General features: G+C 43.0%; 1 protein-coding gene, 4 non-coding genes and 1 pseudogene across 8 annotated transcripts; 3 read left to right on the forward strand and 3 right to left on the reverse strand.

Annotated features, from left to right (window-relative positions):
• Positions 1-55,476: 55,476 nt before the first annotated feature.
• LOC126171053 (uncharacterized) lies at positions 55,477-597,841 on the reverse strand. 4 transcript variants are annotated; one of them, XM_049920771.1, is made up of 10 exons: positions 597,784-597,841; positions 129,114-129,255; positions 104,335-104,485; positions 102,283-102,335; positions 100,686-100,865; positions 94,786-94,993; positions 92,674-92,821; positions 91,577-91,748; positions 78,785-78,992; positions 55,477-58,474 (listed from the first exon to the last, which is right to left on the reverse strand). In XM_049920771.1, exons 2-10 carry the CDS (start codon positions 129,231-129,233, stop codon positions 58,323-58,325), a joined length of 1,392 nt encoding a protein of 463 aa, XP_049776728.1. In that variant the 5' UTR covers positions 129,234-129,255; positions 597,784-597,841; the 3' UTR covers positions 55,477-58,322. The 4 variants fall into 4 exon arrangements, with proteins under 4 accessions (XP_049776728.1, XP_049776726.1, XP_049776727.1 ...); XM_049920769.1 differs by lacking the exon at positions 597,784-597,841 and adding an exon at positions 459,862-459,978; XM_049920770.1 differs by lacking the exon at positions 597,784-597,841 and adding an exon at positions 192,484-192,564.
• On the forward strand, positions 415,456-415,530 carry Trnat-ugu (transfer RNA threonine (anticodon UGU)). The gene has a single exon. It is a non-coding gene; the product is annotated as a tRNA-Thr (tRNA).
• On the forward strand, positions 416,901-416,975 carry Trnap-cgg (transfer RNA proline (anticodon CGG)). Its single transcript has one exon. It is a non-coding gene; the product is annotated as a tRNA-Pro (tRNA).
• On the forward strand, positions 527,577-527,694 carry LOC126105120 (5S ribosomal RNA; annotated as a pseudogene).
• Positions 597,842-759,653: 161,812 nt separating the features above from the next.
• On the reverse strand, positions 759,654-759,728 carry Trnas-cga (transfer RNA serine (anticodon CGA)). Its single transcript has one exon. It is a non-coding gene; the product is annotated as a tRNA-Ser (tRNA).
• A 43,610-nt stretch (positions 759,729-803,338) lies between these two features.
• Positions 803,339-803,412, reverse strand: Trnat-ugu (transfer RNA threonine (anticodon UGU)). The gene has a single exon. It is a non-coding gene; the product is annotated as a tRNA-Thr (tRNA).
• Positions 803,413-1,153,182: the final 349,770 nt, after the last annotated feature.

The following is a 1,153,182-nucleotide window of genomic DNA, read 5'->3' on the forward strand; positions in this document are numbered from 1 at the left end:
TATCTGCCACTCCGTATTAATGTAGCAGTTGTTCTCAAATTATCCACTATTTCCTTTGAGATATTCAAAAATCTTGACATTAAAAAGTAGTGTTCTTCATAAATTATATTTTCAACAAAGACACTCACAAGAAAATTAGTCTGAGAACAAAACTTAAAATGACAAGATAAAATGTTGGTTTACAAAGATATTTATACGAACAAATCATACTTTCAAGTAAATCAGACAGACATTGGCACACAATCTGTGACTATACATTATTTACAAGTGGATACCACACTATACATTATTTACAAGTGAATACTACATAAAACGAATTCCCACATTTATACCAGAAAAATATTGTGTATACTCTTTCTGAAGGATAATCCTTGTCATTTTGCCTTAATGTGACATATGTATTGAATATCAACATGCACTGTAGATGTGCAGTTTTTAGATGTACATTACTACTAAATTAAAATATATTTTACTGACCATTTCTTCCCAGAATACTGTAAATACATTTAATGTGAAGACATCTTTTTCTAATGTGTATGTAACGCTTATTTTAATTCAGAAACTGTGTCCATTCAATAGTCACAAGTTCATTTTTTAGGTTTGGCTATTATAATAACCTTTACAGTGTATAGCTTATTTTCATATTTATACATCATATTTGTGAATTTAAAGAAAGGTTGTTATATAAATCCATAAGTAAGTGTATATTTTATATGTACCTATAGTTGACAGTCAAAATTGTTTTATAGGGCATATTACATTGCGCATTTTTTTAATACAGTTGCCAGACATATGCTTTGCAATTTGTCTGAAATTATCATGTGTGTGTGTGTGTGTGTGTGTGTGTGTGTGTGTGTGAAAGAGGAGAGAGAGAGAGAGAGAGGGATGAAGATGGCTGCAAGTGCCATACCTGTATGCAAAGCAGAAATGTTACATTATCATTAATTGATCACTGTTTTGCCAACTTTGTAATAAGTGGCTTCTTGAATAGCATTGTAAATAGCTTAAAAATATGTACAGTGTGAACTAATTCCTATTTATGAGAGTCAACTGGAAGGTACTGAATTTTAACATTTGCAGCTCAAGACTGATAGTATGATATTTTGAAATGAGGAATTCAGAGAAGAGAACAGAAATTATCAGATAATCTAAATAAATAATTTAATTGCATTCTTGTATGATTTGTTTTAATATATGATATATTGTACTTCAGATTGTCTGTGAATATTCTGTGAACATTAAAACATAAATCGGGCATTTCCTTCCTGCAACAGGAAACAAGTACTTGACACTCAAGTGTATGAACTGGCCTAAAATAACAGTTCTTACAAATGGTTTGTTCTGTTGTGTTTACTGGGTTTACTACAAAATTGTCTCAGAAACTCTAAATACATCACAAGATGCTATCATTATTATATAAAAGTACTGCAGCTGTAAAAATGCAGCATCCCAAGAGTCAAATCAATTTCTTTTAATTACTATGCACTCCACAACATACTAAATGGCAATGTTGTTCTTCAGATATATTTGTGCACTGTGAAATATTTTCTTATTGCCACAATTTTTTTTGATCTTTGAATAACTTTGTTGCCATATCATTTGTTTTCCATTTCCATTATAATATTGCCCCATTTTTATAAATTGTAAGAATTAATAATAATTAAATAACATTAGGTATTTCTTTTCACACTATGTTGCCTTTATGTTTAACTTGTTTGAAGAAATTGAATATAAAGTGGTGTGGACCTCTATGAGAATCTGGAAAGCAAAGAAAATGTTAAATGTTATGGAATGTAACACACATTGTAATACATGTATTAAATATATTTTCCATTGTACCTTCCACTAACAATTTTATTTTTACATATTAAAAACACATTTAGTAATGTCCTTTCAGAAAACATGTAATCACTTATACATGACTGTCTCACATAATTAATTATCATACAAGTGAATCACAGGGAATAATCATTTGAGAAAACTGTAAAATTACAAGAAGACAGTAGGTACTTACATTCGGGAGTCCAAATTCTAAGTGTTGCAGATAATATTATGAAAAGAATGGTTGCTACTCACCCTATAGTGGAGATGCTGAGTCACAATAGGCACAACAAAAAGACTGTTGGAAAGTAAGCTTTCAGCCAACAAGGTCTTCATCAGAAATAGACAAAACACACATACACACACACACATGACCGCAGTCTCTGTCTGCGGAGACCAGACTGTGAGCAGCAGCACATGATAAAAGAAGTAACTGCATGGTGGGGGTAAGGTGAAGGCTGGGCTGGGGTGGGGAGGGGGAGAGATAGCGGGGTAGGGGTGGGGGTGGTAAAGTGCTGCTTGTGGGAGCATACAGGGATGAGGTGGAGAGAGATAGGACAGCTAGCTGCAGTCAGGAGGTTAGATGGTGGGGGGGGGGGGGGGGGGGGATATATGGTGAGTAGCGGTTATTATTTTTATAATATTGTTGTATTCCATCCTGGATTTTCCATTGTTTTAAGTACTGTAGATAGATACATTTAGGAATAGAAAAAAGTATACATATCTTTTGTAACTGTTAGCTCATCCCTCAGAGAGGAAAGAGGGATTAAGTGCATTCTGTAGCATTATTCCCAGGCACTTTGGTGTGTTACAGTGCTGCAGTGGGCTTCTTAGTCATTTTATTTGCAATTCATGGTAATATTTGCTGTTCCATTGATAAAAGGATTTTGGCTACATCTGTTGTTGTATGCTGCAAGCCAAGGAAGAAAGTCTTTTGTACAAACACAAATTTGTACAATTTTGTAGTCTTGGTTGTTACACAATATGTATGTGGTGTAAGTAATAGTTCCTGGTCTCTCATGCTGTGTTGTGTCTTGGAATTTTGTGAATAAGGCTTTCAGTACTGCACTATGACACTATTTTTTAGCATCTCCATTTGCACTTAATAGAGCATTTCTATAATAATAATAATAATATTTATTCAACATTGAATAATCAAATACAATCCCTAGAAATAATACAGTTTCAAGACATCATACAGATTATTCTTCTGAATATGTCAGTTTATAAATTACAAACTAAAGATTTGTTTGTATTAATAAATTTTACATTTTGAAGCATTTTACATTTGGTAGTACACAGTCACAATATTACAAATATTAGCATCCCTTCTTCGAATCTTCTCTGTTACTTTGATTAAGTCTGCTTGGTAAGGGTCCCAGACCATCAAACAATACTCAAGAAACTGAAGGACAGTTTTGTAAGTAGATTACATTCCATTATGATGCATCCAAAAAATCTGAGTCTGACATTTGTCTTCCCGATCAGTAGATCTATGTTGACACTTGATGGTTGTGATGGGTTCCAGTAAGCAATCACCGAACACATAGTCAAAACAGTATCAGATATTTCTTTGTATTACATTACATTTATTTATTTTGAGGGTCAGCTACCAGTCTTTGCACCAGGCGAGTCTTTCTGCATTTTGTGACAATTTCCTGATCATGTCACCAGCATGTACACAATTGCATTGTACCGGCCACAGTGGGTGTGCGGTTCTAGGCGCTTCAGTCTGGAACCGAGCGACCGCTACGGTCGCAGGTTCGAATCCTGCCTCGGGCATGGGTGTTTGTGATGTCCTTAGGTTAGTTAGGTTTAATTAGTTCTAAGTTCTAGGCGACTGATGACATCAGAAGTTAAGTCACATAGTGCTCAGAGCCATTTTGAACCACAATTGCATTGTCTGTGACAGCCCCATAGAGTTACAGAGATACCGTAGCAGATAATTTGTGTACAGTAGCTGTCTTATCACAATACCCTGAAGTATGCCAGATGCTACTTTTTCTTTTGCTGATACCTCTCCATGACGTGTTACACAATGACTTCTGTTTTGCTAGGAACAATGGCAACACTGAAAATTTTTATAAAATCAAATAACGATTGAAATGATTCTATTGTTTTACAAAATCTTCTTCTTTAACATCAATACATTTTTGCATTTGATGAAACCAGTGCCTCTTTCTGAGGCACTTAAGAAAGCACATTTTATAATGTTTCATTGCTTCATCTGATGCCAAAAAAGGGATTACAAACATTTTATCCAAAATTTTTGGAAATAAAAAGAAATCACAGGTACTAGGTCATGGCAGTGTGGTTGAGGATCCATCATGCTTACCTTTAGGGTCTCGAATTGTTAGTTTTCCTGTATGTGATGATGTGTTATCATGATGTAAAATTACCTTTGCTTTTGGGTGTTTGTCATGACCATCTTCAAAAATTTGCAGTAAACAGACATTTGTGTAGCAATTGAAGTTATTGTACATCTGTCTTGTAATGGTGTAATAGCAATACAGCCTATTTTAGAAAAAAAAATTAGCAACCATACCTCTGTTTGAAAAACCCCTTGAGCCAACTGAGTTTTCATTGCAGGATCATAACAATAAATCAAGGATTCATCATCAGTAACAATATTCCAAACTGAATCTGAAATGCTGCCTTTGAATTTTTCCATAGCTTTTCTGCACCAGACAGTGCATTGCTGCTCATGTCTAACTGTTTACATATATATATCTAAAAACAAAGATGATGAGACAAACAAATGTCTGGCAGGTAGATAGACACACAAACAAACACAAACAGACACACAAAATTCAAGCTTTCGCAACAAACAGTTGCTTCGTCAGGAAAGAAGGAAGGAGAGGGAAAGACGAAAGGTTGTGGGTTTTAAGGGAGAGGGTAAGGAGTCATTCCAATCCCGGGAGCGGAAAGACTTACCTTAGGGGGAAAAAAGGACACGTATACACTCGCACACACACACACATCCATCCGCACATACACAGACACAAGCAGACATTTGTAAAGGCAAAGAGTTTGGGCAGAGATGTCAGTCGAGGCAGAAGTACAGAGGCAAAGATGTTGAAAGACAGGTGAGGTATGAGCGGCGGCAAATTGAAATTAGAAATTAGCGGAGATTGAGGCCTGGCAGATAGCGAGAAGAGAGGATATGCTGAAGGGCAAGTTCCCATCTCCAGAGTTCTGACAGGTTGGTGTTAGTGGGAAGTATCCAGATAACCCGGACGGTGTAACACTGTGCCAAGATGTGCTGGCCGTGCACCAAAGCATGTTTAGCCACAGGGTGATCCTCATTACCAACAAACACTGTCTGCCTGTGTCCATTCATGCAAATGGACAGTTTGTTGCTGGTCATTCCCACATAGAAGGCTTCACAGTGTAGGCAGGTCATTTGGTAAATCACGTGGGTGCTTTCACACGTGGCTCTGCCTTTGATCGTGTATGCCTTCCGGGTTACAGGACTGGAGTAGGTGGTGGTGGGAGGGTGCATGGGACAGGTTTTACACCAGAGGCAGTTACAAGGGTAGAAACCAGAGGGTAGGGAAGGTGGTTTGGGGATTTCATAGGGATGAACTAAGAGGTTATGAAGGTTAGGTGGATGGCGGAAAGACACTCTTGGTGGAGTGGGGAGGATTTCATGAAGGATGGATCTCATTTCAGGGCAGGATTTGAGGAAGTCGTATCCCTGCTGGAGAGCCACATTCAGAGTCTGATCCAGTCCCGGAAAGTATCCTGTCACAAGTGGGGCACTTTTGGGGTTCTTCTGTGGGAGGTTCCGGGTTTGAGGAGATGAGGAAGTGGCTCTGGTTATTTGCTTCTGTACCAGGTCGGGAGGGTAGTTGCAGGATGCGAAAGCTGTTTTCAGGTTGTTGGTGTAATGGTTCAAGGATTCCGGATTGGAGCAGATTCGTTTGCCACGAAGACCTATGCTGTAGGGAAGGGACCGTTTGATGTGGAATGAGTGGCAGCTGTCATAATGGAGGTACTGTTGCTTGTTAGTGGGTTTGATGTGGACGGACGTGTGAAGCTGGCCATTGGACAGGTGGAGGTCAACGTCAAGGAAAGTGGTATGGGATTTAGAGTAGGACCAGGTGAATCTGATGGAACCAAAGGAGTTGAGGTTGGAGAGGAAACTCTGGAGTTCTTCTTCACTGTGAGCCCAGATCATGAAAATGTCATCAATAAATCTGTACTAAACTTTGGGTTGGCAGGCCTGGGTAACCAAGAAGGCTTCCTCTAAGTGACCCATGAATAGGTTGGCGTACGAGGGGGCCATCCTGGTACCCATGGCTGTTCCCTTTAATTTTTGGTATGTCTGGCATTCGAAAGTGAAGAAGTTGTGGGTCAGGATGAAGCTGGCTAAGGTAATGAGGAAAGAGGTTTTAGGTAGGGTGGCAGGTGATCGGCATGAAAGGAAGTGCTCCATCACAGCGAGGCCCTGGACATGCGGAATATTTGTGTATAAGTAAGTGGCATCAATGGTTACAAGGATGGTTTCCGGGGGTAACAGACTGAGTAGGGATTCCAGGCATTTGAGAAAGTGGTTGGTGTCTTTGATGAAGGATGGGAGACAGCATGTAATGGGTTGAAGGTGTTGATCTATGTAGGCAGAGATGCATTCTGTGTGGGCTTGGTAACCAGCTATAATGGGACGGCCGGGATGATTGGGTTTGTGAATTTTAGGAAGAAGGTAGAAGGTAGGGGTGCGGGGTGTTGGTGGGGTCAGGAGGTTGATGGAGTCAGGTGAAAGGTTTTGTAGGGGGCCTAAGGTTCTGAGGATTCCTTGAAGCTCTGCCTGGACATCAGGAAAGGGATTACCTTGGCAAACTTTGTAAGTAGTGTTGTCTGAAAGCTGACGCAGTCCCTCAGCCACATACCCCCGGCGATCAAGTACCACGGTCGTGGAACCCTTGTTCGCCGGAAGAATGACGATGGATCGGTCAGCCTTCAGATCACGGATAGCCTGGGCTACAGCAGTGGTGATGTTGGGAGTAGGATTAAGGTTTTTTAAGAAGGATTGAGAGGCAAGGCTGGAAGTGAGAAATTCCTGGAAGGTTTGGAGAGGGTGATTTTGAGGAAGAGGAGGTGGGTCACGCTGTGACGGAGGACGGAACTGTTCCAGGCAGGGTTCAATTTGGATAGTGTCTTGGGGAGTTGGATCATTAGGAGTAGGATTAGGATCATTTTTCTTCATGGCAAAGTGATATTTCCAGCAGAGAGTACGGGTGTAGGACAGTAAATCTTTGACGAGGGCTGTTTGGTTGAATCTGGGAGTGGGGCTGAAGGTGAGGCCTGTGGATAGAACAGAGGTTTCGGATTGGGAGAGAGGTTTGGAGGAAAGGTTAACTACTGAATTAGGGTGTTGTGGTTCCAGATTGTGTTGATTGGAATTTTGAGGTTTTGGAGGGAGTGGAGCTGGAAGTGGGAGATTGAGTAGATGGGAGAGACTGGGTTTGTGTGCAATGAGAGGAGGTTGAGGTTTGCTGGAAAGGTTGAGAAGGGTGAGTGAGTTGCCTTTCCGGAGGTGGGAAACCAGGAGATTGGATAGTTTTTTAAAGTGGAGGGTGGCATGCTGTTCTAATTTGCGGTTGCCCTGTAGGAGGATGCTCTGAACAGCCGGTGTGGATGTGGGAGAGGAAAGATTGAGGACTTTTATTAAGGATAGGAGTTGACGGGTGTGTTGATTGGCTGAGTTGATGTGTAGGTGAAGGATTAGGTGGGTGAGGGCAATTGATTGTTCAGTTTGGAACTGGTATAGGGACTGATGGAAAGAAGGGTTGCAGCCAGAGATGGGAACTTTAAGTGTGAGGCCTTTGGGGGTGATGCCAAATGTCAGACAAGCTGGGATAGCGATAAGAGAGGATATGCTGAAGGGCAAGTTCCCATCTCCGGAGTTGTGACAGGTTGGTGTTAGTGGGAAGTATCCAGATAACCCGGATGGTGTAACACTGTCACATATATATTTTAAGTCGTAGTGCCCATTGTTGCACAAATAAATTCATAACACGTCTGTCGATTTTCTTCAAGCATTACTTGAATAGCAGCAATATTTTCATCAGTAACAGCAATTCGTATGTGTCCTTCATGAAATTCACCACTAAGAAAAAATTTCAAAGCTGATTTTCACATTGTTTAGGCATTAATGATTGTTTAGAATCATAGTCCAGGAATGTTCTCTAGCCAAATTCATTTGTCAGTTTCCCAAAAAAATTTAAATTATGATAATTAACAAACTAAGAGGACATCAAATAAACTACTTGGCTATCAGCTTACCAAACATTAGAAAGTAGCTGTAAAATATAAACAAATTTCATTGTTTTTAGAACCAGGGCATTCTAAAAAATTTCTGTGTGTGCCTCCTGTGCATAAATTTTGTGTATTAAGCTGGACTACAGAGTCATATCAAAGGTTTTTTGGAACAATAAATAGGGAATCAATTTGAGCTTGACTGTCTACTGCCTCCCGAATCTCCTCAACAAACAGAGCTAAATGATTTCACTACTGTTTGGTGCTTTTCTTCATCCATATTTTTCCTGTTTCTGATGCACTTTTCCACTGTTTTCATTAAAATATGATGATTCCTTCCAAATATTCACTATCTCTCACAACACAAGCTAATCTTGTGTATGATCTACACCTCATCATTGGACATTATGGAGTAATTTACATCAATAAATATGCTGTTACCATTGTGTCAAAGTATTGTTTGTACATAGTTACTATAAATGAGTGAGGGTAATTCTGAAACTTACCACTGAAAACTTCTGCAGTTAACAATTATTAGGTTCAAATTTTATTTTTCTAACCTACAGTGACATACGCAGCCTAAATTTGAAGTCAACATGCAATAGCCCACCCAGATAGCCGCGCAGTCTAATGCACTGCTTTCCGAGCAGGAAGACGTGCCAGTCCCTGGCATGAATCTGCCCTGCGGATTAGTGTTGATGTCCGGTGTGCCGTCCATCCTGTGGATGATTTTTAAGGCGGTTTTCCATCTGCCGTGGTGAATGTGGGCTGGTTCCCCTTATTCCACCTCAGTTATACTATGTTGGTGATTGCTGTGCAAACTCTGTCTCCACGTATGCATACACCATAGTTACTCTACCACGCAAACATTTGTGGTTACACTTGTCTGGTATGAGATGTTCCCAGAAAGGGGGAGGGGTGTCATCTATGGGGGCTGAACCACACAATATCCCTGGGTTTGATGTGGGGAGGCGGTGGGGCACGTGGACTGCTGTGGCCTGTTGTGCGGTTGTGGATCACTGCGGGCTACAGAGGGATGAAGCCTCTCCATCATTTTTAGATCCCTGGTTCAATATACAATACAATATGTGCAATGTGCAATAACCACATACAGACAGTAGGCTACAGAACTAGTGGTGGGGTGGTATATAAAGTGTGTCGAGGGGATGCAGCAAACTGTGCAGTCATCATCACAACGCAGAAATGGAGTGATTTATCTGATTTCCAAAAAGACATGATTGTTGGCTTTGTGGCCAAGAGCGGAAACATTTCTGAAACTCTTCATGTGTCACCACAGTTAAAGTATACTGTGCTATTCAAAATCAGCACTGTGACAACTGCAGTGCAGCATGGGCCATAAATGATGGGTGAACAACAGCTGCAGAGATGTGTATGGGTAAATAGACTCATGACTGTTGAGCAACTATTGCCCACATGAGAAGGGGCTACTAACAGTGTCTCCTCAGTGAACACTACTGCATATGGGTTTCTGCAGATTGATCTGTTTAATCAGTGATGAAGGTTGGAATTTGCATGCCAGTACCACAATTGGACATTCATTGATGATGACTGGTGGTATTTTCAGATGAATCATGCTTTACGCTCCTTCGAACAGATGGCCATTGGCATGTATGGAGTGAAACATGTGAAAGCAACCTTGCAACAGTTGTCGGAAGGGTCCAGCTCACAGGAGAAAGCTTTATAGTCTGTAAAATGCTTTCATGGCATTCCCTGGGTGATCTCATCATTCTGGAAGGCAAAGTATGCATCTATCCTGGGGGCCATATTCGCACAAGTGATATATTGACATGACTGGACAGTGTATATTAATCTCCTTAGTATCAATTGGTTCTGCAATGAATTACACCTAATTGCTCATCCAATGTGTAGAGGAGTTTCTCTAGCCATCATTCTGCCCATCCTGAGTATTTCAGGACATAGTATATGCCCAAAGAATAACCCGACAGCCCTCCAACCATTAGTGCAGATCAAGAGATATGCACTTGAAGGTTTTTACAGACTTGGTGGAGCATCTGGTTTAAGCCATGTGACTACAAATCTCATTTGGTTGTGGGAACAATGTTGCAAATGCTCTCAACCTTCCCATTTAGGCGAGTAGTCTTTTATCACCTCATGAGTAATATTCTTTCTGATCTGATAGCCAACAAAAAACAAACAGAACTATGGCTTAAGCTGGAGAAGATCCTGTGCACTGTGACATCCATAATATTCATGAACAAGAGAGGAAGTGAAAATTAATACTGAATACAGACAAAAAAAGAAGCAGTTGCAGTTTACTTATACACAGAAGCACATAATAAAATTCCTAAACTAAATGTAGTATATGAATTAAGTTCTTCAGCTGCTGATTACCACTCCCTACTCAAGAGATGAATATTTGCAACTGACACCAACAGAAAATGAAACAGGCAATAACAGCACTTATGATGGTGTGAATCTACATTTCACAGAAAATGAAGAAATTTAAAAAGTACTGCTGAACACATTAGCATCCGACAAAATGATAAAATTTTTCACTTTCTATGAACTACGTAATGTGACTGCTGATTACTGTTTGCTTCTTGAGAGCTGGTGCACTAGTGTTCCCTGTTATAATAATTTGATAAATTCTCAAGAGCAGCAGTTAGATTTATCTCTTGATTCAAAACTTGTGCTCTGTGTAGAGAACTGGAGCTTAATTGCTTCTTTGGGCAGGTGATTTTTCTGTACTCTTCTCAGTCAAAGGATCATCTTCAAATAATGACTTGCACTAAGTAAATTGAACACAGAGTTCTTGGGTATGCACTTGTATAAACACTGTACTATTCACTATTTATAACTGTGATTAGAAACCTCTGTCAGGCCAAAACACAGGCTACTTTTTCAGTGCATGTTAAAATAGGGTACATCTCTGCTTAATGCAATACAAGTGCATTAGTAAGATTCTCCAACAGTCTAATTTCAATGGATTCCTCAAGGACATAAACATAATAGGGGAAATATGTTTATTCAAATGTCAATATTATGAAAATGAAAGTTGCTATTCACTATTTAGCAGAGATGCTGAGTCGGAGATAGGCACAAGAAAAGACTCTCACAATGAATGCTTTGGCCATTAAGGCCTTTGTCAACAATAGACAATAGACAACAGACACACACACACACACACACACACACACTCTCTCTCTCTCTCTCTCTCTCTCTCTCTCTCTCATGCAAAAGCATCTTGCACACATGACTGCAGTCTCAGGCAACTGAAACCATACTGGGAGCAGCAATACCAGTGCATGATGCCCACCTGGTTAGCCGTGCAGTCTAACACCCTGTTTTCCGGGTAGGAAGGTGTGCCAGTCCCCGGCACCCTTCTGCCCGGCAGAGTAGTGTCGAGTTCTGGTGTGCCAGCCAGTCTGTGGATGGTCTTTAACATGGTTTTCCATCTGCCTTGGCGAATGCAGGCTGGTTCCCCTTATTCTGCCTCAGTTACACTATGTTGAAGATTGCTGCGCAAACACTTTCCCCACATATGCGTACAGTATAATTACTCTACCACACAAATGTTGGGGCTACACTCATCTGGTGTGAGACATTCCCAGGGGGTACACTGAGGGCCGAACCGCATAATAAACCTAGGTTCAGTGCGGGGACTGCTGTAACCCGTTGTGGGGTTGTGTACCACTGCGGGCTACGGCGGGGACGAAGCCTCTCCATCGTTTCTAGGTCCCCAGTTCCTTACAATACGAGTGCATGAAGGGAGTGGCAACTGGGTGTAGGTAAGGAGGAGGCTGGGGTGGGGAGGGGGAGTGATTTTATGGTGAGACTGGCAGATATTGAAGTGTTGCAGGTTAGGTGGAGAACAGGGGAGAGGTGGGGATGGGGGAGGGATGGGGGGAAGTAGTGCAAAAGGAGAGAAATAAAAAGACTGGGTGTGATGGTGGAATGATGGCTGTGCAGTGCTGGAATGGGAACAGGGATGGGCGAGGGCAGTGGCTAACGAAAAAAGCTCTAGAAAAGAGAACAAAGTACCATTTGCTACTCAGCAGTTTCTGTGCTATTATTACAGTTTCAAAAATAAAGAGCAAGTAGTTGCTAAGCCCTATAACAGAGGACTTAAAGTCCATACCTTTAAATTAATGAAAGCCATGACATATTTTGTCAGTAAGGGCGCAGGGCTTGCTCAAACAGGAGCATAAGATGGCTAAGTTCCCATAAAGAAAAAAAGAAAGGTGATATTGAAAAACTACTGAAGTACATTACAGATCCTCAGTATCTAAGGTCTTTTTCAATCAGCTTAAGGTGTGGCATACCACAGGATTGGATGAAGTTGACCAAAGAGTGGATAGAACCAATCATCTTGTTAGTATTCATTTTTCTATAAACTTAAGACAGCCTTGTGAAAAAGTGACCAATCATATTGTGTAACACATTTTTATTCATTTTTGTATGAATTTAGGGAAGTTGTCTGAAAACATGAGAGCTATAAAGTTAATGTTAAACATATCCAGTGGTTTACTGAGAACAAATTATTTGATTGACATTTAAATGTACCTCATGAAATGATAATGTTCAGTAATATTGCATATTTTTGTAATAGTAAATTCAGGACAACCATCTTTACTTTACGTTACATGTGTTTCATTTAAAATGCTGTCAGTCATTAGTTATAAGTTCTTACATTTATTTAATTTCAATAAATACCTTAAAGTATATTTGCTTCTCATTTATTGCTATAAGCTGAGAATTCCAGATGGTAAAAATCACCATAGCAGCTCCAAATATTTTTTCAAACAAGTTAATATTAGCCTTACACTCTCCAGAAAATGAACTGTTTCACATGGCAGAAAGAATTTTTGTTTGAAATTGTTAAAGAAATGGTGCAGACTGTTTTTTTTTTTCTTTATTCTGAATAATCTCTCAATCATGAGTTGTCCTTTTTAGAAATTAGTAATTCAGTCAGGTTAGATTGCTACTCACCACATAGAGGAAGCGTGACCAGTGGGCACAAATTTAAAAGAAATATGCTAGTCTTCTATTAAATTTTGCTTTCCCCTGCTCAACATTGTCTCTTTGTGGTGAGTAACGAACTAACCTACCTAATTCATATCATTGTTCAATCTCAGACTACCTGTATTTAAATTATTACATCATTAATTTTTCTGCTAGTGTGTCAAAATTTTCTGACACTGGCATTAGCAGCCACTAAGTACTACCTCTTCCACACTAGGTAGTTTGCAAATTTTTCAGTTATGCATAAAATCGAGTTTAATACATACTATATGACAGTCAACTCAAGTCTCAAAAGCAGCTGTGTTTCCATCAAACATGTTCCACACAATATTCATGCTGTTTATAATACACTTTTTTGTGAAAAATCACAATATAAAACACTTAATACTTGCCAAAGTGATGGGGAGGAGCAGTAAAGTGTTGCTGTGTAGTCAGATCTCTGCAGCACTAGGTACTCAGAGGCCAACAGCCAACCAACACCTATGTTGTGGACATAGTTTTGGATGGAAATGCCATTAATGGTGTGTCAAAATGTGAAGTTAGTGCTGCCTGTGCTGCAATGAAAGATATGATTTCAGTTAAGAGATGAGTCTTTCAAAAATATTAGGGCATGGGTCATCTTAAACACTGGACTTGTGCATCAACCACAGACACATACATTTATTATTTATTTTCTGTTAGTATGTTATCTATGTACAAGACCATGAATTGATGTACATGAATATAACACATAATGCAGTGTGTCTGGGATAGATATTTAATGATACAAAATGTAATAACTTGAGATGTAATTGAGATACATCTTGGCAGTTTGCTTCTACAAGTATAATAATTCAAAATAACTTCTGTGGTTTTGTTGCTGCAGTTGGTACTGTGTGCAAATGAGCATAATTGCTTTGTTCACCAAAATGTGTGTCCGTAGCCTCTAGCCTAGTGGACCTTGCAGCAGAAGGTTTTCTGTGTGCTTTTTCTCATGGAGTTAAAGTCTGTTACAATGTCATTCTTGGTGTGAGAATGGACTGCAACCAACAGATGATGCTCCCATTTATGTAGCTATCAAGAAATGGGATAAGTGCCTTTGGGTAATTGGGAGTTTGCTTTTGGTATCAGGCCACCACGCCAAGCCCACAGTTCCAGAGGCTATTGTTGAATTAATCCATACAGCCTTCTGTCAGAGCCCTTGTGAGTCAGTCTGATGAGCAAGTGTAACAGACACCAGTTCATGATGTACCAGATCCATGCCATCACATTTGTGCAGCCATCTCAAATTTTAGAAATGCCATGCTGCAAAACACTTGGAGAGAAGATGAATACAGGTTAAATGTGTGTTGCACCACTAATGGTGCACATATTGAAGTGCATTAAGTGTGTTAAAGAAATTTTTTTAGTAACCATACTTTATATTATTATATGTTTAATCCAGACATGCTGTATTTTAACACAATTTTGAATGCATTAGTGTAACTAAGCATTATAGTGTTTAAGGGGTAACAGCATAAAATTTCTACTTTAAAAAACAATATAAATAGTTTTAAAAATTTGCATACTGCCCATTGGCAAGCCACACTGGTAATTTGTTGATCCAGAATCCAGGAGGCTTATTCTATTTGCCACCTATACTATACACCACTACGCTGCACAGAACAACACTACTGTACTTGGTATTAGAATGAAAGTAGATTTCCTGATTTTTTGGATAGTTAACCTCTGGTGCACTGAAACACAACTTAGGATTCAGAGGAGCTGTGTTGCTGTAGCACCCAAGGTGAACAGTTTTGGAGATGACTGTCAGTGACTCAGGAAATCCTTCTTGGTTCTTCCTGAGGCTCATCCCCTTGCTGCTTCCAGAAGGCTGTTGTACGTGGATGTTCTTCTATGGTGTTTCTCACTGGCAAGATGTGTGGTATCTTCTTGCTTGTTATTATTTTGTTCAGGATTTAAATGCTATTTGGCAAACAATTTCTGTGTGTGCATAAAAGTTTTATTTCATCAATTTTTATGCCTTGGTGTCTATGTATTTCTTTTCGCTTCACAGGTCAATCATTTATTCTGACTATGGGGTTTGTTGATTCCATAATTTTTTTTTTTTAGTAACATGTAAACTGTTTTGTGTGCTGCTATCGTTAACGTCCCCCCCCTATGAACCATAGACCTTGCCGTTGGTGGGAAGGCTTGCGTGCCTCAGTGATACAGATAGCCGTACCGTAGGTACAACCATAACGGAGGGGTATCTGTTGAGAGGCCAGACAAACATGTGGTTCCTGAAGAGGGGCAGCAGCCTTTTCAGTAGGTCAACAGTCAACAGTCTGGATGATTGACTGATCTGGCCTTGTAACAACAACCAAATCGGCCTTGCTGTGCTGGTACTGCGAACGGCTGAAAGCAAGGGGAAACTACGGCCGTTATTTTTCCCGAGGGCATGCAGCTTTACTGTATGATTAAATGATGATGGCGTCCTCTTGGGTAAAATGTTCCGGAGGTAAAATAGTCCCCCATTCGGATCTCCGGGCGGGGACTACTCAAGAGGATGTCGTTATCAGGAGAAAGAAAACTGGCGTTCTACAGATCGGAGCGTGGAATGTCAGATCCCTTAATCGGGCAGGTAGGTTAGAAAATTTAAAAAGGGAAATGGATAGGTTAAAGTTAGATATAGTGGGAATTAGTGAAGTTCGGTGGCAGGAGGAACAAGACTTCTGGTCAGGTGACTACAGGGTTATAAACACAAAATCAAATAGGGGTAATGCAGGAGTAGGTTTAATAATGAATAGGAAAATAGGAATGCGGGTAAGCTACTACAAACAGCATAGTGAACGCATTATTGTGGCCAAGATAGATACGAAGCCCACACCTACTACAGTAGTACAAGTTTATATGCCAACTAGCTCTGCAGATGACGAAGAAATTGAAGAAATGTATGATGAAATAAAAGAAATTATTCAGATAGTGAAGGGAGACGAAAATTTAATAGTCATGGGTGACTGGAATTCGAGTGTAGGAAAAGGGAGAGAAGGAAACGTAGTAGGTGATTATGGATTGGGGGTAAGAAATGAAAGAGGAAGCCGGCTGGTAGAATTTTGCACAGAGCACAACTTAATCATAGCTAACATTTGGTTTAAGAATCATGATAGAAGGTTGTATACATGGAAGAACCCTGGAGATACTAAAAGGTATCAGATAGATTATATAATGGTAAGACAGAGATTTAGGAACCAGGTTTTAAATTGTAAGACATTTCCAGGGGCAGATGTGGACTCTGACCACAATCTATTGGTTGTGACCTGTAGATTAAAACTGAAGAAACTGCAAAAAGGTGGGAATTTAAGGAAATGGGACCTGGATAAACTGAAAGAACCAGAGGTTGTACACAGTTTCAGGGAGAGCATAAGGAAACAATTGACAGGAATGGGGGAAAGAAATACAGTAGAAGAAGAATGGGTAGCTCTGAGGGATGAAGTAGTGAAGGCAGCAGAGGATCAAGTAGGTAAAAAGACGAGGGCTAGTAGAAATCCTTGGGTAACAGAAGAAATATTGAATTTAATTGATGAAAGGAGAAAATATAAAAATGCAGTAAATGAAGCAGGCAAAAAGGAATACAAATGTCTCAAAAATGAGATCGACAGGAAGTGCAAAATGGCTAAGCAGGGATGGCTAGAGGACAAATGTAAGGATATAGAGGCTTATCTCACTAGGGGTAAGATAGATACTGCCTACAGGAAAATTAAAGAGACCTTTGGAGATAAGAGAACCACATGTATGAACATCAAGAGCTCAGATGGAAACCCAGTTCTAAGCAAAGAAGGGAAAGCAGAAAGGTGGAAGGAGTATATAGAGGGTCTATACAAGGGCGATGTACTTGAGGACAATATTATGGAAATGGAAGAGGATGTGGATGAAGATGAAAGGGGAGATACGATATTGCGTGAAGAGTTTGACAGAGCACTGAAAGACCTGAGTCGAAACAAGGCCCCCGGAGTAGACAACATTCCATTGGAACTACTGACGGCCTTGGGAGAGCCAGTCCTGCCAAAACTCTACCATCTGGTGAGCAAGATGTATGAAACAGGCGAAATACCCTCAGACTTCAAGAAGAATATAATAATTCCAATCCCAAAGAAAGCAGGTGTTGACAGATGTGAAAATTACCGAACAATCAGTTTAATAAGCCACAGCTGCAAATTACTAACACGTATTCTTTACAGACGAATGGAAAAACTAGTAGAAGCCGACCTCGGGGATGATCAGTTTGGATTCCGTAAAAATACTGGAACACGTGAGGCAATACTGACCTTACGACTTATCTTAGAAGAAAGATGAAGGAAAGGCAAACCTACGTTTCTAGCATTTGTAGACTTAGAGAAAGCTTTTGACAATGTTGACTGGAATACTCTCTTTCAAATTCTAAAGGTGGCAGGGGTAAAATACAGGGAGCGAAAGGCTATTTACAATTTGTACAGAAACCAGATGGCAGTTATAAGAGTCGAGGGACATGAAAGGGAAGCAGTGGTTGGGAAGGGAGTAAGACAGGGTTGTAGCCTCTCCCCGATGTTATTCAATCTGTATATTGAACAAGCAGTAAAGGAAACAAAAGAAAAAGTCGGAGTAGGTATTAAAATCCATGGAGAAGAAATAAAAACTTTGAGGTTCGCTGATGACATTGTAATTCTGTCAGAGACAGCAAAGGACTTGGAAGAGCAGTTGAACGGAATGGATGGTGTCTTGAAGGGAGGATATAAGATGAACATCAACAAAAGCAAAACGAGGATAATGGAATTTAGTCGAATTAAGTCGGGTGATGTTGAGGGATTTAGATTAGGAAATGAGACACTTAAAGTAGTAAAGGAGTTTTGCTATTTGGGGAGCAAAATAACTGATGATGGTCGAAGTAGAGAGGATATAAAATGTAGACTGGCAATGGCAAGGAAAGCGTTTCTGAAGAAGAGAAATTTGTTAACATGGAGTATAGATTTAAGTGTCAGGAAGTCGTTTCTGAAAGTATTTGTATGGAGTGTAGCCATGTATGGAAGTGAAACCTGGGCGATAAATAGTTTGGACAAGAAGAGAATAGAAGTTTTTGAAATGTGGTGCTACAGAAGAATGCTGAAGATTAGATGGGTAGATCACATAACTAATGAGGAAGTATTGAATAGGATTGGGGAGAAGAGAAGTTTGTGGCACAACTTGACCAGAAGAAGGGATCGGTTGATAGGACATGTTCTGAGGCATCAAGGGATCACCAATTTAGTATTGGAGGGCAGTGTGGAGGGTAAAAATCGTAGGGGGAGACCAAGAGATGAATACACTAAGCAGATTCAGAAGGATGTAGGTTGCAGTAGGTACTGGGAGATGAAGAAGCCTGCACAGGATAGAGTAGCTTGGAGAGCTGCATCAAACCAGTCTCAGGACTGAAGACCACAACAACAACAACATCGTTAACGTATTTTCTACACACCAATTACTAAGTACTCATGCTCATAAATCGAGGATAATGCTAGTACATGGTGAAACAACGCTCTGGGGGGGCAGTTTGCGGGTTTAAATCACCTCGTGGTACGACCATACAGTGCATTTGACCTGCACAGTGGCGCTGGCAGCAGTACACATATGCAGAGGTGTGTTGGTGCATGTCAGAGTATGGTGCAGCGAGTAAGTTTCCAGATGTGCTAATGGTGACTGTGTGTTGAAAATGGCTCAAAGAACACATATTGATGACGTTATGAGGGATAGAATACTGGGGCGACTGGAGGCTGATCAAACACAGCAGGTCATAGCATGGGCCCTCTGTGTGCCACAAAGTCTGATCTCATAATTATGGCAATTATTCCAGTAGACAGTAAACGTGTCCAGGCACTATAGAACAGGATGTCCACAGTGTACAACACCACAAGAAGACCGATATATCACCATCAGTGCCCGCAGATGGCCATGGAGTACTGCAGGTAGTCTTGCTCGGGATCTTACCGCAGCCACTGGAACAGTTGCCTCCAGACACACAGTCTACAGACGACTGAACAGACATGGTTTATTTGCCCAGAGACCTGCAAGGTGCATTCCACTTACCCCTGGTCACAGAAGAGCCTGTAGAGCCTGGTATCAAGAACACAGTACATGGTCATTGGAACAGTGGTCTCAGGTTATGTTCATGGACAAGTCCAGGTATAGTCTGAATAGTGATTCTCACCAGGTTTTCATCTGGTGTGAACCAGGAACCAGATATCAATCCCTTAATGTCCTTGAAAGGGACCTGTATGGAGGTCGTGGTTTGGTTGTGTGGGATGGGATTATGATTGGTGCACGTATGGCCCTGCAAGTCTTTGACGAAGGAACTGTAACAGGTCAGGTGTATCGGGACGTCATTTTGCACCAATATGTCCATCTTTTCAGGGGTACAGTGGGTCCCAACTTCCTCCTGATGAATGATAATGCACAGACCCACCGAGCTGCCATCATGGAGGAGTACCTTGAAACAGAAGATATCAGTCAAATGGAGTGGCCTGTCTGTTCTCCAGACCTAAACCCCATCAAGCACGTCTGGGATGCTCTCGGTTGACATATCGCTGCAGTTCTTCAAACCCCTACGACACTTCATGAGCTTCGAGACGCACTGGTGCAAGAATGGGCAGCAGCTGCTTGACCACCTGATCCAGAGTATGCCAACCCATTGTGCAGCCTGTGTACGTGTGCATGGTGATCGTATCCCACATTGATGTCATGGTACATGCACAAGAAACAGTGACATTTTGTAGCACAAATGTTTTTGGACGGTTTTCTCAACTTATCACCAATACCATGGACTTACAGATCTGTGTCATGTGTGTTCCCTATGTGCCTATGCTATTAGCGCCAGTTTTGTGTAGTGCCACATTGTGTGGCACCTCATCCTACAATTATCCTTTATTTATGAGCATGAGTGTATATCAAGAACTTCTCTACTATTTTCCTCTAATTTTGCTATTGTATCGGCAGATACAACAATTATCTGATCATGTGCATAGATATTGCAGCCTCTAGTGTTTGTTATATTCTTAAGCTAATTCAGTAACGCCTCTATGCCAACATCCAAGAACTCTGGACCACAAACAGAGCCCTGTGGGCAGCATTTGGTAACGTTTTCACAATTTAACTTTTGGGCCATTTCGGTTTCACCTGCCTGTCTGAGCAGTAACCTCACAGGCTGTTATACAGACACTAGTGAGAACCCACCTTCTTCAGTCTTCTTGAATATACCGAGTCACCATAAATTATTGAATGCCCCTGATGTATCAATCTTTATGCCTATTGTCATCTGCGTTGTTAACCATATGTAGTGTTTGATTTACTGCATCCTCAATTGTTTTCCCTTTCCTGAAGCTGACTACTGTTGTAAGTACCTGTCCATGTTCACTCATGCAAGTTTTCATGTATTTTGGCAGAAGCATTTAAAGGACTGTAAGCTTTTAGTTTCTTGACGTTCGGTCTTCCATTTTTTTTTCTTTTTTAGCATATTGATCTTTGAGATTTTCCACATTTTGGTCACTTGGCCCTGCCAAAAACATTCCTTTAACAATACTGTTAGATATGGAACAATTTGGCAACTAGCCAATGCAACACTTTTGTCCTCATACTTCATTTTTAACTTCATTGTAGCCAGCCTTACTTCTCCCTGCGGAAATAGAATCAAAGTTCTGTTATTCACATGCTGCTATTGTAATTCAGAAGAAAGATACTCTGTGTCTTCAATCATCAGACCATCCAGCAACAGTGTTCTCAGTAGGTCCTGCACTGATGTCTTCTAGTCTGTCATCATCAAGCTATAGTATTACTGTGTGTTGCAATTTTATATGAAAAATCCCAAAGATCTGTTACCATTTGGTCCTTGATGTATGCCTTCCATTTTTCTACTCTTGTTTGGTGTAATACTTCTTTACATTGTTGTTTGACTGCTCAATAGAAACTGTCTTCTTTGTCTTTCTGTTGCTTCTAAGGATCTGGCAACACCTGCTCGCATCCCTTACTCTGTGTCTTAATGATAACTGGGCATGAATCTTGGGAAATTTGCACCCTTTTCACATCTTAACAAATGTTGGGATTGCCTTGTCTTGCACCATCTGCAGTGATGGCACCAATTCATTTGCTGTAGTGTCAACACAAAATTCAATTACTTGGAGTGGTTGTATCTTCAGTTCTGCCTTTAAAAGTTCCCAGTTCATTTTGTGTAGATTGTACATTTGATTTGGCAAGGATGGTATCTGTTTTTGCTGCCGCACATGTATGATTTTGGATAGGAGGTGAGTTGGGAGACCTACTCATGACATGAAGCCCAAGTTCTTGGTTGCCCCCTGAAAGCAGATTCCTCTTTCATCAGTTACTCTGCATTGCCACAACGTTGATTTTGCATTTGTGACCCTATGAAAAAGTGTCTGTTATGTTGACCTAGTATTGCTGCTCTTTTTAACTTTTCTATATGTCATTTATGTTCTGACTGCATTTAAAATATTGATTAGTTACATAATCTAAGGCAGTCATTATTACTGTTGTCACCAACTGTTAATCATACAATTGATTTAGCTTTGTCGGTACCATGCTGCCTCTTGCATAATAATCTGATATTATGATCTGTGCTGTATCTGGCATACAAGGTAACACCCCCATTTCTGGAATACAGCTTCTGTATACACAATAAGTGTTGGTCCATCTGTTATAATGCTTACCCAAGTTATTGCATCACCATGGCATTGTACATCACATTTATCTTGCCAATTTTAATCATTTGTCTACGTTCCACTGCCATTATGGTGTAAGAAGATCACACAAGGCTGTCCATAATTAAAGTTTCAGTTTCCAAATGCTGTAGAAAGAGAACCACTGCTCAGAATGATGTTAAATTTGAACATCATACTATTGACGTGGGGAAATCTCATGGAACAAAAAAAAGGTTAACAAAAACTTTGCCAATATAAGGCACTATAAAACTCTTGATTTAAATGGGGTTGACTACAAATGACAGATATAATGCTTACCCAAGTTATTGCATCACCATGGCATTGTACATCACATTTAGCTTGCCAATTTTAATCATTTGTCTATGTTCCACTGCCATTATGGTGTAAGTTGATCACACAAGGCTGCCCATAATTAAAGTTTCAGTTTCCAAATGCTAAAGAAAGACAACCACTGCTCAGAATGATGTTAAGTTTGAACATCATATTATTGACATGGGGAAATCTCATGGAACAAAAAAAAGGTTAACAAAAACTTTGCCAATATAAGGCACTATAAGACTCTTGATTTAAATGGGGTTGACTACAAATGACAGATGAATCACAATACGGCAGCTTTAGTCTGAGTTGAACATTACACCATCCATACTGCTCAATGTCCATGGCTGCACAAGTTTGGTAGTCAATAGTTATGACACTGTTAGTTAGGTAAGCCCATCCAGCACTGTAAGATCATACCATATCAGCATGGAAAAGTCAGGTTTTAGTTGTCCTGAGGCCAAAAATCACATAAAAAGTAAAATGACATCGGTTTCTAATGGCCATGGACTGGCACAAGACATATTCAATATGCTGTCCGCTGCTTTCTGCCACAAGTCAAAATTGAGAAAAAGCATGTTCCATAACAGATCAGAGTGTCTTGGGATCACATTCAGAATGTGTTTCACAATGCATTCCCTCAAATCAGCAACATTCATAACTGGTGTACTTAACATTGTAACGAAGCAAGCTGGGATATTTTTACTTCCCCTCTTGTTCTGTCAGCTGCCTCCTTAAAATTCATCTTTTCATTTCTAACTACTTACCATTAACAAATGTGTGTAAAATCGGCATTTTCATAAAAGAGAAAGGATGGCCCTCAGTTTTAAAGAATGTAACACCAGATATAATTTTGTGCTTAGTTTCATGTATGAAATTGATTTTCTAATTTATTTTGGTGATTCCTAGTTAAGGGGATACGGAATCACCTATCCCCGCAATGTTAATATATGCCTACTATAGGGAACATTTTCTCACAAACTACTGGAGACAGAGAGGTAAAAATTTTACTGTATGTGCATTCATATGTTACAACAATACTGAAACAACAGTTTATTGTCAAAGTATTTTCTCACAGAGATATTGTACATTTATTTTTAAGTAAATTTTTTCCATCGCTTTTTACTAGACTATCACCCCTAAGTCTTTTGTAAATCAAGTAATTAAAAAATCGTTGTTTCAGTATGTAATAGGGACCTATGTCACTACGTCATAAAAATTTCAGACTTCTAGGTTGACCAGTACCTGAGATAATGTTCCTAGATGAAGTAAAAAGTAAACTTACGGGAAACGGAGAAAGAAGATTAAAACATTCCTGATCCGTAGCTAATACCCCCTTCACAGTCTTCATAATCATCTTCAAGTCTTCTTTTGGCACCCCTCTGCACCTGTCTTGCTTTTTTCACTAATGTCTTGATTATATTATCAGCATGCCTTAGTCTGTGCTGATCTAAAAAGAACATAGCACGTACCGTACGGGAACCAACACACATACCCAACTTTTGAAGGACCTGGCATTTAGTTATATTTCCAAGATTGAAGGTTGCCACAGCATCATACACACCAAAATGTAGTGTATTAATTCCGACAAACACTGTTTTTGGGAGACGATGCCATATCACACTATTCAAGCACTCGTTGGGGTTCTGCGTTTTTCTGTGAAGACATTTCATCAGAAGACTTCTGTCAGCCAGATCTCTGAAAATGGGCTTTATTTCTGCCATGATGGCTGATGGTAGACTGTGGTGGTGAATGTATTTCTCTCCTGTTGTTAGTCCCCTATTGTATTTACACCAGCTGTTTTCACCTTTGGGGCACAAACCATGTTGTGGATGCTCATCCGTGGATGCGGTGTGGAAATATAAAGCCCATATAGCTCTCCTCATTTCTTCAAGATTGCCTGTATTTTGCCTGATTGCAAGGCCATAGCAGTTCTGAATGTGGTCTATTATGGAATCAGTCAATCTTCCTCTGCCATCCAAGGTTTTCCCATCATCTAGTTTTTTCCCTTTCATAACTGATTTTAACCTTCTCAGCCTGGCACCCATTCTCTTCTGCACATGTCCTATACATTCAAGTTTGCTTATATTTACACTGTTCCCATATGGTTTGCTTTCCAAAACTTCTTTGAATGCTTTAGAGTCACCATCTCCCAGATATTTGACATAGCGAACATTATACCACTGTGAAGAGCGATGAAAAATTTTCTTCACCCCAGCAACCTCCATGCCACCACTACTACCATAATAATTAGCAATACAGTCATCACTGTGTTCATTTTTCAGCCTGCCTGTGCACCTACAGTATTTAGACATTATTGCAACATCAATAACCTTGCCAGTATCAACACTAGTTGCTGTTACAACACCATTGTTGGAGGTGTGGCCCCTTTTCTGCCACGTGCCATCAAACGCCACTGTGAGGTCACGACTGCCGTCATTTTCTTCCACTGCTTCTTCCACAGCAACCTGCATTGACTTCTGTGCTACATCTTCAACTGCAGATCCTAGTACATAATTGTAAGCTTCAAACTTTGAAGGTGCACTTGGAAGATTTAGAACACCACATAGCATATCACCAGCTGCTTTGCCCTTACCAATTGCTCGCAATCCATAAACTAACCTAATATTTACACTATAAAGTTCAGTTTTCTTGTATCCATTATTTACAGTTACTGAAACCGAACTTGGAAACTTACAGCTGTATTTACAAACACTGCATATTAAATTAAACTGGGCAGCCAGGCCAACATGGGATTCTACTTTCAGAGAAACGTTTCCATGACATTTTTTGCAGCACAAACTGTTTTCAAGAGCTTCACACAATATATTCGTATCAATGAGTTCAAAAACTTCATTCCCTCTATCAAGTAAATTATATTTTTCTTCCAAATCTCTTAGTTTTTTATGAGAAGCACTGTTTTCATTTGGTGTAAGTTCGTTCGGCAAATCAGTAATAAGTGGATTCACATTTTCCAACAGTGATGATGATGAACTGCTTTGCTTTGCTAATGAATCATTATTTCTTTTCTTTTGCCAGTTCACACGCTTTTTAAATACTTTTGCTTTAGCTCTAGGCATTTTCACTGCGAAAAATGAAGCACTAAATACGAAATAACTCAACAACAACTACTTTCTTATATCACACTGTTTACAAAACAGTCCCGCCACAAAGTCAAAGAGTAACTTGAGGAAACCAGAGAGAAAAATTTTCGGGCAACTAGTGTATAAATAGTCGCTGGAAACCGGGATATTTGAATTCATGTCACTTTAAAGGTACTGCCAAAAAGTTCATGGTCAGCCACGAGAGACGTGTATAACTAAAGCGCAATACCCGATCTCACAAATATATAAAAATAAAATAGTTATAATTGTAGTAGAGCTATGTATGATACGTCATTTTAAAGAGGAAACATGGCAGAATATAATACGCCAATAAAAAAAAATTCGATTTTTTAACCCAAAATCCGATTCCGTATCCCCTTAATACTTTTGTTATAGGGTGAAATCAGTGATTGATTCATAACTTAAATTCTAGTGTTGACTTATAAACAAATATAAATTCTGTAATAATAATAAAAATTCTGTAATAACAAAAATATAAATTCTGCAATAATCATTTGGAAGATGATCTAGTAATCATAAAATATCTATGTGGCTCTACTCAAAAACATGTTAGCAAAGCCAGCCCTTAATTAATTCCAAATTAATTAACAGTTTTGTCAAAAGTATTGTTTGCATAATTATATATTTTAATTTCATGATTTAAACAAAGAATTTGGCCTAACTCTTGTAGTAGAAGAAATTGTTAAAAAGAACCAATTTTCAATGTATTCAGTTAATTAAATGTGTTAAGTTTTAATTGTAATTTCTGTAAATTTAACTTCGAACAATGTGTAGTTTTGGCACCTATTATTATATACAGGCCCAATTTTTGGTCCCAGGACAGTCAGTTCGTGGCCGAGTTTCAGACAAGAAATCTGTGTTGGTTAGAACAACAACAATGCATCAACGTAACTGTGAAATAAGTATAACACAATTAGGCCGTGTGTTAAAACAATGACAGTATTTGTTCCATACATACATGATTACTCTGCAAGAACTGTGAATTATGTGGTTATGTCTTTTACTGCTCATAGATGTTCAACAGTAAACTATTGTAGCAGTATGTGGACATTCGCCTGAAAACTATGGGTTAATCGAAAGGTAAACACTAGTGCACTGACCGTATTGAATGTGTATATGGGGGGCTGTGAAAAGTGAAAGTAAGTAACCATGAAACACAAATGTGCACCTGTTGGCTTCATCTTTTCAGCCAGTACTTCAACACTGAGGACAACAACTGAAGAAACAAAGAAGGCAAATCATCACAACATCTTTCTGATAACTCAACAGCCAGAAGTCATGCAAATTAAGAACAGGTGATCTGGACAGTCAGGCTGTAAGGAAATGATGGCAGATAATGCCTTTGCAGCAGCCATTTCATGTGCTGTGCAGTATGCATAAAAATGATCCTACCCACACGTCCACACTGTTGGAGGATTGAAATGACGTTGGTGCATACAAGGCTCTCATTGTGTTTACCAGTGATGGTGCAGGTAACAGAACCCGTAGGAATCATTTTCTTGAAAATATATTTCTATGATAAACAATGCTGTCGACCTGCAGCATGCAGTCACCTTTGCAGAATGAAGTCATACCAGCTGATGTGTTTGAGGATTTTCTGTTGCCCATATTCTGCAGTTCTGTGTACTGACACATCCTTGAATATGGAAATGGGCTTAATCTGTCCACAGAATGTTCCATGGCCATTCATTTACCACTTCTGTACAAGCAAAAAACTCCAGAGCTGGCAGGTCAGCAACTCCTGAACATGATTGATTTTTTTATGGATAGCAGTGCAGAATGTTTCATAGAATTTTATGCAATTCACTCACAATCATGTCCAACATTTGGGCAATTCCCTATACTCTGCATGTTTGCACACCACCGTTTAATCGCTCCTGCAATACTGTAGCTGCATCTTCAACAGACAGCAGATCAACTGCTTTCCTCAGCAGCATGTGATCCTTCATGAAGACAGTCATGTTAAGCATCTTGGAGGCAAACTGAGGAACAGCCTTATGTTGCACATATACTGGTGTGAGTGTTCTGACACTTAGAGTGCCATCTATTGGTCAAATTTTGGTTAAATGTTTTTTGTTCCCTAAAGTTCCTCCCCATGTCAATAATATGATGCTCACATCTGATGTCATTCTGAGCTACACAATTTTGAAACTGGAAATATAATTATGGACATCCTGTATGTGAATACTACGGGAACCTATGGTGTAGCTAGTTATGGAGCTATTCTGATCTGTTTTCAAATACAGTTTGTCCATGCATTCTCACTAACTGCTTTTACAGATGCTTGATTTTGAGTGTCTTTTACCTCCTCTTAAAGGTGATGTTAAGTTCTGTAAGGTCTGTAGTTCTGCTGTGTTTGTAGGCACATTGTTGACACTGAATTGAATATGATCAATTTGTTCTGTCACACAAAGAACAATGTACTGTTTAGATCAAGCTATTCCAGTTAAAGTACCCACTTGCAGGCAGGTTTGCACCCAAAGACACTGGTGAGTGACCTACTGACTCGCAGGCCATCAGATAGCCAGGTTGTAGCAGTTTCTTGGCTGAGAATCCACTGGCAGGGGTAGCCAAATGGTTTGTGTACACAATTTGGTCACCTGGTGTGTAGTCTACCCAACCTGTGCCTTCCTGTGTGCAAACTGGAGGACACCTGAGAGACACCCATCAGGGCAGATGCAACAATATGTTGGACAGAGATGGAAGAGAGTTACTTCACATGATGAGACTGATAAAATTCAGTGGTGGTCCAATAATAGTGAATGGCTCCAAAGTAGTGATTCAAACTTCAGGAAGATATAGGAACAAGGAATTATTGATGACCTGAGACATCATCAATATAGTTTCCAGAAGTTAAGTTCCATACAAATTGTTGTCTGAAACAACTGTCTGTTATCAGTATGGGAAATATCTTCATTAAATTCTTTGCAGAAAAGAATCAGTATTGTACTTAAGTTAGTAACACAGCACAATGTGCCCCTATTCTGAGAAAGCAGACAATATAAGAGGATCAGCTATTAAAAGCCGATGTTAACAACAGTAACTCATAATAACGGAAGTTATCTTGTGATCAGTGGCTGCTCACGAAATTGTTTGCATAGTGCTTCTTAAGAAAACTACATGCTCATAACAGGATGTAAAATGTAATGAGTTTTGATTACAGAGGACTCAAACCGTACACCTAAGTGGTGCTCAAAACACTACCTGCTGCCTTATTTGCTTGGCTGTAATGCTCTCTGGCATGAACTTTGAAGAGGATCTGCAGAATTTTCATTCTTGCAAAAGAGTTCTTAATGGACAAATGTGGATAAAGGAAACTGCTTACTTCCTTACAAGACCATTTCAACCAAACTGGACAGCATATTTCTAAGCATTAAATATGCATGGAAGTTACAAGGTAACCAGTTATGGTTCCAGATTCAAGGTCATATATACCTTACATTCAGTTCAGCCACTGTATTTATGAGTTATGTCTCATCATCATGAGTAACCACAGAAATTTTTCAAGAGGGGGACAAAAGTCAAAACTTCGCAATTTTGATATAACTGGTTCAGTGAGTTTGAAAACATGTAATGTCCTAAGAACTTAATTTGACAAGAAGTAAGTAAAATTTACAGGGTTATTCATAAGGGCCTCCAAGGTTTTAGAAGACAGCTGCACAGGATCTACAAAATGTACAGAAAAATAATACATATCATTGGACTTAGCGTCTCTCCAAATTTTGATTTGTAATATGTGCCATGGCATGGTTGCACAAGGAAGCATGCTTATCATAACATGTGGACAAACAATCTGCTCTGTATTGTCAGACTTAGGTGGGAAGTGGCAACAGGCAATAGGAGGAACAGCACTAGAACTTTGTCTGTCAACTCCATGGTGAATGTGGAAAATAGATTTGACCTGTTGTGTCAGTTAGAAGCTGGTGAGCCTCAAGCAGTTGTAGGTGTAGACAGGGCACAACAAACTTTCAGCAGCAAATTGAAAAGTAAGAATGTAGGGAAATCAGGAGAAAGAAAGTGTTGTTGTTAGGTAGTTCCCATGGAAGAGGTGTTGGCCAACTTTTCCAGGATGAACTAGGATCAGAATACCAGGTCACCAATTTTTGAAACCTAGTGCTGGTCTGGAGCAGGTGACAGAGGATTAAGGAACACTTTGCAAAGATTTCACTAAGGAAGACACTGTGTTCATAGTGGGTGGGCCAGGTAACAGTACTGACAGAAATCCTGGATACAGTATGACCTGGCAAAGATTGCATCAGCATACTAGTGTTGAGTCTCATGACATCTGGTCTTGGGCGCCATGACCGACCTCATTTGAACTCTTCTGTCAAGAGAGTTAATTTGGAGTTGGAACGACTGCTTATGTCAGGTGCAGGGTCACACATTGGTGTGGTTCCTTCTGATTCTCCCAATAGGTGGGATTATACTAGGCATGGCCTTCACCTCAACAGGAAATGGAAGGGTAAACTGGCCGGGAAAATAGCAGGAAAGTTAAAGGGGGGAGGCAATGTCACGAGTGATAAAATACCAGTTGTTGTAGGGTTCAGAAAAGACCCTTTTTTAGGGTAGGGAGGACAGAAAGAAACCAAGTTTTAAGAGAGTTTAGGATTGAGACAAACCTTCAGTTTGAGAAAGAAACCAAAAAATATATAATTCTAGCTTATTACATCAGCATATACAGCTACTGGTTAAGAATTTTCAACAATCAGCAGAAATTTCAACTCTACCCAATTTTAAATCAGTCAATGTGAAATGTCAGCTATCTTTATTGCATCAAAATATTCGAGAACTGAGAAATAAAATTAATGAGTTAATTACCTGCACAGATGAATTAGAGTCCTCAAATCCAGCTGACATAATCTGCTCCTCTGAACATCATGTGACCACTGGTATAGAACTTTTAAGTGTTACAGGATTTAGGTTGGCATCTCACTTTTGTATGGCAGAAATGGAGAAAGGAGGAGTTGCCACATTCATCAGGAACTGTCATAAATTTAAAGAATGTAGCCATTCATAAATTTTGCTTAGAACAGGATATAGAAGCATGTGCAACAGAAGTAGAATTTCACAAAAAATCCTTCACAATATTAAGTATATATCGAGCACCTGCAGGTAACTTTAATCTCTTCATAAATGAACTTGAAGCTGTACTGGCCAATTTAACAACCAAAAACAAAGAAATAGTGGTTGCTGGTGACTTCAATGTAGATTTCCTTAAAGACTCTCCAAATAAGAACTTATTTCAGTGACTAACACTATCATTCAACTTAATTCCCATTGTAAAGTTCCCAACTAGAGTAGTCAATTGCTCACAAACAGCCATAGATAATATCTTTATAGAAAAGTCCAATGAACAAAATTATATTACAAAACCAATAGTTAATGGCCTCTGAGACCATGAGCTGCAGTTTCTTCTGTTAAATGTTAATACTGAACAGGATATAAAATCTGTTACATCTGAGCTCTATAAGTCAAAAATTGATTATTTTAGGACACTCCTCAGAGACATTCACTGGAGTGATGTTTACAGTGCTCATGGTATGAATGAAAAATCAACACTTTTGCTAATAAAGTGCTTAGGTTATTTGAATACTGTTTCCCCCCAAAACTAACCAAGGTTAGAGCTAACTCTACAAGGAATGGAGATGTCCTGTAAAACAAAAAGAAAACTGTATCTGTCAATCGGAAACTGTTCTGATGTTGATGCTAAGCACATTACAAGAAATACTGCAAAATATTAAAGACCGTAATACAGACATCAAAGCAAATATATTACAAGGAAAAGATAGTCATATCAGATAACAAAATAAAGACAAAATGTGATATAGTGAAGGAGGAGACTGGTAGAACCAGACATGAAAAGGGACAAATAGCATTAAGAGTAAAATGATGAATTGGTGACAGATGTGTATAGTCTTGCAGAACTTTTTAACTAACATTTTATAACTGTTGCTGAAAAGATAGGGTCAGGTCCTGTAGATGCTACTATGGAATAACTCGGACCAGACATTTCAAGTAACTTACACAATATGAATTTGATGCTCACTACCCCAGCAGAAGTAATGTACATCATAAAATCTTTAAAATCAAAAACATCTATTGTGTATGATGAAATATCAACAAAGGTAATTAAAGAATGTGATTCTGAGTTAAGTAAGATATTAAGCTATCTGTGTAAGCAGTTGTTTATCAGTGGAATATTTCCTGAATGGTTGAAATATGCTGAAATTAAGCCACTGTTTAAGAAGGGAGATAAAGAAATAACATCAAATTTCCATCCTATTTCACTTTTGCCAGCATTCTCCAACATTTTAGAAAAGGCAATGTACAATCAGATTTATAATCATCTTATCACAAATAATATAATATCAAAGTTGCATTTCGGATTCCTAAAGGTTTCTGATATTGAGAAGTCTATCTATACTTACAGTGAAAATTTACTTAATTCATTAGACAGAAAATTGCAGGCAACTGGTATATTTTGTGATCCGTTAAAGGCATTTGACTGTGTAAATCACAATATCCTTTTAAGTAAATTAGAATATTATGGTGTAACAGGAAATGCTGCAGAATGGTTTAAATCTTATATATCTGGCAGGAAACTGGGAACTAATTACATGTGGGGCCCCACAAGGTTCCATCTTAGGGCCCTTGCTTTTCCTTGTGTATATCAATGACCTTTCATCAGTAACATTACCAGATGCCAAGTTTGTTTTGTTTGTCAATGATACAAACATTGCAATAAATAGCAAATCAAGTGTAATCTTAGAAAAATCAGCTAATAAAATATTTGTGGACATTAATCACTGGTTCCTAGCCAATTCATTGTCACTAAACTTTGAAAAAACGCACTACATGCAGTTAAGAACTTGTAAGGGGTGTCCCACGAGTATATGCCTAACATACAATGACAAACAGTTAGAAGAAGTGGACAGTGTTAAATTCTTGGGATTACAGCTTGATAATAAATTTGACTGGGGGCAGCACACCACAGAACTGCTGAAGTGTCTTAACAAATCTCTATTTTCAATGTGAATGAACTAACTACTGCTTCCCAATATATTATTTCTTAATGAAATTTGTCATTAAAATATAACACTTTTTCAAACCAACAGCTCAATTCATAGAATCAATACTAGAAATAAGAATAATCTTCACAAGGATTTAAAGTCACTTCTCTTGTACAAAAAGGTGTGTGTTCTTCAGGAACACACATTTTCAGTAACTTGCCAGCAGCCATAAAAAGCTTAACAACCAATGAAATTCAGTTACGAGAAGCCTAAAGGATTTATTGGTGGCCAACTCCTTCACTCCTTCTACTCTATTGATAAATGTATTCATTGTAAATAAGTTTGTTTGTGTGCGTGTGGGGGGGGGGGGGGGGGGGAGGGGGGCGCACCATTTCAGTGCAGTAATGTGTTCATTGCAAATAAGTATTCTAGTAGAGCTAATATATATTTGTTACCTTATAAATAAAAAACATTTTTTTAAATTTTAAATTCACTGCATTAATGCAATCTTAGTAAATGAGTATTTGTAAAATGATTCTTTCATATATCATTCATATGATTCATATTCTTTCATATGATCATTCCACTTGGGACCTGGGGAAGGTACATTGACTTATTTGTTTCAGTTGTAAATATTTGTCATGTATTATTGTTTTTCTTACATATTTTACATCCTGGAGGACCTCCTCACAACGGATCAATCGGAATGGAAGTAAATCTAACATAATCTAATTGAATTAATTCATGGTGCAAATAGGCAACCCAATGAACAAGTTTTCAGTGTGTGCTGGTGTTGAACCTTCCCAGGTAATTCATGTCAGTTACCTCAATGAATTGCATATGTGTATTGACATTGGCCATGTCACAAACGGTGCTTTTATTGAGCACATGTATTGGAGAGATGCCGTGTTTGCCGAGGTGTGTCTGTTTTCTGTATGTCTTGTAGTTTTTGTGCAGCCATCTTCTGAAACTCATTTCTAACCTTATATTGTATCTAAAAAGAGTGAGCTACACTGATGTGCAGAACTTAAGGACTAAAGTAACTTTCCCATGATGTTTCACCACCAAGAAATACAGCTCAATGAAAATTGTATCATACATAGAAACAACTGCTCCAGCAACAGAAGGTGACTGAAAGAAATACACAAAGGGACAAACAGAAATGACACTTTTATCCAAAGACAACAATTACATTGAAGTCACAGCAATTTATCGTGTTCCCCTGAACATTACAATAGATGAGGCATGGTTCTTAATAGACTGCGTGATCACCACAGATGGAAAAGCATGCTCTGTAGCAACCTCTAATGCTGTCCACAAGGCTGGTAATGAGTTCTTGCCGTAGGCTATTCTATTCCTCTTCCAACATAGTTGATAACTGCTGGATGGTAGCTGGTGCATGTAGCATGAGGACATAGTGCAATACGACTCTTCAACACATTCCATATGTGCCTGATGGGATTTACCAATTTGCCAAATATCCTCTCATTCCAAGAGCTCCTCCATAGCACAGTTTGATGCAGTCACACATCATAACAGATCTACTCCACCACCTTAGCAGAGTGGTCAGTGCCTCTCATTGTTATGCGGTGGGCCCTAAATCGATTCCTGGCTGGATCAGAGATTTGTTCCACTCGGGGACTCACTGCCGTGTTGTCCTACCATTATCACCATACAAATAGTTCAACGTGACCAACTGAAAAGACTTGTAACTCAGCATTCGAACTTCCCTGGGTGGGGACTCCCAACCATCAATGTCGTAGAGTCATTTCATTTGGCAACAGATGTAAGTGAACTCAAGTTACTTATCAGATATTCTTACCCCTTCCTGATTCCACAATGACAGTTTTAGGATCTTTCAAAGAAAGTCTACACTCAGTAAATCATGCACTGTTGGTTGAAGGCAACTTTAACCTATGGACTATAGACTGAGATGTCTGTGGATTCATTGTAGGTGGTACAAACAGGCATTCTTGTGAAGTACTTTTGAACATGTTTTCCAGAAACTGTCATGAGCATCTCTTTCAACAGCCCACATGTAATGGAAATGTTTTAGACCTTGTAGCTTCAAACATGACTGCCTTTTTCATAGTATAAGCTAATAAATCCATCAAGAAGGCTAGGAGAGTATTTTTGCTACAAAAAGCAGATAAATACTTGTTAGCATCCCACTTAGAGGCATTAAATATGAGGATGGTTTCGTAAGTTTGGTAAAAGAGAAAGAAAAAATGTTTGTTTTGTAAACATCTCACCTTACTTCTTGACATAGATTCCTTTGAGGACTATACACCTGATCCAGTGGCTCTACAGCTTTTTCATCCCATCAGAAGATTAGTTTCTGTCAAACCGTGCAAAATACTCATTGATTGCAACTCTCATTTCCTCATTTGATGAAAATTTCTTCTCAGCAATCAAATATTTCAAGTTGGGGAACACAAAAAAATCATTTGGGCTAAGTCTGATGAATAGGATGGATGAGGAACCAATTCAGAGCCCAAATATGCACTTTCTCTACTATTATCACTGATGTATGGGGTGGTGCATTATTCTGGTAAAAGAGCTCTTTTTTTGTATCAACCTTGGACTGTTTTTCAGCCAACATGAGTTTCAGACAAGCCAAAAATGAAGCATAATAGGGTGAAGTTATGGTTCTGGCTTTTTTTGAATAATCTTTGGGGATTTTCTGTAGGCATCCTGAAAAACAGTGACCATTACTTTACCAGCTGACAAAATAGCCTTTGCTTCTTCGGTGCACTTTCTTCAGATTGTGATTAAACATCATCAGACATCATATTGAAATCTTGTGTTGGATGTGCTTTTGTGTGATTGTGAGCAGTTACAGCACCCATCTCAAACATAGCTTCTTTATAGCTAATTCTCAGTGCAGGATATTATGCACTCACTCAGTTGAGATACCTACAGTCACAGCAATCTCTCAAAATTTTATTCGGTGGTCCTGCATTACAATATAATGGATTTTGTCAATGGTTTCCCTTTTGGTGACTTGAGTTGGACAACTAGAGCATGCTTATCTTTGACGCTTGTCAGACACCATTAATCCAAAAGTAAATGGTCTTCAGCCATGGTGCAAAGTTCGTGTGAACTCCTATCAATTCTGTTTTGATTTGTATGGCAGTCCAGCCATTCAAATGGAAATGTTTCATAACAGCTGTACAGGCTGGCGGGCATGGGCAGGCGGTGGGCGTTGTGGAATAATAGGGAAATTTTTAGAGAAAGGCCATTTATTGGCTAAAGCATGATGAAAAGGGGCTACATAGGCCTAGGGAGGTGAGGGTGAGCCAGAGCTTATAATTTGGCGAACATTGTTCGCGAAGCTACCGAAAGTTGTTGTCTGCCAAAACTAAGTCCACAGTGCCGCAGCACCGGGAGAAGTGGGAGATGTTCAATGCTACAGGGCACGCATCCGACTCGCGGGTGAGCAAGAATACAAGAGAGCGAGCCCGGCGACAGGCGGCCGGGTATGTTCGACGCACCACACGGCTTCCTCCGCCCTGATTGGTCAGGACCGAGCAAACCGTGCGGGCAGCATGGAACTTTCCAGAGCGTTGCCTGCTAAGCGACGCCTGGGGCGGCGTTACCTCGTCAGCACACGAGAGAGGCGCGTGAACAAGGTGCCCTTCATCGGTGCTGACTTCCTGTTACTAAACCATGGGACGAAAGAATTTACAGGCAGCTAACACTGCCGGCTGTGGCTTGACCGCAATGGAAAAATGAAGTTACCGGTTGGAGGCTCATATAATAAAGTAAAATCCCTTATTGTCTGGCTCATCCTTTACATTCCTCCCCCTTCCGTGGGAGCGGAGAACGTATGTGAATTCTCTCAATGCAATTAGCATTGAAATGTAAACAAATTTAGCTTGCAAAACAAAGTAAACATTACTTGATTAAGAATGGCCCTCACGGAAGACGGCAGGGGTCTTAACCTATGGGAGGATATAGAGACTCTAAAGACCTCCTAGGGGTCGCAAAGGAACTTACACATGTCAACAATATTGTGTGTATACAAGAATCATCATAAAACATCAAAACATCATAGAATATCAAAACATCATAAAATATCAAAACAAAATTAGAACAAAACATAGCAGTGTGAATTAGATAAACATGTCAAGTGTTCTTGTTGCTAAGTTGAAGGAAAAATGTCTTTCTTTTTTTTTTTGCTTTTGTTAAAATAAGTTAAAAATGTAAAGATATCACCACTGGTGAGTCACTGCGGGGGCGCCTGGCGTGAGGCGGCGTGTGTGTTGTCCTCAGCGGGCAGCGCGCAGGCTGCCGGCGGGAAGGGGGCGTGGCCGTGGCCAGGTCCGTGCACTGCAACTCAGCGCAGGGTAGGGGGGTATGAGGGGAGGTCCACATGTTTCAAAACACAGTTGAAAAGGGAGTTATCACTAAGGGAACACTTCACTACACTACACTAGTTTTTCCATGTTAGGTGATATTAGAATTGCACTCTTAAAACTAAGGGAGGGCACATGCCTGATAGGTTCTTGTTTTCTATTTTTTGTTTAGTTCGTGGCTGTTTGCCATTAATTTAAATGTGCCAACAGGCAAATGTAAGAAATTTGTCCTTTTTTCATTTTTTAGCAAGTCATCAATTGACGATAGGAGGTGATCATTTGATATGTTAGACAAAGCTGGCAAGTTAGCTGACAAGGTAATCATGAATGGGCTTTCAGGTATAAAAAACATAATTAAAGGGGCGCGAATACTGAGTAAGCCATAGTGGCATGAAAGGTTATAAGTGGTGTTCCAACAGGAAATGTTTGCTAAAGATCTGCGCGGAGGCTACGTCAGAGTGGCAGCTGACTGCAAGGCCGAATCTTCGTGCTACGTAAGAATCGCACGCGGCAGATAACGTCCGAGGCCAGCGCCGTGTCAGAGCTGCACGCGGCAGCTGAGAAGCGAAGCCTAGGTGGCTACAACTGTCAAATGTTGCACGCAGCGAGCATGTGCGCAGTGCAGGAAGAAAGCCTCAGGTTTAAGAGTGAGAGAGAGAGAGAGAGAGACGAAGCTTACCGACGCTGTTCACTGCACTGTCTGTATTTTACACTCTCTCCAAAGGGAAATAGAAGTGCGGAATCGATATGGTTTATTCACAGATGACCAACAAAATAGAAGTGGGGTTATGCGTGACATTACGTTAGATTCATTGGCTTAGGATTTACACAGCATTTTCAATTGCAGTCAATGTGCTGACCAGTTCAGACGGATGTCAACAATAAATGTATGCTGTACATTGTTACATTGTTGAAAATCTTTACATGATCCTTGGAATAATCAAGCTTACCAATCATGAAATCACAATGAAAATGTTCCACTCCTTCATGGAAATTTACTATCTACTTATCTAACCACCCTCATAGTTCCAGTATGATGTATGTAGAGTAGAAATGGGTTGTTTGCAAACTAATGGGTCCAAAAGAATGGTTCATCAAGATGAACAGAACGAGAGAGGAAAAATTCTAAGGAACTGTCCTTCATAGTTCACTTTGGTCATGGCTTTCTACTTATAGTTCCTGGGAACAGGAAACAGTCAGTCTCGTTCGCACAATGACATGTCAGCTGGTCTTGTTCCAGCCTCGGTCCCGTTCCCAGATGTCTTGGTCTTGGGTTTCTACTTATAGTTCCCGGGTATGGGAAACAGTTAGTTTCATTCCTGCAATGGCACATCGGCCAGCCTTGTTCCAGCCTCAGTCCCATTCCCATCTGTCTCAGTCTTAGTCTCGCTTGGCCAGACTCATCCTTCTTCGTGTGGCCACTCATCACAATTCCGCTGCCGACTGTATCAAGTTGTTGTTCATTTTGTTTGTTGCGCATTACAATTCTAGATCTGCTTCGAAACTTTTTTGAACTCTGAACTTCCGGTTTTCTCATATTCTATTCAGTGTCCATGACTGGTAATTAAAATGTATTTTATAACATTATGTAAAAATTACATGATATGTAATACATACACCTTTTCAGCTTTTCAGCTTTTCAGCTTAATTCACTATTTCGATAAACAGCAGAAGAAATACTTTTATGAAGGCAAGATTTTTTTGATATTACACATGCAAAGGAAGTCAGCACAGCACTCTAGACTGGCCATTTTCCGTCATCTTTTTTATCCAAGGTAAAAGAGCATGTTCATTATTATGGAAGGCAGACTGACTTACAACTGAATGAAGCCCGCACTCCATAATCAGGTGTCTGGTGTCACATTTTCTAAAGAGAATATGATAACTTCTACAATATTATTTCAGTGATACAGGGTGGTGCACAAAAAATAGGCCCCGAGTACTAGATTGCTCATTGTCACCCACCAATCGTCATCAATTGTTTTGAAGTTGTTGTTTGCATTAGCTTATTTGTTATTTCTAATTCTTACCCGTTTATCTATTCTGCTCATAGGGGTCAACTAATCATGCGTAATTGATGAGTAGTCTGCACTCAAGGCCGGTTATTCGTGTGCCACCTTATATTATTTCACTGCAATCAGCCACATAATGCTATAGTTGGCTAAACAAGAGGTTTTGCAGAATCACGAAAATTACAAATGTGTGAGATTTATGTTATGAATAAACACTCTGTACTCCAGTGGGAAGGCAAGTGCCCCCTCTTGGCGCCTTCCATCTTCAGTCACCTAAGCTATTAATTTTCAGTTTTTGATAAGAACCAAATACCAGCACAAATGAACGGGGAATGAGTAAAAATGAATGGTTCCCAAAAAAAGAGCAACCACCAGTGACCTAGTTCCCTAGGGTGAACGATATTTAACCATCTCCAATGTAGAAAAATTATGGGCAATGTTTAAACAGATTGTAAACTGAACCCAGAACAAGTATGTACCAAGTAATTGGATTAAATGAAAATGAAGTCCCACACTTCTTGACAGAGCATAGGGGAATGATGCGGGAGATCCGCACTGCTGTACTAGGCAAGGTCCTGATGGGGGTGGGTTGCCATTGCCTTCCACCAACCGTAATGAAGATGACACAACACAACCCAGTCATCTCAGGGCAGGTGAAAATCCCTCACCCCACCGGGAATCAAACCTGGGACTCCATGCTTGGGAAGCGAGGACACTACCGCGAGACCATGAGCTGCGGACAAATGGATTAAGGCTGGAAAGTAACAAAATTCAGAAATTTGTGAAGAATCAGACACTGGTACTCTGTCCAAAAAAGAAAGGTAAAATTTAGTAGAAATTTGTGCATCTATAAAAAGGTCGATATGTAAAGCATACAAGTATCACTGTCATCTCCTAGCAAGAAAACTTATTGAGTACCTAAGAATTCAAAGTGACACAGCCTTCAAATCGAGCATGTCTCCATATAAGACTCCCAAGGACACAAACCCAAGAAAATTTTAGTTCTATGTACAATTGCTTAGTGGGTTGAAGGCTTCTATCCAGTCACCCATTGACCAGTCTGGTGAGACAATAGCAGACAGCAAAAGAAAAAATGAAGTTTTAAATCTTTCATTTAAGAAAGCATTCATGCAGGCAGATTGCACGAACAAACTATAATACAGACTCCTATATAGAAGACATAGTAATATGCCTCTATAGTATAGAGAAGTAACTGAAAGAGCTGAGAAGTAACTAAAAGAGCTGGTCCCTTCTTTAGCTTTCTCTCACCCGTGGCAAAGACCCAAACAACAGGGGAAAAAAGGTGACTCTTACAAAAGAATAGACCCATAAAATTACAGACCAATGTCCTTAATGTCAGTTTGCTGCAAAATTCTTGAACATATTCTCAGTATGACTGTAATAAATTTCCTTGAGACAGAAGAGCTCCTGTCCATAAATCAACATGGATTTAGAAAACATCACTCATCCAAAATTCAGCTTGCCCTTTTCTCACATGATGTCCTGTGAACCAAGGATGAAGGGCAATAGATAGATTCTGTATTCCTAGATTTCTGGAAAGAATTGACATGGCATCTCACTGCAGACTTTTAATGAAGATATGAGCAAATAGGACTGCTCTTATTCTCTTTATATACTCTGGACAAAATTCTTCCAGTCTGCTTCCTAGTTATGTGGATGTTGTACTTGTGCATATCTAGCATATGACAACACATTCACTATGCTGTTCAAAGCAGCTTACATGTATTCTCTTTTCTTATTTGTTATCTCTCTTAATCCTATATACACCTGACTAGAGTCCTCTTCATCCTGCCGCTGAACTTCACTATTCCCCACTGTATCTAACTTCAACCTATCCATTTCCCTTTTAAAATTCTTTAACCTACCCAACTGATTAAGGGCTCCAACATTCCATTCTCCAATCCATAGAACGCCAGTTTTGTTTTTCCTGATACCAACATTCTCCTGAGTAGTCCTGTAGTGTTTCGAGAATTTCCGCGTAAATTCTAGACCCTCTCAGCCTTCTACCATCTCGAACACATGATATTTTAAACATAAGTGTGAGAGAGCCTATTTACTGCCCATCACCTGTCTGTGTGTCAGGTTTTAAGTTTATCGTGAGACGACTATAGATATGGTGGTCGAACAGCACGGGCAATTGTTTGCCGGTCACGCCATGGAAGTTGTAGTGAAAGAACAAGGAGCGTTTATGTATTCTGTGCTGTTTTATAACTTTGACAATTGTAGTGGAAAAAAAGAACAGTTGAGATATTGTTAATTAATGCTCGTTTTGGACTTGGAAAGGATACAACGTGTATTCAGATTCATATTGGAAAAGGACATGGTTATCAAGCCAACCTTATCTTATGTGTTAATCAATTAGACTAAGAAGAGATAGGCTGAGAACAATTCAACTAAGAAGATCTGGTGTGGGGAGTATACAGCTCTCACACATCATGGGTACACAGACGCAGAAACCAGCAGCCAATGCCACCAGCACCAGTTGCTGTCCACCGGTGCTGACCTGCTTCCACTTCCACTCACCAACGCCAACACAGAAAGCAATGACCGACGTCACTGGTACCAGTCGCTGTTCACCAGTGCTGGTTACACATCTGCTCACCAACACAGCCTAAACTCTATGCCGGGGTGAGCATAAAACAGAACTTTATTATTGTAGTACAAACTAGTAAGAACTGTTAAGAGAACTGTATTTACTACACTCAGAGTTGATTTTTTTTAAATGATCACTAGGTCTAAAGCTAATAAGAATATGGATAATGTAAGACAAATGGAAGAAACTCAAGAACCAGCTATGGCTATGAGAATCAGTAGAGAAATGCCAGACTGGACTGAGTTAGCAAATTTAATTAAAGCACAAAGTGCAGCTTCAAATGCTCAAATTGTGACTTTAAGTGAAAAAATAGATGCCCAGAGGGCAGATTCAGTGGCTTTAAGAAAGTAATTAAATGAAACTTTAAGTTCTAGATCAAATGCTCAGAATGAAACTCTAAAGAAAGAACTAGGTTCCGTAAATTCTCAATTAAATTTGCTAAATGCCAAAGTAGAATCGCAAAGCAAAGAATTTGGTAGTTTATGCAAAAGCATGGAGGCTTTAAAGACTGAATTTGATGATTTAAATAATAAATCAGAGGATTTGAAATTAGAATTAAAGAATGAAGTAAATAACTCTTTAAACCTCCATGTAAATCAAATGTTCACTGGCTTTAGTCAGAAACAGAATGATCAAATCCAGGGTTTGATAAGGAAATTAGAATTTGATAGTGAAGAAAAAGGTAATATGATTGAATCTGAAATTAATGAAAAGTTAGGATCATTTGAAAATATATGTAATGTTAAGTCTGATGCTGTAAAACAGCGGCTTCATACTTTAAAAGAGTGCGTCGATAAGCAAGATAAGTTAATGCCAATAACCCAATTGCAAATTACAGGTGTCAGTACACGAGTTGTCAGTCCACAAGTAGATAATGTAGGACAGACTTTCAAAGAGATTGTATCCAGTTTTCATATTATAAATGTGTGTAATTTGGCGGAACCATCTGAACAAATTATAGATCGAAAAGTTACCAAGAGTATAATCTCCAGAAATGTTTCAACCATTGCTTCTTCCAAACTTAATGATACTAGTAAGGTTATAGACGACTTGTGGAAAGGATTCAAACTTATCCAGGATAGAGTAGAGCATAGAATAACTTCACCTAATGTGGTATTACCTAGTGAAGTGGTGATTGTTTTGTAATGGGAAAAATGTCCATAGAAATTTAAAGAGAAGTATTGGTCTGCACTTGCTCAAGTGAAGATGGGATCTGGGGAGAGTCATCTATCCCCCAGGGACATTAACATTCTGACGGGTGGAGCGACGACCTTCGGATCCCAAGTTGTTTTCAGAGTTTCTTCCAAAATAGTTTTCCTGTACTGAATTCCCTTCAAATCTTAAACTATTCTGTCATCTATTTCTGAATTCTAAAACTATCCTATACCTAGGAAACTGGATATGACTATAATCTAAGGACTGGCTTAAGGGAATCACAGATAGAAGGTGATCTCTACACTAAATATTATATCTGTGGAAAACATGATATTTTGTGACTAATTTAAATAATTATTGTACCATAGTGGAGAGACTTCCTATTTTGCATAGAATATTTTATACCTTTTATGAGATGTGATGTAGATGGGAAGGTTTATATCAGTTTTGAAAGGGGTGTGTATTGTAGATAAAAGCATGATTTACACCAACAGATAAATCATGACTTAACACAAAACACACACCTCGCATCTTTCAAACAACCCTCACAAACAAGTGTGCCTGATTCTTCACCATTTGCCATTTCCATAGAGTTGCTAAGATTTCATTCGGGGACCTCAGTGGTGAAAGTGGGAATGTCCATCCTGTAGGAGATAATTTAACACCAAACCTCCTCCAGCTTCTCACTCAAGTACCTGCGAGGTAGGGATCCTGGGGAAAGGAGGTGGGGAGGGTTTCCTGTCTTTGCGGGCTATCTTCTTTCTCTTCCTCGAACTTAGCAACCATTTCTATTTATTTCCTTTCTTTCTTCATGTGAAGGATCTATCTATTTTTCCCTCTTTCCATATTCACATACTTCTATCGCAGAAGTCCTTCCTACTTTCTGTTGTTTTATAATAACCTATATCTTATCTTTTGATAAGAAGGCTGAAGAATCAGACTACATGAACACCCGTCAGCATACACACAAAAAGAGACGGATACACAAACAATGAGGTAACAGATTAGAAAGATGTGAGAACTGCCAAGTATGATAGGGGGAAAGATATTTGTACATCGGGAAATTTGCACACTTTTTTTTTTTTTTTTTTTTTTTTTGTAATTATGACAGTTCTACATCACTTATTTATACAAAAACTATATATATAAATTATGAACTATGATGATTCTACAATGAGTGAACATAAGAAGGAGGCATGAGTAATGAAAGAGAACATGAGCCAAAGAATTGTAGGATAGTGGGACTCGTATAGCCTAAGTAAACATATTCTCTACTGAATAGTACATCCAGACATCTATTACAGGTATAGAAGTTGATGAGTAGAGGAGCACTCTAGGGAGTTGATAAGGTATTAAGAAGTGAATTTTGCCCACAGTTCCTTCAAACTAAAGTCTATAAATAATGAGTCTATTACGTACTAAAGAGGTAGTACAAAGATTTAGAATAAAAAATAAAGTACTCAAGTGTCATGAACACCCAAAGTTCGCTATTGGAGTTAAAGAAAGAACCCTCACAATTCCTAAGTAATATTAATGTGGAATGAAATCATAAATAAATGCTTATGTTCTAAAAAAACAAGGTAGAGTAAGGAATCAGTAGAAAGACAACAAGTGGAAGCTTTCTCTAGAGAGTACAAAGATGTATTGGTGAAAAAAAACCTATGTAATAAATGAATACTTTTAAAATGTGAATTGTTATTATGTATGATATTGAACATAATGATTATGTATAAAATATCATGTGTTCGATATGAGGAGGGGAATATGTAGTGTTTCAAGAATTTCCACGTAAATTCTAGAACCACTCGGTCTTCTACCATCTCAAACACATGATATTTTAAATATAAATGTGAGAGAGCCTATTTACTGCCCATAACCTGTCTGTGTGTGTGTGTGGGTTTGAAGTTTATTGTGAGACGACTATAGACGTGGCGGTCGAACGGCACCAACAAGTGTTTGCCGGTCACGCCATGGAAACCGTAGTGGAAGAACAAGGAGGGTTTGTGTATTCTGTGCTGTTTTATAACTTTGACGATTGTAGTGGAAAAAAAGAACAGTTGAGATATTGTTAATTAATGCTCGTTTTGGACTTGGAAAGGATAAGACATGTATTCAGATTCATATTGAGAAAGGGCATGGTTATCAAGCCAAGCTTACCTTATTTGTAAATGAACTTTGTTTCTAACCTTACTGGATAGTATTTGTTTATGTGGCGAATGAGATTTGTAAAAGTTTGATGGTCAAATATAGGTCGTGAAGTGAAGCAAAAGAAACTGCGTAGGTCTGCTTGTTTTTATAAATAGAAAGTGTCTTGAGAAATTCCTGTTACTAGCAATTATACTTTGGAGAACAAGATAAAAGGAGGTTGCAACAGCAAGCTAATCGTCAAGGGAAGTCGGCTGACCATGTCAAGTAAGTCTCATCGCTAAAGGAGTGAGAGTTTACACACATACTTCGCCACTTTAAGTCATCCAAAAGTCCCTGCCCAGAGATACAAATAGTGGAACTATTTTATCCCCAGAATATTTCGTCCAAGAGCATGCCATCATTATGTAACCATACAATAGAGCTGCATGCTCTGAGGGAAAATAACATCTGCAGCTTCCGTTTGCTTTCAGCCATTTGAAGTACCAGCACAGCAAGTCCATGTTGGCTAATGTTACAGGGCCAAGTCAGTCAATGATCCTTATCAAAAGACTTCTGCCCCTCTTCAGGTACCATAGGTTATTCAGGTCTTTCCATTGTGGTTGCACCTGTGATACAGCTACTTGTATTACTGAGGCACATGAGCCATCCCACCTCAACAAGTTCTGTGACACAGGGAAGGGGTGGGCACAGCCACTACTGAGTATGAAAGCTACAAATGGGAGTGATAGGTTCTTTGGTGGAGTTAAGACATAATTAACATAGAAGACTGCTGAGATTCATATTCTTATTGTCATTAGAGAAAAAATTGTCCAAACTGTCATTAGGAAATCCATCTTTTTAATTTTTTGTATTAAGCAGTTGTCTTCTATACCATATTTAATCTTTCTTCCCAGAGCTGATGGCTGAATAAGGAATCTTTGACTTTTAGAAACTTGACTTTTAGTCTCAGCATTAAGCGTTTCCATATTCTGTAGATCAACATTATAAATATGATATGGTCTTTTAGCATTTTGTCCTCATATATGAAAATTGAACTTCTATGAAATATCAACGTGAAATGGTGTACTTTTTAGAACTTGCTCCTTTTCTGTACTGCAATTCACTATCTTTTATGTTGACCTACTTGCCTACAACCAATTCTATGGGTGAACCCAAACTTCTGAGATTGTTCAGGGATATTTTCTGATTATTTTGATATAAGGGTCTCATGCTCTCCACTGGATCATTACAGAGTAATTGCATGCTTTTTTCAATTCTTACCCCCACTTATCTTTGTATCCATACTGCACTGACTGTATCTACATATCAGTGCAAATGTCAACAGTTTACACCACGAGTCTATTTGGAAACAAGCTTTGTTCCATCCATGCATGGTACTTGCTGTTGACAACAGTAATACCCACTTTACTCTTCACCCTAAACCTTGCTTTCAGTATGGCTTGGTTTTGTCTCTAGTTTGTTTTTCTTGCAGTGTCAGTTAAATATTAATGGTGATACACAACAGTAAGATAGATTTACTCATGAAGAGTTGTCCATTATGCACCTCATGTATTGGTTCACTCAATGCAATGGCGGAGTGGCGTGATGTTTTACTGAGCTGTTCCTGCAGCAACAAAGCCACCTCGAAGTACATTTGCAACTGTTCATTACTCCACATTTTTTATTATACATTTTACTGATTTTACATTGCTTTTTCATTGCTTGGCAAGCATTTTCACAGCAACAGAGGTAACTGGGATAATAAACTTAATACATTAATTTTTTATTACAGAATTTGGCCAACTGTAGACTGCCTAGAACCTAAGCTGAAGGACAATCTTTTACTTTTTATCTAACCAGAACTTCTTCATGCATTGGCCGATGGCCTACCTCTGTTCATTTGACATCATCCTCCTACACTGTGAATTTCATTGTTGGGCAGGAAATTTTGCTTTATTGACCAATAGCCTGGGATTTTTCCTGTTCTGTATGGTTTCTTCTGTGATGTTAAGTTTTCTTGAGTCTTTTCTTATCTCTTCTAGCCATACCATGATGTTTTTTAATTTGAAAATTAAATTAAAGATTTTCTTTGTTAGCCAATTATCATTCGTTCTGTAAATATGACTAACATTTTAATCCCCTCTTTCTTATTGTGTCTGTGATTGTTTCTATGTTTGCGTATAGATCTTCATTTCTCCTCTTTGACTAGTCATTATCTGTGTTTTCTTGTGGTCCTAAAATTTTATTTTCTAGTTCTTTTGGTTACCTCTTTTTATTCAGTGTTAGTCATTCATACCTGTAAAGTGCTTCCAGTTCAATTACTGTTGTGTAGTGCTTAATTTTTGACTGGAATGATATTGATCTTTTATTATATCAGTTTTGGGTGAGTTTGTATGCTAATTCCATTTTCTTTAATCTTTCCTTACTTGTGGTGTTGTCTAACACATTTTATTGTATCCATTCTCCCAAATACTTAAACTTAACAACTCTTTTTATGTTCCCATGTTATGATTGTATATATGCTCAATGTAGTCCATTTTCTCATATGATATTAATAATCCAGTTTTAGCTGCAATTTCAGGAAGTGTTTCTATCATTATCCTTGCAACTCTTTTGTCCTTAGTAATTACTGCAGTATTGTCAGCAAAAAGGGAGACATTTCACCTCAAATCTTCCTCTTCCTTGTCCTAGATGGATTCCTTTGATGATTTTCTCTTTCAGTTCTTTATCCCACTCTCTCATGACATTGTATGAGACCAGACTGAAGAGAACCGGTGGGAGCCCATCGCCCTACCAAAAACCTGTGTTAATTCTGAATGGTTAGGAAGCCTCTCCTAGAAATTCAACTTTTGAAGTCGTGTGTGTTCGTTTGATTGTCTGGTGGTTTGTCGATACAAGCTTCTTCCAGTGTTACAAATACTGTCTGTCTGTCTGTTTACAGAATCATTTTTTTTTTTTAATCAGTGAATGTGATGATTGTCTTAAGGTTCCGCATTGGTCTGTTCCTGAAAATGGTTTTCAAGTTAAAAATTTACTCTGGGCACAATCTATTTTTTCTGATCCGTGCTTCATACTCACCGATTGTGTGTTGTGCTTGATCTTGTATCTTATTCAGTAGAGCTTTGGATATAATTCTGTAGGTTACTGGAAGCAGAGATATGCCTTGGTAATTGTTGGTGTCTGTCCTGTTACCCTTCATATGCAGTGGATGGATCATGGCTTGTTTCCAGTCATCTGATATTCTTCCTTTCTCCCACAAATCAATGATAACCTCATAAATGGTTTCAGCTGCCCACTTCCCTCCCTGTTTCTACATCTCAGCCAATATCTCGGCTTCCGCTGGTGCTCTGTTGTTTTTCAGCTAGCCAATGTACTGTTCATTTTGATGCAGTGATGCTGGTTGTAAATGTGGATTTTCCTTTTGAAGCTGTCTGAAAATTATTCATTATGTTGGTTCCTCACAGTTTAGAAGATTTTTGAAGTACTTTGCTAGTAAATCATAGTTGTCTTTGTCATTGGTAATCAGTTTGGCTGTTGAATCTTTGAAGTGTAGGCTCATCAGCTTGTAACCTGTTATTTGTTCTTTGGAAATTTTGTTGAAGTCTCTAGTGGTTCTGTCTGAAATTTATCTCTATTTCCTCTACTTGTTTCTTGTCATGTTTCCATTTCTCTGTTTAAATAATTTTTGATGTCTATTTTCTGATCTCAGTGAATGTGTTCGAGTGTCTTTTCTTTTTACAGAAGTTCCATTTTTTCCAAGCAGTTAATCTATGCTCTATCACTTTATTACATATCTTATTCCATTCCATCACCTATGTTTCCTTCTTCATAGTTGTTCTAGTTTTTTCTCCATTTCTATCATTGCTTCTCTGACTTCATTCTAATTTCTCATCTTCTATGTGTGAAGATTTTTAACAAATTCATTCCTCTTGTCTGACAGAAATGAACTTTTTTATATTTTGGTGTTTGGCTCTCAAGGTCGAAATTTTTTCTTTTCTTGGATTTGATTTCCACTAAAAAGTTGTCTAAAACTATGCCTAGTCTTCTTCTAACCCATATGTTCATGATTTCTTTATGGTTTTCTATGGTTATTGCCACAAGATCCACATGATATGCACCCCAATGTGTGTTAAGAGAAGACTAGTTCTTCTTTCTCCTTGGTAATTGCCTGCAGAAATTGAGGAGTCTTCCCCCATTCTTATTGCTTTGTTTGTGTGCAGGAAAATTTCTTACTATCACCTTGTATTTCTCTTCTCTGTTGATCTGTGCACTGAAGACTCCTACATGTAGTGTTATGTGGTGCTTTGGTATTTCTGATGTCTCCCAAAATTGTTCAACTTTTTCTGGATTTTTTCTGTTGTCGTTGTTAGTAGGTGCATTTATGATGGTATAGCCCTTGTTTACTTCTCCTATGGGGATGCAATATTTGTTAGGATTGTGTTACATTCAGTTTGACCATGATAAGCTGTTCCAAGCATAGTGACTTTCTGCTTATTCTTCATAGCCAGTTTTGCTTTATAGATCCTGTAGCCCTCTGATTCATATATGGTCTCATTACCATATCTGGTTTCCGAAGTGCTAGTATGAGTATGAATAAATTGTTGTTGTTGTTGTTGTTGTCTTCAGTCCTGAGACTGGTTTGATGCAGCTCTCCATGCTACTCTATCCTGTGCAAGCTTCTTCATCTCCCAGTATCTACTGCAACCTACGAGGGCGGTTCAGAAAGTAACCTCCGATCGGTCACAGTGCGGGTTGTGGGGGGAGTAGCGACGCCATCTGTGCGTTCACGCACTCAACAGGTCAGTCGGCATCAAGCCGTGGTCGAGTGAACATCGTACCTGCGCTAGTTTAGTTTTTGTGGCAGTTTGAAATGTGTGCTGCAATAGAAAACCCCGCCAAATGTGAAGTGCGTGCTGTCATAAGGTTTTTTACAGCCAAAGGATATTCTGCAGCAGCTATTCATCGTGAGCTTTGTGCCGTGTACGGACCAAGAGTTATGAGTGAAGGAGTTGTCCGTGAATGGGTACGTTTATTTAAAAGTGGATGAGAAAACGTTCATGATGAAGAGAGGAGTGGTAGACCATCATTGGTGACTGACGAACTCGTTCAGACAGTTGATGCAAAAGTTCGTGAAAATCGACGTTTCTCAATGTCGGAGTTGTCTACTGGTTTTCCACAGATTTCTAAGACTCTCTTGTACGAGATAGTGACAGCAAGATTGGGTTACCGTAAGTTCTGTGCACGATGGGTGCCCAAAATTCTTACCGACCACCACAAAACTCAAAGAATGGCCTCTGCATTAGACTTTCTGTCACGTTATGAGGACGAAGGAGAACCATTGTTAAACAGAATCGTGACCGGTGACGAAACCTGGATTAAGTACGTGAACCCTGAGACAAAAGAACAATCAAAGATGTGGGCACATTCAAATTCGCCTACCAAACCAAGAAAAGCCTCGCAAGATTTTTCTGCCAGAAAACTGATGGCAACGGTGTTTTGGGATGCCAAAGGGGTGTTGTTGGTTGAATTCATGACACGTGGTACGACCATTAATCAAGACGTGTACTGTGAAACAATAAAAAAGTTACGACGGGCTATACAGAACAAACGCCGTGGTATGCTGACTTCCGGTATCGTTTTTTTGCACGATAACGCCCGTCCTCACTCTGCTCGCAGAACAACGGCCCTTCTTGAGTCCTTCAAGTGGGACGTTATCAACCATCCACCTTACAGCCCAGACCTGGCGCCAAGTGATTATCACCTCTTCATGCATTTGAAGAAATGGCTCGGGTCACAGCGGTTTGATGACGACGAAGAGCTCAAAGATGCGGTCACAGGCTGGCTCCAGGCACAAGCGGGTGATTTTTATGCAGAAGGAATTTCAAAGCTTGTGAAGAGATACGATAAGTGCCTCAATCGCTATGGAGACTATGTAGAAAAATAGTGCAAAGATGTAGTTGTAAGATGTATATATTAAAATATTTTTATTTAACTTGGTGTATTTTTTTACATCAACCGGAGGTTACTTTCTGAATGGCCCTCGTACATCCTTCTGAATCTGCTTAGTGTATTCATCTCTTGGTCTGCCTCTACGATTTTTACCCTCCACGCTGCCCTTCAATGCTAAATTTGTGATCCCTTGATGCCTCAGAACATGTCCTACCAACCGATCCCTTCTTCTAGTCAAGTTGTGCCACAAACTTCTCTTCTCCCCAATCCTATTCAATACCTCCTCATTAGTTACGTGATCTACCCACCTTATCTTCAGCATTCTTCTGTAGCACCACATTTCGAAAGCTTCTATTCTCTTCTTGTCCATACTAGTTATCGTCCATGTTTCACTTCCATACATGGCTACACTCCATACAAATACTTTCAGAAACGACTTCCTGACACTTAAATCTATACTCGATGTTAACAAATTTCTCTTCTTCAGAAACGATTTCCTTGCCATTGCCAGTCTACATTTTATATCCTCTCTACTTCGACCATCATCAGTTATTTTACTCCCTAAATAGCAAAACTCCTTTAAGTGTCCCATTTCCTAATCTAATTCCCTCAGCATCACCCGACTTAATTTGACTACATTCCATTATCCTTGTTTTACTTTACTGAATAAATTATAATTATGTTATTATATTATAATTATGTTATTAGTCCTTGTGACTTTGATTATCAAAATTTTTGAAAAATGTCACTGGATAACATCGTACATTTTATCACTAGAGTTCAGGCTCACCCTGTATACTTTAGTAACCACCAAGATTACTGTGAATCTTAACACCCACACTTTGACAATGTTGCTGACTTTTCCAAGTAAAACAATCCCTCCTCAGCTTATCAGGCATTCATTACATAGGTTGGAACTTAAATAGTGGCAACACTGCTGTGAAGAGACTATGAATGGAATCTATTGTCGCTGATAGCAAACGTTGTTGACATACCTACCTTACCTCTGAGCAAATGGACTCGCCCATCCCACATCACCAGCGTGCGCACAATCAAGGGAAACACAGTCACTTGTGAGCGAGCGGTCTGATGTAACGGTGTCACTACGTTTTTGAAACAGGAACCATGGAGACCATCAATGTACAGTATTACCATTCGTTTTTGGAGCATCATACGTGACCAGCTTTGCAAAAGAAGCAGTGACACTTTCTACACAACCCACCCATCATTTTGCACGACAATGGGCGGGCACATACAGTGCAAGCTGTGGCTGCTCTGTTCGGTCAATGCGACTGGGAAGTACTGTACCAACCACCATACTCCCCGGACTTAAGTCCTTGTGACTTTGATTTGATTCCAAAAATGAAGGAACCACTTCGTGGCATTCGCTTCAGAACTGTTCCAGAGATTTGACAGGGAGTAAACCGCTCCATTCGCACCATCAACACAACAGGCTCTGCTAACCATATACTACACCTTCCACATCACCGGCAATGATTTCTACACAATGCTGGTGACTACTTTGAAGTACAGTAATAGGTGCAAACATTTAACTCTTTTGTATCGGTTGTGAATAAATAGTTGCCGCTATTTAAGTTCCAACCCTCTGCACTATAACTACTGAGCTTTTATGAAACTAGCTTCATTTCTCACTAGTATGGCTCAAAAGCAGATCTCTGATGCCATCTTAGCCATCTCCATAGTTCCAGAATTTTGTAGTCAGGAATGTGCTCTAAATTTATGCTCAGTGCCTGCAAATTACTTAGATTAAGAGTATGCCAAAAGCCCTTGTCACTTGTCTGACACTCAACCATGCCTTCACTACTTCCATCATTTTTATATTTGTTCATATGTATTTACTTTGTTTTTTTTTTTAATTAATTTCTACCTCTCTTTTATACTTCAGTATTTCAATAATGGAAGGAGTAAAGGTAACAAATCACCATATGGTTTAGGCATTTAGTGACCGATTGGCACATAAACAAGACAGAGAACTTGGCTAAGTTTCTGGATAAATCATTCTTCAGAACTAACAGAATACACATGTACCTGCACCAATACACCACCCCGGCCAGCTGCACTGCACTGCATTGCATTGCCATTGTAGTTTGGTCAGGCTGGGAATTGTGCTGGCACAATGTAGTTAGTGAAGGTGATGTATCTATGGTGGTGTGTGTGTGTGTGTGTGTGTGTGTGCGCGCGCATGCGTGTGTGTATTCTACTAGCTCTGAAATGGGGAGTCATCTGATAGTCTTGTTTACGTGCCTATCAACCACTCAACTTCAACAGCTTGTAGAATTTATTTTCTACTATTTGCTTCCTTCTTCATATTTCTGTCTATTTTTCTCCATACTTGTGAAAATTATGTAAATCTGAACCAGTGGCCTAAATTAATGCCAGACTGAAGAAGTACACTTCTTGTGTGGCCAGAAATGTTAATGTCATGCCAGGCTATCACTGAATGAATACAAGGTCCGAAATCTGCACATCTCCGAGTTTGAACAGAACAGATCAATGACGCTTCAGAAAATGGGTTTGCCACACTGTAGCATTACAATTTGTACAGGCTATATTACTCTGACACTGATGCACATGTGGAACTTGTGACTAAGAGATTGTCAGCAGGTACTAAATCACATAATGTAACCACTACGTGAGTTGACTGTTAAATTGCTCACGTGCCTACAAGAAACAGTGCAGCTTCATCCACAAGAGAACTGCAGTAGTTGTGGATGTGTTTGTATTGACAGTATGACATTGTCTGTTGTGGAGTGGTGGCATATTTGTTATTATGTTGGTATCTATTTCCCAGAATGTACATTGTCCAAGAAACCCAAATGCCTGACTGCAATCAGTTTCTGAATTATTCCTCTCCCACCACATAGTGAGTAATGGCCACATATGTGTTATAAGCTACCACAATGGCTGCAATTTGAAAGTGTACATTGTTGAGTTGCATTGCAGATGTGTGCAAAGTGTTATAGTTTGGTCACCATTTGAGACGACATGTATTTTTGAATATGTTGAATATTTTGATGTGTAACAAGGGAAATCTGAATAGCAACTATTATGGCAGAGAGGTTTGGGGTCCAAGTTATTTTCAGAAACTCTACATGCCATGTACCAACAAGATTGGGAGACTATTTCCTGTGTATTACTTCAATCTTTATAGGTTTTATTTTATGATATGCGAGTAAAATATTATTCCTCCCTTGCCTCTGTGCACATTGGGAGTCAAATGTGCCTTAGATAATGCTTGGTTGGTGACTTGTTAATCACAGTCTTCCAGCAACAACCTTAGATGTTTTGTGGTCGTTATCAATACAAACCTCTTACTCACTCTGCTGTACAGTACTTTGCGCTTGGGCATTAAGCAGACACAGTGGGTCAGGGCAAATGACAAACAAGAGATGCATGTGTCTGTTTACAAGCCGTACTTTCAGAAGGTCATAACTGTGTACCATGAGAATAAGGGCCTGAATTTTTTGCATGATATCTTGCAGATTTGCTTTCCTGTGCTTAAAATACTAGGTAAAGTTGGTGATTTTTCCTTGACAGTAAAACCTGTAATTATTATCAGTACCCATGAGCAAAGCCTGTAGCTGTATGATGATTTGACTTACCAAACGAAAGCGCTGGCACGTCGATAGACACACAAACAAACACAAACAAACACACAAAATTCTAGCTTTCGCAACCAACGGTTGCCTCGTCAGGAAAGAGGGAAGGAGAGGAAAAAACGAAAGGATGTGGGTTTTAAGGGAGAGGGTAAGGAGTCATTCCAGTCCCGGGAGTGGAAAGACTTACCTTAGGGGGAAAAAAGGACGGGTATACACTCGCACGCACAAACACACATATCCATCCACACATATACAGACACAAGCAGATGCTGCTTCATTCCACGTAGGAAAAATATATCTAAAAACAAAGATGATGTGACTTACCAAATGAAAGAGCTGGCAGGTCGACAGACACACAAACAAACACAAACATACACACAAAAATCTAGCTTTCGCAACCAACGGTTGCCTCGTCAGGAAAGAGGGAAGGAGAAGGAAAGACAAAATACATTCATATGTGTGTGTGTGTGCGAGTGTATACCTGTCCTTTTTTCCCCCTAAGGTAAGTCTTTCCGCTCCCGGGATTGGAATGACTCCTTACCCTCTCCCTTAAAACCCATATCCTTTTGTCTTTCCTTCTCCTTCCCTCTTTCCTGACGAGGCAACCGTTGGTTGCGAAAGCTAGATTTTTGTGTGTATGTTTGTGTTTGTTTGTGTGTCTATCGACCTGCCAGCGCTTTTGTTTGGTAAGTCTCATCATCTTTCTTTTTAAATATATTTTTCCCACGTGGAATGTTTCCCTCTATTATATATATATATATATATATATATATATATATATATATATATATATATATATATATATATATATATATACCTAAAAACAAAGATGATGTGACTTACCAAATGAAAGTGCTGTGTATATATATATATATATATACCTAAAAACAAAGATGATGTGACTTACCAAATGAAAGTGCTGGCAGGTCGACAGACACACAAACGAACACAAACATACACACAAAATTCAAGCTTTCGCAACAAACTGTTGCCTCATCAGGAAAGAGGGAAGGAGAGGGAAAGACGAAAGGATGTGGGTTTTAAGGGAGAGGGTAAGGAGTCATTCCAGTCCCGGGAGCGGAAAGACTTACCTTAGGGGGAAAAAAGGACGGGTTTACACTCGCACACACACACATATCCATCCACACATATACAGACACAAGCAGACATATTAGTTCCTGTGATCCCGAATGGCAAATAAAAATTTATATTTAGATCTGTTTCACATGTATTCATGTCACATGGTTACATGTACAGTCCTCCATGTGCAATAAATATAAAACATTTGTTTAGTGGATGTATAAAAATAGAATTTATAAAAAGTGTCACTGTTCGGAGATGTACTGACTTCTTCCACTTTAAACTTCATGATTACCAGTTAAAAGAAAGATCGGAGTATTGTAACTCAAACTGCCAAAGACTGTTTCTGTAATACTTTAATAATTTACATGAGAAAATTATTGTACAGGCTCTTAAAATACAAAATATCATTTAACAGCAGTATAACAGACAACAAAGTTAAGAAATTTTGTATACACATAATACAAGTATTTACATCTTTTCCATAAACTTACATTACTGATAGTTCAGCAGAATGTGCATGAGAAATTGGCCAGTCAGTCAGTCTTCCAAATCCTCAACAAGAAATTGAAACTTTTGTTTTGAAGTGGAATATATTTTATTCATTAACTTCTAAATTGTTTACTGTATTTCCAATCAGCAGTTTATAAACAAAATTGCAAGTAATAGATAAAACAATATTTACAGAGTGAGCTCAGTATCCCAGCAAATTTACTGAATCTAATACAAATTACCTAAGACCATACATGTCTGATTTCTGAAAAATAAAATAATGGAATATAGAAACTGTTATGAGAATGTTTCATGGAATGTGTTTTTGACAATCACAGATCAAACTATGTCACACAAAAATAACTGTTAGAGTTCTTTACTTTCTCTTTTAAAACTACATCCCCTAAACTGCTTCATTTTCAGTGCCTACTAAGACAAAATTTATAAAAGAAGAAAAATTTCTGTACCTAATATGTTTTATACATTTCATAAAACAACAATATAGGTGACACATAGGACTGAACAGCAAAAGTTTTGAGAGTCAATAGTACAAAATCATCTTTATTATTTCTCTTCTATTGAATGTGCGTAAAAGTTATGATTTTTTATGTTACTTGTGTGAATTCAGGTAAACTGTTCTTCACTTAATGTACTTGTGTTGTTAATTTTTTGTTGAATTTTATTGCTTTTGGAAGCATATCAAATAGTGTCAGGTACAGCAGTCTCAAACATCAGTATGAAATGGAAAAGACATATGGTTGCTGAGATTTGCAAAGGTTAAACGTCAAAACTTGCTTGCTGGCCAGAGATGAAGTGGCAGAAAAAAAAAATAATAACTGTATAAAAACGAAAACTTTAAAACAGAAAACTGTAGAATTACAAGGAGACATTATGGCTGACCAGTACCTACCTCCAGGATGAAAAATACCAAATACATGTTGAAAGGAAATCACTTAAAAAACATAAACACACTTACACATCACACACCACACACAATATTTTCTCCCTGAGAAATGAACAATCAAAACAGTGAAAAATTATAGACTAAGGGATCTAGTGTACATCAAGAACTGCAAATGTTGAAGAGGTTTTCACAGCACTCTGTATACAAGTGAAGTATGTAGCAAGTAACTGAAACACATATTGACATAGTCTTGGCAATAAAGTACTGTACTAGTGGTGAACTGTTTGTTCACACTGTAAAATCAATAAGCTGTCTGAAGCAGAGAATTGCTCATTCTCCTGACAAATGATTTTGGCTGTTGCATACCGCCATGAGCAGGGGTAAACACATAGAGATTTGAAACTGTAAAATATATTGTTTAACAAGAGTCAAAACTCGAAACTGACTGAATTTGGATCTAGAGTCACACCCTTTAACATTCTTCTTGATTTCCACTGTATTCACAACTATAATTGTTTCTGGTCAGGAACTGCCTAGGTTCTGAAGTTGGTATCTGGAGTACGGGTGTGGTTCTTTTAGCATAACTAAATCAAAATGCAGTTCACCTTGTCATTATCCATGAAGTGAGTTATAGGTTGTGTAAACACCAAAACTTGGCATACTGCTCTAAAACTTTTTAAAAAATGGGAAAAAACTTAAATTAGAAGCTCAACAAGCAACATGTATGGTGCTCTATAAAATATCCTAATAAAATCATTTATAAAGAGAAAAGACTGAAAGAAAGTTCCAAGCACAGACTGCATTATTACACATGTGGCAAAGACTCTCACATAGTAATTATACATATGTATGACAGCATTTTAATGTGTTATCTGGCAAGACAACATATATAACTTCTTTTATAATTATCTACTGCAAAAGTATTACTGACATTAATCATAACAAAATCCTTCAATAATGTTCTTTGGTTTGCCAAAACACAAATAATCTTCAGTCTTTTAATAATTAATTCATCCCCACCATCATCTTACAACAGAGAAATAGTATCCACAGTCTCTTATAGTGTTCGACTTTTCCAGAAGTCCTTACTCTTCACACTTACAAATGGCAGTACTCAAGAGAACATTACTTCTTTTGCCACCACAAAAAAAAAAATTAACAAATGCAAATATTTAGTATGTTTGAGAAAACTGTATACTATTTTCAAATACATATATTCTTTGGTTAACTGAGATAGTTACAAGAGTTTTGGAAGCATTCTGTTCCAATTAAAGCTAGAAGTGCTGCTAGTTGGCTCTTTAATGTACATGAAAGAAAGAGCAATAACTTCCTAAAGCATACATGGCCACAGTCTTGATAAACAACTTATCCTCTGTGGAGATGATTTGATTTTATCCATGTTATCTATATAGAATAATCATTAAATTAACAAAATGATACACTAATCTAGTGCTTAAATGCTGAACTAAGCATGTTTTAGACTAATGAATATCACAAAACGACAACTTTGATGTTGGTCTGTTTGGCTAAAAACAGAAAGATAAAAAATATATATTTCTAATTGCAAAGTGCATGGGCAAGCTCTGTGAGTACTATTTCTAAACAGCTTGCAGTATGCACATACAGTTCACAAAATAAGTTTTTGTTTACAAAAATCTTAGCTGAATTAGCTATGAGGAATGATGTATAATTGTACTGCACATTTGGAACAAAGAGGAAAATTCTTGCAGTTGTCTTACAAAACTGCTTATAAATTATATTCTCATTACAATGGACTGTTCAAAGAGGTTTGGGTACATTGCTCACAAACTGGCCAATGTAATTTCCACGTGGATTGTAATTTGCTACAATTATAGCTCTTCCATTTTTGGAGCGTGCTATCCCCATACCAAGTTCTTTGCTGCTCCTCCATATCATTTGTGAAAAGTGACCTAAATGAGAAGAAAAAACTATGAAGAGTTAAATGTTCCTGTCACAATAAGACAAAAATATATTTTAATGCATTTTTGTGGATTTCAAATAAACTACAAATAATTCTAGTGACAATGACTCTACTACAAACTTTTTTGAGGCAATGTAAACATTCTCTCATAATAAGCAATGTAATCTGTTATTACATGATAATTATAATTAACACATTAACCAACAAGTCTGAGGTATTCTGTCTCATTGAAACTGAAACTGAATCACTGGGAGTCACTACATCTATTTTGGGGAAACCTATTATGTCTGGTGTCAAGAGGAGGCAAACACAAAAGGATATGGATCTATTAATCAACAGCAGTTCAAACATACAGCAAATGGTGGTACCCCTTATAGAAATGGCAGCAAGTGACAGGGAAGGATGCTAGGTGCTATCAGTGTGTATGTCTGAGAGCCTCATTCAACACACTAAAGAGGCTGATCCACCAGGTATTGAGAAAAAAAGATGCAATCAACTGCAGATTGTGGCACACATTGGGGGCAAAGGGTGCCTGTCATCTTGGCTCCAAGGTCATACTTGTGTCACTCCAGCAACTGGCAGAGACGGTTGAGAAGACAGCCTTGCGCATGGAGTTTCAATGAAGCTCACAATTTGCAGCACTGTCCCCAGAACTGATTGTGGCCTTTGGTTCTGAGTTGAGTGGAACAACTGAATCAGAGACTTTGAAAGTTTTTTGACAAGCCAGGCTGTGATTTCCTGGACTTGCATCATAAGGTTGAGAACTGTAGTGCCCCCTAAATGGTTCAGGTGTACACTACACATCAGAGGCTACTGTACTACTCAGGTAGCTGATTGTGTGCAGGGTGTACATATGGTTTTTTTTTTAGATTAGGCAACTTTCCACCCAATCCAGATAATGATAGCTGTAGATAAGGGTAATATTGAAAAAAATGCCTCCCACAGGTCAGAGTGTTAAAACTGTAATGGTAAACTGCTGAAGCATTTGTGACAAAGTACTAGAGTTTGTAGTATTCATGAAAAGCAGTGAAGCTCACATAATACAGACAGCTGATGGAAACCTGAAATTGATAGCAGTGAGATTTTTGAGGACAATTTAAGTGTATCTGAAAAGTACAGGTAAATGAAAAACGGAAGTTGTGTATTTGTTGCAGTAGACAAGAAATGCACATCATCAAATTGAAGCTGCATGTGCCACCAGACTCATCTCCTGGCGTAATAGAAAACTAGAGAAAGCCCCAGTGCATTTGGGGACTTGAATATCCAACAATTAATTGGGAAAATTACAGTTTTGTTAGTGGTGGGCTGAAAACTACCTAAAACAGATGGTTAGGAACCCCACTCATGATAGGAACATATTGTATCTACGAGTAATTGCAACAAACAGATCTTTGATGATGTCCAAACAGATCTTTGATGATGTCCAAACAGATCTTTGATGATGTCCAAACAGATCTTTGATGATGACCACACAGATCTTTGATGATGACCAAACAGATCTTTGATGATGTCCAAACAGATCTTTGATGATGTCCAGATGGAAACTAGTATCAATAACTGTGTTGCAGTTGTGGCGAAAATGATTACCAAAGTACAAAGGACAACTAAACCAAGCAGAAAGATATAAATGAACAGTTAACTATATAAAACATCAGTAGTGTCATATCTCAATGGTAAACTTGAAAATTTCAGCACAGGGCAAGAGCATGTACAGGAACTATGGCTCAAGTTTAAAAGAATAGCTGACCATGTATTGAATAGATATGTACTCAGTGGAACAGTCCATAGTGAAGCCTCCATGGTACACAGTCTCTGTAAAGAAACTTCTAAAGGAACAAAGACTGCTGCATAATAGGCGTAAAACAAAGCGTAGGGCTTTAGATAGGGGGATGCTGAATGACAAGCATTTGGCTGTCAAGAGATACTACTACTCTATCAGAATATTGTCAAACGATATTTCACAGAACCCAAAGAAATTCTGGTCATTTGTAAAGGCTGTTAGTGGCACCAAAGTTAAGTGTCCAGTCCCTAGCAAATGAAACAGGAGCTGAAACTGAGGGCAGTAAAGCAAAAGCTGAAACGCTTAATTCCATTTTCAAATATACCTTTACAAAGGAAAACCCAGGAGAAGTGCCTCAATTTAATCCTCGCACCACTGAAAAGATGAATAAAATCAGTATTAGTGTCAGTGATGTTGAGAAACAACTGAAATTGTTGAAACTGAACAAAGCTCCAGGACCTGATGGAATCCCTGTCAGATTCTATACTGAATTTGTGTCCAAGTTGCCCTCTTCCAACTATCATCTATCACACATCCCTTGAATAAAAAACTGTGTCCAGTTCTTGGAAAAAAGCTCAGGTCACACCTGTCTACAAGAAGGGTTGTAGAAGGGGTCCGCAAAACTACCATTCAATATCCTTGACATTGATTTGTTGTAGAATGAGATATCTTGAACAGAATGGCCTCCTCAGTGCCAACCAGCATGAATTCTGGAAAAAAACAATGATCATGTGAAACCCACTTTTCTCACATGACATACTAAAAGCGTCTAGCATCTAGCACATGTTGGTCTAGCGATTATACATGTTGGTTTTTGAACATTTTTTAACACATTCTAAATTGATTTCTGAATGAATCTTAAGTTGATTTTTGAATTTATACACAGTGTATGTGATATGTCTGCCAGGGGAATCCCCATCACATCTAGAAATAAAAATCTTTCATGCAGACTAAGGGTGACACGGCACACAAGCTGAGCTGAATAAACTCAAACAGGCGAATGCCAATCACTGTTTGTTTATGTGCTTGATTGGGTATGCAAATGATAAACATTATTTTAATCATTAGTGAAATATATAGATTCAGACTATCAGAATGTGAATAAACAACTAACAGGAATAACAGGTAAGAAAGATTACATATTATCTTGTTGGTACATCTGAGAAAATGAAATTATGACACAAAATTTTTGTCACACTACTAAAGGTGATCCCTAGTCTGCAGCTCCTTAAACTCTGTTTTAAGAATAGCACAGAAAATGTTTTGTACAGGCATGCAATAATGCCTAATTGGAGAATAGACATGGGATAACTGAACTGGTTAGTGAAGTTAACCAGAGAATAAGTTTTCACAACTTACTTGATTATGGAATTAGTAATGACAAGACCATTTGTTAGAATGAGAAAGGAGAAGAAACATGGACATCACACAGATTATACTGAAGAATATGACAATCCCAAATTTATATAAAAATTTTGAACTAACACTACTTTCCAATCTCATGCTTGAGGAATTGGAGTGTATGAATTAAATGTGAAACTATTTCCTAACATAAAACTTTTTGCTTGTAGTAGACCTAACAGGCATTTGATATTGGTACTTCATGAATCATATTCTGTAGTGTTGTTTATATAAATTACATACATAAAAATGACCATTTTCATTTCCACTGTTTTTATGGCTTCCATTACAAAACATACACATTTGGATTCCACAGAGCAAAATACAGTGCATGCAATAGAAGAATGCTGTGTGAAGAGGCATGCCACTGCATTTTGGCACACTTAAGACCAAATAACATGTCTTACATTTCATCAAACACGTATGTTTCATATATCAAACTCATCAAAAAGATGTGCAGTACAAAATGAACATAATTTTGAATCATCTTTTTTTTTTTTTTTAATTCTTGGTGTCCTATCTGAAACGCTCAAGGGGGAGGGGGAGTGTCACTATCAAGTTTTTGTCCCAGTTTGGGAATATCATAGGTCTTGGGTTGCAGAGAAGGGCAGCACAAATAGTCACAAGTTTGTTTAATCCATGGAAGAGTGTCACAGAGATACTGAAGGAACTGAACACTGTTGAAGACAGGTGTAAAGTATCCCAAGAAAGTCTACTAACAAAGTTTCAAGAACCAACTTTAAATGGTGACTCTAGGAATAATACTACAATCCCCTGTATATTCTTCACATACAGATCATGAGAATAGGATTAGGATAATACCATATTTACTCGAATCTAAGCCGCACTCGAATCTAAGCCACACCTGAAAAATGAGACTCGAAATAAAGGAAAAAAAAAAAAAATCCCGAATCTAAGCCGCACCTGAAATTTGAGACTCGAAATTCAAGGGGAGAGAAAAGTTTTAGGCCGCACCTCCAAATCGAAACAAAGTTGGTCCATTGTAATATGAGACACAATTTAGGTCGAATGAATGACGATACAGCTACAGTAGTTTGGTTCGAGTCGTAAGCTTAGCAGTTAAGCTTTACCAGGTAGCCATTGCTATGCGTCAGGCGTTCCGTCCGTATTTATACGGGTACCCCTCCTTTTTCACGTGCTTCGGCTGGTTTGAATCGATTGTTTATTTTGCTTTGATTTGATAAGTGCCGTTTTCTTTGTTATAGGTGTTTGCGTCACTCTTAAGCTGAAAATGCATTACTGCACTGTGTCATGCATTGTTTGTCGCATTCTGATAGTGCGTGCTTACGGCCTGTCGTGGCTCGCGGCATGGCTTGCTTTTGCGCGCGCTACTGCCGCGTACAAAAAAGAGAGAGAGAGAGGAATCGTCTCATTAGTGAAACAATGGCAAGAGACGTTACTTACACTGCTGCTTTCTTTGATAATGATCAACAAGAATCAAATAATAGACTGCGTATGATGGAACATGTTCTGAACGAGAGTTTGGCGAAAATTTTCTCCGTTTGAAAATCTTTGCGGCCGCTTCTTTATTACATCAAATTCTGCACAGAAATTTGAGTCATCTTAGATTTAAAAATCTAGTCACTTGCCGTGCTTCATTTCTGACTGTATCACTATTAGGCATAAGAATAATACGAATATAAACATGACACGATACGTATATTCTTCCGCGTTTGCTGTTGTCTCACTCTAGTTTCGTAGTTTATTAGGCAGAAGGATTTAAATGAGATAGCAGCAAACACGAAAGAATACATGGCAAAATGTTTAATTCGTATTATTCTTATGGTGAAGAGAATACTGTATGTGATTCAAATTTTATCAGGTTCCTATTAGCAACCATCTCTTCTCACAGATAGGAAAAAATTCAGAACATAGAGTTGGCCATATTGACAAACATCCCAAACAGTCTTGCCAGTCAGATTTTTGTAGTACACTGAAATTGTGCTACATTCGAAGATGAACAACACGGAATTTGTATTTACTTCGTTGGATAATGTACGAAAATGCAGTGGTCGAAACTCGCAGCGGAGAAAAAAAGCTCGTCTTCCACTTTTTTTAAAAAAAATTATTTACTGACGCAGAGGTTTTGGCGCCAGTATTTATCTTTGTGCCTACAAAGCATGCCCGCGTAGCGCTACATATATTCGACGGCAGAAGTTAGTTGTGGTGGCACGTACCAACATTTTTCATAACTTCCGCTTGCTTTGCACTCGATTCTAAGCCGCAGGCGGTTTTTTGGATTACGAAAACCGGAAAAAAAGTGCGCCTTAGATTCGAGTAAATACGGTAACTACATGCACAGAGGCATTCACACAATCATTCTTCCTGCACTCCATACATGAATGGAACAGGAAGAACCCCTAATAACTGGTACAATGGGACAGTGGTTTGCAGAATATAGATGTAGATGTAGTTGCAGATGGTGTAAGGCCATGTCTGTGCCACCCTACCCCTGTGATTCACCTGTAAATGGATTAATGTAAGTCCTGAATTGTGTTCACAGGAATTTTGTAATTTCGTCATGCTGTGAAAAATTTTCACCAGATGCTACACATTGCACTGAATCACAATCCATTACAAAACTGCAAATTATCTGTAATATTACAGGTGATTATGAATGCAAAAGTGATCAAAGTCAACCTGAAATTCTTCAAGCCACACTTGAACAGAAGTATGGGGTTTCTTCAATAGGTATCAAAACTGACATCCCAAAATGAAATTTATTTCAGATGTATGTGCAACTGTAAGACTGTTCAGGAACCCCATCAAAGTTACATGGATCACTTCAATCATACAGAAACTATTTCTTTTCAGCATAGTTGGGCACATGACCATTAATCATCAATTACCATCTTCAGAAATCATGTTGTGGCAAGTTCGGGGCAAGTAGGTGTGTGGCTAAAATTGATTGCACGTGATCAATGCAAACAGTCAAGCATGAGTGAGAATAATTAGGTGTTGGCTGTTTATGATTGTATGTTAACTGAGATCAGGTTACACACTACTTTTGTTTAGTGGATTGACTTTAAACTACATGATGGAATCAGATTCTAGCTCTACAACTGATGAATATCTATGGTTGCATTAAGGTGGTTACATTAATTTTGTATCCAAATTGGGAGAGCAAACACTTGTCAACTGTAAATTGTGCTTGCCTAAAAGATCAACAATTAGGGCTCACACTTCAAGCCATAATTATCTGAAACAACATGTAAAGAGAGGACACAAATCTTGGTATGTTGAATTTGAAACAAAAGTGAGGGCAGGGTCTGGTCAAGGGAAATCTTGGGCAGTCAGACAAAGAGAGAGGAATCATTAAAAGCAATTTGGTTAAAAGAATATGACAGAGAAGCACTGGTGAAACTTTTTGTGATTGCAGCAATTGGCAGTGATGTTTCTCAACCTAGTGTGCACCAGTGTGTCATAACATTAATAAATAAATAATTATAAAACTACATGATTTGGTCATATGTTTGATTCCCTTGCTCATTTCCCTACAGCCACAATACATCATTAACTCTGCTGAGTTTAGAGGTGGATATTACAATGCCTCACTGATGAGTACCTACTCCTGTTCAACAGCATCAGTCATTTGAGTGTTATCACATTGTGAGCCTACAAGTAGTTGGATGGGCATATCAATGGATATGTTGGGCACAACATGTTCATGGTTGTCACAACTTTCAGCTGTGGTCTATGGAATATTCCCACACCTGCAGATCAGATTCTGGACTTCTACATAGTATGAACATCAAGATAGATGCATTGTGCAGGCAATGATGGAAGGCCAAACTTCAATCAGGCATAAAATCTGAGCACTTGTTGCATCCACTGTGTCATCAGAGCCACTGGAAACCATCTGCTTGCAGCCAGAATAAGAACACAGACTACCACTGAAACCACAGAACAGCTAAACATGGCTACTCTGGTGTTGTGAAAGAGGTAAAGTAACCAGTGCCTGCTACATTACACAGACAGTGACCACATGCTGAAGGCAGTTTCTTCATTAGGAAGGTGATGTGGTTTTTCAGCAGTATAATGCACATCCACATACAGCTGCTGCGATGCAACATGCTCTTCATGATGAACAACAACTGCCCTTGCCAGTAAGATCACTAGATGCCTCACCAGTTTAGCACACTGCAACAAAAGGCCCAAGATGCTTGGGACAATCTGTCACAGGATACCATTTGGCACCTTTATGATTGTTTGCAATCTTTGCATGTGAGTATACACACCTATATTGCCACCAGAGATGGGTACACTGCAAATTTATTCAACTGTTTGGGCACCATTTACTGTGATGTGTACTTCTCATTTGGTCTGAATTTATTATGTTACTGTTGTGGTCTTCAGTCTGAAGACTGGTTTGATGCAGCTTTTCATTCTACTTAATCCTGTGCAACTATCTTCATCTGAGTACAGCTATTGCAACCTGCATCCATCTGAATCTGCTTACCGTATTCATCTCTTGGTCTCCCTGTGTGATTTTCACCTCCCCCCCCTCCCCCAACTTCCCTCCATATAATCTATCGATCTAACCTACTTTCTTGTGTAGCACCACATTTCAAAAGCCTCTACTCTCTTCTTGTCTGATCTGTTTATCATCCATGCTTCGCTTCCATGCATGACAAACTCCAGAGAAATACCTTTAGAAAAGACTTCCTAACTATTAGGCCTATATTTGAGTTAACAAATTTCTTTTCTTCAGAAATGCTTTTTTTTGCTATTGCTAGTCAACATTTTATATCATCTTTACTTTGCACAAGTAGCAAAACTGATCTACTACTTCAAGTGTCTCATTTCCTAATCTAATTCACAATTCGAATGTATTCCATTAACCTTGCTGCCCCACAACCTCCTGATGCTGTACCTGTTGGCAGTCTAGTCCCTGCACACTCCACCAGACAGCATCTCGAATGCAACTTGACGTGCCTTCTTTATAGGAAGTAGCAATCTGTCAGTACCTGCTTTCTTTGGAATTGGAATTATTACATTTTTTTTGTAGTCTGATGATATTTCGTCTGTCTCCTACATCTTGCACTCCATATGGAATAGTTTTGTAATGGCTGGCTCTCCCAAGTCTATTGGTAGTCATGATGGGGCCTTGTTTCAACATACGTCTTTCACTGCTCGGTCAAATTTTCCATCTGAGCTCTTGATATTCATACAGCTGCTGCTTTTTTCTCCTAAGACCTCTTTAATTTTCCTGGCGGTGGTTTCTATGTTCCCCATAGTGAAATATGCTTCTAAATCCTTACATTTGTCCTCTAGTCATTTCTGCTTAACCATTTTGCACTTCCTGTCAATCTCATTGTATGGGCATTTGTATCTCCTTTCACATGCTTCATTTATGGCATTTTTATATTTTCTGCTTTCAACAATTAAATTCATTATCTCCTGTTATGTTTAGGGATTTCTACTAGGCCTTATCATTTTACATATTTGATCCTCTGTGCCTACAATGATGAACTAGCTGCCATGTCACTTGTCAAGAAAATGACCCTGTCTTGACGATACTGCTCTTTTTCTGGTAGTGTAGTTTTAACAATGTATACGATTACTATTCAATACAATGATACAGTAACGGTAACTTTAACTTTATCTGATGACTGCTTGTGCAGGGTACGCCAGCCATGGAAGCTGCTCTTGCCAATTGAATGGGACCAGTGGGACGACACTATGCCCCCATCTTTTGTTGTGGGTTTTAGCCTGTAGGCCATACAGACATACGCACCTTGTCGGCCAGTGTCATTCAAGCAGTGAAACAGGCATCATGAGTATAACAGTGAAGTTTGTGAATTCAAAAATGGGAAGAGTGAATTATTCAATATTTGCAATTCGTATGTGCATACAGAGTCAGCTCATACTGTTGATAGATTGTTTGAACAGAAGTTTCCAGGTGTTTGAGTTCTAAGTCGTGATGCAGTTCACAAATTAATGAATAAATTTCGTGAAATGTGAGGTGTTCAAGACACTGCATATTGCCTGGAAAATTCCCCTAAAATGTCTCTTAGGCATCTTTCAAAGCAAACACAAATATGATGCACCTCTGCACATAAAGTATCTGTAGTACAAGAACTTTGACCTCGTGATCTCACAAATGGGTTTTAAAACAAGTGCATAAAGGTGAAATGGTTCCTTACCTCATTCTGTTTTCAGATGAGGCTTGGTTCCATTTACACGGATATGTTACTTCCCAAAACTGTTGACACTGCAGTGCACATAGACCTGTTGTGCTTCATGAGGAACCTCTTCATGATCAGAAAATAGGGGTGTGGTACACCGTTAGTGGTGAAAGAATAATACACCCAGTTTTTTTAATGACACAGTTATAAGTGAAAGATACGTGCAAAACATTTTGCGAACATTTTTTATTGAACTGAGGTGAAAGAGAATGAAGCTTCACATTTTTTCAACAGGATTCAGTCAGGGCTCATATGGCCAATGTTTCTTAGCATGCAATTCATGATGTGTATGATAAAAGGTGATTAGTAACAATATTTGCCTCCTAGATGTCCTGATTTAACACACTGATTTTTCTTTGTGGGGTGCACCGAAGGACAAAGTGTACACAACAAATCCTCACATGATAAAGGAACTCAAGGATAATATCCATGAATCAATTAATTCAATATCTCAGAGAGGATTACATAGTGTGATTAATAATTTCTTGAGTAGATGTCAGAAATGCATGGAAAATAATGGCACGCATTTCCAGCATCTCCTTGCATGACTTATTGAGTACAAAATTTATTCACTTATAATTTAAATGTAGACATGTCGTACCACAGCAGTAGCTGGGCAACACTGTGTCTGATCGCTGGGCAATGGAGCGCTCACTGTGTGGCGTCGAGTGTGCCGCGCAGGCAGTCATCAGATAGATGGAACACCCTGTATAATTCTTACAGGAGTTTAGATCTTACCCCTTCAGTCATAAGCAATCCTTTATGAAACATTTTAGAACCTATTCATCAATCACCAAGAACTACTTCCACAACTACTTTGATAGCCCAAAAGTGTTTCACTGTCTATTATGAAAATAGTAAGTTATAAGATAGATTTAAATAATTAACATCATGTTTTCTGATTAGCCCTGACACTTGGCGATATTAGGAAGTAAAAATACAGTCTGAATTAATCACAGAGAGTGAATATCTTGTTCTCATTTCCTGCATGTAGTATCGTGAAGCTTTTGTTTTTTTCATTACTAATATAATTGGTGCTGTAGATGTGGTTTGCTACTATAACAAAGCCTTGTCACATCCATCAGTCCCAAACAACAAAGTTGTAAAAAGTGCAGATTATTTACAGTACTACAACACCCATTGAAAACAATATGTAACATGATAGAGGTGTCATCCACTTCATGATGACTGATGTCTAGCATACAGTTCCTTTTCTAGTTATATTGCCTGATGACCATTCATACACTGCACATCAATGAAAACATTGAAGTCTTTACTTTTATTTCTTATGTATACATCATATTTTGACAGAAATGGGGTTGGAAGAGGGGGAAATATCACAAACCATGCAGTTTTGAGCAGTTTTGGTGGAATGTCAAGACTGAAGAATCACGAAGTCAAAAATCATACTTCCTTGAACAGTATCCTGAATATAGTTTAAATAACACTTTTCTACTTACGGGGATATTTTCATTTTTTTCTGGCTAGTCATTTAATTGCAATAATATACCAGGCTACACCCCGAGACTGCCATTACTGTTATAGCTACTACCACAAAGAAAACTTGGGTGTAAAGCTTGAATTTTGATAGTTACATCACTTTACCATTATTAATGAATAGTTCCCTCATTTGAGAGTTCAGAGTTAGCTTGTAGTTGCTTTCATTGCTGCAATCCACGAAGGCTGTGATTGAGCCTAGCTGTCATACCAGTGCACTATCACCACTGTAATAAGTGCTAAGCACCTATTTCACCAACGACGAGTGGAAATATTGTTTTTGTGCTCCAATACAGTACTGCTATGTTCGGTGGCTGTTGAGTATGCAAGGCAAATTTCAGCCTTTTAAGAAACAGTAAAATGGGAAATTGAATATTATTGTTTAGTATACAAGCAGTCCTCAATAACTGAGGAATGGTATCTGTTGTGCATAAGTACAGTTAATAAAATTGAACTATGATGCACAGTGATTAGCTAGGATAAAGTTCACAGGGCAGAACAACAAATTAAAAAAAAAAAATAATTAGAAAAAGATTAAACTAACTACCTGACATTACCAGTGATTAGAAATTCTATGTCACTGATTACTGGAAATTTAATTATGGAATTCTTCCTCAATTTCAAACATGAATAACAATCATGGTTCTTTTTTTTGCCCTGTATCACTCTTTAAAGCACCACATTTTTGCCCAAAAAAATTTATGCCAGCACACTACACAAACCCATACAGAATGCAACACTGTTTGAATTCCACATGTGATTATCATATACATTTTCTGACACACAAGGCATTTTTTTAGATATTGTCTTCTTTGTTTTATTGTCTCTTTTTTCCCCCAAAGTCACAGTCATACAAGTTATATTTTGTTGCTGCTATGCAAACTTTCTGGGATGATTTGAATTCCACCTAGTCTCATAATTGTAATAAAGAACCATTGCCTATTTTGCAAGTGTCTTATTTCCTCACAAGTATTCGTCTCTTTCCTCTTACACTCAATTATTTTCCATCATTATAGGTAATTTATTGATTTTTTTATTTGAAACTGAATTTCTGAACAACACATCAACTTTCTTGAACGAAATTTCTGTCATTTGATCGTAGATTTGTATTCATTCTTTTCACACAATCAGGATTTCAGCTTTATAGCCATTTTCAAGGGCAATTTGAAATCTCAAAAAACAACCAACCTGCCTCATTCACATGTCATCATTGAAATAACATTTATCTGATCTCATAAACCAGTTGATGTATTAAAGGAGATGTGTATATATTTAAGAGACATAATATACTGAAACTGTGCATATACTGTACAACAAATAGTTTATAAGAGCAGGCAAATGTTATTTCGATGATGACATGTCAATTAGGAGGGCAGACATTTTTTGACATTTCAAATTGTGCTTGTTGAAATCATGATTGTTTGAAATGAACAAATACAAATCTACAGTCAAATGGCATAAATTTCTTCCAAAAAGTTCTAGGCAACTGTGGTCTCCCACGAAGGAAAAATTATTAACGCAACTAACAGTTTTACTACTCGTGCCAGTACAGGCTTCCACTTGAGTTTTCTAATTTCCCAATAGGCCTGCTACTGCTGGAAAGCACTTTCCTACATACAAGAAGCATTTCCTTAGATACAAGTCATGGAATTTTCCTTCTTATGGCCCCCTGAGTAACAGCATCCAGTATAAATTACTGTCATATGCCAGAACACTTTTTTGGTCATGTAAAACTTGGAAATTTTTAGTTTTTTTGCCTTCTTTTAAAATTAGTTTCATAATTCTTTCGATTATCTACACCTACACCTGCATCCATACTCTGCAAACTGTTCAACAGTTGCTGGTAGAGGGTACTTCCCATTGTACATATGGATCGCGGAATGGACAAATGTTTAAATAACTGAGTGCACACTGTAATTCATCTAATTTTGGGCTCATGATTCCTATCAGAGCAATAGGTGGACAGTTGTAGCATATTCCTAGAGTCATCATTTAAAGCCAGTTCTTGAAACTTTGTAAGTAGGTTTCTTGGGGTAGTTTGTGGCTATCTTCAAGTGTCTGCAAGTTAAGTTTTCTCAGCAACTTTGTGACACTCTCCCATGGGTCAATCAAACCTGGGATCATTCATGGTGCCCTTCTCTGTATACATTTAAAATCTGCTATGAGCCATATTTAGTATGGGTCCAACACACTTGAGCACCATTATAGGGTGGGTCTCAGGAATGATTGGTAACCAGTTTCCTTTGTAGACTGATTGCATTACCCTGCTATTATACCAACAAACTGAAGTCTGCCATCTGCCTCACCCATAACTGAGCCTATGAAACTGCTACATTTCATATCCCTACAATGTGTTATATCCTGATATCTGTACGAGTTGACCTATTCCAACTGTGAATCATTGATCTGCAGTCATATAATACTATAGTTATCTTTTTCATTTTGTGAAGTGCAAAATCTACATAAGGGTACTTCCTTATCAATAAATGCATTATCATGAAAAGGCTGAGGTGATTACTAATGTTGTCTGCAAGGTCTTTAATATACAACATGACCAGCAAGGGTCCCAACACACTCCCTTGGGCACACCCAAAGTTACTTATATATCTGTTGATGAAGTTCCATCCAAGATACCATGAGGCTTTCTCCCTAACAAAAAATTCTCAAACCATATATTTTTCTTGATACCCCACATGAGTGTACTTCTGATAATACACTGAAGTGGCAAATAAACTGGTATCAGCATGTGTATTCAAATACAGAGATAGGTAAACAGGCAGAATACGGCACTGTGATCGGCAATGCCTATGTAAGACAAGTGTCTGGCACAGTTGTTAAATCTGTTACTGCTGCTGCTTCGACATGGGCTTTTGCTGCTTCGACATGGGCTTTTGGAGCGTAAAACCCACTCGAGAACCCTTGACGACTGCACGATACAAAGCTTTAAGACTCACCTGGGCCTGTAAACACCAACATTGGACTGTTCATGACTGGAAACAAGTTGCCTGGTCAGGCGAGTCTTGTTTCAAATTGTTTCAAGCAGATGGACACATACAGGTATGGAGACAACTTCATGAATCCATGGACCCTGTATGTCAGCAGGGGACTGTTCAAAACTGGTGGAGGCTCTATAATGATGTGTGGCATGTGCAGTTGGAGTGATATGGGACCCCTGATACACTTAGATACAACTCTTGACAGGTGACATGTACGTAAGCATCCTGTCTGATCACCTGCATCCATTCATGTCCATTGTGCATTCCGATGGAACTGGGCGATTCCAGTAAGACAACCTGATACCCCACACATTCAGAATTGCTACAGAGTGGCTACAGGAACACTCTTCTGAGTTTAAACACTTCCACTGGCTATGAAACTCCCCAGAGATGAACATTATTCAGCATATCTGGAATGCCTTGCAACATGCTGTTCAGAAGAGATCTCCACTCCCTCATAGTCTTATGGATTTATGGACGGCCCTTCAGGACTCATGGTGTCAGTTCACTCCAGGACTACTTCAGACGTTAGCAGAGTCCATGCCATATTGTGTTGCGGCACTTCTTTGTGCTCACGGTGGCCCCACATGATATTAGGCAGGTGTACCAGTTCCTTTGCCTCTTCAGTGTGAAGTGTAGATGGGGTACTGAATCAAATGCTTCTTGGAAATCTAGAAATACTACATCTTCCTTACTGCCTTGATCTGCAGCTTTCAAGATGTGAGAAAAAAAGGAGATGGGTTTCATGTGATCGACATTTTCAGAACCCATGCTGGGTGACATGGAGAAGGTCATTCTGTTCAAGGTACCTCATTAAGTTTGAGCTCAGAATACATCTTAAGATTCAGGATATTGGACAGAAGTTTTGTGGATCACTTCTGCTACCTCTGTCATAGATGGATGTGATCTGTGCTTTGTTCCAACTACTGGTCATGGATTTTTGTTCAAGGAATCTGTGGCAGATTATAGCTAAAAGAGGTTCTAACTCAGCTGCACATTCAGTATAGAATCTGTGACAGTCAGCAGTTTTCTTAACTAGCTCTGAGTCGGAGCTGCTTGTGCTCTGTTCTTTTTCAGTGCAAAACTAAGTGTGCACACTGGTGATCAAGCACTTCTTACAAATTTGTAAATGGTGCCTAATCCCATTTATATGACAGCACATGTACTACTTATATGATGAGAAACCCTGGTATAACCATGGCAACAATTAGAGGTGAAATACAGACTGGAATTCAGCAACATATTACCCACAAGGATGAGCTGGATGAGGAAACAAAATCCAAGTACATTAAATATGTTATACTAGTCCTTTATGTAGAATTATGTACAAAGCTTGCACTCCATTTTTTGTCTTGTTCACACCTTTCCCCACATGACAAATAGCAACAATATACACCTGCCATTATTATAACAAAATGATTAATGATTAACCTTGCACTTCCAGAGAACTGTGGCACACCTATGCTTGTCCTGCAATGAATACACAGGAAGCCAGGGGCCATTCATAATGAAATTTATAACAGAATACCAGATACCCACATTTCAGAAGAATCATATCCCACATTACTTACATATGTAACAGTATTCATCACACACATATTCCCCAGTCAGAAGTAATACCTTCAGTGAGATGGAATGATTTTATGAACTCATTACTGATGAGATGTAACTACTATGGATGCAACCATTTGTTAAATGGACTATCATTGGAATGTGAAATAAAGTTCCCTTTCTTCTAGAGGAGAAGATTACTGTTTAACTCCAGTCAACAATGAGGTCACTGGACACAGCACAAGCTCAGAGTAGGGAGGGATGGAGACAGAAATTGGCCATGCCCTTTTAAAGGAACAATCCCAGTATTTGCCTTAAGTGATTTATGGTAATCTTGGAAAACCTAAATGTGGATGGGGATGCGGGTTTGTAACCGTCATCCCCATAAATGTGAGTCCAGTGTACTGACTACTGTGCTACCTCACCTCAGCCCCTTTTTTCTGGGTGCTACAAACAAAATTGACCACAGAGGAAAGGAATACAAAATAACAGCTTCCATGAATAACTGAAACAAGCAAAACTCTTCTCTGCTGAATGTTTGGTAAGATTGAATATACATTTATTTATGTACACACACTTTTCTCATAATTTTACAGGATGACCTGAAACAATGGAGGTAGAGATGTAAAACTCGACACACGTGCCTGAAATGACATGGGGTTTTATTTAAATCAAAAGAAGGTGCAAAAACCAGCCAATGCTCTCACTGGACAACAACATGTAAGTGACACTGCATGAAAACACCCACACTGCAGAATTTGAGCAACTGAAAATACTACAACATTCGGCAAATCTCACTGGACAATGAGAAAGTCATGGTGTGGTGTGGATTTATCACATCAATCATAATTAGACCCTTTTTCTTTGAGGAAATGTGAGGTGCTGCCTTTCAAACTGTCAGCATGAGAGGTGTGAGGTATACCAGTGTGTTACAGTATCGCATCACCTCTAGCATGGCTAATAACCAACTGCTGGAATGTATGACTTTTACACAGGATAGCACTCCACCCCATATTGCTACATGTGTGGAAGACCCCTTTGGCACCTCATTTGGTGAGAATCATGAGCTGAGCCTCCCCAGATCCCCAGAACTCATTCCATGGTTTTCTGAAGTCACAAGTCTGTCACAATCATCTTACCTCATTAGGGATGCTGAAAGACAACATCTGACAACAATTTGTCACGATACCTACTGATGTGCTGTACAGTGCTGTTCACAACGTTGTCTCTTGGCTACAGATATTATCGATGAATGACAGCCAACAGGTTGAGCATTTGTTGCAAAGAACATTTCTAACATTGCTAAAAATCAGTTGTTGTGCCAATTATTCCTTTTGTATCATATGAAACATCATCTGTTGGTCATTTTGTGCACTTTTTTTATTTCAGTAAAGCCTCATGTCATTTCAAGCATGTGTGTAAGTGGTTACCTCTCTACCTACATTATTCTGTTAAGTACTGAATCTCAAATGTTAACAGATTTTTAGGTCACCCTGTATTTTGAGTAAAAATCTGATAAAATACGAGTGTCATTCCAAAATTAATCCCTCCTACTTTTTTGTGGTGACTTTGGATGTCCATTCAAGACGTCACTGGTGTAGTGCTAATGCTTGAACCTCCCTCTTTCATTTTCAGCTGGTTACGTTGTTCTGTGGTAGTTGGCACCAGCAGGGGAGTGTATAAAACAGTGATGTGTGATTGAATTCCTTACTGCTGAAGAAATTGCACTGACTGAAATCCATACACACTTGCTAAATGTGAATGGAGATGATACAATAGACATGAGCAATGTGAGGCAATGGGTAATTTATTTTCAAGGTGGTGAAAAGGGTGTGCATGACAAGCCGCCATGGCACAATCAACCCTGAACAGCTGTCATCCCTTGCAGTGAAGAGCATTTTGATTAACTCATCCACACTGATCGGCGGACAACAACCAGAGAATTCTGTGCAAAGCTGAATGTTGGGTGTAATGCCTTGGAAATAATGTTGCAACATCTTAGTTATTGCAAAGTTTGTGCAAGTTGGGTTCCACGAGTGCTTATGGAAGAACAAAAAACTCCTGTAATGGAAATTTGTCAGGACCTGCTGGACCAATATCAAGCTGAAGGTGACAATTTTCTGAATAGCATCGTCACTGGAGATGAGAAGGGTGTTGCCACTACAAGCCAGAATCCAACAGACTGTTCATGGAGTGGAGACATGAGAATGCTCCATCAAAGAAGAAATTCAGACACAGCCATCTGCAGGCAAATTGATGTGCACAGTGTTCTGGGATAGCCAGGGTGTGGTTCTTTTGGATGTCCTGGAGCCTGGAAAACTGTCAGTTCAGCACATTATAAGATGACACTGACTAAGCTGAAATTCTGAATTTCCAGGGTAAGGCCAGAGAGGAAGACCAGCTTGCACATGCAGCGTGATAATGCCAGGACCCACACCAGTTTTGTGACCATGCAAATCATTGCAAAATTTGGCTGGAATTTCTTACAACATCCACTGCACAGTCTCGATTTAGCGCTTTCAGAATTCCATCTCTTTGGGCTTCTGAAAGATGGACTACATGGCAAACATTTTCAAGGCTCAGATGTGGTTGAAAAAGTGGTTAGCCTCTGCTAGTTCTGAATTTTACAAGTACGGCTTGCAGGCTCTGGTTCATCGTTGGCAAACGTGCATAATGAATGGTGGTGACTATGTGGAAAAATGATGAAATATGGCTCTATTTAGCTGTGCTGTGTGTGATTTATGTATCCAGGGGCGATTCTAGAAGTTGGTCAAGGAGGGGTGGGCTAATGACCAGGGAGAGGGGGTTGGGGGAATGGAATATCATTTAACAGAAAGAATTGGGATCCTCCACCAACAAATTGCTAAAATTTGGTGTTGCTTAAAGTAGTTTTTGGTAACTGTTTTGGGGTTCAGGTTAAAAATGTGTCTACAAAATGTGTGCGCCCAGGAAAATAATATGATCTGACCCAGATGTCTGGCAATTTCGTAGTTTTTGTCTGGGGTAGGAAGTTTTGGTAGGCATATTTAGCTTTCTTGTACATTAATATACATCCATTATATATTAATAAGTAATAAGACACACATTTTAAATTAAATAATATTTATTGGGGATAATGCCAAATGTCAGACAAGCCTGAGTAAATAAAATATGGGGGTTTAGATAGTACGCTATTTGCAATTCTTAATCTTTTGTTAAAATGTGTTTGAAATACATTGCAACCTATATTGCCACATAATTATTTTAAAAAATGATTGATCCGTTGAAGTAATATAATGCCCCCATAGCCCCCCCCCCCCCCCCCCCTTGACACCACCCCTATATGTATCTCCTGTAGTTTCCATGAATAAAAATAGGAAGCATTACTTTTGGAATGACCCTCATCTTAGCAATTAGGAAATTGAGACACATTGCTAGTACAGTGGAGAGAACAATATTTGGTTCCAGATGTTGAAAACCTCAACAGAAATCTCAAACAATAACTGGTTTCAAACCTTACAACTTTCCAAAGCTAGGTATAAAAAAAAGTATCAATCGCGATTAGCATAATTAATTTGTCTCAAAAAGTGTGCAGAAAAATAATGACTTAGGCATCATTTAGTTCATACAAGGATCTTACAAGTACAGTACACCACCTTTTAAAATATGAGGGTAAGTCAATTATTATCAGCAATTTAGTTATATTTTTGTTTATTTTGGTAGTACTGTCATCTTACGTTGATGACGCATGCCTTTGTTTATTTGTTGTTATATCTTTACAATTTTCAAGCTGCTAGGTTAGTTTCATTATCACTGCCATGCTGTTAATAATGGCTGCTCCACTGTCTATTTGCACCAAAGAAGAGCAACGTTTAGTGATCTGTTTCTTGTGGTTGGAGGGCACATCAGGGGCTGAAATTCATCAAAGATTTTCGGTACAGTATGGTAACAGTGTTTTGCCACAACAAAGTGTCTATGAATGGACTGAAAAATTCCGAAATGATCGCACCAGTGTGACGCACAATGAAGGGGCCGGACGACTGTTTACCACTTCAAATGAAGAAACCATTGAGCAGTCATGTGAAGTGATTCTCTTAGACAGACAATTAACTACTGATGAAGCAACACATCGTCTGTAAATTAGTCATGGTTCTGACCACAAAATCATCCATGACAGACTTCATATAGTTCATGCCAGATGGATCCCAAAACAACTCACACAATTGAACAAACAAACGTACTTGGACACCTGCAAAAAAACATTTGGACTGCTGTGGTAACAAAGGGGACAACTTCTTAGACAGGATCATTACTGACCATCACTTGTTTGGTCCACTAAAACAGGCATTAAGGGGCCATTGATTTGCCTCGGACAAAGCAGTGAAAGAAGTGGTGCATTCCTAGCTCGCAGCTCAACCGAGAACCCTCTTTTATGAGGGCATCAGGAAGCTCAATGATGGACCAAGTGCGTTGAAATGCAAGGAGACTATGCCAAAAAATGATGTTCTTGTAAGTTTCCTATTTGATTACAATAAAATTTTATAATTACTTTGCAGATAATAATTGACTTACCCTTATAGCTGTCAGTATAATTAGCATAAACATATATAATTTTTACCATATCTGTAATGACCATGATTTACTGAAACCTTGGAGAAACCAGGCAAACAAAAATATTCAAAATTCAACCATGGTGACTTTTAATTCCTAGATAATAAGGGACTTTATAAGGGAAAGAAAGAAAATCAATGAACTGAATACAAGCTATCCACAGAAAGTGCAAATTTTGAGTATTATGTTGCTTAATCAGTACTTAATTGAATACAATAATTTAATGAATCTTTATTTTCATAAAGGGTGAATATAGAGGTCCTTTTCTAATATACCTGATTTCAGCATTCTTGGCTCAACTCCAAACGTAAAATCTTTTACTTCTTTGTACCACTTCTGACAGGCATCTCGTGCTGTAACGTTTTTTCCAGCATCTGACGACCACACGCAAAAGATATTTTCCCCATATTTTCCATCTGGGCGATGACAAAATTTATCTTCTTTTGCCAAAGTTTTGGCCCATTCTGTAGCATATTCACACAACTAAAAACAAAGAAATTATTATTTGGTTAATAAAATATTCAAAACATTTATGTTTGTACATAACAAAGTCTTTAATAAGAAATTATTTCTTAGAAATACATCAGTGTACAATCATACAATTTCATATTTTGTCACAGCATCTGCCAAAGTTCATAGATAACAGTTTATGTGGGGAAATTATAGGAGCACATCTTTCTCTAAACCCAGTTCTTTAGTTGTGTTTCTTCGGTGAGAGAGTGGGGGAGATGGTGCTGCAAATAATCAAGTGATAAACATCACAACTCCAAAGTAAACCCCGACTTTAAAGAATATGACTGGCTAATTTTTCTAAAAAAGTCGATTGTCCATTTGCAATAATTTTATCTAATATTTGTTGCATATCTTCATACTCAAAGTTATTTACTTTTTTCTGAAATGTTTCTTCAACATATGTCATAAATATGAAAGTTACAAAACTTATGAGTGGGACAACAAGCAGTTAACAGAGTTACAAGCTATTAATTAAATTATTAAGAAATTAGTAGAACATAAAACTTTTGCTCTCAGACACTAAACATTTGAGTTATTTATGTTAATTTTGAAAAATAACAGTTGTTCTTAGTTTGTAAAGTTTGCTTCTCCAGTCTCTGTAGTCACATAGCAGGAGAAAGAATTATTTCCCACTAGAAATGAAACCTACACAACATTAAAACTGATTTGGTGCTATTCAGGTAACACCATTTTAACTTCTCTTGTATTTAGGGAACTAATGGTGGTGTGTGAAATCAGTTAAGGTGCATAAACACTTAGTGTGATGTTTTAGATAAAAACTACAGCTGATTAATGACAGAGGGAGGAAAGTCTTCTCACATAATAGCCACTTTCAAGCTGTCCGCTTCAGACATTGTCCGATACCGATATATTAAATTTGGATTTCATCCAGATGAATTTTAAGAAACTCCTCACTAAACAATATATAGCCTCTTTTGATATACACAAGGTGTAGTGGGACACACTCAACTAACATTACCTTTCTTTAATAGAAATAGCCGATACCAAGAATATTTTTGAATCTTGTATAAGAGAACATTATCTCAGCTGTTTAACTAAATGAGTTTCATTTGGTTTTGTATACAATGCATTATATTTCTGACTAAAATGTACAAAAAGAAATTAATTTGATACAATCAATATATACTAACTCTGTATGTACAGTTAAAATTACTCTTCTTTTAGAAATATTTGAAATTATGAAATATCTGGCATACTTAGAATTCCTGTTATTAATTATGCAATCTGATGCTAATTATTAAATTTATTTTTGGATTCATTTACAAAATAATGGTATAACTTGGTCATGATTATTCTTTTGTCAAGAATGTTTGTCAACTCTTGTTCTGTAAACTCTTTGGAATATTGTTAGTGCTGCAGAATGAGTTAGTGTGGTGGGCAGCCTCTGATGCAATTGGATGTTTTTTTATGTTTGGCAATAACAATGTAAATTTCTGTTTTATGGAAGTGGGAATGGTAAAGTCAGAGCGATATAGAAGAGTGACATAATAATAATTTAAAAAAAAAAAAAAAAAAAAAAAAAAAAAAAAAAAAAAAAAAAGAGCAAACAGAGATAATGTAACAGGCTTACTTATTATTTATACAGTCATTTGGAACTCGCAGAGTTGAAAAATTTCAGCCTCAAGAATCTACCCCTAGATGTAATGAACTGTAGCCAACAATGATAAAATGAAGATAATCAAAAAATTTGTTTGTACATCTTACTCCTCTCCATGCTTTTGAAATAAATCAATTTCTATGAAGAACCCGAAAAACTACTGGTGATGTGTGAGAGGGTAAGATTACAGTTGCGGGCATCATCCAGGAACAGTTGATTGACAATGATTTCTTGTCTGTTGCAGAAGGAAGGAAGGACAGAGATTTGTGCCAAATGCAGTTTATTTGAAACTCCAACCACTCAAAGAAAGAAGACCGAGAGCTACCCACCAACAGTGGCAAGATACTATCAACAATGACGGATCAAATGAATTGAAAGAGGACTTTACAACTACAATGAGGGCCATCAAAAAGAAAAGACAAGTACAAACAATTTTGTTTTGTGGACTTGTGAGATTGCTAGGATAATGATGAGAGACGAGGGTAGTAGTGATGTAGAAGTGAAAGTTTTAGGACTCAGCCAGGACATGTTTGAACCAAGTGAAATTGCACTCAGCAAAGAAACAGTGAAAACCAATATTTTGCAGTTGATTGTGGCAAAATTGGAGGAAATGAAGACGGGTACCAATAGCAAATTTAGTGCAGTTAATGAGCAGTTAACTGATTGAGTGTGTTCTTCAGGGTTGTACCCGTCTTGAGTTTTTCAAGTCAGCTCACTCGTCGTACATTTAGATTTTGAAACTTCTATTTTATAGATGTAAACTTACAATTTGTAATTCTAGTAATTTACCTTGTCTCTGAACCTATTTCTATAGTTTAGTGTTGCATTGTTTTGACCTTGTATCAATTCTTGTGACAGTATGTTCCACAGATCTGAAAATCTGAATACCACATCTTGATATATGTATAGATTATGACTTGTTTAATAGATTTTCCCCTTATGTTTTCTGTTTATTTTATGTATCAGGTACTTCTATACACCCACAATCTATCTTTTGGTTTATTTTTGTACACTGATTGGCAAACCTTATAGTCTGTCACAAAATATTGTAAACACACTGTTTCCAAATTTGGTGAGTGGGCTATTGTAACAAGACACACTCCTCTAACATTCCCTTTCTTTAATAGAAATAGCCAATACCAGGAATATTTTTGTATCTTGTGCAGGTGAACATTATCTCAGCTGTTTAGGTAAATGAATTTCATTTGATTTTGTATGTGATGCATTATATTTCTGGCTAAAATATATAAAAAGAAATTAATTTGTTATGATTGATATGTACTAACTCTGTATGTACAGTTAAAATTACTCTTATTTTAGTAATATTTGAAGCTACAAAATATCTGGTATACTTAAAATTCCGCAATCTGATGCTAATTATTAAAGTTATTTCTAGATTGATTTACAAAATAATGACATAACTTGGTGATGATTCTTCTTTTGTCAATAAAGTTTGTAAACCCCTTGGTTCTGTAAACCCCTTGGTTCTGTAAACTCTTTGGAATATTGTTAGTACCACAGGACAAGTTAGTGTGGTGGGCTTGCCTCTGATGGAATCGGATGTGCTTTTATTTTTGGCAATAACAATGAAATTTTCTGTTTTATCGAAGTGGGGATTGTAAAGTCAGTGTGATATAGAAGACTGTGACACAATAAAAAAAAGTGCAAACAGAGATAATGCAACAGGCTTACTTATTATTTATCTAGTGATTTGGAACTCGCGAAGTTGAAACATTTCACCCTCAAGAAACTACCCCTAGCCATGGCAAACTGCAGCCAACAACAAGAAAATGAAAATAAGTAAAAAACCACAAAGTTCTGTAAGTTTGTGCCAGATGGGTCCCTTGTCGTTTGGTTGCAGGTCATGTGTTGAGACATTTGGAGGCCTGTCAGATGCTTACAGCAAGGTCTGCAAAAGAAGTGAATGCATTTTTGAGACAGATCATTATCTGTGATGAAATGTGGGCCTCCACTACACTATAAAGCCAAAACAAGACATTATGTGGATGAAAGGGAAGACAGCCACAGTAAAAACCAAGACTTGACTATCACCAGTTTTCTCTGACTGGCAGGCAGTCCGCTCATTGATTTTTTGCACAAGCAATGCACAATCAATGCTGTTTATTACCACAAGCTGTTGAACCCAGTGAGAGTTGCATACCATCACAAAAGATGAGACCAACACATTTGAAAGTTTGCAATTTCATACCCAAATAAGGAAATATGTCACCTCAGACAAAGAGAAAGCAGAGTGTTGCACTGCCATGATACGAGAATAAAAGGGGCACAGAGCTGATGTAGCTTTTCCTTCTGTCTGTGTTAATCATGCATGGTAGGTGATCATTAGTTTAAAAAAAGTAAATATCAATCACAAACCAAAGGGAACTAGATATGCAACTTTGTTATGGATAATGCAGAAGGAATGCAAAGAGCATAGTAAATTGTATGCACAAAGGTATCCCAACAGAAAGTGTCAACAAGAATGGTAAGTCAGTAGATATGCAAAACTGTTATTGGAGCATAAGTGGAAAGCCTGTAATGAGTGGAGTGAACAAAATGTCCAACATCCTTGTAAAAGTTATCTAAAGATGATTAAAATCATCACAATCTTCTGAAACCTATTGCTCATATTCCAGTGTTAACCCTATATAAATTTCAAATGCCTCTGGAATAAGTCACTGTTCACATTTAGTGTGCAAACAGTTCCACGTCCATGTCATGTCGCTTCACCAGCAGATTAACCAGAGCAATTCCAGAACAGACATGGAATTCAGTAGCTCAGTTTTGATGTGGCTGCAGGACATTACGTTCTTTTTACAAAGAATTCACCTTACCAAAGAAGCTACCTTTGCAAATCATGGAAAGATGAATGTAAGAAATATGCTTTATTGAGCCACTGGGAAACCACAGGTTGAACATCAGAGGTAGTGGAGTGTGAATGTGTGGTGCAGGATCATTGGAGACTACATGATTGCTCATTACTTCAATAAAGAAACCTTTATAAGCAGAAGATACCATTTCTTACAGAAGTGCTAACACGTCTCATAGATGGAGTACCATTCTAAATACATAGATGTACATGGTACCAACATAATGAGTGCTCAGCTCACTGCTTCTGGCTATGAAAGCACTCTCATAGTTCTTTCATTGTAAACAGATATGAAGTGAAGACACCATCAGTTGGTTGGCACATTTGCCTGATTTGACACCTCTAGGCTTCTTTCTGTGGAGTAAACTCAAAGACTAAATCCGTGCTCATCATTGTGCTGTTGAAGTGTGTACAGTAATACAGAAGAAGTCTATCCAGAAGTCATTGCATCAGCAACTGCAAAGGTGTACTCCAGTACAGACTAAATGGTGGGCATTTCAAGCACTTGATGACATAAATGAAATTTTGAGGAATCGAATCAACCTCCATCTTTAGTTATTTCCTTTTTGTTAATTTTACGCTTGTGAGGACAACTGAGGAACTACTTGTTTGAAAAGTAGTGGCTCTGGTCACAAAAACTGACACTGGCCAGGAGAGTAGGGTGCTGACCATATGTACCTCCATATTTGCATCCAGTGATGCCTATTGTCAGAGGATGACACAGTGGTTCGGTCTTCTGAAGCCTGTTTGGACAGAGTTTTTGTTGATTTTGATCATATAAGAGTGTATTTTTACATTAAGCTCAAGACGTGTAAACTATCTTCATAACTAAATTCCCTGTTTTTCAAATTGATTCAGTTTTTGATGTGCACATTTCTTTCAAGATTCTGGCAGAAACTATATCAGAACTGGTACCATAGTTAACTTATGAATCATCCTTAGATGCCATTCCCTGTGCATTCCAATTGGTGTGTTTGTGCAAAAACTTGTAGCCAAGTGTGATTATTATTAATTTTAAATTAAACTTTTCTCCACTATTCTGCTTTTAAGTAGATTCTCTTAGCTGCATTCAGCTGGAGTGGCCCATCATCCTGACACATTTGTTCTATATAACAACACGAACTTCTGTAAAAGACAGCAATCAGGTTTATATTCCAAACTAATCAGTCTTAAGATCTAAATACTTCAATTTTTTTGAAGCTACTAATTAAAGTTTTTAGTGGGAAACTACAGTGCTGGCAGCAGAAATTATCATAGCTCTATTTGAAGAAGTGAACTTGGTACTTCTGTAATTAATATACCTATGAAAAAAAGACCACATGCAATTTAGTAATTACTTTTTCACAGTTCAATTGGGTGAAAACAGAATCACGATATCTTGTCTGTGTGTGTGTGTGTGTGTGTGTGTGTGTGTGTGAGAGAGAGAGAGAGAGAGAGAGAGAGAGAGAGAGAGAGAGAGAGAGAGAGAGAGAGATGTATGTTATGAATTTTGCTAAAAATTTTCTGTAAGGGCAGATATATAAGTCAAGGAAGAAGTGTTGGACAAGTACTTGCACTAGAGGTGGGTTGTTCGCAAATGAATGGATCCAAAGGAATGGTTCACTAAAGTGAAGAGAAGGACCGAGGAATGACTTCTAAGTAACGGTCATTCATTGCTCACTTCAGGCACAACTGATCTCATTCCACGAACACTTGTAGCCCGTCTCGCTCCCACCTCAGTCTCTTTCTTTTTTGGGTAGTCACACATTCCATGTTCCATTTAAACTTTTTATAATTATATAACTTACACAAAAATTAATTTGTATCTAACGTATACTTTTTTTCCGGCAGCAACAATCAAATCTATTTATCTCTATCATTTTGATCAGCTGTTGAACACATACCTACATCAAGGCAAGTGTTTTTTTATAATTTTTACTAGTAGATTCTTTTTAGCTTTCATCTGCTTGATGTAAAGTCTAGTTTTTAAAGTAGCTTGTAACCATTTTCAGACTGTAGTGTAAGGAAGTTTACATAAAACTTATGATTTTCCCATTTCTTCCAAAAATAAAACAGGACATTTAGGAAGATACTTATTTTTCAAGTTTGGTTGCTTCCTTGTGCTACCTGTAGTGTGATTACTTTGCACAAAAAAATGAGTTGTTCCTGATTTTGACTCAGTAGGAGAAAGGGAAGCAATGTTTCTCAATTTGAAAAATCATAGAATGGCATAAGATATTGTTGAAAAGCATCTTTTTAGTAAAGAAACTATTAATTTGAATAATGTTTCATAATGTGGGGCTACATTCATAATATATTTCTTCAAAGTCAGTACCGCCAGTAGAGTTTTCATTTTATTTCATTTTATTTTATTTTATTTTATTTTATTTTATTTTATTTTTTTTGGGCACGACATGATTTCGGCTTAAAATGCCATTATCAAGTGTTTTAATGCTGTATAGCTCCTAAGATGGCATACTGTTGTATTTAAAATACACTATTAGACACATTGCCTAAGGATCAATATTTCTTGTAAAATCCTACTGCTAAGATTTATCACTGAGTATACCATCTTGACTGAAGGACAGTTGGCAAAGAGTCAAATTGTCTTTGTCAAAGATGTTCCTGTTACAAATAGGAATTTCCTGTTACAAGCAGGAATATCTTTGACCAAGACAATTTGACACTTAGCCAACTGTCATTCAGCCAAGATGGTATACTCAGTGATGTACACTCAGTGATAAAACATAGCAGTATGATTTTACCAGAAATACTGACCTTAGACAATGTGTCTAATAGTGTATTTTAAATATGAAAGTATGCCATCTTAGGCACTGTATAACATTAAAACACTTGATAATAGCATTTTAAGCTGAAATCATGATCATGTAAATGTAACACTGCAAATAAAAAATAAAATAAAATAAAAAAATAATAAAGTCTAATGGCAGTACTGACTTTAAATAAGTATTACTTTCAACTTAGTTATTAATACTCTATTGTTATATTAACTTTAATAACACAAGATATAAATCTACTGAGACAGATATCATGAGTAAACCACATTTTCATTTAAAAATAGTTATTCTTCATTAATGGGTCATTTTTGGTCTGGAACCATATTGGGATACTATGGTACAACCTGAAGTATATCTAGCCTCCTTTCCTTTTTTTGATGAATTATTTGTTACAGTGCTACATGAAGTTGATGCCAATCTCAATCACATAATTTAAACATCTAGTTTAGTAACTAAGTTAGAGCATTGACATCCTCATTTACATGCCACTGTGGAAAATCTGTCTTGAAGAACTTGTCACTCACATTAAATTGTTGAAAGAAACTCCTTTTTTATTAGAAATAAGCATTCTACTTTTGATGAAGGCCTTGCTGGCCGAAAGCTTATTTGTGACAGTATTTTCATTGTGCGTATCTCCGACTTCTTAATAGTCATGGGTGACTGGAATTCGATAGTAGGAATAGGAAGAGAAGGAAACATAGTAGGTGAATATGGACTGGGGGTAAGAAATGAAAGAGGAAGCCACCTAGTAGAATTTTGCACAGAGCATAACTTAATCACAGCTAACACTTGGTTCAAGAATCATAAAAGAAGGTTGTATACATGGAAGAAACCTGTAGATACTAATAGGTTTCAGATAGATTATATTAATGGTAAGACAGAGATTTAGGAACCAGGTTTTAAATTGTAAGACATTTCCAGGGGCAGATGTGGACTCTGGCCACAATCTATTGGTTATGAACTGTAGATTAAAACTGAAGAAACTGCAAAAAGGTGGCAATTTAAGGAGATGGGACCTGGATAAACTGCCTAAACCAGAGGTTGTACAGAGTTTCAGGGAGAGCATAAGAGAACAATTGACAAGAATGGGGGGAAAGAAATACAGTAGAAGAGGACTGGGTAGCTTTGAGGGATGAAGTAGTGAAGGCAGCAGAGGATCAATTAGGTAAAAAGAAGAGGGCTAGTAGAAATCCTTGGGTAACAGAAGAAATATTCAGTTTAATTGATGAAAGGAGAACATATAAAAATGCAGTAAATGAAGCAGGCAAAAAGGAATACAAACATCTAAAAATGAAATCGACAGGAAGTGCAAAATGGCTAAGCAGGGATGGCTAGCGGACAAATGTAAGGATGCAGAGGCTTATATCACTAGGGGTAAGATAGATACTGCCTACAGGAAAATTAAAGAGACCTTTGGAGAAAAGAGAACCACTTGTATGAATATCAAGAGCTCAGATGGAAACCCAATTCTAAGCAAAGAAGGGAAAGCAGAAAGGTGGAAGGAGTATATAGAGGGTCTATACAAGGGCTATCTACTTGAGGGCAATACTATGGAAATGGAAGAGGATGTAAATGAAGACGAAATGGGAGATACGATACTGCGTGGAGAGTTTGACAGAGCACTGAAAGACCTGAAGCGAAACAAGGCCCCAGGAGTAGACAAAATTCCATTAGAACTACTGACGGCCTTGGGAGAGCCAGTCCTGACAAATCTCTACCATCTGGTGAGCAAAATGTATGAGACAGGCAAGATACCCTCAGACTTCAAGAAGAATATAATAATTCCAACCCCAAAGAAATCAGGTGTTGATAGATGTGAAAATTACCGAACTATCAGTTTAATAAGCCATGGCTGCAAAATACTAATGCGAATTCTTTACAGAAGAATGGAAAAACTGGTAGAAGCCCACCGCGGGGAAGATCAGTTTGGATTCCGTATAAATGTTGGAACACGTGAGGCAATACTGACCCTACGGCTTATCTTAGAAGCTAGATTTAGAAAAGGCAAGCCTATGTTTCTAGCACTTGTAGACTTAGAGAAAGCTTTTGACAATGTTGACTGGAATACTCTCTTTCAAATTCTGAAGGTGGCAGGGGTAAAAAACAGGGAGCAAAAGGCTATTTACAATTTGTACAGAAACCAGATGGGTGGTTGGGAAGGGAGTGAGACAGGGGTGTAGCCTCTCCCCAATGTTATTCAATCCATATATTGAGCAAGCAGTGAAGGAAACAAAAGAAAAATTAGGAGTAGGAATTATAGTCCATGGAGAAAAAATAAAAACTTTGAGGTTTGCTGATGACATTGTAATTCTGAGAGAGACAACATAGGACTTGAAAGAGCAGTTGATCGGAATGGACAGTGTCTTGAAAGGAGGATATAAGATGAACATATACAAAAGCAAAATGAGGATAATGGAATGCAGTCTAATAAACTCAGGTGATGCTGAGGGAATTAGATTAGGAAATGAGACACTTAAAGTAGTAAAGGAGTTTTGCTATTTGGGGAGCAAAATAACTGATGATGGCCAACGTAGAGAGGATATAAAATGTAGACTGGCAATGGCACGGAAAGCGTTTCTGAAGAAGAGGAATTTGTTAACGTCGAGTATAGATTTAAGTGTCAGGAAGTCGTTTCCGAAAGTATTTGTCTGGAGTGTAGCCATGTATGGAAGTGAAATGTGGACGATAAATATTTTGGACAAGAAGAGAATATAATCTTTCGAAATGTGGTGCTACAGAAGAATGCTGAACATTAGGTGGGTAGATCACATAACTAATGAGGAAGCATTGAATGGGATTGGGGAGAAGAGAAGTTTGTGGCACAACTTGACTAGAAGAAGGGATCGGTTGGTAGGACGTGTTCTGAGGCATCAAGGGATCACCAATTTAGTACTGGAGGGCAGCGTGGAGGGTAAAAATCGTAGAGGGAGACCAAGAGATGAATACACTAAGCAGGTTCAGAAGGATGTAGGCCGCAGTACGTACTGGAAGATGTAGCAGCTTGCACAGGATAGAGTAGCATGGAGAGCTGCTTCAAACCAGTATCAGGACTGAAGACCACAACAACAAACCATCTTCGACTCAGTATTTCTCTGCTGTAAGGTGAGTGGCAACTTTCATTTTCTTAATATTGTGTGTAAAGCTTATCTTTTTAGTACATTAATATGCACTGGTAACTTACTGATTTGTTGATTTTCATATTCGTCTCACTCTTATCTGTTAGTGGTTGCCTGAGCTCCCTCAGAAGTTCTCTTTTCCAACTAACTGATGGCTGATCAGAAACTGGTTATATTTTTTGATTGTAAAAGTCTTCAAAGCAATGACATGCTACGTCACAAACATCTTTAAAAAAATTGATGATACAAACCTTTTAATCTGAGTATGCAGTTTCTCAGCTCCTGTGTTGGAGGCTGTTAATTTTCTGAATAAATCTTCACTTCCCACACAGTATGACACTTTGATGTGTAGTTAATTTACACATCCACAAATTGTTAAAGAAAAGCACTAATGTTGGTTTGACAGGTGATAGTTTACTTTCAGTTATTTCATGCTAGTAATGCCCATACAAATATAGATCATTTTCTGTAAACATACTGAAACACTGTACTTGCTATGACAATAATCTTCCCTCAGAAGTGATTGGGTTTGTTCACGCTGGGTCATAAACAGGTTGCAAAATTTTTACTTCTGATCAACTTATGATGGGCTCTCTCTGCCTGGCTTTCAGTCACTGGCCAGTCTCGTTACCTGGTTAATATGATGTGTTCTGAGAACACAGTCAGCCAAGGAAATTGAAGTAAACAACCGGTCTCCATTAGATCAACAATAAATTTTTCATGTAGAGGTAATAACTGTGTGTACAGGATGTTTTTCATGGAATTTATGTAAAATTAGATAAAGAAAGTAATGATGAACAAGTAAAAATGAACAGTTCCCAAAAAAGAATTATCTCCAGTGAACTATTTCCTAAAGATAGACAAGTTTGCCCATCTCTGACTTGCATTGCCTCGATAATCACTAACATCTATGTGAGACTGAATTATCACATTAATTTTAATTCTATTGTGGAGCAACAATCATATATTGCAAATAGTTTGACTACAACCTAAACAATATCCACTTATTTCATACGTAACTCATATTATTAATGGAAATTGCCTTCCAAAAACTCATCAAAAATTTTACAATAATCCTATCATTCTTGTGGTTCAAATGCCTTCTGTTAACTAAATCTTTTTATACAGTCATATACAAACACAGTTCTTATGTAATCAGCACAGTTTGCACTTTTTTCCTCACCTATCTCATTTCTCCTTTTCTTTAAGCATATTTTTCTCAATGTAAATTGATCTAATCAAAGAAACACTAATTTTTCTGAAAATGCATAGATGACCAAAAACATAGTAGTTTCAAATGTCCTTTATCACTGATGACACAGAAATAGATTCACAATCTATCAATGTTAGACGTTCATCTTAGAGTTTCAGTTGTTTATTTTATACTGCATGACATTAAAATATAACCTTCAAATTATTCTGTGCAGGGTAGACAAATGGAGAGAGTACAGAATATAACTTTACTGTAGAAATTTACCAACTATCATGGCAAGCATTTGAAGTCTGTTTGAGAATTAATTTTTTTTACCCTAAGCAGATCGTTTCCTGCAGTTACTGTATATCGTAAGTTAAAACTTAATGCTGCAAGGGATTCAAACCCAGATTTCTGCTTTCATGGATAGTGTACTACCAGTTACTCCATCCCAACATACCAGTGGACTGAAACAAAGCTTCGGCTTGTCACAAGTTCCTGATTCTACCACTTCCTCAGTATCTTTTGACAGCTATCCACATTTTACAATGGATATTGATCTCAGCTGAACGGAGAATTTAAAACCACTTTGGTCCCATAAATTCACAGTTTTGGCAGTGAAAGCCTGCATCAGTCATTAAAAATACTTGTAAAATAAAAAAAATAAAATGAACTAAAAATCATTGCCCAAATTTCACAGATGGTGGCTGCTTTTATTCTGTACTTCTTTTTCACTGATACCTCATCATTTGTGCATGATTCATCACAAAAACAGATGCAGTAAGTTACTTGCCAAAATAAAAGTCTGAGTAATGTGCCTGTAAAATGGTAGTGCTAACTGGCCAACTGTCATTATGATTCATAAGTAAATCTTACTTTTTTTTTTTTTTTGATGAGCTGCTCATATTTGACAAGAACTTAGTAACCCTCACACATTTTATATGACTTTCAGTAATCAGTAAGACAAAGTGTCATAAAATACCTCTTTGCTTAATTTCAAATCAGGTACCCCATGCTTTCTTCTGTACTCATTATGGATCCTTAGACCCTCCTCTGCAAAGTCTTCATCACTTGCACTCCCATTAACAGCAGATCCATTAACCACAGCACCATACTTTACTGGAGTCTTCTTAGCCTTGTCCTTAGGGAATCCTCTGAAAATAAATATTACAAAACTTCATTCAATTCATATTTTACTCAAAACTATAAATATAAATTACGAAGATGGAAGTTGTCAAACTAGGCTTCTGAAATACTTGTGCTTCAAAAGGAAAATCATGCACATAGATCTACCAAAAAAGTTGCTTTATTAACACGAATACCTTGACATGAAACTAAAGAAGCATGGTATCTTAGATGACTGTAGATCAATGTCTACACCTATGTCTTCATCTATAGTTGCAGTCTGCTTGCCATTGGAAAGCCTGAAGTGGATGACATTTCAGCATACTCAATTGTAGTGCCTATGTCTTGCACAAACAACTGGAGACATGATATAATTAACTGATTTCATTAAGAAGCAAATATTTCTCAGACTTAGTCAGTTTAGACAATAAAATTTTTATTGCTTTTCTCACACAATAATCTTCATGTCAATTATGTTCAACTTCCATGAAATGCCATTCGTTTTGAATTGCCACCAACTCTGTTTCTGTTTTGAGTAATTTTTAATATAATTTCCCAGACTTCAGTATATTGTTTGTCATGTATAGTGCATGTCCTAAGGTATGTCTGAATCTGAACTGTAGATTTAATATAAAATGATATGGTATATTTCTTTAACTAGACAAAATTTCTCTCTCACATAGGAGGAATGCATACTCCCAACTAATGAGGCTACAATATATGATGTCTGTAATTCTCAATTTTGTTACTTGATTTCAGTATATGGATATCCCATACTTAACGTAACTTGACACACTCAGAATCGTAGAAGAGATCCAACTACTCAAATGAAGTAACATCTAAAAATTGCTCAAGTTTGTTTTAATTGGAAATGATAAACAGAAACATTAGAACTATCAGCTATAAGAACAGAAGTTACTGAATTATAATGTCTAGGTTTGACTAGGTACATACCCCAGTGGTGGTACATTTTCAGCAAAGCTTCCAAGGAAATTGCCTGGTGGTGAATAGTTTGCAACAACAAAAACTTGGCCATTACGACTTCGTGCCACTGCTACTCCTAGCTCCTCACTGTCTCTCCATACAACCTGGCTAAAGTGCCCTGCAAATGTTTAAAGATATTTTTAATCACGTAAATCATACATCACCTCTGATAATTAATTTTAAGAAACAAACAAATAATATCATTTAAAGTAGATGTATTATAAAAATAATTTAAAATGTAATGTAATGATAGTAAAAGGTGATCTGTATGACATATAGCCTTACTGATTTTATCCCTGTTTACACTGGTGTATAGGATGTACGAGTCTGGTGACATACCATCTCACTTTTGGAAATATATCACCAAAACAATTCTGAAGACTGCAAGAGCTGTCAAGTGCAAGAATTATTGCACAATCAGCTTAACAACAGCCCAAGTGTCCAAGCTGCTGACAAGAATAATATACAGAAGAATGAAAAAGAAAATTGAGGATGCGTTAGATGACAATCAGTTCAGTTTTAGGAAATGTTAAGGCACCAGAGAGGCAATTCTGATGTTGTGGTTGGTAATGGAAGAAAAACTAAAGAAAAATCAAGACAAGTTCATAGGATGTATCAACATAGAAAAAGTGTTCAATAATGTAAAATGGTGCAAGATGTTCAAAATTCTGAGAAAAATCTGGGTAATCTATAGGGAGAGACATGTGATATACAATATGTACAAGAGCCAAGAGGGAATAATAACACTGGATGACCAAGAATGAAGCGCTCGGACTAAAAAGGGCATAATACAGGGATGTAGTCTTTTGCCGCTACTATTTAACCTGTACATCAAAGAAGTAATTATTTAAGTAAAAGAAAGGTTCCAGAGTGGGATTAAAATTTAAGGTGAAAGGGTATCAAGGACATGATTCACTGATGACATTGCTATCCTCAGTGAAAATGAGGAAGAATTACATGATCTGCTGAAGGGAATAAACAGTCTAATAAGTACAGAATATGGATTGAGAGTAAATTGAAGAAAGACCAAAGTAATGAGAAGTAGCAGAAATGAGAACAGCGAAAAACTTAAAATCAGGATTACAGGTCATGAAGTAGATGAAGTTAAGGAATTCTGCGATCTAGGCAGCAAAATAACTGATGATGGACGGAGCAGGGAGTACATCAAAAGCAGACTAGCACTGGCAAAAAGGCATTCCTCACCAAGAAAAGTCTACTATTATCAAACATAGTTCTTAATTTGATGAAGAAATTCCTGAGAATATATGTTTGGAGCACAGCATTGTATGGTAGTGAAACATGGGCTGTGGGAAAACCGGAACTGAAGAGAAGCAAAGCATTTGAGATTTGGTGCTACAGACAAATGTTGAACATTAGGTGGACTGTTAAGGTAAGGGACGAGGTGATTCTGCACAAAATCAGAGAGGAAAGGAATATGTGGAAAACACTGACAAGGAGAAGAGACTGGGTGATAGGACATCTGTTAAGACATCAGGGAACAACTTCCATGGTACCAGAGGGTAAAAACTGTAGAGGAAGACAGACACTGGAATACATACAACAAATAATGAGAATGTAGAGTGCAAGTGCTACTCCGAGATGAAGAGGTTTCACAGGAGAGGAATTTGTAGTGGGCCACATCAAACCAGTCAGAAGAACGATGACACAAAAAAAGAAGAGTGAGTTCCCTGATGATCCATTTTTCTCAGTTAACTCTCTAATAAGCCTTGGGAGTGTGCTTTACCTCAGATAACTTTTCTGAATGAGGTTACTGAAATATAAATTTTACTAGTATACACATTTTAATTCTGAGGACTCACATCTACAGTATCAATTTCAAGAATAATATATTCATTATGCATTTTTTACAACAAACGCACAATCAAAATATTTTTCATTTGCTGAACAAAACTTAAAATTCAGAAACTCATACAACTAATATTAAGTTTCCAGAGCCCTTTTGAATATTACTTAAATACAACAGAAACACTCAATCTGCCAATTGTGCTCTGACCCTCAAAACTACAATCATGTTGTTACTCTTAATTTTTCTTCTTATGAAATTCATTCCAGGATAATTACCTGATTTTAAATCACGTGGTTCTCTCCCAAAAGGATGATCCTTTATTTCACTGTACCAATGGTCAACAGGCTCTCTCCCAGTGACTTTGTGAGCTCCACTAGATGACCAACTGCAGAAAATGTTTTCTCCATAATCAGAGTTTTGTCGATGTTCTGAGTGACCTTTCTGGGCAAGATGCTTGGCCCATTCTTCACTGTATTTACACAGCTGTAAGAGGAAATAGTGAAACCTTCAGCAGCAATAACAAATTTGACTGGGAGACAATGCAAATTTCAGAAGGAGGCTGGTGTGTACAGTAGTATTCATTTTCCCCTGAACAGAGTTGTGTGTCCGTATAAATTGGAAATTCTCTCTTCTCTTATGTAAAGGATATGTTTTACTCCTTTTACTTCTCTAAAAATTAAGCTCAGAGGTTTACTTTACTTGACAGAACATTGCTCTACTTCATTTACATATTGACACAGCCTGTATAATCAAATAAGTCAGGGACTAGATCAAAATATTTTCAGTTATTAGTAACTTATGTGACAAACACAAGGAGTAGAATGAGGAAAAAAGATGCAAATATTTGATTAGATGGAGAAAACATAAGTTACCTTACCAGAAGACTAAATGGGTGGCAGAAATCAAAATTCACTAGAAACATGTCCTCATAGCTTCATTCTACAGCATAGATATTGATGATAAGTGCAAATAATGACAGACATGGCTACATTATTATTGTTGCTTCTGTGTTATTAGCTGGTCAAAATATTATTGCACCTGGGAGTGATGGTGTTTCGATTGGCTTATTGTGATTTTTTTATAAAGATATCTGAAGAGGACATGCTGAACCACTTGGTAGTATATGCACAACTGTCTTCGAAGTATTCACAATATGTGTTGTTTTCCTCGGTTACCACAGTAACTGTTTACTGTGACATCACCTCAGGTTTCCTTTAATGCCCACAGGAGAGCAAGTGCAACAATATCACGGCCAGCAAATACATGCTTTCTCTAGGTCCCTCTGTATTGTCAATATACCATCAGTCTGTTTTTGAGGCATCTTTGTTATAAGGTTTATGACAGTCTTAATACTCTAAGTGGCATCTTGTTACCAGTGGCTGTATAAATATTTAGGAAAATGGCTGTCATTGTTATGAAATATGCATGTTATGATTAATAAATATGTTTCATGAAAAGAGGCTGGACGTATTTCATTTGCCATTCTGTGAACCTATGTAAAGCTGAAAATGGTAATGTATGTTAGGTTGCACAGCTGTGTCACAATATGTTGCAGACAGAAGGCAGCACAGTCGTGCAACATCTGCTGCTGCTGCTTACCATCATATTCCTGAGACAGAGTCTGTAGTGCTTTAAACAGTGGAAGGAGATATACCAATACCTAGTTGTACACATAACAGAAGGACCACATTCTGTAGGCTACTGATCAAGATCAAGCCAAGTATCAGTACACAACTTCTTGTCCTAGCACATAATACATCTTATGGTACTACACAGAGGGTATTTCATGGTACTTTCAAGTACAAGGGTTGGAACTTTAATAGTGGCAACTATTTATTTACAGCTCATACAAAATATATACACGTTTCAAAATTATACTGACCTTCAAAGTAGTCACCGGCATTGTGTATAACCCATTTCCACCAATGTGGAAGTATTAAGATACTCTTAGCAGTGCCAGTTGTGTTGACAGTTTGAGTGGCGCAGTCTATTGCCAGACGAATATGTAGCAGTTCTGGAGCGAATGCCGTGATGTATTTCCTTCAGTTTAGAAATCGAGTTGCACTCACGAGGGCTTAAGTCAGGGGAGTGCAGTAGGTGGTATAGCACTTAGCAGCCCCATCAGTCAAACAAATCATTAACAGCTTGCATTGTATGTGCTTGAGCATTGTCCTGCAAAATGATGGCCAGGTCCTGCAGAAAGTGTCATCACTTCTGTCTCTAAGCTGGTCACAGGCTGTGTTCCAAAAATGAACAGCACAGAGAAATAAATAGATAAATAAATAAATAGTTGCCATTATTAAAGTTCCAACCCTTGTATTTGTGTCAGATTCAATCTATACAGCAACTTTCACCTGCTGTTAACCAATGATACAACTACTTTCCACCAGTGATTTATTGCACTATCTGCTGGTCCATGGTCCAGTCTCATTTTGAGATGAGACAACATTTGGAAGAGAAGGAACAGCATATTTCCCTGACTGACAATTGTTGGCAGATGAAAATTATCATGGTACAATATTGTGAAAAGGAAAGTTGCTACTCACCTTATAGAAGAGATGCTCAATTGCATACAGACACAACAAAAAGACTGACACAAATATAGCTTTCAGCCAGTTAGGCATGTGTTAAAATTAGACAATAAACACACACATACACACTCATGCAAATGCATCTTGCACACTAATGACTGCAGTCTCAGGCAACCGAGGCCACACTTACTATGGGTGGCAGGTCTGAGGGTGGATAAGTATGAAGAAAGGGGTTGGCAGATGTGACTGAATGAGGTGAAATTAGTGGGTGCGAACTGGGATAGAACGGAGAAAGAGTGGGAGGTTTGAAAGGCTTCATGGGATGAGATACAAGATCAGGTAGCACCAGAAAGGTGTGGGAAATAACAGCAAAGATATGGTATAATGATCAATTTGAAGGCATGGATTAATGATATCAGCGGGAGTGATGTGGGACATAAGATGCTGCACCAACAATCAGCATAGTCTTTTAGCTGCCTATTGTTCATAGCCACGATGGTTGATACAGTGAGACTCGTAAGTGGAGCATGCAGTGCTGTTTGTAAGGCGACAAGAGAAAAACAGGAAAGAAGATAAAGAAGGATGGACATTTGAGTATAGTGATGCATTAGAAAATAGTAATGAAGGAAAGCAGCACTGGGTTAGGATTGAAGAAAAGCCGTCAGGCAAAACTCAAACAATGGAAACTGCAGGATGGAATGTAACAAAATAGTGAAAAGGAAAGTTGCTACTCACCATATAGCAGAGATGCTGAGTCGCAGATAGGCACAACAAAAGAACTGTCACAAATACAGCTTTGGGCCAGTAAGGGCTTCATTAAAAATAGATGACAAATATACACATATACACTCACGCAAGAGCTGCTCACACACACAGGATTGCAGTCACAGGCAACTGAGGCCTCAGTGTGTGAGTTGTGTTTATGTGAGAGTGTGTGTGCGCATTTGTCGTCTAATTTTGACAGAGGCCTTACTGGCCAAAAGCTATATTTGTGGCAGTCTTTTTGTTATGCCTATCTGCGACTCACCATCTCTGCTATATGGCGAGTAGCAACTTCTTTTTCACAATATTGTCACATTCCATCCTGGATTTTCCATTATCATCATACAACTGAATCAGACACCAGTTGCAGTTTGATGCGTGGACTGGTACTACTCAGAACTGTCTGTGGTAAGTTCATCTAGTTCATCTTATAGGTGCTACCTAAAATGTCTATTCAGAACACACTTCCAGGTTAGCTACAGGATGCGCCCCTGAAAATACATGAAAGCATGTGGTTTGTGCATAATGGAGCTCCAACACATTTCAGTCACTTTGTTATAGATACACTGAATGATATCACCCATGATGCATGGATAGGTGGGAAATTAGTGGATCCATTATGTGCACCTTCTCCCAGAGCTGGCCATTCCAAAGCAGTGATGCTTTATAAACATATCTTGAAAGTTCGAAAAAACATTTTCCACTGTTGAAGGATATTTGAAAAGGTGGAATCAGACAGGCATTATATCCCAAACCTAGTATGCAAACAATTTCCTGCAGCCTATCCTCTCACAGCCCCGGCTCACTTACCACCACAAGAATCACCTACAAAGGAGCACCCGTTGTCAACCAGTACCACACTGGACTTAAAAAATTGAACAATATCCTTCACCGAGATTTTGATTATCTATCATCATGCTCTGAAATGAGGGACATCTTACCACAGATCCTTCCCACACGCCTCAAGTGGCATTCCGTTACCCAGCCAACCTACACAATATCCTACTTCATCTCTATGCCACTTCCTTTTCCAACCTGTCTCCATAGGTTCATACCCTTGTGGCAGACCTACTGCAAGACTTGCCCAATACACACATCCAGCACTTCCTACTCTAAACCTGTTAAGGCCTATCCTGTCTGAACAGAGGCAGGGCTACCTGTGAAAGCAGCTATGTCATATATGAACAAAACATATTTAACCAGATTTTGTAGATGACATAAATCTGGGATTACAATAATTTTGTGTGCGTACATTTAGTGGTCGCCATTAACATGTATTTGTACTTACTTCATGTGAAACTACAGAGTGGTTTGTTATTTAACACAGGGTGTACAACCTAGAAATCAGAAACTTTACTTAACCAGTTCACTCCCCTTCCCTCTCCCCCCCCCCCCCTCCCCCAGGTCCCAACTACCCTCCTGCAACTAATGTACTAGTGGTAAGAAACTTCTACCACCAGAATTCAAAATGGGTATGTCCAAGTTGAACATTTCCAAATAGCCTCTGTTAGTAAGTAGCTGAAGTTATTAAACAATATTTTTTAAGGAGGACATAACAATGACTAATAAAGGAAAATATTTCCAATTTTTAAAATCATAAAACAGAATGGCAGGGTCACTGCCTAATTTCAGGAGGTAAACTTCTTGTATTAATGATACAAAGAAATTAAGTACAAGAAACTATCCCAGTTTTCAGAACTATTAGTTCTAACCTTGGGGAAAAGAGAAGGATAGTTTGGTGAAGATTAGAAAAGTAGGGCATGCCACTCTCAAGTGGGTGACCAACTCTGTTCACCTTTCACGTGACTGTAGTACAAACTTAGATGTAGAAAATACTTCTGAAGCGTTTATGCGAATTGAGATTTGAAGTTTTATGATCCTATTCAGTACCATGAGAAAAGTATCTGTCAAATAGTGCATGACATTATGTGCAACTGGCTGAACTGGCAGAATACAAGTCTGCCCATGCTGCACTGAAGTCTAAACTTCCACCAAACACACACATCACCACAATGAATTACATTTCTTCAGAATGGAAAAGCAACAGCAACAACAACAACAACAACAACAACAATAATAACAATAACAAAAATAATATGAATAATGATATCATAGTGGTACATTCATGGCAAGATATGATAAAGATTCTTTATAAAAATGAACCTTTATTCATGCACAAATCACAGTGAAGTGATACTGTGCTATACCTGCTTTGAGTAATGTACAATATATTAGTAATTCTTTCCGAGCATCAACGGAAAGTAGCTGTGTCCACTATTTGTGGAATGGGCTGTGGTTGGCAACTTTCCTACCTGTTGCATTACAGAATATGTCATTTCATTATTAGAGTTGGTCTATTTGCTAGTGAACCACTCAGGAGACTTGTTTATTTATGTACACTGCACAGATTCATTTAGTGTGTTTTAAAAATGGAGCCATTACCATGACCTCCAGCAGTAACTGAAGAATAATAACAAATAATGACAAGTCTCAAATGCAGTAGGGGCTAACATCTAGTCTATTGGCTCAGCCAGTAATGCTGATGCTGTAGATGCTCCCATATGATATTCAACAGGCTTTGATTTCTCAAAAAATGTTAAAGAAGTGCATTGTATTAGAACAGAAATAATTACACGTAAGTACCTACTACTGTCAAGTGAAAGATGGGCAAAATGAGTTACACATTGCACACATGCCTCTCATAAGTTTCTCTCAACGGAATTTTCCTTTGATACAATCTTTCCAGTTTGGTAGATGAATGTCATCCAGCCAACAATGCCACAAGACTACTTTAAGCATTTCATATTAGTGAATAAGTATTTTTAATCAGTTTTGCTAGCAGGATTGATTTGCCTTATTTTATTTGAAGGAGTTAAAATCACCTTCTTGCTTAGCCTCAAGGGTGGAACACCATGCTTCTCTCTGTACTCATTATGGGCATTAAGACAATCTGTTGCAAAATCAGCATCACTTTCCATAGATTCAGTTGATGCTGCACCATTTGTTGTTGGACTAACAGGCTTCAATCTTGATTTCAGTAAACTCAGCTGTGTTTCAGCTTTCTGTAACAAAATTGATGATAGTATTAATTGTGCCGTAATTCACATCATATATATTTGCTTCTGTCTTATACATGCACTACCTGATCAAAAGTATCCGGGCAGCCCTCTGTAATGTGAAATTTACCAGCAGATGTCTTGAGAGATGGAACCACCAGTATAAAATGATGCAGCAAGTGTTGTGTTGTCGGTAGAGTAGCAGTAACAACAGACTCGGTTAATCAGGAGAGCTACGTGACCTTGAACTTGGACTAGTCACTGGGACATTTCAACCCCACTAAATCTGCCCAAGTTTATTGTTGTGATGTGATTGTGAAGTGGAAATATGAAGGAACAACCATAGCTAAACAACAACCATGCAGACTACATATACCAATGGATAGGGACTGTTTAGCACTGTGAAGGTGGTTGTAAAAGATTGCATGAAATCAGTGGACAGAATCACTCATGAGTACCAAACTGCTGCAGAAGTCCAGCTAACACAATGACTGTGTGTAGGGAGTTAAAAACAGTGGGGTACAGTGGTCAAGCAGTGTCTCACAAGTCACACATCTCTGTAGTCAATGCTAAGCGACGCTTGAGGTTGTGTAAAGAGCAGCACCACTGAACAGTGGTTGAAATGATTGATTTGGAGTGACGAGTCATGCTATAACCAGTGGCAATTTGACAGAAGGGTTTGGGTGTGTCAGATACCTGGAGAACATTACCTGCCAGCATGTGTATTGCCAACAGTGAGGTAAGGAGGAGATGGTGTAATGGTATTGGAACATTTTTCATTGTTAGGTTATGGTCTTCTTATTGTGCTTAAGAAAATGCTACATGTGAAAGGATATGACCACTTTTTACAGCATTGTGTACTGCGTATAGTAGAGGAACAGTCGGGAGAAGATGATAGTTTGTATCAGTGTAACAATACACCCTGCGAGGCAATAATTGATGGATGATATCAATCCTATAATGTACTAGCCTGCCAAGAGTCATAGCCTGAATATTAAGGAATTGTTAAAATGAGTTAGAATGTTGACTTAGCTTCAGACCCCTGAGCCCAGCATCACTCTCCTTCTCTAGTTTCAGCTCTTGACGAAAAATGTACATTCCTCCACAGACATTCAGGCATCTAATTGAAAATGTACCCAGCAGAATTTAAGCTATCATAAAAGCAAAGGGTGAACATACCCTATACTACTGTTCACTAATAGGTGTCCGGATACTTTTGATTACATAATGTATTAAAAGAACTAAAGTAGGCCAAACTTCATTGCCTTTAACTGAAATATTGCAGATGTTTACAAACTGTATATGGCTCCTTGATACCAGTCTACATTTTCATGTAGTCATGAGCTGTACTACAGAGAAAGCACAGCAGTCAAATGCTATTTATATAGCTACTAAAGTGTTTCTGCTTTAGTTGTAAATTTACCTTTGGTGAGGGAATATCTGGAGATACACTAGGAGAACGAAATTTTGAAGTTCCTGTAAAATAAAATACAGAAACACAGCTTTTTTAATTGCTTATGTAGAGGCCAGGAAAATACAGCAAGCTATGTATAATATACAAATGCATAAGTACAGTATACAAATTGTTTGTAAAGATCTGTATGGCAATGGTTCTTCCTAGCTCTGAAGATGGCTATTGCTTTTTGCCTACAGCCATTTGAGTGTCACAATTGAAAGCTGTCAAAAGGGTTGCTAGGTATCAGGGACTTTCTTACTCAGTGTTTATGACATATTTGTGTATGTAGATTCAGCAGTTTATGTAGGCATTGTCTGTGAAATATATCATGAATACAGTTAGTAGGAAAGAAGAAATAAATTTAAATATCATGCACGATGAGGCAGTTTTTCGCGCATTTTAGTGTTCATGACGTCTTATATCCTGAACCGTGATAGGTAGATGGTTATTATCCCCACAGTCATTGTTACCTAACAGTAAGGGATATGTGTACCATGTTGAACATACATACGTGCACTGATGAGCCAGAACATTCTGAGGACCTAACGAATAGTATGTCCACCTTTGGTACAGGTAACTGAGGCAACATGTCATGGCAAGGAACCCTTGAGGCTTGGTAGGTCACTGAAGAGAGTTGGCATAACATCTGCACACCAAAGTCACCTAATTCCCATAAATTCTGAGGAGAGGGCAATGAGCTCTGATGCCATGTTCAAACACAGCCCAGCTGTGTTCAATCGGGTTCCGATCTGGTGAGTTGGGAGGCAAGCACGTCAATTGGAACTCATGACTGTGTTCTTCAAACCCCTCCATCACACTCTTGGCCTTATGACATGGTGCATTATCTCACTGAAAAATGCCACTGATATCAGGAAACACTATCATCATGAAGGGGTGTATATTGTCTGCAACCAGTCTATGATACTCCTTGGACACCATGGTGCCATGCACAAGCTTCACTGGACCCAAGGATGCCCACATGAATGTTTCCTAGAGCATAAGAAGTTATTGGGTTCATCAGAGCATGCAATGGTCTGCCACTGTGCCAACGTCCAGTGTCAATGGTCTTATGGCCATTTCAGTCATAGTTGCCAATCTCTTGTTGTTAACACTGGCATATGTATGGTTTGTTGGCTGTGGAGGTCCACTATTAGGAGTGTTCGGTGCACTGTGTGTTCAGACACACTTACATTCTGCCCAGCATTAAATTATTATGTTAGTTACACCACAGTTTACCATCTATCCTGTTTTACTAGTCTGCCCAACCTACGATGTCTGACTTCTGTAATGAGTGGTGACCACCAAACCCCATGACATCTGGACATGGTTTCTCCTTGGTATTGTCAAATGCTGAAGATACTCACCATAATACTCCTAGAACAACCGACAAGTTATGCAGTTTCTGAAATGCTCATCCCAAGCCTCCAGTGATCACAATCTGCCCTTGGTCAAAAACAGATAGATCATACACCTCCCCATTCTGCAAACAGACAGCATGCTCACTGATTCTACATGCACCATGTGTGTGTTTGGCTAGCAGTCATTACTCAACAGCTGATGCTGCTATTTCCTGGACAGGTTTATATCAATAATAGGTCAGTTGTCATAATGTTCTGACTGACCAGTGTACATACATCCATTTTTATAATATGTACGGATTTAATAGAAAACCCACAGATGCAACGTAGTGCATTTTTTTGAGTAATTTTGTAATTGATGCTTTCTCCCTATGTTTCTTATGTTAAGAATTTTAGTATGAATTATATGTGTTGCCACACAGCACAAATGGAAGGAATTATCATCCCAAGAATTATTATGAATCACACAACCAGGCCAACATACACATCTGCTGATGAAAAAATGGTAAGACTAAAAGATAATAAAAATCAATGCCAGATATATCTCTATGATAACCATATGTGCATGTAAAAATAGCTGTGACGTGACTCATGTGCATGAAGGAAAACACGCATGTAAAAGTACAAATACAAGGCTAGAAAATTAGGAATCATTCCATACCATTTTGCGAGGGTGTGCCAGGAAGTGAGGCAAGTAGATCCTGTGGCATTCCTTTGATAACATCTCTCTTTTCAGAAGTAATAACTTTTTGTGGACGGTGTCCCATGAAGGTCTCCACAGTCTCTCTTGTAACTGTTTCAAATTTTGGTTCCTTAAAAAAATAGAAGCAACCACCATGAGGATCTCTGGATAAACCACCATAAGGATTTTTGAATAAACAGAAACATGGAAAAAGTAAAACATACCATTAAATACTGATACACTATGTGATCAAAAGTATCCAGGCACCCCCAAAAACAGACTTTTTTCATATTAGGTGCATTGTGCTGTCATCTTTTGCCAGGTATTCCATATTAGCAACCTCAGTGGTCATTAGACATTGTGAGAGAGCAGAATTGGGCACTCCACAGAACTCATGGACTTCGAACAGGGTCAGGTGACTGGGTGTCACTTGTGTCATATGTCAGTATGCGAGATTTCCACATTCCTTAACATCCCTAGGCCCACTGTTTCTGATGTGATAGTGAAGTGGAAATGTGAAGGGACACATACAGCACAAAAGCGTACAGGCCGACCTCATCTGTTGACTGACAGAGACCGCCGACTGTTTAAGGGGGTTGTAAAGTGTAATAGGCAAATGTCAATCCAGACCATCACACAGGAATTCCAAACTGCATCAGGATCCAGTGCAAGTACTATGACAGTTATGCGGGAGGTGAGAAAACTTGGATTTCATGATCAAGAGGCTGCTCATCACAGTGGTAAATACCAAACGATGCCTTGCTTGATGTCAGGAGCAAAAACAATGGACGATTGAACAGTAGAAAAATGTTGTGTGGAGTGATGAATCATGGTACACAATGTGGCGATCTGAAGGCAGGGTGTGGGTAAGGCGAATGTCTGGTGAACATCATCTGCCAGCATTGTAGTGCCAACAGTAAAATTCGGAAGTGGTGGTGTTATGGTGTCATCATGTTTTTCATGGAGGGGGCTTGCACCACTTGTTGTTTTGCATGGCATTATCACAGCATAGGCCTACATTGATGTTTTAAGCACCTTCTTGCTTCCCACTGTTGAAGAGCAATTTGGGGATGACGATTGCATCTTTCAACATGATTGAACGTTCATAATGCACAGCCTGTGGCGGAGTGGTTACACAGCAATAACATCCCTGTAATGGACTAGCCTGTACAGAGTCCTGACTTTAATCCTATAGAATACCTTTGGGATGTTTTGGAATGCTGATTTTGAGCCAGGCCTCACCAACCAACATTGACATCTCTCCTAGGTACAGCACTCCATGAGAAATGGGCTGCCATTCCCCAAGAAACCTTCCAGCACCTGAATGAACATATGCCTGCAAGAGTGGAGCTGTCATCAAGGCTAAGGGTGGGCCAACACCATACTGAATTCCATCATTACCGATGGAGGGTGCCACATAACTTTTAAGTCATTTTCAGCCAGGTGTCCAGATACTTTTGATCACATAGTGTATGAAAGTAAATGTGTTTCTAACACACAAATTCTGGTATTGATGGACATTGTTCAAAACTGTACCATTTGTGAGCATTATTATTACAATTATAGAAACATTTATTTACTTTAAAATGCTGAAAAATATGAACACTTTCATAAAAATTGCAGTGAAATATTGATGACTCACAAAACAGTATCACATTATCACATTTTTATTGTGCCTGCATACCATTCACCATTATTGTAAGGAACACTTGTAAGAAGTCAAATGCTGTAAAGCATTCACAAGATGATAAATATGGCATAGGAGAGAGAATCACTGTGAAGATCTTAGAGAAGCAGCATAGAGCTCACTGTTAGGTGAAGAGTCAACTACTAAAATATTTTTCTCGTATATATGCACGTCTCAGGACTGAAGACCACAACAACAACAACATATGCACAGATGTAGAACAATAACAAAATTAACAAAAATCAATAATCCTTCAGGAATTTATGCTTTGTACATGTGCAACTGAAATATGATGACAGCCTTCTTTGTTAGATGTTTTTGCATCATAATTTAGACTATTAAATTGCACATATATTCACATCTGATGCATTGACATCCTTGTACTATTTCTATTTCCTCCCAGATAAGGAAGGCACTTTTCTGGCTTGCTAGCAGTGCAACCAGCTTATCACAGATGGTAAAGTCAATACCTTGAGTGACTACTTTACTATTAATGTTTTACGGAATACCACCAGCCAGAGAGTTCGACCAACCATATGCTTCACACTTCCAGGAGTTACAGTTCCCCATCAAGGACAAAGATCCTGCTCAGAACCACTTCATTCTGAGCAGCAGTTCTAATTACGTAAATCTGCAGCAATCTCATGTCTCAAACAGATTCTACCCGTATACTCATCGCCAGTGCCAATGGTTGTTCTGGGACTTCTCCCAACACAGCCACTCAAGGCAGCCGCTATCATTGTCTTTAAATTCTGTACAGCCCATTGCTGATTCTTATTTCAGACTTCTCCTTTTTTTCCTAGTTATATCCCATAGCTTCACAGATTGGCACATTAATTTGAATTTGGCAATGTTAGTAGTCGAGGGTGACAGGATGCATTCCCTGATACCGTACCCTTACCCTCCAACCCCTCACCCCCCCCCCCCCCACCCCCACCCTACCCCAGGATGGAAACTGTGTACCCCAGCGATTGCATCTAGTGTTTCAAATCGTGGAAGTGGTCTGCTAACAGATGAAGCTATCCCTCCTATCTCCAGTCCTTATTTCAATACTCTATATCTTTTAATTTTTGTTTCTGTCATTTGTCAGTCACTCAAGCTGAAGTCTTTTTCCTACTGTCTTAATTTGTTTTTATCGTCTTTATTAATCACAGCAACTCCTACTATGCCTTGAACAATGTTGTTGTGCAGTCCAGAATTGTGTCAGTCAGTTTTTTTTTTTTAAAAAAACCTATAACACTAACAAAACGTAAGTTATCCAGGTAAATGCTGTCCATATCAGATCCAATATTTGCGGGTATAAATGCGGTTGGTATCCCTACAGTCTCCCGTGTTTAATGTGTAGCTGCAGGAAGTTTCACTGTTGTCTGTCTTAATTATTGTTCAGTGCTGTATTGAGTAGAACGTTGTGTCGCGCAGTTTGCGAATTTCAAGATGGTAGAGATAGAGGAGCAACACATCCACATTAAATTTTGCGTGAAACCCAAGAAAACCCTTACAGAGACACCAAATAATGCAGGGAGCCTATGGTAATTAATGCTTAAGCCGTACTCAGTGTTACGAAACTTCTGAGGTCATCAGTCCCCTAGAACTCAGAACTACTTAAACCTAACTAACCTAAAGACATCACACACATCCATGCCCGAGGCAGGATTCGAACCTGCGACCGTAGCGGTCGCGTGACTCCAGACTGTAGGGCCTAGAACCGCTCGGCCACGCCGGCCGGTAAGACCAGAAAGACCTTCGCATAGCAATCTATGAAGAGCTTTCGGATCGCGCTAATGAAAACGAGCTGTTCCTTCAGGTGATGAGACGTGGGTCTATGGTTATGATGTTGAGACCATGGTTCAGTCCTCACAATGAGTTGAGAAAGGTTCTCCAAGACCAAAATGGGCTCGTCAGGTCGGGACAAATGTCAAAGCTATGTTGATCGTTTTCTTTGGCTCTGAAGGATTAGTTCATCATGAATTCGTGCCACAGGATAAGCTATTAATCGATGGTACTATCGGGACATGTTGCGACGCCTGGACGAAAGAAAAATGTGACTAAACAATTCATGGCTCTTGCATCACGATAACGCACTCGCACATTCATCCCTGTCGGTGAGTGACTACTGTACAAAAAACTGTCACTGTACTGCCTCATCGATATTTTCTTATTTCCAAAGTTGAAAACCCCATTGAAAGGACGAAGATTTGCAACGATAAATGAGATAAAAGAAAATTCGCACCAACAAGAGGCTTATCGAGAAGTGAAAATGGCGGTTAGAAGCGGTGTACCAGTTGTGGAGGAGAATATTTCGAAGGATACCATGCACAGTAAATGAAGGGGATGCGCAGAAAAATTTTATGGACAAAGTTCCGGAATATTTTAAACAGACCTCGTATACTGGTGTGAAACTATTTACCTACATGCAACACTGGAGCACAGGCATGACGTTCGGCTATCTGATAATGACAAAATCCTTTTCGGTTTTAGTTCTTTTCTAAACAGGTCACAGGTTGATACTGCACTGATTCTGTTAGAAGCGGGCAAGTGCTGCACCTTTAAGGAAACTGGTATCGATAGAACACTGAACCATTATAAAACCTGAAACGAGCGATAAACTGAGAGACTGGAAGATCACCTGGGTGCCACACTATTGGTCAGCTGGTAGAATAGAAACCGGTGGGAATCCAAGTACACTACTGGCCATTAAAATTGCTACACCAAGAAGAAATGCAGATGATAAACGGGTATTGATTGGATAAATATATTATACTATAACTGACATGTTACTACATTTTCACGCAATTTGGGTGCATAGATCCTGTGATAGTACGCAGAACAACCACCTCTGGCCGTAATAACGGCCTTGATACGCCTGGGCATTGAGTCAAACAGAGCCTGGATGGCGTGTACAAGTACTCGTACAGCTGCCCCTGCAGCTTCAACAAGATACCACAGTTCATCAAGAGTAGTGACTGGCGGATTGTGACGAGCCAGTTGCTCGGCCACCATTGAGCAGACGTTTTCAATTGGTGACAGATCTGGAGAATGTGCTGGCCAGGGCAGCAGTCGAACATTTTCTGTATCCAGAAAGGCCCGTACAGGACCTGCAAAATGCGGTCGTGCATTATTCTGCTGAAATGTAGGGTTTTGTAGGGATCGAATGAAGGGTAGTGCCACGGGTCGTAATACATCTGAAATGTAACGTCAACGGTTCAAAGTGCCGTCAATGTGAACAAGCCGGGTGATACGCCAGTATGGCGATGACTAATACACGCTTCCAATGTGCGTTCACCGCGATGTCGCCAAACACGGATGCGACCATCATGATGCTGTAAACAGAACCGGGATTCATCCGAAAAAATGACGTTTTGCCATTCGTGCACCCAGGTTCGTCGGTGAGTACACCATCGCAGGCGCTCCTGTCTGTGATGCAGCGTCATGGGTAACCGCAACCATGGTCTCCGAGCTGATAGTCCATGCTGCTGCAAACGTCGTCCAACTGTTCGTGCAGATGGTTGTCGTCTTGCAAACGTCCCCATCTGTTGACTCGGGGATCGAGACGTGGCTGCACGATCCGTTACAGCCATGCGGATAAGATGCCTGTCATCTCAACTGCTAGTGATACGAGGCCGTTGGGATCCAGCACGGCGTTCCGTATTACCCTCCTGAACCCACCGATTCCACATTCTGCTAACAGTCATTGGCTCTCGACCAATGCGAGCAGCAATGTCTCGACACGATAAACCGCAATCGCGATAGGCTACAATCCGACCTTTATCAAAGTCGGAAACGTGATGGTACGCATTTCTCCTCTTTACACGAGGCATCACAGAAACGTTTCACCAGGCAACGCCGGTCAACTGCTGTTTGTGTTTGAGAAATCGGTTAGAAACTTTCCTCGTGTCAACACGTTGTAGGTGTCGCCACCGGCGCCAACCTTGTGTGAATGCTCTGAAAAGTTAATGATTTGCATATCACAGCATCTTCTTTCTGTCAGTTAAATTTGCGCCTGTAGCACGTCATCTTCATCTTCATGGTGTAGCAATTTTAATGGCCAGTAGTGTAGTTTAGTTGGCTTTAGTAGGCCAATTCCAGATTATTTCCCCGAGTTGATAGACATCAAGCGTCTTATATCAAACTGTTTGTCTTTAGTTCCCCTTAACCACTGTGGAACGCTTTAAACAGCTGTCATTTATGCCGTGCATGTATTTCACACACATTTAACAAGTTTCACACATCTTTGTACATACAGTATATGTCATTCGTGTGTCTAGCGAAATCCGCCCTGGAGTTTCATCTGAACTAAGAGGAGACGTGTAATGCGGCCAGTAACTGATTGTCGTCACGCGAAAAAGAACGGACGCTGCCAAATGTCAGATGCACCGCTTTTTTTTACATCATCCGACTGAAGATCTGGTATTACCTAAATCCGAAAAGGTATTTCTCTTTCCTAGTGTCTGTCTCGTCGCATGGGCTCCGCTTTTTTTTTTACCATTTCGCAATTTCATTTTATTTTAATTCTTTAGGCGTGTGCTCTTCTACCGCCTCAGTTGTCAGTTAATGTAAGGCTCCTATACACGACCAAACAATTTGTCACTTTACTAAGTTTGTCAAATATTTGACAGTGTACGCGCTGCTTGACGTATTTGTCAAACGCAGAGGGTGTATTTGAGATATTTTGACTGATGAAAAATTTTACAGGATGGCGGATGTTATTTGTGTTTATGTTTCGCCGCATACGTTTCGTGAAAATGAGTTTTATTACAATTTATCTCCCTCTATCGTGAGTTTCCACAACTATGGAAGGTACTATGAAGCACAAAGACAAAACAGCACTGGCTATTACCAAAATGGTAGGGATGTCTCACTTTTACTAGTCATGTTACTCATTAGGCTTATGCAGGAAGAGGTTAAGAAGAAAATCGATAGGTACCCACGAAATAAAAGCGGGAGTGCAAATAAAATTTTTAAAAAATCTAAGCTCCTTGTGTATTGCCCGGACAGTACAGTATGTGTGTTTCCTCATTTTGCTATTTTAATGAACTGTCATTAGATGACCAAGCAGAAGTAGTTATACGAGCAAATCAGTCTACGAAAAAAAATTGTGTAATAGATACTGGCTTGTCTGATAGATTACCTTATGCACAATTGAATACAGTACACTAAAATACCACCTGATCCCATACACAAATCGATGAACTTGCGAGTTAGTCGGTCATTCGTGACGGATGCATGACGTTTTTGTGACTGCGTGGGAGGAAACCTTAGCGCAAAGTGCAGCTTGTAATTAGTTTTAAAATTTTTAACGTCTGTAAGCAAGTGTCGGCCAATCCCATCAAGTGAGATCCCGGATTTTATTCATGCATGACGGTTTTCTCTAACAGAGCCTCTTAATTGAGACTGAATATGCACCTGGCATCAGCGATGCTTCCTTCCGCCCCTTACCTCGCACTTACCCCCACCATGAACGCCAAAACAAAGAGGGAACCTCTCGCTTCGTGAGTCGTGACGATGAATCGAACATCTGACGTACGTTCATTGCATATTCATGCCATGAAAAGTTTACGAGGGGTTAGAGGGACCGCTTACATCATCTGTCTGCACCGCATGGACAGAATATGTAAGATGATGTGACGATACTTATATTTACCCTTCAGTCGGAGATTATAAAAATATACTCTGAGTCAGATTTACGTAACACGCACATTTCCCATCCGTTACCAAGATCATGCACCTCAAAAAAAAGTACGAGGATCACCCAGAAAGTAAATCACCACCTTTTTTGTCATCTAACAACAATGGTACGAATGCGAAATTTAGTAAGCATTATTTGAAGTTGCCGGAGTACGCGCCCAAATTTTCCATTACCTCCGACAGGAAGCGTAGCTCCAGCTATGTTTCAAAATAGCGTCTGTAAAGCAGCGTGTCGTCATTGAATTTCTCACTCTGGAGAAAGAAACTGTTGGGCATATTCATAAACGTATGTGGGCAGTTTATGGAGCATCTGCAGTCGACAGAAGTACGGTTAGTAGCTGGGCAAAGAGGGTGAGGCCATTACGAGAAGGCGGTTCGGCAGAGCTCCAAGATTTGCAGCGTTGGGGGGGAGACCATCCAGGGGTGTCACACTTTACGAGACGCAGCTTGGTGATGTGCTCATTCGTGGTGCCAAGGGGCAGCGTCATTAACTTTGTAGCATATGTGAACACATTAATCAAACTCAAGAAGCGCTTCCAGACACTTCGGCGCAATAACAACCCAGGTGATTGATTCACTATGATAGTGATCGGCCTCACACACGTTTAAGAACTCCAGAACACATCACTAAACATGACTGAACACTGTTACCCTATCCATCCAACAACCCTGAACTAAGTACCTCAGAATTCCACTGTGTCAGCCATTACGCCACTCGTGGAAGCAATTTTGAGGACGGCAGAGAGGTGACTCGCATACTGAGGAAAGGGCATCATGGCCAGAGCAAGGAATGGTACCGACAGGGCATACCCATCATTGTGTCTCACTGGAGGAAGGTCACAGAATGGGAAGGTGATTACTGGAAAAATAGGTAGTATGGAAGAAACATCATTCTTTCTTGTGTGTACGTTTCAATGCGTTCAATAAACAATTGTTGAAGAAAATGAAATGTGGTGCATTACTTTCTGACCAACAACTGTCCAAAAATTGTGTGACGAAATTTTAACCCTGGATAGCTGATGCAAGTAGGAATCAAAACCACTAACGTCGTGTAGGTCTCCAACGCACCATTTTTAAAACTATGGAAACTTGGCACCATGCGCTCCGGTTGGCCGTGAGATTGCCCTGTTGCCGTTCGTCAGTTGGCTTGCAGCGCTATGGTTGTCGGTTCACACATACTAACGTCCCTCGCCCCGTCAATGCCCCAACGCCTTTGATACATCGCGATCTCCGGCAGGCAAAGTATTCGCGGTCATACGTTGTCCAGAGCATGCGGCAACAGGGCAATCCCGCGGCCAATCGGAGACGGTGGCGCCAAGTTTCCGTAGTTTAAAAATTGTGCGTTGTCGACCGACACAACATTAGTAATATTCGTTCCTACTGTCATCGGCTATCCAGGGTTAAAATTTCGCAGCACAATTTTTCTCCACCCTGTATTTGCAACTGTAATGATGAATTGAACGCCACACCATGAATAATGGGGAAAATGATGTGGAAATCAATGTGGAATGCCCTTGGATACTACTTGTTACTATGGATGGAGAAGTTGATATTACTATTTCTGTGCTAAGGGTGTTTCATTGGTGGACCACACATCAAAGAATTTTTGTAGGTGGCTCGCACGTTTGCCACAGAGTTGATTTATGTACAATTGAGTTGATTTTCGTTCTTTTAATTTGTGTTCACATTACTTTAACTATTTTTAAGATTTGAAAAATAATAGATTATGACCAATTCGGTGGAGTTTGTGATTAATTGGATAAAGGAAATGAGAAATTTTATAGATTAATTGGATACAAGAAATCAGAATATTCTAAGACATGGAAGAAATAATAAGCTTCACAACAAAGTAGGTATTCCTTCATGGATAACGATAAAAAACTGGCAAAAATGGTTAGAAGAACGAATTTCGTGCATTCACTAAGAGGTTCATGAGGGATTAGAAGACAAAAAGCTGGCCAAGTCTCCAGAAGCAGGTATCAGAAGAAACCGCCAAATTATAGACCAATATCCGTAATGTCAGTCTGTTGCACAATTCTTGACCGCCGCCCGTTGTGGCCGAGCGGTTCTAGGCGCTTCAGTCTGGAACCGCGCGACCGCTACGGTCGTAGGTTCGAATCCTGCCTCTGGCATGGATGTGTGTGATGTCCTTAGGTTAGTTAGGTTTAAGTAGTTCTAAGTTCTAGGGGACTGATGATCTCAGATGTTAAGTCCCATAGTGCTCAGAGCCATTTGAACCATTTTCAAGACAAAACCATTCAGATCAATTAAGACTTGTAGACAGGGTCAAAAAAAAAAATAGTGTAGTATTAAAGGACTGCTTTTTGCAGTACGCAACCAACGAAGAGTTTATAACAAGGAATAGCGATCTTACGTTTAAGCTGCTGTTTATTCCCTGGCTAGATACGACACACAGTTTGTGCAGTTTATAGCGTAACGTGCAGCGCACTAGCTCGCACGACAGGGTGATAGATTAACGGCGGATTAACGACCGTGGTCTTCTACACTGGCCAGCCTGAGAATGGTTTCTAGTCGTTTTTCCACGCTCTTTTAGGCAAATGCTGGTCTGGTCCCCACATTCCACTTCAGAGTATACGATACACAAATTGAATAATTAAAATACGATAACATGCAGAACGAAATTTACACTACTCATAGACAGAGGCGCACATGAATGCTCCCTTAGGTAACTTTGACGACTGTGGCCTTAGGAAAAGCATCCATCCACAAAGTTAAATAATAAAATAAAATTTGCTAATTTCTGAAAAAAATAATACTTTACTGTAGAAAACGAATGCTAGAAAACAGGAAGAAGGAATTACATATTGTGTACCTAGATAAATACACTAACTCATTTTGTCTAGTACAATGACCACAGACAAAACGAATAAAATATTACTTAAATGTATTCCAGCTGTATGTTGTTTTAAAAAGTACGGTGCGGAAAGTAACGAATTAACCGATCGTTCTCATAAGATGAATGCAAAAAAGATTGCCCGCCTTGGAAAAAAAACTACAATGCAACGAGAAACTGATGCTGTAAATAAATGTGAACCGAACAGGTCCTACTGGTGTTCTGTTACAGCTCTATGGAAAAGTGTTTCCTATGTTAACACAATGATGTCATCTCATTAGTTTTCGCGCTGCTGCTACGGACGTAGGTTCGAATTCTGCCTCAGGCATGGATGTATGTGATGTCCTTAGGTTAGTTAGGTTTAAGTGGTTCTAAGTATAGGGCACTGATGACCTCAAAAAAAAAAAAAAAAAAAAAGAAAAAAAAAAAAAAAAAAAAAGACCTCAGATGTTAAGTCCCATAGTGCTTAGAGCCATTTGAACCATTTCATTAGTTTTGGCAAGATATATACCAATTTTTGGCACTAAACTGGGAGATGAACTGGTTGAGTATTTGAAAGAAGAGGATCTTGATTTTTTTCATTACGAGGTTTTAAATCAAGGACATTCACATTTCAGTTTTGCTGAGAGCAAAGTTACCAAACATAGAGTCTATCCGTTTATGTATAGCATAGTGTTATGTATGGGATCATCTCCCAAACCTCTGGGTCGATTTCAACCAAGTTTGGCACAGGAACAGCATGCCTCGTGAGCATCAGCTTTGTGTGATTTATAACCTCCTAGCGCCAACAGGAGGAGAGATACAGCAAAAATGTGTTTTTTTTTCAGCTCCTGGCATATGGGCTCCCCTTCATAATATGCATTTTGTGTACACATTTGTCAAATCAGCCTGCTTCGCAGAGCAGCCTACATGTAAGAGGCAACAAACAGTTTTCTGGACTCCGGCATGTAGGTTGCCCTGCATGAGAAGTGTGTTATGTGAGCAGACCTGCTTCATTGAACTGTATTGCAGTGTATTTTAGACAGTCAGGAGGGCTGGACAGAAAGAGAGGGGACGGAGGCGATGGACAGAGAGAGAGAGGGGAAAGGATGGAACAGACAGAGGGAGAGAGGGGGGGAGATATGTGCAACATATATGTAGAAAACTTATGCGAGTGAAGTTGTAGCGAAAACTCTGGTTTGCTAATAAAAAAAAGGATGAATGGAGTTGACTGATGTGATTTCAGTTTACTAAATCCAGATCCCACAACTGTTGTTGGTAAAGTGTAGTTACACAAATTCTTCAAGTTTTTGAAAAAATTGAAGGAAGTATACCACGTTTCACAATACGAAATTTTCGCATTTCAACATTTGTGATGGCATTTGTTTCTTACTGATCGTTGCAAATACTTTATTTCTTACAACAGATTAAGTGCAAGGCATGGCTATAAAATTCGTTTAATGATTCCATGATGCTTAGAAAAGAGGTGAAACAAACAAAATACCATGATTCGCCTTCAAAGTAATCTGTATAGGTAGAACACACATTTCGTAAGTTTCGTGGAGCTGCTAGTAACTATCTACCAAGATGTATTTTTTTAAATCTTGGTATTGATATCACTTTTCTAAGATGTTCAGTATATTGACAAAACGTCGCTTTTCGCTATTCTGCTGAAGAGGAAACAGAGCTGTCCGTAAGCAACATATCCGGGAGTAAATTGAATCTTTCAGAACCGTTACATGGAGTTTCGTTGTCACTATCCTTGGTTAACCTCTTCTAACACAGACACACATAAAACCGCGTATGCCTCCATCTCTGTCGTGCTAAGCTCTGAAACCAACCAGTGAGTTCAGCGTTCTGACATTACATGCTATGCGAAGTAGGGCAGACAACTTAGTTTCTTCTTTACAACTTAATCCAAACATTGATTTTCACAAACAAGTAACCTGATGTCCTAGTATTACGTAAGTGAAATCTCCGCCTCCGAGCCTTTAAAGAATCGAACTTCCATGAATAAAACGGCTTCAAACGTCTGATTACAAATGACTTAAATATATGACATTAAGCGTCCATGTGAGAAAATGTTTGTTTAAAGTTTGTTGCAAGTCGCTAAGTTCTTTCTCAAATACTGGATGATATAGTCTGGGTATTTTGCACTCCATAAGTTTCATAGTTCCTAACTATAACACTTGTCTTATCGTGTTAAACTTTTAACAACAGATTATAGGCCTACCTCTGAACGCGTAGACTACGACAGCAATTTAATTTTCAAATTCGATCGATAATTATATGAAATATTGAAAATCAAGTTTCTGTTGCCCCTGGAAGAAGTTCGATAGGCAACTTGCACATACGAACGTGTCCTCAGTCATTCAGTAATATAGCAGATATGTATCAGAAGCCCATGCCTACTACAGTAGTACAAGTTTATATGCCAACTACCTCTGCAGATGATGAAGAAATAGATGAAATGTATGACGAGATAAAAGAAATTATTCAGGTAGTGAAAGGAGACGAAAATTTAATAGTCATGGGTGACTGGAATTCGTCAGTAGGAAAAGGTAGAGAAGGAAACATAGTAGGTGAATATGGATTGGGGGGAAGGAATGAAAGAGGAAGCCGCCTTGTAGAATTTTGCACAGAGCATAACTTAATCATAGCCAACACTTGGTTCAAGAATCATAAAAGAAGGTTGTATACGTGGAAGAATCCTGGAGATACTAGTAGGTATCAGATAGATTATATAATGGTAAGACAGAGATTTAGGAACCAGGTTTTAAATTGTAAGACATTTCCTGGGGCAGATGTGGATTCTGACCACAATCTATTGGTTATGAACTGCAGATTGAAACTGAAGAAACTGCAAAAAGGTGGGAATTTAAGGAGATGGGACCTGGATAAACTGAAAGAACCAGAGGTTGTAGAGAGTTTCAGGGAGAGCATAAGGGAACAATTGACAGGAATGGGGGAAAGAAATACAGTAGAAGAAGAATGGGTAGCTCTGAGAGATGAAGTAGTGAAGGCAGCAGAGGATCAAGTAGGTAAAAAGACGAGGGCTAATAGAAATCCTTGGGTAACAGAAGAAATATTGAATTTAATTGATGAAAGGAGAAAATACAAAAATGCAGTAAATGAAGCAGGCAAAAAGGAATACAGACGTCTCAAAAATGAGATCGACAGGAAGTGCAAAATGGCTAAGCAGGGATGGCTAGAGGACAAATGTAAGGATGTAGAGGCTTGTCTCACTAGGGGTAAGATAGATACTGCCTACAGGAAAATTAAAGAGACCTTTGGAGAGAAGAGAACCACTTGTATGAATATCAAGAGCTCAGATGGCAACCCAGTTCTAAGCAAAGAAGGGAAGGCAGAAAGGTGGAAGGAGTATATAGAGGGTTTATACAAGGGCGATGTACTTGAGGACAATATTATGGAAATGGAAGAGGATGTAGATGAAGACGAAATGGGAGATAAGATACTGCGTGAAGAGTTTGACAGAGCACTGAAAGACCTGAGTCGAAACAAGGCCCCGGGAGTAGACAACATTCCATTTGAACTACTGATGGCCTCGGGAGAGCCAGTCATGACAAAACTCTACCATCTGGTGAGCACGATGTATGAGACAGGCGAAATACCCTCAGACTTCAAGAAGAATATAATAATTCCAATCCCAAAGAAAGCAGGTGTTGACAGATGTGAAAATTACCGAACTATCAGTTTAATAAGTCACAGCTGCAAAATACTAACGCGAATTCTTTACAGACGAATGGAAAAACTGGTAGAAGCCGACCTCGGGGAAGATCAGTTTGGATTCCGTAGAAATGTTGGAACACGTGAGGCAATACTGACCTTACGACTTATCTTGGAAGAAAGATTAAGAAAAGGCAAACCTACGTTTCTAGCATTTGTAGACTTAGAGAAAGCTTTTGACAATGTTAACTGGAATACTCTCTTTCAAATTCTGAAGGTGGCAGGGGTAAAATACAGGGAGCGAAAGGCTATTTACAGTTTGTACAGAAACCAGGTGGCAGTTATAAGAGTCGAGGGGCATGAAAGGGAAGCAGTGGTTGGGAAAGGAGTAAGACAGGGTTGTAGCCTCTCCCCGATGTTATTCAATTTGTATATTGAGCAAGTAGTAAAGGAAACAAAAGAAAAATTCGGAGTAGGTATTAAAATTCATGGAGAAGAAGTAAAAACTTTGAGGTTCGCCGATGACATTGTAATTCTGTCAGAGACAGCAAAGGACTTGGAAGAGCAGTTGAACGGAATGGACAGTGTCTTGAAAGGAGGATATAAGATGAACATCAACAAAAGCAAAACGAGGATAATGGAATGTAGTCAAATTAAGTCGGGTGATGCTGAGGGAATTAGATTAGGAAATGAGACACTTAAAGTAGTAAAGGAGTTTTGCTATTTAGGGAGTAAAATAACCGATGATGGTCGAAGTAGAGAGGATATAAAATGTAGACTGGCAATGGCAAGGAAAGCGTTTCTCAAGAAGAGGAATTTGTTAACATCGAGTATAGATTTAAGTGTCAGGAAGTCGTTTCTGAAAGTATTTGTATGGAGTGTAGCCATGTATGGAAGTGAAACATGGACGATAACTAGTTTGGACAAGAAGAGAATAGAAGCTTTTGAAATGTGGTGCTACAGAAGAATGCTGAAGATAAGGTGGGTAGATCACGTAACTAATGAGGAGGTATTGAATAGGATTGGGGAGAAGAGAAGTTTGTGGCACAACTTGACTAGAAGAAGGGATCGGTTGGTAGGACATGTTTTGAGGCATCAAGGGATCACAAATTTAGCATTGGAAGGCAGTGTGGAGGGTAAAAATCGTAGAGGGAGACCAAGAGATGAATACACTAAGCAGATTCAGAAGGATGTAGGTTGCAGTAGATACTGGGAGATGAAGAAGCTTGCACAGGATAGAGTAGCATGGAGAGCTGCATCAAACCAGTCTCAGGACTGAAGACCACAACAACAACAACATCAGTATTAGTAACATCTTTTCTGTGATACACGTTAATGCTATGGTTATCGTTGCAACATTCAGTAGGGTAAACAGTAACGTAGACATTGAAATATTGTTTGTTTTTACTGATATTTCTGTACTAGCTAACAAACTCGGCATTGCCAGAGAATTCATTTTGACAGTTTTCTATCACGAACGAAAACAAAAATGAACTGTAAAACTTTGAACATAGCTGCTAAGGTTCAGTGACCGTGTCAGAATTATATTAGAACAAATAAGCCCTCGGTCACAAATGTTAAGTCAAAATTTTGACTTAATATTTGTGACCGAGGGCTTATTTGTTCTAATATAAAAATGAACTGTATTTGAAGTATAATATCCAGCACAGTTTCTGTAAGCCGGGCGCAGCTGCTTCACCCGTCTACATGATTTTGTAAACGTCTTTAGCAACGCCTCTTCATAACTTTATAGACGGCGATTGTTTTCTCTTCGCCTACCGCCATTTGCGCTTCGCAGTTGAATACTATCAAAAGCGCTGCCAGGTGTCAAGGATTACCTTAAGGCGACTCGATTTTAGGAGAATCTTAGTAATAAAGAACAAATGCATAAAAATTTTAGCCATAATGCGGCATTTTTTTTACGCATATCAGTGTTTATGACGTCATATCTCTTCAACTGTGTGTGTCTTACATTGATATACAGTGTGACACTAAAGTCTACATACATCCCCATTTTGTAGCATGTTGCGTACAGCCTGGATGCAAAGAGGCAGACGTGCAACTCTGTGCCTGCGTCCACGTTCACAATAACATAAACCACGGTCTTCAGACGGTATCGTGCACTGCAAACGTGATAGATGCAACAGTGTTTGTTTACTGCGGTACTGAAGTCAACATACACTTCGAGTCTGTCGTTGCTTGCAAGAGAGACGTTGCAGTGGACACAGCGCAAGTTGTGTGTTTTGTTGATATAATAATACATAACCCGGTAACGTAACATGGATTCAAAACGAACCGAAATACCAGTGGAGGTGAGGAAAAATACTGAGCTCAGTGAAAAGTGCTTTTGTTCAAAAATGTTCAAATGTGTGTGAAATCTTATGGGACTTAACTGCTAAGGTCATCAGTCCCTAAGCTTACATACTACTTAACCTAAATTATCCTAAGGACAAACACACACACACACCCATGCCGGAGGGAGGACTCGAGTCTCCGCCGGGACCAGCCGCATAGTCCATGGCTGCAGCGCCTGAGACCGATCGGCTAACCCCGCGCAGCAAAAAGGGCTTTTCACTATGGAAATTGTTAGAAGGAGCCGTGCAAGTGTCCAAACAGTAATAAGAAATTACAGGGAACAAGGAAGTGTAGAAAACAAAGTTAGACGTGGACGACCACCAAAATTAATTGACAGGGAGTGCCCACACATCATTAGAAAAGTGAATGCGGAACCCAGAATTACAGCTACGGAGTTGCCATTAGATGTCGCAAATACTAGTGGAAATAATGTGCTTCCCATAACAGTACGAAGACAGCTGCAAAATCATGGATTTGAAAGTAGAACAGCGAGGAAGAAACCGTTCATAAATAGGGTAAATGAACAGAAGCGCTTAGAATTTGCAACTCTGAACCGAAATAAAGATTCCACATTTTGGAATACCGTACTTTCCAAGGATGAGAGTAAGTTTAACATCTTCCAGCGTGATGGACAGCAAAAAGTGTGGCGAAAATGGAATGAAAGTTGGAAGAAGAGAAATCTTGTCTCATCAGTGAAATATGGTGGCAGAAATATTCTTGTGTGGGGTTGCATGTCTGGAGCTGGAGTTGGAAATCTAGTATTTATTGAAGGTATTATGGACAAATGGAAGTATCTCACCATCTTAAAGGAGAATATGAAGCAATCTGCGGAAAAACTGGGACTAAGAACAGAATGTGTTTCAGCAAGACAATGACCCCAAGCGCATGGCCATTGTCGTAAAAGAATGGCTACTTTACAATGTACCAAAACAGTTTTATTCGCCTTGCCAGTCACCGGACATTAACCCAATTGAGCATCTTTGGGGCGAACTAAAGCTAGGATAAAAAAATACAACATCAAAAGCAAAGATGATTTTAAAGCAGCCTTAGTGAAAGAGTGGAATAGCTTTCCACGTGCGTACACACACACACACACACACACACACACACACACACAAACACACACACACACACAAAATGGTGGAATCTATGCCTCGACGTTTGGAATCTGTGATCGAAGCAGAAGGTGGCAATACAAAATATTAAATTGGGCCTCAAATTGAAGAACATCACCGTGTATGTTTACTTTTGTACCTGACTGCTGTTTCATTTGCATGCTAAAGATGTCAGTATATGGAATAATGATTAATTATGCAGTGTACATGTTTTTCAGTTCCTAACATGGCTGTGTATGTCACAGAAAGTGAATACATAATATTTTCTTGATTGATTTTGACTTCAAATGTTATTTTTGGAGTGTATGTAGACTTTAGTGTCCGACTGTATTTGTGTAGGCACATTCAGCTGGATATGTGGAAAGTGACTGCAAAATGTGTTGCGAATAGTCACGAGCACAGAAGTAATATACTGAACGTCATGCATGATGCGGTAGTTTTCACGCATCTCATTGTATACGATGTCGCATCTCCTTAACTACGATAGGTAGATGTTTCTTATCCCAAAAGCGATCACGTCTGATTTTTACACGAAACAGTCGTTACGATTTTTACTGAACCCAGTACAGATTCTAAAATATTTGGCGGCTCAAAATCGAGTCAATGATTTTTTGCTCATCTTTCGCACGATTGTAGTGCATACTTGAAAGTAAGAAACGTAGCTCTGATACGATGCGCTTCTCACGGGATTTCGGGAAATGGGTTGAAAGTTTCACGAGCCTGGTGAAAACCATACGGGAGCGCCAGCCAACGAGCAACGTCGTTATTGCAACCGGACAAGGTGGCAGAATGCAGGTCTACTCTTAAGTCTCGTCATTTTATTTTTTGGTTTTTCTAACCTTCTGCTACATAGCTGTATCCTTACAACGAATCTTGTTTTCTTCTGGAAGCAACAATAATAATAACGATAATCATTATGGAAAATTCGTGGCGAAGTATAATCAAGAAACAAAGAATCGTGACGAAATAAAAATTTATGTATCGATACACCCGGCATTGCCCAGGGATTTATTTATAGCTGTGTGTCCACATCCACACTACGCAGCGTCTGGCCTTTAGCTTAATGTTTATGACATATATCCTGAATTATGAGTCGCACAATGATATAATTTTGCAGTTATATTCAGTGCTATATCTGCATACTGTCTGTAAAATATGTCACGAATACAGTCGATAGTAAAGAAGTAGAACACTATAACGTCATGCCACAATTTTACTGCTTGAATAGCGGAAAAGTAGTAAGCGATAAACATCCTTCATAATTTTGTAGGGGTTGTCCGAGAGAAAAAAATTCTTAAGGGTTTGAAATTATGTGTAAAGTTTGTTGCAGCAAATACTGGATGAATAAAGTCTGGGAATCCACACGGCGCCAGCTACGCTCCAGTTTCAACCCCGCCCCCACCCCTTGCTCGTAAAACTTTGGTGTCTCGAAGACACTTGACAAGAGCGTCCTATTAGAGAAGCATCTGCTATATCTAAGTACGTACTACTATAGTGCGAAATATAAGCAAAATCGTATATCCTTTGGGTGCATGCTTTCCTCGTAAGGGTAAACCGCTGCTGCCTGCGACTCTGGAAATGGAGCACTGCACATTTTTGCGTATCTCCTCCAACGATGTTATGCCTTCCAGTGCCTATGGCCTCCAGGATTAGGTATGAGGGGCTCAAGATTGTATGATTACGTGCTCGGAGACCACCTTCCACGAAGACGAGTGGACAGTCTGAATTGATATGTTGCGCTGTGTCGCCGTATGAATAACAAAGTCATTAGAGACTGGATATCATCACGGACGGGCGGAAATGCGGAAGGAAACCGATCGTGTACTTGGCGGAATCATCCCAACATTCATGAGAAATGATTTAGGGGAAACAGTCCGTTTGCATGACCTCCTGCAGTTGAAATTCTTTCTGTTGCTTACTCACACGGATATGTTCATTATATTCTCTAACTGTACTCACTCCAGGATGGCCCTGACCTAGTTTAACATTCCTGTAACTTGTCAGCAAATCCAAAATGGTGTCAGTGAGTCCAAAATCGTGAAACTGCAGTTGGCGACACTGCAGCGCCATCTATACTTCAGGTTGTGACTGAATTTATTGTGCAACGCTAACGCCAATGATCCGCTTTACACTAGCAACCGAAACTAAGTTGAATTGAGATGTTCAAGGTTCAGTTTTCTTTTCAGTTTAAATTTCCATCAGTATTTACATTCAAACATTTTTACGATGTTCCTTAATCATTAACACTATCTATTGTACTACACAAATTCTTAGCATTTTCGCAGTTTATTTTAATATTAGAGAGACCGTATGCAGAAAATAACACTCCTTACACCCATTGTTCGCAATTTATCCTGGTGTTGTGTCTTTTGGGACTGACTATAGAGCTATGATATCCGTGTAAAATGCCGGTGTGGTCATTGTCTATTGAGGAACTATACAGGACCTGTGATGGAATCTTGTGGAAACCTATTAATGATTTGCCCTCAGTCTGATAAATTTTCCTGATCTTCACTTGGTGACTTACTTAGTAATGGTTTTTTTTTTTGCGTTTCTTTCGTCCGAGTACGACGTGAGGCTCGTGTAAGATACACCTTTAACTACATAAAAATTCATTTATTTATTAACCACATCATTTACATACACTCAAATTCCTCGATTACGTCAGATAAACACCATGAGACAATGGCAATATTGGTCATTAATGCGTATAAAATTGGCAAGTTATTGGTCCTAACTTTAGAGTTTAAATTTTTGCATAAACTTTATAACCAGCTGTTATAATACAGTACTTATCCCTCTGTAATTACTACTTACTGTAATTACTACTACTCTGTAATTACTCTGTAATTACTTTTCGATCTTGCTGCTTTAAAGCTGAATAAGCGGCAGCTTTTGACCAGATTTCAGTCATTGTTGCTTGCTTCCAACATAAATCAAGGAAATGCAAAAACCTTTAATTTCCGCCATATTTTAATAACTCGCTCTTAATGTCATCTATAGGAGATGCCTTTCTGTTTTTCACTGTTTCTACAGCTTCTAATTCTGCTAACGTTAGTACATCTACGCCTTTTCCACTTCTATACATTTCTGCTTGTCTCACTAAGCGTTATTCATGCGACACCTTTTTTATAAAGTTATTCCATTTCTTTCGTTGATTGTGTTAGACTTTATTGTATCTTCTCCTGTCTTTTTAAATGTTTTTATAGCTGAAAGGCAGAGTGGATTTAGATTAGGTCGCATAACAATCGATAATAAGTTATATTCACTTTGAAGATGTTGATAAACAAGAGGGGCACTTAATAATGAGATACACGTCGCTTTTATCGACTGTCTCAGGGCATTAGACAGAGAAAGAGGACAAAACTCTGGTTAGTATTGCTAGCAGATGGAACTCCGCGACTCTTGAAATATACCATAACAGACTTATACAATGAAACTAATTTTGTAATAAAAACTGGAATCAAAATAAGTAAGAATCGCGTCATAACTAACCAAGGAGTTCGACAAGGTTGCAGTCATTCTCCGGTTTTATTCAATTTATATGTAAAAGACGTGATTAATAAGTGGAATGAGGGAACAGAAAAAAAGAATAAAATTATGAAAGAACCGTTATATAAAAACATTAATGTATGCTGAGGACCAGACTATAATAGCCACTCCAGAAAAAGAATTACAAATAAATTTTAAATTAAACGAAAATGGTCAAAATTAAAATTTCAAAATATTTATAGTAAAGATCAAAATTAACGACATTCCGAGGGAAACAACAGGTACGATCGAAAATAGTGGAAGGAAACAAAATAACTGAGCCAATAAGATATTTTAATCACCTGGACTGCGACATTTCTTTCGATTACGATATAGTATAAAGAATAAGACAAAACCGCATGGGGTCTGTGGAAAAATAAAAAGGACATTAAGCAGAAATACCAGTGAGGAAACGCAATTGGAATTCTACTAAACACTAGCTGTTCCACTGCTACTTTATGGAGCTGAGGCTTGGATAACTAAAAAGGAAGACATATATCGAATAGGAACATCATACATGAAATTCCTTAGCAAAATTAATGATTTAATTAAAAGATATTCGCAATTAGCTTATAATACTTTTTATGACGGAAAATATCAACACATTCAAGCAGCAACGGAAGGAAAGTGTAAACAGAATGCAACAAGGCACATATCCTAAAATAAGGGGTCGAAAGAAGACAGTGCTAACCCTTAAGGGCGTAGTTTGCGTTACTGCGTGTTTTTATTAACTGATTACATTCTAAGCCAAGAACATAAATACTATAAGACAAACCAGTTTAAATACTAGACAGATTTTTCTAGTGTTGCGTATGGAACTACTTGACAATAGCGTGTAATATATTCGAAAACAAAAAGATAACGTGATCAGGCTAACTTTTACTAAATGGAGGGTTAGAACTTTCTTCCGCTGACCGCTTCACGTATACCCAAAGGGTAAGCAACTAAGACAGGTGTGCCCAGGAAACATTGGAGCTAAATAATAAGCTGATTCGGAAAAGGTTCCTCGAACCTAATAAAGGAATGTAGACGATGAGTTAAAGCGTGAAATCACATTACATGCTTCTTACCTAATTTAAAATCAAAATTGGCACAGAAATGGTCTAGAGAGCACTTGTTTCAAAAAAAATTTGGAAGTAAAATTGTCGTGCGTACGCTATTTCACTTACTTGGTGAGTCTTTTCTCACAGTCAGCAGAATAAAGTTAGACGCACGGTAAGCCGTTAAAATGACAGCGTGTGTATATGGCAATAACCAATTTTATCTAATCGGATTAGAAATTTTAAAGTGCCACGATTGTTAAATAAACTGCTGCTAGTAATGTTTTTAATGCGTTTAAATACCTACAATAAAGGTTTACACTGAGTCTTTCGTACTGCGGTTACAGTTCAAGTAAGGTGGAGAATAACGCCGTAACAACGCGATCTGTGGAAAAACAGTAATCATTGCAATTCGTGGGTCACAAGTTTATAGTTCAATATAAAATAAAACCGTTCAATTACATAGTTCTTATCGAATAGTTCCTCATTATAAAGTGCTCAGCGCACATTATATGACACCTGAAATCACGAAAAGACTTGTTGCTATGTTGATAAGTCAAAACTCGCACCAAGATTACTCACAACAACGTCTCCAGTTTTATAGTTATTGATGTCTTTTCCATTAGCTTTCTATGCCAAGGTAGTGACACAGTACCCTTTATGAGAACAGCTGTTTAGGATTCAATATGAGGTATTACCAACTCTGGGAAATTTTGAAAAACTGTTGCGAAATATATTTGACTATTACGGGTCTGCCTTCCGCAAAACGTACTACTTTTTTGGAAAGCGGCATTCAAAAAACCGAAGCATCAGCCCTTTGAGAACTTTTACTTTTCTGGAACTTTACAATTTCTTTCGTTTCAGAAGCCGATGAAGGTGAGAATTCAATACGATAAAATTTTGTGGCAGTTTCGAGATGACAAAATTTTATGGAAGCTGCTTTTGCTGAAAGTGCCTGGATATTTCTGCTGATCTCCTTTAAGGTAGCTCGCCTGTGAACCCGCATCAAAAATCGTTTTTTTTTTTGTTTTCCATCTTAAATCTACGTTTAGAGTGTTTTGAACAAAATGCTGGTAAAGGAACCGAATTGCACATCAGGAAGTTGTTTAAAAATCAACTGAAGGATTTCAGAGTGTTACCAAACCCATGCTTTCACTGCTTTCACACTTCAATGTTGTCATTAGATTCATGTTCGAGAAACGTATCTGTACAACTGTTATTCAAGTTCACAGCCCCGTTAGAAGTTACGTTACGTTTCCCTTACATAGATTTGGTTTTCGTGTATTCCTGGCATTATAAACTTTTCTGTAGTCTGGGTGTCTTCTATTTTGTCATTCTTGAAAGTTTTAAAGCTTTTAATCTGTTTTAATGTGCGGCAGTTAGCATCTGCGAAGTTCTGAGTTGCTAGGAATGTGTGTCCTGGTATAATTTGAGGCAATCACTGTTGGCAATTTATTGCATGCGAAGCTGAAAAGCGAGTACTTGAGGCAACTAAAGACGCCAGAATGTCATGGAGAAAGGAAAAGAGAGAAAATGAGGGACGTGTAAACCAAGAACATTATATAACTACAGTGTATTAAGACCAATAAGGGTGAGTCACAGATCACACACAACTCTGACTGAATTTTCCGAGAATTAAATTTTCTGACGTTTATTTTATGCACAAAAAAATCTATTTGCTCTACAGATCGGAAAATTTTCTGGGATGTTTCACGGTACAATCTGGAGGAAAGCAGACTACGTACAGTAACACAGTATCAACACGTAGGAAAATACATATTGATTAATTATAAAAAGAAAACTTAATGATGCTTATCAGATTTAAATATTTATACAACAAAAACTTGTGGCTGAAATGACATGACTGTACTTGAGAGGGTTTTCGTTCTGTCATTGCAACTACAAAACATGCGTGTTTTTTTTTTCACCAGACGCGTTTCGCATTATTGAGATAAGGCATCATCAGTGGTCTGCAATTAAGTTGTTTGAATTTTGATTTGCTTTAAGATGGAAAAACAGTTCGTTAACAATATGTTGGTTTTTACTTATGGTGATTTCCGCTGACTTCACGCATTCTTCGGAAAATGCCGTCAGCTGGCACATCATTGATGATGTTCTTGTTTAGACACCCATAGTTGTAGTCTAAGCGGAAATCACCGTAAGTAAAAACCAACATACTGTTAACGAACTATTTTGCGATCTTACAGCAAATCAAAATGTAAACAACTTAATTACAGACCACTGATGACGCTTTACATCAATAAAGCGAAATGCGTCTGGTGAAAAAACGACGCATTTTTTGTAGTTGCAAAGGCAGAACAAAAATCCTCTCAAGAATTGTAAAGCAATACGAACAATATGGCCACACAAATGAAGAATTTAGAGACATGACTGTAGTCTACTTTTTAGATAGACATACTCTTTATGTGTACGTAAAGTTTCACGCATCTAAGAAAGATAGCCAGGCAGAGATTCCAAATATGAACCAGCACGTCAAAATGTAGTTTACTGATCTTCACAAAAAGTATTGCAATAAAGTCAGCGTGCGAAATAATGTTATTAATCGTACATCAAAATATTCAGGAAGAAATTCTCCTATAGTATTACAGTTTTTGTAGTACTAAAAATTATCGTTGTTTAGTTTCCAGACGTACGCAGGCAAGATACCTGGGCATATTGTTAAGGAAGGAAACAAAGTATTGATTTCTTACAAAGCGAGACTTACCTCCGAGAGTACAACACAGAAATCACAGAACTACTTGTATGCACATCCGCTAACACTAGCTCTCCCTCACAGCAGAAGAGGCGATCGTGCAGAAACGTACCTCTCCGCTTCTGGTGGAAGCAAATGTCCGCTGCTCCGTCTTGCGCACCATGACGACCCGGCTGAGCCCGGAGTGGAAGTCGTGCGCATGCGTAGTGCTCGGCAACATGTTCAGGTCCATAATCCCTGTGTACCGCAAGGACCTGCAACACCAAAACACATCCCAGTCACTTTACGGCGCAATCAACGTGACAAATGTGGCATTTACTATGGAACAGAACAGGTGGAAGGCACGATCTCCTCCCTCGACTCCCCCCCCCCCTCCATCGGAACTATAGCCAATAGTATGTATGACGACTGGCGTCACTCGAATCCTTACGTGCTAAAGAGGCTTGAAATGTGTTTACGTTCTCGCAACACCAGTCCATAGCGTTAAGTTATGTGCAGTGAACTATACAAGGTCTGTTCATAAAATAAAGCTACTTTATTTTTTAAGCTTATTTTTAATTTGAAGAGGACAAGGACTAAGAATCTGTCAAAGTCCTCATCCCCCCCCCCCCCTCCTCCTATTCACACACTGTTCCCAGTGGTGTTTTCATTTCGCGAAGCAATCCTGTATAGTTTCATTTGCTTTGGTATCAATTCTCTGAAAACGGCGTCCTTTCAGTACTGATTTTAATTTCTTAAATAACTAGAAATCACAATGAGTCAAGTCTGGCGATTAAGGAGGATCAAATGGTTCAAATGGCTCTGAGCACTATGGGACATAACATCTGAGATCATCAGAACTTAGAACTACTTAAACCTAACTAAACTAAGGACATCACACGCACCCATGCCCGAGGCAGGATTCGAACCTGCGACCGTAGCAGTCGCGCGGTTCCGGACTGAAGCGCCTAGAACCACTCGGCCACCGCGGCCGGCGATTAAGGAGGCTGCGGCAGGTCAGTCATCTGACTTTTGCCACCAAACTGACGAACTGACAAATGTTAGTGTGCGGACGCAAAGTCGTGGTGCAAGAAGCATGAGCTGTCGTGCCACAACTCTGGTACGTGTGTGTGTGTGTGTGTGTGTGTGTGTGTGTGTGTGTGTGTGTGTACTCTGGTATGTGTGTGTGTGTGTGTGTGTGTGTGTGTGTGTTTTCACATACTGGTAACTGTTGCAAAATAGTTATCGCTGATTTTCTCGCACCAGATCGTCGATTTTATGAACGTGTGAGCTGTCAATTGAAGTGTAAGGCCTTCCTGGTCACGAATCAGCTCCAATTAACCGACGACCACTTTTAAAACGTGAAAACCATTGGTAACATTGTGTACGACTCAGAGCGTCATCTCCGTAAGCTTAAAAAAAGTCTAAACGTTTCTGTAAAAATTTTCCCCAGTTTCATACAAAATTTGACGTTACATCGTTCCTCCACAGAACACTACCTTTCAAAAATCGTCGCTAAACGTTTCACTCACAAAGCAATATCATGAAAGCTAAACGAAATACCAACACTAACAAAACAGGTGGTTACGAAGGAGGTAATACACAAGGCAGTGCTGCCAACCACATATCACTAAATATATGCGTCGGCGCAAAATTTAAAAGTGATTCGCTATTTTCTGAACAGAGCTCTTACATTTTATTACGTTTGGATTGCTTTCGGCATCACAGGGCAACAGAAGCATGACTAAGTTCGGCAGATTTTGTGGTGTAGTTCATGTTTGTGGGAAGGTGTATTCAGTGTTCTGCTAGAATACTGTGACCTCCCCACCCTCCACCCCAACACGTCAATGGCCACATTGGAGGGCACGAGATGCAGTACGAAAAGTATACAGAGTGTAGCATAAATAGGCACGGGCTAAAATTTTACCCGCGTGCTCCCTAACCTAAAGCACAATACTACTTGAGCACGTTGCATGTAACAATGTACTGCATGTGACAATGTACTATACAGTCGTACCTGTTGACAAGACTGTACAATTCTCTCTCCTCCAGCTTGTTAACCGCATCATCGGGGGTGCTATACACTTCCCTTCTGAAATGAGCCCAGACTGAGGTCGGGCGATCGTGGAGGCAAAGTCACAGACGTTACTCAGCCTATCCATTTCGAAACATAATGGCGAGCTACATGTTATCTTAACGCCAGAAGAAAATGGTCCGGTACCTCAGCATGTACCGACTTGACAGAAAATCCTAGGAAGTTCTGGTCTTACGTTAAATCAGTAAGTGGATCGAAACAGCATATCCAGACACTACGGGACGATGAAGGCATTGAAACAGAGGATGACACGCGTAAAGCTGAAATACTAAACACCTTTTTCCAAAGCTGTTTCACAGAGGAAGACCGCACTGCAGTTCCTTCTCGAAATCCTCGCACAAACGAAAAAATGGCTGACATCGAAATAAGTGTCCAAGGAATAGAAAAGCAACTGGAATCACTCAACAGAGGAAAGTCCACTGGACCTGAAGGGATACCAATTCGATTCTACACAGAGTACGCGAAAGAACTTGCCCCCCTTCTAACAGCCGTGTACCGCAAGTCTCTAGAGGAACGGAAGGTTCCAAATGATTGGAAAAGAGCACAGGTAGTCCCAGCCTTCAAGAAGGGTCGTCGAGCAGATGCGCAAAACTATAGACCTATATCTCTGACGTCGATCTGTTGTAGAATTTTAGAACATGTTTTTTGCTCGAGTATCACGTCGTTTTTGGAAACCCAGAATCTACTATGTAGGAATCAACATGGATTCCGGAAACAGCGATCGTGTGAGACCCAACTCGCTTTATTTGTTCATGAGACCCAGAAAATATTAGATACATGCTCCCAGGTAGATGCTATTTTCCTTGACTTCCGGAAGGCGTTCGATACAGTTCCGCACTGTCGCCTGATAAACAAAGTAACAGCCTACGGAATATCAGACCAGCTGTGTGGCTGGATTGAACAGTTTTTAGCAAACAGAACACAGCATGTTGTTATCAATGGAGAGACGTCTACAGACGTTAAAGTAACCTCTGGCGTGCCACAGGGGAGTGTTATGGGACCATTGCTTTTCACAATATATATAAATGACCTAGTAGATAGTGTCGGAAGTTCCATGCGGCTTTTCGCGGATGATGCTGCAATATACAGAGAAGTTTCAGCATTAGAAAATTGTAGCGAAATGCATGAAGATCTGCAGCGGATAGGCACTTGGTGCAGGGAGTGGCAACTGACCCTTAACATAGTCAAATGTAATGTATTGCGAATACATAGAAAGAAGGATCCTTTATTGTATGATTATATGATAGCAGAACAAACACTGGTAGCAGTTACTTCTGTAAAATATCTGGGATTATGCGTGCGGAACGATTTGAAGTGGAATGATAATATAAAATTAATTGTTGGTAAGGCGGGTACCAGGTTGAGATTTATTGGGAGAGTCCTTAGAAAATGTAGTCCATCGACAAAGGAGGTGGCTTACAAAACACTCGTTCGACCTATACTTGAGTATTGCGCATCAGTGTGGGATCCGTACCAGATCGGGTTGACGGAGGAGATAGAGAAGATCCAAAGAAGAGCGGCGCGTTTCGTCACAGGGTTATTTGGTAACCGTGATAGCGTTACGGAGATGTTTAACAAACTCAAGTGGCAGACTCTGCAAGAGAGGCGCTCTGCATCGCGGTGTAGCTTGCTCGCCAGGTTTCGAGAGGGTGCGTTTCTGGATGAGGTATCGAATATATTGCTTCCCCCTACTTATACCTCCCGAGGAGATCACGAATGTAAAATTAGAGAGATTCGAGCGCGCACGGAGGCTTTCAGACAGTCGTTCTTCCCGTGAACCATACGCGACTGGAACAGGAAAGGGAGGTAATGACAGTGGCACGTAAAGTGCCCTCCGCCACACACCGTTGGGTGGCTTGCGGAGTATAAATGTAGATGTAGATAGATGTATGTACGAGCATTACATTCCCTAATCATGGGTCGTGGATGAAATTTGAGCTCAAGGAGATGGGTTCTTAACCTAAATGTTTACATTTCAATAACATTTGTACCAACTATATGGTCCAGTCACACTAATATGACCACCGCCTATGTTCGACGTCAGCATGGAATAACCACTCGCAGGTGGCAGCACTAGCATGGAAAGGGCATATAGAGCGCGTCCGGGGGACGAGGAAAACAGTGCAGTCACCGTCGTTATGCAGGATAGGAGAGATTTATCTTGCGCCCAAAAAGGCATGATCATCGGCTTCCGGACCAAGGGCGGCAGCATTTCCGAAACGGCTAAGTTCGTAAACTGTGCACGCGGTTAAAGTATACTGAGCATTGCAAAATAGCGCTACCCAAACATCCATGACGTACGTGACTGACGGCTGCGGAGTTGCGTACGGGAGAACATATGTATAATTGTGGAGCAACTGAGCACCCAGATGAACCAACGACACAGCTCAGCGAACGTTGCTGCGTACAAGCCTCCGCAGCAAGCGCCTGGTTCATGCGCCCTGATCGGGAACGTAGGCAGCAATCTGCACGCCAGTACTGCAACTGGGTTTCCACTGAGGGACGATAGGTGGCCTTTTCAGATGAATCACCCTTTATGTTTAATAGAACAGACGGCGTTGGCGTGTTAAGCTTGGAACGTCTGAAGGCAAACATCCTGCAACAATTGTCGGAAGGATCTAGGCCGGAGAGGAAAGCGTTATGGTCTGGGAAATGTTTTCGGGCATTCCCTGGGTGATCTCGTCATTCTGGAAGGCACGATGGATCAACACGGGTACGCGTCTATCCTTGGGGACCATGTCCATCCCTATATGCAAATTGTTTTTCCTCGGCACAATGGGATCTACTTGAAGGACAATGCAACAAATCACGCGGCCTCGCAGTGTACGTGCCTGTTTGGAAGAGCACCAGGATCAGTTTCCCTTACTCCGCTGCCCGAATGTAAACTCAATCGAGAGTCTGTGGTCTCACATCGATCGGGCTTTTCGCAGCATGAATCCTCAATCGAGAAACCTAGCGCAGCTGGCCACACAACTGTAGTTGGCATGATAAAATCTTCTCGGGTAGACAGCCGAGTCAATAGGTGGTTTTCCGGCAACGTTTCAGCAAGTTTCTTACTTGCCATCTTCGCCTGAAGACGCAGTGACTAGAGTCGGCTGTCTACCCGAGAAGATTTTATCATCGAAATTCGCCGAGAAAGCCTGCATTCTCATATGTAGTCGACGTGGCTCCACATCCTTGTCGGTACTTTCCACAGCCTCGTTGACTCTGCAAATGTTGCCAAAGAAGTTCAGTCAGGCTTTTGACAGATGTCACATTAATGTGACTGGACAGTGTAGGACAATATTTCGTACAGAAGACAGTGGCTACTTGTAACATTACCTCAAAAATGGCCTGTTTGGGGACCAAGGTTTAATAGAATGTTTTTTTTTCTATTATCGTATACTTTTACCCTTGTTATGTTGTGATACAGCGTTTACGGCAGATACGAAGGATGCAGAGAAATCATACGATCAGATACATGTACAAGGAAGATGGGATTAACAGAAAACATTACGCATCACTTATGGATAGGATTTGTCATGGTGAATTTCACGAATTGCTCATAACAGCACTTTCGGGCTGAATGTGAGCTTCACTTTTCCACCACCGTGAGGAGTTCGGACTCGCTCGATTTCATTTGGTTCGTACCAACTGTCTCAAGATCTTGCACTTCGAGCAAGAAATTTTTGATCACCGGTAGGTGTTTGGTAAACCGTCGACTGGCTGCAACAGGGGAAAAAATTCAATATGTACAAGCTGGGGATCAGAAAAAAAGATTTATTAGCTAGGAGACCGCAGTCACATCCATCACAGCATATAACTTGTGCACTGAGTTTCATTACAATTCTACTTGCTAGAAACCTATATCCTCTCTGAATCAGGCTTGAAAACAGGCAGTGGCATTTTACAATGCAGAAATCGACAGGGTGTTCACTATACAAATGGAATTTCGAGTAAGACACCGTGCATAGCTGAGATGTACGTCTACGTATCTTTCATACCTGCAACAACAATTCCCTGCCCTCTTTTATTCGCTACGGAGAGCAGGAAAAAAATTGTTCTCTCTGTATGCCTGCCTACGCGTCCTAGTTAGTCTCATGTTGTTCTTATGATTCCAGCAAGAAATCTAGGACTGAAGCAGGATATCGAAAAGCCTGTATCGAATTCCCGGTCTCTAAATTTACTCAACAGAATTTCGCGACAACAACATCGCTTTTGTTCCAGTGATTTCCATTTAAGATCACTGAGTTTCTCAGTTAATTTTTCGTGTGGGCTATCCTGACCGCTTGCATTCGTATCATGGAGTTCCTAAATTCCTTCGTCGTCTGTTGCCATTCCTATATGATACGGATCTGAAACACAGGGGCTGTACCCTACAGTAGGTACACTCGTTTCTAGTAATCAGTTTCCCCAACAAAGTCACTGATTTTTAAAACAGAATCCTGCCCACAAATTTAAAGTCCTCCATTCGTCCTCTGTATTATTGTTTTCACGTATCAATGCCGTCCCTGATGTTGATACGTGATAGACTGAAGATCTGAACGACTAAGGTTGTAGACCAATTCGTCTTCTTTATGCTCATTCAAATGGCTCTGAGCACTATGGGTCTTAACTTCTGAGGTCATCAGTCCCCTAGAACTTAGAACTACTTAAACCTAACTAACCTAAGGACATCACACACATCCATGCCCGAGGCAGGATTCGAACCAGCGGTCGCGCGGTTCCAGACTGTAGCGCCTAGAACCGCTCGGCCACCTCGGCCGGCTTATGCTCATTCTCTAACATCTATTCAGACACAAAGTGGAACTTCAGCTGACGTTGTCTTGTGCTAGGTCACAATAATCCAGTGACGTTGTTTCCCTATAGCCACCAGCGTTGTCAGTGAACAATCTGAGCGTGCTGCTGACGTATCTGATAAGGCTTTTACGTATACTGAGAACATTAACAGTGCTTTAGCACTTCCTTGGGGCACACTCAATGTTACGTTCCTTCGTTTAAACACCTGTCGTCACAGAAAGTGCAGTGATCTACACCGACATCTACATTTATGTTTACATCTGTACTCCGCAAACTACTGCGAAGTTGATACCAGAGGCTAAGAGGGTATTTCCCACTGTAGAACTTATTAGGAATTCTTGCCGTTACGTTAGTGAATGGAGCTGGAGAAAAATTATTGCTTAGATGCTTCACTGTGCGCTGCAATTCATCTTCTCTTTGCTATCCCTGCGGGAGCGATAAGCGGGGAGTTTTAGTATGTTCCCAGATTTCTCACTTAATGCTGTTAAGTAGGCTTTTGCGGGATATTAGGCGCTTATTTTCAAGTGTCTGCCATTTCTAGATTTTCAGCATTTCTCACGCTCTCACGCGGGTCAAACAGACGTGTAGCCAAACGTACTGTCTTTATTTTTAAAAAGTTTTTACGAATCGTGCTTAGCCCCCACTTTCCTTGATTCATTTATTAGGGAACGACACCGATATGGATGAAAAATAACTTTCCATTTATGTCAGATTTTTTTTTTTTACCCGCTTTATACACTAAGGTGTCAAAAGTCATGGGATAGCGTACGCAAGATGTGAAAGAGCAGTGCCTTGGCAAAGTTGTCATATCTACTCAAGTGATTTCATGTAGAAAGGTTCCCAACGTCCTCATGGCCCGCACGACGGGAATTAATAGCCTTTGGACTCGGAATGGTAGCTGAAGCTAAATGCATGGGATATTCTGTTTCGGAAAGTGTTAGGATGCCCAATATTCCGAGATCCATAGTGTCCCAATTTCAGGCATTACCTCTCACCAGGGACAACGCAGTGGTCGATGGCGTTCACCTAACGGCCGATTGCAGCAGCGTTTGCATAGAGTTGTTAGTGCCAACAAACAACTACTGAAATGCACTGTCTGAAATAATCGCAGAAATCAGTGTGGGACTGTGACGAACGTGTCTGTTGAAACAGTGTGGCGAAATTTGGCGTCACTGGTCTATGACAGCAAACGACCGAACGAGTCCTTTTGCTAACGGCAGGACTTTGCTAGCATTGCCTCTCCCGGGTTCGTGACCATATCGGTTGGACCCTAGACGACTGGAAAACCGTGGCTGGTCAGATGAGTTGGTAGGAGCTGATGGTAGGGTTCGAGTGTGGCACAGACCCCACGAAGCCATGGACCCAAACTGTTGACAAAGCACTGAGCAAGCTACATAATGGCGTCGGCTGTGTTTACATAGAATGGACTTGGTCCTCTCGTAGACTAAACCGATCGTTGGAAGTGGTTATGTTCGGCTCCTTGGGACCATTTGCAGCCATTCAGCGACGGAATTGTTGTGGATGATAGTGCGCCGTGTCATTGGGCCTTAATTGTTCGCGATTGGTTTGAAGAACATTCCGGACAATTCGAACGAATGATTTGGTCACCCAGATCGCCCGTCGAACATTTATGGGATATAATCAAGAGGTCAGTTCGTGCACAAAATCATGCACCGGCAACACTTTCGAAATTTCTGCAGGGGACTTTCCAGTTGAGTGAACGTCACGTAGAGCTACTGCACTACGAGTCCCATGACTTCCATAATGAGGTGCGTGTTCAATGACAACAGCGATATATCACACTGTCTCTCGCTTACATAGCGTTTATAAAAAAATGGTTCAAATGGCTCTGAGCACTATGGGACTTAACTTCCGAGGTCATCAGTCCCCTAGAACTTAGAACTACTTAAACCTAACTAACCTAAGGACATCACACACATCCATGCCCGAGGCAGGATTCGAACGTGCGACCGTAGCAGTCGCGCGGTTCCGGACTGAAGCGCCAGAACCGCTCGGCCACCACGGCCGGCGACAGATAGTTACTGAAGAGAATTGTGAAGAAAAATAAGAGGAAGACAGCTGCAAAAGTCACTGCAAAACTGAATGTTGCATTCGCGAACCCTGTCAGCATCAAAACAACACGAAGGGAGCTCCAGAAGTGGGGAATTTTAGGGTGAGCTGGAATTCCAAAACCACTCACCAGTGATGCAAATGTCCGTAACAGGAAAATGTGATGTCCAAGCCAAAAAACCTGGAGCAATGGAAGAAAGTTATTTGGTTGCAAGACTCTTGTTGGACACTGGATCCAAACTTCTGGCCGAGCTGGCCAGGCGGGGATTTGGTGATGATTCGCGTATCCTTATCGAGGTAGTCAAAGTGACCCTTGTGATTCTGCTAGATCGCATTACTACCAAGGATCAAGTGACTATTTTGGCAGATCAGGTCCATCCCATGGTACAATGTCTGCTCCCCAGTGGTGATGCTGTGTTCCAAGACGACAGGGCCGCTGATCATCAGCTCCCTTCCTCCAGGATTGGTTTTGTGAGCACAAAGATGAAGCGTCGCGTCTCCCTGGCCATTACAGCCACCAAATCTCAATATTATCGAACCTTTGTGGTCTACTTTGGAAAAAAGGATGCGTGATTGCTCTCCACCTCCATTATCGTTACCTGAAGCTGATACTGTTTTGCAGGAAGAATGTTATAAGACTCCGCTGAAAACCATACATGAAATGTATTTATTCATTTCGAGACCAGTGGCAGATGTTTTGAATGAAAACGTGTTTCCCACCCCTTGTTGTGCATGGCAACGCGTCTGTGTTTTTTTTATGTTTTTGTCCACCTCCTGAAGAATTGAGACACACACGTTCCAGTCCTCTCGCCACTGGTGAAGGCGCTTTCGCTGTTCTCTCGACGCAACCAGCTAGGGCAGCAGTTGGTGACGAGTACCAGAGCTGACAGACACGTGGCGCGGACTGCCGCATACTGAGCGGGCAGATTTAAGGCGCCTGGACAGATGCCTGCGCCAGCCGCGCTAGACACGCCCCCGCCGATGTTGTTTGTATTGTTGGGCTGGCGGCCTTCCAGGATCGCTTCTGCGATCCCCACTGCGCCATCATCAGCAAAATTGATGCGAACGAACGCGACTTGATTGCACGGGGCTGGTTATGCCAGACATACACACACACACGAACTGGCGGGAACTAGCTTCACCGACAAACTCACAACAGCTGCGCGTTTTCCAAGGACTACCGGATGTTTCGCTGTGGCATGTCGCCGATTTTTGGCAAATCGCTAACAATAATTTCATTTGCGAATCGTAAGTACTGTTGCCATAGTCAAATGGTGACACGGTGGCTATAAAAATAATGCTCAGGTAAAAGACAGAGAATGCCACTTCCTTTACATATTGCGCTTTTTGGTCTCTCAAACTTTCTCTTGGCGCCCTAATGGTCTTTGTCCCATTTTTTGCTAAGCACATATCGTTTAGGGAATACGAGTGTAGGCCATAATAATGATGATGATGTTTGGCTAGTGGGGCGCACAACTGCGCGGTCATCAGCGCCCGTACAAATTCCCAACCTTTGCTCAGTCCAAACTCGCCACTTTCATGAATGATGATGAAATGATGAGGACAACACAAACACCCAGTCATCTCGAGGCAGGTTAAAATCCCTGACCCCGCCGGGAATCGAACCCGGGACCCCGTGCTCGGGAAGCGCGAACGCGACCGCGAGACCAAGAGCTGCGTGCTGTAGCCCATTGTATCCATTTCATTCTGTAGCACTGTATCATCATCATCATCATCATCATCATCATCATCATCATCATCATCTCCTCCTCCTCCTCCAGAAATAGATGTTGGCGACCATACATGCATCTTTGTTCTATGAAACGAAGTATTCAATATTTGTTCTGCACTTTGTAGTCCGAAGCATTGCCTTATCTGATCGTGATAATCTTCTTCAACCTTTCTTATATAGGGTATCCCAAAAACCACCGACGAACTTCAGTGTCAGGTTCCTTACTCAACAACAAGAAAACATATCCAGTAAAGAAGGGCGCTAAAGCGCATGCATATGAGCACTTATTCGCCTTCAATACTACGAAACACTTCTCTCCTATTGCAAACTCTTTGCTTTCCATAGTTTGAGATGTAGTATGCACCAAAACAAGAAAAAATGCCTAGTAAACATGCACTCTAAAATGCATGCCTTAAGAGTTATAAGCACTTGTTCAGAAGAACAGAAGTGTTTCACACTAGTGAAGATGAACAAGTGTTCATACCTCTTAGGGTATGCATTTTAGACCCATGTTTCTAGCCTTTTTTCTTTGTTTTGGTCAATACTTCCTCCTCCCAAAAGACGGAAACCAAATACCATGCGGTAGACAACATCTGTTTCATATTAGCGAAGATGAACAAGTGCTTATATCTCTTAAGGTATGCAATTTAGAGCCCATATTCACTACACTTTTTTACTGACTTCTGTGTATGCAACCTGTCCCTAAAGTTTGTCGGTGTTCTTCTTTTGGGACACTATTTTTGATATTCCGTGTGATATGGCACAGGTATACAGTTTTTCATTCTTTCAAACGTTGTTAACTGTTTTCGCTGTTCGAGTATTCTTCCCAGTATTTCGTTATCAGTTATTCTTGCTGTCCACGGTATTTTAAGCACTCTGTGGTAAATCCACATTTCAAAGGCCTCGATCATGCTCACTGTTGTCATATTTAGTGTCCATCCTTCAGAATCGTACAGAAGTACAGACCAGATGTAGCATCTTACAAATCGAACACTTAAGGTTTAGGACTAGGTCCGCACTTGTGAGAATTTTGTTAAATTTTATGTAGGAGTTACGGGCGTCCTCTAGGCGACGTTTTATTTCCATGTCTGTTCTCCACAGTGCCACGTTTACTTGAAGATGTCTACTCTTGTATTAACGACGCATTGAATCTTAGATTTGCATATGTAAAGGAGTCGGATTGTCGAATGACAATCATAAAATTCGTCTTCCTTTTGCTAATATTGTGACCTATATTACTGTTGTGATCTTCTATGTTGACGAGTTGTAGATCATCTAAATTATCAGCGTAGCGTAGCGTATGATGTTGAAGTTTCCGTTAACCTTGATGACTTTTTACATATCTCCAAGTGCTACTTGTAAATTACTCCCAGAGTACAAACTCAATAATATGAGAGAGATGCATTCTTGTCGGACTCCTCTACCGATTCTAACCACGTCGGTGACCTCATTATCGAACTTAACCTGTGCTGTCAGATTCCAATATAAATTCTCTATACATCGGATGTACTTCTGACCTATACTGAAGTGACAAAAGCTATGGAATATCTCCTAATATCGTATCCTTCCTCCTTTTGCCCAGCGCAGTGCACCAATTCAGCGAGGCATGGACGACTCGTTGCTGATTCATGCCGCCTTTGTAGCCGTCCATAGTTGCGAAAGTGTTGCCGGCGCAGTATTTTGTGTACGAACTGACCTCTCGATTATGTCCCAGATATGTTCGATTGGATTTATATCGGGCGATCTGGGTAGCCAAATTATTGGCTCGAATTGTCCAGGGTGTTCTTCAAACTAAGCGCGGACAAGCCTGCTGACACAGCACATTGTCGCTGTTTGGTAACATGAAGTAGCGGAATATAATCATTTCCGTCATGATCGGTTCAGCCATGTAAACACAACCCACACCATCACGGAGCCACCACCAGCTTGCACAGTGCCTTATTGACAACTTGGTTGCATGGCTTTGAGGGATCTGCGCCACACTCGAACTTTACCATCAGCTCTTAGCAGCTGAAATCGGCACTCACCTGAACAGGCCGAGGTTTTCCAGTCGTCTAGTGTCCGACCGACATGGTCACGAGCCCATGAGAGGCGCTGCAGGTGAGGTCATGTTGTTGGCAATGGCACTCGCGTCGGTTGTCTGCTGCCAAAGCCCATTAACGCCAAATTTCGCCGCACTGTCCTAACGGATACGTACGTCGTGAAGCCCACATTGATTTCTGCGGTTACGTCACGCAGTGTTGCTTGTCTGGTAGCACTGACAACTCTCCGCAAACGCCGCTGCTCTCCGTCGTTAAGTGAAAACCATCGGACACTGTGTTGTCCGTGGTGAGATATAGTGTCTAGTATTTTCGGTACACTTTTAACATCGTGGATGTCGGGATATTGGACACCCAAACGATTCTCGAAATGAAATGTCCCATGCGTCTCGCTGCAACTATCATTCGGCATTCAAAGTCTGTTAATTCCCGTCGTGTGGCCATCACCACGTCGGACACCTTTCGCATGAATCACCTGAGTACAAATGTCAGCTCCGCCAATGCAATGCACTTCTTCTAGGGTCGCTCCAAAAGAAATGAACACTATTTTTGTAAAAATACAGTTTTCATTTGCATGTGTCAAAGTTTAACAGTGTGTAGATACATCCTTTCCGCTTGTTTTCAAACTTAGTTCAGCCTGTTCCCGTGAGTGGCGCCGTCACAGCATGTCTTCAAGATGGCTGCTACACTTGACGTTCGTCAGAAGCAACGTGCTGTCATATAATTCCTGTGCTGTGAAAACGAGACAGTGGGAAACATCCACAATAGGTTGAAAAAGGTGTATGGAGATGCTGCTGCCGATCGCAGCACAGTTAGTGGGTGGGCAAGCAGGTTACGTGATGTAAGCGGGCACGGCAATATTGAGGATTGTCCTCGCAGCGGCAGGCCTCGTACTGCACACACTCCAGACAATGTGCAGAGCGTTAATGAATTGGTGACTGCTGACAGACGCATCACAGTGAACGAATGGTCATGCTACGTTGGGGTAGGGGAAGGAAGTGTTTCCACAATGCTGAAAGTGTTGGCGTTAAAAAAGGTTTGTGCTAGGTGGGTTCCCATGATGTTGACAGTGGCTCACAAAGAAAAAAGAAAAACAGTATGCAGCGAACTTCTGGAACAGTACGAGAATTGTGGAGATGAATTTCTTGGAAGAATTGTGACAGGTGATGAAACATGGCTCCATCATTTTTCACCAGAGACGAAGAGGCGATCAATGGAGTGGCAAATTCACCCAAGAAAAAACATTTCAAAACCACACCTTCTGCTGGAAAAGTTATGGCTACGGTGTTTTTCGATTCCGAAGGACTCTTGCTTGTGGACATCATGTCAAGTGGAACCACCATAAATTATGATGCATATGTGACGACACTGAAGAAACCTCAAGCTCGACTGAGTCGTGTTCGACCACATCGGCAAAAGCAGGATGATTTGCTGTTGCACGACAATGCACGGCCACATATCAGTAAAAAAAAAAAAAAAAAAAAAAAAAAAAAAAAAAAAAAAAAAAAAAACATAAAAGAGATCATGAAACTCGGATGGACAACACGGAACACCCGCCTTACAGTCCTGATCTGGCTCAATGTGACTATCATCTCTTTGGGAAACCGAAAGGCTCTCTTCGTGGAACAAGGTTGATGATTCCCTTGTGCACGCTGCCGAACAGTGGCTCCAACAGGTTGGTCCCGAATTTTACCGTGCGGGTATACAGGCGCTGGTTCCAAGATGGCGTAAGGCAGTTGAGAGCGGTGGAAATTATGTGGAGAAATGAAAATATTGTTCCTAAAGGATGTATCTACACACTGTAAAATTTTCAAACATGTAGAATAAAAGATGGATTTAAAAAAAAAATTGTGTGCATTTCTTTTGGAGTGACCCTCGTATACCCTGCGTACGCGGTACTCCCGCCATCTGAACAAATAGTGCACAATTTTTGTCACCTTAGTGTGTATCAGTTCTTCTGAAAATTTCCAAAAGCCTTATGATATACTCTATTGAAGGCTTTTTCGCAATCAATAAAACAAAGGCCTACATTTTTCTCGCCGGCCTTTGTAGTCGAGCGGTTCTAGGCGCTCCAGTCCGGAACCGCGCTGCTGCTACGATCGCAGGTCGAATCCTCCCTCGGGCTTGGCTGTGTGTGATGTCCTTAGGCTAGTTAGGTTTAAGTAGTTCTAAGTCTAGGGGACTGATGACCTCAGATGTTAAGTCCCATAGTGCCTGGAGCCATGTTGAGCCTACATTTTTATACTGATCATAGCAAAAAAAATGGTTCAAATGGCTCTGAGCACTATGGGACTCAACATCTTAGGTCATAAGTCCCCTAGAACTTAGAACTACTTAAACCTAACTAACCTAAGGACATCAAACACATCCATGCCCGAGGCAGGATTCGAACCTGCGACCGTAGCAGTCCCGCGGTTCCGGACTGCAGCGCCAGAACCGCTAGACCACCGCGGCCGGCTGATCATAGCAGTTTTGCACATGAACTTTTAGTGCAACTATGGCTTCTCCTGTACCTAAACTTTTCCCACATCCAAACTGTGTTTCACCAGTGAGTTTCTCACGTTTTTCATGTAAGCTTTCATGGGTGGTTTTGGGACGTTTTTTCAAGGTATGTCTCTCAAGTCTATGATCGTGACATTTTCGCGTATTCTCCTTTTTTCGATAAGGCGAAAAAAGTTGATAATAGCCATTGGGCATGGTAATCTGTACCGCCAATTTTCAAGAAATTTACTAGGTTCCACTGGAATTTCGTAAGGTACTGTATTCGATATCTTAAAACCTGTATCCGTAATTATGTATTCATTCTTACATGTCTTTTTTCGTATCTCCTCCTATACGCCGCTTTTCTCCTGAAAAACGCCTTTTCTGCTGTCTATTAAAGAAGGAAAGGGAGACCAGAGCTCAACAACCCGTCGACGATGAGTTCATTATAGATGGATCAAATGTTTGCAGATGACAATGAACGATAAAGAGACTGGACGTGGTCATTTCATACAAACCATTCCGGAATTCGGGTTAATTTAGGAACATCAAGGAAGGCCTAAATCTTTAAGGTGTATACTGCTACTCCCGAGTGGGAGTCCACTTACCTGGTCATTGAGCCACCTAGCTTGGTTCCGTTTCTTCCTGAGGATCTACCTCTCTTCAAAACAGTAGAGTAGGAATGTTTTGTAGTTATCATGAGTCCGAAGACTGGCTGGACGCAGCTCTTCACGCCAGCGAATGTTATGCAAGTATCTGCACATTCTACATCCTACATCTATTCGAATCTGCTTACTGTACTCAGGTCTTGGCCTGCCTCTATAATTTTTATCCCTCACACTTCTCTTAATTACCAGAGTATCAATTCTTTGATGCCTCAGAATGTGTCCTATCAACCTAAGACTTCGTTCTGTTTTACTTGTGCCACTAAGCCCTTTTCTCCCCAATTTGCTTTAGCACCTCTCTAATAGTGGCTCGATCTGCCCATCTAATCTTCAACAAAAAATACTCTTCGGCATTGGCCCCGTATTTACCGAGTATTTATCGCGAATCTCTCGCTCAGCACTAAGTGCCAATCGTCAGAAAAAAAAAACGCAGGACACTTCTGTCTATAAAAACGGAAAAAGAACTCACCCGCAAAAATTAATAACCAATATCCTTAACATCGGTTTACAGTAAAATTCTAGAGCATAACCTAAGTTCGAAGGTAATAAATTTCCTTGATACAGAAAAAAAGCTTTCTACGAATTAGCGCGTATTTAGAAAACATCGTCCGTGGGGAACGCAGCTTGTCGTTCTCTCGCACGATATCCCTGATATCCCCCCGATTCATGGATGAAGGGCAATAGGCAGATTCCATATTACTAAATTCCCGGAAAGCGTTTGGCATAGTGCCACACTGTAGACTACTAATGAAGGTCAAAGCATGAGACTCTAAGGCTTCTTGACTAATAAGACCCAGAGTTGTTCACGAAGGCGAGTGTTCATCAGAGACAAGGGTATCGTCAGGAGTACCGCAAGGAAGTGTCGATAGGAACGCTCTCATTCCATATAAACAAAAATGACCTAGCGGACAGTGCGAGCAGCAATCTGCGACTCTTTGTTCATGACGCCGTAGTGTATGGCAAAGTGTCATTGTTGAGTGACTGTAGGAGGATACAGCAAGATTTAGAAAGAATTTATATTTGGTATTATGAATGGCAAGCTGCTCTAAAAGTAGAAAAATGTATGTTAATCCAGATGGAAAAACATTCCTGTATAGTTCAAATACAATACAAGTGGTGTGCTGCTCGGCACTGTCACTCTATTTATGCGTAACGTTGTAAGAGGTCCGAGCAGATGTAATTTCGATGTATTGCTCATGCGCTGCCTGCGATATGCAAGGTATACGAGAATCGCTGACCAGAGAGCAGTGTTGACTGAGTAGGAACTGGGTAGCTGTAGCAGTAAGTTGTTGCTAGTGGCTAGTCTGCAGTCTGCTCTGGACTGGTATAGTGTATCGTGTTGGCTGGGCCGGTCGCGGTGCAGCGATGCCAGAGCCAGAGTATTATTGTATAGGGTAAAAAGCAGCCTCGCGCATATCTAGTAATGTTATCTGAACTCCCATGTAAATGTTTTAAAAATGTCCTAATAATAATCTTTCTCATATCAAATAATTTTTAACAAGCATTCATTTCAATTTAAAGAATTTACTAATTTCTCCAATCCATGATCATTCCGATTGTTGCAAAAGAAAAATCAGTTGCTTCCTTTCATAAATGACAAATCTATCGGCCAGCATTGCACAGGGCTGTGCTAAAAAAAATTTATTGTAAGAGCAGATATATACATGCGTTATCCGGCTACTTCATTGAGGTAAGAATTTTTCTCTTTTTATTCAGAATGATCTTTCAGGGCCATGACACAGCACTGCTGACGTCCAAAATTTTCCAGGTTAAATTCACAGTCAATTATTGAAAAGTTATAAGTGAGCGACAATTTAATTGAGAGGTTTAGGAATTTTTCTGTTTTGAGGTTACACTAAAATGGTAACGAAATTTTGTGGGGAGGTAAAAATGGGAAAGAATTTTGTAGGGATGTTACAAATGTGAAGGAATGAATTTTGTGGGGAGATTACAACGTTGCAAAGCGATATGATATGGAACTAGCAGATAAGGTCGCCAGTAGGGAAGATGAACGGTCGCCTTCAACTAATTACGAGAATTCTAGGGAAGTGTAGCATATCTATGAATGGGGACCGCTTATAGAAGACAAATTCTCGATTACTGTTCAGATATTTGAGATTCCCACTACACAGAATTAAAAGATTTTCAGGAAGCGTGCTGCTAGATTTGTTAGTGGCAGGTCCGATCAACATGCGCGTTTACGGAGATGCTTCAAGAACGCAAATGGGAATCCGTAGAGGACGCTCTTCTCTCGAAAAGCTATTGACAAAAAATTAGAGAACGGGCGTTTGCGGCTGACTGCAGAACGATTCTGCTGCCACCAACGTATATTTCACCTAAAGATCGCGAAGGCAAGATAAGGACCTGTCAGGTTAGCCGAGAGCGCTAATGCGCTGCCTCCTGGACTCGGGTAGGCGCACCGGCCCCGGATCGAATCCGCCCGCCCGATTAACGACGAGGGCCGGTGTGCCGGCCAGCCTGGATGTGGTTTTTAGGCGGTTTTCCACATCCCTCTATGTGAATACCGGGCTGGTCCCCGCGTCCCGCCTCAATTACACGACTCACAGACATTTGAAACACATCCGCACTTTTCCATGATTTACACTAGACGCAGACAGATGGGGTACTCCTAGACGCAGACAGATGGGGTACTCTTGATTCCGTCCCGGGGGGTACGGGGTGGCGGCAGGAAGGGCATCCGGCCACCCCTTCCAACCAACATGCCAAATCCGATTTAACCACGCCAACCCCGCGCAAAATGCGGGACAAAGGCGCAACGGATAGATAGATAGAAATCGCGAAGACAAGATAAGAGCCTGTGTGGAGGCATAGACACAGTAGTTTTCCTCTCGCTCCATTTGCGAGTGAAGAACTTACTAGCAGTGGTACAAGGCATCCTCCGCCATGCACCTTATGGTGGCTTGCGGAGTACGTATTTAGATATAGATTTCAAAACTTTATATTCTATCTATCAAGTCTTTCCTGGAAGTACTTATTTGTAGCGTAATCTTGACTGGAAATAGAATGTGAGCTATAAATGTTAAAGGCAAGAAGGGAGTAGAAATAACCTACTAGAATTTCATTATAATTTTTCGTTTTTTAAAAATTCGTTTAATGCGTTCCCTTAATATAAGTAATTCTTCTTGTTTCATTCAGCTAAACGATTTACCTGTTTTGTGTTACCAGCTTATACCCTACTGCCTGTGGTTGTCCAAACGCGATGGTTTCCGTCTTGTTGCTCCGAATACCAAGGTTGTGAACCACACAATCAACTGGAGCTCGTGAGCGGCTTTCTGGATATATTTTCCATTGCTTTACCAGCAAAAATATAATCATCACATATTATTTAGGAGTATGTAAGTTTTTTTTATGGTTTTAGGGCGCAAAAAGTATGTAAGTTGTGCTTCGTTTTCTTAATTTATAGCCTCCCTTTCTACAGCACATCATCTACATCAAATTTAAATTGTCTTTACGCCCACTTCCCGTACATCTAAATTTTTATTCGATAAAAGGACTGCTTTGCCACTGCTATCTTGTTTCCACTTCTTCTTTGCATCTCATACTGCTGCTTATCCTGCATCCTACATACCTGGAAACTGCTTTTTCCTTCATCATTTCCCTTCCAATTATCATATTTAGCTTGCTTTTCCCCCAGGTTGTCATCATTGCCTTTGTCTTTTTAACATTTGTGATTAGACCATATTGCTCACAACTCTCCTATACTTTTTCAAACTGCTAATGCTTATCTTCTCATTTTTGGCTAATTATGACGTATCATCAGTAAATCTTACACATCTGATCTTCCGTCCACCAACTACAACTCCTCTTCCTCCTCCTCCGCCTCCTTTAAGACAGTCTTACTTTTTCTCTAAATAATTTGGAAATAACCTCTTCAATTTCACCCAAAACCAGACTGGTAACTTACAAACATGTCTCTAGCAGTATGTGTATTGGTATCATTACATAGCCATGGCAATGCAGCATCTTTACCGACCTTTATGCCTGGGAAGAGTGAAATCATGAAGCAACAAAGTTGTCATGAAGCACAAAAGAGTGTTGCTTTGTAAGTCAGGTACCTGGGCTTCGGGAAGCTGTTCCAGATACAGTGGCGGCGGTGGACCACATAGAGCCGGAAGTGCCGATAAGCAATCTCGAAGCCCGATATGCGGGGCAACCAAAGCGGCGAGAGCGGCCTCTACCTGCGGTGTGGATCTTGTGGCCACACAACAGATGGTACATCCTTCTCCAGTTTCAGCAAACAAACTGTGCCGTATTAGAGGACAAGCGTAGGAAAAATACACATAGTTACAACTACATTGCTCAGACAATTCTTTGTGGAACTGTGGGTTACGCTTTGCTGTCCAGCATTCCTTCTGCTGGGTTGATGCGGTCCGCCACGATTTCCTCTCCTGTGCCAACCTCTTTATCTCGCGGTAGCACTCACATACAATATCTTCAACTGTTTGTTGTTTGTATTCTAATCCTTGTCTTGGCTTTCACGTTTTGGTCTCTGAGATTCCCTGTGGAAACAAGGGAGGCGAATCCCGGATGTCGCAACACATGCCCTATCATACTGCCCCTTCCTCGGGTTAGTGTTTTCCAATTATTTCATTCTTTGTCAGTTTTCCAGAGAATCCCTTCACTTGTTATCGTATCAGTCCACATAATTTTCGCCATCCTCCAGTAAAACCGCATCTCAGACGCTTCGATTCTCCAACTTTGCGATTTTCCCAAAGTCGCAGTAAGAGTTGTATGTGGTGTGAACTCGAGAACATACTGCAGAAGCCTGTTTAGGGAACTAGGGATACTAACTACTGCTTCCCAATATATTTATTCCTTAATGAAATTTGTCATTAAAAATATATCACTTTTTCAAACCAACAGCTCAATTCATGGAATCAATGCTAAAAATAAGAAAAATGTTCAAAATGTGTGTGAAATCTTATGGGATTTAACTGCTAGGGTCATCAGTTCCTAAGCTTACACACTACTTAACCTAAATTATCCTAAGGACAAACACACACCCATGCCCGAGGGAGGACTCGAACCTCCGCCTGGACCAGCCGCCCAGTCCATGACTGCAGCGCTCTAGACCTCCCGGCTAATCCCGCGCGGCGCTAAAAATAAGAATAATCTTCACAAGGATTTAAAGTCACTTAGTCTTGTACAAAAAGGTGTGCATATTTCAGGAACACACATTTTCAATAACTTGCCAGCAGCCAGAAGAAGCTTAACAGCCAATGAAACTCAGTTTAAGAGAAGCCTAAAGGCTTTATTATTGGCCAACTCCTCCTACTCCATTGATGAATTTCTCAGTATAACCAACTGATTTGCATATATAAAACTTATTCACAATTTCAGTGCAGTAATGTGTTCATTGTAAATAAGAGAGAGAGAGAGAGAGAGAGAGAGAGAGAGAGAGAGAGAGAGAGAGAGAGAGTGTGTACAATCTAACTTCTGCTGCATTGCAGGTTTATTACCTTATACATACATAAAAAAAAAAAAAACTTTATTTTAAATTCAGTGCATTAGTATTTGTAAAATGATTCTTTCATATAGTGTTCATTCAAAAATGACGACCATGCCACTTGGGACCTGTGGAATGGTACATTAGCTTATTTGTTTGAGTTGTAAATATTGTCATGTATTATTGTTTTTCTGACATATTCTTCATCCCGGTGGACCTCCTCACTACGGATCAACTGGAATGAAAGTAAATCTAATCCAATCTAATCACTTCCGTACAAGCTGTGCTCTGCACGAACAATCACAGGAATCTGTTTTTCAACGTGAGACATATATTTGACACTGATAGATGCCTGCCATGCTTTATTTTGCTTCCAAGATAGTAATATTCCCTCACTTCATCGACTATGCGGTCCCAAATTTTGATGTCTAGTGTTTCACTATCATAAAGCCGTTGCTCCTCAATATTTTGGGTTACTTTAAATCCATATTAGGTGGTCAGTAGCCAAAACTGCAAGACCAAAAACGAGGTGCTTGGCTTAAAAAGGTGTAAGACAGGAATCGGGGTGGCCGGGCGGTTCTAGGCGCTACAGTCTGGAAGACTGCCTCGGGCATGGATGTGTGATGTCCTTAGGTTAGTTAGGTTTAAGTAGTTCTAAGTTCTAGAATATGGAATGAAAATAAACCGGAAAAAACAAAAATTATGAGGAGTGGTAAAAATCGGAATAGCGAGGAACTTCACATCAAAATTATATACTTATATGGATATGGTGTCTGTTCTTTCGGACATGTCCGATAGAACAAACACCCTATCCATATAAGTATATAGTTCTGGCAACACCGGCCATGAGCTCCTCCTCCTGTGCGGATGCACACATATTCCCCGAACTCTTACGGAACTGGGTAAGAATGCCCTCCACGAGTAATGAAGTTGTGGTGGGGCACTACGAATGTAGTGTGTGGACATACAAGGTGAGAATGTGGGTCTTGCTGGATGCGTGCACGAGATAGTCCCTGCAGTCGTGCTATCCTCTGTGACCTCGGTGGCTCAGATGGACAGAGCGTCTGCCATGTAAACAGGAGATCCCGGGTTCGAGTCCCGATCGGGGCACACATTTTCACCTGTCCCCGTTGATATATATCAACGACCGTTAGCAGCTGAAGGTATTAATATAATTCTAATTTCACATCAAAATTGGTGATCACAGGGCGGGTAAGGATAAGGAATTCGGCCACCTTGGAAGCAAAATAACCCATGACGGGTGTAGCGAGGAGAACATAAAAAGCAGACAAAATGGGCTTGGCTGATCAAGGGAAGTGTACTGGTATCAAACATATACCTTAATTTGAGGAACAAGTTTCTGAGAGTCTACGTTTGGAGCAACAGCATTGTCTGGTAATGAATCACGGACAATGTCAAAACTGGAAAGACAGTATGCCATCTTAGGCACTTTATAACACTAGTGAAAAACACTTGGTAATGGCACTTTGAAGCCGAAATCATGATCGTGTAAATGTAACACTGCAAATAAAAAAGTCTAATGGCGGTACTGACTTTAAAGAAATATATAATGACTGTGGCCCCACATTATGAAAAAAATTATTAAGAATCGAAGCGTTTAAGATGTGATGTCACATAAGAATGTTGAAAATCATGTGGACTGATAAGATAAGAAAGGATGTTCTCCGCAGAATCGGCGAAGAAAGGAACCTCCATGGTACTAGAGCAATCTGTAGAGGATAAAAACTGCAGAGGAGGACACAGATTGGAATACATAGAACAAATAACCGAGGACGTAGTGTGTAAGTGTTACTCTGAGAGCGTCGTAGAGTAATTCGTGACAGGCCGCATCAGACCAGTCAGAAGACAGATGACGCACATAAAAAAGACTCTTCACCCGATTCAACATGGCCGGTAATTATTCCTCATTTTAACAAGAGGGTAACAATGTCATCAGCAAATCTTAACACTGATATCACTTCCCCTAAATTTTGATTGTTGTCTCATCCTTTCGTTGAAAAGTGCGCATTTGATTTCCATCGCAAATACAAGCTTGTCCCCCACCTCTAATAACCTCGTTGTCGATGGGATGTTAGACCCTAACCTTCCTGCCTTCCTTCTTTATACATTAGGCAGTCTTTAGCTGTTGAAATTCCGATACCATATGTTCCGAAAGAGAGTCGGGAAACTTTTGCGTTCCTTCTCCACAGATCTCACGAAATGACGATGATGGGAAAAAATGAATTAGAGCTAATATGAACTTACACCGACATGTTTTTTGCTTGCGTATCATGTCGTTTCTGGAAACCCAGAATCTACTCTGTAGGAATCAACATGGATTCCGGAAACAGCGATCGTGAGAGACCCAACTCGCTTTATTTGTTAATGAGACGCAGAAAATATTAGATACAGGCTCCCAGGTAGATGCCATTTTCTTTGACTTCCGGAAGGCTTTCGATACAGTTCCGCACTGTCGCCTGATAAACAAAGTAACAGCCTACGGAATATCAGACCAGCTGTGTGGCTGGATTGAAGACTTTTTAGCAAACAGAACACAGCATGTTGTTCTCAATGGAGAGACGTCTACAGACGTTAAGGTAACCTCTGGCGTGCCACAGGGGAGTGTTATGGGACCATTGCTTTTCACGATATATATAAATGACCTAGTAGATAGTGTCGGAAGTTCCATGCGGCTTTTCGCGGATGATGCTGTAGTATACAGAGAAGTTGCAACATTAGAAAATTGTAGCGAAATGGAGGAAGATCTACAGCGGATAGGCATTTGGTGCAGGGAGTGGCAACTGACCCTTAACATAGACAAATGTAATGTATTGCGAATACATAGAAAGAAGGATCCTTTATTGTATGATTATATGATAGCAGAACAAACACTGGTAGCAGTTACTTCTGTAAAATATCTGGGAGTAAGCGTGCGGAACGATTTGAAGTGGAATGATAATATAAAATTAATTGTTGGTAAGGCGGGTACCAGGTTGAGATTCATTGGGAGAGTCCTTAGAAAATGTAGTCCATCAACGAAGGAGGTGGCTTACAAAACACTCGTTCGACCTATACGTGAGTATTGCTCATCAGTGTGGGATCCGTACCAGGTCGGGTTGACAGAGAAGATCCAAAGGAGAGCGGCGCGTTTCGTCACAGGGTTATTTGGTAAGCGTGAGAGCGTTATGAAGATGTTTAGCAAACTCAAGTGGCAGACTCTGCAAGAGAGGCGCTCTGCATCGTGGTGTAGCTTGCTGTCCAGGTTTCGAGAGGGTGCGTTTCTGGATGAGGTATCGAATATATTGCTTCCCCCTACTTATACCTCCCGAGGAGATCACGAATGTAAAATTAGAGAGATTCGAGCGCGCACGAAGGCTTTCCGGCAGTCGTTTTTCCCGCGAACCATACGCGACTGGAACAGGAAAGGGAGGTAATGACAGTGGCACGTAAAGTGCCCTCCGCCATACACCGTTGGGTGGCTTGCGGAGTATAAATGTAGTTGTAGATGTAGACAGTTGTCCTTCACTTGCCCCGTTCGTGAGTGGAGCACGGAATTTGGAAAATAGCAGTGCGACCGGAACCGGAAGCGCCCTCCATTACTCACCGTAATGTGGATTACGGATGTAGCTGTAGAACTGAGCTTCGTGATACATCGGGAGTTCGTATCGCCAGAGCAACAAACTCACAGCCAGCGAGATTCAGGGAAAGATTCTTAAACACAAAAATTGCCCTTGATGAGGAGGATTGCTCTTGACATTTAGACAACTGTCACTCCGAGGGGTCAAGAAATATACTGCTGCCTCCTACATACAGGTCGCGTCATGACTGCAAAGTTCAAATTGAAGAAAATTAGGGCACAACTGTCCACCTCGCGCACCATTCTCACGTTTAACTTCCCGTCGACGTCGAGGTCATCGGAGACGCAGAATGTATGGTACTCTAGCTGCGCAAGTGTTGTGGAAGAAAATTAGTCTATGAACGTTTCGCGAGTAATGACCACACCTTGTTCGTCAAAAGTCGTTATCAGCTCTATAACCAGTGCGGTCAAATGTCAAACGAAGTCAGTATCCTAATAACGGATACCACGGTTTTTGGGAGGGGCAAGATTGGGCACTGGGCCAGTACTCTCAATTACCACAATTCATTGATCGTAAATAACTGATTTTTCATGAATAACACACTTTTTAACACTTGATTCAAAAGCAGTTACCATGTTGGTAATCTAGGGCCTCTATTGCCTCGCATGGAGGCATGGATAGGATGCCTCATCTTCCAAACCTTACAAACAATATGTTGGTACCGCGACGAGCGCTTATTTTTAATATCGTCAGACGAATAAAAATGACCTGCTGGCACCAGAAAAAGGTATTATTCTTGACGTAGTGAATGGAACACTACGTGTGAAGTTCCTTGGAGTCTAGACTACACTGTAACTGTAATCAAACTGATCAAGAAGCTCAAATCAGTACATTGCACTTAGAAGCATCTCACACTGTATTCATTACAATAAGATATCGGGTTGTTTTGCATGCTTTCATTACGTATTGTCTTGCAGAGTTATCATCTGACGTGATGCAGAAAAAGTGCACAAAACGTTTACTCAGCAAAAGCGAGGAGTAAGTGTACAATAGTTAACCGAATTAGTTGACGGAGATTACTGAAGTCTCTTCAAAAATCTTGGAATTATTGCATTAATTTCCCATTACAATTAATCCTTAATGGTATTTATTGCTAAAATAAAAATCGATCTCTAATGAACTGTAGTTTTCATAACAACAATGCCAAGGCTGGAAAATAGTTTCCAGCAGACTTTGCCTCTTTGTCCAGGGTTCAGAGTGAGAATCTCTATCGTGGTCATAAGCTGCAGTGTACGAGGTAAGGTTGGGGTAACAACAGAAGACATACAACAGCTATTGAGAACTGAGTAACTGTCTTTTTTCCAAAATTCGACTGCGTAAAAAGAAGAGTTTGAATAAGTGCGGATACTTCGCAGCAGTTTAACGATAGACATTTGATGCAGTTTCTAGCAGCTAATTCACACATTAATGTATACCTTAATTCATCCGTAACGCTGAAATAACTTGCAATAGAAATTATTGCTTCGAGCTTCGAAGGACGGCGCAGAGAAAGAGATTGGGGGGGGGGGGGGGGGGGGACGGTGTGGAATGAAGGAGGAAGCCGGAGAAGAAGAGGAATGATGATGTTTGGTTCGTGGGACGCTCAACTGCGCGGTCATCCCGTACAAAGTCCCAATTTTTACGCAGTCCAATCTTGCCACTGTCACGAATGATAATAATGATGAAATGAGGAGGACAACACAAATACCCGGTCCTCGGCAGAGAAAATCCCAAACCCGACCGGGAATCGAACCCGGGACCCCGTGATCCAAAGGCAGCAACGGTAGCCACTAGACCACGAGCTGCGGACGAAGAAGAGGGAGGAAGGCAGTTTATGGAAAATGGAAATTTGTGGTAAGTTCTATGGGACCAAACTGCTGAGGTCATCGGCCCCTAGGCTTATACATTACTTGATGTAACGTAAACTAACTTACACTAAAGACAACACACACACACACACACACACACACACACACACACACACACACACACACACATGCCCAAGGGAGGACTCGAACCTTCGACGGGGGCAGCCGCGCGAACCGTGGCAAAGCGCCCTCAGACCGCGCGGCAGGAATTTATGTGCCGATAACTATAGGTATAGACTGTACATACTGAAGGGATCGGTGTGGAAACTGAAATTGCTATTCTCTACATAACATTGTTAATGTATCAGCCAGTGTCAAAAATGTTTTCAAGCGGATTGACAGGCTGTAACTCCGCGAAAGCAACATTTGCATCTCAGTGAACTAAGTGACTTTTAATCAAGGCGGTTAAAGATTGCATGCCTGTTGCCCATCCATGGGCGTTCGCAGAAATTTTAATTAGCTTTTTTGGCGGAAATGAGTTGTCTGTTTCGAGACATATACCGTAAGAATTAAATTTTAAGGTGACACAAAGAATTTATCATCGCCCAGGGAATTCATGGTTATCAAATGAAAATATGGATAAAACCTCTTTACTCCATATTCCAAGAGAGGACACGTGGGTGGGCATCCCATTGCGGGTCAGTCTAAGTCTTCCTTGGACTCGCTAAACATCTCAAGGGAATATGGGAATGGCTGCTTCGACAAGCTCATTCACCTAAACTTGTCCAAGTGAGCTATGGCTCTATCTGTTACAGTACAAACATCGACTAACAGTATTTCTTTCCCTCCTTGTTTATTTGTGTAGGCTGTTCCTACAGGATGCAAACGAAAAGAAAGAGGCATTTGCAATTAACAACACAAACATTTTGTTGGGAGCCTTTTAAAGTTGTCTCGTGGCACAAGCTCTGGCGATGTAACTTTGAGAAGTGACTGCTTCTTCCAAGGAATGTAATTATCTCAATAAATTCATTCCACTGAAAGTTAGTGGCGGAGGAAGTTGGTTATGACTTCTTCTGCATTGCGGGAACTAGGTCAGACTGCTGTGCAGCGCTTTGTCGCATTGTCTGCGGAACATTATTCTTCGCTCGCCGCATCGCTGTTGCCAGCTTTTCGTGACAATCCGCCATGGCAGCGGAGCAGGCGGAAAAAGCGTAACGACGCTGCAGGCCGTGAAAGCCCGCCACCCGACTACACTACCGAGCCACGGCCAGCACGGTAGGGTCTCGGCTTGCCACAGGCGTTACTGCCCGTCAGATGTCAAGGGTAGAGGGGGTTTAACAGCGTTGGCAAGCCAAGGTGGCCATAATACGTAATCGCAAGCTTCACAAGCATGCGCAAAACTGTTTCGTTTCCACTCACATGAGGACCAGCAGACCTGTTAATCACGTACTTCGACGAGTGTTAGATACCATGTAAAGTAGAGTGTCCAACCTTTTAGCTTCCCTGGCATACACTGTAAGAAGAGAGTTTTTGGGTCACCAATAATGTAGTTAACATTAACAAAAACCGCCGAGGAGGGAAAAACATCATTCTTTGTTATAAAAAAGAAAGAATGAATTAATTTGACATTTTATATATGAGATTTCATTAACAATTTTATATGTAAGTAATAACACACCACAGAATCAATGTGACAGTTGTCCTTGAATTTGAGAAATTAATAAGGTTCGATCGAAGTAATTGCAGTTTTCAGGGTGTTCTAGAGGTATTCACCTCAGATTTTGATGCTTACAAACGTACGTGTTTCCAAACAAACATGACATACACAATTTGTGACTGTGCAGCAATGGATATTTGTCTCTGGGTAGATGATTTGTAAAAGTTCAGCAAAGATACAAGATTAAATTTTTCTTTTAGTCGGATGTCAGACTGCATCTCTGTGCATTCCATTTGAAGATCTTGGCAACGTACCTATATTGTTCTCAAAGGTGTCGCATAAATACAAAAGATATGATTATTTTCTCGAAAATCGGTAAATCGATTTTCAAATTCTTGCATCAAATCGAAAATGATGGCTGCTTCTTTCATCCCGCGCTTCGCCAAGGTGTTGAAATGGAAAAAAATCTGTGCTTTCCATAATTTCAGTTTCACAAACATTGTACTGGCAAATACGTTTCTACGTTGAAGACACCTAAACAGGTCACCTAAATGAGCAGTCGCGTCTACCAAAATTCCAAACCTGTCACGCAGTTGTCATCCTCAAGTTCTGGCAAAGACTGCTTTTGATTTCATTTCATTAATTATGCTATAAAATTTTTAACACCTGACCTCGATTGAGCAACCTTACTTCTGTAAAATACACGGTAGCTTCAGATTCAGCATGCAAACTTTTGAGGAATTCCTGGAACTGGCAATTCTCAAATGTGTGTGAATTCCAAAGGAATCAAACTGCTGAGGTCATCGGTCCCTAGACTTACACACTACTTAAACTAAGTTAGACTAACTTATGCTAAGAACACCACACACACCCATGCCCGAGGGAGGACTCGAACCTCCGGCGGGAGGAGCCACACAATCCGTGACATGGCTCCTCAAACCACGCGGCCACTGTGGCAATGATTCAAACTCTTGTTCTTATAAAATTCAATCTTTACAACGATTTGCATAACGTGATCCATTTTTAAAGCTTTTTCCGCATAATTTTTCTTGGTTGACCGACTGGCCTTTTACGAGGAGGAGACTTTGAGGGTTGAAGTACAGCACGGCCGGAAATATTATGAATGGGATATATACCAATCAAAGAACAGCATCGTGTGGTTGGAGTTTCAAATTTAAATTATACAATTTATCGTAACTTTATATTAACGGAATTTTATGTTTTTTATTTCTATTTTTATTACCGATCACTTCTTGGGCCGCTTAGATACTTGCTCTGGGCCACATGCGGCCCGCGAGTTATACACCAGTGTTGTAGAGAGATACGTTAGAGACACGTTCTGAGTACGTGGCTTGCGGTTTTACAGCGACGACTCCTAGTTTCCGAGAAAATCGATGTTAAAGTCTTATGCGTACCTTTGCTATATCCGTAAAGTTAAATTTGTTTCGACCGAGCCAGCGCAGTGCAGTTTCAAGGCTACCGCGCTGTCGGTAGGGATTCAAACGCGGCACGTGTAATTTTTTTTTAAATTCAGTCGTACAGAATATCATTAAAGAGTATATGTCATGCAAAATTATTCAAAAATAGACGTTTTCGCCAGTGTAATTTCATTAATAAATCAATCACAGCACACGTTCTTCAAATGTATATTCTGTTTGTGGTTCGTAGTTAAAATTCCAAATACTGTATTTGGACAGCTCCAAAGAGTTCTCAACGACGCAGATGTATTTGCAGCTGTGAAAGGTTTCCAGAAACAGACGGATGTATTCATGTAAGTTTTTGACCTCGTTTATGTAACTAACACCGATCAAACTGGCTGCCAATACCAATCGTCGTACTGAACAAAGAGTGAAATCCGTTTCAGACAACATAAGTCATTTTTTCACAGCACAGTACACAGTATCTGCGTCAGAAGAGATATTCTCTTGCGTCTGATGGTGTGTGAGAGAACCATCCGGGAAATCTGGTCGGACTGTTCAAAAAAAGCTGACGACTTGCTCAAATTAAAAAGTGTAATCGCGACCTGCATGAAATGAGTGAAGTTTACGGAAGTGTTGCACGTAGTGCGCACTTGGGACGAGAAATGTGGAAGATAAGAATGCCACCGCATCGTAAAACTATGCCACCCAACTGCACTCCACTTTGCCACTCGTGTGATGTTTATTTTTACAGGCATGTTAAAATTTTAACGAAAAATTTCAAAATGCTCACGTCTTGCAAAGGCTACTAGAGAAACAGCTTCGAGGGAAGATTGCATAAAAACTAATTCTTTAGTTATGCATCAATTTAGTGCACCTGTTTTCACAACAATGTTCAAAGAAGCGTAATTCTCATCAGAGTTGTTCGAGGAAAGAACAGCCATCCTCAATTTAAACGAACAGTGTTTTCCGGTATCGCTTCTGAAAGTTCCGTGTGTCTGCAAGGCAGCAGCTTTTAGTGAGTCTGCGTGCTGCTCTACGAATTTGTGTTTCGGTTGCTTCTGCATCAAGCGATGCGAGCAGAAGCAAGACGAACGTGTTACCTATTCTGTAACAAACGGAGTTTGAAGAAAGTGTGCGGTGATGATTGATTTATCAATGAAATTACTACGGCGAAAATGACTATTTTTGAATAATTTTGTACCACACACACTATTTAATGATATTATGTATGATTAAATAAAAAAAAAGAATATGAGTAGGCTTTGAAGCCGTACCACCAGCGTGGAGGCCACGAACCTTAGCCACCGCACTACGCTGGCTTGGTCGAATCAAATAAGTGTTTAATGTTACGTAAATAAGAGGTACGCACAAAATTTCAACATCGATTTTCTCAGAAATTATGGGATGTCGCATAAAAAGTCGCTAGCCAGCTTTTCAAAGCAGGTCCCTCTACGACATACCTATGGCTCATCAAAATTCGCTATTAACAAGATCTGATACCAACTGTACGTATGTCTTGCACGTGGGTGTTTTTCTCAGCTTGGTGCCCAAGCAGCCGCTACTAATTGTGATAAGTCCTGTACAAAAATCGTACAGTTGTGGCGCCCCCTAGTGCCTCTCTCAGCACGGCGCTCCAAACGTCGGCTTGAGTCGCTTGGGCCTTAAACCGGCCTTGGCAATGATGTTATTGCTGTGTCCTCCGAACAAGACACAGTCAGGGCAAAAGCGTCACAGGCGCGAAGATGCGAGCTGGTCCCAGTGCCATAGGACTCACCATTTGCGCGAGTTCCACCTGCGCCACGGGGGTCCTGAGGATGAAGATATCGACCGCCTAGGCCAACTGCCGGACGAGTACAATTCACCAATGACCGGACGACAACGGACGAAGCCTACTCGGAAGATAGAAGAGCAGAGCTCGCTCACTTGGTTACAGATCATCGTCCAGGGCTGACTTAGACAGGGATCGTCGTTGGGGAACTCTTTGGAAGTTTTTGTGTTATACACTCAGGCTCAAATTAAGGATAATGCTGATACATGGTGAAACAACGCTCTGGTGGGCGGTTTGCGGGTTTAAATCACCTCGGAGTATGGCCATGCAGTGCATTTGACCTGCAGTTGTCGCACGGTGGCGCTGGCAGCAGTCCACATAAGCAGAGGAGTGTTGGTGCAAGTCAGAGTACGGTGCAGAGAGTAAGTGTGCAGACATTTTCATAATTGCTAAGGGTGACTGTGCGTTGAAAATGGCTCAAAGAACACATACTGTTGAAGTTATGAGGGGTGGAATACTAGGGCGACTGGAGTCTGGTCAAACATAGCAGGTCGTAGCACGGGCCCTCCGAGTGCGACAAAGTGTGATCTCAAGATTATGGCAACGATTCCAGCCGACAGGAAACATGTCCAGGAGCTACAGTACTGGACGTCCACAGTGTACAACACCACAAGAAGACCTATATCTCACCATCAGTGCTTGCAGACGGCCACGGAGTACTGCAGGTAGCCTTCCTCGGGACCTTACTGCAGCCACTGGAACAGTTGTCTCCAGACACACAGTCTACAGACGACTGAACAGACATGGTTTATTCGCCCGAAGACTTGCAAGGTGCATTCCACTGACCTCTGGTCACAGAAGAGCCCGTAAAGCCTGGTGTCAAGAACACAGTACATGGTACATGGTACATGGTCACTGGAACAGTGGTCCCAGGTTATGTTCACGGACGAGTCCAGGCATAGTCTGAACAGCGATTCTCGCCGGGTCTTCATTTGGCGCGACCCAGGAACCAGATACCAACTCCTTAATGTACTTGAAAGGGACCTGTATGGAGTTCGTGGTTTGATTGTGTGGGGTGGGATTATGATTGCTGCATGTACACCCCTGCATTTCTTTGGCAGAGGAACTGTAACAGGTCAGGTGTATCGGGATGTCATTTTGCACCAGTATGTGCGCCTTTTGAGGGGTGCAGTGCATCCCACCATCCTCCTGATGGATGATAACGCACGGCTCCACAGTGTTGCCATCGTGGAGGAGTACCTTGAACAGAAGATATCAGGCGAATGGAGTGTCCTGCCTGTTCTCCAGATCTAAATCTCACCGAGCACGTCTGGGATGCTCTCGGTCGACGTATCGTTGCAGTTCTTCAAACCCCTATGACACTTAAGGAGCTCCGACAGGCACTGGTGCAAGAATGGGAGGCTATACCCCAGCAGCTGCTCGAAATGGTTCAAATGGCTCTGAGCACTATGGGACTTAACTACTGAGGTCATCAGTCCCCTAGAACTTAGAACTACTTGAACCTAACTAACCTAAGGACACCACACACACGTCCATGGCCGAGGCAGGATTCGAACCTGCGACCGTAACGGGCGCGCAGTTCCAGACTGTAGCGCCTAGAACCGCTCGGCCACCACGGCCGGCGCAGCTGCTCGACCACCTGATCCAGAGTATGCCAGCCCGTTGTGCGGCCTGTGTGCGTGTGCATGGTGATCATATATTGATGTCGGGGTACATGCGCAGTAAACAGTGGCGTTTTGTAGCACATGTGTTTCGGAACGGTTTTCTCAACTTGTCACCAATACCGTGAACTTGCAGACCTGTGTCGTGTGTGTTCCCTATGTGCCTATGCTATTAGCGCCAGTTTTGTGTAGTGCCACGTTGTGTGGCATCACATTCTGCAATTATCCTTAATTTATGAGCGTGAGTGTATTACAAGCAGTGTTGCAGACTTCCTTATTCAACTAGTTACAAAGATAAGTAAACCTATTGTGTGATTTTGTTACTAATTTCTTGGAGTGTTGTAGAACCTTCGTTCTCCTATACTGTCACCTGATCGTGGGGCATAGCTGTGGCAGGGAGAAATTGTCTTAGCAGTGTACTGCACCAGAAGCCGTTTCACGAACTGACAAACTCGGCCTACCGTAACAACAGTGGCAACTCGGCCTCCACAGCAATAGCGACGAGGCCTATACAAAACTGGCGACGGGGGTTCGCAAAAGTTATTTACTCTTCATAACGTACGTTCAAGTCGACTACACTACTTGATCAGAAGTATCCGCACACCTATTGGTGAATGGGGTATGCCCACTGTTCGACTTTATAACGGCTTGAACTCAACTGGGGACACTTTTGCTGAGGTATCCGAACGTCTGTGGAGGAACAGCAGCCCATTATCAACCTACAGCCGAAACCAGAGAAGACGGTGATGTTAGGCACTGTGGTATGCAGCGAATTCCACATTCTAATTCATTCCGATCATGTTCCACTGGGTTGAGATGAAGACTATGGGCAGGCCACTCCATTTAAAGAATGTTATTGTCCGCAAACCATTGCCTCACAGATGATGTTTTAAGAAAGTGTGCATTTCAACTGCTCCTCTACTGTACGAACTACACAACGCTGCAAAAAGTGTTCATTTTCTTCAATATTTAGCGTTTTCTTAAGCGCAATAAGCGGACCACAGCGAAAGGAAAAAAGGATTCCTCCAAAACTTAGCACAACCTATCGCCATAGGAAGGGGATTCGAACGGGTAAATGTCCGTTGACAAATGAAGCTGTGAGGAGAAAGATTTCGAAGTTCGAAGCCACGGGTTGTTTAGAAGATAGACCCCGTAGTGGCCGACCGAGCACAAGGCGTAATGCTGCTGAGACAGTTCAGGAAGAAATGGAGACTGTAGTGGGTTCGTCTATGCACGAGGAAGTCAGCGCTCGTGCAGTGGCACGTCGCACCGGCATTCCATACACTACTGTTTGGTTGGCACTGAGGCGTACCCTCCGATGCTGTCCGTACAAAATCCATCGGCATCATGAACTGTTACCTGGCGATTTAGTGAAGCTGAGGGCATTTGCGGCGTGGGCGTTTCAAAAGATGGCGGAAGGTGACGATTGGTTGAGTAACGTGTTGTGGACCAACGAAGTTCATTTCACGCTCCGAGGGTCTGTCAACGCCCACAACTGCAGAATTTGGGCTACCGAAAATCCTAGAACTGTCGTGGAAACTCCATTGCACGACGAGAAAGTCACGGTATGGGTTGGATTTACCACATCTACCGTTATCGGACTTTTTTTCTTCGAGAAAATGCGTGATTCTGGTTTTGTAACTGCTACCACGACGGGTGAGAGGTACGCCGACATGTTACAGAATCACATCATCCCCAGCCTGGCTGATAAACACCTGTTGGAACGTGCGATGTTTATGCAAGATGGCGCTCCACCCCATATTGCTAGACGCGTGAAAGATCTCTTGTGGGCGTCGTTTGGTGATGATCGTGTGCTCAGTCGCCGCTTTCGCCATGCTTGGCCTCCCAGGTACCCAGATCTCAGTCCGTGCGATTATTGGCTTTGGGGTTACCTGAAGTTGCAAGTGTATCGTGATCGACCAACATCTCTAGGGATACTGTAAGACAACATCCGACGTCAATGCCTCACCATAACTCCGGACATGCTTTACAGTACTGTTCACATCATTGCTAGACTACAGCTATTGTTGAGGAATGATGGTCGATATATTGGGCATTTCCTGTAAAGAACATCATCTTTGCTTTGTCTTACTTTGTTATGCTAATTATTGCCATTCTGATCAGATGAAGCGCCATCTGTCGGACATTTTTGAACTTTTGTATTTTTTTGGTTCTAATAAAACCCCATGTCATTCCAAGCATGTGTGTAAATTTGTACCTCTCTATCTACATTATTCTGTGATTTATTCAGTTTTTTTATACTGACTTTTTGATCACTCAGTATGTGCTCGATCAACATACTCCCAACGCGTAGTCACTGTGTTAATGGGACTGGTAGGACTCACGAGTGGTCCTTCCCGCTGATTTCATGCGATATATTACAACCATCCATCACAATGATCGACGACCCTGTCAGTCAGAACTTGTTGACTGCCTGGTCTTTCTTTAGCTGTGGTTGTTGCTTCGCATTTCCACTTCACAGTCACACGCCCAACTGTCGACTTGGCTGCTTTGGAAGGTTTCAAATCAAATGGCTCTAAGCACTATGGGACTTGACATCTGAGGTCCTCAGTCCCCTAGAACTTAGAACTACTTAAGCCTAACTAACCTATGGACATCACACACACTCATGCCCGAGGCAGGATTCGAACCTGCGACCGCAGCAGCAGCGCGGTTCCAGACTGAATTAGAAGCTTTGATATGTCGCTTATGGAGTCTCCTGACCGACCCATTCTGCTGTTACTGTTTCTTTACTGACCACAGTATACTCCTTCCCTCGTTTTCCAATGGCGGATCCGTCTCTTGCAACATCTAGTGGTCAATTACGCATTACATAGAGGTGTCTGGATGCTTTTGATCATATAGTATGTATTTTGAAAGCTGTAACTGTTGTTGTTTGTTGTTGTGGTCTACAGTTCTGAGACTGGTTTGATGGAGCTCTCCATGCTACTCTATCCTGTGCAAGCTTCATAATCTCCCAGTACCTACTTCAACCTACATCTTTCTGAATCTGCTTATTATATTCATCTCATGGTATCCCTCTACGATTTTTACCCTCCACTCTGCCCTCCAATACTAAATTGGTGATCCATTGATGCCTCAGAACATGTCCTACCAACCGATCCCTAATTCTAGTCAAGTTGTGCCACAAACTACTCTTCTCCGCAATTCTATTCAATACCTCCTCATTAGTTATGTGATCTACCCATCTAATCTTCAGCATTCTTCTGTAGCACCACATTTCAAAAGCTTCTATTCTCTTCTTGTCCAAACTATTTATCGTCCATGTTTCACTTCCGTACATGGCTACACTCCATACAAATACGTTCAGAAACGACTTCCTGACACTTAAATCTATACTCGATGTTAACAAATTTCTCTTCTTCAGAAACGCTTTCCTTGCCATTGCCAGTCTACATTTTATATCCGACCGTCGTCAGTTATTTTCCTCCCCAAATAGCAAAACTCCTTTACTACTTTAAGTATCTCATTTCCTAATCTAATTCCCGCAGCATCACCCGACTTACTTCGACTACATTTCATCATCCTCGTTTTGCTTTTGGAGATGTTCATCTTATATCCTCCTTTCAAGACACTGGCCATTCCGTTCAACTGCTCTTCCAAGTCCTTTGCTGTCTCTGACAGAATTACAATGTCATTGGCAAACCTAAAAGTTTTCATTTCTTCTCCATGGATTTTAATTCCTATTCCAAATTTTTCTTTTGTTTCCTTTACTGCTTGCTCAATATACAGATTGAATAACATCGGGTATAGGCTACAACCCTGTCTCACTCCCTTCCCAACCACTGCTTCCCTTTCATGTCCCTCTTATAACTGCCATCTGGTTTCTGTAACTACCGTGTTAATCATCCCAACTGATTTAATCCATAGCCATTACCATGGATAAAACAGTAAGTAAGGAGTGTTCCGCCTCAAGACTGGCGTAGAACTCCTGCAGTGTTCCACTGCAGGCGCGGCCCAAATGCGAAGAAAGCTAAAAGTGTGCAATGACGGGCAGAGCGCTTGTCGACCAGCGCTGTTCCTAATCGTTACCGTCGCCCACCACTGGGGATATATTGGCGCGTATGTGGATTGTTGGCTTTGGCTAAGTTTACACTTTGTTTATATCGCACAGCTGAGGTTAGGCGTCCGCCCCCGCATCTCAGCAGTTCAGTGGAAAGGAGCTAACTTTTATTAGCCACCCGTGTTAAGGTCCCTGTAAACGATCAAATAATTTGTCAAACTTCAATAGTTTGTCAAACTGTTTGTCAGTTATTGGCTATGTTAGACGTCTTGGTCAAACACAAAGTTTGACGTGTTCGAGACAGATTTTGCTTGACGGCAGATTTGGTAATATGTTGGACATTGTTTGCGTTGATGTTTTCTTCGCGCATGTGTAGCGAGAAAGAGTTTTCACTACATTCCACAATTATGGAAACCACGATTAGGAGAGTATATGGATAAAAAGAAAAGAGCACTGACAATTGGCAACATAGTGGAGGTGTTTCCCGTCCGTATATTACGTAGGAAGACGTAAGAAAATAACCAATATTCTACGACAGCATGCAGGCGATAATGCAATAAAATGGAAAAATACATAATACAACGGAGCTCTCCGGTTCTTCCACGAACGATCTGTATGTTCCAATAGTGTGTTATTTTAATGAAGTTTCATTAGAGGACGGAGTACAGGAGAATAGATTTTCGCGTAAATGTGTCTTCTTTTTCAATGTGAATGTGTAGTAGATCTAACAAGCTATTAAAAGTTTACAAAACTGTTCAGGCTTTCGTGGACGCTTGTTGACAAATTGCCTGATGGGCAAAGTTTGTATGATAATTTTTCTGATTTTTCGCCAACGCGAATGGCTAGCATTCTCAAAGTTTCACCCTCCAGTCCACCACCGCCATCACTACCAATGGAGGAAGAAGCTTCGACAATACCAGCCATTCGTGCTGTTGAAACGTCAGAATAATTATCAAACAAACGACGGCCGGAGAAGCCGAGACAGAAGCCAACAGGTAGTTTCTTGAAAGTCTGATTGTCCATTCGGAGAAAGTTGATGCATTCATCAGGGTTCTGAGTGTTATATTTCCTTTAGAAGATGTTAATGGGTGTATTTCCTTGTCAGTTTCAACAATTGTCTGTACCAACGTCGTCCTTTCTTTTCTTCTTTATACTAGAGGCGTTCAATGAGTAATGCACCATATTTTTTCTGAATGTATGTTGGTTTTATTCAGGATTCAAATTCACCATATTGTTCTCCAGTCCTGTGGTTACAAAACCCTATTTTTCAATATAATCTCCGTTCAGTGTGAAGGCCTGTATGCTCGCATGATACCACGCTACCGGTCGAGGTCTGAGCCAACGTCTTGCTGCATCAACAACGTCCGCATCATCCACAGACTGCTTCCCGCGAAGTGCATCCTTCATTGGGCCAAACAGATGGATGAGACGAGATCCGGGCTGTAGTGTGGTATTCTGTTAGGCGGCGAGAAAACCAGCTGGCACACACCTCTGAGTACTGGTGGACGTGTGTGGTAGCACTACTAACAAGACGTCCCGTTGAGCAGCGAGGTGTTTGATTATGATCCGTCGATCACCTCGAATGAGGGTTTGTAATGTTATGTGAGCCCCAATGCCCCCTTTTTTTTAAACTAATTTGGTCTGATTTTATTCTGAGAAGCTCAGTAATGTATGTAAATACCGTAAATGTAAATTTGATTCAAAAAGTACTTGAAGTGAAGTGAGCGTAGCTGAACAGCAACAAACTCCTTAGCGCGCAATCCCCGCAACGATAGTAGTTGTGAATCTTTGAGTATGGACTCTAAAAAAAATATTTATTAAAAAAGAGAACTGTTAATCTGTATCTTGTGGAAAGAGGACGTGTTGCTACGCCGTCGCTCAGAACGTATTGTTAGATTTAATGAAAATTGATATTTTAGTGATAAAAGCGAGTAAAGTATCTGTAAGAGTTGCCAAACATTTATGTATACAAATTTTCTGGAAGTGAAGAATAGAAATATCTTGTTTTTGGAAAAGGAGGTGAACTTCATTGTCGTCACCGTCTATCAATCGACAGAATTGCAAGTGCACATACACGAAAAGAAATGCATTCTCTATAGTTTTCATTCAATAAGTGACAACCTCTCATAATTTCTTAATTACAGTAATTGGATTATGTTCTTGTACAATAGTATGTGCTAAACTCCACTGACCAATTTTGATGTAGCAGGACGTGTAGTTTGAAGGAAGTTTGTGTGCCAAGCAGTCTCCTTTTCTCACGAAAAGCAGATTGCTGTTTGATCTTATTTACAACAGTGGTCCCTTAGGTATGAAAAGCTACGAAAACTTGGGCTCAAAGCTATCCGCAATGCGGCCAAGTAACTAACAGAGTCGTATTTTAAACCTTAAAGAACAATAACTTCCTCCAAATTGTAATAGGTCACCAAATGGTGCAAAAGCTGATCATTCAAGGAGGCAGTAAACAAAATTCAGGTACCAGTTAAGACTTAAAGTAAAAATCTCAATCAAAAATCAATCTCTCTCTCTCTCTCTCTCTCTCTCTCTCTCTCTCTATAATCTCCAAACACATATATAGATGGAAGTTTGCGCAGCGTTGTAGTGTTGATGACAGACGCCTTGCCCGAGAATTGACCATGCTTCTTGTTCACTGCCAGGTCTCCGTAGACATTCTGCAAGCCGCTATGATTATTTGCGATGCTCTGCTTTTCCACTAAAAGAAACTCAATGCTATCTCTCTAACTCACATCCGTTACAGACAAAATTTTGAAGGTTGCATATAGCGCCGCCAGCCTATCAGCAGTCGCAACTTCATGAAACTGTAGCGGTTGAATCGGAAATATTCCACGATGTGCTGCAACAAACTCCTAATTTTTTTAACAGAAACCGGCCGCAATTTCTTACTAAACGCCCCACATACATAGCGCTAAAGTTAATGCAAGAAATGCCATGTCTTCACTGATAGTCATTCCCGTTGTTGTTGTTGTGGTCTTCAGTCCTGAGACTGGTTTGATGCATCTATCCATGCTACTCTATCCTGTGCAAGCTTCTCCATCTCCCACTACCTACTGCAACCTACATCCTTCTGAATCTGCTTAGTGTATTCAGCTCTTGGTCTCCCTCTACGATTTTTACCCTCCACGCCGCCGTCCAATACTAAATTGGTGATCCCTTGGTGCCTCAGAACATGTCCTACCAACCGATCCCTTCTTCTAGTCAAGTTGTGCCACAAACTCTTCTCCCCAGTTCTATTCAATACCTCCTCATTAGTCATGTGATCTACCCATCTAATCTTCAGCATTCTTCTGCAGCACCTCATTTCCAAAGCTTCTATTCTCTTCTTGTCCAAGCTTTTGATCGTCAACGTTTCACTTCCATACATGACTACACTCCATACAAATACTTTTAGAAACGATTTCCTCACACTTAAATCTATAATCGATGTTAACAAATTTCTCTTCTTCAGAAACGCCTTCCTTGCCATTGCCAAACTACATTTTATATCCTCTCAACTTCGACCATCATCAGTTATTTTGCTCCCCAAATAGCAGAACTCCTTTACTATTTTAAGTGTCTCATTTCCTAATCTAATTCCCTCAGCATCACCCGATTTAATTCGACTACATTCCATTATCATCATTTTGCTTTTGTTGATGTTGATCTTATATGCTCTTTTCAAGACACTGTCCATTCCGTTCAGCTGCTCCTGCAGGTGCTTTGCTGCCTCTGGCAGAATTACGATGTCATCGGCGAACCGCAAAGTTTTTATTTCTTCTCCATGGATTTTAATTCCTACTCGGAATTTTTCTTTTGTTTCCTTTACTACTTGCTCAATATACAGATTGAATAACATCGGGGATAGGCTAAAACCCTGTCTCACTCTCTTCCCAACCACTGCTTCCCTTTCATGCCCCTCCACTCTTATAACTGCCATTTGGTTTATGTACAAATTATAAATAGCCTTTCGCTCTCTATATTTTACCCCTGCCACCTTCAGAATTCTTTGGGATTGGAATTATTATATTCTTCTTGAAGTCTGAGGTTATTTCGCCTGTCGCATACATCTTGCTCACCAGATGGTAGAGTTTTGTCAGGACTGGCTCTCCCAAGGCTGTCAGTAGTTCTAATGGAATGTTGTCTACTCCCGGGGCCTTGTTTAGCCATTCCCAGTATAGTCAAAACAATTCGCGATGCGATGCGTACAGCGACAGCTGCTACAGAAGTGAGGTTACGTTTGACAATCTTCGTTGGTACGTCTGAGAGGGAGATAGGAGGAGGTGGGGGGGGGAGAGGGAGAGAGCGAGAGCGAGTTGGGGGGGGGGGGGGCGCGTCGGTCAACGTCAGAACCACTCTCGCGTCGCCGAGCAGGGAATCCACCTAAAGGGCGTCACCGGTGGCTATGTGCGACTCAGCAGTCAATGGCCGCCCGCGTGACCGGCAAGCGTAAGGCTTCTTTCATCCTCGCGTGGCTCCGCTAAAGCTCACGGCAGATGAAGGTTCAACGTCCCGCCGACGGCGATGTCAATAGTGACTGAGCGTAATCTCGGATTAGGCTAAGACATCGGCAGCGTCCTTTTCAAAGGAACAGTCCTGGTAAGCAACAAGCACGCCAACCCTCTGCCGATAACTCTCCGTCTGGCTGGCCAGCTCATCTGCAATATCCTGCAGATTAGATTACACGCAGGCACGTTCATTGACGTATGTAAGCCAAGTTCAGCGAATCTGCGCCGTCATCGCACAGCCGACGCAGTGTCAGCGATGTCGCTGCCCCGTCGATAACACTTCAGAGAACTGCAAACGAATACGCCGTATTTTAGCAGTAGTTCTTTCTCCCAGTGAAACGCAGAGGCGAGTCGTCCTACATTTTATTTCGTAAACATCGCACAGAGTCCATTTTACCTATTGCAAGATGTCGACTTATTGTTGGGCTTACCAAACGGCCGGGATTAGCACTCTGTCGGGGGTTGCAGAAACATCCAGGGTTTGAGGATTTTATGGCAGTTTGACATGTATGTCTGCCGTCGCGTTTTTAAACATGCTCTCGCGGCCGTGCCTGTGTCATCCGACCTTGGAGCAAGCGCTGACGTCGACGAGGAATTGTTGCTACCGTTCGGGCCACAACTTTTCACTTACTGTTGTCATTTGGCAACAATGTGTATACTGCTTCAGAGTGTGAAGTAACTGGTCTACACGTTTTTGATAGTTTTATACCTATTCGTTTATGTCTCATCGTTTAGCAATGGGCAAAAGAAACTGTGTTTAGTGATTTTCGCAGTACACTCGACAGACAAACAAAAACGGAATCGAAGTTGATGGATGTAGACTGTAACATCAAAGGCACACGGTATTGGGCGGTTCAGCAACAGATTGCATGCCACTGTCGGTTTCTTAAGATGGACGCTCGCAAAAAGAGAAATTGTTAACCTAGCAGGTTAGATGAAATCAATAAAACGAGATTCATTCCGTCTTAAAACTGATTCCTGACTTACTGTCGCGGACAGTGTAAATATATTCATAGAATGTGATAAATACCATCATCCAAGAACAGCTACACTGTATAATATTTTAAAAATTAAGGGCTATTTTTCTCTTGGTTTAGCTCTTAAGTTCCATGAATACGTTCTTTGTCACGTGTCTGCCATTTCATTCGTCTTCGTAAAAGGAAACTTCACAAATTGTGATCTTTAACATTCATTACGTGTGTATATAATTGCATTTTATCATAAAATTTCGTGGCTTTTTTGTAATGGTGCGGTAAGACTAATGTATTTTGTTGCCTTCTTATCTCGTTTAATTGTGTTTCATATTTTGTAATGAAATCAGACTAACGTTCTGTTTGTATGATAAGTGCAATAATTGTGTGCAGTCAAATGGGCTCCGCCTGAAACCAAATAAAAAAAACTTGTGTAATGTTAACCTGCAACAGGATTAAATTTTTTTTAAAAATTAGGGTCTGGTGCAAGTGTTTTGATCAAAAATGCCACATTTCGTCATTTACGGGTGAACTAATCATTCTGATAATAGCCTAAAGCGTAAAGGGACCATTTCTTTCTTACGTGGACTCGTCCAAGCGACTTCTCATTTATATGCATAACTTTTGGTTGTGCTGTTTAGTGGCTTTATTTCTGTCGTTTGATTGTAGCCATCCTGTCAATCCAACTCGATAATCTCTCTTGGTGAACGCTGTGAAAAGGAATGATTGAAAACTACCCAAAAACATCAGTTTCGTTAGTCCGTGTGGAGGAAAATATTGGATTACAGACGCGGCGTTCTCACACCACATACGTCTCGGTTATTCTAAACGAATAACAAAAAGAAAGTCACATTAACGAGGTGGAAAGCGTCGCATTACTGCATCAGCTACTCATTTACGAACGGAAAGAGTCCAAATATGCTTTCGCAACGCTGCGTTATTAACAAAAGCTCTGCAACATTGTCCATTTAAAAAAACTGTTGCACGGATACGACAGTAGTCTGCTAATATTTAGGGGCTACTAACAAGACAGCCCAGGCTTTAAAAGCAACGGACAGCCTTGGGCCTATATTATCATCCCCCGTCATTACACAGTATCTCCACGTGCTTCACCAAAGATAAGAGATTTTTGAAACCTGAAGATGCCAATAACGATGATCTGGAGCGTGCTGCTAAAGAGGCTACATTTTCATACGACACTGCTAGACACGATCTCTATTTCAAAACATCAGACGGCACATCGAAACATATTAAACAGTTATATGTCCAGATTTTCATCGGCTTGAACCAAAACCGAGGCAATTATTGGTAACGTTAATTCGTCATTTGTATTTGTTAATGTGCTGCGTTCTTTGGAAAACATTAATTATGTAACAGCAACGGTGGATAGTTCAAAACAAGTGGCGTAAAACTTGTTCCAACGGTAAGATATTTCAGTCTGTAGAAGGGAATTCAAGTTAAACTTCTGAATTTCGGTGAAGCGTCAGGTGAAACAGCTCAAATTATGATTCAGTATCTTTTGCAGTGTATGAAGAAATACAAACTTGAAGAAATTTTGGTTTGTTATACTGCTGGTAACACTAACAGTAATTTTGTTAGTGTGAAGAGAAATGGGACTGAAAATTAGTTCGTATCAAAAAATGGATCAAATGGCTCTAAGCACTATGGGACTTAACATCTGAGGTCATCAGTCCCCTAGACTTAGAACTACTTAAACCTAACTAACCTAAAAACGTCACACACATCCATGCCCGAGGCAGGATTCGAACCTGCGACCGTAGCAGCAGCGCGGTTCCGGACTGCAGCGCCCAGAGCCACTCGGCCACAGCAGCCGGCTTGTTCTTATCAAAAAATATAATTGCATAAATAAAGTTTCAGTAAACTGTTAAGACTTATAAGTAATTTCAAAAATATTCCTTGAGTTGGACCCAAGGAAAATGGTAATTTGTCCTGCATTGGACCAATAAAAATATGTTAAGCATACCTATTGTTTGCCAAAATATTTCACTGAAGCAACACAGATAAGCCTGTAGCTAATAAAAATACACTCCTGGAAATTGAAATAAGAACACAGTGAATTCATTGTCCCAGGAAGGGGAAACTTTATTGACACATTCCTGGGGTCAGATACATCACATGATCACACTGACAGAACCACAGGCACATAGACACAGGCAACAGAGCATGCACAATGTCGGCACTAGTACAGTGTATATCCACCTTTCGCAGCAATGCAGGCTGCTATTCTCCCATGGAGACGATCGTAGAGATGCTGGATGTAGTCCTGTGGAACGGCTTGCCATGCCATTTCCACCTGGCGCCTCAGTTGGACCAGCGTTCGTGCTGGACGTGCAGACCGCGTGAGACGACGCTTCATCCAGTCCCAAACATGCTCAATGGGGGACAGATCCGGAGATCTTGCTGGCCAGGGTAGTTGACTTACACCTTCTAGAGCACGTTGGGTGGCACGGGATACATGCGGACGTGCACTGTCCTGTTGGAACAGCAAGTTCCCTTGCCGGTCTAGGAATAGTAGAACGATGGGTTCGATGACGGTTTGGATGTACCGTGCACTATTCAGTGTCCCCTCGACGATCACCAGTGGTGTACGGCCAGTGTAGGAGATCGCTCCCCACACCATGATGCCGGGTGTTGGCCCTGTGTGCCTCGGTCGTATGCAGTCCTGATTGTGGCGCTCACCTGCACGGCGCCAAACACGCATACGACCATCATTGGCACCAAGGCAGAAGCGACTCTCGTCGCTGAAGACGACACGTCTCCATTCGTCCCTCCATTCACGCCTGTCGCGACACCACTGGAGGCGGGCTGCACGATGTTGGGGCGTGAGCGGAAGACGGCCTAACGGTGTGCGGGACCGTAGCCCAGCTTCATGGAGACGGTTGCGAATGGTCCTCGCCGATACCCCAGGAGCAACAGTGTCCCTATTTTGCTGGGAAGTGGCGGTGCGGTCCCCTACGGCACTGCGTAGGATCCTACGGTCTTGGCGTGCATCCGTGCGTCGCTGCGGTCCGGTCCCAGGTCGACGGGCACTTGCACCTTCCGCCGACCACTGGCGACAACATCGATGTACTGTGGAGACCTCACGACCCACGTGTTGAGCAATTCGGCGGTACGTCCACCCGGCCTCCCGCATGCCCACTATACGCCCTCGCTCAAAATCCGTCAACTGCACATACGGTTCACGTCCACGCTGTCGCGGCATGCTACCAGTGTTAAAGACTGCGATGGAGCTCCGTATGCCACGGCAAACTGGCTGACACTGACGGCGGCGGTGCACAAATGCTGCGCAGCTAGCGCCATTCGACGGCCAACACCGCGGTTCCTGGTGTGTCCGCTGTGCCGTGCGTGTGATCATTGCTTGTACAGCCCTCTCGCAGTGTCCGGAGCAAGTATGGTGGGTCTGACACACCGGTGTCAATGTGTTCTTTTTTCTATTTCCAGGAGTGTATGAACACATCGATAATAGCTATGTCGAAAATCTCTGGATATACAGTCTTTGACAAGATTTTTAATATCTTATAACACAAAACTCTTGTGATAGTAAAACAAGTACGGAGGGGGGCGGCTAGGGGTGGTTGGGAGGCGAAGATGATGAAAGACAAGTCCGTGTTAAGAAGGGTATTATTTCCATAATGCTGTAATAATTACCACATAGTGTTACAGTTACCACATACCGACAGATACCAGCAGGATGCAGCAGCAGTTATCTTATAGAAGGCATCGTTATCAATTAGGGAAGCTCCCTCCGAGTTACGAGGGTCGGTTAATATATGAAGTCCCACAATTTTTTCCCGGAACGCATTCGTTATTTATAGATGGAATTTGGGGACACTGTTAACATTTATTTTACATGTACCGTACTATGTTTCTATCTCTCCCCCTCCCTCCCTTCCCCACCCCATGGACCATGGACCTTGGCGTCGGTGGGATGGCTTCCATGCCTCAGCGATACAGATAGCCCTATTATAGGTACAACCACAACGGAAGGGTATTTCTTGAGAGGCCAGATACATGTATTGTTCCTGAAGAGAGGCACCATCCTTTTCAGTAGTTGCAGAGGAAAAAGTTTGGAACAGGAATTAAAGTTCAGGGAGAAGAAATAAAAACGCTGAGGTTTGCTGATCACATTGTATTTCTGTCAGAGACAGCAAAGGACTTGAAAGAGCAGTCCGATAGAATGGACAGTGTCTTGAAAGGAGGATATAAGATGAATATCAACAAAAGCAAAACAAGAGTAATGGAATGCAGTCGAATTAAATCAAGTGATGTTGAGGGAATCAGATTAGGAAACGAGGAACTCAAAGTGGTAGATGAGCTTTGCTTCTGGAAGGCAAAATAGCTGATGATGACCACAGTAGAAAGGACACGAAATGTAGACCGGCAGTAGCAAGAAAAGCATTTCTGCAGAAGAAAAAATTGTTAACATCGAACATAGATTTAAGTGTCCGAAAGTCTTTTCTGGACGTATTTGTCTGGAGTGTAGCCATGCACGGAAGTGAAACATCTGCCAGAATGACAGCAGCGCTATACCAAGGACTATCATTCTGATACTGTCAGTATAGGAAATCCGCCTTGAAGGTCTTTTTTGGTGATTTCACTCCAGTGACTGTCTTTTTCTTTCCGGCTCAAGGCGGTGCACCCATGTTTCCTCATCTGTAACGATCAGAGGCAGAAAGGCCTCTCCATTGATCTCAAACTGCTCCAACAGTTCAGATGAAACGCTTTTACTTCGAACCGTGTGATCTATTGTGAGCATTCATGGATCCGATCTTGAGTGCACCTCTGAATATCCAAGAGTCAACCAATGCACTCGCACTTCCAGTGCTCACCCTTGCTGTGGTGCCAGTTGCCGACATGTGGTGCGCCGCTCGGTACGAATAAGGGTATCCATGCCATGCACTGCACGCAAACGTTAATGGATGTTTACCATGATTTCTTTTTTCATAATCGAGAATTCAGTTACAGCACGTTGCTAGTAAGGAGTGTCTGGCGCAGACGACACTTTGTCATCTGCCAGAATTGTTTGAGGCTGCAGAAGAAACGTTAAATTTGAAGCACCGAAACAGTCGTTTCCGTATGTATAGTAACGGCTGTAAGAAAAAAAATGATAGATTTTGTTGAATGATAGTCGTGACTGTGTATGTCTGACGCGATTTAAAGAAAAGAAGCCGCTCTACAGTTTCGTGAGTAGTGCCCTTTCAGCTGAACATAGGATCACGATTTTATAGGCGCACAAGCAGCATGGCCATTCAACAAACAACAATGCAACACGTAGTTTCGTTTGTAATGGATTCAAATCTGTCCCTAGCCTCGTAGGGTATTTTTTGTCTGATACAAGGGACCACCTTTTTCCCAGAAGTAAATTAAAAAAAGTAAGGCAAATCTCAACTTGTAATTGGCTGCAAAGTAAAAAATACATAATGATCATAAGCGGTTTCTTTCTTCTATAGCGTACACGCAACGTATGTGTATCTCTTATGACAAGCAGCCGTATAGAAGTCGGAGCAAAGGCCACCAGCAAAGGACCCGGTTAGAGCGTCTGGCTGTGGCCCGTTTTCTGTGTTGCTCCCGAATAATGTCTGTTGGCGAAGTACTTAAAGTAACGCAGTTGTTCATCGCACATGACAGAAGAAAGGAGCTTTGCGAGGAAGTTGTCAATAGCAGGAAACGATTTGATGGACAGTGCGTGTCTGTCGTCAGAGTAGAAGGCTGGGAGTCCTGTAAGAGTGAGTAAGAAGTCAGCAGTTGGAGACTATAGAGCCTGTGACGTCTGCCTAGGGAAGACCGCAGCTCCGCTGTCCATCATAAGTCTCGCATGAGACCCTCAGAGTTCTAACAGAGTGTTAGTAGCAGTCGGTTCTTCTCTTAACATAGCTTCTGTCGTCGGTCGAATAATAGAAACGCCAATGGAATCATTATATGGCACTTGATAATTTGTTATATCAAACTAAGTGCTTCTTTTGAAGCACCTTCAGACTGTCCTAAGCTTCAGTTCAAAATTCCAGCTTCAACTCTTGTGCCTGTTACCTTATGCTGCACGATCTCACCTCTGCTGACTTCTCGAAACCACTCGCAGGACGCAATCAGATTTGTGTGCCGTTGCGTTGACAAGGGTAGCACAGTTACACCCTATTTCATTATAACTGCAAATGGTCACTTTTTTCGTACGTCTTTCCCATTCTGCACTCGACGGTCACACGAATGGCCAGTCACCTGTTCCAAGACATCCCAGGAATGCACCATACCGAACAATCTCATTCGTATCGGTCATATTTGCAATCTGTCTGACACAGCACTTATCCTTAATTCTATTCTCTCCCCTCGTCCGAACTGGCCTCGGGGGGCCTAACGTTACCGATTGGCCGCAGTGTTATCCTCAGCGAGGCTTACGAGAAAGACAGGCCGTGGTACGTACGTCATAGCACGTGACACTGCAGGTCTTGAAGAATGCCAGCAGCCGTCTCCGCCGGGGAGCGAGTAACTATGTCTGGCGACTGCGCGTTTAAAAGCGCGCAAGTTCTCGATAGCACACGACAAAGTTAAGATCTGAGGTGGGTACCTTTTCAATTAAATACTGATTTCTCGTTGGCCCTGTACGGAGCTGAGCGTTCGTAAAGTGTGGTGGGCACACAGAGTCGAGGCCCACGAGGACAGGCCAGGGCGCGTACGCCACGAAGGTAGCCTGAACTCACTCGCTCGCTCGCTCCCTCAACTCAGTAGACAAAATGAGTTTCTTAACCTTTTAACTGGCAGCTGGGCGTGTACGTACTAACGATAATTGCATCTTCTATTGGAATCTGCTATTATGAAGTCTTACTGATTGACAGTACTACAACAAAATTTTATTTAAGATCAGTACTCGTCATAAATGGTGTAGCGGCTTGTTCATAGCATTTAGTCTCATTTCATACAATGACACGTTATGCAACTGATATTGGCATAATTTTAATTTTATTGTACCCCAGTACAGCCGTAACAAATTATAAGTAGGCTATGGACTTCTGATCATTGTAGGACTAATAATAGCGGATTCAAGTAGAGGATGAAATTCTCGTTTGTACGTACACACCTAGTTACGAATTAACAGATGCACAAACGTAGTTTGTCTGCTGAGTTGAGCGAGCGCAGGCCTCTCTATCTTTCTCGTAGGTCTCACACCGATTGGTTAGACGTCACAAGTTCGTTGCAGGGCCCTTATATCTCGTTGGCCCCGTCCTCAGCCGACTGCAGTCATCGTATACGGATTTGGAGGAGCGTTTGGTCAGCACACATCTCTCTGCCGTTGTCAATGTTCATGACCTGGAGCCGCTACTATTCGGTTAACCCTTTCTCGCTTATTTGGTCTTTCGTATCCACATCCCATTCCTAATTGATTACGTACGGAAACATTTTTTAAACGTCTTCCTTGCATTCATAGCGCCAGACTTGCACCAGGTGGCTAAAATTGGAACTATTTTTTTCTAGCGTAAATCGGTTCCGCATTAACGCATTGGAATATCTACGAAATATCGCTGCCATAGGTGATAAGTTCAGTTCACACTGGACCTCTGTGAGTAGCTGCGCTTTGATTATAACTACTCGATAGCTCCGGAATTAGCATCACGAGGCTGAGAGCACCTCGGTATGTCAACAGCGCCTGGCGACACGGATGTTGTCCCATACAAGTGCCACCCACGCCCGACGGTGCTTAACTTTGGTGATCTGGCGGGAATCTGTGTATTCACTGCCGCACGGCCGTTGACATCCTTAACTCTATTGATCATGAAAATGCAGCATTTAACATTTTAAATTTTAACGCTTTGGTTACGTAAGTCGAAGCAGTTATAGGGTGAAAATTTTAACGTGGCTGTTCGCGATCGTAAATAAACGAGAACTTCACGCTGGACTGGCGTGGGAAGAGGAGCTGTGTTGGGGAACCAGCACTGTCTTCCTTTTCTTGCAGTGTTGCCAGCCATCACAGCAGATCCGTGTTTCTGCGTAAACAGAACTGACACACAGTAATTGCGTTCGTCGGTTCTTGACTGGGTCTTTAAAGTCGTACTCGAATCCTCCGATGGGCCTAAATTGCCTTCTTCAGCCGTTCCAAAAGTAAGAAAACTGCGAGCAAATCAGTGTGGAGCATACAAAGCATTCTGTAATGGCTACCGCAATTCCTTGCTGAGGTTATGAGTCGACTGTGGCTTTCAGTCTGTGTTGTAACAGTCGCTTGCACTTCCCGATTGAAAGCTGGCAACAGTGCAGCTAACTGATATTCATCTTTTTTCGCCTTATAGAGTATAGGTTGCAGAAACGGGTGTCTTTCTCCAGGAGAGCTATTTGATCCGACCACGCACGACTGATGAACCCATTCAGACTTTCTCTTCTTCCCTTCTCGACTACGCTGCTTAGCCTCACAGAGCTGTTGAATGACAGACTTAACCACTCTTACCACCTCCTCCTCCTCATACCGGTACTGTAGTTTGGGAATACTCACACAATAAAAATGATAATAATAATGATGAGAAGAAGAAAAAGACTACAGTTAAGTAAATGACATAGCCTTAGACAAAGTGAATCTTTTCTTCTGTGTGAGTACTATCTACACCAAGGAGTAGGGACGATTGTTCGAGATCAGATGCATTATTTAACAGTTACTGCAAAGCGCAGCTCGTCAGCCGGAGAAAGATCGATGGATCTGAGGATAAACCGTAACAAACGTCAGAAGCAGTTATACTAAAGCTTGAACCAGACGGTATCTTTTTTAATTATGGATAAAGGAAGATTAGGATTTGATGTCCTGCCGATGAAGAGATTATTAGAGACTGAACACAAGCTGGTATTTGGGAAGGATAAGGGACGTATTGGTCGTGTCTTTACGAAGAGGAACCCGACCCCGGCGCGATTTAGCAAAACCACGGAAAACGTAATTCTGGAAGACCGGAAGAGGACTTTAACTGTTACCATTCCGAAAGCGAAATCCGTGTTATACAATCGTTACACCTCTCTCCTTGAGGTGTGCTGTCAGTGATTTTGATGGCGGCCACACTGGAAGACAGCGACATCAGAAACGAACGGAAAATACGTCAAATAATAGGCTAGACTGCCAAGTAAGAAGGAAACGTCAATATATTGTATGAAAACCTCTCCAGCAATTCCTTGATCCCTAACATTACTCACACTGTTGTGTAAGCCTTACCTAAAATTCAGTACCAACATCACACTCGCAGCATCTACATGAAACTATTTACAACAAAGGAAAATTGTGTGTCCTCAAATCTTCCAGCGACAGAATTCCTTCCTGCCAACCGTACACTAATGAGTTACCTGCCTTTCCCCTCTCCGCTTCTCTGCCCCTGCAGGCAGAACTGCTAACCTCTTCCTTCTAGTTGCTTACGTACTGCCTTCGTCTGTTGCCGCACTGGGCACTCAACATTCATAATGGGGCCGGCCAAACCAGCCTACTACTGACCGCCGTTAATCCCCATCTCTCTCCCCTACCCTGATAATATTTTCAGCCTTTTCCACTTTTGACCGGTGGACTTGAACCTCAATAAAAGCGAGTCCCCCACTGGTCACACTCGATTCCGTTCGCAGCAGTGCTAGGTACTCCCAAGTGCAATTTTATACATAAACTATCTGAATATCTGATCATAAGCATCCAGACGCCTATTAGTGAACATTAATATGGGGTGCGCACACCCATCGCTTCTACGATGACTTGAACTCTGCCGGGGAAACATTCAGTGAGGTGTCTGAATGTAGGTGGAGGAATGTCAGTCTTCAAGATTCGAAACCAGAGAAAGTAGTGATGTTGGACGCTAGGGTGTGGAGCGAAGTTGACATTCCAGCTCACCCCAAAACTGGAGCGAAGTCAACGTTCCAGCTCATCTCAAAATTGTTCCACTGGGTTGAGATCCGGTTTCTGGACAGACCAGTCCATTTCAGGAATGTTATTGTACCCAAACCACTGCTTCACATATGGTGTTTTATGATAGGGTGTACTGTCATGCATCTACGAACAATTATCGTCTCCGAACTATTACACTACCGCTTGCAGTACACAGTGCTGCTTGTGTGTCCACATCCTTCTGCATTTAGCGTCTTCTTAAGCGCAATAAGGGGACCATACCCCAACCATGTAAAACACCCGCATACCGAAACACCACCTCCACCACGCTGCATTGCTGGCACTACACATGATGACAGCTAACATTCTTCAGCCAATCTCCAAACCCAAATCCTTCCACCGGATTGCTACAGAGTACAGCGTGATTCATCACTCCAAATCTCTCGTTTTCAGTCATCCACCCTTGCCACCGCCCCTGATCAAGGATAAAAACAAAATAGCACTGTCGATTACCAAATTGGTAGATGTGTCATCTTTTCCAACCATATATTACGCAGGAAAAGGTTAAAATGAAAATCAGTCTTCCACACACAACGTACAAGCGGCAGTGCAATAAAAACAAACAAAAAAACCCTAAATTCTCCGGTTGTTTCACGGACGATGTTGACCATATGTTCCCAAGCTGTTATATTTTAATATACTGACATTATAGGACCAAGTACAAAAGAAAAAATTCTCACATTTGTGTATTCTTTTTCAGTGTGGGGGAGAAATAAATTTAAACAAGTTATTAAAAATTTCTCTGTACATTCACAGAATGTTGATGCAATCATCACGTTAAGACCGTAACATTTGCTTAAGCAGGTTTTCATATGAGTATTTCTCTCTTATTTTGAACCATTTCATGGAGAAATGTCTTGTTTTCTTCTTCTTTAAACACGGTGCATATTCGGTGTTAGAAATGCTTTACCTGCAATTGCAGCGATTCTTACTTGTCTCAAAATACGGCATACACGAACAGCTTCAAAAGTGAGGTGAAATTTACAAACTTTGTTGGCACGTGTACAGGCTTATTTCACCGATCCGTGGCAAGACAGAGGAAACTGACAAACAAGTTTACGAGGGTCTGCATAGTTATTCCTGAGAATACGCTTCACAAACAGTCAGAAAAACTCAGCGGAAGACTTTATTTATAAAGAAACAGTACACTTCCATCTTTTCTTTTGGTATTCTTTCTGTTATATAGTTCGATTTGAAAATGGTAATTCCGGCCGAAACTAGCGGTCAATAAAGCATTATTCACTAAAAGCAGCTTGTGGTGGTAATGTGAATTTCTCCAAATACCTTAGCGCTGTTGGGTACGCTTTACAAGAAATGTTTTGATATTTACTGTGTAAAAAACATACCATCTGATTAAGTTGCAGTGCTCCAGGATGTACTACACTACCAACAAACGTAAATTGTTTGTTGCTTAACAATGAAAGGCTGGCTTATGGTTTGTCAACTGTCCGTTCCACGGTCAAGGCTGCCGTTCCGGAGGAAGACCTGCCCTGTAGGGTAACGACAGTAGGACAGTGTAATTGCTCTGAGTCTCCTCGTGACGGCCTCATTAGTAAACTCTCACTTAGCGGCGTGCCACGGCCTGAGCGTGCCGAATGTTGTCACGCAGTCCCGTTTTCTATTCGTACCGCGCGAGCCACGCTGCTCGCCGGCTCGGCGCCAGCATGTCTGTCGCTACTGTTGGCGGGAAACGGTTGACTCATTGTAGAAACTTGGTGAAACGGAATTCTCGGTACGACTGTGTACACAACACGACAGGCGCAATCATTAACATTCCGCGAAAACTCTCGAATCGCTAAATTTTCTAAGCCAGTAACGGCCACTATAAAACCGTTGAGTTTAAAGTTTCTCTGAGATTTCTTAGTCCATTGTTTACTTTAAATATCGACGGTTTAATTGACACTCACTTGTTGTACTAGGAGCGTATTACTGCAAGACGGTATTGCAGCATTTGAAAACGCAACAAAATACGGGTAGTCTGTGAGTTGATCCAGACCGCACACACTTTTCGATGGTGACCACCACGTAATTAAGACATTCACAATTAGTATTACTAATTTCAAAAGTTCTAGAAGATATCTCCAGATAATGAAACGTATACAAAATCATCTTCGTTTTGCTCTTGACGATGTACTACTTGTATTGTTGTTGTTGTAGTCTTCAGTCCTGAGACTGGTTTAATGCAGCTCTAGATGCTACTCTATCCTGTGCAAGCTGCTTCATCTCCCAGTACCTACTGCAACCTACATCCTTCTGAATCTGCTTAGTGTATTCATCTCTTGGTCTCCCTTTACGATTTTTACCCTCCACGCTGCCCTCCAATACTAAACTGGTGATCCCTTGATGCCTCAGAATATATCCTACCAAGCGATCCCTTCTTCTAGTCAAGTTGTGCCACAAATTTCTGTTCTCCCCAATTCTATTCAATACTCCTCATTAGTTGTCTGATCTACCCATCTAATCTTCAGCATTCTTCTGTAGCACCACATTTCGAAAGCTTCTATTCTCTTCTTGTCTAAACTATTTATCGTCCACGTTTCACTTCCATACATGGCTACACTCCATATAAATACTTTCAGAAACGACTTCCTGACACTTAAATCTATACTCGATGTTAACAAATTTCTCTTCTTCAGAAACGCTTTCCTTGCCATTGCCAGTCTACGTTTTATATCCTCTCTACTTCGTCCATCATCAGTTATTTTTCTCCCTAAATAGCAAACTTGTATTGTACAGGCCTGAAAATCAGTTACAAAAAGACTGTTATAATGTATAACGAACCACTGAAAAGAAGATAGTCAAATTAACAATGAAGTTCTACAGGCTTTTTTAGGAGGTATAGTAGAGGGCGTAAAAACAGGGAGAGAAGTAAATATGGGCGTAGTGTGTGTAAAAACAGGAAGAGAAGTAAATATGGGCATCCCTCCCTAAGGGGGAATGGCAGGTGCCTGGTGGCCAGCACTGTAAATGTAGCCACTTGTTGGAAGATAAGAGTGAGCAATTGGTACCGTTATTTGAAGTACGTTCGCTGCAGCGTCGGTTTGTATAAACTGGTGTTTGTTGTGGCCTGCGAACCTGAGGCAGGTTTATGAAATCACTTTCTTTCCATGCCCTTCTGATTAGTTTAGTCCGAATAGCCGAGAGATGAAGACAGAGATTGGGATACATCTACCAAATAATTGAGGATGTAAGTTGTAAGTGCTACGCTGGGAAGAAAGATTAGCACAGGAGAAGAATTCGTGGAAGGCGCTTCTGATGCATGGGGAGGACTTAAAACGCATCGCTATCGACGAGGGCTGGTGAGCCGTCCAGCGTGGATGTGATTTCTAGGCTGTTTCCCACATCCGATAAGGTAAATACCGGTCTGGTACCCACGTCCTGCCTCAAATACATACTACGGAAAGGGTTAGAAAACGTTATCACTGTTGACCATAAGATCCACACACGACGCAGACTTGGGGTACACAGATTCCTCCCCGTGTCAATTGGTGGAGTCAGGAAGGGCATCTGGCCACAGTATGCCACTTACATTGCCAAAACTGATTTATTGGGTGCAATGAGTATAGGTGCAGATATTTTTTATGTGGTACGCTAATATGTACAGACATCTGTATTTGCTTGTTTTTTATCTGCGTCGAACAACCATATCACCAGCACGTCACAAACCTTAAGACCCAACGTTTTCTGCACGGTCATAACTGCATAACTAAGTGAACTACGCCTGTAAGCATAAACTAACCGTTTTGGGTCCACACTTCAACACCTGACCTGCCACCGATGGGAGAGTAAACATTAATGGCTTGTTCTTGCTATATGTACATTGAGGTACTACCCAAGCTAAAACCATCCGAGTAGTAATAGCTGTACCTATTGATCTGCAAATGATGTAAATACTCTTGTAATGTTGTTCCGTACACCGTCCACAGCCACCAACAGAAATATCTGCACTAATACCCCTTACACCCTGTAGAACAATGCTGACCCTGTAGGGAACGGGAAACGGCGGAAGGATAGGAGGTTGTCATAGTCCAAAATAATTTCGTAATGATATTCAAATGGCTCTGAGCACTATGGGACTTAACATCTAAGGTCATCAGTCCCCTAGACTTAGAACTACTTAAACATAACGAACCTAAGGACATCACACACATCCACGCCCGAGGCAGGATTCAAACTTGCGACCGTAGCAGCACCGCGGTTCCGGACTGAAGCCCCTAGAACCGCTCCTCCACAGCGGCCGGCTAATGATATCTGGAAAGCAGAATCCTACACTTCTTTCAGAAGCACATCTTTAGCCAAATGCACAATTTTTTTTCATTGTTTCTGCAACAGTGTTCTGAACGTTTTGTGTACAAGGGGGGGAGGGGACGGCGGAGGTCAGTAAAGTCTCTTATTAATTTATCTGGTATATATTCCTAAAATGCCACCGATGCTATTTCTCTGAATTTAAACCACATCCGGTCTACGCTTACAATAGTCAGATTGGAAGGAGTGTAGACACTCTTAGGAAGAAGTGAAACGAATTTTTATGTGCTTTTTTAAATAGATGTACTATGCGTTTGTTTTGGTGGGTTTGGGTGTTATAGTACTAAATTTAGTTACAACAACCTGGTTGTCAGTAACTCCTGTATCTGACATGATGCTCCCAATTTGGTCAGGATTATTTGCTGCTAAGAGGTCAAGTATGTTTTCGCAACCATTTAAATTTCGAGTGGGCTCCTGAACTAATTGTCCAAAATAATTTTCGGAGGAAGCATTTAGTACGCTTTCAGTCGATCTTTTATGCCTGCCACCTTCTTTGAAACATGTATTTTCCCACACACATCGAGGGTAGTTTGAACTCACCACTAACTAAAGTTATATCAGTGGGGTACCTATTTGAAATGAGTTTCAAGTTTTCTTTGACCTGTTCAGCAACTATATCATCTGATCCGGTTCTCCGTCGCCAATATTAAGAAGAGAAATTCCACTCAGATACCCAAAGCAGCACTCTCACCACTGGAACGCCGTATAAGGTTCAGTTGAGCAACTCCCTTGACAGAAGAGCTGTTAAGAAACGGTCGTGAAATTTTTGCAAGATTAGGGGCTGGCCGGTGGGCAGAAGCGGGACGACAGCAAGCCTTCCGATTTGACATTCGGTTTAAACGCTTTCTAGACCAGACCACCATTCACTTTCATCAAAACACCTTTAAAGAATTTTTGTACTTTCTTGGGAGAGGATCCATACTTGCACACAATTATTATAGTGCGATTTTATAAGCTTTTCGAACAGAAATAATTAATATTAATCATCAAATCAAATGGTTCAAATGGCTCTGAGCACTATGGACTTAACTGCTATGGTCATCAGTCCCCTAGAACTTAGAACTACTTAAACCTAACTAACCTAAGGACATCACACACACCCATGCCCGAGGCAGGATTCGAACCTGCGACCGTAGCAGTTCCGGACTGCAGCGCCAGAACCGCACGGCCACCGCGGCCGGCAATATTAATCATCGTTTCGCCTTTTTAGTGAACTTGTTATACGTGGTCCACTCAGATTAATGTGCCCACCGCCAGTGCTGGCTTGGCTCTGGGCACTATGGGACTTAACATCTGTCATCAATCCCCTAGAACTTAGAACTACTTGAACCTAACTAACCTAAGGACATCACAAATATCCATGCCCGAGGCAGGATTAGAACCTGCAACCGTAGAGGCCGCGCGGTTCCAGACTGAAGCGCCTAGAACCGCTTGGCCACAACCCGCCAAAGCTGTACGTCAACTTGCAATAATCACTCACAGGCGGCAGATGGCAGCACTATCAGGACGGGAGGACGCAAAAAGAGCGCAGTCGTTGTTGTAATGCGAAAACAGGGCGATTCATATGACCAAGGGTGGAAGCACTTCTTTAAAGACAGTCTGTAAACAGTGCGCGTGCCGCCGTGGATAAAGCATACAATGCCTGGAATATGGTGCTATTCAAAACCAGCGCCGCTGTGGCCGAGTGGCTCTGGGCGCTTCAGTGCGGAACCGCGCTGCTGCTACGGTCGCAGGTTCGAATCCTGCCTCGGGCATGGATGTGCGTGATGTCCTTAGGTTAGTTAGGTGTAAGTAGTTCTAAGTTCTAGGGGACTGATGACCTCAGATGTTAAGTCCCATAGTCCTTAGAGCCAGTTCGAGCAACTGTGGTGCACCACGGTCCATTGATGGCAGGAACGAAAGATGGCCGCTGAGGTGTGTACCGTAGAATTAACGTTCAACTGTTGAGCAACTGACCGCTCAGAAGAGCCAAGTGGCTAGCAATATTGTCTCCTCAACGACCGCTCAGCGAACGTAGCTGCATTTGGCCCTCCGCAGCAGACGCCGGGTACATGACCCATGCTGACTGCTTTTCTCTGGCGAAGAAGGCTGCAGTTTGCACGCCAATATCTCAACTGAACGTCCACCTCTACATGCAGTTCGTTTTTCCTCGGCACGATGGCATCTACAGTGGGAGAATGCAACGTGTCACTTAAATCGCAGTGTACGGGCGTGGTTCGAAGAGCATCCTTGCCACCAAACTCCCCAGATTAAAGCGCAATCGAGAATCTGTAGGAGCATCTCGATCGATCGATTGATCGTGCTGTTTGCGCCATGGATCTTAAGTCCAGGTACCTAGCGGCACTGGAGCTGGCATGGCTCCACATCCCTGTCGGTACCTTCCAGAACCTCAATGACACTCTTCCAGCGGCGTGAGCTGCAAAAGATGGTTATCCAGGCCGTTGATAGATGATTACATAAACGTGACGGGAAATTGTAATCGTTAATGAAGGTCAAAAGTCTACAATTTTACCAAAATAAAGGACCCTTAAGTCAAAAACAAAATAGTTCCCATATTTGCCCCTGCTGTAGATACTTTAGGTGGTGCTAGTACGGATTATTTCGAATTAAACATTCCATATATCAGGTGGCCCAGAGATAAGCTTTCATTTCGTGTGTTGGTACTTCAGTTACCAAGGATCTATTTGTTGGATGTCATTCCTGCTTTCATGTTGATGCTGTGATCGAGTTTACGTTATTAAATTTTTCCACTGTTGTTGTGATCTGTTGCCCAATTCTACCTCGTTGCTTAAGCATGCCGAACGAAATGCTGAGTGCCGCATATGGTTTTTGGATACGTGCTTTGTAATGGAAACGTTCAAGTTCAATTGGCTCTAAGCACTATGGGACTTAACATCTGAGGTCATCAGTCCCCTAGACTTAGAAACTACTTAAACCTAACTAACCTAAAGACATCACATACATCCATGCCCGAGGCAGCATTCGAACCTGCGGCCGTAGCAATGGAAACGTTACTGCTGCTTATAGTAAGGTAGACGATTTCCAGCCACAGAGTATCAGAATCACTCGTGATTCCACTAAATTGAATGAGACTGACGCAGTATCCAGCAGTCCTATTTCATCTGAATAGACATTATCCGATTAGCAAAACTTAATGCTTCTAACGTACCGGTGTTCCACGCACAAGAATACGGCAAACATTGGGCGTGCACCTGCTCTATCATTTTCACTTAATGCGGATTCAACGAGTTGGAGGAAGAGATGAAAATGACGATTATTCCAATTTTGTCGTTACCCAGTCCCAAATCGCTGAGTAACGCCATTAGTACTGTTTCTGACGAAGCCGCTTTCACTAGTGAGGGTATCAAACAGTCTTAGCTCACATTGGTGGTTCGATAAATACCCACATATCTTCTGGAGACACATTTTCAATAGTGCTTCACTGCACACGTGTGGGGTTGTGTGACAAGAGAATCAGCTGTGAGAGTCTGTGTTGCTGCGTTGTTCCGTAAGACTTCTTTCAAAACGAGGTTCCAGCCTCATCGGATGCCCATTTACTGTGTCTGGTGATGCATCATCTAAACCTAACGTTCATCGGAAGTTGGATCGGCAGAAATTGCCTCATTTCTTGGCCACCAAAGTAACCGGACCTTACCCCCTTTAGATTTTTGTCTGCTGGGATGGTTGGAAGGCGAAGTCTACAAAGAAAAGGTAAGCATAAGAGACGAATTCATCTTTCTGAATAAGTGTAATGGTGGCCCTCATAACATTAACTCCCAACCAAGCGCAGAAAAGCTACACGCGCCATTGTCAAGGGAATTCGAAAGTGCATTGAAGTTGGGGTGGAATTCATGAAATTCAGCTTTGAACTCAATTATTTGCCTCCCAGAACACATTCTGTGAGTAGTAGTTGTGATTACATTCTAACAACTGAATCTCTAAAAACAATAAAATTTTGACACCTGTTGTATGGAATACCTACTTCCTAATATATGTACTATTCCTCTTGAGACAATCAGTGCATTCAGTCGATGAGGTTTAGAGTTCTTAGCAAATGCGAACGTTTTTTGGTGTGGCTTTAATGCGTCCGGTATTGATATCGAATGATACAACAAGTTTATTGTTGCCAGTTAACAACAAATAAACATGGATATTCCTAGCCGGTTTCGGTACACAATATTACCAGAGAAGGATACTCTAAAGTTTAACTTTTGTGCGTCATCTACGGACAGGACACGGCGATACAGAGGTCAGACCAACAGGCTCGCGTTCAAAACAGTGTTCAAGTACCAGTCCAGTCATTATAATTTAGCTTCCCGCAAAACACACCCAGTGTAATTTCGGATGATACTTTCTTCGCAGATCTTCGTCTATTCTGGCCCAAACACTGATGAGAAAAATACTTTCCCTGCCGGTCCAACCATTTGAAAAGCAGATGCTGCTCCAACCATTTAAAAAACATAAGAGTGAACAATACGTAGCAGCGCCAATAATTATTCCTTAAAAACATCAATCGTCTCCCCTTCCGTCGTAGCTCTGTTCCTTGATGCTAAAATCAATGGTATAACCTGATCGATTACAAATAAACAGTCGTTACGAATTGCGGTATTTTAACTCAAAAAAATTAATTTAGATAAAAGCCACAATTGCAATGTGTATTCAGACAAGTTTATTCTTCTAAAAACTCTCCTAAACCTAAAGTCAGCGATCGCCAAGGACTCTCAAGGAAAAGCGGAAAATGGCCAAGTACGTGAATGGTGAAATTTGTCTGTTATGATTTGGATTACAGAAAGGATAACGACGAAAGAGAGAAAAACAAATATTTTGAAGTACTTACTCGAAAATGCATGATTTGAAGTTACACTTTACCGAACAAGCACTTTAAGTTACACTGAACCATAACAAAATAACGCTTCTTATCTACGACTGAGGCTATTTACAACACGCTCTTGCATTGTATCTTTAACCATTGTTCCAACGCGTGAGAATTCTACGGCACTGAACAGACGATGGAGCTAGAAATGTTGCGAGGCTGAGTCACGCTATCTGTTTGATGGCCTGAGAACACGTCAATCCATTCTTCTCTACAAGGCTGGACAAAGCGGTAAATTTTGAGAACCGGCGAAACTGAACCTAAGATTACTTCACTACCGTTATATATTCATAATAAATATGAGAGTGATTCAGTACGAAAAGTAAGGCACTCTATGTGTATTTTTCTGTAGGTTTCATGCTACCAAAACAGAAAATATGCAGGAGCAGGTGAGAACATCTACTCTTGAAGGCTGAAGAAGCAAGAACAGTTTTTTTCTCGCGCACTGCGTATCAGAAGTTGTAAAGCAAATGTGATGTGGCGCATACCAGTACTACAAGAGCAGCAAGTGTTGAAAGCCGCTCTATATCCGTGTGCTTTGTGAGGCCAACGAAAAGCAGCCAAAAGGATCAAATCTAAAAGCGAGATAGCGCAGCAGCAAAACCATAGACCGTTATTCGCTATCATTCCGGAATAACGTTTTGCGTAATTACCTTGAATTAGTGCAGGTTTTGAAGATAATTTACAAGATGATTCCTTTAAACAGACTACTCTTATTGACCAACTGACTTCGCACCCTAGCCTATCACTTGTGGCACGACGTTAAAGACGAAAGATTCGTGCAACAGCATTCATTACATTATAAATAGCAGTACTATTGAATTGGTTTTCCCAACCACTTTGATTGACCAAGAGCAAGAAACATGACATGTTCATGGTATAATCTTAGAATCACAATACCTAACAAGCTGATTAAGTTCTCGTCGGCAACTGCTTCCTTGACTTTATTAATAACGGAAACAAGTTCGAAAAATGAGAATACAATCATCGATTTTGCGAAGAAAACTCTCTAGTTCGCTCAATATATTTTCGTGTATTACAAAGTTTCGGCTACTTCTATCACCAAATCAAAACATAGACCTTGTAAAATAAAGTTTAGAGTCAGCGAACATAAAATTTATGCCTATTGCACCTGTCTGTGAACACAGACTTGAACGACTTCTAAGTTTTGATGCCGCTAGCCCCCAAGTGGTAAAACACGAAAATATTTTAGGCGATCTAGATGGCTTCCTTCGCGTCAACGTCTCTATTATGTCGTAGCTTACGAGAGATGATTGACATGTCATGTTTTGAAACGTGTATTTTGGAGTCGAACGATCCGCGTTGCTAATCGTACAGACTTATTTTAGAATTATCGAAGCTGACTACAGATACCTACATGAATAACTGATTATATCGGTTAGATAGTAGCTGAAATGTATTCCTTATCGCTCTCCGTTACTCTTATCGTGGTGCTAAAAATTGCATAATTCGGGGAACAACTTCAAACAATGTCTTCACGGAATATTTGTTTGGCGGGGGAGTGACCACATCGAATTTCTGAACGGTAACTGAAAATTTGTGAACAGTAGCCCTCCACGTTCGAGACGGCGACATTGTTCAAGCAGAGACAACATCCCCAACGGGGATCAATGGCGACTAACCTGGCGTCGGCGTGCTGGTTGCTCCGTGCCCGTCTGGGCGCAATCTAGCGTACTACTGGCCAACAGCTGGCGTGTGACGGCGACCGCTTCGATCAAGCATCGCGACGCCAGCAGTGCGCATGCTCCGACACCGCGCCGGCGACTCACTGGCGGCGTAGCGTGGCGTCTGGCAGAGCGCACCTGCTGGCGCTGAAGGGCTGCACGCACCGCGCTTATGAGGGACAGTGTGTCAGCGGCCAACACACGCGCCGGCGCCGAAGCCGACGCTGGCGTTTGTGCCGCCGCCGCCGCTACAAGCCATTGTTAGCCGCCCAACCTTTCGGGGAGCCCCGTCCGTTAGAGGTTACGCACGTCTCCTCTTCGACCTCTACTTCATTACCATCATCCCAGTCACATCAACTGCTTTATAAAGGTCTCTATAGACTCTTCCATGCATTACAGTCTCGGTTAAATGCTCTCGCATTGCTCGTATGTGATTCTTAATGACATTCTCATAGCTTCTGTTATGTTCGCGCCTTTTCGCATTTCTTGGAGTCGGGTAAAGAATTTTGCATTAACTATGATGTAGGTATCCAATCTGTATATTGAGCAAGGAGTAAAGGAAACCAAAGAAAAATTTGGGGTTGGAATTAAGGTTAAGTGGGGAGAGATAATAACCTTGAGATTTACCTGTCAGAGGCAGCAGAGGACTTCGAAGAGCGTTTATATGGAATGGACAGTGCCTTGGAGGGAGAATATAAGATGAACAACAACAAAAGCAAACAATGATAATGCAATGTAGTTGCCGGCCGCTGTTGTCAAGTGGTTCTAGGCGCTTCAGTCCGGAACCACACGGCTGCTACAGTCGCAGGTTCGAATCCTGCCTCGGGCATGGACGTGTGTGATGTCCTTAGGTTAGTTAGGTTTAAGTAGTTCTAAGTCTAGGGGACTGATGACCATAGATGTTAAGTCCCATAGTGCTTAGGGCCATTTGCACCAATTTTTGCAATGTAGTCGAATTAAATCTAGTGATGCTGAGGGAATCAGATTAGGAAACGAGGCACTTACAGTAGTAGATGAGCTTTGCTATTCGGCAGAAAAATTGCTGATGATGGGCAAAGTAGAAATGATGCAGAATGTAGACTTGCGATGGCAAGAAAAGTGTTTCTGAAGAAGAGAAATCAGCTAACATCGAGTATAGATTTAAGTGTCGGGAAGTCTTTTCTGAAAGTATTTGTATGGAGCCTAACCGTGTATGGATGTGAAACATGTAAGATAAACATTTAGAAAATAATAGAATAGAAGCTTTTGAAGTGTGCTACAGAAGAATGCTAAAGATTAGAGGGTAAACCACGCAACTAATGAGGAAGCACTGAATGGAATTGGAGAGACCAGAAATTTGTGGCACAATTAGACTAAAATGAGGGACCTGTTCATAGAATGCATTCTGAGACGTCGAGGGATCACTCATTTAGTACTGGAGAGAAGTGTGTGTGTGTGTGGGGGGGGGGGGTGTTAAAAATCGTGGAGAGAGACCAAGTTATGAATACAGTAAGCGGATTCAGAAGGATGTATTTGTAGTTACTCGGAGACAAAGAGGCCTGTGGACCACAACAATCACATATATGCAGACAGAAGCGAGGAAGATAAACCTGGGTTCATATCCCAGACTTGGTACGAGTTTTCGTTCGTCGCTTCAGTCTGCACATATACGTCATTGATGTTTGAAACTTGAAAAGTTCTCTGGAATCATGTAGTTACATTAATATTAACTGTGCTCGGTGCATATGGCACAGTAATTCGGAATGAAAACTTTGAGCTTTCAACAACTACCATCATTGCCTTCGTCAGGAAAGCAAGTGATGGTCAAGGAAGTTAAGGAATCGCACACTTGTAACCGTGGGAGCATAGTACGGGGCGTTGTCTTGACGTCACAAACTTGAAACCGACGTCCGCCATGTTAGGAGCCCCAAGCATTAGTTCCTGACAACCACTGCAGTGGCTTTATTTCTGTAATTTGGCTTTAGATTTCCTATCATTACAGCTCGATGAGCCCTCTGGTTGAGCGCTGTGAGAAGGAAATGTTACAAAGTGTCCAGACGTAGCTAAATATGTTCTTAGGAGTTCCGGGAAGGTGACACACCTAGACGGAACGTTAGTTCGTCATTCCATGTTAAGGAAAATGCTGGATTACAAAAGCAGCTTTGTCACATTACACAGTTCGCTTCTCGGTCATTCGAGACGTTTTACATAAAGAAAGTTATATTAACAAGGCCAAATGCGTCCTATTACTGAATCAAATATGCCTTTAAGACCAGGAAAGTCTGAAAATGCCTTCCTGACACTACGTTAATCACGAAAGCAATATATGTAATGTTAACCGTTTGAAAGAACTGTTGCGTGGACACGACAGAAATTAATAACCTGAAGCAATTGTACACAGTAGTCTGCTAATTTTTGCGGGCTACTAGCTCGGCGGCGCCGTCTTCAAAGCTATGTGTAGCGTAAGACTGAACCGCCACATCCCCTTATTATACCTCCATGGATCTAAACTAAGCCGGCCGCGGTGGCCGAGCGGTTCTAGGCGCTTCAGTCCGGAACCGCGCGACTGCTACGGTCGCAGGTTCGAATCCTGCCTCGGGCATGGATGTGTGTGATGTCCTTAGGTTGGTTAGGTTTAAGTAGTTCTAAGTTCTAGGGGACTGATTAACTCAGATGTTAAGTCCCGTAGTGCTCAAAGCCATTTGAACCATTTTGAACCATCTAAACTAATATGGTAAAGTCCATTGCGACCAAAGATAGCGTTGGTGCCACGCTGCGAGTGATTTTTCGTCGTTGGCGTCAGTATAACCTCTGGTCGTTGTGGGCACTACAATATTTGCGTAATTCCATTGCTCCCTTGACACTCAGTGCTTTCCTGACCAAGGCAATAGCGGATATTGTATAACAGTCAGTTTTCATAGAGAATTAACGCTAGAAGTCTACGGAGAACAGTTAATACAACAAAACAATCGTCGCGGAATAGGCGAGCGGGTAGAGAATTCGCCCATCCGATTACACTGTCACACCCCTCCAACCTCCACCATTCCGCCGCCGCTACTCTAATACTAAAACAAACAAATCATTCGGTAAGTATTCTCCAACATGTGTGTCTCTACTGTCCGCTTACCAAGCCTCAGTTTCAGGGTTACGCTGGTGACGACGTTGTCTACTGATTAAAAATTATGTAGAGCTGTGCTATTTATTAAATATTCAGTCCAGTTATTTGCCTGGCCTGATAATCCTTTTTCCCGTTACTGTAACGTTTCAATAATTTCTGCCTTTTAAAGGAGACAAATATTTAATTGAGTTGTGGGCTGGAATTGGATAGTACGAGAACGAAGGAAAAAGTAATACGGGAAAGAAAGGAAAGAGTGCTGAAAGAATGTTGTAAAGAGCACAATTTAATCACTGCAAACACTTGATTTACGAATCATGAAAGGAAATTATATACATTGAAGAGGCCTGAGGACACCGAAAGGTTTGTGACAGATTATGTAACGGCAATACAAATATCCTGAAATCATATTTTAAACTACAAAACATTTCCAGGGGAAGCTGTGGACTCTGACCTTAATTTACTGATTATGAGCGCCAAAGAAATTGCAGAAAGAAACCTGGGACCTGCATAAATTTAAGGAACCGGAAGTTGTTGAGAGTGGGGAGTATTTGGCAGCGAATGACAGGAACTAGAGATAGGAAGACGAACAGAAGACGAATGGGTAACTTTGAAAGATGAAATTGTGAAGGCAGCAGAGCAGCAATATTACAAAATGGCAATACCCACTGGTAATACGTGGGTAACACAAGAGACATTCAATTAATTACTGAAGTGAGAGAATATAAATATGCTGCAAATGAAGTAAGGTATAGAAAATACACGCGTCTAAGAAATGAGATATATAGAAAATACAAAATGTAAAGCATGAGACACGAAGCTATTGAAGCATGCATGACAAAGGAGACGACAGATTCCTCCTGCAGGACCTCTGCAGAAAAGCAAAGCATCTGTATGAATATTAAGGTATCGGATGACTAGCCAGTATCAAACAAAGTAGGGAAAGCTGAAAATTTGAGGGAATATAGAGGTGTCTATTCAAAGTAAACAAACATATCAGTATGGGAAGGGAAGAGGAAATTGTGGAGGTTGACGTCGGGGATGAGATACTGCGAGAAGAATTGAAATGAGTTAGTCGAAAGAAGGGAGATGGAATAGACGACGTTTCTTCGGAACTACGAGATCCTTGAGGTAACTACCCATGACAAAACCATTTCACCTGCAGGCAACTTACACGAAATACTACACGGTAAAACACTTGTCTTGATCGCTAAAATAATTTTATTTGTTGTCTCAAGACGCATACCAGGAGAACTCCATCCTCAGATCTGTGGCATTAAACAACGACATAAGACATGTTAAAAGGAATACATTGCAATAATGCAGTACAGCTTAGTAAAATAACTATTAAAATCAATACAAAGTATCTTATCACTTCCTACTACATTCTGTAACACGATTAGAGTCCTGTTGACGTAGGGAGCTCGACGTTGCTCATGGTAAACAATTTTACACGCACGTAGCGTTGGTGACTATAACATTAGGCATAATTCTTGTATTACTTAGCGCTTATTAAAAAGTATAATAAAGGACTCAAATTGTATTAAACATGGCCGTAGCTGCAGCATTTCAAAGCTGCTGTAATGTGAACACAGTAAAATCTGTAATAAGTGCTTATTGTCTCTAATATGACATTCTAACGCACTCATATTACTAGTAAAAGTATACTCCCGGAAACGCATATTGAAATTACGCCCTGACTGCCCAGCATAATAGTCTTGACAAGACTCGCTTTTCAAACTTGTGATGAAGACACAAACCAACTCTTTCCTCAGTACGAAAACCTATCTTCACATAGGACTTTTTAAATGCATTAGCAATAGGCCATAATGTGATTGTAATGATAACATATAGTTTTCAATAACCGTTTGCCACATAGGAAGCAGTAGGTATGTAGAGATGAGCACAGCGCAGAGAGTGCCAGATTGGATGAGGCCAAGAGCCTATAACCTCCAATCGAAAAAAATGGCTCTGAGCACTATGGGACTTAACATCTATGGTCATCAGTCCCCTAGAACTTAGAACTACTTAAACCTAACTAACCTAAGGACATCACACACATCCATGCCCGAGGCAGGATTCGAACCTGCGACCGTAGCAGTCCCGCGGCTCCGGACTGAGCGCCTAGAACCGCTAGACCACCGCGGCCGGCTAACCTCCAATCGGCCCATTCCTAGTGGAACATCCTCGTGTTCAAAACAACGTTCAAACTGGTGATTGGTCAAGTTCCAAGTACTCGTACCTCAAAGTCAGAGACATATGTTAGCAGCTTTTCAGCCATATATTGCTTAAGACACATATGGATTTAAAAATTTTTAAATGCATCGATTAAGAATTTTTCCTGATATAAATTGAAATGAAGAAAGTTGTTGATCGGTACTAGAGTTCAATGATGATGATGATGATGTTTTCGGTATTCTGTTATGAGCAAAAACGATGAAAGGGATTGTCCCAGAGACAGTGTTGAACTGAAGAATCCAAACCTTGGAAAGCCATTTTGAGGGGAGACAAATGTTTGTTTGAATGGCTATATGAGGGCAGAAGTAGTTACGTGGAAATATGGGGACAGATTTCTTCGTAATCTTCCTGTATCCACTAATTTCTCCTAGTTTGATGCCGTCGTCCATCTCATATCTTCTGCTATTCCGAGCAGTAGGAACTGCAATCTAGTGCTGTATCGTCGTTTAAAAGTTACAGAACCTCAGTATAAAAATCAGACTGATTTTAGATGTTGACGACGCTCACAGTAATGACTATTTCGTCTGACTAAAGAAATATTCCACATGCATTGTCATTAGAAAGCAAATTATTGCCTGAAACACAGAGTATGTACTCAACTGACTTCGGACGTTCTCAGACCATGCAACAATGTGTTACTTCCTCGGTTATTACGACGTAAGGCCACAAATTATCTTCAAAATTTCCGTTGTTTGTCAGAGTGGATGATGTGAACCACGTTTTCCAGACTGCGTGTAATTTGTATCTGGACTCTGCTTATCATTTTGAGACCCTTGTGTAACTATCAGTTGTCGGTGTGTAAAATGGCATGCAAAACTGAGTCAGCACTCAACTAAAATCCACTTCCTCGAAAGGCCGTCTATGTAAATATTTAATAACGCAGGGAATGCATAGCAGATTTGTCCTTCTCCCTGGATAGTTGGAAATTCCTTGTACGGGCGGTCGTCATAACTAATATTACGAATTCGTTCCCTTGAGACTTGCAATAGTATTCGTTTCCCAGTTTCGCGTAAGACGACCTCTTGAAACGTTATCAAAAGCGTTTTGGACATCTACAAAGTTCATAAAAATTTCAGGTTTATTCTCTCTGTGTGTATTAGTAGTTTAATAGCGAACAATCTTCCAAGTCCAAATGTTCATCTTCCACGAATAATCTATACTTTTATATACAAACAAGACTTTTAACGTTGTCGCCAAAATTCTCGAAAAGTTCTTGACCTTTTTACTTCAGATATGTACACAATAATCTAACAAATGTTCAGATGGACATAAGCTATATACTTTTTAAAAGAACAGTGTACAAGTCTCTTGTAAAAACCGACAGCGATAAAGGAAGTGCTGTGCTGTGTTGTAAATATGTACTATTTCATTTTCTTTCTCGCAGTCATTTTTAACTATGATAGCAGGGCCTTCAAATTATTACACAACTTGTTTCTGCTATATATTTTCGTTTTAGTTACGACCTTGCATTGTTTAGTTTTTTTTTCTTCGCTGTTAGTTTTAACAGAAAACAGGAAAGCTGTATTTTCAGCTTATCTGATCATGATCAGAATATTGATATGGACTGTGATTTTGTAATCCTACCCGTTCGCAGATTTAAACTATATGTAATACTGTCACTGTAGCTACTACCTTCATAGATGCACCAGCTGGAGTAGCCTCTCTCATACCCCATGTACCAGTGATCCTAACCGATTTACCCACTCATTTTAAGCAACTTCAACACACAATCAAGTTTTTGTTTGCAACCGCAATAAACACATCGAAGCAGCAAAGATGGAAATAAAGTGAAAGGTTCAGGAGAGGAATTAAGAATTGAATGTGAAAGGATATCAGTGATGCGATTCGCTGATGCCCTGCTATCCTCACTGAAAGTGAAGAAGAATTATATGACCTGCTGAATGGAATGAACAATCTAATGAGTACATAATATGGATTAAGAGTAAATCGAAGACAGACGAAGGTAATGAGACGTAGCAGAAATGCGAACAGCGAGAAATTTAACATTAGGATTGATGTTCACGGAGTAGATGAAGTTAAGGAATTCTGCTACCTAGGCAGCAAAATAACCAATGACCGATGGAGCGAGGACGACATCAAAATCAGACTAGCACTGGGAAAAAGGGCATTCCTGGCCAAGAGAAGCCTACTGGTATCAAACATAGGCCTTAACTGGAGGAAGAAATGTCTGAGAATGTACATTTGAAACACAGCATTCTATGGTAGTGAAACATGGATCATCGGAAAGCCGGAACAGAAGAGAATCGAAGCATTTGAGATGTGGTGATGCAAACGAATGTTGAAAATTAGGTGGACTGATAAGGTAAGACCAAGCGGCTCTATTCACTTCAGTCCGGAACCGCGCTGCTGCTAAAGTCGCAGATTCGAATCCTGCCTCGGGCATGGGTGTGTGTGATGTCTTTAGGTTAGTTTGGTTTAAGTAGTTCTAAGTTCTAGGGGACTGATAACCTCAGATATTAAGTCCCATAGTGCTTCGAGCCATTTGAACCATTTGATAAGGTAAGAATGACGAGATTCTGGACTGTAAATCATTGTCTGGTTCGCTAGTCTGTTATAAATTGCAGTCCATTGTTTTAAAATTGCAACATATGGTATATAGCTAGAGTCGAAATGACTTCTCAGCTATAGTCTTGAGGGTATGTTCTGTTTACATTCTTGAAATAGACACCACTTTGGCTTTAGAGGCAGTAAGGGATTTCCAAAAAAAACGTTACGTAGTAGAGATTCAGCAGCAGACTATGAAGTACAGATCTTTTAAAAGTTCAAATCTACCACATTCAGGCGACATAATCTCAAACTTTATGAGACCTTGGCGCTCCGCTTGGTATAGTCAAGAATTACTACTTTCCTCCTCTCCAGACAATAATCGTAAAAAAATTTTGCAACGTAAGGATTCGAACCAGTTATTTTCGTCACTTCATTATTGTGCGTTGTTGTCCAGTGGTAAGGAGACAGGTAACTAGTAGTTTCTTTGAAGACATTACTATAAAAATTAAAGCAAAAGTTTAATATCACTATATCAACGTCACTAAAGCGAAGAAACCAGGTTAGACAGCCAGACGATTATTCTTCAGAGTCACATTCAGATTTCTCACATCATGACAGTAGCTTAGATACAGCTATGGGTTTACTATTTATCGAAGAAGTATCCAAACAAGAAGAAGAGCCTGGTGCTGCGGATTGCTAACCGAAGGGACCTGGGCTCATTCCCGGTCGGGTCGGAGATTTTCTCTGCTGGGTGTTGTGTCATCGTTGCATTCGTATCCTCACAATTGACATTCCACTGAAATGCCCGTCGCCAATCAGATTCTCCTGTCACTTGACTTGGCTGTACTAAAAGCGCAGGGAAAAATCGAAAACTCATTGTGGCTCTTTGTGGCCAAGATAATTTCATTATACCAAACGGTGTGTTTTACAAATGACTTCTAGGAGACACAGGAAGAGCCATTCATTGACACTGACAATGTGCTAATGTATCTGTCGTAACCCACAGGGATGAACACATCATGGTTCCACAACGCAATATCTTTTTCAGAGGACCTAACGAAATACACTATTTACTACGTACCTAGATTGCTTGGCCTCAGTAACTGAATTCTTTCGGGTTGCCCTACTACATCTACATCTACATTTATACTCCACAAGCCACCCAACGGTGTGTGGCGGAGGGCACTTTACGTGCCACTGTCATTACCTCTCTTTCCTGTTCCACTCGCGTATGGTTCGCGGGAAAAACGACTGCCGGAAAGCCTCTGTGGGCGCTCGAATCTCTCTAATTTTACATTCGTGATCTCCTCGGGAGGTATAAGTAGGGGGAAGCAATATATTCGATACATCACCCAGAAATGCACCCTCTCGATACCTGGACAGCAAGCTACACCGCGATGCAGAGCGCCTCTCTTGAAGAGTTTGCCACTTGAGTTTGCTAAACATCTCCGTAACGCTATCACGCTTGCCAAATAACCCTGTGACGAAACGCGCCGCTCTTCTTTGGATCTTCTCTATCTCCTCTGTCAACCCGACCTGATACGGATTCCACACTGATGAGCAATACTCAAATACAGGCCGAACGAGTGTTTTGTAAGCCACCTCCTTTGTTGATGGACTACATTTTCTAAGGACTCTCCCAATGAATCTCAACCTGGTACCCGCCTTACCAACAATTAATTTTATATTATCATTCCACTTCAAATCGTTCCGCACGCTTACTCCCAGATATTTTACAGAAGTAACTGCTACCAGTGTTTGTTCCGCTATCATATAATCATACAATAAAGGATCCTTCTTTCTATGTATTCGCAAAACATTACATTTGTCTATGTTAAGGGTCAGTTGCCATTCCCTGCACCGAGTGCCTATCCGCTGCAGATCTTCCTGCATTTCGCTACAATTTTCTAAGGCTGCAACTTCTCTGTATACTACAGCATCATCCGCGAAAAGCCGCATGGAACTACTAATCCTCCTTTCATGGAGAAGAATGCTCTATTTTTCAAAGGAGTATTTTTAAGTGTCATGTTCAAATTTATGAGATATTTAAGTTCAATGTTGTGTTTGGTAACTTGGCTACAGTACAGCAATGTTGCACAAGATTATTTTAAATGTTTTTATTATGCATTCATTCTTTTGTATCCATGTTTAACTCAAATGGGGCGAAGATCCGCACTTTGGGGCTTTATCCAATTTCGTGGGGTAAAACTACGCATTTTTTGTTTTTGCTAAATTGTAATTTTCTCTATAATTAATAATCAGAAAGCTCTGGAATTTAGAAGGACTATAGGTAACAAAACAATCTACGACTTCAATTTGAAATAGCGGAAAAATCTTCCCCTAACTGACGATAATGTTAGCAAACTGAAAATTGCGGGACTTCAGCCCCACGTACCATAGATAACGCTGCGTATTCAGAAAACACGAATAGTCAGCTTACAGTTTCCGTTCATTGATTACCGACATAATTTCCGAAACTAACGTAAGAAGACTGTGAATTAGACAATACAGGGAACTCGGTAGATTTATGTTGAGTCCCAGAACGACTGAGGATTTCGAGTAGTCACAGAAGTATTTGTGCAGAGAAATACAAAAGTTGGATTGCAATCCCTTGTTACTGCAGTGCAGTAGCAGCACGACGGAAACAGCGGCGGGGGCATTTCTTGGCGCCGCCACACTGCTACTGGCGACAGCGTGTCGGCTGTGCCCAGACACTGCGCCGCTTGCGTGTTGCATACAGGGCCGGGATCAATGTTCAAGTATACGGCAGGGTGGGGTCCAAATAACGTTCAGCTACACTATTTTAGGTTTACCGTAACTTTCCTAAATTACCAGAGACGAATGCGGAAACGATCCCATCAAAACGACCACTAACACTTTTTCCCACCTCATTTCTCTATTGTCCTCGACAGCGACTAGAAACTATAACGTACCTTACTTGCATGCAACACTCATGTGGCACACTTCTTTCTCAGGAAATTCATTTGGATGGTAACATTTGTACGGCCCTTTTTTTTCTCTCTCTCGGCATTCCTTCAGTTGGCTAAATTTTTTTTCTTTAACAGCTTTAGATACTTATCGAGTGCCACTGAATATCGTCGTATGGCCCGGTGGAGCACTATAAATTTTTAAAAATTTACGCAATGCAGCTGATATCGACTTTCACTAATTAAAAATGAAGTTCCTGGCTTTCCAACGACTGTATTGCGTGTGTGTGTGTTGGGGTTTATGGGCGCTCAACATCGAGGTCATCAGCGCCCTGACACACATTAAAAGGAACGAATGTGGAGAGACCTAATAAAACTGAAAAACACATTCAAAGAAAGCAGGAAAAGAGAGAAATTACTACATAAGAAAGTAAAAGCTAAGGGAAGGGAAAACAGAGACTGTATTGCAACGTGTATATAAAACAACTAGTTCTGCCTTAGACAACTGCGTATAAATTCTCTGTCAGTAACTTCCAAAAGCATTCCACATAGACAATTTTGAAAATCATCTTGTTTCTCCTACCTTTCAGTTTCAGCCTGCTTATCTTATAGGTTACCCATCTTTCCTCTCCGAGGATATCGTTTTAATTTTAGTATGTATTTTTTTATTTTTGAGTCATTTGTGCCCGTAGCATTTCAGGGTCCTTTATTTGCAAATCCTCATTACACATTACACTGTTTTCTTCTAATTTTTCTTTTACATGGCATACGTATTTTCAATGTCATTATTCTAATTTATCTGCCTTTTTCACCACGTGATACCTCTTGGAAATCCCATCGCATTATTCTGGATACACATTTCTAGCGCCTTGTTTACCACCCACAATTCAACCCGTATTACCTTGATTGTTATTGTGTTGTTTTGGTCTTCAGTCCAAAGACTGGTTAGACGCCGCTCTCCACACTACCCTATCCTTTGCAATCGTCTTCATCTCTACGAAACTACTGCAGCGGACATCTGTTTGAACCTGCTTATTACATTTATCCCTTGGTCTCCCGCTACAGATGCGCCCCCCTCCCTCTCCCTCCACCACACACACACACACACACACACACACACACACACTCTCTCTCTCTCTCTCTCTCTCTCTCTCTCTCTCTCTCTCTCTCTCTCTCTTCCCTACATATCGAAACTGTCAATTATTTTAATGATTCAGGATCAGTACTGCCAACCGATCCCTTCTTTTAGTTAGGTTGCGCCATAAATGTCTCTTCTCTCCATTTTGATTTAGTACCTATTCATCAGTTACTCGATCTGTTTCAGCATTCTTCTGCAGCACCACATTTCAAAAGTTTCTATTCTCTTTTTGTCTAAACTCCTTATCGTCAACGTTTCCTTCTGTACAAGAATAAACTTCAAATAAATTCCTTCAGACAAGACTTCCTAACATTTGCATTTATATTGGCAATTAAAAAAAATATCTTTTCCAGAAATTCTTCTCTTACAGTTGCCAGTCTGCGTTTTATTCCTCTTTACTTCAGCCATTATCAGTTATATTGCTGCCCAAACAACAAACCTTATCCATTACTTGTAGTCTCTCATGCTCTAACTTAATTACCTAAGCATCACCTATTTTGTTTCAACTACATTCCGTTAACTTTTTTTTTATTGTTCTTCATACAACAACTTCTTCCAAATACACTATCCATTCCATGCAGCTGCTCTTCTAAATCCTTTGCTGCCCTAACAAATTACAATATCATCGGGAAAACTGAGTTTTTATTTTTTCTCCCTCAATTTTAAATCCCTTTCCAAATTTGTCTTTGCTTTCATATAAAACTGAAATCCAGCAAATTTATGAGTTTTTAGATACCTACTGACATTACCAAACTTAGTAACTTTATTTTGTACATTTTTGTCATAATCGTACCTTATGTCACAGGCAAGGCATCTGAAGCTTAATATACTTCGAAAACATCACTTTTTGGAAACACCACAATAGTTTCAAATTTGGCGCAAAGGTGCCTACAACCTTCCTTTGTAACGGTGCGAAAGCGTGGAGAACTTCGGCGTCAACCTCAGTCTCGACGACACTTAAAACAGCAAAGTGTCGATAACAAAAAAAAAAGGCCGCAGCTCAGTAGCTTATGTGAGGTGTAAGTTGTTAATGATGTGGCATTGCCACCAAATTTCACCCTAATTCTGCGCAACGCCAGCATGTACACGTCACATGAAGGAAATGTGGTCACGCTACGTCTTACCCACATTTCATCCCTCTTTTTGACGCCTCTGCGACAGAAGACGGAACCGCGGCACCCAGTGTTGAAATCGCACGGTTTTCTTATGGGCGGCCAAGGAAAACATTTTATTTCGGACACGCTACCACTCAGAATCGACTTGTAAAGCCCTGAGGAGGTGAATCGACACGGAAAACTCCAAGAAGTGGCATAAAGACATCAGTGAAACCACACCTTCCCTTGGGGAAGATCGGGAACTACGGTCCACAATGCGATGAGCAACAGAACGATGTTCTTGAAAACGTTTGACCCTGCTGGCACCCTCGGGTGATTCAACCCTACTCTAAACGCGTCGTGCACAGCAACCGCAGTGAACATGATCTGGTCCCCTCAGAGTGTAATGCGATTACAATTTTTGCACTGGTATATTTGGAACCACTGGGGAGCGTTCAAATGCAAGCGAAGAAATTCAAGTCTGAACCAAAGCAGCAAAGGGTGGTATTGCATTTTCAGTACTCCTGTTTCACATCCTCCTGTGGCGTGACCACTGAGGGGTGCAACATTGACATGTGCGTGAATAAAACGGCAAAGGGTCCCACTAGGACCCCACAGTTCGGCAGCACCATAGGTGCCAGCCACCCATCACTGTTCAGCGCGTCAAAAATGTACGTGTCAGAGACTTCGACACCTGTTGAGCTAAGTGGTGCCTCGTAGCTGCCCTAGCGCCTGAGGGCAGGCTACCCATTCTAAGAGGTGTCGAAGAGAGTGCCTCAAAGAAAAGTGTAGGACCGTTACTTTATTCGACGTCTTTCTTTCTTTCTTTCTTTCACTGGTGCCATGTCCCGCATTGTTAGGAACGGATTTGGCAAGGTTAGGATGAAGAGGTGGCCGGATGCCCTTCCAGCCGCCACCCCGTAACCCCCGGGATGGAATTAGTGTACCCCAGCTGTCTGTGTCTAGTGTAAATCATGGAATAGTGCGAACGTGTTCAGATGTCGACGAGTCGTGGAACTGGGGCGGAACGTGGGGACCAGCCCAGTATTCACCTAGTGGGATGTGGAATACCGCCTAAAAACCATATCCAGGCTGGCCGGCACACCATCCCTCGTCGTTAATCCGCCGGGCGGATTCGATCCGGGGCCGGCGCGCCTACCCGAGTCCAGGAAGCAGCGCGTTAGCACTCTCGGCTATCCTGGCGGGTTCGTTACTTTATGCGATGTACTGTATATAAATTATCTAGAGGACACCGTTGGAAGCTCCATGGGACTGTTTGCAGATGACGTGATTGTCTATATGAAAGTAGCAACACGAGACGACGGAAGAAAACTGCAGGAAGACTTTCAAAAGGTTGGTGGACAGTGCAATGACTGGTAGTTGACATTGAACGTAAATAAATGTGACATATTGCACATACATAGGAAAAGAACTGCACTACTGTATAATTAGACTATCGTTGACAAACAGCTAGAAATAGTAACTACTGTAAAATTCTTAGGAGTAACCATCCAGAGTGAACTAAAGCGAAATGAACATATGAAAGGAATAGCAGGAAAGACAGATGTCAGGCTGAGATTCATAGGAATAGTTTTACAGAAGTATAATTCTTCCACTAAAGAAGTGGTTTACAAAATACCTGCTCAATCGATTCTTGCGTGTTGCTCACCAGTCTGGCACCGCTGCCTTGTTGGAGTAGTAGATGAAATAGAGAGGATCCAACGAAGAGCGGAGCGATTCGTTGTGGGATTGTTTATCTGGTGTGAGAGTGTTAACGGAGTTGTTCAACAAACTCCACTCCAGTGGCACACGCTACAAGAGAGGCGTTGTCCATCACGGAGAGATTCGCTACTGAAACTGCGAGAGTGTACGGTACCGGTAAAGTCGGACAGCACATTACTTTCAGATATCGCGCGAAATGAAATCTGATAAATTAGAAATGATACGGACGTTTAACAGCGACACTTGTTCCCAAGTGCCATTCGTCAGTGGTTCCAAGTCATTGGTAAAATGAACAGGTTACTCTTGTTTTAAAGAAAGGTCGTCGAACGCACTCACGCAGCTACAGGAGTACATCGCTGAAGTTAGTCTGACGTACAGTCGTCGTATCTTTAAAGAGCCACCTCAACATTCGGTGAGAAGATTTACGAAAAATCACAATAATAACCGCATCGATTTTGCAACTATTCCAAAATAAGCGTACTTTAAATATAACGTGGCGTATACGTGCACAGAGGTCTGTGGGCTGAAGGTTAGCGAGCATAAAACAGCAATGACATATTCTATTTTAATTTCTATTTGCGTATCGAATAAATCTGAGGTCATCAGTCCCCTAGACTTTCGAAACCTGCGACCGTAGCAGCAGCGCGGTTCCGGACTGAAGCACCTAGAACCGCTCGGTCACAGCGGCCCGCCAGAGTGTTTGCCTACATCGACACTACCTATTTTTTCGTTGCATAAACTCTTACTCATACGCGTCTTTTGTACTTCAGAACAGAGCAAACCAGTTGTATCTTTCCATTATTACTTTAAGAAAGACAACACCCAGCCACTTTTTTATATATTTTTATTTGAACTAATACGCATTTCGGAGTTGCACCCATCTTCAATTGGCGTAATACATCTTTATATCTTCATTTAGTACATCGTTAAAAACATGGACTGCAATTTGAATGCTGCACTACCCTCTGCAAAATCATTTTCTTTCACTACTGTATTTCGCGAACTACACATTGGATAAATTAATACAAATGATAAATTAATGCATATCCTTCGATGTGAATTGCTGAACCAACTTCCCGTCGTCTCCTAACCAACAGTTCGATACTACTTCACGTTTCGTATAAGAGAAAGTCTGACCTTCCAGTACGTCTTCATACTGTATCGTATCAGCAAATATCAAATCCACGGGGACCATGAAGACCTGCAGGACAATGTTGACGTTCATTTCTAAGCGTATCATGTCGACTTACGGCTGCTGCCAACTATACGTAGTAAAATAAGCGTGCCACAGCGCCCCGTCCGTCTTTGTTATTCAAGGTGTACGCGGGTGGCTTATGCTGAATGCATCCCAAAACGCATTGCTGGAGTCGAGGCCGTGAAAAGAATTCAAACTCTGAACGATCTTCAATTGGCCGGAGCAAGTGGCCAGAATGCAAAATTCGAATCGTGGAAGCTTACCAACTTCATATCTCATCTGTAATAAGTTCTCCCGAAACCTATAAAATCGGGTCCCCTACGATGTAAACAGCCTGATCATTTGCTTCTGCATATATACTCAGCAAGCTGCTCACCAGTGCATGATGGAGAGTCTTTGTACCAGTTTTAGCAAAACTTGGTTGCCTGTATGCCTCTGCACGAGCCCTGACCTCTTACTCTCGCAATGCCTTTACGAGACGTACATGCTGGCAGCAGAATGGTTACACAGTCATCCACTAAGTCAAGCGCTCTGAACTAAGGATTTCAGTGGAAGACAATGGACTCGTATTCGGGAGGACGGCGATTCAATCCCCCCCTCCCCTCGGTTACCCAGATTTTCCCACATTGTAGGCTTCCGTGATTTTCCTAAATATCTTAAGAGGAATGTCTGGATGATTCCTTGCCTTTCCTATCCTTCCACAATGCCAGCTCGTGCTCTGTGCCTAATTACCTCGTCGTCGATGGGACGTTAAACCGCAATCTTTCTTTCTTCCAACAGGCATTCGTGAAAAATGCGTCACCTTTCTTCGAAGCATTTCTGATTAAGATCCGAACATCTCCATTAAACTTTCATCCAAGCTAATATTACAAATGCGTAAATAACTCTCACTGTTACGTTTTGACAAATAAAGAGTTTAACCGATTTTGATGAAATTTGGTATGGAGGTAGCTAGAAGGACGCTTGAAGAAGAACGTAGGTTGGTTTTGAACTTAAAAAAATAAAACATCCGCCCCTAAGAGGGTGAATTAGGGAATGGAACATCTTTTTAAGGTTCCGTTGCTCAGTCCGTAAAACGGAACCCTTTTTGTTGTCTCTCTGTCTATATTCCTCAGGAATGGGTGGACATATCAAGATGAAATTTATAAGATCTACGGCTCATTGGCGGTGTAAAAAAAATGTAAGCTTTTAAATCAATTCAGTCGAAAGATACGGTCATTCATGTTACATATTTTGATACTCGCAGACTCACTCATCAAAACGTATAGAATACTTCTCGCTGACTTAGAATCATAAAATTTAGCAAGAAGCATGGTTTCACAGTTTGAGTAAAGGAAAAATCCGAAAATTGTTAATCTGCAGTTATATCACACGAAAAATTTGTAATATGTTTGAATTAAAATTAAAAATTCATGTAGAGAGAAGAGCGGTCAGTCGCAATGAATGTTTATTGCAAATCTAGATTTCGGTCACTGTGTCGCCATCTTCAATGCAGCAAGTTTAAGATAAAAAACAATATTTTTCCAACTGCTGTACTCTTCACTACTTAAAACACACTCTAAAGTCTTGGAATTCCCAGGACCCATAACTTGCTAGCTTCAAAAGTTACTCGACCCAACAAAGCTCTGAGCAATCACAGACCCTCCGGAACTTGGATGCAGAACGTCGTGCGGCCTTGACAGCTGGAGAGAGATTAAAACAGTCACAAGCCCGTCGCACTTTAGACGCTGAGCGTCACGCGCGTCTTAATAGCTTCTGGGACGCTTGAAGACTCACAATGGCGGCGCCACTTAAACGCTGTACGACAAACAGAGAGGCGTGTTGCCTTTATTTGGTCACTATCGCTCATCATAGCGAAACTACTGATGTACGAGCGCCGCCGTGAGTAACAGCTAGTACGGGCATAACGAACTGTTCCGGTCTTAACAATGACTGTCGCCATTCCATTTGTATTATTGATGCCTACTTGATGAGGACTCATGACGCTGGAACAGTACTCTGTAATTGGTCACAATACTGTCTGTACTCTCTTGTATGCAGTTCACAGAACCACTGCAGTTTCACATAACCCTTCCATCAAATTCAAGTCTTCCATTCCCCTCCCTACTGTTTTACCTTTTCGTTCCATTTCATAGCCTAACAAAAAAAAAGGGGGGGGGGGCGATGATCTCAGGAGTTTGGTCCCTTAGGAATTCACACAAATTTGACCTAACAAAAAAAACTGAACCACCTAGAAGAGGAAGAGCAGAAGAAACCTTCACGGGCTGAGAGAGTAAGTGATGTTATTTCAGTGATCACAAAATCGAGTCAAATTTAAAAATAGCTTGGCAGTACGAGCCCACTTATTAGTGTGAAGTTGTGTCCCTTCTCGCCTGGGTTCATGCACTGATTCGGTAGAAGCCGTTGTGTCCTCTCCTGATGAAGGCTAGCTCACAACTGCTGTAATTAGTCTTTGATATCCTGGATAGAGGTGTTGGGACTGAGTTGATGTCCGAGACGGTCCCACACATGTTCTATCGAGGACAGAATAGGGATCTCGCTGGTCACTTCAGTACTTTGACATCATGCAGACAGTTCTCTGAGACACGTGTCGTATGTCGACGAGCATTGTCCCTGTTGAAAACTGGGACCATGATACTGGCGCATGACGGGTAACGCATCAGGACGCAGATTCTGCCGTCAGAGTCAACTCAGTCACTAGCAGCCGTGACCTGAAGTCTTACCCGATGGTTCCCAACAAAATGACGCAAGGTATAATACCACTGTGGCTCTCAAATCATTGGAAGAGCGGCTGCTCTCGCCAGGTCGCCACCATACTCGTTAACAATAGTCATCCAGGGTCCTGCGGAGCTGCGATTCGTCGCTGAATACAGTGCGACGCCATTCATCAGCCGCCCATGACACCACTCCAACCGCAGCTGTTTGCCTCGCACTGTTAACGACTGCTGCTACTCTCCAACCACTGGTGCGGGATGACACAAACTGTAGCAGAGCGACCACCACTTCTTGTTCTCCGATGGTAGGGGCAGATGTGAAAGAGTTACGATGTGGCTCTGTCTTGTGATACAAAGATCGTATCTTGAGTACCCGACGGTTATTCGTATTCCGCCCCTAGTCCGAGTATCGATAAGGACGTCAGCGACATTCGGGCTCCAAGCGACAGCCGCAACTTGAGCCCGCAGTAAGCATGTCAGGTGACGCCGCTAAAAACCCCAGCCCGGCTGTTGCTGACCAATCTCTCGCTAGTCACTGAAGCGTTTAATTAGGCACCATTGAGTTCTGACCTTGACTGATTTACGATTGTGATCTGGATTGCTCTCTGCATTGTTGCATACGCTTTACAAAACTTTGCTACACCCTGGACTTGTTTTCATTCCTTTAATCCACGCTGTCCGCTGCCAGTTACCTCCGGAACCGCCTGCTTCGTTTCGCCGGCAAGCAGGGCAAGTTATTATAAATTATGTTCTAACTACACTGAGATGGACAGAAGAATCCTCTGTGCTGTTCCGACGTGGTCGACCAAAATCAGCTAAACGCAAATCCACAACTGGGCACCTATTGCGCGCTGTCCGGAGTTCACGACACTGTCTTACGCGGGTGGGCGGCATCTCCGTGTCCTTCCAAGTGATCTTTCAACATCTGATGCTATTCACACTTCTTACCTGTATACGCTCTGTCAGTGGTGTTAACATAAAAACCGAATAATCAGAAGGGAGTCTGAAAAGTCCGTGCAAAGTCCGAGAGATGGCACCACCGGCGCGTATTGAGGTCATGTTTAGTTAGTAGCAACTTTGGAAAGAACACACGCTAAGTTTCGGCCATATTGGTCTTGGCGCTGAGCACTATGGGACTTAACTGCTGAGGTTATCAGTCCCCTAAAACTTAGAACTACTTAAACCTAACTAACCTAAGGACATCACACACATCCGTGCCTGTGGCAGGATTCGAACCTGCGACCGTAACGGTCGCGCGGTTCCAGACCATATTGGTCTATTTCTTTGTGCTTGGCAGTCGTGTGAATCAAGGAAGTCGAGTGATTTTCAAAAAATGGAAGAGAAAGAATTTCGTGTGGTGATTAAACATTACTTTATGAAAGGCAAAACGCCTCAGGAGACTAAAGAGAAGCTTGATAAACATTATGGTGACTCTGAACCTTCGATTAGAACAGTTTATAAGTAGTTTCAAAATTTTCGGAGTGGCAATATGGCCATAAGTAATGTTGAACGTTCTGGACGCCCTGTGGAGGTTACGACTCCAGAAATCATTGATAAAATCCATGATATAGTGATGCATGACAGAAGAGTTAAGGTGCATGAGATTGCTAGTGCTGTGGGCATCTGTAATGAACGGGTACATAATATTTTGCATAAGTATTTGGACATGAGAAAGCTATCCGCAAGATGGGTTCCGCGATTGCTCACGCTTGACCAAAAATGGAATGGTTCAAATGGTTCTGAGCACTATGGGACTTAACACCTGAGATCACCAGTCCCCTAGAACTTAGAACTACTTAAACCTAACTAACCTAAGGACATCACACACATCCATGCCAGAGGCAGGATTCGAACCTGCGATCGTAGCGGTCGCGCGGTTCCAGACTGAAGCGCCTAGAACCGCTCGGCCACATCGGCCGGCAAAAACGGAATCGTGTGAAGTGTTGCAAGGATGGTTTGCAGCTGTTTAGGAAGAATCCACAGGACTTTAAGCGTTGTTTCGTCACTTTGGTTGAAACAAGGGTACATTACTATATTACTGAGACCAAAGAACAATCTAAATAATGGGTTACCAAGGGAGAATCTGCACCAAAAAGAGGCGAAGACCATTCCTTCGGCCGGAAAGGTTATGGCGACTGTCTTTTGGGATTCGCAAGGCATAATCCTCATCGACCATCTGGAAAAGGATAAAACTATTACAGGTGCATATTATTCATCGTTATTGGACCGTTTGCAAACCGAGCTGCAAGAAAAACGCCGGCCATTGGATCGCAAAAAGATCACTGTCCATCACGGCAATGCACTAGTACACCCCTCAGCAGTTATGGTCGCAAAATTAATGGAAATAGGATTCCAACTCGTTTCACCCCCCCCCCCCCCCCCATTCTCCAGACTTGGCTCTCTGGGACTACTAATTGTTCCCCAATTTGAAGAAATGGCTGGCGGAACAAAGAGGAGGTGATTGCAGCAACTAATAGCTATTTTGGAGACTTGGACAAATCTTATTATTCGGAAGGGATCAACAGATTAGAACAGCGTTGGAAGAAGTGTATAAGTCGAAAAGGAGACTATGTTGAAAAATAAAAAAAGTTTACACCAAATACGTAAGTAGTTTTTAGTTTTGCACGGACTTTTCAAACGCCCCTCGTACTAATTCACTCTGGTGACCATTCAGCTTGTCACAGAGATTTGCAACTCTAACCATTTACAAGGACTGTTCGGAAAGTGAGGAACGATCGGTCGCGAAATGGAAACCACAGTGAAAATTAAACGAAGCTTTGCTCAGATGTGTTGGAAGTGTCTCTAGTAAGCCGGTAAATGGCGTTGCGTCGCTCTTCTCAGTTCTGACGCAAAGTGATCACGTAAATACACTTGGTAAATAGTCTCTCCCACAAAGTATGGATGCCCGCAGTGAGATTTCGCCTGATTTCATGCAACCCCCCATAATGTAACTGCAAAGCATTTCATTATTCAAGACAGATCTCGCCACACACTGCAGGGGGAATGAGGACGCCGCTGCAAAGTTTTTCATGGGAAGTGTCTGATTGTGCACCATACAGTCCGGGCACGGCTGCCGCCAATTTTTATTTCAGCTCGAATGAACCGCTAGCTATGAAGAAAGCATTTTAACACAGACAACGAGCTGTAGTCCAGCGGATAAAATTATCGGAAAGCACAAGAGGCTGCCTTCTATGATGAGGGTATTGGAAAGTTGGTACAATGCTACGACAAATTGGAACGGCGACTATGTAGAGAAGTACCTGTAAGTAAGTAAGCTGTAAACAACTATTTCACTGTGGTTCCCATTTCGCGACCGCCCGTTCCTTAATTTCCAAAAAGGCCTCGTACGTACCAGCCAATAGTGAATACGCGTACAAAGTTACATTGATATCCAAACACGTCCTCTTGGTATTCCACGTTTTTTGTCAGGCCATGCACTTACACAGTGTGACAAAATGGTTCAAATGGCTCTGAGCACTATGGGACTCAACTGCTGAGGTCATTAGTCCCCTAGAACTTAGAACTAGCTAAACCTAACTAACCTAAGGACATCACAAACATCCATGCTCGAGGCAGGATTCGAACCTGCGACCGTAGCGGTCTTGCGGTTTCAGACTGCAGCGCCTTTAACCGCACGGCCACTTCGGCCGGCACACAGTGTGACGTTCATAATACGTTCCGTACTAATCTTGAACGCGGAGGTCATCGGGTGCTATCTCTTTGTTCAGGAATTACCTTACATGTATCCATACTTAAGGAGAGCTCCCATTAGTTACCCAAAGTGGAAATTTTATCCAAGTTTTTCTGCAATTCTTTGGGATATTCCAAGGGTGACACTTTGCTGTGGACAACAACATCGTCAGCGCACAATCTTATAGCGCTGCTGATAGTATCTGGTACATGATTTGTGTGTCATGAGAAAATTAGAGCTCCTATCACGCTTCCTCGGCATACAGCCGATGTTCTGTTGAATATACGCGATTCACTATTAGTCAAATAGTTTACTATCAAATCACACATCGGCAAAATGCTGCATATGATCGTCTCGTGGTCAACGGTGAAAGCCTTTGGGAAATCTAGGCAGAGTCCACTCTTCACCTGCACCAATTGTTTGCTGTTTCAATAAAGAAATATTCCAATTAACTTATGTCTAGCTTATTCGCAGTTTTGACTGTATTCTTTTTCGATTTGCTGCAACTGTTTGTCGAAAGTATCAATTTTATGCCACGTTTTTGTTTTCCTGAGGTTTTTGTTTAGCTGTAAGACAGATCGCATGTACAGACAAGAAGAAATATTCAGTTACCATTTGCTGAGAGTTATCAAAATTTGAGAAGATACCACTACTCAGACGTCTTACGCTTAACGTAACGCGTCTTTGTTGCATATATATTGGACTGTTTACATTCAGGGAGAAAGGCCTTTTGCAGATTCTGTATTTCTCGAATGGTTACGTTAAGCGTCCTTCGGTCACTAGAGATAGAATTCTAGTAATTATGGAGTTTTTTTTACAGTTGTTCTTTGCCTCACGTGCTACCGAAAACAGATCTCACTGCGGTGGTTTTCTGCTCTAAAATCGGACTTGACATTTTCCGAAGTGCAATGGACTTCTAAGTCGTACAATGATGCTGTTTTCTGCACTGCACTGGGACAGGCGATGAAATTGAGACTGGTTGAATTTCACTGGGTGGCGTAGAGCACACTCATTATCAAACCAAACCTGAAATTCATGCCAACAAACAGCTGACAAAAAAAAGGAAGAAAAAAAATGGAAGGGGTGTTTGATGCCCCGCCGATGACCAGTTCGTTGGTGCCATAGTATATGCTCTGATTATAGAAGGGTAGGGAATTGTAATCAGGTACTACCTTTTCAAAGAAACACATTACCTTTAAGTGATGTAGGGGGATAATGGAAAAGCTGATTCAGGATCGCTGGAAGGAGATTTGAATCCGTTGTCCTTACCAATTGTGCGTCTGTTTCCTCTGCTTTGCATCACTGGGTTACAGGTAAGGACCACAGCTCGTATGAAGTCCCCCTTAAAACGCATATTTACCATTACAAGAAATTGTCGTGTCGATAATAGTAATCACAATGATAATATTCACGCCATTCGAACGTGCGCTTCAGTACGTGGCGATCTGGTGTGTGTCTTGACAGCTCTCGAGCGTTCTGTGCCAAAGATTCAGAAATTCAAATATTTTCCCCTTATACAGCTGCAAACGACTTTTCTCAAAATCAAACTTCGTGAAATCAATCATAGTTTATCTGGAGCAAATAACTGTTAAAGAAGATTTTCGCCTTGGTGATAACAGCCTTGTCAACTTCCTTCGCGATTCCACCAGAATCAGACGTGAGGTCCAAATGTTTTCTTTTGAAGAATGTTTTGTTTCCAATAGACAACGAGGTCATTAAGGACGAAACTCGAGGGAGAAGGAGATTATTAAAGACGGTCATTAGAGACGGAGCACAAGCTCGGATTAGGGAAGGATGGGGAAGGAAATCGGCAGTGTCCTTTCAAATAAACCATCCCAGCATTTCCCTGAAGTGATTTAGAGAAATCACGGAAAGCCTAAATCAGGATGGCCGGACGCGGGTTTCAACCGTCGTCCATGCGAGTTCAGTGTGCTAATCACGGAGCTACATCGCTCGGTACGAAACTCGAGCTGGACAGGAATGGGGAAGAAAGTCCTTATCGTAGCAATCACCCCGACATTCACCTGAAGGTTTTCACGAAATGTAGATCTAGATCTGGATGGACGGTAGGGATTCTCAACTATGGCCTTCACGAATGCGAGTTCAATCCCTCAACCACTCCATTACAATGCTTCATTTTTGAAGCAAAAGTCTGTCAATAAATAAATGAACATACAAATAAATAATAGCTAAAGATGCTGCAGAGTGAGTCGGCCCGCAGGTGCCATGTGTCTCGCTGCAATTACGTAGATTCAGGAAAGTTTGATTAGCAAGAGGTGCCTTATCGCGTTTCATTTGTCCTGCGGAAGTACCTTATCAGTACAAAACAGCCTGACAGCAAACAAGTGTCAAAATCTCCGACCGACTACGCAACTATTGATAAAAAAAACTTTTCACCAGCGTTTACTTTGCTCTAACAAACAGAAGAAAAATTATTTCGGGTTGCGGCTAACAATTTGCGCTTTTGTTGTTGTAGTGACAATGCCTACTAACGAAAATAAAAATCGAATAGTCGGCATTTTTAGTCCAAACTTAAAAAGCTGCAGGGAAATTAAACATCGTACTGATTCCGTCATGATTCTAGAGTTCTTTTCCCTAATCCGCAGTTTCCTTCTGTTGCCCGAAGCGTTATTGTAACATTTCATTTTAATCTTCCCAAATGACTTTTATGAGAACTTTTCAATTTTCCTTGCACGTAATCTGTAAATTATTTACATGTTTCATTATTTGATAATTAAAAATACTATACAAAATTCTTGTACGTGTCATACAGGAGAGACAGGGAGAGAGAGAGAGAGAGAGAGAGAGAGAGAGAGAGAGATATTTAGTGTATACACTCGCTTACTTAGTTACCGGAAGTTAGTGTTAGTTGTAAAACATTCCTTCAGGAAGTCAATGTTTATCAACACTTGTCTCCCCTATTAGTCGACAACAATATTATTGCGCCTGGGAGTGAAGGCGCTTCGGTCTGCTTATCTTGAGTTTTTATCGTGATATTTCACGAGGACACGCTGAACCACTTAAAGAGTATATGCACGACTGTCTTGAAACCATTCACAGTGACATGCGTTTTCATTAATCAGCACTGTACCTATTTATCGTGGGAAGGCAAGTGTAGTAGTATCGTGGTCGGATTATGGTTTAGCAGGAATCACCGGTTGTCTACTTTCGGACACTATAAGCTGAGTTGTTACTTCCGCACTAATGCACTTTTGATTTGTACCAGCAACATTGACGAGATATTTTTTCTCAAATTATTTGATGTATTTTTGAAGATGGTCAGTGGCGAGACCGCATCAAGAAATTAATAAAATAATTGTGCGCAAGGCGAGCAAACAGTTCAGTTATACAGGGTGATTTAAAGTTTTTACAACAAACTATTAGGGTTGATGAATCACGTCATGGGGAGCAATTATTGTTGGAGACGGGATGTTCACTGACTGTTTCCAGCGACAGCAGGCGTCGTACAAGGTTGGTTATACCCCTGACAGGCAGCAGGGCATAAGCACTCTGCGGCATTCGCATGCACTGTGTGTTGCCTATCATACAGTCACCTGCTACACGCGAATGGCAGTACGCCGAGCAAAATTGAAGTTCCTCATTCACTATCAAAATATATTTCTCCGCCTAGCAACACTCAGTTTTAAGGTTTTCTTAAAAATACTGGGATAGTTGTATGCACCACACTTGGTTAAAAGACCCTGCTGCTTAAGTGAAATCTCCTCGCCCAAGAGCGGGTGTACAGGGTGTTACAAAAAGGTACGGCCAAACTTTCAGGAAACATTCCTCACACACAAATAAAGAAAATATGTTATGTGGACATGTGTCCGGAAACGCTTCCTTTCCATGTTAGAGCTCATTTTATTACTTCTCTTCAAATCACATTAATCATGGAATGGAAACACAGCAACAGAACGTACCAGCATGACTTCAAACACTTTGTTACAGGAAATGTTCAAAATGTCCTCCGTTAGCGAGGATACATGCATCCACCCTCCGCCGCATGGAATCCCTGATGCGCTGATGCAACCCTGGAGAATGGCGTAATGTATCACAGCCGTCCACAATACGAGCACGAAGAGTCTCTACATTTGGTACCGGGGTTGCGTAGACAAGAGCTTACAAATGCCCCCATAAATGAAAGTCAGGAGGGTTGAGGTCAGGAGAGCGTGGAGGCCATGGAATTGGTCCGCCTCTACCAATCCATCGGTCACCGAATCTGTTGTTGAGAAGCGTACGAATACTTCGACTGAAATGTGCAGGCACATGTTCTAGCAGCACAGGTAGAGTATCCCGTATGAAATCATGATAACGTGCTCCATTGAGCGTAGGTGGAATAACATGGGGCACAATCAAGACATCACCAACAATGCCTGCCCAAACGTTCACAGAAAATCTGTGTTGATGACATGATTGCACAATTGCGTGCGGATTCTCGTCAGCCCACACATGTTGACAGTGAAAATTTACAATTTGATCACGTTGGAATGAGGCCTCATCCGTAAAGAGCACATTTGCACTGATATGAGGATTGACACATTGTTGGATGAACCATTCGCAGAAGTGTACCCGTGGAGGCCAATCAGCTGCTGATAGTGCCTGCACACGCTGTACATGGTACGGAAACAACTGGTTCTCCCGTAGCACTCTCCATACAGTGACTTGGTCAACGTTGCCTTGTACAGCAGCAACTTCTCTGACGCTGACATTAGGGTTATCGTCAACTGCACGAAGAATTGCCTCGTCCATTGCAGGTGTCCTCGTCGTTCTATGTCTTCCCCAGTCGCGAGTCATAGGCTGGAATGTTCCGTGCTGCCTAAGACGCCGATCAATTGCTTCGAACGTCTTCCTGTCGGGACACCTTCGTTCTGGAAATCTGTCTCGATACAAACGTACGGCACCACGGCTATTGCCCCGTGCTAATCCATACATCAAATGGGCATCTGCCAATTCCGCATTTGTAAACATTGCACTGACTGCAAAGCCACGTTCGTGATGAACACTAACCTGGTGATGCTACGTACTGATGTGCTTGATGCTAGTACTGTAGAGCAATGAGTCGCATGTCAACACAAGCACCGAAGTCAACACTACCTTCCTTCAATTGGGCCAACTGGCGGTGGATCGAGGAAGTACAGTACATACTGACGAAACTAAAATGAGCTCTAACGTGGAAATTAAGCGTTTCCGGACACATGTCCACATAACATCTTTTCTTTATTTGTGTGTGAGGAATGTTTCCTGAAAGTTTGGCCGTACCTTTTTGTAACACCCTGTATACTAAATTAAACCTATCATCACAGGGAAGCGTTAGTGAACTTTTACATTTGAACAAAAATTGTTTTCTATGACATGATCTATCATCCATAGAGGCTTGTCGTAAAGATTGTGAAACACTCTTTACACATTAAGATGACAAAAGTCATGGGATAACGATTTGCACAAATACAGATGGCGCTAGCATTGCGTACACACGGTATAAAAGGGCAGTGCATTGGCGGAGCTGGTATTTGTACTCAGGTGGTCCACGTGAAAAGGTGTCAGACGTCATTATGGCCGCACGACGGTAATTAACAGACTTTCACCGTGGAGTAGTAGTTTGAGCTAGACACAAGGGACTTTCGATTCCGGAAACCGTTAGTGAATTCAATATTTTGAGATCTACTGTGTCAACAGTTTGCCGAGAATACCAAATTTCAGGCGTTACCTCTCAGCACGAACAAGGCAGTAGCCGAAGGCCTTCACTTAACGGCCGAGAGCAGCGTCGTTTGCGTAGAGTTGTCATTGCTAATAGACAAGCAACACGGCGTAAAATAACCGCAGAAATAAATGTAGGAAAGTACGACGAACGTATCTGTTAGCACAGTGTGGCGAAATTTGGCGTTAATGGGCTATGGCTGCAGACGACCGATGCGACTGCCTTTGCTAACAGCACTGCATAGCCTGCAGCGCCTCTCCTGGGCTCGTGACCACATCGATTGGACCCTAGACGACTTAAGATCCGCGGCCTGGTCAGATGAGTCCCGATTTCAGTTGGTAACACCTGATGGTAGGTTCCGAATGTGGCGCAGATACCACGAAGTCATGGACCCAAGTTGTCAACAAGGCACTTTGCAAGCTGGTAGTGGCCGCATAATGATGTGAGGCGGTGTTTACACGGAATAAACCGATTATTGACTGAAAATGATTATGTTCAGCTACTTGGAGCACAGTTGCAGCCATTCGTTGCCTTCATGTTCCCAAACAACAACGGAATTTTTATGGCTGGGAATGCATCACTTTACCTGGCCACAGTTGTTCACGACTTGTTTGAAGAACGTTCTGGACAATTAGAGCCAATGATTTGGCTACCCACATCGCCCGACACGGGACACTGCGCTGGCACTACTTTCGCAATTATGGACGTCTATAGCGGCGGCATGACTCAAGATTTCTGCGGGGGACTTCCAACGACTTTCGGAGTCCATGTCACGTCGAATTGTTGCACTACACCAGGCAAAAGGTGGTTCGACACGATATTAGGAGCTATCCTGCAACTTTTGTCGCCAGAGCCTGCTGAAAATATTTTCTGTATAAAAACTAAAAGTTTTTAAATTAAACAAACGTTATTAAACATTTTACAATATTCATCATTCCTATATATTTGCAGCCCTCTGCCGTTAGAGGGCCCCGTATTGTAGTGTGTAACATGGCGCTGTCTAACGTACTATGTCGGCGGGTGAGAAACAAAGTCCTGTAATCCAATTTCTAATTCGGAGAGTTCGTTCCTATCTTTCACGTGAAAATGCCAACGACGCACGAGCCCTGCGACATCTGCAACAATCCGACGCCTTAATTTCACTATCATTGATCATCCTCCATACACTCCCGACATAGCCTCATCCGAGTTTCATGTTTCGAAAATTTGGAGAACACCTTCGAGGACTGCACTCTGATAGTGAACAAGCGGTGCAAGCAGAGGTAATATTGTGGTTCCGTCAACAATGTCAAACATTGTACAACGACGGTACGGACAAAAAATTTGGAAATTTGTGGTAAAGTCTAAACTTAAATGTGTTCGTCGCCAGGGTAACTATGATGAGAAATAGACGTATGGACTTGAAGAATAAAAGGTATAATGACAATAGCTTTTGTTTTATTTAAACAACTTTAAGAATTTTCGGATAAATAATTCGGGGGCATTACTTTTCAGGGCGCCTCCGTATGTACAGTAATCGGAAAAATTAAAGGTCTTACTTCGTCCATTGAAGTAAACGATTATCATTCTGATACGAATACGTTGAAAAATCTGTAATAGTGTGTGAATAGCCATGAATAACGCAATAATTATCGACTAGTACTGAAGTTTTCATTTGATTTCACTTCTCGTCAGAATTTATTTTCTGAAAATTTCCCGCACAGGAGGGCTCGAAACAAAGTGGTGAGTTAATTAATATTCTACATGTATGACTAGAGATTCCGTGAGTGCCCGACCCCAAGCGGTATTTAAATTGAAACCTTTATCCCTGTTTATTAGGCTTTCTGCCATCTTTATTTCGATAGACTCCTCTATTATTCTGTCCAGAAACTTGGCGTCTGGATTTATTACATTCTCACCGACCGTCACAGTCATCAAAGTTAGCTAACACTCAGGGAATCTAGTAGTATTGGTGCGTGATCTATGAAACAAAAGAGTACGGGAACACGACACCGACCAGTGAAGTGCATTGTTTGTTCTTTGGACGAGCAGCTGATTTCTCTGATTTGATGTTTATTCTTTGTTTTTCGTTTTTTGTTTGGAGCTGAGTTCCGACGTTAATCTAAGTAAAATAAATGTGTCTAAGTATTTGTGGGTTTGATTTCTGACCTACAAGAGCATCAAAGGACGCAGTGGACATCGGGAATCGAACTCGGCTCTAAATTCCGGCGTGAGAGTTTGAGTCCATGCAGCGAGAACAAATTACTGCAAAACCAGCAACACCTGAAGAAGACGACTGGGTCGGTCTCCAAAATATTGTGCAGGAAATCGAAACAACTGCTCGACTGAGCAGCCGTAAGCTCACTATTAATTGAACAATCGGAAGGTTCTACGAATCGTTCGATTTCCCGAAGACTAAAATCCGCTCCATCACCACAAAGTCATTTGAATACCTCTGTGTCAATGTCTTCATCGTTAGAAAATCTTCACAGATATTCTTTCAGCTTAAAAAAAAAATGGCTTTCGAGAGGTGCCACATCTGGACTTCGCTATCAGCGTAATCCACTAGTGTTCGGCCTTGCTCAGATTGTGGCACCGTATCACTGACGGCTGGACGGCACATTGCATTTGGTCCATATACCTCCAGGATTTCAGGGTGCAATTTAGACGTTTTGCCCACAAGAATTGTACTGAGCCACGTACTTCAACTTCGGAGTACGTTTGCCGTGCCATTTGAAGGTGACACTGTGATGCACCTGTTATCCGTTTTGCAACAGAACTGTGTCTGCGGGAAAACGGGAACACCTACTAATTATAGACTGTGCGCCACTGTTCTCGCTCAATGGTCTTAGCGTATGAAGACATGTGTAACTTGCTTTCTAAAGCCCCTATGTACATGAAAATAGTTTTAAATGTAAGGCTCGATCGCAGTAGGCGACAGTATTGTGTAAGTGTCAGAGAAAGAAAGGAACCATGTCTGGGTTTTAACATAGCCTCACACAGGAGCAAAAGCTGTGAAAGGCCAGCCTGGTGCCACGAGTGAAAGGAGCCGTTTACCGGGCGCTTTCCTGCTGCCCTGGGCGGCGCCCGCGTTCTCCAGAAATACGCAGTGACACCAACAGGTTACGGCATCGGGGCTGTCGCACAGCAGAAGCGGTCTCAAGACCTGGCCAGACGTGGTAGTCATACACAATGCTTGATGACTGAACAACGCGGACAAACTGCAAAAGACCATCCCTGAGAACACAAGGAGAAAATACGTTTAACATACGTAAGTCCGGAAATGCGTGACTTCTATGCTACAGGTCACTTTTTTCATTGTCTTGCGAGGGTGTTACACTACGTATCAACGTTCTGTTGCTAGTTAGCAGATTCATAGAACCTTCTTTGTTTCTCCAGATCCAGGTTCCCAGGTGCTCCCAGGTACGCTTTTCTGCTTATAAGTATCTTTCCTGGTCAATCATGTAAAGATTCCAACAAAGTTCGTGGAAACGTGCGCGCATTGCCACTTTACTACAAGAACGGCTGTCAGAACGGCAATTTGACGAATCACCGTCCACCTCATAAACGTTATTCGAACATTCTGTTCCTGTCGTGGATATGAAACGCTGGAGAACTGGTTTCTCGCGGTTAATAAAACGACCTGAGGACAATGGCATGTACGTACCGCCGACGGAAAGCAGTGGACCTGTGGGCTGCTTTTTGGGGCTGGGTGGCTGTGTCGACTCAGATTACGCGACCAATCTGGCCTTTAGCTGCCCATCAGGAACAAAATACTACCTCCCCATCGCAGTGGTGCGCAAAGACTGTGGTTAAGGGAACTCCAAGAGCTGAACCTGGATCGGTGGCATATGCTTCTCTTCACCGACGAGTACAGGGTTTCCGTGACGCCTGCGGACTTTTGGAGGCAACCAGATACCGATGGGCATACGTATGAGGTACCCACTTCCCGTCGTTACCTACCATAATATGTGGATCTCATCGTGGCCACCTCACGAATGCGTCCTTCCAGGAGGTAGGAAGAAAGTGAATGGAGTGGGCCGCGGTATCTGCTGACATGAATCTCACTGTGCGTGCTTCGAGCCGACCGAAGTGGCCGTGCGGTTCTAGGCGCTGCAGTCTGGAACCGCGAGACCGCTACGGTCGCAGGTTCGAATCCTGCCTCAGGCATGGATGTGTGTGATGTCCTTAGGTTAATTAGGTTTAACTAGTACTAAGTTCTAGGGAACTAATGACCTCAGAAGTTGAGTCCCATAGTGCTCAGAGCCATTTGTGCGTGCTTGGGACGAGAGGGAACTCACAACTCAGGAAACCACCTCATACAATGGACCACGTCCGGAGGGCTGCCGTCGAAGAGAGAAACAGGCTTCAACAACAGTATTAGACCACCACCTAGACAGCATGGGAGGGAGTGTCCAAAATGGAGGGCCCAAACCACGATGCACATGGCAGACCTGCACGATACTGAATGGTATCCAACAGCGAATTTTGGTTTTACAATGTGTTTTCCCTTTCCACTGTAGCCAGAGTCCGTGGTCTAGATGTTGGGGACCCGTGTTCGATTATAGGCAGCGCCGGAGATTTTCTTCGCTGACAGATTCAATGTTTGTGTTGTCTTAACCATATCCTCTCATCTTCATTGACATGCAAGTTCCCAAAGTACCGTCATATACACTACTGGCCATTAAAATTGCTGCACCACGAAGATGACGTGCTAAAGACACGAAATTTAACCGACAGGAAGAAGACGCTGTAATATGCAAATGATTACCTTTTCAGAGCATTCACAGATGGTTGGCGCCTATGGCGACACCTACAACGTGTTCACATCAGGAAACTTTCCAACCGATTTCTCATACACAAACAGCAGTTGACAGTCTTTGCCTGGTGAAACGTTGTTGTGATGCCTCGTGTAACGAGGAGAAATGCGTACCATCACGTTTCCAACTTTGAGAAAGATCGGATTGTATCCTATCGCGATTGCTGTTTATCGTATCGCGACACTGCTGCTCGCGTTGGTCGAGATCCAATGACTGTTAGCAGACTGTGGAATCGGTGGGTTCAGGAGGGTAATACGGAACACCGTGTTGGATCCCAACGGCCTCATATCACTAGCAGTCGAGATGACAGACATCCGCATGGCTGCAAAGGATCGTGCAGCCACGTCTCGATCCCTGAGTCAACAGATGGGGACGTTTGCAAGACAACAGCCATCTGCACGAACAGTTGGACGACGTTTGCAGCAGCATGGACTATCAGCTCGGAGACCATGGCTGCGGTTACCCTTGACGCTGCATCAAAGACAGGAGCGCCTGCGATGGTGTACACAACGACGAACCTGGGTGCACGAATGGCAAAACGTCATTTTTCGGATAAATCCAGGTTCTGTTTACAGCATCATGATGGTCGCATCCGTGTTTGGCGACATCGCGGTGAACGCACATTGGAAGCGTGTATTCGTCATCGCCATACTGGCGTATCACCCGGCGTGATGGTATGGGGTGCCATTGGTTACACCTCTCGCTCACCTCTTGTTCGCATTGACGGCATCTTGAACAGTGGACGTTACATTTCAGATGTGTTACGACCCGTGGTTCTACCCTTCATTCGATCCCTGCTAAACGCTACATTTCAGGAGGATAATGCACGACCGCACGTTACAGGTCCTGTACGGGCCTTTCTGGATACAGTTCGACTGCTGCCCTGGCCAGCACATTCTCCAGATCTCTCACCAATTGAAAACGTCTGGTCAATGGTGGCCGAGCAACTGGCTCGTCACCGTACGCCAGTCACTACTCTTGATGAACTGTGGTATCATGTTGAAGCTGCATGGGCAGCTGTACCTGTACACGCCATCCAAGCTCTGTTTGACTCAATGGCCAGGCGTATGAAGGCTGTTATTACGGCGAGAGGTGGTTGTTCTGGGTACTGATTTGTCAGGATCTATGCACCCAAATTGCGTGAAAATGTAATCACATGTCAGTTCTAGTATATTATGTTTGTCCAATGAATACCCGTTTATCATCTGCATTTCTTCTTGGTGTAGCAATTTAAATGGCCAGTAGTGTAGAAAGATTTGCACCACACGTTTCATATTTGTTCACGCTAAAGTTAGTTCTTTTTTTACGTCCATAAGGCTTGGTCTTTCATTCTCTGCTCCCTGCTGGACCTGTGCAGATAAGCAAAGGTATCAATCTTTTTCTTTGGATGCTTTATTTAGCGATAGTCGTACTAATGGTCTGTGAGATGGTGGAGCTGGGGCGGCCGCTGCAGCCTGCAGGCAGTGGCGGCTGTTGACCCGCAGACCTGCCGCGTCGCCTAATTGCCGGCGCCGGCTCATTTAAGAGCGCGTGGGCCCGCAGACCGCCCCGCCGCACGCGCGTCGCACGCACTCCCCGGCGGCCGACGTGCCGTTACATCCTCAATACTAGTCCACAACGCGAGCCGCCACAGTTTTCCCCAACCAGGAACACTTGTCCCTCGCGTGTCCACTCGTTCCTACCAATTAACCCCTCCCCAGCCCCCCTCACACACACACACGGGCTTTTTAAAAATCTTTTGTGGGGACAATTTAAATGTTTCACCCCCACTTATTCAGAACTGGAACTCCCTCTATCCAAATACCGTCGCTCCTCGTATTTGGTTAAACAAACCGGGAACTTTAGTATGTTCCATCTTACACTACCGGCCATTAAAATTGCTACACCAGGAAGAAATGTAGATGCTAAACGGGTATTCATTGGACAAATATATCATACTAGAACTGACATGTCATAACATTTTCACGCAATTTGGCTGCATAGATCCTGAGAAACCAGTACCGAGAACAACCACCTCTGGCCGTAATAACGGCCTTGATACGCCTGGGCACTGAGTCAAACAGAGCTTGGATGGCGTGTACAGGTACAGCTGCCCATGCAGCTTGATACCATAGTTCATCGAGAGTAGTGACTGGCGTATTGTGACGAGTCAGCTGCTCGGCCACCATTGACCAGATGTTTTCAATTGGTGAGAGATCTGGAGAATGTGCTGGCAAGTGCAGCAGTTTAACATGTTATGTAACCATAATGACCCGTACAGAACCTCCAACATGGGGTCGTGCATTATCCTGCTGAAATGTAGGGTTTCGCAGGGATCGAATGAAGGGTAGAGCCACGGGTCGTGACACATCTGAAATGTAACGTCCACTGTTCAAAGTGCCGTAGTGCGAGCAAGAGGTAACCGAGACATGTAACCAATGGCACCCCATACCATCACGCTAGGTGATGCGCCAGTATGGCGAGAACGAATACACGCTTCCAATGTACGTTCCCCGCGATGTCGCCAATCGCGGATGCGACCATCATGATGCTGTAAACAGAACCTGGATTCATCCGAAAAAAATGACGTTTTGCCATTCGTGCACCCAGATTCGTCGTTGAGTACACCATCGCAGGCGCTCTTGTCTGTGATGCAGCGTCAAGGGTAACCGCAACCGTGGTCTCCGAGCTGATAGTCCATGCTGATGCAAACGTCGTCGAACTGTTCGTGCAGATGGTTGTTGTCTTGCAGACGTCCCCATCTGTTGATTCAGGGATCGAGACGTGGCTGCACAATCCGTTACAGTCATGCGGATAAGATGCCTGTCATATCGACTGCTAGTGATACGAGGCCGTTGGGATCCAGCACGGCGTTCCGTGTTACCCTCCTGAACACACCGATTCAGTATGCTGCTAACAGTCATTGGATCTCGACGGACGCGAGCAGCGATGTCGCGATACGATAAACTGCAATCGCGATAGGCTACAATCCGACCTTTCTCAAAGTCGGAAACGTGATGGTACGCATTTCACCCCGTTACTCGAGGCATCACAACGTTTCACCATGCAACGCCGGTCAACTGCTGTTTGTGTATGAGAAATCGGTTGGAAACGTTCCTCATGTCAGCACGTTGTAGGTGTCGCCACCGGTACCAACCTACTGTGAATGCTCTGAAAAGCTAATCGTTTGCATATCATAGCATCTTCTTCTTGTCGGTTAAATTACGCGTCTGTAGCACGTCATCTTCGTGGTGTAGCAATTTTAATGGCCAGTAATGTAAATATACCGCCCTAGATAGGACGCCAAGTGTAGAGACCAGTTAGAAATAAAACCGTGACAAGAGCGAAGGAGACGTAATGGACGAAGGACATAATTTTCTTTATTTTGGGTAGAGACATGTCTCCAACTCGCCTGTTGTTTAGTTTGCAAGTATTTTTTTTTTGTTTGCAGAATTTTACGTGATCGGTCAGATTCGCGCCTTAAAAGCCGTTCTCCAAGTGCTATAGGTAACAAAACGATCGCTCCTCACTTAAAACTCCCACGCTGATAAGTCGTAATCAATGCATAATAAAACTTTCCCCTAACGTTTCGTCTTCGACTGCAGGAAACATCTTCAGACCTCTGAAGATGTCTCTCGCAGTCGTAAATCAAAAGTTAGGGGAAGTTTTATGCACCGACCAAAGCCTATCAGCCCTAAAGTTCTAAGTGAAGACAGTACCGGCCGTGAAAGCCTACATTCTGTGATAAAACGATTGCTCTTCGTGCTTCCACCTGCGATTATGGACACTGAGCTACGATATCAGTATGCTTACTTGCTGTAAGTGTTTTCATAGGAATGGCGGATGGGAATGACTACCACATCTTCAACGGATGAAGGAGAAATTTGAAACAGGGATGTTTCGATATTTTTTATAAAAATATCGATATTTTGGTTCGATATTCGTGCTATCGGTATTGATACAAAGTATTCGCTAATCTGGTGGTATAGTAAAAAGTATCATTAAGCTTTCACTACTAGTTCAATAAGAATTGAAATGTACGTAGTAACAGAGTAATACAGGAAGTAAGTGCTATAGCTACTGACCATGCAATAGAAGCATACACAACAAGCTACGAGGGCGTTCTCGAAAGTAAGGGATCCGAACTCTGTATGTGAAAACTCTTAAAGGTTTATAAATAACACATACTTTTGACTTTGTTGACGGTGCCATATTCTCACCTCTGCTTGCACCGCTTCATCACTATCAAAGGGAAGTCCTCGAATGTGCTCTCTAAGTTTTGGAAATATGAAAATCGGATGGAGACACTTCGGGACTATATTGGAGGATGTACCCATGGCGTCAGATTGTTGCAGATCTGGCAGAACTCGTGTGTGGTCTCTCATTGTCATGGTGAAGGAGAGGGTGCTCTGTGTATGGACGAACTCTTCGATTTCGAAACTAATTACAGCACGCTGTTTGTCACGCACCACCATAATTTCGTTACATACCGCCATGTTGCACGCTACAATTCGGAGCCCTTCGCGGCAGAGGGCTGCAAGTATGTAGAAATGAAGAATAGATGCAGAAATTAATAACTTTTATTTTCGGAATGATTTTCACTCTGCAGCGGAGTGTGCGCTGATATGAAACTTCCTGGCAGATTAAAACTGTGTGCCGGACCGAGATTCGAACCCGGGACCTTTGCCTTTTGCGGTCCAGTGCTCTACCATGTGAACTACCCAAGCACGACTCACGCCCCGTTCTCACAGCTTCACTTCTTCTAGTATCTCGTTTCCTACCTTCCAAACTTTACAGACGCCCTCCTGCAAACCAAGCACGGAGTGCTAGTTCTGCTTGGTTCGCAGGAGAGCTTCTGTTAAGTTGGGAAGGTAGGAGACGTGGTACTGGAAGAAGTGAAGCTGTGAGGACGGGAAGTGAGTCGTGCTTGGTTAGCTCAGATGGTAGTGCACTTGTCCGCGAAAGGCAAATGTCCCGAGTTAGAATCTCGGTCCGGCACACAGTTTTGATCTGCCAGGAAAGTTTCAACCTTTTTTTATTTAAAAATTTTATAAGAGTTTTAATGTAAAAATTCGAAGGCATTACTTTTCCATGCCCATGTAAAAGCGGCTCCATTCTGTAAATAACACGTTGTGATTTTATTGTTTCCCGTTCGTCCGATCTTCCGATCACGTGAAGGCATGGTTAGTTGCAGTTTTTGTCGTACGTTGTTGCTTGAAAGTGATCGCAAAGTCTTATCGTCGTTCTCCGTGTTGTTCAAATATAGAATGTCGTATTCTGTGAATGAAATCGTGTCTCTAGTTGATTATTACAGCCTCACAGGTTCATTTAAGACTACTCAAATTTTCCCATGAACAATTTCAGTGTGCTATCAGGCGAGAGAAATTCGCACACGTACAGAGCTTGTGGCCGTCTCTGTATTACACTGTTAGCGTTAAATCGCTGGAAGTTTTTAACACCCTTAAAGTACCTAGCCGTTTCCGTCCGGTGTAACCTTAAGTGGAACGACCACATAAATCTAAATCTAATTGTAATAAGACTGACAGCTGGAACTGAAAGGCAGAATCCTGAGGAAACTTCACTCATTCATGAAAGAAATGGGTTACAAACAATCCTTCGATCGATTCTTGCCTAATTCATTTCAGACTGAAGTGTTTACCGAGTATGAATAATAGAAGAGGCAAAGAAGAGCATCATGTTTCGTCTTGGGTTCGTTTAGTAGTCGCGAGAGCTTGCGGAGAAGCTCAGCCAGCCGCTGTGACCGAAAGGTTCTAGGCGCTTCAGTCTAGAACCGCGCTGCTGCTAAGGTCGAAGATTCGAATCCTGTCTCGGGCATGGATGTGTTTGATTTCCTTAGATTAGTTAGGTTTAGGTAGTTTTAAGTCTAGGGGACTGATGACCACATATTAAGTCCCATAGTGCTCAGAGCCATTTGAACCATTTTTGGAGAATCTCACCAATTGCAGTGTGCCTTTGTGCATCAAGGGGAGTTTGATATTAAAATTTCGACAGCATACATTCAAAGAAGAGGCAGGTAACAAATTTCCTCATCCAACGCAAATCTCACAACATGATCAAAACGGAAAAGTCGGACAAATTGGAACTCTAAGAATGCATAGGATAGTCCTCCCCCTCACGCATCATTTATAAACAAAGAAGGAAAGGCGGGGAAATAACAATGTTACGCAAAGTATTCTCTGCCACACACCGTAAGATGGTTTGCGCAGTAGAGATGTAGATATGTTCGTGGAACGCATACTAAGAGCAGGAGCGTCGTTTTACGTCGTCGACGCTTAGAAATCCGCAGTAATAATCGCGAAAGATGACCCGTGCCGTGGTCTTATAACAGTTCACAGGACTATTAAGTCTCGGAGCGCTAGTCAGGTAAGCCGCGTTCTAACCGGCCAGATTCCGTAATCTGTGGCACACATCCACGAAGTGTGGTGATGTTATCTAAATTACTTTAGGAAAGGTACGAGGTGCTGTTGCCTCAGCGAGGCATAGACATCAAAAGCTGCCGCCATGCTATCTCTTGTTTGTTACCTTCAGCGTTTCCCTCCTCGTTTGACACGCCGAGATTCCTTCACTCGTTTTAACTGTCAACCGCTATAAGAACGTAAACATTCATACGTGTAGTGTCTACAGAAGGCGATAAGAAGTTCTTTTAAAAATTCCTTCCGTTGGTTCAGCTGCGTGAAGAGAATTCTTACTCGTCCCTGTTTTGGTCTGGCCGCCGCAGTGAACGTATTACCTTTCCACACGGAAAACTTGTAAAAACAGTGTATGACCCGCCATTAGCGTTTTAAGTTTCGTGCTGTTTACTAAAACCTCTGCAGATAATTGCAGACTCTGGACACAGCGTCGCAACACACGGAAGTCGCTAATTCCACTTATGTTTGTCTTTTTTACTTCTGTACAGAGGGGCGCGTAAATTTGTGGAATCAGTTGACAACGGGCAGAGTAAGAATCATCGTTCCGGGTTGGTCAGGGGTAGGGGGGGGGGGGGGGGGAGGGGTGAACGTACGACGGGGCTTCTGAAAGCAAGTTACACATTATTATTGTAGGCAGTGACGCAGATACTGATATTTTCCAACGTTGTGACCAAGTCTCTGTAAATAACGGTCTGTACGTTCTATCAGTCGTTCAGTTCCTCGACGGTAGAAATCTGCTCCTTGGCCACGGAGCCATTCGAGAAACGCTGTGTGGAACTTCTCATCGTTGGAAAATTAACTTTTTGCCCCAGTCGTTCTTTCAGCTTGCCGCAAAGCTAATAACCATGTGGTGCAATATCTTCATTCCTTCTCAATCAGCGTCACCCACGTCTGAGCAGCTTTGGTCAAATTGTTGGCACCATCTCATAACAACTAGTGGCGACATTGTATTTGGTCCATACATCGCCAGAATTCCACGGTGAATTTGCATGACGTTTAAACGTTTTGCCTGTAAGAATCGTACTTAACGCGCACTTCGCCTTCGGAGTATGGTTGCCACGTCTTCTCACTCGCACACTCTGATGCAGGGATGGCGGTTATCGCCGAAACAACCCGTTATCGGTTCCATTGGATTTTTCGTCTCCATTTTAACCTGGCTTAAAACCTCTAATAACTGGTTTTCGAAATAACCGATTTTCGGTTTTTTATTGTTATTATTTCCAGCTTACTGCATAGACTCCCAAAAAAGGTGAAAAATTCTAATGCACGTGAAGGACGAGGAGGAGATCTCGATCTATACGGGGTTGAGGCTGTGACAGAAATCAGTCGTTGAGGATCAACAGCCAGTTTCTCCCACAATCGCCGAATCTTTGTACGTCTACCAGCATTCCGCAATAGTTTTCTGATGTTGCCGCTTCCATGCACAACAGCATCAACTGTGAACGGCTTCGCGAAATTTACATTACCTACTAGATCATTTTTGTAAACATTGTGGACATTAGTGGCCCTATAGCTACTCCTGGTATTACTTCTACAGCTGACGATATCGCCCAGTTCATTACGCCAAGTCAAGGCCTGTGACGAAATCCTGAATACAGCCGTACAGTACATCTGGAGGAATATTTCGTAAGCTAGTACACTATGTGATCAAAAATATCCGGACACCTGGCTGAAAATGACTTACAAGTTATTGGCGCCCTCCATCGGTAACGCTGGAATTCAATTCGGTGTTGCGCCCCCCCCCCCCCCCCCACCCACCCTTGGCCTGATGACAGCTTCCACTCTGGAAGGTATACGTTCAATCAGGTGCTGGAATGGGTAATGGTAGCCCATTCTTCACGGAGTACTGCTGCACTGAGGAGAGGTATCGTTGTAGATCGCTAAGGCCTGGCACGAAGTCGGTGTTCTAAAATATCACAAAGGTGTTATATAGGATTCAGATCAGGCCTCTGTGCAGGTCAGTCCATTACAGGGATGTTATTGTCGTGTAACCACACCGCCACAGGCCCTGCATTATAAACAGGTACTCGATCCTGTTGAAAGATGCAATCGCCAAAACAACAATGTCAAACACTGCGCAGTGGAAACATTTGTTTATGATTAACGGCATTATCCTGCACAAATGTTGTGATCCAGTTGCGTGTATGTTGGAAGGGTGTACTGAAATACGAAGATTGAATTTGTCTCCTTTTCCTCTGCCTTATGTACCTATCTGAGCTGTTCTTGTCTAGCCCAGAGCAATGATTATGATGGCGAAATAATTTCGTCTCCGTTACACGAGTGTTTATTGATCACAAGAACTATGAGCAGTACATGCACTGTTGACACAAAACGTTATGACCAACTGCTTCATTGTGCGTTGGCACATCTTTGGAACGCAAAACAGCAACGGTTCCGCGTAGCACAGATAAGACATAGACTTTTATAGGTATGTGGCACAAGATGTCCAAGCACAGGTCAGGCATTTCCGGTAAATTAGGTCCAGCGGTTTGTGGGTGTGTAGCTGGCGTCCGATGGCGTCAGAGTTGTGTTCCATGTGGTTCGTCAGGCGAATTTGATGACCAAGATATTAATATGAGTTCAGTATCATGCTTCTCAAATCAATGTAGCACGACTTTGTGCTTAGGACACTGACAATTACCCTGCTGTCTGTCAGGGAAGACATCAACCATAAACGGATGTAGGTGATCCTCAGTAATATTCACGCATTCCATTATTGTCATGGTACCTTCGATTACTACCACTAGTCCCACGGAGATCTAGGTTATTATCCCCCACAACACAATACAGCCGACCCCTCCCCCTCCCCCACATGGCCAGCAGCTGTTCGCCTAGATGACGGCGTATCCGGACACTACTATCGACTTTGCCAAAAGAAATTTGACTCATCCAACCAGAACTCACGTACCCCTTGATCTGCAGTCCGACCTCGATGATCCCGCTTTACTGCAGTCGTAACTGACGATGTCGCTGAGTCAACATGGGAGAACATAGGGGCCGTCTGCTGTGAAGCCCTATGTTCAACAACGTGCGATGGACGGTGTGCTCCCAAAACACTTGTGCATGTACCAGCATTATGCCATGTCGTCATATTAGCCACAGATCTCCGCTCATGGCCGCGCGGGGTAACCGCATGGTCTCAGGCGTCTTGCCACGGTTCGCGCGGCTGCCCCGTGTCGTAGGTTCAAATGGTTCAAATGGCTCAAATGGCTCAAATGGCTCTGACCACTATGGGACTTAACATCGTAGGTCATCAGTCCCCTAGAACTTAGAACTACTTAAACCTAACTAACCTAAGGACATCACACAACACCCAATCATCACGAGGCAGAGAAAATCCCTGACCCCGCCGGGAATCGAACCCGGGAACCCGGGCGTGGGAAGCGAGAACGCTACCGCACGACCGTCGGAGGTTCGAGTCCTGCCTCGCGCGCGCGCGTGTGTGTGGTGTGTGTGTGTGTGTGTGTGTGTGTGTGTGTGTGTGTTAGGCGCTCAACCTATGTGAGTAGAAGCAGTTTCCTTCGAAGTTCCTAGAATATTTCGCCTGAGTTGTCCACAGGAAAAGGTGAAAACGCCCTCTAAAGATTTGTGTGTGGAGGGTGAAATATATTTAAGTAGCCATTTACGCTTTGGCTCGGAAGCGCAGTGTCAAGCACAACGACTGGCAATTTGTCGGTTCAGGTCTGATGACCGCTGTTACCATAACTTTTTTCCATTTTCTTTTTTTCCTCGCAATGTTAAACGATTAATTATGAAGTTTAAATATATTTAAAAAGTTCAAATTATACACGTAAAATAAATATTCAATTTAGTTATGATTACATTTGTAAGAGGGTCACTCCAAAAGAAATGAACACTATTTTTGTAAAAATACAGTTTTCATTCTGCATGTGTGAAAGTTTTACAGTGTGTAGATACATCCTTCCCGCGTGTTTTCAAACTTAGTTCAACCTGTTACCGTGAGTGGCGCCGTCACAGCATGTCTTCAAGATGGCTGCTACACTTGACGTTCGTCAGAAGCAACGTGCTGTCATATAATTCCTGTGCTGTGAAAACGAGACAGTGGGAAACATCCACAAGAGCTGGAAAAAGGTGTATGGAGATGCTGCTGTCGAACGCAGTACAATTAGTCGGTGGGTAAGCAGGTTACGTGCATGACCAAGAGCTATTATATGTGAAAGCTACTGTCTGCTCGTTGTGTATCCAGTGGTAACCCCGCTCCTTTTATCACCTCCCCACTTACCTGTTACAACCTCTCACTGAACGACTGCTTTCTCGCTTATTGAGTTAAGAAAGAAAGTGCCCTTTCATTTCTGGCGATTGCCACCATGATCGGTGAACATCTGGGGCCGATGAGTGAACACTTGCCTTTCTAGTGCTCGGAGATAGCAACTACCGAGTCCGCAGATCTTGACGTAAGAAATTAGAATGGCCTCTGACGTCCATCTTTGAAAAAAAAATGCAATTGACTGGCGCAATATCTACTACGGTAACATTAACGATCATTGTTATATAACCCTTGAACTATTCACATTGGGCAAGTCAGAAAAATAAAGGTACATCATATTTCAGTACTAATTAGAAAAAAATAAGTCTACGTACATTAACGCTTTGACTACGTGCTGGAAACTTATTTACCAGCTTACAGTGAAGGCCGTGTCTACGTGGGCGACGAAAACCAATGACGACTGGACGCGCAGCTTAACAAGTACACTGATGTGCAAAACTTAAAGCTAACAGTAACTTTTGCATGATGTGTCATTACCAAGTAATACAGCTCTACGAAACATGCACCATACTTAGAAAGGACTGCTACAGTATAGTCCAGAAGGTAACTGAAATGAGACTAACAGTAATTACACTGAAGTCACCGCATTTCATGATGGTCCCCTGTACATTACAAAAGGAGAGAAGTGCTTCTTAATAGCGTGTATGATCACCACGGACGAGAATGCATGCTGTGCAACGTGTTCCCATGCTGGCCACAAATTTGGTGAGGAGTCCTCGTGGCAGGAAATTCCAACCATCCAACAGTCCTGTTGACAAATGCTGGATAGTCATTGGTGCATGTACACGTACTGCAATACTTCTCTCCAATGCATCCCACACGTGTTGTACGGGATTTAAGTGAAGGAAATGGGCAGGTCAGTCCATTCGCTGAATATCTTCTCGTTCCGAGAGCTCCTCCACTTGGGCTGTTCGATGCGGTCACGGACTGGCATCCACAAAACAGAAATCAGGGCTGAATGTACCCTTGAAAATACGCAGATGGGAAAGGAGTACAGTACCACAATAACGTTGAAAGGTAAGTGTATCACTTCAAAGATTTGAAGGTCAGAACGCTCGTCCAACATTAAGCCACGGCCACCCCTCACCATACAGCCTGGAGCACCACATCGATCACGTTTGACAATGTTCCTACGTGCGTTTCGTGTTCCCACCTCTCCACCAGTACGGCAAATATACTTCATGTGTTTCTATTGTTTCTTCAGAACCCAAACTGATTTTTCCTGAGGTCGGCTTCTACTAGATTAGAATTACTTTATTCTACAGTTTGATTGTAAATCTGTTGTACTAAAACTTTTCTAACGTAGTTAATACTTACCAAGTTATTTGTAGTTCTCAAGTCACACTCCAAATGTGAACACAGGAGGCATAAATCAGAAATTCGTCTTAAGCAACAATTTCTCGGTTAAGTAGCGCACTTTATAGTGTTTTTCAAATAAAACAATCGTTATTAACATTCTACGTCTTTAATCTTATTTATTTCTGAACCTAGTCACCCTGGCAACGAACGCGTATCTCCCAACGAGAGACCAGTTTGTTGATACTGTCGTTTGACTTCATTGACAGAGCCACAACTTTGACTTTGCTTAGTGTTCATTTCATCGTTGTCAAAGTGATGTTCTCGAATATGTTCTTTGAGTTTTGGAAACAGGCCAAAATCGCATGGAGCCATATCGTGGCAGTATGGAGAATGATGGATGACAGTGAACCCAACGCATCGGATTGTTGATGTCTCAGCGCTCGTGTGTGGTCTGGCATTGTCACGCTGAAGGAGAGGGAGCTCATGTGTGTACGATCTCTGTGAATTCGAAACTCGATCACAGCACGCTGTTTCTCACGCACAGGCAAATGCAAGTTACACATCGCCATGTTACACGCTGCAATTCGGAGCCCTCTAGCGGCAGGGGGGCTTCTAATATGAAGAATAAAGATGTAGAACGTTAACGTTTGTTTTATTTATTTATAAACTTTTAAGAGTTTTCACTTTAAAAATTCGGAGTAATTTCTTTTCAGCGAGCCCTCGTAAATATAGACACATTTTATTGTGGTACTTCCTACTTTACACAGTGTTTTTTCCTGTAGAAAGTTTTTCTGCAATTGTTTAATCAGATTTGACTTTCAGACATTGAGTTAAATATCAGGATTTTTCCATGGTGCACTTAAGATAAATGGCAACGGTCTTGCCACAGTGGATACACTGGTTCCCGTGAGATCACCGAGGTCAAGCGCTGTCGGGCGTGGCCGGCACTTGGATGGGTGACCATCCCGGCCGCCATGCGCTGTTGCCATTTTTCGGGGTGCACTCAGCCTCGTGATGCCAATTGAGGAGCTACTCGACCGAATAGTAGCGGCTCCGGTCACAGAAAACCATCATAACAGCACGGCGTGCTCACCACACGCCCCTCCTATCCGCATCCTCAATGAGGATGACACGGCGGTCGGATGGTCCTGATGGGGCACTTGTGGCCTGAAGACGGAGTGCTGCTGCTGCTCTTAAGATAACCTTTGAAGTGGCTATTACACAGTTTCCATTCGTTCAAACTGACATTTCGACGCCAGGTATATTACCACGAAGATTACTGCTACAGCCTTTCAATAAAACTTGTACGCCGTGTCGTTGCGTCATAAAGCCTCAGCGATGACGTTTATGCCTGTAATAAACCAACAGTTATTGGAGGTTCTGCCAACTGCATAGCTGTTCGAATAATGTCAGGTCTTGACCCACAAAAGTCCCGTATCTCATGGTGGCGTCGTTCTAAGCACATGACGTTTCTGAACGGTGCCTATTGCTATCGCGTGTTTGAAAGCGTTGGCATAGTCTGAGGGTCAGTTTAGGAGCGATAAATACTTTTTTTATTGGTCTTTTGCTTGCACCACACAGGTAGCATATTTGTACAGCCAATATTCAAATTATTCTATTTATTAAAAATCACCTTTTTTTACTATCGTCTGACTGGTTTGATGCAGGCCGCCACGAGTTGCTTACCTTTGCCAACCTTTTCATATCACAATAGCACCTGCAGTCTACGTCCCTAATTATTTGCTAGGTTGTATATTTAGTCTCTGTCTTCCTCTAGAGCTTTTACCCTCTACGATTCCCTCTAGTACCGTGGAAGTCATTATTTTCTGATGTCTCAAGAGATAACAATTCTACTTGTCAGTGTTTCCCATGTGTTCCTTTCCTTGTCGATTCTGTGGAGAAGCTCCTCATTCCTTACTTTATCAGCCCACCTTATTCTCACATTCTTTAATTCTCTTCTGTTCCAGTTTTCCCGCAGCTCGTGTTTCACTACTATACAATGCTATGCTTCAAACGTACATTCTCAGAAGTTTTTCCCCTCAAGTTAAGGCCTATGTCGGATAGCAGCAGATTCCTATTGGCCAGGAACGCCCTTTTTGTTAGTGCTAGTTTGCTTTTAACGGGTTTGCAGACCAAGTAGCAAAATTCCTTAGCTTCCCGTACTTCTCACTGTTCCCATTTCTGCTACTTCTCATTACTTACGTCATTAGACTGTTCATTTCAATCAACAGACTCTGTAATTTTTCTCCACTTTCAATGAGGATAGCGAATCTTATCATATTCTTTCATCTTGAATTCTGTATTGCTAACCAGTATTGCAGTTAAATAATTCTACAAAAGCATCATTGTACATCCAAAGAATTCCTTTACCCTGACGTTGGAGCACAATACCTTTTGTACTTCCTGGCCATTATCACGTACCTGAGGCACTTGATAAAGAAGGAGGAGATCGAAACCAACAGTGCTGCAACGAAGTACACAAATTATGTGTGTGGAGACTACTGTGTTTTACAGAACGTCTAACAAAAGCTCCTAGCATCTTCTGTAATGAAACTGCTGTAATGGTAAATTTCTTTACACAATTGAGCTACATTGGGTCAGTGTTAAATATGGATATCTGTAGCGACCGTATATCTCAAGTGCACGTTCTGTGATTATGCATCGCTAATAGGGCTTCACAGAGTTTGATAACCAATGTAGTCTTCACCAACTTCGTGAAACAGTGTCACGACCCAAACGCGAGTGTTGGCCGGGGTTGGCCGACAGGATTCGGGAACAAGGAGAATAGTCAGTTGGCCTAAGTGAGAGGCAATCTTCACCTGAAGCTGTTGTTAAAATTCCCTTATTACAAAAGGTAAGGATTGGAGTAAGTACTGAAATGACAAACGCTACTAGTGTTTTACGACATCTGACTTTATTCAGAAAACCTAATCAACTCCCGATGTACTCGCTCTAAAGGAATTGTATCCACGAAAAGATCAAGTCTTTACAAAGAGACGGTGCCTGACTAGCACGGTTCCATTTACCTAAAATGGATCTCTCAGTACTAACTGAGCCCGCACTCATCACACGACACGTAGAAGTCCCTAGCTAAACGACTAGGATCCATCAGCTGCGCCACAACTACTGCAGATAACTCTTCCTAGCCCTGCCACTATCTTCGGCTCTTCCTGCTGACACAACTACCAACTTCCTACTCTGGCACTTCTTGGAGCGTCCTGCTTCCGAGTTGCCTATGAACTCTTCATGATGTATAATTGCCTTGTCTAGAATTATATCACTCTTGTTTTTACAGCTTATAGCATTATCGCTATATGCGATCGTCGCCACTCTGGGACCTGTGGTCAGTATTTTCCTCGATGCGTTTAGGAACCTACATTTTATGTAAGCTCCCTCCGAGGTCTGGCTGTTGTCACGCCCTTGGCGACCCGTTTCTTTTGTTTCTAAGCTCTCCCTTTATGTTTAGAGCTCACAAAACTTGGCCATTTCCCTTGGCTATTACAACAGGACTGCTGTAATTCCACGTCATCTGAGGCAACCGCAGAAAACATGGTCTGCGTCCTCTTCATCAAGTACAGTAAGCAATCTTCACAATGAACAGGCTGTGCAAATACCTGCGGAACTGCCTATGGTTAACTTTCTGTCAAGCAATTAAAAGATCAGACACCTAGAGGCTGAAAACAGCCCAGCTTCGTAGAATCAAGAACCATCTCGTCAGTTGACAAATTTCTTAGGGTATTTAAGAAAGACAAGGGTACTCCAAGTATTTAATGTAAGTTATTGAAAGCTTGTATCAAGAAACAAAATCACAAGGAATATGGGCAGAGTGAAGACTGGAACAATAACAGTTAACAGAGGTGTGAGACAAGTATGTTGCATATTGCCCAGAGTATTAAGTATCTGGGTTACCAACACTGTTAGACAAAGGAAAATCAAAGTCAAATGAGGCATCACGATGTTCGCTGAAGACCAAAAAAGTTTACAAGAGAGCAAAGAGTCTGCAAAAGGCAGTATATTGTTTAGACTAGATATGGAAAGACTGCGATGTTAACATTTCTCATTTTAACTAGTTACATGGCATTTTCAGCTATCAGGTTGAATATCACATACGGAATAAATAGAATAAAAAACAGATTGTGTGTGGTACAGAACACTATGCAAAAACTTGACGAAGGAAACAAAAATAAAATATTATAAAGTGATGGCTACACTTCTTTTGATGGACAGTTGCGGTCGTAGTTCAAATGGCTCTAAGCACTATGGGACTTAATTTCTGAGGTCATCAGTCCACTAGAACTTAGAACTATTTAAACCTAACTAACCTAAGGACATCACACACATCCATGCCCGAGGCAGGATTCGAATCTGCGACCGTAGCAGTCGCGTGGTTCCGGACTGAAGCGCCTAGAACCACTCGGCCACAGCGGCTGGCAGTAGCGGTCATCACAAATGCAAGGCGAAGTGTGTACAGTATTATTAATTGTAAATTTGTTGATTGCCAGGGCGGTGTGGAGGAAGTGGAGTAAGGAAGCTGGTCTGCCACATACATACCACGGGATGAGGAGCCTTGCGAGGGAAACAGGCCACTCCTGCTGTACGCAATGCAGATACCTTAAACTGTGCTTCATGCTTCCACGAAAGCACAACTAAGACCGGACTTAAAAATCGCTTAAATGTTGTTTGTAATCGAACTGAAATCGTCTTATGTATTGACATGTTTAATAAAATTCTAACTACAACAATTACCTACAGTTATCACAAGGTAGGACACAGTACAAAACGAGTTTAGTACAACACGGTAATCCAGCAACCAATATGACGACCACACAGTACTGTCAGCTAGGCAACTTCGGCTGCAGCCGAAAGCAAATGAGTACTGGCCCAAGCTTTTAAGACTCTCACGGATGCAAGATTATGGAGCTCATTGGCCAGCGTAATTGTAGAAAGGCCGCAGAAATGAAATTTGTGAGTGCACGAAAGGTTACAGTCTGAGGTATCAGAGCTGAGTTGGGACATTATTCATTTAGCTAGTTAACAAAATAAAAGAGAGTAAAATCGTTAGAACTTATCTATAGTACACTAGAAGGAAAACTAATATGTATTCAACTATGGACCACACGGGAAACTAGATCCCAGAAGACAACAATAACGTTTGCGGGACTGAGATCGGAGTAAGCGAAGAACAAAGAGAGGGAGAGGGAAGAGGAAAAGGAAGAGGAGGAGGAGAAAACGAAGAAGAGACAATCTGGTGAGTTAATGTAGAGTTCCTCCTTTGTGTCTTGCTTTCCCGATCGCCTTGCTAGTCTTATAACCCGCCTCCAAACGGAACATGTCTGGAATCGGGAATTTGAAATTCAATAAAAACTATGTCCCCTGTCGCAGCAGCTTCGTCGCCTAGGTGAGAACAGTTTCACTACCGGTAATTCCGCTATATGATTGACATTACAGGATTTGCCTTCTTCTCGACCCAATACCAGCCTTCGAATTATTTTTCTGTAGATAGTGCTTTCAGCCTAGGTGGTGCTTTTTTTCCAGAATTTTTGGAGCAGACAGTAATTACTAGTAATAACCTAATGTTCCGAGAGAAGAAATGAAATATTTCTCAGATGAGCACAGGTTCCATAGTCAAGATGCTTACCTATGCATACAATGTGAATACACCAGTCACTTGCGGCTCACCCCGTCGGAGGTTCAAAAAAAATGGTTCAAATGGCTCTGAGCGCTATGGCACTTAACATCTGAGGTCATCATTCCCCTAGAACTTAGAAGTACTTAAACCTAACTAACCTAAGGACATCACACACATCCATGCCCAAGGCAGGATTCGAACCTGCGACCGTAGCGGTCGCGCGGTTCCAGACTGTAGCGCCTAGAGCCGCTCGGCCACTAAGGCCGGCGTCAGTGTTGTGTTATGAAATTAATAACGTTGTGTTTTAGTGAATGGTACACTGTGATACATTTTTGAATAGGTCTTCAGGAGAAGAAATGAATTACCAAATAAAAAAATAGGTGCCATTTAAAAAAGTCATACAGTTGTTCACATCTTTGTAAGAAACAAAGCTACAACGAAGACATTCATGCTGATTGATGTCCCCCTGGCGGTTAAAGAACATTTGCTTGAAACATTTTGTAATTTGCATTTGGACAGATCGATATTTAGAGTGGTTAAGATAAATGGGACTCCCTGTATATCAACAACAACGGTGGTTATTTCATGTCCAACCTGTTCGCCTTGGGCGAAAGAAAGATAGCTGCAATTCAAGTTTCGGCTCCAGTGGTCGCCATGCATTGTCCTTTAGAAACCTGCAGTGCGACTTTCTAACCATTCTCGGTAAAGCAAGGTCGATGCCCTACTCGAAACTTCACAGCTCAAGAAAACAAAAACTCACACAAACTTCCTGAACACGCGAAATTCCACCGCCATCTACTCTTACCCAGAGACGCACGCCGCGTTTTACAGGATGTAACAGATAAGTGAAAATCCTATTTGTCGTGCGTCTCTTTACCATCGCTAAGACTGTGAGCCGCGCTAAGTGATAACGCGACCACCTTCTTGTGTCAGTTGTGTCAGAAAATGTCAAAGTGCGCAATACTTCGTCCAAGATGGATCTCACGTTCTACAGTGAGTGACCTGGCAGTTATCCTCAAATCTGTCAGTGTGATACGACAGCTTTCTACAGGAAATGCACCTAGTCTTTATGAAATCACCGAGAAACAAAGGAATTGTGGCATATACGTGACTACCCGAATTTACAGAGATGGACTGAGAATTTAAAATTTATTTTTTGTCTGAGGAGTTTTCTAAGGGAAGCAGTAACCAGTTATCGTTAATTTTCGGGGTCTTGGAAATAACTGCACTTACAATAGTTACAACATAGCTTGGAATACTATACTGCAACTGGTAGCTACTGCATTGTAATTTTGTACGTCATATTTGTTATCGAAGCACGGGAGCAAAAATAATGAATAGTACTAAACTGAAAAACCCGAAGCCACACAAAGTATGACGAACTATTATAGCAAATTTTGGAAGAAAGTTTACAATATGAAGGAAAAGAAAAAGAAATTGTCTTTCGTCAGTATTCAGCAGCTGACATCCGTGCACATCCCACCTACATGGAAGAAAGAAAACATCAAGTGGAAACAAGAAGAACATTTATTTGCATTTATTTTCACGGCGGAACACTCTGCAGAATTACTTTGAACTTTGGATAATTTTTCGATAATATGCTTATCTTCCAGAAAAAAAATCTACGTTCAGAAGTATTCAGCTTTTTGTTACGTGTTTCAAAATAAGAAATTTCTCAAATTCAAACTAAGCTTTGTTTGTTGATTGCTGTAGGTACTTCATGTATACCTTGATTTCTTTTTTGATCTATGGTTTCAGAATTTGTAACTTATTTTATACAGCTATGTCTTGAGTTTTAACTGTCCCCAGTCAGAATGTTGGTTTGCATGCCATAGTAAGCATGGTGCTATCAGAGGCCGTATAACTATCTTTCCCCTACCTTGAACTTCTTAAATACACATCTAGCAAGGTGTCGTCGTTAAATAGTTACAATGTAGAACTGCCAAAAAGACATACAGAAATTAATAAATAACGATGCAGTATTTCGTAATACCCTAAGTTAACAAAAAAGTTGGTTGGTTGGTTTAAGGATTAAAGGGACCAAACTGCAGAGGAGTTAACAAAAAAGGTGACTAGCTTATTAGTATTTTTAATCATTTGAAATAGAATGAATGGCAAGACGATAGCAAAACAGGTCTTCAAGTATGTCCGGTAAAATAAAGTAATTGTACTTTGCTCTCAAAAAGACTAAGTAATAAATAATATATGAACGAAGATGGCGAAACATCTGAAGAGATGTTCTCAGATTTTTTCCCGTTATTGTTATTTCATATCTCTTTCTCCATATGGACGAGGGGTGGGCTGTCAGCGGTACAATATTCCTCTCTTCAGCCACGCGAATTGAAAATTATAACTAGAATGAGAAAGAATTTTAGGACTGTTTTTCTATTTTATATGTAAATCAAAGAAGGAAAATACTTATATTAAAAAAAAAAAAAACATCGCAGAATGGCGAAATTCTTCTGTGGAAACGCACTGAAGCACTGCACCTTCACTTAAATTCTGGAGTACCTGCAAAGGGTGAGAAGTATTTGGGGAGGAGTGAATGTGTTCCACAGGGTTAAGGGGTGTGAGTAGTTAGATAAGAAAACTACTGAGATGAAGAGACACAATTGGCTATTGGAATCATTCTCAGGAAAAAAGGGTGAGAACTAGAAGGCTTACGTGGTAGAACGGGATGAACGAATTGGATTAAAGCGAACTGAAAATAAAGCTACGACAACGTGAATGAGTATTTTAGTAAAAGAAAATTTAAAATGGGATGAAGTAGATAATGAGGCGCGATTCGTAAATGGCCATTCTTATGAGAAATAAGAAGAAAATAACGTGTCGCTTCGTACAGCTTCTAGTTACTGCAGACTGCGATGTGATAGGCAACTGAACAATTCTTCTCTCTGCCACTAGAATGCACTAATGTGACATAAGTGTACGACCGATGTAAGCGTGAATTTTCTGAAGGATGTGAATCGAGGACGACAGAGTCATTACACAAGTCCGTGTCTTCCCCGAGAAAACGAGCATACGGATTTCTACATTTGAAGGAGTGAGCAACCGCAGTAAGGTGTGAAACTGCGTACTTGGACGCGAGGATCTAGCGGGATTATCCTCCCGCCAGCAGCGGGACAACGATGTACGGTTTGATGCGTGTAAAGCGACGTCTGTCCTTGTCTAATAATAGTGAAGCGACCACTTTTTCCTCAGAAAATACTGTTGTCTCAGTTGACGCAGGCGGAGAGCCAACTGGCGTCCGTAACGGTTCATACGCGGTCAGTGTCTGCCGCCAAATGTGTTTGCTACTATCTCATAGTTTTTGGCCACTGCTGATTGCAGCACTACGCCGAAAAATTTGAAACAAAAATAGAGTGACATCTCACCGTTCATTAAAATAACGTTAGAATACGCTCGCTATCATTTCAGAAAATCAGAACCTGGAAAATAGTAGAGAGAGGATCGTGGTCTGTTGCAAAAGTTTCGCACCTTTCGAAGCTTTTTTTCTGTCATTCCAGAGTTTAATTTTTTTCTCATGGTGAACTCCCCATTGACACGCCCCTCTCGGATACCCGAGTGGGGGATTGCCAACGAAGGGATCATCAAGACACTTTCTCAATTACAGGGATTGAGATGCAGTCTTTCGCTCCTACGGTTCGTTGCACATCGAAGAAGCAAAGACCGAAATAAAAGAAAGGTTGAAGAGTGGGATTGAAATTCAGGTTGAGAGGATATATATGATTAGACTGGCTGATGACAATGCTATCCTCAGTGCAAGTGAAGGTGAATTACAGGATGTTTTGAATCAAATGATCTAATGATTACAGAATATGGACTAAGTGTGAACTGGAGAAAGACTAAAGTAATAAGAAGCAGCAGAAATGAGAACAGGACGAAATTTAACATCGATTAGAGGATCACGAAGTAGGCGAAGTTAAGGAATTCTATTGTCTAGGCAGCAAAATAACCCATGATGTACGCAGCAGGGAAGGCATAAAATGGCAGACTATCCCCGGCGAAAAGGGCATTCCTGGCCACGAGAGGTCTATTAGCCTCAAACATAAGCCTTAATTTGAGGAAGAAACTTCTGAGAATGTACGTTTAGAACACAACTTTATATTGTAGAGAAACATGGACAGTGGTAAAACCGGAACAGAAGAGAGTCAAAGCATTGGGATGTGGTGCTACAGACGAATGGTGAAACTCTAGTGCACTGATAAGGTTACAGTGGCACAGTTTCTCCGTAGAATCGTCGGAAAAAGGAATATATGGAAAGCAGTGACAAGAAGAACGGATAAGATGATAGGGCGTCTGTTGAGACATCAGAGAATAACTGTAGAGAGAGACAGGGATTAGGATACGTCCAGAAAATAATTGAGTATGTAGGTTGCAACTGCTACTGAGAGATGAAAAGGTTGGCAAGGAGAGGAATTTGTGGCAGGCTGCATCAAAACCGTCAAAAGATACATGTCTCAAAATGTTCCAGAATTTCACAGCATACCTTCACTCGTCGCTCATGGAACATCATGGCGATAGTGGAGTTCTGTGGATATATGGGTCAGCAGTACAGCATCAACAGCTCTCATTGATTCATGTGTGAAGTGTAGCAACATCATTGACTGGTGTTGTGGACTCCCGATCCTTGAGGTAAAGCCACAAAAAGAAGCCTATTGTCGTGACATCGGCCATGCGACGGAACTGTCACGAACCGCACACTGCATGATGATGTACCCAAGCATGGGAGCTTGAGCGAGCGGGATGTACTAAATGACGTTTTTCCTGAGAAATAGATGGTTTTGACCAGTTTAAACTGGTCAGAATTTACCAAAATGTTCCAAAAATAAAAACGTATTGCAGAAATCATTCTAAAATTGAATGCATTGTCAGGACTCTGAAACCAGTCTTATAAAGGAAGAAAATGGAACAAACTTCGAAATGTGGGTATCGTCCTGTTTCTCATATTCCAGTTTATTCCTGATCAAAATATGAACTGGAATATGATACGAGAAACAGCTCAATGCGCACGTTGTTACTACTTCTTACTTTATTAGCTGGTATTACATCCCTGACAATGTATTCAGTTTTAGAATGATTCCTGTAATCAGTTTTTTTAAATATTTTGTTAAGCTGTGACCAGTTTAAGCTTTTTGAAGACGAATACCGTTTTCATATGGTTAAACTTCTTTTTAATCTTGCTTTCTGATATTCAACTGAGAATACGTTAAAGAACTGTATTTTTAAATGAATTTCCTTTTACTTACTTTGTGCGGCCGCTGTGACGAGCGGTTCTAGGCGCTTCAGTCCAGAACCACGCGGCTGCTACAGTGACAGGTTCGAATCCTGCCTCGGGCATGGATGTGTGTGATGTCCTTGGGTTAGTTAAGTTTAAGGAGTTCTAAGTCTAGGGGACTGATGACCTCAGATGTTAAGTCCCATAGTGCTTAGAGCCATTTGAACCATTTCAACTTATTTTTTATATTTATTGGTGCGTTATGGATGCATAGAAGACCCCTACCATCACTTTGCATTTTATATATGATAGGTTGCAGTGCAGCAGAATGAGACGTAAATCGTATTTTTTACTATAATCTTCTGTTCAAAAATGGCTCTGAGCACTATGGGTCTTCAATCTGAGGTCATCAGTCCCCTTGAATTTAGAACTACATAGACCTAACTAACCTAAGGACATCACCCACATCCATGCCCGAGGCAGGATTCGAACCTGCCACCGTAGCGGTCGCGCGGTTCCAGACTGTAGCGCCTAGAACCGCTCGGCCACATCGGCCGGCTATAATCTTCTGTCATTTGTTTTTAATATACTTTCTTTTACTTCTATTGTAGAATCTGAAGATGGGCGTTGTACAGACGAAACCGGTAGTTCTACTCAGGAAGCAGTAAGATCAAGGCAATTAAATAAAAATAATGTAAATTATGAACGCTCTCCAATTGTCATTTAACGGCAGATTCCGTTCGTCCGGAATACCTGGATGTCAGGACCACTTGGTGGGTTTCCTCAACTAAATCTTGTCTACTCCATTATTGACGAAGTCATATGATCTTCTGTTTGTGACTTAAGAAATTCCTTATCGTCTTTTGATACCTAGTCATGTCCATCAAATTTTGCCGTGAAATGTCAAATAACTCGACGAGATCTCCTTTCCAAACCTGCTGCTTCACATCTACTGTTTTTCGATTTCTTTTTGCTCAGATTTAGTATTCTCTAGACGGCTTCTGTATATCAACACAGATATTTGCTTTCCTCCTATTTTCCTGTAGCTTAGTACTGGTAGATTTAGCAGCACCCGAAAGCGTTTCCTTAATTTCCTTGCGACGGTAAATAAAAACTAAAAGTACTTGTTCTTTTGAAGGGAGCCGAGCTCCTAAAAACTCACCAATAGGTACCTTTTCTAGCAGCCAAATACTTCTTTTGGTTCCCATTTTAAAGTTCATTTACCTGCAAAGGATGAAAGAAAATACATGAGAAGCTTATTAGTATAAAGCACTTCAATATCAGAAATTTAACTAGTTTGAGATAAAAGTGATCAATGTATGCAACAACTTAAATATTATCTTGAAATTTGGCATATATGCCTCATGCGTCACAGACAATCGAGGCGTAACCAAAGTCATATGAAAATTTCATGTTTGGCAAAATGGAACACGCTGATGTTCTAACTGTACTGTTAGTGAGGATTTGTGTGAGCGGAAGGTACCAGGCTTCAAAACTTTAATTGAAAAAAAGATTCACAAGCCTTTATTTCACTTTCAATTTAGTAAACTTCACAAGTAATGGCAAAGAATTTTAAAATTTAATCATTACACAATTTGAACCAACTTGACCAAGCTGTCTTGAAAACTCGAAATCAATACGCCTTACAGAAAAGAAGGTAATCTGAATTCTTGTGTACTATTGAAAATAACAGTGATAAAAGACTTTCATCATAACAGTTCGGAAGCACTCATCGTTGGCTCAACGATCGTTGAGGAGACACTGTTGTTTGTCCCTTGGTTTATCTGGGCGGTCTGTTGCTCAACACCTGCACGTGTATTCGCCCGTACACATCTCCGCAGCCGTCGTTCATCCACGTAATCTATGGCCTGCGTAGCACCACAGTTGCATCGGTGCGTTTCAGATAGCGCAGTTTTTCCATGCATGGGCTACTTTACCCATGGTGGCACGCGAATGATTTGCAAAATTGGCCGTTTCGGAAGTGCATCCACCTTTTGCCTGAAAGCCAATGATCATGTTGTTTTGAACGTCTGATAAATCACTACGTTTCCGCACTACGGTAACGACTGCACAGTTTTCCGTATGCCGTAACACGCTTTCCATAGCCCCCACTGCTAGCGCTGCGCCGGCCGGGGTGGCCAAGCGGTTCTAGGCGCTACTGTCTTGAACCGCGCGACCGCTACGGTCGCAGGCTCGAATCCTGCCTCGGGCATGGGTGTGTGTGATGTCCTTAGGTTAGTTATGTTTAAGTAGTTCTAAGTTCTAGGGGACTGATGGCCACAGCAGTTAAGTCCCATAGTGCTCAGAGCCATTTGCTAGCGCTGCCAGCTGCTGTCTGTGAGTGACTATTACACGTTGACGTCAAACATAGGCGGGGTTACATTGATGTGACTATTCGGTGTACTGTTAAAGCGCCGATGCATCGAACATATGCGATGCTCACTTCTCCAACGTGTGTGGATTAGTTCCAAAGCTGTGTCCATCATCAACGGCCAACATCTTACAGACTGTCAATGGCGTCAAATCGCTGTGCTTGGAGTGGAGCATATCCTGTGCCGGCTGTAACTTGCTTCGCTCCAGTAGACCTAAGTCTACTCACATGAATCATGAAATGATATTGAATACACGAATCTATACTATCTAACCCTGTAAGTCGTAGTCTGCACAACTTGACCAACACATATGACAGACTTTTGGAAACTTAAATCAAAATCGTCACTACGCAGCTTACAGACATGCGATCTGACTGCGACACCGCTAAACACACGCCGACACTCAGAATATCAGTCTTAAGTCACTGAGGCTTGGGCATCTGATTGCCGGCCGGTAGGGCAAGAAACCGAGACGTTGCCTGTGACACGGAATCGTAATATCTTTGTAATATCATCGCCACACCAACCCGGCGGACGCTGCGAAGCACGTTGGCCTGCGATAATGTGCAGAATAGATCACAATCGATATATCGCGCTGCAGACAGTACCACACTGGTAGTGTGCAACCCCTAAATATTTTCCATTTTTCTTGAAATTTGGCATATATGTCTGATACGTCACTGATTTAGGGCATCAGTGAAGTCGTAAGAAAATCGTATCTTTGGAAAAATGGTACATACTAATGTTCCATCTGCACTAGTGATATGGTGGCAGCTAACCACGAACATCGGTTTAGTCTTAATGTAAGGGCAGTTGCCTCGTAGGACCAGATGTGCCTCGCCTCACAGGAAAGGCACATCTGCACTTCCTGAGGGTTATCCTGCCTCCCGTGCTGGAAGATGTGCGTTTGATCGTACGAATAATAATGTGGTTAGTAAATGATGGCACTCTGGCTCACTTCCGCATTTTTGTGCGGAGGCAGAAGCTGAATGATTCACTAGTACAGACAGAACTTTCGGATTTGCCTGCTGGTTCTCATGTTTGCTTCCAATCAGCGAAACCTGCAATGTCGACGATCTCTTATCTCCATATTCAAGTGCATCTATTCTCCTTTGGAAAGCATTTCTGTCCATATGTCATCTGACCTTTTTTGCTCCTTATCCTCTCAGGGATAGTTTCATCCAGATTAGGAAAATCACCCTGGATATTATTCGTATTGACGTGTGCTAATGATAATTTAGCAACTCTTATATTTTTGAAAACACAGAGGAAATTAACTATTTTAACGGTTAGAGAGTTGCACGAATTCATGTGCCAGAGTGGTGGGGGTAGGGAAGGAGGGGAGGGGAGGGGACGGGAGGGACAGAGAGCGAGAGAGAGGGGAGGGGAAGGACCGCGAGAGAGAGAGAGAGAGAGAGAGCGCGCGCGAGAGAGAGAGAGAGAGAGAGAGAGAGAGAGAGAGAGAGAGAGAGAGAGAGGGTGGGGCTTGATGTCATCTGGAAATCGGCATTGACTAGCCCGTCTGTTCCCCTGCAGTGTGTTCACTGCAATTACACGTACCGTAATATATCACTTTGTTCCCATTTACGCAAGTCGGCTCTCTGCTCGTGGTCGTCTGTTGTAGGCACTGCAGTTCCACAGCCAGTTCAAAAACCTTCATCATTTTGGGGAGCCTAAAATTTAACTGGCAGCAGCTATCAGAAAAACATTTCCTGAAAAAGATGACCAGTGCAAGGCGTTTCTATATAATTGTACTTCGCAAGCAACCGTGCGGTTTGAGACGGAGAGGGGGGTATCGTTCTCCTCAAAATACATCGATTACAGTATGTGTACGGGATTAAAGGAGAGAATCTACGCAGATCGTCTTAATCGATTACAGTATGTGTACGGGATTAAAGGAGAGAATTTATGCAGACAAAGAGTGCCCAACCTTTCGGAGGTCGCCATGTTAACAACCGTCTGCGCACGGAGTCACACTTAGGTAGAATCGTAAGGTTATATCCAGTTACCAACCGACTATAAAAAGAAACGGATTATATAAGAGACTTCCAAAACAGCACTTCTAACCTATTATTTAGTATGAGATTAAAGCAGGCGCTGTGTATTTAAGCAAAAATTACGTGTTTTGATCTGAGGGTAAACTGAACTGTTTGCCGCGAAACGTTTTTGAGCGTACTGTCATCCAATCTTACTCATTATATGAACGTGTAAGTAGTTCGCCGGCGCGAAGAACTCGAATCGACACGTCGCCCCTGAAGGTGGGCTTTGTCGTCAGCACAGACTGGAGGCGGGCAGTGACTGGTGCCTCCAGGCTCCTTACCAGACAGCGCAGTATCGGAATGAAAATGGCGTTAAATAGAAAGTCGTAATGCTTCCGCTAATGTAAGCTCTCTTGCAAATACGGCCTGAATGTTGTGAAGAATCCGACGAAGTATTGTATCTATAGAAGAGTGCTGTATCCAGTAATAAGCAAAATTGCAGTCGCCTGTAGTGTTTATGCACATACGATTAGGCCGGCCTCTGTGGCCGAGCGGTTCTAGGCGCTTCAGTCTGGAACCGCGCTGTTGCTGCTGCGGTCGTAGGTTTGAATACTGCCTCGGACATGGATGTGTGTGATGTCCTTGGGTTAGTTAGGTTCAAGTAGTTCTAAGCCAAGGGACTGATGACCTCAGATATTAAGTCCCATAGTGCTCGGAGCCATTTGAACCAGCACATGCTATTATGATTTATTATCCAGATATTTGTGACAGTATCACTTCAGCAATACTACCAGACCGGATTACCATCAGCAATATCTTAAACCCTCAGTTCATGAGATACTGCTGAGGGTTTTGGTATTTAATCCAGGACGTTGGCGTCCCTCCTTTCACCCGTACCGGCAAAGGGAAAAGCCGCCAGCACCACGCAAGATACCCAGACGGTAACCGATCCAAGTATTGGCCACCCAATGGCGCTTAACTTTGGTATTCTGACCTGAACCTGTGTATCCACCGTGCCATGCCCGTTGACTCATCCAACAGTGACTAATTAAGAATAAGTTCTGAACCCATATCTGTGATAAACCGTTTCCAAACGTGCACTACTAATGGTTGTTTCATTAAAGGTCCTTCAGGATATACAGGAGTGTATTTTTGAGCTTGTAGGGTGATGTTAAAAAATCGCATTACTACCAACATAACTACCACTTTCAGATACGACCTGTGGCAGCGTGGACAGTGAGTGATCATAAACCTATGTACCACTGGAAGGTGAGGGACATATAACATTATGACGTGCTCTTGTTCAACAAACATACAACTGCGCGAAACATATTACATTTCACAATGCGCGGTGTTCGGCTCCAGGCAACATGGTAGAATAGTCTAACGAAACAGTACTGACACATCTAACTGTACAGGAGTAAGGTGCGTCTTTCCTTTGTTCCAATATTGTAATCCCAAACTACGGCGACGTTCGGAATTCTTCCCGAAATCATGTAGTTCTTATAACTTCATATGCAGAAAGTTTAAGCAGATGTCATGGTTGCCTTAGTGGCTATTCTTAGCAAGACAGTGAAATGAATGGAAACTTAATCCATAAACCGTCTTTCCAAAAGTATTTCTGCCACACCAGTTTACATTTCGAAGTCAAGTTTTTATCATTAGGACTGCAGTTGTCCTTCACTGCGATGTCAACACGTGTCTGGCGTGTCGTCATTGCAGTGAAGATATTTACAGTCTTGATGATGAAGCGATGACTTTGAAACGTCTCTTGTGCCAACCTCTTCATCTTGGCAAGGTAGGAACTCTATTAAGATGTCAGCAGACGCGTTTTATTATTAATCGTCCCTTAAGCAGCTAAAAAATTGCTGCTCATATCACTCGGCAACCGTAACAGGAAGACTCCGAAACTAGAAAACTAGTCCTCGTCAAGAAGCGCTAACAGTGTGTCTTCACAGTAGTGTCAGATCTCTAGAGCGGGGATAATGATCGTATTGTGTCACTGTCTTCCTTAACGACTTTACAGCCGTTATGACGTGTTATGCAACAGCGTCTGTTCCGATAGCATGAGCGTTACTTAGGGCTAGTCATAGCTTTCTATGTCGCTACTAGTTGAACACGCCTGCCCACGCTGTGCTGTGGGCAATCAGATCTCGTATCCTCTGTGGGTAAAGGGGCATTTGATGATTGCACCGATTCTGGGAAGCCTGACAGTCGACTGAAGGACAGATTTTTGCATGGATTCAACAATGCGTATCCAGAAGACCGCGGTAGTCAAAACTAATACTTTCAAGGCGACATACGACATTACACGAATTCGATATCAACTGCTGTTTTATCATGCACATCTCCACAGAATCAACGTACTAACGTGCTCATATTGTGACGATCTCTCCTCAGAAGTAGCAAATCTAAACCACCTTCGAGTTACGCCAGTCGGCAGGCCATACTTTATATGGGAATCGTCAAACTGGGAATTCCTCTACCGACAGGAGTCACGAAACTGTGCTCACGCGGTGGTATACTTTCGAGAGACGGAAATTCATGTCTGAATTCTAAGACGGGGAACCCTCCATAGGTGTCAAGGAATGACACACACGGAACTTTGCAGGTGAAAAAGGGATGAAAACAAAAAAGGACACCCCATTATAGGTTCACACACTCAATAGTTTCCGAGAAAATGACAGTTGAAGTTTCGACTCCTTTTTATGAATCCCTGGCACAGTGAAAAAATGAATCGGCAGCGTGGAGATACCATGTTCAAATCCAATCCTATGTTGTTTCTTTATTTTTTGTTACTGTAGAAGCATGTAACGTCATTATTTTTTTGACATGGTGAGATAGAATAGAATTATTTATCAAATAAATAAGCATTTCAAATCTTTTTAAAAGTGGATTTTAGCAACAGAAATCTTATACAATCTTGTATTATTAACATTAATTGAAATTAATGTGTCACATAATGGAATAAGGCGAGTCGGAGCGCCTAACAATGCACTGAATAAACAAACATGCAACATATTTCACGAAAGAATAGGCTAAAATTCAACAAACCAGTAATTTTTTCATATTTTGCAACAGTAAATAACAATCTTTATGAAAAGTCTATACGTTGAAACATCTAACAGACATCATACATCAACACAACATAGTTATCATATCCCTTCAACAGTAATACTGATCAGGATCCGATCGAATCAGGAGGATATCGGCTTTATAAAGGACCTCTAGGAGAAAGGTCAATAGAAAATGTTTCCCATTTCGGGATGTGTTTCTTGGTACACATTAGAATATTGGATTCCATTGAGGATTTTTCATCCAATTCCGCACGAATAGCATTGTTAACGGTTAAGTTGGAAAAAAATCTACAAACTGTTAAATGTTCCTGTTCCAACTAACAGAAACATTTTGGGGTGAACTTGAGCAATTGTTAACGACAATACCGAATACTAATATTAAACTTCTACTTGGACACTTTAATGCGAAGACAGGACGAGAGAAAAAATGTCGAAGTCTGGTGGGGCGATGGCCAGCGCATACACTTACAAATAGGAATGGAGAACAGTTCATTGAACTTTGTACTTTTATACAGGGTGGTCCACTGATAGTGACCGGGTCAAATATCTCACGAAATAAGCATCAAACGAAAAAACTACAAAGAACGAAACTTGTCTAACTTTAAGGGGGAAACCAGATGGCGCTATGGTTGGCCCGCTAGATGGCGCTGCCATAGGTCAAACGGATATCAACTGCGTCTTTTTAGATAGGAACCCCCATTTTTATTACATATTCGTGTAGTACGTAGAATGTTTTAGTTGGACCACTTTTTTCGCTTTGTGATAGATGGCGTTGTAGTAGTCACAAACAAATAGCTCACAATTTTAGACGAACAGTTGGTAACAGGTAGGTTTTTTGAATTAAAATACAGAACGTAGGTACGTTTGAACATTTTATGTCGGTTGTTCCAATGTGATACATGTACCTTTGTGTACGTATGATTTCTGAGAACTAATTTTGTGTCTCGTGCAAAGTTTCACGTAACCCCTTGGTTTAACATTTTATGGGTCTTTGCACCAGCTTTCTCCAGCTGATGATAAAGGTTATGCAGACACGCTACTCTTTCAAGTCAGACAGTGTACAACCGCAGTTCCTAGGAAACACAAACCCGATAATACTTACACAAAATACAACAGACTCCAATCAGAACGGCACCGCTTGTAACACCCATTTTGGGAAGGTGGCGTAGGGCGAAGCAAGGAGCAGTGTCCCTGAATAGTCCTCAGTTCCCTCCATATTCTTCCAGTAGGGAGCGTCAGGATAAAATTAGATTAATAACAGCTGCTTGGTGCGCAAGCAGTCAGCCTTCGCCCTCTGTATCCATGAATGAACCGGCAGGAAGCTTTAAATTTACATTTCAAGCTTCAATTTTGTCTAGTGTCTTCCATTTTCTGGTATCTTTGAGAACACTTTTCTCTCTACGCACTTATTACAACCAATGTGCCCGATAACCTGTTTCAAATATTCCAGTCTTTGTCCCTACAATCTTTCAAATGCTCATTGTACTGCTCTGTTGTCTATGCTTTGATGCCGTAACATCATTCACCACTAACGTGTCTCCTCTCTTGGTAAAAGTGTCCGACAAACTCAATTACCTCACCTATTCTTTCTAGTAATAAATCTAGTTCTACATACATACCCTGCAAGTCACTATATGGGGAATGAAGAAGGGTATCTTTTCGCACTACTAGTCATCTTTTCTGCTCCAATAGCAAATGATGCAAGTGGAAAATGTCCGTCTATATGTAAGAGCCCATATTATATTGTATTCACGGTCTTTATGCGAAATGGACGTTGGAGACAGCAGTCTGCCGCAAACGCCTGTTCTCTATTCTTTCTCGATTATGTTTCGCGAAAAGAACATCGTCTTTCTTCTAGAGATTTCTATTTGAGCTCAAGGGTCATTTCCGTAATATTGCCGGTAACAAACCTAGCAGTAACCTCTTAGTTGCTTCAGTATATGCCTTTACTCCGACCTAGTGAAGATCCCAAACAGCAAATCAGCACTCAAGGATGAGTCGCACAAGTGTTCTGTACACGGTCTGATACTGTACACTGTCCTAGAATTCTCCCAATAAGCCGATGTCGACCTCCCGCCTTCCCTACCACAAATCTTAGGCGCTCTTTCCATTTCATATTGCTTTGCAACGTTACGCCTAGATAATCGATATGACTGTCAAGCATTACACCCCTGCCACTGAATTACAAAATACGATTCTTTTTCTTACTCATCTCCATGAAACTACATTTTTCCATATTCAGAACAAGATGGCATTCATAACTCTGTCTAAAACATCCTGTATCCCTCTTAGACACTCAAAGACCATACATGCTCTAACACTAAGAGTTATCAGCAAACAGCCTGGATCGCTTTTCAGTCTATCCATTACTAAGAGCAGTCCCATCACACTTCGCCGGGACACTCCTAATAATGCCCTTCTCCGTGATGAACATTCGCCGGCCACAACGTACTGGGACCTACCACTTGAATAGTTTTTGAACCACTCAGAATATCTGAGATGCTATTCCGTATGAAAGATTTCGGTAATATAGGTATATGGAATCTGCCTGTTTCCCTCCAGCCATGGTCCGCAGAATATCATATGAGAAAAGGACAAGTTGACTTTCAAACGAGCGATGCTTCCTAAATCTCCGCTGATTTGAGATAAGGTTTTCGAGCCGAAGAAAATTATTTTATTTGAACGCAGAATATGGTCAAGAATTGCTCTGAGCACTATGGGACTCAACATGTGAGGTCATCAGTCCCCTAGAACTTAGAACTACTTAAACCCAACTAACCTAAGGACATCACACACATCCATGCGCGAGGCAGGATTCGAACCTGCGTCCGTAGCTGTCGCGCAGTTCCAGAATGAAGCGCCTAGAACCGCTCGGCCACAACTACCGGTGGTCAAGAATTGTGCAGCAGACTGACATTACGGATATTGGTCAGTAATTTGGCGGTTCTTCTGGTACCAGCCTCTGGAGACTTGGCCCTGGGCAAGAGATTAACCATCAAGTAAAAGACCAATGCCGAAGAGTACTCTCTCTACAACACAATCAGCACTTTGTCCGGGCCTGTCCACTGATTTATTTTCAACTATTTCTGCTGCTTCTCTACGCCATTGACGCTTGTTTCTATGACATCCATACGGGAGATTGCGCAACAGTCGTAGGATGGTGCAGCTGTAAGAACTTTGCGCGTGGATGATTTTTTTAAAGGCGAAATTTCAGTTTTTTATGTCATTAGGCTGTCAATTCTGTTCTGTGAAGTGGTTTGCAAATGTGGTGTACGGTAAAGGTATATACAGTATTTCCACTTTTCAGTGCTTTAGGTGCTCACCCGTCTCCTAGCACAGAGGCGTTTTAGTATCCACCCGACCCGAGGAGGTTAATATCTATCCTACTTCATACATAAGGTAGATTCTAACCTAACTCAATGTCTGTGACTCTGCCAAAACCTGGCAAAGGAGATCGGAGGCACTGTGACCACGCTGTCGACCGATGTTGTGGGCGACCTCTGGCGAAGACATCCGATGGCCGTTGTCGGTGCCACTATGAACGCAGCCTTAGACTCGCCACATCCACTCGGTCATCGAACCGCAAGAATGAATCCTGAGGAACTGCAATTCGTCTAAGGAGGTCCCTTAGAACGCTCTTTCAACCAATTCTTTAGTACTGTCAGGCGGTCTGGTATCCTCAACTAACAGAGAAGAGAAAAATAGAAGAGAAAAATAGTCCATTGGGCCACTGGGATACAGCGCTAAGAAGGCGTTGTGCATCTCAGAGTGCCTTATTTTCAGACTATAGAGGCATTCCAAAAATGGGGACTTAACTGCTAAGGTCATCAGTCCCTAAGCTTACACACTACTTAACCTAAATTATCCTAAGGACAAACACACACACACCCATGCCCGAGGGAGGACTCGAACCTCCGCCGGGACCAGAGGCATTCCAATAAGAGTCATGAATAGTACTTTTTTTTCCTCCAACTGATCTAGCGTGTTGATCAAGATGGATAAATTACAGAAATATGGTCGTCTACGTAACCATGCAGACAGTAGTAAACGGAGTAAGAACGGAGGAAAATTATTTTGGCAGACCATGCGTTGTTCTCCATGTGGTTCGCAGGGAACAGATGTAGAAATAAACGTATTTTGTGTTTTGCGGGAGGTAGATCGCGTGGGTACCACAGCATCACATTAAAGGAATATCACTCTTTGTCCGCTGGTAGAACAATGTGCCTTACCTTAACGTACTGCAGCTATATCGGCGCTGTTAACACTTCAGAGGCTAGAGCTCCTTCCTTATCACTGCGTGTCCACAGCTCCGCGCTCGAGTTTTATTCCGCGTTTTACAAGCTCCGCGCCACGATAAAGTGCGTCATCCACAGATAAATGTCGTCACAAAGTGTTAAATTCGGGCGAAGCTGGTACATTCATCTCCTGCCGAAATTTCGGCAGAATCCACCTATCGTATCTGTCGTATCTTGATATAATAAGGGCGTTGCCCAGCGGATTAACCGTAACACCTTGGCAAACATAGATTTGTCGCGTGTTATCAAATAAACGACGATTCATCATACATATTCGTATCCACATCTGTTCTTCGCAAGCCATGTGTTGCGGATAGTATTTTGTGTAACACCATCATATTCCTTTTGAATGGTAGAAATGGTGCCCTTGTGTTGCATGATTTTGTGGTGTTGTTCAGCGTGCTCATGTCTAACGCATGTTCGTGGTCAGATACAACCAGGGCAGCGAGAGATTTTGGTTGTGGAGATAGAAAAGTTTTATAGGATACATTTCACTTTAATGCTTGTGTTCTGTTTTCATAAATTACTCACATTTAACTCCGATTGCCTTAAGGACAATGTTGAATTAATGCCAACATATTCTCTTCCAAGCATGCCACATTTATGGGCATCTGCAATACTTAACGCTATAGTAACACTTCGACTAATAACCCTGGGTTCAGCCGGCCGCTGTGGCCGCTGTTCTAGGTGCTTCAGTTCGGAACCGCGCTGCTGCTACGGTCGCAGGTTCGAATCCTGCCTCAGGCATGAATGTATGTGATGTCCTTACGCTAGTTAGGTTTAAGTAGTTCTAAGTCTAGGGGGCTGATGACCTCATATGTTAAGTCCCATAGTGCTTGCAGCCATTTGATTAGGTTGCAAAAACACTGAAAAAGATTTATTTTATTCGTAGGCTGGAATCCAAACACCAGTTTTCATAAACGTAGCTTTAAAAATACTTTAGTAGGTGCTTAACAACGATTTATTTTGAAAAACAAAACCTTTTCATTTCTGATTAAGAAACCAAATACCAATTTAGCCCCCCACACTTCTCTCCAATACTAAATGAGTGATCCTTCGATGTCTCAGAATGCGTCCTAGTCACAAATTTCTCCTCTCTCCAATTCGATTCAGTGCCTCCTCACCGGCCGTTGTGGCCGAGCGGTTCTAGGCGCTTCAGTCCGGAACCGCGCTGCTGCTACGGTTGCAGGTTCAAATCCTGCCTCGGGCATGGATGTGTGTGATGTCCTTAGGTTAGTTAGGTTTAAGTAGTTCTAAGTCTAGGGGGACTGTTGACCTCAGATGTTAAGTGCCATAGTGCTTAAAGCCATATTTAACCCTGCGTTAGGTATGGGACGTCGGTGGGGTGAGTGGACTGGTGTAGCCTGTTGTGGGGTTGTGTACCACTGCGGGTTACGGCGGGGACGAAGTCTCTCCATGGTTTGGAGGTCCATACAATACAACACAACACTTCGACTTACTGGTTTTTTACGTCTAGAATATTTCACGACTCTGATCCTCTTAACGATTACGTACATAAATTAATACAGCATTGAACTTATCCCTCCGTGCGTTTAATCTAGTTCACGTGGTAGGCGTCGCACGCGTTCAGACTATGCTTTCAGTAACAGCTGACTGATGGAGAGACTTTGCACTGTAGTGTCACCCATTTCCTCCGCTTCTCCTCCCATTTCATCTCCTTGCGCAAACCTTCCCTAAAATCTTTATTCTATATCTCACTTCCAGTTTATGTTTGGAATTTAATGAACTTCTATTAACCATAAAAGTTCTCTTCACTTATTCTGTAGCTCACGACGTGACGAATTTGAATCCTTTTATGATGTGATTTGGCTAAATATCTAGTTTTAGGCGGAAGGGATGATTGTTTGCCAAACTAATCTTTACAAAATGCTTATTAATACACTATCAGATCAAAAGTATACGGAAACTTATTAGCGGACATTAATACGGTGCGTGACCGTTCTTTGCACTTATGACGCCTAGAACACTTCCTGGGACTTGTCCGAATGTCTGAGGAGGAAAGGCAGTCCCATCTTCCTCAGGAGCCGAAACCACGAAAAGCTGTGACGTTGGGACCTAGGGTATTGAACGAAGTCGACGTTCCAACTCATCCCAAAGGGGCTCCAATGGGTTCAGGTCGGGACTTTGGGCAAGCCAGTCCATTTCCCCACAGATTCTGCCTTAAGACTGGGCGCACCCTCATGATCATACAAAATCACCGTCTCCGAAGTGTTGTTCTACTGCACGTGGTACACAATGCTGTAAAATCTGGTCACATCCTTCCTCATCCAGCGTTTAACTAAGCGCAATAAGGAGACCACAACCACGAAAAGACTCCCATACTCAACGACCATCTCCTTCGCTGCTGGAACTACACGAGACTGTAGGTAATGTTCTCTAGACATTCGCCAAACCCAGACATTTCCATCGGATTGCCACAGGGTATAACGTGATTCATCACTCCAAAACACTCGTTTCTTGCCATCCACTGTCCAGTGGCGTGGCGTCCCTGTATATATCATCTTCGCGGTCGCTTAGCACTGACTACAGAAGTACGTGGCTTATGACTAGCTGCACAACCTCTGTACCTCATTATTTTTAACTCCCTGCACACGGCCATAGCGCTAGCTGGACTACTGGTAGCACTTTATATCTCACGAATAATTCCTTCCGTTGATTTCATGCAATTTTTTTACGACCACCCTCCACAATGCTCGACTGCCCCTTTTCGTCAATGCATAAGGTCTCCATCATTTTGGTAACAGTCGGACAGATTTAGAAGGGCTGAACTGTCCGTGATTGATCTGTTACTCAGATGACACCCAATGACTAGTTGCTCTGTTCTAGACATAACTCAATACACCCTGCCTCCTTTCATACACATGACCTGCCTCTCTTGGCACCCAACCAGTGGTCAATTCCCCATTACACAGGGGCGTCCGGATACATTTTATCAATGTATCTTACATCCCACATCTAAGTAGCTCAATACTCGCTATCATATCCATACGCCTGTGTTTGCAACCTTGAATTTTCGTAATTGATAGCAATTTAAATGGGAAGCAACATATACAGTTTTCTTGAAACTTCCTGCCAGATTAAAACTGTGCCCCTGAGCGGTTCTCGAGCACGGAAAATTGCCTTTCGGAAGCAATGCTATTACGGCACGAATCTCGACTCGGCCAAGCAGCTTCAGGTCCGTCGCCCGCTTTCACGCCCAGGATGAATATTTCACCCTGCAGCAGAGTGGATGCTGTTTCGAAACTGTGTGGGTATGGCTAAGCTATTTTTCTGCAGTCTGTTTTCTTCCAGCAATGCTGCTCCCGCAAGGTGTGCAGGAGAGCTTCTGCGACATTCTGAAAGAAGAAGAGGTACTCGCGGAAGTAAAGCTGTGAGGTAGGGTCGTCAGTGGTGTCTGGATAGCGCAAGTCAGCAAAAGTATTTCCCGCGAAAGAAAAGGTTCTGGGTTCGAGACTAGGCCAGGTACAACGTGGTCATGGTCATGTGTCATCGAACACATTGCTGCAGGAAGAAATATTCATTCTACAAATGAAGACGTGTGTTTGAATATAGAAGTAAAAAATAAACAGTATTAATTCTTCGCCGTCAAAAAATTAGTAATTGACATCTCCATCTCTTCAGTCACTATGGAAGCTACACCCGACTATTCCCGTTCGGAATGGAAATTTCACTCTGCTGTGGAGTGTGCGCTGATATGAAATTTCCTGGCAGTTTAAAACGTTCGAGTCTTGGTCCGGCACACAGTTTTAATATGCCTGGAAGTTTCCTATTCCCGTCCGCTTTACGAGTGGTAAGCGGAAAGAAACACAGGGCGGCTACAATTAAACTTTCGCTACTTGAGAGGGCCATCATTACGAACGAGTGATCGTAGACCAATGAATCTTCGCGAAAACGTTTGTAAGGACTTAGGGGAGAGAAATAAACTACTGAAAGAAACATTTTAATTTCCACATCAATGGATAACATTTGTTAATTGCGTAACATATTTACGTTCTTGGTTACAAACATTGCTCAATGTGAAGCTCATCTGCATCCACGAAAGCCAGGAACCGCAGTAGACATTACCCTACATTCAGAAATCACGCGGGTTCAAATCTGGTGATCTTGGTGGCTACGTAATTTTGAACGACCGGCCAATGATTCCGTGTTCTCCAAATGTATTACGGAGTAACCAAGACACATCACGGGCAATGTGAGGTGGAGCTGCATCAAAAACAGCTGAGTTCAAAGCGCCTCTCTCCCGTAGAGCAGGTAGCACATGTTGGCGAAGCAGATTACGTTGTATGTCCTTACTCGTTGGGGGTCCGTGTTCTATTACCAGTACCGGCGCCTTACGGCAAGTCATGACACTAACACTATCAACATCGCAAATCGTGCAGAGCACAGTCTGAACATCATTCCTGTACAGTTGGGTACACATACAGTAAATAGTTTTCCCTTTACTCTGGTCAATTAGCGAAAATTTAATTATAACTGCCCTGTACTACAGACAAGACTCGGTATGTTCTCGAATTTCTGCGCCTTTACCGTCATAGTAGTTTCACGAGGTGTCGGTAGGGGGAACTAAATATTTGATTAGATTCTACTTGAAACCTAAGTTCTCAGAATTTTAATAGTAAACCTCTCAGTGATGCGCAACACCTATCTCGCAGCGTTTTCCATTGGAGTTCGCGAAACATCTCAGTGACATTTTCGCGCTTACCAAGCGAACCCGAGAGGAAACATGCTGCTTTTCTTTCTACACTGCCTGACAAAAAAAGGATGAAGCACCCATTCGTACACGACACACCACCAGTAAGTTTGTAAATGGCTAGAATTGCAATTCTGTAAATATGTGTGAGTAATTTCCTAAGGGACCACGCTGCTGAGATCATCGATCCATAGATTTACACACTACTTAAACTATCTTATGCTATGAACAACACACACACACACCCATGACCCATGCCCGAGGGAGCACTAACCTTCGGCGGGAGAGGCCGCGCAGTCCGTGACATAGCACCTCAAACCGCGCGGCCTGCATTTCTCTGTGACAAGTAGAACGGCCATCAGAGTGCAGAAGTGTTGTTCGTGGTTAGGGCTGTTACCACGGCTGGTAAGGCACGTATTTAGGTTGAACCGCGTCATATGTTGAGTGATCACTGTCAATGACACGGAGTTCCACCGTACTAGTGTGACACACCTGCCATTAACACTCAGCACGAACGGCTACATTTGCGGTGTTGTAACCGGGAAGCACGGAACGCTGAAGAATGGCGTAGCGCTGAGCGACAAGTCACGGTTCTGGATTAACACGGATGACCATCATTGGCGAGTATGGTGGCAATCTGACGAGAAGTCTACTCCTACATTTACATGACAACCTGGAAATTCAAAATTAAGTGTCTGGCAGCGGGTTCATCGAACCATTTTCGGAATATTTCTTAACCGTTCCATTCTCGAATAGCTCGCAGGTAGATGAAACACTTAAGTCTTTCAGTGCGACCTCTAAATGTGTTATTTTATTATAATGATCATTTCTCCCTATGTAGGCTGCCGCCAACAAAAGGAAGTATTTTCACGTTCAGAGGAGGAGGTTGGTGACTGAAATTTCGTGGAAAGATTTCGCCGCAACGTATATTCAAAACGTGCAACCTTTCCTTAAACTTTCGATGTCCTCCGTCAGTTTTATCTGGTAAAGTATTTTATGAAATACTCGCGCCCCCAATACGTTTTATTGCTACCTTTATTCTGCACCGGCGCCATGTGGATGTCAATATGAAACTTTTGTAAAATTTCGTACTTGTTATTGCCTACTTTTTCCGCTTCTGTCAATAACTAAATTGACGTAAGTGTGGCAATGAATAATTTTTAACTGAATTTCGCTATGAATCTTCACGAATTGCTAAATTTGCACTCTTTCATGGTAGGTCAGCAATGGTGATCCAGTATGACTGGTCTGAACGTTGACACAGACCGTTTCGGGGCCGAATGCGCATATTATTTTGCTAATTCGTAACAATCTGGGGTACTTTGTTTTACTAAAACAGTTATGTTATCTCGATAAGCTGAAATTTATTTTTATTAGTACACTTCATACTAATTTCTACATTCATTTATAACTTATATTTATGTGTTGTGTTTAACACACTAATCGGCATTAATATAGTCTTACACATGATTGAAAACAGTCTGACAAAGTTCGGATAGTTTTTCAATTTCACACCTGTGCGTAGCATGTTGGTAGCACTTTGCCGCCATGCTTGTTATACTGTATAGCAGACTTTAATGCTGTGCGGATCGGCATAACGAAAAGGCCAAAGGGTCTCCCTCGTTTTGTCCACGACTGTACAAGTCAACATCGGTGCAATTTGCTGGCTGTAACAAATCTAATCGTCAGTGAATGGCTATGGCTATATATGGTATACCTAAAGAAACTTTTGGACTTTTCCCTGCCGAATTGAAGCCATTATCGATGTTGAGCTCAGTGTCAGAATTTATTAGCATTATGTATCCTAGTTTTCTAAAGTTATGTCCACCATGTTTACTTACATGTTCAAGCCATCATGCCATGGCCATTAACAAATTGTGAGTCCGTATCTGAAGTGGAAAATACTTTGTCATAAAGTACGGCACGGTTTATCAGCGCGTCTTATCGGCTGGGTCATCTATAAACGTCGCGCGTAGGGAGTTTGCGTCTTGCGTTTAAGTCAGTGACACAGTATAGCATTCCAGAAATGGATCAACGGTTAGCTTATCGGTGTTTTTTTTTCTCCGTCCTGTCATTCGTGATTACTTTTAGACTCATCGGTCTTTGTCGAACCACCCCACATGGAGTCTTACGTATGAAATAGTTACCAGCTTACGTGGCAGAGCTGATGAATGTTGCGAACGATAGACCCGAATATACAATCTATATACGGGAGAACTTCGAAAGGAAAGCTACAGATGTCGTTCCACGCTAAGAACATTGAGTGGTGCATCTTTAGAGTGAGGACATGTTCTGGGTTTCCTGTAGACAGAGTTTTACTGCAGTGTATCATGGTTACCAGGCAGCCTGTTTTGTGCGAAACGAAGTCTAGGTCGTAGACAGATAACTGTGTTAGATGGCATTCGAAATATCTACGAAATGCAAGTTAATTAATCAGGGACGTTGTAAGAGAAATATAAACCGTCTGACAGGTAAAATTCGAGCAGTTAAAATTGACTCCTTCGTTGGCGTCGGCATATCTGCGGTGAAACTGTTAAACGAAGAGACTGCGATTACTGACCATGGAAGCTGTAATCAGCGGCCTCGTGGGAGAGAAGGTAGCCACAGCTTTCCGAAGACGGAAATGAAGTCACGCAGCGGAACAAAAAGAATGAGACGTCGCGCTCCGACGATATGAAATTTTGTTGCGTCTTCCCCCTTTACACGCTCGAGCAACTCGTGGGACCCATCAGGGAAGTTCGACCTTCGATGCGGTCTGTGCCTTACAAGCAAGACAAGTAACTTCCATGTTAGCCCGTCATGGTAACAGGGATGTCCGTTCAACTACGAATACGTAGCAAACAGAATTTTTAACTGCCAGCTCTATGGAAAGACTTGTAATCTTCTCACGTGTAAGGTGCTGCCCGTCACCATATCCCGTTGATTCTTCACAAACGTCCCACATATATGTAATCATGCAGTTTCGACTCTGCCACCTTCTTTAACGAAATTGTAACGTGTTTTGCTGCTGGCTACGTATAATCTCAGGCCCGAGAGTCTTGTTCGGTTCGCACATCGATTGTCTAGGCCTGTCAAGTGAGACATAATACGATTCGCTAACTACTACAGCCAGATTCTCGTGTTTGTCGTTATATACTTTTCTTAATCCAGAGATCCTAAGCCCGACCCCAAGTACTTGCATTCTGAATAAACGGCATCGCTTTCAGTATAAAGATACACGCTCCTTCTTCCAACGGCTATGTCAGAGAAATCGCGGAGGAATGGACAGAGTATCAAAGAAATTGTTCTTGCGACTGATACAGTCCATGATGACAGCAATCATCAACGGCGTTCCTGAGCTACTTGTTTGCAAATATTTGGTACAATACGGCTCACGTTTGTGGGACTTTCCTCCTGGCTGCTGGTTGTCGGTTTGCTGCGAACTTACGTTAATATTTGATAATATTCGGCACAGGTACTGTCATTGATGTCTTCTTCAAAGGCTATTTCAAATGTCACAGGAGAAAGTATATACTTCCATTAACAAAAAAAAGTCTGAGTCATAATCAGCAGCTATAAGCATTGAAAATTACCTGCGAACATCAGAAAATTCAGCACATTATCAGCTACAACTTAGCGAAAACCGCACCTCAATATACCTACCCATTTTGGATATATGTATGTTGGAATGCATTCGCTACCTGACCATGTATAAGAATGTGGAAGTGAGTGTGTATCGGATCATTACAAATGAACAGGAAATACAAAGAAACTAAATCAGAAATGCAGGAGCTCGTCAGAAAGTTGGAGACAGTGCATAGACAGTGAAAACCTAACTATAGCGACATAAATCTATATTTACATGAGTACTCCGCAATTCACACTTAAATGTCTAGCAGAGGATTCTAATCGAACCATCGAACCACCTTCAGACTGTACAACCACCGTTCAACACTGAAAACGCGCGGGAATAACGAACGTTTAGACATTTTTGCGTGAGCTCTTTTCTATTTTCTTTCGATGATCATTTCTCCCTATGTAGGTGAGCGTAAACAACATATTTTCGCATCCGGAGGAGAAAGTTGGTGATTGAAATTTTGTGAAAAGACCTCGACACGGCCAAAACATCTTTGCTTTAATGACTCCCAGCTCAAATCCCTCATCATATACGTCATGCCCTTTCCCTATTTCACGATAGCACGAAAGAACTTTTTCGATGTTCTCTATCACTCGCATATTTTAAGGATCTCATACAGTGCAGCAGTACTCTATAAGAGGACGGACAAGCGGTCTCTGTGGTAGATCTGTCGTACCTTCGAAGTATTCTGCCAATAAACGCAGTCTTTGGTTCGCCTTCCCCACAACATTATCTATAAGATCGTTTCAGTTTACGTTGTTAGTAATTGTAATACCCTGGGTATTTCGTTCAGTTGACAGCCTTTAGATTTGTGTGATTTATCATGTAATCAAAATATAAGGGATTCCTTTTAGTACTCTTATAGATGACAAGTTTCATTATTTAGGGTTAATTGCCACTATTCGCATCATACATATATAGTATCTTATCTAAATTGGTGCCGCGCGGTCGAGGGGACCTTGTCACGGTCCGCGCGGCTCCCCCCTCCCCCCCCCCCCCTGGAGGTTCGAGTCCTCTCTCTCGTGTGTGTGTGTGTGTGTGTGTGTGTGTGTGTGTGTGTGTGTGTGTGTGTGTGTGTTGTCCTTAGCGTAAGTTAGTTTAACTTAAACTAAGTTGTGCGTAAGCTTAGGGACCGATGACCTCAGCAGTTTGGTTCCATTAGACCTTACCACAAATTTCCAATTTTTCTAAATTGGTTTTCATCTCCTGATGGCTTTAAGAGACGGTAAACGTCAGCATCATTCGCAAACAATCAAAGAGGGCTGCTCAAACCATTTACACATGTTAGTAACAATGAGGGATTGGGGAACGTCATATATCACCTTGGTTTTTCTCGATAGCTTTCCATCAATTACTAAGAACAGTGACATTTCCGAAGGGAAATCACGAATCCAGTCGCACAGCTGAGGCTGTACTCCACTGGTACGAAATTTGAAATAATTAAACTTGTGAGACAGAAAGATGAACTGATAGAAAGACGATTCTTAAATGTGATCAGGTTTTATCACATCAACAAATAATCTGAGCTCAAAGTTAGTAAAGGTTGGTAATATATCTTCTGATTAAAGTGTAGGGAGGTGTAAGAACTAGCAGATTACTTAGTGTGGGATGAAAAATCTAAATAAGAAGGACATCTCTCATACGGTGAAGCCGTGGATTAACATTTTCAAGACCACGCGATAAGAGAACGCCGGATAAAATTTTCCCGTTTTTATAAATCCGCGGTAATTCTACGAAAAAATTCGCTTCCTCAGTACCTGTTGGCAGCAACATAACCGGCTTCAAAAAATGGTTCAAATGGCTCTGAGCACTATGGGACTTAACATCTGAGGTAATTAGTCCCCTAGAACTTAGAACTACTTAAACCTAACTAACCTAAGGACATCATACACATCCAAGCCCGAGGCAGGATTCGAACCTGCGACCGTAGCGGTCGCGCGGTTCCAGACTGAAGCGCCTAGAACCGCTCGGCCACAAAGGCCGGCAACCGGCTTCGAAAACCTGTCTATAGCAAAGGTTTCTGACATCTGTGTTAACGAATCTCCCTGCAGTTTTTTTTTTCTTTGCGGTGCTGAAGTGGCACATTGTTCCGTACCAAGCCGATGAATGAACGAGGAAAAAAAAAAAAACAATCAACGACCTTCCTGAAAACACTCTAGTTTAATTATTTTTTGCTGTAATCTATACTTTTGCCAATATTGATTCAATTACAGACAAAGCACCTCCAGGATGGACGGAAATATATATTCCATTGTTTTAATGGACGTGGCTTATAGCCGAGAGGGAAACGTGGCATTCGATTCCAAAGTGAGATCCCGCGAATCCTGCCTCGGGCATGGATGTGTGTTACAGTCCTCAGTTTAGTTAGGTTTAAGTAGTTCTAAGTTCTAGGGGACTGATGACCTCAGCCGTTAAGTCCCATAGTGCCCAGAGGCATTTGAACCAAAGTGAGAATTCCTGGTGTAAGAATTTTTAACATATTGCAGCCACGTCAGCAACTGTGATAGACTAATATATTGAAAAATCCGCCTCAGTTGCGAAAATTTTCTGGTCTTTACCCAGGTTTCGGCTAGAATAATCTAGCCTTCTTCAGAAGCATAAAATTACTATAACATGCCAGAGTAAGGCATAGTCAACATTAAAAATTAAAACCTATAGTACCGTGGTACCATGTCGAATGAAAACTACTATAGTCCAGCCCCAGCATCACTTCACCACGCGGTCGGTTGGCAGCGGCAACTACGTTGGCTCTCTAGAGTGAAGGGCTGCCGGGGCTGGACTTCAGTTAAGTAGTTTTAATTCGACATGGTACCACGGTACTATAGGTATTAATTTTTAATGTTAACTGTGGCTTACTCTGGTATGTTATAGTAATTTTATGATTCTGAAGAAGGCTAGATTATTATAGCCGAAACCTGGGTAAAGACCAGAAAATTTTCGCAACCGAGGTGGATTTTTCAACATATTAATTCCTTCGACAATACGTGAGGAAAGCTGATGTGCAGAACAGCCATAAACTGAGCGTCCTCTCTGTATCCGAGAGCATCGATCAGATCCGATGGCCTGCACTTCTTCCTGGGATTTTTTCCCAACAGGTTACGTAGACACCATAATGGTTTACAGCATTAACAAATACGAAGTCCCATTGTTCACGTTTTGTGTGTCTCATGTGACCGTCGTGGGGTGGTAAAATTTTATTTCCTCGCGTTTATAGTTCACTGGCGTCGTTACCAAGTGAGCCGTGGTAAAAATTGCTGTTTTGAAGAGCGCGCCGCAGCGCGTAGTGTGAAGCAGTCGCCCTCCGTTTCTGGCGGTGGCGCCGCTGTGGCAATCGCAGCTTTGGTGTCACCCTCTGGTGGGAAAGGGGAAAGGTTGGAGAGCGCATCTGGTACTCGAATTAAGGGTCCACAGCCTTGAAATCACTGTCAACTTAGATGTTTATCTTTCAGTGTTCCAGAACTTGCATTCTCGGTCTAAGGAACGTGAACGGTATTGATGCTTCTTCCAGCTAGACAAGACTGCGTGCGAGTAAGTCTCGTCAATTGTTGTAATGAAAGAATCGATGTTACAGTTCTGCTTAAAGTGAGTTTAATGTTATTTCACCAGCACGAAAGTGATGTGTGGCCGCATTTACCTCGGACATACTCTGCCTCACCAAAAGTATCCAGACGCCCAATAGATGTCACGAGATGATCATGGTCAACCTGGTGATGATTGGTTTGTCAGTCATCAGCGCTCGTACAATGTCCCAATCTTTGCACAGTCCAATTTTAGCCACGTTAATAAATGATGATGATGATAATTAAATGATGGGGACAACCTAATAACCCAGTCCCCGGCAGAGAAAATCCCCCAACCCGGCCGGAGATTGAACCTAGGACCACGTGATCCAGAGGCAGCAACACTAGCCACCGGACCACAAGCTGTGGGATGTCACAAGAGGCGGACCCGCCAGTATAAAACGAGAAGGGGACTATTGCCAGTTTCTACCCTTCAAACCGCTACCCTTCGTCAGATTTCGACCAATCTATCTCCAGATGAGCGCGTATTAATGGTTAATCCTAACCAGACGTACGCAAACATCGCAGTACATACATCCTGCGACACCTCACTTCAGTGAATACTAACCCTTATGCAGAGATGGCAGTAGACATTTTGTGTTGGCCATCATGCCGGTGTGGGCGTGGAGGGGCTCCACCTCTATTAAAATTGTCAGTAGACAAGCAATATCAGGAGAATGGGTCAGGGGAGCTCAGTGACTGACTGTAGTCTAGTGATTGGATGTCACCTGAGAAACTACTCCATCAGGGACATTTCAACCCTACTAAAGCTGCCCAAGTCGACTGTTACCAAAACCAGGCAGACCTCATGCATTGACGAAAAGGAACAGTCAAGCACTGTGGGTGGTGGTTGAAGGAACCGCATGAAATCAGCGAAAGGAATCACCCGTGCATTTCAAAGTGCTATCAGTACTCCAATGACAGCACGTAAAGAGTTAGAAAGGAAGGGGCACGAAGGCCGAGTAGCTGGTTATAAGCAACATATATCTGGAGTCAGTGCTATGCGACGCTTGAGGGTCTGTGGCAATCCGATGGAAGGGATTGACGTTTTGGAATGGCTGGAGAACGTTACCAGTCATCGTATGTGGTGCCAGCAGAGAAGTACAGACGAAGTGGTGTTACGGTATTGAGATGTTTTCGGTGGTTATAGTGTGCCCCCATAACGTGCTTAAGAAAATGCTAAAAGCGGAAGATTATGAACTCCAAAATGGTTCAAATGGCTCTGAGCACTATGGGACTTAACTGCTGAGGTCATCAGTTCCCTAGAACTTAGAACTACTTAAACCTAACTAACTAAAGGAGATCATACACATCCATGCCCGAGGCAAGATTCGACCCAGCGACCGTAGCGGTCGCGCGGTTTCAGATTATGAACACATTTCACATCATTGTGTACAGCGCATGATAGGGGTACAGTTGGAAGACAGTGACTGTATCAGCATGACAATTCACCCTGTAATAAAGTAGCATCTGGGGAGTAACGAATTGAGTGGGCCGCCCAGGGTCCCGATCTTAACTCAATGGAACACGTTTGGAGTGACCTAGAACGTCAGGTTCGCTTCAGACCACATAGTTACCTTCTCTGATTTTGGCTCTTGAGGAAGAATGAGCTGCTTTTCCTCCACTGACATTGAGACACATTATTGAACATGTCTCCAGTAAAGCAGTCATAAAGGCGAAGGGTGGACGCACTCCATATTTATGTGCACTAATATGGTGTCCGGATACTTTTGATCACGTATTGTACTGACGTTTTTTTTAGCAGTGAAAAATAAAAGGAATGTATGTGACAAACAGAAAAATTATTGCTGCCTGATCTGCATTCGATGCGGATCTCCTGCCCATTGTGTGCAGTCGCCTTAATCATTCTGATGCCCCTTGCCACGGATCGCGCGGCTCCCCGCATCAGAGATTCGAATCCTCCCTCGGTCATGGACGTGTGTGTTATCCTTAGCGTAAGTTAGTTTAAGTAGTGCGTAAGCCTAGGGACCGATGACCTCAGCAGTTTGGTCCCATAGGAACTTACCACAAATTTCCAAGTTTTCATCCGGTCAGTGCCGATGAAAATTTGAATGAGTCCTGGAGGCGTGCTCAGATGTTTTCGCCACACCAGCGAAGACCTCTCAGCAAAATGATTATTCCACTAAGCCAGTAAAATACATCTCATAGAAGACAATGGAGCATTGCGTAGCGTGAGACATTTTATTGATCCTGAAGCTTTCCACTCTAATCTCTACGCATCTGGTTTTCTTGAGTAAACGCTGGAGGTCGTACGCAAGTTTTTGTCGGCACGTAATTTATCTCCGCGAAAGCAGGTTCTCAGAACTGCTCCGAATTGCGCGAGTTCCCGAAAGAAGACTTTCGACATGACGTAAAATTTGATAATCTATCCATACAGCGATCGTTCTCCAAGAACTGATGAGACATTTTTTCTTTATTTTCTATTTCATTGATTCTGTTGAAATGCTTGGTATGCAACGCGACGGTTTCTGTTGCCAAGGCCGCTAACGCAACCTTGTACAGTAGCACTTGTCTCGTAGGTAAGAAGGTTCGAATCCCGGTGTTGTTGTTGTGGTGGTCTTCAGTCCAAAGACTGGTTTGGTGCAGTTCTCCATGCTACTCTATCCTGTGGAAACCTTTTCATGTCCGAGTAATTACTGCAACGAACATCATTGTGAATCTTCTTAGTGTATTCATCTCTTGGTTTCCCTCAATGATTTTTACCCTCTACGCTTCCTTCCAATACTAAAATGGTGATCCCTTAATACCTCATAAAGTCTCCTATTAACCGAACCCGTCTTCCAGTTAAGTTGTGCCACAAATTCCTCTTCTCCCCAATTCTATTCAGTGCTTTCTGATTAGTTACGTACTCTACCCACTTAATCTTCAGCAGTCTTCTGTAGCACCACATTTCAAAAGCTTGTATTCTCTTCTTGTCTCAACTGTTTATCGTCCATTTTTCACTCCCATACGGCAACAAATGCTTTCAGAAAAGACTTCCTGACACTTAAATCTATTCTAGAAGTTAACAAATTTTTCTTCTTCAGAAATGGTTTCCTTGCCATCGACAGTCTATATTTTATATCCTCTCTACTTCGACCAAAATCAGTTATTTTGCTGCCCAAACAGCAAACCTCATCTACTAGTTTACGTCTCTTTTCCTAATCTAATTCCCTGAGCATCAACTGATTTAATTCGACCACATTCCATTGTCCTTGTTTTGCTTCTGTTATGTTCATCTTATATCCTCCTTTCTAGACACTGTCTTTTCCGATCAATTGCTCCTCCAAATCCTTTGCTGTCTCAGACAGAATTACAATGTCATCGGCGAACCTCAAAGTTTTTATTTCTTCTCTGTGGATTTTAATCTGTATTCCAAATTTTTATTTTGTTTCATTTACTGCTTGCTCAATATACAGACTGAATAACATTGGGGATAGGTTACAACCCTGTCTCACTCCCTTCCCAGCCACTGCTTCCCCTCTGTGCCCTTCGATTCTTGTAACTGCCATCTGGTTTCTGTACAAATTATAAATAGCCTTTCGCTCTCTGCATTTTACCCCTGCCACCTTTAGAATTTGAAAGAGTATTACCGTCAACACTCTCAATCTTTTTCTCTAAGCCTACAAATACTATAAATGTAGGTTTGTCTTTCCTTAATCTCTCTTCTAAGATAAGTCGTAGGGTCAGTATTGCCTCATGTGTGCCCACATTTCTAAGGAATCCGAACTGATCTTCCCCGAGCTCGGCTTCTACCAGTTTTTCCATTCGTCTGTATAGAATTAGCGTTAGTATTTTGTAACTGTGACTTATTAAACTGATAGTTCGGCAATTATCACACCTGTCAGCACCTCCTTTCTTTGGGATTGGAATTGCTATATTCTTCTTGAAGTCTGAGGGTATTTCGGCCGTCTCACACATCTTGCTCTCCAGATGGAAGAATTTTGCCATGGCTGGCTCTCCCAAGGCTATAAGCAGTTCTAATGGAATGTTGTCTACTCCAGGGGCCTTGTTTCGACTTACGTCTTTCAGCGCTCTGTCAAATTCTTCACGGAGTATCACATCTCCCATCTCATCTTCATCTACGTCGTCTTCCGTTTCCATAAAATTTCCCTCAAGTACATATCGCCCTTGTATAGACCGTCTATATACTCCTTCCACCTTTCGTCTTTCCCTTCTTTGCTTAGGACTGGTATTCCCTCCGAGCTCTTGATATTTATACAGGTGTCTGTCTGTAATTTTTCTGTAGGCAGGATCTATCTTATCCCTGGTGATATATGCTTCTAATCCTTACTTTTGTCCTTTAGCCATTGCTACTTAGTCATTTTGCACTTCCTGCCGATCTCATCTTTGAGACGTTTGTATTCCTTTTCGTCCGCTTCACTTACTGCGCTTTTTGTATTTTCTTCTTTCATCAATTAATTTCAATATCTCTTGTGTTACTCAAGGATTTCTACTAGCCCTGCTTGATTCTCTGCTGCCTTCACTATTTCATCTCTCAGAACTACCCATTCTTCTTCTACATTATTTCTTTTCCCTTTTCTTGTCAATCGTTTCCTAACGCACCCCATGAAACACTCTACAACCTCTGATTCTTTCTATTTATCCATGCCCCATCTCCATTAATGGATGATATTTTCAATGTCAGTATTTGACCGTCAGAGGGAACAGAAACGGTGGCGTTAAGTTCCTGATGACCATTCTTTGCAGAAGTGTCCAAAACTTTCCGCACCGTCACGTCAAGTGAGGGTACAGCGACACTGGTGACGGTGGTCCGTCCGTCGGATGGGAATGTCAAGCTCGGCGCCCCCTTTGGTGCTTTCGCTATGTGCCGCCTGTTAAGGGGTTTCACTTCTCCCTTCCCTTCACCCACAAAACAAACAACACTACGCTGTACAATCACTCATCTCAGTCATCCACACGACACAGATACACACTTGACGTTTCACAGCAAGTCCGAGGAAGGAACAACCACCACCGTCACCACGAGGATCTTGCCCAAAACGGCGATGCATGGTTACTGCATCTGTCCCTCAACGCTAATTCTCTGGGTGTGAAACTCTAAGTTAACTAACTAATATGAACCGCACCGAGGGATGATGAGCACACTGGACTGACATTCGATGGGACGGCGGTTCAAATCCGCGTCCGTCCATCCAAACGTAGCTTAATCGATTTATGGAAACTACGGAAACCTATTTCCTGCCCCAAATTTTCCCCCATCAGATCTTGTGGTCCATCTTTAATGGCTGCACCGTAGGCGGGATATTAAATCATTACCTTCCCGCCTTCCTTCCTTCATCCTTCCTATGTCCCTTAGAAACAAAGTACTATTCAGAAAAAGGAATGCCGAAACGTCACCGAGTTTTAGGTCACCGTATAATGGAAATTAGCTCAGTTCGATAGTGATTGGGAAGGAATTCGACGGTAGTCTGCTGACATATATTTTATTTATCCGACCATTTGTAATTTTAACAGTAATTATTACAACTTTTATAAACACAGTATCTCATTAATGCTAAAACGGGGGAAATTGATAAGTTAGATATAGCGGGTATACGGTATCGTTGAATTGTACAACGCCTGCTGAAGACTAACGACTACAATTATGTGATACTTTTTGACGAACACTAAACGGTAAATGATCATGGAATAATTATTATTAGAATTAGATTACATTGTAGTTTGCTCCACATTAAAAAAAAGTGGTATCATATAAAGAATTACGAACTTTATTGTATATGATTTGAATTCCTGCCATGAACGCTATGGAAGTTGCTGTATAAAAAAGTTTTTTATAAATAATAAGTAGAATTTAATTTACCATAGATATGAAAAAGAGTATCTGTTGTAATGTACCGATGCTGCACGTATATCAAGAATACAGTCTGAAAAGAAACAAAGTTTGATCCTTCTAGCAACGCTGAGAAAAAAGTTCATTATTTCAAAATCTAGTTGACACGGCCAAGAAACAAGGGCTACAACATCGTGACTATAAAAGACGTCTGGAGAATTTCCCTCATGCACGAAATAAAATCACTGTGCAAGGGCTTTCAAGAAAATACACTAATGGCCATTACAATTGCTACACCAAGATGATAAACGGGTATTCATTGGACAAATATACTATACTAGAACTGACATGTGATTACATTTTCACGCAATTTGGGTGCATAGATCCTGAGAAATCAGTTCCCAGAACAACCACCTCGGGCCGTAATAACCGCCTTGATACGCCTCAGCATTGAGTGAAACAGAGCTTGGATGGCGTGTACCGGTACAGCTGCCCATGCAGCTTCAACACGATACCACAGTACATCAAGAGTAGTGACTGGTGTATTGTGACGAGCCAGTTACTCGGCCACCATTGACCAGACGTTTTCAATTGGTGAGATCTGGAGAATGTGCTAGCCAGGGCAGCATTCGAACGTTTTCTGTATCCAGTAAGGCCCGTACAGGACCTGCAACATGCAGTCGTGCATTAACCTGCTGAAATATAGGGTTTCGCAGGGATCGAATGAAGGGTATAGTCACGGGTCGTAACAAATCTGAAGTGTAACGTCCACTGTTCAAAGTGCCGTCAATGCGAACAAGAGGTGACCGAGCCGTGTAACCAATGGCACCCCACACCATCACGCCGAGTGATACGCCAGTACGTCGATGACGAATACGCTTCCAATGTGCGTTCACCGCGATGACGCCAAACACGGATGCGACCATCATGATGCTGTAAACAGAACCTGAATTCATCCGAAAAAATGACGTTTTGCCATTCGTGCACCCAGGTTCGTCGTTGAGTACACCATCGCAGGCACCCCTGTCTGTGATGCAGCCTCAAGGGTAACCGCAGCCATGTCTCCGAGCTGATAGTCCATGCTGTTGCAAACATCGTCGAACTGTTCGTGCAGATCGTTGTTGTCTTGCAAACGTCCCCATCTGTTGACTCAGGGATCGAGACGTGGCTGCACGATCCGTTACAGCCATGCGGATAAGATACCTGTCCTCCTGAACCTACAGATTCCATATTCTGCTAACAGTCATTGGATCTCGACCAACGCGAGCAGCAATGTCGCGATACGATAAACCGCAATCACGATAGGCTACAATCCGACCTTTATCAAAATCGGAAACGTGATGGTACGCATTTCTCCTCCTTACACGAGGCATCATAACAACGTTTCACCAGGCAACACCGGTCAACTGCTCTCTGTGTATGAGAAATCGGTTGGAAACTTTCTTCATGTCAGCACGTTTTATGTGTCGCCACCGGCGCCAACGTTGTGTGAATGCTCTGAAAAGCTAATCATTTGCATATCACAGCACCTTCTTCCTGTTGGTTAAATTTCGCGTCTGTATCACGTCATCTTCGTGGTGTAGCAATTTTAATGGCTAGTAGTGTACAGGAAACTGCGCACACCTTTAATGAAATACGCGTATTACGAAAATTTACTCAGGTGTCAATTTTAATAAATTTTGTACCATACATTTAACTTTCTGAGGTCAGTAACACCGCTGTAGTACCACCATTACCAGTTACAGTACATGGGGATTAGTGAAGTTATTGTCAGGAAGAACAGGATTTCTGGTCAGTTGAGTACAGGGTTGAAAGTACAAAATCAAATATGGGTAATGCAGTACTCTATCTAATAATCAATAAGAAAATAGGAATGAGGGTAAGCTACTACTAACAGCATGGTGACCACATTATCCTAACAAAAATAAACACGAAAATCATTAAGACATTGACGAAATTTATGATGAAATAAAGGAAATTTTTCATATATTTAGGGGAGGGGAAAATGTATTGTGATGGGGGACTTGATCTCGGTAGTAGGAAGAGAAAAAGAAAACAATAAATAGATAATAATAGACTTGGAGAAAGAAAATAAAGACAAAGCCACCTGGTACTATTCTGCACAGAGAATAATTTAATCATCGCTCACATAATATATATATATATTATCGTGAAGCATATTCAATGAATATTTGTAGTCAAATATAGGCGAACACATGGACTAACAGCCTAAATCTGAGAAGCTAATTTTACACAATTCTTTTTCATAATTTGGCCTTGAATTTTTGTAATTTAAAGACTGTCTTTTCATGAAGAAAAAAAAATGGAGGCAACATCTCCAACATTAGCGCCAACTTTCTGTTTCTGCATAATTTTTTGACTGAAGTTGTCAATTGACACCTGAATTATGTTGAAAATTTTTGGAGAGTGAACTTTTTTAAAAACTAACCTTTTAACTGGTCATCCTTTGTAGCTTGACGCGTAATGAACGCTTGTCGCTCTTTACGTTTCTTTAATTTTATTTGCGGATCTGGTGATGGCAATAGCAGAAACGATGTAATAAATAAATACATATATTAAGTACTGAAAATGTATTCGCAATTGAGAACATGAATCACCATCGGCTGTATATTATAATGACAACAACGAAAATTTGTGCTGGACCAGGACCCGACCCAGGATTTCCTGATTCACGAGAGCCTTGCTTTAACAGCTTCGGCTATCCGTGCACGAATCACAGTCAGATCCAAACTTCGTATGTCGTCGTCCATGTGTCACAAACTGCACTAGTACGTTAAGTATATTCCCGTCCATTAAAGGACACATTTATTTAGAGTCGACGGCGTGGTGTTGGTGAATAAATGCGAAACAGAAGTGCCTGTGTTATTAAGAAGTATGATGCAATGTTCCTTCGGAAAATGCATGCATGCGTCTCCGAAAGAACATTGCATCGTCCTTTTTAATAACAAAGGCGTAAGTGCGAGGGTCATTCAATAATTAAAGAGAGAAATTGGTCTAGGGAAAAAACTGTTAGTAGGGCAAGTTCGGTACTTTTAAGACTAAGTTGGCATCACTGGGATGAGCCCTGATGAGCTGATGTATCAACATTGTTTTGTTTATAAATTCAAAAATGTATTTCAAGATGGCGAGTCCGCTTGAAACGTCCACATTAGTTGAACAACGTTCTGTTATTCGTTTTTTTACTTGCTGAAGGCGAGAAACCAATGACTATATACTGTAGAATGTCTAAAATTTATGGTGAAGGTTGTACGAATCGTGCATATTTCTACAGGTGGGTAGAGCAGTTCAAAAACGATCTCGACTCAGTGACTGACGAACACCGTTCTGGCCGTTGCAGTTGTAGTTTCAACTCCCTCACTTGAAAGTCGGACTGATGACATTATTCGTGTCGACAGCCGGGTGACTGTGGAAATGATAGCTGATAAGGTTCAACTCAGCTACTCAAGGAAACAAGGTTGAGAATGTGCACAGAGCTAAAGGAACGTTATGCACTACCTCAACAAAATTTTAACTTGTGATGAAGCTTGGGTTCTGGCTATTATGAGCCAGAATCAAAAAGACAAAGCATGGAGTGGAAGCACACCAACTCACCTGTCAAGAAAAAATTCAAAACCTAAGGATCAGTAGTAAAAGTCATGTTGACGGTGTTTTGGGACGCTGAAGGTCGAGTTTTTCGTGATTATCTCTAAGAGCAGCATACAATGAACAACCAATACTACTCGGATTTGCTTTTAAACAAAGTGAAACCAGCCATGAGAAAAAGACGTCGTGAATCTCAGAGGAGAGGTGTGATTCTCCAGCAAGGCGACACACGTCCGCAAATTGCTAAACTAAGCCGTGAAACCATCGACAAAATGGGCTGGGAAGTACTGACTCATCCCCCTTACAGTCCTGATTTAGCACCTAGTGATTTCCATTTGTTTGGTGCACTGAAGGAGGCATTACGTGGGAAGAGGTTCCAGGGCAACGAGGCCGTGAAAAAGTTTGAGGGAAATTCGGTCAAACATCAAGATAGAGTTCTTTGCAGCCAGAATAAAAAAAAAAGCTCGTAGCCCGCTGGAACAAGTGCATAAATGTTCAAGGGGATTATGTTGAAAAGTAGGAAAATATTATTTTGTAAAAATAAACGTTTTTTCTCCAGACCAATTTGTCTCCTTAATTATTGAATGACCCTTGTACATTATGCGATTCCGACGGTTTTATTCCCAAAACATTCAATTTGCTCGCGGACGGGTACAGGAAATTTATTTCATTTATTAAGAAGTTTGTAGAAGTAACTGCAACAGATCTAAGTTAATTTAAGGGAACGGCGAAAAAGCTACATTTTGAGGTATGGCCGGAGATTTTAATTTGTTTCATACGGAATATCTGTTAATGGAACAGCAATTTAACAAAATAAAACAAAATCTAGTCTATATGTATTTACGAATACAAAACATGAGAATCGTAAAGAAAAATAATGGAATCATTATTGCAACCTTTTCCATGACGTTGCAGACGGTATTTAAGACACAGCGTTCGTACAAGAAGCTTCGCTATAAAGTACAGCAATAACGACGAAATTGCACGTAAATTTTGGAAATTTGTGGTAAGTTCCTATGGGACCAAACTGCTGAGGTCATCGGTTCCTAGGCTTACACACTATTTAATCTAACTTAAGCTAAGGACAACACACACACCCATGCCCGAGGGAGGACTCTAACCTCCGAAGCGGGGAGCCGCGCAAACCGTGGCAAGACGCGACTACCGCGCGCGGCGAAATTGCACGTAAGAAATATCTTCTAGTAACAAACTGTGGAGGCTTTTCTGCAGAAAGGAAGATGAACTTTTCCTGGTACACAATTTTACAATATTCTCGGAGAAAACATTACTTTTAAATTCATAGGGAGTTCAGGCAACAGAAAAGTAAGGTAATACTGAATACACTCGTAAAAAAGGTGAACATCGCCTAGTACACAATTTTATAATATTCTCGGCGATGACATCACTTTTAAATACACGAAGAGTTCAGGCGACAGAAAAGTAAAGCAATATTGAATATACTCGTAATTCGTGTAACTCGAGACACAGCTTCGACCTCAGATACGAAAAGGTCGAACAGTCGCGCAAACAGTTTTTTGTAAGATTACGACATGGGAACATTGCTATAAATTCGACAATAAAAAAAATTAAAAAATTAAAAAAGCCTTTCATTTCAAATTTATAGTGTGTAACGTGAAGTGAACGTAATTCTGCGAAGAAAGGCTCCTTAGTACTGAATCGTACCCATTTATCAAATGGCTCCAAGCACTATGGGACTCAACATCTGAGGTCATCAGTCCCCTAGACTTAGAACTAGTTAAGTTTAAGTAGTTCTAAGTCTAGGGGACTGTTGACCTCAGATGTTAAGTCCCATTGTGCTTAGAGCCATTTGACAAGTTTTAGCGACGAAATATACGGCTGTACTGGGTTCTTCACTAATTGACAACACTGATCAATATACTTTACCGATCTTAGACTGTTAAGGTACAACTAGCACAGAAGCAACATATCTTCCCGTATGCTTCATTGTTCAGCATTTTCGTTCCGTGTGAACACCTCATTTTAGCTGCCATGCACACCAGGACGTTACACCTTGTAATATGTCAATCACGCCGTTTTACAAGCTAGCCCGTCTTGCACTTGATCTTGAGCATACGATGCATTCTACGACTTTTACAGCGAAGCCAAATAGATGTCCATGTTCTGAACAACGTATATTGTTTATACATTTTACTTAAGATTGTTTGGTTCACAGGTATAATCATTATTCCATCCTGGTAGTTTCATTCCTGTTTTTATCCCTATGAAGAATCATAGCTGTTTACTTAGCAATTAACGCAGCTATTTTTTTAGAGATTAATGTTTTATTATGTATTATATAGATTTAAATGTGGGGCTGCAGGAGAATGTTGAAGACTAAATGGGTAGATCATGTAACCAATGAAGTGGTACTGAATAGACCTGAGAAGGAAAAAAAATTGTGGATAACTTGACAAAAAGAAAGGAACGGTTGATAGGACACATACTGGGACATCAAGGGATTACCACTTTAGTAATGGAGATGAAGAGGCTTGCACAGGATAAAGTAGCATGGAGAGCTGCTTCACACCAGTCTATGGATTGAAGGCGGCAACAACAACAACAGTGGTGAAATGCTGTTGCATTGTGACTACCAAAATTTGTATCTCTATACACTCACGCTTTAAGTATGCTTGAGTATTTGAGAATGGTACTACGATCTAAAAGTTAGTAGCAAAGGAAGGTATACACACTAAAAAATGAAGAGTTCTATATCCAGAAGAAAGCATTTCAGTTGAATTTTGTGAACACAATATATAGTGCGTTAGTTTTGAGCCGGTTTGCTTCTTTTAATTGATACTGTACGTTTATAAACAGCATGAGTTTAGAATTATCTCCGGTTAACTTGTTTTTAAATAAAGCAGACCGTCTCTATAATGACCCTGCGGAAACCTGGTGCTGCGAAACGAGACTTGGCAACACGAAGCATGCCCTGTAGCTGTATTACATTCTTAAAACCCGTGCTAGTTACTAGACTCGTTTCCTACAGGCAAACGTTGGCCCCTGACACAGACACCCGTTAAATGGCACTGGCTAACTGTGCTACCCTTGCTGGAAAAAAAAAAGACGGGCCCGCCGTGACGGGATAATGGTAGCAGCGCCAGTCAGCATCCTGCAGCGCGCAACAGTTACGGAGAGGAAAGTGTGCCGGTGCTGCCATCTACTCGCCAGGAAGCGGAAGCTACCACCAGCCGGCGCGTGCTGACACGCCGCATTTCTGGCACGGAAGATTGAGGGTTCGCCACTGCGGTTCTCCAGCCTCTATTTCAACACGTACCGGCCTGCAGACACGAGAGACGCCTGAGAAACAGACGTGAATGGATGAGTGGCTTCTTGGAAGAAGATAATGTGAGGAAATAGCCGTCACGTCAGGTGAAGAACGTACCCATCCCTCTTAACACGCAGACAATAGCCGGACGTCTGCAGTAATATCAGATGCGACTATCAAACTGGAATCTGCATTTCGATCTGAAACATCTATACTTTCGAAACAGAGAATCTGGTTCGGAGTAGTAGATCTACAGATATTTCGCGCACGTCCCCAGGGTGTGGTACGTCTACAACTTTACTCTGCAACCCATCGTGAGGTGCATGAAAGGTACACCATAGCAGAGGTGGCTAACTCAGGTTAGTGCAGAGATGCTCAGTTCAGAGGCAGCCACTTCGAATTCTGGTGGAGGAAGGAGATATGTACCAGCACTAGATCAGAGTCTCTGCCTCCTTTTGCTTTATTTCCTTACTCGTCAGGACCGCATAGTCAGCATCAGAATTTACACGACCCTTCCTGAGTGCTGACTAACGTCACTGCACTGAGAAGACATAAGTGCATTGTGAGGTATATTCCATTAACGTACAAAAACGCAGAACACAATTCGGTCCTTCAACCATCGCACTAATGCCGAACTGACAGATACTAACAAGGGAACCTCCCCATCGCACCCCCCCTCAGATTTAGTTATAAGTTGGCACAGTGGATAGGCCTTGAAAAACTAAACACAGATCAATCGAGAAAACAGGAAGAAGTTGTGTGGAACTATGAAAACAATAAGCAAAATATACAAACTGAGTAGTCCATGTACAAGATAGGCAATATAAAGGATAATGCGAGCACACGAGCGCCGTGGTCCAGTCGTTAGCGCGAGCAGCTGCGGAACGAGAGGTCCTTGGTTCAAGTCTTCGCTCGAGTGAAAAGTTTAATTTTTTATTTTCAGACAATTATTATCTGTCCGCCGGTCCGTCCGATGCGAGGTAACTGCTCCGTAGCATGGGGACGCTACACCTAAACAAACATCGAAACACACGACGTCAGTCGGCTTCAGCGCACGGAAGAGAGAGTATTCCTGGTAACGAGGTTCCCTGGCTGGCAGTTGACTGTTCCCTACTTTGAACGAGAGTGCATTAAATAGTGAGATGTATTCCGTGGCAATATGAATCCAGCAAATATAGCTCGCGACTTCAATAACAAGGTCAATGAATATTTTCCGAACTTTAAGTTTGCGGTTCGGTCGCAAAACACAGACACTGAACTTATTACAGTGAACAGAGACGTCAATGAACGAACGGACAGATCATAACTCTGCGAAAATAAAGAATGTAAACTTTTCACTCGAGGGAAGACTTGAACCAAGGACCTCTCATTTCGCAGCTGCTCACGTTAACCACGGGACCACGGCGCTCGTGCGTTGATATTATCCTTTATGTTGCCTATCCTGCACATGGACTACTCAGTTTGTATATTTTGCTTATTTTTTACTTAGTTCCACACAACTTTTCCCTGTTTTCTCGATTGATCTGTGTTCAGTTTTTCAAGGCCTATCCACTGTGCCAACTTATAACTAAATCTGAGGGGGTGCGATGCGGAGGTTCCCTTGTAAGGATTTTTTTTTTATCCGCGTCTGAAGCATCAATACAAAGAAAACAAGAAATTGCGGACTGCGTAACTCGTGTAATCAAAGTAAACATGTCTGGATTGATTATACCATGGATGACCAAAAGCGGTCTCATATGCATATGCAGATGTCTGAAGTGGGTTTTCCTCATTGGAGGATGCGGGACAGAGCCGCTAGCAGATAAAGAGGTCCATGAATTGTACTTCTGCATAGTCGCAGTTTGTGACTATTGTAAGACACCACTTTTGGAGATTGCATCTAGATCTTCCAACTCCACAGAGTAGGTTGCGTTTCATTGGCAGGACACTTAGAAGATGCAGCAAGTCCACTAAAGAGATAGCTTACACTACACTAGTTCGTCCTCTGTTAGAATATTGCTGCGCGGTGTGGGATCCTTACCAGGTGGGATTGACGGAGGACATCGAAAGGGTGCAAAAAAGGGCAGCTCGTTTTGTATTATCACGTAATAGGGGAGAGAGTGTGGCAGATATGATGCGCGAGTTGGGATGGAAGTCATTAAAGCAAAGACGTTTTTCGTCGCGGCGAGATCTATTTACGAAATTTCAGTCACCAACATCCTCTTCCGAATGCGAAAATATTTTGTTGAGCCCAACCTACATAGGTAGGAATGATCATCAAAATAAAATAAGAGAAATCAGAGCTCGAAAAGAAAGGTTTAGGTGTTCGTTTTTCCCGCGCGCTGTTCGGGAGTGGAATGGTAGAGAGATAGTATGATTGAGGTTCGATGAACCCTCTGCCAATCACATAAATGTGAATTGCCGAGTAGTCATGTAGATGTAGAGTACGCGACTGGGAGGACGCCATGGGGTCCACGTCTACTGACAACCAGAGGAAGATATTCAGATGGTTGAGGTCAAAGAGGGTTGTTTATAACTTGTTTTCTTTTTTTTCCACTGCCGTCTTTGGATGGAGTCGTTTGTAGGATATTGCCGGTTTCCTTTAAGCTTTTACTGGACCTCAGTCTTTGGATGGTTGGTACATGCAATGTACGGCTAGGCTTCGTGACCAGGTTTGTTCTTCTCACACTGGGAGCAACATCTTGACTGATGTCTAAGGCAGCATTACCTGCCAAAGAACATACTTTGGCTATTGATAAGAGCGTCAGGCACTGAGTAACAAGTCTACACTTCACTTATTGCCTTGTCGACTTCTTTCATGTGGCAGATCTGTAACAGACACGGCATGCGTATTCTACCACGGAGAAGAACAATTGATAATGTCGCTTTTCTTCAAGTTCGTGGATGAGAGTCCCACGTACTGCATGTTATTTCTGGCTACCACTTTAAGCTTTGTGTTACGGGAATGCTGGATGTAAATAAAGCTGCGATCAAAAAAATGGTTCAAATGGCTCTGAGCACTATGGGACTTAACATCTGAGGTCATCAGTCCCCTAGAACTTAGAACTACGTAAACCTAATTAAACTAATGACATCACACACATCCATGCCCGAAGCGGGATTGGAACCTGCGACCGTAGCGGTCGTGTGGTTCCAGACTGAACCGCCCAGCCGGCCAGAGTGGCCGTGCGGTTCTAGGCGCTACTGTCTGGAACCGAGCGACCGCAACGGTCGCAGGTTCGAATACTGCCTCGGGCGTGGATGTGTGTGATGTCCTTGGGTTAGTTAGGTTTAATTAGTTCTAAGTTCTTGGCGACTGATGACCTCAGAAATTAAGTCGCATAGTGCTCAGAGCCATTTGAACCATTTTTTGAACCGCCCAGAACCGCTCGGCCACACTGGCCGGCAGCCGCGATCAGTTGAGACAACTAAATATTCTGGATATGGTTTAGCAAGCAGTTGTACTAGCCACGAGAAACAGCGTTTGCGATGTACCTACCCACAAAGTTGTGTTGGTTTGGGCGAAGTTGATTGTTATTGTGATTGTGATAAATACACTTCTTGAAAGCATCTTACAGGTGGACTTCCACTTCTTCAAAGGACCCGACATAAACTGCCAAAGCTAAACCTTAGTGTACTCCGAAAGTAGCTGGTCATTAGATGTTAAAAGGAGCAGGGTCAAAACCCATCCCAGTGATAAAGCATTTTTCAGACATCGACCGTTATGGTCTTAAAAGACTCCATAGGATCTACTGTTTCCGCGTAATCCTGCAATTGTTTGGTTACTCCAAATTCCTTTGTAAGCCCAGGGATTCTTTTTTTTAATCATCATTCGCTGACTGACAGCATCATCAGCACCAAAAATCACTAAAATATCTATCAACTACAAGTCGCGAATATACTGTAGATAAACATATTCAGAGTTTCTCAAGAAATTATGTTTGGTATACAATCAAATCTAAACGACGTGAGTTGCTTTCTGCAGGTGCTGTGTTCCAACGTGACTTTAGACGGTCCGTAAGGACCGTACAACATCTGCGACAAATACAATCCTGAAGTCTTGACTATCTTCCGCGTCCAATGTACCTCGCAGATCTTTCCCGAGCGATTACCAAATGGGATATTTCGCAGCATGAAGTTCTGTTGGGGAGGACACACAGTATAGTGAACCGGTGTTTTAGTAGATCCTCCAAGGGAATTTGTTTTTGCAGTAATTCAGGCACTTTTTAAGCGAAGGTGAAGTTTAATTATGTGCAGGGATATGAAATCGAAAAATTACCCAACTTCTCATCACATGAGCTCAAAAATGTTTTAAAAACTATTTACCGTTTTCACTAGACTCACTGCTGTACTTACAGTCGTATAGTTATCTGAATGTTCAGCCGACGAATTTTTTCTACCGAAGTCTGATAAACGTAGCTACAAAAGTCGAAGGTCGACTCTGAAACATTAACAAAATTTATGGCGGCCAGAATCGTTAATGCGTATTAGTGTAAGCTATTTCAGTTTATTCACTTATCATTCTTTACGCTTTATGGGAGATGATAAAGTCACATCCGAGCTTGTGACCTTTACGTTTGAGATACGGAGCAGTCTTGAGTAAGATAGCTCCCTTTTCTTATCGTATATGGCAACTTTCATATACGTCATTAGTGAGATAACTAACATTTACCGTGTAGCTTTATGACATTCAACATCAACATATAAAATACATTTTTCGCAGTTGATGACACTACTCCAGATAATACTAATAAAATGTGTACGTTGGCTTTGCCGTATTTTTAATACAGAGAAGTCACCCGGAGAGTAGATCAGGGCGGTAGAAAAAAAAAACAGCAGCTAGAAAAGTTTGTCGTTTCGTTCCACATGATTTAGATATATGCAGGAATGAAAAAAAAAATGTAGCTCTGTCTCTGCGAACGAGTTCTCTCGACAAATGTCACTGGCGCCTCTGTTCTTTCTGACTGCTGAAAAGAATGTACAAGGAACATTTCATAAATAATATGAACTATTTTTTTATTTGCACGTTTATTTCTCTGCTCTATGACTGAATCCCAACGTCTCGGGAGCTCTATTATTCCATCCAGAACACCACTTCCGTTCTTCTGTCGAACAGCTCCTGTAACGGTTGTAGAAAGCTCTCCCAGAGATAGGTAACGACGTCCACGCGTAGGTTTTTTCAACTTCTGGAACAAGTAGAAGTCTGGTGGACTCATGTCCAGGCTGTAGGGAGGATGCGGCAACACTTCCCATCCGTATTTGACAGTTTTTGGGCTACAACACGGCCGATATGTGGACAAGCATTGTCATGGAGAATGAGTGTTCCAGCCTCGAGCAACTGAGGTTCGGGTTTTATGCATTTTTCTGCGCAAGTTTTCCACGAAGTTCCGATAATACACTGGTGGGACACTTGTTGCACGTGGGGCTGTGTGTCATGATGAGTCCTTGGTGATCGTAAGCAAAAATCATCGCCGCTCGATGTGGCCGAGCGGTTCTAGGCGCTTCAGTCTGGAACCGCGCGACCGCTACGGTCGCAGGTTCGAATCCTGCCTCGGGCATGGATGTGTGTGATGTCCTTAGGTTAGTTAGGTTTAAGTAGTTCTAAGTTCTAGGGGACTGATGACCATAGATGTTAAGTCCCATAGTGCTCAGAGCCATTTGAACCACTTTGAACCAAAAATCATCATTTACTTGTGCTTTGATTGTGCGAATCGATGTGGACGTGGAGAATCTGAAGCTCACCACTCATTTGTGATTTCAATGCTGATTCACAGTCTCTAACCCATGTTTCATCAATAGTAACAATTCGACACAAGAATCATTAACCATCAAGATCGAATCGTTGTTTGAGAAAGGTTGAAATGTCCAGGCATTTCTGCTTCTCTTAAGCAGTCAAGCAGTGTGGGACCCATCTCTCAGAAATTTTTCTCTTCTTCAAATCATTTGTCAGAATACGGAGTACTGATGTTGAGGGAATTCCCGCGGCTTCAGAGAGGTCCTCGCAAGTCGCACTGCGACCTCCTTCAAGAGCGTCTGCCGCAAGTTTCACACTTCGCTCCTCTGTTGACGTTTTTGGCCTTCCGAGTCTTGGATTATCGTCTATGCTCATACGATCACCAGAAAAACGATTAACCCAACGTGAAACTGTACTACGATCCACGGTAAATTCACCACAAACTTCACTTAACGCACAGTGGATTTATGTGGAGTTTTTGGCGCGTAAAGTTTCTATCTTTATGTACGACCTCTGGTCTTTAACAGTCACAGTATCCGAGTTCCCTGCAGGGTCCGTTTTACCTCTCGCGAATTTTATATTAGAGTACAAAGCGAAGAAATAAATTGACGTGCTTTTTCCTCAAGCTCCCAACCACATCTGACTTAGTTTTCATTCAAAGTAATATCAACTTGTGAATTATTTATGAAATGTCCCTCGTATTACACATTACTCATCCAGTAAAAATTCTACACTAATTTCCACTACTGGTAGCGCTATTATCGACATTCTCAACCACAATGCGGCGGCACAGTTACTAAGAAAGGAAGGAGTGTGAAGACTTTAAGATAATTAAGGACAGTTATCAACGTTAGTTACCTTATTTATTATACCTCCATGACGCGTTTCGATGGTTTCCACCTTCATCAACAGGTTGATACCATGATTTACATACGTATTTCTGATTCTTACAGCCAATCGTCTGCTTTGTGTCTTGCTTTGCTATAAATATAGTTATATGTCAGTTTTTACCTAGAATGTTGCATTTCTAATGGAAAGAATAACGGAGCTACTTGCAAGTGGTTCCGAGGTATTATTACATAAACACATTATACTCGTAATCACCGACACATTACTGACTAGGATCCTCCTCAATGCGTGTCCAGTATCTAAACCACTGGGACATTTTGCACGATATTCTAGTTACTGAGTGAATAATCCACGGTTACAAGACGTAGAGCGGTCTTTCAATTATTAGGCGATTCATTAAATAAACAATCCATATCTGTCTCTCTCTTTCTTTATCTTACATGTTTACCTTTCCACTTTTTGTCCATATGCTGTACTTTCGAGTGTGTCGTTCCCGTAAGAACTTCGTTTTATATCTATATATTTTAGTTAGATTCATATCATTCCTTCGCCACACACCGAAGGGTGGGTTGTGCACCACATCTACACTCATGCACATACATTAAGGATAAGCTGATACATGATGAAACAACGCTCTGGTGGGCGGTTTGCGGCTTTAAATCACCTCGGGGTACGACCATGCGGTGCATTTGACCTGCAGTCGTCGCACGGTGGCGCTGGCAGCAGTCCACATAGGCAGAGGTGTGTTGGTGCATGTTAGAGAGTATGGTGCAGCGAGTAATATGCAGACGTGTTCAGGCGTGTTAATGCTGACTGTGTGTTGAAAATGGATCAAAGAACACATACTAATGACGTTATGTGGGGTAGAACACTAGGGCGACTGGAGGCTGGTCAAACACACCAGGTCGCAGCATGGGCCCTCCGTATGCCACAAATTGTGATCTCAAGATCGTGGCAAACGTCGTGGCAAACGTCGTGGCAAACGTCGTGGCAAACGTCGTGGCAAAGATTGATTGTGGCAAAGATTCCAGCAGACAGGAAACGTGTCCAGGCGCTACAGTACGGGACGTCCACAGTGTACAACACCACAGAAGGCCGATATCTCACCATCAGTGCCCGCAGACAGCCACGGAGAACTGCAGGTAGCCTTGCTCAGGACCTTATCGCAGCCACAGGAACAGTTGTCTCCAGACACACAGTCTACAGAAGACTGAACAGACATGGTTTATTCGCCCGTAGACCTGCAAGGTGCATTCCACTGACCCCCGGTCATAGCAGAGCTCGTAAAGCTCGGTGTCGAACACAGTAAATGGTCATTGGAACAGTGGTCCCAGGTTATGTTCACGGACGAGTTCAGGTATAGTCTGAACAGTGATTCTCGCCAGGTTTTCATCTGGCGTGAACCAGGAACCAGATACCAACCCCTTTATGTCCTTGAAAGGGACCTGTATGGAGGTCGTGGTTCGATGGTGTGGGGTGGGATTACGATTCGTGCACGTACACCCCTGCATGTCTTTGAAAGAGGAACTGTAACATGTCAGGTGTATCGGGACGTCATTTTGCTCCAGTATGTCCGCCTTTTCAGGGGTGCAGTGGGTCCACCTTCCTCCTGATAACGCACGGCCCCACGGAGCTGCCATCGTGGAGGAGTACCTTGAAACAGAAGATATCAGGCGAATGGCCTGTCTATTCTCCAGACCTAAACCCCATCGAGCACGTCTGGAATGCTCTCGGTCGTCGTATCGCTGAACGTCTTCAAACCCCTAGGACACTTCAGAAGCTCCGACAGGCACTGGTGCAAGAATGGGAGGCTATACCAAAGCAGCTGCTCGCCCACCTGCTCCAGAGTATGCCAAACAATTGTGCGGCCTGTGTACGTGTGCATGGTGGTCATATCCCATACTGATGTCGGGGTACATGCGCAGGAAACAGTGGCGTTTTGTAGCACATGTCTTTCGGGACGGTTTTCTCAACTTATCACCAATACCGTGGGCTTACAGGTCTGTGTCGTGTGTGCTCCCTATGTGTCTATGCTATAAGCGCCAGTTTTGTGTAGTGCCACGTTGCGTGGCACCACATTATGCGATTATCCTTAATTTATGAGCATGAGTGTACATGTAGATTATTTCTCTGCATGTTGTTGTCGATGTCGGTGGTGGTGGTGGTGGTGATGGTGGTGGTGGTGGTGCTTATAATGTGGTCTTCAGTCTGAAGTCTGGTTTGATGCACCTGTCCAAGACGTCAAATCTTGGTTTCCCTTTGAAAGCTTTACCCGTCACACTTCAAGCTTCTATTCCTAAACTGATGATTCTCGATGCCCCCACAATGTATCCTATCAACCGATGACTCCTTTTGACCAATCTGTACCATAATGTTCTTTTCTCACTAGTTGTCCAATACGCCCAGCTAATCTTCAGCAAAAGTTTCTCCTCTCTTCTTGTTTGAACTGTTTACAGTCCACGTTATACTTCCATATAAGACTTCTTGCTATTGCCAGTCTGCATCTTTTATCGTCTCTAATTTGGTCATCGACAGTTATTTTGCTGACCAAATAGCGAAACTCATCTACTACTTTTAGTGTCTCATTTCCTTGTTCAATTCCTTCAACAATGTTTGATTTAATTCCACTAGATTCCATTGCCCTTGTTTTGCATTTTTCCATCTTATAATCTCTTTCCAGTACGCTGTCCATTCCGTTCAACTGATTTTCGATGTCCTTTGCTGTATCTGAATTTCAATCTCGTCAGCAAAGTTTTTGATATATTGCCTGTTGCTTTTATTTCAGGATCTTCGGCCAACGTTTGTTAAACAATTTTCTTGAGGTACCGCCAGCACGAGTGACTGGCATTGTCAAAGATTCACGCTGCTTTGCTGGTGGCAGTCAGTAGAGTGATCCTCTGACAATACCAGCCACTGGCGTTGGCGGTACGTCAGGAAAATTGTTGAACAAATGCCGGGCGAAGATCCCGAGGCAGAAGCCAAAAGACAATACGTCAGCAGCTCAAAGTTTTCACTCCTTCTCCTTGAACAATTCCACTTCCATATTTCTGCTTCGTTTACTTCAACAATTTATCAATGTAAAGTTTGGATAACATCGACGTTACTACAAACTTTTCACCCCCTTCTCGACTAATACTTCCCTTCCATGTCCTTCGACTCTTGTAAGTGCAGTCCGGTTCCTGCAGAAGTCTTAGATAACCCTTTCACTGCCTGTACGTCTGCTACTTTCAAAATTGTGCAAAATGACAGCAGTGGATCTTACTACTAAACATGCAGCTACTTTTTAAGAGGAGGAGACAATGGTTGTTCAACTTTTAGTAGTTTACTAGATAGACGCCCTTGCTTCGCAACGGAATTTAGGGCTTGGTACCTCAGTCGGTAAAAACGGAACCCTTAAGGGGCCCCTAAACGCTCAATAACATTGTAAAACTGCCAATGTGCTGACAGTCTGAGGGCGCGTATTGACGTGTTATCAATATTATAAATATTGACGAGTAGTACTGATACATTATTGTTAATATATTGAACGTGTGAAGTCCAGCATTAATCGTTTGATGATATTCTCCGTTCAGATATTGACTAAGCTTCATGAACCAGCCTCATGTCGTTAGTGTGCACTATTTATGTTTTCAGGTCGCTTTTGTGCATATGATACCTTAGATATAATTTTTCAAGTAGTCTTTTAACACAAAACGATTTTAATAGACGATTTTAGGATGGTCAACGGAGAATGCTCTATGACACTACTTTATTAATTTGAAAACTTAGTACAGGTTGGTGAAAAAAAACTGGAAAGTTGTGGTAAGGTCTTACGGGACCAAACTGATGAGGTCATCGGTCCCTAAACCTACACACTACTTAATCTAACTTAAACTAACTTACGCTATGGACAACACACACACACCTAAGACCGAACGAGGACTTGAACCTCCGACGTGGGGAGCCGCACGGACCGTGACAAGGCGCCTTAGACCGCACGGCTACAACGAGCGGCACAGGTTGGTAAATTACATAGAAATTTGGGAAAACGCTTTCACTTCAAGCAGTACATCATATATCTGCAATGGCTCGTGAGAGATCTGCGAAACGCATGTCAGCTTCACCAAATTATTACGAAACGTAAAAGAAATATATTACGTGAATTTCCTGAACATATCTTTGCCAGCTAGATATATTGCTACACTGGTTTACATTTTTACTAATTGTATTTGCTGATATTACAGAACTAGACTTGGAGCATCAGAATGAACTGGCTGTCGCCAGAAATCTCAAAGTTTCTCCTAACCTCTCATCGACTGCCATTAGCTCTCTCATTAACGTATTTTGTTTCGCTGTTTTATCTAGAATCAACAATAATAACTTGTCGTACGATGCAGGATTCGTTGGAAAATAATTTATGAAATTTTTCGTATCCGTGGTTCTGATCTGTCAGTAAATTAACATATACCGAGTTTTTTCCAATCATTATTGGATCCATTTCACTGTTTTCTGTTGCTTGTAAGCTATAGTGAATATACAGCGTGATTTTCTCCACCATGTACAAACCCTAGGGGTTGATCGATGAGAGGAAACGGAACGAAAAAGGTCTGATCAACGTATGTCCGGAAATGCATCGTTTTCATGCTAGGGACTGTTCATGCAATCATACTTCGTCACAGAGACTGCGATTTAATACGCGCTGTACCAAGCAGCCACGTTTACAGTATGTGTTGAAAATGGTTTCCATGTGCCTCAACGCTTGCGTGTACGCGCCACATCATGTTCTGTCTCTCACGTTCACATCCGCCAAGCTGCATCCGAATAGTGTCAAACACAGTATGAATACGCTGCTCCAGTGGCTCCACATCTGGAATGGACTCTGCATACACAATACTTTTGAGATGGCCCCGTAACCAGAAATCGCACGTGTCGAGATCTGGTGAACGAGCAGGCCATGCAACTGGACCCCCTCGTGCAATCTATCGACCGGAAAGGCACGACTGAAATGCGTCCGGACGTTAACCGCGAAGTGGGCTAAAGCACCGCCGTGTAGCAGCCACATAATCCTTCGAATTGTCAATGGCATTTCTTCCAACAGGGGAGGCAAAGTCACCCGTAAGAAATGCCGATAGTTCCGGTCTGTTAGGCGATGTGGGAGGACGACCGCTCCCATGATACGGTCGCCAGTTATCCCGGCCCACACATTCCGGCTGCACCGATACTGATTATTCGGTCACCTCATCATGAGGGCCCTGCATACTATCCCACAGATGACTTATGTAAGCTGAAGATACCACTCCGCATAAATGTGGCCTGATGTGTGAATAAGATGGATGACACAAATCCCGCAATTGTGGTTACCTGGTGAAGAAACCAGTGACAGAACTGCTCCCGATTTGGAAAGTCGGTCGCTAGTAAGCCCTGCACATGCTCTAAGTATAAGGGTAGTAACAACTGTCATGGAGGATGTCCCACACAGTCGTCTGGCTTACCCTGTACTGGCGGACCAACTGCCCGGTATTGACACGGTCGCCTCCACAGTGTTAATCACATTTTCCTCCAAGTCTGGTGTCAGAAACATTTCGGGTACGTCCTTCATGATTTCCTGCTTCCTGAAACGACCCCGTCTCAGACAAACGGCGAAACACTGTTGCGAACATCGAATGCTGTGGTTGTTGTCGACGGGGATAGGTCTCATGATACAACCTTGTTGCCCGCGGCCCGTTGCCATTTGCCATTTGCCTTTCCGTATGTAAACATCATGTCGGCAAACTCTCCATTCGAATACGGAACCATTGTGTACAACGCTATATCACATGCACTGCAAGATGAATCAGCAAGAGAAGTGAATCGGACACAACAAAACAACTAATTACCATGGCAGGAGAGGGCGCTAGGGCATGACGTATGAGGTACAGTACCACCCTCTAGGAGAAAACCATGCATACTGTTGCTGCATGGTACAGCGCGTATTAGACCGCAGTCTCTGTAACAAAGTTTGATTTGAATAAATGGTCTCTAGCACGGAAACCGTGCATTTCCGGACATAAGTTCATTAGACCTTTTTTTGTTCCGCATCCTCTCATCGATCAATCCCTAGAATTTCTACACGGTGGAAAAAAAATCACGCTGCAATTGCAGCAAACGCTTTCTTTTGAGTGTTCGACATCTTACCCTTACAAAGACGTGGCAGCCAATAGAAACTTTTGTCAATATTATTGATAGTGTGAGGTCGGTTCAGTATATTTAAGGTTTAACAAACCAGTATTGTCAATAAATATTGACAATATTATAGCATCACTTTGTCGATAAATTCGTTTTTCGTATCCAAGAAGTCAATTATAAACTACACCTATCGAAAGCAGCAAAACAATTTCGTTAAGCTTCGGATCTAAATCAGTAAACTCGTATATCATAACAGAGCAAGCTCAATGTTGGTTTGTATTCGTAAAGCTACGATTGCAGCGCTTATTTGTGTCACTGATGTTAAGTACCGACCAAACCCCTCCTCTAAAACAAACTAACAGAGTCGTCTATTGGTTCTCTGATAGACTAAGAAACTAACAACGCCCTATATAGGTTCTTTGGTGTATTACGCCGTTACTAAGGTAAACATCCGGACTACTAAGCTGTGCAGATTCGTAAAACTTTAAATTACATCTTTTTTTTCTTCCGTGATCCAACTGCGACCAGATGAAGCCTTTAAGCTGCCCCAAGCTCCGCTCAAGTTTAAAGTATTTTAGCTAGGCCGCTAGTTTTCTCCGAGAGAAATGTTCCCAAAAACTACGCTCAAGTTACCTGTGAAAATCCCATGAAAATTCCCATAATAGTTATCGAGATTATCGCGTTCACACAGACAACGGGTTTACAGATTTATTATTAATATAGACAATTCCCATATTTCATTGTAACTGTCGCTCGAAAAGAGACTGCAGCAAAAACAACGCAGAAATTTTGCGAAATATTCGAAGAAGGCCCAGTAGCGTACCAGGGAGAGTTCTGCGTATTAGCTTTATTTGCCTCTTCCTTGTAAGCACTCACTAAAATGAAATTCCTGACCTGATAACACACTGTGGAAGAACACTAGGTTTCCTTATGATGTTCTGCGGAGCTACCTTTACTGGGAATAGGACTAGCAGACAAATTTGCTTCTCATGAAGTCGTTCCCAGAATGCTGCATTGTAACGCAGTTTGTGTACATAAGGAAGCACTTGCCATTGTGAATATTTCCTAGAATGTCAACCTTGACACGTGTTTAAAACATTTTTCAGTCTCATAGAAATTTCGGCGTAACTTCGTTTTAAGCACTACTTTTTTTAATTTATTAGCAAGTTTAAGTGATGTCAGCAACTTACTACTTGTCGGAACAAATAATACACACAGTGCTTGTGGAAAGCATTACATTATACAGAAAATAATTAGAAAGAGCAGTTGTTTCTTGTATTTCTGGGCAAAACAATTGTGAATCGTGAAAAAATTCGAGATACACATAAATTTAAGGCACCAACAGCTGAGTAGCATAAGAAACTCTCAAATTCCAAAAATCTGGTATTTTACGATGTCATCCCAGAGATAGCCGTCGATGACATCGCCAGAGCGCTCTGGATGATACATGAAACTGTAAGGCAGATCTAACAGCTGACCTGCTAGTATAGCGTAACATTCAACGCGCTAGCTTGAAGGTCACGGAGGTAACAATAAAAATGGCTCTAAGCACTATGGGATTTAACATCTGAGGTCATCAGTCCCCTAGACTTAGAACTACTTAAACCTAACTAACCTAAGGACATCACACACATCCATACACGAGGCAGGGTTCGAACCTGCGACCGCAGCAGCAGCGCGGTTCCGGACTGAAGCGCCTAGAACCGCTCGGCCACAGCGGATGGCACGCCACTGATAAACGACCATAGTTCTGGTACACCGATGAGGCTGAGTGAGAGTTTTAGTTAGTTTTCCACGTTCCTTCTGGCAAAAGCTTGGGTTTTCCCCAGTCTCTGTGATATACAAACAGTTGAAATACGGTAAAGCACTCCGTCTTCAGGCCACGAGTGGCCTACCGGGAGCATCCGACCGCCGTGTCATCCTCAAGGAGGATGCAGATAGAAGGGGCATGGGGTCAGCACACTGATCTTCCAGTCGTTACGATGGTATTCTAAACCGAAGCCGCTACTATTCGGTCGAGTAGCTCCTCAATTGGCATCACGAGGCTGAGTGCACCCCTGAAATACGGTAACACACACAATAAAGTTTACATGATTCACAGACAGCGCAAATGGTTTCTGTCCGTTGCGTACCTCATACGAAGGCATGAAAGCTGGGAGGGGGAGGGAGTCGACCTGAAGTATGGCAACAATGTTTCCAACATTCTGTTGCAGATCTCCCTGCCTATAAGGAATATTTGAGTACTCCTGGACATTCAACTTTATCTTAAAAATCACACGCACACTGCTTTTTCCGTCATTTTCTTACCGAGCTCTGCATGAACTGGCGCCAGAATTACATTCTGGTGTGCTGTTTTCCTCCATCTTGATGTAAATATCCATACAGTCGGTCACATTCCGTCATCTGAACTATAAATGGTTTAAAGAGATTCTCGACATAACACACTTTCTTTTTCCCGCCAGTAAAGTACGACCCTTTTTACGGCAGTGCGTCAAAACATCATTGTGTTTTCTGAGACATCTGTCAACTGTTTGGATGCTCACTTCTGTAGAATACTGATTCGCCCATTACTTAATGGTCATATCGTGATAATTTTTAATCATACAGATTACCAGAGCATGGAAATATGGAAGTGTGCCGCGAAGGCGACTTCCGCATACAAGGAAGTGGGTTGTTATCCTGTACGAACAGGGCTTCACGCTAACGCTAGGAGGAGGAATATTTCGTCACGTGTTCCGCACCTTTGAAGGATCATCATAGCCGAAGGACACCATGTTATCCAAGTTTTCATTTGTCCAGTATAATGCTCAAATCTCTACAGTAGTCATAATCTACTGTTATTCTGAAACAGTATGTTACAAATGTAATGTTAATCATCAGTTTCTTTATGTTAGGGTTCTAAAGGCTCTGAAACTGATGAAGATTAAAAAAAACTATTCTGCTGGGGCTGTAAGCTTTTGTCATAAATTAAAATTTATTGGGGTATCATGCATAACGGATTCCGGCTTTAGTAAGTTCAAATACTGAAATTTAAATTAGAACTTTGAGAAATTAGATGAGAAAATGAAAAGCACACTGCACGCCTACAGACGTGTAGTTTCCTTGAGAAATAACATAGCATTCCTTCATGTGGAGAAAATTTCAGAATTTACTCTGCACTGTCGCGAAACTGTCTTAGGATAATACTGATCAGCGTGTGTAAGTTGACCAACATGTGTGCATTACCCATAATCGGTGTGGTAAAATTGGGATGAAATTACAGATACTTAAAACTCTGTTTTCTTCATACCAACAGTTTTTTTACACAGTAGCTGAACGGACACAGTTTCTGAGCCAGAGCTCCTGTAAACGCGAAATTTTATCATCACAGGGTCATCACATAATCAGGCAGTTCAAATATTTTAAAGTGTTAGAACTAAAGACAGAGGTAAAGCTTTATTGAACGTAGCATATTCAGGATCTCTCTCACATTCTGCATGTTGGTACTTTCAGTACGAGAATAGTCTCCACTGTCGTCAGTGGCACCAAAACTCAAGGGCTTGTTGGCTTTGCTTACTGTCAGTCAATAGTGTCCTGTGATGCAGCATTATGTAGAAACTCTGCATTCTTAGACCGGACTAGTTTGATCACAACCTAGTGTGTTGAAAGGAGCTGCAGAATTCACTCAGCTAATATTTGGCAAAAAACCTATTTTTACTTGGATTGCGCTTCTTTCTACAGAAAGGTGTGAACTGTTCTACAGATTGCTTTTTCAATAAGCTTCCTAAAGAACTGTAAAATTTGTCAAAGCATTTTTTTAAACGAACTTAAATGGTTTCCGTGTGGTAAGTTTATTTGACAATGAGGTGACAAAAGTCGCGGTATACTTCCCACATCCGCGTCGGACCTCCTTTTGCTGGTGTAGTGTAGCAGTTCGACGTGACATGGGCTCAACAAGCCGTTGGAAGTCCCCTGCAGAAATACAGAGCCGTGCTGTCCCTTTAGCCGTCCATGGGATTCATCTCGGGCGATCTGAGTGGCCATATCATCTGCTCGAATTGTCCAGAATGAGCTTCAACCGAATGCGATCAAAAGTGGCCCTGTGACATGGAACACTGTCATCATAAAAATTCCATCGTTGTTTGGGAACACGAAGCCCACGAATGGCTGAGAATGGTCTCAAAGTAGACGAACATAACCATTTTCAGGCAGTGATCGGTTCCGTTGAACCAGAGGATGCAGTCCATTCCATGTGATCACAACCTACACCATATTGGAGCCACCACCAGCTTGCACAGTGCCTTGTTGACAACTTGAATCCGTGGAAGATCGGTTAAACGAAACCATGAGAAGGACCAGCTTTTGCAACTCAATAAGGACTTCCAGAACAATAATACGAAGTCCTTCTAAAAAAATTTTAGATCTGATTTGCAAAAATATCAGCCACCGAATCATCAAATCTGTGTATCAAAGGTGAAAAACAGAAATAAGCGCTAAATAATACGAAAAAAATGTATATTTATGGCAAGATACTCACAGAAACTTTTAAACTGTGAAAAACTGAACGAGAAATTTCCAAAGGAAGATCCATACGATAAACCTGAAGAATCACAACTGCCAGATTTTCAGGTAATTCAATAAAGTGCTAAAGAACACAACACGGCACCGGGGAAAAACAGAATCATTGCAAAAATGGTGGAAAATGCAGGTAAACAACTCTAAAACAACTACACAACTATATAATCTCTCAGACTGAACAAACACCAGATGAAGTAAAATAGCGCTTTTTCATCTGTTACACAAAAAAGGAGGAAAAATGTAAAGAATTATCGAGTGATATCTCTCCTCCTGGTGACGCATAAAAACCCGCAAAAAGCGTTGCAAAATTGATTAGAAAATCAAATGCAGCGACAATAAGGAGAATCCCAGAGAGTGTTCAGGAAAGGAAGACCATTTGTTCAATAGATATTAAAAGTAAAACTATATAAGATATTAAACGTGAAAATCTTTGTCTTCTTTGGCAGGTTTTAAAAACCGTTTGGTTCTATCGATAAAAATACGCTATTAAATGCCCTTTAATAAACTGGAGCTGACAACAGAACAGTGTCAGTCTTTAAGAAAACTAAATCTGGCGTAAGGCAGGAGGATGTACTATTTCCATTGTTATTCAACTGCGTTTTGGAAAAAATAGTACGAGAATGAAGTCAAAGAACAGAAGAGGAAGGAACACAAAGTGAAAATTGGAAGAAAGAGAACCTTGAAAGTGATTGCTTAGCTTCTACTGCTGATTTCGCTATCTTAGCAACAAACATTCCCCAAGAGGTACCAGAAAAAAAATCTAGCTTACAAATTTCGTTTGAAAAAACCCCATAGATGACGAACGTTTAAGTGCACCAAAATATATGGAATCGAAACGTGGAAAACAAAGTTTCGGAATTTAAATATTTAGGAAAAAGAAACAGAAATGCTCTGTACAAAGCAGTTATCATAAAGAGAGCCAGAAAAATGGAAATGGGATTTTACTTAATAAACAACATATCTATTAATACAAAACGGTAATTAAAACTAAATGTCTTTATACCTCAGAATACTCGCCATAAACACAGCTGCATGGTTAAATAATTTGGAGAAAGAAGATTGGTAATTAAAAATTTTTGGTCCGAAGTATGAAAATGGAATTTGGAAACTGACAAGCAACATGAAAGTTTATTATATGGCCCCTTAAAAACCGTGGCTACCACGAGGCTGTCAAAAAAATATTCTAATTCTTTGAGAATAATCCGGAAACCCAATTTCTTGATTTATAGAAGGCGAGAGTTCGGAATAACAGACAGAGATACAGAAAACACATGAATTCAGGTAAAAGGTGCAAAAACTCGAGGGCTTCCAGAAAAAAATACAAAAGAAGAGAGGAGAGACGTTGACAGAAGAAAGAAGAGAACACCAAAATGAAAGAATGAAGTACTGGGAAGTAAAAGAAAAAAAATGGTAAAAGAATATTATTTCATGAATTAGTTGTTTTACGTGGTTCCGAGATAGCCAAATTCGAATAATAATAAAATATCCTCGAACGTTTTTTTGCATACGGGATTGAAGATCGGAATACGAAAATATTCACCATGGTCCCCGATGAGAGGGCCACTCACAAAGCTATTACAATTCCCAGGAACAGTCGACGTGGAATACAGCATCGGCCGCAGAGAGGCAGACAGTAGTACGTATCGTCGCTAGATGGCAGGGCAGTCGTTCCGCGCCTGCTCTACACTCTCTCTCTCTCTCTCTTTCTCTCTCTCTCTCTCTCTCTCTCTCTCTCTCTATCGCCCTAACCGCTCTCGATCCAATTGTGAACAAGTAACCCTACAGGACACATTTTAAAAGCGATACAATTTCAGTTTCTCAACCTTTATGTTAATTTCTGCAGCGACTGTCTCTCGACAGAATCGTCTGAAAACGAGAGACGAGCGCAGTTTATTAGATACAATTTTACAGCTACCCGTTAATCAGTTCACGTAGAGTGCAGCCCCTTATCGAGATTTCTTAAAATTGGTTTACGGAATGGTGAGAGTGTATTTGCAATGCGCGGATGTTTATGGGGAACGCTTTTTCCCCCCTACGAATCAGTAGGAAATGAAACGGATAGGGTTGGGGAGCGGCGGGTGGAGGGGGATAGATCTCATCCCTAACACAAGCAACCACTCTTCTAATGTCTCTACCGGTGGCACCGAGCACATCGTTTATATCCGGTGGACGGACCGCTGTCAACACCATACGAAGAGCGGCGGGGGCGATTTAGGATTTTACCCTGGATGATGGAGGCCAGTCTGATGCCCAAGATTGTGCGCTCACCCGTATCTTCCGTTTGCCAGTTCAATTATGGTAATGAAAATACGCATCACCAGAATCCGAAATAATGGTCATATAGTGATAATTTTTAATCATACAGATTAACAGAGCATGGAAATATGGGAGTGGAATGGCTCTAATGCCGCACCGATTTAATGAGTTAACTGTCCAACTTACGCTGCGAAATTCGTTCTTGTACTGCTCCAGTTGTATGGTAACCAGACATAAAACTAAAACCATCCGACTAAAGGCCACATGTTGCCTGTGTCGACAGGATGAGGAGATATTTTACTGAAACATCATTACGCAGAGACTGAATGCTGTCCGTGTCACGAACCAGGACGATGTATTTATCAAATCTTACAGCTGAGGCTTCCTAGTCCGTCACGACTCGAACCCAAGGTTCACACTACTTACTTCTTACAGCTTGAAGCCATTTACAAGAGGTCTGCAGCAAAGAAAATGGTTCGATGGCGCCCTGTAACTGTTTTATGGGTGGCATCTTTTATTTAAGCCTTACCGACAATTTCAGTTTTGCATGGAGCAGCAGAGATTCCGTTTCGAGACCCTTTGTGGGCCGCAGGTTTACTGTCAATTTCAAACAGATGAATCTATTGTGGAAATGATCTCTGGAAAAACTCCAAACAGCCAAGTAAAGTATTTACTCAGATGACCGGTTTCGGTAAGAAAATGTTACCATCTTCGGATCTTCTACTTTACAGTTCACACAATCTCCGCAATCTGCCCTTTATATCGTCTCATATCACAAATGATTGTATAAGAGTAATGGATGCCGCCATGTCACAATTAAAATAACTGCACATGAAAAAACATACATTACTTTGGTACTACGTTCTCTATATACAGTTGTTTTAATTACGACAAGCCGACATCAAGTGCGTTACACGATCCTTAAACATACATTTGTGATACACGATACAAAGCGTAGATGACGGAGATTGTATGAACTTAAGTTGAAGACGCGAAAGTAGTAACACAGTCTTACCGAAACCGGTCATCTAAGTAAATGTAAATAAGCCTACTTTATCAGCGATCTTGGCTGTTTTGGGTTTTTTCCAGAGTTCATTATATTACAGATCGCCCTCATTTTGGCAAATACATATTGTGGAAGTAGTGAACATTTTGCATACGGGTGGATGATCTGAGTCTGACGCCACGTCGAACTCAAGGTCATTAGCGATGGCGCAGGAACGTAGTTTGGACAGGATGGAAATACGAGTAGATACCAGTCGCAGCCTTCTTTAGCGAAACAGTACAGTAATTCGTAAGGTTTACAGTTTAGAACTGCCAACTAGCCATATGTATGGTTTAGAAAAGCCACAAATCACAGGCACAGCTAAACATAAAATTGTCGTGAATGTATTCCGAGGTTATCTGCATTGACGACCATGTTACGTTAACTGTATATGACATTTATGTTTTATATCACTTTCGAGGACGAAGTGTCCACGTACATGAGAATGAGCAAAGCTTGAAACCAACTAGTAGTGCTGAATAAAACGGTAATTTGAAATAGGTCTGGCTGAAACGATGATTTTTTGTAAGTTCATAACATGACATTTACTTGCATTATGCGTTGGTCAGTTGCAAGTCTCTCTGTATTTCATAACAAAGAGTTGCCTGCCAGATAATTTACGTATGTACCGGTCCTACCACACTACCTCGAGGTACGCCGGTTGCTATTTTCGCTTCTGACGAAGTCTGCCGGCTAAGAATGACGTACAGTCGTGAGAGGGCAAAGGTCTCAGTGCAGCGCGCAATGCTAATATATCAGCAACTTCCTTTGCAAAACTCGTTTGACAGAGGAGTCAGAGGCGTCGAAATTTTAAAATGTGCTAAAAGGTTCACGGCTGGCCTCCCTTGTGGCCTAACTAACAGTCTTGCACGGAAAATGACTCCGCAAAACGATGGGGAAAGGTGCAAGCAAGCAGAGAGATTAATTGCTGCAGACGTGGAGTGCACTTCATAACGACCTTGCCACCAGCGTTGATTGCGTAAAGAGTGATGACGACGTAGGATTTTAGCAGCCTGCTAATGAGATCTTGAGACTGAGCTCGCCGACAAAGCTGATTTCAACAGTCGTTCCAGAAAAGCCAAGCGTCGCGAACGGTCATGTCAAGTCTTAGTGCGAATGCCGGAGCAAGAACTTATCAATAGAACAATTCTCAGATCCACTTGAAAATAATCTGATGTAAAGTCCGAGAGCCATCGCGGTATTACTAAAGTTCCTATTAACAAATGGTGCGGCTTTCTACTAACTGAACATACAGTTGCGGAATCATCACCATCCGAACACGGAGAATCTAAAAATTACAACAGCCAGGGAAACGGCCGTAGTATATGCAACACATTGTCGCGGATTATCTCCTCTATACGAACTGGTATCTAGTTGATAGGTGACATTTGAGTATTAATCGATTGTACAGTAAAGCCATATCTTTGCTCTCGAGCTGTTACGTGTGAGCGGGCAGCGATGTTGTAAGCTGTATCGCGGGCTTAGGTTATCATCTTTGGTGTGCGCGTAGACGCAGTAGCAGATAATGGTTAGCTGTGTTAAAGTGAGGAAGCAGTCGTAATGTTATGTTTCAAATGTAGAGTCTCAATTACTTCTGTGTGTTTAATGAAGATGATTATGTAATGGTGTAACTGATCTCAGAAGGAGGAAGTGTAATGAAATCTCTTTTTTACGTGTGAAGAGGAATTACAAGGTAATTTTTTTTGCTGTCACTCTTATTATTGCAACGCTTTTTTTACCTACCTTTCTCTTACAATTTTTAACTGTATCATGATTTTTTTCAAAAGTAGAAAAGGAACCAAGTGTGTTCCGAAAATACTTCGATTTGCATCTGACACAGAACTCATTGCACGTCACTAGTGTGTCTCTGTAGACATAGTAATTTTCAGCTTTAGCACAGCGGCGTGCAAGACACAGCAGCACTGCAATGCGTTATCCAAATTTGCGCAGAATAGAGGTAAGGACTAAATGTTTTTTTATTCAATCAGGGCCAACTTATGTCATTCAGAGACAGTGAGATTTTTTTGTTCAAAATTCTTGCAATCAGATCATTCACTTTACCAGTATTAAAGGCTTGCTTTCTCATTACGATAGTTCAATTTTCTATTACGATTGTTTATTACTTCTTCACAGCTCTTAGTATTCAAAACATAGTACGTCAGTCATATTTTTATTGTTTAAAGAGAAATTTCATAGTGTATGGCAGAGGGTACTCTTAGTTCCACTATATAATATTTTTGTTTCCATTTGTTTTGCGGATAGGGCGTGGAAGAATGAATGGGTGTATGTACATATGTCTCAGACCTAAATACAAGACTACAATTAATGACTTTTCCTCCTTTTCAGAGTTCTCTCTTTTAAGTATTTAATGTACAAATATGATTGATGGATGAACTGATCCAGTTTGCATTTTGCCCACCAGTAGGCATTGCGAGTGCAGTGCCTTGACAAAAATGGCGACAAAGCAAGAAAAGAGGCTTTTTATGTAGCAGTATGCGAGATGTTTATCCTTTACAACAGTCCAGATGGAATTATGGAGAGCGTTATGCTTTGGTATCTATAGTGGGGACATGAGGGAGAATTTCGTACGCAGTCCAAGAAAATCTACGATCCGCGCAAACGACGAACTTTGAATACCACAGCAAACTGTCCGGAAGATATGGCGACGGCGGTTACATCTCAGATCGAACCGTCTGCAACTCGTGCAAGAATTACGACCGCAAGATAGTAACCGGCGCCTACAATTTTGCATCACAATGCAGGAAGTACATTAGGATTACCATCTCGCTTCCAAGCTGATATTCAGCGACGAAGCAATCTGCATGTTATCTGGAAAGGTTGATCGCCACAATGTGTGCGTGTGTGGAACTTTTCAAAATCGTCATGAAATTGAGGTGCGTGAACAAGATTCACCGAAGGTAAACGTTTTCTGTGCAGTGCCACAGACGAAGCTGTATGGGCCGTTTTCCTTCTGTGAAAAGACAAGATTCCCACGTGTAACTCTTACCTTTACATGTTGCAGTTGTGGTTTTCCACAACTATCTGTCTGCCGATTCAGAGAATTTCATCATCCAACAAGACGGGGAACCGCCCCCCTCCCCCCCCCCCCTCGCCGCCGCGGCTTCATTGGTACATCAATGTTCGTCGCAACTTAAACGACGACCCTCCGCATGATGAAGTAGCTCTGTTCCCCTGCCCCCCTTCCTCCACACAGCCTTGTGATTTTTCCCTTTGGAGGTATATTAATAACCGTGTTTATGTATTCCCACTGCCAAGAACATTTGAACAGCTCAGAGAACTGAACAGCTCACAGAACGCATCAACTCTGCTGTGGCGGCCTTTAACAGGACTTGCCACATCAAGTGTCGAACGAACTGGACTACCGCTTCAAGTGCGTTGTTTGACCAGAGGGGAATATTTGTAGAGTGGAAAACGCAAACTAGGTAAGTTTACGTTTCTATTCGAGCAAAAGTCACATTTTTTACATGTATCAGTGTGGAAAATATAGAGCTTTGAAAACAAATGGTCCATTTATAGTAGGTCTATAAAGCCATAGACACTGATCAGCCAGAACATTATGACCACCTACCTACTATCGATATAAACCCGTCCAGGAGATAGCAGCATCACATGGCGTGGAATGACTGCCAGCCACTAACGCACGGTGCATGTAGTATCAGTTAGTGTGCTGTCCGTATGCAGATTGGAGAAGGCGCGCGATATATCCGAGTTGAACCGAGGGCAAATTGTGATTGCGCGGAGGCTTGGCACGGAAATTGCACGACTTGTCCGGTGATCGAGGAGTTCTTTGGTGAGTGTTTTTTTACATGGGGCGAAGCAAAGGCGAAACCACGTCCGGACGTCGCTGGGTTGGGCAGCCACCCTTCATTACAGATGTCGGGCGTCGTAGGCTGAGCATACTGATAAGGCAGATGGCGAACTGTGGCGGAACTAATATTGGACTTTAATGCTGGGCAGAGTGCAGGTGTGTCTGAACACACAGTGCACCGAATATTCCTGACGATGGGCCTCCGCAGCCGACGACCCACGTATGTGTCAATGTTAACACCAGGACATCAGCAACCACGACTGACATGGACACGTGACCATCGTTATTGGACGTTGGCGCAGTCGCAGAGTGTTCGTGGTCTGACGAATCCAGTTACCTTCGTCATCATGCCAATGGCAGGACGAAAAATCCCTCGTCTTCCAGGAGAACATCTCCTTGACACCTGCACTACGGGAAGGAGACAAGCTGGCGGCGACTCCATTATCCTTTGGGTAACGTTGATGTTGGCATTGATCGGTCCAGTGGGGCCTGTGCAAGGCACCATGACGGCCAGGAAGTATCGTACACTGGTTGCAGACCCTGTAAATCCCTTCATGACAATCACGTCTCCCGAAGCCAGTGGCATTTTTCAGCAAGATAATGTGCTATGTCACAATGCCAGGAGAGTGATGGAGTGGTTCGAGAAACACATTAGCGATTTCCAATTGATGTGCTGGCTGCCCAGCTTGCTAAATCCGAACCAGATCGAACATATCGGGGATGCGACTGAACGTGGCGTCAGAGCTCATCGCCCTGTCTGGGTGCCAACTCACTCCAGCGACCTACCGAGACCTCACAGCTTCCATGCCATTACGCGTCGGCACTATTATCCATGCCAAAAGTGGATATACCGGCTATTAGGTAGATAGTCATAATGTTCTGTCTGATTAGTGTATTACTAAACTGAACTCCATCACCGCCTTTTTTTATTTGTCTGTATGTGAAGGCTAATCTCAGAACTACTGTAGGGACTTTGATACGGTTTTCAATAACAGCTAGTCTAATTCACGAAGAAGGTTTGTTCAAATGGCTCTGAGCACTATGGGACTTAACATCTGAGGTCATCATTCCCCTAGAACTTAGAACTACATAAACCTAACTAAGCTAAGGACATCACACACATCCACGCCCGAGGCAGGATTCGAACCTGCGACCGTAGCAGTCGCGCGGTTCTGGACTGAAGCGCCTAGAACAGCTCGGCCACCAAGGCCTGCAGGAAGGTTTGTGTGTATAATTTATTACCGTTACGGCAGACAACTTGTTTGGTCATAATTAATACTCAGTGCTACCCGTGCGAAGCCGGAGTGGGTCGCTAGTAGTCTGATTTTATCTTCTCTCCGCAGGCTCGATATGGAAGGAGTTTGAGTTAATTTCGAAGTTTTATTCTCAAAAACCGGTTCTTCTAATTTTCCAAGCAGATTTTTTCGAGAAGTGCAGCTTCTTTTTTCGGGTATCCCCACGAATATCTTGGCATATCAATTTGTGGGGATATGAAATGTAATAATTACATAGGGTCATTTATACCTAAAGTGGATGGTAGTCTTCAGCTCATTGGTAGGATACTGGAAAAATGAGAGTCTACAAAGTAGGTTGCTTACAGAACCCCACTGATGTCTGGAATACTTCCGTTTGCTTAAAATGAGGAATAAGGTGAAATTGCAGTCGAAAAATAATTTTCTTTTGATTTCGTTAAATACCATGTTTAACAGCGCTACTAAACAACCATTTTGCACCTGGGATGTGATGTATGAATTACCATGTATTTCTCGTAGAATGAAAATGCCCCTTTAAACATGCGATATCAGTGTAAAGTTTCTGATATGTTTAATACATCTATACATTTTGTCAATTTTGTTCATTTATTTATTCAAATTATAAAAAGTGTTTACGTATTTTTTGCTTTAAATAGTGTCCGTTTATAAACAGTCGCAAGGTGGCAGGTGAGTTTTGTCAGATACTTTAGCAGAACTTTTTGAGGTGGTTAAATCAGTTTCTATTGAAAACTGGTGATATGCTGTGATTTCAAAGTTGTTGCAGTGCTTAGAGGTGTACACACTGATTTTGCAAAATGTTATTTTCTGTGTTTTGGTACATTAAAACCTACTACAATGTCAACGAATGGCCTATGACACACATGTATGTTGCAGGAAATAATAGTGTTGGGACCTAACCATTATTTGTATCACGTCGTACTGATTCCGTTTCCTATTAAGTTAGGTCTCAGAAATAATAAACTGACTGACAGGTTTTCAGTCTCTGGAAACAGGTTTTTCCTAAGATCAGTGAGGCCGAGTGGAAAGAACGTGTGTTTATCGTAACACAAATCAGAAAATTGTTTAACGAAGGGGCCTTCGATGTTAAACTAACGAATGTCAAGTTACATATTTGGACTTCTTTCAAAGGCATTGTTCACTAGTACTTGGACAGCAGAAAAGAAAAGAATTATGTTTCTGTTGGAAAACTGCAAAAATAACGGTGTGTTCGAAATCGTGAAAATACACTTTTTTATGCTTGTTCTTTTGTTTTTATTTTCAGCAAAACTTCACTGCCGTTGGGTACAGACAGGGTGATCGCTTCCATCAAGACATCTTTCATTACGGAACATCGTTGTCAAGGACGTTAGAATCCTTCAGTGATCGTATATGTGGCGTTATGTACAACATTATGATCATTTTGAGGCCGCGCGGTCTCTCCCGCCGGAGGTTCGAGTCCTCTCTCGGCCATGGGTTTGTGTATTGTTGTTAGCATAAATTAGTTTAAGTAGTGTATAAGTCTATGGACCGATGACCTTAGCAGTTTGGTCCCTTAGGAATTTACCAAAATTGAACTTTTTTTGATCATTTTGATATTTTATGTACATGAGGTAACACAAAGCATGTCAGTTCTGAATACCATCGAAAGAGGTTGCTGATTAAATATTTAAGAAGAAATACCAATTTTCACACACATGATGAAACATCCTGACATAATTCTGAATGAACAGGTGGACCTAATAAACGAAAAAAATCGTCGAAAATCTCACCAAACGTCTAGTTACGTTCTTTTGTTTACATATTCCATTAACACAGATAATTTAATTTAAAATGAAATTATATAATCTATTACACAAACGACTCAATCATTATTATATCATGATTAAAACAGTAACATGATCAGCTAATTAAATGAATGTTATCGGCAAACGTCTTTAATATGCGCTGAAAAGAAGCAAGTGACATTTATGAAAATGTAGTGACATAAACTGTTATTAAACACTGTATACTTGAGGTCAATATATTTTGAAAGATACTTTTTCAGTTATGCAGATGCCGCTGATAATGGGCCCATGCATTGAATTCAAAGAGCTGTGATTGACGCCTGACAACAGGGATCTGAAATGTACCGAGACTAGCTAATAGTGCATTGATAATGGCTAGGCACTAGCCGAAATCTGGATTTGCGTCTGCAAAAAAAAGGACGATTGGTGGCTGCGCTCTCTAATTTATAAATCACATACCAGTCGCTGAGTGCGCCCACTTTCCTAGTGGAAGGTAACCTGAATAATATATAAAATGAACGGCCATTTTAATAGTCCCACTCTTTCGCTGTTGTTCGTCGGGTAAGCAATTTTAGGAGGTGCGTGTATGATCTTCAGACGAATAAATTATTGTTGTACTTGAAATTCATAAACAATCCTGGTAATCGTTATTCAAGAATATTATCAACTAATATGAGAAGGCCTCATTGTTTCTGGGAAATACACACTCTAAGTAACAAAAAAAAAAAAAAAAAAAAAAAAAAAAAAAAAAAAAAAAAAAAAAAAAAAAAAAAAAAAGCGACGCACAACGAAGGAATTATGTGAGTAGAACGAAAGTCTGTACATGTGATTTAGATGTACGTACAGAGAGATGATTACAATTTCAGAAAAACTGGATGACTCATTCAAGAGAAAAAGCTCCACAAATTGAGCAAGTCAACCTCTGGCCTTTGTGCAAGCAGTCATTTGGCTGGGCGTTGACTTATACAGTTGTTGGATGTCCCCTGAGGGATGCATGTCGAATACTGTCCAATTGGCGCGTTAGATCGTCCAAGTCCCCAGACGACTGGAAGGGCCTGCTAATAACGATCCAAACTTTCACAAGTGGGGAGAGGTCTGGCGACCTCACTGGCCAAATGTGTAAGCGCAGGATGGCTTGACATGAAAGACAACAGAACGTGTCGTACAACATCGTCGACGTACGGCTGTGCTATAAGGCCCATTTCACACTGGGACACTGGTGACGGTCACCGACAGACACACATTCGTTTGAACTGGAGCTTTCACACCGGGACACTACACTGCCTCACCGAGCCACTGTGACGCAGCAGTGACTCACCCTCGCCACATGTGACGGATAAGATCACTGTGTTAACGGTAGTCACCGCCGGACATGCTTTAGTTTGATTTGCAGTGTTCGCACTGGGACACAGACCACAGACCAGCGCTGCAGATTTGCCAACAGACGAAAGTCATTTTTGAGACAGAGACGCGAAACATTCATTCTACATTATACTGTAAATGCCATGAGTTTAGATTTGATTAACACGGAAGACTTTATAAGTGAAGTAGAAAGTCGTCCTGCTATTTGGGATGTCAAAAGCGATGGCTATAGCAACAAATTGGTGAAAACGAATGCTTGGCAAGAATTTATAACTAAGTTTATGCCTGATTTCAATGAGAAGAGCATGGATGAAAAAACAAAATTGGTTAAGTTGTATGTTCTTTTTTTCAAATTTAATATCTTCTTTTTCGGACCATAAAAGAGTAGCGAAATTTAGTTGCTACGTCTGTAAAGGCTGGAGGGTAGTAACCTTCAAGCACATTTATATCCCTCACCCCTTTTCTTTTGCATTTACCAGTTTTAAGTGTACCTTTACGCAGTCTCAACGCGATAAGAAGGAACAAAATTAATGAGCGTGTAAATCATGAACTCACCCCTACAGGGCGAATTAACACGAAATCTAAAAAAATACTTATATTTCAAAATTTTCATAACAAAATTAAGTGTGCGTCTTATCGTCGTCTTAAGGCGCTCCGCCTTATGGTCCGAAAAGTACAGTTCTAACATTCTGCGTGGTTTCTGCGACTTCTATATCGTGTCTCCCTACCACTTCCGCGCAACGACGCTCTGAGCGTGTTTTTTAGGGAATTGACTAGTTTGAACCTGGGACCTGTTGCTGGTAAGGAGACGCCAGACCACACATGACATGTAGAATTCAGAAGAGTTCAGTGGGACTAGCGATGATATAACCACATACTTCATGATTTCAGCGTCAGTTCCACTGCACTCCCTGTAAAAGAATCTTAATACTAACTAATTTTAGTGGAAGGGGTTCAAGGCTTTCCTATTTTTAGTTAGCTGGTAAAATAACGTCGAAAAAGCAGTTAAGTTTACCATTGGAAATTTTATTCTACTCACAAAACATTGTTTATAAATTGCACTATTGATAAAAGGAAATGTTTTAATACAGGATGGTAAAAACCAGCTGCGTTCAACAAAAATGTGAACGAATATTCCCTGAGTGGGTTTCCAAGTTTTACAATGGATCGAAGGATGACCTATGCCATATCACATCTATAATCTAGGTTTAAATTAAGTTTCACAAGAGAGAAAACTATCAAAATAGTCTACAGTGACCCTCAATTATCTTTAATTACTTATCTAACTTGTAAATTACAGTGGCTGATGTGGCTTCTCAATAACTATATAACAGAAAAATCATCGCGTTACAGATTTTTACTTCACGTGGCAAATGTGAACACCATGAGCTTTAATTGACGATCGACACTAGTATTACGCAAAAAGGGGGTGTAACAGATGAGACTTGTGCAGTTCTGAGTGAAGCTTTATGCGCTGTTATGAGGCATCACGTGCGTTCATTACCTTGTCGGTGTTCGTCAGGGGGCGGCGGGCAGCACAGCTCCGCTCACTTCGCCGCCTCGGAAGCAAATCTCGTTTCTCCCCTCGGAACTGCGTCTGTCTCACGGTGGGAAGGTATGACATGCATTTAGGCATTCTTGTGTTAGTCTGTGATATTCCATTTGCTCACTCGTTACTCGTATTACTTTGGTTAATTTAATGTCACGATTTATTCGGAGCTATGTGACATACTACTGGATTTGCTTATCATGTCAGGGTTTTAATGGAAGGTGTTGGATTTGCCTGACACCTTACACAGTTAACATATTATTGCCCATTCCTGTGATTTATTCCTTCACTTCTCTTAGCAGTTCATCAAATGAAGTTTTCGACATTAGAAAATACTGAAAATATCTTCTCATTTTGTCTCAGATCAACAAAGAGTATAAAACAATATTTTCTCCAGCTGATCTCGTAGCTGTGGATGTAAGTGTAATGAACGTTTTGTCCTCATTCTCCTCCTCCTCCTCCTCCTCTTGCTTAGAAGTACTAAAAAAAGTTCCTCCTCGCTCGAGTCCATTTCACTAACTAATCAGCTGGCTATACCTGCGTTGTCGGACACTGGTGATCCAGGAGTGTTCACCACAATTACCGGAAACCGTCGCTGGTGACCGTCACCAGTGTCACTGTGTGAGATGGGCCTAAGGGTGCCGCAGATGACAACCGTAGGGACCCTGCTATGAAAAGAAATGGCACCCCAGACTGTCACCCTTGGTTGTTGGGCCGATGGCGGGCGACTGTCATGTTAGTATCCCACCGCTGTCCGAGGCATCTACAGATACGTCTTCGCTGGGCCTCGGTGCTCATTTCGAAATGAGACTCATAAAACTATAGATAAATCTACTCTAGTCAATGACATTCCAGGCCGAAGACTTGGATGGAGACGCCCCAGACAGCGGTGGGATACCAACCTGACTGTCGCTCACCATACGGTTCGACAACCTGGAGTTATGGTCTGGGGTGCCATTTCTTTTCATAGCAGGCGTCCTTTGGTTGTCATCCGCAGCACAAGTGCAACAGACCGGTACGTCGGCGATATTCTACGACGCTTTCTGTTGTCCTTCATGGCAAGCCATCCTGAGCTTACATTTCAGCAAGATAATGCCCGCCCGCGTACTGTGAGAGTTCATACTAAATCTTATGTTGGTCAGCAACGTCACAGAATCTCTCCCCAATTGAGAACGTTTAGAGCATTACGTGCAGGGCCCTCCAACCAGCTCGGGATCTGACGATCTAACGCTTTCATTGGACAGAGTTGGCGCGATAGCCGTCACGAAGACATTCAACAACTCTGTCATACAATGCCAAACCGAATAACTGCTTACATAACGGCCAGAGGTGGGCTAACAAGTTAGTGACTTGCTCAATTTGTGAAGCTCTTTCTCTTGAATAAATCATCCAGGTTTTCTGAATTCATTTTCTTATCTATACATCCACGTCACATCTACCGATTTCCTCCCCATTTGAACAATTTCTTCGTGACGCATTGCTTTTTGTTTTCCTTTTAGAATGTACAATATACGATGTATTTGCCTATCTGGCGTGCAGTTAACTGAGATGGTTAACGCTCGTTATATTTTGACATAATTTCGAACCTGCAACTTTGTGATTTGTTTCAAAATAATTTAATTACGTCTCACAACCTGAAGGACAATCTTTAGTGTCGTATACAGTCAGACAGGAAAAGCAAACATTCGCTTACTTATTCCGCATTTAAATACATTGTACATGATGTATCGGGCGTAGATGACCATCATCAGCGGCATTTGCATTACTGAAAAACTATCATATAAATGACATATTCTCAATATCTACATGTTATTGAGCATCACGTGTATAAGGTTCAAATGGCTCTGAGCACTATGGGACTTAACATCTATGGTCATCAGTCCCCTAGAACTTAGAACTACTTAAACCTAACTAACCTAAGGACATCTCACACATCCATGCGCGAGGCAGGATTCGAACCTGCGGCCGTAGCAACAGCGCGGTTCCGGACTAAAGCGCCTATAACCACTCGCCCACAGCGGCCGGCCGTGTATAAGGAAAAGGTATAATAATCTTTAATATTTTTTATTATTATTATTTTGTACGTCTGAAATGTGACGTGATGGAAAAACTGAGTACCACTGAATTCAGCATCCCAAAATAGAAACAAGATGATGAAAAAACGTTGTAATTCGTTGTCTAGAGTAAATACGAAAGTACTGTGTATACATCCCATTTCGAACTGCCACATAAACAATGTCTTAATGCTGCAGCAGGGCTTGCAATTGCTCTGGATCCGCCGATGAACGTATTAACTAATAAGTTGTGTAATACTTCTTATAATCTGCGTTGTGTGCCGCACGATGATAGAAGCGCGTTGATTGCGGCCGCGCCGGCCGCTGTGGTCGAGCGGTTCTAGGCGCTTCAGTCTGGAACCGCGCTGCTGCTACGGTCGCAGGTCCTGCCTTGGGCATGGACGTGTGTGATGTCCTTAGGTGACTTAGGTTTAAGTACTTCTAAGTCTAGGCTACTAATTACCTCAGATGTTGAGTCCCATAGTGCTTAGAGCCATTTGAACCATTTTGATTGCGGCCACGGAATCGAGTGCACGTATATCTTCGCGCGACCGCAAGTCGCCGCAAAAGAAGAAAAGGAAGGTAAATTCCAAAACTAGCCGCTGTTTTACTGTGTTGATGTTAATTAAGAAATCTCGCAGCAGTGACACCTGAAGATTTCACCGTTCGCTTTCCATTTAAAATCGAGAATCTTTCAACTATGTGGGACATGTAATCAGCTTGCGGCGCGACGTCCGCTGTTCGAATCAGGATACGCGTCGGCGGACACTTTCGCATTGCGCAACCACGCGAGACTGGTTTCGCTGTTAACAGATTAATTATGGCCGAGAGTGGCGCCCGCGTCTTTTTGTTGGACGCCGTAACCTGTCCCGGACGACTGCACTTTCCATCTCGCGCGCAGCCGGCGGCGGCAGCCAACAGTGTTTGAGCGGTACCGCTTATCGGATTTAACGCCGGGCCCGTTATACGTGCAAGGCTCAGGGTTGCCTGTCACTCTTTGCGTAACACCTAGCAATGGAATTCCTGCAGCGCACAGCATCGTGACTGAAAGGTCTCTTAATTTAAAGTGCTGCAACTGAATATGTAATACCTGCAGTTACACTATTTTCTACTGAAATTAGAAGACGGACAAGCGAATTCACTTGTTGTTGTTGTTGTTATTATTATTTGATGCAACTGTCCATGTACTCTATTCTGTGCGAGGCTCTTCATCTCCCAATACCTACCGCAAATACCTACTGCAACGTACAACCGATTGAAGCTGCTTATTGTATTCAAGCCTCGGTCTCCCTCAACAGTTGCTTCCCCCTCCCCCTCCCTCCCCCCCCCCCCCACTTCCACCCGTTACTAACTGACGATTCCATTACATCTCAGGATATTTCCGAGTCCCATCAAGCGATCCCTTCTTTTAGTCCGATTATGCCACAAATTTCTGTTCTTTCCAATTCTATTTAACAACTTCTCATTAGTTATTCGATTACCCCATATAATCTGCAGCATCTTCTGTAGCACCGTATGTCAAAAGCTTCTGGTGTAGTCCTGCTGAACTGTTTATCTTCCAAGTTTCACTTTAGTAAAAGGCCACGCTCCAGACAAATACCATGCAGCTGTGCTAGCTACAGTGCCAGGGTAGTTTAATCGATAGTACATCTGCCCAGTAAACAGGAGGCTCAGGTTCAAGTCCCGTCCTCGGCAAAAATTTAAATTCATTCTATCTTTATCGAAGTTAGGACATTCAATTTTATATTCCATGTTAACCTATTTCTCTCTTTCAAAAACGCTTTCTCGCTATTACCAGTCTGCATTTTATCCTGTGTACTTCGGCCGTCGTCACTTATTTTGCAGCTCAAACACCAAACCTCGTCTGCTAATATTGTGTCACTTCTTCGGCATCTCCTGTCGTAATCAGACTACATTTCGTTACCCTTCTTTCTGTTCCTGTCACAACCACTTTTCACGGCACTCCTCATTCTCTTGAACTATTTTCCGTTGCGATCTCTAGCAATTCTGCTGTGAAGGTAACGAAATGTAGTCGGACTACGTCAAGAGATGCCGAAGAAATGACAATAGTAGATGATGAGTTTTGGTATTTGGGCAGCAAACTACAAAATTTTATTTCCTTCTTCTTGAACTTTAATTCTCTTTTCAAATTTCGCCTTGGTTTCCTTCAACAACTCTCTCACTGTACAGACTGAATCACGTCCTTGGTAGACTATAACCCTCACTTCTGCAAAAGTTAGTGTCAGTGAAACACATACTGGCAGCCATGCGTTCTGTCAGGTGTTTTTCGTCTTGTTTACAAGCGTATGACAAAAATTTTCTAATGATGTAAAGTTCCCATGAGCATCTACGTCGTCCGCGAATAGCAACGTACAGATTACAGACTTTACGTGTTTCCCCATTGACCTCCAGAACTGTGTTAGCCAAGATGCCTTTAATCCGATAACGCACTTGAACTGATACTCCGAAAGAAAGGGGAAAAAACGATGCGTCAGTGAGCCTATGAATCGAATGCCTAAATACAAGACCACGTTCTCGAACGCAGCTTACAGGTCCCTGTCGAGAAGAGACACTATATGAGAAACATCAAGGCATTTCCTAAATGGATGACAGCATAAGGAGGGAAAATTCAGAAGATGGAGGGATCTGAATACCTAGGAACCAGGGATTTACAACAGTATTATAAAAGAAGAAAGTCAGAATTTGGAAATACAAAGGAATAGCGCTGATACCAGCGAGTTACAAGATTTCCCAAAAGCGAATCTGAACAGAGTGGAAAGCCACTAAATTCACGAGTTGGCGAATACCACGGAGGCTTCTGAAAGAGCATATCATACAAAGAACAAAACTTGAATTTTAAACTGGTAATCGCATATCAAAAACAGAGGATCAAGAATTTTGTGCTCACATTTGTAGGTTTCAAGAATGCATATGCTTAAGTAGATAGATGAACACTTAAGATTTTTGGAGGATAGAAAATCTAATGAACTAATTAAACAGACCTTAAGAAACACAACATCCAAGGTCAAGTTCAGAGGAAAGCTTTCAGAGACCTTCAAGATTTCAAACACGGAGACGAACTATTCGTTTTGCTCTTTGACTGGTTCTTGGTAGGAAGGTAATCAAGGAATGGCGACGAGAAATGAGACGAGTGGGAAGAATTTGATTGGTATCCAAGAAAAAACAGGTAGAATGTCTTGACATTTGCAGACGATGTTGGCGTAATCATTAAAAGAGGCTGTTAACTAAACCACGCAACTACAAAGACAAACGGCTAAATCAGACTTATTGAACTCAATCGAGAAGTATATTATGAGAAACTTCAAGGCGTCTCCTAACTCACGCACATAAATTAAGGATAATGCTGATCATAGAGAAGCAACGCTCTCGTGGGCGGTTTGCGGATTTAAATCACCTCGGGGTGTGACCATGCGGTGCATTTGACCTGCGGTCGTCGCACGGTGGCGCTGGCAGCAGTCCACATACGTAGAGGTATGTTGGTGCATGTCAGAGTACGGTGCAGCGAGTAAGCGTGCAGACATTTTCAGGCGTGCTAATGGTGACTGTGTGCTAAAATGACTCAAAGAACACATTCATGACGTTATGAGGGGTAGAATACTAGGGCGACTCGAGGCTGGTCAAACACAGCAGGTCGTAGCACGGACCCTCCGTGCCATGAAGTGTGATCTCAAGATTATGGCAACGATTCCAGCAGACAGGAAACGTGTCCAGGCACTACAGTACGGGACGTCCACAGTGTACAACACCACAAAAAGACCGATATCTCAACTTCAGTGCCCGCAGATGGCCGAGTACTGAGGGTAGCCTTGCTTGGGACCTTACGGCAGCCACTGGTACCGTTGTCTCCAGACACAGTCTACAAACGACTGAATAGACATGGTTCATTCGCCGGAGACCCGCAAGGTGCATTCCACTGACCCCTGGTCACAGGAGAGCCCGTGAAGCCTGGTGTCAAGAACACAGTAGACGGTCATTGGAACAGTGGTCCCATGTTATGTTCACGGACGAGTCCAATATAGTTTGAACAGTAATTATCGCCGGGTTTTCACCTGGCGTGAACCAGGAACCAGATACCAACCCCTTGATGTCCTTGAAAGGGACCTTTATGGAGGTCGTGGTTTGAGGGTGTGGGGGTGAGATTATGATTGTTGCACGTACACCCCTGCATGTCTTTGACAGAGGAACTATAACAGGTCAGGTGTATCGGGACGTCATTTTGTACCAGTATATCCGCCTTTTCTGGGGTGAAATGGGTCCCACCTTCCTCCTGATGGATGATAACGCACGGCCCCACCGAGCTGCCATCGTGGAGGAGTACCTTGCAACAGAAGGTATCAGGCGAATGGAGTGGCCTGCCTGTTCTCCAGACCTAAATCCCATCGATCACGTCTGGGATGCTCTCGGTCGGCATATCGCTGCGCGTCTTCAAACCCCTAGGACACTTCAGGAGATCCGACAGGCACTGGCACAAGAATGGGAGGCTATACCTCAGCAGGTGCTCGACCACCTGATCCGGAGTATGCCAACCCGTTGTGCGGCCTGTGTACGTGTGCATGGTGATCATATCCCATATTGATGTCGGGGCACATGCGCAGGAAAGAGTTGCGTTTTGTAGCACACCAATACCGTGGACTTACAGATCTGTGTCGTGTGTGTTCCGTATGTGCCTATGCTATTAGCACCAGTTTTGTGTAGTGCCACGTTGTGTGGCACCACATTCTGCAATTATCCTTAGTTTATGAGCATGAGTGTAGATAGATGACAACATAAGTAGGGAAGATTCGGAGGGTGGAGAGATTTAATTACCTAAGAAACAGCGATTTACAACAAGGTGATTTTCAAATAAAAAATTTAGGCTATCACTTGTTCCAAGGACAGAACTAGACCCAGGACAAAATCATCGTGGACAGGAGAATGAAGGTTGCGAAATGTGAGAATGAAAGTACAATCGATAAGATGAAATACAAGAAGAAATGAGCCTGATCCGAATTAACGTGGTTCTTAAACAGTCAAAACAGAAAGAAGAAGAAGAAGTCGAAGTCAAGGCACACGATATCAATTTTTGCGTTGTTGGCGGAATCATTCCGCCATTTGGTGAAGTTAATGAGAAACTTAAAATCAGTATGACCGTGGCAGTGAGCACGATTCGTGTGGAATACAGGTTGAGCGTTAAGCGTCTTATTTATTTTGTGCTACACTACGCAGCTTGGATTCTGTTTACGCTATATGAAAAGTAGGAAATAGTCTACAGGGGGATGGAAACACGGAGGAAAATATGTCGCTAATTTAATTTGAAATGGCTCTGAGCACAATGGGACTTAACAACCGAGGCCATCTGTCCCCTAGAATTTATAGCTACTTGAACCTAACTAACCTAAGGACATCACACACATCCATTCCCGGGGGCAGGATTCGAACCTGAGACCGTAGCGGCCACGCGGTTCAAAACTGAAGCGCCTAGAACCGCAAGGCCACTAGCTAAATTTAATTTGACGGGTAACTGACTTTAAATTTACGTACCCTACATCTCATGTGTGTGTGCGCGCGTGCACGCTCAGTGTACCCAGGATTACGGACAATTGTCGGTAGTAACACTTCAACGATATTTTTGACCTGAATTGTGCACAAGACGTAGATGGTTTACTCAAAAAGCGTAAGTACGAGGGTGAGTCAAATGAAAACCTTAAATTTGTAATAACAAATCTAAATTTCGCGCCGTTATCCAGTAATTTGGTAAGCGTGCTACAAAGAGCGTGCAGAATGGCCTGTAGGTGGCTGCATAGTGCAGATGCACACACACCGTCGCAGTATCAGTATAAAGATGGACGCCCCACTTGCGACTTGCACCAGGGAAGAACAGCGTGCTGTTATTCGGTTTTTGCCTAATGAAGGTGTGAAACCTATTGAAATTCATCGACGAATGAAGGTTCACTTTCACCAACCGGAAACTAAGAGAGCGAGCAAGGAATGGCACCATTCCTCATCACCAAAACCAAAGAAGTTTCGAACAGAACCATCAGCTGGGAAGGTTATGCTGACTCTCTTTTGGGACAGAAAGGCGTCATTTTGGCGCATAACATGCCTAGAGGGACCACTGTCACCAGTGCATCATACACAGACTTCCTAAAAAATCATCTGCGGCATGCAATCAAATCAAAGCGACGTGGATTGCTGTTAGCAGGTGTCCTTTTCCAACATGACAATGCAAGGCCCCACACTGCCCGTACAACAGTTGCAACAATCACAGACCTGCATTTTGAGTGTCTTCTTCATCCACCATACTCACCAGACCTTGGCCCCCAAGTGATTTCCGTATGTTTGGACCACTCAAAGACGCAACGGGAGGACAGAAGTTCCGTTCTGACGAACAGGACGCCACGCGGTGCATGCGTGGTTGCGCGGACTACCAAAAGAATTTTTTTCTAAAGGAATTTATGCACTTTGTAAGCGCTGGAGGACTTGCATTGAGCGGGGGTAAGATTATGTTGAAAAGTGATAAGCTTTGTACCACTACTGCACAATAAATAATATTTAAAAAAATATTTAAGGTTTTCATTTGACTCACCCTCGTATAATCTCACTCCCACTACCCTCCATTATCCCGCAGATTCGCTTTCAACAGCTGCCGCGACATAAAGGAAGAACGAATCAGGTATGAACATGCAGTCAGCTAACAACTTTCATGTCCTGTTCGCTGCATTACTGCCGCAGAGGTTGACAATGGAATTTCATTCGGAATGGGGTTCAAATCCTAGTCCAGTGATCCAGATTTTCGCTTGTTGCGAATACTGCGATGACATACTGCAAGTAGGCTGTTTAGGTTTTTATATTGGTAACGCCACGTAGCGCTCTGTATGAAAAATCACTGGCTGTGCTGTGTGCAGTCTGTGGCTGGTTGGCATTGTTGAAAAATTCTCTATTGTAGTGGGCAGTTGGATGTGAACAGCGCGTAGCGTTGCGCAGTTGGAGGTGAGCCGCCAGCAGTGGTGGATGTGGGGGAGAGAGATGGAGTTTTGAGAGCGGATGACCTGGACGTGTGTCCATCAGAGACAGTAAATTTGTAAGACAGGATGTCATGAACTGATATACCGGGTGATCAAAAAATCAGTATAAATTCGAAAACGTAATAAACCACGGAATAATGTAGGTAGAGGTGTAAAAATTGAAAAACATGCTTGGAATGACATGGGGTTTTATTAGAACAAAAAAAAACACCCCATACTGCTAGACGCGTGAAAGATCTCTTGCGCGCGTCGTTTGTTGATGATCGTGTGCTCAGCTGCCACTTTCGTCATGCTTGGCCTCCCAGGTCCCCAGACCTCAGTCCGTGCGATTATTGGCTTTGGGGTTACCTGAAGTCGCAAGTGTATCGTGATCGACCGACATCTCTAGGGATGCTGAAAGACAACATCCGACGCCAATGCCTCACCATAAATCCGGACATGCTTTACTGTGCTGTTCACAACATTAGTCCTCGACTACAGCTATTGTTGAGGAATGATGGTGGACATATTGAGCATTTCCTGTAAAGAACATCATCTTTGCTTTGTCTTAGTTTGCTATGCTAATTATTGCTATTCTGATCAGATGAAGCGCCATCTGTCGGACATTTTTTGGTTCTAATAAAACCGCATGTCATTCCAATCATGTATGTCAATTTGTACCTCTCTATCTACATTATTCCGTGATTTATTCAGTTTTCAAATTTATACTGACTTTTTGATCACCTGGTATATATATTATGACTTTTGAACACTACTGAGGTAAATACATTGTTTGTTCTCCAGCAAAATCTTTCATATGCTAACTATGCTTATCAGTAGTTAGTGCCTTCATTAGTTAGAATCTTTTATTTATCTGGCAGTAGTGGCGCTCGCTGTATTGCAGTAGTTCGAGTAACGAAGATTTTTGTGAGGTAAGTGATTCGTGAAAGGTATAGGTTAACGTTAGTCAGGGCCATTCTTTTGTAGGGATAATTGAAAGTCAGATTGCGTTGCGCTAAAAATATTGTGTGTCAGTTTAGTGTTGATCAGAATAAGTAAAGAGAGAAATGTCTCAGTACGTTCAGTTCTGCTCAGCTGTTTGAAAGGCAAATAACGTAAGAGGTTTATCAGCACAATCATTCATAAATTTTTCTAAGGGGATGTTTCAATACATTAAATGTGTTCTCAGTTGCGAATACAGATAACGATCAGCTGTATAATGGAATGACGACAGCGAAAATTTGTGCCAGGCCTATACTCTGGGTGTGACCTTGAGTCGTGCTCAGGTGGCCAAATTGTAAGGCGACTGCTCGCGATGAGCGGGAAATCCAGGTTCCAGTTCCGGTCAGGGACAAATTTTCACTGTCGTCATTCCACTATACAGCTGACGGTTATCCACATTCGCAACTGAAATGCATTAAATGTATTTCATAACGGCTGCAGTCGCCGAAGTGCCTGTTCTTCCGGACATAGATGCATGTTCGAAGGAACTTTGCGTCGTAATTCAGTATAACACAGGTACTGCAATATCATAATACTGCGACGGTTCCTTTGAAAAGGGCACGGCCGATTTCCACTATCAACCCGCGACGAACGAGCCCTGCGTTCAGTCTCTAATAATGTCGCTGTCGGCGAGACATTAACCGCTGACGACTTATCTTTCGCCCCCCAACTCCACAATCGGCATCAATATACATGGCACAATGTCAGTCGAAACATCCGGTACTCTAAGGACCTTACCTACATTGCCTGTCGCTATATGTGCCACACAATGTCAGACTAACGGGGTCACTTGACTGCGGAAGCAGGAAGGATTCGCATCAATGTTTCCGGCTGCCTCCCACTCACGTCTCTTCCGTCGGAGGCGGATGCTGCAGCTTCCACAGGAAGCCAGATGCGACTGGCAAGCCGATAATGTGAGTGGTACCGTCCGGTAGTACGATAAAGCACTTCCGCCATCTGAGACCACTGCCCTAATTTTCTTACTATTCTACTTGTCTGAGACAGAAACAAGCCAAAGTTTTAATTACAAATAAAATGCGTGATCAAAAGGCATAAGAAAAAAATTAAGTGCGCGTACGTTCTATTCTAACGCCCATTAACCATGAGATCACGACTCTTGAACAAAGGAAGTGGAAAGAATCTGTTGCATTCCGTGTAGCAATAGCCATACAAGGGAAATGGTTTCAGGAAAGAGGCAAAATCAATATCGGGTAGTCAGCTGGAATTTAAACACCTACTGTCTTACTTGAAAGAAATACTTTACAGTAAGTCTTTTAGATAGAACACACTATTTAATTCTTAAGAACATTTGTCTCTCAGAAAGACATTACAACTTCGGCAACTGCGCATAGTAGTAAGGAGAGTGTCCCAAATCGTTATAAAGACAGTACAGCATCACTGCTTGCACAGTTCACTATTGTGCATGTCAAGGCCGGTATCCGGGAGACCGGGTCTGTTTCCAGTACCTGGAGGCCAGGGAAGTTCTTTTTGTCACCTAGGGATGAAGGGATGGTTTTTCCGTAAACTTCCTAAATATATCGTGGTTTGGTCCTAGGAGGCTGGCTCTGCAGTAAGTGATTTTTCCCAGGATGGCAGCTGATTTCCGGCACTGGATACAAATAAACTAATAAAAGTTCTGGATGAAAGGAGATCTTTCCTAAAGGATACTCTTAAAGGGTGCAGGAAATGGGCAATGAAAATGTTCAAATTCTGCTACGGAGACTGACTGGCTGAGAGGCTTGACTGCTGAAAAAGATTTCTTGGAGAACTTTGGAACTGCTGAAGTCAAGGTGTCGGCTGTCAGCCCTCGCAGAAGCAGGAAACAAGTTGTGGGCTCTGTCGGCTGGAGATGATATTTTAATTGTTTTGGAGGGTGGTGGGGTTCTTTTGTGGTGGTAGGTGGGTAGCGCAAGTCACGGGTAGATCGAAAGCAGTTGAATCTTTCAGTTTTTTTTTTTTTAATCTTGCGGGCCTTAACTGCTAAGGTCATCAGTCCCTAAGCTTACACACTACTTAACCTAAATTATCCTAAGGACAAACACAGACACCCATGCCCGAGGGAGGACTCGAACCTCCACCGGGACCAGCCGCACAGTCCATGACTGCAGCGCCTGAGACCGCTCGGCTAATCCCGCGCGGCTGAATCTTTCAGTTGTTTCTAAACAGTTTATTACTGAAGACTCATGACTACGTCCAGCAACCAGGGAAGGGGTAGGCCTCGAACCCATGGACGAGCAGTCACAAAAATGCCTGAAAATGTTACGCCCAGCATGGCTCAGTAATAGGGCGACGTTGCATTATGGGTATTCCAGAGTGGCGACATCTGCACTGTGTCAGGTGCTGGCGCGGCGGTGTGACATGCTATGTTGATAGCAAGGCAGCTGCGGTAACTGTCCAGGCGTGGCGAGAGACGGAAGCGTAGACGTTCTGAGCCTCGATGTCTGGACGTTGGCTTCTAGCGTCGGTACTCTCCTGGTGGACTGGGGGCTCGTATAGCCTCAGTTCGACCGTGGGTCCATCAGTGTTGTGGCTGGACGCCCAAGCACGTAGCCCTGTCAAGACAGTTAAGCAATGCTGGCCTCGCGGAGAAGTGGCCGATTCAGTGCGTCAGCCCAGCTAGGCGGTCAGTATCTCTGGAACCAGACTGGGATTCTTTAGCAGACACCCCAGGTGGCTTACACACCACCTGCCTCGTTAGCGTAATGTGGTCCAAATGGCTCTGAGCACTAAGGGACTTAACATCTGAGGTCAACAGTCCCATAGACTTAGAACTACTTAAACCTAACTAACCTAAGGACGCCACACACATCCATGCCCGAGGCAGGATTCGTACCTGCGACCGTAGCAGCCGCGCGGTTCCGGACTGAAACGCCCAGGACCGCTCGGCCACAGCGGCCAGCGTTAGAATAATAGCGTTGGTCATTGACCGAGAGGTGGTCCTGGTGTACTGAGGTGTGGTGGCGAAACGCTTCACCAGCTGGCAAGCAACGCCATGTATGTATGTATGTATGTATGTATGTATGTATGTATGTACGTCTGTATGAAGGAACATTGCATCATACTTCTGAACAAAACAGGCATTTCAATATTGTGTTTATACTCCGATTCCCAGTAAGCGACTTTCAATTAAAATGTCTCCCCTGTACCGGAATATACCGGGTGATCAAAAAGTCAGTATAAATTTGAAAACTTAATAAACCACGGAATAATGTAGATAGTGAGGTAAAAATTGACATATATGCTTGGAATGACATGGGGTTTTATTAGAACCACACCATATTGCTAGACGCGTGAAAGATCTCTTGCGCGCGTCGTTTGGTGATGATCGTGTGCTCAGCCGCCACTTTCGTCATGCTTGGCCTACCAGGTCCCCAGACCTCAGTCCGTGCGACTATTGGCTTTGGGGTTACCTGAAGTCGCAAGTGTATCGTAATCGACTGACATCTCTAGGGATGCTGAAAGACAACATTCGACGCCAATGCCTCACCATACTCCAGACATGCTTTACAGTGCTGTTCACAACATTATTCCTCGACTACAGTTACTGTTGAATGGTGGTGGAAATATTGAGCATTTCCTGTAAAGAACATCATCTTTGCTTTGTCTTACTTTGTTATGCTAATTATTGCTATTCTGATCAGATGAAGCGCCATCTGTCGGACATTTTTTGAACTTTTGTATTATCTTGGTTCTAATGAAACCCCATGTCATTCCAAGCATGTATGTCAATTTGTATCTCTCTATCTACATTATTCCGTGATTTATTCAGTTTCCAAATTTATACTGACTTTTTGATCACCCGGTACATGACGGATGTACGAGCGTAGGTTGTAGACACATGGTTCACGACATACGGAAATTTGGAACTGGCCGTGAGTCGTACTGGGATAGCCTAATGATAAGGCGACCGCTCACGATAAGCGAGAAATCCGTATTCGAATTTCGGTCCAGCACAAATTTTCATTGTAATCATTTCATTATGCAGCTGATGATTGTTCATATTCGCAACAGCGAAACCATTCATGCATCTGTAAGAAATTCAACCTGATACTTACATGTGAATGTGCTACTTCAGCAAAGATCTTAGTAATTTATTTAAAATTTGTTTCGCAATTATTTGGTGCCTCCTGTATCCAGTAACAGGCTTTTTAACGGTTAACGGAAAAAATAAAGGCTTTTTCCATAAAAAGGCGGACTACGTTTTTATGGGCAGAGTCATTAAAATTTAATTTCGGAGAGTTCAATATGGTAGGGACTTCTGAAATGTTGATCTAGAACACTAGCAAAAAATGGTTCAAATGGCTCTAAGCATTATGAGACTTAACACCTAAGGTCATAAGTCAGCTAGAGTTAGAACTACGTAACCTAAGGACATCACACACATCCATGCCCGAGGCAGGATTCGAACCTGCGACCGTAGGAGCCGCGTGGTCCCGGACTGAAGCGCCTAGAACCGCTCGGCCACCGCTGCCAGCTAGAATACTAACAAAAACAGACTAAATGCTCGAGGGAAACTAGAGTCAGAAACAGATACTGTTGTGTGTACGTTAACTACAGTCTTTAACAAGTGTTATAAAAATCTTAGACCAGACGTGTTTCGTTTTATTTTAAGGCATTTTCAGTGTTCTGAAGTGTAAATTTGTGAATTGCAGTGAAAGCTCTGTGTGCAAATGAAATACTTAACACATACGTGGAAGACGAAGAAAAATGGAATAAACAACACACCTGACCACTGAAGATGCTTTAAAATAAAGCGAAACGCGTCTGCTCTGAATAAGATTTTTATTACAGTTGCTAAAGACGGTAATTAACCTATACAATTTGTATACGTGCAAACTGTGGAAAAATAGGAAAAAACCAAAGAAGACAACATGCAGATACTGTTGTACTACACGTATTGTCTGTACTTGTTCGTTGTCGAACGACATTCCCCCCGCTGTAACGGTGGATATATGAAGTACGGAACTTGGCATTCGTCTGCCTATTAAAATACTCATTTGCATGCGACTTGATTCGGTAATTTCATTCTGGGAAAGGAAGTTAAGACAATGAGAATGGCTAAAGCGTTCTGTTCCCTCTAGTTAAATGACAATGGCAGCTAAATAGGCAGAGAATCTCTTCGTTCAAATGTGTTTCTCACGGAACTAACCCTTCTCTTGTATCACAGTCGTCCTGTAAAGGCGAAGGCGTCGGCATCTTGACTGTGGAAACGGAATGAGCTCTTACGTCTTCAAACGGCGATCGTTGGAAGGTCTCGAAATGTTTGCAGGCGGCACAATTGTTTACGGGGAGGCCGTGTCGTTCAAAAACTGTTGCGAAATGCGGAGAGAATCGAAAATGGCCGCCGTTTGGAATAAGACCTTCAACATAAATAAATGTAGTCTAAAATAGTGTGCGCAAATACACGACTAGATACTGTTTGACTACAGTATATTCGACTACATCAACGCCATACTCCGCAAGTCACCTAACGATGTGTGATGGAGGATACTTCTGGTACCAATAACTATTTCCTCTACCCACCTCTCCCTGTTCCTGTTCCACTCGCGAATGGCGCGTGGGAAGAAAGATTGTCGTTAAGCCTCTTTATTAGCTCGAATTTTCTTGCCGCTGTTGTTCTGCAAACCGATACTGTCTCCTGGCGTTGTTGCTTCCTGGTAGACAACCGTAGCAGCTGCGAACGGTCTAAAAGAGCTTCCGACGCTTTCTACTAGATTATTTATATGCATTGTACATAACTGGGAACTATTAACCATCAAGTAATTTAGCTAAAATCGCCCTTGAATATTAAAAACCTCTTGTTCTTGCACTTACAAAATGTAAAATTGAAGTCTGTGAAAGTTTAATCACAAAATATTGTGAATTTTAAGAACAAAAAATATTAACGATTAAATCGTTTTGTCTGGTCTTCTTACAACGAAACTGATGCGGCTGTAAGGGTTAAGTTTACACTGAACTAGCTGTACCTGGTCAGGCATTACTGTAACTCAGTCTGATTAAAATGAAAAGAAAGAAAAGACTTAGTATGGGAATTGGATATACGTCCTAATCTCAACTCTTCCCTGTCTCTGTCCATCTTACCCTACCTCTTTCTTCGTCCATCACCTTCTTCTTCCCCCTGTCTCTGTCCATCTGCGCCTTTCGGCCCTATTTTCTATCGTGGTGACAGCTAACATAAGCGACTGAGCACTTCTTAAATTACCATGATTTTGTATTAGCAATTTTAATTAATAGTTCAATAAATATCTGGCAAAAATAGTAACATATTCATGAAACAGACAAGAATGACAAGATATGAGCACATATGATATTTAATGCTGCCGTGTGCATCAATCTGTAAATCATCATGTTGAACTCTGTTGAGCTACTAAGTATTTAAGTGTATTTTGATCATTTGATGAATTAACAAATTTAAACGTTGCCTGCTATTTCAACAAATGATAGGTGCTAGCACTGAATTATAGCTATTATCGTATGCTCCACACTAACACAGCAAATGAATGCAACATTTAATCTGAATACATCTGTGATCTCATATGAATGAGACGGATCCAGCGGCACAACAATATTTTCAATGTCTTTAAAACTACAGAAGTTAGTATTTCTCACTGAATAAACATTTTCACAATGAACCTCTGAATTGATCGCGAAATGGACTTAGTTTTCGCGCGTCTTTGGTTTCTATTTAACTTGTGGATTCTGCTACCATGCACTTGCCCCTTACTTAGCTTACATTTATCTTGAATCTCTCGCTCCCTAACCTTCCAAGCGACCGGAAAATAGCACAGTGGAGTCCTGTATACAAGACAAGTAAAAGAATGCACCAAAAATTGCAGACCAATATCCTTAATATGAATTTGCTGCGTAATTCAACACATTTTCAGTACACACAAAATACATTTCCTTCAGAGAGTAAAGCTTGTGCCCATAAGTCAACACTGTTAAGCATCGCTTGTGCGAAACTCAGCTTGCCCTTTTCACAGATGATATCCTGTGAAACATGGACGAATGACTCATCTACATACGCGTAAAGGTAGAATGACTTAATTAATGAATTAATTTCCGGAAAGCGTTTGATTCAGTGCCTCATTGCGGAGTATTAACGAAGGTCCGGATTGCCTGCACTTGCGAATTAATTTTCTAACACAGCTACATATTATTATTTGCACTGGGTTAGCTGCTGGGCATGAAACCAGACGTATGAGGCTAGAGGCTATGACTACACCGAGCAATTCCTTTTGAACAGAGCCGTACATAGTACAATCAACATCACATAAATTCGCAATTAGTTTGCTTGCATGCACCACTGGTTAGAGAGGTACTACTGAACAGAAAACCGTCGAGATAATGTCGCAGTTTCCACCTCTCTCAGTTGCTTCTCGGCGCCAGTGATGTCTATTTCTACGTTCTTCATACGGGAATCTGTGCGATGGTCAAACGATTAGTTTGTACGATTCTATCACGTTAATGATTTCCTTCACGCGAAATTTAAAAGTCAGCTTTCCTTTTGCTGTCTACTTTTGTCACACGAGACTGGTCAACGAGTGACTGGGTAGACGCCTTCGACCCGCTTAGCGATTTTACTCAGGAACAGAATTTTCTCCGGTTCTCGGCAAGATCTATTGTTAAGTTATAACGGTGGGAGTAGTTGGATGCTTCACGCATCGACCTTTTACAAACTCACAAATCTCTGCTAACTTTTGCCTGTCATTTTCGTGCTCTCTCTCTCGAACTGAGTGTTCAATAGTTTTTGCTTCCTCAGCATTTTCGGAAGTTTGTTATTTTGGTAGTTCAAAAATGTTCAAATGTGTTTGAAATCTTATGGGACTTAACTGCTAAGATCATCAGTCCCTAAGTTTACACACTACTTAACCTAAATTATCCTAAGGACAAACATCCAAGCCCGAGGGAGGACTCGAACCTCCGCCGGGACCAGCCGCACAGTCAAAGACTGCAGCGTATTATGGTAGTAATGTAATTGTTTTCTCATGTTTCAGATTCATACCACAAAGAATAGCCAAGAAGATAAGAAACTACCTATGAACGTCTGATGGGAAAACCCACTACTCTGCAATTCGCATCTAAGTACTTGGCAGAGACTGTTGCCGAACTACTTTCAAATTGTTACTCTACCGCTCCACTCTCGAATACCACGTGGGGAAAAAAAAACGAACCCTTATTACTTTCCGCGCGAGCTCTGACTAGTCTTGTTTTATTATGAAGGTCATTTCTCCGTATGTAGATGAGATGACTCAACAAAATACTTTCGCGTTCTGTGGATAAATTTGGTGATTGGAATTTTGCGAAAAGATCTAGTTCCACCAAGAAACGCCTTCGTTACGATTATCGCCACCCCTGCTCGCTTATCATAATACTGACACTCTCTTCCCTTTTTAGCGATAGGCCTAGTACAAAACGAGCAACTTTTTCAATGTCCTCCGACAATCCTATCCGATAAATAACTTATACAGCGCAGCTACACCTTCACCGACGACCTAATGGTTTTCCCGCTAAGAAGATCCAGTCGCTTCTCACCAATTCAGCTTTGAATCCAAAGATGGCGGGCTAGTCGGAACGCCGAAATATTGTGTCAGATTGAGCTGCAAACTCGACACACAAACGACGCATTACCACGCCGGGAAAGACTACGCAGTCAAATCGTCAATAACTTACTGTAGGTTGCGGAAGAGCTGCTTCGACAAGCAAACGAATAAATTCAAGCGGAAACAGCGCCTGACGCTGTACCACCGTTATTGGGGTAGGTTTGAAAAGTACGAAGCCAGAGAGGGCGACGGTGGTGGGGGGTGGGGGGGAAGGGGGAAGGAATCGGAGGGCTGTCCGCTCCACCGCCGCCAGACGCGAGAGCATTGCCTGGTATTAGTTCTGTCTGCAGGGCGCACGCCGTGCCGTTTACGTAGGGGACCCTCCAGGGAGCAGCGCGGGGAGCGGCCGTTGCTATGGAGACGACCCGGGCGCGCTGTCCCCACCGGAATCACGGCGTGCAGCAGACAGCCGGCAAGCGCTGCAGCTCCGCGCTTTACGAGGCCTTAAAAAGGACTCAAACAGCTCTGACGATGCACTGGGCGACGAAAACGATGAGTGCGCTTTCTGCGCGTCGTATAAGCCTTTGGAACAAAAGTGCCTGGTAACGTCGGAAAATAACGAGGTAGGCGAGCAATGCCTTGTAAGTTGGAATGACCGCATAAAAGTAATCGCAGGTGAGAAAAATGCCAGGCTGGTATTCATTGGAGGAATAGTGAAGCGACCTATGAAGGATGTAGCTTCGTTGTTCGTGTGTTCCGTGCACCGTAACTGCGGACTCTCGCTGTGATGTGGAACGTGTCGGTTTTACAAAAATGTTCAAATGTGTGTGAATTCCTAAGGGACCAAACTGCTGAGGTCATCGGTCCCTAGACTTACACGCTACTTAAACTAACTTAAGCTAAGAACAACACACACACCTATGCCCGAGGGAGGACTCGAACCTCCGGCGAGAAAGGGCCGAACATTCCGTGACATGGCGCCTCAAACCGCGCGTCCACTCAGCGCGGCTCGGTTTTACAGTTGTACTGCATAGTCTAGGCGGAAAATTTGGCAACACGGTAACTATTTATATGATTTCTTAAGAATAAATTTTTACATGCACACAGTGATTCATTATTAAGTAGCCTATCTGATCAAAAGCGCCCGGACAGCAGTCAGTGGACATTAATGTGGGGTGTGGCCTCTTTGCCCTTATGTAAGCCTTAACTCTGCTGAGGAGTTACAATGGTTCGTTAGTTATATGTTCCACAGATCATTTGAACGATTCTTTTACCTAAATGATGTGGAAAGAATCAGTTACACTTATGTTTACATGTTTAGTGTTAACATTAATGAACACTTATTTTAGTCCTACTCCTGCAACTACAAATAAAAGCAGGTGGCTTTCTTGTGACGGTCGAACATCTGTCATAGTTTTGTAGCGAGCGCACACGTAAGGTTACTTCAGAACGTCAAAATGTTGGGCAAATTTTATGGCTGAATATGGGACAAGGAGCTCATACATATTAACATAGTGTATGTGACTACAGTGTTCTATACTAACCTCACTTAAAAAGACAGTGCTAAGTGAAATGCGAAAAAAAAGACAACGCGTAACAGTCGTTTCTGCTCAAGTTATAAGATGGAAGTAGTACTACGTCTCTCGATTAATATCTGGAATATGGGCAGCCTGAATGCTGAGAGATAGACCTTCAGATATAAGCGAATAAGCAGACTGTTCGTTTGCTGTTGTATTCTTGAAGCCAAACTGCAAGTGCACATCATACTAAAAACGATCGAAGTCACCAGTGGTAAGGACACTGGCGAGTAACTGACAACATTTTATCCTTTCCTTGTTTCTAAAGATGTTTTGACTAATGAATATTCAACATGCCGCACAGACATGTCACGCATTGATAGAGGAAACTAATACAGGAACACGCGTTGATACAATGTGAGATTCCTTGTTAAGAACTGTCTCGAAAAGGTGCCGATTTGTTACTACGACTTTTCTCAACATTCGCTGCTCACCGATGAATATATACACATCAAAAAAAGTTTTGCATTACTTCGGTTACCAGAACTCCTGAAGATAGAGTGACTGTGGATATTGTATCACAGATAGAGTCCCTTTGACTGTTCAGAGATGTCACTAAACCCGCCCAAAGACGTAAAGTCATGCATGAGCAGCTTCTATTAGGTTGAGAAGGTCCGACAGCCGATCAGTTCCAGTCATTCCACCAGGTAGGAGATGTCTGTAGTTCAAACATGCATAGACGGTCAATAACCGCGGTTCGATCGCATCCGCATTGTTACTTTGTGCCAGGAAGGTCTCTCAACAAGGGAAGTGTCCAGGCGTCTCGGAGTGAGCCAAAGCCATGTTGTTCGGACATGGAGGAGATACATAGAGACAGGAACTGTCGATGACATGCCTCGCTCAGGCCGCCCAAGGCCTACTATTGTAGTGGATGATCGCTACCTATAGATTATGGCTAGGAGAAAACCTGACAGCAACGCTACCATGTTGAATAATGCTTTTCGTGCAACCACTGGACATTGTTACGACTCAAACTGTGCGCAATAGGCTGCATGATGCCCGACTTCACTCCCGACGTCCATGGCGAGGTCCATCTTTGCAACTACGACACCATGCAGCACGGTACAGATGGGCCCAGTAACATGCCGAATGGACCGCTCAGGATTGGCATCACGTTCTCTTCACCGATGAGTGTCACATATGCCTTCAACCAGAAATCGTCAGAGACCTGTTTGGATCAATGCAAGAGGACGTATTGCTGGATGTTAGAGGTACCAGTGTGTACAGCAATCTGGACCATCGGTCCCGCAGTATAATGGTACAACATGCAAGGTGTGGTTTTCATGACCAATAAAAAGGGCGGAAATGAAGTTTATGTTGATATCTATTCCAAATTTCTCGGTACCGACGGACGTTATGCAAAACTTTTTTTGATGTGTATGTATAGTCCAACAGCCTGCATTGGGGTGTGGAATTACGAAGAAATCTTCAACGATGTACTCACATAATACTGTGTTCCTGCTATTCTCGCACTTGCACAGCTAGCACATCAGACACAGTGTACGTACCTGAAACAAAATAAAATAATAATAATAAATAAATACTTAAGAGTCATGTTGGGGAACATTAAGCATATATTTAGATCGCAAAAAAGTTTAACATTTATTGAACAAAGTATCATTTTAAAAGAAGACTTTTATTTTGTATTAACTTTGACACTAAAGCATCTGAAAAGTTCTGGTGTGAAGTTTTTGGTAAGAACTTTGATGTGGTGATTCTCTCTAATTAGCTGTGCAAGTAACAAGTGGTTACTATTCGATTAGGGTGCACAACCATGTAATGGTTAACTGTCGAGCTAAATTAATGTGACATCACTGGAAACTAAATTTACTGAAATCATCCATGAAGAAAATACTAGAACGATATTTGTGCATATGAAGAGAGCTCCAAACAGATCCAAATAATATTAACTAGGTTTGTCAAAATAAATATTATAACAAAATCTAATTTTCCTTCGTAAAACTGACAAGATGGAGAGAGATCTAGCAGGCAGTTGACGAGAGTGGCAGAATTACTGAAACATTTGGCGTTTCCTGTTTTGCTGTTGGTTGATTAATCTCCGAGAGAAGCCGTCGATAGTGGCACCCATTCACCGCAAAGTATCCAAGTGGTTCCCGCATTGATTAGGCTGACCCAGCTGTGGAGATAAAATATACGCATTCATAAGGGATAATTTTTATTGATTTTAAGTTAATACTGACCTCAAATCAGTATTCGAAAGGTTTACAAGAAGATTTTGACGACTTAACCTTCCGACTGTGATAATACTCCCTGTCGGTCTTCGTCTGAGGTCAGGTAATTACATAGAACTCATTACTTCCGCTGATTGCGCCTGTGTATCTAGCTGAAATGATTGCATAAAATACGGTTTCCAGATTAATGTAACTCTACGGTTTCTATGAAAGACTAACCGCGGACGTTAATCTAAATAGAAATGTTCTGGGGCGGACAGCAGTATGATGACTGTGAATCGATCCTAGAGTGCAAAATGAGTGGCGGTAGCAACAAACCATCTATTATTGGGCTGGTAATGCAAAAGAATTTATGAATACACAAATACTGCGTATATTCTTAATGGATTTCAGTGTGTTCGTTATAATGATAAAAACGCTCTGAAATCCGACTGGTGTGGGAAAAAACGCGTGGATATCCCATCTGCATACTGCAAATGGTTTGCTGCGGTGATTCTGACTGCGGAGATGTGACAAAAGTAGTCTCTCAGGGTTCAATTTTGGTTCAATTTCTATTCCTTATACAGTGTGAGTCACTAACTGTTGCAACCTACAATAACTCCGAAAGTATGATAGTAGCTGAAAAGTTTGTAGGACAGAAGTTGCATAGGACAACGGGGCTCAAATAATATGTTGTTGGTTTTTTGTTGCTAAGTGGGGTCGCGTCAGTGATATGAAGGTCAACTTTGTTTTTTTTTTTTTAATTGGGATGCGATAGTTTGGTACTTATTTTCTGATAGTGGCTATCGAGACGAATCCAATGATGAGTAACAGTAAGGTCTTTGAACGTCAACGAAGGTCAAAAAGGTGGCATGAACGCCCATTTACAGAAGGTATTCGAAGTGATGACCATTGGTATCAATGCAGTATCACTTCAGCACTTATTGAAGCACGTGCTCTGACAATTTTCTCTCGTATATCGTGCAAATGGTAAATATTCGCCGAATACGGCGTATCTATCTAACGTGCCATTGACATGTAAACACCATTCGACGGTTTCGCAATACAACATTAATAGCAACGTTAAGACTAGTACCGTCAAATCAAGCGAATGTGTTCCTTCGAAGAACAAGTCGATATGCTTCTCATTTACGGAGAATGCCAACCAAATTCAGTGAGAGCTATAAACTTATACACTGAAAGATAACCCCAACGTACTCACCCTACACGTCGTACATTTAAATGTGTGTATGATAAATTGAGAACTACATCTTTAACACACCGGAAACATATCCGGCAAAGGAAAGTTACTAATGAGGAAACGGAAATTGGTACTCTTGCCATTGTGGTCTGAGATCCTTATGTTAGTTCGCGTCAAATGGCAACGGAATCTAGCATGAACCGTAGTAGTAGTGTTCGTGTTCTGCATCACCATAAATATCATCTTTACCGTATCAGTCTCCACCAAGATTTAACTGGTACGGACTGTATGCGTGGCATTGAATTCTGCCGATGGGCTCAACTTCAGATTCAGAAGGGCGACATATTTATTAATTTGATTGTATTTACTGGTGAGGCTATATTCACGTACCATGGAAATGTTAATTTGCAGAACTTGCATTACTGGGCAACTGAAAACCCATGTTGGCTGCGGCAAGTTGCACACCAAAAACCGTGGTCGGTGATTGATTGGTGTGGGATTCTGGAGGACAGTATTATAGGCCCCTATTTCATCGAAGGAAATATTAATGGTAGGAAGTACACCACATTTCTGCAAGAAATCACTGGAAGGAATACCTTTAGGAACAAGAAACAGAATGTGGTATCAACACGATGGGTGTCCGGCACATGTTTCGCTGATGGCTAGAAATAAGTTGCAGAGACAATTCCCAAATCGTTGGATTCGACGCAGAGGAGATGTGGCTGGCTCATTCACCAGGCTTGACGCCTCTAGATTTTTTTCTCGTGGGGGATTCGTAAAAGACATTGTTTATAAAGGCGTTCCAACTGTACTTGAAGATATGCGAGAGAGAACTGTCAGAGCATGTGCTTCGATAAGTGCCGATGTGATAAGGAATGCCACTGAATCCATGATAAGAAGATTGCAGCACTGCATTGATACCAATGGTCAGCACTTCGAACACCTTCTGTAAATGGACGTTCATGCCACCTTTCTGACCTTCGTTGACTTTTGAAGACCTTACTGTTACACATCATTGGATTCGTCTAGATAGCCGCTATCAGAAAAAAGTATCAAACTACAGCATCCCATTAAAAAAAAAAAAGTTGATCATATCTCTGAAGCGACCCCACCTAGCAACCAAAATCCAACGTCCTGACTCCCGTTGTCCCCTGCAACTTTTGTCCTACAAACTTTTCAGCTCCTCTCATACTTTCGGAGTTATTCTTGGTGGCAATAGTTAGTGCCTCGCCCTGTATATGTGAATGAGCTTCCACTTGACATTCAACATGCAGAATTAGTACTTTTGGCAGACGATACTAGTGCAATAAATTCCATTAGGGAGAAAACACAAAAGAGATGTTTCACAAAGAATTATTAAGTGGCGCTCCGAAAACAGACCACCCCAGAATTTTTAGGAAAGGCAATACAATCAGTTCTTTTCAACAACAGAACCATATCAAGAATTTATGCAGTACATGAACTCGAGTCAGTAGTTAAGATAGAATGATCTAAATTTTTGGGTGTACATATTGATGAAAAATTGAACTAGAAGCAGCAAATTACTGAGCTTCTCAAACTATTAAGTTCAACTACTTTTGTTCTTCGAGTAACTGGTAGTCTTGGAAACAAAGGAATGAAATTCCTGACATTTTTGCGTGTTTCCACTCAGTAATGTCTTAGGAATTTTTTTTAAAGAAAAAAGCATTATTGTATAAAAGCGAGCAGGAGGAATAACATGTGGTGTTCACCCAAGGTCGTCATGTAGGTACTTCAACGACCTTATGTCGTCTATGTTGCACTGTTGGAAGGAACTGCGACTGTTTATGACAATAAAAGTTCAAATGAAACGAGTATCTGTGTGAGAAACTTTTTATTTCATCCCACGACGCGTCTCGAAAGTTTACACTGTCATTTTCACGTTGATCAGTAATATTACGTCACGTTTTTGCTAGCTAGTAATGCAGCCAATTGTTTACAGTGATGTTATTTTGCTACAAAAACGTATAACAGGCGCTTGTTAGCGTAATCTAGCACTTAGATTATGAATTTTAAATGGTGATAGTGAGTCACAGTCTGTTCCAGTGCACAGAACCAAAAATGGTTCAAATGGTTCTGAGCACTATGGGACTTAACATCTGTGGTCATCAGTCCCCTAGAACATAGAACTACTTAAATCTAACTAACCTAAGGACATCATACACATCCATGCCCGCCTAAATCTAACTAACCTAAGGACATCATACACATCCATGCCCGAGGCAGGATTCGAACCTGCGACCGTAGCAGTCTTCACAGAACCCTGCAGTTCGTTATAAACATACATTTTTAACTTAATTTGTCTCACAGAACACGAATTAATAACATAGACAAATGAAAGGTTATAACGATGTCAAGATATAGTGCCTTACCTCAGAGACCATTCATTACTAACTTACATTGTCGCCCATAACACAAAAAAGAATTATAAAATTGTTTCATTCTGTACGACTTGTTAAAAGTATTACTACTACAAATACATGAAGGTAAAGACGCAAATATAAAAAAAACTTAAAAAATATAAAACTTGCAGACCTACTATCAACATAATCTAACTTTTATTGTTTCTATACGGTGCTTTGGGAATTTTCTTTTGTCAAGGTCCCTCAGGAAGTGGAAAGAGTTATAGTGCATCATCTAGTCTACCTGTGAAGTTCTTAAAGAAGCTCGGTGCCAGTATCTCAGCTTTTTCATTTAGTGTGTTCTATCCACGTTTTCTATTGTGAACGAAAATTTCCAGTTCTTCATACAGACTGTTTGTGGCCTTTGTTTATTTTACGAAGTATTATTAGATTGTCCTCTGTGTTATGAAAGGGATGTCCTGTGTCCTGAATGAGTGCAGCTGTGACAGATTTATTGGATGTGTATGTGCCGAAGACGGAGAAACCAATAACAATTGATTTTAACAGCTGCTGTGGAAGATGGCCATGGAAAAATAAAAAAACAAAAAAAAAACAGAAATAAGATTTACTTTTCTATGTAAATGCTCTATATGTCATCATTTTGGTATCTTCTTTATAAACAATATCTGTGTAAGTCGCACCTTATTTTATTTCTGTTTTTGACACTAGCATTTACGTGGGAGAAATCTGTTTCTGGTTAACTGATTAATGTCGGCCGGAGTGGCCGAGCGGTTCTAGGCACTACAGTCCGGAACCGCGCGACCGCAACGTTTGCAGGTTCGAATCCTGCCTCGGGCATGGATGTGTGTTATGTTCTTAGGTTAGTTAGGTTTAAGTAGATCTAAGTTCTAAGGGACTGATGACATCAGAAGTTTAGTGCCCTAGTGCTCAGAGCCATTTGAACCATAACTGATTAATCGCCAGCCTTGGAGACGTAGATAACGAATCAGCAGTGGTACTGCTCCCCTTTTCGCTGCGACCGTGCGGCCACCTGCTGGAGTAATGCGGCCGATCCGGATTAGCAGTGCGGGCCTGAGCGGCTGGGTGATATGCACTACTTGCTCGTGCCACAGGCGGCTGGACACGCCTGGCACGCAGCAGCCCCCACGGTAATTGGAAAGTAACCGTTCGTCGGCAGTGAGGCGGGGGCGGACAGCGGATCGCCCCGAGAGCGAGCGGAACGACGAATAACGGGGCAGCAACCGTTTTTGCCCTCGCAGCGATGGAAGCACGTCTCCCCATTGTCAGAGCGACGCACAGGATCAACGGCAGCTAGCGGCGGACCACAGCGTCCGGCACTGGAAAACACGAGGTCGGGACGCTCACACTGTTACCGGACATGAAGGCCGCAAGTGCAGGACCAAGGTTCCATTCTAGGAGGGAATGTGGGGAGCACAGTTTATTATAGCTCTTCCCCCCCTCCCTCTCCCTAAAAAATATAAAATCTTAGCACCACTCACATTTTTGACGTGCCACAGAAAGCATATGATTTTAATAACAATAAAAAATATAACATAAAATATTTTAATCTGCATAAATGTAAATGGTCTGTTTTCGGAAAGGCTACGTACGAGCTTTTCGAACGACTTAATTTTGCATTTTGATACACGAAATACAACTCTCGTGCACCGTGGAAAAATATCTTTTTTTATCACAACAAGAAAAGAAAGTAGCTTCCAAGGAAAAGTAGCTTCCAAGGAAAAGTAGCTTAATAGAGGTTCTACATGTGAGTAGGGCTCTCTCTTTAGAAGAATAATGCGTAACTATGTACTCTATTGACATCGCTGAACGTTGCAAGGAATTAACAGAAATTCTAGATGATAAAACGCAGCGCCTCTGGCGGCTGATACGTAAACACTGACAGCCCGATAAACACACACACACACACAGCGGACGGCAATCATTATTGCTACAGTTAGTTTGTTCAGCATGTTATATCTCTGGAAGTTCTTCGCCGATTGCTTTGAAATTTTGACACAACGTTGCATTGGAATATTTTCGTTTTTTATATTATCTACTGCAGCACTATTTGTCGAACGTAAATATATGTACATAAAATAAGGTAATATTGTTAGCAAAAACCTTGAAAAGCTCCCGACATACTAATCTCTAATTTCTACACGAAGCTATCAAACAGTCAAACGGACGTAACATATACTATTTTTAAAGCAACAATGTACAGGTTTCGTGTGAAATACAACTGCCAGAAAGAAAATGCGGTGCTGTGAAAGTGTACAGTTTTGTTCTCTTTTCCGCAGTTAGTTTTAACTACGATAGCGGCGCGTTTAAACTGTTCGACAAGTTTTTTCTCTAACCAATATTCGTATTCCTTTACATATAATTTTAAACAAAAATTCTGTACAGAACAACGTGTTGATTTGTGTACTTTCAACATTGCAGCACAGTCAGCAATCTTGATTATCTAATATATAAGAAACTATCAGCCTCGGTTGCGGTAATGAAACCGACCTTTACCTAGGTTTCAGCCCAAATAATTGAGCCTTCTTCAGAAGATATACCTGAATCTATAACTTGTCTAAGAGGGCATGGCCTAGAAATAAAACTAAAACAGCCTGAATAGGCGTAGTCACATTTTAAAAATGCGGTACATAAGTACTAAGTCTCCATGGACGCAGTGCTGTGGGCCTCGGGAGCTCACGTGGTACACCACGCACCGTAGATGGCATAGGTGAATAAAGGCTGCGGAGATATACAAAAGAAAACAGGAGAAAAAATTGAAAAATACATCCAACTGGCTGAGGAAGTCAAGGACATGTGGCATCAGGATGAAGTTGACATTATACCAATTATATTATCAACTACAGGAGTCATACCACACAATATCCACCAGTACATCAATGCAATACAGCTACATCCAAACTTATATATACAACTACAGAAATCCGTAATTATTGATACATGTTCAATCACCCGAAAGTTCCTAAATGCAATTTAACATATACTGTACAGTTAAAAGGAAGTCACGCTTGATCAAGGTCCGCGTCACTTTCCATTTTTGACCGGACATAACGTCTGAGAAAAGAAATAATAATAATAATAATAATAATAATAATAATAATAGTAATAACAATTTGTATACATCAGCTCTTAGAATCACTTTTGACACATCTTCCGAGAAATTTCAGTTGTGAGAAATGCACCATTTGTGCAATATTTGTCTGAAGAAGTGGGAGGTAGACATGGCACGATTTTGATTTGAGAACAATAATAGCAACACAGGCTCATAGCTTTAAAAAATCATACACTGAGAGTGATTATAATAAACTTAGGTCCACCTGTATCATGATATTAATTCAGTAGTTGGGAAATCCCTTCTTGCCACGCCCAACATCGAGGACCCATTTATCAGGGCCACGCCTTAGCTTTCGCCTAATGCGCTGTGCACACTTCTTAAATCAGCATCCGAATTCTTTTGGAACGATCTGTCTCTCAGTGGCGCAGGTGATGCATGTAACTGCACCAGTCTGAAGGATAGCATTCATAGCTCTAATGGCGCTTGTATCTACGGAACAACGCACGCAAGTGTTGGATCCTTACAACACTGATCCGTGCTGAAACAAGTATTACAGACGAACGTCAACTGCTGAGAGCTGTTTCGTGGAAGTGAGAAACAAACGCGCGACAATGGCGCACCGTTCTTCTCAGCAAGTTCAGTAGACGAAAACAAACGCAGAGTGCGTGTAACGAACTCTGTGTCCTTATTCATCATTAGCTTCATTTCACTTCCCTTTCCATTTTTACAGTGCAAGGTAGCGCAGTGATTAGCAAGCTGTAGTCGCATTCTGGAAGACTGTGATTCAAATCCACGTGCAGTGATCCATATTTAAGCTTTCTTTTGTGTGTGTAAATTGTTTAAGCCAAATGCAGGGTGGTTCCGTTGCAAAGAAAACTAACCAGTTTCCTTACCTATATTTCCTCAATCCAAGGCTATAATGAGTCGTCGTCTACATAAATACTCCGCAAGCCACCGCACGGTGTGTAGCGGAGGGTAACACTACTATTCATTAGTTTTCCAGTTCCACTCGGAAATAGTCTCTGTACGAGCCCTAATTTCTAGTATCTTCGTGGTCTTCATACGATATGCATGTTGGCAGCAGTAGAATCGTTGAGCAGTCAACACCAAACACCAATTCTCTAAATCGTCAAGAGAGCCCCAGAAAAGTGGGGTAGGACTTCTATTATTTTCTATATACATAAATAACCTCGCGGACATCTTTGCTGATGGTTTTGTGGTGTATGGGAAAGTATCGCCGTCGAGAGACTGTAGGAGAATACAAGATAACTTACACAAAATTTCTAGTTGGCGTCATTCTGTGTTCCTCGCAAAAAAACGTCGTCTTCTCTCCAGGGATTCCCATTTCAGTTCTCGAGAAAGCTCCGTAACATTTACATATTATTCGTATCTATCGGTAACAAAACTAGCAGCCCGCCTCTTAATTGCTTCGATGTCTTCCTTTAATCTGACCTGGTACGCATCACAGGCACTCTTAACAGTACTAAAGAATAGATCGCACAAGCGTCCTAAATGCGATCTCCTTTACCGATGAACCGTACTTTCCCAAAATTCCCCCAATAAACTAAAGTCGACAATTTGCTTTCCGTGCCACAACCCTCACACGCTCGTTCCATTTCATATAGCCTTGCAACGTCACTGTGCAAAGCAGGATTCTGCTAATGTTGTAAACAAACATTATGCGTTTGTTTTTCCTAGTCATCCGTATTAACTTACATTTCTCTCTGTTTAGAGCTAGCTGCCATTCATGACGCCAACTAGAAATTTTGTATAAGTTATCTTGTATTCTCCTACAGTCTCTCGACGGCGATACTTTCCCATACACCACAGAATCATCAGCAAAGATGTCCGCGAGGTTATTTATGTATATAGAAAATAGTAGAAGTCCTACCCCACTTTTCTGGGGCTCTCCTGACGACACCCGTCTATCTGATGAACATTCGCCGTCGAGGACTATGTAGGCTTACTGGGTTCTATTACTTAACAAGTCTTCGAGCCACTCACATGTCTGCAAACTTATTCCATATTCTTGTAACTTTGTTAGAACTCTGCAGAGGAGCACTATGTCAAATGCTTTTCGGAGATCTAAGAGTATGGGTTGGGTTCTTTTGGGAAGGAGACCAGACAGCGACGTCATCGGTCTCATCGGATTATGCGAGTCTCTTGCCCTTTTGGGCTTTCTGTATTAATGTTGGACCATGCCTCTTTAGGCAGTTTGTAGTTTTAGTGTGTTCCGAAGAAGGTGTGGTTATCCGCGCCGAAACCTAGGTCAACGTCTGGTTTCTATTTGCAATCGAGGCGGATTCTTTATAATCATTAAATTATTCACGATTGCTGACGCGCTGCAATGTTAAAAGTTCTCAAATATCAACATCATATTCACCGCTCCGTGGATTTTGTTAGGAGCCTTAAGGACTTCAGGCTTAGTAATTCTGATATCCTTGTTAGCTTCGACGAACTGTTGGGTTGGGTTGGGTTGTTTGGGGAAGGAGACCAGACAGCGAGGTCATCGGTCTCATCGGATTAGGGAAGGATGGGGAAGGAAGTCGGCCGTGCCCTTTCAAAGGAACCATCCCGGCATTTGCCTGGAGCGATTTAGGGAAATCACGGAAAACCTAAATCAGGATGGCCGGACGCGGGATTGAACCGTCTAAAAGTATGGATTCCGCCTGTTGCCCTTCATCCGTAGTTCGCAGGGCCCCATGTGAGGAAAGGGCAAACTGAGATTCGTGCGCGCCATGGTTCCTAAAACCGTGCCGGTTGTTGGACATGAGCATTTTGGTCTGTAGGATATTCATTATATCCGAAATGAGAATATGTTCAAGAAATCCGCAAGAAACCGATTTTAAATATATTGGTCTGTAATTTTGCGCGTCCGTTCTTTTGCCCTTCTTATCCCTGCGCTTTCTTTCCAAGCGCTCGGGACTTTGCTCAGGGCGAGAGATTCGCGATAAATCAAGCTGAGGTAGGGGACAACGCTGTAGAGTACTCTTTGCAGAACCGAACAGGAATCCCTTGTGGACCTAGTGTCCGAAACAACAGACACCATATCCATGTAAGAATATAGTTGTCGCAACACCGGCCATGACCCCCTTCTTCTATACGGATGCACACATATTCCCCGAACCCTTACGGGACTTGGTAAGAATGTCTTCCACGAGTAATGAGTGTGTTGGGGTGGGACACTACGAATGTAGTGTGTGGACATACAAGGTGAGAATGTGGGTCTCGCGGGAGGCGTGCGCGAGATAGTCCCTGCAGTCGTGCTATCCTCTGTGTCCTCGGTTGCTCAGATGGGTGCCGGCACGGTAGCTCAGCGTGTTCGGTCAGAGGGTTAGCTCCCCTCTGTAATAAAAAAACTGAGTTAATCGATGAACAACGAACTTAAACGGATGTCTTACGATGTCTGCCCCGAGCAGATGCAACGAACAAAAGCGAACAAAAAATGAAATTAAAAAAAAAGATGGATAGAGCGTCTGCCATGTAAGCACGAGATCCCGGGTTCGAGTCCCGGTCGGTCACACATTTTCATCTGTCCCCGTTGATATATATCAACGCCCGTTAGTAGCTGAAGGTATTAATACAATTCTAGGGGTACTTAATACTATGTCGCCCAAACTGGACTTACGTTCTTTTCCATCTTTCTGCTCGAAAAGTGATTTACATTATCTATAACGCGAGATTTGCCTTTTGTGAACTTGCGGCATTATACAGATTTGAAATCGGTAATAGAATCATAGGTACGGTTGGAGGTGCACAACAAAACACACCGGCAGAGATTGCGCAACCCACCGACAGCGGTAAATTCCTGCGTTTGCGCTCTGGTGCCCTCTGTGAATGCCGCGGGATGAGTCCTGATGTTACACATAGATAGCGCGCGTTTGCCAAGGACGGACAGCACGCCCGCATCGTAGCTCCCACAGGAGTTATGTAAAAGCCGTCTCGTGGGCCGCGCATCGCAAGGTCGCCTCAACCGCACAGCGTGTCTATCGCTGCACAGGGAATTCCCCCAAATTTATTAAACAGTTTGGAACAGTACCACGATGTAAGGCTGCCCCTAAGGATACCCCTAAGGATACCCCTAAGGATACCCCTAAGAGTGTTGAGGTTGAGGTAGTTGTGGAGGAGGAGGAGACCAGACTGCGAGGTCATCGGTCTCATCGCGTTAGGGAACGACGGGGAAGGAAGTCGGCCGTGCCCTTTCAAAGGAACCGTCCCCGCATTTGACTGGAGCGATTTCGGGAAATCATGGAAAACCCAAATCAGGATGGCCGGACGCGGGATTGAACCGTCCTCCTCCCGAATGCGAGTCCAGTGTCTAAAAGTGTTGTCCAGCGAGATTGTGATAATGGTTTTCAGCTCAGATTCGGTAGAAACTGGGTTCAAAACCCAGGCCTGTTTTAGAGTTTTGGATGCTTCTCTAACTCAAACTCCAGGAAGATTACTTTGATTAAGCTACGTCCGATTTCTTTAGACTTCCTCCTCTAGCTGAGCTAAATTATGTGAGCAAAACAAATGTGCGAAGGGCTGAATCTTTCTACTTGTTCAGTTAGGTTCTAGCTTGATAGAGGTGCTGAGTACGTCTCTTTCATTCAGTTTATGTTTATATGAAACAACAATGTTTATATTTTAAACTATTTCATTTTTATTACTAAGGCACCCAACTAAACACGAAAAGTGTGATCTTTCATAAAGCACGTTACCCATCCATCGAATGGACTAAAATGACGATGACTAGCTTCTCATGGCGTTCAAATGTAATGATTATCGTTGTTCTTCATATCCCTTGTTGTACCCAACAACAGTTGCGGCAGTGTTCTAGAGAAAACATAATTACAATAGACGGTACTACATTATTGTGTATGGATAAGCTAGAAAATTGTAGCGAATTGTAGGCAGATCTGCAGAAGATCTACACTTAGTGCAGGCATCTGCACTTGTGACGGTCAACCTAAGCAAATGTAACATACTGTGCTTTAATAAGTAGAAACACCCGTTATCGTAAGATGACACGACTGCCAAACGCTCACCGGAAACACACACAGTAAATGTTTGGCAGTACGCATTTGAGCGTTTCCAAATGAGGCTAAGATAAAACTACTTGTAGTAAAGTTACAGGCATTGGAAAAATACACTACTGGCCATTAAAATTGCTACACCACGAAGATGACGTGTTACAGACGCGAAATTTAACCGACTGGAAAAGATGCTGTGATATGCAAACGATTAGCTTTTCAGAGCATTCACAAAAGGTTGGCGCCGGTGGCGACACCTACAACGTGCTGACATGAGGAAAGTTTCCAACCTATTTCTCATACACAAACAGTATTTGACCGGCGTTGCCTAGTGAAACGTTGTTGTGATGCCTCGTGAAAAGAGGAGAAATGCGTACCATCACGTTTCAGACTTTGATAAAGGTCGGATTGTAGCCTGTCGCGATTGCCGTTTATCGTATCGCGACATTGCTGCTCGCGTTGGTCGAGATCCAATGACTGTTAGCAGAATATGGAATCGGTGGGTTCAGGAGGGTAATACGGAACGCCGTGCTGGATCCCAACGGCCTCGTATCACTAGCAGTCGAGATGACAGGCATCTTATCCGCATGGCTGTAAGGGAACGTGCAGCCACGTCTCGATCCCTGAGTCAACAGATGGAACGTTTGCAAGAAAACAACCATCTGTACGAACAGTTCGACGACGTTTGCAGCAGCATGGACTATCAGCTCGGAGACCACGGCTGCGGTTACCCTTGACGCTGCATCACAGAGAGGAGCGCCTGCGATGGTGTACTCAACGACGAACCTGGCTGCACGAATGGCAAAACGTCATTTTTTTCGGATGAATCCATGTTCTGTTTAGAGCATCATGATGGTCGCATCCGTGTTTGGCGACATCGCGGTGAACGCTCATTGGAAGCGTGTATTGGTCATCGCCCTACTTGCGTATCACCCGGCGTGATGGTATGGGTGCCATTGGTTACACGTCTCTCACCTCTTGTTCGCATTGACGGCACTTTGAACAGTGGACGTTACATTTCAGATGTGTTACGACCCTTGGCTCTACCCTTCATTCGATCTCTGCGAAACCCTACATTTCAGCAGGATAATGCACGACCGCATTTTGCGGGTCCTGTACGGGCCTTTCTGGATACAGAAAATCTTCGACTGCTGCCCTGGCCAGCACATTCTACAGATCTCTCACGAATTTAAAGTGTCTGTTCAATGGTGGCAGAGCAACTGGCTCGTCATAATACGCCAGTCACTACTCTTGATGAACTGTGGTATCGCGTTGAAGCTGCATGGGCAGCTGTACCTGTACACGCCATCCAAGCTCTGTTTGACTCAATGCCCAGGCGCATCAAAGGCCGTTATTACGGCCAGAGGTGGTTGTTCTGGGTACTGATTTCTCAAGATCCATGCACCCAAATTGCGTGAAAAAGTAATCACATGTCAGTTCTAGTTAAATATATTTGTCCAATGAATACCCATTTATCATCTGCATGTCTTCTTTGTGTAGCAATTTTGATGGCCAGTAGTGTATATGGAACCCGCAAGAAAACCTTGCTTGAAGATAAATGCAGATGCCAGTCACGCCTGCAGGTTGCGCTATTGTATTTAACCACGAAAGGCCCCTCTACAATGTTCCCACTAGGTCGCAAGTGTCAGTCGTGGTCAGAACGGTGTTCTGTGTAATTATGAGTGCATTACATCGGAAAACTGTGTGTGTTCGTAGGCGTGTTCCTCCCTAACGAAGGGAGCCGAAGTCTTTGGTGTATGCAGATGATTCTTATTCAAGATTTATACCGCGTACAGGGAAAGCGGAAAATCGTCATCCGCTAAGTTACAACGCAGATGAAAATGTATGCTGCGTTGTCGTGACGGACGGTCATTGAACAGAACTGCGACTAAGAGGAGGATGACAGCTGCAAGAGCGCCTAAAGAACGGGACGTCGCATTCACGAACCCTGTCAGCATCGAAACAACACGACGAGAGCTTCGTAAGCTGGGAACTGCAAGATTTCCAAAACCGCTCACCAGTGATGCAAATGCACGTAACAGGAAATGTGGCACCGAGGCCATGAAACCTGATCTATTGAGCAATGCAAGAAACTCATTTGCTCGCATGTGTCTTTTGTCACGCTGTTTCAACTTCTGGCCGAGTTTACGACCCAAACGTGGGGGTTGGGTTGTTTGGGGGAAGAGACCAAACAGCGAGGTCATCGGTCTCATCGGATTAGGGAAGGATGGGGAAGGAAGTCGGCCGTGCCCTTTCAAAGGAACCATCCCGGAATTTTCCTGGAGCGATTTAGAGAAGTCACGGAAAACCTAAATCATGATGACCCGATGCGGGATTGAAACGTCGTATTCCCGAATGCGAGTCCAGTGTGCTAACCACTACGCCACCTCGCTCGGTCCCCAAACGCGGAAAATGGCGGCGGTTCGATGATGATTTGGACAACATTATATCTGTATTCGATGGGCCGTGTGCTTATTCCGCAAGAGCGCATTACCGCGAAGGATTCTGTGAGCATTTTGGCTGATCAGGTCCGTCCCGTGGTACAACGTTTGTTCCCCAGTAGTGATGCTGTTTTCTACGACGACTGTTCCCACAGTTCGCGTTGTACAGGACTGGTTTTGTCAGCTTGAGGATAAAGCGTCGTGTCTCGCCTGGCCACCACGGTCAGCAGATCTCAATATTATTGGACCTTTGTGGTCTACTTCGGAGAGAATGGAGCACCTTTATCTGAACTTGCATTTATTTTGCCGGTTAGATGGTATATGGTTCCCTTCAAAACCATACAGAACCGACATTTATACATTCCGAAACGACTGGAATCTGTTTTGAATACCAACGGTATTCCTACACCATATTAGGCGTAGCAATGTGTTGTGCTTGCAGTGTTTCGATATTTTTCTGGTCCTTATGTAATATCTGACATATGGAAAAAATTTAGGTTGAACTGCGTCCTGAAAAGTTTGTATTTTAAAGTTTATGCACCTTTTCCTCAGATTCTATGAATGCTAGAATTATGATATTTTGTACATATGTTTCTGTAAACCTAATAAACATTACCTCAAGAGAAAATTTTGAAATTCTGATTGCAAGCTGAGATATGGGGCAAAGTGCTTGAAATTTTGCATGAATTTTAAATTGTACTTGTGGAATTATAATTAAAAAATTATGAAAATTCTCCTATTTGACCTATTCCAGAAACCTCATGACAGAAGCTTACAACATATAAAGAGATGAAACAGAGAAATTTTTGTAGATATCTCTTGAATACTTTCTGAGAAAAAGGAACATACATAATTTTTTTGAAAATAAAGCTTCAAATTTCATTCAAAAAAAGTTGAATATATATAAACTCTAAGGATTTTATATGTGAATGTGTTACTTTCATGTAAGGCGTGGTACAAAATTTCATTGCCATATCTTCAAAACTGTGGATTTGATGCATTTTTGAAATAGTGTGTTTTTCCATCAACGTCCTCCTTAAAGGTACATTCTTAAGCTATTTTTCTCCGTAATCGGCCTTCAAATTGAGGCCCTTATTATACCGCGGAACAAATTTTTCAACACCGTCTCTGCAAAAATCTGCCGCCTGCGATGTCAAACCATTGGTTTATGCCGGTATGCAGTTCAACGTCTGTATCAAAACCTTGTGTTAGCGACCCATATCTTCACAGCTGGTCATCGCTCGGTGCCAATTGCAGATTGTGTGGTGGACGATCTAACATCTCGCACTCAAAACCCCGTAGGAGTTGTCGGGTACGACTGACCTTGTGTGGAGAGCATTTTTGTGAAAAAACAAAACTTTTGCGCTGTTTTCCCTGACGCTTGTTTTTTTTACCACCCGCCATAGCTTTGTCAGTGCCGTAATCGCCAAACGAAAATTTTCACGTATTTTGTCGTTGATTTTCACCACCAGTTCGTCAGTGATAGGCCAGGTCTACCACCGCGGTCCTCATCGCGAACATTGGTACAGCTCCAGATTGAGATTTTCACTCTGCAGCGGAGTGTGCGCTGATATGAAACTTCCTGGAAGATTAAAACTGTGTGCCGGACCGAGACTCGAACACTTGCCCGCGAAAGGCAAAGGTCCCGAGTTCGAGTGTCTGTCCGGCACACTGTTTTAATCTGCCAGGAAGTTTCATATCAGCGCACACTCCGCTGCAGAGTGAAAATCTCATTCTGGGAACATCCCCCAGGCTGTGGCTAAGCCATGCCTCCGCAATATCCTTTCTTTCAGGAGTGCTAGTTCTGCAAGGTTCGCAGGGGAGCTTCTGTAAGGTCTGGAAGGTAGGAACCGAGATACTGGCAGAAGTAAAGCTGTGAGGACGAGGCGTGAGTCATGCTTGGGTAGCTCCGTTGGTAGAGCACTTGTCCGCGAAAGGCAAAGGCCCCTAATCAGAGTCTCGGTCCGGCACACAGTTTTAATCTGCCCGAAAGTTTCATTGGTACGGCTATTTTCGAAAATAAATGCACTATTGTCTCACTCGACTTCAACTGTTTCGTAGTTTTTTACCAACAAAAACCTAACCAGAGAACGCATCCCACAAGTGGCAGCATTTTCTATTGCAGCGCACATTTTACCACGTCACAGAAAGCACAGTAGTAGAGAGACAGACGACAAGCCACCACCGCCGGATGTGTACCGATTGTACGAACGTTACTGCACCTTCCGCCGCGACTGACAAACATCTGTTACTATCTGGATAGCCCTCGTATCATCAGTGTACAACCGGTGAATATCAGTTTCGAACTCACTCGAAAGCTTAACAGCATTCGCGAACGGTTTGGGAACTGGTACATGAGGCACTTTCCTGCTACCACACACACCATAAGGTGTCTTGCAGAATGTAGATGAAGACGTCGATCCTCTGACGTTGCCATCTACATTACCTGCAGTTCAATCTGTGTGATCTGTCCGCTTTCTGGTTCAAATGGATCTGAGAACTATGGGACTCAACTGCTGTGGTCATAAGTCCCCTAGAACTTACAACTACTTAAACATAACTAACCTAAGGACATCAGACAACACCCAGTCATCACGAGGCAGAGAAAATCCCGGGAATCGAACCCGGGACCGCTTTCTGGCTCCTCGCCTTGTTAGCGCACTTCAGCGTAATAACAGCCAAGTGCTTCAGTGTTACAACACTTGGTAATATCTAAGTGCGGCATGACAACGACGCTGGCTGGCTTTCGCGGAATGCCGAGCAGGAAATTCGCTGCCGCGAGCGGGCGTGTGAAAGGTCGCGGGGAGCGGACGGCATTTGCGGGCGTAAATTCGTAGCCAGCCCCAAGGCCGGTCACGCCCCATGTAGCTCTTCCAGTGGTACGTGAGTGATACGGTCTGGTATGCGGGTAACAGAACAGGGCGAGCCGAGGTTATCTCGCTATCTGCCTGCCGTGTGGGCGGCTTTGTTCCGTCCCAGGTGATGTTGCGACTCTCACAGCCTCTCCAATGTCGACAGCTTAACAATTCAGCTCACTCTCTCTGCATAGTATCGTTTCCGGTACGAGAAGGGGTGAAGGATAAACATTACGCTATGATCGGTGAAGATACCCTCAAGCAACAGTTTATATTTTTCTGGGCTTTTCTGTGTCAGAAGAGCTAAGAACAGAATGAAACATGATAGAGAAATACACCCTGTGAACCCGACAACTCATTGGTTTACCAAGAAAACAACGTGGAAAGAGTTTTGTGGAGCATGATTTTTAATCATGGTCGTCCCAAAAAAGATTTTAAGTCCCTAGGCAGAACAACAGTTCTGTCGCCTCACATTTTTTCACGCACGAATCATGAAAACAAAGAGATAGTACAGCACATATAGAGGCATAGAATCAACTGTTTCTCCCTGGCCCAGTATGAACTGATGTAAGAAGTGAGTGGGTAATGCTGGTACAAAATAGCCTCCGTCATGTGTTTTGCAGTGTCTTGCGGAGTATGTATGTCTGTCGGACAAAGAATAGACTACACTTGCACGAAAGTTATGCAGAAACCTCGAACTTTGGTATTTAGAGATTCTCTCCGAATTTGATTGTCAGAAGGCCTCATCAAACTAAGTATATTACCGATTGAACAACACGTGATGTTATACACACACTGTAGGAAGGCTCTAGGCGAGCGAGATGAGTGATGTGGGATGCGGAATCGAGAAAGTCAGGTGACATTAACCAATGTGTAACTGTTTTCTGACCTCTGCCAACTTTAGTTAGCAGGCGATATTATGTTTAGTGTGTCAACGTTCATGGAAGTGGAAGCGATTGAGTAAGACGATTATCTTATTTATTGGGGTATTAGATGCATTATACAGTACGTTGTCTGCTAGTTAAAGTTGGTAGCGACCGAAAAGTAACCAGTACTGGACAATGGAATTCAATTTCTATCAATTCAGCTACTGAGATGTAGAATAATCTGGTCTACTGCCGGATATTTGTGTCGCTCTGGTGCAATATTTCGGCCACGTAACTCGTTGCATTCTTCAGGTGCTACCTCCAACGCGGCAGTCTCAGGTAGCACCTGAAGAAGGCAACGAGTTACGTGGCCGAAATATTGTGCCAGAGCGACACAAATATCCGGCTGTAGACCCGATTATTCCACATGTCAAGATCTCGCCGGGAAAGCCTGAAGAGTTACAATTCAGCTACTACTTGAAAACGAAGTAGAAAGTTTGATGATGAACTGAATTGGAAAAATTGTGTAATAGACCTGCTAAACTGTTTAATGTTGGCTACTTTTTCCATTTTTATTACCACGTTTGAGAATATAAAAGTCATGAAGTTAACCTATTTTGTATATTTCCATTTAATAACTTCTTACGGGTAATTATCTGACGTAACTTCTTTCTTAAGGAAAAGTATTCATTGTGCAAAAGAAACAGGTTACAGTTACGTGTGGGTCCACACTCTTACATCTTGCAGGACCTCTTTAACATTTTCAGTCAATGTGTTCCGTTTGAAGATACCTAGGAGTTTCTCGTTTCATGGAATATGCACAGTAGCTGCATCTGCAGCCGTCCTTTACGTCTCCAGTATATGCTGCCCTTTAGCGACTGCAGCGTGCACTACTTCATATGATTCCAATCTCAGCAATTAGATGAGCAAATGTAGGAGCCAATTTTGTATGCGGTTCACGACTGTCTGTTTTAAAATTGTGATCGAACCTGTCTCTGTAAGGCACGTTTTGCTCATGTATTACGTATAGAGAACTGTTCATTTCAAATTTATACTGTGTGTATTGCGATAATAATTAAATTTATGTATTTATCTTCGTAATTATTGCGCTGGTTCGTTTTAAAATAACTGCAGCTCTAAGGGAAACATGAGTGGCTGTGAAATGATGTTGTATTTTCAGTTGCACACGATGTACTCTTGCAGGATAAAGGAAGACGAAATTCTCTAGGGTCTGTTGGAAGGGATTTCTTCTGACACCGGCTCGGATTCATAGTAGCAGTTGAAAGTAGAAATGATGTGTTAGCTATAGACAGTGATCTCGATTTTCGACGAAAGATATCAATATTGTCGTGCATTGTTTCGGAGAGAGAGAGAGAGAGAGAGAGAGAGAGAGAGAGAGAGAGAGAGAGAGCAAAGAACCACTAGAAGAGAAAAAAAAAAAGGGTACAACTATTGTTCCGGTTGAAAAACATGCAACACCAGCAAAGCGTCTATGGCACCTCAAGACACTGTGTACACTGTAGCACAAAGGAGCTGCCTCACTGAAGCAGATGCAAGTGTGCTCTGTCTACTAGCCCTATGCCTAACTGCGGAAAGGAACTGCTTTTTACCCTATCACCAAAAGTAACGACATTACATGCGCAGTGGCTCCATTTGAAACCACCCCTTGTGTGTTCAATTAATTTGTGTAAAACTTGTTTTTCACTCTGTTCTGCGTCACTGTATGTCTCATAACCTAATATAAACAAGAAAATTTACGAAAAATTAATTTTTAATATTTCGAATCTGAAAAGTTAAGCTGCTGGGTATATTAACCGTGGCCTCTCAGTACATTTATTCATTTACGAAATATGTTACCAACAGCCCATCTGAGTTTGAGAGTAACAGATATATTCGCAAGTACAACACTACAAGGAAAAATGATATGCGGTTCCCTTTAATGAACCGAACTTTGGTACAGAGAGCCGTGAAATGTTCTGTTATAAAACTATTTCATAATTATAGGTTTCCTTTAATTTACGTCTATGGTCACAATCTTTTTGTTTAACAGATTACCGGTTTCGGTCTTTAATGACCATCATCAGATCTTTTTCATAAAAACAAAGTCCTAATGTACTGCAACCATATTTCGTAAGTACCGATAGAAATTAAATGTTTGATTTTTAACAATTCCGTCCACATATTTTCAGTGAACAGCATACTACTATACCATAGAGGAACTTTTGAATAGAAATAAACCGTAAGTAGCCAGCATGTAGCCATACATTAATATTTATTTAAATATGCGTTTTATAGGGGCGACGCGCGTTAAAAAAGTTTCCATACCAATGCCGTAAAGTCCGGAACCAGAATGCCAATCAGGCAAAATCGTCGTGAGCATTGAGATGATCATCCCACTGACACCAGATTGAAGATACCCGTTTGGTTAAACAACGTTCCTGCTGCTTGAGGAAGTCCGTAACTGCCTGATGCACATCCTCGTTCGACACTTCAAGGCCTGTTTTAAGGGACCTAAGGCGTGATAATCGCATATGGAGAGATTAGGAGTGGAGAACAGGTACTATGCTTCCCACATGAGTTGGTGCAACTTCTGCTTTGCGACATTTCCCGATGTGGGGACGTGCGCTGTCATGACTTTGGTGCACCATTCCACAACGGTGTTCTTCGGCAGACATGCTGCCCTAGACGCATTCTTCATTCTCCAATGAATGTCTACCTTTGTCTGTGATTCGGCAGCCAAGAAAACAATAACAGCGCGATCGTCCTATATGGGTGCATTTGGTTGATTGATTTGCTGGAGGGGACCAAACAGCAAGTCATCGGTCCCATCTGATTAGGGAAGAATGGGGAAGGAAGTGGGTGATGCCCTGATGGCCGGACGCGGGTTTGAAGCGTCGTCCTCCCGAATGCCAGTCTAGTGTGCTAACCACTGCGCCACCTCGCTCGGTGGCGCATTAGGTAATAACGCTGCCGCAATTCACGTTCCCGCATTTACCGCACGCATTTCAGTAAGACACGAATGCCACCTTGATCCGCTGCCAGCATGTCGGTACTGATATACTAGCATACGTTGCTGCATCAACGACTTCAAACGGGAACTTTTTGATTGCTCCTTATGTGCTTCTGCAATTAACATGTTTAACATCATCACGTTTATCGTGAGTATGATATTCGGAACGTGCAACTAGCTGACTAGCACTCAACTCGCAGAGAATCTTCTTTCGAGTGCGAGAACAGTTGAAACTACCTTTTTAATTATTTTCATTAAACACTGACCTACAGAATTTTACCTGACAAAGACAATTCAAAGTTAACCTACTCATTTATTACCCACAATATATAAGCCCAACGCAAGCGAACTGGAATGCACTGACAACATGACTTCCAATAATTAACGTAAAAGAATGGCCCAGAATTGCAAGAAATCCCAACAATAATACAAATCCAAAAAAAAAAAAAAGAAATTAAATAAATATGAAACCACCTCCAACTCTTAATTGCCTAAACTCATTTCAGCCACGAATCCCAACAGTGCAAATCCCATTCTTTTTCATATGTGACTCACATCACAGAAAATCTTCGTAACACGAACTACAGCAACTAAAACAAATAGCAACTATAGCCAGCTGAATAAAAAGATTTTAACTAATATAGACTCCAACTACTGGGAGGCATATGGTTAGCGAAAGAAAGATTTGCTGAAGAGCAATGTTTCAGAAAATTTTACCTTTTGATATGACATCAAGTTCCAAAATTTATGTAGTTGTCAATAATTCTACTGCCCAAATATTATCAACCAAACATCCATCATCATAGATTTCCTTGAATATTTTCTTATAAACACATCATTTCATCTCGCTTTACAATGCATGTCCTACCAACACAGGGTCTCCACTAAAAATATCATGTCCATGCATTTCTTTGTCCACTCGCTAACTGCTAGTCCGTCCAACCACAGAATCTTTTGCCGAGACATCAAGCGCTGTCAGCGATATTAAAACAGTCTATAGTGCTGCCAACATACAAACAGGCTACTTGTACAGTGAGCAGACACCTAGCGGCCTGACTCTTCCTAACCTACCAGAGGTAACATCATTGCCGATGCCAATAAAATACTTCTGGGCTGTTGACCGCATTGTCAATATATAAAATTGTCCGACGTTTCGGCCACTATTGCAAGCGGCCTTCGTCAGATCTTTCTGCTGAGCTGACTGCTGAATGAGAGAGACTTTAAATCTTATATAGTAGCAGAGAAAAGTGCCTTCCCTCGACGTGGAAGTTTACCGAAAGCCTGACGGTAAACTTGCCAACAGAGTATACAGAAAAGCCACCAGAACAGGCAGGTACATCCGCGCCTCCTCACACCATCATCTTATGCAGAAGACGCCCGCCCTTACGCGTTGCTCTCCCGTTCACAGGATCAGCGACGAAGAACACCTGAAGCCACAACTACGAAAATTCTGATCCGTTTTTGGAGCCAATGGTAATGGCAAGAATATGACACACAAAACTATGACGATAGAGGAAGAAGCAAATAGGGAAGAGGAGAAGCCCTATTACCGTATGTACAAGAGGTCACTGAACGTTTGGGCAAAATTCTCTGCCGAGCCGTCATTAAGCCAAACTTTCGGAGCAATAAAAGATGTTCTAGGCTCAACGAAAGACGCGGTCGACAAGCTAAACACCGACAGCAGTCTACGAAGTCGGTTGCGAACGTGGGCGAGACGGCGCGGCTGATCAGCACACGAACTGCAAAACATGAAAGCTATATCCGTCTGGGACAAAGCACCAGTCAGCGGTGGCATAACATCAGGATGAGTGCGATAAAGAGAGAATATTCCATGAAGACCGCATACTGGCTAACACGCCATTTACACTGAAGAGAAAGATTAGAGGGGCGACAGAAATGGCTAAGTGACCAGCCAACATGAACAGAGAGGACAGGTATAGGTTTCTGGCGTCCTGGCTGCCAGCAGAGCGCGGGAGGCGGCGATGGTCGTACGTGCACAGATCTCAGGCACACGGCAGCCCGCACCTGGCAACAAGTAAACACCGCTACGTCACGGCCACCGCCCGTTTCTAGTTCGCCTGCTTCCACCAATGGCAAGAAATAATGTAAACATCTATCACGCACGTCTTTTATCCGCCAATGACAAGGAATAATATATAGAAAATGGTTCAAATGGCTCTGAGCACTATGGGACTTAACATCTGAGGTCATCAGTCCCCTAGAACTTAGAACTACTTAAACCTAACTAACCTAAGGACATCACACACATCCATGCCCGAGGCAGGATTCGAACCTGCGACCGTAGCGGTCGCGCGGTTCCAGACTGAAGCGCCTTTAACCGCATGGCCACACTGGCCGGCTAATAATATATATATATTAGACCAGTGCATAACGCCTAACCCTTAATACTGTCTAGTACCTTACCAAATTATATAAACAGCCCCCTCCGCTACTATGTACACTACTGGCCATTAAAATTACTGCACCAAAAAGAAATGCAGGTGATAAACGGGTATTCATTGGACAAATATATTATACTAGAACTGACATGTGATTACATTTTCACGCAATTTGGGTGCATAGATCCTGAGAAATCAGTACCCAGAACAACCACCTCTGGCCTGGACATTGAGACAAACAGAGCTTGGATGGCGTGTACAGGTACAGCTGCCCATGCAGCTTCAACACGATACCACAGTTCATAAAGACTAGTGACTGGCGTATTGGGACGAGCCAGTAGCTTAGCCAACATTGACCAGATGTTACCAATTGGCGAGAGATCTGGAGAATATGCTGATCAGCAGTCGAACATTTTCTGTATCCAGAACGGCCCGTACACGACCTGCAAAATGCGGTCGTGGATTATCATGCTGAAATGTAGGGTTTCGCAGGGATCGAATGAAGGGTAGAGCCAAGGGTCGTAGCACATCTGAAATGTAACGTCCACTGTTTAAAGTGCCGTCAATGCGAACAAGAGGTGACCGAGACGTGTAATCAATGGCACCCCATACCATCACGCCGGGTGATACGCCAGTAAGGCGATAACGAATACACGCTTCCAATGTGCGTTCACCGCGATGTCGCCAAACACGGATGCGACCATCATGATGCTGTAAACAGAACCTGGATTCATCCGAAAAAATGACGTTTTGCCATTCGTGAACCCAGGTTCGTCGTTGAGCACACCCTCGCAGGCGCTCCTGTCTGTGATGCAGCGTCAAGGGTAACCGCAGCCATGGTCTCCGAGCTGATAGTCCATGCTGCTGCAAACGTCGTCTAACTGTTCGTGCAAATGGTTGTTGTCTTGCAAACGTCCCCATCTGTTGACTCAGGGATCGAGACGTGGCTGCACGATCCGTTACAGCCACGCGGATAGGATGCCTGTCATCTCGACTGCTAGCGATACGAGGCCGTTGGGATCCAGCACGGCGTTCCGTATTACCCTCCTGAACTCACCGATTCCACATTCTACTAACAGTCATTGGATCTCGACCAACGCGAGCAGCAATGTCTCGATACGATAAACCGCAATCGCGATAGGCTACAATCCGACCTTTATCAAAGTCGGAAACGTCATGGTATGCGTTTCTCCTCCTTACAGGAGGCATCACAACAACGTTTCACCAGACAACGCCGGTCAACTGCTGTTTGTTTATGAGAAATCGGTTGGAAACTTTCCTAATGTCAGCAAATTGTAGGTGTCGCCACCGGCGCCAACCTTGTGTGAATGCTCTGAAAAGCTAATCATTTGCATATCACAGCATCATCTTCATGTCGGTCAAATTTCACGTCTGTAGCACGTCATCTTCGTGGTGTAGCAATTTTAATGGCCAGTAGTGTAAGATCTAAAATCTCTTTCATTCAGCAATCAGCCCAGCATAAAACCCTCAGGAAGGCCGCCCCCGCCGGCCGAAGTGGCCGCGCGGTTAAAGGCGCTGCAGTCTGGAACCGCAAGGCCGCTACGGTCGCAGGTTCGAATCCTGCCTCGGGCATGGATGTTTGTGATGTCCTTAGGTTAGTTAGGTTTAAGTAGTTCTAAGTTCTAGGGGACTAATGACCTCAGCAGTTGAGTCCCATAGTGCTCAGAGCCATTTGAACCATTTTTTTGAAGGCCGCCCGCAATAGTGGCCGTAACATTTACATATTGACAATGCGGTCAAGAGGCCAGAAGAATTTTATTGACAGTGACAACGGCCGCGAAAGCTTACGTTTACATCATTGTCGATGTACATTTCACGACATATTTGCCCTCCTGTCCTTTTCCTGACGATCATATGGTCCGTCTGTAACTGGTAGTTACCACGACATCAAAGGGACTTTAACGTCTCTCTCTTATTTACACCAGTAAGAGCGGGGATAATACAATCATTAAAGTAACAGAGGATGGTACGGATAATGCCCGTCGTCATGTCCTCTTCACGGGCTCGAAAGTACTTTTTAATGTTGGTGTGACCACGCCGCATCGTACCGCGTAGTAATCTGCGATTTCACGGCCTGACCAGGAACTGTTCCATGCGAGGTACTCCGTCCGCTGCGCTAATTACGAACGGCGCGCTAGTCAGCTGCCGCGGCTAGCTGCAGCAGGTGTGCTCCAGCTGTGCTGACGGATCACGTAACCAGAGGAGAGAGAGGTAAGGGCTCTCAGCAGCGCTTGCCCCGCCGTTCAGCGTGCCTCCATCTAGGACACAAGCGAGCCACTGCCGGCTAAACGTCCCTTCGTGCTGCAACTTGTTAAGCACTGTCGAGGTACTTGAATACGGGGGCTGTGCACTCTCATTGTTCACGTAACGAGATGGCCTTCCCGACAAAGCTCACCGCAGCTCCGCCGAAATAAGTTTTGCGTGCTAGCAAGACAGAAGGAGGTGAGCGCCATGTACTCTGTGCAAAAAAGGAACTGATGGAGAGGAAGATTTGGGTTTAGCATCCCGTCGATGGCGAGACAATTAGTGACAATGTAAACAATCAGTACAACGAAAAACCAGTCCAGAATCGCAAATTTTACTTTTTTACTCACCCGATGACTAGTTTCGGGCGGAGACCAATTTTAAAATTATCCTAACATAGTCAAAAATGATATTTCCGAGGAGGTGAAAACCATGTCAAAAATGCGCAACGAACAGTTACAGATAGTTGTCTGTATGCGCTGTAACTTTTCCTTGCGCATTTTTGACATGGTTTTCACACCTTCGGAAATACCATCTTCGGAAACAAGCCATCGAGTGAATAAAAAAGTAAAATTTGCAACTTTGGACAGGTTTTTCGTTGTACTGATTAACAGAAGCTGCTGACTCACAGCTACTCCAGCATGCTGGAAGTTCGTAAATATGTGAACAAGGTTGGAAACAGTATTGCTCCGCGCCACCCCGATGTGGTTGCGACCAATGAATGACGTTTTCTCTAACTGACAAGCGATACTCTATAAGAAAAGATATGGTAGTAGTGGTTAATTCGAAACAATTTTACTGTCAAAAATGTTTTGTTTTACTTTTTCATGTTCAGGCTGTCGAACAGAGAACGATGGTGCCTTCTATGGTCAAATGCAGTCACGGCTACCGAAACGAAGGCGCCTAATAGTCACCACCTTAAGCGCCACACATAGCAGGAATCTCCTCGGAGGGTGGAAGAACGCTGAATTCCTAAGAGGAGATACATATTTTTCTCACAATGTCAGCTCATGTTTGATGAGATTTGAAAAGAGATACGTAAGAGATGAAAATGCTATATGGATACCCGACATTGTCAGCAGGAGAGCGATATTAGAGAGGGTTATTTGCCCACATCGTGATACATACGTACAACTAGATTCGGCAAGTTAAATTGTTGCCGTCTTCGGACCATCTACATACACAGTCCATTCTGCTACTCTATGTCGTGAACCGTCATTAAGTCATGAACATATCTGGAAAAAAAACTCTTAGAATACGCTTCAACCTAGCGAGGTGGTGCAGTAGTTAGCATACTGCATTCGCATTCGGGAGGAGGACGGTTCAAACCCGCGTACGGCCATCCTGGTTTAGGTTTTCCATTGGTTGTTGGTTGGTTGGGGGAATGGACTGAACAGCAAGGTCGGAGGAGGGAATGGTGGGGAAGGAAATTGGATGTGACATTTCAAAGGAACCATACCGGTATTTGCCTGAAGAGATTTAGAAAAATCGCGAAAAACCTAAAGCAGGATGGCCGGACGCGGCTTTGAACCGTCGTCCTCCCGAATGCGAGTCCAATGTGCTAACCACTGAGCCATCCCGCTCGGTAGGTTCTCTGCGATTTCCCTAAATCGCTTTCCTTTGAAAGTGTACGGCCGACTTCCTCCCCCATCCTTCCCTACTCCGATGGGGCCGATGACCTCACTGTTTGGTTCCCTTCACCAGACCAACCAACTAGCGCTCCAGTATACCGTTATACACTGTACAATGAAAGGACGATAGTGCCAAACACAACTTCTGTGCATATTTGGTACAACCATGGTATTATTGCATAGTGTATTATGTTACACTGGAGCGTATTCTACAAGCGGTTCCCAAATATGTCCATGACTAAGTGACAGTTCGCTAGGTAGAGTGGCACAACGGTTTGTGTATATAGATGATCCGAAGATGGCAACAATCTGACTTGTCGAAACTAATTGTAGGTACACGGATTTCGCGATATAGACAAATTTCTGTAGTAAGAAGATTACATTTTTCAAGAATGTTGTAACCATGTATGTTAACTGCCAGTTTAGCATCGACTAGTACTGTACGCTGTGGCGGAGAAAATGTGTTATTTCAGCTGACTGCTTGTTTTACTACTGAGGTTCAATCAGTTGTTTAATGCGGTGCAGCAGATGCGTTAGACAATTACAAGTGACTGACTATGAGTTCGGCGCAACAGAGGCGACATGGACTCTACGTTAGCAAGAAGATATTAAGTAATGGCACAAGAAATATATCAGCGTCAAAATAAATAATGAAACAGCTGCCATATTATAAAATCTCTGTTTGGCTCAAAGATGAAGATTATCTCAAATGGCTCTGAGCACTATGGGACTTAACTTCTGAGGTCATCTGTCCCCTAGAACTTATAGCTACTTAAACCTAACTAACCTAAGGACATCACACACATCCATGCCCGAGGCAGGATTCGAACCTGCGACGGTAGCAGTCGCGCGGTTCCAGACTGTAGCGCCTAGAACCGCTCGACCACAATGGCCGGCGAAGATGATCTCAATGATTTTGTTTCTGTTATATTAGTACACGTAGCGGAATCATATGTAACAGTTTTATTTGTGGAATAGGTTTTTACGGTTTTTTAAAGGAGTGTTGCTGTGTGTTTCGTTCAGACGGACAATTTGGATTCGGCGCTGCCATGAATTTCCCCGTTTTGAACGCCTACTGCTTACGGCCAGTCGTCCATAGTAGACATTGCAGGGAGACTGCTCCATCATTCAAATGATCCGTGCTTTCCGTTGAAAATGGACGCACCCAAGCTTCAACCATCCATGAAAACATCGAGAAAGTGTACAATTTTGTGTTGGATGACTGAAGATATAGTGCGTCTCAAATACCTGAAATTGTAGGCACATCGTATGGAAGCGTACGGTACATTTGTAGGGGGAAAGGGCTAGACCTGGGAGATATGGGATATTTTTAATATTTTGGAAGACGAATGCCGACTTGTAGGTAGCTACAAAAAAGTTCCAGTCCCGACCCTATTAAAAACATGCGAAATATGGACCTATAAATGATTTTCTTGAAATAAGAACACCGAACTACACTACACTTTTGTTCAAGGTGTATACTGCATTTACTGAATGCTGAAAAACAGCAAATGTGAAAAATTCTCAGCGATGCTTCGGTCTTTTTTTTTTTTTTTTAAATGGGTAAGAACAGTCCAAAAATAGCTGTGCGGCGGCTCGTTGCTTGGGTGAAAAATGGATCCATCACTCCACGCCAGAAGCGAAATAGCAAATAAGGAAGAATGATTAGTGTTTACCGTCGTGCTGCCGACGAAGTCGTCGTAGAAGGCACACGTGTTCGTGTTTTAGAAGTAAATCGGCCATGTCCTTTCGAAGGAGCTATCTTAAGGGAAGGTTCATACAAGGATTGCTTTTACTAAAATGGAGGTTTTACCACTCAGTATACATCCACTAGTGTTTGTAAAAAAAGTTTATCTAATAACAGATTAAAAATGGCGGCTGAAGCTCTTGTTAAAGTACGCGCCTCGCGGCTCGTACTTGTTTGCGCGAAGTCTTGTACACACTCGTCACTATTTCTGAAGCCTACAAAAACAGAAAAATTCTTAAATTAGAATGAATTTTGGGGGTCGTCCCGAGAGGATATGAAAAATACCTCGAAAGGACGGCAGCTTTTTCAAAACATGAAAGTTTCTTGGAATGTTTTTCTGAGTTCAAGTTTTTAAAAAATATTTAAACGTAGAATAAAAAAGATTTCGCTTAGAATAAAGATTGCGCTAAGGCCCCCTGCATTTAATCATCTTTCATTTCAAAAAATCAAATGAATCGGTTAATCTGTCGAGGCTCTTTGCGCGCAGAAAATTGTTGTCGCGAGAAAAACGTTTAAAGTTTGGAGTAACAAAAAACAAAAAAAAAAAAACAAAAAAAAAGCCCAGGACCATAGAGGCATCCTTACACTTTCTCAAGCATAATCTTGTTCTGAATTCGGTGCAATATCTTCTTTTTCATTTCGGTCTCTTTCAACAAACTGAAGCATTCCTTGCTCCGCGGCATGAACCGTTTCCTGTCAGATAACTCCGTGAAGATTTTGTTGTTCGTCCATCTGACGATTCCTAAAAGGGTCATGGTCTTCATAACAGATGAACAACCTTCGTTGAATATATCTGCAGCTAGATATGCTGCGATTTCAACATTTTTTTCCCCCCACAATATTTTGCTGCCAGCTTCCATATGCACACGTTGCAGCTCTCGTTGTCGTTTTGTGCACTGATACAAGTGCATCTTTTAAGCATATTTTCATTGGACAGGCATTCGTATATTGGTCGAATCTTTTCTTGTACTAATTCATCGATCGCTTGCAGCAGCCAGTATTCTGGACGGCGCACTGTTCCATTCAGCACTTCTATAATACTTTCACAATAAATGAAATGAACGTATGACATCGTCGGCCGGGAGCCTCCATCCGGGGAATTTCGGCCGCCTTGTGCAAGTCTTAGTTCATTCGACGCCACATTGGGCGACTTGCGCGCCGGTGATGAGGATGAAATGATGATGAGGACAACACAACATCCAGTCTGCGAGTGGAGAAAATCTCCAACCCGGCCGGGAATCGAACCCGGGCCCGCTTGCATGGGGGGCGACCATGTTACCACCCAGCTGCACAGGCTGTCTGTAGGCATAATCTGTATAGGTCAGGGATGAAAATTAAGTAAAAAATTCATTTTTGTATCGGTCTTGCACAGAACGTTTCCTTAATCAATTTAGGGAAATCAGGAGAAACCTAAATCTCGATAGTCGAACGGGGATTTGAACCAACGTACTGCCGAAGGTGAGTCCAGTGTCTGGTCACTACGCCACATCTGTTGGCAACAGAAATGAAAAATGTAGGCCGATGGCAATCCACAAAATAGTAAAAATCTATTTCATCTACAGGAAGGCTTATGACCTGTTTTTTAATGAACAAGGGTTTTTTTCATTTTGTTGGTTACCTTAAAAAGCGTTAAATACCACACGCCGAATGCAATGAAAGTCTTTTAGACTACCATGATGAAACAGTAAGCAAGATGATATCTGAATTCCAAAAGGGAAAAGAATCTTTCATCAGAACTATGTACCTGTTCACAAAGACAATAGGAAAAATCGAGGTTCCTAAGTACGAATTGTTGATATATTAACCCTGTGTATTCTGGTCTTCAGTCAGAAGACTGGTTGCTGCAACATCACTCTTCGAAAGATTGTTCTCTTCTTTTCCGTATTGTTTATCATTCATGACTCATTTCCATGCAAGGCTATACACCTGACAAACTACTTCAGAAGATTATTTACGCTATTCACCCTTATTTGCGACCCTCAACTTTCACCTGTCCCCTGTCCCCTATGTAAAGCGAAACTGTGTGTAGCAAAAATTCTGAATAAGAAAAAGTTATAGCAGAAGTAATTTTTTCCAGAGCTTTCAAGAATCCTTTAATTGTATCTTTTCGATATATAAAACGTTATGACGTGGTGCATTGAACGGAAAAAAGATTTTCATTGAAAAATGAGTGCATATTTGTCCTATACCGATAACACAGATATACATTATTATGTACATATTTCTTCAGATCTATTTTCAGGCATGCAAACTGATAGTGTGCATGCAAATGATTTGGATCCAATTGCAAAGGTAAATCATTCGAATGATTATCATCTGAGAGATACTTCAGAATAATCACTCGACCCACTATGATACGTGAGGACAAAGTGTGATGACGTAGACAATGTGCAGAATTTTATTTTAATTCAATGGAAGCCACGAAGAAAAGAAGAAGAGAAGGAGGAGGAGGAGGAGGAGGAGGAGGATGATGAGGAGGAGGATATTGCAGACAGACAAAGGTAGTTCACAGAATACTCGTATCTTTTTTAAAAAAACGACAAAAAAGACCGCAAGAAGCGTTTGTGTGTGCCAGATCTGTACCGACTTGGCAGTGTTAACGTTGCGATGCGTTTGCCTCATCTTTAAAAACCTTTATCTGCAGAAACCTGTAATTTTTACTAGAAATTCCCTCTCCGCTTGAAATCAGGGTACTGGATTTTTCTGCCTGTCTGTTTCCACACCTGTTGCATTCAGTGTTATGGAGTTACTTCTACAGTAACAATTTTCTCTTGATGTTTCGCTTCGACCCGCTGCAGTTAATGGAATATCAGATGATCATCGGTGCGACCTTCACTGCTGTTCACCAGAAGGTTGAGAACTCAGAAATGCCAGGCTGCGGCATTCTCGGAATTCCACAGTAAGCCCTAGTGCTCTAACACTGCTCTTTCACGCTGTGGAACTTAACAGTAGGCCATGTCTTAATAAAACCCGAAGGTTATTTTTAGTTTACCCATTACAAATGGTTGATGAAACCCTGCTATTGTGACAACGATGAGTTATTGCCAGCTGCCAGTAACATTTTTCTTTCATTTATTTCTCACACGACGCGCTTCGGGAAATTGTTCCCATCTTGAGGTGATGTTTTCGTTGTGTGAGGTGCTTCACTATTCTGTAGCCTTTACTGTAATATTTTGTCATTAGTTATGGATCTTTATACATAGTTAACGCCGAATTTAGAAAAATGAATATTGTTACCGAATAGGTCCTTCGCATAATGAGTGTTTGTGTAATGATGGCCTACATGAAAAATGGTAAGAAATGCAGTCGTCCATTAACGTCAGTTAGAAACAGTTGTCACACCTCGTCCTCCGAGGTCGCTCTATTTTCTGTAGGGGATCGGTTTTTTTCCCCCAGTGGCAAAACTGCAGTATATTTATATTTGCCAGCTAAAGGCCAGAACAGCAATTGTTAAGTACTTCATATAGTCACTACCATTTATCATTCACAAAGGTGTTATTTATTACCGCTGAGCCTACTGGTTTCAACACTTACTGTTATCACCAGATGACGTTTTCTCCGCCATAAGTATCCCACAGTAAGTCCGAAGTCACCGTGTTAAACATAACACACAAAATCCCCAAAACCGCTGCTAATCACGAAGAAAAGTAGCTCCGATTTCATAATTTAAATGAATTAGTGTTATTGTCGCTGGTAATTCATGACTAGCTGCTGTTTGGTTACTTAGTGTTTCTCGTGAGGGATGACGACTTTGAACTGATTGTGGGTTAACTGTGTTAACTGAGGCGAAGATAAAAAGGCCGTCTGATGACAAAGGCAACGCTTGAAAAGGGGAGTGGTAGTGTAAGTAAAAAATGGTAGTGAATGTGTTGATAAAGCAGTAGTGGTAATGTTGATATAAATCGGTGCTGTGACTGAGAAAAGGTAATATATTTAATTTCAATACATCTTTACACTTCGCTTTTAAGACTGTCAACAGGTCGCACCAGCGTCCTATACGCGGTCTCCACTACAGGTGAACCACTCTTCCCTAAAATTCTCCCAATAAACCGAAGTCAACTATTCGCCTTTCCTACCACAATTCTCACATGTTCGTTCCACGTCATGTAGCTTTGCTACGTTATGCCCAGATATTTAAACGACTTGACTGTGTCAAGCAGGACACTAGTAATACTATATCCGAACATTACAGTTTTGATCTTCCTAATCATCCGCATTAACTTACATTTTTCCACATTTAGGGCTAGCTGCCATTCATCACACCAACTAGAGATTTTGTCTAACTCGTCTTGTATCTTCCCACAATCACTCAACTTCAGCACCTTACCGTACACCACGGCATCATCAGCGAACAACCGCAGATTGCTGACCACTCTGTCAGCCAAATCATTTATGTGTGTACAGAACAACAGCGGTCCTATCACATTCCTTGAGGCTCTCCAGACGATGCTCTTGTCTCTGATAAACACTCGCCGTCGAGGACAACACACTGGGTTCCATTATTTAAGAAGTCTTCGAGCCACTCACATATATGTGAGCTTATTCCATGTGCTCGCACATTCGTTATCAGCCAGCAATGGGATACCGTGTCAAATGCTTTCTGAAAATCTAGAAATACGGCATCTGCCTGCCCTCCATCCATGGTTTTTTGTATATCACGTCAGAAAAGAGCAAACTCAGTTTCGCACAAGCGATGCTTTCTGAAACTATACTGATTCGTTGACATAAGCTTCTCAGTCTCAAGAAAGTTTATTATATTCGAACTGAGAATATTTTCAAGGATTATGCAGCAAATAGAAGTTAGGGATACTGGCTTGTAATTTTGCATGTCCGTTCTTTTACGTTTCTTATATACTGGAGTCACTTGCGCTTTCTTCCAATTGCTTCCGACTTTGTGCTGGGCAGGAGATTCACTATAAATGCAAGCTAGGTAAGGGCCAATGCCGCAGAGTACTCTTTGTAAAATTGAACTGATATTCCATCCGTATCTGGTGATTTAATTGCTTTCAAATCTTTCAGTTGTTTCTCTACCCCAGGTATGCTTATTACTTGTCGCCAATACGGGAGGAGTCTGCCCAATGGTCAAATGACGGTATGTTTGTACGATTCTCCTGTGTGAAACGATTTCTTGAACGTGAAATTTAAAGCTTCAGCTTTCGTTTTGCTATCTTCAACTGCCGTGCCAGATTGGTCAACAAGGGACTGACTGGAAGCCTTAAACTCGCTTGGTGATTTTACATACGTCCAGAAATTTCTTGAGTTCTCTGCCAGATCTTTTGCTAAGGTGCGACGGTGGTAGTTGTTGTATTGTGGGGAATGCTAACCAACGGCTGCGTTCTATTGGCAGGACACTTAGAAAATTAACAGATCGACTAAGGAAACTGCCTACACTACGCTTGTCCGTCCTCTTTTAGAATACTTCTGCGCGGTGTGGGATCCTTAATAGATAGGACTGACGGAGTCCATCGAAAAAGTTCAAAGAAAGGCAGCACGTTTTGTATTATCGCGAAATATGGGAGACAGTACCAGTGAAATGATACAGAATTTGGGCATCATTAAAAGAAAGGCATTTTTCGTTGCCACGGAATCTTTCCAGGAAATTCTCCTCCGAATGCGAAAATATTTTGTTGACACCGACCTACATAGGGAGAAACGATTACCACGATAAAATAAGGGAAATCAGAGCTCGCACGGAAAGATATAGGTGTTCGTTCTTTCCATGCACTATACGAGATTGGAATAATAGAGTTACTTAGTGTAACTGGCTCTGGCAGGACCTTAAATGTGATTTGCAGAGCATCCATGTAGATGTAGATGCTTCGTGTATAGATCTTTTCACAGCGCACGAATCTCTACTAATCTCTACTAATCTTCGCTTGTCCTCTTTCAAGTGTTCCTTTTGGATCGAGAGTGCAACAGCCTCTGCTTCCTCAGCATCCGCCGAATTTCGTTGTTAACCCATGGTGGGTCTTTTCCATCGTTTATCCACTTACTAGGCATATAACTCTCCAGACCACGATTTACAATCTGCTTAAACTTTGCTCATAATTCCTCTACATCCATCTCACTGGAACTAAATGATGCCAATTCACTGTCTAAGTGAGGTACTGACAACTGCTTATCTGGTCTAGCTAGCAGAAATACTCTCCTAGCCTCCTTGACTGATTTATTAACTTTCGTAATCATAATTGCTGTAAGTACATCATGATCGCTAACCCCCGTTTCTATACTGACACTGTCGATAAGGTCGGTCCTACTCGTAGCTACAAGGTCTAAGATTTTTCCATTGCGTGTGGGCTGCCGAACTAGCTGCTCAAGAAAATTTTCAGAAAACGTTACCAAACGTTACCGTGTCTGTACCCGCGCAATGTATCCATGGACATATCAGTCTATACTCGGCAGATTATAGTCGCCTCTAACCAGTATTGCTTGATCTGGCTATTTACGCGTTATTGACCGTAGATTTTCTTTGAATGACTCTAGAACTGTCACAGGAGAATCGGGTGGCCGGTAAAAACATCCAACAATTCACTTGGTTTCACCAACGCCTGATACGCGACCAGATGACTTCACTGTCACCCAATTTCGACCTCAATAGAGAGAATATTTTTTGTCAACTGCAATGTACACTACCCCTTCTATGGCCTCTAATCTGTCTTTCCGATAAACGTTTCACGACTGGCTAAATACCTCAGAGCTTTCCACATTGGTTTTCAGCCAGCTGTCAGTCCCAAGAATAATCTGAGCGCGACAAGTTTCCTAGAGGGCACTATATTTGGGAACGTTATAACGAATACTTCGACAGTCGACATGCCTTGGCCTGCTCGATCGTCAGATCTGTCTCCAATCGAGCACATATTGGACAACATCGGCTGACAACGCCAGTGTCATCCACAAACAGCATTAACCGTCCCTGTATTGACCGACCACGTGCAACGGGCATGGAACTCCATCCCACAGACAGACATCTGGCACAATGCATGCACGTTTGTAAGCTTGCATTCAAGATTCTGGTTGTTACACCGTCTATTAATGTACCAGCACCACAAATTTGCAATGGCATATCTCGCGCTTGCGTTAACCTGTGATCTTTCAGTATTATAACTGTTACCTGGAAAAATATACTCCCGAAATTTCATTACTCGACGTGACTAATTTTCGGTATTGCGACTTTTTTCCGCCAGTGCATGTTAGTTTCAGAGAAAGCTGGCCGCCCAACACCACAAACAAATTGTAAAAATTGCATTTCCGTCAACACCTCCGTAGAGAAACGGTAGTTCGAAGCACTTCATAGCTACCTGCATCTACCGATAGAATTTGAAAACTTTATTCTGTCTTCTGTCTAGAATACACTCCTGGAAATGGAAAAAAGAACACATTGACACCGGTGTGTCAGACCCACCATACTTGCTCCGGACACTGCGAGAGGGCTGTACAAGCAATGATCACACGCATGGCACAGCGGACACACCAGGAACCGCGGTGTTGGCCGTCGAATGGCGCTAGCTGCGCAGCATTTGTGCACCGCCGTCGTCAGTGTCAGCCAGTTTGCCGTGGCATACGGAGCTCCATCGCAGTCTTTAACACTGGTAGCATGCCGCGACAGCGTGGACGTGAACCGTATGTGCAGTTGACGGACTTTGAGCGAGGGCGTATAGTGGGCATGCGGGAGGCCGGGTGGACGTACCGCCGAATTGCTCAACACGTGGGGCGTGAGGTCTCCACAGTACATCGATGTTGTCGCCAGTGGTCGGCGGAAGGTGCACGTGCCCGTCGACCTGGGACCGGATCGCAGCGACGCACGGATGCACGCCAAGACCGTAGGATCCTACGCAGTGCCGTAGGGGACCGCACCGCCACTTCCCAGCAAATTAGGGACACTGTTGCTCCTGGGGTATCGGCGAGGACCATTCGCAACCGTCTCCATGAAGCTGGGCTACGGTCCCGCACACCGTTAGGCCGTCTTCCGCTCACGCCCCAACATCGTGCAGCCCGCCTCCAGTGGTGTCGCGACAGGCGTGAATGGAGGGACGAATGGAGACGTGTCGTCTTCAGCGATGAGAGTCGCTTCTGTCTTGGTGCCAATGATGGTCGTATGCGTGTTTGGCGCCGTGCAGGTGAGCGCCACAATCAGGACTGCATACGACCGAGGCACACAGGGCCAACACCCGGCATCATGGTGTGGGGAGCGATCTCCTACACTGGCCGTACACCACTGGTGATCGTCGAGGGGACACTGAATAGTGCACGGTACATCCAAACCGTCATCGAACCCATCGTTCTACCATTCCTAGACCGGCAAGGGAACTTGCTGTTCCAACAGGACAATGCACGTCCGCATGTATCCCGTGCCACCCAACGTGCTCTAGAAGGTGTAAGTCAACTACCCTGGCCAGCAAGATCTCCGGATCTGTCCCCCATGGAGCATGTTTGGGACTGGATGAAGCGTCGTCTCACGCGGTCTGCACGTCCAGCACGAACGCTGGTCCAACTGAGGCGCCAGGTGGAAATGGCATGGCAAGCCGTTCCACAGGACTACATCCAGCATCTCTACGATCGTCTCCATGGGAGAATAGCAGCCTGCATTGCTGCGAAAGGTGGATATACACTGTACTAGTGCCGACATTGTGCATGCTCTGTTGCCTGTGTCTATGTGCCTGTGGTTCTGTCAGTGTGATCATGTGGTGTATCTGACCCCAGGAATGTGTCAATAAAGTTTCCCCTTCCTGGGACAATGAATTCACGGTGTTCTTATTTCAATTTCCAGGAGTGTAGAATTTAATTCGCACGGGCTATTCACACACTCGTGAGAGTCCTTGTTATTGTACTCAGTTATCTACCTCCGCAGTTGGTTGGACGTGTATCATTGCAACGTAGCAGCCAGAAACGTTCTCATATTGCGCTACCGGCCTGTGCAGGCCGCAGCGGTCTTCGTTCCCCTCGCCGTGTTATGCAACCGCAGGAAACTCATTATCGAGCCGACACCGTCACAGGTGACGCCAAATGGAATGCATAAGCGAAGGCGGAGAGGCAGGTGTTGCGCGAGAGTGCAGGCCATTCGTAACCTCGTCGTGTCGCCCGGCCGGCCGCGACTGGAGTGCCCTGTGCCCTGCAGCTGGCCTATGTACTCACTGTACTCACGTCTGCGCATTCGCAGCGCCCTTTTGTGTCCGAAATAGCAGTGACAGGGGGCAGCCCTGCTCCCCTCCCCCACTTCCTCGTTACAAACGCCTATCGACCGCGCGCGCCGGTCTGCAACACATTCTGTGTCCTTAACAACCTCCGCTGCCTCTTCTCTCGCTTCGTGGTACACGGTTTGCGAGATGTAGGATCAGCTTCTAGCTTTCCGCTCGCGGCTGCGAAGGTATTGCGACAATACTTTCATCACTATTTTTGCTTAAGTACAACTTACTTCTTTGGTCGTTAAACGCTGTTCAAATTAAGTCGATTAACAAACTGCTGTGTTGAAAATTTTCTGCTTATTTTGAACAGTATTTATGTGCGCGTATTATGACGTTTCTTGAGACCGGCATGGATTCCACAAACTACGACGTGTGAAATCCAGCTCGCTTCTTTCGTCCACGAGGTGCTCGAGGTAACGACTACCGGCGCCCACGTTGATGCCGCGTTACTTCCGGAAGGCGTTCTTCCCAGTTCCACATTGTGCGGAATATCAGACCAACTTTCTGATGGAACTGTAGAGTTCCTAGCAAACAGGACAAGGGACGTCATTCTTAACGAAAAGAAACCTTCAGGCAAAAAATGTAACGATCATGTGCCATTGCTAGCCAGGAGACACAGTCTGGGGTAGTACGGCCGCGTAGCGCAAGTCTGTATTTTACTCCACTTCGGCGACTTGCGTTTCGATAACGATGAGATGAAATGAAATGATGAGGAAAACATAAAAACCGAGTCTCGAGAGGAGAAAGCCTCCTACCCGGCCGGGTATCGAACCCGCGATCCCAGGACCTAGATCAAGACGTGGGGACATCTTAAGACATGGCAATAATTTCGGGCGCACTCCAAAGGAGTGTAATACAACCATTACTTTTGACAATCTATATGAATTACCTAGTGGATAACGTTGGAGGCTGCGTGAGGCTTTCCACGGATGTTGCTGCTGTATACAGAGAACTCGCAACGCTAGAAAATTGTAGCGAAATGCAGGAAGATCTAGCTAATATCGACGCTTGGTACAAGGAACGGCAGCTGAGCTTCAGTCTAAACAAACGTATTGTATGTATGAAATAGAGAATGGGGAAAGGAAGGGAAACGATCTATGGGAATTCATGACATCCAGCCGCAAAAGCACTGAGGCAACGCAATGGCCAAAGTTGAATTATTTGTGCCAGTCCGGGACTCGAACCCGGATTTACCGCTGCTGATGGACGGTTGCCTTAACCATTTCGGCCACCCGGACAGGGTGCCTGCCAACTTGTCGCGCGCTGGCACAAATTTTCAACTTTCGCCATTGCATTACCACTATGCCCTGGGCGACTGGGAAGTCACGAATTCCCACCCATCACTTCCCTTTCTTTTCCCCATTCTCTATATCATATAAAATTATGTACTAGCCGCGTCATTACGAGTAGTGGTGTCTGTTCCGTCGGACATGTGCAACAGAACAGGTACCATTCAAATATATACAAAAAAAAGTAACATAAATAGGCGAAAATGTCTGTTCAAATGGCTCTGAGCACTATGGGACAACATATGAGGTCATCAGTCCCCTAGAACTTAGAACTACTTAAGCCTAACTAACCTAAGGACATCACACATTCATACCAGAGGCAGGATTCGAGCCTGCGACCGTAGCAGTGGCGCAGTTCCGGACTGAAGCGCCTAGAACCGCTCGGCCAGAAATGTCTGTTACTGTACGATCAAACGACTGCCGAACAATCATTACGTATCTGTGTGTATTCGTAAGGTATGATGTGGATCGATCACTTAAAAGTAATTTCAGAAAAGGCAACTGCCCGACATATTCATTGTACTAATCCTCAGGAAGTGTAGACCACCCACAAAGGAGATAACTTACAAAACCACCCTCGTTCGACCAACATCTGAATACTGTTGTCTGTCTGGCAGATGTACCAGAAAAGAGAGAGGACGGAGTTGATCCAAAGAAAAACACGGCCTTTAGTAACAGGTTCATTTATTAAGCGTGAAAGTGTCTCTGAGCTGCTTAAGCAATTCGCTTGGCACCCACAATAAGAGAGGCAACGTTCATCACCGTGTGATTTACTGTTAATGTTCGTAGAGCGCACATTCCTAAAATAGTCAACCAGTATATTACTTGCTCCTACGTATATCTCGGGAAGAAACTTTGAAGGTGCAGTTGGAGTGATTAAAGTTCACGAGTGGAACAATAAGGGTGGGAAGGCCTACAGTGACAATGATACACAAAGCACCCTCCGCTACACTCCGTAATATAGCTTACTGGATATTATACGCAGTCCATTTACACTGATGTGACCATCACCTATGTTCGACGTCAACGTGTCCTAACCACTCACAGACGGCACGTGGACCGAGCGAGGTGGCGCAGTAGTTAGCACACTGGACTCGCATTCGGGAGGACGACAGTTCACACCCAAGTCCGACCATCCTGATTTAGGTTCTCCATCATTTCCATAAATCGCTTCAGGCAAATGCCTGGATGGTTCCTTTGAAAGGGCACGGCCGACTTCATTCCCCATCTTTCCCTAATCTGACGGGATAGATGACCGTCCTGTTTGGTTCCCTCCCCCCAAACCAACCAACCAACGACACGTGGCACCACTAGAATTGGATGGTATATAAAGCGTGTCAGCGGACGCGGAAAACAGTGCACTTTTCGTCGCAACGTGGGAACGACACGATTAATCTGACGTCCAAAAGGGAATGATCATTGTCCTCCTGACCAAGGGTGGAAGTATTTCTGAAACGGCTGATTCTGTAAAGTGCATAGATGTGTACAGGCGAATAGACGTGAAGCTGTTGAAAAACTGACCACCCAGATGAACTAAGGGGCTACCAACAATGTCTCCGCAACCACAGTTCGGTGTACGTTGTTACGTATAGACCGTGGCAGTAGGCGCCTAGGTCATACAGCCTTGGTAACCGATGATCCTCGATGACGAAGGTTGGAATTTACGCTCCAGTATCGCAACTGGATGTCCATCAAGTGGCGACATGTGGCCTACTCATAAGGGGTGTTCAAAAAGTCTCTCCGCAGTGCCGTATGATTGACAGCCGCGCGTGCCGTATGATAGTTCGCCTGCCTGGGTTACTTCCCTTCAAGTGGACTCTCCCAACATTCCACTGTTTCGTTTATCTCGGCCAGCGTCAGTAGTATCGTCCTTGTGTGTCGTTACGTGTTGACGTCACCGTTTAAGTTTAGGTCCTTTGTTCGTTTGTTTCATTTTTGTCACTGTTAAAATGCTAACCATTGAAGAACGTACACTACTTGTCATTAAAATTACTACACCAAGAAGAAAAGCAGATGATAAACGGGTATTCATTCGACAAATATATTATACTAGAACTGACATGTCATCACATTTTCACGCAATTTGGGTGCATAGATCCTGAGAAATCAGTACCCAGAACAACCACCTCTGGCCTGGACATTGAGACAAACAGAGCTTGGATGGCGTGTACAGGTACAGCTGCTCATGCAGCTTCAACACGATACCACAGTTCATCAAGAGTAGTGACTGGTGTATTGTGACGAGCCAGTTGCTCGGCCACCATTGACCAGACGTTTTCAATTTGAGAGATCCTTAGAATGTGCTGGCCAGGGCAGCAGCCGAACATTTTCTGTATCCAGAAAGGCCCGTACAGGACCTGCAACATGCGGTCGTGCATTATCCTGCTGAAATGTAGGGTTTCGCAGGGATCGAATGAAGGGTAGAGCCACGGGTCGTAACACATCTGAAATGTAACGACCACTGTTCAAAGTGCCGTCAATGCGAACTAGAGGTGACCGAGACGTGTAACCAATGGCACCCCATACCATCACGCCGGGTGATACGCCAGTATGGCGATGACGAATACACGCTTCCAATGTGCGTTCACCGCGATGTCGCCAAACACGGATGCGACCATCATGATGCTGTAAACAGAACCTGGATTCATCCGAAAAAATGACATTTTGCCATTCGTGCACCCAGTTTCATCGTTGAGTACACCATCGCAGGCGCTCCTGTCTGTGATGCAGCGTCAAGGGTAACCGCAGCCATGGTCTCCGAGCTGATAGTCCATGCTGCTGCGAACGTCGTCGAACTGTTCGTGCAGATGGTTGTTGTCTTGCAAACGTCCCCTCTGTTGACTCAGGGATCGAGACATGGCTGCACGATCCGTTACAGCCATGCGGATAAGATGCCTGTCATCTCGACTGCTGGTGATACGAGGCCGTTATCCAGCACGGCGTTCAGTGTTACCCTCCTGAACGCACCGATTCCATATTCTGCTAACAGTCATTGGATCTCGAGCAACGCGAGCAGCAGTGTCGCGATACGATAAACCGCAATCGCGATAGGCTACAATCCGACCTTTGTCAAAGTCGGAAACGTGATGGTACGCATTTCTCCTCCTTAGACGAGGCATCACAATAACGTTTCACCAGGCAACGCCGATCAACTGGTTTTTGTGTATGAGAAATCGGTTGGAAACTTTGCTCATGTTATCGCGATGTAGGTGCCGCCACCGGCGCCAACATTGTGTGAATGCTCTGAAAAGTTAATCATTTGCATATCACAGCATCTTCTTCCTGTGGGTTTAATTTCGCATCTGTAGCACGTCATATTCGTGGTGTAGCAATTTTAATGGCCAGTAGTGTATGTTTTTAGTCGAACAAGTGTTCAAATCTGGCGGTAAATACATAGTTTCAGTTCGTCAAACATGTAATTCAGTTTTCCTGGAGACAACACTCTCACATCGCGATACTGTGCGAGATTTGTTTAATAAATTTCGAAGTACGGGTTCAGTGACAGATGCTCCGTGAAGTGGTCGTCATAGCGTTTTGGTTGAGGATAAACTATTCGGTATTTCCGATAAAATGTTAATGCGTCCGAACAAATCAGTAACAAACCTCGCCCAGGAAATCGATGTTAGTGTCCGAACGGCCCACACAGCTGCAAGGAAAAAATTAGAACTTTCCTCATACAAAGTGACAGTCGTGCAAGAACTGAAAAATCCTGATCACAGCAAGAGACTGCATTATTGTTAATGGTTCGAAAATTTCGTTCAACTAAATGGAAGGGATACTCTTAATGAAACATTTTTCACTGATGAGGCGTGGTTTCATTTATCCGGGTACCTGAACTCGCAAAATTCTCGTATGTGGAGTATTGCAAATCCATTGTGTATTCATGAGGAACCACTTCAATCTGTGAAAATAGGAGTTTGGATTGCAATTTCTAGTCGTCGGATTGTGGGTCCCATATTTCTCAACGAAACAATAAACGCACAACGATACTGCAGTGATTTTCTGTACACATTCATAGGAGAACTTGCATTTTCAACAAGATGGTGCAACCGCGCATACAGCTCGCGTTTCAATGTCACTGCTTGCTGATGTTTTTGGTGATCGCATAATTTCACAGGGACTTTGGCCTCCACGATCGCCTGAACCTAACACCGCCTGACTTTCTTCTGGGATGCAGCGAAAGCAACTGTCTATAAAAACCGTCCAAAATCCATCGATGAACTGAAAACTGCAATATCCACTTTCACTGCTTCTGTTACAGAAGAAATGTTACAGAAGAAATGTTACAGAAGAAATGTTACAGAAGAAATGTTACAGAAGAAATGTTACAGAAGAAATGTTACAGAAGAAATGTTACAGAAGAAATGTTACAGAAGAAATGTTACAGAAGAAATGTTACAGAAGAAATGTTACAGAAGAAATGTTACAGAAGAAATGTTACAGAAGAAATGTTACAGAAGAAATGTTACAGAAGAAATGTTACAGAAGAAATGTTACAGAAGAAATGTTACAGAAGAAACGTTACAGAAGAAACGTTACAGAAGAAACGTTACAGAAGAAACGTTACAGCTTGTGTTTGGAAACATGATTAGACGAATTGAATTGTGTATTCAACAACAGGGGGGGGGGGGGACACTTTCAACATTTAATGTGAAAATTTGTAAGTAAAAATGAATATTCAATAAATTATTAACTTGTATTTCACTGAGTTTCATTTCGGTATATTCAATGCGGCATACGGCACTGCGGAGATACATTTTGAACGCCCCTATAAAAATCCTGTTTAATACCCCACAGTACAGGTGGCCGTTGGCGCGTATGTCGTGAACGTCAAAAAGTGAACAAGGAGGGAGCATTTTGGTCCGGGGAATGTTTTCGTGGCATTCCATAGGTCAGTGCCAGCCACGGCGTTCTCGGAAGCACCCGGAACAGCGCGACATTTCATTTAGCATTGTGGTGCGGCATTTTGCGAACAGCACAACTATGAGTTCGGCAGGGCCGTTGTGTCAGAGCCGTTTATCCTTCACTGTTTGTTCGTGCTATGAAGTACTTTCACAAGTCCACTGGCTGTTTGCAGAAAGAGAGGCAGTCTAGCGATCTCTCGAATGAATGATAATAACAGAAGAGAGAAATCAGAATTCTCAGTCCACATTAGCGACGGATACTGCTTATTTGCTACGAAACGACATTACAATACCATGCAGAAAGAATTTAAACTTTTAGATGACAATGATGAAGCAAAAAATTATAACGATCGACGGATGGGATTCATTGTTCTGAAGATCAAGAAGCACTCTCTGCTAAATTTATAGAGGCATGGAACACCTGAAGAAATCGACAGTACAAATAGTAAAATTTCTGAAATCGCACACATTATTCCATTTTCAGTTTTCAATAGTTTTGAATGGAAATGAAGGAAGAGCATGGAGACTTCATATATTACTGCAAAGTACGTGGCCTAGAACTATTTTTCGATATAAATCTCGCTGTTGTTTCAATTTATGAAGGAAAAAGGAGTAGTAGTAGTAGTAGTAGTAGTAGTAGTAGTAGAAGTTGTTGTTGTAGTTGTCTTCAGTGGTGAGACTGGTTTGATGCAGCTCTCCATGCTACTCTATCCTGTGCAAGCTTCTTCATCTCCCAGTACTTACTGCAACCTACATCCTTCTGAATCTGCTTAGTGTATTCATCTTTTTGTCTCCCTCTTCGATTTTTACCCTCCACACTGCCCTCCAATGCTAAATTTGTGATCCCCTGATGCCTCAGAACATGTCCTACCAACCGGTCCCTTCTTCTTGTCAAGTTGTGCCACAAACTCCTCCCCAATTCTATTCAATACCTCCTCATTAGTTATGTGATCTACCCATCTTATCTTTAGCATTCTTCTGTAGCACCACGTTTCGAAAGCTTCTATTCTCTTCTTGTCCGAACTATTTATCGTCCATGTTTCACTTCCATACATGGCTACACTCCATACAAATACTTTCAGAAACGACTTCCTGACACTTAAATCTATACTCGACGTTAATAAATTTCGCTTCTTCAGAAACATTTTGCTTGCCATTGCCTGTCTACATTTTATGTCCTCTCTACTTCGACCATCATTAGTTATTTTGCTCCCCAAATAGCAAAATTCCTTTACTACTTTAAGTGTCTCCATTTCCTGAAAGGAACGAAAATAAGAGCATCCGGAATGGATTGCAGACTTCGTATTTTGGTGGACTTGACTACACACTGCCCACAGTAAGACACTGCAAGGTAATTTCTTTGTAAATATGAAGGAGACGCATTTAAAAAGAATCCGACAAAGGCAACCCAGTTCCCTTAGCTCACTGGCCTTAGAGAAAGCATAAGGTTTGAATAATTCATTGTGGCCTTGGAAGAATTAAAACGATAGTTTTGTAAAGGTTTTGAGGACGCTGACAGTCTTACAACTGTCTTCGAGCTGTTTTCGAGACCGTTTGACAATTCAGTTGAAAGTACCTCTGCGCATGTGCAGAAGTAACTGGCCATCTCCCGATCTCAGCACCTTGTATGGCATGGCAGCTCAGCTTCTGTGAATATTGAGTTGTGACTAACTACACCAGGGCCTAACTACCACACAAAATAAGGAAATCTAAGAGTTTCGTTCTGATACGAAGTGCAGTGGTGTAGTGTAGTGTACTGTAGTGTAGTCTAGCGCTGAGCAACGTAGTTTTGTATACTACAGTGCATTCTCCAACTATAAAGTACAAAATTTGAGACTGAACTATGTATCACAGTGCAGTGGAGCAGTAGCATGTGCCTTTTGGATTCCAGATGAGCTTGTATCAGTGTGCCAGAAGATGGCCACTGGGTGGTATGTAGACTTTTAAAATAATAGTAATTCGTATTATTATAATTGTTGTTGTTATTCGTGAAGCAAATTTTTACGCTTGAACACCTCACTAACACATCTGATGTTTTATTAAAATATTATATAAGTTATACTCATATATGCACTGATCAGCCAGAATAGTATGACCACTGACCTACTATCGATATAAACCCCCTATGCGATGGCAGCGTCGCCTGGTGAGGAATTACTGCTAGTCAGACACGCGCTCGATGCATGTAGCATTAGTGAGCGAACTATCCGTTTGTAGAATGGGGAAGGCACGCTATCTGTCTGAGCTCCGCCGAGGTCAGATTGTGATGGCGCAGTGGCTCAGCACGAGCAATTCGGAAACTGTACGACTTGTCGGGAGTTCGAGGAGTGCTGCGGTGTTTTCAACAAGGGGCGGAACCAATGTGTGACCACGTCCAGTCGTCGTCGGTTTGAGCGGCCAACCCTCATTACAAATGTCGGACGTCGTCAGCTGGGCAGACTGGTAAAACAGGACAGGCGGTTAATTGTGGCGGAACTAAGATCTGGTTTTAGTGCTGGGCAAAGTACAAGTGTGACTGACACCCAGTGCACCGAATGCTCGTGCCAATGTTACATGCGACGACATCGACAACTATGACTGAAATGGACACTTAACCATCGGCACTGGACGTTGCGCAATGGCAGAGCATTGCATGATCTGATGAATCTCGATACCTTCTTCATCATGCCGATGCGATGGCGTGAATCTGTAGTCTTCCAAGAGAACAGCCTCTTGATACCTGTGTAAGGTGGCAGAATAAATGAAGGTCAATTTCGCATCTTACATAAGGGTTTTATAAATCTTAAAGGGAATGTGAATATGACACCTAACTTACTTTGGCAGTAATGAGCAGATTTGCCTGTAAATATGTAAAGCAAAATTGTTGACACTCAATTGACGGTATTAACACACTACTCCTGTAGAGTGCATGCCAATGAGCAGAAGGTGAAACGAGCAGCGAGAGGGTTTTGTGTGGAAGCCAGCGTCGGCAGACACAGGAGGAGAAGTTGCACCCCAGGAGGCACTACAGAAAGCTCGTAAGGGGGCGCGTCCCGCAGCGAGAGCCAGCGACCGGACAGGTGATGCATATTGCAAGGCGAGTAACTGGGCCACCAGACGTAGGACAGAGAGAAGCTTTGGAAAACTGCAACTCGGAATTCCAAAGGGATACGAACAAAACCAGTGACGCATTCGATCATGTGAACTAAAGTGGTACACGCATGATAGACACATGTAACTTTGTAGGCGTCTAGAGCAGGCACAAAACGTCAGATTGGCGGCGGAAACGCATTGGGAAGGAGTAAAGTGCCGTGATTTCGATGCAGTTTAATAGTAGGACCCTTGCGATTGGTAGACAGAGTTTCCACAAAATAAGAGGAACCCTCCTATTGGTCGAAAAAGCTGTGACGTGGAGAACGAAAGAACCCTGGTGGGGAGAGTTCGGCTTCGAGAAAGACAAGACGGAGATTTTTGGGGACTCTTCTCTGAACTGGCATCAAGTGCAGAATGGAGCGCATAATGCTCTGTACGATGCAGAGGAGAAATTTGTGTGAACACTGCATTCACTGTAGCTGACCTCCAGCTAGAAATTACAATATGCTCGCTGCTCCAGCCATGCACATGAATATTGTCATAGTCTGAGACTAGGGATGAGTTCATGTTTTCTCACATATCGAGAGACAGAGTTTCTGCTGGAAAATTCACCAAAGGCTTAATTAGATTTTATAGGAATTTCAGTGGGCGGCAGCAGCCAGGCAGACGACAACTCATACCAGCTATGGTAAATACCGCATGCAGAGGCGTAAACTTGTTGGTTGACCAGCTTGCGTCCACTGTAAACATGAGCGACCTTGGGTAATCTTTTGCTCGATTTGTCACAAAACTAACCATCCTCTATAGACTTGATTGTCATCCTCAAAAATAGTACTGAACTTCGAACCGGAATCGGATGATTTATCGTAGTACGGGCCAGCATCATAACGTAATCTTAAGAATAATTTTGTTAAGAAACCTCTAGTTAAAATTTAATACTGTTTCATTTAAGATTAGTTCACTTTCAGAGGCCGAGTGTGTCATTTTGACAACTGTCTTAACATTGTCTCATTGTAAATTGTGTAAAAGCGCGTATTTCCGTGACAAAATTTAAATATTAAACAATGTCATTACAGCTTACACAGTTGTGTTCAGTCATAAAATAATAAACCACCTAAACATAACCTTATACCTGTACTGTGGAACGGTTCCATTATGATATGGGGAACGTTCACATGTGCATCCGTGGGTCCAGTTGAGCTCGTGAAAGGTACTACCGTGGCCAAGGAGCATTGTACACTAGTTGCAGACCACATACATCCATGACGACCGTGTATCCCGACGGCAGTGGCATTTTTCAACAAGATAATGCTCCATGTCAAAAGGCCATGGGTGTGATGGAGTGGTTCGAGGACCACAGTGGCGAGTTCCAGTTGATGTGAAATCGCCAGATCTGAACCCGACCAAACACGTCTGGTGACTGAACGTGGCGTCAGAGCTCATGGCTCCCCCTCCCCGGAGTTTATGTGAATTAGGTGACTTGAGTGTGCAGATGCGATGCCAAATCCTTCCAGCTACCTACCAAGGCCTCATTGCTTCCATGCCACGACGCGTCGCTGTTATCCGTGCCAAAGGTGGACATACTGGCTATAGGTAGGTGGTCATAATAGTCTTTCTGATCAGTGTAGCAGTTCACAGGCAACATTTGGTCTGGTCTTGTATCTAGACAGAGACTAAAGTAAAATAATAGATAAAAGTAAACAAATTTTCATATACCTATCAGAAGTAATGGTTGGGTGGAAAAAGATCGGTCGGGTAATCTGTGTTTCACTTCTTGCACACCACACTCCTGTTTTCACACGCCGAGTCTCATGATGTAACTGACGAGGATTTTCAGAACTTCAACGTCGGTTATTCTGAGAGCTCTCGTACCCGGATAAATGCAATCCAGCTCCATCAGAAAAAAAGTGCATTTCAGGATAATCATCTCCCTCACATACAGACTGGCGGAGGGTATACAGTGATCGTAACCTGCCAGCTCTGTATTAATTCCCGCGCACCACTTGATACAGCGCTTGCTTCTTTCGTGCTAGGCCCTGTGTACTTTTATACTCTTTGCCGACAACTGAGGTAGGAGATTATGCAGAGGCGTAGCACAGTTCATAAATAATTCTGCTGTTATTCCTGTCTCGGGGATGTACAGCTTCTTGTGATATACTCAATGACTTCGGACTGACGGCTGTACTCCTGTCGCCTCGAGTTGTAATTTTAATTTCATCACTGTTTTCGCTTTCGCGACCTGCATCTTAGACGCAAAAACAGGGCGCGCAGACTGCAGACAGCATGTGAGAGAAAGTGCCTGATTACTGCCTTCGTGCCAGTATAGTAGCATTTACATGTATTCAAGTAAGAAAGTATATTACAGAGTGCTACCATGTAAAAAAACAGAACTTTAAACAGTGCAGTTACGGTTAAGCAGTCATAGCAGAACAGGCGGACATGTTTCTAGGCGCTTCATTCCGGAACCGCTCTGCTGCCTCGCTCGCAGGTTCGAATCCTGTCTCGGGCATGGACGTGTGTGATGTCCTTAGGTTAGTTAGGTTTAAGTAGTTCTAAGTCTAGGGGACTGATGGCCTCAGACGTTAAGTCCCATAGTGCTTACAGCCATTTGAACCATTTGACATGTTTCTAAGCTTGCAATAGAAGAACAATCAACTTTTTATGATATTTTTACGAAAATAAGATAAAGACCCACTGAAGATACAGCAGTAGAAACATGTGTGCGTAAACAATAACGAAAAAAAGAACATTGTGTTTTACAAAAGGCAGGGTATTTTAAAACCATAGTTAATTATCAGAAACGAAACAGCAACAGAAGCGTGTAACCTGAACACAATGACTATGTACAAACATAGTTGAATATTAGACAGTCCTTAATAAAAGACAATGAGTATTTTGGGCGCAAATGCTACTCTGGTGAAGATACTGGCTCAGAAGAGGAATTCTTAGCAGGCCGCATCAAACCGTTTAGAAGACTGATGACCCACGAAAAAGAAAACATTTGTTTGCATCGACAGTGTTGTTAACATGTGGAAATTTCGCTGTTCTTGTAGCAAAACACCTTTAATAAAATCACTATTCACCAACGGAATGTGAACCTGCTTATCTAGAGGCGTACGCTAGTGTGTCATTATAACACTTAGATGGCAATTCCTAACTGTGTACCTTCTTAGAATTGACTGGGATGCTTTAAATATATATGTACAAGAATTGCGAATAGTCATCATGTAAGAATAGAATTCTCGAGTTGGGCAGCGTCGAAGCAAACATCGTAATTCAATTAGTCGCTTTAAATGGTTGATGACAGCTCTTATCGGGTTCTTCAAATCACAACAGCCACGGGTTCCTTGTTTTGGAACGAATCTTATCATTCGAGTGGCTGTTTGTCAGACTGCTTTGTTAATCATCTACAGACTTGAATTTATCGTCTGTCCACGACTTGTTATTCATCAATGTCTTGTTCTGAACGCAGGTAGTCAAACGAAGAAGGAAGCGGCAATATCACCTTCTGCCATCCGAAGGAGGCATCATGTTGAGAAAGACGGAAGACATTTCGTATCATTAGGTGTACAGACAGTAAATCACATAGGCAATAACTTCCACACACCTCATGCAGCTCTCGATGTCTATTACCTCAACATAAGTATATTTTTTACGAGTCTTTAGTCAGTTTTTTTAAGTCCTGTGTCGCTTACTTCATCTGCTCGTACTTACTACACCCGACGTTTCTTGTATTTATGATTGATATCATTATCTCGAACAATAACATGTCCTCTTCGCGCTTCTCCTCTACTTCTGTGTTATGTCAATGAGAGAAATTTTTTTTTTTCTACTGAGCCTTGGCACTCTTTCCACTAACCATTTTTTGCTTCTAGAAATGATTGTCCATGCATTCCACTTCTGGCCATTTGTAATATGTCCTCACTAAGTATTCCACCTTTCTTCGTGCTGTCTCACAGTCAAAGTTCTCTTTAATTTAGTCTGCCACAAAAGACACACAGTTTCTGAAACCATTACCTCGTATCTATACCATAATTTGATACAAGTTGACTTTTGACGAGACAACTGCCAGCCTCAGAGCATGCACATCCGAATAGTATGACTTACAAAACCTCTGCATATGTACCTGGTTGCTTCTGGCAAACTCACAAGTGATAAGTGATACATGCGATATTTTTATTTTATTTTATTTTGCAGGTTATTGTCTGAGCTAAATGACAACGCAGTATGCTTTGCAGGACATTGTCACTTGGGAGAGGAGGCGAATTTTCGAGGGCGAAATAGGACAGCAACCAGTGCTTGACGTTGATGAAAAATAACCCTTAACCACTTTTTTCTTTTAGTACCTACTGTATTTAAAAACAGATAGTCTTAAGTTATTTAAGATAATATGCAGAGTACTACTTATGGGGGACATGAAATGCAGTGGTCACGAACCAATAGAAAGAAGAGCAGCACGAATAGTCACAGGTTTGTTTGACTCGCGGGAGAGCGGCGCGGAAAATACTGCCAAATATAAAATGGCAGTCGTTTGAAGATCTATGTCAAATATCTCGCGAAAGCCTATTTACAAAGTTCAATAACCAAAATTAAGAGAGGAACCTACGAATATACTACAGTCTGCTACCTAACGCTCCAACAGGGATAGCGAAGACTAGATGGGCTAATACAGCAGTCATTCTTCCTGCGCTCTGTATACAAATGTGGTGCAATGGGAAGTGCGCTTGGTTATGCAGTTCATATTGATTTATTGGCTGTCTGGGTGGATGCAGATGTTCTAAGACAAACATAAGGACAGTAAAGTTAGTACTTAATCAAAATTAGTTACAATTGTAGTAAAGAAGATTTCAATGTTGTCTGAATAGAGGTGGTCACCTTTTTGTGAGAGAAAGAAGGGAGAGACAACAACCGGCGCTGCTAATGTTGACAGAGCAACGTCGACTTCAAATGAAGTGACATCGACAAGTGAAACACTTGCAATTTTAAACTTAAGTGAAGGGACACCTCAGTGTCGTGGCTGTGTGCCTGACACCAGTTGCGATTTTCTGCACTGATGTTTTGCCACCGTCAGATTATCAAAGAAGCGGATTGCGAATGTTTACGTACCTACTGCTATCTGGTGGTCAAACGTGAGCAGAAATAACTGAAACTCAATGCATGCCCAATTTATTGCCCTGTTCTGCGCTCATAGGCAGCACACCGCGCCTGGTACACATACACACGGTGCTCGGGGACCACAGCACAGCTACGACACCTGAGGATGGGCTTATAACAGTCCGAAACCGGTCGTGTGAAAGTAAAGTAATTTACAAATGAAGCGGTATTTTCAACCTCTGCCAATTTATTTGGTTGAAATCTGCATGGTACGGATCATTTGACCAAGAGAAGTGTGATGCATAACTCGCGGTTGGAGAGGAGACATCTAGATTAAAGATTCCTGTGGTTTCCTCGAATCGATTGAGGCGTATTACTTTCGCCACACTTGTCCATTCCAAAACAACAATTCCTTTAGTTACCACGATTCCAGAGTCGTATCTTTACGTCTAATTTACAATTAGGCGTACGTATTTTTATTCCGTATTTTGTAATTCCGCCGGCCGGAGTGGCCGTGCGGTTCTAGGCGCTACAGTCTGGAGCCGAGCGACCGCTACGGTCGCAGGTTCGAATCCTGCCTCGGGCATGGATGTGTGTGATGTTCTTAGGTTAGTTAGGTTTAATTAGTCCTAAGTTCTAGGGGACTGATGATCTTAGAAGTTAAGTCCCACAGTGCTCAGACCCATTTGAACCATTTTTTTTTTTTTGTAATTCCATGTTTTGTGTTTGTATACGTAACGCACAAATTTTAAATAACTACTATTCTCACGAAGCCCAGCATTTGCCATGTGACCGACTTACGTGTTAGTTTACATTGAAAAACACACCTACAGTGAAATTACAGTTCCCGTGTGTATTCCAAAACTACTACTGAAATCAGTTGTGCTTGTAGACTTAATTTCTAACCTCATACCAAACCACCTAAAGGTGAAAAAATGAACGGTGTCCTGTTCCTACACTAACGAAGTACTTTAAGCACGGAACACAACAACCTTCATTTTTTCAGTCATACAGAGGCCTGTATCAAATATGGAGGTCAAGAAAATTAAGGCTACAACACAAATGACTTCAGGATTAGCTTCCGAATATACAGGAAAATTGTAATTACACTGTGTGTGTGAGTTTAGCTGTAAGTAAACATAATTCGCCACGTGGAGATTACTACAACGCTCCAGTGTACTAACGAACCTAAAAGTGTGTATGTTATATGTATAAATGCGAAACAGTGTTACAAGATACACAATAAAATAAGTGCACCTAACTGTAAATTAGGAATGCGATAAGTAAAAGAATTGTTGATTATATAGGGCATCTGCAATATTCAAACGTCACCAGCTGAAGATCTCTGAAGACCCACAACGCGTCTTGTCATGAATAATGCTGCATAAAATGTGGCTGGTAGCTGTATTTCTTCAAGTAATACAAAAATCTGAGTGCAAAAGACGTTGTCGAGAACTATTGGTTGGTTGGTTGTTTTGGGGAAGGAGACCAGACAGCGAGGTCATCGGTCTAATCGGTTAGGGAAGGATGGGGAAGGAAGTCGGCCGTGCCCTTTCAAACGAACCATCCCGGCATTTGCCTGGAGCGATTTAGGGAAATCACGGAAAACCTAAATCAGGATGGCCGGACGCGGGATTGAACCGTCGTCCTCCCGAATGCGAGTCCAGAACTATTACAGGACGTTGTACGGTCTGTATTTGTCAGTACTTAGCCGTGCTAGCGCACTGAGTGAAACTGCTCAATGCATCACGTACATGTGATAATGTACTCTCTTTATGATATATGGAACTACGAGGTGCTTGTGCTGAGGTGTTAATGACTGCACTAGTGACGCGCTACTTCGCACTATAGAATGAAACAGCTGGTCAGATGCCACGTTAGCAGTCCGTTACATGCTTGCAATGTACACGCTGTCTGCAGCGAGGTGTGGCGTGAATCAACAAACACTTTCGTTGCGTGTGAGATTACGTTTCGTTAGCTATTGTTCCCTCAGCGGGCCGCCACTTACGTTAGAGCTTGTGGACTGTGCTGGGTAGTGATACTGGCATCCGCATAATCATCTTGAGCTTGCTGTGTCACGTTTCTACACAGCGCTTAGGATATTTTTAATTAGATGCAAGTCTCTTCCACTAGACGTCTCAACAGAAATCACTGCAGTTTCATCTTGAAGCAACATAAAGAGATACCGATGTAGATTAACGGTCCATCTTTCAAGTCTTCAGTTCGCATTTATGAAAATATCGCTAAAACAATTTTCTTGTGTCCAGCTAAACTTAATACATTCTGTCTTTTGATGGAAGTTCACCTATCCGATAACGCAGCTGGGAAATACAGATTAACTTATCTGCTCCAAAAAGATAACTCTCTTCAAAGTATGTTACATTACGTTTTGTTCTATATGCAGTCGGTGACACAGTGACTGACTCGATGATGAGCATATTCGCAATTGTTTTTCTCGGATGTGCGGGAAAAAAGCTAGCGAATGTTATGTGCCATTGCCTTACTCCGACTTTTAAGTGATGGGTCAGATGCGTGCGTGGATTCCAGGTTTGAGTGCTTGTGCAGTTTAATGTTTTACCTGTCTTGTTGTCAGTAGGGAACCGAAACGAAGGGAAAAGGTGAAACTTGTTTTCTGGAAGACGTCCTCATTTCCTGTAACATCAAGAGAGACTTCGAGTTTATCCACCACATCTAAAGGACTGATCGCTATTTACCATGTCTAACAGTTTCATTCCTAAAGTAGTGGTTGAAAGATCAAGAACTATACGTCAGAATGTAGATAATTTATTAAAACACCTCTTAGTCGAGAGTCATTGTTGTAGCGTACGCAGGTGCCCTTACTTATAAAGCCATGTTAGGAACGCAAAAAATAGGCTATTCTAAATCCACAGACTAGATAGCCCTACCATTCGGTTAACTTTATATTGTGCAGTATTCCACTCCGTGAACAATGTAATCGAATAACAATAAACATGGTTTGAACAATTATTCCCAAAGGTGGCTATACCGTAAATGGAAGATGCATTTGTTAGATAATAGGAAAAAACCGTATAGAATATTCGTTGGTGTGGTCTTCAGTACGAAGACGGGTTTGATGCAACTCTCTCTGCACTAGTCTGTCCTGTGCAAGCCTCATCATCTCCGAATAACCACTGCAACCTGTATCCATTTGAACCTGCTTACTGTATTCATTCCTTACTCTCCCCCTACAGTTTCTATCCGCCCCCTCTCCCCAACCACCCACACACTTCACCCCACTACCGGATTGGCAATTTATTGATGTTTCAGAATGTGTCCTCTGTCCTCTCAACCGTTCTTCTCAAAAAAAGGGGGTGGGGGTCCACTGAGGACCGAACCGCAAAATAACCATGGGTTCGGTGTGAGGCGGCGGAGGGGTGGGTGGACTGCTGTGGCCTGTTGTGGGGTTGTGAACCACGGAGGGCTACGGCGGGACGAAGCCACTCCGTCGTTTCTAGGTCCCCGGTTCAATAATACACAGTACACAAGGGTATTGATAAGGGTGTTATGGGACAGTCTCTTTCCAAAACTTCTCCTTCACCATTACTCAGACGAGGCATTCCAGTGTATTTAAATTATTAACACCGCATAAAAATATACACACAAATCTAACAGTAATGATTGCAAATCTTAGTATTTCTGTTTTCTTTGATTCTGAATGGTAACGTGTCCTTGTAGTGCGTTTTTGAAGCTCGGGGTGGCTAGCTCCGAGAGGATCATGGCGTGCGCACCACAAAAATATTTCTGCTGAAGGCGAGCATTCGGTCAGGTACATGCTGGTAACCGAGTGTTGTGGGATGGCAGATCATGAGCGTCCAGCACACTGTATACTTTCAGTGTGTGATGAGCTTAAAGGATGCCTTCAAGAAAAGATAAGACGCCCTCAGAATGGGACAAGTCCGTTGGGGGCCAAGGAGGCCACGTGTGTAGAAATTTTGTATGGAGGCCCATAACAATTAATTTAGTAGCGGGGTTAGACACTCGCAGTTATATACTGTATGTGCAGCAGTTTCTATTGACAAAACACGGAACCACACACACAGGCAGAAAATTTCTGTCCACTTCCCCAGTCTAGGTGAGAACTGGGCAGTATCTATTAACCACAGGATTTTCTTTAGGAGAAGGGAACTTGTTGCAATGTTATACACTCTTCACTGGTCACAGTTTGGACAGTATAATGCTATTGGCTACTGAGACTCTGGTGCCAGGAAAAGCAGCTAGATTCTGTGGAGCGAAAGAGAGAGGCCCTTCATCATAGGGCATGGTACAATACACCTCTTCGTCCTAGATCTTTATGGGGAGATGACTACAATTTAATACTGCAGAGGGAGATGTCTTCCCCTAAGAGCTGATCACGGATGTCGGGTCTGAACTTACAATTCTCTGTCACTACTGCAGCCATCCTGTGCACACGAGTATCAGCAGAGTGGTGAGCACGGACCGCATCTGAATACGTCGTAATGAAGGGACCACAAAGTTTTATGTTTCTTGTCAAAGTTACGTTTTTCTTAATTAGTCCATATAGCTAGGCGAGAGAACTGGTTGGCGTTAGTGGGGTCTTTTCTTCAGGCTGTCAACTTGTTCAGCAACCGTTAGCGATTTTCGTGGACACAATTTTAGTACCATTTCTGTCTCAAACCCAACCATCTGTGCCAAGGTCTTCTAAACATGTTTTTACATCCTTGTATTCTATTGTAATTACCTGTATAGTTTATTTTGTGGCCAGAATCACATTAACACATCTAGCAATAAGTCTGATTGTTATAGCGATCTTTAGTTCTATTTGGTATCTTGATGAAAACCTTTATCAATCTACCTATGTGAGTTGTTGTACCCATATTTTATGTTTAACTGGACCATTCCCGTTTAATTCAGATATTTTATTAGTTATCCTTTGCACTACTTCGCATTTTTATTTCACATGACTTCATGTGTAAGGTCACCGGGTTTAGATCTCACAGCATCTCATCTCAAGGGTATGGTAAATGCTCAACTGACACCTCTGAATGGTTATCTTACACACTGTCGAAACATCATAGTTCATCGATTTTATTTATTTGATTTTTACTGAGGTGAACAGAACATAAGTAATTACAGGTTACAAAAGTGGAGTCAGTTCGAATGAAATCCTATTCAGTTTAATACTGTACAAAAATGTTCAAGTGTGTGTGAAATCTTATGGGACTTAACTGCTAAGGTCATCAGTCCCTAAGCTTACACACTACTTAACCTAAATTATCCTAAGGGCAAACACACACACCCATGCCCGAGGGCGGACTCGAACCTCCGCCGGGACCTTAATACTGTAACATGTTACAAAATGTGCTCAACGTTTCCATCACAGATCTAGATTTTCCCAATCCTATGCGACACCGAAATGTTTCATATCTTTTTATTTTATAGCCTGATGTAATAGCCATTGCAGAAACTTTGGTACTCCACTGCCATATGGGAACTACGCACTTTACGTGTACAGGTACTCAAGCGAATAGCATAAATTATCTTTGCATGTTATGAATAGTAGAATGGAACTTGTGATGATGGCTAGGCTCGTCTCCCGTAAATAACGTTTGAGAAGACTCCGAGGTATGACCCCTACCTGAGAGCAGAGAGCGTGCAGCCGTAGTAGCGCTGAAGATGGACGATGCCTGGAACTCCAGCAGCTGGCGAGCTGAATGCTAAACTCCGACTGCTTCCTACTGACTCCGTACGCGAGTTGCTCCTCTCTGATTCACGTTCACGTTCCATCACAGTAAATCCCGCTGAAGGAGAGAGCACGTAGAAAGAACCCCTTGGCGCACGTTCCTTCTGGCCGTTGCAGATTTCTTCGCATTTCACCGGACAACGTTGTGCAAAAGTACCACCCGAACAGCAAAATTTCTCCGCATTCTTTTGCTGCGCGTGGGCGTTTGTACTTGGGTTAACGCATTTTCTAATCTATACTGCTATATAAAGACAAGTTGAAGTTTAACGCTGTTATCAAACATCTCAGAAAGTTCTTGACATATTTACTTCACATTTCTACAGGATAGTCTATTAAAAATTCAAATAGGCGACATTTTTTAACCTATATGGTATATACTGTAAATCTATACTACTATATAAAAGCAAGTCGTTCTTTAAAGTTGTTACCAAAAATCTCGAAAAGTTCGTAATCGATTTACTTGAGGTTTTCGCATGATACTCTAATAAATATTTGGACGGACGCAGACTGCATATTTCTTAAACATATATAACAGATAAACATATGTATCTATTTATACTTTTTATGTAAAGACACGTCATTGACTATCACCGTTACCAAAAATATCGAAATGTTCTGGACTTATTTACTTCAAACTTTTACGCAATGCTCTAATAAACATACGCATAGACATAGACTACATATTCTTAATACGTACAGTACATAAATATATATGTAATACATAAAGAGGAAACGTGGTTAGCAGAAATGTCTAAAGTTCTTCGCCAATTTATTTCAAATTTTTACAAGATGCTCTAAGAAACATTCGGACAGACATCGGCTATATATGTTAAATAGATGTAATACATAAATATTTATTTACTATAAAAAGGAGAAACGTTGTTAACAAAAACCTCTAGAAGTTCCTGGACTTTTTTTTTAACTTAACACCTGTGCCAAATTTAATTGCATTGTCTTGAAAACTTTGGACGCTATAATTTATTTTCAAAGTATTTCAATTTTGCTATGTTCTTCATTAAGGCCCGATGACTTCTCGAGTGGGCTGAAAATATAACCGTGGTCACCGTAATTACTTGGCTGTTTGGCAAACGATCAGTCTCCCGCAAACGACTTATCTTTCACTGGGAAAAGAAAACTGTTTTCGCTTGCTTGGCAGCTGACGACTCGAAGTACATGAACACCGACCCGTGACCGTCACGCGTCGCTAACACAGTTCCCGGCACAACGTCACAGGCCGCACAACGAAAGAAAGAGTTGCCCAACATCCGCCAGATAACAATCACTTGTGACCTAGGAGGAGACGAAGGTCGGGAAAAGGACGTCGCTCGTGCTGAAGATACCTCCTCTTTCACAGGAGGGGGGGGGGGGGGCTGTCTTGATTCTAAAACAATATTCTAGTGTGCATCAGCTCACCAATGTAATAGACGATATTGCAGAGGTGTCCGACGGAACAAACATCGTACTGAACAACAAAGGCACTGCGAAAACGTATTCATGCGCCGACTCCGGGCAAGCAACGTCCAATTAAAATGTCTCCCTTGTACGAGAGTATTCATAGTGAATTTACGAGTGCAGGCTGTAGACGCATGGTTGACAGCAAATTGGTAAGTCGCCTGTGTGAAAAAATTTTTCGAACGTGCCCTGCCAGGGCTGGTGTTAGGTCCAAGCGGCACTACCTGCTGCTTGGGGCGCCAAGCTGAGAAGAATGCTGCAGGTGCCACAACTGTAACATTCCTACACAGGACGTACCATGATCAGAAATGGTCACTTGTGGCAAACTTGGCGCCCAAATGCATGATCTGTATACTCTGCATATAGAAATTAGTCGCGAAAATTGACGCAGTTGACAATTTATGAGAGAAAAGTAGGGGGGAGGGGGGGGGAAGGAGGGGATAAGAAGGGCGTCAAATGACAACTCGCTTGTGTGGAAAAATGTTCTCGAACTGGCCCTTGCCGTAATAGTGCGACCTTCCAGACAACCTGTTTGTCAGATCAATACCCCGGTGGACGTTCAGGCTTACTCTGGACGCAAATAGTGTAAGGTGGCAATTTAAATGAATGTCAGTTTCGCACCTTATATGAGAGAGATTTTATACATAGAAACGGGAAGGTGAATTTGTCACCTGACATACTTTGGCGAAAATGAGCAGATTTGCCTATTATAATGTACAGTATGCAATGCAAAGGGATGACACTCAGTCGATGGTATTAACACAACAAACCTAAATCCTGCATGTCAATGAGCAAGAGAAGAAAAAAGCTGCTGGAGGAAACGTTATAGTTTGGAAGAAGATGTGAGTTGCGACGTCATGACCTGAGTACAACGGAAAGTTTTAAAGTGACCTTTGGCGAGGGACAACGAACACGATGGGTGACTCGTTGAAGAGGACAGGTAGCGAGCCAGCGGCGTGGTACGGAGAGAATCTTCAGAAAACTGCTTCGGGGAATTTCCAGATGGATACAAACAGACCAGTAATGCAGTAGATCACGTGAACTGTGCGTGGTACGCACTTTTAGGCGTCTGGAGCGGGCACAAAATGTCAGATTGACTAACATGAACTAGGAAGGAGTAAAGTACCGAAATTTCGACGCACTTTGGTGGTAGGCCCTTTGCGATTGGCAGAGATAGTTTCCGCAAGATGAAAGGAACGCTCCTATTGGTCAGAAAAAGCCATGATGTGGAGCATGAAAGGTCCCAGGTGGGGGGGCAATTTTGCTACGAGAGACACAACACGAAAATTTCTAGGACTCTCCTCTGAACCAGCGTCAAGTGCAGAACAGGGCGCATCACACACTGTACGATGCACAGGAGGAATTTTGTGTGAGCACTGTGTTCACTTCGGCTGACATTTAGCTAGATATTAGCTATAGCGTCGTTGAGCTCAAACAGCGGAGGAACGAAACAGCTATCTAGTTAATTGTTCTTGCGAGAATTGAGAGGGCATTGTAATACGAACGCAGCTCGAACCATGAACGTGCATATCGCCATATTTCAAGACTAGGGATGAGTGCATGTTTTCTCGCCTAATGAGTAACATAGGACAGTTTCTGCTGATACAACAACAAAGATTTTGATTAGTTTTTATAGAACTTTCAGAGGACGAGAGCAGCCATGCAGCAGACAGCTCATCACAGCTAAGGTAAATACCGCTAGCAGAGGCATAAACTTGTTGGTGCATCAGCTTGCGTCCACTGTGAACTCAAATAACCTTGAGTAATCTTTTTCTCAGCTTATCACGAAAACTAACCTTCCTCTGTAGACTTGATTGTCATCCTAAATAGTGCCGAACTTAGACCCGGAATCGGATGATTTGTCGTAGTATTCGCCAACTTCATGATGTACTGGTAAGGATAATTTTGTAGGGAACCTTCTGGTTAAAATTTGATATTGTTGTGTTCAGAGTTATTTCGATTAAACAGGACGAAATGCATTATCTTGACAACTGTCCTAAATTGTCATGTTACAACCTATGTAAATTAGTGTACTTCTTTGACAATAATCTTGAATTAAAAACAGTTTGTGTTCAGCTAAACACCGTTGTTCTCGGTCATAGAATAAGGGTCCACTCCTAACTCCAATCATTTATTCTATAGACGCAAACGCACTCACAGGGTGTTTTTGATTATGTCTGACGATAGAGAAAAGGAGTGGAGTGTCAGAACAGTGGCGGTGGCTCCAGGAAGTGTATCCGGCCATCAGCTGCCACTACCATTGCCAAACTCACATGACAGTGCCGATGGTGTAGAGAAACGGGAAAATGAGAAGGAGGAAGAAGAAGAAGAAGAAGAAGAGGAGGAGGAGGAGGAGGAGGAGGAGGAGGAGAAGAAGAAGGAGAAGAAGAAGGCGTCGTCATTATCCATCGGTAACGTGGTGGTGGTGCTAAAAGAAGAGAGAAGACTATAGGTACGTTTGACGTTAGTTTTGTCAGCCGCGGAAAATCAGCTCATTTCGCGATTGCCTCGGCTTGTAGGATGGGAGGCGGTAGTGGACAGTGCTATTGTCTAAGGAAACATCTCAATATTTGTCTCCATTGAGGCAAGGAAGCAAATTGTTTACATCTCCTTACACATTCCGCCATTTTACACGGTACATGACATGTATTCACAGTTACGAATATGGATAACCATCAGTTGTATAATGGAATGATGAGAATGAAAATTTTTGCCAGACCGGGACTCGGACTTTGATTTTTCGCATATCAGAAGCAGTCGCCTTACCATTTTTTTATGATCTCATTTTGTTCGCCTATTCGGGGCGGATGTCCCATGACACCTGTTGAAGTTCATCGTTGATACGTTCACTCAGTTTTTTTTTATTATGAAGGGCAGCTAACCCTTTGACCGAACACGCTGAGCTACCGTGCCGGAACCATAGACTATCCGAGCAAGACTCACGGTCAGAACCAAATCCACATATCTCTCCAATCAATCATGTGTCTGGAACCGGTACTCGTACATTCATTATACATATTCTTGTACAGGAGAGACATTTTAATTGAAAGGCGCTTGCCCAGTGTACACGAATAAATACGACATTGCAGTACCTCTGTTGTTAAGAAGAACGATACAAGAACAACCACTGCACCGCAACTGCATTCTTCTATACAACACAGGCACTCCAATAAAACACACACACACACACACACACACACACACACACACACACACACACAAGTCAGTACAGGACGTCCATTTCGAAAAGTAGAACGAAATGTCACAGTGTTCCACCGACTAAATAAAGGGCATAAGATGGATGTGTTGGAAGAGCTCGAGATATATTCACATTTCAAGAAAATTTGAAGATAAAAATATTAAACGAAGAACTTTAAATTGAATCAGTGATTTTCTTCAGATGCTTCGACTTCGATAAAAATCGCAACACACAGAAATAAGCACAATAACTGTTAAGATAAACACCGTTTGTGCAATACTATATTGTACTCTGCGGAAGACCTGTAGTATTACCTCTGTTGATTACATCTAAAAACATCTTTTTAACTGTTTGTTTATGTAAGTTCCTTATTCTCGATGTATAACGTGCACTGAAAAATTTTATGTGATGTGTAACATGTGCGACACTTTCTGCAAACGGACAACAACAAAACGAAGTACAAGTTCTTCCAAACTTCGCCATTAACTGTATATAAACATCGATAATCAACTAAAAGTTACGCGTTTTCATACACTGCAGTAAAGGCAACTGAAAATGCAGAACCTCACCCATCAAAAACATTATGAACTGGCATAGTCCACACGGAAAAACGTGCCTGAAATAGGGAATGATTTCCCGAAACGTGGCGTGCAAAATATAAATAAAGGAAAATGGCAGCAGAAAAGCTATTTGTAAACAAACCCGAAAAGTTAAGAAAATGTTTCTTTCTTTGAAAGACGCCAAAATAATTTTCATCTCATACAAAGAAAAGATTTCCAGAAAAATCCTCCATATCTTACGAAAAACAAGTAATGCTAGAACCATGGTAGTAGGCAAGGTCGGGGAAACTTTGATTGAGCTGCCAGAGCTTTCTTCGTTTCAAGGAAGCCAAGAGCGATCCACTTGGCTGGACCGCTGCACTTGCAAACAGACCCAGTTGGCAGACTGCGAAGCACCAAGCCAAACGTATGTGTTGTGGAAACATGCGTCGCTTTCTCAAGACAGGCTGCGTCTCCGATTTCTATTGTAATTTATGTTGGGACTTAGCTTCGGATTGATAACCTGGTCATCCAATTTCCTTCTGGCACGCATTTGACGGATTGGTCACGGAACTGTTCTGAGATGTGAAGGAGGAGGATTGAGGAGAAGTAAAATTTTGACTGGATTACACTCGCTGAAATTCTGAAGACAGCAACGATAAAATTCACTGGAGCTCAAATCGTCGTAGGTACTGAAAGCTGACTAAAGCCCACGATAAGTTCAGCCGAAACCTTTACGAAGGGCCTAACGGTGTTAAGAAAGGATAGATTAAATACGGTTTGTGGTGGAGTGTTTATTGCTGTTAGGCGCAGTTTCTCTTGAAGTGAAATTGAAATAGATTGTTCCTGTGAGTTAGCGTGAGAAGAAATTATACTTGACAACCGGAATAAATTAATAATTGCTTCCTTTTACCGGTCCCCCGATTCAGATGATACAGTTGCTGAATAGTTCGAAGAAATTGTTTCCAATGGGCCCGCAGCTCGATGTAAGTCGTGTAAAGACATTATGAATTAAGTCCAAAAAGCTGCTTCTATTTTGAGATGTTTATTTAATCACGACAGGCCTGTTTCAGCACTATTGCCATCATCAGGTGATCTGAAAGTAATGGTTTTATTATATAATATTTTCTAGGGCAGACGGTAGCCTACTTGTCATATATGTCACATATTAGCCACTCAAGCGTTTTTCTTACGCATTTTAACCAGCGATGTTATAGGTAAGTCAAGAACTCCATAAATGTATGGTTGTCAATGTCATATGACAAGTAGGCTACCATCTGCCCTAGAACATAGTATATAATAAAACCATTACTTTCAGATCACCTGATGATGGCAATAATGCTGAAACAGGCATGTCATGATTAAATAAATATCTCAAAATAGAAGCAGCTTTTTGGACTTAATTCATAAGTTCGAAGAAAACTTGAGTCATTTCAAACAGGTACGAAACCGTACTTCGATCATGATCCATTTCGGCAAATTCCAACTTATCATATGCAGATGTAATGAATATATATATATATATATATATATATATATATATTCTAATTTAGATAATATAGGTTTAGTTAATATGCTCATACATAAACATATTAATTTTTCACATTCACAATGAAACACTCCGTAGCGGCACATTACAAATGTGCTCCCATTCCCACGGCGAAAGTAGATCCCGGAACGTCCGCTTTACGAGAAGCAAACCACCTCCACTCCATAAAGCCCTGTAGCGCGAATATTCCATTTCCTCCGTTGAATACGTCGCATAGGTACCAAACACAAAAAATTAAAAAGAATAATTGATAAAGAAGTGTCAAATGTTTTGTGCCGATCGACAGTTTAATGAAACTCACAGAAATGGTAACTCTGCCGGTGAAATATTCAACAGCTGGACTTTCTATCGTAGCAATACCTCAACGCCATACAAATGCAGACTGCACTGCCTACATAGCCCACCAGACAAATATTCTCCAGTGCTCTTTAAAATTCTAAGATTGTAAGTTAAAAATTGAGCTTTAAATGTTCAATTGGTACCACAGCTTCTGTACCTGAATTCGAACATGATTCAAAGGCACGTCACATGTTTCTCTATTTTATTTCTTATTTTAGAGAAATCATTTAACAAAACATTTGACCGCTGTTTTTCATTTTTTTAAATTTTCAAGTTTTGTTCAGGATGGAGCTGTTAGTAAAATGTTTCACTTTTTCTCTCAGATCAATAAGTTTTCTTCATTTCCTGATTACTTCCAAACCTTTTTGTTTTTTGTAAAACTAGACCTCACGCTGGTCTGTTTGCTAGCCCATTTGTTGATTACCCCATTTGTTGATTGGGCTATAAAAATTCGTACAAATATATAGTGTAATTTCTTGGGAGTCTTTTTCCGCTCCGTTCAAACATTTGACCAAAAAGTATAGCTTGCTGGCGGAGGCATAGAAAAAATCATTTACTACTCGCTCCATACGCGACTGGAACGAGACAGACGCTTAGTAGATATGATACATTCCCTCTGCCACGTAAAATATAGTGTCTTACGAATTTTATATCTGTGAGATTCTTGGGCACGTCGGATAACCTATTTCGATATCGTACCATAAAAGTTTGGATACCACTCCAGAGGATACATATTACAAAACTGTCTGAGTAATTTCTGACGTTTTATACGAGCCTGCCATCCAGGAAATCGTGCTACCGCGCTCAATATGATAGTGTACCATAGCTTATTACCTCGTGTTTTACTGCAGACTAGCGCTTTTGAGGTAATTACTCGTATATCGGCATCCACTGGCGGAAAACATCAGACGACTAGGTACGCGAGTTTAGCTTCATTGTTTTACCGCCACACCGTACAGCACAGTAGTGTCATTTGTGTGGCTCCGTGCCAGCAGCTACTGCACACTTTAAATCAGGCTCACTAGCGGTTGCACAGAATTGGATTTCACTGTTGCTGTCTACGCTTCCGGCGTGGGAAGGGTACCGAAGTGCACCGACTCCTTATCTCCTGAAAAGGTAGCTAGTGACCACAGAATCGCATCCGATATACGTCCCCGACAGTCTTCCTGTGTTGGCCTCGAGTTCTCCGGCACTAATTGTGAGATGTTGCCCAACGAAAGCCAAGGCCGAATCCGTCCTCGCGGGTTATCTAATACCAGCAGGACACTTCCCTCCCTAACGACGCTGAAAGTGCAGGGCTTCTTAATTAACATTACCACAAGGCCAAGGCGTCAGTCTCTATTCTACTGCAATTCGTTCCGCTCACTGATTCTTCATCGAGTGTTCCAGTTACCTATTTTACCTGTATTTGAGGTTCACTGGAGCATGAGAGAGTGCTGAATGTCACAGAAAGAGCTCTTATTATAAACAAGTTTCGATTCAGGTAAAAAAAAAAAAACCGAAGCGATGAGTTGCAGAAAGGAGAAAAATGGAAACGGGGAGGCCCCAGCAGTAATCAAATAACCCGCCTGTTTGAGCAGCAGTCCTACAAAGGCGCCAAGGGGAACATCAGAAGCACTTTGCACAAGAGAAGAAACTTTCACGTCAAAAGAGCTTTGCCAGTATCTTTGCTCTAGCTGTAATTCTTCTCGAATACCCAATAATTATGTAATTATTACGTCACTCTCACTTATTTCTCTTCATACTATACACGGTGTAACCAAATTTCTTTTGCAGGCTTCTAGGGCAGGTTCGTTACATACAAAATGCCAGTAAACATGGGATCTAAAATGCATACTTTAAGAGCTATGAGCACTTGCTCAATAGAAGAGATGTGTTTCATGCAAGCGAAGATGAACAAGTGCTCAGAGCTCTTGAAGTATGCACTTTAGGGCTTATGTTTACTTGACTTTTTTCTTGTTTTTGTGTAATGAACCTGCCCTCAAAGTCTGTAAAGGGAATTTAGTTACATCCTGTTTATTGTTAATTAAATGGATTAATTTTAAATAACACAACACCTAAATGTCACAAGATAGTTAACGAGTTCGTTTGTTTTTGAACATCAACGAGAATCACGCGACCTTATGTCAGTTCTCACTCCTAAAAGTTCGCCTTTCTCGCCGGAAAAGTAGAGGCATTCTGTAAAACTTCTCAACAAGTAAGATCAGGGTCTAACTGACCGTGGGCGACGAAGTCATCAGAGATGGCGCTCAAACTGGTACTGGGTTAGGAAACCGTCACATAATAACTGTTTTATACTCACTGTGCTCTGTATATTAAACGTAAGACACTAAGCAGAAGAACGTAGTTATCACGTCAATAGTACAAGTCAATGAGATGTGGGCTGATTCTTCTTGAAACAGCTGTTGAGGAAATGTATTGCAGATTACGACGCAGTTTAGAGTAGAAGCAGTTCATGATGGGCGTAAGGTGTAGTGGAGCTACACTATCCAGGAGGAGGCAAGGGGAAGACTATCGCACTATAAGTTTAACAGCTCGTGCATCCGATTTTCTGACAAGAGTAATGTACGGAAGAATACGAAACAAATTAGTATCTGTTGGATAGCGATAGGGCATCGGCCTTGCCGCAGTGGATACACCGGTTCCCGTGAGATCACCGAAGTTAAGCGCTGTCGGACTTGGTCGGTACTTGGATGGGTGACCATCCAGGCCGCAATGCACTGTTGCCATTTTTCGGGGTGCACTCACCCTCGTGTTGCCAATTGAGGAGCTACTGGACCGAATAGTAGCGGCATCGGTCAAGAATACCATCTTACGACCAGGAGAGTGGTGTGCTGACCCCACGCCCCTCCTATCCGCATCATCCACCGAGGATGACACGGCGGTCGGATAGTCCCGATAGGCCACTCATGGCCTGAAGACGGAGTGTGGATGGCGATAAGTTTTATGTTAGGACAGAGAGACAGTTCTCCTGTTGCGCTGGGTAATGGAAGCAAGATTCGAGAAAAAATGGAGATACATTAGTAGGATTTGTCGACCTAAACCAAGCGTTCTGCAATGTAAAATTGAGCAAGATGTTTGAAATTCTTTGTAAAACTATGCAATGTACAATACGTACATGAACCGAGAGGGAATAATAAGAATGGAAGACCAAGAACGAAGTGCTCTGTTCAGGAAGGGTGTGAGAAAGGAATGTAGTCTTACACCACTTCCACAATCTATACATCGATGTTGCTATCAACAGTGAAAACGAGAGACAATAATATAATTTGTTGAATGGGATAAAGAGGCTAGGAGTAAAGAAAATGGACGGGGAGTGCACAGAAAACTGACAAAAGTAATGAGCAGTAGGAGAAGCAAAATTGGAAATAAGTTTATCAAAATTTGTGACTACGATGTAGTCGAGGTGAAGAAACTCTGCTGCCTTCAAAGTAAAATTACGCTTGACAGAAGGGGAAGGGCACGAAAAGCAGACTAATATAGGTAGTGAGACAATTTGTCGCTAAATCAAGTGTACTAGTATAAAATATTCAATTCGAGGAGAAAATTTCCTAGAAGGTACGTGTGACGCGCAACAGGGTGCACGAGTGAATCATGAACTCTGGGAGAAACAGAAGGAATAGAAATGTTTGAAACGTAGGGTGCGGTGTTGGTCGCCACAGACAGCACGCCGAAAGTGTCACTTCCCAATTCAGAGGTTGGTTCCGAGAACCTCTGCCAGAGGCAGCCACGCGGTTGCTGCAACCGGCAAGCGAAGGGTCGCTACCACGGATATGCACTCCTCGGCCGGCGGAGGCAGCACCACTATTGAAGTGTACAGCGTGTAAGTTATTTAAACCGACAAACACTGCGAGTGCGCACGAAACAACGAAAATATTTCGCTATGATGTCATAGTTTTCTGTGAGGATTTTTTAAGCCTATAGAAGGAGATTTCACTGGATGAAAATTAATGAAATCGACGAACTCCGGGAGGTTGCATGGTACATAGACAACAATTTTTCTTAGAGTCAGGAACATTAACACAACACAATTACTTCACTTACAGTAGACATACATGAAAGGGAAGCAGTGGTTGGGAAGGGAGTGAGACAGGGTTGTAGCCTCTCCCCGATGTTATTCAATCTGTATATTGAGCAAGCAGTGAAGGAAATGAAAGAAAAATTCGGAGTAGGTATTAAAATCCATGGAGAAGAAATAAAAACTTTGAGGTTCGCCGATGGCATTGTAATCCTGTCGGAGACAGCAAAGGACCTGGAAGAGCAGTTTAACGGAATGGAGAGTGTCTTGAAAGGAGGATTAAGATGAACATCAACAAAAGCAAAACGAGGATAATGAAATGTAGTCGAATTAAGTCGGGTGATGCTGAGGGAATTAGATTAGGAAATGAGACGCTTAAAGTAGTAAATGCGTTTCGCTATCTGGGGAGCAAAATAACTGATGACCGTCGAAGTAGAGGGGATATAAAATGTAGACTGGCAACGGCAAGGAAAGCGTTTCTGAAGAAGAGAAATTTGTTAACATCGAGTATAGATTTAAGTGTCAGGAAGTCGTTTCTGAAAGTAATTGTATGGAGTGTAGCCATGTACGGAAGTGAAACATGGACGATAAATAGTTTGGACAAGAAGAGAATAGAAGCTTTCGAAATGTGGTGCCACAGAAGAATGCTGAAGATTCGATGGGTAGATCACATAACTAATGTGGAGGTACTGAATAGAATTGGGGAGAAGAGGAGTTTGTGGCACATCTTGGCCATAAGAAGGGATCGGTTGGTAGGACATGTTCTGAGGCATAAAGGGATCACCTATTTAGTATTGGAGGGCAGCGTGGGGGGTAAAAATCGTAGAGGGAGACCAAGAGATGAATATACTAAGCAGATTCAGAAGGATGTAGGCTGCAGACTGGGCGATGAAGAAGCTTGCACAGGATAGAGTAGCATGGAGAGCTGCATCAAACCAGTCTCAGGACTGAAGACCACAACAACAACAAACAACAGTAGAAATTCAAAATGCCTCCATTGACTTGTAAACGAAGATAACACCGGCGGGGGTGAGAGGTTCCACGCCTTCTTTTGCATGTCATCTCTCATTTTCATCAATTTGATTCATGTTTCATATCATTTCACGGTGGGAACGGGCCGAATAAGGTAATTCTAATGAGGGTATTTGTACTGGGAGCTTAAAGTACTGTTCACTTGATTGCTACGCCTGCTGGGAACAGTATGTGGTCTTGCTTGTAGTTGTTACTTCCCTGGGTGCAATGTTGCGAGGCGAGCACCGGAAGACGCAGCACACTGCGTTTCGAAATTTTATTTAAAACTGAGAACGGAGTGATATTTTGTTCTCGAGATGCTGGTTTTTGTCTCTGGTAAGCGGTTGTGCATGACTCCCCCATTGCTTCCGCTGTATATCGGAAATCGTGTGGTCATAACAGTCGTCATATTTCATAAACGGTTCAAGATGTGGAAACGAGATATTCTGCAACTGATAGCGTTTAAAGAGGCACATACATTTTATGGCGAATGCTTTAAACTTTTGTATTCGCCGAGATAGGGAAGTAGCTTGTCCGTAGCAGTGAGAGGGTCGGCGGGAAAGGACGCGTAACAGGCCAACGGCTCTTAAGTTCTCTAAGCGTAGAGTATGAGGGATTTTCGAGCAGTGGTACACATATCAATTCCGTAGGTTATTAGTGATTTGTCGACTTTGCTTCGCTTTCCACTGCTGCCATCATTTTTTAAATTGTATTCCTTGCAATATTAAGCGATTAATTATAAAAGCAGTTCAATTTATATCGTCATGTATCATATCATCATTATATAAAATCAACACATTGAATTTAGTTACGATTACTTACCTTGCACGTCAAGAGGCGACAAGGCACTACATTATAGCACACTGATAAAACTATGTACGAGCCGCCACTGCCCCCCCCCCCCCCCCGTTGACCCAAATTCTGACAATGAAAATAATGTCCATTATACAATCTTTAAAATCAAAAACATCTAGTGGGTAAATGAAATATCAACAAAGTTAATTTAAAAATGTGATTCTGAGCTAAGTAACATATTAAGCTATCTGTGTAACCAGTCGTTTATCAGTGGAATATTTCCTGAATGGTTGAAATATGCTGAAGTTAAGCCACTGTTTAAGAAGGGAGATAAAGAAATACCATCAAATTTCCGTCCAATTTCACTGTTTCCAGCATTCTCAAGAATTTTAGAAAAAGTAATGTACAGTCGCCGCTATAACCATCAAATCTCAAATAACATTCTGTCAAAGTCACAGTTTGGATTTCTAAAAGGTTCTGATATTGAGAAGGCTATCTACACTTATAGTGAAAATGTGCTTAATTCATTACACAAAAAATTGCAGGCAACTGTTATATTTTGTGATCTGTCAAAGGCATTTGACTGTGTAAATCACAATATCTTTTTAAGTAAATTAGAATATTATAGAGTAACAGGAAATGCTGCAAAATGGTTCAAATCTTATATCTCTGGCAGGAAACAAAGGGTGTTATTAGGAAAGAGAGATGTATCAAGCATCATCCAACTGGGAACTAATTACATGTGGGGTCCCACAAGGTTCCATTTTGGGACCCTTACTTTTTCTTGTGTATATCAATGATCTTTCATCAGTAACATACCAGATGCCAAGTTCGTTTTGTTTGCCGATGATACAAACATTGCAATAAATAGCAAGTCAAGTGTAGTCTTAGAAAGATCAGCTAATAAAATATTTGTGGACATTAATCACAGGTTCCTAGCTAATTCCTTGTCATTGACCTTTGAAAAAACACATTATATGCAGTTCAGAACTTGTAATGGGTGATCCACGAGTATATGTCTAACATACGATGACAGGAAGACAGAAGAAGTGGACTGTGTTAAATTCTTGGGATTACAGCTAGATAATAAATTCAACTGGAAGGAGCACACCACAGAACTCCTGAAGCATTTTAACAAATTTCTGTTTGCAATGCGAATTTTGTCAGACATAGGGGATATGAAAAGGAAAAAGCTGGCATACTATGCTTACTTTCATTCCCTAATGTCATATGGTATTATTTTTTGGGGTAATTCATCACGCCAAGCTAAAGTTTTCCGGGCATAAAAACATGCAGTAAGAGTTATATGTGGTGTGAACTCAAGAAAATCCTGCAGAAGCCTGTTTAGGGAACTAGGGATACTAACTACTGCTTCCCAATATATTTATTCCTTAATGAAATTTGTCATTAAAAATATATCACTTTCTCAAATCAACAGCTCAATTCATGGAATCAATACCAGAAATAAGAATAATCTTCACAAAGATTTAAAGTCACTTAGTCTTGTACTAAAAGGTGTGCAATATTCAGGAACACACATTTTCAATAACTCGCCAGCAGCCATAAAGAGCTTAACCACCAATGAAATTCACTTTAAGAGTAGCCTAAAGGATTTATTAGTGGCCAACTCCTCTTACTCCATTGATGAATTTCTCAGTAAAACCAACTGATTTGTAATAACTTCTGCACAATTTCAGTGGAGTAATGTGTTCATTGTAAATAAGTATTATAGTAGTTGTATTACATGTTTATTACCATATAAATAAATAACTTTTTAATTTTAAATTCAGTGCATTAGTATTTGTAAAATGACTTTCATATAGTGTTCATTAAAAAATGATCATTCCACTTGGGACCTGTGGAATGGTACATTAGCTTATTTGTTTTAGTTGTAAATATTTGCCGGCCTGTGTGGCCTTGCGGTTCTAGCGCTTCAGTTTGGAACCGCGTGACCGCTACGGTCGCAGGTTCGAATCCTGCCTCGGGCATGGATCTGTGTGATGTCCTTAGGTTAGTTAGGTTTAATTAGTTCGAAGTTCTAGGCGACTGATGACCTCAGCAGTTAAGTCGCATAGTGCTCAGAGCCATTTGAACCATTTTTTTGTAAATATTTGTCATGTATTATTGTTTTCTGACATGTTCCACATCCTGGAGGACCTCCTCACTACGGATCAATTGGAATGAAAGTAAATCTAATATAATGAGATTGTGTAAGCAGCCGTGGAATCTGCTACTACTTAATCGACCGTCTGTTGATTTCCGAGAATTAGCAACTTGGTTATTGGTGATTACAAAGGCTCTCTTCATAGCAGGAGTGGTTCTCGTTCAGCAGTTGTCACCCCGCTGGGAAGCTGGGCAGGTCGGCAGAGTCAGGTGGCGAGCGTTTTGCGGTCTGAGAATATTTCTTGCCGCGGTGGACAAGAAGCCGGTGGCTGTGGCGTCACGGGCTGCTGTAGGGAGCGGTTGCAGCCGGCCGTAATCTTTACTGCCGCCTTATCTCCGCGCAAAAACATTCCATGTTCGCAATCACTGCCAACACAAGCCGGCGGTAGATAAAAGCCACGGCGGAAGTTCAGCGGGGCCGGTTACCTCGTTCTTCAGCCGATCGGCTGGTGGGAGTCACCTCTAAGGACAAACTTTCAGTTTTTTCACTAGCAGACGTAGACGTGTTTTGTAGCGTTTGTTAGCGAGAAAGTGATTTAATAACAGCAACCAACCTCCAGATACAATATTTATACGAAAAACTGTGCCCCGCAAGTTTCTGATCAAAGCTCCAGTTTAAAGGCTTAACATTCAAATTTTCTCCATCATTTGTTCACGTTATACGAGGGCAGTTCAATAACTAATGCAACACATTTTTTTCTGAAACAGGGGTTGTTTTATTCAGCATTGAAATACACCAGGTTATTCCCCAATCTTTTAGCTACACAACACTATTTTTCAACGTAATCTCCATTTAATGCTACGGCCTTACGCCACCTTGAAATGAGGGCCTGTATGCCTGCACGGTACCATTCCACTGGTCGATGTCGGAGCCAACGTCGTACTGCATCAATAACTTCAACATCCGCGTAGTGCCTCCCACGGATTGCGTCCTTCATTGGGCCAAACATATGGAAATCCGACGGTGAGAGATCGGGGCTGTAGGGTGCATGAGGAAGAACAGTCCACTGAAGTTTTGTGAGCTCCTCTCGGGTGCGAAGACTTGTGTGAGGTCTTGCGTTGTCATGAAGAAGGAGAAGTTCGTTCAGATTTTTGTGCCTACGAACACGCTGAAGTCGTTTCTTCAATTTCTGAAGAGTAGCACAATACACTTCAGAGTTGATCGTTTGACCATGGGGAAGGACATCGAACAGAATAACCCCTTCAGCGTCCCAGAAGACTGTAACCATGACTTTACCGGCTGAGGGTATGGCTTTAAACTTTTTCTTGGTAGGGGAGTGGGTGTGGCGCCACTCCATTGATTGCCGTTTTGTTTCAGGTTCGAAGTGATGAACCCATGTTTCATCGCCTGTAACAATCTTTGACAAGAAATTGTCACCCTCAGCCACATGACGAGCAAGCAATTCCGCACAGATGGTTCTCCTTTGCTCTTTATGGTGTTCGGTTAGACAACGAGGGACCCAGCGGGAACAAACCTTTGAATATCCCAACTGGTGAACAATTGTGACAGCACTACCAACAGAGATGTCAAGTTGAGCACTGAGTTGTTTGATGGTGATCCGTCGATAATCTCGAACGAGTGTGTTCGCACGCTCCGCCATTGCAGGAGTCACAGCTGTGCACGGCCGGCCCGCACGCGGGAGATCAGACAGTCTTGCTTGACCTTGCGGCGATGATGACACACGCTTTTCCCAACGACTCACCGTGCTTTTGTCCACTGCCAGATCACCGTAGACATTCTGCAAGCGCCTATGAATTTCTGAGATGCCCTGGTTTTCCGCCAAAAGAAACTCGATCACTGCCCGTTGTTTGCAACGCACATCCGTTACAGACGCCATTTTAACAGCTCCGTACAGCGCTGCCACCTATCGGAAGCCAATGAAACTATACGAGACGAAGTGAGAATGTTTGAAAATATTCCACAAGAAATTTCCGGTTTTTTCAACCAAAATTGGCCGAGAAAAAAAATGTGTTGCATTACTTATTGAACTGCCCTCGTATTTAAGGCGGCTTTCATTGTGTCCGGTTATCCTGGAGGTCGTGAGACAGTCCGGATTGCCGAGGTTTCTAACTCTTTAGCCACTTGACAGCGTTGCCCAGGGTGTACCACGTGGACGCGAGTTAGCTATTAAAACCACTCTACTCTATTCTACTGGCTACCAGTCCTCAGTAACATCGAACCGCCTTATATACGACGGTGCAACATATTCATAAGAGAGTTTAAAAAGATCTAAAGTAATACATCCCTGCCAATCCACCAGGACTTTACTGTATTTAGAAGACTCAAATCCAGAAATCCTCCTGTGAAGACTGCACAGCAACTTCTGAGCGAAAACTACAATGGCGTTGAAATCTGGCGAACGGAATGGAGAAACAGAGCCGATCCAAGAGGGCATACTTTATTTGAGACTCCCAACCATCCAGCGGGCTTTCACCTCCCGAGGAAAACATGGGTAACACTGAACAAAATACGGACAGGTCATGGCCGATGCGGATCCTCGATGTACAGACGGAACTTGAGACCTGATCCTGGGTGCGACTGTGGTGCCAAACAACAAACCATCCACCACGTCGTCAGCGAGTGTCCACTGAAAGCGTTCACCGGCACTGATGACTTCCTGAGGGCAAAACCACAAGCTGTGGAGTGGCTGAAGAATCTAAGTGTAGAATTGTGATTGCTGAAAATACTGGAATCTGAACTTTATGCAATCTTATTGTTTTGTAATATAGTTTTACATTTGTTATGTACCAATGTTCAATTTACATTATTTTATCATGTTTGTATCCTATACTTTAACAATGTATATTCTCTTTCATGCTGTTTCCAATGTAGTATGTCATGCCGTAAGCTAAATAAATAAATAAATAAATAAATATTTAAGGTGGCAGTTTGTTACAGCTTTTACACTCCTGGAAACTGAAATAAGAAACCGTGAAGTCATTGTCCCAGGAAGGGGAAACTTTATTGACACATTCCTGGGGTCAGATACATCACATGATCACACTGACAGAACCACAGGCACATAGACACAGGCAACAGAGCATGCACAATGTCAGCACTAGTACAGTGTATATCCACCTTTCGCAGCAATGCAGGCTGCTATTCTCCCATGGAGACGATCGTAGAGATGCTGGATGTAGTCCTGTGGAACGGCTTGCCATGCCATTTCCACCTGGCGCCTCAGTTGGACCAGCGTTCGTGCTGGACGTGCAGATCGCGTGAGACGACGCTTCATCCAGTCCCAAACATGCTCAATGGGGGACAGATCCGGAGATCTTGCTGGCCAGGGTAGTTGACTTACACCTTCTAGAGCACGTTGGGTGGCACGGGATACATGCGGACGTGCATTGTCCAGTTGGAACAGCAAGTTCCCTTGCCGGTCTAGGAATGGTAGAACGATGGGTTCGATGACGGTTTGGATGTACCGTGCACTATTCAGTGTCCCCTCGACGATCACCAGTGGTGTACGGCCAGTGTAGGAGATCGCTCCCCACACCATGATGCCGTGTGTTGGCCCTGTGTGCCTCGGTCGTATGCAGTCCTGATTGTGGCGCTCACCTGCACGGCGCCAAACATGCATACGACCATCATTGGCACCAAGGCAGAAGCGACTCTCATCGCTGAAGACGACACGTCTCCATTCGTCCCTCCATTCACGCCTGTCGCGACACCACTGGAGGCGGGCTGCACGATGTTGGGGCGTGAGCGGAAGACGGCCTAACGGTGTGCGGGACCGTAGCCCAGCTTCATGGAGACGGTTGCGAATGGTCCTCGCCGATACCCCAGGAGCAACAGTGTCCCTAATTTGCTGGGAAGTGGCGGTGCGGTCCCCTACGGCACTGCGTAGGATCCTACGGTCTTGGCGTGCATCCGTGCGTCGCTGCGGTCCGGTCCCAGGTCGACGGGCACGTGCACGTGCACCTTCCGCCGACCACTGGCGACAACATCGATGTACTGTGGAGACCTCACGCCCCACGTGTTGAGCAATTCGGCGGTACGTCCACCCGGCCTCCCGCATGCCCACTATACGCCCTCGCTCAAAGTCCGTCAACTGCACATACGGTTCACGTCCACGCTGTCGCGGCATGCTACCAGTGTTAAAGACTGCGATGGAGCTCCGTATGCCACGGCAAACTGGCTGACACTGACGGCGGCGGTGCACAAATGCTGCGCAGCTAGCGCCATTCGACGGCCAACACCGCGGTTCCTGGTGTGTCCGCTGTGCCGTGCGTGTGATCATTGCTTGTACAGCCCTCTCGCAGTGTCCGGAGCAAGTATGGTGGGTCTGACACACCGGTGTCAATGTGTTCTTTTTTCCATTTCCAGGAGTGTAGATAAAAAAATCACCGAGCTCTTTGACAAAGTATTAAAATAAGGAGTTTCGGTCTCACAACCGGCCGTCTCGAAGTACAAAGCAAGCGACAGACTTTCAACTCTGCCTTGTTCTTCGCGTGTTAACATATTGTCTTACGTACAAATCTGCGATTTTCCTGCATTCTATAATTTTCATATAGTCACTGTACGATGTCCAGTCACATTAATGTGACCAGCGCCGATGTTCGTCACCAACGTAAGAACAATCACTCATATAAGGCAGATGGCAGCACTAGCAGTGGAGGATATACAAAGCGCGTCGGGGAGAAGCGGAAACAATGCAGTGCTTGTGGTAATGCGGAAACGCAGCGATTTATATTATTGGCTTTCATACGAAGGGTGGAAGTACTTCCGAAACAGCGAAGGTTGCAAACTGTTAGCGTATCGCCGTGGTTGATGAATACCCAGCATGGCAAATGGCGCTATGCAAAATCGGCGACGAGGCAGCTGCGATGCAGCACGAGTATGAAAGGTATGAAAGGTATATAGTTAAGGGTAACCGGACATTGACCTCCTCCTGTGCGGATGCACACGCATTGCCCAAACTCTTACGGGACTCAGTAAGATTGTCTACCGCGAGAAATAAGTGTAGTGGGCAGGGGCACTACGAATGTAGTGTGTGGACATTAACTTGGGAATGTTGGTCTCACGGGGAGCGAGCAAGGTATAAATATCTGCAGTCGCACTACCCTCTGCGCCCTCGGTGGCTCAGATGGATAGAGCGTCTGCCATGTAATCAGGAGATCCCGGGTTCGAGTCCCGGTCGGGGCACATATTTTCAACTGTCCCCGTTGATGTATATCAACTCCTGTCGGCAGCTTAGGGTCTTGATTTAATTATCATTTCATAGATGAAAGGGGGGCGAACGACGGCAGCGGAGATGTGTACGGACGAATGGATATGTAGTTGCTGAGCAACTGACTGCTCAGATGGAGCAATGGGCTGCCAATAGTGTCTCCCCAAGGATCATTCAGCGAACGTGGCTGCTTATAGGCCTCCGCAACAGGCACCTGGCTCATGGATCAATGCTAACTATTAATTATCGCCGACGAAACCTGGAATCTGCACACCAATACCTCAGCTAGACGTCCGCGGAATGGCGACATATGGCGTCCTCAGACGAATCATGTTTTCCGCTACAGCGGACACGTGGCCATTGACTTTTCGCCCCCTGAAACAGCCGTCCGAAGAGTCCAGGCCAGAGGAGGGAGCGTTATGCTCCAAGAGAATGTTTTCTTGGAATTTCCTGGGTAAGCTCGTTATTCTAGGAGGCATATTGGTTCAATACAGATGTGCCTCTATCGGCGACCATGTCCACTCCTACATGCAGTTTGTTTTTCATAGGCATGATGACATCTATCACCAGAACAATGCAACGTGACACAGCCTGCAGCGTACTTGCGTGGTATACTCGTCCTGGTGCAGGGTAAGTCTGCCGTACTCCCTTGGCCACCAGACTCCCCTGATTTAAGCCCAATCGAGAATCTTCAGGACATCTGTATCAGGCTGTTCACGCCATGGATTCTGAATGCAGATGTCTAGAGAAACTAGCCACGGCACGCGTCGGCTTGGCTCCACATGCCTGTCGGTACCTTACAGAACCTTGCTGATTCTTCCTGCACCTCTCGCAGCATTCCGTGCTGCAGAAGATGGTTATTAAGTCTTTTGACAGGTGGTTATGCAACGAGAGTTAACAGTGCATAGCGTTGAACTTGGTACAAATGGTCATGTTTGGACGTATGTCCTATTATTAATGGAATTTCTTTATATTTTAAGATGGTTGCACTGTTTAATCGAAACGAGTTATATTAATAAAATGACGTACAAGTATTGCGCCAAATCACGATTTCCCATAAAAGTGGTGGCGTAGCTAACATGTTTTGTAAAGGTTGTAGCTCGTAAATTGTATGTTACCGGATATCGGTTCCCATTCAAAATATTTTCTGCTCACTCTCCTCTACAAGTCCTAAGAGCTTGTAACGGGGTTTTCCGAACACCCTGTATATGAAACTTCCTGGCAGGTAATAACTGTGTGCCGGACCGAGACTCGAACTCGGGATCGCAGGAGAGCTTCTGTAAAGTTTGGAAGGTAGGAGACGAGATACTGGCATAAGTAAAGCTGTGAGGAGAGGTGAGAGTCGTGCTTGGGTAGCTCAGTTGGTAGAGCACTTGCCCGCGGAAGGCAAAGGTCCCGAGTTCGAGTCTCGGTCCGGCACACAGTTATGATCTGCCAGGAAGTTTCGTATCAGCACACATTCCGCTGCAGAGTGAAAATCTCATTCTGGAAACCCTGTATATGAGGCAGTGGCTTGGCGATTCAATCTGTAATTATTTCGATATGACAACGAGTCAGCTTCAGCTGTTATCATCAACGTCAATTCAGCCATGCCGACTGTTCATCAGTGTGCAGAAGTGGTTCCCTTGAAACGTCCCCTTTGAACAATTTTACATGTGAAACGTCCACTTAGAACAATTATACAAGCCTGTGCTTAACCTGACACACAATATTATTTAGCGCAACGCAATCTGACTTTCAATAACCCCTACAAAACAATGGCCCTGACTAACTTTAACCTATACCTTTTACAAATCACTTACCTCACAAAAATCTTCGCTACTCAAGCTACTGCAAAACAGCGAGCGCCACTACTGCCAGCTAAATAAAAGATTCAAACTACTGAAGGTACTAACTACTGATAGGGATAGTTAGCAAATGAAAGATATTAATAGAGAACAAACAATGTATTTACCTTAATATTCATAATTGACATTCAGTCTTACAGATTATCAAAACTCCGCCATCTCTCTCCCCACGTCCACCACTGCTGGCGGCTCACCTCCAACTGCCCAGCGCTACGCGCTGTTCGCATCCAGCTATAGCAGTTCATGACAACAATGGCAGACAACAATTCAAACTTTTCATATAGAGTGCTACGTAACGTTGCCAATAAAAAAAAACATAAACAGCAAACTTACATAAAGAAAACATAAACAGCCTACTTACATAGCCCCCATGCTCCCCACAAAAAATTTTACAAATTTTTTTTGGGCAGTGGCCAATACAGATTTGAAAAAATTTTTCATGATTACAATAACAAAGATATCAAATGCACACACTTATTGATACAATGTTGGTCAACAGCTAAAATTTTTTTCACAGTCAATAAAGACAGTCCAGATTGTTCATCATAATAGTAATTACAGTTTTTGTTTTTCACAAAGTCTCATTAGTAAAAGAAATTGCACATAGAAGTAGTGGATTTCCATGCAGTCTTGAAGAAGTAGTGTTGTCCTTCCAACGGAAAGACAGTGCTGACTCTTGAAATGCTGACAGGTAATGGGCCACAATGGAGCAAACCCACAGCAGAGTCATTCGAAGTTCTGACGAATATTGGTAGGTAGGTCATCACTGAGCAGACCCACTGCAGTCCTGGTAGAGAGTATGGTATTGATGGGCCACCAGAGATGCAGACCCACAGTAGTCCTTGTAGAGATAATTGTATTGGTGGGCCATCAAAGATGCAGACCCACTGTAGTCCTCGTAGAGATGGCCAGCAGCCATCTGTTGTGACTGTGCAGGTGCACAATCATCATTGAAGAGTCTTGCGGATAATAGAGCAAGTCCATAACCACCACTTGTGCATTCACAAAGTTTTTGGGAATTGTCCTTAGAACCAGCAATGCTGTTATCCAGTCCCTTGCTGAATTATTAACACACGTGCAAACACTAACAGTCCCTACTTCTCACATATTGTCCATATACTATGACCAACAGAAATGTGTGCAGTGAAATGAATGCTTACAAGTTACTGAATTTGAGTAACTGGTGTCAATTACAATTATATAACATAAGAATACAATTACAAAGATACAAAATACATCATTAAAAACATAACAATACAGATAATATTTGTAGTACAAGCTTTACAAAAGAATAGAAATAAACATATACATCAGTGTTACAGGAATTATGACATGAGTACATACATAAAAGATCAGAATAACTTTTGAAACGTCAACTTCACACATGAGCATTAAAACAAAACAGAATAAATAAAGTCTAAGCATCTTTACAAAGAAAATAACAGAGTATTAGAAAAATTCTAAAACATAGCTCTCATCAGCTAAACACATAAAGACAGGAAAACACAAATACACAAGGGTACACAAACACATAGTGGGATAACACAAAAGGAAAGGACAACACACAATTACATATTGGGAAAAAGCAGCAAAGAGGAAAGGACAGGGTTTGTTTTACTGCAGTATTTTGCTTGGAGATCTCCCTTCATTCCATAGATTGTTCGTCTTATTTCAACCTTTGCTTCCACCAAAAAAAATCCTATCTAAGCATGCTTTCTGTATTTATATGTTCACACATTGCTTACCTCATCATTTATTTCCAAGAAAATCCTACCTATACCTCGTTCCTGTATTCTATTCATATTTCTTTCAAAATAATTATTTCTGATTGTACAATACTCATTGGGGCCCAAATCTCTCTTCGCCTTCGCAATGCATTCTTGACCTATTCTCCATAGTCAGTTTCTTATATAGTCTACCCCCTCTTAAGCTAACTTAAATCTACTGAGCTCAGATATATATACCAAGGGACGAGGCAATGCAGCAAAAAAAATAATTAACACAAACATCAATGACAAAAAATAGAAATGGCAAAGCAAGCAGCATAAAGCAAGTGCAATATTACAACTAATATAAGGCAATGCAGGAAACAAGAAAAACTAGCTTAGAAGAGTAACACAAAGTCAAATTCAGTAACACTATGCCTGGCAAACAGCAGCAACTTATACCTAAACATGACATAGCGCAAGCAGAAAAAATATTACAGTAAAAACAACAATGCAGACAAGGGAAATGCATATTCACATCTTAATGTCTATGTAATTAAAGTGGTCATCTTAATGTCTTTGTAATTAAAGTGGTGCACCATAACAACTTATTGTAAAAAAAATATTACCATGTACTTGAAAAGAAAATTTTGTTTTACTGTTGCTAGTTCCTTCTTATTGTTCTTTCCTTTCCAAGTGCTCCTTTTTAAAGAATGTGTATCATAAAGTAATTAATTAATAAATCTGTTGACAGAAAGAGTTCACATTAGCAAATGCATTTCATTTTATAAGAGCAATGCTGCAACACAGCTGGAAACCAGACATCAAATGAAATAAGCAATTACGCAAACCAAAGCATAAAAATATCATTCAATAGTCATGTGGCATTTCGTAAGTCAATAGCACTCAACTCTCGGAGAAAGACACTTGTCATAATCAGGTGTGCAGATGTACGAATATTTCCCATCAATTCATAAGCATTTCAGTAATTAGCACAAAGTGCGAGTAATCATATGTTTTCAAGTAACGAGGGTGTCGCATTAGCGATGAAAGGCACACCCTAATGGCTTGTTCTCCAGGTGTTTGACACAGCTGTGTGCCCACAACGCATTACAAAAATCATATGTTTTCAAGTAACGAGCGTGTCGCATTAGCGATGAAAGGCACACCCTAATGGCTTGTTCTCCAGGTGTTTGACACAGCTGTGTGCCGACGACGCACGTGCAGGTGGTCACTTAACTTTCTTACGGAAATATTTACGACAGCAGTTTCCGCTACAGTGACAGTCTCATATAAAAACATTTCACAGGTCAAGAATTTTATTGACATAAACATACCTCAACAGCATAATACACATCGTCGTCGTAAAAATAACATCATAACACCTCAGTCAAATGTCAAAAACGTCGTAGCTTCCTCCAATGATTTCAAAACCTAAAGAAAATTCTCTGCTCATTTCAGTAGTGTCATCTACCTCAAACGTACTTTAAAAATTATGATCTCATACCAAAATACATCATTCAAAGCTCTCATAGTATCACAATGGTACCAAAAAAATATGAACAGTGCAAAAGGTACAGACAAAGTACAATTTCTTAAGTGTGAAGTAATCCAACTCTGTAATTGCGTAAACATGTGTCACTGACGTAGTAAAAGGATGTTTGTTTCTCTGTTAAATGATCAGATAGGTGTGTAATTTATGTGTTAGAGAAATATGGTACCGATGTGTAAAGTTGTATAAGCAAATACCATATTAGCTAGGGCTCCTTGTGCTTGCCAGACACATGGTACACAAAGCAGGCGTGTACCCCCCTGAGGTTTATTGTAATTGTATCCTCAGGTATTACAGCTTACAGCAATGAAATGAAATGTATCACGAAAAACTTTCTTTGTAATTCAAAAATCTTTAAAAATAAATGTTTTAAGTACAAAATTAATCACTCAAGTACGTGTCCTGTAGCGCTAAATGTGCGTTTTGCTCTAAGATAATCTCTGGGAAGTGTCGTAGTTATCGTCCTCCAAAAGCTAAGTTCAGCAGAAGCCAATGTACTTACCTCATGATAAACAAAAGTGAAATGCTTTGCGTATAGATAACTTAGTTATTACGCTTATTGCCGTGATGAGGAAAGTACTGTGCTGTAACGTATTGTTGTCCTACGGAAAAGGCTGTCTCCTTGTAGCAATAGCACAAAAGTTACTACTAAAACATGTCTCACTTTATAGAAGAATTCAGAAAAAACTGTGCAGATATAAAACAGATACACCGCAAAAGCAACATTGTAAATTGTCACTCATTAGTAACATCGTGATATAATCGTGTAGCTGTCAAAGAAACCAAATACTAGGTCATCTTGAATCTCACAGAAAGTACTTCAAATCCTGAATCCACTCTCAAGCAAACCAAAATGTTGCATGAAAATTTCATTAGCAGTACTGGTAAATGTTCTAATCGTGCAACTAACAAGCAAGAATGTACACACACAATTACACTGTGTCGTCTGTTCGCAATAACAATGCATTCGTAATTTCTGTTTAAATAATTTCTCTTGGTTCTTGACTGGATGGTTAGTTAGCTTTAAAACATAGTTGCATGTTAACAGTTTCTCAGTGGGACAAATTGTACAAGTAGCGTGAAGTGAAAAATTTTATAGCAAAGACTAAATTAAAAAACAGTTTATCTCTCAATAAACGGTTTTAATGTGAGATGTCGTGTAAACCTTTACTCTTCCTAGTACGCAGAGTTTCAACTTGAATGCAATTATCATGTGGTATACGTCGGTAAAGAATACGGGAATTTTGCTCAAGGTTAGCGTCAATGTTATTTTTCTCGGAGCCAGCCGGCGCACGCGGCTGCCTGCGGTGCGAGTCATTGTCTGTTTCTTTGTTGGCGCGCGCCGTTATTGGGATTAGGAGGCCGAACTTCCACAAATTCGCCTTGCCCAGAGGGCCCAGCTCTGTTAGAAACCCGCCAGTTCTGATGAAATTCACGTCTGTCGTTTTGTCGGTAGTTTCGATAGTTTCTTTCTTGTCGGTCATGTGGTGGAGAATTTCTGCCTGAGTCGTCACTGCGTGCTGGACCGTTGCGTCTAAAGTTATTCTGTCTCCCTTGATAATAGTTATATTGGTTCCCATATTGTCTGTTTCTCTGATTGTCTCTGTGATAGTCATTACCGCGGAAAGGTGATCTTTCCCTGTAACTATTACTCTGCCAGTGGTTATCATATGGGTGGTGTCTGTTTTGATCACGATTTACGTTGTAAGAATAGGTTTGTCGTGGCCATTTATTGTTTCTGTCGTCACGGAATTGAGACGGATGTGACCTGTAGTGATTGTTTTCCTGTTTTCGCATCCCGCGACTGTCTGTGTCAATTTCCAGTTCTTGTAACAATCCCTGAAAAGCTTCAATGTCGTCTTTGCAACGTCCTGCCAAAATAATATGTCGTAAATGTTCAGGCAGTTTGATTAAGCAAATGCGGATGAGTTCTGAGGGGCTGTATGGGTTTGATAGGTACTGATTCTTGTGCAACATGTCTTCAAAATATTTGACAAGACTGGAAAATTCAGATTGTTCAAAGTGTTTCATCATCATGATGCTATGTTTTACGCGATCTTGTGTAGCTTGTGACCAATATGCTGAGAGGAACGCATGGTAAAATTCTCCTTCACTGTGACAATCGTGAATGACCGATCGCATTCTTACAGCTGGTTCATTCTCTAAGTAGCCACACATAAATTCTAACCTGTGCTCCAATGACCAGTTGGGAGGGAAACAATGAGAGAATTGATGGAGCCACGCTTGTGGATGAATGTCGTTGGCAGAATTCTTAAATGTTTTGAATTTACGTGTAGTAATGAACAGCTTATAGTCAAAATTATCGTGTCGGCGAGTAGCATATCGGTCATTGTTACGTCGTGTCGGCTGTTCCATCTCAAAATTCGGTGTACCTTGCCAATTGCTTTCATAATTACCGAAATGCCCTGTGCTATTTTTTTGTGGCTTTTCCGTATTTCTAAGTTCCTCTTCCCGTGTTGGAGCACGAGTATCCTCTGAAATATGTAATTCTTGTATTACCTGTGTCAACTGATCTTGTACTTCCCGGATTTCTCTTTTGTACTGTGTATTGATTTGATTTTGATTTTGTTTGAATTTTCTAATTTGTTCATACTCTTCTGTGTCAGTGAAGGCTATGGGTCTTGTGTCATTCAGATCATCATCTACCTTTGTAGATAAGTTAGTGACCTGATCCGAAAGTTCGGCTACTTTCTCTGATAATGAACTAATTTCCCCCATGTGTCTTTCTACTGTGTCCTTTAAGTTTTCCTGAGTTTTTGCAAGTTGCGTAACCGAATCGGTAGATGCAACTGAGTCCATTTTAGCTTGCAAGGTCTCATGATTTTCATGAACAATAGTTTGCAGCTCTTTTATGGCTGCTTCGTGATTCTGTAATGCATTTTCATGCCGCGAAAAAATAGGCTGAAAATGCTCACAAATTTGTGTTTTTACGTCATTACAGACTTTTTGGCATTTCGATTCAATGTTATGTAACTCAGTAGTTAGATCTTCACGTGTTTGTTCAAGTGTGGTGTCTAACTTCCGAAGATTTTGTTCCATTGTGTCTAACTTTTGAAGATTTTGTTCCACTGTGTCTAACTTTTTAAGATTTTGTTCCACTGTGTCTAACTTTTTAAGATTTTGTTCCACTGTGTCTAACTTTTTAAGATTTTGTTCCATTGTGTCTAACTTTTGAAGATTTTGTCCCATCTGTCTCTGATTTTGTTCCATTTGTTGCATTAGTTGTAATAACAATGCATTAGTGTCTGGAATCTGTTCCTCTGCTCTTTTCGGCAGTGCATTTGCGCCGGCAACATTCACATTTTGACAAGCTGAAAATGTGTCTTGACTTATTTGAGAAAACGGTGAGGACGCAAAACCTGAATCTACAGTATTTGCAATATTGTGTCCTATCATTTCGGATTCCTGAGGCGAGCTGTTGCCGACCGACCGATCGATAATGCTTCCCTGTTCACTACCTGTTTGACTGTCTACGCCATTGTTTGACGTCCGCTCCATTTCCCTATGCACAGTTACCAAATTACTACTTTGAACATTAGTTAACTCATTACACAGTGGCGCTAACACATTGCTTTCGTCTTCACTGTCGTTTCTCAGTTTACTTTGGAGCCGAGTGTTACGTTTTTCACACGCCATTATTGTCACAATATTTCACACGATAACACAGAAAAGCACAATTTGAATAGCAAAAATAAGAGAACACATTAACATAGCACTGAAAATAATATCTAGTTAATTGCAGCTGCGAAATACTTGGTGCAAATCTACATGCATGCCACAACTGTTTTACTGTGCAACAATGAAAGACTGCAACTACCCAGGAGATTCTCTCTACAATTACGCACTAGCAATAAACAAAAGCTACATTAAATACACAAACTACAAAAAAAAAAAATCAGAAGATTCCAGTGAGGTATCCTAGGCTAAGGGTCGCCATATGAAACGTCCCCTTTGAACAATTTTACATGTGAAACGTCCACTTAGAACAATTATACAAGCCTGTGCTTAACCTGACACACAATATTATTTAGCGCAACGCAATCTGACTTTCAATAACCCCTACAAAACAATGGCCCTGACTAACTTTAACCTATACCTTTTACAAATCACTTACCTCACAAAAATCTTCGCTACTCAAGCTACTGCAAAACAGCGAGCGCCACTACTGCCAGCTAAATAAAAGATTCAAACTACTGAAGGTACTAACTACTGATAGGGATAGTTAGCAAATGAAAGATATTAATAGAGAACAAACAATGTATTTACCTTAATATTCATAATTGACATTCAGTCTTACAGATTATCAAAACTCCGCCATCTCTCTCCCCACGTCCACCACTGCTGGCGGCTCACCTCCAACTGCCCAGCGCTACGCGCTGTTCGCATCCAGCTATAGCAGTTCATGACAACAATGGCAGACAACAATTCAAACTTTTCATATAGAGTGCTACGTAACGTTGCCAATAAAAAAAAACATAAACAGCAAACTTACATAAAGAAAACATAAACAGCCTACTTACACCCTATGTGATCAAAAGTATCCGGACACCTGGCTGAAAATGACTTAAAAGTTCGTGGCGCCTTCCATCGGTAATGCTGGAATTCAGTATGCTGTTGGTCCACCCTTAGCCTCTATGACAGCTTCTAATCTTGCAGGTACACGTTCAATCAGGTGCTGGAAGGTTTATTGAGGAATGGAGCCCATTCTTCACGGAGTGCTGCACTGAGGAGAGGTATCGATACCGGTCGGCGAGGCCTTGCACGAAGTCGGCGTTCCAAAATATCCCAAAGGTGTTCTACAGGATTTAGGGCAGAACTCTGTGCAGGCCAGTCCATTACAGCGATGTTGTTGTCGTGTAACCACTCGGCCATAGGCCGTGCGTTATGAACAGGTGCTCAATCGTGTTGAAAGACGCAATCGCCATCCCCCAAATTGCTCTTCAACAGAGGGAAGGAAGAAGGTACTTGAAACATCAATGTAGGTTGTGCTGTGATAGTGCCACGCAAAACAACAAGGGGTGCAAGCCCGTTCCATGAAAAACACGACCACACCATAACACCACCACCTCCGAATTTTACTGTTGGCACTACACACACTGGCAGATGACGTTCACCGGGCATTCGCCATACCCACCTCCTACCATAGGATCGTCTCATTGTGTACCGTGATTCGTCACTCCAGACAACGTTTTTCCACTGTTCAATCGTCCAATGTTTACGGTCCTTACACCAAGCAAGGCGTCGTTTGGCATTTACAGGCGTGATATGTGACTTATGAGCAGCCGCTCGACCATGAAATCCACTTAACTTTCATAGTACTTTTAGTGAATCGTGGTGCAGTTTGGAATACCTGTGTGATGGTCTGGATCGATGTCTACCTATTACACATTACGACCCTCTTCAACTGTCGGCGGTCTCTGTCAGTCAACAGACGAGGTCAGCCTGTACGCTTTTGTGCTATACGTGTCCCTTCACGTTTCCATTCACTATTACAACGAAAACAGTGGACCTAGGGATGTTTAGGAGTTTGGAACTCTCGCGTACAGAAGTATGGCAAGTGGCAGCCAATCACCTGACCTCGTTCGAAGTTCGTGAGCTTCGCGGAGCGTCCCATTCTGCTCTCTCACGATGTCTAATGAGTACTGAGGTCGCTGATCGGAGTACCTAGCAGTAGGTGGCAGCACAATGCACCTAATATGAGAAACGTATGTTTTTGGGGGTGTCTGGATACTTTTGATCTCGTAGTGTATCTCTTCAAGAAAGACAAACTGTTCAATGGTGCATTCTCGAGCAAGAGTAAGCCCACAATTTGATATGTTAGCATCATTATCATCTTCACACCTACATCTTCACACCTACATCTTCACACCTACATCTTCACACCTACATCTTCACACCTACATCTTCACACCTACATCTTCACACCTACATCTTCACACCTACATCTTCACACCTACATCTCCACACCTACATCTCCACACCTACATCTCCACACCTACATCTCCACACCTACATCTCCACACCTACATCTCCACACCTACATCTCCACACCTACATCTCCACACCTACATCTCCACACCTACATCTCCACACCTACATCTCCACATCTACATCTCCACATCTACATCTTCCTTTCAAGGATTAGGATATTGCCCATTCTGAGATAACTAACAAAATCTTTTCTGAAGTTCTTCAATGTCTTTTTTCCCATTGTGTTCATAGGTGGTGATATTTTGAGGAAATCTATGACCTGACATTCTCAAGAGGTGTCTCCAGTCTTCGAGATATTATTCAGTTTTTTTATACATGTTGACGTTATTTAATTCTTCTAATATCTTCATTTCTAAGCGTCTCTCTTCTTGTGTTGTCTTTCGTCGTCTCCAGGAAGCTCATATCTCGTGTTGAATTTTATTTTATTTTTTAAATTTATTTTTTGTGGTAAGCCAGGTTTAAACTTCCATAAAATACGGCCATTCATGGAATTTCATTGTGGTCTTCTCAGTACCGCAGTCTAAACCAAAACAGTAATAGTAATAGATTCGAGACACTTATTCCAAAAGTGCATTACCTAAAACAATTTTTGATGTGACTGCATACTTTCCTCGTAATGCCATTATTCTTATTTTATTACTAGAAACTTTTAAATAGTATTCCTTTCATATTTCGTTCAGCTTTTTTAACTGATCTGTGGAAGTCATCTTCATTCTTTTGAGTAAGAAAGGCATCTGCGAACAGAAGCACATTCAGGTCTCATCATTCGCTATCGTTATTCCTATGTTTATTTTACTTTTACATTTATGACGAATGGAGTCAATGTACATAATCAAAAAAGTTAGTGGTAGTCCACACCCCTGTCTTACACCTCGGTTAATAACGGTTTCTTCTGACTGATTCCTACATTTGTTTATTACAACGCGTTACTTTTATACTTTTCGCTACCACTATGAGGTGGTAAGGATGTCTGCATTCAGACGAACCGTTCGTGCTAACAAGCTGACACACTTCAGTCAAATGGTTCAAATGCCTCTGAGCACTATGGGACTTAACATCTATGGTCATCAGTCCCCTAGAACTTAGAACTACTTACACCTAACTAACCTAAGGACGGCACACAACACCCAGCCATCACGAGGCAGAGAAAATCCCTGACCCCGCCGGGAATCGAACCCGGGAACCCCGGCGTGGGAAGCGAGAACGCTACCGCACGACCACGAGATGCGGGCACACACTTCAGTCGCTCCCACCGGCCACCGCGCCAAGTGTCATCTTAGACTGCGCGAATAGTAATCTGCCAAAGACAGTTTCACACTTCAGAAGCCTTCTCATGGTCGATAAAAGTCAGAGGGGTTTCTAGGTTAAATTCTCTGCGTTCACCTATAAGAGGCTCACTTTATTTAAGCAAAAAAGTATATGTGTGTGTATTGGGTACAACAGTAACGAAGTAACGAATACTTTGTAGCTGGTAGCTGTCTAGACAATACCGAATAGAATCGGTGCAAGGTGAGGTGATTACTTTTACAGCCCTACTCTACATATGTCTTTCGCCGCGTGCTGAAATGACTGGATCATTAGCGGGAGCGAGAGACGTGTGGCAGCTGCGTTTGATCGCGAGGTGTCCAGGCCGGTGCTGCAGGGGCGACGCTGAGTGAGGCGGCCAGATCGCTTTTACCTCAGGCCGACGCCGCACAGGTAAACTGATACCGGCCCCCAACAGAAACCTGTCGCTGTCGCACCGGGACCCGCGGGGCAGTTCAAGAGGAACTGTTGCGTCATCGCAGCGATTTAATACAGCCGGCGCGGTGACCTTTAGCGGCGGCGCATGCGCCATGACAGGCGGCATAGGTCGCCAGTTTCCGGTATGCTCACGCGGTTGTAATTCGTGGCTGTCGGCGCTCATCAAAAGATTTATGAACTGAAAGTACTCGTGTCGGAGCTTTCGCCGACCTTGCTGCTATGGAGACAAGTCAGCGTTCTAGACCTTAAGGAAGCAGAGGCATGGCCCACTTCCAGACTGCACCCGGCTCTTACACAATGCATTTACACCGCATGCATCTCAGTGAAAGGGAAGAATATACATACGGAGAGAGGGAGGTTCCCCAGAGCGCATCGCAATACTCTGCACATTTCTCACACAGGCCAGACGACTAGGGCACACGTAGCAAGGACTTGTACAACGCGATTAGAGGCAAAACAGCATGGCATGAAATCAACAACACGACAGACTCGATATCGAAGGCCCTGCACCTTCAACACGTGAAAGATAGACAAGACAGACCTGACATGAGACCCAGGATACAGCACAGAATCAACATAACAGACACATCGAACGAAGACCTAAGTAACAATATAGACTATGATAACTTTTTTGATCTAGAATACAGGGTCTCTCTCCTAGGAGTCGTCAAGCGCATTTTTCTGGTGTTTTTGCATATATTTTCAACTTAGTTTTTGCAGTGTTTAGTTGAATTCAGCCCAAACGAATACTGCTCATCACATCTCTCGTGTGTCGTCCAGCGTAGACGGAAAGCGTCAGTTTGTTTCCAGTTACAAACAAAAAATTTTAAAGCATAATTTTAGGGGGTCCTTCCATAGATCGGTGATACCTGTTTAATCGATATGGATTAATAGGGACATGAAGAATAGTACTCTAATAGCGACTGAGCAGCGCTACTGCGTGGCGATAGAAGTCAGTGCTGGCCAGGGCGCTGCTTTCGTTGCTGGAGTACTAATTATTCTTCGTGTTTCACTCTTCATTTTAATAAATATCGATAAAACGAATGTCGCACTATGCTAATTTGGTACCACTCTATCGAATGGGCCCGTAAAATTCTGCTCTAAAAAGCCTTTTGTTCGTAATGGGAAACAAACCGACGCTTGACTTCAGGTGTCGCCTGAAAGACGTGATGGTCAGTATGTGTGTGGGCTGATTCCAGCTTCACACTGCAAAAATCAAAACGCCAATATCTGCCCAAACTCCAGAGAAAATGCACCTGACTATTCTTACGAGAGAGAACCGGCATAATCTAGCCGTGACAGGTTATCTTACCTAGAGTCACGTAAAAACTGTGTAGGTAGATATTGGCATATGTCCTAATAACAAAAACCAACGTTGGACCTACATCTCTATGTATTACCCTCTTACCCACCACCCGCGAGAATCTACAGCTCATCTCTAATCTTTCCTGTCATCCTCAAATTTCCTTCAGTTTCAACAAATTAGTGACAGTCTTATGCAATACCCTCTGTTTCCGTTCATTAACTTGAATTTTCCTTTGTATCTCATTATTATTACTTCGATTTTAAATGGTGAATTCAATATTTGCTTGGAATAAGGAACAATTTAGGTTATCACATGACAAAACATAAAATGTGCGACGTGTTTTAAAATACTAGGTAACAGGATCCTAAATATGCAATACATCAAGTGAAAAGTCTCAAGTAAGTCACAGTCTTCTACATCTGTCTATATTGATTTCCAGGACCCAGAACCAAAATATTCAAAATGCTGCGATACCTACTTGCTTTTAGCAAGGGAGCAATAAATCTGAAGAATACTTCGACAAGATAACTATAAAATCATCGTCCGCCAGCATTGCTTTCTCGACAGTTACCCAGTTCCATCGCTATATGCAGCTACTTTATAGTACTGTAAATTATTTTTAGTCGTATGTGTTTTCTGACTAGTTTGATGCCGACTGCCACGAAATCCTCTGTTGCGCCATTCTCTTCATTTCAAATAAAACTTTCAGCCGTTGCCACCAATACGTTTTTAGATGTATTCCACTCCGTCTGCACCTGCAATGTACGCATTGCCAAAGAGTACAAAAACATTTGCTCCCTGGCGGAGTCGAACCTGAGACCTCTTCATAGGGAATCCAATCTCTTACCGCTGAGCCAATCACCGCTTCCTACACACACTGTTTTAGGGACAATTCGTAAGGTGCAAATGGTGATAGGTCCGTAACAAAACTCCTTGTATTTCCAAAACGTTTGGCCATCTGGAGTTTCCACTTGGGGCACTTTCATGTCTCACCATGCCCTACACGTACCATGAATGTGGACTAATTCGGCAATGACGAGTAGGCGCTCTCTCCTTGTAAGTCTGATGCTCAACATATGTCCTTAATATAATATGAATATAAAAGAAACAATTCAAAGGCAAATATTATTCAATGTATAGTGATGTTACTTCACCAGAGCTACTTTTTTTGACTATATTTTATATTTATTGCAAACGGTTTCGAACTGAGCTCATTTTCAAGTGGTACCTAAATATAGTTCTATTATCACCACATATATCTACGAGGAAAGTAAGGAACGAACGGTCCCCAAATGGAAACAGCGTAAATCCAAACTTTTATTTGCAACAGTTAGTTACACCTTCCAGCTTCTTCTCTACATAATCGCCGCTCCGACTTTGAAATCTGTCGTAGCGTTGTACCAATTTTCCAATATCCTCGTCATAGAAGACAGCCTCCCGTGGTTTCTGACAATTTTCTACTGCAGGCTATAGCTCTGTTGCCTATGCCAAAATGTTGTCTGGTTGTATGGTGGGTGATGAAACACTTCCCATCGAAAAACAGGACCGTCCTCATTGCCCGTGCAGTTTGCGGTCGACAACTGTCATGAAGAAGGAAATGCATGACAATTACGTTATGTGGGGTTGCATGACATCAGGCGAAATCTCACGGCTGGCAACCTTAACTGGCGGGAGACACTTTTTTTAAAAAATATGATGTACCTTTGTTATATTTCTGCATGGTTGTTACATTCTCCAGTTATATGTGAGAGATACGGTTTGCTTTTAAATGTTAGTCTTTCATGAAAATCGATTTATATCATACATAAAGTTTAGGATTGTGTTTTGTACCGAATTATCTGTGATAGATAAAAATTTAAAAGCAAACCATATCTCTGACACACAGAGCGATAATGTAACAATTATACAGAAATATAACGAGACAAAAATACGTCATATTTAAAAGGAGCTTTTACGATCTTATTGTAAAAAATTATAATGCAATCAAATATTAAACATTTGGGTCTATATAGGGAGGTCCATTGATCGTGACCGGGCCAAATATCTCAAGAAATAAGCGTCAAACGAAAAACTACAAAGAACGAAACTTTTCTAGCTTGAAGGGGGAAACCACGTGGCGCTATAGCTGGCCCGCTACATGGCGTTGCCATAGGTCAAACGGATATCAACTGCATTTTTTTTAAAATAGGAACTCCCATTTTTATTACACATTCATGTAGTACGTAAAGAAATATGAATGTTTTAGTTGGACCACTTTTCGCAATTTGTGATAGATGGCGCAGTAATAGTCACAAACATATGGACCACAATTTTAGACGAACAGTTGGTAACAGGTAGGTTTTTTAAATTAAAATACAGAACGTAGATACGTTTGAACATTTTATTTCGGTTGTTCCAATGTGATACATGTAACTTTGTGAACTTATCATTTCTGAGAAGGCATGCTGTTACAGCGTGATTACCTGTAAATACCACATTAATGCAATAAATGCTCAAAATGATGTCCGTCAACCTCAATGCATTTGGCAATACGTGTACCGACATTCCTCTCAACAGCGAGTAGTTCGCCTTCCGTAATGTTCGCACATGCATTGACAATGCACTGACGCATGTTGTCAGGCGTTGTCGGTGGATCACGATAGCAAATATCCTTCAACTTTCCCCACAGAAAGAAATTCTGTGACGTCAGATCCGGTGAACGTGCGGGCCATGGTACGGTGCTTCGACGACCAATCCACCTGTCATGAATTATGCTATTCAATACCGCCTCAACCGCACGCGAGCTATGTGCCGGACATCCATCATGGTGAAGTACATTGCCATTCTGTCATGCAGAACATCGGTAGAACATTACGTAGGAAATCAGCATACATTGCACCATTTAGATTGCCATCGATAAAATGGGGCCAAATATCCTTCCTCCCATAATGCCGCACCATTCATTAACCCGCCAAGGTCGCTGATGTTCCACTTGTCGCAGCCATCGTGGATTTTCCGTTGCCCAATATTGCATACTACGGCGGTTTACGTTACCGCTGTTGGTGAATGACGCTTCGTCGCTAAATAGAACTCGTGCAAAAAATCTGTCATCGTCTCGTAATTTCTCCTGTGCCCAGTGGCAGAACTGTAAACGACTTTCAAAGTCGTCGCGATGCAATTCCTGGTGCATAGAAATATGGATCGGGTGCAACTGATGTTGATGTAGCATTCTCAGCACCTACGTTTTTGAGATTCCCGATTCTCGCGCAATTTGTCTGCTACTGATGTGCGCATTAGCCGCGACAGCAGCTAAAACACCTACTTGCAGGTCGTGGTTGACGTTTCACATGTGGCTGGGAACGCTTCCTGTTTCCTTAAATAATGTAACTATCCGGCGAACGGTCCGGACACTTGGGTAATGTCGTCCAGGATATCAAGCAGCATACATAGCACGCACCCGTTGGGCTTTTGATCACAATAGCCATGCATCAACACAATATCGACGTTTTCCGCAATTGGTAAACGGTCCATTTTAACACGGGTAATGTATCACGATGCAAATACCGTCCGCACTGGCGGAATGTTACATGGTACCACTTACTTATACGTTTGTGACTATTACAGCGGCCATCTATCACAAAGCGAAAAATTGGTCCAACTAAAAGATTAATATTTCATACGTACTACACGAATACGTAATAAAAAATGGCGGTTCCTGTTTTAAAAAAACGCAGTTGATATCCGTTTGACCTGTGGCAGCGCCATCCAGCAGGCCAACCACAGCGCCATCTGGTTTCCCCCTTCAAGCTAGGCGAGTTTCGTTCTTTGTAGATTTTTCATTTGATGCTTATTTCGTGAGATATTTGGCACGGTCACTATCAATGAACCGCCCTGTATATGTAGACATACTAACTTGATTACATTTAAGTACAGCTTGAAAATACGCCATACTCGAAACCAGTAGCAATAAATAAAAAATATGCAAGGAAAGCATTTCTGGCGGACTCACATTACAGCTGCATAACTGCAAAAAAGGAAATATTCAAAGAGAAGTCCGCTACGGAAAACCATTGAGTAGCGTAGATCATTTCTCAATCTACCTTGTGAATTAGGTAGACGAATGATTCCCATTAAACGTGGGACAGTATTCTTATATTCTCATGCTCTCTCTCTCTCTCTCTCTCTCGCACGCGCGCGCGCGCGACCCGTAGTAATGAACTGTTGTTTGACGCTATACCTACGTCAACAGTCGCTCTTTTGTCTGCGAGGTGTTTTCTTCCATACCACTTGAATATTCATGGTGTTAAAGCTGTTGTTGAAGCTTCAGCTAAATATAATTTGCAATAAAAAATAACCTTGCTAACTCTTCACCGTCCTCTGCACCCCATAATTACTCGGAAATGTCGCCGGAAGCGCAGTGGCGCGAAATTACGCAACGGCTAGTGTTTTCCGTCACCTTGTCCTCGCTACGTGCCCAGCAGGGTGACAATGACAAGGACACCTGTCGGCAGTCACGCGAAACTGAACAGTGCACCGTGTGTGTGGGTGTGTGTGTGTGTGTGTGTGTGTGTGTGTGGTGTGTGTGTGTGTGTGAGCGCGCCGCATCCGGTGCATTCACTGTGTGACACGCTTTTGCGGCGTCGCGGTAGACGGTCCAGCGATGAGCGCACTGTGCCACGACCCGTCATGTTTAATGCATAGCACGACCACGCTGCCACCAGCTGCTGACGTCACAGGGTGAAAAAGACTACTTCACTAAGAAATTTACTTCTGCAGTCATTCCTAGGAGTCTGTCGGCGCCTCATGCATATATGATCCTCTGCTTTTTCTTTTCTTATTTATTTTTTATATACAAGAATGTTTTCATTATGGTTCATCTTCGCATCAAAAGCGATTTCATGGAACTGTCGAAAGAGCTAACCAGTTTTGCAGTGAAAATGAAGCTCGTTATAACCAGCAGTTGACGTAAGAAGCGGAGATCTTTCCACACTGAATGTCTACTGAAGCACACGTGAATGGAATACCATAGTGAGATCCTAATACTGGTGCTGTATACGTATCGGGAAAGAAACTAATCAAAGTTATTGAGTTGTTGTGTTACAAAATGATTCTGAAAACTAAGTGGACTGATGAAATAAGAAGTGGTGCTCCACATAATCTGCGAGGAAAAGTGTCTGTCAAAAACACAAATTGGAGGAAGTGACATATTGGACGGCCGTTTGTTAACATAGCTTACATTTATTTCCACGGTACTGGGTGGATCGAAGTGGAGGGCAGCGATTGGAAAATAATTAACATACGGCGTCAGCGCTATTCCGAGATGTGACTGGCACATGATCCGAAGTCGTGGCATTACGTATCAGCCCAGACGTAAGAGTGGTGATATGTGATTCGGTCTGACCAATCAGCGTTTTCCGACTAGAATTATTCGCCATGTTTACATGGGGCTTCTAAAACTGGACTTCGTAAAACGATATCCCAATGCCGCTTCTGGTTGTTCACGCAAACACTCCAAAATCGATACTGAATATGGTGTTCCAATTGCCGGATATGCACTTCCACAATCGATTTTCGCTCCCACGTAAACACACAATCATTTTTGTGAAATGTGCTTGGTTTGACAGTTTACGCCTTGCTTTTAAAAATCTTCGTCTGATGTGGACCGAGTGATTTTGTGCAGTGAAGGAGAAGCAGAAATATAAGATCGAGAAGGAATTTGTCTATCTCTAATATTTAATTGCAGAGAAACAGTCAGTGTGCTAAATAAGCAAACGCAAGAGCTGACTACTGCACGCCATTTGTGTAAAACAACTGACGATCAGAAAAGCGATATTTGACCGTTCTAGCAAAACCAGTTCACGCCTCAATATGTAAAGACGACAGCAAAAAACGATTCCCAAAATTCGGTTTTCGTCTACCGGAAGTTTTGCCGCATGAAAAAATGGTCACTGTGTTCCCCTGCCAACGAAATTCGGAAATGATGAAGTCGGCACTGTGGTATTGATACACGCTGTCCTTTGCCAATCCTCATTTGTAAAAACATATCCATAATATGTCCGCACATCATTCCCATTAGTCTGTCTGGAACAACTACTTTATTTAGCACCACTGTTGCGCCGCATGTAAACATCGTCACTGTGTTTCGTTACCAACGAAATTCGAAAATGATGAAATTGGCGTAGTAGTATTAGTACATGCTGTCCTTTACCAAACCCCATTTGCAGAAACATCAGTCCATAATATTTCCATATTCTCCAGGGCTGTACTCTGCGGAAGACATCATTTCAATTAGCCTGTTTGGGACAACTACTTTATTCAGCAGTACTAGCCTGTTTCGTGCTTTAGTTCATTTTCAAGGGTACAAATGAATGTGAACACATTCTTCTAAATAAGTATGGATTAAGAATTACATTTCTGGAAGGTGACTATAAACATCCGTCAAATAATGTATAAAATGCTTGATTGATCATCAGCTGCTTCTTTTTAATTTAAAACCCAAATGGTGACATGTTTCAGTCACAAACAATCATCACGCATTCTACCAAAGACACAAAAAAAAGTTATGTGCAGAATACAGGAAATGCAAAATATACATGAATACTTGTCGGCTTAGACCATTTCAAGACATCATGGCATGTTTCATTACTTTAGTAATGACCACGTCTCATGTGTAGAGCATGTCATGAATTCAAATCTACTCTCAAAATATATCCTTAGTGGATGAGCCTCTAATGCCTTTTAGCTAAAGTTTTCTTTAGTTAAAGAATGTTACTCATCACTACCACTATCATATACATGTGTTGTCAATGTTCCCTAAACCCAAATTTGGGCACATGGTTGGTTATGCTGTGGTTATTTATCCCCCTCCCCTTTTTTATGGTATTCGTATTACTGATGTACAAGGCTTCTAATGAAGCACTTTAACGAAACTTTATTTTAATATGTTTTCCCCTAAATGTAGTCAATATTTTACAGTAATTGTTCACTGTGTAATTTAGATGCAAATGAACGCTGGATGACATTTCAACCTATTTCTGAACACTGTATTTTAGCTTGTTTTTATGTTATGGATACTATTTTCATTACGTTTACGATGCAACTGACCTTTATTTATACATATTTCATCGAGTATAAGCAATGATTATGCTACTGCTTAACATTAGGGTTTTGTAATAATTTTTACCTTATGTTCTAAGATCGTTGTTATTCTGGGGATAGCAACTCGGTTTTCCTGTTTACTTATGACACTACCAAATATGGTCCAGTCCTCTGCATTTGGCAAGAAACTTGTCATCGAGATATTTTTATACCATACGACGAAAATACTTTTTAAAGATTTTTGACCAATTCCTCAATATTTTGTACAGTTTTAATACTTATACCTCTGGTCTTCTCTTCAGTAATTCTCTGTTTACGCTTGTTTTTAATATGTTTGCATTTAAAAGTCCTGTGTTGTGTACTGGAATTCATGACATGCTCTACACATGAGACGTGGCCATTATTTAAGTAATGACAGATGTGATGTGGCTTAAACTGTTTGAACCCTGTAAGTATTCATGTATATTTTGCACTTCCTTGGAAAAGAATTCGTAACATTTCCTGTATACTATATGCAATTTTTTTGTACCTTTGGGTAGAATACCTGAAGATTGTCTGTGACTGATACCGGTCGATAGCTGCTGATAGTCAAACATTCATTTTATACATCAAATTTACATGTCACCAGCAAATGAGCATGACGTGTGATGTTTAAAGTGCAGGGTGAAGCAGTTAACAGGTGACCTCAGATATATGCAGAATGAATAAATATAACGAGCTGTGGTTTTCGGCAAGTTATATCGGACAATATGGCGAATTTCCTGATGTTCACGTGTATTTTTTATCCTTTATAATCGCCAAATTACGACATCGACTAGGTTCTTTTTCTAATGGAACTATAAACTTTTCCTGTAGCGTTTGAAATAAGCTTTTCAGAGAACTTCAGTGACATAGCAGTGTGTGGGATTTGTTAAAGTAGTATCGAAATAACAGTGCCGCAAACCACCGCCAGGAGAAGAGATTCCACAATTCCAATGCAAGAAAACACAAAACTCAGGTATGGTTCTTGTGTTTATCTGTTTTTTGCTGTTGTAGCAGTTAGATAACTTGCTCGTAAAGCTATTGGGACAGTCGAAAAAGTGGATAACGTTTACGACGAATTTCGCCAAACGACTAGAGCAGCGTGTGTAAATGCTCAAGTTCAATGTTTTGAGCACGTTGTGTGACAGTCATGACACTAAACACACGACCCTCACCTTAGTTACCGGTTCGTATCTGGTATAATAGGAAAGACGTTGGTAGAAGCAATTCTCGTGACGGCGGAACAGTAATTTACGAAGCTGCTATCTTGATGTTATTTGATCAAGCTCCATACATGTTGGTCGTTGAAGTTCTCTTAAAAGTTTGTTTCAAACGCCAGAGAAAAATTATATAGTTCCATTAGAAAAAAAAAAAAAACCAAGCCGATGTCTTAATTCGGCGACTTTAAACGATAAAAATTATTTGTGAACGTCAGGAAATTCGTCATACTGTCCATTATCACTTGGCGAAAACCGTTCCTTGATATATTTTGTTCATTCTGGATACGTTTGGTGTGATCTGTCTTTTGTGTCTCACCGTTATTCTTGCTAGGAGGATATGTCCACGTCCGTTCGAGCATTTGAAAATAAGAGTTTTCGAAACTGGTCACTAACTCAAAATACAGTACTTGCTCTAACCAACTGCCTGATCTGATTTCAAGCATTGAAGCAAAGAGCGACAAAATACATTTTCAGTTTTTTCCTTTTTGTGAAACTCGACTGCGGACGCAGTCCTCGTTTATCAGGGAAAACACCTGATTTTCGACGACAGTCATCTGGTAAGAATGTGTCAACCAATATGAGTCCTAGATCCGCCGATGACTCTTCGTTATCGTATTTTATCTGCAGACTTTAGAATGTTTCTTATCAAAAGCCTATGCCGTAAACATTCTTTCCGGATTGATTCTTCGTCTGACTGCGAATGGATCATATCGTGCAAGCACTGATAGGTTATCACACTGAAGCCTGTATTTTGTCACGTATGATTATCTGCGCGCTTTCGGCACAGATTAACGCCGTGCAGTCTCGAGTCAGCCGGACAAATTTGGCTGACACGGTATTGCGACGCCGTTGTAGGTGACGAGGCCGATTTAGTAATACAGTACTTAACGCTTTATGAAGCAAGTTTTATAGCAACCAGTGGAGATTACTTTTCACGTAAACTGCGAAATCTCTTTATAAATATAAGGCAGCTCTGTGCTGACAAAGGGCGATTACTCAGAAATATAATAAAAGTACTTGGAAAGCGCAGTGTTAAGGTACTGAGCTAATCCGGAGGAGAAGCAATGATCAGTTCCCGTTTGGTCGTCAAGATTTCGCAAAACTCTTAGCCCTTTAAGCGACAGCGGTAAATATAAACACCACTAGTCTTAATGCTGTTTGTTATTTTATTTACTACAAACACTCGATTTCACTGGTATTAATATATTCAGGATAGTTTCTCTGATAAGTATGAATACCATTTGAATGTTTTAAGTCAATAGGCTAGAGATACCAGCGACGTAGTAATGGTATGAATATTTACCATTGGTCACCGAGCTAGTTCCGGTTTCAATTCTTCTGGTATATCTGATATAAACGACGGCAGCTTCAGTACACAGTAACACACTAACATTTCCTCATTATAAAGTATATAATCAATACGGGAGTAGTTTGTAAGCACATTTGTTAGTCGACCACAATATTTGTGCATGGCATATTGGGAGTGCTCTTCGCGACATTCAGGATGACACACTGAACCACTTGCTAGTGTATGCAGAACTGTCTTGAAATCATTCACAGTGGTATGCGTTTTCCATAGTCACCATAGTCTCCAGACACATCTTCACTGGTCATCGGGGCTCAATGCGAAGAGGATCTCATCACTGAAGACATGGAGTGATGGTCTGGGGCGCCATTTCATTTCATAGCAGGACTTCTTGGGTTGTCATTCACTTCACCTTTACAGCGCAGTGGTGCATTGACGATGTTCCATGCCCCGTAACGTTGCCGTTTTAACGATCCTGAGTCCACGATCCTGAGTCCACGATCCTGAGTCCACGATCCTGAGTCCACGATCCTGAGTCCACGATCCTGAGTCCACGATCCTGAGTCCACGATCCTGAGTCCACGATCCTGAGTCCACGATCCTGAGTCCACGATCCTGAGTCCACGATCCTGAGTCCACGATCCTGAGTCCACGATCCTGAGTCCACGATCCTGAGTCCACGATCCTGAGTCCACGATCCTGAGTCCACGATCCTGAGTCCACGATCCTGAGTCCACGATCCTGAGTCCACGATCCTGAGTCCACGATCCTGAGTCCACGATCCTGAGTCCACGATCCTGAGTCCACGATCCTGAGTCCACGATCCTGAGTCCACGATCCTGAGTCCACGATCCTGAGTCCACGATCCTGAGTCCACGATCCTGAGTCCACGATCCTGAGTCCACGATCCTGAGTCCACGATCCTGAGTCCACGATCCTGAGTCCACGATCCTGAGTCCACGATCCTGAGTCCACGATCCTGAGTCCACGATCCTGAGTCCACGATCCTGAGTCCACGATCCTGAGTCCACGATCCTGAGTCCACGATCCTGAGTCCACGATCCTGAGTCCACGATCCTGAGTCCACGATCCTGAGTCCACGATCCTGAGTCCACGATCCTGAGGGCCGGTGTCGAAGCGTGAAATTGCCACCAGCACCTCACAAAACAACGTACCTCGTGCAGAAAGGGAATCTAATAAGAAACCCTAAAATAAAATTAAATGATGTAACGATATGGAGAAGCGCAGTAACGAGATATCTAGGGGTATTTCTGAACAAACGTCGTAACTTTGCACATCACGGTGACGAAGCAGGCAAAAAGGTGCCAACGTGGTGAATAAAATTATAACAAATGCAAGTAGGCAATTTCGGATTCCCTTGTTGAAGACAATCCACGTGTACCACCAGTCTATAATTTCATCTGTCATAGGATATGGTGCGACCTACGAGGCTCATAGATTGCAGCTAGTGAAGCCAGCCTCAGTAGTGAGAAGAGTTCAACGAGGCGTGCTACTAAGATTAACGGGCGCCTACCGCACTACCCCAGTGATGCTTTGTTAGTAATTCTGGGAATGTGCTCACTTGACTTGGCAATTAGGAAAATGGGAGGCTTTTACTGGTTAAAGAAAGACAATCAAATGGAAGTACGAAGGGTGCTTGAAACTGAGGCCCATTCGAAAAAGGTAATAAGAGATCGCTTACTACAAGTGTGAAAAATGAATGGGACACTTCAGGCACTGGCAGGAGAACATACGAATTTCTCCCTAACATCAAGGAGAGATTAAAAAAGAGATTTCTTAATCCATCGAGTGGGTTTGTACATTACCTGACTGGCCATGGCCCTTATGCTACGTATCTATACAAAATCAGAAGACAGATGAATAACAGACGCGCCTGCGGTAGTGTGGGCACACAAGATGACACATTGTAGGACTGCACCCTGTATGAAGATGCAGCCGGCAATGAATGGCAGGTATTAAGGATATGCGATGCCAAAGCAGCAATAAGGAGCGAGTCGACTGGAGCATCATAGAGGATGCTGCAACTGCAGTACCACGACGGTCAAGGAATACTTCACGAGGCATTCAACCATAAGGCAACATGCTGCCATCCAGGCTAGACAACATACTCTGCAAATGGAGAAAGGATAACTGACGTCGGCGACCGAGTGAAATACTATCCCAAGAATCTAAATTGCGTTGGTGCAAGTGCTCACGGAAGTGCGGACTTAAAAAGTAGCACCGATGGGTGGAATTACTTGCTACAGTGGAAACGCTGCTGGCAAGCTGCCCGACGCCCAAGGAATCCAGCAGACTATGGCTTCCGACAGGGTAATACGAGAGCAAATCCAGTAGCGGAAACAACCATGTACAATTTAAATTCACCAAAATAAATGAACAATCAGAGAACAAATTCTGTAGTGTTTTCGTAGATTAGTAGCTGGGTAATTGTTTAAGGTTTTTAATGTAGTTTTGTGGTAGTGGAAGTATAGTTTCTTTTGTCTCCTTTTCTTAAATTAACAGAAATAAATAACTAATACATAACTTATAACTATCTAAGAAAGTGTGATTTGTATGCCTATTCTAGCTTTTCGGATACTAGGCTGTAATTATGAAGAATAATTAAATAGAAGTCTAACGCGGCAATTGGACAGAAGCTGGCACGACATCCCTCTAGAGCTCATCCAGCAACTCCGTCAGTCAGCGCCAAGCCGAAGAACTGCTTGAATGAGGACCAGAGGTGGACCGATGCGTTATTGGCTTGCTCGATTTGTGAAGCTCTTTCTCATGATTAAATGATCCAATGTTTCTGAAAACGCAATCATTTGTTTTTAAATTTACGACATATCAACCGATTTCTGACCCATCTGATAATTCTTTCATGGTGTCCCGTTTTCCTAAGAATCTATTTGTAAGAGGCAAAGTCACGGACTACACGCGTCCAGTCAGCTGCTGTCCAGTTTACGTTTTTGGCCCCTTTGATAAAGCGTTCAAGTTTATATGCCGCTCTAAATAATCACCTTTCGTGAGGTACCGGATTCCAAATTTTCATTTCACGGATTACCCTCCCCGTATTCTCTTGGAGACTGTTGCCGATTGATGTGCATTTCCTAGGAGCAGCAATTCCTCTCTTTGAGATACACTTTCATTAAGAAGGTGTACGAGGGTCGTTCAGTAAGTAATGTAATACATCCTTTTTTCCTCAAAGCAGTTTGGTCTTATTCAGCATTCCAGTGCACCATATTATTCTCCATTCTTCTGTCTAGAAAACCCTATTTTTCGGCGTAATCTCCATTCTATGCGACGGTCTTACACTATCTTATTGGCAGGGCCAGTATGCCTGCATGGTATCAGTCTCCGAGTCAACGTAGGAGCCAGTGTCTTGCTGCGTTAGTAACCTCCCTATCATCCACGTACTGTTTCCGCCGATTGCATCCTTTATTGAGCCAAGTCTGAAGGCGCAAGATCCGGGCTGTATAGTGCATGAGGAAGGACGGTCCACTTTTGTGAGTACCCCAAAAGGTAGACGAATGTGTCAGCACTACCAGCACATCCGTCTAGTTGTGCTGCGAGATGTCTGACAGAGATCCGTCGATTGCCTCGCATGAGTGTGTCCTCACGTTCCAACTCTGCAGGTGTCCTAGGAGCGTGCAGCCGGCGCGAGAGATCGGACAGGTTTGCGCGACATTGTTGCGATGGGGCGGGAATATTCTACGATGTCCCACAGAAAATTTCACATTTTTCAACCGAAACTTGCTGAGAACTTTTTGAACGTTCCTCGTAACATTAGTCTCCAGTCACTGTCGGTCATGAACTTTTAATGACCAATGCTCTGACGCGATGTTATATGGCTGGAATGGTAGACCAATCCTTGTTGTCACGTTGGTCACACCGCGTTGATACGTCAACAAATCAAATACGAGGTGCATTCAAGTTCTAAGGCCCCCGATTTTTTTTTCTAATGAACTACTCACCCGAAATCGATGAAACTGGCGTTACTTCTCGACGTAATCGCCCTGCAGACGTACACATTTTTCACAACACTGACGCCATGATTCCATGGCAGCGGCGAAGGTTCCTTTAAGAGTCTGTTTTGACCACTGGAAAATCGCTGAGGCAATAGCAGCACGGCTGGTGAATGTGCGGCCACGGAGAGTGTCTTTCATTGTTGGAAAAAGCCAAAAGTCACTAGGAGCCAGGTCAGGTGAGTAGGGAGCATGAGGAATCACTTCAAAGTTGTTATCACGAAGAAACTGTTGTGTAACGTTAGCTAGATGTGGGGGTGCGTTGCCTTGGTGGAACATCACACGCGCAGCCCTTCCCGGACGTTTTTGTTGCAGTGCACAAAGGAATTTGTTCTACAAAACATTTTCGTAGGATGCACCTGTTACCGTAGTGCCCATTGGAACGCAATGGGTCAGGATTACGCCCTCGCTGTCCCAGAACATGGACACCATTTTTTCAGCACTGGTGGTTACCCGAAATTTTTTTGGTGGCGGTGAATCTGTGTGCTTCCATTGAGCTGACTGGCGCTTTGTTTCTTGATTGAAAAATGGCATCCACGTCTCATCCATTGTCACAACCGACGAAAAGAAAGTCCCATTCACGCTGTCGTTGCACGTCAACATTGCTTGGCAACATGCCACACGGGCAGCCGTGTGGTCGTCCATCAGCAATTCGTGGCACCCACCTGGATGACACTTTTCGCATTTTCAGGTCGTCATGCAGGATTGTGTGCACAGAACCCACAGAAATGCCAACTCTGGAGGCGATCTGTTCAACAGTCATTCGGCGATCCCCCAAAACAATTCTCTCCACTTTCTCGATCATGTCGTCAGACCGGCTTGTGCGAGCCCGAGGTTGTTTCGGTTTGTTGTCACATGATGTTCTGCCTTCATTAAAGTGTCGCACCCACAAACGCACTTTCGACACATTCAGAACTCCATCACCACATGTCTCCTTCAACTGTCGATGAATTTCAACTGGTTTCACACCACACAAATTCAGAAAACGGATGATTGCTCGCTGTTCAAGTACGGAAAACGTCGCCATTTTAAGTATTTAAAACAGTTCTCATTCTCGCCGCTGGCGGTAAAATTCCATCTGCCGTACGGTGCTGCCATCTCTGGGACGTATTGACAATGAACGCGGCCTCATTTTAAAACAATGCGCATGTTTCTATCTCTCTCCAGTCCGGAGAAAAAAAATCGGGGCCTTAGAACTTGAATGCACCTCGTACACTGACGGTGTGGTCACTGGCGCCTGCTTCTTGCCACTCCTTTACATCTCCACAACGACTGGTTTCACTTCGCTTCTTCCGATCAAGAGGCCCATACACATTACCTCACTGCCATGACTACCGTCATGAGCACTCTGTCATCATGGCCGCTTGGTACCTGTTCCACATCATCTACCGCGCTCCTAAGCGAACCATTTCCTGTATCACGCATATCTAGTTCCTGTAGAATTGTAGAATGTATTTTGGGTTTAACTGTAATGACTCATTTGAGTCAGTCTCCCTTGTAATCAACATGTAATCTGAAAACAGGAGTCATATGGAACTCAACCTATATTCTTCACTAATTATATTCTACATGTCACAGATAGCGGCAAGCCAATGGATCACACATGCCTGGAGTTTTGAGAGCTGTAAGAATCATACAAAGGAAAATTAATTACTGCGGGATAACTAAGCCTGTAGAACGATTAAAATTACTTAGTAGCTGACCCTTTATGCATTGGAGCTGGTTTTCTCAACGCAGAGCGCTTAACGTCAGGCCCGAATCGTTCGCCGTTGAACTGCCGCAACAATCGTTCAGTTCCTTGTCCGGGATTCTTTCTTGATGTGCTTCGCGCACACACACACACACACACACACACACACACACACACACAAGAGAGAGAGAGAGAGAGAGAGAGAGAGAGAGCGAGCGAGAGAGAGAGCGAGCGAGAGAGAGAGAGAGAGAGAGAGAGCGCGAGAGCGACACCCCACACGCAGAACGATGCTAATGAAATAAACACGTTTCATTCAAAGCGCTAACCAAACACTGCTGGCTACGTCAGCGCAAGAGCGATTAGCGTCACATATACACTTATATATTAAAGGGATCGGTTTACATTAGATAAGCTTCACACGACATTGTGTGAAGCCGAATCTTTGAAGGCTGAAATTCATCGTTGCGACTGAGTCACTTAGTTATTTGTAACTACTTTGGGCAGTGTTGCGGCGTAACGCGGTGTTCAACGTACGTAGTTTCTTCATGTTTAGAAGGTCGTAGGTTCGGATCTTGTCAACTGAATCGAATTTTTTTTAATTTCTAAATCTAATCAAAGCAACGTAATTGATATTTTTATTCAATTAATTTGTTTAAATTTAATTTTTTTTCTAATTCTTTGTCACGTCACTTTTGATCATTGTATTGACTTTCTTATTTTTCTTCCCGTCACTCTTTTCGTTTGGAATCTGCCTGTGCCACCTATAACCTGCAACCAAGTGTCAAAGAGGTTGGTATTGCGGCAGTCTGTATAGCAAGTGTGCGGGTAGTTTCAAGTAACCAGTGACAGCTAGAAATCGCAGTTTGTTTTTTAGCGCCGAAACTGAATTTTTTCTCTTGAGTTTGTTCTTAAGGGTTAGCTTTAATCGCCGTGTACGAAGCGGTCGTGATTTCAATTCTGCCGAAAATTTTTGACCGCCGCTTTCTCGGGTATGTTGCACATCAAGAGGTTATTATTAACTTAGGACGTGAGTTTAAATTCAGGGCTACAAAACGCGTCGTCTGACGCAGTTCAGTCATCATTCGCTTAAAATCAGCTGTCGGTAGACCATACCTCATTTTCGACGTACCTCGCGGCTGCCACTTCCAACATTGCTTTGCGTTACACATCAACACCATTTGTGAAGTGACTTGCCTTATCTGTGTGTCACCTATAACCGGGCGACAGCCGGCAGCTAATGTGGCAACACTGTAGTGGCAAGTTACAAATGTCACCTATCAAGTAATTTTAATCTGACTACAGTTTGTGAATGCGCTGGCAGCTTGTCGACGGGCAGAATGCAGCACTTCGCCCCGGATCGAGGATCGTTCTTAGACATACAAGTAATCTGTGATGTGGTGCAGGGGAGTGTGTCATGAGCGTTAATGTTCCTGTTACACATCAGGTACATAATGTATAGTGTTAGAAACCTGTAGTCATATGAAACTTCCTGGCAGATTAAAACTGTGTGCCCGACCGAGACTCGAACTCGGGACCTTTGCCTTTCGCGGGCAAGCGCTCTACCATCTGAGCTACCGAAGCACGACTCACGCCCGGTCTCACAGCTTTACTTCTGCCAGTATCTCGTCTCCTACCTTCCAAACTTTACAGAAGCTCTCCTGAGAGCTTCTGTAAAGTTTGGAAGGTAGGAGACGAGATACTGGCAGAAGTAAAGCTGTGAGACCGGGCGTGAGTCGTGCTTCGGTAGCTCAGATGGTAGAGCGCTTGCCCGCGAAAGGCAAAGGTCCCGAGTTCGAGTCTCGGTCGGGCACACAGTTTTAATCTGCCAGGAAGTTTCATATCAGCGCACACTCCGCTGCAGAGTGAAAATCTCATTCTGTAGTCATATATTTACTAAATATCATTTTATGCGAGAAACTGACAGCCAGTTCTTAATGTAGACAACTATTAGTTAATGAAAAATAAAATATTAATAGCTTTTATCTGCGCAGTTGAGTTAGCATTCAGTGCCCTAATGCACGTACCTGAATGTACAAGGACGCTGGGATACGAAATGGAACCTCCACGTGAAGTTAAAAATGCCAAAATCAATTCCCATATCGAATGAGGTATGGAAGCACGATTCCAGACGCATCTACACTTCTATCCTACTATCTAAACTACACACAAGTTCTCCCTCCAAGGTCGCTGGACCAATACTTCGGAAAGGAAGGATATTGGGGAGAAATGCCTCTGTCATTTCATGGACATTATCATCACAATTTTTCTCTCTGTAACGGAGTCTTTCTGTCATAACAGTTCCTGACGTACTGAAACTGCGCGCCCAATCAAAACGAAGCGCTACAGTCTGGAACCGCGTAACCGCTACGGTCGCAGGTTAGAATCCTGCCTCGGGCATGGATGTGTGTGATGTCCTTAGATTAGGTGTAAGTAGTTCTAGGTTCTAGGGACTGATGACCTCAGCAGTTAAGTCCCATAGTGCTCAGAGCCATTTTGAACCAAAACGAAGCCGGGGCTATTGGAGCACTGACTGAAGAAAAGATCAAGCACGAGGTAAATACATGGCCGGTGTCGATTTACTGGTACATTACTGAGAAGCTGAAACTTGTCTACGAATGAAACTACGAACAAAACAGTTTTACAGCGTGCACTGCAGCTGTGTACAGGGTTTCGAGATCCGTATCAATTTCAAAGGAAAACAGAGACTCTGTGATCACCATCAGTTTGGCTTTAGGAAGGACAAAGGTACCGCAGAGGCGCTTCTGATGTTGTGCTGGTGCTGGAAGCATGACTTTAAAAAAATCAAAACACGTTCAAAAATTTGCAGATCTAGAAAAGGCGTTCAAGAACGTGAAATGGTGCAAGATATTCGAAATTCTTAGGAAAATAGTTGTAATCTGTAGGAAAAGATGGATAACGCACAATGGGAACAATAACAACGTAAGACCAAAAACGAAGTTCTTGAATTAGGAAGGGTACAGAGTAGGGATGTATCCTTTTGCCCCTACCGTTCTATCTATATATCGAAGAAGCAATGACGAAAATGAAAGAAAGGTTCTGGAGCGAGATTATAATTTGCTGTTGTCATTGCCGATGACATGGCCGACCTCAGTGAAAATGAGAGAGTAAATGTATAATGGAATGAACAACCTAACAAGCGCACAATATGGCTTGAGAATAAACCGAAGGAAGACCAAGTAATGGGCAGAAGAAATTAATTAGTGATAACCTTGACATCAAAACTGGAGAAGTAGACGGAGAAATTGTGCTACCTTGGAAGCAAAATAACACATGACGGACGAAAAAAGGACGACGTCAAAAGCAAGACTAGCACAGTGGAAGAGGTCACTCCTGGCCAATGGAAGGTTACTATAATCAAACATCGGCCTTAACTTGAGGAAATAATTTCTGAGAATGTACAAATGGTTCAAATGGCTCTGAGCACTATGGGACTCAACTTCTGAGGTCATCAGTCCCCGAGAACTTAGAACTACTTAAACCTAAGTAACCTAAGGACATCACACACATCCAAGCCCGAGGCAGGATTCGAACCTGCGACCGTAGCGGTCTCGCGGCTCCAGACTGTAGCGCCTAGAACCGCACGGCCACTCCGGCCGGCTGAGAATGTACATTTGGAGTCTAACGTTGGTGGATCACGGACTTTGGGAAAGGCCAAAAGAAGGGAATCGAAACGTTTGATACGCGGTACTGAAGAATGATATTCAGTTCAATATTTGGTGGATGTATAAGAAAAGGGGAGGATTTCTGCAGAATCGGCAAGGAGAGAACCATGTGGAAAACATTACGAGAATGAGGAGCAGTACGACAGGACGCGTGTTAAGACGTAAGGAATAATTTCGACGGTACTTGTGGGGGCTGTAGAGGAAGACAAACAACTGAATACGTTGTGTGCAATTGCTGCTATAAGATGAAGAGGTTGGCGCAAGAGAGACATTCGTGGCGGGCCGCATCAAACATGGCAGAAGACTGATGAAAAAACAAGAAGCAGTTTGAACTACCAGGATATATTTTGCATATACAAAGAAAGACATGGTGAATGATCACAGGCCTTTTGACACTCACAGACGCCTAATATTTTATGAAAGCCCAACGAAACGATTTTCTGGGTGAATGACACGAATGTTTTCCTCCTCCTCCCCCCCCCCCCCCCCCCCCCACACACACACACACACGCGAAGTCGATACATTGAGATCCATGTGTATAAATTTACACTAACAACGGCTCAATCAGCGGGGTATACTTCAGTCAGTCTTGTGAGTATTACAGTTCGCATGCAGCGTAACTGGAACTGTAAGAAACTTTAATACATGGTTGGTTTAGCGTCCCGTCAAGAGATTGAACTCACGCTCGGACTGTGGAAGGAAATCTGTCGTGCAGTCCCAGTACACAGTTCAGTTCAAAAGTAATGGACATCTCTAAAAAGGGCAATGACAGACGCTGGAAAGAAAAACACAAGTATAAAGAAGGTAACTGCGAAGAAACCACTGATAACAGAACAAGTACTTCAGTTGATCGATAAAAGAAGAAAGTACAAAAACGTTCACGGATATTCAGGAAAACAGAATTTCAAGTCACTTAGGAATAAAATAAATGGGAAGCTAAGGCGAAATGGCTGCATGAAAAATGTGAAAAATCGAAAAAGAAATGATTGTCGGAAGGACTCACTTAGCATATACAAAAGTCAAAACCCCCTTCGATGAAATTAAAAGCAATGGTGGTAACATTAAGAGTGCAATATAAATGGCGCAGTTAAATGTAGAGGAAAGAGCAGATATGTGGAAAGAGTACATTGAAAGCCTCTATGATGGGAAGACTTGTCTGATGACGTGAGAGAAGAAGAAACTGGAGTCGATATAGAAGAAATAGGGGATCCATATTAGAATCAGACTTTAAAAGAGCTTTGGAAGACTTAAGATCAAATAAAGTAGAAGGAATAGATAAAATTCCATCAGAATTTCTGAACTCCATTTGGGAAAGTGGCAATGAAACGACTATCCAAGTTGGTGTGTAGAATATACACTTATCAGCCAGAACCACTGGCCTATCGATAGCAATTACAGCCAGTCAGACACACGCATGGTGTAATGTCAGTTATTGTGCTCTACGTGTGTAGAACGTGGAAGGTGCGCAATCTGAGTTTGACCGAGGGCAGACTGTGCTGGTCCGGAGGCTCGGCAGGAGCAGTTCGGATGCTCCACGACTTGTCGGGTGTTCGAGGAGTGCTACGGAGAATGTCTTCAACACGTGGCGACACCAAGGTGAAACCACGTCCAGACGAGATGATGTTTCGTTTATGGGGCGCTCAACTGCGTGGTTATTAGCGCCCGTACAATTTCCCAACCTTTGCTCAGTCCAATTTCGCCACTTTCCTGGATGATGATGAAATGATGAGGACAACACAAACACCCAGTCACCTCGAGGCAGGTGAAAATCCCTGACCCCGCCGGGAATCGAACCCGGGACCCGGGACGCGAGCGGCGGACCACGTCCAGACGTCGTGGGGCTTGGCGGCCACCCCTCGAACGTCGTTGGCCGAGCAGACAGGTAAAACGGGGCAGGCGACGAATTGTGGCGAAGCTAGCATCAGACTGTAATGCTAGGCAGAGCACAAGTGTGTCTCAACACACAGTGCACCGAACACTCCTAACTATGAGCCTCCCCAGCATGTGCCAATGTTAACACCACGTAATCGGCAACTACGACTGAAATGGACGTTTGACCATCGGCACTAGGCTTTGGAGCGGTGGCAGAGCGCTGCGTGGTGTGACAAATCCCGATACCGTCTTCAGCACGCCGATGAGAGTCCGCGAATCCGTCGTCTTCCTGGGCAACAGCTCCTTGAAACCTGTAGGATACTGCGAAACGGAGACAAGCTGGCGGCGGCTCACTTATACTCTGGGGAACATTCACGTCGGCATACACGGGTCCAGTGGAGCACAGGCAACGCACCACGACGGCCAAGGAGTATCGTACACTGGTTTCAGACCACGTACACCTCTTCCAGACGGCAGTGGTATTTTTCAACAGGATAACGTGCCACGTTACAAGACCAGGAGTGTGATGGAGTGATTCGAGGAACACAGCGGGGAGTTCCAGTTGATGTGTTGCCCCCCCCCCCCTCCCCACAATTCAGCAAATCTGAACGCGATCGAGCACGTCTAGGATATGATTGAACGTGGCGTCGAAGGTCATCGCCTCCCTCCCCGGAATTTAGGCAATTAAGCGACTTAAGGGGGGTAGGACGTCAAATGGTCCGACCTGGAGCAGGAGAGGCATCACACGACATTTTAATTTCCAGCTTCTATACTTTTACAAATAAGTTCATAAAATTTTGTCAGCATCACCAGGAAGGATTCAGGACTCACACTCATTGCAGTGGAAGTTCGAAAACATAACAAAATAATTTTTTTACGTGCGAAATTTCATTATTTTTTCACTTACTAATAGCTGCATTTGTTGCTATAGGTACACTTTTATTCATAAGTTAGAGAGATTCTTCGATGAATTTTGCACAGCATACATACCATACTCACAGGTGTATGACACTCTAGAATTTATTTAATTTATGAAAAACGAATGAGCTGTTATATTTTAAACTTCGTGTTTAGAAAAAAGCAAATTTTATAGTTAATTACCTCAATTTTTACCACAGTTTTTAATAGATTTGGAAAATTCTAGAGTTTCGTACACCTTTAAGTGTGGTTTGTATGCTGTGCAAAATTCATCAAAGAATCTCTCTTACTTATGAAGATAAGTGTACCTATAGCAACAAATACTGCCATTAGTAAGTGAAAAAATAATGAAATTTCACATGTAAAAAAATTACTTCGTTATGTTTTCGAACTTCAACTGCTATGAGTGTGAATTCTGAATCCTTCCTGGTCATGCTGGCAAAGTTTTATGAATTTATTTGTAAAAGTGTAGACAGGGCAAATTAAAATGTCCTGTGGTGCCTCTCCTGCTCCAAGTCGGCCCGTTTGACGTCCTAACCCCCTTAAGTGAGCAGCTATGGTGTTAACTCCCTCCAGCAACCTACCAAAGCCTCACTGCTTCAATGCCACGACGCGCTGCCGCTGTTATTGGTGATAAAGATGGAGATTAGGTGGCTGTTATGTACGTGGGTATAATATTCTGGCTGACCACTGTAAGAGTCTGGCGATATACCATATGGCTTTCGGAAAACATCACCCATACAATTCAGAAGTTTGCAAGATGTGACAAGTGCGAGAATTATCACACAGTCAGCTTAGGAGCTCAGGCATCCAAGTTTCTGGCAAGACTAATATACAGAAGAATGGAAAAGAAAATTGAGGATCCGTTAAATGACTATAGGGTTTAGCTTCAGGAAAGGTAAAGGCACCAGAGGCAATTCTGACGTTGCAGTAGATAATGGAAGTAATTCTAAAGAAAAATCAAGACAAGTTCAGGCGATCTGTCTATCTGGAAAAAACCGTTCGACAGAGTAAAAACGCTGCAAATTCTGAGAAAAATAGGGGTGAGCTACAGGGAAAGGCGGGTAATATACAATATGTACAAGAACCAAGACGGAGCAATAAGAGTGGACGACATAATACGAAATGCGCGGACTGAAAAGGGTGTAAGACAGGGATGTAGTATTTTGCCCCTACTGTTAAAACTATCCATCGAAAAAAACAATAACGGAGACAAAAGAAAGGATCAAGAGTGGAATTAAAATTCAAGGGTGAAGGGATATCCATGATAAGATTCGCTGATGACACTGCTATCCACAGTGAAAGTGAAGAAGAATTATAGAACTGCTAAATGGAATGAACAGTCTAATGAGGACATAATACGGATTGAGAGTAAATCGATGAAAGTAATGAGAAGTAGCAGAAATGGGGACAGTGAGTAACTTAGCATCAGAACTGGTGATCACAAAGTGGATGAAATTAAGGAATTCTGCTACCTAGGCTGCAAAATAAATCACGACGGACGGAGCAGCCAGGACATCAAAAGCAGCCTTCCACTGGCACAAATGGCATTCCTGGCTAAGAGAAATCTACTAGTATCAACAAACATAGGCCTTAATTTGAGGAAGAAATTGCTGACAATGTACGTTTGCAGCACAGCGTTGTTGGTAGTGAGACGTGCACAGTGGGAAAACCGGGACAGAAGAGAATAGAAGCATTTGAAATATGGTGTTAGAGAAGAATGTTGAAAATGAGGTAGACTGATAAGGTAAGGGATGAGGTGGTTCTTAGCAAAATCAGCTAGGAAAGGAATATAGGACAAACACTGACAAGGAGGGAAAAGATGATAGGACCTGTTATGACATCAGGGAGTAACTTCCATGGCATCAGAGGGAGCTGTAGAGGGTAAAAACTGTAGAGGAGACCGCGATTTGAATACATCCAGCAAATAATAGGGGTCGTAGATCGCAAGCGCTGCTCTGAGATGAGGTAGATACAGGAGAGGAATTCGTGACCGGCCGCATCTAACCAAGACTGATGATTCAAAAAAGGCCCAAATCTTCCCTTCAGCGACATGAAGAAATTACGGAAAACCTGAATCTTCATGGCAGATGGGAATCTGAACCACCGTCCTCCCGCATGCGACTCCTTAGCTTTACGACTGTGCCACCTCGTACAGATTATTCGCAGAATTTTTACGTCGTACGCGTTTTGCGTTAAGAGTTGCCTCAACCCCGGTTTGACGTGTTGCGTCGAATGTATTCCCATCGCTTTCGCTGACTGTGACACACTGGAAAGTAAACACGATATACTTCAGTCCAAACTGAAAACGGACGCTTGTTATTCCGGGCAAAGATGCGCGTCGGAAGTACGCCCTTGACAGATGCAATCTCGCGCAAGGTTACGGTCACGGTAATCAATAGCCGCCACCGCACAGACAAGACGCAGGCATTTCAGTGAGCAGCATCCGGTCCTCTGGTACGAAACAATTTTTCATGCGAGACGACGTAATACGTTACATTTTCCACTACTTGCTTTTTATGCTCGGTGGCTATAATGAACGATACAACATGGAAACATAGGGAAAAAAGTACTCCGGCGAGCTTCTTTTCCCTCCTTGTGTAACTAACCTGTAGTTTAATTCACAAGCTTACGCAGTATTCATAGTATGGTTCACTTCGTCACTGGAAAGTAGCTAGCAGAAGGTGTCAGTGGCAACAAACGGGGAAGCTGCTAAAATCTGATTGGGGTCGTTTAAAGTGGTGGTGGTGGTGGTGGGGGAGAGCGCGAGTGTCACGAACTTCTATTCTGGGTTCGCTTTTCTTGATATTTATGAATAATATGCTACTAAGTATGATAAGTGACTGAACTATTTTTCCTTGCAGATAAGAAATGTTATTTTGAAAGACTTTGAACGTAATATGAATTATGTAGCTTGCACGGTAGACGGTAACATCAGCAGGTATCTTTCAGATAACTGGTTAATGCTTAACGACAAGAAAACGCAGTGCATACAGTTTCTGAAACGGAAATCCTGTAAACTGAACATTTTATTGACCTGTGGTGGCCAGTTAGTGAAGTGGACAACTTTAAATTCTTAGGACTGAGGGTAGGTGGAAGACTTTCCTGAATGTATCACTTTCTAGCTCTTGTGCGGAAACTGAATGCTGCTGCCTTCACTGAAAGAATGGTTTTATTGTCTCTGACATTGAAACGCGAAGGCTTGTTTGATTACCTTTCATTCACTACATTACCTCGCATGCTGTTATACTTATTCTGGAGCAATTTTGTGCACTCACCAAGATTGCTCTTTGCCCAGAAAGTACTGTCAGATTGATCTGCAGCACCAGTTCGCGAACTTCGTGTAGGATGTTGTTCAGATGCGTCTGAATTCTAACTCTGTCATTCCCCTACATATAACATCATGGCATTATTTGTTGATAGTATAGACTCATTCCGACGGAACTGTAACTTTCATTCAGTGAATACTAGACAGAAAAACGTGTACTTGGACAACACTTTCCCAAGCACTATACTGGATGGTGTGAACTATTTAGCGGCTTTCATTTTACATAGGCTTCCAGTGAAACTGAACAAAAATTGAGTGATAAATGTCAAGCATTCAGATCCATTTTTAGATGTCTGCTTGAGAAACACCCCTATTCTTTACGTGAGTTCATCGCCGGAGTATAGAATATTTCTCTGTAATGTGTTATTTATTCGTATACGTTCGCAAAATTTTGTTAATTCGTTAGTTGTTTTGTGTACAAATTTTCTAATCAGGTTTTGTAAACTATGTACTGACTCCTTTGATGGCCGAGTAGCTTCGGCTCGTACGTTTCCACGGAACTAGGTAAATAAATAAATGGTAAGATGTTTGCGTTCTGAGATCTATGCAACGTGACCTGGAAATTATAGTAGTGAACAGACAACGAGAATGAAAGTATCCTATGAGCGGAGCGTAGCTGATGAACAAGTGATTGCGAATGTAGCATGTTTACTGAGCGACAAACATGATGACTACCTCGACACGATAAGTGAAATGTCGTAATGAGTTCAGGCGTGGTTAATGCGCGACGCAAGAACAGCTGACTTCGTAGCGTGACAGAGTAGCGAAGGTCGAACCACAACAGCGCGCGAGTTCAAAGGGACAGGAACTAACTTGCTGAGGAGCAAAACAGAGTGTATGGCTTAAAAATAGCACCACTTCACTGCTAAACATGAACAACGGAAAGAAAATTATAGAGACTAAAGGCACACGTAAGGCACGCATTAAGTTACTCTACGCAAATATTCCGCCCCCGATTATTTTATTTGGATAAGAAACCAAAAACAATAAAAGTGGAAAATAGCAATGCAAAAAACACAAATATACAGTTAAACATACACTCTCTTGGAGTACTGAATCAATGTAAACATGACTAGCGCACATCATCTTTTGTTGTGTAATATACCGTAAAGAACAGTCGGTGACTGCACACACAAATTCTCATCTCTAAATAGCCACCTGTTTGTATCTATGTTACACTTTCCCGGCGACGTTTCACAATTTGTAAGGATGACAGGAAACCGCAGTGAATGTTCATGACAAAATTGAAATAAGTATTCATATGGCATATTTTCTGCAAATAGGGACGCGAGGCGCAGAAGGAAATTCAAACGGCAAAAATATTGATACACTAATTCGACAACAACCATAAACCATAGGCGCATTTGAAGCCACTAGAATGAGTTGAGCATTTCGAGGGATACACTTATATAGATGATTTTTTGTAAATACATGTATGCTCTCCAGGTATTCCCCGCACAATTTTCTAGAGCGAAAGCAACTTTGCGTAAATATCCAGTTTCGTTGACGTAACGTGGCAGCTTATATATTTTTATGCAGCTGGCAATAGCTGCTAAAAATTAAGAGCAGCGGCTAAACCGTAACAATGAAACATACGCGATGTACAAGATTAACTGAAGGGCAGAATAAGGCCAACATCGACTGTTCGCTAAGGCTCGTGATACAAAACATTGTAATTTTCACCACATCAAAACTTTAAGCTTTCTAAAGTAAATTTACCTGTCATAGACTTTGAAATAACTAATTCTGGCCAGTTCTGTCGCGGCGTAACGTTATTTGTAAAACAGCATACTTAGACTGTTCTAACTTTTGCTGAAAGTTTAGGAGATTATTTGAATATCTTCGCCGAAATATAAAGTGAGTCCACTAACGAGTAAGAACAGCGGTAAAGAATGACAGGTGTGCGATGAAAACACAGAATAGGAGAACACCAAGCTTTAAACATAATTCAAGAAAATTAGTGAATAAGTTTATCTACTGAGACCCCAAAACAACCAATGTTTACGAACTGCATGACATCAGATTAGTCATAGAAAAAATGTATGCCTACACCTATGTTGTCAAAAAGGAAAATCTGTGCATAAGAAAATATTTTTGTCGTTTCACATATGTGCCGGCGTTACGATAAGGGCTGCCAGGCCGTAAAACAATTCAGCTACTTCGTACAGAAACTTTTACAGAGCAGTTGCGGTCACGCAGTTAGCGTTAAAAGCTACATTTAAAATTCACGGAGCTTTCTATATCGGGCAAATATTGAGCAACTAAAGTTCTTATGCACGTCACAAAGATTAATGTAATGGAAAGTGAATGACACATGAAATTTTATGCTCAGAAAATATCCCTTAAACTCTGAACTTTTGTCGGTGTAGTTCGGATTCATCATGTATATAAAATTGACACATTGGCTGGCTTCGTCAATGCACAACTAAACTATTGCCATTAATTGTTGCAACGCGTAGACACAGCCTTTGTACATTCTGTAAGCGACATATTCCACTCTTGGGTATAACTTTTTACTGTTCGCAGTAAAAACACTAACAACGGAAAGCAAAAATTGGTGCCATAAACTATAACCTTCCAACATAAGCTAAACCTCGGGCTACTGAGCAGACTTAAAACTTTCATTTGGAAGAGCAGCAGCTTGTTTTCGTGACACATCCGTTGGCCACAGTACACTAACTTTGATCACGTGCTACGCCATATGTCAGTATTTCACTACGACCTTCATTAAACATAGTAAAAATAGTAATAAAAATACGTATGGTGTCGCCAGTAATCAAAATGGACAAGTTGTTTCGCATTGTTTAATATGCCTGTTTACAACCTATAGTTATTCTCAAAACAAACTGCCTGTAGCTGGTAGACGGGGGTCGTTGGATCGAAATTAAAAATACCTGATCCCAGCGCAGAAAAGGGACTTCGACCGTAGACGTAAATGTAACAACAATGTGCATATTCGTTGGCTTACTATCTGTTACCTTTCAACCTAACCTAGACCTCAGACAAGGGTACAGGTCTGTTACCCCAGAATTCTGCAAAATATAACAATAATATAGCAGCCTTCTTACGAAACACGTAAACCCTTCACGAATCGTGTCTTATGTGCCTCAATGATATGTTAATCCTACCGTATTCTGACGCAGCGATCGGCCAAGAGACATTGTGAGCTGTTTATACCGACTGAACAGTATAAACTCATATAGACAAGAAATAAAAAAATTGTGTTACCATTGAATGATACCAACTTTAGAATCAAAATGAATGAGACCGAGGACGTTCTCGCCCGATAACGGAGCATGTATGAACACGGATCACTAAGTTATCACAACGTTTGTCTAAGAAATCTAATAGAAATAATAGTGGCCGTAGCTACCTCACTGGTCAAACGGAACAGCAGTATCACGGTGTTTGGTGCACCATTTCATTACAAGCTACGACCTAGAATTAAGCTCAAAATAAACTGCATGGAAGAAATAGAGGGGTAGCGGATGCAGAGGAATGTACGATACGAATCGCCGACTTTGGCCGGTGACATACGAAACTTGCGATAAACGCCGTAAACAATATGGCAACTATAACGTGATGTTATTGGCGATTTTTTTTCCAAACGTAGTAAGGTACAGAGAAATCTTAATTTTAATTATGAACAGCCTCAGTTGCAGCGTTTACCAAGAAATTTACATAGGTTTCAGTCGGGATAATCCAACCTTCTTCAGAATAACAGTATCTATCGTTTGTCCATAGCGGACATCGTCAAGCTAAAACTACAAATCCATAAATTATCGTCAGAATGTAAAACATATCTGGCACTGCCTCGGCCCCAGTGCCAAGTTAATTTTACATTCTGACGATAGTTTATGGATTTGTAGTTTTAGATTGACGATGTCCACTATGGACAAACGATAGATACTGTGATTCTGAAGAAGGTTGGGTTATCCCGACTAAAGGCTAGGTAAATTTCTAGGTAAACGGTGCAACTGAGGCTGTTCATTATTAAAATTAATATTTATACAGTTGCTGACAGGGCCGCGAAATGTTGTAGATACAGAGAAATCTGTCACTATAATCAGGTTTTTGTCACTATCACATTCGTTGGTTCCGCTACCTCACAACCACATAATTACCTTCCAACCTAACCTATACCTCTGGCTAAGCTGCAGGTCAGTGTGTCACCACAACCAGTTTTATTTATATATTGCTTTCAAATTCGTTGGCTTCGCCAGCTAATAACAGAACTATGGATACAAGCACGAAAAGGTGACGCGACAGCAGCCAGTAACATAACGTAATTGGCCAAAGCCGTCGACTCGTATCGAATATTCGTCTCGAAGTCACTGCGAGGGGAAATACGGAAGCGTCCGATCCCACCCGTCTGCTTTGACCCATGAAGTCACAAATATGGCGGAAACAAAAACAAACACACACACTTTCCACAAGAAGCCTAATGACACTAACGGGACAAGCGCGGGAAATGGGGTGTTTTGGGTGGGGGGCAAACTAATATAAACAAATTTAGACGCCTTGCGTAGATACAACGTGTAAGTGAAGACAGCCATGCATGAATACCCACCCACCTCCCCAGGGGTCGTAACCCCTGCAACCCATAGAAGATTAGTGTTTTTTGTCTTTAAAAAAAAAAAAAGATCTCACGGGATAGAACGAACAGATCAGAAAGAAAAAAATAATAAACTAAAACAGAAATTCGAGGAAACAGATAATTAAAATAAGTAATAAGTGTTTTAAAATTTAAAAAAAATCTCACGAGATAGAACGAACAGATCAGAAAAGTAAATAAAAATAAGATAAAACAGAACTGGAGACAGGCACACTCAAACCAAAATCCGCGCCTTCATGACGTCACACACGACAACACCCTTACGTCACGGGACAAAGCAGACGCGTGGGATCGGATGCTTCTGTCGACCCCTGCGAAGTTATCACAGCGCGGGCTGCGCGTGCCAGAGATTTGGCGGGAAAAGTCAGCTGCTGTCGGGCTCACCTTGTGGGGGTGCGCGTGCGCGTTGGGGTATCGATCCCCTTGGCAGGGGTAGTGCGTCGCGGCGAGGGCGACCCGTTGACCGCGGGGGCGGCGGCGCGGCGCGGCGAGGGCGCTCCGTTGGCCGCGCCGGGGGCGGCGCGGCGCGGCGACGGCCCGCCGTTGGCCAGGCCGGGGGCGGCGGAGGCGGCGCGGCCGCGGCGCGCGCACGGCGAGCCGGCGCGGTCCCTGTCGCGCTCGCGCTCCTGCCTCATCGAGAGCGCGCGGCACACTGGCCTGCCGGCGCCCGCCGCTGCCCCCGGCGAAGGCGCCACGCAGGCCGCCGAGCTGAAGCGCACCGAGTTGGCGCGCCGCGCGGGCCGCTTGCTGGCCGCCGGGCTGTTGCCCGCGCTCGCACTCAGCGCCGTCGCCGTCATCGTCGTCGTCGTCGTGTTCGTCGTCGACGTCTCCGTCGGGCCCGGCATCTTCACCGCCTACTAGCCCCTACCTCGGATGACACTGTTCTGCCGATATCTCGTCGCACTAGTTTATCACAATAGCTCACCCCGAAAATCACTCAATACCGTCCACCGTCACCACTTGCAAAGCGCCGACCTCCACGCTGACTCTCCCGGCGATGCCACTGTCGCAGCTTGCTGTCACACCCGAGAGGCGAAACGCGTGCAGTGTATCGGACGAATCGAAGACGACTGCAGCGCCGGACACACGCGGCGTTATCAGGGCGAGGCAGCGCCGGAGCCGGCGGCGTGCGTACTACTAGGGGACCCAGCGCCCGGACAGATAAACGCCGCCGCCTCCGCCGCCGCCGCCGCGGGCGCGACGCAGGCGCAATGCAAGGTCAGCCTCGCGGAGGAGCTGCGCACCTCAGAGGGGGACACTCCGGCCAGTGGGCTGGCTCGCTGCTACCACCACTCCCTCTCTCTCTCTCTGCTGCCGCCCACACATTATTGATACATACTGTCACGTAAATGACGCCTGTTGTTGTGGTCTTCAGTCCTGAGACTGGTTTGATGCAGCTCTCCATGCTACTCTATCCTGTGCGAGCTTCTTCATCCCCCAGAACCTACTGCAACCCACATCCTTCTGAATCTGCTTAGTGTATTCATCTCTTCGTCTCCCTCTACGATTTTTACCCTCCACGCTGCTCTACAATACTAAATTGGTGACCTCTTGATGCCTCAGAACATGTCCTACCAACCGATCCCTTCTTCTAGTCAAGTTGTGCCACAAACTCCTCTTCTCCCCAATTCTATTCAATACTTCCTCATTACTTATGTGATCTACCCATCTAATCTTCAGCATTCTTCTGTAGCACCACATATCGAAAGCTTCTATTCTCTTCTTGTCCAAACTATTTATCGTCCATGTTTCACTTCCATACATGGCTACACTCCGTACAAATACTTCAGAAACGACTTCCTGACATTTAAATCTATACTCGATGTTAACAAATTTCTCTTCTTCAGAAATGCTCTCCTTGCCATTGCCAGTCTACGTTTTATATCCTCTCTACTTCGACCATCATCAGTTATTCTGCTCCCAAAATAGAAAAACTCATTTACTACTTTAAGCGTCTCATTTCCTAATCTAATTCCCGCAGCATCACCCGATTTAATTCGACTACATGCCATTATCCTCGTTTTGCTTTTGTTGAAGTGCATCTTATATCCTCCTTTCAAGACACTGTCCATTCCGTTTCAACTGCTCTTCCAAGTCCTTTGCTGCCTCTGACAGAATTACAATGTCATCGGCGAACCTCAAAGTTTTTTATTTCTTCTCCATGGATTTTAATACTACTCCAAAATTTTCTTTTGTTTCCTTTACTGCTTGCTCAATATACAGACTGAATAACATCGGGGACAGGCTACAACCTCTCTCACTCCCTTCCCAACCACTGCTTCTCTTTCCTGCCCCTCGACTCTTACAACTGCCATCTGGTTTCTGTGCAAGTTGTAAATAGCCTTTCGCTCCCTGTATTTTACCCCTGCCACCTTCAGAATTTGAAAGAGAGTATTCCAGTCAACATTGTCAACAGCTTTCTCTAAGTCTACAAAAGCTAGAAACGTAGGTTTGCCTTTCCTTGATCTTTCTTCTAAGATAAGTCGTAGGGCCAGTATTGCCTCACGTGTTGCAGTATTTCTACCGTATCCAAACTGATCTTTCCCGAGGTCGGCTTTTATCAGATTTTCCATTCGTCTGTACAGAATTCGTTAGTATTTTGCAGCCGTGCCTTATTAAACTGATAGTTCGGTAATTTTTTCGTCTGTCAACACCTGATTTCTTTGGGATTGGGATTATTATATTCTTCTTGAAGTCTGAGGGTATTTCGCCTGTCTCATACATCTTGCTCACTAGATGGTAGAATTTTGTTAGGCCTGGCTCTCCCAAGGCTGTCAGTAGTTCTAATGGAATGTTGTCTACTCCCGGGGTCTTGTTTTGACTTAGATCTGTCAGTGCTCTGTCAAACTCTTCGCGCAGTATCATATCTCCTATTTCATCTTCATCTACATCCTCTTCCATTTCCATAATACCGTCCTCAAATGGCGCCTATGCTCACGAAAACAGTTTTGTGTGGTTGCCAATGTCGACCGACCGGCGCTTCAGTGTTTTCTGAGGCACCGCCCTCTCTCGGTCCTTAACGTCGGATGTGAAAAATGAATCCGATAACGGTACGCATGCGACATCTGTCAACTGTGTTCCACTGCCACTGTGTATCTCTTTCTCAGACACTGCCCTGGTATCATTCACTCTTTATATACCACAACCCGTGTCTCTTTCCCACTGCACTGTCTCCCCTCTCAGCATATAAAAGGACGAATATCTTCACGTGCCAAAATATTTGCGAAAATTTTGAAGAAGGTAGAATGAGGCAGCTGGTACCCCACCTTTCTGTCAGAGTATTTTAATAAACAGGAGTATATTCACCTCTTTTGCGCTGCGATAGGAGCATCTTTCCGCTGGTTCCGCTCTTTTCCCTGCCTTTACAGGGCAGTTACTCGGATGAAAGAACTTCATTGGCCAGTAAAATTTTGATAGTGTACTTACGTGAAATTGAAACAACGCAAGACTACGTATATAATTTTACACGTCAGACCGCCGGCTGGTGTGGCCGGGCGCTTCTAGGCGCTACAGTCTGGAACCGCGTGACTGTTACGGTCGCACGTTCGAATTCTGCCTCGAGCATGGATGTCTGTGATGTCCTTAGGTTAGTTAGGTTTCAATTGTTCTAAGTTCTAGGGGATTGATGACCTCAGATGTTAAGTCCCATAGTGCTCAGAGCCATTTGAAACATTTTTTTACGCGTCAGACCGGATTTTGTGTGCTCAAAAATTTTGTACGTGAGACCCTTTACAGCACATTTCCCCGTGCTACGTCAATTTATAAACTACGTTTTCGCCTCACACTGGATTTTTCCTGCGTATTTTACATATACATGTAGGGTAAAGCCGGCCGTGGTGGCCGACCGGTTCTAGGCGCTACAGTCTGTAACCGCGCGACCGCTGCGGACGCAGGTTTGAGTCGTGCCTCGGGCATGGATGTGTGTGATGTCCTTAGGTTAGTTAGGTTTAAGTAGTTCTAAGTTCTAGGGGACTGATGACCTCAGAAGTTAAGTCCCATAGTGCTCAGAGCCATTTGAACCATTTTGTAGGGTAACTTTGAACCTGGGTATCTCGGCAAGAGATCAAGATATCACGCCAATTTTCAAAGTTGTTCGACAACGGGATATTAGGAATGTATTGTAAAAATTTCAGCCATTTTCTGTGCACCGCCACCATGGAATCTGTGGTTCGGTTTTGGTACCCAAGAACCATGGTTTTCACCTCCCGTGAAGTAACTGGTGCATCCATAAGCCTCTTTAAGGCGCACCGTAGACCGCACGTAATGCAAAAAGGACCAACCGATTTGCTGCGTTTGTCTTAGCTGGAGGAAGTGTGTAATATTCAAACTCGAGCCTGTACTGTACGATAGATAAAGTAAATCGATTGCTCTGTTGCATATGCAATTGGTCCCCAGCCCAAGGTGATAGAACGGTAGCGTCAAAGGTTTAGGGTGGCCTTGGGCCAGGGACCATTTGTATACCAAACAGAACGTTCACCTTTCTATAACCTTCCTACATTACATGCTCAAAGTATGAATATGACACACTTCCTCCATCTTAAAGCAAATGGAGAAAGTCGACTGGATCCATTTGTATTAGATGGGGCCTACAGTCCGCCTTAAGGGGCCTACAGAGGCATGTTTAATATATGGGCTATTCCTGAGGAAACCAGAAAAACATAGTTTTGGGTACCAAAATCGAGCCGCGGGTTCCAAGACGGATATGCGCAGCAAATGGCTGAAATTTTTACGGTATATTCCTAAGATCACGGTCCCGAACAGCTTTGAAAATTTTCGTAATATCTTCATCAGTTTCCGACATTCAAAGTTCAAAGGTAACCTATTTGTACACGTAAAATCCTGTGCGAGCTGAAACTCTACTTTATAAAGTGATGCAGCACGGAGAAATTTGCTGTAAGGTTCTCCGTTATTATCAGAATGGTTCTGGGAACCCCACGTTGTTGTAGAACTGAAGCACATGTAAAATTCTCGTCACATAAAATCCGGTCTGAGGCGTAAAATTATATGGTTTTGTGTTATTTCAATTTCACATAAGTAAACTATTAAAGTTTTACTGACCCATGAAGTTGTTTTCGTATCAGTGAGATGTAGGATGGAAAAGAAGGGAATCAGCGGCAAAATGCTGGTACCCGACTTTTCAGAGTCTTTTAATAAACAGGAGCGTATCCCCCTTTCGTTTGCTCCAACAGAAGCACAGTTTTTCAATGGTTTCTTCACTTCAAACCCTCTCCCCCGTTCCGATCGGCGTCTAACGACAACTTCCATAGTCTTTAGAGATCTCGTTTTCCTTGCGGTTTCTAGTTCAATACTTATTTGCCACAATTTTTTCTGACGCCCAGCCTGTATGCTGCAGGCATTTTATTCTCTTGTGATATCGCTGGATCTCTCTCCAATAGAGAACATTTGCAGCATAATGGGAGGGGCCCTTCACTCAGCTCGAGATTTTGACGACCTGTCGCGCCATTGGACAGTATTTGGCACGATATCCCTTAAGAGGACGTCCGACTGCTCTGTCAATTAATGGAAAGCCGAATAGCTGCTTGCATAAGGGCCAGAGATGGATCAACGCGTTACTGACTTGCTCAGTTTGTGAAGCTCTTTCTCTTGTATAAATTATCCAAATTTTATGAAATTGTAATCATTAGTTAGTCTGTACATGTACATCACCTCTACCTATTTCTGTCGCATTCGGCTAATCCCCTCGTGGTCCGTCTTTTTTTTTTTTTTTTTTTTTCCTTAGAGTGTGTACTAACACCTTCATTCAGGGCAGTTAGGCAGGGTTCTGTTTACGTACTGCGACTAAGGCACTACACTGCCTGTCAGACCTTTGACACCTTCCGCGAGGCTATTCTAGTTAGCAGAGTGTGTTGTGATGATTCAGTGTGTGAGCTCGCTAGGGCAATGACGTGTTTGCGAATTGCGCTCAAGACAGCTTCTCCATTCTACAACGCTCACAAGTTCCTGAAGAACTTTCCTTGAAAGGCGATACTGAATTTCAAACTGCGACAGCGCCTTGAGGTCACCGCTAATTTCAGCTGTTGGCAGTTGCCGCGTCCGGTAGTGATTGGACTGGATATCTCGGATATAGAAAATTCTGACTGTTCAGTTTAAGTTTTCATTTGGTCCCACATTTCGTAGTCCTCTTTAAACGTCTCACATTTTAAGCGTATCAACTGTTTTTGAAAGGGAAAAGGAAAACAGGAGACAGAGTCGTCGTTAAGATAACTATACATGAAAAAATATTTCGCGTTCGATATGGTGGGGATCGGCATTCACCTCAAATGATTTAGCAACACAAACAAAAACTGAAAGTGAGAATCTTAAAAAAATGGTTCAAATGGCTCTGAGAACTATGGGACTTAATATCTATGGTCATCAGTCCCCTAGAACTTAGAACTACTTAAACCTAACTAACCTAAGGACAGCACACAACACCCAGCCATCACGAGGCAGAGAAAATCCCTGACCCCGCCGGGAATCGAACCCGGGAACCCGGGCGTGGGAAGCGAGAACGCTACCGCACGACCACGAGATGCGGGCTGAGAATATTATATCCTTATTAATTCCGAATAGAATCCGGAGTCATAACTGAACGAACCTGACACAAAAAATGACAGACAGCTAAGAGGCGGGGGGGGGGGGGGCGGGGGGGGGGGAGGTAGAGAGAGGGGAGGCTAAAATTTGAGACCATGGATGAGACGGAAGGCTAAGGGGAAGGGGGGGGGCAGAGAAAAGAAAGAACTGCTGAGTGGAAGGAGGTGGTGATAAGGAAAAAAAAGACGGATCACGAGGGGATTAGCCGAATGCGACAGAAATAGGTAGAGGTGATGTACATGTACAGACTAACTAATGATTACAATTTCATAAAATTTGGATAATTTATACAAGAGATGGTGAGAGAGGGATTAAAGGGTGAAAGGGGGAGAGGGGAGAAAAGGGGTGGGAAGGATAAGAGAGGGCGAGAGGCTGAAAAACAGAGAGCAGAGGGAAAGGAAGAGCTCAAATGGCTACTGTGAGGGGTCTATGGATGGAGTGTGATGCATGGCAGGAGGGGAGGGAGAGGGGGAGAGAGGATGAAGAATGGGAGGGAAAGGGAGTGGATGGTTGTGAGAAGCTTTGCACTGACAGGCAAGGTAAGGAGCTAAATTTGATAATTTCTACGCGGTGGAGTTCTGCATAATGATCACGAAAACTTGCTCACATTATTTGAAAGAACGAGTGAGTCGATTCTGGATGATAAAAGGGCTACATTTTTATTGCTTAGTGTTGTGTATTGAAGACCCAGTTAAACGTAGAATAAGCAGACATTGATTGACAACAGCATCCCACGCTCCTGCTTTGTCAGTGCTGATTCACAATGAATGTTCCAGTTGAGTAAATCAGATACAATACTCCATTTCACCATAAAAGTCTAAAGTGTCGACTATGTGTAGAATTTCCTACTTGCGTGTTCTAGAACCTATAAAGACGTACTTAAATTAGCAAAGTATTTTTTTCTTATTCTAGACAATATTAATTACTGAATTAGTAGGCCTTCGTACTGTTGGTGATGTTGCATAGGCAGCTAGCGCATTTACACAGTTTTGGTATGGAAAGTTACATTACTCATTTTAAATATTCTATTTATCTCAGGAACAAAAGTTTGGAATTTCACCCAGCGTCGTTAGGTAATCGCTGTTTCGTATTTTGTTCATCATACTCTTACATTTCCATAACATCTTGGATGCGCGTTCCGTCGCCTATTCCATCGGTGGCATCCGCTCCCATCTTCCGTTTGTCGCTTCATTAATAACGTTAGCGGCAAGCCATTGAAGCTGTCCATTAGCTGCTAATTAATAGCGCTCATCTACTTGTACTTAAACGAAAGTATATCTAATCACACCACTCTATTTCTTGCTACGACAGAGACTAGAACTGGCTCTGAAAACCAATAAAAATACTGAGTTCATTTTCACAATGCATTCATCCTACTTCAGCTCCTGTTAAAGGTGTCCTGTTGCTGCTTGAATGACATTAAATCCCTAGAAAAAAATAACTTCATCGTGGGTTCAGGAGCGTGGGACAGCGGCTGATCGATGAAATGAGGTAATTGTATCCCTAGAAAACGATCATAAACCACGTGTACTTAATTGAGAACGCAGCTCTCGTCATCCTATTTCATCTACTTGTCGTATGACAAAAAAGATCGATAAATTACACATTGTACAAAATAAGTTACACATCACAAATTCTACCAAAAACATCTGTCTGAAGCATCATTTCACGTTCACATATCTGTATCAGTGTTAGATATCCTTTTAACGGGTTCAGCTAGAGCTTATATTGCGTTTCCCGGGGTGTCTTTTCTTCAAGTCCGATAAGTGATTATCTACATCTAAATCCACGGTTTGTGGTGGAGGGTACTTTGTTTGTCTATCTTTTCCTGCTTGAGACATAAATAGATCGCGGGGAAAACGATTGTTGGTGTGCGTCCGTGTGAGTTCGAATCTTTCTAATTTTACCTTAATGATCTGGTGATGGAAATATACGTAGGAGAAAGCAATACTCTGGTTGAATTACGCTTTCGGAACTTCAAAGTAGACCATAACGTGATGCAGAACGCCTCTCTTGCAGTTGGCTGAGCGTCTCCGAGATGCTGTAACGAAACGTGCTGCTTTACTTTGGATCTTGTATATTTCCTCTATCAGTCCCAGATTGACGAGTAATATTCAAGTATTTTCCAAACGAGGGTTTTGTAAACTACTTCCTTTGTGGCCGGACTATATTTCCTGAGGAATCTTGGTGAATCCAGTCCGGCATCTATCTGCCTTACCTACGATTACACGTATACTCCCATACATTTTATGGTGGTCGAGTGCTTGAATCTCTGTTTTGAATGTAGACCTACTTGCGGACTTTCAGCCCTTCTTATAACATTCATTCACATTTTAAGGAGCTGCTACTGGAAGGCGTCCCCTTGCTTCTAGGTGTTTTATTTCACTGCTGTCATGTTATCAGCACGATAGAATTTCTATACCAACTGCCTTCCCGCAGTGGTAACACCGGTTCCCGCCAGATCACCGAAATAAAGCGCTGTCGAGCTTGGCTAGTATTTGGATGGGTGACCATCCGGTCTGCCGAGCGCTGTTGCCAAGCGGGGTGCACTCAGCCCTTGTGAGGCAAACTGAGGAGCTACTTGATTGAGATATAGCGGTTCCGGGTCTCGTAAACTTACATGCGGTGAAACGTCCCCTTAGAAAAATTAATGAATTAATGTGCTGGTAAACCCCTTACGTTATTTGATTTTCAAACAGCTGAGCAAAACTGAACGTACTCAGACATTTCTCTCTTTACTTATTCTGATCATCACTAAACTGACACACAATATTTCTAGCGCAACGCAATCTGGCTTTCAATAATCCCCACAAAAGAATGGCCCTGACTAACAATAACCTATACCTTTCATGAATCACCTCACAGAAATCTTACTCGAACTACTGCAATACACCGAGCGCAAATACTGCTAGCTAAATAAAAGATTCTAAGTACTGAAAGCACTAACTACTGATAGGCATATAGTTAGCAAATGAAAGATTTTGATAGAGAACAAACAAAGTATTTTCCTTAATAGTGTTCAAAAGTGATGATATATATAAACTCGTGACATCCAGTTTAACAAATTTCCTTTTTCTGACGGACACACGTCCAGATCGTCCGCTCACATTAACATCTCAAAACTCTGGCATCTCTCTCCCCACATCCACCACTGCTGGCGGTTCACCTCCAACTGCCCCCACCGAGCGAGGTGGCGCAGTGGCTAGCACACTGGACTCGCATTCGGGAGGACGACGGTTCAATCCCGTCTCCAGCCATCCTGATTTAGGTTTTCCGTGATTTCCCCAAATCGTTTCAGGCAAATGCCGGGATGGTTCCTTTGAAAGGGCACGGCCGATTTCCTTCCCCATCCTTCCCTAACCCGAGCTTGCGCTCCGTCTCTAATGACCTCGTTGTCGACGGGACGTTAAACACCACTAACCAACCAACATACAACTGCCCAACGCTACGGTCTATTCACATCCAACTGCCCAAGACTATACAATGGCGAATAACTTCCAACAACGAGTCGAACCAGCTACAGACTGCACACAGCGCAGTCAGCGATTTTAATAGAGACCGCTAAGTGGCGTTACCAACATAAAAACCTAAACAGCCTACTTACAAGGTTAAATAGAAGATAATCTAATACCGACTCAGAGTCATGCCACAACCAACATCTGACCCAGCGTCCACGTTATGTACCCGCACATTTCGGTCAGGCAGCTATACGAGGTGCATTCAAGTTCTAAGGCCTCCGATTTTTTTCTTCGGACTGGAAAGAGATAGAAACATGCGCATTGTTTTAAAATGAGGCCGTGTTCATTGTCAATACGTCCCAGAGATGGTAGCACCATACGGCAGATGGAATTTTAACGCCAGCGGCGAGAATGAGAACTGTTTTAAATACTTAAAATGGCGATGTTTTCCTTACTTGAACAGCGTGCAATCATTCGTTTTCTAAATTTGCGTGGTGCAAAACCAATTGAAATTCATCGACAGTTGAAGGACGCATGTGGTGATGGAGTTATGGATGTGTCGAAAGTGCGACAGTTTAATGAAGACAGAACATCGTGTGACAACAAACCGAAACAACCTCGGGCTCTCACAAGCCGGTCTGACGACATGATCGAGAAAGTGGAGAGAATTGTTTTGGGGGATCGCCGAATGACTGTTGAACAGATCGCCTCCAGAGTTGGCATTTCTGTGGGTTCTGTGCACACAATCCTGCATGACGACCTGAAAATGCGAAAAGTGTCATCCAGGTGGGTGCCACGAATGCTGACGGACGACCACACGGCTGCCCGTGTGGCATGTTGCCAAGCAATGTTGACGCGCAATGACAGCATGAATGGGACTTTCTTTTCGTCGGTTGTGACAATGGATGAGACGTGGATGCCATTTTTCAATCCAGAAACAAAGCGACAGTCAGCTCAATGGAAGCACACAGATTCACCGCCACCAAAAACATTTCGGGTAACCGCCAGTGCTGAAAAAATGATGGTGTCCATGTTCTGGAACAGCGAGGGCGTAATACTTACCCATTGCGTTCCAAAGGGCACTACGGTAACAGGTGCATCCTACGAAAATGTTTTGAAGAACGAATTCCTTCCTGCACTGCAACAAAAACGTCCGGGAAGGGCTGCGCGTGTGCTGTTTCACCAAGACAACGCACCCGCACATCGAGCTAACGTTACGCAACAGTTTCTTCGTGATAACAACTTTGAAGTGATTCCTCATGCTCCCTACTCACCCTCATGCTCGCTACTCACCTGACCTGGCTCCTAGTGACTTTTGGCTTTTTCCAACAATGAAAGACACTCTCCGTGGCCGCACATTCACCAGCCGTGCTGCTATTGCCTCAGCGATTTTCCAGTGGTCAAAACAGACTCCTAAAGAAGCCTTCACCGCTGCCATGAAATCATGGCGTCAGCGTTGTGAAAAATGTGTACGTCTGCAGGGTGATTACGTCGAGAAGTAACGCCAGTTTCATCCATTTCGGGTGAGTAGTTAATTAGAAAAGAAATTGGAGGCCTTAGAACTTGAATGCACGTCGTACAGTGCAGGTATCAAACGCAGCAAAACCGCTACAGCCCCACTACCGTCGCGCCGCATGCCTCTTCCCGGTTCCCTCGCTTCCGTCAGCTGCCAGTTGGCGAAATCTGGCGACAGGATGTGAGTCAGGGCGATCCCGCCAAGTCAATACAGGCGTGGGACCCTCTCAGCCCGTGATAAGCTCCGGCGCTGGGGGGGAACGGCCTTGGCGAGGCCCGCGGCCCGCGGCTTCCTGGTGGACAGCTGCTCCGCCACGCCGCGGTACTTTCACTGGCGCCGAGCGGCCACACTCAACGCGGAACTGAGTTCGGTCACTGCGTCCACAAGCCGAGTGCAGTGGTCCTGCAGCGAGCGTGTTCAATTCGTTACCGGTGATGCGTCAGCTCTCTGGCCCTTTGAAACATTCATTCCGTTTGCGTGGACGATAAAACATTCGCAGCAGTCTATTTCGTTGCGAGACTCAGTCGTCACCTCTATTTGGCGAATAATATACGCTGTTGTACAAAACTTAAAGGCGGGAGTAATTTTCCCATGATTTGTCACTGCCAGTTCAAATGGTTCAAATGCCTCTAAGCACTATGGGACTTAACATCTGAGGTCATCACTCCCTTAGACTTAAAACTACTTAAACCTAACTAAGGGCATCACATACATCCATGCCCGAGGCAGGATTCGAACCTGCGGCCGTAGCAGCACCGCGGTTCCGGACTGAAGCGCCTAGAACCGCTCGGTCACATCGGCCGGACACTGCCAGTTACCATAGCTCCATGAAACGATGTATGGACGTAAAAAGAACTGGTGCAATATAGTACAGAAGGTAATTGAGAGAAATGTGCAATGAGGTGAACAGAAATGAAACTTTTACTTAAAGACAATAATTACATTGAAGTCACCACGATTTATGATGGTCTCCTGCATTTCCAAAGAAACTTTGCATCGTAATTCTGAGAAACATGCATGCATGTCCAAAGGAATTTTGATCGTAATTCGGAGTAACACAGGCACTGCAATTTCGTATTTATCAGCCGACACCGGACAAGCGACTGTGAAGTACAATATCTCGCCCGTGCGTGAATAAAGTAATGGATATACGAGTACAGGTTGCCGACACACGGGTAACGACATACGGAAGTTTGCGTATATGGATATGGTGTCTGTTTTTTCGGAGATGTCCAAAAGGACTGACACCATTCATGACCTACTGCCGTCTAGAACGAAATTAGAACTATATACTGTATAATACCTTCAGCTGCTGACGGGCGTTGATATACACTACTGGTCATTAAAATTGCTACACCACGAAGATGACCTGCTACAGACGCGAAATTTAACCGACAGGAAGAAGATACTCTGGTATGCAAATGATTAGCTTTTCAGAGGGTGGCGCCGATGGCGACACCTACAACGTGCTGACATGAGGAAAGTTTCCATCCGATTTCTCATACACAAACAGCAGTTGACCGGCGTTGCCTGGTGAAACGTTGTTGTGATGCCTCGTGTAAGGAGGAAAAATGCGTACCATCACGTTTCCGACTTTGATAAAGGCCGTATTGTAGCCTATCGCGATTGCGGTTTATCGTAACGCGACATTGCTGCTCGCGTTGGTCCAGATCCAATGACTGTTAGCAGAATATGGAATCGGTGGGTTCAGGAGGGTAATACGGAACGCCGTGCTGGAACCCAACGGTCTCCTATCTCTAGAAGTCGAGATGACAGGTATCTTATCCGCATGGCTGTAACGGATCGTGTAGCCACGTCTCGATCCCTGAGTCAACAGAGGGGGACGTTTGCAAGACAACAACCATCTGCACGAACAGTTCGACGACGTTTGCAGCAGCATGGACTATCAGCTCGGAGACCATGGCTGCAGTTACCCTTGACGCTGCATCACAGACAGGAGCGGCTGCGATGGTATTGTACTCAACGACGAACCTGGGTGCACTAATGGGAAAACGTCATTTTTTCGGATGAATCCAGGTTCTGTTTACAGCATCATGATGGTCGCATCCGTGTTTGGCGACATCGCGGTGAACGCACATTGGAAGCGTGTATTCGTCATCACCAGGCGTGATGGTACGGGGTGCCGTTGGTTACACGTCTCTGTCACCTCTTGTTCGCGTTGACGGCACTTTGAACAGTGGACGTTACATTTCAGATGTGCTACGACCCGTGGCTCTACCCTTCACTCGATCCCTGTGAAACCCTACATTTCAGCAGGATAATGCACGACCGCATGTTGCAGGTCCTGTACGGGCCTTTCTGAATACAGAAAATATTCGACTGCTGCCCTGGCCAGCTCATTCTCCAGATCTCTCACTAATTGAAAACGTCTGGTCAATGATGGCCGAGCATCTGGCTCGTCACAATGCGCCAGTCACTACTCTTCATGAACTGTGGTATGGTGTTGAAGCTGCATGGGCAGCTGTACCTGTACACGCCATCCAAGCTCTGTTTGACTCAATGCTCAGGCGTATCCAGACCGTTATTACGGCCAGAGGTGGTTGTTCTGGGTATTGATTTCTCAGGATCTATGCACCCAAATTGCGTGAAAATGTAGTCACATGTCAGATCTAGCATAATATATTTGTCCAATGAATACCCGTTTATCATCTCGATTTCTTCTTGGTGCAGCAATTTTAATGGCCAATAGTCTATATCAACGGGGACAGGTGAAAATGTGTGCGCTGACCGACACTCGAACCCGGGATCTCCTGCTTACAGGGCAGACGCTCTATCCATCTGAGACACCGGAGGCACAGAGGATAGCTGATGAAGGTATTAATATATAATTCTAATTTCTTTCTAGACGGCTGCAGGTCATCAATGTCCGAAAGGACACCATTTTCATATAAGTATACAGTTCTGGCAATACCGGCCATGATCTACCTCTTCTGTGCGGGTGCACACATATTACCCGAACTCTTACGGGACTTGGTAAGAATGTCTTCCACGACTAATGAGTGTGTTGGGGTGGGACACAACGAATGTAGTGTGTGGACATACAAGGTGAGAATGTGGGTCTCGCGGGAGACGTGCGCGAGATAGTCCCTGCAGTCGCGCTATCCTCTGTGCCCTCGGTGACTCAGATGGATAGAGCGTCTGCCACGTAAGCAGGAGATCCCGGTTTCGAGTCCCGATCGGGGCACACATTTTCACCTGTCCCCGCTGATATATATCAACACCTGTCAGGGGCTGAAGGGATTAATATATAATTCTAATTACGGAAGTTTGGATCTGGCAGTGAGTCGTTTCTCGAATAGCCTAAGGGTATGCCGACACGGTAACTCAGAGTGTTCGGCCAGAGAGCTGGCTGGTCTCTGTAAAAAAAAATCTGAGTGAAGATATCAACAACGAACTTCATGTGACACCCGTAAAAAGAAAGTAAATCCGGGTTAGAGTTCCGGCCCGGCACAAATTTTCACTGTCGTCATTCCATTATGCAGCTGATGGTTGTTTATAGTCGCAACTGCGAATACCTTTCATGTATTTCATAACGGCTGTGGTCTCCGCAGTACTTTGTAGCGTCATTCAGAATTACAGTGCAATTTCATACTCTCTGTTATATGTCCTCCATTTCTTCTAACAAGTAAATGGATTGTACTTCACATGTAAATTGAAGGGGGTCTCTGCTGTCAGCTGCAGCGGGACATTACGCGGAATCAGCGGCGACGAGTGAAAATGTATACCGCACTGGGATTCGAACCTGGGATCTCCTGCTTACTAGGAATCTATATCTACATCTACATCCATACTCCGAAAGCCACCTGACGGTGTGTGGCGGAGGGTACCTTGAGTACCTCTATCGGTTCTCCCTTCTATTGCAGTCTCCTATTGTTCGTGGAAAGAAAGATTGTCTGTATGCCTCTGTGTGGGCTCTAATCTCTCTGATTTTATGGTCATGGTCTCTTCGCGAGATATACGTAGGAGGGAGCAATATACTGCTTGGCTCCTCGGTGAAGGTATGTTGTCGAAACTTCAACAATAGCCCGTACCGAGCCACTGAGAGTCTCTCTTTCAGAGCCTTCCACTGTAGTTTATCTATCACATCCATCACGCTTTCGCGATTACTAAATGATCCTGTAACGAAGCGCGCTGATCTCCGTTGGATCTTCTCTATCTCTTCTATCAACCTTATCTGGTACGGATCCCACACTGCTGAGCAGTATTCAAGCAGTGGGCGAACAAGTGTACTATAACCTACTTCCTTTGTTTTCGGACTGCATTTCCTTAGGATTCTTCCAATGAATCTCAGTCTGGCATGTGCTTTACCGACGATTAATTTTATATGGCCATTCCATTTTAAATCACTCCTAATGCGTACTCCCAGATAAATATGGAATTAACTGCTTCCAGTTGCTGACCTGCTATATTGTAGCTAAATGATAAAGGATCTTTCTCTCGATGTATTCGCAGCACATTATACTTGTCTGCATTGAGATTCAATTGCCATTCCCTGCACCATGCGTCAATTCGTTGCAGACCCTCGTGCATTTCAGTACAATTTTCCATTGTTACAACCTTTCGATATACTACAATATCATCCGCAAAAAGCCTCAGTGAACTTCCGATGTTATCCACAAGGTCATTTATATATATTGTGAATAGCAACGGTCCTACGACACTCCCCTGCGGCACACCTGAAATCACTCTTACTTCGGAAGACTTCTCTCCATTGAGAATGACATGCTGCGTTCTGGTATCTAGGAATTCAATCCAATCACGCAATTGGTCTGATAGTCCATATGCTCTTACTTTGTTCATTAAACGACTATGGGGAACTGTATCGAACGCCTTGCGGAAGTCAAGAAATACGGCATCTACCTGGGAACCCGTGTCTATGGCCTTCTGAGTCTCGTGGACGAATAGCGCGAACTGGGTTTCAGATGATCGTCTTTTTTGAAACCCATGATGATTCCTACAGAGTAGATTTCTAGTCTCCAGAAAAGTCATTATACTCGAACATAATACGACGTTTGATATATAGTTCTATAGTTCTGAACATCTGTTTGACGTCCCTTCTTCAAAATGGGAAAGACCTGCGCCGTCCGAGACACAGCGTTATCGCCACTGCGCGGACTACCTCGACACGCCTCACGGCCGATCCACAATCCCACCGAGCGCCACCTACCCGCAGTTCTGTCCACTGGCTCCATGTTGCTGCTCTGAGATTCCCACAGGAGAGCGGCCGTATTTGTGCATCCGCACTGCAGAAGGTGGTCCATTGCCCAGCTAGGCGTACCAATTATATGAATGCGTGATGTCCGAAAGAACAGACGAAACGCATTCATATAATGTGTGGTACTTGTCATGTAATAATTTGAAGCAAAGATACTCGTGGCACCAAGAACTTCTAACGAATGCAATCTTCGCGCAATTACATCCTGTAAAAGAGGTCAATCGTTTGACCAACTCTTAAAAAAAGTTTATGTCACTTGCTACAAGTCCGGTAAATTGACAAATTAAATTTACAAAACATATCTACATCTATATGGATACTCTGCAAATCACATTTAAGTGCCTGCCAGGAGGTTCATCGAACCACCTTCACAATTCTCTATTATTCCAATCTCGTATAGCGCGCGGAATTAACGAACACCTGTATCTTTCCGTACGAGCTCTGATTTCCCTTATTTTATTACGGTGATCGTTTCTCCCTATGTAGATCGGTGTCAATAAAATATTTTCGCGTTCGGAGAAGAAAGTTGGTGATTGGAATTTAGGGAGAAGATTGCGTCGCAACGAAAAACGCCTTTCTTTTAATGATGTCCAGACCAAATCCTGTATCATTTCAGTGACACTCTCTCCCATTTTTCGCTATAATACAAAACGTGCTGCCCTTCTTTGAACTTTTTCGATGTACTCCATCTTGTAAGGATCCCACACCGCGCAGCAGATGTCTAAAAGAGGATGGACAAGCATAGTGTAGGCAGTCCCCTTGGTAGGTCTGTTACATTTTCTAAGTGTCCTGCCAATAAAACGCAGCCTTTGGGCAGCCTTCCCCACAACATTTTCTGTGTGTTCCTTCCAATTTAAGTTGTTCGTAATCGTAATTCCTAGGTATTTAGTTGAATTTGCGGCCTTTAGATTTGTCTGATTTATCGCGTAACCGAAGTTTAACGAATTCCTTTTAGCACTCACGAGGATAACCAAACACTTTTCACTATTTAGGGTCAACTGCCAGTTTTCGCACCATTCAGATATCTTTTCTAAATCGTTTTGCAATTTGTTTTGATCTTCTGATGATTTTATTAGTCGATAAACGACAGCGTCATCTTGAGAACATTTTAAATCAGTACATCGCTGGTAGCAGTTTTTGTGTGATATTGTATTCCTGGTACGGGAAAACTGTATGATAGCATGTTCATAGGTGGCGAGGATCAACCGATTTGTACGGTAGATGAAATACTGCCGAACTGCAAGCTTGAGTGCCCGACAAGTGATGTTTATTTTTGTCGCCAAATTAAAAACTTTATTTCGAGGCGTGAAAATAACAGTTTGCTTCTGGAAACACAGCAGGGGATTTGCACAATCGTGCGGATATAATAACAATTCATGTCTTAATTCATGATCAACTTTCAGCAGCGATTTTAAGGCAATGTTCCCGTAAGCATGGTACACATCAAGATTAATCAAATGGTTCAGATGGCTCGGAGCACTATGGGACTTAACATCTGAGGTCATCAGTCCCATAGAACTTAGAACTACTTACCTAAAACTTAGAACTACTTAAACCTAACTAACCTAAGGACAGCACACACATCCATGCCCGAGGCAGGATTCGAACCTGCGACCGTAGCGGTCGCGCGGTTTCAAACTGAAGCGCCTAGAACCGCTCGGCCACTTCGGCCGGCCAAGGTTAATCGCCTGAAAATAAATATTTTTTTAAATGTAAACCAAGTCTGTTTTCAACCGAAACTTAGAAATTTATTTGCCACCTTACTGTTATATCTCACTGATTTAGTCTACTTACCTTATTAACCCTCCAGTTCCTACCAAATATGAAACAGAAAAAGATACAAAAGGAAAAAGGAACTGCACTTGGGAATCAAACAGAGGTTTTCTGCTCCTATGTCAGATGCCATGATCGCTACACCAGCAGCTTTCATTGCACAGCGTTTACCTTATGGGTATATCAGCGAGAGAAAAAAAAATTTTTTTCTTTCCTTGATTTCTAGGAAAATTTTGCCGATCCAATATTTGGTGATGAAACATGGTGTGTTTTCCATTACCTATCGATCTCGTCAATTTTAAAGTCGAACGCGCGTCATGAACTTCTGGGTGGTTTGTTGAGCCAAAATACCGTATAGTATTTCATTTTAGACTGTACACAAGCGACTTACCAAATAGGAGCCTAATCGGTTGGCCGTTTCTGAGATCTCCCCATTGTTAGTTGGAATCGATATCCAGCCGCTTAGAGCCTTTCTTACTAACAGCAGCAATACGTTTGTGTACTAAATTTCACTCTCAGTTCTAATTACTTGTTGCTATACTGAGTACGTTTGGGAACCGTGTCTGTAGATGACTTATTTGCCAGACACTTTTATTTGTTTTATGTTTCATTTAACACACTGGAACGGGTTTCGAGCATGTTCTGCTCATCTTACGGCAGAAAATTGTTACTTAATGCTGCAGCAGCACGTGCAGGAATCAGCTTCACCCCCTACCTGACTAACGACTACGCGCTGACGAGGATAAATGAAACACTCCTACAGAATCGACGTTTTTTCGTGGACTTCCAAGGAAAACACAGCCGATGGAGAACTCAAAAGAACGGTCTCCCTCAAGGAAGTGTTCTGTCACCTGTTTTATTTAAACTATCAACGATCAACCACAGCCTCAAGGATGCAAAAGTTTCATATATGCGGGCTACCTTGCTCTTGATGCCCAGGGAAATCGGTTTGAAGATGTAGAGATAATACTTACACACGATCTACAACAGCTTGGTACTTAGTATGAAAAGAATCAACTTGCACCCAATCCTAAGAAAAAGCAAGTGCGTTCATTCCATCTAAAACATAAACAAGCTGACAGGAAACTTGAAATATTCTGGAATGGAATTGCTCTAGAATATTGTTCCCACCCCAGGTATTTGGGTGTCACTCTCGACCGTACACTAACCTACAAGAAACACTGTCTGAAGCTGAAGCAGAAAGTATCCTCCAGAAACTGCCTTTTTCGGAAACTGGCGGGAGCGAACTGGGGTACACATCCACAAACATTAAGAACAACAGCACTTGCCTTATGCTATTCTGCAGGAGAGTATGCTAGCCCAGTGTGGTACAATTCAGTACATGCAAAGCAGGTTGATGTAGCTTTAAGTGACAGCTGTAGGATTGTTACAGGCTGCCTAAGGCCAACCCCTATGGACAATGTCTTGCTGGGATTGCTCCATCTGACATCAGAAGAGAGGTCGCCGCTAACATCGAGAGGCATAAATCATGTACAGTGACATCACATCCACTCTTTGGACATCAACCTGCCAAGACAAGATTGAAGTCCAGGAAGAGTTCCCTAACAACTTCACAGCCCTTAGAAGGATCAGCTGCGGCTACCCGACCTACCAACTGGAAAGAAAGATGGCAACACCTGTCAAACTGGATGACACCACAAGAATCCCTGCCGCCTGGACACATGGAGAAGTGCGTCATCTGGAAGTCCTTGAACAGACTACGTACCGAAGTCGCAAGTTCGAGGGACAATCTCCTTAAATGGAACTTCCAACTGCCAAATGCCAACACAACACTGTGCCAACACAACACTGTGCGATTGCGGTGAACTGCAGACAACCTCGCATCTCTTCAGATGTAACTTACGCCGAACCAGCGGTTGTATGAAGGACTTAACGTCTGCAGCACCCAATGCTAACAAAGTTGCCCACTTCTGGGTGAATACTCTATAGTTTTCTTCGTATGTATTGTATATGTGTTCATTTTAGTGTACCTCTGACACGAATAAAGAATAAAGAAGAAGTTGGTTGGTTGGTTGATTTGCGGGAGGGGACCAAACGGCGAGGTCATCGGTCCCATTGGTTTGGGGAGGGATGGGGAAGGAAGTCGGCCGCGATCTTTCAAAGCAACCATCCCCGCATTTGCATGAAGCGATTTAGGGAAATCATGGAATATCTAAATCAGGATGGTCGGACACGGATTTGAACCGTCGTCTTCCCGAATGCGAGTCCAGTGTGGAAGGAGGGGGAGGGGGGGGAGGGTGCAAGTACAGGAGTTGGTGTCCATTGATATCTTCTGCTGTTATGGAACTGCCTCGTTGTTTATTGGTGTCAATCATAGCAAATAACGAGACACTGCTCCAAACCAGCAAGAGAAATCACTGGACACCAATTTCTGGCCAACTAGTGTCCCCCTCCCTCCGAACACACACACCAACAGCGAACAATAAACAAAAAGTACTATGTTTATCTAGTTTAAGACATTTTAATATAATCCATATTGGAGTCGCCGGCCGCGGTGGTCTCGCGGTTTTAGGCGCGCAGTCCGGAACCGCGCGACTGCTACGGTCGCAGGTTCGAATCCTGCCTCGGGCATGGATGTGTGTGATGTCCTTAGGTTAGTTAGGTTTAAGTAGTTCTAAGTTCTAGGGGACTGATGACCACAGCTGTTAAGTCCTATAGTGCTCAGAGCTATTTTAACCATTATGGAGTCGAGGTAGCAGTTGTCGTTATACTGGTTATCACTGTTAGCATTCAACCGCGATTCTTATACATATATTTTAACAACGCGTTTCAAGAGACAATGCTCTCATCATCACCTGACGATGAGAGCATTGTCTCTTGAAACGCGTTGTTAAAATATATGTATAAGAATCGCGGTTGAATGCTAACAGTGATAACCAGTATTAAGACATTTTATTTTTAAGTAACAATTTTCTGCCTGTTTAAACGCCTGAAGTGAGCAAAACACGCCCGGAACGCGTTTGAATATGTTAAATGAAACATGAAACAAAGATAAATAGCAGCAAATACAAATAAATACACTCATGCTCATAAATTAAGGATAATTGCAGAATCTGGTGCCACACAACGTAGCACTATACAAAACTGGCGCTAATAGCATAGGCACATAGGGAACACACACGACACAGACCTGCAAGACCACGGTATTGCCAGTAAGTTGAGAAAACCGTCCCGAAACACATGTGCTACAAAACGCCACTGTTTCCTGTGCATGTACCCCGACATCAATATGGGATATGATGACAATGCGCACTTACACAGGCCGCACAACGGATTGGCGTACTCTGGATCAGGTATAGCCTCCCATTCTTGCACCAGTTCCTGTCGGAGCTCCTGAAGTGTCGTAGGGGTTAGAAGACGTGCAGCGATACGTCGACCGAGAGCATCCCAGACGTGGATGCCTGGAGAACAGGCAGGCCACTCCATTCGCCTGATATCTTCTGTTTCAAGGTACTCCTCCACGATGGCAGCTCGGGGGGGGGGGGGGCGTTATCATCCATCAGGAGGAAGGTGGGACATACTGGTGCAAAATGACGTCGCGATACACCTGACCCGTTACAGTTCCTCTGTCGAAGACATGCAGGGGTGTACGTGCACCAATCATAATCCCACACCACCCCATCAAATCACGACCTGCATACAAGTCACTTTCAAGGACATTAAGGGGTTGGTATCTGGTTCCTGGTTCACGCCAGATGAAAACCCGGAGAGAATCACTTTTCAGACTATACCTGGACTCGTCCTTGAACATAACCTGGGACCACTGTTCCAATGACCATGTACTGTGTTCTGGACACTAGGCTTGTACGGGCTCTCCTGTGACCAGGAGCCAGTGGAATGCACCTTGCAAGTCTCCAGGGGAATAAACCATGTCTGTTCAGTCGTCTGTAGACTGTGTGTCTGAAGACAACTGTTCCAGTGGCTGCGGTAAGGTCCAGAGCAAGGCTACCTGCAGTACTCCGTGGCCGTCTGCAGGCACTGATGGTGAGATATCGGTCTTCTAGTTGCGTTGTACACTGTGGACGTCCCGTACTGTAGCGCCTGGACACGTTTCCTGTCTGCTGCCATAATCCTGAGATCACACTTTGTGGCACACGGGGGGCCCGTTTTTCCTACCTGCTGTGTTTGGCCAGCCTCCAGTCGCTCTAGTATTCTACCCCTCATAACGTAATCAATATGTGTTCTTTGAGCCATTTTCAACACACAGTCACCATTAGCACGTCTAAAAACGTCTACACTCGCTGCCCCGTACTCTGAGATGCACCAACACACCTCTGCGTATGTGGACTGCTGCCGGCGCCACCGTGCGACGACCACCGCCAAATGCACCGCATGGTCATACCCCGAGGTGACGTAGACCCGCAAACCGCCCACCAGAGCGTTGTTTCACCATCTATCAGCATTATCCTTAATTTATGAGCATGAGTGTAATTACTCTCAATCCTCCTACAAAATTTATACACGCATTCTTCCCACTAAACAGTGTATACACAGTAATTAAATCTTCGTTGTTTCCTACCCTTCCTGGTGTTGCAATTTTAATCACGGCGCAGTGAAGCAGAGCCAAGTGGCAAAGCTGTACGCGGTGCCAAGCAGTCACCGGCGGTGCTGATAGCGGCGGTAAACAAAGTCCGCGGCGTGCAAGGACGCAGTGCCTGCCGTAATCGCTAATTATGCCATCGCGTCGTCAATCGCAGTCTTCCCTCCGAGAGACGGAGGCCTTCCGGGACACTGCAATGCGCGCGCTGATGTAGGAGAAACAACTTCTCTTCCCATCGGGTGAAGTAGTACAGAGTGGCAGACAATGGACTCGTCTTTGAAACTCTCCAAGGGCACCATCGTTGACACTTTTACGCCCGTTCGTCTCCCTGGTCTGTGACTGGATCGAAAATTTCTTGACAGGCCGCACGCAGCACGTTATCCTGGATGGATAGCTATCGGCAAAATAATATCTGGTGTGCCTCAGGAGACCGTCGTTGTTCAAAAAAACATGGTTCAAATGGCTCTGAGCACTATGGGACTTAACATCTGAGGCTCAAAATGGTTCAAATGGCTCTGAGCACTATGGGACATAACATCGGAGGTCATCAGTCCCCTAGAACATAGAATAACTTAAACCTAACTACCCTAAGGACATCACACACATCCATACCAGAGGCAGGATTCGAACCTGCGACCGTAGCAGCAGCGCGGTTCCGGACTGAAGTGTCTAGAACCGCTAGGCCACAACGGCCGGCCGTCGCTGTTCATGTTAAACAAAGACGAATTAGCGAATAGTACCTGTTGCTGTTTCAAGCTTTCTACTGGGGATGCAGCTATCGACGAGGAAATTATGAACGCTAAAAGTTAAACAATATCGTTAGATCTTGACAAAATATCTATTTGGTACAAAGACAGCACATTGTTATTTCTATAGGGAAATGAAAAGTTGTTGTAGTGTCGCGAAATAGTGATACTCGCTCCCTGTAATCGTCTACCCGATAGGTGTACAACCCCTGTTACAACTTGTTTTGTATGTTCGATACGTGTTTGTTATTTGACTACCGAAATTGTTGTTTTCTTTTTTCATGTAACGGATGATCAGGGGGAGAACGAGTGACGCCTTAGAGGACGCGTCGCGCCGTCAAATATCTCGTTGCAAGATGCAATGTGCCGCGCGGAGTGGCCTCGCGGTCTAAGCGCCTCCCGCCGGAGGTTCGAGTCCTGCCTCGGGCATGTCTGTGTTTGTTGTTCTTAGGATAAGTTAGTTTAAGTAGTGTGTAAGGGACCGATGACCTCTGCAGTTTGGTCTTTTAGGAATTCACACACATTACATTGTGCCGAAGGTCATCGTCTCTCGGAGCAACGTTCACACATGGTCCCTATTATTTCCGCGAGATGTTTTTATCGTCAATGTTAATGGAAATGGATAATTTTGAGTTGAGTTAATAATGTGATGTTCTTAAATATTTGTCATATTAACATTGGGGAGAGTAAAGGTTACGTTTAGCGAGAGTTGGTGATAGATTATTCACATCGAGTGGATTCACTGAGATAAGAAAAACTATTTTTATCGAGTAAAATGTTTGTCTTTACAAGTTGCAAAGTCAGAAAACAATTTTAAACAAAATGATAACACTAGTCACCTCTGCTCTACGTATTATAATTACTTTTCCTTCTCATATTGTAGAAATCCTAAACTGGAAACGAAGATAGATTTATATTCACAGACAACGACGAATTAGCACCGCATTGTTCGCTTCACGAAGTGAAAGCGTGCTGTCTTTTCAATGTCATATTAAAAAGTAACAAGCAGAGTAACTGATGACATGGACATGTTTGGGAATGACAGTGTAGAGAGAAGAAATACAGTAATTGATTAATCGGCTGTTAATGTTTCTAAAGAAAGAGAATCTATCAGTTGCCAGGTAGTAGGTGAAAAATATGCAGTTTTATTCGAGGTCGCTTCTAGGACTTGTTGGCTCATAAACGCCTTCAAACAGGTTTTTGAAACCTGTGTTTGTAAAATTTCATGTTATGAAAGTATGGAAAATTCTAAGCACTTTTTAATTAGACGGTTGTTCTGCAACCTATCAAGTTATAGCATGACGCTGTATAGACGAATAATAATGTTGATTGCGCAGTATTTTTCATCAACCACAGCGACGTAACAAATCTATTCGTCACCTACGTTGAAAAGAGAGGAATTGTACTTCCGCTCAGCTTGCTTCTGCATATGTAATCCTACTGAGAACAACTCGACTAATATTGATACAGAGGTAGTTGCCTGATTTGACGATAACAAAGATTTTCAAAGGACAGAAAACAAAAAAGTTGTTACTAAACGACAAAGGGACTATGACAATCAATTCACCGTTTACGATATGCAATTACGTAGCAGACAGACATCCCAGTATGTATTCACAAATCCCATTATTCTCCACCTAATAATACTAAAAGCTCCTCTCCATACTTAGAGCATTCTCGCTGCTATCTAGGTGCTACGTGGGGCGCTCAATAAGTGATGCAACACACTACTGGAGGCGGGCTGCACGATGTTGGGGCGTGAGCGGAAGACGGCCTAACGGTGTGCGGGACCGTAGCCCAGCTACATGGAGACGGTTGCGAATGGTCCTCGCCGATACCCCAGGAGCAACAGTGTCCCTAATTTGCTGGGAAGTGGCGGTGCAGTCCCCTACGGCACTGCGTAGGATCCTACGGTCTTGGCGTGCATCCGTGCGTCGCTGCGGTCCGGTCCCAGGTCGACGGGCACGTGCACCTTCCGCCAACCAATGGCGACAACATCGATGTACTGTGGAGACCTCACGCCCCACGTGTTGAGCAATTCGGCGGTACGTCCACCCGGCCTCCCGCATGCCCACTATACGCCCTCGCTCAAAGTCCGTCAACTGCACATACGGTTCACGTTCACGTCCACGCTGTCGCGGCATGCTACCAGTGTTAAAGACTGCGATGGAGCTCCGTATGCCACGGCAAACTGGCTGACACTGACGGCGGTGGTGCACAAATGCTGCGCAGCTAGCGCCATTCGACGGCCAACACCGCGGTTCCTGGTGTGTCCGCTGTGCCGTGCGTGTGATCATTGCTTGTACAGCCCTCTCGCAGTGTCCGGAGCAAGTATGGTGAGTCTGACGCACCGGTGTCAATGTGTTCTTTTTTCCATTTCCAGGAGTGTAGTTGCGTACTGTTCGAACCTACCGGTAACAAATCAGCGACCCGCCTTTGAACTGCTTCGGTGTCTTTCTTTAATCCGATCTGTAACTGGTCCTAAAGACTCCAACAGTACTCAAGAAAAGGTCGCACTAGCGTCCTATTTGTGATCTCCTATACAGATGACCCGCACTTTCCTAAAATTCTGCCAGTAAGCGAAACTCGACCATTCGCCTTCCCCACTACAACCCTTACACGCTCGTTCCATATCATATCGCTTTGCAACGTTGCGCCCAGTTATTTAAACGACGTGACTGTCTCAAGCAAGACACCACTAATGCTGTATATGAATATTAAGGGTTTGTTTTTCCCATTCGTCTGCACAAACTTACATTCTTCTACATTTAGAGGTTGTTGTTGTTGTTGTTGTTGTTGTTGTTGTGGTCTTCAGTCCTGAGACTGGTTTGATGCAGCTCTCCGTGCTACTCTATCCTGTGCAACCTTCTTCATCTCCCAGTATCTAATGCAACCTACATCCTTCTGAATCTGCTTAGTGTATTCATCTCTTGGTCTCCCTCTACGATTTTTACCCTTCACACTGCCCTCCAATGCTAAATTTGTGATCCCCTGATGCCTCAGAACATGTCCTACCAACCGATCCCTTCTTCTAGTTAAGTTGTGCCACAAACTTCTCTTGTCCCCAATCCTATTCAATACCTCCTCATTAGTTACGTGATCTACCCACCTTATCTTCAGCATTCTTCTGTAGCACCACATTTCGATAGCTTCTATTCTCTTCTTGTCCAAACTAGTTATCGTCCATGTTTCACTTCCATACATGGCTACACTCCATACAAATACTTTCAGAAACGACTTCCTGACACTTAAATCTATACTCGATGTTAACAAATTCCTGTTCTTGAGAAACGCTTTCCTTGCCATTGCCAGTCTACATTTTATATCCTCTCTACTTCGACCATCATCAGTTATTTTACTCCCTAAATAGCAAAACTCCTTTAAGTGTCTCATTTCCTAATCTAATTCCCTCAGCATCACCTGACTTAATTTGACTTCATTCCATTATCCTCGTTTTGCTTTTGTTGATGTTCATCTTATATCCTCCTTTCAAGACACTGTCCATTCCGTTCAACTGCTCTTCCAAGTCCTTTGCTGTCTCTGACAGAAATACAATGTCATCGGCGAACCTCAAAGTTTTTACTTCTTCTCCATGAATTTTAATACCTACTCCGAATTTTTCTTTTGTTTCCTTTACTGCTTGCTCAATATACAGATTGAATAACATCGGGGAGAGGCTACAACCCTGTCTTACTCCTTTCCCAACCATTTAGAGGTAACTGCCAATTATCACACAAACTAGAAATTTTGTCTAAGTCGTCATGTATCCTCCCACCGTAACTCAACTTCGACACCTTTCCGTACACAACAGCATCATCAGCAAACAACCGCAAACTGCTGCCCACTCTGTCAGATAATTAATTTTTATGAAACGTAATAACCGTCCTGTCGCGTTTCCCTGGGGCACTCCTTACGATTCCCTTGTCTCTGGTGAACACTCGCCGTCGAGGACCACGTACTGGGTTCTATTACATGAGAAGTTTTCGAGCCACTCACATATATGTGAACCTATCCCGTAGGCTCTTACCTTCGTTAATAATCTGCAGTGGGGCACCGTGTCAAATCTTTCCGGAAATCGGGGAATATGGAATCTGCCTGTTGCCTTCATCCATAGTTCGCAGTATGTCGCGGGAGGAAAAGGCAAGGTGAGTTTCGCAGTACAGTAGGTATAAGGAAAATAACATCACTAAAATAAATATTCAAAAAATAAAAGTTAAAAGATAAATCTTAAAGAAACCAAACCTAAATCATCCCATCCTAATAAAATTCTAAACGTGCAGTTCGACAGATGAAGCCTATGCGCAAACTTATGTCTCGCACTACTTGCAAGCTAAAAACGATAATATGAACAGATTATGTCAGTAAAGCCAGTAATTTGACAAATTCGTATGTTCAAAGTCAGTCGTTTCTCACTACAGTACTAAATAAACAAATAGTTCCTTAAACAAAGAATCAACCAAAGCAAAATCAGAACGATCACAAACTGACAGAAGAATATTTCATAAAACAGAAACGGCGTAAAAATGTAGTGCAGTGGACAATGTCACTTACTGTGACATTGAAAATTTTAAATAAAGAACACGTATCAGTGGAAGCTGTCAGTCCCGTGACGTGTTCGGCAATATCGCCGTCTGGCAAGACTCAAAGGAGGAGCAACGCATCTGAAGATATACAGCGCAGTTCTGGACGAGACGTTAGGAACGGAAGATGGTTCAAATGGCTCTGAGCACTATGGGACTTAACTTCTGAGATCATCAGTCCCCTAGAACTTAGAACTACTTAAACCTAACTAACCTAAGGACATCACACACATCCATGCCCAAGGCAGGATTCGAACCTGCGACCGTAGCGGTTACGCGGTTCTAAACTGTAGCGCCTAGAACCGCACGGCCACACAGGCCGGCAGGAACGGAAGAGTTTCGTGGACCACCTCCTTATACACCGAAAAGTTTACCAGGAGCACTGTCATCCAGTCTCGAAAGACGTCAGTCTACCAATATTACTTAAAAATTAAATTTTCTTCTCCATCTCAACAGTCTATCCGAAGTGGTGATGTCTTTGAAAGTAGTCGTAACTATGCTTTATTCTCCTTATTGAGAGACTGGATTTGCTAATGGTTCCTGAAATCCTCTTAAGTACAGTTTTTAATTTGGCTTTTGCTTCTCCGTTTGTCTCTCCCGACAAAAGTTTGTCACTGCATATAATCACACTCATGTGGTTAAAAGAACTTTACCTGCACCTATGGTCTGTGAAGGCTGCGGTGCCGTACTATTACGAGGTGGTTCATAAGTAATGCAACACAGTCTGAAAGCAGACTGGTTTTCTTTAGGGTCGCAATACACCATATTATTCAGTAATCTTTTGCCTACAAAATCACATTTTTGCAACATAATCTTCTTTCAATCCGATGGCCTTTGCCACCTTACTGCGAGGGCGTGTATGCCCGCATGGCACCAATCTACTGGTTGACGTTGGAGCCAACGTCTTATTGCATCAGTAACCTCCCAAACACCCTTCATTGGGCCAAACCGATGGAAGTCGGAAGATGCGAGATCCGGGCTGTAGGATAGACGAGAAAGAACAATCCGATGACGTTTTATGACGTACTCTCGGATGCGCCGACTTGTTTGAGGCCTTGCGTTGTCATGAAGAGGAAGAAGTAGTTCGTATGCACTTTTGTGGTGGCGAACACGCTGAATTCGTTGCTTCGATTTCTGAGGCTATCACAATATACTTCCTAAGTTGATCGTTGCGTCATGATGGAGTACATCAAATAGAGTGCCAGAACACTGTCGCCGTGACCTTATCGGCTTTGGGTGCGGCTGTGAACATTTTCTTCGGAGTCGAGGTAGTGTGGCGCCACTCCATAGACTGCAGTTTTCTCCCGGATTGAAGTGATTAACCTATGTTTCATCGCCTGTGACGATGTTCGACGAACAATGTCACGATAAGCCTCGTAATGCGCAAGCAATCCCGAACAAATGGTGCTTCTTTGCTCTTTGTAGCACTTGCCCGCGAAAGGCAAAGGTCCCGAGTTCGAGTCTTGGTCCGGCACACAGTTTTAATCTGCCAGGAAGTTTTGCCCTTTACGATTTTCTGTTTGATGGCAAGGAACCCAGCGGGCACACACCTTGGAGTACCACAACTGGTGGACGAGTGTGTCAGTACTACCAACAGAGACGACCAGTTGAGCAGCGAGATGTTTGTGATCCGTCGATCACCTCGAATGAGAGTGTCCGCACGTTCCAACATTGCAGGAGTCACAGTTGTGTGTGGCCGTCCGCCATGCGGCAGCTCGGACAGATCTGCGCGACCTTGTTGAGATGTGGCAGACGCTGCGCCCAACGACTTACCATGCTTTTGTTCATTGCCGGGACTCCGTAGACATCCTGCAAGAGCCTATGAATATCTGTGAGGCTCAGGTTTTCCGCCAAGAGAAACTCAATGACAACTCTCTGTTTGGAATGCCCCTCCGTTAAAGACGTCATTTTGAAGGCTACGTATAGCGCCGCCATCTATTGGAGCGTCATGAAACCATAGGGGCCGAAGCGGGAGTATTTCACGATGTCCCCAACAAATTTTGTATTTTTTAACCGAAACTGGCCGAGAAAGCCGGCCTTAGTCGCCGAGCGGTTCTAGGCGCTTCAGTCCGGAATCGCGCTGCTGCTACGGTTTCAGGTTCGATTCCTGCCTCGGGCATGGATGTGTGTGATGTCCTTAGGTTAGTTAGGTTTAAGTAGCTCTAAGTCTAGGGGACTGATGACCTCCGACATTAAGTCCCATAGTGCTCAGAGCCATTTGAACCATTTTCTGCCAAGTGATCAACACACCGGTCGTACGTCAGTTTACGAGACCGGGGCCGCTACTTCTCGATCAAGCAGCTCCTCAGTTTGCCCCAGAAAGGGCTGAGTACACCCCACTTGCCACCAGCCCGACAGCGCTTAACGTCGGTGGTCTGACAGGAACTGGTGTTTACCACACGGCAGTTGAATCGTTCTGCAGTCAGCTTCAAATGCCGGTTCTCTAGATTTTCTCAACACTGTTCCTCGAAAAGAAAGTCAAGTTCCCTCCGGAGAATCCCACTTGAATTCCCGGAGCGTCTCCATAATACACTCCTGGAAATTGAAATAAGAACACCGTGAATTCATTGTCCCAGGAAGGGGAAACTTTATTGCACATTCCTGGGGTCAAATACATCACATGATCACACTGACAGAACCACAGGCACATAGACACAGGCAACAGAGCATGCACAATGTCGGCACTAGTACAGTGTATATCCACCTTTCGCAGCAATGCCGGCTGCTATTCTCCCATGGAGACGATCGTAGAGATGCTGGATGTAGTCCTGTGGAACGGCTTGCCATGCCATTTCCACCTGGCGCCTCAGTTGGACCAGCGTTCGTGCTGGACGTGCAGACCGCGTGAGACGACGCTTCATCCAGTCCCAAACATGCTCAATGGGGGACAGATCCGGAGATCTTGCTGGCCAGGGTAGTTGACTTACACCTTCTAGAGCACGTTGGGTGGCACGGGATACATGCGGACGTGCATTGTCCTGTTGGAATTGCAAGTTCCCTTGCCGGTCTAGGAATGGTAGAACGAGGGGTTCGATGACGGTTTGGATGTACCGTGCACTGTTCAGTGTCCCCTCGACGATCACCAGTGGTGTACGGCCAGTGTAGGAGATCGCTCCCCACACCATGATGCCGGGTGTTGGCCCTGTGTGCCTCGGTCGTATGCAGTCCTGATTGTGGCGCTCACCTGCACGGCGCCAAACACGCATACGACCATCATTGGCACCAAGGCAGAAGCGACTCTCATCGCTGAAGACGACACGTCTCCATTCGTCCCTCCATTCACGCCTGTCGCGACACTACTGGAGGCGGGCTGCACGATGTTGGGGCGTGAGCGGAAGACGGCCTAACGGTGTGCGGGACCGTAGCCCAGCTACATGGAGACGGTTGCGAACGGTCCTCGCCGATACCCCAGGAGCAACAGTGTCCCTAATTTGCTGGGAAGTGGCGGTGCAGTCCCCTACGGCACTGCGTAGGATCCTACGGTCTTGGCGTGCATCCGTGCGTCGCTGCGGTCCGGTCCCAGGTCGACGGGCACGTGCACCTTCCGCCGACCACTGGCGACAACATCGATGTACTGTGGAGACCTCACGCCCCACGTGTTGAGCAATTCGGCGGTACGTCCACCCGGCCTCCCACATGCCCACTATACGCCCTCGCTCAAAGTCCGTCAACTGCACATACGGTTCACGTTCACGTCCACGCTGTCGCGGCATGCTACCAGTGTTAAAGACTGCGATGGAGCTCCGTATGCCACGGCAAACTGGCTGACACTGACGGCGGCGGTGGTGCACAAATGCTGCGCAGCTAGCGCCATTCGACGGCCAACACCGCGGTTCCTGGTGTGTCCGCTGTGCCGTGCGTGTGATCATTGCTTGTACAGCCCTCTCGCAGTGTCCGGAGCAAGTATGGTGGGTCTGACACACCGGTGTCAATGTGTTCTTTTTTCCATTTCCAGGAGTGTATTATACATACTAAAGTAGTCCTGTCTGTTATACTTTCACAACAGATTTTCATAAAATTTGGTTTGGCGATAGCTTCAACGCTGAGTAAGCACATAGGCTACTTGAGAAAGTGTTTAGTACAACATATTTATTGATTTGAAAAATATAACGCGAAATATTGGACAATAATTACTCTTTGAAAAAACTTTTTATTCTTTGACTTTTCAACTGTATCATGTTAACTGTGAAATTGCTTTTAATGTTTAATATGTTTTACGTAATACGAGTCAATGTAAAGATTACAACGCTTATACAGCCCTCCATATGTTTAATCCATCTGCCTCGGCCATGGATGTGTGTGATGTCCTTAGGTTAGTTAGATTTAATTAGTTCTAAGTTCTAGGCGACTGATGACCTCAGAAGTCGCATAGTGCTCAGAGCCATTTGAACCATTTTTTAATCCATACTTCTATACTAATATCAGTCAAAAGCCCATCACATTTCAACCGATGAGTGTCATGCGTCTCTTGTTATCTTCAGTGTTGCATTTTCATTTGCGTGAATAGCTCATGGGCTATAGAGACTCCGTAAGTAGAAATCCATAGGTCACCGGTTCGAATCCAGCCCGGAGGAAACATTTTAGCCGGCCGGGGTGGCCGAGCGGCTGTAGGCGCTACAGTCTGGAACCGCGCGACCGCTACGGTCGCAGGTTCGAATCCTGCCTCGGGCATGGGTGTGTGTGATGTCCTTAGTTAGGTTTAAGTAGTTCCAAGTCTAGGGGACTTATGACCTCAGATGTTAAGTCCCATAGTGCTCAGAGCCGTTTGAACCATTTTGACAGCTCGAACTCGGAAGGACAACTGATGCACAAGCTAACGATTGTTCTTCGCGCGAAATTCTCCTTCACCTGGGAGATGGTGAACGCAAGGAGGGGCCCTAAGCCGTTAAGTGCCATGAGACGATTATGATTATGATTATTCACAGAGACAAAATGAGTAATATATGAATAATTGAATATTAATACCGTAATTACTTACATTTTGTCACGATGCAATTTATATTATGTTTTGCACTACTGAAAGTTTTGCAATACGTGGTACTATATTGTAATCTGTCATGACAAATAAATCAAGCCGGCCGAGATGGCCGAGCGGTTCTAGGCACTACAGTCTGGAACCGCGTGACCGCTACGGTCGCAGGTTCGAATCCTGCCTCGGGCATGGATGGGTGTGGTGTTCTTAGGTTAGTTACATTTTTGAAGTGTATCATATCTATGAAAATGCTTTTATTGGTTGATATGCTCTACATAATATGATTCAACGTAATCAGTAGAATGCTTATTCAGTTCTCAACTTGTTTAATCCATACTTCCATACTAATACCTGTATTATTCATTGCGAAAGTAACTCTGTCTGTCACGTTTTCACGACTGTACCGCTGAACCGATACTGATGATATTTGTTGAAGAGGTAGTTTGAATCCCGAGGAAGAGTACAGGCTACTTTAGAAAGTGGTATCCTTTTGGGTATTATTAACATTTTTAATATGATGTGGATGGTTTTTAATTTGGTATACATGATGTGGATGGTTTTTAATTTGGTATACATGAGTGGTATGCACATGATGCTAGCGTGATGGTCGGCGACTCTTAGCGTTTATAGATTATTCCCTAGCATTACAAATACAATGTTGTTTTGTGCTTGCTTTAAGATATTGAGTTACTACACAACCTGGCATTGCTGGAGAGTTTTGGAGCAGATAGAACAATAAAATCGGATGTTAAGCATGAGAACTTAAAACTATTACAGTAATGCTTGCAAACGTAAATCTGATTTAGCGCATGGTTCTAAGAGAGTTCCAGTTGCAAAAGTTACTCTATACAACAACCTCAGAGCAATCTCATGTCCGCCGGAACTTGGATGCAGAAGGTCAGGTGGTATTAAGAACTACAGCGCCAATAGAACAGTCACAAACCCAGCGCATTTTAGACGCTGAGCGTCGTGCATCTCTTGTGGCTTCCAAGACGCTTGAAGACTCGCAACGACGGCATCATTTAAAGGCTGCAAAGAGACAGTCGTACCTTCACATATGGAACGTGAGGGGCTTTTGGTGACGATACATTTGATTATGATCTATTAATTGACTATGTTAATCCAGAATGAGATTTTCACTCTCCAGCGGAGTGTATGTTAATCATAAATTAGTCTTTATACGGAAACGTATCAAAAATGTAAACAATATAATAAATTAAAATGGAACGAAGATTGTTTTACATCCAGTTCTAGATGAGCCAATCCCTAAAAGCTCTACTTCTGTACGAATGTAATGAATCGAGACATTTTGTAAAATATATTTGGAAAATATAATGCATGCTTTCAGATTCGACATACAGCAAAGTAACACGAATCCATTCATTATGTACCTACATATCGGTGCTGCATACATTTTTTATACTAACGTCTCTACATCTCGGTATACTCAGACATATCGTAAAATTACTAACTTAATTACTCGCCATCACTCATCATAACAAAATTTCTGATGTGCGGGGGAAAGCAGCGGGTAACAACTTATCCTGAATAATAAAAGCAACGGTAAAATATTATACATTCTAACGTGTACAGTAGCACGCATATAGTATGTGCTCCCGTACACCATTCGAAAAATGAAACATAAAGAGCAGAAATGATACTCCTACAATTTATACACACACGCACGATGTCAGAGGAAGTCAGCTGCACGTGTAACTATATGGTTCAAATGGCTCTGAGCACTATGAGACTTAACTTATGAGGTCATCAGTCCGCTAGAACTTAGAACTAACTAACCTAAGGACATCACACACACCCATGCCTGAGGTAGGATCGAACCTGCGACCGTAGCGGTCGCGCGGTTCCAGACTGTAGCGCCTAGAACCGCTCGGCCACTCAGGACGGCGTGTAAATATAGACTAAGCAAAACATACAGTAATTTAAGACCACGAAATTTCTCCACGTTCTTAGTAAAGAATTGCGTCTGCTTCTGCAGTACATCATGTTCATCGAATGTTTCTACTTTTTTTTCTTTTTGCTGCGCTTCACATGACAAGTGAAGGTAAGTTCGTTTAAAAATAGCAGAATTATATCATGTTGGTGGTGCACATGACAGGCCCTACTAATTGTATAAGTTATTTAACTTGCGAGAACATCAACTAGCTAAATATTTGTGACTGGTTTCTGTTTCTTATGCTAAATTTCCTATGTCTCGTATTACAGTCACATTTATCCGCACAACGATTTGAATAACTGACTGGTAGCGCTTGCAATTTGGATCAAGCCATGGGCACACCACAGTCATAATAATCACATTTTGCTGAGCGATGTTGTGTTCAAACACACCTTCAGAGAGATTATGAACTGCCGTGGCGGGTGTGGTACATGGTGGATCGTCTACTTCCAATGCCTAGCCATTAATTCGAACTCTACGGTCGTCACCCACCTTCATTTCCAGATAATTAGAAGCTGTTCTCATTTTACCGCCGTGTAGTATTTCATTCGTGCGTCTGTGACGCTTGGCTGTCTGCAGTGAGTGTAGGATTGTGTTTACGTTCTTAGAGCGGATTATGGAAATGAATGCAAGGGAGAGACCGCCTCTCGCCTTCTGCAGCAAGGTCGCTGCAGAGATTAACGTCCCCTTTCCGCGGACGTATTTCCGTCAACAGCGTCATCAGCACTCACTCCACAAGATGTTGCGACTTCGCCGTGGAGACTACCTCAGTGCCTGGAGATCAGGATTTCTACGTCACTACCGAGGTGATGATGGCAACCAGTAAAAGAAACCAACGGACTAAAAACTAGCCATCCCCGCCAGACATCGCGCTAATGCCGTGTATCACCGCCTCTAACATACATAAAAGTTGTCAACTCGGCGAGGAACAGTCGGCACGTTTCTTCATGCTTGTCATATCCAGCTGAAGACACTCATTAGTGATTAGATCCCGCATAGGTACCGAACGTCCCCGATGCTGGTTGCTACGATTCATCCTCTGTTCTAAATGGTCCCAGAGAGTTTCCATGGGATTAAAACAGACTGATTAAGCAGCGCAATGCAGGAGCAATAGGACGCTGCAGTGTTCGTCAACTTAACGACTGGCATGGACTCGACCAATGTCTGGAGTAGTGCTGGAGGGAATTGACACCATGAATCCTGCAGGGCAGTCCATAAATCTGTAAGTGTACGAGAAGGTGGAGATCTCTTCTGAACAGCACGTTGCAAGGCATCCCAGATATGCTCATTAATGTTTGTGTCTGGGGGTTTGGCGGCCAGCGGAAGTGTTTAAACTCGGAAGAGCATTCCTGGAACCGTCCTGCAGCAATTCTGGACGTGTGGGGTATCAGGTTGTCCTGCTGGAATTGCGCAAGTCCGTCGAAATGCACAATGGATGCAGGTGGTCAGACAGGACGCTTACGTACGTGTCACCTGTCAGAGTCGTACCTCGACGTATCAGAGGTCCCATATCACTTCAACAGCACACGCCCCACACTATTACAGAGCCTCTATACGCTTTAATAGTCTCCTGCTGACATGCAGGGCCCATGGCTTCATGGGCTAGTCTCCATACCCGTACACGTCCTTCCTCTAGATCCAATTTGAAACGAGACTCGTCCAACGGGCAACATGTTTCCAATCATCAACAGTCCAATGTCGGTGTTGACGGGCCCAGCTGGGGCGTAAAGCTTTGTGTCGTGCAGTCATCAAGGGTACACGAGTGGGGCTTCGGAGTCGAAAGCCCATATCGAAGATGTTTCGTTTAATGGTTCGCACGCTGACACTTTTGATGACCCAGCACTCAGATCTGCAACAATTTGCGGAAGGGTTGCGCTTCTGTCACGTTGAACGATTCTCTTCAGTCGTCGTTGGTCTAGTTCTTGCAGAATCTTTTTCAGACCGAAGCGATGTCTGAGATTTCATGTTTTACCGGATTCCTGATATTCACGGTACACTCATGAAATGTCGAACGTGAAAATCCCCACTTCATTGCTACCACGGAGGTTCTGTGCCCAATCGCTCGTCGCCGCCTGTAACACCACGTTCAGACTCACTTAAATCTTGATAACCTGCCATTGCAGCAGCAGTAACCGATCTAATAACTGCGCCAGAAACTTGTCTTATATAGGCGATGTCGACCGCAGCGCCGTAATCACCTGTTTACATATCTCTGTATTTGAATACGCATGCCTTTACCTGTTTTTTCGGCGCTTCAGTGTATAATCATTAACAGATTAACGGAATAAAATATCCGCTTCAGATGCCTAATTTCTTTTTTATTGCCCGACTAGCACCGTGTCGTGCTGTCGAGGCAGGCGCCACAGTTGCTGGTCCTACGCTCCCACGCGTTAAGTCCACAATTATCTGGTGGCATCTGAAGATGAAACTTTACGCTTCGAAACCGGTCGCATAAATAAGAAATTACTAACAACTGAAGCGGATATGTTATTCTATTAATATGTTCCTCAGTTAGGAATGTTCGCCTGATCAAATATTTTGTTTTGGTAGTTTACTTGGGCACGTTTATAATACAATTTACAATAGTTCGAGCGTGATTCTGGTTATTTCAAAAGTTTTGTCAGATATCCTCGACATATAATTGTTGGAGCATGATGCTGGTTATTTCAAAAGTTTTGTCAGATATCCTCCACAGCTTTCACCAGTGCGTGAGGAAAAAGTGCGCTAAGCCTACCAGGAAAATTCTCAACACCGCAGCGAGTCTTTTTCGAGGAAGGTTTGCAGATCAGTGAACTGATTTCTCATACTAACATCACGACGTTCCACTGGAGTTGCTTACAGTAATTCCGAGAATGTCACGTGTTTCCTTCTCAGCAGTCGAACGGTTTCACCGGACTGCTACTTAATACCTGTGTCAACCATGATGGCCTGCGTGAGAATCGTAGCTGATAGCTCCGCTTTTCTATTACCTTTCTTAAGACTTTGCTAACACATGTTTTGTGCCTTTGCTTCATTAGCGGCGAATTCAGGGCCCGGTTTTGGGTACGGTGAGGTCACAGTTTTTCGCTGTCCCCCATCGTTCGAAGAAATAGTAATTATGCTGGAAGATGCTGAAGAATGAAGCACCTCTACGGGGAGATGTATTGCAGCAAGCTGCCGTTTGCTGATTGCCTTTGCATTTCTTATGAGATTCTTGAAGAACGATTGATGTCGAACTTCGCCAAGGTATCACACCACATCGACTTAGCGGCAGCCAGAAGAATCAAGAAACGTTATAGCCTAGCCACGATACGGCTAAGAGTATGCTTTACTCGTTGGTGCTTGGATTCGGCTAACAGAAAACTGTACGAACTGCTTCTAGAGCTGGCCATTCAGTTCAGTTGATTTTTATTTATTTAACCTGCTCTGCTTACATCGGGACAAGACTTCACATATGCAGTACCTTCTTTACATTTTAGTTATCTAAGAAATAACAATTTGAATTTGACAAATAGTGTTAAATACATAATATTAAAGATTCTGGAAAATGCAATGACATACATGACCACAATATTAGAAGTTAAAATAACTACTTTAGTCAAATAACTAATCTAAAAATAACAGACTACAGCCCATACATCAATGACCAAATCTGGTGCGCATGATGGAAATATCTTCAAAGGAAACTTGAACTATTTCAGTCAAAGCAATCTTCATAGTCACTTCCTGAATTTTCAGTTCACAACATGTGATATTACAGTTTTTATTAGAACTTGGATACATTTTAATTGTGTACCAACTTTTACGGCTTCAAATTTTCTTTTGTGTGCTTATATTGAAGTTCTGTTAATTTATATCAACTATCTACGAGGGTTGGAAGTTTAATAGTGGTAACTATTTATTTACAGCTCGTACAAAATAGATATGTGTTTCAAAGTTTTACTGACCTTCAGATTAGTCACCAGCATTGTGTATAGCCCGTTGCTATCGATATGGAAGTCGTAAGGATAGTCTTAGCAGTGCCAGTTGTGTTGACAATTCGAGCGGCGCGGACTATTGCCCGACGAACTTGTAGCAGTTCTGAAGCGAATGCCGTGAAGTGTTTCCTTCAGTTTAGAAATCGAGTTGAACTCACGAGGGCTTAAGTCAGGGGAGTGCAGTAGGTGGTATAGCACTTAGCAGCCCCATCAGTCAATCAGTAACAGCTATCACTGTACGTGCTTGAGCGTTGTACTGCAAAATGATGGTCAGGTCGTGCAGAAAGTGTCATCACTTCTGTCTCTAAGCTGGTCGTATGTTGTGTTCCAAAAGTGAACAGTATAGAGACAGAAGTGATGACACTTTCTCCACGACCGGACCATCATTTTTCAGGTCAGTGCTCAAGCACGTACAGTAAAGATCAGTAAAACTTTGAAACACGTTTCTATTTTGTACGAGCTGTAAATAAATACACTCCAGGAAATGGAAAAAAGAACACATTGACACCGGTGTGTCAGACCCACCATACTTGCTCCGGACACTGCGAGAGGGCTGTACAAGCAATGATCACACGCACGGCACAGCGGACACACCAGGAACCGCGGTGTTGGCCGTCGAATGGCGCTAGCTGCGCAGCATTTGTGCACCGCCGCCGTCAGTGTCAGCCAGTTTGCCGTGGCATACGGAGCTCCATCGCAGTCTTTAACACTGGTAGTATGCAGCGACAGCGTGGACGTGAACCGTATGTGCAGTTGACGGACTTTGAGCGAGGGCGTATAGTGGGCATGCGGGAGGCCGGGTGGACGTATCGCCGAATTGCTCAACACGTGGGGCGTGAGGTCTCCACAGTACATTGATGTTGTCGCCAGTGGTCGGCGGAAGGTGCACGTGCCCGTCGACCTGGGACCGGACCGCAGCGACGCACGGATGCACGCCAAGACCGTAGGATCCTACGCAGTGCCGTAGGGGACCGCACCGCCACTTCCCAGCAAATTAGGGACACTGTTGCTCCTGGGGTATCGGCGAGGACCATTCGCAACCGTCTCCATGAAGCTGGGCTACGGTCCCGCACACCGTTAGGCCGTCTTCCGCTCACGCCCCAACATCGTGCAGCCCGCCTCCAGTGGTGCGCGACAGGCGTGAATGGAGGGACGAATGGAGACGTGTCGTCTTCAGCGATGAGAGTCGCTTCTGCCTTGGTGCCAATGATGGTCGTATGCGTGTTTGGCGCCCGGCACCATGGTGTGGGGAGCGATCTCCTACACTGGCCGTACACCACTGGTGATCGTCGAGGGGACACTGAATAGTGCACGGTACATCCAAACCGTCATCGAACCCATCGTTCTACCATTCCTAGACCGGCAAGGGAACTTGCTGTTCCAACAGGACAATGCACGTCCGCATGTATCCCGTGCTACCCAACGTGCTCTAGAAGGTGTAAGTCAACTACCCTGGCCAGCAAGATCTCCGGATCTGTCCCCCATTGAGCATGTTTGGGACTGGATGAAGCGTCGTCTCACGCGGTCTGCACGTCCAGCACGAACGCTGGTCCAACTGAGGCGCCAGGTGGAAATGGCATGGCAAGCCGTTCCACAGGACTACATCCAGCATCTCTACGATCGTCTCCATGGGAGAATAGCAGCCTGCATTGCTGCGAAAGGTGGATATACACTGTACTAGTGCCGACATTGTGCATGCTCTGTTGCCTGTGTCTATGTGCCTGTGGTTCTGTCAGTGTGATCATGTGATGTATCTGACCCCAGGAATGTGTCAATAAAGATTCCCCTTCCTGGGACAATGAATTCACGGTGTTCTTATATCAATTTCCAGGAGTGTAGTTGCCACTATTAAAGTTCCAACCCTCGTATTTTGTTTGTATTGTAAAAGAAATTCTCAAAACTATGTGAAATAAGAATGAATTTTTCTTACTTTTGCGATACGAGAGCATATTTGTCATACAGTTAAGTAAGTTGGTTAGTAAATGCATGAATAGAAGACGTTCCCCAAAGTTATAAGTTCATGGACGTGGGAATGGACTGATGGTGTCGCATGGATTACAGTGGAAGAAAGACCACTGGATGTCAAACATTAAAATACTAGCGTATTTCAAAAAGACACTTTCTGATGCTCGCTGTTAGAGTACCGCCAAAATCACGTCCAAACACCTGGATGATGAGACGGTTTCAGTCCTTAGGAAAGGATTCCACATTGCACCCACTCGTAAATCTGCACCTATCATGGACGTCATCAAAGTAATGAAATAGGCAGCTGCACGACTACCACCCACAGCAGTTGAAGAAGTGCAACTTGTAGGACTCCCACACGAACAAAACCTAAGAAATCAAACATCTCTGAACGAGAGATGGCAGCCGTACGGGAGCTAAGAGAAGATACGCATATCCGATCTTACCAACCGATAAAGGCAACGCAGCTGTAGTCCTATCTCACTAGAGTTACACTGAGAAGATGCGAGGGCTGCGAGAAGACAGTGGATACCAGCAGATCGACAATGATCCCAGCAAGGAGGTGGAGAGAAATACTATGGCGCTTCTCAAAGAATCCGGCTTGCCACAATAAGATGTTAGATATGTACGAGAGAGCACCTGTTCAACCGAGACTTTATGGACTTCCGAAGGTTAATGAAAAGGGAACGCCGTTACGCCCCATTGTTAGCAACATTAGTGCCGCGACGTGCTCACTCACTAGATAGTTGAAGCATATGCTTAGCCCTTACGCCGAGAAATATCCACAATATCCACATGATTACAAAGAGTCCGCCTCGACTGCAAATAGAAACCGGATGTTGATCTAGGTTTCGACGCGGATAACCACGCCTTCTTCGGAACACACTAGAACTACAAGCTGCCTAAAGAGGCATGGTCCAACATTAATACAAAACGCCCAAAAGGGCAAAAGACTGGCACGAAATGTAAAATAAACGGTACGTTTGTACAGGTATTGACATTGTACACACGTACCGTTTATTTTACATTTTATGCGAGTCTCTTGGCCTTTTGGGCTTTCTGTATTAATCTTGGACCATGCCTCTTTAGACAGTTTGTAGTTTTAGTGTGTTCCGAAGGAGGTGTGGTTATCCGCGCCGAAACTTAGGTCAACGTCTGGTTTCTATTTGCAATGGAGGCGGATTCTTTATAATCATTAAATTATTCACGATTGCTGACGCGCTGCAATGTTAAAAGTTCTCAAATATCAACATCATATTCACCGCTCCGTGGATTTTGTTAGGAGTCCTAACAACTTCAGGCTTAGTAATTCTGATATCCTTGTTAGCTTCGACAATCTGTTGGGTTGGGTTGGGTTGTTTGGGGAAGGAGACCAGACAGCGAGGTCATCGGTCTCAACTGATTAGGGAAAGATGGGGTAGGAAGTCGGCCGTGCCCTTTCAAAGGAACCATCCCGGCATTTGCCTGGAGGGATTTAGGGAAATGACGGAAAACCTAAATCAGGATGGCCGGACGCGGGATTGAACCGTCGTCCTCCCGAGTGCGAGTCCAGTTTCTAACCATTGCGCCACCTCGCTCGGTCCGACGATCTGTCTTTTCACTAGAGTCCCTTTGGCAGAATCCTTGGAACTTACTGGCCAGAAATTTGACGCAGACACGAACAACATTTTTAGACATTTCTTGACGGCGCCATAATGCTTTTTTTTCCGACTGTGGTTACTTCCAGCAGCCAAAGGAACAGCGATGAGGAACCCCTTCCACAAGTTGTTGCCATCAAGTACGTGAAACGTGTCACCCCAATGGAAACCTACATTTTCTTTTCCGGTATGTAGACGACAAAAATGGTTCAAATGGCTCTAAGCACTACAGGACTTAACATTTGAGGTCATAAGCCCCCTAGACTTAAAACTACTTAAACCTAACTAACCTAAGGACATCACACACATCCATGCCCGAGGCAGGATTCGAACCTGCGACCGTAGCAGCAGCGCGGTTCTGGACTGAAGCGCCTAGAACCGCTCAGTCACAGCTGCCGGCTGTAGACGATACCTTCGTCATATGGCTGCATGGAGAAGATAAGTTCAGTGCTACCTCTTACATCTCATTTCCGTACACCAGAATATTAATTTCACCGTGGAAGTCGAAATGGATGGAGTGCTTCCCTTTCCGGACGCCCTGGTAAGAAGAAGAGCGGATGGCACGTTGCACTGCTACAGCATGTGCAGGTAGAAGGCTCACGCTGACCTATACCTACACACGGACAGCCGCTATCACCCGGGAGCGAGGAACGGTGCGCTCAAAACTATGGTGCACAGGGCTCGTACACTACAGTGAAAGACTCAACCAGGAACCTAAACATCTGACGACGGTGTTCCGAAATAAATGTGCACTGAGTGGCAAATTCGGTGAGCCCCACGTCCAACACCCAGTGTATAACAGGTGGAAACAGTAGAGGAACCTCAGTAGGATGCGACCATTTTGTGGTTCATTATCCGGAAAGACAGGAAGAATTCTACAGAAACACGAAGTGAAGAAAGTCTTCTGCCCACCAGTTAAAACACGGTCGCCTCGGACTATGTAAATCCAGGGTCTGACAGATAAACTGCCACTGTGGTAAGACACATACAGGTCAGACGGTGCGCGCTGTAAAATACTGCTGTCGACAACGCAAACGGCACACCAGATTGCAGCAGCAAAACAAGTCGACAGTCGCTTACCGGAATCACACGGAATCGATTATATAACATATTAAGGTTCTGACAGAGACGCATAACATTTGTCCTCTTTCATTAAAGAACTCTGCACTATTTGCCTCTGTGTGGGCCGGGAGGCATTGTCGCGTCCGGCCGCCGTGGATGTGTAGACTTTTCGCCGCTGTACCATGTTACAGCGTAACAAAAGATTCGTAAACTTATTACAAAAAGCGGCCCTAAATGCAATTCCACGAGGATCGAGAAAGGAATACACCCCCTGCTGGACGAAAGAGTGTGAAACACTACTGGAGGAATATGAGAAGACTGGGGACGAGGAGACTGCAGACCAACTGATCAACGCCATGAATGAGGAACGTAGGAGTAGATGGAAGGAGGTGATGGAAAATCTAGATTTTACCCACTCCAGCAGGAAGAGCTGGGGCCTGCTGAGGAAATTAGGCGGTGCCACAGCGCCTAACAGGCCGACTCTTGGAACAAGCGCATCTAAGATTGCAGCTGTCCTGAAACAGACCTCCAAAATCCAGCTAAAAACAGCCGAAAAGAGAGAAATTTCTCAAGAGCTAAGCAGTTTATTGCTTAATATCCCAACCAACACGGGCATTGTAAAAGAAGTGGAGACAGAAGAGATATCCCAGGCCTTGAAGCTAATGAAGACAGGAAAAGCAGCCGGACCCGACAACATCCTACCAGAATTCTTAAAGGAATTGGGAACTTTAGGAAGAAGGTGGCTAGCCAAACTTTGTGCGGAATGCATAAGCACGGGGGTTGTGCCTAAGGAATGGAAAGAAGCAAAAGTCATCGCAGTGCTGAAACCCGGAAAGACTGGAGAAAATCCTAGGAATTACAGACCAATATCCCTGCTATGTACCTCCTATAAATTATTCGAGAGAATATTGCTGACTAGATTAACTCCATACATCGAAGCCAACCTCCCAACATACCAAGCGGGTTTCCGAGCAGGTAGAAACTGCTGTGATCAAGTGCTGTCCCTCACAACCTATATTGAGAAAGGCTTCCAGAAGAAGATGAAAACTGGCATGGTCCTCATAGACCTCACATCAGCTTACGACACAGTATGGATTGAAGGGTTACTGCTTAAGCTAACTAGAATCATAAATTGCAAGCAGACGTACAAACTACTCAAGAACATACTAACGAACAGGAAAATCAAGGTCTCACTCCATGGTACGAACAGTAAGAGCATGGTTCTGAATAATGGTCTGCCACAGGGTTCGGCACTAGCACCCGCTCTCTTCAATCTATATATAGCTGACTTGCCAGAAACTAAATCACGCAAATTTGCCTATGCAGATGACCTGGCCATCGCATATCAGAGTAAAAACTACAACGATCTCGACGAAACACTGAATACAGACCTTGAAGTCCTGAACACCTATTACTCCAAGTGGCACCTACTTCCCAACCCCAACAAAACAACCAGCACCATAATGCACCTCAACAACAGAGAGACACACAGAAAATTACAGATCTTTTCGAATGGCCAAAGCATAATACATGAGGATAAGCCTAAATATTTGGGAGTGAAACTAGACCGGACCCTAACGTACAGCTCACACCTCGAAGACACAAAGCAAAAACTAAAATCCCGCAATGCTATCCTTTCGAAACTGGCTGGAACAACATGGGGATGTGAAGCGAGCACTTTGAGAACTTCAGCACTAGCCCTTGTCTACAGTGTAGCTGAATACTGTTCACCAGTCTGGAGGAGAAGTGCACACGTATCTAAAGTGGATGTCCAGCTGAGGGAGACAATGCGAATAATCTCGGGAACACTCAGGGCCACCCCCTGTGCATGGCTTCCTGTACTAGCGAACATAGAGCCTCCAGAAATCAGGCGATCACAGCTAGCCCTAAAAACCTACAGGAAAATTATAGACAACCCGAACCTCCCTATCCACCAAGATATGACACCGACACACAGGCTGAAATCCAGATCACCTTTTTGGAAAATCGGTGAAGAACTACAAGCCTTTGAGCCGAGAACGACCTGGAACGAAGTATGGTCGGCAAGTGAATTTAAGAACAAGAACTTAGTACACGATCCGAACAAGAAGATTGATGGCTTCAACCTACCAAGAAGAGTGTGGACAGCTCTAAACCGGTTCAGAACGAATGTTGGGAGATGTAAACACCTGATGAACAAGTGTGGCCTGGCAGACAGCGCTGTATGTGAGTGCGGTGAAATACAGACAATGGACCATCTACTCGTGTGCAAAGTGTATGGCTATGGTGGTGAACTCATGGACATACATAGACTCAGTGACTCAGCCATAGAGTGGCTCAAAAACATATCTAATATAGTGTAGAATTATATTGTTTTCTTTTTAGTATATAGTGATAAGAATATTGTAATTATGCCTCTGTGATGCCGAACGAGTAAATAAATAAATTAAAGAACTTACCGAGGTTTGACTAAGGGAAGCACTGATCAGTCGTGACAGCGGCTACGTCCTTAGTATTTGGCATGGGAACCCGTACTTCGTTTGATTATGAAAATCAAGGAGCTATCCCACAACAAACATCGGCGAGAGGGCAAACGGAGCAACAACATAAGTGCTGCCAGCACGCGTCCCTGGGGTAGTTGAAAGCTAGTGTAGAAACGACAAGCTCAAACTGTGAATGCAGACGAAACAATTGCAGTCTACTTCACCAGAAAACGGTCAATGTTGAATGATCCCCTTATATTAAATGCCAGAGATCTCCTTTGGAGAGACATTGTGAAATATCTAGTGCAGTACTGATAGGCAAAAAAAAACAACTCATTTTCCATCACCAAATCCAGGAAAAGAAAATACGAGGCACTGGGCAAGCCAAAACTCTTCATTCAGTTTTTCCTAAGTAAGAAAATATATATGTAAAATAAGCAAACATATTCAAGGCGATAGTCCTACCAACACTCTTTTGGTCACATTTTCTGGGGGACAGCAAGCAAAACAAACCGGTACCATCTATAAATCATCCAAAATAAGGTCCTCCGTTGGATCCTGTATACACCGCCGTGGACAACAACGGAAAACATCCTGGGGAAAGTAGGGACAGACACCTTCAAATACACCATACGAAGGTTTACCACAAGTATGTACAACAAACTAGACTCACTGAGGGATACTACTAGACAGCTAGCGAAAGTCGGAACGGTCAAGACCGTGTTCTCAGAACGTAAATAAAAAGTACTGCAACAAACAACCAACCCAAACGCAACGCAAACGCTGTAAAAAAAACCCTGAGCTGTCAATTTACCAGCACACCTGACGATGGCATCGTGATCGCTTGCCGAAATATAGAGCCCATTGGACAATGACTTCCGGTCGTTTACCAGTAAACTATTTCATCAAACGAAATATAGTCTGCGTATTTGTGCCACAGATGTGTATGATTTTTACCGGCAATAACAATAAAAAATTAAAATATTTTAATATGACACTAACAGTTTGTTTACATCAGTGGTTAGTACAGTACTTCTGTTTTTTTGGGGGTGGAGTGGGGGGGGGGGCAGGATCATAATCCTTGTATTGGTGGCCATGCGTCCTGCTCTTCTATCATCTACCACTGGTGACAAGTTCCTTCTGCTCAAGGCCAGAATTAAACGGCATGTGTCGTTGGATAGCTCAGTACCATGACGCTTGTTTGATAACGATGACCATTCTTCTCTTGCCTTTACTCCAAGCCGTTCGTTCATTCATTCAGTGCATCAATAGTACTGACAGTGCGGAACTGATATTACAGTGGGTGTGAGTTGTTAAACGCTTTTGGTAAGCTTGTCAGCACGTTCATTGCCCACTTATGGCAACGTATCCCATTATCACAGGCAATAGATCAATTAATGGAGCTAGTTAGATCTCGATATGTATATTGAGGTGCTCTATGCTAGAAAGATTACAGTTTGCCCCCAAGTAGCTCTTCTTGCAAATCACAACAGAAAGTTGCTTTGTAGGGTCCACTACCGAAGCATCTGGCGCGGAACACTGGTCGCTACGGTAACGAGTGTTGTTTGCGGTGTCGGGTTGACACCTGGGTGCCGGAGGAACGACCGCAGAGTACGACACCGCAGGTATTCAGGGCGACAAATACGCTGCGCCCGGCAAGCACATTCCACAGCAGGCTGTACAATGGCAGGCGCCGTGGGATGCGGCCCAAACAGCAGGCAGGCGGTAGCCACCTCATTTAAGAACGCACCAGGTCCGGAGGATCGCATGTTTCGGTGTCTTCTAAACTGCGCTTGTAAAATTTTCGCCCAGAAAGGTCGTGGAAAGGTCCACAAATCCCCCTGTACGATTTCCGCAACGAGAGACATCTCTTACGTGGCGTACCGGTGAAGAAGAATGCATATGCCCAAACAGCAACTGTAACGCCAAATTTTTTACAACTGGATGTGATCATAATTTATTTTCCATCTGCCGCAATTATTACTTTTTATTTACGGCCGGGACTTCAGAAACTGCAAAAGATAACATGAAAACCGGATCACAAACACAGAATTTAAAAACGTATCTCTTCTGCTTGACAAAGCTTACTTTAAAATAAACGTGAAATTAAACATTTTCCACACCTACGGATCAGTATATAGTACATCATTGTACATAAGATTCAGTGGCGTACAAACTAACAAATGGTTCAAATGGCTCTGAACACTATGGGACTTAACTTCTGAGGTCATCAGTCCTCTAGAACTTACAACTATTTAAACCTAATTAACCTAAGGACATCACATACATCCATGCCCGAGGCAGGATTCGAACCTGCGACCGTAGCGGTCACGCGGTTCCAGACTGTAGCGCCTAGAACCGCTCGGCCACCCCGGCCGGCACAAACTAACAGACCTGGAATATACACATGTATTCAGGTATGGACAAAAGAATGGAAACACCAAAACACATATTACCATGCCTAATACAGAGCAGAAAAACCGTTGGCATTAAAAAAAATAGCTTCTAGTCGTCTCGGAATGGATAAATACATGTCCAGTATGGTTTTCAAGGGAATCTTACTCCATTCTTCCTGTAAAATAGCAGCAAGTTCAAATAATGATGACAGAGGTGGATAGCGATCATGCGCGCATCTCTCCAAAGGTTCAATAATATTGAGGTCTGGCTTCTCTGGTGGCCAGGAGAAATGCGATAACTCATCCTAGTGCTTACAAAACCACTTCTGGACGATCGAGCTGTACGAACAGGGGCCCTTTCATCTTCGAACACAGCATCACCATCCCATGGACCTGATCAGCCAAAATGGTCACATAATCCTTAGCAGTAAAGCGGCCTTGCAGGTTACCCATGGGACCCATGGAAAACCACGGTATGGCTGGTAAAATCATCAGCTTACTGCCGCCACGTCTAAGTTCTGGGACGTAAATTCGGCCAGAAGCAGGAACAGTGTGCAACAAATTAGTTTCTTCCTTTGCTCCATACCTCAGGTTTTACTGCTTCAGCACCACGTTTTTCTGTTACAGACATTTGCATCACTGATGAGTGGTTCTGGAATTGCAGCTGACCCTGCAATTCCCAGCTTAGCGAGCGGCCTTCCAGTTGTTTTGGTGCTGACAGGGTTCGCAAGGGCGACATTCAGTTCTGCATCGAATTTGGCACATATCACCCTCTTGGTTTTCGTCACAATCCTCTCCAATGACTGTCTGTCACGGTTACTCAATGCACGCTTTCCACTGCGTTGTGAATTAGCGGTTGATGCTTTTCCGCTTTCCTTGTACCTGGTATAAATCTTCGATACGGTTCCTGTTGAAACATCAAACACTTCGGCTCCCTTTGTTAAAGCAGCACGAACCATACGACCACCAACAATTTGCCTACGTTCGAATTCAGTAAGCTCCGACATAATGAACTCATAACTACACAGAACACTGTTCTGAGCACAACAAATACGTACAACGTATTTAAGAGCATTGCACAGGCGTCGCTTTTGCTAAAACAGCGCCATGTGTAGACTTGGCAAGCATCTACAGTTACGTTCAAGCATGTATTTGTGCAACATTGTGCGTTCGTGTGTATCGTGTTACTGAAGTACACTGAAGTGGTTAGACCAAAAAGAAAAGATAAAGCCGACGTGGAGGACATTCCACGTACGGGATACCACGACAGTATAGGAATCTGACAGTAATAAAATAAGTGGTAGGAGACTTCTGAATTGTGCCTTTAGCCAGACTGGATTCTGAACAAGGTCCAGTTGCAAGTGCAAGTGCACTTATGGTGTTAGGTTACACTAATGTAGTAGATATTGCGGGCAGGGGGCAGCAACAACTGCTCCTTTGTCAATAATAAAACCAGAAAATGATTTAATCGCCATGCTGTTACAAAAGCGCGGCTTGCGAGGCAAGGAACGACAGGAAAAACGAAGAGTTTAGACAAGGAACGAGCGTCTTCTAACCAAACTGCGTGCCTACGGAGTATCGCCTCAGTTGTGCGACTGGATTCGTGATTTCCTGTCAGAAAGGTCACAGTTCGTAGTAATAGACGGAAAGTCATCGAATAAAACAAAAGTAATATCCGGCGTTCCCCAAGGAAATGTCATAGGCCCTCTATTGTTCCTGATCTATATTAACAACGTAGGAGACAATCTGAGTGGCCGTCTTAGATTGTTTGCAGATGATGCTGTCATTTACCATCTTGTAAAGTCATCAGATGATCAAAACGATTTGCAAAATGATTTAGATAAGATATCTGTATGGTGCGAAAAGTGGCAATTGACCCTGAATAAAGAAAAGTGCGAAGTTATTCACATGAGTACTAAAAGGAATCAGCAAAATTTCGATTACGCGGTAAGTCACACAATCTGAGAGCTATAAATTCAACTAAATACTTAGGGATTACTATTACAAATAACCTAAATTGGAACGATCACATAGATAATATTGTGGGTAGAGCAAACCAAAGACTGCGATTCATTGGCAGAACACTTAGAAGGTGCAACAGGTCTACCAAAGAAACTGCTTACACTACACTTGTCCGCCCTATTCTGGAGTATTGCTGTGCGGTGTGGGATCCGCATCAGGTGGGACTGACGGATGACATCGAAAAAGTACAAAGAAGGATAGCTCGTTTTGTATTATCGTGAAATAGGGGAGATAATGTCACAGACATGATACGTGAATTGGAGTGGCAATCATTAAAAACAAAGGCGTTTTTCGTTGCGACGGGATCTTCTCATGAAATTTCAATCACCAGTTTTTTCCTCCGATTGCGAAAACATTGTTGGCACCCACCTACATAGGGAGAAATGATCATCACGATAAAATGAAAGAAATCAGGGCTCGAGCAGAAAAATTTAAGTGCTCGTTTTTCCCGCGTGCCGTTCGAGAGTGGAACGCTAGAGAGACAGCTTGAAGGTGGTTCATTGAACCCTCTGCTAGGAACTTTATTGTGAATAGCAGAGTAATCACGTAGATGTAGATGTATGAAAAACAAAGAGTTTATGAGAAGCAGCAAGAGGAAAGACAGGCGATCAGAGAAAGGCAACTTCTCGCCGGTTTTGAGAAACAGCTGGAAGAAAAACAGTGTTAGAGGAGGAGCGAGAGCAAAACTAAATGCTTAGGGAGAAAGAAGTCGTACGACTGTTCAATGAAGGTGTTGCTAGTCGTGAAGAAGAAATAGTCGTAGTTTAAATCATGTACTTGATACTCGCGACAAAGCTCTTGCTGAAAGATTTAGCTAGTATTCGTAGCTAGATCTGCGCTTTGCAAACTACACTCCTGGAAATTGAAATAAGAACACCGTGAATTCATTGTCCCAGGAAGGGGAAACTTTATTGACACATTCCTGGGGTCAGATACATCACATGATCACACTGACAGAACCACAGGCACATAGACACAGGCAACAGAGCATGCACAATGTCGGCTCTAGTACAGTGTATATCCACCTTTCGCAGCAATGCAGGCTGCTATTCTCCCATGGAGACGATCGTAGAGATGCTGGATGTAGTCCTGTGGAACGGCTTGCCATGCCATTTCCACCTGGCGCCTCAGTTGGACCAGCGTTCGTGCTGGACGTGCAGACCGCGTGAGACGACGCTTCATCCAGTCCCAAACATGCTCAATGGGGGACAGATCCGGAGATCTTGCTGGCCAGGGTAGTTGACTTACACCTTCTAGAGCACGTTCGGTGGCACGGGATACATGCGGACGTGCATTGTCCTGTTGGAACAGCAAGTTCCCTTGCCGGTCTAGGAATGGTAGAACGATGGGTTCGATGACGGTTTGGATGTACCGTGCACTATTCAGTGTCCCCTCGACGATCACCAGTGGTGTACGGCCAGTGTAGGAGATCACTCCCAACACCATGATGCCGGGTGTTGGCCCTTTGTGCCTCGGTCGTATGCAGTCCTGATTGTGGCGCTCACCTGCACGGCGCCAAACACGCATACGACCATCATTGGCACCAAGGCGGAAGCGACTCTCATCGCTGAAGACGACACGTCCCCATTCGTCCCTCCATTCACGCCTGTCGCGACACCACTGGAGGCGGTCTGCACGATGTTGGGGCGTGAGCGGAAGACGGCCTAACGGTGTGCGGGACCGTAGCCCAGCTTCATGGAGACGGTTGCGAATGGTCTTCGCCGATACCCCAGGAGCAACAGTGTCCCTAATTTGCTGGGAAGTGGCGGTGCGGTCCCCTACGGCACTGCGTAGGATCCTACGGTCTTGGCGTGCATCCGTGCGTCGCTGCGGTCCGGTCCCAGGTCGACGGGCACGTGCACCTTCCGCCGACCGCTGGCGACAACATCGATATACTGTGGAGATCTCACGCCCCACGTGTTGAGCAATTCGGCGGTACGTCCACACGGCCTCCCACATGCCCACTATACGCCCTCGCTCAAAGTCCGTCAACTGCACATACGGTTCACGTCCACGCTGTCGCGGCATGCTACCAGTGTTAAAGACTGCGATGGAGCTCCGTATGGCACGGCAAACTGGCTGACACTGACGGCGGCGGTGCACAAATGCTGCGCAGCTAGCGCCATTCGACGGCCAACACCGCGGTTCCTGGTGTGTCCGCTGTGCCGTGCGTGTGATCATTGCTTGTACAGCCCTCTCGCAGTGTCCGGAGCAAGTATGGTGGGTCTGACACACCGGTGTCAATGTGTTCTTTTTTCCATTTCCAGGAGTGTAGTTGCACAGATTTAACACAGACTGTGTGTCAGCGGAGCTCGGATCTGGAAAACATGCATTTAACCCAGAACGATTTAGAGAAAAATATTAAGCAGTTAACCACCTGTGTGGAATAGATTAATAAAGGTATGAGAAGTGTTATTAAGGAGGAGGTTACAGTAGAAGGGGAGAATGCAACTGTCGAAGCAGTCTTAGGGAAGGGGAATACCTGCTATGGTTTTCAAAAAGAATTAGAGAGTATAAGGAGTCTAGTTCAGTCCACGTTTTCAGCGTAGCAAAGACAGAAGTCAGGTTTGAGAATCTGAACAGTGTATAAAAAGTAATAAAAGATTTGAACAAAGGAAAGTAGCTCATCCTGTATTACAGTATAGTAATATACCTTTGCCACAATCATGATTTGGACCCATGTTAGCCCTCATTTGCCGGAAGTGGAGTATGACAGGCATGAAACCAGCGATTAAGTGAACAGGAATATGACAGGCATAAAACCAGCCATGCCAACGTTTCCAGTTTAATGGAGGAAGAAAGCTTAATAAAGCACCACCAGTTTCTGACATTTAACGAGAATAAGGAAACAATTCATCCCGTATTTTTCATCAAGAAGTTTATTAGTGTTTGCCTCGCTCGAGGACAGAGCAACAGAAAATTTAATTTGCAATTTTACGCATAAAGGGAGATGCCTCGCTGTGGACACTCCACGCTGCTGAAAGTTGCATCATGGTGCCTAGGCCTGAAGGTGGTCTAAATTATAGACCGAAACCGGTTGTCAACCATAAGAAACATCCGTTGCGATAAAGACAGTTATACTGAATTTCAGTATTTCACATCGACCGCTGTTCACTATTCATCGAAATAATGCTTTCTAAAATTTTTAATGCGATTTTCCTGACTGCATGACTGCATTTTGTTTCTGTAAATTTGCCGATCATAATGCCTGTTAGTTTATACTAGTTAGGTCTAGTACCCTAATTCAAGAATGTGTGAATCTGATGTGTTAGCCTGTATGGTTCCATTCTTGTGCCGTGCCAATATGGCATGCAGTCTTCAACTATGCAATATAACTGTCATTTTTAGGAACAACTGAAAATTTTCCGCATTGGGTTTAAGAAGATATATTCCATCTTTTATTCGTGGTTTTAAGATTTTTTCTCAGAACTTTCCGTCCTTTTACTTCTAATTTTTGTTTTAAAGTTTTGTGTTGGAGCGTAAGTGTCTCTAATCATTAGAGCGCTTCTGGGTTGATCTCTGCTGTAGAGAGGCGGTTTTTACTGTTTCAGAAAAGGCCCCGTTTTTAATATCTGAGCCGCAGCGTCTTCTGTGAGGGCGCGAGCACGAGCCTACTGGCGCCACGTGTGCGTGCATTCCATCGACTCTCGCCCACGTTGTATCATCTTTGCTTGGTTATGTGTTCCCTTTGTAGCTGCTTGGTAGTGAGTGGTGTGTGGGACACGGGGCTGGATAGGTGTGCCTGAGTACTCGCCACCCTCTCGATTGCAGCGAGTTCTAACCGTTGACCTTAAGGCTAGGCCCGCGTTTTCCTGCAGCGTTTACCATTGCTACTGGCGAGTTTAGAGAGCAAGGAGCGGCTCCCGTAGCATGCAACCTGGTTACGAACTGCGTCAGTCAGTTGTGGTCTGCTAAATATGCCGAGATGGTCCCATAGGAACTTACCACCGCCACCATGTTTCTGGTTCGGCCGCTTTCCCGTTATGGCACGAGGCCCAGGTGTTCCCGGATCACACGCGGTTCTACGGGATGTGGAGTTCCAGTCTCGAGTTGAGTAACTTATTGCCATCCTTTTGGTGTCGTGCCGCGTTGGGAGTGTCACCGGATTAGGAAGTAATTTACTCAGTGTTTATGTTATTCCAAGGTAGGTGTATGATGAAAGCCTGTGGGCAAAATGAGCACTGACTTTCTTGATTTTCTTAAAAAGTTAAGAGTTTGTCATTATCAGTTTGATTGTGGTTTAGGGGCCTGGTAATTCTTTTAGTACTTAAGGTGACTTACGTGGAACAGGCTTGTGGCCAATCAGTGAAGTACTACTTTTGCTTCAGCATTACATTTGGGTAGCCGTTGGGCAGCTTCGTCGCATCTTGCCTGTATGAGAGCAGAATAACCAGTGGAGATGTATGCTTTGTAATGTCTTTTATACAATGTTTGTTGAACTTATATTCAAGTCCTGTTAAGGGATTAGCCCACAATTGAGATCTAGTTGCGGGAACAGAATGCCGCCACAGGTTTATTTAATTAATTAACCGTCTGCAATTGGGCAACTATTGTATTGCACAGTTGGCGTGGTCTTCCAGTGCCATTTGTAATTTTATGTAGAATGCAAATGTTCTTAACCATTGTAATTTTTATTTGAAAACCTTAACTTTGTATGTATTTGGCAAGAATCTTGGTAATTCTTAGTTGGCTTATGATAAAACTGTTATTAAATACAAACATTTGTTTGGCAATAATAAAAGGCCCTTCAAATTGGGCCACCTTCCACGTGTTTTCCTTAAGTTAATCCCGATCCTTGTCCTAGGTCTCAGTCCTAGTTTTGCTCTGGTGGTTTTTCAGCCTGATTTGGTTGCTTGCTTTTTTTGAAAGGTGACACACAAGGATTCAGAAGCTTTCTTCTTTGCTGACTAAAGCATTCCGAAAGTAATAATTACTGTTCTCAGAAATGGATGCGCCCGCTCACATAAACAATCATCACAGAAGTGTTTGGCTTTCGTTACATTTTTATATTCTTCTTAATTTATTGTTTTTTCAGAGATAAGAAACTTATAAGAATATAAAAATTTATCGAAAGCCAAACACTTCTGTGATGACTGTTTATGTGAGCGGGCGTATCCATTTCTGAGAACAGTAATTAATACCTTCCATATACTGTAATCAAGAAAGAACAGAGATTGTTAATTCTTGTGTGTCAGCTTTTTATTTTTAATTGATTGAACTCAAACCTGCCCTGTTATAGTAGTCTCAGGTGAACGAGGAATGAGAAGTATATACTGTTGTTCAAAACTTAAGGACGAAAGTAACTGTTGTTCAAAACTTAAGGACGAAAGTAACTTCCGCGTGATGTGTCACTGCCAAGTAACATAGCTCGATCTAGCTTAGACCATACATAGAAAGACATACATACATGGAACAGAAGGTAACTATACGAAATATCCAATGAGACGAACAGAAATGACATACCTATTCAAAGAAAATAATTACACTCAAGTCATTTCCATTACGATAATCCCCTGGGCATCACAAGAAGCGGGACATAGTTGTTAACAAGGAGGGTAACCACAACGGACGACAATGCGTGCTCTGCAGCGTGTTCCAATTTTGGAGGTCCTGGAGGAAGGTTTCAAATGTTTAAATTTAGGAAACGAAAAAAGAATGCGCGCTGGTAGATCACAGCTGGATCTTCATCGATTTACCGATGCCACTATGCTGTCTGCCTCTGCTCCGAATCGAATTACGACTAGTGGGCTAAAGACGAGTGCGGCTGAGACGGCCAGCGTGGTTGCGGTTTTAGGCGGTTTACCACACCCCACTAGATCAATAACGGTCTGCTATCCACTTCCTGCCTCATATACAAACTACGCCACCACTTACGAGACGTAATACCACTTGAACATGAGAGCTACACTAGATACAAACAGATGGGATACACATACTACGTGATCAAAAGTATCCGTACACTCCCAAAAACATACGTGTTTCATATTAGGTGCGTTGTGCTACCACCTACTGCCAGGTACACCATATCAGCGGCCTCAGTAGTCATTAGACATCGTGAGAGAGCAGAATGGGGCGCTCCACGGAACTCACGGACTCCGAACGTGGTCAGGTGATTGGGTGTCACTTGGGGTCATACTTCTGTACGCGAGATTTTCACACTCCTAAACATCCCTAGATCCACTGTTTCCGATGTGTTAGTGAAATGAAAACGTGAAGGGACACGTACAGCACAAAAGCGTACAGGCCAACCTCGTCTGTTGACTGACAGAGACCGCCGACAGTTGAAGAGGCTCGTCGTGTGTAATATGCTGACATCTATCTAGACTATCACGCAAAAATTCCAAACTGCACCAGGATCCACTGCAAGTACTATAATAGTTAGGCAGGAGGTGAGAAAACTTTGATTTCATGGTCGAGCGGCTGCTCATAAGCCACACATCACGCCTGTGTATCTCAAACGACGCCTCGCTTGGTGTAAAGGGCGTAAAAATTGGACGACTGAACAGTGAGAAAACGTTGTGTGGAGTGACGAATCACGGTACACAAAGTGACGATCGGATGGCAGGGTGTGGCTATGGCAAATGGCCGGTGAACGTCATCTGCCAGCGTGTGTAGGGCCAACAGTAAAATTCGGAGGCGGTGGTGTTATGGTGTGGTCATGTTTTTCATGGAGGGGGATTGCACCCTTTGTTGTTTTGCGTGGCACTATCACAGCACGGACCTACATTGATGTTTTAAGCACCTTCTTGCTTTCCACTGTTGAAGAGCAATTCGGGGATGGCGATTGAATCTTTCCAGACCATAATGTACGGCCTGTGGCGGAGTGACTACACGACAATAACAACCTGTAATGGGCTGGCCTGCACAGAGTCCTGACCTGAATCCTACAGAACACCTTTGGGATGTTTTGGAACGCCGACTTCGTGCCAGGCCTCACCGACCGACATCGATACCTCTCCCCAGTGCAGCATTCCGTGAAGAATGGGCTGCCATTCCCCAAGAAGCCTTCCAGCACCTGATTGAACGTATACCTGCAAGAGTGGCAGGTGTCATCAAGGCTGAGGATGGGCCAACCCATTCTGAATTCTAACATTACCGATGGAGGCCGCCCCGAACTTTTAACTCATTTTCACCCAGGTGTCCGAATACTTTTGATCACATGGTGTAGATTCCTTGACGGAGGGGAGTGATGGCGTAAGAAAGGACATCCCGCCACCACATGCGACCAGTGCCAAAACCAATGCCGACTACAGAAGGCAAAAAGGAAAAGAAGAGGAAGTGTGCTGTCTGCCTCTACCGCAAAAAATATTGGAAAAGCACAGTACTCTTGAAAGCATGCTTTTACTTAAGTTACAATAGCACTACAATAATGTACAACTAGCAAATTGACAACGAAGTAGTAGAATCAACGGGGCCATTATGGGATCATTTTGCTGTCCGTCTGCCTGTCTCTCTCTCTGACTGTTAAAAGCCCTTTTTCTCAGAAACAAGTACAAGTGAAATGTCAAAATTTATGTCTTACAATACGATATTTGCTTCCTTGGCTGTGTAAGAAATTGAAGCTTTTAAATCAATGCAATCAAAAGATACGACCATTTATGTCAGATTCACTAACCGAAAAAAGTCGCAACTCCAAAAAAATATTTAATGTAGAGTAATGAAATTTCGGGAAATTTATTTATTTATTTATTCGTATGACGCCACTTCGGCGACCTGCAGTCAATGAGGATGATGATGATGAGGACAGCTCAACACCCAGTCCCTGGGCGGAGAAAATTCCGCGACCCAGCCGGGAATCGAACCTTTTTTTTTGTAGCCATATATATTTATTTAGGTGTATTAACAACGATACATTTAAAAAAAGACATTTTATTCTATTAATCTATTATATTCCTAGTGTTGGTTAATATTACTGTCATTTTATACGTTTTCGTTTTTATATTTTTCCTTTTTCGTTTTTCTCTTATTGTTGTTACTTGAACCCTTTTACATAGTCATTTGTCATCTTTTTTTTGGGTAGACATTGCAGGACAGGCATAATAATTTATATGTAGCATCGTCACATTGATTTTGAGTTCACGTTTCTGTATGTCATGCACTTGTGATGCCACAGGCACTTTGTGCATTCTGGTTTGATCTCTTCCTCTAGGTTGCACTGTTAGGTGAGACAGTATGAGGGAAACATCACCATGATAGATGGAGCAGAAGTGGAAGACATGTTTTTTACATATACTACAGATTATACATAAATTGAAGAAGAGATAAAATTTTGTCATATTATATAAGAGAAGCAGAAAGGAGAGTGTGAGTAAACAATATACTTTCATAGGGCACATAGTAAAGGAAATCATTTTAAAAAATATGAGTAGTTGGCACTTTTCACTAAGTAATGCGTATCTCCTGGACAGTATAGTACAAATAATGAAAAAAAATTAATTAAAAAAACTGGTAGTACTACTGGGCATACTTTTGACACTGTTTTGGCTGCGAGCATGACAGATGTTTGGTGAGAAGCACTTTGTATCACTGATTTCACTAAGAAGAAACACTTTATACTACTATACTTCACTATCTGAGGCGAGAGGAGAAAGCACTTCATGTTTTATATTGCACTTGTTCACTATCACTGCACACGTTCTTCTTGTGGTGAGTGTGGTGAGGTGGCTGGTGGCGGTGCTGAGGGTCACAGGCTGGGGAGGACTCTGGCGATTGCTGTCTGTAGTGGAATCTGCAGGAAGTTTCTGAAGTTCTCGCGGTAGAGCCTCTGCTGCTGGGTCGTCTTGTTCTTCCCCTAGAGGTCCATCAGGAAGGCCAGCTGGTCGGTCTGCCTCCGCGCTAGGATGGCGTGTGCCGTCACGGCGAGGATCCAGAGAGTCGCCAGTCGCTTGGGTCGTGGAAATGGGTTGTAGTCTGGGGCGGTGATTGCTTCCACTGTGATGCTTCCCGGCGCCGTTCTGTTGATGTGGGCCACCATTTTCTGGCACGCTTTCCATATGTTGATGGCAATCCCGCAGGTGAATCGGTGCTCGAGGGTGTCGGTCATGGCACATACGTCGCACTTGTCACTTGCGACGAGTTTTATCTCCGCCAGTCTTTGGCTGGTTGGTACCATTCTGTTAATTATTTTGTACCATGTCTCCTTCGCATGTTTAGGCAACAGGTTTTCCGAGACGTTTCCCCATATTTGTTTCCAATTGTATTGCGGGAGTTTGTATTCAATTTTGTTTTTTGCTGGCTTCCCCCTGAGGGCCCAGTATATTCTCTTGGGTGTTCTGTGGCTGGGATTCGCCACGGTGTCCAGAACGTAACTTTTGTTGGCGTAGTGCAGCCTGACGTGTCGCATTCTGAAGGGAATGTGCCTCGTGTCGACCGGCGCTTCTCGTGATGCGGGCTTGTATCTTCCAATTATCTTGGCTGTGACGCTGTCAGGGTTTTTTTCCTGGATGGCGATCGTTCGTTTCAGTAGAAGGGCTGCACATTTGGTCTTTATATCAACTAGACCTAGTCCCCCTTCTTTCGTTGGCAGCGAGCACGTTGCTTGCGCCACTTTGAGTGTATTTCGACGCCACAACAGGTAGTACACTGCGCTCGTTAGTGCTCGCGCAATTTGTCGGGATGCTTAAGATTTGCGCCAGGTCCGGGTTCCCGGGTTCGATTCCCGGCGGGGTCAGGGATTTTCTCTGCCTCGTGATGGCTGGGTGTTGTGTGCTGTCCTTAGGTTAGTTAGGTTTAAGTAGTTCTAAGTTCTAGGGGACTGATGACCATAGCTGTTAAGTCCCATAGTGCTCAGAGCCATTTGAACCATTTGCGCCACGTACCATGCTTTCGACAGGATCGTCGTGTTTATCAGGTCTGTTTTCTGGTGGATTGTTAGTTTCCGGTACGCGTGCTGTCTGGAGAGATCTCTTATGGTGTGTAGCACGTCCCTCCAGTTGTATGCGGCCATTCTAAGTGGACAATACTGTATAAATATTCCAAGAACTTTATGGCTTTCTGCTATTTTGTACCACTGGCTGTCTGGTTTGAGTCGTTGATTCCCTATCGGCAGTAGCACTGTTTTTCTGGGGTTGGTTTGGGCGCCTGACGCTTTTTGGAATGTGTTCATGATGGTTTCTACTCCCAATATCTACCCGATCTTCAATAAACATGCCTAGGTCGTCAGCGTAGGCTATACATGCTGTTGCTTTGTCTCCTACAGAGAATCCTCTGATGTCATTTGTGAGTTTCCGCAGCAGCGGGTCCAGTGCTATAGCGAATAGAGCCATTGACAATGGATAGCCTTGCCTCACGGATCTGTCCAGTTTTATCTGTTTTGTTTTCCAACTATTGATTATTACTGTCGATCTCGCAGTACTTAGTACCTTCTGGATGATTGTGATGAATTTTTGCCCAAACCCGAGTCTGTTTGCTGTCTATACGAGATATTTGTGATCGATCCTGTCGAAGGCTTTGTTGAAGTCCACCGAAATTATGGCACCTGCGCTTCTGGTGGTGGCTGCCTGTGCTATTATGTCCCTGTAGGTGCATGTGGCGTCAAATATATTTTACTTTTGAATGCATTACGGGAACAGCAGTGATCAATGTCTTATAAATAATTACTATTAAAACAGTCTTGATCACGATTTATTTAACAAGGTGACCGGTTTCGACCACTACTGTGGTCATCTTCAGACCATTGAGTAGGAACCTCTTACTGTTGGAGAATCACTACAACAGTAAGAGGTTCCTACTCAATGGTCTGAAGATGACCACAGTAGTGGTCGAAACCGGTCACCTTGTTAAATAAATCGTGATCAAGACTGTTTTTAATAGTAATTAAATATATTTTACACTGGCACCGCACATGTTTGCCACGGACTGATGACTTTCCTCATCGCCGATTTCAGGTTGTTTGCGATGCATTTCGCTATTATTTTATAGTCGGCGTTGAGGAGCGTAATCGGACGAAACTCTTCAATGCGACGGGCGGCTCTCTTCTTAGGGATGTGGGTTATGGTCCCTTCGGTCAGCCCAGATGGAATTTCCTCCACATCGAGTATCTCGTCTACCATCTCCGTGAAATGCACTCCTAGTACGTCCCAATATGCGAGGTAGAACTCGAGCGAGATGCCGTCGGCGCCCGGTGCTCTTCCTCTGGCGCTGGTCTTCATCGTTCCTTTGATATCATCCACGTCGACATTTTCTGTCAGCAACGCTCTGTCTGCTTCTGTGAGCACGCTGCTCGTCTGCTGGAGGATTTCAGCAGTCGCCGCGTCGTCTGTTGCTTCTCGACTGAAAGTGTCTCGGAAATAGTCCTCGATGTGTTTTGTTAATTCCGTTTTCGTCGTGAGCGTCTTTCCCTGCTTGTCCTGAAGCTCACTTACTCACTTTCCTGCACCTCTCTCCCTTATTTAGGTGGTGCGTGGTGACTGGCTCTTCATCCACCTCGTCATATGTTCTGGTGAGGACGCCTCTTAATTTGCTGTTCTTTTATTTGAAGGAGTTTTGCCTTGATTCTGCTTACTCGCGGCATGTATTGCTGGTCATCTGCTGGTGCGTCGAGTGCGTCTTTCTGGCACTGTTGCTAGAACATGGCCGTGGTTCGCCTCCAGAATGACTTTTCCGCGCTGTTCTTTTATCAACAGGCTGCGCATTGTTGGCTTCGCTCTTGCCAGCCACCACTCGGTCGTGCTGCTGTAGCGTGCGCGCTGCGCCAGGCATTCTTGCCAGGATTCCGCTATTTGCTTGCGCAGTTCCGCCTCCTGCAGGTGTTCCGTATTTAGCTTCCACGTGCTTCTTGTGCCCACGGTCTTTCCTTTCTGGAGATGCAGGCTGCATTCGTAGCTGCAGTGGTCCGAAAAGATGACAGGATAGACTTCGACGTGCGCTACATTTTTAGTTGCTGCTCTGCTGACATATATACGGTCCAGTCTGCTTTTACCATTTTTGTGGTGGTATGTAAATTCAGTGTGTGTTGGATGGAGAAGGCGCCACGAATCTTCTATTTTCAGTCGTCGGATCAGTTCTTGCAGTTCTGGGCATATGTTTGGTACGGGTATTTGGTCTTCAGCTGCGGCGACACAGTTAAAATCTCCTCCAATAATGATGTTGTTATTGTTCTGTATCAGCAGTTCGGCTACTTCTTCATTATAGAAGGTGCTTCTTGCTCGCTTGTTGTCTGTGCCAGACGGTGCGTATATGTTGATAAAGAGCGTCTCTTCTATGTTTAGCGTTATCAAAAATGGTTCAAATGGCTCTGAGCACTATGGGACTTAACAGCTGTGGTCATCAGTCCCCTAGAACTTAGAACTACTTAAACCTAACTAACCTAAGGACATCACATACATCCATGCCCGAGGCAGGATTCGAACCTGCGACCGTAGCAGTCGCACGGTTCCGGACTGCGCGCCTAGAACCGCGAGACCAACGCCGCCGGCTTAGCGTTATCCCTCGGCCGCTTGACAACATTTTAGTCCCGCAAAGTCGATCCCGTTCCGTACCATTATTGCCGTACCGCATTGGGATTCTGGGTCTATATTTGTGATTGTCGCATATCCTGGTATCTGGTTTATTTTAGCCGTAACCACTTCTTGCAATAGTGCAACGTCCGTTCTTCTCTGGCGTAGGAAGTCCGCGAGGGCTCGAATTTTTAAAGGAGTGCTCATTTTATTTGTGTTAACTGTGACAACTTTATAGATTGTATTTGACTGCCTCCTCATTTAGTATATCAGTCGGTGCTGTAGTCTGTGTCCATGTGGACATCTCTCTGGCTATTTTCTCTTCGGTCCTGTGACGAGTTGGAGCTGCGTCTTTTCTTGTTTTTCTTTACCGGTTTGTTTACCATTTTCGTCGTTTGTGTCTGTTCATCGTCTGTATTTTGTTGTTTTTTCGGTTTGTCACTGCTTCCCCTGGTGGAGGACTTTGCGGTGACATCGTCGTTTTGGTTGAGCTTTAACACCTTTCTCAGGTGGTTACTTTTCTCCTTTATCCACTGCTCACGCGTCTGCTCCACGGTCGGGACGGCGGTCCCGCCCGCGGCCGTCGTCGCGTCGATTTGCATATTTTCGGTGGCCTGCTTCTCTTGTAGTTCCTCCTGCACCTGTTGTTGTGGCGCGCGCTCGGTCACCGGCTGACCTTGCTGCTCCGCCTCGTCCGTGCCGGCGTCGCTAATCTGCCTTTTGTCTGCGTTCCCTGTCGGATGGCCCGTAGCGGGGGTCGGTTCACCCTCGCCCGAGGGGGCGGGCCGCCCGGCCACCGCCGTTGTCTCCGCCCCGGCTGGGCTGCCGCTGCCCGCGTTCTCCTGCGGCTCTCTCTGCTGTGGCGCGTCCGCGTCCCTAATCGGGGGAAATTCGGCAGCGAGATTCTGTGCTGTCCCAGCGTACGTATCTTCTCTGGGCAGCTGCAGTGGTCTTTTCCGCGGCCATTCATTTCTCATATGTCCTGTAGCGTGACATATGGAGCAGGTCTGCGGCTGTCCGGTACGCGAAACGAAACCCCTGTGCCCACAAACGTTGCCGGCCGGAGAGGCCGAGCGGTTCTAGGCGCTACAGTCTGGAACCGCGCGACCGCTACGGTCGCAGGTTCGAATCCTGCCTCGGGCATGGATGTGTGTGATGTCCTTAGGTTAACAAACTGCCTATTGGCTTCTGTCTCGGGTTCTTCGGTCGACGTTCATCTAATGATTTTTCTGACGTTTCGCCAGCACGAGTGGCTGGCATTGTCAAAGTTTCACCCTCCACTGCCGATGGTGAACTGGAGCCGAGCTCGCGGCCGCAATGTACCTGGCGCCCCAACGTCCGAGGGCTTCTCCGCGGTCATTTCCGGTGCGGTTCTCCTCTTGCTACCTGCGACGGTCGTTCGCTGCAGTACGGGAAGCCAGGATCCGTTTACCTTAAGGCTTTCCTCTTTCTTGTTGAAACTGTTCGCGTGTTTTTGTATTTCTACAGCTTCTCTGAACAAGCGCGTGCTTCTCTACAGCCAGAACTTCCGTGTCGGCGAATTTTATTACGTGGTCGGTCTCATTCAGTGCTTGCTCTGCCACGGCCGATTTCTCCACCTGCCCAACCTGCAATGTCGCTTATGCTCTTTGATCATGGTGTTAATTGATCGTCCAGTCATTCTGACATAAACATTTCCGTATGTGCATGGTATACGGTATATTCCCGACATTGCAAGTGGGTCTCTTTTCTCCTTCGCCGATCTAAGACATTCTTTGACCTTCCTTGTCGGTTTGAAAATCGTCTTTACGCCATGTTTGCGCAATATAGGGCCGATTCTGTCCGTCACTCTGGGAATGTATGGCAGAAAGGCCGGACCCGACAGAGTGACGGACAGAATCGGCCGTATATTGCGCAAACATGGCGTAAAGACGATTTTCAAACCGACAAGGAAGGTCAAAGAATGTCTTAGATCGGCGAAGGAGAAGAGAGACCCACTTGCAATGTCGGGAATATACCGTATACCATGCACATACGGAAATGTTTATGTCAGAATGACTGGACGATCAGTTAACACCATGATCAAAGAGCATAAGCGACATTGCAGGTTGGGCAGGTGGAGAAATCGGCCGTGGCAGAGCAAGCACTGAATGAGACCGACCACGTAATAAAATTCGCCGACATGGAAGTTCTGGCTGTAGAGAAGCACGCGCTTGTTCAGAGAAGCTGTAGAAATACAAAAACACGCGAACAGTTTCAACAAGAAAGAGGAAAGCCTTAAGGTAAACGGATCCTGGCTTCCCGTACTGCAGCGAACGATCGTCGCAGGTAGCAAGAGGAGAACCGCACCGGAAATGACCGCGGAGAAGCCCTCGGACGTTGGGGCGCCAGGTACATATATTCTGCGGCTGCGAGCTCGGCTCCAGTTCACCATCGGCAATGGAGGGTGAAACTTGACAATGGCAGCCACTCGTGCTGGCGAAACGTCAGAAAAATCATTAGATGAACGTCGGCCGAAGAACCCGAGACAGAAGCCAATAGGCAGTTTGTCAACAAGTGACCACGAAAGCCTTAACAATTTTGTGTCCTTAGGTTAGTTAGGTTTAAGTAGTTCTAAGTTCTAGGGGACTGATGACCTCAGATGTCAAATCCCATAATGCTCAGAGCCATTTGAACAAACGTTAATGAAAGACGGGGTATGTTTTCTGAGGTCCATTTTTACCGTTCGGACGCCCGAGTCCACCGGTATTCGGTAAGCACTCCCCCATTTTTCTCTTGTTAGTCCAAAAACATTCCCATAAAGCCTACAGCTCTTAATGTTTTCCTCGTCCGGTACTTCAAACGGTAAATTGTAGATTTTGACTTTACGGATCCCGTAGCCAGAAGGCTGCATATGAACGTTGCTTACTGACCCATCCCTGTAGAGCGTACAGAATAAAGTCCAACTGCATTCCGAGAATGTCCTCTATCGGCACTTTTACGTCATCAATTTTCCAATTGTGGATGTCTAAAGCAGTCGGCTTCTCCAAATTCCTATCAAATGTGCGCTAGATCGTGTCTTCACGATTGAGCGTCGCATTGATTTTCCGATTTTTAAACGTTAAAGGTAGAAAGTTTTATGCTCGCCAAGGCGAAGAAGCTGCAGCTCGGCGTCCACGTCAGGCGGGGGGCGCGGTGCGGGGTCGTTCTCGTGGCCGGCCGGCGACGGCGGGGCGGCCGGGAAATCCTCTTCTACCTGCGACGCACAATAGCCTGCGGCACACGTGTTTCCAGGCGGGCAGCCAGCCGGGCCCAGAGGATTGACAATCCGTCACGCTGACCATTCAGCTACCGGGCGCGGACTGTCCAGGTAATGTATTTAAGAGATTAATATTGCAAAACGAAAAGTTAGTGGTGGTGGTGGGTGGTGGTTAGTGTTTAACGTCCCGTCGACAACGAGGTCATTAGAGACGGAGCGCAAGCTCGGGTTAGGGAAGGATTGGGAAGGAAATCGGCCGTGCCCTTTCAAAGGAACCATCCCGGCATTTGCCTGAAACGATTTAGGGAAATCACGGAAAACCTAAATCAGGATGGCCGGAGACGGGATTGAACCGTCGTCCTCCCGAAAGCGAGTCCAGTGTGCTAACCACTGCGCCACCTCGCTCGGTGAAAAGTTAGTGTAAGCTCCAGATAAGTCACTGCAAAATGTGAAATGCTGGTACATTAATAACCCGTGTAACCGCCAAAATGTTGAATGCAGGCACACAAAAGTGATGCATTGTGTTGTACAGGTGCCGGATGTCAGTTTGTGGCACGGGGTTCCACGAATGTTGCATCTGGCCGGTCAATACTTGGTGGTTAATACTGGTTGTGGATGACGCTGGAGTTGTCATCCTATGATGTCCCATATGTGCACGATTGGAGACAGATCTAGAGACTGAGGGGGCTAACGCAACACGTCGACACTCTGCCGAGCGTTTTGGGTTACAGAAGTGGTATGTGGGCGAGCGTTATCTAATTGGTCGACTACTCCATTAGCATACAAATTTGCAGTCAGGCTGCGTGGAATAACCATAAGAGTGCTCGTGCTGTCGTACAAAATCTCACCCGAGGCCGTAACTCAACGGTGTAGATCCACTGTGTCTTTTAAATAATTACTATTAAAAACAGTCTTGATCACGATTTATTTAACAAGGTGACCGGTTTCGACCACTACTGTGGTCATCTTCAGACCATTGAGTAGGAACCCCTTTCTGTTGGAGAATCACAGAAAGGGGTTCCTACTCAATGGTCTGAAGATGACCACAGTAGTGGTCGAAACCGGTCACCTTGTTAAATAAATCGTGATCAAGACTGTTTTTAATAGTAATTATTTACAAGACATTGATCACTGCTGTTCCCGTAATGCATTCAAAAGTAATTCACTGTGTCTTTGCCGCGGAGAGGTTGGTTGCAGGCCCTGGCTGGCTTCCTTCTAAACAACACGGCCATCACTGGCACCGAGGCAGAATCAGTTCTGATTGTACAGTCAATTTTTTTTAGAAACATTTGAAATTACGAGTTATTGGCCCACTTAAAATTTGTATTATTCATTACGCAATCCTGCATTGTTTACTATGTTTATTTCTGGATTCATTTATGAAATAATAATGAAAATTAAAGGTAGTAGAAAATTATTTATTAAGAAAAATTGTAAAACCTCTGGAATATTGTTATTTCCGCAGAATGTGAGAGACGTAAGCATGCCTCTGATATGCGAACAAAGTCATTTCGGCTTTGTTAATCTGAAAAATCAAAATACTGTATCATATACTGGCAACGGCCTTGCCGCAGTGGATACACTGGTTCCCGTGAGATCACCGAAGTTAAGCGCTGTCGGGCGTGGTCGGCACTTGGATGGGTGACCATCCAGGCCGCCTTGCGCTGTTGCCATTTTTCGGGGTGCTCTCACCCTCGTGATTCCAATTGGGGAGCTACTCGACCGAATAGTAGCGGCTTCGGTCAAGAATACCATCATAACGAACAGGAGAATGGTGTGCTAACCCCACGCCCCTCCTATCCGCATCCTCCACTGAGGATGACTCGGCGGTCGGATGGTCCCGGTAGGCCACTCCTGGCGGAAGACGGAGTGTACGATATACTAAAGTGTGAGAAAATATATTTACGTGAAAAAAATGCTGCTAATAACAACAGATTTATTTAGTTCAAACCAACCGTGAGGACCTGATGTGACAATTTAAGGTTCAAGAATCAGACGCATAGACAAAAAGAACAGGAGCCAGCTCAACATGACAAGCTAAGTAAACTAGAAAGTTTATTGTAATCTTCGTTCCTCTCAGATCTTCATAAAAGGCTTTAATGTGGACAGCAGATGGAAGTAGGAAGGAGGGCATAGATTACAAGTCCCAGTACACATTGGAAGCCCTGCACCACAGTACTAGGAAATTAGTTACGTAAGTGACTTCTACTCGCTTCTGCGTCGTTTCACAGAGAGATTCTGAGTGCCATTGTTAAGTAATGGAGCGCTACACAGTGGCAGCATGGATGGGTATGGTTTAAGATCGTTGCGCTTCGAGAAGTCTAGAGCAGGCGTTAACTCGGTATTGTTAAAATTCTGTTACTGTAATTTTATGAAACCTGGTTGCATGAGAAGTATACTCTTCAGTATTTCCTCTGAAGAGTTACTCGTGGAATGAAGAGTATTTCGTCCTTTCATTTATCCCGCTTTTCACCCAGTAACCTCAACTAGAGTTTATCTATATTCGCCGGCCCTTGTGGCCGAGCGGTTCTAAGCGCTTCAGTCTGGAACCGCGAGACCGCTACGGTCGCAGGTCCGAATCCTGCCTCGGGCATGGATGTGTGTGGTGTCCTTGGGTTAGTTAGGGACTGATGACCTCATATGTTAAGTCCCATAGTGCTCAAAGCCATTTGAACCATTTTGATGTATATACATAATACACTCCTGGAAAATGAAATAAGAACACCGTGAATTCATTGTCCCAGGAAGGGGAAACTTTATTGACACATTCCTGGGGTCAGATACATCACATGATCACACTGACAGAACCCAGGCACATACACACAGGCAACAGAGCATGCACAATGTCGGCACTAGTACAGTGTATATCCACCTTTCGCAGCAATGCAGGCTGCTATTCTCCCATGGAGACGATCGTAGAGATGCTGGATGTAGTCCTGTGGAACGGCTTGCCATGCCATTTCCACCTGGCGCCTCAGTTGGACCAGCGTTCGTGCTGGACGTGCAGACCGCGTGAGACGACGCTTCATCCAGTCCCAAACATGCTCAATGGGGGACAGATCCGGAGATCTTGCTGGCCAGGGTAGTTGACTTACACCTTCTAGAGCACGTTCGGTGGCACGGGATACATGCGGACGTGCATTGTCCTGTTGGAACAGCAAGTTCCCTTGCCGGTCTAGGAATGGTAGAACGATGGGTTCGATGACGGTTTGGATGTACCGTGCACTATTCAGTGTCCCCTCGACGATCACCAGTGGTGTACGGCCAGTGTAGGAGATCGCTCCCCACACCATGATGCCGGGTGTTGGCCCTGTGTGCCTCGGTCGTATGCAGTCCTGATTGTGGCGCTCACCTGCACGGCGCCAAACACGCATACGACCATCATTGGCACCAAGGCAGAAGCGACTCTCATCGCTGAAGACGACACGTCTCCATTCGTCCCTCCATTCACGCCTGTCGCGACACCACTGGAGGCGGGCTGCACGATGTTGGGGCGTGAGCGGAAGACGGCCTAACGGTGTGCGGGACCGTAGCCCAGCTTCATGGAGACGGTTGAGAATGGTCCTCGCCGATACCCCAGGAGCAACAGTGTCCCTAATTTGCTGGGAAGTGGCGGTGCGGTCCCCTACGGCACTGCGTAGGATCCTACGGTCTTGGCGTGCATCCGTGCGTCGCTGCGGTCCGGTCCCAGGTCGACGGGCACGTGCACCTTCCGCCGACCACTGGCGACAACATCGATGTACTGTGGAGACCTCACGCCCCACGTGTTGAGCAATTCGGCGGTACGTCCACCCGGCCTCCCGCATGCCCACTATACGCCCTCGCTCAAAGTCCGTCAACTGCACATACGGTTCACGTCCACGCTGCCGCGGCATGCTACCAGTGTTAAAGACTGCGATGGAGCTCCGTATGCCACGGCAAACTGGCTGACACTGACGGCGGCGGTGCACAAATGCTGCGCAGCTAGCGCCATTCGACGGCCAACACCGCGGTTCCTGGTGTGTCCGCTGTGCCGTGCGTGTGATCATTGCTTGTACAGCCCTCTCGCAGTGTCCGGAGCAAGTATGGTGGGTCTGACACAGCGGTGTCAATGTGTTCTTCTTTCCATTTCCAGGAGTGTATGTGGACGATGTATAGCGTTTCCTCTGTTGGCTATATGTAAAATATGTTTGTGACTTTGTTACTGAACGTTTGCTGTACTCAGTGTAACGTGCACTGTAAGTTTCGTGACTTATGTTGAAAATCAGAGTCCGACAAAAAGACCTGTCGAAGTTGGAGAGGTCGCCATGTGATATGTGGTGGGGATACCGATGGGGTTGAGGTATCAATCGATAGGTTTGTACGTGCAATTTTCAACAGGCGCAATGGCTTCGCTAGGTGAGCATCGTGTCTTTTTTGTGGAGGAGTATATTCATAATGGTCGTTCTGTCGTTACCATTTAGCAAGCATTTCGCATTCTGTTCAAACTTGGAGGACGTGATTGTGTTCCTGATACAAAAATTATTCGAATTTGGGTAGCAAGCTTTAGAGCATCACATTCTCTACAGAAAAGAAAATCTATTGGCCGACCTCGAACTGTAACAATGCCGAAAAATGTGACGCGTATGAGAGCAGTCTCCAAAGTGTTCAGCACTTAAATATGCTGTTGACTAGGTATTGTCTGATAGCACCATTTGCACAGAGATGTTCACATAAAACCCTACAAAATTATGGTTACCCAAGAATGAAGTCAGAGAAGAGAGTTTTTTAAACTCGCAGAGCTATGGTGGGAAGAAATTCTTCAAGCATTCCTCCAGGCTCTGTTCTAATTTCTTCTAATGATACCCACTTCCACGTGTCATATACTGTAAATAAACAAAATTTCCGCTACTTGGCAGCAGAAAACCCTTAGGAACTTCACCAACGACCACTTCACAGCTATCGTGTGATAGTTAGGTGCGTCGTTGCCGAATTACGTGTGTGGAGTCCCTCCTTTTTCGGTGACGATATCGTAACTGCAACGGTTAATTCTGATTGCTTCTGTCGCATGATAAAGACCTAAGCCAAATCAGTTTGTTACAGACCATGAAGAGGGAGAAATGTGTTTGCAACAATACTGAGGCACAGCTCACACTTCCCGGTGTTCTCTATGAATTTTGAGAGCGTTGTTTCTTGAATGTTTTCTCTCTTCGTGAGGAGACATCGGCTCGCCCCCAAGTTGACGCGAATTATTTGCTTGTGATTTTTTTCTGTGGGGAAACATAGAGGCTCAAGTGTACAAACATCACCCCGTAACTGTGCAAGCACGTAAGAAGGCAATCACCCAGGAAGTCGCTGTCATTCCACAGATAATGACATGAATAACTACGGACAACTTCAGGAAAAAGACTTCGTCAATGTGTTAATAACGGACTACTTCATTTACCGGACATGAATTTTAAAACAAACAAATGAAAAATGCCACAATATATGTTGTTCACAAATAAAAGTATTTGCTCTGTTTCTTTTTTGTTTATTTGCAACTACTTTTTTGAAATACAGGTCTTTTTGCCGCATCCTGGACGTGAGTTTCTGCGTAAGTAGACTAATGGGAAAACTGCAAGTAAACTTTATTGCAAAGTCTCCATGAAGATCCGTCATTAACCACAAAGCTGCACCTGTTTATAAATATTACATGAAGGCAACAGAATACTGCAGCTCCTCAAACATCGTAAACACCAAGTCTAAATGCCATAACACACGGAAAAATTAGCCTTGAAAATGGGAACGATTTAGCGAAACGTGTCGTGCAAAAAATCGTACAACAAATAAAAAATCGCGCAGCAAATAAATAAGAGAGAATTGCGACCAACTGGAGCAGAATTTATTTTATAAACAAACTCACTAATTTTATAGTCGCAGCGTTTCACAAACCTTTCCTAAAGGATAAAAAAAAGTTTGTGAAGTATTTTGGGGTGGTCACTTTACGTGGAACACACAATACTTCTGGCAATCAGTCGATTCCGTTAGTGTCGCGGAAGCCAGCGGATTTGAAAGGCTGTAGCTGTGCAATTTCCAATTCCTGGAAGTGAGTCTTTGAGACGCGGTTATCCCAGCTGCTGGGACTGCGGCCGATCACTGCCGTGCGGACTGCTTTGTGGGACAGCCTGCAGAATTGGGTCCGCCTGCTCACATCCGGCGCGAGGCATTTACGTAACGGAGCGGGCAATTTGCAGCGTGCACCAGCTAACACAAGGCAAACAGCTGTACCTGCGGACAGCGCGCACACGGATTCGGCTGTCCTTTAAATCGTTTTGTTATTCAGCGACTTCTCCATCTACATCTACATCTATACTCCGCGAGCCACCTTACGGTGTGTGGCGGAGGGTACTTATTGTACCACTATCTGATCCCCCCTTCCCTGTTCCATTCACGAATTGTGCGTGGGAAGAACGACTGCTTGTAAGTCTCCGTATTTGCTCTAATTTCTCGGATCTTTTCGTTGTGATAATTACGCGAGATATATGTGGGCGGTAGTAATATGTTGCCCATCTCTTCCCGGAACGTGCTCTCTCGTAATTTCGATAATAAACCTCTCCGTATTGCGTAACGCCTTTCTTGAAGTGTCCGCCACTGGAGCTTGTTCAGCATCTCCGTAACGCTCTCGCGCTGACTAAATGTCCCCATGACGAATCGCGCTGCTTTTCGCTGGATCATGTCTATCTCTTCTATTAATCCAACCTGGTAAGGGTCCCATACTGATGAGCAATACTCAAGAATCGGACGAACAAGCGTTTTGTAAGCTACTTCTTTCGTCGATGAGTCACATTTTCTTAGAATTCTTCCTATGAATCTCAACCTGGCGCCTTCTTTTCCCACTATTTGTTTTATGTGATCATTCCACCTCAGATCGCTCCGGATAGTAACTCCTAAGTATTTTACGGTCGTTACCGCTTCCAATGATTTACCACCTATGGCATAATCGTACTGGAATGGATTTCTGCCCCTATGTATGCGCATTATATTACATTTATCTACGTTTAGGGAAAGCTGCCAGCTGTCGCACCATGCATTAATCCTCTGCAGGTCTTCCTGGAGTACGTACGAGTCTTCTGATGTTGCTACTTTCTTGTAGACAACCGTGTCATCTGCAAATAGCCTCACGGAGCTACCGATGTTGTCAACTAAGTCATTTATGTATATTGTAAACAGTAAAGGTCCTATCACGCTTCCTTGCGGTACTCCCGAAATTACCTCTACATCTGCAGATTTTGAACCGTTAAGAATGACATGTTGTGTTCTTTCTTCTAGGAAATCCTGAATCCAATCACAAACCTGGTCCGATATTCCGTAAGCTCGTATTTTTTTCACTAAACGTAAGTGCGGAACCGTATCAAATGCCTTCCTGAAGTCCAGGAATACGGCATCAATCTGCTCGCCAGTGTCTACGGCACTGTGAATTTCTTGGGCAAATAGGGCGAGCTGAGTTTCACATGATCTCTGTTTGCGGAATCCATGTTGGTTATGATGAAGGAGATTTGTATTATCTAAGAACGTCATAATACCAGAACACAAAACATGTTCCATTATTCTACAACAGATTGACGTAAGCGAAATAGGCCTATAATTATTCGCATATGATTTATGACCCTTCTTGAAAATGGGAACGACCTGCGCTTTCTTCCAGTCGCTAGGTACTTTACGTTCTTCCAGCGATCTACGATAAATTGCTGATAGAAAGGGGGCAAGTTCTTTAGCATAATCACTGTAGAATCTTAAGGGTATCTCGTCTGGTCCGGATGCTTTTCCGCTACTAAGTGATAGCAGTTGTTTTTCAATTCCGATATCGTTTATTGACGATGTCTCTGGTAGGGCGGACCCGGAGACTGATAAGGGATCTGTCACTGTTCCGATTGCTCACTCGCTGCGGTTGTAGTTGGTCACCTTCGACAATTAAATAACACAGCTAACCATATCCCTGCTACAGATTTATTGCATGTTACTTTTCTCTTTCTGCTGCTCCTAATTACTTTCATCTTTCTTTTATTTGTCGTTAAGCCAAATTCCTTAATAAGTAGGCCGGCCACTGTGCTTAATACGGCTTCTAAGACTCTCTTGCTTTCAACGGGATATTGCGTTCCATAACGTAGATTCGGAAGCATTGGCTATGCGTCTTGCGTCAGTCAGCTGTCAGCTTAAGAAACCGCAGCAAAGCTCTACGCTGCCACTTGGCCCACACGAGATTCTATTGCCTCGAATTTTGGCAGCGATCACTGAGTGAGACATAATGCTGTGGTAACAAAGTCACGATTTACTAGCTCCTTTTTTTGTGAAGGCTTGGAGAAGTCATGCCTGAAACGCAGATTCTCCACTAAATAGATCTGTTTTAGTGTTGTGCTTATTGAAGCTGTAGTCATGTTATACAAGCACGAAACCTTTTTCTGGTGAAATCGCAAGGTAATGCGACGCGCATGTCTGTATCAGTTACGAGTACTGCGTAGTTTATCTCGTCTGCATACAACGCAGTACTGAAACGACCGTCAGTGACCTGCCGTTTAAGCTACCGAAGAAGTCGGTGGGCAGCAACAATTTCAAACAGTAATGAGTATGGCAACGTTGATCAATACGAAGACAGAAGGTTTTGGTTTCTGTGGTTTTTTTTTCTATTACGACGTAGACGACGAGGGGCATTGCCAGTATTCAAGCCTAATGAGAACATCAACAGGGCAAAATGACACGGGAGTCGGAGTCGCTAAAAATAAACTTAAAGGAGTAGCTTCTTCTTCTATGCTTGATGCACCCTCTGTTCTGGTAGGATGTGTATTTAATTTTTCAGTGTCAGTAACAATGATATTTTTAGTACTGGTAATGGCTGGTTGACAGTATTTTAAGGACTGGTAAAGATTTGTGCTCAAAATGAAAAGCAGCATCCTTGCAGTGAAAACGAGACAGGGGAGCAATGGTTTAATAGTGAGTGTTTCTCTACGTACTATTCAAAAAGTGTTCAGCAGTTTACAATAAACGTGTACAACAGTCCTCCGCAACAGCTGGGCGCTAGTAGCGATAAACTGCGGGTGTATTGCCGGTTCTTAGTGTCCAACGGCCACAATAGTTCGGCGATCAGACATGTCGCCGTAGTCAGGTGCACTGACAAACTGACACATTTTTTATTTTGTTTTTATTTTACGCTTCTAGTGCCGTAGAACCAAATTGAGGAGCAAATCTCCAACGTCATGGAACGTGTCAGTACATCAAATTGCAGCATAAAAGTGATAACAGATAAAATAAAATGTTTATAAAACCAAAAAAGACAAGCCGTAAGTTTATGTAAACGCAATCAACAATGTGACACAGGAATCGACTTAATTTTTCAAGGAACTCGACAGAATAGAAGGAGTGACCCATGAGGAAACTCTTCAGTTTCGATTTGAAAGCGCGTGTATTACCGCTAATATTTCCGAATTCTTGTGGTAGCTTATTGAAAATGGATGCAGTATTATACTGCACACATTTCTGCACAAGAGTCAAGGAACTGTGATCCAAATGCAGATTGGATTTATGACTGGTATTAACTGAGTAAAAGCTGCTAATTCTTGGGAATAAACTGATTGTTAACAAGAAACGACAGCAAAGACTGTACATATATTGAGGGGCCAATGTCAGAATACCTAGCCTAATGAACAGGGGTCGACAAGAGGTTCGCGAAATTTCACCACTTATTGGCCAAACCGCCGGTTCTGAGCCATAAATACCCTTTGAGAATGGGGTTACCAGAAAATATAATACCATATGTCATAAGCGAATGAAAAGAAGCAATGTAGACTACTTTTCGTGTCGAATTGCCACTTACTTCAGACACCGTTCGGATAGTATATTTGTTGTTAGTGGAACGCTTTTCTCCAAACTCCTTCCACTCCCTCAATGAGTTAGCTCCACTTAACTGATTTATAATCAGCTCACTAAAATGAATGCAGCCGGCCGCGGTGGTCTCTCGGTTGTAGGCGCTCAGTCCGGAACCGCGCGACTGCTACGGTCGCAGGTTCGAATCCTGCCTCAGGCATGGATGTGTGTGATGTCCTTAAGTTAGTTAGGTTTAAGTAGTTCTAAGTTCTAGGGGACTGATGACCTCAGATGTTAAGTCCCATAGTGCTCAGAGCCATTTGCACCATTTTTGAAAATGGACGCAAAAGTAGTAAATACAGTTCACATCCGAATAACTAAGGTCCACTTTAATGTGTTATTGTAGTTGTGATTCACTGAAATTATTTAAAAATAAGAATACATAGTTTAAGTAGGAATATATAGGTTTGCTTCAGTGTTTTATGGTAATTAAAATATATTGCAATAAAGTAGGGAAAGAGCACCACTATGTGAAAAGATTTCAGAATGATTTGTTCCGTGAGATATGCTAATATGGGTTTTCCATCTCTTTTTCTTCAGATCTTCATGTTGATAGCTCATGTCGGACTCCGTTATCAGATGCTTGCACATTATAAGGCTTTGTAAGATGAAATCCTGAGGCTCAGTTCTACGATTTCTATGTCAATTATAACTACTTTTATTTCTGGCAATGTTTTGTGCGTAGGATTACGTGAATATCACTGTAGTCCGTGTTCAGTGGCTCGGTGAGTCAGAGGAGGGCAATGCCTTACAACCTTCAATAGGAACCGCGGGACTGCTACGGTCGCAGGTTCGAATCCTGCCTCGGGCATGGGTGTGTGTGATGTCGTTAGGTTAGTTAGGTTTAAGTAGTTCGAAGTTCTAGGGGACTTATGACCTAAGATGTTGAGTCCCATAGTGCTCAGAGCCATTTGAACCATTTGAACCTTCAATAGGATCAACTGTCTTAGGGCACATTTGGTCGTCAACCATGAATCTTAAAATATTGTGGTTCTCAAACCAGCTGAGGCCACCTTTACTTGTTATTACTTTTATTGTTTTCCTCATCATTTGATTTTATAGCTTAGATTTCTTACAATTATGATTTTTCCTTAAAATTGTTGTACCTTATACCCGCGCAAATACAGTAACTAGTGCGACGATAGAATAACCTGTGGTTCGGTGAAGCTGGTAGGATTGCTGGGATGCAAAGCGGCAAGTACTTCCACAGATAATAGCCTGGTGTGTGTGGATGAAACTGGTAAGACTAGGGATTATAAAAGTAAAGACTCCAGTCACTTCCGTTACCTAATGAAAAACAAATACGCTTACGCTCAACTGGTGAATGGGTGCATTCCTAGGCTACGCATTATTTGGGGAACGGGGATACGCTGCTGGCCAGTGGCCAACGTCTAGTTTGGCCAGAGGCCAACGAAGCTGAATCGTAATCCTCTCGCAACAGGGGGTACAGAGAATATGTTGCCCGCAAGTAGGAGATGCGCAGCGAAAGGACGGAGCAGGAATGATAGGAGCTTTTCATTGGTCTGTTTTGAAATCCACTGTCAGCGCTTACCGGAGGTTTACTGTTAACTGCTAACCCAATCTTCGTTCGTTACCGACGGCCGCTGTGGCCGAGCGGTTCTAGACGCTTCAGTCCGGAACCACGCGGCTCCTACGGTCGCAGGTTCGAATCCTGCCTCGGGCATGGATGTGTATGATGTCCTTAAGTTAGTTAGGTTTACGTACAGTAGTCCTAAGTCCAAGGGACTGATGACCTCAGATGTTAAGTCCCATAGTGCTTAGAGCCATTTCATTCGTTACCGTGGATGGCAGTGCTGAATTATTTACTTGGGCGGCAAACCTTCCGTTCGAAAATTCGTCTGACAAATGGTACTCCATCGGCGCATAGCAAATCTCGGTTTCACTGGTAGACGTGCTTTATGATGTGCATGAAATATTAGCACGGAAAACTTTGAATTTAAGCTGCCGCTTCTCTTAACAAATGAAAATTAACAAAGAGCAAAGGCCGAAATGTCATTTTGACACACTGGAGAGTATCACGTTGACATCAGGTTTTTATCCATAAAAGACTTTAATTTCTAAAAGATCATCACATGTAACACACTGACAAGTGTTGATTTAAAGAAGGTATATCCAATCGCGAACAACTGTGGCCTGGTGACATGACACATTGCTATCAATAAAAATATCATCGTTGGGAACATGAAGTCCATGAATGGCTGCAAATGGTCTCCAAGTAGCCGAACATAACCATTTGCAGTCAAAGATCGGCCAGAGAACCCTGCCCAGTCTATGTAAACACAGTCCACACCATTCTGGAGCCACCACCAGCTCGCACAGTGGCTTGTTGACAACTTGGGTTCGTGACCCCGTAGGGTCTGCGCCACACTCGAACCCTATCATTAACTCTTACCAGCTGAAATCGGGACTCATCTGACCAGGCCACTACTTTCCAGTCGTCTAGGGTCCAACAGACAGTTCGAGCGAATGATTTGGCCACCCTAATCGTCTGACGTGAATCCTATTGAACATTTATGGGACATAATCGAGAGGTCAGTTTGTGCACAAAATCTCACACCGGTAACAACAATAAAGATGGGTCAATTTTTCTGCACTGGGCTTCCAACGACTTGTTTAGTCCATTCAGCGTCGATTTGTTGCACTACGACGGGGGAAAGGAGGTCCGACATGATATTAGGAGGTATCCCTTGGCTTGTTTCAGTTCAGTGTATACAGCAAAATGGAAAAAAAAAATCTGAATCTCTCAGGTGACGATCAGTTAGACTTCATAAATCGAAAAGGCAACCAGAGACAGTTTTGACGTCGCGCGTAATAATAAAAGAAAAAAGGAAGAAAATTCAACACGCATTCATAGGATTTGTCGATCTAGGAAAAGGATTTGACAATATAAAATGGTGCAAGATGTTAGAAATTCTCAGAAAAATTTGTGTAAGCTATAGCTAAAAACGGAATATGAAATACATATATAACAACCAAGAAGGAACAATAAGAGTGGAGGACGAAGAACGAAGTGTTCAGATTAAAAATGGTGTAAGACAGGGATATAGTCTTTCTCCGCTACTGTTCAACGTATACATCGAAGAAGCAATGGCGGAAATAAAAGAAAGGTTCAAGAGTGGGATTAAAATTGAGGGCGAAAGGATGTGATAAGATTCCCTGGTAACATTGCTGTCCTCATGGAAGCTAGCACGAACCACGGGACATACTGAACGAATGAAGTGACTACTGAGCATAAAACATGGATTAAGAGTAAACTGAAGATATAAACAAGTAACGAGGAGTAGCAATAATGAGTATAATGAGAAAATTAACGTCAAAACCGGGGACAAAGAAGTAGACGAAGTGAAGGAATTCTGCTAACTTGAAAGCAAAATAGTGTATGAGAGACAAAGAAAGGATGACAAAAAAACCAGACTAGTACTGGCAAAGAGGGCATTCCTGGTTAAAAGTACTCTACTAGTATTAACTTTAGACCTTTATTCGTGGAAGAAATTTCTGAGAAAGTGCGTCAACAGTGGGAAAACCGGGAATGATGAGACTCGAAGCGTTTGATATGCGGCTCTGTAGAAAGATATTGGAAATGAGGCAGACTGATAAGACGAGGAAAGAGGAAGTTCTCCTCGGAATAGGCGAGGAAAAAAAAATGAGAAAAATACTGGTAAGGAGAGGAAAAGGATGAAAGGACACGTGTTAATGCATCTGGGAATAACTTCCATGATATAGAGGGAGCTGTAGACGAAAAAAAGACTGAAATGCACTGGTGACCAAAATCAAAGTAACAAACCGCTATTTCCCCGTCCTTTGTCTAATTCTTGATATAATCATACAAACTGTACTATCGTGTTCTACGAGGAATATCGCATTTCAGTCAACGGAAAACCACGCCAACGATAACGTCAGGGCACCTATCAAACAGAGTAATTTTTGCCGGGTAGTTCCACGTCCACAACCGCTGTGTACACAGTCACAGACGATGCAGTAGGACACGGAGTACACATCTACTAAACTCGCTATGGTGGGGGGCCATCGGAAGAGTAGAAGCAGGACAATAGCAAACTCATGTGGTTCGATGGCTTAACGTGAATCGTTCTTTGTTTCTCGGATGTGGCGACGGTTTATAGAGACCGAAACTGTGTCCCGAAGATCAGGGTAGGACCGACTACGTGTGACGTCAGAAAGAGAGGACTGTTGAAGGTAATTACTGTTCGTTGTATTTGTTCGGGGTGGACGTCCCTTGGTGCTCGTTCAAGTTCACCGTTGATACATTAACTCAGTTTTTTTTATTGCGTACACGCTGAGCTACCATGCCGGCACCAACTGAGCTACCCAAGCACAACTCACACGCCGTCCTCACAGCTTTACTTCCACCAGTACCTCGTCTTCTACTTTCCAAACTTCTGCAAGGTTCGCAGGAGAGCTTCTGTAAAGTTTGGAAGGTAGGAGACGAGGTACTGGCGGAATTAAAGCTGTGAGGACGGGGCGTGAGTCGTGCTTGGGTAGCCCAGTGGTTAGAGCACTTGCCCGCGAAAGGCAAAGTCCCGAGTTCGAGTCTCGGTCCGGCACACCGTTTTAATCTGCCAGGAAGTTTCAGAGAGGACTTTTATTGGCAGTAAGGGCACGACGGTACCGCCTTAGAGCGGATCCACTGGACGTTTTGGATTGAAGCAAACGGCTTAGAAGGCTTCGACAGAGTGGCGTTTACTGACGGAAGTGTACCGCTAACACATTTTCACAGAATAGGAACTTACATAGAGGAGTCGTCAACATTCCACGTGGACGGTCGAGCCGTGGGCCAATGTTCTTATGATAGATGAGTCCCTGTTCGGTTTGGGGAGTGATTCTTGACGGAATCGCAACTGGAGAGAACGTGGAACACGATTTCGGGATCCAAACACCGTGGAAAGAGACTAGAATCGAGGAGGATTCCTAATGGTGTGGGCAGGGATTATGTTGGCCACTCGAACACCTCTTCACGAAATTATACGGATGAATCGGAAAGCCGGCCGGGGTGGCCGAGCGGTTCTAGGCGCTACAGTCTGGAACCACGCGACCGCTACGGTCGCAGGTTCGAATCCTGCCTCGGGCATGGATGTGTGTGATGTCCTAAGGTTAGTTAGGTTTAAGTAGTTCTGAGTTCTAGGGGACTGATGACCTCAGAAGTTAAGTCCCATAGTGCTCGGAGCCATTTTTTTTTTTAATCGGAAAGGTTTACTCGTAACTGCTGTTAGGCACCGTGACCAGGTCTTGGGACCTCATGTACGGTTATTGTGAGTTGCTGTGCACCCTGCCGTCGTATTGATGGACGACAATGCTGAACCTCATAGAGCACGAATGGTTGATGCTTTCTTCGAAACGAAAGATACTGCACGCATGGCGTGGCCTGCGCGCTCTCCCGATTTGAATACCATAGAACACGTCTGGGATGCATTAGGGAGACGGATTGCAACACCTACCAACCACTCTCCGAGACTTGCGTGAGGTTCTGCAGGAAGAAGGGGCGTTGTTGCCTCAACATGACATTGATGAGCTGTTACAGCATGATCCGTCGTTGTCAATCCTGTATTGGTGCCAGAGGTGGCCCGCCCCACAGTGAGCACGTTAACCAGTTGTCGGAATGTCTGTGCACATCTGTTTAAGTTGGAAAAAACGAAGAACATTTGTATCTCCTGTTTTGCATGTTGCAATTGTTTAGGTTCTGTATTATTCACATTGCTTCTACTTTGTTATCACCTGTTTATACTGTTCTCTGGCAAAATAAACGCAACATTGCAAAATTTCCGTTTGTTGTTTTAATTTTGTACACCAGTGTATATGCGGCAAATAAATGAGGAAGTCAGGTGCAAGAGCTAGTCTCAGATGAAGAAGTAGACACAAGAGAGGAAGTCGTGTCGGGCTGTATCAAACCAATTTTGTGACTGATGATCCGGCCGGAGTGGCCGAGCGGCTCTAGGCGCTACAGTCTGGAACCGCGCGACCACTACGGTTGCAGGTTCGAATCCTGCCTCGGGCATGGATGTGTGTGATGTCCTTAGTTTAGTTAGGTTTAAGTAGTTATAAGTTCTAGGGGACTGATGACCTCAGAAGTTAAGTCCTATAGTGCTCATAGCCATTTGAACCATTTTTTTTGGTGACTGATGACCAAAACAGGGCGCTTCTTGAACTCTGACAATAATTTGTGTATGTGGAAAATGCCGGTTCCGTCGTGGTTCGGAGTACACATTCATTAAGCTTAGTCCCTTTAACAGGCTGGGTAAGCTAGCTCCGAGATCAGAACAAGCGAGAGGCGTACCATATTGAACGGACCGCGCTTAGTAAAGCATGGGGGGTTCAGGGCAACGTGTGGGTTAATGACAGCTTTACTTATTTATCAATTAATCTGCGTGCTTAATGTCTTCCACCAACATGTGCCTAATATTTCCTACGTCATTCTGAGAAACATGCATATTTCTCCTACAATTTTAACTGTTTTATCTACTTTTCATCAGTTTAACACGTTATTATTGATTTTTTAAAAAATAATTAGTAGTTCTAAGATACTGAATGGTAAAAAGAAAAAGCAGGTATTGTCCATGTCACAAGTCTTCAGTCAAAATGTGGTACTGTGAAAAATGAAGAAACTAGAAATCTATAAACTGCGAAAACCTTTTGAGTACCAAGATCAGCTCCTCCAGATTACATCAAGGTAAGTAACGAAAGGGAAAATGAAGTAACTGCAGCAGAAAGAAAGACATTCAGGGGGAAATGGTGTTAAGTAGATTTAAACATAAGTCGTTAATTCTTGCGTTTATGCTGCTGTAATTAACCTGATGACTGGTTTGAACACTACAGTCCCTTACACCTACATCTACATCAATACTCCGAAAGTCGCCTCAAAGCGTACCACTACTGATCCCCCTCACGTGTTCCACTCGCGAACGGCGCGTGGGAGGAGTAATTATATGTAAATCTCTTTATTAGCTCTATTTTCTTGAATTGTTTCATCCTTGTACACTCCTGGAAATTGAAATAAGAACACCGTGAATTCATTGTCCCAGGAAGGGGAAACTTTATTGACACATTCCTGGGGTCAGATACATCACATGATCACACTGACAGAACCACAGGCACATAGACACAGGCAACAGAGCATGCACAATGTCGGCACTAGTACAGTGTATATCCACCTTTCGCAGCAATGCAGGCTGCTATTCTCCCATGGAGACGATCGTAGAGATGCTGGATGTAGTCCTGTGGAACGGCTTGCCATGCCATTTCCACCTGGCGCCTCAGTTGGACCAGCGTTCGTGCTGGACGTGCAGACCGCGTGAGACGACGCTTCATCCAGTCCCAAACATGCTCAATGGGGGACAGATCCGGAGATCTTGCTGGCCAGGGTAGTTGACTTACACCTTCTAGAGCACGTTGGGTGGCACGGGATACATGCGGACGTGCATTGTCCTGTTGGAACAGCAAGTTCCCTTGCCGGTCTAGAAATGGTAGAACGATGGGTTCGATGACGGTTTGGATGTACCGTGCACTATTCAGTGTCCCCTCGACGATCACCAGTGGTGTACGGCCAGTGTAGGAGATCGCTCCCCACACCATGATGCCGGGTGTTGGCCCTGTGTGCCTCGGTCACATGCAGTCCTGATTGTGGCGCTCACCTGCACGGCGCCAAACACGCATACGACCATCATTGGCACCAAGGCAGAAGCGACTCTCATCGCTGAAGACGACACGTCTCCATTCGTCCCTCCATTCACGCCTGTCGCGACACCACTGGAGGCGGGCTGCACGATGTTGGGGCGTGAGCGGAAGACGGCCTAACGGTGTGCGGGACCGTAGCCCAGCTTCATGGAGACGGTTGCGAATGGTCCTCGCCGATACCCCAGGAGCAACAGTGTCCCTAATTTGCTGGGAAGTGGCGGTGCGGTCCCCTACGGCACTGCGTAGGATCCTACGGTCTTGGCGTGCATCCGTGCGTCGCTGCGGTCCGGTCCCAGGTCGACGGGCACGTGCACCTTCCGCCGACCACTGGCGACAACATCGATGTACTGTGGAGACCTCACGCCCCACGTGTTGAGCAATTCGGCGGTACGTCCACCCGGCCTCCCGCATGCCCACTATACGCCCTCGCTCAAAGTCCGTCAACTGCACATACGGTTCACGTCCACGCTGTCGCGGCATGCTACCAGTGTTAAAGACTGCGATGGAGCTCCGTATGCCACGGCAAACTGGCTGACACTGACGGCGGCGGTGCACAAATGCTGCGCAGCTAGCGCCATTCGACGGCCAACACCGCGGTTCCTGGTGTGTCCGCTGTGCCGTGCGTGTGATCATTGCTTGTACAGCCCTCTCGCAGTGTCCGGAGCAAGTATGGTGGGTCTGACACACCGGTGTCAATGTGTTCTTTTTTCCATTTCCAGGAGTGTATTTTCGCGACATGTATGTGGGAGGAAGCAATGCTTTGACCGACTCTTCCCGGAAAGCAAAAAACTAAAACTAAATTCCTCCTAAGCAGGCCATGAAGGCCCAACGGTACCGACCGGCCGCCGTGTCATCCTCAGCCCACAGGCGTCACTGGATGCGGATATGGAGTGGCATGTGGCCAGCACACCGCTCTCCCAGCCCTATGTCAGTTTTAGAGACCGGAGTCGCTACTTCACAATCAAGTAGCTCCTCAGTTTGCCTTACAAGGGCTGTGTGCACCCCGCTTGCCAACAGCGCTCGGCAGACCGGATGATCACCCATCCAAGTGCTAGCCCAGCCCGACAGCGCTTAACTTCGGTGGTCTGACGGGAACCGGTGTTACCACTGCGGCAAGTCGTTGGCCTTCCCGGAAAGTACTTCATCCAAATTTCAGTAATAAACCTCTCCGTGATGCTCAACGCCTATTTGCTATTGGAGTTTCTTGAGAATCTCTGTAACGCTCTCGTGCTAACTAAACGATTCCGTCACGAAACGCGCGGATTTTTTCGTCTTTCCTATCAGTGCTACCTGGTAAGCGTCCCAGAGTGATGAACAATACTCAAGACTATGTCAAGCAAGCGCCTTGTTTGCCACTTCCTTCCACGCATCAGGCATGGCCCTATTGAAGTTGCTCTTTCACTGACTTCCTCCGATCTCTGAATGTATATGTGTTTTGTGTCTAATCACATAGGCAATTTTCAGCATTAAACTGACAGTTTCACAATGATGAAACTAGAAGTACAACTGATTTCCATATATAATTACATAGCAAGGGCCCATACGAGGAAAATACGTTTTGCTAACCTAAAACAAACTTGACCAAAGGGAAATTTCGACGTCAGCTGCAATACGGCATTAAGATAAATCCAGTGGCGGTAAGTGGAAATTAATGCCAAACCGGGACTTGAACCTGGAATTCCCGCTTATCGCGACAACTTCGCCTATCAGAGCGATTTTCCTGTCCAACCAGATTCCCATATGTCGCACACTACATAACTACATACGTAGCACCCCCTGTCTATTATTCTCACTGCTCACAGCCTGACATGATTCCCGCAAGAAGTCGAACGAAGAGAGCATCCGCTCTGAGTGTATCATTATTTGCTGTCAAGGTGCATTTATTCATATGTGTAGTGTCTGTTCTGTCGGACAGTCCCAAAAAACAACAAACACTATACATACAAATAAAACAAACTTCACTGCACTGACTACAGAAAAAATAATATAAAAAACTACAGTTACACTTAAGGAATAGTTGTAAAGGTGCTAATATCTATTAGTTTCTGTATACATACAAATAAAACAAACTTCACTGCACTGACTACAGAAAAAATAATATAAAAAACTACAGTTACACTTAAGGAATAGTTGTAAAGGTGCTAATATCTATTAGTTTCTGTAACATTGAGGAAATCATAAATTATTCACATTAAAACAAGTCTGCCATTTTGTTCAAGAAAAAGTGTGATTTGTTATACGTCTTTCGTATAAAGAACGTTCCTGCGGCTTCTCTGATAGTAATACAACTGGGTACTTAGAAAGCTGCTGAAGAGGGGTTGGCGAAAAGTAACAATAACCCTCTGAGTGAAATTATTTGATGAAATGATGAGAGAGGAATAAATATGAGTAAAGGAGTGACATGAGAACATAAGATTCCCACTGCTTTTGTACATAGCTCCTTTTTGTATTATATTGTTTAGTTGTACTATTATATACGTATTTAAGAACTGGTTGCTCCATTAATTGTACAAAATGATCACAGGCTGATTAAATTATTAGTGTAGCTATTATTACTATTATTATGATTATAAATGATGTTGAGAATTCAGTGCTGGTAAATAAGGGCGGTCGCAACAGAAGAAGACAAAGGCAATTACGAAGGCATTTAATTAATTTGTTTTGTACTCCATAATCAAATGTGTTGTTCTCCACACAATGCTAAATATTAATAACTGCTACACCAAATATTCATTCGTAACAGCGGCTGGCAGTGATCAGCTACTTAGGAGGGTGGAGAACTTTCTGCGTGAAATACGAACACCGAAGTGCCCCTCCAACGTCGCTGTTCAGCATGAAAAACGTGTACTTAAGCTTCAGTGCCTTCATGGGTCAATTCGCTTCGCAAATCAGCTGAACCACGTGGGTGACAGGAACGAACGTCCTTCAGACTTCCCGAAGACAAGGAAGATACAACTCCTCGTATCTGATAACGAGACGTTACGTATCTGTTCTCGTAGATCTTCTTCATAATTATAGAATTTGAAGGTCAGTACCTGGACGTTGATTTCCAAAAATCAGTAGAGTGCACTTCTCAAAATCACCCGAAAAAATCGACTTTGAAAGTTTGAAAATTCGAGCACTGTTGAGGGCGAAAAATTCTGAACTGTTTAACAGAGCTGTATGTGGTACACTGCGTAATGTTATCGTGAGGTCGCTGATTCGATTTTCGCCAGATGCATTTTTAACATTTTTTTCGATTATTGAAACAGTCCAAGGAAGAAGAGAACGGAAGCTTTGGAAATGTGGTTCGATAGAAGAATGCTGCGCATTAGACTGGTACATGCGTAAGTAATGAGAAGGTACCGAATAGAAGTGGGAGGAAAATAAATTTGGGGCACAAATTTATTAAAAGAAGATTGAAATGGATGTTATGAGGGTATAGGATCTGGTAGAATTAAATTCAGAAAATTTACAAGAAGCATCAGAGATGCGAAATTTTCTGTACCCACGTTATATGGGGAAGCATGTCCGTAAATAACTTTATTATAATTAATTAGTACAGAGATATGTTAATTATCTTTAGATGATATCCCGTACATATTCAGAAATTTAGTTTGTCTTATAATATTTGCTGGTGTTCCTCCTTGGGTGGCGTGCAGCGGACGCAGTTCGTCAGCAGATATCTCCACGTCACAGCATGTGCTGCATAGGGGTTACCAGCGTCGTACAAAGCACTAAGGAGGACCTCAGAGAGTTCCGCATAGTGGGCGTCGAAGCAATAATGACAACAAAAACGTGCAATATAGGTTGACGTGAAAAATTTTAGGTTGCTTGTGAGGTTAGTCACTGCTCAAATCAAATAGATTCAGCCATATAATAAAAGTTAATCGTTGTTGGCAACTAACGGAAATTATTTAAAGAAATTACAATCAAAGGTAATTAATTTATATGATTAAAGGACTATGATATGGTAGTATTCGTACCATTTTTATTATGATAGTTGTAGTAGTTAATCCGAGGTGAAAGAGCTTGCACAGGATTGCTTGAGAGCTGCTTCAAAACAATCTCACGACTAAAGACCAGAAGGACAAGATTTATTATGAAAATGAAATGTTATTCACACTGAATTGTAATTTTGTAATAAAAATAGTATGTTTTGTGTTCAATCACTAATGGCATGAAAACAAAAGTATTCTTAAGAAATTGAAATTTGGTACAAAAATGCGAAAAATCGAATAGAGAATAAAATGCTTCCTTGTTTCCAAAGGTTACAAATAAATGGAAACATGATATTAAAAGTCAATAACACGCTTCAAACTTGTACACCATACTTTAATTTATTATGAGCACTCAGATTAGTAAGCGATTAGTAATTACATACAAAATAGATTTTATTTTTAGTAAGAAATTTAGATTTAGTATTTATTAATTTTAATATAAAAATAAATACAGAATTCAAATAATAATAAAGAAGAAGACGGCGTCAAGCGACAATCTAACCAGCTATCTGGAGGTTACATAACTAAATAACGAAGCTATTTTTTTTAATTGAAATTCTCTTATTGTGATCAACCATTATCAAATTTCGAGCTACAACAGAGCTGCCCGGGGAAGAATTTGAAGACATCGTTTAAATGCTTCTTTTGCTGGCTCCGTTAATGGCTCGAAATATTTTTATACTTAACAGCACTGGGAAATTTTCAGAATCGATTTTTTCGAGTATTTTTTTCGTGCTTCAGGAAATTTATGTCCGGACACTGACCCTCGACTGCTGCGTAAATAAAAAAAAAATGGAGATGGCCGGAGAGTAGGGTCACCTCGTGAGACCAGGGCAGCGAACTTGGGTCGGATTCGGTGCTTCCGCGGTAAACGAACAGGTGACGACCTCAGATACGAAAGGGGCGTCACTGGCGCGTACAGCCGCTCGTTGCCCCGTGTGTGCCGCGGCACGTACGCTGCACGTTCGTGTCGTACGTTGCGTGGCGTTGCGTCAGAGCCGCCAGCTGCGGCCTTGGCCACCTGCTCGGCACCTCCTCCCACACCTCGGCCTGCTCGGCATTCCCCTCACCCACACCCACGGCACACACCAGGGCGCAGCGTGGCTGTGCGTGCCGCCGGCACTTGTCTGCAGCGCCCCAATGGGTCACGGGCACGCTCTCCACCGTCGCCTCGCCGGGACGCTGCTCAGGAGCGCGTACAACACTCCCTCACCCGCCCGGCCTACATCTACGTTTACATCATACACAGCAAGCCACCTAATGGTGTGTGGTGAAGGGTACTTTCGGTAACATTATCTGATCCCTCCAACCCTGTTCCACTCGCGAATAAGGCGTGGGCAAAAATCATTGTCGGTAAGCCTCTGTATTGGCTCTGATTTCTCGAATTTTCTCCTCCTGGTCAATACACGAGATGTTGTGGGGGGGGGGGGGGGGGGGGTTGAGGAGGGGGGGAGTAGTACACTACTGGCCATTAAAATTGCTACACCAAGAAGAAATGCAGATGATAAACGGGCATTCATTGGACAAATATATTATACCAGAACTGGCATGTGATTACATTTTCACTCAATTTGGGTGCATAGATCCTGAGGAATCAGTACCCAGAACAACCACCTCTGGCCGTAATAACGGCCTTGGTACGCCTGGGCATTGAGTCAAACAGAGCTTGGATGGCGTGTACAGGTACAGCTGCCCATGCAGCTTCAACACGATGCCACAGTTCATCAAGAGTAGTGACTGGCGTATTGTGACGAGCCAGTCGCTCGGCCACCATTGACCAGACGTTTTCAGTTGGTGAGAGATCTGGAGAATGTGCTGGCCAGGGCAGCAGTCGAACATTTTCTGTATCCAGAAAGGCCTGTACAGGACCTGCAACATGCGGTCGTGCATTATGCTGCTGAAATGTAGGGTCTCGCAGGGATCGAATGAAGGATACAGCCATGGGTCGTAACACATCCGAAATGTAACGTCCACTGTTCAAAGTGCAGCCAATGCGAACAAGAGGTGACCGAGACGTGTAACCAATGGCACCCCATACCATCACGCCGGGTGATACGGCAGTATGGCGATGACGAATACACGCTTCCAATGTGCGTTCAACGCGATGTCGCCAAACACGGTGCGACCATCATGATGCTGTAAACAGAACCTGGATTCATCCGAAAAACTGACATTTTGCCATTCGTGCACCCAGGTTCGTCGTTGAGTACACCATCGCAGGCGCTTCTGTCTTTCATGCAGCGTCAAGGGTAACAGCAGCTATGGAACTGATAGTCCATGCTGCTGCAAACGTCGCCGAACTGTACGTGCGGTTGGTTGTTGTCTTGCAAACGTCCCCATCTGTTGACTCAGGGATCGAGACGTAGCTGCACGATCCGTTAGAGCCGTGCACATAAAATGCCCGTTATCTCGACTGCTAGTGATACGAGGCCGTTGGGATCCAGCACGGTGTTCCGTATTACACTCCTGAACCCACCGATTCCATATTCCGCTAACAGTCATTGGATCTCGACCAACGCGAGCAGCAATGGTGTGATACGATAAACCGCAATCGCGATAGGCTACAATCCGACCTTTATGAAAGTCGGAAACGTGATGGAACGCATTTCTCCTCCTTACACGGGGCATCACAACAACGTTTCAACAGGCAACGCTGGTCAACTGCTGTTTGTGTATGAGAAATCGGTTGGAAACTTTCCTCATGTCAGCACGTTGTAGGTGTCACCACTGGTGCCAACCTTGTGTGAATGCTCTGAAAAGCTTATCATTTGCATATCACAGCATCTTCCTCCTGTCGATTAAATTTCACGTCTGTAGCACGTCATCTTCGTGGTGTAGCAATTTTAATGGCCAGTAGTGTATGTTTGACTCCTGCTGATAAGTGCTGTCCCGAAATTTCAGAAGTAAATCTCTCCGTGATGCACAACGTCTCTCTTGTAAAGTCTGCCAGTGGAGTTTGTTTAGCATCTCCGAAACGCTCTCTCGCCAGCTAAACGATCCCGTGACGAAACGCGCCCCTCTTCGTTGGATCTTCTCTATCTCCTCTATCAGTCCTACACGATACGGATCCCAGATAGATGAACAATACTCAAGAATCGATCGAACAAGCGCCTTATAAGCTACTTCCTTCGTGGATGAGTTTCATTTCCTTAAGATTCTTTCGATGAATCTGAATTTGGGTCTGCTTTTCCCACTACCTGTTTTATATGGTCATTGAAAATCTTGCATGTGGTATATGAAGGCGTTGTGCGCTGCATAAAACATAGCATCAGGAGCAGCTGAATCAGTCTGCATAAAGAATTAGAAATTTTCTTTAATGGCGCAGCACCAATAACAGGTTGTTAAGCGATAACTTACAAAGTAACAATGTTAATTTCTTCAGAAATTTCTTCATGTGGAACGCTTGTTTTATTAATAGATAGAATCAATCAGAAAAAAATGTTCTATCATTACTGAATAACCAAGAAAAAACAAATAATCATATTATTTAAGTTGTACCATGACATAAATAAGCTTATATAAGAAAAATTGTATTTTCTTTGTTTGTACTTCCTTAGCAATTACAATAAATTTTTCTTAGCTGTTAAGCGTCTTCTGCATGTTAACATCTGAACGTGATAGTTTCAAGTGATTATGATGTGTATTAATGAGGTCTGTGTGTCCAAAAACAATGTTAGTAAATACAGTAAAGAATTAATTTAAACAGACAACTCACTTAAGGTATTCACTAAAATACATTAATCTTTCTGTACAGGCTTAAATTTCACTGCATAACCCCACTGGGACTCACAGAAAATAATTCTCGTCATACTTCAGATTAATGTAATCTACATGTAACTGTAGTGCACTAGGTAATGGCAGTATGCTGCACTAGGTAATGGCAGTATGCTGCTGAAACGCCTCATGCTAATAAATACTAGTAAAAAGTGATGAAGCAATTAAAATTATTTCATAGAGGCGTTTTGTTACTCCAAAAAATATATACAGTTAGAGCGCATGTACTGAATAATACACTGCTGGAAATTAAAATAACAAGGCAGTGAATAAGGGGTGCGACAAAAGCCAGATTGGAATGATGCGTATCACATACTTGGATATGCAAGCGATTAGCACTTCAGTGCAGCAGCAAAAAATGTAATGGCGTGCTAGAAACTAGTCCTTTCGAATTTTTTATGTGGGAACTCTTAAAGCTTTTAAAATAAAACAGACTTTATTGACAGTCTGCATCTCTATTCTTCAGGTCTTTATATTTATTTGTCAACATATTAACCCTAGCGACAAGCAGTTTTCTCAAAGCAAAAATCCAGTTTCCTGATATCGTCATTGTAGAATGTCTGACTTTGTTGACCTCTGCTTGCACCGCTATGCTTCATCACTATGATAGTGAAGTCCTCGAAAGTGTTCCATAAGTTTTGGAAACAGATGAAAATCGGATGGGGGCATGTCGGGACTGTAAGGAGCATGATAGGTGACAGTGGATCCAAGGCGTTGGATTGTTGCAGATACCGCAGCGCTCGTGTATGGTCTGCTACATTATCAAGCTAAAGAGGCGATGTGTGGATGAACTTTTCGAATTAGAAGCTCGATTACGCAAGCTGTTTCTCACGCACCGACCTGGTTATGTTACATACCGCTATGTTACACGCTGCAATTCGGAGCCTCTAGCGCAGAAGGCTGTAAATATGCAGACGTGAAGAATAAAGGTGTACAATGTTAATAAAGTTCGTTTTCAGAATGAGATTTTCACTCTGCAGCGAAGTGTGCCCTGATATGAAACTTCCTGGCAGATTAAAACTGTGTGCAGGACCGAAACTCGAACTCGGGACCTTCGCTTTTCGCGGGCAAGTGCTCTACCATACACAAGCACGAATCACAACCCGTCCTCAAAGCTTCAATTCTGCCAGTACCTCGTCTCCTGCCTTCGTTTTATTTAAAAAGCTTTAAGAGTTTTCACATAAAAGATTCAGGGCACTGCTTTTTCATAGGTAGGAGTAATCTGATCTATATTCTGTATGTAGTGAAAGGTTACGCAGACTTCTTATTCTGAAATTGTTTATGGAGGTTTGTTTTTCGTAAGAAGATCGTGTTATGGATCATCCAAGAATGATAATCATCTACCAGCTTGCGTCGGAATTCGGCAGCAGGATAGTGGTCTATCAGATGTGCGCATTAACGTTCTGCGGTATTGCTGCTAGTGTTGGTCAGGATCCCACGTCAGACACGTGAATACGGAAGTTGATCTGTATCCCAAATTGAAACCGGTAGTCGGTAATAAATGGGGTTGTCCAGACGGTATTTGTTTATTTAGCTATGTGTGTGTCTAATTTGTTGATGCTTGTTCAGCGGTCGTACATATTTACGACAATGCTATGCATGAAGTGCCTATGCCATGTGAATCTGACTTATAAAACTTAAGAGACTGATGTATCTACAACTATTTTGCATTTAACTATGAGCTAAGCTCGAACCTAACCAGTAGCCCTGAGTAAAGTCCTACATTAGAACAACAGCCGCCGCGCGGGATTAGCCGAGCGGTCTAGGGCTCTGCAGTCATGGACTGTGCGGCTGGTCCCGGCGGAGGTTCGAGTCCTCCTTCGGACATGGGTGTGCGTGTTTGTCCTTAGGATAATTTAGGTTAAGTAGTGTGTAAGCTTAGGGACTGATGACCTTAGCAGTTAAGTCCCATAAGATTTCATACACATTTGAACAACAGCCTGCTGGCTACGGTACCACACTTTAAATTTATTGTGGATGTGGTATCCACCCGGAAGAAGTCAATGAGGTCAATCTGCTACCCTAGAGGCAAGGAGCAAATAAAAAAAGACCAACGCAGACAAAACATTATTCCTTGCCAACACTCGGGTGTTGGGAAAGAAATGTCTAAGAATGCAAATCTGCAGTGCAATATTGCATAGAATGTAATAATACTTCGTGAGGAAATAAGAAAGAGACGAGAATCAAACTGTCTGATATGTTATTTTACAGAGGAATGCTCAAAATTAAGCAGACTGCTAATGCAAGAAATGAAGGGGAAAGGAATTTGCGGAAAACGCTACACATAGGACAGGATAATATTCTAGACATATTTTAAGACCTTCATGATACCAGAGGGCGCTACACAGGAGAAAACTGTAGAGGAAGACAGAGATTGGAAAATACAAAAAATAACTGAGGACGTTAACTGTAAGTACTTCTCATAGAAGGAGAGATTGGTGAATATACGAAGTCGTGGTGGCCGGCTGAATCAAACCATTCAGGAGCTGTAGCCCTCTCTCTCTCTCTCTCTCTCTCTCTCTCTCTCTCTTTCCTCTCCAAAATCAAAAACAGGGAAGATGGCGGCGTGAATCCGAAGAGAGGTCACCTCATTATATTAGTACATGTCAGGCGCAATATAACAACATACGTGGTTGGAGGACGACAACGACATTCTTTCAAAGGAAGGGATCACCCTTTCGTATATGCTCTGTTGAGTTGATGGCTGACTGATGTTGCTGAACTGGAGAAAACATGCCGACACCGATACCGACGCCGACACCTCCAGTCTTATTGCGACTGATTCACAGACTCTCCTATCACCTGACGCGAGATATCGCAACTCGGAGATCGCTGAAATTCTGTAACATGTTAGCCTATACAAAAATTTGATGTCCAGGTCCACAGTACAGTAAAAGTTTTGTTCTCCTCTGTGATATTCAACAAAAAACGTCTATTACCTTACCACACATTTACCGAAGAATGCACCAATTTTTCATTAAAATGTTCATTTCATACTCAAACGTAAAAACTTTATTTATAATTTTGTTTTACTGTACTGTGTTAGTGCCTTGGAAGTCTGTTCCCAGTGACTGAGTAACTAATTTTATTAAAAACCTACTACTGTAAGTTACTCATCCTTTATGTTTCGAGTCTACTTGTGTATTACCGTCAGTGATCCATTCTCTATTTGTTACGCAATCAATCACATGTAGTGTATACTACGTAGTTTATTTCTTGGGCTTTTCTTGTGTAGTGTGTTGTTTATCGCTCGTGGATACGCTTATATTTCATCGGGTTCCTCGTCATTGTATGTGTGTTTTACGGAACACCACTTCTCTGCAGCATTAAGAGGCTTTACGCACGACATTAAGAGCCGTATTGTGATGTAAACAGTCAACGCTGTTTCATCAAATTTTGGATATTGTATTACGCACGTTGTTGTGTGGCGTTAGCACGTGTTACGATGGCTTCTACAATGTGTGTATCTAATGGTCGACTGTTTGCAAACAAACAAAATGGATAACATGAAAGCCTTCTGCGTGTGCTGCCGCGTAATATTCTGTAATAATTATCACTGGATAAAACCGACGTTTCGTCCACGCCTACAGTGCCTTTTCTTTGAGTCTAATGGTGTACTTGTTGTCCATGGCCGATATTATTTGTCTCCGCTGACGGAAGAAATGGGAAAATTTTATTGCTACTAGTTTCCTGGAGTGGAGGTAGAGGGGATCTGTTGTTTATCGCCACATACAGCTATCGCCTTGTGTGCAGTCAGTGGTGTGTGGGTTCTTGTTTTTCTCAGGGGACATCAATTTACGACATATAGTGGTACGTCATAGGAGACCAATAATATCAAAGGTTTTGAAATTGTGACGTAATGTTGTGTTTAGTGGAGCAGTCGTGACGAAATGTAACGGACAGTAGACAACTAAATACACCAGTAGATCCAGAAGGAGGTCACTGTAATTGTGTGCCAAGAATCGGTTTTATCATAGTAGTTATCTTACAGTGTGACGGAGCACCACATCTATAAAACTTTCGTGTCAACTGTCTGGTCGTGGAAGTGTACACAATTGTGAACAAATTCGTCTTTAAAAATTCTTCAGTGCATTCGTAATTGTTTAGTTGCGTATCACTTAAAAAATGTTTCAAATGGCTCTGAGCACTGTGGCACTTCTGAGGTCATCAGTCAAATGGTTCTGAGCACTATGGGACTCAACATCTTAGGTCATCAATCCCCGAGAACTTAAAACTACTTAAACCTAACTAACCTAAGGCCATCACACACATGCATGCCCGAGGCAGGATTCGAACCTGCGACCGTAGCGGTCGCGCGGTTCCAGACCGAAGCGCCTAGAACTGCTCGACCACTCCGGTCGGCTGCGTATTACTACCAGCCGTTTTACAGCCACTGCTTGGTAAATTGCACCTCCGAACTTTTCCATGCATTAATCTTCAGGCCAAACACCTTCAACGCTATTGGTATTCGAGCAGTTTTTTCCAGCTTTTACGCCATTGTAATCGGAGTTTCCGAATAGCTCCGGCTGACTGAGAACGAGGGAATTTCAAACAGCTAGTCTCCGTGGTTTCGGAGGTCGTGTCACTTCATCGAATCCCCTACACAGAGTACAGCATCTTTCCATTCCATAGTATTCATACGCTGTAAATACTAATGATGTTTTATAGTTGATGAAAAGACTCTATGGCCTTATAAAACAGCGAATAGCATGTTATCGAAAACTTATTAACTACCGAAATGCAGGTAATAAATGCGTTTTGTCAAATGAATCAAAGCACTTTTTGTTGTACCAAAATAATAGTTCCACATGACTTCCGCTGCTCTTACACAGCACTTATTTATTTTTTTGCCCCTCACCTTTAAAATAACATTTCACGACATATTTTTATGTAACCGTGAAGATCATTCTTCCTCCACATGCAGCATAGGACTGCCCGCACAAGCTATATGTACGTAAAATAAATAAAGAAGAATGTTTTCATCATTTGTTTTATTGTTGTTACACATAACTACGTTCTAAATGATATTGGTTCAAATGGCTCTGAGCACTGTGGGACTTAACTTCTGAAGTCCCCTAGAACTTAGAACAACTTAAACCTAACTAACCTAAGGACATCACGCACATCCATGCCCGAGGCAGGATTCGAACCTGCGACCGTAGCGGTCTCGCGGTTCCAGACTGTATCGCCTAGAACCACTCGGTCACTCCGGCCGGCTAAATTACATTGTTTTAATTTTTATTTTCTTTAAAATTTTTATGTTACACGTATCAGTCGTACAGGTCTTAATCGCTAGAAGAAAAAAAATTTTATAACGCATATTAGGATTCTTGTTCATGCAATTTTTAAAAAGCAGTTGTTTTAAGAACACACAAATGTGTACTTCATTTCTTATACACGGTTCTTGTACGTGATGTACAATCTTCGTAGTTACATTTAGAGACATTCTTTGTCATTCTGCTGAGTGATATCTTTAAACCATCCTAAGTGGCATTGCAAGAGGAGTGTGATGCGATTTAGCGCTAAAAACTAGTTATTAATTTCGCGACGTGTATTTTTAAAGTCCGTATATATCTACCCACGGACTGAAGACGATACAGCTTGCTTTCGGTGCTACACTACAACTCAAAAGACTACCGGACTTCCGATCTCTGTTTTGACATATCTAAAAACAAAAGCACTGGCTAACAAAACAAGTGAACCATCCTGGAGACGTGAGGGGACTAAGTTCATGTAGAAGATACTGTGATATGCAAACGATTAGCTTTTTAGAGCATTCACACAAGGTTGGAGCCGGTGGCGACACCTACAACGTGCTAACATGAGGAAAGTTTCCAACCGATTTCTCATACACAAACAGCAGTTGACTGGCGTTGCCTGGTGAAACGTTGTTGTACTGCCTCGTGTAAGTAGGAGAAATGCGTACTATCACGTTTCCGATTTTGATAAAGGTCGGATTGTAGCCTATTGCGACTGCAGTATATCGTATCGCGACATTGCTGCTCGGGTTGGTCGAGATCCAATGACTGTTATCAGAATATGGAATCGGTGGGTTCAGGAGGGTAATACGGAACGCCGTGATGGATCCCAACGGCCTCGTATCACTAGCAGTCGAGATGACAGGCATCTTATCCGCTTGGCTGTAACGGATCGTACAGCCACGTCATGATCCCTGAGTCAACAGATGGGGACGTTTTCAAGACAACAACCATCTGCACGAACAGTTCGACGACGTTTGCAGCAGCATGGACTATCAGCGCGGAGACCATGGCTGCGGTTACCCATGAAGCTGCATCTCAGACAGGAGCGCCTGCGATGGTGTACTCAACGATGAACTTGGGTGCACGAATGGCAAAACGTCATTTTTTTCGGATGAATCCAGGTTCTGTTTACAGCATCATGATGGTCGCATCCGTGTTTGGCGACATCGCGGTGAACGCACATTGGAAGCGTGTATTCGTCATCGCCATACTGGCGTATAACCTGGCGTGATGGTATGTGGTGCCATTGGTTACACGTCTCGGTCACCTCTTGTTCCCATTGACTTTGAACAGTGGACGTTACATTTCAGATGTGTTACGACCCGTGGCTCTGCCCTTCTTTCGATCCCTGCGAAACGCTACATTTCAGCTGGATAATGCACGACCGCATGTTGCAGGTCCTGTACGGGCCCTTCTGGATACAGAAAATGTTCGACTGCTGCCCTGGCCAGCACATTCTCCAGATCTCTCACCAACTGAAAACGTCTGGTCAATGGTGGCCGAGCAACTGGATCGTCACAATACGCCAGTCACTACTCTTGATGAACTGTGGTATCGTGTTGAAGCTGCATGGGCAGCTGTACCTGTACACGCCATCCAAGCTCTGTTTGACTGAATTCCCAGGCTATCAAGGCTGTTATTACGGCCAGAGGTGGTTGTTCTGGGTACTGCTTTCTCAGGATCTATGCACCCACATTGCCTGAAAATGTAATCACATGTCTGCTCTAGTATAATATATTTGTCCAATGAATACCCGTTTATCATCTGCATTTCTTCTTGGTGTAGCAATTTTAATGGCCAGTAGTTTACATCACGTGCTCATTTTAGTCATATATACATAACTGCTTGACAAATTCCTACAGTATAACAAGTGTTTACGTACAGGTGTTAAAACTATCAAAAAATGATAGTGAGTGAAATGTCCAGTAAGTCTAATAGTCTGCTGTAGCTGTATTTATTTAAGTCGATTAGTGTCTATTTTTCTACCCAGCTGGCAGGAAGAGCCGAGCAGTTTCACTCGTCATAGCATGACATAGTCATTTAATACCAATTAATGATAGTAACCATTTGACTTCTTAAAAACACAATGACCTTTTATCGTATCAAGGACAATCTGCTACGTTCCTGACTGCGAAACACAAGCATCTGGAATCCAGCGAAAAGCGAACTCCGGCCCTATACGTAAACTTTCATTATCATATGGCAGTGAAATGTTTTTGCTGAGGGAACTGGCACAACTTCCCACTGGAACAATGGTCTCTTGGAAAGGGAAGCAGAGAACTTTCAGCTCTAGTGGTAACACAGGGGATCTCTAAAACCACTTTACGACGGCGTGGTCTAAGAAGTACCGGAACGGAGCCATTGCGATGACGACGTGGCACTGTGGCGTGAAAGGCGAATGAACAATGAACAATGCGGTCTCGCGGCCTTGTGCGTTCGCACCGCGCGAGGAACACCAAACACAAGAGTTCGTCTGCCGCCTGCGCCACTGTCTGCGTCATGGCGCCACGCGTATGACGCTGATTTTATGTAAACAAGCTGTCGTAAACAACTCCTTATGATTTACTGTCGGGTTTCTCATTCATCCCGAAATCTGTTTTTTATCATAAGCGCGCAGCAACGTACAGGAGATGCGTTAGCAGCTGCGGGTGCTGATATTTCTGAGATCCTTACCCATGCGTGAGATTGGATGTCGTCGAATACCCTAGACAAAGTCTGGGATTTTAAAAAATGTTTTGAAAGTGGCTAATTACTAATAATACTTAGTTAATTTTCGAACAACTGAAACCTACATGTTTTCTAAGTTTTTGACTAAACAAAAAATAGTGTGTTTGGTTCTGCTCATTTCTAAATACCTTTTAATATTTTCTCTGAGGTCCGCCACTACACATCGGAAGACATGTATCAAGTTCATTTAGTAATTCACTTTTGGTTTCGTTGTTCCCGCAATATAAAGTGTACCATCACACCTGTCAGTTGCGGCGAATGGAATCGACATTCGAAAGAGTTATTTCAGTAATAATTGCTGCTAACGACAGACGGTTCACTAAAACAGGGCCGGTTCTGTCGTATGAAATAAATTTGTGGTAAGATCTTATGGGTCCAAACTGCTTAGGTCATGGGTCCCTAAACTTACACACCACTGAATCTAACTTAAAATAACTTACGCTATGGACAACACACACACCAACGCAGACTCGAACCTGGGAGGAGCCGCGCGGACCGTGACAAGACGCCTGAGACCGCGTGGCTACCCCACGCGGCTCTATCGTATGAAAATCAGTTTATAGTTTGTTGCCTTTGCAAGGCCTAAGAAATTATTCTTTGGTTCAAATTACACTTCCTGAAAATATTTATTTAGCCACTGAAACTGGTCGTGGAACTCAGATCAGTAATCCAAATCTGGAAAATTTTTTACTATTAGAATCCATTACTCATGGCAAGTGATTATCACCACTGGATACCAGCAGCTGCAATAAATAGAAGAGTAAAGCTGACCTTGAGTACTACGGTATTAATAAGATAAATAAATTTTTTAAGTGAAGCTTTACATGTATATCACACACAACGTTAGCAAAAGTTCATACTAAAGTTTCTACTCATGAGAGGTAGACGTCACCTTTTAACACGAAAACCATTCAAAACTTGAAGGTGGCCCATCGACTAATAGAGATATGTACTTCGCGAATTACTGGGAAAGAGTGGGAAGCAAATAAATATCAGAATATTACAATGGGAGACGTAACTATGAAAGTGATGGCAAAAAGTGAATGTGGGCTGGATAGAAGCCAGGAAGTTGGATAGTAGATGGCCGAAGAAAGTTCTTTTTCGGATTTCAAAAAATAAGAGAAGACTGCGAAGAAAAGCTTATGGAAGATAGGTAGCTAATATTAGAAGAAATGCTGGAGTGATATTGATCCTTATCGCTGATTAAATATCTAAAGGAGGCTTGTAACGGGACACCTTCCTCTAGCATTACTTTTCCTCAATAATAGCTGTCGATATCGCTATTATTTTTCGAGTTTTGGAGAGGTCAATACTATCTCAGTTGCTTTTCTGGAAACATTCATGTAATTTTATATACAGTATGTTATATTTCAAGCTAAAATTTATAAAAAGGAATTACTTTATAAAATATTTTAGTCTCGATGTTATAATCGATAAGTACTAGTTCTGAATGTACAGTTAAAATTATTTTTTTAGAAACATTTGTAATTACGAATTATTGGCACACTTAAAATTTATTAATTACGCAATCCTGTAATGTTTATTATGTTTATTTCTAGATTCATTTATGAAATAATAATCGAAATTAATAACGTAAGAAAATAGTAGGAATTCTTTGTTAAGAAAAATTGTAAACCCTTTGGAATATTGTTATTTCCGCAGAATGGGAGGGTCGTAAGAATGCCTCTGATATGACCGGACGTATTTTTGTACGAACAATGTAATTTCGGCTTTGTTAATGTGAAAAATCAAAATACTGTATGATGTACTAAAATGTGAGAAAATATATTTACATAAAAAAATGCTACAACAACAAACTTCAGATTTATGTAGTTCAAACCAACCGTGAGGAACAGATGTGACACTAAAATCATCAAGAATCAGAGCCCTAGACCAGAATAACTGGAGCCAACTCAATATAAGCTAAGTAAACTAGAAACTGCTCTCAAATCTTCACAAAACACTTACTTCACCCTGCAGAAAAGCAAGACGTGCAATGTTTGGGGCACTGGTCACTTCACTGTGCAGAAACACCAGACGTGAACGCGCTCTGTAACTGATGGTCCAGCACATCAAGAAGCCTGGGGTGGAACCCGTGTATCATTGGGGAGCGCGCTCTGGAATAGGCAGCTCATGAAGTCTACGCCGCACACGGGGACCTCCATCTCTCGCGTACCTACAGAGTCTACTGCCATTACTGAACAGAATGGAGCAAGATTCAACACTACAGTTGACTCTTTCACGATACCATAGTACCCGTGCTTGGAGATGTCGTAGTGTGAGTGGTAGCCTAGGGAGAGACACACGTGATCTTAGTCCTTCTGCGAGCAGACGCTTCCCTGTGGTCACTGGCGACACAGCTGGTGTAACGTGTGTCTGGATTTCTTCCCTGGATAATGTTCGGTCGGCCACAGCTGCTCGCACAACGTGTCGATCTTGACCCCTGTACTACGCACGAGTTCAGAGCCTGGTCGAAGGGTGTGCTGAAAGCAGCGACACAACACTGATACATTGTGCCCAACATGTACAGCAATCAGTCCATTCAGCTTCCCAAAGGCCCACAATGCGATCCAATTCAAATGCCTGAAGGTGTTAAACAGGAGAACGTACTCGTCTGCGGAGCATGGTAGTTTCCTACAATGAATGTTGCTAACACTGTTCACCTCTAAATTCAGCAAATTTACTGCCTCCAGAGCCAAAACACAGCGCGCAAAGACAGACCTCTTGAGCACCATATGATCGCCAATGACCGTGAAAGATGAATTATTAACCATACAGCCCATCAGTACGCATATAGTATGCCCTGGTAACACTCCATTCCGTCCTTAAGGGTACTGCATTTTTGGGGCAGTGTATTCTGTCTTGATTTCGTTTACAGTAAGTGCAGTCTTTGTACCTTATGCATAAAATATTTCGTATGTTTCTTTAAGTGCGATTATCTCTCTTGTCGCAACTGCAGTATCATCTCCACATGAGCATATCTGGCTGGATTTCAACATTACTATATATCTCCCTGTCGACATATTGCATCAGACTATGCAGTGCTAGGTTAATCAGGACTGCACCGAGAGACAGCCACGCTATTTCACGCCCGCTGTAATGTTGAAATACTTGGTCATTTTGTTGTTCATCTTCAGTTTTGCCTTTGTGTCCTTCGTTGTTAAAGCAACTACCCTTCTTACTGTCTCACAGATGTGCAAGTCTTTCAGTGCTTTCTACAAAGCTGCTGTGTTCACTTTGTCAAAAGGTTGCGCAGAATCAGCAAAGAGGAGATAGAGAACTACGTCATAATCGTAAATTGTTTTCCATTATTTGTCTGTCACACAAACAACTGGTACAAAGTGCCTCTACTTGACCAGAGATCACAACGGTATTCTCCGAGGACATTATGAGCACACTTTTTTTCCATTTTGGTCAGCGCCCCTGAAAATATCTTTTAGGCTGTATTCAGTAAACCTCAGAATCTATAATTTCCACAAGTAAGCTGTTCTCGCTTCTTAAACTTTTTTATGGAGTCGTCAGTCTTTCGACTGGTTTGTTGCGGCCATAATGCAGCATTTAAGGTTTATTATTTAACGGTACATAGCTTCTAATACAGAATTTTTGGTTTAATGAATTCGTGAGTGTACAAAAAATGAAAAAAAAATGTTTGGTACTTCGGCTTCTAATTATCTCTCGTTTTATGGCGATTAGTTTGTAATTCATAGTGGCCCATAATAACGGACTGCACAGAAAAATATGATCAAAAATTTCTTATTACATTGTTAGCTACACTTCGCTGTCAAACTGCTGCTATTCGCCACCGATGACGGGCGTTGCTGTTGCGTATTGAGCTACAGTGTCCTCATAATGCAGTGACTGATAAATTTTTGGTGTTGTTTCTAGTTGGAGACTTTACACATTACTGTAAAGTACGTTGGTTAAGTCAAGGGGCATGCGTAGAACGATTTTTCGCTTTTAAACTCGCTATTGTTAAATTTATGAGGGAAACGGAGTGCAGCATCGAAAATTAGAACATCCGGAGCAGATTACAGACCTTACGTTTTAAGTGGACTTGTTTGCACAATGCCCACAGTAATTTATTGCAAGGCGAGAAAAACTTTTTTCTGATTTGATGGGGATGCACTTTAAAACAAAATCTTTTCTTACAAGGGACACACTGTGGCAAACACAGTCCAGTTCGTTAAGCTTAACCAAAATGTGTGTGTGGAAGACGTTTTTGTGTTTACGAAACTAAATAAGTCACGATTACGTGGCAACGTGAGGACGAACATCTGTGAAATTGTCTGCGTCTGTCGTCTGTCCGTTTGTCGACAGTTTATGCCAGAGAAAAATTATATTATGTATTCAGCGCACCATAAATAATTAATTAATACTGAAAATTTGTTTAGCTTGCGATCTATGTTTCTGAAAAATGTGAAATATAAAACCAAGTCCTATGCAGTGCAACTGCCCTGCCATTTACACTGAAGTGACGAAAGTAAGGGGAGAGTGATATTTACATACACTGACGCGCCAAAGAAACTGGTATAGGCGTGCATATTCAAATACAGAGATATGTAAACCGGCAGAATACGGCGCTGCGGTCGGCTACGCCTATATAAGACAAGTGTCTGTCTAGCGCAGTTTTTAGATCGGTTACTGTTGCTACAATATTAGGTTATCAAGATTTAAGTGAGTCTGCTATAGTCGGCGCACGACCGACTGGGCAGAGCATCTCCGAAGTAGTGATGAAGGTTGGATTTTTCCGTGCGACCATTTCACGAGTGTACCGTATCATGAATAATCCGGTAAATCATCAAATCTTCGAAATCGCTGCGGCCGGAAAAAGATTCTGCAAGAACGGGATCAACGCCGACTGAAGAGAATCGTTCAGTGTGACGGAAGTGCAACCCTTCCGCAAATTGCTGCAGATTTCAATGCTGGGTCCTCAACAAGTGTCAGCGTGCGAACCATTCAACGAAACATCATCGATATGGGCTTTCGGAGCCGAAGGCCCATTCGTGTACCCTTGATGACTGCACGACACGAAACTTTACACCTCGCCTGGTCCTGTCAACGTCGACATTGGTCTGTTGACGACTGGAAACGTGTTGCCTTGTCGGACGAATCTCGTTTCAAAGTGTATCGAGCAGATGGACGTGTACGCGTATGGAGACAACCTTATGAATCCATGGATCCTGTATGTTAGTAGGGCCCGGGTTCCCGGGTTGGATTCCCGGCGGGGTCAGGGATTTTCTCTGCCTCGTGATGACTGGGTGTTGTTTGATGTCCTTAGGTTAGTTAGGTTTAAGTAGTTCTAAGTTCTAGGGGACTGATGACCATAGATGTTAAGGCCCATAGTGCTCAGAGCCATTTTTTTGTTAGTAGGGGACTGTTCAAGCTGGCGGAGGCTCTGTAATGGTGTGGGGCGTGTGCAGTTGGAGTGATATGGGACGCTTTATACGTCTAGATACAACTCTTGACAGGTGACACATACGTAAGCATCCTGTCTGATCACCTGCATCCATTCATGTCCAATGTGCATTCCGACGGACTCGGGCAATTCCAGCAAGACAATGCGACACGCTACATGTCCAGAATTGCTACAGAGTGGCTCCAGGAACACTGTTCTGAGTTTAAACACTTCTATTGGCCACCAAATTCCCCAGACATGAGCCTTATTGAGCATATCTGGGATGCCTTGCAACATGCTGTACAGAGGAGATCTCCATCCCTTTGTACTCTTAGAGATTTATGGACAACCCGCCAGAATTTATGGTGTCAGTTCCCTACAGCACTAATTCAGAGGTTAGTCGAGTCCATGCCATGTCATGCTGCGACGCTTCTGCTTGCTCGCGGGGGCCCTCCACGATATTAGGCAGGTGTACCAGTTTCTTTGACTCTTCAGTGTATATGAATGGCAGTAGTATCGTATACGTAAGGTGAAGAAGGGTAGTGCATTGATGGAGCTGTCATTTGTACTCAGGTGATTTATGTGAAAAGTTTTCCGACGTGATCACGACCGTACGACGGTAATTAACAGACAGAATAGCAGGTGGAGCTAGACGCATGGGACATTCCATTTCGGAAATCGTTGCCCGCATCTCGTGGTCGTGCGGTAGCGTTCTCGCTTCCCACGCCCGGGTTCCCGGGTTCGATTCCCGGCGGGGTCAGGGATTTTCTCTGCCTCGTGATGGCTGGGTGTTGTGTGATGTCCTTAGGTTAGTTAGGTTTAAGTAGTTCTAAGTTCTAGGGGACTGATGACCATAGATGTTAAGTCCCATAGTGCTCAGAGCCATTTGAACCATTCGGAAATCGTTATGGAGTTCAGTATTCCGAGATCGGCAGTGTCAAGGGTGTGCCGGGAATACCAAATTTCAGGCATTACCTTTCACGACGGTCCTCGCAGTGGCCGACGACCGAGAATAGCGGCGTTTGCTTAGAGTTATCAGTGCTAACAGACAAGCAACACTGTGTGAAATAACCGCAGAAATAAATGTGGGACGTACCACGAAAGTATCCGTTAGGAGAGTGCTGTGAAATTTGGCGTTAATGGGCTGTGGCAGCAGATGGCCGACGTGAGTGCCTTTGCTAACAGAACGACTTCGGCTGCAGCTCCTCTCCTGGGCTCGTGATCAAATCGGTTGGACCGTAGACGACTTGGCCTGGTCAGATGAGTCCCGACTCGTGGTAGGGTTCGAATGTGCCACAGACTCCGAGAAGTCATGTACCCAATTTGTCAACAAGGCACTGTACAAGCTGGTGTGTCTCCAAAACGGTGTGCGCTGTGTTTTTCATGTAATGGACCGGGTCCTCTGGTTCAACTGAATCGACCGTTGACAGTAAATGGTTATGTTTAGCGTCTTGGAGGCTATTTGTAGCCGTGCATGCACTTCATTTTGACAAACAACGATGTGCTCTGCTACCGGGCCGCAATTGTTTGCGGTTCATTTGAAGAGCATTCTCAAACATTTTGAGCGAGCGATTTCGCAAAATCAGATCGTCCGACATGAATCCCGTCGAGAATTTATGGGACATAATCGGGTGGTCAGTAAGTACTCCCGCAACGGCAACACTTTAGCAATTGGCTATGCAGGCAGCAAGGCTCTATATTTCTCCAGGTGGGTTCCAACAACTTGTTGAGTCCATGCTACTCCGAGTTGTTGCACTGCGCTGCGCAAAAGGAGGTCCGACATGATATTAGAAGGTATTCCAAGACTTCTATCGCCTCACTGTAAATGTGGAGCGTTTGAAGTTTCTCCTCTTTCACTTCGTGTGTCGATACAGCGTCCCATGGTGGTGGTGAGTGGAGGAATGTCCAGCCAGGTTGAGCTCTATGGAACCGTGGCAGGGCAGGGTTTGTGAGCCGAGTTCTTAACCACCCCTGTGTTATAGGAAGCTGGGCTAGAGGGACGACACCTGACCAGTGGGCAGAAGCATTTTACTGGTGATTATTTGCTGACAAGAATGAATAGAAGACATTCAGGATTACTGTAATGGCGAACAGCACCCGGGTGAAATACTAGAAGTTTTGCAAAATTCAAATGGTTCAAATGGCTCTGAGCACTATGGGACTTAACTTCTGAGGTCATCAGTCCCCTAGAACTTAAAACTACTTAAACCTAACTAATCTAAGGACATCACACACATCCATGCCCGAGGTTGGATTCGAACCTGCGACCGTAGCGGTCGCGCGATTCCAGACTGTAGCGCCTAGAACCACTCGGCCACCTCAGCTGGCGAAATTTTGCAGGTGATGGACATTGTAGCAAATTGTAGTTGGAGAAATGATGATGAAACGGTTAGCATTAAGTGTTATTAATTTTGTTGGAGAGAGAGATTGTGTGTGAACGGACTTGTGGCTGGTGGATGAACTGTGTATATGATTATTTACTATACCACATGAACAATCGAGATAACAGCTTAATTAGGAAACTCAGATAATACGAGGTTTTGCGTGAAGCGACTTCGCTCTTAAATGTCCATGTTATGAAACAAATACACGGTCATGCATCTGATATTTGCTACCATAATACTGAGTCTTCTTTAAAGTTACACAGCACATTTTCTCCAGCAGCATGACTCCATAGCTGAGTGGTCAGCATAGATGGCTGCCTAGTGGAGCACCCGGGTTCGATTCCCAGCACTCCCTCGGATTTGCCCTTGATTGTTGCGATGTGCACGCAAACTTGTGATACCAATTGAGGAGCTACTTGACCGAGCAGTAGCAGCTCCACGGTCTTGAAAGTCTGCGAAACGGCCGGAAAGAGATCTGCTGACCACGTGCACCTCCGTACGCATCCGCGTGACACCGCATGTCAGAGGATGACACGGCGGCCTGTAGACATCCCTTGGGCTCTCATGATGTGGCGAGGAGCTCGATTAAAATCTCATACAGCAGTTCTCAGGAATTGTTTACAATTTTTATTTTGCACCAAATTTTTGGATGGACTTCAAGAACAAGACTTTGGTGACTCAGAATTTTCGATGTAATGTGTTGCAAAATTGTTGCCGAAGACTGCAGTCTGCATTAACAACCACATTCACCTACGGTGGCGAAAGAGGAGAAGAGAGCACGTGATGTTTTATCGCAGCAGCTGGCGGCATCGGCGAGGTAAGAAGATACATAGCTGGTCACAGAATCAAAACAATAACATAAACGTTGTGGATTTGCACAGTACGAACTCCGACATTACTACTGACTGTCCTTGTGAAAATTACTGTTTAAATAAAAAAAATAGTTCAAATGGCTCTAAGCACTATGGGACTTAACATCTGAGGTCACCACTCCCGTCGACTTGTAACTACTTAAACCTAACTACCCTAAGGACATCACACATATCATTGCCCGAGGCAGGACTCAAACCTGAGACCGTGGCAGCAGTGCAGTTTCGGACTGAAGCGCCTAGAACCGCTCGGTCACAAAGGCGGGCTACTTAAATTTTAAAAAATTGAGAAGTAGCTTATGCTGTAGAAATTTCGAAATGTAATAAGCAAAATTATAAATAGAGTTTATTGTGGTGCAAGGTACAAGCTAAAGCGTTTGGTTAGAAATCGAGAGAAAAGAATGCTTTCTCGCAGGCGAAACTAGGTTAAGCCATATTACACACACACACACACACACACACACACACACACACACACACACACACAACATTTTAATACTTGGCTAGGTTAATGTTCTGAACGAAGGACGATGCACCATAAATGTACCATTATGGCTCAAATCGTGCGGATTCCGGCCAAGAGATTTCCCTTTGTTGTAAGGCGAATGCCACAAATGCTTAGCCCTTTCCATTTACTCTCAATTAGGATCCCATATCTGCCCTACTATCAGTTTGATAACTGACTGACCAGAACCGAGACTTTCAAAGGGCCGATTATCGAACTACCTGCTTCCCTCCTAGGAGTGGAGAACGAAAAGATTTTAAAAAAAAAGCACTCGTTTGGTAAGAAAATTTTGAAATAGATATTGTAACAATGCATTTACTTTACTGATCTGAATTTTGCAATGTGATGTCTAACAGTAAATATTGAATGTGTCGTTGCTTAAGTTTGCTATACTGAGTGTGGCCTACTAAATCAAAATTATAAACTATTTCAGAATCTTTCAAGTGCGTCAAGTCCAGGCACAATCGTTTTGATTCTCCATACCATATACACTACTGGTCATTAAAATTGCTACACCAAGAAGAAATGCAGATGATAAACGGGTAGTCATTGGACAAATATATTATACTAGAACTGACATGTGATTACATTTTCACGCAATTTGGGTGCATAGATCCTGAGAAATCACTACCCAGAACAACCACCTCTGGCCGTAATAAAGGCCTTGATACGCCTGGGCATTGAGTCAAACAGAGCTTGGATGGCGTGTACAGGTACAGCTGCCCATGCAGCTTCAACACGATACCACAGTTCATCAAGAGTAGTGACTGGCGTATTGTGACGAACCAGTTGCTCGGCCACCATTCACCAGACGTTGTCAATTGGTGAGAGATCTGGAGAATGTGCTGGCCAGGGCTGCAGTCGAATATTTTCTGTATCCAGAAAGGCCCGTACAGGACCTGCAACATGCGGTCGTGCATGTGCTGAAACGTAGGGTTTCGCAGGGGTCGTAACACATCTGAAATGTAACGTCCACTGTTCCAAGTGCCGTCAATGCGAACAAGAGGTGACCGAGACGTGTGTCCAATGGCATCCCATACCATCACGCCAGGTGATACGCCAGTATGGCGATGACGAATACACGCTTCCAATGTGCGTTCACCGCGATGTCGCCAAACACGGATGCGACCATCATGATGCTGTAAACAGAACCTGGATTCATCCTAAAAACTGACGTTTTGTCATTCGTGTACCCAGGTTCGTCGTTGAGTACACCATCGCAGGCGCTCCTGTCTGTGATGCAGCGTCAAGGGTAACTGCAGCCACGGCCTCCGAGCTGATAGTCCACGCTGCTGCAAACGTCGTCGAACAGTTCGTGCAGATGGTTGTTGTCTTGCAAACGTCCCCATCTGTTGACTCAGGGATCGAGGCGTGGCTGCACGATCCGTTACAGCCATGCGGATAAGGTGCCTGTCATCTCGACTGCTAGTGATTCAAGGCTGTTGGGATTCAGCACGGCGTTCCGTATTACCCTCCTGAACCCACCGATTTCATATTCTGCTAAAAGTCATTGGAACTCGACCAACGCGAGAAACAATATAGCGATACGATAAACCACAATCGCGATAGGATGCAATCCGACCTTTATCAATGTCGGAAACGTGATGGTACGCATTTCTCTTCCTTACACGAGGCACCACAACAACGTTTCACCAGGCAACGCCGGTCAAATGCTGTTTGTGTATGAGAAAACGGTTGGAAACTTTCCTCATGTCAGCGCGTTGTAGGTGTCTCCACTGGCGCCAACCTTGTGTGAATGCTCTGAAAAGCGAAGTACAAGCTAGTTTAGTCAGTTTAAACAGACCTTGCTGGAGAAGCAATGTTTTCGAGCATAACAGTTTGCTAATGAGAAACCAGTAGTGGAGTTAGCGAATGGCTAACATTCAGCAGTAGAGACAACAGCAATTATAGAAGAGAGAAACTGTTTAAGTGCGAGCATCTACATTATAACAGCAAAGATTCAGTACAAGGTTGAGCAGTTATAACAGATGCGATTAATTTATTACGTTTTAGTATGAGATAGCGGTTAACACAATCAGTGAACACTGATGATCTTTGGGAAACTTCCCAAATTACTCTTGTATTTCTGGGCATCTGTCCGTCCACAGTAACGTGCTTCATGGTTCTTTCTAAGAAGTACTCAGTGATATCGCAAATCTGACTGTGTTTACTATATGATCGTTACTTTCTTTAGAACCTATCAGTGCCCTATTGAATCAAGAGCTTTTTGATATAGAAATACCTAATACACCAGGTCATCATCACATATGAGTTGGAAGAAAATTCTTATATCGCTTCACACCTTGGAGGATTTTGCTAAATCTTGGTAACTTGTATTTGTAATCGATGGGGTGGGTTTTAATATAAGTTATGAGTTCAGTTTAAACATCGAGCGAGGTAGCGTACTGGTTAGGACACTGGAATCGCGGGGTACAAATCCCCGCCTGGCTACTCATTCTTTCCTGTGATTTCTTCAAGTCCCTGCATGCACACTCCAGAACAGTTCTTCAACAATGCTGCCACTAAAATATTCCTGTCCTTTCTTCTGATCCAGATCGCCGACTTTTAATCTGTTTCGTTGTCGAGATGGCAGATAGGATGCTGTGAGAAAAGTTTGAAAGAGCGCTGAAAGAACAAAATAGATCACATTCCTCCTGAAGTATGAGATATGTGAAACATGCGAAGTACCTTCAGACTTCAAGAAAAATGTAATAATCCCCGTTCCAGATAAGTCCCGTGAAGACAGGTCTGATTATTACCGAACCACCAGCTTCATAAGTCATGGTTGAAAAAACAGACATGAATTATTTACAGATGAATGAAGACACTACTCGAATACGACCTTGGGAAAGATCAGTTTGGATTCCGGAGAAATGCGGGAACTCTCTAGTCCATATTGACCTTCTATTAAAAGGCTAACCTACATTTATTGAATTTGTAGGCTTAGAGGAAGCTTTTTGTGGCCGTGCGGTTCTAGGCGCTACAGTCAGGAACCGCGCGACTGCTACGGTCGCAGGTTCGAATCCTGCCTCGTTCACGGATGTGTGTATGTCCTTAGATTAGTTAGGTTTAAATAGTTCTAAATTCTAGGGGACTGATGACCTCAGATGTTAAGTCCCATAGTACTCAGAGCCATTTGAACCATTAGAGAAAGTTTTTGGCAAAGCTGGCTAGAATACATGCTTTGATATTCTGAAGGCAAGAGGGAAAAATACAAGACGCAGCAAAACGAGTCGAACAGCAAGAGAGAGAAGCAGTAGTTGAGAAGCCAGTGAGAAATGGTTGTCACCTACTCCCACTTTGAGGTTTTACCAGTAACATTGTAATTCTGTCAGAGATGGCAAAGGACGGAAGAGCAGTTGAACGGAACGGATAGTCTCTTGAAAATGAGGTTACAAGATGGCATCAAGAAAAGTAAAAAAAGGGTAATGGAATGTAGTCGAATTAAATCAGATGATGCTGAGGAAATTCGATTAGGAAATGAGACTCCAAAAGCAGTCGATGAATTTTGCTAATTGGGTAGCAAATTAAGTGGCAATGGCCGAAGTAGTATTCCTGAAAAAGAGAAATATTTTAAGATCCTCTTGTAAGTAGGCTGTTTATGTTTTCTCTATGTAAGTAGGCTGTTTATGTTTTCTTTATGTAAGTTTGATGTTTATGTTTTCTTATTGGCAACGTTACGTAGCGCTCTCTGTGGCTGTGCTGTGTGCAGTATGTGGCTAGTTTGCATTGTTGTTGTCTGCCATTGTTGTCATGAACTGCTATAGCTGGATGCGAACAGCGCGTAGCGCTGGGCAGTTGGAGGTGAGCCGCCAGCAGTGGTGGACGTGGGGAGAGAGATGGCGGAGTTTTGATAATCTGTAAGACTGAATGTCAATTATGAATATTAAGGTAAATACATTGTTTGTTCTCTATTAATATCTTTTATTTGCTAACTATCCCTATCAGTAGTTAGTACCTTCAGTGGTTTGAATCTTTTATTCAGCTGGCAGTAGTGGCGCTCGCTGTTTTGCAGTAGCTTGAGTGGCGAAGATTTTTGTGAGGTAAGTGATTTGTAAAAGGTATAGGTTAAAGTTAGTCAGGGCCATTGTTTTGTAGGGGTTATTGAAAGTCAGATTGCGTTGCGCTAAATAATATTGTGTGTCAGGTTAAGCACAGGCTTGTATAATTGTTCTAAGTGGACGTTTCACATGTAAAATTGTTCAAAGGGGACGTTTCATATGTCGACCCTTAGCCTAGGATACCTCACTGGAATCTTCTGATTTTTTCTTGTAGTTTGTGTATTTAGTGTAGCTTTTGTTTATTGCTAGCGCGTAATTGTAGAGAGAATCTCCTTTGTAGTTGCAGTCTTTCATTGTTGTAATGTAAAACAGTTGTGGCATGCATGTAGATTTGCAACAAGTATTTCGCAGCTGCGCTTGTAATTAACTACATATTATTTTCAGTGCTATGTTAATGTGTTCTCTTATTTTTGCTCTTCAAATTGTGTTTTTGTGTGTTATCGTGTGAAATATTGTCTCAATAATGGCGTGTGAAAAACGTAACACTCGGCTCCAAAGTAAACTAAGAAACGACAGTGAAGACGAAAGCAATGTGCTAGCGCCACTGTGTAATGAGTTAACTAATGTTCAAAGTAGTAATTTGGTAACTGTGCATAGGGAAATGGAGCGGGCGTCAAACAATGGCGTAGACAGTCAAACAGGTAGTGAACAGGGAAGCATTATCGATCGATCGGTCGGCAACAGCTCGCCTCAGGAATCCGAAATGATAGGACACAATTTTGCAAATACTGTAGATTCAGGTTTTGCGTCCTCACCGTTTTCTCAAATGAGTCAAGACACATTTTCTGCTTGTCAAAATGTGAATGTTGCTGGTGCAAATGCACTGCCGAAAAGCGTAGAGGAACAGATTCCAGACACTAATGCATTGTTATTACAATTAATGCAACAAATGGGACAAAATCTTCTAAAGTTAGACACAATGGAACAAAATCTTAAAAAGTTAGACACAGTGGAACAACACCAGAGACAAACACAGCAAAAGTTAGACACAATGGAACAAAATCTTCGGAAGTTAGACACCACACTTGAACAAACACGTGAAGATCTAACTACTGAGTTACATAACATTGAATCGAAATGTCAAAAAGTCTGTAATGACGTAAAAACACAAATTTGTGAGCATTTTCAGCCTATTTTTTCGCGGCATGAAAATGCATTACAGAATCACGAAGCAGCCATAAAAGAGCTGCAAACCATTGTTCATGAAAATCATGAGACCTTGTGGGCTAAAATTGACTCAGTTGCATCTACCGATTCGGTTACGCAACTGGCAAAAACTCAGGACAACTTAAAGAACACAGTAGATTCGATTTCAACACAAATGGACACTCTGAAACTTGGTTCAGAAAAACACACTGAGGAAATGCGTTCACTATCGGAGAAAGTAGCTGAACTTTCGGATCAGGTCACTAACTTATCTACAAAGGTAGATGATGATCTGAATGACACAAGACCCGTAGCCTTCACTGACACAGAAGAGTATGAACAAATTAGAAAATTCAAACAAAATCAAAATCAAATCAACACACAGTACAAAAGAGAAATGCGGGAAGTACAAGATCAGCTGACACAGGTAATACAAGAATTACGTATTTCAGAGGACACTCGCGCTCCAACACGGGAAGAGGAACTTAGGAATACGCAAAAGCCACAAAATAATAACACAGGGCATTTCGGTAATTATGAAAGAAATTGGCAAGGTACACCGAATTTTGAGATGGAACCGCCGACACGATATGCTACTCGCCGACACGATGATTTTGACTATAAGCTGTTCATTACTACACGTAAATTCAAAACATTCAAGAATTCTGCCAACGACATTCATCCACAAGCGTGGCTCCATCAATTCTCTCATTGTTTTCCTCCCAACTGGTCATTAGAACACAGATTAGAATTTATGTGTGGATATTTGGAGAATGAACCAGCTGTAAGAATGCGATCGGTCATTCACGATTGTCACAGTGAAGGAGATTTTTATCATGCCTTCCTCTCAGCATATTGGTCTCAAGCCACACAGGACCGCGTAAAACATAGCATCATGATGATGAAACACTTTGAACAATCTGAATTTTCCAGTCTTGTGAAATATTTTGAAGACATGTTGCACAAGAATCAATACCTGTCAAACCCATACAGCCCCTCAGAACTCATCCGCATTTGCTTAATCAAACTGCCTGAACATTTGAGACATATTATTTTAGCAGGACGTTGCAAAGACGACATTGAAGCTTTTCAGGGACTGTTACAAGAACTGGAAATTGACACAGACAGTCGCGGGATGCGAAAACAGGAAAACAATCATTACAGGTCACATCCGTCACAATTCCGTGACGACAGAAACAATAAATGGCCACGACAAACCTATTCTTACAACGTAAATCGTGACCAAAACAGACACCACCCATATGATAACCACTGGCAGAGTAATAGTTACAGGGAAAGATCACCTTTCCGCGGTAATGACTATCACAGAGACAATCAGAGAAACAGACAATATGGGAACCAAAATAACTATTATCAAGGGAGACAGAATAACTTTAGACGCAATGGTCCAGCGCGTAGTTACGATTCAAGGAGAAATTCTCCACCATGTGACCGACAAGAAAGAAACTATGGAAACTACCGACATGACGACAGACGATATGATCGTAACGACAGACCTGAATTGCATCAGAACTGGCGAGATTTAAACAGAGCAGAGCACTCTCGTCACGATGAATTTGTAGAAGTTAGGTCTCCAAATCCCAATAACGACGCGCGCCAACAAAGAGACAATAGGCGATGACTCACACCACTGGCAGCCACAAGACGTACTTATGAAACTGATGACGCAGCTGCCGTAGCTAGTAATTACGTAAAAATGGAAGACATTAGGGACATCTTACTCCAGGAACACGACGTAACACGTAACACCATTGCATATCCTGTGATTCACATTACTGTAAATGACGTAAAATTTACGGCAGTACTTGACTCTGGCAGTCCCATTTCAGTAATTAGCGAAACAGCTTTTAGCAAATGCAACAAAGCGAACGATTGCCCCACACTTCCGTTACGTAAGATTAAATTACAAGGTGCAATCTTTGGAAAAAGTGTAGATGTACGCCAACAAACCAATTTAGAATTCTTTTGTCAAAGCCACAGCTTCTCTATGAACTTCCTTATTGTTCCATTATTGTCGACGGAAATTATACTGGGAGTAGACTTTTTGAATGAATACAAAGCAATCTTAAGCTTTCACGATGCTGAAATAAGTTTAGAGAAAGAAGGTAAGTCAATAGCTTTGAAATTTGAAGACTGGCTCTCAAACCATGATGAGGAAATTAATCGGCTTTACCTTCTGTTAGATAACAGTTCGGAATTTTCTACGGAACTAGACACTAACAATCACTCTGCAAGTACTGACAGGGATGACATCGACGGCATATTTGAAATTAATGAGTTAATTCAGAATAAAATTCAAACAATTGAGAATTGTAATGACACTGATAGGCAGGACCTTTTTGAGATTTTACAAGCACATTCCACAGTTTTTACTCACAAAACAGGAACAATCAAGGGATTTCAATACCAATTTCGTGTTCGTGAGCATACTAAATTTTGTGTTAGACCATACGTAATTCCAGCACATTATAGGGACCGTGTTAGAACAGAAATACAATCTATGCTTGACGAGGGCATTATTGAGCCTGCAGCAAGCTCATACAACAATCCGTTACATGTTGTTGAGAAGAAAAATGGATCGATCAGACTTGTCTTAGATTCGAGACAAATCAATACTATCGTTATTCCTGAAACAGACAGGCCGCAGACGATGGAAGAACTTCTTCAAAATTTTAATGGTGTAAAAGTGTTGTCTTCCATTGATCTCAGATCCAGCTTTTATCAGATCGAACTTCATCCAGAATGCAGAAAATACACAGCTTTCCTTTGTTTCGGCGTTTGTTATCAGTTTCGGAAACTTCCTTTTGGTTTGAACATTTCTTCGGCAGCATTCATTCGTGGGTTAAATTCCATATTACCTGAGTTCTTAAAACGTCACATAACCTTATATGTGGACGATATTCTAATAGCAGAAGCTTCATGGGAACAACATAACCGCATCCTCAACAGTTTGTTACGTATTTTTGCAGAATCTGGAATTACAGTTAACTTGGAAAAGTCAGAATTCGGTAGGTCAAAGGTGAAGTTTTTGGGACATATCATTTCTTCTGAAGGCATTCAGCCGGATCCTGAAAAGTTAGAAGCAATCAGAGCCATTCCAGTTCCATCCACAAAAAGACAAGTCCGCAGTTTTCTAGGTCTCGTAAATTTTTACCGTCGTTTTCTGAATATGCAAATTCTAGTTACACCAAAACTTTGTTCTCTCACTGGAAAAAATACTATTTGGAACTGGGACGAACAAGCACAGTTGGAATTCAATTCTTTGAAAGAAGCGTTACTTCACGCGCCAATACTAGCTCATCCAGATCTGTCACAAGATTTCTGCCTTAGCACTGATTCTTCCAAAGTTGGTCTTGGTGCCCATTTATTTCAAGAAGCCATAGAAGATGACATTACTGTTCAGAAAACCATTGCTTTTGCTAGCCGAGTGCTAACAAAATCTGAAAAAAATTATTCCGTTACTGAATTAGAAGCTTTAGCTATCGTTTGGGCATTTAACAAATTCCGTTTCTTTCTTTCTGGTAAGCACGTAAAAGTATACAGTGATCATCGTGCATTACAATTTCTTATGTCTTCAAAATTAAATCATGACAGGCTAAAACGTTGGGCATTGTTTCTGCAAGAATTCCGCTTCACAATAGTCTACATTCCCGGCAGGGAGAACATTGTTGCGGACGCACTGTCACGCGCACCGGCTGGGCTTGAGAAAAGTAACACAGAAGGCAACCTCGAGAAAAATTTCAGTATTCTTTACATTCAGAAAGTCGCCTTTGAAAACTTCATCACCACATCTTTAAAGGACATTGCTCATGAACAAGATAAAGATCCGATTTGGAAAGATATCAAAAGTAAATGGCATGAAAAGACACACACTCAGATTCGGCATTATTACCTGGTTAGAAACAACATACTCTTCAAACGCTGCACTGTTGATGACAAGCTATGGGTACTTTGCATTCCAGACGATTTTGTTAATAAGCTCATTTGGCACATTCATTTCAGCTACGCACATTTTGGTCCACGAAAATGTTACCATATTCTTCGAACGACTTGTTATTTTAACAATATGGAAAAGAGAATTCGAAGAGTCTTGTCTATTTGTAAACTTTGTCAAAAGGCGAAACCATCTACTGTCTCGCATCGTGCTCCGCTGTTTCCTATCATTCCTTCTAAATTAAAAGAATTTGCTGCTGTTGATCTCCTGGGACCCCTTGTCAGAACATCGAATGGATTTTCGTACGTTCTAGTCGCTGTTGAACTTACTTCAAAATTTGTTTCTTTCACTCCGTTACGTAAAGCCACTGGACGGTCTGTATCCAACGCCTTTGTTAAAAATTTCTTACGTGAAGTTGGACACGTTAGTAAAGTCATTTCAGATAATGGACCGCAATTCAGATCTGCTGTTTGGTCACGCATGCTTCGGAATCATAAAATCAAACCTGTTTTTATTTCATTGTATTCACCACACTGTAACCCGTCTGAACGGATTATGAAAGAAATCAATAAGCTTTGCAGACTTTATTGTCACAGAAAGCATCAGCATTGGGACAGATATTTACACTTATTTCAAAATGTGCTGAATGAAATGCCTCATGATTCCACTGCTTTACCACCTACTCTTGTACTGAAGAATGAAGAACCTCCGAACAGAATCAGAGAGCTTGTACCTTTCCCGAATACACGTAAACTTCGACACAAAGACATAATTGATTTGGCTCTAAAAAATATAAAATCTGCAGCAGACAAAAGGAGAAAACTACACGGTAAAGCAAATGCAAAGAAATTATATATTGGTCAGAAAGTTCTCATTAAAGCTCATTCATTGTCACATAAGAAGAAACACTTGAGTCACAAATTCTTTCTAGTTTACAATGGACCTTACAGAATCCGACGTATACCACATGATAATTGCGTTGAAGTTGAAACTCTGCGTACTAGGAAGAGTAAAGGTTTACACCACATTTCTCATGTAAAACCATTTATTGACAGATAATCTGCTTTTTAACTCAGTCTTTGCAATTTTCACTTCACGCTACTTGTACAATTTGTCACACTGAGAAACTGTTAACATGCAACATTTTGGTTTGCTTACGAGTGGATTCTGGATTTGAGGTGCTTTATGTGAAATGCCAGATGACACAGTGGTTAGTTTATGTGACAGCTACACGATTATATCACGATGTTACTAATGAGTGACAATTTACAATGTCGCTTTTGCGGTGTATCTGTTTTATATCTGCACAGTTTTTTCTGAATTCTTCTATAAAGTGAGACATGTTTTAGTGGTGACTTTTGTGCTATTGCTACAATGAGACAGCCTTTTCTGTAGCACAACAATACGTTACAGCACAGTTCTTTCTTCATCACGGCAATAAGCGTAATAAGTATGATATCTATACGCAAAGCATTCCACTTTTGTGTATCATGAGGTAAGTACATTGACTTCTGCGGAACGTAGCTTTCGGAGGACAATAACTACGACACTTCCCAGAGATTATCTTAGAGCAAGACGCACATTTAGCGCTACTGGACACGTATTTGAGTGATTAATTTTGTACTTAAGACATTTATTTTTAGAGATTTTTGAATTACAAAGAAAGTTTTTCGTGACACATTTCATTTCATTGCTGTAAGCTGTAATACCTGAGGATACAATTACAATAAACCTCAGGGGGGTACACGCCTACTTTGTGTACCATGTGTTTGGCAAGCACAAGGAGCCCTAGCTAATATGGTATTTGCTTATACAATTTAACACATCGGTACCATATTTCTCTAACACATAAATTACACAGCTATCTGATCATTTAACATTTTTTTTCTACGTCAGTGACACATGTTTACGCAATTACAGAGTTGGATTACTTCACACTTAAGAAATTGTACTTTGTCTGTACCTTTTGCACTGTTCATATTTTTTTGGTACCATTGTGATACTATGAGAGCTTTGAATGATGTATTTTGGTATGAGATCATAATTTTTAAAGTACGTTTGAGGTAGATGACACTACCGAAATGAGCAGAGAATTTTCTTTAGGTTTTGAAATCATTGGAGGAAGCTATGACGTTTTTGACATTTGACTGAGGTGTTATGATGTTATTTTTACGACGACGATGTGTATTATGCTGTTGAGGTATGTTTATGTCAATAAAATTCTTGACCTGTGAAATGTTTTTATATGAGACTGTCACTGTAGTGGAAACTGCTGTCGTAAATATTTCCATAAGAATGTTAAGTGACCACCTGCATGTGCGTCGTGGGCACACAGCTGTGTCAGACACCTGGAGAACAAGCCATTAGTTTGAGTGCCTCGTTAGAAGCACAGGTAGAAAAAAAACAGAAAGGGAAGGCCATTGTACGCGCTACTGAAAGCATACTGTGGAGCTCGTAATTTACGATATTTATTGAAATGCCTAATGAAACGATGCGAAACATTTCACAGCTATTGTCTTGCTAGTTGAGAAAAATGCCATATGGTTTGCTTTATGTATTTATTTACATATTTTGTTTAATATCAAGTTTCTAGCTGCACTGCAGCATTGGTTAAAATAAAATTTAATATATGTACTAATATAAATATTTTATGCCTACAGATCCAGTAAATAATTTTATGATCTATCCAAAAAATGAGGGAGCACAAAAAGACATTTCCCTTCACAGGAATTGCATAAATTATTTTTTATGATTTGGTAACTTATCTACTAGCGTAAGTTTTTGTGATGCATCACTCTAATGTTAAGATGTGACATAGGTATTAGACATGGCCATTTTAGTGTAATATTTTTTCTGCTTGCGCTATGTCATGTTTAGGTATAAGTTGCTGCTGTTTGCCAGGCATAGTGTTATTGAATTTGACTTTTGCTAATTTCTTAATGCTGCTTGCTTTGCAAATCTGCGTTTTTTTTCATTGCTGTTTATATTAACTGTGTTTTGTGATGCTGCATTGCCTCGTCCCTTGGTATATATCTGAGCTCAGTAGATTTAAGTTAGCTTAAGAGGGGGTAGACTATATAAGAAACTGACTATGGAGAATAGGTAAAGTATGCATTGCAAGGTTACATGAAAAAGATTTGGGCCCAAATGAGTGTTGTACAATCAGAAATAATCATTTTGAAAGAAATATGAATAGAATACAGGAAGGAGGTATAGGTAGGATTTTCTTGGAAATAAATGATGAGGTAAGCAATGTGTGAACATATAAATACAGAAAGCATGCTTAGATAGGATTTTTTTGGTGGAAACAAATGTTGAAATAAGACGAAAGATCTATCGAATGAAGTTGTGGGGTGGACTGCAGTACCAAATGTTACACTGAAAACAAACCCTGTCCTTTCCTTTTGTGTTATCCCACTATGTGTTTGGGTACCTGTGTGTATTTGTGTTTTTCCTGTCTTTATGTGTTTAGCTGATGAGAGCTATGCTGTAGAATTTTTCTAATACTCTGTTATTTTCTTTGTAAAGATGCTTATACATTATTTATTCTGTGTTGTTTTCATGCTCATGTGTGAAGTTGAATTTTTAAAAGTGATTCTGATCTTTTATTTTTGTACTCATGTCACAATTCTTGTAACACTGATGTATATGTTTATTTCTATTCTTTTGTAAAGCCTGTACTACAAATGTTATCTGTATTGTTATGTTTTTAATGATGTATTTTGTACCTTTGTAATTGTATTCTTACGTTATAAAATTGTAATTGACAGCAGTTCATCAAGTAACTTGTAAGTTCCATTTCACTGCACACGTTTCTGTTGGTCATAGTATATGGACAATATGTGAGAAGTAGGGACTGTTAGTGTTTGCACGTGTGTTAATAACTCAGCAAGGGACTGGATAACAGCATTTCTGGTTCTAAGGACAATTCCAAAAACTTTGTGAGTGCACAAGTGGTGGTTATGGACTTGCTCTATTATCCGCAAGACTCTTCAATGGTGATTGTGCACCTGCACAGTCGCAACAGATGGCTGCTGGCCATCTCTACAAGGACTACAGTGGGTCTACACCTCTGGTGGCCCACCAATACTCTCTACAAGGACAACAGTGGGTCTGCATCTCTGGAGGCCCACCAATACCACTTTCTACAAGGACTACAGTGGGTCTGCACCTCTGGTGGCCCACCAATACTCTCTACCAGGACTGCAGTGGGTCTGCTCTGTGATGACCTACCTACCAATATTCTTCAACACGTCGACTGACTCTGCTGTGGGTTTGCTCTGTTGTGGCCCATTACATGTCAGCATGTCAAGAGTCAGCACTATCTTACCGTTGTAAGGACAATACTACTTCTTCAAGACTGCATGGAAATCCACTACTTCCGTGTGCATTGTATTTTACTGCTCAGACTTTGAGCAAACAAAGTGCAGGTTTACTCTTATGATGAATGATCAGGACTGTCTTTATTGACTGTGAAACAATATTAGCTGTTGACCAACATTGTATCAATAAGTGTGTGCATTGGATATCTTTGTTATTGTAATTATGAAAAATTTTATCAAATCTGTATTGGCCACTGGCCAAAAACATTTTGTAAAATTTTTTGTGGGGAGCATGGGGGCTATGTAAGTAGGCTGTTTATGTTTTCTCTATGTAAGTAGGCTGTTTATGTTTTCTTTATGTAAGTTTGATGTTTATGTTTTCTTATTGGCAACGTTACGTAGCGCTCTCTGTGGCTGTGCTGTGTGCAGTATGTGGCTAGTTTGCATTGTTGTTGTCTGCCATTGTTGTCATGAACTGCTATAGCTGGATGCGAACAGCGCGTAGCGCTGGGCAGTTGGAGGTGAGCCGCCAGCAGTGGTGGACGTGGGGAGAGAGATGGCGGAGTTTTGATAATCTGTAAGACTGAATGTCAATTATGAATATTAAGGTAAATACATTGTTTGTTCTCTATTAATATCTTTTATTTGCTAACTATCCCTATCAGTAGTTAGTACCTTCAGTGGTTTGAATCTTTTATTCAGCTGGCAGTAGTGGCGCTCGCTGTTTTGCAGTAGCTTGAGTGGCGAAGATTTTTGTGAGGTAAGTGATTTGTAAAAGGTATAGGTTAAAGTTAGTCAGGGCCATTGTTTTGTAGGGGTTATTGAAAGTCAGATTGCGTTGCGCTAAATAATATTGTGTGTCAGGTTAAGCACAGGCTTGTATAATTGTTCTAAGTGGACGTTTCACATGTAAAATTGTTCAAAGGGGACGTTTCACTCTATAAATTTAAATGTTACGAAATGTTTTCTGAAAACATTTGTCTAGAGTGTGGAAATGAAATGTGTACGATAAACAGTTCAGACGATAAGAGGATAGCTTTAGAAATGTGTTATGGAAGAACGTTGAATACAGATGGACAGCTCGAATAATTAACGAGGATTTCCTGAGTCGGACTGGTTGAGAAAGCAAGATTTGGAGAACTTAACTAAAGACAGAACAATTTATAGACACACAGTCTGAGGCATCAAGGAATTGTGTCTGGTGATTGAAAGAAGTGTGAGGGTAAAAATTCTGGAGAGAGACTAAGACTTGAATACAGTATGTAGGCTCAAATGAATGTAGGTTGCAGTATTTATGCAAAGATGAGTCTTACACATGATAGACTAGCCTGGAGAACTGCATCACTTCAATCTCTGAACTGACAACGACAACAACAACAATCTTGACTTCAATCTCCCCTGCAGTTAACGAAGGTATCTCCGATAGCTGTTCCAGGTTTCCGGAAAGTGGGCGGTTTTGTGTTTGTTTAAAATTAGCACAGCTGTAAATAAAAACGAGATTTCAATATTTTCGCTACTTTCGACATATTTGTGACCTTAACATTACAGAAGATGCAGATTTCATAACAGAACATCGCGAGGTATTTGCTTAGGAGCGACGAGAACTTCGTTGTTGTTGTTGTGGTCTTGAGACTGGTTTGATGCAGCTCTCCATGCTAATCTATCCTGTGCAAGCTCCTTCATCTTTGAGTATCTACTGCAACCTACATCCTTCTGAATCTGCTTAGTGTATTCATCTCTTGGTCTCCCTCTACGATTTTTACCCTCCACACTGCCCTCCAATGCTAAATTTGTGATCCCTTGATGCCTCAGGACATGTCCTACCAACCGATCCCTTCTTCTAGTCAAGTAGTGCCACAAACTCCTCTTCTCCCCAATCCTATTCAATACCTCCTCATTAGTTACGTGATCTACCCACCTAATCTTCAACATTCTTCTGTAGCACCACATTTCGAAAGCTTCTATTCTCTTCTTGTCCAAACTATTTATTGTCCATGTTTCACTTCCATACATGGCTACACTCCATACAAATACTTTCAGAAATGACTTCCTGACACTTAAATCTATACTCGATGTTAACAAATTTCTCTTCTTCAGAAACGCTTTCCTTGCCATTGCCAGTCTACATTTTATATCCTCTCTACTTCGACCATCATCAGTTATTTTGCTCCCCAAATAGCAAAACTCCTTTACTACTTTAAGCGTCTCATTTCCTAATCTAATTCCCTCAGCATCACCCGATTTAATTCGACTACATTCCATTATCCTCGTTTTTCTTTTGTTGATGTTCATCTTATATCCTCCTTTCAAGACACTGCCCATTCTGTTCAACTGCTCTTCCAAGTCCTTTGCTGTCTCTGACAGTATTACAATGTCATCGGCGAACCTCAAAGTTTTTATTTCTTCTCCCTGGATTTTAATATCTACTCCAAATTTTTCTTTTGTTTCCTTTACTGCTTGCTCAATATACAGATTGAATAACATCGGGGAGAGGCCACAACCCTGTCTCACTCCCTTCTCAACCACTGCTTCCCTTTCATGCCCCTCGACTCTTATAACGGCCATCTGGTTTCTGTGCAAATTGTAAATAGCATTTCGCTCTCTGTATTTTACCCCTGCCACATTTAGAATTTGAAAGTGTCAAAGAAGCTAAATTTAGACGTGTCCTAGTGACATACGGAAACAGGTTTGTTCGCCCGATAAGTTGATGGTTTCCTATGGAGCTCCTCTAATTAGCAACTACATGCAGCAGATCGTAGATCCTACTGTCGTGTTGCATTGCAATTACCTCTGTGTTCAGCGGAAAATAACTCCTTAAAGCCATTTAAGTTGTCATTACGCCTGCGCATTCGCAACCTGGGCTGTCGGAAATTGTTTCCTGCGCTCATCTCCGGCACTTCTCTCAGCATTAACGCAAACGCCGCCGGTTTCCACACACAACAGCGCGAGACTTCGGGACGCTCATTATTCACTACTGAATGAAAATAACTGCTGTCACATATTTCGCGAAAATGTGCTCATCGCGGTTGCTAATGGATATACGTTCCTTACGAACTGGTGTTGAAATCGCTTAGTAGCCTGTAACAGGTTCGCGCTAATTGTGTTGTATTTATGCACTCAGCCGACGACTGTAGGTACTTAATTTTCTTAGGCATGTTAGCAACGCAACGATGAATGAGGGACATCGGCGTAGACACGTCCTCAAGAGTTTCCATACGCTACCGCTGCAACATCCTTGCTTACGTCAGAACAGGGTGCCGCTCACACCAATCTGCAATCATTGCCGAAGACGAGAGCATCGTCTCACTATAGCCAGCAGTGCGACAGCTGCGATAGACAGTAACTACGTAGTAAAAATTATGGTCAAATGTACACTGAGAGCCGGCCGCGGTGGCCGAACTGTTCTAGGCGCTTCAGTCCGGAACCGCGCGACTGCTACGGCGCAGGTTCGAATCCTGCCTCGGGCATGGATGTGTGTGATGTCCTTAGGTTAGTTAGGTTTAGGTAGTTCTAAGTTCTAGGGGACTGATGACCTTAGAAGTTAAGTCCCATAGTGCTCAGAGCCATTTGAACCATTTTTTTTTTTTTTGTACACTCAGAGCAGAAACTACTATCTTATACTGCGCAAAGTGATACATTAAGTTGAAATTTTGTACATTGCTATAGGCTGAAGTCCAGCAATCGTGCGTTAACGTAATTACAGAATGGACGTATAGTTGAAACTTCTGTATTTAAATGTGTGAATCTGTACTTAAATTGCTGAATGACTGAGAAGATGAAACTTTTACGTTATTTGACTCTGAAACAGCTGAATAAAACTGAACGTACTGGGCCTACTTTCTCTTTAGTTTTTCTTATCAAGTCAACACTGACCCACAATATTCTAGCACAACGCAATATGATTGCTCAAAAAAAAAAAAAAAAAATACGACCTGACTTCAAATAATTAATACAAAAGAATGGTCCTGAATAAGAAGCAATCCTGACAATAACCTAACATTTCATTAAGCACTTACCTCAAAAATCTTCATAACGCAAACTACTGCAAGAAATTGAAAGTCAATACTGCCAGCTAAATGAGATTCTAATTACTGAAGCCACTAACTACTAATAGGCATGTGGTAAGCAAAGGAAACATTTTGTTGCAAACCAAATAATGTTTTTTTTTACCTTAATAATGTGACATCCAGTTCAGACACGAATGTAAATCGTCATTGACATCTAGTACAAAGGTATATAATCATGAATAATATTCAATTTCCAAGTCTAAGATGTACAGATCGTTAGCCTACGCTAACGCTTCAGACCTCTACCCTCCATCAATGCTAACTTCTCACATTTAGTATCCATCACTGCTGGCTGTTCACCTCCAACTGCCCAACAGTACTTTCATCACTGCTGGCGACTAACTTCCAACTGCCCAACACTACTACTGGCGATTAACTCCCAACAACGAGTCCAACCAGCCACAGAGTCTCCTACAGAGAAAGCGCAGTCAGAGATCCAATGCAAAGCGCTACACAGCGCTGCCAACACAGAAGCAGCCCACTTACATAGTCACCTCGGCTGCATAAAATTGTTGTCAAACTGGCCATGGTTTCGACAGCTCCAAGGCGGTCTTCGTCAGAATATGGTTCAAATGGCTCTGAGCACTATGGGACTTAACTGCTGTGGTCATCAGTCCCCTAGAACTTAGAACTACTTAAACCTAACTAACCTAAGGACATCACACACATCCATGCCCGAGGCAGGATTCGAACCTGCGACCGTAGCGGTCACGCGGTTCCAGACTGTAGCGCCTAGAAACGCACGGCCACTCCGGCCGGCTCTTCGTCAGAATAAATTACATGGATCAATAATACAATATAATTAATAGTATTACTTCCATATACTGTACAAGCAGTGTACTTACATGTAATAACACCATAGGTGAAAAATATCTGTGCAAAAAAGTGCTTATCAAATTGAAAAAGTCACAAGAATATAACTTAAACTGTAAAAAATGTAGCATGTTTGTCAAATGGAATAAAATGTTCCATCCAAATGCAATGACAGTCACGAGGTCGCTTAGAGCCAAACAATTGCATCAAACCACACTAGACGGCTAACAGGCCAAGGCAGCCACGAGTTGGACACGAAACAGTTTCGCGGCTTCTAGCAAGAAGTGATCGAATTACAGACAAGAACATCTGAGGCACTGTAAAGACGTCCAGATCTTGCACTCGGAAAAAAAGTATTTAGGCTTAACATCTTAGAAGAACTAGAGATTTTCAAACACAAATCTCTCAAGGACGGTCTCATTCTTAACGAACAGTTGCAATTACGCAACAAAAACTTTTTTTCGAGGTATAGAGCCGCTAATTTAAAATGGTCTGAATGGCGATATTCTCCTCAATGTAGACACTTAAACATCGTTTTCCTTTCGAGTTTCACATTTTTATGTACATTTGAACTATAATTCATTTTATGACCGTTACGGTATGTTGTAATTATCATGCAGTGATTACTGTTATTGCCTGTAATGTTAAATTGTCTATACATGTAAGTACACTGCTTGTACAGTATATGGACGTAATCCTATTAATTATACTGTCACAATTAAAAGAAAACAGCCCTCGGTCATTAATTTTTAACGAATTAACCGGGTTTCAACGCTGCTAGGGGAGTCTTCCTCAGAATTTAAACCAAAGAGTGGTCTATAACATGGTGACAGAATTATGACCATGTTACAGACCATTCTTTGGTTTAAATTCTGAGGAAGACTCCCCTAACAGCGTTGAAACCCGGTTAATTCGTTAAAAAGTAGTGACCGAGGGCTGTTTTCTGTTAATTGTAACTATTCACGGTCTCTGAACGTGCAGCCATGTACAAAATTTTGCAATTATACTGCATTTTTGAGCCATGTCATTGTATTTTCTAGGTAATCCTATGTAATTTTTATTCTGATGAAGACCGCCTTAGAGCTGTCGAAACCATGGTCAATTTGTCAACAATTTTATGCAGCCGAGGTGACTATACGTACATTCTGTAATTAAGATACCTTAAGTGTTCAGTGCCAGTGATAAAAATAATATGACATTCCTGTGGACATGGATTTTTTCAAAGTTAAGATTTCACCTTGTTCAAGTTATAATAAAGTGATCTGGTATTGTGTATATGTTGTATCGACTCGGACTCCTCCAGAAGTAACCTAAGAACCGAGCACTGCGCCGACGATTGTTATTTCGTTCGGTACAAGTCAAGATTTTGTGGTTGTTTGTAAAACACACTACTCAGTAAATATTGTGAAAGCAGATAATCTTCACTTTTTACTTTAGTTAATGACACTAAAAAAATAATATTTCGATAACATCACATCTACAATAATTTTTCTTGATAACTCGATGAATTAGGATTGTCTGGTAGGTAAAATTATGTGCCATACACCCTCAAACCATCCTACCGACTGAGCTATACAATAACGACTCACGATACATCCTCCCAGCTAAAAAACTCAAAATCAGGAATTACACTTGTGAGTGTTGCGTGATAACAGCTCAATTGATAGAAACACTCCTCACGAAAGACAAGATTTCGGGCTGTACACAGATTTAATCTGTCAGGGAGTTTCACATCAGCGCACGCTACGACACATACTAAAAATTGATTTTTGGTGTTATGTTGGTTGCAGCAGCAAAGCGGATGGTAGTTTACGTAACTTTTCCTAGAGTATAATTCAAAGCCTTAACGAATAAGTCAACCACTTGTGCCCATTCGAACAATTTTTATCCACGTTCTGCTATATAGGCATCGAACCTCCACATCATGAAGAGAAATTGCAAGAAACGTCAAATTGGCATGCAGTAGGTAAGCTTGGATATGCAGATCATTATCATTTCAGCGCAACCGCCAGAAGTAGGTAAGAGCAACACCGCCTACACTCTGTATAGACAGAAAGATTACGCAGCGAGTTTCCCACTCAGAAACTGATGTGTTGGCAAATGTGCCAACACCTTGTAGATAGAGGAGGCCGAAATGCACGCTATAATCTAACGCAGACGGTCGTGAGGTCTGGAACAGGATACTTAATGAATGCTATAAAGAAAAGTACGTAGCTGCTGAAATACTTAACTTTTAATCCATCATTCGTGTACAGCATTCTTGATATACAAGTGAGACTCTCTATAGAAATGGTTAATGGCGCCTTGCTAGGTCGTAGCCATGGACTTAGCTGAAGGCTATTCTAACTATCTCTCGGCAAATGAGAGAAAGGCTTCGTCAGTGTAGTCGCTAGCAAAGTCGTCCGTACAACTGGGGCGAGTGCTAGTACGTCTCTCTAGACCTGCCGTGTGGTGGCGCTCGGTCTGCAATTACTGACAGTGGCGACACGCGGGTCCGACATGCACTAACGGACCGCGGCCGATTTAAAGCTACCACCTAGCAAGTGTGGTGTCTGGCGGTGACACGACAGAAACCACATCTGAAAGTTGTTTGTTTGTGATAAGTGAACCACTGCGAGTCAACGACTGTACTCTTAGCAGGCGCAGGGTAGCGCTTCGGTAGTTATACTCAATCGTGTAGCCTCTGTGGGCAGTGACTTGGTATACTGTATAAGACGAAACCGCACCCGCTGCTCTCGTACTGTGGCTGCTGTTCCTTAGCTGCTGAAGTTAGCGAGAGCGCTGCCGCACTCACTTGTGTACGGAAGTCGGTACGTTGGTGGGAGCCATTCAATGTACGCCCGGTCACGCCAGCCTTATGACCGGTTGTAAGTTGCGTTCCAGTACTAACGGCCGCTTTTTCAAGTGCACATATAGCCACATTGCATCACTGCTCGACAAGGTGTTTCTCGACACCAGCTCCCGAGTCGGAAATGGATGTTATACGAAGGATCATTGAAGGGAAATCACAGCACCACTGCAATCATCATCCGAGTTTGTTTGGTATTCTGAATTTTATTTGTTCCTTTCTTCTTAACGACGTTCATTGTTAAACAGTCTTTTAATGGCGTTGTGATGGTCACTGGTTGCTGCCTGAGTTGTTTGCGCATTTGCTTTGTACAATAAGCTAGAGAAAACCGCTCGTATTAGAACTTAGTTATATCTGTATAATGTACGAAGCATCTGCTAAGAGTTTCAGATATAGCATTAGGTAACGATTGACGAGAAGGGGGGAAAAGAATACAGTAGAAGACAAATGGTTAGCTTTAAGAGATGAAATAGTGAAGGCAGCAGAGGATCAAATAGGTAAAAGGACAAGAACTAGTAGAAATACTGGTATAAGACAAGAGATATTGAATTTAATTGAGAAAAGGAGAAAATATAAAAATACAGCAAGTGAAACAGGCGAAAGGAAATGCAAACGTTTAAAGAATGAGATTGACAAGAAGTGCAAAACGGCTAAGCAGGAAAGGCTAGAGGACAAAGGCAAGTATTTAGAAGCATATTTCAGTCGGTGGAGGGTACATACCACCTACAGGGAAATTAAATAGGTCTTTGGAGAAAAGAGAAGCAAAGCTCAAACTTGGAAGGAGTATACAGAGTGTTTCAGAAGTGATGGTCAATATTCAGAGATGATCAGGAATGATCATTCGAAACAGAAAAGCCAAGCAAACATGGGCTCTAAAACGCATATCTTAAGAGCAATGAGCAGTTCCTGATCTTCGATACTGTGAAGCAAACTCTTTGCTTTCCATGTTTTGGGAAGTGGTAGTATGGACCAAAACAATAGAAAAATGACGAGTAAACATGTGCTCTAAAATGCATATCTTAACTGCTATGAGCACCTGTTCATCTTTGGTACTTTGGAACAACTCTTCTAATGAACAAGTGCTCATAATTTTTAAGGTATGTATTTTAGAGCACACGTTTACTTGACATTTTTTTCTTGTTTTGGTCCATATTACCACTTCCCAAAATGTGGAAAGCAGAGAGCAAGCATTAGAAGAGATTTGTTTCACAATATTGAAGATCAAGAATATCTCTTAGCTCTTAAGGTATGCATTTTAGGGCCCATGTTTGTTTCGAATGATCATTCCTGTCATATCACTGAATATTGACCATCACTTTTGAAACACCCTGTATAGAGAGTCTATACAAGGGAAATGTTGCTGAAGGCAATATTTTGGATAGGGAAGTGGACTTAGATAAAATGAGACGGGAGACATGATACTAAGAGAAGAATTTGGCAGAGCCCTGAAAGATCTAAGTGGAAACAAGGCCCCAGGAGTAGCCGGTATTCTATTAGAACTACTGAAAGCCTTGGGAGAGACAGCCATGACAAAACTCGTCGATTTGGTGTGCAAGATGTATGAGACAAGCGAGCTACCCTCAAACTTCAAGAAGACTGTAGTAACTCCGATTCCAAAGACAGCAGTTGCTGACAGGTATGAAAATTACCAAACAATCAGTTTAATAAGTCATTTTTGCAAAATACTAACACGAAATGTATACAGAAGAATGGAAAAACTGCTAGAAGCCGACCTCGGGGAAGATCAGTTTGGACACTGGAGAAGTGTAGGAATACGCGAGGCAATACTGACCCAAAGACTTATCTTAGAAGATAGGTTACGAAAAGGCAAGCATACGTTTATAGCACCTGTAGACTTGGAGAAAGCTTTTGACAATGTTGACTGGAATACTCTCTTTGAAACCCTCAAGGCAGCAGAGGTAAAATACAGGGAGTGAAACGCTATTTGTACATAAACCAGACGGCAGTTACAAGAGTCGAGGGAAATGAAAGGGAATCAGTAGTTGAGAAGGAAGTGAGACAGGGTTGTAGCCTATCTCCAATCTTACCCAAGCTGTACTTTGAATAAACAGTAAAAGAAACCAAAGAAAGGTTTGTAGTAGGAATTAAAGTTCAGGAAAAAGAAATAAAAACTTTGAGATTTGCCGATGACAATGTAATTCAGTCAGAGACAACAAAGGACTTGGAAGAACTGTTGAATGGAATGGACATATTGTTTTGAAAGGAAGATGTAAGATGAAAATCAACAAAAGCAAAACAAGATTAGCAAACGAGACACTTAAAGTGGTAGATGAGTTTTGCTATTTGGGCAGCAACATAACTAATGATGGCCGAAGTAGAGAGGATATAAAATGTAGACTGGCAATAGCAAGAAAATAATTTTTGAAGAAGAGAAATTTATTAGCATCCAATGTAGATTTAATTGTTAGGAAGTCTTTTCCGAAAGTATTTGTCTGGATTGTAGCCACGAATGGAAGTGAAGCATGGACAATAAACAGTTTAGACAAGAAGAGAATAGAAATGTGGTGCTACAGAAGAATGTTGAAGATTATATGGGTAGATCACATAACTAATATGGGGGTACTGGATAATATTGTGTAGACAAGAAATTTGTGGCACAACTGATTGGTTGGTAGGATACATTCTGAGACATCAAGGGATCGCCAATTTAGTGTTGCAGGGAAGAGTGGGGACGTAAAAATCATAGAGGGAGACCAAAACATCAATACAGTTAGCAGATTCAAAAGGGAGTAGGCTGCAGTAGTTATTCGCAGATGAAGAGACTCGCACAGAGTACAGCAGAATGGAGAGCTGCATCAAACCAGTCTTCGGAATGAAGACCGCAACTACTGGGGCTTTACAAGCAAGTGATCATAATCCGTCAGTCCGAAAAATTTCGAGGCTAGATTAAAAAAAATTAGAGGAGAGTTAAAATGAGAATTATAATGCTTCAGATGTTCTATGTAGTCTTGCTCCGCTCGAGTACAAAACATCAGGACGCTCATACAACATGAGAGATCAGAAAAAGCCATCTTAGAAGATGTTATCCAACTCGCACGGCAGATTCGATTGGATGTCGGTTAAGTCACCAGATCGCTGACCCTTCAGGCGAATTTCTGCACTTTATTGTTTTTGGGGTAGGTTCGTCTCGATAGCACCAAATGTCGTCATCCGTAATAGTTTTTTCCACAAATGTTCCGCGTTTTGTCCCCCCCGTTTTAGTGGTAGCATTATCTTGTGTGAGAAGGAGAAACTTTTACTAGACCGTGCTGGAACGTGTTTTTCGATCCGCGATATTGATGTTGATGTTTGTCGGGATTCCATTACTATCAAGCGGATATGGAATCTGCCGGTTCAGAAGAGCTACACTAAACGCCATGGAAGATCCCAAGTCTTACCGAACTAGCGGTCGAGAAGAAATTTTGTTTCTTCGATCGTGTGAGAGGGTGCAATTATGTCAAATGCCTTTGGTCAGTTAACCGGCTTCTTTGCAGCACGACAAGTATCCACACGGTCAGTGCGACGACGTAAGGAGCACCACGAACTGCCAGCACGACGACTTTTGCTGCGGCTTTCCTTGACACGGCAGAAGACGGAGGCGCCTCAACCGTGGTGCAGTTGTACCACATCGTCTTTTCAGACGAGTCCCAGTTCTCTTCACAACAACCGAATGGACGTCTCTGAATGTGTGTGGGTTCAAATGGCTCTGAGCACTATGCGACTTAACTTCTGAGGTCATCAGTCGCCTAGAACTTAGAACTAATTAAACCTAACTAACCTAAGGACATCACACACATCCATGCCCGAGGCAGGATTCGAACCTGCGACCGTAGCGGTCACGCGGTTGCAGACTGAAGCGCCTCTAACCGCACGGCCACACCGGCCGGCAATGTGTGTGGGTCCCGAAGACAACAAGCGTTGCCAAGACGCATTCGTCGTCGTCATATGGGCCCAGTTCCACGCATGACTGTATGGGCCGTCATTGTCTTAACAACACGATCACCTCTGCTTCGCGTAGCCGATAGTTCGGACAACAGCGGCTACACTTCTGATGTGTTATGTTCAGTGGCTGTGCCCTATCTTCGAGATCTTCATGACGTTATCTTTCAACAAGACCGTAATAGACCGTATGTGTTCCTTTCTGTCTTGACATATCTCAGTACACAGGGTGTTCGACTGACTGTTGCCTTGGCACTCATGTTCTCCAGGTCTCTTACCCACCGAAAACATCTGGTTATATGTTACCGCGAGACTGGCATTCCGTCACTCGCCAGCCGCCGGGACTGGTGAACTCTTACACCGAGATGAAGCAGCATGCAATGATGTACCTGTAACTGTCATCCTAGCAGTATTGGTAGAAGACATTTAAACTACAAAAAAAAGTCTCAGAATGTAGACTGTTATTTACAATGTGCCTAATATTTGTATGTTTTTCTCGGCGTGATTAACTGATGGTGTGTTTTCGAATTCCAACAGCTTAATGATATTTTTCCAAACAATATTTCGACATCTTATGCATATGCTAAGAGCGAAGGTGGAGAGTGCAGAAGTACGAGCATTGCGCTCAAGAATGGAATCGAGGCATCGGGTGGGAACCGACAACATACGCACCTTCAATATTGCATTCAGTTATAAAGTAGTAAACATAATATCTCGGGTGTGCGACATCGGTATGCACGTTCCAAAACTCCGCGCATAAAAATGGGATTTTTCCGGAGCTCATACCTCGGATTCTATTGGTAACAGAAAGGTTGGTCCAAGTGTTTTGGATAGCCCTTGGGCTAGAGACCATTTGTATACTGTACAGGGTCAAAGTTTGAATATAACACACTTCCTCCAGATTTGGCAAATGCAGTAAATACGTTGGTTATTTTTGCATTATATGTACTCTATGGCGCGCTTCAATGGGCTTATGGAGGCATCATTTAGTTCATGATCGCTTCCTGAGAAAACCCAAAAAATATGGTTTCTCGGTACCAAAATAGAGCCGCGGATTCCAAGACGGCTATACATAGCAAATGAATGGCTGAATTACTTACGATACATTCCTGAGATTCCTATCTCAAAAACCCTTGAACGTTTTTCTTGGTATCTTTATCCGTTTCCGAGATAGAGGTTCAATGTTACCCTACTTCTATACTCAAAATACTAAACGTGAAAACGTAAAATCCGTAGTGAAGTCAAATCTAAATAACCGCAGCTAATTGTACAATTTTTAACGGTATATTCTACAGGCATTTATCTAGAAGTGCCATCTTCCGTTCTCAAAAGTCTTTATCCGTTATCGGTTTCTGGGTGTTGAGGTAGACAGACTAAGGCAGTTGGTGCCCCACGTTTCAGTCAGGGTCTTTTAAAACAGGGTAATATTAGCCTTTTCTGTGCTCCCGTATGAGCACTTTTCCGTTGGTTTGCTATTACTTGAAGATAGTTTGCAGAATTCACGTCTGAGGAGTGGTCTATTTGCTACAGCGTTTAAACTAAGTAGATGACCATTATTAAAGGGACTTTTAATAGTCCTTTCATTTAAACTTCCCTATACTTTACACATTAAAATGGTAATGGTTTCACACTGATATTAAATTAATTACTGTTCTGAGTTCACGGAAATTAGGACAACAAAACTATTGTGCTACATTCGACAAAACTTGCTTTTGAATGACTTAGAAATTTTCGAGTCATTAGGAGATCGAACGAAATATTTTTCACGAATATCAACACAGGTTATCTTCCAAAAGAAGTGTTATAAGTAGGTTGATGGCTGAGGCTTCCCATATTCCAAGCTCAGGCAACTGTTTTTGATAGCTTCTGGTTTGCATTACACTCAAAAGTAGTGGCGTGCAAAGACGTCTGGAAAGAGTGACAGCAGGATCGGAAATCCAGTACGTACAATGAATCATGTTAATTTGCTGGAGAACCGAGCAGGGATACGGAAAATGCACATTTCCATTACTGGACTGGTACTGGCGTTAACCCATACAGATGAAATAAGTGCTGCAACATTGTAACAAGAATGGTAGGTGGGAAGAAAACCTTGGATCCCATCGAAAGGATGCATTTAATAAGAGAGAAATGTATTGTGCATTTTTAGAGCAATGGGGTAGGACTACCGGCTAGCTGAAAAGTGTTTTATTTTTAAATAAATCGAGAGCACAAGAACTCCAACACTGTAGGAACTTCAGCGTGTATAGCAGAAATTACGTACCTTTAGAGGAACGAAATGCTTTTAAGGATATAAATGTTAACAACAGATGAATTCCCTGTGGTTTGTCGATAGCAATGTTTGCTATAAAACAGACTAAACTACAAATTTGTTTCTATTGCCATCTCGTACTTATACAGAACTAAAATGTTATATTCAGGACATTCAGTGAGATATCTCGCCGATGTATCTTATATTCACTGCAGGCTGCTAACAAAGTCTAGAATAATTATCGACGTAATCTCTCCAGCACTTTTGGCCTAGTCTAGCACACTGACTATATTCAACTTTGTCCTCGCTCGGTTCATTGTTATAAACCTTCAAACTAAGTAACATAACCTATTTATGGATGTTATCTGTAGTTAATCCTGTAGTCAAGAACTATTCATGTACAGAGTAAATATGAACCATAATTTTCTGTGAGAAATACGCTGTTTCGTAACTTTAAAGTTTCGGGTGTCACCTTGTTCTCCACTAAGCACAAAGAATGACATACTTCACTAAGCACTTCATTACATTTTGTTCGGTGGAAGACACAGATAAAACATTTATGTCCTACAGTAGAGTCAACAACAGAAGTTCCCTGACAGATGGCCGCCCTATGGTCAGTTTTGAACTGCGAAACGCGAACGGCGGCAGAAGAAACAAAATAATTGTCATCTATAGAGCCGCGACAACAGTGAGGTGCTGCCATAGAGACGTATACAAAATCGCGTTAAGTGATTGGTTGACGTGGGCGCGCGAAGCCGCTGCCTCAAGCTCACTGCGAGTGTCAGGGAACTCCTTTCGCTGACTCTATTACAGATCCAGGTTTTCTACAGTAAAATACAATCAGTGATTGAATCACAGATGACCTCTAACTACACACTGACCATTTATTGACACTACAGTCCCAAAGTGTACAATGACAAAAAAAAATTCAAATAGTCCCCAAATAATTACAGTGTGTATCACGGGTCACATGCTTTGTGGAGGTTACTAGCTCACAAACACTAAAATTGATTTTGGTAATTTCCAAGAACGATTGCCTCTTGATGTCGCGGGGTACAAACGATACATATCGAACATGCGATCCAAAATCGATCATGTGACTCTGGTGGCGGGCGTTATGAGTATGTTTACGGTGGTCGCTGCAGCAATGACAAAAGAAGACCGTTACAAAAATACTTGTAATTACAAAGGAGATGACTTAACTTACTCGTCGTCAGTGTTGTTGTCATGTGAAAGGTCATGTGATGTGTACGCTATGGGAACAATTCTCTTTTTGCCCTTAATTCGCGGAGGTGGGTAACTTAAGGGAACGACGGAAAACAGATAAGAATGACGATCACAAACAATTGATCATAACGCCCGCCACCAGAGTCGCATGATCGATATCTATCGATTGGACCCCGCGACTTCAATAGGCAATCATTCTTGGAAATTACCTTGATTTTGGTAAAAGACAACTCCCTCTTATTGAAATATCAAATATATGTGCCCGATTTATTTTTGTTGTCTGTCTTTTTCTGAAACACCTAGGTACATCTACTTTATTGTGAACTGTTACTTATTGCAACAAAGAAGACTATTATTAGATAAAAGTAAACTATGATTTAATTAGATTAATTCAGTTAACTTCTTTACCTCCCTACTCGACCTCAGACCCGATTGTTTCGGAAGCAGAATCTCGGAGTGATTTGTAGCAAAATGATTCAGTTCATTTCTTTCTGTCAACGAATATTACTCCTCCTTACACACACTCCCTCAGAACTCTCTGAATCTTTCAGAATTCCCCGATATTTACCGAATTATTTCAGTGAACTTAATTTCCCTGAGAAATCCCGGTTTTCCAGGTCACCCAGTCAGATCGCCAGCCTAACGAAGGTAACAGTGAAGCTCTTTCACATACCTGTTATGAGTAAAGTGGTCGCCGTCTGCAGACGGAGCGACGGCTGCTGCTCGCCCGTCCCTGCTACTGGCGTACAAAGCGGCTCTCCGCGTCCCCTCCTACACAGCGCTACCGAACCACTGGACACAATTAAGCACACTCACAGCCAGACAGACAGGCCAGCGCGCCATCCGCTGCCGACGCTCGAAGCCCCCGGGATGACCCAAAAAGTCGATACCGTTTGGGGAACCCCCCGGGGTTGGCTCGGTCAGGCTTCCCAACACACCCTCCCCTCTCCTTCCGCCCTGCGATACCTTTCACAGCCTACAGCCGAGTACAGAGCAGCCGGAGACTGCGTTGTGCTCTCTTTCTATGTCTGGCTTGTTTGCAACCAGTGTGAACTGTAAGATTATTCATGGTTTTGGGGCATTCACTACATTCACTTTCTACGCTCATGATGCCTGTCATAAATTGCCCTTACTTACCCTAGTCACTGTATGAAGCTTCAAAACGTCACACTCTCAAGACGTAAAAATTTCACGTATCTGGGATTAGTAATATCAGACAACGGATCACTTGGAGCAGACGTCTCGAAGAATGACATCTGGTTGGAAGAAGTGGCGTATGCTTTCAGAGGTTCTGTGCAATTCAAAGCCGGTCGGTGTGGCCGAGCGGTTCTAGGCGCTTCAGTCTGGAACCGCGCGACCGCTACGTCGCAGGTTCCAATCCTGCCTCGGGCATGGATGTGTGTGATGTCCTTAGGTTATTTAGGTTTAAGTACACTACTGGCCATTAAAATAGCTACACCACGAAGATGACGTGCTACAGACGCGAAATTTAACCGACAGGAAGAAGATGCTGTGATGTGCAAATGATTAGCTTTTCAGAGCAGTCACATAAAGTTGGCGCTGGTGGCGACACCTACAACGTGCTGACATGAGGAAAGTTTCCAACTGATTTCTCATACACAAACAGCAGTTGACCGGCGTTGCCTGGTGAACCGTTGTTGTGATGCCTCGTGTAAGGAGGAGAAATGCGTACCATCACGTTTCCGACTTTGATAAAGTTCGGATTGTAGCCTATCGCGATTGCGGTTTATCGTATCGCGACATTGCTGCTCGCGTTGGTCGATATCCAATAACTATTAGCAGAATATGGAATCGGTGGGTTCAGGAGAGTAATACGGAACGCCGTACTGGATCCCAAAGGCCTCGTATCACTAGCAGTCGAGATGACAGACATCTTATCCGCATGGATGTAACGGATCGTGCAGCCACGTCTCGATCCCTGAGTCAACAGATGGGGACGTTTGCAAGACAAAAACCATCTGCACTAAAAGTTCGAAGACGTTTGCAGCAGCATGGAGTATCAGCTCGGAGACCATGGCTGCGGTTACCCTTGATGCTGTATCACAGACAGGAGCGCCTGTGATGGTGTACTCAACGACGAACCTGGGTGCACGAATGGCAAAACGTCATTTTTTCGGAGGGGCCTTTCTGGATACAGAAAATGTTCGACTGCTGCTCTGGTCAGCACATTCTCCAGATCTATCACCAACTGAAAACGTCTGGTCAATGGTGGCCGAGCAACTGGCTCGTCACAATACGCCAGTCACTACTCTTGATGAACTGTGGTATCGTGTTGAAGCTGCATGGGCAGCTGTACATGTACACGCCATCCAAGCTCTCACTCAATGCCCAGGCGTGTCAAGGCCGTTACTACGGCCAGAGGTGGTATTCTGGGTACTGATTTCTCAGGATCTATTCACCCAAATTGTGTGAAAATGTAATCACATGTCAGTCGTAGTATATTTATCCAATGAATCTGCATTTCTTCTTGGTGTAGCAATTTTAATGCCCAGTAGTGTAGTTCTAAGTTCTAGGGGACTGTTGACCTCAGATGTTAAGTCCCATAGTGCTCTGATTCATTTGAACCATCTGTAATTTTAAAAAACCATAAAAACCAAAGGCAAAATTTACAAAATAGCTGTAAGGCCAGGGCTATTGTCTGACAGTGAAGTCTAAGCATCAAGAAAGCGCCATACATGGGCCCGAGGAGTAACATTGAAATACAAATAGCAGGATGAATTCGGAGGTATAGTCCAAGCAGCCGGCCGCGGTGGCCGAGCGGTTGTAGGCGCACGTGAATGTTAATGAGTTAAAGAGAACCCGATCCTTAACTTTTTTCGATACATCACGAAGCGTAAGAAAGCAATCCATACTTATAAAAAAGGAATCGATTGATCTTTTTCAGCCCTTCAAGTTTCTCGCTCAACATTTTCGATCGGAACTGTAGACGTTTACTTATTTAAGATGAACCGTTGTTTGCAACTTTTCGGCTTTTTTTTTCTTTGGGCCATGTTCGCCATCTTGGATCGAGTTTCATGAAAAAGAGACTTTATTTAAAATTTCATTGCTATACACTCATATTTTGTTTTTGTTTTCAGTTACTGATTTTTGCAATCACTTCTGCAGAATGCTGGGACCAGTAGTTTTTAAATCGTTCTCATAAGGCATAAATGAAAAACTCCCAGAACTCAGGCTGAGACAGTACGGACACATAACACTAAGACTTGAATACCGTGCCGCGAAAAAGCGCCCTTTCATGAGTACTAAGAAGAGAGGGAGAAGGAGACCTCAAAGTAGCTGTCTGACGAATATGTAAAGTGATACTAGGGTTGGAACTTAAATAGTGGCAACTATTTATTCAGAACCGATACAAAAGAGTTACATGTTTCCACCTCTTACTGTCCTTCAAAGTAGTCACCAGTGTTGTGTAGAACTCATTGCCAGTGATATGGAAGGCGTAGTATACCGTTATCAGAGCCTGTTCTGTTGATGGTGCGAATGGAGCGGTCTACTGCCTGTCGAATCTCTGGAACAGTTTCCGGCCGCTTTAGTTTAGCGGTTCTAGGCGCTCCAGTCCGGAGTCGCGCTGCTGCTACGGTCGCAGGTTCGAATCCTGCCTCGGGCATGGATGTGTGTGATGTCTTTAGATTAGTTAGGTTTAAGTAGTTCTAAGTTCTCGGGGACTGATGACCATAGATGTTAAGTCCCATAGTACTCAGAGCCATTCGAACTATTTTTTTCTGGAACAGTTCTGAAGCGAATGCCACGAAGTGGTTCCTTCATCTTCGGAATCATATCAAAGTCACAAGCATTTAAGTCCGGGGAGCATGGTGGGTGGTACAGTACTTTACTTCCCAGTCCCATCGACCGAACAGAGCAGACTCAGCTTGCGCTGTATGCGCCCGCGCATTATCGTGCAAAATGATGGGTGGGTTGCGCAGAAAGTGTCGCCGCTTCTTTCGCAAAGCTGGTCACAGTTGATGCTCCAAAAAAAGAACAGTAATACGACTTAAGTCCTCGTGACTTTGATTTGATTCCGGAGATCAAGGAACCACTTCGTGACATTCGCTTCAGAACTGATCCAGAGGTTCGGCAGGCAGTAGACTGCTCCATTCGCACCATCAACAGAACAGGCTCTGCTAACAGTATACTACGCCTTCCACATCGCTGACAACGGGTTCAATACAACGCTGTGACTACTTTGAAGGACAGTAACAGCTGCAAACAAGTTATTCTTTTGTATCGGTTGGAATAAATAGTTGCCACTATTTAAGTTCCAACCCTCGTTTCTAAAATGTTCAAATGTGTGTGAATCTTATGGGACTTAACTACTAAGGTCATCAGTACCTAAGCTTACGCACTGCTTAACCTAAATTATCCTAAGGACAAACACACACACACACACACACACACCCTTGCCCGAGGGAGCACTCAAACCTCCGCCGGAACCAGCCGCACAGTCCGTGACTCTAGCGCCATGGACTGCTCAGCTAATCCCGCGAGGCTTGGATTCTTAATTAGTCCTCTTTTGTTGTTGCCTATTCATGTTTCGCTTCCATACAGTACAACTGGGAACGACAGTGTTTTATAAAATTTCAGAAGTGCTTCTTTTCTTACTTTCTTTTGTCAGTTTCATTTAATATTACCATTCATTAAGTTCAAATTGTCTATCTAATATCGAAAATCAATGTCGTCTCCATGTGATATATTGCATTCCAAGTAATTGAAGTTTGTTACTTGCTTTAGTGTTTCCGCATTTATTGCAGTTTGCTCCATAAGATGTCAGCATTTTTTGTGTGACTGCAACATTTCGGTGGGCCGGGAACTTTATTTAGTTTTGCATCACAGTTTCACATAATCTTTAATGGTGACCAGTTTCGAACGCTTCGTTGTTTCAAACCATTGCCTGCATCTCTAATATTTGACTGTAACATAGTTCCAACGGAACATTCGAAAGACTTGTTCACACACCATACCAACATAACAAATGAATTCGTTATTGAGCCAGAGTTTGTCTTCTTCAGTTTCTTTTCTTTTCTGATGACAAACTTATTACAGTCGTGAAGTGTGGTTTCTCTTTCTTGAAACCTTGTAAAAATGTGAAACATAAAAATTAGGCCATAAAAAGAAACTTGTGCCAAGACTCTCGATATCGACTCCCACAAACACAAAATACTCACAGTAGTCTTCTCGCTGAAATGCATTCTTTTTTTGTTGCGCGTTATCTACATACAGAGATGCAGTCAGCACGAGTTCACCCAATGAACGCAGAGTCACTTAGGAAGTCCTTGGGCGCCGTCACATTTACGATAGCAGTTCTGCCACTTGACCCGTTAAACTCCCAGAAAATTTAGCATCTCAACTAAGATGGGCGCCCTCTCCGAGGCATGTTTATCATGGCGAGGTTCTCGTGCAGCTCATGATGCAAGCGAATGACTTCATTTTAATAGTCAAAGTATGTGTATGAAAACAGCTCCCTTTGAAAGTATCATTTCCAGAGCAAGAAATCGACAAGCTAATCACAGAAGGAACTTTCAGCTGTGTTTATACTTGATTAATTGCTGTTTTATTTAATTGCTGTCTTTATCTTCCAAAAATGGTCCAAATGGCTCTGAGCACTATGGGACTTACCATCTTTGGTCATCAGTCCCCTAGAACTTAGAACTACTTAAACCTAACTAACCTAAGGACATCACATAACACCCAGTCATCACGAGGCAGAGAAAATCCCTGACCCCGCCGGGAATCGAACCCGGGAACCCGGGCGCGGCAAGCGAGAACGCTACCGCACGACCACGAGCTGCGGACAATCTTTATCTTCTTACACACAATTTGACATCAATGTATTTCCACTTTACATTTACATGTGCAATAAAATTTTCCATAGCTGCTACTAACATGTAATTCGCTTTATTTAGTAAACGTGGGATAGTCGCCTAAAAACATTGTATGTAAAATAAGTTTTTCTATTCATTCAGAACAGTTTCTCTATTAGTTCTTTCACTTACTAGAATCCTCTCGCTGCTTGCATCAAAATATATTTTATGCGCAGTCAGAACGCTTTCCCTTTATTTTTGGGATCCTTATTTCCTAACTGGTATAAGTCAAAAGACTGTAGGGGGATCATTTTTTGTGCCCGACCACTGTCAGAGATGAGACAGTAGTGAATGCCAAGAGAGAACTCAGGAGTAAGGACTAGAGCCAGAGTGGAGGGCAACTCATGTCAGCTTTTTTGTGTTTTCTGTCATTCCTTTGTTGCTTCTATATTTTTGGTGTTGGGTACTTGCCTGTATCTGTACTACATAAAACGAAGTATCCTGGAAAGTTACGGGTACTAGATATTGGGTTGGGGTTTACGTTTTTTGGCTATGTGAGTGTCGTGTAGAGGGGAACGCTCGTCGCATCAACCAACAGATCGACGTGCTGACAACATAGTTAAAATAAATCCAGGCAAGATTGTGAATGGTGATCACTTTAAATAATGTACACAATTCACGCAGTTAATATTTAAAGTAGCTAAAGTTATTTTCTTGATTCACGAGTTGACACAACAAATTGGCTTTACAAGAAGTTACCAAGAGCAGAAGACCACGATAGCGTTAGACACACATCGAAAACGTCACACTGACATACTGTGACACAAAATTAAGACAAGACAGAATTTCATTTTCCTTACCTTGCTTACGTCATAAACTTCAACGTTACAACAATATAACTTGTAATATTGTATATTTTAATTTTACTGTGCTTAATATTGGCCATTGCGTAATCTCTAATCCCACAATCTGAAATACACTCCTGGAAATTGAAATAAGAACACCGTGAATTCATTGTCCCAGGAAGGGGAAACTTTATTGACACATTCCTGGGCTCAGATACATCACATGATCACACTGACAGAACCACAGGCACATAGACACAGGCAACAGACCATGCACAATGTCGGCACTAGTACAGTGTATATCCACCTTTCGCAGCAATGCAGGCTGCTATTCTCCCATGGAGACGATCGTAGAGATGCTGGATGTAGTCCTGTGGAACGGCTTGCCATGCCATTTCCACCTGGCGCCTCAGTTGGACCAGCGTTCGTGCTGGACGTGCAGACCGCGTGAGACGACGCTTCATCCAGTCCCAAACATGCTCAATGGGGGACAGATCCGGAGATCTTGCTGGCCAGGGTAGTTGACTTACACCTTCTAGAGCACGTTGGGTGGCACGGGATACATGCGGACGTGCATTGTCCTGTTGGAACAGCAAGTTCCCTTGCCGGTCTAGGAATGGTAGAACGATGGGTTCGATGACGGTTTGGATGTACCGTGCACTATTCAGTGTCCCCTCGACGATCACCAGTGGTTTACGGACAGTGTAGGAGATCGCTCCCCACACCATGATGCCGGGTGTTGGCCCTGTGTGCCTCGGTCGTATGCAGTCCTGATTGTGGCGCTCACCTGCACGGCGCCAAACACGCATACGACCATCACTGGCACCAAGGCAGAAGCGACTCTCATCGCTGAAGACGACACGTCTCCATTCGTCCCTCCATTCACGCCTGTCGCGACACCACTGGAGGCGGGCTGCACGATGTTGGGGCGTGAGCGGAAGACGGCCTAACGGTGTGCGGGACCGTAGCCCAGCTTCATGGAGACGGTTGCAAATGGTCCTCGCCGATACCCCAGGAGCAACAGTGTCCCTAATTTGCTGGGAAGTGGCGGTGCGGTCCCCTACGGCACTGCGTAGGATCCTACGGTCTTGGCGTGCATCCGTGCGTCGCTGCGGTCCGGTCCCAGGTCGACGGGCACGTGCACCTTCCGCCGACCACTGGCGACAACATCGATGTACTGTGGAGACCTCACGCCCCACGTGTTGAGCAATTCGGCGGTACGTCCACCCGGCCTCCCGCATGCCCACTATACGCCCTCGCTCAAAGTCCGTCAACTGCACATACGGTTCACGTCCACGCTGTCGCGGCATGCTACCAGTGTTAAAGACTGCGATGGAGCTCCGTATGCCATGGCAAACTGCCTGACACTGACGGCGGCGGTGCACAAATGCTGCGCAGCTAGCGCCATTCGACGGCCAACACCGCGGTTCCTGGTGTGTCCTCTGTGCCGTGCGTGTGATCATTGCTTGTACAGCCCTCTCGCAGTGTCCGGAGCAAGTATGGTGGGTCTGACACACCGGTGTCAATGTGTTCTTTTTTCCATTTCCAGGAGTGTATGTTTGTTGCGCAATTTCAGTGACTAGTGCTCAGTGAGACAGTTCTCAGCCAATGTCACGACCCCACAAACTATGGAATCATAACCATGTACGAATACCGTAATATTGTGTATTCTAATTATGGTGATTAGTACTGTCCATTGCGTAAAGTGTCGTTTACAATGTTGAAAAGCATGTTTGGGCCACAACATAAATGAAGAGTGGTCAGTATGACAGTTTCTCAACCAGTGGGTCAAGATCTTACAAATTTTAGTACTATAGACACCTAACTTGTAATACTGTTATACTGTAGAGTTCAATTATTTATTGCACTTAATATTGTTCACTGCGTAAAATTTCAATACTAAAGAACAAATATTCTTTACAAGTGGAGTGTATATATATAATGTTTTGTTACCTAAGTAGTTGTGTTTCTTGCACACGCAAGACAGTTGTTTCCCGAAGATGGCCCAATAAGCCGAAAACTAGTTAGAAATAAACAAAAATCAGTGTACTTGTTATTCAACTCTAAATATGGAACTGTTCTACCAAGAAGCAATGGGAGAAACCATAAACAACGTATCGAAAATTAAATGTAAGTCCACAGCTTCGCTTCAGATGTTAAACTTCCGACCAGGCTTTATCATGTTAATTTTCTCTTTACAGTAATATACTTTGTTATTTCCCATAATATACTTTGTTATTTCCCAGCGCTATAAGTACAGGTTTCATTTTGTTTTATTTTTTGATCTATACAGCGAATATTTTAGGGCGGCTGTTCCCGCCGTACTCGTTACCTTTCCACTATCGCCTACCGCGGCCAAATGGCAACACCGACTCAAAGGAAGGCCTCGGCGCTTGTTGGTGACGTCACGTCAGCTAGGCACGGCGAACGCCAGGTCTGTTGCAGGCATACTCATAATGGTGGTGTCTCCCTCTCTGACACAGGAAAATGTGAAACTATTGGCGGTAGTTGTCCAACACACATTGTTCTGAGAGATTTCTGCAATCAATTAATCGTGCAATTCATTACACTTCTTAACAAATAGTGTACTCCTGAACTTAAATTTCCACCTGTTTTAAGGATTGACATACAAAAACAACTTCATGGTCCAGCAGCAACAGAATTCGTGCTTCTTTACCTTATTTGTAAATCTGAGGAAGTTACGTTTGTACTGGGTTGCTTTTACAAGAAACTGTGAACATATTGGTGCTCTTCTTTAGGTATCTTGGTTGACTATGGGGTAAGGAGCACTGAATGTTAATGAAATATCTTGCGATTTTACACGTGGGGGGAGGGGGTGGAGGACAGAAGAAGAGGCAAAAGAGAGATACTTGTTTTATCAAATAAATTTTTTTATCTTATAAAGTTTCTCCTTTCAGTTGCAAGAGGGGAATATTTATTTTTTCTAATGTGCATGTTTAAAAAAGTTTAAGCTCAGCAGTATTTTCGATGTATGAAGCTATTTTGTTTCCTGTTTAGAATTCCTTTCGTTGAAAACGACTGTAATCTAATGACTGGCAACAGTTGGACATTTACACATGTAAATTAGTTCACATTTCCAGTGACGATGTCAAACGAAAATAAATAAATAAACAAAAGAAACGAGTTAATTGTAAGGGGGTTGGGGTAAGTTTCGATAACAAAATGGATCAAGTAAATATGGTTTCTTGAATGTAAAATTTCCGAAGCTTGCAATGTGGCAAAGCATCTTCTCATATTGATCTACGTTTGTTTCGACGGGATTCAGTAATACAGAACTATGATCTCCATTTGTAGCTTTACGATAGTAAGAAAATCTTTCATCTAAATAAAACGGCAGAACCCAAAACAATACCAAACAGTTTGTCCAAAAATAATTGATTTATAGTGATAAGCACGCCCAGGCGTTTCTGCCTGCAACAGACCTGGCGTTCGCCGTGCCTAGCTGACGTGACGTCACCAACAAGCGCCGAGGCCTTCCTTTGAGTCGGTGTTGGCCGGGGACGGGCCAGGCGGGATTCGCCGTGTTTAATTTTTCACGTGACGGACCCGGCCTGACGGTAGAGTTGTCTTGGCAGCTGTGCAACTGCGCAAGACTGTTCTGTGTACAAAACATGGATGTGGAACGACTGATAGAAGTTCGTAAGTTTCCTGTTCCTTACGATCAGGGAAGTGAAAACTACAGGAAAATCGAGTACAAAGAAAGAGTTTGGAAGACAATTGCAACAGATCTACAAGCGAAAGGTAAGATAAAAACTATACAAGTTTTAATGCCCGAAAGATATTTATTTCCTTTTTATTTTACAAACAGATGTTTGGTTTATGTTATCGTTATATCGCCAAGGCGACATGTTCTTGCCATTCCACAGTCCCTTGTGGAGAATTCAGGAATTTTTTGAGTTGTTCTCGTACAGCAAATGCAGCACCTGTTGATCTCCCACGAATTCGAGCTAGGTTTCGAAGATCTGATGATCTTCCGGGTCCCTCAGAAGTTTCCTTTTGATCCATCCTCTGTTCGGGCACCCTATAACCTTCCATTTTTCGACTAAAGTTGTACAGCACACACGCAGCCGTCACAATCATTGTAAGGTTATTAGGATCTCCCTGAAGGATTCTTCTAAATATTAGAAATTTCTGTTGCAAATATACCGAATGCATTTTCGGATATTCTTCTCGCCCAACTCAAACGATAATTAAATATAGCCTTGTCATTTGCTAAGTTCCTGCCAGGATATGGTCGCATCAAGTATGTTTTGAGAGGAAAAGCTTCAACGCCTACAATTACCATTGGAAGTTCAACATCAGTTCCGGGTAAAGTTTTTCTCTTTGGGACGCTAAGCGTATTGTTTTCCAATGAGTTTCCAAGGCTGGAATTCACTAGAATGGCTCCATCAGAGTTTTTTCCGTAAGCTCCACGTCTATTGCAATAAAATTATAACATGGGTCAACCAGAGCAAGAAGCACAATGGAATATGATTTTTTGTAATTCCAATAGAGACTACCTGAGTTGTTTGGAGCCTGCATTGTTACGTGCTTTCCACCTAAAGATCCAATGCAGTTTGGAAACTGCCACTTTGTCCAAAACTCCTCAGCTACGGTATTCCATTTTTCTTCATTCGGCACAGGCATCACCTCTTCTAACAATAAATCGTTTTTGACTGCTCTTGAGGTGTCATGGACGATAGCTCCAACTGTGGAATTTCCCAACCTGTAGCTGAAGGAAATAGTTTTAAAGGAATCTCCTGTAGCAAGGAATCTGAAAAAAAAAATTGAACTGTATAAGATGAGAAATACTGTATAATCTATAAAATATTTGCAGCGTTTTAAACCTTGTAATATAAATACGCGATTTAAAATATTTTTGCTACAGGTGGAACAGAGGAATGCAAAAAAAATGGGCATCTGTTCCTGCCCAACTAAGGAAGACCCTGCAGAAAAGGAAAACTATTTCAGGACAAGCCGCTGTTCATCAACATAAATAAAAGTATGAAGATTTCTTTAAGTTCCTGCTACCTTAAATGGTAGAACGAGAGACAGTTTCCAATGTTCCTTACACTCTAGACAAGAACGAGCATAAACAAGAATCAAATACAGATTCCCAAGAGGAGCAGTCTATTGTTGAAAACGTAAAATAGTCTACACAAACCGAGCGGGGTGGCGCAGTGGTTAGACACTGGACTCGCATTCGGGAGGACGACGGTTCAATCCCGCGTCCGGCCATCCTGATTTAGGTTTTCCGTGATTTCCCTAAATCACTTCAGGCAAATGCCGGGATGGTTCCTCTGAAAGGGCACGGCCGACTTCCTTCCCAATCCTTCCCTAATCCGATGAGACCGATGACCACGCTGTCTGGTCTCCTTCCCCAAAACCAACCAACCAAGTCTACACAAGAAGACATTGCAGATGAAGAATGGATCATTAAAACCCAGGGTAGTGAAGCAGAGAATTTGATAGAGCGCACTCCGCATTCCCAGACGTCCTCAGCTCATTCGTCCGTCACTTCAAATAAGACCAAGTTCATGAAACCACCATTGAAACGAAAATTTCAGCGTGCGGTTAAACCACAAGAATCTGCATCAAGCCAGCTCATGGCTTACATTTTGGCAGAAAAAAAGCTGAAAAACAGAGAGAAATACAAAACCCAGTTGATGCTTTTTTGGCTGGTATAGCACCAGCCCTAATATCGTTGCATCCACTACTTTTCATCAAGCTAAAAGTAGGAATTTTTCAATTGTACAAGACGTTGAACTGAAGCAACTCATGAATGACGTATCAGTCCATCAGTTCACTCCATCATCCTCCAATTCCTTAGCAACACCATATTCTTCACCTGTGGAAAACGAGTCAACAGAACCTACACAGCAGCTTTTGGATCTGCAAAGGGATTCCCACAATTCGTATATAAATAACCAAAGGCATCATCCTCAAAGTTCCCCTGCATCCTCATCAGCTTCAGATTCTAATTCACTGAATAGTCCTCATTTGGTTTTCTTAGGGTAGTAGAAATTTAACTGTATTATTTACTAACTTACGTATTTATCTTTCAATTACTAAAGTAATAAAATAAATATGCTGTCCTTAAACCTTCTTATTTATTTGTGTTCTGTGTCCTTTTCTTTAACCTACCTTAAAAAAATAGCCAGTCGTTCTTTGACTGAAACTGATACTCTCTAGAAAGTGTCGTTTTTTCTCAGTCTTGGTTCTAGTTTCTTTAAAAGTTCACAGAAGGTGTACTGCGTCATCCTAAAATATTCATAAAACTTAGTCTTATCATCGATAAGGTGAGAAAATAATATTCGAAACCCTGTACTGGTCTTGTTTTCCAGGCACTGTGGATCCACAATTTTCTTCTTCTTGTTTGCCTTCGTTCTTTTTCCTCTTCGTCTAAAGCAAGTGCTGTAAGTCCTAATTCACTATTACGAATATTAGTGAACATGTTTTACAGCTTTCACAAACAGAAACACAGATCACTACAAGGAACAGCAAAGACACGGACGCGTCCCGGTCACGTGTGGCCCCTGCAGGAACGGACCGCAGCACGGCCGTCACTCGTCCGACGCTCGGCCCTGGCACGGTCCGGACGTGTGTGTCCCGACCTTTAGCCCGCGGCGCGAAGCACCAGGGTACCCGCTCCCCTGCTGCTAGCCCAGTATTTACGCGGGCCCACGCTACCATCAATCGCAGAATGTGAATTGTTGTCGTCTACTGGAAGCCAGCCTGCGTACGCCAGGATATAGAATTTCAGACAGTTTTCGAACACAGTTCAACTGTACGCTTCACTTTCACTATCTATTTTTGTTGCTTGTGTTTGTTTACTATACAGGGTGTCCCAGCTATCTCGTCCACCCAAAATATCTCTGGAACAATAACAGCTATTGGAAAACGACTTTCACCGGTGTCAATGTAGGGCTGGGGCCCATGAATGTACATATTTGGAAACAATCTAAAACGAAAGCATATGTGTTTTTTAACACAAACTTACGTTTTTTTAAATGGACCTCCTATATTTTTTCTTCAGCAATCCATAGCATGACAAAGCATATACACAATGGCGTTGATTGCATCGCAATATTCCCATTACATCCCGAGATGTTAAGACGCGAAGTTGACGCTTGAAACACCCGACATGCGCTGCTAGCGCACGTCCTGAGGCTCAGGCGTGAACCCCATGCTGCCCGTAATCGCGATGTGATGAAGAAGAAAACCAGCACGAGACATCACTGACTTCGATTTCTAGATATACATTGCCACCCTCCTTCCCCCCCAAATGCCACACCAGCAGCTAAAGTGAAAAACAAAGTGTTCTAGATTAATCTAGTATAAGACTGTTTATTTTCAAGTAACAGTTCTCGATGTATGTATGTATGTATGTACAAACGCTTGAAGATGAACAAAACATATTCGAAACGCGTTGCATTATGTTAGATTAAGTATAAAATAAAAAGTGACTGTGTAATATTGTAACTTTAATTTGGTATGCTGAGATCGGTGCTAATAGACAATGAAAGTGGGTTAAAAGCCGTGATCTGTCTGGGGACGTTAACCGTGGATTACTGGGCAACTGTTTCATCAGATATTTAGTCTAGGTTTACCAAGCCGACTAACATTAATGATAATCTTTTAATAGTCATACAAAACCGGTAATATATATATAAAAAAGGAGAATTTAAATAAAAAGAAAGAAATCAGTTTATATTTGGAAATTTATTTTAAGATTGTTCATTGAAATTTCAGCATATTATACGTGAGTTATAACTGAGCTGGTGCCTTATTTACGATTGAAAAAATGTGAGATTGTAATCTTACGGAACACATAAAATATGGAGCCAAGATTGGGAGACTGCATAACACACTGCATTCATAAAATAACACATGAAGAATATTGAAACATAAGCAAGAAGAAATTAACCACAACCAACAGATTCAGTTTTTACCCAAAGAAATTACGTTCATACCACAATCCTGTCCGTCATGTAATTACCACACACTGGTATACTAAATTCATATTAACTCTTTGTGAAGACTTCGCAAAAAGAATAGCTGAGGGCTACTTTGATGATTACACCACATGCTTCACGTGGTCAACTTGGTTTACACAAAGCGTACAACTCCACAATAATTTTGATAATTAAAATAAATTAGATCGAAAAGCAATTGACAAAAGAAAAACCTTGAACTGGTTACTAACGTCTTACTATTAACCTGATGGGTCAAACAGTTATATAAGCACGTGGTAGTGGTCTCGCAAAGTACACCCCACGTGGGCTGAACATAAAGAAAAGTTGCTATATTGAAAATATAGTCAAGACGAGACGTTATAATCACACAAGCATTCGCATTTAAGATTGATGAACTTAGTTAGAGTTACTGATCAACACGTGGTTCCACTTTACTCACAAAGTAGTAACAAAGCAACTACCGGAAAATAATCTGAACTTCACACAATAATTACACTGCGCTGCAATTTAAGATAACATCGGATATTTTAGACCTAAACCCGAAATAAAGGTGATTAAATTGTTCAGTTAGGCTGAACTTAAGAGATCCATTGTCCTACGGACTAAACAGACACGCGCTTAGCCGGAGATCTTACCACTTCAGACGCTCGCCACGGCCACACTGCAACTGCCCTACTGCCGAGCGTGCTTCCTGAGGGTGGCTCACAAAGACCAACGGAAGTGGCCAGAGGGGCAGCTTCCTATACCAACATGACAATGGACGGACAGGACCATACTAAGGATAGAAACCTCTTTGCTTTTAGGAAGCGTAGCTACCTGTTCCGACGTTGGTCCTACTGTTCTCTAGCAGACAGCCTTGTCTGCTACCCTCAAGCATGCAACTAGAAATACATATGCTCATTCATCCTCTCACACAAAAGGGAAGGGGGATGACAGTATCTTATCATATACAGTATATAAAAGAAAGCGGATGTAGGTTCCGTATGAGACTGTGTGACATGAATTACATATAAGAATTACATATTAACTGTGCTTTAAAGTGTAGTAGTGTGACAGATCGTTCTTGTTTATGTGTACAAGTAACACGTTCCACTGCTCAGTCTCCTCCCAGATAGTCAGAAACGCCACAGTACATTTAGAAGAGGAATTTATTCCATAAATGGCAACAGATTTAAGAAATTAAACATGAAAGGAATCCAACAGAGACCTTTCAGCTGGTAGCAGAAACATGAAATAAATAATTTTCCCACACAGTCACGGTTCACAAACATAGCCATTATGGCTGAAAATAACTATCGGAACTAGATGAAAGTATAGGAAGCGCAGCGGGAATATTCCACGATGTTCCACAACAAATTCCGCAGTTTTTCAGCGGAAATTGGCTGAGGAAAAAACGTACTGTGGTTTTCATTTTGCGACCGATCGGACATTGGGAGGGAGGGGGGGGGGATAGCCCTCGCACATTTCATGTTATGATACATCAGCCATATCATGATTACCTGAGCGGTGGCTAAGTACGCAGCGCTGACAGTTTTCCGGCGAGATAGCGTGCCAGGCGCACGTGCACACGCGGCGCAAGTGAGCTGCCCTGCAGCCGTAATAAAGCGCGTGCTCAGCGCCCAGTTGGTGGTCGCCGGACAAGCGGCGCAGGCGCCGGCCGGCCCACGCACGCACGCACGCACACCGGCGACGCAGCACGCATCGCGTTACACGCAGCTGCAGCCCTGTCGCCGCAGTTCTCACGGGGCTCGCGGCTCATTACTTGCAGCGGCTCTCGCTGGACCTGCTGTCTCCTCCGTACCGCCTTCGTACGTCACCACGCTCAGCTGCAGCACGAGCGTCGTCTGCCATTTGGTATCCAATGCTGCATAAAAGCCTCCATGCGTTACGGTTTTCGGCTGCACGCATTCATATTGTTCGTGCACAGACCCATAGCCTTATAAAAATGCGATACTGCATTTCTCGTGTTATTTCGAATTACTGAAAGGTCTCTGTTGGATTCCTTTCATGTTTAATTTCTTAAATCTGTTGCCATTTATGGAATAAATTCCTCTTCTAAATGTACTGTGGCGTTTCTGACTATCTGGGAGGAGACTGAGCAGTGGAACGTGTTACTTTTACACATAAACAAGAACGATCTGTCACACTACTACACTTTAAAGCACAGTTAATATGTAATTCTTATATGTAATTCATGTCACACAGTCTCATACGGAACCTACATCCGCTTTCTTTTATATACTGTATATGATAAGATACTGTCATCCCCCTTCCCTTTTGTGTGAGAGGATGAATGAGCATATGTATTTCTAGTTGCATGCTTGAGGGTAGCAGACAAGGCTGTCTGCTAGAGAACAGTAGGACCAACGTCGGAACAGGTAGCTACGCTTCCTAAAAGCAAAGAGGTTTCTATCCTTAGTATGGTCCTGTCCGTCCGTTGTCATGTTGGTATACTTAACTGCCCCTCTGGCCACTTCCGTTGGTCTTTGTGAGCCACCCCTCAGGAAGCACGCTGGGCAGTAGGGCGGTTGCTGTGTGGCCGTGGCGAGCGTCTGAAGTGGTAAGATCTCCGGCTAAGCGCGTGTCTGTTAAGTCCGTAGGACAATGGATTTCTTAAGTTCAGCCTAACTGAAAATTTAATCACCTTGATTTCAGGTTTAGCTCTAAAATATCTAATGCTATCTTAAAGTGCAGCGGAGTGTAATTCTCGTGTTAAATCCAGATTATTTTGCGGTAGTTGCTTTGTTACTACTTTGTGAGTAAAGTGGAACCACGTGTTGATCAGTAACTCTAACTAAGTTCATCAATCTTAAATGCGAATGCTTGTGTAATTATAACGTCTCGTCTTGACTATATTTTCAATATAGCAACTTTTCTTTATGTTCAGCCCACGTGGGGTGTACTTTGCGAGACCACTACCACGTGCTTATATAACTGTTTGACCCATCAGGTTAATAGTAAGACGTTAGTAACCAGTTCAAGGTTTTTCTTTTGTCAATTGCTTTACGATCTAATGTATTTTAATTATCAAAATTATTGTGGAGTTGTACGCTTTGTGTAAACCAAGTTGACCACGTGGAGCATGTGGTGTAATCATCAAAGTAGCCCTCAGCTATTCTTTTTGCGAAGACTTCACAAAGAGTTAATATGAATTTAGTATACCAGTGTGTGGTAATTACATGACGGACAGGATTGTGGTATGAACGTAATTTCTTTGGGTAAAAACTGAATCTGTTGGTTGTGGTTAATTTCTTCTTGCTTATGTTTCAATGTTCTTCGTGTGTTATTTTATGAATGGAGTGTTGTATGCAGTTTTCCAAATCTTGGCTCCATATTTTATGTGTTCCGTAAGATTACAATCTCACATTCTTTTCAATCGTAAATAAGGCACCAGCTCAGTTATAACTCACGTATAATATGCTGAAATTTCAATGAACAATCTTAAAATAAATTTCCAAATATAAACTGATTTCTTTCTTTTTATTTAAATCCTCCTTTTTATATATATATTTTACCGGTTTTGTATGACTATCATTAATGTTAGTCGGCTTGGTAAACCTAGACTAAATATCTGATGAAACAGTTGCCCAGTAATCCACGGTTAACGTCCCCAGACAGATCACGGCTTTTAACCCACTTTCATTGTCTATTAGCTCCGACATCAGAATAACAAAATTAAAGTTACAACCTTACACATCAGCATATCAAATTAAAGTAACAACGTTACATTACGACGCAATGTTCCTTTTGACATGCATGCGTTTCCAAAGGGACAGGCACTACAGCCGTTATGAAATACATGAAATCTATTCGCAATTGCGAATATGGGCAACCGTCAGCTGTATAATAGAATGACGACAGTGAAAATTTGTGCCCGACCGGGACTCGATCCGGACTTCTCGATCATCGCGAGTGGTCGCCTTACCATGAGGCAGGTTGTTGACGACATATGCAAGTCTGCGTCGGGCCGTGAATCATGCTCAGATAGCCAGTAGTTCAATCGTGCCTAGACGGTCAATGCCGCGGTTCGATCGCGTCCGCATTGTTACTTTGTACCAGGAAGGGATCTCAACAAGGGAAGTGTCCAAGCGTGTCGAGTGAACCAAAGCGATGTTGTACGGACATGGAGGACATACAGAGAGACAGGAACTGCCGATGACACGCCTCGCTCAGACCGCCCAAGTGTTACTACTGCGGTGGAAGACCGCTACCTACGGATTATGGCTCGGCGGAACCCTGACAGCAACGCCACCATGTTCAATAATGCTTTTCCTGCAGCCACAGGACGTCGTGTTACGACTTAAACTGTGCGCAATAGGCTGCGTGATGCATAACTTCACTCTCGACGTCCATGGCGAGGTCCATCTTTGCAACCACGACACCATGCAGCGCGGTACAGATGGGTCCAACAACATGCCGAATTGACCGCTCAGGATAGGCATCACGTCGGAAACGTGTTTGGAGGCAACCCGCCTTAGTTACACTGTCCAGCGAGTGCAGTAAGGTGGAGGTTTCCTGATGTTTTGGGGTGGCATTATGTGGGGCCGACGTACGCTACTGGTGGTCATGAAAGGCGCCGTAACGGCTGTACGATACGTGAATGCCGTCCTCCGACCGATAGCGCAACCATATCGGCAGCATATTGGCAAGGCATTCGTCTTCATGGAAGACAATTCGCACCACCATCGTGCACATCTTGTGAATCACTTCCTTCAGGATAACGACATCGCTCGGCTAGAGTGGTCAGCACGTTTTCGAGAAATGAACCCTATCGAACATGCCTGTGATAGATTGAAAAGGGCTGTTTATGGACGACGTGACCCACCAACCACTACGACGGATCTACGCCGAATCGCCGTTGAGGAGTGGGACAATCTGGAGCAACGGTGCCTTAATGAACTTGTGGATAGTATGCCACGACGAATACAGGCATGCATCTATGCAAGAAGACATCCTACTGGGTATTAAAGGTACCTGTGTGTACAGCAATCTGGACCACCACGTCTGAAGGTCTTGCTGTATGGTGGTACAACATGCAATGTGTGGTTTTCATGAGCAATAAAAAAGGCAGAAACGATGTTTATGTTGATCTCTATTCCAATTTTCTGTACAGGTTCGGGAACTCTCGGAACCGAGGCGATAGTAAACTTTCTTGATGTGTGTATATTATTTACAAAAAAAATGGCTCTGAGCACTATGGGACTTAACATCTATGGTCATCAGTCCCCTAGAACGTAGAACTACCTAAACCCAACTAACCTAAGGACATCACACAACATATTTTTTACAGTACGTCAAAGAAATGAGTGGATATTTCACCTTCCACCCCACCCACGGGGCAGAATGGAATAAGGCAATTTTTTAATAAATTTTTGGCATAAACATTGGCATTATTAGGAGTATCATCTTAAAAGCAAAACATACAGTTGTTTAGTGATAAATTTACACTATGAAGTAAGAAAGGTACAAAAAAAAAAAAAAAAAGGTAACGATAAGAAAATACAGGGCGTTTCAAAATGAGTGTACGGGTTCTAAGGCTCTGTAGCATCTATTACATTCTGATTACAACTATAAATATTACATCAAATGAAAGACCAGCTGGAACAGTTTTTCTTACAAGTGTTCAATGTGACCACCATTCGTCTGCCATAATTTAGAGGATCAAGATAAGAAACACCAGTTATAGTTGCTTGACCGAAAAAGAAAGGATCCTCATAAACTTTCCGCCGGGATATGGCACAGAAAAATTCAGCTTAGTCTCTTTCCAACTATACGTCTCGTGAGGATTTGTTAAGCCCCAGATGCGCACATTATTTGTGTTCACATTTCTACTTAAGTGAAATGTCGATTCATCACCGAAGACGACACGATCCAGAAAATCTTCATCGCCATGCAGCAACGTTTCGGTTGCAAAGTTGGCACGTAAACCGTACTTTGTAGGCTTTGGAACTTGTAACAACTGCAAACGATAAGGACGAAGTTGTAGGCGTCTCCTTAATTCTCCACACAGATGTCACTGGAAGCGCTGATTCACGACTAGCCTTCCGAACTGATTTCTTGGGGCTACGTGTGAAAGGCTCTCATTCGTTCAACATGTTATTCAGTCAGTCTTGGCTCGTTCCATTCTCTTCTCTTTGCGCACAGGTACAAAAACAAAACTGTTGGAGTTGCTCTTTCTTTTGATGTATTATTTATAATTGTAGGGTGAATGTAATGAATGCTACAAAGCCTTAAAACCCGTATATTCATTTGGAAACACCCTGTATTGTAATGCAATTTTGAGAAATGTATAGTTATTTTTAATGCTTAATAACAAGTTGCTGTTATTGCTACTTTACTGAATCCCATCACTCGTGCACAAGATATACTTTCTGACTTGCAAACAGACAACATTGGTAGCCTAGCTAGACATGTTTCTTTGCCAGATTTGTATGGTAAGCCATTTCTTCCTGCTGTCCGTCTTTCTAAGGTAAGTTCACGCCGTCTGGAAAAGCACGGAAAAAAAATATATTGTCTGAAATCTACTTACATCAAAAAACGAAGTGGCAGAACGGTACACAATCCATTTCTGTTCCCTGGAGAAATCTCGCTCTCACGAACACAACGCCATGCCGTGCTGGAGTAGTTGTTTGGGGTGCCATCCTCTGATAGTACGAGGGTTGGAACTTTAATTACGGCAACCATGTATTTAAAACTTACGCATACTAATCAGGCACATATTTCAAATTTTTACTCTCCTTCATATTAGTCACCAGCACTGTGTGTACGACGTTGCCAGAGATGTGGAAGTCGCAGAATATACACTACTGGCCATTAAAATTGCTACACCAAGAAGAAATGCAGATGATAAACGGGTATTAATTGGACAAATATACTATACTAGAACTGATATGTGATTACATTTTCACGCAATTTGGGTGCGTAGATACTGAGAAATCAGTACCCAGAACAACCACCTCTGGCCGTAATAACGGCTTTGATACGCCTGGACATTGAGTCAGAGCTTGGATGGCACAGCAGCCCATGCAGCTTCAACACGGTACCACAGTTCATCAAGAGTAGTGACTGGAGTATTGTGACGAGCCAGTAGCTCGGCCACCATTGACAAGACGTTTTCAATTGGTGAGAGATCTGGAGAATATGTTGGCCAGGGCAGCAGTCGAACATTTTCTGTATCCAGAAAGGCCCGTACAGGACCTGCAACATGCGGTCGTGCATTATCCTGCTGAAATGTAGGGTTTCGCAGGGATCGAATGAAGGGTAGAGCCACGGGTCGTAACACATCTGAAATGTAACGTCCACTGTTCAAAGTGGCGTCAATGCGAACAAGAGGTGACCGAGACGTGTAACCAATGGCACCCCATACCATCACGCCGGGTGATACGCTAGTATGGCGATGACAAATACACGCTTCCAATGTGCGTTCATCGCGATGTCGCGAAACATGGATGCGACCATCATGATGCTGTAAACAGAACCTGGATTCATCCGAAAAAATGACATTTTGCCATTCGTGCACCCAGGTTCGTCGTTGAGTACACCATCGCAGGCACCCCATTCTGTGATGCAGTGTCAAGGGTAACCGCAGCCATGGTCTCCGAGCTGATAGTCCATGCTGCTGCAAACGTCGTCGAGCTGTTCGTGCAGATGATTGTTGTCTTGCAAACGTCCCCATCTGTTGACTCAGGGATCGAGACGTGGCTGCACGATTCGTTACAGCCATGCGGATAAGATGCCTGATTATCAAAGTTGGAAACGTGATGGTACGCATTTCTCTTCTTACACGAGGCATCACAACAACGTTTCACCAGATAACGCCGGTCAGCTGCTGTTTGTGTATGAGAAATTGGTTGCAAACTTTCCTCATGTCAGCAAGTTGTAGGTGTCGCCACCGGCGCCAACCTTGTGTGGATGCTCTGAAAAGCTAATCATTTGCATATCACAGCATCTTCTTCCTGTCGGTTAAATTTCGCGTCTGTAGCACGTCATCTTCGTGGTGTAGCAATTTCAATGGCCAGTAGTGTAGTCACCAGCATTGTGTGTAAATCGTTGCCAGAGATGTGGAAGTCGCACAATATACTCAGCAGCGCCAGTTGTGATGGTAGTTTGAGTGGAGCGGTTTGTTGCCCGCCGAATCTTTGTGACAGCTCTGTAGCGATTGCCATCAACTAATTCCGTCAATTTCGAAATGAAGTTGAAATCACAAGTGTACAAGTCCGGGGAGTGTGGTGGGCGGTATAGCACTTCCCAGCCCCATCGATCGAAAAACTCAGACTCGCATTCGGGAGGACGACGGTTCAATCCCGTCTCCGGCCATCCTGATTTAGGTTTTCCGTGATTTCCCTAAATCGCTTCAGGCAAATGCCGGGATGGTTCCTTTGAAAGGGTACGGCCGATTTCCTTCCCCATCCTTCCCTCACCCGAGCTTGCCCTCCGTCTCTAATGACCTCGTTGTCGACGGGACGTTAAACACTAATATCCTCCTCCTCCTCCTCCGAAAAACTCAGTCGCAACTTGCGCCCGAGCATTGTTATGCAAAATGATGAGCGAGTCTTGCAGAATGTGCCGCCGTTTCTTTCTGTAAGTTGCTCATTTTTGGAATACAGTCTGCGACCAGCTTAGAGGAAGATGCGGCTACGCTTTCTACAGGATCTTTCCATTATTTTGCAGGACAATGTTCGCGCATATGGCGCAAGTTGTGATTGATTTGTTCGATCGATGGGGCTGGGAAGTGCTGTACCACCCACCACGCTCTCCGGAATTAATCGCTTGTGACAATAACTTGAGTCCTAAATTGAAGGAAGAACTTGTTCAAATGTTCAAATGTGTGAAATCTAATGGAACTTAACTGCTAAGGTCATCAGTCCCTAAGCTTACACACTACTTAACGTAAATTATCTTAAGGACAAACACACACACCCATGTCCGAGGGAGGACTCCAACCTCCGCCGGGACTAGCCGCGCAGTCCATGACTGCAGCGCCTGAGACCGCTCGGCTAATCCCGCGTGGCGAAGGAAGAAGTTCATGACATTCGCTTCAGAACTGTTACAGAGATTCGTCTGGTAATGGAGCACTCCAGTAGAACTATCAAAAAAACTGCGGCTGCTGAGGGTATCCTAAGACTTCCACATCGCTGGCAACAGATTATACAGAATGCTAGTGACTATCGTGAAGGACAGTAAAACTTCGAGGTACGCCTCTGTTTTGTATAAATTGTAAATAAATACTTGCAACTATTAAAGTTCCTGCAGTCGTATCCGAGATCCGTTAAGGACTACGACGAGACCCGTGGGCACGCCGGATTGTCTATGGGTTACCCAGTACCTCGTATCACGGGTAACGGGTGTGCACTAGCAGCGAAAACGTTCTGTAGAGACAACGTGTCGGCGTTGACTCTTCAGTAGTCTCGTCAACACGAGTGCTCTGATGCGAGCACCATGTGTTGTCTACAAATTGGTTGGGAAGCTAAGGAATCTGTACTCCACAGAGGGTGTGCCTCGCGAACTCGAACCAATCCGTGTACGGGTGCTTCAGTAGCACCAACCTCCCCATTGTTACCAGTGGCCAAGGGCTAAAGAATTTCGTCTTCGGAGAGTCCGAACCTATAAAAGAAAGGTTTTTCTGCGCTGGTTACCGAGGTGCGGAACGGGTGATAGGTACACCTATATTAAATTACTGATTGAGAGAAATTTTTTAAAAATAATGTATTCATCTTCATGGAACTTCAGTTAGACATCTGCAGGAAAACAGTGGCCTTGATAACTATATAAAGTGTGCATTTCACATTCTTGGTGTCATTGATTTGCCTTAACAGATTACTTGTTTCGGTTTTGAAGTCATCATCAGGCCTTAAAGAAGCCATCGACGTTCAGTACGCACCCCGTACACTGTTGCTATGTTTAAAAACTGCTGATGAATTTTCAACTGAAACCGCCAATCTGTCAGGACAAATCAAAACTTCACCAAGACAGATTTCTTCACTTTTACATTCATTTCCTTTGGCTGTATTTACTGCCAAAGTGCATGTATAAGGGGCAATCGAAAAGTTTGCGTTTGCAGGCGTTGTTGCAAAATATACGCCCCCCAGCGCTATTCCGATGCGGGTATATAAGCACCGACACGTAAGCAAGGGCTTAAGTGTGTCCTCGGAACCGAAACGTTGTGATCGCCACTTATATTTACACATGATCGGTCGATTTCAATGTTAAACCATTTTCAAGTGGACATTAAGACGTACTTCCCATGCCACATGGAAATGGCTTAAAACCTATGTTGATCAGGAATAAATAAACCCATGTTGCCAATAAATACAGTCAAAGTGGAAGATGAATACGTCCTATAAAAAAATTGGGTTTACAACCAAAAAGTTTTAAAGGTTTCCAAAAATAACTGCAACCAATCGCCTTTTGTGATGCTTCAATTTTAATTTAGCATGATCGGTTTCGAATCGCCTAGTGACTCATAATCACATGGTACACAGTTTTAATGAATGTTTGCAGCACTGTGAAGGTCGTATAACAAGGGCAATATATAAAAACGTAATAAGCACTGAATGTGGCAAATGAGATTATTTGTTTCCCATTTCTATCTTGCGATAGCTACACGACCCCCATAATGCTCCATACATTCATAATTGTGTATCATCTGATGATGAGTACTTAGGTTATGCCAAACCGGGCATGGTAAATAAAAACTGAAGCAACACAAAAGAGTCAACTGGTTGTAGTTATTTCTGGAAACCTTTATTCATCAGATTCGCAGTGTGCCACACCTGTAACGGGTAGAAGACTTTTTCTGACTGCAGGTAATTTACTGTCTGCATTATCTTGTGGCCGCAAGGACCCTTTCAAAAAAGAAAAAAAGAAAAAATTCCACAGAAAAGTATAAACTAGTGAGTATATAAATTCAACACCCAGAACATTATGACCACCTACATAGTAGGCGGTACATCCATCTTTGGCACGGATCACAGCGGCGACGCATCGTGGCATGGAAAGCAATGAGGCTTTGGTAGGTTGCTGGAGAGAGTTGGCACCACATTTGCATACACACGTCACCTAATCACCGTAAACTCCGGGGACGCTATGTTCAATCACATCCCAGATGTGTTCGACCGCGCTCAGATCTGGCGAGTTGGAGAGCCAGCATATCAATTGGAACTCGCCAACGTGTTCCTCGAACCACTCCATCTTACTCCGGGCCTAGTGAGATGGCGCATTATCTTGCTGAAAAATGCCACTGCCGCCAGGAAACACGATCGTTATGAAGGGGAGACCAGTTTACGATATTCTTTGGCAATCACGGAGCCTTGACCCCACTGGACCTATGGATGCCCAAGAGTGTTTCCATCATGGCGCCTTGAATGAGCCCTACTGTATCCAATGGATGCCACTTCAGTGTTTCCCAGAGCACATTGTAGCCGTCGTGCACCTTGCCTCCGTCCCGCAGTGTCAAGAAGCAATTCCCTTGGAAGGTAAATCGAGCGAGGTGGCGCAGTGGTTAACACACTGGACTCGCACTCGGGAGGACGACGGTTCAATCCCGCGTCCAGCCATCCTGATTTAGGTTTTCCGTGATTTCCATAAATCGCTCCAGGCAAATGCCGGGATGGTTCCTTTGAAAGGGCACGGCCGACTTCCTTCCCCGTCCTTCCCTAATCCGATGAGACCGATGACCTCGCTTTCTGGTCTCCTTCCCCAAAACAACCACCCCTCCCCTCTTGGAAGGTAACGGATTCGCGCCCTCGCATCGGCATGATGAAGAAGATATTGGGATTCATCAGACCATGCAATGCTCTGCCACTGCGCCAATGTCCCGTACCGATGATCACGTGCCCATTTCAAACGTAGTTGCCAATGTTGTGTTAACATTGGCACTACGTGGATCGTCGGATGCACTAAGCATTAAAGTCCGAGCCGGCCGGAGTGGCCGAGCGGTTCTAGGGGCTACAGTCTGGAACGGCGCGACCGCTATGGTCGCAGGTTCGAATCCTGCCTAGGTCATGGATGTGTGTGACGTCCTTGGGTTAGTTAAGTTTAAGTAGTTCTAAGTTCTAGGGGACTGATGACCTCAGAAGTTAAGTCTCATAGTGCTCAGAGCCATTTTTGCATTAAAGTCCGATGTTAGTTCCGCCACATTTCGCCGCCAATTCTGTTTTTACCAGTCTGCCCAGCCTACGACATCCGACAGCTGTAATGAGGGGTGGCCGCCCAACCCTACGACGTCTGAACGTGGTTTCACTTTCGTTTCGCCACGTATTGAAGACACTCACCACAGCACTCCTCGAACACCCGACAAGTCGTGCAGTTACCGAAATGCATGTGCCGAGCTTCCGGGCCATCACACTCTGCCCTCGGTCAAACTGAAATAGATCGCGCGCCTTCCACATTCTACACACTGACAGCACGCTCACTGATACTATATGCACCGTGCGCATGTCTGCCTAGCAGTCATTCCCCATCAGGTGACGCTGCTACCGCCTGGACGGGTTTATGTCGATAGTAGGTAGGTGGTCATAATGTTCTGGCTGTTCCGTGGCCAGAGTTAGCTAACACGAAGTCATTGAGAGTCTGATACCGTGTCATTCTGTAAAAAATCTATGGTTGGTGAAACCAAATTCTCCGCCACAATTACAGTGGGCTGCTTCTGGGTCTACTGGCTGCTGTCATCGTGGCCAAACCTTTGGTTTCACCAGTAATAGTTTTTGTACAGTATTAGGCGATATACTCACAATATTTTGATGTTACACTGGCGTGCAAAATTTAAGGATGAAAGTAACTTTCGCGTGACGTCTAACTGTCAAGTAACATAAGTCGATGAAATTTGGATGATACATAGAAAGAACTGCTACAGTATAGTACAAAAGGGAACTGAAAGAAATACTCTATGAGACCATCAGAAGTGACACCTTTACTCAAAGACAATAAATACACTGAAGTCATCGCGATTTATAATGTCCCCTGGACATTAGAAAAGGTGGGACATGGTTCTTAATGCGGTGGGTATCACCAGGGGCCGGCCGCGGTGGTCTAGCGGTTCTGGCGCTGCAGTCCGGAACCGCGGGACTGCTACGGTCGCAGGTTCGAATCCTGCCTCGGGCATGGGTGTGTGTGATGTCCTTAGGTTAGTTAGGTTTAAGTAGTTCTAAGTTCTAGGGGACTTATGACCTAAGATGTTGAGTCCCATAGTGCTCAGAGCCATTTGAACCATTTTATCACCAGGGACAGCAGTGCATGCTTTGCAATGTGCTCCTATTTTGACCACAAGGTTGCTGAGGAGTTTTGTGGAAGGGCGTCTCATTGATCCAGCAGCGTGGTTGGTCGTCGGTGTATGCGGATGTGCTGCAATACATTTCCCCCCACATGCCACATGTGCTCAGTGGGTCTTGAGTTGGGGGAATGGGCAGGCCAGTGCGTTCGCCGAATATCCTCTAGTTCTAAGAGCTCCTGCATCCGCATTGTTCGATGCGGTTGTGCATCGTCATCCGTAACAATGAATTCAGGGCCGAATGCACGTATGAAATGACACACATGAGGAAGGAGTGCAATTTTACAATTACGAGTATCTTGACCGATGAGTGTGGCGCGTTCAAAGATTTGGAGGTCAGTACGTTCATGCATATTCAAGATATAAAATGCAGACTGGCAATCGCAAGAAAAGCGTTTCTGAGCAAGAGAAATTTGTTAACATCTAGTATAGATTTAAGTGTTAGGAAGTCCTTTCTGAAGGTATTTGTCTGGAGTGTAGTCGTGTATGGAAGTGAAACATAGTCTATAAACAGTGTGGATAAGAAGAGAATAGAAACTTCCGAAATGCGGTGCTACAGAACAATGCTGAGGATTAGATGCGTCGATCATGTAACTAATGAGGAAGTTCTGATTATGACTTTATTGTCTATAATAAATCATACAATCACCGTTGATCTTTATTTTACAATTGCCATTGCCGACTTTCGCCCATATAAAGAGGTACTCATCAGCATTTAACTTCTTCTTCCTTCTCGTAGTCAAAACAAACGGCATGCTTGGAACAAGAGTACCATAAGGCTGTTTAGCCAAGACTCCTGTAGTCTCAGCTATGCTCCATGTCTTCCAAGCCAAAATGTTAGCATCTGGAAATGCTTCAAGGCCACCATAATCTGCTTGATTGCCTCATACAACAGCAAGTGTCAACCAGGTACTACCTCCAAACACTGCTTGTACATCACAGGTAAAGTTCAGATGGAGTCCACGAAAAACATTTGGACCTCCAATCAATTGCTGTTTATTAAACTGCCCACCCAAGTCAATATCAATCGCCTTCAAACTGCGATACACAGGTACGCTGTGCCGCCAGCGAGGACGGTAACCACGTCGCAGAGGCATTGCTGTGGCACGTTAACACAAGTGAACAAGAAATTTGTGGTACAACTTGACCAAAAGAAGGGATCGGATCATTGGGCACAAGTAATCACCAATATAGTATGCAAGGGAACTATAAGGGTAACAATCGTAGAGGGAGACCAAGAGATGAACACAGTAAGCACATTCGCAAGGATGTAGGTTGCGGTAGTTATCTGGACGTGACGACGCTTGCACATGATAGAGTAGCACGGAGAGCTGCATCAAAGCAGTCTTCGGACTGAAAATCACACACACACACACACACACACACACACACACACACACACACACACTCACACTCACACACGTTCATGCAACATTATGCCTTAATACACGACAACTCCTATACCACGAAAACTATCGTGTTCGACAATGTTGGACGTAGCCTCACATGGTGAGAGGAGGGAAAAAGCAATGCACCTAGGACTATTGCCTATCGCTTTGGTCGTCCAGGTGTTATGTTGTGGGGAGGCAGTCGTGGCGCATTAGCCTCCAAATCATTTATACACTCACCTATAGCAATTACTGTCACACTGTGCTCCTTTCCCATGTACATCTTATCAGGAGTACATCGGGCTCTGATTTTATTTTTACGGACATCTATGCGAAATCAGATTCAGCAACGCAAATGGAGAAGCTCTCGGAAAGAGAGGATATTCGGCGAATGGACTGGACTCCTCTTCACCATCGAGCACTTGTGATAAGCGTGGGGGTAACGTATTGCACTACGTCCACAAGCACTAGCGAACATCCAGCAGTTGTCAGCCGCACTTCTGGACTAATGGAACGCTCTACTAGAAGCACTCCTCACGAACCTAGTGGCTGGCATGGGAGCGCTTTGCAAAGCATGCACTGCCGTCTGTGGTGATAAAAAAATGGTTCAAAGGGCTCTGAGCACTATGGGACTTAACATCTCAGGTCATCAGTCCCCTAGAACTTAGAACTAATTAAACCTAACTAACCTAAGGACATCACACACCCATGCCCGAGGCAGGATTCGAACCTGCGACCGTAGCGGTCGCGCGGTTCCAGACTGAAGCACCTAGATCCGCTCGGCGACCAGCGACCGGCTCTGTGGTGATCAAACACGCTATTAAATCCATGTCCCACCTTTTTTAATGCCCCGGGAGCCATCACACATCGCGCTAAGTTCAGTTCAATTATTGTCTTTGAATAAAAGCGACATTTCTGTTTGCCTCATTGTCTATATATTAGTTACCTTTGTACTATACTGTAGCACCTGAGTTTCTCCTGGCGTATACAACTTTCAAATAACTTCCGGGAACACTTTCAGCGACTGCCGATATTTCGGCGGGAGAACACCCCGCCATTTTCAAGGCAAACTGCAACGGACAGGCGGCGTACATGCAAATTTAATACCTCGGTTCTCGGACCGAAGCAGGAAAGGTAGCACACACACACACACACACACACACTGAACACTAGTGCCACCAAAGATGACCAAAGTCAGAGCTATCGATAGTGAGATTATGAATTCACAGGTGAGGCAGCATTGATCTGTTCCTCTGTTTTTTGACAAGGGAGAGAGCCGGATTCCAAACAGAGTTTAAACAGAAACCTCCATCCCTGTTAACGAGGTTGCTCGCTAATTTAATCTCAACTGCCTCCCTAATGACACTGTCCCAATAGCTGGACGTGCATGCCAATATCTCGGTGTTATTATATAACATGGGGTGACCAGTATCCAAGCAATGTTCGGCAATAGCAGATCTATTTGGCTGCTGTAATCGTGTGTGCCGTTTATGCTCAGTACATCTGTCCTCCACGGTCCTGACAGTTTGACCAATAAATGCCATGCCGCAGCTGCAAGGGATACGATATACACCCGCCTTACGCAGTCCAAGATCATCCTTAACGGAACTCAAAAGTGCTCTAATTTTAGATGGAGGTCGGAAAACACATTTCACATCGTATTTCCGTAAAATACGACCGATCTTATTGGACGTGTTTCCTACGTAAGGCAGGAAGGCAGTAGACTTAGGTGTTGACTCAGAATTATCATCAATCACCCGATGTACAGTTGGTCGATAGCGCAACGCACGTTCAATCTGTCTATCACTGTAACCATTTTGACGAAATGTAACTTCAAGATGGGACAGCTCAGCTGGCAAAGTCTCAGCGTCAGAAACGACATGTGCACTGTGTACCAAGGTACGAAGTACCCCTTCACGCTGAGCCGAATGGTGACAACTATTAGCTTGTAAGTACAAGTCGGTGTGAGTACGTTTCCTGTGGACTGCATGTCCCAATGATCCATCATCCTTCCTCCTAACCAACACGTCGAGAAAGGGAAGGCAACCATCCTCTTCCACCTCGATCGTAAAACGAATGTTCGGGTGGATCGAGTTCAGATGTTCTAGAAAGACATTCAAATTCTCCCTACCGTGAGGCCAAACAACGAAGGTATCGTCAACGTATCTAAAGAAACAGGCGGGTTTTAAAGGCGCCGACTCCAATGCACGTTCCTCGAAGTCTTCCATAAACAAATTTGCGATCACAGGAGACAACGGACTACCCATCGCAACTCCATCTGTCTGCTCGTAATACTGGTCATTAAATAAAAAGTAAGTGGATGTCAACACATGCCTAAAGAGATTAGTTAAATCAGCACCAAACCTGGCTTCAATTAACCGCAACGAATCAGACAGAGGAACACGAGTGAAGAGAGAGACCACATCGAAACTCACTAAAATATCAGAGTCATTCAGCCTCAGTCCCTCCAAACGACGTAAAAAAATCAGCTGAGTTCCTGATATGATGTTCACACCGTCCTACTTGTGGACTCAACACAGAAGCAAGATGCTTGGATACACGATATGTCGGGGCGCCGATGTTACTCACTATAGCACGGAAAGGAACCCCTTCCTTATGAACCTTTGGAAGGCCATATAACCTAGGGGGAACCGCACTATAGGTGTTAAGCCTCTTGATTGTGTCCTGCGACAAACCACTTTTCTTCAGGAGGCTGTTGGTCTTTCTCTCAACACTTTTCGTGGGGTCAGCATCGATTCTGCGATACGTTGAATCAGATAGTAAACGTTGCATCTTTTGTACATAATCATGTTTATTTAAAACAACGGTGGCATTGCCCTTGTCAGCAGGTAAAATAACAATACTGGGATCAACTTTGAGAGAGCGTAAAGCAGCCCTCTCTGCTGCTGTTACATTACTCTTGGGTGGACGAGCCCTAGTCAAAACACGGCATGCCTCCCTCCTAACTTCCTCTGCAGCGTCAGGAGGCAGTTTGCCTCACCTGCGAATTCATAGTCTCACTATCGATAGCTCTGACTTTGGTCATCTTTGGTGGCACTAGTGTTCAGTGTATGTGTGTGTGTGTGTGTGTGTGTGTGTGTGTGTGTGTGTGTGTGTTATCTTTCCTGCTTCGGTCCGAGAACCGAGGTATTAAATTTGCATGTACGCCGCCTGTCCGTTGCAGTTTGCCTTGAAAATGGCGGGGGGTTCTCCCGCCGAAATATCGGCGGTCGCTGAAAGTGTTACCTGGCTGAATTCCCGGAAGTTATTTGAAATATACTGTAGCAGTTCTTTCTATGTACGGTCCAAGTTTCATCGAGCTATGTTACTTGGTAGTAACACATCATACGAAGGTAACCTTCCTCCTCAAGTTTTGCACGGCAGTGTAATGTAATATGTTTCCTCCCAGCAACTACCATCCTTCCTTATCATTAACCATCTGTCGCTTCCATAAAGAAGTGTCTACCATCAAAACATTTTGTTAGCGTTCTACATCAGTAGCAACCAAATTAACGGATCGAGTTCTGTAGGTGTTGGTATGACGAGTCACCTCCTACAGCAGATATACGGCTTTTACTTCCGACTTCGGTCGATTGTAATTCTCAGCGCGACTCGTCCTGTTGGGCCGGCGCACGCTTCCGTTCCCTCGGGGCACAAGAAACGCGACGGGATGGCGAGACGGCGTGATGGAAGCTTGTCTCAGTGTCAGCAGCAGACAGGCGGCTGGCCGCTACTGCCGTAAAAGTCACTCCCCCTCTAGAGCCACCGGTTTAAACGCGGCGGCGGACTTTCTCTGGAACGGGAGGGCGGATGTCAGACTGGGCCGCTGGCAGGCAGTGAAAGCACCTTCTCTGGCCGCCACGCCTGCGGGCGCACTCTACCAGCTGCATCCTGACCGCGTGCTGTCTGTTGTTGCTTTTATTATCCGAGAGCGGGAAGTCGTAACGTACTTAGAAACGCTCCTTTCGTCCTCGAAGCTTCTGTCGCGACGCGCCAACTCCCACTTGTTGCCGTGGCTAGACGTCGCATTTTCTTTGGGCGCGAGCACAGACCAGGCCAGCGAAGGCCAACGAATGACAGCCAACCGCGTCGTTGACCGAGACTTGCTTAGTGGGTACGGGCGGCAAATGGGAGCCAATGAAGCGGCTCGCCTTGGTTGTGGTTCGGTCTTCTGACGGTAACATAAAAGCGTTGGCGGTTGGTTGGCGTTGTACCCCTCTTCTAGTGTGAACGCCAGGTCAAATGTTCATTGGTTCAGTGCAGATCACCAAAGTTAAGCGCTGTCGGGCTGGGCTAGCACTTGGACAGGTGACCATCCGGTCTGCCGATTGCTGTTGGCAAGCGGGATGCACTCAGCCCTTGTGAGGCAAACTAAGGAGTTACTTGATTGAGAAGTTCAAATGGCTCTGAGCACTATGGGACTTAACATCTGAGGTCATAATTCCCCTAGAACTTAGAACTACTTAAACCTAGATAACCTAAGGACATAACACACATCCATGCCCGAGGCAGGATTCGAACCTGCGACCGTAACGGTCGCGCGGTTCCAGACTGTAGCGCCTAGAACCGCTCGGCCACAAAAGTCGCACTCAGTATGTTTTATTAATCGGCATCAAAAGCAGTGGAATTTATAGCTGGTTGTTTATTTCAACAATCCCTGTTTGTCCTGCAACCAATGTCTGCTCCCATAATGGTGCATATTTATTGCGTTTAAAAATACTCGAGTGTAAGATTGAATATGGATAGAGCATTTAAACTGATAGTTTCATCGTGAACAGGTAATGTTTATGGACCCCCAGGAACTGGGATTGTAAAAACAACATGAAAAGAAGAGCTATTAGGAGGTGATATTAGAAAGTGGTATGCAAGATGTGAAAAAGAAAATGTTATCCTTATTGACATCTTTTCGCAGTGAATGACTAAAAGTAACAAACAAAACTTCGAGTGACTATTAACTTTCTAATGTTTTGAACATCGATGTGATCAGCAACAGTAATTAATTACAATGTCACAAATTTCTAGCCAACCCGTTGCAAATGTAATTTAAAATTCTTTAACTAGTTTTCAACGCCAACTAGGGGCGCCTTCTTCAGAAGAAACTGTTACCTTACATGTGGTTAAAAGGAAATTTGAGCGACATTAATAGGTAAAGTCAATATTTTAAAACAATATATAAGTATGCCATTAAGGACACTACAGTGGTATACGACAAGAGTGATTAACACGTAAGGTAACAGTTTCTTATGAAGAAATGCGCCCACAGTTGGCGTTGAAAACTAGTTAAAGAATTTGAAATTCTATTTGCAACCTGTTGTCTGTAAATTTGTGACATTGTATTAACTTTCTGCTGCTGGTACGGTTTTCTAAAAGAGGTATTATCTTTGGAAAATTTAGGGCCTACACAATTCACTAACAATCCGAAATCTGTAGCTTTCATTAGGGAAAAATTGTGAAATAGAATATATTCCATTTCATCTTTAACGTAGACATTAATGTTGTCCCATCTTACTTTTTCCTAGTTTTTAAAAGAGACGTCGTCCACCAGCGTCGTTTGCTCCTTTTTCTTTTTCTGACGATAAGCTTCTTGCAGTAAAATAAATGCGACGACTGCTAAATCCTCCTCTTCCCTCATAATATCTGCTGGTGAAATTGTCCTTAAAACGCTGCTTTCTAACAACAAAAAAACGTCGACAAGTAAACAGAGCCAACAGCGATTCCACATGGCCATATCCGTTGGTCCCAAGCCCTTCGTTTGGTGTGGACGAGAAGCGGAACGTCAATGCATTGGCGACCAACGTTCGGCTGAATCCAGTCTCTGCTGTTCGTTGTCCTAGAGTGTACGCGCCTTTAGCTACGTGTGGCGCGCGAGACGAATTATGCAATTTAACATCTCCCTCGGAAGCGTTTACTGGCGGATCTTGACTGATTTTCTACACTGCTACAGTGTTGAAATCACTTGAAATCAGGATCGCCAGTCTCGTTTTGCGCGTGAGGCAGGGTTAAGGATCTCACTACTTCTAAACTCAGTAAGTCCACTATCTGACTGCTCTGAGGCGCATACAGAAATTCGACCACTAAACTGGATTTTGTATGCTGCTAAGAGTATGAGGTCTTCGTCAGGCACACAGTTTTAATCTGCCGGGAAGTTGCAATGACGTTCCTGAAATGTACAGTCCTGCCAAGACACGCTACGTGAACCCAGTGGAACACTTTGGTATGAATTAGAACTCAAATTCCACTATTGTCTTCAGCGTGCAACATCACTACGTTCTCTGGTTTCGGATATTGAGGGTGAATGTGATGGCTCTCGATCTTCCACCATAATCGAGTCCATCAACATGAGGTGGCAAATATGAGGTAGCCAAGGAGGTGGACACGTGGGTTCTACTATGCCAAGACGGCTTGGTAGCTACAACAGGTGCGAGGTGCCGGGGCTAGCAGTGTATTTAACACTAAATTCTTCTAGAATCTACATATGTAAATGATGCTCTAAGCCCCCCCCCCCCCTATTCTAACTCCGACTTTTGCTGTTGCACAAGGATTAAAAAAAATACGCGAACTGACTCTAATCAACCCTGCCAGTGAGTAGAAGAGAGTTTGGCACCTGCAATAATTTAATTTGATAAATAAGTTAAATAAACGAAGGTTTCATTAACATAGTGAGGAATGATAGGGTTGCTCTACCGATTAACAGAATGAAAGTTCTGTCCAAAATAACAATATGATTTATTAAGACTAAACACAAAATAATAAACAAAAACACATGAAACATTTACAATACATCAAATTGGCTCAAATTGAATACTCAAACAAATGCTGTGAATGTGAAGTTGTCCCTAAACTAGATTGTGAGGATTATGACGAAGTGGTATGTGGAGCCAATTCCTTGCAACTCAAATCTTAAGAGAAAACACATAGCCAACCCAACATTAATTGCTGCTACCCAAGACAGAACAAAGTTAGAAAAAGACGAACAGGCGCGCTCTGCTGAGCTCTGATTATCACCTAGGAAAATCCCTGTCTGCCGGTGCTGCGGACATACCTTACCAATCTGTCTTCTTAACTGCAAGAACACGATTTGGCGTACCGGAGGCGATGGCTGGTTGCTTCTACGTTCTCGACCGAAAGGCGAGAGCCGACTACCTAGAGCACCCATACAGGCCGAACACACAACATTCCCGCCCCCACGACAGTGGCCATAGTTAAACGTTCCAATCAGCAACTCGAAAACCGGCGGAAAATTCCACTCTATTGCCGAAGCACTACCATTCCACCAGTGGAGATTCTTGGCGACAATTTCTGCGCTGATTTTGCTACGTCACGGAGCTATGCCCTGAGCAAGCCAATCACAGTTACTATTTTGCAGAAAGCGCGGGAATTTTCCCGCCACAACTGCCTGGGTGCACAAGTCATTCCCACGCCTCGCTGGTAGCCCGCCAGAAAGTGTTTTCGCTAAGTTTCTGCGAGGTAACGGAACCTCTAGCCCAGCCGCTACTTCAGACCCCTCCGGGCGTGTCTTTTGACAATGTCGGCGTCTGCAAAGCATTCACTCGACTTCCTCACACCCGTCGGCTTAACCCTTTCCAGATCAGCAGAGCCCGCCTGTCACCGGACCACCCGGGTGACGAGAGACGCTGCGTGGGAAGTCTGCATGTGAAGGAATAGCGACTTTTCACTGCATGCAATTAGAGAGGAAAATCGTAAGATAGAAAATGAGAGGGGGCTCATGCCACCTCTCACAGGAAAACACAATTAATTATCAGGTGTACGAAATAAGAAAGTATTTATTACTTAACTTTGCTGTAATCCATGATCAGTTGGTTGACAATTATAGAAGACGCGACTGGACTAAGCGTCTGTAGAATGACATATTTTACAAGTCACAAATCTTGCAGTGACGAATTGATCTCTAGTAATCGTGAATGTCGAATCCGGTGAATTTGAAGACTAACTTAGAACGGAGCTACAAAGACTTGATGGCAGCAGTGACTGAGCTGCAGACGATGACTAACATCGGCGCTGGCTGACCACTGGGCGCGGCTACGAACTGTAGACTGGCACAACTGCACTACTCTCCTGCTGCACATAAAGTTGCCTAGCGGCGCCTGATAAGTACTGCGACTGGCTGTGTACTCTTTGGCTAGCACAGCCGTTCTTCTGTTCCGTTTATCGAGAGAATCGCATCCGGCGGATCGATCACTCAGGCGGCGGTGTGGTCGTATGACTGACGACATCACAGAATGAGTGCCATTACACTTCACTGGAAGTGTCTCCAGCAGGATTCAAGCCGTCACTAAGGCGAAAGGTGAACAAACCCTATGTTAAAGTCCTCTAATAGGTGTCTGGATACGTTTTATCAAATAGTGTACTTGGGGAGAGGCCACCCTGTATTATGTCACGCGTTGTTTTCCGTCTTATATATTTTTTTCTACTTTAGCATCAGACAACTCCGGAGTCCTGTCATCTGCATACAATTCAGCTGCAGCAACTCAGTTTTGCTCCTAGTTACAGGTGATCTCCCAGTTAACCTGTTAGCTAAGCGCCATGAGGTTGCGATGATCCAATGCGTTTGTCCTTTGTTAGCGTGATAATCTAGGCTGGCTAATGTAAGAGTATGTAGTCTGACGGACACCTAAATGCCAAGCTTAGTTGTTGTGGAATTACTCAGTCGCCTGCTGGTAGAAATTCCGTCTGTGGTCTAGTATGGTTAGCTACTCACTGGAGCAAGATTTTATGAAGCCTTGATTATAAAAGGATCACTTTCAATCCAATAAAATATGGTATAAGTGGAATGGTACTATCGTGACCTTATCCCTAGAGGGATGTTGCCGGTACACAGTAGTTAACGTACCTGTGAGAACAATGTTTGTTGCATACCGCCACTCTTGGGACAGCAGTTCATTCTTCAGCTCTGAATGGCAACCACTCACCTGCAACAAAAAAATTGGCACTCTCATATGCGTTCTAAAGTATTTAAGAAGATAAGTTTGTATGATTCCACGACCATTGTGAATTTGAACAAGTTATTTTGAACCGTTAGGTCGGGACTTAAAAAAATTGCAAAATTCATTTCGCATTTTGTAATGGTGCGTATTAACATCCACAATTATTTAATTCAAATTACTGAAGTAGAGTTTCAGGATGAAATACGTCATGCTCACTGCATTCCTTAAGTATCACCTTCCTAGGGACCTCAGACTTTCAGCACCACTCAGTACATATAGGATGGCTCTGTGTTATAGATGTCCATAATAAATTATATTTATTGTTATTGTGGTCTTCAGTTCGAAGACTAGTTTTGTGCAGTTGTCCACACTTGAAAATCCTGTAGAAACTGTTCATGTCTACATGATTACTGCGACCTACATCCAATTGAGGTTGATTAGACAAACCATGGTCTCCATCTGCAGTTTTAACCCTCCCCACACCAACCCATCCACCCACACACACACACACACACACACACACACACACACCAACCCATCCACCCACACACCACACACACACACACACACACACACACACACACACACACACACACACAAACTTTCCTCTACGACCAAACTGATACCAGATATCAATCCCCATCTTTTAGCCAAGTTGTGCCATGCTAAAGGTCTGGATTTCATGGTAATTTCATTCTTCCAGAGATGCAATTATCACCATGTCCGAAATAACAAATACCATCTTCATATAAAAAAGGCTTACTGGCCAATGATCTTCTTCAGTGCGGATGCACTCCCATTGCCCGAGCTCTTACGGGAATCGGTAGATTGACTGTCGCGAGTAATGAGTGAAGTGAGCAGTGGCGCTACAAGTGTAGTGTGTGGACGGGTCTCACGGGGAGTGTGCCAGAGATGGATCCCTGCAGTCGCACTATCCTCTGTGTGCTCGCTGGCTCACATCGAGCCGGCAAGGTAGCTCAGAGTGTTCGGTCAGAGGGTTTAGCTACCGCCTGTAATAAAAAAACTGAGTAAACGGATCAACGAACCACCTGGACGAGTGTCATCGGACGTCCGCCATGAACAAATTCAACGAACAATACAGAGTAAAAAAAAACTGCCGGCACGGTAGCTCAGCGTGTTCGGTCAGAGAGCTGCTCGCCCTCTGTAAGAAGAAAACTGAGTATAGGAATCAACGATCAACTTAAACGGATGTCTTGTGGCGTCCTCCCAGACCAAACGCAACGAAAAATACCGAACAAAATTAAAAAAAGACGGATAGAGCGTCTGCCATGTAAGCAGGAGATCCCAGGTTCGAGTCCCGGTCGGGGCACACATTTTCAATTGTCCCCGCTGATAGTTATCAACGTCTGTCAGCAGTCAAAGGTCTGGATTTCATTGTAATTTCATTCTTCGAGAGCTGCAAGATCACCAATGGTATCTGTTCTTCCAACTTTGCTCCGTGTTACACGTTTATATCATTTGTGAAGTAACCGTTCGTGTCTGTGTGTCACCTATACCACAGTGGCAGCCGGTAGCCGATGTGGCAACACTTAAGCAGCAAGTGATAGACGTCAGCTATGAAGTAATTTTAATCGGGCTACAAGGAATTGTAGTCGCATACGTTGGCTGCCGTTGACATAGCACAGAAGTGGCTGCGTTTGCAATGGTGAATGGGAAGCATGTAATGCTGATGAATGCCCTCGCATTGTATTCAGCCATGAATTGCAATTCTGCAGTACCCTGGATGGCTATTGTCGTTGAGTTTGGCTGTGAGCTGGGGAGAGGCCCCATTCTTCCAGTGTTTTGGAGAGGTACGACAATGTTACTCTCGGTGACGGGTGTGGGGACCCATCAACTATATCTTCAGATCATGGCTTTTAGTAAAGAAACGTTACGGACATCCTATGTTTTGTATCCCGCCTGGAAGGTGGTGCGTGGGTCTGCTCCTGAAAACTGAAGGGTAGGCCGAATGTAGGAAGCTAGGAGGAGCACGTGAAGTAGAACTCTCGGTACTGTAATTAAAGTAAAAGTGGTTTTACTGTATCTAATCACAATCATATACGTGAATACATAGCTTTGCACTGAGGAGCACGTAGGTGCGAATCCGGATGTATCAAAGCTCACAAAAGTTACACAGGCTCGCCCCCTATGAAAATGAAACAATGTTGGTCGGTCGTCTGCTCGTGATCAACTGGGCTGAATCTGGAGCGGCGCTCGTAGAGCTGCACAGCGCCGCTATCGTCGGCGAAGATCTTCCGCTCTCGTAGTGTCAACCTAAGAACGCGCACCTACGCTGTGGCATCGTAGTTATTGATACCACACTATGTATTCATGCTTTACTTCTCATGCAACAGTATCTTGATGGCACTTTTCAGTAGGATAACGCTCATCCACACACACCACGCGCCTCAATGAACTGTCTACCTGAAATAATTGAGGTACTCCCCTAGCCATCAATATCTCGAGATCTGTCTCCGGTAGAGCACGTGCAAAGCCAGCTCCAGGATATCAAGGTGTGATACAACAGTTGTGGTCCAGCTTGCATCAGGAGAGATTACAACAGCCTTATGAAATCATTTTCAACCGAATCAGTACTTGGATCCAGGCCAGAGAGGGTACAATGTTGTAAGTGGGCAAAATCTGCCAATTTCTTTGTACATCTGACTGATTTTGTAATCACTGAAATGACTTCATATATCCTCTCAGACTGTGCAGTCAGTGGCGCGGCAATTTGTGATCCACATACTCACGATTGATATAGGATTAGGGTAACAAAGTAAAAACAGAAATGCTGAACTCCAATTTCAAACGTCATTTCTCGCATCACTGTAAAGATGAGTATTATTACTGTCAGCAGCATCGAGAAATAGCTGAAATAATAAATATTGTACGAAGCTTTAGAGACCGACGCAATCCGCATCAGATTTTGTACAGAATTTTCAGCTGATTCGTAAGTAAATGGGAAGAGAAGAAGCCCTAATGATTGGTACAAGGAGAAGTGTTAAGTATTATTTATTTATTTATCTATTTAACCTGAATTGATTATGGCCATCAGGACCTCTCTTACATCGAATCAGGGTTTCACACATACAGTACATTTTCTACATAATAGTTGAAACATCCCCTTACAAAAATTTATCACTTACTGTGCTACTAAACCTCTTACGTTATTAGATTTTCAAACAGCTGAGCAAAACTGAACGTAGTCAGACTTTCTTTTTTTTTTTTTTTTTTTTTTTTTTAGCGCAACGCAATCTGACTTTCAAAAATTCCTACAAAAGAATGGTCGTGACTAACAATAACCTATACCTTTCATGAATCACTCGTTACTCGAACTACTGCAATACAACGAGCGCCAATACTGCCAGCTAAATAAAAGATTCTAACTACTGATAGACATAGTTAGCAAATGAAAGATTTTGATAGAGAACAAACAATGTATTTTCCTTAATAGTGTTCAAAAGTCCTATCGAGGAATCTCCCTTCTCCAAGTCACTTATAAAATCCTCTCAGCTTGTCTTCTTCAACGAACACAAGAACAACTCGAACACAGTATTGGTGAATACCAAGCTGGCTTTCGCCCTCACCGATCCTGCGCAGAACAAATTTTCAATTTGAAGACAACACTAAAATACAAAGCAGTAAGAAACAGTCCGATCACTTGTTCCTTTGTTGATTTCGCAAAGGCTTATGATTCAATCGATAGGCAATCTCTCTTTATTATCCTTGAGGAGCTGGGACTCGATCCGAAAACCCTAAACCTTATCAAAGAAACGCTCACAAACACAACTTCTAAGATAAAATTCCTGGGTGAAATATCAGAGCCCTTCCTGATCAAAACCGGCGTCAGACAAGGTGACGGCTTGTCTCCACTCCTCTTGAATCTTGTCTTAGACAAAGTCATCCGAGAATGGGAAAAAGAACTGAAGAATCAAAATTACTGGAAGCCTATACAACTAGGAAGATCGAAAGGTGGTATTAAAATTTCATGCTTGGCATTTGCAGATGACGTGGCCATTCTAGCAGAAAACGAGACCACAGCAATTAAACAGATAGACATTCTCAAAGAATGCGCCGAAAAAGTTGGGCTACAAATTTCCTTCCAAAAAACCAAATTCATCTGCTCAAAATTTGAAACTCAAAAACTGACTACAAAATATGGACAAATTGAGAGAGTTCCATTCTTTAAATACTTAGGCGAGGTCCTAGAACCCACAGGGGGAGAGAAAACTGCACAAAAAGTTCGACTGCAAAAACTGAAAAGAGCATACTGGAAAACCCACAACATCTACAATAAAAAATGTCTCTCCATTCACTCAAAAATACGACACTACAATACAGTAATCAAGCCCGAAGCACTATATGCCAGCGAAACACTCACACTCCATAGAAAAGGCGACCTGGAAGGCATCCTGAAAGAGGAACGCAAAATTATCAGAAAGATTCTTGGCCCAAAAAGAACTGAAGATGGATACAGGTTACAGTCTCGGAAAACTACAGAAAAATTATCTAACCTCGCCGCAGACATCCGGAAAAGAAGACTAAAATTTTACGGTCATATCCACAGACTCCCAACACCCAGACTCTCCCACAAAATTTTAATATACATTGAAAAATTGAAAACCATACCCTGGATAAACGAAACCAAAACAGATCTAGCAAATGCACAAATAAATTCTTCAGAAGTTATAAACAGAAATATATACAGGCAAAAAATCAGTAGTTGGAAAGTACAACCCGAGAATGAAGTTTGCAAAAGACAGGGGACAAAATGGACAGAGGAAAGAAAGAGAATTCATGGGGAAAGAATGAGAGAAGTTTGGAGAATTAAAAAATTGAATCGGAAAAGCTTTGCGTGATCCGTATGGGTCCAATCGCACATAATAATATATATATGTATCAGTTCATGACATCCAGTCTTACAAATTTCGTTTCTCTGACGGACACACGTCCAGATCGTCCGCTCTCAAAGCTCTGCCATCTCTCTTCCCACATCCACCACTGCTGGCGGCTCACCTCCAACTGCGCAACGCTACGCGCTGTTCACATGCAACTGCCCAACACCTAAATAGCAAATATTCCAACAATGCAAACCAGCCACAGACTGCACACAGCACAGCCAGTGATTTTCATACAGAGCGCTACGTGGCGTTACCAACATAAAAACCGAAGCAGCCTACTTACATAGTTACTAAAGAAATCACAGTTTTAATAAAACAAAATTTGTTATATTAAAGTAGTTCATAGTCGCCATTATTTACCCACATCGTCACTATGGATACTCAAATCATTTTATTACTACACTCCTGGAAATGGAAAAAAGAACACATTGACACCGGTGTGTCAGACCCACCATACTTCCTCCGGACACTGCGAGAGGGCTGTACAAGCAATGATCACACGCACGGCACAGCGGACACACCAGGAACCGCGGTGTTGGCCGTCGAATGGCGCTAGCTGCGCAGCATTTGTGCACCGCCGCCGTCAGTGTCAGCCAGTTTGCCGTGGCATACGGAGCTCCATCGCAGTCTTTAACACTGGTAGCAAGCCGCGACAGCGTGGACGTGAACCGTATGTGCAGTTGACAGACTTTGAGCGAGGGCGTATAGTGGGCATGCGGGAGGCCGGGTGGACGCACCGCCGAATTGCTCAACACGTGGGGCGTGAGGTCTCCACAGTACATCGATGTTGTCGCCAGTGGTCGGCGGAAGGTGCACGTGCCCGTCGACCTGGGACCGGACCGCAGCGACGCACGGATGCACGCCAAGACCGTAGGATCCTACGCAGTGCCGTAGGGGACCGCACCGCCACTTCCCAGCAAATTAGGGACACTGTTGCTCCTGGGGTATCGGCGAGGACCATTCGCAACCGTCTCCATGAAGCTGGGCTACGGTCCCGCACACCGTTAGGCCGTCTTCCGCTCACGCCCCAACATCGTGCAGCCCGCCTCCAGTGGTGTCGCGACAGGTGTGAATGGAGGGACGAATGGAGACGTGTCGTCTTCAGCGATGAGAGTCGCTTCTGCCTTGGTGGCAATGATGGTCGTATGCGTGTTTGGCGCCGTGCAGGTGAGCGCCACAATCAGGACTGCATACGACCGAGGCACACAGGGCCAACACCCGGCATCATGGTGTGGGGAGCGATCTCCTACACTGGCCGTACACCACTGGTGATCGTCGAGGGGACACTGAATAGTGCACGGTACATCCAAACCGTCATCGAACCCATCGTTCTACCATTCCTAGACCGGCAAGGGAACTTGCTGTTCCAACAGGACAATGCACGTCCGCATGTATCCCGTGCCACCCAATGTGCTCTAGAAGGTGCAAGTCAACTACCCTGGCCAGCAAGATCTCCGGATCTGTCCCCCATTGAGCACGTTTGGGACTGGATGAAGCGTCGTCTCACGCGGTCTGCACGTCCAGCACGAACGCTGGTCCAACTGAGGCGCCAGGTGGAAATGGCATGGCAAGCCGTTCCACAGGACTACATCCAGCATCTCTACGATCGTCTCCATGGGAGAATAGCAGCCTGCATTGCTGCGAAAGGTGGATATACACTGTACTAGTGCCGACATTGTGCATGCTCTGTTGCCTGTGTCTATGTGCCTGTGGTTCTGCCAGTGTGATCATGTGATGTATCTGACCCCAGGAATGTGTCAATAAAGTTTCCCCTTCCTGGGACAATGAATTCACGGTGTTCTTATTTCAATTTCCAGGAGTGTATTTAGTAGTAATAATCATAATAGTAATAATCATTTTTAATAGAATGATGAGTATCCATAGCGACAATGTGAGTAAATAATAATGACTGTCACCTAATAACGTTATTACTGACAGTACTCAAATTACTGCTGCTGCTGCTGCTACCGATATTACTAATAGGGTGATAATAACAATGAAGATAATAATAATAATAATAATGACAATGTCCTCTGCCATCGCACTTCACTGTGGTTTGGAGAGTATAGACGTAGATGTAAATACGGCGCTGCTGAAAAATGTTAATAGTTAAACCTAATTGGGCAGATAAAGTAAGAAACGAGGAAGTAGTAAACGTCCCGCTGGGAGGAAGAAACCTGTCGTAGTTATGTAGGGATGAAAAGCAGGGAAAAATAGTAGGCCGCATCAAACCAGTCGAAATAATGAAGAAGTAAGTCTTAATCAGCCAGGGAGTTTTAAACCACGTCACACATCCCTGCGGATTGGAAACAAAAGCATAATGACTACAAAAGGCTGGAAAACGATCACGAGTGTCGTACTGCGGTCGAACGCAGCTTCACCTCGTGACGTACACCTTGTGTTGAGCACTTTGTGTTTAGCGAGCAACGGAAGCGGTTTCCTGACACTGGCGTGATCGCTAGCGCACACTGGGCAGGGGATGAGGGAAAGGCGCCAGGAGACGGTGGCTCCGAGACGACAGAGCGGGAATTTAATCGAGGCGCCCCCCGCAGTGGGTGACGCGACGCGGCCCTGATATTGACGCTGAGGGGCGCGGGGGCTGGCGTCGGCCGTCTCTTCCGCGTCGCCGCTTCTGCAGGCTGTTGCTGCAGATCTGCCGCAAAAGCTACGCGGAGGGGGCGCCGCACATTTCTCTGATGCCTCTGCTGCAGCATGTGACTCGTTACTTTGTCCCTCAGTGTCCTGCTTCGTATTTCTCTTCTACACTACTGGCCATTAAAATTGCTTGGATGCCGGGTACAGGTACAGCTGCCCGTGCAGCTTCAACACGATACCACAGTTCATCAAGAGTAGTGACTGGCGTATTGTGACAAGCCACTTGCTCGGCCACCACTGACCAGACGTTTTCAATTGGTGAGAGATCTGGTGAATTTGCTGGCCAGGGCAGCACTCGAACATTGTCTGTATCCAGAAAGGCCCGTACAGGACCTGCAACATGCGGTCGTGCATTATCCTGCTGAAATGTCGGGTTCCCAGGGATCGAATAAAGGGTAGAACTACGGGTCGTAACACATCTGAAATGTAACGTCCACTGTTCAAAGTGCTGTCAATACGAACAAGAGGTGACCGAGACGTGTAACCAATAACACCCCATACCATCACGCCGGGTGGTATGCCAGTATGGCGATGACGAATACACGCTTCCAATGTGCGTTCACCGCGATGTCGCCAAACATGGATGCGACCATCATGATGCTGTAAACAGAACCTGGATTCATCCGAAAAAATGACGTTTTCACATTCGTGCACCCAGGTTCGTCGTCGAGTACACCATCGCAGGCGCTCCTGTCTGTGATGCAACGTCAAGGGTAATCGCAGCCATGGTCTCCTAACTGATAGTCCATGCTGCTCCAAACGTCGTCGAACTGTTCGTGCAGATGGTGGTTGTCTTGCAAACGTCCCCACCTGTCGACTCAGGGATCGAGACGTGGCTGCACGATACGTTACAGCCATGAGGATAAGATGCCTGTTATTTCGACTGCTAGTGATACGAGGCCGTTGGGATCCAGCACGGCGTTCCGTATTACCCTCCTGAACCCACAGATTCCATAGTCTGTAAAGTCATTGGATCTCGACCAACGCGAGAAGCAATATCGCGATACTATAAACCGCAATCGCGATAGGCTACAATCCGACCTTTATCAAAGTCGGAAACGTGATGGTACGCATTTCTCCTCCTTACGAGGCATCACAACAACGTTTCACCAGGTAACGCCGGTCAACTGCTGTTTGTGTATGAGAAATCGGTTGGAAACTTTCCTCATTTCAGCACGTTGTAGGTGTCGCCACCGGCGCCAACCTTGTGTGGATGCTCTGAAAAAGCTAATCATTTGCATATCACAGCATCTTCTTCCTGTCGGTTAAATTTCGCGTCTGTTGCACGTAAACTTCGTGGTGTAGCAAATTTAATGGCCAGTAGTGCATATCCTATCTCAGTTCGTCTACGAAAGCTTGGGTATGGCTGATCACTGCGCACTGCGTTCCACTAGACGTCGTGTTCCTTAAGTTCCCGAAGTTTCCCACTGTCGACTACGAAAGAGAATATATGGTTTGGAAGGTGGGAGAAGAAATAGTGGGGGAAGTGAAGCTGCGAGAAAGGGGAAAAGGGGGTGGTGTGTGGTGTGAGTTGTACTTAGGTTATCTCAGTCGGTACCAGGTTCGACACTCGGTAGGACACATAGTTTTAGTCTGTCAGGAGGTTTAGAATTGGCGCGCACTCCGCTGGACAATTCATTCTGGAAATTTTGAAATTTGTGTAAGTTCCTATGGGACCAAACTGCTGAGGTCATCGATCCCTAGGCTTACACACTACTTAATGTAAACTAACTTACGCTAAGGACAACACACACACCCATGCCCGAGGGAGGACTCGAACCTCCGACGGAGGGAGCCGCGCGAACCGTGGCCAGGCGCCCGAGACCGCGCGGGGTAGCCGCAAATTCATTCAGAAAACAATGGCTGTGACTTATCCATTTCTCCTCAATATTCTTCCTTCCAGGAGTGCTAGCCGCGCAGGCTGTGCAGGAGAACTTTTGTGAAGTTTGGAAGATTAGGAGAACAGGTTTTGGGAGAAGTGAAGCTGTGGGGACGGGTCGTGAGACGTACTTGGAGAGCTCAATCGTTAGAGCATTTGCCTGCGAAAGGCACACGGTTTTAATCTTTCAGAAAGTATCAAATTAGCACACACTCTGTTGCAAAGAGAATTTTATTCCGTAAAAAATACGATTACATGGCGTTTCATGCAGGAATTATCTCCTGCGTGACGCGGGAACCAAAATTCCAATAGGCAGTCGGCCATCACCACCTTATGTTCCAGCCCTTGCCTGTACTGAGTGGCAGGTACCGTACAGGTTTTAACCAAGAACGAAACAGACAACACTGCTCGTTCAGAAATGTAAATCCTGAAGAGGAGGAGGAAACAAAATGAAACTTGTATGTAATGTTATTTAAGTAATTACAGAGTTTAGTCAGATTACAAAGAATTTGGCAGTTTGAGCCCACTTATCAGTACGAAGTTGCTCCCCTTCTGCCCATTTGTTGGGAAGGGTGTCATAAACACGTTGTACCCTTTCCTGAGACAAACTGCCCACAGTTGTGTATCGGTCGTTCATATCCTAGATAAGGCGGCTGGCACGTAGTTGATGCCTGAGCCGGTTCCACATATATTCTATTGGGCACAGATCTGGGGATCTTCCTGGTCACGGGAGTACCCCAACATCACTCTGACAGTTAATAGACACAATTAGACACAAGTGGCATCCCGATTCTATCAGAGAAGAGTTACCAAATGAGTACGCAGGATGTCCGTGACGTACCGGTGTCAGAGTTACCTCAATCACCACCAGGCGTGACCTGAAGTCATACCCGATGGCTTCTGACATCATGATGGCAGAAGTAGCATTGCTGTATCCCTGCAAAATATTGGAAGAATGGGATCTCTCCAAAGGTCGCTGCCATACACACCGACAATGTTCATCCAGGGTAGTGCAGAATCGCGATTCATTGCTAAACAGAATACGTCAGTATTCATCAGCAGATCATACTTCCTAGTCACGGTACCACTTCAAAAACACAGCCGTTCGTGTCGTGGTATTAACACCAGCCTACGCGTGGCGGTAATTCCCTAGTCTGCCTGGTCATAGTCTCGAATCAATGCTGTGAGATGACTCAAAATATTCTAGGGTGTCCATTACTCTTTCTCGTGTAGTAGGCGTAGACACGAAGGCGTTATGAGCTGCGTGGTGCACAATACAGCGATCCTCCGTTGTGTTGGTCATACGTGGTCGACAGGAACCTGGCGTCAAGGTGTTGAGAGCCACTGCGTATGATTTCTGGTCACGGTCGGTGGTGAATACTGTAACTGTAACGGGACAGAGATATGTCACTGCCATACTGATTCTCATGATAGCAACGTGGTGCCATATGTACAGGACACTGAACGCATACACATGCCACGTGTCTCTATGAACTGTCTGCGTGGTACTGAGTTACTCCACCGGACAGCAAGGTCCTCACCTGTTTCCAATAGAAAATGTATGGAACCATTTGAACGTGTTCAAATGACGGTATACAGAACATTAAGGACCAGTTACAACAGTTGTGGGCCAGCTTCTTTCAGGAGAGAATACAGCGCCTGCCAAATCAGTGCATACATCCAGGCCAGATGGGGTGCAACGTTACACAGATAAATGCTGACAAGTTCGTTCTCAAATTGACTCTATCACTGAATGAAGATTTTTATTTCGTTCAGCCTCCCTTTCTGGATGTTTCACTTCTTTTGTCAGACAGGGTGTATTCCAAGACGTTGGTTTGAATACTCAGCTATTTTCCCTGCCTGTATTCGTTGTATTGTTGTTGATGTTTCCTGTTTTTAATCATCACGGGAAATATTTCCAAAGAGACCTAAATATGCGACGTTCTGACCCCTTTACATGAAAGGTAGTAAGAGAAATGTCAACCAGTTTTTAACAGAGTAAGTAACGAAATTAGTCGTGGATATGAATTAAAATTTTCCTTTGCTTTCAGTGTTCAGCTTAAACAATTATCTTTTGTTATTTAACCAATAACTGCACTATTTAGTATAACAAGTGGTACTGGGTCAATGAAAGTGGAAGATACTTCCGCGTGCTTGATCTACTGCCGCAGTTCCACAACAGGGCATTACACATTTTGGCTATGTGGTAGATTTTACTCTGTTTACGTCCCATTACCTGTTCTGATCTTATTATCTTTTTTTTTTCTTTTTTGCGCCATGTATTATACTTGGATATGAGTGTGTGAGTTTGTTCCATCACAGCTCTCGGGCGCATCGTGCTATTTCATTAAGTCATTACCGGGAAAAAATCTGTAGCGTAAGACATTCCGAAGCCCTTGGGAAATTGCATGAGATTGGGAATGCCGTGTTATCTGAGAAAAGGGTAACTTTAGAATGTCTGGTCCAATTTCACCAAACTTGCTACACATGTGACGCACGAGCTGCAAAAAAACTACAGTGGGAATAACACATGCCAGCTTCCCTGAGGGTAAAATGGGAGTGGAAACAGAGTGACATATAATTATAATCGATAACGAGCGATATTAGTGCTGGAGCTTGCTAAACTTATTGGTAACAGTTACAATGACATTTAATTTCACGTTTGTCCAACATAAATCTGTACAAACTTAGCTGATGCTAATTCTGATTAAGAGTTTAAGGAGAGCAAACGGCGAAGATCGGTAATCTCTAACTCACCCTCCAGGACAGAGGCAGTGCACCCAGTCTGTCTGCATACAGCGTAAATTATGTGTGCAAGTATTCTAAATGATTGCTTAGCGTGTATCTGAGACCGAACATGGGAACCAGCCTGCTATTCACTTAGTGGGCTGTGGTAAACCGCCCCAAAACCACATCCTGGCTGGCTGGCACACCGACCCTCGTCGTTAATCTGCTGGGCAGATTCGAACACGTGCCGGTGTAAATCTCCGTCTTGTAAGCGGGTCGCGTTAACGTACCTGGCTAACTGTAGAACCTTTCTCCAGGCCTTTATGGTCTGCGAAATCGTTCGTCTTCCTGTATACACATACTTTTAGATTCTGACTTTGGAAGGATCGCGAGCAAGAGCGTGGCGTAATCTGTTATTTGTACCAGGCGTCCTGAGCTGGAAGAAACACGCACAAATTTATCTATCCATATTCACCCAGCAATTATTTACTTATTGGTATTACCAGTGGAAGAGCTAAAATGTTGATTAAAATTAAATTTTGCATTAAATAATTATTTTATCGCATTTTAAAGATTTTTTACTTTATAATTGTATACTCTAGGTATAATTTTTATCAGTCAAAAGTTTGAGAGTATTAGTAACTCTGTAAGATATTTAATACGTATTTGCAATGCTGATGTTACTCTGACACTCTTTTGTCACAACCGACGATAAAACTGTTTATTGTATACTCTCTCCCTCCTAGATTAAGGGTTGGATTGTGTCTGCCGACATACGAGCATGTTAGAAACAATAACATTTTTGGCAGGTAGTCCGGTTTCATGAGTGCAAAAAAATTGGTTCAAATGGCTCTGAGCACTATGGGACTTAACTTCTAAGGTCATCAGTCCCCTAGAACTTAGAACTACTTAAACCTAACTAACCTAAGGACATCACACACATCCATGCCCGAGGCAGGATTCGAACCTGCGACCGTAGTGGCCGCGCGGTTCCAGACTGTACCGCCTTTAACCGCTTGGCCACCACGGACGGCCAGGGCAGTGCAGCATCGGATATTGTAGTACATGGAAACTACCTGCTTTCCTCTATCCACAATTAATGAGGTTCCCGTATAAAGAAAGTGAACGGTGTCTCATAAAAATTGTGCTTCGTAAATGTGTGCTGATTCTTTACTAGACGTATCGTTTCTCAGTCGACGGTCACTACAGATTGTTATGACACTACCTATTGCAGATTGTCTTACTTGCTAAGACAAACTAGGCGATGGGTAACAGGAAATTGAGTAAGAGGGCGCATATCAGCTACTTACTCTCAAATTATTCTAGATTTTTTTTACGGAGTTAAAGGTATTGTTCTTTTAAGTTCGATATTCTGGGTTATAATATTAGTCGCATATTCTTTAGGTGAACGTTTCCTTTTAAACAATACTTTAACTATTTGTGAATTTTTTAAAGAAGCCAACGGACGAGAGAATTTGCAATCGGGTAGAAAGCGTCGTTTATTTTCCTGCCAGCGGGAACCCATAACTCCATTAACTGCACGGAAGGGTGTGGTCGTTTTCGCAATGGGCGTTCCTTGCCAGTGCACAGGATCTGGAACGCCCTGACAGAATTTCAAACAGATGTGCTAAAATATTGAACAGCTATCCTCGATCGAGGTCAATGACTTCTGAAAACCACCCCTGTTGCGTTAATGACAATCGTGAATAGCATCGTGAGAAGTAGCAAACAGCCGCGGCTACAGAAAACAAAGCAGAAAAGAATAACTCTCGCGCATAGTGAAAATGGCCGTTTTAGAATTCGTGCGATGTGTTACGGTGTATTTTATGCTTTATCATGAAACAAATAATCAGTGAGTGTGAGCTGACGTAAATTATACAGCCATCGTCCATAAAAATAAAATCACATGGGAAGATTAAAATCTATCTAAACTGTTGTCTGTACAACGCTCAGCCGAGAAAACGATATTGTTTGCATAATACTTCAGACTCTGTTCGTAATGCTCATATGACTATCAGCAAATGAGAGGGAAGTCAGGCCGCTTACTAATTCATAAACGGAACACAAAATTCAGCCCCAGTCCCGACTTTTCTGTTCACCACTCACCGTTCAGGTTTACACCATTACGTCATATTTTTCTTGACCGACTCCGTTTTTTCCCCTTCAAGATACTAATTTAATGAAGCTGCAAATCGACACTTTCTATTGTGAGTTCACTGCGAAGAATCTGCTTATTTTTATCCTAGGCAGAATAACAGTTGTTTTCTGCATGTAACAGTAAATATTGCAGCTGCAACACCTATCGCCACAGCAACACACGGAAAAACCTTTCCGATGACGTTGCCAGGATATGCTCGAGAATATCTGAGAAGCTAACGCTTCGTGACTGTAGTGCTGTTGTACAGAATTACTTGGCAGTTGTGGCCTCTCAGTGGGCCTCAGTAAGTGGCTAACAATCATTCATTTTTAAGGTAACGTCTGTGCACTGAATAAAGTCACAAGGTGAGCCTTTGTAGTATTCTCTTCTTTCCGAAGCGACAAAGAGACACCCAATCGGGAATAACTGAGAGGATATTTCTAGTGCGGCATTTGTCTTGCGAACAAGCAAAAAATTCGATAAACGTTGCGCGGAATGGAGATTAGACCTATTTAAATTCTTTCTGGGACAGCCCCAGTCTAAAAATATATTTTCCTTGGTACCTGCACAAGTGTTTGTGAGCTAAGGTCTGTGTCTTGTTCGATATAAGCTACTCCATTACATTATGCCGGACCACAAGACATAGTTCATAGGAAATCTCCGTTATTACTCACCAGGCAGTCTGTCCTATCACAGCATAAAGTAAATACAAGCTGTTCTTCTGATTGTATATGCTGAACGACATTTACAGGGCTATTACAAATTACTGAAGCGATTTCATAAATTCACTGTAGCTCCATTCATTGACATATGGTCACGACACACTACAGATACGTAGAAAAACTCATAAAGTTTTGTTCGGCTGAAGCCGCACTTCAGGTTTCTGCCGTCAGAGCGCTCGAGAGCGCAGTGAGACAAAATGTCGACAGGAGCCGAGAAAGCGTATGTCGTGCTTGAAATGCACTCACATCAGTCAGTCATAACAGTGCAACGACACTTCAGAATGAAGTTCAACAAAGATCCACCAACTGATAACTCCATTCGGCGATGGTATGCGCAGTTTAAAGCTTCTGGATGCCTCTGTAAAGGGAAATCAAGGGGTCGGCCTGCAGTGAGCGAAGAAACAGTTGAACGCGTGCGGGCAAGTCTCACGCGTATCCCGCGGAAAATTGGCTAATGCCACAACTGGAGACCGACAGCGCCGACTTCATCTCTCAACAGGATGGTGCCCCACCGCACTTCCATCATGATGTTCGGCATTTCTTAAACAGGAGATTGGAAAACCGATGGATCGGTCGTGGTGGAGATCATGATCAGCAATTCATGTCATGGTGTCCACGCTCTCCCGACTTAACCCCATGCGATTTCTTTCTGTGGGGTTATGTGAAAGATTCAGTGTTTAAACCTCCTCTACCAAGAAACGTGCCAGAACTGCGAGCTCGCATCAACGATGCTTTGGAACTCATTGATGGGGACATGCTGCGCCGAGTGTGGGAGGAACTTGATTATCGGCTTGATGTCTGCCGAATCACTAAAGGGGCACATATCGAACATTTGTGAATGCCTAAAAAAACTTGTTGAGTTTTTGTATGTGTGTGCAAAGCATTGTGAAAATATCTCAAAGTTATTGTAGAGCTGTGAAATCACTTCAATCATTTGTAATAACCCTGTCTAATGTATAATCATTGAAATATTAACACACCCAGATCACGTCTAAAATAATTTTAATAATCCCTGCCGAATTATTTCTGAATCGTTGCCGTCAACATTACAGAACCAACGAAACATTCTGTTTCCATGTGATGGACAAATTTCTGTCAGTGTGCCAATAATCTTGATAAAATCTGGGCACTTTCTGATATAGTGAAAAAATTAGTGTAAACATTACTTACATAAAATTAAAGAAGGAAAGCGTGTCAGTAATACGAAAACGAACCTCGTTCCTTATGATGGAGTAGCATAGACATAGGTATATAAACGGTTTGGAAATATATGGTAGTTATCAGACTTTGAGGCAGCTGCTTTGTGATGGCACAGTGACTGACACTATTTCTAGCTAATTCCTTGCTTCCTTACATCTCATGTGAGCACAAGTAGAGACCACACAGTTTCTAGCGCCAAGCTGAGTAAACAAAAATATGTAAGAACTTGTCTCTTGAGACTGCAGTCACAATTTCACTACAACCCGAAACACTTTGGGGAAGTAAGGGCAATGTGAATCCCGCCGCTAATGAATGGTAATGAATTCTCACAGATAAAAGAGAACTACCGGTATAATAACTACAGTAATAAAAAAATCAAAATTGGCGGTATAGCAATTTTCAGCGCAGCAGCTACGAAGAATGAATACTTTTGTGATACAATTTACTCTTGATTCACAAAATATAAATGAAAATAGCAGCTGAGTTTATCACATCTGTATATAATATATTAAATCTTGTCTCTGCTCCTTCCTGCAAGGTACGAAAACAAGACAATTGATAGCATACTGGTATAGCATTATTTATGAAGACAGGCATACTAGTCACGTGCTAAGTATTTCACGTGTCTGAAAATAGTCGTCTGTTTTAATGGAGAGTCTGTTATACGCTCGCACAAGAAGAATACATTAAAGACAATACAACAATAATGACAACGAAAGGAATAGGAATTTTCGGCACTTGGTCATCCTTGATTACAGCATGTAGCTGTTGTTGTTGTTGTTGTGGTCTTCAGTCCAGAGACTGTGCAAGCTCCTTCATCTCCCAGTACCTACTGCAAGCTATATCCTTCTGAATCTGCTTAATGTATTCATCTCTTGGTCTCCCTCTACGATTTTTACCTTCCACACTGTCCTCCAATACTAAATTAGTGATCCCTTGATGCTTCAGAACATGTCCGACCAACCTATCCCTTCTTCTAGTCAAGTTGTGCCACAAATTTCCCTTCTTCCCAATTCTATTCAATACCTCCTCATTTGTTATGTGATGTACCCATCTAATCTTCAGCATTCTTCTGTAGCACCACATTTTGAAAGCTTCTATTCTCTTCTTGTCCAAAATATTTATCGTCCATGTTCCACTTCCATACATGGCTACACTCCACATAAATACTTTCAGAAACGACTTCCTGACACTTAAATCTATTCTCGGTGTTAACAAATTTCTCTTCTTCAGAAACGTTTTCCTTGCCATTGCCAGTCTACATTTTATATCTTCTCTACTTCGACCATCAATCGTTATTTTGCTCCCCAAATAGCAAACCTCATCTACTACTTTACGTGTCACATTTCCTAATCTAATTCCCTCCGCATCACCTGATTTACTTCGATTACATTACATTAGCCTCGTTTTGCTTTTGTTGATGTTCATCTTATATCCTCCTTTCAAGACACTGTCCATTCCATTCAACTGCTCTTCCAGGTCATTTGCTGTCTCTGACAGAATTACAATGTCATCGGCGAACCTCAAAGTTTTTACTTTTCTCCATGTATTTTAATTCCTACTCCAAATTTTTCTTTTGTTTCCTTTACTGCTTGCTCAATATACAGTGTCCCTCGACTCTTATAACTGCCATCTGGTTTCTGTACAAATTGTAAATAGCCTTTCGCTTCCTGCTCAACATTGTCAAAAGCTTACTCTAAGTCCACAAATGCTAGAAAAGCAGGTTTGCCTTTCCTTAATCTATCTTCTAAGATGAGTCTTCTAAGATGAGGGTCAGTATTGCCTCAGGTGTTCCAACACTGCTACGGAATACAAACTGATCTTCCCCGAGGTCGGCTTCTACTAGTTTTTCCATTCGTCTGTGAAGAATTCGTGTTAGAATTTTGCAGCCGTGGCTTATTAAACTGATAGTTCGGTAATGTTCACATCTGTCAACACCTGCTTTCTTTGGGATTGGAATAATTATGTTCTTCTTGAAGTCTGAGGGTATTTCGCCTGTCTCATACATCTTGCTCACCAGATGGTACGAGTTTTGTCAGAACTGGCTCTCCCAAGGCTATCAGTAGTTCTAATGGAATGTTGTCTACTCCCGGGGCATTGTTCGACTTAGGTCTTTCAGTGCTCTGTCAAACTCTTCACGCAGTATCATTTCATCTTCATCTACATTCTCTTCCATTTCCATAATATTGTCCTCAAGTACATCACCCTTGTGTAGACCCTCTATATACTCCTTCCACCTTTCTGCTTTCCCTTCTGTGCTTAATATTGGGTTTCCATCTGAGCTCTTGATATTCATACAAGTGGTTCTCTTTTTCCAAAGGTCTCTCTAATTTTCCTGTAGGCAGTATCTATCTCCCCCTAGTGATATATGCCTCTACATCCTTACATTTGTCCTCTAGCCATCCCTGCTTAGCCATTTTGCACTTCCTGTCGATCTCATTTTTGACACATTTGTATTCCTTATTGTCTGCTTCCTTTACTGCATTTTTATATTTTCTCCTTTCATAAATTAAATTCAATATATCTTCTGTTACCCAAGGATTTCTACTAGCCCTTGTCTTTCTACCTACTTGATCCTCTGCTGCCTTCACTATTTCATCTCTCAAAGCTACCCATTCTTCTTCTACTGTATTTCTTTCCCGCATTCCTCTCAATCGTTCCCTAATGCTCTCGCTGAAACTCTGTCCAACCTTTGGTTCTGTCAGTTTATCCAGGTCCCATCTCCTTAAATTCCCACCTTTTTGCAGTTTCTTTAGTTTTAATCTGCAGCTCATGATCAATAGATTGTGGTCAGAATCCACATCTGCCCCTGGAAATGTGTTACAATTTAAAACCTGGTTCCTAAATCTCTGTCTCACCATTATATAGTCTATCTGAAGCCTTCTAGTATCTCCAGGATTCTTCCATGTATACAACCTTCTTTTATGATTCTTGAACCAAGTGTTAGCTATGATTAAGTTGTTCTCTGTGAAAAATTCTACCAGACGGCTTCCTCTTTCTTTTCTTACCCCCAATCCTACTACGTTTCCTTCTTTTCCTTTTCCTACTGTAGAATTCCAGTCACCCATGACTATTAAATTTTCGTCTCCCTTCACTATCTGAATAATTTATTTTATCTCATCATACATTTCATCAATTTCTTCGTCAATTGCAGAGCTAGTTGGCATATAAACTTCTACTACTATAGTAGTAGGCGTGGTCTTCATATCTATCTTGGCTATAATAATGCGTTCACTATTATGATTGTAGTAGCTTACCCGCATTCCTATTTATTCATTATTAAGCCTACTCCTGCATTAACCCTATTAGATTTTGTATTTATAACCCTGTATTCACCTAACCCGAAGTCTTGTTCCTCCTGCCACCGGACTTCACTAATTCCCATTATATCTAACTTTAACCTATCCATTTCCCTTTTTAAATTTTCTAACCTACCTGCCCGATTAAGGAATCTGACATTCCACGCTCCGATCCATAGAACGCCAGTTTTCTTTCTCCTGAAAACGACGTCCTTCTGATTAGTCCCCGCCAGGAGATCCGAATGGGGGACTATTTTACCTCCGGAATATTTTACCCAAGAGGACGCCATAACCATTTAACAATACAGTAAAGATGCATGCCCTCGGGAAAAATTACGGCTGTAGTTTCCCCTTGCTTTCAGCCGTTCGCAGTACCAGCACAGCAAGACCGTTTTGGTTAGTGTTACAAGGCCAGATCAGTCAATCATCCAGACTGTTGCCCCTGCAACTACTGAAAAGGCTGCTGCCCCTCTTCAGGAACCACACGTTTGTCTGGCCTCTCAACAGATACCCCTCCGTTGTGGTTGCACCTACGGTACGGCTATCTGTATCGCTGAGGCACGCAAGCCCCCCTACCAACGCCAAGGTCCATGGTTCATGGGAGAGGTGCATGTAGCTATTCTATGATAAATATGGACAATTTTGCATTCTAACTGGTGTCCAACAGTAATGCTCCGCATGCGTCAGCAAACGTGGCACAAACTTGCTTGTTGTTTAGCATCGCCGATTCGAAGGTTTACTGGCTACATCTACATTTATACTCTGCAAGCCACCCAACGGTGTGTGGCGGAGGGCACTTTACGTGGACACCACACCTGTTATCAGTGGACTGGGAGGACATGGACTTGGCTTTGCAACATTTGGAACTGTTCCACTTGTGGGTGGCCAGCCAAACTAGTGGACTTAGTTTGTATACTTTGCTTGCATTTGATAAATAAACGTCTGGCATGCCTATAACAAGCAACTGCTGTGAGAAAGAGTGTTATTTGTCATTAGTTTTGAAAGTAATGTGTGAAACTTAAACTCGTGTTTGTAAGTCTGAAGTTGGTATGTGAAAAATTGGTAAAACTTATTTTGATATCAGAATGTGCAAAGTTTCGGTGCAGGGCAACAGAAATACGCGAAAATTTAATTCTGAACGGAAATATGTGGAGCTCACGCTACTTGATGCGAAATCCAGACTAGTCAGTACATCAAAGAATTCGCCCACGAAAAAACAATCCGTTTTCAATGAAATTTACATGTGCCGTCTGACTGTAAAACAACTTACTCGTATTAAAATGTTGGCCCTGAATATGGCTAATATTTATCTTAGTCTTATAAACAATCACTATACCAGAACTGTTATTGGAATTACAGAGCAAATGAACTTAAAAATTAACGCATCTGACTTTCCCATAAAATTGCTTAAAATTCGCGAGATAACCACTTTACTAACATCTTTTACTAATGTTAAGTCTCAGAACTGACGCTGATATTTTGACAAAAACGCTCTGACAATCACTGCATCTTATAAGGGACATGGACATTGGTGGTAATTAAATATATTGACATACCTGTGTGTACGGAACGCTCGTCTGCTCTGCAACCTGTCACTGTTAGGATAATGGTGAGACAATCAAAAATCAGATTTCATTTGCCATACTTGCGACGTGCAATGCAAGACGGTATCTTACTAATTTTCATAAAAATGCTTCTCAGAACACAACACGCGATGTGCAATACGAGTGTGCAAACAGAATCACTGAAGGAAAAACATGCCAATGCGGAACTGATCTTAACGACTGATAAAAGAGAACAAAGACTTTAGGTTTCAGTATGCTTCATGATGCCATAAAAACAACACCTTTTCATAAAGTTGTCACATCTAGACAAGTTAACAAAACATTCCTCAATAACTTCCTCGTGTACAGTTATCTTCCTTGGCACTTGTTTCAACAATAAGGCAAAACCATAAGTCGCATTATTAAATTTCTACAGCAAACTCCAACCATGCGCAGTGTTCTAACAATAAAGAACTACATAGTTACAAATACAAAAAGACTGAATTACCTTAAAAATTGGCTTTTGTCGTTCTTCCATTCATATCATCTAGTTTCCTCAATGTTTTTCCTCAAAACATATTATCACAAAATCCTTTTTAAATAAAGTTGCCTCTACTACACGGCAGATCAGCTTCTAACCTTCTCAAAAAAAAAACCAAGTAAATAGCGCCACCGTCCAACACACACTAGTACTCTCTTCCAAATGAAGTAATCTCTCTGACCAAGACCACAGTATTATAGACGCTGAGTACATTTATCAAATTCGCAACTTCATTCTCATTTATAGTCAAAACTACTTGAAACTCGTCAAGGCAAATACGACGGTCCCCTTTCAGTTTCTAACACGTGTCACAATTCTCTTTGGAGAAGACCGTTTGTGTAGATTTTAACCGTTCCCGTTCTCTTTTTAATCTCCCTGTTTTAAAACTCGGAGACACTGTTCTCCCCTTTATGGAAAAAGTGAAATATCCCGGGCTTATTTTTGATGAGAAGCTCTCACATGGTTGCCACACTTAAAGGATCTAAAAGTCCGCTGTTTCAAGGCTTTAAACGTCCTTAAATGCGTCAGTCATAGATCCTGGGGCACTGACAGGGCACGTCTGCTCCAACTTTATAAGGCCTTTGTGCGACCTCGACTGGAATACGGATGTCAAGCTTATGGCTCTGCAAGACCTTCCTACCTCAAACTGTTGGATGTGATTCACCATGAGGGTATTAGGCTTTCAACGGGGGCTTATCGCACGAGTCCAGTTGCTAGTCTGTGTGTCGAGGAGGGAGAGCCTCCGCTGTCCATTCGGCGTCTTCTCCTCGTGGTACGGCACGCGTACAGGGCCAAGTCCACTCCTCTTTCATTGGCGTCCAACACTTTTTCCCAGCCGGCACTGGCACGTCTCTTCCGCCACCGTCCGGCGGCAACAAAGCCGTTTGGCATCCGTGCAAAGGAGAGTCTCGAGTCAGTACACCTGGAGGGCATTAAGGTACTCCACCAGGGATGGAGTAGGGGATCTCCCTGGCGACTACAAAGGCCAAGATTACTTCTTGATCTGGCTGCTTACAGGAAGTATTGTACCCCGCACCACCTTTTTAAAATTAAACTTACTCAGATTTTAGAACGCCATTCCGATTTTATTACTGTTTACACGGATGGGTCTAAACAGGGGGATTTTATGGGCTGCTCTGCTGTGTTTCCCGATACTGTCCATCGGATAGGGCTCCCAGAGCAGTTCTCAGTTTACTATGCAGAACTGTTTGCCATTCTGCAAGCATTAGAGCATATGCGCCGACATCGTGGCACGAAATGCATCATCTGCTCCGATTCCCAAAGTGCTCTACACGCTCTTGAACAGATGTACCCAGCAGATCGGATGGTGCAAGAGGTGCAGGACGCTCTCCTGCTCTTGCAACAGCAGGGTAAGGATGTAATTTTCTACTGGGTTCCAGGGCACATAGGGATTCCTGGAAATGAACTTGCAGATGCGGCTGCCAAGGAGGCTTGCTCCATCCCACCTCCTGCTCGCTGTTCCGTCCCCCTGCATGCCATTACGTCTTTCGTGACTCGGAAGGTCATGCGTTGGTGGGAGGCTCAGTGGCTGGACGTGAGGGATAATAAGTTGCGAGCGGTGAAGGATTCTGTCCGACCGTGGTTCACCTCCTTCCGACAACGACGCGCTGAGGAAGTAGCCCTTACACGGCTTCGAATAGGACATTGTCCTTTGACACATGGTTTCCTGTTACGTCGTGAGGAGCCACCAACGTGTCAGACATGTGGGACACAGCTGTCGATACGACATATTTTAACTGGGTGTGTTTTATATGCGGGTTTGAGGGAAGATTTCAGTTTTCCACCAGACCTACCCTCTCTTTTAACTAATAATGAGGCGAGAGTCGCTAGAGTTTTACGTTTTTGTGTGATGTCTGGCCTTCTACCCAAAATACTGGGATTGAAGTCTTAATGTGCTGTCCAGTGGTTTGGTCACCCATTATTTGTAAGTGGTCACTCAGCCACCGTTAATTATTTTTACCTGTTTGTACTGCTATTTTATTTTTAGTTTTGTCTCCCTGTTTTGATGTGCTGTGTCCAACCTTGCAATTTGAACAATACCCATTCTCTCACAATTCGGCTCTGAATTGAACTTTTGGGAACGGGCGCTGATAACCTCGTTGTTGTGCGCCCTAAAACACTAATAATCATCATCATCATCACAGAGCACTGAAGATGCTAATCCCAAAGTCCTCTACTGGATGCGAGTCAGACATTGGCATATTACATGTTGAAGAGTTCGCCTGTATTATTTTATTTTATTTGCGGTCATTTACAAATCATCCGCCACGTAGTTACTAAGAAAGAAAGGTCACATTTGAAATTGTACATGTGCAGAATGTGAAACTTATTTGATATTTCTTATTTGTAATAAGGATTAATAATATTTCAGTTTTATATGCGCACAGACTTAAAAGTAGTTAAGAAATGAAAATATTAAAGTTAACGATTTTTGAATAGAAGATAGAAAAGGGGTTATGGCATATTATAACTTAACAACATATTAAAAAATCGGAAAATTTTTCTGAAATAACACGATTATTGCATTTAAGAAGGAGAAATGAAAGATGGTAAGAAAGTATATAGATTTTTATTGGACATCCTACCACCTAGCTTCCTCGGGGTTGAAGGTTTGGCAACTCGTCGAGCCAGTCACATTCGAGGTAGCGTACAAAATATATATTTAATATTCATATGATAAATTTGTGTGTACAGACCTGTATTTGGATTACTCTTACACTACATTTGTTACTGGTAATATGTGCATTAGACAGGGCATGATCGGTAAATTATTTGTGCATATTTGACTTTCTTATTTCTGCGTGTTGTGTGCATGGTATTTGTATCGTCTGTAAGATAAAACCGTATCTAAACTTAATAACCAATCGCATCATTTACATTACATGCATTACTTCACCTAAGCTCAGTAATCATTTAAATCACGTCTATTATTCAACACGTTTCTACGTATATTAAAACATTTTATCCATTTCTGTTTTCTTTAATTTAGTTTTATTTTACATCTAGCTCCGAATGTTAATCTCACTCTTCGTTTATGTTTTATCATCTGAGTCTCATGTGTTTGTGTCTGTGTATGTCGTTCCAAGTATCCTGTTCCCGTGTTTGCGTGTGTGCTCTTATTTGTGTGCGTGATTGTTCTCGTTTGGATAATTCGTGTAACGTGTGTGACACATTATTGACTCTGTCATTCATTATGCACCAATTGTCCGGCTGTCGTAGAATTTCTCCTATGGTGACGCACTCAGTTCGGGGTCGCATGTGTGTGAATCTTTCTTGGTGTAAAGTGTTCAGGAGATTCTAGCTCTCCGCTTCGCCTGATATCAAACCGATGGAGGTGTTCTAGGCATGGACCAAGCCATGTGCGCCATCTATATGTTTTAGCCTCATTCGTTCCTTGATGTTTGGGGAAAATGTGTACAGGCGATGCCCTTTTGTCGAATCCCATTCTCTCTGCCAGGTATAATTTCGCCAGCGGTTTAGGTGGCACCTTTCTGTGGTGTCATGTCCCATAATTTCTAATGCCTTGTCGCGTCTGCCTTTCTTCTATCAGCATGCTACTGCTCTTTGACGGATGGTGATGTCAATGGGGCACATTCCCATCACCACCTCTAGTGCCTCCACCGGTGTTGTGCCGAAGGCACTTGACGTCCTGAGCGTGCTCCTTTGGCCACGTCTCACAATAATTTTGTGTGCTGCAAGCCTCAATTGATACGCCCAAGCCCTCGCTGCAAAGCGTACTACGGATTCAAATAGTGTGATATGATATGTACCCATTGCCTTTATGAGTAGTCTGTGTTTTGTAGTATTTAGTCTTGCTAATTTATGCGTTATTTTCATTGCTTTGTCGTCGTAAGTCAGTGAACTTCAGTTTGTCGTCCATGTGTAAACCTACGTATCTTGTCACTTCTTTGTGTTGAGAGGTTTTGTTTTCCAGCTTGATGCTGCGGTTTCTTCTAAGTTCGTTTTTCAGTAGTACCTACAATGTTTTATTAGCTGTAATTATTAGTTTATTGTTGTTACGTCATTCATTGATGTCTACGAAGAGCTGCGTAGCCTTTTCTTGAGTTTCCCGATACCATTACGAGCTCTGCCATCTCTGTCTAGGTTGTCTATCAGCGGCTCAATAGCCGATGTCCCAGAATATGGGTCCACATACGGACCCCTGTGGGCATCTTTTGGTGATTTTCTTGACAACCCTTTGGTGGCCCGCTCACCATTCTACAATTCTGTCTCCGCCGTAGTCCAGAAAGCTGATTTATAAAGGTGTTGGGATTTGCGTTTGTCTTAACTTCGCAAATAGCGCTGGCCACCAAAGATCATTAAAAGCGCCAGATGTGTCAATTAATATTACCACCAAATACCTGATCCGTGTGTTCTGAGTTATTTGTAAAGCGCTGTTTACTGCATCGTCGATGTAGTTGTACAGTCTAAATACATACTGATGTGGACTGAGGCCCGGAAGCTGTCTAAGTGACTGCAGTCTGTCGCTCACTAGCCTCTCCACGACCTTGGGTAGTACATTCAGTAGACAGAGTGATCTGTATGATTTTGGGTCTGTTGAACTCTCGTCCTTCGATTTTTTAATAATTCCTGCACTGACCGTCTTCAAGCAGGCAAATGTTTTCCTTTTCTGTAAAGAGTCATTAAGTAAGTCCATCAGGTAGAGATCGGTCATTGGTGCAAAAAAATGGCTCTGAGCACTATGGGACTCAGTCCCCTAGATCTTAGAACTACTTAAACCTAACTAACCTAAGGACATCACACACATCCATGCCCGTGGCAGGATTCGAACCTGCGACCGTAGCATTCCCGCGGTTCTGGACTGCAGCGCCTAGAACCGTAAGGCTACCGCGGCCGGCGGTCATTGGTGCAGCAATTTTAATATTTTCCAAAAGGACTCCAGGTCCTAAACGAGGTTGACTGCTTAGGGATTAAATCCACCACTCGATTTAAACACTTGTTCAGTGTCTTAACAACTGCTCCATCTTGCTACGTATTCCTGTCAGGCGTGTAATTATTTATCCACTTTCCTGTGATAAGACAAAAACAGACTTAATAACTGGGTTGTTGCGCATTTCAGGCAAATTTCCAGGAAATGACGTTATATTCAGCCACCTTATTTAAATAAACTTGTTCAAGAGAGATACGTGGTACATCAGACCAGAACACAGTAAATGTAGTTGTCTGATAACAAGATCTTAGCTGGACATGCTAAGACGACACGCTGTAGACAACGAAGGCATTGCTTGCATAGGTTTCCGTTAGATAAAAACTTCGCCGCCTGGTTGATTACTTCATATACAGTATGACCAGGTTATGCCGGATTGCAATGTACTATTCTATTTCTCGGCAAATAATACGGACAGATGAATCAATCATTGTCCCACGTACTTATCGTGTTCAAACCAGCTGACGCAAAACGCTACTGAATGTCACAATGAGGTAACATTCTCATTACTAAACTTGCTTTTGGCGCAGTTGTGTCACCCGCTTGAGACATCTGCCTGACATTTTTTGAGTATCACAGAAAGGGCAATAGAGACTTCCTGTCACACCCAGGATGCCTTAACGCCCGTTGATGACTAATCTTATTGTAGATAGTAGACCGCATTACTCAGAACTACATCACGTGACGTGAGTCAGAAAGATTTAATCAGACACAATTGTCTCGATTAGAAATGAATACGTGTTGTGAAGGTCGTAGAATTAATAAAATAAGGCCTCGCCTCCGTAACTGAGTGGTCAGCGTGTCTGACAGCCATGCAGAAGATCCGGGTTCAGTTCCCGGTACTTCCCGAGGTTTTTCCTTGGTGGGAGGACCGGAACAGGGTGCACTCAGCCTCGAGAGGCAAAAGGAGCTTGCTTGAATGAGAAGTAGCGATTCAGAGGTCTAGTAATTTGACAAAGGGCAGGAGAGCAATGTGATGAAACCATACCCCTCCACATGGCATCCAAACGAGGGCATACAGCAGAGGACGCCACAGCAGCAGATCGGCATTGGATGGTCCCTTTGGCCTGTTCGCCGACTTCCTTTAATATATTTAGGAGGGAATGTAAAAGGAAGCTTACCCACAACACACTGGAAGCACTCAAAATGGAAACGGGTGATATCTCCAAGTGATTCAAGAAATTCTTCTGACACGATATAACCTGTCACAGTTCTGCTACTAGTAAGGATGCAGCCGGGATTTTGTCAAAGGGGGTGAGGAGGTGCTGTCCGATTTGTTAACGGGATCAATAAAAAGGATCGTGGTTTTGATTTATTCTGAAAATTTCCATACTTAACTATAAAGCGTATCATTCGACAATGATCTCTAAATTTTCACTAAGCAGAGATATTACCTCATTACTTAGGAGTGCTGTATTTTCGCAAACCGCTCAGAAGCAGTCATGCTCCAATCTTCAGTCTCCAAGGTCATTTCACACTCTTCTTCCTACAATCTGGATATGAGATGAAGAAGTGATCAATAATAGATGGGCGCAAATTTTTTTAAAGTCCTTCATTGTTAAAGACATCGCTGTTGGAATAGAGGGATCTCTGTTCCACAGAGAAGCTAGAGCAATATTTGATGGCGAAAATGCGAAGGGTGTGGAATTAGTCGATCCCATTTAAGCATGCGCCTGTCAGTTCTTGCAATATAGGAAGATCATTTTAGCATTAAAGAATGTCCCAGCAGACAAGTGCATTAGCCTAAATGTGGAGAATTTGCATTATTATTTATTTATCTTATCGGTTTTTTTAGAGACAGCAAAGGACTTGGAAGAGCAGTTGAATGGAGTGGACAGTGTCTTGAAAGGAGGATATGAGATGAACATCAACAAAAGCAAAACGAGGATAATGGAATGTAGTCGAATTAAGTCGGGTGATGCTGAGGGAATCAGATTAGGAAATGAGACACTTAAAGTAGTAAAGGAGTTTTGCTATTTGGGGAGCAAAATAACTGATGATGTTCGAAGTAGAGAAGATATAAAATGTAGACTGGCAATGGCAAGGAAAGTGTTTCTGAAGAAGAGAAATTTGTTAACACCGAGTATAGATTTAAGTGTCAGGAAGTCGTTTCTGAAAGTATTTGTATGGAGTGTAGCCATGTATGGAAGTGAAACATGGACGATAAGTAGTTTGGACAAGAAGAGACTAGAAGCTTTCGAAATGTGGTGCTACAGAAGAATGCTGAAGATTAGATGGGTAGATCACATAACTAATGAGGAAGTATTGTATAGAATTTGGGAGAAGAGGAGATTGTGGCACACCTTGACAAGAAGAAGGGACCGGTTGGTAGGGCATGTTCTGAGGCATCAAGGGATCACAAATTTAGCACTGGAGGGCAGCGGGATGGTAAAAATCATAGAGGGAGACTAAGAGATGAATACACTAAACAGATTCAGAAGGATGTAGGTTGCAGTAAGTGCTGGGAGATGAAGAAACTTGCACAGGATGGAGTAGCATGGAGAGCTGCCAGTCTCAGGACTGAAGACCACAACAACAACAACAACAACATCGGTTTTAGTGCCGGGAGTATCCGGAAAGATGTTCAGCTTGATTTGAATGCGGCTATTTTCATTTAAGGAGTGGGACTGCATCTTTAAGGGAATTGGAATCCGTCAGGAGAGAAAGATATTCGGAATGAATTGGCTGTGGTCTATACTAAGTCACCAGCCTCGGCATATGCGTCAGTTGAAAATGGGAAAGCACGCAAAACTATTTTCAAAGCTGCCGGTCGAGGATTCGAACCACCTCGCCTTCTGAATCCAGAAAGTGATAGCTCAGCAGCTCAAAGAGCAGAGCTTCCGTGGTCGGTAGAGAATTTGGAAAACTCGTTGTTGTAAATTATCTTAAAATAAGATAAAATACATGTAAAATGCGTCACAACAGAAGACGGAATTTGACAGCGCATGAATGGATGCATATTTTGAGAGTTAATTGTGTGTGGAAATTCTGGCTTCAGTTTTTATACTAATACATGAGATTAAACAAACTTTAAAGAAGTTTGGGGGAGGGAGGGGGTTCGAGGATAGGGATGCAGGGCGCAGTCCGCTCGGAAGAATTCAAGCAGCATGCTGCAAAAATCTGTTAGAAACGAAAACACTATAGCATGTTCTCTGTCATCACATTTCTCTTCCGCTCTCCACAAACCACTCCCAATCGCTTCATATCCGAACTGATTTTATTAATTGACTACTGCCAGGGCGACCAGATTGAGTGATATTTTGCTGTTTGGGCTACTAATGATAGAATACTGAGCAAACTTTTTAAAGAAACGCAACTATCGCCGTTTAGACGATGTTTCTATTGATCAATACGACTTTTGGGCGACACGAACAATTCCAAGTGTATTTTTATGAACTGATTTTAAAAAATTGGTTCAAATGGCTCTGGGCACTATGCGACTTAACTTCTGAGGTCATCAGTCGCCTAGAACTTAGAACTAATTAAACCTAACTAACCTAAGGACATCACACACATCCATGCCCGAGGCAGGATTCGAACCTGCGACCGGAGCGGTCGCTCGGCCCCAGACTGTAGCGCCTAGACCCGCACGGCCACTGCGGCCGGCAACTGATTTGAGTTTAATGTTATTTGTAATAATGTTTGCTGCTCTCCAGTCCTATGAAGTACTGATATACAGCAACACCAAAGCTCTGCCATGCTCCAAATAGCGATTACAGTGCTAACATTAAACTACTGTAGATAAATGATTAGGCTCAACAGTAATATGCACAGAACGCTAATGGACGAATGAAAATCGGTTTACCTCTGCGTTCTTGCTACAAGCTTACACTATGTGATCAAAAGTGTCCGAACACCTGGCTGAAAATAGCTTACAAGTTCGTGGCGTGCGGTAATTCTGGAATTCACTATGGTGTTGGCCCACACTTAGCCTTGATGAGATGACAGCCTCCACTCTCGCAGGCATACGTTCAATCAGGTGCTGCAAGGTTTCGTGGGGAATGGCAGCAAATTGTTCACGGAGTGCTGCACTGAGGAGAGGTATCGATGTCGGTCGGTGAGGCCTGGCAGCAATTCGGTGTTCCAAAACACCCCAAAGGTTTTCTATAGGATTCAGGTCAGGACTTTGTGCAGGTCAGTCCATTACAGTGATGTTAATGTCGTGTAACCACTCCGCCACATGCCATGCATTATGAACAGGTGCTCGATCGTGTTGAAGGATGCAATCGCCATCCCCGAATTACTTTTCAACGGTGGGAAGCAAGAAGGTACTTAAAACATCAGTGTAGGCCTGTGCTGTGATAGTGCCACGTAAACCAACAAGAGATGCAAGACCCTTCCATAAAAAACACGACCACACCATAAGACCAGCGCCTTCGAATTTTACTGCTGGAACTACACACGCTGGCAGCTGATGTTCACCTGGCATTCGCCATACCCACAACCTGCCATCGGATCGCAACATTGTGTACAGTGATTCGTCACTCCACACAACGTTTTTCCACTGTTCAATCGTCCAATGTTAACGCTCCTTACACCAAGCGAGGCGTCGTTTGGCATTTGTCGGCGTGATGTGTGACTTATGAGCAGCCGATCTACCATGAAATCTAAGTTTTCTCACCTCCCGCGTAACTGTCATAGTACTTGCAGTGGATCCTGATGCGGTTTGGAATTCCTGTATGGACAGATGTCTGCCTATTACACATTACAACCCTCTTCATCTGTTTTCGGTCTCTGTCAGTCAACAGACGAGGTCGGCCTGTACTCTTTTGTACTGTACGTGTCCCTTCACGTTTCCACGTCACTATCACATAGGAAAAAGTGGACCTAGGGATGTTATAGGAGTGTGGAAATCTCGCGTACAAACGTATGACACAAGTGACATCCAATCATCTGACCACGTTCGAAGTCCGTGAGTTGCGCCCCATTCTGCTCTCTCACGATGTATAATGACCACTGAGGTCGCTGATACGGAGTAACTGGCAGTAGGTGGCAGTACACTGTAGCTTATACGAAAAACGTATGTTTGGGGGGGGTGTCCGTATAATTTTGACCACATAGTTCAAATGGTTCAAATGGCTCTGAGCACTATGGGACTTAACATCTATGGTCATCAGTCCCCTAGAACTTAGAACTACTTAAACCTAACTAACCTAAGGACAGCACACAACACCCAGCCATCACGAGGCAGAGAAAATCCCTGACCCCGCCGGGAATCGAACCCGGGAACCCGGGCGCGGGAAGCGAGAACGCTACCGCACGACCACGAGATGCGGGCGACCACATAGTGTATTTACGATTAGAAACTTTAACAACAAACCACAGCAGAAAAGCAATAAACGGTAGCACTTACTTTAAATTCAACTGCAAGTAAGAACTAAAGTGAGTTACAAAACAATTACTCAGCTCAAGTGAGCCCAACAACGAATGGTAGTTGGTCTTGGCTGGGATGGCCGTTGGCCGGTAGTGCTATCCATATAGAGATAGTTTAAATCTATCGTTGGCCTTTTTTGTATCGATATTGCATATCCTTTCTCCGTCATATGATTGAAGATCAAAATATGTTTCAGTTCTCGCAAACTATGTCGTAGGTAAACTCTAATGACGGGGTTATACGCATCATAAAAACCTTAAAATATGTAAGCAAATATGCATGAAAAATGCATGAAAGGTGTCGAAATATGCAAGATCAAATAATAAAAAACATGATAGTTACTCCGTGGAATTATATGTCCAAGTCGAACCTGTGCATTCAGTTATGAGGAAGAGCGCCGGTCACGCGAAAAATCGGTACATTTAGTACGCTGGTATTTTCTAGATATTTTCTGGTAGAGGTTAGGAAGGAGGCCTTTCTGGGATTATTTTCTAAAAAATTGCGAAATGGGGTCGCATACCGTGTTTCAAGAATTGTTGCTTATTTGTTATTGTTGTCGGATACGATGCGAGTGAGTCGCAGCGAAACAATCGATATGTACCGGACCAATACATCGCACGCAGAGAGGCACGCTCAAAAACTCCGTAATATTTTCTTTAAAAAACAACATACAATCGTGAATTTTTTGAACAGCATTTACTTTTAATTAATACTATTGGACCAAAGCATAATTTACAATTTATTTTACATATTTCTACTGTTGTAAACATAAATGACCAAGTACTGTTCCAAATGTTCGGTAGTAAGACTGTGTCTTCGATCACTCAAACCATTTTTATAAGCAGAGAAGGACCGTTCTGCATCAACTGAGGTAAGTGGGCAGTATTTGAATTTGGATGCTATGTTGGCACTTACTGTTTCTGGTAATTTTACCCGTCCCATTAATAAAATTATCAATTTGGCACAAGGATTCAAAGCCTGGGTTATTGTTTGAAATGTTTTCAAACTTTTCTTGGGAATATCTCCGGCAATGAGGAGTTCACTAGAATAATTTTATGCATTAACTCAATGACTCATTCAACGCCAAACCTAGAGTTTCAAGCTTTTTAATACTAGCAGGTATATGGGAAAAATGAGTGCTAATCATAGCAATGACTTTTTTACTAGCGGAATCATTAAAAGCTTTCTTGCACTGACAAAGTGCCAAAGCCTCTGCACTATCGAAGTCGTTTAATACCCCTTTAATGGCCTTGAAATATTCATTGTAAAGCAACACAGCTTCGACCTACGTACAACGAGTTACCACTGGTTCGGGAGGTAAAGGCACATTTGGCAGTTTTTCTTTGTAGGTGTTGATGCGAGCAGGAGCCTTTAGAAACACTTTCTTTATGGATGAAATCAGTGAATTTACATTCACAAACGTGGAAAGTACTTCTTCAGCAAGGCGATGTACTCCGTGGTCAAAACCCATCATATGAATCAAATTAGGATAAAATACTCGGAGAGCTTTTCCTGCTTTCATAATATAGGGAGCAGGATCTGAAATAAACACAAACACCCTTTCATCTGTAGAAGATTCTGGAAGTATTTTTCTAATACTCTCATTCACAGGTCTGGCGATCCTAGAATGATTAACTTTTTCAAGTTCTTTGCAGGCTGCTAAATAGGAAGAACAAGGTTCTTCTTTTAAAGCACCAAGAGTTAAATTTGCAATGTAACGGCACAAATGACTGTAGTTTCATCAACTGAAATTCAGATAATCCTTTCCTTGAGTTCATTGCGTATTTCTTTCAGAACATTTACTTAAATTGTCGGAATGTAATTTTTACGCAATGTTGATTCATCTGGTATATTTTGATTCAAACAATATTTGCCCAGGAAGCCTTTGAGGATAGAAAATTGGAAATTTGTGGTAAGTTCCATGGGACCAAACTGCTAAGGTCATAGGTCCCTAGGCTTACACACTACTTAATCTAACATAAACTAACTTTCGCTAAGGACAACTCCCCCCACGGGAGGAGTTGAGGATAGAGTTTGTGAGTCTGTGAAGAGGAATATTGCTAGTAATGAATTCTGCACATAGATTCATGTTAAACCGACTTTTCTGATTGTCTTTGGAAAAATCCCTGCTACTGCGACTTGCTTTTGTCAGAAGTTGTTGTCGTGGTCCTTTCTTCTGCATTCCTGCGATATGAAGACTTGTATTGACATGCTGGTCTATTTGAAATCTTTTTTTGCACGAAACGTTTTTCTTGTAAACTCGACAATATAAAACAATTCTGTCATATGTAAATCTTCCAGGATGGTCAGCTTTTCAGGAGACGACGTTTCTTTTCCTCGGGCGGCAAGGCGCACAACACGTTACACACTACACGTTGTAAACACGTTCAATTGTGTACAAGTAAATAAAAGCTAAACTGAAACAATGGACGTGCGACTAAAAGCTTGCACAGTTTAATTTAATTGTTGCCGACGTGTACGGTATGACAGCGGAGGGGATTAACCAAGGGCGCGGGCGCAGCGGCATTGACTCTGCCTGTTCCTGTTCCTCTTCTGTAAATGATTTCGCTAGGCGGTGGCCTCTCGGTTAGCGATTGCAAGCAGTTGTAGGTCGCGGTCGATCTGTGAGACATCAAAACTAGATAGAGCTAGAGATAGCCCGTATAATTTTTTAAAATATTGTAAATATAGAGCGAAAATATGCATCGTCACTACTTTTTAATTAAAATATGCAATAACCGGTGACAAGGAGCCAAATATGCAAATGCATATGCAACATGCATAATTAATGTCATTTAGGTGGGAGGGGCGGTCCGGACCCTGGACCCTACATAAAAATGAAGTTCAGTACTCAGCAAATAGGTCGTGTGTAATTTCAATTGGGTGATAGGGGGAAGGAGGGGGGGGGGGGGTTTGGACCTCCTGGATCCCCACCCCGTTGGCTATGTCCTAGCTGCTAGTAAACCGAATGCCAAACTGCTTGACTGCTATACATAAGCACTCTGTCCCTGAGGTGAACACTCATCAGATGCTACGCTTCACAGTAGTTTCATATCTGAGTTGTTGATTTCCGTTTGATGTTGTTTTAAGCCTCTATGTAGGAGTCCAATACTTTAACACATTTTCAAAAAAATGGTTCAAATGGCTCTGAGCACTATGGGACTCAACATCTTAGGTCATAAGTCCCCTAGAACTTAGAACTACTTAAACCTAACTAACCTAAGGACATCACACACACCCATGCCCGAGGCAGGATTCGAACCTGCGACCGTAGCAGTCCCGCGGTTCCGGACTGCAGCGCCAGAACCGCTAGACCACCGCGGCCGGCAACACATTTTCAATTTATTTATTGTTACATCATAGCTTCGCCCCTCAAGAGCGCAGCTCTTCAGCGAACACGAATTTAAAATACAAATTGAGATAAATTTAAGAAAGACGGAATATTAAAAGTGTTTTGAAATTATTAAAGTGGTTGTTTACACTGATGGTGTCAGAAATACGCGAGGTAGCTGCCGTCTATTTAGAGGAGAGGTTGATTTGGTGTGTGAGTGGATTTGCCGTCCCATGTAAAGCGCGGCCATTGCTCACGGAAAATGGACAGGAGAGTAATGGAAAAGGAGGGAAGGTAGTTCACATTTGGGAATGGATAGGGAGGATTGGGCTAGAGTTTATAAGAGGGTATATGTCAGGACAGGCATCATGGTCTGGAATTTGGTGTCTGGAACAGAAGTGTTAAGAGAGGAAGTGGAATGTGTGCAAGTAAAGTCGAAAATCATGGGGAGAGAAGCGGGAGGGTGTACGCAGTAAGTGTAAAATAAAGGGGAACCAATGAAGTTGTTTGCAGTATATATGGGACTACTCATCGATTACAGTCCTGTGTGGCAACTTCAGCTAATAACCATAAAACAGCAAACTCGTATAAAGAAACTACTAAGAACTTAAACGGTGGAATTTCATTGTTCGGTCATCTACCACATCTATAAAGCCTTCGTACGATCTGTCCTGTCCTATGTTAGCGTCATCTTCTTCACTACTTCATCACAATTACGTTGCTCCTCCCAAATCCACAAGCACAAGGCATTCAGCCGTATTTGCTGCATCAGTATACCTGCAGAATGTGCAGATTACTTTTTGTATACGAAAATTCCTCTTCCATTTCTTTTGTTTAGTCGATAGTTTAGTCAATAATTAATCAATAATTAATACAGGAGACTTCCTGGTTCATGCTGACAATGAAACGAGGAATGAAACCGATACTCCGCGACCAGGCTCCCGACTGTCTGCCTTGTCATCCTCAGCCACGGGGCTTCATGTTGATGCGAAATGGAGGTGCGTGGGCTCAGCACACCGCCCTCTCAATTAGGCAGCTATTCTGGCATCATGAGGCTGAGTGCACTATGGTACAGTCCCCCACCAAGAAAAATCCTTGGCAATAACGGGAATCGAATCCGGATCCTTCGCATAGCGGCCATCTACCCTGACCACTGGCGGTCAGGTCAAGGTGGCGGAAGCCGCGTGGCAGTAGCCGTGCATCTGGCCAATGGCACTCCTTTAATGTAGATGTACGGTACCGTTTCCAATGGCGCGCCTGGTGTAGTGCGACGGCGGAGGCATCAAAGAAGAGCGTGACTTGATCGTCGACTAGTCCAGTCGCGCCATTCTATGATGCCTCTGCTGTCACAGTACATCAGACGCACCATTGGAAACGGTTTATTTATTTATTTAATCGTATGGCTAGCGCCCCCCGTTGGGCAAACCGTTTCCGGGTGCCGGTCTTTCAATCTGACCCCACTTCGGCTACCTGCAGTCGATGAGGATGATAGGATGATGATGAGGACAGCACTGCACCCAGTCCCCGGGTCCAGAGGACGGACAATCCGTCACGCTGACCATTCAGCTACGGGGGGCGGACACTGGAAACGGTACCATACATCTAGATTATACGAGTGCCGCCACACTGGAATCGCACTTTTTACGTCTCTCTCGTGCTCGGTGCTCTGCTGAAACGTTTCGTGGATTTTGTGGCCAACGTGCTTCGTTTAGATGAAGCAGTTGCATGAAATCATTGTTATGTTCTTCTGGCATGTCGTTTGTGACAACAGAAAAGTGGCGGCAGCTCCGTGAATATTGAGTTGCTTGAAAACTGGCTCATAACTATTCGATTATTTTTAAAATATCTATTCGTCGCTAGCTTTTCTGTACACAAGGGAAAGCGAAATTTTAGATTTTTCTTACGACTGTTTGTTCGTTCAATGTAATGTCGGTATGTAAGGGATTTTCACACGCTTCGTTACGTCACGCAGCCTAAAATGGTAGCCCGCTAACATTGGCGTAGCGTGGATTTCTGTCATTCAGTGCGAACCCTAAATCTACCGCCTCCTCCTATTTTTACAATAAAGAAAAGAATCTGTGATTCTCTATTTCAAATGGATTCTTGAATTAAAATTTTAGCCGGCCGTGGTGGCCGACCGGTTCGAGGCGCTACAGTCTGGGACCGCGCGACCGCTACGGCCGCAGGTTCGAATCCTGCCTCTGGCATGGATGTGTGTGATGTCCTTATGTTAGTTAGGTTTAAGTAGTCCTAATGTACTTAGAACTACTTAAGTTCTAGGGGACTGATGGCCTCAGAAGTTAAGTCCCATCGTGCTCAGAGCCATTTGAACCATTTTTTAAAATTTTATCCTATGTGTCTTTTGCAACGCAAACTGTTTAATACATTCATGAATATTAATGTGTACACCACGTTCGATTGACGAAATCGCTGGATTCGTTAATCTCAAAGTGGAATTTACACAGCTTAATTTTTAATCACTTTTAGTTTATAAAAGCTGCTCTCACAACTGGTATTACGTACGGCAGTGGTGAGGAATATACACTCCTGGAAATGGAAAAAAGAACACATTGACACCGGTGTGTCAGACCCACCATACTTGCTCCGGACACTGCGAGAGGGCTGTACAAGCAATGATCACACGCACGGCACAGCGGACACACCAGGAACCGCGGTGTTGGCCGTCGAATGGCGATAGCTGCGCAGCATTTGTGCACCGTCGCCGTCAGTGTCAGCCAGATTGCCGTGGCATACGGAGCTCCATCGCAGTCTTTAACACTGGTAGCATGCCGCGACAGCGTGGACGTGAACCGTATGTGCAGTTGACGGACTTTGAGCGAGGGCGTATAGTGGGCATGCGGGAGGCCGGGTGGACGTACCGCCGAATTGCTCAACACGTGGGGCGTGAGGTCTCCACAGTACATCGATGTTGTCGCCAGTGGTCGGCGGAAGGTGCACGTGCCCGTCGACCTGGGACCGGACCGCAGCGACGCACGGATGCACGCCAAGACCGTAGGATCCTACGCAGTGCCGTAGGGGACCGCACCGCCACTTCCCAGCAAATTAGAGACACTGTTGCTCTTGGGGTATCGGCGAGGACCATTCGCAACCGTCTCCATGAAGCTGGGCTACGGTCCCGCACACCGTTAGGCCGTCTTCCGCTCACGCCCCAACATCGTGCAGCCCGCCTCCAGTGGTGTCGCGACAGGCGTGAATGGAGGGACGAATGGAGACGTGTCGTCTTCAGCGATGAGAGTCGCTTCTGCCTTGGTGCCAATGATGGTCGTATGCGTGTTTGGCGCCGTGAAGGTGAGCGCCACAATCAGGACTGCATACGACCGAGGCACACAGGGCCAACACCCGGCATCATGGTGTGGGGAGCGACCTCCTACATTGGCCGTACACCACTGGTGATCGTCGAGGGGACACTGAATAGTGCACGGTACATCCAAACCGTCATCGAACCCATCGTTCTACCATTCCTAGACCGGCAAGGGAACTTGCTGTTCCAACAGGACAATGCACGTCCGCATGTATCCCGTGCCACCCAACGTGCTCTAGAAGGTGTAAGTCAACTACCCTGGCCAGCAAGATCTCCGGATCTGTCCCCCATTGAGCATGTTTGGGACTAGATGAAGCGTCGTCTCATGCGGTCTGCACGTCCAGCACGAACGCTGGTCCAACTGAGGCGCCAGGTGGAAATGGCATGGCAAGCCGTTCCACAGGACTACATCCAGTATCACTACGATCGTCTCCATGGGAGAATAGCAGCCTGCATTGCTGCGAAATGTGGATATACACTGTACTAGTGCCGACATTGTGCATGCTCTGTTGCCTGTGTCTATGTGCCTGTGGTTCTGTCAGTGTGATCATGTGATGTATCTGACCCCAGGAATGTGTCAATAAAGTTTCCCCTTCCTGGGACAATGAATTCACGGTGTTCTTATTTCAATTTCCAGGAGTGTATAATAACCATTGTAACTATTAAGACACGAAGGAATTAAAAGACTTTACCTGGCAGTGGGCGTTGATTTATCTCAGCTAGGAAAGTTGAAAACTTGTGCTAGACTGGGTTTCGAACCCAGGTCTTCGGCTTACTAGGCAGATGCACCACCCGGACAAAGTGGTTACTACCACCACACAAATTATACTAGCAGGCCTCCCGTCAGACCTAAATTCTCAACTTAAACCACACATTACTGTTGTAGTACCCCTGCTCATTAGCCTTATTACTCGCGACATCTCGCCGACTCCAGCAAGCGTTCGAGCATGGTGCGCATCTGCACTGAATGGATCACTGGCCATATCGCTTTAATTATACAGAGTGCTGTAAAATTCCCCTTACAAATATCTAGGACTTGTAGAGGCGCGTCTGGTCATCCTGATTTAGGTTTCCCGTGATTTCCCTAAATCGCTCCAGGCAAATGCCGGGATGGTTCCTTTGAAAGGGCACGGCCGCCTTCCTTCCCCGTCTTTCCCTAATCCGATGAGACCGATGACCTCGCAGTTTGATCTCTTCCCCCAAACAACCCAACCCAACTTGTAGAGGGTGATGCATAGACAATATTTTGAACTGGAACACATGTCCAGAAAGGTACCGTTTCTGTGCTACAATATGATGGTAACGTAATCACTTTTGCAACCAGTTTGTTAGACATGACCCAAATACATCATGTACTTTACACTTCCACTCATTAATATCCAAAGAAACAAAAAGGAAACTTAAATTAGTTTTCACAAAAACTATTTTTACAGTTAAACTCTTTTTGTGCTTTTCAAATGAGGGTTAGCAATATGATCCACTACAAGTAAAGCACGACGTGACGACCACCAATTTCGGTGCACACAATGTACCAACGAATGATGATCTAGTACACACGTTCTATCACACCTGGTGTCTCTGAATCTGTCCTGAAGCGACCACAACTCGTGTCATCAGACCTCCTCCTGTCTCTACAGGAGTCTCAAAAAACAAACTCTTAATTCGACCCTATAGGAGAAAGTCCAACGGAGTCAAATCCTGTGATCGTGTAGACCATGCGATTGGACAGCCTCGCCTATCCGCCTGTGTCCGAATCGTTGGTCCAGATGTTCCCAAGCATGACGTCAAAAGTGAACGGATGCGCTGTCATGCCGAGACCACATGTCTTGACGGACGTTCAATGGCACAGCACCCAACAACACGTCCAATACTTGTTGCAGGAAAGTCAAGTAGACGCAACCCGTGAGCTTGGGTGGAAGCATCCAGAATACCCGTCCACAAATTGATACCACATTTGGAATAGACATGCATGGCATGCAGGTTTTCGTCTGGCTAGACATGGCTGTTTCAAGAATTGAGAACACAATGCCTAGTAAATTTACGTTCATCTGTGAAGAGAATGCGCCGTGGAAATGTTAGGGGATCATGGATGGAGCGGTGCAGAAACTGCGTACAGAACTCAACGTGTTGTGCAAAATCGCTTGGTATTAGTGACTGTAGTCTTTGGAGGTTGTATGGATGTGGTTGTTTGTAATGCAGTACATACCAGACGGTGATGGGAACAAGATCCACTGGACGTGTAATTACTCGTGTACTCATTGACAGATTGCTTTCAACGTGATGCAGCACGGCCTCTTCCAATTCGGGTGTGCGGTCTCTCCTTGGAACACCACAGACACGCCTGCTGACTGCCAAGGACCGCTTTCTCGAAGCCGTTGCGTAATTGTGTCGAAAAGGGTATACGATGGAGTCGGACGTTGTGGATAACGATCTTGATAAAGGCGGCGAGCAGCTATTCCATTACCGTGAGCTTCCGAATCAGAACACTCATGTGGGTGTGTTCTGCAAACATATACTCAGTCATGTTGCTCTAAGACTCTCACACACGAGAATGAAGCTCGAACCATGTCAGAGGCGTAGGGTAGACGTCAAATGTCATCAGCCGATCCGACGTAAGTACCCCCTCTCCCCCAAACTATCCTCTTGCATATCGACCTAGCAAACAAGGTTTCAAAAGGCCACAGCACGGAAACCGTATGTTTCCGGACACGGGTTTCCATTCAAAATATTTTCTAGTCAGTCCCCTCTACAAGTGCTAGAACTTTATAAGCGGAGTTCTAGAGCTCCCTGTATATGTGGTGTCTGTTCTTACGGACGTGTCTGAATGAACAGACACCGCATACATTATAACTACTTTAGGTAGCCCTCCTTCTAGTTCGGACTCAAATATAAGTTCTTTCTTACAGTCTATTGTAGCTGCGAAAGCCCACAGACGCAAGCAGTCAAATTATTCTCTGTCAATATCTTGAGCAGCTTGGTCGAAGTTGCAGTGTTCATCATCGACATGCAGTAAATTGCAGGCCTTCGGGAGGCACATTTTTCGGCCAACTCTGAAATTCCTGGATCCTTTCTCGAATTTGACCAGTCACTCTATTTAATGAAGAATAGATTTTTCGTTTTAAATCGGCTGTGTACGATAACCCGGCTTCTCTAATTCCGTCGCAAGAAGTGTGCCTCCTCCTCATTCGTCTTGAAGAATAAACGAAAATGGTAAATTCTTCACACAAGCTTTTCAGCATAAATTAAAGTCTCGTCTATGAATTCCTTTCGTTTCTCTTCCGAAAAATTCTGTCAGGAGCTTCTTTTCGGAGCCCACTGATCTACCTTAAGCACTCTGTTTACAAATAATTTTGGGCGTCATTCACTTCAGGCAGCACCAGTTGTCAGAGACCCACAAAAAATAAAAACTAAAATCAAATCATCAAGAGTATCTATCTGCGTCCGTTCGTGTGTTCAAGATTTTGTGTGTTTCTGTTAGCTTCTCTACCGTCGTCACAATTTCTTTGTAATGATTTCGTGTCAGGTTTACTGCATCGCTTCTAGCACTCCAACGTGTATCCTGAGCCCTCTTCACACTTCTGCCTCTAGCAGCAACCAGAATCTCACATCGGTGTTTGGACATGGAGAAGAAAGCATAACAACGTTCCAGTATGACGAATAAAGTTACTGAAATCTCTTCCACCGAAGCCGCATCCCAGCAAACTAGGTTCTTATTATGTAAATTATATGTAGATGGGGAAGAAAGGAAAGGAAAGGAACCATCGGTGTCAGCTGCACAAATGTGTGCCGAATGGGATTCGTTCTCGGGATCTCCTGTATCTCGGCCGCCGGCAGCTGTGGCCGAGCGGTCCTAGTCGCTTCAGTACGGAACCACGCTGCTGCTGCGGTCGTAGGATCGAATCCTGCCTCGGGCATGGATGTGTTTGATGTCCTTAGATTAGTTAGGTTTAAGTGGTTCTGAGTCTAGGGGACTGATGACCTCACATGTTAAGTCCCATAGTGCATCCGCAATAAAACTGATGGATTCATTGCGCATCAAGGCCACTCAATTATACACACATCAAAAAAATGTTTTGCATCATCTCGGTTCCGAGAGTTCCGGAACCTGTACGGAAAATTGGAATAGAGATCAACATAAACATAACTTCGCCCTTTTTATTGCTCATGAAAACCACACATTGCATTTTGTACAACCATACAGCGAGACCTTAAGAGGTGGTGGTCCAGATTGCTGTACACACCGGTACCTTTAATACCCAGTAGCACGTCCTCTTGCATTGATGCATGCCTGTATTCGTTGTGGCATACTATCCACAAGTTCATCAAGGCACTGTTGGTCCAGATTGTCCCACTCCACAAAGTGGTTGATGGGTCACGTCGTCTATAAACAGCCGTTTTCAGTGTATCCCAGGCGTGTTCGATAGGGTTCATATCTGGAGTACTTGCTGGTCACTCTAGTCGAGGCATGTCGTTATCGTGAAGTAAATCATTCACAATATGTGCACTATGAGGGCGCGAATTGTCGTCGATGAAGACGAATGCTTCGCCCATATGCTGCCGATATGGTTGCACAATCGGTCGGAGGATGGCATTCACGTATCGTACAGCCGTTACGGCGCCTTCCTTGAGCACCAGTGGCGTACGTCGGTCCCACATAATGCAACCCCAAAATCGCAGGGAACCTCCACCTTGATGCACTCGCTGGACAGTATGTCTAAGGCGTTCAGCCTGACCGGATTGCCTCCAAACAGGTCTCCGATGATTGTGTGGTTGAAGGCATACGCCAATCCTGAGCGGTCCATTCGGCATGTTGTTGGGCCCATCTGTACCGCATTGCATGATGTGGTGGTGAAGATGGACCTCGCCATGGACGTCGGGAGTGAAGTTGCTCATCATGCAGCCTATTGCGCACAGTTTGAGTCGTAAGACGTCGTCCTGTGGCTGCACGAAAAGCATTATTCAACACAGAGGCGTTGCTGTCAGGGTTCCTCCGACCCATAATCCGTAGCTGTCATCCACTGCAGTAGTAGGGCTTGGGCGGTCTGAGCGAGGCATGTCATCGACACTTCCTGTCTCTCTGTATCTCCTCCAAGTCCGACCAGCACCGCTTTGGTTCACTCCGGAACGCCTGGAAACTTCCCTTGTTGAGAGCCCTTCCTGGCACAAAGTAACAATGCGGACGCGATTGAACCGCGGTATTTACCGTCTAGGCGTGGTTGAACTATATACTCGTACAATACGAGCCGTGTGTCTCCTTCCTGTTGGAATGACTGGAACTGACTGGCTGTCGGATCCCCTCCGTCTAATAGGCGCTGTTCATGCATGGTTGTTTACATCTTCGAGCGGGTTTAGTGACATTTCTGAACAGCAAATGGACTGTGTCTGTGATACAATATCCACAGTTAACGTCTGTCTTCAGGAGTTCTGGGAACTGGGGTGACGCAACACTTTTTTTGATGTGTGTATGATTCATACAAGCTAGATTCAATGAGCGGTTCGAGCACGGCACAAATTCGGGATTAGGATTGATAAATTTTATTCGTTGCTGCCCACCTGTCTATTTTCCGGCCGCTGCGAAAGCATTAGCCTTATCTTGCCCTCTACAATTCATAGTGCTGATCCATCAGCGTCGAACTAAGTACCATCTCACTAATGCCCTCGGCTGTTTTGTTTTTCGTTTCAGCGAAATCTATGAAAGATTCCACTACTTGTTTACTATTGTGCGACATATATGAGATGCTGTCGAATATCATGGAGTAATACTTGACCTTTCGATAATGACCTATATCTTTCTGGGGAACCTAATTCCCTAAAATTTCGGAAAACTCAGATTGAATTTCTGGTAACATATAAATAAGTGAAATTTTTTCCCCATTCTTGTTCTTACTAAATTTTCTCGGAGAGTAGGATGGTACTGCAAGAGTTCTAAAAACTCGTTTCTATCAGCACTTGTTATTTTACCTGTGCCCACGTAACGCCGAATTTTGTGAAATTAGAGAGAAGGTCAGCGTTGGCCGTAATATTGATGGTTTATTGACAGTAAAAATCGATTTTCAATCACATAATGATCATCTTCAGTGCCGTGGTGTAGAAATTAAACTCATAGGCACTGGTGTCAAGTTATTATTATTAACCAAAGCTTATGAAACGATGAGTTATTGTGATCGTTTCATAAGCTTTGGTTACAGATAATAACTTGACACCAGTGCCTATGAGTTTAATTTGTACACCACGGCACTGAAGATGATCACTATGTGATTGAAAATCGATTTTGCTGTCAATAAACCATCAATATTACGGCCAACGCTGACCTCGCTAATTTTACGTAAATGGTCGTTGTGCACACAGCACTCTATGGAGTCGCTAGTCAACAGGCGAATTTTGTTTTGTCAGGGATCTTCTCATGGCAAACATCCTGGTTAGAGAATCTGCCAGGAAGTTTAATTCTGGTTAGAATTTCATGCCATTTTTTACTTCTTTTGCCGCGACTTCTTGCTCTTTTTTTATCAACTGTCTGTTCTTTTCGAATTCTCCTATCATTTACAAAACGAAATGCTGTGTGTAGCACTTCATCTCTCATGGTCCATGATTATGAAACTTTCGGTGAGTTTCGTTCTCAGACAAACGACAACACGAAAAAAGGATAATAAGTGATCCTAGTCAGTGAAACTTTTTCGCCATTTCTCGCATTAGCTGTATCTTCGACAGTACTTTCAGTGTGGCAGGTTCATTGTCTCACTCTTATTGAACAGTGCGTGACACTGTTGGCTAGTTACCGGAATCTCTACTAACGTGCTGACGGATTTTGGGACCTCGCCGCACTAATAGTAGTCGCATGTTTGGAACTATATTTTCAGGACATTTTTCTGTATCGTTTCCAACAAAGTCTGAACCAATTGACATCGTTACAGTTTATTCTGATGTCGCAGGTCGGGTACATGTAGTGTCTCAGTTTCTTCTTAGTTTTGGGCAAAACTGATGGCCTTGGCGTGGATTCTGGTGCCTCCTAAGAAACTTTCACAAACTTTCATTTTTTCTGATTCTTCCCTCCTTGGCCTACTTCCTATTTCGATACGATGCTCTATTTTCTCTTACGTTAGTCATCCTTAGGTGGGCTGTAACAACACAAAACCATGATAGAAATGAAAAATAAGAACATCACGAAAGGGGTTGCGCATTTATAAAATTAAATTACTTGTAGTTTAATACATTAAACGAATAAACAACATTCCACGTCGATAAAACCATAAAACCACTGAAAATTTAAAAAAATACATTTACATAACACTCCTATATATTCTAAGAATCCTATAAAACAAACAGACTTGACTTTAATAACTAACGGCAAATTTAGGTCGACATGAAACTTTATCAAAGTGTAAAATAAAACGTATCAACGCTGCACCGCTCTTCTAAATAAGAAAAAAGTTGAAGAAATTAAATGTCGCCTCCTCACCGTCACGTGTATGAGTTGCTGAAGAACACTTTGACATCAAATAAGTCTTTCCGAAAGTACAGAATATTTGCAAGGAAAAATCTCTTACTTCTTATTTATTTTACACGCATTAATTTACTATGAAGTTAATTTACTTTTTGCCATGTTACAGTTGGCTAATTTGGTCCCAGTCATTTTTCTTAGTGATTCAGCAAGTGGGACTTTAAATTCACGTTAGAAGGATGTCTTGTACTTACAAAAGAAAAAAAATACAAAAATGGTTTGTTTTAAAAGATTATTAAGCTTGATCAATAGCAGCAAATAGATGATGCGCATGAATTTGTGAGAAACGACTGAGAAATAAAATTTTCAAAAGTTAGTTATATTTTAAGCATTTGTTTGTTGCGCTTCAAAGTGACTGTAAAAAGACCTTTCTTTACAATTTTTGGAGTTATTTTCTTCAAAAATGTCTTCCCATTTCTGGGACAAATGGTTCAATTGGCTCTGAGCACTATGCGACTTAACTTCTGAGGTCATCAGTCGCCCAGAACTTAGAACTAATTAAATCCATATAACCTAAGGACATCACACACATCCATGCCCGAGGCAGGATTCGAACCTGCGACCGTAGCGGTCGCTCGGCTCCAGACTGTAGCGCCTAGAACCGCACGACCACTCCGGCCGGCTTTCTGGGACAAAACATCCTTTATGTCGCCCATTTTCGGGCTTTGTTGGTGGCCTCCAAGCATTTGATTAGAGCACCCTTATCATCTATTTGGTCGTCCTCGTGGTCTTCAGTGCAAAGAATGGTTTGATGCAGCTCTCCATGCTACTCTATCCGGTGCAATTCTCTTCGTCCCTGAGTAACAACTGCAACCTACATCCTTCTAAGTATGCTTACGGTATTCATCTCTTGGTGACCCTCTACGATTTTTATCCCCCATTCTTTCCTCCAGTACTAAATTGAATATCTCTTGATGCTTCAGAATGTGTTCTACCAACCGATGCCTTCTTCTAGTCAGGCTGTGCCACAAATTTCTCTTCTCCCCAATTCTCTTCAGTGCCTCCTCATTAGTTATGTGATCTACCAATTCAATTTTCAGCACCATCTAATTAAGCCATAAAATGCCTTCATTTGAGTAACTACACTGCTGTTTCTTAAAAGCAGTTTATTAAAAGTTTTTCTGGTAATTAACATCTGTTTGGTAATTACCAGTAAAACCTTCAATAAACTACATTTTAGAAACAGCGGTGTGTTACACAACTGAATGTAATTATGGGTTACGTGAACTCACATTAAGATCGCAGTTGAGGGTTAGACATGTGATTCAGGGTTATCTGAGACTATGAGACCACTTTAGCGTGTTATGTTGATAAATTTTTAAATCATCCTGTTTGTATGATTTACTCTACAAAAACATTGAACTTAAAATACTATGGACGAAGTTGTAAAAAATGTGAGATTTGAAAAAAAAACACGTATTAACAATCTGTTTCTTTTGAAGGTGCGTGTACAGACGAAAATTTACGTAGTAAATGAAACAATAATTTTTCACTGTGACAAACTAGCCTCTTGTGGCGAGTATATGAACTAACAACTCTGTCTGTACTAAAAATACTGTTTCTAACTGTCGGGAAATCATAGTGCTAACTCTCACATCAGTAACTGATGCCTCTGATAACAGACTAAACTTCTTTTTCCTTTTTGGGCAGAAGATAACTCTCAGCCTCAAGTAGCCCTAAATTACGGTATATTTTGATATATTCTAAACCACTTCCACTTGTCCAATTGCCTTGAAATTCTGCATATGTGTGAATGTAGTCTCGATGACGTACAATTATCTGAGGTAATTGCCATGGCCTGACATTACAGGTAAAGATTATTCAGCGTAGTCGCTCCCACATTTTTACCGCCCTGGGCCACGTCCCCTTTGCCTCCTCCCACATGCTAAGCCACTGGCTGCTAAATATTAAAAATCGAAATTTTCCCTCATATGAGGAAACATCCTGACATCATTTTCACCGAATAATCGGGTGGTTTGTTTTTAAGCTACGCCGGCATGCAAAGCGGGATGCGTTTTCACACCATGATTTGTTATAACGGATAAACGATTACTAATTACCGATCAGGGTGGTGCGTGTGGAAGGGGAGGGGTTGAAATTCTCACCATATGATCATATGATCCAGTTGTAGGTTCCTGTGCTTTTCTCAATTTTGGAAAATGCCACTGTTATTCTAACGTATCATCATTGTTTTCTTCGCTAGTTTTCTCCAGCTGAGCTCCAATGTTAATGACCTCGACTTTGATGGAACACACTCTGCCTTCCTTTCTTGTTAGGACAACGATGTCTGCGGGAATTGTCCGCGCACCGGTCAAGGGAACGGTTCCGGCATTCGCTTTAACCCATTTAGAACAATTTAAACCTGGTTGGTTGAACAGAGATTTGAACTCCGCTCTTCCCGAGGGAGAATCCAATGGTGCCGTTGTCTTTGGAGACGTTCGAAATGATGGTGAAGGACGGTGCTACGCTTTCCGACAGACATTTCTGTAATCCTATTGTCCATGTTCCTCCATCATCAGTCTGATGATATCAGATGTTCGAAAGCAAATACGTGTTACTAAATATTTTTTATGCTGATATCAAAACTGTTCTTAATTATTTGTTATTACGTATAGTTTTATAATGGAATAAAATTTATTTTATTTTTAATCATAGAAATTTTGTTCGGAAAGCAAGCTGAGTACACAAAAATTCCCTGCTTCTTGTGCGAGTAGGGTATTTGGACAAAGAAAAAGAATTGGAATGTAAAGCTCTGGCTAAATTGGAGACATTTTGTGCCTGTGACTAAAAGCGTCTTGGTCAGGTCGCTTGTAGATTACAACAAATATTACTTTCACAATTATATATCGAATTGAAATACATGAAGAAGTTTTTAAGGGTTCCTTCACAAGATGCGCCGCGCTTTAAGCATCTTTCTACGAAAGTTCCCTTCATTAGTGAAGAAAAATTGAGACCTTGATTTTTATGTTTGTCCTCACATTTACAAACTGATAAAGGATCACGAATTTGAGAATGCATAGAAGGGCTTCATGTCTGTTACTGGAAACATTCTGGGGAATGCAAAAATCCATATAATAAGAACATTATCTACACTGTGTTAGAAAATTTGAAGAACGTGTGTTGTAAACAGACTAAAAGCCCACTTCACAGCCACATATTGATTGCCGAGAGATTATAGTGAAGAACAAGAAGAACCCTTGTCAGGAGGTACCAGGGAACGTGGAAAGAAAGTATGATGGCTGATTATTGTTGGATGTTCAAGATGGACAGTAAAAAGATGAAGATTCTGCAAGGAAATAGAAAATGAGAAATTCTGAGTATAGAATGTCGCAGAGTACCCTGATGTCCCTAAGGCATTTGTTTGTAGTGATTTTAGTGCATGCCTAAAAAGAAAATAACTCTAAAAATATAGAAATTTATTTAGATTTTATTTTAATATTTGTGCTTCAGTTACTTAAATCTCCAAAAAATATGAGATCTTATTTTGTGAATAATCCTGACGTGACAGAAGAAAAGGAAAGTAATTTTCAGAAATAAATTCTGGAACACCTATTTTTGAGAAATTATCAGATAAAAATTTTAAAAATGCCGGCTTGTGCATTTAATTGGAGGTGACTAGGTTAATCTGATAAGTTTAGACTAGTGATCAGACGTAGAGCTGTACCCTTATTCATCCACAGTGACAGTATCTTGCCTGCCGTCCGCGGTGGCCGTGCGGTTCTGGCGCTGCAGTCCGGAACCGCGGGACTGCTACGGTCGCAGGTTCGAATCCTGCCTCGGGCATGGGTGTGTGTGATGTCCTTAGGTTAGTTAGGTTTAAGTAGTTCTAAGTTCTAGGGGACTTATGACCTAAGATGTTGAGTCCCATAGTGCTCAGAGCCATTTGAACCATTTTGAAGTATCTTGCCTGCGTTCTGATTCTGCACGGAGATTGTTCTACTGCTTGTAACTTGTCAAATCATTTAGCTTGTGCATAAATCTATTTTTCTCCATAACCACTGAAAAGCATTACACTGTATTCCATCGTCTCATCTAGTTAACGACATGACAGAAAAACGTGTTGTATTTTCTGGCATCCAGAAGCGCTATTTACAGCGAACAGTTCCCGGAAAAGCTGAGTTGCAACGCTTTCGAGCCGCCCTCTGTTGGCACAGGTGCAACACTTCTCAGCGTTCTTTCTCCCCCTTTGTTTTGCTTTGGGCACAGGCTGTACGTTCCCTAAGCGTGATGTTTTGTGGTAGCTCCCGGTCTTCCTCCCTCTTTATGAGCTGGAATTAAAGCTACCTTGTTTATGCATAACGACTACTCTCTTCACGAACGAGTCGAAGCGCAATTAAAGTTTATTAAAAGCAGATTGCTAGTTATGTCTTCGACCTATTTTCCCCTTCTTGAGTATACGGCTGGCCGGTGTGGCCGTGCGGTTCTAAGCGCTTCAGTTTGGAACCGCGTGACTGCTACGGTCGCAGGTTCGAATTCTGCCTCGGGCATGGATGTGTGTGATGTCCTTAGGTTAGTTAGGTTTAAGTACTTCTAAGTTCTAGGGGACTGATGACCTCAGAAGTTAAGTCCCATAGTGCTCAGAGCCATTTGAACCATTTGAGTATACGGTGTGGAACACAGGATTAACTCTAGATGCCCTGAAAATTTCCTGAGTTAAAAAGAGTTGTCAGATGAATATGTTCTGTTGTATCAACCGGAAATTATCCTGGAACCCTACGTTTTATCTTCATTTCAGAAGCTCGATACATTATTTGTCAAGCAAATACGACAATTACGCCGCCCCAGGGAGTTATTATGTTGGCGGCAGTGTCAACGCACGTCTCGTGATCAAGTGCCATCTCAAAGGAAAATCCTCTTTTACAGTCGCACCTCAATAATTAGGTGTTTCTCGTAAATGAGAATGTCACGGATTGCGCGGGCCATCCCGCCGGAGGTTCGAGTCCTCCCTCGGGCATGGGACTGTGTGTGTGTGTGTTGTTCATAGCGTAAGTTAGTTTAAGTAGTGTGTAAGTCTAGGGACCGATGACCTAAGCAGTTTGGTCCGTTAGGAATTCACACACGTTTGAACGTTCTCCTAAATGAGAACGACAGTAAAACTGCAGATCTAATTCTTTTCCTCTCACTTTGAAAGAAACTTACATGTAAATAACACAACGGAATTCGACGCGTGTCAATGATACACTGTTGCTCTCAATCGCTAGCAGCAGCAGAGAATCACTGTACAGGGTAATATGTCCATAATTCGTCTGGTTCAGTGTCTGGTTCGACGTTTTGGATCACAGCAACCAGGAGCGGTAACAGTTCGTTTTACGATTATGGCATCTCCTTGAAGAGACTTGGATTTCGCTTGGCCATCCATTTATTCAAATGACAGATTTCTGCAAAAAAATTGAAAACACCTATATTTAAAGTGCAAAATCAAATCGAAAACTCGAAGAAACCTGCATTCTATACACTATCATACACATTCTATACACTAAATGAGTAATTATGATACTTAAACTGACGGGTGTGACATAAGATGCAACAACCTTGGACGTCACATAAGCGAAAAAGACACTGTCGGGTGTTAATGTAGTTCTGTACACGTACACACCATCGATGGGAATGTAAATAATTAGAGCTTCGATCCACGGTAAATGATAACAGCCAAACAGTTGCAGGATAAAGATTTATTGAAATCCATGACCACGGTTTCGGTATATCTCAAAATACCTTGATCAGAAGCAAAATACACTAAAATCACATCCTGCATTAGAGATACATAAAACAATTGTGCCGAAGTGAAATTTTAACTACTGACGACGCCTTTGGCACGATTGTTTTATGTATCTCCACTGCAGGATGTGATTTTAGTGTATTTTGCTTCTGATGCCTGGTAGGGTGCATTAGGGGTGTTGCCAGCTCCAGATGTTAAGGGATGACTGTAAAGGACACGGAGATGTCGCACACTCGTGTGAGACAGTTTTATCAGCAACTGGTAAAGTTTCAAAGAGGCATTCTTATGGGCCTCCATTTGGCCGGCTGGTCGAATCGTGCAGCATCTAGATTTCTGGGGCCTTCGGAAGTGACAGTGGCCCGATGTTGCATTGCGTTAGAAGGTGAGGACAGTTATACTTGCCAAGATTCCGCCTGACCATGTCTAACCAATACGGAAGTCGATCCCCAAATTGTGCACCAAGCACAATGTAACCTCTTCACAACTACGCCTGCCATCGGAGAACAAGGAATGGATTCCCTGCACGAGTCGTCAACTAGTAACAGTCTAACTCGGGAATTACCGTTATATGCATAGGCTGCCGTTAACACATTGGGGTGGTGCTCTGATCGAGAAGGATGGACTGCTGATGAAGGGCATCGCCTTGCTTTCCGTGATGAAATGTCGTTTCGGAATACCCGGGCTGACCACCGTCGGCGAGTACGGCGGCTACCTAGGGAGGTGTCCCACTCTTCCAGTGTTTTGGAGAGGCACAGTGCTGTTACGTCATGGTGCGGGGAGTGATCTCGTACGACTTCAGGTTGTAACGCCGGAAATGCATATCCTCCTATTTCCATTTATTGTACTATAAATTTGTTTTCCTTATTTTTGTTACCTGAATATATAACATTTCTGTGTCTTCGTATATTGTAATTGTTTTACTATTTGTATATATATATATATATATATATATATATATATATATATATATATATATATATATATATATATATATATTTATTTATATTTATATGCATTTATGTCGATGTATATTTGGTTTGTTTCGTAAATATTATTTGTATTTTTACGCTGGGTCTTGCCTAGGGAAAACTGCTATCGAACGATTACATCGATAGGTCGTGTGAAGAATCAAAGTGTGAAGGATCTTTGGTAGTGTTAACTCGGTCGCGTGGAGCGCGGGCTGAGCAGAGAGAGTCTGGCTGAAGTAGCGAGTGGAGCAGGTGTGTTGTGTGAAGCTCCCGCGAGTTGCCGCGCTTTCGGGGTTTGGCAGAATGTAATTGCGCTCGACTCGCGATGATAGTTTCTGACATGGTGTCGCGGACGGGAAGCATTAGCTGGCGCACATCAAGAGCCCGTTTCGCCTGGTGACCGTGTCGAGAAGAAGGCGCGCCAACATCCAGCTTCTGCAACAGCGACGGCCGACAATGAGTGACTGTCGCCACCTCCTCGATCGACGGCTTCAAACCTTCAGTCAACCAACAAGGAAGACTGGAAGCACGTAAAGTTTTAGAACTGTACGGCAGACCTCAGCTTTTCAAACTGTACCATTTTCGTAACTATAATTACAGCAACTTAGCGTGAACATTTGTTGCTCATTGTCCCAATTGCATTACCAAGCAGGGTCCCTTCCTTTTCCGGAATGAACCCGAGTGTCGTTGAAATTCAAACGCCAGCATCGTTCGATTTCACTGCTTTAATTTCAAAGTTCAGTTAAGGTATTCATAGCTGGCTACAATATTTATATTACACAAGCACAAATTAAGAGTGCGAGTTTTGTTACCGTATTTTAGCTTACCTGTGACTGCAGCTCAACTTGGTACGTACTAAATTTTACTATTGTTAATTGTTCAGAATCATTCAAGTTCAAAGTTAAATCTCTTATTTCTAAACTGCGTAGATTCAAGTAGCTTTTGAAATGATGGTCGAGGTAGTCCAAGACTAACCGTATTTTACTGAATTTCGATGTGCTTCAGAAAGAAAGCTCACTATTAACTTCAGTCACCAAATTAACTTTCGATTTTCCGGTTTTATTAATTATTTTGCTAAATTAAGTCAGAGTGTAGCGAAATTTATTACTTCTGACAAACTTTCAGTTTTCACACTACACGTGTCAACCTTCAGTTGCCACGCTTCTAGTGCTAATTATATGTGTAATAACCTTTCTTTTTCAGTTACTATAGTAATTGTCCTTAGGACTGGCGACCGTAATTTCCCCCAAATCTCAAATGTCTAATTACCGCTAGTTGATTGTTAACGTAACGGCCGCACATTTACTTTCTTTATTAACTTTACCCCTTTTCAAAATTAATTTCCACCAGTTTCATTAGCACATTTCCTTTCATTTAGATGTAACCCTTTCCTCCCTCTTTACCGACAGATTAACTTCGGTGACGATTGTTTTTCCCAAATTTCCATTAGGTACACGCGGTTTAATTTTTCACTGTCATTAAGGTCGATAAGTGGGGGGGAGGTTACAAGGTCACGGCTGATTGTGATCGAGGGAACTTTGGTGGCACAACCCTACGTCACTGACATCTTGCATCCTCATAAGTTACCTCGCATGCCAGGGTAACGTGGTGCCATTTTTCAACAAGCCAACGCTTGTCCATGCATGGCACGTGCCTCTGTAAACTGTCTGCACGATGCCGAGGTACTACCGTGGCCATATCTGTCCTCGATAGAACATGTGCGGGACCAGCTCAGCGGCAACTCCGTCCCTCTGGCAGGATCTAGGTAATGAGACCATTTGCACCGCTGTGGGCCATCTCGCCTCAGAAGAATATGTACGATGTTATGTCACCCTTACCAAGCGAATCAATGCATGGATGCAGTCCACATGGGATGCAACGTCACACTGAGAAGTAGACTCGATTCTGCAGTCACTTAAATAACATGACATACCATCTCATCCGTGATGATTTCTTTTTCCTCTTCACCTTCTTCGTGCATCACTTATCTTTGACAGGCATCATATTGCGTACATAGAATACCATGGGCCACTGGTACCTATCTTCTGTGTGTTCGACAAATGCATTCTCGGACAGCTTATGTATTTGTCGATAAAGTGAGGATGTAAAATTAGGGTTTAACGCTGCAGTGACGACGAGCTCATCAGACAAGAAGCACATGCTCTGATTAGGGAAGGAAATCGATTGCGTCATTTTCAAAGAAATCTCCCCTGAGTTTATCTTGAGCGATTTCAGCAAGTGTAGGAGTACCTAAATCTCAGAGACCAGCCGGTGATTTTAAACAAAGTCCTTCCAAATGCAAGTCTAGTGTCTTACCGCTGTTCCGCCCCGCTTGGAGCTACGTATGTGCACTCACATCAACAAATATAAATGTTCAGAGAATTCTTCCGGAAAAACTCCCTTTTACATCCTGAGATCTACCTATGTTTAATTTCTGGTATCTAATCAAGCTTCCTGATTAGTAGATAACTAAATCCACAGCTCCCATGCATATTTTTATCTCAGTTGTGGTCGTTTCGTCCAGAGTTACAGGATTACGGCTGAATTTGATACCTGGGATAATATGGAGGCTGGAATAAAGAACAACAACTTTACGGAATGTCTGTTTTTTCTTTATTTCCAGCACAATCAAGAACAAATAACTTCTGTGACTCCAATATGACAGCCACCAGTGTTCTGCTACAATACTGTTATTCGAAATGAAAATAGAGCGCCATGTGAAACGATACACAGTTGCTGTATGTCCATCCTTTTAGCAGGACGTCTCTGGGACGACGGCCGTTTACTATTGTGACAAAAAATAAAAACACCTACAGCCGTCCTTATGATTGTATTTTATTTTGTAGCTACCAGTTTCGACGCTTCATTGCGTCATCTTCAGGCTGTTTTGATGCGGTACAGGTTGATACGATCTCCATATATATCCCATCAGTTGCCAGCATTACTGGATTCGCAGATAATGTGTCAGCACTCTAACCATCAACTGTCAACTGTTGACAGTTGATGGTTGGAGTGCTGACACATTATCTGCGAATCCAGTAATGCTGGCAACTGATGGGTTATACATGGGGATCGTATCAACCTGTACAGCATCAAAACAGCATGAAGATGACGCAATTAAGCGTCGAAACTGGTAATGACAAAATAAAATAAAATCGTAAGGACGGCTGTAGGTGTTTTTATTTTTTGTCACGATACACAGCTGTTGCTGTCAGATCGACCACTGTCTATCTCCGTCCGTCACTCTCCCAGTACTGTGTCCTCGTCAGTTCTTCTGTAGAGATGGCTTATGACGTCACTGTTATAGCGACAATCAAGCTATGTGTAATAATTACAAAATATCTTAATTTAAATTATCAGGTGGCTGTGAAGGCCAACATTATACAAGACTGAAGGCATTAAAAAGAAAATCTGCGTATCCCAATGTTGTTAGCTGGCTCTATTCGGTCGCAAATAATCAGGTTCTCTTGAGGCCGAAAACTCATAAAAATCGAAATCACTACAAAAACACCAATACAAAAATTGAGCACAATATTGTTTGTTATGTACGTATTTAATCTTCTTAAAGAGCGGTAATCTCATGTCGGATTGTTTTAGAGAAAAGTGGCTAGAAATTTGCCGGTGTATTATTATCGATGTTTTAATTAGTAAGTATTAATAAAAATACCAGGTTTTAAGAGAACCTTGTTATATGAATAGAAGTATTTTGGCTTAGCACTTCGACTAAGATATGTCAATTGCTTGTAAAAACTTTTTTTTTTTTTTAATTAAGATTGAGTGTCTCCTTTTCAGGCTTGATAGGGTCAGTTCAACGGAACTACCGCCCACAAAACCTATTACATTACTGACAGTAACAGGAGGTTCTTTCAGTAAAAGTTAGTAGTGTTACGTATCATTTCTAAGTAGAAAACCAAACGCAAAACTTGAATGGCACGCTGAAAGCTGACATAGTAAATGTAAGTGCAGTGTTTGGTATGAAAAGCGATGGATCATTTCAAGCCGCAATTTTTTTTGTTATGTTACATCAGAAGTTAGTTTTATTACATGCAAATTTAAATTATGGTGAACAAAGAAATTAATTAGACGTAGGATGAGTGCTTGAAGTCGACCTCAGATTTATGAAAACAGCGGAAAATTCAATATATTTACACCACAATGTTTCTGTTACGCATAAAAGGGTAGATTGTCTGTGGTCTTTTCAAAGACACGATTCCGTCATTTACCAAAAGCGTTTAATGGAAACCACCGAAAACATAGACCGCACGACCGGATGGGAAATTAAAACTCGCTCCTCCAAAATACATGCCACGTATCTTAATCGCTACATCACCTTGTTCGGTATTGGAACCTACAATTTCGCTGTATTTTATTATTATGACACTATTGACGATTTCTGTGGGCAGCGTTGTTTTGACATGTACACGCTCGTAACCTAGTAACCTGTAAGAGATGAAACGCTGAAATGTCGTTAGTGTGTCGACAAGTCGTTTTGGCTGCAGCCTAGACCCAACGAACAGTGGTGCCCAGGGGCATCCGACGGGAAATGAACTGGCAGTCTTCAGCGGAAAGGCACTTCGCTGCGCTACAAACGGCCGATTTGCATTATAGTCTCCTTCCTGAGAGACCTCCAGATGGGACGCAGCGATACGCTTTGTGTACTAAGCGGCCTGGTTATAGAGAGTGCGCCCACCGCTTTCGCTTCCTCCAGCAGTGACGCCCACACACGCTGTATGAAATGGAACGAGGCGCTGTACAGGATGGGTGGCAGAACATCACAAGCACCGACCAAACATCTCCTCTCCAGATATTGTTGGCTGCCTTATACAGGGTGGTCCATTGATCGTGACCGGGCCAAATATCTCACGAAATAAGAGTCAAACGAAAAAACTTCAAAGAACGAAACTTGTCTACCTCGAAGGGGGAAACCAGTTGGCGCTGTGGTTGGCCCGCTAGATGGCGCTGCCATAGGTCAAACGGATATCAACTGCGTTTTTTAAAATAGGAACCCCCATTTTTTATTCCATATTCGTGTAGTACTCAAAGAAATGTGAATGTTTCGCTTTGTGATTTGTATTCCTCCGAATTTAGTTATTAAGCCATGGAGGGTCTTTTCATCCTTTATCCATGACTCTGAAGAACACGATTTACAATCTGTTGTTCATAATCCCTCTGCATCCCTCTTTCTGGAACTAAGTGATGTCAATTCACTGCCTAAGTGAGATGCTAATAATTGCTTATCTGCTCTATCCAAAAGAAACACTCACATAACCTTCCTGACTTTCGTAATCACAGATGCTATAATGACATTATCCCCAATCCTCGTTTCTACACTGACATTGTCGATAACGTCCGGCCTATCTGTAGCTACAAGTTCTAAGATATTTCCATTGCGTTTGGTCTGCCGAGCTAACTGCTCACGACAGTTCTCAGAAAACGTGTTCAAAAGTATTTCGCATGACTGTCTGTCTGTAGCCCACGCAATGAATCATAGACATCCCAGTCTATACTCGGCAGGTTAAAGTCACCTACAACTCGTACTGCATTATCTGTGTATTTACGCACTACTGACTGTAACCGGTCTTTGAATGTCTCTAGAACTGCCACTGCGGAATCGGGTGAACGGTAAAAACGTCCGGCGATTACCATGGTTTCACCTACACCTGCTGTCCGCGACCAGATAACTTCACTATCACACTCAACTTCGACCTCACTAGACACAATACTTTTGTCAACTGCAATGAACACTCCCCCACCGCCCCCCCCCCCCATATGGCTTCTAATCCGTCTTTCTGATATACGTTGCACGACTCGCAAAATGTCTCAGAGCTTTCCACTTCGGATTTCAGCTCGCTCTTGGCACCAAGAAAGATTTGAGCGAGAGAACTTTTCTGGAAGACAGTAAATTTGGGAACTTTATAACGAATAGTTTGACAGTTTACTGATAAAATTATGACAGTCGAAGGGTCTTTACTCTGAACGTTGTAATGTTCATAAAAAGGCAAAGGAATGCTGATAACTGAAAATAATATAGATACAACGAGCTCCCTTGAAAAAACGAGATACGCGCGAAGTTACACAAAACGCTACCGTAATTACATTTGAGACAACGAGTGTAGATGGATGCCGCAAATATTACAGAGTTAGGTTCCTTTCAGAGTATGCTGATGCAATAGCTCCATACCTAACAATCATATACAACCGTACACCAATATTTAAGAAAGGCAGTAGGAGTAATCCACTAATTTGCAGGTCCATATCATTAACGTCGATATGCAGCAGTATGTTGGAACATATATTGTAGTCGAACATTATGGATTATCTTGAAGAGAACGGTGTATTGACACGCAGACAACAAGGATTTAGTAAACATCGCTCATGTGAAACACAACTAGCTCTTTACTCAAACGAATTGTTGAGTGCTATTGACAAGGGATATCCAATTCGATTCCTTATTTCTAGATTTCCAGAAGGCTTTGACACTATACCATACAAGCGGCTTGTTGTGAAATCGCGTGCTTATAGAGCATCGTCTCAGTTACGTGACTGGGTCCGTGATTTCCTGTCAGAGAGGTCACAGTTAGTAGTAATTGACGGAAAGTTATCGAGTAAAACAGAAGTGATTTCTGGCGTTCCCCAAGGCAGTGTTACAGGCCCCTTGCTGTTCGTCTATATAAACGATTTGGGACACTATCTGAGCAGCCATCTTAGGTTGTTTTCAGATGACGTCGTCATTTATCGACTAGTAAAGTCATATACTGTACTCGAACGTTATGAATCACCTTGAAGAAAATGACTTATTGATACATAACCAGCACGGATTCAGAAAATATCGTTCTTGTGCAACACAGCTAGCTCTTTATTCCCATGAAGTAATGAGTGCTGTCGACAAGGGATCTTACATCGATTCCATATTCCTAGATTTCCAGAAGACTTTTGATACCGGTTCTCACAAGCGACTGTTAATCAAATTGCGTGCATATGGAGTATCGTCTCGATTGTGTGACTGGATTCATGATTTCCTTTCAGAGAGGTCACAGTTCATAGTGATAGACGGTAAATCATCGAGTAGAACAGAAGTGATATCTGGTGTTCCGCAAGGTAGTGTCATAGGCCCTCTGCTGTTCCTGATTTTCATAAATGATCTACCTGATAATCTGAGCAACCCCCTTAGATTGTTTGCAGATGACGCTGTAATTTCCCATCTAGTAAAATAATCAGACGATCAATTCCAATTACAAAATTATCTAGAGAGAATTTCTGTATGGTGCGAAAAGTGGCAATTGCCACTAAACAGAGAAAAGTGCGAGATCATCCACATGGGTACTAAAAGAAATCTAATGAATTTTGGGTATACGATAAATCGTACAAATCTAAGGGCTGCCAATTCGACTTAATACCTAGGAATTACAATTACCGGCAACTTATATCGGAAAGACCATATAGATAATATTGTGGTTTGTTGGCAGAACACTTAGAACATGCGACAAACCCAGTAAAGAGACAGCCTACATTACACTTGTCCGTCTTCTGCTGGAATATTGCTGCGCGGTATGGGATCCTTACCAGGTAGGATTGACGGAGGACATCGAAAAAGTGCAAAGAAGACGAGCTCGTTTCGTGTTATCGCGCAGTAAGGGTGAGAGTGTCACTGATATGATACGCGAGTTGGGGTGGCAGTCACTGAAACAAAGGAGGTTTTCTTTGCGGCGAGATCTATTTACGAAATTTCAATCACCAAATTTCTCTTCCGAATGCGAAAATATTTTGTTGACACCCACCTACGTCGGGAGAAATGATCATAATAATAAAATAAGAGAAATCAGAGTTCGAACGGAAAGATTTAGGCGTTCCTTTTTCCCATGCGCCATTCGAGAGTGGAATGGTAGAGAAGCAGTATGAAAATGGTTCGATGAACCCTCTGCCAGGGACTTAAGTGTGAATTGCAGAGTAACCATGTAGATGTAGATTTAGACATCGGAAGATCAAAACTATTTAGAAAAGATATCTGTATGATGCAAAAGTGTGAGACCATCCACGTGAGTGCTAAAAGGAATCCGTTAACCTCCGATTACACGATAAATCAGTCAAGTCTAAAGGCCGTAAATTCAGCTAAATACCTAGGAATTACAGTTAAGAACAACTTAAATTGGAAGAAACACATTGAAAATGTTGTGGGAAACGCTAACCAAAGACTCTGTTTTATTGGCAAGACACTTAGAAGATGTAACAGATCTACTAAAGAGACTACCTACATGACGCTTGTCCGTCCTCTTTTAGGATACTGCTGCGCGGTTTGGGATCCTTACCACGTAGGACAGACGGAGTTCATCGACAAAGATCAAAGAACGGTTTTTTACTATCGCGAAATAGGGAAGAGAGTGTAACTGAAATGATACAGGATTTGAGTTGGTTAGCTGATTTGGGGGAGGGGACCAGACAGCGAGGTCATCTGTCCCATCGGATTAGGGAAGGATGGGGAAGGAAGCCGGCCGTGCCATTTCAAAGGAACCATCCCGGCATTCGCCTGAAGCGATTTAGGGAAATCACGGAAAACCTAAATCACGATGGCCGGACGCGGGTTTGAACCGTCGTCCTCCCGAAAGCGAGTTCAGTGTGTTAACCACTGCGCCACCTTGCTCGGTCAGGATTTGGGGTGGAGGTCATTAAAACAAGGGCGTCTTTCGTTGCGGTGGAATCTTCCCAAGAAATTTCAATCTCTAACTTTCTCCACCGAATGCGAAATTTTTTTTTTATCCCGACCTACATAGGGAGAAACGATCATTATAATAAAATCAGAGCTCGCACGGGAAGATATAGGCGTTCGTTTTCTCCGCGCGCTGTACGTGATTGGAATAATAGAGAATTAGTGTGAACGTGGTTCGATGAACCCTCTTTCAGGCACTTAAATGTGATTTGCAGAGTATCCATATAGATGTAGATGTAGATGTGGATGTAGATATATCTACCTTCGAAAGAGCGGGCACTAGAAAGTCACGGAAAGGAGCTGTGACAACCGCACCCGTCACGTCATGGGAAGATCGAAAGAGTGGACACTAAAAAGCCATAACGTTTTGCTTACAGAACACGGCCGGTTTTACCTTGGACCACTGCACTAGGAATTACGTTCAGTGTGGTGACACCGACTTCAAATGTTCCGCTGTTGTGGCTACAGCGTTACACGGCAACTTTCGTAGGAGAAAGTTCGGCAAGAGAAGGTTCAGGTGGAGCGCGGTGGCATCTACAATTTCTGAGCGGTTTCTTGACTAATGTTCTGAGAGCTATGAACGTCGCGAATTCCTCGTGTAAACGCTGTGCCTGGCACGGGGCGGCTAGGCGGAACAAGCTAAGCTTACCGTCACGCGAGATGCTCATTTCAATCTGTATCTGCAGCTATGGCGTTGGCAGCTCCATTTGTAGCAGTGGAAATATTGACCGTCACATTAATGACGCACACTTAACAGCCGACGTCTTCCTCGGACAGCTTTTGGATAAAGGAATGCGGCAAATCGTATTATTCCTGCAGCATTACTCTTACTGTTCACTGTTTCCATTATTCTGATGAAGTGAACTAGCTTTCTGCGTCCGCCGGCTAAAGAATAAGTGCCTTTCGTGAGTGGTCTCGTCTCTTGAAGCTCGCACGATTGTTTGTGTCAGTCAATGAGGGGCCAGTACCTCTTTACAAAGTGCAAAGAGGTTAAACAGAGAAATTTTTGTACATATAAATTTTTAAATTGAATAAAAAGTAAATAAATACTTACGCAGTAAATTTGTTAATTTCATGCATAGCGAGGTACAAAATCTTAGTGCTGTGTCTTCAAAATTCTGGATTTGGTGCATATTTTAAATAGTGTGTGTTTTCAGAATGAGATTTTCACTCTGCAGCGGATTGTGCAATGATATGAAACATCTTGGAAGATTAAAACTGTGTGCCGGGCCGAAACTCGAACTCGGGACCTTTGCCTATCGGGGACAAGTGCTCTACCAGCTGAGCTACCCAAGCACGACTCACACCCCGTCCTCACAGATTTACTTCCGCCAGTATCTCGTCTCCTACTTTCCAAACTTCACAGGAGCTCTCCCGCTCTTGTCCACGAAAGGTAAAGGTTTCGAGCTCGAGTCTCGGTCCGGTACAGAGTTTTAATCTGCCAGGAAGTTTCATATCAGCGCACACTCCGCTGCAGAGTGAAAATCTCATACTGGAAACATCCCCCAGGCTGTGGCTAAGCCATGTCTCCGCAGTATCCTTTCTTCCAGGAGTGCTAGATTTGCATGCTTCGTAGGAGAGCTACTGTGAAGTTTGGAAAGTAGGAGACGAGGTACTAGCGGAAGTAAAGCTGTGAGGACGGGGCGTGAGTCGTCCTTGTGTAGCTCAGCTGGTAAAGCACTTGCTCGCGAAAGGCAAAGGTCCCGAGTTCGAGTCTCGGTCTGGCACACAGTTTTAATCTGTCAGGAAGTTTCAGTGTGTGTTTTCCTTGAACGTCCACCATTAAGAAGACTCCAGAAACTTCTTATGAGCAATTCTCGAACTCCAGTATTCCTGCAAAAACTAGTGTTCATAGGTTTATAACAAAGTGGCTGTCGAGTTCCGATGCCTCTAACTCCAGGTGTAGTCATAAGCCTTCAGTGTGAACTCTGGAAGCCAGTGCAAATATTTTGCAGTAAATCACCGCTTGCCCGACACAGTACGTTACTTGGTTTCTGCAATAGACAGGTCTTATACGTACATCCTGTCATTTTGTATTTACGATCTGAAGCCATAAAACACTGTATGTGTTTGGCCATTATTTCTATCTGATAAAGAAAAAAGCGTTAAGTATTGCGAGTAGTTGTTTAAAAATATCGTAGATGCCTAACTAGACGCTGCACATTATTTTACAGCGAAGACTCTTGGTTTCACTTTTTGGCCGTTGGATAACCAGATTAATCTCTCCTGGTTTACGGAAATCTGTCACATTGTGCATAAAATACCCCTTCACAGCAAACGAATTGGAGTTTGATTGGCTGTTTCTAGTAGGTGACTTACCTGACCGATCTTTTTCTTTAATCTTAAAAGTTGGAGAACTTCTACTTTCTGTCAAAGGAACTTGAAAGCCATCACTGCTTTTTCCAGCAAGACGGACCTACGTACCACACGTCTTATAATGAAGCATTCAACGAAGAATGAGCAGTAAGCAAAAGTTAGTAGCCGCCTCGTTTGCCAGCATTTTTTGCTTGCGATTTTTATATATGGTTAGATTTAAAAGGAAAATTGTGTGAATATATCCCTAAAATGGTAGAGCAACTGGAAGAAAATATAGACCGCAGTACTGAAACAATCGACGATATAGTTTTGCATAAAGTACGTTTGAATATGATTTTAGGATTTTTGAAGGTAGGGGACTAGATACTGGCAGAAGTAAGGGTGTGAGGACGGGGCGTGAGTTGTGCTTGGGTAGCTCAGATGGTAGAGCACTTGCCCGCGAAAGGCAAAGGTCCCGAGTTCGGGTCTCAGTCTGGCACGCAGTTTTAATCTGCCAGGAAGTTTCATGATTTTATGAACTCAAAAATGCATAGAGGGGCAGAGTGACAATTTTTAATTTTCAGATTTAATTTTGAAAAGTTTTTCTTCTGATTTTAAATAACATAATTTTTCCTATGGGCGTATGAAGGGGCACTTACATAATTTTTTGCTGGGGTAGTGGGTTGCAAGGATTTGAAGTACGACCATGTCCTTATGTGCTTTGTCAGTCTAATTTAAAAATAAACACACACACACACACACACACACACACACACACACACACACACACATTTAGAAATTAATTTTATTGCAGTCGCCGGCCGGAGTGGCCGTGCGGTTCTAGGCGCTACAGTCTGGAACCGAGCGACCGCTACGGTCGCAGGTTCGAATCCTGCCTCGGGCATGGATGTGTGTGATGTCCTTAGGTTAGTTAGGTCTAATTTGTTCTAAGTTCTAGGCGACTGATGACCTCAGAAGTTAAGTCGCATAGTGCTCAGAGCCATTTTTTTTATTGCAGTCATTATCACACGTGATACACACAATAGAAATACAGTTTTATTGCAGTCATAATTTTATCACAACCATTATTACACATGATGCAAAGAAAGTTTCCTTTTGTGTTTTCTACAAAAGATATCTAACACATCCTCAGTGTTCATCGTTGATACAACACCTTGATGGATACGCATCAGTGCCAATCCATTAAAACGATCTTCCGGCATCATGATGAGAGGACGTGTCTCTGACGGCGTAATGTTGAGAAAGATCTCTGACAGTGCTAGCCGTTACAGCAAATGTGCACAACAAATGACACAAGATTCTAATATTTGACAGCGCCATTGCTGTTTCATGGACCCCTATTGGAGACTCTTCCATATTTTCGTCAATTTGTTGTCATATTTGAAGCTCCCCCTTCAAAGCTACGAAACAAGGGAGATCTTTTTTGTACGGTTCAGCACTCTGCTAAACATGCTCTGTACCTTTATCACTAAAGTTTTTCGACAGCAATTTTTGTAGATGTTCGATTCTTTGTAACAGAGTTGTAGGAAGTCTTAATGACGTTTCATTTAATACATGATGGAGAAAAGGTATGGATACTGACAGACGGTAATACTACTCTACAGACTGCGTCTGAATATTCCGTCTATTGGTCTCTTCAGAGCATGGTTGTACATCGCTACTTAAACAGAGTGCCATGTGTAAGCATTTCCGAAAGTTCTCTATCGTTAGTAATAGTGTCTGATTAACTATATATTCAATTAGCTTTTACCCGCGGCTTCGTTCGCGAATGCGTCAGTGCAGATGTTTCATTTATTTGAAGCCTAGATTAATCAGAATTGTTGTGACATGTGTTTGACGAGAGTTTGTTCAGCCGTTTAAAGGTAATCCGCTATAAAAGGTAAAGAGTTTGCTGACAGTTAATCGATAAATGATACATAATTTGACGTCATATTTTATTGTTGATCTCAAAATTCTCTACCAAAGATTCAGCGAGAAAGTAAGTGTGATGTCTTTAGGATGCGCTGCGCCTGGTGCAATCAAAAGGCAAAAATTATTACGGGTGAACCGTAAAAGCTAAGCATATCCCCTCGTGGGCTCGTGTAGATTTTTTGGGATCTGCAGTTTCGTACTTATCAAACTGACGCAGCTTGCACAACGTATTGTAAAGCAGTGTATTTCCGACAAAGGTTTTGTTGCCTTGATTCACTATTACAACTGTTATAACTTCGGCCTATTGATTTATTCTTTTTAAGTATCCTGTGTTCTTTCTCAGGATTCTTGTTATCTCCATACCAAATTTCATAAAATTCGATTCAGTGATTCTGCCGTGAGAAGCTGACAGACAGGCAGAATTACTTTCACAGATGTGATGTTGGTACCTTATGGGTTACTCAGTGTGCCTTTCAACAACAAGTTAAGTGCTATATCACGAGCGAAATACGCTGGCCAAAGAAGGCACAAGGTACTATTTGTCAACAAGAGAACTTCGGCGAAATGTCAAGGCGCATAGAACAACAGATGTTCTACTGGATGGAAAATCGAAACGTGTCAGTATTATTACTTACCAGAAAAAAAATCCAGAGAGAACAAATATTTACTGAACATATCTGTGTGAGCCTGAACACAGCCCCGGAAATTTACAAAATTTTCACAGGGCAAAAGATTTAACTTTACTTGCATGTCAAGTAAAACCTACACAATAGCTCATTTATATGCTACACAATCACGAAACGATAAACAATGTCATGTTCTGTTGCTCTTTTATCGCAAATTCTGACAAAAAAGAGACATAACACAAGTCACACTTACATCCAGTTATTGCTTGCTGCAGTTTTTAAACTCACAATTACTTGCTGCCCGTAAATAAAATTGTCATTATACCACGATTCACTATCTCTCTCTCCCTCTCGGACTGTCCACTGGTGGTGGTAGAAGGGGCGGAGGGGGACGGAGTGCCCCGTGCGCTCCCCTGAGTCCTCTCTCCACTGTATGTGATGTGAGTGTAATTGACGCAGGGTTGTTTTTATAATGGACGTACTGTATTGTACCGCTTTGGACAGCTGTTTCAATGTGGAACACTAAATTACAAATTTCAATTTAATTTCCCTGCTTTGACTGCGTAGTTGACCGGTTAGTATGCCTGACTGCTGGGCAGGGGATCTGGAATCAAATCTCAGTACGTCCACATTCTTCTGCAATACAGGGTGTTACAAAAAGGTACAGCCAAACTTTCAGGAAACATTCCTCACACACAAATAAAGAAAAGATGTTATGTGGACATGCGTCCGGAAACGCTTAATTTCCATGTTAGAGCTCATTTTAGTTTCGTCAGTATGTACTGTACTTCCTCGATCCACCGCCAGTTGGCCCAATTGAAGGACGGTGATGTTGACTTCGGTGCTTGTGTTGACATGCGACTCATTGCTCTACAGTACTAGCATCGAGCACATCAGTACGTAACATCAACAGGTTAGTGTTCATCACGAACGTGGCTTTGCAGTCAGTGCAATGTTTACAAATGCGGAACTGGCAGATGCCCATTTGATGTATGGATTAGCACGGGGCAATAGCCGTGGCGCCGTACGTTTGTATCGAGACAGATTTCCAGAATGAAGGTGTCCCGACAGGAAGACGTTCGAAGCAATTGATCGGCGTCTTAGGCAGCACGGAACATTCCAGCCTATGACTCGCGACTGGGGAAGACCTAGAACGACGGGGACACCTGCAATGGACGAGGCAATTCTTCGTGCAGTTGACGATAACGCTAATGTCAGCGTCAGAGAAGTTGCTGCTGTACAAGGTAACGTTGACCACGTCACTGTATGGAGAGTGCTACGGGAGAACCAGTTGTTTCCGTAACATGTGTGTGCAGGCACTATCAGCAGCTGATTGGCCCCCACGGGTACACTTCTGCGAATGGTTCATCCAACAATGTGTCAATCCTCATTTTAGTGCAAATGTTCTCTTTACGGATGAGGCTTCATTCCAACGTGATCAAATTGTAAATTTTCACAATCAACATGCGTCGGCTGACGAGAATCCGCACGCAATTGTGCAATCACGCCATCAACACAGATTTTCTGTGAACGTTTGGGCAGACATTGTTGGTGATGTCTTGATTGGGCCCCATGTTCTTCCAACTACGCTCAATGGAGCACGATATCATGGTTTGATACGGGATACTCTACCTGTGCTGCTAGAACATGTGCCTTTACAAGTACGACACAACATGTGATTCATGCACGATGGAGCTCCTGCACATGTCAGTCGAAGTGTTCGTACGCTTCTCAACAACAGATTCGGTGACCGATGGATTGGTAGAGGCGGACCAATTCCATGGCCTCCACGCTATCCTGACCTCAACCCTCTTGACTTTCATTTATGGGGGCATTTGAAAGCTCTTGTCTACGCATCCCCGGTACCAAATGTAGAGACTCTTCGTGCTCGTATTGTGGACGGCTGTGATACTATACCTCATTCTCCAGGGCTGCATCAGTGCATCAGGGATTCCATGCGACGGAGGGTGGATGCATGTATCCTCACTAACGGAGGACATTTTGAACATTTCCTGTAACAAAGTGTTTGAAGTCACGCTGGTACGTTCTGTTGCTGTGTGTTTCCATTCCATGAGTAATGTGATTTGAAGAGAAGTAATAAAATGAGCTCTAAAATGGAAAGTAAGCGTTTCCGGACACATGTCCAAGTAACATATTTTCTTTCGTTGTGTGTGAGGAATGTTTCCTGAAACTTTGGCCGTACCTTTTTGTAACACCCTGTATAAGCCTATCACTTGAACACCGTGATTGCTTGTAGATGTAAATCTGCAAAAGTCGTAAGCCGAGACGTGGAAAGTACTAGAGCACCAATTGTGGTTGACACGGCAGTGGTCAAGTCAACGAGGATAATGTTACAGTGAATTGGCAGACCGATCGAACCCTGTGCAAGCGTCATAGTCATAGCGAGCCAAAGATGATAGTACCGGACCAGAAATCCACAAGCGAAAACCAAATAACGGGGCCTGCCTTACAGCAGATGTGGTTAACTAACTGCCTCATTCAATACGGTGCATGAAAAGTCGACCTTTTCTACTGCTGCTGCTACTAGCGGAGAAAATTCATACGTTTCCAAGCACTGCCAGTATTTGCGCATGTGGCACTTCTGCTTTCGTGTACGTAAAAACTCGGGTAACGGTGCCAGCTTTTCAGGAATTAATCTGGACAGCCCTGCTCTTACGACTCCCGCCCCCCTCCCCGTCCCTAAGCGGGGGCAAGGCACGCCTTCTACCGTTTCCGACAGCCACCGCACGAAAGGCCAACTTTTCGTGACAAAGTGTACACAGCAGTGCTAAATGGGAGATGCACCGTCTATTCAGTGCATCTCCTCTAACGCGCTCTTTTGGAAGTCAGATCGGATGCTGCTAATGCTTCTGCTTCCAAGTCAGAATCAATCATCAACATTTCGATCTACATCTACTTCTACATCCAATCCTCAATCCACCGTACGGTGCGAGGTGGAGGGCACCCCGTACCACTACTAGTCATTCCCTTTCTGTTCCAACCGCAGACAGAGCGAGGAAAAAACGACTACATTTATGCCTCCATGTAGCCCTAATGTCTCACACCTTATCTTCATGGTCCTTACGGATAGTGTATCTTGGAGGTAATAGAACAGTTCTACAGTCAGCCTCAAATGCCAGTTCTCTCAATTTTCTCTGCTGGAAAGAGAAGTGCGATCCTCGCGCGACGACAAGTCGCAGCAGCCTGCGGGCATGTCAGCTGGTGCCGATGCTACTACTTGAACTATCAACATTAGCCCACTTACCACACCAAGAATGTGGCGACTGATGCTTGCCGCTAGGACTTCAGTACTCGCGCTGCGCGTACACACAGTGCACTTTCCTCTATCCGTGCCTCTGACCCCTCTGCAGAAATCTCCTAGAGCGACGAGGACAGCACCGTCTCCTAGTGAGAATGGAGTGCTGAGGCCTTGTCAGTATCCTGGTGTGAGTTTTTGATGTTTTCCTGAAATGAATTAGGGAATGTTTCCTTATAAACATGGCCGATATTCCGGCCCATCCTTGTCCATTCAGGGTTTGTGCACCCTCTGTAGCGGCCTTGTACCTTAGCTGAATTCTAAGTCCTACGCAAAAGCCTTAGCTACAGCCTATCAGAGGACATTAAAACACACCCAGGAACAACATGGACACATATACACTCCTGGAAATTGAAATAAGAACACCGTGAATTCATTGTCCCAGGAAGGGGAAACTTTATTGACACATTCCTGGGGTCAGATACATCACATGATCACACTGACAGAACCACAGGCACATAGACACAGGCAACAGATCATGCACAATGTCGGCACTAGTACAGTGTATATCCACCTTTCGCAGCAATGCAGGCTGCTATTCTCCCATGGAGACGATCGTAGAGATGCTGGATGTAGTCCTGTGGAACGGCTTGCCATGCCATTTCCACCTGGCGCCTCAGTTGGACCAGCGTTCGTGCTGGACGTGCAGACCGCGTGAGACGACGCTTCATCCAGTCCCAAACATGCTCAATGGGGGACAGATCCGGAATCTTGCTGGCCAGGGTAGTTGACTTACACCTTCTAGAGCACGTTGGGTGGCACGGGATACATGCGCACGTGCATTGTCCTGTTGGAACAGCACGTTCCCTTGCCGGTCTAGGAATGGTAGAAAGATGGGTTCGATGACGGTTTGGATGTACCGTGCACTATTCAGTGTCCCCTCGACGATCACCAGTGGTGTACGGCCAGTGTAGGAGATCGCTCCCCACACCATGATGCCGGGTGTTGGCCCTGTGTGCCTCGGCCGTATGCAGTCCTGATTGTGGCGTTCACCTGCACGGCGCCAAACACGCATACGACAATCATTGGCACCAAAGCAGAAGCGACTCTCATCGCTGAAGACGACACGTCTCCATTCGTCCCTCCATTCACGCCTGTCGCGACACCACTGGACGCGGGCTGCACGATGTTGGGGCGTGAGCGGAAGACGGCCTAACGGTGTGCGGGACCGTAGCCCAGCTTCATGGAGACGGTTGCGAATGGTCCTTGCCGATACCCCAGGAGCAACAGTGTCCCTAATTTGCTGGGAAGTGGCGGTGCGGTCCCCTACGGCACTGCGTAGGATCCTACGGTCTTGGCGTGCATCCGTGCGTCGCTGCGGTCCGGTCCCAGGTCGACGGGCACGTGCACCTTCCGCCGACCACTGGCGACAACATCGATGTACTGTGGAGACCTCACGCCCCACGTGTTGAGCAATTCGGCGGTACGTCCACCCGGCCTCCCGCATGCCCACTATACGCCCTCGCTCAAAGTCCGTCAACTGCACATACGGTTCACGTCCACGTCCATGCTACCAGTGTTAAAGACTGCGATGGAGCTCCGTATGCCACGGCAAACTGGCTGACACTGACGGCGGCGGTGCACAAATGCTGCGCAGCTAGCGCCATTCGACGGCCAACACCGCGGTTCCTGGTGTGTCCGCTGTGCCGTGCGTGTGATCATTGCTTGTACAGCCCTCTCGCAGTGTCCGGAGCAAGTATGGTGGGTCTGACACACCGGTGTCAATGTGTTCTTTTTTCCATTTCCAGGAGTGTAGTATAAGACCTTCCCATATAGGGAATCAGACGAAATAATTGCCTGGGTTAGTGATTTCTTTGTAGGAAATGTTCAGCGTGTTATCTATAAAGGAGAATCGTCGAAAGATGTAGAAGTAAGTTGGAGTGTGTTTCAGTAAAGTTCACTGCGATCCTTGCTGTTCATGTGGTACATTAGTGATCTAGCAGATAATATTAATAGTAGTCTCAGACTTATTGCAGTTATCTACAGGGTGTTTCCGTAATAGCGTGCAAAAATTTAACAGGACATAGAGGACGCGCCACTGAACAATTTGAGGCAGTTAACCTAGGGTCGAAGAAGTCAGCTTAACGACATAATAGGAATAAAATCACATTACTGTGTACTTTTTTATTTACATTAGTTACAGTTAACTGCAACTGTTATCACTGACATAATGAACGTAACATTTGGACTGTAACTTAAAAATGTTCTGAAATTGACGGCCATCGGCCTCAATGGAAGCATGACATCGGGAAGAAGATTCTGACGCACCCTGACAAATATACCTGGTGTGTTTCAAATCACAACTCAGGCAGCTACAATTCTAGCAACTAATTCCCTCTCCGTATCCACTGGAGTCTGATACACAAGAGACTTTAGGTATCCCCATAGGAAATAAACAAGGTGATTCAGGTCAGGTGATTTCGCAGGCCATGGAATAGGACCAGGATATACAGTGCTGAGATGCTTGTGGACATCCACGCTGAAGTGAGGCGGTGCAGCGTCATGCTGCATCCACATCCTCTCAGGAACAGCCAACTCTGGTAGAACTCTTTGCACGAATTTCAAGTACAGGTGGTCAGTCAGACGGTCAGGTAGATTTCCTAGTAATCAGGCTCGTCCTCCTTGTTTCCTTGCAGGAAATAAAGAATGTACATGAAAATAAGAAGCACAGTACGTGTAAACTTGTACGCATGTTAGTTGTAAGTAACCTGGGAAACAATAACACTAGACAAAGCGGTAGACAAGTTTACTCCCATATCTCCTTAAGCTGGCTCCTCTGACTCCAGGTTCCCAGCATCAAATTGTTCACTGGAGCATTCTCTACGTCCTGTTACATTTTCGCACGCTCTTACAGAAACACCATATGTAGTAAAATATTCTCTGAAACAAAAAGCAGAAATAACCATTCAGATTGATAAGATTTAAAATTGAGGCAAACTAGGCAACTTACGTGTATAAAACTACCACGCGCGACAGAATATTTCATCATCTTTTGGGCGCACACCCAGAATAGCTATACTTCCTTTGGAAGAGGAGGTACTGGTGTCGAGAGCGCACACTCGAGAGACGAAGGAATACACTACTGGTCATCAAAATTGCTACACCACGAAGATGACGTATAACAGACGCGAAATTTAACCAACAGGAAGAATATGCTGTGATATGCACATGATTAGCTTTCCAGAGCATTCACACAAGGTTGGCGCCGGTGGCGACACCTACAACGTGCTGACATGAGGAAAGTTTCCAACCGATTTCTCATTCAAAAACAGCAGTTGACCGGCGTTGCCTGGTGAAACGTTGTTGTGATCCCTCGTGTAAGGAGGAGAAATACGTACTATCACGTTTCCGACTTTGATAAAGGGCGGATAGCAGCCTATCGCGATCGCGGCTTCAAAAATGATCAAATGTGTTTGAAATCTTATGGGACTTAAGTGCTAAGTTCATCAGTCCCTAAGATTACACACTACTTAACCTAAATTATCTTAAGGACAAACACACACATCCATATCCGAGGAAGAACTCAAACCTCCGCCGGGACCAGCCGCCCAGTCCAAGACTGCAGCGCCCCAGACCGCTCGGCTAATCCCGCGCGACATTGCTGCTCGCGTTGGTCGAGATCCAATGACTGTTAGCAGAATATGGAATCGGTGGGTTCAGGAGGGTAATACGGAACGCCGTGCTGAATCCCAACGGCCTCATATCACTAGCAATCGAGATGACAGGCATCTTATCCGCATGGCTGTAACGGATCGTGCAGCCACGTCTCGATCCCTGAGTCAACAGATGGGGACGTTTGCAAGACAACAACCATCTGCACGAACAGTTCAAATCAAATGGTTCAAATGGATCTGAGCACTATGGGACTTAACATCTGTGGTCATCAGTCCCCTAGAACTTAGAACTACTTAAACCTAACTAACCTAAGGACATCACAGACATCCATGCCCGAGGCAGGATTCGAACCTGCGACCATAGCGGTCACGTGGTTCCAGAATGAGGCGCCTAGAACCGCACGGCCACATCGGCCGGCACGAACAGTTCGACGACGTTTGCAGCAGCATGGACTATCAGCTCGGAGACCATGGCCGCGGTTACCCTTGACGCTGCATCACAGACAGGAGCGCCTGCGATGGTGTACTCAAAGACGAACCTGGGTGCACGAATGGCAAAACGTCATTTTTTCAGATGAATCCAGGTTCTGTTTACAGCATCATGATGGTTCAAATGGTTCAAATGGCTCTGAGCACTATGGGACTCAACTGCTGAGGTCATTAGTCCCCTAGAACTTAGAACTAGTTAAACCTAACTAACCTAAGGTCATCACACACAGCCATGCTCGAGGCAGGATTCGAACCTGCGACCGTAGCGGTCTCGCGGTTCCAGACTGCAGCGCCAGAACCACGCGGCCACATCGACCGGCAGTCACCTAGAACTTAGAACTACCTAAACCTAACTAACCTAAGGACATCACGCACATCCATGCCCGAGGCAGGATTCGAACCTGCGACCGTAGCAGTCGCGCGGTTCCGGACTGCGCGTCTAGAACCTCTAGACCACCGCGGCCAGCTGCATCATGATGGTCGGTTCCGTGTTTGGCGACATCGTGGTGAACGCACATTGGAAGCGTGTATTCGTCTTCGCCATACTGGCGTATCACCTGGCGTGATGGTATGGAGCGCCATTGGTTACACGTCTCGGACACCTCTTGTTCACATTGACGGCACTTTGAACAGTGGACGTTACATTTCAGGTGTGTTACGAACCGTGGCTCTATCCTTCATTCGATCCCTGCGAAACCCTACATTTCAGCAGGATAATGCACGACCGCATGTTGCAGGTCCTGTACGGGCCCTTGTGGATACAGAAAATGTTCGACTGCTGCCCAGGCCAGCACATTCTCCAGATCTCTCACCAATTGAAAACGTCTGGTCAATGGTGGCGGAGCAACTGGCTCGTCACAATACGCTAGTCACTACTCTTGATGAACTGAGGTATCGTGTTGAAGCTGCATGGGCAGCTGTACTTGTATACGCCATCCAAGTTCTGTTGGACTCAATGCACAGGCGTATCACGGCAGTTATTACGGCCAGAGGTGGTTGTTCTGGGTACTGATTTCTCAGGATCTATGCACCCAAATTGCGTGAATGTCAGTTCTAGTATAATATATTTGTACAATGAATACCCGTTTATCATCTGCATTTCTTCTTGGTGTAGCAATTTTAATGGCCAGTAGTGTAATTTTAAATTCGTGCTATCTTCTACAGAACGTAATTCTCTAGGTGGCCTACTTTTGCTTCTCCCACTCATCTGGGCTAGAGACGAGTCCAGTAGACTGTTATAATTGCATGTCTGCCCATGCGTCTTCCTTTTAGCTTTTTTCCTGTAGTATTCCTACGCTAAGCCTCCAGACCCCTCCAAACGCTCTGTTGCCGCCTGGCCACGGGTGAGTTGCATTTTCAAACAGTGGTTTGTGACCGCAGTGCTACAATGATCTGACAAGGCCGTTGTACACTTCAGAGAATCCTCATGCTGTCACTCAGCAAAATTCAAATAACTATTGATCCAAATGTCGGATTAAGTAGCGGTTTGCGCCAATCCATTGTAAACTAAACAGAGCACCACCGCAAATTATGTGCTTGGTCTACTTAATAATACCGTAACCTCAGTGTTAGGAAACGATCGTGATCAGTGAGACAGCATGTCACTGCCACGTCTCAAAGCAATTTGCTTTAAAAGTTATGAAAAGTAAAATTGTGCACTTCACATGTTGCGAACACATAGGATAATCCAATGATCGTAACGTGAATGAACTATAGCTCTCAGTCTTCAAGCCACAAGAGGCCCATCGGGATCATCCGACCGCCGAGTCATCCTCAGGTGAGGATGCAGATAGGTGGGGCGTGTGGACAGCACACCGCTCTCCCAGTCCTTATGATGGTTTTCTTTGACCAGAGCCGCTACTATTCGGTCGAGTAGCTGCTCAGTTGGCATCACGAGGCTGAGTGCACCTCGAAAAATGGGAACAGCACATGGCGGCCCGAATGGTCACCCAACCAAGTGCCGGCCACCGCCGACAGCGCTTAACTTCGGTGATCTGACGGGAACCGGTGTGTCCACTGCGGCAAGGCCGTTGCCAACGTGAATGAACTGAGATCTAAGTTTCATGCAGACGATCCAGTCACATTAATGTGACCGCTGCCCGTGTTCGACGTCATAGTACAACAACCATTCACAGACGGCAGCGCGGTGGTCTAGTGGTTCTAGGCGCGCAGTCCGGAACCGCGGGACTGCTACGGTCGCAGGTTCGAATCCTGCCTCGGGCATGGATGTGTGTGATGTCCTTAGGTTAGTTAGGTTTAAGTAGTTCTAAGTTCTAGGGGACTGATGACCACAGATGTTAAGTCCCATAGAGCTCAGAGCCATTTGAACCATTTTGAACAGACGGCAGATGGAACCACTAGCAGTGGGGGTATATAAAGCATGTCGGGGGATGCGCGAAACATGTAAGTGTTGTCAATGCGGGAACGGAGCGATTTATCTGACCACCAGATTAGCATGATCATTGGCTTTCGGACCTAGGGTGGAAGGATTTCCGAAATGGCTAAGTTTGTGGTAAAATGGCCTACCCAAAACCGACGCCGAGGCAACAGTGGTACAGCATGGGCCAAATATGACAGGTGCGAACAACGGCTGCAGAGATATGTACGGACGAATAAACGTGCAACTGTTGACCAACTAACTGCCCAGAAGAACCAAGGTGCTACCAACAGTGTCTCCTCAAAGAGTGTTCAGCGAACGTTACTGCGTATGGGCCTCCGCAGCAGGCGCCTGACTGCTGTTTATCGGCGACCAAGACTGGAATTCGCACAGCAGTACTCCAAGTGGACGTCCACTGAGTCGCGAAGGGGAGTCTTTTCACTTGAATCACGTTTTATGCTCCATCCGACTACACATTGATAGTGACCGGGCCAAATATCTCACAAAATAAGCGTCAAACGAAAAAACTACAAAGAACTAAACTTGTCTAACTTGAAGGAGGAAACCAGATGGCGCTTTGGTTGGCCCGCTAGATTGCGCTGCCACAGGTCAAAGGGATATCAACTGCGTTTTTTTTAAATAGGAACCCCCATTTTTTTATTATATATTTATATATGCGTGTAGTGCGTAAAGAAATATGAATGTTTTAGTTGAACCACTTTTTTCGCTTTGTGATAGATGGCGCTGTAATAGTCACAAACGTAAGGATCACAATTTTAGACGAACAGTTGGTAGCAGGTAGGTTTTTTTATTTTAAAATTCAGAACGTAGGTACGTTTGAACATTTTATTTCGGTTGTTCCAATGTGATACTTGTGCATTTGTGAACTTATCACTTCCCAGAAGGCATACTGTTACAGCGTGCCCGCATCTCGTGGTCGTGCGGTAGCGTTCTCGCTTCCCACGCCCGGGTTCCCGGGTTCGATTCCCGGCGGGGTCAGGGATTTTCTCTGCCTCGTGGTGGCTGGGTGTTGTGTGCTGTCCTTAGGTTAGTTGGGTTTCAGTAGTTCTCAGTTCTAGGGGACTTATGACCACAGCAGTTGAGTCCCATAGTGCTCAGAGCCATTTTGTTACAGCGTCATTAACTGTAAATACCACATTAATGCAATAAATGCTCAAAATGAAGTCCGTCAACCTCAATGCATTTGGCAATACGTGTAACGACATTCCTCTCAACAGCGAGTAGTTCGCATTCCGTCATGTTCGCGCATGCATTGACAATGCGCTGACGCATGTTGTCAGGCTTTGTTGGTGGATCACGGTAGCAAATATCCAACTTTCCCCACAGAAAGAAATCTGGGGACGTCAGATCCGGTGAACGTGCAAGCCATGGTATGGTGCTTCGACGACCAATCCACCTGTCATGAAATATGCTATTCAATAACGCTTCAACCGCACGTGAGCTATGTGCCGGACATGCATCCTGTTGGAAGTACATCGCCATTCTGTCATGCAGTGAAACATCTTGTAGTAACATCGGTAGAACATTACGTGGGGAATCAGCATACATTGCACCATTTAGATTGCCATCGATAAAATGGGGGCCAATTATCCTTCCTTCCATAATGCTGCACCATACATTAACCCGCCAAGGTCGCTGATGTTCCACTTGTCGCAGCCATCGTGGATTTTCCGTTGCCCAATAGTGCATATTATGCCGGTTTACATTACCGCAGTTGGTGAATGACGCTTCGTCGCTAAATAGAACGCGTGTAAAAAATGTGTCATGGTCCCGTAATTTCTCTTGTGCCCTGTGGCAGAACTGTACACTATGTTCAAAGTCGTCGCCATGCAATTCCTGGTGCATAGAAATATGGTACAGGTGCAATCGATGTTGATGTAGCATTGTCAACACCGACGTTTTTGAGATTCCCGATCATCGCGCAATTTGTCTGCTTCTGATGTGCGAATTGGCCCCGACAGCAGCTATAACACCTACTTGGGCATCATCGTTTGTTGCAGGTCGTGGTTGACGTTTCACACGTGGCTGAATACTTCCTGTTTTCTTAAAAAACGTAACTATCCGGCGAACGGTCCGGACACTTGGATGATGTCGTCGAGGATACCGAGCAGCATACATAGCACACGCCGGCCGCGGTGGTCTAGCGGTCCTAGGCGCTCAGTCCGGAGCCGCGCGGCTGCTACGGTCGCAGGTTCGAATCCTGCCTCGGGTATGGATCTGTTTGATGTCCTTAGGTTAGTTAGGTTCAAGTAGTTCTAAGTTCTAGGGGACTGATGACCACAGATGTTAAGTCTCATAGTGCTCAGAGCCATTTGAACCATTTACATAGCAAACGCCCGTTGGGCATTTTGATCACAATAGCCATACATCAACACGATATCGACCTTTTCCGCAATTGGTAAACGGTCCATTTTAACACGGGTAATGTATCACGAAGTAAATACCGTCTGTACTGGCGGAATGTTACGTGATACTATGTACTTATACGTTTGTGACTATTACGGCGCCATATATCACAAAGAGAAAAAAGTGGTCCAACTAAAACATTCATATTTCTTTACGTACTACACGAATATGTAATAAAATGGGGGTTCCTATTTAAAAAAACGTAGCTGATATCCGTTTGATCTAGGGCAGCGCCATCTAGCGGTCCAGCCATAGCGCCATCTGGTTTTCCCCTACAAGCTAGACAAGTTTCGTTCTTTGTAGTTTTTTCGTTTGATTCTTATTTCGTGAGATATTTAGCTCGGTAATAATAAATGAAAAGCACCAGTTTGCTTTTGTTCTACAATATTTGATGTGTCGACAGAAGTGCCCACACAGTGTTATTTTGAGGGGGCTGATATGCACGCTATAAGCTCACCCAGAATATCGTGAAGTCTGAAACAGGACGCTCAATGAATGCTATAAAGAAAAGTACGTTGCTTTGGGAATACTTAACTTTAATCCATTCTTTTGGTATACATCGTTCTTGTTGAGACATGCTTTAGACGATGATTATCAATTGCTATGTAAGGCTAATGGCGCCTTGCTAGGTCGTAGCCATGGACTTAGCTGAAGGCTATTATAACTGTCTCTCGGCAAATGAGAGAAAGGCTTCGTCAGTGTAGTCGCTAGCAAAGTCGTTGTACAACTGGGGCGAGTGCTAGTCCGTCTTTCTAGACATGCCATGTGGTGGCGCTAGGTCTGCAAGTACTGACAGTGGCGACACGCGGGTCCGACATGTACTAATGGACCGCGGCCGATTTAAAGCTACCACCTAGCAAGTGTGGTGTCTGGCGGTGACACCACAATATTATTTTTATTGCTAACCGGTTTTCGGCTTACAAGGCCATCTTCAGACATTTACTGAGTATTATCACCAATGAAGTTAAATGTTAGTAGACAACATTGGAAGAGAAGTAACACGTCTAGAGTGAAGTAGAAACATACAGTGAGTAACATCTTTGCAATGAAATAGTAAAAACTGAACAGTACATAAATAACAATGGAGTTGACAGGAAAACCTTTAGCACAAAATAGGAATAGCATGCCTACGTAACAGTTTCTATTAATAAAGAAAACTAGTGAAATAAGATAAAATGAGTACTAGACAAGACTGCATCAAGAGGTATGAAACATGGAGAGTCATACACAACCAATTAAAAAAGAGAAGAGACTAGTCAATGTAAATACAGAATACACGAGGAACTTAAGCAATATCAATAAGATATTATTTATGTACTGTTCAGTTTTTACTATTTCATTGCAAAGATGTTACTCACTGTATGTTTCTACTTCACTCTAGATGTGTTACTTTTCTTCCAATGTTGTCTGCTAACATTTAACTTCTTTGGTGATAATACTCAGTAAATGTCTGACGATGGCCTTGTAAGCCGAAAACCGGTTAGCAATAAAAATAATATTGTAGAACAATAGCAAACTGGTGCTTTTCATTTATTATTATAATGTTGTTCTACCAAGAACCGACGGAAGATTCTGTTAATATTTAGCTCGGTCACTATCAATGGACCACTCTGTATACGTCTGACTGGCATGCACCCTACAACTACCGTCGGAAGACTCCAGGCTGGAGCGTTATGGTCTGTTCAATGTTTCCGTGGCATTCTCTAAGTTATCTCGTCATTCTGGAAGGCACAGTGGCTCATGTATCTTTTCGGATCGTGCCTACCCCTACGTGCAGTTTGTTTTTACTCGGCACGATGGCATAAACCAGCAGGACAATGCAATGTGCCACTGCTCGCAGTGTACGTGTGTGGTTCGAAGAGCACCAGGATGAGTTCACTGTGTTCCCCTGGCCACCAAACTCCCCGGATTTAAACCCAGTCGATACTCCCCGGGCCACCTTGATCGGGTTGTTCGCACCATGGATCCGCAACCGAGAAACATTGCGGAGTTGGCCACGGTTCTGGAATCCACATGGCTCCACATTCCTGTCGGTTCCTTCCAAAACCTCAACGATTCTGTTCCTGTCCGTCTCGCACCGATCCGCGCTGCAGAACGTGGCCATTCAAGTGTTTGACAGGCGGTCACATTAATGTGACAGGGCAGTTTAAGCACCTGGGTGTAGCACTTTGAATAATTACAAAGCGCAGAGGGGCATTTCAGAAATATTCTTCTTGCATTCTGTTCTCGAATGGAAATAAAACTAATCTTCATATATTTCTCCGCCACCAGTTACATATATTATCAGTGTTGTTAACCATTTAGTTACTGGTGATTATAGGCATACGATAACGACATATTTGAACGCTACCACCACTGCTAAGACGAGAATCGAACTCACAGCTTTCTGCTTTAATGAAAACTAGGGTAGTTCTTTTTTTTTAGTTCGGCAACTTTACAGTTTTCTTCAGTAAAATGAAATCAAACACTTTTTTTGTATCGCCATATGCATTGAAGCGGCAAAGAAACTGGAATAGGCATACGTATTCAAATATAGATATATGCAAACGGGCAGAATACGGCGCTGCTGTCGGTTACGCCTATATAAAGCCAATAACTGTCTGGCGCATTTGTTAGATCCGTTAATGCTGTTACGATGGCAAGTTATCAAGATTTAAGTGAGTTTGAACGTAGTTTTACAGTCGGTGCACGGGCGATGGGACACAGCATCTCCGATTTAAGTGAGTTTGAACGTAGTTTTACAGTCGGTGCCCGGGCGATGGGACACAGCATGTCCGAGGTAGCGATTAAACGGGGATTTTCCCGTATGACTATTTCACGAGTGTACCGTGAATATCAGGAATCCGGTAAAACATCAAACCTCCGACATCTCTACAGCTGGAAAAAGATCCTGCAAGAACAGGACCAACGACGACTGAAGACAATCGTTCATCGTGACGGATGTGCAACGTTCTCGCAAACTGCTGCAGATTTCAGTGCTCGGCCATCAACATGTGTCAGCGTACGAACCATTCAAGGAAACTTCATAGATATGGGCTGGCTCTGAGCACTATGGGCCTTAACTTCTGAGGTCATCAGTCCCCTAGAACTTAGAACTACTTAAACCTAACTAATCTAAGGACATCACATACATCCATGCCCGAGGCAGGATTCGAACCTGCGACCGTAGTGGTCGCGCGGTTCCAGACTGTAGCACCTAGAACCGCTCGGCCACTCCGACCGGCCATCGATATGGGGTTTCGGAGTCGAAGGCCCACTCGTGTACCCTTGGTGACTGCACGCCAAAAAGCTTTACGCCTCGCCTGGGCCCGGCAACACCGACATTGGACTCTTGATGACTGGAAATGGTGCCTGATCGGACAAGACTCATTTCAGATAGTATCGACGTGTACGCGCATGGAGACAACCTTATGAATTACGGACCCTGCATGTCAGCAGCGGCTGTTCAAGCTGGCGGAGGTTATTTGGTGGTGTAGGGCGTGTGCAGTTGGAGTGGTATGGGCCCATTATACGTCTAAATGCGACTCTGACAGGTGACAAGTACGTAAGCATCCGGTCTGATCACTTGCTTCCATTCATGTTCTAACAATACCACCACTTGCAAAGTAGGTTAGAAATCAGATTAATAATGTTGCTCACGCAGCATATGTTTGCTTTATCGGGCAACAACAAAGCTATTGATTGTGGATGGTATCGTCAGAATGGAAATAATGAAGTTCATAATGGTTCAAATGGCTCTGAGAACTATGGGACTTAACATCTATGGTCATCAGTCCCCTAGAACTTAGAACTACTTAAACCTAACTAACCTAAGGACATCACACACATCCATGCCCGAGGCAGGATTCGAACCTGCGCCCGTAGCGGTCACGCGGTTCCAGACTGAAGCGCCTAGAACCGCACGGCCACACCGGCCGGCTGAAATAATGAAGTCTCTGTAAAAAAGTCATTAATTTTGGCACTTATCTTGAATGGATTCACACGTAGATTTCGTCGAAGTTGTTGTGGCTCATCTTGTTGATTCTAGGGGGATTCCACTTTGACTGCTAGAAGGTCCAGATCTGTATTTTAACAGTATTCGAGGACCTTAAAAAATGCGATTTTCAGGAAATTCTTAATGATCAAACAATCCCAGATCAGAACAATGCTATGGTAGAAATAATTTTTGACTTTGTGCACGATCCACATTTTTATTAAACTTCTTGTAAATTCACATATGCTCCTTCTTAATTGCCACATCATCAAGAAAACAGTTTTGTATCAATCTTCATACATTTAATTTCCACTTTAACCGAACGCAAGACTTGGCTGTTCTTTTACAAAGCGAAATAACAACTTAACTTCTGCAAAGTGAAACATAGACTGCTCTGTGCGCATTCGCGCCAAAAAGGTTACAAATAAGTCAAAGATTATAACAGTCTCACAGAAATGAATACACACAAGAACCATATCACTGTAATATATCGATACATCGGAGTATCTATACATTAATAAAACCAAATGTGAATATTGTCACAAAAATATGTCTGTTACTTCGCAGAAAAGTAGTACGATATTACTGGTATCGAGAACTGTGGTTGGAGTGCCGTAATGGTCACGTAAATAAAGAACTATTACAATGTCCATTGTGCATTCCGACGGACTTCCAGAAGGACAATGCGACACCTCAGACGTCCATAATTGCTAGAGAATGGCTCGAGGAACACTATTCTGAGTTTAAACACTTCCGCTGGGCAAGGGATCTCCACCCCCTCGCACTCTTGCGGATTTACGGACAGCGCTGCAAGATTCATGGTGTCAATTCCCTCCAGTACTACTTCAGACATTAGTCGCGGCCATGCCACTCCCGCCGGAGTTTCGAGTCCTCCCTCGGGCGCGCGCGCGTGCTTATGTGTGTGTGTGTGTTGTGCTTAGCGTAAGTTAGTTTAAGTAGTGTGTAAGTCTAGGGACCGATGACCTCAGCAGTTTGGTCCCTTAGGAATTCACACATATTTGAACATTTTTTGAGCAGGGGTACCAGTTTCTTTGAATCTTCCGTGTAAGAACAGAGGTTGATACTCGTAAGATTCGCATGTGTCTGCAGCTCAGTGGCAACGGAGTACGGTACGTCCATCGAGAGGAATAAACATATCTGCACATATTATGCGCAGCCTGCCACCAGACGCAGATGACGACCCCCATGAGCGGCGGCCGTGCACGCTTCCCGCCTTCCGGTATTGCCGGAAGTAATCAAAACATCCGGCGTCGAACGTGCTGCTACGGCGTCAACTCTCCTGTTAGTGGTAGAGACCTGATCATTCCGCAAGGTCTGTAGGGTCCAGTTTCCGCCGTCAAGCGTCAGCAGATATTATTCAGTGGTGACATATGACTGGATCTTCGTGACTGACCAAAAACATTTTTAGGCTGTTAGGTCCTATTAAAGTCTCTCACAAACAGTCTCACTGAGTCAGGTTCAATATGCTACACTTGCGATAGCCTTATAGTGCATCAGAAATAAAGGATTTTTCGAATTTTATACTCGTACTCCACTGCGCACAATTGCTTGCATAGTTTGCTACATGTCTCACACACAACTGACACACAAATGATGTTCCATGTCTTGGCGACTGAATATGGCCAGTAGAAGAAGCAGGAGGAGCTAAAAAATTATGCAGTAAAATAACACCTTCCAAAACATCAAAATTGTAGATGACGTACCAGAAGAAGTAAAACAGTTCTGCTATAAAAGCTGAATGTTAAGTAAAGGGACACGCGTCAGGAGGTGATTCGTCACAGGAAAAGGAAAAAAAAATTTGACCACTAGATATCACTAGGCTGACCTGTCAGTATAAAGGGAAGTGGAGAGTACTGCCGTGTCAGGTGGAGACGCAGTAACTTAGTAACAGCACAATGAGTACATCGGGAGAGCTCAGTGACTTCCAACGTCAGCTAGTTATTGGACGTCACCTGAATAACAAATCGATCAGACACATTTCGAGCCTTCAAAATCACCCCAAGTCGATTGTTGGTGATGCGATTGTCAAGCAGAAACACGAAGGAACAACCACAACCAAACCAAGCCCATGCAGACCTCTCGAAGTAACAGACAGGAAACGTCAAGCACTACGGAAGTTGGTTGTAAGAAATCGCATGACAGCAGGGGTAACTCTTTACTTCCAAAGGGCTACAAGTAGTAAAGCTAGAAACAACCCCCAGGCTGTGGCTAAGCCATGTCTCCGCATATCCTTTCTTCCAGGAGTGCTAGTTCTGCAAGGTTCGCAGGAGAGCTTCTGTGGAGTTTGGAAGGTAGGAGACGAGGTACTGGCGGAATTGGAGCTGTGAAGACGGGGCGTGAGTCGCGCTTGGGTAGCTCAGTTGGTAGAGCACTTGCCCGTGAAAGGCAAAGGTCCCGAGTTCGAGTCTCGGTCCGGCACACAATTTTAATCTGCCAGGAAGTTTCGAGCTAGAAAAATGTCTGTGCGAAGGAAGCTTGAAAGAATGGGGGACGACGGTCGAGCAGCTCCTCATAATCCACATAATATTTGTCCTGAAAACAAAGGAGAAAAAAATTTTCATAAGGAGATTGTAAATAAAAAAGGATACACAAAAACTTTCAGCCAAATCAGTATTGTCATCAGTATTTGTAGCAGGTATAATGTGTAACCTATGGAACACTGCAATATCATGATGATCCTGATCATAGAAACGTGGAAAATAATGATAACTGGGACATGAAGCATTTGTAATGAATGCCGAATTTTTGCATGTGCACTGTTTTCTTCGATGTGTCCATTGAAAAACAAACTTGGTTTAAATTCATAAATGACTCTCGGTCATCACACAATTCCATATTTCGTGTCGTACCACGGATATCTCTTGTTAGAATTACGTGCGAATGAAAAAAAAAACTTAAAAAAACCTTATGAAACTAAGTGTTTAGTCGGCCGGATGTGTCATCATAGAATACTAGTGACCATAACAAGTGAATAAGCACGTCAAAAATTTGGAAGCGGGACGAGCGAGTAAATGCATGGGTACATATAAGCTAATGAAACTTCTACTGTTTGAGACCTAACTGAACCAAATTTTGCACACGTTGTCATTACATTATTGGATGCGATCTGCATTTTTTAATTTTTTGTTGCATAATTTGACCAGAACGTCCTGGATACTTTCAGGTCGCATACTATCACGTGAGGTATATTTTCTCAAAGGTTACTGTGCTTATCGCTATCAAAATGCGGTAGGGTATTCTTAATAATTAGATAAACAGATATATGAGGTACTTTTTAAATATTAGTCTAAGAACTCTCGAAACACTATTTTAAATTTGTGTGTATGACGAACAGTAATTTTTATCTCAGAAAAAACGGACTTTGAAAAGTTTTGTAGCACAGATAGTGGTGTAACAGTATCTACAAAGTCTGCAGCAAATTTCACTTCCTTACCTTCAATTTTTCAGCAGGATATATTCATTATACAACGAAAAATTAAAGTTGCAGGAAATACAGGAAAAAGATTTTATTAAGATTTCTGCCAGAAACAAGTACCATTATGCTATCCATAACCACACATTTGGTCTTTATACCTCTTTCCATGTAGTCTGATCCTTATGGGCTGCCATTTTGTCAATATCCTTCACTGACATTTCAAAAACTAGCAATACGCAAATCATCTTCTTCAGTGAAGTAACTCGCGTCAAATCCTAGTCTCATAAGGGTCCTGACTCTTCCAGTGTTACCATTATAGAATACCAGACAAGTATCATACGAGGATATTTTAAGAACAGTAGGTGAGCAAAATGTTGTCTTTGCACGTCTCTTCTAAATGAGCGTATTAAAGCTTTTGTTTGGGTTTTGTGTTCCACCATGTGTGCATTTCTTTAATAAAACGTAATTAATCGCATCGTAAGTGGACTCACAGTCTTGTATACTCTACAGATGTCTTCTCTGATGGCACAAAGTGCAGGAAATAACGAAATATCGCAAACATGGACAGAACTGTGTGCAAAAGGGGGCGTGGCAAGGCACATTGGTTCAAAAAAGTTGGCTTCTAATACTCTGCAGCACAACTATAAAAACTGGAGACAATATTTCTAACATGCTACAGAATTATCTGATGACAAAACAAAATTTCAACATTTTTAGCTACTTTCATATAGGGGAACTCGGGGTAGAACGGGATAGCGGGGCACAATGGGAAATTGCTCTTTTCTAGACTGGACAGTATTGCAACCTGTTGTATGGACATGTAACTATTTCTCCGAATGGAAGGGAAGTCACGGCAGCCATTTTGATTTAGTTTGAAGTGCGAGACCTAAGTGAATTGTTGTCCGTCACGTTAACGCTTGCGTTGTTCTAACGTTTGGTGAATTGCAACGCCAGGTAAGCTGTTAATTGTTAATTGTATACCCTAAAATGACACATTCCCTTAAAGTGCATGGCATTTGTTATACTTTAGTTATTTAATACGTTTAAATACCTCAGTTATTACACTCCATAAAAGTTGTTAATCTCAAAATTGCTCTTGTGGTGGAACGGGACGGGGCAGAATTGGATAGGGTCCGTTCTGCCCCGTCTTATTTTGATGCAAGTAGAAAGCAAACCCAGCCTGGATGTTCATGGATGTCAGACTCTCCCAACCAGCTATGTTCACCGAACAACTCAGCTTTCCATATAACGCCCGAGGCTGTCATTCCAATCCCACTAATCTATTAAAATACTCGGCGGACTACAAGACGAAAAGGGAAAACCGTCGTATTAACAGATGCTCCTTATAAGAAGGAACTGCAGAATGCTGTCGCACGTAAAGTAGGCCTACAGAAAGGAGGAGGGTGAACAAATATGAACAACGTCAGGACAGAGACGACAGGCAAAAATATGAAACTGTACACCGAAAAAAAAAAACAGAGGACATCAAACACCTTAAGAAAAATAAAAGGAAGAAGATGATGGAGAAGGGAGAATCAGAGAGAGAGGATGGTGAGCGTCTCTACTGTGGGGACTTCTACTCCGTTTCTAATGAGGGCTAGTTCGCATGCCAGAGGTGTTTCAAGTGGGCACACAATTCATGTACTGGCATAGACAGTGAAGATGAAGAGGAAATACTGATTTGTGTCGAAATAACTAGTAGTGGTTTGGTGGTTATTAAGCATTATACATTTATCAGAATGACATTAAGATATTTTCTTATTTTGAAGATTGACTTTTTAACTGTTTAAATTACACATTCCTTAGTCTGAATTGCCTTTTATACAACATTTTGTCATAGTTTAATACGATATTCGTAATTCAAATTCAATGTTTATGCAATAATTTAACAAACAATAACCTTATCCCATTCTGCCGTCGACCGCTGTGGTCTGGCGGTTCTAGGTGCTCAGTCCGGAACCGCGCGACTGCTACGGTCGCAGGTTCGAATCCTGCCTCGGGTATGGATGTGTGTGATGTTCTTAGATTAGTTAGGTTTAAGTAGTTCTAAGTTCTAGGGGACTGATGACCACAGATGTTAAGTCCCATAGTGCTCAGAACCATTTTTTGAACCATTCTGCCCCGTGGGTGGGGCGGAACGGGAAATATGCAAGACTACAAGGTGTTTTTACACAAATTGTTAAACATTAAGTATCCCATTCCGCCCCGAGTTCCCCTACATACCCGCTTAAAACAGGATTGTTCTCGAAAACGTTTGAGAGTTGTTTCATCCTTTTTACATATGGAGAAGTCCTAGTCATGCACTGCGTACCATGTTAATGTGAAACAAATCGGCGAGGGCAGAGAGTTCATGGCGTTTTGATGACGAAACTTTCCGTACGAGGTCTCGCTGCAGGCAAGCGCTGACAGTGGGGAAAACAACAGTGCCTGGCGGCTTGTTATGTCGCGGCGTTCCCGTTACGGGCAGAGCGGAGCGGGCGGCACCGACACACGGCTAGCGCTCGGGTTGATAGCAGCCTTTGAAGTCCAGCTGGCCGTGGCCGCAGCGCTCGAGCGCGCCGCGATGACGCCGCAGCCGGTGGTTCCGCGGATGGCGACGCCGACGCCGACGCTGACGCAGGCTCTCGGCAGCCTGCGCCGTCAGCGGGAACCACGGCGTCGAGGGGCGGTGCGTACGTCGCACTCTCTGCACAAGTGCGGGTGCGTCCCTCGTCGCAGCATACAGTAATGGAAATAAGTATTCATACAGTAGGTGGTGACAAACTACGATGGTGTGTTGGGACAGTAAATCACCCACAGCGCCGATACGAATAAGTACGATGATGTAGCGTCAGATAACAATGTTCTTGGTAATGAAGCTTCCCGTATCTATTCTGGGAAAATAAAATATGTTACTCTCAGCACGGTCTACGACAGGTCAAAATGTATTCATACAGCGGACCAAACAAACGGCTGACGCAGCCCCGGAGTGCATGGCGCATGCCACACTTGTGTAGTCGTGTGGCGGACGTGAAGCAACAGCACGTCGGACGTGGGTACCGTGGAACAGCAGAATGCACCGCAAGGGGAACGAAACGACCATTGAGAAACGAAACATCGTTGTCGCCCAATATCTTCAACACAAGTCGTATGCCGAAATTGCGAACATCATAGGACGAAGCCGAGCGACTGTGCAATCTATCATTAAGCGATATAAGGACAGACATGTACGAGGGCAGTTCAATAAGCAATGCAACACATTTTTTTTCTCGGCCAATTTTGGTTGAAAAAACCGGAAATTTCTTGTGGAATATTTTCAAACATTCCCGCTTCGTCTCGTATAGTTTCATTAACTTCCGACAGGTGGCAGCGCTGTACGGAGCTGTTAAAATGGCGTCTGTAACGGATGTGCGTTGCAAACAACGGGCAGTGATCGAGTTTCTTTTGCGGAAAACCAGGGCATCTCAGATATTCATAGGCGCTTGCAGAATGTCTACGGTGATCTGGCAGTGGACAAAAGCACGGTGAGTCGTTGGGCAAAGCGTGTGTCATCATCGCCGCAAGGTCAAGCAAGACTGTCTGATCTCCCGCGTGCGGGCCGGCCGTGCACAGCTGTGACTCCTGCAATGGCGGAGCGTGCGAACACACTCGTTCGAGATGATCGACGGATCACCATCAAACAACTCAGTGCTCAACTTGACATCTCTGTTGGTAGTGCTGTCACAATTGTTCACCAGTTGGGATATTCAAAGGTTTGTTCCCGCTGGGTCCCTCGTTGTCTAACCGAACACTATAAAGAGCAAAGGAGAACCATCTGTGCGGAATTGCTTGCTCGTCATGTGGCTGAGGGTGACAATTTCTTGTCAAAGATTTTTACAGACGATGAAACATGGGTTCATCACTTCGAACCTGAAACAAAACGGCAATCAATGGAGTGGCGCCACACCCACTCCCCTACCAAGAAAAAGTTTAAAGCCATACCCTCAGCCGGTAAAGTCATGGTTACAGTCTTCTGGGACGCTGAAGGGGTTATTCTGTTCGATGTCCTTCCCCATGGTCAAACGATCAACTCTGAAGTGTATTGTGCTACTCTTCAGAAATTGAAGAAACGACTTCAGCGTGTTCGTAGGCACAAAAATCTGAACGAACTTCTCCTTCTTCATGACAACAAGTCTTCGCACCCGAGAGGAGCTCACAAAACTTCAGTGGACTGTTCTTCCTCATGCACCCTACAGCCCCGATCTCGCACCGTCGGATTTCCTTATGTTTGGCCCAATGAAGGACGCAATCCGTGGGAGGCACTACGCGGATGATGATGAAGTTATTGATGCAGTACGACGTTGGCTCCGACATCGACCAGTGGAATGGTACCGTGCAGGCATACAGGCCCTCATTTCAAGGTGGCGTAAGGCCGTAGCATTGAATGGAGATTACGTTGAAAAATAGTGTTGTGTAGCTAAAAGATTGGGGAATAACCTGGTGTATTTCAATGCTGAATAAAACAACCCCTGTTTCAGAAAAAAAATGTGTTGCATTACTTATTGAACTGCCCTCGTAGTAATAAACAGTGAACGACACGGTCGTCCACAGAAGCTTACAACAAGAGAGACCAGAATGCTACTAAGAATCACCAAAAAAACGACAGCGTCGGCACTATGACACTACATGTACATGACCACTTCCGAAAGGACATCACTCCAAGGGCAGTTCGTACCATTCTCAATCTTCGGGCTACAGAGCCAGGGTCCCGAGACGAAAGCAAAAAGAACAGGAAGTGGCGGATGGAATTCTCGAAACGGCATGTATCCAAGACGATACTGTATTGTTTAGTGATGAAAGCAAATTTAATATCGTGCACAATGATGTTAGGATCTTGGTCTGGAGAAGACCGAATACAGACCTCGACCGAAACAACATTCAACCCACGCTGAAGCATGGAGGTGGTGGAGTGATGGTATGGGGCTGTATGTCAGCCTCCGTAGTCGGAAAATTAGTGTTTGTGGAAGGTACCATGGACAGATTTGTGTATATGAAGATTCTCAAACAGAACTTACAACAGAGTGTTAACGCCTTGGGTCTTCCTAGAAGTTATTACTTCCAACATGACAATGATCCCAAACAAATTGTCCGGCGCAAATTATCCGGCTGTGGTTGCTCTACAACACTCCACACACCGGACCTGAATCCCACCGCACACTTGTGGAGTGAGCTGGAAACACGAGTGACAAAACACGACATCCGTAGTAAGGCCTCTTTGATAGAGGCTCTCCTTCGAGAATGGGAAGGTATCACGTTGGAAACTACAAGAAAATTGGTCCATTCCATGTCACGGAGGTTGCGAGAAGTAATACATCGGAAGTGTATGCATACGAAGCGTTAAACATATTCTGGCTTTGTTAGTAGTGTCATTTTCTGTTGGTGTATGAATACTAAATTCCCGGCGCAATAGAGAACTTGGCAGACGTTTTTGTATTTTGTTTCATAAGGCTTCTTCATTCTCGTTCTATATACCAGCATAGCTGCATTGGCGACTGACCAATGTGTATAGTGCATATCCGATTAGTGTTTTTGGTTTCGTATTGCCAATAAAGGCAGTTTACTTTTCCACGCTCTAGTGTATGAATACTTATTTCCATGACTGTATGTAGCACTTACGTTTCTTTCATGTCGTCAGTCTATCAGTTGGTTTGGTGCGGCCCGCCAAGATACGGTGTCCCCACGAAGAATTGGCACATCTACCATTATACAGAGGCAGATAAAAGTACTCAGACACTGGGAGTAACCATAGAAGTAATCCTTAAATGTCTTTTTTACTCAAAACATATATTTTATTCTTTACAAATGAATAATACATGTCAGTCTGAACATATGTAGAACAACAAGTAACAAAACATGCCTTACGTAAAAAAAAAAAAAAAAATCGACGAAATATGCAATGGGCAAAAGTATTCAGACACTAAGCAGTTAGTGTTTGGTAATGCGTCCCTTTCTCTGTATTACAGTCCTCAGTCTTTGTGGCATGGGCCGCGCGGGGTAGCCGCGTGGTCTCGGCTTCCTGTCACGGTTCGCGCGGCTCCTCCCGTCGGAGGTTCGAGTTGTCCCTCGGGCATGACTGTGTGTGCTGTCCCTGGCGTAAGTTAGTTTAGGTCAGATTAAGTAGTGTGTAAGCTTATGGACCGATGACCTCAGCAGTTTGGTCCGATAAGATCTTACCACAAATTTCCAAATTTTCTTTGTGGCAAGGAGTAAACAGTCTTTTTCGTTATATCCGAACCGATATTCACCCATTCTTCTTCTAATAAGGCATGCAAATGCATCAAACTGTTCACATGTCGTTCGTGTAGTCCTCTTTTCAGTTCATTCTAGATGTTTTCGATGGAATCGACGTACGGAAACTGTGATGGAATAATAAGGCGATGAGGCGTGTTGTATAGGATCCACAGTTTGACAGTTTCCGCGGTATGCTTAGGACCGTTGTCTTGTCGGAAATAAAAGTCACCTCCAAGATCCAACTTCGTAGCACTTTTCGTCAGATTTTGTTTGAGTACATCGAGATAGACAGATTTGTCCATGGCGCCTTCAATAAAGACAAGCTTGCCAACTCTTCTGGAAGACATGCATCCACACACTATCACACTGCCGCCTATCACACTACCGCCTCCATGTTTGATGGCTGTTTGCATGTGTTTGGGCTCCCAATCTGTGTTTGCTTTACGTCACAATAAACTGCGGCCATCCACATGGCTTCAAAAATGGTTCAAATGGCTCTGAGCACTATGGGACTTAACATCTGAGGTCATCAGTCCCCTAGAACTTACCACTACTTAAATCTAACTAACCTAAGCACATCACACACATCCATGTCAGAGGCAGGATTCGAACCTGCGACAGCATTCACATGGCTCAAAGTAAATTTGCATATATCACTCCACAGAATCTTGTTCCGAAAAGTCGCATCCTTGCTGACAAATTCTTCTGCAAAAACCATCTGCGTTTTGCGTTACACTTACTGACGAACGGCTTGCGCCTTGACACTCTGGCATTGTAACCAGCGCTGTTCAGGCATTTTCCCTCTAGTTTAACACCAACTTCGGTACCACCGCTTCTGCCAGTTCTGCCGCTATAGCACGGACCGTTGTCTGCGGGTCCTTTTTAACTATTAGAACTATCTTCCTTTTGTCTCTGTTCTTGAGTTTCCGAAGACGCCCCTGTCGTGGACGATTCAGCGCATGTGTTCATACGTCACATTATAGATTGCCGCTCTCTTTCGAACGTCTCATATTGTAGTGCCACAGGCTAAAACGAAACGCTGTTCAAGGATTTGCGCAACAAACTTGGTCAGCATACATGAAACTTTTCAGATGCAGTCACAAGTAAAAATCAGCGAGGTCTCAAGTCCGTTGACGAAGATGTCTAGGCACAAGGGCGTCCTCGTTCAGTTCATTTCCGTGTTGACGTACAATGTTACAGAAGTGGCCTGGTGCTCCATCAAGCATCAGCTGCATTATCTGTCACACTGCTGAAGTTGCATTCTCCGTCAAGACAGGTACAGAGTTCTGCGGGAATTACACGTACATACACGTATCCATTAAACCGTTTGACAAAACGAATGGTCCATGGGGATGGTCGTCAATAACAACTGACCAAACACTGACGCTGTAGCTTTACTGCTGCGACGATTCAACGATTCCCGGAGGATTTTCTCTAGCCCATCTACGACAATTGTTTAGGTTAATGATTAATTAACACCCTACAATGTTTTCAGTTTTGTACGAGTGCTAATAGCTTTATCGCAGACTCACTCACCATATCTACACTTTTGTCGATATTGAATTCTTTTGTTCCTTTTCCTGTCAGTAATCATACCCTGTAGTTTGCTCCCGTTACTTAGTATTCATCCTGCATTTTAATCTCTCTCTTCCCTACAATTTTTGCTCTCTACAGATGTCTCTAAAAACACAAAAATTATTGCCTAGCATAAGACATAGACTGTCATCGTAACCTGATTTTTAGTTAATGTTTTCCATACACACCATTTGATCAAAAGTATCCAGACGGCCTTATGTAATGCAGAACTGACCACGATAAAATGATGCAAGGAGTATTGTGTTGTGCGTTGAAAAGCAATAATAGTTGAACGTTTCGGTCAGGAGGTATCAGCGGCTCCTAAGGGGGCTAGTCACTGGAAGTAACCTGAGTACGAAGTTTATCATTTAACATTGATGACGTGAGGACCAAACATAGCTAAAGCAAGGCCAGCAGACCTCACGAACTGACGGACACGTACAGTCGAGCATTGAAGAGGGTGACTGTAAAATACAGCATGAAATCAGAAGAAGGAGTCACTCGTGAGTCCCGAAGTGCTACCAGTAGTCCAGCCAACACAATGACTGTGCATAGGGAGTTGGAAAGAATGGGGTAGAAGGTCGAGAAGCTCCTCATACGCCACACATTTCTACAGTCAGTGCTAAGCGACGCTTGAGGTGGGGTCAAGAGCGACGCTACGAGACGGTGGATGACTGGAAACGAGTGATTTAGAGTGACGAATCATGTTATACCCTGCGGGAATCCGATGGGAGGATTTGGGTTTGGGGAAGGCCTAGAGGACGTTACCTGTCATCATGCAGAGCCAACAGCGAGGTATGGAGGAGGTAGGTGTAACGGTTTGGGCGAGTTTTACGTGACTGGAGTGTGGTCCCCCAATTGCACTTAAGAAAACACTGAATGCTGAGAGAAATAAACAGGTTTTATGGCTTTCTGTATTGATTGTGGTACAGGAACAGTACGAATGAACCCTCTAGTAAAGCAGCATCTGTGAGGCAACTGTTTGTGGACAAGAACATTCCTGAAAGTGACTGTCCTGCCGAGAGTTCCGATGTGTAACCAATGAAGCACATTTTGAATAAGTCAGAACGTCGATTTCGCTCCAGACCGCAGCGTCCAACATCGCTCCCTTTTCTGGTTTGGGCTCTGATGGAATAATAGGCTGCCATTATTGCACAGACATTGAAATGCATCGCTGACAGTATCCCCATCAGAGTTAAAATTCTTCGCAAGGACGAACGGTGGACTCTTACAATATTAAAGTCAACTAATATGTTACTTTTCTACATCTACATCTACATACATACTCCGCAGTCCACCATACGGTGCGTGGCGGAGGGTACCTCGTACCACAACTAGCATCTTCTCTCCTGTTCCACTCCCAAACAGAACGAGGGAAAAATGACTGCCTATATGCCTCTGTACGAGCCCTAATCTCTCTTATCTCATCTTTGTCGTCTTTCCACGAAATGTAAGTTGGCAGCAGTAAAATTGTACTGCAGTCAGCCTCAAATGCTGGTTCTCTAAATTTCCTGAGTAGCGATTCACGAAAAGAACGCCTCCTTTCCTCTAGAGACTCCCACCCGAGTTCCTGAAGCATTTCCGTAACACTCGCGTGATGATCAAACCTACCAGTAACAAATTTAGCAGCCCGCCTCTGAATTGCTTCTATGTCCTCACTCAATCCGACCTGATAGGGATCCCAAACACTCGAGCAGTACTCAAGAATAGGTCGTATTAGTGTTTTATAAGCGGTCTCCTTTACAGATGAACCACATCTTCCCAAAATTCTACCAATGAACTGAAAACGACTATCCGCCATCCCCACAACTGACATTACATGCTTGTCCCACTTCATATCGCTCTGCAGTGTTACGCCCAAATATTTAATCGAAGTGACTGTGTCAAGCGCTACACTACTAATGGAGTATTCAAACTTTACAGGATTCTTTTTCCTATTCATCTGCATTAATTTACATTTATCTATAGTTAGAGTTAGCTGCCATTCTTTACACCAATCACAAATCCTGTCCAAGTCATGTTGTATCCTCCTATAGCCACTCAACGACGACAGCTTCCCGTACATCACAGCATCATCAGCCAACAGCCGCACATTGCTATCCACCCTTCCAAAAGATCATTTATGTAGATAGAAAATGACAGCGGACCTACCACACTTCCCTGGGGCACTCCAGATGATACCCTCACCTCCGATGAACACTCACCACTCACTTTTGATCAGATGTGTATCTCTTCTTCACCGATTCTGTGGAGAACATCTTCGTTTCTTTTCAGTGAACTTCCAGCATGCTGCTATAGCACCACTTCTCAAACGCTTCGCTGCTCTGGTTTTCCAGTTTCCCACGGTGCGTGATTCAATTCCACGCGATTTTATTCTCCATTCGTATGAAGACTATTCGTTTATTAAGGTCCGATCGCGAAATGGAAACTACAGTGAAAATCAAAAAGGTTTTATTTGAAACAGTTAGCAACATCTTACAGCTACTTCTCCATGTAATCGACGTTCCGACTTCGACATTTATCATAGCATTGTAACAATTGTCCAATACCCTCGTTACAGAAGGTCGTCGCCTGTACTTTCCGCCAATTCTCTGCGCTGGTCTTCAGCTCGTTGTGTAACTGAGGTGGGACTTTGGTACCAGCCAGGTACACCTCTAGTGAAATGTGGGAAAGCGCTTAAAAGCCACTTCCAGGCTGGAAGGTAAACCGACCCTGCTCTTTAATCCGTCGAGCTGATTCGATTCTAGGCCAGTGTATCTCCTCATCCCAGAAGCGGCGTTTCAAACCGCGCGGCGGTTTTTTTATGGCATCACAAATCGCTCCAATAAAATCAGCAAACAAGATCTTAAAAATAATTTCGTGTGGCTCAGTGGTCTGGTGTAAGTCTTTCAATGGAACGCCACTTCGTCGACTTTTATATCCCAAGCCTCCCGTCCTTATCCAACCTGCAGTTTAACACGGGATCCGAACCACGTGTCGTTTCTGACGACTCCTTATGTAGCTGAGAGATAAAGGACAGCTTAAAACGAAGACTGAAACATCTGTGATTTAACCGAAATTCGATCCAGCAATCTCTCGATTTTCAGGCACGCGATTTACTGTTAGCCCACGTGGCACGACATCTACATAAACAGCACATCTCTAGATTTTGATCAATGTAATTGGAAGTATCAAAATATGTTGTATAACTGATTGTATATTTTGACTGCAATGACTTAGAGGTTTCAGTTTTTCACACAGCCAGGGATCGTAGAGCTTACCATGTGACATCAATTTCAGCTTGAGACTCAGAGGTCTTAACAGTGGAACAGACAGACAGACGGGCGGACAGCAAACTGATCCTATATGTGTTTCGTTTTTAGCCACGGAGGTACGGAAGCCTAAAAACAATCCTCAGTTAACATATGGTACTGTGGACCTGCAACCCCGGACAACAAACCACTGAGAGATATGGCTACGAAGTCTTTCGCGACGTATTTCCTGAGTAAAAATTTCTCGGTGTACATGCCGCGTCAAATCAGGATAAATCTCCGAGCTTTCGACCACTACCTCCATGGTCGTCGTCAGGGCTAAAACTGACTGTCGTGAACTAGCGAGGTTCCCACTTTTATATGCAAATGACGGCTTCTTATTGGCTGGAATACGTCAGCGATATGGCGCGTAGCGAAGTGGTGCCCTCTACTTCCATAGATGTAGTTGCTATCCCGCGTTGCTTGCAGCGCCATCCCTTAAATCAGGAGGTAAAGTGCGAGAAGTTTTTCTCTGCGATTTTTCTTTATCCAGTGCACTCTTCCAAGTGTTGCTGAGTGCATAGCCGTTGTCTCTATTAAAGTTATTATCGCTAAGTCTAATTTCGACTGCTTCCCGGATCACAGAGTCCAATTCGATGTGTGGGCTATTACTCTGGTTTCTTCAAATAAAATCTTATGCTTGTTAAGCAGGCTATGTTCAGCCACCGCAGATTTTTCCAAATACCTGTATTTCAGGTGGCGTTGGTGCTCGATGCAGCGGTCGGCAACGGTTCTTACAGACTGGCCCACGTAATTCTTACCGCATTCGCAAGGAATAGTATAAATTCCCGGCACTCTTAAGCCGAGACTATCTTTAACTGGTCTCAACATTTCCTTAATTTTCCTAGGTGGTCGGAAAACTGGTTTTATTCCTTGCCTCTTCAGGACTCTGGCTATCTTGCTCGTTGTAGCACCGCAAAAAGGAAGCCGCGCTATGTGTTGGTCCTCTTCTTGTATGTGGCCGGCATCGTGTCTTACTTTCTTGGACAACACTGATTTAATTTCACCGGCAGAATAACCATTCCTCTTGAAAACAGTCGTCAAATGGTTGATCTCGGGACCGAGGAGGTCCTTGTCGGAAATAGTCCTGGCTCTGTGTACTAAAGTATTCAGCCTAGCTCTCTTCTGAGACGGATGATGGAAGCTATGGCTATGCAGATATAAGTCTGTATGGGTTGGCTTCCTGTACACAGAATGGCCCAGTCGTCCATCCGGCTTTCGCTCTACCAACACATCTAAAAAAGGTAACTTCCCTTCCTTCTCTAACTCCAATGTAAATTTTATGTTTGGATGTACATCATTCAGATGTTCGACGAACTGCTGCAGCGTGTCGCTGCCGTGTGGCTTAAAAAAGTATCGTCGACATATCTGTAGAAGCATGATGGGCGGAGGTGAGCACTGCTCAGGGCTCGTTCTTCAAAGTCCTCCATGAAAAAATTCGCTATTGCTGGTGACAGTGGCGAGCCCATGGCTGTTCCATCCGTCGTTTCATAATAATTTCCACTGTATAAAAAATAAGTGGTCGTCAAGGTATGCCGGAACAACTTCAAAATTTCTGAGGAGAAATGAGCAGACAACAGTTGTAATGTGTCATCCACAGGTACTTTGGTGAACAGAGAAACCACGTCGAGGCTGACCATGATATCACTTGGGCCTATCTTCATCTGTTTTATGATATCAACAAACATTTTTGAATTTTTAATATGATGTGGGCAGTGACCAACTATAGGCGCCAACAATTTAGTTAAGTGCTTTGCAAGCTTGTACGTAGGAGAGCCAATAGCGCTAACAATTGGTCTCAACGGGACGTTCTCCTTATGAACCTTTGGCAAACCGTACAGTCTTGGTGGCCTAGGTGCTCTCGGCCGTAAGTTCTTCACCAGTTCGTCGGAGAGGCCAGTCGTCAAACACCACATCAGAAGCGCTGCAGTAAACAGAATTTTACGAAAGACCAGCCATGCTATTGTGAAGGAGAGGATACGTCATACCAGGTATGAACCAGATATGAACGCTCGCCTGTTATTTAGTTGCCATTTATTTCTGGCCGAAGTCCTCTCACCATTGGACTGGGAATGGGTGGATATGACTTTGGCGGCACACCAACGAGCCAATTTAAGCAGAACTACGGCGAAACAGGCCGATAAATTTGAGCGGCTTAACCGTGATCAAGGAACTACTGGGTCCAACGGCATTCACCGCACTGTTATCAACTTCTCTGACAAGGAACTTGATGAAGCTACCATCTCGGCTCTCAGCAAAAGATTGAACTTTGCCCCAGCTCCGCGTAAGTTACCGGTGGTTGAGATCACTAGTGGAGTGGAACAAGCAGTTCGTCATCTTCCTCAAGAAGCAGCGGATGACGTAAGGCTTGCTACTAGCCGGATTTTAGCGACATCCAAGCCGCCTAAGTCAAACATCAGCAGAGAGGAGAGACAAGGACTGACATTGTTGCAGAAGGATGAAGATCTAGTTGTTTTACCTGCTGACAAGGGGAACGCCACGGTAATCCTCAATGCTACAGATTACCATAAGAAAGTTGGATTATTACTGGAGGACAGCACATACCGGGTTCTCAGACGGGATCCCTCATCGGCGCTCAGCAGGAAGACAAGGGAGCTACTAAAAAACTCTGGCCTCTCCGACGAACTGGTGAAGAACTTACGGCCGAGAGCACCTAGGCCACCAAGACTGTACGGTTTGCCAAAGGTTCATAAGGAGAACGTCCCGTTGAGACCGATTGTTAGCGCTATTGGCTCTCCTACGTACAAGCTTGCAAAGCACTTAACTAAATTGTTGGCGCCTATAGTTGGTCACTGCCCACATCATATTAAAAATTCAAAAATGTTTGTTGATATCATAAAACAGATGAAGATAGGCCCAAGTGATATCATGGTCAGCCTCGACGTGGTTTCTCTGTTCACCAAAGTACCTGTGGATGACACATTACAACTGTTGTCTGCTCATTTCTCCTCAGAAATTTTGAAGTTGTTCCGGCATACCTTGACGACCACTTATTTTTTATACAGTGGAAATTATTATGAAATGACGGATGGAACAGCCATGGGCTCGCCACTGTCACCAGCAATAGCGAATTTTTTCATGGAGGACTTTGAAGAACGAGCCCTGAGCAGTGCCCACCTCCGCCCATCATGCTTCTACAGATACGTCGACGATACTTTTTTAATCTGGCCACACGGCAGCGACACGCTGCAGCAGTTCGTCGAACATCTGAATGGTGTACATCCAAACATAAAATTTACATTGGAGTTAGAGAAGGAAGGGAAGTTACCTTTTTTAGATGTGTTGGTAGAGCGAAAGCCGGATGGACGACTGGGCCATTCTGTGTACAGGAAGCCAACCCATACAGACCTATATCTGCATAGCCATAGCTTCCATCATCCGTCTCAGAAGAGAGCTATGCTGAATACTTTAGTACACAGAGCCAGGACTATTTCCGACAAGGACCACCTCGGTCCCGAGATCAACCATTTGACGACTGTTTTCAAGAGGAATGGTTATTCTGCCGGTGAAATTAAATCAGTGTTGTCCAAGAAAGTAAGACACGATGCCGGCCACATACAAGAAGAGGACCAACACATAGCGCGGCTTCCTTTTTGCGGTGCTACAACGAGCAAGATAGCCAGAGTCCTGAAGAGGCAAGGAATAAAACCAGTTTTCCGACCACCTAGGAAAATTAAGGAAATGTTGAGACCAGTTAAAGATAGTCTCGGCTTAAGAGTGCCGGGAATTTATACTATTCCTTGCGAATGCGGTAAGAATTACGTGGGCCAGTCTGTAAGAACCGTTGCCGACCGCTGCATCGAGCACCAACGCCACCTGAAATACAGGTATTTGGAAAAATCTGCGGTGGCTGAACATAGCCTGCTTAACAAGCATAAGATTTTATTTGAAGAAACCAGAGTAATAGCCCACACATCGAATTACTGGGACTCTGTGATCCGGGAAGCAGTCGAAATTAGACTTAGCGATAATAACTTTAATAGAGACAACGGCTATGCACTCAGCAACACTTGGAAGAGTGCACTGGATAAAGAAAAATCGCAGAGAAAAACTTCTCGCACTTTACCTCCTGATTTAAGGGATGGCGCTGCAAGCAACGCGGGATAGCAACTACATCTATGGAAGTAGAGGGCACCACTTCGCTACGCGCCATATCGCTGACGTATTCCAGCCAATAAGAAGCCGTCATTTGCATATAAAAGTGGGAACCTCGCTAGTTCACGACAGTCAGTTTTAGCCCTGACGACGACCATGGAGGTAGTGGTCGAAAGCTCGGAGATTTATCCTGATTTGACGCGGCATGTACACCGAGAAATTTTTGCTCACTGAGAGATAAGTTTATCCATGGAAGTATTGGTTTTGGGAATCTACTGTATTATCGCGGGCTGGAATTAATGCTATTTAAAATAAACTATAGGTAGATATCACGTTGTCCACTATAAGAATAGTTCTATCAGATAAACATTTCCGCTCGAAATACGTACACACAGCAGGAATAAATACAGAGTGGATACAATATTGAAGACTGTGTTGTCCAGCCAGCCGGCCGCGGTGGCCGAGCGGTTCTAGGCGCTTCAGTCTGGAACCGTGCGGCTGCTACGGTCGCAGGTTCGAATCCTGCCTCGGGCATGGATGTGTGTGGTGCACTTAGTTAGGTTTTAGTTCTAAACTCTAAGGGACTTATGACTTCCGATGTTAAGTCCCATAGTGCTCAGAGCCATTTGAACCATTTTTTTTGTCCAGACAGGCTCCTCTTTGATGCATGTAATAGTGGTAAATTCGTTACACCTTCGTGTTGTCACGGTTTTTTCAGATTTACCATTAACGAGTAGCATCAAATAGTGTTAAACAAGATTGTTTACCTGGTTATCCTCCGCAGCAAGCATAGAAATACTTGTTTTGTAAATAAACCCGCCTTTTCCGCTGCCACTTAAATTATAAAGTAAGTGACAGCAGGGAAAGACGGTTATATTTAAAAAACAAGTATTTCAAATAGGGTTACCCGTATAAATCTGCGCAGACGATAACAACTGGCATTTCTTCACTAGACTTATGTTCAATAACATTTCCTTCAGTGCAAGAGGGTAAAGAGGGTGTACTCTTCCAGTACAGTCAACTTTCATCGTGGTTTAACCTGAAACGGGAGAAACCTGTTCGATATAACTGAGCAGTTCATTGCAAAAAGCATCAGCTGCTCCTTTGTTGCATTAGATCTCTCGCCCTGAACAGCAATTTCTCGACTCCCGTAGCGATATTTAATCGAGTGAGACATCCCGATGAAGTGCTAAATTAAGAGCTTCATGGAAGTGCTTCCTCTATTAACATCAAATTTGGTACGGGACACTTTCTGCTCCCTTCTGCTGGATCTAAAAGTGTAGAGCTTTGTCTAATTTCGCCTAAGTTGAAGTTTTCAAGCACAATGCCGTGACGATTCGGCGAGCTTATCATCTTTAGATGCTAAATTCGACAGCTTTTCTTTCTTTTTTTTTTAATTCTTTCTCTTTGAAAGCCGATCCGATAAGCTGGAGAAAGTTTCTAGTTCATTTATAATTACTAATTTCCTTTCAACTGTTAGAACAACACGTCGTAAGGCTTGCACACTACATGAAATGCTATTAAATCATAGTTATTTTGGTATATTAACACTTGGTGCATCTTTGAACGCAAATACAGTGAAAATTATCTGTTTATTCGGAATATTGTCACTTTAAATATCTTTACATGCTGAGCACATGAGAGATACAGTCTCTTGTTTCCAGAGACTGCATTATTGAGAAAAGCGTGGACAAGCTGGTATGTAACAGTTGAGTCACGCCGTGGCCTGGCATAGTAGTAGTAGTAGTAGTAGTAATAGTAGTGGAATCGTGGAGAGAGGAAGTGGTGTCATGAACGAGCAGCATGGGTAGCAGATGTACCGCACATAGATTTCTATTTGCGGTGTAACCTGAGAATGAAGAATGATTTTCAAAATGATTGTACGAATGTTTATTTTGATTTGAATAAACAAGAACGCTGTGACTGTTAGAATTCTTTATTGGAGAACACGATCACTTTCGCACCTTAAATTTGCATCTTCAGGTGCTTTAAGTCATAAGATTAAAGGTTCTATTTAAACCGGATAAAGCCATTCCCGACAGTTATACCCAGGTATTTAAAACTTCTGACTCACGGATGTGCGAGCGTCTATGATAAAATGTACTGGGGCATAAGGCAGGCTCCAACCTCCATTATAGACAGCCTGGGGAGGAAGCGTTGGTGTTGCCGGCGCCAACTAACCGCTATCTGTGGCGAGGCCTACGCGGAAAGCTGCGCATGCACAGTGTCGCAAACGTTAAGTAACCAGTTACCTTGACTGACATGTTGGCGGCTGGCTGCGCATTTTAAGTTACCAAACTGTAATAATCAGAATAATACACGTTGTTTGGGAATCGTATAAGTCACAATTACTGTTACAAATAGTTTTCAAAAGGCCTCCTGATACTATCTAGGGTCCAACATGCCAGCATTATCCACTGCAATATCCTTACAATTAATAAAACTGTTTTCACAAATGAAAAGCTTTTTACTTTCATAAAAAATAACTCACTTAAACAATCAAAATTGACTATGACTTCTCTGTCTGGGAGTTGAGGGTATTTTCTGGGGCTCTTTTCAACGTTCGAAAAATCGTCTTTCGGTAGTATAACATATATCACTACCATAACAGTGTATTATGTGGGATAATTTTATACTGCTGCAGTCACATTTTACTAATATTTTATTACATAATGCAATTCGGCAGCATGCTGCTATCATCAGGTGCATTATACAGTTACTTATAAATCAGGTGATAGGTTATGTACATTAGCTGTGTGTGCCAGTTGGATTAGGAATGGAAAGATAAACATTTTTGTTGGCGATTTCATTTCCTGGCACACAGAGCACAGTAACAGGTAAAGTTTTAAAACTCTTTGGAAAGTTGTAAACAGACGTTTGTGTAAATGCTAAGTTGTGATTTACTGTTCTCTGTGTGCCAGAAAATGAAATCGCCAACAAAATGTTTATGTTTCCATTCTTAATCTCACTGGCACACACAGCTACTGCACATAACCTATCAGCTGATGTATAAGTAACTGATGATGGCAGCATGCTGCCGAAATGCATTGTGCTAATAAAATATTAGTAAAAAGTGACTGAGGCAGTATAAAATTATTCAACATAACCTTATAATACAGTCTCAGACCTCAAACAACATCCATATAACATTGATAAATTTAAATAACAGTGTATTATAAACAAAGATGTTCATTCTAATTATAACGGATTGCTTCAGACAGCGTCCATTCTTTTTTCATTCGAAATTCGCCGAGCTGTGCCGAAAATACATAAACCGGACATTTTGAACCCTCGTAACGTCTTTCGCATATAAATCTCAGACAGCTCTTGACGTCTGCACTGACATATGCGTAGCACTCGAAGATTTTAATAAAGTACATACTGTATAAGGAAGATTATAACAAACGATTAAAAAAATATTCATAGACTACTTGATAAAATATGCGGTATACACTGCCACACAAAAAGCGTGAAACGCCAAGATGTGGAGGAGGAGACGAAACTTAATGGATTGCGAGGTCATGTGATGCTTCTTTGGTGATAACAAAACGGAATTAAGTTTACAAAGAACTTGGCAGTATGAGCCCACTTTCCCTCTTCTGTCTTAGAAGGAAAGGGAGGAAGATTGGGCTGAACACCCCGTCGACATTGAGGTCTTTAAAGACGGAGCACAAGGTCGGATTGTGTCAAGCTTGGGGAAGGAAATCGGGCGTGCCGGACGTGGGTTTGAACCGTTGTCCTCGCGAATGCAAGTCCAGTGTGCTAGCCACTGCGCCACCTCGCTCGATCATCTGCCTTGGATGCAACCGCTGATTAGTTTAGGAAAGGTGCCATAAAGCTGTTGTATCCACTCCTAAGGCAGGCTGGTCCGCTGCGTTGTTAGTGGTGCTTGCTATCCAAGCTACTGGCTCTAGAACGAAGTTGACGTCCGAACTGGCCCCACACATGTTCTGTCAGGGACATATCTGGGGACCTCGCTGCTCATAGGATACCTCAACATCACGCAGACAGTTCACAGACACACGTGCAATGTATGGACAATCACTGTCCTGTTATAAATGGCACCACAATACTGATGCACGAGGTATTTCGACATTGGTCTCTCTCTCTCTCTCTCTCTCTCTCTCTCTCTCTCTCTCTCTCTCTCTCTCTCTCTCAACGAGAACTGATACGCCTGGACATTGAGTCAAACAAGAGCTTGGATGGCGTGTACAAGTACAGCTGCCCATGCAGCTTCAACACGATACCACAATTCATCAAGAGTAGTGACTGGCGTATTGTGACGAGCTAGTTGCTCAGCCACCATTGAACAGACGTTTTCAATTGGTTAGAGATCTGGAGAATGTGCTGGCCAGGGCAGCAGTCGAACATTTTCTGTATCCAGAAAGGCCCGTACAGGACCTGCAACATGCGGTCGTGCATTATCCTGCTGAAATGTAGGGTTCCGCATGGATCGAACGTAGGGTAGAGCCACGGGTCGTAACACATCTGAAATGTAACGCCCACTGTTCAAAGAGCCGTCAAGGCGAACAAGAGGTGACAGAGACATGTAACCAGTGCCACCTCATACCATCACGCCGGATGATGCGCCAGTATGGCGATGACGAATACACGCTTCCAATGTGCGTTCACCGCGATGTCGCCAAACACGGACACCATCATGATGCTGTAAACAGAACCTGGATTCATCCGAAAAAATGACGTCTTGCCATTCGTGCACCCAGGTTCGTCGTTGAGTACACCATCGCAGGCGTTCCTGTCTGTGATGCAGCGTCAAGGGTAACCGCAGCCATCGTCTCCGAGCTGATAGTCCATGCTGCTGCAACGTCGTCGAACTGTTCGTGCAGATGGTTATTGTCTTCCAAACGTCCCCATCTGTTGACTAAGGGATCGAGACGTGGCTGCACGATCCGTTACAGTCATGCGGATAAGATGCCTGTCATCTCGACTGCTAGTGATACGATACCGTTGGGATCCAGCACGGCTCTCCGTATTACCCTCCTGAACCCATCTATTCCATATTCTGCTAACAGTCATTGGATCTCGACCAATGCGACCAGCAGTGTCGCGATACGATAAACCGCAATCGCGATAGGCTACAATCCGACCTTTATCAAAGTCGGAAACGTGATGGTACGCATTTCTCCTCCTTACACGAGGCATTACAACAACGTTTCACCAGGCAACGCCGGTCATCTGCTGTTTGTGTATGAGAAATCGGTTGGAAACTTTCCTCATGTCAGCACGTTGTAGGTGTCGCCACCAGCACAAACCTTGTGTGAATACTCTCAATAGCTAATCGTTTGCATATCACAGCATATTCTTCCTGCCGGTTAAATTTCGCGTCTGTAGCACGTCAGGTCGTGCGGTAGCGTTCTCGCTTCCCACGCCCGGGTTCCCGGGTTCGATTCCCGGCGGGGTCAGGGATTTTCTCTGCCTCGTGATGACTGGGTGTTCTGTGCTGTCCTTATGTTAGTTAGGTTTAAGTAGTTCTAAGTTCTAGGGGACTGATGACCATAACTGTTAAGTCCCATAGTGCTCAGAGCCATTTGAAATATTAATTTTTTTGTAGCACGTCATCTTCGTGGTGTAGCAGTTTTAATGGCCAGTAGTATATATATATATATATATATATATATATATATATATATATGTCGTTCCTTGCTAACAATATCAGCTTATTCCCAAGAATAAGCAGCTTTCACTCGGCAGAAATCCAACCCGCATTTGGATGGGACTTCCTTAACTCTTGTGCACAAAGATGTGCATTATACTGCTGCATCCATTTTCAATAAGCTACCATAAGAATTCAAAAATCTTTGCAGTAATCCACGGGCTTTCAAATCGAAACTGAAGAGTTTCCTCGTGGGTCAATCCTTCAATACTGTTGAGGACTTCCTTGAAAAATTAAGCTGATTCTTATGTTATATTGATGACTACGTTTACTTAAGCTCATAGCTTGACTTTTGCTGGGGTGATAAACATTTTATTTTTGTTTTTATTACTAATATGTTGTAATTTCATGTACTGACACGTTCCATGACCTTGGAGATTTGCTCCTCAATTTCGTCCTAAGGAACTTGACGTGTAAATAAAAATAAATAAATAAATAAAAATAACACATAAGGAAACAGAACGTCCGTGAACTACCTTTGTGCCAGCGGAGATCCCTCAATCTGTCAGTCGCGGCCTAAAGTCGTACCTTGATGGCTCCCTACGCCCTGACACCAGGCGTAACACCGTTGTGCCTCTACAAAATAACAGAAGAATGGGGCTTCTTCCCAGGTAGCCGCCATAGTGGCCGACGATGGTCATGTGGGGTGGAGCCGCTGAACATGGTAGCAATCCAAACGCAGCCCTTTGTGTAGTGATGTTAACAGCACCCTATGCACGGGACGGTAATTTGCAAGTCCGGCTGCTGCTAGTCTCCGACCCATGGTGCAGGATGACAGAGAAACTCAAAGGGACCCGTCACTTGTTCTCGTACAGCTGGTGCAGATGTGAACGGGACGTGCTTGGTGCACAATAAGGCGATGCTCCCTTGTGGTGGTCACACGCGGACAATCTAAACCTTGACGGCGAGTATTCTTCTCTTCACGTTCACATGCATTCCAACATCAGGACACTGTCACTTCCGAATGCCCCACAAACATGGGTATTGGACGATTCGACCAGCTGACTAAATAGAGAAACATATTGAGGGCTCTTTCAAACTCTTCAAGTGTTGATAATGCTGTCTAGGACGAGTATGCAGCATCTCTCTTTCAGTTCCAGTGAACACTCGACATCTGAAGCTGTTCATGTTCATCATATACATTATAAGACCTAAACATGAACTACACTAATGCACTCTGGTAGCCGTTCTACCTGTCCTACAGAATTGCAGCCCAAATCATTTACATACTCGCGCTTGATGAATACGTGTACGAAGTTACATTGTCTCCGAGCATATCTTCTGCGCGTGCTTAACTTTTTTTCTCAGGTAGTTTAGTTTTCTGGAGAAGCGGTGTAGTGTTGGAGAGAGACATACTTCCATTCGGTTACTACAGTAAAAACTCTATAGCAAAGTCACATAATTACAGTTATCTTGACCGTAAGCGATGAGATTGATCCGGTCTTTCACATATTTTTAATTTTTCATTTGTTGTTGGTGTTGTGGTCTTCATTCCAGAGACTAGCTTGATGCAGCTCTCCATGCTACTCTATCCTGTGCAAGGTTCTTCATCTCCCAGTACCTACTGCAACATACATTTTTCTGAATCTGTTTAGTGTATTCATCTCTTGGTCTCCCTCTACGATATTTACCCTCCACGCTGCTCTCCAATACTAAATTTGTGATCCCTTGATGCCTCAGAACATGCCCTACCAACCGATCCCTTCTTCTAGTCAAGTTGTGCCACAAATTTCTCTTCTCCCCAATTCTGTTCAATACCTACTCATTAGTTATGTGATCTACCCATCCAATCTTCAGCATTCTTGTGTAGCACCACATTTCGAAAGCTTCTATTCTCTTCTTGTCCGAACTATTTATCGTCCACGTTTCACTTTCATACATGGCTACATTCCATACGAATACTTTCAGAAACGACTTCCTGACACTTAAATCTGTACTCGATGTTAAGAAATTTCTCGTCTTCAGAAACGCTTTCCTTGTCATTGCCAGTCTACATTTTATATCCTCTCTACTTCGACCATCATCATTTATTTTGCTCCCCAAACAGCAAAACTCGTTTACTACTTTAAGCGTCTCATTTCCTAATCTAGTTCCTGCAGCATCACCCGATTTAATTCGACTACATTCCATTATCCTCGTTTTGCTTTTGTTGGTGTTCATCTTATATCCTCCTTTCAAGACACTGTCCATTCCGTTCAGCTGCTCTTCCAGCTCTTTTGCTGTCTCTGACAGAATTACAATGTCATCAGCGAACCTCAGAGTTTTTATTTCTTCTCCATGGATTTTAATTCTAGCTCCGAAATTTTTCTTGCATTTTGCATTAATCGACTTAATGGATACATATATTGGACAAAAATATGGAAACATAAGCGACACACATCGATGCCTAATACGATGTAGGAAACCTGTTGGCATTCACTACAGGTTGTAGTCGTCTCGGAGTGGATAAATACAGGTCTTCTCTAGTCTTCAACGGAATCTTATACCATTATTACTGCACAATGAAGTTCAAATAACGATAATGGAGGTGAACGGCGATCACGAACCCTTATTTCCAAAGTAGACCACACACGGCCAATACCTTTGAGATTTGCCGACTGTGGTGGCCAGGGGAATGCGACAGTTCATCCTCGTGCTCACAAAACCTGTCCTGAAAGTTGCGAGCTGTGTGAACGGGGGCCCTGTCCTCTTGTAACACAGCATCACCATTGAGGAACAAAAATTATACCATGGCATGGACCTGATCAGCCAAAATGGTAGCCAGTTGGCTGTTTCTCATCTGGATCTCTTAGAAGCTAACTTCTTCATTTCTCCATAATTAAAGACTCCTGCATTATGTCTACATCTTCCTCTGGTTATCTTTCCTTTTAATGTTCCTTCAAGGATGTTTACAAGGAACTGGTTGTGGGAACATTCCAGTCGTGTCTTCTTCGTTCTATAGTTCTCCTATACAACCTCATCAATTCATAGTTATTAAAACTACCAATAATTATTCTTATACGAGGACCAAAAGAATCCGCAATTAAAGACTTTAAATCTACTTGAAAACAAATAAATCTAACAATAACACCGACGTATCTGATGCGGCTGTTAACCACCTTCTTCGCACTTAATTATTTATATTGCCTGAACAAAATTATTTTTCCTTTTTTCATGAACATTGTTTTTCCTTCAGTAATTCTGTGTTTAATTTCTTCTTCTCTTCACCCTTTTTCAGTTATCTTACTTCTTAAATATTTGTATGATCTCCATTCACTGTTTCCTCTAATTATGCCACAACTGTGTCCATAATTTCTCGTTGGAGATTTACACTACCTGACCACAAGTGTCCGGTCAGCCCTATATAATGCAGACTAGACCACTAGGTGCCACGAGAGACAGATGCGCTAATATAAAAGGAGACACGGAGTAGAGAAGCGATAACAACAAAACGGGTAAGTCAGGAGAGCCAGCGACTTCGAAGTTGGACTATAAACTGAATGTCACTCAGTCAGTAACAAATCCATTACGAACCTTTCAACACTCCTGCAGTTGCCCCTGTCGACTGTTGATGGTGTGACTAAAGCGGGAACGCGGATGATCAACCACACCTAAACCGAGACCAGGCAAAGGTAATGCACGGACGGATAGGGATCGTCGATTATTGCGAAGGGTGGTTGTCAATAATCGCATGAAATCAGCGGATGGAATCGCTCGTGGGTTCCAAAGTGCTACCTGCAGTCCAGACAGCACAAACACTGTGCATAGGGAGTTAAAAAGAATCGAATACAAGGGCCGAGAGCTGGTCATCAACCACATATTTCTGTAGTTGTGACTAAGCGACGCTTGAAATGGCGTAAACCTCGATGTCACTGGACAATGGATGACTGGAAACGAGTGACTTGGAGTGGAGGCATAGGATTTGGGTTTGGCGAATGCCTGGAGACCGTTAGCTGCCATTATGTTTACTGCCAATAGCGAAGTACAAAAAAAAATGGTTCAAATGGTTCTGAGCACTATGGGACTCAACTGCTGTGGTCATCAGTCCCCTAGAACTTAGAACTACTTAAACCTAAGTAACCTAAGGACATCACACACACCCATGCCCGAGGCAGGATTCGAACCTGCGACCGTAGCAGCAACGCGGCTCCGGACTGGAGCGCCTAGAACCGCACGGCCACCACGGCCGGCTAGTGAAGTACAGAGGAGGTTGTGTTACGGTATGGAGTTACTTCTCGTGGTTGGTGTGTGCCACCCGTACTGTGCTTAAAGGAACGCTAAATGCAAATTTACAACCTACTTACTGCCTACAGTAGAGGAACAGGTCTGAGACGATGGCTGTAACAGCATGACAGTGCACCCTGTCATAAAGCACCATCTGTGAGGCAATGGTTTGTGGACTATAACATTACTAAATGGCCCGGTCTGCCTAGTATCCCGACATGAATCAGATGGAGCACCTTTGGAATGAATTAGAATATCGACTTCGATCCGGACCCCAAGCGCCAAAATCATCATCTTCCCTGTTTTGGCTTTTGAGGATGAACTGGTTGCCATTCATCTACAGACATGCATACGCTGCACTGAAAGTGTCCAGCTGCGTTCAAGTCGTCATAAAGGTAAAATGTGGGCACTTCCCATAATAATGTGCACTAATAGGTGTCTGAATACTTTTGATAACTAAAGGTTGAAAATATCGCTTCAATTGTAAATTGAAGCCCATCGTCAGGTGTTGCTACTGTGCTGTGCCTCCCGAGCGCCGCGGTGGACGTGTACTAGAGAGCTGTGCTGCCTATGAGTACAGAACAGCACTCTTTGTACTTATTTTGTACGTGTTCTATGTAGATGCTGAGTAGGTCTGGGGACATATAGCACCCTTGTCAAACGCCTTCAGGAGTTCTTAACTTCGTTGTGTGTATTTATGTTTACTATCGTTCTTTTAAGTACCTATGATATCTATAGTCTTCTATCAGCAACATTATAATCCTTTCTCACCACTTAATTATTCACACGACTCACGAATAGTAACAAAATTGCTTCACATGAGAAAAACGGAAAACTGAAAACAGATGTTATCAATGTTGTTCACGCCGATGCGAACTCCAAACCACAGAGCACTCGAACTTCCTCTGATAGTCGTGCGGTAGCGTTCTCGCTTCCCACGCGCGGGTTCCCGGGTTCGATTCCCGGCGGGGTCAGGGATTTTCTCTACCTCGTGATGGCTGGGTGTTGTGTGCTGTCCTTAGGTTAGTTAGGTTTAAGTAGTTCTAAGTTCTAGGGGACTTATGACCACAGCAGTTGAGTCCCATAGTACTCAGAGCCATTTGAACCTTCCTCTGATAGTTCGCTAAACGACCGACAACCAGCGCCTGCGAATGCTGACCCAACAGGACTAAATGCTGTTCGCTCGCATTCGCTTACAGTTTTTGCATCATAGAGCATGCTCGTTCTCTGACTTTCATTCCTTTGGATAGCACAGGTGCAACCCAAGCTTAACATCTAACGCGTCCTGCTGTAAGGGCAGGTGAAAAATATTTTGTACCTGCGAGCACGTGAAACCGGGGAAATCTAGAGCTGTCTGTTGTTTACGTCTGGAAAGTCGCCACAGACAGGTATGCACAGCCCTAGGCGGGACAGCACGAGAAGCGTGGCGTGGGAGGGCCACGGGCATTCCGTCACGAGCCGCTGGCGGCGCGAGCGCAGGTCAGGGGAAAGTGCGTAGCGGCGTGGCGAGACCGGGGCACCGGAAGTCAGACCTGCCGCCGCTGCGGGATGCCGGAAGTGACGCCGTATCTGGCGACGAGCGGATCGCAGCCGAGCACCGATCTGCACTGCAATATTTGCATGTGCCACGCCTTCTGGTCGCGTGCCGGCTGCTTGCAGTACCCCGCGCACTTGCCACTGCGTGCGAAATACGTACCGTATTTACTCGAATCTAAGCTGCACTTTTATTCTGGTTTTTGTAATCCAAAAATCCGCCTACGGCTTAGAATCGTGTGCAAAGTAAGCGGAAGTTCTGAAAAATGTTGGTAGGTGCCGGCACAACTAACTTCTGCCGTCGAATATATGTACCGCTACACAGGCATGCTTTGGAGGCACAAAGATAAATACTGGCGCCAAAACCTCTGCGCCAGTAAATAAATTAAAAGAAAAGGTTGAAGAATGTAAACATTGTGTCATGTATCGTTTCGTGTTTGCTGCTATCTCATTTATATCCTGTCTGCCTAATAAACTACAAAACTAGGGTGAGACAACAGCAAACGCGGAAGAATATACATATCAAATGGTTCAAATGGCTCTGAGCACTATGGGACAACAAAAAAAAAAATGGTTCAAATGGCTCTGAGCACTATGGGACTTAACTTCTGAGGTCATCAGTCCCCTAGAACTTAGAACTACTTAAACCTAACTAACCTAAGGACATCACACAACACCCAGCCATCACGAGGCAGAGAAAATCCCTGACCCCGCCGGGAATCGAACCCGGGAACCCGGGCGTGGGAAGCGAGAATGCTACCGCACGACTACGAGATGCGGGCTATATGGGACAACATCTGAGGTCATCAGTCCCCTAGAACTTAGAACTACTTAAACCTAACTACCCTAAGGACATCACACACATCCATGCCCGAGGCAGGATTCGAACCTGCGACCGTAGCGGTCGCGCGGTTCCAGACTGAAGCGCCTGGAACCGGTCGGCCACTCCGGCCGGCAATATACATATCATGTCATGTTTATATTCTTATTATTCTTATACTGAATAGTGATACAGTCAGAAATGAAGCATGGCAACTGACTAGATTTTTAAATCTAAGATGACTAATTTCTGTGCAGAATGTAATGTACTAAAGAGGCGTCTGCAAAGATTTTCAAACGGAGAAAAATTTTTCGGTAAACTCTCGTTCAGAACATCATCTATCATACGCAGTCTATTATTTGGTTCTTGCTGATCATCATCAAAGAAAGTAGCAGTGTAAGTAACAACAAATAGCAGTTTCTTGCCATTGTTTGGCTTATGAGACAATTCCTCTCTTTTTTTTTTTACTTTTTTTATTAAAAAAAGCCGCAGTAGCGTCCACAAAAGCAAGCCATGCCGCGAGTGGCGACAGGTCGTAAACACTCATTATCAAAATGCGACAAACAATTCGTGACACAATACAATAATGCATTCCCAGTTTAGAGTGACGTAAACACCTATAACAATGAGAACGGCACTTATCAGATCAAAGCAAAATAAGCAATCGATTAAAACCAGATGAAGCACGTGAAAAAGGAAGGGTACCCGTATAAATACGGACGGAGCGCCTGACACATAGCAATGGCTACTTGGTAAAGCTTAACTGTTAAACTTACGACTCGAACCAAACTACTGTTGCTGTATCTTCATCCATTCGACCTAATTTTTGTCTCATGTTACAATGGGCCAACTTTGTTTCGATTTGTAGGTGCAGTCTGAAACTTTTCTCTCCCCTTGAAATTCAAGTCTCAAATTTCAGGTGCGACTTAGATTCGGTAAATTTTTTTTCCTTGATTTCGAGTCTCATTTTTCAGGTGCAGCTTAGGTTCGAGTGCGGCTTAGATCCGAGTAAATACGGTATGTCGGCGGTAAGTCGCATTGGGCTGGGTGCGGCACATTGGTAACCTGCATCAACCAAAAACGTAACGTGATCTTGTAAACGTCTCTGTGACAACGCCTCAGTTGTAAAAGCTCTGCAGACGCCTCTTTCTTCACCTGCAGCCGTTAGCACTTCACAACTGAAAGTTGGCCACAATGCTCTGAGTTGTCTTGGATCTCTTACGCTATTTCGACTATGGTTCTTTCTTGCATGGCACTCGATCAACAGGTCTAGTGATTAACAAACTTCAGGCCACCTCCTGCTGAGCCATCATTATTACGGAGCGAAGAGGTCCATTGGTTAGCACACTGGACTCGCATTCGGGAGGACGACGGTTCAAATCCGCGTCCAGCCATCCGGATTTAGGTTTTCTGTGATTTCCCTAAATCACTAGAGGCAAATGCCAGAATGATCCTTTGAAAAGTCACGGCCAACTTCCTTCCCTTGAAACGTCCCCTTAGAAAAATTTATGAATTACTGTGCTGATAAACCTCTTACGTTATTTGATTTTCAAACAGCTGAGCAGAACTGAACGTACTCAGACATTTCTCTCTTTACTTATTCTGATCAACACTAATCTGTCAAACAATATTTTTAGCACAACGCAGTCTGACTTTCAATAATCCCTACAAAAGAATGGCCCTGACTGACAATAACCTATACCTTTCATGAATCACTTACCTGACAAAAATCTTCGTTACTCAAACTACTGCAATACAGCGAGCGCCAATACTGCCAGCTAAATAAAATATTCTAACTGCTGAAGGCAGTAACAACTGATAGGCATACTTAGCGAATGAAAGATTTTGATAGAGAACAAACAATGTATTTACCGTAATAATGTTCAAAAGTTATCATATATATACAAGGTTATTACAAATGATTGAAGCGATTTCACAGCTCTACAATAACTTTATTATTTGAGATATTTTCACAATGCTTTGCACACACATACAAAAACTCAAAAAGTTTTTTTAGGCATTCACAAATGTACGATATGTGCCCCTTTAGTGATTCGGCAGACATCAAGCCGATAATTAAGTTCCTCCCACACTCGGCGCAGCATGTCCCCATCAATGAGTTCGAAAGCATCGTTGATGCGAGCTCGCAGTTCTGGCACGTTTCTTGGTAGAGGAGGTTTAAACACTGAATCTTTCACATAACCCCACAGAAAGAAATCGCATGGGGTTAAGTCGGGAGAGCGTGGAGGCCATGACATGAATTGCCGATCATGATCTCCACCACGACCGATCCTTCGGTTTTCCAATCTCCTGTTTAAGAAATGCCGAACATCATGATGGAAGTGCGGTGGAGCAGCATCCTGTTGAAAGATGAAGTCGGCGCTGTCGGTCTCCAGTTCTGGCATGAGGCAATTTTCCGCGGGTTACGCGTGAAACTTGCCCGCACGCGTTCAACCGTTTCTTCGCTCACTGCAGGCCGACCCGTTGATTTCCCCTTACAGAGGCATCCAGAAGCTTTAAACTGCGCATACCATCGCCGAATGGAGTTAGCAGTTGGTGGATCTTTGTTGAACTTCGTCCTGAAGTGTCGTTGCACTGTTATGACTGACTGATGTGAGTGCATTTCAAGCACGACATACGCTTTCTCGGCTCCTGTCGCCATTTTGTCTCACTGCGCTCTCGAGCGCTCTGACAGCAGAAACCTGAAGTGCGGCTTCAGCCGAACAAAACTTTATGAGTTTTTCTACGTATCTGTAGTGTGTCGTGACCATATGTCAATGAATGGAGCTACAGTGAATTTATGAAATCGCTTCAATCATTTGTAATAGCCCTGTATATATCAGTTCATGATATCCAATATTAGAAATTTATCTTTCTGATGGACACACGTTCAGATCGTCCGCTCTGAACTGCGCAACGCTACGCGCTGATTACATATCCAACTGCCCAACACTACAATAGCAAATATTCCAACAATGCAAATCAGCCACAGACTTCAGTCCCATAGTGCTCAGAGCCATTTGAACCATTTTTTTGATCTCTCAGAGCAATCAAAGACCCCACAGTTACGGCCAGACGACTGTAGTTTCGTCTAGTAATAACATTTACAAGGCTATATCTTTTACAAAGGGCAGTCATTATGTTTTAATTATTACCTCCAAAAAGAGCTGTAAAGGGAACAAGCTATATCGACGTTCCACTTTACGTAGTGCATGGAAAAACCTCACACTGCAAGCATGGATAATGACTGCGAAAAAGGGCGTTGGAAAAATGGTTCAAATGGCTCTGAGCACTATGGGACTGAACTGCTGTGGTCATCAATCCCCTAGAACTTAGAACTACTTAAACCTAACTAACCTAAGGACTTCACACACACACCCATGCCCGAGGCAGGATTCGAACCTACGACCGTAGCGGTCACGCGGTTCCAGACTGTAGCGCCTAGAAGCGCACGGCCACTCCGGCCGGCAAGGGCGCTGCAGGCTGGAGAGATGGCTGACGTTAGCGTCATTATATTCTGACTTCTTGGTGTGCACGACGGCGTTTATAAATTGAAACAAAGGCAGTTTCATGCAGTCTAGTGTTTGAAAACCGTACTTTATGGAGCACTGCCAGCTATTTTGGAGCTTTCTTCACTCTCAAGTGCGTAATAGATGTGGTTATATAGTGCTCATATCTTGTATAAAACGAAAGTTACATGCCATGCACGGTAATGCATAGTTGGGTCGTGTACTTCAACGATCGAGATATGCATAGCTGTCCATGGCGTGTAACCTTCGTTTCATCCGACATAAGGGAATTATGTATCCAGATACTTTATCACTTGACAGAGAAGTACGAAACTTGCTGGTAGTGTTTAGTAAAGTACTATTTTATAATAACAGCCTGACAGAAACTGTCGTTCTTCTTCATTATATGTTTTGACGAATACGTCGGAATACCTCATTTTTGTCTAGGTATTAAAGATGGTTGCATCATTTTGTTTCGTTTCACTATAGCCACATGGAGAAAGGAAATCAGATTTCAAATTATAGCTGTTCAGAGAGCAAAAACCACTTAGAAAAATGAAACCGAAAAACGCAATGTAAGAAGAAAATCATTAGAGAATCAACGCATATTTATTTCCAAGAAAAGATGGATGCCTCCAGCAACAACATAATTATTTGGAACGGGGTAAAAATGAGACAAGCAAAGAGGAATCAGAAAAAAATACCTTTCTTTAAAGATCATTAGTGAAATGATCACAGATTGCGCCAGAATTTTCGACACATTCAGTAAGGTTTTATTTAAAGTAAACATTAAATAATTAGGCCCGAACAATTCCTCATTGGACATATTCCCAGAGAAGCGTTCCACAAGAAGTTTAATAGATCCAAACTCCCATTTTTACCAGTGTTAGTTGCCATACGAAGAATAGTTGCCACTGCTGCTAAATATTGTACATTTTCCGTATCAGAACGTCATTATAGAATGGCGCTGGAATTATTTGGCAAATCGTTTGTGGTATGGTCGAGGACAGTTGATACTTTCAGACGATTCTGGTTCTTAGTTTGCCAGCGGTATATCACTTGTGTATGTGGCTGTCTCAATGACGCACGCAACACCGAACGTACAAGCAGATCAGTGATGGTTAGGTTAGGTTAGTGGTGTTTAACGTCCCGTCGACAACGAGGTCATTAGAGACGGAGCGCAAGCTCGGGTTAGGGAAGGATGGGGAAGGAAATCGGCCGTGCCCTTTCAAAGGAACCATCCCGGCATTTGCCTGAAACGATTTAGGGAAATCACGGAAAACCTAAATCAAGATGGCCGGAGACGGGATTGAACCGTCGTCCTCCCGAATGCGAGTCCAGTGTGTTAACCACTGCGCCACCTCGCTCGGTAGATCAGTGATGCGCGGCGTATTATACAAGGGTCGTTCAATAAGTAATTCCCCACATTTTTTCCTCAGAACATATTTATTATTAAGTGTCAGGAATTCATGACAATATACATCAACATGTCTTGTCCACGTCCTATTTTTCTACGTAGCCTCCATCACGTTCTATGGCCATACGCCAACGTTGTGGAAGAGCATGTATTCCCTGCTGGTAAAAGCTCTTGTCTTGTAGGCGTAGCCATATTTTCACTGCATGACTGACACTCTCGTCATCTTCAAAGTGTGTTTCCCGTAGAGAATCTTTAAGCGTCCCAAGGTTATGGAAGTCCGAGGGTGTCAGGTCTGGACTCTAGAGTGGATGAGGCAATGATGTCCAACCCAATTTGGTGAGGCGTTCCCGGGTCCTCAGACTTGTGTGTGGGCGTGCGTTATCGTGTTGGAGCAAGATTTCTGCAGGATTCTTGTACGTTCGAACATGTCGGAAACAGTTCCTGAGTTTTATTCAGAGTCTTCGCGTATCCCTCTGAATTGATGGTTGATCCTGTAGGCATCACATCCACGAGAATGACGCCATCGCAATCCCAGAAGACGGTCACCACGATTTTTCCGGCAGAGGGGGTTGTCTTGAATTTCTCCGTTTGTGGTGAATGGGGATGATGCCACTCCATGGACGCCCGCATCTCGTGGTCGTGCGGTAGCGTTCTCGCTTCCCACGCCCGGGTTCCCGGGTTCGATTCCCAGCGGGGTCAGGGATTTTCTCTGCCTCGTGATGGCTGGGTGTTGTGTGATGTCCTTAGGTTAGTTAGGTTTACGTAGTTCTAAGTTCTAGGGGACTGATGACCATAGATGTTAAGTCCCATAGTGCTCAGAGCCATTTGACCCATTTGAACCACTCCATGGACTGCCTTTTTGTTTCTGGCGCAAAGTGTTGTACCCAGCTTTCGTCCCCCGTAACGATTCATGACACAAAGGCCTCTACGTCAGTCTCAAAACGCTCCAACAATTCAAATGAAATGGGCTTTCTTTGAATCTTGTGGTCCGCTGTGAGCATTCGTGGAGCCCATCGTGAGCACTTCTTTTTGAGTATTTGAGAGTCTCGATCATTGCAGACCCACTTCCAATGCTGACCGACAACTATAGAGCCAATTGTCGCGTTCTGAAGCGCCGGTCGCCACGAATAATGACATTCGGGCGATTCAGCATGTCTGGAGCAGTGGCTGTGACAGGACGACCCGAGCGTGGCCGATCAAGGAGCTCTGTTACTGCATTTCCTAAGGCTGTAACTTTCTTTACACATCGCGCAACTGTAGTCCTATCAACTGCAGCATCGCCATACGCTGCACACAAACATTTATAGATGTCCACCACAGTTCCTTTTTCTGCACACAAGAATTCAATTACAGGACGCTGCTTGTAACGCGAGTCGTATGTAGACGCCATTTTTACGCTGTACTACGGCTCTGTCAACAGTCAGAACGGTTCGAAACTTCACCGGCGTGCAAAACAAACATCAAATGTGAAACACCAACAAGGACGTTTGTCTATGTATATTAATGATTTTTTAAAAGCATTTGGGGCATTACCTATTGAACGACCCTCGTACCATTACTTACATAGCCTATCCATATCGGCAATCTTTCATAATCGGTGTTCCAAAAAGTCACGCGCTGAAATGAGGATCGTATCTTGGTTTCTATTGATCAAGGGACCAAGAATTCTTGGATAGCCCTTGGCCTAGTGAACAATTGTATACCAATCGGAAAAACAGGCGAACTGTAGCTATCCCACAGTAAAGGGACAAAATTTAAACATGACATCCTACCTCATGTCCAGACAAATTGAACATATGAGTTGGTTCTATTGTATTAGATGTTGTCTACAGTTGTCTTTAGGCGGCTTATAAAACCATGATTTTTTGGTATGAAAAATATTAATTATAGGGATGCCACTTCTGTAGTTTACATTCATCGAAATTTTTACCATGTGTCCTTAAGATGATATTCTCGGGTAACAGATAACCGGAAAGGCTGACATGGTTACATTCTTGATGCTCTTGGATTGGCGAACTTCCCCATAAAAATTAGTTTTAATTTGTTGTTTCCAGATGCATTTGGAGCTGCCGTAACTGTGAGACGTTCTTTATTATTTTGTGCCCAGGAGCCCTTTTTTCTTCACTAGAAGCAAGTGCTTTAGCCGACAGATTTTTGAAATGTAAAATAATTTCTTCGAAGTTGTAAATTTTCTTCAGTTATGAATTTTTTTTAAATTTTACAATATATTCCGAAACGGCCTCAGAGTTACCGGAGAGTTTTTCTCCGCATCAGGTTGGACACTCCATACCTTTTCTTCCACTTGTCGAGCCAGCCCCTCCTGTAACTGGCTTCCCAAAAAAGCAGACCTTTATCCTGCAAGATTGGGCGAGAAATCGAAGCCCACTTTTGTCTTTGTTACGTAAACCACATGAACAACGCCGCATTGTTTTTTCAAAATTTGACTACTTTATAGATTTGCGGTTAATAGATCTTATATAGCATTTCTTTGAAGGACGTCAGGAACACCTGATTCAGCACTTAGATGCCAATGCGGAGCAGACACAAAGTTCTTCTGTTTTCTTTGACAGTCACCAACAGTAACTTCGCCGACACCCTATTCGAGAGCGAGTTTTTTTTATTCTTCTTCCTTTCGCAGATAGTTACAATGCTTCTAACTTGTCCCTAAAAGACAAGTTTTTTCTTTGTTACATCACTCATTTTTAGGAAGTGTACAAACAAAAACAGTCAACAAGGAATACTGAAGTGTACCGATAATGACAAACCTATATCTCCACTTTCAATAAAAGATTTGCTTGTGTAAACAACTAAATACCGCTTATCTGTTTCCGATATCAGTAGCCGTTACCGAAATCCAGAGATCAATGTTATTGTACTTGCGCAGAAAATATAGAAACCGGTTTTAGGCGCTTTTGCATTGTGGGTCGCAATTTACTAAGTAACCAACCGTATGAAACGGGTCAGATTTTAACTGTACATTCTTTAGACGTTTATTCAGATGCGCACTTTTCCAGTTTTTCGAAAATCTATATCCGTTATCAAAATACACCGAGAAACAAAGATTTTTTTGGTACCAAAAGTACTAATTGTGGGGATGGCCACTCCTATAATTTCTATTCATGGCACATCGTCGTAATTATTACCGTATGTTCTTAAGATGATGATCTTGAGGAATCTTAAAACTTTCGATCACATTATCATCCGTTAGCGAGATACAGAGGTTCAAAGTTACCATACTTCTGTACATAAATTATGCATGTACTAGCCACTACAAGGCATAAATGTAACCTAAACTGACAAGGGTTCTTGGGTCATAGAAAATGTTCTGTTGCACAGCAGAATAGTAACTAAGCGAGGGATAAAATTTTAAGGGATAAAATTTTCTTTAAACCAACTAGGACGATGCTGAGAGGAGCATGTCCAATGAGTATACAACAATGGCATAACCAATGTTGGCATTCGGAAGAGCTGAAGTACAGACAAGCAAGGAGCTCACCGCTTCAGACTGTACGAGAGAGAACGTCAGGAATACCTGGTTCAGCACTTAGACAGCCATGCGGAGCAGCTACAAATTTCTTCTGTAACAGAGCTATGTGTAGTAAATATAACGAGGGATAATGCACGAAATGATTTCAGACTGCAAACTTTGCATAAAGGAACGCTCTGAAATTAAACATTACACTAGCTAAGAATGCTGGCAGGCTCGGAAGATAGGAGCACCTTTGGTCAACAGTACGGGGCATCACATCATCGACTGCTATAAAACCCTTGCCTTCCTTCCACTCATTCTCAGAGTCTGGCAGCTCCATCTGCATCACTGATACTGATGGAAGGCCAGCTCTGCTGGGGACAGGCCTACATTCATCGAGAGTGTTGAGGCTCCAACAAACGCCCACAGCCATGCCGGGCTGCACCGACACACCAACCGCCATATCTTCCTACAACAAGGCTGTGGCAGTGACCTTAGACAATGGTGGGGGGCCAAGTCAGCAGATTCTTCGCTTTTCACTGAAAGAACACCCTGCACTTCCATGCGATGATGGCTCAGCATGCTTGCTGCTACGTCACACTGGGAAGAAATCAGAGTGATTATAGAACTCTCAGAAATGAATGATGTCTCATTAGCGCCTCGGTGCATAACAATACCGCAACTCCACACCTCTGCTTGACTAACCTACACCATACAGGAGGCGGCATCTGGAGAGCTCATATTGTATTGACGTCACCAAACAATGTTTTTAGTCAGCATTTTTTCACCAACAAAAATTTATGATGCGCTGTCTCTGTTCAATGGGTAATCCACGCCGGCACATAAACGCCCTAAGTGGTCCTGCAGTGACAAAAATGGGATAAAGACGGTACTGACATGCCTTGAAAGAACTTAAAATGACTAAAAAATTATGTAAAACTGCTGAGATTTAGTAACATTCCTCATAATATTTTTACCCCTTTAAGACACAATTCATAATCCAGGCGTTTTCGGTGAATTGCGATTGATGAGCTATACCCATATCCAGAAAAAAAATGTGAAGCAAACGATTTTGTTACATTCGACACACTACCTTGTTGTTTATGTGTTTCAAAGTATGTAAACGTAGCGAAGTATACCTAAACTTTACTGACTATAGAGTTCATTTTATATAAGCAGCACACCCTGCTGTAGCAGGTGAAAAGAAGAGAACCGGCGAACAAATGCTCCTTTCGGCGCACACAAAAGGTGAATATGTTCGTCCATAACAGATTGTGACTGAAAAGGGGGAATCAGCTGCCTCAGTCCTCATTCCGCCTGCCTCTCCAAACATTTTTGTATGCAAACATATTCTCTCTCTTTGTGCTGAAAGAGATTAACAGAGAGATAGTGTTGGCGGAAGAGAGGGAGACAAGTGCCAGTGAGAGAGAAAGAGAGAGGAGACAGTGATGGTGGAGAGAAAAGATGGCAGTCAAACAGAAAGATGGATGAAGACAATAGCAGTGGGAGCCAAAGACAGAGGGGATGTTAATGGTCAGTGAGAGACCGTGGCAATGAACGAGAAAGAGAGATGGAGATACAAAGAGTGGGAGCAAAAGGGAGAGGAGATGTGGAAATGAAAAAGAGAGATGATTGAAGACCGTATTTATGCTTGGGCAGTCTGGACGCTCCCAGACCAGCGAACTATAATATGTAGGTGAAGGTGAGCGCGATTTTGGATCGAAATTTTTAACAATTACATGTAAAGGAAAAAAAATGTTGGACCCCCAGGATTTTTGGGCTGCGAGGTATCGTGGAGACAGTGGAAGTGGGAAAGAAAGACAGAGGGAGACAGTGTAAATGAGAGAGGAGACAGCGGCATTGGAATATACTATAAAGCAATAGGAGAAGAAGGAGGCAGTAGGAGACATATAGAGGTTGAAATGAATAAAACTGACAAACTGCAGGGGTCCTCCATTTCCTTTCTGGAAATGGAGGAAAAAATATCTTATGAGCATGTGTTCGGAAATGGACGGTATGCGTGCAATGATGACAAATCGTCCCAGAACACAAAACGCCAAAAAAGGGCTTGACATGTTATGTGATGTGGCTGATGTCTTTGAGGATACTTGTTTTGGTAAAGCCGTGCTGCCTCTCGACCGTTTCCATCTGCTTGGCCGTAAGCAAATATTACCTCGTTTTGTTCCTGACATGTATACCGGACCATTGTGCTGCTTGCACTACGTAACGTCAATTACACAGCTTGCAACACAAAGGAAACACACGACACGTGGTCAAAGAAACTATTATTCGTCAGTGTCATCTGCTGTGTCAACGATGCAAGGTCATAGGATCTTTTTTCGTCCACTTAAGTCAGGAATCCGTCCCAGCAGATCTTCGGTTTTATTAATGTTCACCCTGCATAGACAATGTCAGTGCGAGGCAGATGCTGAGTATGAACTACAAAGATAGAAACTTCTTGGCAGATTAAAACTGTGTGCCGGACCGAGACTCGAACTCGGGACCTTTGCCTTTCGCGGGCAAGTGCTCTACCAACTGAGCTATCCAAGCACGAGTCACGCCCCGTCCTCACAGCTTTACTTCTTCCAGTACCTCGTCTCCTACCTTCCAAACTTTACAGAAGCTCTTCTGCGAATCTTGCAGAACTAGCACTCCTGCAAGAAAGAATATTGCGGAGACATGGCTTAGCCACAACCTGGGGGATGTTTCCGGAATGAGCTTTTCACTCTGCAGCGGAGTGTGCGCTGATATGAAACACAGTTTTATTCTGCCAAGAAGTTTCACATCAGCGCACACTCCGCTGAAGAGTGAAAATCTCATTCTGGATACAAAGATAGACTTGGTAAAAGGATGTTTGTTGAGTAAGCGGAATGAGGATTGAGACAATTGGTTATCCGTTTTTCTGCCGGAGTCTTTTACAGAGCAACATTTTTGCCTCTTGTGTGCTCTGACAGGAGCATTTTTCCACTAGTTTATTAATACTTTTCATTCCCCGAAGGGTTCAAAGGTCTTTTCGAGTTCCAACCGACTGCAGAGCCTATTTTTCTGCTAGTACCAAGGGAGATGTTAGTGAGGCAGTGGCATTCTCGGCTGGGAACATCTGGAAGAGAATTTGCAGTTTCAGGATTTGCATTACAACCTTGGGTGGAACCGGACTTACAAACTACATACCCTAAACGTACGGCCAAATTAACTGTCGCTTGGAAAGATATCCTGAAAAAGCGTTCAACGACGCGCTAGTGAAGCTTCACTGGAAAAATCATTGCAGGAACGCTGTGAACGGATTATGCATTGTGTACATTCGTGACAATGACGTTCATTGACGAGCCCTACTAGGCGGGGCGTGGGCAGAGTAACAGTGAACAAGCTGTGGCCTGTCTCACTGCTAGGTGTGTGGGCGGCTGAGTAGCGCGACTACCTCCTCTCCGACCCCTCTCCGCCCCCCCCTCCCCCCCAAACGCTGCGGGATACGGGGGCGGCGCTCAAATTGCACCTAATTGAGCGACAAACTAGGCCGACACCAATTTGGTGGGCCGAACCTGCCCGCCGAAGCCTCCAGACCCACTTCCAGATTCTGGTCTCTCTCTCTGCCTCCTGGACAGTGCTCCAGGTCCACGCAACAACTACCAGTATAATGCAGAGCAAACGGAACAAGCGAAAGGTTGTTTTTCCGTTAAAGGATGTATAGTCTTGCAGCATTACGATTTAATAAAACATTCTCGGGATTTGAGTCGTTTCAAGTACTGACTTTCTCCAGATTCCGATTGACGCTGAATTTTTTCCAATCATTGACCATGTACTCGTAATATATCCCTCCTGGACTCGTTAACGCGCTTCGCCTCTTCGTTATTGAGGGCTCCAAAGCCTGTTTCCGGTATCCGGAGGTCGTGCTTTTTGTTCAGTGCAGCTGAAGCGCTCGGCTTCTCTAAATTAAAAATTGGTTGCGGTTACTGGCTGAAGGCTAATGATTCTTTCCTGATGCCAGGTATGTTCCGGTACCTGGTGGAAATAAAGTTTGAGAGGCTCCGGCTGGAAGGAGCTCGATACTGAAACTGGTAAAGGGGCGGCAAGAGGTGGAAAAATCCTTTAATTGCTGTTCGTGAAAAATATGTTTCACGTCAGCATCGAAGAGTGCACGAGACGCTGTGTAGCGCCACGCACTGGGCAACAACAACGTGCCGGCTGCCAATGAGGATTGAGCAGATGGGCGAAACAACCGTCAAGGAATTTTATTTCTGATGGGCCTCCAGTGCATATTAGCATCGAAGGAGCAAATGTTATATATATTCTTCCACGTCTTTGCTGCAATTAAAATTTTATTAAATCGTTATATTAAAATGAGAACAAGCTCGTTTCGGCAGTTTTTACCATTTTTACGTAATCTTGCAGTGTTGGCTCAAGCTTTTGAAAAATTATAGGATAAAAGTATGTTACTTATGTTAGTAGTTGTTTGTTCTACAACGTATGCCAGAATATATGTACATGAACTTCTGATATTACGGAATAGTCGGGCAATAAGAAATGCCGTGTTTTTTCTTCCGGCGAGTGAAGCTCACAATCTGAAGGCTCATGAGCGACTTGAAAACGTTCCCGTGATGCGCTGCAGCGCTTTCAGTTCGTTTCCAGGCATCGTATGAGTTACGGTGCAGAGAAATTGTATTCGTCTTTGACAAAATTTATGCAAGTATGTCTTCAAAAATACTCAAAAATTATTCGAAATGTCCATCAACGATTAAAACAACGCAATTTTTCAACTAAAAAAGTGGTAGAACGTTATGTGTTGCTCGATTTCTGGTAATGGAAACAGTTGGTTCTGTTTTTATGTAGTGAAATTAAACATGGCCTGTCGATCAAAATGGAATACACGGTAAAATGTAGTTGTGCTAGTGCTGAGAACCAAGATTACATTTGTGAATTCTGCAAATAGATAAACGTGAAACGCCTCACGTCTACCACATGAGCAATTTTCCATAGCTTTGTTTTGAAGTTAATAAACTTTGATTATCCGCATTTTTATCGTTGTATTCCATATTTCCCGAGTATTCCATATTAAAATCCAAGTGCAAGTTTTTATGAAAACCTTTTTTCGGTGGTAAATCTTTAAAATTTAACTAAGCGAAATGCATGGTTATTGCCAAGTAGCTGAAGTTTGCGTTTGAGAGCTAAGACTGAGTTTTGTGCTTGTCTGTTTTATATATGTCTATGTTATTGGCTGTTCAGTTTGTGTTTCAATATAGTGTAATATGAAAGTATAAATGTTATCACATACAAAAATTACCAGCAGCACAAAGACTGAGCGATGATGAAAAAGACGCTCCAGGACGCAATACAGTAGAGTCTCGACATGTCGAGTCTCGGAATTACGAGTATCCCACAAGCACATAATAAGAAGAAACTACTGTACCGTCTATCGATTCCGTATTACTATATCTATTAGTAGTGATTCTTCAACAGAAAGAGGTTCCTACTCAATGGTCTGAAGATGACCACAGTAGTGGTCGAAATCGGTCACCTTGTTAAATAAATCGTGATCAAGACTGTTTTTAATAGTAATTATTTACAAGACATTGATCACTGCTGTTCCCGTAATGCATTCAAAAGTAATTTGTCGAACAACTCACTCCCCTTAGTTGTGTGTCAATCAGCTCATGCATACGCTTCTCCCCGTTTGCTCAAGCAAACCTTTTGCTGAAAGTGGTGTTTTAGGCTTGTCATTGTCGGTACAGTACAGTGTTGTGTTTCGTTTACTTTGTTGATTGTTTTTGTATGTACATTTTCTAAGAATGAGTATATATAATGAGTATATAAACTATATTAAACTATTTACGTAATCCGCAGACATGTTTAAGTTCACAAAAAACTTTCCCCCACTGAAAACTAATTCGCGTGTTGAAAACCTAGCGAATGAGATAACGATTGGCTTAAGATGTTTAGGACGGGTGGTAGGGACAGAGCATCGAGTGACATTATACTGAGTGCACTATCCGAATATTACCTCGAGCAATTAAACAGAGAACCGACTCGTGGAGATAACATCTTGGACCTACTGATAACAAACACACCCGAACTTTTCGACTCTGTAAGCGCAGAACAGGGAATCAGTGATCATAAGGCCGTTGCAGCATCCCTGAATATGGAAGTAAATAGGAATATAAAAAAAAGGGAGGAAGGTTTATCTGTTTAGCAAGAGTAATAGAAGGCAGATTTCAGGCTACCTAACAGATCAAAACGAAAATTTCTGTTCCGACACTGACGATGTTGAGTGTTTATGGAAAAAGTTCAAGGCAATCGTAAAATGCGTTTTAGACAGGTACGTGCCTAGTAAAACTGTGAGGGACGGAAAAAAACCCACCGTGGTACAACAACAAAGTTAGGAAACTACTGCTAAAGCAAAGACAGCTTCACTCAAAGTTTAAACGCAGCCAAAACCTCTCAGACAAACAGAAGCTAAACGATGTTAAAGTTAGCGTAAGGAGGGCTATGCGTGAAGCGTTCAGTGAATTCGAAAGTAAAATTCTATGTACCGACTTGACAGAAAATCCTAGGAAGTTCTGGTCTTACGTTAAATGAGTAAGTGGATCGAAACAGCATATCCAGACACTCCGGGATGATGAAGGCATTGAAACAGAGGATGACACGCGTAAAGCTGAAATACTAAACACCTTTTTCCAAAGCTGTTTCACAGAGGAAGACCGCACTGCAGTTCCTTCTCTAAATCCTCGCACAAACGAAAAAATGGCTGACATCGAAATAAGTGTCCAAGGAATAGAAACATGGATTCCGGAAACAGCGATCGTGTGAGACCCAACTCGCTTTATTTGTTCATGAGACCCAGAAAATATTAGATACAGGCTCCCAGGTAGATGCTATTTTCCTTGACTTCCGGAAGGCGTTCGATACAGTTCCACACTGTCGACTGATAAACAAAGTAAAAGCCTACGGAATATCAGACCAGCTGTGTGGCTGGATTGAAGAGTTTTTAGCAAACAGAACACAGCATGTTGTTATCAATGGAGAGACGTCTACAGACGTTAAAGTAACCTCTGGCGTGCCACAGGGGAGTGTTATGGGACCATTGCTTTTCACAATATATATAAATGACCTAGTAGATAGTGTCGGAAGTTCCATGCGGCTTTTCGCGGATGATGCTGTAATATACAGAGAAGTTGCAGCATTAGAAAATTGTAGCGAAATGCAGGATGATCTGCAGCGGATAGGCACTTGGTGCAGGGAGTGGCAACTGACCCTTAACATAGACAAATGTAATGTATTGCGAATACATAGAAAGAAGGATCCTTTATTGTATGATTATATGATAGCAGAACAAACACTGGTAGCAGTTACTTCTGTAAAATATCTGGGAGTATGCGTGCGGAACGATTTGAAGTGGAATGATCATATAAAATTAATTGTTGGTAAGGCGGGTACCAGGTTGAGATTCATTGGGAGAGTCCTTAGAAAATGTAGTCCATCAACAAAGGAGGTGGCTTACAAAACACTCGTTCGACCTATACTTGAGTATTGCTCATCAGTGTGGGATCCGTACCAGGTCGGGTTGACGGAGGAGATAGAGAAGATCCAAAGAAGAGCGGCGAGTTTCGTCACAGGGTTATTTGGTAAGCGTGATAGCGTTACGGAGATGTTAGCAAACTCAAGTGGCAGACTCTGCAAGAGAGGCGCTCTGCATCGCGGTGTAGCTTGCTCGTCAGGTTTCGAGAGGGTGCGTTTCTGGATGAGGTATCGAATATATTGCTTCCCCCTACTTATACCTCCCGAGGAGATCACGAATGTAAAATTAGAGAGATTAGAGCGCGCACGGAGGCTTTCAGACAGTCGTTCTTCCCGCGAACCATACGCGACTGGAACAGGAAAGGGAGGTAATGACAGTGGCACGTAAAGTGCCCTACGCCACACACCGTTGGGTGGCTTGCGGAGCATAAATGTAGATGTAGAAGATGCAAGTATTGCTTGCTGTGAGTATTTGATACGAAATTATTCGTAAAATATTCCCAACATTGCTAAATATTATGACTGGAGCATCCCAATATCTCAGAGAGGAAGTGGAGGCTGTATATGAAAGCTCTGAAAAGTAGGCTATTAACAAACGGAATAGGGTCATTTAATATTAGAAGGTTTTCCAGAGACAGTCACAAATTTTGGTTGGTTAAATGATTTAACGAAGCAACCTGTTTCGATGCGCAACCGTCATCCTCAGGCTACAATGGCAAACAAAAATAATTAACAACAGTACAGATAGATATTAAACTTGTCATTTAGTCTTGACATGGGTTGTGGCCAACTGAGGAGAAATCAAAGACTAATCTAACTTGAAGGAATAGGTGCTTCGTTTGTTAGTGTTCTGTCGATGCAACTTTAAAAAAAAAAATTCACTTGCTATATTCATATGAAATTTCTGTCTTACACACGCTTATGATGTTCAGGTACATCCAACCACACACATTTTTATTTAAACCAAGAAAGAAAAGGATAACCTAAGATGATGGAATATATATTGGCTTCTTTGGTTAGTCTGCTGTTCACGTAATTTCCTTAAAAAGATAATCACTCATGTTGTTGACATGAAGTAGCCGTCTTCTTGTGGCGTGTTCAGTTACATGCACACCATAGACATTTTTACTCAAACGTAGTAAAACTGGCCCTGAAACCACTAAAATTTTGAATCGGGTGTGTTCCGACTGCCACGCCATCGCCCACAGAGAGTGAAAGCGTGGCAACAAATGGGTCAAATGGCTCTAGGCACTATGGGACTTAACATCTGAGGTCATCGGTCCCCTAGATTTAGAACTACTTAAACCTAACTAACCTAAGGACATCACACACATCGATGCCCGAGGCAGGATTCGAACCTGCGACCATAGCCATGGCAACAGGAAGAGCATTTGGCCACCCCCTATCACTAACATTTGTCAGATCCAGATTAACTTGCCGACCCCCTGGATATGCTGGATAAGGGTCAGGGAAAAGGAGGAGACGCGTTCAAATACGAGTGAAGAAATCTACTGAGTCCTCAAATTTATAGCTCGTCGTGAGGGTAGAAAAACAGGGAAATTCGGAAGTAAAGAATGGTACCGACTACCTTTCTAACTGCGAATGGAAAACATAATTTGAAACAGCAACCAGCCACAAACAGAGTTTAAAAAAGTTATATGAGCTGTTGCTAAGATCTAAAGCTGTTTTTGTGAGGAATAAGCTCCTTACGTTCAGAAAAATATTAAACATCCGTTTTCGATTAATTGGTTCCTTATACCAGTCAGTTTTGTATTATACACTCACATACACACAATTTTGACCCTAAATGTTTGGAGCTACGTGTAGATGAATAAGAGGTGAACTGATAAAAATTTGAAACATTGTGAAGAAAAACATGCAACGTAGTCGCAGCTGGCCTAATGGTGTTATAAATAAAGGACTAAAGAAGTCTGCTGAGACAATTTAATTCCCGTAGAACTATCATCGAAAGAAACATGGGAACATTTAGAGGGACAGATAAACAATAATTGAGATGCTTCACATTATCGTTACCAACGGAACAGTGAAACTTCTATGGTTGAGGCGAATTACTGATCCCACTGTATGAGAAGCCTGCACAGTGGAATTTGAATTGATGTGACCAGCAATTTGCTCTTGTTTGACCCTGTGAAAATGTTGAACACATCGATATTTCATTAGGAGAAAAAAAGAAGGGGATCGGTGGGAGCAAACTGGATGCAGGCTAGATAAAGAAACCTACCAGTGTGACGCCTACAAAATATATGTGTTCCTTGCGTATGTGGGGGAGAATTTCGTGGATAAACGCTACACCTGCTCTCAATAACCCGTGTCTTAGCTTCTTTACGATCTATTGCAATTTGTAGGTTGGAGGTGCCTGTGGAAAGTGGCTGCAGAGATCCGCGATCGTAAAGCTCCGTTTTATATAACGCGTTGCAGCACCTGTCCCACAAGGTCGTCACTGATTGAGCTGCCCATTGCGGCTTCTACGTGATGGAGGTTTTGACGACTTCAGGAAACTGCCTCACTAACAACGCGGCTTCTGCGCACTCATGATCGCCTGCCGATGCGCGACGTGCTGTGCGATCGAAAACTTTTTATCAGAGAGCTTACTCACAGTTAGCACGAAAACAAATTGCAGCATCAGTTTACTGCCGCAAAAACTGCGCAACTACTAGCAATCGGAAGCTTTTAGGTGCCGCATCCCTACACTATGTATGTTGTATGGACTTCCATCTGTTAGTAACAATACACTATTGGGTGGAACATACGAATTTATTGACGCCATACACTTGCGAGCAGCTGAATTATCTGCTGCAGTGGCGCAACGGTAGCGCGTCTGACTCCAGATCAGAAGGTTGCGCGTTCAAATCACTGCCGGCATGGTAGCTCAGCGAGTTCGGTCAGAGTGTTAGCTGCCCTCTGTAATAAACAAAAAAATAAGTTTATCGATCAACAACGAACTTAAACGGGTGTCTCACGACGTCCGCCCTGAGCAGATGCAACGAACAAATACGAACAAAAATGAGAGTTTTTTTTTAAAAAAAAAGCGTGTTCGGTGAGAGAGCCGGTTGGTCTCTGTAATAAAAAAACTGAGTGGAAAGATCAACAACCGAATCTGAACGGCTATCATGTGACGTCCGCAACGACCAAACACAACGATAAAAAAAAAGTGGCCAGCGCGACAGAATATCAATCCTAAGGGCCCGGGTTCGATTTTCGGCTGGGTCGGAGATTTTCTCCACTCATGGACTAGTTTCATCCCCATCGACGCGCAAGTCGCCGGAGTGGCGTCAAATCGAAAGACTTGCACCAGGCGAGCGGTCTACCCGACGAGAGGCCCTAGTCTCACGACATGTACATAAGGTGTTACGCCTACTGGCACCATTGCTGTCTTCATCTCATCCTGTTCGAGATCAACTGCTTCGTAGCAAGGTATCTTACTTTTTCAATTCATCCAGCATTTTATTCTTCTCGTTCCTGTTTCCTTGTAGCCTTCCAGTGTACCTTCGACAATTCCTCTGCTTCATCTGGAATATTGTCCCACTCATTCTGCTTTCCTGTTCTCAATCAGGTTTAGGGAAGTTCTTTGTTCCTCTATTCTTTCAGTCATTTAGTGTTTTCACTTTATCCATACATTTTATTTCCTTTATTCTCCTCCAAACATACATCTCAAATGCTTCAGTTCTGTATCTTTCTCTTTCAGTGTAAACTTTCACCACTGTACAGGAAAACGCTTCACTAAATGTATTTTACAAACTTTTCCTTAATTCTACCGCAGTTTTCTACGTAATAAGAATATCTTTTTTCCGGAAAGCTTTATTTGCCATTGCAATTTTTGATCTTGTTTCGTTTTCATATGTCCATTAATCAGTTAACATGCTTCCCAAATATCTGTACTGTGCAGCATATTCAAACTGACATTTAGTTGGTTTCTTTTTCAAATCATCTTCGTCATGTACTTCTCATCATCTTCGTTTTTAGTGTTGATTTTAATTCCATACGTTTCCAATGCTTCTTCAAGTGTGGATAGCGTTCTTTGAACAGAATTGTTACATCTGCACGATAACCCTGTCAGCAAATCTGATGCAGATGATCTTATGGCCACCTATGCTTACTCCTTCTCTATTTCTAACACTATCATTATGAAGTCATCGATACATATGGAAAACAGAACTGGTGAGAGACAACAACTCTGTCTTTCCTTTTTCTGATTCATACCAGTCCATCATACCATTTCTTACGTTAATGGGTGCTGTCTGCCTGCTCTTAACTCCTTTATTGGTCTCCTGTCCTTTCAGTTCACCTTCATCAGTTTTATAATTCTTTCATTTGTCCCATTTCACTCGGTGGAAGGCCTTTTTTCAGTAATATGAAGCGAACACTCTGTACTTTTCTTCTTTCTATGTATCTTTCACCAGTCATTGTAATTAATCCAGTAGCATCCCTTTTGCCTCTCCCTTTTCTGAAACCAAACTACTCTTCCTCGATGTTCTACTATATTGTACATAACAATCTACGATTTAGTGTCCTCTACATAATTTCGTCAGTGTGAGATGTTATTGTTATGTATATTAGCATTCCTCGGCATCCTATTATTTGGAGTTTGGAGCCATCATTGTCCTGACAAAGTCTTCCGGCCATGTAGCACTTTCTTATATTGCACTGCGCTAAGCTGTCATTTCTGTACTTACTTTTTCATCCACACACTGAACTAGTTCTGCTGGAAGATTATTCAATCCAATATATTTCCTCTCTTTCTTTCTTTATCGTTTTCTCTACGTCGGAGTTCAGAACTGCTTTTCTTTTTCCCTCTGCTTCTCTCTCATTTCCCATGTCAATGGTTACATCTAGTTTCTCCTTTATTCTGTACAAGTTTTCCATCTACTCTTTCCATTTGCTTTTTAATTCTTCCTCTTTGTACAGTGTATTACCATTTGCATTGTCAGTTTCTTTTCCCTTACGGTCATTGTCAATTTTGCTGACGTAACTCTCTGCATCTTCTAATAAAATAAGTCTATATTGCCCTTTTATCTTCAGGTTATCTGTTTTGTATAATGTCTGACTATTCTCGTCTCCTTTATTTTTGTATTTTCTTCTCTCTTCCATTTTCTTTATCACCTCTGTTGTTACCAAAGGTTTCTTTGCACTCTTTCTTTCTTCTTGTGCTGTTTTTCTTGCAGCATTTTTGATTCTTGTCTATCTTTCACCTACTTCTTTCTTTCTTCTTTCGTATTCTTTTATGGTTTGGGCTATCATACAGTGATTTCATTCCTTTTTCTATTATTCTTTCTAAGTTCCAAGTCTTCAGTTTGCATGCTTTCTTCAGTTTTGTCAATGTTATGCCCATTTTCATTATGACTAACACGTGATAAACATTAATGTTAGCTCTTGGTAGCCCACGAGAGTTTTTCCCTGCGGACGTGTGTTATCCTGTATTACCCACCAAAATACGATCTACTTGATATATATTTCTATTGTCGTTCCTAGGAATTATCTAAACTTGTATTGCCCATCGCCGTAACAGTTAAGCTGAGGATGGGCAATACATATGACAGCATTGCATTTGATCACGGTCTTTTTGTAGATACCCAATGCATGGGACTCTTCGTCTCAAGGCTGTCTAGAGACTTGGGATTATACGTGCCACCATGCCGATTCGGGGGAAACCACCGCAGCTAGATCCAGCTACTGTGGACAGCTAAGCGGTGAGTCACCTAACACGGGTTGTAATAGTGGATATCTGAATTGCAGTACGGAAAACTCTTCTCTTTTGCTGATATTGTCATATACAGGATGAGTCACCTGAGGCTTCTTTTTAAACCTTCTGATGGGTGGTTAGCTGCATGTTAATGTAACTGAGTTCGTCCCTTGTGTCCTCGGGTCGGATCCGTTAGCTAGGATATGTCCGGAGGAAAGGTGCTATTTTTTTCGCAGATTTTGAAACATGCATCTAATATTTTGTGATGTTCCTTAATAAACTGAGCTGGAACTTGTACGAGAAAAACATAGCTTGCATTTATTCACCTGAACACAAAATTTTTAACATTGTGTTAGTAAGATCAAAAGGTAAGCCTCAGTCAAGATAAACCACATTTTCATTGATATTACAGGTGGAGTTCTGTTATTCACGACTCAAATGAATGGTATCGTAAGTAGCTATAATGACACAAAAATTCATCACTTTTTCTGGTAGTATCTCTGCAACCTCATTCTGTGGTGATATCACGATCTTCTTCAAACGTCAGTGTGAAACTTCAATCGCAATCGGTGGTGACTTTGATCTGTGCCATCTGATGTTGGTCCATTCCTATTTCAATTACATGTGTTCACCACTCATCTTTCTCACACAATTTGCCCAAAATGGCATTTTTCGCTAACGTGCCTCGTAAAATACATTCTCTTCGGAAATTCAAACTAAATTTCTGTTTGCACAGTAACGTACGTTCATTTTCCTGCCTCTGTGCGACGTCGAGACAGTTATACTTCTGGGCGAGAATTCTGCAACAAAGTCAAAGTAACAAACCTTTTACGCTATTAAGCTACGACACTTACTACTGTCGGTTCTGGTGGGTGATACTAGAATCACATCTTCGCCTTTATCTCATCATGTAAGAAGTCGCTGGAAAGAGCCGACACATCGTGTTGTTCCACGCGCAATATTACAACGGTCTGACAAAATATAACTGAAATTTCTTTTCGCAGCGATGTTGTGTTAGAAGTACGTTTTGGAACAAGACACGTCATCGCATTGTTCAGAGACTGCCCATTATCGACGAACTAGTGCGGGGTACCAAACGAAATTTCTGACTGCATCGAGGGTTTCTTGCTTTGGAAGATGCGGCATGTTACCTTGGATAGTCACCAATAGATGTAAAAGTATTTTCTACCTTTTTTTCAGTCTTGAGATCTTTGCTGTACGTTAAGAACCTAGCAGACAATATTAATAGTAACCTCAGACCTCGACATATTGTGTAGTTACTTATCATGAGGTACTATCTGAATATGCTGATAGTGTTCCAATGTGTTGAAAAAATTGGCAACTTGTTTTAAGTGTTCAGATATGTAAAACGTGCACTTTATGGAACGCAGGGAAGTACGAGGGTCACCCAGAAAGTAAACCACCACTTTTTCTTCCTCCGCAAATAACAACGGTACGAAAGTGAAACTTTAGGTATGGATTATTTGAAGTTTCCGGTGTGCGTGCGCAGATTTTCCATTTCCTTCGATAGATAGCGTAGCTGCAGCAGTGTTTCAAATAGGCGTCTCTAAGTAACGTATAAACGGCGTTCTTTGCAGTGTTTTGCACAGTGTTGTCTAATTTTTTTTTAATTTTTTGCAGGAGGAGAATGAAATTTTTTGTGAACATACTTGGAACATTTAGCTATAAGTTGGTATATAAAAGTATTTTCTTTTATTTACAGATGAGCCATAATCGACCGTGAAGTAGATGCCAGGTTGCGACAGTGGTCGGTGATGGAGTTCCTCTTCAAGACCGGTGATGACTCTGCCACATCGATTCACAGGAAGTTGCTCCCTGTTTATGGGGAGCACACAGTGGATAGCAGCATTATCCAGCGGTGGTTGCAGAGGTTTAAAGAAGGTGATTTCTCTCTACTGGACAATCCACGATGCGGTAGGCCATCGACGGTAGTGAGTGATGTGAATGAGACCATTGATCAAATCATCCAAAATGACAGATGTGAGACGACACGACAGCTTGCTGAAATGACTTGTTTGTCATTGGGCAGTGCTGTAGCACTGGTACAGTCACTAGGATACAGAAAAATCTGTGCACGTTGGGTGCCTAGATTATTGACAAGAGAAATGAAAACGATGAGGAAGAATGTGTGCGAGAGTCTCATGAAGACCTTTACTGAAGAGTGAAAACAGTGTTTCGACGGCGTCATTACCCAGGATGAAACATGGTTGTTTTTGTCCGAAATTGAGAGCAAAACTCAGTCCATGGAGTGGCGTTATCCGTGGTCCTCTCGGAAGAAGAAATCAAGACTTTCACGAAGAGCAGGCCGAAAGGTGATGGCTTTCTTCTTCTGGGATTAGTGTGGTGTCATTTTCATTGACTTTTTGGAACCTGGCTCCACAATTAACTGGGACCGTTACTGTTTGTCACTGGACAAGCTGCGAAGTGCCATCAAGACCCACAGACCACAGCTTCAGGGTCAGCTCATCAGACTACACCATGAAAATGCCAAGCCCCATACAGGCCTTATGACTCAGGAGAAAATCAGGAAAACGGGTTGGAAAATTGTTCCTCATCCTCCCTACAGTCCGGACTTGACTCCGTCTGATTTTTATCTCTTTGATTGTTTGAAGGCCCGCCTGCGCGGTAAATCATTTGATAGTGAGAAAGACCTTATATCCTGCGTCAAGCGATGGTGTAAAAGTTGATCCCCAGAATTTTACCAAAGTGCATTTACATCATGGAAAGAACGTTGGGCCAGATGCGTCACAGCTGATGGAGGCTACATTGAGTATGCTCAATGTATAGCTAAATGTTCCAAGTATGTTCACAAAAAATTTCATTCTCCTCCTGCAAAAAATAAAAAAATAGAAACGACTGTGCAAAACTTTTTGAACGCCCTTTGTACATTTCAAGAAGCGTGTCGTCATTAAATTTCTCACTGTGGAAAATGAAACTGTTCGAAACATTCACAGACATCTGTGTGCAATTTATGGAGCATCTGCAGTCGACAGAATTAGGGTTAGTTGCTGGGCAAAGAGGACGAGACCATTACGAGAAGGCGGTTCTGCAGAGCCCCAAGCTTTGTAGCGTTCTGGGAGACCCTTCACGGCTGTGACGCCTGACAAGACGCAGCATGCCGATGCGCTCATTGGCAAGGGTCAACGCAAAACGTCTCGGTAGCTAGCCAACACAATGTGCGGATCTTTGGATTCAACACGACAACGCTTGGCTTCGAATCAGTTTGAGAACTTCCGAACACATCACGAAACAGTGGTTCCGTCAACTTCCTCGGCATAATAATTGCTTGTATTCATGTCGGGTCTCCAGCCGGAACATATCATCATCTGGACACAATATTTCGGCACTCCACCTGACCACCATCTTCAGGTGAGTAGGCTGTCACACTAAGAAGAGTTCATTACCTGACGATGTTCTTAAAAAACTTCAACCTGGTGCTGCAGTCCCGCTGAGATTATGCAGTTTACCTAAGGTACACAAGCAGTGAGTTCCTCTTCGACCTACAATTTGGGCGCTTCTACTCAGCCAAGTATTTAGCGTCCATTCTCAGTCCCCATGCCGGAAAATGCGAACACGATGTTTCCAATTCTCTGTTTTTTATTCAGCGTTTGAAGTCTTTGTGTCTCAGTCCCACGGATTTGCTCGTTAGTTTTGATGTTTCGTCTTTGTGTACCAGAGTTCCTCTTGAAGATACTTTGCAGTTAATTGTTGAAAAATTGTTGAAAAATTGAACGAAGTACCAACTGAGCTTTGTCGCCATGTTTTGACGTCCACGTATTTTTTATTTAATGACAAATACTTTGAACAAACGACGGAATGGCTATGGGTAGTCCATTATCCGCTATAGTCGCCATTTTGTTTATGGAAGATTTTGAGGACATGGCACTGAAGATGGCGTTCTTACCACCAACTTGTTTCTGGAGATACGTTGATGACACGTGTATGATATGGCCACATGGGAGGGATGTTCTGGGTCGTTTCCTAGATCATTTTATTTGTCTGCATCCCAATATTTAGTTCACGATGGAAGTTGAAAAGGATGGAAAACATCCGTTTTTAGATGTCTTGGTCTACAGGAGGGATGATGGGACATCATACCATTGTGTTTGGAGATAAGTACCAAATCAACCACATTAGATTTCTGTTTATGTAGATCCAGCATTTTAACATGATAGTATCCATGAGTCCACAATAATAAACATCGATTGGTCTCATTTTTATTGTGCTATATTCGGTTTGATTATACTGGGCAATTATTTATGGGAAGATATCTGTCCATTTGTATGAGCTGTGAAGATTAAAATGCATCAACATTTGACCTTTTATTGTTCTGTTCAGACATTCCACTGTACTAACCTTCAGATGGGTGAATGTTGAATAGCGGTGTATTCCATATTGCTGCATCATAGTCTTGAAATATCTATCGTAAAACTTTCCACTGTGATCAGTGTGGAAGTTGTCCAGGCATCCCTGTCTGCAAAATTCCTGCCTGTTTTTGTTTTAACAGGTAATGCCCTGGCAAATTTGAAGTATATATCAGTAACCATTAAAATATATTAGACTCCATTATTCGCATGCGAATATTCCCTCATATCTCCAAGATCAACTTGCTGTAAATTATCCAAACCTTCAATCATAACATGCCTATGAGGGTATATGTTGCATGCTGGCTTGTGCAGTTCTTGAATTACTGTCTCCACACTCATCCAATTATACCTCTCTCTCTACACTCTGAAATTATTACGACAACCTCATTCGAATGAGCAGTACCACCCGCAGCAATCGATTCCATGAGCAGTCACAATCGATCTGTTATCTCATTGCGGTCATCATAGCACATACACTGAGGGGACTGATTGATGACTCTTTTATGCTGAATACCAATACCATCTCCTCTGCTGTACTGACCGTCTAATAACTATGGTTTTATAATGTGTCTGTATTTCGCTCAGCATTGGCCTCCTGCTTTCCTGTGTATACCGGTCAGTTTTAGTATTTCACCAAACATCTCCAGATCTTTGGGCGAAAATGTAACTATTTTTGAGGACTTTAGGATATTGAGGTTCAGTAGACCTGGTATTCTTTGAAATTCCCTGTCCCCTAGCTGTATTGTTTTTTTATTTAAAGTTATAGGTTGTCTGCCCAACATGTATGGTTTTTCACTGCTGACACTGAATGTTTTGTCTATCCCAGCGTTGCTGTGCTGGTTAATAAAATCAGTAATAACATCATCGTCATTGTTGTATAATTTCGCTGAGAGTTCATTGAATATTCAGTAACTGGTTTAAACATTTCTCACAGTGTCTGATTTCAATCCAAACTTCCTAACCTTAGGAACTGTAATTTCACTTGAGTAGCCTTCTGTGCGCTGATGACCTTATACTTAGTTGACTTCTTGCTACTAACTAAATGGTCTGCTTCGCTGGCTGCACCTAACATAAATTTCGCTCAACCATTATAGTCAAATCATGTGCTTTCTTTACAATTCCATTAGCCTTTGCAGCTAATTCGTCTACTCTCTTTCTCACAATGATGCTCACGTAAATCTCTCCTTTCTTAACCCTAGCATCTAATTCATGGATCAGTCTCAAAGCGTCTGGGCATACGTCTTTAGCTCTTCAACTTTGTGTTTGAGAGACTGAAATTTTCCATCTACGTATGGACGCATTCTATATAGACAGTAACACAAGTTCCATATCAGTATCTGCTTCAAACATGCCGAATGTTGTGAATAAGAACTACAATTTGCGGACAGCGTTCGTTTTCTGTTATCATTTGAAGAAAGTTGCTGCAGAATCTCATCGAATGCTTGTCGAAGCTTTCCGTGAACACGCTCTTGGGAAAACGTAGTGTTCAGAGTGGTTAAAAAAATTCAAAAGTGGTGATTTTGATGTGAGAAACGATGAGCGCGGGAAACCACCGAGGAAGTTCGCAGACAACGAATTGCAGGCCTTATCGGATGAAGATGACTCAAACTCAACAGGAACTCGCGGAACAATTGAATGCGACGCAGAAAGCCGTTTCTCTTCGGTTGAAAGCTATGGAAAAGGTGCAGAATGTGAGAAAATGGGCTCCCCATGAACTGAATGAAAGACACGAAGCAAATCGAAAGACCACTTGTGAAATTCTGCTCTACAGGTACAAAAGAAAGTCGTTTCTCCATAGAAGAGTGACAGGTGATGAAAAATGGATATATTTTGAGAATCCTAAGCGTCGTAAATCAAGGGTGAATGTAGGCAAACCATCGACATCCACTGCAAGACCAAATCGCTTTGGAAAGAAGACAAGGCTCTGTGTTTGGTAGGACCAGAAGGGTGCCATCTATTATGAGCTGCTAAAACCTGGTGAAACCGTTAACACTGTTCGCTACCAACATCAAATGATCGCTTTAAATCGAGTATTACGTGAAAAACGATAGGGATATGGAAAAAGGCAACACCAAGTCATATTACTCCATGATAACTCCCCATCACAGACAGCATAACGGGTCAGGGAAACGATCGAGGCATTCAGTTGGAAAATACTGGGGGATGCGGCTTGTTCTCAAGACTTGGCTCCCTCCGATTATCATCTATTTGCCTCATTGGGACACGCTGTCGCTGAACAACGCTCCATTTCGTATTAAAATGTACGAAGATGGCTCGATGACTGGTTTGCTTCAAAGAAGAACGGTTATTTTTTTTTTTTTTGGCGTGGCATTCACAGCCTATCGGATTATTTTGAATAAAATATTGTTTGTCAGTTTAAAACAGCAGATGTGTAATTATTGCAACCAAATTCTGGTTTCATACTTCTACACCTGGTACGCATACATGCTCAAAGTGGAGTCCATCTAGATGTGTTGGTACTGACATGAGAACATTTGTCTTGCCGCAGTTGGATGGACCTAAAATTACAACTTGTGTATTATCTGGTAGGAATACCCCAATCTTCTTCTTCTTCTTCTTCTTCTTCTTCTTCTTCTTCTTCTTCCAGTCTACCATCACAGGACCAGTCACTTGTAACAAAGTCCTGATACTTCACCTACATGGCCATGGTATTAACTACATCAGATTTTGGTGTGTGATGAGCTTTTAGAGAAAAATGAATGCTTGTGGCAAAATATCTGTAGCCATATAGTGCAGTCATCTTATCGACTGAGCTACAATGGCTACACCTTATATTACATAATGACAGGGCAGAGAAATAAGAAAAACAACAAAGATGTACGGTGTAACGTACGTACGTATTCTGCATTACCTCAACAAAAAAAACCACTGGTTCATTGTTTACAGTATTTCCTGAACAACTGTTTCTTGCATATAATAAATTCCGCATGTATTTCTCTCAAATGGTTGCATGTTCCTTTACTTTGCTTTTGACACCGTATTGATACACTGTTCTAAATCATCAGGATGCAAACTATACACATGGAGATAGATCAAGATGTCTTTACACACCGTTTGAACACACAGCAGCCCACGGTTCAGTCTTCCCAGCACAAGTGACAGCACTATCCATATCAGGGACAAGTTTGTAATGGTGGAGTGTTGCAGATAAATAGATGACCTCCACATCGTGAGTGTCACGCGATCATACAGTTGTGTTATAGATAGCATCAGGTTAGCGCAGTAAATGTCTGGAGGTGGAGAATACTCAGAGGTCATCTGTTGGTTGAGGTAATGTTCTGCACGACATAGTTCATACCATTCCAACTCAGTAAAGTCCGTTTTAACAATTCTTAATTGATTTTCAAAGTCTAACACAACAAGCTAGCCACTGTCCACCGATGCTTCTTACCAATATTCAAGCACTTTCAACCGTTTGCTGTTAAATAATAAGCTGAAATGAAAAGCGAAGAGTACTAGAATGAATAGAGAGCTTCTCAACCATCACATCAACACTCTGTCCTTGAGTAACACCGGGATGTTCTGGGATGGTGCTTATGTTGTAATCCACTGCTGACCCACACAGCATGGTGTAGGGTCCCCAGCACAGTTCTTCTGTGAGTTGCTGAATATCTTCATTACACAATTAAGTGAGCAGGATGGATATTACGAGTACCAGTTCGTTGTCCTTTTTCAACATGCTGGTCAGGTGTGCTATAGGATCCTTGGTGCTGCTATCACTGCTAGTCCTGACAGGCCAGAGTTTGTTGCAGGTCCTGTCGAGCCGATGGTAACAGCAGCTGCTCCAGACATGCTTGGTGTCACTGCCAGTCCAGACACACCAGACGTCATTGAACAAAGAAGAAGAAACAGTAGGCATCCACAGACAGTGACATGGAATTGCACAAAGAAAGGGAACTCTACAAAGAAGAGGAGGAACCACTACAAGCAGTAGTAGTACCAATGACATTTAATGAGTACTTAGTTTTATGATTCTTCTGTGATGGAAAGCAGATGAGGATCTCAGCTGCTGTTGATGCTTCACAGCTGTTCTTCCTCCAGAGACTGGTTGTAACTGAGACTACGAGCTACAGCTTCCAACTTTTATTCCCTCCATCATGATCACATGACCAGAAATTAATTATTCAACCAATTTATTGACTTCAGTAGTACTTCTAGATCGATTCCCAGTTAGGCATTTGCCTTGGAAGAGTTTTTTTTGCATGCAGCAGTATCCAGCATGGGCTTTCCCAATTAAACACTGCTTTGTTTGTGGTTCAGTCCAGCTGTGACCAGTGGCACATGCAGATTCAGCAGTGGCATGCAACAGAAAGTGGCCACTTGATTCATGTTAATACCATGGGCCCAAGCAGGTGTAGTGTGGTCCTTGGACACTGGTGCATGGTGTGACCCATCAAAGCAGTCAGCACATGGGTACAATATGGCCCTGTTGGTGCAAAGATGCAGTCAGAAGATTTTTAATTATTTGTGATGAGCTATGTTGACATCAATTTCATGACAGTAGTCCTTGTGTGATCGGACAAAAAAGCAGTCAATTGAATTACTTCTTTTTGAAGTACTTTACAAGACCTGCATCTGAATGATGTTTTCCACCAAAGAAAAAAAGAGATCCAACACTTATGAATTGAATTTTATAAATAAACGATATGTCATTTGCTATGTAACTGACACTGATTTGAATTTTCTGTAATAAGATCCTTCCTCTGAAGCACAGACTGAGTCCTTTTCCTGCCAATTTCCAGATTGTGGAGGGGGAGTGGGTGATGGGAGCAGACAGCTTGAGAATTACCCAGAGAGGGAGGAGTTAATAATTTGTAGATTTAATTATGCAGTCAATTAATTTGATATCAGAGGTGTGCTTGTATCAGTGAGAGGATTTCCCAGAACGGAGGGGAAGGAGCAGGTATAGGGAGGAGTGGGGGTTTCTGAGAAGGACTGATTATCCCCAGAGGGTTATAAATCAATTAACAGAATAATATGTTAAGCAGAGGGGTTCACAAACCAATCAAGTTTGCTCCTGAATGTATGCAACCCGCACTAACAAAATCCGCTTACATCGCCATTGGCCCACTACTGGTGGTCCCAATTGACTTTTAGCGCCACCAATACAGATTATCGTTTCCATCATCTCTAAATTGGTATGGTAACTAAACTGTGCTAACATTCCCATGATTTTCCTTTCTAAGCTATATCCAAAGATGCAAACTGAACATTTCGGCTTTCGTTTTGCTATTAGTCTACTTATTTGTGTTCCTAAGTCATCAACAAGTGTATGGATACTAATATTTGTGTCACAGACTGCTATAAATACTAATAAAATTTCTTAGGATGTCGCCAGAGCCCATGTTTTAAAATTCTGATACGGTATTTCAGGAAAATCCTGCCTACTATAACTCAAAAATAAAATGTGCTTTCTACAACATTTGCCAGTTTGTAGAGTTGTGCTTTGTTTTGCAATTCTGATTCAGCAGGCTACGTTTCCTGATGTTACAATATCGAGGATGGATTGTAATGGTTCTGTGGTTTTCCTAAATCACTTACGACGAGAGCCAGTTCCTTCAACAGTTGAGATGTTCAGTATCGCAACTTGTTCAGACTGTGTTACTGGTACGTAGTCTTTAATGACACTAACATTCCATCCTCTTTCCTCAGACGTAATATACAAAACAATGAAGCCGGAGTTTCCCTCTTCTTGTCGCAGCTGTCATTGGACATAAAGCGAACTGTCAGTTACCGTATTGTTCTTCACACATTGCCAGCTGCCTCAGAATGCAGTCCTTGCAACAACCGGATGTTAGGCAACGCAACGTCGTAGCTATTAGTGGCGCCTCGGCGGACGTTCTTTTGTCTGCCGGCGTATTGTTCAGAACAGTACGTAAGAAGCTCGAGATTGCTCTCCTTGCTCGGCGGGCGAGTTCTAGAAATCACCCTTTTCTTTATAGCTGCTGCTGTTCCCGTAGGTTTGTTGCGCTCCATCACGTCCTCGTGTCCTGCGACGTTATGTGTGATCGCGGATAGGGTGACCCGATGCAGTTGTTTAAAAAAGAGGACAAAGGAAGAAAGAAAGAGGACACATCAAACGCGTCAACTGCAGATCCTCATCTGCCACCCGTCAGCTTTGGACAAGTCAAGTGACTGCCGGGAATTACGGGTAAAACTAGTAGTTAATTGTTACTGGTGGTCCGATGGTGATTCCCAGAGGAATATTTTTTTTATTTTACATTAAAAACATTGATTGTGGTGACAGTGTGGCATCAATTGGTTTTATATATCCGCGGAGTCTTAAGATTTAACAAAGAGGGCTGCCTAAACTCCACTCCTGATTGGCTACTTTCATGTGACTTGTCCAAAGGTGATGGGTGGTATCCTGATCTGCAGTATTCCCCATCGAACATACGTTCAATTTTAATAAATGAGTTTATTATTTAGAGATATAACATACATACATTCCTTAACAATTATTGATACTTCTACAAATCATGACAGTTAATTTGTCGAGTTATTTCTTACCTTTATTGTCCACTGATACGTACGTTCCAGCTCCACATATCTTACATTCCGCTTCAAATTCATTTCTCCCTTTCTTGAAAGCCGTATATTTGCAGGAAAGGACATCAGAAAATGTACACTTTCGTTTAGGCATAGCCAGATATTTTACGTAACTCACTCGGTTAAAAATTACACTCACAAATCACACGTGCATTACAGGAAGCCAAACCAATACAAAGCGAAGATGCGAAAGGAAAATTTTAAATAATCAATATTTGCATTCGCTTATAGGTCGATCAACGATAACATCGACGATCCTGGTGCCACCTACTAACATCGCCTTCGTGAGTGTTTATCACGAAGGCTGTGCCAATAGTTAAAGTATCTACGAAATGAGCAATAGAACGGGACGAATTGTAAATTTAAATGTATTACTCTCAACTTCGCGAAAAAGCGGGACACTGTAAAAATCCGCCCGGACCCCGGACGAAGAGCTAAAAAGGAGGACATGTCCGGATTAATCCGGACGTCTGGTCAACCTAGGTCGCGGAGAACGTTCCAGACACACCGCTCTCAGAATCGACACTAAGAGGTCTCAGAGGTTGACATATAGGGCGTCAATGAAACGGCCCTTTCCCTTGAGGCATTAATTCCCACACATTTTGCGGTCGAAAACGACAGTTCACACTGCGCTGAACAACAGAACAACGTTCCTGACAATCTTGGACACTGCTGACAACCGATGGACATCTCAAACCTTCTCTAAAGACATCATGGGCCAGAAACCACATTGAACGTGGTCGCGGCCCTTTGCAGTGCGGTTACAGCTCTGGTGTACAGTGTAGAACCACATAGGCCGTCGTAACGTTTATGTCTTAAATAAGGTGTGATGTTTATGTCTAACGAAGAACAGTTACATCAAGTGGTGTGCTGGCTGCGTATCTGATTACGTATATCTGTATATTTACCTGACCCTGTTTTACACAAGCCATCTACTAGCAAGAAAGCAACACCGGTAAACCCAAACTAATTAAAACCGGTGCGCGACAATGACAAATTAGGGGTAAGTACATTCAGATCTACTCGATCTTACTATGGCCCTGTGAATCTGAATAAGTACAAAAGTGGTCGCTATGCGGAAATCCATAAACTGTGTGGTATAAATTTCTTACCTCGTATTGGTGTCGCCTTGGATAACACGTCGTTCTGCTCGCAGCACTGCTATACTAACTATAGTTGCAAAAGCCAAAATGCAAGATATTTAACTGAGACACATTTAGAATTTGTTTAAATATAAACGACTTGAAATTTCTAGGCGGAACTTGACTAAGGAGAAGGTAATATAATACTTGAATATCTTACTATATAATGAAGATGAACAGCAATTGTTAAGCCATATCATAAAAATTACATTTACGCCTTACCTTTACAAGAAAAAAACTTGGGGTTGCACACAAAGCTGGACTCATTCAAATTCGTTCCACAGCAAAAGCACATAAATACGTGGACATGGAAATGAGCGTTTGGCGACATTGGCCGGGAGGCCCCTTGCGGGGCAGGTCCAGCCGGTGCCTGCTACCTTTACTACGATCAGCGTGTATCTCTTCCTTACTGAGTTAAGAAGCTGTACTGCTATTATTTCGTTCTATGTTTTGAGTGTGCATGAGTGGAATGGCTTCGAAGCTGTGACGATGGACAAAAATTTGGAAACACTAAACAGAACAGATAGAGGGGCACTGCTGAAAACTGCAGGTTACGTTGTAGGGACATCAACTGTGCCAGACTACAAGAAGAACCAAAAACGAAGTCTCCGGCTTCAAGATTATGATTAAACCCAGTTTACAGAACGGCGGCACAACAAAGCAAGAAATGAAACACTGTATGAAAAAATGGAAATGAGCGTTTGGCGTCATTGGCCGGGAGGCCCCTTGCAGGGCAGGTCCGGCCGCCTTGATGCAGGTCTTATTACATTCGACGCCACATTGGGCGACCTGCGCGCCGGATGGGGATGATATGATGATGAAGACAACACAACACCCAGGCCCTGAGCGGAGAAAATCCCCGGCCCAGCTGGGACTCGAACCCGGGCCAGTAAGGACGGCACCCCGTCACGCTGACCGCATTTTGTTCGTTGTTGATCCTTGTGTTTGGTCGTTGCGGACGTCACACGACATCCGTTCACGTTCGTTTGTTGATCCTTCCACTCAGTTTTTTTATTACAGAGGCCAATCAGCTCTCTGACCGAACACGCTGAGCTACAGTGCCGGTTGTCACTGAGCTATCGGGGCAGACTCATCAATACACGAATATTGATTACCTTATTGTAGATCGATGTAAGAATGTGTAGAGTCTTCATCAAAATTTCGTAATAATATTTGTAGCATTGCATTTTATTAATTAATTTTACTTCAAATCGTATTTCTTCCATAAATCATTAATACACACACTGAGATTGTTACACTGAATATTTAATACTAAGCGTCTGCCCTCTACGGAGCATCGAAACAGACACATCCAGCCTCTGACGCGCTGTTCCTGCTACTCCGAGCAGCCACTTCCCGCTACTGCGCGGCCTAACGTAAGCTCTTTGTTACACATACTCTGCCTCAGCTATAGCTGCCTCGCAGCGTTCTTTCAGACGCACATCGTAATCGATATATCGCTTACGCCCTTGGATAATACGTTAAAATATACAATTTTCATTATGTGTACTTATTTCACCCTTCAAAACTATTCGACGAAATTTGCGATCCGAAGCAGCGAAAGGTATTCATGGTTTTTCAGCCCTTCTGTTTTGCAACCTTCTGTGGCGTGATCATGGAATGGTGCGACATCGACGCATGCGCGAATAAAACGGCAAAGAATTCCCCTAAGATCCCTCAATTCGGCAAACCCGTCAGTGACACCCACCCACGTTCATAATGAGGGGGTCCTTGGTGACTGCAGGTAGCAACCACTTGACACCTCACCTTTCCAGTATGATTTTCAAAATATTAGGACAATTTTCCAAAATCTGATCGATCGTAAACATTTCATTGCTGTAGACCTAAAATTACTCGTTACAGGTCATAGTTTCTTACCACATGACAAAGCTTTTGTCCTCATAGAAAAGAACAAAAAATCCTTTCATCTGTATCATCCATACGAATGGATTCCAGTCACCGCCTATCCCAGAGACGACGGATTCCTTGTGTTCCGGTCGTGCGGTATCGTTCTCGCTTCCCGCGCCCGGGTTCCCGGGTCCGATTCCCGGCGGGGTCAGGGATTTTCTCTGCCTCGTGATGATTGGGTGTTGTGTGATGTCCTTAGGTTAGTTAAGTTTAAGTAGTTCTAAGTTCTAGTGGACTGATGGCCTCAGATGTTAAGTCCCATAGTGCTCAGAGCCATTTAAACCATTTGAACCTTGTGTTCCAGGTGTAACTAGAGGATTTATGGGATATTTAGTGCTCCACACCGAGTGTTGCACAGAGGCTTATTCAAAATAACAGATTATATTGGCTACAACTTTTTATCCGACGATCCTACTACATAAAAGGCAAGAAAAAGTCATAAAATTTTGCAAACCGTGGATTTGTCAAAGCATTGCAACGGAGCTGAGAGGTACTGGGAAAAGAAATCTTCCGCCTGATAACATTTCAGTTTTCTCTATCTTGCAATGATAAACTTATACCAATAAAAAGTGCCAAAAGGAAAGCCTTACTTGACATATCCCAAATGATAAACGGAACTGCTCACAGAAATTCCGTTTATCATCTGTTATAATTTATTTCATTTTTCCCGTTGTTGTATTATGTTTTAGTTTCTCCCAGCCCAAAACCCCCACTATCCCGCAGTAGTCCTGTTAATTTAATAATTATTTAATAATAAATTTTATTGGAGAACGAAGCATGCTTACCTGTCTGGGCTTTCTTGATGCACGCAATGTATATGAGATAGTACAACACCTTTCTGTATATTTGTGTAAAAGTTATTACACAATAGCTTATGTTATCTTTGAAAAAAAGCACTATTTTTCTTATTTTTCTCGACGAACAACATTATGTCTGCGCAGATACAGCGATGTGCTCGAAACAGTTTTTTTCTACGTTATTTATTGCAGAAACAGAAAGCTTGCTTTGAGGAAGTACGACAACACAAGTCATAACACATGAAATTTATTGTAATACAAATCTGTACCACAGCAGCAGAAGGTACGGAAAAATGTAACACTATTACAGTTGCAAGTAGAGTGAACACGTACAGTTAATTCTTGAGTTTCTCCCGGCGTATTTGATAATCAAAATATCCACGGGTATGCTGCCGGTCTATGGTGTCCAACGGGCACAATATTTCGGCGATCAAACATGTCGCCATCATCAGGTGAACTGACGGACTGAGCTCCTGTGAACGTACCGGCACGGAGATCCGTACGCTATGGCTGCTCAGAGGGAACTGGGTTCGGTCGCGGCGGCGGCCGATTTAAATACCCTTCGCCCGCGGCGCGCTCCCTCCGCCGTCCGCGCCCAGCGCCACGGTCGCGCGGTGGAACAGCTTGCGACGGCGTCTGAGATGACGTCGGTGTGATGGCTCTGTCCGCCGTGGTCGTCACAACTATACGTCTGCTCGATTTACTCTTGATTAACCCGATCGCTGGTTCCCAAGCCTTGCTAAGATTATAGCCACAGTCCCGGTTTATGAGGTCGTCATTGGTGCGAATTTCGATGGCCTCTCTAACAACGCTGTCCCAGTATCTCGACGTCTGTACCAGAATCCTCGTGCGGTCATACTCCATGGCGTGATTTTCCGACAAACAATGTTCAGCGACCGCCGACTTGCTCGGATACATCAGTCGAGTGTGCCTCTGGTGTTCACGGCATCGATCCTCGACGGTACGCATCGTCTGACCAATATACGACTTGCCACATTGACACGGAATCTGGTACACGCCGGCCTTCCTCAAACCGAGGTCATCTTTGGCGCTCCCCACCAGTGCACGAGTTTTATTTGGAGGACAAAACACAGTTCCGACCCGGTGTTTCTTCAGAATGCGGGCGATTTTCCCCGAGAGTGCGCCTGTGTATGGAATAAATGCAGTGCCTACCTCCTCCCTCGTGACTTCATCCATCTCAACAGGTTGTGCTGCAGTGGTTGGGCGGAGAGCACGTTGAATCTGCCACTCTGAGTACCCATTTTTTCGAAATACAGTTCTCAGATGTTCCAATTCCTGGGGTAGACTCTCTGCGTCAGAGATAGTGCGCGCCCTATGTACTAGAGTTTTAAGTACCCCATTCCTCTGTGAAGGGTGGTGGCAGCTGTCTGCATGCAAATACAGATCAGTGTGCGTAGCCTTCCGATACACCCCATGACCTAGGGTGCCGTCAGCCCTTCTCTTGACCAAGACGTCAAGGAAAGGTAATTTACCCTCCGTTTCAGTCTCCATAGTGAATTTGATGTTGGGGTGTATGGAGTTTAGATGTGTAAGGAAGTCAAGGAGTTTATCCATACCATGTGGCCAGATGACGAACGTGTCGTCCACGTAACGGAAAAAGCAAGTAGGTTTCCACACGGATGACGACAGGGCTTCCTCCTCGAAGTTCTCCATGTACAAATTCGCTACCACCGGTGAGAGTGGGCTACCCATGGCGACTCCCTCCGTTTGTTCGTAGTATTCTCCATTAAAAAGAAAATACGTGGAAGTCAAGACATGCCTAAAAAGTTCAGTGGTCTTCTCATCAAACTTCTGACTAATCAATTCTAGTGACTCTCGCAGGGGTACCCTCGTAAACAAGGAAACGACATCAAAACTCACCATGATATCTGACTCATCCAACCTGAAGCCATCAAGGCGTTTAACAAAATCCACGGAATTACGGATGTGATGAGGGCATTTACCCACATAAGGACTTAATATTCCCGTCAGGTATTTGGCCAACAAATATGTAGGTGCCCTGATGTTGCTGACAATGGGGCGTAATGGTACCCCCTCTTTGTGAACCTTCGGGAGTCCATATAGTCTAGGCGGTACCGGACCTTGGGGTAACAATTTCTTAGCGTCACCCTCCGGTAAATCTGCGTCTTTGAGAAGCGCCCTCGTCTTGTTCTCCACCTTCTTTGTAGGGTCAACGCTGATCTTCCGGTAGGAATCGTCATTTAGCAGGCTCTGCATCTTATCAGTGTAGTCCTTATGGGAGACAACAACTGTAGCATTGCCTTTGTCAGCTGGTAAGACAACAATTTCAGAGCGCTCCCTCAGATCACGAATGGCCGCCCTCTCTTTACTGCTGATATTTGACTTCATCGGCTTGGATTTCGTCAACGCACGACAAGTTTCACGACGTATTTCCTCGGCTGATTCTGGCGGAAGTCGAGCTGCAACCTGTTCAACAGCACTAACAATTTCTGCGACCGGAGTGAACTTGGGGGTGGGAGCGAAGTTGAGACCTCTCTGCAAAACCGAGACCGCATCATCACTCAACACCATGCCACTCAAATTGATGACAGTCTTGCACGGAACCTGCAGGGATGGTTTGTCAAGGAGTTCCAAATTTTGCTAAGGTTATGCATCACATCGATTCTGCAGCAGCTAAAAGAATCAAGAAACGAGCCAGCCTCGCATTGGTACGTGAGAGAGTGCAATTCACCCGCCGGAGCCTTGAGTTTATCTCACAGGAATTACTCAAACTGCATTTGCAACTGGCTAGTAAGTTCACTTCTTGTTCCTGGGATTGGATTGATGGTGTCACCTGGGTGTCAGCTGATTCCGCCCATAAGAAGGCTACAGGACGTCAAACAGCTAAGTTCTCACGTCTCCTTGACAAACCATCCCTGCAGGTTCCGTGCAAGACTGTCATCAATTTGAGTGGCATGGTGTTGAGTGATGATGCGGTCTCGGTTTTGCAGAGAGGTCTCAACTTCGCTCCCACCCCCAAGTTCACTCCGGTCGCAGAAATTGTTAGTGCTGTTGAACAGGTTGCAGCTCGACTTCCGCCAGAATCAGCCGAGGAAATACGTCGTGAAACTTGTCGTGCGTTGACGAAATCCAAGCCGATGAAGTCAAATATCAGCAGTAAAGAGAGGGCGGCCATTCGTGATCTGAGGGAGCGCTCTGAAATTGTTGTCTTACCAGCTGACAAAGGCAATGCTACAGTTGTTGTCTCCCATAAGGACTACACTGATAAGATGCAGAGCCTGCTAAATGACGATTCCTACCGGAAGATCAGCGTTGACCCTACAAAGAAGGTGGAGAACAAGACGAGGGCGCTTCTCAAAGACGCAGATTTACCGGAGGGTGACGCTAAGAAATTGTTACCCCAAGGTCCGGTACCGCCTAGACTATATGGACTCCCGAAGGTTCACAAAGAGGGGGTACCATTACGCCCCATTGTCAGCAACATCAGGGCACCTACATATTTGTTGGCCAAATACCTGACGGGAATATTAAGTCCTTATGTGGGTAAATGCCCTCATCACATCCGTAATTCCGTGGATTTTGTTAAACGCCTTGATGGCTTCAGGTTGGATGAGTCAGATATCATGGTGAGTTTTGATGTCGTTTCCTTGTTTACGAGGGTACCCCTGCGAGAGTCACTAGAATTGATTAGTCAGAAGTTTGATGAGAAGACCACTGAACTTTTTAGGCATGTCTTGACTTCCACGTATTTTCTTTTTAATGGAGAATACTACGAACAAACGGAGGGAGTCGCCATGGGTAGCCCACTCTCACCGGTGGTAGCGAATTTGTACATGGAGAACTTCGAGGAGGAAGCCCTGTCGTCATCCGTGTGGAAACCTACTTGCTTTTTCCGTTACGTGGACGACACGTTCGTCATCTGGCCACATGGTATGGATAAACTCCTTGACTTCCTTACACATCTAAACTCCATACACCCCAACATCAAATTCACTATGGAGACTGAAACGGAGGGTAAATTACCTTTCCTTGACGTCTTGGTCAAGAGAAGGGCTGACGGCACCCTAGGTCATGGGGTGTATCGGAAGGCTACGCACACTGATCTGTATTTGCATGCAGACAGCTGCCACCACCCTTCACAGAGGAATGGGGTACTTAAAACTCTAGTACATAGGGCGCGCACTATCTCTGACGCAGAGAGTCTACCCCAGGAATTGGAACATCTGAGAACTGTATTTCGAAAAAATGGGTACTCAGAGTGGCAGATTCAACGTGCTCTCCGCCCAACCACTGCAGCACAACCTGTTGAGATGGATGAAGTCACGAGGGAGGAGGTAGGCACTGCATTTATTCCATACACAGGCGCACTCTCGGGGAAAATCGCCCGCATTCTGAAGAAACACCGGGTCGGAACTGTGTTTTGTCCTCCAAATAAAACTCGTGCACTGGTGGGGAGCGCCAAAGATGACCTCGGTTTGAGGAAGGCCGGCGTGTACCAGATTCCGTGTCAATGTGGCAAGTCGTATATTGGTCAGACGATGCGTACCGTCGAGGATCGATGCCGTGAACACCAGAGGCACACTCGACTGATGTATCCGAGCAAGTCGGCGGTCGCTGAACATTGTTTGTCGGAAAATCACGCCATGGAGTATGACCGCACGAGGATTCTGGTACAGACGTCGAGATACTGGGACAGCGTTGTTAGAGAGGCCATCGAAATTCGCACCAATGACGACCTCATAAACCGGGACTGTGGCTATAATCTTAGCAAGGCTTGGGAACCAGCGATCGGGTTAATCAAGAGTAAATCGAGCAGACGTATAGTTGTGACGACCACGGCGGACAGAGCCATCACACCGACGTCATCTCAGACGCCGTCGCAAGCTGTTCCACCGCGCGACCGTGGCGCTGGGCGCGGACGGCGGAGGGAGCGCGCCGCGGGCGGAGGGTATTTAAATCGGCCGCCGCCGCGACCGAACCCAGTTCCCTCTGAGCAGCCATAGCGTACGGATCTCCGTGCCGGTACGTTCACAGGAGCTCAGTCCGTCAGTTCACCTGATGATGGCGACATGTTTGATCGCCGAAATATTGTGCCCGTTGGACACCATAGACCGGCAGCATACCCGTGGATATTTTGATTGACGTACAGTTAACATTACTCTTTCTGTCTTCAGTCAACGTATTCTGTCTGACAGATGTGCGAATTCACTATTCACTTGGTAGTTGCTCACAGGTGCGCCACTCGTAGCTGTAAAGGCACGTGGCGCGTCTGCGCCACGCCACTTCTTCATTTGTTAACATGCAGGTGCCACGTCCTCGCCAGACGTCCGCGCCACGTCACTCCTTTCTGGACGAGGCCCACGAGAAAAACAGGCAGCGGCGCGTACGTCACGGAGGCAGCCCGAGCCAGCTCTCTAGTTCAACTCAGCACACGAACTGCGTTTCTACATCTTTTAAATCATAACTGCGTGTGTATGTGCAAACGAGAATTCATCCTCTACTGGAATCCATTATTATACAGTTTTATAGTTATTAGTCCTACAATGATTGGCTGTCCACAGGCCTACTAATAATTTGTTACAGTTCTACTAGAGTAAAATAAAATTAAAATCATGCCAACATTATTATCTGTTGCATAAGGCACCACATCGTGTATGAAATGAGGGCTGTTACGCAGAAGAGACTAAATCCTGTAAACAAATCACTATACCACGTATGTCGAGAATTTTGTCTTAAATTTTATTGTACGATTAGTGATTAGTAAGACTTCATAATAGCAGATTCCAGTGGAAGACGCCATTCTCGTTGGTAGGTACACACCCAGTTGCGAGTTAAAAGATTTAGAAACGCATTTTGTTTGCTGAGTTTAGCGAGCGAGCGAGCTCAGGCCTACCTTCGTGACGTACGCGCTGCGGCCTGTTTCTCTCGTGGGCCTCATTTCTGGATTGGACCTAACAGGTTTTGTTTACATTTCTATGGCAACGCCTCAGTGTTGCCAAAGTTCTAACAAGGGAACCTCCCCATCGCACCCCCCTCAGATTTAGTTATAAGTTGGCACAGTGGACAGGCCTTGAAAAACTGAACACAGATCTATCGAGAAAATAGGAAGAAGTTGTGTGGAACTATGAAAAAAATAAGCAAAATATACAAACTGATTATCCAAGTGCAAGATAGGCAACTTCAAGGAGAATGTGAGCCTAGAAGCTCCGTGGTCCCGTGGGCAGCGTGAGCATCTGCGGAACGAGAGGTCCTTGTTTCAAGTCTTCCCTCGAGTGATAATTTTAATTTCTTTATTTTCGCAAAGTTATGATCTGTCCGTTCGTTCATTGACGTCTCTGTTCACTGTAGTAAGTTTAGTGTCTTGTGTTTTGCGACCGCACCGCAAAACGGTGCGATTAGTAGAGGAAAGGACGTGCCTCTCCAATGGGAACCGAAAATATTTGATCGCAAGGTCATAGGTCAACCTATTCCTCCACAGGAAAACACGTCTGATATATTCTATACGACACTGGTGACACATAATAATTGTCTGAAAATAAAAAAATTAAATTCTTCGCTTAAGGGCGGACTGGAACCCAGAACCTTTCGTTCCACAGCTGCTCACGCTTACCACAGGACCACGGCGTTCCTGTTCTCGCGGCTCGTCTTGATGTTGCCTATCTTCCACATGGACTACTCAGTTTGTTTATTTTGCTTATTTTTTTCATAGTTCCACACAACTTCTTCCTGTTTTCTCGATAGATCTGTGTTCAGTTTATCAAGGCCTATCCACTGTGCCAACTTATAATTAAATCTGAGGGGGGTGCGATGGGGAGGTTCCCTTGTAAGCAGCTATGACCAGCAGCCTGTTGTACCTTGTGGCTGAAGGATGACAAAAGGGGTCAGTTCTAGTGTCCGATTCCACCCGCCGGATTTGAGCAATGACGTCTAACCTAAGGCAAAGACTTTACACAGAGGCAATCTTTGAAAGCAACCATCATATTCGTAAACAAACGAGTGTAGCATACGATAAAATTACAATCACAGTTGACGTGATCAATTACTCAGCCACGAATTATGTCGAAAAGATATGAAGGTTATGAAAGTAAATGAGAATAAAAAAAAGAGGAGTACACGTGTCTGAAATAAATTATTATTGTAATTTATTCGAGTGAAAAAAAGTACAGACAACTTTTAAATCCGTAACAGTGTATCACATGAAGTCGTAATATTCTGAAATAGCGTTAATTTATTATTACATAATTATTATTTAGCAGGACTACTGCGGGATAATGGTGGTAATGGGCTGGGAGAAACTAAAATGTAATACAACAACGGGAAAAATGCAGTAAATAATAACATACATGACAAATAAAGAAGAAATAGGAGCATGAAATGTGGAGAAACCGACTCAGAAATCCTAAAAGAAACGCCAGTACACAAGTAATGAAAATTCACAAAATGTAACGAATGTTGGAATAGGGACCTGGAATTAAGCTATATAGGTCAACTCTAGTTACCGTTTGCAACAATTCCAGGATGTGTTATTTACACCATTTTTGCACTGAAATGTAATAGGATTTCTGAACTTGTAATTGCTCTCTGAATTCCTGCGAAAAAGTAATCAATATCGGAATCGGTAACTAGAATTATCGTATATAGGTCAATTCTAACTATCAATCCCAATACCTGTTACTTCTTGTGAATTTTGTGAAATTTGTTTTAGGATTTATGTGTCTGTTTCTCCAAATTTCATGGCACTTTCCTCGTATGTTATTACGAGGGGCGTTTGAAAAGTCCGAGCAAAAATAAAAACTACTTAAGTCTTCGACATAGTCTTCTTTTAGACACATACACTTCGTCAATCGCTGTTCTAATTTGTTGATCCCTTCCGAACAATAGGAACTGTCCAAGTCTGAAAAATAGCTATTAGTTGCTGCAATCACCTCCTCATCTGAATAAAATCTTTGTCCTGCTGGCGATTTCTTTAAATTGGGGAACAAATAGTAGTCCGAGGGAGCCAAGTCTGGAGAACAGGGGGAATGTGAAACGAGTTGGAATCCTATTTGCAATAATTTTGAGACCACAACTGCTGAGGTGTGTTCTGGTGCATTGTTATAATGGAAAAGGACTTTTTTGTGGTCCAACCGCTGGCGTTTTTCTTGCAGCTCGGTTTTCAAACGGTGCAATAACGATGAATAATATGCACCTGTAATAGTTTTCCCCGTTTCCAGATAGTCGATGAGAATTACCCTTGCGAATTAAAAAAAAAAGAAAAAAAGTCGCCATGACCTTTCCAGCCGAAGGAATGTTCTTCGCCTTTTTTGGTGCAGATTCTCCCTTGGTAACCCATTGTTTACATTGTTGTTTGGTCTCGAGAGTATAGTAATGTATCGATGTTTCATCCACAGTGACTAAACGACGCTTAAAGTCCTGCGGATTCTTCCTGAACAGCTGCAAACCATCCTTGCAACACTTCACATGATTCCATTTTTGGTCAAATGTGAGCACTTGCGGAACGCATGTTGCGGATAGCTTTCTCATGTCCAAATGTTTATGCAAAATATTATGTACCCATCCATTCGAGATACCCATAGCTCCAGCAATCACACCCACCTTACCTCTTCTGTCATCCGTCACCATATCATGGATTTTATCAATGATTTCTGGAGTCATAATCTCCACAGGGCGTCCAGAACGTTCAGCATTACTTGTGCCCATATGGCCACCCAGAAAATTTTGAAACCACTTATCAACTGTTCTAATCGAAGGTGCAGAGTCACTGTAATGGTTATCAAGCTTCTCTTTAGTCTCCTGAGGCACTTTGCCTTTCATAAAATAATATTTATTCACCACACGAAATTCTTTTTCATCCGTTTTTTGACAATCACTCGACTTCCTTGATTCACACGAATGCCAAACACAAAGAAATAGACCAATATAGCTGAAACTTGGTGTGCGTTCTTTCCAAAGATGCTACTAACGAAACATGACCTCGATACGCGCCGGTGGTGCCATCTCTCGGTCTTTGCACGGACTTTTCAAATGTCCCTCGTATGTGTTTCATTTTCCCGTAGTCGTATTATATTTTAGTTTCTACTCCAGCCAAAACCCCCGCTTGCCAGCGGTAGGCCCGTTAGATTCAATAATTATTGTTATAAATTAACGCTATTTTCTAATATTACGACTTCATCAGACGCTATGCTATACTGAATATCATTTAAGGGTTCTCTGTGTTTCTCTTACTCTCATAAATTACAATTTATTTCACGCATAAATATTTCACTTTGGTTTTGCTCTTATTCATCTCCGTTAACTTCAGTTCGTTTCGATGTAATTCGTGCCTATGAAAATAATAGCGTGAATTGTGAATGTAATTTTATCGCACGCTACATTCCTTTGTTTACGAATATCATCCGCTGCTTTCAAATATTGCCTCTATCTTAGCGTTCTTGCCTCTGGTATGTACGTCATTGCTCAAAGCTGACGAGTGGAATCAGACACTAGAATTTATCCGACAAAAACGCTGCCAGCCGCCAGAGAGCTTCTCTCCGTGAATGGAGTGTACTGGCCGGCGACAGACATCAAGATGGCTCCTCAGCGCTTTCGGTGTACCTTGATCCCGTGCCACGGCGAGTCGCCACCATCATCAGGTGAAAGGTGGCGCTGCGAATTATGAGACAGGAGTCACTAATGAATTATAGCGCAAGAATTCTGTTTCCATAGGTATTAGTTACTTTTTCAGATTAATAATTCACTTGGTTTTGTGTCATCGAAATTGTATCACTTGTCCAGTCGACTTATTTCAGCCGCTGGGAGAGTAAATATACAAGGACTTCGTTTACCCGCTTTAGGCTGAAATCCGGATTTCCGAAAATCTCGATAACCCGGATATATTCTACTGTAGTCTCTCCAAAATTACTTGAGGATTGACATTTCGGCAGGAGCCTGTGTAGGCGCGGAACAAAGTTGCCACGTTCCGCACGGAAAACACGCACAAGCTCACATTTTATTCAACTCGCGCAAACAGGCAAATTATTCAGTTTATAAATCTGGAAATTTCATTAATGTGTTCTGATTTTAGTTTTATCTGCGTCAGAAAATTATTAAGGTGCTACAAGGAGAACTTATGAAAGTGCTTTTTCGCACGAAACGTTTTTGTTATTTGAGCTAAGTGAATATATTATGGGAATGAAATCCTAAGAATACATCATATTTTCATATGTTCGAAACCAGAACTCTGTCTTAAGATCTGTTATGCGAGATAATTTGGGTGAAATATGACGCACAATGGCCCGCTCGCGCGTCAACTTCTAATCCGGATCCCGTACAATTTCGACGCGAGAAACACATCGTTAGAGGTTTCTGATGAAACTTATTAATTTTTCTGATCCCTCTACTTAACTCTAACACAACGAAAAATAAGATGAAACGTGTTTATCACGGTGGTAAAAAATATCTTAAATAAGCCAAACTGTATTGTTTACAAAGGACAAAATGGTGCAAATAAGAGGGCCTCTGTATTAGCCGGCCGCGGTGGTCTAGTGGTTCTAGGCGCGCAGTCCGGAACCGCGGGACTGCTACAGTCGCAGGTTCGAATCCTGCCTCGGGCATGGATGTGTGTGGTGTCCTTAGGTTAGTTAGGTTTAAGTAGTTCTAAGTTCTAGGGGACTGATGACCACAGAAGTTAAGTCCCATAGTGCTCAGAGCCATTTGAACCATTTGAACCTCTGTATTACAACAGTTATACTGTAATCAGTAATATTTGGCTTGGTTCAAATGGCTCTGAGCACTATGTGACTTAACTTCTGAGGTCATCAGTTGCCTAGAACTTTGAACTACTTAAACCTAACTAACCTAAGGACATCACACACATCCATGCCCGAGGCAGGATTCGAACCTGCGACCGTAGCGGTCGCTCGGTTCCAGACTGTAGTGCCTAGAACCACACGGCCACTCCGACCGGCAAACAGTAATATTTATTTTTTGTGATACATATTGAACTCCTGAGATGAACTTCCTTTAGAATTAGTTGCTATCAACGCCTTCTTATTAAATGACATGCCAGGTGGTTTTTAGACGGTTTTCTACTTCCCACTAGGTGAATACTGGGCTGGTCCCCTTGTTCCACCTCAGTTACACGACTCGCAGACATTTGAAAACACGTTCGCACTATTTCATGATTTACACTAGACACAGACAGCTGGGGTACACTGATTCCGTCCCGGGAGGAGGAGGGGGGGGGGGGTTACGGGGTGGCGGCAGGAAGCGCATCTGGGCACCCCTTCACACTAAAGTTACGTTGTGCAAGACGCGACAGTTGGCTGCGACTGCGACGCTGCCCCCTCCTCTTTTCCCACCCTGGCAGACGGCGGCACGGCCGCAACACGACTGGAGTCGTCGCTGTTTCCCAAGCTCCGGTCGGCGGCGGCGGATTCAAATACATAAGAAAAATAAGAATTCCGATTTTCCTGCTGTAAAAAATACTGTATGTTAATGCAACAAAGTTACATCGGCTCCCAGAGTTAGTTTTTCGATACAGATTCTCCTTTTACTTTAAAAAATTGAAAAGTGTCTCTTCCGGTTTTGCGTGTTTTTTTCGCTGTATATTACTTCTCTATCAATTGTGAGGAAAGTAAAAGGCACAAAAAATTGATGTTTGCGTCTCTTACAGTTTCACATCACAGCTTGATAATGAGGTGTCTATTTTTCTGATATTCGTCACAGTTATTCCGATGCTTAATTTACAAGTAACCTACTGCATAAAATGTGAATTGTGTACAGTGAAAAATGTGGTCGCTGGCTACTTTACGTATGGTTCACGTTAGGTCATACATCGTTGCCGATGACAAGAAGCTAACATATCGAATTTATTTTTGAAGTTGAGATCAGAATGATATCGATCTCCGTTTCCGAGATTTGGGCTCATATATCTCCGGGAGCGTCGCGACTAGCTGCCAGTTCTGTCGACGCGCAACGAGAATCGTGTGGTCATCACACGATAGAGAATGCATTTGTTTTGTTTCGCTGACACATTTGGACCTAATGAAACCATTTTATGTCATATATTTCTCCGGTATGAGTTACTAATATTTCTCCATATGCTCTTGACAATTTCATTTAAAATGCCACGTAATGTAGGTTTTTTAAAGCCAAGTGATCAAGCAGAACCCATTTTCTTGGGTTTGCTGAGGCATCTGAACCTGTTCCAAGCTTTCTTTCTCGTTTATTTCTCTGATACGAGTCCCGAATATTCCTCCATCTGTTTTTGCACATTTCACCGAAAATTCCAATGAAAGATAAGTTTATTAACAATAAGCGCACGCTAGCGTCATTGCATTGTTTCAAGTTCTTGACAAAAAGATAGGGTTACACCTTAAACATCTCTAGAATTTTCATTCTGAACGTCTACAGTATACACTGGCAAAAATGTGGAAGAAATAATGTCTGTGCTTGTTCACAAAATTTCTCCAAATTATACTTGTCAGTTTCACCCATGCAGAAACATTTGCAACAAGCTAAGGCAATTTTCATAGCCGACTGACTCTTTCTTCCCATCCAAATGAACTTCCATATTCTTATATTCTGACAGCATACATCGTTATGGATGACATGAACATTTAATCTTGCCAAGCTGCACTCAAAAGATGACTCCAGGATTTACAAAAGACGAATTTCAATTGCGAACTGTGTCAGACCAGAAGGGCCTTGTAAAATAGTAGTGCACTTTTGGTACAAATTTTTTGAGCACCATCTTCTACCAATGAATTGAAGTGAATGTGACAAATTACTTATTGCAGCATACTGTTTGCGCAATCTGTTGAGCAACGCCTTCCTCAAAAACGAACATCTATTGATTACAGAAAGCTGTACAACAATCTGGTGCTGGTTTTTCACAACTAGAAGGTATCATCCAGACACCAATCTACTGTTTACTTTGAAAGTGAAGGTATTGTAAAATGTAACTTTCTCGTTGTACTTTACATTGTTCATTTTATAATGTACTTGCCGTTTTCAATTTTTATCGTCACAAAAAAGAGTAATGCGAAAATTGACCTTCAAGTTCATTTTCATCATTCTAATTCTACATCTGCATGGATTATACTGATTTTCATAACAGGCCTGAAAAATTTGCATTAATGGGAAAATATTATATATTTCACTCACCTGCGAGTTTCAACTGTGCACCAATTTCTTCCCAAATTCTGTCTCTGAACATAGTGTCTCAATATTTAGGGTTCTTCAAATCGTAAAGGCAAGGATGTTGCGAGACCAGCTCACAGACCATCACATCCTGTGAGTGGCTCATTTCAGTTTTCCTTGACTGGCTCGACATCTTTCTGGCAGCCGCAGGTCTTTGTGACGTCCGACTTCCGTCGCAACACTGCTCACTGGTGCAGTGCTGCGGCAGCTGCCGCAACAGTCGCGCGTCGCATCCCAAACTCGAACTGCGCATGCGCCAGCAGGCAACTTCTGACGTCACGTAGCGACCCGTCGCAGTCTCTAGTGTGCGTCGCGTCTTGGACAACGTACCTTAACCGTGGCAAATCCGACTGTAACCGTGCCGACCCTGCGAACACTATGGGAGAAAGGCACAAGCGAAAAAAGATGATGAAGAAGAAGGCCTTATTAAAGTTTCAAAACTTACGACGATATAATGTCATGCAGGTACTTACAGGTGTAAACAATGCACGCCAAACAATGTAGCTGGATCGAGGGATAATGAAAAAACTCCAGTGATACAACTCTCGTTGCTATGATGCATTGGCAGATGCTTGAAGTGTCATTATCCCTGTCACTGTTTTCATTTAATGAAATTATCATCTCTTACAATGAATTTTCCAAAAGAGCTTCACTCTGCCATGCTCTTTCCATAATGCTCTGCTTATGCTTGACGGCTTTCTTCCTATTTTCTGCGGCAACACGTTCTTGACAGCTACTGTTTTGAGTGTTTCAATTGCAAAGAGGGTAAATTTCTTATTATTCCTGGGAACGTAATCTTTAATTTAGACTCAAATTAACTCTATTTGTCTCGCTTCCCACGCCCAGGTTCCCGGGTTCGATTCCCCGCGGGGTCAGGGATTTTCCCTGCCTCGTGATGATTGGGTGTTGTGTGATGTGCTTAGGTTAGTTAGGTTTAAGTAGTTCTAAGTTCTAGGGGACTGATAACCATAGATTTTAAGTCCCATAGTGCTCAGAGCCATCCATCCAACGCTATTTGGTTGAAATGGCAGTGGTAAGGTGGTAGCATAATGACTGGATGCACACGTTTTTTTGTCACATCTTCGATTTCGTATAGGGGGAACTGTGGCTCATGAAGAGATATTTTTTCCATAAGCTCGACCGTTTTAAGGTCATCTCTTACATCGATGTTATTACAGTGAAGCCAATCAATCATTTCCTGTTATCGGTTTGCCATGGTAGCTGCCTTGTCAACAACAACTGAATCATAAGGAGCGTTATCTAGAAAGATTGTTGACGGTTTTCCAAGATTTGGTATTAGTGAATCTTCGAACCACTTCGTAAATGTAACATGGTTCATTTCTTCATAGGACTCTCCCGCTTCTTTGATTTAAAAAGCAGGAGATTGTTTGGGAGAAAACCTTGCGAGGTGCCTGCAAGAAGAAGAATGAGGCTGCCCCCTCGCCAGAGGACACTGCCATTATTCCTTTAGCTGTATCGTCTGCCTAACCCTGTTTGAGAACGTGGCCAGAACTGACCAACGTTTCGTCAAGTCACAGCACTTCGTCAGTATTTATACTACAGATGTTCCTTAAAAATCGGCATTGCCATGCAGCTACATTTTCCCTCTCCATCAACAGCTTACGGCCAGAAACGTCCACAGTGAAAACCGATGTCGGACGTTCCTTCCTAGGACAGTGATGATTAACATGACGTCGAATAGCGTCCTCTGTAAACGAATCGATATTGGTAATTCGCTTATACATTCGTCCTTTTTTCCCAGGGTTGTTAAGCTGGTTCCTCAGCTTCTTTTTCTTTGTGGATCATTCGCTTCCCAATCTTCACAACAGTGTTTTTGTTTACATTCTAAGCTGCAACAGTTCTGTCGATCACTTTGGCAACGGAGAGCAGCGATCCACCATTAAGTTATCATTACAAAAGTAGGCATGAACGCACAAACCATTTCTCTTGACTGTCCTCGTATGGCAGTCACCTGGCCAAGAGAACAACATCGAGCTTTTCCACTTATAACTTTCGACGAACTTCCCACTAACATCGTTCAGCAGCACAGTGTGCGCTGATATGAAACTTCCTGGCAAATTAAAAGTTTGGAAGGTAGGAGACGAGGTACCGGCAGAAGTAAAGCTGTGAGGACGGGACGTGAGTCGTGCTTGGTAGCTCAGTTGGTAGAGCACTCGCCCGCGAAAGGCAAGGGTCCCGAGTTCGAGTCTCGGTCCGGCACACAGTTTTAATCTGACAGGAAGTTTCATATCAGCGCGCACTCCGCTGCAGAGTGAAAACCTCTTTTCAACTTTTTGTACATCGTAACAGCCACTTTCTTCTGCTTCGAAGTCACTCCACTCACTCACACTCGAAATATGGGAACGGAATAATACCAGTACAACTTCTTAACTCAGTAAGGAAGAGATAACACACCGACCGTAGAAACGGTAGCTGGAAACGTGACACCGGCGACCTCTATGCTAGGATCAGTGCCGACATAACAGCCGTCCATGTACCATCCCGTACTAACTGTATACCGAACCTTCCTACGTTATAAGAAAAGGAAGGGGAAACAGAAGATAAATCCGGATAAACCGGAAATCGGGGCTACTTAGGGCCTAATAAACGAAGTTATTTTGTACAGGGTTATTCAGAAAGAAGGAGCATAAAAAAATGGTTCAAATGGCTCTGAGCACTATGGGACTTAACATCTGAGGTCATCAGTCCCATAGAACTTAGAACTACTTAAACCCAACTAACCTAAGGACATCACACACGTTCATGCCCAAGGCAGGATTCGAACCTGCGGCCGTAGCAGTCGCGCAGTTCCGGACTGCAGCGCCTAGAACCGCGTGGCCACCACGGTCGGCGAAGGCGCATATTTCAAGAATTTACTCTCAGGAATTATGATAAACAGAAATCAACTGTCCAGAGTAAATTTTAAAGTTTTTAACATTCCGCACGGAATTTCATTTCAAAGTCGCAGTGGCGCTGTTGCTTGCTAAAAACTACGAGTCCACAGGAACTATCTCGTCTTGTGGGTTGCAGTTAGCAAATCAGAGTCCGCTGTTAATGTGCAAATCGCACTTTCTCGGCACTTCCACTAAGAGCCGCCGCCTCATAAGCAAAGTTATGAGTAGCATCCATTGTTCGTAGACGACGGCTGCACCTGCAAACGGAAAAACACCTATTGTGCACGCACATCGGAGAAAATGTCGTGTATATCCGTGCATGTTCCTGTCCTATGAATCTCTAATGTAGAAACGCTAGAAAACTTGTTATTTCAGCAACTTACAAAAGTCATTCACATAACTTCATGAAAATCCGTCACCTGAACAACAAAATCCCATCACGTTGGATTGGAAGAGAAGGGGAAGAAAATCGCCGTTACATCGTTGGTGGCCTCCTAGATCACCAGAGCTCACCCCTGACATTTTTATCTATGGGGGTGCATAGAATACCGTGTTTTCGTCCCACCTGTGCCGGTTACTCTTCAAGATCTGCAATTTCGAACTGCTGAAGCTGCTATCCCCGTTTTATAGCAACTTACGATAGGTCGCAGTAGCTGTATTACGTCTGCATTCTTCACAATCAATCACTACCGCCACTAGAATTTCTGAAGTCGTGACAGGAAAGTAACTACGCCGATGGTCTGCTGCAAAATCAGAAGAAAGGACAGGAAGAACAAATCCCGTGACTGAAGAAACACTCCCAGAGCTGGCGACCGTGAAAGTCACCTACTGCGCCGTCCTCTAACTGAGAATGCAGCGGTTCTGGGAAACCTGGGTAAACAATGTGGCAGATAGGTATCCACAACCGAGGCCAGCTGAGAACAACAAACAAAAACAAAAAATGAGAGAAGGGCGGGAGGAAGGCGCGCCAGCGGAGCGCACTGGGGCAGCCCGGAGCCAGGCAGGTGTTGCGTCAGGCGGTGCGCGCGCATCCCCAGCTGCTGCGGAGATCATCTCTGCAGGCTGGCCGCCGCGCCTTGCTTTGCTCGAGGTCGCCACGCATATCTCACGCAGCGCTGCACTGCGTCAGCGCTGCGACGTTTGTTGACATCTAGTATCGCGGTTATACAGTGCCTCAGTGCGTTCTCGGCCGGCCGGGGTGGCCGAGCGGTTCTAGGCGCTACAGTCTGGAACCACGCGACCGCTACGGTCGCAGGTTCGGATCCTGCCACGGGCATGGATGTGTGTGATGTCCTTAGGTTTAAGTAGTTCTAAGTTCTAGGGGACTGATGACCTCAGAAGTTAAGTCCCATAGTGCTCAGAGCCATTTGAACCATTTTTCCTGCGTTCTCGACTTAACTGTGAGGGCACAGTGTATCGATCCGTACGAACGTCTTCGCGGTGCACCATGAAAGACTTTGGCTGGCCACTGGGGCCTTTCGCACTTGCCTTCTGGCGAGCCTCTGTGGTTCAAATGACTCTGAGCACTATGGGTTGGTTCAAACGGCTCTGAGCACTATGGGACTTAACATCTGAGGTCATCAGTCCCCTAGAACTTAGAACTACTTAAACCTAACTGACCTAAGGACATAACACTCATCCATGCCCCAGGCAGGATTCGAACCTGATACCGTAGCGGTCGCGCGGTTCCGGAGTGAAGTGCCTAGAACCGCTCGGCCACAACGGCCGGCGAGCCTTTGTGCTGAGTCTCGGTGAGACACCGCTTCGCTTCCGGAAACGACTCCTCATGATGCGACAGGCCTATAGAATACTGTCCACGCCATACACACCCGCATATCACACTGTTGCTCGGCAGCAAACGGAAAAGAACTTTCATTTCGAAACGGAGCAACTATACCCCACAAAATTCGCGCGAAGGGTTGCCTTTTACAGATTTTTGTGGCTGGTTTTAACATTTTGCACCAAGATTGGAGCAGATCTCCACCTTGGCCCTTACAGAGGCCCTGATTATTTTAGATTTTACAATGAAATGACAACCATTAGCTGCGTACAGGCGTTGACTGACATACGGGGACAGATGAAAATGTGTGCCCCGACCGGGAATCGAACCCGGGATCTCCTGCTTACATGGCAGACACTCTATCCATCTGAGCCACCGAGGACACAGAGAATAGTGCGACTGCAGGGACTTATCTCTGGCACGCGCGCCGCGACACCCACATTCTCAACATATTTTCCCGCACTACATTCGTTGTGCCCCTGCCAATTATACTCATTACTCGCGGCGCGTTGCCGATTCCCGTAAGAGTTTGGGCACTTTTTGTGCATTCGCACAGAAGAAGAAGAATATGGTCAAGTGGCCGGTGAGCCTTAACTATATATATACTAAGATGGTATCTGTTCCTTCGGACATGTCCGAAAGAACAGATACCATCTTAGTATATACTGTATTTTAGATTTGGCGAATTTTAAGGAAGACTGCAATCCAAATCTTTGCTTTTTTAATATTTTATACAGATATCACAGTTTTACAACTGTGTTTTTGGTAAGTCTGGCAAAGCAGAAAGAGAAAAAGTGTTTGTTTCGTAAACAACTGATCTTATTTCTTGACGTAGTCTCCTTTGAGGGATATACACTTGACCAAGCGATACTCCAACGTTTTCTTCTCATTAGAAAAATAGATTCTGTCAGACTTTGCAAAATACTCGTTGCCTGCAACTACCACTTTCTCATCCGATGAAAATTTCTTCCCAGCAAGCCAAAGTTTCAGGTTAGGAAACAGGAAGAAGTCACTTTGGGCTACGTGAGTTGAATAGGATGGATGAGGAGCCAATTGAAGGCCAAATTCGTGCTCTTTCGCCGCTGTTATCGCTGATGTGTGGGATGATGCATAATACTGGCCACAGAGCACTTTTTGCGTGCCAACCTTGGTCCTTTTTTCAGCCAACACCTGTTTCAACGATCTAACAATGAAGCCTTTTTCGAAGTAATCTATGAGGACAATTCCTTGGGAATCCCAAAAAGTCAGTGGCCATTTATCAGGTGACAAAATGGTGTTTACCTTCTTGGATGCACTTTCACCAGACATTTCCATTGTATTGGCTGCTGCTTTGACTCTTGACTCTTGTGTGTAATGATGGATCGTGGTTTCGTCAACAGTCACAAATTGACGTAAGAAGTTTTGCGAATTGCGATTAAACATAACCAGACATTGTGCTGAAATGTTGTATCAGATGCGCTTTTAGTCGATTGTGAGCAGTTGTGGCACTCACCTTACACACACCTTCTTCACAGCCAAGAAGGAAACGGTCTTCAATGAGAATCCGCGTGAATTTCATCCAGTTGTGTTTTGATTTGTGCGGCAGTCGAACCCTTTAAATTAATAACACCATGAAACTCGGTTTTCTCCATTTTCAATTACAGTCGACACACTGCCCAGTTCAGACGTCTGTCAACAATGAACTGTACGCTGTATATTTTCGAAATTCTTTTCATGATCCTTGGAATAATCAAGGTTACCAACCATGAAGCCACAATAAAAATGTTCCATTCTTTCATGGAAATTTAGCAGACCACTGTCGTCCAGATGCCTCCCAACAAGGTGACACTGGCTATTTAGTCGCCTTCTCCTACCTTGTCTTCGGAATTCGCTTTCCCCATAGCCAAACTATTTCCTGCAAAATTCTATGCGATCCTGAAGGTTCTGCAGCAGACGAGGCTTCTTCAGGACACACACTTTCTCATCTTCTCAGATTCCATTAGCGCCCTGCAATCGTTGCGACAGATGTACCCAGTGGAGAAATTAGTACAGTTGACAAGTGACCAATTGTACCTCCTACAGCGGCGGGGGAAGAAGGTGTTATAGTGCTGGGTACCAGGACACGTGGGAACTTGGGGAAATGAAAGCCAAGGAGGCCTGCAGGGAACATAACGGCAACGGAACGCGCCATTCCCCTGCAGGCTGTCTTTTCGCTGCTAAGTCACAGATCCATTCAGCTGTGGGAGGATGAGTGGGTGGCAGTAACCGACAATAAGATGCAGTTGGTGTCGCCAGCTATCCGGTCATCGCGATCCTCATGCCGGTCGCTCGGGCGAGATGAGATGCCCCTGACCTGCCTCCGCATTGGGCACTATCCCCTCATATACGATTTTTTACTCGGGTGAGAGGACCCCTCTGTCGATGATGCCTGTGGCGTGCAAGTCATTGAACGCCACATTTTAACTAAGTATTTTATTTCGTGACAAGAGGGCAGTAACGAAATTAGGAGGGTATCCGCCCTTTGTTTTGTCTGATGACTAGACGCATATGGTCAAACTTTTAAAATTTTGTTGTACGTCGACTCTGGCCTTAGCTTTTAGTCTGGAGATTTTAGTGTGCTGCAGAGTGTCTGGCTCAATCCCTTTACTTCCAACGATCAGCCAGCCGCACATGTCTGCTGTCTTATTTTAATTCTTTCCGCCGATTTTTTTTCTTTTTTACCATGTGTTAGATTCGAAAACGTGATTTTCGTTGTGTGTGTGTGTTCAAGTTTTGGGGACTTTTTTACGTTTTCATTTGCAGTTCACATTTTAGTAATTTTACGATATTCTTGCACACTTGTCTCATAACCGTTTAGTACGTGCGCTACAGACCTCGCTGTCGTGCGTCCATAAAACCTTATCATCACTATCACCACCACTGAAGCTATAGGAAGCAATAGCTACACTTGCTAGACCCTTAAACATTTATTTTTCTTTTCAGTTTTCTTTCTGTAATACGAGTACATGTAATGCGTATGCCACGAGTACATAAAATTTCTTGTCCGCAGCTCGTGGTCGTGCGGTAGCGTTCTCGCTTCCCACGCCCGGGTTCCCGGGTTCGATTCCCGGCGGGGTTAGGGATTTTCTCTGTCTCGTGATGACTGGGTGTTGTGTGATGTCCTTAGGTTAGTTAGGTTTAAGTAGTTCTAAGTTCTAGGGGGCTGATGACCATAGATGTTAAGTCCCATAGTGCTCAGAACCATTTGAACCATTTGAACCTTCAACACCACAGAGCCGGAGCGTCGCATGCACCGGGCACCAATGACTAGGCCTTGACGAAACCCATTGGTAGGCGTACTGAGCGCCTTGGTCACTCTGAGACCCAACACACCAGTCAGGTGACATTGCCGGGGTACTCCTTTCACAGTAGGAGCGCTCACTCAGTGTCACAGCAGCTATCTCTTAACTGAGTTGCTCATCTAATTATCCCTTTTACCAGGTTGCAAAAAGACAAATCCATCCGCTGCGAAAGATAGCTATTAATGACTCTTGTATAAATCAGGTATTGAAAGTAGAAATCCTAGTGAAAGAAATAAAAGACTGGTTAACATTCAAAAACTGATGGCAGAGAGTAGCGTTCCTACAGTATTGAGTACCAGTGGAAAAAACGTTTCTGTCGTTATGGAGATAAGGTTCGTTTGGTAGGAATTCTTTGGTACAGTCACTGTTTCACGTAACAAATAACCAAATAACTGGGTCCACATACTGTGAGCCATCCCCACGCAATGTTACGACTGTGCTGGAGCAAAACATCAAGCCATCACGTTGTCAAATGTTGTAGGGCAAATGATGAACTTTTAGACTTTAGACAGACCTGGACGCTATTGACTAATGTGGCCGATATCGTCGATTACCACTTGACAGAGCTGCGGCGCAGATCACACTGACAAGTTCACTCCATACGATTTGTCACGTAATTTCTGAGCGAGAGACAAAGCGACGGTGGTATATAACCTGTTGCTTTGTGGTCAATGCTTCTAACTTACTGTGTCAGACAGCTACGGTCTCATGCAGATTCTATGTACATCCATTTCCGATGTATCACGGAACGACAGATCTTCATGTAGTGGGCGTGACACCTTCAGCTGCGTTTAGACGTCGTGTTTTATTTGCAATCAATTGCGGTGTCACGTTTCATCATCTTCAGGCTTACCTACGATACCAGACCATCATCATTATACATCTCACAGTGGGGCCAAAAGCCCAAAGCCGCTGTGCTGAAACTTCTTTCCTGCCTATATGTGAACGGCGGCAATACGTCAGTAAGCACAACTATGTTGCCGTCGAGAAGTTTCAGTGTAGCGGACATCGATTTTTCGCCTCTTTATGAGATGTGTGGTGATGCCCTCCGCGTTAGTAGCGAATGTCGTTAACCACTAGATTACCGAGATGACCTGAAAAATGGAACGTTTCGCCTTGTTTCGGAATCCATATTAAACTATAGGTCCTCTATAATTGGTTGGATACGTCAGTCCAAAAGTCATGAATCGGAGGGGCATACCGCCCCCAATAGGATGAGTGTCAGCAAGACACTGTAGCGTTCCAACGGCCCTTCGGATTGAAGACTGCTTTATTATTTACTGTTAAGAAAAGTAAGAAACGTGTCAAAGATTAGTAAATACTTCGAGCCGGCCGCGGTGGTCTAGCGGTTCTGGCGCTGCAGTCCGGAACCGCGGGACTGCTACGGTCGCAGGTTCGAATCCTGCCTCGGGCATGGGTGTGTGTGATGTCCTTAGGTTAGTTAGGTTTAAGTAGTTCTAAGTTCTAGGGGACTTATGACCTAAGATGTTGAGTCCCATAGTGCTCAGAGCCATGTGAACCATTTTAAATACTTCGAAATGTTACTGCTTCAACGGTTAACATCTGATAAAGACATCTAACGCAGACCTCGACGAGTAACGGAGAACGTTGCAGTCCACACCAAGCATTTACATGTCAGCACGTTTCATCACTCGCTGAGCGGCCACGTATAATATGAAGAGCTCTTTAACCACTGCACCAACTCACACGGCTGTTCTCGGATGTGGAAACTGAGATTTACGTTCCGACACCGCCTCTGCTGACTCATTCCATGTGGACAGCTGGCTCACATGGGTGCCACCGGTACTCGCAGACTTGTACGCTACGGTCGGGGCAAGTTTCCTATTGGGGCGCATTTGACTGGAACTCGTTTTCAACGCCCGTAACGACCTTGTGCGTTCCATTCAGTATCTGTTATACATGCCTCAACACCTGATGGTGAGAACAGATAAGGATGCGCATCCTTCTTACGTGCGACCTTGCGAGCCACATCCGTGCTGCCCGTTATCGGATGCCGCATCGCCTGCCTGCCGCATTATGAACACGAAGGACAAACATCGAGCAGAGGACGATGAGGACGCGGCAGCGGGAAGCCCTCTCGCAGAGTCCATCCTGCCATTAGCGCACACGCGCTTCTCGCAAGCAATCTTTCATTCGTCATTAATTTACGTTTAAAACTTCCATTGTGTGGGGTAGTCTCGCATATTTCATGTAAGTGTGTAACTCATTTGATTAGACTGTACGCAAAGTTCTGTTCGCTCTTAAACGTCTGCTTATAGCTCTTAGAATTGTTAGTATTAAATTTTTTTAATTGCCAATACATACGATTAAAAACAGTATCCGAGAGAGAGAGAATGAGAAAAGACAGGAAAAGGGATTCATTAATCACGTTTATATTTCACTTTCTGAAAGTTTACATGGTGTTTGCTTCCTGGCGCTCTCTGAAAGCGTTAAGCTGCACTTGATGTAGCTTGACTATAGTAGTTCAGATTAATAAATACATACGTGCCTCCTATTGTCAAAAATAACATTAATTTAATTTATGCATAACAACATTTCGGCCCCTGTGAATCCATATCCACATGCTCTAGTTTCAACAAAATGTACATGCATTTTTTTCGTAACAGCTAACAAAAACAATGTTACACAAAATGCAGTAGTTCTTGCATTTAACCGCATTTCATACATTCGAGATTGTGTGCGTGACATTCTTCGAAAATCCGCTGGAATGCCTCTAGTCTCACAGATTCTACACACTAACCACAATGATTTTATAATTTTCAAAGGAATTTCATTTATCTTTTCTGCCTTGCATGACTGCGCGTATCGCAAAGAACTGTTGAATTCTATTACTGAATTCCCGTAAGTCCTCCAAATCGACACTCATTTCTTCTTCTAGATGGTCAGTAGAGAGTTCCTTCCCCTCGGAGAAGCCTTCATTGTACTCTTTCCAGTTTTCTGCTTTCTCCTCTGGAATTCCTTTTGCGCTCCTAATGTCGACTACCATGTTTTGAAGTTCACCGTTCGATTCCTCCACCCAACTTGGTTTAGCTTCAAATTATTATATTTCCTTCGATCAACTGCAGTATTTCTTCGCTTGCTCTGTGTAGCCACATTCCTTGTACTTATATTTATCCGTTCAACTGTCATTTCCCTTTTCAGGGATGACATTCTTTTTCAACTGAAATGCGTACTGTAGAATTTACTATTGCAGTTTCTTCAGTCTCAGAGAACTTCAAGCGTAGATTACCGTTTCTCGATACTTAGTATCCCAGTTCTTTAGACGCTGAATCTCTCTGACGATCATCTTCATCATTCCAAAATTGTGATCCGAGTCTACGTCTGCTCCTGGAATGCCTTACAGTCTAAGATCTCATATCAGAACCTCTTTCTCAATACCCTATAATCCACCTAGTACCTTCCCGTGTCTCCAGGTCTTTTCCAAGTGTACCCCTCTCTTCTTGCGATTCTTAAAATGTATTTTTCACTAGGTGTAATTTCTAACAGGACTCAAGGTGTCTCATTCCTACCGAGCCCACATTCTCTCGTAGCTTTACCTTTTATGCTTTCTCTCATTATAGCCGTCCAATTCCCCAGCTGGCTAACCCTAACTGATGGTGGAGTGAGTCGTAGCTGAAGGCTTAAGACCAATCGTTGAATGCACTACAGCGATAAGGGATAATAGTGTACGCGCCAATTCAGACATTACTTAAAGGCAATAAGAATTAACTAGATCTAAAGATGTCTGTTTAAGACGGTCAAAATTGTTTATCTGTAATTGTAATCGTAATTTTGCAGGAGAAAATAAAAGAAATTAAATATAATCACGCTCGTCACCATACAATATACGAAACTAATGTACGTTGTAGGGAACGTTGCAGATACATTACCTGTCTGCCGGAACCGTTTTCAGATGTATCGTGGAAGACGTGTTTGCTGTACGCCTCTCCAAGTTACTTAATAGTTTGGTTCTTGTGCAGTGAGTTGAGATTTGCTCCGCTACACATAACATGCTCCGTGAAGACTATCTGATAGCTCTACTCGTTCCGTTTTTTTCTTACAAGGGAACATTCCCAGGAGTAAACAAACGATCTTGATGAAGCTTGGCGGGTATGTAGAGGGGTCAAAATAATGCAATACGTTTTTTTTCGTTTTTTACCCAGTTTCACTTGTGAGGGGTAAATTACACCCCAAAGAGTAATTTTGCATATTAGGTTCAGGGGGAGTATCTTCTAACGCTGAAATATAAAAAAAAATGTGTTTCACATAGAAGCAGAAATGCAACATTCTTGAAACTGTAGAATCAACTTTTGTAATAATTTGAAATTTTGCAAGACTCCCCACCTCCGTTAACTAATTACGAAAAATAAAAACTTTTGTTACGACATAAATTAAAGAAGCTCTCGAGCCACATCCATTCACGTGCAATACAGTTGGTTTTCTAAAACCTCGTTTTTGGGAAATATGCTGTACATAACATGCTGTCGAAGTATTTGCAATATATCTAATTAAAATATCTAAATATTGATTGTTATTCTAATTATTTATTTTACATATTTTTTATTTATGTTCTAATTTTTTATTTTTTACATTCATGTTTTGTTTTTAGTTTTCCGTTTCACGTACGTGCATTTTGCCAATTTCAAGTAATGAGTAATTCATTATCATTATACAAAATCATTACAGTGATGATAATCTGTAAAGATTGCTTAAATCATAACGCTTTTCTAAACACTATGCACATAAAAAGAACGAAATTTCTTCACGTAATACAGACGACGGCAACATAATATAAAAAGAAAATTCAGCAGGAATCGCAAATTGTGGCAGGCGATCCTTTAAATATCCTGATTTGTATGAAGCATATTTCAGTATATTGGAAAACCTTGGCGAAGAAAACTGATCATGTACTGGTGACTGCAGCTTGGTTACATTGCTTCTCAAGCGGAGACTGATATCACAGTCATTCAGCAAACTAGATATGAAAAACTTCTCACAATGTCCTTCCAACATCGAATCCAACGGCTGTACGTGTTCCATTGAGCCTTTTCGGATCACCAGATGAATAAGTCCTTGTCCGCAGGTATGACGCCCAAAAGGATTTTTTCCCACAGTACATTGCGCACAGCTTATTTTCGAAAATGAACTGATGGATGCGGCGTGAAAGCTTCTTCAGTTTATGTTGTAAAAAAACTTATAAAAGTTAATTAATGGTGGTGGGGTACTCTGCAAAATTTCAGATTATTACATAAGTTAACTAAACTATTTTCAAGAACATTAATTACATTTCTACTTTTCTATGAAACATATTTTTATGTATCTTATCAAAGATATTCTCTCCAAACGTAACAAGCGAAATTACCTTTCGGGGTTAGCTTTACCCCTCAAAAGTGAAATTGGGCAAAAATGAAGAAGTATGTACTGCATTATTTTGACCCCTCTACATACCCGCCAAGCTTCATCAAGATGATTTATTTACACCTGGGAATATTCCCTTGTTAGATCTGATGAAAGGTTCTGACCGTATTGGATGCTAAGAAAGTTAAGCACTCTCTCTTCCTAAACCTACTCCATTTGTATCTTGTGACACTTCTTACCGCTGAGGACCTACCACAAAGAGGTGGCCTTCGCCGATTGGCTGCTGTTCTGAGAGGCGCACTCCACTTTAAAATAAGATTACATCAGCCACATGCACCTTTATGGTTTTTTTGGTGTCAGTGTCATCAGTGGCACCAGAAGGTATGAAATCGCAACGGTATCGCCATCTCTTTCCCTGTTTAATTTTCACAACAAAACGAGATCCTTTCCTGACCACCACACCCTTCAGTTTTGAGACTTTGCACTGAAGTCTCGTCCACGAAATGCAGACAACATGACAAATCTTTTAGAAACTGGGCGTAAGAGGCAACACCTACTGGCTGACTCGATTCAGGAAGCGATGAGCTGCCCTCTGGTAGTGGCAGGGAGACAGCGCCATCCATCATCCTGGGTGGCCGGGAACCCCGTATCACACTGCCTCGTCCGACCCTGTGCACACATGATACGGGGCTTGGACGGAGGGTCGAGCAACAAGTAGCCCGCCACACTTATCGTCTCTCCCAAAGACATTCACATCTCGAGAAAAATGGGGCCCAGTTGTGGAATTTACTAGGAGGGGAAAGTGGTTGCTTTTGCAGAGGTCGTGAGTTCAAAGACTGGTTTTAAGCAGCAGTCTATGCTAATGCATCTTGTCCATGATTTTCATATCTGTGTAGATATTGCAACTTTCATCCAATTACATCTGTTTACTGTATTAAAACATGGTCTCTACCATTCCAACTCTGACCATAGATTAGATTAGATTTACTTTCATTCCAATCGATCCGTAGTGAGGAGGTCCTCCAGGATGTGGAACATGTCATAAAAACAACAATACATGACAAATATTTACAACTAAAACAAATAAGCTAATGTACCATTCCACAGGTCTCAAGTGGAATGATCGTCATTTTTTAATGAACACTAAGAATCATTTTACAAATACTAATGCACTGAATTTAAATTAAAAAAGTTTTTTATTTATTTATAAGGTAATAAACATGTAATACAACTACTGTAATACTTATTTACAATGAACACATTACTTCACTGAAATGGTGCAGAAGTTAGATTATACTCACACACACACACACACACACACACACACAAATTTTCAATGAACACATTAATGCACTGAAATTGTGCAGACGTTATGTTGAACTTGTATACAAATCAGTTGGTTTTACTAAGAAATTCATCAATGGAGTAGAAGGACTTGGCCACCAATAAATCCTTTAGGCTTCTCTTAAACTGAATTTCATTGGTTGTTAAGCTTTTTATGGCTGCTGGCAAGTTATTGAAAATGTGTGTTCCTGAATAATGCACACCTTTTCCTGAATAATGCACACCTCTCCGCGCGCGCACCCACACCCTCACACACACACACACACACACACACACACACACACACACACACACACCACATAAACTATTCCTTAATCTTCCAGCACGTGTCGTATCAACCTTCCGCTTCTTTGGTCAAATGTCTACATTTAAACGGCAATATCCTGGCTGACTGAGTCATCATCGCCGAGCCCAAGCCGCTACAGAAAGAAAAATGTTCAAATGTGTGTGAAATCTTATGGGACTTAACTGCTAAGGTCATCAGTCCCTAAGCTTACAGACTACTTAACCTAAATTATCCTAAGGACAAACACACACACCCATGCCCGAGGGGGGACTCGAACCTCCGCCGAGACCAGCCGCACAGCCCATGACTGCAGCGCCTTAGACCGTTTGGCTAATCCCGCGCGGCGCTACAGAAAGAAATTTGAAATGTGGAGGTGGTGTGGATCTTATACTATAAGTGTCATTTAAGAAGAGATTTTTCGAAATTCCCACCCAAAGGGGGGTGAAATAAGATATGAAGGTTTTTTTGTTTTTGAAAAATGTAGCTATCAAGACAATTTTGAAGCTAAACCTACGAAACTTGGTATTTAGTTTCTCAGTGAGAAATAAAGAAATACGTGTTTCGGCATTTTTTTTTAAATTTAACCCTATGAGGCTGAACTAAAGGGCGATAGCTTTATTGAACATATATCATTACTAAAGAACTACTACAGGATTTTTAAGGCTACACCTGTGACAATTGGCATTTGACTTCTCGGTTAGAAATGAAAAAAAAAAAATACGTGTTTCAGGATTTATGGAGACTCAACCCACAAGGGGCCGTGAATTTTTTAGAAAATATTTCGTTACATTAAAAAAAAATTTAACCTAAATTTACGAAATGTTTGTTAAGGGATGGACGCAAAACGCATGATTAACAAAAACTTTGCACTCCAGCTACCAGACTCGCATTTTGATCAGAAGCACATTCGGAAAAGACCATGATTATATGGCCTTAATTAGCGTGAATATCTTAGATGTTGCAAATGTGTGGACAACATAAAAATTCGATGAAACAGAAACAAAAATTCTGTGCAGACCATGCAGTCTACGCGAGCGAAGCAGCGGCCGTTAAGCTAATCGTGCCATAAAACTCTTTTTCTCTAAAATTCGATTCAGTACATATTCATTGATCAAGCGGTCAATTTACTTCAGCGTTCGTCTGTTGCCCCACATTTCGAAATATCCGCGTCTTTAGAAAAGAATTCCTAAACATAAGTTTATCTTTACTGCTAATAAAATTTTCTTTGTCAAGAAGGCTTGTCTTGCTAATACCAGTCTAAATTTTATATCCTCTTTATTTCTGCCAACGTCTGCAACTTTGCTAGCCACGTAATAGAATTTCTTCTTCAACTTTCAGCCTGTTATTTCCTAATCTACTATCAGTTGATTTAAATTATTTACATTTCTTTAAACTTTTTTTAATTTTTCTCAATGTCCAGCTTATAACTTGTTCTGAAGTCACTGTACAACCCGTTCGACTGACCTTGCAAGTATGTGCCGTCTGTGACAGAAGTACGGTGTCAGTTGCAAACTCTGAGGCTTTTACTTTTTCTGCCTGTACTCCCCAAATTTCTCTTTGGTTTCCTTTACTGCTCGCTCCATCTACAGCCAGAATAACGTCGGGGATAGGATTAATCCCTTTCTCTGTCGCTTTAATGTCCTTCAACTCTTGTAACTGCAATTTGGGACCAAAATAAGAACAAGTAATTAACATTTAAATAACACTGGCGTCAGTCATATCATCTGATGGCAGTCTTCTATGAACCAGCTTATCGTAGGTATAACGTAGACGTACGTGTTATCTTAATTTGGGTCTAGTCTATGTCATTTACGTCCTTTCTAGCTCTTGCTTACGTATTTTATATAGTCTCACGCAAAGTACTCTTACGTAATTTGAGAAAACTATTTTGTTTTCGTTATTGCAATAATCGTACGTATCTCATGTCTCAAGAGAAAAGGGCGATATTCAACCCAAATTGGAATGTTCAACTTAAAAAACATGTTTTTTATATCCAAGATTATACTAAATCTAAAGAAAATTATTTTCGATGAGTGTTTCCTATCAGTCACGACGTCTGACTACCATTGCTACACAACACATAGTCCATTACTTTATCTAGAAATACGTCCGTAGTAGAGGAGGCAACCGTTCAGATTTGGCACAACTATGAAATACAGAAAGGTCTTGATCGCACAGTTCTTTATTACGCGTTATGCGCTTCAAAATTTCATCATCAGACTGAGACTGTTGAATGAAGTGCACAAGAAATTAATGACAGAAAATATACGTAAGAGTGCTTCTAATTATTCCAATACACAGAAATTCCAAACGGCATCGTACTTATATAAAAATCAAACTTTAGTACAAAGCTCACGAAAGTGAGCATAAACTGGATACAGTACAAATCTCACGTCATGTAGGGATAGTGCTATCATCTATCGAATAGAACCAATGCCAAACTGAGTATGACGATGGAACTATCTAAGAGGTAAACGATGGCCAGTTCGTGGCGCTAGCATTGACCGTAGAAAGCAACTCAAATTTTGAAATGAAATTTTGAAACGCGTAACGCTTAATGAAGACCTCTGTGATGAAGACTTTTTATATTTCAAATTTGAGACAACACACAGTGTCGTTCATTATCAGGATACTGGTTTCTAAACTGCCTAACACAGGCAATTACGTGACTCGGACGACTGCATAACACTTTTGCGAACGTTATCCGTAATTAGAACACTTTGTAACTGATAAATTATTCCTATATCATTCCTAGGTCAGAGTATTTTCCATAGAGTAAAGCATTTTTCTGCATTTCCTTTGGTTTTGAGCTTTCAGACAATGAGTAATAACCAAGGAATGTATTTTTCTTCTACATATTACTCACTAAGTCATTTCTTCGGGATATCGTGAAGGTTTATGTGTTAAACAAAAAATAATTGCGCTTGTAGTCGTGCAAAAAGTCTATTCGTAGCTTTGCTGAATTTGTGGACCACAATCGTCAAGGTGAACATTAACACGCTCCCAAGGCACACGACTATGTTGATTTAGACTGGATGCAGAGAATTCAGAAAGCTCGAACATTAGACTCCACGGCTTTCCGCTGCTACAGTAAAGCTGGAAGTTGGCTCTTGTTTGATGTTATGGCATGGGAATAAAATAACTGATAGGCCTTCATGCAAGCGTCCATACCTTTGAAAGCATTGCTTCTGCTTAGCTGTCGGATTCCAGGACTCTGCGTAAAGTAGAGCTGGATGTCGGGAACCCACCTGTAACAGCAAAATATTCCCATATTTTAATATTCCCACGAGACAAGGTTGTACAAGACGTACTGCAGTCATTGCAGTAAAGTATTATGTAGTTCTGATGTAAGAATGTCAAGGATATGTTGACATCTATCAAAATGTGCTTTCCTAATGAATGGTCTAAAACTATCACTCCAAAAGTTCTAAAAACAAGATGTGTCACTGACGTGCTGCCTTGGCAGACTTCAACCACACGCTGTATTGTTCAACGTTATCGTACATGGTAAAGCGAAACATGCACTGCTCGTTAGACAAAGTACATTAGTGGATTAGGAACAGTAAAGTGACAGTGTGAAAAATCTGTCCAGACGTGTTCGTCGATAGTAAGCAAGTAAGAAACCGGACAGATCATAAACCAAATCCAGTCCATACCTATATCTGCATCCACGTACATATTCCGCAAGCCACAAAACACTGAGTTACTTTTCACATTAGACGGGTCCTCTCCTGCACACCTTCTTGGACTAGCAGCAGTTCCTGAAGAATCGGGAAAAAAACGGTTCAAATGGCTCTGAGCACTATGGGACTTAACTTCTGAGGTCATCAGTCCCCTAGAACTTAGAACTAATTAATCCTAAGCAACCTAAGGACATCACACACATCCATGCCCGAGGCAGGATTCGAACCTGCGACCGTAGCGGTCGCGCGGTTCCAGACTGTAGCGCCTAGAACCGCTCGGCCACTCTGGCCGGCGAAGAATCGCAGCCGTAAAGGCAAGTCTTACCTAGATAGCTCAGTCAGTGGGAGTATTGTCCACCAAGGGTAAGAGGCTGGGTTCTAGACCTGATCCAACACACAGCTACATCAATCAAGTAGTCTCATAGCGGGGCGCACTGTAAGGGAGACCGGACCACATTTAAGCAGATTTCTTTTCGGAACTTCTTAAGTTTTAAAACTGTTTCGTTTTATAATATGATTATTAAGGTATAATTTGATATTTATACTTCTAGCTCAGTGCAAAATGATGTGGTATTGGCTCAATCGAGTGAGTAAAGGTGACCCGGTTATGCAGCAGGTTTACACTGCTATGGAGGCACGTTACACGTATCACAGAACACAGTTCAAACATCGTGACGCCATCTTTTATAACTAAGGTACCAGACTCATTTTTTTTAATTTCTGTTTGGTTGGTTTTATCGTTTCAGGCAGTAATTATAAACACAATTTTCATTCCGTTCATCAGACTGCTGCAGTTTGTAAGAGAGAGAGAGGAAGAAGAATTGGATGGGGCATTCGTTGAGAAGGAAGTGCTTGCTAAGAGAAGATTTGTAAGGACCAGAATGTGAGAGGAGATTGAGAGCGAGCGGGCCGAGACTTATCATGTGAAAACTTGCCTTTGGTCAGAACACTAATGATGACATCAAAAGCAGGCCTATTCATATTTTTCCTTGTTCTTGCTTTTATATATTTCTAGCACTTACGAGTCTTTGCCCTAATAGAATTAGTTCTTTCTGCTTGATATAGATGTAGATTCAAATAGCTCCTTTTTTAACAATTTATACCTTTTATTCTCCTCCTCCATTTTTGTCAGATTCCGTTTGTAGCTACTGTTGTCTTGAAGTTCCCTTAACTGGGGTATCAGTTACGATGGCAAAGCAAAGCAGTGCGTGAACGTGCCTCTTCGACATGTTTAACATACTTTCGAAACTATAACAGTATCTTTGAGGGTTTCAAATCACACAAATATAGCTCGTATAGCAGAATAATCTCTTGTAAACGAACATATATTTATCTATTCTCAATTCTGAAAGGTACGCTACGTAGGAGCTACGATATTTGAGGAACAAAATTTTCTCACCTCGAACAGAACTACAAATATGTTCTCCACGCTAAGACGTTCACTTAGCTGATGCCGTGAAGCTGGTCAGAGCCCACAGCAGATGGTACTGCTAATCTTCCACAGTCGCGCTTTACCAAGAACGGTTCCCGAGAAAAGTGTCCTGTGCAAACGTGCTCCCGTTTGAGTGAAGGATTTATTCCATTGCGTGTATAGGAATCTGATGTACGGTGTGCAACTATTGGGCGACTTGCCAAAAGTGGTCAGTGGTCTGTCGATAATCTAGTTGGTTTTAAAGTGAATAAAATAACTGTTAGACATTTCTTCCCACTCCAACGAAGAGGATCTTCTAAGGGATGACGTATACTAATACTTTTGGTCGAAATTCTACTTGCACTGCCGTATTATATCACCTTTTCTCATAACCTCCAGTTAATCGGTGCTGTTGCACTTAAATACAGTGTGCGTCTTTCCGTATCCCTTAGTCTCCTCTCTGTGAGAACCATCGAAAGTGATACTTGTACTATAATGTGACCGCGGATCAGGAGAGCATTCAGAAGTCACGTGAGAGTAACGAAAGAAGGCGACTTCTGTTTCGAATCATAGTTGCTTTACATGCGATGAATGCGTCGACTATCAGCTTAAATGGAAGCTGCAAGCCGAGATACTAACAAAGAGCGTGTTATGCTCTTAGAGAGTCTTGTGATCACTGTCACAGGAAGTGCACCGTAATCACTATCCCTATGTGCACTCAGTCCTTGCCTCTGATATTTTTTACTGGCGACCAAGGACACAAAAATGGCAGCAATATCCAAATGACAAGAACGTGTCACAAGAAAGGTATCTAAAACAATTATTATAACAACTATTAGATGCATTGTAAAAATTTATTTAAAGAGCTGAAGATTCTGACTACATCATATAAGTACAACTACAACACATTATGCGCTTTTAAAAACACATAAATAATTAGCAGACTAGTATCTCTATTCGTGATTACGGAAAAAGCACCGTACATAACTTACACGTACCGAGAAAAATCAAACAAAAAAAACCAGTATTTTCTACCATGGAAATAAAATGTAAAAAACTAAAAACTCCTCCCAAACACGCCATGAAGGCCCAACGGTACCGACCGGTCGCCGTGTCATCCTCAGCCCACAGGCGTCACTGGATCCGGATATGGAGGCATGCTGTCAGCACACCGCTCTCCCGACCGTATGTCAGTTTCCGAGACTGGAGCTGCTAATTCTCAATCAAGTAGCTCCTCAGTTTGCCTCACAAGGGCTGAGTGCATCCTGCTTGCCAACAGCGCTCGGCAGACCAGATGGTCACCCATCGAAGTGCTAGCCCGGCCCGACAGCGCTTAACTTCGGTGATCTGACGGGAACCGGTGTTACCACTGCGGCAAATGTACAGTTCCTTTTTGGTTGGTGGGACCAAACAGCGAGGTCATCCGTCCCATCGGTTTAGGGAAGGATGGGGAAGGAAGTGGGCCGTGCCCTTTCACATTAACTATCCCGGCATTTGCCTGAAGCCATTTAGAGCAATCACGGAAAAACTAAATCAGGAAGGCCGGGTGTGGGTTCGAACAGTCGTCCTCCCGAATGCGAATCCAGCTGTTAACCGCTGCGCCGCCTCGCTTGGTTATCTTTTTGATATGTGTGTACTATAAAACGGGCTTCTATATCATACATTAATAATAAGGTTCGTCAAACGAGGTTAAAGAAGTGTAGCGCTTAGTTAATCCTAAAAATTACATACTGAACACAAGGTAAGGACTGGAATTTTTTTTAGGTTGGTGGTGATTAAAAAATAAAACATCGATTTATGTGTCGCTCGCACTGACACAGTGATCGGAGTTTACAAAAGTTTATTGACCAACGAAAGGAACTTCTGCGTCGGACGTTAGTAACAAAATCACAGTTACATGTCTCATAGGTAAGAAAACCTGACAGTATGGCGATTCCAGAATCTCACAAGTATTACAATGAGGATCTTCACAGGCATTTACACTTCTATTGGAAATATTCTACGTCCGATCAAGCTGTCCTGAATAATACCAGCGTAGTGATAGAAACATCTATCCTGGATATAGTCTTATTATACCAAGGGAAACAACGATGAATGCTGAGTAAAGCAGCATCAGTCTCTAGGATGCGCTTCGAGAAGGTCCTAAGACGATTCGGTGTGTAGCATCCACCCAGGGGGTAGGAGAGGCTCTCTAAGCGGCCGGCGTTGGCACTATTTTCGGGTCACGTGTGTGGCGGATGCCAATAGGTCCCTTGGAAGTAGTGGCCTCTGCTAGAGCCGATCAGCCACCTGGTGTCCATCCCTCGCTGTGACAGGGCGAGTGCATGACGCTGAGGCATGCAGGGGCCATGTAGGCTGCACGCGTGCCTGAGGTGCCTGAAGGGTTGCCGATCGCTGCTGCTCATCCATCATGCCATAATAGACTGTGAGCGTAAAATGTACGCCACTGGAAAACCATGCCCAACGCCAGTAACGGGAAATTCTTATTTTCATGTTCCATAGCTCAAAATATCCTTCATTAAGGACGGAAGCTGACTTGGTTTTTCAGACGAAAACCTGACAACACACACACACACACACACACACACACACACAAAATGTGTTCTTGAGGTCAGATGTGTAATTGGCATGCCTCCTTGTTAACTGACTTAATTGGCATCTTAGCCTCCCCAATGTTAGCCTTTCTGTACACTGAGCAAGCTGTGAAGGGAACCAAGGAGACAGTTGGAATTAATGTTCACAGAGAAGAAATTAAAACTTTGAGGTTTGCAGATGACAGTGTAAATCTATCAGAGAGGGCAAAGGACTTGGACAAGTGGTTGAACAAAGTGAATTATATCTTTAAAAGTGGCTGTAAGCTGAATACAGCATCGACAATGTCTTGTGCCGCTCACATCTCTGCGGAGGAAGATTTTTTTTTTTTTTTTTAGCAGGTACCCACTGCCCACGCCGCGCAACGAAGTTTGACCACACAGCAGGGCCGGGGCCACCGCTGCCCATGCAGCTCCAGTTAGAGGTGGGGCTATGTCGAGATCCGTTGTCCCTTTTGTATAAGATACAGCTGTGATTACTTCTTTGAATTAAAGCACATGAAATTTCGAAATGGAAAATTATGAAATTTTAATTTTTAAGAAGAGAAAAAGAAGAAGGCAGGAAAGTTTAGTGTTGGGGTTAGTTGTCCACTCACCGGCATTGCTCAGGAAGGTGGCTTCGAAATGTGCCCTCGCGCCTTACGTCCCCGGGCAGCACATCCCATGGTTAGTTTATTATGGTACATCAGATAATTCACACCTCGGATATCACGCCTCGGTTCCTCTCACATATCTGTTCTAATATGTAAGTTTCATTAGTGTTTTTATACTGTATGTATGTTGATTAGCTATATTACTGGTGTTACAGTTTTTGTATATTATGTAGTCTAATTACAGGTTTTAACGTGGCGCCTAGTACAATAACCAGCCACGATTTACCCTACTTTATCTATTCTTTGGGTTCTATTCTGCTTTATCTGTGTGTTACTGTTTCTACATTTAATGTCATTTGTTGTGTGTGTTGAGTATTATTTTTCTCTCGTCATTATATGTGTGTTAACTCTTATATTACTTGTGATACAGGTTTTCTATGTTAATTTTGTGAGTTAAATGTTGTACATGCCAAATGTACAATAATGGGCTACAAACTATCCTGCTTAGTAGATAAACAGGTTTCTAATCTACACTGGTGTCCAAAATTAAAGCAACAAACCGCCGTTTCCCCATCCTGTGTCCAATTCACGATACAATCGTACAAACTGTCAACAGATGCCAGACGATCCTGTTCTGCACGGAAGATGGCATTCCGGTCCGCGGACAACGCTGACGTCAGAGCACCTATCAAGCGGGGAAGTGTTTGCCGGCTGGTCTCCAATCCAATATCGCTGTGAACACAGTCACAGAAGGTGAAGTATAGGACAGAAAAGACGCCTACCTCTGCGGTGGAGGGCCATAGGAAGAAAGGAAGCAGGAGAGTCGGAAAATGATGTGGACCGATGGATTAATGTGAATCGTTCTGTTGGTCCTCGGACGTGGTGACAGTTTATAGAGACCGAAACTGTATCCCGAAGACAAAGTCAGGGCGACTACGTGTGACATCTGAAAGAGAAGACGGCTAATTGGCTGTAAGGGCAACACGGTACAGCTTTAGTACTGCACGATAACTGGAATCTGACCGCTCAGCATCCACCAGACATGTATCGAGGCAAAAAGGGCGAACAGAAAGCATCGGCAGAGTGGCCTTTACTGTCGGAGACCTGCTGTATGTGAATCCCTGACGCGTCTGCACAGAAGAGAACGTCTAGAGTGGAATCGTCAGAATGCCACCTGGACGGTCGAACATTGGGCCAATGTTCTTTTCACAGAAGAGTTCTGATTTGGTCTGGAGATTGATTCTCGATGGTTCCACATCTAGAGAGAAGACCATTTCGGGACCCAAACATTGTGGAAAGGGACCGGTATCGAGGAGGATCCCTAGCACCTCTTCATGAATTTGCACAGGTGAACTGGCAAGGAACTCCTGTCAGGTATCGTGACGAGATCTTGGGACCTCATGCGCGGTTGTTGCGAAGTGCTGTGGACCCAAACTTCGTAATGATGGACGGTAATGCTCGACCTCGTAGAGCACAGGTGGTTGATGTTTTCTTGGAAGATGTAGCACACTTGGCGTAGTCTGATCGCTCTCCCGATCTGAATACCATAGAGCACGTCCGGGGTGCACCAAGGAGATGGGTTGCATCAACATCCACTAACCACTCTCCAAGACTTGCGAACAGCTCTGCAAGAAGAATGGGCGTTATTGCCTCAACATGAGACTGGTAGTGTCAGTCACAGCTTGTCCCGTCGTTGTCAGGCGTATATTGCTGCCAGAGATGATCACAACGCATACTGAACACGCTATGTGTGTGTGCAAATCCGTTAAGTTGGAAAAAACGAAGAACATTTTTCTCCACAGTTATTCATCTAGCAGTTGTTTACATTCTGTATTCTTTACATTGTTTCTACTTTACTATCAGCCGTTTTACCGATTAGTGGAAAAATAAAAGCAGCCTTACAAAATCTCCGTTTGCTGTTTTAATTTTGAACACCAGTGTAATTTGTCTATGTACTACTATTTCATCATTTAGTGTGATGTATGTGTTATGCACGTGTTATTGTTCATTTGCATCGTCTTTGGCGTTAATGTCAAAGGGATCAGTTGTCGGAGACTTAATTTGAGCTAATCCCTTCGTCTCGTTGACATCTAATTCTATGTCGATATAATTCATTTCTTTACGGATAGTGGTTCAAGTTTGGTGATTTGGTCTTTGTGTTTGTTTACTGCGTGTTTGTTTAATGGTTTCCATTTCTCTGAAACGCTGAGTTTCTCGTAGTGACTCTAAGATAATTTCTGGTATGCCTCTATGTAAGTGGCCGTACTTGTATTTGAACAAGGCGCCAATGTGAATAGCGAACCAGGCCTCCCCGTCTCCCTCTTGGTGACGCTACAGACGACACCAGAGGACGCCGTCCTCGCCTTTCTCGCTGCATGGAAATGTCAGCGCTTCTTATTAAGACGCCGCACACCGATCCCCCTCCCCCTTCCCATCCCCCCCATACCCCTTTCTCGGAGCAACACACCAACTACGAATTAGCGCGGCACTACTGGTGTTTTGTGATTCACACTGTTAGCCACTGAGCATTACTATTATAGGGACGGTTCAGACTGACTGTATGAGTACCAGCGTCGAACAGAGAAATCTAACCTATGTACATTTTCAAGTACTGTATACACAGTGTAAATAAATATGCTTAAGTCTTATGCATTTAATAGATGTTTGGAATGCCCTTAGCTGATCATGCCATCTGGTATCAACTATAGGCACAACAATGAACATAAACAAAAGCAAAACAAAGTTAACAGAATTTAGACGAATTAAGTCAGGTTATGATGGTGGAAGCAGATTGCGCCGCATTAGAGATGATAAAAATGTAGACTGATGATAGCAAGGAAAACATTTCTGAGAATTAGAAATTTCTCGACATCGAATATAAATGTAAATATTTCGGAGTTTTTCTGAATGTACTTGTCTGGTATGGAACCTTGTACGGAAGTGAAACGTCGACTCTGAACAATTGGCCGCTGTGACCGAGCGGTTCTAGGCGCTTCAGTCTGGAACCTCGCGACAGCTACGGTCGCAGGTTCGAATCATGCCTCGGGCATGGGTGGGTGTGATGTCCTTAGGTTAGTTAGGTTTATGTAGTTCTAAGTTCTAGGGGACTGACTTCAGATATTAAATCCCACAGTGCTCAGAGCCATTTGAGCCATATTTTCGACTCTGAACAATTCAGACAAGAAGAGAATGAGAGCTGAATAAAACTGGAGAGAAGTTAAATTTTCGGCACAATTTGATTAAAAGCGGGGATCGGTTGATAGGACACATCAGGCATCAAGGAGTAGTCAGTTCGCACATGTATGGAGGTAAAACTGTAGGAGAGCAATCCACCCCCTTCTTCCCTCTTTGTCCGTTCATTTCCTCCTGTACTACTCTTTCCCTCCTCTCCTCACTCTGTGCCTATCTCCTCCTCTTCCCCTTTACATCTCTCCATCTCCTCCCATTTTTTTGCTATCTCATCTTCCTCCTTTCTCCGCCCATCTCCTCCCCCTCTGTTTGTCCATCTCCGCTTTCTCCTTATCTCTCTCCATCTACACTTCTTCCATTTCTCGGCTATCTCCTCTTCCACTTCTCTCTGTCCATCTTTTCCTCTTTGCTTTGTCTGTTCACCTTTTCCTCCACTCTCTCTGTCCTCCTCCTCCTCCTCCTCTTCTCTTTCTCTGTCCATCTCCTTCCCCCCTTATCTCTCTCCGTCTCCACATTCCCCTCTTTCTCTGTCCACCCTTCCTCTGTTTGTGTCCATCTCCTAAATGCCCCTCTCTATCTCTCCATCTCCTCCTCCTCTGTCCTTAACTACTCATCACTGCCACAAAAATACGATGTTGGTGGTTCTAACCCTCACAATATTTCTTTCCAGAGAGTAAGTAATATGTATACTAAGTTAGGTTGAAATCGATACAGGTGTTTCAGAGGACCTTTTTACCCATGGATTCATCCCTGCATACACATGTTACACGTATTTAACACATATTTAATATATTTCACATATATTTGTACACATATTTCACCTGTATCTCTAGCGAATTTCGCTGTGTAGTATCGTTTCCGCGCAACTCAATGTCTATGACGTCGTATCTCCTGAACGATGTATCATACAATGATATAATTTTGCAGTTACATTCAGCGGCGTTTTGTCTACGAAATGTGTTGGGATACAGTTTGTACCATAGAAGTTATAAATTAAAGCGTAATGCAAGATGCGGCAGTTTTACACCCATGCCACTGGTTGGGACTTCATTTTTCCTGAACTATATGTCGTACAGTGATATAATTTTCCAGGTGCATTCATTGGGTTTTGTGAATAATGTGTGGTACATATGTCGCGAATACAATAGTGGTAAGGAAACAAAAAATTAAAACGCTATGCCTGATGCGGCGGTTTTACTGAATGAACAGCGAAATTGTAGTAGGTGGCAAACTTTCTTCCTTTCAGTATTTTAAGGGGAGTGTCGGCGAGAAAAGCTTCGTAAACGTTTGAAATTATGCATGAATGTTGTTGCAAGTCTCTAAGTGATATCATTCTAGAATAATGGATTTATAAAATCTAGTAATTGCGCGTTATGGGCTACACCTTTTTCACCCATGCCCCACCCTGTAATAATGGGTGGTTCTTAACGTAAGGGCCATTCTTCCAGACAGTAAGAGCTATACGCACAAAGTTTGTTTCAAACCGATTGAGGAGTTTCGGAGGAGATGTGGTACACACATACATACATCCGGTGAACGTGCGGGCCATGGTATGGTGCTTCGACGACCAATCCACCTGTCATGAAATATGCTATTCCATACCGCTTCAACCGCACGCGAGCTATGTGCCGGACATCCATCATGTTGGAAGTACGTCGCCATTCTGTCATGCAGTGAAACATCTTGTAGTAACATTGGTAGAACATTACGTAGGAAATCAGTATACATTGCACCATTTAGATTGCTATCGGTAAAATGGGGGCCAATTATCCTTCCTCCCATAATGCCGCACCATACATTAACCCGTCAAGGTCGCTCATGTTCTACTTGTCGCAGCCATCGTGGATTTTCCGTTGCCCAATACTGTACATTATGCCGGTTTACGTTACCGCTGTCGGTGGATGACGCTTCGTCGCTAAATAGAACGCGTGCAAAAAATCTGTCATCGTCCCGTAATTTCTCTTGTGCCCAGTGGTAGAACTGTACACGACGTTCAAAGTCGTCGCCATGCAATTCCTGGTGCATAGAAATATGGTACGGGTGCAATCGATGTTTATGTAGCATTCTCAACACCGAGGTTTTTGAGATTCCCGATTCTCGCGCAGTTTGTCTGCTACTGATGTGCGGATTAGCCGCAACAGCAGCTAAAACACCTAATTGGGCATCATCATTTGTTTCAGGTCGTGGTTGACGTTTCACATGTGGCTGAACACTTCCTGTTTCCTTAAATAACATAACACTTGGATGATGTCGTCCAGGATACCGAGCAGCATACATGGCACACACCCGTTGGGCATTTTGGTCACAATAGCCATACATCAACACGATATCGATCTTTTCCGCAATTGGTAAACGGTCCATTTGAACACGGGTAACGTATCACGAAGCAGATACCGTCCGAACTGGCGGAATGTTACGTTATACCACGTACTTAAACGTTTGTGACTATTACAGTGCCGTCTATCACAAAGCGAAACATTCACATTTCTTTACGTACTACAAGAATACGTAATAAAAAATGGGGGTTCCTATTTAAAAAACGCAGCTGATATCCGTTTGACCTATGGCAGCGCCATCTAGCGGGCCAACCATAGCGCCATCTGGTTTCCCCCTTCAAGCTAGACGAGTTTCGTTCTTTGTAGTTTTTTCGTTTGATGCTTAGTTCGTGAGATATTTGGCCCGGTCACTATCAATGGACCACCCTGTATACTTAGATCGAATTTAGGAATATGTACGGATTAAGTTTGTATTTGTACAATTGTAAAATTGTTTATTTATGACTAAACAAATAACGTAACAGTGCCTGGGACATGGAGCTCCCCGCACTCTGCGGCAGCCTTACGCGGGTCAGGGCGGCGCCTACATCAGCGCCGACAGTGGCGGTGACGTGAAGCTTGTTACGTAACGGGGAGTACCGGCTCCAAGTTCAAGGTCGCCGCCTGCGCCCGCCTCCCGATCGAACCACAGCTGTTGCGGGTCCTCCCCTGCCCTCTCCCCGACTCTTAGCGCACGCGCTGGCAGATTTGTGGCTCTCGTAGCGCAGAAATATCTGTCAAGTTATCACAGCCTTCAGCCCATGTCGATTACAACAAACAGAAATACTCACGTAATGCTGATATGTCGCTGTTGACTACCTTATTGCGGTAAGACCGAAACTTTAATACTACACGTATTTGCCCAGTTTCCGCACACTTATGTCTTAGTATCAGTATTGGTGCTTAATTTTGGCTGCTGCGGATTAAAATCGAAACACATCACAAAAGGAAAAGTTCCTCTTCACATGTAATTTCCACAAAGGCCTAACTATGGCTTAAGGCTTCTACATATTACTGCAACTAATCGTCTTTTGTTTTGTTCTTCAATTTTTTTTTTATTATTCCATTACCTATTGCGAGCCGCTTAGCGATTCACCATCAAATGGTGCATATTTATTAATTGTCTGTAGCAGTGTGGGAGTCGTGTAGCTGTGGCAAGATAAATAAACGAAACATGTAAGCACTATGGCTATCTTACTAGTACGAGGAGATTTGTGATTTGACTGAGATCAAGAAACAGTGTAATAAAGAGGTGAAAAGGACATGATCGTACGGCATTTATTGGCCGGAAAATCCACTTCGGGGTTCGGCCGCCTTTATATCGTAGGATCTTACGCGACTGTATGTCCATACATTTACGAGAGAAGTGCTAGAGACATGCGGTAGTGTGGGAGTGTGCTCCAATAAATTATTCAAATAAACACGCATTTCGAGCAATTTTCATCTGCAGATACGTTTTCTGAGTCACTACCTCCTCATATTCAAACCGTTACGACTATTTTACGATAGTCACAATAGCAAACTGTAATTCTCGTACCGACACATTACCAGAAAAGTGAAGATGTGCGATTAATGTTTTAGTTTTCCTAAGCGTGGACAAAAATTAAACTTGTGGTCCTACAAAGTAGAAAAGGAATTCCGTGCCTAAAAATATTTCATAATATGATAAATCACTGATTTACTGTATGCCATTGCCTCAAATGCAATGTTTTTCGAATAAATTCACTTGGCGCGCTCTGAAACTATTCAGCAAGGCCATCACATAATAAAATGGCTCTGAGCACTATGCGACTTAACTTCTGAGGTCATCAATCACCTAGAACTTAGAACTAATTAAACCTAACTAACCTAAGGACATCACACACATCCATGCCCGAGGCAGGATTGGAACCTGCGACCGTAGCGGTCGCTCGGCTCCAGACTGTAGCGCCTAGAACCGCACGGCCATTCCGGCCGGCATCACATAATAATTTCTTAAAACAAAGGCGCGGCGACACGACCAAGGGCAGTACAAAACAAAAAAAGTACTGGCTGTTATCTCTTCTTATGGCAGCAAAATAAAATAACGACATAAGAGCTGTGACAGTTGTCACAAACAAGCGGAAAATCCTTAAATTTCTCTCATAAAACATTTCAGCCATGTTCATTCCAAATATCGAATGATAATTATGAGATTCATTTATGTGGCCACGTTGTCCGTAGTTGCTTTACAATTCGTGAGGATTTTTTTGTTCTCTCGTTGCAACGACACGAATGCGTGGTTTTTTCAGACGCGTTTCGCTTTATTGAGGTAAAGCATCATCATTGGTCTCTTTCGCACACCACTGGTTTCTTAGAAGTATAAAAACAAACAGTAAACAGCGGTGTGCGAAAAAGCGTGGTGTGCTAAACATAAGAAATGCATAGTACTGCAGAACAAGTAAAAATTATGCCACAAATATTAGTGTCTAAAAACAGAAACGATGTGCTAGCGGACGACATTTCCTGATGTACATGAAAAATCACACGGAAATCACCGTAAGTGCAAATCAACATACTGTTAACAAACTGTTTTTCGCTCTTAAAGCAAATCAAAATACACTCCTGGAAATTGAAATAAGAACACCGTGAATTCATTGTCCCAGGAAGGGGAAACTTTATTGACACATTCCTGGGGTCAGATACATCACATGATCACACTGACAGAACCACAGGCACATAGACACAGGCAACAGAGCATGCACAATGTCGGCACTAGTACAGTGTATATCCACCTTTCGCAGCAATGCAGGCTGCTATTCTCCCATGGAGACGATCGTAGAGATGCTGGATGTAGTCCTGTGGAACGGCTTGCCATGCCATTTCCACCTGGCGCCTCAGTTGGACCAGCGTTCGTGCTGGACGTACAGACCGCGTGAGACGACGCTTCATCCAGTCCCAAACTTGCTCAATGGGGGACAGATCCGGAGATCTTGCTGGCCAGGGTAGTTGACTTACACCTTCTAGAGCACGTTGGGTGGCACGGGATACATGCGGACGTGCATTGTCCTGTTGGAACAGCAAGTTCCCTTGCCGGTCTAGGAATGGTAGAACGATGGGTTCGATGACGGTTTGGATGTACCGTGCACTATTCAGTGTCCCCTCGACGATCACCAGTGGTGTACGGCCAGTGTAGGAGATCGCTCCCCACACCATGATGCCGGGTGTTGGCCCTGTGTGCCTCGGTCGTATGCAGTCCTGATTGTGGCGCTCACCTGCACGGCGCCAAACACGCATACGACCATCATTGGCACCAAGGCAGAACCGACTCTCATCGCTGAAGACGACACGTCTCCATTCGTCCCTCCATTCACGCCTGTCGCGACACCACTGGAGGCGGGCTGCACGATGTTGGGGCGTGAGCGGAAGACGGCCTAACGGTGTGCGGGACCGTAGCCCAGCTTCATGGAGACGGTTGCGAATGGTCCTCGCCGATACCCCAGGAGCAACAGTGTCCCTAATTTGCTGGGAAGTGGCGGTGCGGTCCCCTACGGCACTGCGTAGGATCCTACGGTCTTGGCGTGCATCCGTGCGTCGCTGCGGTCCGGTCCCAGGTCGACGGGCACGTGCACCTTCCGCCGACCACTGGCGACAACATCGATGTACTGTGGAGACCTCACGCCCCACGTGTTGAGCAATTCGGCGGTACGTCCACCCGGCCTCCCGCATGCCCACTATACGCCCTCGCTCACAGTCCGTCAACTGCACATACGGTTCACGTCCACGCTGTCGCGGCATGCTACCAGTGTTAAAGACTGCGATGGAGCTCCGTATGCCACGGCAAACTGGCTGACACTGACGGCGGCGGTGCACAAATGCTGCGCAGCTAGCGCCATTCGACGGCCAACACCGCGGTTCCTGGTGTGTCCGCTGTGCCGTGCGTGTGATCATTGCTTGTACAGCCCTCTCGCAGTGTCCGGAGCAAGTATGGTGGGTCTGACACGCCAGTGTCAATGTGTTCTTTTTTCCATTTCCAGGAGTGTATAAGTAAGTTAATTACAGACCATTGATGACGCTTTACCTCAATAAAGCGAAACGCTTCTGGTGAAAGAAACACGCATTGTTATAGTTGCAACAACATAACAAAAATATTCTCAATAATTATGAACATGTGCAAAATCCACGGTGCTTTTGAACGGGATCAGATTGTACTGGCAATGAAATGGCAGATAAAGTCTGCACATTACTTACAGTTAAACCTTAGGTCACGCTACTGTGGAGTCAATGTATGTTGACAAAAATTCTTAATTTCATTGATTATGATCGATGCTTTTAGGAAGCCAGCAACCGTGTCGTTCAGGATTTAAATTATGAAACACTTCACTAGTTGCGTGTTACATCATGCTTAGCACAACATTTTTCGAGCATTTATCCTCATTTGTCAGGTGAAAATATTTACATCAGCATTATTTGTGTTTTACGCCTCTCTTGCATGTACTCGTGTTTATGAAATTATTACGTACTGTGCTTCTTCCATTACGCAGAATGATTCTGTGTTATGAAAGAGGCACACAACCTTAGTACTTCGTCCACACAATGGGGCACCCTGTCCATCAGCATGTTAATGCCAGATCACATACGACCGCTGCGACATCAGCAACAATCCGACGCCTTGGGTATGATGTCAGCGATCATTCTCTATTTTTCATCCGATTTTCGTATGTTTCAAAAACTTAGAGAATCCCTTGGAGGAGTTCACTTTGGTAGTGATGAATTGGTGCAAGCATAGGTGAGGTTGTGACTAATTCAACAGAGTCAAACATTCTACAGCAAAGGTTCCCAAACTTTTGTTTGTCACGCCCCCCTTCTGCCGAAAAGAAAACGTCCGTGCCCCCCCCCCCCTAAAAAAATATAGAGATTTTTATTAATTATCAAGAAACTATTGAAAAATTTGTGATGGTGACGTCATGTAACATGGTGGGCTGTTAATGTATCGAGTCGCAGTTATTACGTCATCAGTCTAGTCTTGTGATTATAAGCCACTCCGAAAGTAAAGAAAGTCCTTGGTAAACAAGGAAAAATATTTGCGACTTTTGCAGATTAGTGGATGCGGGCTATTATTTTGAGTGTAGCTTATTACTTTCACTCATTATCAAAAATAGTCACTCAGTCATGGTGTTAACGAACATCACTGATTTGTACGCCTATAGCGTTCCCCATTGTCATTGCGCATAGGTTGGCATTTATATCAACGACGACAGTTACCGAACGGCGACAAAGGCCCAGTTCCCAGAACCAGACAAAAAATAAAAAATTAGTTTTACGCAATAATCGTGCAGACTACACAGAACTTTAAAAAATATGAATAAAACAACTTCCTTACCTTGATTACATTCCCTTGCTGCACACCATTTCTTCACCCGTATACGATTTTAGGACTACTCTTCGCTTGCCATATCTAGGATAAACTTTCGCTGTGTCTTCATCCAGAAGAAATACTATTATTAGTTGAAATAACATACCACATATAACATCAGAATCCATAAGGATCACACGCAGTATTTATATTTAAATAAGATTTATAATTTTACAGTATTACCTACATGTAAGGATAGTTAGCAGGAAAATAACAAGTTCTCTTATAATGTGACGTATTTATTTTAAAAATATTATTTCCACACACATATGGCAAGAAACAAACAAATAAATCAATGGGAAGGATGAGCTTGCATATTTTTTACAAGATTTTGAATTCTTGGCTGAATAGTAGAAACAGCGCATCGTAAATCATTGGCAATATTGAGTTTGCTTCTAAGCTTATTTTTTATCGCCACTACCGCTGAAAATGCTCTTTCGCAGAAATAAGTGCTTGAAAATGGTAAATACAGTTTCAGTGTTTGTTCTGCTGTGCTGGGATACACCGTGAGATATTTCACACATAATAAAGGCTTATCCATCTTCTCAAAGTCATACTTCGCTGCAGAATCATTTTTAATTTCTAAGACTTCCTCTTGTAGTCTGTCTGGCAACACATCCACGTCAACGTGAAATGGATCCGTCGCTAACCTATAATAAATTTTATCATCACAACTGTTAGGGAAGTATCGTTCGAATTCATCAGTGAGGTGCTGCAAATGGTTTGATATTTTACTCTTAGTATCAGTATCCTTAAAATCGTTTTGAAATCGGGCTTCTTACAGGATTCCAAACAATCTGGGAAAACAGGAATAATTGCAGGCTAAAATTTTACGTTTCCATAGTTGCAACTTATCAGTAAACGCTTTGATGGCATCCCGATGAAAAATTATGTTTGACTCTCCACCTTGTAATTTCAAATTCAGTGTGTTTAAAGATTCGAAAATATCTGACAGATCAGCCAATGCAACATGAACACCGGGCTTTCTAAATTCCACATACAATTCAGTTTGTTTGTTATTTTCCAAAAACTGCATCACTTCGTCTCGAAGTTCAAATAATCTTCCTAGCATATTTCCTTTTGAGAGCCAGCGTACTTCTATATGAAGTACTCTGCTCAGAACGAACACTTGTACTTGTTTCGCATTCACGTTTTGCACATTTTTCTGGTGACAAAGGGCATAACCCTGGCGTCCAAATTACGAACCCGCCAGTTCATTTGAAGCGTATACAGTCTGTTAAAGTCACTGTAATCGCATCACATGGGGATCCACGGGTTGACAGGGTAATAAAACGGCATTTTGGCAGTTACGCAGTATAAGTGATAATTACTCTGATGAACATAGCCTACTACGGCTAAAGGTTATGACATGATTACGCTCAGTTCATGTGTACAAATGTACGGAATAGTTAATACCTGACTTTTCTGTTTTCCAATTGTCAGAAGTAAGTTGTTTACAAATCTGATATATTAGAATTAACGCATATCGCCTTCGTAATCTTGAGAGTTTCTGTGTGTGACATTCTAAACGTGACATTCTAAACGTGATCTTCAAAAGCTGTATGTTCTAGGATAGGTTATTGAGATAGGATTGCGGGAAGTGGGACGCCAAACGATTGCATTTAGCACCGTAATCTATCATTAATACCTGCACATTCATTTTTATTAAAATATCGATATTAAAAAGAAATATTAGGTTTATACCACGAACTCCACCCGCGCCCCCCTTGCAACATCATCACGCGCCCCCCCCCCCCCCCCCACCCCCAGGGGGGCGCGCCCCCCAGTTTGGGAACCTCTGTTCTACAGTAATGGTATCAACAAACTGGTCTCTTGTTGGGAGAAATGTATTCACCACTAGAGTGACTATGTTGAGAAATAAATATGTAAACGTGTAGAGTAAAGATGTGAAGTTTTACTAACGTTTGTTTTATTTAAAAATCGTTAAAACTTTTCACATAAGAATTACGGAGGCATTAGTTACGAGCACATCCTCGTACATTAACCATCTGACGGATAGGGTGACGAGCAATCTGCGACTCTTAGAAAAGATTATGTGAAAGTATGGTCATTCGACTGTATGAGGATAACTTAGATCAGTTGCGATTTGGTGTGATGAATAGCAGCTTCTTCTAAATGTAAAAAACTGTAAGTTGATGTTGCGATCAAGAAAAGAAATTAAAAAGAGTATTGCACTTGTTGGTACAAACTACGGGAGCAAACACTGAACATAGAAGCAAAACGATGGTAAGCATACGGCAGTTGGACCGTAATAATCCAGGCATGTCACCTAGCATGCCAGACAAGAAGGGATGACGTTTAATTCAAGTCTGTTTCATCATTCGGCAGCCCACGAACTAGCTTCCTATGCAGCAAGACTTACATATTATTAATGTTCAGTGTATTACTGTCAAACGAAGCAGGCAGGGTTTTGAACACACATTGATACATTAGTTTCCGAAATGTCACATTAATTCTGCGATTTGTAATTATATATCGTAATTATATAAAATGTCAAGTTAATTCCGCCTTGCTCTTTTAGGAAAAACAATCCTATAATGTTCGAATACAGTATCACTGGTTTGCTGGTTGACGCAGTCAGGCCAATTAAATATTTAGCTGCAAAGCGACATGAAATGGAATGTGGTCGGCTATAGGGGAGACGAATAGACTTTGGTTTATTAGGAGACTTCTAGGAAGGTATAGCTCATCTACAAAAGAGACCTCGTATATAGTGAGACCCATTCTTGGATACTGTTCGAGTGTTTAGGATACCCAACAGATGGATTAAAGGAAGACATCGAAGCAGATCAGAGGCGCACTGCCGGCCGGGCTGACCGAGTGGTTCTAGGCGCTTCAGTCTGGAACCGCGAGACCGCTACGGTCGCAGGTTCGAATCCTGCCTCGGGTATGGTTGTGTGTGATGTCCTTAGGTTAGTTAGGTTTAAGTAGGTCTAAGTTCTAGGGGACTGATGACCTCAGATGTTAAATCCCATAGTGCTTAGAGCCAGTTGAAACAGAGGCGCACTGGTGGATTTGTTACAGGTAAATTCGATTGACTCTGAGTATTACGGAAATCCTCTGTAAACTCAAATGGGAATCCTTGGAGAAAAATCTACATTCTTTTCTGAGAAAATTTATAGGACTCTCATTTGCGACTGACTGTAGAACGCTTCTACTGCTGCGTAAGGACCGTGAAGACAAGAGAAGCTAGGGCTCGTGTGGAAGCATATAGACGGTCTGCCACCTAGCGTACGGTTGCTTGCGGAGTATGCATGTAGATGAACTACACCAGAGAGAGAGAGAATATACAGGGAAGCTGGAGAACGGCACTCAGCACTCCCTGCAGTACCAGGCTGTACTACTAACCGTGAAATTCTGCAGTTGTTTTAAAAGTGCGAAAGTTCATGTTTCATTTTATAAGCTACAAAACAGCCGAACTTTTCTTCGGAATCATACTTGCTACTGCTCAGCGTAGACATCTAGACAAAAGATTGAAGACTGGTGTATCTCATTATACGGGCCGACGAACAAGTTTTCGTTTGAGGACGTTGTTGCAGCGTATACGCAACGTAGCGTGACTCCGATGCGGGTATATAAGCACCGACATGTAGGCAAGAGATCAGCAGTGTGGCATTCGTGTCTTTTGGAAGAGCGTGCAGGAAATGCGGAAATGTGAACTATGGCGACGTTATTACCAACCTCGTCCAAATGGGACCAAGGTGCTGTTATTCTTTTCTTGGCCGCTGAAGGACAAATACCGGTAGCCATCCATCAAAGAATGAAGAATGTGTATGGGCCAGCATGTCTGTCGAGAAACACCCTTCCGATATGGTGCGCCAAGTTCCGTGCTGTTCGCAATTCGACGCAAGAACCCGGTCGATCTGGGATACCAGCTTCATTTCAAGGAACCTGGTGTCTCCATCACTGGGGAACGGTGCTGCGCAACGCTGGAAAAATTACAGTGTGCAGTCAACGCGAAACGTCCGGGAAAACTGAGACAAGGGGTACTGCTGCTTCATGATAACGCAAGTCCCCAGATCGCAAATGTCGTAGCGCATAAGTTACGCCAGATCAAGTGGGAGACACTGGAACACCACCCGCCCCTCCCCTCCCCCCACGCCCATAGCCCTTATCTCTGCCAATGCAATTATCACGCCTTCGGTCCCTCAGAAATGGCGTTTAAGAATCGACGATGCCTGTCGGACGGTTGGACGGTGATGTGCAGCAGACATCTTTACGCAGCAGGACAGGGTGTTTTACCAAACGGTGTCTTCAACCTGGTGAATGCCTCAATGCTCACGACGATTTCGCATGATTAGCATACCGATTCTGGACTGTTATATTTTTACATGTGTTCTATTACTGTGCTTTATATGTTACCTTGTGAAATAAACCTTGTGAAATCATCAGATTTCTCATTCCCGTATATCCATATTATATTTCCAGAATTTTGTGACGATGGAGAAGCTTGACAAAGGCTTGCAGCTTATAACATTTACAAAAATTAGGAGCATAAGATATATGTTTTTGCTGTTAGCGAAAATTCCCTTCGTAGATGAAACTTATGGTGAATTATATTTTTTCTGTAAGATTATTGTAAGGCAACTGGTTCTTTTTTTACCACTCCAATAATTGTTTTTAGCGTGAAAACGTGGACACGTATCATACATTGGGTATTTAAATTACTCCAGCTGAGGAGATGAGAAAATTAGTACGGCGAATTTTATGCGTTTTAGCAATGAACATCAACAAAAGCAAAACAAAGATAATGGAATGTAGTCAAGTTAAATCAAATGATGCTGAGGGAGGCACTTAAAGTAGTAGATGAGTTTTGCTCTTTAGTCGGCAAAATATCAGACGATGGACGAAGTAGAGAGGATATAAAATGTAGACTGGCAATGGCAAGAAAAGCATTTCAGAAGAAGAGAAATTTGTTAATATCGAGTAGAGATTTAACTGTTGGGAAGTCTTTTCTGAAGATATTTGTCTGAAGTGTAGCCATGTTTGGAAGTGAAACGTGAGCGATAAACAGTTTAGATAAAAAAAGAATAAAACCTTTCGAAATGTGATGCTACAGAATGATGATTACATGGGTCGATCACGTAACAGATGGGGAAGTACTGAGTAGAAATGGGAAGGCAAGAAATTTGTTGCACAACTGGACCAAAGGACGGGAGTGGTTGATAGCACACATTCTGAGACATCAAGGGATCACCAGATTGGTACTAGAGACCAAAAGATGAATATAGTAAGCAGATTCAGAAATATGTAGGTTCCAATACTTTTTCGGAGATGAAGGTGACCGCTCAGGATGGAGCTCACGGAGAGCTGCATCAAACCAGCTTCGGAATGAAAATCACAACAGCACTGAAATAGATATAAAATATACAGTTACATGAACAGCACAAATTGCAGTGCAACGGGCTGTAAAATGACTAATAAAAATTAGGCAATAAAAGGAATAATGTACAGGAAGGTGACCAATTAAATGAACATTAAAATTAGCAATAAAAGAACAGCAAAAAATTACAGAAATGAACATTAAAATGGACAATAAATGTAGACTAAAAATAGATTGTGGATTCAGAAAGACGAACGGTAAACGTAATCCTTAAGTATTGATGTCTAAGCCATACTGCCATGAACTTCAGTCCATATAGATCTGTTTTTGGTCCTGCGTACGCTCTAATGTTGCCGCCATCACAATATGATGCATTTCGTAGCACAGAGCATCACAGTTACACTGAAGACTTGAGGTATGTCCCTTTTGTACAGAAGGTCCTAGCGAACACCGTGTGTTGTTCGAATCCAGCTAAGAGCTTCTCAGCGTCGACACGGAAGTTTGATCCTAGTAGGTCTTTGTGTGGTGTGAGAAGTTGGCCGTTGAATTGCATTGATGTTGAAGTCGCTGTCTAACAGTTGCTTGGCGGCGACTAATGGAGGTTCCCTTGACCTCAACATACTGAATGATACGTGAGGAATGTCCTTACGGACGTGTGGATCACTTTGAATTTTATTCAACTGACGGACCACAAGATGCCTTTTCTGCCTAGCGCAGATGGGGCAGTATGGCTCAGTACGTGCAACCACTGCAGAAGTGTACTTTTGATGCATCCACTGAGGATACACATCGTGTAGTTTGGCGTTTCCTTACATAGCTTCTATTCAGCCACACAATGGAGCAGTATTCCTGTATACAAGGCCCAGGGGCGGAGGATATGCTCCCCGGGACTGCTACGGTCGCAGGTTCGAATCCTGCCGCGGACATGGATGTGTGTGATGTCCTTAGGTTAGTTAGGTTTAAGTAGTTCTAAGTTCTAGGGGACTGATGACCTAAGATGTTAAGTCCCATAGTGCTCAGAGCCATTTGAACCATTTTGATATGCTCCCTACTTGCCACCACACTATTAATACAGGATTTTGTTGTGTGCAAAGTCTAATCGTTTAAAGGACAGAGTGAGGTCCAGTATGACTTGCGCCATAGGGTGGTGGGGTTTCGGGTTCCGCTGAATAGGTCAGGAGTTCACTACACTCAGCTGGCGGCTACACGGGTAGCGGAGGCTGTGTGGCGTGGACTGGGCGGTTTTTTAGGTTAGAAGGCCTCGGGAAAGTACGGGGTGAGCTGCAATCTCAAAGGGTGCATGGCAAATACAGGACGTGCTTGGATCAAGGAACAGTCGGAATTGTAGTTGTAAATTATTGTAGTTGTGCTGGGAAAGTCCCTGAGCTTCAAGCGCTAATAGAAAGCACAGAAGCTGAAATCGTTATACGTACAGAAAGCTGGCTAAAGCCTGAAATAAGTTCTGCAGAAATTTTTACGAAGTCTCAGACGGTGTTCAGGAAAGATAGATTAGGCAGAATTGGTGGTGGAGTGTTTGTGTCTGTCAGTAGTGGTTTATCTTGTAGTGAAGTCGAAGTAGATACTCCTTGCGAATTGGTATGGGTGGAGGTTATACTTAACAGCCGAACTAAGTTAATAACTGGCTCCTTCTACCGACCCCCAGACTCCGATGATATAGTTGCTGAACAGTTCAGAGAAAATTTGAGTCTCGTAACAAATAAATACCCCACTCATACGGTTATAGTTGGTGGGGAGTTCAACCTTCCCTCGATATGTTGGCAAAAATACTTGTTTCAAACTGGTGGTAGGCAGAAAACATCATCCGAGATTGTCCTAAATGCTTTCTCCGAAAATTATTTCGAGCAGTTAGTCCACGAACCCACGCGAATTGTAAATGGTTGCGAAAACACACTTGACCTCTTAGCCACAAACAATCCAGAGCCAATAGAGAGCATCATGACTGATACAGGAATTAGTGATCACAAGGTCGTTGTAGCTAGGCTCAATACCGTTTCTTCCAAATCCACCAGAAACAAACGCAAAATAATTTTATTTAAAAAAGCGGATAAAGTGTCACTAGAAGCCTCCCTAAGAGGACTATGCAAATGTAGACGAGATGTGGCTCAAATTCAAAGATATAGTAGCAACAGCAATTGACAGATTCATACCTCATAAATTGGTAAGAGATGGAACTGATCCCCCATGGTACACAAAACAGGTCCGAACGCTGTTGCAGAGGCAACGGAAAAAGCATGCGAAATTCAGAAGAACGCGAAATCCCGAAGATTGGCTAAAATTTACAGACGCGCGAAATTTGGCACGGACTTCAAAGCGAGATGCCTTTAATAGGTTCCACAACGAAACATTGTCTCGAAATTTGGTAGAAAATCCGAAGAAATTCTGGTCGTATGTAAAGTACACAAGCGGCAAGACGCAGTCAATACCTTCGCTGCGCAGAGCCGATGGTACTGTTACCGACGACTGTGCCGCTAAAGCGGAGTTATTGAACGCACTTTTCCGAAATTCCTTCACCAGGGAAGACGAATGGAATATTCCAGAATTCGAAACACGAACAGTTGCTCGCATGAGTTTCTTAGAAGTAGATACCTTAGGGGTTGCGAAGCAACTCAAATCGCTTGATACGGGCAAGTCTTCAGGTCCAGGTTGTATACCGATTAGGTTCCTTTCAGATTACGCTGATACAATAGCTCCCTACTTAGCAATCATATACAACCGCTCGTTCACCGATAGATCTGTACCTACAGATTGGAAAATTGCGCAGGTCACACCAGTGTTTAAGAAGGGTAGTAGGAGTAATCCATCGAACTACAGACCTATATCATTGACGTCGGTTTGCAGCAGGGTTTTGGAGCATAGATTGTATTCAAACAATATGAATCACCTCGAAGGGAACGATCTATTGATACGCAATCAGCATGGTTTCAGAAAACATCGTTCTTGTGCAACGCAGCTAGCTCTTTATTCGCACGAAGTAATGGCCGCTATCGACAGGGGATCTCAAGTTGATTCCGTATTTCTAGATTTCCGGAAAGCTTTTGACACCGTTCCTCACAAGCGACTTCTAATCAAGCTGCGGGCCTATGGGGTATCGTCTCAGTTGTGCGACTGGATTCGTGATTTCCTGTCAGGAAGGTCGCAGTTCGTAGTAATAGACGGCAAATCATCGTGTAAAACTGAAGTGATATCAAGTGTTCCTCAGGGAAGCGTCCTGGGACCTCTGCTGTTTATGATCTATATAAATGACCTGGGTGAAAACCTGAGCAGTTCTCTTAGGTTGTTCGCAGATGATGCTGTAATTTACCGTCTAGTAAGGTCATCCGAAGACCAGTATCAGTTGCAAAGCGATTTAGAAAAGATTGCTGTATCGTGTGGCAGGTGGCAGTTGACGCTAAATAACGAAAAGTGTGAGGTGATCCATATGAGTTCCAAAAGAAATCCGTTGGAATTCGATTAATCGATAAGGAGTAAAATTCTCAAGGCTGTCAATTCAACTAAGTACCTGGGTGTCAAAATCACGAACAACTTCAGTTGGAAAGACCACATAGATAATATTGTGGGGAAGGCGAGCCAAAGGTTGCGTTTCATTGGCAGGACACTTAGAAGATGCAACAAGTCCACTAAAGAGACAGCTTACACTACACTCGTTCGTCCTCTGTTAGAATATTGCTGCGCGGTGTGGGATCCTTACCAGGTGGGATTGACGGAGGACATCGAAAGGGTGCAAAAAAGGGCAGCTCGTTTTGTATTATCACCTAATAGGGGAGAGAGTGTGGCAGATAATACTCGCGAGTTGGGATGGAAGTCACTAAAGCAAAGACGTTTTTCGTCGCGGCGAGATCTATTAACGAAATTACAGTCACCAACTTTCTCTTCCGAATGCGAAAATATTTTGTTGAGCCCAACCTACATAGGTAGGAATGATCATCAAAATAAAATAAGAGAAATCAGAGTTCGAACAGAAAGGTTTAGGTGTTCGTTTTTCCCGCGCGCTGTTCGGGAGTGGAATGGTAGAGAGATAGTATGATTATGGGTCGATGAACCCTCTGCCAAGCACTTAAATATGAATTGCAGAATAATCATGTAGATGTAGACGCCAAGGTACTTAGGAAACTGTTTATGGGGAAGAACTTTAACCAATTTCTACAATATATGAAAAAAACTGACTCAGCCATTCTCTGGTTCACCAGCAGGAATGTATAAGGGAGTGCGTGAGGGCGTTGTTGCAGCGAGTATGCAACGTAGTGCGACGACGATGCGGGTTCATGAGCGTTGTCTAATTGTGCGCCAACTTCAGTGCTGGTTGCAATTTGACACAAGACGCTTGTCGATCTGGGCGGCCAGCCTTATACATTACGAACAAGAAGAAGCGGGCTGTTGATGATGTGATTAGGGTGGAGCGCCGCATAACCATTCGTGCGCGAGCAAAGGATCTCGACACCATCTTCGGTAGTGTGCAACACATTGTCTGGCATCAGTTACGCTATCATCAGGTCTGTAGCCAATGGATACCCCAGGAATTGAGTGCCTAACAAAAAGCAAACCAGATGGCTGTTTGCCTGGAACACCTGGTCTGTGTCAATCTTGAAAGCAACACGTTCACTGAGCGCATTGTTGCGACGAAAGTTGGTGCCACTACTGGGAACTGGAGTCAAAAGCATCGACGATGCACTTGTGTCTTCCATCGTCCCCTCATCCCAAGAAGTTCAAGAGCCAATCATCTGCTGGAAAGGAGATGATCACCCTGATTGCTAGGGCCCGCTGCTTATTGATTTCACGAAAACCGGTTTCTCATCAGTGGGCAATGGTACTACGCAACGCTGGAGAAAGTACGGCGTGCAGATAAGATGAAATGTCCGGGAAAACTGAGACAAGCGGTGCTGCCGCTTCATGACAACGCACCTCGCCGTATCGCAAATGTCGTAACGCAGAAGTTACGCCAACTCAGTTGGAAGACACTCGAGCACCCGCCCCATAGTCCTGATCTTTCCCCAAACATTTATCACTCCTTTGGCCTGTTGAAAACGGCCTTGAAGGGTGGACGATTCCTGTCGGCCGAGGACGTGGAGTAGGCGGTTATGGACTCTTCACACAGCAAGACACTGTGTTTTACCAAACTTCTACCCTCAATCTGGTGAACCGATGGAATGATTGCCTCAACGCCCTCGGCGATTTTGCCTGACTGGCAACTTATTGGTCGACCCTTATGTCATGAATTCACGAAGAACATCATCAAATCCAAGGGCTTTCCTTGGTTTCGTTTTACTGAAGCCAATACTTTTTTTTTCAAGTGAAGTATGATTTTTTTCGAATGAAGTTGTTGTTGTTGTTGTTGTGGTCTTCAGTCCTGAGATTGTTTTGATGGAGCTCTCGATGCTACTCCATCCTGTGCAAGCTTCTTCATCTCCCAGTACCTACTGCAATCTACATCCTTCTGAATCTGCTTAGTGTATTCATCTCTTGGTCTCCCTCTACTATTTTTATCTTCCACGCTGCCCTCCAATACTAAATTGGTGATCCCTTGATGCCTCAGAACATGTCCTACCAACCGATGTCTCCTTCTAGTCAAGTTATGCCACAAACTCCTCTTCTCCCCAATCCTATTCGATAACTCCTCATTAGTTATGTGATCTACCCATCTCTATCTTCATCATTTTTCTGTAGCACCACATTTCGAAAGCCTCTATTCTCTTCTTGTCCAAACTATTTATCGTCCATATTTCACTTCCATACATGGCCACACTCCATACAAATAGTTTCAGAAACGACTTCCTGACACTTAAATCTATACTCGATATTAACAAATTTTTCTTCTTCAGAAACGCTTTCCTTGCCATTGCCAGTCTACAAGTTATATCCTATCTACTTCGACCATCATCAGTTATTTTGCTCCCCAAATAGCAAAACTCCTTTACGACTTTAAGTGTCTCATTTCCTAATCTAATTCCCTCAGCATCACCTGACTTAATTCGACTACATTCCATTATCCTCGTTTTGCTTTTGTTGATGTTCATCTTATATCCTCCTTTCAAGACACTATCCATTCCGTTCAACTGCTCTTCCAAGTCCTTTGTCTGAGAGAACTACAATGTCATCGGAGAACCTCAAAGTTTTCATTTCTTCTCCATGGATTTTAATACCTACTCCAAATTTTTCTTTTGTTTCCTTCACTGCTTGCTCAATATACAGATTGAATAACATCGGGGAGAGGCTACAACCCTGTCTCACTCCCTTCCCAACCACTGCTTTCCTCTCATGGCTCCCAACTCGTATAACTACCATCTAGTTTCTGTACAAATTGTAAATAGCCTTTCGCTCCCTGTATTTTACCCCTGCCACCTTCAGAATTGGAAAAAGAGTATTCCCGTCAACATTATCAAAAGCTTTCTCTAAGTCTACAAATGCTAGAAACGTAGGTTTGCCTTTCCTTAATCTATTTTCTAAGATAAGTCGTAGGGTCAGTATTGCCTGACGTGTTCCAACATTTCACGGAATGCAAACTGATCTTCTCCGAGGTCGGCTTCTACCTGTTTTTCCATTCGTCTGTAAAGAATTCTTGTTAGTATTTTGCAGCCGTGACTCATTAAACTGATAGTTCGGTAATTTTCACGTCTGTCAACACCCGCTTTCTTTGGGATTGGAATTATTACATTCTTCTTGAAATCTGAGGGTATTTCGGCCGTCTCATACATCTTGCTCACCAGATGGTAGAGTTTTGTTAGGACTGGTTCTCCCAAGGCTGTCAGTAGTTCTAATGGAATGTTGTCTACTCCCAGGGCCTTGTTTCGACTCAGGTCCTTGAGAGCTCTGTCAAACTCTTCACGTCAAATGAAGTATGCTATCAGATTAAGAAATATTGATTACAGAGAGAAGGGGAGGGGGAAGGTGGAGCGTAATTTCCTGTGAACATAATAATTCCTACTTTTATAAATTCGATTATTTAGGAAAGTCCTTTGTATTTAAAGCAGGAAGATAAAAATTACTCGGAATTCCATCAAATGAATTCGCACTTGCGAATAACGACTACAATCAGCTGTAGAATGGAATGACGACAGTGAAAATTTGTGCCGGACCGGAACTCGAACCCGGATTTCCGTTTATCACGAAGGGCCGCCTTATCATTTGGCTATCCGTGCCAGACCCAAACTTCCATATGTCGTACATACATAATGCATATTCCCGTACGGATCAGACGTTGTACTTGAATGTCTGTTGCCCCGTATTGGCAGTTAAATAGGATACTGCAATACCCATGTTATTCTGATTACGATGCAAAGTTCCTTTATTGCATCGTAATCAGAATAATATAGGCACTGCAACAACGTAGTATCTGAAATGGTTAGTGGATGCGCCGCTGTTACTTTTTAAGCTCTGAGTTTGAGATAGTGGACACTTGTGTGAGCAGAAGCAACATACTGATCACGATAAATTGCTAAATGGTACGGCCATCTCCTCTGACATTTTTCTAAGGCGGCTCATAACACGTCTAGTTTGGCTGAAAACGCTACACCACGTGCCGGAGTCCGAAGAGCTCGGGGCTTATGCAGCAGCAGGAGCCTGGCTTGCCGGTATTGGTTCCTCGCAACGCCACGCACAGCGCTTGCATCTTATGCTATAACATGGCCTGTGTTTTCATCCTCTTTCTGGTCATGCAATCACTAAAACGAATGGAAGCTCTTAAACGCCTGTAGATGATTGATTCTCATTAAACTGAACAGTTTCTGTCTGTTGTTTTTATCATTCTTTGTTATCCTTGTAGCTAACTCTGTTTTGAAGCTGAAAAGCGTGCAGGTGAGTCCGCACTCTCTCTTTGCCATCGTACCAGGAGCACCTACAGGCTGTTTCAAGAAGTGATACCGACACTTCCATAGCACGTTTTTTAAGTCAATGACGATGAAGTTCATAGATGTATTTCCATATATTCCAATAATTGAGTTAAAACTACATCGAATATCGAATTGTATTGTACGTTAACCGGGGGCCTAGAAACGACGGAGAGGCTCCGTCCCCGCCGCAGCCGTAGTGGTCCACAACCCCACGACGACTACCGCAGAGACCGAGCGAGGTGGCGCAGTGGTTAGACACTGGACTCGCATTCGGGAGGACGACGGTTCAATCCCGCGTCCGGCCATCCTGATTTAGGTTTTCCGTAATTTCCCTAAATCGCTCCAGGCAAATGCCGGGATGGTTCCTTTCAAAAGGGCACGGCCGACTTCCTTCCCTCATCCGTTGAGACCGATGACCTCGCTGTCTGGTCTCTTTCCCCAAACCAACCAACCAACCAACTACCGCAGTACACTTGACGCCTCCGCCGCCCCACACCGAACCACTCTTTCAGAGTTGTTGTGCGGTTCGGCCCCCGGTGGACCCCCCCTCCCCAGGGAACATCTCACACCAGACGAGTTTAACCCCTATTTTGCGTGGTAGAGTAATGGTGGTGTACATGTACGTGGAAAACTTGTTTGTGCAGCAATCGCCGACATAGTCTAGCTGAGGCGGAATAAGGGGAACCAGCCTGCATTCGCCGAGTCAGATTGAAAACGGCCTAAAAACCATCCACAGACTGGCTGGTTCACTGGACCTCGACACAAGTCCTCCGGGCGGATTCGTGCCGGGGACCAGGCGCTCCTTCCCAATCCGGAAAGCCGTGCGTTAGGCCGCACCGCTAACCGGGCGGGCAATGCCGAATTACTAAGTAACACTATTGTTTACACAGAATCGATCTCTGGTGTATAAAACTCCATCTTCCCCGATTTATGTGTCGTACAATGATATAATATTGTAGGTGCATTCAGTGGGATATGTCGACACTGTCTTTAAAATGTGTTGCGAGCACAGTTAGTATTAATTAGTAAATTAAAACGTCATGCTTGATGCTGAAGTTCTATTGCACGAAAACCAAAAATGTAGTAAACGATAAACTTTTTTCCTTTCACCATTTTGTGGAGGGTGTAAGCGAGAAAAAGTTTCGTAAAGGTTTGAAATTTCGCATAAAGTTTGCCGTCGCGAAGTGGTGTCATTCTCGAATACTGGATGAATATGATCTGGACAATTTGCGTATCCTGAGTTACGCTGCGTCAAGACATGTACACAGTTCCTAACTACAAAACCTGTTTTCCTGTGTTAAACTTTTTAACGTAGGATTATACCTCCTAATGAGTAGATAGTGGCATCTTTTTAAATTTTTGAATTCTGTCAATAATTATGGGAAATATTGAATGTAAAATTTTGTTGCCTCTGGAAACCGTCAGATAGGCAGCCTGCAATTAGCACCGTGCTCCGGCTGGCCATTTAATGATAAGGACACTACGTTCGGAAGTAATGAAAACGGACAGAATGTATACTGCGCTGCATTGCGTGATGGGAAACTACATTACTGGCCATTAAAATTGCTACACCAAGAGGAAATGCAGATGATAAACGGGTATTTGTGGGACAAATATAATATACTAGAACTAACATGTGATTACATTTTCACGCAATTTGAGTGCATAGATCCTGACAAATCAGTACCCAGAACAACCACCTCTGGCCGTAACAACGGCCTTGATACACCTAGGCAATGAGACAAACAGAGCTTGGATGGCGTGTACAGGTACAGCTGCCCATACAGCTTCAACACGATACCACAGTTCATCAAGAGTAGTGACTGGCTTATTGTGACGAGCCAGTTGCTCGGCCACTATTGACCAGACGTTTTCAATTGGTCAGAGATCTGGAGAATGTGATGGCCAGGGCAGCAGTCGAACATTTTCTGTATTCAAAAGGCCCGTACAGGACCTGCAACATGCGGTCGTGTACTATCCTGCTGAAATGTAGGGTTTCGCAGCGATCGTATGAAGGGTAGAGCCACGGGTCGTAACACAACTGAAATGTAACGTCCACTGTTCAAAGTGCCGTGAATGCGAACAAGAGGTGACCGAGACGTGTAACCAATGGCATCCCATACCATCACGCCGGGTGATACGCCAGTATGGTGATGACGAATACTCGCTTCCAATGTGCGTTCACCGCATTGTCGCCAAACACGGATGCGACCATCATGATGCTGTAAACAGAACCTGGATTCATCCGAAAAAAAAATGACGTTTTGCCATTCGTGCAGCCAGGTGCGCCGTTGAGTACACCATCGCAGGCGCTCCTGCCTGTGATGCAACTTCAAGGGTAACAGCAGCCATGGTCTGAGAGCTGATAGTCATGCTGCTGGAATCGTCGTCGAACTCTTCGTGCAGATGGTTGTTGTCTTGCGAACGTCGCCATCTGTTGACTCAGGGATCGAGACGTGGCTGCACGATCCGTTACAGCCATGCGGATAAGATGCCTGTCATCTCGACTGCTAGTGATACGAGGCCGTTGGGATCCAGTACGGCGTTCCGTATTGCCTTTGTGAACCCATCGATTCCATATTCTGCTAACAGTCATCGGATCTCGACCAACGCGGGCAGCAATGTCGCGATACGATAAACCGCAATCGCGATATGCTACAATCCCATCTTTATCAAAGTCGGAAACGTGATGGTACGCATTTCTCCTCCTTACGCGAGGCATGACAACAACGTTTCACCAGGCAACGCCGGTCAACTGCTGTTTGTGTACGAGAAATCGGTTGGAAACTTTCCTAATGTCAGCACGTTGTAGGTGTCGCCACCGGCGCCACCCTTGTGTGAATGCTCTGAAAAGCTAACCATTTGCATATCACAGCATCTTCTTCCTGTCGGTTAAATTTCGCGTCTGTAGGTCGTCATCTTCGTCGTGTAGCAATTTTAATGGCCAGTAATGTATTTCCTAGTCACGCTGTTGTAATATTCTCGTTCTTCCTGACATCAGCACTTCTCCTTCCCTCCTCCTCCCGGAAGCGCTGCTCGCTTATCAGTTTACAGACTATGCTACAGTCCTAATACCGTTATTCATTAAGTAAACTGCAAACAATTTTTCGCCCACTTCTGCACGTCTTCAGACGAGAAATTTTCATCAGTTTAAAGGGAACTTCAACTGACAGCAAGTGGTGCTGGAACGGCGGCTGTGGCAAGGGGGGGTAATGTGCTGGACCAAGAGAAGAGAACTTCCCGCGGCACGTCACACACAGCGAGAGCCGTAGATCCTTCCGGCAGCGCCTGTCAAGGGCGAGGCCGCCACTCAGAATGTCCGCAGTGGTGCGCCGCGCGCTTTGTCCAGTACAGTAAAGGAACGACCAGAAATCACATGTGAGTTTCCACTGGTGTCCTGACATGACACTACTCACCTACTGCTCCACACGTTCGTTTCCACAATGTCTTCATGAACGTGTGTGCGGCTCATTGATTACAAGCTCTAATCAAGAGCCTACTTTTCCTATTCTTGTTCTTCTCGGAGTCAGTTTAGAAGTTATCGCAACTCGTCTTATGTTTCTGAAGTTCAAGAAACATTGACTGGAATTCAAGAAACATAACAGTTTTTTTTCTATATTAATACGTTCATCACATCAGGGCATGTCATAATTTTACATGTGTCAGTATTTCTCATTATATTCGCTTCGTAGCATTTATTCCACATGAACAGTTATAGAAAAATGACATAAAATGAGTCAGTACTGCAGTTCATTTATTTCTCTTGTAGAATCTTTCCTGTGTCGAATCTGTGGGATCTGTTTCTACCAGAGTAAAGTGTCACTGTTAATCTGACATAATTGTTGCCATCCAAACTAAACGAATGAGGAAATCGTTACCTATGAAATTAAAAAATGATCGCAATTAATTCAGTTTATTGCACTGGAAGTTAACGATAAAGATCTGAAGAAAATTGACAAATCAAAATTAATACTTTGGGAAGGTTGTTTAAAGGAAATGGGTTCTAATTGTAAAAACACATATCAGTACAAAACAACTGAAGGGTTATCATGTTAAAGGGTGTAAGTAACAACATGTACTTCCTAGGTTATTCAGAATAAACTTTATTCAAATAACGTGCACTAGCTCCATACCGAATTTTGCTCATTGACTTTAGGAAAGCTAGTTATAATTTGGCATGATCCAAAAAAATAAATAAACACTGATTTTTCTAAATAAATTTCCGCTGAAATGCTAAATCGTCTAAGTCCACCAAACAATTTATATTCCCTCTTAATGATTTTACTGTTCAGTCTGGTACAGTTCAGTGTAAACTGTTTCTGTACCTCAGGAAAATATTTCATTATACGTTTGAAACATCTTTTCTTCTCTGAAGACAGCCTTTTGCACCAGTGATCACAATGAATGTGGTCGTTTTGAAATCTTCACATTGGCACACTTTTTTCAATGTCCTCATCATTTCCTATCCCTCTATTTCACCAAATGTCTTTTTTATATGAATTACCTCAGGTGGGATGATTTAAGTTCGTGAGGCAGACCCTTAGTTGCTTGCTGAAAACACATAAACTAACTGCCTTTCATCTGAACAATTTTAAATGCTTGCGTATTGTGAACTGTTGCTATGTTGTTCATTAACTTATCAAGAAGTGGAAGTGTATATTATACGTCTAGTACAGCCAGCTCTTGCTAATATATTCTGCACTTACCACTTTACCGTGAACAAGTCATCAGAGTCGCCTCTGCTGCCATTTCGTGGCCTCCGTAGCACCTTCATCAGACATCATTGAAGACAGCCCTTTTGATATGCAAAAGGCCTGTGCAAGCTTCTTTAACTCCGTGTAACTAATGCAACCTAAATCCTTCTGAATCTGTTTAGTGTATTCATTTCTTGGTCTCCCTCCACGATTTTTACCCTCCACACTTCCCTCCAATATTAAATTGGTGATATCTTAATGTCTCAGAACGTGCCCTACCAGCCGATCCCTTCTTCTAGTCAAGTTGTGCCACAAATTCCTCTTCTCCCATTTCTGTACAGTACCTCCTCATTAGTTACGTGATCTACCCATCAAATCTTCAGCATTCTTCTGTAGCACCACATTTCGAATGCTTCTATTCTCCTCTTGCCTTAACTATTTATCATCCATGATTCACTTCAGTACATGGCTACACTCCGTTCAAGTACTTTTATGAAAGACTTCCTGACACTCAAATCTGTAATCGATGTTAAATTCCTCTTCTTGAGAAACGCTTTTCTTGCCATAGCCAGTCTACATTTTATATCCTCTCTACTCCGACCATCATCAGTTATTTTGCTCCTCAAGTAGCAAAACACATCTATTACTTTAAATGTCTCGTTTCCCAATCTAATTCCCTCAGCATCACCTGATATAATTCGAATTCATTCCATTACCCTCGTTTTGCTTTTGTTGATGTTCATCTTATATCCTCCTTTCAAGACACTGTCCAGTCCGTTCAACTGCTCTTCCAGGTCCTTTGCTCTCTGACAGAATTACAATATCATCGGCGAACATCAAAGTTTTTATTTCTTCTCCAGGTATTTTAATTCCTACACCAAATTTTTCTTTTGTTTCCTGTACTTATTGCTCAGTATATAGAATGAATAACATCGGGGATAGGCTACAACACTGTCTCACTCCCTTGTCGATCACTGCTTCCCTTTCATGCCTCTCAACTCCTATAACTGCCATCTGGTTTCTGTACAAATTGTAAATAGCCTTTCACTCCTTGAATTTTAGCACTGCCATCTTCAGAATTTGAAACAGAGTATATACGTCGGAGTAATGAAGCAGCTTAAATCACTTAATTCAAGTCTTCCGTTCCAGACTGTATACCAATTAGATTCGTTTCAGAGTATGCAGATGCAATAGCTCCATACTTAATCATATACACCCGCTCGCTCGCTGAAAGATTCCTACCCAGAGACTGGAAAGTTGCACATGTCACACCAACATTCGAGAAAGGCAATAGGAGAAATCCACTAAATTACAGGTTTTAATGACCCTCCTTTGGCCACTAGAAATATTATTAAGTATTCCTGATAAGAGCAAAAAGAACAGACAGGCAGCCTCGAAATTTTCCGCTGAAAAATTAATTATAACTACTGTTCCCTACGCTTACCAGGTCCTCTTTCCTTCCTAGTATTAAATGATTTAGATAAATCTGTCCTTTGGTGTTACCTTTGAATATGAAAATTGAAATTGACCTTTTCATCAAAAGTATAAAACATAGTGCTGTAGATCTTAATTACTGTCTTCTTGGCTGAAAAAAGCAAATTATTAATTTCGCAGTAGTACGTGGCGTCTCCGGAGTGCAAACGAGCGTTGTTGCGGATCCGTGATGCCGTAAGCAAAGTATAGAAACAGAGGATAGACAAACGGAGGAGTATTCTGGCGATGCCATGGACAGAAACAATGAAATCCACTAGCATAAGCAATTTCGATGGCAGATAGTTATGTAGTTATGGCCCAGCAATTGGAAAAGACGAAGCTGGTCGGCCGTTCGCGTACTACTGTCGTGAGCAACTATGGAAAGTGTTTGAAGGACAATGGAGCAGCAAGGTGCTGGATGTCCATGCCTCATCACAGAAAGTGAAGATCATATACTAGCCCATTCTGTAAAGTGGATAGATGACGCTGTGTGGCATTTCTGACGACAGAATGCAATGTTGGTGTACGCACAGGCGTTTGGGAGCACATCATTCCGCAGTCATTGTCGAACAAGTGACGTCCCAGGATACGACCCCTTTGTGCTCTCATACTGACCCAACGATGTCGTTGCGTCGTCGATGACAGTGGGTACAGGATCATTGAGATTGGAATGTGAATCACTGTAAATGTGTTGCCTGGTCGGATGAATTAAATTTCTTGTTACACCAGGTCCATGATTCTACCGGATAAGCAGGCGAAGAGCTGCTCGAAACACGCACAAATTCAGGCCGCTGGACAAAATTATGCTATTCGATAAGAGTTGTCAGTTCAGGTAAGAGTGAGTTATTTTGACATGCAGTTGAGCTTAATTTGTTCCTTCCAGTTGTGTAGCTCCATATAAAATGTTTTACAGTTGAGTATTGATGTCTTTCATTTACTTTTTAAGTTCAGAGTGCAGTTCCGTGAGAAGCGCTTTAGCCACTGCAAAATGCAACCACATGCATCTATGGTTTGTCACACTTAGTCTCTAATGAGTCGTTTAGTTACTAACTCATACATGTAATTGATCACAATATTTCACAATATTTCTTTAGGAATTTTCGTCCTTTTTAATCCGTTAAGCAGACTTTTGGAACTTGGTCCTTTGTCTGAGAGTCTGCCACGTGGTAACACGGTCAGGCTAAATCCATGCCGAAATGATAAAGAGCAAACACCTCCACCTAGAGCGATCTAATTACGTCCTTTTGTGAACCTTTATTTTGTATATTTCATGCTAGTTATGACGTTTTCTCAATGTTGGACGTAGTCTTCGTGGGCAGTCCACCCCATGTGTCCCTTGTCTCACAGCCAGTAATTAATTCTGTAATACTTGTACTACGTTAACCAACATTGTGTAAAGAATTCGTTTTTGCTTTCCGTACGTAGTTTTACTGCACTTTTTATTTTTTAACTTTGTTTCTTGTCAGATGCATGTCCGTATATAAGCTTTGAATCAATTAATAAGCTCGTTTCAATGTTGCTGTTGTTAGCAACTTCAATATTTTAATTTTTATTTTGATACTTGTCCAGTAATTTAGCTTAGGTATTAAGAGTTCGTCAGTCTCGTGGTTTTCTGATTCAATTCATTGAATTCTACACATGTGGTGTTTTTCATTGTTCACTAGATCAGATTTCTGGCTACCCGACAGTCTAATTAATTAAAACAGAGAGGCAGCAGCAGAAACATTCCTTATGTGGATGATGCCGCAAAAATATCGTATGTTTTCGTGAAAAAAGTAAGTAATAGTCCTGTGTGAATGTGAATAATTTATGTATTCTGCCATGTAATAAAAATTATTAGAGATTAGAATTTTTATTAACTCTGTCTTAAATATATCTAACGTTCTTATATTCCTTATTTCTGCAGTCAATGCGCTTAGGAGGACAATGATTCTGCGTATTTCCGATATGAATGTATGTGATTCTAAACAAATTTTCCATAAGAAATTCGAATCTGGAAACAGAATAATTTGTTGTCAGGGATATATTTGCATAATGTGTGTATTACATGTATATAGGATGATTTTTTCCACCGTGTAAAAACTCTTTGGATTGATGGATGAGAGGATACAGAACCAAAAAGGTCTAATGGTCTTATGTCTGCAAATGCATGGTTTCCATGCCAGAAACCACTTATTCAATCACACTTTGTTACAGAGACTGCAGTCTAATACGCGCTGTATCATGCAGCCACAGTTAAAGTAAGCATGGTACTGTTACTCATACGTCATGTCCTAGCGCCCTCTCCTGCTATAGTAATTGGTAATGTTGTGCTCGATTCATTTCTGTTGCTGACTCACCTTGTAGTGGATGTGGTACAGCCTTATACATAATGGTTCCGTATTCGAATCGAGAGGTTGCCGACATGGTGTTTACTTATGGAAGGTAAATGGCAACGCGAATCGGACACCTATGAACGGCCGCGGGAGACCTATCCCCGCCGAAAACCACCATAGCATTCAGTGTTTCGCTGTTTGCCTGCGACAGGGTCGTTTTAGGAAGCAGAAAATCATGAAGGACGTACCCGAAATGTTCGGACATCAGACTTGGAGAAAAATGTGATTAACACTATGGAAGGCGACCGCCGTGACAGTACCAGGAAGTTGGCCTGCCAGTACAGGGTAAGCCAGCCGAGCGTCTGGAACATTCTCCGTGATAACTGTTACTATCCTTATCACTTATAGCGTGTCCAGGGCTTCCACCAACAGACTATCCATGTCGGGAGCAATTTCGTCCCTAGTTTCTTCACTAGGCAACCACGATTCCAGGATCTGTGTCATCCAACCCATTCACAGATGAGGCAACCTTTACGCGGAATGATATTTTCAACTTTCATAAGAGCATCTGTGGGATAGTATGCAGAACTCCCATGGTATGGTGACAGCGAATCATGAGCATCGGTGCAGCCGGAATATGTAGGCCGGGATAATTGGTGACAGCATTTTGGGACCAGTCTTCCTTCCACGTCGTCTCACAGGCAGGACCTATAGGCGTTTCTTGTGGGTGATGTTGCGTCCCCTGCTGGAAGAAGTGTCGCTGATGATTCGAAGGCTTATGTGGCTTCGCCGTTAACGTCCGGACGCATCTCAGTCGTGTCTTCCCTGGTCGATGGATCGGACGAGGGGGTCCAGTTGCATGGGCTGCTCGTTCACCGGATCTCAACCCGTGCGATTTCTGGTTATGGGGCCATCTCAAAAGTATAGTGTATGCTGAGCCCATTCCAGATGTGGAGACACAGGAGTAGCGTATTCGTGCTGCCTTTGACTGTTCGGATGCAGCCTGGCCGATGTGAACGTGAGAGACAGAAAATGCTACGGTGAGCACACATGCGTTGAGTCACATGGAAACCATTTGGAGCACTTACTGTAGCTGTGACTGCATGGAACAGCCCATGTTAGACCGTAGTCTTTGTAACAATGTGTGATTGAATAAATCATCTCTAGCATGGAAACCATGCATTTTCGGACATAAGTTCATTAGACCTTTTTGTTCCGTATCCTCTCATCGATCGAGTTCGTACAGCGTGGAAAAAATCATCCTGTATATTCATAATCATTGTCATTGTCATTATGGAGCGGTACACTGAAGATCCGAAACAGTATGGTCATCTACTTAATAGTGTGCTGATCGAGATTTGGAATGGAAAGCAGTAGCGATTCTGCGTGGTGTGGGTTCTACAGGTCCTCGGTAGGTTTCCACTGTGTGTGGCTCCCGATATCTACCCACAGGTCACGTGTTTCCCGTGAATTACGAGCGTGTGGTTTGTAGGTGTGCAGCCAGCAAGCAGGTGGCCCGCAATAATGTTCTCTTAGTCCACAGGTGTCATGATGCCTTTTTATTACTATCGTAGGTTTCATGGAAACCCTTGTGAATATACCCATAAAAGGTGGACTTTCAAAGGAATTTGCTTGATACGTACATGAAGCATCCTCTGCAGGGACTTTAAGTAAACAAAGAGGATGTTTAATGGTAATATTGTATGGAATTTAACAAAATAAATTTTAGGTAAGTACGTCTTGGCCACGAAAGGGTTTGATTATTCTGCGACCGCCATACTGCGGACCTAATGCACTTGGATAGATTTTCTAAGAGACTGCGAAGGCCCAATAATAACATTCATACTTATTATAAGCGCAACACTTAATTTGGATATACCTGTATTAACCACACAAGCACACTGGTTTGGGTTGTTGTTCATTATTACAAATCAATTTCATTTTCTTCCTAAAACATTAATAAACAAATCACCTAACTGAAGTGGGTTGCACTCATGGAGATGGGTCAAGTTTGGAATCGTTTCGGGTATCGAGAAAAGATAGAACTGATAAGCGCAAAGAACAGCAGTTTACTTATGATTAAAAAACCACAAAATACAGCAATTTAATTAACTAAAGGGCCCTTGACACAGATAATAAATCAATAAATGAAGGACACAAGGGTAATCTCGTAAGCAAGGCTAGCCTTTTGTTGGAGACGGATGTGAAATTGGCGGGATAGAACAAAGACAGTTTGAATTATTCGCACATATTCAGATAACCGTGTGTGCTACGACAACACATGTCGTATTAAATCTCATAAACTATGATTCTAGAAGTGATTAAATGTAGCTATAAGATTCTCATTGTATTTATACATAATTAAGATAAAATCTGTTTCCATGTTACATAATTTACAATTCATGTATCTGTAAGTGAATTTATATGCTTACCACTACGTACTACTAACTGCAGCCAGTTTGATTCGTAATTGCATGGAGCTTGAGATATTAAGAACAAAAACAGGCATAAATAGGAACACTTATTCGAAAGTTCCACTGTCAAATTTTTCGAAGTCGGATACATAATTTGAGAAAGTGTTCGAAGAGAGTCGGTTATTGGAAACTAAATTACGATATTTGCTTGTAATATTTATTTAGTAACCAGTTCATTCACCATCACAGAAGTGAAAAAACAAGAACGAATAGATTAGGCGATATCTGAGACACTGATATTAATTATAGAAGATCTGCGTTAAGTGCAGTAACTGTCCATTTAGTATTTAATGAACTGGAATTATACATTCGTTTTGGTGTGAATCATCTTCATGGACAGAAATTAGCTGCATTTACCTATATTTCATATTGTCTTATATCCATTCGGCTGTTTAATTACATACCATTAATCTAAATGATTGTGCACTAACAGTATACGAGGTATGGCCATAAAATAAAGGGACTGATGCTGCCACAGGATAAGTACGCATACAAGAAACATGAACGACCAAAACGTGTGAAGTGTGAAGCCTTTTCAGTTGAATGTGGCATCTCTGGTGTCTGTAGACAAATCAGTGTGACCGTGGCCTTCGTTTGTGTGAGAGCTGTTATTTCGTTTTGCCGGAGAAATGATAAATGTAAGAATAGAGCAAATTGGGGAAGTGCTACTGAAAGCTATCTGTTACTAAAAACAGTGTATGTCGTAGGCTGTTTATCACGCTCGCGAGTTTTTGAGAGGCTCAAACGTTTCCAAGATGGTCGAGAAGACGTTGAAGGTGACTCACGCCCGGGACCCCTGTAAACTTCGAAAACCTATGAAAATATCGAAAAATAGGTAATCTGATTCGATCTGATCGTAGGGTGGGTACTCGATCGGTTGCTTAAACCGTAAGAATTGACGGAGATTGCGCAAAGCAAATTTTCCGTTACCAATGTAACATGAGAAACTGGTGCCGCAAACTCTCACGATTGAATAAAAAGAACCTCGTGAAAATGTTTGTACTGACACTTTGAGCACCGCTGAAAATGACCCTAATTTCTTGAAAAAAGTGATAAAATATAATTAATCTTGGTTTTCCACGAACTAAGCGCCAAACCACGCATTGGAAGGGCCTAACTTCACAGAAAGTGAAAAAAGCTCGAATAAGCAAAGCAAGATTCAAAGCGATGATTTTTTTTTAGATAGCTACGGAATTGTGTATCTTCACTGGGTTCCTGAAGATCAAGCTATTAATGAACATTACTACCTTGAGGTTCTTGCTCAACTATGTCCAAAAAAAGAAAAAACGACCCAAATTATGGAAAGAATAAGTAACGAGTTCTGCATTAAGTCAACGCCCCGGCTCGTACGAAGTTGTCTGTTAAGAGGATTTTAGCGAAGTACAGCATCCCAGTGTTAGACCACACATCTTCAAACGTTCAAAAGTGTGTGAATTCCTAAGGGACCAAACTGCTGAGGTCATCGGTTCCTAGACTTACGCTAAGAACAACACACACTACCATGCCCGAGGGAGGACTCGAACCTCCGGCGGGACGAGCAGTGCAATCCGTGACACACCCAACTTCTTCACCTGACGTAGCATCATGGGACTTTTATCTATTCCCCCGCTCAAATCTACATTAAAAGGAACAAGATTTCAATCCGTAGGAAGTAGTGGTAGAAACAGCTTGAAGCGCCATCACAGAGGAAGAGTCCCAGCACTCTTTCCATCAATGGAAAATTCCCCTGGAGCGTTGTAAGGATAGAGAAGGGGAGTATATTGAGGATGCAAATCACTAAACACGTATGTTTTTGAAATAAAATTAGTCGCGTTATCCTACAGCAACACCTTGTATTGATTATACACTCCTGGAAATGGAAAAAAGAACACATTGACACCGGTGTGTCAGAGCCACCATACTTGCTCCGGACACTGCGAGAGGGCTGTACGAGCAATGATCACACGCACGGCACAGCGGACACACCAGGAACCGCGGTGTTGGCCGTCGAATGGCGCTAGCTGCGCAGCATTTGTGCACCGCCGCCGTCAGTGTCAGCCAGTTTGCCGTGGCATACGGAGCTCCATCGCAGTCTTTAACACTGGTAGCATGCCGCGACAGCGTGGACGTGAACCGTATGTGCAGTTGACGGACTTTGAGCGAGGGCGTATAGTGGGCATGCGGGAGGCCGGGTGGACGTACCGCCGAATTGCTCAACACGTGGGGCGTGAGGTGTCCACAGTACATCGATGTTGTCGCCAGTGGTCGGCGGAAGGTGCACGTGCCCGTCGACCTGGGACCGGACCGCAGCGACGCACGGGTGCACGCCAAGACCGTAGGATCCTACGCAGTGCCGTAGGGGACCGCACCGCCACTTCCCAGCAAATTAGGGACACTGTTGCTCCTGGGGTATCGGCGAGGACCATTCGCAACCGTCTCCATGAAGCTGGGCTACGGTCCCGCACACCGTTAGGCCGTCTTCCGCTCACGCCCCAACATCGTGCAGCCCGCCTCCAGTGGTGTCGCGACAGGCGTGAATGGAGGGACGAATGGAGACGTGTCGTCTTCAGCGATGAGAGTCGCTTCTGCCTTGGTGCCAATGATGGTCGTATGCGTGTTTGGCGCCGTGCAGGTGAGCGCCACAATCAGGACTGCATACGACCGAGGCACACAGGGCCAACACCCAGCATCATGGTGTGGGGAGCGATCTCCTACACTGGCCGTACACCACTGGTGATCGTCGATGGGGACACTGAATAGTGCACGGTACATCCAAACCGTCATCGAACCCATCGTTCTACCATTCCTAGACCGGCAAGGGAACTTGCTGTTCCAACAGGACAATGCACGTCCGCATGTATCCCGTGCCACCCAACGTGCTCTAGAAGGTGTAAGTCAACTACCCTGGCCAGCAAGATCTCCGGATTTGTCCCCCATTGAGCATGTTTGGGACTGGATGAAGCGTCGTCTCACGCGGTCTGCACGTCCAGCACGAACGCTGGTCCAACTGAGGCGCCAGGTGGAAATGGCATGGCAAGCCGTTCCACAGGACTACATCCAGCATCTCTACGATCGTCTCCATGGGAGAATAGCAGCCTGCATTGCTGCGAAAGGTGGATCTACACTGTACTAGTGCCGACATTGTGCATGCTCTGTTGCCTGTGTCTGTGCGCCTGTGGTTCTGTCAGTGTGATCATGTGATGTATCTGACCCCAGGAATGTGTCAATAAAGTTTCCCCTTCCTGGGACAATGAATTCACGGTGTTCTTATTTCAATTTCCAGGAGTGTATATTTTGTTGAGGTAACAGCAATTTTCAGCATGAAAGTAGAGCGCCGGCAGGCCAGTCGGGAACGAAAGAGAAGAGCTGGCTGTAAGAAGACGTCAGCCAATCGCAGGCTGACTGACCTCTCTCCAGGACGACAATGGGACATCAGCGGCCCCTATGTCAAGAGCACATAAGCATTGCACCCGACTGGTCGCGGCCCAGTTTAATAGTAGCTTCAAGGCTAGTGACTTGTAGAGCAGCGACTTAGGATTGTCTAACCTGAAGGAACTTAATTATTTCGTATGTCGCCCTTTGCTTACGACACATCTGTGTAATAGTCAAAGTTAAGTATTGTAATCATTTCCTTTTGTAATAAAACTCGTTAATACGATTTGTTTGAATTGTTTGTGTAGCGAACAGATAAGGCAGGCTCCCTAGACCCCAAATATTTGACAAAGAGCATAGAGACAATAAAAAATAATTGGACGCAGTTTCGTTTTTCGTTATTTTGTTAGTAGAAGAAATTTTTACCACTAGAATTTGGTTTTGAGAAAAAGGTTTATGTTAGTTTACAATGGCTGATCACTACAGTCTGTACAAACATCGTGGACTAAACTACAAACATCTTCACATCTTCGTAGATTCTTGTGAAGTAAAAGCATAACGTTCTTATTGCGATACGTCCATCCTAAGTTAGGAAATTTAGAATTGAATGCCCCGTAGACATCGAAATCATCAGCGACAAAGCAGACGTTAGAACTAGACAAGGAAATGGAAGTATATGGCTCATAGCCACTTACTTGGAACCATCATCTACTGTGATTTGTAAAGCTATAGAATGACGGAGTTACGTATGTGCAGATCTCAAACGCGAGTCTAGTTTGTCAACCGGTGACCAAGTCGGATGGTCTACTGTAGGACGCTGATGTTAGCTTGTCGATGTCCGAGAAGGTGACATAGCCGCCGGCGCCAAATTACATTCTGTCCTTTCCTCTCGTTACATATCCATTCATAATATTGCCAAGTACATGTCCCTGTCACTCTGTATCACACAGTTACACATGTATCACGACACACCAGATCACATGCAGGTAATCACAAACAACCGCCACTAATTTCTTGCTCCGGGCAGAACCAATACGTTATGCTCGAATTTCGACCAAAGCCCACTGAGTGTGGACAGATGGTTGTGACTACATAAGGATCCCCTGATATGCATGGTGAAACCTTCAATCAAGTGAAGAGCTTCACAATACCTAAAACGTGAATTCCCCCCATGTCCTGACGATGCGCTTAGATTTCGAACGCTAAAGAAACGGGTGACCTACTGCTGAATAATTGGCCGACTAATATGGTACCTGTAAGTGGTCGTAAACAGAAGTGACAATGAAAGAATGTCGAAGATGATGGCTTTATAGTGGCGTCATATCCCGTTAATGCCGCCCGCACATGGCCATCGGTTGTTTTATAGCGACACGACGAGGCACTCTTGACCGACTGCGCCATGTATAGGATCGAAGTGCCATTCAGGTGCCTTTTAGAGCAGGCGTCACTTTCAGATCATTAAATCCATTCTGACATCATTACTTGGCATAATCAATATCAGTTAAGGACGATAAGGGACAGAGATGGTTACAGGAGTTCTCCATCGTATCTGTTTCGGCCTTCTGCGCAGTGCTGGCCACGGCACTGAAGCCGGTATGGCTCCACATCCAGAGAAGTAACGAGTGAAGTCTTATAAACCACACTTCTCCGAAGAAACTGTAATTCCTTAGCTTGACGGTAATCTCGAAACATTACAGGTCAGTCGACTTTTCTATATTAGTTATTGATTTTTGCAGGTACATGACTGAAGTCCTGGTTCAAAATGGTTCAAAAGGCTCTGAGCACTATGGGACTTAACTTCTAAGGTCATCAGTCCCCTAGAACTTAGAACTACTTAAACCTAACTAACCTAAGGACATCACAAACATCCATGCCCGAGGCGGGATTCGAACCTGCGACCGTAGCAGTCGCGCGGTTCCGGACTGAGCGCCTAGAACCGCTAGACCACCGCGGCCGGCCTGTAGTCCTGGTACACACTGAAATCCTCAAGCTACAGTACGGTAGCAAGCCGCCACGGGACGAGAACGAAAACAAAATGGTGCAGCAGATTGGTACAGTGGACTACCATGTAGTAATTCGTTTCCCGCATCCGAAGAGGTACAACGCTACATAAGGCCTTACGGGTGGGGGCGGGGAACGGTGCAGTCCTTGTCGCGATTTATCTGGTGACCAAAAGGGCGCCATTATTGGCTTTCAAACCAAGATAGAAGCATTTCCGAAACGGCTAAGTTTGTAAACTGTTCACCTGCCGCAGTGGTTAAAGTGCACCGGCTATTGTTGAGAACTGGCCACCCAGATCAACCAAGGGGCTACCAACAGTATCTCCTCAACGACCGTTCAAGGAACGTTGCTGCGTATGGACCTCTGCATCAGGCTCCTGATTCATGCACTCATACTGACTGGCGTACATCGGCGACGAAGGCTGGCATTTGCACGCCAGTATCGCAACAGGACGTCCACTGCATGACGACAGGTGGCCTTTTCAGATGAGTCACGCTTTACGATCCATCAGACAGGTGGCCGAAAACAAACACGCTGCAACAGTTATGGTTTGAGAATCTTTTATGGGACTCCCGGGTGATCTCGTCGTTCTGGAAGGGACAATGTATCAGCCCAAGTACGCACTATGCTTGGGGTTCATGTCAACCCCTACATGCACTTTATTTTTCCTCGGCACGATGGTATCTACCAGCAGGACAATGCAACGTGTCACATTGCTCTCAGTGCACGAATGTGGTTCGAAGAACACAGGATGAGTTTACTGTAGTCCCCTGGCCACCAAAAGCCCCGGATTTAATCGCAATCGTGACACTGGGGCCACCTCGACCCCAATGAATCCTCAAATGAGAAACCTAGGTCAGCTGGCCACAGACTGAAGCCGGCATGGCTCCACGGTACCTGTCAGTACCTTCCAGAACCTCATTGGCTTTTCCTACACGTCTCGCAGCCATCCGCGCTGCAGCTGAGGTTTTCGACAGGTAGTCACATTAATGTGATTGGGCAGTGTATTTAGCTGCCTAATGAGCATGAACGAGCGCTGGGGTACATTAGTATAGCTTCGAGATCAAGGAGCAAAGAAGGCGGTGGAAACATGTGCATTCACCACGGCCGAAAATGGGGAAGACCCAAACACCGTCGGGCAAGGTGATGCCGAATGTTTCTTTGCGGGTGCTATAGTTTGGTTGATGGGCGTCCGCAACGGGCCATAAGAGGGGATACGTGTCCCCTGCTGATTTCTAGGTAGTGGCCTCTTACTCATTTCTAGCGGTGATTGTCAGCAACTGTACTGAAATACACATTTAACGCTGCTAAGCCCGCCGGTAAATATTGTCATTTCAGCATTTTCATAGTTCTCAAGTTGTTCAAGGGAAATTATTCTGATTCCTGGACGTCCTCTACATGGACTGGGGCTATCTTAAATTCTATGGGGTGCAATGAAGCGCCAGTCGAATATAATGAAATTCCTTGAGATGTAAAGCTTCTGTCCACAACTTAGCATGGCTTTAGAAAGCATCGTTCGTCCGAAAGATTCGTGCTCTGGCAGAAACACCCAAATTGCACAGCGTTGAGGTAGAGGACACTTACTGCTGGGCTAGTGAAGTGTTGATACTTGCTGCCAGACAAGACTTGTGTGAAGTAGCAATATACAGTATCTACATTCTTAAACCCCAACGCAAACAGAGGGGTGTCATAAGTTTAACGTGCGTATCTGCCTGTGGCATCGTAGCTCCGAAACGAAAAGTCCGATTTTAAAGCAGTTTTCTTTATTTGAAAGCTTCTTTAATCGGAATGGTTCTTAGCTATGTTACATGAAAATTCAGTGCAACCGTTTAAATTTCATCAGCTAAATAAAGTAAAGTGTTTCTCCATCGCGCTCTTGATATACGCTACATAAGAGCTACATCGAGTTACATAGTAACAAATGATAGAGCTCAAAAAGATCTAAATAAAATTCCGCGAGAATATATGTTTATCTTTTGTGGTTGATCAACAATGATGATTATTTTTTGTCTTTTGAAGGCCCCCATTTCAGCACCTACAAAGCAGAAAAAGGGTGATTGTGACTCAACTGTAAAAGATAAACATATGCTTTCGCACGCTTTTTTGTAGTTATTGCTGAGGTCTACAATTCAGTACTAAATCAAATGAGTAAGTAAGGTGACCCGAAGGGGCAGTCGCGTGAGGGCAGGCGCCGCTGACGGTTGTGTCTACAATGCGAACTTTTCAGAGTAAATTAATTGAGACTTAGACTCAGTGATTAGATATTGTTGTTTTGAGATCTACCTACGTTTCCTAGGTGGCTTACTTGTATTTAAAATACGCACTTAATTACTTAACGGTCCTCCGACGTGACGACGCTTGGATCAAAATGTTAATACTTACATTAAACTTAAAGGGGCAATACATACTATTTTTGAGTTTCTAGAGTCTTTTTGTGTCGTTTTCTTTAATTTTTTAATTTAAGTTTTATAATACTGAGTACAGAGGGCAAGCGGGCTCAGAATCTCCAGATGCTGCCACCTTATCTTCATGCTGTATGACTGTGCTAGGAACGAGCCGGCCTTGGAATCACCGATTCGGTAGGGATGCAATGTTAGCTAACTTCATCAGGAAATGGAAATTTGTGGTAAGATCTTATGGGACCATACTGCTGAGGTCATAGGTCCCTAAGCTTACACACTACCTAATCTAATTTAAACTAACTTAACGCTAAGGAGAACACACACACTCATGACCGAGGGAGGACTCCGACGGCGGCAGGCGTGCGAACCCTGCTAGACGCCCCAGACCGCGCGGCTACCCCGCGCTAACTTCATCAGGGACTAACTGCACAGTTTTAACGTTTTGCAGCCAGCTAGTTGCTTCCATCATGCACTTTGTCGACCTTGCTGATGTTCGTACTTATTTTTTCGTGTGCTGTCTTTAATCTCACACCACTCTTCAAATTATTAAAATGGTTCAAATGGCTCTGAGCACTATGGGACTTAACATCTGAGGTCATCAGTTCCCTAGAACGTAGAACTACTTAAACCTAACTAACCTAAGGACATCACACACATCCATACCCGAGGCAGGATTCGAACCTGCGACCGTAGCGGTCGCGCGGTTCCAGACTGAAGCGCCTAGAACCGCTCGGCCACACCGGCCGGCCTCCAATTATTAGCCGTATCTGCGAATTACTCTCATAACTATGCCTTTATCATGCCCGCCCATCTGCTCCAAGGTTAGATTTCACAATTATAATTGCTAACCTCAGTGGGTAATTCATGCGTTGATGCTTTACGCCCGTGAACCTAATTGTTACACTGAGAATGTGTTTCTGATAAGGATAGATGATCCGTCCTCTAAGGAACGTATCCACGATGTGACGTGGTACCCATATTTTCATACGTGATTGGACAACCCAGTTAATCACTATTCGATAAGACGTTTCTATTTGCGCATCATTATCATTTCCTTAAAATTTCCATGATCTTATGGGGATCTTCCCTTCTTTGTACGTCACTGGAGACAGGACTTACAGCATCCTAGCGGTATGTGAAACGCATATAAGAGAGTCGACATGTGGAAAGATTACGCTGAAGGCCTCTGCGAGGAGAAGGAAGCGCCTGATGACGCGACAGAAGAAGAAATGTGTGTCGAAGTGGATGACATAGCGGATCCAATATTAATCAGAGTTCAACAGAGCTCTGGAAGGCTTGCGATCAAATTAGGCAGACGGAATGGATAACATTCCTTCAGAAATGTAAATATCGTTGCGTCAAGTGGCAACCAACCAACTATTCGAGATGGGGAGTGTACTAAGCTGATGACGTACCATCGGACTTTCCAAAAAATATCATCCACACAATGCAGAAGGTACAAAGGACGGGTAGATGCGAAAACTATCGTCCAGTCAGCTTAACAGCTCTTGCAACCAAGCTGCTGACAGTAATACTACACAAAAGAATGGAAAAGGCGAAAATCATTTCGGTCTTAAGAAAGTCAAAGGCACAAGACAGGCATTTTTGACATTGCAATTGATATTCAAAGCAAGACTTAAGTAAAATTCCGATGCGTTCATAGGATTTGTCTGCTTACAAAAAGCGTTCGAAATGTAAAATAGTGAAATATCTTAAAAATTTTGAGGAAAGTAGGAGTAAGCTACAGAGAAACATGTGTGATATATGAGTACATTTACAAGAACGAAGAAGGAACAGTAAGAGCCCAGAACCGAGAACAAAGCGTTCAGACTGCAAAGGGCGTAAAATAGCGTTTCAGCCCTTCTCCCCTACTGTTCAATCTATACATGAGAAAAGCAATGACGGAAATAAAAGAAGGGCTCAAATGTGGGATTAAAATTTAGGGTGAATTAACGATAGGATTCGCTGATGACACTGCAGTCCTCACTGAAAGTGAAGAAGAAGAAAATTGTTAAGGCTTTCGTGGCCACTTGTTGACAAATTGCCTATTGACTTCTATCTCGGTTTCTTCGGCCGACGTTTGCTTGGTAATTTTTTTGACGTTTCGCCAGCACGATTGGCTGTCATTGTTGAAGCTTCCACTAGCAGTAATGGAGAGTGAAGCTTTGACGATGCTAGCCACTCGTGCTGGCGAAAAGTCTGAAAAATTATCAAACGTCGTCCGAAGAAACCGAGACAGAAGGCAACAGGCAGTTTTCGAGAGTGAAGAAGAATTACAGTACTACTGGAATGGAAAGAACAGTCTGACGCGTAACTAGTGTGGATTGAGAGTAAACTGAAGAAAGAGAAAAATAACGAAAATGTGTATATGGAGCACAGTATTGTATGGCGGTGAATAATGGACTGTCGGAAACCCGAAAAAAAGAGAGCATTTGAGATGTGGTGCTACAGAAAGATGTTGAAAATTAAGTGGAGTGATAAGGTAAGGAATGAAGAGGCTCTCTGCGAGTTGGTGAAGGAGGTTAGGACACTTGCTAAGACATCAAGGAATAACTTTCATGGTACTAGAAGGACCTGTAGAGGGGAACAACTGTAACGGAAACAGGGACTGTAAAACATCGAACGAATAACGGGGACGTAGCGTGCAGGTGCTACTTTGAAGAGAGAAATTCACTGAGGACTGCATTAAACCATTCAGAAGACTACTGATTCAAAAACAGAATTGAAGTTATTGTGGAACAATAGCGATCGTATTTAATATTTTAATAAAAAGCAGTTCAGTTCAAAACATTTCTTTTTAAATTTGTCATTCTTGGTAACTGGTTTCGGTCTATAAGACCGTCCTCATACCAGAGGCTCGAGATGACGTGAGAAGCTGGTACATGGAGCTCCCGATGTAGTATCGTTTGGTACCTGTCACAAAATGCTCCATTATTCTTTCAGCCATATCTACGCCTAACAAAATATAGTAACGTATCTGCACCTATTCTCAAAAGAAACACTTTGGTTGCAAAACAAAACATCGGCTGTTATAAAATCACGTGGCTGTCGGTGGAAACACTGAGTGAATTATTATCATTATTATTACTGTGAAGTGTTCTCGTGTGGTATACAAAAGTAGTGGTTGTGGAAGTACACATCTTGACACTTTGGCCATGAGGAGGATATTTCACAGCAATTTTAAGCAGCTAAAAAGTCTGTCACGACCTCTCCTATTTTAGGAACCTGAACATCTTGAGAAAAAAAATAAGAAATACCGCTCCACAGTATATTGGAAACGCACAATCCTCGCTCATAAAAATGAAGAAACATTAGCAGTAAGTGTTGCGCTCGTTCTTTACCCAGGGACAGTGACGAGGCTGAAAGAAAGGTTCAGAATAACACTACTTCATCAAGTCACAGCGACTGCGAAGTTTTATTCTTCAAAGGGTAAACTAGTCCGTCATGCTGCTCGGAGACTTCCCCTACTCACACACGGAGCTACACTTCCGGATATTGATGACAGTCGTTAGCTTCAGAAAAGAAAAATATCCAAACAACAACGAACACGAAAGATACAGGAATGTCGTGCAGACACATAAACACAAACTGTTTAATATACAAGCACTGAGTGGCAGCGGCAGCTATGTTTACTGGCCACTGTAGGAGCGGAACGAAGGTTTTGTATACGCGTAACAACAGCTACGAGAGCACGCACGCACGTGTACTCTCTGCAGCCAACTCGTAGGTGAGCTCCGCACACTGTACCTTGTGTGAAATTTGTGTGTCACGTTGGAAAAACCGCACGCTAATTGATTTCCCTATTTTTCGTGTGTGTGTGTGTGTGTGTGTGTGTGTGTGTGTGTGTGTGTGTGTGTGTCCTATTGTCTATGAGAGAGGAGGAAATGTGGGGGAGGAGGAATGGATTGGAGGTAGGCTGTACGCGGGGCTGCGGCATGATCTGTTCTGGCGCCGGTAATTATGCAGTTAATTGGTCCATTAGTCCTGATCGACCCGATCCGCTGTTCGCGGTCGAATTGCTCGCCGCTGCCGGCGCGGAGGAGGTCTCGCCAGCGTTTGCGTCATTGTTTCCTGTCGTGGTGCCTGCAGGAATATGCCGCCGTATGAACTGCAATATCGGCAAGCGATGCGGGACTGCAAAATCACATCTAATCAGTTCCGCTGCGAATCGTCCGCTCGCGCACCAGAATAAAGGGCAGGAAATTGGGAACATAATGACTTCGTAACACGGTGGCCAACTATTTCCGCAGTTCACAGTCGCTGACGAGCTAATCGGAAAGGCTAATTAAAATCGGATGCGAGCACGTCTATTCGTGGTTGTGATGGTGAGGAACAATGACATGAGTAATTTAGTGATATCAGAATGTGTTGTGACTATGAAGAATGTACTGCGCACGTCCGGTCTACTTTTCATTCCTTTAATCATTTTGAGGATTTTTAAGTTTACATCCATTCACGCTCCTTAGGTTTCCTCCTTTCTGTGTAACGAACAGGTTTTCGGTCGCTCGAGTCTACTAACTGCTTCAAAGACGTCGTGCTAGCAATCTTTGTTGGCGTATTCCCTGCTCTGACGTGAATGGAAAAGCCAATCTCTTTCTACTTCCTGGATCGCGCGTGCTGTTTTGGTGAGGTACTGCATGCAGCAAGCGGTCGCCAAACACATGAGAGAGTAGGAACTATAGCTTTACTGCATACATGTTCCTGTTTCAGTGTAGTTGCGCTGAAATTTCAGTTTCATTTTGCTAACAACTGTTTAAACGAATAACGAAGCATACTTACCTGTATAGATTGGAGCACGATCGTGGCCACACAATGTGAAGGGAGAAATTCTTACACATCGAGCGATGCTGGCCTTAAAGCTTTCCCTGTTCCCATCTGATGATTTATGAAAACACGGCCGGAATATCAAGCGAGTTTTATGCTCATTTTTCTCCAGCTGTGTTTCCTGAGACCAATGATGAGTTCTCCGACGGTGCTCGCACCACATACTAGGCGATAATTCTAAATAGTACCTACAGTTTCTGCAATTTTGTGTAGCTCTGTACTGTATCCAACCGATTTTCACTTTCTCATTCAGTGAAGCTACATGGCCATGATTAATTGTGAGGCAGTGCAACAAGACTTCACTGTTTTTACTGATGTACTTTCAATCTACATCAGAACTCTGACAAGGGCACCATGAAGTGTTTGGCAGAGGTTGCATCCCATTGTACCAGTTACCAGAATTTCTTCCCGTTCCATTCACGTACGGAGTGCAGGAAGAAAGATTGTCTGAATGTTTCTGTGCATGCAGTAACTATTCTAATTTTGTCTTCATGATCACTATGTGAGTGATAGGGGGTTGTAGTATTTTCTTAGAGACATCATTTAAAGCCGGTTCTTGAAACTTTGTTAATAGAGTTTCTCAGGATATTTTACGTTTATCTTGAAGAGTCTGCCAGTTCAGTTCCTTTAGCACCTCTGTAACGCTTTCCCATGAGTCAGACAAACCTTTGACCATTCGTCCTACCCTTCCTTGCATATGTTTAATATCCCCTGTTAGTCCTATTTGGTATGGGTTCCACACACTTGAGAAATATTCTAGAATGGATTGCACAAGTAACTTGTAAGCAATCTCCTTTCTAGATATATTGCACTTCCCCAGCATTCTACCAATAAACTGAGCCTTTGTGCTCTACATCAGACATCAGCGTAGTTTTCGTATCTCCATCTACGTCATACTCCGCAAGTCAGCTAATGGTGTGTAGCGGACGGTACTTTTTGTACCATTAACTGAGCCCTCCAATTCTTTCTCCACTCGCGAATAGTACCTGGGAAGAATGATTGTCGGTAAGCCTCTGTATTGGCTCCAATTTCTCGAATTTTGTCCTCGTGGTCATCACGCGAGGCGTATGTGGGGGGGGAAGTAATATGTTGTCCGACTCTTCCCGGAAAATGCTGTCCCAAAATTTCAATAGTAAATCTCTCCATGATGCCACGATTCTCTTGTAACGTCTGCCAATGGAATTTGTTGAGCATCTCCGTAACTCTCTCGCGCCGACTAAACGATCCCGTGACGAAACGTGCCGCTCTTCGTTGGATCTTCTCTATCTCTTCTATCAGATATATCTGGTAGGGATCCCACACAGATGAACAATACTCTCAAGAATGGGTCGAACAAGCGCCTTATAAGCCACGTCCTTAGTTCATGAGTTACGTTTCCTTAACATTCTTCCCAATGAATCTGAGTTTTGCATCTGCTTTTCGCAGTATTTGTTTTATGTGGTCATTTCACTTAAGGTCGCTCCTGATAGTTACTCCTGGATATTTTACTTCAGACACTGTTTCCAGCGGTTTATCATTAATAGGGTAGCTATACAGTAGTGGAACTCTATTTCCTGTGGACGTATACAGAATATGTTACATTTATTTACGTCCAGGATCAACTGCCACAGCCTGCACCATTCTTCAATTCTCTGGAGGTAGTTCTGAAAATCGTTACTGTCTTCTGGCATTACTACTTTGTTATAGACAACCGCATCATCTGCTAACAGCCTTAGAGACCATCCGATGCTTTCTACTAGATAATTTATGTATATTGTTAACAGTAACGGTCCTATCAAACTTCTTTGGGTTCAAATGGCTCTGAGCACTATGGGACTTAACTTCTGAGGTCATCAGTCCCCTGGAACTTAGAACTACTTAAACCTAACTAAACTAAGGACATCACACACATCCATGCCCGAGGCAGGATTCGAATCTGTGAGCGTAGCTGTCGCGCGGTTCCAGACTGTAGCGCCTAGAACCGCTCGGCCACTCCAGCCGGCAAACTTCTTTGGGGTATTCTGGAGAGTAACCGTACACCTGTCGACTTTGTTCCGTTAAGATCGACGTCTTGAATTCTGTCTGCAAGGGAGTCTGGAATCGAGTTGAAAATCTGGTCCGATACTCGATAAGCTCGTATTTTTTTTTCAATAAATGACAGCGCGAGACGTCTTAAATGCTTTCCTGAAGTCAAAGAACACGGCGCTGTGGATCTCGGTGAGGAACAGAGCGAGCTGAGTGTCGCAGGAGCTCTGTTTGCGAAATCTGTGTTCATTTTTACAGAGAATTTCATTCTCCAAAAACGTCGTAATTCTTGAGCATAAAACGTGTACCATAATTCTACAACATATTGACGTCAACAATATAGGTCTATAATTTTGCGCATCCGTCTTACGACCCTTCTTAAAAACGGGTATGAACTGCGTTTTCTTCCAGTTGCTAGGTATCCTATGATCAATTACTGTTAGAAAGGAAGCAAGTTCTTTCGCATAATCTTTGTAGAATCGTATAGGTATCTCATATGCTTCTGACGCCTTTCCACCACTAGGCGATTGTAGTTATTTTTCTATTCCGTGATCGGTTATGTCGATGTCTGCCATTGGACTTTCGTACGACCTTCCGCGGTGAAACAATTTTGGATGAGCGAATTCAGTAATTCAGCCTTCTCTCTGTTATCTTCTGTTTCGGTACTAGTATGGTCACTGAGTGAATGAATAAGTGATTTTGACCCACCTACTGATTTTATATACGACCAAAACCTCTTAGGGTTTTTACTCAGATCCAATGACATAGTTTTACTTTCAGTCATTGAGTGCTTCTCTTATTGCTCTCCCTACGCTCATTTTCGCATCGTTCATCTTTTGTTTGTCAGCTAGGTGTTTACTTCTCTTGAATCTAAGACGAAATTTCCAGAGCAAAAATACGGCTATTAAACCGTTCCTTAAGACCTTACTCGAAACATACTTGTCTAGGTCTTACTGCACGATGCCTTTGAATTTTCTCCCTTTGTTCTCGACATCTTCGTCATCACCAAATATTTGATCCCCTTCCTACCGTTGTTAATATTCTTTGTAAGACCGTTGTCTTAGATGCAGTCACCGCCTTATGATCACTCGTGCTTTCCTCTATGTTAACTGATTCGATAAGTTCAGGTCTGTTCGTTGCCATGAGGTCTAAGACGTTACGCTCACGAGGTGGTTCTCTAACTATTCGCTCAAAGTTATTTTCGGACAAGACATCCAGAACAGTGTCATATGAATCCCTGTCTCTGGCACCAGTTTTGATAACATGACACTCCCAGTTTACACATGGCATACTTTTAGGTGTTGTTCTATCCATTATATAGGGTGTATCAAATCTTTTGTGTCAAACTGAAATAGGTGATAGTGGATCCACAACCGATTTTATTGCGGTACGGAACCAATAGTCGGAAATGCATATTAATTCTGTTATGAACATACACAGCATACAGCGCATAACAACGACATAGCTCATAATAGCCACTCTCAATCCATGCATGGCAATAGCGCATGAAGTTCTGCCACACTCTCCACGAGATCGCTGGTGTCTGTTGTACCATGAGACAGGCAGCTTGGACACTAGCAAGCAGGTCTTCTTCCGTTTTTACGGGGTTTCAAACACCGACCTCTTGATGTAACACCAGCAGAAAATGTCCAGAAGTGTGGAAACCGGCAATCGTGCTGGCCGTGGGACAGGATCTCCCCTTCCAATCCAACGATGAGAGTGCGTGTTGTTCAGATGATCGCGGACATTAACATCCAAGTTCAAACCATTGCCCTGGAGTAGAACATGCAAAGGTGCTCAATGTGGTGACCCTAGACTCTGATACACTGGTGCACTCATTGAATGAAAGAGTTATTTACGGCTTCCAGTGTTGCCTGATGAAGAGAATTACAAGCAGGCACGATTCGTTCTTGCATGTCCTCTGCGACAGACAACGTCTTTAATGCATCCCCAAAGACAAAAGTGCAGAGGATTTAAATCAGGTGACTAGCAGGCCAAGTAACTAGAATGAGATTTTCACTCTGCAGCGGAGTGTGCGCTGATATGAAACTTCCTGGCAGATTAAAACTGTGTGCCCGACCGAGACTCGAACTCGGGACCTTTGCCTTTCGCGGGCAAGTGCTGTACCATCTGAGCTACCGAAGCACGACTCACGACCGGTACTCACAGCTTTACTTCTGCCAGTACCTCGTCTCCTACCTTCCAAACTTTACAGAAGCTCTCCTGCGAACCTTGCAGAACTAGCACTCCTGAAAGAAAGGATATTGCGGAGACATGGCTTAGCCACAGCCTGGGGGATGTTTCCAGAATGAGATTTTGACTCTGCAGCGGAGTGTGCGCTGATATGAAACTTCCTGGCAGATTAAAACTGTGTGCCCGACCGAGACTCGAACTCGGGACCTTTGCCTTTCGCGGGCAAGTGCTCTACCATCTGAGCTACCGAAGCTAAGTCAGCTAATGGTGTGTAGCGGACGGTACTTTTTGTACCATTAACTGAGCCCTCCAATTCTTTCTCCACTCGCGAATAGTACCTGGGAAGGTTCGCAGGAGAGCTTCTGTAAAGTTTGGAAGGTAGGAGACGAGGTACTGGCAGAAGTAAAGCTGTGAGTACCGGTCGTGAGTCGTGCTTCGGTAGCTCAGATGGTAGAGCACTTGCCCGCGAAAGGCAAAGGTCCCGAGTTCGAGTCTCGGTCGGGCACACAGTTTTAATCTGCCAGGAAGTTTCAGGCCAAGTAACTGTTTCTCCTCGACCAATCCATCTGGCAGGATACCTTCGGTTCAGAACACGACGTGCACGCAAGGCGTTATATGCTGGACATCCATCGTGTTGATACCACATAAGCATTCTGGTTCTTAGCGGCACTTCATCCAGAAGAAGAGAAAGTATTCGTCTGAGCAAATTGGCGCACGCTGTGCCGTTTAGACTACCACTGATGAAACAAGGGCCAAAAATTGTAGTACGAAGCACCCCACACAAGACGTTAACTCTCCATTGACGCTGATGTTCCACCTGTTTAAACCATCGTGTGTTGACGCTGGACCAATAATGCATGTTCCTTTGTTTGAGAAGCAACATTCATCGGTAAATAGAACATTGGAGAAGAATTTCGGATTGGCGAGGATTTGCCGTTGTGCCCACTGCCAGGACTGTACACGATTCTGGAAATCATTCCCATGCAATTCCTGATATAGGTGAACATGGTAAGGATGGAACCGGTGACGTGTAAGAATACGATGTACACTGGTTTTAGGAATGCCAGTCTAGTGTTCAAGCTGTCGTGTGCTCACTTGTGGATTCATAACAACGGAAGCGAGAACGGTATCTTCGGCAGCTTCGTCTGTGGGAGTGCAACGACGATTGCGTTGTCGTGGGTTGAAACTTCCCGTTTCCTGAAGCGTCGCAACAAGACGAGAAAACATTCGTCGGGATGCTGGGTTCTTGTCAGGATATCGCTCTCTGTACAGTTCCGCTGCCTGCGTAGCGTTTCGCCTACCTTCAACAACAACAACAACAACAACAATAAAAGAAACGTTATGTCGATGCAGTTTGTAGGAAGGACAGCCTTTACTGTATGCTTCCTCTACACAACAGTATTTAAAAGGGCTAAACTACTGAACTAACTTTACCCGTACATAAGAAAACAGTATTGCAATTACAGTTCTGCTAACTTACATTCCACACAGATGAGTAGCACCTCTACCTTCTCGTCGTTTGTGTACATTCTGCTCACGCAAGTCTTCAGCTGACGATGGTTGACGTAATGACGGTTGTGCATTCTACTTATGGTTATATTTGTTCTGTGTCAACGTCAGCACGTGGATGTGTTCCATTACCCCGAGTACCTGCACTAAGCGCCGGGAGCGTCAACGTCAATGTTGTGTTATGTAATTAATAACGTTGTGTTTCAGTGAATGGTACACTGTCATACATATTTGAATATGTCTTTAGGAGAGGAAATGAATTATCTAATAAAAAATACACGGTACCATTTAAAAAAGTTCATACCGCTTTTCATATCTTTGTAAAAAACAAAGCTTCTACGAAGGCAATCACGCTGATTGATGTCCCCCTGACTGCTAAAGAAAATTTGCTTGAAACATTTTGTAATTTGTACCTGGACGAACAATTATTTAGGGTGGTCAAGTTAAATGGGACACCCTGTATAGCTGGAGGACGATCATGGCCACATACCGTGAAGGGAGAAATTCTTACACATCGAGCCACGCTGGTCTTGAAGCATTTCCTGTTTCGATCTGATGATTTATCTAAACCATTGCCGGAATATCAAATCACGTTTATACACTGTGTGATACATTTCACCCCAGTTCCGTAATAATAATTTCCTGAGACCAAAGCAGTATGAAGGAGTGTGTTTTTCGGCGGTGCTTGTGCCACTTATTAAGCGACAATTCTAAACACTCCGTACAGTTCCTGCAATTTTGTTAAGCTCTCTATTACATTCGGTTGATTTTTAGTTTCTCGGTCCTTGAGTGGAGCTACGTAGCCATGACAAGTTGTGAGACAGTACAACAAACCTTCATTGTTCCTACTGATATATTTCTATGTCTTGTTCTATCCATTATAAATATATATTCACCTCTTTGCCCAACTTCCATAAGTTCTAAGTAACTTATGTATTATTATAACTGTAAGTGTGTGTATCTGAGCCGAATTCTAGTCAATAGATCCCCCCAGACTGCGAGAGAAAGTATAAGTAGATAAAAGTTTTTCATGTTATGTACATACGAGAATGTGTCGACGTCGAGTGACTATAGGTTGATTCAGGATAATTTTGACAGAATTTATACTTAGTAGAAATGAATGCTATGATTGGAGCTTGCTTTAAATGTTGATAAAAGTAAGTTAATGCGAATTAGCAGGAGGCATATTCCTGTAATGTTCATTTAGAGTGCTACTGGTATCCTGCTTAAGTCAGTCACGTCGATTAATGACATACGTATATTGTTTCTAAGCAACATGAAATGCAGCGAGCACATATCAGAATACGGAATGTGTTCCCAGATATGTGTCTGGCTCGAAGTCTTCTTAAGTAATAGAGCTCAGCACGTTGTCTTCCACGGCAAGAGTTGATCAGATACAAGAGTATCATCGGGAGCGCCCTAGGCAGTTGATAAGACCGGAATTATTTTCCATATACATAAATTATCTGACGTATAGGGTGAGAAGCAATCAGCAGCTGTTCGCTGATGATGCTGGAGTGTACAGATTTGTTGATGATGCTGTGGTGTAGGAAAAGGTGACGTCGTTGAGTGACTGCAGGAGGATACAAGATGAATTAGATTAAATGTTTAGTTGGTGTGATAAATGGCAGTTAGCAAGAAATGTAGAAAAATGTAAGTTAATGCAGATCAATAGTCAAAATGATCCCATAATGTTCGAATAAAGCATTAGTAGAGTCGAGCTTGACACAGTCACGTTTTTTTTTTTTTTGTTTTTTTTTTGTTTTAGGGCGCAAAACTTCTATGGTCATTAGCGCCCAGCCCGTGACTTACGACAGTAAAAAACCGAAATTGAAAACCAGCAGCAATGGGAACAAGGTCATAAAATTGGAGAAACTAAAAATAGAAGGAATGCTTAAAAATCCACTACAGAAAGGGGGTGGTTGTCCCCAAAAAAAGCTTCAAATGACTGACGTCATTTCACTGTCACTAATAAACTGGAGAACGCGGTCGGCTGAGCACGTGTCATCTGCTAAAATCGACGATAGATCAGGCGATAGCTGTAGACGGGAGCGTAACGGATTAAAATAGGGGCATTCAATTAAAAGGTGTCTTACCGTCCACAGCTGAAAGCAGTGGGGACAGAGTGGGGGAGGATCGCCGCTTAAAAGATGTCGATGGCTAAAAAGACAGTGCCCTATCCGGAGTCTAGCTAAAATTACCTCCTCCCGACGACGCGTTCGGGAGGAAGAGGTCCAAGCGCAAGGAAGGGCTTTCACTTCCCGCAATTTATTACGGGGAAGTGTTGACCAATGCGCATGCCATAAATGAGCAACTTTGCGACGTAAACCGCTCCGTAGATCGGTGAAGGGAAGCGACTGAATAGCTGGCCGAGGAAGAGAGACTGCAGCCTTGGCCGCTATATCGGCCGCCTCATTCCCACAGATACCAGCGTGTCCCGGGAGCCAGAGGAACGCCACCGAGACGCCGCCCAGGTGGAGCAAGCGCAGACAGTCCTGAATCCGGTGGACCAGAGGGTGCACAGGGTAAAGAGCTTGGAGACTGAGGAGAGAGCTGAGAGAATCTGAGCAGATAACGTACTGTATCCGCTGATGGCGGCGGATGTAGTGGACAGCCTGGAGAACAGCGTAAAGCTCCGCAGTATAAACCGAACACTGGTCGGGAAGCCGAAAGCGATTTGGGGTGTCGCCAACAATATAGGCACTCCCTACACCTAACGATGTTTTCGAGCCGTCGGTGTAAATAAATGTGGCGTCCGTCATTTGTGCACATAGAGCAGCAAATGCCCGACGATAAACAAGTGTAGGGGTACCATCCTTGGGAAATTGACAAAAGTCACGGAGCAGGCAGATCCGGGGCGGAGCCAAGGCGGTGCTATACCCCAAGTTGTCAAGAAGGTTTTAGGAAAGCGGAAGGAAAGAGAATGGAGCAGTTGACGGAAGCGGACTCCCGGGGGTAGTAGGGAGGAGGAGCGGCCTGCATACCCTACATCAAAGGAGGCGTCGAAAAAAAGGTCATGGGCTGGATTAGCAGGCATGGAAGACAGATGGCTAGCGTAACGACTCAGGAGGACTGCTCGCCGATTGGACAGCGGAGGTTCAGCAGTCTCAGCATAAAGGCTTTCCACAGGGCTAGTATAAAAAGCTCCAGACACTAAACGTAATCCACGGTGGTGAATAGAGTCGAGACGCCGAAGAATAGACGGCCGAGCAGAGGAGTAGACTATGCTTCCATAATCCAATTTCTAGCGCACTAAGACGCGATAGAGGCGGAGAAGGACCACTCGGTCCGCTCCCCAGGAGGTACCATTGAGGACACGGAGGGTGTTAAGCGATCGCAGACAGCGAGCCGAAAGATAGGAAACGTGGGAGGACCAGCACAGTTTTCTGTCAAACATAAGACCCAAGAATTTAGCGACGTCTGAAAACGGAAGGTTGACAGGACCTAGATGTAAGGAGGGCGGAAGAAACTCCTTACGTCGCCAAAAATTGACACAAACGGTCTTACTGGGTGACAAACGGAAGCCTGTTTCGATGCTCCACGAGTGGAGGCGATCGAGACATCCTTGAAGACGTCGTTCAAGAAGGCTGGTCCGTTGAGAGCTATAGTAGATCGCAAAATCGTCCACAAAGAGGGAGCCCGAGACATCAGGAAGGAGACAATCCATAATTGGATTTATGGCGATGGCAAACAGTACAACACTCAGCACGGATCCCTGGGGTACCCCGTTGTCTTGGGAGAAAGTACGGGAGAGAGTAGTGTTCACCCGCACCCTAAATGTGCGCTCAGCCATAAATTCGCGAAGAAAAAGGGGCAGCCGGCCACGAAAGCCCCAAGAGAACAGTGTGCGGAGGATGCCTGTCCTCCAACAGGTACCGTATGCTCTCTCCAGATCGAAAAATATTGCTACCGTTTGGCGTTTCCAGAGAAAATTGTTCATGATATAAGTGGAGAGAGCAACAAGATGGTCAACTGCAGAACGATGCTTCCGAAATCCGCATTGGGCTGGTCTTAAATGACTGCGGGATTCCAGCCACCAAGCTAAACGGTAATTCACCATACGCTCCAAAACCTTACAGACACTACTCGTGAGAGAAATGGGGCGATAGCTAGAGGGGAGATGTTTGTCCTTTCCATGTTTCGGAACGGGAACGACAACAGCTTCCCGCCACCGTCTGGGAAAGGTACTGTCGGTCCAAATTCGATTATAAAGGCGAAGGAGGTAACGCAGACTATGGGTTGATAAATGCAGCAACATTTGGACATGGATACCATCCGGTCCTGGGGCGGAGGAGCGAGAAGAAGAGAGGGCATGTTGGAGTTCCCGCATGGAGAAAACAGTATTGTAGCTTTCGTGATTTTGAGAGGAGAAAGCAAGATGTCGCACTTCCGCTGCACGTTGCTTCGGGAGAAACGCTGGCGGGTAATTGGAAGAGCTCGAAATCTCAGCAAAGTGCTGACCCAATGAGTTAGAAATTGCGACGGGGTCCACTAATGTATCGTGCGCAACAGTGAGCCCAGAGACCGGGGAGAAACTAGGCGCGCCTGAGAACCGTCGAAGCCGACTCCAAACTTCCGAGGAGGGAGTGAAGGTGTTAAAGGAGCTAATAAAGAATTTCCAGCTTGCCTTCTTGCTATCGCGGATGACGCGACGGCATCGCGCACGGAGCTGCTTATAGCGGATACAATTGGCCAAAGTAGGATGGTGACGGAAAATGCGAAGAGCACGTCGCCGCTCACGTATTGCGTCACGGCATGCCTCGTTCCACCAAGGAACTGGGGGGCGCCGGGGCAATTCGGAGGTGCGTGGTATGGAACGTTCCGCAGCTGTAAGAATAACGTCGGTTATATGCGTGACCTCATCGTCGACGCTGGGAAAGCCACGGTCATCGAATGTCGCTAGAGACGAAAAAAGTGTCCAATCGGCTTGGGCTAGCTTCCAGCGTCGCGGGCGCATATAGGGCAGTTGAGGCTGCAGTCTAAGGACACATGGAAAGTGGTCACTCGAGTGTGTATCATCAAGGGCGAACCATTCGAAGCACCGAGCTAGCGGAATAGTACCGACCGCAAGGTCCAAATGAGATAAATTTGTCGTGGAGGCAGACAAAAATGTGGGGACCCCAGTGTTGAGACAAACTAGATCCGCATGGTGGAAGACGTCTAGCAATAGGGAGCCACGTGGACAAGGATGTGGAGATCCCCAAAGCGGGTGGTGGGCATTGCAGTCACCAACCAGCAAATAGGGGGGTGGAAGCTGACCAAGAAGATGAAGGAGATCAGCTCGTGCCATTGGTGTGGATGATGGAATGTATACAGTACAAAGAGAGAACGTGTACCCAGAAAGGGAAAGACGGACGGCGACAGCTTGGAAGGAACTGTTTAAGGGGATTGGGTGATAATGGAGAGTATCATGGAGAAGAATCATGAGTCCTCCATGGGCGGGAGTGCCTTCAACAGAGGGGAGATCATATCGAACGGACTGAAAATGAGGGAGAACAAAGCGGTCATGGGGACGCAGCTTTGTTTCCTGAAGACAGAAGATGACCGGCGAGTAGGATCGTAAGAGGATCGACAATTCATCCCGATTGGCTCGAATGCCGCGGATATTCCATTGGATAATGGACATAGGGTGAACAGAAAATGAATGAATGTGACCAAGGGTGCTGCCAACTCAACGACTGCTCAGAGCTTGCGACCGACAGCATGGAGTGGCATTCAGCCATAGGCAGAAGATCCTGATCCATAGGTTGGTCAGGAGCAGCTCCTGCCACCAGCGATTGGCCGGTTGACCGGCCACCAGCAGTGCGCCTCGGCGACACAGAAGACGGCCGAGGGCGATTTCCGCCAGGTGGTGCTGTAGATGGGACACGCCTTAGCGGAGAAGGAGAGGAACTGGGTTTCTTTGTAGCCTTCTTGGAAGTATGATGTTTAGATGAAGGAGGAACCGATGGTTGGGAAGTTGCGGAACGTAAAAACTCTTCACGATTATGCTCTTCTTTCGAAGACTTGGTGTCTGACTTTTGGGCTAGAGATTTAGCAGAACCCGACGAAGGGTGAACCATAGAGTGGGCAGGCGAAAGTGGTGAGGTTGAACGGGCGATCTTTGCGCTGGCCGATCTGACGACCGTGGCACTAAAGGTGAGGTCGCAAGTCTGTGTGGCCGCCTCCTTAGTTAGCCAAGGAGAAGCAAGGACAGTGCTGTATTTTCCTGCCTGAGGCACGGTGGGCTGTCTACTGGCGAATAATTTTCGAGCAGCAAAGGTCGACACCATTTCCTTCACTCGTATTTCCTGGATGAGCTTTTCGTCCTTAAAAACGGGGCAATCTCGAGAGGAAGCAGCGTGGTCACCCATACAGTTGATGCAGCGAGGGGATGGAGGTGGACAAGCACCCTCATGGGCATCCTTGCCACACGTAACACACTTGGCCGGATTGGAACAGGACTGGCTGGTGTGATTGAGCCGCTGACATCGATAGCAACGCGTAGGGTTTGGGACGTAAGGGCGAACGGAAATTGTCTCATAGCCCGCTTTGATTTTCGATGGGAGTTGAACTTTGTCAAACGTCAAGAAGACAGTGCGGGTTGGAATGATGTTAGTGTCAACCCTTTTCATAACTCTATGAACAGCCGTTACGCCCTGGTCAGACAGGTAGTGCTGAATTTCTTCGTCAGACAATCCATCGAGGGATCGTGCATAAACGACTCCATGCGAGGAATTTAAGGTACGGTGCGGTTCCACCTGGACAGGGAAGGTGTGGAGCAGAGAAGTACGCAGCAATTTTTGTGCCTGGAGGGCACTGTTTGTTTCTAACAACAGGGTGCCATTCCGTAATCTGGAACAAGACTTTACAGGACCTGCAATTGCGTCGACACCTTTTTGAGTAATGAAAGGGTTGACCGTGGAGAAGTCGTGACCTTCGTCAGACCGAGAAACAACAAGGAACTGTGGCAACGAGGGAAGAACCGTCTGTGGCTGAGACTCAGTATACTTACGTTTGTGAGCAGACATAGTGGAAGGTGAGGAAACCATTGCGGAAGAATCCCCCATGATTACCGGCGTCTCCAATGGCGCGCTCCTCCCTTGTGGGGGCCCTCTCTGAGGGCACTCCCGCCTTAGGTGATTGTTCACACCTCAGGTCACACCTCCCGAAAAACGGACGGAGGGACCAATCGGCACTTTCGGAAGGTATCAGCTCGGGTAATCACCCCTCCCTGGGCCTGGCCGTTACCAGGGGGTAAGTACGTGTCCTACCTGTCTACCCGGGGCGGGGAATTACGCGTTACCCCGTCACCGGCTACGCACAAAAAGGCGTGGGTCGGCCTTCAGACACGCACAGGGAGGAAGAAAGAGAAAGGGAAAGGAAAGAAGAGAGGTCTCAAACGCCGCAGCGGAGAAAAGGGTAAAGAGAAGAGGTAAGGAAAAGAGAAGGACAAAGGAAGGAAGAAGACATAAAAGCAAGGAAGGCGAAGAATGCATTACTTTTACGATCGTCCGTCTCCGGACGTAGGCACAAACCATACTCCCAGATGGGGAGAAAGGGAAGGAAAGAGCCAGAGGTGAGGGGAGGAGGGGCGAAGATAGGGATGGGGAAGGATGCGGAAAGGGAAGGTATGCAGCCCGGAAAGGAAGGAAGGCCACATTAGCTCGGGGTCCCGTGCTCGCTACGCACGTATCCACAAAAGAGTTGTGGACCCCCTGGGGGGACAGTCACGTTGTTTGAAAATGAGGCATAACGTTGGAAAGCGATATTAAAAGGAACGAGCTTTTATGGATTGTGGCAGGGAAGGCGGATGTTGGAGTCCTGTTTATTGGGAGGATTTTAGAAAACTGTGGTTCATCTATAAAGGAGACCGTGTATAGAACACTAGTGCGACGCATTCTTAAATACTTATCGAGCGTTTGGGATCAATAGCAGGTTGGATTACACGGGCACATGGAACATTATTCAAAGGCGGGCTGCTAGTCTTGTTACCGATCGGTTCGGCCAGCACACAAGTATTACGGAGATTCTTCGGGAATCAAATGGGAAGCCCTGGAGTGAAAGCGACTTTTTTAACAACGATGTTAACAAAATTTAGAGAACAGGCATTTGAAGCTAACTGCAGAACGCTTAAGGACAACGAAGGTAGGATTGGAGAAGTTAGCGTTCATACGGAAACATGCAGACGCTCTATTTCCGAGTTGCTGGCCTTAGTGACCGAGCGGTTCTAAGCGCTTCAGTCTGGAACCGCGCGACCGCTACGGTCGCAGGTTCGAATCCTGCCTCAGGCATGGCTGTGTGTGTTGCCGTTAGGTTAGTTAGGTTTAAGTAGTTCTAAGTTCTAGGGGACTGATGACCTCAGATGTTAAGTCCCATAGTGCTCAGAGCCAGTTTTTTATTTGCGAGTGTAACAGGAAAGGAAATGGCTAGTGGTGGTACAAGGTACTTACGCCACGCACCATACGGTGGCTTGTGGAGTATGTACGTAGCTGTAAATGTAGATCCGTTCACCTTTCAGTTAGCTGTCTGAATGCCTGTGGAGGAAAAGTAGCCTATTACTCTTCAGAACCGTGTTGGAGCTGGATTCCGAGGAGACGGTGAAAGGCTGATTGTAGTTACTAAAGGAGGATATCGAAGTAAATCAGAAGCATGTTACTAGGTTTGTTACCGGTTGGTTTGATTGGTACGAGAGAGCTACGGAAATGCTCCACTCGCTCGACGAAAAATCCGTACCCACAGACGGGAAAGTTGCACAGGTCACACCAGTATTCAAGAAAGGCAATAGGAGCAATCCACTAAATTATAGGCCCATATCATTAACGTCGATACGCAGCAGGATTTTGGAACATTTTCTCTTCGAACACTACGAATTACGTCGGCGAGTTCGGGCTGTTGACTCATAGTCAACACGAATTACGAAAACATCGTTCTTCTGAAACACAACTAGCTCTTTACTCACACGAAGTGTTAAGTGATATTGACAAAGGATTTCAAACTGGTGCCGTATTTTTAGATTCCCAGAAGACTTTTGTCGCAGTACATCACAAGCGGCATTTAATCAAATTGCGTGCTTGTGAAATATAGTCCCAGCCTGGATTCGTGATTTCCTGTCAGAGGGGTCACAGTAGTAACGGACGGAAAGTCATCGACTAGAACACAAATGACTTATGGAGCTCTCCAAGGTAGTGTTATAGGTACTCTGCTGTTCCTTATCTTTACAAATGATTTAGTAGACAATCTGAGCAGCCGTTCAAATGGCTCGGAGCACTATGGGAGTTAACTTCTGAGGTCATCTGTCCCCTAGAACTCAGAACTATTTAAACCTAACCAACCTAAGGACCTCACACACACCCACGCCCGAGGCAGGATTCGAACCTGCGACCGTAGCGGTCGCGCTGTTCCAGACTGTAGCGCCTAGAACCGCTCGGCCACCCCGGCCGGCTGAGCAGCCGTCTTAGGTTATTTACAGATGAGGCTGTCGTTTATCGTCTAGTAAAGTCGTCAGAAGATCAAAATAAATTGCAAAACGATTTATGTAAGATATCTGTATAATGCGAAAATTGGTAACAGGCTCTAAATAATGAAAAGTGTGAGGTCATCCACATCAGTGCTGAAAGCAATCCGTTAAACTTCGGTAACACGATAAATCAATCAGATCTATATGCCGTAAATTCAAGTAAATACTTAGGAATTACAATTACGAACAAATTAAATTGGGAGGAACACATAGAAGATGTTATGGGGAAGGCGAACCAAATCCTGCGTTTTATTGGCAGATCTCCTAGAAGATGCAACAAACCTGCTAGAGAGACTGCTTACACTACACTCGTCTGTCCACTTTTGGAGTTCTGATGCGCGGTGTGGGGTTCTTATCAGATCGGGATGACGGAGTACACCGAGAAAGCTCATAGGAGAGCAGAACGTTCTGTACTATCGAGAATAAGGGAGTGTCGGCAATGATACAGGATTTGCGGTTGATATCACTAAAACAAAGGCGTTTCCCGTCGCGGGGGGATCTTATCAGTAAATTTCAACCACCAACTTACCCTCCAAATGCGAAAATATTTTGTTGACATAGGGTGAAACTACCATCATAATAAAATAAGGGAAATCAGAACGGTACAGAAAGATACAGGTGTTCGCTTTTTTTCGGCGAGCTGTTCGGAAGTGGGATAGTAGAGAACTGTTTTGAAGGTGTTTGATGAACCCCCTGCCGGGTACTTAAGTGTGATTTGCAGAATATGCACACAGATGTAGATGTAGAAGCTTAGATGGGTAATTCTGAAGAGAAGAAGAAAAATCGGACAGACTGCAGGATAGTTCTACTGCCCGGGCAAGGGCAACCAGGACAAAGTAAGAGAGAATACTGCTCTTACAGAGGCACACAGACAGTCGTTTTTCCGCCTCTCCGTTGCAGGGTAGAGTAGGAAAGGGAATGACCAGCAACAGAACAAAGGCTTCTCCGCCGAGCACTGTGGAGTGGCTTATGGAGTCTATTTGGAGAGATAAACTTAGCGGATTAAGCACTCAAATTGCTATAACAACAGCTAACATATTATTCGACTCTGGATGTACACACTTTTTTCCTTTCGTCATTTTGTCCGTTTTCCGTCGTTCCTTAGCTGCTTCAAAATTCATGGGGCTATATATGTTTCGTCTTTGCAGCTAAATGAAAGGGAGTTTGCTTTGCCCATATGCGTTTCGGTTCTTTCATTTATGAAGCAGCGTCAGTGGCCTGTATTACAGACTTGTTCTTACATATATAATAAATGCATTATGTAATAGTTACAAATATGTTACAATCTTACGTTTCCTCTTGTTTTTCAGACTAATTAACTTTCGTGAGGTTAAATTGTCGTTTGGTGTTATTTATGATTTGCAACAGTAATTTATTGTACAACGAACGACTGTACTAATCGATTTGATGTAGGGTTTATGTAGAAGTCCCATTTCCTTCCTAAAAGTCGGAAACAGTTTTACAATAACTTAAAAACCCACTTTGTCCTGAACAAGAAACAAATATTTATGTTTTTACGTTTTCATATATCCGATTCTACAGTCGTACGTATGTGACACCATCTAGAACCGTAAGTTACAAAACTAATAAAAAAAAATGCTGACTTACAACGTGAAAACAATTTGTATCTGTTAACCAGCGCCGACTGGAGTGGCCCAGCGGTTCTAGGCGTTACAGTCCGGAACAGCGCGACCGCTACGGTCGCAGGTTCCAATCCTGCCTCGGGCATGGATGTGTGTGATGTCCTTAGGTTAGTTAGGTTTAAGTAGTTCTAAGTTATAGGGGACTGATGACCACAGCAGTTAAGTCCCATAGTCCTCGAGCCGTTTTTGTTATCAGCGTTCTTGTGAGGTGCGACAGCAGCCATTCATATGTAACATTATATCAAGGCAAATATACATGTAGGAATTCCATTGGAGCATTTTGTTATACAGGGAGAAGTAATACGGCTTTAGGTATAATGCACGCATAAAATATAAGATACTCGTATGAAACATACTTCTTTAAGCTGAAGTGCGTTTGGTTTGAAACTATTGGCTGTAAATTTGCATTTACGTTGAACGTTCGGCATGTTGTAGCAGTAGTCAGCCAACTTCGCTGCACTCCATCGGCTCTTGAGAGCGTGACTCCGTTACCGAGGTGTCCTGAAGAAATCGTTCACCGTCTTGGTTGTTCGCTAAAGCTGGATTTTCAGAGAAGTCATTACGTGGCTCGAGGAAATGAATTTTGCGGAACGTTTTACAAATCGGCTGTCTGTGTGCATTAAATTTCTTCCATACAGCTGTCACATAGGCAACGGTATTCATGGAAGCTGGGTAAATTTCACTTAAAGGTCATCCATGCATGCCTTTCAGTACCTCTGAGTCAGGAAATGAAACAAAGTGTAAACATGGCCTGAGGGTGCTTTCGGTAAAGTAAATAAAATATTAAAAATTTCCGATGTGTCTGAAACGGTATAGTTTACAATCAGTCTGATTTACGGCGTCACAGATTGGCTGTAACTGACGGTTTATCGGCAAGGAATGGGGAGATGCTTGTTGGAAATTACTAGCAGAGAAGGGAACAGACTGGAGTAGGATGACAACTAAACTGAATTGGTATATGAACCGAGAAAATTATTTTACGGATTCCAAAGCACCTTAACCATGGACAGTATAGCCCATCTTCTGCCGAGGCGTGCGGTCGTGAGCACTGATTGAGTGTTCAGTGTGGAGATAGTCAAGTCTGATGCCAGGGTGTCAACTCGAGCCGCGTCGATTTAACACAGTTAACAGGGGAGTGACAAAACGACATCACGAGTGAGTAATACAGAGCGTATAATACGCTGATTATTTTTTATAACTGGAAGAGTTATTGTTGGTAACGGGCTCACATGTCTGAAAGGCAGAAATGCGATTTCTTATGCATGCTTGTAAGAGGTAGAAATCATAGCGACTGGTGTTTGACAATAAACTGCAAGGTGTTGTGAAGCGAACTCTTGTTACTCAATACTTTCCCAGTCTTTGATAGTGCATGCTTATAATAATAATATTAATCGTAGTATTGATAACAGTTTACTAGTAGAGTGCAAAGGCGATACCTATTTTGATTCTTATGGCAGGGAACGGAAAACAGTAGAGGAGGCCTATATCCATGACTGATTGTCAAATGGATGATGATGATGATGATGACGGTGACACTAGGTACCGTCTGTTACTGGCCTTTACGGCTGCACGTTTGATTTGTTGCTTTCAGCTGAGTAACTGCTATTATTGCCACACTTGCCACACATTTTCCTACTGCACTGGCTGGATCTTTCGTCGCCGGGGCTCAAATTACTGCCCCGTTAGGATTTCTGCTTTGTGTGGTCATCATTATCTCATGTTAGCAAGAAATTAGTTGGCTCTCTGCAGTTTTGGGTTTGATACAGCGGAGCGACATCAAAACCTACAGCTGTCGTAAATAGGCTGTGATGATTTGTTTGCTTACCTCCACATCCTATTATACTTATCTTGTAACGCGGAATCTACACTGAAGCGCCAAACAAACTGATATTGGTATGCATATTCAAATAAGACAACAATTGTCTGGCGCATTTGTTAGATCGGATACTATTGCTACAATAGCAGGTTATCAAAACTGAAGTGAGTTTGATCGTGGTGTTATAATCGGAGCACGAGCGATGGGACACAGCATCTCCGAGGTAGCGACGACGTGGGGATTTTCCCGTACGACCATTTCACGAGTGTACCGTGAATATCAGGAATCCGGTAAAACATCAAATGTCCGACATCGCTGCGGCCGGGAAAGGGTCCTGCAAGAACGGGATCAACGACGAAGAGAACCGTTCAACGTGACAGAAGTGCAACCCTTCCGCAAACTGCTCCAGATTTCAGTGCTGGGCCATCAGCAATTGTCACCGTGCGAACTATTCAACGAAACATCATCGATATGGGCTTGATGACTTAACGACACAAAGCTTGGCCCGTCAACATCTACATTGGACTATTGATGACGGGAAACATGTTGCCTGATCGGACGAGTCTCGTTTCAAATTGTGTTAAGCAGTTGGACGTGTACAAGTATGGAGACAACCTCATGAATCCATGGATCCTGCAAGACAGCAGGGGACTGTTCAAGCTGGTGGATACTCTGTAATGGTGTGCGGCGTGTGCAACTGGAACGACATGGGACCCCTGATATATGTAGATACGACTCTGACAGATGACAAGTAACACGTGATACGTAAGCATAATTCACCTGCATCCATTAATGTCCACTGTGCATTACGGCAGACTTGGGCACTTTGGGTGTTGTGTGACGTCCTTAGGTTAGTTAGGTTTAAGTAGTTCTAAGTTCTAGGGGACTGATGACCATATATGTTAAGTCCCATAGTGCTCAGAGCCATTTGAACCATTTGAGCTTGGGCACTTTCAGGAGAACTATGCGACAATCTTCACGTCCTGATTTGCTACAGAGTGGCTCCAGGAACACTCTTCCGAGTTTAAACACTTCCGCTACCCACCAAACTTCCCATAAATCAATATTATTGAGCATATCTGGGATGCCTTGCAACGTGCTGTTCAGGAGAGATCTCCGCCCCTCCTACTCTTACGGATTTATGGACAGCCCTGCAGGGTTAATGATGTCACTTCCCTTCAGCACTACGTCAGTGATTAGTCGAGTCCATGCCACGTAGTGTTAGTCATCTCTGCTTGCTCGCCGGTGCCCTACACGATATTAGGCAGCTGTAGCAGTTTCTTTCGTTCTTCAGTGCATTTATGTCTAAATGTCTGATGCTGTTTAAAACTGAATCAAAGTGACCATTTTGTGCCAATGCAGTATTTATTCCAGATGGGGACTCGAAACTGGGATTTCCTGCTTTTTTCGAGCAGTCGCCTTAACAATTGCACTTTCTGAGTGCAGATATCCAAATGCTTAACGTGACTGCTCGCAAAAAGAAGAGTATCATGGAACGAGTCTAAGTCTGGCACAGATTTTCATTTGCTACTACATGTTCATTACACTGTAGATTTAGTATATCTGAATGTGTTTTTCGCTTGTGCGCTTTCATAACATCGCATCTTCAGTGCTTTTATTGGCATTAACGCATTTACACTAATCCAGGTCACACACACACACACACACACACACACACACACACACACACACACACACACAAAACTGTTTACTCCCTGTCATGTACAAAGTATTCACTAAAATCTTGACAAATCGCACCAATGCTATTGCGGAAAACGCACAAGCCATAGAACAGGCTGAATTACGCAGTGATTGTAGCACAACTGACTGTAAAAGCTATGCACTCCCTGCGTGAATAATTAGTTGAACCACATATAAAATGCCACTATACACAGACTTTGTAAAGTATACTGATTCTGTCTGTCGCGCTACAGTTACACAAGTACTGACCGAACAAGGTGCGGAAAAAAGATACAGAAACGTACCGTGTAACAACTGTGATAGTCTATGGCTGCTGTCAGCTTAGGAAAATACATGAGGGAATTTTCTATTGCAAGAGGCGTGAAGGAGGATGACCATACATCCCTGAAACTAATCGTATTTACAACAGTCGTTGAGATGGCTATGTCTGAAAATATTTAGAAAGAAAGGGAAATTAGAATAACTGGTAAAAGATTCGTTAACTTGAGATTTGCAGATGACATAATTTTCCTAACCAACAATGTGATAAAAATGCGGTCGTCTGTAAAATATTTATCGCACAGTTGCCCAAAAAGAAATGGGCCTTAAGACGAATCTGTCCAAAACAAATATTTTGCACAACAAATTAGTAGCTGCAAGACAAATAATACTAGACATAACCTGTCTAAAACACGTTAATGAGTATGTTTATATTGGAAATGTAATCGGTTTCCAGGCAGACTTGAAACCTGAAATTTTCCATCAAATCAAGCTGCTTTTGAGGGCTTATGGAAGAAACGCAACCGCTTTTACATCGAGCAGCTTGTAGAGATATGAAAAGGTCGCTCCTAGGTCCCACTAAGAAAGATGAAAAAAAGTGAAGACACAAGAGCAAATGTGTTGCGAGAAGGATAAAGTGTCTAAACCGTAAACGAACAGGAAATATTCCACAAAGAAGCGACGGAAGATGAGCAAAGGCAGTACCAGAGTAAAGTCCCAGAAAAGACGAAGACCACAACGCAGAACACCCGAACGTTTGAATAAACTGAAGCATGTCGCAGGCTTCAACTGGCAGATAACAGCAGGAGACAGAGAGGCATGGAAACAGTGATTTTAATGCAGAGTTTCTCATAGTGTGTTCCGCAGAACACGGTGTTCCACGGGACGTGAATAAGTGCTCCGCGAAAAACTTAACAATACGGAGATTTTTCGGATATTTTTTCTTATTGTTTTAAATGTTGTGATTTCTGTGTTATTAGTTATTATTTAAACAACAACTGGTTTACGAGTGCCCCCTTTTCGATGATGTAGCAGCCGCACTACGACAACAACTGCCGAGTAACAATACTTACGACCTACTGAGACAAGAAGAAACCTTTCAAACACTGAATACATTAGCCAACGAGGTATCACGAAAAGTATTGACAATATTCTTGAGAGACTTTCGTGACTAGTTGCTAATCACCAATCGCGTCCAGCACTCCGATCCCGTACCGCCTGTTCGTGGATAGGTCGACTAAACAGTTGGAATCCGCCACGTGCAGAACTAGGGGGACTGGGGTGATCTATTTCATGGACTTGACATAGGCACCGACTATGACGTAGATTAGTTAGTAGTTTTAGTAGAATAGAATAGGATAGTAGATTAGGAACCCGCAGCGACAATAAACTTCTTGCCTGCCTTGTGTCAGGGGCACGCTCATAGGGTTTAGCTCTATGAGCCAGGCACTCATGTAGGTTTATACTAACACTGGCACACATGTAACGCTGCAGGTAGTTAACACAAATCACCAGTAGTTATTAGAAAGTAATGCTAACACTAGAAATACTCTGCCCATTAACCCAAGTAATACTGTATGTAGTCTTGCAAATTAATATGTACATCTACATCTACATCCATACTCCGCAAGCCACCTGACGGTGTGTGGCGGAGGGTACCCTGAGTACCTCTATCGGTTCTCCCTTCTATTCCAGTCTCATATTATTCGTGGAAAGAGGGATTGTCGGTATGCTTCTGCATGGGCTCTAATCTCTCTGATTTTATCCCCATGGTCTCTTCGTGAGATATACGTAGGAGGGGGCAATATACTGCTTGACTCTTCGGTGAAGGTATGTTCTCGAAACTTTAACAAAAGCCCGTACCGAGCTACTGAGCGTCTCTCCTGCAGAGTCTTCCACTCGAGTTTATCTATCATCTCCGTAACGGTTTCGCGATTACTAAATGATTCGGTAACGAAGCGCGCTGCTCTCCGTTGGCTCTTCTCTATCTCTTCTATCAACCCCATCTGGAACAGATCCCACACTGCTGAGCAGTATTCAAGCAGTGGGCGAACAAGCGTACTGTAACCTACTTCCTTCGTTTTTGGATTGCATTTCCTTAGGATTCTTCCAATGAATCTCAGTCTGGCATCTGCTTTACCGACGATCAACTTTATATGATCATTCCACTTTAAATCACTTCTAATGCGTACTCCCAGATAATTTATGGAATTAAGTGCTTCCAGCTGCTGACCTGCTATTTTGTAGCTAAATGATAAGGGATCTATCTTTTTATGTATTCGCAGCACATTACACTTGTCTACATTGAGAATCAATTGCCATTCCCTGCACCATGCGTCAATTCGCTGCAGATCCTCCTGCATTTCAGTACAATTTTCCGTTGTTACAACCTCTCGATACACCACAGCATCATCCGAAAAAAGCCTCAGCGAACTTCCGATGTCATCCACCAGGTCATTTATGTATATTGTGAATAGCAACGGTCCTATGACACTCCCCTGCGGCACACCTGAAATCACTCTTACTTCGGAAGACTTCTCTCCATTGACAATGACATGCTGCGTTCTGTTGTCTATGAACTCTTCAATCCAATTACACAATTGGTCTGATAGTCCATTGCTCTTACTTTGTTCATTAAACGACTGTGGGGAACTGTATCGAACGCCTTGCGCAAGTCAAGAAACACGGCATCTACCTGTGAACCCGTGTCTATGGCCCTCCGAGTCTCATGGACGAATAGCGCGAGCTGGGTTTCACACGATAGTCTTTTTCGAAACCCATGCTGACTCCTACAGAGTAGAGTCTCCAGAAAAGTCATTATACTCGAACATAATACGTGTTCCAAAATTCTACAACTCCAAAATTCTACAACAATGTAGTAGCTGCAATTACAGATGACATTTTAGAATATTAAGACCCACTAATCACTAAGGTGGTAGGTTATCCTTGTATAATTATTATGATTGGAAGTAAATTTAAAAAAGTATAAAACAAGTTTTTCTCATTTTTTAATTTCTTAAAAGTTTTATTGACCTTCAAAATAAATAAGGAGTTCCAGTAAAGTATCAGGATTCTCAGAGTGTTGTTCTGTCAGAGGAAAAGTTTGAGAACCCCTGTTCCACTGAGCAGAGTGGCGCCGTCTGGCAAATGGCCAGACGGGACGGCGCAGAGGTGACGTGTCGCGAAGAACCCGTTGTGTCGGCGCCACCAGAGAAGACGGCGCCCGGCGTCCCACCGAGCGGGTCGCGTTACAACAGCCCAGTGTTCAAGGGCGCATACACACACACACACACACACACACACACACACACACACACACACACACTGTATGCAGCCATCCAGCTTCCAGGCCCTTACCTTCTCTCCACAGCACACTACTTACCGCCCATGGGTATTCGATAGGATTCACAACCTCTCCAAGGTACTGATAATACGTTGGCCAAGATGTCGTTGGGTACAACTTTTTCACCTTCCTCCGCGAATTCTTTACAGACGAATGGAAAAACTAGTAGAAGCCGACCTCGGGGAAGATCAGTTTGGATTCCGTAGAAATATGGGAACACGTGAGGCAATACTGACCCTACGACTTATCTTAGAAGCTAGATTAAGGAAAGGCAAACCTACGTTTCTAGCATTTGTAGACTTAGAGAAAGCTTTTGACAACGTTGACTGGAATACTCTCTTTCAAATTCTGAAGGTGGCAGGGGTAAAATACAGGGAGCGAAAAGCTATTTACAATTTGTACAGAAAGCAGTTGGCAGTTGTAAGAGTCGAGGGACATCAAAATGAAGCAGTGGTTGGGAAGGGAGTGAGACAGGTTTGTAGCCTCTCCCCGATGTTATTCAATCTGTATATTGACCAAGCAGTGAAGGAAACAAAAGAAAAATCTGGAGTAGGTATTAAAATGCATGGAGAAGAAATAAAAACTCTCGAGGTTCGCCGATGACATTGTAATTCTGTCAGAGACAGCAAAGGACTTGGAAGAGCAGTTGAACGGAATGGATAGTATCTTGAAAGGAGGATATAAGATGAACATCAACAAAAGCAAAACGAGGATAATGGAATGTAGTCGAATTAAGTCGGGTGATGCTGAGGGAATTAGATTAGGAAATGAGACACTTAAAGTAGTAAAGGAGTTTTGCTATTTGGGGAGCAAAATAACTGATGATGGTCGAAGTAGAGAGGATATAAAATGTAAACTGGCAATGGCAAGGAAAGCATTTCTGAAGAAGAGAAATTTGTTGACATCGAGTATAGATTTAAGTGTCAGGAAGCCGTTTTCGAAAGTATTTGTCTGGAGTGTAGCCATGTATGGAAGTGAAACATCGACGATAAATATTTTGGACAAGAAGAGAATACAATCTTTCGAAATATGGTGCTACAGAAGAATGCTGAAGATTAGATGGGTAGATCACATAATTAATGAGGAAGCATTGAATGGGATTGGGGAGAAGAGAAGTTTGTGGCACAACTTAACTAGAAGAAGGGATCGGTTGGTACGACATGTTCTGAGGCACCATGGTTCACCAGTTTAGTATTGGAGGGCAGCGTGGAGGGTAAAAATCGTAGAGGGAGACGAAGAGATGAATACGCTAACCAGATTCAGAAGGATGTAGGTTGCAGGAAGTACTGGGAGATGAAGAAGCTTGCACAGGATACAGTAGCATGGAGAGCTGCATCAAACCAGTCTCAGGACTGAAGACCACAACAACAAGAACCGGTAGGTGAAGCAGTGTCCAAGTAGGAAGTTACTCAGCAAAGTACGAAACTGGTCGTGCTGGAAGTGAGATACTTAATGAGCAATAGCAAATACTTCAGGAGGTGGTAATTCGTTACACCGATACAACAGTTTACACAAATGTGTGCTGGCATTGAAGATGCTGTATGTTCATTTATCGATTATCATTTTTATTTTGATGATCAAGTTGTGAAGCTGTACATACCGAATTTTTCAGCTGTGATTATGGTTTGTCGGCCAATTATAACGTATCGTTTTACCCTCTCGCACGCCTTTAAAAACCGCCAATGTGATACATGTCTACGGGTTTTGCACCTGAAACGCTGCTGCCATTTTTAGAGAATGTGGTAAAATACGAGGGGAGTTCAACAAGTAATGAAACTTTTTTTCTGAAAGCAGGTTGGTTTTATTCAGCATTCCAATACACCATATTATTCCTCGCTCTTTAAACTACAGAACTCTATTTTTCAACATAATCCCCGATCAACGAGACGGCCTTACTGCACCATACTGAAAGCATGGTATAACTCTAATGATCAACGTCAGAGCCAACGTCTTGCTGCTTCGAAAACCTCCGCATCATCCATATACTGCATTCTGCAGAGTGCATCCTTGGTTGGACTAAACAGATGGAAGTCGGAGGGTGCAAGATCCGGGCTGTAGAATGAATGAGTAAAGACAGTTTTAAGTTTTGTGAGATCCTCTTGGGTGCGCAGACTTGCGTGAGGCTTTACGTTGTCATGGAGAAGAAGTGCGTTTGCACTTTTTGGGTGACGAACACGCTGAAGTCGTTTCTTACTTAGGGTAGCACGGTACCCTTCAGAGTTGATCATTGCACCCCGAGGGAGGACATCAAACAGAATAACCTCTTTAGAGTCCCAGAAGACCGTCGCCATGATTTTATAGGCTTAGGGAGCGGCTCTGAATTTTTTCTTTGAAGGACAGGTGGTGTAGTGCCACCCCGTGGATTGCCGTTTGTTTCCGGTTCGAAATGATAAACCCACGTTTTATCACCTGAGACGATATTCGACAAGAGGTTGTCACGATCAGCCTCGTAAAGCGCAAGCGATTCCGCACATATGGTTCTTCGTTGCTCTTTATGCTGAGGCCGAGCGGTTCTAAGGGCTTCAGTCCGGAACCGCGCAGCTGCTACGGTCGCAGGTTCAAATACTGCCTCGGGCATGGATGAGTGTGATGTCGTTAGGTTTAAGTAGTTCTATGTCTAGGGGACTGATGACCTCAGATTTTAAGTCCCCTAGTACTTAGAGCCATTTGAACCATTTTTCTTCCGTTTGGGGTCAAGGAATTCATCTGGCACACACCTTGACTACCCCAACTGGTGGAAGGGAGGCCTAGCACTACCAACAGAGACGTCTGCTTGAGCAGTGGGATGTTTGATTGTGCCCTATAATCCACTCTTTCCTGTCGTCAGCGGTAAGTAACGCTTGAGATGGTGTTAAGAGTGACGCTTCTGGACAGTGGATGACTGGAAAAGTGTGTTTTGAAGTCATGAATTACGTTGCTCCCTTTGGCAATCCGAAGGAAGGGCTTGGATTTGGATAATTCCTGGAGAACATCACCTGCCATCATGTGTAGTGCCAAAAGTGGAGTACGAAGGAACTGGTGTTGCAGTATGGGGTGCTTTTCGTGTTTAGGGTGTGGTCCCCTCACTGCTTTCAAGGTAACGCAAAATTCGGAAGGATATGATCATATTTCACAGTAACTGCGTACAGTAGAGGAAAAGTTTGGAGACGTTGAGTTGTTTTTATCAGCCTGACAATCCACCCTGTTATAACGCAAGATCTGCGAGGCAACGGTTTCTGGGCAATAATTCGTGGAATGGACTGGCCAGTCCAGAGTCGCGACTTGAACAAAATGGAACACTTTTGTGATGAGAGAATGTCTGTTTCGCTCCATGCCTCAACGTCCAACATCAGTACCTTCTGCGGTTTCGGATCTTGATGAATAATGGGTTGGCGTTTCTCCACAGACTTTCAGACACCTCATTGAAACCGTCTCCAGCAGAATTCAAGACGTCACAAAGACGAAGGGTGGACATTAATAAGTGTTCAGATACTACTGAACAGATAGTGTGTAACGCCGTCATTAATCTTTCCTACATTTCTATGGTATACTGGTTGTTTTTTCTTTTGCTCTTACTGTAATTAATGTTGAAGCATTACTGACATACTTGCTTTATCCAGCTGATCCATCCTTTGCTGAACTTCTTGTTTGTGAATCTGAAGCAAGCAGTCGAAAATCGAAGGTGGTTCAGATAAGATCCAGTTTTCTCGAAATGAAGGCACGCTGTCTTCTTTCCCGGTTCTGAAATTTTCACTGTTTTCATGTAATCGAATGGAACCATTATCCATATTCAATCATTAGCCGTATTGCACATAATTTGCTAATTAGTTCGTAAATTAATTCCTGTTCTAAAGAGTTGTATGTCACTGATCTGTAGATGGTGAAAATACAGGGTGATTCAAAAAGAATACCACAACTTTAAAAATGTGTATTTAATGAAAAAAACATAATATAATCTTCTGTTATACATCATTACAGAGAGTATTTAAAAAGGTTTTTTTTTTTCACTCAAAAACAAGTTCAGAGATGTTCAATATGGCCCCCTCCAGACACTCGAGCAATATCAACCCGATACTCCAACTCGTTCCACACTCTCTGTAGCATATCAGGCGTAACAGTTTGGATAGCTGCTGTTATTTCTCGTTTCAAATCATCAATGGTGGCTGGGAGAGGTGGCCGAAACACCATATCCTTAACATACCCCCATAAGAAAAAATCGCAGGGGGTAAGATCAGGGCTTCTTGGAGGTCAGTGATGAAGTGCTCTGTCACGGGCTGCCTGGCGGCCGATCCATCGCCTCGGGTAGTTGACATTCAGGTAGTTACGGACAGATAAGTGCCAATGTGGTGGCGCTCCATCCTGCTGAAATATGAATTGTTGTGCTTCTTGTTCGAGCTGAGGGAACAGCCAATTCTCTAACATCTCCAGATACTGTAGTCCAGTTACAGTAGCACCTTCGAAGAAAATGGGACCAAAAACTTTATTGGCTGAAATGGCACAGAAAACGTTCACCTTAGGCGAGTCACGTTCATACTGAGTTGTTTCCCGCGGATTCTCAGTGCCCCATATACAGACATTGTGACGGTTGACTTTCCCGTTAGTGTGGAAAGTTGCTTCATCCCTAAACACAATCTTTGAAACGAAAGATTCATCTGTTTCCATTTGAGCAAGGATAAAATCACAGAAATCGATTCTTTCAATCTTATCAGCTGCAGACAGTGCTTGAACCAATTTCAGACGATAAGGTTTCATAACTAACCTTTTTCGTAGGACTCTCCATACAGTTGATTGTGGAATTTGCAGCTCTCTGCTAGCTCTGCGAGTCGATTTTCCTGGACTGCGAACAAATGCTTGCTGGATGCGTCTCAAGCGACAAAAATGTACAACTAAATGAAACATTATAGCTCCCTTAATTCGCCGACAGATAGTGCTTAGCTCTGCCTTTTGTCGTTGCAGAGTTTTAAATTCCTAAAGTTGTGGTATTCTTTTTGAATCACCCTGTATATGCGTGGTGTAAGCTTATTGTTTGGAAAATCTTCACTAACATCGTCAAAACAATCAAGGGACACGTTTTAGACTCTGCTGTTGTCTCTTACGAAACCGGTCTGCCATTGTTCGTTGTCCCGCGAGCAGAACCGACTCAACTGCCTGTCTTGACCTTGTTGAGATTACGGAAACAGTCGCCGAAGCTAGGGCGCAACGAGCGAGAGCCGGCGTGTAGAGTTACCAGTTTGCTGACCTCACTCCGCAGAAGGTCCACCTCGCCCTTACGTTATGCAAGCTGCTGCCTTGCTTGGGTAAAGGTATCAATGTAACAGTGGCATTTCCTGCTCCTCTCGTACTTTGTCAGAATGTCATCAACTCACGAAACAGACGAAAAATATTCGAAGATCAGTACTGAAAATGAAGTGCCGCCTTTCTTACTGTAGCGGCAATTCCTACAGACAACCGATGAGTTAACATACACAAGAAAGATGCCTATTTCAAAACCCTACAGTATGCTACACATCTGAAGTAAATTGGGTGCCGTTTATCAAATCATGCCTTCAATATAAAAGCTACTTGTCTTGCAGATAAAAATACCTATTACTCGTGTTTCACAAAAAGAATATTTTTTCCGTTTTTAACGAAACGCGTAGCGCCTTACAGGCTTTAGCATCTCCAACAAAACTTTCGCACTTTGTTTGTGATCAAGAGCATTACGCCATCTTGCTGTCCGCGTGTGTCGCGAGAGGTGTATCGCATGTTGCGAGAAGGCTATGATTGGATTGTCTGGGGGAGGAGACCAGACAGCGAGGTCATCGGTCTCTTCGGATTAGGGAAGGACGGGTAAGGAAGCCGGCCGTGCCCTTTCAAAGGAACCATCCCGGCATTTGCCTGGAGCGATTTAGGGAAATCACGGAAAACCTAAATCAGGATGGCCGGACGCGGGATTGAACCGTCGTGCTCCCGAATGCGAGTCCAGTGTGCTAGCCACTGCGCCACCTCGGTCGGTGCGAAGGCTATGAAAACTGTAGCGCGAATTTCGACGACAGCTGTTCCTTACTTATGTCTCTGCGTATGATGGGGAAGTGGTTTTTATGCGTGCGTGCGTGCGTGCGTGCGTGCGTGTGTGTGTGTGTGTGTGCTTTATGTTCTGTGTCCTTGCTCAGTTCTCTCAAGACTGTAAAGAGTGTGTTGTTGCAAAGGACTGTGTTTTCGTTTATTAAATTTTTCCCTTCGGCTATAGCCTTTTGTGTGTAGTAATTTTCTTCTATTGTTAGTTGTCGGGATAGACTTTTGCTGTTTTTCAGAATGTGTAGATCGTTTTCGATATTTGTGGGGCTATGGTTTTTGTTCATTCAAAAGCTGAATGTGTGTTGTCACCCCGCTAATATCGAAAACGATCCACACATTCTGAAAAACAGCAATAGTCTATCCCGACAACAAGTTTTGTTTTTCTGTGTGTAGAATCAGCTACATACCATCCAACGAACGTGAGTACACGAATAACCAAGTAACAGCCCAGTACACACCAAATAACTGGATTCCACAACACTACCGCAACCCCAAGTGTATATTGCTGACATACGAAATTCAACCTCTAGTATTTTGTTTACTAACAGCCGATCATACAGTTGCAGATGACATGTTGTTCCCTGAGAAAAAACAGCAACAGAAAAAAAGCACAGAAAATATGTCGCAAACAGCGACAATAATTCTCAGAAGCGTGCTATAACATACAATAAATAAGGTAGTATGAAAGTACCCATAGAAATCTATATTTCAAAAAACGAATAGTAAAAATGTAATAATAGGTCACTGTGTTTGTATAACTATGCTATTTTCTGCATTTACTAGATAAAGAAAACCACTGATGATGGTGATATTTGTCATTGAAACTAGTTTGGGAAAATAAACAACTAAACAAACAACAAGGCGTTTTGCATCAAGGCGGACTCAGTTTCTGATATTGTTTTTCTATGCAAACACGAACCAAATGGAAGAGTTCCAAGATAAAGTTACTGTTAAGAATCTCCATTTGTCTAACAAGGAAATGATTTATATATGTAATGACTCATAGCTACATTTTTAGGTTCATTCATTATAATTTGGTTAATATGATACACTCTAATTCCAAATGGTTCAAAATAAAATATTTACCGTTAAGAATGTACTCACTGTAACAAGATTTCCTTTTTAGAATACTGAAGAGACTAACATAATTAAGTGAAACAAATTTGGCTAAAAACAAGAATAAAATTCGGTTACAAAAGGAAAGTAAGTTATTATTATCAACAAGATAAACAGGGTTGAACTATTACTGAAAATATTGACTGACAATATGAGGATTATAATATCAAATATAAAGCGGTTGTCACCTGGGTATGTGAAACGCCTGCGCCGCTGTTAGTTCCCGGGGTAAGAAAATTATAGCAATGTCACAAATATGGTAATGATACTTTTTACATAGTGTTGTGAGCGTATTCTCATACCACCTTACGCAGTATCTGAACATTTCAGCCGCACACCGACGCTTGTAATTTGATCTGAGGCATTCTCGCTGGAGCTGGTTACTGTCTCCAGCACGGAGATGCGTGGGTGGCGATGGCAGTCTGCGTGTGTCTGGACTCGCATAAGCAACTGGACAGTGCCTTAACGCACGAGGGGCGTTCAAAAAGCAGCGCAACATTTTTTTCTCCGCCAATTTTGGTTGAAAAAATAAAACACGGAATTTGTTGTTGGACATCGTCGAATATTCCCGCTTCCGGCCCTATGGTTTCATGAGCTTCCGATAGGTGGCGGCACTATACTTAATGATGTTTCTAACGGAAATGCGTTCCAAGCAGAAAGCTGACATTGAGCTTTTATATTTTTTAATTTTTTAATTTTTTTATTTTTATTTTTTTTACAGAAAGGCAGAGTATTGTTGATATTCTTATGTGCTTATAGAATGTCTACGCAGAACTGGTAGTGAACAAAACCAACAAGCTCGCGCAAAGCTGTCTGATTTCCCGCGCACAGCTGAGACTTCTGCAGTACTGGAACGTGCGAACAGTCTCGTTCGAGGTGATTGCGGGTATACGTCAGCCACCTCGCTACTCAACTGGACATCTCTGTTGGTAGCGCTGACTCACTCGTCCACCAGTTGGGGGTTCTCAAATGGGGTGTCCCCTCTGGGTAACTCGCCTTCTAACAGAAGACCACAGAGAGCAACGAAGTATCATCTGTGCGGAATTGCTTGCGCGTTACGAGGCTGATCATAGCAATTTGCTGTCGAACATTGGTTCATCACTTAGAATCTGAAACAAAACGGCAGTCGAGCTTTTTGTACGTGATTGTCTACAGCTGTTACATAATTTCGAAAAAGAAATTTGTGCCATCAGCTGGACAATTTCATGTTTCGACTGTTACAATCATCTTCAAGGAGGAAAATATTTGTTTGATCCATTGATGTACAATGTTTCTCTACTTGAAGATGGTTGGAACAATCGAAACCGGTGGAGAACAATCAAAACTATACAGATGAGGCCACAAATATGCTTTCTCCAAAACGGCAATCCCTGGAGTGACGCCACTCCACCTCTCCTCTGAATAAAAAGTTCAAAGCCGCAACCTAAGCCGGTAAAGCCCTGGGACTCTGATTATTCTGTTCGATGACCTCCCTCATAGTGCAACAATCAACACTGAATTGTAATATGGTAACACTCAGGAAATTGAAGAAACGACGTCAGATTGTCGGTCGCCACGAAAACGCAAATTCTCCATGACAACGCACGGCCTCACGAAAGTCTGCGCACGCTAGAGGAGCTCTTAAAACGTCATTCAACTGTCCTTCCTCTTGCACTCAACACCCTGGATCTCGCACCTTGCTACTTCCATCTGTTTGGCCCAGTGAAAGTAGTGAAGAAAGCAGGACGTGGATTATGGGAAGTTACTGATGCAGCAAGACGTTCGACTGGCACCGTGCGGGCATACAGGCACCCCCAGTAAGGTGGCACAAAGGCGTCGCATTCAACGGAGATTAACTAGAGTTTTGTAGCCAAACGAATGGGGAATAATATGGTGTATTGGGATCCTGAATATAACCATACTGAAAGCCCTCGTAATCTAAATTGCGTTATGACAAACATGGTAATAATACACTACTGGCCATTACAATTGCTACACCAAGAATAAATGCAGGTGATAAACGGGTATTCATTGGACAAATATATTATACTAGAACTGACATGTGATTACATTTTCACGCAATTTGGGTGCATAGATCCTGAGCAATCAGTACCCGGAACAACCACCTCTGGCCGTAATAACGGCCTTGACACGCCAGGGCATTGAGTCAAACAGAGCTTGGATGGCATGTACAGGTACAGCTGCCCATGCAGCTTCAACTTAATACCACAGTTCATCAAGAATAGTGACTGGCGTATTGTGACGAGCCAGTTGCTCGGCCACCATTCACCAGACGTTGTCAATTGGGGAGAGATCTGGAGAATGCGCTGTCAGAGCAGCAGTCGAACATTTTCTTTATCCAGAAAGGGCCGTACAGGACCTGCAACATGCGGGCGTACATTATCCTGCTGAAATGTAGGGTTTCGCAGGGATCGAATGAAGGGTAGAGCCACGGGTCGTAACACATCTGAAATGTAACGTCCACTGTTCAACGCGCCGTCAATGCGAACAAGAGGTGGCCGAGACATGTAACCAATGGCACCCCATACCATCACGCCGGGTGATACGCCAGTATGGCGATGACGAATACAAACTTCCAATGTGCGTTCACCGCGATGTCGCCAAACACGGATGCGACGATCTTGATGCTGTACACATAACATGGATTCATCCGAAGAAAATGACGTTTTGCCATTGGTGCACCCAGGTTCGTCGTTGAGTACACCATCGCAGGCGCTCCTGTCTGTGATGCAGCGTCAAGGGTAACCGCAGCCATGGTCTCCAAGCTGATAGTCCATGCTGCTGCAAACGTCGTCGAACTGTTCGTGCAGATGATTGTTGTCTTGCAAACGTCCCCATCTGTTGACTCAGGGATCGAGACGTGGCTGCACGATCCGTTACAGCCATGCGGATAAGATGCCTGTCATCTCGACTGCTAGTGACACGAGGCCGTTGGGATCCAGCACGGCGTTCCGTATTACCCTCCAGAACCCACCGATTCCATATTCTACTAACAGTCATTGGGTCTCGACCAACGCGAGCAACAATGTCGCGATACGATAAACCGCAATCGCGATAGGATACAATCTGACCTTTATCAAAGTCGGAAACGTGATGGTACGCTTTACTCCTCCTACACGAGGCATCACAACAACGTTTTACCAGGCAACGCCGGTCAACTGCTGTTTGTGTATGAGAAATCGGTTGGAAACTTTCCTCATGTCACCACCTTGTAGGTGTTACCACCGATGTCATTCTTGTGCGAATGCTCTGAAAAGATAATCATTTGCATATCACAACATCTTCTTCCTGTCGGTTAAATTTCGCGTCTGTAGCACGTCATCTTCGTGGTGTAGTAATTATAATGGCCAGTAGTGTATTTCTACTAATGATTTGTTGCAATGTGGTTTGAATATTGCGAATAATCGGGCGAGAATAGTTTTACAGAAGTGTTACTGTACTCACTGACACATATAAAGAGTTGTTGTATTTATGCAGATGCGAACATGAATTATCTGGATCTTTGTGAGGATCCCTGAGAAACTTCAGAACCATTACGAAACTGAACTGTGCTTCTTGTGCAAAAATATGTTTACTGACGTACGGTGGCAGTATTTACACAATTTATTGGAGTACTAAGTCGCAAAATATTCTGAACTTAGGCATACAATCACAAATAAACATGAGTTATTTCTGGTCACAAACGTGTGAATAACGATTATCAAATATTCCGTGAAACTGGTTATTTCATTGGTGGATTTTGAGAATACAAACGAGCTTGCGGTACGTTATTCTGAACTCGCTCGCTACCTACTTAGCTAACTAACGCTTACAGGTACGGACTGTTGGAGTGCGTATAGTGAACGGCTGTAGCCTATGTACCGTCGAAAGGTGAGTGACTGACATAAAATGTGTAGCGCTCTGGTTGGGCATTAGTGAACGTACAAGAGCACAGCGCCCTTTGTATTTCGTAATGCACAATGCACAGATATAAACAATACGGTCTCATACTATAATATAATCAATGTCGATATACCGCCAACAACGGAAGGGGCTTAGAGTATTCCGAAATTCTTCTTGCGAGATCTTAAACTTGTATAGGGCGCTAGACGCAAATAAGTTTGCGTTGGAATGCACGTCCAAGGAAGTACAATTTTCGTGCTACAAGAACAAATAAAAGTAATTAAAATTTTAAAAAGGTGTATGTATTCCATACTCTTTCGCTTGTTGGATAAAACCTAGCGACAGGTCACTGTGAATATGGTAGTTGTAAACGACTAAATGATGTTCTTAATTTCACGTCAGTGCACAGTGCTTACTGCTGTAGTAGTTCAGCGGATTAATATCACCAGTGGAAGGAGTCAATTACAGAGCTTGTGTACTTAATTTTTCCTGACAAGACTAGCAGTCTAAGACCATCTGACAAATCTAAACAGTAATTCTTCATATTTTACATTGCATTAGTTGTTGGCCACTTATTACAATGTATCTTAAAACTGTTATGGAATGTAGCTCTTAGAAACAGTTGTAGTTACGACAAAGGCCGTAGAAGCAGCAGTAAAATTAAACAAGCTTTCGTCAGTCCGAAGACTGGTTTCAATACCGCAGTTCTCTACGTGGCATGGTCCTTTTGCAGGTGGTGCGCTGTTATCTTCTTCCAGCAGACGAACACTGACGTTCTTATCTAATTTCTTTTCTTAATGTTTGAGGAGAGTCGTATTGCTTTCTCTGAAAAAAGATAGTTGCACGATTTCTCATAAAGAGTCTTTGCATTGTGTTCCTTTTCCAAGATGTTTTAACTGTTTCTTTAAGAGGAGTTGCTACTGGTTTTGTCAGAAAAGTTTTATTTCCTGTCGCTTCCCAGTGTAATTTGATACGATGTCTTTTCTTCCCATGATGAAGTTCCTTACTTTACCAAGAGCAGATATATTTATTTTTCCTCCCACGAAGGGATTATTTTATTCATTTACACGAGGAAGTTATTTCCATATTTCTCATGAAGAAGCTCATCTTCTACCACGACGATTTACTTAAGGAGTTTTGGAAGACACCTCAGGATAATTTCCGTGAGGAAAATATAATCACGAGCTACAAGCTTAGGTCGACTGAGGCCTTTTCTATGGCGAGTGTATGGTAGGGCTAAGGACGAGGATGGCTGTCATGTGGGGAACCCAAGTTCGATTCCCACAACTGAGAGGAACTTATCTTTCATGAGATGCTTCGAAGTGCTGTCAGCTTCGTGATGCCGACTGAGGAGCTACTTGAGCGAGTGGTAGCAGCACCAGGATTGCTAAAGCGACAGCGGCCTGGAGAAAAGTGTGCTGACACCCACCTCTCCACATCCTATGCAATGACGCCATTGGCGAAAGGTGACACGGCGGTCGTCGGTCTATTGGGTCGTCTGTGGCTACAACGGCGCCAGCTTATATTACATATATATATCCTTACTGAGTACCCAGAACTGCACGGGGAAGTATTTATTTCAGTTTCTTATTAATGCTTCTCTTCGTCCCCCTCTCTGTCTGTCCATCACCTCCTTCATCTCCTCTCTGTCTATCTCCTACTCTCCCCCCCCTCCCCGTCGGTGCTCATCTCCTTCATCCTCCTCTCCGTCTGTCCATCTCTTCCTTCCCCTCCCCCCTTCCACCACTCCACTCTTCTCTCTCTACATTATTACGTTATTCCCAATAGGAAGCTGGTAGTTCTTCTTTCCTTCCACATTCTAACTGATTTGTGTACGAAATCGTTCCAGGAGGTATGGATGAGCTTTTCACCCGTGGTGTTAGCGCGTACGCACCTGTCAAATATATTCCCCATGTAATTAACATATTTTACGCGTATTTTTACAGATATTTGACATGTATCTCTATCGAATATCGACCTGCACTTTCGTTTTCACGCAGCTCAATGTTTATGGCTTACCTCCTGAACTACGTGCTTTACAATGATATAATTTTGCAGCTACATCCTGTGGTACAAGTGACCACTGTCTGCGAAATATGTTGTGAACAGAGTTAGTAGTAAGCAAGTAATAAATTAAAACGTCGTGCCTGATGCGGCAGTTTTACTGTATGAACAACGGAAATCTAGCAACCGATAAACTTTGTTCCTTTCATCTTTTTACGGGAGTCGTCAACGAGAAAAAGTTTCAGAAAGTTTGTTCTAATAAGTGCTCTCATTCTGGAATACTGGACGACTAAAGTATGCGTATTCTCATGCCATGGGCTACACTGGTTTTTCACTCCCACCGCTTTGATAGGTACATGATTCCTAGCCCCACAGCGATAATTTCCAGACAGGAACCAGTATATACATATAGCCATTTTTGTTATATGCATGTGTAAGTTTAGACTGCAGATTGTGGCAACAATGGAAGTGAGACAATGAAGACGAAAGGAAAAGCTAGAGGTAGAAGAGAGAAGAAAAGAAAAAAGAAAGCGTGACTTATAAACGGAAAGAGAAAAGAAACACAACCGGGAGAAGTGAGGATCTCCTTTACTATTCAACAGACAGAAATTGCTACAATATCAATTTTTGATGAAAAAGTAACTGCGTAGACGAAAGGAGGTGATTCAGTTTATTGTTAAATGCAACAGGCTACTGAACTGAGCGCGTTGTTGCAGAGGAAATTTGAGGCTAATATTTCTGAGCGACTTTTTTCCTTATTAGCAATGAAGGGCATTCTTGTTTCGCCTGCGGAGATTGTCGGCAGAAGTTCTTTGGAGGAAAATGGACTCTCTAAGTAAGCGGTGCATATGTTCCCGTCTAGCGGCCGGATCTCTGAAGGTTTCTGAAAGTAGTTAAATTGCCACAAAGCTTTGATTACTGACACTGAAGTAGTGAGAAGTTTCATCCTGTCTAGTGGGTTAAAGCCAAGACTGCCTCCCCTTATTTAGATTGATTTGATGGTGTAGCAGAGCAGAGGATTATGCCAGGTGCGTCAGTAAACGTTTCCGATTACACTACTGGCCATTAAAATTGCTACACCAAGAAGAAATGCAGATGATAAACGGGTATTCATTGGACAAATATATTATACTAGAACCAACATGTGATTACATTTTCACGCAATTTGGGTGCATAGATCCTGAGAAATCAGAACCCAGAACAACCACCTCTGGAGGTAAAAACGGCCTTGATACGCCTGGGCATTGAGTCAAAGAGAGCTTGGATGACGTGTACAGGTACAGCTGCCCATGCAGCTTCAACACGATACCACAGTTCATAAAGAGTAGTTACTGGCCTATTGTGACGAGCCAGTTGCTCGGCCACCATTGATCAGACGTTTTCAGTTGGTGAGAGATCTGGAGAATGTGCTGGCCAGGAAAGCAGTCGAACATTTTCTGTAACCAGAAAGGCCCGTACACGACCTGCAACATGCGGTCATGCATTATCCTGCTGAAATGTAGTGTTTCGCAGGGATAGAATGAAGGGTAGAGCCACGGGTCGTAACACATCTGAAATATAACGTCCACAGTTCAAAGTGTTGTCAATGCGAACAAGAGGTGACCGAGACGTGTAACCAATGACACCCCATACGCCAGTATGGCGATGACGAATACACGTTTCCAATGTGCGTCCACCGCGATGACGCCAAACACGGATGCGACCATCATGATGCTGTAAACAGAACCACGATTCATCCGAAAAAATGACGTTTTGCCATTCGTGCACCCAGGTTCGTCGTTGAGTACACCATCGCAGGCGCTCCTGTCTGTGATGCAGCGTCAAGGGTAACCGCAGCCATGGTCTCCGAGCTGATACTCCATGCTGCTGCAAACGTCGTCGAACTGTTCGTGCAGATGGTTGTTGTCTTGCAAACGTCCCCATCTGTTGACTCAGGGATCGAGACGTGGCTGCACGATCCGTTACAGCCACGTGGATAAGATGTCTGTCATCTCGACTGCTAATGATATGAGGCCGTTGGGATCCAGCACGGCGTTCCGTATTACCCCTCCTGAACCCACCGATTCCATATTCTGCTAACAGTCGTTGGATCTCGACCAACGCGAGCAGCAATGTCGCGATACGATAATCCGCAATCGCGATAGGCTACAATCCGACCTTTATCAAAGTCGGAAACGTGATGGTACGCATTTCTCCTCCTTACACGAGGCATCACAACAACGTTTCACCAGGCAACGCCGGTCAACCGCTGTTTGTGTATGAGAAATCGGTTGGAAACTTTCCTCATGTCAGCACGTTGTAGGTGTCGCCACTGGCGCCAACCTTGTGGGAATGCTCTGAAAAGCTAATCATTTGGATATCACAGCATCTTCTTCCTGTCGGTTAAATTTCGTACCCGTAGCACGTCATCTTCGTGGTGTAGCAATTTTAATGGCCAGTAGTGTAAATCCGCGGAACAGTAGGTGACATAACTGGTCTGAGGTGCCGCACGTCGCTGTGAGAGCCTTGATTCTGGCCGCGCCCCGGTTGTTGCAGGATAAAGCCGAAAGGAAAGTGTCACTGTGTGAGTGCCGCACTAAACACTGGCGAATGAACTGAGCCTTCAGAAAGTGTTGGCATTCCACGTTACGTACAGAAGTTTACACTGTGCGGCTGCCTTTCAAGTGAAACAGGTAGTTTCCACGACACTGGAGAACGCCTACGCAGTCGAATCGGGGTTTCTTAACGCGGCAGGAAGCGTGAATAACGCGGGCAGGCGTCGCTTGTTCCGTCACGACCCGTGCCGTAACCTCACAAGCGCGGTGACCTGTGGCGCAAATTACTGGCGTGGAGCAGCGAGTGGGCGCCGTAAGTGGCATTTTACTGTCGACACGTGACCGACAGACCAGCACAGCCCAGTGCGTCCCGTAGGCAACGGCAGGCGCCGTCCCGAGGCACGCCACGGTTGCGGGCGAAAAGTTCCGCTGCCGGTTGCGTGGAACACCCTGCTCTGCGCTAAGCAGCCATGCGCAGGTCAACAACGTCTGCGAGCGACGTGGACATAATGGGCAGGGTTACCAGGTATCCCGCTTTATGCTGCATTAACCCTATTTTCCTGAGAAACCTGACTCCCACTTAAACCTCGTCGGGGTATGTAAAAATGCCCTTCACACGAAGTCAGGTAATATTTGAGGTAACAACTACTAATCCCTGCACCAGGCTTCTGCATTCTTTCCTAATTTCGCTTCAGTTTTCTAGCGTTGTAGCTTTTCTGTGTACGAGGTGGTTCAGATGCCCCTACCACTGGGTTTTGTGCGACTTGCAACGCCACCGAATAGTCGCACAAGATTTTCATATTCTCATGCTTGGCTACACGCAAACTTTTAGTCCTACAGAAAGAAATGAGCAGGAACTTCTTGTAGGAAATTTAATGTAGTTCAATTTTGTACTGTTATATGTTTTCGCTAGAGGCAGTAGTTGTCGAATTATTCGAGAAAAATGTACAAAAGTGATTTTCATACACGATTTTCTTGAATAACTGAAAATACGAGGGCTGTCCAGAAAGTAAGTTCCGATCGGTCGCGAAATGGAAATCACAGTGAATAACAGAAACATTTTATTTCCACCAGTTACATACACCTTCCACCTACTACTCTACATAGTCGCCGCTCCAACTTCGAGTTTTGTCGTAGTGTTGTATCAACTTTCCAATATCCTCGCCATAGAAATATGCCGCTTTGCTTTCGGCCAGTTATCTGCACTGGTCTGCAGCTTGCTGTTCCCGTAGCCAGCGGTTCTTTTGGGCAGAGATGAGACTCAGGGGGAGCCAATTACGGACTGTATTGTGGGTGACCAAACACTTCTCATCGGAAACACTGCAGGAGCGTCTTCACTGCCCCTGGAGTGTGCGGCCGAGAATTGGCTTGAAGAAGGAACTGCTCGACAGTTGTGTTATGTGGGCTGCATGACACAGGCGAAATCTCTAACCAGGCCCTCATACTAGGCGGGAGACGCTATTCCCTACGCATCTTTACGTGCTCACTGTTCACTCAAAACTGAAAAGAGCGACGCGATACGATCGATGATCATACTAGAGACACTGCCCAACACATCTGTGCAACGCTTTACCGGATTCTTACTTTCTGGACAATCCTCGTATATTCCAGAACAAAATTTGACTACATTAAATTTTCTAGAAAAAGTTCCTATTCATTTTTCTCTATAGGACTAATAATACGCAAATAGCGAGCGACAGAAAATGAAGATATCACACTTGGCTTTTGAAGGCACTGAGGGTTGCATAAAACCCAGCTGTAGGGGTGGCTAAACAACCCTGTTTAACATCACCCTCAAGCAGTGCGAAGGAACCTCCGAGGCTGTTTGTGGACGATGCTGTTACATACAGGGAAGTCACGAAACTAGAAACTGTAGCGAAATGTGTGGAACTCTGCCGAGGATCAACGTTTTCTGCAGGCGTTTGCAGTTCAAAAATGGTTCAAATGGCTCTGAGCACTATGGGACTCAACATCTTAGGTCATAAGTCCCCCAGAACTTAGAACTACTTAAACCTAACTAACCTAAGGACATCACACACACCCTTGCCCGAGGCAGGATTCGAACCTGCGACCGTAGCAGTCCCGCGGCTCCGGACTGCAGCGCCAGAACCGCTAGACCACCGCGGCCGGCCGTTTGCAGTTGACATGTATCGTAAACAAATGGAGTGAACTGTGAATAAGCATGCAGAGGGACCTATTATTGATTATACAATTGCTTATCAACCACTGGAGGCAGTGTGAATCCATTCAGGATCTACTACTATGAGTACAGAGTTATTTCAAGTGGAAGGACCACAGAAAACTAATCGCAGATGTCAAACTGATGTTCTTTGGAAGAATCCTGAGGACGTATAGTCTAAACACAAGGGAGGTATCTTATCAAATCCTCCTTTGACTGATACTTGGATATTTCTCCTTAGTGCGGGACGCTTCCCCAACAGGAAACAGTTACGATCGAAAACACGTTTCGGCACAGACTCTTAGTAAATGCGAGTTGATCATGGAGATGCTTACTTAATTCCAGTGGCACACGCTACAAGAGAGTCATGAGCATCACAGCATGTCTAACTGTTAAAATTTTGTGAGTATAGAGCTTGTGGCACAACTTGACTAGAAGAAGGGATCGGTTGGTAGGACATGTTCTGAGGCATCAAGGGATCACAAATTTAGTATTGGAGGGCAGCGTGGAGGGTAAAAATCGTAGAGGGAGACCAAGAGATGAATACACTAAGCAGATTCAGAAGGATGTAGGCTGCAGTAGGTACTGGGAGATGAAGAAGCTTGCACAGGATAGAGTAGCATGGAGAGCTGCATCGAACCAGTCTAAGGACTGAAGACAACAACAACAACAACAAAACAACAAGTGAACGCACTGTTCTTTGGATATTCCCCATTTTTTCTATTCATCATATATGGTAAGGGTCCCACACTGAGCAGCAGGATTCAGGTATCTGTCAGAGGAGGGTTTTGTAAGATACCTACTTCGTGGGTGTTCTACACTCCCTGCACCCCGGAGAAGGTAGAGAAGGACATTAGTGTTTAACGTCCTGTCGACAACGAGGTCATTAGAGACGGAGCACAATCTTGGATTAGGCAAGGATGGGGAACGAAATCGGACATATCCTTTCAAAGGAATCATCCTGGGATTTGTCATAAGTGACTTAGGGAATACACGGGAAACTTAAATCTGGATGACCGGACGCGGGTTTGAACGTCGTCCTCCCGAATGCGAGTCCATTGTGTTAACCACTGCACTCCCTCGCTCGGTCTGAACTCCGGGATTTTCACAGTAAACCGTATGATGATGCATAATGACTATCTAGTTGCGTCTGCCACTAGAGTATGATGAGAATCTCCGTGACGTTCTCGCTCTTATGTTGGAGACGAACTTTCATCTATAAAAAGGCTAAGAACAAAAGTTGGACAGAGAAATATAGGTACAGGGAAGCTGCATCAAACCAGTCTCAGGACTGAAGACCACAACAGCAACAACATTTTAGCTGAGTAATTCAGTGTATTGCTTTCTTCCAGGTATACATTGCGCAAAAAAGACCGCGAAGGTGCAGTTAGAGACATTCGAATTCACGCAGACACTTACCAAAAATCGATCTTCTCGTGACTATTAGCGACTGGAACAGGAAAGGAAGAAAGTGACGCTGATACACAAAATATCCTCTGTCACACATGTAAGTTGGCTTCAGGAGTATATACAAGGTGATTAAGCTGCCCTACCTACGCGTTTTATGCAAACCGCAACGCCTTCAAGTATCTCGTGTTTGATTAGGTCATCAGTCCCTTTTTCCTCATGCAAACAGGTCTCGGGTTAAAACGATTCCCAAAAGGCGTAAAGCTAACTGGGAACCACACTGAAAGAGAAAACTAAAGAAGCAAACGAAAACAGGAAAACGTGGACTAAATGGAAAAAAGGTAGTAGAAAGTATTAAAATAATATAACACATGGCCTGGACTGGCTGATCGCACGCGGTTATTGAAGGCGTTGTGAGTTATATAAAACCCATAGGTAGGGGCACCCGAATCACCTTGTATGTGGATGTAGAATATAGTATGTTCACTATCCAAGTGTATAAATTAAAAGATTGTTTCGTAAACATAACTGAAGTTGAAAATTCAGCTATTCGTTGGAAGAGAATTTAATGGGAGTTAGAACGGGAATTTTGTATCACATTTTCGGATTTTTATGTCATTATAAAATTTGCGATTTTCCGAATTCGCATGGGAAGTGTTTGATTTTATTTTTTTAAATATAATGTACACCAGTTGAAAATGTAAATTTTTTATGTGCATTACTTCAGGATCTAATAAAATCGGTAATTTTTTATCTAGAAGGCTGTGGATAGCTGTGTCACATAACGGTTATGTCCAGAAGAGGATGGGCACCAGGTTGAGGAAGTTGAAACAATGTGTGAGAGACAATAAACTTTCTGATGGTGAAACCATAAGAGGCAGGCTGACAGACAAAATGATTAATGAATTACAGCAGTATTATGGGATGGCCATTAGAAATAATACTGAGGATTTGTTGAAAATGAAGCAGGCGGTATGAGCTACCTTCTTCCACAGACTGTCAAATGATGAAAAACAGGTACACCACCATTGCCCTCCTGGACCTGATTCATGGTGCAATTACCACAATGCCCAGTACTCAAACATTTCATACAGCCGTAAACATTCCATCCCAGCAGCAGTCATGGATATCATAAAACCTATTTATAGAGACCTGAATGGTCAGACTCAAAATCCTAATGAGTCGTTTAATAATCTTATATCGACTCGCTTACCAAAAAATGTTTTTGCTGGAATGAAGACACTAAAGTGCGAGGTCAGTGATGCTATTATTGCTTTTAATTATGGCAACATTGGTTGGGCGAAAATGCTACAGCGTATGGGAATTAATCCTGGAGCAAACTGCATCAGAGAAGTTGAAAGGATGGATAAGGTTCGCATTGATAAAGCAGAGTATGCAGCACAGTTGGCCACTGAGGAGCACAGAAAGAAGAAAAGAAGAAAAAACTTGGGAAAATATCAAGAGGATGATATACAGTATGGTGCAGGGTACCTCTGAGTGACTACGAACAAGAAATGAAGCTTATATTAAGATAGTTACAGTCTTTTGAAACTTTAGAAGCCGCTCCTGAAAACTAATATTTTGTTGCATTTTTCCCTAAGTCTCAGAAACCACTTCGAGCAGAGTATTCAAATTTTGGCCGGCCTATGTGACCGAGCGGTTCTAGGCGCTTCAGTCTGGAACCGCGCGACCACTACGATCGCAGGTTCGAATCCTGCCTCGGGCATGGATGTGTGTGATGTCCAAAGGTTAGTTAGGTTTAAGTAGTTCTAAGTTCTAGGGGACTGATGACCTCAGATGTTAAGTCCCATAGTGCTCAGAGCCATTTGAACCAACAATTCAAATTTTCAGAGTAATAACAAACATATCCTGAGACTACTGAACTAAAAGAAGAACACAATGTTTTATATAATTAAAATTATTTAGGATAACGTACAAAAAAAGTACACAAAATTTTAAACGTGGAATTAAAAAAATTGTATTTCCGAAAGCCGTAGCTGAAACGCAATTATTGTAGTTCAGTGGACTCACAACATATAGTTTAATCTCCTGTAAAAGTTTCTTGTGAGTGGTTACAGTGGTTCCTGAAAAGGAAATGCAAGTCAATAAATTTAACATTGTCGGGATAGGGCGTTCCAACTCCCATTAATTCGCAAATCTAAACTCAGCAGCCGTTTCATCGAACTTACTTGCATTCTGTTCAGACTCAGAAAAACAATAAGTGGTTGTTACTGTGCATTATACACTTCCTGAAGCTTTTCTATGAATGCATTCGTCGTCAGAGAGCGAAAGTAATGAAGACCTATTGCCGAACTAGCAGCAAATGTTAAAATGGATACCATGGTTGATAATGAATGGTGTAAGGTTCACTTATGGCTTAACAAATGCAAAGATTTCATGATAGCACAGGAGCTCTCGTTAACAAAACCGAGACAGTGAAATAAATGGAAACCTTAACAATAAAATCAAACTACCGCCTTTTTTTGCAAAGTTTTTGCTACACCAATGTAAATTTCGAAGTCACAGCTTCATCATCAGGACTACATCTTTCATGTAACACCTTCGTTTAGTATCCGATCGCGATTCAGATTCCCCAACTGAGTATCGACATGGAGAAGTCAGAGATATTCGGGCTTCATATCGCGGCCGCAGTTTGCTCCCGTGGAGTTGGTTGCCGCTGCCGTGGGCTTGTCACGTGACCTGTTCACTGACGCGACAATGTCCGTAAACATCGCGGTCCCGCACTTGTCCGTCCGTTCTCGCTATACTCTGAAGCCTTCGGTAACTGCCATTCCTAATAGAGTGATGGACCTTCCCTGTGTTTGACAATTCAATCACTCCATGGACTGCTTGCACAAGCTTACGACGACTTCCACTACGCTCTCCACTTTGCTTCTGGTTAGCTGTTCACTTTATAATCTCTGCCGTCATGTCGGCCGTTGTGGCCGTGCGGTTCTAGGCGCTTCAGTCTGGAACCGCGTGATCGCTACGGTCGCAGGTTCAAATTCTGCCTCCGGCATGGATGTGTGTGATGTCCTTAGGTTAGTTAGGTTTAAGTAGTTCTAAGTTCTAGGGGACTGATGACCTCAGAAGTTAAGTCCCATAGTACTCAGAGCCATTTGAACCATTCTGCCGTCATCGACTACAGGAACTAGTCTCTGTGTAACCACATGTACGAGTTATCATAAACTGTTTTCTACTTACGCAACTTCATTGCGATGTAGACAACATGTGGGATTTAATTCATCTACATCTATATCGTACTCCGCAAGGCACCTAATGGTGTGTGGCGGAGGGTACTTTCGGTACCACTATCTGATCCCTCCAACCCCGTTCCACTCGCGAATAGTGCGTAGGAAGAATGATTGTCGGTAAGCTTCTGTATTGGCTCTAATTTCTTGGCTTTTCTCCTCGTGGTCAAAATCCGAAATGTATGTGGGGGGGAAGTAATATGTTGTCTGACTCCTCCTGAAAAGTGCTGTCCCGAAATTTCAATAGTAAATCTTTCTGTGTTGCACAACGTCTCTCTTGTAACGTCTGCCAGTGGAGTTTGTTTGGCATCTCCGTAGCGTTCTCTCGCCACCTAAGCGATACGATGACGAAAAGCGCCGCTCTTCGTTGGATCTTCTGTATCTCCTCTATAGTTCTACTTGATATGAATCCCAGATAGATGAAGAATCGGGCGAACAAGCGCCATATAGGCCTCTTCTTTCGCGGATGAGTTACATTTCCTTAAGATTCTTTCGATGAATCTGAGTCTTGTGTCTGCTTTTCCCACTATCTGTTTTATATGGTCATTCCACTTCAGGTCACTCTGGATAGTTACGCCTAGATATTTTAACGCAGACGTTGTCTCCAGCTATTTGTCATCAATAGCGTAGCTGTACAGTAGTGGATTTCTTTTCCTATGTATGCGAAATGTGTTACATTTATTTACGTTCAGGGTCAACTGCCAGAGTCTGCACCATTCATCAATTCGTGCAGGTCGTTCTGCAAATTCTTACTATCTTCTGGCGTTCCTACTTTGGCACAAACAACTGCATCATCTGCGGATAGCCTTAAAGAGCATCCGACGCTTTCTAATAGATCATTTATCTATATTGTGAACAGCAACGGTCCTATCACACTTCCCTGTGGTACTCCGGATATTACCTTTACCTCTGTCGATTTTGTTCCGTTAAGAGCGACGTGTTTAGTTCTATCTGCAAGAAAGTCTTTAATCCAATCGCAGGTCTGCTCCGATACTCCGTAAGCTCGTATTTTTCTCATTAAATGGCAATGCGGGACGCTGTCAGATGCCTTACTAAAGTCAAGAACACGGCACCAGCGTGAGCGTCGTTGTCCACTGCGCTGTGGATCTCATGGAGAAACAGAGCGAGCTGAGTTTCGCAGGATCTCTGTTTGCGGAATCCATGTCCATTTTTATAGAGAAGAGTTTCATTCTCCAAAAACCTCATAATACTTTAATGGCTCTAAGCTCTGTGGGACTTAACATCTGTCATCAGTCCCCTAGACTTAGAACTATTTAAACCTAACTAACCTAAGGACATCACACACATCCATGCCCGTGGCAGGATTCGGACCTGCAACCGTAGCTGCAGCGCGGTTCCGGACTGAAGCGCCTAGAACCGCTCAGCCACAGCGGCCGGCTCATAACACTTGAGCATGGAACATGTTCCATAATTCTATAACAGATTGACGTCAACGATGTAGGTCTATAACTGTGTGCATCTGTTTTACGGCTTTTCTTAAAAACGGGAATGACCTGCGCTTTTTTCCAGTCTTTAGGTACCTTTCGTTGCTCAAGCGATCTGCCATAAATTACTGCTGGAAGGGGAGCAAGTTCTTTCGCATAATCTTTATAGAATCTTATAGGTATCTCATCTGGTCCTGAAGCCTTTCCACTACAAAGCGACTGTAGCTGCTTTTCAGTTCCGCCATCGGTTATCTCAATATCTGTAATTTCGACGTTCGTACGACGACTGAAAGGAGGGACAGTGTTACCATCTTCCGCGGTGAAACAACTTCAGAAGACTGAATTCAGTATTTCGGCCTTTTCTCTGTTGTCTTCCGTTTCGGTGCCGGTGTGGTCGCTGAGAGAATGAGTAGACGATTTTGACCCACTTACTGATTTTACATACGACCAAAATCTCTTAGGGTTTTTACTCAGGTGGGTTGACAATGTCTTACTTTCGAAATCATTGAACGCTTCTCTCATTGCTCTCCTTACGCTCATTTTCGCTTCATTGTGATATCGTGTACGAAGGAACTCAACAAAATTTACACGTCCGCGTTTCTGGCTTTTTGACACCGCAGTGAATATTCGTCCTTAAAAACTGAAACCCTGTTGCAGGGGTCCGCAGCTCGTGGTCGTGCGGTAGCGTTCTCGCTTCCCGCGCCCGGGTTCCCGGGTTCGATTCCCGGCGGGGTCAGGGATTTTTTCTGCCTCGTGATGACTGGGTGTTGTGTGTTGTCCTTAGGTTAGTTAGGTTTAAGTAGTTCTAAGTTCTAGGGGACTGATGACCATAGATATTAAGCCCCATAGTGCTCAGAGCCATTTAAACCTGTTGCAGGGGTTCGACATAAATATGAAAACACCCGAGAAAATGCATATTTGAACACAGATGCAGATGCTAGCCATGTGTGCAGGATGCGCTGTTGTATTCGATCACGAACGGCCCCTATGGAATGTCCTGAATACATAGCAAGGGTCGGTCGTGGTCAGAACATTGTTCTGTGTTTTTGTGATTGCATTTTGTCGGAGATACGTGACTCGAAAGTGGGCATATTGTTGGTAACCACGGAAGTCTAAGAGGTTGGATTTTCGAGAGGTACCGTATCGAAAGTTTATACCACATACAGGAAAATCGAAAGAACATCGTATGCCAAGTCACAACGACGCGGAGGAAAAATGTGCGTTCTGTGATCGTGATAGACGGTCATCGAAGAGGACTGTGAGGGAAAACAAGAGCTCAACAGTTGGCAAAGGCGCTGCAGAACTCAATGTCGCACTCGCGAACCCTGGCAGCGCCAAAACAACACGAAGCGAATTCCGCATTCTGGGAAATGGAGGGCGAGTTTAAATTTCAGAACCATTCATCAGTGAAGCAAATGCAACCCAGACCGTAGAGCAATGCAATACTCTCATTTTGTCTGATGAGTCTTGTTTCCTACTGTTACAAACTTGTGGCCGAGCTTCGGTTCCAAGAGTGAAAAATGACGGCAATTCGGCGATGATTTGGACAGTCATATCGTGATATTGTATGAGTCTCATCGTTATCCCTTAAGATCGCAATACTGCCGAGGACTATGTCACAGTTTTGGTTCATCAGCTCCATCCCATGCTACAGTCTTTGTTCTCCAATGATGATGCTGTGTTCCAAAGCGACAGGGCCCTCTTCATACAGCTCACGTCGCCCCAGACTGGTTTTGCGAGCACTGGGGTGAACTGTCGATCTCTCCTGGCCTCCAGAGTCATCAGATCTCGATATTATTGAGCGTTATTGTCTACTTTGGGAAGAAGGATGTGTGATCGCTATCCACCTCCATCATTATGACCTGAAGTTGTTACTATTTCGCAGGAAGATTAGTACAAGATAACTTACAGAATCTGTACCTATCCATTCCGAAACAACGGCCTGGAGGATGGTGTGGTAACTCCCAACCCTCAATATCGTATCCAATGACACCACTGGCGAAGGATGGCACGGCGATCGATTGTTCGCTATTGGTCCGTCTGTGGCCAGAATGGCTTTGACTTACGTTTTGTGATTTTATAGGTTTAGATTGCGGACTCTGCAGCAATGATGGTGAGACACAGGTGATGGAAGGAAAAACTAGTGGTAGAAGAAGAGGTTCAAATGGCTCTGAGCACTATGGGACTTAACTTCTGAGGTCATCAGTCCCTTAGAACTTAGAACTACTTAAACCTAACTAACCTAAGGACATCATACACACCCATGCCCCAGGCAGGATTCGAACCTGCGACCGTAGCGGTCGCGCAGTTCCAGACTGTAGCGCTTAGAACCACTCGGCCACTCCAGCCGGCAGAAGAAGAGGGAAAACAAGCTTGAATGATAAACGAAAAAGACGAAACAAATGCGTCTGTAAGAAGTAGTGAGAATTTGCTTTACTGTTCGACAAAAAGAAATGGCTAAAATGTCAGTTTTTGAGGGAAACGTAATGAGGAAGCCGAAAAAACGTTATACAGTTTTTTCTTAAATTCAAGAGACTACTGAACTGAGTGCGTTGCTTCCATGAAGATATGAGGGTAACCTTTATGAGTGAATTTTTCCTTATTGACGTCGAATGGTATTCCGGTTTTGTTATGTGGAGATTCTCAGTAGAAGTTATTCGGAGCAAGATGGAGGTAGTGTAGAAACTGTAAGTGTTGTACATCATCCAGTCTAGTCGTCCATCTCTGAATATTTCTGGAAGTAGTTTCATTGGCACAAGGCTCTGATTATTGATAATGAAGTAACGATAAATTTAATCCTGCCTAGCGAGTCGAAGGAAATAAACAGCTTAATTAACAGGGCGTGGGTGAATTTGAATGCTAGCAGGTTTCCTACGGCATAATGGGCGTGGTAATATGCTGTGTTTTTCGCTGTTTCTATATTTTTGTACGACCTCTTTATGTATAAGCAAGATATAGGAATTAACTAATTGTGATTTCATATGCAAAGGAAAATAAACAAAACTCGCAGATAGGCGTTTGTGGCACGTTGGCGTCACAACAAATGTTCTTATCGAAGAACGAAAGCTCTGACTGCATTACTCGCCATGACTCTCGTGATCAATTTCATTAACTAGCCTATCAATCTGATATCAATGACGTGGCGCGTGGCGGGTGGAAGCGATGGCTAGGGTACAGCAGATACGATTCTTGACTTGAAGCGGTAAACAGGCGTTTTTTTCGTTGCGGCGATATCTTTTAGCGATATATCGATCTCTGACCTACACACCTACCGAATTTATAAAATGATACGTAATATAAACGTGATGTTTACAACTTATCTGCACCTGTTACCTTAAGACACTTCGTATGTGGTGAGGCGTTTGCTTAATCTAAGGGAGTTCGAAAGTGAGGAGGCGTCCTGTGATAGAAGTACGTCTTAGCAGTCTCTCATGAGCCAAAAATGGTTTTAATAGTCTACTCCTGTGATGCATGACGTGAAAGATAAGAAAAGACTTTTTCTACTTGATGAAAAAATACTTAGAGGACATACAGCCTATGCCATACTGTTATGGCATTTCCAGAACGCTTTCGACACCGTTACTCACAAGCGTCTTCTAACCAAACTGCGTGCCTACGGAGTATCGCCTCAGTTGTGCGACTAGATTCGTGATTTCCTGTCAGAAAGGCCACAGTTCGTGGTAATAGACGGAAAGTCATCGAGTAAAACAGAAGTAATATGCGGCGTTCCCCAGGGAAGTGTTATATGCCCTGTATTGTTCTTGATCTATATTAACGTCATAGGAGACAATCTGAGTAGCCGTCTTAGATTGTTTGCAGATGATGCTGTCATTTACCGTCTTATAAAATCATCAGATGATCAAAACGACTTGCAAAATGATTTAGATAAGATATCTGTACCGTGCGAAAAGTGGCAATTGATGCTGAATAAGGAAAAGTGTGAAGTTATTCACATTAGTACCAAAAGAAATCAGCTAAATTTCGATTACGCGATAAGCCACACAAATCTGAGGGCTGTAAATTCAATTAAATACTTAGGGATTACAAATAACCTAAATTGGAAAGATCACATAGTTAATATTGTGGGTAGGGCAAACCAAAGACTGCGATTCATTGGCAGAACACTTAGAAGGTGCAACAGGTCTACCAAAGAGACTGCTTACACTACGCTTGTCCGCCCTATTCTGGAGTATTGCAGATGGGATTGACGGGTGACATCGAAAAAGAACTAAAAAGGCCAGCTCGTTTTGTATTATCGCGAAATAGGGGAGACAGTGTCCCAGACATGATACGTGAATTGGAGTGGCAATCATTAAAACAAAGGCGTTTTTCGTTGCGACGGGATCTTCTCATGAAATTCCAATCACCAGTTTTCTCCTCCGATTGCGAAAACATTCTGTTGGCACCCACCTACATAGGGAGAAATGATCATGCGATAAAATAAAGGAAATCAGGGCTCGCACAGAATAATTTAAGTGCTCCTTTTTCCCGCGTGCCGTTAGAGAGTGGAACGGTAGAGAGACAGCATGAAGGTGGTAGAACTGTTTAGAACTGCTTTATATGCCCAAGCTGCAGCTGCTTGTTTCTCAGTGCACCGCGGCTGGCTGCAAGAGTGGCCACGAGGCTTGGGCGGCCGGACGCTGTGATTAGCACAGCATGTGACGCGTACAGAGAATGCGCCGACCTGTCTGATCGTTCCCACGGGAGCGGGGGCTGGAAGTGACCACTGTGCTGGGTGAGCGCCACAGAAGCAGACGTGTGTGTTATGTGGGTGTGTGCTTGCGCTGAACGTATTGATAACATCCGAATTCCTACCATTCCAATCGCCCTGGATGCCCTCCATGGCTGGGGTTGGTGCACTCTGGTGTGTACTCTCGCGTCCAAGGCGGTAATTTTCAACGAACTCTGAGCATTGGCGCCGAAGGTGCGCTTCGTGTGGACATCAGGAGCTGATCAAGCAGGATATGCAAGTGTTTCTATGATCTCTGACATTTAGCCACGACAGCTACTGCTACCGCCTGGACTGTGGTTTAAATGTGCCCTGTTTAGTGTTTCTCAATACATCGCAGTTGACTCTGTCTTGCAGTGGTATCCTATCACGCAGTAGGCCTTCCTCCTTCCGAATGTAGTGGAGAGAAATAATTTAGAAATTCTACAGACCTTTAAAAATACAATCACGACGTCAAATTCCTGGTTAATCTACATAACCTAGCCATGACGCCTGCCCGAGTGACCGAGCGGCTCTAGGCGCTACAGTCTAGAGCCGCGCTACGATCGCAGGTTCGAATCCTGCCTCGGACATGGATGTGTGTGTTGATTAGATTAGTTAGGTTTAAGTAGTTCTAAGTTCTAGGGGACTGATGACCTCAGCAGTTTAGTCCCATAGTGCTCAGAGCCTAGCCATGACAACTTATTGCTACGGATTGTATCACGGTTTAAGTGTGTGTCTTCTTTAGTGCTTCTCAGTACCTTGCTGTGGACACTGTCTTGCACAGTTATTTGTTGTCGTTTCTACTATCCCATCATGTGGTAGACCTGTTCCTTCCTCCTTCTTTGTCCTGGTGTAGTGCAGAGAACCAGTCAAGTTAGGAACTGCATAGCGCTTTAAAAAAGAAAATACGTTTACTAGCTGTAAGGAACTCTATAACTGTGACGGGATAAATTCACTTTGAAATTTGGAATTCCAGCCATCATTCAATGCATCGGCGCTTCCAATCGTGACGTCAAATAATAATATTAGGTTTGGATTATTTAATGAAATTTCTCGTCATTGTAAATACAGGTTTCCTTAGACAATCAGAATCAAAAAGCATCGCAATTGTTTAAATATTCCATACTTCTCCTTGTTCCCGTAAACTGTTTAAATAAACAGTATTCCACACATTGTCTAAACTGTTTAAACAATATTCTATACACTGAAATCGATTTCCTTCCAAATGGGCCGACCGCTGTGGCCGAGCGGTTGTAGGCGCTTCAGTCCGGAACCACGCAGCTGCTACTGTCACAGGTTCGAATCCTGCCTCCGGCAAGCATCTGTGTGATGTCCTTAGGTTAGTTAGGTTTAAGTAGTTCTGTGGGGCTGATGACCTTAGATGTTAGGTCCCATACTGCTTGGAGCCATTTGAACCATTTTTGAACCTCCAAATGGCCAATAAACTGAGTCTTTTTGCCGAAAATTTCGAGGTGTTGGAGGAGTAAGGTTGGGTTTTGGGAGAGTTCCCAGAGGAGGTAATTAATTGATCGATTTAATTAGTTAGTCAATCAAATACCAGAAGTGTGCTTGAATCAGGGATGGAAATTCCCAGGGGGATGGGGGAAGTGGCGGGGGAGAGGGAGAAGGAGGGGCAGGAACAATACGTTAACGACCTGTCAATCAGAAGGTAAGATTATTCCCGGGAAGCCATTATCCTCTTAGCAGAACAGTAGGTTAAGAACCTGTCAATCAAAAGAGAACATCAGGTTTACCCCTGAAGGAATTCTTGCCCCTGAATGTAGGCAACCGGCAACGTGTAGTGATGCTGGTGTTGCAATACAATTCTGTTCCAATTTTTAACGAATCCATAATGATACAACGTGGCATGCAGACAAAGTAAAACATACATATTTTGTGAATAGAAGTCCATCAACCATCTGTACTTCGGTTTTTAGGTATTATTTCCTATAGTTTTCGAAAATGAAACGTAAAAGCCAAACTACATCCATTAGATTTTTTTCTTATTGGAAATTAGCGAATCTGGAAATGTTTCAAATTTGCTAAATATGTATAGGAATTGAATATACATCATTAATTCCTTGACCCTCGCCAGATGGGTTGGCCGAGCAGTTCTAGGCGCTACAGTCTGGAACCGCGCGACCGCTACGGTCGCAGGTTCGAATCCTGCCTCGGGCATGGATGTGTGTGATGTCCTTAGGTTAGTTAGGTTTAAGTAGTTCTAAGTTGTAGGGAACTGATGACCTCAGAAGTTAAGTCCCATAGTGCTCAGAGCCATTTGAAACATTTGAACCTTGCCCCTCCCCTCTTCCTGCCCCTCTTCTCATCCCCACTTACTCTCCATACATCTCCTTCTTTCCCAATCTCTCTGTGCATAACCTCCTCCCCCTCTCTATGTCCATTTACGTCTGAATGTTCAGTAGCCCCATACGTTCCTCCTCTCTCCATCCGTCTCTGCATAACGTCTTCCCCTGGTTCATAACCTATCCATAACCTCCTCCCTCTGTCCATCTCCTCCCTCGCTCTCTCTTTGTCCATTTCCGCCTGAGTGTTGAGTAGAGTATGGTGTAAAAATTTGATGTAAATCCGTCAAGCTTTTCTCGAGATTTCTGGCAACATCGTTTCCCCTTATATACATCATATATATTTATATATGTCATATACATGCATTACGAAAAGACATAACCTATGTCCGTCCAAATGTTCATTAGAGTATTACGTAAAAATTGGAAGTAAATTGGTCAAGAACTTTTCAAGATTTGTGGTAACTACTCTTCCCTCTTATACATAACGTATGTATGTGTGTATTGTATATAATACAGACATATAGGCTACTCTGTCCGGACATTCGTTAGAGTGTCGTGTAAAAATTTGTAGTAAATCGCTCAAGAACTTTTCGAGATTTTCGGTAACAGCGTTTCCTCTTTATATATTAGATACGTATTTATAACGGGTGATTATAATTAAACTTTCCCTATTTAACACGTTTTGACACGGAAACTAATTACCACACGAGGACGAAACTTGGTAGCATTAATGTCAATGACATGGGGAAGAGAAATAATGCAGAATCAGTTGAAACACTTTTAATGTGCTGCTACGGTACATCATACCATAACATACCGGTGCCATTACTGCTACAAAAGGGGCTCAATATGGCGTCCATTTGTGTCCGGAAGAGTATGAAAGCGCAGTACTGCATTCTGCACAGCACAACGAAGCATGTTCATAGGTATGCTGGCTACCTCTCTTCATATGCTGCACTTCAGATCAGCACAGGTGTGAATGTTCCACTGGTAAAGCCTGTCCTTCAGGTAGCCGCACAACCAGAAATCACTGGGAGTGAGATCAGGTGATTGTGATGGCCAAGCATTTGGCAATGACCGACTATTAATTCGATCATTTCCAAACGTGTTTCGGAGAAGCAGGTGGACTTCACGAGCAAAGTGCGGTCAGGCCTCATCTTGCAGGAGAAACGGCAACGAAAAAAAAAAAGCAAGTCATCCAAGCCGTCCTCAGGTTACGATCTCTCATATATGCGGCAACTAATTTTTTATTTATGCAGATAAAAAAACTGAAATACAGATAGACTAGATTTTAGACTTCATTTCCGATACGAATCGGAAATAAAGCTTCCATAGCAAGATACAGACAGTCGAAGAAGTGTACATTCATTATCAGAAAAAAATCCAGCCTATCGCCACGCCTTTTCCTATGAAGTGCACATTGTAGGACTTTTTTTAAGTTATAACATTTGCGAAATGTTTCATTTGTTATGTACCTTTTCCTGTATTTATTAGATGATGTGCTCCTCCACCACTCCTCTTTCTTCTAATTTAAAATGATTTCCTTAAACTTATAAGGGGCACCTTTTACTCTACATACAAAAACAAATTAACACACTTTACATGAACATCATTAGTCTTATTTGTTTTGTTTTACCATGACATATTTCCTCAAGCAGCTATAAATGACATTCCTTGTTTCAAGAATCATTTTAGGTAATAATTGTGGAGCTACGACTGTACTGAATTTTCAAGTCCTCTTACCTTCTGGCAGTGTGTAAATATTGTGATGTAGCTAACAGCCTCTCCTCGCATCTTACAAACCCTGCATTCTGTTTCAACTATGAAATCTTCTCGGATTATCAGCCGAGTGGAGTCGTCTTCTTGTTACAACGTTTCAAAGGATTCCTTAAATACTAGCTTCAGGCGAATTGCCGAGATGGATACGGAATCCATTGAAACGCTGCGACAAGACGACGATGCCACTCTGTTGATAACCCGAGAAGATTTTATAGCTGAAAGACGCCGAGAAAGCCTGCAATCACATATGTGCATTCTGTTTCGTTAAGAATGGTTTCATGATATTCTGCAGTTTCGAAAAGAATATTACATCCATTCTTAGATAATTTACGAAAATCATCGGCTTCCATCTCTTAAGTAAAAGGGCATGGGTGAATTTCTTTCTTTGCATTAGCCACTTCTTTGCCCATAGCTTTCTCTCGTCTTTTCTCGACTTTTGATACCTCTAAAACAGCAAATGCAAATCCCTGGTTTTGTTTCAGTGTCAAACCAAGCGGCCTGTCGGCAGATATAACCTCAGTGAGTTTACTATAAACAATTACCGACCAGCGATAGGAACAGAGTGGTACTACAATCGCTGACAGAAGTCGGTCGGAAGCGTGTCGGCTGCGCACGAAACTGGTCGGTCGATCGGTCGGTCAGTCGGTCAGTCTGTCTGTCTGCCGGTTGGTGCTCGTGTAGTGCCCTTTCAGCGTAACGTACAAAGGGAAAATCTTCTCAAACGATACAAAATTACCGATCTTCTATTATTTTTTTACGAATGCAAAAACTGGGCTTTTGACTAAATGAGACTGAGAAGTTTCAAACGAGGTTACTACAACATGTAGCCGTTCATTTGCTCCTAGATTATTAGAAGAATGCCGGCCGGAGTGGCCGAGCGGTTCTAGACGCTACAGTCTGGAACTGCACGACCGTTGCGGTCGCAGGTTCGAATCCTGCCTCGGGCATGGATGTGTGTTATATCCTTAGCTTAGTTAGGTTTAAGTAGTTCTAAGTTCTAGGGGACTGATGACCTCAGAAGTTAAGTCCCATAGTGCTCAGAGCCATTTGAAGCATTTTATTAGAAGAATACTGAAATTACACAGAAATTAAATCTGGAGTGAGTTATGGATGTTTTAAAAAGTACTGAATAAAGTGAAGGGATATTGTTCGACGGAAGACATGCAATAGAATCACTAAAATTATTTTGCAGTATTATTCCAGAGAAAAAGGATACATTGGCCGTCCTATTAAAAGAGGCGTAACAAGCCAATACGACCAAGCAATGCATGTTTAGGTGAATTGAAAAGCACGTATTTTTCAATTGTAAAAGACGACCACTTATTAATAAGCGCATCATGTCTGAGAGGGACACACAACAGAAGACTTCGTCTTGTTCTGCTTAATCCAGAATAACGATCTCCAGTGAGGTTTCGTTCTTTTTTCCCCTCGATGAGTGCCGAAAGACATTGCTTATCTACAGTGTCAGCTCAGTTTTTTTAATTCTTTCCTTGTTTGTTAATTTTATGATCAAAATTTGTACTTTCATGTATAGTGGACCACCGAAACTGATATGTGACATAAATAAAATAAAGCAAATAGGCTACTGAACTGTATCTTCTCTAAGCTCAGCGGTACTTCAATTTTCCCACATGATGTACTTTATTATCTTTGTCTGTAGACAAGAGCTGTAGGTGTTACTCAGTTTGCGAAGTGAGTATATTCACAAAATGGTTCAAATGGCTCTGAGCACTATGGGACTCAACATCTTAGCTCATAAGTCCCCTAGAACTTAGAACTACTTAAACCTAACTAACCTAAGGACATCACACACACCCATGCCCGAGGCAGGATTCGAACCTGCGACCGCAGCAGTCCCGCGGTTCCGGACTGCAGCGCCAGAGAGTATATTCACAGTGAAGTACAAAATGCAGTTGACTGACTTTAACATTCAACGGAAGTAGTAGTTAAATAATTTTTATTGAGTTACATATAAAAGAAAACAAAGGGAAACATTCATCCCAAACAGTATTTTACCAAAGAGGTTATGCATATGATCTTGAGCTAAGTGCTAACTGCGCAACAGCCAGCACAGTATTTCCTTCCACGTCATTTCTTACTTTGTCGTCCATTTCATCACGTAATATATTTCACTTCGTCACGTGTAGCGCATATCACAGATAACAAAGAAACATAAGCGTACCCAGGGACAAGAAACTTCGTTCCCTTGCTGGCAGTCGTACTTAAACTACTTATCGTGTTCTTACTAGGACACCTCTAGACTGTCTTTGTTTATCGGAGCGTTCGTTATCGCTAACTTATTACTGCCACCACAAATCTGCAGGGAGGAAAACTAAGTCACGTTTGGCTCAAACAAATATGATTTAGGAGACCTACAATTTTGATATTCTGCGCGACGCCTGACTAAAATATTGGAAGTCGCAAAAACTCCTTGACAGAACTATAAATTTCTTCTTCTCATGTAGTAGTCAGCCAATGCTTTTTCTTTGAAATGGGTTTTTACAAGCTACACTTTCAGCCTGTGTACTTGCAGTTTAGTATTGCTATGACTACAGACTTTAGAATCTAATTTGCATCTATCGCATGCTTAATGTATCAAATTATCGGGGATCTTAAATTCAACCCCCTTTGTACTTCTATGTACGTGACTTTCTTCTTTTTGATACTACTGTACTGTTGGCAACAAATTAAGTAGCACCATTCGCTACTTCCAAGAAGACCCACCCTCCTGTTTGGAAGCCACTCTTCCACTGACAGCATAAATAATGTTATGTTACAAAACAAACATTTCTTTGATTTGCGCCGTATTGTACTGTAAGCCCAGAGAGGGCGCTTCAAGTCCCATACGGCATGGTTTTACGTTACTTTATCTCGCCATGTACATTCCTTAATTTTAAATTATTTTAAACATCTTCATATACTTTAAATATTTTATTGGATGAATTTTTGTGAATGGATTCAATCCATTAGCCTTAATATTAAATGCATGGCGCATTTGTCGTATATCATTTCTGTAGAGGACGTTGCATGTCCTTTTGTCTTTACTCCCATGTAAAAAAAAGGATGTTTTTATTGATCATACATTTTATGAATTTTTAAACCTTGTGCATACACTTTTATAAGATCCACTTACCGGTTATGGTTTTGTTAGAAATGGTTTTTATAAAAATATTGAAATAAAAATTTTTTCGATGTGTACTCCAATACAGGTTACCACAGGTCCTCGAAGATGTATGTACATGCCGATTGCGGTGGTGTAAGCTAAGGCTTCAGTTATCTGTCAGTCACACGCATGCCCGTATCATGTAATAGTGTTTACACTCTGACACATTGAGACCTACTTCACCTGTTGGGAACTGGTATCTTATTGCTATATACTTACTTATGGATTCCTGTACCTGTGTATTTATTTCGTATCTGTTGTTGATTCCTCCCTTCCTGGTGTGTTCTAGCATAGTCGAAATCCAGATCTTCTCCAATTAACGACGTATTTTGGGACTGATTGCTACCTCTTTCTTAGTGCTGAAGTTCTCAAGGGTCGCTGCACATACAGAGATTCTAATGCATTCCAATGTAGATACATGTAAATTCTCTCTATTGCGACCAGTTATTAGTGTCAGACCGTGAATGGACAAGTTTGCTGTTGGTCGGCCGGATAAGTAATAGTGTAAGCATTCAGGGTTTGTCATGTCCAGTAAATTTTCTTGTTGTAAGAGCTTTCTCCACTGGTGTGTTGCTAGGTTGTTACTTTCTTGTAATTACTTTGGCAAGCTGTTCAGTTTTACATTTCACACTGACAAGATTTATAGGTAGTGTAATTATAACGTCACCCAAAACACTAATAACATTCACTGTAATTCTGTTCATTTTGATTTTCTCATTTGAAAGAAGTAGGAGTCAAACAGACATCAAGCCTTCACAGTCAGTTTCCGGATGTGCTGACTGATAGTTTGGGAGCTACAGATAAAATTCAATATCAAATTTAGTTTATCTCTGTACCCGTTCACCAAGCACCTTATTGTTTATCTCCTCCTGAAATGGAAGAGTCACGCCAAATTGACAAGTTACTTGCCGATGTTGCCATTAGGTCATCCAAGTTTGAATTCAGGCTTGAATTTGAACTCAGTCAAATTTCATTTGGTTTACCTGCAGGTGCCGCGGTTCTTTCACGTTTATTGTATTTAGTTTTGGGCTAGTTTAAGTATATACATATGTTTACAATTGGCTTGACGATGCCGTGATATATAGTAAAACCTTTCAGAAACATTTAGACAACTTAAGATAAGTTTTGGTTCGTTTGACCTGTCATGAAATCTCCTTTTTAGAGTTCGCAAGCTCGTGGTCTAGTGGCTAGCATTATTGCCTCTGGACCGCGGGGTCCCGGGTTCGATTCCTGGACAGGTCGGTAATTTTCTCTGCCCGGGGACTGGGTGTTTCTGTTCCTCATCATCATCGTCATCATCATCATCATCATCATCATCATCATCATCATCATCATCATCATCATCATCATCCGTGACAGTGCCTAGACTGGATTACGAAAAAACTGGGAATTTGTATGGGCACTGATGGTCCTGCAGTTGAGCGCCCCCAAACCAAACATCATCATTATCATCATCTTCATAATCCCCTTTTTAGGGCATTTAGCTTCTGCTGATGGGATGCGAACGAATCAAGTGAGCACGAAGGCTACGCAGAATGTCCCTTCATCAAAAAAAGAAAAGACTGGTAGAGCTCGATTTATCGGTGTGCTAATTTCGCCCAGTTAGCCGCGTCATTGAGTCAGTTGCACCATAAAGGTAAAGTTTTTGACTGGACTGATAGTCGGTGTGGCCGAGCGGTTCTAGGGGCTTCAGTCCGGAACCGCGCTGCTGCTACGGTCGCAGGTTCGAATCCTGCCTCGGGCATGGATGTGTGTGATGTCCTTAGGTTAGTTAGGTTTAAGTAGTTCTAAGTTCTAGGGGACTGATGACCTTACATGTTAAGTCCCACAGAGCTCAGAGCCATTTGAACCATTTTGAACTGATAGTCAGCAGGTGGCCTTTGACGCACTTGAACTTGCACCAACTAATGCATCTGGTTTGGCTGTTCCAGATTTTGTAGGTACCTTTACGGTGACAACCGATGCTTACAATTTTGGGGCTGTAGCTGTACTGCTCCAGGAGCACGACGGTGACAAAAGAGCATTGTGTATGCTTCCAGAGCTTTGTCTGGGACTGAACTGAAATATTCTGTCTAACATTTAGAAGCGTTTGTGGTCCTATTAGACTTTGAGAAATTTAAATTTTATCCATAACATAAGGAATTCTTGTTCGACGCCCAGGCCTTAAGACGGTGTTTGCGAGGTCCCTCAAAAGCGAAAGGATTGCGCTTTGGGCTGTCCACTTTTTTGCCTTTCTCTTTTCAGTAAAGCATACAAAGGGGTCAGACAATCAGATCGCGGATACCATGAGCCATATGTTTGGGGTCAATCGCAAAAATCCAGGGGTGTTACATGATACTAAAAGTGGGGCGTTGGTTTAGACAGTATTAGCTGAAATATCTATTCAGTAATTTGAGGGAAACGCAATATGTGGATCCAGATGTAGACTGTTAAACACAGGCTTCTCGCTTATGAAAAAGTTCAGGTTTACCAACTTAATGAAGCACTTTTTTGTTATCACATCCGTTATAATGGAAGATTAAAAATTCGTCTCTCCAAGCTATTTGTCCCTCTCACTTCTTGGTATTTTCATGAGTCCTTCCTTGGAGGACTTTTGGGAATCTATAACGAACATACTGAAAACCGAGGAGAACCTCACTAGGCCAACATCAAATACAGATGGAAAAATGCTGCTCATAGACATCAAAACTATGGTCTGTTAATGAGCTCCATCCACAGAATAGATAAATCCAGACATTATCCAACATAATTGGAGACGTGCAAAACATGTTGAATTTTGCACACTAAAGCTGGGAAGTATCACTGGGGTAAGCATCCTGCAAAATTGCACTATGGAGATGACGTCTTTGGAGCCCAAAGCCAGGGTGATAAGAAAATTTCCAATAAACTTGGACACTTTTTTTGGACCTTGCTAGGTTCTTAAAACTTTTACCCCAGTTTGCCCCTTGGTTAGAAATTAGGCTACCAGTAAAACCAGTCTTTTTCAAGTAATTCAGGTTAACCTGAACATTGTAAAGAATCACTGTAAAGCAGTGATAGGTTCCATTCCTTTTTTTTTTTTTTGAAAAAAAGGGGGAAGATTGAGCCGTTTATCAGCTTATGAGGTGACAAATGTCATTCGATATGGATATATAAAGACAGTGTTAGTATTGTGTAAGTAAGGTATATAAAAGGGCAGTGAATTGGCGGAGCTGTCATTTGTACTCAGGTGATTCATGTGAAAAGCTTTCCGACGTGAATATGGGCGCACGACGGGAATTAACAGACTCTGAACGGGAAATGGTACTTGGAGGTAGAAGCATTGGACATTCCATTTCGGAAATCGTTAGGGAATTCAATATTCGGAAATCCACTCCGTCAACAGTGTGCCGAGACTACCAAATTTCAGAAATTACCTCTCCCACGGACAACGCAGTGGTGAACGGCCTTCACTTAAAGACCGAGAGCAGCGGCGTTTGTGTAATGTTGTCAGTGCTAACAGACAAGAATACTGTGTGAAATAACCGCAGAAATCAGTGTGGGACGTACGACGAACGTATGCGTTAGGACAGTGTGGCAAAATCTGGCGTCAATGAGCTATGGCAGCAGACGACCGACGAGAGTGCCTTTGCTACAAAGCACTGTGCAAACTGGTGGTGGCTGCACAAAGGTGTGGGCTGTGTTTACATGGAGGGCATTGTATCATCTGGTCCAACAGATGTTCGGCCACTTGGAGACCATTTTCGGCCATGTTCTCAAATAATGATGGAATTTTTGTTGTTGTTGTTGTTGTGGTCTTCAGTCCAGAGGCTGGTTTGATGCAGCTCTCCATGCTACTCTATCCCGTGCAAGCTTCTTCATCTCCCAGTACCTACTGCAGCCTACATCCTTCTGAATCTGTTTAGTGAAATCATCTCTTGGTCTCCCTCTGCGATTTTTACCCTCCACGCTGCCCTCCAATACTAAATTGGTGATCCCTTCATGCCTAAGAACATGTCCTACCAACCGATCCCTTCTTCTAGTCAAGTTGTGCCACAAATTTCTCTTCTCTCCAATTCTATTCAATACTTACTCATTAGTTATGTGATCTACCCATCTAATCTTCAGCATTTTTCTGTAGCACCACATTTCGAAAGATTCTATTCTCTTCTTGTCCAAACTATTCATCGTCCATCTTTCACTTCCATACATGGCTACACTCCATACAAATACTTCCAGAAACGACTTCCTGACACTTAAATCTATACTTGATGTTAACAAATTTCTCTTCTTCAGAAATGATTTCCTTGCCATTGCCAGTCTACATTTTATATCCTCTCTACTTCGACCATCGTCAGTTATTTTGTTCCCCAAATAGCAATATTCATTGACTACTTTTAACGTCTCATTTCCTAATCTAATTCCCACAGCATCCCCCGATTTAATTCGACTACATTCCATCATTCTCGTTTTGCTTTTGTTGATGTTCATCTTATATCGTCCTTTCAAGACCATGTCCATTCCGTTCAGCTGCTCTTCCAGGTCCTTTGCTGTCTCTGACAGAATTACAATGTCATCGGCGAACCTCAAAGTTTTTATTTCTTCTCCATGGATTTTAATTCCTACTCCAAATTTTTCTTTTGTTTCCTTTAGTGCTTGCTCAATATACAGATTGAATAACACCGCGGAGAGGCTACAACCCTGTCTCACTCCCTTCCTAACCACTGATTCCCTTTCATGCCCCTCGACTCTTATAACTGCGATCTGGTTTCTGTACAAATATTAAATTTTGGAATTTTTACTGACGACAATGGTCCGTGTCAGCGAGCCACAATCGTTCGCGATCGGTTTCAAGAACATTCTGGACAGTTCAAGCGAATGATTTGATCACCCATATCACCCGACATGAATACTATCGAACAATTGTGTTACATAATGGAGGGGTCAGTTTGCACCGTCAACACTTTCGCAATTATCGACGGCTTTAGAGGAAGCATAGTTCAATATTTACGCCACGTCGAGTTGTTGCACAACAGCGGCAGAAACGAGGGCCGACGCGACATTAAGGGGTATTCCATGACTTCTACCAACTCAGTGGATTATCGACAGGAGTCCTCGCGCTATTGTACACTCCTGGAAATGGAAAAAAGAACACATTGACACCGGTGTGTCAGACCCACCATACTTCCTCCGGACACTGCGAGAGGGCTGTACAAGCAATGATCACACGCACGGCACAGCGGACACACCAGGAACCGCGGTGTTGGCCGTCGAATGGCGCTAGCTGCGCAGCATTTGTGCACCGCCGCCGTCAGTGTCAGCCAGTTTGCCGTGGCATACGGAGCTCCATCGCAGTCTTTAACACTGGTAGCATGCCGCGACAGCGTGGACGTGAACCGTATGTGCAGTTGACGGACTTTGAGCGAGGGCGTATAGTGGGCATGCGGGAGGCCGGGTGGACGTACCGCCGAATTGCTCAACACGTGGGGCGTGAGGTCTCCACAGTACATCGATGTTGTCGCCAGTGGTCGGCGGAAGGTGCACGTGCCCGTCGACCTGGGACCGGACCGCAGCGACGCACGGATGCACGCCAAGACCGTAGGATCCTACGCAGTGCCGTAGGGGACCGCACCGCCACTTCCCAGCAAATTAGGGACACTGTTGCTCCTGGGGTATCGGCGAGGACCATTCGCAACCGTCTCCATGAAGCTGGGCTACGGTCTCGCACACCGTTAGGCCGTCTTCCGCTCACGCCCCAACATCGTGCAGCCCGCCTCCAGTGGTGTCGCGACAGGCGTGAATGGAGGGACGAATGGAGACGTGTCGTCTTCAGCGATGAGAGTCGCTTCTGCCTTGGTGCCAATGATGGTCGTATGCGTGTTTGGCGTCGTGCAGGTGAGCGCCATAATCAGGACTGCATACGACCGAGGCACACAGGGCCAACACCCGGCATCATGGTGTGGGGAGCGATCTCCTACACTGGCCGTACACCACTGGTGATCGTCGAGGGGACACTGAATAGTGCACGGTACATCCAAACCGTCATCGAACCCATCGTTCTACCATTCCTAGACCGGCAAGGGAACTTGCTGTTCCAACAGGACAATGCACGTCCGCATGTATCCCGTGCCACCCAACGTACTCTAGAAGGTGTAAGTCAACTACCCTGGCCAGCAAGATCTCCGGATCTGTCCCCCATTGAGCATGTTTGGGACTGGATGAAGCGTCGTCTCACGCGGTCTGCACGTCCAGCACGAACGCTGCTCCAACTGAGGCGCCAGTTGGAAATGGCATGGCAAGCCGTTCCACAGGACTACATCCAGCATCTCTACGATCGTCTCCATGGGAGAATAGCAACCTGCATTGCTGCGAAAGGTGGATATACACTGTACTAGTGCCGACATTGTGCATGCTCTGTTGCCTGTGTCTACGTGCCTGTGGTTCTGTCAGTGTGATCATGTGATGTATCTGACCCCAGGAATGTGTCAATAAAGTTTCCCCTTCCTGGGACAATGAATTCACGGTGTTCTTATTTCAATTTCCAGGAGTGTATCTTTGCACGTTGTAAGCTAGCAACGATTTATATAGCATCCCTGTGGAATGCGCGGAATACTCCGCCCGTCGGATTTAAGAGCGCTGCGTGCCTAGTCTCGCTCTCAGTGTGTGCTGCAGTACGCCACCCTGCTCAGACTAACATCTTTGGAGGGGACCTTAGCCTGGACACGCTGTCATCTGAGGGATTCCACTGGTGGCAGGCCGATCGCAGACGCGCAAACAAAGCTAACGTCTTCTTCCTTCACTGCACCACGTGTATGGCACAGAAGAAAATGTAGTTCATCGAGAAACATTACAAGACAAGCACTTCTTCTGATTACTACGATGGAAGGACTTGTGTTTCTGAGCAATGTCATTGCAAGATTCTTTTTCTTTCTTTCTTTTGCTTGTGCCGTTTTCCCACAGTGACGCAGGCTTGGCATGGTTAATCGGATTTGACAAGGTTAATTTAAGGGGTGGCTGGATGCCCTTCCTGCCGCCACCCCCAGGATTAAATGGTTCAGTTGAAGTAGCAAGATAATATACTAAAAATGTTATTCTACAAAAATTTAACCATCTCGAAGTAGCCACAACGTCATTTATTTAAACCAATGGAATTTTAAATAAACCAAAGCTCATATGGTGATGATAGAATTTCAGACAGGATTCTTAAAATTGTTCTAACATAATAAGTAATATTCTCAGTAATATAATTATGTAATGCATCAATGATGCAGGGAATTTTTCCGAACAGGTTAAAATATGCAATTGTGAAGCCTCTTTATAAGAAATGTGATAAGAAAGACTTAAATAATTATCGTCCAATTTCCCTACTGACATATTTTCCCAAAATATTCTGAAAAGTAATGTACTCAAGAGTAATCTCATATTTAAGTAGAAACTATTTACTTAACATACAACATATTGGATTCAAGAAGGGTAAATCAAATGAGAATGTTATTTGCACTATTTACACATTCACCCACCAACTATTAAGCGCATTAAATAATTAAATATCGCCAGATGGTATTTTTGTAATATTTTCAAGCCGTTGATGATACAGATCATGTTACTCTTTTAGAAAACTTAAGGTTTACACAGCTGGTTTGAATCAACATAAGAAACAGAACGTAAAAAGTTGCGCTGATCAATTCAAACAATGGTGAGAAGGTAGGAAATTTTACTTTTTAGGAATAAATCAGAAATAGATTCTAACATGGTTTAATTTTGGGTCGATTCCTGATCGTTAAATACGTGAATGACCTTCCACTCAGCATTCAAAAAGCAAAATCGGTACCTTTTGCAGGCGATACTAGTGTTGTAATAAATACATTTAGAGAGAAGGCAACAGAAGAGATTATTAACCACAGTGCGTTTAAAATTAGTTGCGAATTTTGACGTTTGGCTCATTGGAGACCACATTACGCCGTTACCCTTGGCTTTCCCTACCATGCCGCCGGCAGTTCGGTTGGTAAAGCGTCCGCGTTAACACGCGGTGGACAAACAGTACCATATCGTGCCGCGCATTAGATGCACCTGCATTCATTAACTCTAGTTGTAAAGTGATATTTTCTGGTGCTGAAGTGTTTTGCAGTAATCATGTATTGAAATAGTGTTTTGCGTTGGCGTCGCATTAATGAAAACAGTGCAGCACGTCTGAACACGAGATTCAGAATAAAAGTGATCGTCCAAGACCACGTTCACCGGGTGTGAAGATAATGTTGTGCGGCGTAATATTCCTCCCAATTGGACAGTAGTAACGAACAATGCGCCATACCTCTCCGATGGGATGGACAAAGCTTCAGCAATGCATGGAGGAAAGCGAATATTTTGCTCTGGATGCAAAGAAATGTTCCGTTGGGTAGAGGTGAACATAACTTGTGTAAGGCGGAGTTAACAGAACTTTTGTATAAGCCAAAAACTCCACGCTGCCAGGTCGACGAACTAGCTGACTCTAAAGGGCATAGTTTGTACAGGCTTCCTCCATATCGTGGTCATTTAAATCCCACTGAGAATATATAAGCCTAGGTGAAAAGTAATGTGGCTGACGAGACATGTATTCATGGAAAGATTATGACAGGTTTTGAGTAATATGTAACTTCGGTTAGCTGTGCAATCTAACGAACGGCTTTCCAGGCGAGGGGAAGGAGTGCCGGCCCCCGGTTTTTAAGGCGGTTTTCCATCTGCCTCGGTGAATGCGGGGTGGTTCCCCTTATTCCGTCTCAGTTACACTATGTCGGCGATTGCTGTGCAAACACTGTCTCCATGTACACGTACACCATAATTACTCTACCACGCAAACATTGGCTCGTCAGGTGTGAGACGTTCCCGGGGGAAAGGAAGGGAGGTGTCCACTGGGGGCCGAACCGTGCAGTAACACTGGGTTCGGTGTGGGGCGGCGGTGGGGTGAGTGGACTGCTGTAGCCTGTTTTGGGGTTGTGGACCACTGAGGCTACGGCGGGGACGAAGCCTCTCCGTCGTTTCTAGGTCCCCAGTTAAATACAATAGGTAACTTCTCTTGTGCCACATCTAAACACAGCAGAGTTTACAAACATTCATCTCACTACCATTCTAATGCTGTTGAAATTGTGACAGAATCCTAAAACAGTGTGTTATTAAACTAACAACTAGGGCAAGACAGGTCAATAGGTATGAGAAAGCCCATTCTCAGTATTAAAATAAACTTTTAACTTCTTCACTTATATTGTTGCAAAACCCACAGCAAATCTCGTTGCATCAGCTATCGATGGTCCTTAAATGTTACAGTGTTTAATCCAAGAAACTATAGTTCCTTGAATGTCGTATTAGATACGGAAGTTTCGCATATCAATCATACCGCAAAATACTCCCCTGTTTGCGTGGTATCATTTGCCAAAAACTTGTTTCGGTATCTCACACCGTTTATGAGGTATGAGGGATTTATTAATATTTTATTCTGGCTTTCTCACTGGCGCGTGTGTTCGGGACAGAGCCCTTTACATACATTGCATTTTCTCGACAATGGAGACAGTTAGCTATATGTTCCAAGTCTAAGCAATAATTCAATGTGTTATCTAAATTTCTTACGCAACTGCATATGATCTAACACGCACCAGACGCAAATTTATGGCGACCCATATTTTTCACTACAAACTCTAAGAATTTCGCGCAGTAGTCTCGTTGATATCGAAATAACTACGACCATTAACGAAATGATAGGCAGTTTATCATGAAGCTGACGAATAAAGCTATAAGATGTTCGAGAATCGCAGTTTATTCCCAAATAGTTTCTTCAAAATCACTTGAGAAAGATTGCAGATCTTCCGGCTTGCTGTTCACGCAGCGAAGCGAGCTTGACAGGTTCCGCGTTCAGCACACGCTGGCAACTACGCTGCCCACCATTCATTGCGTACTGAACCGTCAAAAGCCGCAACTAATTTTAAACAGATTATAAGTGGTTCTCTGGATTCCCCCTAAATTTTGAGAAAACAACGAAGAGTCATACCAGCAACTGATATGGGATATGAACAGCTGTAACTCATCAGTTGGAAAGGAAGTACTGATTGCGCAAATGTGAGAAGTAAGAATAATATGTGGCGTTCGACCACGGTCTTCATATCATTTCGATAAAAGATTTGTTCAAATGATGTATGGAACATGTAGCTGACTGACTCGCAGTATCCCCTCACACTAGCTGCTGCCCGTCTGACAGTCACTTATTTCACTGTCCGTACGTTTCGCCAAATGCAGAGGTTCAGGTGTTTGTTGCTTATACTGACGGCTCCACTCGCTACCTCGTCCCAAGCTAAGCTCCACTGTTTCGGGATTCCCTTCGCTCCGCACCACCTGTCGGTGCAGCGCGCTTCCAGTCATGTCTGTCTGTCACCTTTCACCCTCCTCACCGCCCCTTGAGAAGCTCAAATCAACGGCATCCGTGACAGCCAGGGTGTGCTGATGGCTCATGTACTCACCCGTGGAGAGACTGAATGCTGCCAGTTATTGCCACTACGCTTGATACGTTGCAGAAGGACGTCCGTAGGAGACGAACGCGGTTGCTTTCGGCCTCGGTTACAGTGACATGGAGAAGTTTCCGATGGACTGTATTGGAGCATCGTCCAAACAATCCGGATCGCGCACCGAATGGTTTTCTCTGAACCGTTAAAGAAGTAACTGGCCGGTCGTCTCCGTAGAACAAATGCCGATGTTTAGGAAGCTGTTGTTAAGTGATTCCTAGACTTGGACTCTGAGTTCTTTACCGATGAGCCCGCATCTCGTGGTCGTGCGGTAGCGTTCTCGCTTCCCACGCCCGGTTTCCCGGGTTCGATTCCCGGCGGGGTCAGGGATTTTCTCTGCCTCGTGATGGCTGGGTGTTGTGTGATGTCCTTAGGTTAGTTAGGTTTAAGTAGTTCTAAGTTCTAGGGGACTGATGACCTAAGATGTTAAGTCCCATAGTGCTCAGAGCCATTTTTTTTTACCGATGATTTCAGAAGTCTGGTTCACCAATGGAACAAAATCTTAGCCAACCATAGCAGCTACGTATAAAAGTAACAAAATGGTTCAAATGGCTCTGAGCACTATGGGATTCACTTCTGAGGTCATCAGTCCCCTAGAACGTAGAACTACGTAAACCAAGCAAACCTAAGGACATCACACACATCCACGCCCGAGGCAGAATTCGAACCTGCGACCCTAGCAGACGCGCAGTTCCAGACTGAAGCGCTTACAAAAAGTAACATATAGTGCCTTGCGTATGTCTTTGATTTACTGAATACACGTCATCTTACTTTTTGAACGACCTTCATAGCTATGCGCGTTCACTGGCTGAGAGTTAGACGTAGTTCGAGGAAAATCCTCGGTCCCTTTCTGAATATTTGTAACAGTCCGTGACCATAGCATGAATAACTTTTGATTAGAAAAGAACAAAATTAACGAACACAAGTTGCTAATAGATTAAAACCGTGTGCCGGACTCATTGCCATTCCTGGACATATGAATGAGTTGCGCTTGTTCTTTCGGACATGTCCGAAAGAGCAGACACCACGCATTCATATAACTCATTCGCCTCGATGTGCAAGATATCCGCCTTCAGTGTGGATGCACCATTAAGTCAGAGCTCCTGCGGGAATCACACAGTAGCGAGGATGGAGGACATGGACACGGACTGAGAGGATAGGTGGCGCTAGGTGGGAATGTTGGGCGCCCGAGAGGCGTGCAGGGATAGTTCGTGCACTCGTGATAAACAATGTGTACGGGTGGCGCAGTGGTTAACGCAACTTCCTAGTAAGCACGAGGTCCTGGATTCGAATCCTGGTCTAGCACCCATTTTCACTCGTCGCTGCTGATTCCACGTAAAGTTCGAATGCAGCTCACATCAATAATTCTTTTTCATTCCTTTCTCCCCCTCCACCTTCAATTTACATATAATGGTCACACGAATTAAACCGTGCTGGGACAACACATAGACCCACCTTCGTACCTTCAATTCTGCCAGTGTCTCGCTCCTACTTTCCAAACTCTAGCAATGTATCCAAATGAACTCTTGTGAAGATCCGCTTTCGATCCCCGGTCTGGTACACAGTTGCTATCTGTTAGTAAGTTTTACATTATAGCACACTCCGCTAGTGAGTGGAAAATTAATTGTGGAAAGCTAAAAAATATTTCAACTCCATCTCAATGCACAAAACGCTGCAAAGTTCGTTAAACATCAATATTAATTTTTTTTTCGGAAATATACCACAGCATTATACACTACTGGCCATTAAAATAGCTACACCATGAAGAAATGCAGATGATAAACGGGTATTCATTGGACAGATATATTATACTAGAACTGACATGTGATTACATTTTCACGCAAGTTGGGTGCATAGATCCAGAGAAATCATACGCAGAACAACCACTTCTGGCCGTAATAACGGCCTTGATACGCCTGGATATTGAGTCAAACAGAGCTTGGATGGTGTGTACAGGTACAGCTACCTATGCAGCTTCAACACGATACCACAGTTCATCCAGAGTAATGACTGGCGTATTGTGACGAGCCAGTTGCTCGGCCACCATTGACCAGACGTTTTCAGTTGGTGAGAGATCTGGAGAATGTGCTGCCCAGGGCAGCATTCGAACACTTTCTATATCCAGAATGTCCCGTACAGGTCCTGCAACATTATCCTGTTGAAATGTAGGGTTTCGCAGGGATCGAATGAAGGGTAGAGCCACGGGTCGCAGCACATCTGAAATGTAACGTCCACTGTTCAAAGTGCCGTCAATGCAAACAAGAGGTGACCGAGACGTGTAACCAATAGCACCCCATACGATCACGCCGGGTGATACGCCAGTATGGCAATGACGAATACACGCTTCCAATGTGCGTTCACCGCGATGACGCCAAATACTGATGCGATGATCATGATGCTGTAAACAGAACCTGGATTCATCCGAAAAAATGTCGTTTTGCCATTCGTGCACCCAGGTTCGCCGTTGAGTACACCATCGCAAGCGCTCCTGTCTGTGATGCAGCGTCGAGGGTAACCGCAGCCGTGGCCGCCGAGCTGATAGTCAATGCTGCTGCAAACGTCGTCGAATTGTTCGTGCAGGTGTTTGTTGTCTTGCAAACGTCCCCATCTGTTGACTCAGGGATCGAGACGTGGCTACACTATCCGTTACAGCCATGCGGATAAGATGCCTGTCATCTCGACTGCTAGTGATACGAGGCCGTTGGGATCCAGCACGGCGTTCCGTATTACCCTCCTGAACCCACCGCTTCCTTATTCTGCTAACAGTCATTGGATCTCGACCAACGCGAGCAGCAATGTCGCGATACGATAAACCGCAATCGCGATATGCTACAATCCGACCTTTATCAACGTCGGAAACGTGATGGTACGTATTTCTCCTCCTTATACGAGGCATCACAACAACGTTTCAGCAGGCAATGCCGATCAACTGCTGTTTGTGTATGAGAAATCGGTTGGAACTTTCCTCATGTTAGCGCGTTGTAGCTGTCGCCACTGGCGCCAACCTTGTGTGAATGCTCTGAAAAGCTGATTATTTGCGTATCACAGCATCTTCTTCCTGTCGGTTAAATTTCGCTTCTGTAACACGTCACCTTCGTGGTGTAGCAATTTTAATGGCCAGTTGTGTATGAATGCGTTGCGCCTATTCTTTCGGACGTGTCCGAAACAGCAGACACCACGCATTCATATAACTCATCCGCCCCGACGTGCAAGATATCCACCTTTGGTGCGGATGTAGGATTACGTCTGACCTCCTGCGGGAATCTCACAGTAGCGAGCATGGACGACATAGACACGGACTGAGGATAGGTGGCGCTTGGTGGGAATGTTGGTCGGCCGAGAGGCGTGCAGGGATAGTTCGTGCACTCGTGATAAACAATGTGTACGGGTGGCGCAGTGGTTAACGCAACTTCCTAGTAAGCAAGAGGTCCTCGATTCGAATCCTGGTCTGGCACACATTTTCACTCGTCGCTGCTAATTCCGAGTAAAGTTCGGATGCAGCTCACATCAATAATTCCTTTTCATTCCTTTCTCCCCCCTCCACCTTCAATTTACATACAGGGTGAAAATTATTTAAACCGGCGAACTCTGGGAGGTTGTGGGGGACATCAAAACAATAATTTTTCCCTAATGTCATTTTTTCCTATGAGGATTGTTTAAACCGGTGGAGGCCGCATTACGCTCTTCAGTTGTTAGAGGGCGTATTACGCTCTTCAGTTGTAGGCAACTGCTGTCCACCAGTGTAGTAGTGCATTGTCTCCGTTTACTAATGGAGCGATACACCTGGACTGAGTACACTGAAATGGTTGGTGCGTACTACGTAGCGCACCACAACAGACGAGTTGCACAGCGGGCTTATCAACGACAATATCCTAATCGTCGTATCCCGCATCATACGACCTTTGCTGCTGTGTACCAACGTCTACGTGAGACCGGGTCATTTAGTAAATTACCTGGACAGGGACGCCGTCGCATGGTAAGAACGCTGCAATTTGAGGAAGCTGTCTTGCACCATGTGGAGCGAAATCCTTCAATCAGCACTCGTGCAATTGCACGTAAAATGGGGACGAATCAAACGAATGTAAGAACAGTCCTTCGAGAGCAATTGTTACGTCCATTTAACTTACAGCGTGTCCACAACCTTCAACCAGTTGATTGTCCACCCAGAGCACAATTTTCGCAGTGGTACGTGGATCAGTGTGAAATGCATCCTACATTTCCATCCTCTGTGTTGTTTGCCGATGAAGCAATGTTCGGGCGTGCTGGAGTCTTCAACATTCACAATTCGCGTGTTTGGAGTGAGGTTAACATGCCACAGTTACTAGCGCTCATCAAGTGCGGTTCTTGGTTAATGTATGCGTCGGTGTTGTTGGGGGCTGTTTAGTTGGGTCGTATCTGCTACCTAGGCCATTAAATGGCAGGCACTATTACAATTTTCTCGCCAGAGCATTACCAGAATTGCTGGAAGGCGTCCCGCTCCCTACAAGACAACGCATGTGGTTCCAACATGACGGGGCGCCGGCACATTTCAGTGCGTGTGCGTCGATTCCTGGACCGACGGTTCCCAGAAACGTGGATTGGCAGAGGTGGTCGTGTACCATGGCCTGCTTGATCCCCAGATACGTCCCCTCTGGACTTTTTTGTGTGGGGAGAGATGCGCAACCTTGTTTACGCAACTCCTGTTGCATCAGAAGAGGATCTGGTTGCCCGCATAGTAGCAGCAGCAGGAACAATTCAGGATACCCCTGGGGTTTTCTCCAGTGTCAGGCAGAACATGATCCGACGGTGTAACCTTTGTTTACATGTCAATGGAGGCATTTTTGAAAATTTACTGTCATTGAAATTGGGTTGCGTTAATGTGTTGTCTTTTGGTCATAAAAAATGGAAAAGTGTTTATTGGTTAATTAATTTGCCGCTAGAGAAATCTTCCTCTACCGGACTAAATACTCCTCATAGGAAAAAATGATATTAGGGAAAAATATTTGTTTTGATGTCCCCTATAACATGCCAGAGCTTGTCGGTTTAAACACTTTTCACCCTGTATAATGGTCACACGAATTAAACCGTGCTGGGACAACACATAGACCCGCCTTCGCACCTTCAATTCAGCCATTATCTCGCTCCTACTTTCCGAACACTAGCAATGTATCCAAATGATCTCCTGTGAAATTCCGCTTTCGATCCCCGGTCTGGTACACAGTTGTTATCTGTTAGTAAGTTTCACATTATAGCACACTCCGCTGCTGAGTGGAAAATTAATTATGGGAAGCTAACAAATATTTCAAACCCTTCTCAATGCACAAAACGCTGCAAAGTTCGTTAAACATCAGTATTAATTTCTTTTTCGGGAAATGTACCATAGCATTATAATCGCCTGACAGATGCAGTAATACCACCATTAACCGACGTGAATTGTGCTCTTGGAAAGAAATGCGCGGGAGGGGAGAGAGACCTCACAGTAGATAGCTTTCTGACTGCGGGGAACGACGTGAAAAACATATTCGCCTCGTGTTATCTCCCTCTCGCAGATATTAGAGCGACCTCTCAGCGCCTCTGTCTCACACAAAGGGGCGATAATAAATGTGGTACTTCAGCTCAGTCTAAAAGGCGATATTTTCGTGATCTCGTTTATGGGGGAGGGTAGCCCCTCCCTGCCTCTGACGTGCCCTGCAGGCGTGCGCAGAGCTGTCTCCCCTGCACCCTCCTACGCCTGCACCCTTCGGCAGAAGCTTTAGGGCTGTCCACTTAACGCTCCTCAGAGCCTGCCGCCTAATGACCTCAGCCCAGAAGGACGCTCTCAGAGTTCCTTGCTTCTCTGTCTCATCTCCGGGGAGCGCACGTAGTCCAAAATAACTCTGGTCCCCTCACAGGAATATCCTGGAGCTTCTCAAATTGTAAAATTATAAGTCTCTGTTTTCAGAAATAACGACAATTATCAAACACATTTATGGCGAACACATCTTACGCGTGAAAACAGCATAAGTACAGTAATTTTGAAGAGAGACAACACGAACGCTAAGGAAGACTAATATGACTATTCACTGACAACAAATTTTGATGATCTCGTCCTCTGATCGATATTATTAGGCCTAAATCATACTGGCTTGCCAAGGTGAGTAATTGTCATGATATACCGAGAAGCATGGAATAGCGTACAATGCTTTTGTAAATATACCTGTTCATCAATAAAACACTTTTAAAAAATTTAAAAAATGAAAAAGACGCACTGTGAATGAGTCATCAGAAGGGGGAGGAAATATACCGGGTGTGATCTACATGTACATAAAAGCAAATGATGACAATTTCAGAAAAAAATTGGATGATTTATTCAAGTTTCACAAACTAAGCAACTAAATACCGCGTTGCTCCTCCTGTGACCCTTATGCAAGCAGTTATTCTGCTTGCCATTGATAGAGTTTGGGACGTCCTCCTGAGGGATAGTGCCGGCAAATCCTGTCCAATTGGCGCGTTGGATCGTGAAATCCCGAGGTGGTTGGAGAGCCCTGGTCGTACTGCTCCAAATGTTCACAATTGGGGAGAGGTTGCTGGCCAAGGTAAGGTTTCACAAGCACCAAGACAAGCAGTAGAAGTGCTCGCCGTGTCCGGACGGGCATTATCTTGCTGAAATGTAAACCCAGGGTAGTTCGCCATGAACGACAACAAAACGGAGGAAGAATATATTGGACGTACCGCTGTGTTGTAAGGGTATAGTGCATCCACGAAAGGGATTCTGTTATGAAAAGAAATGACACCCCAGGCCATCAACCCTGATAGTGGGGCCGCATGGCGGGCAACGGTCAGGTTGGTGTCCTACCGCTGCTTCGACGTCTCCAGACACGTCTTCGCTGATCATCAGGGCTCATTTCCAAGAGGGACTCATCACTGGAGACAATGAGATTCCAGGCCGAATGTGCTAGACACCACTGCAAACGGGCTCATTAGTGTACAGACGTCAATGGTAGTTGGCGCACTGGGTGCCGTGAGCTCAGCCCCCTCGCTCTGAGCCGCTTATGAATGGGCCACATGGTCACCGAAGCACTAGTTGTACGTCGGATCGATGATGATAAATCTGGGGCTTTGGTGATTGCTCACTCCTCACGTTCTGTGGTCTCTCCACGCCAACCGGTCCCTCTTGGAGCTGTGTTCGGTTATGGTTCGCCCATTCTTGCCATCATCGTCGAACTGTGGCATCGTTCCTATTCAAATATTGAGTGATTCGCCGATTACAACTGGCTTCTTTGAGCCCAGCTATACGTCCTCTGTCAATTGCTGGCATGTGCGTATATTGTTCTCGCGCCAGTCTGCGAGGCATAGTTACTGTCTAACTGAGTACACGGAATGAAACCCGCAAAGACTTTATGTCCTTATATCAACATGTCGCCGGTTTATTATCCTTTCCAGGTGCGCGGTGAAATTGCGCTGCAGCGTCACACATTCATCAAGCGGCCGCCAAAGTTTACAATTTTACATTTTCCATCGATACCGCGTGAATAAAAGTTTGTGACCAATTTGCGCAGATTCTTCGTAGTGAATCGGTCCTTTCTTTTTTTTCTTTTTTTTCTTTCTTCTTGGAGTGTACTCTCATGAAAATTGTGAAGCATCTCTCCGTTGTTGTTAAAGTTAAAAAAAAAATAGGTTCAAATGGTTCTGAGCACTATATGGGACTTAACTTCTGCGGTCATCACTCTCCTAGAACTTAGAACTACTTAAACCTAACTAATCTAAGGACATCACACACATCCATGCCCGAGACAGGATTCGAACATGCGACCGTAGCAGCAGCGCGGTTCTAGACTGAAGCGCCTAGAACCGCTCGGCCCCAGCGGCCGGCGGTCAAGGTTCGTGCGGATGTTGGATAAAATAATGGCTATTGAATGATTAATCTTTCAGTCCACTCGGGACTGCTGTCTGTCATCATTAGTATGACGTGTCGCAGTTCCTCCATCCCCAGAGGCACGAAAATTCTAGTAATCATTGTGGCGATTAACCCAGCAGCCGCCGAATGTCCTCTTGAGGAATTTCTTGTCACGTCTGAAACGCGTGCTGTGTCAGTTTTTGGCTGGAAGTGTTTTCCCATCGCTTCTCGGATATGCTTTGTGGGTGACAAATCATGGAACCAGCAGGCTAACAAGGATCCGCACATTCCTCAAGACGTTTCTGATATTAAGAGCACTGTAGTTAATTGAATTATGCTGCTGGAGTGTACCTTTTAGCATTCCGGTCATCAGAGGTATAACATCAAGTTTTATCGTTCTTGCTACCTGCTGATGAGCATTCAACAATTACCAAATCAGTCCCCTTGTCCAGTCGCTCGATACGCCATGATTCCAAGTTTCGGAGACGTATGAGTCTCGAGAACAACTGCTTGCTGTGACCTTTTACCAGGTCGTCTGTGGACACGTAGCCATCGTTTGTCGTGAACAAAATTCATCGATAGTCACCACAATACGCCACTCAGTGCCCCAGTTAATTCTAGATCCACACCCTGCAAGGCTCTGTTGTCGTCTATAAGGTGTCAGCGGTAAACATAACATGTCATTTAGAGATCTTACAGTAATCTAATGCAGTTTTGTTGAGACTGTAATTTTCACCGTCTGTGAAGTACTATGCAACGTCCTTCAGACATGCACGCTTGTCTAAAGGTGCAGACACTACAGACGATCTACGGCTGTATGAAATAGAGGAGACGAATTAACAAACTACTGTACACTTTATTAGTGGCAGATGAAAATTTCTACCGAACCGGGAGTGGAACGTGAAGTTCCCGCTCAACGCGAACGGTTTCCTTAACCCGAGTACGCTTCCCAGACCGATCCAAACTTCCAATATCACTGTGGAGTGTGTGTATTTTTCAGTATCTTTCTGGTCTTTCGCTGTGACCTTCAGAAACGCAAAGGAGCAGACATTGCAAAAAAAAAAAAAGCTTAGACAGGCCGGGACTATAATACTAAAGTCTCTCCCTGTGCGGGAATTATAGGAAGCGCGCGAATACAGAACGTGGGCATACAGCAATATATGGAGGTTGGGATCGATCCGGGAAGCGTACACGGATAGCCGAAGTGCTAAAGGCGACCGCTCGCGATAAACGGGAAATCTGGGTTCCAGTCCCGGTCCGGCACAAACTTTCATTGTTGTCATTGCATTATACAGCTGCTGCTAGTCCATATTGGCAACTGCGAATATATTTCGTCTTAATCAACATAATCCACATGCGCAGAAATACTAGATTACGAATTTGGTAGCAATCGACGAAAATGTTCATGATTTAACAGTTTGCAGCTTCGTCAGTGGCCTATGAAGTTGGTCAATTTTATAATTAACTTTTACATTGTTTTATAGTCACGATATTTTTCTGGTGCATGTCGCGTTGCGCGTGGTGCCAAACAGCATACACTACTCGTATTAGACCATCACGTCTGATGTAAACAGTTGACAATGGACTTGATCCTTGTTTAACCCGTTAATAAAAGCTTCTTGTGCTAGGCTAATACATATTACTCATTTATAATGTATTTATTACGACACTTCTTATTTCAAAAGACTTACTTAAAACAGAAGCGCTTCTACAGGCGCGAAACAACTGTGTCAACGATGTTTACAAGATATAACTGACAAGTAGCCGGTATTTGAAAAAAACTTCAAATAATATAAATTACGTTCTCAATGTTTTATTTGTTCCCATAAAACAATCAACAGTTTATTCCGTTGACCTACAGGTTACAGGTTAGATTCCCACGTACAACAACCGGACGCAGAAATCAATCTCGTACAGAGCGAAACAGATAGCCCATGTGAGGGTTCTAAGGAACCTGTATATACGCGAAAGTGTTACGGAGATGATAAAGGAAAGACGACGTTCTTTTAGCATTATGTTTATGTCTGGACATCGTTATCCTGTGTTTCACAATGGCTACAAGTGGACTCATCGTCCTGTATTTTGCTTGAACTGTGTAACAACAAATTAAGTGAATTTACTTGTATGTACATACCTACGAAGACAGCCATTAACCATGGTCACATACGCAAGGAGAAAAATAAAGCAATAAAAGAACTATTAAGCCATTTTCCCCCGTACACTTTGTAGTGGATTATGTATATGTAAATAACATAAATAAAATAAATTCATAATAACATCTAGATCAGTTGAACGGAATACATAGTGTCTTGAAAGGAGGATATAAGATGAACATCAACAAAAGCAAAACGAGGATAATGGAATGTAGTCGAATTAAGTCGGGTGATGCTAAGGGAATTAAATTAGGAAATGAGACAATTAAAATAGTAAAGGAGTTTTGCTATTTGGAGAGCAAAATAACTGATGATGGTCGAAGTAGAGAGGATATAAAATGTACACTGGCAATGGCAAGGAAAGAATTTCTGAAGAACAGAAATTTGCTAACATCGAGTATAGATTTAAGTGTCAGGAAGTCGTTTCCGAAAGTATTTGTCTGGAGTGTAGCCATGTATGGAAGTGAAACATGGACGATAAATAGTTTGGACAAGAAGAGAATAGAAGCTTTCGAAATGTGATGCTACAGAAGAATGCTGAAGATTAGATGGGTAGATCACGTAACTAATAAGAAGGTATTGAATAGGATTGGGGAAAAGAGATGTTTGTGGCACAACTTGACTAGAAGAAGGGATCGGTTGGTAGGACATGTTCTGAGTCATCAAGGGATCACCAATTTAGTACTGGAGGGCAGCGAGGAGGGTAAAAATCGTAGAGGGAGACCAAGAGATGAATACACTAAGCAGATTCAGAAGGATGTAGGTTGCAGTAGGTACTGGGAGATGAACAAGCTTGCACAGAATAGAGTAGCATGGAGAGCTGCATCAAACCAGTCTCAGGACTGAAGACCACAACAACAACAACATCTATATCTAGATCTAAATCTATACTTTGCACGCCACCTTATCGTGTGTGGCCGGGGGTGTTTGGTGTATCACTGTTTCTACCCTTCTTTACTCTTCCAGAGTCGAATGATGGCACGGAAACAGCTTTTAGTAAACACCCGTGTAAGTTGGAATCTCTCTAATTTTATCTCTGTGGTCTTGTCGCGAGCTATGGCATGAGGAAGCAATATATAGGTTGACCCTTCTATGATCGTACGCTCTCGGAACTTTTAACAGTAAACCACACGGTGATGCACAACGCCTCTCTTGTAACGTCTGCAACTAGAGTTGGATGAGCATCTCCGTGACTCTTTTCCGCTCACTAAATGAACCTGTAGCAAAACGCACTGTTCTTCTTTGGATATCCTTCATTTTTTCTATTCATCATATAGGGTAAGGGTCTCACACTGAGCAGCAGTATTCAGGTATCTGTCAAAGGAGGGTTTTGTAAGATATCTACTTCGTGGGTGCTCTACACTCTCTGAACCCCGGTGAAGGTAGAGAAGGACATTAGTGTTTAACGCCCTGTCGACAACGAGGTCATTAGAGACGGAGCACAAGCTTGGATTAGGCAAGGATGGGGAACGAAATCGGCCATACCCTTTCAAAGGAATCATCCTGGGATTTGTCATAAGTGACTGAGGGAATACACGGGAAACTTAAATACGGATGACCGGGCGCGGGTTTGAACGTCGTCCTCCCGAATGCGAGTCCATTTGTTAACCGCTGCGCTACCTCGCTCGGTCTGAACTCCGGGATTTTCACAGTAAACCGTATGATGATGCATAACGACTATCTAGTTGCGTCTGCCACCAGAGTATGATGAGAATCTCCGTGACGTTCTCGCGCTTATTTTGGAGACGAACTTACATCTATAAAAAGGCCAAGAACAAAAGTTGGACAGAGAAATATAGGTACAGGGAATGTTACCTAGGGTTACAGAAGAACTTTGGAATAAAATGGACAATAAGTGGAGGTAAACCGAGGAGAATTGCCTGCAGGGAATATGCGAAGGAATCGAAAAAGCAGTGGTCGTCGCAAGGACTGAACCCGCATTTAGGAAAGTCAGAACAGTCTTCGGTGAAATTAAAAGTAAAGCCATCAACAGAGACAGACGAAGTGGAATTCCACTGTTGAACGCATAGAAGAGAACGGATAGGTGGAAAGAGTACACTGAAGGTTTTTACGAGGAGCAGAACTGATTGATGGCATGAGAGAAGAAGAAATAAGAATAGATATGAAAGACAGAGGATCCAGTATGAGAGTCAATGGCTTACAGGGATTTGGATGACTTGCTATCAAATAAGGTGGGAGGCATAGATAACATTCCTCTGGAACTATGGTTCTAAGATCATTGATGGAAGTAGTATCCAAACGTCTATTCAAGCTGGTTCGCATTATTACCTATGAAACAAGTTACCGATGGTGTTGATCCACAGTAATACAGTATTTTTTGAAAGAATACACCGCCGTTTGACTGTATATTCCTCTATTTTCTTTTGTATGAAGATTTCGGCTTTCAGGCCGTTATGGAGTACAACGTTCTTAGACCATTAACACGTCGCATCTGGATAAATACCCCAAAGCAAGTAAAGCCAAGACCTGTGGTCTAAGAACATTGTACTCGATAATGGCGTAAAAGCTGAAGTCTAGATTGTACAGAAGAAAAATACAGTAATATGCAGTCATATGTCTTTAAATGAAAATACTATCCATGAGTCCGGAGACACAGCATCTGAAATTCGGAAAAAAATCAACCACATAATCTGGAAGATAGCAAGTATAAATACGTGCGATAACTTCCACACAATCACATTAACAGATCATGCAGCCGAGCTGCTAACAAGAATAATAGTCAGAAAATTGGATAAGAAAATTGAGGAACTGTTAGATGACGATCAGATGGTTTTAGGAAAGTTAAAGATACTATATAAAGCAATACTGACGTTGTGCTTGATAACGGAAGCAATAATTAAGAAAAATCAGGACACGTTCGTAGGATTTGCCGACTTACAAAAGCATTCTAAAAATTAAAAAGTACGTGATGTTCGGAATTCTCACGAAACGGAATTTGAACAACAACCAAGCAGTTAGAAAAAGAATGGAAATCTGAGAACAATGTTCTCGAATTAAAAAGTGTGTTAGACAGGGGCATAGTCATTTACCCCTACAATTAAATTTGTACATCAAAGAAGCAATGACGGAAACAAAAGAAAGGCTCAAGAGTTGAATTAAAATTCAGGATGAAAGGATATCAATGATAAGATTCGCTGACGATGTTGCTTTCCTCAGTAAAAGTGAGGAGGACCTGTTGAATGGAATGGACAGTCTAATGAGTACACACTATGGATGAAATTAAGCGAAGAAAGACGAAGAAGAAATAGAAATATTTTTATAGTAACAGGTAACAAAACACCAGTGTGAATAATACTGTTTACTTAAAACTGAATGATAAACGCAATATCGTTTTTCAAAGTAAAAAAAAAAAAAATAAGAGAAAAACAGAGAAAAACGCTAACCACGGAACGTGAGTTGTCTGGAATAACCAAGAAGCCCATGATTCATAAAGGAAATAAGCTCCCTTCCAATGAACTTAAACAGAACCTTTCCTTGTCCACAAACCATAATGAACAAAATGGCTAAGAAGCAAGCAATGGCGTTGCGAACTTGTGAGGCACGAGCAGGAGCGAGCAGCAGCTACGCCTTCGCTTATGCAACCCACCAAACACGAGTGCGCTGCTATTAGGCTAAGTAATTATAACGAGCAGATAATGACTAAACACGGATCTGCATGATTATCCCATAAGTCGATTAGGCAACTGCTAACTGTTACAGTATTCTCACGTAAGCAGCGACATGTTACGCCATCCAGTTATGGAGCACGAAGTGTTATCAGACTAATCCCTATAGTTTTCGCCCACTCACAGGAAACAGGACAATGGATGCCATATTATATGTAAATTATAATGAAACGAACACATTTTCAGGTCACTATGTTCAATGGGAACAATAAAAGTAAATAAACTGACAGCTTTACCTGAAAGCGAATCGGAATGCAATGCTGGCGAAAGAAAAGTTAAACTTGCTTTGATAACAGTTTTGCAGTTTCTTTGAAGATGGACAGTTAAGATTTTTTGAGTTTCAGGAGTTCCCAGTGCAATATGATATCACGCTTTGTTATCTTCATTTATCCACATACATATCCACCAGTTTTCGTGTTTTTGATCGCCTTCTGTGCTTGACATCGACGAGACAAGGACAAGAACATCGGCTGCAGGGACTGGAAGCCACTAAAGATTACGCGATGTTTCTCATTACACTAAACCGAATTATCCTCAACCTACGTCAGTAAAATTAATGTCGGCCCTCTTGTTTTCCAATCTATTCTGGTTGATCTCAAATGTCAACATTTTCCTTAAGCTATGTTCTTTTACACTCCTCTTATTTTATATTCGTATTTAGAGGCTGAGAAAACTTAAACTGGTCTGGAAAATATTTCAGACACCTTTAGGACAGGCAACTCTTCTCTGTTTTACCCACCCTATACTTCAGCCAGCCCAGGTAAATCTAATACAAACGGAATAATACTGACACAGTGTATACATGAAGACTTTAAGCAAGGTAAAGAAACAAGTACAGAAAGAAGAAAGGAAGCAAGCTGTAATGATAAAACAGAAAATGCTAACATGGAAAGTGTGTGATAACCAAGAGCGTAGTTCCAGGGGCTCCGGATTCTTATTCTGCAAGAACGCAGTCGGACTTGGTGGAAATTAATCACCTTGTTTATTTGAAGGATGATAACTTTCTTCCATCATTAATATATCGCCTAGCGTCCATCTACGCCAACAACCGTGAAACGTTCCCTTAGAACAAATTATACAAGACTGTGCTTAAACTGACACACAATATGTTTTTAGCGCAACGCAATCTGACTATCAAAGATCCCTGCAAAGGAATGGCCCTGAGTAACATTAAACTATACCTTTCACAAATAACTTACCTCACAAAAATCTTCATTACTGGAACTACTGCAATACAGCGAGCGCCACTACTGCCAGCTAAATAAAAGATTCAAACTACTGAAGGCACTAACTACTTATAGGGATAGTTACCAAATGAAAGATTTTAATAGAGAACAAACACTGTATTTACCTTAATATCATCAAAAATCATAATATATGTAATTTCAAAACTCCGCCATCTCTCTCCTCACATCCACCACTGCTGGCGGCTCACCTCTAACTGCGCAACGCTACGCGCTGTTCACATCCAGCTGCCGCTGCCCAACACTACAATGGCAGACAACAATGCAAACTAGCCACAGACTGCACACAGCACAGCCAGTGATTTTCGTACAGAGCGCTACGTAACGTTGCCAATAAGAAAACATAAACAGCCTACTTACATAAAGAAAACATAAACAGCCTACTTACATAGCCCCCATGCTCCCCACAAAAAATTTTACAAATGGTGTTGGGCACTGGCCAATACAGATTTGAAAAATTTTTTCGCAATTACAGTAACAAAGATATAAAATGCACACACTTATTAATACAATGTTGGTCAAAAGCTAAAATTTTCTCACAGTCCATAAAGATAGTCCTGATCATTCATCATAATAGTAATTACTGGTTTTTTTTCACAAAGTCTCATTAGTAAAAAAATTGCACACAGAAGTAGTGGATTTCCATGCTGTCTTGAAGTAGTGGTGTCCTTCCAACGGAAAGACAGTGCTGACTCTTGACATGCTGACAGGTAATGGGCCACAACAGAGCAAACCCACAGCAGAGTCATTCGAAGTTGATGAATATTGGTAGGTAGGTCATCACAGAGCAGACCCACTGTAGTCCTGGTAGAGAGTATGGTATTGGTGGGCCACCAGAGGTGCAGACCCACTGTAGTCCTGGTAGAGATTGTGGTATTGGTGGGTTACCAAAGGTGTAGACCCACTGTAGCCCTTGTAGAAATAATGGTATTGGTGGGTCATTAAAGATGCAGACCCACTGTAGTCCTTGTAGAGATGGCCAGCAGCCATCTATTGTGACTGTGCAGGTGCACAATCACCATTGAAGAGTCTTGCAGATAATATAGCAAGTCCATAACCACCACTTGTGCACTCACAAAGTTTTTGGAATTGTCCTTAGAACCAGCAATGCTGTTATCCAGTCCCTTGCTGAATTAGTAACACACGTGCAAACACTAACAGTCCCAACTTCTGACATATTGTCCAAATAGTATGACCAACAGAAATGTGTGCAGTGAAATGTAACGTACAAATTACTTAATTTGATGAACTGGTGTCAATTACAATTTTATAACATGAGAATACAATTACAAAGGTACAAAATACATCATTAAAGAACATAACAATACAGATAACATTTGTAGTAATACAGGCTTTACAAAAGAATCGAAATAACATATACATCAGTGTTACAGGAATTATGACATGAGTACATACATAAAAGATCAGAATAACTTTCGAAACATCAACTTCACACATGAGCACAAAACAGAATAAATAATGTCTAACATCTTTACAAAATACACAAGGGTACACAAACACATAGTGGGATAACACAAAAGGAAAGGACAGGGTTTGTTTTACTGCAGTATTTTGCATGGAGATCTCCCTTGGTTCATCATTATTCCCAAAAGTCCTACCTATACCTGCTTTCTGTACTTTTTTCGTATAACTTCTCAATACATTTCTTCCAATTCATTGCAACTCATTCTCTTATAGGCTACCCCCTCTTAAGCTAACTTAAATCTACTGAGCTCAGATGCTAAAATAAGGAACGAGGCAATGCAGCATCACATAAAACAATTAATACAAACATCAATGACAAAAAATAGAAATGGCAAAGCAAGCAGCATAAATTACAACTAATATAAGGCACTGTGCAGGAAACAAGAAAAACTAGCTTAGAAGAGTAACACAAAGCCAAATTCAGTAACACTATGCCTGGAAAACAGCAGCAGCAAATATAAAAAATCAGTTGGCTGACATTCTCGCGGCGCAGTCAACTGTTTGCTCTGAAGTTCGTCTTCTCGAAGGTTTGCTTTCGCAATTGATGCCGATCGTTATAGATCTGTCATGAGTTAGCGCTTCGGTTTCCCGAATTGTGATTTATGATCCTTTGTTGCGGTTTCCCGACGATTTGAGATTTTCAGCGTCTCTAACTCCGCGAGCGACATGTGTCAACAATCTCAGCGGTGCCTTGGTGCTTCTCCAGAACTCGATGACGACACCGCGGACGTTTCTGAGCTCTTGTAACGACCGCATCTGTAGACTTGTTCCAGAGATAAAGATATATTAGCTCGTAAGCATGGTCGTTTGTTCACAAAATGAACAATGCATTTCCTCACAATCATAAACGTCACGGACGGTGCAGTTCTGATTTATGCGCTGAGAGCGCTACTGTCTGGTCACGTGATCAGGCAGCTCGCAAGGTTAAGAGAGTACTGAAATCAATCCAAAGATTGTCCGTGCCTGGTGTGAGTAATAGGTGAACACGAACGAACAGCACTCGGTAGTGTTTGGTTCTTATTCGCATATGCTAGCTCGTGGTTCGCTGGTCATTGGTCTCTCAGCGAACCATCAAAGGAAGTTCACGTGGTCTCCGCTTCGGCGCTAGTAATACAGAAATCATTAGTCTTCTGTTTTGGTGCGAAATTCTTTCGATATTGATAGTTTGCTTTAGTTATAAGATAACGTAATTTTTCTGACAGAAGAATCTAGATACCGTAGATGTTTGTGCAATCAAAGAGATCCAGAGCAAAAAGTACCTTATGGAAATAAATGCTTTGTAGAAAATTACTGAAACACTCAATGGCCCCACTGAGGACACGACTAAGACAATAAATTCATTACCTGCTTCCATCAGGAATGGATTGGAAATGGTACAGTTTTTGTATTTCTATTTGTTGAAAAGGAATAGCACAATAATTGTCCTTGAAAGTAAACAAACATGAATATGTATCTTATTTTGATAGTTGTGAAATTAAAAATGTACGAAAGACCTGCTCATTCAAGTGGCTTATGTCAGAGGTACCTGTAATCACATCAAGTATGCAACATTCGTATTTTAAGACTTTCTGGTGAAAAATGGAACTAAATAAAGATCGTCTTTCCTTCGAATACGTTAGCTCGCATCGGAACAGTACAGCAGTTTTTATCTATAGCCTACGTTAATAGGTAGTGCGTGCGTTTACATTAGTATTAATACCCTGCTGAAATTATCTTTCTTATAGATACTTTTATATAATCACTGAGTGATTCACATATGTCACTGCACACCTCAGGAACTATCGGAGATACAAAATAGCTATTGAAACGAGAAACTACTACTAACTAAACTGTCTCCTATTGATAATTTTATTCGTCAGTAATTAGTGTTCGGCTTGTTGCTAAGAGAAGGTAGTGAAAAGCGTCAATTCTCATACGCGTTAGGTTTCCGAATAATGCTAAGGAAGGCTGGAACTGCAATTCAGTGACAAGTGCATTGGATCCATGGCAACTTTTTTTCCTTTACCTACTCCACTTTGCTTGCTTCAGCAAACACAGCGCGCTCGCCAAGCAAAATAATGCTTACAAACTACCTCACTTTTGATGGCAACTTTAACTGTCGATGTATCGAGTGTTATCTATATGCCGATTATAACGCAGGGTCTAGTTCTCTCGTGTTCTCTTCCGTTTCTTGAAGCATAAACGCTTGTTCACACCTACAAGCGGCTGGTAGTGAACACAAGTGAATTGTCTGCGAATGTTCGTTCGGTTTCAGTCGCTCCGGTGTAACCGAGGCACCGCAAAGCAGCCACGGACCTGGGGGTGTACTGTTGACAAGAGCAGCTGCTGCAGGATCAATCTTTGATCCCCTCCGGACTGCCACTTCGGTGGGCCGACCCTCCCCTTAGCGGCACGCTTACTGAGACGGATGTCCGGCGCTTCTGTGGCGGACAGTTCACAAATTGCCATCGCAGGATACTCCGCCTTCTTCGCCACTCTACGGCTCGTAGCTGAGAACTCCATCACAGAGACTCGCTAAGAAACGCACTGGAAGAGAGGTAGCCCCAACGATATTGTTGACGTAGTGCTCAAAAATGAGACAGAAACAAAAACTACTATTGTAGCTGTATGGCACATTAAGCCCAGCAAAATACACAGCAATGTCACTGTAGCAATATTAAAGAATGGAAAGAGTTACAGTTTTAAAGGGGTCCAACAGGCTTGTTAATCACGTATTCTGATGAGTCTTTCAAACGCGTGTCCGGCCACTCAGATTTAGGTTTTTCGAGATTTCCTTAAATCGTACCCGGCAATTGGCGGGATGGTTCCTTTGACAGGGCACTTCCTTCTCCATCACTGCCAGTATCCGAGCTAGAGCTCCGTCCCTAATGACCTCGATGACGACGGGACGTTAAACCCAATCTTTATTCCTTCCTTCCTCTCTTTCTGATCAATCTTACCTACGTTGTAGAGGTACCTATTCTAAGTATCTGGCGAGTGGCTTTTCAGGCCACAGTTCCTAGTTTTCGAGAAAATCGATCTGGAAGTATTATGTCTATCTCCTACACGCCTAACGTTCACACTGTATCGACCGAGCGGGCGTAGCGCAATGGCTAAGCTTCATGATTACCACAATGGCGGTGTGAATTTAAACCCTGCATGGGGTATCCATTTTATAGTACCGAATACTATCAAAGAGTATATACCATGCAAAATTAATCAAAAATTATTTCGCCGCACTAACTTCGTTAATAAATCACTCATTACATCAAACATTCTGCAAATGTTAATTTTTTTCATGGTTCTTAGCAAAAATTTCAAATATTTGAACATCTTCAAAGAGTTATCAACGATGAACGAAGTATTAGCATCTACGGAAGGAATCCAGATACAGATTAAAGTACTCAGCCCTAATTTTGACCTCGATTATGTGATCTATACTGGTCAAAGCAGCTGCAGATACCAATCGACCTACAAAATAGCCCTTGCGGAACAAGGGCCGAAAACCGATTTGAACAAGGTTAGTCATTCCTTCACAGCACAGAATACTATAACTGCATCAGAAAAGATATTCCCTTGTGGTTTTTTTTATTATGGAAGTGATACCCGAAAAATTTGGTTGGAATGTTCATTAAACACTTGACGAGTTAAGACAGAAAAAAAAAATAAAAGTAACTGACCTGAACGAAATCAGGGAAGCTCACGGAAGGTCTGCACGAAGAGTTTTTTAAAATCTGTCATTCTTCGCGACGTTGGACAAGAAAAATTTCTTTACATGATTGGTTCTTCGAGAGGGCAGCCTCATCAAACACTTTTTAATCAAATATTTCTTGATGAAAGGCAAAGCATGTACCTGCTCCGTAAAAATTATGCCTGCAAATGTAATTTTGCCAAACCGTTGCTCTTTATTTTTGCAAGCAGGCTAAAATTTTCACCAAAAAAAATTAAAATGTTCCCGATTTCCTAAAGACTAATAGAGAATTCGCTTCGATGGAAGATTTCATTAAAAGGCATTCTATAGTTCTGCATCAATTTAGTGCATCCTCTTTCTCCGGTATGATCAGTTGCTTGACTACTCTCTAAGATAGAACATTATTTTCGCATTTAAACTATGTTATCTGATACCGCATCTGAAAAATGCATGGGCTTGTAAGGAAATATTTCTCGTTAAATGTTGGTGAGGATCTACAAATTTGTGTTTCGGTTGCTTCTGCGACAAATACCATCCGGAAGGTCTAGCTCTGCTAGCGATAGAATGTAAGCCGATTTTGTAATCTAATCTCGGAGGAACGGGATATGTATTTAAAGAAAGTTTGCTGTATTTAATGATTTATTACTGAAATTACATTAATTAATAATACTGTGTACGATGATATTGAAAAAAAAGGTAGGATCGCAGAGCCATTGTTGTAGGCGTGAACCTGTGCCCCAGCGCTACGCTCCCTCGATCGAAATAATGTGAACGTTACAGGTGTAGGAGGTACGCATGAAACTTCGAACATATGTTTTCTCGAAAACTAGGGGCCGTTGCATGAAAAACCGCTAGCCAGATACTCAGGACAGCTCCCTCTACAACATACGAATGACTCAATCAAGGTCTGTGATCAACAGGCCTGATGGTCCTCTTGTTAGTGGCGCCGTTAGACAATAATGGATAGCTCAGTAGCCAAGTGTGTTGTCCGAAAAAGTAGAGTTTAGAAGAGGAGACATGATGAGTCGAGCGCCGAGAATTTATAGAGCGTTACATTCTCGGTGCAACTCGCTGTGTCATTCGGTCTGCGTTCACAACGACTTCTCGTGCATATTCTTCATCTGTAATAAATATGCACCCGCACCCATACTCTCCAGACCACTACGAAGTAGATGATAGAGTGTACTCCATACTGAATTAGGGGCTGTCATAAAAGATTTGCGTATCACTCCGAAAAATAAAGTTACGTAATTAAATATTTGTTTGTTTCCAGGTACACGTCTGCATTCCTGGTACACATTAGAATCCCAGCGCCACAGTACCGTAACCTAAACAAAATGGTGTCGCCAATTAATAGAGTAGCGTACCGCGCTATAATTCGTCAGCAGCTGCGTCAGGAAAAATCCAGATGAATTCTGTTGATACCTGGCTTGGCCACACACAGCTGCAATCTTTTCGCTGTTGCCGTAAACGATTTCCGCGCGATGACCCGGTTTATCAGTGGGCTGCACCATTTTCTTTCCGCTCCTTTAGAGGCGTACTACGGTAGTGGGCTATAGACATTTCAGTATCTTGTAAACAAACAAGAAAATTACGTACGTAAATTAATTTTTTTGAGGTGTTAATCAAAAGTTTATGACTAACCCTTGTACTATATATTAGAGTTTCTTCTCATTCCATTCGTGTATACAGCTAGGGAATAATGATTTCTTAATTGTCACTGTGCGTGGCTTGGTTGTTCTGATCTTGACTACGGAAGTGATGTATACCAAGCTGTAGTACGAGGCCTCGCTGAAATGTATTACGTCAGAATTTTTTATTCCGTTCTCAACATCGGTTGAGGTATTACAAGTCGTGTATACTACTCGGTCGACTTCCCCGCTTTGCTGACGCAAGTTCTAACCCTCCGCCGCTAGAGAGCTCCGAATCGTAACGTGTGACATAGCGGTGTATAACGTAGTTATGTCGCTGCGTGAGAAACAGCGTACTGTGATCGAGTTTCTAACCGCAGAAAATGTTCGTCCACACATGGAGCACATCCTCTCCTTCAGCTTGACAATGCCAGACCACACACGAGTGCTGCGACATCTGCAACAATCCAACGCATTCGGTTCACAGTTCACTGTCATCGATGATACTCCACAGAGCCTCCGACTTGGCGTCATCCGATTTTCATGTTTCCAAAACTTAAAGAACACCTCCGAGGACTTCACTTGGATAAAGATGAAGCGAGCAAGCGAGGGTGATGTGCCTCAGTCAACAAAGTCAAACGTTCTACAGTGACAATATAAACAAACTGGTCTCTCGTTGTGAGAGTGGTGACGGTAACTTCCTATCAGACCAAACTGCTGAGTTCTTCGTTCCCCAGGCTTACACACTATTTAATCTAACTCAAACTAACTTACGGTAAGGACAACACACACACACACACTCCCATGCCCGATTCGTTGGGAGAAATGTGTTCGCCATCAGGGTGACTATTTTGAGAATTAAATGTATAATCATCAAGAATAAATATTTAGAATGTTAATGAAGTTTGTTTTATTTATGAAGCTTTAGGAATTTTCACATTAAAAATTCGGAGGCTTTACTTTTCAGAACTCCCTTACATATTCCTAAATCCTGACTTCATAATTGCAGATGAAACTTTGTAAATACATTTCCGAGGGATAGTTAACGTCGATGTTGACGTATCGGCTAATTTAAGTTTTTCAAAATATTCATGATTATCTCTCGCGGTCGAAACAAAACTGTGACCATTCGTGCTGTCCTTTGTATACGTTCAGTATCCCATGTTAGTGCTATTTAGTATGAGTCATAGAAAGTTGAGCAATATTCTATGTGGGCTCGCACGAGTATTTTGTAAGCAACGTCCTTTGTAGACTGAATGCAATTCTCCAATATCCTGGTAATACTTCGAAGTGTACTACCTGCTTTATTTACGGCTGCACTTGTGGAATCATTTCATATCCTTAAAAACTGTTATACCCAGGTATCTGTACAAGTTGACTGAGTCCAACTGTGCCTCTTTAATATTGTAGTTTTAGGACAATGTGTTCTAGCTCCTCCTCAAGCGCAGAAGTTTAAATTTGCGAATATTTAAAGCAAGTTGAGTAAAAATTTCTCGGTGTACATGCCGCGTCAAATCAGGATAAATCTCCGAGCTTTCGACCACTACCTCCATGGTCGTTGTCAGGGCTAAAACTGACTGTCGTGAACTAGCGAGGTTCCCACTTTTATATGCCAATGACGGCTTCATATTGGCTGGAATACGTCAGCGATATGGCGCGTAGCGAGGTGGTGCCCTCTACTTCCATAGATGTAGTTGCTATCCCGCGTTGCTTGCAGCGCCATCCCTTAAATCAGGAGGTAAAGTGCGAGAAGTTTTTCTCTGCGATTTTTTTTTTATCCAGTGCACTCTTCCAAGTGTTGCTGAGTGCATAGCCGTTGTCTCTATTAAAGTTATTATCGCTAAGTCTAATTTCGACTGCTTCTCGGATCACAGAGTCCCAGTAATTCGATGTGTGGGCTATTACTCTGGTTTCTTCAAATAAAATCTTATGCTTGTTAAGCAGGCTATGTTCAGCCACCGCAGATTTTTCCAAATACCTGTATTTCAGGTGACGTTGGTGCTCGATGCAGCGGTCGGCAACGGTTCTTACAGACTGGCCCACGTAATTCTTGCCGCATTCGCAAGGAATAGTATAAATTCCCGGCACTCTTAAGCCGAGACTGTCTTTGACTGGTCTCAACATTTCCTTAATTTTCCTAGGTGGTCGGAAAACTGGTTTTATTCCTTGCCTCTTCAGGACTCTGGCTATCTTGCTCGTTGTAGCACCGCAAAACGGAAGCCGCGCTATGAGTTGGTTCTCTTCTTGTATGTGGCCGGCATCGTGTCTTACTTTCTTGGACAATACTGATTTAATTTCACCGGCAGAATAACCATTCCTCTTGAAAACAGTCGTCAAATGGTTGATCTCGGGACCGAGGTGGTCCTTGTCGGAAATAGTCCTGGCTCTGTGTACTAAAGTATTCAGCATAGCTCTCTTCTGAGACGGATGATGGAAGCTATCGCTATGCAGATATAATTCTGTATGGGTTGGCTTCCTGTACACAGAATGGCCCAGTCGTCCATCCGGCTTTCGCTCTACCAACACATCTAAAAAAGGTAACTTCCCTTCCTTCTCTAACTCCAATGTAAATTTTATGTTTGGATGTACACCATTCAAATGTTCGACGAACTGCTGCAGCGTGTCACTGCCGTGTGGCCAGATTAAAAAAGTATCGTCGACGTATCTGTAGAAGCATGATGGGCGGAGGTGAGCACTGCTCAGGGCTCGTTCTTCAAAGTCCTCCATGAAAAAATTCGCTATTGCTGGTGACAGTGGCGAACCCATGGCTGTTCCATCCGTCATTTCATAATAATTTCCACTGTATAAAAAATAAGTGGTCGTCAAGGTATGCCGGAACAACTTCAAAATTTCTGAGGAGAAATGAGCAGACAACAGTTGTAATGTGTCATCCACAGGTACTTTGGTGAACAGAGAAACCACGTCGAGGCTGACCATGATATCACTTGGGCCTATCTTCATCTGTTTTATGATATCAACAAACATTTTCGAATTTTTAATATGATGTGGGCAGTGACCAACTATAGGCGCCAACAATTTAGTTAAGTGCTTTGCAAGCTTGTACGTAGGAGAGCCAATAGCGCTAACAATCGGTCTCAACGGGACGTTCTCCTTATGGACCTTTGGCAAACCGTACAGTCTTGGTGGCCTAGGTGCTCTCGGCCGTAAGTTCTTCACCAGTTCGTCGGAGAGGCCAGAGTTTTTTAGTAGCTCCCTTGTCTTCCTGCTGAGCGCCGATGAGGGATCCCGTCTGAGAACCCGGTATGTGCTGTCCTCCAGTAATAATCCAACTTTCTTATGGTAATCTGTAGCATTGAGAATTACCGTGGCGTTCCCCTTGTCAGCAGGTAAAACAACTAGATCTTCATCCTTCTGCGACAATTTCAGTCCTTGTCTCTCCTCTCTGTTGATGTTTGACTTACGCGGCTTGGATGTCGCTAAAATCCGGCTAGTAGCAAGCCTTTTGTCATCCGCTGCTTCTTGAGGAAGATGACGAACTGCTTGTATTCCAGCCAATAAGAAGCCGTCATTGGTATATAAAAGTGGGAACCTCGCTAGTTCACGACAGTCAGTCTTAGCCCTGATGACGACCATGGAGGTAGTGGTCGAAAGCTCGGAGATTTATCCTGATTTGACGCGGCATGTACACCGAGAAATTTTTACTCAGGAAATACGTCGCGAAAGACTTCGTAGCCACATTTAAAGCAAGTTGCCAATCTTTGTATCACTTTAAAATTTAGTCAGGGTATGATTGTACTGATCCATGAAGTTACGAGCGAACTGCCGGACGTCTGTATGTTGCTGCGACGATATTTTAGCGCAGGATCTTGTGGCCATACTTAGGTGTACAAATGGTTCAAATGGCTCTAAGCACTATGGGACTTAACATCTGAGGTCATCAGTCCCCTAGAACTTGGAACTACTTAAATCTGACTAACCTAAGGACATCACACACATCCATGCCCGAGGCAGGAATCGAACCTGCGACCGTAACGGTTGCGCGGTTCCAGACTGAAGCGCCTAGAACCGCTCGGCCACAGCGGCCGGCGCTGGTAGTGGTAGTCACAAGTATCTACGTCGCAAGAAGACCGTGTCCCGGCCGACCACGTGGCACTACCGCGTGTTCGGTGGATGGCTCTGGCGCATCGTACTGCATCTGCAGCAGCAATTTGAGCAGCAGCTCGTATCATAGTGACACAACGAACTGTTACAAATCGATTATCGATTACTTCAAGGACAGCTCTGAGCCAGACGCCGTCTAGTGTGCATTTCACTGACTCCAAGTGTGCATTTCACTGACTCCAAGTCGCCATTAGCGACCTCTGTAGTATCACCCGAGCACTCATTGGTGGGAAAGCTGGAGGTCTGTTGTGTTTTCTGATGAAAGCTGCTTCTCCTTTGTGCCAGGGATGGCCGTGTGTCTGTTAGGCGGTGGTCAGTTGAGGGGATGCAACCAACCTGTCTGCGTGCAACACACACTGGATCTTCACCTGACGTTATGGTCTTAGGTGCGATTTTGAATGACAGCAGGAGTGCTCTCGTAGTTATCCCACGCATCCTTACTGCAAATTCGTACGTCAACGATGTGGTTAGACAACCAATAAAAAGAATTCCTGTTACCTTGGCTACCAGTTTATTGTTTTACAAGCATCTAGATCGCTCCCACAAGAGCACAATGGGCTCCCTACAAAAAAAGGGTGGTTAGACTTGTTGTGACACCGAGTGAGGTGGTGCAGTGCTTAGCACAATGGACTCGCATTCGGGAGGACGACGGTTCAAATCCGCGTCCGGCTATTCTGATTTAGGTTTTCTGTGAGTTCTCTAAATCGCTTCAGACAATTGCCGGGATGGTTCCTTTGAAAGGGCACGGCCGCCTTCCTTCCTTAATCCGGTGGGCCCGATGACCTCGTGTCTGGTCCCCTCCCCCGAATCAACCAACCAACATTGTTGTCCTAACACGCATCTGCAGCATTACAGGGGGTGTCTTCCACCAGGATGACGTTCGCCCACATACCGCTCTCGTAACTCGATATGCTCCACAGAGTATAGACATGCTGATGTTTCCTTGGCCTCCTCGATCACTAGATCTGACTCCAATCGAGCACATATGGTATGCTACATCTACATCTACATTTATACTCCGCAAGCCACCCAACGGTGTGTGGCGGAGGGCACTTTACGTGCCACTGTCATTACCTCCGTTTCCTGTTCCAGTCGCGTTACGGTTCGCGGGAAGGACGACTGCCGGAAAGCCTCCGTGCGCGCTCGAATCTCTCTAATTTTACATTTGTGATCTCCTCGGGAGGTATAAGTAGGGGGAAGCTATATATTCGATACCTCATCCAGAAACGCACCCTCTCGAAACCTGGCAAGCAAGCTACACCGCGATGCAGAGCGCCTCTCTTGCAGAGTCTGCCACTTGAGTTTGCTAAACATCTTCATAACGCTATCACGCTTACCAATTAACCCTGTGACGAAACGCGCCGCTCTTCTTTGGATCTTCTGTATCTCGTCTGTCAACCCGACCTGGTACGGATCCCACACTGAGCAATGCTATCGGACAACTCCAGTGAATTCGTCAAACGACATTTGTAATCTTTTAAATTATGTTCCCTGATAATGACCCTCAAAGATTTCACTTTTGTCCAAGAAAGTGAGATACCTAAAGACTGATGGACTTTATTTCTGAGAAGATATACTAGAAGCAGAATGTTCATCACATTACGCATTGAGTTTCAATGAAACAAATAGCGTCAAAGATAAAAAAGAATTAAAACTAACCATTACATCTTGGTCAGAGACCAAGTGTTGCATAACGACGCATCACCTAAGAACCTTATTTTTTTTATTCACAAAACAGTTAGTGAAATGTTACATCAGAAATTATGCGAAGCACTTTCTGATGCCAATTTGTCCCAGCCTTATGCTGTGATCAAACGGACCTAACATCAATAAAAAAGTTTTTAGGCTTTTTGACAATTATTTCCACATGACCAGAGGTAGACGACTTATAAACACTGGAACTTGCGACATTCGTATAATGCATATATAAAGCCTTTGGAGGATTAAGGCGAAGAAGTCTCTAGATTTCTTGTCAATATTTACCAATAGTTTGATGGCTGGGCTGTTCGCTGACAAGAATTTGAAGATATTCAGTCTAACACTCCACATTACAAGTTTTTGAGGCATACAACCACAAGGCCAACATCCAAGACTTTCACCCAACATGGTTTTAAACGTGAAATGGTATTTTAAGATACTTTCTTAAACATATAATTTCACAAGCTGCGACATCATCGCGAAAAAACAGTGACCCGTATATGTAATAAGTTTCCCTCAATTTACGTCTATGGTCACAAACTTTTTATTAACAGATTACCGGTTTCGGTCTTTGATGACCATCATGAGATCTGTTGCATAAAAACAAAGTCCTAATGTACTGCAGCCATAGTGGCGTCGTCAAATTCCGCATTTAACATTTGACGATGCCATTCTGGCTGCAGTACATTAGGTCTTTGTTTTTATGTAACAAATCTGATAATGGTCATTAAAGACCGAAACCGGTAATCTGTTAACAAAAAGTTTGTGACCATAGACGTAAATTAAAGGAAACTTAAACATATAACCCCAAAAAAGAATTCTGGTCAGTGCAACAGGCATAAAACTCCATCTCACAAACTGACATCCGACACCTTTACAACACAATTTATGCACATTTACATGCTTTCATTCAACATGCTGAACGTTTCAAGGGTTATTAATATAGCGACATTTTACAGTTGCAACGGGTTATCTCGCGTTTGTATTAACCCGAGATCTTGCATTGTTTATCACTTAAATATTTTACGTAGACAGATGTAAACCCGAAGTTTCATTGCTCTGCATTTATTATCTTTGGTGTTGCGATTTTTTTTTCTGTCAGTGTATTTCCTTGCGGCACGCCTGAAGTTACTTCCACATCTGTCGATGGCTCTCCTACCAAGAAAGCATGCCACGTCCTCTCTGCCAAGAAATCCTCGGGCTGTTCACCGGTTTTGTTTGATACCCCCTATGATCGTACTTTTGTTAATGAGCGCTGGTATGGTACTGAGTCAAATGATTTTCGGAAGTCTTCCTGTAACGTACCATTTCCTAGCTGCCCCTGTGTGCAAGCCATTTTCGCTTTTGTGATACTTTAGCCAGTTTCCGACTGCAAAGGAAAAGGGATTAACGTTCGATCTGAGATGAGGCACCATTTTTTCCATAATCCTCCTAAATGGGTGGTGGTGAGAACTGTTGTTGTTGTTGTGGTCTTCAGTCCTGAGACTGGTTTGATGCAGCTCTCCATGCTACTCTATCCTGTGCAAGCTTCTTCATCTCCCAGTACCTACTGCAACCTACATCCTTCTGAATCTGCTTAGTGTATTCATCTCTTGGTCTCCCTCTACGATTTTTACCCTCCACGCTGCCCTCCAATACTAAATTGGTGATCCCTTGATGCCTCAGAACATGTCCTACCAACCGATCCCTTCTTCTGGTCAAGTTGTGCCACAAACTTCTCTTCTCCCCAATCCTATTCAATACTTTCTCATTAGTTATGTGAGAACTGATTAGGTGGATTTTAATAGTGAGTAATATCCCTATGACGACCGGTGTTTCCAGCACCAGTCGCAGAAAAGTTATTACAGTCCTGCCAGGAGGCGGCACTTCACAGGTGTGCCTCAGGCAGAAGCAGGGCTTTTCAGTCATATTGCCAAAAGTCTGCTACTGATTCTGACTGGCTAAAAGGTCGCAAAGTTAAATAATTTCGTGGAGCGTTCTAGGTCTCTTGAAATCAAAGGACCGGCAGGCGGTACTTGTGAAAGTTCAGGAGGCAAGGGGTGGGCCCTCCGGAACGGAATATGCTTTTTAAAGTCGTTATCATTTCGGAAGTTTGGAGTTAGTGATCCTTCGTGATCAACGAAGTTACTTCTATTGTACTCTGCTCGAATTCTGCTTTCAAGGGGACGGCGTGTACTCATCAACACGGATTTCATTCAAATTTATGATATATGCAAGGCTCAGCCAGAAACGAAATTGTCAGAAGTGAGATTTCCAGATTGCCAAGAGTTAAAGAAATAGCTTTTGAATGAGTCGGATGCGGCATCACGTGTTTATAGTAGCGGTGTTTACATGCAGCGCTTGGAGCAGCGGAAAGTGTAAAGAACGGTAATCTGAGGGACGTGGGGTCTAGTACCTACGCTTAATTTTATTTCTTTCATGTTTAATTTTTACGCTACTTACAGTGCTAACAAATATGTCCAATATATTGGGTTTATTAATATTTTCATACAAAACATGAAAGGGAAAGGAAATGGAAAATATGAGATTACAAACAAATTTCCAGCAAGGGATTTTAAGGCGGTCACAAGACCCTCCTACATAAAATTAGATTCTTTTATTATTTTACAGTTGCTGATTTACACCTGCTGGAGTAATATTCATGATACAAATATGGAAAGCAGTAACTTTCTCGGCATCTTGCCCACGTTATAAACTCTGCATTTTTACAATTACATGGTTGCTTTAAAATTGCTGTAGAAAAACAATATTCTCACTGTGTTCTCACAATATTCTCTAAAGAGTCACGTTACTTCTTTGAGACCTAGCAAGCGAATGAGCTCGGTAGTCGTTTTCCTCAATGGTCGATGGATCGATTTTATCTGCTCCGGCAACCTACTGCTCAGTGTAACTACCGAGGGCTGTTCCGAGTTCAAAACAAAACAAACGGAATACGAAGTCCTGTAAAATTCCTTCTTGGAAAGTTATTGCAAAGTACTCATGGATGCTGCGAATACAATCCCTTTTTGGAAATTTGAAATACCGAATTTTTCTTTGGCTTTTCTTCTAAAACCTTTTATCAAAATATTACTAAATGTAATATAGTTGAAATTATTCCAGTTTATTTTCAGTGTAATTAACTGAAAATGAAATTTTCCACATAGGGATTCGATTCTACGAATCTCTGATTACTATTCTATACTGTTTCCTCTGCGCCAGTCACTGCCTCGAAACGTCGCTGATATGAATGGCTCATGCCGCACCAGATCGGCGATAGAAAGGCCGTTTTTTCGAAACGCAATTCTGTGATTTTCATTTCTGGCCAAGCCCTATACACAACATAAATTTCGACGAAATCGATGATTACGGGTAACATTCCTGGCTACACGCTACAAGCAGACCGGAATCAAAAACAGCAGAAGACAAACTGTAGAGGCCGGCCGCTGTGACCGTGCGGTTCTGGCGCTTCAGTCTGGAACCGCGTGACCGCTACGGTCGCAGGTTCGAATCCTGCCTCGGGCATGGACGTGTGTGATCTCCTTAGGTTAGTTAGGTTTAAGTAGTTCTAAGTTCTAGGGGACTGATGACCACAGATGTTAAGTCCCATAGTGCTCAGAGCCATTTGAACCATTTGAAACTGTAGAGACCTCGATATTTGTGAGCTAAACGATCATATCTGTCTTAGTTTTGAATCTAGAAGAATGGAAGTGGTGTACTACGATCAATAAACCGGCTAAATCTATACGGAGACGTACGTATTACTTTAGACCTAGCAGAATGGTTCACTTGTCCTCCAGTTTACAGACCACAGCCCAGAATGGAGAGAGAGCGTTGTCAACGACTGCATGGACAATGAGAGTGAGGAAGCTGAAGCCTTGACCAGTGCGTGCCGCACGTTGTCGCAACACAATAGGCGGTGCTCGGGAGTGCGTGCCAGGCACGCAACGTGGCAGTAAGCGACGTGCGATCTGGCCACGGCCCCCTCTGCTCCTCTGCTCTGAAATCCCTACGAGTTTTTGTGTTTTTCACTGTCTTCTCTATTACACTGCTGGCCATTAAAATTTGCTACACCAAGAAGAAATGCACATGATAAACAGGTATTCATTGGACAAATATATTATAATAGAACTGACATGTGATTATATTTTCACGCAGTTTGGGTGCATAGATCCTGAGAAATCAGTACCCAGAACAACCACCTCTGCCCGTAATAACGGCCTTGATACGCCTGGGCATTGATCAAACAGAGCTTGGATGCCGTGCACAGGTACAGCTGCCCATGCAGCTTCAACACGATACCCAGTTCATCAGGAGTAGTGACTGGCGTATTGTGACAAGCCAGTTGCTCGGCCACCATTCACCAGACGTTTTCAATTGGTTAGAGATTTGGAGAATGTGCTGGCCAGGACAGCAGTCGAACATTTTCTATATCCAGAAAGGCCCGTACAGGACTTGCAACATGGGGTCGTGCATTATCCTACTAAAATGTACGGTTTCGCATGGATCGAATGTAGGGTAGAGCCACGAGTTGTAACGCATTTGGAATGTAACGTCCACTATTCAAAGTGCCGACAACGCGAATAAGAGGTGACCGAGACGTGTAACCAGTGGCACCCTATACCATCACGCCGGGTGATACGCCAGTATGGCGATGACGAATGCACGCTTCCAATGTGCGTTCACAGCGATGTCGCCAAACACTGATGTGACCATCATGATGCTGTTAACAGAACCTGGATTCATCCGAAAAAATGACGTTTGTCATTCGTGCACCCAGGTTCGTCGTTGAGTACACCATCGCAGGCGCTCCTGTCTGTGATGCAGCGTCAAGGGCAACCGCAGCCATGGTTTCCGAGCTGATAGTCCATGCTGCTGCAAACGTCGTCGTAGTGTTCGTGCAGATGGTTGTTGTCTTGCAAACGTCCACATCTGCTGACTCAGGGATCGAGACGTGGCTGCACGATCCGTTACAGCCATGCGGATAAGATGCCTGTCATCTCGATTGCTAGTGATACGAGGCCGTTGGGATCCAGCACGGCGTTCCGTATTACCCTCCTGAACCCACCGCTCCATATTCTGCTAACAGTAATTGGATCTCGACCAACGCGAGCAGCAATGTCGCGATACGACAAACCGCAATCGCGATAGGCTACAATCCGACCTTTATCACAGTCGGCAGTGTGATGGTACGCATTTCTCCTCCATACACAAGGCATCACAACAACGTTTCACCAGGCAACGTCGGTCAACCGCTGCTTGTGTATGAGAAATCGGTTGGAAACTTTCCTTATGTCAGCGCGTTGTAGGTGTCGCCACCGGCGCCAACGTTGTGTGAATGCTCTGAAAAGTTAATCATTTGCATATCACAGCATCTTCTTCCTGTCGATTAAATTTCGCGTCTGTAACACGTCATTTTCGTGGTGTAGCAAATTTAATGGCCAGTAGTGTAATATGTAGAGCGTGTAACAAAACTACGTACAGAAACGTTTAGGACGTTTAAAGGAACGACTAGAATGAGAGCGCCCGCACGTTCCTACATTGCAGGAACCACAGCTGTGTGAGACCGGCCGGCACGACGGAGATCGGACAGGTCTGCACGACCTTGTTGCGATGACGACAGACACCTCGCACGACCATTCACCCTGCTTTTGTTCACTGCCAGGTCTCAGTAGACATTCTGCACGCGACTATGAAATCAGCAATGCTCTGGTTTTCCCCCAAAATAAATTCAGCAAATGGTGTCTGCTAGGAACGCAACTCCGTTACAGAGGCCATTTTGAAGGCTATATGTAGCGCTGCCTCCGGTCGGAACTTCATGTAACTATAGGGGCTGAATCGGGAATATTCCACGATGTCCCACAACAAATTCCGAGTTTTTCCACCGAAAGTGACAGAGAAAAGAATGTGTTACATTACTTACTGAACGCCCCTCGTACATATCTGTTTTAAATGATCATCTTATCTCAAATTTCTGGCTGCATCCTAATGACAATATTTTCAAGATGATTCATAAATATTTCAGCTAACATACCAGCTATGCTAGGTGGGATGCTTGGAAAAACATCTCCCATTAAATTTGAAGTAACTAAAAACACAAAGTGAATTCCAACATTTCCTTTAGCTCAATGATCTCCCCCTGTTTTAATTTATTATACCTTAATAAATTCCTCATGATGGCTTCCAGTGTTTCTTGTAAAGATTGACAACACATAAGGACACAGACTTGCATGACCTGGCATTGTCATATTTTTACTCTCTTCTGCAAAATGAAACCAACATTTCAGAGAGAGAGAGAGAGAGAGAGAGAGAGAGAGAGAGAGAGAGAGAGAGAGAGAGAAGTGGCGGGGAGAGATTTTTCAAAAGCGTATGGATCTTTTAGTCTTTTGTTGAGTTCACTATTTTATTTGCAACTATCTGTCTTATTGGATGCTACACTGATTGGATATCCAAATTAAATCTAGTCACTGGATCGCCATTTATTTCCTTAATGCCATTTCTCTGAAAAAATCTTATTCGTTAACTAATGTACTCGCTGTCATGTTAATACAACATAATTACCTTTGTCTGCTTTTGTCATGTTGATGTTGCTCTCTTTTATTTTCTCGTTTACCTGTTTAACCGTTTTTAGTAACTCAGATGGTTCTTGCACATCACCGCTGTTAGCGGCGTATTTGCTGTGCTCTTTCTGTTGCTGTTTTTCTCAGCGTGCACCATGTCATCTGCAACTGTGTGAGGGGCTGTTGGTAAACAAATACTAAAAGGTGAACTTACGTGTGTCAGCGTTATATATTTGGGGTCGCGATAGTGTTGTGGAATACAGTTTCGGTGTGTACTGGGCTGTTACACATCATGGTTCAAATGGCTCTGAGCACTGTGGGACTTAAAATCGGAGTTATCAGTCCCCTAGAACTTAGGACTACTTAAACCTAACTAACCTAAGGACATCACACAGCCGTGTGGGATTAGCCGAACGGTCTCAGGCGCAGCAGTCATGGACTGTGCGGCTCATCCCGGCGGAGGTTCGAGTCCTCCCTCGGGCATGGCTGTGTTTGTGTGTTTGTCCTTAGGATGATTTAGGTTAAGTAGTGTGTAAGCTTAGCGACTGATGACCTTAGCAGTTAAGTCACACAAGATTTCACACACATTTGAACATTTTTTGACATCACACACATCCATGCCCGAGGCAGGATTCGAACCTGCAACCGTAGCAGTATCGCGGTTCCGGGCTGAAGCACCTAGAACCGCTCGGTCACCGCGGCCGGCTTGTATTCCACAAACTCTTTAGATTTAGAACATACAATTACAACAAAAAACAGCATATTACTTCACGTATTTAATAACTTCAAATATCTACAGAACACTATATAAAGCTTTCATAGATTTGCAGAATCAGAAGATGAAGCATCACCTTTACACTTTTTCGCTGCATTTAGCATGTCACTGTTGGGTTGTTAAACTGAGCAACTCGTATAAAGCATCCGTTAAGAGTTTCTTTTTTCTGTGTTTCAAATTTTTGAGAGCGCTGACTAATCGTTCTACCTCAGTATTTGAAGATGGAACTGCTAACAAAAGTTAAACGAGCACTTCGAGTTTTTGTAAACAAAAGTGCAATGATGACCTATCAGGCTTAATAACTTATTCCAATAAATTTCAGCTGGCAATTTTTTTGTTTCTTCCTCACCTCCAACCCCAAAATGCTTGACTTCGATGAGAGTTTGATGTCTCTATTCGTTGTCAGCTTCTTGCATGTTCCTTTCATCGCCAAAAAACTAAAATGGTTAAACACGTTTGTCACAAAGTTTCTCCATATTTCGAGCTACTTGGGAATCTACATACTGCAATAAATCAAAATGTTTCTCCGCTGTTGTGTCTTCAATGCTATTTCCACATACAATTCCCGGTAATTTCCATAAAATTTTGTCTTTGTCTTTAAATCTCCCAGTATCGCATATCGTTCGAGTTCAACATAAATATCATCTTTAGGTGAATTTCTGTTTTTGTCACATCCAGGTTTATGTGGGTGTTTTAAACAGGTTAATAAGACTGTTCAAGATAGAATCACTATGAGGGGGGTTCTCAGAAACTGCTTTCGTGAAAAATAATTTCAAGGTATCATATCTCTCTAATATCGTGTCGATGCAAGCTTGAAGTAGCGATCTCGTATTAGCTGCAGAAAGCAATTCATGTTGAGCAATCATCAGAAAATCTTGAAAATACAATAATTATTCTGTTCGCTTCGTTTTCATATGGAATTACGCAGGTATTTTACGACACAAATCATCTAAATTGGTAGGTAGTTTGAAGAAGGCATGTAATGTCGCAAGGTGAATTCAATGGCATGAGCACCCTGTAACGACAAGACGTAGAATTTCCTTTTTTAGTAAAGTCTGAAACGAATTGTGCATCCCGATAATAACGTTCGTTGAATCAGATGTGCCTCTGGACATGAAGAAGTGGTATATGTTTTGCAAATTCATCTTTCATTGTTTAGAAGATGCCTTCTGCAGTCCCATGAATTATAACGATCGTATCAAAATATCTGTATTCCACAATTTTTGTCACACTGACAACCGTTTTCTCACAAACACATCTCTTGTTTCATGTATTACAATATTAAAATAGTTTTTTTCTATGATATCAATAACTTCTTGTTTACAGGACGATCCTGTGTCTTGACATACATAAGATATTTGGTGCGTTTTGCTTTCCCAGATGCATAACTTCTAAACATTTCGACTCCGGGAACAAGTTTCCCGTTAGTGTCTCAAAATCATCGACTAGGAAATAGGCTTGTCATGTTTTGCAAGAAATATATCTATTTTTAATTCCATTTCTAACACCTTAGCGGTCCGAGTTTGAATTTTGCTTACAAATGTTGACATGTTTTCACATTTTGATACAACAGCCATCTGTTTAGTGTTTTCCCACTTCTTTTGTGTCTCGCTAATGTAGGCATTTCACACACAAGATCACAATCACAGGTTATAGAGTAACTTTTGTCTCGCCGTTCTCATATCTCTTTATCCAAGACTTAAAATCAGGATTCTCCAACCAAGAAGTTTTAAATGTCTGCACATACTTTTTTCTTCACTTAGTACTGATCTTGATGACCGTAAGTCTTGAGAGGAGGAAGGCGCTTGGTCATCATTTTCCTCCATTTTTAACATTCAACCGAATAACGAATATTGTTCCGCGGTGCAGAATGAAAAACAAACCACCTCTACCATACCAACAGGACAATTTGGCCGACTGCGCCGAAAAACTGATTGCTACATGTTGGAACCAGTCGGAACACGTAAGAGTCGACTACTACTTTGTTCCGTGGCAACTAACGTCAGCGACGTACTAATTGTACAATATGACATCACGCAGCGGCATATCTACTATTCCTCTATACTTCACACGCCCCCTTGTAATCGGTCAACGTCTCCGTGCAATTGTATAATACGAATAAGTTCCGATGTTGCGCTTAACAATGGTAATAGCACAGTTAATATTGTAAGCTAAAATTAGACAGATTACATTCAATAACAGTTTGATGGAATTCCCTATAATAAATCGATGGTATCATAGAGTAAAATAATAAATATAGTGATGTCACCTATAAATAATAGATTAACTCCCATGGTCGGGGTTTCCAGTCATGTAGAATTTTTTAAAGGCGAATATGATATATATATATATTTCCGTAACTCTCTGTCAAAATGAAATAACCTTAAGTCACACATAATATAAGGCGTTTCGTCCTAAAAAAGGGCGAAATCCCTAGAAGTGGAAACACTGATATATCAGTATAATAGATTCGTCCTGAACATTTAAATTAAAATGTTCGTTTAATATCACTATACATCATTTGTTTAGAAGTTATAAGCTTAAATAATGCGCCTAGTTATTTCATAAATAAGTCAAAATCACCAGATGGAGCCCAGTGTATCGTGACTATGATCCCATCAGTTCTACTTTTACAGCACAAGCTTCAAAAAAAAGAGTGTACTTTATATTATTTCTTAACATAAGCAGCAATTCTGGCCTCAGCTTCAATTCACATGATGGTTCGTGCTCTCGGAATAATTATAAATTCTAACGTAAGGTTCTTACGCAGCGTGGAAAATGCGAAACGGACCGAAACTGCACTATCGCGTCAGGCAAGCATATTGCCACACTTCACATGTGATTCATCATATTGCCTAGGATTTGCACGTGATCAGCAGTCAGCGACCGATCGCTGCGATTTGTCCACACATGCGATATACGAAGCGACGGACCGGTGCGATCCGATCCGTCGTTCGTGTGTGAGCCACTTAAGGAAACGCAGAATGACACTGACGAAATTTTCACTAGGCGTGCTGAATTGAAGATCTGTGTTAACATGAATTAATACAAGACCATGGCAATAAGAAAGAGGAAGAACCGGTTACTATAGGATTAGTTGATTAGAGGCGAAGTTTTGGAGCCCTTCACATCGATTCAATAGGCAAAAGCAGGGTTTTGAAAAAGTAGACTGCATCTCTAAATGAAATTATACAGGAGACGGTACTGCGACCAGTTCTAGAGTATTGCCTCATTGTTTGGAGCATGACAGAATTCATCGAACGGATTAAGAGATGAACTGCTACATTCGTAGCAAGTCGATGTAGCTCACATTAAATTTCTACTGCCTCCCTACATACCTCGCATTGGGAAATGAGAATAAGACATAATAAATTAGAGCCATATGGTGGCTTACGGACAGTCATTTGTCCCTCGATAAATACTCTAATGCAAAACTACAGGCAATCAATAACACAACTGAGATAAAATGTAACGAGGCATCTCGAACGGAATGACTTCCTCCTTGCCAATCAACATGGGTTTATGTGAAACCCAACTCGCGTTCTGCAGAGTACTATCGGAAGTACGATTGGGTGGGGAGAACGATGCATGTTCTTGGACGGAGAGTCATCGATAAATGTAAAAGCAACTTCAGATGCGCCTCAGGGAAGTGTGTTGGGACCATTGCTGTACATAATGTCTGTTAATGACCTTGTAGACAATATTAATATTAACCTCAGACTTTTCGAAGATGGTGCAGTTATTTATAATGAACAACTGTCTGTAAATAGTAACACAAACATTCAGTCATACCTCCATCAGATTGGCAGCTTGGTTGAAACATTCGGAGGTACGAAATTGTGCACTCAACGAAAACGGAAACACGTAGAATCCTATGACTACAAAATCAGTGAGTCGCGATTGGAATTGTTCAACTCGTACAATGTAAAAGTGGTTCGTAGTAGGCTGTAATGCGATGTTTATTTAATCATGCGATTAGATAATTTCTACTAAACACCATTCTGTATTTCATGTCACTATCAAGACAGTCTTATTAAGAGTTACCATGTTGTTGTACATGGAGCAAAGTTCATAATATGATCATAAAAGGTTTCATTGTACATCTACATCTACATTTATACTCCGCAAGCCACCCAACGGTGTGTGGCGGAGGGCACTTTACGTGCCACTGTCATTACCTCCCTTTCCTGTTCCAGTCGCGTATGGTTCGCGGGAAGAACAACTGTCTGAAAGCCTCTGTGCGCGCTCTAATCTCTGTAATTTTACATTCGTGATCTCCTCGGGAGGTATAAGTAGGGGGAAGCAATATATTCCTCATCCAGAAACGCACCCTCTCGAAACCTGGCGAGCAAGCTACACCGCGATGCAGAGCGCCTCTCTTGCAGAGTCCGCCACTTGAGTTTGTTAAACATCTCCGTAACGCTATCACGGTTACTAAATAACCCTGTGACGAAACGCGCCGCTCTTCTTTGAATCTTCTCTATCTCCTCCGTCAACCCGATCTGGTACGGATCCCACACTGATGAGCAATACTCAAGTATAGGTCGATCGAGTGTTTTGTAAGCCACCTCCTTTGTTAATGGGCTACATTTTCTAAGGACTCTCCCAATGAATCTCAACCTGGTACCCGCCTTACCAACAATTAATTTTATATGATCATTCCACTTCAAATCGTTCCGCACGCATACTCCCAGATATTTTACAGAAGTAACTGCTACCAGTGTTTGTTCCGCTATCATATAATCATACAATAAAGGATCTTTCTTTCTATGTATTCGCAATACATTACATTTGTCTATGTTAAGGGTCAGTTGCCACTCCCTGCACCAAGTGCCTATCCGCTGCAGATCTTCCTGCATTTCGCTACAATTTTCTAATGCTGCAACTTCTCTGTATATTACAGCATCATCCGCGAAAAGCCGCATGGAACTTCCGACACTATCTACTAGGTCATTTATATATATTGTGAAAAGCAATGGTCCCATAACACTCCCCCGTGGCACACCAGAGGTTACTTTAACGTCTGTAGACGTCTCTCCGTTGATAACAACATGCTGTGTTCTGTTTGCTAAAAACTCTTCAATCCAGCCACACAGCTGGTCTGATATTCCGTAGGCTCTTACTTTGTTTATCAGGCGACAGTGCGGAACTGTATCGAACGCCTTCCGGAAGTCAAGAAAAATAGCATCTACCTGGGAGCCTGTATCTAATGTTTTCTGGGTCTCATGAACAAATAAAGCGAGTTGGGTCTCACACGATCGCTGTTTCCGGAATCCATGTTGATTCCTACATAGTAGATTCTGAGTTTCCAAAAACGACATGATATTCGAGCAAAAAACATGTTCTAAAATTCTACAACAGATCGACGTCAGAGATATAGGTCTATAGTTTTGCGCATCTGCTCGACGACCCTTCTTGAATACTGGGACTACCTGTGCTCTTTTCCAATCATTTGGAACCTTCCGTTCCTCTAGAGACTTGCGGTACACGGCTGTTAGAAGGGGGGCAAGTTCTTTCGCGTACTCTGTGTAGAATCGAATTGGTATCCCGTCAGGTCCAGTGGAATTTCCTCTGTTGAGTGATTCCAGTTGCTTTTCTATTCCTTGGACACTTATTTCGATGTCAGCCATTTTTTCGTTTGTGCGAGGATTTAGAGAAGGAACTGCAGTGCGGTCTTCCTCTGTGAAACAGCTTTGGAAAAAGGTGTTTAGTATTTCAGCTTTACGCTTGTCATCCTCTGTTTCAATGCCATCATCATCCCGGAGTGTCTGGATATGCTGTTTCGAGCCACTTACTGATTTAACGTAAGACCAGAACTTCCTAGGATTTTCTGTCAAGACGGTACATAGAATTTTACTTTCGAATTCACTGAACGCTTCACGCATAGCCCTCCTTACGCTAACTTTGACATCGTTTAGCTTCTGTTTGTCTGAGAGGTTTTGGCTGCGTTTAGACTTGCAGTGAAGCTCTCTTTGCTTTCGCAGTAGTTTCCTAACTTTGTTGTTGTACCACGGTGGGTTTTTCCCGTCCCTCACAGTTTTACTCGGCACGTACCTGTCTAAAACGCATTTTACTATTGCCTTGAACTTTTTCCATAAACACTCAACATTGTCAGTGTCGGAACAGAAATTTTCGTTTTGATCTGTTAGGTAGTCTGAAATCTGCCTTCTATTACTCTTGCTAAACAGATAAACCTTCCGCCCTTTTTTTATATTCCTATTAACTTCCAAATTCAGGGATGCTGCAACGGCCTTATGATCACTGATTCCCTGTTCTGCACTTACAGAGGCGAAAAGTTCAGGTCTGTTTGTTACCAGTAGGTCCAAGATGTTATCTCCACGAGTCGGTTCTCTGTTTAATTGCTCGAGGTAATTTTCGGATAGTGCACTCAGTATAATGTCACTCGATGCTCTGTCCCTACCACCCGTCCTAAACATCTGAGTGTCCCAGTCTATATCTGGTAAATTGAAATCTCCACCTAAGACTATAACATGCTGAGAAAATTTATGTGAAATGTATTCCAAATTATCTCTCAGTTGTTCTGCCACTAATGCTGCTGAGTCGGGGGGTCGGTAAAAGGAGCCAATTATTAACCTAGCTCGGTTGTTGAGTGTAACGTCCACCCATAATAATTCACAGGAACTATCCACTTCTACTTCACTACAGGATAAACTACTACTAACAGCGACGAACACTCCACCACCAGTTGCATGCAATCTATCCTTTCTAAACACCGTCTGTACCTTTGTAAAAATTTCGGCAGAATTTATCTCTGGCTTCAGCCAGCTTTATGTACCTATAACGATTTCAGCTTCAGTGCTTTCTATCAGCGCTTGATGTTCCGGTACTTTACCAACGCAGCTTCGACAGTTTACAATTACAATACCGATTGCTGCTTGGTCCCCGCATGTTCTGACTTTGCCCCGCACCCGTTGAGGCTGTTGCCCTTTCTGTACTTGCCCGAGGCCATCTAACCTAAAAAACCGCCCAGCCCACGCCACACAACCCCTGCTACCCGTGTAGCCGCTTGTTGCGTGTAGTGGACTCCTATCCAGCGGAACCCGAAACCCCACCACCCTATGGCGCAAGTCGAGGAATCTGCAGCCCACAAGGTCGCAGAACCGACTCAGCCTCTGATTCAGACCCTCCACTCGGCTCTGTACCAAAGGTCCGCAGTCAGTCCTGTCGACGATGCTGCAGATGGTGAGCTCTGCTTTCATCCCGCTAGCGAGACTGGCAGTCTTCACCAAATCAGATAGCCGCCGGAAGCCAGAGAGGATTTCCTCCGATCCATAGCGACACACATCATTGGTGTTACATGAGCGACCACCTGCAGATGGGTGCACCCTGTACCCTTCATGGCATCCGGAAGGACCCTTTCCACATCTGGAATGACTCCCCCCGGTATGCACACGGAGTGCACTTTGGTCTTCTTCCCCTCCCTTGCTGCCATATCCCTAAGGGGCCCCATTACGCGCCTGACGTTGGAGCTCCCAACTACCAGTAAGCCCACCCTCTGCGACCGCCCGGATCTTGCAGACTGAGGGGCAACCTCTGGAACAGGACAGGCAGCCATGTCAGGCCGAAGATCAGTATCAGCCTGAGACAGAGCCTGAAACCGGTTCGTCAGACAAACTGGAGAGGCCTTCCGTTCAGCCCTCCGGAATGTCTTTCGCCCCCTGCCACACCTTGAGACGACCTCCCACTCTACCATAGGTAGAGCCTCAATGCGGGCAGTATCCCGGGCAACCACAGTTGTAGCCCGATCGGGGGATGCGTGGGACGAGCTGGCCGTCCCCGACAAACCCCCATCCGGACCCTCACAGTGATGCCCATTGGCAACAGCCTCAAGCTGTGTGACCGAAGCCAACACTGCCTGAAGCTGGGAGCGAAGGGATGCCAACTCAGCCTGCATCCGAACACAGCAGTTGCAGTCCCTATCCATGCTAAAAACTGTTGTGCAAAGAACGTCTGAACTAATCTACAGAGAGCGCAAACAAATCGACACAAAATTTAAACGGTTATTAAAATACGAGATTGCCTAGTAAATGCAGTAATGCTGCCACTTGTGCACTGCTGACACACTGCTCGGCGGCGGAAGGAGACTACGCGAATTTACACTATTCAGGTACTAAAACGCGATGCTACAACTCTCAAATACTATAATACGCCCGAAATTTATGAATTAAACAATGCAAGTAACAAAAACACGCAAAGAAATTAAGAATTAAACTATGTAACAAATGAGTGAGCTAGGAGTATACGACTTGCTGCTGCAGCTGCTTATCCAACGGCGGCAGGGAGCACACTGACTGTGACCAACCGACACTGGCCGTTCAAAACAAAAACAGAAGACAGACGACTACGCGAATTTACGCTATTCAGGTACTAAAACGCGATGCTACAACTCGCAAATACTATAATACGCCCGAAATTTATGAATTAAACAATGCAAGTAACAAAAACACGCAAAGAAATTAAGAATTAAACTATGTAACAAATGAGTGAGCTAGGAGTATACGACTTGCTGCTGCAGCTGCTTATCCAACGGCGGCAGGGTGGATCCTTTCGTAAAATGACGGAAAAATTTTAGAAATTTGTGGTAAGGTCTTATCGGACCAAACTGCTGAGGTCATCGGTCCTTAAGCCTACACACTACGTACTCTAACTTAAACGAACTTACGATATGGACAACACACACACCCATGCCAGAGGGAGGACTCGAACCTCCGGCCGGGGGAAAATGACGGAATATGGCTACTTTTTACTTGTAATTAAGAGTGATTTGAAAATGATATAAAATACTGATATTACAAATGTGCCTGGAAATGACGCTTAGTCGCAATCAGCTAAACGCAAGATCAAATAAACATAGTATTACAGCCTTCTACGGACCATCTTTACGTTAATTATACCCGCAGAAAGCCCATTTAAAAAATATCAAGAACCAACTTTAAATCATGAATCTAGGAATATACTACGAACACCTACGTATCGCTTTCGTAGTTATCGCGAGAACAAGATTTAGAAGACTTACAGCGAACACAGAGACATTAAAGCAATTATTCTTCTCGCGCTTCACACGTGAATGAAACGGGATGAAGCCCAAATAACTTGTACTATGGGAAATTCCCTATGTCATGCACTTGAAAATGAATGTAGATGCAGATTTTGATACAAAGTACCCTCCGCCACGGACTGTACAGGACTCACCGAGGGTATATGTAATTTTTGAGACACTACTGAAGCACCTGACAGAATGAGACCCAGAGTAAAGAAAGCGTTGCGGTCTCTGAGCTGAGGCTTTTCCTCCCTGTGGGACCTACGGCGGTACGCCGTCCTGCTCGGCAGCGGGCTTATTATTTCTGGTAGCTGTGTCCGTCACACCACGTGACGGCAAGTGCCGCCCTCCTACGTCACGGAAGTCCGCCTCTGCGGCGCACTGAATTAGAACGTGTTTATTCTCCAGTCTTTTACAACAGTGCGCAGTACATTACTGCTCCACGCTCACGCTTTCATTTACACTGAGGTGACAAGTCATGGGATACCTCGTAATATCGCGTAGGACCTCCTTTCACCAGCAGTAGTGCAGCAACTCGAGTGGCATGACGTTCGAAGTCCCCTGCAGAAATATTAAGCTATGCTGCTTCTATAGCTGTCCATAATCGTCAAAGTGTTGCCAGTACAAGACTTTGCGCACGAACTGACCTCTTGCTTATGTCCCATAAATGTTGGATGGGATTCATGTCGGTCGACCTGGGTGACCAGATCACTCGTCCGAACTCTCCAGAATGTTCCTCAAACCAATCGCGAACAACTGTGGCCCTGTGATATGGTGCATTTTCGTCCGCAGAAATTCCATCGTTATTTTTTAGCATGGCATCCACGAGTGGCTGCATATGGTCTCCAAGTAGCCATACATCCGAAGGACCCTGTCCATCCCACGTAAACGTAGCCCACACCGTTGTGAAGCCACCACCAGCCTGCACAACGCCTTGTTGACACCTTGGATCCATGGCTTCCACCTGCGCCATCTCGAACCCTACCACCGGCTCTTACCAACTGAAATTGGGTGTCTTCTGACCAGGCCACGGTTTTCCGGTCGTTAGGGTCCGACCGATATGGTCACGAACCAAGGAGAAGCGCTACAGGTGATTTCGTGCTCTTAGCAAAGCCACTCGCGTCGGTAGTCTGCTGCCGTAGCCCATTAACTGATACGTTCGTGATGCATCCTACACTGATGTCTGCGGTTATTTCACGCAGTGCTGCTTGTCGGTTAGCAACGACTACGCAAACGCCGCTGCTCTTGGTCGTTACGCAAAGGCCATCGGCCACTGCGTTGTCCATGGTGGGTAGTAACGCCTGAATTTTGGGATTCCTAGCACACTCTTAACACCGTGGATCGCGGGATAATGAATTCCCTAAGGATTTCTAAAATAAAATGTCCCTTGCGTCTAGCTCCAACTACCATTCCGTGTTCAAAGTCTGTTAATTCCCGTCGTGTGCGGCCATAATCACATCGGAAACTTTTTCACACGAATCACCTGAGTACAAATGACAGCTGCGCCAACGTCGTGCTCTTTTCTACCTTGTGTATGCGATGCTGCCGCCATCTCATAAATGTGCGTATCGCTATCCCATGACTTGTCACCTCAGTTTACGGCCATTGGCGTCGTTCTTGAAGGGCATGCTGTCGGCACATCGGTCTCGTAGCCTTTATCCTGCTTACAAACCTTATAGCCGCTTCTTCTCTGCAAAGTAACTCCTCTCTTGAATTATAGGTCTGTATGAATCCTGTTACTTTACAGGCCCCCCGACAAAGTACAGTTTACAGTGAATCGAACACGAGACGAGAAAATCCGAATAAGATGTCGTAGCGGATACACCATTACCATGAATCTGTCTGCTCTCGCTGCTTTCTCTCTTGCCGAAGCAGAATCATAAGGTAATTAAGTCTGAGTACAGTAATTTTTTAAACCAGGTTATCCACAAAAGAGGATTACACAGCTTTGGGGAGCACAAATCTTGTAATGAAGCAAAACTATTGTTACTCATTTGAATATAAATGTAATTATCACTTTTTTTTACGATTTATGAATTTCATTATGTTTGCTGTATTTGAAGATGTAAAAAAACTGAAATAGAAAAAAAGAGAAAATGCACTAATCTCTGTGTCAGACATGCCAGTAAATTTGGGAAGGCCCTACAAACATGTGTCTGGAAATGCAGCGGGGCCACGATACGTGGCGCTGACGAATGAAACTCCCTCTGACCGCGTGCCTTGTGTCCCTTGTTTATTGCAGGCTGTGTGATTGACGCAGAGTCCTGTAAGCAGCAGAATGGTCCGGTATTCATGTCGGGAACAAGCCGAGATGATGTTAGTGGAAACAGTCGAGAGCAGCACTGCTATAGCAAAACAAGTACCCTCACGGAGACCAACCACGTCACTCAACATTTCCAGACCTTTGTGTGATCATGGGTCGTTTCGGAGAGACGAAAATGCAGAGTGGCGGCGGACTGTGCGTACACCACATTTGGAGGATCGGTTCTACCTGATATTGAGACGACCTTAGTAGAAGCTCCAGGCAAGTGGACCGCCAACATAATGTAAGTCAGCGTACGATTATGTCTATCCTGCATGACAACCGCTACTGTCCCCATCACCTGCAAGGAGAGCCAGGATTATCAGCAGCGGATTTCGCTCTACGGGAAGTATGTTGTCGACAGTTTTTGCACCAGATCGTTACAGTCATGGGATTTCTGACATCAGTCCTCTTTAGCGACGATACAACCTTTAGCAGAACTAACATCATCAATCAGCATAATCGTCATCTGTGGATCACAGACGATCCTCCGGGAATGGTTGGGGCGTCTCATCAGCATCGGTTCAGCATCATTGTTTGGGCAGGGTTTCTTGGCGACCACATACTTGGACCGGTTATTATTCCACAACGCCTAGAGGGAGGGACGCATCTGCACTTCCTGCGGAATACTCCGTCTAGGTTGCTTGAGAATGAGCCTTTGGCAACACGACAGGTTATGTCGCTTCTACATGACGGAGCACCACCCCACTTCCGTATTACAGTTCGCCGACACGTCAACATCATCTTCCACGGACGTCGGATACGACCGGAGGCAAGGTGATCGAACTTAAACCCCGTGGATTTTTACTTCTGGAGTCATCTGTAATGCATTGCGTATGCTGAACAAGTTCGTGATGTGCAGACCATTCAACAGCGTGTTCAAGCTGCCTTTGTCGCTATTTGGAGAGAGGCCGCAACGCACGAAAGAGTGCGGCAATCCATGATGCGACCTGTGAACACGTGCATTGCATCCCATGAAAGCCATTTTGTAAATCGGTTGTGATGTGGAGCGATGCAGGTGTGTTCAGGGACGATTTCTTTCCATTGCACGCACACCGTCCATTTACAGATACATGTTCACACAACCTATTCTCTTCCATTTCAGGAATCAGTCCCTGCAGTTTCTCGGTCTTATTAATGTTCACCCTGTATTTTGGGAACAAAAGATGAAAACTTTCGAATCTTAACTTTACAGTTCCGAAAAACCTGGATATCAGTGATCGCATTCATACCTTGTAGATTTGCAGGAAAGCCAGCACGACAGACATCGCAGTCCCAGCTAATTCTCAACATTCAGTGACGCATAAACACAATGCCGTCCATTCAATGATACATCGCCTAATATACACTCCTGGAAACTGAAATAAGAACACCGTGAATTCATTGTCCCAGGAAGGGGAAACTTTATTGACACATTCCTGGGGTCAGATACATCACATGATCACACTGACAGAACCACAGGCACATAGACACAGGCAACAGAGCATGCACAATGTCGGCACTAGTACAGTGTATATCCACCTTTCGTAGCAATGCAGGCTGCTATTCTCCCATGGAGACGATCGTAGAGATGCTGGATGTAGTCCTGTGGAACGGCTTGCCATGCCATTTCCACCTGGTGCCTCAGTTGGATCAGCGTTCGTGCTGGACGTGCAGACCGCGTGAGACGACGCTTCATCCAGTCCCAAACATGCTCAATGGGGGACAGATCCGGAGATCTTGCTGGCCAGGGTAGTTGACTTACACCTTCTAGAGCACGTTGGGTGGCACGGGATACATGCGGACGTGCATTGTCCTGTTGGAGCAGCAAGTTCCCTTGCCGGTCTAGGAATGGTAGAACGATGTGTTCGATGACGGTTTGGATGTACCGTGCACTATTCAGTGTCCCCTCGACGATCACCAGTGGTGTACGGCCAGTGTAGGAGATCGCTCCCCACACCATGATGCCGGGTGTTGGCCCTGTGTGCCTCGGTCGTATGCAGTCCTGATTGTGGCGCTCACCTGCACGGCGCCAAACACGCATACGACCATCATTGGCACCAAGGCAGAAGCGAGTCTCATCGCTGAAGACGACACGTCTCCATTCGTCCCTCCATTCACGCCTGTCGCGACACCACTGGAGGCGGGCTGCACGATGTTGGGGCGTGAGCGGAAGACGGCCTAACGGTGTGCGGGACCGTAGCCCAGCTTCATGGAGACGGTTGCGAATGGTCCTCGCCGATACCCCAGGAGCAACAGTGTCCCTAATTTGCTGGGAAGTGGCGGTGCGGTCCCCTACGGCACTGCGTAGGATCCTACGGTCTTGGCGTGCATCCGTGCGTCGCTGCGGTCCGGTCCCAGGTCGACGGGCACGTGCACCTTCCGCCGACCACTGGCGACAACATCGATGTACTGTGGAGACCTCACGCCCCACGTGTTGAGCAATTCGGCGGTACGTCCACCCGGCCTCCCGCATGCCCACTATACGCCCTCGCTCAAAGTCCGTCAACTGCACATACGGTTCACGTCCACGCTGTCGCGGCATGCTACCAGTGTTAAAGACTGCGATGGAGCTCCGTATGCCACGGCAAACTGGCTGACACTGACGGCGGCGGTGCACAAATGCTGCGCAGCTAGCGCCATTCGACGGCCAACACCGCGGTTCCTGGTGTGTCCGCTGTGCCGTGCGTGTGATCATTGCTTGTACAGCCCTCTCGCAGTGTCCGGAGCAAGTATGGTGGGTCTGACACACCGGTGTCAATGTGTTCTTTTTTCCATTTCCAGGAGTGTAAATCCCCATGAATGATGACAACCCTCAAAGTGAGTTAAATACGACTAAACAAAAAGCATCAAGCAATATTATAATCCTTCCTTGGTGGACTCCATACTCCATAAAAACAAAAAAAAACAATAAGTCCTCATTCCCGACCTCGACCGAACACCTCAAGATCTCAGTACATAGTGCTCAGTACCATCTTCAGGATAAAATTCCCAAAATGTGGCCAGAGAGCTTAAATTTATGAACTTAAAAACATGTGTGGAGAACACTACTGGACACATTTTGTCCAGTGGTAAGGACAGCACATCAGACTTGGAAAATAGTGGAACACACAAAATCACTCGTAGTTGTAGCAGATTTTATATAGGTGCGTCTAGCGGTGCAGCTGCTTGTAGGAACACCACAGAAGTTGGAAACTTAGAAACCGAGGCTCTACCTTTGTAGATAACTTGGTTAATGAAAGCCACAGTTACGAAGTGGAACATTAAAGCTGACACATCAACCACAAAGGCACGAAAACGAGCCAACTTCTAATAATGGAAATGTATACACATACAACTATTTCCCCACACTCAGTCCTGACTGTGATGACAACTCCCTTACTCACCACATGTACTGCTTCAAATAAACGCATCCAGATTACATTATATGTGCCATAGTTTACTTTATTTCAACCCTCTGATTTCACTTACCATGTTATTTTACGTTGTATAATTACAGTTGTCTCACTTGCCAGACTCTTCTCCTTATGTGTCTCACTTGCAATATTATATTTGTTTTTAGTATACTTCTTTATGAGAACATTATTTTACTCGATCAGGCCGTTGAAACATGTTACCAAAGTTTATTGTATTTTATTCAGTTTATTTTTCTTCCCTTAATAATTATTCTAATGTGCCATTTAGTTCATTAACTTAATGTTTCATACATTTTAACGATTTGAAATACTTTTTACTTCAGATTTTTATTGAAAGATTTCTTCTCGCTTTATTCTGATACCGAAAATCAATAACCGCCATTTTTGACTGACTCTTTGGAAGCAACGTAATGATAATTAGTAATCGCCATTTTTGACAGACTCTTTCCAAGCATCTAATTTGAAATCTTTGATATCACAAAATTCACAGCCACACATATTTATCTTTGTTCCTGGTGAAGGTCTAACAGCCGAAAACCACTTAGGAAAATAATCAATACCAGGGGACCCGTGCGAAACTTCTGCTCATTTATAGTTTTAAATAATGACTATTTGGAATAAGAGTATTATTTGGATAACGATAGTTTTGAGAATGTAAAGAAAACATCTTTAAAAATGAACCGAACGAGATTAACTAATAATCATGAATTTATGATACATCCTTGTACATTTCTATGCATATAATTTTAAACAAAACTCTTCACAGAGCGTAACAATACCTCGGTGTAAACGACATTTGACGTAAGAATGGAATATTCGTGTACTTTTTTCATTTTCTGTAAGAGATACAAAAATGTTATTTGCCTTATTTCCACTTGAAAGTCTACATACAGTTGTCCGTGTGTAAAGACGGGATTTGATAAATACAGCCCTGCACTTTGAAGCGTTTGTCCCTGCGACTTATTTACAGTGATCGCAAATGCAGTTTTAATAGTCAATTGTCTTCTTCTCAAGTGAAAACACTTGCTTGGATCAGACATCTAACTTTATCCGTGATATTACAACTGCTTTCCCCGCGTCAATCAGCTGAGCATTAATTGCGAAAAAGGGAACCCGTGCGAAACTTGGAATAAGTGTAGTCTTTGGGATAAGGGTAATTGACGACAACATCAAATATGTTTGCCGCTTCGGAAAGTATATTCGTTTAGAAAGTCAACTTTTACGACGGGCATAGATAATGGACTAACGGAGTGATCGCGGTTATTATTTATGACATTGCTGTATAGAAATTATCCAGTTAATAAGTATTTTAGAACAAATAAAATAGTATTTGTTATAAGAAAATATAAAAAGGGAGCCTCTTACTCGTGATTAATAATTTAGCTCAGTTATCCCTGTACGATTAGTATGTTGTGAGAAAAAGAGATATTGACTTGAGAAATATATATAATTGTAGAATATTACACAAGTGTGGTAATGTATAAAATATTCTTCCGTGAACCAATAAAAAATGAATTACCGTAGTGCTTCCCTTAGAAAACTTTAACCATGGTTCTGTTGCAGTATCAGCGACTAGTCCACGTTGCCCTCTGAATTTGTAACTTCAGAATGCCTCATTTTTCATATATACTTTCGCTCACGCTTACACTGCCCCACGCCTCTTACCTATTTAACGTCTTTTTCAAGGTAAAAGGAAACATTAATGCAAAAAAAAAAACGCTTAACTTGGTTAACATTTAATTTCCATGTTCCTCCGTTTATACTTTTGTGTTATAAAATGAATACAACAGAAAGGATGATGCCAAATTTTTATCACGAAATAATTCCTGATCTATAGCGCTCGGATAAGCGCAGCTCATGGCTGAGTCAGTTGGCGCGCAGCCAGGACCCATGACTCTTGTACGACCGTGCGTCCTGTCATATCCACAGCGGTATGGTGGCCACAGGCGTGTCTCTATTGATCTTCTGATGGGCGAGGGCTGTACAGCATCCGCGTCGCTATTAACTGCCGTCCGAGGGGAGGCGCCCACAGAATACAGATTCTACTCTCTTCACGGTCTCGACCAAGTTAGTGACTCGTAAAAATTAAAACCAAAATGTTAACATTCCTTAGAATTTGTCTATTTAACAACATGGCGACCGGAAAACAGATTGTACGAAAGCGAAGCAAGAACTATGGGCAAAGTATAGAATTTATACACTGCCTGAGAATGATGACAAAATTTTCGAAAACTGAAACAACAGTCTTCATACTATGAAACAACAGTATCGAAGAATGTTTTTTTTTGTTTCCGATATGATCCTTGTTTAGATGAGGGAGAAATGGGTAATACATTAAGGCAGATAGTATTCACTGTGAGCCAGTACATTAAATATGTCAGTTGTACCGCCACCTGGAATGTGGGAATTTGGAAATTTGTGGTAAGTTCTATGCGACCAAACTGCTGAGGTCATCGGTCCCTAGGCTTACACACTACTGAATCTAACTTACGCTAAGTACTACACAAACACCCATGCCAGAGGGAGGACTCGAACATCCGACGGGGGAAGCCGCGCGAACCGTGGCAAGGCGCCCCAAACCGCTCGGCTAACCCCGCGCGGCGACCCGGAATGTCTTCGTAGGGCCGCGCGGGATTAGCCGAGCGGTCTAGGGCGCTGCAGTCATGGAATGTGTGGCTGTTCCCGGCGGAGGTTCGAGTCCTACCTCGGGCATGGGTGTGTGTGTTTGTCCTTAGGATAATTTAGGTTAAGTAGTTTGTAGGCTTAGGGACTGAAGACCTTAGCAGCTAAGTCCCATAAGATTTCACACACATTTGAACATTTTTTTGTCTTCGTAGGAAAGTGTGGTGAGGGCAGATCAAACAAGTGCAACGTAAGTGGCTATACGACACGTTGCAGAACGCAGGAAACGAGGCAGATGCTCCCAAAAGAGGCCGACCGAACACAAGTTGATCGACGTGTAAGATGCACACTCTTTGAGCCCCGCGAACTCAGTGTTACATCTCTATAGCCAGCCTGATCTCCCCGTTCTGGTGCCCAAGAGACTTTCCACATGTGTTAAGAGATATGGCCGTAACGAATACATGCTGGCCATGAGCTGCTACGCAAAGGCAACGGAATAGTGCAAATTTATGCAAGTGGTTGATGTCATCTGTAAAGCTGGATGGGTAAGAACGCAATGAATCGTTTTGACCTGACAACGTATTGTTTAACCTTGGAGTTTACGTGATTTCATAGAATTTGCGCATTTGGACTACGGAGAAATCATAACAGCTGTTCACGTCAAGTAGGCTAATTTTCATCAGGGACAGTGCGTCTACCCCTGACCGCCAAAATTCCCTGTGAGCTGTCCTATATCAACTAGAGATGATAGCCACAAAACCCACTACTATAGAATATCGTCATACACTGTGTTTCAGCATTTCGAGAAAACCCAATACTTATCGCATAGCTGTTAGAAGCTTTTACTGCAGGTGATGCACATATCCATGTTAAAAAAGTTTACTGCAGCTGTCATACCCACCTTTTTCTTTCTTAAACCTGTAATATTTGTGTTATTATTACCATTACGTATTTCAAATCAAACTTCCATGCAGATTAAAACTGTATACCTGACCGAGACTCGAAATCTGGACCTTTCCTTTCCGCAGGCAAGTGCTGTACCGACTGAGCTACCCAAGCACGACTCACGATCCGTCCTCACAGCATCGCTTCCGCCAGTACCTCGTCTCCTACTTTGTAAGCTTTACAGAAGTTCTCCCGCAAAAGGGAAAGGTGTCGAAAACGAATCCCAGTCCGGCTTACAGTTTTAATCTGCCAGGAAGTTTTATATCAGAACACACTCCGTTGCAGAGAGGAAATTTTATCCTATTTCAAATTTGACAACAATCGTGCACTAATCCGTCTAACATTTGTTATTTGTTTTACAGAAGATAGCTTTCCTTCCTATTTTATCAGTTTTAATTTGAACGCCGTTTCTTATTATTTGATTATTTTTACTTTCGTTTTAAAATCCGTTATTATTATTATTATTATTATCGTTAATATTCGCTTGAGGAGAGCGCTGAAACACACTTTTCATGGCATTTTTTCCTGTCTCTTTTTTTTTCACCAAAAACCTCTCATATGGTCCTTGTGTTTCTTCTTCCTCTCTTCTGTCCACTTCTTTCATATTTTCTTCTCTTTGGGCGTTTCCTGAAATTTATGTTTCCTTTTTTTTTTCTCTGTATTTTTGCCTGCTTGTCATTTCATCTGTGGAGACGTTCGATTTAAAAATCAATTACTTATATTTTTATTATTTTGTTTTATAGGTGCAACGTTAGGTAAATTAGTGACCATCGTTGAACTAATAGTCACTTCCCGTTTCGTGCTACAGTTTTTCTTCCCATATGTTTCGTTTTCATATTTTATAGAAGGCTAAGTGCGGATCTGGACTCCAATCACGAAGACTGCATTCTGCAGTTTCCAAACTGCTATTTCAACCAGGACAACTTGCAACTGTAATTAATGTGGAAATAGGAATCTCTTTTTCTGTACTCTTGGGGCTGAGTAAATTACATTAGCGATGCAAATGCAATCTTTCTTGCAGAGATAGAAAGCGGGAGCTTAATTATTCCGGCTAACTAGTTTTGACGGTTGGTCTCGTTACATCCAGCGACGGATCGAAAAAATCCAACCGTCTGTTCCTAAGTTTGCCTCGGGGTGTATTGTTAATTCTGCACACGAGGCAGTGCGAAAAAAGAAGCATCTTTATGTGTGCTCTTGAATAACTGCCAAGTTTGTACTGAAATAGCAATGTCAACCTGGGTGTACTTTCAGGACGTTCGTCTGCTAGGACATCGTAGTTTTGGAGTAAGGACACTGCAAAAACATCGAACAACTGGTCTCATCTGAAACTTTAAATATATCTTGTAATATCTGCGTGATAGCGCACGCCACAATTGTACACTGAACTTTACAGCAAACGATAATACGAATGTAAAAATTGTCCGTGGAATATTTTTCTAGATTGTTTTCTACACTGTGGCACCTTTCAAGCGGTGATGACATTGCATGACAGTAAAAAGAGTAAATTATGCCCTTCTGCTAAACGATTTTAAGCAATTTATATTGGACGGGGAACATTTAACGTAAATGAAAGCGTCATCGAGTGGTAAAACAAATGAGTTTTCCTTTGGGGCGAGATCTTTTCACGAAATTTCATCACAAACTTTCTGTGAAAATATTTTGTTAACGCGCCTTCATAGAGTCAGACGATCATCGTTATGAAATAAGAGTGATCAAAGCTCCCATGGAAATATCTAAGTGTTCGTTTTTCCCGCGCGCTGCTCGAGAGTGGGACTGTAGAAAAATAGTGTGATGGTTCGATGAACCCTCTGTCAGCCACTTTAGTGTGAATTGCAAAGCATTCAAGGAGATCTAGACGTCCCAAGGAATAGTAATAGAGCCATTAATAATCTCATTACCCACAAACATAAGAGACATTGAGAATATACAAAATGGTTCAAATGGCTCTGAACACTATGGGATTTCACATCTGAGGTCATCAGTCCCCTAGAACTTAGAACTACTTAAACCTACCTAACCTAAGGACATCACACACATCCACGCCCGAGGCAGGATTCGAATCTGCGACCGTAGGGAGCGCGCGGTTCCAGACTGAAGCGCCTAGAACCGCTCGGCCTCACCGGCCGGCGAGAAGATACAGTTCTCAACAGAAAAGCGTCGGTAAATGATTGTAAACAAACGCTGAAATATTTCGGTAGTATAACAAGGCTTGTGTTTCACTTTCCTACTAATACTGCGACGCTACAGGAAACATGATCAACTCGTAAAATCAGACAGGAAACGAGTCGCAGACAAGGATTTGAAAGTTTCTGGGAAGTCTGGACCCGAAGAAAAATGCTTACAATATGCTGGCGTTAACTAATTGTAGGGTACTGCTTCAGTTTCGGAGTCCTTACAAAGTGAGTATGTAAAACATGACAGCAGACACTGAATAAATTCTGAGAAACGGTGCACACTTTCCACTTCCTTCGGAACTGTACCTGACTGTCCGTACAAACCTCTTAACCCTGTTTTTGCCTATCTTGCTTGCCTCCATTACATTTTCGTTACAGTGACACGAGTTCCGCTCCAGTCTGTTCCCTAGGCTATTTTTTGATTTTTCTGTTTCCTTTGGCAATTCTTAACGTTCATCTTTCCATTGCACACTAAGTGGTCCTCAGTTTTGGAATGACTTTCACATTAAAAGTCCATGTCACACTGTCACAAGGCAAATTTTTAAATTCCCACTGCAAATTTTCTTTTTTAGGTGCACCGGAAGCTTCAGTCTGAAAACTATTTAGTTTACCAAAAACATTCCAGGTCAGTATAATTCTGTTTATTTTTGTTGCCGACCTATTCAATGTTTTTTGATGATTTAAATGCAAGAACTCATCACAATTTGGCATCCATTGTTGTACGAAGTCTCTCCAAATTTTTCCACTCAATATATTCAGCTATACACAATGCTTAAAACAAAAATAAAAGTGAAGCACTCAAAAGACGTGGTCGGATATCTGTTTAGCTTGGTACACTTACACATCACAGGGAGGTATGTAAGTGATTAGAGCTGAATTTTCTGTGACACATAGCACTGCCACCAGCGAGCATTAGTGTTATTCGTGTTTAATATTTTGTGTGCTACAAATGAATGGTATAAAGTAAAAAGTTGTTTATTTCCGCTTATAACAAGAACTTATCACTCATTGAACTGAAGCACTCAGAAGACGTGGTCGGATATTTATTTAGCTTGCTACACGTACACATCACCGGCGAGCCAGACAAGATATATAAGCAGCATGAACAAGGTCAGGTATTGAAAGAAATGTGGAGGACACGGAGATGCGGCACATTATAGTGAGACAGCGTTATCAGCAACTGACAGATTGAAAGAGGCCACATTGTGGTTCTCCATAAAGGTCGACTGGTCCAATCGTGCAGAATCCAGATTTGTGGGACATCTGATGTTGGATGGCTTTGGAACTGGATAACATACACGTTAGTCTTCACGGCTCTGCAAGACCACGTGTGACCACTCACCTGCTTTATTTTGAAGACAAGCGTCGTTCACCGTACGGTCGGCTTGTACTCGTATATTTGTTTACGTTCTGGCGAAGTTAACTGAGAGAATCCCGTTTAAATGTTCTGTTTTTCTTTCCATAAATTTAATTTGGGCATGTCCAGTCATTATTAAGTTCATAATCCCGAAAAGTAGCGTGAATCGTAAGTGTTCGATTTAGAATCTTTCGCACTACTTGTTTGTTTACGTACAGTTTCAAAACATTAAAGTTACATTCTGTTGTGATTAAAGTAATTAACGAATATTTCAGTTCAGTGCGTGATAAGTTCTTGTTATAAGCTGAAATAACCAACTTTTTACTTTATACCATTCACTTGTGGCACTAACCTGCAGGTCTAATTTTTGCTGCTTATAAAGAACGAAAATTCGTGCCGGGTAAAATGTATTGAGTGATTTAATTTTTTTAAGCGTGCAATCTTCGTTGCAATGCGTAATGAGTGTGGGTGCTGCCATAGGATAGTCAAAGAGGCAGTGGTATATGTAAACTCGGCTGGAGTTTCACTGGGGTGACTGTAATGGGGAACTCAGCGAGTTTCTCCCATGGACTGAAGGCTTTGCAAAAAAGACAAGAGAATCGCTGAGCAAAAGACAAAGATTTCTGCCATTCTGGCTGAATTAGATCACATAGGCTGAAGGAGGAAAATGATTTTGGAAACTGGGTAATGGGAACAATCAATGGGCGGAAAGGATACAGCTCTTCAACTTAATCTACATTTGAGCTAACAGTATCGAATAAATTTGACTTGTTGCCTAAAGTCGGTGGGCAAGAGCTTCTTCCAGCTGTAGGTCACAGTAGGGTGTAGCAAACTCCTTGCAAAGAAACTCAAGGTACGTCTGTACCTAGAGAGAGCAGAAAGAAAAGAGTCTTGCTGCTAGGTAGTAGCCATGGAAGGGGTGTAGGCCACATGGCACAGGACAAATTAGGAACAGCGTACCAGCTCACAAATATTCTAAATCCAAGTGCTAGCCTTAGCCAGATGATAGAGGACACCGGAATTTGTGCAAGGGTTTCGGTAAAGAAGATCAGGCTATAACAGTAGGTGGAGCAGTAATTGCAGCATTAGAGATGACCCGAATGAAATGGTAGTAGCAACTACAATCTAAGTTTGTGGAGGTCCTGCAGCGCCATGACCAGCCCCGGGTTAACACTGCTGTGAGCCTTGTGAGCACTGATCACAGCGTGCTGCTGTTGACTGAAACGAAATCTCATATCAGTGCAGTGCCAGTTGCTGAAATTGGGAGATGAGTATAGACATGGGCTACAACCTTATAGGAGAGGTAAAGACAGTTTGGCTGAGGTTCTTGCATAATGTATAGGGGGCCACCATCTCACATAACAGCATCCCTATGGTTATTGGTGTCAGAGAGGCACGTCTTTTAGGTTAGAATCAGGATTCAGGCACCCTGTTTGGAAAGAAATGAAAATAACAGAATAGCCCCAGAAAATGCTTAAGAATTCATAGAAAAGACAGGTTAGATAATTACATCAAAATATTACAGGCTTGAGTAATAAAATGTTAGATATCGTTGTCTGTTTACAAATTTAGAGAGTTCTGAAAACACAGACATCCTTTGCCTATCTGAGCACCACATCATCACAGGATTAGATAATTTACATGTACACTGAAGAGCCAAAGAAACTGGAACACCTGCCTAATATCGTGTAGAGTCCCTGCGAACACATAGAAGTGCCACAATACGGCGTGGCATGGATTCGACTAATGACTGAAGTAGTGCTGGAGAGAATTGACACCATGAATCCTGAGGGACTGTCCATAAACCTGTAAGAGTTCAAGGGGGCGGAGATCTCTTCTGAATATCACGTTGCAAGGCATCCCAGATATGCTCAATAATTTGTATGTCTGGGGAGTTTGGGGGCCAGCGGAAGTTTCTAAACTCAAGAGTGTTTCTGGAGCCACTCTGTAGAAATTCTGGACATTTGGGGTGTCGCATTGTCCTGCTGGAATAGCCCAAGTCACTCAGAATGCACAGTGGACATGAATGCAGGTGAACAAACAGTATGTGTCGCATGTCGCAGTCGTATCTAGACGTATCATGGGTCCCATATCACTCCAACCGCACATGCCCCACACCATTACAGAGCCATTACAGAGCCTCCACCAGCTCGGTGTTGGCGGGCCCAAGCGAGACGTAAAGCCGCCCGCACCTCGTGGTCGTGCGGTAGCGTTCTCGCTTCCCACGCCCGGGTTCCCGGGTTCGATTCCCGGCGGGCTCAGGGATTTTCTCTGCCTCGTGATGGCTGGGTGTTGTGTGCTGTCCTTAGGTTAGTTAGGTTTAAGTAGTTCTAAGTTCTAGGGGACTGATGACCATAGCTGTTAAGTCCCATAGTGCTCAGAGCCATTTGAGACGTAAAGCTTTATGTCATGCAGTCATCAAGGGTACACGAGTGGGTCTTAAGCTCTGAAAGCCCATATTGATGGTGTTTCGTTGAATGGTTCGCACGCTGACAGTTGTTGATGGCTTAGCATTCAAATCTGCAGCAATCTGCAAAATGGTTGCGTATCTGTCACACTGAACGACACTCTTCAGCCGTCATTAGTCCAGTTCTTGTAGGATCTTTTTCCGGCCGCAGCGATGTCGGAGATTTGATGTTTAACCGGATTCCTGATATTCACGGTACACTCTTGAAATGGTCGTTCGAGAAAATCCCCACTTCCTCGCTATCTCGGAGATGCTATGTCCCATCGCTTGTGCGCCGATTATAACAGCGCGTTCAAACTCACTTAAATCTTGATAACCTGCTATTGTAGTAGCAATAACCGATCTAACAACTGCGCCAGACACTTGTTGTCTGGTATAGGTGTTACCGACCGCAGCGACGTGTTCTGCCTGTTTAAATACCTCTGTATTTGAAGACGCATGCCTATACCATTTTCTTTGGTGCTTTAGTGTAAAAGATTACACTATAGCAGCTTACGCAGAACAACTTTTGTAAAAGGAGTTGTTGTGAACATTAAGGCAGAAGTTCAAAAACATTGAGACAATTAGATTTTGTAGCGATCAGTACATGGAGGTGTGTTCTTGTGAACTAATACTGCAAAATGCTTCACTTTTAATTGTAACCGCATATACTCGTACATTCCCACTAGGAAATTTTGAACTATTTATGAGGAATCTGGCTTTCTTAGTCTGTCAGACACCAGCAAGCAGTTAATAGTCTGGGGTGATTTCAGTGTAGATTTTGTAAAGGATTGTGATAGGAAAAATGATCTGGAAACCTTATGTGGTTCCTACAATTTGATCTCAGTAATTGACTTTCCAACACAGGTGGAGAAAGACAGTGGGATCATAATTAATAATGTTTTGTTTGAGTAACTCAGAATAAGAAAATAACTGTTTACCCGATATTAAATGCTCTTCCTCATCATGATATTCATTTAGTTAGACTAAACAACGTAGTGTCCTATAATATACTCCTCAGTGGAAATTATTTTAACTAATTATTGATGCTAGAACAAACATTTGTAAGAATATTTTGCAGGAAATTACTAGGGATGAAATCCATAATGAACCAAATGCTAACATAAAATTTAATCTAATCTATGATAAATTTATATCTTTATTTGAAAATAGCTTTCCGTATAAAGGTAATTAGAAAGGAACTAAACAGCCATGTAGAACACTATGGATCACTAGAGGATCTAAAGTGTCTTGTGATAGGTAAAGAGAAGTGTAATTTCTGGGAAGAACAAGTAGGGATCCTGCAGCACTTGCACGGTACAGGAACCACTCAAAATTACTAAGAAAGGTTATTAAAAAATCAAATAACATGAACGTAATTATGTCAGAAATCAGTAATTGTGACAACAAGCTTAAGGCTACGTGGAGTGTTGTGAAACGAGAGGCAAGATAACCAATCACAGAACAGGATGACCACTGTCGAACTGAATGAAAGGGCTATAAGTGGTAAGTCACAGGTAGCAAATTCTTAAATGTAGTAGAAAATACAAGGACAAACAGTTCACGAAAAAAGTCACAGCAGTGTGCTGTAAAAGTAACTCTCATAAAATTCAATCTCATGAATGTATCACTAAACTTCTTCTTCTGAAATTACGAAAATTAAACATTCTCTCAAAAATAAAAGCTTATCTCGTTTTGATGGTGTTTCCAATGAAGTACTACAGATTTGTTCCCATATAATAAGCCCGATCTCATCTGAAACGTGTAATGCATACTAACTCAAAGCATTTTTCCAGAGAGACTGAAATATGTCATCGTAAAACCACTCTTTAAGATAGGTGATAAGACAGATGTGAATGACTACCGACTTGTTTCACTATTGATACCATTTTCCAATATTTTTGAGAAGGTGATTTTTCTGGAATAGTATCTTACCTTACCAACACTAATATTCTACATAAATCACAGTTTAGGTTTAGGACGCGTTGCTCTGCTGAGAATGCCATTTACAGGTTCAGTAACCAGATTTTGTAAGCTTTAAATAATAAAATAGCACTTATTGGCAATTCCTGTGACCTATCTAAGGCATCTGATTATGTGATGCACCGTATTCTCCTAGATAAATTGACGTTTTGTGTGGTTGATGTTATAGCCAATCACTTTACAGTGTCATATCTAACCAAAAGAATACAGAAAACTGTACTAAGTAATTCAACGAATATAGTCTTGTGACATTATTCTGACTAGGGAGAAGCCATGTTGGCGTTCCCCATGACTCAATCTTAGGTCCACTTTTGTTCCTAATATATGTAAAAGATCTTCCGTCAAATATACAACAAGCAGAATTAGTTATTTTTATAGATGACACTACTATTACAAGAAATCCAGGCATACATACAGAAACAGAAGAAATGGTAAACAAAGTTCTTAATAGTATCATTGATTGGTTTTCTATGAATGGTCTCATCCTCAATTTTAAAAAGACACAACATATTCAGTTCTGTACATTTAGAGGTACTAAACCAATGACAAGCGTAACATATTGTGAGGATGTTATAAATAGTGCGCAAATTGCAAAATTTTAGGTGAAAATTTAAATGGGAGAATCACCTTTTTGAACTCTTAAAAGAACTTAGTTCAGCCACATTTGCACTTAGAATCATTGCAAATCTTGGGGGGGAGAGAAATCAGTAAGTTGACATATTTTAAATATTTTCATTCAATAATGTCGTATAGGATAACGTTCTGGGGTGGTTCATCTTCAAGAAATAAAATATTCATTGCGCAAAAACGTGCTCTAAGAATAATACGTGGAACACATCCACGATCATCATGTAGGCATCTATTTAAGTAGTTGGGCATTCTGAGTACTGCTTCACAGCGTATTTACTCCCTCACGAAGTTATCTGTAAATAATCACTGCAGTTCAAAAGGAACGATGATGTACATAATTACAATACCAAAAGGAAAAAAGACGTACAGTGTTCCAAATTAATGTTGTCTTGAGCACAAAAAGACGTGCACAATACTGGAACAAAAATTTTTGATCCCTTGCCCTGTGATACAAAATGTCTGACAGCAAAGTAAAATTTGAAAACAAACCGAGTAAGTTTCTCCTTGACAACTTCTTCTATTCCGTAGAAGTTTTGCTACAACTATAAGGTGTAAAAGCTGGTTGGTAGAACTTACTAACTCATAACATCTGTATATCTATTTTCTTTATGAAGAAAAAACTTAGAAATGTTCAGAATGTAACCATACGTACAAATTAATTTCCGATGTGAATGTAAACTGACTCGTTCCACATCATTACACTCTATCGTGCAAAATGATTCATGAAACATGAAACTAACTAAGTAAGTAACTAACTAATTTCAAGGGAGGATCGCCGTATTGTGAACTAAGCACATCGTAGCTCCGCATCTGCACCTGCCATCCGAGAGAAAAGTTAATGGATTCACGTAAACATTCTATGTCATCTCGCATCATTGATTCGAGACTAGCAGCATTCCTACTACAGAATTACTACCCCATGAGTAGGCTTCCATTAACACCACAACTCAAATGGCTGTGTGTAGAGGGGTGCCACGACTGGGAAGCATTGAGTGCTGATGCCCATTGTCGATGAGTATGGCGGTAACCTATGGGAGGTCTCATTCTTCCAACAGCCTGGAGAGGCACCTGTCATGGTGTGGGAAGCCACCGGGTATGACTTCAGGTCACGACTGGTAATGTAATGACTGAGTGAACGCTATCGGCACAACTGTACGTTACGGACATCCCATGGTCTCACGTATTACCACTCATGCGACAGTATCGTGGGCCATTTTTCAGGAGGACAACGCTCGCCTACACATTACACGTGTGTCTATGGACTATTTGCGTGATGCTCAAATACTCCCGTGGACATCAAGATCCCCAGACCTACCCCTGATAGGACATGTGTAGGGGCAGCTCGGGCACCAACTCAGCCCAGATACACTATCCAGGACGTCAAGAACGAGTTACAATAGCTGTGGGCCGCCTTGCCTCAGGAACACGTAGAGCGTCTAATGTTGCTTCTGCTGGTTTTCTACTTTCAGCTAGCCATCTTCCACTCGGCAATGGTCTTCGTTCTATCTATCTGTTCACCTGACTACGTTGCCGCCTATCTCTATTTCACTTTGATTACTCTCACAACTGGTCGTTTCACTCCTTCTTTGATATAGCTGTTTGTTTCCGTGCACCTTTTAGTCATTCTCATCTTTCCTTTGCTGGCTGTGCAGATCTCAGTTTTCATCTTTTTTTAACTTAAAAATCCCATATCTCACTGCCATAAGTAAAAACTTATTGTCAGATTTTCTATTCAGACACTTCGGAATTTTAGTTTTGAAAGCATTGTTTAGTTTACACTTGTGCTGTTGTGGTTTCAGTCGGAAGACTGGTTTGCTGCTGTCCTCCATGCTGCTCACTCGTGTGGAAGCCTCTTCACCCCTATATAACTACGGCCATCTACATCCATTTCAACTTGCTTGCTATGCCCCAGCCTTGGTCTTGCTCTGCTGTTTATACCACCAACACTTCCAAACATTGCAAAACTGACGACTTCTTGAAGCTTCAGGATGTTGAGCAGTGGCGCCTTCCGTAAGGGCGTGCGCTTGATGCTACTGGCACCACTTTCACAAGAATCTTGGTAACTCTCAGTTGACTCATCACTGAACTTTTATCAAATAAAAATATTTGTTTGGGAATGATCAATGACGCATCAAGTTGGGCCACCCTTTCACTTGTTTTCCTTAAATTAAACCCAATCGTTGGTTTTCGTCTCAGATGTGTCCTATAAACCGATCCCTTTCTTTAGCCATAAATTTCTTCTTCCCCCAGTTCGATTTAATATTTCTTCGCTAGCTATCCATTACACCGATCTAATCTTCAGCATCCTTCGGTAGCACAACAGCGAAAAGCGTTCTCTTCTTATCTCAAATGCACTGTTTTACATTAGTATACTACAGACAAATATTTTCAGAAAAAATTTGCTAATGTTTATTTAAATTTAACATTAACAAATTTATCTTTCACAGAAACGTTTTACTTGTTACAGTTTATATCCTCTCTAATTCGGTCACCGTTAATTATTTTGCTGCTCCAATAACCGAACTCATCTGCTACTTTTAGTTTCTCGTTTACTAACCAATAGTGCTTTTTTCCATTGTCAATCGAATTTCTTCAGCATCACTTGATACTGGTTAAGTTTTGTTGGTGTTCATCTTTTCAAGACACTGTCCATCCCTTTGCCCAGAAATTGAATTCCCTTCCCAAATTTCTCCTTGTTTTCCTTCGCAGTTTGCTCGATGTAAATACTGAATAAGATCACGGACAGTCTACCTCCCTTTTTGTTTACATCATTTTTAATATTTTTAGGGTTCTGTACCTCAATCGGCAAAAACGGAACCCTTCAAGGAGACTTTGTTGTCCATCTGTCTATCTGTTTGTCCGACTGTTCAAAACCGCTTTTCTTGGGAACTGGTAGAGTCATGAAGTTCAAATTTATGTCAAATAGTAAGTGCTACGTTCCCTCAGCGGCGTAAAAAAGTGGAGCTTCTAAGTCGATGCAATCAACAGATATGGTCATTTATTTCATATATTTTGATAGTCCCAAACTCATTAAAACGTAGACGTTATTCCCCACTGACGAAGAAACATGAAATTTCACAAGAAGAAAGGTTTCACAGTAAAGGTAAAGGAAAAAAAATCAGAAAACTGTTAATTTGTTGTTATATTTTTCATCAGGTTACCCTCCATTCAGAAGGCTGTTGCACGCAGTGACTGATATATTGACTTCTAAATAATAGATTTCAGCTATCAGTCGTCCTTTTGAAATTTTATTGGCAGATATAGATTTCAGCTAGGAACTAGTCATTCTCAATGCACTATCATTTTTGATCAGTGCATGTCATGCCTGTTGGTCGGGCTTCATCCGCAGTTCACTGAAATTTGTCATTTGTTATCCGACTTCAAACTTTAAATTAAAACATTCTTGAAAGTATTGAAATTCCTGTGACGTATCTTGCCAAAGACCGTAGAGATCTTCGGTTCTTGGAATGGATGAACAGTCTATATATATAATTAAGTTTGCGCGAAACCCTCAGTGCGTGAGTCCTACTCCCATCTGACTAGTTTTTTAATTTCCATTTCCTATCTGTCCACTACAGTCATCGGCTGTCTCAATATAAAAATTCCTACACTAGCTCTTTAATGTTAATTTGTGCTAGTTTCTATTCAGTGTATTGTTTACAGATATTTTAAGGCTTATTGCGACTGACTGTCAAGTCTAGTTTCTGACTGCTCCGATCATATGACTGCACAAATTAAGCACTCCAATTTTTTAAAGTTTTCTAAGGACGCAAACACTGCCGCCCCCCCCCCCCCTTTCAGCGTTAGTTGTGCCTTACCGGAGGCCGCTATCTCCCGCAAGATCTCGGCGCTCCTGTGACCGTGAAGGAGGTATTAATTTACTGTCTAGTCACTCTGGTCGGAAACGGCGGTAATCCAGTAGCGTGTCGGGTTCCGCTGTGTCTTTTATAGGAAAGCAGCGACCCGCGCCCCGCCGGCGCGCAGTTCCCACGAGTATAGCCGCTTGCTTAACGGATGGCTGGCCGCATAGCAGCACGCTCCGACCACCGGACCGATCAAACACCGGCTCAGGAATAAGAACAGCCGGAAGCTGCGCCGCCGCACTGTTATTCCTTCTCTCAGAGACAGCTGGCACGGGGAACCACAAGCAGTCACAAGCTTCTCACGTTTACCAAGCGTTTCAGAAAATTATAACTCCCCAGCAAAAAGGGGCAAATTAAAATGGTTCAAATGGCTCTAAGCAGTATGAGACTTAACATCTGAGGTCATCAGTCCCCTAGAACTTAGAACTACTTAAACCTAATCAACCTAAGGACATCACACACATCCATGCCCGACGGAGGATTCGAACCTGCGACCGTAGCAGCAGCGCGGTTCCAGACTGAAGCGCCTAGAAACGCTCGGCTACAGCAGCCGGCTGGACAAATGAAACCAAACTGCAAATGCGTAATTAGTCAGCAATAAGTGATGAAGACTACAAACCGACGATGGCCCCGGCGGAGGTTCGAATCCTCCCTCGGGCATGGGTGTGTGTGTGTGTGTTTGTCCTCAGGATAATTTAGGTTAAGTAGCGTGCAAGCTTAGGGACTGATGACCTTAGCAGTTAAGTCCCATAAGATTTCACACACGTCTGAACGTTTTGAAACCGACGATGTGCGAGGGGCAGTCATAATGTTCCAACTATCACTCGTATTATCTTCAACAGATCATCCCTTGAAGACTAATGGCGATCATTCCAATATGTTTTGCTGCCGTAGCACATGTTCCAAGAAACAACGCCTGTGCCTGTGAGGAGTGTCACTTGCTGCCTCTCCACTAACACCCTGTCCACGTGATACGCTTCTACTTCATGATTCAAATGGAATATTACACGCATCAAAAACGTTTTGCATCGCCCCGGTTCCCAGAACGCCTGAAGATAGACACTGACGTGGATATTGCGTCACAGACACAGTCCCTTTCACTGTTCAAAGATGTCATTAAACCCACCCAAAGATGTAAACAACCATGCATGAGCAGCGCCTATTAGACGGAGGAAGTCCGACAGCCGATCAGTTCTGGTCATTCCACAGAAAGGAAATACACGGCTCGTGTTGTCTGTAGATCAACCATACCAAGACGGTCAATACCACGGTTAGATCGCGTCCGTGTTGTTACTTTGTGCCAGGAAGGGCTCTCAACAAGGGAAGTGTCCAAGCGTCTCGGAGTGAACCAAAGCGATGTTCTTTCGGACATGGAGGAGATACAGAGAGACAGGAATTGTCGATGACATGCCTTGCTCAGGGCGCCCAAGGGCTACTACTGCAGTGGGTGACCGCTAGCTACGGATTATGGCTCGGAGGAACCCTGACAGCATCGCCACCATGTTGAATAATGCTTTTCGTGCAGCCACACGACGTAGTGTTACCACTCAAACTGCGCGCAATAGGCCGCGTGATGCGTAACTTCACTCCCGACGTCCATGGCGAGGTCCATCTTTGCAGCCACGACACCATGCGGTACAGATGGGCCCAACAACATGCCGAATGGACAGCTCAGGATTGGTATCACGTCCTCTTCACCGATGAGTATCGCATATGACTTCAACCAGGCAATCGTCGGAGACATGTTTGAAGGCAACCCGGTCAGGCTGAAGGCTTTAGACATGTCCAGCGAGTACAGCAAGGTGGAGGTTCCCTGCTGTTTTAGGGTGGCATTATGTGGGCCCGTCGTACGCCGCTGGTGGTCATGGAAGGCGCCGTAACGGCTGTACGATACGTGAATGCCATCCTTTGACCGACAGAGCAACCATATCGGCAGCATATTGACAACGCATTAGTCTTGATGAACGTAAATTCGAGCCCACACCGTGCACATCTTGTGAATGACTTCCTTCAAGATAACGTCATCTCTCGACTAGAGTGGCCAGCATGTTCTCCAGACATGAACCCTACCGAACATGCCTGGGATAGATTGGAAAGGGCTGTTCATGGACGACGCGACCCACCGACCACTCTGAGTGATCGATGCCGAATCGCCGTTAAGGAGTGGGAGAATCTGGACCAACAGTGCCTTGATGAACTTGCAGATAGTATGCCTTAACGAACAAAGGCATGCATCAATGGAAGAGGACGTGCTACTGGGTATTTGAGGTACCGGTGTGTTCGGCAATCTGGACTACCACCTCTGAAGGTCTCGCGGTATAGTGGCGCAACATGCAATGTGTGGTTTTCATGAGCAATAAAAAGGGCGGAAATGATGTTTATGTTGATCTCTGTTCCAATTTTCTGTAGAGTTTTCGGAACTCTCGGAACCGAGGTGATGCAAAACTTTTTTTGATGTGTGTATTGAGAAATGCACATTACAAATGGCGCGTCACAAGGTATCTCGATGATGTTGAAGACTAAGGATGAACAGCTCTTGAATACTCACATAGGTACTTTTGTTATAGATGTTGAGAGAGGGTAGACTAGTTCGTCAAGGGAATGGCGTTTATTTAAAGAAAGTAATAGCACAGAAATATGAGAAGCACATAGTGAGATTGCTAGGCGTAACCTGAGCACAGACTCGGACACTATTCCCCCCGCCCCACCTCCCCTCTTCCACCATTGAAGAAATGAAATATACTGACGGAAAAAAATCTCATCACCAATAAGGAGTCGTGCGACATAAACGAAAGCTGCTGGGCGTGTTTCTACATCTGAATGGTGATTTCTATTCAGATTTCGCGTCAGTCGCACAAGAGTAGCGCTAGCAGCGTCACTATGAAGATGGAAATCAGTTTTGCTTAAATACACGCTGTAACGGTCGAGAGTGTTAGTTACCTTTGAGACTGGGAGTTGTGAGTTGATATTCGTCAAGAATTCTTTTAAGACGATGAAGACGCCATTATCAACAGCTCATTGAGTTTCAGCAAGACGATGTAATAGAGCTACGAGGAGCTGGATATTCCTTCCAAGATATTGCCCGAAAGACTTGGCAGGAACGTAGCCACTGTATATAAACGCTAGCGGCGTTGGTCACGAGAATGCAAGCTCGCATGAAGACTGGGATCCGGACAATCATGTGGGAGTGCCGAGAGGGAAGACCATCGTGTTCGGCGTATGGGTCTGGCGCATCGTACTGCATCTCCAGCAGCAGTTCGAGCAGAATTTGGCACCACAGTGACACAACGAACTGTTACAAATCGGTTACTTCAAGAACAGATCCGTGTCAGGCGCCACGTAGCGTGCACTGCGCTGACCCCAAACCACCTCCATTTGCGACTTCGGTGGTGTCAAGCGAGAGCGCATTGGAGGGCAAAGTGGAGGTCTATTGTGCTTTCTGATGAAAACTGATTCCGCCTCGGTGTCAGTGACGACCATGTGTTGGTTAGGAGGAGGGCAGTCGATGGCCTGCAGGCAACCAGGCTGCGTGACAGAACTGTGGATCTACACCTGAAGTTAACCGTCTGCAGTGCAATTTTGTACGTCAGCAGGAGCACTCCCGTGGTTATCCCAAGCACCCCGACTGCAAATTTGTACATCAGTCTGGCTATTCGACCAGTTGTGCTGCCGTTTATGAACAGCATTCATAGGGTGTTTTCCAACAGTATAACACTAGCCCATATACCGCTATTGCAACCCAACATGCTCTGCAGAGTGTCGATATGTTGCCTTGGCCTGCTGGAGCAGCAGATCTGTCTCCAGTCGAGCACATCTGGGACATCATTGGATGACAACTCCAGCGTCATCCACAACCAGCAAAAATCACCCCTGTGTTGACCGACTAAGTGCAACAGGCGTAGATCTCCAGCCCTTAAACTGACATCTGTTACCTGTACAACACAATGCATTCATGTTTGCATGTTTCCATTCAACATTCTGGCGGTTACAACGTTTTTAATCTACAAGCATATTACATTTGCAATGGCTCATCTAGAGCTTGCATTATCCTGTCTTGCGATGTTAATCACTTACGCATATTACTACACAAATGTATTTCCGAAATTTCATTACTCTAGATTAATTATTTTTTGGTCTTGCAATCTTTTTTCCGTCAGTGTAGGAACAGGTTCTTTCGAAATAAGCGGCGAGTTTTGAGTAAGGAAATTTAGTATAAACTAGCACAGAAAGCAAAGTACACAAGCTTCAGCCAAAGCATAAATCAAAGACGTAGCATAATTTTATGAAAAATGGAAAATCTGAATAAGCAAGAGGTACTGATGTCACTAGACACAATCATGAACGGAAGGCCGTCTTGCCCTCTTAAAAAGTTTCCTCCGGTGACAAAGGTGATAACCATGAGCGACAAAGACCAGCGCTCTTACTCGAGTCCATATTTCGTTGAGTACGCCACGTCTCTGAAACACCCCCTGAAAGAGGAGAGGGCTTCTGAGCTCTAATTGTGCGGTGCGCATTGTCCTAGCTGTTAAATTTTGTTAATGTACGTAAAGGTGTTATTGTGTTACGAAAAAAATTAACTTTATTAAGCAGCAATGTTAAGGCAGTGCACATGCGATGGGGTGGGCACCAGGAAAAACTATGTGTGAGGAACGTACACTGATCAGGCACAACATATCACCACCACCTACCTAACATTTGGTGTATCCATCTGTCCATGGCATGGATAATGGCGACGACGCGTCGTCGCAAGGAAGCAGTGGGGCATTGATAGGTCACTGGAGGGAGTTGGCACCACATCTACACACACAAGTCACATAATTACCGTAAATTCCGGAGTGGAAGGCGAAGAGCTCTGACTCCACATTCAATGACTTCCCACATACGTTCGGTCGGGTTCACATCTGGCAAGCTGGCGGGCCAGCACATCAATAGGAACTTGCGATTGTGTTCCTCGAACCACTCCTGGCTTGTGACATGACGCATTATATTGTTGAAAAATGCCACTGCCATTGGCAAATATGATCGTCATAAAAGGGTGTACGTGGTCTGCTGCCAGTGCACGGTACTTCCTGGACGTCTTGGTGTCTTGCACGAGCTCCACTGGACCCAAGAATGCCTACATGATTGTTCCCTAGAGCATAATGGAGCCGCCACCAGCTTGTCTCTGCCCCGTAGTAGGGGTGTCAAGGAGATGTTACCCTGGAAGACGACGGATTCCTGCCCTCCCATCAGCATGATGAAGAAGGTATCTGGATTCATCAGATCACGCAACGCTCTGCCACTGTGCCAACGTCCAGGGCCGACGGTCACGTGCCCATTTTAGTCGTAGTTGCCGATGTCGTGGTGTTAAAATTGGCACATGCGTGGGTTGTCGGCTGCAGAGGCCTGTCTTTAGGAGTGTTCGGTGCTCTGTGTGTTCAGACACACTTGTACTCTGCCCATCATTAAAGTCTGATGTTGGTTCCGCCACAGTTCGCCGCCTGTCCTCCCCAGCCTACGACGTCCAACCCCATCACGTCTGGACGTGGTTTCACGGCTTCTCCACGTGTTGATAATACTCATCACAGCACTGCTCGAACACCCGACAAGCCATACAGTTTCCGTAATGCTCCTTCCGAGCATCCGAGCATCACAATCTGCCCTCGGTCAAACTCCAGATAGACAGCACGCTCACCGATACATGTACCATGCGTATGCCTGACTAGCAGTCATTCCTCGCGAGCTGAAGCAGCTATCGCCTGGACGGGTTCATGTAGACAGTAGACCGGTGTTCATAATTTTTCTTGCTGATCAGTGAATATTGACAGCTAACAGAGAAATCGGCCGTGCTGTAACTGCTGGCGATATCAACTACCCCAATGGTAGCTTTGAGGCGCCAAAGTGACTGTAATCAGCAGATAACATATATAGGAGTTGATCGAATGTTATCAAGACAACAATGCCGTAAACCACAGTCCCGCCGTTTGGAGAAGATGTTCACAAACGTCTGCGCTATTTTACCAAATGTAAGCAAATACGTAACTCTGGTAAGTTTGGCGTGTCTATTATCATGACTGTCATGGCTTGTCTTGCATAGATATGCCGCACCACTTCGTAATTTTCGTAGATAACATTCGGAGAACTGTTACCAATTTTGGAAGTCACTGATTGCTGCACACACTGATGGGTATCGAGCTCTCAGGTAAACACAATAACCGTATTCGAGCTGCTTGTTTGATTACATTTTTTATAACAGGACAGACGTTTGTGGAAGTTCTATTCCTGATGGCGGGACAGTGGTTTGCGGCGCTGTTATCTTGATACTATTTCAAATGGTTCAAATAGCTCTGATCACTATGGGACTTAACTTCTAAGGTCATCAGTCCCCCAGAACTTAGAACTACTTAAACCTAACTAACCTAAGAACATCACACACATCCATGCCCGAGGCAGGATTCGAACCTGCGACCGTAGCGGTCGCGCGGTTCCAGACTGTAGCGCCTAGAACCGCTCGGCCACTCCGGCCGGCTTGATACTATTTCATCAAGTCCAATAAGTGTCATGTTGTTGAAGTTCTCTTAGAAACTTCTCTCAAGTGCCAAAGGAGAAAAGTGTATAGTTCCATTAGCAAACAAAACAAAACAAAAGAAGTCTGTGTCGTAATTCGGCGATTACAAACGACAAACATTACTTGCGAATGCAAGGAAATTCGCTATATTATTCGCTATAACTTAGGGAAAACTGCACCTCTATATATTTATTCACTGATGTATTTGGGGTGGCCTGTCAGTTACGGCAACCCCGTAGGATGACACTTCGATGTTGAACAAGCTGTATAGAGTTTTTATTTAGTAACAACGAGTAGTATTTGATATTGTCTGTCCCTCGGAATATGGGAAGGACCAAGCAATGTCTCACACTTGTCTCCTATTGTGAATACGATATCTGTTAAGATATAGTCGCAATACGTAATAGTTTATAATTTCTGCTTGTCAGAATATAAAGAAGGAACAAGCGCAGTCTCGCACTTGTCTCCAGTTGTTGTTGAGATATTGACTGTGCATTATTGGAACGAGATGCAGGCTGACAACGAAAGGAACCGTTCGGTCCAGTATACAGAGAGCTTGAGTGAATTCACTGGTTTTCCGAAGTATACAACCACTGTAAAACACCCCTCCGAATAAGGTTAAACTATTGGGGAAGTAAATTGTTCTTGAACTGAATCCTTCTTCTTGCACCATTATTCACTTCCCACGAATAAAAACTCCTTTCTCCGTTCCATAATCACATGTCCTAAGCAACCTATGAGACTTTCTCCCTTTTACACCGTCAAAGGTGGGCAGACCTCAGCCCACATTGTCATCACCGTGTCGAATGCACTGTGCAGCCACATCTTCGTCCAGCATGGTGATAGGACCTGTGCTGGGACTCGACAACATTGGATGCGTCACTTAAATAAGCTGCATTTTCCGGAGAATCTGCCTTCAGAGTTCCTTACCATCTCTGCACTTCCAGCATAATTTGCTTCACTTGTAACGGACGACTTCTGAGTCTACCTTACTTTAGCTGTTCCGGCACTAGGCGCCACTGATACCTGCAAAGAGAAAACAAATCATGTACTAAACTCTGTCAATATAAGGAACTAAACGTTATTGTTTTTATAAATCGGTGATGAATTATAAGAAATTTCCAAAAATTACAGACTAACATTATTGATGTAAACTACACCCAGAAGGAAGTAAAATTTGAAGTGTTATCATGAATTTCCTTCCAATCACTTCACATTTTAGTCATTCACAAAATACGCCAACCAGAGTTTCAAATGAAAATGCAGAGGACTGAATTACCTGTCGCAACAATGATACCATAGGATTTGCGGATAACATTCTCTTGTATCTCGCCCTAATAATGACAGCGATTCCGCCGCGGAAGATATCGACGTCAACGAGTTTGAAGGGTCCCAGCGACTCAGCACAGGCGGCGTTGCCGACGAACCACCTGGACCCACTACCTAGAGTCCAGAATGCCCTTATAAGAAGTGGTCGGGAGCTCCATAGTCCTATCGTTCGACGAATGGAGGCACTACACGTCATCGTCAAGACAAGTTATTGGAACCAGGGTGCCTGCTACAGGATTTGACTACGTATTGTTATACGGACTACTTACTGCTGTGCTCATAAGGACTTTGCGAGAAGTTGCAGATTTTCTGGCATCATTTTTCCAACATCAGGTTTGCTCATTCCGGTTTTTCTGAATCCAAACACGAACAGATCTACGAAGAAACGATCTACAAAAGCCTTGAGCGAAATATAACATGGAAAACCGCACCTTGAACGTTAATACACGATCTGCAGTGGATTACCGGATTATGGCTCGGAGGAACCCTGACAGCAACGCCACCATTTTGAATAATGCTTTTTGTGCAGCCACAGGACATCATGTTAGAACTAAAACTGTGCGCAATAGGCTGCGTGATTCGCATCTTCTCTCCCGACGTCCATGGCGAAGTCCACGATGCTGCACGGTACAGATTGGATCATCACCATGCCGAATGGACCGCTTAGGATTGATATGACGTTCTCTTCACCGATGAGTCTCGCATATACCTTCAACCAGACAACTGTCGGAGACGTATTTGAAGGCAACCTGGTCAGGCTGAATACCTTAGATACTCTCTCCAGCGAATAGCAGATAAGGTACTAGCGGAGGTAAAGCTTTGAGGATGAGACGTGAGTCGTGGTGGGGTAGCTCATTTGGTAGAACAATCGTCCGCGAAAGCCAAACGTCCCACGTTCGAGTACCGCGAAGACGAATGCCTCGCCAATATGTTGCCGATATGGTTGTGCTATCGGTCGGAAGATGGCATTCACGAATCGTACCGCCGTTAAGGCGCCTTCCATGAACACCAGTGGCGTACGTCGGCCCACATAAAAAAATGAGATGTTGAAACTTCGTGGCAGAATAAAACTGTATGCCGGATCGAGAGTCGTACACTACTGGCCATTAAAACTGCTACACCAAGAAGAAATGCAGATGATAAACGGGTAGCATTGGACAAATATATTATACTAGAACTGACATGTGATTACATTTTCATGCAATTTGGGTGCATAGATCCTGAGAAATCAGTACCCAGAACAACCACCTCTGGCCTTAATAACGGCCTTGATACGCCTGGCCATTGAGTCAAACAGAGCTTGGATGACGTGTATAGGTACAGCTGCCCATGCAGTTCAACACGATACCACAGTTCATCAAGAGTAGTGACTGGCGTATTGTAACGAGCCAGTTGCTCGGCCACCATTGACCAGACGTTTTTAATTGGTGAGAGATCTGAGGGTGTGCTCGCCAGGGCAGCAATCGAACGTTTTCTGTATCCAGAAAGGCCCGTACTGGACTGCAACATGCGGTCGTGCATTACCCTGCTGAAATTTAGGGTTTCTCAGGGATCGAATGAAGGGTAGAGCCACAGGTCGTAACACATCTTAAATGTAACATCCGCTGTTCAAAGAGCCGTCAATGCGAACAAGAGGTGACCGAGACGTGTAACCAATGGCACCCCATACCATCACGCCGGGTGATACGCCAGTATGGCGATGACGAATACACGCTTCCAATGTGCGTTCACCGCGATGTCGCCAAACACGGATGCGACCATCATGATGCTGTAAACAGAACCTGGATTCATCCTAAAAAATGATGTTTTGTCATTCGTGCACCCAGGTTCGTCGTAGAGTACACCATCGCAGGCGCTCCTGTCTGTGATGCAGCGTCAAGGGTAACCGCAGCCACGGTCTCCGAGGTGATAGTCCATGCTACTACAAACGTCGTCGAACTGTTCGTGCAGATGGTTGTTGTCTTCCAAACGTCCCCATCTGTTGACTCAGGGATGGAGACGTGGCTGCACGATCAGTTACAGCCATGCGTATAAGATGCCTGTCATCTCGACTGCTAGTGAGACGAGGCCGTTGGGATCCAGCACGGCGTTACGTATTACCATCCTGAACCCACCACTTCCTTATTCTGCTAACAGTCATTGGATGTTGACCAACGCGAGCAGCAATGTCTCGATACGATAAACCGCAATTGCGATAGGCTACAATCCGACCTTTATGAAAGTCGGAAATGTGATGGTACGTATTTCTCCTCCTTACACGAGGAATCACAACAACGTTTCACCAGCCACCGCCGCACAGCTGCTGTTGGTGTATGAGAAATCGGTTGGAAACTTTCCTCATGTCAGCACTTTGTAGGTGTCGCCACCGGCGCCAACCTTGTGTGAATTCTCTGGAAAGCTAATCATTTGCATATTACAGCATCTTCTTCCTGTCGATTAAATTTCGCGTCTGTAGCACGTCATCTTCGTGGTGTAGCAATTTTAATGGCCAGTAGTGTACTTAGAGACCAAATGAGCTACCTCAGCACGACTCACGACCCGTCCTCAAAGCTCAACCTCCGCCAGTACCATATCTGCTACTTTCAAAACTTCACAAAGTTGCGGTAGGAGATAAGGTACTCGCGGATGTATAGCGTGAGGACGGGTTGAGTTGTGCTGGCTGAACAGTAACACAGGGGAAGGTTGCTGTTCCTGCCTTAGTGTTAAAAGCGCACGATTAAATCTGTGATATTTACTCGTATTATATTTGTGGCCGGAACCGTCTGACGTCGCTCACTTTGCATTTACGCACGCCATACGCACCATGCAGAAATTTTAGCCCAGAATGTAAAGGGTTGACCGATAAAAAAATGTGAATTGATCATTAACAAATTATTATTTATTTACGCAATGGATAACTCGGATGTTGATCTACATGAACAATTTCAGGTATGTAAGGACAGGTGAAAGTGGCGTCATAAACGTGAGAGATTTTCTGTCCCTTGTTTATACAGGTAATCAGTTCCTATCATTTATACTGCATGTCATATCGTAACAAATAGTGCTTTCACGAGTGAGTGCCTCACAGGGAGGACAGATGGGGATGAAGTGATTCACGTTACTTAGCATCTGACTGATGTCATTTACGCTGAACTGTTTCATTATTTCAAATACAAACCAAACTTTACATTCTTACAATAAACTGGTAGCCAATTTCGCGGCAATTCTTTTTATTCCATGATTACCGGTTTCGGCGAATCTAAAGCCGCCATCATCGGATCTTAGGACACATACAGGTTACAACATCAAGGCAAACAATGGTGATATTAATAGTTGCCTATAACACGCAAGCCTTACAAAATTGTCATACGTAGCACATAGGCGTCCAAGAGAGATGAGAGATGAGAGATAAATGTTAAGTGTGTGATGGAGACACTTCACATTTATAATGTCATCTCTCCTGGACGCCTATGTGCTACGTATGACAATTTTGTAAGGCCTGCGTATTATAGGCAATTATTAATACCACCATTGTTTGCCTTGATGTTGTAACCTGTATGTGTCCTAAGATCCGATGATGGCGGCTTTAATTTCGCCGAAACATGTAATCATGGAATAAAAAGAATTCCAGGTTCAAATGGCTCAAATGGCTCTGAGCACTATGGGACTTAACTGCTGTGGTCATTAGTTCCCTAGAACTTAGAACTACTTAAACCTAACTAACCTAAGGACACCACACACATCCATGCCCGAGGCAGGATTCGAACCTGCGAACCGTAGCGGTCGCGCGATTCTAGACTGTAGCGCCTAGAGCCGCTCGGCCACTCCGGCCGGCAAGAATTCCAGCAATCTTGGCTACCAGTTTATTGTTACAACCATCTAGATCGCTCCCACATGAGCACAATGTGCTCCCTACAAAATTTACATTCTTACGTTCTCTCAGTTTTCAGTGCACAACAAATATTTTTGTTAAAAATAATCCCTTGAGCTCAATTTAGATAGACTTTTGAATCATTTAACCTTGCACCGTACTGGATAGTGGTGAGCAAGCGATAATTATGCATGGGTTCCAAAAGGGAACATTCATTTAATCAAATACTCACCGGTAGATTCCCACTAAATTAGTGAATTTTAGCATGCACCAGATGCTGGGACGCAGGAGTTGATGGCGGGATCTCATAACGTTTATACTCAAATATACTACATCTCCAGACCTAACCTCGATGGCGACCACAGGAGAAAAGAAATGTGTACAGTGCAGTTACTAAAAGAAACTCAACTTTCCATTGATTATGTGTTCAGGTTCCTAAATAACGAACTATAAGGTAAACACTACGTGGTTCGATAATGGGAGAAAATTAAAGCTCTATTAACAAAGAAAACCATTCAAAAATGCGACATTTAACACTCCTGTTATACAAGATGGGACAAATAAAAATAGCCCGGACGAGTCGATACGATTGACAGCATTAACGGAGGAGTCGAAGGCCTACAGTTACTTCCAGCAGGATGGAGCAACGGCCCATACAGCGGGCCGAACCTTGGAGCACATTTACACAATCTTCACGCCTGACAGAGTTGTTAGGAGAGGTCAGTCTGTAGCTGGCCACCCAGGTCAGTGTGCGATTACTTTGTGAGGGGGAGCCCGTGGATCGCAACAACCCTTGTAGTCTTCAAGAACTGCAGCAGAAAATTTCGGACGAGACTGCAGCAATTCTAGCAATCCAGCTTCGATATGCCTTCAGCGATTTGATAACGAGGGCCCAAAAGTGCCAAGAGGTGAACGATGATTACTTTCACCATCTGCTGAAGTGGGGTTAGTACTGTATTTCCTTTTCTCCGCTGTGTTTCTTTACGCCCTGGAACTCCGTTCTCTGGGCCACTTTTATTTGCCCCCACCCTGTGATTATTATAATACACCCCATGATTTTATTATGATTCTACCGTGACAAGGGACAGAGTAAGCACCACGTGGTTGGCTGAAGGCCGCAATAGCAAAAATACCACTCGCAAAGAAAATTACTTAAAATTGCGAAATTCCACAAGCAAATTGTACGTCATCGTGCTTATTATAACACACGCAGTCCTTTTATTAAGATTACACCGCAGTGAGACAGAGTAAGGTACACATGCTTGGCTGAAGGCCACAATAGCAGAGTGCGGTTCACTAACAGAATTAGTTAAAATTAGAAGACTTCACACGGGAATGGTATATGATTGTGCTTACTGATATACATACAATCACTTTATCATTGTCCTACCGCAATGAGAGACAGATAACGCCACAATAGCAAAGATGCCGATCTCAAAGAAAACTACAAAAATTCTCACGGAAGTTGTATATCATCACGCTTATTATAACGCACGAAAGCATTTTATAATCGTTCTGCCGTGATCAGAGACAGAATATTGACCACATGGTTGGCTGAAGGCCACAGTAAAAGATACGTGGATCACGAAGAAAGCTAATTAAAAATACTAGGTTTCACTCTTATTTCCGCACGAAATATATTGTAACCTACGCAGTTGTCGGAAACCTAAAATAATCACCACCAAAGTCGACAGTTTCAAGCTTTAAACTGAAAAGGCTACATAATGGCCACGCACCTTTTCTCTCTCCCTCGCAACGTTCCGGTCCAGGCGTTGGGTGAGGAGCCTAGGTACCAACTGAGCTATGCAATACGTGAGAGAACGGTGGATCGAGCAAACCATCAGGTTTACCCTATTTGATCCCAGCACTGCGTACCCAGGAGTGTAAGTTGGCGTTAGGTTATACCCTACCAGACTACTAAACACCGTGAGTATGCTGAAGCGAAATTTGACAGTTCGCTTTTCCATGTTTTCTCATTCACACGGGACGAATGAAAGGAAGTGGGGCTATGCAAGGATAGAATACCAACAAATAAATAGACTGGCGCTCGTTGCTCCTTCAGGGGCACTGTGTCGGACTAGCAGAACACCGAATCGAGAAATACACACACAGCCAGCCTGCTAAGCCGGAAGTCACATTTAGCCTTAGTGAAAGAGTTTCAACACTACACTTTCAACAGTTCCATGGTAACACATACAATTGAACTCAGTATTTTTACTACTGTTAACATTCTGACTGGTATGATGCGCCCTCCACGATTTCCTTTCCTGTAGAAACCTCTTCACGTCAATCACAGGCAAGTCTTCCATTATTTGTTGTATTTATTCCATGCTCTGTCTTCACCCACTATTTTTGCCCTCTACATCTGCCGCTACTTCTATGGTAGGTATTCCCTGCTGTCTTAAGACATATCGCATCATCCTGTCCCTTCCACCACGCCTTCCTTCTAGTTAGTGTTTTCCACAATTTTCTTTCCCCGCCGATTCCGTGAAGAATCTTATTTTTTATGTCATCAGCCTACTCACTTTTCAGCACCCTCCAGTAACACCACATTCCTCACAATTGACGGTTAAAATTTGCCAGAAGTAAGTTATACTGTTCACACAACTAATTACACCATTCTTTTTCATTTTCTGATTCTTTCTCTAAACAGCCGGTCGCTGTGGCCGAACGGTTCTAGGCTCTACGGTCGCAGGTTCGTATCCTGCCTCGGGCATGGATGTGTGTGATGTCCTTAGGTTAGTTGGGTTTAAGTAGTTCTAAGTCTAGGGGACTGATGACCTCAGATGTTAAGTCCCATAGTACTCATAGCCATTTGAACCTTTTCTCAAAACGCAAGAAATCTGCAGGGTGTTGGGAAGCTCAACAGCTGAAAGCTAATTTCTCTATGTGAATGTGACAAACTCTGAACCGCTCGTTGTTTTAAGAAACTGTTGCCACCGCCATTCTTACACTGGATCATTACAGTTTGTTTACACTTCCTCCAGCACAGCTGCCGAGCACCTATCAGTGGAACAATGCGCAACAGATCTCGGCCGCATTAATAATTCCTGGCAATTGGCTCTGCCGCACGGCGCCGTTTCTGTGAAGACAGACGCCATCTGCGGCACGTTCCCAGTGGCCACTATTGGCTCGCTGCCCTCGGCGACTCACCAGTGCTGGCGACGCCATCTGCATTCATTAGCGGCGGTCGCTCGCATACATCAGAATGGCCCTCTGCGCTACCGCCCTATAAAGTCTCCGTGGCATCGTACCGCCTCCGCTGGCGCATATTCCGGCGACTGTCAGCTCCACAAGCTACGTCTGCAAATTTACTCTTCGTATTCTGGAAAAATGAGATCTGTGGGCTGTCATCCATTTTACGTCAAATATAGGACTCAGTACGCTGTTCTTAATGGCGTGCTGTAGTCATAAGCGATGGTATTGTGTGGTGTATCCAAGAGTGTGGTAGGATCGCTACTGTTCACTATACACACATACACTGCAACAGAACGATAGGAATAACTTCCAGGAATTATAGAGGGTGTATTGAGAAACAAAATGAGGATGGGAAGTAAGGTTCGAAAAATTCATCCAGAGACACTACAGGACGTCGAAGTTACAGATGTCAATGCCTGCAGCTTGGGCACCTTTCGGCAGCTGCTGTAAGTTCCTATGGCAACGGACCGCAATGAAAATTCTAACAATGGGGCTACAGGAGTTCCTGCGTTAGTGTGTGTAACAAGTGTCCACGCCTGTGAATCCAACGCTCTAAAACAGGGATGCACAGACCACACGCCATGGACCACTGCCATTGATCTGACGGCGGCCCGCCGTTCGCCGTTCGTTATTGTGAGCCATTTTGCTTTACTTGTCATCCATTCTGTCCTCGTAGAACACAGTTCTTTTGAGCCACACCAATGTAGATTGGAATGGGACAAGGGGATACTTAGAGTCAATTATGCGCTTGTGTACAACAAAAATTGAGCGAAACATCAAGGCATTTATGAAACCAATGGAGTGTCTTATTTCAGATAAAATTGTGTAAATAATGGTTCTGTAAAAATACAGTATTGTATTTATATTTGTTAAATGATATACAAAGTGATTCACTAATTATTGACACCAAGAATAACACCGAAAGTATGATAGTAGCTGAAAAGTTTGTGGGACAAATGTTGCATGTGACAACGGGAGCCATGATATGACATTGGTTTTTGTTGCTAGGTGGGGTCGCGTCATAGGTATGAAGGTAAACTTTGTTTTTTTAAGTGGATGCTATGGTTTTTTACTTATTTTCTGATAGCGACTATCGAGAGTAATCCAATGATGTGCAACAGTAAGGTCTTCGAAGGTCAACGAAAGTCAAAAAGGTGGCATGAACATCCATTTACATAAGGTGTTCGAAGTGACGACCATTGTATCAATGCAGTGCTGCAATCTTATCACGGATTGAGTGGTATTCCTTATCATTTTGTGTCCCAAGTATCTCCAAATTCTCTAGAAAGACTTTTGATTCCAACTGTTCGTCAGCACCGCAGTTTTAATTTTTTTAGTTGTTAGTTTCGAATGTCACGACTATCACATTGTTTTAAAACAAAAAATGAAAAACAGGTCGTTGGAAACCAAGTAAATAACATTCAAAAAAACTGCTGGATATGTACAATACCACGTTTGCGTGTTTCTTCGGGTGTGTCGTATCCAGCCAGATGATATGCTGTGTGAAACACACCAGATGCTCATTTTAAAAATCAAGTAGCTGCCGCCCCTAGGTTGTGTTGCTCGTAAGATCACCTAATTGTCCTTAGAATATCGTTTAAACAAGTGTGTGGTTATTTTAACTATGTTGGATCTCGTGAACTCTGCGGCCGTTAGTCTTGGTGAATAATGCAACCAGCCACAAATACTTTTAAAATGAATTTTTTCAGTGCAATAGCCGTATATTCAACAGTTTCACCTTCTATGTAAATCAATGCAGGCACATAAGCATTTTTCTATTAATGAAACATCATATAATGTGGCTCTAAATATGCATATATTCCTGTGCAGTGCAGGAGCAGACGACATGCTACTGAGCAAAACATCGTGTAGTTGGTATCCCGAAACCAATATAGTACTGAAATAAATAACGGAGGTGAGAGATCACATCGCTTCAACATCAATTCATGCGCAGAAGTCAGTGACAGACAAACAGTGCCACATACTTTACCAAACAGATTAACTGATGTTCTGTAACACGATTTCTGCGCTATGAAATACCAGCGCCATTGGAGAAATTACCCTTTCAGAAAGACAATGATAATGACTTACGCACGACGGGCACCACCCCGTTTGCTATGGATAGTACGACAGACGTTTTGTGGGTGGTGGAATGGTCGAGGGGGTCCAGTTGCATGCCCTGTCCCCACCGGACCGGAATCCTCTGGATTTCTGGCTATGGGGACATTTAAAGGTCCTGGTCTATGCCCAACGTACTGTGTAGACGTCACAGGAGCATATGACCAGCGCATAGGACGCACTACTAATGGAGGCTACATTTATTTCAAACAGTGCTTGAATCACGATGATGAAGTGCTGAGCAATGTGTCAGGATGCCTCGTAACAACCAACTGTAGTGTCTACGTCTACGTATTAGGCAGATGAGAATGAGAGGAGAGATCCGTATTTCAACAGTTATTGGTTTCCGGACATATTGTTGCAGCAACTTTTATTTAGTTTTGGCCAAGTCTCCTGTAGAAATATGTGACACGTCTTTAAGCACCATCCATCAATATGCAAATTAGCTGTTGGTGAATGATCTTCCTGGGGATCGTCAGTTTCGTGCTATTGTCTTCCAGGCTGTTTGCTTGTCAGACCGGCATGATCCGCAGCTGAAGTACTTGGCTCCAGTGTCCAGCAGCAGGTCCTCGCCGTTCGCCTACACGAGTAAGTTTCTGAATAGGTCAAATTAATAGTTACCACTAAATTCCTCTTACTCTTTAAGCAGACGTAGTTCTATATTCCGGTGGTTATACAGGCATCAAAAAAAGTTTTGCATCAACTCGTTTCAAGGAGTTGCGGAACCTGTACAGAAAATTGGAATAGAGATCAACATAAACATCATTTCTGACATTTTTATTGCTCATGAAAACCACAAAATTGCATGTTGTACCACTATACAGCGAGACCTTTCGGCGTGGTGGTCCAGATTTCTGTACACACCGGTACCTCTAATACCCAGTAGCACGTCCTCTTGCATTGATGCATGCCTGTATTCGTCGTGGCATATTATCCACAAGTTCATCAAGGCACTGTTGGTCCAGATTGTCCCACTCCTCAACGGCGATTTGGCGTAGATCGCTTAGATGGGTTGGTGGGTCACGTCGTCCATAAACAGCCCTTTTCAATCTATCCCAGGCATGTTCGACCCGGTTCATGCCTGGAGAACATGCTGGCCACTCTAGTCGGGCGATGTCGTATCCTGAATGAAGTAATTCACAAGATGTGCAAGATGGGGGTGCAAATTGTCGTCCATGAATACGAATACCTCGCCAATATGCTGCCCATATTGTACTGTCAGTCGGAGGATGGCATTCACGTATCGTACAGCCGTTACGGCGCCTTCCATGACCACCAGCGGCGTACGTCGGCCCAGGTAATGCCACCCCAAAACAGCAGGGAGCCTCCGCCTTGCTGCACTCGCTGGACAGTGTGTCTAAGGCGTTCAGCCTGATCGGGTTGCCTCCTAACACGTCTCCGACGATTCTCTGGTTGAAGGCATATGCGACACTGTTGCTGCACAAAAAGCGTTATTCAACGTGATGCTGTGGCTGTCACGGTTCCTCCGAGCCATAACCTGTAGGTAGCGGGCATCCACTGCCGTAGTAGCCCTTTGCGGCCTGAGCGAGGCATGTCATCTACAGTTCCTGTCTGTCTGTATCTCCTCAATGTCCGAACAGACGCCTGGACACTTCCCTTGTTGAGAGCCCTTCCTGGCACAAAGTAACAATGCGGACGCGATCGAACAGCGGTATTGACCGTCTAGGCGTGGTTGAACTACAGACAACACGAGCCGTGTAGTTCCTCCCTGGTCGAATGACTGGAACTGATCGGCTGTCGAACCCCCTCCGTCTAATAGGCGCTGCTCATGTATGGTTCCTTACATCTTTGGGCGGGTTTAATGACATCTCTGAACTGTCAAAGGGACTGTGTGTGTGATACAATATCCACTGTCAACGACTGTCTTCAGGAGTTCTGGGAACCGGAGTGATAAAACTTTTTTTGATGAGTATAGATTCCCATTTCTACACTCCTGGAAATTGAAATAAGAACACCGTGAATTAATTGTCCCAGGAAGGGGAAACTTTATTGACACATTCCTGGGGTCAGATACATCACATGATCACACTGCAGAACCACAGGCACATAGACACAGGCAACAGAGCATGCACAATGTCGGCACTAGTACAGTGTATATCCACCTTTCGCAGCAATGCAGGCTGCTGTTCTCCCATGGAGACGATCGTAGAGATGCTGGATGTAGTCCTGTGGAACGGCTTGCCATGCCATTTCCACCTGGCGCCTCAGTTGGACCAGCGTTCGTGCTGGACGTGCAGACCGCGTGAGACGACGCTTCATCCAGTCCCAAACATGCTCAATGGGGTACAGATCCGGAGATCTTGCTGGCCAGGGTAGTTGACTTACACCTTCTAGAGCACGTTGGGTGGCACGGGATACATGCGGACGTGCATTGTCCTGTTGGAACAGCAAGTTCCCTTGCCGGTCTAGGAATGGTAGAACGATGGGTTCGATGACGGTTTGGATGTACCGTGCACTATTCAGTGTCCCCTCGACGATCACCAGTGGTGTACGGCCAGTGTAGGAGATCGCTCCCCACACCATGATGCCGGGTGTTGGCCCTGTGTGCCTCGGTCGTATGCAGTCCTGATTGTGGCGCTCACCTGCACGGCGCCAAACACGCATACGACCATCATTGGCACCAAGGCAGAAGCGACTCTCATCGCTGAAGACGACACGTCTCCATTCGTCCCTCCATTCACGCCTGTCGCGACACCACTGGAGGCGGGCTGCACGATGTTGGGGCGTGAGCGGAAGACGGCCTAACGGTGTGCGGGACCGTAGCCCAGCTTCATGGAGACGGTTGCGAATGGTCCTCGCCGATACCCCAGGAGCAACAGTGTCCCTAATTTGCTGGGAAGTGGCAGTGCGGTCCCCTACGGCACTGCGTAGGATCCTACGGTCTTGGCGTGCATCCGTGCGTCGCTGCGGTCCGGTCCCAGGTCGACGGGCACGTGCACCTTCCACCGACCACTGGCGACAACATCGATGTACTGTGGAGACCTCACGCCCCACGTGTTGAGCAATTCGGCGGTACGTCCACCCGGCCTCCCGCATGCCCACTATACGCCCTCGCTCAAAGTCCGTCAACTGCACATACGGTTCACGTCCACGCTGTCGCGGCATGCTACCAGTGTTAAAGACTGCGATGGAGCTCCGTATGCCACGGCAAACTGGCTGACACTGACGGCGGCGGTGCACAAATGCTGCGCAGCTAGCGCCATTCGACGGACAACACCGCGGTTCCTGGTGTGTCCGCTGTGCCGTGCGTGTGATCATTGCTTGTACAGCCCTCTCGCAGTGTCCGGAGCAAGTATGGTGGGTCTGACACACCGGTGTCAATGTGTTCTTTTTTCCATTTCCTGGAGTGTATTAAGAGCTGTAACTGCAGGTGTAGAAAAGGTGTGACGTCTGTCGACTTAGTAGAACATGGATTTCCTTCGTCCTGTGAGATATCTTCTAAGAGGGTGGCACCAGAAATTACACTGTTGTCCCACAGCAACAGCGACCGACTCCGCCCTACCGCTGGCCGCACGAGTGCACGCCCCCCCCCCCCCCCCCCTCGCTGAGCGGCGGCGCCACCGGTGCCACGCCTCTCGTGCCTAAGAGACTGACTGCAGCGCTAGCCAATTCTAGTCTAATTCTTGCCCATTTCTCGAGTAGCGTCAGTCAGCAGCAGTGGAGGATCGTCGTATTGCGGTCGCAACTTTCTCTGCGAAACCAGAACATCGGATCTAGCCTCAACACTCATGTTTAATTCTGTATTCTCACCAATGAAAGTTAATTAATTCCAGGTTTCCCATGTACTTGCAAATGGAATTCGAGAAGGACGCTTTCTGTACAAAAGTCGAGCATGGTACAATATTTCTCTAAGAGCTTGTGTTCTCTTGTTCTTTTGAATTCTGTCTCGGAAAGCACGCACAATCCCGAAGGGTAAGAGTAATTTCGGTTGACGAGATCTTACTTGGTTACTTCAGATACAGAATATTTGGAACTGCTATTTTGAGTCCTATTAATGAGATGGAGACCAATGATACAATTCTTGGAAAAACTGAGCCATACGTTGACAGATGAGTCGTTGTTTAGCCACTTCTCTCTAGCAGCGTGGATTTTCAACTGTCCTCTGTCTTGAAGACAGATTTGCCCATGGTCTGTAAATGACACTGCATCGGTAAACAAAACGTTGCGTAGGAACATGGCATCACTTTTCAGTTTGCGGTAACACCATGTGGAGAATTCTAACCGATTCTGAAAGGCATTGCCACGAAGCTGTTATTGGTGCGAAATGTGGAAAAGATTAATTGCGTTCGAATGCAGTATTGGCTAATACTCGTACTACTAGTGCAAGCAACCTGTCTAGTGGTGATATGTGGAAGGCGTGTTACCGAGGCTAAAGTGTTACTTTTATTTCTCTCATAAACTGCTCCTCGTATTTGAATTGTTTACACCTTCTGTTTCTGGATTTTTAAGATGCTTATAAACACATAGTGAGAGGGTTTTCACGAAGAGTATGCCTTTTAACATATAACGGCACGGCTGCTTTAACGATTTGGTGACATTCGCCATAAATGAAGAACCATATCTGTCATTTCCACTCTCATAACAATTGAGAAAGAGTGAATAACTTCATGAACAAGACTGCACACACACACACACACACACACACACACACACACACACACACACACTGCACTCGACTTACGTATTTGTTACGTTTGGAGCATTAGGGAAAACGTTTGAGGGACCTCTTATCCTCAAGGCACGACGATGGTTTGCCATGTTGTTTGCTCGTTACTATCTGTTCAAAAAACCTCTTAGTGGTTACTTTCCGAAAGCGCCGGAAAAACTATGCAGTTGAACTAAAGCAAAGTAAGTCGGCTTAATAACTCAGTACTTACATTCGCCATCGTTGTCACATGGTAATCGTATCCGAGTTTTCGTTTACCTCCTGCATTTCCATTATTGCATGACAGAGCAGATATGGAGATGTCTATGATGGCTTAGTAGACCAACCCTGGCATGAAACATGCCGCCACATAACGTTACACATAACAGAGGGCGGAGGGCGTGGACTAGGCCTTTCATTCATCCGACGTTGCCGCTCAAAATGTGAGACAGCAGCTGAAGTAGTTCTGCGTCAATGTTTACGATCTTCTGCTGCGACAGATCAGTTGGTATGCTACAGTACCTAAACTATCTGATCAAAAACATCTGGACACGTATTAGTGTCAACCTTTCGTCTTTGTGACGGCCTGAACCCTGCTGGGGTACACTTTCGATGAAGTGTCTGAATGCGTGTGGAAGAGTGACAGCCCGTTCTTTTTCAAGATCCGAAACCAGAGAAGATAGTGATGGACGCTGGGGGTCTGGAACAAAGTCGACCTTCTAACTCATAGCAAAGGTGTTCAGTTGGGTTCAGGTCGGGACTCTGAGCAGATCAGTCCATTTAATTCCTGTATTTGTCCAGAAACCATTGCCCCAGGCGTCCTTCCTTATTGTCATACGGGTACCAGCATCATCTCCGAAATAGCCCTCTACGGTATGTACTACTCAATGCTGTGAGACGTTCATATCCTTCCACATTAAGCAGTTTCTTAACCGAAACAAGGGGACCACACCCTTACGACAAAAGCAACCCCCATGCCGAAACAGCATCTCCTCCTTCACTGCTGCCACTAAACATGTTGGCCAGTAACGTTCTCTAGGCATTATCCAAACCCAAACCCTCCCATCGTCCTGCCACAGGTTACAGCGTGATTCATGATTCATCACCCGATCTAGTCGTCCACTGTCCAGTCAACAAACCTTAACTCTCCCATCGTACTGCCACAGGGGACAGTGTGGTTCATCACTCGACCAGTCGTCCACTGTCCAGTCTCCAAAACCAAACCCTCCCATCATACTGCCACAGGTTACAGTGTGATTCATCACTCAATCCAGTCGTCTACACTCCAGTCTCCATACCCAAACCCTCCCATAGTACTGTCACAGTTGACAGCATGATTCATCATTCGACCAGTCATCCACTGTCCAGTCTTCATACCCAAACCCTCCCATTGTACTGCTACAGGTTACAGTGTGATTTATCACTCGATCCAGTCGTCTACTCTCCAGTCTCCAAACCCAAACCTTCCCATCGTACTGCCACAGGTTACAGTGTGATTCACCACTCAATCCAGTCGTCCACTGTTCAGTCTCCAAAACCAAACCCTCCCATCGTATTGCCACAGGTTACAGCGTGATTCATTACTCGATCCAGTCGTCCACTTTCCAGTCTCCAAAACCAAACTCTCCCATCGTATTGCCACAGGTTACAGTGTGATTCATCACTCGATCCAGTTGTCTACTCTCCAGTCTCCATACCCAAACCCTCCCATCATACTGTCACAGGTGACAGCATGATTCATCACTCTATCGAGTCGTCTACTGTCCAGTCTCCAAACCCAAACCTTCCATCATACTGCCACAGGAGACAGCGTGATTCATCACTCGACCAGTCATCCACTGTCCAGTCTCCATACCAAAACCCTTCCATTGTACTGCCACAGCTGACAGCGTGATTAATCACTCGATACAGTCGTCTACTCTCCAATGTCCATACTCAAACCCTCTCATCGTACTGCCACAGGTTACAGCGTGATTCATCACTCGATACAGTCGTCTACTCTCCAGTCTCCAAACCCAACCTCTCCCATCGTACTGCCACAGGTTACAACGTGATTCATCACTCGATCCAGTCGTCCACTTTCCAGTCTCCAAAACCAAACCCTCCCATCATACTGCTACAGGTTACAGTGTGATTTATCACTCGATCCAGTCGTCTACTCTCCAGTCTCCATACCCAAACCCTCCCATCATACTGCCACAGATGACAGCGTGATTCATCTCTCGATCCAATCGTCCACTGTCCAGTCTCCAAACCCAAACCTTCCATCATACTGCCATAGGAGACAGCGTGATTCATCACTCGACCAGTCATCCACTGTCCAGTCTCCATACCCAAACCCTCCCATTGTACTGCTACAGCTTACAGTGTGATTCATCACTCAATCCAGTTGTCTACTCTCCAGTCTCCATACCCAAATCCTCCCATCGTACTGCCACAGGTGACAGCATGATTCATCACTCGATCCGGTCGTCCACTGTCCAGTCTCCAAACCCAAATCTTATATCATACTGCCACAGGAGACAGCGTGATTCATCACTCGACCAGTCATCCACTGTCCAGTCTCCATACCGAAACCCTCCCATTGTACTGCTACAGGTTACAGTGTGATTTATCACTCGATCCAGTTGTCTACTCTCCAGTCTCCAAACCCAAACCTTCCCATCGTACTGCCAAAGGTTACAGTGTGATTCATCACTCAATCCAGTTGTCTACTCTCCAGTCTCCATACCCAAATCCTCCCATCGTACTGCCACAGGTGACAGCATGATTCATCACTCGATCCGGTCGTCCACTGTCCAGTCTCCAATCCAAACACTCCCATCGTACTGCCATAGGTTACAGCGTGATTCATCACTCGATCCAGTCGTCCACTTTCCAGTCTCCAAAACCACTCTCCAATCTCCATACTCAAACCCTCCCATCGTACTGCCACAGGTTACAGCGTGATTCATCACTCGATCCAGTCGTCCGCTGTCCAGTGGCGTCCCCCTGTACACCACCTCAACTGTCGCTTAGTACTGGCTACAGAAATATGTCGCTTATGGGGAGCCATTCGACCATTATAGCCCATTCTTTTTAGGACAGTCATTGATGTAGTTGGACAGCTGGTATCACTTTGAAACTCTCGAATGATTCCTGTCGTTAATTCAAAGGAATTTTTTACAACCACCCCCACAACGCTCTACGGTTGCTGCCCCTCAGTCCCTGATACTCAGGAGACGTCCAATGACTGGTCCACTTTCGAAGTCACTGACTTTTCCTGAACGACACATCTGCTGTTACTGCTTCTCTACTGACAACACATGTCGTCGCCTCCTTTTGCACTTGTGGATCCGGCTCTGGTGACAACTAGCGGTCAGCTCTGCATTACGTAAGTGTACTTGGGTAGTTTATATCAGATAGTGTATAAAAATAAAAGTTTACTTGCATATTCTAAAAAAATTCCCCGCATTAAACCATAGCTAAACCCGCACCATATTCAGTACTTCTGGATATACGAGGGTTGGAACTTAAATATTGGCAACTATTTATTCACAACCGACGCAAAAGAGTTACATGTTTGCGCCTGTCACTGTGTCCGCCCCGATGGGTGAGTGGTCAGCGTGACGGATTGCCGTCCTACGGGCCTAGGTTCAATTCCCGGCTGGGTCGGGGATTTTCGCCGCTCAGGGACTGGGTGTTGTGCTATCTTCATCATCATTTCATCCCCATGCGGCGCGCAGTTCGCCCAATGTGGCGTCGAATGTAGTAAGGCCTGCACCAAGGCGGTATGACCTGCCCCGCAAGGGGCCTCCCGGCCAATGGCGCCAAACCCTCATTGCGATTTCATTACCTGTTACTGTCCCTCACAGTACTCAACAGTGTTGTGTAGATTCCTTCATCTTCGGAATCAAATCAAACTCACAAGGACTTAAATCGGGGGATTATGGTGGATGGTACAGTACTTCCCAGTCCCATCGACCGAACAGAGCAGCCACAGCTTGCGCTGCACGCGCCCGCGGATTGTCGTGCAAAATGATGGGTGGGTTGCACAGGAAGTGTGTCCACTTCTTTCGCTAAGTTGGTCGCAGGTGATGCTCCAAAAACTAACAGTAATACTGTGCACTGACGGTCTGCCGTGGAGGAACGTAATGCGTTAGGGTAACACCATCACAGTCGTACACGAGAATCACCATAACTTTAAACCGTTCCATTCGCATCATCAACAGAACAGGCTGTGCTAATGGTATACTACGCCTTCCACATCGCTGGCAACGGGTTCTACACAACGCTGGTAACTACTTTGAAGGACAGTAACAGGTGCAAACGTGTAACTCTTTTGTACCGGTTGTGAATAAATAGTTGCCACTATTTAAGTTCCAACCCTCGCATATCCAGAAGTACTGAATATGGTGCGGGTTTAGCTATGTTTTAATGTGGGGAATTTTTTAGAATACGCAAGTAGTTTTAATTTTTATACGCTATCTGATCAAAACTACCTGGATACACTTACGTAATGTAGAACTGACCGCTAGTTGGAACAACCCTCGTATTTGAGGTGAGCTGACTCATCATTATCTATCATTTATCTTTATCAACCTATACAACTTTTTTCCGAAAGCAAAATAACATGAATGTCAATAACATTAGATTAAATCACCAGGGGAACATGAAGCAGCATGACTGTATTTCTTATAGCTCTGTTCGTTACGAAAATGTTAATAGTAGTATGTCTTCCTCTTTTAAATAGCACACCATATTTTTTATGCGGTAATCCACTTACCATACTCAAGACCTGCTCAAATACATACCACAGTGTTCTATTCGCATAAATATGACTTCATTAAGAACGTAACGCTAAACGGACAATGAATCTTCTGTACTAACACACAGTACTGGTAAACCGGTTGACGTCAACTTGCTGGAATTGATTGTAAGCAAATCGAAACACAAAAAATTCACACTCATAATTCAGCGAGCTGTCTTCAATTGAAGGTTTTTGCGAGCACAATGCACACCAACGAAGTATCACATATACCCGTATTGTGAATAAGAAAACATTATTGCAAATGCTGTTATACATACACACACACTCCGCAAACCACCGCACGGTGCGTAGCGGAGTGTATGTTGTACCACCAGTAGACATTTTCCTCCCTCGTCCACTCACAAACAGAGCGAAGGAAAAACCACTGTTCATATGACTGCGTACAACCCTAATTTCTCTTATCTTCAAGGTCCATACGAGAAATGAACGTTGCGGGCAGTCAGCTTCAAATGCCGGTTCTCCAAATTTTCTCAGTATCTTTCCTCGCAAAGATCAACGCCTTCCCTCCAGCGATTATCATATGAGTTCCCAAAGAATATCGTAATACTTGCGTTTTGATCGAAACTACCGGTAACAAATGTAGCAGCTCGCCTCTGAATTACTTCGATGTCTTCCTTTAATCCGACCTGGTAGGGAACCGAGATACTCCAGCAGCACTTAAGACTATGTTCTATGAGTGGTCTCCTTTACAGCTAAACCACTCTTTCACTAAACTCTCCCAATAAACCGAAGTCGACCATTCGCCTTCGGCACTACAATCCTTTCTTGCTCGTTCCATTTCATATCACTTTGCACCGTTAGGCCTAGACATTTAACCGACCTATCTGTGCCAAGTAGCACACTGGTAACTCTGTATTCGAACATTATAAGACTGTTTTTTCTTACAACTGCCTTATCTTATATTTTTCTACATTTAGAGATAGTTTCCATTCGTTACACTGACTAGAAATTTTGTCTAAGTCATCTTGTATCCTCTTACTGTCACTGAAAGACGTCACCTTCTCGTACACCACGGCATCATCAGCAAACAACTGCAGATTGCTGCCCGCCCCGTCCGCCGAATCATTTATGTTTGTAGTAAATAATAAAGTAACGTTCCTATCGCACTTCCCTTTGGCACTGCTGACGATGCCTTTGTCTCTGATGAACACTCGCAGTCGCGTACAACGCACTGTACTATTACTTAAGAAACCCTCAAGCCATAATCTGGGAACACTTTTCGGAAATATAAGAACATAAAACCTGCCTGTTGCCTTCATCCATAGCTCACAGTATATCATGTGAGAAAAGAGCAAGCTGAGTTTCGAACGAGCGATGCTTTCTAAAACCGTGCTGATTTGTGGACAGAAGATTTTCCCTCTCAAGGAAATTTATTATAGTCTAGCTCAGAATATGTTCAAGAATTCTAAAACAAACCGACGTTAAGGATATTGGTCTGTAATTCAGCGGGTCAGTTCTTTTACTCTTGTTACATACAGGAGCGAACTGCCTTTTTATACAGCCGCTTGGGTCTTTTTGCTGGGTGAGAGATTCGCGATAAATGAACGTTAAGTAAGGGGCCGGTGCTGCAGAGTACTCTTTGAAAAACCAAATTGAGACTCTTTCCGGACCTGATGACTTATTTGTTTCCAACTCTCCTCTTCGTCAGGCATGCCCATTACTATGTACTCCATACGGAAGTCTGTGTGATTGTAAAATGACGGTATGTTTCTTCGATCCTCATGCTTGAACGATTTCCTAAACGTGAAATTTAAAACTTCAGCTTTCATTTTGCTGTTTTCTATTGCCACACCAGACTGGTCAACCAGTGTCTGGATAGAAGCCTTCTATCCGGTTAGCTGTTCTACTCAAAGCTGAGTAGCATTTCTATAGCCGGCAGATGACCTCTGCAGTTAGTACCCCACAGCTACCCGACTGAAATTTGAAATTACAATGCAATCCAGACCTTTAGCTGCTTACAGGCGTCGAAAAATATCAACGGGGACAGTTGAAAATGTGTGCTGGAACTCGAACCCGTGATCTCCTGCTTACATGGTAGACGCTCTATCCTCCTAAGCCACAGACGGCACAGAGGATAATGGGACTGCAGGGATTTATCTCTGGCACGCTCCCATGAGACCCACATTCCCAATGTACTGTCCACACACTACATTTGCAGTGCCCCTGCCTACTATACTCATTACTCGCGGCAGTCAATCTACCGATTCCCGTACGAGTTCGGGCAATGTGAGTACATCCGCACTGAAGAAGATCATTGGCCGGCTAGCCTTATCAATATGAAGATGGTATTTGTTCTTTCGGATGTCCGAAAGAACAGATACCATCTTCATATGCTACCCAGCTGTGTCGGAATGGATCGAGTAACACTCGATGAATGTGAGGGTGATGTGTGGCCAGTACATCACTTGATTTCTATTCTATGGCTGTATTTTTGACAGATAGTTAGCAGATCAGACTGGAATCCTGGTTTTTACCGTTAACAAGTTCATAGCTGTTGCAGAATCTATTATAAAGAAACTAATTTCGGAGGGGGGGGGGGGGACACTGACTCGCTCATTTTCCCGCATAGACGATTAAATATATGGAATACAGTGGAGTCTATTTTTAAGGTTACCCATAAAAGTAACAGAGAAAACAGAAAACAAATTTCAGTAAATAAACGCTGACCAAGTGAAGAAAATACGTAGCGCTTTAACTCCGGAAGAAGGTAAAGTTCGCTTTTAAAGCCTTGTCAATGTTCAAATGTGTGTGAAATCTTATGGGACTTAACTGCTGAGGTCATCAGTCCCTAAGCTTACACAATACTTAGCCTAAATCATCCTAAGGACAAACACACACACCCATGCCCGAGAGAGGACTCCAACCTCCGCCGGGACCAGCAGCAGAGTCCATGACCGCAGCGCCCTAGACCGATCGGCAAATCCCGCGCGGCGCCTTGTCAATACCATAGTCATTAAAGATGAAGAATTAGTTTAGTAGATAGACAAAAATCGATTGGACTGTGAGTTAATTTAAAGAATATATATATAAGATTAACATGGTTTCCGAAAATGATTTTAAAGAATGTCGGGGTAGTTCTTTACATTAGCTCACAGTCCAATCGATTTTTATCTATCTAAACAAATCCCCCATCTTTAATGGCTAAGATATTGACAAGACCTCAAACGCGAACTGTACCTTCTTCCGAAGCACAAGTTAAAGCGTTACGTATTTTCTTCACTTGTTATCAATTGAAGATATAAAGTCTGAAAATAAGTCCGTGATCATATTTGTGCGACTTTATTTTACAGGTCCATCTTGATCACATAAATTTTTACATTTCACTATGACCAGTTTCGGCTACTGCCATCTTCAGACTGAAGCCGAAACTGGTCATAGAGAAATGTAAAAATTTATGTGATCAAGACGGACCTGTAAAATAGTGTTTCAACACTTGTTTAGCGTTTACTTACTGAAATGTGTCATTTTATGCAGTAATGTTTCGACTTCGCTTCTGTGCAAGTCTCTTCATGCAAGACCAGCACTATGAGCATGTATTTTTTTTTTTTTTTTGTTCGTGACAAGTTGAAGACGTGTGATGGACCAGCTGCCTGCCTTTTTAGGGACGTACAAGTCTTGCAGACACACTCAGTTTCAACTTGTGTATTCATTTGTTTTTTACTGACCTCGGAAGATTATGCCTTTTAGGGCTTCTCGTATCGGTCTGATTACTATTGAACCATCAGTTTAGTAAGTCATGGATCCGAACTGCTAACACGATTTTATGTGTAGAGTATTCGAACGACTGATAAATGAAGACCTCGGGGCAGGTCAGTTAGGAATTCGCAGAAACGTAGGACCACTACAGGTATTTCTGACCCTACGATTTATCTGAATAAAGATAAATGCACATTTATAGCGATTACAGATTTAGAAATGCAACATGGAATGAAATACTTTTTTAGAAATCTGAAGTTATCCGGAATAAAATATAGCGAATGAAAGTTCACATATAAACCTGCACAGAAACCAGACTGCATTTTAAGAGTCGGGCATGAAATGCAAGCAGTAGCTGACAAGACAGGGAGGTAGGGCGCAGTCTCTCACCGATGTTATTCAGTGTGTACGTTGATCAAGTAGTGAAGCAAACCAAGAAGAAGTTAAGAAAGGAAATTAAAGTTGAGGGAGAAGAAATTAAAACTTACGAGTTTTTCCGATGATGTAATTCTGTCAGAGACTACAAAGGACTTGGGAGAATACATTATAAAATGATTATCAGCGAAAGCAAAACAAGCGCAATGTAATGTAGTCGATTTAAATCTAGCGATGTTGAGGGAATCAGATTAGGAAATGAGACACTGAAGGTAGTAGATGAGTACAGTTATTTCGGCTGCAAAGTAACTGATGATTGTCGAAATAGAGAGGACATAAAACCCAGAATGGCTAGAGCATGAAATTTATTTCTGAAAAAGAGGAATTTGTTAACACGTAATATAAATTTAAGATTTAAGCGTTAGAAAATCTTTTTTGAAGGCATTTGCCTGGAGCGTAGCTTTACATGTAAGGATAGAGGATAAAGACAAGAAGAGAATATAAGCTCCTAAAGAAGAATGCTGAAAGTTAGATGGGTAGATCAGATAAAAATAAAGCACGGAATCAACTATGATAGAAAAGAGCTTTACAGTACTTCTTGATCAAAGGAAGGATTATTGGTCGGACTATGCTAAGTCAAGAAGGAATAGTCAATTTGGCAACAGAGGTAAGTATGGGGTGGGGTGGGGTGGGGTTGGATGGTGGGTGGGAGACCAAAGCATGACGACAGTGAGGGGCTCAGATGGAGGTATATCGCAGTAGCTTCGCAGAGACGAAGAGGCTTGCACAGGGATACTCTATCGTGGAGAGCAGCGTCAAATAAGTCTTTAGACTCAATAAAACAACAAGAAGCCTTCTTTCACATCAAGACAAGAATGCGTCTTGAAACTTTCTTTACAGATAAAATAGTATCGACCACAAATGCTGGAGTAAAGCATTCTGGACGTAACACTGAATATAAGAATAATAATAGTTATTACGGTTACTTTGAAAATAATAACTTATAATAACGCCAGTCCTATTAACATATGCACGCCTGCATTTTTCGCGCCACACATCTACTTCAAGTATCAATAAAGAAGCATTAACAACAGCAACGTCAGCGGCGTAAGAAGATTAATACTAAAGCATATTGCATTCAATACATGTCAATGAGAGAGTAATAAAAGCGCAAAATTAGCATAACAGAAGGCGACAAAGGACGTATATTATTTTTCGCAGGCTACAGTAAAGTTAACGTGCTGTTCCTTACGTTGGTGTCTTCACCATTTCTGACAGAAAAGTATTTCCATTTCTTCTTAGCGAGGCATTCTGGACACGTTTCCAATGAACAACTTCATAAAAAACAAAAATTCTAGTTGAATTAATGAATGGAGTTTTTCCAGAATGGGGAAAGAGTTGCAAGAGATGCTGTGATTTTATTTTTTACAAACAATTTCTCTGCATTACTTTGTATTTAGGTTTTTATACCGTTTCCGGCCGAATTCGGTCAACCGCAAATCTAAAACAGTTAAGTACAGGACTATTATTGCTATCACCTAAAAGTACAGAAGTCGGTAACAAAAGTTAAATAAAAAATGATGATGACGCTTTTGTTCATAGAAAATAGTATTTTTGTTAATATAAACAGAAAACAAGAGGTTTGTATCCTCCAGAAATCTGTTGATGTGGGCCACAAACTCTAAATGGATAACCCATAAACAAATGTAAATAATTACGCATAAAATTATCGATTTTGTGGGAAAATGTACGGAGTAACACTTATTGACCTACACTCCTGGAAATGGAAGAAAGAACACATTGACACCGGTGTGTCAGACCCACCATACTTGCTCCGGACACTGCGAGAGGGCTGTACAAGCAATGATCACACGCACGGCACAGCGGACACACCAGGAACCGCGGTGTTGGCCGTCGAATGGCGCTAGCTGCGCAGCATTTGTGCACCGCCGCCGTCAGTGTCAGCCAGTTTGCCGTGGCATACGGAGCTCCATCGCAGTCTTTAACACTGGTAGCATGCCACGACAGCGTGGACGTGAACCGTATGTGCAGTTGACGGACTTTGAGCGAGGGCGTATAGCGGGCATGCGGGAGGCCGGGTGGACGTACCGCCGAATTGCTCAACACGTGGGGCGTGAGGTCTCCACAGTACATCGATGTTGTCGCCAGTGGTCGGCGGAAGGTGCACGTGCCCGTCGACCTGGGACCGGACCGCAGCGACGCACGGATGCACGCCAAGACCGTAGGATCCTACGCAGTGCCGTAGGGGACCGCACCGCCACTTCCCAGCAAATTAGGGACACTGTTGCTCCTGGGGTATCGGCGAGGACCATTCGCAACCGTCTCCATGAAGCTGGGCTACGGTCCCGCACACCGTTAGGCCGTCTTCCGCTCACGCCCCAACATCGTGCAGCCCGCCTCCAGTGGTGTCGCGACAGGCGTGAATGGAGGGACGAATGGAGACGTGTCGTCTTCAGCGATGAGAGTCGCTTCTGCCTTGGTGCCAATGATGGTCGTATGCGTGTTTGGCGCCGTGCAGGTGAGCGCCACAATCAGGACTGCATACGACCGAGGCACACAGGGCCAACACCCGGCATCATGGTGTGGGGAGCGATCTCCTACACTGGCCGTATACCACTGGTGATCGTCGAGGGGACACTGAATAGTGCACGGTACATCCAAACCGTCATCGAACCCATCGTTCTACCATTCCTAGACCGGCAAGGGAACTTGCTGTTCCAACAGGACAATGCACGTCCGCATGTATCCCGTGCCACCCAACGTGCTCTAGAAGGTGTAAGTCAACTACCCTGGCCAGCAAGATCTCCGGATCTGTCCCCCATTGAGCATGTTTGGGACTGGATGAAGCGTCGTCTCACGCGGTCTGCACGTCCAGCACGAACGCTGGTCCAACTGAGGCGCCAGGTGGAAATGGCATGGCAAGCCGTTCCACAGGACTACATCCAGCATCTCTACGATCGTCTCCATGGGAGAATAGCAGCCTGCATTGCTGCGAAAGGTGGATATACACTGTACTAGTGCCGACATTGTGCATGCTCTGTTGCCTGTGTCTATGTGCCTGTGGTTCTGTCAGTGTGATCATGTGATGTATCTGACCCCAGGAATTTGTCAATAAAGTTTCCCCTTCCTGGGACAATGAATTCACGGTGTTCTTATTTCAATTTCCAGGAGTGTATATGAAATAAAATCGTCATAACTTCTGAACGGTTTGCGTTAGGACGTTCAAACTGCATGGTTATCCGTGGGGCATGCTGGGAATTAATATGCACTGTATGGTTTGGTTTAGCGACGAAACCCACTTTCATTGGGATGGATTCATCAGTAAGCAAAATTGGCGTATTTATGGGGCTGAGATTCCGCATTTCGCAGATCGCAAGTCTCTTTACCCTCTAAGGGTGACTGTGTGGTGTGCAGTGGCCAATCACGGAATAATCGGTTCGATATTCCTTGATGGCACGCTGACTTCCAAACGGTAAGTGAAGATTTTGGAATATGATTTCATTCCCATTACACAAAGTGACCCTGATTTCGACAAGATGTGGTTCATGCAAGACGAAGAACGACCCCCACCGAAACAGGAGATTGTTTATCGTCCTGGAGGAGCACTTTGGGGACCTCATTCTGGCTCTGGGGTAACCAGCGGAGAATGGCATGAGCGTGCGACTCCTTTTCGTGGGGCTATATTAAAGATGTACAGCAATAACCCGACAACCATTGGTGAGCTGAAAACAGCCACTCACGAGGTCATCGACAGCATCGATGTTCCGACACTTCAGCGGGTCACCCAGAATTTCGTTATTCGTCTGCGCCACATTATTGCTAATGATTCCAGGTATATCGAACATGTCATAACCTAAATCCGAATATCTGTAGTGACGTTTATATGTTGAATAAAGTGTGTGCACGCCGTATTGTGTAACTAATTTACGTTTTTTTATATAGTTTAATAATTGTCAACTTGTACATAGCTTCCACAACAACACATTCACTGAAAAAAAATACTGAAAATACGGCAACTGAAATATGAATGATGAAAAGGAAAATGGACAGAATGCACAACGATGCTTCAGAAACGCTAGTGGAACGGAAGACGAAAGTTTAGACAACTTGAAAAGGACTCTACGTGAGGCTCAAATGGCTCTGAGCACTATGGGACTTAACTGCTGAGGTCATCAGTCTCCTAGAACTTAGAACTACTTAAACCTAACTAACCTAAGGACATCACACACATCCATGCCCGAGGCAGGATTCGAACCTGCGACCGTAGCGGTCGCGCAGTTCCAGACTGTAGCGCCTAGAACTGCTCGGCCACTCCGGCCGGCTGGAATCTACGTGAATGTAATCATTTAGTCTCCTAATAAATTTACTTGTCGAGGTCGACATACATGGGCCGCATTAGACCGTCCATGGCATACACATGTTCAGTCTGGGATTACGAAGCTCCAACACATCTGCGCCGTCTGCAGGAAGCACAGTCACCGCGGACACGCACAATGTATCTGGTTTCGCGACTCTCATGGAGGTATTTAACAAACTCGGCACATGACTAGGCAGGAACCAGAAACAGTCGAATAAGTTTTTCATCTGGAGAACTACGATCACTACCGCAGGTGAAAGAATAACCGTCCAAAAACATTTTTCCATTGGGGAACCAGACCACCTATGATAAGCTCGAACTAGGCATAGAGGTAATGCGATCGGTGAGCCACGTACTTCAGCACATCTGATAGGTAATGCCAGCTACGTCTCTCATCTACGACAGGAAAGCTGTGCACATACAAAGGCCATTAAAATCCACACGACATTCTACACTGAGCGGCCTATTTTGTGATTAGATTGACCTGTCTGATGACGATATTAGCACGTGGTAGCGTAAATACGGTAGTACCAAGCCATACTGACACAGAGGGGCTTTTTTCCACGGTACTTGTTGTGGCACTTTTCTCTGCCGTAAAATCGTCTTTCTTAACCGCTTACTGCCTACTATCTCCCGTATTACGGGCGGCCGCAGTCTGACGTATGGACACAATCACAGACCCTCTCCTCTGAGTCCAAAGAGAAAACTAATCCTTTCGCAGAGCTGACAGTGAAACCTTTTGTGATATAAGCCTTAAATTATGGACATGAAGGTGCTCCACGTTATTTATAAAAAAACTGAAGTTACTATGTTTTGCAACGTAGATTCCTGCGTTTCTTCTTCCCAAGACATTTGGCTGAAAATTAGAAAATTTGTGCATTGTTTCCGTGTTATACATAAGTATAGGAGTCAATTTGCTGATGGACAGCTCTTGTACGGTGTGTTCTCAGCAGGCACCGATAGTTCAACAAGAAGACAGCAATCGGCTGACGCCTTCATGCTTTCGTTCAGGCAATTTACTCAACAGCGGTGGTTAGCGTGTAGTATTTCGGGCGAATGTAGGCGCGCAGAGAAATTGTGACAAAACACAATGCGTGTCTTCTGCAACGCCAAGGACGCTTTTCATGCAGACACTAGGAATAGCAACAAAATAAGACTTGCATACACAAACCAGACACCAAATTACACTGCCTAGGCCATGTACTGATAAAACTAGCAAGCATTTCATGCAAACATATGTGAAGAGAAGTCGGACCTTAACGTTTAGTCAACAGTCGTCAACAGCAGCAGAGCCCACACTTAACAGGTTACACTATAATCTTTAAGCTGCTTAGGTTTCTTATTTCTTTATAAATCACGATGTCACAGAAAATAGTAAATCTGCTACATTACGCAGCTTATAACCACAAAAAGAGTAATACAGCGGATACTATCGGAATTAATGTATAAAACAAAATTACCATCAGCCTTTTATGACACAGATGGTCACCATGGAGCGTTGCCCCTTGTTTAAAAGGCTTTTCTAATAACTGGGTCACACATTCCGTTGTTCACATCGCACACGATATTTCATCACAGCGTCTACCAAACATTTTCAGGTGAACACTGATATCGGCTACACACGTCGCACAATTTATTAGGGTGCTGTATGCGCTTCACGCATGTATCATAATCTTAACAGGAAAACCGACCGTCCTGCCCACGCACCCTCGATGGCGGAAATGCAGAGCTCTGCTGTAAGCTGTGTTGCAACAGGACGTGGCCCTTCGCTGAGAGCCGGCCGCGGTGGTCTAGCGGTTCAGGCGCTCAGTCCGGAACCGCGCGACTACTCCGGTCGCAGGTTCGAATCCTGCCTCGGGCATGGATGTGTGTGGTGTCCTTAGGTTAGTTAGATTTAAGTAGTTCTAAGTTCTAGGGGACTAATGACCACAGACGTTAAGTCCCATAGTGCTCAGAGCCATTTGAACCATTTTGAACCTTCGCTGAGAGCCAACAGATAGCCGCTGTCCCGATTAATAGCGTCTTTCGCCATATGTATCACCACGAAATACAATAATGAAATCGCAAAACAACGTAGTAACAGCCAAATTTGTTGTTTTCTCATATTCCGTACAACGTCCAGTGAAAGAATAAAGATTAGGGTTTAAAATCTTGTCAACGACGAAGTTCAAAAATGTTCAAATGTGTGTGAAATCTTATGGGACTTAACTGCTAAGGTCATCAGTCCCTAAGCTTACACACTACGTAACCTAAATTATCCTAAGGACAAACACACACACCCATGACCGAGGGAGGACTCGAACCTCTGCTGGGATCAGCCGCACAGTCCAGTGCAGCGCCTTAGAGCGCTCGGCTAATCCCGCGCGGCAACGACGAAGTGTTGGAGGACAAACTCTGAATTGGAAAGGGGTAGGCAGGTATCTCGACCGTGTTCTTTCAAAGCAATCATGTCAGTATTTGCAGTAAGCGATTGGCACAAGCCACTGAAGGTGTGGACGATGTGAACCGCCTCCGTTCCGAATCCGAGTCCGGTCTGCTGACACCTCGCCACCTCACCCGTTTGTCCAATGGATGCGCAATACTCAGCAATAACAGACTTCATGGGTTGCATAAGACAAGTGTATCTTGGTGTTCTAAGCAATGTGTTTCTACGGAACGTGTGGTGTGACCTGTATAAGACATACCACATTGGTAAAGTATTTTAGAGACGGAAGCCTTCTGCAGTAATAAATCAGCCTTGACAGATCCGAGTAACATCTACATCTACATTTATACTCCGCAAGCCAACCAACGGTGTGTGACCGAGGGAACTTTAAGTGCCACTTTCATTACCTCACATTACCTCCCATTTTTTCGTTCGTGCGAGGATTTAGAGAAGGAACTGCAGAGCGGTCTTCCTCTGTCAAACAGCTTTGGAAAAAGATGTCTAGTATTTCAGCTTTACGCGTGTCATCCACTGTTTCAATACCATCATCATCCCAGAGTGTCTAGAAACGCTGTTTCGAGCCACTTTCTGATTTAACGTAAGACCAGAACTTCCTAGGATTTTCTGTCAAGTCGGTACGTAGAATTTTTCTTTCGAATTCACTGAACGCTTCACGCATAGCCCTCCTTACGCTAACTTTGACATCGTTTAGCTTCTGTTTGTCTGAGAGGTTTTGGCTGCGTTTAAACTTGCAGTGAAGCTCTCTTTGCTTTCGCAGTAGTTTCCTAACTTCGTTGTTGAACCACGGTGGGTTTTTCCCGTCCCTCACAGTTTTACTCGGCACGTACCTGTCTAAAACGCATTTTACGATTGTCTTGAACTTTTTCCATAAACACTCAACATTGTCAGTATCTGAACAGAATTTTCGTTTTGATCTGTTAGGTAGTGTGAAATCTGCCTCCTATTACTCTTGCTAAACAGATAAACCTTCCTCCCTTTTTTTTATTCCTATTTCCTTCCATATTCAGGGATGTTGCAACGGCCTTATGATCACCGATTCCCTGTTCTGCGCTTACAGAGTCGAAAAGTTGGGGTCTGTTTGTTATCAGTAGGTCCAAGATGTTATCTTCACGAGTCGGTTCTCTGTTTAATTGCTCGAGGTTACTTTCAGATAGTGCACTCAGTATAATGTCACTCGATGCTCTGTCCCTACCACCCGTTCTAAACATCGGAGTGTCTTAGTCTATACCTGGTAAATTGAAATCTCCACCTAAGACTATAACATGCTGAGGAAATTTATGTCAAATGTATTCCAGATTTTCTCTCAGTTGTTCTGCCACTAATGCTGCTGAGTCGGAAGGTCGGTAAAAGGAGCTAATTATTAACCTAGCTCGGTTGTTGAGTATAACCTCCACCCATAATAATTCACAGGAACTATCCACTTCTATTTCACTACAGGTTAAACTACTACTAACAGCGACAAACACGCCACCACCGGTTGCATGCAATCTATTCTTTCTAAATACCGTCTGTGCCTTTGTAAAAATTTCGACAGAATTTATCTCTGGCTTCAGCCAGCTTTCCGTACCTATAACGATTTCAGCTTCGGTACTTTCTATCAGCGCTTGAAGTTCCGGTACTTTACCAACGCAGCTTCGACAGTTTACAATTACAATACCGATTGCTGCTTGGTCCCCGCATGTCCTGACTTTGCCCCGCACCCTTTGAGGCTGTTGCCCTTTCTGTACTTGCCCGAGGCCATCTAACCTAAAAAAACCGCCCATCCACGCCACACAGCCCCTGTTACCCGTGTAGCCGACTGCTGGGTGTAGTGGACTCCTGACCTATCCTGCGGAACCCGAAACCCCACCACCCTATGGCGCTCAGGTCGAGGAATCTGCAGCCTACACAGTCGCAGAACCGTCTCAGCCTCTGATTCAGACCCTCCACTCGGCTCTGTACCAAAGGTCCGCAGTCAGTCCTGTCGACGATGCTGCAGATGATGAGCTCTGCTTTCATCTCGCTAGCGAGGCTGGCAGTCTTCACCATATCAGATAGCCGCCGGAAGCCACAGAGGATTTCCTCCGATCCATAGCGACACACATCATTGGTTCCGACATGAGTGACCACCTGCAGATGGTTGCACCCTGTACCCTTCATGCCATCCGGAAGGACCCTTTCCACATCTGGAATGACTCTCCCCCCCCCCCCCCCCCCCCGCCCGGTATGCACACGGAGTGCGCATTGGGTTTCTTCCCCTGCCTTGCAGTCATATCCTTAAGGGGCGCCATTACGCGCCTGACGTTGGAGCTCGCAACTACCAGTAAGCCCACCCTCTGCGACTGCGCGCATCTTGCAGACTGAGGGGCAACCTCTGGAACAGGACAAGCAACCATGTCCGGCCGAAGATCAAAATTAGCCGGAGACAGAGCCTGAAACCGATTCGTCAGACAAACCAGAGAGGCCTTCCGTTCAGCCCTCCGGAATGACTTTCGCCCCCTGCCACACCTCGAGACGAACACAGGTGAGGGGTCAGCCTCAATGTGGGCAGTATCCTGGGCAGTTATAGTCCGATAGAGGGATGCATGGGACGAGCTGGCCGTCCCCGACAAACCCCCGTCCGGACCCCTACAGCGATGCCCATTGGCAACAGCCTCAAGCTGTGTGACCGAAGCCAACACTGCCTGAAGCTGGGAGCGAAGGGATGCCAACTCAGCCTGCATCCGAACACAGCAGTCGCAGTTCACACAAACTGTTTTGTCAGCGGAAAAGTGAAAGTCATAGTCGATGCTCCACGAGTAACGACGTCCAAGACATCGTTGTTGACGCCGATCAAGGACACACGCCCGTGTAGAACAGCATTAGATCGCAAATTCTTCGACGAAAAGGGAGACAGAGATGCCTGACGGCGTGTTAATGGCTATAGCAAAGACGACGACAATCGGGACGGGGACTTGAGGCACCTGTTCTCCTGGATAAAAGTGTCCTAGAGGCAATGCAGAACCTACACTTACCTTAAAAACTCTGGTCTTTTAAAAATTCCTGAAGGAAAATGGGGCAGGTGGCCTCGGAAGCCCCACGTGTATAATGCACAGATGATACCAGTCCCCCATCTGGTGTCGTAGACTATCTGCAAATCAAAACACACGGTCACAGTCTGATATTTCCGCAGAAAACCGTTCATTGGATTGGTTAGTGTGCATACCAGCCAGCCATGAATGACACATTCCATCATCTTGTGAACACCGGCTTCACGTCAGCGTCTGGGAAACATGCCATTTGCCCAAATACGATTGTACGTATGAAGATGCAACATCTGAATGTGAATAACGTCCGGTCCTGGGACTGAAGATCGGGATAAAGTGAGAGCATGATCTAACTCCATCAAAGTAAAGGCAGCATTGTATATTGACGATTCTGAGGGATCACCCGACCCTCCTCTTTTCCGACGCGGGGTGAGAGCGGGTGGAGCTCGAAATCTGTAGAAAATAGCGGCCCACGGTATTAGAGGTAGTAATACGGTCCACAACGACATCATATGCTAGGATCAGGCCGGAAATCGGGAAATGGACCTTGGTCCCAGAGAGCCGTCGGAGGTTGCCCCACATGACGGAAGAGTGAATGAAACTGTTAAAAGAGCTAGTAAATTAAATTCAGCTAGTTTTTTTGCTATTCCAAAGAATGCGACGATAGTGCCCACGCAACTGTTTATAACGAATTCTGTTCGTCATCGTAGGATGACGGTTAAAAACGCCTCATTCCACCATCGGACCGGGACACGACGCGGTAAAGATGAAGTGCGAAGTATGGAACGTTCTGCGGCGGTCAGGATAACGTTCATAGGGTACTCTACCTGGTCAAACAACTGGGGAAAGGCCTACAGTCTGCCTTAGAAAGCTGCCAATTGGTTTTCCACGTAGATGGGACAGGAGTGAGCAAACGCAAAGCGCAGGGGGATATGGTCGCTCGAGTACGTGTCAGAGAGAACGGACCAGTGCAGACTAGCTAAGTGCAGAACGAGAGGTACAAATGTGAATAGGTGTGCGAGGAGTCTGAAAGGAACTTGGGTGCTCCAGTGTTACTTCAGATGACGCTGAGTTGATTGAGGTGGTCAGTCAAGAGGGAACCTCTCGGACAGGTTCCAAAGGGGATGGTGGCCTTAAAGTCGCCAAGCTAAAGCAGAAAGGGGCGAGGGAGCTGACTCATAAGCTGGAGGAAGTCTGCCCTGGTGACAGCGAATGGCGGAGGGATGTAGACGTTACAAAGAGAAAAGGTGAAACGAGAAAGGAAAACGCGGACTGCAACAGCTTGCAGCCGGGTATTCAATAAGGTGGTTTGGCTATGGACGTCATTCCAAATGAGCAGCATGACTCCCCCATGAGGTGGAATGCCGTTCGTTGCTGGAAGGTCAAAGTGGACCGGAAGGAAACTCCAGAGATCAAGGCGGTCGCAAGGAAGCAAATTTGTTTCTTGGAGGCAGAAAACAACCGGACACTGTGATTCCAAGAGCAGCTGTAGCCGTCCTTGTTGGATGCAATGCCAGGAACATTCCATTGGAGAAGAGTCATAATGGAGAATAGGGAGGAGGGAACAAATGAAGGGTAGTCACTTCGGCAGCTGCCGAGTGCCGGTCTTCGAAGATTCACTGCTACACGGAGGATCCTCTTCCATGAAATCCACGGAGGCATCGGCATTTTCCGTGGGTCGGCCTGAGCATTCCAGGCAGAAAAACGGTTGGCGGTGCGCACTGGCGAAACTGACGTCGGCCAGGTTAGGGTATCATAAGGTGACACCGTTGAAGAGGAAGGAGAAGGAGAAGAAAGGATTAGCTTTATTCGATTTCTTAGAGCCTTTACGGTTGGCAGACTCCGACTTTTTTGGCTGGAGGGACATAAAAAGTCTTCGCAGGAGCACTCCTTTTGTCCTTTCCGGCCTGGCGGTTGTGTAGCAGGTGATTCCACCGCCGGGGGCGAAAGTTTGGTGGCTTGTTGTGGAACTGTAGGATGAGGAAGCAGTGATGCTACCGTGATACTGAACGATTTCACAACTTCAGTAGTGAATTGGAGGTTGCATGTCAGCGTGAGCATATCCTTCGTGGAGAAAGGCATAGCAAGAACGGTCCTACAAATGCTGGATAGTAAAATGCAGGACTTTCGATAGCCAACAACTTGCAGGATAAGGTACCTTCTCCTTCATCCAGATCTCCTGGAAGGCCCACCCATCGAGGTACACGGGACATTAACGGGATGAGGCGGCAGGGTCGCCATTACAATTGATACAGCGGGGAGAAGGAGGCGGGCAATCGCTCTCGTGAGCATCCCTACCACAAGTAAAGCTTTCGACAGGACAGGACACGCAACTATGGTTGTAACATTGACACTGATAGCAACGCATCAGGTTTGCAGTGACCGTGATGACTTCATAGCCCACCTTAATCTTTGATGGAAGCACTACTCAGTCAAATATGAGGGAAAGAGCGCGTGTAGGCATCAAGATTGCATCAACCTTTTTGATTACCCAATGGACTGCAATGACGCCCTGATCAGAGAGGCAAGTTGGCGATGACGAATACACGCTTCCAATGTGAGTACACCGCAATGTCGCCAAACATGGATGCGACCATCATGATGCTGTAAACAGAACCTGGATTCATCCGAGAAAATGACCTTTTGCCATTAGTGCACCCAGGTTCGTCTTTGAGTACACCATCGCAAGCGCTCCTGTCTGTGATGCAGCGTCAAGGGTAACCGCAGCAATGGTCTCCGAGCTGATAGTCCATGCTGCTGCAAACATCGTCGAACTGTTCGAGCAGGTGGTTGTTATCTTGAAACGTGGCTGCACCATCGGTTACAGCCATGCGGATAAGATGCCTGTCATCTCGACTGCTAGTGATACGAGGCCGTTGTGATCCAGCACGGCGTTCCGTATTATCCTCCTGAACCCACCGATTCCATATTCTGCTAACAGTCATTGGATCTCGGCCAACGCGAGCAGCAATGTCGCGATACGATAAACCGCAACCGCGATAGGCTACAATCCGACCTTTATCAAAGTCGGAAACGTGATGGCACGCATTTCTCCTCCTTACACGAGGTATCACAACCACGTTTCACCAGGCAACGCCGGTCAACTGCTGTTTGTGTATGAGAAATCGGTTGGAAACTTTCCTCATGTCAGCACGTTGTAGGTGTCTCCACCGGAGCCAACCTTGTGTAAATGCCTTGAAAAGCTAATCATTTGCATATCACAGCACCTTCTTCCTGTCGGTTAAATTTCGCGTCTGTAGCACGTCATTTTCGTGGTATGGCAATTTTAATGGCCAGTAGCGTAGTTTCCAAGTCATGACTTTTGAAATAATAGTGGGAGTTTATGAACAGGCTGTTGGATCCTCAAGCATCTATTTACGAAAAATCTTAAGCTGTCAGTGCCTTGATTATCTTTTATGAGTCTGCAATGAGCAATAATACTGTAAAGGTCTGCATTTACAGACCTTGTCACTATGAGATGCTGATCCAACTCTGAACATTTTCAATAGCTCCATTACCATCTGTGACTGAATTAGCGAGGAGAACTTCATCCATCTCGTGCATGTATTTTTCCGTCCATTGTAATGCGTCGTCTATTTCTTGGTATTTTCGCTGTTAATTTTGAGTCCTGCAGCTTCTGATATTATCCAAAAGCTTTGTCTCTAGGAGATCATAACTGATGAATGAAATACTACTGAAGCTGCAGGCTCAATATTGCAGTATTTAACTTCCTCCGAAGGCCTGCTGGAAAACGCAAGAGACGGGTTGGCTCCGTTTGGGCTCGGTCGTGACAGAAGTATGAGCGGCCAGAGCTGCGGCGCAGTTGGTGTGTCCCCGTTTTAGGGGATTACGTCAAGTGCGGGTCATATTAATGCTGTGCGCGCGCCGCCCTTGACTCCTTCGAGGTTGGTTCGTTTTATATTCGCCGCGGGCAAGACGCTGTCTGCTGCGGCACGCCGCCCCCGCGGGCTTATCATTTCGCTGGCGGCAGTAGTTCTGGGCGCCGCCGACAGATGTCAGCACAGAACACGAAACGGCGCTGCAGCTGTTACCTTACGGACGACGTTTTTACTTTTGTAAACAGACTGTGTGTCGCTCCGGTAGTAGCCCAGAGACACAAAGAAACGTATAGTCAAACAACTGCAAATGTGTTTCTTGAAGTTTTCCCGGCGGATTTATTGCTCTAACAACTGCCCTGCGATAGTGTTTCTTCTTCTTCCTCTGATATTTTGATTGCAGAAATAAAGAATAACAGGAAATACCACAACTAACACTAATTAGCATCGCCAACTCTTGTTTTATGTTTTAACTTCCACAATTTTCCCCCGTTTTACATTTTAAAAGTCACCGTTTTTATCGCCTGTTTTTATTTTAATTATCTTTTTGTTATGTTTTTAAAACTTCTGTAAGCTGAAAAGCGGCATATTAAGCTGCTGCCAGCCCGCGCCCTTCGAGGGTGGCGGGGGAATAAAAAACAAATAAAGAGAAAAAAGACTAACACACAAGAACCGAAAACAGTCTGGTTATTAAACTTGTCTTGATCTGGCTCAGAAAGTAGTTTATTACTGCTGCATTAAGCTGTTTTATGCACTCTCATCACATATTAAATGTCTTCGTAAACAGCTGCCCAGATTCAAACAAATCTTTTTATACCATTGATGAGTTTCTAGACAAAATGGATCTCACTGCTAAACTTACAATTACCCCAGAACTAGATTTGATAAACTTTACATCAGGATATCTAATTTAAACATGACTGTGTAGAACCACTTAACAGTTGGTACAAACTACAATATCTATGTTATATTTTCATCTTTCGGTCATTGCTAACCCCACAATTATTGATTAATTTATGTTAGAAGTTGTATTATAAACATGACTGTGTTGCTCCACTCAAGAAGAGTGTAACAATGTATCATATTTTGCCATCCCCATTGTCTTCCTAAGCATACTGTTAGGCTAGGCGCAAATTGAGACGCGTATAGTGTGTGTGGAGCGACGCAGCGCAGCGCGCGTTTTTGTAACCTCACGGCGCATATGAGCGGTGGTAGTATTGCCAATGCGATAAATTTTGCCTTACTGTATACTAAATTTTATTGCCTTTGGGTAGTGTTTCGTTTTTCGCCAGTTAAACGCTCCAGCTTTCTTCTTTAGTACATTACACTTTTCTGTTTTTATATCTGCATAGTTTTGTTTTGTTTTTCTTCTATCAAGAAAAATGCATACTTCAGTAACTAGTGAGCCATTGGCCGCTGGAATTGTATCATATGCCTGCACGATGTTTTCGGATCGTAAGAAGGGACAGAGGGTAGTGAATAAGGAAGCAAGGAATATTATAAAATAATGTGATTAAGAAGCAAGGCAGGAAAGTAAAACACGATTATCTTCCCGCTGCCTAGTATGCTGGCGTACCTGTACGATCTGTTACAAAAATTTGGAAAGGGATAATCTCCACAGGTGTGACCTTTTTGTGCTCCTGATAAAAAAAGTCCAAGATCTGAAGTGTAGAAGTCTCACTGTGATTACTTGGGTATGGATGTAATAATGTAATACGACACACTGTAGTACATGCGTGTGAAGATCACATTTCCACTGCAAGCTAGCAGCAGTCGAAAAGCAGTCACAAATAACAATGTTTTAATTTGTTCGCCGTGATGAGAAGAAGCATTTCAATTGTTGCATGCACATTATCAGCATTAATAAACTAATCATACAACAGGCTACACAGATTAAGAAAATGGTTGGTATTATTACGAAAGTATGAATATCCTAAAGGAGTGTCATGATTAGATATATTTAATTTGTTGAAATGTACTGCTGACAAAGGCAGATCTACTTTCATGGCAATGTTTTTCTAACTCCAGCACACAAGGCACACATGGTTAGATTCTGCATTCCTGTTGCGCGCATTATCCTCCACTGCTGACAATACACTGCCCCTTGTGTTGTGCGACAGGTCAATTGTTTATTTTTCTCAATAACAACTATTTTATTCGCGATCACACATTGTCAGTTTGGCAAGCCGTAGGTGAGTAACCATTATCTGGCATGTGCCTATCACTCCGCCTGAAGGAACGCTCGTCGTTATTTTAATACTGCTCAGATCAAGAGAAGGAATAAAATCCTTTGGTAAGTTTCCATTCCAGTCGCTCAGTGTTAAAAATACGATGGGTTACGGGGATTCCACCAAAATTCCAACAGAATTGGCAAACTGCTTTTGTGTGAGTTGTTGACCTTTTCTCATTCGAAGAAGCATCATCGTTTGTGAGTAGCGGCCACATTTCTCTTGGTGACTGGTTTAATTGTACTTCCTTTGTCAAAACACAGTGTAATTTGCACAAACTCATCTCTCAGCAGCTATTGCGAAAAAATTCTGAAACAAAGTACCTCATTAAACAAGTAATTGGCAACCACAGAGATCAATAGCTTACGAAAAGCCTCATAGTGTGTTTGCAGTAACATAAAAGAAGAAATTTCATGTTCGTTTTCATACTAGGAAGCTCTTCTTCGCTTGCTGTCGATAACTCTTAAAAAATTGCAGTCACTGGCGTGAAAGAAATAAAAAGAAGTATAAGTACTGATATATCGCCATAGGTAAGAAAGTTCCGTGTGTTTAAGAATTGGCAAAACACTCTTCTCCTTGTGTGCTATCATTCGCCAAACTTTCGTCTCGATGTCTCGAGCGGTTTAGGAGATAAGAAAGATGTTGCGAGTATTTCATTCTCGCGGTCGTGAGATCGGAAGTGAGCGCTCTACATAGGATCCATTTTCTCGAGATCGGAGGCAGATAGAGACCTCCCCCCAAGTCTAAACAAAAATTCAACATGTTAGCTAAATTTCATACGCAGCAACATATGGTGTAATACGCACCAAACGCAAAAGCATAGCGACCCCTAATTTTCGTTGCAAACTTTTTGAGTTTTGCATAGTGTCTTACTAAAATGTGTACATCACAATAATAATGGTCATTAGCGAGATGATTGGAACTTCACCACGAAGCTGACATATAACGCTACAAGTAAGGCAAAAATCAAATATTTTCAGTGAATAGTTTCTGTAAAATCGTTTGAGAAAGATATCACGTTGTGTGCGCTTCGGTTCCGTCAGCCCAGAGCGTCGCCAGTCGGCGCGTGCGAAGTATGGTGTACGCGTCGCAATATGCATTGCACCCGCGCGACTCTTGCGGCACGTGCGTGTCGCGCTGTAGTGTCGTGTCACGTCACACGTGCTATATGCGTCTCAATTTGCGCCTAGCCTTAAGTTAGAGCTACTCTTATACTAATTTGGACACTATCATAGACAAGAGAAAATTTTGTTTTTGTGTCCATATATTTATTTACTGTAGGGGTTGGGTTGTTTTGGGGAAGGAGACCAGACAGCGAGGTCATCGGTCTCATCGGATTAGGGAAGGACGGGGAAGGAAGTCGGCCGTGTCCTTACAAAGGAACCATCCCGGCATTTGCCTGGAGCGATTTAGGGAAATCACGGAAAACCTAAATCAGCATGGCCGGACGCGGGATTGAACCGTCGTCCTCCCGAATGCGAGTCCAGTGTTTAACCACTGCGCCACCTCGCTCGGTTGATTTACTGTAATATTTATCATAAGTTTGCTTGCTGTGTATATTACTCCTCCTTCCGCACTTAAACACAATTTTCCGTTAATTCATTAAAAATGGTTCAAATAGCTCTGAGCACTATGGGACTCAACATCTTAGGTCATAAGTCCCCTAGAACTTAGAACTACTTAAACCTAACTAACCTAAGGACATCACACACACCCATGCCCGAGGCAGGATTCGAACCTGCGACCGTAGCAGTCCCGCGGCTCCGGACTGCAGCGCCAGAACCGCTAGACCACCGCGGCCGGCAATTCATTAAATGCTCTGTTCAAATTCAAATGGCTCTGAGCACTATGGGACTTAGAACTACTTAAACCTAACTAACCTAAGGATATCACACACATCCATGCCCGAGGCAGGATTCGAACCTGCGACCGTAGCAGTCGCGCGGTTCCGGATTGAAGCGCCTAGAACCGCTCGGCCACAACGGCCGGCAAATGCTCTGTAATTGTTACTTTATTTACATTATAACGTTATTGTCAAGTAAATTATATTTGAACCGTGTACGATCTGACACGTCCCGTATCCTTGCGATTCACTCATTACGTGAATCTGTGGAACACGAATTTAATAATTAAATAGAAACCGTACAGTCATTAAGAATTGTCGTTGACTGACTTCCGAGTGCAATGCTGTGCTTGTGTATTCCTTCGCACGCCAGTCTTACTAACAAAGGCATTCCGAATAAAATGCACTAAATTTCCTTTAAAACAGACCAGCACTAGATGGAATATCAAGAGCATACCCAGGATCTTAAATTAAGGAACGGGGACTATCATTAGTTTCATGGAAGATGAGGGGGTGAAGAAACCGAACCATAATTTTTTTACACAAGAAAACTCAAAATTATTGAAAGACTGTGCCAGATAATCATCAAAGATACTATTGGTACCACCTCATAATTGTTACCTACTTCCTATAGTACTGAGAGCGCATACTTTCTATTCGTTTTGTACACGTTGTTTTTCGAGGGTTCAGACACTTGCCAACACTCGCTATATTAACGAATTTAGTGCTTTTTGATGACAGCTGGCAACACTTGAAAAAATATCATGAATTGAAGGTACGACACCACTGGAAGTTTTCATAACTCAGAGCCATGTGGTATTTTCAGTCGAATAGTGGCGAATGGAGAAATAGCTTACAGATTTCACGAAACGTGGCCCCAGGTACGCTTGGCATTAGTCGATATCCTTTACATCTTCTCTTCAAAGTGATACCGAAATGTGACGTATGCATGTGTAGCGAGGCAGGATTCGACTGAACAAGCTCCAGTGGCGGACACTTCAAGAAAGGCGTTACGCAATACGGAGAGGTTTATTATCGAAATTACGAGAGAGCACATTCCGGGAAGAGATGGGCAACATATTACTACCGCCCACATATATCTCGCGTAATGATCACAACGAAAAGATCCGAGAAATTAGAGCAAATACGGAGACTTACAAGCAGTCGTTTTTCCCACGCACAATTCGTGAATGGAACAGGGAAGGGGGGATCAGGTAGTGGTACAATAAGTACCCTCCGCCACACACCGTAAGGTGGCTCGCGGAGTATAGATGTAGATGTAGATGTTCTGGCCCGCGAAGACCAGAGGAGAGGGAGGGAGAGCAAAAAATTTCTGCCTCCTCTACGTCGCTCCGAACCCTCTCGAACAAATTCGTAATGGCTATGCGGCAGATTTTTCGGCATATAAATTGTTAAGCAGTGTAGACTGATAAACAGAGAGCAAACACCAAGACATGATTTTCGTGTTGAGACGAATCTGAGGGGAAATCGTTGGGAAGATGAAGATGGCATCGAACAGTCACAATACACCTACCGACTGATTGACCCACTTGCAACAATGTGCTTGTTCTTGTGTACGAAGAGCTTTTAGTTTGCATTCGGTGAGTTACATGTTGCGCGTGGCAGTGCGTGCAAAGTAAGACAAGAACAGCATCCAAACCCATATTATTCACAGATGTGCACTGTATTAACTCCTGCTGGCTGTGGATATCGCTTCGTGTTTAGCCAATGGAAGCTGCAGGCCTTTGTGTCCGATTCTGTTTCCCGCAGATGTACTTTTCTTGGATGCAGCCTATTCAACCAAGGCAGGTATACCCAACAGTCGAATAGTAATTGCCGCCTGAAAATCCCCATGCTACGTTGGCAGACAGGGCCTTGATTGCTAGACAGACACGTATCTGTATCCTTCCAGCGTATCTGCACCAGTGCACACTGTGTAGGCGTTCTATTAAAGTATATTAAATACTGTCTGTCTAAGAGAGAACTGGACACAGTGATTTCAAAAACTTTCTCCTAAAGTAACATGTACATTGGATAACGTATTCAAGTGTTAAGCAGAATTGACTGTTCACATGCCCAACACAAGGCCAACCAACAGAGTCGTGAAATAAACCTTTAAACTTCGTGAAATGCAAAATATGAAAGAAATGAATCTAATTAAATGCCAAGAGAAACTAATTGTGTGATCACTGGAAACTATATGACTAAAACTCGATACTGAAGCACATTATGAACGAAGCGTACTGTGAAATGAAATGTTAGGCTAAGAAAATTCACCAAAATAAATTACTGCCGGCCGCGGTGGCCGTGCGGTTCTAGGCGCTCCAGTCCGGAACCACGAGATCGCTACGGTCGCAGGTTCGAATCCTGTGTGTGATGTCCTTAGGTTAGTTAGGTTTAAGTAGTTCTAAGTTCTAGGGGACTGATGACCTCAGATGTTAAGTCCCATAGTGCTCAGAGCCATTTGAACCAGCCAAATAAATTACTACTATACTCGGCACAAAATAACTATTTTAAATTACCAACAACGTTCACTGAAAATTAATGTACATACTAGACGACACCTGAGAATCCTGACTGCACCCTGTTTGCACAAGAATGCTAGGTGAGATCTGCCATGAAATAAGCGACTGATCTCTTGCTCAGCGTGCTGTTTCTTTGTACCTGGCGCACTGACGTTCTCGAAAGCAAATACAAATCAGCAGATACAGAAGCTAAAGATAAATAATGTTCCAAATTTTTTGTCAGAAACAGTCGATTCTTTCATGTGGCGTACGGTGCAATGCGCTCATGATAAAAATTCAGCCGCCCCGAAGTGGCCGTGCGGTTAAAGGCGCTGCAGTCTGGAACCGCAAGACCGCTACGGTCGCAGGTTCGAATCCTGCCTCGGGCATGGATGTTTGTGATGTCCTTAGGTTAGTTAGGTTTAACTAGTTCTAAGTTCTAGGGGACTAATGACCTCAGCAGTTGAGTCCCACAGTGCTCAGAGCCATTTGAACCATTTGATTTGATAAAAATTCAAAATTTTACTATGAATTACGGAGGTTGGTTTCGCTTTAAAGAAAATCGCTTTTGAGACATCAAACCCTAATTATTGAGAGGAGACAGCACAACATAAGAATACTCTAACAATTACAAAATTCTCTCATTACAAAGAAACTATAAACAGACCTTTAAAATTCCTCCAAAATTTTGTCCATTAATAAAAAGAACAAGGAAATATTATAGTTTTCATTTCCATAATAAAATATTCCAAACAGTTTCTCCCAGGTTCATAGAAAACATATCTAATTCTCTGAAAAACTCCACTGTTTGCAACTATGTCTCAATAAGAATGTTCCAGCGCTGCTCAGTCAGACTGACTAGAAAGTGAGCCATACATAAAATGAAACACAGAGTCAAGGATCTTATTCAGTACTCCTAAAGTGCGCTCTTTCATCTTTGTCCCAGTGCAGTAAAGGTAAATTATTTACAATAGCAGAAAACGTATGATAACCTTATGACTAACACTGGGGATAGTCGGGTAGTAATGGAGAGCGGACTGTATCGAACAAGCGCTGTTGCCAAACTTTGGTGCTAGTGAAAGAACCTGTCGTGCCATGGCTCTGTGGACTACGGAGGAACTCATACGACTCGGAATGAATAACGGTGCATTTCGGAGAGACCACAAGTTATCTATTGCTAGTGAGTATTCCGGTGCACGAGCTTAATTTTGAAATGTTGTGTTTTGTTTGCAGGTAGGTAATATTACATTTTTATTGTATCTTTAGATACAATTAATATTATGCTCTATGTTATTGGATGTGCGAAGTCTAGCCCCAGTAATAACATTGGAAGTGTTACAGAGCAACAGCGCTGCGTACAGGTGGCACAGGGCGACGTAATTTCGGGTTATGCTGGACAAATATATACCGCAAAAACTTAAATTTTTACATTTTTTAGAAGGCAAAGATGGAAAGTTCAGGATATAAATGGCATGAAAGGACCATGAAGGACGCCGCAGAAAGGTGAGACTTATTGATATGGCAATCAGGAAGCGAGTAGGAAATATTTAGTTCCAAGAAGCTTTACTGGAAAACAAACAGGTGTCCATGGAACCTCTATAGGAAGTAATAAGGTTTCTCCGAGAACTTTCAGTGATCAACAAGAGAACATTCAGTGATGAACAGGAAACAGTAGTGTGCGATCATGTTAAAAATTGAGATAATTAATGCCTTTGAGTAAAGATGAGTTCTTAAATATAGTGCATAAATATCTAGAGCAACTGAAAATAAATCATCGACTCAGAATGACAAATGAAAGCTGATTAAGACTTTTACCAAAATTTTATGAAAAAATTTGAATACTTAAAGTTGACAACAGCTGAATCTACAAATCTGCAGCGAGCAGCAGATTTCAGGAAGAAAGAAATTGACGGATTGTATGAAAAACTAGGTGAGCTAACCGACAGGATCAAGTTTATAACTATTTACGATTCAATCAAAACACTTCTGGGACAACAATCACATTTTCATACATTACTTTCATTTACGATTCAGACTTCCAAAAATTTAAACGCCCAAAATGTAACCTGCGCAATATTATTAAAAAAATCAGCGAACGTATATTCCTATGACATCGAGTTTCACAATTCTTGTAAGTAACAATCGGACTATTATTTAGTGTGAATAAACTACGATCTTACAATTTCAAAAACGCCTGCATGGCCGATACTGCACAACCTCCCCCTATTTCCTATGGTGTTGGAATATATCCCACTTCATCTTCGTGCATGTGTCTGCTACCGACGTAGTGGACTTACTTTGGACATCCGTTCCTGTAAGGTGGATTAGAAAAGGAGTTACCGTTTGGTGGACAACTTGTTCGTTTTATGTGACCGGTCCTGATAAATTCTTGTGAAAAGTCTTTATAAGCGACACCTACTGAGAATGAAGAGAATCAACTGAAAAGAATTTTCGTTTTATGCGACGAAGTCATACCTGCGTTGGTGTCTGAGGACACCATTTTCAACTATATCTGTGAATATACATACATCAAAAAAAGTTTTGCATCGCTCCGGTTCCCAGAACTCCTGAAGACAGACGTTGACTGTGGATATTGTATCACAGACACAGTCTCTTTGACAGTTCAGAGCTGTCACTAAACCCGCCCAAAGATGTAAACAACCATGCACGCGCAGCGCTATTAGATGGAGGGGTCCAAACAGCCGATCAGTTCCAGTCAGGAAGGAGTTACACTGCTCGTTGTTCGGATATGGAGGAGACACAGAGAGACAGGAACTGTCGATGACACGCCTCGCTCAGATCGCCCAAAGGCTACTACTGCAGTGGATGACCGCTGTCTACAGATTATGGCTCGGAGGAATCTCGACAACAACGCCACCATGTTGGCAGCCACAAGACGTCGGGTTACGACTCTAACTGTGAGCAATAGGCTGGATGACGCGCAACTTCACTCCCGATGTCCATGGCGAGGTCCATCTTTGCAATCACAGCACCAAGCAGCGCTGTACAGGTGGGCCCAACAACGTGCCGAATGGACCGCTCAGGATTGGCATCACATTCTCGTCACCGATGAGTGCCGCATGTACTTTCAATCAGACAATCTTCGGAGACGTGTTTGGAGGCAACCCGGTCAGGCTGAACGCCTTAGACAAACAGTCCAGCGAGTGCACCCCAAGGTGGAGGTTCCCTGATGTTTTGGGATGGCATTATGTGGGGCCGACGTACGCCGCTGGTGGTCATGGGAGGAGCCGTAATGGCTGTACAATACATGAATGCCATCCTCCGACCCATAGTGCAAGCATATCAGCAGCATATTGGCGAGGCATTCGTCTTCATGGACGACAATTCGCGCCCCCACCGTGCACATCTTGTGAACATGATAACGACATCGCTCGACTAGAGTGGGAAGCATGTTCTCCAGACATGAAGACTATTGAACATGCCTAGGATAGATTGAAAAGAACTGTTTATGGGAAACGTGATCCACCAACCACTCTGAGGGGATCTACATCGAATCGCCGTTCACAAGTGGGACGATCAGGACCGACAGTGCCTTGATGAACTTGTGGATAGTATGCCACGACGAATACAGGCATGAATGAATGCAAGAGGACGTGCTACTGGGTCTTAGACGTACCGGTGTACAGCGATCTGGGCCACCACCTCAGAAGGTCTCGCTGTATAGTGGTTCAACATGCAATGTGAGGCGTTCAGAGCAATAAAAAGGGTGGTAACAATGTTTACATTGATCTTTATTCCAATTTTCTGTGCAGGTTCCGAAACTCTCGGACCCGAGGTGATACAAAACTTTTTTTGATACGTGTAGTTCTTGTGCGAACAGACAAATAACAAAAATTTGCTTGATTATTTTAATTTTACGAGCATTATGCCACGGTCTAAGGCACATCCCTGTACCTATGGTTTCGTCTCCCCCTCAGAGAGAATAAAGACATAAATTTTCAAACTTAGACAAATTCAGCAGGTGAGTACTGTCGTAATGTTTGTAGCCACGCAACGGATTGCTACCACAGATTGCGGAGTCACAGAGACGTGTCTTACGGAGCTTGTACTGAAGAAGACTCGGCGCTGTTTACTGTATTAAGCACAAGTTGCCTTATTTCAGTCTTTCTTCTTTTCTGAAAAGTTGTTTTCTTCTATTAACGTATTTCTACTGTCTTTCTGTCCATACCATCATAGTAATAATTGGACCTTGATAAAACCAAAGCACAGGAAAATCGGATTTGATAGTTCCCTAAACCCAGTGCATCATCCGCTACTTCCCGTTTATGAGTATTGTCCCGAACGACACATGCTCTTGTGTTTGTAAGCAGCCCGTTTGTATGTCGGCAGCGCTATAGACTGTATTGGTATCACTGACAGCGCTCTGCGCACTCGGCTAGAGATTCTGTGGTTGGACGGACTAGCGGTTAGCGAGCGGATAAAGAAGGGTTTGGACATGATTTTCTTAGTGGAGACTCAGAGCTGGCAGAATATGCATTGTACAAAAAGGATGGGTGCAGTTGGTAATGTTTGGGTAGATGAACTATTGACAACTATATAATTTTTGGAACTGGATGTCACATGAATAAGGTAAAATGTTCTAAATACATTGTTTGCTCTTCAACAAAATCTTTCTTTTGCTAAAAATATGTCTCATAGTAGTTAGAGTCTATAGTAGTTAGAATCTTTTTATTAAGTTGGCTGTAGGTGCTGCTTGCTGTAATTGATGTAGTTCGTGTTATGAAGATTTTTTGTGAGATAACTGACTTATGAAAAAGTATAGGTTATTGTGAGGATTCCTTGCAATTCAGGTCATTCTTTTGTGTTAAGTATTTGATGCCAGCCGCGCGGGGTTAGCCGAGCGGTCTGGGGCGCTGCAGTCATGGATTGTGCGGCTGGTCCCGGAGGAGGTTCGAGTCCTCCCTCGGCATGGGTACGTGTGTTTGACCTCAGGATAATTTAGGTTAAGTAGTGTGCAAGCTTAAGGACTGATGACTGATGACCTTAGCAGTTAAGTCCTATAAGATTAAAAAAAATATTTTGAAGCCATGTTGCCACTGTATAGCAGTCAGATTGCGATGGGCTTGTATATTGTGGGTAATAAATGAATAGGTTAAGTTTGAGTTCCTCCCCATGAACCACGGACCTTGCCGTTGGTGGGGAGGCTTGCGTGCCTCAACAATACAGATAGCCGTACCGTAGGTACAACCACAACGGAGTGGTATCTGTTGAGAGGCCAGACAAACGTGTGGTTCCTGAAGAGGGGCAGCAGCCTTTTCAGTAGTTGCAGGGGCAACAGTCTGGATGATTGACTGATCTGGCCTTGTAACACTAACTAAAATGGCCTTGCTGTTCTGGTACTGCGAACGGCTGAAAGCAAGGGGAAACTACGGCCGTTATTTTTCCCGAGGGCATGCAGCTTTACTGTATGATTAAATGATGGTGTCCTCTTGGGTAAAATATTCCGGAGGTAAAATAGTCCCTTTCGGATCTCCGGGTGGGGACTACTCAAGAGGACGTCGTTATCAGGAGAAAGAAAACTGGCGTTCTACGGAATGTCAGATCCCTTAATCGGGCAGGTAGGTTAGAAAATTTAAAAAGGGAAATGGATAGGTTAAAGTTAGATATAGTGGGAATTAGTGAAGTTCGGTGGCAGGAGGAACAAGACTTCTGGTCAGGTGACTACAGGGTTATAAACACAAAATCAAATAGTGGTAATGCAGGAGTAAGTTTAATACTGAATAGGAAAATAGGAATGCGGGTAAGCTACTACAAACAGCATAGTGAACGCATTATTGTGGCCAAGATAGACACGAAGCCCACGCCTACTACAGTAGTACAAGTTTATATGCCAACTAGCTCTGCAGATGACGAAGAAATTGATGAAATGTATGATGAGATAAAAGAAATTATTCAGGTACAGAAGGGAGACGAAAATTTAATAGTCATGGGTGACTGGAATTCGTCAGTAGGAAAAGGGAGAGAAGGAAACATAGTAGGAGAATATAGATTGGGGCTAAGAAATGAAAGAGGAAGCCGCCTGGTAGAATTTTGCGCAGAGCATAACTTAATCATTGCCAACACTTGGTTCAAGAATCATGAAACAAGGTTGTATACATGGAAGAATCCTGGAGATACTAAAAGGTATCAGATAGATTATATAATGGTAAGAGAGATTAAGGAACCAGGTTTTAAATTTTAAGACATTTCCATGGGCAGATGTGGACTCTGACCACAATCTATTGGTTATGAACTGTAGATTAAAACTGAAGAAACTGCAAAAAGGTGGGAATTTAAGAAGATGGGACCTGGATAAACTGAAAGACCCAGACGTTGTACAGAGTTTCAGGCAGAGCATAAGGGAAAAATTGACAGGACTGGGGGAAAGAAATACAGTAGAAGAAGAATGGGTAGCTTTGAGGGTTGGAATAGTGAGGGCAGCAGAGGATCAAATAGGTAAAAAGACGAGGGCTAGTAGAAACCCTTGGGTAACAGAAGAAATATTGAATTTAATTGATGAAAGGAAAAAATATAAAAATGCAGTAAATGAAGCAGGCAAAAAGGAATACAAACGTCTCAAAAATGAGATCGACAGGAAGTGCGAAATGGCTAAGCAGCGATGGCTAGAGGAAAAATGTAAGGATGTAGAGGCTTATCTCACTAGGGGTAAGGTAGAAACTGCTTACAGGAAAACTAAAGAGACCTTTGGAGAAAGGAGAACCACTTGCATGAATATCAAGAGCTTTGATGGAAACCCAGTTCTAAGCAAAGAAGGGAAAGCAGAAAGGTGGAAGGAATATACAGAGGGTCTATACAAGGGCGAAGTACTTGAGGACAATATTATGGAAATGGAAGAGGAGGTAGATGAAGATGAAATGGGAGATATGATACTGCGTGAAGAGTTTGACAGAGCACTGAAAGACCTGAGTCGAAACAAGGCCCCCGGAGTAGAGAACATTCCATTAGAACTACTGACAGCCTTGGAAGAGCCAGGCCTGACAAAATTCTACCATCTGGTGAGCAAGATGTATGAGACAGGCGAAATACCCTCAGACTTCAAGAAGAATATAATAATTCCAATCCCAAAGAAAGCAGGTGTTGACAGATGTGAAAATTACCGAACTATCAGTTTAATAAGTCACAGCTGCAAAATACTAACGCGAATTCTTTACAGACGAATGGAAAAACTGATAGAAGCCGACCTCGGGGAAGATCAGTTTGGATTCCGTAGAAATGTTGGCAATACTGACCCTACGACTTATCTTAGAAGAAAGATTAAGGAAAGGCAAACCTACGTTTCTAGCATTTGTAGACTTGGAGAAAGCTTTTGACAATGTTGATTGGAATACTCTTTCAAATTCTGAAGGTGGCAGGGGTAAAATACAGGGAGCGAAAGGCTATTTACAATTTGTACAGAAACCAGATGGCAGTTATAAGAGTCGAAAGGTATGAAAGGGAAGCAGTGGTTGGGAAGGGAGTGAGACAGGGTTGTAGCTTATCCCCGATGTTATTCAATCTGTATATTGAGCAAGCAATAAAGGAAAGAAAAGAAAAGTTCGGAGTAGGTACTAAAATCCACGAGAGACTTAAAGTAGTAAAGGAGTTTTGCTATTTGGGGAGCAAAATAACTGATGATGGTCGAAGTAGAGAGGATATAAAATGTAGACTGGCAATGGGAAGGAAAGCGTTTCTGAAGAAGGGGAATTTGTTAACATCGAGTATAGATTTAAATGTCAGGAAGTCATTTCTGAAAGTATTTGTATGGAGTGTAGCCATGTATGGAAGTGAAACGTGGACGATAAATAGTTTAGACAAGAAGAGAATAGAAGCTTTCGAAATGTGGTGCTACAGAAGAATGCTGAAGATTAGATGGGTAGATCACATAACTAATGAGGAGGTATTGAATGGAATTGGGGAGAAGAGGAGCTTGTGGGACAACTTAACTAGGAGAAGGGATCGGTTGGTAGGACATGTTCTGAGACATCGAGGGATCACCAATTTAGTATTTGACGGCAGTGTGGAGGGTAAAAATCGTAGAGGGACACCAAGAGATGAATACACTAAGCAGATTCAGAAGGATGTAGGCTGCAGTAGGTACTGGAAGATGAAGAAGCTTGCACAGGATAGAGTAGCATGGAGAGCTGCATCAAACCAGTCTCAGGACTGAAGACCACAACAACAACAACAACAACAACAAAGTTTGAGTTATATTTGTCAGGGAAAATTCTGTAGATCAGTGTTTAAATGATAAAAATAAATAAAGAGACCAGTAGTTTCACCTACTCAGAAGTTTCATGTTCTTTAAGTCGGTAGTTCGTGCTTCTTTTAGTAGGACAGAATGTTTTATCTTTTAGCATTTTTCAGACTTACGCCTCTACTATAATGGGTTAGTAACAGCAGTTTAATATATTTTTCTTATTTTATTCTGAGACGGTGCCATTCGCTTTATTGTGCGACACTCCTTTCCTGAAATTACAAATATTACTCCAGAAAAGTAATGTATTTCCAAACGTGAAATACTGTTCAAATGTGCTACATGATAATGTAGTTTGTGACATTTTATTCAAAATTAAAAATGTTGCAATGTAGAAAATCTTGTGAATACTGTATTTAACAGTCTATGTGTTACATTATTTTACTGTACCACACACCACTAATCGATAAATGAAACGAGAACGATGTGTTACCAAAAACCGACTACAAATTAAAAACATTTTCAAATAGCACATGTCCCATCGTAGAAGACCTACTGTCTCACAGTACAAGATGGTGCACAACCGCTAAAATGTGGCGTAACCGTACACCGGTTATCTAATTAGTTTGAAAAATGTAGAGAATTCTAATCACCATAAAATACTGTAACTGAAGAATTAGCAATATCTTCCAAACAGTTTTAAACTATTATACAGCATTTAAACGTGTAGTACTTCGAATATTTACAAATGCAGCAGAGAAAACACAGTCATATGGAACAACAACAAAAACGTAGAAAACACAGGAAGTTGGTTGTGGCGGTTTCTAGTAGGCACTCCTTCAGGTGATTTTGAACTCAGTCACTAGATCGAAACACCGACCAGGAAATATCACGTGATCCGAGGTACGCTATCCTCTAGGCACAATTAGCATTTTTGATAAAATGGCAATACATCAATTTGTCCAAACAAAACATCGATATACATCAGCGAATATTTTCCATGATTTATAGATATATCGATATCAACGGCAGTATCGAGTGCTGATATTTTAATTTTATATTATATTTTTTTCGGAAAATATTCTAAGCTGATCTTTTGAAATTGTAGTAGGACATAATTTTACTTTCACTGTGTGAAGATGTCTCACTACTTTTTGAGCTTTTATCACGCCCAGTCTCTCTCTTTCACTGTGTGAAGCAAGTATACTCCTTTACTTCCATATTAGAGGTAGGCAAACATTCAGATTTGGCACAACTTTGAAATATAGAAAAGTCTTGGTCGCACAATTCTTTATTAAACGTTATGCGTTTAGAAATTTCATCATCAGACAGAAACTTAGAGAAGTCTGTCTGAGGAATCGACTGCTGTAGATAACACTGAAGATCGAATGCTTTCTCAGTCCAAAAGACGTTTCAGACCATTGTATTACCTTATGAAAAATTAAAATAAATGATAAGATTGGTCTTTGCGGTGGGGGGAAGACGTGTGAGGGAAAACGCTGACGTAATCGGCGCTCGGCGCTACCTGCAGAAACTGCGATGTTCAGCTTCACCATGCAATTTTGCCACTGCAAATGCTACGTAGGTGGCATTTGCAGAAATGAAGAAACAGGGAAGTCGACATGCAGTGTTCAAGACAAATCCGATGTGTAACGGACCCATCAGACAACTTTTATTGTGTCACTTACTATGCAGTTACCATTGTTAGCACAGTGGTTATCGCCAAGCGTGGGGGTACATCGTTTTCCTTTCAATTATTGCTGTAAGGGGGAGAGACAGGTTGCTAGCTTGTTCATTTACAGAATATCTAATAATAAATCTTGTGTCTAGACAAGACAGTCTAGACACAGGGTGAGGTTACCGAAAAGGCACGCGTCAACTCACACCGACTGGCGTGAAGTCTGGAACAGGATACTTTGTGAATGCTATAGAGAAAAGTATGCAGCTAAGTTAATACTCATCTTTAATCCATCATTGTGGTAAATCGCTCTTGACGATACAAATGAGACTTTAATTACAATCACTGTAAGGCTAATGGCGCCTTGCTAGGTCGTAGCCATGGACTTAGCTGAAGGCTATTCTAACTGTCTCTCGGCAAATGAGAGAAAGGCTTCGTCAGTGTAGTCGCTAGCAAAGTCGTCGGACAACTGGGGCGAGTGCTAGTCCGTCTTTCTAGACCTGCCATGTGGTGGCGCTAGGTCTGCAATGACTGACAGTGGCGACACGCGGGTCCGACATGTACTACTGGACCGCGGCCGATTTAAAGCTACCACCTAACAAGTGTGGTGTCTGGCGGTGACACCACAAAATCAATACGTAAATAAACTGTTTTCAAAACCGGCAGTATGTTTACAATGTGCAGCCGATATTTTTATAGGCACGTACGTCGATATTCCTCGCCGATATAGCTAACTTTTCGATATATCGGGAATCTATAATGATACTTTTTTAAATGTCGATGCATCGGATTCCCGATATTTTTAAAAATATCAGCAGCCCTAGGCGCAATACCCTCGCCTAGTTCCTAAGTACACCTGGACCCCGAGCACAAGGGCTTTTTATACTCCTGCCGTGGTAAAAAATTTCATGACATTGTCCACTATAAATTAGTATTTTTTGTGGGTTTGTGTAAGACTATCTGTGTGCCTATCCTTCCAACAGTTTTGTGTAAACTATGACGTCGTTAAGTCACAGTAAATAATACTAATTCCAGAAACACCCGCGAAAACTACCGGACGAGTTTTACTGCCGTCTGAATGTTTGTCATGCGTCTGTTGGAGGGCACACTGAACATGAGTTACAAACAAATGAAAACTTTCATGCTAAACCTAACTGTCAAAATTATCCAAGGCTGTATATGCATACATATCCTGCAGGCCCAATGCAGATCCCCAAATGTTCCCCTAAATCACTTATCGTAGAAAAAAGTCAGTACCGTTTTTGAGTACGTTTGTCAAAAAAAAAAATCCGAAAATTCTCCCTAAAGGAGTACTATTTCTTTCTAGTTAACATTCTGTAGCTATTGTGGATGTCCCACGAAACGGATAACCTCGTATTTTAAAAATGGCTCAAAATATAATGAACAGATTTTCGACGAGTGATAGAGGGCTCAGAGACTAGTAATGTGAAGTATGGTTAATGCTCTACAATTTTTTTACCTGCGAAGATTGTGAACCACTTGTGTCTGAAAAACACAATATTGCGTTTTTCTGTTGTTGTTCAAGAAATCGTGTAAAAACAAAGACGGGCTGTAATGATGATTTCGGTCACGTAAGCTGATAACAGCCGGGACAGCGATGCACTGACCAATGCCCCTCCATATCCGCATACAGTGACGCCTTGCGCAGAGAACGACACGGCAGTCGGTCGATGTCTTACGAGGTCTGTTAGGACAGAGCTAAGTTTATAATGATGATAATCAGACTTCTTATAATGAGTCCACACAGCATGTTCTGTCGCATTGCGAGATGTGGAAGGATGATGATTATGGAGACCAGGTTAATACCGGTTTCTTCTGGGAAACATACAACACAGTTCCGTGACAGATCGTTGGTAGGAGACGCAAACTGTAACGCGCCGACAAGGGCAGTGTGACAGCAAAGAGAGACAATCCAAAATGTGTGCATCACGACTGTAATATAGAGGTACGGCTTTTGCTGAGTTAGAAAGGACAATGTGGCCAATTTTTTTGACATGGTAGGAGTACTCACAGTTGCGCATGTGCTCATATGCAGTTAAGTACTACTAAAAGAAGCACCAACATGCAATTTAAAGAACAGAACTGTAGTTGTCGTTTGGGCAACACGGATAACGCAGAAGTAGCAGACTTCTGTAGAATCAAATGACTCTTTAGAACATAAAAACTTTGCAGACCCATGCTTGGTTAAAATTTAGCCAAACTTCGTTCATGTAGAAGATATAATCTTGTGAAATGAGTTGAATCTTTTTTGAAACAGCCTGCAGTTTCTCATATTTGACGCTGTTTCACAAAAATCGGTTCTTTAGAGACACTAAAGATATTATAAGGATGCCTACACACACTTGTACAAATATGGGATCGTCTTATCAATTTACCACTGACGCTACACAAGCTTTCTGGCCGCCCACAACTTTCATAACGTACACAAACTAGTTACACATTACACTGATAGTCACTGCCAGGCACTTCATTGTGAATAGCAGAGTAATCACGTAGATGTAGATGTAGATAGGAAGCATAGATGTTATTCTGCAAAACGTAGTAACACTAATGACAAATCTCTTCAGGGAACATTATGGTTAAGGTTTAGGGAAATCGCTACAGTATGCGTCAGGAAATATGGTAGTACATTACCTAACGAATGGTTTCCTTAAACGCACCATGACAGTGAAAGAAGAATCATTTCAAAATATACTAAATGCAAAAAGAGAAAGAATACTTGTAAGTAGAAATACAGGTTGGGAGTTAACTGGTATTATAAATATATTTTACGTTTATAAAATGAATGCGGAATTGTTTTTAATTGAGTGCGAGAGTCGTGGATGAATACGCCAAGATGGTTTCAAAATAAGTGGAGCAGAGATATCGTTGTATGTCACTTAGAAAAGACGTCATTAAGCCTGTCCTGTTAGGTAAAGGTCTTGGAAAGGTCCGTAGCAGTTTGACGTTTTACGTAAGACTACTGGACACAGCCCCGTTATCTACAGTTAGCTGGTAGCGATGCCTGGAATCGTTAAAGCGATACCATGAGCAGCGGGGCTTGAGTAAACTACCTCAACTAGATCACAGAGGATAAGAGAGGGTCACAATATATAGAGGCTTAATCAGGCTCAGGTACTGAAATGTGTCCACAAGTAGACATGTAGCACGAAAAGAACATTATATGACTTTTTCAGTACCAAAGAGCATGTTTATATATTCTTATCAAATGCATCATTGCTTCCTCCAGAGTGATTAACCTAGAGCCAAGAGATATCGGTATTCCTGCAGTGCAAATTTTCTCGTAGAAATAGAACGACAACACTATTTTATTTAGTTTATTGGTACTCCGCAGATGATGAGGCTGTAAAAGTGTATGATGAGACAAAAAATTATTCAATAAGTCAAGGGAGATGAAAATTTAAATTGGAATTCAATAGAAGTTAAACGAAGGGAAGGAAACAACAGAAAACATTTACTGGGTTAGCCGCAGGATACAATTTTTCTCAGACCGCGGTTTAATAATTCCTGACACTTGGTTTAAAAGTCATGAAGAAGGGTGTATACGTGGTTGCGCGACATGGGAACAACAGAAGTTGTCAAATTATATAACGGTAAGGCAGAGACTGAGAAACAAGATCTTAATCGGAATAAGATTTTCACTCTGCAGCTGAGTGTGCGCTGAAATGAAACTTCCTGGTAGATTAAAACTGTGTGCCGGACCGAGACTCGAACTCGAGACACAGTTTTAATCTGCCAGGAAGTTTCAAGATCTTAATCAGATAAATTACTTATTCGTTATAAACTGCAGCTTAAAACTGAATAAACTGTCGAAAGGTAGGAAATTAAGCTTAAGCGACCTGAATAAATTGAAACAGTCAGCAGATGTTAAATAAGAGTAGGGAAAGGAACCCTAGAAAACTATTGACTGAAACAGAGGAAAAGAATTTAACAGAAGACGAACAGACAGCTTTGAGAAAACAAATAGTGAAGGTAGCAGAGGAAGAATTAGACAAAAAGACAACATGTAGCAGAAATCCTTGGATAACACATGAGACGTTGAATTTAAAATTTAAAAATGCATCAAATGAAGCAGACAGAAGGGAATACTGACATCTACAAATGAGACTGACAGAACGTAAATCGACCAAGAAGTACTGGGTGGTAGAGAAATGCAATGATTATGCGAAACATAGAATAGGAGAATTAAAGAATTCTTTGGAGAAGTGAGGGGCAGATGTACGAACGTTAAGAGCTCAGATGGTATGTCAGCATTAAGCAAACAAGGGAAAGCTGGAGGTGGGACGAACAGACAGAATGACAATACGAGGTGACTTTCTATGTTTATGGAAAGTCAAACGAGGTACGGATAATGCAGGAACGAAGCGAAATATATGTGCCATTTTTTATGGAGGCCGATTTTTCCTGTAACTCATGTACGACAAGTTTGATAAAAATATAACTAATTCTTAAGTAAAATGATCACATTAAAAGACTGAATCAACATGCTACATCTAAACGAAGCATTGTTGTGAACAGAAAGTCTGAGCCTCACTTTTACGCTTTGAGATTGGTCAGCATCTCTATTGTAAGGTAAATGCTGAAATCTGATATTGCTATGTGTCATCTGTACTAGTCTCAGCTAATAGAGTAAACCTTCGTAAAAAGGGAAATACCAAAGAACCAACACTAAAGTTGGGTAATTACGCATTTTCTTTGAGTATAATTTAGTTACAAGGGGCTGTCAAATGAGAACGAGACAGATGGGAAAAAACTTTAGTGACCTGTTTATTATTTCAAAAGTAATCGCCGTATCTCTTAATGCCTTTATCTCATTGTGCGACAAGAATATTAATACCTTTGTGGAAAAATATTTCCGGTTGCCCATGCGTCCATTTCTTCGTACGAAGCAAATTGACGTCCACGAATGTCTTTCTTCAGGGCTCCAAAAATACGGAAATCGCTTGGGGAGAGATCGGGATTGTATGGAGGACATACAAGGGCTTCCCAGGGAAATTTCTGTAGTGGAAACAACCTTGGCAATATATGAGCCCGCCTTCTCACCTCATAGGGACATAAATATATTAACAGTTATGGAGATTACTTTTGAAATGATAAACAGTTTACCATGTGTCTCTTTCATATGTCTGCGCCTTATAGTTTCATGTTCCATGAATCATTTGAATAATTAATCGTAATGGTGGGGAAAGAGTCATTTTACATTCATTTGTAAATATGGCTACATGTTTATCATTCACATTTATTTTTAAATACAGTTGTGAGTTACTTATTACTATCCACTACATTTTGAAAATAGAAATTCTTTTACGGAACGGAACAGAAAGAGTTGCCGCGCAGAAACATTATCCGTTTGTTTTCAAATTTAATTTTGCTGTGTGTCAGACATTTTATATCATTCGGTAACTGATAAAAAAAATTTTGGTGGCAGCATTGTGCAACCTTTCTTGTGTTAAGACAACCTTAATGTGGAGTAATCAATGTCATCTTTTCTTCTGCTAATGAAGTTTTGTACGTCACTGTTATTTCCGAACTGCAGTGGGATATTTACAACAAATTTCATGATGGAATAAGTACGCCGTAAGGCCGTAGTGAAAATGCCTAACACCTTAAACAGGCGTCCAGAAGATGACTGTGGGTGAGCACCACGGATTGTTCTTACAGTAAGTTTTTGAGCAACGAAGACTTTCTCTCTTAAACATGAGTTGCCACAGAACATTATTCTGTACGACATTATTCAATGAAATACGCAAAATATGTCAACTTATTGATTTGTTTCCTCCGCCCGCCCCCTCCCCCTTTTCACTTTTTCACCCAAGATTTTGCAATGACTCGAAGTGCAAATGCGGCTAAAGTTGTTTTAGGAGTCCCAAAATTTGTTCTGCAAATTCTCATCAAAAAGGGGCACCTAAATTTTTGAAGTTCCATCCTAGTTATTGTTTCCTTATCGTGTGTGTGGGTGGGTGGGTGGGGGGGAGTGTGATTGGGGGTGGGAGAGGGAGGGGGAGAGCGGGGATAATCACAGACGAAAACTGAGATCTGATTACACTAAGTATGTCAAATTACATTTAACGTCTCGTCGACATCGAGGTCATTACGGATGAAGCACAAACTCGGAATGAGGAAGCAAGTCGCCTGTGCCCTTGCAATTGTTCCATCACAGTATCCATTTTAGGCAATTTCGTGAAAGTATGGAACACTTAAATCCGAGTCGCAGTACGCGGATCTGAACCATCGCTCTAGTGAATACTAATCCAGTGTCATATTATTGCGCCACCTCAGTTTGTGGTTGAAACGAATGTAGGCCCGAGCATGTATGTGGCGTACTCTAGACGCTAGGAAAGAATATTCAAGGTGCATAGAATTTGTTAACATCGAGTATAGATTTAAGTGTCAGGAAGTCGTTTCTGAAACTATTTGTATGGATTGTAGCCATGTATGGAAGTGAAACATGGACGATAAATAGTTTGGACAAGAAGAGAATAGAAGATTTCGAAATGTTGTGCTACAGAAGAATGCTGAAGATTAGATGGGTAGATCAGATAACTAATGAGAAGGTATTGAATAGAATTGGGGAGAAAGAAGTTTGTGGCACAACTTGACAAGAAGAAGGGACCGGTTGGTAGGACATGTTCTGAGGCATCAGGGGATCACAAATTTAGCATTGGAGGGCAGCGTGGAGGGTAAAAATCGTAGAGGGAGACCAAGAGATCAATACACTAAGCAGATTCAGAAGGATGTAGGTTGCAGTAGGTACTGGGAGATGAAGAAGCTTACACATGATAGAGTTGCATGCAGAGCTGCATCAAACCAGTCTCAGGAGTGAAGACCACAACAACAACAACAACAACAACATAGTATTATAAATATAGCGCAGTGATCGTAGTGACACAGCTCACGACACTGACTTTCGGAAGATGACTGAAGTAACACATGCCTTAGTAAAATAGTGAAAATTCAAAAGGAGGAAGCCGGCCGGAGTGGCCGTGCGGTTCTAGGCGCTACAGTCTGGAACCGCGTGACCGCTACGGTCGCAGGTTCGAATCCTGCCTCGGGCATTTATGTGTGTGATGTCCTTAGGTTAGTTAGGTTTAAGTAGTTCTAAGTTCTAGGGGACTGATGACCACAGCAGTTCAAAATGGTGGTTCAAATGGCTCTGAGCGCTATGGGACTCAACTGCTGAGGTCATAAGTCCCCTAGAACTTAGAACTACTTAAACCTAACTAACCTAAGGACAACACACACATCCATGCCCGAGGCAGGATTCGAACCTGCGACCGTAGCGGTCGCGCGGTTCCAGACTGTAGCGCCAGAACCGCTCGGCCACCAGCGGCCGGCCACCACAGCAGTTACGTCCCATACTGCTCAGAGCCATTTGAGCCATTTTTCAAAAGGAGGAGAGTTTGCGGCTGACATGTTTCCAACAGTGACGTCGTTAGTGACGGAGCACTAGTATGCATGGCCTCACTGAGGATGGACGGAAAGAACTGGCCACTGCCGTGTTGGGGACCTATCTTAGTAGTCGCGTGGTGGAGATACCTCGAAAAGGCTAAAACAGGATGGCCGAATGCTAGCGCAGTGTCTCAAATCAATGTGTAGCCACGCTTTCCGGTGGAAGAAATCGGATGGCCTTTCACTTCCACCACATCTGGTCTCTCAACATTCGAGTCCTCCCTCGGGCATGGGGGTGTGTGTGTTGTCCATAGTGTAAGTTAGTTTAAGATTAAGTAGTATGTAGGCTTAGGGACTGATGACCTTTGCAGTTTGGTGCCATAAGACCTTACCACAAATTTCCAAATTTTTCTCTCAACGTACTGGTGGGTGTTTTCATACAATCGTGTCACAGGAAACAAAATCAGCAACAAAATTACTGATATGGGACCATGAAATATTAAGTAGACAAATAAAGATCCGTTCATACTTCATTGTGTAGTGCAATGTGTCTCCAATGGTGTAGTTTCCAGAGAAAGGGAAGAAGTCGTGTAGACAACTACAGGCAAACATCTCTGGTATCAGTATGTTGAAGGGTTTTGACAAGGCAATGCGTAATAGAGTAAGTAGTTACACTTTTCAGCACATTTAATTTGTGTACTGAAGCATTAACAGAAAAAGCATTTTCTTTTTTTTTTCGTGTGCGAGCATCACTTCCGGACTAAGCGGTAAATTGCATATGCACAGCTTTTACCATACTTAACAAATACATTTGATTGTGTAGACCAGTGGACGCAAACCGCGGCTCTCGAGCCACATGCTGCTCCTTGCTCCCTCGAGTGTGGCTCTTCTGCAAAATAACATGTGCGGGCGCGAACTTCGTGGTCCACGCGTGGAAATCAGAATTTTAGTTAAAAACCACACGAAGATCTTCTTGGTTATCAAGAAGAAACCCCCAGAAAGTTTCCCTTCCTTATTAACTGCAATTAAAACATTTATCCTTGATAAGGGTGTTTACTATCCAGAATTAATGAATGACCAATTGGTCCAAAAATTCTGGACGTTATGTCTCATCTGCTGTAAATCAGTTTAGTCATGAGCTACTTTTCGATGTTAGAAGAATTTATTTTATTCGAAAACAAATTACCACTTTTTGGTCAATATTTTGAAAGAGAATATACTGGATTCGTTTTCCAAGAAAGGGAGGAAGATTAGATTTTAACGTCCTGTCGGCAGTGTGGTCATTGGGAAAGCGCGCATATTCGGATTACGAAAGGCCAGGGAAGAAAATCGGCCATGTTCTTTTCAGAGGAACCATCCTAACATTGTCCTTGTGCGATTTAGAGAAATCACGAAAAACCTAAACCTGGGAAGTCTGACGGTGGTCTGAACGGCTGTTCTCCTGAATGCGAGTCCGGTGTTCTGACCATTACGCCATCTCGCTCGGTTGGCTTTTCAAGCCTGTTGAAACATCGAGAAGAAAATAATCTTGATACTGATATTGCCGGCCGGTGTGGTCGAGAGGTTTTAGGCGCTTCATTCTGGAACCGCGCTGTTGCTACGGTCGCAGGTTCGAATCCTGCCTCGGGCATGGATGTGTGTGATGTCCTTAGCTTAGTTAGGTTTAAGTAGTTCTAAGTCTAGGAGACTGATGACCTCAGATGTTAAGTCCGATACTGCTCAGAGCCATTTCAACCATTTGATAATGATATTCCCCGTTTCAAAAAATGGCTCTGAGCACTATGGGACTTAACATCTGAGGTCATCAGTCGCCTAGAACTTAGAACTACTTAAACCTAACTAACCTAAGGACATCACACACAGCCATCCCCGAGGCAGGATTCGAACCTGCGACCGTAGCGGTCGCGTGGTTCCAAATTGAAGCGCCTAGAACCGCTCCCTGTTTCAAAACAACACTTTCAATTATGAGGGAAGCTTTTCTAATCAAGTTTCAGAAATTCAGAAACAACAAAACGACTATAGAATTTCTTAAAAATGCACTTACATTTACCATAACACGATTAAAATTTTCTACCTCTAATATTATTCACAACTTTGAAATGTAATTGCTCGATAATTTAAATGACAAAGAATTGTGGAGCTCGAAACTGGTAAGTCTTTGTAATGATACAAAAGCACTGGAGAAAAATAACTTAGATTACACTACAAGTAGTCTGCTTTGAAAGACTTGCAGAAGGAAGACATCTTTATTTTTAAAATCTGACTCATATAATCATATGAAAAACTGCTGTTTTATGTTCTTACCTTACCGGGGTGTACATAAGAAGGTGAACATTCATTTTCAAGCATGAATCTTAAGACTAAATTGAATTGAGGTCGTACTGATGAGAACTGTGAGTAAAACGTACGAACTTGACTTACTCAGACTTCCCAAGAAAATGTAAGGCTATCTTCCCCCTTAATGTTTGTCAGTCATTGCCATGATTTAATTCTGTTAATACTAGACAATTGGAATTTTATCAGTTAATAATATCGTTGTTGAGTATGATGTCAAGGTTTATTCGACATTCTTGTAGTTTAAGACTTAAAGTTTTTGTTGAAGTTTGTTAAATTAATTTTAGGGGAGCGTTGTGGAGTCGTGAGAAAGGTATGATGAGATGGTTGACAGAGAGAAAGGATGATCGAAAGGAGGTAGGCGAGACACAAACGTACGAGTGTCGATGGAAAAGATAGAAGGGGAAGTTCTTCAAACAGATGGAGTACGTTTTCAGCACAGACCACATTAGGAGCACCGTATGTAAGTTAATAACATTGTATTTACCTGTATAATATACAAAGAAAACAAATTGGGTCTCATAAGAAAATTTCAATCGTTGTACTGTTGATATTTGGTTTGGTGGACTATAATGAGTTTGCCGACGGCTATGTAGACCATGCTGCACTTTTGGATATGGCGGAAGATTACGAAAGTAGGAGGAACCTGGACAACGGTTCTGTTGCTTTTTTTTTTTTTTTTTTTTGTGGTTTTAGGGCGCACAACTTCAATGGTCATTAGCGCCCTGACTACTCTAAAAATGCACCGCGAGCCACAAGTTGACAACAACAACTAAAAGGAAAAACACAATAAAAGACAGACTGACAGGCATAGGATTAAAAAACTTCATCAAATGTCCTTAGCGAGGTGTGTCAAATTGATAAAACAAAGAACACGAGCAGCTGCTCGTGGGTCATCCGCTAAAATGTCATCGAAAGTATTAGGCAGGTTAAGATCGAGGCGCAGTTGGTTAAGATCGGGGCAGGACATTAAAATGTGTCTAACCGTCAGCAAGTGCCCACATGGGCAGAACGGCGCCGGCGCAGCCGTCAGCAGATGGCGATGGCTGAACCGGCAGTGTCCAATCCTTAACCTTGCTAAAACGACCTCCTCCCGCCGAGAAGGGCGTGAGGAGGACGTCCAAGCCACGGGAAGAGGTTTTAAGGCCCGAAGCTTGTTGTCGGTAAGTGCAGCCCAATCGGCATGCCACAGCGACACAACGCGCCGACAAATGACCCTGCTAAAATCGGACGAAGGGACACAACAAGAAGCTGTCCGAGGCTGGAGGACCGCAGCCTTGGCCGCGGCATCTGCAGCTTCGTTCCCAGGGATACCGACATGGCCAGGAACCCACATAAAGCTAACCGGCGGACCGACGTCCACCAGCCGCTGAAGAGAGCGTTGGATCCGGTGTACGAAAGGGTGAACCGGGTACGGATCACTGAGGCTCTGGATGGCGCTCAGGGAATCTGAGCAGATGACATAAGCAGAATGTCGGTGGCGGCAGATGTAAAGAACAGCCTGGTAGAGGGCAAAGAGCTCAGCTGTGAAGACCGAACAATGGTCATGGAGCCGGTATTGGAAACTTTGTGCCCCGACTATAAAAGAACACCCGACCCCGTCATTGGTCTTAGAGCCATCTGTATAAATGAAAGTCATGGTGATGAACTTCGAACGAAGTTCCAAAAAACGGGAGTGGTAGACCGAACTGGGGGTGACCTCTTTTGGGAGCGAGCTGAGGTCAAGGTGAACGCGGACCTGAGCCTGGAGCCAAGGTGGCGTGTGGCTCTCGCCCACTCGAAAGGTTGCAGGGAGTGAAAAATTAAGGTGTTGAAGGAGGCGACGAAAGCGAACTCCAGGGGGTAGCAGGGCAGAGACATACAACCTATATTGACGGTCAAGAGAGTCGTCAAAAAAGGAACGATAAGACGGATGGTCGGGCATTGACAGTAGCCGACAGGCATACCGACAAAGCAGTATATCGCGCCGGTAAGTGAGTGGCAATTCGCCAGCGTCAGCATGAAGACTCTCTACGGGACTGGTATAAAATGCTCCGATCGCAAGTCGTAAACCCCGATGTTGTATGGAGTTGAGGCGGCGTAAGATGGATGGCCGTGCAGAGGAGTATACGAAGCTCCCATAATCCAGCTTGGAGCGGACGATCGACCGATATAGACGAAGTAGGACGGTTCGATCCGCTCCCCACGACATACCACTGAGAACACGGAGGACATTTAAAGAACGGGTACAACGGGCGGCCAAATATGACACATGTGGAGACCAGCTAAGTTTCCTGTCAAAGGTAAGGCCTAAAAATTTGGTTGTCTCCACGATTGGGAGAGCAACGGGACCGAGTCGTAAGGACGGTGGGAGAAACTCATTGTAGCGCCAGAAGTTAATACAGACCGTCTTCTCGGCAGAAAACCGGAAGCCATTGGCGACACTCCAGGAGTAAAGACGGTCAAGAGAACGCTGAAGACAGCGCTCCAGGACACGTGTACGCTGCGCGCTGCAATAGATGGTAAAATCGTCCACAAAAAGAGAGCCTGATACATCAGCTGGGAGGCAATCCATTATTGGATTGATCGCGATGGCGAACAGAGCGACGCTCAAAACTGAGCCCTGTGGCACCCCATTCTCCTGGCGAAAGGTGTCGGACAGGACAGAACCCACACGTACCCTGAACTGTCGATCCATTAAAAAGGAACGAATAAAAAGAGGGAGGCGACCGCGAAGGCCCCATGTATGCATGGTGCGGAGAATGCCCGCCCTCCAACAGGTGTCGTAAGCCTTCTCTAAATCAAAGAACACAGCCGCGGTCGGGCGCTTCCGCAAGAAGTTATTCATAATGAAGGTCGACAAGGTAACCAGATGGTCAACAGCAGAGCGGCGCCTACCAAATCCACATTGGACATTGGTAAGTAGGCGTCGAGACTCAAGCAGCCAAACCAATCGAGAGTTAACCATTCGCTCCATCACTTTACAGACACAGCTGGTAAGTGAGATAGGTCGATAACTGGAAGGCAAGTGCTTGTCCTTCCCCGGCTTAGGAATCGGGACAACAATAGACTCGCGCCAGCATGCGGGAACATGTCCCTCAATCCAGATGCGATTGTATGTACGAAGAAGAAAACCTTTACCCGCAGGAGAAAGGTTCTTCAGCATCTGAATATGAATAGAATCAGGCCCTGGAGCGGAGGACCGTGATCGGCCAAGTGCGGTTTCGAGTTCCTGCATGGTGAATGGGGCATTATAACTTTCACAATTCGAGGAGCAAAAGTCAGGTGGCCTAGCCTCCTCTGCCTGTTTGCGGGGGAGGAAGGCAGGGTGGTAATGAGCGGAGCTCGAAACCTCGGCGAAAAAGCGGCCGAAGGCATTGGAGACAGCCTCAGGGGCCACAAGGACTTCATTCGCGACCTTCGTTAATAATACGACCTTTCGTTAATAATACGACGACACTGAGCACGTAATCGTTTATAATTAATACAATTCGCCACTGTAGGGTGGCGTTTAAAGGTGCGTAAAGCACGTCGACGAGCACGTAAAGCGTCTCTACATGCTGCGGTCCACCAGGGGACCGGTACGCGACGTGGAGAAGAAGTAGGGTGAGGGATGGAATATTCAGCAGCAGCGAGAATGACTTCCGTGAGGTGGGCGACCTGACGATCGCTGCTTGTGAAGGTTTGATCCTGAAAGGTCGCCCTGGAAGAAAAGAGCCCCCAGTCTGCCTTGGAGATGGTCCAACTAGAGGAGCACGGAGAGGGAGTATGCTGCAGGAGATGGATAACACACGGGAAGTGGTCGCTCGAATATGTATCAGCAAGTGCATACCACTCAAACCGGCGTGCAAGTTGGGGAGTACATATAGAGAGGTCTAAATGGGAATAGGTATGAGATGTGTCCGAAAGAAAAGTAGGGGCGCCAGTATTAAGGCAGACAAGATTGAGCTGGTTGAAAAGGTCTGCTAACAAGGAGCCCCTCGGGCAGGAGGCTGGAGAACCCCAAAGGGGATGGTGGGCATTGAAGTCTCCAGTTAACAAAAACGGTGCAGGTAGCTGAGCAATAAGTTGCATCATGTCTGCCCTGGTAACGGCAGATGACGAGGGAGTGTAAACGGTACAAAAGGAAAACGTAAAAGTGGGGAGAGTAATGCGGATGGCGACTGCCTGCAGGCCGGTGTGCAACGTGATGGGATCGTAGTAAATATCATCCCGGACCAGCAACATAACCCCTCCATGAGCTGGGATTCCTACCATAGAGGGTAGGTCAAAACGCACAGAGGTGTAGTGTGCCAAGGCAATGTGATCGCATGGGCGTAGCTTCGTTTCCTGGAGGGCTACGACGAGCGGACGATGCAAGCGGAGCAGCAACTTCAAGTCCTCTCGGTTGGAGCGAATGCTGCGAATATTCCAGTGAATAAGTGCCATCGTAAGAAAAGGAAGATGAGAGAAGGGGTCACCTCGAAGGCCGCTTAGGGCCTGGCTTCGAGCGAGCACTGCCGCCGCTATCAGTAGGCGGACAGTCATCGTCCATTGGGTCTATAGGGTCATCGGCCATCTCGGGAGGATGGCCGGGAGGGGGAGCTTCCTCCGCCGGTGAACGGCCAGATGTACGGCTACCGGCGATGCGGCCAGGCGAAACGGATGACGGCCTGGGGCGGCAACCGCTGGGTGGCGCAGGAGAAGAGATGCGCCGTGGCGGAGAAGGAGAACTGTGCTTCCTATGCGCCTTTTTGGAAGGACGTTTGGTGGAAGTACCGGTCGAAGGCTGGGAGGTCGAGGGACGGAGGAAGTCTGCACGGGATGGTTCCTTCTTGAAGGACCGTGCATCTGACTTCGGGGTCTTCGACTTAGCAGAAGCTGAGGAAGTGGCTGGTGTCTGTGGTGTGATGGGAGGAAGAGGAGACGTCGACCGCGCGATCTTAGCACTGGCCGAACGGACGACCGTGGTGCTGAAGGTCAGATCGCATGTCTGGGTTGCGACCTCCCGGGTAGTCCGAGGAGAGGCGAGGACAGTACTATATTTCCCCGCTGGGAGCAGCGTGGGCTTCCTACTAGCCAATAGCTTGCGAGCAGCCGAGGTGGACACTTTCTCTTTGACACGAATTTCTTGGATGCAACGTTCGTCCTTATAGACAGGACAGTCGCGGGAGGATGCGGCATGGTCACCCTGACAGTTCACACAATGAGGAGACGGAGGTGGACAGTCACCCTCATGGGCATCCCTGCCACAAGTGACACATTTAGCCGCATTGGAACAAGACTGTCGAGTGTGATTGAAACGCTGACACTGGTAGCAGCGCGTAGGTGTCGGGACATAGGGGCGAACAGAAATAACCTCGTAGCCCGCCTTGATGCGCGATGGCAGCTTAACACTATCGAAGGTCAAGAAGAGTGTCCGGGTCGGTACAAGGTCGTTGTTGACCTTTTTCATGACCCGATGGACAGCCGTCACGCCCTGCTCAGCGAGGAAAGATTGAAGCTCCTCGTCAGTCAATCCGTCGAGGGAGCTAGTATACACTACACCACGAGACGAATTCAAAGTTCGGTGGGCCTCCACCCGGACAGGGAACGTGTACAGGAGGGTGGCCCGAAGCAGTTTTTGTGCCTGAAAGGCACTCTCAGTTTCGAGTAATAAGGTGCCGTTACGCAACCTGGTACAAGATTTGACAGATCCGGCTATGGCATCAACGCCCTTCTGAATAACAAAAGGGTTGACAGAGGAAAAATCCTTTCCGTCCTCAGTGCGAGAAACTACGAGGAACTGTGGGGCAGGCGGTAGTACTTTTGTCACTGTTGGCTGGTCACGTTTCCGTTTTTGGGTCGAAGTCGAAAGCGATGGAGTAGAATCCATTGCGGAGGAATCCCCCATGATTGCCAGCGTCTCCGATGGCGCGCTCCTTCCTTGTGGGGACCCTCTCAGAGGGCACTCCCGCCTTAGGTGAATGTTTACACCTCAGGTCACACCTCCCGAGAAACAGACGGAGGGACCAATCGGCATGGTCAGAAGGTATCAGCTCAGGCAATCACCCCTCCCCGGGCCTGGCCTTTACCAGGGGGTACGCGCGTGCCTTACATGTCTACCCAGGGCGGGGACTTACGCGTTACCCCGTCACCGGCTACGCGTGCGAACGCGTGGGTCGGCCTTCAGACACGCACAGGGAGGAAGGAAGAAGAGGAAAAAGAAGAGAGAGAGGGAGAAAGAGGACAGACTGTCTCAAACGCCGAGGCGGAGACCAGAGAAGGCAAGGAGAAGAAGGCAATGAGAAGGCAAGGAGAAGAAGGCAATGAGAAGGCAAGGAGAAAAAGGCAATGAGAAGGCAAGGAGAAAAAGGCAATGAGAAGGCAAGGAGAAAAAGGCAATGAGAAGGCAAGGAGAAAAAGGCAATGAGAAGGCAAGGAGAAAAAGGCAATGAGAAGGCAAGGAGAAAAAGGCAATGAGAAGGCAAGGAGAAAAAGGCAATGAGAAGGCAAGGAGAAGTCAAGGGAAAGAGTAAGGAAGACAGTGAGGTGGAGAAGAGCAAAGAAAGGGGCCAACAAAAGGAAGGAAGAAACGAGAAGTGAAAAACCAAAAAGACCACGATTATAGGTCGTGAAACCGTCCGTCTCCGGACGCAGGCGCTAACTACCCCCGTGAGGGGGATGGACTCCTTTTAGTCGCCTCTTACGACAGGCAGGAATACCTCGGGCCTATTCTAATCCCCGGACCCGCAGGGGGGAACGGTTCTGTTGCGTGCATAGCTGAAGAAGTAGACAGCAACACCCATAGGCCGGCACCACAGGGACACATCACCCACCAGGCGCCTCCCGGTGACGAGTGGCCGCCTCCAGGATGGCGCTCCCTAATCGATACAGTCTGCTGCTTCCGCCCACGTCCGCTGGCGCGTCCTATTCAACTGCCTATAGTGTTGTCAGTCGTCACAGGGAGCGCTATCGGCAATAAACTACACTACTGGCCATTAAAATTGCTACACCACGAAGATGTGTTACAGACGCTAAATTTAACCGACAGGAAGAAGATGCTGTGATATGCAAATGATTAGCTTTTCGAAGCATTCACACAAGGTTGGCGCCGGTGGCGACACCCACAACGTGCTGACATGAGGAAAGTTTCCAACCGATTTCTCATACACAAACAGCAGCTGGCCGGCGTTGCATGGTGAAACGTTGTTGTGATGCCTCGTGTAAGGAGGAGAAATGCTTACCATCACGTTTCCGACTGTGTTAAAGGTCAGATTGTAGCCTATCGCGATTGCGGTTTATCGTATCGCGATATTGCTGCTCGCGCTGGTCGAGATCCAATGACTGTTAGCAGAATAGGGAATCGGTGGCTTCAGGAGGGTAATACGGAACGCCGTGCAGGATCCCAACGGCCTCGTATCACTAGCAGTCGAGATGACAGGCATCTTATCCGCATGGCTGTAACGGATCGTTTAGCCACGTCTCGATCTCAGAGTCAACAGATGGGGACGTTTGCAAGACAACAACCATCTGCACGAACAGTTCGACGACGTTTGCAGCAGCATGGACTATCAGCTCGGAGACCATGGCTGCTGTTACCCTTGCTGCATCACCCACAGGAGCGCCTGCGATGGTGTACTCAACGACGAACCTGGTTGCATGAAATGCAAAACGTCATTTTTTTCGGATGAATCCAGGTTCTGTTTATAGCATCATGATGGTCGCATCCGTGTTTGGCGACATCGCGGTGAACGCACATTGGAAGCGTGTATTCGTCATCTCCATACTGGCGTATCACCCGGCTCGATGGTATGGGGTGCTATTGGTTACACGTCTCGGTCACCTCTTGTTCGCATTGACGGCACTTTGAACAGTGGACGTTACATTTCAGATGTGTTACGACCTGTGGCTCTACCCTTCATTCGATACCTGGGAAACCCTACATTTCATCAGGATAATGCACGACCGCATGTTGCAGTCCTGTACGGGCCTTTCTAGAGACAGAAAATGTTCGACTGCTGCCCTGGCCAGCACATTCTCCAGATCTCTCATCAATTCAAAACGTCTGGTCAATGGTGGCCGAGCAACTGGCTCGTCACAGTACACCAGTCAGTACTCTTGATGAACTGTGGTATCGTGTTGAAGCAGCATGGGCAGCTGTACCTGTACACGCCATCCAAGCTGTGTTTGACTCAATGCCCAGGCGTATCAAGGCCGTTATCACGGTCAGAGGTGGTTGTTCTGGGTACTGATTTCTCAGGATCTATGCACCCAAACTGCGTGAAAATGTAATCACATGTCAGTTCTAATATAATATATTTGTCCAATGAATACCCGTTTATCATCTACATTTCTTTTTGGTTCAGCAATTTTAATGGCCTGTAGTGTACTTAAGTCAGAGTCACTGTATTACTTACAGAATGCCCAGAGACAGAAAGGTAACAGAACTACAGAGTTTGTTATTTGTATTGTATAGAACATCAAGTGGCACTGTTACCACAGTTAAGCACATTTTGTGTATCATTACCATTAATAAATGTTATTGATTATTGTTTACTGTGTTGACGCGTTTCTGTTACATTGCCGCCCCTGTCATTGCAGTGTATGTTTAGAGATTTGTTGGCGGGCATATGCTGCAACCTTATACAAAAAATTGTAGAAATTTCATTTTCTGCTACCATGGATGTATGGGTGAACTGACAATAACAGTTACAAATCCCACTATGTTCATTTCACACCTATAAAACAGGTAACAGAAGGATATCGTCCAGTGACAACAAATGAAACACAGTTTTCAACCTGATTGGTGCTATGTACGGCAGTGTTTGTCTTGGGAGCAGAAAGGAGGAGAGCGATTGGAATTCTGTTCAGGTTTGCTGCCTTTCTTAATACATACTATTTATAAGCCATTAATAATCTCAGACGATGAAAAAAAAAGACATGTATTAAGTATCTTGTGCTGAAATTAAGTGCTGACATCTTTATTGTAAGAGTGATCTTCACTGTCTCTGAGATTGAAAGGTGAAAGCTTCCTCCTGTTGCATACTTTCAATCTATTACACACTCTGTTGTATCTTGGGACAACAAGACGAATCCGCAAAGATATTTCGTTCGCCCAAGGTAGGGAAACTCAGAACGATTGTGGAGTCGACTTACGAAGTTTGTACAGGTCGTTGTTCAAGCCTCTAGAAACTCACTCTGCCACCCCTGTATGTATACCTCGTTTTGGGAAACGTGATTAATAAAATGGACTTACTCAAAATTAACTGCCATTTCACTCAATAAATGCTAGACTGAAAAACGATTTGCACTTGGATAACACTTACTTAACCACATTAAACTGCTGTAGACAAGCATGATTACTATTCTGCAGGCTTCATTTTCAACGGGCTTTCAGCAGAACTGAATAGATATTCCGATCTAAGTTACATGGCTTCCTTATTTTGTCCACCAGTTACTACCAATAATTTAAAGCCTTTCACTGTTAAGTTCGTATTACTTTAATTTTGGAATTCTTTTTCGATTTTAAAATTTTCTTAGGAGATGTTTGTGAATTATGGGTACTGACTCGATCCATGACCATATAGCTTCTCTCCACATAGTCCACGAAGCTTGGTGAACTGAATTAAATTACGGTTCATTACTTAAAAATTGATCCATGTATGACTTCAACACTTCTTACATACATCGTGTAATAAAAGTAAGTTTTAATATAACCACTAATTGCCATGCAAGCACTAACTTTAGCTCCATTCAGTACATTCCCACATCAACACACTCCCAGGAACTACTTATTTGTGTGTAGCAATTTTTTTTGTGTGTGTGTGTGTGTGTGTGTGTGTGTGTGTGTGTGTGTGTGTGTGTGTGTGTGTGTGTGTGTGTGTGTGCGTAAATAAAACTTTGATACATGTACTAAAGTAATGTGTAGTTTTTTTCTTTCTTTCTTTTTGTTTTGTTTTTTGCTACCAGACGTTGTCTCTCATTACACGCAAACCTTACACACAATAACATACCTGTCTTATTGACATAAGGCCGCCTGTTAATGGAGATTCAAACCATCGAAAAGCATACTGGAAATAAAAAATTAACTGTGACACGTTACAGCAATTTTTCAGTTTCAAATTATATTTACAACAGCCACCATAAGGCGCAACCTAAAATGTTGATCATCTTTTTTGTGTGGTCAACTCCATACACGTTACGGAATGGATATTTGTCCGAATTTTCACAGCCAAATGCAGAGTGGGAAATAGCCCAGCGTGAAGTCTAGTTTTGAAAAACGGATTTATTTGCTTGAAAGTGGGTAGGATAATAGGGAAAAATTAGTGATTTGTGGAGAAATTGAAATAGCAACGTAAATGAAGTGTGAAAAATTTCGCCTCTTCACGACGTAGCTATTTTCCTAATAAAACGTTACTTTGGTGTGATATTTAACTGTGAAAGTGGTTTCCTTCGAATTAAGTAGTAAATTAAGGACATTTCGAGAACAGAAGACGATAAGAAAGCAAATGAGGCTGGACGCAGATCGTGCTAACTGAAAAAAATTTTTAAAAATTCAAAAATGTGAAATGATTTGTCTAAAAGTAAGAAATAGAACGGATTAGAAAAAGGACATTTGACGTGCCTTTGAACAATGCCCGAAAGCACATTAGGTGCGTCAAATACGTATTATTAAACGACCGTCCCGGAACCAATCACCAGTTACCAGTTACCTATCCAACGGGTTGCAGAGGCTACAACAATTTGACTTTCAATATTTCCCGTGATTCTTCGTCGAATTTAAAAATTAAAAATGGTTCCACAGTGTTTTCATTAAGCGCTATAACTTTATGTTAAAGGTTTAATATAAAAGACGAGTATTGCAGCTGAAAAACTGTGCATTTGTCGGGAGGCAGTGTAACTGATGACGCGCAAATATCAGGACTGAATTCATCCACTATTTGAGAATGATAGCACTTAACTTCCAACAAACTTTAAACGTAATTTCAAACCTTTACAAAACTTTTTCTTGTTGTCACGCCCAAAAAAAATGACGAAAGGAAAAGAAGTTCATCGCTTATTACATTTCCGCTGTCCAAGCAGTAAAACTGAGCACCGGACATGACTTATTAATGTATTCTATTCACTACTTATTCTCTTCACTATAAACTCCATTCGCAATACAGTTTACTGACAGTATCCACATATACCACTGAATGTGCCTCCGAAATTATAGCGTTGTACGACTTTTTTGTTTGAATCCTCAGTCTTCTGACAGGTTTGAAGCGGATCACCACGAATTTCTCTCCTGCGCCAGTCTCTTCATCTCAGAGCAACACTTGCAACCTACGTACTCAATTACATGCTGGATGTATTCTAATCTCTGTCTGCCTTTACAGTTTTTGCCCCCTACAGCTCCCTCTAGTACCATGAAGTCATTCTCTGATGTCTTAACAGGTGTCCTATCATCATGTGCCTTCTCCTTGCCAGTGTTTTCCACATATTCCTTTCGTCTCCGATTCTGCGCACAACTTCCTCATTCCTTACCTTATCAATCCGCCTAATTTTCAATATTCGTCTGTACCACCACATATACATTGACGGAAAGGAAAATCCCAGCAACAAGAAGGAATTGTGCGAGATAAACGAAAGTTGGTAGGCGTGTTCCTACACCTGAAAGATGACGTCTATTCAAATTTCGCGCCAGTCGCATACGATGACGCTAGTTGTGCCACCATGAGAACGCAAATCAGGATTGCTCTAAATACGTACTGTAGCGGTCGTGAGCTTTAGTTACCTGAGACACTGAATGTAATGAGTTGATGTTAGTCAACAGTGCCTTTAACACGCCGAAGACACCATTATCAACAAAATGGTTCAATTGGCTCCAAGCACTATGGGACTTAACATCTGAGGTCATCACTCCCCTAGACTTTGAACTACTTAAACCTAACCAACCTAAGGACATCACACACATCCATGCCCGAGGCAGGATTCGAACCTGAGACCGTAGCAGGAGCGCGGCTCCGGACTGAAGCACCTAGCCCGCATCTCGTGCTCGTGCGGTAGCGTTCTCGCTTCCCACGCCCGGGTTACCGGGTTCGATTCCCGGCGGGGTCAGGGATTTTCTCTGCCTCGTGATGGCTGGGTGTTGTGTGCTGTCCTTAGGTTAGTTAGGTTTAAGTAGTTCTAAGTTCTAGGGGACTGATGACCATAGATGTTAAGTCCCATAGTGCTCAGAGCCATTTGAACCATTTTTTTTTTGAAGCACCTAGAACCGATCGGCTACAACGGCCGGCCATTATCAACAGGTCACTGATGTTGGTCGAGGTCGTGTAATAGGGTTACGAGAAGCTGGATGTTCCACTTGCGATACTGCCGAAAGACTTGGCAGGAATGTACCCACGTACGTCATGTCTGGCAGCGCTGATCTTGGGAATGTACGGCCGCGAGAGGACCGGGCTCCGGACGGCCATGTGGCACTACCGAGAGCTCTGGCGCATCGTACTGCATCTGCAGAAGCAACCTGAGCAGCAGCTGACACCATAGAGCCGCAACGAACGTTTTCTTCAGGGGTAGCTCCGAGCCAGACGCCCAGTAACGTGCATTCCACTGACCCCAAGCCACCGCCATTTGCGACTTCGGTCGTGTCAAGCGAAGAGGTAACTGAAGGGCAGGGTGGAGGTCTGTAGCGTTTGCTGATGAAAGCTGGTTCTGTCTCGGTGACTGTGATGGCCGTGTGTTGGTTAGGATTTGTTGGTTGGTTGGTTTGGAAAGAAAGGGAATGAAAAACTAAACAAGAATTTCAAACAACTTAATGAAAAACAAGACAACAATTCCAAACAGTTGAATGAGAAACACGACAACCATTTTAAACAACTTAATGAATCGTGCAAACAATTTAATGAAAGTTTCAAACTGTCGAATGAAAAACACGACAACCTTAACGAACAGAACAAACAACTTAGTGAACAGATTGCAGCCGTTACCGTGCAACGTCATGATACTAAAGAACAATTACGTGACGAAATTGAGGCTTGTGCTAGGAACAGTAGTGAAGAAATTAGATCTGTTGCACAAGAATTAAATAATACACATGCAGCCACAACAGAATCACTTAGAGATGAAATTAATGCAGTCACTGAACAATGTTCATAAAACGCAACACAGATACGCGACGAGTTTAAATTAATGTCAGCAGAAGTTTCACGCACTCTGGATACGGAAGTCAATAAGAAATTTGAACAACAGATCAGTCAAATTGACGAACGTATTAAAGTGACAGAAATGAAAAATGTTTCAGTCACTAACACATCACAGCATACGCCACATTCCGAACATTTGTCACATTCACACAGCCAGTGTAACTTAGGTAATGTACAGAGACTACGTGACTTAGAATACGAACAGACACGGACAAATAGATTCTCATGCAATCCTGAACCTGTTCACCCATTCAGAGACGATAACGTTGATTATAAGCAATTTTTATCTGTGAAAAAATTTAAGGTACTTTGGCTTTGGACTGGATACGACAATTTTTTTTTGTATTTTCAACAGCTTGGCGTGTAACGCAGAAACTAGAATTGGATTGGATACAACAACTTGCTTTTGAATTTTCACCGGCATTGCCTGTAACGCAGAAACTAAAATTTATTTGTAGCACGTAATTGACCTCAGGGGATTCATTACACTTCGATGAATACGTGCCGTAGCGTCACAGGGCCCCGAGCCGTAGCAGTGCTATTTCATCTTTAGTTTTCTGCACTGCTGCCTTCTACTATCCTTTATATCTATCAAACCAGCTCTTCAAATATCGATCTATCTAGGATTTAGGATGAGTAAAGAAAACCTGATACGACAAGTTTTACCGAAAGTGACAATTTTCATTAGACAGTCCCGAAATGACAAGAACTATCAGCGTATTTTTAATAACAAACAAAATTTTAATCATAAGTATGTACAAAATTTTCAGCTATCGCAGACGCATTTTGGTAACAATAGAGGCTTTTCCCTACAACAGCAACAAAACCAATCGGTTAGCATACCTAACCAACAATGTAATGTGCAAGGTCAACCAAGCTTTAATGTTTCGCCGCCTACACGTATAGCGTCGGCCACACCAAATAGTAACGTACAGCAACAAGGAAATCAGTACGTACAGAAAACACACCATTTCAACTCATATCGCAATGCACCGTATAGAAATGACAATCATGACAGATGTAAATGTAATGAACACAATTTTAAGCGTACGTTTAATAACAGTCGGTCTTATCAGCAGCAAAATCATCCGCAACAACATATTATCAAGAATGAACCAGACAGTAGATATCATCCCGAACGTAATACGTCAGGAAGAAATAACAGAACAGTACAAATGCCACATCAGATAGAATTTGACTAGATATAGTACAGGCTGCATCTTCCAGCAACGCAAGTAATACTTTTGATACGCAGAATCTCGTTCACGAAAATGTTATTACTTTTGACAACATCCGAGACACTCTCTTGCAGGAAAGATCAGTTATTCAAAAAACCATTTCACACCCTGTCATTGAAGTAAAGATTGGATCATCTAAATTTTCAGCAGTAATCGATTCTGGATCACCTATGTCAGTTATAAATGAGGAAACTTTCAACGAATGTAACAAAGAGAATACCTATCCTGCGTTACCATTAGGCAAAACTAAAGTAAAAGGAGCAGTATCTGGTAAAGGAGTAGATGTTAAATTACAGACACATTTATCATTTTGTATTGCAGGTCATACATTTCACTCAAATTTTTGGATTGTTCCCTTATTTACAACAGATGTTATTTTAGGTACGAATTTTCTGGTACAACACGACGCAGTTATTGACTTTCAAAACTCCTATTTAATGTTAAAGGATGAAAATGTACAACTGGCTTTAGAATTTCAGCACTCTTTATCTGTAGAAGAACAAACAATTAATCGTACAGAGGTCATTTCCGCATCACGTAACATAGACTGTCATTCCACATTGTTCACAGATACGTACGTACACAACTATAATACTCCAGACGAAGCCGACTATGACGTTATACAAATGATTTCTGATAAAGTTAAACAGAGCAGTGCAAATACAGACGACGAACGCACGCAACTACGCAAAATTCTTTTACAGCAAGCTCCAGTTTTTGACAACGTCCCTGGTACTATGTCCGGTTTTATGCATGAATTTCAAGTTAAACAGCACGACACATTTAAAGCCAAACATTATCCCATTCCGTATATTCACAGAGAACAAGTTAAGAAAGAATTGCAAGCTATGCTTGACCAAGGAATTATTGAACCGGCAGTTAGTCCGTTCATAAACCCACTCCATATTGTTAAGAAAAAGGATGGTTCACTTCGTCTCGTACTTGATTCGCGTAACATCAACTACATTATTATTAATGAAACAGATCGCCCACAGACACTAGAAGAACTTCTACAGAAATTTCATGGTACTGCTATTTATTCCACGTTAGATTTGAAATCGGGATTTTGGCAAATTCAGCTCCATCCGAACTGCAGAAAGTACACAGCTTTTCTCTGTTTTGGTGACTGCTATCAGTTTTGTAAATTACCGTTCGGTTTAACTATTTCTTCAGCAGCATTTATTCGCGGTTTGAATAGAAGACAGAATCACAACGTATGTAGACGACATTCTTATTGCAGAAGCTAACTGGTCTGAACACAATCTGATTCTTGAACAACTGTTACGAACTTTACGTACACAAGGACTCACAGTTAATCTTAGCAAATCGCACTTTGGCAAAACTTCTATAAAATTTTTTGGACATGTAATTTCAGCAGAAGGCATTGCGCCTGACCCGGAAAAACTTCAAGCTTTACGTGACATTACTGTACCTACGACGAAGAAACAACTACGCAGCTTTTTGGGTTTAATTAACTTTTTTTGTAAATTTATTCATTACTCTGCTTTAGACACCCCTAGATTATGTCAATTGACGGGTAAAAACACTATTTGGTCCTGGGATAGCCAAGCACATGCTGAATTTGTGAATCTGAAAGAAGCTTTGTTGAATGCACCACTTTTATCACATCCAGATCTTACTAGAAATTTTTCCATTGCTACCGACAGTTCTAACACCGCTTTAGGCGTACACATTTTTCAGGAAATTGAAGAAGATGGTACTACAGTAATTAAAAACATCGCCTTTGCGAGTCGCATTCTGTCACCTACTGAACGCAATTATTCTGTTACAGAACTTGAAACATTATGTGTTGTATGGGCATTTACGAGATGTCGGCATTTTCTTTATGGGAGACATACGACCGTTTACACAGATCATAGAGCGATACAGTTTTTACTTCAGCAAAATTTACACACGACAGATTAAACAGATGGAAACTTTATTTACAAGAATTTAATTTTACAATTGTTCACATTCCCGGCACACAAAATATTGTAGCAGACGCACTATCCCGTTCTCTCAGCAACAATCAGCAAGACATCGCAACCAACTTCTGCAAAGCAAATTTCAGCGTCATGTATATTCAACAAGTTGCATTTGAAAATTTCATTTCGTTGTCATTACGAGACATAGCAAGAGCAGAGTAAAGACAATGTGTGGAAGGAAATTAAATACCTTTGGCAAGATAGGAATAATCTTACCATTAGAAACCATTACACTGTACGCAATAATATTCTGTTTCGCCGCTCTCACCCTGACAGCAACAATTGGTTACTATGCATTCCTGACGAGCTTGTTAACAAATTAATTTGGTATACTCATTTAAGTTACGCACATTACGGAGCCAGAAAATGTTTTCTAATACTGAGACAGAACTGTTATTTTACCAACATGGAGAAACGTATTCGACGAGTTTTAGCGTCATGTAAAATCTGCCATGAAGCAAAGTCAGACACGACTTCACATATTCCTCCGTTACATCCCATTGTACCTGTTAAATTGAGACACATGGCCGCTGTAGACATTTTTGGTCCGATTCCCAGAGGTTTTTGCTATATCTTTGTCGCTGTTGAACTCACTTCAAAATTTGTTACCTTCACTCCGTTACGCAAAGCTACTGCTAAATCTGTTTCGAAAGCATTTGTAAAACATTTTTTATTTCATGTACGGCATGTATTGAAAGTAATTTCCGACAATGGACCACAATTTCGATCTGCTATATGGACACGTATGTTACGAACAAAAAAACATTTCTCCGATCTATATATCCAAGTATAATGCGTCTTCGAACCCTTGTGAACGATTAATGAAAGAAATTGGTAAACTGTGTAGAATATACTGCCATAAAAGACACATAGATTGGGACACACAAATACTCTCATTCCAGGATGTAATTAATTCCATACCAAATGAATCTACTATGCTATCTCCGACTGGTATACTGAAAAATGTTGAACCACCTAACAAAATTAAAGAATTAGTATCCTTTCCTACATCGCGTCGACTACGACATTGCGCTGAACAACATCAAACGTGCCGCAGAGCGCCGGAGAAGACAGCAAAAACAGGTTTGTACACGCCGTGACTTTCACATTGGACAGAAGATATTAGTACGTGCACACTATTTATCTAACAGAGGACAGAGTAGATGTAGTAAATTTGAGCTTCTATATGCAGGTCGATATCGAATTCGCAGCATTCCTCACCCCAATGTAGTACACGTCGAAACTCTGAGAACCAGAAAAAGTAAAGGCAATCACCATGTCTCCAATATTAAACCCTTTATTGAATGAACATACTTTATGATTTATCACACTGTAATGCCATTTCCTGATTTTTATATGACCACTTATACAATTATATTTATATGAACACTTACTGTTGATTATTATATTTTTTCTTGGCAAGTGCCTGGCAAGGTAAGGTTAGCAGGTAGCTTTTCTTGTCGTTACACATCAGACCGTGCACATTTTTCCAGATAAACTTACACATTTTATGACCACTTATGCAGTTATATCTATGTGATTACTTACTGTTGATTATTATATTTTTTCTTGGCAAGTGCCCGGCAAGGTAAGGTTAGCAGGTCGCTTTTCTTGTCGTTACACATCAGACCGTGCATATTTTTCCAGATGAACTTACACATTTTATGATCACTTATGCAATTATATTTATATGACTACTTACTGACGATTATCATAGTTTTTCTTGGCAAGTGCCCGGCAAGGTAAGGTTAGCAGGTCGCTTTTCTTGTCGTTATATATCAGACCGTGCACATTTTCCATTTTTCATGTATGTATGATTGTTTTCCTGTTTCTTTGTATGCACTATGAAATCTTTAAGATATAACGAACACCAGTTGACTTTGACATTTTTGCCTTATGATATCTCAACATCGTGACTATTTTACATTTTTTTGCTACTACATTATGATACTCTGTGTACATTTTTGCACCTGCACACTGTCTGTGTTTTTGACATATTACGTTTTCCGTCATGCTATGCTGTATGCTTAATTATATCACCAGAAACCAGTTTTTATTTAATGGGTATATGATTTAAATGCAAGACATTAATCATTGTCCATCATTTTCAGAAAGCAATAATGTGTAAAAGAAATAAATGAGACAAACCACAATGGATTACTATGAAATGGGAATTCCACCTTCGGAATGAACGAAAGAAGATGCAATACCTCGTCACGAAGAGTAAATGGATCAGAATTATCAAACATTAACATGAATATACTATACACATCGTATGATAGCAGTCTTAACTATTTTTTTCTTTCAGAATACAAGGCGATTGATGCAGGCTGACAGACAGAACTACACATCTTAGCTTTAGTGATGCAATATGCTAGAAATAAGAAATTCTATACTATGAATAGTTGTATGAAGTAAATGGTAATATGAATAATGAAGTGTCTTTTTGCAGATGATAATGAATGATGGTGAATGGTGATGAAGAATATTGTAATATGATTAATGAAGTTTTTCTTTGCAGGTGATGATAATAATGAAGTTATGGTGATATGAATAATGAAGTTTTTGTTTACAGGTGATGATAGTGATAAATTTTATATGGCCACTAAACGCACCACTTTTAAGTTTTTCTTTGTAGATGAGAATAATGATGAAGTTTATATATTTACTGTTAGTTAAGAAATGCTATGTAGTTATTTAAGTATTTGTTGCAGTTCGTTTTGACAGTATGTCTTATGTCGCATGGTATAAGGACTGAAGGTTTTGGAAAGGACAGCTAGAGTAAATATATATTGAGTACACATTTCATTACCTGTTAATTCGAAGTTCACTACTTTTCAGCGTAATATGCGTTTCTTCTTTCAGCTTAATAATCCATTTTGTATTTTTTCTAGGAGAAGCTATTCACGAAATTAATATGCTATAAGCAGTTAATCATTAAACCTGTTCTAGTACTTGCATTTTTTTTACCCATTTGTGTGTGTCATTCATGAATGTGATCACATATACTCTACTTGTTTCATAACCTTGCTACAGCTGACTCATGACGAATGACGTTACCTATCCTCATTTGCAGCAATAAGTCAAAAGCAAATATTTTCATGCCCCAGCAATTAATTATCGATCCCAACACAATGCATTGCTAGCACACAAAAAAATGTACTACCAGTCCCAAATAATGCTACCAATTTAAGAGAGTTCTGAGTAATACTGAATGATGTTTTCTAATCACAGACCTTGAGTAATAGACAGTGTGTTACATTTTCAATATGTCCTATGTCACTTGAATGATGAGTTCTACGTAGTACTGAATGATGCTTCGTAATAATGCATAAATACTATGCCAATAATTTCTGTAAATAATATTTTTGTTATACTCTATAAATGCTATGCCAATAATTAAGTAATTTGAATGATAACTTTTGAATAATACTGAATAAGGTTTTGTTGTTGTTGTGGTCTTCAGTCCTGAGACTGGTTTGATGCAACTCTCCATGCTACTCTATCCTGTGCAAGCTTCTTCATCTCCCAGTACCTACTGCAACCTACATCCTTCTGAATCTGCTTAGTGTATTGATCTCTTGGTCTCCCTCTACGATTTTTACCCTCCACGCTGCCCTCCAATGCTAAATTTGTGATCCCTCGATGCCTCAGAACATGTCCTACCAACCGATCCCTTCTTCTAGTCAAGTTGTGCCACAAACTTCTCTTCTCCCCAATCCTATTCAATACCTCCTCATTAGTTACGTGATCTACCCACCTTATCTTCAGCATTCTTCTGTAGCACCACATTTCGAAAGCTTCTATTCTCTTCTTGTCCAAACTAGTTATCGTCCATGTCTCACTTCCATACATGGCTACACTCCATACAAATACTTTCAGAAACGACTTCCTGACACCTAAATCTATATTCGATGTTAACAAATTTCTCTTCTTGAGAAACGCTTTCCTTGCCATTGCCAGTCTACATTTTATATCCTCTCTACTTCGACCATCATCGGTTATTTTACTCCCTAAATAGCAAAACTCCTTTACTACTTTAAGTGTCTCATTTCCTAATCTAATTCCCTCAGCATCACCCGACTTAAATTGACTACATTCCATTATCCTCGTTTTGCTTTTGTTGATGTTCATCTTATATCCTCCTTTCAAGACACTGTCCATTCCGTTCAACTGCTCTTCCAAGTCCTTTGCTGTCTCTGACAGAATTACAATGTCATCGGCAAACCTCAAAGTTTTTACTTCTTCTCCATGAATTTTAATACCTACTCCGAATTTTTCTTTTGTTTCCTTTACTGCTTGCTCAATATACAGATTGAATAACATCGGGGAGAGGCTACAACCCTGTCTCACTCCTTTCCCAACAACTGCTTCCCTTTCATGCCCCTCGACTCTTATAACTGCCATCTGGTTTCTGTACAAATTGTAAATAGTCTTTCGCTCCCTGTATTTTACCCCTGCCACCTTCAGAATTTGGAAGAGAGTATTCCAGTCAACATTGTCAAAAGCTTTCTCTAAGTCTACAAATGCTAGAAACGTAGGTTTGCCTTTTCTTAATCTTTCTTCCAAGATAAGTCGTAAGGTCAGTATTGCCTCACGTGTTCCAACATTTCTACGGAATCCAAACTGATCTTCCCCGAGGTCGGCTTCTACCAGTTTTTCCATTCGTCTGTAAAGAATTCGCGTTAGTATTTTGCAGCTGTGACTTATTAAACTGATAGTTCGGTAACTTTCACATCTGTCAACACCTGCTTTCTTTGGGATTGGAATTATTATATTCTTCTTAAAGTCTGAGGGTATTTCGCCTGTCTCATACATCGTGCTCACCAGATGGTAGAGTTTTGTCATGACTGGCTCTCCTGAGGCCATCAGTAGTTCTAATGGAATGTTGTCTACTCCCGGGGCCTTGTTTTGACTCAGGTCTTTCAGTGCTCTGTCAAACTCTTCACGCAGTATCTTATCTCCCATTTCATCTTCATCTACATCCTCTTCCATTTCCATAATATTGTCCTCAAGTACATCGCCCTTGTATAAACCCTCTATATACTCCTTCCACCTTTCTGCTTTCCCTTCTTTGCTTAGAACTGGGTTGCCATCTGAGCTCTTGATATTCATACAAGTGGTTCTCTTCTCTCCAAAGGTCTCTTTAATTTTCCTGTATGCAGTATCTATCTTACCCCTAGTGAGACAAGCCTCTACATCCTTACATTTGTCCTCTAGCCATCCCTGCTTAGCCATTTTGCACTTCCTGTCGATTTCATTTTTGAGACGTTTATATTCCTTTTTGCCTGCTTCATTTACTGCATTTTTATATTTTCTCCTTTCATCAATTAAATTCAATATTTCTTCTGTTACCCAAGGATTTCTATTAGCCCGCGTCTTTTTACCTACTTGATCGTCTGCTGCCTTCACCACTTCATCCCTCAGAGCTACCCATTCTTCTTCTACTGTATCTCTTTCCCCCATTCCTGTCAATTGTTCCCTAATGCTCTCCCTGAAACTCTCTACAACCTCTGGTTCTTTCAGTTTATCCAGGTCCCATCTCCTTAAATTCCCACCTTTTTGCAGTTTCTTCAGTTTCAATCTGCAGTTCATAACCAATAGATTGTGGTCAGAATCTACATCTGCCCCAGGAAATGTCTTACAATTTAATACCTGGTTCCTAAATCTCTGTTTTACCATTATATAATCTATCTGAAACCTGTCAGTATCTCCAGGCTTCTTCCATGTATACAGCCTCCTTTCATGATTCTTGAACCAAGTGTTAGCTATGATTAAGTTATGCTCTGTGCAAAATTCTACAAGGCGGCTTCCTCTTTCATTCCTTCCCCCCAATCCATATTCACCTACTATGTTTCCTTCTCTCCCTTTTCCTACTGACGAATTCCAGTCACCCATCACTATTAAATTTTCGTCTCCCTTCACTACCTGAATAATTTCTTTTATCTCGTCATACATTTCATCTATTTCTTCATCATCTGCAGAGCTAGTTGGCATATAAACTTGTACTACTGTAGTAGGCATGGGCTTTGTGTCTATCTTGGCCACAATAATGCGTTCACTATGCTGTTTGTAGTAGCTAACCCGCACTCCTATTTTTTTATTCATTATTAAACCTACTCCTGCATTACCCCTATTTGATTTTGTATTTATAACCCTGTAATCACCTGACCAAAAGTCTTGTTCCTCCTGCCACCGAACTTCACTAATTCCCACTATATCTAACTTTAACCTATCCATCTCCCTTTTTAAATTTTCTAACCTACCTGCCCGATTAAGGGATCTGACATTCCACGCTCCGATCCGTAGAACGCCAGTTTTCTTTCTCCTGATAACGACGTCCTCTTGAGTAGTCCCCGCCCGGAGATCCGAATGGGGGACTATTTTACCTCCGGAATATTTTACCCAAGAGGACGCCATCATATACGCCATCATACAGTAGAGCTGCATGTCCTCGGGAAAAATTACGGCTGTAGTTTCCCCTTGCTTTCAGCCTTTCGCAGTACCAGCACAGCAAGGCCGTTTTGGTTAATGTTACAAGGCCAGATCAGTCAATCATCCAGACTGTTGCCCCTGCAACTACTGAAAAGGCTGCTGCCCCTCTTCAGGAACCACATGTTTGTCTGGCCTCTCAACAGATACCCCTCCGTTGTGGTTGCACCTACGGTACGGCCATCTGTATCGCTGAGGCACGCAAGCCTCCCCACCAACGGCAAGGTCCATGGTTCATGGGGGGGAATAAGGTTTTATAAAAATATAAAAATGGTTTGTAACTGGCCAATGAGTGCCAATAATTATTTTAAATATGTCGTATGTCACTTGAATGATGAAAAATGTTTTGTACTATTCAATACTTGCTATATGTTTAGTAACTGGCCAATGAATGCCCTGTTTATTTTAATTTTGTATTATGTCACCTACATGCTATTATATATGAATACCAGTAGCTTGATGCTACACTCATTAGCACCTGTTTTGAATGATGACTTCTGATGATTTGTAACTGGCCAATGAGTGCCAATGATTACTATAACTAGGTGAATTATGTTAATACTATGCCATAATTAGCTCCTGTTTTGAATGATGACTTCTGATGGTTTGTAAATCGCCAATGAGTGCCAATGATTACTATAACTAGGTGACTTATGTTAATACTATGCCATTCATTAGCTCCTGTTTTGAATGATGACTTATGATTGTTTGTAGCTGGCCAATGAGTGCCAATGTTCACTGTAATCAGGTGATTTATGAACATTATTCTGTAATACTTCATACAGAGTACAGAAGTGTTCAGTAACTAGGCGATGAGTGTCAACAATTAGTCAAATCGGTTGACAGATTAGTGTAATTCTCAATGATGACTAGCATGAGACTTAATGTCCTTCACCTTCTGACCTAATTACCAGAAATTACTGCAATATACGTTTGTCCTGTCTATCCTTATGATCATGGAGCACTATATTTGGTTTCTGCGCTAATTCTACGTTGGTGAATGAGTGTGGTGTTGACACATCATGGTGTCCACCACCTTGAACAATGGAGATGTTACTATGGCTCCACTGTTTGGTGTACCTAATGTACTACGAAAATGATAACATGGAATATTAATACGACATTTCAGTGTCTTGGCTATACTGATCAATACTTCAGGGAGGAGAACTTCAGATTGTCTCACTTGGTGCTGTGCTTCTGTAGAAAGATATGGACTTTCAGTGCAGCTACTTGCAACCTAATGTGCTACAACCATGATGCAATCCTTCCCTTTCCTATCCTAGTTCTAGTAAAATGGTAACAAAAAAATACTACAGTGCGTATGCACTTTGTCATTTGTTAATATGTTTTGTAATCATTGCGTATACATTTTGTCATTGCTTGATATGTTCTGTACTCAGTGCATGTGCACTATATTTCATTTCATGTTATGCACTTATATATATGTATATACTCTGTGACTGTAAACTTAGTTAATTACGAAAAATTGCGTATATATTTTGTGATTTCTTGATATGTTCTGTACTCAGTGCAAGTGCACTCTATTTCATTTTATGTTCTGTACTTATATATATGTATATACTCTGTGACTGTCAACTTAGTTAATTAAGTAGATTTTAGAAAAATTTGTTGCTCATGGCAAGTCCAATTGACTCACCATCGCTGCCAAATTTTTGCCCCCCCCCCCCCCCCCCCCCCCCCGTGGAGGGTTATGTAAGAGGTATGTGCTGCCTGCGATATGTAAGCTATAAGAGAATCTGAGACCAAAGAGCAGTGTTGACTGCAGTACTAACTGTGTAGCAATAGCAGTAAGTTGTTGCTAGCGAGCAGTCGCCTGTCTGCGCTTGTCAGTCCTGTCTGGTGCATCATGTTGGCTGGGCCGGTCGCGGTGCAGCGATGCCGGAGCCTGAGTATTATTGTATATGGTAAAAAAGCAGCCTCGTCCATATCTAGTAATATTATGTAAACTCACATGTAAATCTTTTAAAAATGTCCTAATAATAATCTTTGTCTAATTTCTAACAAGCATTAATTTCAATTTAAAGAATTTAATATTTTTTTTAATGCATGATCATTCCGATTGTTGCAAAAGAAAAATCATTTGCTTCCTTTCATAAATAACAAATGTATAGGCCAGCATTGCACAGAGCTGTGCCGGAAAAGAGCTATTGTAAGAGCAGGTAGTTGCCGACTTTATCGAGGTGATAATTTTTGCTTTTTATTCAGAATGATCTTACAGGGCCATGACGCAGCACTGCTGTCGTCTAAATTTTACCAGGTTACTGGATTTATTTTTTATTACGAGGTTTAGGAATTTTTCTGTTTCGAGCTTATATTAAATGAGAAAAGAATTTTGTGGATACATTAAATGGGAACCAATTTTGTTCAGAGGTTACACAAAAAATAGACTCATATTATTATTAATTAAGATTTTTTTGTGAGGTTACACAAAAATTAGAATCATTACCCAAAAAAAAATATTTAAATTATTTCGTGTGGGGACGTTACAATGTTACCTAGAAAAATATATTCTCTAAATTACATCACACTACATTAATTATTTCTTGGTGTTGGGATTTTTTTTTCGTCAGTGTAGTTGAGGAGAGATGACGTAATAAACACCGATAGGCGTGAAAAACTTTGCTTTCGTTTAAAATGGAGCGCGAATTGTCTACAATGTATACATCCAGTGTTTCATGATAAAAGCAGTTAGCGACTTCAACAATCGTCAAGCATAATTTCAAGCCTTTCCTAACCTTCTCTTTTACATACTTATCGTCAAATACACTACGGGCCATTAAAATCACTACACCAAGAAGAAATGAAGATGATAAACGGGTATTCATTGGACAAATATATTATACTAGAACTGACATCTGATTACATTTTCACGCAATTTGGGAGCATAGATCCTGAGAAATCAGTACCCAGAACAGCCACCTCTGGCCGTAATAACTGCCTTGATACGTCTGGGCATTGAGTCAAACAGAGCTTGGATTGCGTGTACAGGTACATCTGCCCATGCAGCTTCAACACGATACCACAGTTCATAAAGAGTAGTGACTGGCATATTGTGATGAGCCAGTTGCTCGGCCACCATTGACCAGGGGTTTTAAATTGGTGAGAGATCTGTAGAATATGCTGACCAGGGCAGCAGTCGAGCATTTTCTGTATCTAGAAAGGCCCGTACAGGACCTGCAACATGCGGTCGTGCATTTTCCTGATGAAATGTAGGGTTTCGCAGGGATCGAATGAAGGGCAGAGCCACAGGTCGTAACACATCTGAAATGTAACGTCCACTGTTCAAAGTGCCGTCAATGCGAACAAGAGGTGACCGAGACGTGTAACCAATAGCACCCCATACCATCACGCAGGGTGATACGCCAGTATGGCGATGACGAATACACGATTCCACCGCGATGTCGCCAAACACGGTTGCGACCAATATGATGCTGTAAACAGAAAAAATGACGTTTTGCCATTCGTGCAACCAGGTTCGTCGTTGAGTACACCATCGCAGGCGCTCCTGTCTGTGATGCAGCGTCAAGGGTAACTGCAGCTATGGTCTCCGAGCTGATAGTCCATGCTGCTGCAAACGTCGTCGAACTGTTCGTGCAGATGGTTGTTGTCTTGCAAACGTCCCCATCTGTTGACTCTGGGATCGAGACGTGGCTGAACGATCCGTTAGAACCATGCGGATAAGATGCCTGTCATCTCGACTGCTAGTGATACGAGGCCGTTGGGTTCCAGTACGGTGTTCCGTATTACCCTCCTCAACCCACCGATTCCATATTCCGCTAACAGTCATTGGATCTCGACCAACGCGAGCAGCAATGTCGCGATACGATAAACCGCAATTGCCATAGCCTACAATCCGACCTTTATCAAAATCGGAAACGTGATGGTACGCATTTCTCCTCCTTACACGAGGTATCACAACCACGTTTCACCAGGCAACGCCGGTCAACTGCTGTTTGTGTATGAGAAATCGGTTGGAAACTTTCCTCATGTCAGCACGTTGTAGGTGTCGCCACCGGCGCCAACCTTGTGTGACTGCTCTGAAAAGCTAATCATTTGCATATCACAGCATCTTCTTCCTGTCGGTTAAATTTCGCGTCTGTAGCACGTTATCTTCGTGGTGTCGCAATTTTAATGGCCAGTAGTGCATATAGCGCATTAATTCATTCGTATAGTAATCGGACATCTGAAGCTGTTTTGTAGATGGTAATTTTATTATTTAATGAATGTGGGGTGTATAGGTGTTTCTCTAATCTATTTTATTTCTTAATTTTAGACAGCTTTTGGCTGACTATTTTTAAAGTTATCGTTATTTGCAGTAAGTAATGGGAAAGACCTCCGATCACAGACGAAGAAAGTATAGACTGAAGCAAAGAAACTGGAGCATCGATCTGCAGAGCATGTGGACCAGGATCCCCGCTAGGGGCCAGACGGGCCGCCTGCTACTGCCGGCACCGGGTTAATGGCGGCGCCGGCGCGACGGCGTGGGAGCGCACTTGGCCGGCGGTGTCTGCTGGCTGACACACACACGTCACTGTCTACAGAGGATGGCCGCTGCCGGGACATCGGCACTATTGTACTTATAAAATCTGGATGTTGGGTGTTTCATGGGTAGCAGTATACACTGTAGGACGTGCTACTATACACTAATACGAATAAAACATTCCATATAACATGAGTCCAACGTTTGTTGGTTACAGAGTAGTGATGGGAAAAACCGACCGGTTAAAACTGATACCGGTGTTTTACTTCTCAAGAACCGGTATTTTTCCGTGTTTGCTTCGTCTCGGTTATAACATTTTTTTTTTTTTTTTAATCTTCCTGGGAGGTTAAAACTGTGTGCCAGAGCGAGACTCGAACTCTGGACCTTTGCCTTTCGGGGGCAAGTGCTCTACCATCTGAGATACCCAAGCACGAATCACGCCTCGTCCTCACAGTTATACACCTGCCAGTACCTCGTCTCCTACCTTCCAAACTTAACAGAAGCTCTTTCTTTCAGAAGTGCTAGTTCTGCAAGGTTCGCAGAAGAGCTTCTCTAAAGTTTGGAAGGTAGGAGACTAGGTACTGACATGAGTAAATCTGTGAGGACGAGGCGTGAGTCGTGCTTGGGTAGCTCAGATGGTAGAGCACTAGCCCGCCAAATGCAAAGGTCCCGAGTTCGAGTCTCGCTCCGGCACACAGTTTTAATCTGCCAAGAAATTTCATATCAGCGCACACTCCGCTGCAGAGTGAAAATCTCTCTAGATTTTTTTTATTTTTGCTAATACCCGTTTAAAAAGGCGTAAGATGAGTTAGTCATAGCGGCAAAATATTTCGCTTTTAAATAAACTTCTTTTATTTAACAGGTCGTGCGGTAGCGTTCTCGCTTCCCACGCCCGGGTTCCCAGGTTCGATTCCCGGCGGGGTCAGGGATTTTCTCTGCCTCGTGATGACTGGGTGTCGTGTGATGTCTTTAGGTTAGTTAGGTTTAAGTAGTTCTAAGTTCTAGGGGACTGATGACCATAGATGTTAAGTCCCATAGTGCTCAGAGCCATTTTTTTTTATTTAACAAATTTGCACTGGTTTGAAATCTTACGTGGTTCTAATGGTTCTGAGCACTGTGGGACATAACTGCTGAGGTCATCAGTCCCCTAGAACTTAGATCTACTTAAACCTAACTAACCTAAGGACATCATACACATCCATGCCCGAACCTGCGGCCGTAGCGGTCGCGCGGTTCCCGACTGTAGCGCCTAGAACCGCTCGGTCACTCCGGCCGGCCTCTTGCGTTGTTACAGAAAACGGGAAAAGCGATTAATGTTGTTATAATAACAACGCCAACAGAAACGAGCAACAAACATATGGCGTAAGAATTGGTACAGTATTGTTGAGATATTGTCTCTGTTACCGCGTGTCGTGACTTACGGTACGAGTGTACGTGCAGTGTGCAAGATTAGCCCTCATCTGGTCTATATCATAATTTCTCACTGTCGCGCCTATCAGACATCCGTTGTAATGCAGTATGGCAGCAACCATAGCCTGGAAATATTTTTTTTAAGTGACGTAGCAACATAGTGCAATTTTTCATTTACTTGAAAGATTGCAGATTTGTCTGCCATATCCATGTAATAATACAATAGGAAGGCAATTATGGTGACACTGATAAATTAAAAAGTTAACAACAACTCAATCATGATGTATAATACAATTCGAAAATTACTGATTTGCTGCCTGTGTCTACGTATTATGCCCTTATCTGCGTCTAGCCCTTGAAAACGGGCGGATTAGTTCTAAAAACAGTTCTACAACCTGTTTTCACTCTTTAGCACTGATTGTTCGTAAAGCCCAGATACTGATATTACCTCGGATTACAATGTGATTTGTGAGCAGAGTATATAAAAAAACAGTAGTTCTACATTTATTACACGAAATAATAGAAATAAAACACCAAAAATCGGTTATTTCAGAAACCGGTTATATTGAGCGGTTTTAATACCCAGGTCGGAGCAGAAAGCAGAAGATATAACCGAAACTGGTTGTTTCAGCGAAAATCGCCAACCCTGTTACAGAGGTAAAGCTGTTGGATCGCAAAAAATAAATAAATAAATAAATAAAAATAAAAATAAAAAATAAAAAAAGGAAACTCGCGGCGTTAGGGGTTAAGCAAATGCACATGATTAAGTACGTAGCTGATTTTCATTAATTCATCTCCGACTTCAATGTATTTTCGAGTTCTCTTGACAAATGCACGTGTAACTATGGCTTCGTCTTTCAACAATGAAAGAAACACTATCTGGATAACGCACTTTGTTCTGGTTTTCATTCTGGTTTCTAACTGACATACAGATCTTCATGTCTAAGACTAGTGCAACAAGCGCAGTTTGTCCAAAAGCGTAAATGTGCAGTTGTGAAATACGTGCATTGTCCGGCAAAGGAAGAAATAAAAAATTTGGAAATACTGAGTTTAAAGTTATGAAAGAGAATCGTTTACTTTTGCATCATTACTCATTTGAAAAAACTGCGCTCTGCAGCATTAGTTCTTAATTTATTTTTATTTTCATCTATTATTATTATTATTGACTTTTTTTTCTCAGACTTAAGTCTGGTTAAAAATGGAACGTGACGCGGACCTCGGTCAAGCGTGACTTCCTTGTAACTGTATGGTATATGTTATATTGCATTTAGGAACTTTCGAGTAATTGAACAAGTATCAATAATTACAGATTTTTGTAATTGTATATATATGTTTGGATGTAGCTGTATTGCATTGATGTACTGGTGAATATTGTGAGGTATGACTCCTGTAGTTGATAGTATAATTGGGATAATGTCGACTTTATCCTGATGCCACATGTCCTTGACTTCCTCAGCCAGTTGGATGTATTTTTCAATTTTTTCCCCTGTTTTCTTCTGTATATTTGTTGTGTTGGGTATGGATATTTCAATTAGTTGTGTTAATTTCTTCTTTTTATTGGTGAGTATGATGTCAGGTTTGTTATGTGGTGTTGTTTTATCTGTTATAATGGTTCTGTTCCAGTATAATTTGTATTCATCATTCTCCAGTACATTTTGTGGTGTGTACTTGTATGTGGGAACGTGTTGTTTTATTAGTTTATGTTTTATGGCAAGTTGTTGATGTATTATTTTTGCTACATTGTCATGTCTTCTGGGGTATTCTGTATTTGCTAGTATTGTACATCCGCTTGTGATGTGATCTACTGTTTCTATTTGTTGTTTGCAAAGTCTGCATTTATCTGTTGTGGTGTTGGGATCTTTAATAATATGCTTGCTGTAATATCTGGTGTTTATTGTTTGATCCTGTATTGCGATCATGAATCCTTCCGTCTCACTGTATATATTGCCTTTCCTTAGCCATGTGTTGGATGCGTCTTGATCGATGTGTGGCTGTGTCAGATGATACGGGTGCTTGCCGTGTAGTGTTTTCTTTTTCCAATTTACTTTCTTTGTGTCTGTTGATATTATGTGATCTAAAGGGTTGTAGAAGTGGTTATGAAATTGCAATGGTGTAGCTGATGTATTTATATGAGTGATTGCTTTGTGTATTTTGCTAGTTTCTGCTCGTTCTAGAAAGAATTTTCTTAAATTGTCTACCTGTCCATAATGTAGGTTTTTTATATCTATAAATCCCCTTCCACCTTCCTTTCTGCTTAATGTGAATCTTTCTGTTGCTGAATGTATGTGATGTATTCTATATTTGTGGCATTGTGATCGTGTAAGTGTATTGAGTGCTTCTAGGTCTGTGTCACTCCATTTCACTACTCCAAATGAGTAGGTCAATACTGGTATAGCATAAGTATTTATAGCTTTTGTCTTGTTTCTTGCTGTCAATTCTGTTTTCAGTATTTTTGTTAGTCTTTGTCTATATTTTTCTTTTAGTTCTTCTTTAATATTTGTATTATCTATTCCTATTTTTTGTCTGTATCCTAGGTATTTATAGGCATCTTATTATTATTATTATTATTATTATTATTATTATTATTAGTATCACTCACGTGCGGGTCCTACTAAACCATATACGTACATTTTCGGGGTTTAGCTTTGGCTTTCCTTTCCGCCGATATTCTGTTCTCTAAGAATGATTCTTCCCCGTTCGTCGGACCACGCCTTTCACTCTTCTGTGTTTTTCTACCAGCCCATCTGTTGAATTTTCTGATTACATTTTACTGGCATCTCAAGCTGTCATTCCCGATTCCTTCACATCTTCATTTAATGCGCCGATCCATTTTATTGTTTAAATTTTCGCTTTACTGTGGGTTTCGTAAACTTCCAAAACGTGTCTAATTAATCCTGTAAGTTCCACTCTTTTAATATGCCTTACGTTTTTCTATACCCGAGTAAAAAATGTTGGTATACTTTGCAGTTTCTTTATTTGCTCTTAGTCAGTAGGTTTCTTGTTCAGTATAATTTAGACCTAGATAACTGAAGGCTGGAGGCTGCTTTCATTTTGTGGCAACAGATTCCATAAATAACATTTTCCAGGCCAGTCCTCTGAGTGGTATTGTCTAAATATTTGAACCGAGAAACTCTTTCGAGTTTCCTGTACTTAGTTTTTAGAATGTTGGGTTCCAGATTGATACTATCATGTACCGGTACTTTATTTTTTCAAATGATACTTGGGCACCTACTCTTTCTACTGTTTATTTTAAAATTTGCATTTGTTCTTGTGTTACTTGAATGAGCCGACAGAATCGCCAGGTCGTCTGCAGAAGCTAAGCACTCTATCCTAACATTAGTTCTTCCTAATTGAATAATTTCATCGATTTTATACTTTTTTAAGCTCTGGAAAATTACAGTCCACTTTCTTATTAAAAATTTTTTCATTATCTATGAAAGAGTTTCAGAAGTAATATTTGATCTGGTCATGATCCATTTGTTCTGAAACCTGTGTGTCATTCGTTAGTTTCATATTCAAGTGGTTGTTGTGTTCGATTCAGGAGATAGAGAGATATAACTTTGCATGTGTATGTAGTGGATGTATCAATGTAATTTTTCAGTTACCTGGAATGGTCCCAGTCCGTGAAATGTTTTGCATGATCAATTATTTCTTTATTGTTTTCTATAATTATTGATGACCTTCAAACATTATCCACACGGCCAGCCTCTCATAATAATATTGTAGAAATCTCAATGAGGAACACTTATTTTAATAATTAACAAAACACACACATACACACACACACACACACACACACACACACACACACACACATTTGCTCATTCTCCACTCATATGATCGAAGTCTTAGATTATAATAAAAGCCCTTTAAATTGAGTGGATCATAATCTGTTAAAAAGTGAATCTACGTTTATGGATCCATAAACCATTTTTTGCAGGCACCCTTGTAGGTACTTGTCCACGTAGCACCATGTATTGTAGTAGACTGATCGTCGCTAGGTACTGATATGGACAGCGTAAAATTATATGGCCGATGTCCTAAAGTCACATACTGTGACGGTGAATGCCATGGTCGTCCATGTATTTTACGCATTACCTCGGAACAAGCCATCCTCTGTAATCGAATGGTTAAGTGCCTTTCCCATCATATTAAGCTCTACTCTGGTGCACACATCATGGAAAAAGCACGCGAATCATACGTGGGTAGAGATATTTACCACAGCGAATAATAATACGTACATAGCTTCCTGGCGCGCAATTATGGATACGTTGTTGCAGCGCTCAAGCTGTGAGAAGTGGGCAATCCGTATGCGTATTTCGTAGTTAGCGGGCGCTCATAGAGCGTCGACGTGTTGAATACCGTGAAAGTAGGCTGTTTATGTTTTCTTATTGGCAACGTTACGTAGCGCTCTGTATGAAAATCACTGGCTGTGCTGTGTGCAGTCTGTGGCTAGTTTGCATTGTTGTCTGCCATTGTAGTGTTGGGCAGCGGCAGCTGGATGTGAACAGCGCGTAGCGTTGCGCAGTTGGAGGTGAGCCGCCAGCAGTGGTGGATGTGAGGAGAGAGATGGCGGAGTTTTGAAATTTGTAATACTGGATATCATGAACTGCTATATACATTATGACTTTTGAACACTATTGAGGTAAATACATTGTTTGTTCTCTATTAAAATCTTTCATTTGCTAACTATGCCTATCAGTAGTTAGTGCCTTCAGTAGTTTGAATCTTTTATTTAGCTGGCAGTAGTGGCGCTCGCTGTATTGCAGTAGTTCGAGTAACGAAGATTTTTGGTGAGGTAAGTGATTTGTGAAAGGTATAGGATAATGTTAGTCAGGACCATTCTTTTGTAGGAATTATTGAAAGTCAGATTGCGTTGCTTACAACCGTAGTATTCGTGGATAATGCTGTTTAACAGTTTTTCTGAGGCCTATGTTGGAGGACGATGTGAGTAATGCTGAAACTGGTAGCCTTAAAAATAAAATAAAATAAAATCTTAGGTTGCACGGCTGTTGGTGAATTTCATTCACCATGAATCCTGAAGGGCTGCCCATAAATCCGTAAGAGTACGAGGAGGTGGAGAGCTCTTCTGAACAGCACGTTGCAAGACATTCCAGATATGCTCAATAATGTTCATATCCGAGGAGTTTAGTGGCCATCGGAAGTGTTAAACTCAGAACATTGTTGGTGGAGCCACTCTGTAGAAATTCTGGTCGTGTGGAGTGTCGCATTGTCCTGCTGGAATTGCCCAAGTCCGTCAGAATGCACAATGGACATGAATGGATACAGATGATCAGAGAGGATGCTTACGTAAGTGTCACATGTCAAAGTCGTATCTAGACGTATCAGGGGTCCGCTATCACTCCAACTCGACACGCCCCATACCATGACAGGGCCTCCACCAGCTTGAACAGCCCCCTGCTGACATGCAGGGTCCATGGACTCATAAGGTTGTCTCTATACCCGTACACTTCTATCCGCTCGATGCAATTTGAAATGAGACTCATCGGACTAGGCAACATGTTTCCAGTCGGCAACAGTCCAATGTCGGTGTTGACGGACCGAGGCGATGCGTAAAGCTTTGTGCCGTGCAGTCATAACGATACACGAGTGGGCCTTCGACTCCGAAATCCCATTTCGACGATGTTTCGTTGAATGGTTCGCACGCTGACACTTTTTGATAGCCCAGCATTGAAATCTGCAGCAATCTGAATGATCTCTTCAGTCGTCGTTGCTTCATTTCTTGCTGGATCTTTTTCCGGTCATAGCGATGTAGGAGATTTGATGTTTTGACGGATTCCTGATACTCACGGTACACTTCATCGCTACCTCGGATATGCTGTGTCCCATCGCTCCTGCGCCGGCTGTAACACCACGTTCGGACTCACTGAAATCTTGGTAAACTGCCACTGTAGCAGCAGTAACCGATCTAACAACTTTCCAGACACTTGTCTTATATAGGCGTTGCCGACCGCAGCGCCGTAGTCTGCCTGTTTACATTCCTCCGTATTTGAATACGCATGCCTATACCAGTTTCTTCGGCGCTTCACCGTATTATACGTATGGGAACACAATAAAATAGGACAGAAGTGCAGTAAAACAGAAAGGAGCAAGATGCCTCATAGGCCAAAACACGGTAACTTTCGTGATGCGGCGCTTAAGTTCTGTGACCCGTTCTACAGTACTAGTTTGAAATCGGAAGATGATCTGTTCATCAGATCGAAACTGGTAAAATAAAAATGAAGTACAGTGTGCGACGCAGTCCGTGTTTTCTTTCATTAGGGAAGCAGTGGTCACAGTTTTCCTGAGACGTCGTACCTAAGGTTGTGCAGGTATTCGTAAAGAACTGCCAGTATTACTATGTAACCTGACATGGCACGAGTGATGAGAACTCTAGATTGTAAAGTACTATGGATGCTTGCGTACGTTACATCTACAACGTCCACCTGTTTGAACAAATCTTGCTACGCAAAGTTAAGAGAGGTTGCGACCAAACAAGTTACGTAACTACCATACAATGTGTCTGTTTCATTGGCTCCTGTTGTGCACGTAGCATTAGATATCAAGCACTTTTCATCATCATCATCATCATCATCATCATCATCATCATCATCATCATCATCATCATCATCATCACAACAACATTCACCCCACTTATCTAGGCCCTACCTGTGTCCATTCATAGAATCAAAACATTGTGAAATTATTTCTGTATTTTCATCTCCTGATGAGGTACTGGCGGATGTAGGACTGTGAACAGGAGAGGGGATGGAATGAGTCGTGGTTGTAATAGCTCAGTTGGTTGTGTTGGGTTGGGTTGGGTTGATTTGGGGGGAGGGGACCAAACTGCGAGGTCATCGGTGTCATCGGATTTGGGAAGGATGGGGAAAGAAGTCGGCCGTGCCCATTCAAAGGAACTATCCCGGCATTTGCCTGAAGCGATTTAGGGAAATCACTGGACACCTAAATCAGGATGGCCGGCTGTGGGAGTGAATTGTTGTCCTCCCGAATGCGAATCCACTGCCCCACCTCACTCGGTCGGCTCAGTTGGTAGAGTAGTAATAGTGGAAAAGTAAAGGTCAGAACTTCGACTCCTGCTCTGGCAAACAGTTTTAATCTGGAAGCAAGTTTACTTTTCTATTGGCACTACCTACTTCTGGAGCAATCCGCTCTACACTTTGCGGACAATTCAATATCTTAAGCATATCCTTATGTGAGCCTCATAATCTACCTTCAAAAAATTAATGTACATGGCCAGTTCTCTTCATCAAATAGTGAAGCAAATGTTCACTCCTCTTTACCTTTTCGTTTCTCAATCAGTCCCGTGAGTTTTTTCTCCTCTCTTCTTTATCTTGTTTCTGTCATGTTCCCATCCCCCCCCCCCCTCCCATCTCCTTTCTCACATGCATTGCTTACCACGGCGCACAATCTAAATGTATCTACTAGTCATTTGTCTTTATTGTTCAACTTTTCACAAGCAAGTATACAAGGGTTGGACAAAAATATGGGAACAAAAAAACACATTACCATGCGTACTATGGTGTGGGAAACCCGTTGGCAATCAAAACAACTTTCAGTCGTCTCGGAATGGATAAATACCGGTCCTGTGTAGTTTTCAATGAACCGCTGTACCATTCTTCTGCAAAATAGTGGAAAGTTCAGAGACGACGGCAACTGCCTTGCTGCAGTAGATCACCGGTTCCCGTCAGATCACCGAAGTTACGTACTGTCGGGCGCGGTCGGCACTTGGATGAGTGACCGCCATTTTTCGGGGTGCACTCAGCCTGTGATGCCAATTAATGAGCTACTCGACCGAATAGTAGCGGCTCCGGTGAAATAAAACCATCATAACGACCGGGAGAGCAAGTGTGCTGACCACACGCCCCTGCTATCCGCACCTTATCTGAGGATGACACGGTGGTCGGATGTTCACGATGGGCCACTTGTGGCCTGAAGACGGAGTGCCCTGCTTCAGGGATGACGATGGAAGTGCATAAAGGTTACGCACCCTCTCTCCGAAGACGATCACAAGGAGTCAATAGTAGTATAATATTGACATCCAGTGACTATGGTGGTTCCGATAGTTCATCCTCATGCTTACAGAACCAGTCCATGACGATGCGAGCTGTATGAACAAGGGCCCTGTCGTCTTGGCACACAGCATCACCACTGGGGAACAAACATTGTATCACGGGATGGACACGATCAGCCAAAATGGTCACGTAATGTTTGGCAGTCATGGGACCTTACGGAGTAGCCAAATAGCCCATCGAATACCACTATATGCGTGTTCAAATCATCACTGACCCACGCCATGTTTCTTTCTGTGGACTTAAGCTCGGTCAGAAGATGGAAACAGAGCGGAACAAGACTGTTGTTGTGGTCTTCAGTCCTGAGAATGGTTTGATGCAGCTCTCCATGCTACTCTATCCTGTGCAAGACCCTTCATCTCCCAGTACCTACTGCAACCTACGTCCTTCTGAATCTGCTTAGTGTATTCATCTCTTGGTCTCCCTCTACGATTCTTATCCTCCACGCTGCCCTCCAATGCTAAATTGGTGATCCCTTGATGCCTCAGGACATGTCCTACCAACCGATCCCTTCTTCTTGTCAAGTTGTGCCACAAACTTCTTTCTCCCCAATCCTATTCAATACCTCCTCATTAGTTACGTGATCTACCCACCTAATCTTCAACATTCTTCTGTAGCACCACATTTCGAAAGCTTCTATTCTCTTCTTGTCCAAACTATTTATCGTCCATGTTTCACTTCCATACATGGCTACACTGCGTACAAATACTTTCAGAAACGACTTCCTGACACTTAAATCTATACTCGATGTTAACAAATTTCTCTTCTTCAGAAACAAGACTACTCCGACCAAAAGCCAATCTTTCATTGCTCCACAGTCCAGGTTTTATGGCTTTCGCGTTATGGGCATTTGCGTCACTGATGAGTGGTTTCGGAATTCGAACTTGTCCTGCAATTCTCTGCTTATGGACCTCCCTTCATGTTGTTTTTGGGCTGACTAAGTTCGTGAGAACGGTATTCATTCCGCAGTGCTTTTTTTCTTCTGCCCTCCCCTTATTTCCGTCAAAATTTTCTCCAACGACCGTCTGTCAAGATCACTCAACACGTACCCTACAGTCCTTCCCATTATTTCCGTCAGAATACTCTTCAATGACTGCGTTCACGATCGCTCAACACATTTTCGTGCCCATTGCGATTTAGCAGATCATGCTTTTTCTGCTTTCCCTATATGCGGAGCATATCTTGGATACAGCGTCTCTTGAAACACCGAACATTTCGGTTACGGGAGCACCCACCGTATGAACGTAAATAATTTGCCTACATTCTAAGTCACTTACCTCCGACATAACGCACTCACAACTACACGGAACATCGTTCTGACCAAGACTGACATTTGCGACAGATTGAGGAGAACGGACATTGCGTTGTAAATTTTTATCAGCGTGCTTTATGCCTTTCGCGCATGCATCAATATAGTAATTGCAAGTCCGAACACGCTGCCAAGGGGCAGCGCCCTCGATGGCGAAAATGCGAAACTCAGATGTGTGGTGGGTTGCAGCTCGCCGTGGGGCTCATCGTAATCTGTTGTCTTTGCTGAGGGCAAATGGTGGAAATAATGGAATTTCATTTGTTACTCAACTGATACAAACTGTTCGCATTATTAACATTTTCCGACATGCGTACCCCACGCACATTTTAATAAAAGAATTCAAAACGATGTATCACGAGGCAAAGTTATTTGCGTCCTCCAATCAATATCCAGTGGAAATACAATATATTGTAGCAGACTTCGTGTATTGTAAAAGACGAGTGCGGCCTTGTTCACGCAACATTCTTCGACGTTGTGTGTTTTCTGATCTACAAAAGACATAACAAAATGTCATGATATTTTGTAGACTCCAGCCTTTCGCAATAATAAACGATCCTTTTCTTGTACAGCACATGGAACACATTGATGCAGGTTCCGCAACTGTGCTATTGATTGATCTGAATAAAATGTCAACGCAGTTGCACTTATTTTAAAAACCCCAAAAGAAAAGTGAAAATCTTGCTTGTATTTTATTCATAAATGACTCTTCGTAGATCCAGAAAGGTTTGCAATCTTCGATGAAATTCCGGTGGATCGTACTTATCTCGCGAGGCGTTGCTGCCGTACAAAAGATTAGCTGTGAGTTCTGCCGATGCAATGTCTCCCTTATCCGATTACTCGTTTTTCGCTTTAACTGTCATTCAGCTTTTTTACTTTTTTTCCCACGAATTCCTCTCCTGAGCCAGCCTCTTCATATCAGTGCAGCAGTTGCAGCCTACGTCCTAAGTTATTTGCTGGACGTATTCCAATCCCTGTCTTCCTCTACAGTTTTTACCCTCTACAGCTCCTTCCAGTATCATGGAAGTTATTCCCTTCTTGTCAGTGTTAACCATAAATTCCTTTCTTCTCCAATTCTGTGCAGTACCTCCTCGTTCCTTACCTTATCAGTTCACTTAATTTTAAACTTTAGTCTGTAGCACCGTATTTCAAACGTTTCGATTCTCTTCTGTTCCGGTTTCCCCGTAGTTCATGTTCACTACCATACAATGCTGTACTTCAGACGTTCATTCTCAGAGATTTCTTCCTCAAATTAAGGCTTTGATACTAATAGACTGCTCTTGGACAGGAATGCCCTCTTTGCCAGTGTTAGTCTGCTTTTTATGTCCTCCTTGCTCCGTCCGTCAAGAGTTATTTTGCTGCCTAGGTAGCAAAATTCCTTAATTTCATCTACTTTGTGTCCATCAATCCCGATGTTAAATTTCTCGATGTTCTAATTTCTACTACTTCTCATTACTTTCATCTTTCTTGGATTTACTCTCAATGCATATTCTGTACTCATTATACTTTTCATTCCAGTCAGCAGATCCTGCAATTCTTCTTCACAGCCGGCCGGTGTGACCGAGCGTTTCTAGGCGCTTCAGTCGGGAACCGCGCGACCGCTACGGTCGCAGGTTCGAATCCTGCCTCGGACATGGATGTGTGTGATGTCCTTAGGTTAGTTAGATTTAAGTAGTTCTAAGTTCTAGGGTACTGATGACCTCAGATGTTAAGTCCCATAGTGCTCAGAGCCATTTGAACCATTTGAGCCAAGTTCTTCACTTTCGCTCAGGATAGTAATGTCGACAGCGTATATTATCATTGATATCCTTTCAACTTGGCTTTTAATTCCACTCTTGAACCTTTCATTTATTTCCTTCATTGCGTCTTCAGTGTACTGACTGAAGAATAGGGGGCGAAAGACTGCATCCCTGTATTACACTCTTCTTAATCCCAGCACTTTGTTCTTGGTCTTCCATTCTTATTATTCTCTGTGTATTTCTGCATTCCTGTATTTCCCGATACATTTTTGCACTTTCTTCTTCCATCGATCAACTGAAGTATTTCTTCTGTTACCCCTAGTGTCTTCGCTATTACCTTCCCTGTACCTACGTTTTTATCTCCATCTTCTGTGATTGCCATTCTTAGGGATGTCCATTCCTCTTCATCTGAAATACCTACCAAGCTGTTCCTTATCGCGGTATCAATAGTCTTAGAGAACTTCAAGCGTACGTCTTCATTCCTCAGTACTTCCGTATCCCACTTCTTTGCGCATTGATTCTTCCTGGCTATTGGCTTAAACCTTAGCCTAGTCTTCATCACTACTGTATTGTCATTTGAGTCTATACCTGCTCCAGGGTATGCCTTACAATCCAGTATCTGATTTCGGAATCTCTGCCTGACCATGCTGTAATGTAACTGAAATCTTCTCGTATCTCCCGGTCTTTTCTAAGCATACATCACCATCTTGTGATTCTTAAACAGAGTATTCGCTATTACTAGCTAACATTTATTGCAGAACTCAATTAGTCTTTCTCCTCTCTTATAGCCCATTTTCTTGAGTTACCGTTTATTCTACTCCTTCGCTTACAGCCGCTCTCCGGTTCCCCGTGACTACTAGATTTTCATTTCCCTTCACGTACTGAAATACCCGTTCGATATTCTCATATACTTTCTCTCTCTTTCATCTTCAGCCTGCGACGTCGACATGTGTACCTGTACTATCGCTGTCGATGTTGTGTTGCTGTCAATTGTGATGAGCTATTCACAGTAACACACACTCTCTGCCCTACCTCCCTATTCATAACAAATCTTACTCCTGTTACATCATTTTCTGCTGTTGTTGATATTGTCCTACACTCATCTGATCAGAAATCCTTGTCTTCTTTCCATTTCACTTCACTCACCCTCACTATATAGAAACTGAGCCTTAGCGTTTCCCTTTTCAGATTTTCTAGTTTCTCTAACACGTTCAAAATTTTGATATTCCACGCCCTGACTCGTAGAATGTTTCCCTTTCGTTGGTTATTAAACCTTTTTCTCATGGGCACCTATCCCTTGGTAGTCCGCTCCCGAAGGTACTAACGGGGGACTGTGCTGGAATATTTTGCCAACTGAGAGGTCATCATGACACTTTTCCAACTACAGACCACATGATTTTGGATACGCATTATGTGTCTTTAATGCAGTGGTTCCCATAGCCTCCTGTATCCTTACGCATTACTGATTCTATCGCCTTTAGGTGCAGTTTCCTACCCGGCGGGCAAGAGAGTACCCTTAAACTCTGAACGCGCCACCGCCCACTTTACAAGAATGGGGAGACTTCTTATGCCGGAAGTCTTCGGCCGCCAAAGCTGATGATTATTATTAAAAATTTAAGCGGTGGATGGGTTCAAAGCCTGGACCGAGGACGTTTTGATAACTAATCAGAAACGCTACCTCTACAGCACGGCGAACCTGTAACTGTGTATTTACCAGTAGAGATCCATTGTTCCTGAACTGCTCTGAGGTGGCCGAGCTCCTTAGGTTAACACTCAGAACCGGAAATTGTGTGTGCTCTAAGTACAACTTAAGCTCACTCATGGTTTGTAACGAATGATGATAACTCGAAGATGGTAAGATCGAGAATGACCCTGCATGAGAAACACGACGGAGAACGTCAGCATGCCGAATTTTTTCTCGTTACCTCGAGAATTGATAAAGAGACTAAGACGGCACGCCTTTATTAAGCCCTGAATGTAGGGACTACCATTATGGCAAATAGTAACACTGATGTACCTACACACGATCTAACTAAACATCTTGCTATCTTCTTCACAATATATATGTGAGACATATATGTGACACACAAGCAACCCGGGTGACTTCATCAATAGACTTGAGGTACTGTCTGAGCAGCTCAGATTGCTTAGTTTTGGTGTGTTCCACTCGCAGTGTGTGTTCCAATCGGCAAAAAATTTCCGGGCGACATCTTAGTCTTACTCCGGCATGCTCCTACCCCAACCTATTTCATTTTTAACGAGGAGGTTTTTCTGAAAAGATTGATGGCATCGCCATGGGAGGCATTCTTTCACCGCTCGGCGTCCAACTTCTTTGCGAACTGTTTTCTGATGTTCTGTCTAGATGGAAGAATGATAGGTTTCTTGGTCATTCACTTTACTGTAAAAAAAAAACAGCGATATCAAGCTAGGAAAGAAAAGGCAGAAGAAAATTGACTGACGGAATATTCACGACTACGCAAACTGATTAGTCAGAAATACCAAAGACAAAGCGATTCATCTGGTCTGAAGGAAACCATTATGAGACAATAAACATTAATCTTGCGTGATGGTTTCCGGCACTTTGTACGTATTTGATGTTTTAGTAACCTTGTTACTGACTGAGACACCAGCAAAAACTTTTTGAATGGAACTAAATAATTTTTTTTTACTCAATAATGAGACAAATCCTGTAACGAAACTATTTTGAAGATCTAGCACTACAGCTTGTAATGTGTCCTTCCTTCCTGGCGGATAATAAACTGAGAAAAAGAATTGAATACAGCAGAAAGTATGCAGTGCTTGAACAAATGTTTGCCGTCCCTATTATAACTCACGTCAATTACGTAATCACATTCATTGTATTGTGTAGGTTGTTGCTTTCTTTCGATGTATCAGACCATTGTTTAAAAGCAGTTTGACCGTGAAAACGTTAAATTAACTTATATGTAAAAAGTGGTATTACGTATCAATTCGGACTTCGTACAATACGCAGGTTCAACTTTTTAAGAATATCGTTTTTAAACGGTGCGACGCGATAAACTATCAGTCGCTCTGCCTTTAGACAGTTTGTCCACAATTCCTGACACTTATGTGCAACATAAAACTTATACCATAAAATTAATATGTCGTTGCTGAAAGATTCATACAATGGATGCAGACATATTTACTGTCAATGTGGCAATAATTACTCAGTAAATGAGACAAATTACAGAGCCCAATCGAAGGTACCCTCCTACAGGACCACAGGCAACATGAGAAGTGAGTTACAAGAAGAGGAAGGTCTCGCTTCCAAATCTTTAGTTTTACAAAGAGTTGAATGAAGTTTACAGATTTTCTTCAACATTTCTCGCATATCTTCTCTCTGAATTAGAACCAATATTCATTCTCCAGTCTTTGACGCTATATTAATATTTTATGATTGGATAGGATTGTTTTGGGGAAGAGACCAAACATCGAGGTCATCGGTCTCATCGGATTAGGGAAGGGCGGGGAAGGAAGTCGGCCGTGCCCTTTCAAAGGAACCATCCCGGCATTTGCCTGGAGCGATTTTGGAAAATCACGGAAAACCTAAATCAGGATGGCCGGACACGGGATGCGTGTCCAGTGTGCTAACCACTGCGCCACCTCGCTCGGTAAATATTTTATGACATGGTTCTCTTATAGATTAATTATTTCATCGTAAGCACTTTAAAAAATTAAAAATAATACATTTTTCGCAAAATACGTTTCATGTTTCTCGAAGCACTTCACCTCAGTTTCCGTACCCTGCTACCTTTTCCCACCAGTATCCTACACCAACTCAAAGTTCTCACGTCTCTACAAACACCCGGAACACCTTTGCCCGTCCTAAATACCCGTAAAGTCGAGTCAAAGCAACCTGTTTTATCTCCCACCCTCGGGAGTCGTGGCCTGTTGCCACTTTACGAGAGTGACCTAAGAAGTTACCGGCCTGTTAGCGGAAATGAGAATTTACGTTTTGGAAAACCTTTTAGTTTTCAACATAACCCACTTTAACATTAACACACTTCAACTTGCAGTATTCCAGTGACATTATGCCATCATTTAAGTGTTCCTCTGGAAGTGCTGCAAAATACTCTACACAGTAATCAAAAAGTCCCATTGCCCTCTGCGTATTACATTGATGATAATGATTTGTTGTTTTTTTATTTTTTCAGCTGCTGATATACATCTGATGAGTCCACTTACACCTTGGACGAACTGATCGTAATGAGCACGAGGGCTTACGAACTACGCCACACAAGAAAATCGATGAGAGGTATTCAGCATGATTTCACTGTAAGGTTTCAGAAACCTTTCCCACCAAAACCAATAGTTTCACCGTGGGGAGAAAGCTCTTTGCAACTAATTGCATAAAAGATAAACCTCACACAGGACGACCAACGACACAACTGGAGTGGTGCGTGGAGACTGCAGCGTCTGTCGAACGTTCGCTAAAAGAGTCCGTTCGTAAGATGCTGCAAGAGTTTAGAGTTTCATACTCAGCGATGCTAAAATATACGAAGAAAGATTTGGAGTTAAAGACATTTAAACCTTCTTTTGTAGATGAACTAAGTGATAATGAGATGCAAAGACGTCATCAGACTTTTGGGCGAATGCTCGATATCTTAACAAGTCTTCCTTCAAGGGGGAAAAGGATTTTCTTGGACAAGTGTACAATATGTCACAGTGCAGAAGCGAGGAACGTTTAAGACTGGAGTGAAGGAAACTCAAATTTTTATGAAGAACTTGAACACAAACCACCATGTGCCATAATCTGGGCTGCTACGTCTGCAACCCACTTGGTACGGGTATGTCCATATTTGTTTGATGGTGCTATGAATCACGCCATGTTACGTGACTGCAACGTTTAGGTAACAGGAAAGGTAACGATTGGATTTGTGGCATCTGCTTGAAGACTTAGTCATCTAATATGAAGAAAAATACTGGTGCATTATGGACACAATGCTGTTTTTGTTTAACACCCTATTACGACAGCTGGCAAAAACAAAGGGCAAAGGAAGCTGTCTACACGTGTTAGAATTATAGTGAACATTCCACTTCTGAAGATAAGGTCTTGTGCAGCAGGGTGAGTGAAACTTTAAGCTGCAAAGTTACCTTATCACTACTGCAGAGTTACCTTCGCTACTCAAAATAACCTTTCTTTTGTGTGCTTCACTTTTATCAATAATTATGAATAGTGCCATAGGAAGATTGTAATTCGTTTATAAAATGTGGCTCAAATATGTAAATATAAATTATTTACAGCAGTTTTTGTTATTTTGCTCCAAGAAAACAATACATGTTAGTGAAAATACTGACAAATTACCATACTTTACTGTACATGTCCAACATCTTTACTACACTGAGGTGGTAAAAGTCACTGGATAGCGATACGCAAATATACCGATGGCGGTAGTATCACGTTAACAAGGTGTAAAAGGCCGAGTGCATTGGCGGAGCTGTCATTTATACTTCGGTAATTCATGTGAAATGGTTTCCGACGTGGTTATGCCCGCACGACGGGAATTAACAGACTCTGAACGCAGAATTGTAGTTGAAGCTTGTCGCCTGGGACAATTTCGTAAATTATACAGAAATTCAATATTCCGAGATCCAAAGTGTCAAAAGCGTACCGAGAACACTAAATTTCAGGCATTACCTCTTAGCAACCACAATGCAGTGGCCGACTTTGCGTAGAGTTGTCAGTGCTAACAGACAAGCAACACTGCATGAAATACCCGCAGAAATCATTGTGGAACATACGACTAACGTATCCTCGAGGACAGTGCGGCGAAATTTGGAGTTAATTGGCCAGGAAAAATGACCAACGAGAGTGCGTTTATCGCCTGCAGCATCTCTTCTGGGCTTGTTACCATATCGGTTGGACCCTAAACAACTTGAAAACCATGGCCTGGTCAGATGAGTCCTGTAAGAGTGTCAACAAGCCACTATGCAAACTAGTGGTGGCCCCATAATGGTGTGAGTTGTGTTTACATGGAATGGACGAAGATCTCTGGTCTCAATGAACCGATCAGTGTCTGGAAATGGTTATATTCGGCTGCTTGGAGACCATTTTTTTTAAATCTTTATTTACCATCGACAATAATATTTATACATCCAACCCACCTCCTTATTTGATTAGTGGGTCTTACTTGCTACTGTTAGTTACAATTTGCAGCTAATTACAATATATATTAAGTTGTGAGCTACAGCTATAATCTAGTTTCAATGGGCAGCTATACAATTATTTATTTTTAACTTCTAAGTTTTTAACTAAACCTACGTTCTACTTCCTGCAGCGTCACAGATGTGTCAGCAATGTACAAACCTACTTTATTGCCTTGCTCATCGAGCTAATCCCGATGGGCGTGCCCCTGACACTGGGCAGGCCAGGATGTTAATCGCTGCAGGTTCCTAAATCTAGATTTCTAGTCTAATTCCTACTAACTAGTTCTAACCTACGTCATCTCCAGTGTATTGTCAATTCCGGGTTATTCTTATTCCTCACCCCCCCCCCCCCCCCCAAATCCCGTGCGTGGCGGATTCCAGACTAAAGGGTCGGCCTATCCACGCACAGGCGGAATGGGAGTAGGGCACATTAGTCATAATCTGTGCTATTTAGTCTTGTTCCCTCATGTATTCTCTCAACACCTTCTGTGATACCTCGTTGGCAAGTCTATTTATTGTTTGGAAGGTGTCTTCTTGTCTTATTAGGTTGTAAGTGTCATGGTCGAGTAGTTGGTCCCGTAGTGTAGAGGCAACATCATTGAAGAGGGGGCACTCGTAAATCACATGATCGGGAGTGCCCTCCGGTTCACCACATTCACAAGCGGGTGTGGCCCTTTTCCCAAACCGGCATAAGTATCCCGGGTAAGGTCCATGTCCAGTGAGAAAATGGATTAGCCTTCTGGTGGGGTCAAAGTACTTCATTTTTAGCCGTTCCCTAATGCTTGGTATCAACTCATGTGTCCTGCGCCCTGTTTCATCCGCGTCCCACAGTTCTTGCCATAATTGTACTCCTCTTTGCCGAATCTCATCCTTGTCCCCTGCCCCAATACTTAAGATCTCCTCTATTTTGTTGGAGACCATTTGCAAACATTATGGACTTCATGTTCCCAAACAACTATGGATTTTTTATGGATGGCAATGCATCATCTCACTGGGCCAGAATTGCTCGCGGTTGATTTGAAGAATATTCTGGACAGTTCGAGCGAACGATTTGGCCACCCAGATCGCCCGACATAAATCTCATCAAACATTTATGGGACATAATCGAGAGGTCAGTTCGTGCACAAAAGCCTGCACCAGCAACACTTTCGCAATTATGGACGGCTATAGAGTCAACATGGCTCAATATTTCTACAGGGGACTTGTTGGGTCCATTCCACGTTGAGTTGGTGCACTAAGCCCGACAGAAGAAGGTCCGACACAGTATTATTATGTGTCCCACCGCTTTTGATATCTCGGTGTGTAATGCCCACTCTGATCACGTAAGTTTATACAGTCTTTCCGTTTAGCACTACTAAGAGCCCACACCATTACTACGATAAAACAGAAAGTCCTGACATCAGCGCCATCACATCAAGAATTCATCTTTGTTTCATTGCATTAAATTTTAAGTTTGTATCACGTTCGGTTTTATATTGCAAAGGATGAAGAGCGGCAATTGGACTGCTCCTGCCCACCCCCTGTAGGATTTGTAAATTTGAAAACTGTCATACTTCAGCCGCCAAGAGCTGCTGACAAAATATTTCTTTATTGACAAATGATTTCTATCATATTCACGTATAGGCCTATTCAAGTTATTTAGATTGGCGCACGTATCAAAATTACGGCGCCAAACGAAATAAAAGCCACTTTAATCACTGTCGCCAATACTACAATGTATTACGTTGTCAACAGTAACATGAACCAACACAGTCAGTCTTTGAGTAGCTATTATGTAGAGTGACCGCGACGAAATATGTACGCCAAGTATAACATGGTTGGTACACTTTACTATTGACCATATAATGTTTTTAACTATTGACGGCAGTGACGTAGCATGGCGTTTCTGTCATTTGGGCCACAGTTATAATACTGTTTTAATACTTTATAAATTAACATGCAGATGGTTTGAAAATCGAAACTGGTTTTTAACAAAGAATTATCAGCAACTGTTGGAGGGCGAAGTATGACGTTTTTCAAATAATTACGAGCTTTGAGGCACACCTTCACAAGCTATATTGAGAGGGTAACGACGACTATACAGGGTGGTCCACTGATCGTGACCGGGCCAAATATCTCACGAAATAAGCGTCAAACGAAAAAACTACAAAGAACGAAACTCGTCTAGCTTGAAGAGGGAAACCAGATGGCGCTATGGTTGGCCCGCTAGATGGCGCTGCCATAGGTCAAACGGATATCAACTGCGTTTTTTTAAATAGGAACCCCCATTTTTTTAATTACATATTGGTGTAGTATGTAAAGAAATATGAATGTTTTAGTTGGACCACTTTTTTCGCTTTGTGATATATGACTCTGTAATAGTCGACTGATGACCATAGATGTTAAGTCCCATAGTGCTCAGATCTGTAATAGTCACAAACGTATGGCTCACAATTTTAGACGAACAGTTGGTAACAGGTAGGTTTTTTTTTAATTAAAATACAGAACGTAGGTACGTTTGAACATTTTATTTCGGTTGTTCCAATGTGTTACATGTACCTTTGTGAACTTATCATTTATGAGAACGCATGCTGTTACAGCGTGATTACCTGTAAATACCACATTAATGCAATAAATGCTCAAAATGATGTCCGTCAACCTCAATGCATTTGGCAATACGTGTAACGACATTCCTCTCAACAGCGAGTAGCCTTCAGAAATGTACGCACATGCATTGACAATGCGCTGACGCATGTTGTCAGGCGTTGTCAGTGGATCACGATAGCAAACATCCTTCAACTTTCACCACACAAAGAAATCCGGGGACATGAGATCCGGTGAACGTGCGGGCCATAGTATGGTGCTTCGACGACCAATCCACCTGTCATGAGATATGCTATTCAATACCGCTTCAACCGCACGCGAGCTATGTGCCGGACATCCATCATGTTGGAAGTACATCGCCATTGTGTCATGCAGTGACACATCTTGTAGTAACATCGGTAGAACATTACGTAGGAAATCAGCATACATTGCACCATTTAGATTGCCATCGATAAAATGGGGGCCAATTATCCTTCCTCCCATAATGCCGCACCATACATTAACCCGCCAAGGTCGCTGATGTTCCACTTATCACAGCCATCGTGGATTTTCCGTTGCCCAATAGTGCATATTATGCCGGTTTGCTTACCACTGTCGGTGAATGACGCTTCGTCGCTAAATAGAACGCGTGCAAAAAATCTGTCATCGTCTCGTAATTTCTCTTGTGCCCAGTAGCAGAACTGTACACGACGTTCAAAGTCGTCGGCATGCAATTCTTGGAGCATAGAAATATGGTACGGGTGCAATCGATGTTGATGTAGCATTCTCAACACCGACGTTTTTGAGATTCCCGATTCTCGCGCAATTTGTCTGCTGCTGATGTGCGGATTAGCCGCGACAGCAGCTAAACCACCTACTTGGGCATCATCATTTGTTGCAGGTCGTGGTTGACGTTTCACATGTGTCTGAACACTTCCAGTTTCCTTAAATAACGTAACTGTCCGGCGAACTGTCCGGACACTTGGATGATATCGTCCAGGATACCGAGCAGCATACATAGCACACGCCAGTTGGGCATTTTGATCACAATAGCCATACATCAACACGATATCGACCTTTTCCGCAATTGGTAAACGGTCCATTTTAACACGGGTAATGTATCACGAAGCAAATACCGTCCGCACTGGTGGAATGTTGCGTGATACCATGTACTTATACGTTTGTGACTATTACAGCGCCATCTATCACAAAGCGAATAAAGTGGTCCAACTAAAACATTCATATTTCTTTACGTACTACACGAATACGTAATAAAAATGGGGGTTCCTATTTCGAAAAACGCAGTTGATATCTGTTTGACCTATGGCAGCGCCATCTAGCGGGCCAACCATAGCGCCATCTGGTGTCCCCCTTCAAGCTAGACGAGTTTCGTTCTTTGTAGTTTTTTCGTTTGACGCTTATTTCGTGAGATATGTGGCCCGGTCACTATCAATGGGCCACCCTGTATAAGTAAGTAAATGCTGTTCTCGAGCTATTGACCAGAAAAGTTCATGTTGAAAAAACAAACTTGACGTGGATTAATGACAACAACGATAACACTGGTAGGAAGAAGAGATGAAATGGCGGAAATAAAGCTGCGAGGGCGAATTGTGAGTCGCGCCTGGACAACTCAGTTGGCAGTGATTCCCGGTTCGAGTGCCAGTGTGATACACAATTTTAATATGCCAAGAATTTCGGTTCAAATGGCTCTGAGCACTATGGGACTTAACTTCTAAGGTCATCAGTCCCCTAGAACTTAGAACTACTTAAACCTAACTAACCTAAGGACATTACACACATCCATGCCCGAGGCAGGATTCGAACCTGCGAGCGTAGCGGTCACGCGGTTCCAGACTGTAGCGCCTTTAACCGCTTGGCCACACTGGCCGGCAAGAATTTCGGATAATAATACTAGTAATAATTATATAAATATCCGCTCGCCGTTATTTTTTGCCGGCTTGTGACTCTTCGCCAAATGAAAACGAATGTCAACACTGGCGGCGTATCAACAGACGCCTGAGTTGAAAATTATAGACGCTCTTCCTGTACAGATAGACAGACAGCGCCTAAGCCCTAGGAGCTGCTGGCCGTTCTCAGGGAATGGGTGCTGATGAAAAGGCCTGGGCAAGGCGATGAGCCAAATGGGGCTCCCGGCCTGCGGTAAAAAACCGACGGACGCGGCGGCGCAGTTCCTCAGACACATTCCGCTGCAGACGCCTGAGGATGAGTCACGCGCTGCCCTCATCTTGTTAGCTGCGAGATCTGCTACATTGCTCAGCGAGCAGGCGCAAAGTACAGCTCGATATGACGCGAAGGTCTGTTCGCAAGAAATATAGGCCACGATACCAATTCAGTACTTCATTATCAAACACTAGAAGCAACCCCTCGTTGGTGTAGCCATCCTTCTCTGTCTACCGCCACCATTACCATTTGACTATACGAGAAAAGGAAGGAAGCGAACGGAGGAAGAGATCAACGTTCCATCGACAGCGAGGTCACTAGAGACGAAGCACTAGCTCGGATACAAAATAATGGGGAACGAAATCGGCCGTGCCTTTTTCAAAAGAACCGTCCAGGAATTTGTCTGGAGGGATTTACCGATGGCTGGATAGAGATTTGAACCATCGTCCTTCTGAATGTGAGTCCAGTTGATGCAACTCAGTCCACTGGCAACTTTTGTGATACAGATGCTCTGGGTCTGCTTCTTGATTTTTTTCCCCCAAGTTTTTTTCTTCTAACCACTTTTTGTAAAGCTGTTGTTTTGAGTTAAATGTCTATCTTATTCTTTAACTAATATGTCACTTTCTCTTTTACTTCTTTTAGTATTTGCTCATTCAGCTTTCTTTCAGTTCCAGATGTTTCTGTGAACCATTTTCTGCTTCTAACATTTTCTTTTCCTGTTTCCGCAGAGGTCACTCTTTGTAAACATTGCTTGAAATTGACCAAATAAATGTCCTTATGAATACCTTTCTTGTTTCTATATTAGCATGGTATTTGTTTAACAAATTTATCTTACTTTTGAAAAGGGTTTATTGCTATTCTTGTTTCACTGTCCATTACGAAAGTAAATGACAAAGTTGGTGAGCAAAAAAGACGAATGGCTGCCATCTGTTCTTGTGCTTCCCAATTAATAAAGCTAATTTGCTTTAGTATCGTATTTTTTGTCTTAATACTTGCCCCTACTTTTCTGGCAGATTTATCTGGAAAAATTATTTCAGTCTTGTTAGTTTTTATTTGAGTAGTTGAATTAGATTTACTGAAATGAAGTAAACTGAATCAGCCGAGATAAAATCGTTAAAATGCAACGATGCTAAATGATATAAACGTTACGAATATTATGAACAACACGTAATCTAGATCACTTTCTTTCAGTTGCACATACCAGTTTCGGCCAAATTAGACCATCTTCAGATCAGGTTAGCAAAAATATAGGACAGTTGCTACCACTGACACACTACAGATTGTAGGATGAACTGACGCACATCAGCTGACGCCCATGTTAGCACCTGTCCTCGTGTGTTTTAGATATGAACACGGCACAGTGAGGCCGAGAACGATAATTGCAATTAAGAAATACGAGATCAAGACTAGGATTTGAAACTTCCTGGCAGATTAAAACTGTGTGCCCGACCGAGACTCGAACTCGGGACCTTTGCCTTTCGCGGGCAAGTGCTCTACCATCTGAGCTACCGAAGCACGACTCACGCCCGGTCCTCACAGCTTTACTTCTGCCAGTATCTTGTCTCCTACCTTCCAAACTTTACAGAAGCTCTCCTGCGAACCTTGCAGAACTAGCACTCCTGAAAGAAAGGATACTGCGGAGACATGGCTTAGCCACAGCCTGGGGGATGTTTCCAGAATGAGATTCCATAATCTGGCTATGGCTAAGCCATGTCTCCGCAGTATCCTTTCTTTCAGGAGTGCTAGTTCTGCAAGGTTCGCAGGAGAGCTTCTGTAAAGTTTGGAAGGTAGGAGACAAGATACTGGCAGAAGTAAAGCTGTGAGGACCGGGCATGAGTCGTGCTTCGGTAGCTCAGATGGTAGAGCACTTGCCCGCGAAAGGCAAAGGTCCCGAGTTCGAGTCTCGGTCGGGCACACAGTTTTAATCTGCCAGGAAGTTTCATATCAACGCACACTCCGCTGCAGAGTGAAAATCTCATTCTGAAGACTAGGATTTGTTCACAGAATTACAAAACGTGATCCATGTTATCTTCTGCGACACACTGCCTCCTTTCTGCAGCAGGAGGACAACAGGCATTCTGAATCAAATCCGACCATAAACTGTCGAGTTGCCTGCATACAGGGGCAGGGACAAACGCAGACAGATTCATTACGTCATCATGCGCCATCCTTCTCCTAAGACATGCCCATCGCCTCCATTTCTCCCCCTCGTCCCTCCCCCTCACCCAGCCCCAAACACCATTCCCAAGTAATGCCTCTTCTCCTCCTCTTCCATCCCCTTCCCCGTCCCAAGACTGCCATTTTTGGGAAATAAGCCAAACACAGAGCCACTAAATCAAATTTGTTACAAACACTGAGCTCTCTCAGTCACAAGCTGCTAATTCGTTGCCAAAAAAGCGAAACAGTCAATAACATTTTTCAACCTCTCCTTGAGCCACACAGTCCTTTTTTGGAAATACGCGAAATAGAGAGCCTGCTATGGCAAGGACATATCATTATTCTAGTCCAGTGGTGTTAGTAATTCTATAATGTCTCCATGGCGCGAACATATTCGTGTCTTTTCCATCCCAAAATGGTGAAATGTTACACTACGAGCAGTTTGGGAGAATATTGTTCATTCATTTTGCTAGATTCTGTGTTTTAGATACAGTTACTGTGTGGAGTATGTGCATAAACATGCATGTTAACCTAGTAGGGGTCGTATTTTAACGTTTTCTGAGAAAAAAATTTGAAGTTACAGCCATTTCCACAGAGAAGTAAATAACATATTTTTGTTTCCTACATGTGCAATGATCCTTATGTATTTGTGAGACAAATGTAAAACGGTTACTTTTCTTACTGCATACTATAGATCTGCGCTATTAAATCACTATATTTCAAAATTGATTTTTTATGATAGCGTGGTCTGTGTGTCGCAAATGATTTTCAAGGAACGGTGTGTACAAGAAGAGATGTTTTTACAAGTTTTTCACTAACGGTTCACTTCACAAAACACCAATCTGGGGGACAAGATGATAAAGCATAGTGTTCGCTTTACAAAGTATGCTTGCCGTTATTGATTAGCTACAACAGATTCTTATTTGCTTAGATTTCAGACCTAGTTGAGTCTATGTTCCACTGAGGCAGACAACATTTGTTCTTATATGTATTATAAACATTATTGAAATAGGGATTGGAGGTGGACGGCTTCAAATGTTGACAGTATTATTACTGGATCTCAAACAATTTGTCACAGACCTGCAACAAATATATGAAGGCCCTCACCCCACTCAGCAGGATAAAAAATTGGAAATTCAACAAAAAGTTTAATTAAAATCATTTTATTTCCAAATCACATTTATGTAAAGCTATGAGGTGATTCTCATGCAGCGTATAAAATTACGTTATGTGCGCAGATCTTGGTTAAATAACAAAAATAGACTACAGTATTTAAAAAAAAAACATAGAATTTGCACCTGCAAGTAGCAACTCATCGGAATAATTCTGCTGTTCTACTGTACATGATAGACAAAGCAGAACAGATAGGAAAGAAAATATAACAGAAGAGTAGAAAACACAAACAGAAGAATTAAATGCGTCATAACAAAGCAGGAGAGACGGAGAATATAACTTCAGAATTTATGAAGTCCCTGGGAGAAGCGGCAAACAAACGATTGTTGAGGTTGTTTGTAGAATCCGTGAGACTGGAGACATGGCACGTGCTCACATTCTCGATGACAGCAATGCAAAACAGATTCGAGAGCTCAATCAACTTGACAACTCTTGCATTCATGTACTGACAAAGACGACTGGAGAAGACAATTAAGGATTTGTTAGGTGACAATCAATTTGCTTTTTGGAAAGGTAAAGGCATCAAAAGAGGCATTTCTGACGTTACCCTTGATAACAGCAGCAAGACAGAAAAATCAGCACACTTTCATATATATGCTAGTCCCCCACCAGACGCCTCGCCGAGTGGAGGATCGGAGAAAGCCTCTTAGATATTGATAACCGTGGAAATTAAATACTCGGGACAGATCAAAACTATCAACATGGGCGGCGTCTGTACTCCAGAAGAGCTGTCAGCCAAAGGCTTGTGTACTCCACGCTAAGGGCGGCCTTGAAAATCAAATCAACTATCCGTTCTAAAGAAAGCATGGGAATTATGCCCGTCACATTTGAGTCGTCATGTGTGGCAGTAAGGTAAAATGTTCCGGAGCTGTGTTAGCTCCGCATTCTGACCTCTGTCTGGGTGTTGCTTCAGTGTAACAAAATCCTAAATCTACAAAACTAGAGAAGCAATGCTTTGACATATGCACATATAACTGTCGTTCACCAGTGGGAGACGATGGATTGACAGAACTAGAAGAGGAATTAGAAAAAATTAAGTGGAACATTGTTGTATTAAGTAAAGTACAGCGAAAAGAGGAAAATTTTTTTCGACTTTATTTGGGAAATCTCATCTATTACTATGGTGGACCAAATGGGAGAACTAAATGGGGTCAAGTTTTAGTAAACAAAACAATAGTAGACAACATAGCCGTATTAAAAGGTACTTCAAGCAGAATTGCTCGTTTGGTCTTCAAAATATCAGAAAGGTACAAAATCCACGTAGTTCAAGCATATGCTCCTACTTCTAGTTACTCCGACTACTAAAAAGGTTAAGTTTGATGGACGAGAGAAGAAAAATGTGTGCCTGAAAGAAACCTGTGAAAAAGGGAGAGACTGCTTTTATAAAATTATAATTGGTGACTTTAATACCAAAGCTGGAGCATAAAAGGAAGGTGATTCAGTTACAGACAAACATGGAATTGATGAAAGAAACGGCAGCGATGAGGGACTGGTTCAGTTTGCGAAATGCATGAGAACACCTATTGTGAATACGTTCTTCAAGAAGCATCCTAGTCGCAAATGTACTTGGAGGGCTTCTAACTTTAATGTGAAATATGAAATAGGTGTCATTCTTACCAACAGGCCTCAAAACATTAAAGATGTCTCTGCGCTGAACAGGTTCAATACAAACAGTGATCATCGATTAATAAGAGCAATATTTGAATTGAATACAAAAGATGAGGAGACAAATTAACGAAAAAAGAAAAATTTTTAATTTCAAAAATCTCGAAGAACGGAAGAAGAAATTTCAAGAAAAAATTAAGAGAAAATTAAAAGCATATGAAGCAGAAACAGTAAGAAAGATACCAGTCACAACAACTAAAGAAGTGGGTGGCTTGTGCAGATCTCAAAACCAACCAAAGAAGCTGACAACTAAAAAGGTTAAGTTTGATGGACGAGAGAAGAAAAATGAAGTAGAAACAGACAAAGATAAGATAGAAAATACAGAACTCTGCAAGACTCTGAGAAAGAGCATGAAAGACGACATAAAAAGTATGAAGAAGATACGCTAAAAGCCAGTCTTGAAAATAAATCTAATTTAAAGATATCCAAGAGGAAGCTTATGATTGGACAAAGGCCGAATTAGAAGTAAGAAAGAAATACTCAAATACATCGAGAATTTTTATATTAATCTGTACTGATGATATGTCATATGTCATTTCTACATGAGTTAGATGCCTCTATTCCTCACGTCGCAGAAATACTCCCCTCAAAAGTCAAACATGTTATCGACTAGATGAAAAAAGGAACCGCTCCAGGTAGTGACGACCTCTCACTCGATATTTTAAAGCTGATTGATGATGAATCTATAAAGCATTAAACTAAAATATTTTCAAATTGTTTGCACAGAGGGAAACTACTAAGAGACTGGAATAAACCCATAATAATTTTAATATATAAGAAAGGTAGTGATTAAGATACAAAGAACTATCGCCAAATCAGCCTCCTGTCCATAATGTACAAACATTTTAGTACAGTTTTGACTATCAGATTGAGCACTACACTTGACCTGGCCCAAGCCACTGAGCAATTTCGGTTTCGTGCAGGGTTTAGTACAACTGACAACACCCTCAGTCTACGCGAAACAATTAGTAGAACAAATGAGTATCATCTACCTCTTTGCCTTCTCTTCTTAGATTCTGAAAAGGCATTGGATTCGATCGGTCTCCTAGCTGTATTTGAGGCTCTAACAGAGTAAGGAATAGAACATGCCTATATTAAAATTTTATACAATATATGCAAAACCTCCACAGCGTTTATGAATGTAGTTGAAGAAACTAATCAATTTCCCGTCGAAACAGGCGTAAAACAAGGCGACTCTATATCTCCAAAACCGTATTCAGCAATCCTCTAAAAGTTAATGTCTAAATTAGATTGGAAAACAAAGGGAATCCAAATTCTGGGAAGACGTTGACTAACCTGAGGTTAGCTGATGATATTCTACTATCTGCAGATAGTAGAGAAGAACTCCAAATACTGGTTAGTGAACTTGCGTCAATCTTCTCTGCAGTTGGCCTAAAAATGAACTGTGATACAACCAAGGTCATGACGAAGGAATGGACACCGGCGGGAAATATGTCTGTTGGATATATGCAGCTTCATACGGTCTCAGAATATGTCTATTTGGGTCAACTGCTAAATATGAAAGAAGATTTAAAACCAGAAATATTTCGACATATTAAATTAGGCTGGCAAGCTTATGGAACATACTCCTCAGTTTTAAAGTCCAAGAAAGGAGAAAACACTTTTTGGTAAATGTAAAATGCCAGTAATAACTTAGGGCTGTGAGACATGGACGTTAAAGGAGTTAATTGTCAGTAAACTAATAGTAGCCCAAAGAGGAATGGAAAGATGAGTGTTGGGCTACACAAAGAATGACAGCAAGTTGATATAAGGCACACAACAAAGTCAGTGACATAATGGAAGAAGTGAAGACCTTGAAATGGCGGCGGGTTGGCCATGTCGCTCGAAGAAAAGATTGCAGGTGGTCAAAACAAGTACTAGACTGGAGCCAGATTTACCAAAAACGACCAAGAGGAAGACCAACCGATAGATGGGAGAGAGACTTAAGAAAGACAGCCGGAATGAACTGGCAACGTGAAGCTCAAGATCGGCAGCAATGAAAGACCTGCTGTGACGCTGTGATGCACGCCGACTGAAAGAGGCCACATTACCAAGTGATCGAATTGGCTGACGGTGATGATGATGTCGATGACGAATATATAATCGAATGATTTTTCGAACTCTACAACTCAATGAAAGTGCGCTGAGAGAGAGAGAGAAAGAGAGAGAGAGAGAGAGAGAGAGAGAGAGAGAGAAACGGTAATAAAATATGTACAAGAACCAAGAGCGAAAAATATACATGTAAGACCAAGAGAGAGAGGTGCTTGGAATGAAAATGGCGTAAGCAGGGATTCTGTATTTTCCATTTTTCAGTCTCTCAATCTACATATCGAGACGAATGAAGATTCAGAGTTAAAGGACGAGTGTGAAGAGATTCGCTGCTAATATTGTTATATCGTCAGGAGAACTGCATACGACAAAATTGTTGCATCAGGTATGCAAGATATGTAAGACACGAATTCAAGAATAACATAAGAATAGAATAATCACCAAGCCGGCAGGTGCTGTTGGATGTATGACCGGACCAAAAGTTCTCATGTATTAACCAACAGGGGAACGTAGAAATCGACCTAGAGACTTGAATTCCGGAGGAATACATTTGGCAACACTGACCCCCTCTACTTATCTTAGAAGACTGATGGAAGAGATATAAACCCTCATTTAGAGAAAGTTTTTGACAGTGTTGGCTGGAATTTATTATTTGAAATTCTGAAATTATATGGAGTAAGATACAGAGAGCAAAAGAGACCGTACACGAATTCTCCAAAGTAGGGGAAGAGCTTATGTACAACTGTACTGCTTCGTATCAGTGCGTCAATGATATAATAATACTGACGTTGTAGGAGCTTCAGAATCTTCACTGTACGCCACACTTTCAGTCACACCTTCTTAAAGAAGGGGTGGTCTTACGCCATACCTGCTGAAAGCCTGTGGTGGTGAGAGCGACATTATATCTCCTTCGGTTGCATACATTGATGACCCAAAATATAATAACCACTGCCCAACACGAAATTGAATGCCGCCTGGTGGTGTTGTGGGCAAGTGACGCGGTAAGGAAAGTACAAGTATATAGGGTCAGCACGTATGGCGTAACACCTGCTTTATTTCGGGAACGATTCCAGGTATCAAGGTTTACGGCAAATGATAGTACGCTGCAGTGCACATACTCTGGTATGTGATAAAGAGTCTTAAGCCTTGCATCGATCGAGATATTGGAACAACTACGATTTTTTTAAACAGAATTATATACTTTCTTTAACGGCACCCGAAAGCGCTTGAAAAAACGAATACAGTGTTGTAATGCTCATTAATGTTTGAGGCTGAAACTCTCCGCAAAAGTATCCGTGAAATATACTAAAACTGGAAACCAATGTGGCTAGAGTTAGCTGTTGCGGTGTATTCTACGATTTCCTATACGACATAGCTATATGGTCAGCTAAGATTTTCGTATATGGAACTAACGGCATATGCTAGCTTCTGGCGTATCAGATAGGTCTTAGGAAAAATATTTCAAATGTATGTTTACAGGTCTTTATGGTAACAACTATAGTTCCGTCAAGCAGTTTTCCATTTAAACATCCCCGTTGCTGCTTACTTGCCAAAGTCGAAACAAAAACTTCAGTTATTCATACTTCACAGTTATAAACAACGCTATTCATGGAAAAAAGAAAAATATTGTTGTAACTTCCTTAGATCTGAAAAAAACCTATATGTTTGTGCCTGATGCCGCCTGAATGCTTCTTAAAATTAACCACCTGCTGTTGAGCAAATATAATTCACACTACTCGAAAAGGTAATTAGGCAGAATACACTTTAAATAAACTAAACAGATTATGACCATATGCCATGTATAAAATAAATATTTTTCTTAACGAAACGCCTTTTTACACATAGATATGTGGTCATAGTGTTTACCGTCGACTGCAGAGGACATCTGGAATTGCCGTTCGAGAGATACACTCATGCTCATAAATTAAGGATAACGCTGATACATGATGAAACAACGCTCTGGTGGGCGGTTTGTGGGTTTAAATCACCTTTGGGTATGACCATTCGGTGCATTTGACCTGCGGTCGCCTCACGGTGGTGCTGGCAGCAGTCCACATACGCATAGGTGTGTTGGTGCATGTCAGAGTACGGTGCAGCGAGTAAGTGTGCAGACGTTTTCAGACGTCCTAATGATGACTGTGTGTTGAAAATCGCTCAAAGAACACATATTGATGGCGTTATGAGGGGTAGAATACTAGGGCGGTTGGAGGCTGGTCAAACACAGCAAGTCGTAGCACAGGCCCTCCGTGTGCCACAAAGTGTGATCTCAAGATTTTGGCAACGATTCCAGCAGACAGGAAACGCGTCCAGGCGCCACAGTACGGGACGTCCAGTGTACAACGCCACTAGAAGACCGATAACTCACCATCAGTGCACGCAGACGGCCACGGAGTACTGCAGGTAGTCTCGCTCGGGATCTTACCTCAGCCACTGGAACAGTTGTCTCCAGACACACAGTCTACAGACGACTGAACAGACATGGTTTATTCGCCCGGAGACCTGCAAGGTGCATTCCACTGACCCCTGCTCACAGGAGAGCCCGTTAATCCTGGTGCCAAGAACACAGTACATAGACACTGGAATAGTGGCCCCTGGTTATGTTCACGGACGAGTCCAGGTATAGTCTGAACGGTGATTCTCGCAGGGTTTTCATCTGGCGTGAACCAGGAACCGGATTAATGTCCTTGAAAGGGACCTGTATGGAGGTCGTGGTTTGATGGTGTGGGGTGGGATTATGATTGGTGCACCTACACCCATGCATATGTATGACAGAGGAACTGTAACAGGTCAGGTGTATCGGGACGTCATTTTGCACCAGTATGTCCACCTTTTCAGGGGTGCAGTGGGTCCAACCTTCCTCCTTATGGATGATAACACACGGTCCCACCGAGCTGCCATCGTGGAGGAGTACCTTGAAACAGAAGATATCATGCGAATGGAGTGGCCTGCCTGTTCTCCAGACCTAAACCCCCATCGAGCACCTCTGGGATGCTCTCGGTTGACGTATCGTTGCACGTCTTCAAACCCTTACGACACTTCAGGAGCTCCGACAGGTACTGGTGCAAGAATGGGAGGCTGCACCCCAGCAGCTGCTCGACCACCTGATCCAGAGTATGCCAACCCGTTGTGCGACCTGTGTACCTGTGCATGGTGATCATATCCCATATTGATGTCGGGGTGCATGCGCAGGGAACTTTGTAGCACAAGTGTTTCGGAACGGTTTTCTCAACTTATCACCAATACCGCGGACTTACAGATCTGTGCCGTGTCTGTTCCCTATGTGCCTATGCTATTAGCGCCAGTTCTGTGTAATGCCACGTTCTGTGGCACCACGTTCTACAATTATCCTTAATTTATGAGCATGAGTGTAGATCTACAGATGAAAGTACTGTATATTGGATGATATGGCGTTGCGCGCTGTGACGATTCGAAGGCGCATATCGCACACTGGCGTAATTGGGGCTTCTTTCAGTATTCCCCATGGAAAGGAATCAAGAGGACTCAAAACAAGGGACCTGTCCGGCCATTGTACTCCAGCATTCCGTCCTATCCTATGGTCAGGGATCTTTCCATTCAATATCCGTGTTGCAACTCGGGAAGAGTGAGCTGGGCAGCTGTGCTGTTCGAACCACATACTCTGTCACTTATGCAATGGTACGTCTTGTAGTATCATTGATAGAATGTTCGTAAAAAAGTGTGCAAACATATCTCTATTTATTGTCCCTCGGATAAAGTAAGTTCCCACAGCGGAATTTCTTATGATGCTGCAACATAGGTTTATGCTTCACGGTACCCAGGAATGCGTACTACGTAAAGCTACATTACCGTGGTTCATAAACGTTGCTTCGCCGGAAAGAGTTCTCGTTGGTAAAACGTAGTGTCGTCTCTGAAGCGATGCAGAGCAAGCCAACAAAATTCTATACAACTTTCGAAATTACGTCTTCGAGTGCCTGATGTAGTGACACATGATAAAAGTGGAATTTATGTCGATGTAAGATGCTAATGACACTCACTCATCTGGCTGACCCCACATTCCTTGGCAATACGTCTTGTGCCACCGTTCACCGCATAAAAGTAGCACATCTAAATTCTCATTGGTGTATATATCCGCCCGCAAGGAATGTTGAAGCAGAAATGACCTGCCGATAGACGACACAGTCCATGCCACTTCTGCAGTGAACACAAGTAAACAGTCGACGTAGTCTTGCGTGAGTTTGTTTACAACGCAACAGCTGATTTCGGCAGACTTGTCTTCCGGGTTTAGAGTATTTCTCGGATTTATTTGCGAAGAGTTTCAACCTCAACATTAACATTAACAAGCAGTATATCATTGCACTAGTGTTCTCTAGCGCTTTCGGATGCTTTTAAGAAAACTACATGACTGTTTTAAAAAATCATACTTGCTTCAATATCCCTATCGATACGAATTAAGACTTTTTTATCACATTCCAACGTACATGCCTCTTCGTGTACTATCATTTGCCGAGAAACTCGTATCGATATTTGGAAACGTTCACGAGATAAAAGGGGTTTTCCGTGACTCATCATGTATATTCAAAACAGAGATGAATGGGGGAAATCATTCTGGCGACGATACGGATCGCAGATGGGGAAATCCAGTGATACTCCACTTTGTTAAAGGGAAGATCGTTGTGGCTCGATGCCTGGGGCTGATCAGCAGTTCGCATGTCATGAGCGTCCACGCCTTAGAACGTTCACTTTTACGAACCCCAACGACTTTGACAAAGCGTAGGTTGTTGTCATCTCGGATCTGGGAACGCCTATCTCGGAAATACTGCAGGTGATCGGTTGCTGAACGTTAGTAACTATGCAAAGTCGACGGAGGACGGTGAGACGACAAGTAGGCAACATGATGTTTAACGTCAGGGCTTCGCCATAGAATGTCTGACGACAGAGCCCAATGCTGGGGCAGGCAAAAGTTTTTCGGAACCCTCCGTTCAGCGCACATTGTTGACCACGAGGGACCACAGCGGACGACCCATGCGTGTTACAGTGTTGACGCAACGACGACTGCATTGACATGGGATCATCAAGACTGAACAATGAATCAGTGGAAACCTGTCGACAGGTCGAGTAAGCTGGCCGCTGTGGCCGAGCGGTTCTAGGCGCTTCAGTCCGGAACCACGCTGCTGCTACAGTCGCAGGTTCTAATCGTGCCTCGGGCATGGATCTGTGTGATGTCCTTAGGTTAGTTAGGTTTAAGTAGTTCTAAGCCTTAGGGGACTGATGACCTCAGAAATTAAGTCCCATAGTGCTTAGAGCCAATTCAACCATTTGGTCGAGTAAATCTGGTATTTTCTTACGTCAGATCTATGGTCGTGTCCAGAAATGCCGTCATCAAGGCGAACCACTGATTGAAACATGCATCGCACCACGGACGGAGGCCGGTGTGGGCAGCATTAATTCTTTGGGACACATGCATCTGACCTTCCATCGGACCTGTGGTAGTAATCTATGCACCAGAATTCCTGTGGTTTACGTGAACATTATTTCGAGCCACTTGCAACCATTCATACTTAATTTATGACCGATGTGGCATATTCCAGCAGGATAACTGCCCGTGTCGCAAGACGAGAACCGTGCTACAGTGTTTTTAGGATTATGATAGTTAAATGACGTTGATGGCCATCAAATTCGCCTGATCGCGACGCGATGGAACACATCTGGGACGCTGTAGTGCGCCAGCTCCGAGCCCACAATCACTGGCCCGGAATTTATGGGAACTATGTGACGTGTTTAAGCCGTCGGCATACGGACCGTGCATCCGAACGTTGAGCGTGCCGAGTTTCTGACGTCATAGCGTGGAATAGCACGTTCGGGAGTCTTTCTGAACGTGCAGAGCAATACCTGGCGTGTCAGATATTCTGAGCGTGCGTCTGAGCGTTGACCAATGAGATGGCACAACGCCACCTACGTCATACACACGCCGTCTCCCTTCAGTACAGAGCTGTGAGGCTCTCCATATCGGCATTCGTTTCAAACCTATATGTATATATGCCGTTTCTGAGCACCAGTAAATTGAGAACCACTGGAAAACCCGTTGTTAGTTGTGTGATTCGTTCCAATAAATAATGAGAAACAATACATTCGTGGCAAAAGAATTATTGTAACTTGCGTATTATGAGAGTAGACTATTTGAAGGCAGTGACACACTGAAGATCCACCCAAAACACAATTTTCTTGGTACAATTTGTTATAATTAAATTTCAATTAGTAAGTTATCTACAATTAACGTTTTTAGCAACGGGTAACACAATATGGCTAAGAAGAATGAGCGCCTTGTTGGTTAAGTGTAATGAGTAGCGTCTCTCTTCAGTACTGAGTTTTTGTAGGGGCGGTGGTTCGCGTCTTAACACTTCCAAAAATTTTTTCCTAACGTTCGCGTTTTTATTTGGTACTGATACTTTATTATTAGTTTGATGTAAGTATATGTTATAATATATGATGTTATGTAAATATAAGCTCACCTTTTTTGAGGGGTGACTTTGTTCGATTGGCTTAATCTACAGGACAGCTTGCGCTACTTGTATAAAGATATTTTGCTCCTTTTTCTTTTACGCTTCGTAATTCACACGTTGCAAAGATTCTGCTACTGGGTAGGAACAGTGATCAAGTAAGACTGACCTTGGGGTTTTACTAAAATGTGGGAATGATGAAATAATGTTTACCTTATGCGGAGAAGTATTCCAAATTTGTATCGCAATTTTTGTAATGGAACTTTTATAAGCCTGTGTAGTTATTGACTGGACATGGTACTTTCCTTTTCGTGAACGATGAAGGAAATGTGCATTTTAATAGGGCTAACGTGGGAATTTTACGCGCGCCCGTTGAGTAAACAGTGTGATTTACGAACTAGAAACATCCCTCAACTGCCGCAGGAGTGCGTTGCGATCGCGTATACCACGTTGGGGCCCACGTACCGTATGCACAAGTCGCATCGTTCCTGAGCGTTCAGCAGCACGTTGAACTTGGCACGCTCAACGTTGACGTTCGACAGCACGGTCCGTGTGCCGACGGCTTTTTGGGACATCTCGTGCCGCATACCTCGGGAAACCTACCAAGGACTTGTCGGATACATACAATGCAGAAAGCCCGCTACATCGACTTCCAAAGCTGGGCCAACTCGCTAATGAGCAGGAGGTGATAATGTTTCGGATTATCAGTGCACATCGGTGCCCATTGCGAAATGTGATAAAAATGGTTCGCTGGTTTAGCTATTTCGGTATCATCGCAGATGAACTGCAAGATGCACATGCTCTCATATATGTTTTAGCCAACACGCAAAAAACATTTTAATAGCGGGGCGTGTTCAATGTGTTCTGAAACTAGTAACGAAATCGACGCTCTAACTTTTGATTTCGTTGTATTAATGGTGTTCTGTGTTATAGGACTAAGAGAAAAAGGGAACATTGGAGATGGTACCTGCCTTGCAACGTCCCATCTGGAAAATTAATCACCGCTGCGCTTGGTTTTCTTAAAGCAGACGGGAACGCAGCTGCAGACGCCGCTGCCCTTTGTGCCCGCCTGGCCTTGTGGCTGGGTCGGATCACCCACGTCTCCCGTTGAGCTCCGCTTGAGGCCTCCCAGATGTTCCTGCTTTTGAGGGGGACACACACTCGCCCCGCCCAAATCTTCCACCCGTCTACTGGCGACTGTTACGAGGATGTCACACGAAACACTTGGGGCGTTACTTGGAAATACTAGTGTGTGGTAGATCTAAATAAAGCCTCGAACGCAGTAGAGGAGGTAAACAACTGGCAACTTTCACTCTCTGTTCTTCCTATTTCCCTAATATTATCAGTTTTAAAAAATGCATAACACTTTGCTGCCTGCAATAATGTTTTTTTCTACAATTTTCTGTTCTGAACTATCATCAACGGCAGAACAGAAACCGGCAAAAAAATAAAATACTTTATTGCAGACAGCACAGCGTTATCTATTAAAAAAAAAAAAGAAAGAAAAAAACTTGTACATGCTGTTTGCCATCGTATTAGCAAGATGTTCAGTTTACTATTATCATCTTGTGTATACAGTAAAACGATTTCCGCTGAGAATCTCTGTCGTTTGGACAACTCGAACCTGCTGATATTGTCACTCAAGTTTCGGCATTTCCGTGTCGTTCTCTGCGGATGATGTTCTATACATGTAGAAGTCACATCTACAGAAAATCGTAGCGAAATATAGAGTATACAGATTGGCAGAAGACTCGTAACAAAATTATAACGTAGTGCCTAGAAACGGAAACGAATGCTCCTCTTACTGTAGGACTAACTACACAAATAGTGATCCACTATTAGAAACATCACGTAGCAGAAAACATTATAGAGTATCGTTCGGAGTAATTTAGAGTGAGACGAAAATATAAAACTATTGTTAAGTAAGGGGAAATTCGGTGTAAGAACTCTAAGCGAGTATAAATCACGTACGGTGAAAGTAGCTTATAAAATTCACCTTTGACCGATTCACGAGTACTGTTCGTCATTCTGGAACGGTCAGCAAGAAGAACTGATAAAGCGCAGAGAGGAAATAAAAACAAGAAAAAGTGTGTTTCGTCAAGGAGCGTTTAGAATGCTCGATATTCAAATGATTAAACCAATTGTTTCCTCTGTTTCATTTATTCTTATTTCTCAAAATACGCCTGTGACAGCAGAACCTACCTTTTGAGCATCGGCTGTAAGTTTAGACGCTCTGACAGCATATACAAATTTGTAAAGTGGTGACATTCTAACGTCAAAGGGCTTTGAAGAGCAATTGAACAAAATGGAGAATCTTTTCAAAACTAAATCCAGGGTAACAGAATGTAGTTGAATTCAGTCAGGCGATGCTGACGAAATTACACAAGGAAACATAGGAAATTTATTTTGCTGTTTGGGCAGCATAACAACTGAAGACGACCAATGTACAGGGTGGTTCTATTTAAACTTTCGCTACTTGTACCAGTGTAGAATGAAAACTACTCGTATTTACCGTATGTGTAACCAACTTTATATGTTAGTGCGCTGCAGGACTTGCGTTATTAGGCGCCGGTATTGGTACGGCGACGTATGTTTGAAACAAGCATCAGTCTTCATTAGAGTTGCAGATACTGCAAGATGAGGAGTGCGTTACTCCTAAAGCTGTTTCATTAAAACTGCAAAGAAGCTACAACTTCCAGGCTGCCATGGATGCAGATGGTCGTTACATTGAGTAAAGTTTGTAAATTGGTACGTAAACATCATACGCAGTTAACAGATTAACCTTTCATGTGAAAATTGAAATTTGTTTCTTTCCACAGTGTATTTCTTACTTCTCTTCTGCCTGTGTGTAAAAATGTTTGCACAAAGTTTCAGTGTCCTACGATCACTCGTTTTTCATGGGGGCCCTCTCAAGTAGCGAAAGTTTTATTATAGCCACCCTGTATATAAAATGGATATGGGAAGTGGCACAAAAAGTATTTCTGAAAGAGAGGAATTTGTTAACACCGAATATAAATTTAAGTGTTAGGAAGTCTGCTCTGAAGGTGTTGGTCTTGAGCCTTGTACCGAAGTTAAAAAAATAGTTCAAATGCCTCTGAGCACTATGGGACTTAACATTTGAGGTCATCAGTCCCCTAGAACTTAGAACTACTTAAACCTAGGCCGGCCGAAGTGGCCGAGCGGTTCTAGGCGCACAAGTCTGGAACTGGGTGACCGCTACGGTCGCAGGTTCGAATCCTGCCTCGGGCATGGATGTGCGTACTGTCCTTAGGTTAGTTAGGTTTAAGTAGTTATAAGTTCTAGGGGACTGATGACCTCGGCAGTTAAGTCCCATAGTGCTCAGAGCCATTTGAACCTTAAACCTAACTAAACTAAAAACATCACACACATCCATGCTCGAGGCAGGATTCGAACCTGCGACCGGAGCAGTCATGCGGTTCCAGACTGAAGTGCCTAGAACCGCTCGGCCACACCGGCCGGCTGTACCGAAGTGGTAGAGTCCAGAGAAGAAGAGAACTGAAGCTTGTGAAATGTGGTATTACAGAAGAATGAAGAAGATGGATGTATAGAATGTACTAAATCGATTTGCGAGGAAAAAACTTTTATAGCACAACGTGAATAAAGACGGGATCCCTTGATGAGACACATTCTGAGGCATCAAGGAGTCGTTAATACGCTAATGCAGGGAAGTGCGGGTGGATAAAATTTTACAGAAATACCGAGGCTCTAATACAGTAAGAAATGGCTGTAGGTTGCAGCAGTTATTCAGACATGAAGAGGCTTTCATAGGGTAGCCTAGCGCGGGGATTTGCATCAAACTAGTCTTCAGACTGAAGACCACGCAACCACAGTTTTAAAATATATGAATATCAGATCTAAAAGCGTATGTGATCTGTAAAATTTGAAACCCTCATAATGATCATCTAAATTGTTAACCAAAAATTAGGAATAAACGTGTTGTGAGATTAGATAAATGGTTCAGGCTTCACTTTGGGGACATTTCATTGTAAATATTTTTGGCATGTAAGGCGTTGAAGTATTCTCTTGGGAGACAGGATTCTGTATGAGATGTCGATGAGTGGTCAGATTTCAGCGGTGTGGATGTAAATGTTGTATGTTGTTGTATGTTAACCGGGGACCTAGAAACGGTGGAGAGGGTCCATTCCCGCCGCAGCAGCAGTGGTCCGCAACCCCACGACTACCCCTCCGCCACCCTTTACGGAACCCAGGGTTGTTGTGCAGTTCGGCTCCCGGTGGATCCCCCTGAGGGAACGTCTCACACCAGACGAGTGTAACCCCTATGTTTGCGTGGTAGAGTAATGGTGGTGTACGTGGAGAACTTGTTTGCGCAGCAATCGCCGACATAGTGTAGATGAGGCGGAACAAGGGGAACCAGCCCGCATTCGCCGAGGCAGATGGAAAACCGGCTAAAAACCATCCACAGACTGGCCGGCTCACCGGACCTCGACACAAGTCCGTCGGGCGGATTCGTGCCGGGGACCAGGCGCTCCTTCCCGCTCCGGAAAACCGTTCGTTAGACCGATCAGCTAACGGGCCGGGCGGATGTAAATGTACTGAATACGAGCATGACTGTACACTCATAATATTCCCGCCTGCCGTATGATACTGTTTCGTGCTTGATTAGGAAAAACAAACGAGTGCATTCCGCTTACTCTCGTTACAATCGATGTGTCGCTGACACCCTTCACATCGAAACAAATGTGACCACATTCGATCAGCAGCGGTAGAGTACGTATTCCACAGCTCGATCTTTTGCATATCTGAAACTGCACTGTGCAACGGAATCAAAGGATAACTTTTTCGAGGTCCCTTGATTGTCTTCTGTTACTACGTGGAAGTTTGAAATTTGGCTCAAAGTGCCTACAAGCTTCCTCTGTAGGACAGTACCAGCATAGCGCCTGCGACCTCACCCTCGGGGTCGACGACGTTTCAAACAGCAAGACATCGACACATACTGAAAAAAAGGCCAGAGCTCAGAAGTCCATGCGATGTGTAACGTGGGTACATAATATCACGTATGCACCGAATTTCACCACAATTCTCCAAACGCCACCGTGATCTTGGAACACGATAGACACCCCCTCTTACTCTCATTTCACCCCATCTTTTGACGCCTCTGCGATGGGGCTCAGAACCGCGCCGCCCAGCGCTGAAGTCATGCGATTTTCTTATGGGTGGTCGCGGAAAAAATTTCAGATGCACCACCGCTCAGAAACGACACGAAAAGGCGTCCGGGGGTGGCATAAAGGGCGCCAGTGAAACCACCCTTCTCTTGGGGCGTTCATTCCGTAACATTTCGCGGTCGAAACCGATATTTCTCAATGCGATGAGCAACAGGACGACGTTCTTGACAACCTCTGAAGCTGCTGACACCCGGGGACGTTACAGCCTCTCTCCGTGGGTGTGAAGGTACAAACATCAAAGGCCGGCCGCGGTGGTCTAGCGGTTCTAGGCGCTCAGTCCGGAACCGCGCGACTGCTACGGCCGCAGGTTCGAATCCTGCCTCGGGCATGGACGTGTGTGATGTCCTTAGGTTAGTCAGGTTTAAGTAGTTCTAAGTTCTAGGGGACTGATGACCACAGATGTTAAGTCCCATAGCGCTCAGAGCCATTTGAACCATTTGAACACATCAAAAAAAGTTTTTCATCGCTCCAATTCCCAGAACTCCTGTAGACAGACGTTGACTGTGGATATTGTATCACAGATACAGTCCCTTTCACTGTTCAGATATGTCACTGAACCCCCCCCCCCCCCCCCAAAATGTAAGCAATCGTGCATGAGCAGTGCCTATTAGACAGAGAGCGTCCGACAGTCGATCAGTTCCAGTCATTCCAGCAGGAAGGAGGTACATGGCTCGTGTTGTCTGTAGTTAAACCATGTCGAGACGGTGAATACCGCGGTTAGATCGTGTCTGAATGGTTACTTTGTGTCAGGAAGGGCTCTCAACAAGGGAAGTGTCCAGGCGTCTCGGAGTGAACCAGAGCGATGTTGTTCGGATATGGAGGAGATACAGAGAGACAGGAACTGTCGATGACATGCCTCGCTCAGGCCGCCCAAGGGCAACTACTGCAGTGGATAGCCACAGCACGTCGCGTTACGACCCAAACGGTGCGCAATACGCTGCATGATGAGCAACTTCACTCCCGACGTCCATGGTGAGGCCCATCTTTGCAACCACGACACCATGCAGAGTGGTACAGATGGGCCCAACAACATGCCATATGGACCGCTCAGGATTGACATCACATTCTGTTCACCGATGAGAGTCGCATATGCCTTCAACCAGACAATCGTCGGTGACGTGTTTGGAGACCACCCGGTCAGGCTCAACGCCTTAGACACGATGTCCAGCGAGTGCAACAAGGTGGAGGTTCCCTGGTTTTAGGGTGGCATTATGTGGGGCCGACGTACGCCGCTGGTGGCTATGGAAGGCGCCGTAACGGCTGTGCGATCCGACCGACAGTGCAACCAAATGGTTCAAATGGCTCTGAGCACTATGGGACTCAACTGCTGTGGTCATAAGTCCCCTAGAACTTAGAACTACTTAAACCTAACTAACCTAAGGACAGCCACAACACCCAGCCATCACGAGGCAGAGAAAATCCCTGACCCCGCCGGGAATCGAACCCGGGAACCCGGGCGTGGAAAGCGAGAACGCTACCGCACGACCACGAGATGCGGGCCACTGCAACCATATCGGCTGCATATTGGCCGGGCATACGTCTTCATGGACGACAATTCGCGCACCCATCGTGCACATCTTGTGCATCATATCGCTCAACTAGAGTGGCCAGCATGTTCTCCAGCCTTGAACCCTATCGAACATGCCTGGGATAGATTGAAAAGAGCTGTTTATGGACGACGTGACCCACCAACCACTGTGAGGGATCTACGCCGAATCGCCGTTGAGAAGTGGGACAATCTGGACCAAGAGTGCCTTGATGAACTTGTCGATAATATGCCATGACGAATACAGGCATGCATCAGTGCAAGAGGAAGTGCTACTGGGTATTAGAGGTACCGGTGTGTACAGCAATCTGGACCACCGCCTCTGGAGGTCTCGCTGTATGGTGGTACAACAAGCAGTGTGTGGTTTTCATGAGCTATAAAAAGGGCGGAAATGACGTTTATGTTGATCTCTATTCCAACTCTCTCTACGGTTCCGGATCTCTCGGAACCGAGGTGATGCAAAACTTTCTTTTGATGTGTGAATAAGGAGTGCCTGCAACCAACCTTTCTGCGGCCTAAACATGTTTTCCTACACCTGGAGTTATCGTCTGGGGTGCCATTTCGTACGACAGCAGAAGCACTCTCGCGGTTATCCCAAGCACCCTAACTGAAAATTTGTACGTCAATTTGGTGATTCGACCTGTTGTGCTGCCATTCGTGAACAGTATTCCAAGGGCTAGTTTTCAATGGGATAACGCTCGCCCAAATACCGCTGTTGTAACTCAGCATGGTCTACAGTGCGTCGACATGTTGCCTTGGCTTACTCAATCGCCAGATCTGTCTCCAATCGAGCACATATGGGACATCACCGGACGACAACTCCAGCGTCATCCACAAGCAGCAGTAACCGTCTGTGTGTTGACAGACCAAGTGCAACAGGCATGGAACTCCATTCCACAATGTGACATCCTGCACCTATTCAACACAATGCATACATTTTTGCATGTTTGCATTCAATATTATGGCGGTTACACTGGATGTTAATGTACCAACATTTTACATTTGCAGTGGCTTATCTCGTGCTTACGTTACACTGTGATGTTGCCAAGGTAATCACTTAAATATGTTACCTGGACAAGTGTTTTCCCGAAATTTCATTACTCTACGTTAATTTTTTCCTGGTGCTGAATTTATTTTTCCGAAGTGTATTTGGAAACAGTTTCGTACTGCTTAAACTTACCTCTACATTTTATCTTCGATTTTTTGCATATATTGGGTGTCCCATTTATCTTGAGCACCCTAAATATCTGTTTGTCCAGATGCAAATCACAAAATGTTTCAAGAAAATGTTCTTTAGCCGTCAGGGGGACATCAGGCAGCATGACTGCCTTCGTTGTAGCTTTGTTTTTACAAAGATATGAAAACCAGTATGATTTTTTTAAATGGCACCCTGTATCTTTTATTCGGTAATTCATTTCCTCTATTAAAGACCTATTCAAAAATGTATCACAGTGTACCATTCACTGAAACACAACGGTATTAATTACATAACACAACATTGACGTTGACGCTCACAGCGCTTAGTCCAGGTATTCGGGGTAATGGAACACATCCACGTGCTGACGATGACAGGGAACAGATGTAAACATAAGTAGAATGCACACCCGTCATTACGTCAACCATCGTCAGTGGAAGAGTTGCTTGAGTAGAATGTACACCAACGAAGAGAAGGTAGAAATGCTACTCATCTATGTGGAATGAAAGTTAGCAGATCAGTAATTGCAATACTATTTTCTTATGTACGGGTACATTTAGTACAGTAGTTTAGTCCGTTTGAATCCTGTTATGTAGAGCAGACATATAGTAAAGGCTGTCCTTCCTACAAACTGCATCGACATAACGTTTCTTTTATTGTTGTCGTTGTTGAAGGTAGGCGAAATGCTACGCAGGCAGCGGAACTGTACAGAGGGCGATATCCTGACAAGAACCCAGCATCCCGACCCATGTTTTCTCATCTTGTTGCGACGCATCAGGAAACGGGAAGTTTCAACCCACGACAACGCAATCGTCGTAGCACTCGCACAGACAAAGCTGCCGAAGTTACTGATCTCTCTTCCGTTGCTATGAATCCACATGTGCGCACACGACAGCTTGAACACGAGATTGGCATTCCTAAAAACAGTGTGCATCGTATTCTTATACGTCACCGGTTCCATCCTTACTACGTACACCTATATCAAGAATTGCATGGGAATGATTTCCAGAATCGTGTACAGTTCTGTCAGTGGGCACAGCAGCAAATCCTCGCCAACTTGAACTTCTTCTCCAATGTTCTATTTACCGATGAATGTTCCTTCTCAAACAAAGGATAGGTAAATACAAGGAACATGCGTTACTGGTCCAGCGACAACCCACAATGGCTTAAGCAGGTGGAACATCAGCGTCGGTGGAGAGTTAACGTCTGGTGTGGGATGCTTGGTACTAAAATTATTGGCCCTTCTTTCATCAATGGTAGTCTAAATGGCACAGAGTATGCCAACTTCCTCAGACGAATTCTTCCTCCTCTTCTGGACGAAGTGCCGCTAAGAACCAGAATGCTTATGTGGTATCAATACGGTGGATGCCCAGCACATAATGCTTTGCGTGCAAATCGTGTTCTGAACCGAAGGTATCCTGCCAGATGGATTGGCCGAGGAGGAACAGTTACTTGGCCTGTTAGGTCTCCTGATTTTAATCCTCTGGACTTTTTTCTTTGGGGATGCATTAAAGACGTTGTCTCTCGCGATATTCCAACAACTCCAGAGGACGTATCGTGTTTGCTTTTAATTCTCTTCAGCAGGCAACACTGGAAGCAGTAAATAATTCTGTCATTCAACGACTGCACCAGTGTATAGCTGTCCAGGGTCACTACTTTGAGGACATTTGAATTTTCTACTCCTGGGCAATGGTACAGGAGAGTCAAAGTCAATTTTGTGTTATGTTATCACTTAGTTTTCATTTGTTTTCTGACAACTCTAGCAAGTGGACGAGTTTCTGATCCCGGGCTCGAAGTCAGTGGTGTGTTATGTAATTAATAACGTTGTGCTGGAGTGAATGGTACACTGTGATACATTTTTGAATAGGTCTTTAGGAGAGAAAATAAAGTACCGAATAAAAAATACAGGGTGCCATTTGAAAAAGTCATACCGCTGTTCATATCCTTGTAAGAAACAAAGCTACAACGAAGCTGATTGAGGTCCCCCTGACTACTAAAGAACATTTGCTTGAAACGTTTTGGAATTTGCATCTCGACAAAGAGTTATTTTGGGTGGTCAAGATAAATGGGATACCCTGTATATGCCAGTTCTCCGCAGTCCTTTGTTACTGCTCTACGTCCTAGGGTTTACCTTCTACACTGGTGAGCCAATACATTACGACTACCGGCATACATCGTGATGGTCCTCCATGAAATGCAATACAGCAGCAATTCTGCGTGGCATGGATTGGACAAGCCATGGGAGGTTTCCGGAGGTACGTGGCTCCAAATGTTTACGCATAGGTCACGCAATTCTCAAACAGAGCTGCCTTGAATCAAAACCGCCACAAACAATGCTCCGCAGAAGAAGCTGCTAGAAGCAATGCAGCCAGCTACCATATTTTTATTACCGAAACAGCCTCCAGAATCGTTTCACAAGCGTGATCCACCACAGACTGATATTACCACTCTTAAGTCCACAGACAGGCATCAGAGGTATCGTCCTGGACAATGGGATCACCAATGTCATTCTTTTCCTCAATTAATGAAATACGTGAGGTTCTGTGATGGTCGAGATACCGACCATCAGCCGAGGACAATGGCAATAAGTCAATCAGAAAGAGAAGAATAAGAGTTTTCATGGTATGTTTCTCTAATCTTTAACTCTAAAAATATAGATTTCTTGATAAAGGGTCAGGCTGCTAATACGTGCTGTCTTGGAGACACAGTGAAGCGAAAGTTGGTGTACTTTTCTTCGATCAGCACCGCGGAAGACCAGGATCGCCATGTGAAGGCTGGATGTGACATTTTACAGGACAACAAGACTGAGACAAGTAACGAAAGAGTCCAGAACAGTTAGTAACATAAATCCGCAAAAGCACGTGAAAGAAAGACTCTTAGTTATATTTAACACAATCTTTACGTATTGTTACCGTTTTGAGGACCAAAAATCTCCTAGTAGAACAAGTATTGTACAGGCAGAGATCCTATGAAAAGTTGGCACTGTTCGTGCACCAGTGGCATTTTTCTATGCCCGCCACATCTTTTTACGTAAATTAGAATACTACGGTGTCATTAAGTTTGTTGTAAAATAAATCAAATCATATCTCGCAAACAGGAAACCGCGCAAGTACGAAATGCAGTGACTTAAGCTATCGATCGTCATCAGACTGGGAAGTAATTTCGTGTGGTATCCCAGAAGGGTCTATCTTAGATCCATTGCTTCTACTTGTGGCTTCTTAATGACTTCTCGTCATTACATTGCCAGATGAAAAATTTGTTTCGTTTGAAGACGATGCAAATACTGTATCAAATAGCAAGCCGAGCATAGTTTTAGAAAGGGCTGCTAATGACATTTTCCATGGACATTTATAAATGGTATATAGCCAAATCACTGTCATCAAACTTTGATTCAATACGTGCAGTTCAAAAAATATAAGGTGTTTCCACGCAGCATATGTGTAAAGTATGAAAAAGCGCCTATAGAAGAGGCCAACAGTGTTAAATTCCTGGCATTACAACTTGATAACAAATTCAGTTGAGAGGAGCATATCAAGGGACTGCTGAAACACCTAAACAAATTCTTATTTGCAATGCGAACGTTACCAGACGTAAGTGACATAAAAATAAAAAGCTGGCACAGTTTGCTTACTTACATTCCATAACGTTCCATGGTATTATATTTTTGGATAACTCTAAAAGCCAAAGAAAGTTTTCGGAGTCCAAAAGCATTATTTGCAGGTGAATTCACGAACATGTTGTTGAAACCTGTTCAAGGAACTGGGATTACCAGCTACCACTTCTCAGCATACTATCTAAAGACGCCTACTTTAGTTTAAAGATGGGTCCACTACTCAGGAACAGATATTTTCAATAACTTTCCAGCATCAACAATATGTTTACTTCTAGCTAAAGTTTAATTTAAGTGGAGCCTGAAAGACATAAATGCGACCAAGTCCTTCTACTCCATTGCCGAATTTCCGAATAAAGCCAGTTGATGTGCTATTCGTATGTATGTATGTATGTATGTATGTATCTAATTATTATTATTATTATTATTATTATTATTATTATTATTACTAGTACCGTATCTCCTTATTAATACCAGATAATGTAATAAGAATCTGACATGTTCCACATCCTCGAGGGTCTTCTCAAGAGGAATCAATGGAACGAAGAGTTCATCCAGTTTAATCTAACCTAATCTAAGATCAGCAAGGCAGTAGACTAGGTCGGTGCGTTGTAGCTTGAATTCAGGGAGGTGTTAGTTACAGTTCGGCACTGGCGCCTAATGAATAAAATACCATCTTACGGAATATCGGACCAGTTTTTTGATTGGATGGAACTCTTCCTACAAGATAGGCCTCAACACCTATCGCTGGGGAGTGTTATTGGGCCGTTGCTGTTCACGACGTACTCTTATACATAATTTATTTGCTGGAGAGCGTCGAAAACTCCGACAGGCTTATGTCGTCGGCATCGAAGTCGCAACGCCAGAAAATTGTAACGAAATGCCGAAAGATTTGCAGGGATAGCTGCACGGTACCCGGTGTCCACCGTCAGCATAAATAAATGCAACATAAATCGACGGAAAGAGTCATTATTGTTTGCTTACAAGGTTTGAAATGGATCACTGGAAACTACCACAGTCAAAATACCTACAATTATGGATCTGGAGAGGTTTAAAGCAATAGTAAAACTTGTCGCACGAAAAGCAGATGCCTTAGATTCACCCAAGGATTCCTAAGGCAACCCTTTATCGACCAACGCATATTCCTCGCCAGTCAGAAACCCCAAATAGACAGGAGTAACAGAAATGATCCAAAACGTCCTTCATCAGTGGTTCGTTCAGTAAGCTCGAAACTGCCGCTGACAGCTACGAATGTAACAGTTCATCTGTACAACTCTATGCATCTGATATCCGATGATATGCTACCCAGAAATTCTCACCAGCTGATGTCGTTTTACTAAGTGATCTGATCAGCATTTGTGCAATGCTGTTCCACTTACCTCACTTTATTTAGGGCAAAGAAACGGATTTTCAAGATCATTCTCTACTTCCTCTACTTAGCTACAGTGAACAAGTAGATCAATACAGAAAAGCTACAAAACAAAATAAAATTCCACGTAAAGATATTAAGGACTTGATGAAAATTAGACTGGAAATATCAACTCTCGTGCAGAAATTACTTGAGTTGGACGACCCTCAGGATGGAACTGAGCCCGAGACACTTAAAAGAGCCGTACTGCAAATCCTTCTGCCAGTATCGTTATAGCGGCAAATGAAGGGATGGTTGTGATGGTTTTCCAGTCTTTGGTGCTCCGACTTCTCCACGGAGATGTAGGTTAACTTCATGTAATAGCAGATCACAACCCGTTGCGAAA

The sequence above is a fragment of the Schistocerca cancellata genome, chromosome 1 (assembly GCF_023864275.1).
Source record: "Schistocerca cancellata isolate TAMUIC-IGC-003103 chromosome 1, iqSchCanc2.1, whole genome shotgun sequence".
NCBI lineage: Eukaryota > Metazoa > Arthropoda > Insecta > Orthoptera > Acrididae > Schistocerca > Schistocerca cancellata.

Coding starts and splice junctions, on each gene's coding strand:
- LOC126171053 (XM_049920771.1), bottom strand. CDS start 129,233: ATGGACCTGAACATGTTGCCGAGCACTACGCATGCGCACGACTTCCAC. Junction 100,866..102,282: donor CAGATATTCCCTCACCAAAG/GTAAATTTACAA, acceptor ATTTTGTTACAG/AAAGCTGAAACACAGCTGAG. Junction 78,993..91,576: donor ATTTGAAATTAAGCAAAGAG/GTATTTTATGAC, acceptor CTTTGTTTTTAG/TTGTGTGAATATGCTACAGA.